The sequence below is a fragment of the Pleurodeles waltl genome, chromosome 6 (assembly GCF_031143425.1).
Source record: "Pleurodeles waltl isolate 20211129_DDA chromosome 6, aPleWal1.hap1.20221129, whole genome shotgun sequence".
Classification (NCBI taxonomy): Eukaryota; Metazoa; Chordata; class Amphibia; order Caudata; family Salamandridae; genus Pleurodeles; species Pleurodeles waltl.
The window spans coordinates 1182055751-1183209183 of NC_090445.1; the positions used below are offsets into that span (position 1 = coordinate 1182055751).

General features: G+C 46.8%; 1 protein-coding gene across 1 annotated transcript; it reads right to left on the reverse strand.

Annotated features, from left to right (window-relative positions):
• Positions 1–7568: 7568 nt before the first annotated feature.
• On the reverse strand, positions 7569–866658 carry ALOX5 (arachidonate 5-lipoxygenase). The gene is made up of 14 exons (XM_069240432.1): positions 866346–866658; positions 704109–704307; positions 576813–576894; positions 561322–561444; positions 499204–499310; positions 469359–469531; positions 407881–408027; positions 351833–352036; positions 298425–298511; positions 294607–294785; positions 193110–193231; positions 138650–138750; positions 77127–77297; positions 7569–8387 (listed from the first exon to the last, which is right to left on the reverse strand). Exons 1-14 carry the CDS (start codon positions 866493–866495, stop codon positions 8208–8210), a joined length of 2025 nt encoding a protein of 674 aa, XP_069096533.1. The 5' UTR covers positions 866496–866658; the 3' UTR covers positions 7569–8207.
• Positions 866659–1153433: the final 286775 nt, after the last annotated feature.

The window sequence follows — 1153433 nt, forward strand, 5'->3', positions numbered from 1 at the left end:
TACAACCAGTGTCTCAACACTACAGTACTCCCACCCTCTTTACCACACTGAAATCGTAGAAACATGCTACCACTCCAATCAACCAGACTGCTCTCTCACTCCACACTACTGACTCCCAAGAGTGCACTATCATGACTAATCTATGCGCTCCCACTATCTAACTACTACATCACTGCCCTGCAGTACTCTAAAAAGGGCAGTCCATCTCCATCATCATGCTACAACCACCATAACATAATCAACACATTCAGTGCACACCCATCACCCATGTCTGTACTACCAATCTCCTTGAACCATAAAATCAGCTATGAAAACGAAGTTGCCAATCCAGACAAATTCTGATTCTCTCTAGCACTGCAGTACCACTCTATCAACACTCTTCCAGACGCAGAACAATACCCAAAAAACATTATTCAAGCAGACAACAAAAATGTTCACCCTGCCTACCAATAAAACATCTTCATACTCGACTCGTTTTTTCGTTATAAAAAGCCAGACATTTTGGCCTTGCTGATCTTGTTGTATATGTTTCCCTAGAAGGCAGCTCCATATTTTCTTTTGCCTTAATTACAGTTCGCCAAACCTCCATTGAAAAATGGGCATTTGAATTGTTTTAATCCCAGATTTTGATTGGAAAAGACATGTTAGTTTCTTAAAGTAGTGATTTTTCATTCAGAGAAAAATGTTATTGAAGCCACCAAATATCACTTCACTTGAGATTAATAAGACTATAAAATATTCCATGTACGTTCACAACTGAGTTGTATGCCCTTAAGTGCTGCAAAATTGATGTCGCTCAGTCGCTTAACTTAAGAATTACACAAATGTAAAGACCATATCAAATACGCATTTCCATTGTTAGAAGAACTTTATTACATGAGTTTTGCATCATTGGCACGTTTCCATTATAAAAAATGGATCAAACAAGTTTAATTCCATGTATAAACTGGGTTACAGTGCATAACATTTATGGGCTCACGTGTCAATTTATGTGCTGCATGGAGTACTGTTGGTCCTGGGTAGTCAGTAATTTCAGTTAGTGGCAAGATCTTCCCATTTTAGAAGGAGAAAATATTGTCCAGCTCTAAAATCCATGCAGTAGGGGCTTATGTTTTTGGAAGGGAAAATTAATATTTTGAAGTGGTTGCACTATCCACATCAACAATGCAACAAGTTACATGGACACAAAGTCCCTCCAGTCAAGTCATCCCCACCTGTCGTACAGGTTGGCACATGCTAACAACGTCATCATTATCACGTGCATCACCCTAAACACCTAAGGTGCATCTTCCCACCAGAGTGGATCCTTATGCCTGCGAACCATCAGGAGGCTGATGAGGTACTCCTGGCGGCATGGGGAACCAGTCATCCAGAGACTATTAAACCCCATGTGCACCTGGGTCCTGATGCGAGCACACCAGACCACTGCATCATCTGCCTTTGTGGTTGCAGGAACAACTCAACCCTGGCCCCATAGGCGGTCTTGCAGCTGCTCCTGCACACCCCGCTTGCCATGCAGTCCAATGGCAACCCAGCGAAAAGGGCCTCCAGGGAGTCTGCACGAAGGAATCCAGTCACGAGAGATGAGTCCAAAGCTGCTCCCATCATGTACCGGGAGGCACTGGACCTCGCTTTTCAAGGCCCCCCCCCCATATAAAGCCAGCTCTGTTCTGCCGAGTCGTGCCTTGATGATCTCGAGTAATTCTTAAACACATTTTTTAAAATACCGTTTTCCTTAAATGTATTTTTAATGTGGGTGACGTATGAGTCTATTTCGAGCATTTTGCAGAGAAATGTGTTTGTTTCATGCAACATCCATAAAAAAATACTTTATTTCAAAACAGCACCTCATATGAGAAATGGGGTGCCGTCCCAGATATCAACTGCAGCAATATTATTGAGCACTATCCCTGAATATTTGGCGTAAACACTTTAGAATTTGGACCAGTGTGCCTGTGCACTGCCAATGACCTTGGCAAAGAGGGCATGAAAGGGCTCTGACTATCATAAATTCAGAGCTGTTCTGAAGAGGGCCCCCCACACCCTTGTGTCGGAGGGAGGGGTGTATGTGCATACTTCTAATACCGGAAACTACATAACTTCAAGCTTGTGTGGAATAAGCAGTATAATACATTGCCAAACAATGTTAGTTGTTCACGATTCTGCACATACATGTAAAAAGTGGAAAATAGAACCAGGTTGGCTTGTGTACAGCATAAGGCTTTCAACAGTGGGTCAAGCCGTGAGAAAATGACAAAAAGTGGGGATGGGCGTTACTATTTTTCTACTGCCAAATATTGAATATCCTTCCTCCAAGTAATGTTTTTGCATCATTAGAGGTGGTACATAAACTGTTTTTTTTAGTACAAGCAGAGATTTAGGAGATAAACGCCAGCAATAATAACAACAGCCTTCAAATATTTCCACAGTCACAAATGTGATTGATTGTCAATATGTGCAAAGAGATAGAGGCCTGGGACAGCACCAATATCTTCTTGGCCTATCTTGCCAGTTAGGCCTTTACAGACTTGAAGTGGCTTGTCTCACCTTTTTTATGCATCTGAAAATAAAATGAAACTGAGAAAACTACGATCTGGGGGTTTGATTGATGAATCTAATAGTGCTAATAATTTATTGGAATTTAAAAAATCTGTTTGTCACAGGAAGTCTTCCCAGTTGTACTATTTGAAGTGCTAACCAATAAGTACGAGCTATCTATTAATAAGCAACAAAGAGGAGAAAAGAATGCTGATGGATGCTGGATGGGATCAAGCTGTCATTCCTCTCTGACTTTGAGTGGCTTTCCATGGTCTTGTAGATATGGAGTAAGGCAACGCAGCGCAAGCCACTGTGTTGCCTTCTTTTGCGTCAAAGAGGCGTTCCATGGGTGTTGTGGTGGGTGTCCCCATGCAACACCCATGGATTTTGAAGAATTCCCAGATTTACAAGATTTTGTAAACCTGGGAATGTGTCAAAAGCCTGTGCCTTGCCAGGGGAGGCCTATATGAGGTGCAACAAGTAGAAATACCTTTATTTCCTCTCATTTTTCCTTTTTCTATATGTGTTTCATTCTGCAGCACACATAGAAAGCGGAAACGCCTCTTGTGATTATGTGCAGGAAGTTATCTCTTCCTGCACAAAAGAAGTCATCCCTGCAACACAGACACCCTTGGACCATGGTGCAAGGGTGCCTGCGTTGGCGCATGGCAGCCAGTTGTTCACAGGCACAGGGGAAATGGACAAGAATCTTATAGATATGGCGCGTTCCTGCCCTTTTCTTTTGACGCAGGACAGTGCAGCAATAAATCAATCAATCAAACATTTGATAAGCGCGCTACTCACCCGGTAGGTTCTCAAGGCGTTGGGGGGGGGGGGGGAGCCAGGTCTTGAGGCACTTCCTGAAGGTCAGAAGGTCCTGGGTCAGATGTAGGTTGACGGGGAGGGAGTTCCAGGTCTTGGCGGCGAGGTGGGAGAGGGATCTGCCACTGGCTGTGGTACGGTGGATGCGGGGGACGGTGGCGAGGGCGAGGTTGGCAGAGAGGAGCTGGCGTGTCGGGACGTGGAAGTTGAGACGCTCGTTGAGGTAGGCAGGGCCGGTGCCGTGGAGAGCCTTGTGAGTGTGGATGTGGATCAGGAGTTTGAAGATGATCCTTTTGTTGACGGGGAGCCAGTGGAGGTCTCTGAGGTGGGCTGAGATGTGTTCGTGGTGAGGGAGGTTAAGGATAAAGTTTTCTCTGGAGCTTAGCCATTGTTCCCACGTAGAGTGCGTTGCCGTAGTCCAGTCTACTGCTAACGAGGGCGTGGGTGACCGTTCTTCTGGTTTCAATGGGGATCCATCTGAAGGTCTGAAAGCATGCGGACGGTGTTGAAACATGAGGATGAGATGGCGTTGACCTGCTGGGTAATAGTGAGCAAGGAGTCCAGTATGAAGCCGAGGTTGCATGCGTGGGTGGTGGGAGTTGGAGCGGCTTCTAGAGTGGAAGGCCACCAGGAGTCGTCACATGCTGATTTGTTGGAGCCTAAGATGATGATCTCGGTCTTATCCGAGTTCAGTTTGAGGTGGCTTGCCTCCATCCAGTTGGCGATGGCATGAAGTCCCTTGTGGAGGTTGGTCTTGGCGGTGGCGGGGTCCTTCGTGAGTGAGAGGATCAGTTGTGTGTCGTCTGCGTAGGAGACGATGTTAAGGCCGTGGGATCGGACAATGTTGGGGAGCGGTGCCATGTAGACGTAGTAAAGGGTGGAGCTGAGAGAGGATCCTTGAGGTACTCTGCAGATGGTCTTGGTGGCTTTTGACAGGAATGAAGGGAGGCAGACTCTGAGTTCTGCCGGAGAGGAAGGATGTGATCCAGTCCAGGGCCTTGTGGCAGATTCCAGCATCGTGGAGGCGTGTGCGAAGTGTGTGGTGACAGACTACGTCAAAGGCTGCCGAAAGGTCAAGGAGGATGAGGGCCACGGTTTCACCTTTGTCGAACATGATCCTGATGTCGTCGGTAGCAGCGATGAGAGCGGTCTCAGTGCTGTGGTTCTTACGGAAGCCAGATTGGAGATTTTTAGCAGGCTGTTGTCCTCCATGAAGCGATATAGTTGGCTGTTGACTATCTTCTCGATGACCTTCGCTGGGAAGGGGAGTAGGGAGATGGGTCAGTAATTCTTGAGGTCCTCGGGGTCGGCCTTGGGCTAAGTGGAGCGAGGGTGTTGGCACAGTTGTCTAGCCATTGTTTGAGGTTGAGTGCGGCGGTGTTGGGGTTGCTGGTGTTAGGTGGTGGGGTGTGGGCGAGGGTGGAGATCAGTTGGTCCTTTGAGATCTTGTTCCATCTGAGGTGAGGGGTCTGTTGCCGGTGGTGGTGAGCGGTGGGTTTCTGGAAGAAGAAATGGACACAGCGGTGGTCGGTCCAGTGGAGTTCGGTGGTACGAGTGAAGGTGATGTGCCTGCTGGTGGAGAAGATGGGGTTGAGTGTGTGGCCGGCTGAGTGGGTGGGCGTTGTGGCGCGTTGCTTGAGACCGAGGTTGGTGAGGTTGTCGAGCAGGGTTGAGGAGTTGCTGTCGTTGGTGTTCTCCAGGTGAAAATTCAGGTTGCCGAGGAGCATGTAGTCCGTGGAGGCGAGGACGTGGGTGCTGATTGTGTCGGCGATGGTGTTGCAGAATTGTGGTCTTGGGGTCTATAGGCAAGGGTTCCTCTCAGGGTGGTGTTGGTGTTTACGTAAATCTGGAAGAGCAGGTGTTCGGCGGCATCGAAGGTGTCATGGGTGTTGGTTGAGATCCTGATGGTGCTCCTGGGGACTATGGCGATTCCTCCTCCAGGTTTGTTGGTGCGGTCTCTTCGGGTGTTGAGGAGGATGCAGCTGAGGTGGTTGTTATGGGTGGAGTTGTTGTGGTGCTTGGTTGCTTGGGTGCAGGGGAGGTTGTTCATCCGGCAGGAGAAGGGTGTGCCTCGGGGAAGCCTGGATGCAGGCGGTGGGGCTGCCAGAGTTGAGAGCGATGAGTTTTTTGCCGGTGTAACGGCGTCTGACGGCGCGTGGAGCGCGAGGACCAGGGGGACTGGCGCTGGACGTGGTCCAGGCACGGACGGGCGCAGACGGGCTTGCCTCTGGTGCCCCAGCAGCCACCATTAAGAAGGAGAGGTGGGAGGGAGGAGGAGCTGGGAGGTGGGAGGTGGGGAGCGGTGGCCAAATGGGGGCACGAGGGGGACTGAGATGCGGGAGCAGGGAGAGCGCAAAAGCAAAAATTCGTCGAGAAAGTTAGAATAAGACAAAAAGGCACAATAAGGGCGGCAGAGAGCCTAAAAAGGCAAAAAAAGGCACAATGGCACAAGGCATAGAAATGGCACCAAGGCACAACAAGGAGGAAAACGGTACATATAATACAAAGGCAACGAAGAGGAAAAACTGCACAAATTACAAACTACAGAATACAGGACAGACACACAATACTTACGGCAACCACTATACACCAGGGATGAGGTGCAGGCGGGTGCCTGCAGGTGGTGGAGGGCCTCGAACTCGCAGCAGCGAGGGTGGGGTCAGAGGCACGGAGGCAGACAGGAGGAGCTGTGCGGCGTGTAGGGTGAATCCTGGCCTTAAGTCAGGTCAGGGGTCACTCTGCACCGTGCAGCGCCGCCATATGGAAGGGGAGGCGGGGGGAGGAGCAGCTGGGAGGCGGGAGGTGGGGAGCAGTGGGTAAATGGGAGCACGAGGGGGGTAGGGCCGCAGGGGGTGCAGCAGAGGGAGCGGGGAGAACGCAAAAGTGAAACTTCGGCGAGAAAGGCACAATAAGGGCTGCAGAGAGCACAAAAAGGCCCAAAGGCACAAACCGGCACAAAAAGGCCCTAGGCACAGAAATGGCACAAAGGCACAATGAAGAGGAAAACCGGCACAAATTACAGAATACAGGACAGACACACAATACTTATGGCAACCACTAGACACCAGGGTTGAGGTGCTGGCGAGTGCCTGCAGGTGGTGGAGGGCCTCGAACTCGCAGCAACAGCGAGGGCAGGGTCGGGGGCTCGAAGGTAGACAGGAGGAGCTGCGCAGCGTGTAGGGTGAATCCTGGTCTTAAGTCAATTCAGGGGTCACAGCAAGAAGGCTTGTCATGCTGCTCTGCACCAAAAGATTGTATACGCGTCCCTGGATGGTTAGGTGGCCAGCCAGTTTGTCAGAATGATATTATTTTGCCAATTAAACTCCACTTTCTAGCTGAATTTCCTCTATATCTCAAACGTGTGAGTGTTGCTGAGTGCTGGTATGAGGTGTACATATTTTTCTTGCTTTATATGTATTTTAAAGATCATTACAGAACAGATAGTAGTAAGCTCGACAAGGTATGCTGTTATTTCGAAAAGGCAGACATATGTTATGCAGTTTACTGTGTTTATTTGGTTACTGCTGTTACTTTTAATGCCAATAGAATGCCTTAATCTCCAAGTAAAGTTTATGAAGTTGATGACTGTTACTGTGATAATAGTTGAGGCAGTTACTCTGCAAATGTTTAGCACGTGTCTGTCAGACATATGAGAATATTGTACTTGGAGAAGTACTGAGTGAAATGTAGGAGTCGGGGTTATTGGGGTTAGGGTACTGTAAACAATAGTGGAGACGTTTTTCTCTAGGTTTTTGAAGAGTATTAGTAGAACAAGAACAGGGAGGTGTCAGTACGAGAGGTATTTGGAAGGGATATTTGGAGATGAAAATGTTAGAGACATTGGGAAGGTGGGATGAGAGAGGTGCTGTGGGTGGAACTATGAGAGACAAAACGGCTGTGTAACGATGAGAGGTTCTGCAGGAAGTGGTCACGGAAGGGAGAATAATGTGGGAGGAATAGAGCGGCAAATGGTATTCCCATCATCACTCCGCCAGAAGTGAGGGAAGGTACAAAATGTTATTTTACCTAGCATGTCCTTGATCCTTGCAACGGCCCTGGATCCACCCTCAATAAATACTTTTGCCTCTCACTTAACCAGAGGCGGTCTTCACAAGAACAAATCCCTAAATCCCTGTGTATCCAGCAATTATTGATAAATACTTTATTTATCTTGCCGTGTCATTCCCAAAACGAATTCTGCATTTGGTAGGCAGTGACACTTTTTTATTGAACCAACAAAAATTATAAAGAGATGGAACAGTACATTTACTTTAAGACCACACAGGACCCATCCTCAGATGCAGCAACGTATAAATGAGCAGAAATGTTTCAGCAAATTAATGGATGTCTCAAGTGATTAGAATGTGTTTTCACATTAGTAATGCCCCAAGGTCACTGAGGTTATTATCAGTCAAAAACCTATAGCTAGCAGCCCAGCTAGCATCATTGTTCACGTGGATAAACTGTCTTTGGTGGCAGATGGTTTCGCTTTTTGAGTGAAAATGCACACCTTCGCAATAAATACAAGGTTTTTAAGCTGAAAAGTTTTTAAGATAATGGCAAGTGTTAAAATAAAGTTTAGACACTATTCGAGAACAGTGTGACTAGTTTTTGATGTGGTAAACAAACATACTTTAAAATGAACTCTTAAACAGAGTAAGATCCAACCTTTAAGAGTAGCCTTACAAAGTGGGAAGGAAAGGGTGGACACCAATATTTATGTCGTGTGATGGGGAAGGTAAGGACATTTAAAATAAAGAGATAATGTGCATCATTTCTTTCCCTAATATTTACCAGAAACACTTGAAAAAATCTGTACAAATATTCTGTTTAAAGTAATCTGATCGTTAAACTGCAACACTGTTTGGAATTCGGTCCGGAGAAAAGTAGTAATAAGGAAGTTTCTTGTTCTTGTTCCGTTCATGAATCAAGCTGCTGATGTCATCAAGATTCTTTCTGAATTTCGCCATAGCTACCTTCATTGGTTTCTCCACGAAGTGTTCATCAGGATACATACCTAGAAACAACTGGGACAAAAATAACATAACTGAGCAACCCATGAAATACGGTACATGATAAATATAGGCGGTTTAAATTGTTCATCTGAGTTTCCTTTGTGCATTATCTGGAACACTGGATGCTGGTGTTGCAGCGTACATTTTGCTCCACACCTGACGTTATTACTTCAATCTATTTGTACACGTAACAGGACATAAAATGTGTGATCTAACAATATTAATGTAACGTGTTGTACTTGAATTCAGTGATGAAGTGCATTCATTGTAGTGTTAGGAAATCATGTACACTCTGTGCCTTAACCTAATTAAATGAAGTGTAGTTGTTTGAATGAATAAGAAAAACCATCCTCATATTAATGGAGTGTTCTTGCATTCCAAACAAACACAATTTATCTGATGTGTGCACTAATGTTTTATAGTTCAATGATAAAAATGTAGTTCTGGGGGTGTAACCTGACAACACAGCGTAGGATGCTTTTCCTACGTGCTTGGGATCCCCAGGGCCTTTCCCACCACCGTCCTCCGCATCAGGGCCTCCCTTCTGCCTTCCTGGTGAACCGCTGGTCTCTAGACTACTCCTGGACTCACGGGAAGGTGCTGCTAGTGACATGCAACCGTGCTTCGGGGACCTCTCCACCACCATCTTTCCTGGGTCGTGAGGACTTGCTGGCCCTAACTCGTGGTGCCTGTAGCTGCACCCAGTTCCACCCTGCACTGACTCACCAGGACCAGAACTGGAATGCGGCTGCCTCTCCCTCACACCACTGAAATTTTATGAAGCATGGGGGCCTGAGGTGAGTGCCAAAACGCTCTCTAGGCTGCCCGGGCCTGGAGGCCTGCACCATGGCCCCACAACATGCTGTGAATACGACTGGTAATGCACTCCGACTGGATCTATGCCAGGTACACAGAGATCCTTGCGGTGCCTGACATCCCCCCAGACAAGGTGGCCTTTGGGGGTTAGGGAGGTGTGCCTTCCTGGAGCGATCCGGGCCCTGCGCTTGCCTCCACGCCCGACACTCTCTGCACAGCTATTTACTGCAGACTGAGCCTCGGCTGCGCCTTCTACGTTCAGCTGGGGGCCTGAAACCTGTATCTCATGAAGAGCTCACACTGGAATCATGGGGCTGCTGTAAGTGAGAATATGTGTCCCTCTGACTGTGATCCAGTTGCCTCACCCACTGCTAGAAACTCGTGCTAGCCCCCCGGCTGGAGGAGGGGGGCCTTTGACTGGTGAGGCCTCACATCACATTTGTGCCTTTTTTCCCCAGAGAGGGCGTTTGCCTGAGGCCATGAACATTGTTTTGCTGCCAGAAGGGCCCCCACTAAGACACTGACTAGTCGCTGTTGGCCTCACTGGCACTGGATGGCCTTTGCTAGGGGCCGGGGGCCTGCACCCCATGCTTGGGACCGGGCGGGGGCCTGTACGTGCATCAACCTTTTTATGGTTTCTGGGTGCAATGGTGAGAATCTCCCTTGACTAACGAGTTCTAGAGTGACCCACAAGCTAATGGCTTGCGGCATCATGTGTGACATACACTGGACTATCTGGGCCTGCTGGTGTGCCTGAGCCACTCGGCTGTTGGTTCTACTAGCCCCTGCACCCGGTCTATTCGCCTAGGCGCTCCTGTCTGCTGAACTTTGCCTCCCCACTTATACCTCAGGCATTTCACTGCTGGGGGGATGCCTCGGGTTACGCCTCTGTAACCAGCTCCCAAAAGCCCCATCTGATAGAAGGTTCCCTGTCATGCCACAAGGCAAATCCACCAAGGCGTCATCTGGAGCTACGGCAAAGGAAACCTCCCTCATCCCCTTTGACAAGCGCGCATATACCAACCAAGGACTCCTCAACAGAGACAACCTCTTCAGCTCCCCTCGCCAGGCCTACATGGACAACTTTCTCAGTGAACTGAGCGCCAAGATTGGCTCTCTCAAAAAGGAATTTAAATCCTGCATCCACGAAATCAAACGAAACATTGATGATCTGGGCGAGAGAGTCAATGATATGGAACGGACGGAAGACCAGAGGCTCTTTATCGTAGGGTATCAACCATGGAAGACCACCACTTGAAGCACGAAGATATAGAAAACTGCAGCTGGACGAACAATATCTGCATCAGGGGTATTCCGCTGGTAATGGAGAGTCCAAATATCATGTTCTTCATGGCAGATCTGCTGCATGCTATCTAGGGAGAACCTGCCACCTCCCCTCTCATGCTGGACAGAGCACACAGAGTTGTGGGTACACCAGGACACCCCGATCTCCCACCAAATATCCTTACAAAAGTACACTTTTATGTTGAAAAAGGAGGCCATCCTGCAGGCCTCACGGAAAAAGGTTGATTTGGTATACAAGGGACACACAGTTCAGTTGTTCCAGGATTTTGCACGGTCCACGCTGCGGTGCCACAGGTACTTTCGTCTCATTATGAACAAGTTCCATGAGCTCAATATCTGCTATCAATGGGGTCACCACTTTGCCCTCATCTTTGAGTAGGAGGGTAAGCGTAGAACCCTTTGATCTTTGAAAGAAGCTCAACGCCTCCTGAACATTCAGCCAAACTCCGGGGGAGTGAGCCTGTCCCCACCTGGTACCACAGACTGGCAGATCTAGTGACCCATATAGTCTACAGAGCCCACCTAGATCCCCTCAAAGCAAAGCAGAGATTGCCATGCATGTGAAGCCCAGAAGAACATTATTCAGCACCTGAGGAACCTGTAGACTTCTCCAAAGCCCAAAACCTTGGGAGCAGAGGCCTCATGATAAACCATACCCTCCATCACTACCTCGCAAGGGGAAAATCGGCTACTATCTACAGGCTGCAGCATCAAACACCCATGGCTGGCCTAGACACTAGTGGATGACAACTTCACCTGCAGGCTGGCGATCAGCACCCGCCCTACTCATTAATGGACTCTTGTTCGGGGGCAAGCAGTGTCCTGCACTCCGGGCTGTCTCTTACCAGCCGTGACTGGAGATGCAGACGCTGCCAGCTCGACTTTGTGTTCTACTGCTGGCTCTGATTATCATGGGCCTTTGGGGTCTGATGGGCCTAAGACATACATTTACTGTCAGCCTGTCCCTTGAATCCAGATCCTTGGGGAGTGACTTCCTCTGGTCAGCGGGCGTTGTCATGCGCTGTCTCCATACACCTCTGGATCAACTGTTTAGGTCCAGTTAGCATGATGTTATAGTTTTACTTGATGTGCACTTCTCTTTATCTAGACTGCATGTCACCCTGGGGAGGCTCCTCCTCCCTTCTCCTGTTGACATGTCACCTCACTCATGTCCGCACCACGACTTGACGTCAGATCTTAGTCTACCCACTATAAGCAGCATTATCCCACCATCCTTCCCCCTCTCTCACTTACCTTAGACTGCTTGTTTATGATGGCACCACACTCTAATCTCTAACTCTCCCCTATGACCGCTATCCCTGGGGTTAAATTCCTCACATTCAATGTACAAGGGCTTAACTCACCTAATAAAAGGAAACAGGTCTGGCGGTATCTCCTCTGGCAGGAGACACACCTCTTTCAGCAAGCTGCCCCACGCATGGCTCATCCTATGTCCCTAATCCGTATTGGGCTTCTGCAACATCCAAAACAGTTGGAGTTCTTCTGCAAAGCCTCCTTTTGCACCAAGCCCCTGATGGTGGTCTGGTGCGGGGAGGGCCCCTGCTTGAAACTCATTATACAATGCGGTCTGTGCCCCCTCTCGCTACTAAATGCATATGCTTTCAACCAGGCACAATATACTTTCCTCCAGTCCTTGATTATAGACCAACTGTCCTGGGAGGGTGAAGACATAATCCTGTGAGGGGACTTTAACCTTGTCTTGGTCCCTTCACTAGATCAGAATAGGTCCACCTTCCAGAGAACTGGTGCCATGTTGGCTGCCCTTAAGCATGAAATAACAGGGCTGGGTTTAGTAGATGCCTGGAGACACTGCCTCCCTGATCTGATACTAGGAATTTCTCATTCTTGTTCCATGTCCATCATTCATATTCATGCATCAATTACTTTTTCCTCACACATTGCCTACTTAGAGACCTAGAATCCTCTCTCATCTCTGACATTTCGATCTCCGACCATGCACACGTTGAAATGACCTGGAATAGGTGGGTCCCCACCCTCACCGTGCTGGCGCCTTCACCCGAAACTACTAAGGCATCCAGTAGATGTTAAGACAATCCACACTGCGATAACAAACTACTGTATATCTAACTCCCACACCAACATCTCAAAGCATATACTCTAGGATGGTTTTAAAGCTACCATCAGGGGTGAGATTACTTCGGTCTCCATTACTCACGCGAGAGAGACTGGTTGAGACGTGTCTAGCTGCAGAGATTAAAGACCTGGAAAGCCAGGGCCACATCGCCCCATCCCACTGAACGCCAGTTAGCCCTCCTGTGGGGTCAATTGCGCTTGCACATGCTCCAATAAGGCAGAGCGTACCTTCCTTGCACTCAAACAAAGGTACTATGAGGGATTAATAAAGTGGGGACTCTCCTGGCGCACAAGCTTTGACAACAATGAACCTGTGCTTACATCTCAAGAATACAGATGGCACCGGGAGCATGGGCCACCTCCGACAGGGCTAAACACTAGTGTGGAGGCCCACCCAGATGCCATCGCCAACAACCCGGCGGTCTGCCACTGGGGCCCGCTTGAAACTTCCCACACTGACCTGCTGGAAGCCCCCATCACTTCAGAAGGTCCTCAAAAGCCTACTCTTGGATAGGATCCCTGGGCCAAATAGCCTGCTTATAGCTTTTACCGCAAATTTCTCCCATAATTGCAAGGCCAGCTAATAGCTCTCTTTAACACCTTCACAGCCGATATAGGGATCACCCCCATTATGTCTCACGAATCCCGAAACAGGGCAAGAACCCAAAGCTCTGTGCCTCATACCATTCCATAGCCCTTTTGAACACAAGTGCAAAACTCTACACTAAAATCTTAGCTAATAGGCTAGACCCCTATCTCCCAGGTCTTATCGACCACGTCGGTTTCATCCACAATAGGCAGGGTGTAGGCATTCTCTGCCGCCTGGCCCACCTAGTGGAGAAAGCCTATCGGCACTCCATCAGCTTGCCCTCTCTCTCTTGACCCGGAGAAGGCATTTGATAAGGTCAGTTGGCCCTTTTTAAAAGCCATTCTCCAGAAGACAGAGTTAGGATCTGTGATAACTGACAGGATTATGGCCTCCCATACATCCCCTACTGCGAGAATTTGAGTCAATGGAGGTCTGTCTCAGGTCATCCATCTGCAGAGGGATACTAGACAGGGCTTCCCACTCTTGCCCCTACCATTCCCCCTACCGTTCACCCTAGCGGTGGAGCTCCTGGTGGCTACCATTCCACAAACCGGAGATATAGCGGGGATACCCTTTGGTGGATGTGCCCACAAGGGTTATTTATAAACTTCAAAAGCAGTCCAATCCCTCAGGCCATTCCAGTGGGCCCCTGGTTCCATCCAGTACCTAGGTCTCCGCCTCACCCCAACCTTAGCATCCTGGTGGATGGCCAATTGTCAAAAGTCTATCTTGGAGCACCTCTGCCGCTGGAAACCCTTCCCGGTTTCTTAGTTGGGATGCTTAAATGCAGTCATGATGTCCCTCCTGCCAAAAACAGTGTATCTCTTCCAATGCCACCCCACATCCATTTCTCAATGAAGATCCTGCGCCTCCAACTGGAAATCTGCTCCTTTATATGGAGGGGTTAGGGAGAGCGCCCTCGTTTCTGTAACACAGTGCTGATGCTCCCTTGTGACTGGGGGGTTGGGATGCCCTAATTCATTTCCTGTCAGACTGGGTAGTGCGTGAAAGTGATAAGCATTGGTTGCATATGGACCATGCTGTTGCTTGCCACCACCTCTGGGACTTAGTTTGGCTTCTTAGACAAGTGATACCTGAAACCTCCTACCTTGCAATCCCTTCAAAAACCGTCCTAGAAATATGGGACAAATTTATGGTAAAACGTGGTCTTTCTTCCTTTCCTTCACCTAACACCCCTCTAGTGTGCAATCCTGACTGATGCCCGTGTTACACCCCCTCTCATATAGCCGCTGGAGACAGGGCGACTGTCATACTCTTAGGGACCTCTTTGAGGAAGAATTCTTCAAGATGTTCAAACAATGTCGCCAGAAGTTCTCAATTTCCGAGTCCACCAGATTACGATATTATCACCTTCCCCACTGGGCCCTCACCCCATCCAATGCACAGGGGGCCAACTGCAAACTGACAGCTTCCGAGGCCTTCGTTAGGTCATTTTATGGATCCTGCAGGCTTATCTCATGCACATATGAGGTCCTCCAGCACTCCCATGCCGACATGGGAGACAACTGCCCACAAAACTTATGGTGCGATATCCCGCAGATCATGAAAAGCATATCTCAACGGGAAATGGCATATAACCTTATGATGCGCTGGTACCTCAATTTGTACCCATCTTCACACTATCTTTCTCTTAACCTCTCCCTTATGTTTGTGGTGCTCCTGGGCACTGGGCGATTTTATACACATATGGTGGCATTAAGAGTTTCTGGAAAGAAATCCTTAACCACACTATGGTGACAATAGGCTACCCAATCCCATATTCAAACTTGACTGTGCTACTTGATATTTGACCCCAATCTCTGCAAGCAATGACTCATGCGGAGTGGCACTTGATCTCCCATATGTTGGGAGCAGTCAGCAACTTATTGCACTGCACTGGAAGCAACTTATAATGTCTATGGCCAGTCCTAGCCATGGAACTGCTGTCCCACAGAATATCCCATACAGGGGGGACATTTACCCACATTTGTCAACCTCTTACACATTACTTCTACCGGTTGGAATACACACTCTTTACACACCAGCTAGACCTAAAGATCTCTGCTTCTTCAACTTATCCCCCCTCTTGGTCAGGACCTCTGTCATCTACCCTCTCCCCACCTTCCACCGATCCCTTTCCCTGCCCCTTCCAAGGACATTATACCCCATTAGAGCGCTGTCTCTCACCTTTGTATGACTCGCTTCCTACACTGTGCATATTCTTCTTTGATTTTTCGGTTCTTTTTCTCACTGCCCCTACGTTAAGTTGTTGGTAGGGGGTTATTTGTAGTTGATACACTGGTACTCCTTCACTGTACTCAGGCTCACTGGCCTCCCTGTTGTTATGCCTATAATCTGTAACAGCTGTGGAAACTGTCCGTCTAATGTACTGGGTCACAGCGGCCTTGCTACTTTTAAAGTGTTAAGACCAGTTGCGGCTTGCGGGGGTTAAAAGGGGCGGGGTGGCACGTGGCAGGAATATTAAATATATAGAAAAAAAAAGAAAAAAAAATGTCAACGTAACTGCCACTTATCGCCGTTTCACTGTCTCCTCAGCAGACACAGGCTCCCGGCCTGCCCTGCAGCCAATCCTAACGCTGCATGAAAGCAACGTTAGGATTGGCCGGATCGCCCAGTCAGGGGGCTCCCAGGCAGACTGGGATCCTGTGCCTGCTCTCTCCAGCTTGGCAACACAGTGCCGGGTTGGAGAGAGCACAGTGCCACATGTGTTTGAAGAGCCTGAGACGGCCGTCCACACACACATGCGTCCTGAGGGGAGTGCACAGTGCCCTCTCCCTCGTCCTTGTCATCCCCCATGGCCACACCCTTTAACAACGAAACCATAATAAACATAGTCTATTATAGTTTATTATGGTTTCGTTGTTAAAGATTTGTAGCGGCTGCTGATGGCGGTGGGGGGACCGCTGGTTAAGACTTTTGTTGTTGTCTTCTAACCATAAAACTTCAATAAAGAGATATTTTGCAAAAAAATCCAGTTTTTAGTCATATTAACGTTCATGTATTCAAAAAGATATATTGCTTTTATTCTAACTGAAATATGGAGCTTTATTTGGAAATGTGTTTTTGACATTTACATGTATTTGAGACTAGTATGTGCACAATATAATATGAAATTAAGGGCCAAATGTAGCAAAGGGTTTTTCCCATTCTTTGTCAATGGGAAAATGTGTTCATACATATGGCCCTAAATGTGCACTAGTGAATAATATTCTTAAGTTGCACTAACTAGGCTTGTACTTCTTTCGACGTGAGAAACTATTTTCCATTTCTGCTAATGTGTTATTTCATTGCAGGTGCATTCACACAAAATGTTAGTTTGGAAATAGATGTAGTATTGTTTTAGTACTAGGGAGTCTAAGAAAGAGACCTTTATGGAAGAACATGGCGAAACCAGGTGTGAGATGACTGTTCCTTGCTCACGCATTGTCATGATGTCTAGAGGACCAACAGCAGTGTTCTCAGGACTGCTCTGGTAGAGAATGAAAATGTTGCAAGTTTGCCAGTTTAGACAGAAGAATACAACGAAGATCCTGATGGTGTGCTGAGGGTATTAACCTAACAGAATTGTGTGGTATTAACTGGCTTTCTCACAGATTGATTTTAAGATACTATCCCTCAGACATTGAGAGGTACAGAACTCTGACTTTAACCTTGTCCCTATGCTTTACTGAGTGTGGCTTAGGCTAACACTTAACTCTTTCTAAGAAGACTCTTGAACAAGCTTCTGAAATGGTGACACCTTCTCTTCTTCTCCCCTATGCCTTTTTAAACGTATATTTTCCTTTTTGCCATAGCTTTTGATTATTTTTATATTTTTCTTACCATTATATAGATCAATTTAAGCAGATACCCTTAGATTGTACCCACGTGCAGGAGGGAAAACCAAAGATGTTTCTCTGAGCATCAGATCTTACTGCTGAAATTCTGTATTGCTGTAACTGAATTCTTGCTAGGTCTTATGCTAATTCACCTAAACTTCTTCAGAAGATTGGTTATCCTGTTGTTATTCTGTATCTTTACAGTATGTTTTTGAGATTTTTATATTAACCTGACTGGTAACTTGTAATAAAATCCCTAACTTTATTTCCGATTTGAGACCTTATTGTGTGGTTCAATTGGTTACACTGTAAATTAATGCTGACTAGTTGAGAGCTAACTTCCTATATTTGACCCTTTGAAGAAAAAAGTTAATCACCTAAAAAGATGGTCGAAATGCTCAATCACTGGGATACAGCCTCTATTCACATACGTGTCTTTGGCTATAAACAAAAGTCTACGGCCAAACATACCTCATTTACACATGCCAAGAATCTTTTTGTGAATTCCTGACAGGCACCAAATGGTGAGAAATTCATGCATGTGGGGGGATGTGGGAGTTAAAAGGCGTGTTTGCTTATATATTTAAACAACCACAAACTGTATGCTTCTGGTATTTACAAAGTCCGACCTGATGCCTTCCTACCCAGGAAATTGGACACAGAAATAGATCACCCCAGATATGCGGGTGAACAGGGAAACTGCGTTATCTACGTATACAAGATTCCTCTTAGAAAACAAATAAAAGAAAAACTGTGTGTTAGCATGGGGCTCCATTCATTTTCTTTGCTATGTAGATTAATGCATGGGGTAACAGAACCCTGCAGTACATTTAACATTAAATACCCTCTACTACACCTGGAAGCCTGTTCCTGGTGCAGCTTACTTCTGTGAATGTTTGTGAACTGAAAACAAAAACTGTTCAGGCATAAATGTAAATAGCAGAAGCAGGTGCTCCACAATAACGGAGGAGCATTGCCCCCCCGCGCCCGCTGTGAGGCGCATGTAAAAAAAAAAAAGAAAATGGAAATGAAATAATTTCATTGCCATTTTGTTTTTCACTGATGTGCGGGCCGCAGTAGCCTCAAGCTGAGAGTCATGCAAGGCATGTTCTCTGCTTCCGAATGGCAAACTGGAGGACTGGAGGACTGGAGCAGTGGTTGGCCGGACGCTCCAAAGTGTGCATGTCAGTTTGGCCGTCTTTCTTGCAATTGCCAGCCTGACGAGCGCACTTTGAACCTCTCCATCCCAAGCTATCTTAGACAGCTGGGTGGAGAGCAGGCACTGGCCTCCAGGGCCCGAAGAAGCATCTAGCCAATCCGATCCATCCAGTCCTAGCGCTTCTCTCATGCTGGTTGATAACATGACAGCAGCATCTGGATTGGTTAGGAGAGCTCCACAGCAGACTGCAGATCAGAACACAGAGGAGGACGTGCAGCAGTAGGTAAGTACCATTTATTTTAATTTTATTCATTTTAAATGTTAGTGTAGTTGTTTTATTTTAGGCTTTTTGAGGGAGGCTTTGATTTATTATAAGCTTTTGTATGGATGGGGTGTTTTATTTTAGGCTTTTGGAGGGAAGGAGTGTTATATTGTGTTTTTTGGAATTGGTGGGGCACTTCGCTCGTCCCACCACTTTCAAAGGTTACCAGCTGTCCCTGGTAAATAGCTACCTGTATGTCTATTTTTTATTAAGGGCACCATTAATATGGAGGTAAGTAGAAGCTGCAGGCTGGCATATAAACAAGAATGTAATTCATATCTGCTATGGACATGTGGTTTGAGGAATCGCCAGATTATAAGCCATAAACCAAGTTGAGTGCCTTGTTCTCTCTAGTGCCAGACTCCGAACTGATATACCCTACCCATTAGCTTCCAGTCCTGCATGTTCTCTGAATTATTGTACTGGAACTTGTCAACCCAACATATTCAAGTTGTAATGCCTTTCAAATAATAGTCTGTTGTTTGTTAATGGGGTCTGACTGAAGACAGAGGTGTGAATGATTGCTATTGTCATTTACCACAGGTGCCCCATAAGACATTTTTCACCTATTTACAAGGCCAAGGCCTACCTTTTGTACTCTTCACCCTTAAAGGGTAAACAATTAGCACTCAAAACTTATTCTAACCTTTAGTAAAGGGTAAGGAACTTGCTATACTGTAAGACACACTTATTGCACGCAATAGGTGTAATGTTCAGGTAGAGGTATCTCTTATAGGTATTTTATTTAGTTGTAGAAACAAAGGGCGGAGCAGCAAAACCCCAGAGAAGTTCACAGCATCTTCAAGGGCTGTGACATCAACCAAAGCCAATCATGGCAACTGCATAGTATTTCACTATGGGTCAAAAACCGAAGGTTCTAAAGCCTTTAAATTAGGAGTAGGACAAATACAAGACCAATTTAACTAATACCTATAGTTCATCTGCCTTTTATACTCTATATCCCCCAAAGGTAAAGGATGAGCATTCAAGACCCATTCTTAGATATGGTAAAGAGTAAATAGCTGGGATAATGTATGACACAACTTGTTACACACAATAAATGTCATGTTCAGGTAGAGGTACCTCTTATAGGTATTTTATTTAGACGTAGGTGTGGATAGTGGAGCAGCAAAAATAAAACACAGAAGTTCATAACATATTCCGAGGCTGTGACATAAACCAGGGCAATCGCATAGTATTGCGCTATGATTCAAAGTACATAAAGTTCTAAGGCCTGTAGAATAGGTTAACCACTATCTTATGGTGCTTTCTTAGCTCCTCCACAGGATCCCATTCATCTGCACAAAACTCCCAGCTATAAAATATAAATCTAAGATATCACATACAAACACTCAGCATACACTACACATATTAGGGACTGAACAGTTAGAGGTACTGAACAGATGTTACAGGGGAGGGGGCTGTAGAATGCCCCTCGTTCAAGTGTGCAGATAAAAAAGGCATGTGCACCTGAACTTATAATCATCTTCCACCTATCATCAGTCTCCTGGTATCGGGCAGTGTTCTACCAAACCTGGTAAGGTGGTGAACAATGAGCTACCCAAATTTCTACTCCTCACAAGACCAGAACCAAGTCTAATCCTAATGATAAAGGACTGGATGGGAAGCCAGCAACAGCATTAGTTCTGTTTACTTTTAAATTGCCCCTTTACCTGCACAGAGTGCATCTTCCTATACTTCTTTTCCGGGCATTCAGCACAGTACAGGGGTGAGGGCGGCTAAGCTTGGGTCATTGGGAGTATTTGAAAAACTCAGGGGCATATTTAAACTTTTTAGTGCAAAACTGTGCTAGCGCAGTTTTGCACCAAAACGTTTACCACCGGCTTTTGCCATTCCCTAGTGCCAACTGGGTGCCATATTTATGGAATGGTGCAAGCCGGCGCTAATCTTGGGCTAGCGTCAACAAAAATGACGCTAGCCAGGTGGGGGTGGCCATATGGGAATAGGAGGTTGTGCATCAAAAAATAACAGGCTGGTTAGCGGCAAAAAAAAATCCGCTAACCAGCCTTGTGTCATTTCCAGGCGCGCAACCATCCTAAAACATGACTCCTGTCTTAGAAAAGACAGGAATCATGTCCCCACCCCAATGGCCAACACAGGGGACCAGTGTTCCCTGGGTATAGCCATTGCACCCAGTGCCATGCAGGGGGGCCCTTTAAAATAAATAAGAATAATATTAACCAATACTTAACCTACTTACCTGCGATGGGGTCCCCCATCCTCTGGTGTCCCTCTGGTGTGGGTGTTACTGGGGCTTGGGGTGGGAACCTGCGGACCCATTCCATGGTGTTTGACCATGGAAATGGGTCCACAGGTGCCTTAACGCCTGGTCTGACCCAGGCGTTAAATAATGGCGCTAAGCAAGCTTAACGCCATTATTTGGGTCTGCCTCCCACCATTCCGTCATTTTAGCATGGGGGACAAACATGGTGCTATGGGGATAGCGTCATTTTTTGGATGGGAACGCCTACCTTGCATCTCATTGACGCAAGGTGGGTTCACGCACCCACAAAATGGTGCAAACTCCAATATTTTGACGCTAGATGGGTCAAGTGTCAAAATATAAATATTGAGTTAAGTTTGGACCGAATATGCGTAAAAAAAATTATGTAAATATGGCGCAAACAAAATATAAATATGTCCCTCAGTGTGCACCATCATAACAGGTTTAACAGAATACTGTCGCAATACCAGGGCCATATGGACACTGGTGGTAAGTGGTAGCTGAGGACTCTCACTTTTGATGTTACTAAACTAATTTACACTGATTATGAATAATAACTCAATGGTAAGGAGGCAATTCAATGTTCATGTTTATAAAACACATTCCTTGATCTGTGAAATATGTTGAAATTTTATTCACCTGTGCACCACTCCCAAATGTAACTGTATGCGGTCTGAAGACTGTAAGGGAATTGACTACAGTAAACAAACAGTCAAAATCTTACGGTTATTAAGTGTTGGTTGTGCAGCCTGCATTTTCCATAAAATTAAGTGACGGTATTGAAAAAACACGTTGGTGAAACAGTGTGACCGAAAACCCACAAAATGTTTCTGTAACAACCCAATTCCATGAGATGCTAAAATTATCATCTCTGCCACCTCTTGCAAGCCGGATTACACCGAGTCATTCCACACAAACAGACCTCTTCACTTTGTCTTTATTCAGATATTTATGTGTAAGTTTACTGTAACACACTGTCCAGATTTAACCATTTAGGCTCAGGGTCGGATAGTTAGTGATCACACAGTAGATCAAAAATGGTCGCTAGGTTCCTCCGACACAGAAACAAGGGGCTGAGAAAACAGGTTTTTTTAAAAAATTTAAGCCCTTGGAGGGATCTTTGATGAAGGGAGAGGAGGTGGGCATATCAAGTTGTGTTGTTGATGGCAAGTATTTGCTTAGATTAGTAGCTAGAAACTTTAGTTTCCATTGCCCTTATGTAGCTCAAATTGCGGTCAGCTACCATCCATTTTGCTAAACTCTTCGAAAAGGTAGAGTGGTCATAGCTCGCCTGTACTAATTTGACAGCTACCGACCACTGGTACTAAGGGAAAGAGTTAAAATACTGTTGGAGAGAGAAAAGGCCAAAGGGGGCTTTATATGGTCTGTGAGGGGGTGTTTTCGAGTAATACAGCATAGCTGTCAATTTTCAAGACAAAAACGTGGGTGATATTTTTGGGCTGCCGCAAACTGCCTAAGGGGCCCTGGAGGTACTGGTCAGGTTGTTGTTTAGAACACTGGGGCATTATTATTCACAATTATATGGCCTAACGATTACTGTTCGTCTACAATATGAAGTTTTTAAAAATGGTCATAGAAATTGGGACATTTAAAGTACGTTGGGCCTGTAACATTAATCATGAGGCTTCATACTGTCACGATTTGTCACGATTTAAGAGGACGTTATGTTTCAGAAGGGCGGCAGAAACACTCAAAAGACCATTGGTTCCGCAGGCAGTGTTACGTGTTGTTTTTGGGGAAAGTGAACTGTTGCAGTGAACCCTGTGTGGAGTTTTAGTTGAAAAAGCAACCATGGGTACTGGTCTACGTCAGACCTCACGGTATCTTCCTACACGGTTACCATATTTTTAGCAGACTAACCTTGGACATAATTAATTTCTTTGACAGTGAATGAACATCAATCACTGAATCGAAATACAGGTAGTCACTCTGTGGGCGGGAAGCAGGCGCGCGATATGAATCCTTCTTAAAGCAAGATTTGATAGCGAATTGAAAAAACACATCTGCCAACTATAGTGGTGAATAAAAAGTTGGGTATTAGCATTACTTAAGTGCACTGGCAACTAAGATTAGACTGGGACCAAAACTCGGCCTATGCACTAAAATCAAAGCGGCCCCATTAGCGAAGCACATAGCTTACAAAGTGGCTCACATTTGCAAATCAGGCCAGTGTTGAACGTGTAAAGATCTGCAGTATGTGTATTTTTCAAGGGATGGGAGACTGCGTGCATCTGTGTTTACCTGAGGCAATATTTGTGGTAATATCAGGTAAACTAACAGTGAAAACTGACCTACCTGTCAATAGATAAGGGCCTTAAACTGCTAAAAATCAGCCCACACACTGACCTGTCAGATCAGTCCATCGGGCACTGCCTGGCTGCCCTATAGGCCAGTCCGATCCTGCAGGCATCTAGGTTCATTTATGCACTTAAGTGACCAAGTCAAACATATGAAGTTGACAAAAAATGACAGAGTCTGCTTCTCAAACTTAGAGGAAGACGCAAACGAGTGCCCCAATAACAGCATACCTCTGTCAACAGACAATGAATCTTTTATCATTGTCTATGGTTTCTCAAAAGAAGTAAAATGATCACACTGGCAACATTTTATGACATGCAATAAACCCACGTAATCCACCATCTCTTCCTTCTAGTCTTTCTCTGTAACAACCCCAAAGTGACCTCACAAAAAAATATGAAACATCTTCTAAGATTCTAACTTCTAAGGAAAGGAGCTGTTTTTCAGCTATAGATTTTAGTTTTGGCTTCTCTTATTTCTGTGGTTAAAGAACATACAGTAATTTTGGACCCTTGTGTGATCAAAATCCACTGGGGGTAATTTTGGTATGCAGCGTTCTCTCTAGCCTGGCTATCCATGGCGTAATAAAGTGAGGTTAGAACCACTGATCAGAGATTACGGCTCAAATGCGCTAACGTTATTCAGAGTGTCTTTTACTGGAACTTATTGAACCACTGGTTAAAGGATTTTGAAGTTTGTTTGGCTGATGATTCCACACCTAAGGTTATTTTGATCTTGTACAATTTAATCAGTGAGGCTGAGCTTACCTTTAAAATCTATTTGAGTCATTCATTGTCTTTAAAATCTACTTGAGTCATTCATTGTCGGTGGTTTGATCACTCCTGAGACATTCATTGTCGGTGGTTTGATCACTCCTACTGTGAAACTAACCAGGATCTGATTAGTGCCTTGGAAAGCATCCAAGGTCCCTAACTGAGGTTATATTCGTTAAAGCTGCATACAAACGAGCAATTAAAATGAGGAAAAGGGCTCTACAGCAAGAGGCCTAAGAACAGGCTTTTGTTTGAAAAACGTATCCTTTTTTGGAAATTGTTAATCGTCCTTTTTATTACCTCTACTAAGTGAAACTCTGTGTGTGCTTATATTTCGGCAGACATATGGGCCACTTTGAGGGCATAAACAATATACCTTCTTCTTTTCCATCTAGATTTGTCCCTTTTAAAGGGTCAAATGATCCTTGTGGAAGGTATCATTAGAGGAGGTTAAAGAGGCCATTCTTACATCCTCCAATAATGAAGCCCCCGACTAGATGATGTTCCTGCTTACTTGTTTCAACCTGAAATATCTCTTTGGGCTCTTCTACCTTCAATCACCATTAACACTGCAGTGACTTACGGCCTCTCATACTCCTGATCTCAATCCCTGATAGTACCTGTTTTTATAAAGGGGAACAAGGATGATCCCTGTTCTCCCTCAGAGATTCGGTGGATAAGATCATGGGCTACCTAATTCTTAATAGGTTGACGACATGGGCCTCAGAAAATAAGGTTCTTTCCTACATTCAGTATGGATTTAGATCAGGCCTCAGCATGACTAATAAGTGTTTAAATCTCTACTTAATGATCAACGAATACACTGTAACCAAAAAGGGTTAATTACATCAAGCTTTTATGGACCTCAGCTCAGCTTTTGATAGGGTTGGTACAGAGAAATTGTGGAGTATTATGACCTCTTTAGGCGAGGATTGCCTATTTTTTTTTTACAAGATATCTACCTGAAATTATCAGCCTCAGTCTGATAGGGGCAAAGAGGGGACTGTTCAGCATTGTTTAAGTTAAGGAGAAGTGTTTGGCAGAGGTATATTCTTGCTCCATTCCTTTTTATCCTCTAAATTAATCAGTTAGAAAGTGTTTGAGGATGGGTACGATGTGCCATATATTGGGAGGTGACCGATCCCCACATTACTTTTTGTTGATGATACAGCCATATTAGCAATTATGGCATTAGGCCTGCAACTTTGGACTCATTTGTGGCTTTTATGTGTTACTTGGATTTAAACACAAATTTTAGGAAATCGTATCTAATGGTGATTGATCCACGAAACACTAAGGCCCTGGGGATTACGAGTCCCCTTTCTGCCAGCCTTTGCATGGCGGTCTCACCACCATGCATAGGCTGGCGGAAAGGGGGTGTTGGGGGCCCCTGCACTGCCAATGCACTTGGCATGGGCAATGCAGGGACCCCCACAGACAGCCCCGTCGCACATGTCACTGCCCGAATTACAGGCAGTGAAATGCGCGACGGGTGCTGTAGTTAATTAGTGTGTACGCTTATGATTCCTTTCTCTAAACTGTGAAGAACCTGTTCCTCTAAAGCTTGTTGTGCCTCCCTAATAGCTCTGCATCTTTCATCATCCATGACGAGTTGGGTGTTGGCTTTCTAACTGATATATTTAAAAGGTTACCTCTCTTGCAATGGATTTCGGTCTGGCTCAATCCACTAGACGATTGAAATTGATTGCTGATAAAGGACTGTCTCTCATTGGATGGACGCAATAGAATGAAATGGTTTTCTTTTATCAAGAGATCATTTATAGAACTAGGGCAACCAGAGATTTTTGACAAACCAGAAAAGCTTGTGAAGGCTGATCTGCTTCAGACAAAAAAAAGCATTTATGGATATCTTAAGGTCTAAGAAAAATTGAAACTGACCAAATCGTGTGTCAGGTCATATCTTATTCTGAAAACCATCCCAACATTATTTAAACTCAGGGATTTCTCGTCATCACAGCTTTTGCTAACTAGGTTTAGACTCAAAATGATTCATCATCTACTGTCAGTTCCAAGAGGTTGGCACATGGAATGTTTCCCAGATCCTTGTAATTGCTATCTGACTTTGAAGCAGGACACCCTGCATTTTATTATATTTAGCTCTTTTAGTAGGAGCTTGTATAAAAATGTATTATTCTACTTTTAAAAAGGAAGCACTTTACTGAAGCCTACCCTGCTTTGTTATATTTGCAACTGTTATCAGATCAACACACGTGTTTTATGTGGCTCGTTTTTTAGCATGTGCTGTTAGATTGAGTAAACTGATGGGTCTGGTATGATGAACTGGGAAATTGAAAACGTTGGGGCTTTTAATGTTGACAGTAATTATTTATTTGAGCTATGATTAGCCTACATTTGTAATGTTTTTTTTAATGTAGTCTGATTGCTTTACATGTGCAATATACATAGTAGGAGCTATTGGCAGATATTTCCAATGTTTTATGAGATATGATAATTAACATTTTAAATTGTTACTTGCAATTATATTTGTGTAATGGTTGTTGTCTTTTATGTTTTTTTTCTTAAAGAACTGAATAAAGACATATAATGATGATTCACTCACACACATTTACTTCCTCTTCTAAAAATCATCAAGAACTGCCTCTAAGTCTGAACTGTTAACTAGTCTAGACAGACAATCAGTGGACAGCTTCCTGACACCAGGAATATACTCCACATCAAAGCAAAATTTCTCTAGGGCTATCACCAGTCTTCTTATCTTCAAAGAAATGGAGTCCAGACCTTTCTTCATAAAAACATCTTTTAAAGCCTTATGATGATCAGAACAGACCTTGAACAGACCAAATCAAATTGTAACCTTCTTAAAGCACAGGAAGTCGCAAAAGTTTCCTTTTTCTATAGCATAGTAATTAATCTCTGAGCCCTGCAAACAGATGGTGGCACATGCTATCTGTTAGTCTTGGCATCATTGGCATGGTCTCCCCTAACGTTTTCCTCTACTTCCCAGGTTGTTTCTGTGTGCTGGACTCTGTTTTTGCTGTTTTGTTTGCTCTGGACACTTTACCACTGCTGGCCAGTGCTAAAGTGTAAGTGTTCCCTGTACAAATTACATGTGTCCATTGGCTTATCAATGATTGGCATATTTGATTTACCAGTAAGTCCCTAGTAAAGTGCACTAGAGATGCCCGGGGCCTGTAAATCAAATGCTACTAGTGGGCCTGCAGCACTGGTTGTGCCACCCACATTAGTAGCCCTGTAAACATGGCTCAGGCCTGCCACTGCAGTGTCTGTGAGTGCAGTTTTAAACAGCCAATTCGACTTGGCAAGTGTACCCACTTGCCAGGCCTAAACCTTCCCTTTTTATACATGTAAGGCACCCCTAAGGTAGGCCCTAGGTAGTCCATGGGCAGGGTACAGTGTATGTTAAAGGTGGGACATGTACCTATGTGTTTTACATGTCCTGAAAGTGAAATACTGCCAGATTTGGTTTTCACTGTTGCAAGGCCTATCTCTCATAGGTTATCATGCATGGGGGCTGCCTTTAAATATGATTAAAGCACAGATTCCCTTTGGGAGCAGATAGACATAAGGAATTTGGGGTCTCTGAACTCACAGTCTAAAAATACATCTTTTAGTGAAGTTGTTTTTTAGATTTTGTGTTTGAAAATGCCACTTTTAGAAAGTAGGCCTTTGTCTTGCTTAAACCATTCTGTGGCTCTGCTTATTTGTGGATTCTCTGTCTGGGACAGTTCGGAAGTTGGGCTGTTTGCACCTCTACTCTAGACGGTGACACAAAGGGAGATGAGGTGTAGCCTGCATATCCTGATGAGCCATCTGGGCTGAGGGGAGGAGCGGTCACTTACACCCGAAAGGGCTGTGCCTGCCCCCATACAGTCTCCAACCCCCTGGTGTGTGTCTGGGGCCCTGCCTGGGCAAGGCAGGATCTTGAAAACAACATAGACTTCTCTTTGAAGGAGGTCTACTTCAAAGGCAGAAAGGGGTATAAGAAGAGCACTCAAGACAGATAGGGGTATAAGAAGAGTACCCAAGACCCCCGAAAATCAGATTACTTCTGGAAGCGAGGGGAACCTCTGCCAAGGAGAAGGGCTGGAGGAGGAGTACTGTCCCTTTGCCTCTGACTGTGCTTTGCTTGGTTGGCCTGCAGTAGCTGCTTCTATTAGAGAGAGGACAAAGACTGACTTTTGTGTAACTTCCCACTGGTGCAGACGCTCCAAGGGCTTGAAACTGAGCTCTTGTTGTTGAAGTCTCAGGAATAGCAAATACTTCTCTCTGCCAGCAGTTGGGCTTTCTCCTGAGCGTCCTGCCTGCCAAGTGGTACCCTAACCTGTCTGTGGGCCCTTGAAAGGTGCAGCTGGTGGAAAAGGACAGAAATTCATGCAAAGACCGCTGTGCGGGAAAACCTTTGATGTACCACCCGCTTTGTGGCTGAAAAACGACACACCGCCGGCCTTGAGGCTAAAATTGACGGTCCACCTGCATCGTGGCTGGGAGATTGACGCAACGTGGCTGGAGAAACGATGTGCAACACCTGCAGCGCCTGCTGTTAATGACGCATGACCCCACGCAGCGCAGTTTCTTGACACTGTGTAACCGGATTTCGCTGCAACATCGCTAAGCACGGAAAATCAACGCAAAGCCTGCCCGGACCCGAGGTGCCTGCCCAGATCAACGCATGGCTCTCTTGCGGGAGAGAAGAAACGACGCACGCTGACCGGACCGGAGGAGGAACGGCGCACGCTCTTGCTTGCGAGTGAGAAATCAACGCATTGCTGGCCTTTTTCAAGATACGCTCGCATGTGCGGCTTTATTTTGATGCTACCCAGGTACTTTTATATGCTAACAACTTTCTCACTGTTTTCTAAAGGATTTATGACTCTTTTGCTTTTTAAATTCATAACTCAATATGTGTATGTTGGATTTTTTGCTTTTTTGGTCTTGTTTTGTTTAGATAAATATTATCTATTTTTCTAAACCTGTGTTGTATCATTTTGTAGTGTTTTCACTGAGTTACTTTGTGTGTTGGTACAAATACTTTACACCTTGCTTCTGAAGTTAATCCTGCCTGCTGTGCCAAGCTACCAAGGGGGATTCTCCTTTACCCTGACTAGAGTGAGGGTCCTTGTTGGATAGGGGGTAAACTGACTGCCAAAGACCCTATTTCTAACCTATCAAACACTCTACCCCATCTGCTTTTTGCAACAAAACTGCACCCAGTCCTTTAGAACTAGTACCGTGATAACCATGGTCTCCTCACCAGTAACAAATGCCTGTAAACATGGTGCATTCTTCAACTTAACTTTCAAAGCCTCAAATGTCTTTTGACATGCTTGACTCCACCTAAATTCTACGTTTTTTCTTAGAAAAGATCTTAACTGTTGCTGGCACAATTGTTGATGAACTTCCCATAATATCCAACCATGCTCAAAAATACAATAATCTCCCTCAAATCAATAATTGTTTCAATCATCTCTTTTTTTTCAGCACAACACCTATCTATGAGATAATATGCTCCAAATAATTCACCTCACACACTCCAAACTTGCATTTATCTTTCCTAAGTGTCATCCTTGCTTCCATGAATATGCACTCAATCTTCATGCTCTCTGCTGTACTTCCATAGAAAATATATTGTCCTGATTACACTGCATACCACTTACTCCGTGCAACACCTTAACCATAACCTGTTGAAATACTGAAGCAACAGATACTAGCCCAAAAGGCATTCTTTTGAACTTACAAACTCCCAAAAGTGTAAGAATGTTGTTTATTTATTTTTTTGCTAGAATGCAACTCCGCTTGATAATATGCTGCAGTCCAGTCTAGAGTTGAAAAATACAATGCACCTGCCAATACAAATATAATCTCATCTATGCTGGTTAACGGAAATCTATCCACTATGACTTCCCTATTCAGTTGTTTTAGGTCTACACATAGGCATATTTTGCCACTGGGTTTCTGGGCAACCATAATAGGGGCTACCAATCTGTGGCTTCAACACTTTCAATCACTCAAAGTTTCATTAATTTCTACAGTTCCAAATTGATGCTGCTTTGAACACTGAGTGGAATCAATCTGACGTTAGCCACCTCAGGAATACCCCCTTTTCTAGGTGTAATTGATGTTTGTAACCTTTAAAGCATCCTAACTAATGAACAATAATATTTGACAAAATCTGTTGTATGTTAAACTACCTCTTGTATCTGGACCTTGGGAGTAGCACTGAAATTCAAGAAAACCTCCAGTAATGTCTGATGTGGCCATCCTATCAAATCATCACACTTACTAGAAACATATAGACCCATATATAGGAAAATGACAGAGCGCGAACCCAAAACTGGCAGCACTGCACTCTGTCATTTTCACAACGTAGGGATGCACTGTATTTAATTGACTATGGCGCACCCCTGTGTTGTCCCCTGCGCTGGCGCTAAATTTAGCTGCCAGCGCCAACACAGGCATCCTTGCACCATCGTGCAAGGATGTCTGTGTTGAGGGGTGTGATTGTTTATGTGCGGAAAGGTGTCCCTTGCTACACATAAACAGTCACTAATGGTGATTTGGCACTTCTCTGTGTGCTGCAAAATGCAGCACACACAGAAGTGCGAAAACGTAATTTTCAAATGATTGTTTATGTGCAGGAAGGGACACCTTCCCACACATAAACAATAATTTCCGGCATTTTGCTCTTTCTATGCGTCCTTTAACATTTGACAAACACTTTTTTCACACCCCTACAATATGCATTAAGAGCACACTCTATTGCATTAGCTCTGTGTCCACTTACCCCACACCTAAAACACTCTCCAAGGCACTTCTTTTGCACATTTCTACTGTCTTCTTTTCATTTGACCCCATAAACAACCTCTTCCACTTTCTCAGTTTGAGGGTGAAGTTTGTTCTTATCATTACTCAACTTACTGACACATTTCTGCATACGCTGTACTCATCTAGTCACTCTTACATTTGAGTATAAAATGATCTCTAATCCTTTTGTCAGTTCCTGCTACAAATTTACAGGCACTGGCTAACTTCCTCAAATCTGCGATATGACAAATTCTGCTCTACCGGCTGCAAAAATCAGGACAGAGCAATGTTGGGAGAATGCAGGCATGCTTAAAAACAAGCTCTACTGACCATAAAACACAATGTAGTGCTTTGGGCCGCAGATGAAATCCATATGTATTCCAGCACATCTGGGAAAGTCACGTGGAGCTCCCATCATGCTCCGTGACTGAGCCTTCCGGGATGCTGCAAGATGGCGGGACGGTTCGTTCATTGGCTTTTATTTGACTGTATAGTGGAGTGGTTGTTTTGATTTTGTCATCTTGGGCATGATAACTTTTCCCAAAAAATAAGTTTTCAGGTAGCTTCACAGACCAAGCGGGGGGAGACCAGAGGTGAGGCGGAAACAGGTTGCAGATCACAGGATGCAGAAGCAGTTTGCTACCCTATAGCTCGCTCTAGCCCTTTTTTTGGGGGGCCAGAAGACTTTCCTTGCTTTCGACTCTGCTGTGATCTTGCAATGAAACACATGACGCGCCAGCTAGTCTCCAAGTCGCGTACAGCGGGGAAAACCCCCAAAATACCCAAGGCTTCAACCGCAGCCATGAGAAACCAAATACATGGCTCCACTAGGCAAGAGCATTTGATTGATACCTCCACAGACTCTGAAGGGCTTCAAGGGTGGGTCCGCACGCCTCCGGCCTTCTCTGGAACTGGCCCCCCAAACAGTCAAGAATCAGAGACACTTCAGCCTTTACTGATGACCAAACTCTCTGCGCTACATTCCAGCTCTGTTGTGGGTGGTTCAAGCAATAATAATACATGCATGAGTCCTCCAGACATAAGGGTGGTTAATAACTTACTTCATGCACTAGCTTCCAGAATGGGGCAGCATAAGGACAAGCCTTCTTATCCTTTGTTTTTTGCTGGCAGCAAAAGTGTCAAAGGGGTAATAAGTGAGAAAGAAAAAGAAAGAGCGGCAAATATGACTAAGGAGAACATACAGGATCGACCAGTATCCTACGACATATTAATGGATTCTATCTCAGGAGGTCCATCCCAGACTCCACCTGGTCCAGGATATATTGGCGAAACCACCCCCACTTAGGTGTCTCAGGCTTCGGTATCAACTTTAAAATTAGTTTTGGAGAACGCTACTGCATTGGGATTTCTTCCGCTTGGAGAAATCCTGGAAGAGCTACGTGCAGTAAAAAGTTCACAGGAGGATGCGCACAAGGAAATTTACGACGAGCTGAATCAGTTAAATGCCAATCTAACCCTTCTCTCTACATGGATCTCTCAAGCAGAACAAAAGTTATCAGACCTAAAAGATGCAAAAAACCAACAAGTGTCTGCAAATTCACAGATCAAGGCAGAACTTGAGAAACTACAGCTTAAGCTCGATGAGTTGGAAAACAGATCTTGATGGTCTAATTTGAGGTTCATAGGAGTTCCGAGAGACAGAAACATCATCATGTGACTTAAGTGATTTTGGACTTAATATATAAATGTATTCTTCTTGACAAAGCTGGAACTAAAGACGATCTTTCCATTATGTGGGCACCTAGGGTCCCTTCAGAGCGGAACACAAACTTTAAGTATCCATGTACCATACAGGTCAACTTTGGAGATTATGGGATCAAGGAGCAAATACTGTCCAAGGCCATAAGAACTTTAAATTTGGTGCCAATTTCAGTTTTCAGGTTTTTTCTGACATATCTATTTCAGCCAAACGTCGACGTCGTGAATTTGTCGGACTCACTGACGATTTTAAGAAACTTGGGGCCCCGGCAGTCATTGTACAATTGGCCAAACTTAAGGTGTTTCATAGTGGGCTCATATTTTTCAGAGCGTGCAGCAGGTGAAGGATTTATTGAACACATTAAGACAATAATAGCAATGACAATATGCAAGGAAGTAGATAACTGTGCTTTTTGATGTATATTTGATATGTGTCGTGGCACCCCCAGGCATAGGCTCTAGAGTGCCATATCAATGCACTCATTTTTGGAGGCTAGGGGGCATAAGGGATTGCAGAGAGTTGTGGTTGGTCACTGGGGGGGGGAACAAGATCACTGGGAGGATGAGGCCATGACAGACAGCGCACCCTTGGGTGGATGGGGAGGGGAGCACTGGGTGGTGCCACAGGAGAAAATGCAGGTGATTTGTAGTTGGTCGTGTTGTTTTTTTGGAACAGAGCATGTGGTGGGGATATGGTAAAAAGTGTAAAAGTGCAAAAAAATAAGGGTAGACAACCATTCAGCCTCCCTGGGGTTATATAATCAAAGCCAATATACAAGCAGGGGGAATGCAAGCTTTCCTTCCTGCCTTTTCAGTCATGCAGGGAAATAAGGGATGGATGGGAATAGGGTAAAAATCGCCTCATGTAATCTGAATGGGGCCAATAAGAACGTAAAATTTCAAGCAATACTGAAGTGGCAAAAAGCATCACAAGTGCAGGTATTTCTTGTGCAAGAAACCCATTTAAAATGTCATGCAAAACTCCCTGTCAGACTCCCTAAACTCCATAATTTTATTACTCATTCATCTTTTGCCTCAGCAAATGCCGCAGTGAGGGGAGTGGCGACTTTAATCTCTCAGGATTTTCCAGGGGTGGTGAAGGAGGTCTTTAGGGATCCAAAGGCAAGATGGATAGTACTGAGCACAATAATAGTAAATAAGGAAATTAATTTTGTGAGCTTTTATGGCCCCATCGAGGACAATGTAGTGTCTATACGGGCTTTACATGCATTTTTGTCTACACTCCGAGCTATTACATTAGAGGAGGGGATTTTAATATTATGCCTAATAACCAGATAGAGACATCATGTAGGAACAAAGCACAGAATAAACCAAGAGCACCCCAAATGCTTACCAAGTTAGCTTTGGATTTAGCACTGATAGACATTTGGCGGGCTGACCATCCTCAGGAAAGGGAATTTACCTGCTTTTCTAAAAGATTTAATACTGCCTCAAGGATTTTATTTTAATTTCATATGCTATGGCAAGACAGGGGTCAGGTATACTGGCCAATCCCTTTTAGGACCACTCCGTCCCCTGGGCCATCATTATGGGACCTAATAATCAGACGAGTCGCCTGAACTGGAATCTGGATGAATCTCTTCTAACAGAGGCGGGTTGGATTACATCCCTTAAAGCTTCAGTCACAGAATTCCTAAATATTAATAAAGGTTCAGCTTCCCTTTTCAATATATTGGAAGCTACCAAAGCCCATATATGAGGTGAGGCATTTTCCTTGAAAGCTTATCCAGGGAAGGTAGCTAGGGGAAAAAAACATTACACTTCAGCAAGAACTTGAGCATATAACAAGGCGGCACCAATTATTGTTCAATCAGGAGACGGCTTCTTCGCTCGAAAGAGCTCAGACTAGACCAAGGGACTTTTATATGTCTTGTGAAATACTTAATAGGCACACACGCTTTCAGAAGCAGTATGAAGAGAATAAGCACGCAGGGAGACTTTTGGATTAGTCAGTCAAAAAAAATGGAATTCTAATTTGATAAAAAAAACATTTTTGATGCAGAGCAGGGTATAATGGTCAATCAGCCTAAAGACATAGAAAGAGCTTTTTTCTCCCACTACACAAAGCTCTACACTGAAACAATACAAGCAAATTAATCGCAGATTGAACAGTATCTAGACTCACTGACATTGCCAGGTTTAGATCAAGAAATACAAGCATTACTAGCAGCTCCTATTACTCTCTCAGAAGTAATAAGAGGCAATACGGGCTGTGCCCAATGAGAAGGCTCCAGGAGAGGATGGTCTCCCGGCTGAAGTATATAAGGTTTTGGAGGGCCAAATTGCCAAAATACTAGCTAATCTATTTAATGAAATATCAGAAGGGGTAAAAGTTCCACCCTCATTCTCCAGAGCGGCAATGGTCATTTAAAAAAAAAAAGGATAAGCCACCGGAAAACCCAGGCTCATTTCGCCCGATTAGTCCTCTTAATCAGGATTATAAGCTATTCATAAAGATTCTAGCAGTTCGTACAGCCCAGACGGTGCAAGGACTTATTTATGAGGATCAATGCGGCTTTATCCATGTAAGATTGCTGTCTTCTAATACCAACTTCTTGATACAGACAATTGATTATTTTTCCCACAATAAATATCCGGCAGCCATTTTAATGCTTGATGCCGAGAAAGCATTTGATTTGGTCCAATGGGAAGCTCTGTTCATGACTTTAGAAAGGTTTGGGTTTCCAGGGAAGTTTATTCAGACAACACGTAGCCTATACTCGGGAGCCCAAGCTAAGGTCTTAGTCGATGCACAAATAGCAGGATTAGTGCATATATCAGGGGGTACGCGGCAGGGATGACCTCTTTCCCAGGTGCTTTTTGCACTGCTTATTGAACCATTGGCAGGGGCAATCCGACAAGACAAACATATATATATATATTCTCCACTTCCTCAAGCACCCAAACTTAAATTATTCGCCAATGACATGATTTTATATCTTCATGCAGACTGGCTCAATACTGCCAGAACCTTCTCAAAGATTAAGATATTTTCGGACCTTGGCGGGTATAGAATTCATTGCTCCAAGTCAGCAGCTCTCTTGTACAATGCGGAGAAAACAGTTTTACCAACGGATATCCGGGTTCAATCCTCATCCTCTAGTCCCATTAGGTATTTAGGGATATTTGTGTCCAATGATTTTTTCGATCTTTTCCAGTTAAACTATACAAGCACTGCTAGGAAAATACAAGGTCTACTTCAGAAATGGCAAGCGTCTTCCATGACGATCATAGGACAGGTTACATTGGTCAAAATGATGATTCTCCCTTTGTTTTTATTTGTCTTTTCAAGCATAATCTTGAGAGTTCCTCAATTTTTTTTTAGGGAAATACATTCACTGATTAGACAATATTTATGGGCCGATAAGAAACCTTGTCTTCAACTAGAGAAGGTAGCTCTTACAGTGGAAGATGGGGGACTGACACTCCCCAATATTAAAACTTATTATGAGGCATCCTTTTTGGATTGGGCTTCAAGGACTGTGTTATTATAGAGCACTAGCTTTTATCTTAACTGTATGTTAGTGGCAAACAGCTTCCTCGATTCCTTAAACAACCTTGCCTTCCGAAACGTGCGAGGTACAAACTACTGGTAATGATTCAGGCCAGTATGTTGTCTGTACAGATAAAATATCAAATTTGTAGAGTTAAGACGTTTGCTGATTTTCTAATAGGGGATCATAGTAAGACATGGACGCAGTGTCTAGCTGAGAGAGATACTATATTGGATGATCTTAGGTTTTCCCATTGTCACATTCAGCATTTTTGCAAAACAGTGGAGAGAATAACCAATAGTTTTAGCTCTACCATTGGCCAGGCCTGTTTTGGGAACCTACTAGGCATAGGTAGCTGGTATAGGAGGCTCTGTGTAGGGCATTCATCTGATATAATCCCTCAATTTGTAATCAAAACGTGTAGGAAGTTGGCTCTATATATACTATCTCAAAGTGAGAGAAAGTGTGCACAGAGTCCAAGGGTTCCCCTTAGAGGTTGATAGTGGCAAATTTAGATAATAGTAATGCTCTATTTTGTGGTAGTGTGGTTGAGCAGTAGGCTTATCAAAGGGTAGTGTCAAGCATTTGTTGTACACACACAGGCAATAAATGAGAACACACACTCAAAGACTTAACTCCAGGCCAATAGGTTTTTATATAGAAAAATTATATTTTCTTAATTTATTTTAGAACCACAAGATTCAGAATGTAGGTAAGTACATAAATTGTAAGGTACTTGACACAGGTAAGTATGGAACTTTGAATTAAAACAGTAATGTACATAGTTTTGCCAAAAATGTCAATAAGCTATTTTAAAAGTGGACACTGCACAAATCAACAGTTCCTGGGGGAGGTAGGTAATAGTTACTTTCTCAGGTAAGTAAAGCACTCACAGGTTCAGTCTCCTGAGCATAGGCAGCCCACCGTTGGGGGTTCAAGTCAACCCGAAACACTCAGCACCAGCAACACAGGGCCGGTCAGGTTCAGAGGTCAAAGTAGGGCCCAAATAGCATAGGCACCTATGGGGAACAGGGGTGCTCCGGTTCCAGTCTGCTAGCAGGTAAGCACCTGCGTCCTCGGGGAGCAGACCAGGGGGTTTTGTAGAGCACTGGAGGGGTCCCAAACAGGCACACAAAATACACCCTCAGCGGCACAGGGGCGGCTGGGTGCATTGTGCAAAGTAGGTGCCGGGTTGTAGATAGGAATCAATGGAGAGACCCGAGGGTCACTCTGCCGATGCAAGCAGGGCAGAGGGGGGCTTTTCGGGCCAGCCACCTACTGGGCAAGGATGAGGGCCGCCTGCTGGTCACTCCTGCACCGGTAGTTGGTTTCCCTCGGGCCTGGGGGCGGCGGGTGCAGTGCTTCTTCCAGGCATCGGTTCCTTTCTTACCCGGCAGTCGCGGTCAGGGGGAGCCTTCGGATTCTTTCTGCAGGTGTTGCTGTGGGGGTGCGGGTAGGTCGTCTCAGTGTGTCCATGTCATGGGAGTCACCTGGGAATCCTCTCTGCAGTGTTGGTTCTTCTGGACACGAGCCAGGGGTGTTGGGTGCAGAGTGTTGGGGACTCATGCTTCCGGAGTGAGGCTGGAGTCCCTTTAAAGATGGTTGTTTCTTGGTTTCTTAGACAGAGCCACTGTCCACGGGGGTTTCTTGGTCCTTTGGTTGCAGGGCAGTCCTCTGAGTCATCCGAGATAGCTGGCCCCACTGGATGCGTCGCTGTGCAGGTTCTTTGAGTCTGGAGACAGGCAGGTAGGGCTAGGGCCAAGTCAGTTGTCGTCCCCGTCGTCTCTGAGGGGCTTTCACGTCAGCAGTCCATCTTCTTGTTGTAGGTCGTCAGGAATCTGATTTCCTGGGTTCAGGGTCACATCTAAATACTCAATTTAGGGGTGTGTCTAGGTCTAGGTCTGGGAGCAGTAGCCAATGGCTACTGTCCTTAAGGGTGGATACACCCTCTTTGTGCCGTCTCCTTGTGGGGAGGAGGCACATCCCTAATCCTATTGGGGGGAATCCTCCAGGCACATCCCTAATCCTATTGGGGGGAATCCTCCAAAACAAGATGGAAGATTTCCCAAGGCAGGGCACCTCAGCTCAGGACACCTTGTTTTTCTCATTGTCTCCCCAGACTTGCTGCCAAAAGTGGGGGCTGTGTCCGGGGGGCGGGCATCTCCACTAGCTGGAGTGCTTTGGGGCATTGTAACAAGAAGCCTGAGCCTTTGAGGCTCACTGCTAGGTGTTACAGTTCCTGCAGGGGGTTGGTGTGAAGCACCTCCACTCAGTGCAGGCTTTGTTTCTGGCTCCAGAGAGCACAAAGGCTCTCCCCCCAGGGGGTCAGAAACTCCTCTCAGTGGCAGGCTGCCACAGACCAGTCAGTCCTGCACTGAAGGGTTGTGTGCATTTTTAATAAATCCAGCACTGGCATCAATGTGGGTTTATTATTCTGAGAAGTTCGATATCAAACTTCCCAGTGTTTAGTGTAGCCATTGTGGAACTGTGGGGTTCGTTTTGACGAACTCTCAGACCATATACTTAATATGGCCACACTGTACTAACAGTGTCTAAGAATAGACTTAGACACTGTAGGGTCATATTGCTGATGCCGCTATGCCCTCACCCATGGTATAGTGCACTCTGCCTTAGGGTTTATGCCTGCTACAGGGGTGATATACCTATCCCACAAACAGTATTTTGTGTGCATGGCATCCTGAGGGGGATGCCATGTTGACTTTGCCTTTTTCTCTCCACCAACACACATAATTTGCAATGGCAGTGTACGTGTGTTAGGTGAGGGGTTACTGAGGGTGGCACAACACATGCTGCAGCCCTTAGGGACCTTTCCTGGTCACAGGGCCCTTGGTACCACTGGTACCTTTTACAAGGGACTTATCTGTGTTCCAGGGGTGTGCAAATTGTGGAAACAATGGTACATTTTTAGTGAAAGAACAATGGTGCTGGGGCCTGGTTAGCAGGGTCCCAGCACACTTCTTAGTCACGTCAGCATCAATAGCAGGCAAAAAGTGGGGGGTACCTGCAACAAAGAGCCGTTTTCCTACAAAACGGAAAACCTCAGTGGATGTAAAATAGAATTACAGCAATGGAAAAATCATAATAACCTAAAACATAAAGTATTCAGGAGAGCAAATTTAAAAAAAATCACATTTTATTCCAAATGGCTGCTTTATTGTACTCCAGCTAGATTAAAGGAAATGTATCCAGAGACATCTGGTACCTGTCCACACTGTCAGGCGATTCAGGGGGACTGGCTTCATGTAAGCTTTACATGTAAATAAATACCTGACAACATTTTGGGAGAAAATATTTCAGAGGATCAGTGTCACAATACCTTACTAACTCCAAATCCACTGGGAATATTATTTGGTATTTCGCAATATCGAGGTTTGCCTGTTTGTTCCAACCAATTCATATTTGCTGCCACGTTAATAGCCAAGTCATAGATTCTTCAAGCTTGGAAATCACCAACACCACCTACTTATTCAGCATAGGAAACAAAGATGGAAGTGGTGTGATTAAAAGAGAGGCTTTATGCTCAATGAGTGGTAGCTTTGCATAGATTTGAGGGCATATGGGGAGAATGAGGGAACAACAAAAGTAATGGGATAGAGATGGGGAAACAGGGAGTTGGAATTTTGGATCCAGATGTATTTTTCTTCTCTTTATTAATAGGCAAAATATTAGAGGGTTGAATGTTGTACACCTATGCACCGTAAGACATGGTTGGACTCTAAGTCCCTACGGCTGCTGCTGCAACACTCAACCTGGGAAAAAAGTGGGGCCTCAGCGAAACTTGACCTCTGGCTTAGAACACTGCAAAGCTAGACATGGCCTGACTGTTGGACCCATGCTGGGCAACACCACCCCACTGTGCCACGTTGAGATTAAAGTGCGGCCTGGGCAGAGGCGTCCCTCTCCGCTGACTGGCGGTGCCCAGATGACACTGCAGCACCTAAGCTGAGCTTCAGTGGTCGACAGGTAGCTGGGTAGGAGGCTGAGGAACACTAGACACTGGATACTTCCCTGTGACCACTGGTGGAGGTAGGAACTGCTGTGCCTAAATGAGGGCCGGGCCTGGGTTTGCCTGGAAAGCAGTGGACTATCTAAATAAAGGGGTGAACAGGACAATATCGCATGTAGGGGCAGTTCTCCCTTTCTGCTCTCCTTCAATCCAGTCCCCCTTCACACTTGATAGTGCAGGACCTGGAGGCCCTCTTTGGAGACTTAGAGTGCGCTAGAAGTGCAATCTGCAAGGTGAAAACACTGAGTAGGCAGATATGTTGCTGGTGACAGCGCACCTATACCTGAAGAAGTGCGCAAACTAAACTGGAAGCACAGAGACTAAATTATGTAGTGTACCCCGTGAGACTGACGGTGCAGAAGACTTGGTGACAGACCTGGAAAAATGAACAGGGCCTCTATGTAGGTGAGGATTACTGATGCAGAAGATGTATTATAGCTGGCCCGCACAACTGCCTGGAAAAGTCAAACAGAGACATCTGTACTGTCAGCAGCCGCAGGGTTATCATTGTGAACTAATAGGAATAAGACGGAATTGAACACAGACATAGCCTGTGCTGTTGACTGCTCAAGTGCTAGGGTCTAGAAAGCCGATCCACTAGCAACCTACATACCACAAATGTGAAGTAAAAGGGACCACAATTTATGAAGGAAAAGGGGCTACCCAAACAGGGAAAAATGGACAAATATACATAACCTTTTGGGATGGTGGTCAAAGAGATCGATGGGGGTGGGAGCACTAGCTCAAACATAGATGGTGTCCTGGAAACGATAACGTCCTCTCAACAGGTCCTTGGGCTCAAGGTTGAAGCAGGGAAACAAGATGTAGCACTTGTTCGCTTAGATCTCCATAATACTACTGGATGAGTGACAGAGGCTTGTGTCTCTACACTTGAAGATACTGTGAAGGACTTACAGCAGATGAAATGCAAACTGCAGAGTTCCATAGTGAAAGATTCAGTGGGCCACTCACAGAGAAACAATCCTGGATTTTGCAAATAGCCCAAAGTAGTAAAGTTACTCAAAAGTGTATGAGTAAATTTACTAGTAGTGGATCTACACATGTAGGTTTACCTTTGAGAATGAGTCCCTGTGTGTTTTCTTGTCTGCCAGTGAACAACTCACTCTAGCAGATGTGCACTGGTGTATGTCCTGCTAATTCTAGCTGTCTACCTGACAGTGTGTGAGGGTTCACAGGCCTAGATTTACTAAAAAAGTAATGGAATGCAGCACAGCAACTAAAGTTGCTACGCTGCGTTGTGTACAACAGAGAGAGCAGAATAAAGCCCTATCTACTAAGATATGGAGCTGTTTCCCCTCCCAGTGCTAGCACACTTTAGGCTGCCATATACCAAAGCACACTACCTTGCACCATAGTCCAATGGTATCTGTATTGTGTAAAAAATAGTTCTGTACGGGGATGGGAGCCTAGTTTTACTACTTTGTACGTGCACTATACAATGCAGTATGCATTTAAAATAAGAAAAATTTGGAGAAATTAAAATATTTTTACTTGTTGCGCCTGCTTTGAGGAGGCATAAGATTTTAGCACAAATTCCAGTCTATGATTGTTTGTAAGTAGGAATTTGCATGAAAACTCACAGGTGGTTGCATTGGAATGCTCATGCACCATCCATGAAACAACCCCTTGATGCAAGGTAACAGAAAATGAGTCCTTGTCGAACCGCAATCACAGGGAAATTGTGAGGCATGAAAGTGAAAACCTAATTGTGTGGACGTGCAGGTGTTTAACCCAGAATGCAGTCAGCAATTTACGGGTCACATGACAGGTCTGGTATAGAATTTTTTAACTTTTTGTTATATGATTGTTTATATGGATGTTTGTGCCTTAGTAAACTTATACCAGGAACAATATTTTCATTATATCACACTGTTGGAGGGAATATACCACAAGAAAATCACATAAGAAAACCCGGTCATTTTATCTCCCTTAACAAACCTGCTACAACAACAAATTGTTTTCATCCTCACCCAACGTTTTTATAACTACCCTTAATCCAAACCTAAACACTTGATCATAACTGTAACCCTTACCCAGGGCCACTGAAATTATGCAGCAGGAGAGGCCCAAATTATGCAGCAGGGTTGAGTAAATTATGTTGTGAGAAAAAGCATATTATGTGGCTTAGTGTGGCACATTCTTTAATGGTACTACTTCATTATTTAATAATTTTTTAATTTAGTAACACATTGGTTGCATCTCATTAGTACTAATTTTACACTCGAATAAAACAAGAAGCAACAGAAAGTTGACCAGACCAGACCAGGTTTGGTTTGCAAAGGCCTTCAACTTCGCTGCAACACCTGTGGTTGTATATTTAGTAACTTTTGCACCGTTTGAGCTAGAAACATTTTTTTTTAGTTAAAATCCGCAGATTATGCAGCAGATGATGGAATAAGTGGCAAATACAGCAAATCTGTATTTATGATAAAATTACCACAGACGCACAATTGCATAATTCCAGTGGCCCTGCCCTTACTTTAGCTCTTGACCACACCCTTGACCTGTCCTTAAGTCTGACCCTATATGTAACTGCCTCTCTTGAAATCACTTTACTGATAATTCTCACCAAAATATGAAACATAACATTAATCCCGATCCAAACCATACTCATAATTTTTAGCTCAACTAAAATGAAAAAAACATTGACTTAAATGCTAAAACTTCTTTGCTGCAATGTCTAATTTCTGGTGAAGTCTTTCATTGTGGAGGATGCATCATAGCCCTTCTTTTATGTTTTCACGTTTTCGTTCATGTTTTTAAGCACCAGGTTCCATGGAGATGTATACAAAAATCTCTCAGTTCTGTGTGTGTTGCAGTGTCTGTGTTGAGGTGTGTGCGAGCAAGTCTCAGTGTGCACAGGTACTCTTGACAGAGACTAGAACATTACATTACCTCCTTACCTCAACCCTTGCTTTTTTCAGAAGTTACATTTGAGGTGTGGCACAGGTGTGACACAGTTCCCCAGTTACCATGTGTATTTTAAGAACAACTTTGATCCCACTATTGAACTTTCTAGTGACATTTCACACGTGGCCTATTTACCTTCCATAACAGCACCACTCAGACTGTTATTTTGTTTATGCCTAGCAGACATCGCATTATTTTAGAACTATAGGGCATATTTGTGAGGCCCTTGTGCCACTGTTGCAGCACTTTTTGTGACCCAACGGCGGCGTAAACCAGTAAACCATAACTCATAGTTATGAGGCCGCGTGGCTTTGAATGTCTTCATATAGATATCAAGTAAGGCAAGGCAGTGCAAATCGCTGCATTGCCCGATTCTGCTTTATGGAGGAGTCCATTGTGGTGCGTGTTCCCATGCAACACCCATGTATTTTGACACATTCCTAGATTTAAAAGACCTTGTAAACCTGAGGATGCGCACAAACTTTATGCTTTCTTTGGGGAGGCACAAAAGGAGAAATACCACTATTTCTCCTAATTTTTTTCCTCTATTTGTGCTGCACTTTCTTGCACAAAAACAAACATGCATGCAATGCAGGCACCCTTGCACCATGGTGGCAGCTGGTAGATTTTAAAAGTGGTAGGGCGGGGGAATTATGGTCTAGTATAATGTGCGGGTGAGCACAGAGATCAAGATTGAACAGAAAGAGGCACGCCGCTATTCTCCCTTTGAAAGGAAAATTAAAAATTTTTTTTTATTGAAATACTCAATTTTACAGCATAATTATCATTAAACATTTTTTTAAAAGGTATCCAAGTTGTGTATTTTACAGCACAAATGTCTAGAAAATATTAAAAGCAAAAAACATGCATAATACCTAATTGGCCTGATTAGTTTGATTCATTAATTTCTCTGACTGCAGAAAAGAAAAACCCAGTACAGAGGGCCCACATAAAATGAGCTCCTGGAAGTAAACTGCTACTTCCCAAACACACTGCATGATGTAACCGCTTGGGTCTTTAAAGAGATAGTAGAGCTCAATAAAAAGGTCAGAAAGGTAGCTCATTGGGTTAATGTGTTTTTCTGTGGCAATGTGGGGTCATACATTCCAACTCCATTTGGGGGTGGCTCAGCCTATCATCCTTCTGAAGTGCATTCAATGAGGGTCATTATATCAGATAGTTATGATATAAATAACTAATGTGCGATGGAAAAAGAATCACACCCACAATGAGTCCCCTCTACAGCAACTATCACTTTCTCATTACTCAATGCATTGCATCATTTAACCAAAAAAAAAAAAAAAACAGAATTAATCTGAAAGCCTTCCATTATAAGGGACCATGAAAAATGACATTGGGCTATTTCAGACCATGGGAACATCTAACATGGGATACACAACTATCCAAAAAGTCCACATTGTAGAATAGAGATATCATTGTTCTACCTGGGATGTGCATTGCTTTACCACTCAAAAACACTTTAGGATTCATGAGGGAATGGGTTAGCACTATACAAAAACTAATAAATGAAAACATGAAAGGCATGACAAATTATGTTTGAAAACAATATTTTGTCCATTAATCGTTGTACTGTATAATAAATAAGGGTGTTCTCAACAACTAAACACATACTGATGACAAACTGTGTACAGCACAATTGCAACACCAACCCTCCCTTCCCTATACAGTCCATTCCTGACTGAATAATGGGCCTCATTTACAACGTTTTGACGCAGGGCAGCGCCATAAGCCTTTTTGCTGTGCTGCCCTTCATCAAAACACAAGTAAAGGAATGCACTGTATCTACAAGATATGGCACATCCCTGTTTTCCCCTCCGCTGTCACACAAATTGCTGCCATGCGCCAACCCAGGCACCCTTGCACCATAGTGCAACGGTGCCTGCCGGGATGGTTGTTTTGTTCAGGAAGGGACACCATCACAAGAGACGTTTTCCCCTTTCTATGTCTGCTGCAAAATCCAGCACACACAGAAAGAGGAAAACAACTGGTAGAAAAAATATATTTTTCCCTGTTGCATCACCCTTACGTCACCCCTGGGGTGGCGTAGGCTTTAGATGCATTGCCAGGTTTGCAAAAGCTTGTAAATCTGGAAATGGGTCAAAATCCATGGATGCTGCATGGGAGCACTAATAACCAAAAGAAGTGAACCCTCATACCATATCATTCCAGGCCCTTTGAGATCTTTCTCTACAGACCCTCAACCACGTATTCTACTCTCAACGGTGAATGTTACTACTGTGGGCTGATTTCGTGGGTAGCATCATCACGTGGTCTGCATTCACTTCAGCATCCTGTTTTCCTAATTAACTGAAGGATATCTCAGTGAGAAGGTGAGTGAAAGAGAGTGAGTTAAAATTACCTCATATCCTAAATTTCTATTACTTAGTGTTCATAAAAAGGATAAGTGTAAGATTAAAAACAGGTGACGTTGTAAGGATCAGCAATTAATCCTATACAACTAAAGCTAAGGTCAACATGTTTCAGCCTGACGCCATGGCTTTCATCAGGGCCTATTGTTAATTAGATTACCTGCACTTTCAAGCATTCACCAAATGTAGTTATGATTTGTGGTTCAACTAGTGCCGCAACATTGGGAGCACAGAAAGGAATCTGACGTAATGAACACACATGGAGGAAAGAATTATCAATATTATTCATTATGTTCTAAACCCATATACCCCTTGCCCACTCCATGAAAGCTACATTTTGAGTGGATTAAAAAAACACATAACTTAGGTCTAGGTGAAAAAAGGGTGTAACTGCCTATTTTTTATGTGCATTTATTAACTTAAACAACAACAAAAAGGTTTATTAGGGATAAGTGGCAGTGGATACTGAAGTGAATGGAGACCCCATGATGATGCTACCCATGAAGTCACCCCACAGTGGTAACATTCACTGTTGAGAGTTGAATACGTGGTTGAGGGTCTGTAGAGAAAGATGTCAAAGGGCCTGGAATTATATGGTACGAGGGTTCACTTCTTTTGGATTTATTGTTTGGACAAAGGAAGCTGAGTGAACCTTAGAAACAGATTCTTTCTCCCTCTTTTACTGGTTTATATGCTGCATGGGAACACCCATGCAACTCCCACAGAAACTCCTACCTGACACAAAGCAAAGCAATGCAGACACTTGTGCTGCCTTGCCTTACTCCTTATCTACAAGGCCAGGAAAAGCCACAGAAAGTGGCTTTGGGTGGCCTTGTAGATATGGGTCAGTAGCCTGAGCCGCTTGTGCATCGCAAGCCACTTGTGAACAAGTCCCCATGTATTTAGTGCAAGTGAGCAATGACACTATCGCAGTCTGCCAAGACTGGACCAAGTCTGGTCGTTCATGATGTGTGGTGCGATCTGACCCAACCGTGGTGTCCCCATCTTGCTGGTATGTCTGGCATAGAGGTCCAGTGGAGATGGCACAATGACGGATGAGTCTTCTTCATGGGCTAACAGTGGTTGTTGTAGTTAGTCTAGTTCATTTTGTTGGAGGAACGGCTTGGGTCAAGCCTCAGTGTGAACCTTCATGGTTGAGAAGTCCCGAGTAAGGAGCAGTGTGTGTCTGGGTCTCATGCACTATAATTACTGTTAGCTCACAAAGGCCCTGGATAGTGGTAGTATTCAGAGATAAATTGTGAGGTGACTCTCTGGAGCCACAGCCTCCTTTACTAGTTGCTTCAGGTGATTTGTGAAAAACAGATAGGTCAGGAAAGCTTACAGCTTAACTGCATAAGTGGAACTGAAGGGTCACAGCAGTGACAAATGACAATATCAGTGTCACTAACTCGAGCATGGAATGATATCCAAGTCCCCACCTGAAAGGCACCTAACATGACAACACTTAGTGATAACTCATTCCAAACAGTTATTATCCCATCTTCATCAAAGTCACTGGTGCACCATCATGGGATGCATGGGATCATCGTCCTCACCGTCCAAAAAAAGATGGCATTACTGGCAAACTACTTAGGTCCCTGGGTCTGGTTCCAGTGAAGCTCCTAGAGGTGCTGAGAGAGGTTGAAGAGGAATGGCAGTGCAAGGAGTTTTGAGTTACAGCCAAGTGAGATGTCCCATGGCTGTTAAAGTAAGGCATCATAGCAAATGGGTGACAAGAGGAACAAGCCTAGCAAGGAAGGCCAGTTTAGCACATTAGAAGGATGGGACACAGAAAAGGCAGGAAATGGCACATGTAAAGCTAAAAGATGCCTGGAAATCATAAGCACACAGGGCATCAGAGGAAAAGGTGACGCAGGAGATATATGATGCTTCAGGAAATGCAATGTGTGGAGAGAGTGGAAAGGGATGTGCTAATGTGCAAGTAGTGGCAAAAGTGCTACAGGATGAACAGATGGTAATAAAAAAGTTGCAATGAAGGCGCAGAGAAGGCAAAGTGAGCACAAGTTGGCAGTAGAAGGCGATGGAACACAGGGATGGAAAAGCGAAAGGCGCAAGTGCCTGCCACACATAAGAAAGAGCTGACAGTCTGAGGGCAGGCAAGAGACCTCAGGTCAGTCAAGTCACAAGACTGGAAAGAGATGCAACACACAGGAGTGATAGTGAGGCAACATAAGTGCAGGGTGAGCATGTGTGTGTACCTGCATCTCTGCAGCTTCTGAAGGCTCTGCTCTCGAATGAACTCCTTTCTCTGCCCACCGCTAGTCTGTTCCACTCACTAACTTATTTCCACTTCTGAAAGACCATCCTTCATCACAGGATGTCTTCCAGAGATCCCCAGTTATGTCACAATGCGAAGCACAGCAGGGATAGCTCTTCTAAACAGAGACAGGCCGCCTAAAGGCACTCAGTACTATCTCATGTCTATGAAATTGGCCATCACCGCTTCCTCACAGGTCATGTGGTTCTTTCCTTCAACAAGACTGCAGTTAAGAATACAGGCAGCTAACCTCTGTTTTCCTTGCAATGCATCCTGGCTCTTTTCTCGAGAAGGCATACTCCTCAAATCTACCACTAGTCCTCATTTCTTAGAACCTGGCATGCTGTATTCTGGCAGACCCGATGGTGGCTAGCACAGGTGGATAAGGGAAGGGTTTCTACTCCACATATATCTATCGGCTACTGTAGTGCAGTCATGAATGTCCAGACGGCGAGGACATCCAACAGCACCATCAGAGTGCAGTGGAGGAAAACTGTCCTGTGCCCTCTGCATGGCAGGTCTGTCTGTGTCATCTGTCAACTTGTCATGCCATCAGTGGCCAACGTGTAGTGCCGATGTGGAGCAACCCACCATGCCCCTAAAAGGGGGGTGAACCTAAATACAAACTCTGCATGCAACATGCACTGTGACGTCTCTGACACAACATGTCACTCAAGACAGGCCCGGGCTAAATGGATGGGCGTGCTTTCAAGAGAACACAGACTGTCTGTGCCAGGCCCGGGACAAGGCTACCCTTAAATGAGGCCTGTTTGTTGAAATACCTAAAAAAGAGTCGCCATCCTCATTGGCAAGAACATTGCATTCACCAGGACCAAATGTGGACAGATCAGGAGAACATTTCCCCATCATGTATTCTTTACAATGCTTTTTATAGAGAGAACTCGACAAGAAGCTATTGGAGTGCTTACCATCAGCACCATTACATTACTCAAGTTCACATTTGTTTTCTGGGCACAGAAAGATGAAGTAATTTGCCCAGAATCACTGGGTGTGGAGCCAGGACTTAAACCCCTGCTCCGGCCATAGTGCCTCATCCTCTTCCCCCATGTATCTGTGCAGCACCAGCAGCTCATGACTGAAGAGCAGAGAGTGCTTCCAGAAATTCGGCAGGGTACCTCTTCGCTGCCTCTTAGGGGCCTGTCTTACTGTCTGATAGCTACCGCCTACCTGTCTTTCTTGTCCCAGCACATTCCTTCTTCGGTTTGTTGGTCAGGTCTCTTTCTGCCTTTTACGTGAGGAGAAAGACAAGGACTGCAGTACTCTTAAAATGTGCGGGACCAGCTTTTTCTTTGTGAGAAGTTAACACATTCCAAATGCAGCACTGACTTGCAGAAATAAAAACACGCACACGTGCCAACTTACACAGTCACACTGCTCACGCAGTTAACTGGAAGGAAATATTTGGACTCCTCCTCCAAACTGATGAGGCACTACGGTGGCTGCCTCCCACTCCTACATTGTCTACATCAGTATGACCTTTCCCCGGCCATTTAAATAAATGGTGCTGTGTTAGCTCCACCTTTGGCCATTGAATTAAACTCCCCAAATTAAAGCCTATACATTAGTGTGTTCTTCTTTAGGTAAGGGATAGAAAGTTTTTATTTTTATGACAGAGGTTTGTCTGTCTTTAAAATAGGCGGTACGGGCTTTTCTGGCTCCACATCAGTGCTGTGCGTCAACGCATTTTACTGTTCCATCTAGAGAACCTGGGACAAGGAAGGGTATTCCGAGTAGGTAAGAGTACCAGTAAGTAATTGGGACACCCATAGCCATAACAGTGTTAACTTACTAGCTAAACAAGAGGAAATAATAGGATCACAGGGCAACCAATGATCACCCAAGGTCTTTACCCTGTTGCAAGGAGTACAAATGTGTGCCATCGGTACAAAGAAACTCTATTTAGGAAACAGCAAACAAGAAGCACACACCAACAGGGCAGATGAAATTGTTCAACATGATAAGTGCTCTTTATGGATGATTTCACCAGAAAGGAACTGTAACAATTAGTTTTCTGGGAAAGGCTTGCTTAGCACTTTTTGTTTTGCAATATTTTACTTTTGTTTTCTGGTGCTGCTGGTGATGAAAGTAAAGGACCTGCTGTTTCTTGGGTTTATTAAGAGCTTTATCAATTTTTAAAACCAACATACTCTGCATGGGCAACTATTACAAATTCTGCCTGATATATCACAAATCACGCTGTCAATTGTACGACTTTGACCTATCCCTCTTTTTTCAACCAACATTAATAATTATTCCGGTACATGTAGATTTGCTTTTGCTATTATAAGTATTTGCATGTTTGGTGATATTTGCTGAAAAACTGTGATGACTGACCTTCTCCCTCAAGGCAACAGTTAGAAGGTTTGCTATTCACTACACCTTTGGAATAACACATACCTCTTTAGTCACTATAATGTGTTTGTATGTATGTATGGTATTTCAATTGTACAACCCTTAATTAGAAAAATAAATCGCTAACAAAGGTTTGGCCCAGTTATGACCAGGTTGCACTAGGCCACATTATAAAAAGTGCATGTTTAAATGTTGTGCACAATCATCGTTTTCACTTAGCTTTTCAGAAAATCACTGGAATTCAACTGCAGCTCTAGTCAGTCTCTGTAATTTCAAAGTAACATTTTACTAGTTTAGTCGGCTGAAGGGATGTATTGTCAAAGCAATACGAGGTTATCTGCTAAATCAACAGTTACTAGGCTCACAGGGCTGAACAGTCCATTGTAATATGATGTATTTCTCATCTTTCTGGGCAATGAAAATTGTTTGCAGGTAGGTGTTTTGCAAATGAGCAGTCCTATTGGTTTACTGTACAAGTAACAAATTGGTGCTGCCTCTCTACACAACGTCATGCCATGAAACTGTGTGCTGCTATAAATGTACATGCATTATTTGTGAGATTACAATGGTTGGTTTATTTTCTTTTTTGACTAATCATATGAAAGATACTTGTATCAGTAAGACAGAAAGTATGACTTCAAGGTAAAATACTTGCTGACACCAGCAATCAAATATTATGTGGCCCTGATCTTACCTATTTGCAGGAGTAGTGAGGGAGATGTAACAGATTAGCCTCTGTTTCTGAGCAGGCCACGTCTGAGAACCTCTTCTAGATTTTATCTTTCAGGTACTTTAATGTGCCAATGCATGCAAACAGCAGTTGGGCAAATATCTGTTCTAACGCATTAGCATATTAAAGTAAAAGTCAGATCCATTTGCTTTGCCACTGCTTTTTTTTTTAGATCTGTCTGCTAATGCGCTGGCTGGTGTTCTATGGGAAATACACAGTGGGCCGTTTCTACCTCCAATTTACTTACTGATACGATTGTTCAATGTTTGTTTATTGTTACATTGCTTTTCATTTATATTTGTTATTTTCCAATGCAATGGAAACATGCTAGTGTAAATGTGCACACCAAGGCCCTGATTACAAGTTGCACTGAATTCTGGAACTCTTAAACCTCTGTTTACACGGGGATCAGAACTGCGGAATGTTGGTATTTGCTGCATCCGGTAGTTACTGGTTCTGTTATTTATTGCAACTTTTGTTAAACTTGCCAGAAGTTAGCAAGAAAAAGTGCATGGTATTTATCCTTACCTTGTGTATTTTGGTGCGGTGAGCCCCAAAATATGCATGTAATACCCTAAAAACACATTATAGGTGTTATTTATCACAAGCGACAAATAACAAACTTCACAGTCTCGTTATTCATCAGGTGCTATAAAATAATTTGCGCAGAAACACATCACTTTGTGTATTTATAAAACTGATTTTGCAGTTTGTTCCTATCACCAGTGCTCTGACATACGCATTATCTGGTCCCCTTTTTTGGGTGTCAACTGCATGTTTGCTAAGTAGTGTTGATGTCCTTTGCAATCTTTCTGAGAATGAGGAATTCTTTCTAGCCACATATTCATCCGCTAGTATTCTGATCAAAATTCTTTTTTTGCTGAAAAAAGAATGATGTATATAATACTGAAGATGGCTTTTACTTCTATAAGGAAATTTAAAAAAAAACATTGGAGTCTGACACACTGCCACAAAAATGTCGAAGTTCATTTGTATCCATTTCCTTTCAATAAAATGAAAATAAATGTTACACAGTGCGGGTACGTCCAGAGGCGTCATGGCGCTAACCAGAGAACAGAAGATATAATAAACGAGATCCCACGATTTAGAGATTAAAAACCAGGTTTTTAGCTTTTTCCTAAAAGATTGTAGCGAGCTACATTTATTCAAGTGCACAGGCAGAGAGTTTCACAGCTTAGTATTGCCATAGATGAAACTTCTTCTTCCCCAGAGGGCTCTTTTAAATTTTGGGACAAGCAAATTGGAGGCCGAAGAGGACTGCACAGATCTGAATGGGAGCGAATTGATGTTTGGGAATTCCTAGCAGGAGCCGAGCAGCGGAGTTCTGCAGGATCTGTAGTTTATTCAATGACCGCTTCTGCAGATTAATGTACAAGGCATTACAGTAGTCTAGCTTTGAGAGAATGAGTGTGGTAAAGACTAAGGGCCTGATTTAAGAGGCCCTAGCGCCACCTTAGCGCAGCCATTTTGTCATTTTTTTTACACTAAGGCAGCGCGAAAGTAGCTTTTTACATGCACCATATTTACAAAGTGGTATATTGCATGCATTGTGCCACTTTGTAAACCCCTGCACCGTATTATGCCTGTATAGCATAATGTATGCAAGCGGGGCTGAAAAAATGGCACACGAAAATCTAACAGATTCCTTGCACCATTTTTTCATCTCTTTTAATGCCTGCTCAGAGCAGGCGTTAAAACAGGGCATGCCATTGAATACAATGGGCCCCTATGTACTCTTCAGGAGTAGCACCAAAATTTTGGCACTGCTCGTGCAGAGTACATCAATAGCATCAGGAATTCTGACGCTGTTGCCCCCTGCACCATGGAGCACTGTATTTTAAATACGGCACATGTTGGCAGTAGAGGGGAAATAGGGGGCACAAGGAAAATGGTGCTGCACTGGGTGCAGTGCCACTTTTCCTAAATCAGCCCCTAATTTCCTCAAGTCTAAAGGAATAAAGAGAAGAACCACCATTCTCAGAATCCTAAGGATGAAAAAAGATGAGGAAGTTACTGTGTTTGTCTGTTTTTCTGTTTATCAAATGTCAAACTGTCGCCAAATAAAATCCCCAAGTTTTTTTACTTTGGGAACAGGAAAAAGAAGGTTTCCTAAATCCGGCAGCCATCACTCAGGAGACCAAAAGGAAGTATTACTGCCTAAGAGCAAAACTTCAATTCTGCCAGAACTCAACTTTAGACAGTTGTTGGTCATCCAGTGTCTGATCTGGTGCATGCAACTCAGAAAATTGGCCGCTGATTCTTTTTGGTTTCCTGAAACCGAGACCACGATCTTAGTATCATCCGCATAACTTATCACAGGAATCCCAAATGTTTGAGTCAACATGGCTAAAGGTGACACATATACATAAAAAAGGGTAGGGCTTAAAGAAGAGCCCTGAGGTACCCCGTAAGGCAGAGAGAAAGAGCTGGGTGAGAAACCATCCATGCCTACAAATTGCACTCTCTCCGAGAGAAAAGATTTGAGCAGAGCTAGGGCGGGTCCTCTAATCTCCAAGGATTCAACACAGTCCATCAAAACCTTGTGACTGACTGTGACAAAAGCGGCCAAAAGATCTAGCAAAATTAATGCTGCAGCATTACCCTTAACTAAGATAGCTCTCAGCTCTTCCACTGCAGTTAAGAAGGAGGGCTCAGTACTATGTTGGCTTCTAAATCAAAATTGTGTGGGATCCAATAAATTATTGGATTACAAAAAAAAGGGCCAACTCTTAATTTATTGCCTTCTCCACAATTTTGGATGGATAAGGAAGGCGAGATATGGGACAACAATTACTTGGGTCCAAAGGATTAAGATGTGTGTTTTTTTGAGCAAAGGTAGAATAGAAGCTACCTTCCAGGCTTTTGCAAAATAGCCTTGATGAAACATTTCATTAAAAATGTTATTCAGATGACAAGCAATAGTTTTGGAGACTGGCTGCGAGATCTTTGCATGACATGAGTCCAGCAGTGACCTGGAATGAGTTACAATTAACTCCAGAACATGATCAACCAATAATGAAGGGAAAAAGACAACAATGTAGGGGCAGAGCATGGAAGTGATGCTCAGAGAATACTATCATCGGAGTATAGCTCTGGGCGTGTGACAGATTGTTAGATATTTTTAATACCTTTACTAACACTTTCATCTGGATGGTGGATGTGATGTTGTCGTATAGAGAGCCAATGCTAATTGTCTGATCCTGTTCTTTAAAATGAGCAAGTTTTTTCACCGTAGAGAAACGTTCCCAAGGTGAATTCTTGGATGTAGATATCGTAAGGCAACTAGGCTGATAAACATATACATAAACATATTTCTCCTCGTTACGCCTCTCTGGGGAGGCCTATTGTGTTGGCGCATTCCCAGTTCGTTGTGTGTTCCACCAGGAGTGGGGCAACAATAGAAATGTTAAGATAACGCTGGTGATTAAATGTTATGTTCCTGCTGGAGAGTGATGTAGTGGCAGTTTTGACTGTAGCGCAGAGGGTTAATGTGCTGTCTGCAAAGAAGGTGTACCATGCAGAGCACATGTGAAAGTGGGTTTCTGTTTTTGTCATAGAGATTATTTTTGTAATTGCTGTTCATAAATTACAATCCCAAGTAATATAGCACCCGTGACCTATGAACTGTCATCAATGAGCTGCATGCAACCTGCAGAGTATAGATTAGAATGTTATGTTTTTCCCAGTCTTTCATTATCCTAATGTTGCTAAAAAAAGCGTTGGTTTGGATAGAAATACAGTGTCAAGTATTGGCTTTGGAAATGTGTTTGGCCATGTTGTACACCAGTAAGGCTGCTGTTCAGCATGGCTAAAAGTTAGTGGCGTGGAGTGTCAGAGTGGAGTGTGGGAGTATAGTATTGTAGAGTAGATTTGTTTGAATGTCATAGAGTGGAATAGGTGGGGTAGAGTGTTGCAGAGTTGAGTAGAGGGGAGTAGAGTTCATTGGCAGAGTGTTGTCGAGTGGAGTGGGCTGGAATAGGGTGGAATGGGTTGGAGTGGACTGAGGTACTGCAGGGGATTGGATTGGAGTAGAATAGGCTGGATTGGACTGGGGTAGAGTGCGGTGGACTGAGTGGAAAGTGGTGGATTGAAATAGGGTGAGGAAGATGGGATTTGGGTGGAGTCGAGCAGGTGGATTAGAATGGATCTGGGTGGGTGTTTTGGATTAAAGTGATAAGGCAGGGGTGGGGTGGATTGGACTGAGGTGGGCTGGATTGGTCAGGAATGGGGTTGGGTGGATTAGATTGGACTGGAGTGGATTAGAGTGGACTGGAGTGGGGTGGATTTGACTGGAGTGGGGTGGATTGGAGTAGTGTGGATTGAATTGGAGTGCAGTGGATTGGTTTATAATGGGGTAGGGTGGATTGGATTAGGGATGGCTGGATGGATTGGAGTGGGATGTGCTGGATGGATTGGAGTGGGGTGGACTGACCTGGGATGGGGTGGATTGGATTGGGTTAAAGTGGGTGGATTGGAGTACAGTGTGGTGGATTTGAGTGAGTGGGGTGGATTGGAGCGGAGGGGGTGGGTTAGACTGGAGTGGTGTGTGGTGGATTGAAATGTGGTGGGGTGGATTGAACTGGGGTGTGGTGGGTTGCAGTAGGATGGATTGGATAGGAGTGGGGTGGACTGGAGTGGGGTAGATTGGAATGGGGTGGGGTGTGTTGGACTGGATTGGACTAGGGTGGATTGGAGTGGACTCGGTGGGATGGATTGCAAGGAGGTGAGGCGGATTGGAGTGCGGTTGGTGGGTGGGTTGGAATGTGATGGACTGAACTGGCATGGATTGAAGTGTTGTGGATTGGTGTGGAGTGGACTGAAGTAGGGTGGATTAAAGTGGGATAGGTTGGATGGATTAGATTGGAGTATGATGAACTGAAGTGTGGTGGACTGGGGTAGAGTGGGTGGGTTAGAGTTGAGTGGTATGAATTTAAGTGGGGTAGACTGGATTGAAATGGGGTGGGGTAGACTGGAGTGGGTGGATTTTATTGGGGTGGGGTGGCCTTGAGTTGGGGTGGATTGGATTGAATGGGATGGATTGGATTCAGTGGGGTGGATAAGGGTGTGGCAGGGTGGATTCGATTGAGTGTGGTGGATTGGATTGGGGTGGATTGGATATGGGTGAGGTGGATTGGTTTTGGGTAGATTGGACTGGGGTGGAGTGGATTTGATTTTGGTGGTATGGATTGGAATGGATTGTGGTGGACTGGATTGGTGTGGGTCTGATAGGATTGGAGTGGGGTTGATTGGATTGGGGTGGACTGTTTTGGTGTGGGGTGTAATGACTGGAGAGAAGTGTACTGGATTGAAGTAGGGTATATTAAGGTGGGTTGGAGTGGGGTGATTGGATTGGTGTTGGGTAGATTAATGTGCACTGGAGTGGACTGGAGTGAGTGGATTAAAGTGGGCTGTATTGGAGTGGGTGGATTGTACGGGAGTGAGTTGGTTTGGGTAGTGGTGGACTTGATTGGAATGGGGTGGATTGGAATAGGGTGGGTTGGAGTGGAGATGGGTGGGCTGGATTGGGGAGGGTGGGGTGGGCTGGATTTGAGTGGGATGGAGTGGATGGATTGGGGTGAGGTGTATTGGACTGGAGTGGGGTAGATTGAATTGGTGTGGTGTGGACTGTGGAGGACTGGAATGGACGGAGTATGGTGGATTGGATTGGGGTGAGGTGGGGTGGAATGGATTGGAGTGGGGCAGATTGTTTTGGATTTGAGTGGGTTGTTTGGGATTGGAGTGGGCCAGGATGTAGTAGGGCAGGTTGGTTTGGATTAATGTGGGGCAGACTGGAGTGGGACAGACTGAAATGATTGGAGTGGGGCAGACTGGAATAGATTGGAGTGGGGCAAATTGTTTTGGATTGAAGTGAGGAGCAGATTGTTTTTGATCTGAGTGGGGCAGATTGCAGTGGGGCAGATTGTTTTGGATTGGAATGGGGCACGATTGGAGTACGAAAGACTGTTTTGGATTGGAGTAGGGCAGATTGTTTTGGATTGGAGTACGGCAGATTAGAGAGGGCTGGATTGTATTAGGGTGGATTGGGTTGGTGTGGAGTGGACTGGGTTGGTGTGGGGTGGATTGGAGGGGAGTGAGGTGGATTGGAGTGAAGTGAATTGAGATGGAATGGGGTGGATTGGTATGGATGAGATGGATTGAATTGGAGTTGGTGTTTTGTTTTTGATTAGAGTGGGGAAGATTGGAGTGGGGCGGATTCGAGTGGGACAGATTGTTTTGGATTGAATTCGAGCAGATTGGAGTGAGTAGGATTCAAGTGGGACAGACTGTTTTGAAGTGGGGAAAATGGGAGTGGGGCAGATTGTTTTGGATTGAAGTGCGGCAGATCATTTTGGATTGGAGTGGGTTGTTTGGGATTGGAGAGGGGCAGGTTGTTCTGGATTAATGTGGGGCAGATTGGAGTGAGACAGACTGAAATTGATTGGAGTGTGGCAGACTGAAATGGATTGGAGTGGGGCAGATTGTTTTGGATTGAAGAGGGGAGCAGAATTTCTGGATTGGAGTAGGGCAGATTGCAGTTGGGCAGATTGTTTTGGATTGGAATGGAGCACGATTGGATTGGGGCAGATTGGAGTGGGACAGATTGTTTTGGATTGGAGTGGGGGCAGCCTGGAGTGGGGAAGGTTGCAGATTGGAGAGAGCTGGATTGTATTAGGGTGTATTGGGTTGGTGTGGAGTGGACTGGGTTGGTGTGGGGTGTATTGGATGGACGTGAGGTGGATTTGAGTGGGGTGAATTGGGATGGGGTGGGTTGGATTGGGGTGAGGTGGATTGAATTGGAGTGGGCATATTGTTTTGACTAGAGTGGGGCAGATTGGAGTGGGGTGGACTGTTTTGGATTGAAGTAGGGCAGATTGGAGTGAGGTGGATTTGAATGGGACAGATTGTTTTGAAATGGGACAGATAGGAGTGGGGCGGATTGCTTTGAATTGTAGAGGGGCATATCATTTTGGATTGAAGTGGGGCACTGTGTTATGGACTGGGGAGAAGCAGATTGCAGTGGGGCAGACTGTTTTGGATTGGGGCAGACTCGAGTTGTGCAGATTGTTTTGGAGTGCTGCAGATTGTTTTTAATTAGAGTGGGTGCAATTTGGAGTGGGGTAAGTTAGATTAGGGTGGGTTGGAATGAACTGGGGTGAGTGATTTGGAGTCGGGTGGATTGGAGAGGGGTAAAGTGGGGTGGATTGGAGTTGGGTGCATTTAGATGTACTGCATGATTATGTATTAAAGCATCATTTCAGAAATTACACATAATAAAGAAACAATGTCGCTTTGCAAAATTTGGAACAAGTTAATAATCATCATTTGAGCATCCACAAGCAAAAACAAAAGATGATGGGAAAGTGCAAAAAGTCGACTTGTCAAAATAAAGAAAGTTAGCTTTAAAAAATAAAATGTTGCAATTTTGTATGTCCTGCTGGGCACGTTTTTGCAAGTTACAAACCTTCTTTTTGCAGGGAACTAGAAGTTAAAAAGAACAAAATAGTACCTTGATCACGTCGGGAGCATTGGATGGGCACTAATTAAGTCTAATCAATTAGTACCTGGTCTCTGCTCCATAGAGAGGAACGGAAATTATGCCAGGCCTGCTGCAATGCATTACAAGGCTGTAAAGAAGAGTGCTGCACAAACCAACAAATAGTGAGCGACAGGCGGGCTCCAAGACCTAACTGTACACAACAGAGTCTGGCAAACGAGATGCATGCACTAACGCATGCACTCGCAGACTCGCCCCCAAAAGAAAGAATAACCCCTTTTAAAGTGTTCTTTTAGGTCAAGCGTGCAAGCGCTTTGACCTGTAGTAAGCACTGTGGGCTTTTAACCACGCCCACTGCACGCCCATCACTTTCACTCATTCGTGGACTTGCCTTTCAAGACTTTCACATTTGTCCCTCCTTTGGGCGGTTTTGTTACCACCTTGCAGACTGCCCCTGTTGCATGGATAGTTGCACGATTTACGATAAGTTTGACTGCAAGCAAACTTCTTTTTCTTTTTGTGTCTCTCCTTTGTGCCTTCTCATGGGGGTCATGGAGCTATGAATTGGTTTGCTTATGTCAACTGTTTTACTGTTTATTTTCAATTTAAGTGGCAAAAAAAGTCCAGTTAGGAATTTACAATGCTAATAGCTCTAACTCGAGCAAACACGAGACCCATTGCTTTGCAAAAGCTTATTTAATTTTAACATTTTGTCTTTTTGTGACAAAGTGATATGGGTGTATCTTCAGGGGGCTGTATGGGGTGGAACCCCCAATCATTTTTCAGAGTCGGGTTAAGAAGGGCCCCATCGGATTTGTGGGGTGATGATCGGGTCCTTTCCTTACCATCACTTCAGTGCCAAAAGCAAGCTTTGGGAGGGTGAGCGTTTGTCAGGTAACTAGAGTATGACTGCATGCAGGTTCTGGATTTGTCAGGGATAGGCATGCTTTTGCTTTAAAACTGAGTGCCTGCACCGAAAAACCACTGTTTGTCACTTGCTCTGTATGGATGTCTTCATTGTGACTTGATGCACAAGGGCTAATGGCAGCGCTGGAACTGTGCAACAGGCGCTGGTTTCAGGCCACTCCTCGGCAAAGCAGCCATCTGTTAAGTAGGATCTGATTTCGCTCTATACCCTCTTCAACCACTTTGGTTTCTCCCAATACTACTGGCTCTACGTGCTATTGATCAATGATGACACCTCAGGTCGGGACGTTATCAGTGAGTCACAAAGCACCTCTGCTCTGGGTTTTCAGGCATTTACACAGCATGTCGTCTCACTCATCCTCCTTGTATGCGATGCAGGGGCTCAACACAGCTCAATCCATAAATCTCTTTCACCCTATCTAGTGAAATTTATTTTGTAATCCTAAATCACTACTCTATGAATAATTACGTTAGATAGTAGCCCCCATACAGCAATGACATTCTGAAGATCTGTAAATAATGGAGATTTCTCATGCTTACCATATCTCAGTTTGTTATTGTGCTTGTTCCCATTCATGTGTACTGCATTAAAAGTTAGATCAGGCATTTGTATTCTTGGTTGGTTACTACTTTTGTTCCTGACGGATAATTTGTAGTTAAAATAGCTCTGTGAGTTATGCACTCTCTACATGCAGCTACATGTAACATGCAAAGCAGAAGTTTGTATCCTTGCAAGTTTTCACTGACTTGTTTCAGCTGGGTAGCAACAAACACTATTCAGGCATTTTATACAAGTTTCCCATTGCAGTATTTCAGGGGGATACCCCTCACGGAAATTACAGGGTTTTCCTAGCCTCAGTCTGGAATCTTACCTGAAAATACTGGACCCAGTGATCTCAAGCCCTTAGATACTGGACCTGGATCTGAGAGAAGAGTCTTTGAGGCTAGGGTCAACTGCAGCACCTTACCCTTTTACTGCAGCAAGAGGCAGCACAAATGAGGCAAAACAAACCCCACCTCCATTTATCACCGGCTTAAAACTGGTGGTGAATTTATACAGATGTGGGCTTGTCACGGAATGGGGCAAACACATACAGAAAAGGACCCAATATTCCTGGGTTCATTCATTATTTCCAGTTCTAGTTAAAATAGTGCATAATCCTGCATTTTAGAGTAGGATACTGGACAGAGTTGGTGATTACAGTTTCCAGACTGCCTGCAACAAAAAATATGAGGAACTCAACATAGGGAGCGTAAGTGTTAAAAAGTCAGTTTGTACATAAAAGCTAATTATTAGTGTGTAACACATAAGCATGTTTTTACTCGCCTTACCTTCCTCCTCTATTTGCATGTGGTCCCTCAGTGAACTCCATTTGACATCTACACTTTGGGATGGCACATAAAAACTAATCACACTGCCATGGTATTAAGGGTAGGCTTGCTTCTTGTTTACCCGGGTGTTGCTTATATGTTCGAGCAGCAGAGTGGGGATCTGTGGCCTAGTTCTTGTCTGACTTATCTTGTCAGAGGTAGCTTGAACGGCTGCTTCCCCTGCCCTGTGGCACAGACTGAACAGAAGTTCCTTTCCTCATTTCTGACTTATTCCTGCACTTGTCCTCTGTTTTTCAGTCTACCTTGGGACCCCTTATGCTGTGCTGCTCTAGGAGTGGGATTCTTGACTTAAACTCTTCTCACCTCAACCCAGTATTATCTACGCTTCCTATCATTATCACCCTCAAACAAATGCTCTTATAAATAGCAAATTGAGGCTTCCCATCAGTACTGAAAATGGAAAAAGCTAACAAACCTGATGAGGGAGAGTTAGGCCCATATTTATACTTTTTTAGCGCCGCTTTTTGACTCAAAAGAGGCGCAAACTTACAAAATACAATTGTATTTTGTAAGTTTGTGCCTTTTTTGCATCACAAAAATGACGCAAATGCGCCGCTAAAAAAGTATAAATATGGGCCTTAGTGTCAGTTGGGGTGGAGTCATGAGGGAGCGCACCACAAGGAGCTAAATCAGTGACAAGCGATGGTCTTTCAGGACATACGCATTAATTGCACACACTCTGACCCGAAATAAATTGAGGAGGAAAATGAGATAGTAATTCTGTTTTGCCTTGCTTAATGAATGACAAACTCAATTTTAAGATACCTCACTGAGTTAAAGATCCAATTGCAGATACCTATGTATAGACAGAAGTCTACTAATAATAGTGGTAAGATAGCTCACAAATAGAAGTAAATAGTGCGATCTATGTGTACACCGAATAAATATGGGTATTGTGTCTCCTGCACAGTATTGCAAGCAATATGCAGATCACACATTTATACTAGGTGTCATAGTTCAGTAGATTAATGTGGTTGTTGCAGGGATCTTTGTGCAACCTATATGGAGACAAGTTACATAAGTAGTAAACCAGTTCAGTGTGTTTTACGCTATCTGCAAACAACTTCATGTACTTTTCAGGATCCCGTAATGTCTTGTAATTATAAGGTTGTTAAAATTAGTTCTGTTGAGTGGTATTAACTTATTACAGTTTGTAAGCCAGTGCCTTGGTTCGACCTGCTAAATACTTGCCCAAGAAACATGCAGTGATTTGCAGGTCACAATTTAGAAGACATTCTATCCTTCTAAGGTCAAGTCTGGTTTACTGTTATCTAAAATATAGTGCAATTGTTAGCTCATCGACACAATAATAATGACAACTCTCATTTATAGAGGTCAGAAATGCAACAGGTGTGCTATAATAAAAAAAGTTCAGATCTACTTTTCTCTTGAAATGTATGACTCTGCAACTAGAATATGTCTCTACCAGATATTTTGTTACCGAAGGTAAGTAACTTGTGCATCTGATAGAGACTTCCATTTGCAGATTCCTTACCTTAACATGGATACCCAAGCAATGCCATCCTCAGTGGTGGGCTGCGAACCAAGATCATACTAGAAAGTCCTGCAGGACCGAACGACCAAAGTAGCCATCCCGACGGACCTGACTGTCCAGGCAGTACTGTTTAGCAAACATGTGCAGGGACGCTCACATAGCTGCCTGGCAGATATCCAGGACAGGAACTCTGCGTGCTAACGCAGTGGAAGCAGTTGCTCTGGTGGAATGAGCACGCAAGCCCTCAGTGGGTTGCTTCTTGGCCAAAATGTAGAACATCTTGATGCAAAGAAGTACCCATCTGGAGATGGTATGTATTTGCACTGCCTTCCCTTTCTTCGCACCCACATTCCTGACAAAGAGTTGATCGTCCACCCGGAAATCTTTGGTACGATTAAGATAGAACGCCAATGCTCTTTTTGGGTCCAGACAGTGCAGTCTCTCCTCCTCATGGGAAGGATGTGGGGGTGTGTAGAAAGTAGGCAGGATGATGGACTGTCCTACATGAAAAGGCGTAACCACCTTTGGAAGGAAGAAAGCCTTAGTGCGCAACACCACTTTGTCAGCGTGCACAGACAAGTATTGAGGTTTGAAGGAAAGGGTCTGAAGCTCACTCATCTTGAGAGCAGAAGTGATGGCAACAATAAAGACAGTTTTGAAGGTGAGGAGCCGTAAGGCACAATTGTGCATCGGTTCAAAGGGAGTACACATTAAATAAGTAAGGACAAGATTGAGGTCCCACTGAGGCATGATAAATGGAGTGAGAGGAAATAAATGGGTGAGACCTTTTAGGAATCTACTCACAATAGGAGATTTAAAGAGTCATGACTGACCACGTAACCTAAGAACGACCAGAATGGCAGATAAATACCCTTTAAGGGTGCCCAAAGCAGAGCCCTCCTGGGCCAAAGAATGAACAAAAGAACCTCAGATAGAGGAGCTGAGAGGGGATCAACAGATTTGTTGATGCACCATGCCACAAATTTATGCAGGTGTATACCGTTTTGGTGGAGGGACGCCTGCCTGCCAAGATAACATCACAGACTTCGGGTGGAAGATCAAAAGTCATCAACTATCGCCACTCAATCTCCATTCATGAAGGCGGAGATTGGAAAGGTTCGGGTGGAGATCCATCCCCTGCTGCTGCGACAGAAGATCCGCCCGAAGAAGCAGTCTGAGTGGAGGTTTGCTGGCCATACTCAATAGCTCTGGATACCCATACTCTCCATGCCCATTCCGGAGCCACCAAGATGACTTGGGCCCGGTTGTTCCTGTGCTTCCTGAGAACTCTAGGCAGAAGTGGTATAGGCGTAAAGGAGGCCGGAGTTCCACTTTAGACAAAAAGCGTCTCCAAGCGAGTGCCGCCTTGGAAACTCTAATGCGCAAAACAGCTGACACTGCGCGTTCTCTGCGGAAGGGAACAGATCTAACCAAGGCTCTCCCCACTGCTGGATGAGACCTTGCCCCACCTCCTGAGAGAGGCGCCATTCATGATCAGCTGTGCATCCACGGCTGAGTTTGTCAGCTCTGGCGTTGAGAGAACCTGCCAGATATTGAACCACCAGGGTAATGCCCTGATGTTCCAGCCATGTCCAGAGACGTAGTGCCTCTCGACAAAGGGTCCAGGACCCTATTCTGCCCTGTTTGTTGCAGTACCACATGGCGGTAGTATTGTCCATGAACACCTGCACTACCTTCCCTTTGAGAGAGGGAAGAAATGCTCTCAACGCAAGCCTGATCGCCCGGAGCTCCAGAAGATTGATATGGAGCCCAGACTCCGCCGGAGACCAGAGGCCTCAGATCTCTGCCTCTCCCATGTGGCTGCCCCAACCGAGAAGCAACGCATCTGTCACTATGGATAGATCTGGCTGGGGAAAGGAGAGGGATCTGCCATGGACCCAATGCAGATTTGAAAGCCACCAGTGCAGGTGTTTCACAGTCCCCTCCGAGATCTGGACCATGTCGGAGAGATTCCCCTAATGCTGCGCCCACTAAAACTTCAAGTCCCACTGCAGAGCCCGCATATGTCATCTTGCATGTGTCACTAGCAGGATGCAGGAGGCCATGAGGCCCAGTAGCCTCAGAGTCAGTCTCACCGAACCCAAGACAGAGGCTGAAAGATCTGAATCATAGCCCCAATATCTTTGACTCACTTTTCAGGAGGATAAGCCAGAAACTGCACTGTGTCCAGAACAGCTCAGATGAAAGGGAGCATCTGAGAGGGAGTCAGGTGTGACTTCGAGACGTTTATCGTGAACCCCAGCGTGTGCAGGACGATCGCAGTAGTCTGAAGGTGGGAGACGACTTTCTGGGGCGAGTCCACCTTCAACAGCCAGTTGTTAGGGTAGGGGAAGACTGAGACCCCTAACCTGTGCAGATGAGCTGCAACCACTGCCATCACTTTCGTTAACACCCGAGGGGTGCTGTTAAGGACGAAGGGGAGCACGGTAAACTGATAGTGCTCGTGACCTATCACGAATCGTAGGTAGTGTCTGTGGGAAGGCAGGATGGGGATGTGGAAATAAGCGTCCTGCTGGGGGCGATTGGCAGCGGAAAGACCAACGGACCGAGCTGTAGCCCGGGAATCCTTGAATCGCTCCAAGGCCGAGTCCGCTTTATCTCCAAAGAGAAGGGAGCTATCAAAGGGCATGTCTCTGAGAGATTGTTGGACATCCCCAGAAAAACCAGAAGTATGCAATCAAGTGTGGCATCGCAGTGCCACTGTCGTAGCAACCGATCTGTCCAGAGAGTCGGTCGTGTCCAGCCCACTTCAGATCGTGAACTTCGCTGCATCTCTCCCATCGTTGACAGCTTGGGAGACAATAGCATGAGCCTCCTCTGATATCTGCGGCAGAACTTGCGCAACCATATCCCACAGAGAGTAGGTATAGCGGCCCAAAAGGCATGCAGTGTTCACGGACCGCAGCGCGAGAATGGAGGAAGAAAACAACTTCTTCCCAAATTGTTTCAGCCTTTTTGATTCCCTATCTGGGAGTGCAGAAGGAAATGTGCCTGAGGAATAGGAAGCCTGGATGACAAGACTCTCAGGCGTAGGGTGTTGGGACAGGAATTTAGGGTCATTCGGAGCGGGCCAATGGCGGCGTGCAACAGTCCTGAAAGGACATCGGTGAGGGCTTCACTGAAAGGTAAAAGGGGCTCAGGTGTGGAAGCCCCTTACTGAAGCACCTCCATCAGGAGTTTGGATCTGATCTCTACAGTAGGCAGCTCAAGTCCAAGGACCTCGGCCCCCCTTCTGACCAGCATACGATAAGTTGTTTCCTCCGCCATAGCCATGGTAGGAGGAGGTAGCATGCCAACGTCTGGAGAAGTGGCCTATCCACTGGCGTCACCCAATTCCTGTGCCCAGTCCACAGAAGGGTCATCCTGGTATTCATAAGGGTACAGGGACCCTCCAGTCCTTCCACGAATTCGAACCCATGGGAAAAAGGGTCCAAATCTGTCCTGGGGTGACTAGGCCCTATTGAAGACAGGTAGCATCGGCTAACAGCGGTCTGACTCCGAGTTGTTGGGATAAGGATCAGGTTGATGGCAATGGTAAGAACTACCGACGTCAGGAGCGTCGACAATCGACCTGTCGCTGGGGAAGGTCTCAGTGGTGCGAGCGGCATCAGTGCGGATCCGGAAAGGACCTCGTTCGCCAGAGCCGAAGCCGCCAACGTGGAACCCGAAGGCCCAACAAACGAACCCCTTGGGCCTGAAGGCACCGTATCGGTCCACCCAAAGATGAGGCACATGGTCTCACAGAATTCCTTCAGCTGGGCGTGGGTCGCTCCGGCTCCTGGAAACTCGGGGAAGCACAGAATGGACCCAGAAGCAGGCTCTGAGGATAGAGGCCTTGAGCGTTGACACTCCTCCTGCGTCACATCAGCCGAGCGACGGGGCGAAGTTGAAGTGCGATGAGACCGCTTCGACTTCTTCTTCTTACCTGAAGATTTTGAAGAAGATGAGTGGTGATGGCTCTGCGAACGGTCGCAAGACCTTCCTCTCGAGCGAGACCGGGACCTACGTGGAGTTGAGCGCATGACCACCATGAGCTTGAGGGACTGCTCCCTCAAGGCCTTCAGGTGCATGGCCCGGCACTCGGAGCACGACTTCGGGTTGTGGTCGCCCCCGAGACACCACAGACAAACCCGATGCGGATCTGTCACTGACATCATGCGGTGACAGTCCTCACACGGCTTGAATCCGGTCTTAGGGGACATCCTCAACGCACCAAAAGCTCACTAGAAAACTCAACAAAACGGTCAAAATCGGTCAAAAAGAGACCAGGGTAGCTCTCTCCGGATCAGCGCGTGGCGTGGAAAGAAAAGAACTGACGTCACTGCGCTGAGGCGGCGTCTATGTTCTACTCCCGACATCATCACGGCGAATACGACCCCCGCGGAGTCGACCAACGCCACCTACTGACACGTAAGGGTATTGCTAAAAAAAAAAATGGTAAGGAATCTGGAACTAGAAGTCTCTATCAGATATAGTATGTCTTTGTCCTGCCTAGAGGAAGTGTGAGAATCCAGATGGACTCTCAGTTCCACCTCTAAGACTTGCTGTCAGCCCATGAACACCCTTGATGCAGAGAATTATGATTGCTAGTGAAGCTGGGATTTGCAGCTGTGTCATGACTGAGAGATAAAAATTGACCTTTATGCTCCCTGCAAGCTGCTTCTCCACACAATAAATACATATGCTATGTGTAGGCAGTGCTGCATGGTGCTCTCCGCTGGTACACAGATTTGCTGGGGCTGGCTTGACTTCTGCTAAAAATAGCTATCTGAACTAGTACTGCCTCCACTCTTCTCCAACACTGCCTCCTGTTACATGTGCACCCCCTGTTCTTCTGAGTTGGGTATGCCATAGTGCTTGTTGGGAAATCTTAGCCCCTCCCCCCAAAAAACAATATTGCTTAAACTATGCCTCTGCACTGAAGGCCCCATGAGTAAAGGAGCTGCAGGGTTGACAGGCAGCATGGGACACTAGTAGCCCAACAATATGTGCTTCGATCTGCAGTATATGGAAGCTCTTCTTAAAAAGAATACTGGGGTGGAGCCAAGATGGCGGTCGGATAGGTCACACAATCGCGCCTCTCCTTCCCTGTCTCGGGTTTTCCCTCACCTGCTGCCCTTGTGGGGCACCATCAGCGCGGCCACAGCACCCCCAGCACCCAGGAGACACCCTGCAAGCCAAGGGGGTGCATGAGGCTGGTCCTTCTTGGCTCCGGTGAGCAAAACGTGTAGCCCGCGAACCCGGGCTGTTACAAAATGGTGGCGCCCTCGGACCGCTAGAAGGGCTGCCCGGGCGAGCTGGCTCATGGAAAAGAGGGCCCATCGGAGGTGGTGCACAGCCAGCCGGAGAGACAGCGTGATGGATTTGGGTGGCCAGCAGAGGAGGCGCCGGTGCATTCCCGTGCTGGGACCCAGAGGCAGGAGCAGCAGACGGCGGGGAGGATGGGCCCCTCGGACTGGGGTCCCGGTGCCTAGGATTCCATGGGTAGTGGCCAGAGCGGCTTGGGGCCACCACTGGAGGGGCTGGCTGACGTGCTGGGAGCAACATCGGACCGGGGGCCCAGCCGGGACGTGGTGGCATCCCTGACAAGTAACGTGGGTCGCCTGCCAGGCGGGTATGTGGAGGCAGTGGAAGGTGGCCCCAGGGAGGGCATTGGAGGAGGGGCTCGGGCTGCCCCAGACCCAGGCGCATGAAGAAGGGGGTGCCGGATCCAGCACAATGCAGCAGGCCGCGCGGGGGCTCGGGAGAGCAGCTGGGGGCTCCCTGCCTGTGCGGAGGAGGGCAAGGGGGAGCCCCAGATTCTACTGACCCTACTGCTTTAGGAAGACTGGAGGTTGGAGCCCCCTGACGTCTGGCGGCTAGTTGGGGGTTGGGGCCCCCGGACCTCCTGAAAAGTGGAGTGAGAGAGAGCCGGGTGAGGCCGGCACTGGGCGGCAGGCCTGGGGAGCCACTCAGGGGAAGAGGAACGTGAGAGACTGGCGCTGTCCTTGGCTCAGGTGCTGGATGAAGCACAGCAGTGAATTACAGAGCTGTGCAGGAGAGACCTAACGTGACAGGCGCACCCTTCATGCATAGGAGAACAGCACGAAGCCCGAGAGGCCGAGCAAAGGTGGTGAAGGACAATGTCGACCATAGTGCAAAAAAGGAAAGATCCTTCAAGGACATGTTATCCAAGCCGCCAGAAGGCAAAACAGAGGCAGACAACACCGGGACAGGAAAGCACAGAGAAGAGGAGACGGAGGAGGACGCAGGGGCACCCGTCATAAAGAGTTTTCTAGAAAGTCTCTTCGCATCGCTTCGGGATGACATTCAGTTGGTGAAGAGGGACCTCTTGCAGGACCTGAAAGTGGTGCGCTGGGAGTTGGAGGAGGTAGGCGAGAGAGTGGCAACTCTGGAAGAACATGAAAATGCCGGAGGTGAGGAGATCGAGCAGCTACAACAGGAAATGCTTTGGCTACAGGACCAGCAAATAGAACTTCAGGCGCACGCAGAGGACCTGGAGAACCGGTCGAGGCGGAGCAACATCCGCATCTGAGGAGCACCAACCGGGGCCAAAGAGAAGGACATATTGGCCCTCATTACGACCTTGGCGGTCGGTGGTAAAACGGCGGTAAGACCGCAAACAGGCCGGCTGAAAAAAAAAATTAATTGTGACTGCGGCGGTTACCGCCGCAGTCATCTGCCACTTCACCATTCCGACCGCCATGGCGGTGAAGACCGCTGGGCTGGAGATTGCGGTCTCCAGCCCGGCGGTTGTCACTAGACCGCTGACGGTATCAGGACCCTGCATACTGCCATGGATCTCGGGTGGTTGGGAACCGCCATGAGATCTATGGCGGTAGGCACTATCAGTGCCAGGGAATTCCTTCCCTGGCACTGATAGGGGTCTCCCCACCCCACGAATCCTCCCCCAACACCCCCACCCCCTGCCACCCACCAAAGGTGGCACAACCCCCCTCCCCACCCCGACCGCAAACATGCAGATATACACACCCCTACACGCACACACCCCGATCATGCATATATACTCAACCCTACACGCACACACCCCCAACATGCACATATACACATCCCTCCACGCACACCCCCCCAACATGCACATATACACACCCCTACATACACCCCGACAACACATACCCGCACACATACAAACAGACATGCACACCGTCCGACCCGTACACATTTCCCATACACACAGCACGCCCCGCACGCATACCCTCACTCACTCACCCCCTCTACACTCTGACACGCACACCCCATGCACGCACACAACACAAAACACCCCCCCACCACCTTCCCTAACGGATGATCAACTTACCTTGTCCGTTGATCCCCTGGGAGGGGACGGGATCCATGGGGGCAGCTCCGCCACCAGAACACCGTCACCAGAACACTGCCACACCGAATCATGGGACGTGATTCAGTGTGCGGTGTTCTGTTGACGTAGCGGTGGAGGTTGAGCAACCTCCACTTTCCCACCGTCCGCCAGTAAGGCCTCGGGCCCCGATTTCGGGCCTAAATAGCGAGTGCCTACAGCCAACCGAAGGCCTTGGTCAGAGTTAACAGGGCGACATCTACACCCTTCTCTGTGGGTCGAGGGACCCGTCAGGGGTGCCTGCTTTCCCCCCTACTTTTTGTTTTATTTTTGGAACCCTTTGCGCAGAGAGTGAGGGACAGACCAGAAAGGGGTCCTCTTATGATGGGTTAGGGCCCACCTTGCAAAATGGAGACACTATCCCATTTTATGGATTGGTTGAATAACTGCCATTAAAATGTCGGTCCTCCCCAGGGCACTCTTTCTCTGCCAGGCACTACCGGCAAAGCCTCCGCCCGGCATCTTACAGGTGCTACAGAGCGATCAACGGCTTTATATGGGGGGGTAAGAAACCCAGAATGGCCAGCCTTCTGGTGTGTTAATCCCTGAGCAGGGGAGGCCTAGGAATCCCAGATGTTTGGCAATACTACAAGGCCACACAGCTAAGGTACCTGGTAGAATGGTCCAGACCAGAATCGGACAAGCGCTGGCTGTTCATGGACCGTGTGGTGACAGGCACTTCCTTGTGGAGGATTCCATTTCTACCCCGCTGCCATAGGCCCTTGGGATTGTATTTGTCCCCTCTCACTAGAGCCACAATGAAGGTGTTGGATCAGGCGGACCGACCCAGCAGACTGACCTCCTTTCCCTCCCTCCTGACGCCTATTGTGGGGAACCCGGATTTTTCCCCGGGCCTGGACTGCAATTCCTACCGGGACTGGACGACCCCCAGCCGTCGCTCCATCAGACATTTGTTTGATGAGACAGGAATAGTCTCTTTTGAAACCCTTAGAGGGTCCCAGTCCCTCCCGGAGATGGGGAGAATGCGTTACTTCCAGATTCGCCACTGGGTGTCACACCCCTCGAGTAGGGAGAAGGCATGCAGCCCCCTCACGTAACATGAAAGATGACTGCTGACTAAGAAGGCAGACAAACACATAGTATCAGAGCTACATGACTTATTCCAGCCAGAAGTCCCGACCCCAAAAATACTGAGTCAGGCTTGTTGGGAGACAGAACTGGGGAGGCCTTTGACACCGGAAGACTGGGAGGCGATTTACTATAGGGCACACCATACAGCACGTGGAGCCACCAGCATGGAGACTGCGATAAAGATAGCCACTTACCGGTATCTCACCCCGGCCCAACTCCATCAGATGGACTGCTCACGATCACCTCATTGTTGGAGGGGGTGCAATAGCATGGGCACTTTGAACCACATCCTTTGGGAATGCCCGAGGCTGTCAGGGTACTGGGAGGGAGTCCTACACTACATTGACTCCCACATGAACACCCAACTCCCACGCTTCCCGACATACATCATACAAGATCTCCCAAATCCCCTGACATTCCCGCTCAAATCCATGCGGGCCGACAGATCGATCTCGCATTAGGGGCAGCCCTTCAAAATATATTGTCTCACTGGGGAACACCTCAGATCCCGACACAGCTGGGGTGGCTACATAGGATTTGGTCCATCCTGGGGATGGAAAAGCTCACTTTATCCCTTATGTCACAGGGGGACTCCTGTAGGGAGCTATGGCACCCTTTCCTGACCTTGCTCTCTGGGTAATTTAGAGAATTGACATGTCCTAAATACTTGTGACTTCTCTGTCTACAAGAAGAGGAGACTCCCTGATGCATGAACGGGCGGGTGGAGGTGCTAGAGATCCCATTCTTTGTCCTGCAGTCGTGACTACAAGCTAGCGATGCTGGGGTGGAGGCGGGTGTGGGGTAGGGGGTAGGGGAGAGAGGAGGGTGATGGGGTAGAGGGCCTATTGCCTGTTTATCCTTGGGGGACTGTTGCCACTGAGTTTTTGCCTTTTTCTTCCTTCCCCTTTACCCTCATTTAAAATCTTCAATAAAGAAATGTGAACAATAAAATAGAATACTAACTGCACACCAGAAATGTAGCAGATTGGGCTGCATCTATTACATATCCCCTTGCAACCCTTTAAAAAATATATATTTTCATTTATTTTCTGAGATAATTTGAGCATCATACAGAATATTTGAGTAAGCACCCGGTAAATAAATAAGGACAAAAGATTAAACAGCAATCAGTCCTGGAACAGCTCCACCCCCCCATTTCTCCCCCAGCCCCCACTCAAACATCTACCAGCCAGTGTCTGTCAATCTGTAACAATAAAATATAAAGCCTATGCACAGAACACACCACACCACAGATTAAGAATAAACCTTATAGCACAGTTTGAGATTAGCTCCCCTCTGTCTCTAAAATGTCCAGTGAGTATTGCAACCATTTTCCCCACACCCTTCTGAACTTCTGGGGGCACCCTGTTTGCATGTGCAACCTTTTCTGCTACTAGATACATATCCATTGTTTTTTTCCATTTCAAATGTTTTGGGCATTTGCTACCACCCCAGTGTCTGGTTATCTCCCTCTTGGCCCCCACCAGTCCTAGACTGCATAATACCATCTTAGCCCTTGGCAAACCAACATCATTAGGGATTCCCAAAAGAATAAATGTGGGATCCAATGGAGCCAAGTCCACAAGGACACTTCTAGGTTCTTCAACAATCATTCCCCGGTGGTCATGAATCTAGGGGCAGCTCCAGGTGGTGTGGTAAAAGAAGGCTCCTTCATCTTACAACTCAAACCACATAGATCCTGTGTTCTTCCCATTGCATGCAGCTTCCTCCTGCCAGAGCACACCCTGTGAAGAATTTTAAACTGTATCAGGCGGATTCTGGATTCTATTAATACTTCCTTCAAGTGCATCAACGTCGCCTCGCAACTGATATTGTTCATGTCGCCCACATCATTGTAGGAGGCTGGCCTGGTTTGTAGTGGGCACCACAGGTACATACCTTATACCAGGTCCAATTATCCCTTATTAGTGAAATGTAGTCAGTGTCTAGAAGCCAGCCTGCTAGAGGTAGCTGTAGGCAGAGCAGCCAAGGCTGAACTAGGAGACATGCAAAGCTCTTACAATACCACTGTAGTCACACAGTACTTACACACAAGAAAGACAATACTCAGTGTTACCAAAAACAGGTACCTTATTTTAGTGACATAAGGACAAAAATATCTTAGAGGCTTTACTCCCTTAGGAGGTAAGTATTATATAACAAATATACACTAGTAACCAAAATCAGGCAAGTAAACAGTCATAGAATGGTGCAAGTAGTGAAAATCACCATAGGTTAAAATGGGCCTGGGGGAACACAAACCATATACTAAAATAGTGGAATGCAAATGTCGGTTTCCCACCTAGGCAAGAGTAGTGTGTAGAGGGGTGCTGGGAGTGTAAGAAAACACCAAAGGTAAGTAAAGTACCCAAAACCTGAGCCCAGGAAAGCTGGAGTAAAGTACAGCAAGTTTCCTCAGAACACACTAGAAGTTGTGATAAAGAATTATGCAAAAACCAAGCAAGACTGCAAGACACCAGCAATGGATTCCTGGACCTGAAGACCTGCAGAGAGAGGAGACCAAGTTCAAGAACAGCTAAGGAGTCTAGGAAGAACAGGAGCCCCTGCTAACCCGGATGAAGGTGCAAATGGGGATTCTCCAGTTGGAAGAAAAAGTCAGAAATGCACTAAAGAAGAAAGCTGCGGGTTCCTGCTTGGTGCAAGAGATGTCCCACGTTGAGTAGAAGAATGCAGGCTAGTTTTCGTCGTTGTATTCTACCAACAAGCCTTGGCTCACGCAAAAGACTAGTTTGGCGGGAGAAGGAGCTACCTGGACCCAGGAGGTACCTGGGGGTCTCAACTCGGACTGAGGAGACAGAGGAGGCTCTCCGCACTTCAGAGAGCCCTCAGAAGACCAGACAGCACCCACAGGAATCCGAGGGCACGGGGACAAATGAGTTGCAAATTGCAGTCATCGCAGCACTACACAAAGAGATCCCACGCTGCCGGAGAACAACTCAGGGAGCTGAGCGTCACAGAATAGAGTGCTGGGGACCTGGGCTACGCTCTGCACAAAGGATTCCTTGGAGAACCACGCAGAAGCCCTAGGAGCTGCAAAACAGACGGTGCACAGGGGTACTGTCTGGCTTGAGGAGGCAAGCTCTTACTTCCACCAAATTTGGACAGTTGGACCTTTGGACAGTCTGGGTAACTTCAGTTCACCACCTGTGTTCCATGCTCGTCGTCAGGAGAGGGGACCCAGGGTACTGGTTCTTGCTGCAAAGAGGTGCCTGATGAAGCAGGGAAGTGACTCAGTCACTACATGGGAGATTCCTTCGGTCCTTCTGGTGCAGGATGAAGACAGTCAGTCCTTGGTGCGTGCACAACCTGGAAATTGTTGCAGTTGCTGGCAGGAGCTGAAGTTACAGAGTTGCAGTGGTCTTCTTGGATACTTTGTTGCAGTTGCAGAGTTCCTGGAGCAGTGGTGCAGTTGATCCCACAGTAGAAGGTGAAGGAGAGGTTGCAGAGGATTCCTGCTGGAGTCTTGCAAAACCGAATCTGAGGAAACACCAGGAGGAGACCCTAAATAGCCCTGAGAGGGGGATTGGTCACTTAACCAGGTAAGCACCAGGTAAGGAGGGGTCTCTGATGTCACCTGCTGGCACTGGCCACTCAGATGCTCCCAGAGTTCCCTGACCATCCTGAAAACATGATGGCAGAACCCAGAGACACTCTGGAGGAGCTCTTGGTACCACCCCTGGGGTGGTGATGGACATGGGTGTGGTCAATCCCCTTTCCTTTGTCCAGTTTTGTGACAGAGGAGGGACTGGAGGTCCCTGAACCACTGTAGTCAGGATTATGGAAGGAGGGCACAGTTTGTGCCCTTCAAAGCATTTCCAGAGGCTATGGGAGGATATCGCTCCCATGCCTGTAACACCTATTTCCAAAGGGAGACAGTGTAACACCTCTCTTCTAACGGAAATGCATTGTCCTGCCTTCCTGGGTTTGAGCTGCTCAAGCCCCAGGAGGGTAGAAGACTGTCTAGGAGGTGGCAGCAGCTGGGGCTGCAGTGGAAACCTCAGAGAGCTGCTTTGGCAGTACTGGGGGTCCATGATAGAGCCCCCAGGGTGCATGGAATTGCCCCCCAATACAAGAATTGGAATGGGAGGTACAATTTCCAGTTCCTAGATACCTCACACGGTCATATTCGGGGTTACCATTGGGAATGCACATATATGTATTGACCTATAAGTAGTGCACACTTATAATAGCGTCCTCGCACTCAGTAAGTCCCTCTCTTCATTTTCCTTCTTCCTCTTTCCCACTCTTTTTTTCTTTTCCTTCCCTCCCTTTCTCTCCCCTCCCTCCCTCTCTCTCCTCTTCCTTCTGGTCCCTCTCCCCTTCCCCCCTCCTCCCTCCCTTCCTTCCCCCTTTTTGCCCCCCTTCCCCTCCAACCCCTTCGGAGTGCTTAAGGAAGGTCCATCCCTCCTCTCAGTTTTCTTTAATGAAGGTATGTTTCTGACTCTACTGTGAGCCAGAGCTCCGGCTTTTTCCGACTACTGTGACATAGCAATCAACCGCATGGGAGACTCCAATTTCTGTCTTCCTCTGGGTTGGACCTGACGCGCTGCGTTATTCTATAACGCGTCGCGCCTCCCCTTTCCACTTCCCCAAGGGAGACTCCAATTCCCGTCCTCCCTGGGCATTGTGTGATGCGCCGTGGCAGCTCCCAGCACACCGCGTCATCCTTTTGCGCCCGACCGTGCACTCCACCACTGCACGAGTCGAGGCTCTCTTCTTACGTTTATCTTACGTTGGCACTCACCGGCTTTTGCTGACACGGCTCCGCCTCCCTCATTGGCTCACCAGATACCTTTATAAACCCAGCGCTCGTGCTTCCCAGTATACGAGCGGCTGGGATACGGACAGTAGGTAAACACACCGGTATTTCCTTTGGTGTGGTAAGTTTGGAATATGCTTTGTTATTACTGCTTTATTATTATAATTTTTCCTCAAGCGGAGGCAATGCTTTCCTCTCCTGTTTCCCTGTAGCCATTCTTGATTTCAAGTAGAATCCTTCCTTGCATTTTGAGTTGAGCTAGTGATCTCACTATTATCTTGGGTGCTTGTACATCTTAATGCTATCCCCTTCTCCCTCATCTTGTAGTTTTAGCTTCCTTAATGCCACTGTTCACTCTCCTAACAGAGTGTGACTACAAGGGATATTCTCCCTCCGGCAACTCCCAGACCACAGGCAAATCACCTTATCCTTTGGGGTAAGTCCTCCTACCCCTCAGTACATGTTTGTTTGTGTGTTACATGTTTTACACTGCATCGTATCACCTCGTGTGCTGTGTGTAGTGACACTTATTCACCACTTTTATTAAAAATTGTGTTTTATTCTTTTCCCAGACCTACCCTAATATGAACAAACAGTTCAGGTAGGCTTATTACTCTATTTCCTCTACCCACCAAGCATGCTGCAATGCATTCATCCCTAGGGGATCTATGACCCTGACGAATGCCCCTGACCTTCCAGCACGTAGAGAGGGCAGGAACATGTTGGTCCTTGTTATTTTTTAGACTCTGTGAGTCATTAATCTCAACTGAGTCCCTAGCATTAGTTTTAACCTTACCTACATACACCTCTATTAAAGTATCCCACTAACTGTGACAGGTGACGTGTACGGTAATTTCATTCACACCCCATCTGGATCCCTTTAAAATATCCAGTTAGATTCACATTTCAGCACTCCCTCTGTAGTTCTTTTAACAACGAGGTTGAGTCCGCCCAGGTAGTACAGTCTTACCTGGGTGGGGCTAGGTGGTCAAATGAAGAAGCATGACACTATTATGTGGGTGAGACCACCTCGTCCATAAAAGGAACTCCCTCTTGTAGATACAGCCACAACCATATACACTCTATACTCAGCCCGTTACCTAGCAATTTCGTGCTGAGCCAGAGCCTCCGGGTTAGGGTTCACTAAACCAGTTCTCCCTAATTTATCACCCCACACCTTTAGTGGTATATGGTCCAGGAAAATGGGCCTGGATGATGTGGGGGCACCTCTGCTAGTGCAGAGCTGCCCTCATACACAGGTACTATGCACCTAGCCTTCAGAGCCTGAAGGTTAGATATATAGGTGACTTATAGGTGACCTGGTGCAGTGAAAATGGATGTGAAATAGTCTTTACACTATTTCACGCAGGTTGCAATGGCAATCCTGAAGAAGTGTTTCTATGAGCTCCTTATGGGTAGCAAAAGAAATGCTGCAGCCCATAAGGATCTCCTGGAGCCCCAATCCCCTGGGTACCTGGTACCATATACTTGGGACTTATACGGGGGGCCCAGTGTGCCACTATAGAGTGAAATAAGTAGTCACTAGACTGTAGTACAAATTTGAAAAGAGAGAGAGCATAAGCACTGGAGTTCTGATAAGCAGGACTCCAGTGAAACAGTCAAGCATACTGACAAAACAGTAAAACATACTGACATGTAGGCCACAAATCATAAGCACTGGGGTCCTGACTAGCAGGATCCCAGAGACACAGTCAAAACACACTGACAATCAGGCAGAAATTGGCAGTAACATGCTAAGAAAACTTTCCTACACTGGGTACTCAGGTAAAACAACATTCATACTCCTATTATTTAAAGATTTTACAAGACAAAAAGTCATATTACCGACTGCTAGTGCAATGCATATTCGCTTCTTACATTAGTAATTAAATGATCAGACTTACTTCATTTTCCTGGAACTGGCTCAATGCCCATACTGCGCCAAGATGCCAGCAAGAGCGGCCTCGGTCAGGTAGCGTTTCAATGATGTGTTCTATGGTAACAACCCCCTTCTGGGTTGGAGGTGGGTTTCTCATCGTAGGGGGCGCATTTGGAATCCAGGAACACCAGTCGTACTAAGCATTGTAAAGAAAACAAGTCGGATCAGTCCTAGATTATAAACCCAAATTTATTGCTGCTGAAAAAATATTTAAATTCAAACTTTAACTAAATAAATAAATGCAAATTTATATTGAATCATATGTCCACCGACAATGCAATACATTGTCGGTGGACACACACAACGTAACCCAAAATATTAAAGACTGCATATTGAGGCCGGCCTTCCTTAAAGGAAAGCTTTGTAACAAATTAGGAAAAATTATTTATTGTAACCCAATCTTCAAATAAATTGCCTAGTACAGCTATAGGTTTTACAGGCAGTTCCGAAAGTGCACTCCATAGGCCAATACTTTAATGATATGCCAGACATGTATAAATAATCCTTTCCAGGGGAACTGTGAAAAGTCTGCCCCAAGAAACTTTAGTTACATAAAAAATAGGCATCATGTCGTTTAGAAATAGACAAACAGCATCTTTCTTCACTTCTGGCTTCCAACCTCCTTTCATTTTGCTTTCCGGCACCATCAAAGTGCATTTTCAGTCACACTGTAACGGATAAGAACATGCTATAGAGAGCATACTTTGCTAGTCAAACATAGAGCAATCCATCCTTTTAGCAACACGGTTACATTAGTCTTAAAGTCGCTACCATCCTACAGCAGTAGTGGTTCTAATGTCAAGAAAAGCTTTCTCAATACAGATGATGAAATGCCACTGCATGAATCATAGAAAACAGATATAGCAACCAGTGTTCCTTAGCAATAAAGAAACAACATCAGTACCACAATGCTGCATGCATCATCACCCACACGGTCATCATGATAGGGCAGTGCAATACTTTGAGTCCATCATCGTGATATTTTCTAAGAACACACTAAGGACCTCATTGCGAGTGCCCCCAATAATCCCACTGGGGCTGTTAAAGAAAGTTCCTGACCCTAATAGGATTCAAGTTGAGATGTTTCGCTCATCTCAGCTATCGAAAGCGGCCAATATATTTGTGCGAAATCCATGTGTAAAACGTGTAAATGTTGGCCGATTTCTGCATGTTGTTCCCCAAAATGTCACGATAAGTAGTATTTCTGCAACACCAACCCTGAGCTAGCAGTGTCACCGGAATCAGTAACTCAAGGACTGGCAACACTTGGTACAACTCTGTCTGACTAGGAATACCTCCCTATACTATAACATTGTATCATCAAATACCAGTTCTTTATGTTTGTTACAGATAGCAAATCTAGGAATTTGGTCCCCAAATACTGGTGCCATATTTTCTTCAACTAATCACGTATACAATGACTCCACACGGAGGGAATTTGCGCCTTAGGTGCCTATGTAGCCAGTAGTAGTAATCAAATACCAGGGATGTCCATCATGTATAGATTAGCCACCAATTATAAGGAATGCTTTCCTTATGCCAGGACGTGTATCATATTCCTGTATGTTGGCCACCATCTGCTAGTACTGACAACCACTATGCCTAATCTCAAGGCTGAAGAAAATATGCAAAGGATTGCTGCTTCATACCAGGTTCATGACATTTAGAATACCCACCCTAATTAATTACCAGTGTCATGGTTGCCTCAGTTACCCAATGCCTACCCCATTTCACCTCTCCCACATTCACTAGTCTGCATTTTTCAGCTTTCTTCACTTAACTTTTCTTCATGCTTCCATACCTTTCATCCTGTATTCACTTTATCTTAACTCATTTCACTATTGTTTTTAACCCACTTCTCACCCTCTGTCTTTGTCTTACTGGTCTTCTCTCTCAATATTTCACCTTTCAATCTTTCCTATGTTCCTTTTCATCCATTTCCTTCTCACATTCCTCCTTCTTCTCTCCTCATTCTCCCATTACTCTTATTCTATCAATCTCCTCTCTTCTCCTCATTATCTACCTTTGCAGTTAATTTAGGGGCATATTTACAAGGAAATGGCGCATTGGCTCTGATGAGCCACTTCACTTGCGTCGCCCTGTGACCCCCCTAACCCCACCATGGTGGCGCTGTATTTACTATACTACACACCATGGTGCATGTTAGCACAATAGCGTCAACACTTTTTACACTATGGTGGCGCATTGCTGGATTAGCACCAAAAATTATGGTGCTAGTCCAGCAATGGATTGGGAGAACCATAGCAAATAGCCTGGACGTCACTTCAGGCCCGGCTTTAGGATTTGAGATCTGAGTGGGACAGAGTCTCCCTGGTGTCTGAAAGCTGGGTCTGGACATGCTGGATGGTCTGGTAAGGATGTGAGCTGCATACCATTCCTACTTCTGGGTTTTGTCTACTGGTTTAAGAGTGTATTTCTATAGGTTTAAACCTAGAGGCTTGATCTCTTTCACTCTCTCCACCTCATCCACCTCATCCTCCTTTTTCTCTGTCTCTTGCTCCTCTCTCCTGACTTAACCCTGCTGTCCTGCTTGCATCCCCCTCTATTTGATCTCACTTCCCTCTCTTCACTACATGCTAGTATCTCTCCACCTTAGCCACTTTTCACTGCTGTGCCTTATGCTTTCTCAACTTCACCTCATATCTCTCTCACCTCACCCTCCTTTCTTTCTGCCTAATGCTAGTTTCACTCTTTCCTGACCTTACCATCCTCTCACTGTGCAACAACCTACGCCACTTCATTTCTCCCTTCTATTTCCACCTCACCCTTCTCTCTCCATGTTACCCTTCTCTCTCCACCTCACCCTTCTTTCTCTCCTTTGCCCTCCTCCCGCAGGGTAGCAGAGACATTTTACTACTACTTAGCAGGGATAAAGTGTACAGAGTTTAGAAACCAGCAAAATAGTTTCCAGAAAAGAGTGCAAACATCTAGGGTGACCATGCAGAAAAGGCAGATTCTCCACACTGTCTCACTCTTTTTTTCCAGAAATGAAAGGCTGACTACCAGGGTTTGACCTTATGATGCCACAGATTTTAGGAACATATCCGCAGCAAGTGCATCAGCCCAGTATATTATCTTATTAGTTTAGGACCAGAGGAGTTACAGTTGCACTATAATCAAGGTCACTGAAAGTATGCAACAGGAGAGGATTAAATTATACCGCAAATTTGACTAAATTATGCAGCGTAATGCAAGGTAGTGTTACTCTATTATTTTGTCATTTCTTACACGTTAGCATTGTGTGGAACAAAGTTTATTCTCCTTAGTATCAGTTTAAAACGCAACTACAGCAATAAGGAACTGAAAGGTGACCAGCAAACCGTTGTGACCACTATTCAGCAACATCAGTGCGTCTTTAATAACTTTTGATCCCTTTTGGGAGGCCTTTTGTTGAAATCTGCAAATTATGCAGCAGATGATGGATTATGTGGCAAGTGTGACAAATTCATAATTATCCATAAAATACTACATCTGCATAATGGCATAATTATAATTACCCTATAACCTATGTTCGTCTATTTATGTGACAAAGTGAGAATTTACTGGGAAAGAATACATGCGCAGTCACTGGTGCCCCAAAGTGGGGTGTTGCTCCTTAGGTTCTTTTTAATTATATTAGTGAGCTCTTCCTTCTTTGAGCACCTCAGGAGCTTGAGAGTAGGCAGGACAGTGGCAGCACATGTTGCCAGTGCTGCCATGGAATTGTTGTCTTGGCTTGTATTTGTGTACTAGGCACATGCACTTCACCTTCCCATTCTGTATCTGTGTTGTGTTAGTGAACCTTGACAAGTCTTTTCACTAAAGAAAAGTCAAAATGTTGCCATTATTGGTGTTTTTTTGGTTAACATGATGCCATAAGTGGGGGAGCGAGGCCTGAGGCTGATGGCGGCAATAGCAGCTTCAAGAGCTCCTGTGAGAAAGTAGCCTCTTTCTAGCCTTGTTACCCCCACTTTTGGCCTGTTTGTGAGTGTATGTCAGGGTGTTTTCACTGTCTCACTGGGATCTTGCTAGCCAGGGCCCAGTGCTCATAGTGAAAACCCCATGTTTTCAGTATGTTTGTTATGTGTCACTGGGACCCTGCTAGTCAGGACCCCAGTGCTCATAAGTTTGTGGCCTATATGTATGTGTTCCCTGTGTGGTGCCTAACTGTCTCACTGAGGTTCTGCTAACCAGAACCTCAGTGGTTATGCTCTCCCATTTCTTTCCAAATTGTCACTAACAGGCTAGTGACCATTTTTACCAATTTACATTGGCTTACTGGAACACCCTTATAATTCCCTAGTATATGGTACTGAGGTACCCAGGGTATTGGGGTTCCAGGAGATCCCTATGGGCTGCAGCATTTCTGTTGCCACCCATAGGGAGCTCTGACAATTCTTACACAGGCCTGCCACTGCAGCCTGAGTGAAATAACGTCCACGTTATTTCACAGCCATTTTACACTGCACTTAAGTAACTTATAAGTCACCTATATGTCTAACCTTTACCTGGTAAAGGTTAGGTGCAAAGTTACTTAGTGTGAGGGCACCCTGGCACTAGCCAAGGTGCCCCCACATTGTTCAGAGCCAATTCCCTGAACTTTGTGAGTGCGGGGACACCATTACACGCGTGCACTACATATAGGTCACTACCTATATGTAGCTTCACAATGGTAACTCCGAATATGGCCATGTAACATGTCTCTGATCATGGAATTGCCCCCTCTATGCCATCCTAGCATAGTTGGCACAATCCCATGATCCCAGTGGTCTGTAGCACAGACCCTGGTACTGCCTAACTGCCCTTTCTGGGGTTTCACTGCAGCTGCTGCTGCTGCCAACCCCTCAGACAGGCATCTGCCCTCCTGGGGTCCAGCCAGGCCTGGCCCAGGATGGCAGAACAAAGAACTTCCTCTGAGAGAGGGTGTGACACCCTCTCCCTTTGGAAAATGGTGTGAAGGCAGGGGAGGAGTAGCCTCCCCCAGCCTCTGGAAATGCTTTGTTGGGCACAGATGTGCCCAATTCTGCATAAGCCAGTCTACACCGGTTCAGGGGACCCCTTAGCCCTGCTCTGGCGCGAAACTGGACAAAGGAAAGGGGAGTGACCACTCCCCTGACCTGCACCTCCCCTGGGAGGTGTCCAGAGCTCCTCCAGTGTGCTCCAGACCTCTGCCATCTTGGAAACAGAGGTGCTGCTGGCACACTGGACTGCTCTGAGTGGCCAGTGCCACCAGGTGACGTCAGAGACTCCTGCTGATAGGCTCCTTCAGGTGTTAGTAGCCTATCCTCTCTCCTAGGTAGCCAAACCCTCTTTTCTGGCTATTTAGGGTCTCTGTCTCTGGGGAAACTTTAGATAACGAATGCAAGAGCTCATCCGAGTCCTCTGCATCTCTCTCTTCACCTTCTGCCAAGGAATCGACTGCTGACCGCGCTGGAAGCCTGCAAACCTGCAACATAGTAGCAAAGACGACTACTGCAACTCTGTAACGCTGATCCTGCCGCCTTCTCTACTGTTTTCCTGCTTGTGCATGCTGTGGGGGTAGCCTGCCTCCTCTCTGCACCAGAAGCTTCGAAGAAATCTCCCGTGGGTCGACGGAATCTTCCCCCTGCAACCGCAGGCACCAAAAAGCTGCATTACCGGTCCCTTGGGTCTCCTCTCAGCACGACGAGCGAGGTCCCTCGAATCCAGCGACTCTGTCCAAGTGACCCCCACAGTCCAGTGACTCTTCAGTCCAAGTTTGGTGGAGGTAAGTCCTTGCCTCACCTCACTGGGCTGCATTGCTGGGAACCGCGACTTTGCAGCTACTCCGGCCCCTGTGCACTTCCGGCGGAAATCCTTTGTGCACAGCCAAGCCTGGGTCCACGGCACTCTAACCTGTATTGCACGACTTTCTAAGTTGGTCTCCGGCGACGTGGGACTCCTTTGTGCAACTTCGGCGAGCACCGTTTCACGCATCCTCGTAGTGCCGGCTTCAAAGAGGGCTCCTTGTCTTGCTCGACGTCCCCTCTCTCTGCTGGTCCAATTTGCGACCTCCTGGTCCCTCCTGGGCCTCAGCAGCCTCCAAAAACGCTAACCGCACGATTTGCAGCTAGCAAGGCTTGTTGGCGTTCTTTCGGCGGGAAAACACTTCTGCACGACTCTCCACGGCGAGAGGGATCCGTCCACCAAAGGGGAAGTCTCTAGCCCTTTTCGTTCCTGCAGAAACCTCAGCTTCTTCTGTCCAGTAGAAGCTTCTTTGCACCCGCAGCTGGCATTTCCTGGGCATTTGCCCATCTCCGACTTGCTTGTGACTTTTGGACTTGGTCCCCTTGTTCCACAGGTACCCTAGATTGGAAATCCACAGTTGTTGCATTGCTGGTTTGTGTCTTTCCTGCATTATTCCTCTAACACGACTTCTTTGTCCTTAGGGGAACTTTAGTGCACTTTGCACTCACTTTTCAGGGTCTTGGGGAGGGTTATTTTTCTAACTCTCACTATTTTCTAATAGTCCCAGCGACCCTCTACAAGGTCACATAGGTTTGGGGTCCATTCGTGGTTCGCATTCCACTTTTGGAGTATATGGTTTGTGTTGCCCCTATCCCTATGTTTCCCCATTGCATCCTATTGTAACTATACATTGTTTGCACTGTTTTCTAAGACGATACTGCATATTTTTGCTATTGTGTATATATATCTTGTGTATATTTCCTATCCTCTCACTGAGGGTACACTCTAAGATACTTTGGCATATTGTCATAAAAATAAAGTACCTTTATTTTTAGTATAACTGTGTATTGTGTTTTCTTATGATATTGTGCATATGACACTAAGTGGTACTGTAGTAGCTTCACACGTCTCCTAGTTCAGCCTAAGCTGCTCTGCTAAGCTACCATTATCTATCAGCCTAAGCTGCTAGACACCCTATACACTAATAAGGGATAACTGGGCCTGGTGCAAGGTGCAAGTACCCCTTGGTACTCACTACAAGCCAGTCCAGCCTCCTACATTGGTTGTGCAGCGGTGGGATAAGTGCTTTGAGACTACTTACCACTCTTGTCATTGTACTTTTCATAAGAGAAAAATATACAAAACAAGGTCAGTGTATATACACATAGCCAAAACGTTTTGCATTTCCTCTTTTCATTCTTTTCTAAGTGCTGAAAAGTACTTCTAACTTTCTAAAAAGTTTTAAAAGTTTTTTTTCTCTGTCTTTCTAAAAGCTCTGACAAACTTTTTATCTTTTACTATCACTTTAACTCTCTCTAAAAAATGTCTGGCACAGGCCAAAATGTTGATCTGTCCAAACTTGCATATGATCACCTTAGCTGGAAAGGAGCAAGGAATCTCTGCATAGAGAGAGGTTTGAGTGTAGGGAAGAATCCTTCCTTAGAACTGTTAATTAACATGCTTAGAGTACAGGATAAGGCCATAAGTGCCCCATCTGTAGAAAAAGTAGCTAATGGTTCTCAATCTGATCCAGGGACTCCCCCAGGAAAAGATTCAGGAAAGAAACTTCCTAGCCTTCCCATTACTAGACAGTCTAGCATAGTTGGTAATGATGATGAGCCACACCATATAAATAGTGTTGTCTCACATCATAGCAAAAGCATTTATTCTCACCATACTGGTAGTGATGTTTCTGTTAGCCAGGCTGTTAGGGTGGCTTCTGTAAGGGACAGGTCTCCTTCTGTCCATTCTCACCATACTTCTGTTTCAAGGCATGTCCCTCCCACCCACCCTGATGACAAATTGTTAGAAAGGGAGCTCAATAGATTGAGAGTGGAACAAACCAGACTGAAGCTCAAGAAGCAACAGCTGGATTTGGATAGACAGACTTTAGAAGTAGAGAAGGAGAGACAGAAACTGGGTTTAGAAACCCATGGTGGCAGCAGCAGTATTCCCCATAGTCATCCTGCAAAAGAGCATGATTCCAGGAATCTGCATAAGATAGTTCCCCCTTATAAGGAGGGGGATGACATTAACAAGTGGTTTGCTGCACTTGAGAGGGCCTGTGCTGTACAGGATGTCCCTCAAAGGCAGTGGGCTGCTATCCTATGGCTATCATTTAGTGGAAAAGGTAGGGATAGGCTCCTTACTGTGAAAGAAAATGATGCTAATAATTTCCAAGTTCTTAAGAATGCACTCCTGGATGGTTATGGCTTAACCACTGAACAGTACAGGATAAAGTTCAGAGAGACCAAAAAGGAGTCTTCACAAGACTGGGTTGATTTCATTGACCATTCAGTGAAGGCCTTGGAGGGGTGGTTACATGGCAGTAAAGTTACTGATTATGACAGCCTGTATAACTTGATCCTGAGAGAGCATATTCTTAATAATTGTGTGTCTGATTTGTTGCACCAGTACTTGGTGGACTCTGATCTGACCTCTCCCCAAGAATTGGGAAAGAAGGCAGACAAATGGGTCAGAACAAGGGTGAACAGAAAAGTTCATACAGGGGGTGACAAAGATGGCAATAAGAAGAAAGATGGTGAAAAATCTCAAGATAAGCATGGGGATAAGGGTAAAACCAAAGATCCCACTTCAAATCTTAAACACTCTTCAGAGGGTGGGGATAAAACTAATTCTTCCTCTTCTTCTCAACCTGCACACATTAAAAAGCCTTGGTGCTTTGTGTGTAAAAACAGAGGCCATAGGCCAGGGGATAAGTCCTGTCCAGGTAAACCCCCTGAGCCTACCACCACTAATACATCAAGCTCTAGTGCCCCTAGCAGTAGTGGTACTAGTGGTGGGACTGCTGGCAACAGTCAAGTGAAGGGTGTAGTTGGGTTCACTTTTGGGTCCATAGTAGAAACTGGGGTAGTCACTCCCAAGACAGTTTCTGTCACACCTAGTGGCATTGGCCTTGCCACACTGGCTGCTTGTCCCCTTACAATGGATAAGTACAGGCAGACAGTTTCAATAAATGGTGTTGAGGCCTTGGCCTACAGGGACACAGGTGCCAGTATCACTTTTGTGACTGAAAACCTAGTGCACCCTGATCAACACATCATTGGACAACAGTATAAGATTATTGATGTCCATAACTCCACTAAGTTTCTTCCCTTAGCTATAATTCAGTTTAGTTGGGGTGGAGTTACTGGCCCTAAGCAGGTGGTGGTATCACCTAGCTTACCTGTAGACTGTCTCTTAGGTAATGACCTAGAGGCCTCAGGTTGGGCTGATGTAGAGTTTTATGCCCATGCAGCCATGCTGGGCATCCCTGAGGAATTGTTCCCTCTCATTTCTACTGAAATGAAAAAGCAAAGGAGAGAAGGCCTGAAAACTCAGGATCCCTCTCCAACAACAGGTAAAAAGGGTATCACAGTATCCCCTAACCACCCTACCATTCAGGATACCATTCCTGTGGTGGGAGAAACCTCTCCTGGGGTGGCACCTGTTCCAAGGGAATCATCAGCTGGCAAAGCTGGACTCCCTGAGGTAGAAGTACCTCTCTGTGAGATAACTAACATTGGTGACAAAAAGAGCACCATTTTAGTTAACATGGAGCATCCCTCCAACCCTCCCAGAGAAACTTTAGTGCAGAAACCCTGCACTGCCTCACAACACTTAGGACAGCATCCCTGCCCTAGTGTGGAGCTCATAGGACAGCATCCCTGCCCTGCTCCAACTCAAGAGAAACAGCATCCCTGTTCTCTCTTCCAGCCACATGGACAAAGTTTTTGCCCAGCTATGGCTTTATTGAGACAGCATCCCTGTCTGGCATTTTCATCACTACAAATAGGTTCAGTGGGCAATTCCCACTGCTCTAAACTAAAACTTACTGATAGAAACTCTGAAATACATCTTCACATTGTTGCTTAGCTAAAAAACTTCAAACAGGGTGGTTTACATCCCCACAGGGAAGTAACCATATAGTGGATGATAAAGGGAGTAACCAGTCTATTGCAGAGCTACTCTCTACTTATCACCACTTAGACAATAAAGTCTCAACTGGCCAAGGTTAGCCTTATTGTCCTTCGTTTGGGGGGGGGGGTTGTGTGAGAAAGTAGCCTCTTTCTAGCCTTGTTACCCCCACTTTTGGCCTGTTTGTGAGTGTATGTCAGGGTGTTTTCACTGTCTCACTGGGATCCTGCTAGCCAGGGCCCAGTGCTCATAGTGAAAACCCCATGTTTTCAGTATGTTTGTTATGTGTCACTGGGACCCTGCTAGTCAGGACCCCAGTGCTCATAAGTTTGTGGCCTATATGTATGTGTTCCCTGTGTGGTGCCTAACTGTCTCACTGAGGCTCTGCTAACCAGAACCTCAGTGGTTATGCTCTCTCATTTCTTTCCAAATTGTCACTAACAGGCTAGTGACCATTGTTACCAATTTACATTGGCTTACTGGAACACCCTTATAATTCCCTAGTATATGGTACTGAGGTACCCAGGGTATTGGGGTTCCAGGAGATCCCTATGGGCTGCAGCATTTCTTTTGCCACCCATAGGGAGCTCTGACAATTCTTACACAGGCCTGCCACTGCAGCCTGAGTGAAATAACGTCCACGTTATTTCACAGCCATTTTACACTGCACTTAAGTAACTTATAAGTCACCTATATGTCTAACCTTTACCTGGTAAAGGTTAGGTGCAAAGTTACTTAGTGTGAGGGCACCCTGGCACTAGCCAAGGTGCCCCCACATTGTTCAGAGCCAATTCCCCGAACTTTGTGAGTGCGGGGACACCATTACACGCGTGCACTACATATAGGTCACTACCTATATGTAGCTTCACAATGGTAACTCTGAATATGGCCATGTAACATGTCTATGATCATGGAATTGCCCCCTCTATGCCATCCTAGCATAGTTGGCACAATCCCATGATCCCAGTGGTCTGTAGCACAGACCCTGGTACTGCCTAACTGCCCTTTCTGGGGTTTCACTGCAGCTGCTGCTGCTGCCAACCCCTCAGACAGGCATCTGCCCTCCTGGGGTCCAGCCAGGCCTGGCCCAGGATGGCAGAACAAAGAACTTCCTCTGAGAGAGGGTGTGACACCCTCTCCCTTTGGAAAATGGTGTGAAGGCAGGGGAGGAGTAGCCTCCCCCAGCCTCTGGAAATGCTTTGTTGGGCACAGATGTGCCCAATTCTGCATAAGCCAGTCTACACCGGTTCAGGGGACCCCTTAGCCCTGCTCTGGCGCGAAACTGGACAAAGGAAAGGGGAGTGACCACTCCCCTGACCTGCACCTCCCCTGGGAGGTGTCCAGAGCTCCTCCAGTGTGCTCCAGACCTCTGCCATCTTGGAAACAGAGGTGCTGCTGGCACACTGGACTGCTCTGAGTGGCCAGTGCCACCAGGTGACGTCAGAGACTCCTGTTGATAGGCTCCTTCAGGTGTTAGTAGCCTATCCTCTCTCCTAGGTAGCCAAACCCTCTTTTCTGGCTATTTAGGGTCTCTGTCTCTGGGGAAACTTTAGATAACGAATGCAAGAGCTCATCCGAGTTCCTCTGCATCTCTCTCTTCACCTTCTGCCAAGGAATCGACTGCTGACCGCGCTGGAAATCTGCAAACCTGTAACATAGTAGCAAAGACGACAACTGCAACTCTGTAACGCTGATCCTGCCGCCTTCTCGACTGTTTTCCTGCTTGTGCATGCTGTGGGGGTAGCCTGCCTCCTCTCTGCACCAGAAGCTCCGAAGAAATCTCCCGTGGGTCGACGGAATCTTCCCCCTGCAACCGCAGGCACCAAAAAGCTGCATTACCGGTCCCTTGGGTCTCCTCTCAGCACGACGAGCGAGACCCCTCGAATCCAGCGACTCTGTCCAAGTGACCCCCACAGTCCAGTGACTCTTCAGTCCAAGTTTGGTGGAGGTAAGTCCTTGCCTCACCTCACTGGGCTGCATTGCTGGGAACCGCGACTTTGCAGCTACTCCGGCCCCTGTGCACTTCCGGCGGAAATCCTTTGTGCACAGCCAAGCCTGGGTCCACGGCACTCTAACCTGCATTGCACGACTTTCTAAGTTGGTCTCCGGCGACGTGGGACTCCTTTGTGCAACTTCGGCGAGCACTGTTTCACGCATCCTTGTAGTGCCTGTTTCTGGCACTTCTCCAGGTGCTACCGGCTTCAAAGAGGGCTCCTTGTCTTGCTCGACGTCCCTTCTCTCTGCTGGTCCAATTTGCGACCTCCTGGTCCCTCCTGGGCCTCAGCAGCGTCCAAAAACGCTAACCGCACGATTTGCAGCTAGCAAGGCTTTTTGGCGTTCTTTCGGCGGGAAAACACTTCTGCACGACTCTCCACGGCAAGAGGGATCCGTCCACCAAAGGGGAAGTCTCTAGCCCTTTTCGTTCCTGCAGAAACCTCAGCTTCTTCTGTCCAGTAGAAGCTTCTTTGCACCCGCAGCTGGCATTTCCTGGGCATTTGCCCATCTCCGACTTGCTTGTGACTTTTGGACTTGGTCCCCTTGTTCCACAGGTACCCTAGATTGGAAATCCACAGTTGTTGCATTGCTGGTTTGTGTCTTTCCTGCATTATTCCTCTAACACGACTTCTTTGTCCTTAGGGGAACTTTAGTGCACTTTGCACTCACTTTTCAGGGTCTTGGGGAGGGTTATTTTTCTAACTCTCACTATTTTCTAATAGTCCCAGCGACCCTCTACAAGGTCACATAGGTTTGGGGTCCATTCGTGGTTCGCATTCCACTTTTGGAGTATATGGTTTGTGTTGCCCCTATCCCTATGTTTCCCCATTGCATCCTATTGTAACTATACATTGTTTGCACTGTTTTCTAAGACTATACTGCATATTTTTGCTATTGTGTATATATATCTTGTGTATATTTCCTATCCTCTCACTGAGGGTACACTCTAAGATACTTTGGCATATTGTCATAAAAATAAAGTACCTTTATTTTTAGTATAACTGTGTATTGTGTTTTCTTATGATATTGTGCATATGACACTAAGTGGTACTGTAGTAGCTTCACACGTCTCCTAGTTCAGCCTAAGCTGCTCTGCTAAGCTACCATTATCTATCAGCCTAAGCTGCTAGACACCCTATACACTAATAAGGGATAACTGGGCCTGGTGCAAGGTGCAAGTACCCCTTGGTACTCACTACAAGCCAGTCCAGCCTCCTACAGCTCCCGAGCTGAGGGCCCCAACATTTCTACATCCTCCGCTCATTCAAGTAGACTTGAGAGGGTGGTGAGAACCCACAGGGACAACAAGCAGCACCTCTCTGCACTGGAGAGAGGCGCGGAGCGGGGCCTGAGCGTCGAAATACCGGGGAGCGAGGGAGCAGAGTGCAAAATGGCAGCCACGGGAGCCGAGGAGATGCCTGGGACTGAGTAAGAGGGCCTGAACTTGCTGCTCGGCGAGGTGAGGCCCACAGGGAGACTAGAAGACCCAAAGAGGAATGAGGGCACGAGCAGCAAAATCCTACCCTGTGGACCTCAGGAGGAGACACAAACTGAAGGGTAATGGAAAGAGAGAGAGGCAATCAGCTGGCGGTGTCGGCACTGGAGGCCCGAGGCCACAATGGCGGAGAGGACAGTGGACGCTGTGCAAGCCCTATCAGAGGCAGTTAGCCCAACTCAGGGGTAGACCAAAGCAACCTAGAGGGGGAAAAAGAGAAGCACAGAAAATTGCAGGGAGGATCGCTGCAAAGGTGAGGCAAGGAGGGCCCCCGCGCCATGGAAGAACAATATTACCCTATGGGTGGGAAACCAATGGTGAAAACTCTTGGGCCCTGAAAGGGCGGCCAGTGAGATCAGCTGACGCCAAAAAAAGGATTGGGGAAAAAGATTATTGGCAGGCGCAGGGGGCAAAGTTGTGCTCATACGAAAACAGACAATCTGAGGTCACATTACATCGCAGGCTAACCTAGTAGAAGGGGGAGACCAAGAGGTGGTCAAACTGATTGGCCACTGCTGATGGCTCCTTCCTGCAATGGGAGCACAGGTCTGCCCAACACAGCCAATGGATATGTGGACCCTCTCTCTCTCCTGGTGGGGCCAGATGGTTTGACAACAGCACTGTGCCCCCCCCCCCACTTATATCTAATACTAGATAGGGTCAATGAACAAATCTGCAGCAGGGGGGAGCACAGAGTGAGGCACTAGTCCCTCAGGCTGCTGCAGGAGGGATCTACTAGCTGCCGCACAAGGAGCTGAAGTGAAAGTGAAGACGAATCGGCCTCAACTTACCCAGTCATAAGCAACAGCAGAGCTGGACCTAGTGGTACAACCACAGACCGTGGTGCTACCGATCAGAGGGAGTAAGCATGGGAAAAGGCACGAGGAAGAAAGACATTGTCCCCCGCTCAACAAGGAACCCGATGTGGATGGGATGGTGCAGCAAGGTCGACGCTGCATGATGTAATCCAAGCTATAACAGCGACGAGAAAGGCATTAGAAACCAAAATTGATAAGCTGGGGGCTGTAGGAGGCTGGCCTGGTTTGTAGGGGATACCTAAGGTACTTCCACCTTATACCAGGTCCAGTTATCCCTTATTAGTGAAATGTAGACAGTGTCTAGAAGCCAGGCTTTCTAGAGGTAGCTGTAAGTAGAGCAGTCAAGGCTGAACTGGGAGACATGGAAAGCTCTAGCAATACCGCTGTAGTCACACAGTACTTACACACAAGCAAGACAATACTCAGTGTTACCAAACATAAAGGTACTTCATTTTAGTGACAAAAGGTCAAAAATGTCTCAAAGGCTATACTCCCTTAGGAGGAAAATATTATACACAAAATATATACTAGTAACCAAAATCAGGTAAGTAAACAGTCATAAGATAGTGCAAACAGTGAAAAACACAATAGGTTGCAATGGGCCACACAAACCATATACTAAAATAGTGGAATGTGAATGTCCGTTTTCCACCTATGCAAGTGTAGTGTGTAGGGGTGAGCTGGGAGTGCAAGAAAGCTCCAAAGGTAAGTAAAATACCCCGCCCCAGAGCCCAGGAAAGCAGGACTAAAGCACAGCAATTTTTCTCAGAACATACTAGAAGTCGTGATAAAGAAGAAAGCAAAAACCAAGCAAGACTGCAAGACACCAGCAATGGATTCCTGGACCTGAAGACCTGTGGAGAGAGGAGACCAAGTCCAAGAGTCGCTAAAGTGTTCAGGAGTAACACGAGCCCCTGCTAACCCTGTCAAGGTGCAAAAGTGAACTCTCCGTTTGGAAGAAAATGTCAGAAATGCACCAAAGAAGGCAGTTGGGGGTTCCTACTTGGTGCAAGAGATGTCCCACGTCAAGTAGATGAATGCAAACTGATTTTAGTCATTGCATTCCACCAACAAGCCTTGGCTCACACAAGAAATGCGTTTGACGGGAAAAGGTGCTGCCCGGGCCCAGGAGGGACCTGGAGGTCTCAACTCAGACTGAGGAGACAGAGGGGCTCTCAGCACTTCAGAGAGCCCTCAGAGAACCAGGCAGCACAACAGGAGTCCCAGAACACTCTGGACCACACAAAGGGATCCAACGCCGCCAGAGGACAACTCAGGGAGCTGAGCGTTGCAGGATAGAGTGCTGGGGACCTGAGCTAGGCTGTGCACACAGGATTTCCTGGAGAAGCGCTCAGAAGCCCTAGGTGCTGCAAAACACACAGTGCACAGGGGTACTGTCTGGCACTGGGATGCAAGCTCTTACATCCACCAAAGTTAGACCGCTTGTCCTTTGGACAGTCAGGGTCACCTCGGTCCACCACCTGTGTTCCAGGGATCACTCTCACCGTCAGGAGAGGAGTTCCAGAGTACCAGTTGTCGATGCAGAAGGGTGCCTGTTGAAGCAGAGAAGTGACTCTGTCACTCCACAGGAGATTCCTTCAATTCTTCCAATGCAGGCTGAAGACAGGGAGTCTTCTGAGGATGCACAACCTGGAAACTGTTGCAGTTGCTGACAGGAGCTGAAGTTACAGAGTTGCAGTAGTTGTCTTGGATACTTTGTTGCAAGTTGTAGAGTTCCTGGTGCAGTTCTGCGGTTGATCCAACAGTAGAAGGTGAAGCAGAGGATGCAGAGGATTCCTACTGGAGTCTTGCAATCCAAATCTGAGGAAACACCCAGAGGAGAGACCCTAAATAGCCCTGAGAGGGGGATTGGTCACCTCTAACTAGGTAAGTACCTATCAAGAGGGGTCTCTGACGTCACCTGCTGGCACTGGCCACTCAGATGCTCCCAGAGTTCCCTGACCATCCTGAAAACAAGATGGCAGAACCCATGGACACTCTGGATAAGCTCTGGGTGCCACCCCTGGGGTGGTGATGGACAGGGGAGATGTCACTCCCCTTCCTTTGTCCAGTTTCGCTCCAGAGCAGGGACTGGGGGTCCCTGAATCGGTATACACTGGATTATGCAAGGAGGGCACTATCTATGTCCTTCAAAGCACTTCCAGATGATCTGGGAGATAACCCCTCCCATGGCTGTAACACCTGTTTCAAAAGGGAGAGGGTGTAACACCCCTGTCCCAAAGGAAATGTTTTGTTCTACCTTCCAGGAGGGCAGAAGCCTGTCTGTGAGGTGGCAGCAGCTGGGGCTGTCATGGAAACCTCAGAGAGCTGCTTTGGAAGTACTAGGGGTCCGTGATAGAGCTCCCAGGGTGCATGGAATTGGCCCCGCAATAATATGGGCCTGGATGAAGTGGGGGCCCCTCTGCTAGTGCAGGAGTGCCCTCACACACAGGTACTGTAAGGAAATGCCTCCTTGGCATGGTTACTCCCTGACTTTTTGCCTTTGCTGATGCCAAGTTATGACTTGAAAATGTGCTAAGGCCTGCTAATCAGGCCCAGCACCAGTTTACTTTCCCTAACTTGTACTTTTGTTTCCACAATTGGCACACCCTGGCATCCAGGTAAGTCCCTTGTAACTGGTACCTCTGGTACCAAGGGTCCTGATGCCAGGTAAGGTCTCTAAGGGCTGTAGCATGTCTTATCCCACCCTGGGGACCCCTCACTTAGCACAGACACACTGCTTGCCAGCTTGTGTGTGCTAGTGGGGATAAAAAGACTAAGTCGACATGACACTCCCCTCAGGGTGCCATGCTAACCTCACACTGCCTATAGGTATAGATCAGTCACCCCTCTAGCAGGCCTTACAGCCCTAAGGCAGGGTGCACTATACCATAGGTGAGGGCATAAGTGCATGAGCACTATGCCCCCGCAGTGTCTAAGCAAAACCTTAGACATTGTAAGTGCAGGGTAACAATAAGAGTATATGGTCTGGGAGTCTGTCATGCACGAACTCCACAGCACCATAATGGCTACACTGAATACTGTGAAGTTTGGTATCAGACTTCTCAGCACAATAAATGCACACTGATGCCAGTGTACATTTTATTGTAACATACACCCCAGAGGGCACCTTAGAGGTGCCCCCTGATACCTTAACCGACTACCAGTGTGGGCTGACTAGTTTTAGCAGCCTGCCACACACCAGAAATGTTGCTGGCCACATGGGGAGAGCGCCCTTGTCACTCTGTGGCTAGTAACAAAGCCTGTACTGGGTGGATGTGCTTCTCACCTCCCCCTGCAGGAACTGTAACACCTGGCGGTGAGCCTCAAAGGCTCACCCCCTTTGTTACAGCACCCCAGGGCACTCCAGCTAGTGGAGTTGCCCGTCCCCTCCGGCCACGGCCCCACTTTTGGTGGCAAGGCCGGAGGAGATAATGAGAAAAACAAGGAGGAGTCACTGGCCAGTCAGGACAGCCCCTAAGGTTTCCTGAGCTGAGGTGACTCTGACTTTTAGAAATCCTCCATCTTGCAGATGGAGGACTCCCCCAATACGGATAGGAATGTGCCCCCCTCCCCTTAGGGAGGAGGCACAAAGAGGGTGTAGCCACCCTCAGGGCTAGTAGCCATTGGCTACTAACCCCCCAGACCTAAACACACCCCTAAATCGAGTATTTAGGGGCTCCCAGAACACAGCAAGACTGATTCCTGCAACCTAAGACGAAGAAGGACTGCTGAGCTGAAAAACCTGCAGAGAAGACGGAGACACCAACTGCTTTGCCCCCAGCTCTACCGGCCTGCCTCCCCACTTCTAAAGAAACTGCTCCAGCGAAACGTTCCAAAAAGAAGCAACTTTGAAACAACACACGTTTCCCGCCGGAAGCGTGAGACTTTGCACTCTGCACCCAACTCCCCCGGCTCGACTTGTGGAGAACAAACACTACAGGGAGGACTCCCCGGCGACTGCGAGTCCGTGAGTAGCCAGAGTTGACCCCCCTGAGCCCCCAAAGCGACGCCTGCAGAGGGAATCCCGAGGCTCCCCCTGACCGCGACTGCCTGCTTCAAAGACCTGACGCCTGGTAAGGACACTGCATCCGCAGCCCCCAGGACCTGAAGGATCCGACCTCCAGTGCTGGAGCGACCCCCAGGTAGCCCTCTCCCTTACCCAGGTGGTAGCTACCCCGAGGAGCCCCCCCCTTGCCTGCCTTCATCGCTGAAGAAACCTCTTGGTCTCCTATTGGATTACATTGCAAAACCGACGCCTGTTTCACACTGCACCCGGCCGCCCCCGTGCAGCTGAGGGTGTACTTTTTGTGCTGACTTGTGTCCCCCCCCGGTGCCCTACAAAATCCCCCTGGTCTGCCCTCCGAAGACGCGGGTACTTACCTGCTGGCAGACTAGAACCGGGGCACCCCCTTCTCCATTGAAGCCTATGCGTTTTGGGCACCACTTTGACCTCTGCACCTCACCGGCCCTGAGCTGCTGGTGTGGTAACTTTGGGGTTGCCCTGAACCCCCAACGGTGGGCTACCTTGGACCCAACGTTGAACCCCGAAGGTGGTTTACTTACCTGCAAAACTAACAAACACTTACCTCCCCCAGGAACTGTTGAAAATTGCACTGTCTAGTTTTAAAATAGCTATATGCCACTTGTGTGAAAACTATATATGCTATTTTGCTAATTCAAAGTTCCTAAAGTTCCTAAGTGAAATACCTTTCATTTAAATTATTGTTTGTAAATCTTGAACCTGTGGTTCTTAAAATAAACTACGAAAATATATTTTTCTATACAAAAACCTATTGGCCTGGAATTGTCTTTGAGTGTGTGTTCCCCATTTATTGCCTGTGTGTGTACAACAAATGCTTAACACTACCCTCTGATAAGCCTACTGCTTGACCACACTACCACAAAATAGAGCATTAGAATTATCTCTTTTTGCCACTATCTTACCTCTAAGGGGAACCCTTGGACTCTGTGCATGCTATTTCTTACTTTGAAATAGTACATACAGAGCCAACTTCCTACAGGTACTATGCACCTAGCCTTCAGGGTCTGAATGTTAGATATATAGGTGACTTATAAGTGACCTGGTGCAGTGCAAATGGCTGTGAAATAGTGCTTACACTATTTCACTCAGGCTGCAATGGGAGTCCTAAATAAGTGTTTGTATGAGCTCCTTCTGGGTGGCAAAAACAATGCTGCAGCCCACAAGAATCTCCTGGACCCCCAATGCCCTGGGCACCTAGGTACCATATACTAGGGACGTATAAGGGGGTCGAGTATGCCAATTTGGAGTGGAATATGGAGTCACTAGACTATAGTGACAAGTTAAGAAACAGCGAGAGCATGAGCACTGGAGTTCTGATTAGCAGGGCTCCCGTGCCAATTTAGAAAACAGTGCAAGTGCACTGGCAAGGAGGCCACAAACCATAAGCACTGGGGTCCTGACTAGCAGGATACCAGTGACACAGTCAAAACACACTGACAATCAGGCAGAAATTGGAGGTAACATGCCAAGAAAGATGGTACTTTCCTACAGGGGCGGAGTTGAGCCTGTTGAGAGACGATCACCGGAGATTGACGGAGCACATCGCCACAACAGAGAGAGGTGGCAGGTCTGGATGCAGAAAATAGATCCAGCCACAACAATATACGCTTAGTAGGGTTACCAGAACGAATAGAGGGGAACAGCATGATCACATATTTAGAGGAATTTATTAGGACCCAGTTCCCTCAGGGGGGGGTGCTGCCATTCTTCGCCCTGGAACGTGCTGATAAGGTACTGAGTAGACTGTCCCTACCGGGAGCCCCACCACGGTCAGTAATGGCAGTAACAGAAAAGCTACTGTTTTATAAGGACCGAGATAACATACTGGATTAGGCCAGGTGGAAGGAGGAGCTAGAGGTGGACAACAATAGAGTGGACACATACCCCAGCTTTTCTTGTGAAGTACAGAAACAACGTGCTACTTTCACCGAAGACAAAAGACACCTCTGCCAGATGGGGATGACCTATAGCATGCTATTTCCAGCACAGCTCAGGGTGGTGGTGACTGAGGGGCCCCTCTCTTTTCCTACCCCACAGGAAGTTTGGCACTGGATAGACAGTTATCCACAACCTGGACCCGGCGGGGGGAGAGGGGAGTGACACTCAGCGAGAACTAAAAGAAAAAGAAGAACCTACCAACGGGGGGTCCCCAATCGGGGGCAGAATCGCACGACAAAAAGAGGAGAGTGGTCAAGGCAGTGGCAAATATGAGAGACTCAGGCAACAGGTCACCCAGGGGATGGAGAGCAGTTGGGTGGAAGACTCTGAGTGAGACTCGGCCTCCAGCAGATCAAATATTTCCACCATAATACTCCCACAAGTCACCCCTGGAACTGCAGATGACATTATATAGAGATTGAATAAGGGTTGCTTACCACCTGACGCCAACTCAGAAATACAGTGGGAATGATCTGACCCTTCCAAGGAAACGGAAGAGTCTACGGAGACCACTGTACCAGGATTTACAAAATTGCTAATTGCTTAGCTGTATAATCCTGATTGGGGCCCTGGCCAGGGGGCCCAAGCTGCAAGTACTGGCCTGAGTTTCCCCCATGCTGGTCATGTGTACTAATCCACATTGTTTGTTGATGCTGAATCCGTTTGGACAGGGGACTCCGCCCGATTTGTCCTGGGGAGAGGAAGGAAGTTGAAATCCTGGGAGGTTACTTATTTGGGCTCACAGAGTATGCATAGATACATTGAGTAGGTTGATGCCTTTGGGGGGTATTGGGACACACATGCCGGGATTGGAGACAGCCATGTAGAGTATTTGAACAACCTAAGGTTATTGTAGCTCCGCAAACTAATTATAAAGTGATGTACTGGAATTTCAGAGATATGCATACTATTTCTAAAAGGTATAAGCTCTTTTCATACTTAAATAGACCAGGCATACATATAGCCCTGCTGCAGGAGACTCATCAGATAGCCCATAGGGAGCGGCATTGCAGCTGAGGTGGCGAGAATGGGCATATTATACTAGCTATTCTGCCTTCCCCACGGGAGTGCTCATCTGGGCAAGAGCGTGGGTGCCTTTACAATGTGCAACGCAAGTAGTCGACCCTGAGGGAAGATATATAGCAGTGAGTGGAAGGCTTGAGGGTAGGGGTCTGACAATAGTTAGCATTTATGCCCCAAATGTGGATCAGGACTCATTCATAGTGAAACTGTCAGGGCAACTGACTATCTTTTTGATGCATACTATACTGATTGGGGGGACTTCAACTGTGTGGCGGATGTAGAGATAGATAGGTCACACCCTCCACTGAGAGGCGCACTGATGAGGAGACTTGTGTAGACTTTCACAGAGTGGCAAGGGGAGTGGGTTTTGGTAGACACACGGAGAGCAACCCACCACCAAAACAGGGATTATTGCTATTTTTCTAGCTTATATAACCTGCATGTACGACTTGACACATTCCTGTGCTCCCCTGATGTGCATAGCACAGTGATGAACATGGTATTCCTGGCCCGTACGATCTCGGATCATAATTCCATAATATTGAGTGGCAACTGGCACCAGCCCTGACCTCAGATACTCACCTGGAGGCTCAAGGTGGAAATGCTTGAGGCTCAGGCGACCGGGGAGGCGTTAAGACAAGGTGGAAATTACTATTTCAAGGAGAATGGAGGGACAGCCTCGAGCACACAGGTAGAGTGGGAGGCCTTTAAAATTACTCTCCAAGGACAATGTTTAGCAACGGCAATGGGAACGAAGAAGACCTTGGTAGAGGAAGTACAGATTGCTAAGAAGGAACTGCACCAGCATGAAAGGCAGAGGCCCGAGCAAACGGATATACAGCAGCCTTTGTTAGACAAGAAGAAAGAGGTAGCCACTAAAGCAGAGAGACTCAGATGTTTTGAATGTAAGGATTATATGGCGTGTGTGCATGCGAAGAGTGATAAAACAGACACCTTGCTGGCCAGGTTGGCCATCCCTGCGAAGATGGGGACCCCAATCCGAGAATTAGAAATGGAGGAAGGGGACCTGGAATTTAGACAACAAGAGGTTAATGATTATTTCCTTAGATACTACACTCAGTTATACCGAAGCGCAAGCTCCTGGGAGGAAGGGGCAGAAGGAGTGTATCCAGACTCAGTAGGTCTGACACAGCTTGCACTCGAGGAGGCTGAGGAACTGGGGCCGGGTATTGCACAACAGAAGATCAAAACAGCCACAACGGGCTTGTCAAGGGGAAAACACTGGGGACAGATGTATTTACAGTGGAATGGTACATGACGTATGCAATCCAGTTAGCACCCAAACTTGAGAAACTATACAACAAAGCCAGAACATTGGGCCCACTGCCTGACACTACCCGGGAAGCATTGAAGGTGTCTTTATTGAAACTTAGCAAACCTCCCTGGGACTATTAGGCCTACGGCCCCTATCAATGTTAAATGTCAATTATAAAATCCTTATTAAAATACGTGTTACAAGATTACTCTCCTATATGCCACGGCTGGTGCACCTGAACCAGGCTGGATTCATCCCTGGGCGTAGCACATTCTTCAACATCAGATGTCTACTCTCTATACTGGACCAGGGGACCCGGGACTGCGATGGGGCTATGGTCATGGCTGTGGATATAGAAAAGGCTTTCATTAGCCTACAGTGGGACTATCTGTATGCAGTGATGGCACGAATGGGGCTAGGAAGCGGCTTTATAGCCTTGACTAAGCTGCTGTACACAGATCCAACCAACCGCACGTTTTTAAACAAATAAGGCAAATCTCGCAAAGATACAGGGTAGAGAGAGGGACATAACAGAGGTGCTCCCTATCCCCATTGTTGTTTGCCTTGGCCGTGGATCCCCTGGCAGCTACAGCGTGGCAGGGAACACACTACAGAGGACTGAAAGTGAGGGGACATTGGCACAGAATAGCATTATATGCTGATGCCGTTATTATTTCTACAAGATGCTAAGGAGGAACTAGCTGGGGCTAAGAACATGCTGGAAGCATTTCGGCAATTATCAGGTTTTAAGGTAAACTGGCAAAAGTCATGGGTGTACCCAGTAGCTGTGGAATTGGCACCGCCGGAGTGCTGAGCCCCACTGCAGAGGGGCCCAAGATGTGTGTCTTACTTGGGTGTCAAGATCTACTATGAGCAAGCAGATTTATTAGATGGAAATGTGGGCAGTGCCCTGTGTGCCTAGAAAACTAGTATAGCATTTTGTTCAACCCTTCTGTAGGAAATTACCATCTTTCTTGGCATGTTACACCCAATTTCTGCTTGTATGTCAGTGTGTTTTGCCTGACTCACTGGGATCCTGCTAGCCAGGACCCCAGTGCTCATAGTTTGTGGCCTATATGTGTTGTCATTATGGTTAACTATGTCACTAAAGTTCTGCTAACCAGAACTCCAGTGCTTATGCTCTCTCTACTTACCAAATTTGTCACTATTCATTAGTGACTTCATATTCCAATTCTGATTGGCACACTGGACACCCTTTCTAAGTCCCCATTATATATGGTACCTAGGTACTAAGGCATTGGTGTTCCAGGAGATCCTTATGGGCTGCAGCATTTATTTTGCCACTCATAAGGAGCTCATACAACCCTTTCTTCAGGACTGCCACTGCAGCCTGAGTGAAATAGTGTGCACACTATTTCACAGCCATTTTTCACTGCACTAAGGTAACTGATATGTCACCTATATGTCTAACCTTCATTTACTGAAGCCTAGGGGCAAAGTTACTGTGTGTGAGGGCACCCTTGCACCAGCAAAGGTGCCCCCCACGTTGTCCAGGGCCAATTCCCCAGACTTTGTGAGTGTGGGGACACCATTATAAGCATGCACTACTTATATGTCAATACATATATATAGCTTCACGATGGTAACTACGAATATGGCCATGTGAGGTGTCAAAGATCATGGAATTTCCCCCGCTCCAAATCTGGTATTGGGGAGCCAATCCCATACACCCTGGGGGCTCCACCATGGACCCGCAAAATTGCCAAACCAGCACTCTGAGGTTTCCAGTGCAGCCCCAGCTCCTGCCACCTCACAGACAGGTTTCTGCCCTCCTGGGGATTGAGCAGCTCAATCCCAGGAAGGCAGAACAATGCATTTCCTTTAGGAGAGGGGTGTTACACCCTCTCTCATTGGAAACAGGTGTTACAGCCATGGGAGGGGTAGCCTCCCAGAGCCTCTGGAAATGCTTTGAAGGGCACAGACGGTGCCCTCCTTGCATAATCCAGTCTACACCGGTTCAGGGACCCCCTGTCCCTGCTCTGGCACAAAACCGGACAAAGCAAAAGGGAGTGACCACTCCCTTGTCCATCACCACCTCAGGGGTGGTGCCCAGAGCTCCTCCAGAGTGTCCCTGGCGTTAGCCATCTTGGATCCAAGGTGTGGGGACCCTCTGGAGACCTCTGAGTGGACAGTGCCAAGAGGTCACATCAAAGATCCCTCCTGATAGGTGCATACCTGGGTAGGTAGCCAATACCCCTCTCACGGCTATTTAGGGTCTCTCCTCTGGGTGTTTCCTCATAATCGGTTTGCAAGATTCCTCCAAGACCTCACTGCATCCTCTGCTTCAGCTTCTGACCGGCGGATCAACTGCAGACTGCTCCAGGAACCGCTGTAACTGCAACAAACTATCCAGGACGACCCTTGTGACCTGCAACTTCAGCTGAGGCCAGCATTTGCAACAGTTTCCAGGGTGTGCACGCTCTGAGGACTGCCTGTCTTCACCCTGCACCAGAAGAACCAAAGGAATCTCCAGTGGAGTGACAAAGTCACTTCCCTGCTTCTGCAGGCACCCTTCTGCGACTACAACCGGTACTCTGGGACTCCTCTCTTGACGATGAGTGTGCTCCCTGGAACATAGGTGGTGGACCGAGTACCAGACTGTCAAAAGGTCCAGCTTTCCAAATTCGGTGGAGGTAAGAGCTTGCCTCCCCGTGCTACGACAGCACGCCTGTGCACTGCGTCTTCTGCAGCTCCTTGAGCTTCTGTGCACTTCTTCCAATAATCCTTCTTGCACAGTGTAGCCCAGGTCCCCAGCACTCCATCCTGCGACGCACATCTCCCTAAGTTGTTCTCCGGCGGCATGGGAACTTCCAGTGTAGTGCTGCCACAACCGCACTTTGCATCTTCTTTGTTCCCGTGTTCTTGGACTCTCGGTGGCGCTGCCTGGTCTCTGAAGTGCTGAGAGCCCCCTCTGTCTCCTCAGCCCAAGTTGAGACCCCCAGGTCCCTCCTGGGTCCAGGCAGCTTCTTTTTGACGCAAACTGTGTACTTGCTTGAACCAAGGCTTGTTGGCAGAATCCAGTGACGCAAACAGCCTGCATTCAACAACTCAACGTGGGACATCTCCTGCACCAAGCAGGAACCCGCAGCCATCTTCTTTGGTGCTCTTCTGTACTTTTCTTCTTCTAGGTTGGCAGGGGCTCCTGTCCTTCCTGGACTCTTCTTCGACTTCCGGACTTGGTCTCCTCTCTCCACAGGTCTTCAGATCTAGGAATCCATTGTTTGTTGCTTGCAGTCGTGCTTGGTTCTTGCAAAATCCTTTATCACGACTTGTAGTGTGTTCTGAGGAAACTTGCTGGACTTTACTCCTGCTTTCCTAGGCTCTTGGGTGGGGTACTTTACGTACCTCTGGTGTTTTCCTACACTCCCAGCGCCCCTCTACACTTGCCTAGGAGGGAATTCAACATTCGCATTCCACTAAGTACTGTGTAACTATAGTGGTATTGCAGGGGCTTTGCATATCTCCTAATTCAGCCTAAGCTGCTCTGCTACAGCTACCTCTAGGCAGCCTAATCTGCTAGAACACTGCCTACATTTCACTAATAAGGGATAACTGTACCTGGTATAAGGTGTAAGTACCTTAGGTACCCACTACAAACCAGGCCAGTCTCCTACACCTTCCGTTATCAGTCATAGGTAGGATAGCACTACTGAAGATGATTGCCCTCTTATGTTACTTTGGATCACTACCCCTGTGGATACCCTGGGTGACTTTCAAAGAATTAGACTCAACAGTGATATCATTCATATGGTGATCCACCCGCAGACGGGTCGCACTAAATACACTACAACGCCCTGTAGCACAGGGAGGGCTAGCGGTGCCGGATTTTGAGGGATATTATTTAATGTCTCAATTGCAGTGGTTTGCCCAGTGGTTGGCGGGGAGACAGTGAGCGGGGGGGGGCATTTATACCAAAGTTGACAGATTTGGCATGAATATTACTGGGTGTCAAGCGCACTTCTGAGGAACTCAGAGTGATCACGGGGTGCTGGAGGAGGTGCCTACAACGAGCCCTAGTTTGCGTGCAATACTCGCCTGACCTACCGGTAACAATACTGATGGCACTTCCTCATGGGGGGGACTGGAGAGGCCGTGCAGTATGGGTAAAAGCGGGGGTTTCCACTATGGGGGACCTCTATAGAAATGAAGAATTGATATTGTTTGATGACTTTAGAGCCTACTATGATATCTCAAGGGGACACTTCCTCTTGTATAAAGCAACTACTACGGCGATACACCACCATTGGAGAAATGGTACTGTTGAGCCGCCGGTGATGGGCAGCTGTGGTTACTTGGCCCGCTGTTCAGGCATGGTTAAAATTATTTCCAATATGTACAAGGCTATAGATGAGGATAGACACCAGCCACTTGAACAGCTGAGGGCTAAGTGTAAGGAAGATTTAGGTACCCTGATATCAGGGGCAGCCTGGAGCGACATCCTTAATAGAATGCCCAAGGTCCGACGAAATGCCCGTTTTAAGCACACTAATTTCTACGTGCTGCGCAGAGAGCGTACTTGACCCCAGAGTGTGTACAATGGTACTTTAGAGTGGAGGAGACAGGCTGCCCTAGATGTGGGGAGAACGGGGCAGGGCTGCTCCACATGTTATGGAGCTGCCCCCAGCTCAATACTGGAAGGGGGTCATGGAGCAGTTAACCACTTTGCTAGATAGGGCCATCTCCTGCACGGCAGGGCATTGTCTGCTAAGCTGGTTCTCTCACAGCTCAAAAAACAGAGTGACCAGTAGGTTTCAGGATATGTCTTTCCTAGTGGCGAAGCACAAAATAACACATAATTGAAAAACAGTGGGGGGGTAACTGCCACAATGGCATACTGAACTGGAAAAATGGACATCAATAGAGGGTGCAGTATTATTAAGGGAGGCAAACAAGGGGACTGGATGCTTGGTGAGCCCGAGCATAGGAGACCATAGTAAATGACTTTCGGGCAGCTACGGTAGATGAAACTGTCTCAACTTGAGAATATGGTTTCCTGGCAATGGCTCATATTGACACAGGGTGGCCACTGAGAGAGGAAGGTTCGTGCCCCTAGTTCTGGCTGAATACTTGTGGAACTATCAGGAAAGGTGGCTTGAACATCGAACACACAGCGTAGCCTGAGACTCATCTACATGAGCACTGTTTTCATACATTACATTCAATGCAATTAAGGAGGGAGGGACGGGGTAGTTGGGGGATTGTTGGTGCTGTTGGTTGCTGAAGGCTGCAGAGGGCATCGCTAGTAGGAGAAACATTTATTTGATTATGTATGCCAAGTAAGAAAACTGTGCTCATGACTTGGCTCTCTAACCCTGTAAATGAAAAGAATAATGTAATAATGAGCTCAGATGGGCCTTTTTCATTACTGAAAATCAATAAAACATGTTTTTTTTAAAAACATGATGCTATACGCAAGGCCACTGGAATTATGCAATTCTGCAGCTGCAGCGTATTCCACATATTTACAGGTTTGACACATTCCTCATATAATCCATGATCTGCTGCATAATTTGCAGATTCTAATAAAATAAAACCACCCCTCTATCAGGCCTTACAGCCCTAAGGCAGGGTGCACTATACCACAGGTGACGGCATAGTTGCATGAGCACTATGCCCCTACAGTGTCTAAGCCAAATCTTAGACATTGCAGGGTAGCCATAAAAAGTATATGGTCTGAGAGTTTGTCAAACACGAATTCCACAGTTCCATAATGGCTACACTGAATACTGAGAAGTTTGATATCGAACTTCTCAGCATAATAAATCCACACTGATGCCAGTGTGGGATTTATTGAAAAATGCACACAGGGCATCTTAGAGATGCCCCCTTTATACCAGTCCAAATACTAGTGTTAGGCTGACCAGTTTCTGCCAGCCTGCCACAATCAGACGGGTTTTTGGCCACACAGGGTGAATGCCTTTGACACTCTGTGGCCAGGAACAAAGCCTGTACTGGGTGGAGGTGCTTCACACCTCCCCCTACAGGAACTGTAACACCTGGCGGTGAGCCTCAAAGGCTCAAGCCTGGTGTTACAGCGCCCCAGGGCACTTCAGCTAGTGGAGGTGCCCACCCCTCCGGACACACCTGCCACTTTTGGCGGCAAGTCCGGTGGAGATAATGAGAAAAACAAGGAGGAGTCTCCCACCAGTCAGGACAGCACTGAAGGTGCCCTGAGCTGAGGTGACTCCTGAATTAGGAAATCCTCCATCTTGTTTTGTTTTCCCCCCAATAGGATTAGGGATGTGCCCCCCTCCCCACAGGGAGGAGGCACAAAGAGGGTGTAGCCACCCTCCGGGACAGTAGCCATTGGCTACTGCCCCCCAGACCTAAACACACCCCTAAATTTATTATTTAGGGGCGACCCTGAACCCAGGAAATCAGATTCCTGCAACCTGAAGAAAGAAGAAGGACTGCTGATCTGAAGCCCCGCAGAGACGACGGAGACGACAACTGACTTGGCCACAGCCCTACCGGCCTGTCTCCAGACTCAAAGAACCTGCACAGTGACGCATCCAGCGGGACCAGCGACTTCTGAGGACTCAGAGGACTGACCTGCCCCTAAAGGACCAAGAAACTCCAAAGGACAGCAACTCTGTCCAAAACTACAACAAGGAAACCATCTCCAAAGAAGACTCCAGCCTCACTCCGGAAGTATGAGACTTCACACTCTGCACCCGACGACCCCAGCCCGTGTCCAGAGAAACCAACACCGCAGAGAGGACCCCTAGGTGACTCCTACGACGTGGACACCCTAAGTCGACCTCCCTCCACCCCCACAGTGACGCCTGCAGAGAGGATCCAGAGGCACCCCTGACCACGACTGCCCGGTAACAAAGGAACACAATGCCTGGAAGAAGCACTGCACCCGCAGACCCCAGGGCCAAGAGGAACTAACCACCGGTGCAGGAGTGACCAGCAGGCGGCCCTCATCCTAGCCCAGTCGGTGGCTGGCCCGAGAACCCCCCTGTGCCCTGCCTGCATTGTCAGAGTGACCCCCGGTTATCTCCATTAATTCCTATCTACAACCTAACACCTACTTTGTGCACTGCACCCGGCCGCCCCTGTGCTGCTGAGGGTGCATTTTGTGTGCCTGTTTGGGACCCTCCCAGTGCTCTACAAACATCCCCTGGTCTGCTCCCTGAGGACGCAGGTACTTACTGCTAGCAGACTGGAACCGGAGCACCCATGTTCTCCATAGGCTCCTATGTTATTTGGGCCTATTTTGATCTCTGCACCTAACCGTCCCTGTGTTGCTGGATGTTTGGGGTTCGCTTGAATCCCCAACAGTGGGCTGCCTATGCCCAAGACACTGAACTTGCAAGTTTTTTACTTACCTGAGAAACTAACCAATACTTACCTCTCCCAGGAACTGTTGATTTTTTGCAGTGTCCACTTTTCAAATAGCTTATTGTCATTTTTGCCAAAACTGTGTACATTACTGTTTTAATTCAAAGTTCCATTCTTACCTGTGTGAAGTACCTTACAATATATGCACTTTCCTAAATTCTGAATCGTGTGATTCCGAAATAAATTAAGAAAATAATATTTTTCTATATAAAAACCTATTGGCCTGGAGTTAAGTCTTTGAGTGTGTGTTCTCATTTATTAGCTGTGTGTGTACAACAAATACTTAACACTACCCTCTGATAAGCCTACTGCTCGACCACACTACCACAAAATAGAGCATTAGTATTATCTAATTTTGCCACGTTGTTTGCCATGGCGGTAGGCGGTCGTGAACCGCTATGCAATTCCTCATTGGTTTATATTGGGCCCTATGGGGTACAGTGGCCAATGGGGATCTATGCCGGCGGTGATGGTATGCACTGCAGCGGATGTGATCGCCATTTTATTTCACATTCCTCACTTGTTTCCTGACCTTCCGTAAGATAGGACCTACACTGCATGTGCTGGTGTGACCTGTGTCTGGACCTACCACAGCCCGCGTGATTGGGGAAAGGGCCCCAGCCTTCACTTCGGAGGAGTTGGAGGGACTGGTGGATGGGGTCCTACCCCAGTACGGACTGCTGTATTCTTGTTTTGTCATCCTGTCCTTATGTGCATTAGCATCATCTGGTGGTAGAGCAGAGGCACCGGCGACCAAGGGAGCTGCATCCCACAGGACCCTGGAGGCAGAGTCCACTGATGCAGAGGGAATCAGTGGGATGGAGGGTGAGGGGAGCACCAGAGCGGAGACTGGAGGGAACAACATAGACTCTGATACATCCTCCGATGGGAGCTCCCTGGTGGTGGCAGACACCTCTGCAACCACCCCAGCTGCAAGTACAGCCGCCACTGCCCGTACCAGCACTGCCCTCCCAGTAGCCACTCAGTGAGTTGCCTGTGCCCTCTCTCCAGGAGGCCGGGCATCTCCTTTGCCCCAGGCACCTCAGGCCCTGCCCCAGTGAGCCCTGCTGCCCTAAGTGAGGAGACTATTGACCTTGTGAGATCCATCCCTGTCAGGCAATCAACCATTGTGAAAGCCATCTAGGGGCTGGCTTCTCAGATGCAGCAATGCAATGCATTCCTGGAGGGCATTCACAGTGGATTGGCAGCCCACCAGCGATCGATTCAGGCTCTGGCTTCCTCTATGATGGCAGCCATTGTCCCTGTTTTAACCGTCCCCCCTCCAACTTCCACTTCTCAGTCCCATTCTCCTCAACCCCAACCCATCTCAAGCATACAGGCAGATGAGCATGCACACAAGACAACACACAAGAGTGGCACAGGCAAACACAAGCATCAAATGTCATCCCACAGGCACTCACACAAATACCATACAGTTGCAGACACTACAACATCCACTGCCTCCACTGTCTCCCCCTCCTCCTCCACCTCCCACCCAGTTACGTCCACACTCACACCTACATGCACTACATCAATATCCACTACCAGCATCATCACCACACCAAGCAGAACACACACCTCACTGGCAGACACCTCCACAACATCCATGCAAGCGGCCCCTGTGTCCTCTCCCACTGTGTCTGCCCCCCCCCAAAGGACACAAACGCAAGCACTCAGACACCCAACAGCCATCCACCTCACAACAGCATACAACCCATGCACCTGCACCCAAATCCAACAGACATAAACCTCTGACAACCACTCCCTTATTCCTCCACCCCATTACTCCTCCCTCCTCCCACCCGAATGTCCCTAAAAAACTTTTCCTTTCCCAGACTGACCTCTTCCCTACCCCTCCCTCCCCTGTCCTGTACGTAAGGGCAGGGTACCAAGAACACAGCCCAGCACCTCAGCCAAACAGTCCACAGGAACAGGGGTAGCACGACCTACTCATGGTGGTAGGGATACCAGACCAACAACACTGAAGGGGAAGGAGCCAGCACAACCTGGGATGAAAGGGAAGAGTCCGGCACCACCTGTGAATAAGGGGAAGGAGCCTGCACCACCTGGGATGAAAGGGAAGAGTCCGGCACCAGCTGTGAGGACGGGTGAAGGAAGCTGCACCAGCTGTGAAGAAGGGGAAGGAGCCTGCACGAGCTGTGAGGAAGGGGAAGGAGCCTGCACCATCAGGTACAGAGAGGAAGAGCCCATCCACCCCTGCCAGGAAGGGTAAGGGATACCCAACCCATGAACAGGAAGACAAGAGGCACTCTAACCCAGCGGAAGCTGCCAGGCAAACACTGCCACCACCAGCAGCTGTCACGGGGCCCCCACCGCCAACCATGGATGTGCAGCCATCAGTGAGTGCAGGGGCTGCCCAGCAGTCTCACCCAACCACTGCCCAGGAGCCTCCCCCAATTACCATGCAGCCATCACTGCCAGCAGACGCCATGTAGTCCACCCTCCAGGGGCTACTGTGCGGGCTGCCTCCTCCAGAACCAGTGGGCAAGTCACCCACTCGAGAGACTGTGGCCTTGCACTCCCAAGGACAAAGAGCAATGGGCATGTTGCCCCCTCCAGACCCAGTGGGGTATTCACCCACCTGAGAGACCCTGCCTTGCACTCCCCAGGACAAAGAGCAATGGGCATGTTGCCTACTCCAGAACCAGTGGGAAAGACACCCACATTGAGAGACTGTGGCCTTTCACTCCCCAGGACAGAGCAATGGGCATGTAGCCCCCTCCAGTACCAGTGGGAAAGACACCCACCTGACAGACTGTGGCCTTGCACTCCCCAGGGCAGAGCAACGGGCATGTTGCCCCCTCCAGAACCAGAGGAGTATTCACCCACCTGAGAGACTGTGGCCTTGCAGTCCCCAGGACAAAGAGCAATGAGCATGTTGCCCCCTCCATAACCAGTGGGCTTGTTCCCCCATCCGACTGAGGTGCCCCCTCTCCCTCTGAGGTGCCTGCCTATTTGCAAACTGATGCCCCTGCAGTGTTTTATCCAGATGTAGTCAGGATTAGAGTTGGCCTTCGACTGTGCCCTGTGGCCATGTGGGCCCTTTGAACTTTGGGCTGGGCAGTGTCTCTTTTTTATACAAGTGTACATATCTGTTTCATATCCAAATCGGATTATTAATTTTGACGTTGAACTGATTACAGTCACTTTTGGCAATTCCTGTTATCCTTGCTTTCTTCTGCTGATTTTCGTGGTCAAATTGTTTTGTAGTGCAGCTGATTTTGTGTATGGTGTGTATGTGAATGGTGCGTGTGTGTGTCACCATCGTTTTCCTCCCACCCTCCCTTGTGTGCTAGGCGGCTGTACTCACCATTGTCGTCTTCGTTGGTGTTCCAGGTGGAGCATGACGTAGAAGTTCATCGGGAAAACTTGCAGTTCAGGTTCCATGGTGGTGTGGTTCTTCCCAGTGACTCCAATGGTGAATCCTTTCACTTCTGTGCTCTGTTTCCACTAGGCTTTTGTTGGCGTTGGTACTGCCCCAGAAAAGCTGGTGCTTTGCAGAGTCTTAATATGGTGGGCAGAACTTTGACTTATGCCTGGCTGTTGGCGGCTACCGCCGTGGTGGCAGTTGTTTCCGTCCTGGCTGGTTGGTGTGGTACATTGGCTGTCTATCGGAGATATCACCGCCATGGTCATAATTTGCAGTACTTACTGCTAGCCCGTTGGCAGTATTACTGCCACTTTCTCACCCACCGCCAGGGTTGTAATGAGGGCCATAGTGTTGTATGTATTGTGGCATCCAAAGATGCATTTATGGGTATTTGTTGGGTGCATGCATAGAATTATATGTATGCCCACTAATCATAAGATGTGATATGTGTATTGCACTAAATAGGTGGTGTTAGGGTTAGACCATGGAGTGAAGGTTTTAGTGTAGGCAGTGCAAGGTGGCAGAATGTAGGTGCTGTAAATGGTGGTACGGGTGTATGTGGATAAGAATGTAGGAGCCACATTAAGTGGGCTGGGTTTAAAACACAGGTTTATATTAATGTATGGTATATATGGTGTCGTTTTTTGGTCCTATGATGTAGCCTATTATTTGTGGTGTAGGGATTAGGAGGTATAGTGTAGTCGGCAGGAGGTGTAAGGATTAGGTGTTTAGGAGGTGGTGCTGGATGAGGTTATATGTGCTGTGCAATGTAGGAGGTGCATGGATGCATGTTGTGGTGGGGGTAAGGGGTTATTAGATATATAGCAAGAAATTGTAGGTGGTGTCAGGCCGAGGATGCAAGTGTTATAGGTTGTTGATGGAGTAAGATGCTTGAGGGTAAGAGTGAAAGGTGCTCTGAATGTAAGGTGTGAGTTATGTGGAATTTAACTTTGTGCCTGCCATCTGAAGTGCAAGGTGTAGGTGGTGTGTGTGTTGAAATATGAGTGAGGCAGTGGTGTATGGAGTGACATAGAATATGAAGTGGGATGAGTGTAGGTGATGTGTTGGGTGTAATGTTGGGATGTGGGTTGTGGTAAGGAATGTAAATGTTGGTGGTGGCGCAACATTTAACTGTTGGTTTACTATAGTGTATAAATAGGTATGACATGGGTGTGGGCATAGCAGTGGCACTAGTGCCAAAAGTTCTCAATATTGCAGCGCAGGATTGTGCATGCAGGCCTGGTTTGTAGACAACCATATTGTGTATGAGGGGCTGTGCTTGGTCTGGGAAGCACTGCTGCCTGCTTCTGGAACCAAATTCACTGAGTTAATGGAAGTAAAGAATCAACATGTACAAGGCGAAGCAAAGGATGGGATAGTGTGGGAGTGCTGCTGCCTGCTCTCTCTGCCAGGTGGCCTATAAGAATGAGGGAAAAAAGTGGGTGGATGGAGGAGGTGATGTATTGTGTAAACAGTGAAGAAAGTAAGTGACCATGTAAATAGTATGGAGAAAAGGTACTGGGGAGCATAGGGGCATTGTAATGGTAGAATGCAGGAAGTGATGATCTAAGATGTGTGTAAGGGAGATAGGGTGCATATGGGTCATGGAATAAGCTGGATGTCAACTCTAGGGTGTAAGTGATTATGTAGGTTGTATGTTGCAGGTGATGGTGTTTGCATAGATGTTGTAGAATAGTGCTGATGGATTGCTTAGGATACGTCTTGGTGCAGGCTGTGTTGGGCGTATGTAGTTTAGAAGATGGTCTAGAATGTAGATGTTTGAAGGTATATGTAAAGGGGGATACGATTCTGCAATTTGCCAACAGGGATTGAATGTGACAGCGTAGTGTGTAAGTAGTTGTGTAAGGGATATGTGGTGTTTTAGATGGTCCGGTGGGATCCTTGGCAGGCATTTAGTATGTGGGTAGGAATGTAGGATGCATGTGGTGGTTTACACATTGCAAAGACACAGAAATGGCATGACAATTGGTTACACAAACTTAGACACCACACTTAGTTGAAGTATTTTCAGTTTGCTAAAGGGTTTAGGATATGGTAGACCCGCTTTGCTTTGCCTATGTACTTCAATTACATGATGCCACTAAAGTCACTTCCTCTCTTGATTAATTGAATTTGTATTTATTTTTAGAACTAAAAAAGTATTAAAATGTGTTGAATAGAAAACCCTTAAGAAAGTCTACTACAAATCAACTAGAAATATGAATGTTAGTGAGGATCAGTAATTTTTTTAATTATTATTTATAAGTGTAAAAAATTGGGTTATTAGTTGTGTAAGATGTGAGGCCTGCACAAGGCATAGGTTCACAATTTCTACTTACTGGGAGCAAATAACCACATTGTAGCACTTGACTCTCCCATAGTAGCAAGGTAGAGCAGTCCAAGGCGTACCCAGGGGAGATGGTGTGGGCTAGTAATCACCATTCACCGGCAATCTACAATAACACTCAGTAAAAGATTTTCCAATCAGTGCTTTTCTTTGAAAAAGGAGAAGTAGATTTATTACACACACACTACTAAATATGACACAGTCATTTACAAATATATAAAACTCTCTTGGTGAACTCCTGAAATCACATTTGACGCTTAATGGGTCATAACCCCCAAAATCACAGTACCACCCACCTATACCATGTAGAACATCACAATGTAGGGGGTACCACCTTAAATAAAAGATGCCTTTTGGCTTTTGAAGAAATTATCACAACAATAATGTAGGGCAAACCTATTGGCTTTGTCAGGGTCACCATAGTTAAAGACCAATAACTACATGTTTAAATGACACAGTGGCAATCATGCGGACCATCCACTCAGGGCCCCCAATGGACCACATCTACAACCTGAGAACATCACCAATCGGCACCACCCTGACCCACATCATAAAAACCTTCATCACATCCTCCACTTTCTTGGATGACTAGAAACTTGCAGAAATAAATGCCCTCCTCAAGAAACCCACAGCCAACCCAAATTAACTCAGCAACTTCTGACTCATCTCCCTGCTTCCCTATCCAGCCAAAGTGATTGAAAAGACCATCAACAAGCAACTCACAACCCACCTCAAACTTCAGCATATTTTAGAAAAGACTCAATCAGGATTTTAAAAAAAACACATAATCAAAACAGCACTTGCGGTGGCCACCTATGACATTAAAGTCCTCCCGGACCAAGGAGAAACAGCAGCCCTCATCCTACTCCACCTCCCTGCGGCCTTCAACACTGTCTCCCATAACATCCTCATCAAAAGTCTCCAAGAGATTGGCATACAAGAATCTGCTCTTAAATGGATCTGTTACTCCCTCACGGGAAGAACCCACAGGATCAGGCTGCCACCCTTCACATCAGAGACCAAAAGATTGATATGCGGAGTCCAACAGGGATAGCCCTCAGCCCTACCCTTTTCAACATATATATAACACTGCTCACCAACATCATCGAATCAAAAGGCAACACCGTAATATCCTACACTGATGACACCCAACTCACCCTCTCCCTGATGGACAAAGCAACCACCATCAGAACCATCCTTATCAACTGCTTGATCATGGTAGCAGACTCACTGCAAACCAACTGCCTCTAGCTCAACTCCAACAAGATAGAAGTACTGGTCTTCTGCAACAAGACCTCCCCATGAGACAACACCTGGTGGCCATCGGAGCTAGGACCAACAGCCACATCCACAGACCATGCAAGATATCTAGGGATGATCCTAGATGACAAGTTCAACCTGATGCCTCAAGGCAATGCAGTGTGCTCCTCCTGCTTCCACATCCTATGCATGCTGTAAAAAATCTTCAAAAGGTTGCCTCAAAACATCAGATTGACCATCATACAAGCTCCTACCACCACCAGGCTGAACTATGACAACACTCTCAATGCCAGAATCTTCAAACATCTCCTTCACAGACTCCAGACAATTCAGAACACCGCACCCACATCATATCGCACCTTAGGAAGCTTCAATGGCTTCCCATTCACAAGCGCAGCAAATTCAAACTTCTCAGGCACAGATACAAAGCCCTACACAACACAGGACAAGAATACCTGAACAGCTGCATACGCTTTCACCAACCCACCAGACACCTATGATCTGCCTCACTCTCACTCACACGCATTCCCTGCATCCGCAAAAGCAAAACTGGAGGTTGTTCATTCTCCTACATCACACCCAAGACATGGAATAACCTCCCCCTACACACCAATGCCTCCTCCTCCCTTTTTGAGTTCTGCAAGAAGCTGAAGACTTGACTCTTCGTATCAGCACCTTGGGGACATCAAACCTATACACCTGCCTGGATATCCTCTTGGATGATTAGTGCACTATACCAATCAATAAAACATAACAGTTAAAATCACCATTATATCACTGAACTCAATAACTGTTCTTAAACACAATCATTATAAATATAGCATTATAATATTTATCAAAAAACACTATTAGTAATATGTTGTCAGTAAAACATTTAATTTGAGCATAACGGGTGTCTGAGTCTTGTACACCTACTGACCACATAAAATGTAGTCACAGAACCAAACTCTAGAGATGCTGCACTCCCAAACTGCAAAACAAAATGTTCCAACCATAGAAGTGCTTGAGAACTGTGAAGAACTCTCTTGGGGTCATGAATTCCATGACCTAGGAGATTTAGGGTTACTTTCCTAACACCTTTTTGGGGGCTCTGCTGCAAATCTTGCAGCCCCCCAAAAACTTGAAATTTGGGATTTTCCTTCACTGGAGCAATGAATACCTAAACAGTGGCTCTGCAGCTGTGTTGAGTCTCCAGCAGACTTGCTGCATGACATTGCTTCTTTGATTTTCATTGAAAATGGGGATGCTTAGTTCCATCTGGGACACCATCAAGCGGTATTTGCACTGGAGGCCGTGGGGGAGAACCAAGGTTGTGCCGGCTCCCCACACACAGCTCCGTTGTGAGCAGGCACACCTCTCCTGCTCCCACCATATAGGAACACTTCTCCTATGCTCACAGCATGGGGGCAGCCTCCTTTTTTTGGGTCCTAGGAATATGTTCCTGAGCCCCTGCCTTTGCCTTCGAAGGACTAGGGATGGGATCCTGGGGCCCCCATTCAATCTTGCATCAGTCCAGGGGAAATTGTCCTTGGGTCTAAAGTGAGTCTGGGGAGGGGGTCCCATGCATGCTCCTTTTCTGGGCCAATTGATTAAATAATGCACCAAACCCTGGCACTGGCCCACCCAGGAAATATTTTAGGAAAATGCAGTGGAGCCCCATGCCCTCTGTTTCTTGCAGGGGGTCAAAGGTCAACAATTGTGGAGGCTCATAACTCGGGCCTCGTTGGGCTGATTTTGATGATCTTCTTCTATGCCTTATTTCCTCCTGTGCTGAGCTTCTGATGCTCCCGCCTCTTTTAGGGGCCCAGAAGTCTAGGTCTTCCCCCACTGGCCCTAAGGGAGCGCAAGGGAAGTCCTCAGTCCATTAGTGCATCTGGGGACTGTCTTTCTAACAGTTCATGGTGTTCCAGCTGTCACAGTAGGGTCCAGGGTCATGCTCCCCTTCATGTTCTGGGGTTCCCGTTTTATGCCCAGCCCAGCTTGTGCGTGGGGGGGTTCCCCGTTTATTTAACCTTACTCCTTTCCCGTGTTTTTCTCCAGCCCGGCTAGTGACATAAAGTGCTCGGGTCAGGTCTCTTTGTCTGTGCTGGGAAAGTCCCTTTGAATTGTAATTGGGCAGGGCCCAACTCCTTCTCAACCATCTTGTCAGTTTTCCTGACACCCCTCTACATCCAGGTCCTTTTGTGCACTGTCCAGCTCTAATATGTATTTCCCAGTGGGGCAGCCGTCACCAGCATAGGCAGCTGTAATCTCCCAAAAACTTTAGGCAGAAAAATGCCAACTTTCTTAAAGTACAATAAAATAGGGCGACCCAGTGATCCTCCAGGAGACTGGGTACAAATATATAAACACAAATCACCCCCTAAAGGAGGAAGATTCACATTTAGTTACTTGTTTCACGGATTTGGTTTAGAAAAACCCTAATCCCACTGATAAATCAGTTCAAGTAAATAAAATATTAATCAATCATACATCTACAAATTAGTTATTTTTACCATTGATCTTTTTCATAAGCAAAAGTCTGTATTAAAAAGAATCGATCAACCACCTCCTCTTTCGTACCCCTTATAGCGTCCTTTCCTTAAATAGGGATTTCTTCAGTCCATTTGTTGGTGACTATGGTGATCAATCCGTTGACACTTCGGTCTCTAGGGGTCTTATAAGTACATCACACCATGCACAAGATAAAGTATCAATTATAAAATACATTTTAGACCTCCTATATGTAGTCTTTAATGGAATTAATCCTGAAACGGCCTAAAACAAGAACAGTAATGTCCCAATTCAACAAAGTCCGACTGTCAAGAGAACAATCTCCTTAGATCATGTAAAAATCAGTGTGTGTCAAGTTATCCACCCACTTCTCATCCTCAGCGTACTCCTACAGAATGGGGAAAGGAATAAATCCAGCTACTGTCTCAACAGTATATCTAAACAAGTAACTAAGGTCCAGATTTAAGCGGGCCTAGCATAATTCTAAAAACACATTAGCATAATTTCTGTAAAGCTAATGTGGTGGTAGATGGCAAAAAACGCTGTGCCATATTTACAAAGTGGCGCAATGCATGCACTGCGCCACTTTGTAACCCTTTGAGCTACATTATGCCAGTTCCATAATGTATGTAAAGGAGGCCTTCCCCCGTTAAGGGGGCCAAAAAAAGGCGCAAAGAAATCTCTTTCTTTGCGTAATTTTTTTCTGCACTTTTAACGCCTGCTATGAGCAGGTATTAAAAGGAGGTTTCCATTGGTTACAATGGGTCTCTGAGTGCTCTGCAGGATTAGCGTCAAAATATTTGACGTTAATTTAACGCTAATCCTGCAAAGCGCCGAGCTAGCCTAAAAAATTCTAACACTAGTTCCCTAACTACCGCCATGGTGCATCATATCCTGAATAGGGTGTTCATATGGTGGCTTTGGGGGGGGGCGCAAGAAAAGTGGAGCTGCACGTAGTGCAGCGCCACTTTTCATAAATATGCTGCTAAATGTTAATCTTCCTCCTTCCAGTGGGAACTTGTGTTTATATACCTTTATAAAAGTGGCATATCTAAAATAATAATATAAAATTCGATCTTTGAAGAGTAATTTAAATTACAATACAAAAGAGTTTCAGAAGTATTTTTCAAGCTGCTACCAATCCAAGTTTACTACTTAATAAATGTAACAAGGTAGCCAACTGATTCCCTATGGCAGCAGCCAGTCTTGCTACAGTGAATGTCATTTTTGGGGATATTGCACTGTAAGGACATGCTCAGCCTTCAGTTCCACATGTTTTACTCTTAAATATCTGCACTCTGCCATTGGCCTAAATGTGGGTGAATATTGATAGTTAAAAGAATGGTTTAGGCCTGTTCAAAGGGGGTATTTTGACAATTCAAATGTGCAGTTTAAAACTGGCACAGGCATGTTACCTTCTGTGCAGCTACCATTCTGCGTACAATTGTAGCCTCATGTGTATACATGTGTCAAACTTTCATGTGTACCAGCCCAGTGCCCCTTAACATAGCTGTGTCGCAGCTGCCTTATCGTAGGCGGCAGGCAGTGGCACTATGCACCCACAATCCAATTTACAATGAAATTATTGTGTATGAGACTTGAGTAGTAAGACTCATGCACAATAAAGGTCCAAAATTGGGTAATCAAAAGCAAAAAATAAGAGTGTACTAAAGGAGCCAAATGGGCCAAGCCCATCTGCGCCAATAAACTACTTTAATATTTTAAAATTATCGTATTATTTAGTACACAGTTAATTTGAGCAGCTAGTGCTCTGTATCTTTTCTTTTTAAAATTATTTTAAATGATTTTACATTTTACATTGATATTTTATATTTAAGTATATTTAAATATATATTTTTAATAAACTTTATTCAATTTTCCTATACTTTCCGATACGGAGATCTCCATCCCTGTGCAATGGAGGTCACCAGCAGGTAAGAAATCATGTGTATTATCTTTAATTAACTTTAATTCATAAGAGTCTCCACCCCTTCATTTGAGGAGGTGTGGAGAGATAAGTGCAAGTAGGTGTGAATCTCCACTTGGAAATGGAGAACAGCAACAAAGTGGAGACTTACACCCAGGTGTAGGAATAGATCTACACATGAATAGATCTACATATATAAATGTACCTTTGTGAATTCCTAGAATGATGTGTCCAATCATTGCCAAGGAGCGGCTGTGGGTCCTATTTAATTTCAACTGTCGGTGTTGCCTGTCATGAAAGGTTTTGTCCTACACCCTATGCATTATCTGTTTTCCATGCTAATATTTCTACATACTAGATCCTCTAGAAAAGGGGAAACTCAAACAGGACACAGTACCCACAAATGAACATCCCCCCACCCCCTGATAATCAACCTGCACCCTAAAAGAAAGATAAATCGGGGATAAATGCCCCCCACCCCCCGGTCTCATGTCAATTAACTGTCCATGGGCCAAGTTTATTTTCAAGGTGGGATTAACTGTTGTTGGAATCAATAACGGTTTTTTTCCAAAAGAAAAGGTGATTTTTCTCAAAATACAATCACAGGCAAAGTTACGTTCTCGTTATTAGCTGTAGAGGTTTTGGTAAGAGATGCCTTGAATACACTGTTATGCAGACGTAAGGAAACTATTGCCACATATTGTTTAAGGGCTGTAAGTATTTTAATGTGTATCTCTGCCTTCTATCAGCAAGAGAAGTATGTGAGTTATTGGATTTCGATGAAACAGGTCAAACACATGTGGAAAGGTGATAAATGGCACTCTCACTCTCATAAAGAGCATCTTTATGTTTGCTGATGAGGCTAGTGGCAACCCTGCACCATTTGGATATACTTTCACAAACTAAGGTGTAAGGAGTGCAACTGACTATATTTTAACAACTAAAAATGTAAGTCCTTTCTTATTTAATTTTAGAACTTAGGTTGCCAAGATCGGACCGCTGGGCGGCCGCCAATGTGGCCGCACCCCCGCCGCGGCCATTTAGAGATCCCGCCGGCCCAGCGGGGATCTCAGCTGCAACACAGGAGCCAGCTCCAAATGGAGCCGGCGGTGTTGCGGCCGTGCGACGGGTGCAGTTGCACCCGTAGCGCTTTTCACTGTCTGCATAGCAGACAGTGAAAAGCTGCATGGGGCCCTGTCAGTGGGCCCCTGCACTGCCCATGCCAGTGGCAGGGGCAGTGCAGGGGCCCCCAGGGGCCCCGTGACTCCCTGTACCGCCAGCCTTTTCCTGGTGGTTCAAACTGCCAGGAAAAGGCTGGCGGTAGGGGGACTCGTAATCCCCTGGGCAGCGCTGCTAGCAGCGCTGCCCTGGCGGATTACTACCGCCGGGGCCATTCTGGCGGGACACCGCCGGACTCTAATGACCTGGGAATCACCACCAGCCTGTTGTCGGTGCTTCCGTCATAACAGCCCTGGCGGTCTTGGACCGCCAGGGTTGTAATGACCTCCTTAGTTACCAAAATCCTCTCTACATCGATATCATGACCAAGAACCTTAGTGAGAAAGTATTAATCACTGATCACATAGCTGATAGAGGAGGTATGATCAAACGGGGTAACCTTGAAGTGGAATAAGGTTAATCATGAGAGGTTATAGCTAATTTGATAAGGGATCACAACAGGCAATTTGTGGTTAGTTTAGATGAGGAAGCTGGAGATCAGGAAATACAGGGTGCGTTTACTGACATTTCTAGCAGTATCAAGGAAAAGCTAACAAGAAGCTCAACACACACTGGCTGGTTTGACAGTAATTGTACTGGGACTCATATGACTCTGAGGAAGGTGTTGAAAAGGACTTCTAGAGATAAAATCAAAATGACTGCTGGTGGATGGATATACAAAACCATATTGGATGACTGGAAGTAATCCATTTAAAAGGAGGCCTAGGCGCCGTTAATCACAGCAAAGGACAGTGCAGCTTTCTGGAAAGTATTCAAGAGACCATATTTTAAGGAGGTGAGTGCTCCATTAATTGAAATTGCTATTCTTCTTTCCACTTTCGACTCAGATTCTTGCATAGAGATAGTAGGCCATGATGAGGAGTTGAGGCAAGCAAATTCCCCACCTACGACAGACAACTGCTTGCCATTAGAATTCTCACTAGGAGAAGTGAAGGCTGTAATAGTCAATAGCCGCAGCGTGAAAGCAGCTACACCCAAAGGAATCCCTGTGGACTTTTTTAAGGACAACCCAAATCCATCGGGCCCTCTTCTCACTGATGTTCTGAGATCAGTATGCAGGTCCAGTAAATTAAGCACTTGGTCTAAATCTATGATCATCTCAATATATTAAAAGAGAAATCGTGGGGACCTCAAATGTTACCACCCAATTTTCTTGATGGATTCCTTTATAAAGGGGAGAATAATTCTAGCTAGGCTAGAATTGTGGGTTGAGGAACATCACCATTTCTCAGATATTCAATAGGGCTCCGAAGGGGAATCAGGTCAAAAGACCAATGTCTAAATCCCCAGCCCCTTATTAGTAAATATACATTGGTGAAGAAGTGGCTTTTTATTTGGCCTTGATTGACTTATCAAGCACCTTTGACTATGTTAATAATTCGAAATTGTGATGTTTGACAGGGGGGGGGCATGGGAAGTGAGATATCCATCAAAAAAAGAAATGGGCATAATGTACTGGTCTAAATTTGTTTCGATGGCCAACGAAGGCGCGGACATCTGGAGCTATGCTGCTGTCACGAATCTCAAGACATCTGAAACTATGAGTTTAAGGAGACTGCGGACAGTTCCATCAACTGTTTTGCCCTATGCCACCCACAATGAATTGGGCAATAGTTTTCTCGAAGATCTTATTGGGCTCCGTGCGCTTCTATTCTGGCCTTTTATATGGACACTGTAAGAAGCTTTACCAGACTGTTAGTGGGAAATTGACTGTCTGTGGTGCAATCCTTAGGGATCCAGTGGTGGTTAAAATATATGAAGTCCCGGTGTGACAGGTTGAACAGACTGGATTCTTTTTTTTAGTGACCCAGAATCTCTCATTGTGGTTAGCAAAATGGTGTTTAAGATCCTTTAAAAAAAAAAAATGTAACTGATGTTTGGAGAACGTAGATACACTAAATGAAGTTGCTAATCAGGGACGGTTTGTAATCTTGAATTTGTAACCAATAGTTAATTAGTAGTCCATATAGGTTTTTTTGGGGGGGAGGGAGTGCGTGTCCTGGCTGGCAATGGTGCCGGACGCATAGTCCAGAGTACCTAAGCTCGCCAGAGGCCTTGAAGTAATTTATCCTGAGTAGGGGGTGCATGGTACCTCCTTATCGGTGGCACCTGCACTGGAGTTCTTGTAGGAGCCTGAGATCACCTGATCTGCTTTGTTCCTGGGGCTCTCAGATTTCAACCTGGGTCGAAAGAGATGGAGTGGGAACGCAGGCAAGATGGCGCCCACCTGCTGCTCGCCCCACACCTGAAGCACGAGCAAGGTCCTTGGGTAAACAGCACTCATCATCCTGGGACCTGGGAGATCAAGGAAACAGCGGATGGAACCCGAATGAGTTGAGTGGAGTGAGGCCTGGACATCACGGCCCTGAGGGAGAAGTCTGAGTCGCAGTGCTGACTTGAGAGGAGCAGCGGTTGGGATGCAGTAAAAAACTCAGACTCCCAACACTGGCTGCAACCTCCCAGCAAAGGAATTTGGCACATTTGGTAACCAGTGTCCACCGCTTGAACGATCAATTACTGAGCCCCTACTTTTGGGGCAAGACTACACATTGGACTCTGAAGCCTCCTCTTCTCTCCCCCCTTCCCAACTATCTACAAGAGATCTCTATGGTTTGATGACAGATTGAAGTGCTACACTTTGGGGGTCAGGCACTGCGGGGAGAGTATGAACAATGGCAGCACCAGCCTGGCAGGAATCAGTGGCACTGGGATAGGAGAACATGAAGCCACTGGCACCATGTGGTTGGAAGCAGGTAAACCCCTGAACATTGCTTTGCCACAGAGACGGAAGGACCCTTGTTTGGCCCACAATATGGAGAGACGGTTGGGAGAGAAGAGGGAGGGGCTGGCAGCTGGGGTGTCGCCTGTCCCCCTCCTCTGCATACAGAATGCCCACAGAAAACATCATGATGCTATTGAATTGCCTGGGGATAACTTGACCATTGCAGGCAATTGAGAAACTATGTTGAACTGAGTCCAGGGCATGCTTGTGACTTGTGGTAAAACTTTGAAAGCAAACATGGTCAAGCCACATGTGGTCAAGGGGGATCCCACTGAGATGGCAGCCAGAGATAATAATCAAGACAAAGAAGTAAGAACTGCAACCTTGGCTCAGCAGATGGCTACAATTCTAAAGGCTATAAAAGACACTAAAACATCCTTAGAAACAAAAATCGTGGCAGTGGTGGGAGAGGTGCAGCATTTGCAAGAGGACCAAAGAAAGCTGGTCGAACGTGTTAAGGAGATGCAGGATTCCTTGGAGATGACATTGCCACAGGTGAAGGACCTTACCCAGAAAGTTTCAGCTACGGAGACAGAAGTGCAGCAGTTGGCAGCCAGACTTGAAGATGCAGAGAGCAGGACTTGTTGTCATAATGTTCGCCTGGTGGGGGTGCAGGAAAAGGTAGAGGGCCTATACTTGGAACTCTATGTGGAAGAATGGTTCGCAGTCACAGTTTTGCAGTGTAAGCCTTCCTGATTTTTCTCAGTGGAGCGAGCACACAGGATTCCGCTGATTCTGCCACCACCACAGGCAAACCTATAAATAAACTGCAGGGACAGAGATGTGATTCTTCAGGTAACATTGAAACAGGGGCCATGGATGATCGATGGACAGGAGGTCAACTTGTACCTGGATTATAACAATCTGGTCCAAAAACAGAGGGGTGTGCATCCCATTAAAGTGAGTACTGCACCAACTGGACCTGAAGTATGAGTTCCTTTACCCAGCAAAACTACGAGTATTGCACGAAGGGAAAACCCATTTTATGACTACACCACAAGAGGCCTGAACTTTGGTTGAGACACTAGGTTTGTAGTCCAGTCAGCTGACGGGCGAAGGGGTCAGGGACAGATGGAGAAGGGTGACAAAGCAACGCAGGAACAATAGGAAGAAAAACAAAGCTTCCTCGACTCAGAATCATATGAAAGCATCACAGGTGAAGATACTTCTAGAGAGTAAACACAATAGAAACATTTTCACTGAAAACAAATGGCATTCTGTGGCCCCAGAGGGAGAGGGTAGCAGTTCTGAACACATGAAAACAGAACATGGTTTGGAGGACGATACATTGCCCATTGTGACAACCATGACATCGGACTAATTGGGTTAAGGGAAGCCTCAAGGACTATAAATCCAGGCACTAGTAGTTCAAGTTCTGGGATGAGACGCTCTGGAGAGTAAGGGGCTTTGTCACATGTGGTGGCGGTGTAGGTCAATCTCCTGCGGGCAGATATCAGGAAGGTCTCTGAGAAGGCCAAGGTGGCAGAGGGTTCCATAGTGGACTGCAGACCGAGATGGCTCTCTGCACAAACACATGGTGCAGGTCAGTTCCATGGTTGGAAGGTTGGAAGCCAGATTGGAGGATGCAGAGGGCAGGTCACGTCGGAACAATATCCGATTGCTGGGGTTCCCGGAACGTGCGGAGGGAGCTATGGGGGAAGGCTTCGTGGAAAGTTGGATAAAGGATGTGCTGCAACCGGTTGGATTGTCCAGTGTGTTTGTGGTGGAGGGAGCTCAGAAAACCCTTGTGGCACCGCCTCGTCCCAGGCGCCCCCGAGAGCTATCATTGCCCAACTTCTGAATTATAAGGATAGGGACTGTATCCTGAGGGCAGCTTGCGAGTCTGAGAGAGCGGTTTTTGAGAACTGTAAAATCTCCATTTATCCTGACTATACCAGCAAGGTTCAGAACTCTAGGAAGGGGTTTATGGAGGTGAAAGCCAAACTCTGTGCTATGAGCATTAGATTCATGTTGCTATACCCGGCATGCCTGAAGTTTATATCTGGGGGCAAATCCCACTTTTTCGATCGACCAGAGGAGGTTTGGAGGTAGCTGGAGATGTGGGACAAAGCTGCTCCTAGTAGGATGGAGAGAACTGGCTTTACTGTTCATTGTTCTTCAGACCCGGCTAGCCCAGATTGGAGATCTTGCAGGGAGAGACAGCTGAAGGGCACTGCAGACTAGATAGTGGACATTGTTGCTCCCACCAGAGTTGAGATTCAACAAGATGGGACAAAGGCTGTGTTAAGTCCTGGTTCGACGGATGGATCAATGGGACTGATGGTTCCGGGGGCGGAGTCGCTCCCGGTAGACACTTAAACTGTTATCTGACTCTGGAATGCTGATGTCGTGCTCTCTTCATGGAAGGTCTGGATCTTCGTGGACGGTGCCTGAAATGTTGCTAGGGGGTATGCTACACCGGGGGGAGGCCCTGGTAAACTTTAAATTTGCACATAAGTTGTATGATGGTGGAGCAAGCCGTTTTCTGCGTTCTATGCGTAGGTACTCAACTACATAACTGTTGTGGTCACGGTGGGGGGTGGTCACTCCACAGTCATGGTAGGACCTTGTAGCTGGTGAGTTGGGGATTAGGCTATTGTCCTGGCAGAAATCATATGTATGGATCAACAGTATGGTTTGATGTGTTTGAATTACTGTTCATCAGGGGTGGGAACTGGGGAGCTGGGTTGTTTGGTTGGTCCGTTGTGTAAATGGTTCCAGGTTACAATAGCAGTGCATGTGTGTGTGCAGGAGATGGAATGGGCTCTCATTCTATTTAGCTCCCTGGTAGGGAGGAAAGGGATGAGGGGCAGGTGGGACTGGAGGAAAAAACCTATTTGGTATGGGATGGCAGATTAATATACTGACGTGGAACGTCAGGGGGCTGGAGAATTACACCACACGGTGTAGGGTGCATTCCTTTTTCAAACGTCATAAGGTCCATATAGCTTGTCTCCAGGAAACGCATATGACTGAGGCGGAAACTCAAAAGATGGCGAAGAAGTGGCAGGGTCAGATGTTCTCCTTGTGTCTCTCCTCTTACGCGAGAGGGGTGACGATATGGATCGCCCCTCGGGTTCCCTTTACCCATGTATAGGGGAAGTATGTGGTTGTGCAAGGCTTGTTAGACGGGGAGCCCCTCACCATTCTGAATATGTATGCACCTAATGTGGATGATTCCTCCTTTTATGATAGTATCCCTGAGAATATAGGGGATGGGATGAATGCGCCTCTTATTTGGGTGGATGATTATAACTGTATCCTGAATGGCAAAAAGGATCGCCTCCCCCCCAGATTGGAAACCAAACCACTGAGGATGAGATCCCTCACAGAGGTAATGCAGGGCTATGGGATGCATGCAGGGTACTATACCCGGAGGGCAGGGAGTATACATGTCACTCTAAGATGCATAACACACATAGTAGGCTTGATCGGTTTCTCCTGGGTGGCCTGAACTCATTACAGATTTTGGAAGTTGGTCATCTTGGCAGGTTTTTGTCTGATCATGCACCTGTACTGATACAGCTGCGGTGGGGGATCACAGCTTTGTCCCACATCTCCAGCCACCTCCAAACCTCCTCTGGTCGATAGAAAAAGTGGGATTTTCCCCCAGATGTAAACTTCAGGCATGCTGGGTATAGCAACTGAGCTAACACGTAGTTGGAGGATGCCTGTGGGCTTTCTAGAAGATGCTGGATGTCGTGATAAGGTGGCGGTCAAGGACTATTTGGACCTAAGTTGGTCCACTACGGATTCTAGAGGTACGGAATGGGAGGCGCTGAAGGCGGTTGTGAGGGGAGGTGTATGGGTACTGCTTGTGGGGTGCGTAAACAAATGGAGCAAGAACTTACTGAATGGTAGGACAAGTTGGCGGAGTTGCAGGATCAGACACCACTTACACGGGAGGCTGAGAGGGAACAGCTTCGGCTGTACAAGATGGCAAACAACTGCTGGGATACATTAAGCAAGGTTACACTTCGAACATATAGACAGCGCTTGCATAGGGAGGGGGATAAGTCAGGCAAAATATTAGCATGGATTCTCAAAAGAGATGTGGGGAATCAACCCATATTGTATATTAGGAATGCCAAAGATGAGATGATTACCAAGCTCAAGGATATAATCAAGGTATTAGTGGAGCATCTGCAGAGAGTATCGTGGGCGGTGTAGGAAAGTACCATCTTGCCTGGCATGTTGCCCCAATATTTCACTGTATATATGTTGTTTTAGTCTATGTGTCACTGGGACCCTGCCAGGTAGGGCCCCAGTGCTCATAAGTATGTGCCCTGTAAGTGTTCCCTGTGTGATGCCTAACTGTCTCACTGAGGCTCTGCTAACCAGATCCTCAGTGGTTATGCTCTCTCTGCTTTCCAACTTTGTCACTAACAGGCTAGTGACTAATTTTACCAATTCACATTGGCATACTGGTACACCCATATAATTCCCTAGTATATGGTACTGAGGTACCCAGGGTATTGGGGTTCCAGGAGATCCCTATGGGCTGCAGCATTTCTTTTGCCAACCATAGGGAGCTCTGACAATTCTTACACAGGCCTGCCAGCGCAGCCTGAGCGAAATAACGTCCACATTATTTCACAGGCATTTACCACTGCACTTAAGTAACTTATAAGACACCTATATGTCTAACCTTCACCTGGTGAAGGTTGGGTGCAAAGTTACTTAGTGTGTTGGCACCCTGGCACTAGCCAGGGTACCCCCACATCATTCAGGGCAAATTCCCCGAACTTTGTGAGTGCGTGGATACCATTACACACGTGCACTGTCCATAGGTCACTACCACAATGGTAACTCCGAACATGGCCATGTAACATGTCTAAGATCATGGAATTGTCACCCCAATGCTATTCTGGCATTGGGGGGACAATTCCATGATCCCCCGGGTCTCTAGCACAGAACCCGGGTACTGCCAAACTGCCTTTCCGGGGTCTCCACTGCAGCTGCTTCTGCTGCCAACCCCTCAGACAGGTTTCTGCTCTCTTGGGGTCCAGACAGCCCTGGCCCAGGTGCCCATCTCTGCATAAGCCAGTCTACACCGGTTTAGGGATCCCCCAGCCCTGCTCTGGCGTGAAACTGGACAAAGGAAAGGGGAGTGACCACTCCCCTGACCTGCATCTCCCAGGACAGGTGCCCAGAGCTCCTCCAGTGTGTCCCAGACCTCTGCCATCTTGGAAACAGAGGTGTCTGTGGCGCACTGGACTGCTCTGAGTGGCCAGTGCCATCAGGTGACGTCAGAGGCTCCTTCTGATAGGCTCTTACCTCTCTTGGTAGCCAATCCTCCTTCCTAGGTAGCCAAACCTCCTTTTCTGGCTATTTAGGGTCTCTGCTTTGGGGAATTCTTCAGATAACGAATTCAAGAGCTCATCAGAGTTCCTCTGCATCTCCCTTTTCACCTTCTGCCAAAGGATCGACCGCTGACTGCTCAGGACCCCTGCAAAACCGCAACAAAGTAGCAAGATGACTACTAGCAACCTTGTATTGCTTCATCCTGCTGGCTTTCTCGACTGTTCCCAGGTGGTGCATGCTCTGGGGGTAGCCTGCCTCCTCTCTGCACCAGGAGCTCTGAAGAAATCTCCCGTGGGTCGACGGAATCTTCCCCCTGCAACCGCAGGCAACAAAAGACTGCATCACCGGTCCTCTGGGTCCCCTCTCAGCATGACGAGCGTGGTCCCTGGAACTCAGCAACTCTGTACAAGTAACTCCCACAGTCCAGTGACTCTTCAGTCCAAGTTTGGTGGAGGTAAGTCCTTGCCTCCCCACGCTAGACTGCATTGCTGGGTACCGCATGATTTGCAGCTGCTCCGGCTCCTGTGCACTCTTCCAGGATTTCCTTCATGCACAGTCAAGTCTGGGTCCCCGACACTCTAACCTGCAGTGCACAACCTTTTGAGTTGTCCTCCGGCGTCATGGGACTCCCTTTTGTGACTTCGGGTGGACTCCGGATCACTCTTCTTCCAAGTGCCTGTTCAGGTACTTCTGCGGATGCTGCCTGCTTCTGTGAAGGCTCCCTGACTTGCTGGGCGCCCCCTCTGTCTCCTCATCCAAGTGGCGACATCCTGGTCCCTCCTGGGCCACAGCAGCATCCAAAAACCCTAACCGCGATCCTTGCAGCTAGCAAGGCTTATTTGCGGTCTTTCTGGTTGGGAAAACCTCTGCAAGCTTCATTGCGACGTGGGACATCCATACTCCAAAGGGGAAGTTCCTAGTCCTCTTCTTTCTTGCAGAACTACAAGCTTCTTCCAACAGGTGGCAGTTTCTTTGCACCCTCAGATGGCATTTCCTAGGCTCCTGCCCACTCTCGACACTGTCGCGACTATTGGACTTGGTCCCCTTGTCTTACAGGTACTCAGGTCTGGAAATCCACTGTTGTTGCATTGCTGGTGTTTGTTCTTCCTGCAGAATCCCCCTATCACGACTTCTGTGCTCTCTGGGGGTAGTAGGTGCACTTTACACCTACCTTTCAGGGTCTTGGGGTGGGCTATTTTTCTAACCCTCACTGTTTTCAGTCCCAGCGACCCTCTACAAGCTCACATAGGTTTGGGGTCCATTCGTGGTTCGCATTCCACTTTTGGAGTATATGGTTGTGTTGCTTCTATACCTATGTGCTCCTATTGCAATCTATTGTAACTTTACACTGCTTGCATTACTTTTCTTGCTATTACCTGCATAATTTTGGTTTGTGTACATATATCTTGTGTATATATCTTATCCTCATACTGAGGGTACTCACTGAGATACTTTTGGCATATTGTCATAATAATAAAGTACCTTTATTTTTAGCACTTCTGTGTGTTGTGTTTTCTTATGATACTGTGCATATGACACCAGTGGTATAGTAGGCGCTTTACATGTCTCTTAGTTCAGCCTAAGCTGCTTTGCCATAGCTACCTTCTATCAGCCTAAGCTGCTAGAAACACCTCTTCTACAATAATAAGGGATAACTGTACCCAGTACAAGCCAGGCCAGCCTCCTACAGGCAAGTGCGGTAGTCCCAGAAGAGGAGATGGCAGGGTTTCTACAGCTCATGCAGATGCCGCATTTAGAGCCGAAATGTAGGGGGGCTCTTGAAACAGCCATAACAGTAGAGGAGGTGAGAGAGGTGAACCATGTGCCAGGGCATTGTTTGTTTACTGCTTAAACCTGGGGAGATCCAGGTGTTCCCTCCTCATAGCCCGCTTACTATGTTAAATAGTGATGTGAAGGTCCTTTGCAAAATATTGGCAACTAGGCTTCGAGGAGTAATTCAGAGTTTGGTGCATGAAGACCACTTTGGTTTAATTCCAGGTTGCAGCACAGCCTATAATTTATGTCACCTGGTGCATGTGCTGCATGAGACTGTGGGTGGGAAGGATGAGCTGGACCCGGAGAAAGCCTTCAACACAGTGGGATGGGGCTACCTACTAGCGTTGCTGCAGTGTATGGGGTTTGGCCCACAATTTTGTGTGTGGGTGCAACTGTTATATACTGCACCCGCTGCATTGTTTGAGTAGGGGGAGAACAATCAGAAGTGTGGGAGATTGGCAGGGGAACTAGGCAGGGCTGTCTGCTTTCTCCACTTCTATTTGCATTAGCTGTGGAGCCACTGGCGATCTGGATCTGAGGGGAGCTGGAGCCCAAGTGAGGCAGTTCTCTTCATATGCGGATGATGCGCTGGTGTATCTTCGTGAACCCAGCGTTTCGGTACCTGCGTTGTTACAGCTGTTGGAGCCACTTGGAGATGTGTCTGGTCTTCAAGTGAATAGAATAAAGTCACTCCTGTACCCATTGGGTTCTCTCTCTGGTGCCCTGCTAGAGGAGTTATTGAGTGTGGGGCTCCGATGGAAGATTGAAAGCTTTCATTATCTGGGGATTTGGGTGACTCAAACTGTGACTGCCCATGAAAAACACAATGTGGAGCGCGTGGTGTCCGGTCTTGAGCGGTCGGTGCTATTCTCGAATAAACTACCTTTCTCAATAATGGGGAGAGCGGCTGTAGCCAAGATGGTATTTATGCCAAGGTGTCTTTATCTGGTTCAAAACTCACTGTTCCAGCTGCCTGTCTGACTTTTTAATCGAGTGGATAGCTTGCTGATCTCATTTGTATGGGCTGGGCGGCGTAGCAGGGTGGCATTGTCAACGTTGCAGAGGGAGTTGGAGGAGGGAGGATTGGCAATCTCTAATATTAGAAATTACTACCATGGAGTGCACCTACAGCATGCTGCGAAGTGGATGATGGACTCGGACAACTGGGAGAAGAGATTGTTTGTAGGATTGTTGGGCAGGAAGACGCTGGTGCATTTACTAATGTCGGGCAGACAGTCTCTGTTTGGATATGGGAGCAGGCGGTCAAAAAGGGTCTCAAACGTGCCCCCTTTGATAGAGAGTTAAAGATCTCTGACTTAGCCCTCCTAAGGGATATGGATGCCTTAATGTCAGTGTCAGCCTGGAGATTGGGAGGATGTGCAGTAGTATGTGTTAGTTGTGGGAGTTGTGTTGTAACATGTGTGTTTCGTTAATCTCAAAATTAATAAAAAAATATATTTTTAAAACATAGGTATGTGTTAACTAGGCTGAAGTGTAAAATGGTTCATCGCCTGATGACTGAACAATGGAGAAGGAAGAATTAGTCTAGGGCATTAGCTTACTGTCCCTGTGATGGATCTTTGAAACAAAATACTACTACCTTTTTTGTACCTTTTGATATGGTAAGAGGAAGCACTGGTAAGCCTGTGGAAATGTATACCAAGCATGATGTTTCTTCAGCAATTAGCCATACCGGAGGTCTGTGTCGCAGTCACTGCTTTTATCAGGCAGGTCACACAGATTCAAAAAGGTCTAAGAGATCTGTGAATACATTTGCTATTTTCTTTTATACATTGTGATTGTCATTGTTAGTTGATTGTAATGTTTGTGCTAAGATTTTAGGATTATTGATTTAATGTTTAGTCGAGGTGAAGTAATTTACCACCATTTTCTGTCTTTTTTTATCAAACCAAAGAATAAACTGCCCCATAGCAGATTATAATTTTGTAAACATGATGTAACTGATAACTTTATGTTTTGTCCATCTGCTCTATTTGTACCTTGGGCTTGGGTCGATGTGCCTTTTCAAAGCACGGGTAAATCTCTCAGGTCAGGCTAATTTCTGTTTTTAAAGGTTTTTATTATTATTAGCTGGAGAGCTACTCCTTTTTATGTAGCGATTGTACAGCACCAGCAACATTCTAAACCTGCTGAGTTCACCAAATCTGAGCAAGTTATTTTAAGGATTAAGGCCCATATTTATACTCTGTTTGCGCCGGATTTGCGTTGTTTCTTTTGACGCCAATCCGGCGCAAACCTAACTCCATATTTATACTAGACCTGTCTAGCGCCAAATTTATGGAGTTAGAGTTATTTTGTTACTGTGGAAACCTACCCTTGCATCAATGAGATGGAAGGTAGGCGTTCCCGAGCAAAAAATGACTCAAAGGCATTTGCACCTTATTCATACTCCCGTGCAAAAATGACGCACAGGAGAAGTTGGGCCTTAAAAAATGTCTCTCAGCCTGTTTAGAGTCATTTTTTAACGCCTGGGTGAGGGCAGGCATCAGAGGACCAGTGGGCTCATTTCCATGGTCTCTGACCATGGAAGCAGTCCACAGGTTCCCTTCCCTGCACCCAGGGACACCCCCTGCCACCCTCACCCACCCCTGGAGGACACCCATGGATGGGGGAGTCATCTACGGTAAGTACAAGTAAGTAGAGATAAGTATTATTATTATTTTTTTAAGTGGCATAGGGGGGCCTAACTTGGGCCCCCCAACATGCCACTCTGCCCAATGTGCCCAATGGCCATGCCCAGGGGACAAAAGTCCCTAGGGCATGGCCATTGGGCAGGGGGGCATGACTCCTGTCTTTGCTAAGGCAGGAGTCATTTCCATGAGGGTTGTGCATCAAAAAATGATGCTAGTCAAATTAGAGTCAATATTTTTTACTCTAACCTGACTTGCACCATTCTTTGATGCACAACCCCCAGTCTTCCCTATGCCTCCGCTGCCCGGTTAACGTCAATTATTTTGACGCTAACCAGGCCCCAGCGCCGGCTACCGTCATTCATTAAATATGACGCCCGGCTGGCACGTTGGAATGGTGGTAGCCGGCGTTAAACTTTTTGAGGCAAACCTGTGCTAGCGCAGGGTTGCATCAAAAAGTACAAATATGGGCCTATATTCTTAGATGCTATGGATGTGACCTCCACGTCTGTAGCGCTCACATCTAGGCGCTGGCAGCAGAGCACCAAATGTAGTGTGCTGCCCCAGAGGCCCTGCAGCAGGAGACTCTTTCTCTCCAGCCTTGTGGTGGGGTGTGTGACAGTCCTGCAAATGGGGTGGGGTATGTGACGGTCCTGCAAATGATATGACCATGTCAGTGACTATAATTTTCAGGACCAGCAGTCACAGTGCTGCTTCCTTGTTTCCCTGCAAGTGCAGAGGGGGCTGAAAACAGCTCAGTTCCCTGCGCTAGGCGCAAACAACAGGGCTGCTTGAACCTTAACAAAATTTTACAAAAAAATTTATCCACCTCAGCTCTACCTGGAGAGTTTAGTGGGTGATCTGTCAAGTAAGGACCAAGAAAAAGTGACATTTGTTCCATAATAATTCCCATTGGAATTTTCGGGAGGCAACGCAGAAAGAACGGCTGAACTGAGTTATACCAAATTTGTCAGAAAGTCAGAACTGTACTGAGAAAGTGTGCTTTGCATTATTTGGTGTAAATCCATTCAGTCATTTTTGAATAGTTTTGGTTTAAAGATGTTCTTGGTGCGGTCATGAAGAGGTTAAAAATAAGTTGTCTCTGGATGGTATGGGAGACCTGTGGTATCACAAACTCAAATAATAGCATAATCTGATCAATAGAGAGACAGTTTTTCCCCTTTACTCCTGCAGGACCAAACAACGTGACTGACTGCCCCCAATTTTAAGGAAAATGTTGCTGCCATTATTACAAGAGTCGCAGGGTTTGGTCGCCATGTCCTGGGTTGAGTAAAATGATAAAGCATAAGGGAGCAGGGAAGGATATCCTGGCACTTGTGGAGGAGTCCCAGAAGGCCACCCCAGGCTAGAAGAAAATTATAACACGATTCCTGTTGTACTCCTGCAGGTCCCAGCACGAGGGAGGTGCCTCCCAAGCTTCACCTCATCCCCCCCACAGTCCTGCAGGATTGTTCAAGCTTCATCAAGTGCAGTTTGCATGATTTCATGGGACCATGTGGGTGATGCTTGGTCTATGGTACCATGGTAGTACGGCAAACCAAATGTAAGCTAAATAAATAAATATTAAAGAATACGAATGTGGGGTGGAGGTCAGTAGGGGATTCGCGGCCTGCGCCAGATCAGGTGCAAAGGCCACTCTCTGTGGCAAAACAATGTCTCACATGCCCAAAGGCCTGGTGGGGGTTGGCCACTAACATGGACTGAGCACAGGGCCTGCCCCTACCACTAACCCCAAGCCTTGCATCGCAAGAGGCTTTGTGAAGCAGGCATTGTGGTGGTGGGAATAAGGCTGACCAGGAGCTGCAGCCAATCTACTACTGGTGGCCAAAAGCTGTGCTCAGTGAGGAGTTGGTTGAATATATTCAAACCCCCCCTAAAAGCCACTGAAAAAAACAAGGTTAAAGTAACGTCATAGTTAGGCATTGTATTAGGATATTAGCTTACACTTTAAAAAAAAAAGCAATTCACTGAAAAAAATCAAATGTTAAAGTAATGTTATAATTAGGTGTTGTATTAACATAAAAGTTAATGTAAAAAAAAAACCTGAAATTTACCACTTAGTTTACTGATCTAATTATAATGTGTGCACCTACCAATGACGTCTTATAATCTTACCTTATCTTGATATGTTAAGTGACAAAAATGACATAATTGATGACATTGCAAATTATGTCATTGATGATGTGATTACATCAGTGATGACATCATCTAACAGATATGACAGCTATAAAATTTTCATATTGGAAGGTATTCTGAAAGTTACACATTGATCCAATTCTCCATAACCTCTGAAGTACTAAAGGGCGTAACCTTTGGCAATAAGCAGTGTATGAAGCATATCTGTGAAAACACCCACAACATGTAGATAGTATGCTATTTTCAACTGGTATTTAGAGGTGTACCAAATGTAACAGCTCAGTAGACATTGAGGAGATCAGCAACTTATTATAGCTTAGAAACCGTCCATATACAGTGTTTGGTAAAAATTTACCTTAATGAGAAGTGCCTCTTAAATACCTTATCTGGCAGAGAATTTTAAGAGAGCATCTTCACATCTATACATTAGCCAAGTATAAGGCATGCAATACCAGACTTTATGGACAACCCTCCACAGTATGTAAAAGAACCCTAAACATATTCCTAAAATGACTAGAATGGTGTGCACCATTTTAACAATGCATCATACTGCAATCACAACAATCCATAAGGTCTCAGAATTTTTACTGAACTGATGGAAATATTTATCTTCACTTTAGTAAACTCCATTTTATATAGAAAATCTCTAAGACACCGCATGACAACTCTTTAACATCCACATGTAAACAGAAATCTACAGGTGAATAAAGTATCGGAAGGAGAATCTTTAGTTTTTCTCATATATTTTGTGTAATAGGCCATTGAATTAAGGCACAAACTTTTTGAAACATATGTTTAACTCACATTAGTTGTGCTCAAAAATAAAGTACTGCTGGCACTTAACACTTCACTGGTAGCTAGTGCACCATATAACTTTTACCTTACTGGATGAGACTTACCTCCAGGGGTACACATTATTTTATTATTATTATAAAATTAGAGTCAATTGTATTCACTTTTTCTTTTCTCCTGTACACACCTATAGTTTGTGTCCCTTGTAGGCACACTCACCACTGGAAATAAGTTCCTCGGTTAAGGGCCACCCCTTTCCTTTTGAAAGGGTGGCCCATCAGACATTGCAGGGCCGGTCTGATGAGGAGCTTTGCCCAGTGATGAAGCTTGACATCCTATAGGATGTGTGAGGGCTGCTTTGCTCCAGATTTTCTGTGCTTCCCTGTAGGTTAGTTGTGTTTCTTCACATTTTTTGATTTTGTGTGGAACAGTGTACTGCATTAATACTATTGGTTTCCCACTGTGGCATAATGAAAGGTGTTGGTGGGAACTTATGCTGGAGACCTTTCAGTAACCTATGTACAATAGGGGTTTTGAAAAAGAATAGCTGATTTGGCAAGCACAGAAATGACAAAATGCCAGAAAGATAATCTTTTAAAATGCCCAAAGGAGAGCCCTTCTGGGCTCAGATACGAATGAACAAAATAGCCTGGGAAAGGGGAGCAGATAGTCTGCTCGAAAGGCAGGTTATGCAGTCTCGGTGGTGTGATGCCTAGTTGCCAGTATAACAGTGCAGACTTTTAGGCAGAAAGCCATAATCTGTCAATTGTCGCAGCTCAATTTCTACGCATGAAGGTAAGGCATTTTCAGGTTCGGCTGTTGGTGCGACAGAAGATTCTCCCAAGAGGTAGCCTGATCAGAGGATAGCATGTGTCACTAGCAGGATGCAGAAGGCCATGAGGCCCGGGAGCCTTAGAGTTAGTCTCACCGAAATCCAGGATAGGGGCTCATAAACTGGTATCATGGCCTGAATATCCTGGACTTGCCGCTCAGGAGAATAAGCCCAAAACTGTGCCATGACCAGAAAGGGAACATCTGAGAGGGAGTCAGGTGTGACATTGGCATGTTTATAGTGAACCCAGCAAATGCAAAGATTTGCCATAGTATGGAGGTGGGAGACGACAGCTTGGGGTGAACTTGCCTTCAAAGGCTAATCATAAAGTTAGGGGAACCTTACCTCTTAAGATGACCTACGACCACTGCCATCATTTTCATGAACACCCAATATACACTGGTAAGGCCCAAAGGGAGCCCAGCAAACTGAAAGTGTTCTTAGCGAACTGTGAACCTCGGTAACGCCCGTGGGCAGACCAGACAGGGATGTGAAAATATGCATCCAGCAAGTCCAGGGATACCATGAAGTCTCCTGGGTCCAGGTCAAATAGGACTCGCACAAGCATCTTTAATTTCTCCTTTTTCAGGAAGAGAGTGAGAAGATGCATGTCTAGAATAGGACAAAGGCCTTCGTCCTTCTTGGGCACCAGAAAATAACGGGAATAGCTAACCATGACCTACTTTTGTTGCAGGCGCCCTCTCTTGCTACAGCTCCCTTGCCAAAGAGAGCTAACAATTCCTGATGGAGAAAGGAGAGGTGGTCTCAAGCAAGTAGCATGCATGGGGGAGTGGTCGCAAAGGTGAGGGAATAGCCCATAGGAAAAGCTATAAAACCCAACAATCGGATGTTATTGACCTCCAGTGGTGCAAGTGATGGCATATCCTGCCCCACTGTGAATGCTCATGATGGTCAGAGGATAAACTAAAGGGGATTGAAGGATGCAGCTGCTCTGGGGGTGGACTGGCCCATTTCTGGTTACCTGTCCCACATGGTCTGTGAGAATTGCGTCCTTGGCCACAAAAAGATTGTGAGATTTGCTAGGTTTAGTAGCTGGGCGTGTAGAGACACAGTTGAAAGCTCCTTCTGTGGCCATGAAAGGGGCGAAAAACAGACTGGGGCTGATGATGTGCACAGGTTTCCAGGTTTGCAGAACAGAACATCCTGTTTACTAGGGTATCCAGCATTTTGGTGTCACTATCCAGTGGAGGGGTAGGGAATGTGCCAAGATTGATTGTGGAAGTGGAGGCTTGGACCACCAAGTCCTCTGGGGTGTTGGTTGAGGAAACTGGGGGTCCCATGTGGCAGTGTATTGGTGTCGGGCAATTGCCCTATGCACAGGAGCCCCTGTGCAGGGCTTGGACTAGACCCCAAGTAGGATGTCAGTAAGGGATTCATTGAATGGGAGCAATAGTTTAGTGGGGGCAACTCCCAGCTGAAGCACCTCTGTCAACACGTTTGTCTTGAATGCCACTGAGAGTAGTATAAGGTTCAGGACTTCAGCTACCCTCCTCACGACCACTTCAAATGAAGCACCCTTCTCCATAGCCACGGTAGGGGGACAGACCAGGCCAGTGACTGTGGAGGTGTCTTGTCAACTGGCATCTGCCAGGTACTCATACCAGGTGTCTCTGTCCTTAGGATCTTCTAATGTCTCATATCCATATGGTTCCCAGACCCCTCCCAATCTTTTCTCTATCCAGGCCTGTCATACGAATAAGGCACTGGCTCTGATATGGGGCGTCTGCCCCATTCGGCGCTGGAGCTGGCATTGGACAAAACACATACGGGTTCTTATTAGAGTCAGGAACGGTGATGGGGGATGCTCCACCACCGGGGGTGATGGCACTGGAGTAGGCATTAGAGAAGACTGAGGTCACTGGACCGACACCGCTCCAGATCTGTCAATAGATCCTTGAGGGCTGCCTGGCATTGTGGGTCAACCCACCAATGGAAGATCAGTACGGGGTCCCTCCCAGACCCTTGGGATGAGAGGGGACTACAGAGGATTGGGCCACCCAAAGATGAGGTGCATCGCCTCATAAAATTCTTTACGGTAGGAGGGGCCGCTCTGGCTCCCTAAAATTCAGGGAGTGGCTGAGATGGCCGAGATGCAATCTCCACCACAAAGCTAGGCCTGGGGCCTGGCGGCCCTAGGACTCATCCAGAGACTTGTGCAGTGAAGCTAAAGAATTCTTTGACTTCTTTTTCTTCTTGAGTGACTTATCTGACTTCCGAAGACTTGGACTGTTAACAGTTTCATATTGTCCTTTAGCAGTACGTACAGTTAATTTGGCTAACTATCAAAGATGTAGGCGATGTTGAGTGTAGGATTTAGGGTTTAAGTGGTTGTTTAGGGTGTGTAGGGAGTAGGTGATGGTGAACGTGTAGATGATGGTCTACAGGGTACGGTGTAGTGAGGGGGGTTTATGAAGAACATGGTGATGTATAGTGATAGGGTTCGTTCTGTATTTTGTGGTTTACAAACTGCTCAATCCTAATAATGCAGTTGCAGATTGTCATAAACTGACATCAATATCTGACTGATCACGGCTACTAACTGAAGGACAATGTAGTAAAGACAGTTAATTTAGAACACAAGACTTTTTGCCTCTTATACAGAAACGCAGATACCAAGGTGAGACTAATACACTAGATACAGTAACTATTTTCATTACTGTCAAACGTATTTAAATTATCTTGCAGGCCCATAAAAGTTTTATTGTTGCATATTACCTGTCCAAAGTTCACTGCTGCATGTTGTCCTGAAGCAGTGAATATCACTATTGTGAGGTATTCAATTAACTTTTCTCGAGTTGAAATATCTTTAGGAAAACCTAAAAGAAAAGGAAGGTAAAAATGAGTTTCTCGCCCACCTCTCTGAGGCTTTACTTCATATGGTAAGCATTTCGGATGTTTACATATGGCCCATTCATTCAAAGGTGTAGCAAGGTCCCCATTGGCCCTAATGCAAGGAAGGAAATTGAGTCCCCCACTTGCACCCCTGCATTCAGTACACACTGCATGCATACAATTGTAAACTTTCAAGGAAAGACCATAAATACACACTGGTACATTGTTTTTGTAAGAGTCTGAGGGTAGTGCATTCCCCTGGCATTCAGACATTTACTAAAACATAAAAAAGACAGTGAATACAAGTCAACACGTCTCCCCTTAATTTATTTTTCACTTCCTCATAAATGATAAGATCATCAACATCATTTGCTTTCATTCCACCTCTTCTCCCAATAAATATAAATTGAACTTGCCCATCTCTTACCTAATTTCCCACCCACCACTTTCCATAATACTTGCAAACAACTTTTTACTGATCCTAAATGTTTGACAAAGAGGTCCTACAAAACTCTGATATCAACAGATAGAACAATCAACATGGCTATAGACCTAAATTTCCATTCACCTACATTTGAACTGTAATTAATGCTGTAATGAGAAGACTTAGGGGCATATTTACAACCTCTTCCTCCCCTTAGCACCAATGTATCCTTATTTTTTTGACACTACGGCAGCGCTAAACAGGCCCTCACCCTGTGCCATATTTACACAGTGGCGCAGTGCTAATATTGCACCACTTTGTAAACCCTTCTGCCACATTATACCATCGCCAGGAATAATGTATGCAAGGGAGCATTCCCCCGCAGGGAGGCCCCACAAAATGAAGCAATGAAAATTGTAAGATTTCACTGCGCCATTCTCGTGTCATTTTTTAACGCCTCCCAGGACAGGCGTTAAAGTGACACTAGTGCTATTTCCTATGGGCCTCCACAAGCTTTGCTGGACTGGCATAAAAAATTTGGGGGCTAGTCCAGCAAAGCTCCACAATAGTGTCAAAGGACCTCATTATTACTGCGGCTGTGAAGCTGCTGCGGCCAGCAGACCACCAGTGCTGGAGGTCTGCTGACCACCATATTTGAGGCGGTTGCATCACCAGCACTGTCACAGCAGCAAGACTCTCCCGCCGTATTACAAGCTGTAATACGGCTTGGCAGAGTCTTGCTGGTGTGATGGTGCTGGCGGTGCAAAACCGCCAGGACCCATCACCTCCCGGACGACTAGCTTGCTGTAAAAGGTAAGGTGATCGTCCAAAAGAGGGAGTGGAGGGAGTGTTGGGTACATGTGTGTGGTGTGTGCATGAATGTGTGTGAATGGGGGTGTATGAGTGCATGTATGTGTTCAAATTGGGGTGTATGAGTGTGTTTGTGAGCGAGTGAGTGGGGGTGTCTGTGTGCAAGCGTGCAGATGAGGGGGTGCATATGTGTGAGTACAGGTGTGTAAATGGATGTGTATGGTTGAGGGCTGTTTGTGGGTGCGTGTTGGCGGTGCATGGGGGTGTCTATGTCTGCGTGTCTGCGTGTTTTGAGTATACGGAGGGGGTGTAGTATGAGAGTGCAAGTGTGCGGAGGGGGGTATAGTCTGAGTGCAAGTATGCGTAGGGGGTTGTGAATGCTTGCATCTATGCGATTGAATGTGAATGTTTGTGTGCCTGTGCACATAAATGGGGGTGTTCGTTTGCATGGGTGTGCATGAGTGCGTGAATGCTTCTGTCAGTGTGAATGTTTGGGTGTGTGTCTCCGAGTCCATGGCGGTGTATGTAGCGACTGCGTGGGTGAGTGGGGTGTGTGTTTGTAAGAGTGTGAATGTGTGTGGGTGCATGTGTGCATGTGTGTGGATGTGTGGGGCTGCGTGTGCTGGCGACAGGCATGAGGATTCCTATCGCCGGGTGCGTTTCCACCAGGGTTTTCGTGGCAGGGTGACCACCACGGAAATCCTGGCAGTCTGCAGCCTTGCAATCCGGCCGGCAGGCTGTGGCCTTCTGCCGAGTCGGAGGTGATCACCGCAGGCCACGTTGGTACGACCACACTGGCGGACTTGGCGGCGTTGTCGAGGTTTGGCTTCTGCCAAACCCCACAATTTGTGATGTGGCAGTCTTTACAGCTGGGTTCGCGGCTGTCGGACCGCCACGGTAGGCTGGCAGTCTGATGAGCACCAGCCTCGTAATGAGGGCCAACATTGTTTAAGCTATTGTGCTAACATGTGCCAGGGTGTGCTGTATTGTAAATACAGAGCTACCTTGGTGTCGTTAGAAGGGGTGCTGGGTGTTGCAAGGAAACTGGGGTATCGGAGCCGGTGCGCTAGTTCCTTGTAAATATGTCACTTAGTTCCATCCTGTGAATGACCCAAGAACTTTAACAAAAGACCTCCACCTGTATGAAATCAGCTTCGGGCATGTGTAATCAATCCCTCCTAATATTCTAATTTATCCATAAAGACTAGTAGGCATAAATGTTGGCATTCATTATTTGCAGCTAATGAACGGTATAATACAGTATCAATATGCCACAGAGTCATATGCACCTCAGATTGGCCTAACTGACACACAGAAAATGTAATATGTTGATTCCTTTCAAAACTAACCAAAGCATTACAAGCCCCTTCTATCTATGCCATTTTCCCAATATTTCCTGTACTAAGTGAGACTGAGTGCTTTTCTAAATAAAGCAATAACACTGTCTTATTCCCCTCAATTTAAATTTTACTGAGGGGTGTTAAAAATACCATATATAGGCAGTATACTAAATTCAAGGGATAACTGCCTCTAAGAAAAACTATTATTGTAGATTGGACTACAGAACAGATCTAAAAAATCTCAAAGACCTTCACTGACATTGACTTCTCATTGTTTTCTGAAAAACTGTTTTCATTTATGCTATTACGTTTTGATCCGCGCATCTGATTATATCTACTTTTCTGTAACTTTACTTATGTCTTTACCTTTTAGCTTAATATGGTTTAGACCTTTAAGCGCTTTATTTCTTTAAACGTGATGTTGTTTGAGTCACATTTTCTTTGTGGAATGTTATATATACCATGATGGGTCAGCCTTGAGTTTTCCCTTTTTTGCAAATTGCCTGAATATCACTGTTTAGGACTGCCTCTAAGAGGAACTAGAACTTTGCTAATAATGCTCATTTGTTAATTTCCGAACACCAATAAATACTATATCCTAAGACTCTTTCTGCAATGGTACACAAGTCATTACCAGGAGGACACAGGCCTGATTTTGAATTGAGTTTAATGCAACATCCTCCGATTTCCAAAAAGCTAAAAAAGAGGTTTGGAATCTCTTTCATCAAAGCATAATATGGAATTTCAATTTTTGTAGTGGATTTCACTCTGAATGTAGCGCTTCTGCTGCAAATCAAAGTATTTTCCTTTACTTTCAACATTAAATTAGCCCTAAAGTCTAAAGGCCTGGTCAACAGTACTAGTATGTTTGCTTACATCTTGCCTGGAGACGAAATACAATTTCATTATCAACAATCGTATATTTCAGATGTTTTTATAACACATTCAATATATGCTCATTTCTAAATTTAGAATGCAAATGTGTTGATCATTTCCCAAATTCCTGTGGTTTCCCTTTTGGAAAAGCAGGATTATTTGTAAACCAACCATGAGGATGGAAGCTGTTCTCCTGTATTTGTGCAACTGAATCAGGTCCCACATCTGTTGCTTCAGCACGTAGACCTCTGAAGAAATTATGTTGAGCGCCGATGCCTTTGCTTGTTTATGTCTCTTGAAAGTTTACAGAAGACCTTGCTAAGACACTCACTTGGTACATTAATTCTTTACTATTAATTATCTGCTATAACATGGCAAAAGTGTGTGAATCATGCATTAAAATCAATAGGTGTTTCAGAGGCCATATCATGAACCTTGCGAACCTGCACAAAAACTGGTTTATGCACTTTATTTTTCATTTACAGTTACAGCAACAACAACATGCTAATCTTAAAACTTGAAAGCATTTCAGTTGATAGATTTAAGCTATCCACCACATTAAAAGATCCAGATCATGTTTGTTGGGGTAGAGAGATAAGCAGTAGAAAATAAAGGCTCTATGTCATGATCATTGATAAACCTGGTTCTCCTTCAGAAGGCGCCTTAAGCTAAGTATGTAAGAAATCTTTTTTTGCACGGGAACGCCTACCTTGCATCTCATTAAGGCAAGGTAGGTTTCCACTTCCAAAAAATGACTTTACCTCCATAAATTTGACGCTAGACGGGTCTAGCACCAAAGTATAAATATGGAGTTAGTTTTGCAGCAAATTAGAGTAAAAAACAATTACGCTAATTTAGTGCAAACAGACTATAAATATGCCCCTTTGCCTAAATAAATGACGCTTATCTGGTTAGAGTCATTTGTTTTGACTCTAACCTGCCTAACGTCATTTTGTTTTACACTAGCCTATCCTTTGCACCGGCTTGCACTATTCCATAAATATGGTGCTCAGCTGGTGCTAAAAAATGGTGCAAGCCGGTGCAAAACGTTTTGGTGCAAAACTGCGTTAGTGCAGTTTTGCACCAAAAAGTATAAATAAGGCCCTTAATGTTAGATAGTGACAAAACATTAATGTTACACAACTGATTTATAGCTGCTGGAAATATCAATATGTCTTACTTATGAATATAAGGTGTTGATATTATATAAAATAAAAGTGATTATTCATATGCTTTAAAACTTTTATACTTGATTTATAACATTTTCTTTTACAACCGGGTCATTGTGCTCCAGGCAATAAATATTAATATTTAAATACATAGTAGGAGTTACAACTTTCAGACCTGTTCTGTTTCAGGTGAGTTTGTGGATAAACCCAGCCACATCACCCTTTCAGCAAGAGTAACAGAAGTTCAGGAGTGGGATCATACCACTCTGCTGTTCTATCGAGAGCATATCCATCAAACCATCATCAAGACCAGGCTTCATTGTGTTTGGGCAGCACAAAGACATGTTACTAGTTCCACAGTGGCCCTATTTAATACAAAATATTTGAAGAAAAACACTAATTCTATTTAGAAAACTTTTCTGGGCCACATCTACAAATAACAAGATAGTAATAAGAAGTCTATTCTTCCCCCTCCCTTTGAGTAAATCCTCACACCTCCCCTCCCTCTCCCTTCGAGTGTAGCCCCCCACCCTTCTTTTATGCACAGTGTGTTTGTATAGACTGAGACATTGATGGGTCCCCACCTTTCAGCCCTACTCATGCCCGGCCCATTGGATCGCCTGTCTGTGCTCTCTCGTTGAGCAGCAACACTATATCCTCTAATTAGTGGATCCACAATGGAGATTGCAATCCCCTTTCTGGGGATTTGCTAGTGCTCGCAGATGTACTCGTTCCCGAGACACCTTCCCGCTGCCTTGCAACTCGCGACTGCCCATAGGCTCTCCAGTCGTAGCTCTTCCCCAGTTTTCCCTGCCACTATGGTCAAGGACCAAGGACGAAGAAGATGGCACAATCAAATACCGATCAGGCAAAAAAAAAAAAATATATATATATATATATATATGTACTTTTTCCCCTAGTTAGGTCCTGGCCCAGCAGTGACACACCGGTGTGTAAGCCACAGACTCAGCTGGCCATGGCGAGGTGAGGCAGCCTCAGTGTCCTCGGAGGCCGTTTCCACATGAGGGAGGCGGCTGGCGGAAGAAGAAGGACATGTGACTAAAGACTGCGAGGGACTGTGGAGGTGAGCAAGGGGGGCGATGTTGTGACTGAGGCATGGTGTGGTGTAAGCACTGCACCCCTAGGGTAGAGCCAGAGTGGTGCTGAGGTGGCCATGCTCGGTCCCTGGTGTGGCTTGTGCCACTTTTGTGATGCCGTGCCCCATCCAGCCCTCCTGCTATACTGTCACACTGCATCCTACTGCACCAGCGGCAACTCAGTTAATTCAGCTATTTAATCCCTGCCCTGTCACTGGCCAGCATTGTTCTCCACCAGACTCCAAGCCCAAATAACCTCAGATTAAAGTTGTTAACTAACCCAGCCCTTAGGCCTAGGGCTAGGACAAGGGCTTGGGGATCCCTCTACATCAGGGTCTAGAGGTGGAGGTCCGTACGGGGAGGGAGAAGGGCAACACCCATGGGACCATCCAGGTCCAGACCCAGCAAGCCCATTAACACATAGTTGATCTCTGTAGAGACATGCATGCTTGTGCCCCCTCCTAGAAATGATAGCTTTGCAAGATATATTTGCAAACAGTGCCTAAGCAAGGCTATAAGATGCTAGTATCAAGCTGCACTGTCACAGCCACTACGCTAAAGATTCTGTCTGGACTTGTGTAAAAATAAAAGTGTTGCGCTTACACACTAAGCATCTGTAAAGCAGTTTAAAGCAGTAGGCTGGTACATGCGCAAAAAAAAAAAAAATAAGATCAGGCAAATCCAGACAACAGCCTGTGCATAGGCCTTAGCACTAGAAAAAGACCAAAAGAAACCAAAATCCTAAAGGTGCACCAGGCAGTGTGGAAACAACATTCCTAGCACAGACCAGCCCACTGATTTCTCATACCCAAACACTGCCTGGTACATTTGGAAAATCAGCTCACTCTAGCAAATTCACTTTTTAAAGGACCAAGCGACATCTATTTATTCAACTACTGCAAATATTTTAGTAATGCAGAGCCTGCTCTCTCTGCAAAGAACAGACATAACTGCAGCCTGCCCCACCCAGGTCTCCAGCCCAAACACAAAAGGAATAACCACACAAATTAGTGTAACCATGAGTACCCAGCAGCCAAGTGGTAATCCGATCATGACATAGGCCCAGGTTCATGCACGTAATCTTCTATACTCAACTCCAAGGTTTGTAGCAAGTACGGTGCCTACTCGCCCTTCCTCTCAAGACAATATTGACAATTGTAACACCAACTGCACAACTAATCCTAGGGCAGAGCTCAAATATTTGTGGCTACGTTCAATCTCATTAACAAAGAATAGTGAGCTGGTTGATGCATTGGAGGTCAAGACAATCATCTGCCCAACAGTGCTGAAGGGCACACATAATCACCCATAGGAATTTTGAGTATTATGGATTTGGATCCTCATGTTGACCCAAGCTTTGCTCATCCGGTGCCAAGACAAACTCTTCCAACTTCAACACAGGACCAGCCATTTGGCATAGTACATCAAATCTCCTGTCCTCCAGCCACAAATGTGGGCCAAGAACAAGGTGAGCCTGGCAAGGGGTGGAGTCAAGACAACTTATCATATCTCGAACCTTCAAACTTCTCTGTTAAGTATACTTCAGACCTCGATCATGGCTCTTAATATGCAATCAGATAAACTTGATCTTCAAATTGATCTTATGAATGTCAAAGCCACCCACGTTTCTAGAATTAATGCTAAACTGGAGAAGTTGACAGATTTTATTTTCGAACAAGGAAGGAATCAGGATGATACATCAATCTGTGGGTGTGGCCCAATTTCTGACAAACTAAGTTCAATACCAGCTATTAATACCAGCATTTTAAACAAACGGAAAAATCTTGAGGTGGAAAGAGCAAATCATGGCTCAACCACAGAACGGTGTAAATGCACTCAAAACCAGGTCATAGCCAGGCAACAGGCACCAGACCAAGTTAGGGAAAGTGCTCAAACTAATAAGCAGACTAAAAAATTATGTTGGTCCAAGGGTATACTCGTTCTACTTCAGATATCCTGTCAGAGGCTGGTGGTCCAATGAAGCACACACCCCAGCATCCACCATGCCGGAGACAGAGGGAGCAGAGCAGCTTGACTCCTTACACATTACTTTACATAGCACGTCAGTGGCCCATGGCATATTTGAGCATTCACCACACCCTTCCGATATGCCACAGTTAGTAGCAACGGAGGACCAGGAACCCATGATCCCAGTACAAAATAAAAGGGAGAAAAACTGTCCAGGAAGGCAAGAAAGAATCTTCTGCTCCCCATCAATACCAAATGTGCAGAATAAGAAATTATGGCCCAGATTTAAGAAATCTTCTTGCGACCCCCCCAACGCCACCATCTGTGCTCGAATTTAAAATACGCTGCGTCATGGCAGTATTAGGAACAATAGAGTCAAAATTTCTGACGCTATTGTGGCGCTTTGCTCCACTAGAGTCAAAAAGGTTGACAGTAGTGGAGCAAAATGCATGTAGGCCAATTGATTCAATGGGTGCGTCCTTTTAACGCCTGCTTTTCACAGGTGTTAAAAATGACGCCACAAATGGTGCAATTAAATCTTGTACATTTCATTGTGCCATTTGTGTGGGCCGCCTTGCGCTGGAATGCCCCTTTTGCATACATTCTGCATAGCGCATGCATAATGTGGCACAAATGGTCACAAAGTGGCGCAATAGATGCATTGTGCTACTTTGTCAATATGGCGCAGCGAGTTTGCGAACCTAACTCCACATTAGCATAAAAAAATTGCACTAATATGGCACTGGGTAAATTTGGGACTATATCCAATCTTTGAACTCAAGCAGGATCAACAGCATCCTGTCATCACGAACACCCAAGAGACCTTGGATAAAGGCAATGAAAAGGAGGAGCGTGAAGTCCATCACACACCCTGGGATTCTTTGGATTCTCTGAATTTATTGCAATTAACAGCAGGAATGAACAACATTTTGAAGAATGGACCGAAAAGGGTTTGTAGGCAGCCTGACCCTGCCAAGCGCCCCCAGGATGTGAGGAAGTTCAATCATATTCAGACGTACACAATCACAAGAACCAGATGGGTTAGATTCGCAGGCAGACAAAATGTCCTCACAATATGAATCCAGGTCACTGAAGGATGATGCATCATTTTGAATAATGACTAAGTACGACAGTAGATAAGTACACATACATGGGCAAACATTTTGCAAGCCAGTTTACTACAGCTCCCAGCACCTCATCGGGTGAAAATCCTTCTCTCACCACTCAGGTCGGGCCGAACTTCGTGGATCTCGTGACAGAATTGCTGCAAACGCAAAGCTCAAGGGTCAGTAACCATAACTAAGGGTGTCTTCCACACTTCATCTCACTCCTCCACCTCAACGACAATCTCTTGGTTAATGGAGGAGATTACCCATCCAGTGGTTTTAACCCCACAGTACACTTCACAAGGTTTCCAGAATACCCTCAATAGAGGTAGCATTTGAGGCTGCTGCTATCAATTAAATTCCTTTCCTTTCACAAGCAGACAACCGCCAACCTGAACAGACTCTTTCCATTTGGAGAACTGAGGAGATAGCAGTCCTAATATTTAATGCTATCTAGCATTTTGATGCCTGCGGTATAGCACTCTCTAAACCCTCAAAGCCACACTACCCCTCACCTTTGCTAACTCCCATCACCCCCTCGCGCAGTAAACCAGGATTAACTCCAGTTTGCTCAGTGCTGCACTTTGCGCCTGGCCCAACTGAGCTAAATATTCAACAAAACAAGATACACCCAAAGGATGGATATTAGGATCAATGGCACTGGTTAGCATCTACTTTAAATGTGCCAGCATGTAACTGACTCCCTCCAGAGTGGGTAAGGGCGCTCCATGGGGCACCACTAAATATTCTCTCCTGGAGCATCATGGGATTAGAAAACAATCTTCATAATGGGGACCCTCTGCTAAAGTGGGGTAAATATGAGATTAATGGTCTTCTAGAAAACTGGCAAATGGAACCTTTACCGCTTGCAGACTACATCACGCTGATGCCAGAAATCCACACCGATCCGGCAGACCAATGGGGGCCGTGTGGTCTATGGGCCAGATTTACGAAAAAGTGGCACAGTGCGATGCTGCGCCAACATTTTCAGTGCCGTGCTGCGTCACTTTAGAAACTCAGGGATGCGCTGTATTTACTAAAATACGGCTCACCCCTGTGTTTCTACCTGCGCCGGCACTAAATTTAGCTAATTTCCATTAGAACAGAAGTAAAACTTGCAAATCCTAACTGGGAAATAATCATCACCTGTGATTTTAACACCAACCTAATCTTTACCACGGAAGACAATGAGTACCTAGCAGTTGAAAATGACCTATGGGCTGTAGAATCACAAGTAGACCATCCGAAAAAAGGCAATGATCACACTGGTCAAGAGCTAGTTATTGCCTTGGAGTACCTGGGCTAAAGAGAAAGTAAACGGAAGAACTAAAGAAGATAGGCCGCCTAGCTACACTCACTTAGGCGCAAACACTAGATCGATCATAGATTATACCATTCTTTTGCTCTCACTGCTAAAGCATGTGAAGAAGTATATAGTTAAATATACCACATTTAGTGATCATATGTACCAGCACCTGGAGTTAAGTTTTCATCCCCTCAGACATGAATCTGCATTTCCTGAAGTTTGCTCCTTGTCTACTACCAACCTGAAGCGACTGAGATGGGCAAGGCACTCAATTCTGAGACTGGCTGACAAAGGAAAGGAAATAATGGTGGCCAGTCGAAGGGCACCAACATAGCAGCCTGGGCATCCTTTTCATTACGCATAATATCCACTCCCTCCCTCTTAAGGTCTACCAACGAGCAAGTGGTCAAGCCATCAGATGGACTAACACCTAAGGGCCGAGAGCTGAAAAAGGAGCTAAGAAGAGCAGTTAGGCAGGCAAGTAAACCTTCAGCCTCAACCCACACTTGGAGAAAAATAAGAGACTTGAGGAAACAATATAGGAAGCAACTCTGGGTTGACCAAAAAACAAAGTACAGTGCCTTTTGAGTAAAGCTACTCTTCAACGCACAACAAACAAACTCCAGTGCATTCTGGGTAACAGTTAACAGCATTAACAAAGATGTAGTAAAAATAACCTCCTCAAGTATATCCGAGGAGGCCTGTCTAGCCCATCTGATCAAATAATTTACCAATAGTTCACAGATGGTTAATCACAAGTATGAATGGTGGTCCACGGGTGAAGCTGATGGCATTGTCACTGCTCAAAATATGGATCTACTCACCTGCAACCACGCTGCTGATAGCCAGTCCAATTCTGCAACAAACTCGTACTCAGCAGTGGAGGTGGTAAAAGTGATAAAAGCCGATCAAAGGGATGGTGCGTTGGGGCCAAACGGCATTCCTCAGGCCATTTACAAACTTGACCCTGAATATTGGGCCAGTCACTTATCAGCCCTTTATAATAAAGTGGCTTTTGGCTTTAACTGATACGATCCCTAGCAGCTGGGAGAGTCAATAATAACCGTGATCTACAAGGGTGGAGATTGTTTAAACCCAGCCAACTACAGGTTAAGTGCACTCATCGACTCAGGGGCAAAATACTACGTCTCTCTAATTCTGGATGGTCTGGTAGAGATTACATCTTTTGTGCTTGACCATTCTGTCAGCCAGGCTGGGTTTCATAAAGGGTTTGGAACCACTACAAACATCTGAGTAATAGCAACAATAGCTGACAAATGCAAGTGATCAAAGAATAGCTGCACCTGTATTTTATTGACTTCAAAGCGGCCTTTGACCAGGTGGACCAGAGCCTCCTGTGGCAAAAACTAAGGGGCATTTTTACAAGCCCCTTGTGCCTCCTTCCGCTGCCCAAGCATAATTTCTTTTACATTGCACCACTTTGTAACCCCTTGTGCCACATTATATCTGTGCCAGGTATAATGTATGCAAGAGGGGCGTTCCCACACAGGGAGGCCCAAAACAAATGGTACAGTGAAATTTACAAGATTTCACTGCACCATTTTTCCCGTACTTTTTAACGCTTGCTAGGAGCAGGCATTAAAGTGACGCTCCCATAATAACCTATGGGCATCCCTGTGTTTTGCTGGCTGAACGCCATAATCTATGGCACTAATGCTGCCAAGAAACACAACAGCATCATAAATTATTAAGCTATTGTGCTAACGTACTCCTTAGTGTGCTGTGTAGTAAATAAAGCGCTACCATGATGAATTTAAGGGGTGCAAGAAAAGTGTGCATTTGAGCTGATGCACCACTTTCTTGTAACTATGCCCCTAAGTGTGTGGGGGATCCCAACCAGAACCATTCATGCTAATGAGCAGTTATATTCAAGCACCTGGCGGACAGCAGCAAGCTGTTGAGAAAAATTCCTACAGTAGTCAGCCTAAAGTTAGGGTGTGTGTGTTAGCCCCGCATCTGTTTAACCTGTTCGCAGCTGACCTGGCTTTTAAGCTTGACCAGGCAAATTCCCATCCGCCATGACTGGGCCCCATAAATCTGTCCCACCTCTCTTAGGAAGAATACATCGTTTTACTGAACTTTGACCCTGTCACCAGGCAGGTCGCTCCCCCCATCTGCCACGCAGCCCCCTGTGGGTTGAAACTCCGTTGCCACTTTTGCCGCCTGACTACTCGCTCCCTTTTTTCTATTCCCCTGAGCTTGTGCTTCTGTGCCACTTGTTTTTTCCATTCTGTGCCCCTGTGTTTTGCTTTCTGTACCCCTGTGCTCTGTTGTCCCTCTCCCGCCGTCTTTTCCCGCTGTTTTTTCCCCGGGTTTTCCCCTGTGTTTTTCCCCGGGTTTTTCCCTTGCTGCTGAGCCCCTGCTGCCCCGCCCCCTTTACTCCCATTGGCCGCCCCGCTCCCACCTCCCAGCTGCTCCTCCCTCCCTCTGCCCTCATATGGAGGCCGCGAAGCGGTGGTAGAGAGCGACCTTTGACCCTGTCACCAGGCAGGTCGCTCCCCCCATCTGCCACGCAGCCCGCTGTGGGTTGAACCTCTGTTGCCACTTTTGCCGCCTGACTACTCACTCCCTTTTTTCTATTCCCCTGAGCTTGTGCTTCTGTGCCACTTGTTTTTTTCCATTCTGTGCCCCTGTGTTTTGCTTTCTGTACCCCTGTGCTCTGTTGTCCCTCTCCCGCCGTTTTTTCCCCGGGTTTTCCCCTGGGTTTTTCCCCGGGTTTTTCCCTTGCTGCTGAGCCCCTGCTGCCCCGCCCCCTTCACTCCCATGGGCCGCCCCGCTCCCACCTCCCAGCTGCTCCTCCCTCCCTCTGCCCTCATATGGAGGCCACGAAGCGGTGGTAGAGAGTGACCTTTGACCCTGTCACCAGGCAGGTCGCTCCCCCCATCTGCCACGCAACCCCCTGTGGGTTGAACCTCCGTTGCCACTTTTGCCGCCTGACTACTCGCTCCCTTTTTTCTATTCCCCTGAGCTTGTGCTTCTATGCCACTTGTTTTTTCCATTCTGTGCCCCTGTGTTTTGCTTTCTGTACCCCTGTGCTCTGTTGTCCCTCTCCCGCTGTCTTTTCCCGCCGTTTTTTCCCCGGGTTTTCCCCTGGGTTTTTCCCTTGCTGCTGAGCCCCTGCTGCCCGCCCCCTTCACTCCCATGGGCCGCCCCGCTCCCACCTCCCAGCTGCTCCTCCCTTCCTCTGCCCTCATATGGAGGCCGCGAAGCGGTGGTAGAGAGCGACCTTTGACCCTGGCACCAGGCAGGTCGCTCCCCCCATCTGCCACGCAGCCCCCTGTGGGTTGAACCTCCGTTGCCACTTTTGCCGCCTGACTACTCGCTCCCTTTTTTCTATTCCCCTGAGCTTGTGCTTCTGTGCCACTTGTTTTTTCCATTCTGTGCCCCTGTGTTTTGCTTTCTGTACCCCTGTGCTCTGTTGTCCCTCTCCCGCCGTCTTTTCACGCCGTTTTTTCCCCGGGTTTTCCCCTGGGTTTTTCCCTGGGTTTTTCCCTTGCTGCTGAGCCCCTGCTGCCCCGCCCCCTTCACTCCCATTGGCCGCCCCGTTCCCACCTCCCAGCTGCTCCTCCCTCCCTCTGCCCTCATATGGAGGCCGCGAAGCGGTGGTAGAGAGCGACCTTTGACCCTGTCACCAGGCAGGTCGCTCCCCCCATCTGCCACGCAGCCCCCTGTGGGTTGAACCTCCGTTGCCACTTTTGCCGCCTGACTACTCGCTCCCTTTTTTCTATTCCCCTGAGCTTGTGCTTCCGTGCCACTTGTTTTTTCCATTCTGTGCCCCTGTGTTTTACTTTCTGTACCCCTGTGCTCTGTTGTCCCTCTCCCGCCGTCTTTTCACGCCGTTTTTTCCCCGGGGTTTTTCCCCGGGTTTTTCCCTTGCTGCTGAGCCCCTGCTGCCCCGCCCCCTTCACTCCCATTGGTAGCCCCGCTCCCACCTCCCAGCTGCTCCTCCCTCCCTCTGCCCTCATATGGAGGCCGCGAAGCGGTGGTAGAGAGCATCCTTTGACCCTGTCACCAGGCAGGTCTCTCCCCCCATCTGCCACGCAGCCCCCTGTGGGTTGAACCTCCGTTGCCACTTTTGCCGCCTGACTACTCGCTCCCTTTTTTCTATTCCCCTGAGCTTGTGCTTCTGTGCCACTTGTTTTTTCCATTCTGTGCCCCTGTGTTTTGCTTTCTGTACCCCTGTGCTCTGTTGTCCCTCTCCCGCCGTCTTTTCCCGCTGTTTTTTCCCCGGGTTTTCCCCTGGGTTTTTCCCCGGGTTTTTCCCTTGCTGCTGAGCCCCTGCTGCCCCGCCCCCTACACTCCCATTGGCCGCCTCGCTCCCACCTCCCAGCTGCTCCTCCCTCCCTCTGCCCTCATATGGAGGTCGCGAAGCGGTGGTAGAGAGTGACCTTTGACCCTGTCACCAGGCAGGTCGCTCCCCCCATCTGCCACGCAGCCCCCTGTGGGTTGAACCTCCGTTGCCACTTTTGCCGCCTGACTACTCACTCCCTTTTTTCTATTCCCCTGAGCTTGTGCTTCTGTGCCACTTGTTTTTTCCATTCTGTGCCCCTGTGTTTTGCTTTCTGTACCCTTGTGCTCTGTTGTCCCTCTCCCGCCGTCTTTTCCCGCCGTTTTTTCCCCGGGTTTTCCCCTGGGTTTTTCCCTTGCTGCTGAGCCCCTGCTGCCCCGCCCCCTTCACTCCCATGGGCCGCCCCGCTCCCACCTCCCAGCTGCTCCTCCCTCCCTCTGCCCTCATATGGAGGCCGCGAAGCGGTGGTAGAGAGCGACCTTTGACCCTGGCACCAGGCAGGTCGCTCCCCCCATCTGCCACGCAGCCCCCTGTGGGTTGAACCTCCATTGCCACTTTTGCCGCCTGACTACTCGCTCCCTTTTTTCTATTCCCCTGAGCTTGTGCTTCTGTGCCACTTGTTTTTTCCATTCTGTGCCCCTGTGTTTTGCTTTCTGTACCCCTGTGCTCTGTTGTCCCTCTCCCGCCGTCTTTTCACGCCGTTTTTTCCCCGGGTTTTCCCCTGGGTTTTTCCCCGGGTTTTTCCCTTGCTGCTGAACCCCTGCTGCCCCGCCCCCTTCACTCCCATTGGCCGCCCCGCTCCCACCTACCAGCTGCTCCTCCCTCCCTCTGCCCTCATATGGAGGCCGCGAAGCGGTGGTAGAGAGCAACCTTTGACCCTGTCACCAGGCAGGTCGCTCCCCCCATCTGCCATGCAGCCCCCTGTGGGTTGAACCTCCGTTGCCACTTTTGCCGCCTGACTACTCGCACCCTTTTTTCTATTCCCCTGAGCTTATGCTTCTGTGCCACTTGTTTTTTCCATTCTGTGCCCCTGTGTTTTACTTTCTGTACCCCTGTGCTCTGTTGACCCTCTCCCGCCGTCTTTTCACGCCGTTTTTTCCCCAGGTTTTCCCCTGGGTTTTTCCCCGGGTTTTTCCCTTGCTGCTGAGCCCCTGCTGCCCCGCCCCCTTCACTCCCATTGGCCGCCCCGCTCCCACCTCCCAGCTGCTCCTCCCTCCCTCTGCCCTCATATGGAGGCCGCGAAGCGGTGGTAGAGAGCGACCTTTGACCCTGTCACCAGGCAGGTCGCTCCCCCCATCTGCCACGCAGCCCCCTGTGGGTTGAACCTCCGTTGCCACTTTTGCCGCCTGACTACTCGCTCCCTTTTTTCTATTCCCCTGAGCTTGTGCTTCTGTGCCACTTGTTTTTTCTATTCTGTGCCCCTGTGTTTTGCTTTCTGTACCCCTGTGCTCTGTTGTCCCTCTCCTGCCGTCTTTTCCCGCTGTTTTTTCCCCGGGTTTTCGCCTGGGTTTTTCCCCGGGTTTTTCCCTTGCTGCTGAGCCCCTGCTGCCCCGCCCCCTTCACTCCCATTGGCCGCCCCGCTCCCACCTCCCAGCTGCTCCTCCCTCTGCCCTCATATGGAGGCCGCGAAGCGGGCGCGCCGAAGGCAAGCCCGTCTGTGCCCATCAGCGGCTGGACCGCACCCAGCACTAGAACCCCTGGAACCTGCACCCCCCGCAACACCAGGCTGCACTACGACGCAAGCACCCTCCACGCACTCAACACCAGACGAGACCACCCCTGCTACCGGGCCACCCCGAAACGCACCCAGGGGCCTTTCACCTGCCGGAACTGCAGATTCACCAGCATCCAACCCTCCACACCACCAGCCAGAGAACCCAACCACCTCTGCTGCATCCTCCTCAACACCCGCTCCGCTCGCAAGCACGCCATCGAACTTTGGGACCTCCTAGACTCCACTGCCCCTGACGTTGCCTTCCTGACGGAGACCTGGCTGAACGCCACCTCAGCACCAGACATTGCCATAGCCATCCCACAGGGCTACAAGATCTCCCGCAGAGACCGCACCAACGGAGTGGGAGGAGGAATCGCCATCATCCACAAAGACTCCATCAAAATCTCAACGAACACCGATGACACCCTCACCACCGCCGAGCACATGCACTTCCAGATCCACACCGACCCCAACACCACCCTCAGAGGAACTCTCATCTACAGACTTCCCGGACCCCGCCCACAGTTCAGTGACACCATTGCTGACCTCATCAGCACCCACGCTCTCGCTTCCACGGACTACATCCTCCTCGGGGACTTGAACTTCCACCTCGAGAACAACAACGACGCCAACTCCACCGCCCTGATCGACAACCTCGCCAACCTCGGACTCAAACAGCTAGTAACAACACCCACTCACGCCGCTGGACACACGCTTGACCCCATCTTCTCCGCAAGCCCCCACGTCTCCTTCAACCACACCACCGAACCACACTGGACCGACCACAGATGCGTCCACATCACCTTCAGAAAACCCACCACACACCACCGCACCCAACAGCTACCACGTCGCTGCTGGGGCAAGGTCACCGGGGACCAACTGACTACCGCCCTCGCCCTGAGACCACCCACCGACCCCACCGACCCAGACACTGCTGCGACCAACCTCACACAGTGGATCAACGACTGCGCCAACACCCTCGCCCCTCTGAAGACCTTTACAACCAACCACACCAACAAGAAAGCCGCCTGGTTCACCGAGGACCTCCGGATCTCCAAGCACACCTGTCGGAAGCTGGAGAAGAAATGGCTCCACGACCGAACACCAGACAACCACACAGCCCTCAAGAGCGCCACCCGCAGACATCACCAACTCATCAGGACCGCCAAGAAGACCGCCTTCAAGGACCGCCTAGACAACAACGCACACAACACCAAAGAGCTCTTCAGCATCGTGAAAGAACTCTCCAACCCCAGCTCCATCACCAACGACATCCCGCCATCTCAAGACCTGTGCGACTCCCTGGCCACCTTCTTCCACCGCAAGATCACCGACATCCATGACAGCTTCAACCCCGACCCCCCCTCACCCACCACTGAGTCCACCACCCCTGCGACTACCACTCGCACCAGTCGGCTGACCGTCTGTTCCAGCGTCAGCGACGAAGACACCATCAAAACCATGAACTCCATCCACTCCGGATCCCCATCGGACCCCTGCCCTCACCACGTCTTCAACAAAGCCAGCGCAGCCATCGTGCCCCACCTCCGGAAAACAATCAACTGTTCCTTCAAGACAGCAACCTTCCCAGAAAGCTGGAAGCACGCCGAGATCAACGCCCTTCTGAAGAAGCCCAAGGCGGACCCCAAGGACCTCAAGAACTTCCGTCCCATCTCCCTGCTCCCTTTCCCGGCAAAAGTGACCGAGAAGATTGTCAACAAACAGCTGACCCGCTACCTCGAAGTCAACAACATCCTGGACCTGTCCCAATCTGGTTTTCGCAGTAACCACAGCACCGAGACCGCCCTCATCGCCGCCACTGACGACATCCGGACCCTGATGGACAAAGGAGAAACAGCTGCCCTCATCCTCCTGGACCTATCAGCAGCCTTTGACACGGTCTGCCACCGCACCCTATCAGCACGCCTCCATGACGCCGGTATCCAAGAGAAGGCCCTGGCCTGGACCACATCCTTCCTCTCCGGCAGAACCCAGAGCGTCCGCCTCCCACCCTTCCGCTCCAAAACCACTGAGATCATCTGCGGCGTCCCACAGGGATCCTCCCTCAGCCCGACACTGTTCAATATCTACATGGCCCCCCTCGCCCACGTCTCACGACAACACAACCTCAACATCATCTCCTACGCCGACGACACCCAGCTGATCATATCCCTCACCGAAGATCCCGACACCGCCAAAGCTAACCTCCACCGAGGAATGAAGGCCATAGCCGACTGGATGAAGGACAGCAGACTGAAGCTGAACTCAGACAAGACGGAGGTCCTCATTCTCGGACCCACCCCATTAGCCTGGGACGACTCTTGGTGGCCCACATCACTAGGCACAGCCCCGGAACCCACGGACCACGCACGCAACCTGGGGGTCATCCTCGACTCCACTCTCTCCATGACCAGGCAAGTCAACGCCATCTCCACGTCCTGCTTCAACACCCTCTGTATGATCCGCAGGATCTTCAAATGGATCCCCCTCGACACGAGAAAAACCGTTACCCTGGCCCTCATCACCAACAGACTCGACTACGGGAACGCCCTTTACTCAGGAACTACAAACAAGCTCCTGAGACGACTCCAACGCATCCAGAACGCCTCGGCCCGACTCATCCTCGATGTCCCCCGCCGCAGCCACATCACACTCCACCTGAGAGGCCTGCACTGGCTCCCCATCAACAAAAGGATCACCTTTAAGCTCCTGATCCACGCACACAAAGCACTGCACAACACCGGACCCACCTACCTCAACAACCGACTCAGCTTCCACACCCCCACCCGAAGCCTCCGCTCAGCCAACCTCGCCCTCGCCACAGTCCCCCGCATCCGAAAAACCACCTCCGGCGGCAGATCCTTCTCCTACCTCGCCGCCAAGACCTGGAACACTCTCCCCACCATCCTACGACAGACCCAGGACCTGCTGGCCTTCAGAAGACTCCTCAAGACCTGGCTCTTCGACCAGTTCGCCCCCCCCTCCCCAGCGCCTTGAGACCCTTGCGGGTATGTAGCGTGCTTTACAAATGCAGTGATTGATTGATTGACTCATACAAGAGTGGGTCTGCAAAGACTATGCACAGAACTTGCAGAATATGACAGACTCAACAAATTAGAAATTAATATGGCAAAAACTAAAACTGTGTCCTTCCTGAATAACCCTGGTTCATCCCTCAAGATCAAGCTCGGTGACACCACTCTGCAGAAACCCAACAGTTACAATTATTTAGGGCTGCACATAGACTAGAAGTCAACTTTCAAGGCCCACGAACAGTACATCACCAAGAAAGGGAATGCATCCATATTTGTGTTTTGTCCCCTGGCTAAAAGGCTGGTTGGCCCTTCGTTTAAGCCACGTATGGCCGTTATTTCAGCTAAACCCTTGCCATTGATTACATGTGCAAGTGTGATGATGCTTGGAAAAGATGCCTCGGTCCTGCCTGGACAAACTTCAAACAAGCGTGCATTTGGTCTTCCTCCAACATGAGGTTCAATTGAATTTGGCCTCATGTACCAATCTTTAAGTAGAAGATACTCCACCATAAAAACATGGCACAAAATAAGAGCAAATCAAGTTTGTGTATTAATCAATGCCCTATGGCAGTCAATGGAAATGTATCACAAATCATCATATAGCACATTCTTGTACTATCATTAGCTGCAACAAGCGCTACAGAGTTATGGAACCTGAATTTATCTTATTCAACATTCTGCTGAGCATTAAACAAAGCTGCAAAAAGGCATTCACTTTCAGCCAATGCCTGGATGGTTCTGTATTTTTTCAAGAATTTACAGCCGGCAGATTATCTAAGCATGTCTTGCTCAGTGCACTTAAAAAGAAAGCAAGTCGTCTTGTTTTTTTTCCATCTCTGGCCAACCTGCCACCATGGAACCATCCTGGCACAAAGTCATGCTGGCTGTACGGAGCCATCACGGACACCATTTATTTGTCCATCAAAATCATCTGCACCCGCTTTCAACTGCTACGCAGTGGCAGAAGAGTAATGTGGGAGTCATACATAACATGGCCTCTGTTATGTATTCCTGTCCCAAAGGTAAATATGAAAAAAACACACAAAAATACCTTGTTTGCAATACTTAACCAACCCTCACCACCTTCCCTCAAATCTTCCTCCCCCTTCAGCTCTGCTTTCTGCTTTCAGCCAAAGCAAATAAGTAGTGCTGCACTGATAGGCTAACAGAGAGCCCTGCCAGCCTGGCCTAGAAGGCCTTTATGTTACAGCAACAGTGGTTAACAGGTTTTGCTACCAACTGTTGCTATATCATAGCAGTGAGTTATGAGATTCAGAAATTGAAATAAATGATAGAGGCTCTCTACGAGAACCCTACATAACAATAGGATGAACGTGCGACCACTGGCACAAACAACATGCAGGCCAAATGGGTCTGAGATGCACCTGCCAATACGAGCTCTGGCTTTTGCGTCTGTATATAACAGTGCAAACTACCAAGTCCATCCCCCTACCAAAGACATCTGAGTCTTGACCAACTGAAGATACTCTCACCACAGTGAATCAAATGCCTTTCTTATATCTACAGAAAATGCCAGTGACTGTGGGTATCACTACACAATTGTTTCATCTAGGATATAGTACAGCTGCCTGATGTTAAAGGAAGTGTTGCGTTTCGGTATAAACCATTTTGGCCTGCATGCACGAGGGTGACTAGATGAACCTGACGTCTGTTTGCCAGGACATTACTAAGGATCTTGTGATCGAGATTAATCATTGATAATGGATGATATGCTAATGCATCCAGGGTGTCCCAAGGTGACTCACTGATAAAGAATATAAGAGTCTCTCTAGTCGTCTCTGGTAGGCTTCCGCACTTTAAGACTACAGCACACAATTCAGCCAACCGTGGAGATAACTGAACGGAATAAGCATGGTAAAATTCATCTGGGAGGTCATCTGTTCCAGGCACTTTACCGCTGGTTAAGTCTTTTATGGCAGCTGTGATTTCAGGTTCTGTGAAGGGGGCAATCAATACCTCCCACTTCTAAGGTGGCAACAGTGAGAGAGTCATGCAGCTCAAAAAGCCCTCAAGTGCCTCCGCAGGCATTGCTGTAGCGTGAAGATCCAGTTATCACTGAAACTTAAGGTTGGCAGCTGTCGCGGAATATTGTTGCTGTGAAGTGAAGTGCAAGTCTTGTGTGCCGGTTGTTGCAGCAGGTCAGTGTCATCGCAAAGATAAGGTTTCACTGGAGCTTTGCGTTAGCAGTCATCTCAGGGAGCAGAGTTTCAGCTCGAATGGGCCAGTCAATGACAAGGAGCCCAAAACTACACAGGCAAACAGGTAAAACAAATACAGTTATACACAAATAAAATGTAACAGTAGGCAGGTGGGGAAGTCAGAAAAGGCAGAAATCCAGATAATTGTGGTATTCTTTATTTTTTAATAAAAACACCAAAAATAACCTATCAAGAAGTGAAGTGCTAGGTAGCCAGGGGGAGGGCATTTCAGTTCTCTCCTTTTTCCCCCATGCACTCTTTACTAAAGAGGTGAGGGGGATTCTGGGGTGGGGGTGGAAGGGATGGGTTTTCCTTTAAGAGTTAAACTTGAAAGGCTGCTCAACAATCAGTGCAGCGTGGACCCACCAGTGTGTCTAAACTAGCACATGGTGGGGGGACATCCAATAGCTCTAGTGCAGAAGTGGGAGGCATTTGTGGTTCTCTGTGTGTGTATGTGTGTGTTTCACAAGAACAAAAAATGATCACTGCATGCGTAGCCTCAAGCCAGCAACAAAATGGCCAGCAGATGTTCCTTCACTCCTTCATTCCCTAAAGGAGTAACGATAAAAGTCAAGACACGTTATTTCTCTCTTGCTGTACCTCAACACAAATGCATGTAGCTTGGTGCCACACATGCACGTACATACACAACAAATGCAGGCACAGAGAGAGCCTGCAAATGATGCAATCTGATGGAGTGCTAGATTTCAAATTAAAAAAGGTACTTTGCAAGCGAGTGGACACTGGCCACTGGAAGCTTTACTTTATCCAGGCTCCATGGCAGGACGAAAGAGGCGAGGAGGAGACCCTGACCAGCAAAGTAAACAAGATTGAAATGGTAGCCTTCATGAGAGCCAGCCAATGGTACGTAAAGTGGCACAGAAGCCAAGCAGGGGCCAGCCAATGGTAAGTATAGGTAAGTAAGGGCCGGTTTATAAGCTCCTTTTAAAATTTCGTAAGCACATCGCTGTGCAGGCGAAACCTAAAAAGGAAGGTTTAGTCCTACCTGCAGTTGCAGGCCTGAGACATGTTTTGAAGTGCAACTTTAGTGGGTGGCCCACTAGCATAATTTAATTTACAGGCCCTGGGCACAGGTAGTACCATTTACTATGGTCTTACAAGTAAATTAAGTGTGTCAATTAGGTTTATGCCTACTGTACTGTGTTTTAGGGAGAGAGTGCAAGCACTTTATAGTTGGTCAGGTGAAAATGTGCACACAGTGCTAATGCCAAAAGAAATAGGTTCAGCAACAGAAGGCAAACATTTGAGGGTAACACTGCAAAAAAGGGCCATGTCAAACAGTAAGACTGTGTCTTGTACAATGAAACTATGCAACTGACTGCATACAAAATTATTTTCAAATAAGACATTAACATCTGTCATTTTATTCCCTAATAGACACACTATTATGTTTTTAATGTACTTTATGGTTAAATTAATTTGATGCTTGACTGTTTTATCTTTACATACATATACATTTGTGAAGTATTTTTTTAAAGTCCAATTAAACTTGAAATAATAATCGTAACTCTTATTTATTAGCTGGTGCTGTCTCATTGACTTACTGCCTTACTGGTGCAGTTGCCTTCAAGATATTTGATTCCCTCAGTATAGGTACTAGGTTTTGTGCAGAGTGTAGGGTTTCTGGCCAATTTAGCCTTTTATATTGGTAAGCAGAGTGCCCTGTTTTTAGAGGTTTACAGGAGTGCGTGTGTTCCTGTTTTAACGTATTGGTCTGGCTTATGGGGCATTAATAAAATCCTGAGTCTCCAGGCCAAAAAGAATAGAGTCTGTAGAAGACCACAGGGGCTTGAGTATGCTGCAAATCTCATAAGTTCCACCCCCTTTATGTTGTGGTGATCTGTCTGGAGTAATCCTCTGGTCGTGCTAAAAAGATAAATCATTGAAAATGTCTTATCCTGTGTCAGGGGACACCTTATCCCTTGGCTATAATATGTTAGAAAGACTTCCATTACCTTGGGCAGACCATCTATCTTTTTCAAACCTGCAGGTCTGCCCAAAAGAGACAGTCTATGGGTGATAAAGAATCTTTCATGGCCTTAAGGCAGCATGAGTGAGAGTCAATGACATTAGTGAAAACTCAGAATAAGGATTATATTCTGATTCGAACAACTCCAATATTAGGGCCATATCTAGCCTTTATTCCACCCTCTTGGGACAGGTCCTGCTTAGGGATTATAAAATGGCAGCTATGCTTTCCCTTGGCAAGTTTGATTGTGCATCCATCTCTCCTTGTCCGTGTTATGAAACTTCCCCTCAAAGCCTGCTTCACTATGTATTTTTTGTGTTTTTTTTTCATGTTTTACCAAGCATTTTTTAATTCATGTCTTAGGAGAATCAGATCTTTTGAGTGTAAACTGGCCCTGCTATACCTGCAGAAGCTAAGCAATCCTGTGATCTGTGCTTACGTCTGTTTGTTTCTCAAAAATGCTTTACATGTTAGAAATGAAATGTTTTTAACAGTGTTAGTCTGGTGTATTTATTGTTTATTATTATTGTTTTTAATATTTTTACATTTTTGCGAACGCATATGATTGTGTTTAAGGTTGATGAATTTGGTAATTTATTTTTCTTATGCACTCTGGAATGTATATGATTTTGACTTTTTAATGTGCTTATTGTGTTAACGTGCAGTTAGCTTATTGCTTGCTTTTACAATCATTGTATAATGTTTGAAGTAAGCTTTTAAACTGAACTGTCGGACTGCCTTACTGATGCAACAGTCTTGAGGACATTTTATTCTCCCAGTGTGGGTACTTCTTGCATGTTTTTTGCACAGACATATGATTTCCATGTTGGGTTCTGGATATGCTTCAATTTTACATCATGCTCACTTTGTTATATATGTTTATGTCCTTTCATATACCCTACAGCACCACCATTCTAGTAATACATGTGAAAGTATTGGGTTTGACTCCAGCAACCAGAAGTAATAATTGCCTTAATGCCCATTTGTTTCTAGTGCTTGCATACAGTGTTGGCTTAAGATCCTATTCTTACCCATTTTCACAAACTAGGACCAAAAACAATGGAAAGCTTTTCGTACTGCTTCATCAATGTACCTCATTGAAATTCTGCTAACTATTAGGGCAGCTCATTGAATTGAATGCTGACCACTGAAACATACAATGTATGAAGATCATGAGTCTAAAACCCTGCATCGCTGTTGCGCTCCTCCACCTCATATGGCCCAGTCCAGTTGTCCTGGAGCACCCTAGGCCATCACGTACACTTTTTGGCCAGTCTGAAACTCAACCAGAGTGACGTTCTGGTCATACCAGCGGTCCTACTGGCTTGCTTCTAGGTTATCTGCTCTGAAGCTGGCAGTCTGGTTCATAAAAGCCAGCATGTAACTGAATACATCCTGGGGGGGGTTACTGGGGGCTTTCTCCAAGCTCTCTTTTACTAGACTCAAGGGACCCCTCACAATGTGGCCATACAGTAACTCAAAAGAACTAAATCCAAGGCCTTTTTGAGGCACCTCCCTGCAGGCGAACAAAATCATGGTAAAAGGACCTCCCACTTACGCCTCAAGGGCTCTGACAGGCCCATGTTCATGCCTTTCAAGGTGCAGTGGAACCTTTCAACCAGAGAATTGCCTTGGGGGTGGTAAGGAGTGGTGAACTTATACGTTACCCCACACTCCTTCCACAGAGACTTCATTTAAGTAGAAATGAGGTTGGTACCCCTATCAGATACCACTTCCTTGGGGAACCCCAAGCAGGTAAAAACCCCCATCAAAGCACGTATCACCACAGGGGAGGTGATTAAACTCAGAGGATTGGTTTCAGGGAACCGGGTGGCATGGTCCACAAAGATCAGTATAAACCTGTTGCCAATGGCTGTCTTGGGATCCAGAGGCCCCGCAATGTCAATACCAGTGATCACTCCCCTTTCCTTTGTTCAGTTTCGCGCCAGAGCAGGGACTGGTGGTCCTTAAACTGGTGTAGACTGGATTATCCAAGAAGGGCACGCCCAAGCCTGTAACACCTATTTCCAAAGGGAGAGGGTGTACAACCTTCTCTCAAAGGAAATCCTTTGTTCTGCCTTTCTGGGCTTGAGCTTCTCAAAGAACATAAGGGTTGAAACCTGTCAGAGAGGTGACAGCAGCTGAGGCTCAGAAGGCTGGAATGGCAATACTGGGGGTCCTCTAGGGAGCCCCCAGAGTGCATGGAATCATACAACCAATGCTTGCAAAAGCCTTGGGGTATGATTCCAGCATGTTTGATACCAAACATGCCTATGTACGGAGTTACCGTTATGTAACCAGGTGACTTATAAGTGACCTGGTGAAGTAAATGGCAGTGAAAAGGTGCATGCAGCTTTCCATGCAAGCTGCAATGGCAATCCTGCAGAATCCTTTGCATGGGCTCCTTATGGGTGGCAAAAGATATGCTGCAGCCAATATGGATCCCCTGGAACCCTTGATGCCCTGGTACATAGGTACAATATATAGGGACTTATAAGGAGGCACCAGTATGCCAACTGTGGGTGAAATACTGAGTTACCAGTATGCAACAACAATAGTTTAAGGGAAAGAGCATACTACTGGGGTCCTGATTAGCAGGATCCCAGAAGACACAGTCAAACACACTAACAAACAGGCCAAAAGTGCGGGCAACCAAGCTAGAAAGAGGCTACTATCCTACAGATACTTATTAATTTGGAAAAAAGAACTGTAGAATAATTATTGGTGTTGGCTAAAATGTAAATGACAAGTCCACTGTCCAGCCAGACCTAAGAATCCATGTAGATTAGTTACAGCCCTCCTGTCATCTATGCTGCCGCTAGAGAGAAACACCATACATTATCTGTTATCTAAGACATTTAATAGCATTACAACGGCATGTGTGTGCCCCTGAAAGTTCATGCTCAAGCAGCTGGATAAATAAACAAAATGATCACACTGTGTGGAGGGTAAGCACTTTTTTGTGGAAGCACAGAACTTTGACCCAGTCAAAATGTGTACTACTTGCTCCCAACATGTGGGTGTAGCCATAGCCCTTTCCCACTTGATTCTCACATGATTGTCCGGTGACAGCTGCGCCATCAAGCCAGACATAACATGCATTGGCAATTTCAATAGATCAGAATTATGAATACACTGTCAAGCCAAAACTAAAAATCCATGTACCTTAATGACTGCCTCCTCACAGCTGTGTTCTGCCAGACAAAAATACCATAAATTATCTAGTCATCTAAGACACTTTAATAGCAGTACAATGGCACACCAGTCTCTCTGAAAGTTCGATGTCAGGCACCTGGATAAATAACCTAATTGATCTCAGCTGGTGCGGAGGGCAAGCACTATTTTTGTGGAAGCAAGCACCTTCCACCCAATCAAAAGAAGTACTCCTAGCTCCCAACATGTAGGGAGAGCCAAAGCCGTTCTCCTGCTGTTTCTCACATAATTGTCTGGAGATAGCTGTGCTGTAATGACAGACCATAAAAATGACTAGTTATTTTCCAATAATTTCACTCTTTGTTTTCGACCAGCAACCTAAATTCCAATCTGCCCCATCAATCATGGAATCTGCTATTTTGCTATTTTTTGTTCACTTAACAAGTCCTAGTTACTTATCTATGTTCCTATATTCTCACCTAGTTCATGTCCTGCATTTTTGAAAACTTGTATGCTATTGACACCTCTCTAGAGCGTTTCCTTTATGTCTACGTGTGCAACGTTAATGTCTTAAAACATTGTTTTGTGTTAGTATCAAGTTTAGACCACACCCAGGCAAGATCCAACTATTTTACCACCTCTACACTCTTCTGGAATGGTGCAGAATCTCAGAACCTGTCTGAACTCTGTTAAATCCAGAGAACCAACAGTTGGCTCCAATTTAATCGCAACCACTTATTTTTTTTATTTTTCTATAAATGTTGTGTTTGTATTTTAAATGTAATTATTCTTATTCTTTTACACTTAGTGTTCCATAGCTAACATTCAACCCTGCCTCCAGTATTCCTTCAGTATACTCACTTTGTAGGTGTTGCTTGACAGTGAAGCTGTCGCCACTTATGTGATCAGCGTTTAGGCGTACTGTAGAGAGAAACTGTTGCTCTGCCTGTAAACAAGCATTTCAGTGTTAGGACTGGTGCGCCAGTTCTTTTATTTCACATTTTTCCTCTCAATTCTTTTCTTCTCATCTTTTTATTTTTAGAGCCCTCCAGTAAATGGTAATAGGCTGCTTGATTGTTCATTTCATCTGCTCTGTGCTGCACCTAGAGCCACAACCACTCACGCCATCATCATGGAATGGTATTGCCCATAGTTTCTCAATTTTACTATTCCAAGATGACCAGCACATTAGGTCTAAACGTGGAGGCCATGCTTGAACTACAAAATAACAAAACACTATGTACAATACCACTGCACGACGGTATTGCAAACATCTGCATCCCTTACTTAGGTGGCAGAATGTTTTCCTTTTCTACTTTTATTTCTTAACTTATTTTGCATATGTTGAGTTTGTGTGTACATTTATTGTGGTTGTGTAAGTGGATGAATGCAAGAATGCAGGTCAGTGGATAAATGGACATCTGACTGTTAAGATGAGTAGAGTAAATATATGAATGCCTCATTCCATCAGTGGCTTAATAGTCACTTTTTAAAAAGACAGATTTATAGGCATTGCCACTGCTTGTTTCTTTTCTTTTTGTGCCGATGCTGCAGATCACATGCACAACCACTGACAAATCCTGGTAACAGGTCAAAAGGCAAGACCTATTCACTTTGCAAATGCTGATTTTAAAGCGTTCACCCTGTCACTCTACGTCATTCCCCTGCTGGGCTTCTTACTGTAGAACAGACAGAACTTTAATTTCTTTCATAACCTATGTTCTCATCGCTGCACTGTTAACAGTGGCGGCCCATCCTTTAGGGCGGATGGGCCACACCCCCCCCCACCTTTTGCCCCTTATGAAGTGTGTCTGTCAGGCTGAACAAAGGCCAGCCTGACAGACACTCTCCATGTTCAGCTCAGGCAGCCTGGAGCAGACATGCGCGATTTGCGCATTAATCCTGTGCTCTCACACAAACCATTGCATACATTCACTTCAGTTCATTTTTTTGTGCTCCAGAATCCAAGGACAGTGGTTAATCCAATAATTACTGGTTATTGTTTATTACTGGGATTAATCTTGTGCTCTCACACAAACCACTGCGTACATTCGCTTTAGTTTCTTTTTTGGTGCATTAAATTAATGCAAGTGATGCATGAACATTAGTGGCGGAAGCTGTGTTGAGTCAAAGCGGATGATTGGTGGGGTAATAGAGGGGACCGAGGAGATTAGGGCCCATATTTATACTTTTTTAGTGCTGCATTTGCGCCGTTTTTTTACGCAAAAAAGGCGCAAACTTACAAAATACAATTGTATTTTGCAAGTTTGCGCCGCTTTAGTGTCAAAAAATGACGCAAATGCGGCGCTAAAAAAGTATAAATATGGGCCCAGGTATTGTAGGGTTGCCGGGATTATAGTGCTACATTTGATAGGTGCTAGAAGGAAGTGAACAGTGTGTCAACTGCTAGGTCATCACTAGACCACTACTCCAGCAAGGTCAGCTGATAAACTCAGGAGTTAGCAGTGTAAAGTAATCGTTGGACTCATATATGGGAAAATATGGAGAGATTTAAGCTTTGCTCAGGGGAAGAAGTAACCTCAAGATCATAACAACGTAAAAAAATAGAAGAGTAAATAATGCGAACATTAAAATGGAGATTCTGTAAATGGTGGAGCAGATGTCTTCTGATGTTCACACTCAGGTCTTGCTTACAGTATTAATTATAAAGTAAAGTGGGCTCCATTGTATATGCCTCTGGTTGACACAGCACAACATAGAGGGCAAGGATATCTTCCTCACGCATATGAAGTGCACTGCCTGCATTCCTGAGGATGGAGATCCAGAAACTGTAGAGAGGAAGATGATGACTTGGCTCCCTACTGAAATTTAATGAAGCAAATCGGGCTGATGAATAGACTTCCTGCAGTAAATGGTATGGATGAGATGTGGAAAATGCAAGTGCAGTTCTACAAGGTAAATGAGACCCCTAGATGAGGCTTAGCCTTTTATCTCCCATGATCATTGTAGGAAGGTATCCTCTTTCTAGCCTTGTTACCCCCACTTTTGGCCTGTTTGTGAGTATATGTCAGGGTGTTTTCACTGTCTCACTTGAATCCTGCTAGCCAGGGCCCAGTGCTGATAGTGAAAACCATTTGTTGTCAGTGTGTTTATTACGTGTCACTGGGATCCTGCTAGCCAGGACCCCAGTGCTCATAAGTTTGTGGCCTATATGTGTTCCCTTTGTGGTGCCTAACTGTATCACTGAGGCTCTGCTAACCAGAACCTCAGTGTTTATGATCTCTCTGCTTTCTAAATTTGTCACTGCAGGCTAGTGACTAAATTTACCAATTCTCATTGGCACACTGGTACATCCATATAATTCCATTGTATATGGTACTTAGGTACCCAGGGTATTGGGTTTCCAGGAGATCCCTATGGGCTACAGCATTTCTTTTGCCATCCATAGGGAGCTCAGGCAATTCTTACACAGGCCTGCCACTGCAGCCTGAGTGAAATAACGCCCACGTTGTTTCACAGCCATTTTTCACTGCACATAAGTAACTTATACGTCACCTATATGTCTAACCCTCACTTGGTGAAGCTTGGGTGCCAAGTTACTTAGTGTGTGGGCACCCTGGCACTAGCCAGGGTGCCCCAACATCGTTCAGGGCAAATTCCCTGGACTTTGTGAGTGCGGGGACACCATTACACGCGTGCACTAAACAAAGGTCACTACCTATGTATAGCGTCACAATGGTAACTCCGAACATGGCCATGTAACATGTCTAAGGTCATTGAATTGTCACCCCAATACCATTCTGGTATTGGGGTAACAATTCCATGATCCCCGGGTACTGCCAAACTGCCTTTCCGGGGTTTCCACTGCAGCTGCTGCTGCTGCCAACCCCTCAGACAGGATTGTGCCCTCCTGGGGTCTGGGCAGCCCTGGCCCAGGAAGGCAGAACAAAAGATTTCCTCTGAGAGAGGGTGTTACACCCTCTCCCTTTTGAAATAGGTTTGAAGGGCTGGGGAGGAGGAGCCACTGGATATGCTTTGATATCCAGCCTCTGGATATGCTTTGATGGGCACAGATGGTGGCCATCTCTGCATAAGCCAGTCTACACCGGTTCAGGGATCCCCCCAGCCCTTCTCTGGCGCGAAACTGGACAAAGGAAAGGGGAGTGACCACTCCCCTGACCAGTACCTCCCAGGGGAGGTGCCCAGAGCTCCTCCAGTGTGTCCCAGACCTCTGCCATCTTGGAAACAGAGGTGTTGGGGGCACACTGGACTGCTCTGAGTGGCCAGTGCCAGCAGGTGACGTCAGAGACCCCCTCTGATAGGCTCTTCCCTCTCTAGGTAGCCAATCCTCCTTTCTTGGTAGCCAAACCTCCTTTTCTGGCTATTTAGGGTCTCTCCTCTGGGGAATTCTTCAGATAACGAATGCAAGAGCTCACCAGAGTTGCCCTGCACTTCCCTCTTCGACTTCTGCCAAGGATCGACCGCTGACTGCTCCAGGACACCTGCAAAACCGCAACAAAGTGGCAAGACGACTACCAGCAACATTGTAGCGCCTCATCCTGTCGGCTTTCTCGACTGTTTCCTGGTGGTGCATGCTCTGGGGGTCACCTGCTGTGAGAAAGTAACCTTTTTCTAGCCTTGTTACCCCCACTTTTGGCCTGTTTGTGAGTATATGTCAGGGTGTTTTCACTGTCTCACTGGGATCCTGCTAGCCAGGGCCCAATGCTCATAGTGAAAACCCTGTGTTGTCAGTATGTTTGTTATGTGTCACTGGGACCCTGCTAGTCAGGACCCCAGTGCTCATAAGTTTGTGGCCTATATGTATGTGTTCCCTGTGTGATGCCTAACTGTCTCACTGAGACTCTGCTAACCAGAACCTCAGTGGTTATGCTCTCTCTGCTTTACAAATTGTCACTAACAGGCTAGTGACCAATTTTACCAATTCACATTGGCATACTGGAACACCCTTATAATTCCCTGGTATATGGTACTGAGGTACCCAGGGTATTGGGGTTCCAGGAGATCCCTATGGGCTGCAGCATTTCTTTTGCCACCCATAGGGAGCTCTGACAATTCTTACACAGGCCTGCCACTGCAGCCTGCATGAAATAACATCCACGTTATTTCACAGCCATTTACCACTGCACTTCAGTAACTAATAAGTCACCTATATGTCTAACCTTCACCTGGTGAAGGTTGGGTGCAAAGTTACTTAGTGTGTGGACACCCTGGCACTAGCCAAGGTGCCCCCACATCGTTCATTGCAAATTCCCCGGACTTTGTAAGTGCGGGGACACCATTTCACGCTTGCACTATACATAGGTCACTACCTATGTATAGCGTCACAATGGTAACTCCGAATATGGCCATGTAACATGTCTAAGATTATGGAATTGTCACCCCAATGCCATTCTGGCATTGGGGAGACAATTCGATGATCCGCTGAGTCTCTAGCACAGACCCGGGTACTGCCAAACTGCCTTTCCCGGGGTTTCACTGCAGCGGCTGCCAACCCCTCAGACAGGTTTCTGCCCTCCTGGGGTCCAGCCAGGCTTGGCCCAGGAAGGCAGAACAAAGGACTTCCTCAGAGAGAGGGTGCTACACCCTCTCCCTTTGGAAAAAGGTGTCAGGGCTGGGGAGGAGTAGCCTCCCCCAGCCTCTGGAAATGATTTGATGGGCACAGATGGTGCCCATCTCTGCATAAGCCAGTCTACACCAGTTCAGGGATCCCCCAGCACTGCTCTGGCGCGAAACTGGACAAAGGAAAGGGGAGTGACCACTCCCATGACCTGCACCTCCCAGGGGAGGTGCCCAGAGCTCCTCCAGTGTGCTCCAGACCTCTGCCATCTTGGAAACAGAGGTGTTGTTGGCACACTGGACTGCTCTGAGTGGCCAGTGCCATCAGGTGACGTCTGAGACTCCTTCTGATAGGCTCTTACCTGTGTTACTAGCCTATCCTCCTTCCTAGGAAGCCAAACCTCCTTTTCTGGCTATTTAGTGTCTCTGCTTTGGGGAATTTTTCAGATACCGAATGCAAGAGCTCATCAGAGTTCCTCTGCACTTCTCTCTTCACCTTCTGCCAAAGGATCGACTGCTGACTGCTCAGGACGCCGGCAAAACCGCAACAAAGTAGCAAAGACGACGACTGCAACCTTGTATCGCTGATCCTGCCGCTTTCTCGCCTGTTTCCTGGTGGTGCATGCTCTGGGGGTAGCCTACCTCCTTCTTGCACCAGGAGCTCTGAAGAAATCTCCTGTGGGTAGATGGAATCTTCCCCCTGCAACCGCAGGCAATAAAAGACTGCATCACCGGTCCTCTGGGTCCCCTCTCAGCACAACAAGCGTGGTCCCTGGAACTCAGCAACTCTGTCCAAGTGACTCCCACAGTCCAGTGACTCTTCAGTCCAAGTTTGGTGGAGGTAAGTCCTTGCCTCCCCACGCTAGACTGCATTGCTGGGTACTGCGTGATTTGCAGCTGCTCCGGCTCCTGTGCACTCTTCCAGGATTTCCTTTGTGCACAGCCAAGCCTGGGTCCCCGACACTCTAACCTGCAGTGCACAACCTTCTGAGTTGTACTCTGGCGTCGTGGGACTCCCTTTTGTGTCTTCAGGTGGACTCCGGTTCACTCCTCTTCCAAGTGCCTGTTCTGGTACTTCTGCGGGTGCTGCCTGCTTCTGTGAGGGCTCCCTGACTTGCTGGGTGCCCCCTCTGTCTCCTCATCCAAGTGGTGACATCCTGGTCCCTCCTGAGCCACAGCAGCATCCAAAAACCCTAACTGCGACCCTTGCAGCTAGCAAGGCTTGTTTGTGGTCTTTCTGCATGGGAACACCTCTGCAAGCTTCTTCACAAAGTGGGACATCAATCCTCCAAAGGGGAAGTTTCTAGCCCTCTTCGTTCTTGCAGAATCCACAGCCTCTACCATCCTGTGGCAGCTTCTTTGCACCCTCAGCTGGCATTTGCTGGGCATCTGCCCACTCTCGACATTGTCGCAACTCTTGGACTTGGTCCCCTTGTTCCACAGGTACTCAGGTCTGGAAATCCACTTAGGTTGCTTTGCTGGTGTTGGTCTTCCTTGCAGAAACCCCCTATCACAACTTCTGTGCTCTCTGGGGGTTACAGGTGCACTTTACACCTACTTTTCAGGGTCTTGGGGTGGGTTATTTTTCTAACCCTCACTGTTTTCTTACAGTCCCAGCGACCCTCTACAAGCTCACATAGGTTTGGGGTCCATTTGTGATTTGCATTCCACTTTTGGAGTATATGGTTTGTGTTGCCTCTATACCTATGTGCTCCTATTGCAATCTACTGTAACTTTACATTGCTTGCATTACTTCCTTTTGCTATAACTGCATATTTTTGGTATTGTGTACATATATCTTGTGTATATTTGGCATCCTTATACTGAGGGTACTCACTGAGATACTTTTGGCATATTGTCATACAAATAAAGTACCTTTATTTTTAGTATATCTGTGTATTGTGTTTTCTTATGATATTGTGCATATGACACCAGTGGTATAGTAGGAGCTTTGCATGTCTCTTAGTTCAGCCTAAGCTGCTCTGCTATAGCTACCTTCTATCAGCCTAAGCTGCTAGAAACACCTCTTGTAAACTAATAAGGGATAACTGGACCTGGTACAGACTGTAAGTACCCCTTGGTACCCACTACAAGCCAGGCCAGCCTCCTACACCTGCCTTCACCCTGCACTGGAAGCCAAGAAGAAATCTCCCGTGGGTCGACGGAATCTTCCCCCTGCTAATGCAGGCACCAAGAGACTGCATCACCGGTCCTCTGGGTCCCCTCTCATCCTGACGAGCATGGTCCCTGGAACACAGGAACTCTATCCAAGTGACTCCCACAGTCCAGTGATCCTTCAGTCCTAGTTTGGTGGAGATAAGTCCTTGCCTCCCCACGCTAGACTGCAAACCTGTGTACTGCGTGATTTGCAGCTGCTCCGGCTCCTGTGCACTCTTCCAGGTTTTGCTTTGTGCACAGCCTCGCCTGCGTCCCCAGCACTCCGTCCTGCAGTGCTCAACCCTCTGAGTTGACCTCCAGCATCGTGAGACCCTCCTTTGTGACTCTGAGCCAGCTCCAGTTCACAAATCTTCTAAGTGCCTGTTCGGGTACTTCTGCGGGTGCTGCCTGCTTCTGTGGGGGCTCTCTGAGTTGCTGAGCACCCCCTCTGTCTCCTCCTCCAAGGGGCGACATCCTGGTCCTTCCTGGTCCCCAGCAGCACCCAAAACCCTCTACCACAACTCTTGCAGCTAGCGAGGCTTGTTTGCGGTATTTCTGCATGGGAACACTTTTGCCACCCTCAGCACGCCGTGGGACATCTTCCATCCAAAGGAGAAGTTCCTAGCTCTCTTCGTTGTTGCAGAATCCTAAGCTTCTTCCATCCAGAGGCAGCTTTCTTGCACCTTCATCTGGGGTTTCCTGGGCTACTGCCCCCCCGGACACTATCGCGACTCTTGGACTTGGTCCCCTTGCCTTGCAGGTCCTCAGGACCAGGAATCCATCTTCAGTGCTTTGCTGGTGTTTGTGGGTCTTGCAGAATCCCCCTATCACGACTATTGTGTCCTTTTGGGGTAGTAGGTGTACTTTACTCCTACTTTTCAGAGTCTTGGGTTGGGGTATCTTGGACACCCTGACTGTTTTCTTATAGTCCCAGCGATCCTCTACAAGCTCCCATAGGTCTGGGGTCCATTGGTGATTCGCATTCCACTTTTGGAGTATATGGTTTGTGTTGCCCCTAGACCTATGCTTGCCTATTGCATCCTATTGTAATTCTACACTGTTTGCATTACTTTTCTGACTCTTACCTGGTTAGGGTTTGTGTACATTTAACTTGTGTATATTACTTACCTTCTTACTGAGGGTACTCACTGAGATACTTGTGGCATGTTGTCATAAAAATAAAGTATCTTTATTTTTAGTAACTCTGTGTATTGTGTATTCTTATGATATTGTGCTATATGATGTAAGTGGTATAGTAGAAGCTTTGCATGTCTCCTAGTTCAGCCTGAGCTGCTTTGCCATAGCTACCTTCCATCAGCTTAAGCTGCTAGAAACACCTCTATTCTACTAATAAGGGATAACTGGACCTGGCATAGGGTGTAAGTACCACAAGGTACCCACTATAAGCCAGGCCAGCCTCCTACAATCATGCTTTCAGTTGGGCTGATAAGAGACAAATGCAGAAACCTTACACCTCTTTGTGCCTCCAACTGTGGTGCACAAGGCCAGAGGTATGCCCTGTGTGGAGAGCCATCCTGGCTTTCCTAGACTTTGTAGCAACTATGGGTAAATGGGAGTTGGGAAACTGGGGAAATAATAAAAAGGAAGAGCTGTTAACCCCAGCAGTATATCTCCACAGAAGCACATACTGGTGTCTGTGCGGTCGTTGATGGTGTTCCTTGGCGGCACCCCTGTCACCCTCTACATTGGCGACGAGGATGGGATAACCACCTACTGTTGTGCTGTGCCCCATAGCCCAAGGGCCTCAGCGCGCCCGTGGCTGTGGCGCGGGGGGGGGTGTGTGCCCGGTGCCTTACGTTGCTCCTCTGGCCAGTGAGCTACTGCGAGGAGGTGCCTCCAGTCAATGAGGTGGGTCAGCCGCTGTTGCCGGATCGCCGGAAGGAGGCGACGCTCTGTGGTAAGCAGCCCTGCCCCCCTGGTGCCCCGTTGTCAATACACGGCGTCGTCGTTTGGGGAATCTCTGTTCAGCGTTGGAGACCCGAACGTGGCCATGTGCAGTGGTAGTATCCAGTTGGGAAAAAAAGGGAGCAAAAAAACAAAAGACACACAAACACAGTGAACAATTATGGAAGGTGACTAACTAAAGAAGGACTGCAGCCAGCAGGTTACATAGGAGCTGTGGTACACCTCATCCAGGGTGTCCAGTTGGCTAGTGGCAAAAAAAAAAAAAAAAACACAAAGAGACACGGGGGCAAGAAAGAAGAAGGCAAGCCACAGGGGAGGTCTGACGTTTTCTCACCTCTAGGGGAGGGGACTCCTGCAGCACAGACACTGGCCGGCAGGGCCATGAAAGGAGTGCAGCTGGCAGATCCTGCCACGGCGGTGCCCCGATGGCGCCATTGGCTAGGCCGGCTAGACAATTACTTCTGTGCCACAAGGGAGACGAATGGTAGAGTGCATAGATCCCTGATGTTACACATGGGTGGGGATGAACTGTATGAGCTCTTCAACACCCTCCCAAACACGGGTGCCGCCAATGACTTTGATGCAGCAGTCGCTGCACTGAACCTGTACTTTGACCCCCAATTGAACCCGGACTATAAAAGGTTCAAGCTACACCAAGCGCAACAAACCGACACTGAGTCGGTGGATATGTTTTATGCCAGATTGAGGAAATTAGCAAGTACCTGCGTCGGCCTGAATCCATGAAAAGAGTGCATTTGAGGCGCCAGCGGTGACAGATAATCACGATGAACTTGTTGCAGCAGAACCTGGACCAGCCGCCTCCACCACCCACTGAGGGAGTCCACTCGTCGGTGGCAGAGTTGGCCCCCTTCAGCCAGCTGGCGGATCCTGCCACGGCGGTGCCCCGATGGCGCCATTGGCTAGGCCGGCTAGACAATTACTTCTGTGCCACAAGGGAGACGAATGGTAGCGTGCATAGATCCCTGATGTTACACATGGATGGGGATGACCTGTATGAGCTCTTAAGCACCCTCCCAAACACGGGTGCGGCCAATGACTTTGATGCAGCAGTCGCTGCACTGAACCTATACTTTGACCCCCAATTGAACCCGGACCATGAAAGGTTCAAGATACGCCAAGCGCAACAAACCGACACTGAGTCGGTGGATATGTTTTACGCCAGATTGAGGAAATTAGCAAGTACCTGCGTCGGCCTGAATCCATGAAAAGAGTGCATTTGAGGCGCCAGCGGTGACAGATAATCACGATGAACTTGTTGCAGCAGAACCTGGACCAGCCGCTTCCACCACCCACTGAGGGAGTCCACTCGTCGGTGGCAGAGTTGGCCCCCTTCAGCCAGCTGGCGGATCCTGCCACGGCGGTGCCCCGATGGCGCCATTGGCTAGGCCGGCTAGACAATGACTTCTGTGCCACAAGGGAGACGAATGGTAGAGTGCATAGATCCCTGATGTTACACATGGGTGGGGATGAACTGTATGAGCTCTTCAACACCCTCCCAAACACAGGTGCCGCCAATGACTTTGATGCAGCAGTCGCTGCACTGAACCTGTACTTTGACCCCCAATTGAACCCGGACTATAAAAGGTTCAAGCTACACCAAGGGCAACAAACCGACACTGAGTCTGTGGATATGTTTTATGCCAGATTGAGGAAATTAGCAAGTACCTGCGTCGGCCTGAATCCATGAAAAGAGTGCATTTGAGGCGCCAGCGGTGACAGATAATCACGATGAACTTGTTGCAGCAGAACCTGGACCAGCCGCCTCCACCACCCACTGAGGGAGTCCACTCGTCGGTGGCAGAGTTGGCCCCCTTCAGCCAGCTGGCGGATCCTGCCACGGCGGTGCCCCGATGGCGCCATTGGCTAGGCCGGCTAGACAATTACTTCTGTGCCACAAGGGAGACGAATGGTAGAGTGCATAGATCCCTGATGTTACACATGGATGGGGATGACCTGTATGAGCTCTTAAGCACCCTCCCAAACACGGGTGCGGCCAATGACTTTGATGCAGCAGTCGCTGCACTGAACCTATACTTTGACCCCCAATTGAACCCGGACCATGAAAGGTTCAAGATACGCCAAGCGCAACAAACCGACACTGAGTCGGTGGATATGTTTTACGCCAGATTGAGGAAATTAGCAAGTACCTGCGTCGGCCTGAATCAGTACCAAGAGATCTGTGTACATATTATTCAGGGATGTTGTTCTAACATGCTATGGAAACTAATACTATGACAGCTGGGTATCACGTTGGATGAGATACTGATCCTCGCCCGCTAGCATGAGCTCTCAGCCACACGGGCAGATGCGATGGCCGCCATCAGAGTGCAGGCCTCTGCTGCGTCGAGTGCTGTCAAGCACCCCGTGGTGAAGGACGAGCAAGTAGACGCTCTACAAACACATCCAGTCAGACCGAAATCGCCACATGCCGAAAAACAGAGCGAAAGAGAGTGCGAGAGCTGAACCTATGACCACAAAACGCCCGGTATGTGCCCCGAGAGGGGAAAGACCTACAACAAGTGCGGGAAGGTGAATCACTTTTCCAGAGTATGTCGAGCCGGCCGGTTCAGATAAAAGACCACACTGGAAAATCCTGCTACGGTGAGGTAACTGACACCTGTGGACGCACAGATGGTGGCGCAGGAAGGTCAGGAAGTGGAAGATATGAAAATGAAGATGAGGAAGACATTTGTGTCATTTCATTCACAGGAGGGAGGTGACCGTGTTGATTGACACTGGAGCGTCGGTCAATGTGATGGACAGTATGCTGTATGACCAGCTGTCCCTAAAACCACCAATACCTTGCAACACAAAGATCTACACCAATGGGGGCGGGAGCCGCTCCCGCTGTGTGGTGCCATTGACGTGGAGGTAGTTAACCAGGGTCGTTCGACAACAACCAAGTTTTACATGGCTAAAGAGAACAGGGGTAGTCTCCCCAGATGCCACACAGCTGAGGATCCGGAGCTTGTCTTCTTTGCACGTCAGGTTCACGACACGCATGCAGAGGCCATACTTGATGACTTTCCACAACTATTTGTGGGTCTCGGAAAGCTCTAGGGGAAGTAATTTGAGCTGCACATTGACCCTGCAGTGGCCCCCACTTCGCTGCAGCATTGCTGTGATCCTTTTCATCTCAGACCGGAAGTAGAGAGAGAGCTGCAAGCTCTGGAGGACCAAGGGGTGATTGAGAAGGTTACGGGGCCTAACCCCTGGGTATCACCATTGGTGATTGTACCAAAACCGAAGCAAACTGGGGCCATCCGCCTATGTGTCGACATGCAGCTGCCGAATCATGCCATCAAGAGGGAACGGCACATCACACCTACGATGGATGAAATTGTCGCAGACTTGAACGGTGCCCAATGGTTCTCTAAACTTGACCTAAATTCCGGCTATCACCAGCTGGAGTTAGCCCCGGACAGCAGGAACATCACTACCTTCTCCACGCACATGGGACTCTCAGGGTTTCAAACAATTCAGTTGTGGCATGTCGTCGGCTGCTGAAGTTTTTCAGAATGCCATTAGAGAGACACTGTCCAGTTTGGAGGGAGTGCTGAACTTAAGTGATGACATTCTGATCTTATCGGAGACGCTGGAAGATCATCTCTGCCGATTGAGGGCCACGCTGCAGTGTTTGTCTGACACAGGTCTTACACTCCACAGAAAGAAGTGGGTGTTTTACCATAACTCTGTTGAGTTTTTATGTTACATTTTCTCCCGTGAAGGGTTGAGAGTGGACCCCAAGAAGGTGGAAGCCATTCACAGTGCACCAGTTCCGCGAAACACCACCAAAGTCAGGAGCTTCCTGGGTATGGTGACATACTGTGGCCGTTTCATACCCCTTTTGGCTACGATGGCCGAACCACTGCGACGGCTAACAAAAGCGGATTCCAAATGGGACTGGAGTCCGGACGCGAGCAAGGCTTTTCAGGATGTGAAGGTGGCGCTACTGGATAAGGTGACATTGGCCTATTTCCACCCCAGGAAAAGGACTGAGCTGGTTGTGGATGCTAGCCCGGTTGGGTAAGGGGCAGTGCTACTGCAGGAGCAGTGTGACCAGGAGTGGGCGCCTGTGGCGTACGCAAGCCGAGCTCTGTCAGCGGTAGAGGCTCGTTATGCACACATCAAAAGGGAGGCACTGGCAATCCGCTGGGTCTGTCAGCATTTTCACCTGTACCTGTACGGCCAGGAATTTCAGGTGATAACAGACCACAAACCCCTTGTGTCGCTGTTTGCGGGATCCACACAGCTGCCTCCCCCGAGAATTGAACGTTGGGCTGTTTTGCTTCAGCCGTGAGTTCAAGGTTGCCTACAGGGCGGGAGTAAACAACCCGGCTGATAACTAGTTGCGGCATCCCCCCATGTATCAATCTGATGAGGAGTCTGAAGTCTGAAGATGAAGGAGAAAGAATGGAAAGCTTCATGAAGATGGTGATTCAGGCGGCCTGTCCTGTGGCCATCACATTTGGAGAGATAGCCAAGGCGTCTATGAAAGACCCGGCAATTGGCAGAGCCAAGGATGCTTTGAAGCAGCAAGGGTGGAAGCATTTTCTAGAAGGCATAAGGTCGCTTGACTAAGAGGAACGTGTGGCCATGCAAGGAGTCTGGTGAGCAAGAGATGAACTGTTTGTGGGGAGTGACAGGCTTTTGTTGCGGGGCCTGAAAATAGTGCTTCTACAGCGCCTGTGGGACTGGGTGGTTGACCTGGCTCACCAAGGACATCAAGAAGCCGCCAGGACTAAAGCTCGCCTAAGGGCCAAGTATGGTACCCAGGCATGGATGCCATGGTAGTTACTCTTGTTGCAAGGTGTCACTCCTGTGCTATCACTGCAATTTATCAACCCACCGCCCATGTGATTACAGAGCCACCGAGCTCCAGGCCATGGCAGAAGGTTAGTATGGATTTTAGAAGTTTTCCTGATGGGAGGCTGACAGTGGTTATGAGGGACTCATGAACCCGATTCCCTGTGATGGAGTTAGTGGCATCCACTGCTTTTGAAAATTTCAAACCCATCCTGGAGAAAACGTTTGCATTGTTTGGCCTGCCTGATGAGATTGGCACCGATAACAGTCTGTCGTTCCAGGATCAAGAGTTTCGAGATTACTTGGGCTTCCTGGCAATCCGGCACCGAAAGATCATGCCCTATTGGCCACAAGCCAATGGCGATGTAGAGCGATTCATGCAAACTCTGAATAGAGTGCTTCTGATTGGAGTGGAACAAGGAGAGGATATCGAGTTGTGCATGCATACGTTTTTGCGGGCATATAGGCAAATACCTCACAGCACCACTGGCTGTGCCCCAGCAGTTCTGATGTTTAGACAGCCATCGAGGGACTGTATTCCAGGTGGGCTACACAGGAAACTGACCAAATTGAATATGGAAGCAGCCCAGCAGAGACGGAGATTGTCCAATCAAAATGCCAGTAACCAGAGAAGAACCCAGTGTTTGGATTGTCAGGTGGATGATGTTGTGGTGGTGAGAAGTCGATGTCCGAGTGGAAAGTTTCAGACTCCATATGAGTCTGGACGGTGGAAGGTGATCTGAATAAAAGGGACCATGATGACTGCCCGAAGAGCTGGGCGGCAAGTAACACCGAACATATCATGGTTCAAGAGGGCTGAAGTCTCCTGCGAGAATGGCGGAGACGATGCCCCTACCGAAAATGAAGACAAGAGTGAGGAAGTTCCGGCGCCAGAAAAGATGGGCGAACTTCCGGCTCAGGGGTTCAAGCCTGGGTCAACGATAGGTGATATGGGCAGCAAGGCGGCCACCAATCGGAGTGAGAGGTATCATTTGCAACCTAATCCTGTACCCAGCCAGAGAGTGAGGGACTTTCATGTTGATGTACTTTCTGTAGGTTTGTGTGAATGAATAATAATGTAGCAGGAGTTTACATGCTTAATTTATTTTCAAGAGTCTACATTTTCCTTTTGTTTTCCTCTTTCTCCTTTTTTCCTTTTTCTGTTTCTGGGGTTTTCTTTCCTCTGGTGTTTGTTTCATCTGTTATCTAAAATCTGGGAGGGATGTAGAGAGCCATATGGGCTCCCCTAGCAACTATGGGTCAAAGGGGGATGGGCAACTGGGGAAAAAATAAAAAGGGAGCGCCATTGACCCCGGCGGCCGTTCTCCACAGAAGCACGTACTGGTGTCTGTGCGGTCTTTGATGGTGATCCTTGGCGGCACCTCCGTCACCCTCTACACCCTGCTGTGAGAGGCATCACTACAATGAAAGCTGTCTCTGCAAAAGACACCTGACTGGAGAAACACCCAAAGCGGGTTCTGCAGCAATGATGGTAACAATAAAATGTATCTGATACACAACTCATGCACTACTTGCAGGGCAAAGTTTCGATCCCTGACAAGGCCACCCAGTAAACATTCGTAGGTTCATTAAATGAGCCCCATTGTTTTAATTAGCAAAAGCATCTTCCATTTACAGTGCCACACAACATGTAACTACAGCAGGTGCAAAAACGGTGATTATTATTAGTGTTCTGGGCTTTTGGAGTACTGATCGTCTCGTCAAATAATGAGCCAGAAAAGTATTTTAGGACTCCTGAGATTAATAGTGTGCAGACATCTACCCACTGGCTTTCCCTAAATGTATGTGTTTTATTTATTTTGATGCGATCCACCTACTCTTTCTGCTTTTGTTGCAGCTCCACACTGTGCTCAGAAGAGTTGCCGTTCATTCTAAAGATCTAATTGTCTAGTTGTATTCGAACACAACAAACGACTATGTATCATAATTCCATAAACCTTGTTGTGGGTCGTTTTAAAAAGCAAATGGAAAACGTTAAGAGTTCACTTTTTACATTGAAAAGCTTCTCGAGCCAACAGTGTAGAGATGAGGTTTAGTAGAGCAGTGGTGGAGACAGTAATAAAGTTGATAGTCTCGTGGACAGGTGGTCCTTGATCGGTAGTGGGTGTCTCAGTGCAGTACTGGAACTTGTAGTATGGTGGTGCAAAGTTTTAATGGTTTTAATGCAAAGTTCCAAATGTATAATGCAGGATGGTATGAGGTGGTAAATTAATCATCCTTGGGTATGAAGCAGTGCTGTCAACTGGAAGTGTGGCACTGGGGGTTGGTAGTGGAGTGCTGGGGCTGTAGTGTAATGCTGGCAGGGTAATGAGGTTTTGGGACGGTAGAACACTGGTAGTGTAGGTCGGGGTAGTAATGACAGTCAGTCAATCAAATAACCATTATTTCAGCTAAGTATCCATAAAAGTCGAAACAAACAGTCAACAAAAAAAGACCAAGAATGAAAATAATAACAGTAATGGCAATTCATTTACAAATTCAAATTCCGTAACTACATAGGATCAAATCAAGACGTAAAAACGTATACAAAACCAATAAAACACAATAAATATCCAGAATTAAACAGAAAATCCAATAAAATAGACAAATACAGAAGATCGCCATCACAAAAGGGAGGATACACCACTTCCTTCTGATACGCAACATGGACAGCCAATACCTAGAAACTGCAAAAGCAATACACAGCTTGGTATCACCCAGATAACTCCCTACAGGCAAAATCCATTTCTTCCTAGGACCTCAGTAGGAGGATCAAAAAAAATAACATGCTCCACTGATGGAACCGCTTCTGGACAATATGGACAGTATGGGCAGTAACTAGTAGAATCAGATGCTCCTTGCTTCCAGGAAGCAGTAAATGAACGTACAAGAAGGGAACCCATGCAAAATTTGATATAGAGACTTTTCGCAGACAGTGCTTCAATCTCATCCAAAAAACTTTCCAATTAATAAACATCTTTAAATTCCATAAAGGAAGCTGTGAGACGGCCAAGTACTGCCAGAATTTAGGTTTTAATAATCAGTGTGCTGCCAGAATGCCTCCTTAAGCTCTTGCTTAGAGACTGTGGTGGCATCTACCAGAGACATCCAATAATTTTCCAATCTGCCGTAAGCGGTTTTGAACCACCCCTTAGCCATGAGTTACTACAGGCACCAGGCAAACCCATCACCTCTTCTAGGGCACTCTGAAAAGACGCACGCACCAGGGAGGACCACAGCCTCTGCCAGTACAACAGGGGTTTCAAACTTACAACATCACTTATTCATTTTAAGGCAAAGTCCAGCCGCAGTGGAGATAAAGGGATGCTTGATGGAAATTACACAGGTTTTTCATAAATCGATTCTCCACAAGTTCAAGGGGGTCTGGAATCCAAATGGCCCCACAGTGCTTCCCCATATAGAGAAGCCCCCCTCGCCTGGCACTTATAAACCTCAAGCGCGAATGAGTACCCCCACAATACTTCTCCAGGTTGAGCTTGGGTTTCAAGACATGGGCTGACCAGTCAAATTCCCCAGAAAGGGTCACCACCAGGATTAGAACGAGAGGTTTGGAAGGAGGATTAAACACCATGGGCCTGATTTAAGAAAAGTGGTGTGGCACCCAGTGCAGCGCCACTTTTCTTGTGCCCCTTAATGCCCCCCTAACACCATCATGTGTGTTCGTTGTATCTAAGATACAGTGCACCATGGTGGTAGTTAGGGAACTAGCATCAACATTTTTGATGCTAGTTCGGAGATTTGCAGGATTAGCAGAAAAAATGTTGACACTAATCCTGCAGAGCCCATTGAGACCCACTGTAAATAATGGTGTGTCTCCTTTTAACGCTTGCTCGGAGCATCCGCTAAAAGTGCAGAAAAAAATCACTCAAAGAAATCTCTGAGATTTCTTTGCGCCATTTTTTCTCCCCCCCTAATGGGGAAACTCCCCCTCTGTATACATTATTCCTGACGCAGGCATAATGTAGCGCAAAGGGTTACAAAGTGGCACAATGCATGCGTTGCGCCACTTTGTAAATTTGGTGCAGCGATTTTGGCCTCATTGGGCCACATCAGCATAAAAAAAATTATGCTAATGTGGCGCAAGGAGGCACCAGGGACTCTTAAATCTGTTCCAATATATTTAGTCTTGCCAAGGTTTATCTCAAACCCTCGCTGCTCACAGAAAACTCCAAAGCAATCCAAGAGCTTTTGAATACCAATAAGAAATTTGGAGAGCAACAGGGTATCATACGCGAACAGCAGGGCGGGGACCTTGGTCAGCCAACAACGGGGCATCATCCTCGCATTCCATCAGCTGGGACATCAGATCATTGATAGAGGAGGAAAGGAGTGGGAGCCAAAACACATCCTTGTCTCACTCCCCTATCAATAGGGATGGAGCCAGTGAGCTCTCTCTTTAGTCCACATCTAACCCGGCGTAATTCTTTGTATGTAAGGCAAATACGACTTTTAAGAGATAGGCAGGGATGCCCATCTCCATCGAGGCTGATTGAAGATCAACAAAGCCTACATATAATCTACTGTCCCTTGGAGAAACATACTCCCAGAATAACATCTGAAGGCGAAAGACCTGGTCAATTGTGCCTACGCCCTCTCTAAACCCATCTTGCAAGGGTGACAAGACAGCCCGATCATCCATTCACTCCTTCAATCTATTCAAAATTATGCAATAAAATAATTTTTGCACACTATCAATTAGGCTAATTGGTCTGTAATTAGTACGTAGGGAGTGGCAGCCCTTCTTGAAAACAGGGATGATCTCTGCCCCAGTCCAAGAAGAGGGAACAGGAGTGCCAGCTAACAGGTCATTAAAAAACAAAACAGAATAAGGGCACCATAAGTCTATGAACAGTTTAAATAAATCACCAGGGACTTTGTCTAGCCCTGGAGCCTTATTGTGTGGGACTAATGGAATCTAAGGTGTTAGATATCTCCCTGTTTGTTATACCAGGGGCTTGCTGCGAAATTAATTCAACGTCACAATACACATCTTATCAGCTGTGATGTTACCATTCAAGCAATGCCTCATCTCACTAGAAATTCACAGAGTCTGATGCTTACCAAGAAGACCCTCAGAGCCAACCTGAGGTGAGGTAATAATGTCCACCCCAGACCCTGGTGCACACTGCACTGCCTCATTTGAGCCCTGCGCCGCTATATGATCCACTTCTGTCTCATTGAGGTAGCAAAAGAATGCAGCTGAAAGAAGTGGTCAACTCAGGCAACCACTGCAATGCTGTTGCCAAGTGGGTTACCACAAGCACAGTCTCTACCAGCAACTACACGGCAGAAGGTACAAATATCTTTGCTTTTAAGGGCTTCCAACATTGTAGCCCACTTGCCCCATTCCCAATCTTTTTTGGCCTTTCTAATAGTGGTTTTATATAACAACCTTGCTACCCAAATATCCTCTCTAGGTACTCCTTTGATGGTCCCCAACAGGGCACTCCAAGCATTTCCTACATTTCGATGTGGCCTCTTTGTTGGTGTACTGGACACATTTGGACTCTTTAGTAAGCAGGTCACTGAGGGAATCAAACAACGAATTATGGGTTGCACTTAAAATCTCCAATTGGACCACACAGTCCTCGGATACCTTAGCAGACACCACTGCTCTAGAACCTTGGTCAGAGTATCTTCCGACTCGACCACCACATTCCATTTAATCCTACGTCGATTATTTGTAAGACAAAGCCTAAGGTCAAGGGTTGCTTGGGGGTAACTATCAAGAGAATTACCAAGGAACGTTACTGTTATACTCAATGCAGTGTGATCATTATCCTCCCTTGGTACTACTATCCATGTCGACCAGGTCAGGCAACATCCTTATATCCTAAACAAAATAGATGATTAAACAAAAATACTGTAGCTGATGGAAATGTACACCTGTCATCTATTCGTACGGGGTTCTTCCCTTACATACACGAAGACCATTGCTAAGTGTGAATGTACTGAGCTGTAATATTGCAGCAGACCAGCTTTTCACTGGAGTGATTGTGATACCAGGGACACCCCACAGATTATCCAGCTCACAGGACAGGTTCTCATGATCAGTTGACAGAGGTGCAAAGGTACAACTAAAATCCCCTGTTACAATCTTGTAACCATCCTGCATTGCTTTCTATGAGAAATTGCACTGTGTCCACTTTTAAAACTGAAAAGCATTACTTACCTGTAAACTGTTTTACCTGTGAATTCGAAACAAAGTGCATTTGATACCTGTAAGTGATACATTCTTAAAACTTTACTTTCCTGCAACAAAGATTCTGTTGGTTCTAGAAATACAGTAACAAAGTATATTTTTGGTACATAAAAACATTGGCCTGGAGTTAGCCATTGAGTGTGTGCCTCATTTATTGACTGTGTGTGTACAACAAATGCTTAGCACAACCCTCTGATAAGCCTAACTGCTCAATCACAATACCACACAAAAGAGCATTAGTATGAACTACTTTAGCCTCTGTAAAACCTCTGGGGATCCACTGGACTCTGTGCACACTATACCTTACTTTGGTATATTATATACAGAGCCCGCTTTCTACAGATTGTTATTAAGAGATACATAATAACATATATTTGCACTGAAATATTTTTAAAAAACGAACTTAAAGTTTCCTAGCCCTAAACCTATGTACAATGCAATACCTTTTATAAGACACATACCGAGAATCACAAAAAACAAGTATTAGAGTGATCTATTCCTGAACACCATTCACCTGTGCCTGTTTCTTCACGCAGGAAAAGTTACAGCTATTTGTTTAGGAAAGTGTGTTGATTACTCTAGCCATGGCTAACTTACACCCAGGGCAGACAGTAACTTCCATATCGTAAGTAATGAGCAAGTTACGTACCTTCGGTAACGCTTTTTCTGGTGGATACAGTCTATCTGTGGAGTCCTCACCTTCTAAATATCCCCATGCGCCAGCATTCCACGGAAACTTTTCTTCATAGCTCTTCCACGTCAACAAGGATGTCACAAAGCCACGACTGTGCAGGCAACTCGGTCAGATGTCACTGGAGCCATAAGAGGCCCTCATTGGCATGCTGACATCACTTTCTTTGTGCCTTCGAGACTAACTGGTGAAACCAACATCACAAAAACCACATCTTATGGAAAACTTATATTAAAAAAACCTTACATATATACAAACCTTGTATATCAAATGCAAAATATAAACACATATACAAATAGATTTCTTTTTGGTATATACAGCCAAGAAACAGGGAGGTGGGTGGGTCAGTGAGGAATCCACATGTAGATACTGTATCCACCAGAAAAAGCTTTACCTAAGGTAAGCAATTTGTTCTTCTGATGGATACATCTACCCGTGGATTCCTCACCTTTTGAACAAGAAAAGTGTCCACTCTCTTCACATTGGAGTCTAAACAATAGTGCTTCGCAAAGGTGTGGGGGGAGGTCCAAGTTGCCGCTTTACAAATGTCAACCACTGGGACAGCCCTAGCCAAGGCAGAAGTGGAAGACGTGGCTCGAGTGGAATGAGCTCTAATACATTCAGGAGGCTCTTTACTCACCATGGCATTGCAGATCTTTATGCACAGGACGATCCACCTGGACAATGTCCTCTTGTGCACAGCCTTGCCTTTCATCTTGCCAGTGTAGCCGACAAACAGCTGATCGTCCAGCTGGTGATCACATGACCTATCAATATGGAAGCTCACAGACCTTCTAAGGTCAAAGTGATGAAGCCTTGCCTTCTTCTTAGAAGAATGTGGAGAAAGATTGAATGAAGGAAAGGTGACAGAATGACCCAAGTGGAACGGAGTAACTAATTTTGGCAGAAAAGCAGCCTTAGTTCTAATTACCAACTTATCTGTGTAGAAAGTTGTGAAGGGAGATTTCACCCTTAACGTCTGTAACTTACTAACATGTCTAGCTGACATTATGGCAACCAGAAATACAGTTTTAAACGTGAAAAGTCTTAAAGGAAAACTATGCAAGGGTTCAAACGCAGAAACCATAAGCTAAGCCAATACTAAATTAAGAGCATACTGAGGCATGATAAATGGAGAGGCAGGGTACTTATTAGTCCCTTAATAAACCTTAGCACTATAGGGGACTTGAAAAGGGAAGGTTGGTCAGGTAAACATAGGAAAGTCAAAAGAGCAGACAAATATCCCTTAACTGTTGCAACTGCACAAGCTTGCTGCGTTAGTGAAAACGCAAAACGTAAAGTATCAGACAAAAGGGCTTCCAAAGGGTCAACTCAATTTTCTTCACACAATTTATTAAACAAACTGAGCCCATCTGCCAACATAAACCGACTTGGTGGAGTGTCGCCTGGACGATAAAATGACATCAACATGTCAGGGGGGAGAGAAAAAGAACTCATGTTGTCCCTTTCAATTTCCAGACATGCATGTGCAGGTTCTGGAGGTGGGGGTGTAGCACCTGCCCCTGCAACTGCAAGAGGTCTTTCCTGTGAGGAAGGCGGAGTGAAAGGTACAGTGAGAGCGGAAGTAGTTCTGTGTACCACACCCTTCTTGGCCAATCCAGGGCTAATATTTATGACTTAGGCCTGGCCTTTCTCAGAGCTCGAGGAATCAAGGGTATGAGGGGAAACGGGAAAAGCAGTCCAATTGAAATGGAGCCCCAATCCTCCCTCTATTGGATACTGGAGGCTGCTTAATGACATGCAGTGTGTGTTCTCATGAGTGGCAAACAGATCTATCTGAGTGGTAACCCAAAGCCTGAAGATGTCTATCACCACCTCTGGATGGAGACGCCACTCGTAATCGGCTGAAAAATGTTGGCTGAGACTGTCCCCTTGTACATTCAGAACTCCAGAAAAGTGATTTGCTTTGATGCAAATCTGATGGTGCTGAGCACAGGACCAGAGTCCTAGAGCCTCTCTGCAGGGAACATACAACCCTACACTTCACTGTTTGTTTATGTACCACATTGCGGTGGTATTGTCTGTCAAGACCTGTACCAACTGACTGCAAATGGAAGGGAGGAAGGCCTTGAGAGCCTTCCCGCAATTCCAACAGGTTGATGTGTAACAACTGTTCCACTGGGTACCAAATTCCCTTGATCTCCAGATCCCCCAAATGCGTTCCCGACCCTAGAGTAGAGGCATCCGTGATTACAGTGACCACCGGAGTTGGAGGACAAAATGGCTTCCCTTGTGATAGACTGCTGGCCTCACCCCACCAACGAAGACCTGCTGCAGTGTCTCTGGAGATTCTGACTGACTCTTTGAAATCTCAGTTGTGTTGAAGCCACTACCTGCGGAGGCACCACTGAAGGGCCTCGGTGCCAGGGTGCAGGGGTGACCAGCAGGCTTAAGACCTTCAGAACTGGAAACAGCGCTCCATTTTAAAACATTGGACTCATAGCTTAAATGTCTTGAATCCTCTGTGGAGGAGGGGAGGCATGATTCGCTGTAGTGTCCAGTACTGCTTCTATGAACAGGGAACACTGAGAGGGCCCCAGATGAGATTTGGGCCCGTTTTTGGAAAAGCCCAGACAGTACAACAACTGAGTTGTTAACCACAAGTGATGCAACCCCAACTCAGGAGACCTGGTTTTGAGCAACCAATTGTCCAGGTAAGGGAATACTGGTATGCCCCCTCTTCTGAAATGTGCTGCAACCACTGCCATCAGCTTCATGAAGACTAGGGGGCAGAAGTAAGACCAAACGGAAGGACCAAAAACTGGTAGTGCTATGATCTCACTGTAAAGCGGAGATACATTCTGTGCAATTGCAGAATTGGGATGTGAAAATACACATCCTGCAAATCGATCAAAACCATCCAGTCTTCTTTGTCCAGTGCCAAAAGCAACTGTGCCAGGGTCAGTATTTTGATTTTTTCCTGTTTGAGGAATCAATTCATAACCCTGAGGTCTAAAATCATACATAAACGCCCATCCTTTTTGAGAATCAGGAAATAATGTGAATAACATCACTGACCCCTTTCCTGCTCCGGAACCAACTCCACTGCGCATTTCAGGAGTAGAGCTTGGACATCCTGTTGGAGTAACAAAAGATGTTTTGTTGGAGAGGGAAAGTAGGGGGAAACTCCCAGAAGGGTAGGACATATCCATTTTGTACAATACTCAATACCTACAGGTCTGATGTACTGGACCTCCATTGTTATAAAAAATGAGCCAACATCCCTTCCATGGGTAAAGCATGCGCCAAGATGGTGGAACTAGGGCTGCTTCCCTGAAACATTGGCCGGGGAGGAAGAGGATTGGGAAGGCTGATGGGCAGCTTCACGCTGCCTTCCCCGGCTCCATATAGAGGGTTTGACTGCTGCTGCTACTGATATTGCTGTCTTCCTCAAAAAGAAAAAGATATGCCAAATCCTCTGAATCTCCAAAATTGTCTATAATCTTTTGGCTGCGACTGCAGGCTCAAAGATCGTGCTGTTGCCTTGATCTCTTTAAACCGTTCCAAGGCTGAGTCAGCTTTCGACCCAAACAACTTTCACCCATTAAATGGAAGATCCAACAATGTTGTATGCACATAGGGCAAAAAACCAGGGGGCATATTTATGAGCCCCTAGCGCCACTGGAGGGTCACTTTACATGATGCTCCGGTGGCGCTATGCCTGCGCCGTATTTACAAGGTAGCGTTAAGCCACTTTTTGTGACCTAATGCCACCTTATAAATAAGGCCCCTTCACATGCAGTACTTTGCATGGGAGGGGCATGCAATGGGTGTTGCTGTGGTACACCCATAGCAACACCCTTTGCATTTTGACGCTGTCCCAGATGTACGTGTTTCGTAAACCTGAGGGAGCGCCAAAATCTAACGCCACCCTAGGGGTGGCGTTAGCAAGGCGCAACAATGTGGAATACTTTTATTTCTCCTTGTTTTTTGCTTTTTCTATGTGTGCTGCATTCTGCAGCATGCATTAAAACAGCAAAATACCAGAAATTATTGTTTATGGGCGGGAAGTTGTCACTTCCTGCACGTAAACAATCATTTCAAAATGACGCTTTAGGTCTTCTGTGTGCTGCATTCTGCAGCACACACAGAAGTACCAAATTGCCATTAGTGATTGTTTATGTGCAGGAAGGGACACCTTCCCGCACATAAACAATCAAACCCCTCAACGCAGACATCCTTGCACGATGGTGCAAGGAAGCCTGCATTGGCACCAGGCAGCTCAATTTAGCGCCAGCGCAGGAGAAACGCAGCTGTGTGCCATATTGTAATAAATACGGTGCATCCCTGCGTTTCTAAAGTGATGCAGCACTGCCAATTTTGGCGCAGCACCATGCTGTGCCACTTTTTAGTACATCTGGCTCCAGATCCCCACAACCATACATCTTTTCTAGAAACCACTGAGGTCCCCATTGCTCTTGCCAGTCAGCAGTATCCAACCCTGAATGAATGACCTTGTGCCAAGCAGCCTGTCCATCATTTAAAGGTTCAGCAAAATGGCCTTGAACATCGTCCGGTAACTTCAGGAGTACCAACTTAGCCGAGTCCATTAAGGCATTCAGGTAACAACCCAGCAAAACCATAGCATTTGTTAATTTTAATGCCATACTGCAAGACGAAAACACCTTTTTTGCTGACTGTTACATTCTCTTTGATTTGCTATAGAACATGAGGCCTACACAACCAAACTCTCAGGTGTAGGATGTGAGGTCTCCCGGAGCAGGCTTGTACGGTCTTGCGATTGGAGGTGACACAGCAGCAGACTTAGGTTTCTGCCAGATATCCAGAAATGGTTCCATCAATGCCTCATTAAAAGGTAATAATGGAACGGAAGTAGACGAAGATTAATGCAAAACATCTGTTAAGCAATTTGACTTAAGTTCAGTTGTGGGTAGAGGCAATTCCAAGATTTCTGCAGCCTGGTGTATGACAGAATGATAAGAAGGAATCTAAGGTAGAGGGATACCGTTAAGTGATGACAGCTCCCATTCAGGGGAAGTATCTAGCCATCAAAATCAGGTTCCATCTGAATTATCTCCCCCTCTTCAATATCATCTCTACCAAAACATACTGTTCTTCCTCTAAAAGTCTCTGAACTTCTCACCTAGATCTCTGCTTCAACACCGGCATCAGCGATGTCAGCAATGATGCCAGTGACACAGGTAATGGTGCTGAAGAATCCAACATCGGCGCCGGAGACTTGGACTTGGAACCTTGAACCGATGGAACTGATGATGCTGGAGTCGAATGTTGCAGCCTCTTCAGCTGATGCCAAGGAAGGCCTGGCGGCACTAATGCTGAAAACCTTTGTTCAATTTGCAAAGTCGACTGCCTCAGCGCTGGATGAGGCCATAACACCTGAGGCATTGGTACAAACGGCAAGAATGGACTTTGCTGGTACGAATCCACCCAGCAACTAAGATAGTGGACCCACTGGGCCCACAGGTGCACCGGATTGGGTCAATGGCCTGCTAAAGATACCATATATTACATTCAGAAAACTTGAGTGATCCCTCCCTGGAACTGGAAATGCCAGATAACTCTGTTCCTCTGGAGGAGGAGCTGGCATTACTGAAGGCTCATGCTGTGCCTCTGGCTCCGGATCAGGAAGCGGGGAAGTCAGAGCCAGAGCCAGACTCAGAGATGATGTCAGTGTGGGCTCTGGAGATGGAGATATTTCACATTTCTCTTGTCTCAACCTCTTTGGAGAACCTGACTTTGAGGATTCTTCCCTCGTAGAATGGCATTGAGAATAGTAATGCTACTTTTTCTTGTGCTTCCTTTTTGATGATTTAGAAGAATGGGGCATCGGCAACTTCAATCAGGGCAATGACTTCTGATGACCTCTTTTTTCTTGCCTGGCTTTGGCTATAAACAGCTTCCCCTCTCGCTTCTTCAGCGCATTCGGATTAATCTTTTGATAACGACGCACAGGTCTCGGCGTCGTCATCAGAAGCACCAAAGACAATTGTCATATGGGTCAGTAATGGACATTTGACCCTCACATTCCCTGCACGGCTTGAAGTGACATCGCTTTCCACAACAAAGTATCAGAGAAGAAACTATCTAAGAAGTCTACAATGTAACTTTGAGAGCTACCAGAAAAACTGTTACATGTCGAAGGCGTGGAAAAAAGTGAACTGACGCCATCATGCCAAAGGGGGCCTCTGATGGCTCTGATGATGTCAGACAGAGCAGCGTGCGGAGCAGTGGCTCTGTGATGTCCTCGTCGATGTGGTAGAGCTATGAAAAAAATAAAAGTTTCCACGGAATGCTGGTGTATGGGAATATTCGAAAGGTGAGGAATCCACAGGTAGATGTATCCATCAGAAACCTATTTACAAAAATTAAGGTGAAAAACTTTAAAATTATCTACCATTAATCTAAAATTCTCAACCTCTCATATTGCATAAAGTATACATTGAAAGAAGAATAACTGTTTACCTGAGTCCTTGTTATCCCTCATTCCATAGACAAACACATCTTTCACAAATGCCTGAAGTTCGGCATCCTCGCAAATTGTTTCATCATCTTCATAATAAATATTCACCACATCTGTAACAAAGCTGCAAATCAAAGAGGCAGTTACACAATAAAAAATCATAAATATATAGATATACCTTAATATTCAAAGCAACAATGAAATTAAAACTAGGATGGGAAACTGTAAAAAGTCAGAGAGGTATCCCTCAACAACTGTTTATGCTCACTCTTTGAAATAGATGAAAAATCCACAGCTAGTTGGTTAAGGCCTAATCCGCCACAATGCATTAATGCCTAGTCCCAGTCCTTATTTCATGAAGCATTGCCACCTCTCAAGCAGGCACTCAATTGCCAAATTCTTTGGTAAGTCACAGAAAACAAAACTTTCACCCCTGTGCCCTATGGTTGCCTTGTTGTATGCTCAATTGTATGCAAAGAGATGATGTAGTATCCTATATGTTTTCATTACTATATGTCTGAGTTGGTGTTTGAAATGCAGAGAGTAAATTAAAGTAAAAACATGTTGTTGTGTTGACTGCAGTAGAAGCTAGGAGATAAGGACACCTGAAAGAGAATGGAGCCCAACAGGTCCTACCTGCTTTTGCTGTACCCTGACAGCCTACCATGAAATAAATAACTTATCTCCTACCTGAGTGCTCTAGACTCTTTTATACCTCCAACCTCAACAGATGTGCTACATGATACATTGGTTGTAGTAGTGCATCTTTGTTGATTTACTCTATGTGCATATGTTTAGATTATATTGATTTACACATCTGTGATGTCAACATTGCCTTCTGCTCTGTTCATTGGCATGGTGTGTGGTAGAGGTGTGACCACTGAGCCATCTGTCTGTATTAAGATCAATGAAGGAAAAGTTTAAAATGATCTGAGCGCACCTGAATACTTTTGAAAAGCGTATAATCTAACACATGCAATCAGTAAAAGTGGTACAACACTGATGTTGGGCTGCTTTTATTGCACAAAAAGTAATGACGGCAAAACCCATACATCATAGTGATATGATGTTATAACCTAATTTCTGCAAAATATTGATTTGATTTCATCCATTCTGAGGCTTAATCTCACCCTGATTTCCTTCTGTCCAACGGATACGTTTCTGAGCATCACACTTCATTTCAACATGACAGCACAATCCTCTCTGTTACGTTTTACCACATTCTTTTGTTTTGCTTAATATGCATCATTATCGAAAGGTAATCAAAACTTGCAGATTGCAATCATACTTAGTATGTGACTCGCACCTTCAAGGCAGTAGTTTTACAAATGTCTCACTTCAAGAGACAGAATGTGTATTAACCAAGCAAGGCATGATTTTTCTACAACCTACATTCTTGGTTACATAGTATTACAATTTCTCTTCTTTTTTGCTACAGACAATCAATCAGTATAGTTACATACTTTGCAGAAAACAAGACACACACAGTGGCATCAGAAACATTGGCTTGCCATAACTGTGTGACAAGTAGGGAAAAATGCTGCCTTAATTAAGTATCTGTGCCCTTGTGACTGGTGCACAAACTCCACACTCCCTGTTTGGACCTTCGTTTGTACTGTCATCATTAAAGTACACCCTTTGATGTAACGTTATTTTTCACAATGCCCTGTGGCTATAAGAAAAAATATTTATAGTAAGATGAAATGACCTACTGAAAGTGGGTCGAGGAGCAATTAAAAATACATGAACTATATAGAAGCAAACAATCAATATTCTATGATACTAAGGGCCATATGTACGAACACTTTTTCCCATAGACACAGAATGGGGAAAAACCTTTGCTACATCTGGCCCTAAATGAGATACCTTTCATAATAGGTGCGACATCAGAGTAGGACCACAAGAATGCTACTACTCACGTACTATAAAATGCTATTCACTAACCTAGGGTAAATTCCCCCACCTCCCTCTCTACTATCTTTTCTATGTTGAGATCTTTGTCTATATGGTGAACATTTGCCACACACAGGCCTACATCTTAGCAGTAAATCTACAAGGGACCAAGAAAAATGTCTGGAAAACAGAAGGGGTTTAGGGAAAAGTTAGGAAAGGTTTAAGGAGGGATAGGCTACTACAAACTCCCACCGGCAAAAGTGTAAGCCCTTCCCTATTCAAACTACACTTCTAAAGTTACTATAGCCCTAAAGGTAATAAAACGGTAGTAAATGAACACCACCCTGGTGTTGGACAATGTCAACTAACATACATGGGCACTCAAAGGTACTTCAACAAACTCCCATAAAATAATGAAGATAAGAACTTCAAATAATTCTGCAAATAAAATTATTTTCACTTTTAAAATTTGATTTTAACTTAGGTTATAGAGCAGACAGGCTTACCTAGGGCAATAAGGGCAATATGTAAATAATTTATGCAGTACTGAAACTGTAATTAATTTAAAAGTCAAAGCAATAAAAATCCCAAACTGAATAGGAAATAGAGCAAAATGTAATAAACAAATTGACAGCAAAATGACAACAATCCACTAAGTATAACAAGAGACAGAAGCTTTTAAAGTTGTAATTAGAAATAACTGCCAGAAGTCCTAGGCGCCAATTATAGTTATGGTCGTAGGAGATTGTGCAAAGAAATATAATTGCAGATTGTAACCAGAGCTTGACAATCAAACATTTTTCAAGAACTTGCTTTACAGGTTTTCACAGCATATGGGCTCTGTGTTCTAATTGAATTTTGTACCTGATATCCACTTACCGCAACAGCACCCTTTATAATGCACACACCAGAGGGCCTCCTACGCGGGGTGTAAATACAACAGATTAGTGAAAATTATGACTACTCTTGGCCTGGGTGAACCAGATTGACTCTATTCCCAAACCTACCAAATCTCTCCAAGTTTATTTGTTCCTCAATGTCTGAGAGGGTTTTGCGATGGTTCATGGCAGCAGAGGTCTACAACTGCTACAACAAATTAGAGGAATGAGACCAGCTTAACTTGTTCTTGAACTCTAGAATTACTTAACATTTAAGAGATAGACTAAAAACACAGGCGGCCAACAGCAATATTTCAATGTTCAATGAGTGCCAAGGTCCTAACGAGGCACCAACATCATACAAGCTTCAACAGGGCTAACCAATGGTAGTCTATAGGTCAGAGCGACCCTTCTTAAGTTTTAAATGAGACTGGCAAGCCAGAAGACAAAAATATAAATAAACAAATAGCACTTTAGAGTAGGGTGTGGGCCAAAGGGTGACAATGGAATCAAAGATGGTTAAACGAAAGCTATAATGTGAAAAGATTTTAAAAAATCCGCGAGAGGCAAATGGAATGAGAGTCTGAAAGAAGGTAGGAAAGAAGAATGCAAAAAGGGAAAGAATAAACGAGAAGAAAGAATTGTGGAACCATTTCCAAAGGACCATCTTTCAGAGGGTTGGAACGGCAGGTTTCCCTCGCTCATGTGGCACGAAATGGTTCAAAGTAGGAGGCTATTTTATTTTTCTAATCACTACCACCATGAGTGTGTTGTGTTAGTGTAAGAAATGACAGTGGGTTGGTACGGTAACACTTGCAATATTGGCCTGCATAGGAATTTCATGCCGCACTGCCACAAGTGCAGTTTCAGTGCTATGTTTATAAGAAGGTCCATCTGACACATGTCCAGGTAGAAACGGGCTTCCAGAAAATCTGGTACTTTGTTTTGAGGCTTCCAAGATTCACAGGAGATTGACAAGGGGATGTTATTTTCTAAAACTGTTAGATCAAGGGCCATGTTTTCAGGAATAGTGTTGAATCCAGCTGCTGCAAAGGTGATCAGAGTGGCTGGCTGATTAGGATGCTGGTCAGGGTGTTAGGAACTGGATTGCAGATTAGGATGCCAGTATATCTGATGGTAATGGTGTCCAGAATGGCATGCACTAAAGGATCTGTGTGAGGGACTAAGGATGAGAGCAGGGCTATGGCCCCATCTGAGAGCAATTAATATATGCTAAGTTTTGGAAAGCTGCAAATTCAGGTGTTTATAGATGTTATACGGAAGCATGAAATGATTAGTGAGTTTAGTTCACACTCTCCAGGTTATTGCGTGAGAACACACCCCCTTTCTATGTATTAAGCAAAGATTTACGCAGTATAAGTAAACAGGTACGGGGTTCTCACCAACCTTTAATTGGATCAGACTTGGCCACTGCTAGATCATTTGGGAGCGGCAGGTCTGCTGTTACTCTTACCATAATTTATTGTCAAAGTTGAGTGCCTGAGAGCTTTACTCCCCTTTGAGTCTTGGGAGTCAGTGGCACATGTTTTTTATTTCCTATTTTCTAAAGATAGCTGTCTTCTCTAGCCATCTTGATTAAAGCTGTTCATTCCACTACCAGGAAGGGTGTCATTATTTTGGAAATGCACTGAGACCCTGCTCACGGTGTTATGTCTGGTATCTGCAGGGCCAACTTTGGGAGTTTATTCTTGAAAGGCCAAAGGGTATGCAGACAAACATAGTGTGTGCTCAGCAAAATTAATGTCCAGCCTTTGGATCAGTCATTGCTCCAATGGCTGCTTTGAATGCTTAGATGTTCTTGCCTAGCAGGCAGGGGTTTCAAATTAGAGAGGTTATAGTCTGCCAGAGGAGTGGAGGCTAGAGCCTTCACTGACCTTGGGCAAGGTTCACCAGAGTCTAAATGACCCTATGTGTCTTAGCAAAACCCACTTACAGTAAGTGTTAAACCCGGCAGACTTAGGGTGGTCTTCTCTCCAACTTTTTGACTACCCTTCACTGTCCTCACCTCACCGTTTTTTCTGGTTTTAGGACTCTGCATTTCTTGTGCTTTCTCAGCTAAACATGGTAACTGTTGGAAATGGGGTCTTTGGCTGGCAGTCAGGTTACCCCCTGTCCAAGCAAGGACCCTCACTCTAGTCAGGGTAAAAGAGAATCACCCTCAGCTAACCCCCACTCACCCCCTTGGTAGCTTGGCATGAGCAGCCAGGCTTAACTTCAGAGTGCTAGGTGTAAAGTATTTGTACCAACACACACAGTAACTTAACCCATTCGTCGCCAAGGACGTAATGGTTACGTCCATGGCTACGCCCGTGTGGCGCCATGGAGGTAACCATTACGTCCGGGGACCGGCCCTTGGGGGAAGCGCTAGCGCTCCCCCGAGGATCACCCCCCCACCCCCCCAGGCCAGGGCTGAAAGGGGAATCTCCTTGGGGGGCCAATGTATTTATCGCCGTTTCTGCCCGGCCTTATTTTTAGGCCGATCTGCCCCCAAGGGCACCAGGGATTTTATTGTTGTTTTTTTTTTGTGTTGGGGGGCGGCCCCTTGGGCAAGGGTCGCCCCCTGGGCCCATATGTATTATTGGGCAGTTCTGCCCCCCTTTGGGGGCAGATAGGCCTATTTTTTTAGGCCTTTCTGCCCCTAAGGGGGGCAGAATCCCCATAGCACCAGGGATACTATATGTGTGTGTGTGTGTGTGTGCTTTGTGTGGAGCCCAAGTCTCCTGATTAAAATGATACCTCACTTGTGTGGGTGGGCCAGGTGCCTGCAACAGAAAAAGGCCAAAAACTTGTAAAGATTGAGGGGATAGCACAGCGAGTTGATAAGCACATAGGGGGTCATTCCGACCCTGGCGGTCATAGACCGCCAGGGCCGGGGACCGCGGATGCACCGCCAACAGGCTGGCGGCGCATCCAGGCCAATTCTACCGCCGCGGTCAGAAAAGGGAAACCGGCGGTTTCCCGACGGTTTTCCCCTGGCCTGAAGACTCCTCCATGGCGGCGCTGCAGGCAGCGCCGCCATGGGGATTCCGACCCCCTTCCCGCCAGCCTGGTTCTGGCGGTTTTGACCGCCAGAACCTGGCTGGCGGGAACGGGTGTCATGGGACCCCTGGGGGCCCCTGCAGTGCCCATGCCAATGGCATGGGCACTGCAGGGTCCACCTAACAGGGCCCCACAAAGATTTTCAGTGTCTGCATAGCAACTGCACCCGTCACACCCTTTCCACTCCGCCGGCCGGCATCCTCGTGGAAGGGGGTTTCCAGCTGGGCGGGCAGGCGGCCTTCTGGCGGTCGCCCGCCAGCCCAGCGGGAAACTCAGAATGACCGCCGCGGTCTTTTGACCGCGGTACGGTCTTCTGGCGGTTCCCGCTTGGCAGGTGGCTCCCGCCGCCCGCCAAGATTAGAATAACCCCCAAAGTCTTCTTTTATACATCTTTAGGCTGAATCTGCTTTGGGGACCCACACAAGTGAGGTATAATTTTTATCGGGAGACTTGGGGGAGCGCTGGGTGGAAGGAAATTTGTGACTCCTCTCAGATTCCAGAACTTTCTGTCACCGAAATGACAGGAAAAAGTGTTTTTTTGGCCGAATTTTGAGGTTTGCAAAGGATTCTGGGTAACAGAACCTGGTGAGAGCCCCACAAATCACCCCATCTTGGATTCCCCTAGGTGTCTAGTTTTCAAAAATACGCAGGTTTGCTAGGTTTCCCCAGGTGGCGGCTGAACTAGAGGCCAAAATCCACAGCTAGGCACTTTGTAAAAAACAGCTCTGTTTTCTTTCTGAAAAGGTGGTGTGTTTGTCCAGTTAATTTTTGTAGGAAGGATCATGGCTTGCCGCAGGATGACCGCTCAGCAGGTTGTTAGTGTGCTTTTGAGTCATCTTCTGACCATGATTATGAGACTGACTCTGCATCTGAGGTAGAGGAGGAAGTGCAAGATTCTGGAAGTTAATTTTCTGTCAGAGAGGAATCATCTGATGATGAAGCCACTCTCAGTGCTGATGAAGGGCCTGTTTTAGAGGAGGACACTGATGTGCCGATGGTGCAGGAGCCAGCGGCTGAAAGGCTTCCCATTGGAAGACCTGACACGTGGGTTGCACCAAACATGTAGCAGCCACAGTTGCCTGCGTTTACTGGTTTTCCAGGGTGTCGAGTTAATACGGAAAACTTTTTGCCCGTCAACTTTTTTGAGTTGTTTATGGACAATATATTTTTGGAAGAGATTGTTGAACAGACTAATTTGTATGCAGAGCAGTTTTTGAGGGACAACGCTGCTAGACTTAGGCCACACTCTAGAGCTAGCCGGTGGATTCCCACAAATCTGGAAGAGTTGAAAAAGTTATTGGGTTTAACTTTTTTGATGGGGATGATAAGGAAGCCATCGCTGTCTTCATATTGGTCTACTAGTCCCTTGATGGCAACTGCTATATTTCCTGCCATCATGAGTCGTAACCGGTATGAGCTTCTTCTTCGGATGTTGCATTTTGTAGATAATGCTTTAGCCTTGCCACAAGATCACCCTGATTCTGACCGTCTTTTTAAGATTAGACCTGTCCTTGATCATTTGGTAGATTGGTTTTCAGAGATCTATGTTCCAGGCAAAGAAATATCTGTAGATGAGTTTTTGGTCCTGTTCAGGGTCGTTTGGTTTTTAGGCAGTACATTCCTAGCAAGAGGGCACAGTATGGAATTAAATTGTATATGCTGTCTGAAAGTAGTACAGGATATGTTTATAATTTACGGGTCTACACTGGTAGGGATTCCAATACTGACCCCCCTGATTGTCCACCCACTTTTGGAGTTAGTGAGAAAATTGTGTGGGAACTTGGTAGACGACTATTTAACAAAGGTCACCATTTATATGTAGATCACTTCTACACTGGAGTTCAGCTGTTCAAGGAGTTGTTCAGAGTGGACACTGTTGCTTGTGGCACAATCCGCTCTAATCGGAAAGGCTATCCAAGAGAGCTTGTCTGTAAAAAACTTGAGAAGGGACAGTGCAGTGCCTTGCGTAATGATGAGCTGCTAGCTCTGAAATTTGTAGACAAGAGGGATGTATACGTGCTAAGTACCATCCATGATGAAAGTACTTCACCTGTGGCTGTTTGGGGTCAGGTTGCCGAAGTGCGCAAACCTGTGTGCATCTTAGACTATAATAAGCACATGGGTGGTGTTGATAGAGTAGATCAGAGGTTGGAACCTTACACTGCTGCTCGTAAGTCTTATGTTTGGTATGAGAAATTAGAGGTTCACTTGTTCCACTTGGCAACTTTTAATGCTTTTATTGTGTTCAAGGATAGTTCTCCAGAGTCAAGGATGACATTTGTGAAATTTCAGGAGTCTATCATAGCTAGCCTTGTTGTGCTGGAACAGGCAAGAGTTCCTAGAGAAGCAGTGGTGGAGGATGTGGCTAGATTGAAAGATCGTCACTTTGCTGAGCACATTCCTCCCACGGCCCCAAAATAATTTCCTGCTAAGAGATGTAGAATCTGTGCTCAAAGAGGTATCAGGAAGGAGACTAGGATGTACTGCCTTGATTGTCCTGCAAAGCCTGGGCTGTGTGTGGGTGGCTGTTTCAGGAGCTACCACACACAGAAGAATTATTGGGAAATTCCGTGAGCGTAAACTGCTGTTTTATATTTTTATATGTTCAGTTTCACGGTTGGCATTAGTCATGTATTCAGTTAGAGCTTTTGTGTTTGTAGTTTTGTACATGGTTTCTTTGTTGTTTAAAAACAAAAAAAAAGGGGTGGTATGTGTGGGGTGGCGCTTGGCTGGCGGTGTGCGTTGGGTGGCGCTTGGTTGGCGGTGTGCGTGGGGTGGCGCTTGGCTGGCGTTGTGCGTGGGGTGGCGCTTGGCTGGCAGTGTGTGTGGGGTGGGTCTTGGCTAGCGGTGTGCGTGGGGTGGCGCTTGGCTGGTGGTGTGTGTGGGGTGGCACTTGGCTGGCGGTGTGTGTGGAGGTGGCGCTTGGCTGGCAGTGTGCGTGGGGTGGCGCTTGGCTGGCGGTGTGTGTGGAGTGGCGCTTGGCTGGCGGTGTGCTTGGGGTGGCGCTTGGCTATGTGCTTATCAACTCGTTGTGCTATCCCCTCAATCTTTACAAGTTTTTGGCCTTTTTCTGTTTGAGGCACCTGGCCCACCCACACAGGTGAGGTATCATTTTAATCAGGAGACTTGGGGGAACGCTGGGTGGAAGGAAATTTGTGGCTCCTCTCAGTTTCCAGAACTTTCTGTCACCGAAATGTGAGGAAAAGGTGTTTTTTTAGCCACATTTTGAGGTTTGCAAAGGATCTGGGTAACAGAACCTGGTCAGATCCCCACAAGTCACCCCATCTTGGATTCCCCTAGGTGTCTAGTTTTAAAAAATGCGCAGGTTTGGTAGGTTTCCCTAGGTGCTGGCTGAGCTAGAGGCCAAAATCCACAGCTAGGCACTTTGAAAAAACAGGTATGTTTTCTTTGGGAAAATGTGATGTGTCCATGTTGTGTTTTGGGGCATTTCCTTTCGCGAGCACTAGGCCTACCCACACAAGTGAGGTATCATTTTTATCGGGAGACTTGGAGGATCGCTGGGTGGAAGGAAATTTGTGACTCCTCTCAGATTCCAAAACTTTCTGTCACCGAAATGTGAGGAAAAAGTGTTTTTTTAGCCAAATCTTGAGGTTTGTAAAGGATTCTGGGTAACAGAACCTGGAGAGAGCCCCACAAGTCACCCCATCTTGGATTCCCCTAGGTCTCTAGTTTTCAAAAATGCGCAGGTTTGGTAGGTTTCCCTAGGTGCCGGCTGAGCTAGTGGCCAAAATCCACAGCTAGGCACTTTGCAAAAAACAGGTCTGTTTTCTTTGGGAAAATGTGATGTGTCCACGTTGTGTTTTGGGGCATATCCTGTCGCGGGCGCTAGACCTGCCCAAACAAGTGAGGTACCATTTTTATCGGGAGACTTGGGGGAACGCTGGGTGGAAGGAAATTTGTGGCTCCTCTCAGATTCCAGAACTTTCTGTCACCGAAATGACAGGAAAAAGTGTTTTTTTGGCCAAATTTTGAGGTTTGTAAAGGATTCTGGGTAACAGAACCTGGTGAGAGCCCCACAAGCCACCCCATCTTGGATTCCCCTAGGTGTCTAGTTTTCAAAAATGTGCAGGTTTGCTAGGTTTCCCCAGGTGGCGGCTGAGCTAGAGGCCAAAATCCACAGCTAGGCACTTTGTAAAAAACAGCTCTGTTTTCTTTCTGAAAATGTGATGTGTCCACGTCGTGTTTTGGGGCATATCCTGTCGCGGGCGCTAGGCCTACCCACACAAGTGAGGTACCATTTTTTTTCAGGAGACTTGGGGGAACGCGGGGTGGAAGGAAATTTGTGGTTCCTCATAGATTCCAGAACTTTCTGTCACCGAAATGACAGGAAAAAGTGTTTTTTGGCCAAATTGTGAGGTTTGCAAAGGATTCTGGGTAACAGAACCTGGTCAGATCCTCAAAAGTCACCCCATCTTGGATTCCCCTAGGTGTCTAGTTTTAAAAAATGCGCAGGTTTGGTAGGTTTCCCTAGGTGCCGGCTGAGCTAGAGGCCAAAATCCACAGCTAGGCACTTTGAAAAAACAGGTCTGTTTTCTTTGGGAAAATGTGATGTGTCCATGTTGTGTTTTGGGGCATTTCCTGTCGCAGGCACTAGGCCTACCCACACAAGTGAGGTATCATTTTTATCGGGAGACTTGGGGGAACGCTGGGTGGAAGGAAATTTGTGGCTCCTCTCAGATTCCAAAACTTTCTGTCACCGAAATGTGAGGCAAAAGTGTTTTTTTAGCCAAATTTTGAGGTTTGCAAAGGATTCTGCGTAACAGAACCTGGTGAGAGCCCCACAAGTCACCCCATCTTGGATTCCCCTAGGTCTCTAGTTTTCAAAAATGCGCAGGTTTGGTAGGTTTCCCTAGGTGCCGGCTGAGCTAGAGGCCAAAATCCTCAGCTAGGCACTTTGTAAAAAACAGCTCTGTTTTCTTTCTGAAAATGTGATGTGTCCACGTCGTGTTTTGGGGCATATCCTGTTGCGGGCGCTAGGCCTACCCACACAAGTAAGGTACCATTTTTATCGGGAGACTTGGGGGAACGCTGGGTGGAAGGAAATTTGTGGCTCCTCTCAGATTCCAGAACTTTCTGTCACCGAAATGACAGGAAAAAGTGTTTTTTTGGCCAAATGTTGAGGTTTGCAAACGATTCTGGGTAACTGAACCTGGTCAGAGCCCCACAAGTCACCCCATCTCGGATTCCCCTAGGTGTCTAGTTTTCAAAAATGTGCAGGTTTGCTAGGTTTTCCAGGTGGCGCCTGAGCTAGAGGCCAATATCCACAGCTAGGCACTTTGTAAAAAACTGCTCTGTTTTCTTTCTGAAAATGTGATGTGTCCACGTCGTGTTTTGGGACATATCCTGTCGCGGGCGCTAGGCCTACCGACACAAGTGAGGTACCATTTTTATCGGGAGGCTTGGGGAAACGCTGGGTGGAAGGAAATTTGTGGCTCCTCTCAGATTCCAGAACTTTCTGTCACCGAAATGACAGGAAAAAGTGTTTTTTGGCAAAAGTTTGAGGTTTGCAAAGGATTCTGGGTAACAGAACCTGGTCAGAGCCCCACAAGTCACCCCATCTTGGATTCCCATAGGTCTCTAGTTTTCAAACATGCGCGGGTTTGGTAGGTTTCCCTAGGTGCCGGCTGAGCTAGAGGCCAAAATCCACAGCTAGGCACTTTGTAAAAAACAGCTCTGTTTTCTTTCTGAAAATGTGATGTGTCCACGTCGTGTTTTGGGGCATATCCTGGAGCGGGCGCTAGGCCTACCCACACAAGTGAGGTATCATTTTTATCGGGAGACTTGGGGGAACGCTGGGTGGAAGGAAATTTGTGGCTCCTCTCAGATTCCAAAATTTTCTGTCACCGAAATGTGAGGAAAAAGTGTTTTTTTAGCCAAATTTTGAGGTTTGCAAAGGATTCTGGGTAACAGAACCTGGTGAGAGCCTCACAAGTCACCCCATCTTGGATTCCCCTAGGTCTCTAGTTTTCAAAAATGCGCAGGTTTGGTAGGTTTCCCTAGGTGCCGGCTGACTAGAGGCCAAAATCCACAGCTAGGCACTTTGTAAAAAACAGCTCTGTTTTCTTTCTGAAAATGTGATGTGTCCACGTCGTGTTTTGGGGCATATCCTGTTGCGGGCGCTAGGCCTACCCACACAAGTGAGGTACCATTTTTATCGGGAGACTTGGGGGAACGCTGGGTGGAAGGAAATTCGTGGCTCCTCTCAAATTCCAGAACTTTCTGTCACCGAAATGACAGGAAAAAGTGTTTTTTTGGCCAAATTTTGAGGTTTGCAAAGGATTCTGGGTAACTGAACCTGGTCAGAGCCCCACAAGTCACCCCATCTCGGATTCCCCTAGGTGTCTAGTTTTCAAAAATGCGCAGGTTTGCTAGGTTTCCCAGGTGGCGGCTGAGCTAGAGGCCAATATCCACAGCTAGGCACTTTGTAAAAAACAGCTCTGTTTTCTTTCTGAAAATGTGATGTGTCCATGTTGTATTTTGGGGCATTTCCTTTCGCGGGCACTAGGCCTACCCACACAAGTGAGGTATCATTTTTATCGGGAGACTTGGTGGACCGCCGGGTGGAAGGAAATTTGTGACTCCTCTCAGATTCAAAAACTTTCTGTCACCGAAATGTGAGGAAAAAGTGTTTTTTAGCCAAATCTTGAGGTTTGTAAAGGATTCTGGGTAACCGAACCTGGAGAGAGCCCCACAAGTCACCCCATCTTGGATTCCCCTAGGTCTCTAGTTTTCAAAAATGCGCAGGTTTGGTAGGTTACCCTAGGTGCCGGCTGAGCTAGAGGCCAAAATCCACAGCTAGGCACTTTGCAAAAAACAGGTCTGTTTTCTGTGGGAAAATGTGATGTGTCCACGTTGTGTTTTGGGGCATATCCTGTCGCGGGCGCTAGACCTGCCCACACAAGTAAGGTACCATTTTTATCGGGAGACTTGGGGGAACGCTGGGTGGAAGGAAATTTGTGGCTCCTCTCAGATTCCAGAACTTTCTGTCACCGAAATGACAGGAAAAAGTGTTTTTTTGGCCAAATGTTGAGGTTTGCAAACGATTCTGGGTAACTGAACCTGGTCAGAGCCCCACAAGTCACCCCATCTCGGATTCCCCTAGGTGTCTAGTTTTCAAAAATGTGCAGGTTTGCTAGGTTTTCCAGGTGGCGCCTGAGCTAGAGGCCAATATCCACAGCTAGGCACTTTGTAAAAAACTGCTCTGTTTTCTTTCTGAAAATGTGATGTGTCCACGTCGTGTTTTGGGACATATCCTGTCGCGGGCGCTAGGCCTACCGACACAAGTGAGGTACCATTTTTATCGGGAGGCTTGGGGAAACGCTGGGTGGAAGGAAATTTGTGGCTCCTCTCAGATTCCAGAACTTTCTGTCACCGAAATGACAGGAAAAAGTGTTTTTTGGCAAAAGTTTGAGGTTTGCAAAGGATTCTGGGTAACAGAACCTGGTCAGAGCCCCACAAGTCACCCCATCTTGGATTCCCATAGGTCTCTAGTTTTCAAACATGCGCGGGTTTGGTAGGTTTCCCTAGGTGCCGGCTGAGCTAGAGGCCAAAATCCACAGCTAGGCACTTTGTAAAAAACAGCTCTGTTTTCTTTCTGAAAATGTGATGTGTCCACGTCGTGTTTTGGGGCATATCCTGGAGCGGGCGCTAGGCCTACCCACACAAGTGAGGTATCATTTTTATCGGGAGACTTGGGGGAACGCTGGGTGGAAGGAAATTTGTGGCTCCTCTCAGATTCCAAAATTTTCTGTCACCGAAATGTGAGGAAAAAGTGTTTTTTTAGCCAAATTTTGAGGTTTGCAAAGGATTCTGGGTAACAGAACCTGGTGAGAGCCTCACAAGTCACCCCATCTTGGATTCCCCTAGGTCTCTAGTTTTCAAAAATGCGCAGGTTTGGTAGGTTTCCCTAGGTGCCGGCTGACTAGAGGCCAAAATCCACAGCTAGGCACTTTGTAAAAAACAGCTCTGTTTTCTTTCTGAAAATGTGATGTGTCCACGTCGTGTTTTGGGGCATATCCTGTTGCGGGCGCTAGGCCTACCCACACAAGTAAGGTACCATTTTTATCGGGAGACTTGGGGGAACGCTGGGTGGAAGGAAATTTGTGGCTCCTCTCAGATTCCAGAACTTTCTGTCACCGAAATGAAAGGAAAAAGTGTTTTTTTGGCCAAATGTTGAGGTTTGCAAAGGATTCTGGGTAACTGAACCTGGTCAGAGCCCCACAAGTCACCCCATCTCGGATTCCCCTAGGTGTCTAGTTTTCAAAAATGTGCAGGTTTGCTAGGTTTTCCAGGTGGCGGCTGAGCTAGAGGCCAATATCCACAGCTAGGCACTTTGTAAAAAACTGCTCTGTTTTCTTTCTGAAAATGTGATGTGTCTACGTTGTGTTTTGGGACATATCCTGTCGCGGGCGCTAGGCCTACCGACACAAGTGAGGTACCATTTTTATCGGGAGGCTTGGGGAAACGCTGGGTGGAAGGAAATTTGTGGCTCCTCTCAGATTCCAGAACTTTCTGTCACCGAAATGACAGGAAAAAGTGTTTTTTGGCCAAAGTTTGAGGTTTGCAAAGGATTCTGGGTAACAGAACCTGGTCAGAGCCCCACAAGTCACCCCATCTTGGATTCCCATAGGTCTCTAGTTTTCAAACATGCGCGGTTTTGGTAGGTTTCCCTAGGTGCCGGCTGAGCTAGAGGCCAAAATCCACAGCTAGGCACTTTGTAAAAAACAGCTCTGTTTTCTTTCTGAAAATGTGATGTGTCCACGTCGTGTTTTGGGGCATATCCTGGAGCGGGCGCTAGGCCTACCCACACAAGTGAGGTATCATTTTTATCGGGAGACTTGGGGGAACGCTGGGTTGAAGGAAATTTGTGGCTCCTCTCAGATTCCAAAATTTTCTGTCACCGAAATGTGAGGAAAAAGTGTTTTTTTAGCCAAATTTTGAGGTTTGCAAAGGATTCTGGGTAACAGAACCTGGTGAGAGCCCCACAAGTCACCCCATCTTGGATTCCCCTAGGTCTCTAGTTTTCAAAAATGCGCAGGTTTGGTAGGTTTCCCTAGGTGCCGGCTGACTAGAGGCCAAAATCCACAGCTAGGCTCTTTGTAAAAAACAGCTCTGTTTTCTTTCTGAAAATGTGATGTGTCCACGTCGGGTTTTGGGGCATATCCTGTTGCGGGCGCTAGGCCTACCCACACAAGTGAGGTACCATTTTTATCGGGAGACTTGGGGGAACGCTGGGTGGAAGGAAATTCGTGGCTCCTCTCAAATTCCAGAACTTTCTGTCACCGAAATGACAGGAAAAAGTGTTTTTTTGGCCAAATTTTGAGGTTTGCAAAGGATTCTGGGTAACTGAACCTGGTCAGAGCCCCACAAGTCACCCCATCTTGGATTCCCCTAGGTGTCTAGTTTTCAAAAATGCGCAGGTTTGCTAGGTCTCCCAGGTGGCGGCTGAGCTAGAGGCCAATATCCACAGCTAGGCACTTTGTAAAAAACAGCTCTGTTTTCTTTCTGAAAATGTGATGTGTCCACGTCGTGTTTTGGGACATATCCTGTCGCGGGCGCTAGGCCTACCGACACAAGTGAGGTACCATTTTTATCGGGAGACTTGGGCAAACGCTGGGTGGAAGGAAATTTGTGGCTCCTCTCAGATTCCAGAACTTTCTGTCACCGAAATGACAGGAAAAAGTGTTTTTTGGCCAAAGTTTGAGGTTTGCAAAGGATTCTGGGTAACAGAACCTGGTCAGAGCCCCACAAGTCACCCCATCTTGGATTCCCATAGGCCTCTAGTTTTCAAAAATGCGCGGGTTTGGTAGGTTTCCCTAGGTGCCGGCTGAGCTAGAGGCCAAAATCCACAGCTAGGCACTTTGTAAAAAACAGCTCTGTTTTCTTTCTGAAAATGTGATGTGTCCACGTCGTGTTTTGGGGCATATCCTGTCGCGGGCGCTAGGCCTACCCACACAAGTGAGGTACCATTTTTTTTCAGGAGACTTGGGGGAACGCTGGGTGGAAGGAAATTTGTGGTTCCTCACAGATTCCAGAACTTTCTTTCACCGAAATGACAGGAAAAAGTGTTTTTTGGCCAAAGTTTGAGGTTTGCAAAGGATTCTGGGTAACAGAACCTGGTCAGATCCCCACAAGTCACCCCATCTTGGATTCCCCTAGGTGTCTAGTTTTAAAAAATGCGCAGGTTTGGTAGGTTTCCATAGGTGCAGGCTGAGTTAGAGGCCAAAATCCACAGCTAGGCACTTTGAAAAAACAGGTCTGTTTTCTTTGGGAAAATGTGATGTGTCCATGTTGTGTTTTGGGGCATTTCCTGTCGCGGGCACTAGGCCTACCCACACAAGTGAGGTATCATTTTTATCGGGAGACTTAGGGGAACGCTGGGTGGAAGGAAATTTGTGGCTCCTCTCAGATTCCAAAACTTTCTGTCACCGAAATGTGAGGAAAAAGTGTTTTTTTAGCCAAATTTTGAGGTTTGCAAAGGATTCTGGGTAACAGAACCTGGTGAGAGCCCCACAAGTCACCCCATCTTGGATTCCCCTAGGTCTCTAGTTTTCAAAAATGTGCAGGTTTGGTAGGTTTCCCTAGGTGCCGGCTGACTAGAGGCCAAAATCCACAGCTAGGCACTTTGTAAAAAACAGCTCTGTTTTCTTTCTGAAAATGTGATGTGTCCACGTCGTGTTTTGGGGCATATCCTGTTGCGGGCGCTAGGCCTACCCACACAAGTGAGGTACCATTTTTATCGGGAGACTTGGGGGAACGCTGGGTGGAAGGAAATTTGTGGCTCCTCTCAGATTCCAGAACTTTCTGTCACCGAAATGACAGGAAAAAGTGTGTTTTGGCCAAAGTTTGAGGTTTGCAAAGGATTCTGGGTAACAGAACCTGGTCAGAGCCCCACAAGTCACCCCATCTTGGATTCCCCTAGGTCTCTAGTTTTCAGAAATTCGCAGGTTTGGTAGGTTTCCCTAGGTGCCGGCTGAGCTAGAGGCCAAAATCCACAGCTAGGCACTTTGAAAAAACAGGTCTGTTTTCTTTGGGAAAATGTGATGTGTCCATGTTGTGTTTTGGGGCATTTCCTTTCGCGGGCACTAGGCCTACCCACACAAGTGAGGTATCATTTTTATCGGGAGACTTGGGGGAGCGCTGGGTGGAAGGAAATTTGTGACTCCTCTCAGATTCCAAAACTTTATGTCACCGAAATGTGAGGAAAAAGTGTTTTTTTAGCCAAATCTTGATGTTTGTAAAGGATTCTGGGTAACAGAACCTGGAAAGAGCCCCACAAGTCACCCCATCTTGGATTCCCCTAGGTCTCTAGTTTTCAAAAATGCGCAGGTTTGGTAGGTTTCCCTAGGTGCCGGCTGAGCTAGAGGCCAAAATCCACAGCTAGGCACTTTGTAAAAAACAGCTCTGTTTTCTTTCTGAAAATGTGATGTGTCCACGTCGTGTTTTGGGTCATATCCTGTCGCGCGCGCTAGGCCTACCCACACAAGTGAGGTACCATTTTTTTTCAGGAGACTTGGGGGAACGCTGGGTGGGAGGAAATTTGTGGTTCCTCACAGATTCCAGAACTTTCTGTCACCGAAATGACAGGAAAAAGTGTTTTTTTGGCCAAATTGTGAGGTTTGCAAAGGATTCTGGGTAACAGAACCTGGTCAGATCCCCACAAGTCACCCCATCTTGGATTCCCCTAGGTGTCTAGTTTTAAAAAATGCGCAGGTTTGGTAGGTTTCCCTAGGTGCCGGCTGAGCTAGAGGCCAAAATCCACAGCTAGGCACTTTGAAAAAACAGGTCTGTTTTCTTTGGGAAAATGTGATGTGTCCATGTTGTGTTTTGGGGCATTTCCTGTCGCGGGCACTAGGCCTACCCACACAAGTGAGGTATCATTTTTATCAGGAGACTTGGGGGAACGCTGGGTGGAAGGAAATTTGTGGCTCCTCTCAGATTCCAAAACTTTCTGTCACCGAAATGTGAGGAAAAAGTGTTTTTTTAGCCAAATTTTGAGGTTTGCAAAGGATTCTGGGTAACAGAACCTGGTGAGAGCCCCACAAGTCACCCCATCTTGGATTCCCCTAGGTCTCTAGTTTTCAAAAATGCGCAGGTTTGGTAGCTTTCCCTAGGTGCCGGCTGACTAGAGGCCAAAATCCACAGCTAGGCACTTTGTAAAAAACAGCTCTGTTTTCTTTCTGAAAATGTGATGTGTCCACGTCGTGTTTTGGGACATATCCTGTCGCGGGCGCTAGGCCTACCGACACAAGTGAGGTACCATTTTTATCGGGAGACTTGGGGAAACGCTGGGTGGAAGGAAATTTGTGGCTCCTCTCAGATTCCAGAACTTTCTGTCACCGAAATGACAGGAAAAAGTGTTTTTTGGCCAAAGTTTGAGGTTTGCAAAGGATTCTGGGTAACAGAACCTGGTCAGAGCCCCACAAGTCACCCCATCTTGGATTCCCATAGGCCTCTAGTTTTCAAAAATGCGTGGGTTTGGTAGGTTTCCCTAGGTGCCGGCTGAGCTAGAGGCCAAAATCCACAGCTAGGCACTTTGTAAAAAACAGCTCTGTTTTCTTTCTGAAAATGTGATGTGTCCACGTCGTGTTTTGGGGCATATCCTGTCGCGGGCGCTAGGCCTACCCACACAAGTGAGGTACCATTTTTTTTCAGGAGACTTGGGGGAACGCTGGGTGGAAGGAAATTTGTGGTTCCTCACAGATTCCAGAACTTTCTTTCACCGAAATGACAGGAAAAAGTGTTTTTTGGCCAAAGTTTGAGGTTTGCAAAGGATTCTGGGTAACAGAACCTGGTCAGATCCCCACAAGTCACCCCATCTTGGATTCCCCTAGGTGTCTAGTTTTAAAAAATGCGCAGGTTTGGTAGGTTTCCCTAGGTGCCGGCTGAGCTAGAGGCCAAAATCCACAGCTAGGCACTTTGAAAAAACAGGTCTGTTTTCTTTGGGAAAATGTGATGTGTCCATGTTGTGTTTTGGGGCATTTCCTGTCGCGGGCACTAGGCCTACCCACACAAGTGAGGTATCATTTTTATCAGGAGACTTGGGGGAACGCTGGGTGGAAGGAAATTTGTGGCTCCTCTCAGATTCCAAAACTTTCTGTCACCGAAATGTGAGGAAAAAGTGTTTTTTTAGCCAAATTTTGAGATTTGCAAAGGATTCTGGGTAACAGAACCTGGTGAGAGCCCCACAAGTCACCCCATCTTGGATTCCCCTAGGTCTCTAGTTTTCAAAAATGCGCAGGTTTGGTAGGTTTCCCTAGGTGCCGGCTGACTAGAGGCCAAAATCCACAGCTAGGCACTTTGTAAAAAACAGCTCTGTTTTCTTTCTGAAAATGTGATGTGTCCACGTCGTGTTTTGGGACATATCCTGTCGCGGGCGCTAGGCCTACCGACACAATTGAGGTACCATTTTTATCGGGAGACTTGGGGAAACGCTGGGTGGAAGGAAATTTGTGGCTCCTCTCAGATTCCAGAACTTTCTGTCACCGAAATGACAGGAAAAAGTGTTTTTTGGCCAAAGTTTGAGGTTTGCAAAGGATTCTGGGTAACAGAACCTGGTCAGAGCCCCACAAGTCACTCCATCTTGGATTCCCCTAGGTCTCTAATTTTCAAAAATGCGCAGGTTTGGTAGGTTTCCCTAGGTGCCGGCTGAGCTAGAAGCCAAAATCCACAGCTAGGCACTTTGAAAAAACAGGTCTGTTTTCTTTGGGAAAATGTGATGTGTCCATGTTGTGTTTTGGGGCATTTCCTTTCGCGGGCACTAGGCCTACCCACACAAGTGGGGTATCATTTTTATCGGGAGACTTGGGGGAGCGCTGGGTGGAAGGAAATTTGTGACTCCTCTCAGATTCCAAAACTTTCTGTCACCGAAATGTGAGGAAAAAGTGTTTTTTTAGCCAAATTTTGAGGTTTGCAAAGGATTCTGGGTAACAGAACCTGGTGAGAGCCCCACAAGTCACCCCATCTTGGATTCCCCTAGGTGTCTAGTTTTCAAAAATGCGCAGGTTTGCTAGGTTTCCCCAGGTGGCGGCTGAGCTAGAGGCCAAAATCCACAGCTAGGCACTTTGTAAAACACAGCTCTGTTTTCTTTCTGAAAATCTGATGTGTCCACGTCGTGTTTTGGGGTATATCCTGTCGCGGGCGCTAGGCCTACCCACACAAGTGAGGTACCATTTTTTTTCAGGAGACTTGGGGGAACGCTGGGTGGAAGGAAATTTGTGGTTCCTCACAGATTCCAGAACTTTCTGTCACCGAAATGACAGGAAAAAGTGTTTTTTTGGCCAAATTTTGAGGTTTGCAAAGGATTCTGGGTAACAGAGCCTGGTCAGATCCCCACAAGTCACCCCATCTTGGATTCCCCTAGGAGTCTAGTTTCAAAAAATGCACAGGTTTGGTAGGTTTCCCTAGGTGCCGGCTGAGCTAGAGGCCAAAATCCACAGCTAGGCACTTTGAAAAAACAGGTCTGTTTTCTTTGGGAAAATGTGATGTGTCCATGTTGTGTTTTGGGGCATTTCCTGTCGCGGGCACTAGGCCTACCCACACAAGTGAGGTATCATTTTTATCGGGAGACTTGGGGGAACGCTGGGTGGAAGGAAATTTGTGGCTCCTCTCAGATTCCAAAACTTTCTGTCACCGAAATGTGAGGAAAAAGTGTTTTTTGTAGCCAAATTTTGAGGTTTGCAAAGGATTCTGGGTAACAGAACCTGGTGAGAGCCCCACAAGTCACCCCATCTTGGATTCCCCTAGGTCTCTAGTTTTCAAAAATGCGCAGGTTTGGTAAGTTTCCCTAGGTGCCGGCTGACTAGAGGCCAAAATCCACAGCTAGGCACTTTGTAGAAAACAGCTCTGTTTTCTTTCTGAAAATGTGATGTGTCCACGTCGTGTTTTGGGGCATATCCTGTTGCAGGCGCTGGGCCTACCCACACAAGTGAGGTACCATTTTTATCGGAAACTTGGGGGAACGCTGGGTGGAAGGAAATTTGTGGCTCCTCTCAGATTCCAGAACTTTCTGTCACCGAAATTACAGGAAAAAGTGTTTTTTTGGCCAAATTTTGAGGTTTGCAAAGGATTCTGGGTAACAGAACCTAGTCAGAGCCCCATAAGTCACACCATCTCGGATTATCCTAGGTGTGTAGTTTTCAAAAATGCGCAGGTTTGCTAGGTTTCCTCAGGTGGCGGCTGAGCTAGAGGCCAATATCCACAGCTAGGCACTTTGTAAAAAACAGCTCTGTTTTCTTTCTGAAAATGTGATGTGTCCATGTTGTATTTTGGGGCATTTCCTTTCGCGGGCACTAGGCCTACCCACACAAGTGAGGTATCATTTTTATCGGGAGACTTGGTGGACCGCCGGGTGGAAGGAAATTTGTGACTCCTCTCAGATTCAAAAACTTTCTGTCACCGAAATGTGAGGAAAAAGTGTTTTTTAGCCAAATCTTGAGGTTTGTAAAGGATTCTGGGTAACCGAACCTGGAGAGAGCCCCACAAGTCACCCCATCTTGGATTCCCCTAGGTCTCTAGTTTTCAAAAATGCGCAGGTTTGGTAGGTTACCCTAGGTGCCGGCTGAGCTAGAGGCCAAAATCCACAGCTAGGCACTTTGCAAAAAACAGGTCTGTTTTCTGTGGGAAAATGTGATGTGTCCACGTTGTGTTTTGGGGCATATCCTGTCGCGGGCGCTAGACCTGCCCACACAAGTGAGGTACCATTTTTATCGGGAGACTTGGGGGAACGCTGGGTGGAAGGAAATTTGTGGCTCCTCTCAGATTCCAGAACTTTCTGTCACCGAAATGACAGGAAAAAGTGTTTTTTGGCCAAAGTTTGAGGTTTGCAAAGGATTCTGGGTAACAGAACCTGGTCAGAGCCCCACAAGTCACCCCATCTTGGATTCCCCTAGGTCTCTAGTTTTCAAAAATGCGTAGGTTTGGTAGGTTTTCCTAGGTGCCGGCTGAGCTAGAGGCCAAAATCCACAGCTAGGCACTTTGTAAAAAACAGCTCTGTTTTCTTTCTGAAAATGTGATGTGTCCACGTCGTGTTTTGGGGCATATCCTGTCGCGGGCGCTAGGCCTACCCACACAAGTGAGGTACCATTTTTTTTCAGGAGACTTGGGGGAACGCTGGGTGGAAGGAAATTTGTGGTTCCTCACAGATTCCAGAACTTTCTTTCACCGAAATGACAGGAAAAAGTGTTTTTTTGGCCAGATTTTGAGGTTTGCAAAGGATTCTGGGTAACAGAACCTGGTCAGATCCCCACAAGTCACCCCATCTTGGATTCCCCTAGGTGTCTAGTTTTAAAAAATGCACAGGTTTGGTAGGTTTCCAAAGGTGCCGGCTGAGCTAGAGGCCAAAATCCACAGCTAGGCACTTTGAAAAAACAGGTCTGTTTTCTTTGGGAAAATGTGATGTGTCCATGTTGTGTTTTGGGGCATTTCCTGTCGCGGGCACTAGGCCTACCCACACAAGTGAGGTATCATTTTTATCGGGAGACTTGGGGGAACGCTGGGTGGAAGGAAATTTGTGGCTCCTGTCAGATTCCAAAACTTTCCGTCACTGAAATGTGAGGAAAAAGTGTTTTTTTTAGCCAAATTTTGAGGTTTGCAAAGGATTCTGGGTAACAGAACCTGGTGAGAGCCCCACAAGTCACCCCATCTTGGATTCCCCTAGGTCTCTAGTTTTCAAAAATGCGCAGGTTTGGTAGGTTTCCCTAGGTGCCGGCTGACTAGAGGCCAAAATCCACAGCTAGGCACTTTGTAAAAAACAGCTCTGTTTTCTTTCTGAAAATGTGATGTGTCCACGTCGTGTTTTGGGGCATATCCTGTTGCGGGCGCTAGGCCTGCCCACACAAGTGAGGTACCATTTTTATTGGGAGACTTGGAGGAACACTGGGTGGAAGGAAACTTGTGGCTCCTCTCAGATTCCAGAACTTTCTGTCACCGAAATGACAGGAAAAAGTGTTTTTTGGCCAAAGTTTGAGGTTTGCAAAGGATTCTGGGTAACAGAACCTGGTCAGAGCCCCACAAGTCACTCCATCTTGGATTCCCCTAGGTCTCTAGTTTTCAAAAATGCGCAGGTTTGGTAGGTTTCCCTAGGTGCCGGCTGAGCTAGAAGACAAAATCCACAGCTAGGCACTTTGAAAAAACAGGTCTGTTTTCTTTGGGAAAATGTGATGTGTCCATGTTGTGTTTTGGGGCATTTCCTTTCGCGGGCACTAGGCCTACCCACACAAGTGGGGTATCATTTTTATCGGGAGACTTGGGGGAGCGCTGGGTGGAAGGAAATTTGTGACTCCTCTCAGATTCCAAAACTTTCTGTCACCGAAATGTGAGGAAAAAGTGTTTTTTTAGCCAAATCTTGAGGTTTGTAAAGGATTCTGGGTAACAGAACCTCGAGAGAGCCCCACAAGTCACCCCATCTTGGATTCCCCTAGGTCTCTAGTTTTCAAAAATGCGCAGGTTTGGTAGGTTTCCCTAGGTGCCGGCTGAGCTAGAGGACAAAATCCACAGCTAGGCACTTTGCAATAAACAGGTCTGTTTTCTTTGGGAAAATGTGATGTGTCCACGTTGTGTTTTGGGGGATATCCTGTCGCGGGCGGTAGACCTGCCCACACAAGTGAGGTACCATTTTTATCGGGAGACTTGGGGGAACGCTGGGTGGAAGGAAATTTGTGGCTCCTCTCAGATTCCAGAACTTTCTGTCACCGAAATGACCGGAAAAAGTGTTTTTTTGGCCAAATTTTGAGGTTTGCAAAGGATTCTGGGTAACAGAACCTGGTGAGAGCCCCACAAGTCACCCCATCTTGGATTCCCCTAGGTGTCTAGTTTTCAAAAATGCGCAGGTTTGCTAGGTTTCCCCAGGTGGCGGCTGAGCTAGAGGCCAAAATCCACAGCTAGGCACTTTGTAAAACACAGCTCTGTTTTCTTTCTGAAAATCTGATGTGTCCACGTCGTGTTTTGGGGCATATCCTGTCGCGGGCGCTAGGCCTACCCACACAAGTGAGGTACCATTTTTTTTCAGGAGACTTGGGGGAACGCTGGGTGGAAGGAAATTTGTGGTTCCTCACAGATTCCAGAACTTTCTGTCACCGAAATGACAGGAAAAAGTGTTTTTTTGGCCAAATTTTGAGGTTTGCAAAGGATTCTGGGTAACAGAGCCTGGTCAGATCCCCACAAGTCACCCCATCTTGGATTCCCCTAGGAGTCTAGTTTCAAAAAAGGCGCAGGTTTGGTAGGTTTCCCTAGGTGCCGGCTGAGCTAGAGGCCAAAATCCACAGCTAGGCACTTTGAAAAAACAGGTCTGTTTTCTTTGGGAAAATGTGATGTGTCCATGTTGTGTTTTGGGGCATTTCCTGTCGCGGGCACTAGGCCTACCCACACAAGTGAGGTATCATTTTTATCGGGAGACTTGGGGGAACGCTGGGTGGAAGGAAATTTGTGGCTCCTCTCAGATTCCAAAACTTTCTGTCACCGAAATGTGAGGAAAAAGTGTTATTTTAGCCAAATTTTGAGGTTTGCAAAGGATTCTGGGTAACAGAACCTGGTGAGAGCCCCACAAGTCACCCCATCTTGGATTGCCCTAGGTCTCTAGTTTTCAAAAATGCGCAGGTTTGGTAGGTTTCCCTAGGTGCCGGCTGACTAGAGGCCAAAATCCACAGCTAGGCACTTTGTAAAAAACAGCTCTGTTTTCTTTCTGAAAATGTGATGTGTCCACGTCGTGTTTTGGGACATATCCTGTTGCGGGCGCTAGGCCTACCGACACAAGTGAGGTACCATTTTTATCGGGAGACTTGGGGAAACGCTGGGTGGAAGGAAATTTGTGGCTCCTCTCAGATTCCAGAACTTTCTGTCACCGAAATGACAGGAAAAAGTGTTTTTTGGCCAAAGTTTGAGGTTTGCAAAGGATTCTGGGTAACAGAACCTGGTCAGAGCCCCACAAGTCACCCCATCTTGGATTCCCCTAGGTCTCTAGTTTTCAAAAATGCGTAGGTTTGGTAGCTTTTCCTAAGTGCCGGCTGAGCTAGAGGCCAAAATCCACAGCTAGGCACTTTGTAAAAAACAGCTCTGTTTTCTTTCTGAAAATGTGATGTGTCCACGTCGTGTTTTGGGGCATATCCTGTCGCGGGCACTAGGCCTACCCACACAAGTGAGGTACCATTTTTTTTCAGGAGACTTGGGGGAACGCTGGGTGGAAGGAAATTTGTGGTTCCTCACAGATTCCAGAACTTTCTTTCACCGAAATGACAGGAAAAAGTGTTTTTTTGGCCAGATTTTGAGGTTTGCAAAGGATTCTGGGTAACAGAACCTGGTCAGATCCCCACAAGTCACCCCATCTTGGATTCCCCTAGGTGTCTAGTTTTAAAAAATGCGCAGGTTTGGTAGGTTTCCAAAGGTGCCGGCTGAGCTAGAGGCCAAAATCCACAGCTAGGCACTTTGAAAAAACAGGTCTGTTTTCTTTGGGAAAATGTGATGTGTCCATGTTGTGTTTTGGGGCATTTCCTGTCGCGGGCACTAGGCCTACCCACACAAGTGAGGTATCATTTTTATCGGGAGACTTGGGGGAACGCTGGGTGGAAGGAAATTTGTGGCTCCTCTCAGATTCCAAAACTTTCCGTCACTGAAATGTGAGGAAAAAGTGTTTTTTTTAGCCAAATTTTGAGGTTTGCAAAGGATTCTGGGTAACAGAACCTGGTGAGAGCCCCACAAGTCACCCCATGTTGGATTCCCCTAGGTCTCTAGTTTTCAAAAATGCGCAGGTTTGGTAGGTTTCCCTAGGTGCCGGCTGACTAGAGGCCAAAATCCACAGCTAGGCACTTTGTAAAAAACAGCTCTCTTTTCTTTCTGAAAATGTGATGTGTCCACGTCGTGTTTTGGGGCATATATACTGTTGCGGGCGCTAGGCCTGCCCACACAAGTGAGGTACCATTTTTATCGGGAGACTTGGAGGAACACTGGGTGGAAGGAAATTTGTGGCTCCTCTCAGATTCCAGAACTTTCTGTCACCGAAATGACAGGAAAAAGTGTTTTTTGGCCAAAGTTTGAGGTTTGCAAAGGATTCTGGGTAACAGAACCTGGTCAGAGCCCCACAAGTCACTCCATCTTGGATTCCCCTAGGTCTCTAGTTTTCAAAAATGCGCAGGTTTGGTAGGTTTCCCTAGGTGCCGGCTGAGCTAGAAGCCAAAATCCACAGCTAGGCACTTTGAAAAAACAGGTCTGTTTTCTTTGGGAAAATGTGATGTGTCCATGTTGTGTTTTGGGGCATTTCCTTTCGCGGGCACTAGGCCTACCCACACAAGTGGGGTATCATTTTTATCGGGAGACTTGGGGGAGCGCTGGGTGGAAGGAAATTTGTGACTCCTCTCAGATTCCAAAACTTTCTGTCACCGAAATGTGAGGAAAAAGTGTTTTTTTAGCCAAATCTTGAGGTTTGTAAAGGATTCTGGGTAACAGAACCTCGAGAGAGCCCCACAAGTCACCCCATCTTGGATTCCCCTAGGTCTCTAGTTTTCAAAAATGCGCAGGTTTGGTAGGTTTCCCTAGGTGCCGGCTGAGCTAGAGGCCAAAATCCACAGCTAGGCACTTTGCAATAAACAGGTCTGTTTTCTTTGGGAAAATGTGATGTGTCCACGTTGTGTTTTGGGGGATATCCTGTCGCGGGCGCTAGACCTGCCCACACAAGTGAGGTACCATTTTTATCGGGAGACTTGGGGGAACGCTGGGTGGAAGGAAATTTGTGGCTCCTCTCAGATTCCAGAACTTTCTGTCACCGAAATGACAGGAAAAAGTGTTTTTTTGGCCAAATTTTGAGGTTTGCAAAGGATTCTGGGTAACAGAACCTGGTGAGAGCCCCACAAGTCACCCCATCTTGGATTCCCCTAGGTGTCTAGTTTTCAAAAATGCGCAGGTTTGCTAGGTTTCCCCAGGTGGCGGCTGAGCTAGAGGCCAAAATCCACAGCTAGGCACTTTGTAAAACACAGCTCTGTTTTCTTTCTGAAAATCTGATGTGTCCACGTCGTGTTTTGGGGCATATCCTGTCGCGGGCGCTAGGCCTACCCACACAAGTGAGGTACCATTTTTTTTCAGGAGACTTGGGGGAACGCTGGGTGGAAGGAAATTTGTGGTTCCTCACAGATTCCAGAACTTTCTGTCACCGAAAAGACAGGAAAAAGTGTTTTTTTGGCCAAATTTTGAGGTTTGCAAAGGATTCTGGGTAACAGAGCCTGGTCAGATCCCCACAAGTCACCCCATCTTGGATTCCCCTAGGAGTCTAGTTTCAAAAAATGCACAGGTTTGGTAGGTTTCCCTAGGTGCCGGCTGAGCTAGAGGCCAAAATCCACAGCTAGGCACTTTGAAAAAACAGGTCTGTTTTCTTTGGGAAAATGTGATGTGTCCATGTTGTGTTTTGGGGCATTTCCTGTCGCGGGCACTAGGCCTACCCACACAAGTGAGGTATCATTTTTTATCGGGAGACTTGGGGGAACGCTGGGTGGAAGGAAATTTGTGGCTCCTCTCAGATTCCAAAACTTTCAGTCACCGAAATGTGAGGAAAAATTATTTTTTTTAGCCAAATTTTGAGGTTTGCAAAGGATTCTGGGTAACAGAACCTGGTGAGAGCCCCACAAGTCACCCCATCTTGGATTCCCCTAGGTCTCTAGTTTTCAAAAATGCGCAGGTTTGGTAGGTTTCCCTAGGTGCCGGCTGACTAGAGGCCAAAATCCACAGCTAGGCACTTTGTAGAAAACAGCTCTGTTTTCTTTCTGAAAATGTGATGTGTCCACGTCGTGTTTTGGGGCATATCCTGTTGCGGGCGCTGGGCCTACCCACACAAGTGAGGTACCATTTTTATCGGAAACTTGGGGGAACGCTGGGTGGAAGGAAATTTGTGGCTCCTCTCAGATTCCAGAACTTTCTGTCACCGAAATTACAGGAAAAAGTGTTTTTTTGGCAAAATTTTGAGGTTTGCAAAGGATTCTGGGTAACAGAACCTAGTCAGAGCCCCACAAGTCACCCCATCTCGGATTATCATAGGTGTGTAGTTTTCAAAAATGCGCAGGTTTTCTAGGTTTCCTCAGGTGGCGGCTGAGCTAGAGGCCAATATCCACAGCTAGGCACTTTGTAAAAAACAGCTCTGTTTTCTTTCTGAAAATGTGATGTGTCCATGTTGTATTTTGGGGCATTTCCTTTCGCGGGCACTAGGCCTACCCACACAAGTGAGGTATCATTTTTATCGGGAGACTTGGGGGACCGCCGGGTGGAAGGAAATTTGTGACTCCTCTCAGATTCAAAAACTTTCTGTCACCGAAATGTGAGGAAAAAGTGTTTTTTAGCCAAATCTTGAGGTTTGTAAAGGATTCTGGGTAACCGAACCTGGAGAGTGCCCCACAAGTCACCCCATCTTGGATTCCCCTAGGTCTCTAGTTTTAAAAAATGCGCAGGTTTGGTAGGTTACCCTAGGTGCCGGCTGAGCTAGAGGCCAAAATCCACAGCTAGGCACTTTGCAAAAAACAGGTCTGTTTTCTGTGGGAAAATGTGATGTGTCCACGTTGTGTTTTGGGGCATATCCTGTTGCGGGCGCTAGACCTGCCCACACAAGTGAGGTACCATTTTTATCGGGAGACTTGGGGGAACGCTGGGTGGAAGGAAATTTGTGGCTCCTCTCAGATTACAGAACTTTCTGTCACCGAAATGACAGGAAAAAGTGTTTTTTTGGCCAAATTTTGAGGTTTGCAAAGGATTCTGGGTAACAGAACCTGGTGAGAGCCCCACAAGTCACCCCATCTTGGATTCCCCTAGGTGTCTAGTTTTCAAAAATGCGCAGGTTTGCTAGGTTTCCCCAGGTGGCGGCTGAGCTAGAGGCCAAAATCCACAGCTAGGCACTTTGTAAAAAACAGCTCTGTTTTCTTTCTGAAAATGTGATGTGTCCACGTCGTGTTTTGGGGCATATCCTGTCGCGGGCGCTAGGCCTACCCACACAAGTGAGGTACCATTTTTTTTCAGGAGACTTGGGGGAACGCTGGGTGGAAGGAAATTTGTGGTTCCTCACAGATTCCAGAACTTTCTGTCACCGAAATGACAGGAAAAAGTGTTTTTTTGGCCAAATTTTGAGGTTTGCAAAGGATTCTGGGTAACAGAACCTGGTCAGATCCCCACAAGTCACCCCATCTTGAATTCCCCTAGGTGTCTAGTTTTAAAAAATGCGCAGGTTTGGTAGGTTTCCCTAGGTGCCGGCTGACTAGAGGCCAAAATCCACAGCTAGGCACTTTGTAAAAAACAGCTCTGTTTTCTTTCTGAAAATGTGATTGTGTTTCTTTGGGAAAATGTGATGTGTCCATGTTGTGTTTTGGGGCATTTCCTGTTGTGGGCACTAGGCCTACCCACACAAGTGAGGTATAATTTTTATCGGGAGACTTGGGGGAACGCTGGGTGGAAGGAAATTTGTGGCTCCTCTCAGATTCCAAGACTTTCTGTCACCGAAATGTGAGGAAAAAGTGTTTTTTTAGCCAAATTTTTAGGTTTGCAAAGGATTCTGGGTAACAGAACCTGGTGAGAGCCCCACAAGTCACCCCATATTGGATTCCCCTAGGTCTCTAGTTTTAAAAAATGCGCAGGTTTGCTAGGTTTCCCCAGGTGCCGGTTGAGCTAGAGGCCAAAATCCACAGCAAGGCACTTTGTAAAAAACGGCTCTGTTTTCTTTCTGAAAATGTGATGTGTCCACGTTGTGTTTTGGGACATATCCTGTCGTGGGCGCTAGGCCTACCCACACAAGTGAGGTACCATTTTTATCGGGAGACTTGGGGGAACGCTGGGTGGAAGGAAATTTGTGGCTCCTCTCAGATTCCAGAACTTTCTGTCACCAAAATGACAGGAAAAAGTGTTTTTTTGGCCAAAGTTTGAGGTTTGCAAAGGAACCTGGGTAACAGAACCTGGTCAGAGCCCCACAAGTCACCCCATCTTGGATTCCCCTAGGTGTCTAGTTTTCAGAAATGTGCAGGTTTGCTAGGTTTTCTCAGATGCCAGCTGAGCTAGAGGCCAAAATCCACAGCTAGGCACTTTGTAAAAAACAGCTGTTTTCTTTCTGAAAATGTGATGTGTCCACGTTGTGTTTTGGGGCATATCCTGTCGCGGGCGCTAGGCCTACCCACGCAAGTGAGGTACCATTTTTATCGGGAGACTTGGGGGAACACAGAATAGCAAAACAAGTGTTATTGTCCCTTGTCTTTCTCTACATTTTTTCCTTCCAAATGTAAGACAGTGTGTGAAAAAGACATCTATTTGAGAAATGCCCTGTAATTCACATGCTAGTATGGAGACCCCAGAATTCAGAGATGTGCAAATAACCACTGTTTCTCAACACCTTATCTTGTGGCCTTTTTGGAAATACAAAGGTTTTCTTGATACCTATTTTTCACTTTTTATATTTCAGCAAATGAATTGCTGTATACCCAGTATAGAATGAAAACCCATTGCAAGGTGCAGCTCATTTATTGGCTCTGGGTACCTAGGGTTCTTGATGAACCTACAAGCCCTATATATCCCCGCAACCAGAAGAGTCCAGCTGACGTAACGGTATATTGCATTAAAAATCTGACATCGCAGAAAAAAGTTACAGAGTAAAACGTGGAGAAAAATGGCTGTTTTGTTCACTTCAATTTCAATATTTTGTTATTTCAGCTGTTGTTTTCTGTAGGAAACCCTCGTAGGATCTACACAAATGACCCCTTGCTGAATTCAGAATGTTGTCTACTTTTCAGAAATGTTTAGATTTCTGGGATCCAGCATTGGTTTCACAACCATTTCTGTCACTAACTGGAAGGAGGCTGAAAGCGCAAAAAATAGTAAAAATGGGGTATGTCCCAGTAAAATGCCAAAATTGTGCTGAGAAATGGGGTTTTCTGATTCAAGTCTGCCTGTTCCTGAAAGCTGGGAAGATGGTGATTTTAGCACCGCAAACCCATTGTTGATGCCTTTTTCAGGGGAAAAACCACAAGCCTTCTTCTGCAGCCCTTTTTTCCCATTTTTTGTTTAAAAAAATGAAATTTTCACTGTATTTTGGCTAATTTCTTGGTCTCCTTCAGGGGAACCCACAAAGTCTGGGTAGCTCTAGAATTCCTAGGATGTTGGAAAAAAAGGACGCAGTTTTGGCGTGGGTAGCTTATGTGGACAAAAAGTTATGAGGGCCTAAGCGCGAACTGCCCCAAATAGCCAAAAAAAGCTTGGCACCTGAGGGGGAAAAGGCCTGGCAGCGAAGGAGTTAATGACAACACTACAAAATGACACAACACAGGTTTAGAAAAATAGAGAATATTTATCTAAACAAAACAAGACCAACATGACAAAAATCCAAAATACACAAGTCAAGTTATTGATTAAAAAGCAAAAAGAGTCTTCATGTTCTTTTAAAAACAACGCTAACGGTGTTAGTGTGAAAATGTGCCTGGGTCGAGTCAAAAATAACCTCGCACGGGCGAGTGTGCGTCGAAAGAAGCCTGCGATGCGTCAATATCACTCACAAGTGAGACCGTGCATCGTTTCTCCTTTGGTTGGGTTGGCGTGTGTTGTTTCTTCTCTCTGCAGGTAAGTGATGCGTCGATCTGGACAAGCACTCTCAGGTCCGGGCAGGCGTTGCGTTGCTTTTACACACCCAGCGATGTTTGCGTCGGAAATCCTGCCGCACGGTGATCCAAAAACCAGACAATTTGGATTGCGATCTCATCAGCCTCCGTCAGCGATGCTACGCGTTGTTTCTGCAGCCGCGTGCGTCGATCTCCCAGCCGCACTGCAGGCCGAGCGTCAATTTCAGCCGTAAAGCTGGTGGCGCGTTGTTTTTCCAGAGGTTGCATACAAATTTTCTCTGCACGATGGTCTGTGCATGGATTTCTGAAACTTGGCCTGCTAGCTTCTCCTTTCAAGGCCTCAGGAACTGGATAGGGCACAACTTCGCAGGGTAGGAGTCTCAGCAGAGGCTCCAGGTGCTGGCAGAGAGAAGTTTTTGCTGTCCCCTCAACAAAGGGAGGCAAGCTCAATTTCAACCCCTTGGAGAGTTCTTCACAAGCAGGAAGGCAAACAAAGTCCAGTCTTTGTCCTCTTGCACAGGCAGAAGCAGCAACTGCAGGATAGCTCTACAAAGCAGTCACAGGCAGGACAGCTCTTCTTCCTCAGCTCTTCAGCTCTTCTCCAGGTGGAGGTTCCTCTTGGTTTCCAGAAGTGATCTAAAGTGTGTGGTTCTAGGTGCCCTTCTTATAACCATTTTGCCCTTTAAAGTAGGCTTACTTCAAAGGAAAGTCTCTCTTGTTTGTGAAATCCTGCCTTGCCTAGGCCAGGCCCCAGACACACACCAGGGGGTTGGAGACATCATTGTGTGAGGGCAGGCACAGCCCTTTCAAGTGTGAGTGACCACTCCTCCCTTCCCTCCTAGCACAGATGGCTCATCAGTATATGCAGGCTACACCCCAGCTCCCTTTGTGTCACTGTCTAGAGAGAGGTGCAAACAGCCCAACTGTCAAACTAACCCAGACAGGGAATTCACAAACAGGCAGAGTCACAGAATGGTTTAAGCATGAAAATGCTCACTTTCTAAAAGTGGCATTTTCAAACACACAATCTTAAAATAAACTTTACTAAAAGATGTATTTTTAAATTGTAAGCTCAGAGACCCCAAACTCCACATGTCTATCCACTCCCAAAGCGAATCTACGCTATAAGCATATTTAAAGGCAGCCCCCATGTTAACCTATGAGAGGGATAGGCCTTGCAAAAGTGAAACCCGAATTTAGCAGCATTTCACTGTTAGCACATATAAAACACATTAGTAGATGTCCTACTTTAAACATACACTGCACCCTGCCCATGGGGCTATCGAGGGCCTACCTATGGGGTGTCTTACGTGTAGGAAAAGGGAAAGTTTAGACCTGGCAAGCGGGTACACTTGCCAAGTCGAATTGGCAGCTTGAAACTGCACACACAGTCACTGCAGTGGCAGGTCTGAGCCATGTTTACAGAGCTACAAGGTGAGTGGCACAACCAGTGCTGCAGGCCCACTAGTAACCTTTGATTTACAGGCCCTGGGCAATTCTAGTGCACTGTACTAGGGACTTACCAGTAAATCAAATATGCCAATCAGGGATGAACCAATTACATACACATTTTGTATAGGAGCACTTGCACTTTAGCACTGGATAACAGTGGTAAAGTGCCCAGAGTATCAACAAAAGAGTCCAGCACACATCAACAACCTGGAAAACGGAGGCAAAATGTTAAGGGAGACCATGCCAAGGGTGCCAAGTCTAACAGTAACATTGGCTTATCCCCAACTGGCATATTTAATTTACTAGTAAAGTGCAATATATGTGCTAGTCATTGCTGGATGCGGATTGGTGTGCTGTGCTGCCCTGCTGCCTGCTGTTCCCCTGTCTGGGTGAGAAGTAATGAACCTGCATCACTACAACCGAGAATGACTCCAAGGGCGCGTCAGCTGGTCTTCTGATCTGAAGTCCCAGGGACATAACAGACCTCCAAACACCCTACTTCTGCACCTGGAGTCTGCCATCCATGAGTCTGTCCTGTCAAGAGTGGCCACTCCAGTCCTGGGCCCTTGGAAATGGACCTATGGTGCTTGCTCCAGCAGAACTCATGCATCCTGATGTGGGGGCAGAATCAAAGCGTCTCTGCCATTGCATGGGCAGAACCGACATATCGCCGCTGTTGCGTGGAACAGAACCAGCGTATCGCCTTCAGAACCAATGCTGCAGCTTTTTCTTTGGTGCAAGGTCCCTGCATCCCCTTTGAAGATAGCCTTGACACCAACACTCTGCCTCGCCATTGTCAAAAACATTAATAAATTACAGCATTAACCACTAATACACCTTATGAAAAGTGTTGCAACATGGCTTTGTATCATAGAAACAGTGTGGAAAGACCAAAGGGCATATCCAGAAATTCATAAATAAGCTGATGCCTTTGAAACAGCAAGAAACAGTGATGTGGAGTGAAGCTTGGCACTGTCAAGTAGACATCTTTCAGGTCCAAGAAGGCCATGAAGTCGCCCTCACTTAGCAGGTCTGGTAACAAGAGGATCACTTCCATTTTGAAATGGCGGTAAAGAATCCAAGCGCTGAACTCTGATTTTGATTACCAGATGGAAGCCTCCACCTTTTTTGTCCAAAAGAAAAATTGTGTTATTGAAGCCTGAGAGATGAGTGCAGCATTGAGCTATCTGTGATCTCATCTTCAAAGGTATGCAGGTAAGGCTTTTTCAATTGTTACATGGCATCCAAATTGGATGAGAAATGTTCTGAGATGGCCTCTAGTGTGAGAGATCAGGAGCACCTTGGGGTACTGAAAGGGGTATGCATTTAAAAAAGCCTTGGAGCTTTTCAGGCAGTGGACCCAAAGATTTTGTAATAGTCTTTTGGACATTACTTGAGACACTGCCTCTTTGTTAGGACCGACAATGAACTCTGAGTGATGTAATATGTGAGGTGATAAGCAGTGCATTGTGGGGCGTAAGTTATAGTTAGGACTGCTAACTACAGCTGCTGAATTTATCTGGTTTTGTGTAACTAAATTCAGTATAACGTCCCTGTAACCTTAGGTTTTTGCAATGAATGTCTAAGTTTAAAAAAAAATCTATTTACTAACTATAATATCCCTGTAACCATTTTTTTGTCAGTGAATATATATATATATCTCAGACCGCTGTTGTGTTGGAGGAGAATCATGGCAAGTCCCGAAGTTTCCTCCTATGCCACTGCGTTTAGGGAAGTTTGTTCCTTGGACACCTCCAATAAGATCCAGTGGATCCATTCAGGTAAGACAGCATTGATTGCCATTGGGATGGGAGACTCATGGAACTCTTCATACACAGGGCCACCACCGACCAAAGAAACAGTGAAGTTCTGCTACTGGGAGTGGGTAACTCAGTCTATATCTCGCTCGCTCTCATTAGGGCGACTAACTATCGAGTTTCTGGACTTCAAGTCTACCTGGTTGCTAGAACCTTACCTGGACAGCATTCTTGATCCAACTGATAGGAAGCTCTATATGCAATTCAGATTCAGTTCCCTCCCTCTCAAAACCTTTACCAGCAGATGGCACAATAAGGCCCCTAGTAACAAGTTATGCCCCTGCTGCAACCTCCACCAGGAGTCAACTGCCCATGTCCTCTTTGCATGCCCATTCTACGCTCCCCTATGAAGGAAATGGCTCACACCAACCTGCAAACGGCTTGGGACCCGAGATCACGCTGCGGCCACGTGAATTTTAAAATCAGACTTCAGTCTGCCCACTGCCATTGCAGTTGCCGAATTTCTCGGAGGAATGTGGCGCATCAGAAGGAAATTGACTAAGACTGCCTAACCCTATGTCCCAACAGTCTAACATGTTAATTTCTGCACCATTACTGTATCCCAGAACTGTGTTTTGCCACACTCCTCTTTTATTGTACTGCATTTTGTGCAGTATCATGGTCTCACTACACACCCTAGAGTTGTGCAATACAAAGGATGACATTAACCCTGAGAAGAGGATGTGCTATCACACATGGATTCAAGAATAGAATAGACAATGTTGGAAATTGGGTACTGGTTGATGGGGGGTGAAACCCTACTCAAGCACCAACCACAGTCCCTGTCAGGGTGAGACACAAGCAAACCCCAAATGAACCTGTGCTCATACCTCCATTAGCTTGGCACACAGCTGTCAGGCTTAACTTAGAGGCATTGTTTATGTATTTATCCAGCACTTCAAACAGCAGTAAACTGGAAACACAACACAGGAAAAACTCACACCAATTTAGAAATATAGAATAAAATGTAATAAATCATTTGAGACCAAAACAACAAGAATCCAATTAGTAAAACAGGTATGATGTGCAATTTTAAAGGTTTAGGAAACATTAGTGCATATAACCACAAAGCGCCAACTGTGGTTTTCTGGTTGCGCCGGACCAGGACAAATTCACAAGTTCAGGTTGACCATAATATAGCGCGGGCCATTTACAGGGACCCAGATAGGCCCGCTGGAAAAAGTACTTTCAATCCTGGGGTGAGCTATGCGTGGCGTTGCTTTGAGATGCTTCAGATCATCCAGCATCAGTTCCGATAAAGATGAGTGAGGGTTTTGCATCACTTTGAGTCCATTCAAAGGGGGGCTGGCAGCTGTACAGTGGGGCTTTGCAGCACTAGGCATTGATTCAGATGAGTCTGGCAGCTGTATGGCCAGCCTTTGCATGGCTTCGCATCACTTTGTGTCGATTCTGATGGGACCACAGCTGGGACTGAGGGGGCACCACTTGGGGAAAGGATTCAGCAAGCAGAGTCCAGGTGCAGGGTTCACGGTGGGTGGAGCCTTTTCTGTCCCTGAAGCTGTGACCAGGACGCCAGCCAACTAACTCTTGGAATCACTCCGGTGGTCCTGGGTTCAATATGAAGGTCCAGTCCTTCTCTCAGGCAGCAGGGCAATGGAGTAGCAGTCCATCTTGCAGAGCAGCACAGCAGTCCTTCTGAGACTTCCAGAGGTATCCTTAGGTCCGGAGGTGTATTGATAAGTTGGATCTGAGGGTCCAATATTTATTGTAGGAGGCTGGCCTGGTTTGTAGTGGGTACCTTGGGTACTTACACATTATACCAGGTCCAGGTATCCCTTATTAATGAAAGGTAGTAGTGTTCTAGCAGCTTAGGCTGATAGAGGTAGCTATAGCAGAGCAGCTTAGGCTGAACTAGGAAACATACAAAGCTCATGCAATACCACTTATAGTTACACAGTAATTATACACAAATAAAGACAATACTCAATGTTACAAAAAAAAATAAAGGTATTTATTTGGGTGACACAGTACCAAAAATATCTTGGAGACAATACTCCTTCTGGAGGTAAGTATTATACACATTATATACACTAAACACCAAAATTAGACAAGTAAATAGTCATAGAACAGTGCAAACAATAGGAAAAGCTATAGAATGCAATGGGAGAAAATAGGTGTAGGAGCAACACAAACCGTCTACTAAGAAAGTGGAATGTGAATCACAAATTCCCCCCTAGACAAGTGTAGTGTGTGCAGATTAGCTGGGAGAGTAAGAATACAGTAAAGGTAAGTAAATTACCCAACCCCAGAGCCCAGAAAAGCAGGAGTAAAGTACTGCAAGTTTCCTTAGGACACACTACACCTCGTGATATGGATTATTGCAGTAACCAACCAAGTATGCAAACAACATTCGCTGGATTCCTGGACCTGAAGACCTGCAAAAGAAGGGGACCAAGTCCAGAAGTCAAAAGAAGTTCCAGGAGGGACAGGAGCCCCTGTAACCCAGAAGAGGGTGCAAAAGAAGAGTCCCTGGTTCTTCGAAGACTGCATGAATGCACCCTAGGAAGATGCCAGCGGGTTCCTGCATGGTGCAAAGGATGTCCCAGGACGTGAAGATGGATGCAGATGTGGTTTTTGTTGGAAGTCACCAACAAGCCTTGGTTACGACAAATATGCAGTTTGCATCAAAATGACGCTGGCTGGATCCAGGAGGGACCTGGAGCCTCAACTCTGTGTGAGAAGGAAGAGGGGGCTCTCAGCACTTCAGGGAGCCCTCAGGATGTTAGGCAGCACCCACAGGAGTCCCAGGACACGGGGAGAAAGGAGGTGCAAAACGTGGTTGGTGCAGCACAACAAAGGAAGGTCCCACGCCGCCGGAGAACAACTCAGCGAGTTAAGCGTCACAGGATGGAGTGCTGGGGGCCTGGGCCAGGCGTGCACAAAGGAATTTTGCAAATAGTGCACAGAGGCCTCAGGAGGTGAAGAAGACACAGTACACAGGGGGACCATCACTCTCAGGGAAAGCAAGGTCTTACCTCCTCCACATTGCATCAGCAGGACCTCAGGACAGTCTATGTTGACGGGATCCAACCTCTGTGGCCTTAGGAGCACGCTCGTCGCTGTGAGAAGAGTCCAAAGGTACAGGTCGTCATCTTGGATGGTGCCTGCTTGAGCAAGGGAGTGACTCCGTCACCCCACAGGAGATTTCTTCGGTCCTTCTGGTGCAGGGTGATGACAGGGAGTCCCCAGAGCGTGCACACTGTGAAAACTGTTGCAGTTGCTGGCTGGAGCTTAAGTTGCAGAGGAAAAGAATCCCTTGTGGATAGTTTGTTGCTGTTACAGCAGTTCCTGGAACAGGCTGCGGTTGATCCGAGGACAGAGGATGAAGTAGTACTTGCAGAGGATTCCTGAAGGAAACTTGCAAGCAGAATCTGAAGAGAACCCACAGGAGAGACCCTAAGTAGCCCTGAGAGGAGGGTTGGCTACCTTATCAGGTAAGGACCTATCAGGAGGGGTCTCTGACGTGACCTGCTGGCACTGGCCACTCAGAGCCCTCCAGAGTGCCCCCACACCTTGCAAAGCAAGATGGATGAAGTCTGGGACACACTGGAGGAGCTCTGGGCACCACCCCTAGGGTGGTGATGGACAGGGGAGTGGTCACTCCCTTTCCTTTGTCCAGTTTCGCGCCAGAGCAGGGGACAAGGAGTCCCTGAACCGGTGTAGACTGGCTTATGCAAGGGGCACCATCTTTGCCCTTCAAAGCATTTCCAGAGGCTGGGGGAGGCTACTCCTCCCCAGCCTGTAACACCTATTTCCAAAGGGAGAGGGTGTAACACCCTGCTCTCAGTGGAAGTGCTTTGTTCTGCCTTCCTGGAACTGAGCTGCTCAGACCCCAGGAGCGCAGAACCCTGTCACCCCAGGAGCGCAGAACTCTGTCTGTGAGGTGGCAGCAGCTGTAGCCGCAGTGAAAGCCTCAGAGAGCTGGTTTGGCAGTACTGGGGGTCCATAGTGGAGCCCCCAGGATGCATGGAATTGGCTCCCCAATACCAGATTAGGAATGGGGGGACAATTCCATGATCTTAGACATGTTACATGGCCATATTCGGAGTTACCATTGTGAAGCTACATATAGGTATTGACCAATATGTAGAGCACGCGTGTAAAGGTATTCCTGCACTCACAAAGTCCCTGGAAATGGCCCTGAACTAAGTGGGGGCACCTTTGCTAGTGCAAGGGTGCCCTCACACTTAGTAACCTTGCACCTAACCTTCAGCAAGTGAAGGTAAGACATATAGGTGACTTATAACGTACTTAAGTGCAGTGAAAAAGGCTGTGAAATAGTGTGTGCACTATTTCATGCAGGCTGTAGTGGCAGTCCTGTGACAGGGTTTGTCTGAGCTCCTTATGGGTGGCAAAAGAAATGCTGCAGCCCATAAAGATCTCCTGGAACCCCAATACCCTGGGTACCTAGGTACCATATACTAGGGACTTATAAGGGGGGGTCCAGTGTGCCAATTGAAATCACTAGCCTACAGTGACAAATTTAAAAGCAGAGAGAGCATAAGCACTGAGGTTCTGGTTAGTAGGGCCTCAGTGACACAGTCAAGCACTATTGACAACACACACATTAGGCCACAAACTATGCGCACTGGGGTCCTAGCTAGCAGGATCCCAGTGAGACAGGCAAAACACACTGACATATAGGTTTTTATCTATGAACACTGGGGTCTTGGCTAGCAGGATCCCAGTGACACAGTAAAAACACACTGACATACACTCACAAACAGGCCAAAAGTGTGGGTAACCATGCTAGAAAGAGGCTACTTTATCACATTTATCTTGTGCCCAATTTGAAGTAGGAGAAGGTTCTGGAGAATTCTCTTTGAAGTCCTTAAAGTTCACTGCATCCCCCATCCTGGCTCCAAGATGGCTGCATGAACAGTGCAGTGGTGACAATTCCTTTGGGTGTAGGCAGGGCACAACCTATTTCGTTGTAAGTGGGGCTGTGCCCTGCTCTGCCCCCCATTCTGCCATTTGATGAACCATCTGCCAACTACACTGAGTCATGTGGCCCGGAAAAAGTCTGCAGACACCAAATAGACACGAAAATGCCAACTTTCTAAAAGTGGCATTTATAAAAGTGTAACTTAAAATCAGAGTTTACCATTAAGGAGGATTTTAATTACAATTTCTCAGACACCAAACCTGACATCCTATCTGCTCCCAATTGAAAGTTATCATTTATTAAATGTAATAAATTAACCAAATGTTTTTCACTACCAGGACTTAAAACTTAAAAGTACATGTCCAACTTCTTAACTACACTGCACCCTGCCCTCTGAGTTGTCCAGGACCTACCCTAGGGGTGACACATATGTATTAAAAAGGACTGATTGGGCCTGGCAAGATGTTATTTTTCCAGGTCAAATGGCAGTTTAAAACTGCACACACAAGCTGTAAAGGCAGGCCTGAGGCATGTTTAAGGTCTATTCAAGTTGGTGGCATAATCAGTGCTGCAGTCCCACTGATGCAAAAACACAGCAGATGATGAACGGAATGCAGAGCAAATCAAACATTCACCCCCAGTCACAGATCTGGGTTTAATCCATCAGTTTTTTTGCCTCCCATGCCATTCCAGTTTGGACCCAGCCATATGCAAATCAGTCTTGACCATGTTCCCCATGGGAACAGTCCATCCCGAACTGCCAGGCCAGGCCCTCCCTGGACCAGAAAAAAGCATCCTGGGACCGGTTTCAGGGTATCACCCTTCATCAGTCAGGCTAGCTTGAATCTGGTGCCATAGCAAGTAGGGGACCCACGTCTGGGCATACCCTTCCCACTTGGGGAGAGAAATACAAAAATAACAGATGATGGATGGAATGCAGAGCAAATCAAACATTCACCCCCAGTCACAGATCTTGGTTTAATCCATCTGTTTTACCACTAATGGCATTCACTTTACAAGCCCTGGGTACATGTAGTACCATTCTACAAGGTACGTATAAGTAAATTAACGATGTTAATTGGGTATAAGCCAAATCAACCATGTTTTAGGGAGAGACCACAAACACTTTAACAATGTCTAGCAGTGGTAAAGTGAACAGAGTCCAAAGGTCAACAAACATAAATCCAGCAAAAAGTACAGGGAAAAGGCAAAATGTTCGGTAACCCTAATTCACAAGGCTTTTAACCCACTTATAAGCCCCTGGTAAATCGTACCAAAGGTACCCAGGGCTTAGGTGTTAAGGGGTCACCAGGGTCTGGCACTGATTGTGCCATCCTGAGTGACCCAAGTAAACAGACGACAGCAGTCCTGCCATGGCAGACTGCATGAGCAGTGCAAATTGCTCAAACTCGACTTTGCCCTCATCATGAGTGGCAAGGTCAAGGCACTATTTTGAATATGTCACTTACCCCTAAGGACGAAGGGTGCAACATATTACAGCTGTGTACATATAAGTGCAAGCGTATATGTCCCTATACTAGCCTCTTTCCATTAAGGGCTACTAGAAGTGTTCAGGAGGCCATGGGATAACGTGGGCTGGCACTCAGGCACCCCTAGGTTGCCATCTCCATTATAGTCAAACACAAAATGTCATGTTTGGTATAAAACAACTTATCTCATTAAATGCAACTTTTTTTCCAAAGTCAGATTTAATGTGACATGCACCCAGGTGGCTACCTTACAGTTTGCCAACCTGGCTGCCCCACCATTTACTCTTTCCAGGGAGGCAGCCTGCAACTGCTACTCCCAAGACATGAGTCCGACCCCCTGTGAGGTGATGTGAACACTCCCAGGAGTCAGAAGCAAAGGGCTGCCTGGGAAGGACGTGACAACTCCCTCTCTGACAGGATGACTAGTGAAGAGGCACATAAAGGCAGGACAGGATGACTAGTGAAGAGGCACATAAAGGCAGTAAACTTTAAAGGGTACCCCACCTCTGATATGGAAGCAGGCTTCCTGCCAAAGGAGGAAACAACCCTGCCCTTGCACCCAGGAACATTGCAGGCAGGAAAATCAGGTAGTCAGGAGGTGTCCACCCCCAGAAGCTTAGCCACACCCCTATGATGGTCTACCTGGTTTGGACAGCCAGGGAAGGGTTCTGCCATTTTTAGAAGTGGCAGAATAGAGGGTTATGGGTAAAAAAGGTGGCAAAAACTCCTGGATGTGGTCACCTCAGGACCTAACACCTGTAAAATGTAGGATTCAAGGGGCACCCCTGGCACCAGAACCTCATATTTGAAACAACTTGCAACAAAGGACAAGGAAGACTGTGACTTTAGAACCTGCACAAAGCACCCTGCTCCACTGGCAACCTCTCTGCAGCTGCACCACTCATCCCAGACCAGAGACCAACTCCAAAGTCATGAGGAATCGCTCTGAGCCCCACAGGGAAATCCAGAACTCCCTTGGATTAGAGGTATTAGTCCTCTGCAGCCTGGAGTTAAAAGCATACTCCTGGAATCAAAGGATCACTGTCCATTGGGCCCATCGACGGATCGCCAAAAAGTAAATGGTCTAATGCACTGTGGGAAATATAGTCCTGAACTCCAGCAAGTTTCAGGCAGCTACTGTTTTCCCCTAGACTATAGGACGTTGAAGTAACCCAGGGCTCAGTATGCCACTGGCAAGATTTGTTGGTGTTCAGTCCGGCTACCACAAGATTTGTTCAACGCTGTGCCTCAGGAGAACTCTGCAGCATCTTCACCTGGTCACGTCAGTGACCCTGTTGCCAAGTTTAGGCATCTGTTTCCTCAAAAGCACCATCTAACCGGTAAAACCAGCACCCCCGGCTAGCCCAAGCTTATCGCCGGCTTGCACCATTCCATTAATATGACGCCCGGCTGGCGCTCAGGAATGGCGCAAGCCAGCTGTAAACTTTTTGGTGCAAAACTGCATTAACTATGCCCCTAAATGCAAAAATTGCACTTAGAAGAAAAAAAAACGCTTAAAGAGTAAACTGGTTGTGCTGGACTGGGACAAAGTCAAGAGGTCAAGCCGACTGTGATGGAGTATGGGCTGAATACAGGGACTGACTTTGACCTGCTGAATAAAAGTACCTTGATTCTTGGTTTGCGTCGACAAAGATGCGGGGTGCAGCCGAACGATGCGCCACTGATCTCTACACAGTTGGGGTGATGCACTGGATTTCTCCACATAACGGTGGTGATGCGATGGTTCTGTAAGTAAAGTGCCAGTTTTGAAGTGCAGTGGTTCCAAAAGCGATGTGCTGGGTTTCTCCGCAGTAGAGATTACATACTTCATGCTTCTCTAGGTGGTGGGGGTGATACGTTGGTTGAGAAGCAGCAGTTCTGAGCGCAATGCTGCGGTTTTGAGTGTGATATGCCGATCTGGTTCCCGCAACATTGGCAATGCTTTGTTTCTGCTCTTACAGCAGTGGATGTGTTGGTTCCACTTGAGCAAACCCTTAGGTCGTTGTCTAAGGGTCCAGGACTTGGATGGCACAACTAACTGGACAGACTCACAAGCAGATGAGACCAAAGGTCGGAACAGGGAGTTGTAATTCTTTTGTTTTTCCTGAGATATAGAAAACAGGAGGCAAGCCAGCAAGCCCTTGGAATCACTCTGCGATCAAGTGAAGCTGGTCCAGTCCTTCTCACCCAGGCAGAAAGGGAGCAGTAGACAGCAGAGTAACACAGCAAGGCAGGAGTTCAGCAAACAGCAGGTCCAGCAGAGTGGCAGTCCTTGAGCAGCACAGCAGATCCTCTGCTTTCTGGCAAGAGTGGTCAGAGGTCCAGAAGTGTACTGAAGTTGTGCTATCATGGGTCCAGTACTTACAGCCAGTTGTGCCTTTGAAGGGAGGGAGACTTCAAAGAAAGCCTTGAGTGTAGTGTCTTCCCAGCATGGGTCCTCGTATATGAATTTGCCACACATAGGTCTTAATCTTACACATCTTTATTTGTGTGTGTGTAACCGCAAACTTAACATTCCTAACCAGCATTCCATTCATTACACTTGCACACTTATGTCACAGTTCTACAGAGTCCATCGGGAACCAAAAGAGTTTCGCCATTGCTAACTCACACAACACTACATCTCCCCTTTTAACAAATATATACATTATAACTCTTCAGAGAGTTGTTGTGGAGTGCTAATCACACGTCCTGATTGTGTCTTCGGAAACTGGGGAAAGACAGGAGGAGTATCCGTGACCTGCACTGGTGATGTAGGAACAGCAGCAGTTAGGGATTTCTCAGTAGTCTTCTCTGAACCAGTCTCTACAGTGACATCAGGGATCGACGAGCCAAAGGTCTGAAGTGTGAAGAATCTCATGCAATTGACATTCCAGGATGATGGCAGTCACCATGCATCCATTATTAGTCACAACTTGGAATAGTTCAGCATCAAAAGGAGCATCAGACTTGCATTTTCTCTGTTGATGGATAAACACTGGATCTACTCTGGTGAAAGTAATGTTCATAGCACATCTGCACTTGTCTGCAATTGCTTTCATTTTCTGTTTAGGACCCAAGTTCCTTTTACAAATTTCATTCTCAGTAGTAGATCTTTCATTTGTTTACTGAGGACAGACCACATCTGAAAATTGTAGAAGTTTCAACCCACAATGCCAAATTAATTAGAAATGAGTCATCATCAAAACAGCAAATTAGAAGGAGACACCAGAGGTTATTATGGTAATAGTTTCATATTCTACAGGGCATCTGTAGGAAGTTGGCTCTGTATATACTATCTCAAAGTGAGAGATAGTGTGCAGAGAGTCCAAGGGTTCCCCTTTCAGATTGATAGTGGCAAACGTAGATAATACTAATGCTCTATTTTGTGGTAGTGTGGTCATGCAGTAGGCCTATCAGAGGGTAGTGTTAAGCACTTGTTGTGTATACACAGGCAATAAATGAGAACACACAAGACTTAACTCCAGGCAATAGGTTTTTATTTAGAAAAATGTTATTTTCTTAATTTATTTTATAACCACACGATTCAGAATTCAAGTAAATACATAAATTGTAAGGTGCTTGGTATAGGTAAGTATGGAACTTTGAAGTAAAACAGTAAGGTACACAGTTTTGGCAAAAATGGCAATAAGCTATTTTAAAAGTGGACACTGCAAAAATCAACAGTTCCTGGGGGAGGTAAGTACAAGTTAGTTTAGCGGGTAAGTAAAGCACTTACAAGATCAGTCTCCATGGCATAGGCAACCCACCGTTGGGGGCTCAAGGCAACCCAAACACCCAGCAACACATGGCCAGTCAGGTGCAGAGGTCAAAGTAGGGCCCAAATACCATAGGTGCCTATGGAGACTAGGGGTGCTCCGGTTCCAGTCTGCTAGCAGGTAAGTACCTGCGTCCTCGGGGAGCAGACCGGGGGGTGTTTGTAGAGCACTGGGGGGGGGTCACAAACAGGCACACAAAATACAACCTCAGCGGCACAGGGGCAGCCTGGTGCAGTGTGCAAAGTAGGTGTCAGGTTTAGTACTGAAATCAATGGAGGGACCCGGGGGTCACTCTGGTGATGCAGGCATGGCAAAGGGGGGCTTCTCGGGATAGCCACCGACTGGGCAACGATAAGGGCTGCCTGCTGGTCACTCCTGCACTGGTAGTTGGTTCCCCTCTGGCCTGGGGGCTGCGGTTGCTGTGCTTCTTCCAGGCGTTGGGTTCTTTGGTACCGGGCAGTTGCGGTCAGGAGGAGCCACTGGATTCTCTCTGCAGGCATCGCAGGGGGGGTACAGGTCATCTCAGGGTGTCCACATTGTGGGAGTCACCTGGGGGTCCTCGCTGCAGTGTTGGTTTCTCTAGACACGAGCCAGGGACGTCGGGTGCAGAGTGTTGGGGACTCACGCTTCCGGAGTGAGGATGGACACCCTTTAAAGATGGTTTCTTCTTGGATGTTCAGACAGAGCCGCTGTCCACAGGAGTTTCTTGGTCCTTTGGGTTGCAGGGCAGACCTCTGAGTCGGCAGAGGTCGCTGGTCCCGCTGGATGCGTCGCTGTTGCATGTTCTTTGAGCCTGGAGACATGCCGGTAGGGCTGGGGCCAAGTCAGTTTTCGTCTCCGTCGTCTCTGCTGGACTTTCAGGTCAGCAGTCCTTCTTCTTCTTTAGGTCCTCAGGAAATCTGTTTTCCTGGGCTCAGGGTCACCCCTAAATACTCAATTTAGGGGGGTGGTTAGGGCTGGAGGGCAGTAGCCAATGGCTACTGTCCCTGAGGGTGGCTACACCCTCCTTGTGCCTTCTCCCTGTGGAGATGGGGGCACATCCCTAATCCTATTGGGGGAAATCCTCCAAAGCAAGGCGGAGGATTTTCTAAGGCAGGAGTCACCTCAGCTCAGGACACCTTAGAGGCTGTCCTGGCTGGAGGGTGACTCCGCCTTGTTTTTCTCATTATCTATTCCGGACTCGCCACCAAAAGTGGGGGCTGTGTCCGGGAGACGGGCATCTCCACTAGCTGGAGTGCCCTGGGGCGCTGTAACACTAGGCTGAGCCTTTGAGGCTAACAGCCAGGTGTTACAGTTCCTGCAAGGGGAGGTGTGAAGCACCTCCACCCAGGACAGGCTTTGTTCCAGGTCACAGAGTGCACAAAGAAAACTCACCCCATGTGGACAGAAACCCGTCTGGATGTGGCAGGCTGGCAGAAACTGGTCAGCCTAGCACTAGAGGTTGGGCTAGTATGCAGGGGGCATCTCTAAGATGCCCTCTGTGTGCATCTCTCAATACATCCCACACTGGCATCAGTGTGGATTTATTGTGCTGAGAAGTTTGATACCAAACTTCTCAGTATTCAGTGAAGCCATTATGGAACTGTGGAGTTCATTCCCAGACCATATACTCTTTATGGCTACCCTGCACTTACAAATTTCAAGAATTGGCTTAGACACTGTATGGTCATACTGCTCATGCAGCTATGCCGTCACCTGTGGCATAGTGCATCCTGCCTTAGGGCTGTAAGGCCTGCTAGAGGGGTGACTTACCTATGCCACAGGCAGTGGGTTGTGGGCATGGCACCCTGAGGGTCAATTTAGTCTTTTTCTCCCTACCAGCACACACAAGCTGTAAGGCAGTGTGCATGTGCTGAGTGAGGGGTTCCCAGGGTGGCATAATACATGTTGCAGCCCTTAGAGACCTTCCCTCGCCACAGGGCCCTTGGTACCAGGGGTACCATTTACAAGGGACTTATCTGTGTGCCATGGTTGTGCCAATTGTGGAGACAAAGGTTTCAGTTTTAGGGAAAGAACACTGGTGCTGGGGCCTGGTTAGCAGAGTCCCAGCACACTTTTAATCATAACTAGCATCAACAAAAGGCAAACGGTTAGGGGGGTAACCATACCAACAGTGACATTTTCCAACAGTATCGCATTCAGAGCTTGCAACAATCCTTCCATCAAAGGGAAAATTGTCTGGGTAACCTATGTCAAAGGTCCATCCAACTCCCATATATTCATTCACAAGTAAGGCTTCTGTGAACATCCATAGACAGCACGAGATCTCTCCGGACTGTCCAATTACCCTCAAATGAATTGCTGTGGGGTTTTGATTCCCTAATTTTCAGTCCTCATGATGACTCATTTCGAATAATTTGGAAATGTGCGTCGAAACACCGACAATTTTCAGAAGTGGACTGTTTTTAATTGAAATTTTGATTTCTTGACACTTGGGAAACAAGTGTCTTTACAATCATTATACTATCCCTTTTCAGTCACACATATATATATCACCAGTGCACTATTTATTCACCTGGCCACTTTTGCACTGTGCCATCACCTAATAGGAGCACCCTTAAAAATAGTAGTTATTATTTGGAATTTAAGCTTGTTTATTCTGAAATAAATATGCATTAAATGTATGAATAATCCCTACTTGTGAGAAGGGTTGTTATGAAAGAAACTATTGCTGTGGGAGTCTAAGGCTACACTTCCCTTGTGATGACAACTTATATCTATTATCTTACTAAAACTGGGTCCCTGGGTTACTAATACACAAGGAACTCAACAGCATTTCTTTCCCATATATGTTTTGGCACCTCAGACATGTTTAGAGTGTGTTGAGTGATTTTTGAGGACAGGCAATTACATAAGTGACGTGCCTTCAATTCTCTTTCAAATCTTTCATCAAGGTAAGGAACCCAGACTTGATCTCGGATAGCTTGTTTTGTGGCAACAATTCCACAATGTCATGGGCTACTTCAATTATCTGTTGGCACAGACTCTCCGGAATAACAATTATCGAACCTCATAAGCTAATACCTTCTTGAGTAACAGACAGTTCATCTTGGACATTTTTGAATTTCTGGTGTTCACTATAGCCTTAGAACCCGCCGTAGCGGGCTCTACCGGCTATTAAAGGCCCTCTCCCGCGTTCGGCTCGGGCATTTAACAAGGGAGAGGGACTTTAATAGCCGGTAGAGCCCACTACGGCGGGTTCTAAGGCTATTAGAACATTCTGCCACTCAGGGCAGAATGTTCTATTAAAAAAAAAAATGTTCACGGAGCCCGAGGGGATTAAAATCCCCTCGGGCTCCGTGAGGCTTTGTTCACAGCTGTTGCTGTGAACAAAGCGAACATTGGAATGTTGGTGCTGCGGGCTTTTACCGGCCAGTAAAAGCCCGCAGCACTCCATTGTTTTCGATGGAGCTTCCAGCATTCCAATGTTCTAATATAGCCTTAGAACCCGCCGTAGTGGGCTCTACCGGCTATTAAAGGCCCGCTCCCCGCGTTAAATGCCTGAGCTGAAGGCGAGGGCATTTAACAAGGGAGAGGGACTTTAATAGCCGGTAGAGCCCGCTACGGCGGGTTCTAAGGCTATTAGAACATTCTGCCACTCAGGGCAGAATGTTCTATTAAAAAAAAAAAATGTTCACTGAGCCCGAGGGGATTAAAATCCCCTCGGGCTCCGTGAGGCTTTGTTCACAGCTGTTGCTGTGAACAAAGCGAACATTGGAATGTTGGCGCTGCGGGCTTTTACCGGCCAGTAAAAGCCCGCAGCACTCCATTATTTTCAATGGAGCCCCCAGCATTCCAATGTTCTAATTTCACTTGGAAGAGGTTGAGTGAGCTGTTTCCAAGACTGATGTGTAGTAATGTCCTTTAGTTTCAACTTGTCACTATCTTTAATGGTGGCAGTAACAATTTGTTCCAATGAAATGGGTACCATGACACTTCAATGGCACTCGTGAAAAGCAGTCAACAGGGTTTTGATCTTTCCCTGGATGGTGTACGATTGCGTATTTCTTTTCTTGTAATCATTCACCCCAATGTTCAAAGCAAGGAGACATCTTGGCCTTTGGATTGCCAAAGATAGTCAACAATGCTTGATGATTAGTCATAAGCATAAGCATGAAAGGCTTTCAATATAAAAACACGTGGAAATGTTCACAAGCCCACAGCACTGCTAGACTTTCTTTCTCAGGTTGTCACTAGGTGCATTCAGTTTGGGACAAACTTCTGCTTGTATATGCCACAATATACTTTTGAGCATTTGGGTGTCGTCTGTGCAGGGCAAGGATTTCACCCAACCTGACAGGCCTAGCGTCAACAACAAATTTTGTGTGAAGCTTTGGATCAAAATAGTCCATTTCAGTGGCATTCTCAATGGCTTGTTTGATTTTCTTAAAGATTTGCTCACATACGTGTGACCAATGAAACATTCTATTTCATTAAGCCCCTTAAAGAAGCACTCACTGTGGCAAAGTCACGGATGTATCTGGAACAGTAGCTAGCCATGCCACGAAATGAACGTAATATGGTAACATCTTGTGGGGGACTGGCAGTTGACAAGGTCTGCACTTTAGCTGGCTCACGTGTCATACCCCTATGAGAAAAGATATTGCCAAACAACTTGAGTTTTGTTTTATGGAACTCACCTTTCTCAGCATGGAAAGTTAAACCTGCATCAGCAAGTAAACAACACACTTGTGTGAGAGTTTTACCATGCTCTTTCTGGGTAGCTTGGAAAATGAATATGTCATCAAAATAATTGAAAACATTCATGACAGTCTGTATGATACGTTGAATGACATCTTGAAAACGCTCTGCCGCGGATGACATGCTAAAACATAGGCCCAGATTTAAGAAAAATGGCACTTTATGTCATGAAGCGTCACTTTTCTTATGGCCCACTGCACCCCCCTAACGCCACCATATGTGCGCTGTGTTTAACATACACCATGGCGCAGGTTAGGGACAATAGTGTCATAAATTTTTATGCTATTGTTATACGTTGCAGGATTAGAACCAAAAATGTTGGCGCTAATCCTGCAAAGTACATTGAGGCCTTATATAAATAATGGTGTGGATCCTTTTTACTTCTGCTCTGTGCAGGCCTTAAAAATGCAGCAAAAAATGACGCAGTGGAATTTCATAACAGGGGAACGACTCCCCTTGCATACATTATGCCTGGCGCAGGCATAATACGGAGCAAGGGTTTACAAAGTGGCAAAATGCGTGCAGAGCACCACTTTGAAAATATGGCATAGTGTTTCTGCCACACTATCACCACATTAGCATAAATATAATGATGCTGGTGTGGAGATAGTTGGCGCTAGGCCCTCTTACATTTGGGCCATAGTCTCTTATATCGGAACAGACCAATATGTATAGAAAAGGTGATAAAGTACCTGCAATTCTCCTCGAGTTCCGATTGGTGATATCCTTTGTTCAGATCAACAAGATTTCACACCATTCAACTGTGTGATCATGTTGGCAATGTGCGGATCTGGATGTCATTCTCTGGTTCAATTGCCTTGTTAGCTTGACGCATATCAACATAGAAAAGCATATGGCTCCTTCACTGTCCTTTTTGGGCACTACCATTATGGGAGAAACCCAGTTCATTGGACCAGTAGAATGCTCTATTATATCATGTTTGAGTAAGGTTTCAAGCTTCTTGTAAACAAAATGCAATTTGTCTGTGACAGGACACAAGTTCTCATTAATATGCAACTGTACTTTCATAGTCTCAAGTTTTCCTAACCCATGAAAAAATGAAGGGAACTGACTTATTTTTTAATGATGAGCATTCATGTTGTAATTCACCTATATCAGTCCCATATCAGCAGCTGTACTGAAGGTGAGTAAACAGGCACTTGACGCAGTACCTTGAAGTACATGAATGGGTGCTTGTACTTTTGTTTTCTTGTGTTTAATCATTGCTACCAATGAACCCTGACTCTTTAATGGCATTGATGCAGCCCATGTATACACTTTAGTCTTTGACGGCACAAGACGGGGCAATGGAAACAGTTCATTGTATTTATTTCTCCTCATGCATAATGTTTATAGGCACACCACTATCGATAATAAAAGGTATGGAGCAGCCATTTCTCTTCAGTGTAATCTTAGGACAATATCTGAGTGACTTTTGTGCTTAACTTGTCAACTTTTCTTTGACTTGCATTTTCCTTAACATGCGGACAGTCCGACATGTGCATGGTAGTCTGAGGTAAACATTGACATCGCACATTCATCTTCTTCACTTTCACTTGACATTGATATTGAGGAACTTTTTGACTAAGATTTAGATGACAATCAACTTTGTTTGGTGTCGATTTGCCTCAGCTGGTGTTGCCGCTTGAACTTGTGGGTGTGCTTAGAACGTTGCATCTGGAATGTTCGGGAGTCCATTTTGTTTTCTCTTTGGGAAGAAACCAGCTTTTCCTTCGACTTGCAAACCATCACAAAATGTTCTCCTTTCCACAGCCTTCGTATATTTGTCCAATGGTGGGACATTTACCTTCGTTTGGAAACGACAATCCAGATCTGAAGCACAACATCTTTTTCTGTGGAGACATCACTTTGTGCCCTTCAGCCTTGCACTTCAGCTTACTTTCATGTTCATGACTGACTCACTTTGGGCACCTCGGACCGCCATGTCAGCAGCTTATTGGCTTGCACGCTCCTCAGCTCTGGCAGCCGTGAGCACTCACTCCAGGCTAAGAGACTCTCTCAGCACTCATCATCTGCATGAATCTGAAAGGCATTCTCAGACGTATTGTCTCCTCATAGTTAAATTAATTGAACTTACAGTGTTTGATGATTGTATCCAGCCTCTCAACAAATTCATAAATTGTTTCATTGACTTTCTGTTGTTCCTGACTGAAAATGTCCCTTTCGTAATCAACATTTGGCATTGGATTGAATTTGAGATTCAAGCTTCTTTGATTTGATGGTACGTAAGGATTTTCTTTACAACTTCTTTTATACTCTGTGAGAAAGTAGCCTCTTTCTAGCATGATTACCCCCCACATTTGGCCTGTTTGTGAGTGTATGTCAGTGTGTTTGTACTGTGTCACTGGGATCCTGCTAGCCAGGACCCCAGTGCTCATAGATAAAAACCTATATGTCAGTGTGTTTTGCCTGTCTCACTGGGATCCTGCTGGTCAGTACCCCAGTGCTGATAATTTATGGCCTAATGTGTATGCCTGTGTAGTGCCTCAGTGCTTATGCTCTCACTGCTTTTAAATTTGTCACTGTAGGCCAGTGACTTAATTTACCAATTTCAATTGGCATAGTGGACCCCCCTTATAAGTCCCTAGTATATGGTACCTTGGTACCCAGGGCATTGGGGTTCCAGGAGATCCATATGGGCTGCAGCATTTCTTTTGCCACCCATAGGGAGCTCAAACAAACCCTTACACAGGACTGCCATTGCAGCCTGCATGAAATAGTGCACACACTACTTCACAGCCATTTTTACTGCACTTAAATAACTTATAAGTCACCTATATGTGTAACCTTCACTTGCTGAAGGTTAGGTGCAAAGTTACTAAGTGTGAGGGCACCCTTGCACTAGCAAAGGTGCCCCCGCATAGATGAGGGCCATTTCTCCAGACTTTGTGAGTGCGGGGACGCCATTACACGCGTGCACTACATATAGGTCAATACCTATATGTAGCTTCACAATGGTAACTCAGAATATGGCCATGTAACATGTCTAAGATCATGGAATTGTCCCCCATTCCAAATCTGGTATTGGGGAGCTAATTCCATGCATCCTGGGGGCTCCACCATGGACCCCCAGTACTGCCAAACCAGCTCTCTGAGGCTTGCACTGCAGCTACAGCTGCTGCCACCTCACAGACAGGGTTCTGCCCTCCTGGGGTCTGGGCAGCCCAGTCCCAGGAAGGCAGAACAAAGCACTTCCTCTGACAGCAAGGTGTTACACCCTCTCCCTTTGGAAATAGGTGTTACAGGCTGGGGAGGGGTATCCTCCTAGAGCCTCTGGAAATGCTTTGAAGGGCACAGATGGTGCCTTTCTTGCATAAACCAGTTTACACCGGTTCAGGGACCCCTTCTCCCCTGCTCTGCCGGGAAACTGGACAAAGGAAAGGGGAGTGACCACTCCCCTGTCCATCACCACCCCAGGGGTGGTGGCCAGAGCTCCTCCACTGTGTCCCAGACTTCAGCCATCTTGCTTTGCAAGGTGTGGGGGCATTCTGGAGGGCTCTGAGTGGCCAGTACCAGCAGGTGACATCAGAGACCCCTCCTGATAGGTCCATACCTAATAAGATAGCAAATCCCCCTCTCAGGTCTATTTAGGGTCTCTCTTGTGGGTTCTCTTCAGATGCTGCTTGCAAGTTTCCTTCAGGAATCCTCTGCAACTACTACTTCATCTTCTGATCTCGCATCAACCGCAGCCTGCTCCAAGAAACGCTGTAACTGCAACAAAGTGTCTACAAGAGACACTTTTCTTCAGCAACCTCAGCTCCAAGTCAGCAACTGCAACAGTTTCCACGGTGTGCATGCTCTGGGGACTCCCTGTCTTCATCCTGCACCAGAAGGACCGAAGAAATCTCCAGTGGAGAGACGGAGTCACTCCCCTGCTCCAAGCAGGCACCTTCCAAGGTGACGACCGGTACCCTGGGACTCCTCTCACGGCGACGAGGGTGCTCCTAAGGACACCGAGGGTGGATATCATCAACATAGACTGTCCTGTGGTCCTGCTGATGCAATTTGGAGGAGGTAACCTTGCTTTCCCCGAGAACGACGGTACCCCTGTGCATTGTGTCTTCTTCGCCTCCTGAGGCCTCTGTGCACTCTTTGCAAAATTCCTTCATGCACAGCCTGGCCCGGGTCCCCAGCCCTCCACCCTGCAATGCTCAACTCGCTGAGTTGTTGTCCGGTGGCGTGGGACCTTCTTTTGTTGTGCTGCATCAACTGCGTTTTGCACCTCCTGTGAACCTGGATCCTGCGGCTTCTGGGGATGCTGGCTGGCATCCTGAGGGCTTTCTAAAGTGCTGAGAGCCCCCTCTTCCTCCTCACACAGAGTTGAGGCCCCCAGGTCCCTCCTGGGTCCATCCAGCGCCATTTTGATTACAAATGCACTTTTGTCGTAGCCAAGGCTTGTTGGTGCCTTCCAACATTAAGGGCTTCATTACGACCCTGGCAGTCATAGACCGCCAGGGTGGAGGCCGGAGGTAGCACCGCCAACAGGCTGGCGGTGCTACATCAGGTATTCCGACCGCAGCTGTGAAGCCACGGTCGCCCAGCCGGGTCCGTCAGTTTCCCGCCGGATTTCCCCCGGCTAGGGGAATCCTCCATGGCGGCGCTGGGATTCCGACCCCCTTCCCGCCAGCCTGTTCCTGGCGGTTTACACCACCAGGAAGAGGCTGGCGGGAACGGGTGTCGTGGGGCCCCTGGGGGGCCCTGCACTGCCCATGCCACCGGCATGGGCAGTGCAGGGGCCCCCTAACAGGGCCCCATTAAGATTTTCAGTGTCTGCTTGGCAGACACTGAAAATCGCGACAGGTGCAACTGCACCCGTCGCACCCCTGCAAATCCGCCGGCTCCATTCGGAGCCGGCTTCATCTTTGCTGGGGCTTTCCTGCTGGGCCGGCGGGCGATCTTTTGAAGATCGCCCACCGGCCCAGCGGGAAAGTTAGAATGGTCCCCGCGGTCATTTGACCGCGGGGCGGTGTTTGGGCGGTTTCCCGCCGGGGTCGGAATGACCCCCTAAATCTTGTCTGGGCCGATCTTCACCCCGTGGGACATGTTTTGCATCATACAGGAACCCGCTGGCATCTTCCTAGGATGCATTTCTGCAGTCTTCTACTAACCGGGGACTCTTCTTTTGCACCCTCTTCTGAATTGGCAGGGGCTCCTGTCCTTCCTGGAACTTCTTTCAACTTCTGGACTTGGTCCCCTTCCTTTGCAGGTCTTCAGGTCCAGGAATCCAGCAGTTGTTCTTTGCAGACTTGGTTGGCTGCTGCAAAATCCCCAAAACGAGGTGTAGTATGTCCTAAGGAAACTTGAAGTACTTTACTCCAGCTTTTCTGGGCTCTGGGGTGGGGTAATTTACTTACCTTTACTGTATTCTTACTCTCCCAGCGATTCTGCAAACACTACACTTGTCTAGGGGGGAATTCGTGATTCACATTCCACTTTTTTAGTGTATGGTTTGTGTTGCCCCTAGACCTATTTTCTCCCTTTACATTCTATAGGATTTCCTACTGTTTGCATTGTTCTATGACTATTTACTTGTCTAATTTTGGTGTCTAGTGTATATATTGTGTATAATACTTACCTCCAGAAGGAGTATTGTCTCTAAGATATTTTTGGTACTGTGTCAACCAAATAAATACCTTTATTTTTGGTAACACTGAGTATTGTCTTTACTTGTGCATAAGTACTGTGTAACTATACGTGGTATTGCATGAACTTTGCATGTCTCCTAGTTCAGCCTAAGCTGCTCTGATATAGCTACCTCTATCAGCCTAAGCTGCTAGAACACTACTACATTCACTAACAGGGGATAACTGGACCTGGTGTAAGGTGTAAGTACCCAAGGTACCCACTACAAACCAGGCCATCCTCCTACATACTCGCACTGGCAAAATTCTTTAGGTACTTGATCATTTTTTTGTTATCTGTTTCTTCCAGTGCATCAATAAAATCACCAAACGTTTCAATCCAGGCTGTCCATCTGTTGCCAATACTTTGCTTTCTAGCAATATAGAATGGTGGAGGTTTCAGGAGAATAGCAGCATTATGACCATTTGTGGAACTTGCTGACACTGAGAGTGGAGTTCTCTCTAGCACTATTTGTTGACGACTGCGATCTTGTTTATGCATACCATCACTGAGACTTTGCGAGACTATCCCCTGGATCATATTGGACTGTTTGTGGAACTGTAGCCTCTTTCTTTGTGGCCGATTGAAAAGCAGACTTCCACTATTTCTACTGCCACTCGTGGCCTTTCAATCAGTCCGACAGGACTCACAAACCTTGTAAGCACAACCATTGTGCTTTTTCTTAGGTTACGGCACCTAGTACCGAGGTCAGATAACTCTTTATCGTGGCTCTGGTAAGCAGATGACTGTTTCTTGTATCTGGACCTCTTCGCTTTTTGGCATCTCTTTGCACTTCCCTACACCTGGTTAATCTCTGCCTCTCAGTGCTTCTTTTGCAATTAGCTGTCTTAGCTGTTTGTGTGTTCTGTACTTGATTATCACTGCCTTTAGCGTTATTGTTCTGTACAGATATCAGCTCTATGATAAGTTGAGGAGTCGTTCCTCTTATCTTGTTCATATTAGCAATTTTCTGACCAAAGTCAAATAAATCTTTTGGTAGGGCCATCACTTTCTTTGAAGGTCTTGCATTGCATGGAGGTGTGCTTTGACTCCACATATACCGACTGTTGAATCTCCACTTTGACTGAGGCACATGTGGCATGCACGAGCAGTTTGCTGGACCACTGCAAACTCTCTGAGAGAGCACTGTCGTTCTTGGGGTTATGTATCCCCCATCTCATTGCAAGTTGTAGCTTCCTATCCAGCTTGGGTACTCGTAAGTGAATATATCACACATGGAGCTTGATGTTACACGTCTTTCTTTGTCTCTGTGTAACTGCAAACTCAACATTCTAAACATGCATTCTCTTCACTACACTAACACACTTACGTCACAATTCTACAGAGTCCATCACGAACCAAAAGAGTTCCGTCATTGCTAACTCTCATGACTCTACACCATTCCTGGCCTGGCTCCAGACTCACTATAGGGGAACAGGGAGATATGCAGTCTTTTATGTGTGCAGGGCACAGCCTATTCAGGTGAAAGTGTGAGTCTGTGTTCAGCTTCCTCTTCTGGATCTCCCAGGCAGATCCAGCAGTCACACCTAAGAGACCTTTATGTGTGGCTGTCTAGAGGGAATACACAAAACCCAGCTGTCACCCACCCATACTGGACAGAGGACGGCATTAGGCACTAAGGCCCAGATTTAAGAGGGCCTAGCCCCATTCCAATGCCACAGTAGCGTTATTTTTTTATGCTGTGCATTAGATGGCAAAAAACGCGGCACCATATTTACAAATTGCCACATTGCATGCATTGCGCCACTTTGTAACCCTTTGCATTACATTATGCCTGCGCCAGGCATAATGTATGCAAAGGGGGCGTTCCCCGTTGCTGAACTGTAATTTAAAATCCAATGTCACCATAAGTTGTGATTTTAAAGTCCAGTCCAGTGATACCAAACTTGGAAAGTCTATCTCTTCACAACTGGGAACTAAACTTAAAAGATGTAATAAGGTAATCCCAGTGTTATCCTATGGGAATGAGAGGCCTTGACATAGTGAAAAACAAAATTAGGCGTTTTCCATTACCAAAACATGTAAAACCTAAAAGGGAAGGTTTAAGTCTGGAAAGAAGGTTTACTTGCTGGGTCAAGATGGCAGTGTAAAACTGCACACACAGGCTCTGCAGTGGCAGGCCTGAGACATGGTTAAAGGGCTGATAAATTGGGGGCACAAACAGTACTGCAGGCCCTCTAGTAGCATTTAAATTACAGGCCTTGGGCACATGTATTGCACTTTACTAGGGACGTATAAGTAAATTAAATATGGCAATTAGGGATGAACATATACTGCTATGTTTAGGGGAGAAAGCACAAGCACTTTAGCAGTGGTTAGCAGTGGTAAAGTGCCCAGAGTCCTAAAGCCAGCAAGAATGAGGTCAGAAAAATGGAGGGAAGCAGGCAAAAAGGTGGGAGAAGACCACTCTAAGGCTGTCAGGTCTAACATTGTGAATCCAAAGGCCCTATCTTTGGGGTATTGTGAGAGTATTGCACACTGACAACCTAACCAGCCTCACTGCATACTATTACACTTTCCTACACAAATGCTCTACTATTCTGTACTCCCATGTGTGCCTACAAAAATGGTACCTCACCTTTGTGGGTAGGCTTAGTGCCCATGACAAGAAATGGCTCAAAACACAAGATGAATGCATTACATTTTCCCACTCAAAATTGTTTTTTTTCTGCAAAGTGGATAGCTGTGGAGTTTAGGCCCTAGCTCACCTGGCACCAAGGAAACATAGCAAACTTGCACAGTTTTTAAAACTAGACACTGGGGGGAACCCAGGTTTGGGTGATTTGTGTGGCTTGTGCCAATTTTTCACACAGAATTCCTAGGAAACCTCAAACTTTGACTATAAATACACATTTTCCTCATATTCCTGGGATGCCACTTTCAAGAATCTGCAGGGAGCCACAAACATCCTTCTACCCAGCATTCCCCCAAGTCTCCCGATAAAAAATGCACCTCACTTGTTGTAGTGCCAGTGACAGAAGCAGCCCAAAACACAACATGGATACATCACTTCCACTCAAAATTAACCTTTCTTTGTAAAATGGGTAGCTGTGGATCCTAGATCAGCTGGCATGTAGAGAACCCTAGCAAACTTGCACATTTTTGAGAACGAGACACCTAGGAAAATCCAGGCTTGGGTGACTTGCATGACTCTCACTACATAATTTTGCCCAGAAGCCCTTGCAAACATAAAGCTTTGGTAAAAAATACACATTTTCTGTAGATTACTGTGATGGAAAGTTCTGGAATCTGCAGGGAGCCACACATTTCCTAGCCTCTGAGTTCCCACTTGTTCCCTGATAAGAATGGTATAACACTTATGTGTGTAGGCCTTGAGACCACAACACAAAAATGCCCTGAAGCACTACATTGATAGATAAGCAATTGCAGGTACCTGCGGTATTTGTGACTGTGCTGTGGTGCCACCCATGCAAACCCACAAACCACAGAATTCTTTGAAAACTAGACAGCCAGGGGATTCAAGGTGGTGTGTCTTGCATGGATCCCCTGAGGTTTTCTTACCCACAATGCACTGCAAACCTCAAACTATGCCTAAAATCCTATATTTTTCTTACATGTGTGTGATGGAACCTTCCGGATCAATTGGGGTAACATTGAGTGGTAGGATTTTTGTGTATTCCTGTGGATTCTGGAAATTCCTACCCCGCCCGTATATTTATTGTGAAAATGGACCATGGTGTCTAGTGGGCTTTCTGCCCCCTCAGAGAGCAGATTGAGGGTAATTACCCCCATCCACCCCCTGGGGGGGCAGAAAGACTTGACCTTACTCTTGGAGCGGAAGGGGCATGTCCATTCCCATAATTGTCTGCCCCCACCACCCTATAATTTAACCAATCCACCCTGGTGTATAGTGGGCTTTCTGTCTTCAAGTGGTGGGGGGGCTGATCGGGGGGAGTACCCTGATCTGCCACATGGGGGGCAGAAAGACTGATCTGGTATGGGGAGTACAAGCCCTTGCTCAAGTGGATCCCTGCTTGGGGATCGCTCCTCTATACGCTCCCCAGCCAAGGTTCCAATGGGGAGGTATATCATTGGAAAGGGGAGATTCTCCCCTTTCCTACTATACCTCACTTACCCAAATCAGTGTTCGAGGGCTGAGACATGCCCCCGAGAACAGATGCAGTGAAAGTAAAACAAGCCCACCGGCTCTCAATTTCTTTTTAATTTTACCCAAATGAAAGAGGCATGTTAAAAATTTGTGACATGCTGTCACACGTGTGCAAGGACTAGTGTGAAAGAAATCCCTTAATTTGTGGAATGGGAGGTAGAGGAAGATTGTGGAAGAAAAATAAATGAATAGGCTAGAACCAGGGTGAAATAGAGGAAGGGTTCCTTGTTTATTAAGCATGAAAAGCAACTGTGAATTTGTGACATATAAAAGAAAACCAAGAGAAAAGTAGGACTTCAACACTATTTCTGTAAATCATAGCCATTTAGAAAGCCATGTGTTGCAGCACAATTGGTACTGTACCGCTTAATACTGTGGATAATTAATATTTCTGACAAGGGATATAACCCTACCGGGTCAAAATTGTCTTTATATTGTTTCTCAATTTCACTTTTATTTTACACAAATGACAAAGGCCCCATTGTAAATCACACCCTAGATTCGTCTGGGAGATTTGTGGCCATTGAGTCATGCCAGTGCATGTCAGAAAGTCGTGACATGCTATGGTATATGGGCAGGGGCAAGGTTTAGTGTGAAAGAAACCCCTAATTTGTGGAATGAGAGATAGAGTAAGACTGTGGAAGAAAAAGAAATGGATGGGTCAGTGTCCGGGTGCAAGAGTGTAAGGGGTCTTTGCTTATCAGGAATGAAAAACAACTGTGATTTTGTGGCATGTGAAAGAAAAATTGCCATGGTAATTGAAGAAGAACTTCCACACTGTTTCTATAATATAAAGCCATTTTGCAACATCTTTCATATAACATAAGGGGTCGAACTGTGGTTAATACCATGGATTATGATTGTTTTTGACAAGGGTTCAAGCGCTACTGGGTCAAAATCGGTTTTATATTGTTTCTCAATTCCGTTTATTATATCCAAATGTTAGAGATTCCTTTGTAAAACGCCCCCTAGAAGTGTCTTGGAAATTTTTGGACCATTTAGGCATTCCAGTGCATGCCAGAAATTTGTGACATGCTGTGACATGTGGGAGGAGGGTAAGGTTTAGTGTGACGGAAATCACTTAATTTGTGGAATGAGAGCTAGAGGAAGATTGAGAAAGGAAAAAGAATGGATTGGTCAGTGCCAGGGTGCAAGAGAGTAAGGGCTCTTTGTTTATTAATAAATAAAAACAACTGTGATTTTGTGACCTGTAAAGTCCAAGTTACTTACCTTTGGTACCGAAATATCTGGTAGAGACATATTCTAGTTGCAGATTCCTTACCTTAGAATTTTCCCCCAGGCAACAGACTGGATCCGGAGATTTTTTCTTCGAGCAATACCCTTGCACGTCGGTCGACTCCGCAGGCATCGTTGGCGTCGTAGTCGCCGTGATGACGTTGGGAGTAGTACATAGACGCCGCCTTAGTGCAGGGACGTCGGTTTCTTTTAACGACTTTCCACACCAAAGCGCAGAGCTGCTAAGAACACTGAGATTGGTGAGCCATAGCTAAGGACTTGGAGGGGGAATCCCTGTCCAGAAAAATCAGTTCGCAAGCGGGGAGGATGGGTGGGTCGGTAAGGAATCTATAACTAGAATATGTCTCTACCAGATATTTTGTTACCGAGGTAAGTAACTTGTATATCTGATAGAGACATATAGTTGCAAATTCCTTACCTTAGAATAGATACCCCAGCAATGCCATCCTCGGAGGTGGGATGTGAACCAAGATCATACTAGAAAGTCCTGCAGGACCGAACAACCAAAGTAGCCGTCCCAAAATACCTGACTGTCCAGGCAGTAATGTTTAGCAAACGTGCGCAGGGATGCCCACGTGGCTGCCTGGCAGATATCCAGGAGAGGAACTCCACGTGCTAATGCAGTGGAAGCAGCGTTCGCTCTCGTGGAATGAGCGCGCAAGCCCTCAGGGGGTTGCTTCTTGGCCAAAGCGTAGCACATCTTAATGCAAAGAAGTACTCATTGAGAAAGGGTATGTTTTTGCACCGCCTTCCCTTTTTCTCGCCCACATACCCAACAGAGTTGATCATCCACCTGGAAATCTTTATTACGATTTGGATAGAATGCCAATGCCCTTTTTGGGTCCAGACGTTGGAGTCTCTCCTCCTCATGGGAAGGATGTGGGGGTGCGTAAAAAGTAGGCTAGGTGATGGACTGGCCTACATGAAAAGGCGTAACAACCTTAGGAAGGAAGGAAGCCTTAGTGCGCAGCACCACTTTGTCAGGGTGCACAGACAAAAGTGGAGGCTTGGAAGAAAGAGCTTGAAGCTCACTCACTCTGCGAGCAGAAGTGATGGCAACAGGAAAGACAGTCTTGAAATTGAGGAGACGGAAAAGATAATTGTGCATCGGCTCAAAGGGAGTGCACATTAAGTAAGTAAAGACAAGATTGAGGTCCCACTCAGACATGATAAATGGGGTGGGAGGAAATAAATGGGTGAGACCTTTAAAAAATCTATTTACAGTAAGTGATTTAAAGAGTGAGGGCTGATCAGGTAGCTTAAGAAAGGCCGAAATGGCAGATGAATACCTTTTAAGGGTGCCCAAAGCACAGCCGTGCTGGGCCAAAGAAAGAATGAACAAAAGAACCTCCGATAGTGAAGCAGAGAGGGGATCAACAGATTTGTTGGTACACCATGCCACAAATTTATGCCATTGACAGGTGTATATCGTTTTAGTGGGGGGACGCCTGGCTGCCAAGATAACATCGCAGACTTCAGGTGGAAGATCAAAAGTCGTAAACTGCTGCTGCTCTATCTCCATGCAAGAAGGCAGAGATTGGACAGGTTCAGGTGGAGAACCGTCCCCTGTAGCTGTGATAGAAGATGAGCCCGAAGAGGACTGGTGGCCATGATCAATAGCTCTGGATACCATACCCTCCATGCCCAGTCCGGAGCCACCAAAATGACTTGGGCCCAGTCGTTCCTGATCTTCTTGAGAACTCTGGGCAGAAGTGGTATAGGGTGGAAAGGCGTAAAGGAGGCCAGAGTTCCACTCAAGATGAAAAGTGTTTCCGGGCAAGTGCCGCCTTGGAAACTCCAACGCGCAAAACAGCTGACATTGCGCATTCTCTGCGGAGGCGAACAGATCTAACCAAGCCTCTCCACACTGCTGAAAGAAACCTTGCACCACCTCCGGATGGAGATGCCATTCGTGATCGGCTGTGCATCGATGACTGAGTTAGTCCGCTCTGGTGTTGAGAGAACCCACCAGATGTTGAACCATCAGGGTAATGCCCTGATGTTCCAGCCATATCCAGAGGCGTAGTGCCTTTCGACAAAGGGTCCAGGACCTTACTCCACCTTATTTGTTGCAGTACCACATGGCAGTAGTATTGTCCGTGAACGCCTGCATTACTTTCTGTTAGACTTTTCATCCTTGGCGTGGTCTCTCTTAACTTTTTGTCTCTGTTCCCCAGGTTGTTGATGTGTGCTGGACTCTGATTTTACTGTTTTTGTTACTCTGGGCACCTTACCACTGCTAACCAGTGCTAAAGTGCAAGTGCTCCTGTTTAAAATGTGTACGTAATTGGTTCTCCATGATTGGCATATTTGTTTTACTGTTAGGTCCCTAGTAACGTGCACTAGAGGTGCCCACGGCCTGTAAATCAAATGTTACTAGTGGGCCTGCAGCACTGGTTGTGCCACCCACACAAGTAACCCTGTAATCATGTCTCAGACCTGCCACTGCAGTGTCTGTGTGTGTATTTTTACACTGTAAATTCGACTTGGCAAGTGTACCCACTTGCCAGGCCTAAACCTTCCCTTTTCTTACATGTAAGGCACCCCTAAGGTAGGCCCTAGGTAGCCCCAAGGGCAGGGTACAGTGTATGGATAAGGTAGGACATATAGTAATGTGGTTTATATGTCCTGACAGTGAAATACTACCAACTTCGTTTTTCACAGTTGCAAGGCCTGTCTCTCTCAAAGGATAATATGGGGGCTACCTTTAAATATGATTAAAGTGTAGATTCCCCTAGAGAGTAGATGGACATGTGGGGTTTGGGGTCCCTGAGCTCACAATTTAAAAATACATCTTTTCGTAAAGTTGATTTTAAGATTGTGCGTTTGAAAATGCCACTTTTAGAAAGTGAGCATTTTCTTGCTTAAACCATTCTGTGACTCTGCCGTGTTTGTGGATTCCCTGTCTGGGTCAGGTTGACAGTTGGGTTGTTTTTCACCTCACACTAGACAGTGACACAAATGGAGCTGGGGTGTAACCTGCATTTCCTGATTAGCCATCTCTGCTAGGAGGGAGGGGTGGAGTGGTCACTCTCATCTGAAAGGACTGTGCCTGCCTCTGACAATGCAGACTCCAACCCCCTGGTGTGTGTCTGAGGCCTTACCTGGGCAAGGCAGGATTTCACAAGTAGGTGTGAGTCCCCTTTGAAGAAAGGTGACTTCAAAGACTAAAATGGGTATAAGAAGGGCACCCAAATCTACAGACTTTAGAAACACTTCTGGAACCAAGAGGAACCTCTGCCTGGAGAAGAGCTGATAGCTGAGGAAGAAGTGCTGCCCTGCCTGTGACTGTGCTTTGTGGAGCTTTCCTGCAGTGCTGCTTCTGCCAGAGTAAGAGGGCAAAGACTGGACTTTGTGTGCCTTCCATCTTGTGAAGAAATCTCCAAGGGCTTGAGTTATAGCTTGCCTCCTGTTGTTTGAAGTCTCAGCAACAGCAAAGACTTCTCTCTGCCAGCGCCTGAAGTCTCTGGAGAGACTCCTGCTCTGACAAGTGGTGCCCTATCCAGTTCCTGGGCCCTTGAAAGGAAAGCTGGTGAAAATCCAAAGAAATCGACTTCGGACGACTCCGGACCTACGCCGCTGCTGAATCCGGTAACGCCGCCTGCACCCGACGCCGTGACCTTCGCTGGAACGCGACGCTCTTCGCAGGCCCGACGCCGCTGCAGCCTCGCTGAAGTCCGCGACTCCGTGGAAGTCGCCGCACCACGTCGTGACTGACGCCGCTCGAAGTGCATGGATTCAACGCTTCGCACAGACGCCGCAATCCCCGACTTCGCGCATCGGCTTGTTTTCACTCTTCACCAAAGGTACTGTACTTGGGGGTCTACACGACTCCTTGTTCGGCGCCGCTGGTGTCGGCTTGTTGGGAACGACTCCGTCACGACGCCGTGTTAACATCTCATCGAAGCATTTTTGTTTCTAAGCGCTATTTTTGGAGTTTAATCTTTAAAAATTCATAACTTGACTTGTGTATGTTGGATTTTTGTCGTTTTGGTCTTGTTTTGTTTAGATAAATATTTCCTATTTTCCTAAACTGGTGTTGTATCATTTTGTGGTGTTTTCATTAAGTTACTGTGTGTGTTGGTACAAATACTTTACACCTAGCACTCTGAGGTTAAGCCTACTGCTCTGCCAAGCTACCAAGGGGGTAAGCAGGGGTTAGCTGAGGGTGATTCTCTTTTACCCTGACTAGAGTGAGGGTCCTTGCTTGAACAGGGGGTAACCTGACTGTCAACCAAAGACCCCATTTCTAACACTTTCCCTTTGAGAGAGGAAAAAAAAGCTTTCAACGCAACTGATTACCCGGAGCTCCAGAAGATTGCTATGGAGCCCAGACTCCGCCAGAGACCAAAGGCCTCTGATCTCCGCCTCGCCCATGTGGCCGCCCCAGCCGAGAAGCGACGCATCTGTCACTATGGATAGATCTGCTGTGGACCAAATACCTATTCGAAAGCCACCTCTGCAGGTCTTTCGCAGTCCCCTCCGAGATCTGGACCCTGTCGGACAGATTTCCCTGATGTTGCGACCACTAGAACTTCAAGTCCCACTGCAGAGCCCGCATATGCGATCTGGCATGTGTTACTAGCAGGATTCAGGAAGCCATTAGGCCCAGCAGCCTCAGAGTCAGTCTCACCGAAACCCAAGGCAGAGGCTGAAAGATTGGAATCATAGCCTGAATATCCTGGACTCGCTTTTCGAGGATAAGCCCAAAACTGCACTGTGTCCAGAACAGCTCAGATGAAAGGGAGCGCCTGAGAGGGATTCAGATGTGACTTCAGCACATTGATAGTGAACCCCAGCATGTGCAGGAGGTTTACCGTAGTCTGAAGGTGGGAGATTACTTTCTGGGGCGAGTCTGCCTTCAACAGCTAGTCATCGAAGTAGGGGAAGACTGAGACCCCTAACCTGCGCAGATGAGCTGCAATCACCGCCATCACTTTGGTGAACACCCGAGGGGTGCTGGTAAGGCCGAAGGGGAGCATGGTAAACTGATAGTGCTCCTGACCTACCACGAATCGCAGGTAACATCTGTGGGCAGGCAGGATGGGAATGTGGAAATAAGCGTCCTGCAAGTTCAACAATACCATCCAGTCTCCTGGGTCTAAGGCAGACCCTGCACCAGGGTGAGCATTCTGAATTTCTCCTTCATGAGGAAGTAGTTGAGGTCCCGAAGGTCTAGGATAGGACGTAAGCCCTTGTCCTTTTTAAGCACCAGAAAATAGCAGGATTAACAACCAGGACCTACTTCTGACACAGGGACCTTCTTTATGGCTCCCTTGGCCATGAGAGCCGCGATTTCCTGGTGAAGAAGTGGCAAATGATCCTCTGGGAGTTGGCTAATTGATGGAGGTAAGGCTGGTGGGGCAGATTCGAAAGGGAGGGAATAGCCCTTTCAAACTATCTCCAAAAACCACCTGTCCGTAGTGATGGATTCCCAGTGGGGCAGGTGATGGTGAATCCTGTCGCCAACTGGATCGGACTAGGGGAGGGACTAGGAGGGTTTGGAGGCTGCAGCAGGGGCAGCGGGATGGACTGGGCAGACCTCTGGTTCCCTGTCCCATGCCCTTGTGGGATTCTGTGCCCCCCACCACGCAGCAGCTGAACAGGATGGGTGGCATGGTGGCTGGGTGGGGGACGCCACAGGGAGACCCTTCCATGGCCAAAGGGGCAAAAGGTGGACTGTTGAGGGCTAGGGGCAGCAGAAAGGCCAGGGGACTGAGTCATACCCTGGGAATCCTTGAATCTCTCCAAGGCCCAGTCCGCCTTGCCTCCAAAGAGACGGGAGCCATCAAAGGGCATGTCCATGAGAGACAGTTGGACATCCCAAGAAAAATCAGAAGTACACAACCAGGCGTGGCGTCTCAAGGTCACCACTGTAGCAACCAATCTGCCCAGATAGTCGGTCGTGTCCAGCCCACATCGGATATTGAACTTCGCCGCATCTCTCCCATCGTTGACAGCTTGAGAGACAATAGCACGTGCCTCCTCCGGTATCTGCAGAAGAACTTGCGCAACCGTATCCCACAGAGAGTGCGTATAGCGGCCCAAAAGGCATGCGGTGTTCATGGACCGCAGCGCGAGACTGGAGGAGTAAAACATCTTCTTCCCAAATTGTACCAGCCTTTTTGATTCCCTATCCGGGGGTGCGGAAGGGAATGCGCCTGAGGAAGAAGAAGCCTGGTTGACAAGACTCTCAGGCATGGGGTATTGGGACAGATAGTCGGTCGTGTCCAGCCCACATCGGATATTGAACTTCGCCGCATCTCTCCCATCGTTGACAGCTTGAGAGACAATAGCACGGGCCTCCTCCGGTATCTGCAGAAGAACTTGCGCAACCGTATCCCACAGAGAGTGCGTATAGCGGCCCAAAAGGCATGCGGTGTTCATGGACCGCAGTGCGAGACTGGAGGAGGAAAACATCTTCTTCCCAAATTGTACCAGCCTTTTTGATTCCCTATCCGGGGGTGCGGAAGGGAATGCGCCTGAGGAAGAAGAAGCCTGGTTGACAAGACTCTCAGGCATGGGGTATTGGGACAGGAATTTAGGGTTGTTTGGGGCGGGCCAATGGTGGCATGCAATAGTCCTGGTCACAGGAGCCCCTGTTTTGGGTTTGGACCAAGTACTCAAAAGGACATCGGAGAGGGCTTCATTGAATGGCAAAAGGGGCTCAGATGTGGAAGCCCCGGGTTGAAGCACCTCATTCAGGAGATTGGAGCTGACCTCTACAGTAGGTAGCTTAAGGCCAAGGACCTCAGCCACCCTAATGATCACCGTAGCATAAGTCGCTTCTTTCGCCATAGCCACAGTAGGAGGAGACAGCATGCCAGTGTCTGGAGAAGTGTCCAGTCCACTGGCCTCCCCCAATTCCTGTGCCCAGTCCAAAGATGGGTCATCCTGGTATTCATAAGGGTCAAGGGACCCCTCCAATTCTTCCCCGAATTCGTATCCATAAGAAAAAGGGTCCAAATCCGACCTGGGGTGAGAAGGCCCCATCAAAGACAGAGGCGGCGGGGGACGCTGTTCTGACTCCGAATCGTCGAGGATAAGGATCGGATCGACACCTATAGTGGCCACTACCGACGTTGGGAGCATCAACAACCGAACTGGCGCCCAAGAAGGTCTCAGTGGTATTTCTGGCGTATGTGGTGCGGATCTGCGAGCGGATCTGGAGGGGACCTCGGTGGCCGAAGCCACCGGCGCTGAACCCGAAGGCCCCTCGTCTGAACCTCTTGGGCCCAAAGGCGCAGTAGCGGGGTTGGTCCCCCCAAAAATTAGCCTCATAAAACTCCTTTAAATGCACGGAGGTCGCTCCGGCTCCTGAAAATTCGGGGAAGCACGGAGTGGACACAGAGGCTGGCTCTGAAGACAGAGGCCTCGAGCGTCAACGCTCCTCCCGCATCACATCAGCCCAGCGACAGGGTGAATTCGAAAGGCGATGGGACCGCTTCGACTTGTTTTTCTTCTTATCTGTGCCCAAAGACTTGGAGGAAGAAGAATGGTGGTGGTTCCGCAAATGGTCTCGAGACCTTCCTCTCGAGTGAGACCGGGACCTACGCGGAGTCGAGCGCCAGGCCGCCATGAGTTTGAGGGCATGACTTTGGGTTGTGGTCACGCTCCAAGCACCACAAACAGACCTGATGTGGATCTGTCACCGACATCATGGGGTGACAGCCCTCGCATGGCTTGAAACCGGTCTTCGGGGACATCTCGATGCACCAAAAAATCACCCAAAAACTCAACAAAACGGTCAAACTCAGTCTAAAAGAGACCAAGGTAGCTCTCTCCGGGTCAGTGTGTGGCGTGGAAAGAAAAGAACTGACGTCACTGTGCTGAGGCGGCGTCTATGTGCTACTCCCGACGTCATCATGGCAACTACAATGCCAACGATGCCCAGGGAGTCGACCGACACCACCTACCATGGTGCAAGAGTATTCCTTGAAGAAAAAATCTCTGGATCCAGTCTGACGCCTGGGGAAAATTCTAAGGTAAGGAATCTGCAACTAGAAGTCTCTATCAGACAGAAAAAGTACCATGGAAATAGAAGACTACGTCCACACAATTTCTATGATACAAAGGCATTTGCAACACCCTTCAAGAAGGACAATGGGTGGAATAGTGGTTAATGCCATGGGTTATGAATGTATTTGATAAGGGTTCAATCTCCACCCTGTCAATTAAATTTTTCTATATTGTTTCTCTATTTTGTTTTTATTTTATCCAAAAGACAGACATCCCTGTAAATCACACCCTAAAAGTGTCTGGGAGATTTGTGGCCCATTTAGTCAGGCTAGTGCATGTCAGATTTTTTTTTTCATACTGTGGCATGTGGGAGGGGGGCAAGGCTTAGTGTGAAAGAAATCCCTTGATTTTTTGTGGAATGAGCAATAGAGGAAGATTGTGGAAGAAAACAAAATGCATGGGGCCAGTGCCAGAGTAAATGAGAGGAAGAGTTATTTATTTATGAGCATGAAAAGCAACTGTGAATTGATGTCATGTGGAAGAAAATCACCATGAAAAAAAGACTTCTATTCCTTATCTATGATAAAAAGGCATTTAGCCAGAAAATAGCACCCACATTGGTGTTGTGGTTAATACCATGGGTGATGATTGTGTTTGACGAAGGTTCAAACCCCCACCTGGGCAAATTTGTTTTTTCATATTGTTTATCTTTTCATTTTACCCAATTGAAAGAGAACCCTTTGGAAATCACCCTCTATTACTATCTGCAATTAATCGTAACAGAGCATGTCTGAAATCTATGACATGCTGTGGCATATGTCACTAGTGGTGGCGCATGCCAGACTGACATGTGTCACATGGAAGACTTGGGTTCCAACTCCTTCTCGCAGGGCCGAGGGCAGAAGGTTGGTGCTGGGGACATCTGGCGGTACCAAGTTACCTCTGTGGTAACTGCTTCCTGGATAACTTAGCAGCAACTGGTATATCACTGTGTCTGCAGAAGGTTTCTTCGACCGCCACCACTCCTTGAGCTCAATGTTGGTGCTTCACAGCACTCAGCTGGCAGGATGTGCTGCAGCTGGTGCTGGGGGAGGATTGCTGCCCTTGGAAGGAGGCGGAGCAGAGCTTAAGCATACACTTTTATCTGGACCATAACTTTAATCTTGGAAATATAATTGCAGCTGCTGGCTAACAAGGAAAAACCAAGCTGCCCGACCGCTGCCAGTGCCAGTGAGTATGTTTCTGGCCAATCAGACCCTAAGTCATCAGTACAGTGGGGCAGGAATCTTACCGGAATAAGAACAGCAGGCAAGATGCCGCCCCCAGATCCATGTGGGGCTATGGGCACAAGCTTGTGCGATACAGAATTGTTTGACAAGAAAAAGTCAAGCAGTGAGAGGTGCTTATCTTTGGATTGATTTGCTGTGTGATAACAGAGAGTTCTTTTCCTTATAGTCAAGGCCTAAGTATCTATAAACATTAGCACAAGTGAGTCTCAGCATCACTCTCCAAGAGCAGTAGCACACATCTGCAAAATCACTTTAATGATGTGCACTGGAGTCCTACAGCGTGACTCAGGGGCTCAGGGTTCTACAGTTGCATGACAAATGCATTTTAGTGCAGTGATGCGGACACCACTACTAAAATGTGCTAGTCTAACTCCTGATGGGTGGTACTTAGAGGGCTGATCTTGCATCCATCATACTTTCATACTACTAACGTGAAGCAGCATTGAATAGTGGATACAAAGCATGCATGCTAAATGGATTACATTTGATTATTTCAGATCAAGTAATCATTCAGACATTAATCTTGGGAAAATTAATGTCAGAGTAAATACTTTTGTGATCCTATTCACTCTTCTTAGATCGAGTCTCGGCAGCGTGCATGTGCAGTCTGGAAGACCTGTTGTTGTTGAATAAAGGACTTTGCTCCCACCTGTGCTTACCATTTGTTTAGTTCACTGTTGCTCTTCTTTGCTGCTTCTGAAGTGGTTCAAGCAGAGATCCGTCACTTATGTTTTTCGGAGAGGAGCACCGTCCAACTACAGTTTCCTTCCTCTTGCGTGCTTCGTCTGTTGTTGGGCTGAACTCTTTTTTTTGTAACGGTTTCAGAGCAGAAACTGCGTTTTATCTTTAAGTATGGCGGCAATGCCTTTCTTTTGTTGTTCACGGCACAGCTGGCCCACCTCCATCTGGAGAGGGATCGGTAAACATGAAATACAAATCTACTGCGGCTTGCATTCTAATGGTAAATAGGACCACGGCGCCCATGCAAGCTTGGCCGTTTCAGGGTGCAGGTTGCCCGACGAGGCTTGCCGGTCGCTGCTGCTCCTCCAACGCCAGACAAGGCCCTAGCGCCTCTTAGCATCACCCTAGTGTAATTTTTTTATGCTAATGTGCCATTAAGGAGGCCATTCTCCTTCCCCATATTTACAAAGTGGTGCAATGCTTGCATTGCGCTACTTTGTGCCCCCTTGCGCCACATTATCCCTCTGCCAGGCATAATGTATGCAAGGGGGGCGTTCCCACGCAGGGAGGTCCGTAAAATGGCACAGTAAAATTTACATTTTGCTGCACCTTTTTTGCATCATTTTTAATGCCTGCTCAGAGCAGGCGTTAAAATGACATGCCCATTACTTTCAATAGGCCTCCCTTTTCTTTGTAGGATTAGCACCACAATTTATGGCGTTAATAATGCAAAGTACCACAAAAGCCTCATAAATGTTGGTGCTATTGTCCTAACATGTGTCATGATGTGTTGTTAGGGAGGCACAAGGGGGTGCAAGAAAAGTAGCACATCAAAGGTGATGCACCACTATCTTGTAAATCTAGCCCTAAGTCTCATTGGCAGCCTCATCAGCCCTATTGTTCACTTTGAGGCCCCTTGCACACCGAGCCAACCAACCTCCTAGCCACCTTGAGCTCCCTTTTTTGCTTCTGCCGCACTCCTTAATGGGACTTCTGCCCGCTATCTCTGCATGAGTCCGTCTGTCTGACTGCCAGCGTGTGTGGGAATCTGTAACATGGTATTTCTTTGTCTGTGGGTGTCTGCGTGCATTCGTTGCCAGGTATCAAAGTGTGTGTGTGTGATTACGTGCCTGGCTGAGTGGTCATCTAAGAAGTGATATCTCTGCATGTGTCCATCTGTCTGACCCCTTGCGTGCATGGGCATGTGTGACCACGTATCTCTGTCTGCGCATGTCCATCTGTCTGCTTGCGCATCCGTAAAGAGGTATCTCAGTATGTGCATGACTTTTCCTGTGTGTCTCTCTTTCTGCGTGTGTGTGGCTTTCAGGCCATGTGGGCATCTATTACTTAGTATTGCTGAACATGTCTGCGGCCATCTGTCCACCTGCACGCGCATTTGTGACTTGACTTGTGAACATGTATGTCTGTGCGTGCCAGTTTGAGTGTGTTTGGCTGGGACATGATATCTGACTGTGTGCGTTTGTGTGTTTGTTTGCACTGCCTGTGACTTAACAGCTGTGTGTGACTGCCTGTCGGTCTTTGTCTGCCTGCATATGCACCTATGACCTGTTATTTCTGAATATGTCTGCATGTTTCTATGTGCCAGTTTGCACGAGTGTGACGTAAAGTCTGTGTATGTGAAAGTGCATGTGTGTGGGCATCTGTGATGTGGAATCTATCAATATGTCTGCGCACGGCTGTCTGCGTCGTATTGGTCAGGTTACAACAGCCTGTAGGATGTGTGCCCCACCATAAACTTATAAGTGGCACATAATTGGGCCAGGACATTACCCATTTTTACTGGTTTGTAGGACTACAGGTATTCTTTCAGGAAGACAAGGTGTGAAAGAGAACTAAGGGTCAGATTTAAGGGCCCCCAGTGCCTCCTTGTGCCACATTAGATTCATTTTAAGCTAATCGCTGTGCTAAATTTACAAAATAGTGCAATGTATGCATTGCTCCACTTTGTAACCCTTTACACTACATTATGCCTGTGCCAGGCATAATGTATGCAAAAGGGGCGTTCCCCTTTTGGGGTGGGCACGAAAAAATGGCACAAAGAAATCTAAGAGATTACTTTGCGTTATTTTTCTCGGCACTTTTAACGCTTGGTCAGAGCAGGCATTAAAAGGAGTCTCCCATTGGTTTCAATGGGCCTCTGGGTGCTCTGCAGGATTAGAGTCTGAATTTTTTACGCTAATCCTGCAAAGCACCTAAATAGCGTCAAAAATTCTGATGCTAGTTCTCTAACTACTGCCAGGGTGTGCCGTATATTAAATACGGCACACACATGGGGGTGTTATGGGAGCACTAAGTGGGCGCAAAAAAGTGGTGTTTCACTAAGTGCAGTGCCACCTTCATAAATCTGCCCCTCAGTATCTCAGAAGGGGACTAAAATAAGGTGTGTGAGAGACATACTAGACCTGATGTCAAAGCCATCTCTCATTTCATTTAACTTTAGCACCCAAGCATTGTAACATTAGCAGCAGAACATTAACTTTACTGGTTCAAAAACAACCTTCTTTAAATGCATCAAAACAGGTGTAACACCTGCTTCAAACAACTCCACGATATGTGAAAAATATGGATGTATTGGAGTGTAGCTTTTATAATCAAAATTAACATGAACTGCTTGCAAAATAATGTGTAATTAAGTTGCATAGAAAACGTGACAGACTAATATTAATGTATGCGTTTGAAATGTGCGCGCGGGGAGTGGCCACCAATGTATACGATGATTAATGAAAATGACTAATAATGGATTACTAATGTACTAATGTATGATTCTGTATTAGTATTAAGAGTTATATGTTAAGGGTTTGTTAAATTAGTCACTAGGCCTTAGTTAGAAAGGGTCTGGGCCTAGCTGCCTGGTCTCATATTAAATGTGTTTTTCTAACGTGCAATGTGCTGTCTCCTGAAGGACATGAAGCTGTACTTTTCCAGAAGTTAGAGATGTGTGTGTAACCGTAGTAAATTCTTTCTCATGAGACCCGACTTGCTCAAGGAGACATTATTGCCGAATGCAACAGTGTAGTTCGCAACAGGTGCAAGGTCGCCTGAACTGGTAAAGACAATGGAACTACTGACTGAAACGACGAGTGTAACTTTTCCTAATTGACATTCTACCCGTTGAAGACATCAATTACAGGAGCCAATAAACTACGTGAGAACTGTCTCAAGTGAAAATTCTAGTAAGTTGATCAATGGATCATTGGACAGAGATAATGATGCACCAAATATTGCCCAATTGGAAATTAGAAGCTTGTGAGCCGGTTTCGATATAACGAGATGTCACAAGGAGAAATCAGCCACTACGAGCCATTCTATGCCATTTTTCAAGCCACGATGTGCCCTTTACTGAGCCATTCGTGCTGTTACTTTGACATTCTGTCTTAAGACTTTGCTGTTTGATTCTTAAACCGTCCTCACCTTTCTTGCTTTGCCCGATCCTTACTTCAGCTCTTTATGAGGGGAAACCTTATTGCCCTACCTTGCTGAGACTTTGCTGTTCTGTCCTGGTTGATGGCGAATCAACTGATGTCATGAGGACGAAGACTGACTCTGTATGCTGACCCATTACTGAGGGTAACTATATGGTAATGAAATCGTAATTGTCTGTTTGCCTTTTCTTTCTAGGTACCAACTGCTCTTTTGATAGAGTCCATAGTTAGATGTTTTTCTAAATTTGTGTTACTAAATTGTTTTGCATTAAGCCCAACATGCTGATGCTGATTCGAGGTTAGTTAAGGAGTCCACTAAAACGAATGCAAATAGACAAATGACTGAATCCTTGCTTTGTTGAATAAATGCGCTAATGATACTCTGCTAAAGAGTTAAATTCATGTTGACGTCGTGCTTAGTTCTAATGTACATGATCTTTGCTTTGTTAAAGTCTTATTCAAGTTGCCATATAGTGACATTGTTGATGTGTTTTCTGATATTGAGACTAATAAACTTACTAGTAGAGTGTAACAAATAGGGAATAAATATCATAAATGTTACTAAATCTGTGTGGTTATTTATGGCTGAAAGGTCATGGTGTGTTTTCGATTCTTATTAATGTCATTAACTAATTTGGTTGATTTGTTATTGTGAATATTGATGTGGATATTGATCTATTGATTGAAATGCCAAATAGATATCTTGTCTTAAGGTGTCTCCAATCAGGGTCAAAAGGTTCATTGGCCTAAAACGAGTCCCCATGTAAGTTAAATTATTAAGGTGGGACGCGTTATCAGTTCTGGTAGCAAAGACGGTTTAGGCCCTTTGGGGCCCTATGACGAGGGACCATTGTTTTAGAATTGTTTTTGAGATAATGCAAATTGGAGAAATGATGTGCCCCTAAGTCCCCAATGACTTTCCCGGAATCTCGGAGCTTGCCGAAGTGAGTTGGGTATGTTCTCGGCGTTCTAGTGATAGAGTGAGTGATGTAGGGATTGCGCTTGCACAGCTTATGCATACCGCAGGTGAATTGTGAGGGTTGTGAGAATTTAGGCCAGGTGATGTTTTAGTAGGAGTGTGCTTACTCCGCAGAATGAGAGTAGGGAAGTCGGCAAACTTCATGTGAATGTGGCGCTTTGTGCTAAAAAATTGTCCACATGGTTGTTGGTGATGTACGGACCCTGCGTGGTCTAAGACTCCGGAGTATATTGATAAGTGTATGAGACACTTGGTATATGTTGTAATTTGCGCGGTTTAATAGGTCAATCGGGCGTGGTTGATGAGTCGAGTTTGAGTCAATGTGAGTGAATGAAAACTTCAATGGAGATTTGGCGAGTTCTAAAGTGCACTAGGACAAACCATTGACAAGTTGAGAGTAGAATTTGCGGGTCAAATTATGCTTGCGAGTGCGGGATCTGAGAAGGAGAGAGTAGCGGCCGAGGCTTCAAGTGAAATCTCTGTAAAGTTTTGAAGCGATTGTGTTACCCTTCCTGTAGTAAACTGGCAAGTTTGAGTTTAGTTGTTAAGTGCTCGCAAGATATTGCATTAGTTTTGTGTGGATCGAGAGTGAGGAAGACAAGCCGCAAGACTTTGTCAGCCGCAGTGTGTGAGTGTGACGTCATTGGAGCCGCGCTGGGATAGGTCGGTTAGTGAGAAGGGTCGCGCACGGATTGGCAGCCGTCGGTCAGAGGGAATTGGATGAGAAGGTAGGCGAAGAGTGTTCTGGGAATTAAAGTCACTTCCTGATTTGATTCTAAACAAAATAAAAGATGCAAAAATGAAGTTTTTCAAGGCTTTAAGGAGTGCTTTGAGGGGAGATGTGTACATTACCGCGAGTGTGGGGGAGCCTACACCGCCAGAGGATACTCCGGCTTATGCCGTAATGGAAGAGAAGGGAGTCGCGCCTTGTCTTTGGCTAAAGCAATGGTGCAAATTAACGGAGAAAGATGGGTGTTTGGCATTCCCAGAGAATGGGTCATTCAATATAGGGATCTTAGAGAATTTGCGGAAGGCGTTAAATGAGCAAAAGTCGCCTCTGAGGCCAGCCCAGTTTGAGGCGCTAGCGAGTTGGGAATTAATGGCCATACGACAGAGGCAACAGAAGTTTGAGAGGAGAATGAGGAAAGCAGAGAAGACACTAGCAGAGGCTAGATGGGATAGTGAGCACCAGATGTGGAGAAGGGAAATAATAGACAGAGTTAGGATGTTTCCGGCAATAAATCAAGGAGCCGACACGCAGGGAAGAAAGACCACTTGTAAAACGGATAAGGGCTCTAGCAAGGAAAAGGAGACTAAGAAGTCTTGGGCAGATGCAGACGATTCAGATGATGATGAGTTTCTTAATCAGTTGTTGCATGATTGACCACCACCACATGCCATAGATGACAATAGACTGAGTACTAGTGCAGGTCCTGTAAATTCGACACAGAATCAGGGGACCACAAATACGGCACAGGTAAATAATGGTACAACACCAGCTCCAATACAGAATAGTGTCAGTGTATCCACTGCTCCAGAAATGCAGACACAGTTGCAGCCGCCACCAGTTCAGAGGCTTTACCCTGATGTTCCAGTATTTGAAACAACTACGAATTTGATGGTGCCGCCTGATCAAGCATATACGAGATCAAAGTTAGTGCAGCTTGAGCCAACTCCACTTTTCCTGCCCCAGCCGCAGCAACAGGTGGTTCGAGTTACACTACGGTCACAGGACCGCAGTCAGTCACAGCACCCGTAACGAATCAGACTAAGGGAGTTAATGCTCCACAAGGTTTGGGAAACAGACAGGCGCCAGCTGCTATATCTTTGCCGATTACAGTTGGTCCACCAGTACCGCTGTATGCGCAGGCAAAGCCTAGTGTATGTGATCAGGGGGTAAAGACTCAAGAGATGATAAGAGGAGGGATCGCAGGGAGCTCTCAAGGGATGACACCGGGAGAACAGACAGTAGAGAGATCTAGATCCTTGTTAGACTCCAGTCCGATAGGGATTCCTCCCGATACAATGAGACAATCAGATTTGGGACTGCTGACTCCGCAGATACCAAGTGCGAACATGCCGCAAACACAGATGATGCAGGCTGGAAATATCTTGTTGCAAAGTTTAACTGCGCAACAATTGAATGAATGGTTAAACAAGCTTAATTCACCACAGACTACTTCTGCGCCAGCAGAGCGGTCAGACAGAGAGGAATACCTAAATTTTGTGAGGTTGGGTGTGGAAGCGGCTGAGTTAGTTGAATAGGCTGGAATCATACACTGAAGCAGAATTGAGGTATTTGTGCCCAAAAATAACCAAGGAAGTGAGTAAAGTGCACCAAAGGTTAGCAAATTTGGCAGACAAATATGGCATAGACTTAGACAATACTAAGCATCTGAAGAGAAGTTACAGGTTAGACTTCGAACCTAAAGATTTTGGGTGAGGTCTACTGGGATGAAGGCACACCTTAAAGAGATACTACAGAGTGCTCAAGTTTGTGGAGCATTAGAGAAGTGGGAAGGCAGATGGGCAAAGAAGAGAGATAAGAAGAAAAGTGACTGCTCGGAACAGCAGCAGGCGAAGGCTGTGCCAGATACAGGTACCATAAAGATGTTACCAATGCAAGAGACAGCCGGAGGAGTTCTAGTCCATGTACCATGGTAAAGAGGTGACATTTTGTCATTCACAAATGACTTTCCCAGGTTGAGGGAGAAGCTGATAGAATGGTATCAGCAGACAGACAGGTTTGTGAAGCTTGCGAAATGTCTTTGGGAAGACTCGAATACACTGTTTGAGATTATTGTCCCAGCTGATTTGTGGCTTGAGTGCAAGAGAAGTGTGGATTGGCCAACAGAAGAACCGGCAAGGGACAGAGTCACAGGAGCACCGTCTCCTGAGGTAATGAGGTATTACTATGAGGTGATTGAGTTTTTGAAGCAGAAGGTGTCATCGCAGAATATTGATTGGCAAAAGATTGATCGAACGGCGCAAGAGGCCAAAGAGTCGATACATGTTTACTATGAGAGGTTGCTAAAGGCATTCAAACACTACAGTGGTACAGAGGTCATAGAGGCGAAGGACATGAATCTCCTAGTGTTCAGGTTCGTTGAAGGGCTGAGACCGGAGATTAGTCAGATGATTAAGAATCATTTGATCTGTTGGCAAGCGAGACAGATTGATGAGGTGCTGCAGTATGCGAAATACTGTAGTGATGAGATTGAGTTGAAGCAGAGAAAGTTGAAGGAGAAAGTGATGATGATGCAAATTAAGGTAGCGCAAGCAGGGATGCAGGGGAATGGAGTGCAGCACGCAAGGAAACTGAATGTTTCAGACGCAAGCAAGGGGCAGAGCTCGAGGAGGTTTTGTGAACCGTGGTCCAGACTTAAATACTGTAGTGGTCCAGAATGATGTGAAAGGGATGAAGAAGGTGTTACCATACCATGAGTGCGGGGGCGTGGGACATTGGAAGCGGGAATGTCCGATGATGGTGCAGGAGGGTGTTGCTCAACAAAGCAATGATGTCAATGCATTCTAAAATGTCAAAGGACCAAGAATGAGGGGTCCAAATCCGAACTTCCAAAAAAACATGGTTCAGATGCAGGGTCTTCAACCCATGCAACAAGTGCAGATGCCACGTGCACAACCAGTGCAGATGCAGCAAGTGCGACAGCAAATTCCCGTGGTACCTAGACAGCAAATGCAATTGCCCTTAGCATCAATGGGACAGCAACAGGTGATGCTTCCTCAACAGGTCACAGGTCAAGGAGTGAGTCAAAATAATGCAGTACAACAGTTTCCATTGTGTGGTGACAGTGGAATAAACTATGAATGGTCGGATGACTGTTCAGATAGTGAGGAGTGCAGGCTTGCAGCGTCCCTAGAAGTAGAGCAGAGGGGACCTTATGTGCAAGGGAAAGTGATGGTTCACAAAGTCTCATTCTTGGTTGATACAGGAGCTACACGCTGAACAGTCAGAAGTGCAGAGGTTCCGAAGCTGCCTCTTTCAGGGCGTACAATAAAGGTAGTGGGAGTGGCAAACCAGCTCCTGACTAATCCAATTACAGATCCAGTTCAGGTTGAGATTGGTACCTTTCAGGGGTTGCCCAGGTTTGTAGTCTGTGATTCAAGTCCCATGTCCCTACTAGGGAGAGACTTACTGTGCAAGACGAGGTGTTCAATCACCTGTTCCAACAAAGGAATTGAGGTGCAGACAAACAGTGATGATGAAGGGGATGATGGTCAGATCTCAGAGCCAGAGATGGAGACGACAGATGAGGAGTACCCTTTGATAAGCTTCTTCCCGATGTTCACAGTGACTGATTTGCCAGTAGAATTGCAGGGAACAGTCACAGAGAAGGTGTGGGACTTGACAGGAAAGGAAGTGTGATTGATAAAAGGAGTAGAACCAGTCAAAGTAGATGTGAAGCCAAATGCCGTGTTTCCCCAGGTACCGCAGTACCACATGGCGCAAGATGTCCTCATACAGGTGACACAGATAATTGCAGACTTTGTGAAGCAAGGGGTCCTGAAGGAAGTGATGAGCAGCCCATGTAATTCACCCATAATGGGACTGAGGAAGCCTTTTGGGAAAGTTCGAATTGTCCAAGATCTGAGAAAAATTAAAGACATAGGGGGTCATTACAACATTGGCGGGCGGCTAATGCCGCCCGCCAAGCTGTAACCGCCATGCGGCCGCCAATGCGGCCACACTCCCGCGGTCCCCATTACAACATCCCCGCTGGGTCGGCGGGCGCAAACCTAGTTTACGCCCGCCGGCCCAGCGGGGATGCGGCCGCAACATAGGAGATGGCTCCTAATGAATCCGGCGGTATTGCGGCTGTGCGATGGGTGCAGTTGCACCCGTCTCGCTTTTCACTGTCTGCTATGCAGACAGTGAAAAGCTGCGCGGGGCCCTGTTAGGGGGCCCCAGGACTCCCCTTACCGCCAGCTTCTTCCTGGCGGTGCAAACCGCCAGAAACAGGCTGGCGGTAGGGAAGTCATAAACCCCAGGGCAGCGCTGCTTGCAGCGCTGCCCTGGCGGATTATCACCGCCGGGGCTGTTGGCGGTACGGACGCCACATTACCCCTGGCGGTCTCCATAGTGGTAAAATGTTGCCCCGTGGTGCCAAACCCGGCTGTGATTATGTTCCAGGTCCCATGTGATGCAGAGTGGTTCACAGTCGTGGACTTGTCTCAAGCGTTCTTTTCTGTGCCTCTTCATGAGGACAGCCAATTTCTCTTCAGTTTCAAATTCCTAGACAAGGTTTACAGTTGGTGTGGAATTCCTCAAGGGTTTTTGGAATCACCTTCCATCTTCAATTAAATCCTGAAGAAGGATTTGGAGTCATTGGATTTGCCTTTTAATTCGGCTCTAGTGCAGTACATTGATTATTTGTTGATTGCGTCCAAATCGAGAGATGACTGCAAGTACGATACTATTGCCTTACTAAATCATTTGGGAAAGAATGGACATAAGGTGTCCCCGAAGAAGCTGCAGTACTGTCAGAAAGAGATGAAATATCTAGTTCATCTAATTGAGAAGGGGTCGAGGAAAATATCCAAAGAAAGAGTGACAGCCATATTGCAGATGAATCCCCTGGCATCTAGGAGAGACGTTAGGATGTTTCTGGGAATTGTGGGCTACTGCTGTCAGTGGATCCCAATCTTTTCAGTTATCTCTAAGCCATTGGTGAGAATGACGGTTAAGGAGGTTAAGGATGGCCCAGATACCATAACTATGTCCGAGAAAGAGATGAAGCGTTCATTGAGCTGAGAGAGTGTATGTGCAGGGCTCCAGCTTTAGGTATGCCTGATTACACGAAGCCTTTTGTCCTGTTTTGTCATGAGCGTGATGCATGTTCTTTGTCTGTCCTGACACAGGTCCATGGAGGTGCAAACCGCCCAGTAGCATATGTTTCAGCTACTTTGGACCCAGTTGCAGCAGCCTTACCGGGTTGTCTGCGTGAAGTTGCAGCAGTTGGTCAGAGCCTTACACAGTGTGAAGGCATAGTGATGGGACATCCTCTAACAGTAATGGTCCCACACTCAGTTGAAATTTTACTGACCCGAACCAAAACCCAGCACATGACAAATGCCAGATTAACAAAATATGAAACGATTATATTGGGGTCACCAAATGTGTCACTGAAACAATGTACTTTGTTGAACTCGGCAACTTTGCTTCCAAATGAGAATACAGAGGTTGATGATGCTGAGGAGGTAGAACATGATTGTCTTGAGGTAACAGAACTGTGCACCAAACCGAGACCTGACACTAAAGATACCCAATTGGAAAAAAATTATTACATTATCTTTGTTGATGGCTCATGTCTGAGAGACTCAGTAGGTGTACTGTGAGCCGGATACGCTGTGTGTACAATCACTGGTATCCTAGAAGCATCTTGGCTTGAAAGACTATACTCTGCTCAAGTGGCTGAAATGGTTGCTCTTACTAGGGTATGCCATGCTGCTGACAAACTAAAAGTCACTATCTATACTGACAGCGGGTACGGATTTGGAATCGTCCATGATTTTGGCCAGCTATGGTCACAGAGGGGTTTTATGACCTCTTCTGGTTATCCAGTAAAATATGGCCAAAAAATTAAGGAATTGTTGCACGCGATTCAGTTACCTCTTGAAATTGCAGTGGTGAAATGCAGCGCTCATGTGAAATCACAAGACTTTGGGGGTTATTCCAACTTTGGAGGAGGTGGTAATCCGTCCCAAATGTGACGGATTTACCACCAGCCGTATTACGAGTTCCATAGGATATAATGGACTTGTAATACGGCTGGTGGTATATCCGTCACTTTAACGTCACTTTTGGGACGGATTACCACTTCCTCCAAAGTTGGAATAACCCCCTTTGTGTCAATGGGAAACGGATATGCAGATCAAGTCACAAGGTTTTGTGCATTGAACTGTATATCGTTCAAGGATCAGTGGGAATTATTACCTGAAACAGAATATGAGACATGCACAGGTTACGCATTGAGGGTGGTGGACACATTGGAAGAATTAAAATTGGTGCAGGGTCGTGCCAGCAGAGAGGAGAAACGCTCTTGGCTTAAGATGCAATGTGTACAAAGACCAGATGATTTGTGGGTTTCAAATGAAGGAAAAATGGTTCTGCCAAACAGTCTTTTGTCACAGTTTGCAAGGTTTTACCATGGTCAAGCACATATTGGGAGAGATGCCATGAACAGGTTATTCAAAATTGATTGGTTTAACCCGAAGTTCAGGCAAGCCGCAGAAGTGATTTGTCACAGGTGTATCATCTGTCAGCAGATGAATAAGGGGAAAGGGACAGTGGTGAACTTGAGCCACATTGGGAGAGCAAGAGGTCCATTTAGCAGGATGCAACTGGATTTTATTGAGATGCCTGTATGTGGAGGTTTGAGGTACGTGCTAGTGATTGTGTGTATCTTTAGTCACTGGATTGAAGTTTACCCCACACGTAGGAATGATAGCCTCACAGTAGCGAAGTTGCTGCTTAGGGAGTTGATACCACGTTTCGGGTTTCCGATCTCTTTAGAATCAGATAGAGGAAGTCACTTCAACAATGAGGTGGTTAAGCTCTTGTGTGCAGCATTAAACATTGAGCAGAAGTTGCATTGTAGTTACCGCCCTAAAGCATCCGGATTAGTGGAGCAGATGAATGGTACCTTGAAGTTGAGAATGGCAAAAATGTGCGCAACTACAAATTTGAAATGGCCTGATGCATTGCCCTTAGTGCTAATGTCAATGAGAAATACACCCAACAAGAAAACAGGACTGTCTCCTCATGAAATTCTCATGGGCCGAGCTATGAGACTGCCCGCAGTGCCTGCAAATTCTCTTGAGAATATCACGGATGATATGGTGTTGGACTACTGAAAGGGTCTGGCTGATGTGGTCCGCTCTTTCTCTCACGAGGTGGAAGCAACCACATTGCCACCGATAAATGATCCAGGTCACAACCTGAAAGCTGGTGACTGGGTTGTTGTCAAGAAACACGTGAGGAAGTTGTGTTTGGAGTCATGTTGGAAGGTGCCGTTTCAAGTGATACTGACAACTACTACTACTGTGAAATGGCGGGAATTCCAAACTGGATCCATGCCAGTCACACAAAGAAGGTGACGTGTCCAACTGATGACGAAATTGAGTTGTCGAAAATAACAGCGACAGAAAAGGAAGTCTCAGGGCCGGAGAGTAATCAAAGGGGAACTGAGACTGAAGGAGAGCCCGTTGAGGACGGCTTGGTCACTCAAACAGTAAACGAGATCCAGAGGGTTGACGGTGAGCCTATCTCAACTGAGGCACCAGGAGGACCGACCCAAAGAGAGGTTCTCCCAGAAGCAGATGGATACGGGTTTGAAGTTGAACCCCTGACAGACCCAGAAGGAGTTGAGGCAGAAGGAAGTCAGAGTGCCCGGACTCCTATTGAGCCAGTTGCAGATCCAGCAAGAGAAAACACCATAGAACAAGAGGAGGGCATTGAGCAGCGACAAGGAAAGTCAAGCAGCAGAGAGACACTGAAAGGAGATAAATGGCCAGAATCGCAAGTGAGAAAAGGAAAGGTGGTTGTTGATGAAACAATAGAGGAAGAGGTCGATACCACAAGGAAAGAAGACCTGAGCAAAGGAGAATCGCAAGGTGACCGTAAGTTGAAAAGAAAGAGAATAGCAAACAGAAGATATGCAGATCCTGAATGGGCTCATGCAACGTCAGCTGAGTGGCAGCAAGAGTTCTTGGCATTCTGTTTTGATCGAGAAATCCCAGGTCAATACTATGGTACCTGAGTTTGGTCACGAGGAAAAGAGACTGTGTTAAGTTGAAAACTAAGCTAAAGAAACGTGAGAAAAGAGACTGATGAATTACCGGATGTGACACTGTTAACCTGAATTGACTTTTGAAAACCGATTGTGACAAGCTGCTAACTTGAATTGACAAGGATCCTGGGAGTGAATGAGAAAGCTGTAAATATTTGCTGAAGAAAGATTTTGCCTAGTTTTGCCGAAAGAAAAAAAAAGAGCTTTTAACCATCCTTAGTTGATTGTTGTTTACACTTATAGCACTTTACTTTCTGATTCTTTACAGATCATGCCTAGCACAGGAGATGATAGTGAAGGGAGTAGGTGTTGTAAATATTTGGGTGTTGCTTTGGGTGTTGTATGCGTGATATTCATTATAGCTTTGTTTGTGGAGATGCGATTGGTGGATGAGAATGAAGCTAACAATGCTACAATTTCTGAAACTGCTACACTAACTCCTTGGGAGAGGTTCGAGCAAGATACGAGGTATCTGCATGAGGAAACTAACACAAAAGGGGAACTGTCTACTAATGTCTTCTATCGCTTGCTGAGTGAGTATGTTGATACTATGGATGCGAAGGCTTGTTATGTGTGTACACAAATTCCTGTTTCAGTACAAGAGGGAGTTACCTATCATAGTTTGCCACTAGCATATGGAATAAGTTGTAGTTTGCTACTAACACATTTCTATAACCTAGAAGAAGTGCAATATTTTTACTCCAACCATGATCTTGTGTTCTCTTATGTGCCTATCATAGACGATTTGAATAGTGTAGCTAAATATTATGCCATAAAATTGATTAAGGGATTCTTTGAAGCTTGAGTAACAATTAGTACCTCTTATGCACACCGCAATAACTTGACATGCCTGCTTACACCTGTAGAGAAAAGCTTTTTATATCACACTGAAGACAGAAGAAGAGTTCTAAAGGGAAAATTAGAAAAAGGCTTGCAGCAACGATCCTTTATTAATAGTGGGAGCTACAATGGAGTTAGGGAACAAGGGAAATTAGCTTTAGATGTACTACATGTAGGTAAGCTTTGCATTACGCGACCTAAGTCATATTATGACAATGTGTTTGTGGGAACGAGTGAGTGTAAGCATGTGTTTTTGTTTCAGAGTAAATGGACGTTCATGTTAAATGGACAGGAGCCAGCAAACCCTGTGGTCTATTATATTTGTGAACTTAATGCTTATTACCGACTTCCAAAGGGATGGTATGGGACATGTTATTTGGGAATAGTTTTTCCAAAGATATATCAGCTAGAGGACCTAAAGAAATTCCCGAAAGTGTCTGAATTACATCGTACTAGACAAAAGAGAGAAACTGCTGCTGGTGTGGTAGGAGACATATTTGGAGCAATAATTCCTTCAGTAGGAGTTATTTTGAACTCCATAAATTTGAAAGTTGTCTGCTTGTGGATAACATGCTGACAAACTTCACAGGAGCTATACTCCTGATGGATACTGAACTTGCTGCGGAGAGGGCTATGATTCTTCAAAACAGGGTTGCTTTAGACATTCTTTTAGCGAAAAATGGCGGAGTCTGTAAGATGCTTAATGAGCGTCACTGCTGTGCCTACATACCTGACAATAGTAATGAGATAAGAAGTATGCTTACTAACCTAACAAGAGATAGTACAGATTTGAAGGAACTGGAAGAACCTGGAGCTTGGGAAAAGGTTGGAAAGGGACTTGCTAAAGTGGGAAGCTGGTTTATAGTATTTGGCATGGGATATTGGGAAAACTAATACAGGGAATAGTGATTGTTCTGGCTTGTTTATTTGGGCTATGGTTATCGTGTAGAATTAGTAAAAGAATTAGGGCAAGATTGGCAAAACGCAATGGGAGGAGGGAAGAAAAGAAAAGGGAAAAATTGTTCAGAGCAAAATATGCAAAGGCAAAGGCAGGGGAAGAAATAGAGATGAAAGATAAGAAAATGAACAAATTGTGAAAGGAAGGGATTTATGTGATGACAAGAGTCATCAGAGGAGGGATTGTTGGAGTGAAGCTTTTATAATCAAAATTAACATGAACTGCTTGCAAAATAATGTGTAATGAAGTTGCATAGAAACGTGACAGACTAATATTAATGTACACGTTTGAAATGTGCCCGCGGGGAGTAGCCAGAAATGTATACAATGATTAATGAAATTGACTAATAATGGATTACTAATGTACTAATGTATGATTCTGTATTAGTATTAAGAGTTATATGTTAAGGGTTTGTTAAATTAGTCACTAGGCCTTAGTTAGCAAGGGTCTGGGCCTAGCTGCCTGGTCTCATATTAAATGTGTTTTTCTAACGTGCAATGTGCTGTCTCCTGAAGGACATGAAGCTGTACTTTTCCAGAAGTTAGAGATGTGTGTGTAACCGTAGTAAATTCTTTCTCATGAGACCCGACTTGCTCAAGGAGACATTCTTGCCGAATGCAACAGTGTAGTTCGCAACCGGTGCAAGGTCGCCTGAACTGGTAAAGACAATGGAACTACTGACTGAAACGACGAGTGTAACTTTTCCTACCTGACTTTCTACCCGTTGAAGACATCAATTACAGGAGCCAATAAACTACGTGAGAACTGTCTCAAGTGAAAATTTTAGTAAGGTGATCGATGGATCTTTGGACAGAAATAATGATGCACCAAATATTGCCCAATTGGAAATTAGAATCTTGTTAGCCGGTTTCCATATAACGAGATGTCACAAGGAGAAATCAGCCATTGCGAGCCATTCTATTCCATTTTGCGAGCCATAACATGCCCTTTACCGAGCCATTCGTGCTGTTACTTTGACATTCTGTCTTAAGACTTTGCTGTTTGATTCTTAAACCATCCTCACCTTTCTTGCCTTGCCCGATCCTTACTTCACCTCTTTATGAGGGGAAACCTTATTGCCCTACCTTGCTGAGACTTTGCTGTTCTGTCCTGGCTGATGGCGAATCAACTGATGTCCTGAGGACGAAGTCTGACTGTATGCTGACCCATTACGGAGGGTAACTATATGATAATGAAATTGTAATTGTCTGTTTGCCTTTTCATTCTAGGTACCAACTGCTCTTTTGATAGAGTCCATAGTTAAATGTTTTTCTAAATTTGTGATACTAAATTGTTTTGCATGAAGCTCAACATGCATATGCTAATTCGAGGTTAGTTAAGGAGTCCACTAAAACGAATGCAAATAGTCAAATGACTAAATCCTTGCTTTGTTGAATAAATGCGCTAACGATACTCTGCTAAAGAGTTAAATTGATGCTGACGTTGTGCTTAGTTCTAATGTTCATGATCTTTGCTTTGTTAAAGTCTTATTCAAGTTGCCATATAGTGACATTATTGATGTGTTTTCTGATATTGAGACTAATAAACTTACTAGTAGAGTGTAACAAATAGGGAATAAATATCATACATCTTACTAAATCTGTGTGGTTATTTATGGCTGAAATGTCATGGTGTGTTTTCGATTCTTATTAATGTCAATAACTAATTTGATTGACTTGTTATTGTGACTATTGATGTGGATATTGATCTATTGATTGAAATGCTAAATAGATATCTCGTCTTAAGGTGTCTCCAATCAGGGTCAAAAGGTTCATTGGCCTGAAACGAATCCCCATGTAAGTTAAATTATTAAGGTGGGACGCGTTATCAGATGTAATTTACATTAGTAAGATAACTTAAAAGTAGTTTTCACGTTTCAATATAGGATAACGTGGTTTGTTTTCCTAAAGATTTAAAATGCACAGAAATCTGCCTTTATTAAACCGGAGGTCACTACTACACACAAACTAAAAAGTATTAATTTGCTTCTGAATATAATTAGAAAGTATTTGAAAACACAAAATACGTTCCTGTTATGCAGTATCCTACTACAGGTATGCTTGCCATAGATTTCCCCCAAAATCATTATTTTCCTGGTGCACAGATAACTCCATGGACCATAACTCAGAAAATGTCTACCCAGCTTGTACACAGAGTTCATAAATGTCTTCCTATGCTTGCGGTTGAAAGCACTGCCCTTTAAAGACAGTGGCCCAGATTTAAGAGGGCCTGGCACCATTCCAACACCACATTAGCGTCATTGTTTAGACTTGAATGTGGCATTGGAAGGGCAAAAACGCCACACTATGTTCACAAAGTGTCTGGTAACCCCGTGCGCCACATTATGCTTATGCCAGGCATAATGTATACAAGGGGGTCGTCGCAGCACTTGGGGGGGCAACAAATGGCACAAATAAATCTTAAAGATTTTTTTGCCTAATTTTTTAAGGGATTTTTAACGTCTGCTCAGAGCAACCTTTAAAAGGAGGCTCCCATTGGTTTCAATGGGCATCTGGGTGCTTTGCAGGATTAGAGTCATCATTTTTTACGCTAGTCCTGCAAATTGCCTAACTAGCATAAAAAATTATGATGCTGGTTCCCTAACTACCTCAATGGTGCCCCGTATTTTAAATATGAAACACATATGGTGGCGTTAGTGGGGTGGCTAAGGGCCACAAGAAAAGTGGTGCTGCACTAGGTGCAGTGCCACTTTTCATAAATCTGCCCCAGTGTTCTAGTTCTAAGGTCCACTCCAAACCAAAACACACGGGTAAAATAAATTGTCATCTACAACGCCAATAGCTCTAATTCTCACAAATATGTGACTTATTGCATTGCAAATGCTTGTTTTTACATTCTCTACGAATCAAAAATGTTGTATTCATGCAAAATTAATTCTGTTCTATGTCCAGTAGATGGCAGCATTGGACAATATACAGAGTTCTGATTTTCTTTTCTTTTTTTTTACTTTATAACTTCCCCATATATTTATTTATCTATATTCCACCACTCGTTCAAAAGAACACCACAGCTCTTCTTTGGTACCAGGGTCAGACTGACCTACAGGGCAATCAGGCACTGCCCCATGGGTTGGTCTGGCAGATCACTGTGTAGGCCGTTTTTCTGGCTGCTGGTGGACGCGTTTCATGGTCTGCTTGGGCCAGTTTTTAAGTTAAGTTCCCTGCTATTTAAACAAAGATTGCTTGTAGCAGGCAAAAATGCATGCAGTCTACCACACCTCAAAAATCACTTACACAGCGTGTCTTTACAAGTTCAGAACTACGCCAATTTGCAAATATGGCCCACTTTTTTAGCAATCTACTTCACTGATAAGGGCCACTTTTATTTTGGTACTCTGGCCTATTTTATTTCCCTACCGGACCTTGCATCCTACTTCAATATGGGGTGGCAACTGGAGCAAAGGTGTGTGAACACATTGTGCACACATTGGCCCATATTTATACTTTTTTTAGCGTCGCATTTGCGCCGCTTTGTGATGCAAAAGCGGCGCAAACTTACAAAATACTTGGGCCCATATTTATACTTTTTGACGCTAAACTGCGCTAACGCAGTTTAGCGTCAAAAAGTTTTGCGCCGTCTAACGCCATTCTGAAGCGCCATGCGGGCGCCGTATTTATGGAATGGCGTTAGACGGCGCAATCAGACCGGCGCTGCCTGGTTTGCGTGGGAAAAAACCACGTAGACCAGACAGCGCCGGCGTAGGGGGAAAATGGCGTATGGGCGTCTTAAAATGGGGCAAGTCAGGTTACGTCGAAAAAATCGTCTTAACCCGACTTGCGCCATTTATTTTCGACGCCCATCCCCCATCAACATGACTCCTATCATTGTAAAGATAGGAGTCATGCCCCCTTGCCCAATGGCCATGCCCAGGGGACTTCTGTCCCCTGGGCATGGTCATTGGGCATAGTGGCATGTAGGGGGGCACAAATCAGGCCCCCCTATGCCAAAAAAAATTATTAAAAAAAAAAAAAAAAAATACTTACCTGAACTTACCTGAATGTCCCTGGGGTGGGTCCCTCCAGCCTTGGGTGTCCTCCTGGGGTGGGCAAGGGTGGCAGGGGGGGTCCCTGGGGGCAGGGGAGGGCACTGTGGGCTCATTTTGAGCCCACTTGTCCCTTAACGCCATGCCCGACCCAGGCGTTAAAAAGCGGCGCAAATGCGCCGTTTTTAGCCACGCCCACTCCCGGGCGTCTCTTTTGCCCGGGAGTATAAATACCACGTAAAGGCCTGGGAGTCATTTTTTAGACGGGAACGCCTCCCTTGCATATCATTAACGCAAGGAAGGGGTTCACGCTAAAAAATGACGCACATTCCGGGAACTTTGGCGCTATTCGCCTCTAACGCCATAGTATAAATATGGCGTTAGTTGGCGTTAGTTTAGCGTCGAATTTGCGTCGAAAAAAACGACGCAAATTCGGCGCAAACGGAGTATAAATATGCCCCTTGGATTTGTTAAATTTGCGCCGCTTTTGAGTCAAAAAATGACGCAAATGCAGCGCTAAAAAAGTATAAATATGGGCCATTGTTCTTGGGAATGAGGGGTAGAATCTATAAAGGATAGAGCTGAGCCCAATGATTACAAACAAAGAGGACGCACAGTAAACCCTAAAGCATGAAAAGCATATATATATATATATATATATATACATATATATATATATATATATATATATATATATATATATATATATATATATTTAAAAAAACAAAAGTTATAGGGATGTTATATTTAGGCTCACATTTTAAACGTACAAAACCATAGAAATTCACCTGTTATAGTTAGAGTTATCTCAAGTAACTATAACTCGTGCCTAAGGTAACTATAATTTGCATCGCCACCATGCTCAGTTTTTTGTCAAAGATTTCACTGCAGATAATATATTGATATTATCAATGATGTTATCAAAGATGTCATGAGTGCCGCAATTTGTGGGGTAATTAGCAGTGCATGCCGAGGGCGCGAGGTACAGTTACCTTAGGGTACGAGTTATAGTTACTTGAGATAACTCTAACAGTTGAATTTCTATGGTTTTGTACGTTTAAAATGTGATCCTCAATATAACGTCCCTGCAATGTCTGTTTTTTTAAGTGAACTTCTATGTTTTTTTATTCTATTTCCTAACTATAAAGTGCCTGTAACCTTTGTTTTATTCAATGAATTTCTATGCTTTTTTTTAAAGTATAGAAATTTTCATTACTATATGTTAATCCAACCACCGCCGCACACGGGTGGTGGCGGTTGGCCACAGGGCTTGGCCTGTGGCCAGACCCAGTGGTCAATCCCCTATAACCACCCGACCTTGCACCACGCTACCAGGCGCTGCGGGCAACCCTACTATTGACCCAACCCTGACAGAAAGAGAGAGAGAGAAAGTGAGAGATTGAGAGAGAGAGCGATTTTACTTTGATGAATTATATACTTAGAATTAGATATTGCCGGACAAATTGAAAAGAAAAATGATTTTGTCAATTAAAAAGAGTGAGATCACCTTTCAGTATGTAACTGAACTACTTATAGTTGAAAAGAAACTAAGGCAGGAAATGACCATAGATTCACATAGACTAAAACCCTTAACCTTTAGGTGTGCAGGGCTGAGACCATAACCATTATGCCAGAGGTGACTTCTTACTGTGTGGTGTCCAGACTTAACTATGACATTCAACCCCTCTCTGAGAAAGAGGGAGAGGCAGGACCGCGGGGATCCTCAAGGCCCCCATGGTCCTAGCAGGCTTCCCATGTCCTGCCCCACAAGCAGGGAGCTGCTTTAAATAGCAACTCCCTGCTTGCAGGAGCAATGCTTACATCTGTTTACCTGCACACATATTTGCATGCAGCGAAACAGATGAAAACTTCACTTTTTGCAAGTGAAAGCCGTTTGACAGCTCTCACATGCATGAAGCGAAGTGTTTGCTCTGACTTGGTGGAAGCTGTCAAAGCTCCTGCCAAGTCAGAGCAAACAGCTATGTCCTGGAGGTGGGAACCCCCGGACATAGCAGGAGCCGGCCCTGTGGGGTGGCGGTCCCCAGGGTCCACATTGACTCCTCGAGAGGAGGCCACACAGCCACCTCCAACGTGTATTGCCTGGGTAAGTGGTGGTGTCCAGGAACAGGGGTTCACAATGGACCCCCCTTATTGTTTTATTTTAGTCCTGGGGAGTGGTGATCCCCGGGGCTGCTGTGGGCCATGCTCACAATTGTATGTTTGCCCCGGGGAGGTGGCGGTCTCCGGCACACAATTGTATGTTTGCCCCAGGCAGGTGGCATTTCCCAGGGCTCATAGAAGCCCTAGGAGGGGTCAGGTGCGCCCCCTATTTCTAAAAGGCGACAATTCCCTGGGACATGGCCCACCCCGGGGCTAATCAAAAGAAAATGGAAGGAGACCACCTGTTTTATATACTCAGTAAAAAAACTAAGGTTACAGTTATGCAGTATAAGTATATACTATATCTTGTATCCTAAAGTTACTTTCCAGCACAAGTTATAGTTACTTAAATATAGGTATAATTATTACTGCTGATTTCCTAGGGTTTTGTGTGGGAAAAATGTGAACCTAACTATAACATCCCTTTAATCTTTGTTTTTTTTCACTGAATTTCTAAGTTTTTTTAATGCAAAGTAATATATAGATATGGTACATTAATAAAACCACAGCCTCACATGGCCAAAGCGGCCAGGCCCTCCGCATGCAACCAACCCCATGCTGCGCACAGCCTGTTTTTTTCATTAGCTTTCGTATCCACTGATCCGTCACAGATTTAGGAATTGCGATGTGTGCCGCAGTAGATTTGCACATCAACCAAAAAATAATAATCTGGCAATTTTATGTTCATTGTGGGTCCCTTAGAGACCCCTCCATGTGTCTTAAGCAGTCAGGATACCTCTATTTGGACCCTTTATGTGTGTTTTTATTTATGTTTTTTCCCTGGGGGCCCAGCCAAGAAACAAAGTGGTGGCCGCAACTTTCCTTTCAGGTTGCGGTCAGCCAATCAGGGCCTTGCTTTTTGCCCGGGGAGAATCTGCATCCCTAGATGTCCATATTGTTTTCCTTTTAATAACTCCACAACTACTAAACAGATGTACACTAAATAACAAAAATTACAATCTGCGGACCAACATCTAGCTCCCTGCCAAATTTGGTGAACTTCCGCTCAGCAGTTCAGGATGTAGCCATGTCTAAAGATTGCAAAATCCACATAGACATAGAATGGGAAAAGTGTTTTGGGACAACCCCTTTTCTCAGCCCCTGATTAACGAATCACCATGAAAATTTCCAGACTGCACCTAGAGTAACATTTACACTACTTTTGAAAATGTTGTGAAGATTCGTCAAAGGGTAAAAAGTTATTAGCAAAACAAAAAATGCTTTGTCTATGGGAAAAGGTGGTCCTAACTATAACTACCTACTGGCTATCACCAATAGGAAATTATGTACCACCACTGTGTAGGTGCACATGCGTCAGAGGTTCCATACGAAGAACCGTTTTTGTTTTGCTAATAATTTTGGTGTTGTTTAATAAACCTTCAGAAAACTTTTTTTAAACTGTTGACATCAGCTCCTTCCTGTTTTTATTGTTTTACATAAGCAACAACAAAAACGCAGTGGAGAAAGGAAGGGGGAGGGAGAGAGGGTACCCCCCAGTCATTGAGGTGTGACAATCACATTACAGAACTCAAAAAGATCACTCCGTACCTGGCATAGGAGTAAACAGGATCAATTCATGCAGCATAAACTTTCAACAAGTGTCTTTTTGGGTCATGGGAGTTGAGGTGGGAGGCGGGGGTGAGATCTTGCAAACATATGTTGGTGGAGAAGGTTATGTGTTCAGGTGGCTGGAGGAAAGTGGAGGCACTACAGCAAGGGGAGGTCCGAGCATGAGTCTGAATTCCTGTATCAGGGCCAAGCCTTTAAGGTGTAAAGAGTTCTCCCAGTATGATGGATGTATGGACTCATTCAACTATAAGGTAGCACATATGTGGTGGAATGTGGTCCCTTCAGGGTGGATGGGTATCATTCTTGGCATCAATATTTACCACAAACGCGTCCCAGCTCCCAACACCCGCATAGGCCAATCCGCTATCTCTCAAAGAGCTTAGTACCTTAGCCTCGTCCCCCAGCCCATTGCAGTAAAGCCTGGAGCCATTTGGCAGTCTCTGGTGCTGAGGGCACCTTTCACTGCATCCCTATTTGTCTTCTGAACAAGACAAACGACAGGATGATAAACTATGTATTTGTTTGTCCCCTTTGGTTTTAGGGCAGATTCCGAGGGGGCACGATTCAGGGGTGGGTGGCAACTGGTTGTTTGCCAGTTCTGCAGTTGTGAGAGTTATATCTATCCAGGTGCATTGCAAAGAGGGGGCAGTCCCACACCATATGACAAAACACCATCTCAGCAACCCCTCACCGTGGGCATTCTGGTGCAGCTGTGGGGAACATGCACTCAATGCGTCAGGGGATAAGTATGTCTGATGTAGGTAGCTTAATTGGGTAAAATGGAATCCAGGGTTATGGGAGACTCCTTTCACTTGTTAAAGGATTCACGTCCATGCTTTCGGTATCAGCGGTTGTGGAAGAACCGTTTTCCACCGGCTGAGTCCATTCTCCACATTGTTGAGGGTGCACGTGGTCAAGGTTTCATATAGCAGTGGGATAGCACATTTCTGACCAACCCTCAAGAGCAAGATGTGTAGAATGGCTGATTGCGGTAGCCCCGCTCCGTCCTTACCTCATGTGTCCCGCATCAATTGTTGAATAGCATGGTATTTTATGAAGTGCCCTGGTCACATGGAGCATGTATCCATAATGTCTGCATAAGACATAAATAAACCTTTGTTAAAGAAGTCCCCTGTTGTTACCAATTCCGCTGCAGTTCAGGGGGACAGGGCATGGTGCGCAATCAAAGCACAGTTGCCCGGTACCTGGGTTATAGGAATCAGGGGAATCAGTGGAGTGTAGGGTGGAATGGGGGATTTGCCTTGTATGAACTGGCACCAGCACGCTCAGGCTATTGTCAGCAAGTTGGATCCTTTCAATGTATGCGGTCCGACAGCCAAGAGTATATACCAGTTGTGTCAATTTTTGCCTCTGCTTTCGTTCATTCTGCACTGGGGAACTCACCTAGGCAGTGCTGGGGCCACTGTAGTTGTGCTGCAGCATAGTACAGATCAAAGTTAGGCATATCTAAGCCTCCGTCTGCGAGCAGTCGCTGTATTATGGCAAAGGCTACATGGCGTTAATCTTTCTCCCACAGCAACTCTTGCATCGTCATTCAAGTCCCAGAAAAAGGATTTCAGAAGCACTATCTGCAGTGCGGAAAAAAAAATACAGCAGTCTTGGGAGGACCAGCATCTTAGCTATCGCTGTATGTCCCAGGGAGCACCAGAAGGGGAGTGACCCGCGGATGGAGTGGAGGGCACGGCCTAGATTGCCATCCCGTAAGGCAACATCTGAATTATTTATTTGTATCCCAAGATATTTATAGGATTCATGGCACCATTGTGATCGATGGGTCACAGTAGTTGCCCTCATAGGTGGGGGAGTGTGCGCTAGAGGGAACAGACAGGATTTTGACCAGTTCACCCACAGTCCGTATATATCGTTTAAGGGGTCTAAGAGAATCATCAAGTCAGGTAGTGGGGCCTTGTGATCACATAGAAATACCAGTGTATCATAGGCATAGAGTGACACAATGTGGTGTGTATCTAACTCCCAAACCCCCCATTTCTGTAAATGAAGATGCAAACGGCAGGCAAATGGCTCCATTGCTATTGCAAAAAGTAATGGCAAGAGTGGGCACACCTAGTGCCGCTACTTATCACAAAACTGTCCGATATCAAGCATCCAGTTTTTACTCTGGCTAGGGGGTCAGCAGACAGAATGCCAACACATTTCACAAATCCCGGACCGAAACCCATACTTCGTAAGGTTGCTATGAGGAAGTCCTAACCATGGGTGTAGAAGGCCTTTTCCATGTCCAAGGACACTGCCACCTGGCCTTCTGCAGTCTGCGAAGTGCTGTGAATAACCCTCAGGAGACGTCTAATGTTAAGGAACATGGTACGTCCTGGGATAAATCCTGATTGGTCTTCATGTATCAGTCTTCCAATCAGGGGGAGCAGCCTATTCTCAAGGATTTTACCCAGCACCTTACAGTCAAGGTTAAGGAGGGATAATGGCCTATAGGATCGCACGTAAAGTGGGTCGCAACCTGGCATGGGGAGAACCACTATTAATGCTTTGCGTTGAAAGTCTGGCAGCCGACCCAGGGTCGTAGCTTTGTTGTACACTTCCAGCAAAGGCTGGGTGCGGAGCATAGAATATGTAGAATAGTACTCCACTGGTAGGCCAACAGGGCCCGGCATTTTGTTCCGGGCTACCTGAGCTATGGCAACCCTAATCTCCTTGAGTCAAAGGGGCTTGTAGAGTTCAGTCACTTGTAACAGAGAAAGTTGAGTCAGAGGAAGAGTACCCTGGAAGACCTCTAGCTGTGCAGGGGCCGGGGACAGGGTTGCAGCATATAGCGTGCGGCAATAAAAGCTGAAGGCATCAATAATGGTCCCTTCAGAGGTGGCCAATGAACCATCTCCAAGCCTAATGGCCCTAATCGGGGTCAGGTGATGGTCATCGCGAGTAAGCCATATGAGCAGTTGTCCTGAGTGGTCATCCTCAGCATGTAGCCTGGTCAGGTGGTGTTTGTAGTTGTTTCTACTTAGTTGCAACTCTGCCTCCTTGTGTTTCCTTCGGAGGTCCAGTAGGCGATCTGGTTTGTGTAGGAAAGTATCATCCTTCTTGGCATGTTACCCCCAATTCTTACCTGTTTGTCAGTGTGTTTTTACTGTCTCACTGAGATCCTGCAAGTCAGGACCCCAGTGCTCATAGTTTGTGGCCTATATGTCAGGGTGTTTTACTGTGTTGTCGGTATGCTTGACTGTGTCACTGGAGTCCTGCTAACCAGAGCACCAGTGCTTATGCTCTCTCTATTTCCAAATTTGTCACTATAGTCTAGTGACTCCATATTCCAATCCAGATTGGCACACTGGACCCCCCTTATAAGTCCCTAGTATATGGTACCTAGGTGCTTAGGGCATTGGGGTTCCAGGAGATCCTTATGGTCTGAAGCATTTCTTTTGCCACCCATAAGGAGTTCATACAAACACTCCTTCAGGACTACCACTTCAGCCTGAGTGAAATAGTGCAAACACTATTTCACAGCCATTTTCACTGCACAAGGTAACTTATGAGTCACCTATATGTCTAACCTTCAGTTACTGAAGGCTAGGTGCAAAGTTACTGTGTGTGAGGGCACCCTTGCACTAGCAGAGGTGCCCCTATGTTGTCCAGGACCAATTTCCCGGACTTTGTGAGTGAGGGGACACCATTATCAGGGCGCACTACATATATGTCAATACATATATGTAGCTTCACAATGGTAACTCCGAATATGGCCATGTGAGGTGTCTAAGACTGTGAAATTGTACCCCCAATCTGATTCTGGTATGGGGGGGGCAATTCCATGCATCCTGGGGGCTCCATCATGGACCCCCAGTGCTGCCAAACCAGTTCTCTAATGTTTCCACTGCAGCCCCAGCTGCTGCCACCTCACAGACAGGTTTCTGCCCTCCTGGGGATTGAGCAGCTCAATCACAGAAAGGCAGAACAATGCAGTTCCTTTAGGAGAGGGGTGTTACATCCTCTCCCATTGGAAATAGGTGTTACAGGCATGGGAGGGGTATCCTCCCAGAGCCTCTGGAAATACTTTGAAGCGCACAAAAGGTACCCTCCTTGCATAATCCAGTCTACACAGGTTCAGGGACCCGTAGACCCTGCACTGGTGTGAAACTGGACAAAGGAAAGGGGAGTGACCACTTGCCTGTCCATCACCATCCCAGGGGTGGTGCCCAGAGCTCCTCCAGAGTGTCCCTGGTGTTAGCCATCTTGGATTCCTAGGTGTGGGGACCCTTTGGGAGCATCTGAGTGGCCAGTGCCAGCAGGTGGCGTCAGAGACCCCTCCTGATAGGTGCATACCTGTTTAAGTAGCCAATCCCCCTCTCAGGGCTATTTAGGGTCTCTCCTCTGGAGGTTTCCTCAGATTCGGTTTTGCAAGACTCCACCAGGACTCCTCTGCATCCTTTGCTTCAGTTTCTGACCGTCCGATCAACCGCAGACGGCTCCAGGAACACTGTAACTGTAACAAAGTATCCAAGAAGGCTACTGCAACCCTGCAGCTTCAGCTTCTGCCAGCAACTGCAACAGTTTCCAAGTTGTGCATGCTCTGAGGACTGCCTGTCTTCATTCTGCACCAGAAGGACTGAAGGAATCTCCCGTGGAGTGGCAGAGTCACTTTCCTGCTTCAGCAGGCAACTCTCTGCAACAACAAAAGGGACTCTGGGACTCCTCTCACGTCAACGAGCATGATCCTTGGAACACAGGTGGTGGAATAAAGTGATACTGACTGTCCAAAGGTCCAGCTGTCCACATTTGGTGAAGGTAAGGGCTTGCCTCCCCGTGCCACACAGTACCCCTGTGCACCCCGTTTTCTTCAGCTTCTTGGGCTTCTGTGCACTTCTTCCAGAAATCATAGCCCAGGTCCCCAGCACTCTATCCTGTGATGCTCAGCTCCCTGAGTTGTTCTCCACTGGCATGGGATCCCTTTGTGTAGTGCTGCAACGACTGCATTTTGCAACTCCTTTGTCCCTGTGTTCTGGGACTCCTGTGGGTGCTGCCTGGTCTTCTGAGGGCTTTCTGAGGTGCTAAGAGCCCCCTCTGTCCCCTCAGTCTGAGATGAGGCACATAGGTCCCTCCTGGGCCCAGGTAGTGCATTTCCCGCCAACTTTGACATTTGCGTGAGCCAAGGCTTGTTGGCAGAATCCAATGACGAAAAGCAGCCTACATCCAACGTATTGACGTGGGACATCTCTTGCACCAAGCAGGAACTTGGTCTCTTCTCTCCACAGGTCGACAGGTCCAGGAATCCATGGTTGGTTTCTTGCAGTCTTGCTTGGTTTTTTCCTAATCCTTTACCACGACTTCTAGTGTGTTCTGAGGAAATTTGTTGTACTTTACTTCTGTTTTCCTGGGCTCTGGGGTGGGGTAATAATTTACCTTTGTTGTTTTCCTACACTCCTAGCGCACCTCTACACACTACACTTGCCTAGGGGGGAAACCGGCTTTCGCATTCCACTATTTTAGTATATGGTTTGTGTTGCCCCTAGGCCCATTGCAACATAATGTGTTTTTCACTGTTTGCACTATTCTATGACTGTTTACTTACCTGATTTTGGTAACTAGTGTATATATTGTGTATAAAACTTACCTCCAGAGGGAGTATAGCCTCTAAGATATTTTTGGCCTTCTGTCACTAAAATAAAGTACCTTTATTTTTGGTAACACTGAGTATTGTCTTTTTTTGTGTATAAGTACTGTGTGACTATAGCGGTATTGCAAGAGGTTCGCATGTCTTCTAGTTCAGCCTTGGCTGCTCTGCTACAGCTACCTCTAGACAGCCTAAGCTGCTAGACACTGCCTACATTTCACTAAGGTGGATCACTGGGTCTGGTATAAGGTGTAAGTACCTCTGGTACCCACTACAAACCAGGCCAGCTTCTCACAGTTTGGTTCGCCGATTTGCAACCTCCCTCTCCAGGGGACAAAGTTCAGTTTCCAGGGACATTAGTTTGTCATGCAGTACGCACTTCACTTCCCAAGGAGCCAACAGACAGTGGCCCCCCACCACCACCTTGTGGGCAACTCTCTCCGTGGTACAAGAGGAGGCGGTGTCTTTGTTGTGGTCAAAGTATTGCTTGATGCATGCGGAGAGCTCTTCTCTGAATGAAGGATCCGTTAACGCTTCGCTTTGCAGGCACCATGTGGGGATACATGGGTGCGATCTGCCCCATTGTAGTGCCATTTGCAGTGGGCAGAGATCAGATAAAGTGCAGGCTAGGTATTCCGATCACTTGAGCATCTGCCTTAAAGAGGTAGAGCCCAATATCAGGTTGATCCTGGTGTGAAGGTCCTGGACCTGAGAGTAAAGGAGTAAGGAATACTTGTGGTTCAGAGGGTGACTAAGCCGCCAAAGGTTGTGGAGCCCACTGTCTGTGCGCCTCAATCCCAGGTACTGGGACAGCTGTCTACTCAGTGCTCAATGCAGCGGGGGTGGACTGGTCCAGCTCAACATTCAATAAGCAGTTGATGCCTCCCACTCACAAGCTGGGAGCAGCCAGGGCGCTAAAGAGTGCAGGGGTGAGCGCTTCAAAGAATTCCCTTTGATTGTGATTAGGTGCATAAAGACCCACCAGTGTCAGGGGCAACCCAGCTAGTTGACCTTTCAATATGACATGTCTGGCCCCCACATCCACACTGTAGTGCTCCACGACATACGGAACTCCTGATGCAACCCAAATCAACACCTCCTGGGCATATGCTGATAAGTTTGTGCCGTAGACCTGCCCTCACCATTTAGACTTCAGCTTCCATAGCTCAGTATAGTTGCGGTGTGTTTCCTGCAATATAGCAAAGTGTGCTTGCCAGCGCTTTAGATATGAGTGAATTCGGTATCGCTTGGTGGGAGTCACCATATCGTTCACACTCCACATCAGTATGTTATAGTGTAGGGTAATCACCTCAGTGTGTGTGCTCAAGGGTTTTGATGGTGGTGTGAGCTTTCAATAATAAGTAGTATCACCCTAGTGCATGTCGCTCCCTGCCTTCATCAATAAATATACAAATGAAGCGGCCAGCCCCTCCCTTTGAACGACCTCCCCACCCACCCAACAACACACCCCAGCTTTGCAGAAACAAACAAATAATATAAATCGTAACATTATCAACCAATACCACCCAGGGCAGGTGACAGTCAAGCCTCCCACCAGAAACCCCAGAACAACAACTCGTGCAAAAAAAGCAACACAAGGGGTAAAACTTGTCTGTATGGAAGTCTCACTGTGGGTCGTGATGGTGCAGAGGGCTGCTTAACTTGCATCACCATCCTAATTGAGGGGTGCCACATCCAGTCCTTTGTAAAGTACATCAGTAGTGGTCCAATGGTGGGTATTAATGTCTCTGAGGTCCAGGGTGCGGGGTCACGCTCGCGAAGGCCCTCCTCAATGACAGTGTGGTGTGTGTGCAGTACCCAGTAACTAAAGGTTCAGCCTATCATTACTGCTCCAGCTGGTGCCTCGGTGTAAAATGTTAGTAACTCTTGGAATTTTTACAATACTGCTACAGCTGCTGCTTGAGGAGTTAACCTGTAAGCATGGTGTAACCTGTCTGCATCCATCCAGATACACAACTGTTAGTCCATTTATGCCCTCACCAATTCACAAAGCCATTCATCACTAGTCAACAATTCATCCTTCTATTAACTAACCTGATAGTTATCCAAGTACTCAGTGACTCACACATTCAACCATTCATGCACTCAGTCATCCATCCAACTGCTGACAAATTACAAATTCACCCACTAAAACATCTATACAACCACATACACAAACTTAACAATTAATGAAGAATCAATTTTATTTATAAAGTAGCCAGACCTGTGGTTTTTAAACGTCTTCTCACATCCATTTTCACTTAGGGAGGACTCCAGGGTTATAAGCCCGCAAACGTATTAAATGGTAATTATAACAAATTAAAATTAAGTTCTTTGTTTTTCTTTCATTCATTTAAAATGTGTTGCATTTATGATTCTTGCATATTTAGTCACTCTTCCAATTTTATTGTTTAATGTTTCGTTTAGGTCATCTTTATGCTTTATATTTCTAGAATCTAAAGAATGTTTAGCAGGTCTTCAAAGAAAATATCGTTAAAACATAATTGCGTGCTTTCTAATATATGCAGTTCTCATACAGACATAGGATGAACCCAAGCTCATTCAGCAATAGGAGTACTCCCATGGTACCGCTTTAGTATGTTTCTCAGAAATGAATATCTTACCTCAAAACTGCATTCCAGACTTTTGTGCCATCATCTCTGTAGAAATAGTATGGAACGTCTTCTGGGTTGTCCATTCCCTTCATTTTGAATGTTTGTGGAAAAACAAGAGAATCATACGTAAGATGCTCCATAGATCGGAGAACCAGTTCAACATGGCCGCCGCCACCTGTGGCATTTGCCTGAAAGTATAATTTAAATACTTTTATTAGAAATCCATGTACAACAAAATAGAGGTTCTATTCATGATCATCTTCTCTTGGTGCACATACCAGTAACTGGAGTAGACACCAAAATAAACGGAGATACAAAAAAGTCTCCTTCACAAAGATATTGTACCTTTTGTGACATGAAAACAAAAAGTCCAAGCTAATATATGAGGTTAGGACCATGTCCACCTAAATATATGAATGTCATTTTAGGGTTGGGCTTTGACTCTCATTATTTGCAAATTTTTTGGTCATTTTGAGGACCCAGCTGGATTTTACTATTCAGTGGAAGACATAAACACTATTTCATCTACCTTCCTATCATATGCCTGCTCCCCTAACTAAAGATGACCATAGACAACACATTGTATACATTCTGCTGGTGTACGGAAAAAGTGACATTTCACAAATTCCTTCTGATTCTGTATAGGCGTTAGAGTGAACACTCGTAATGTGCTCTAGATAGATATAATAATTCCCTCATGTTTTAATAAAGGCTTTTTACACGTGTGAATTTGGCGGTGAGTGTAAAGATGGGCAAGCAGACTGGATAAAAGGATGTCTAGCTTGGTGGGTGAATGGATCCACAGAGAAAACAAACATGGGCAAAGCCAACAGGTCTCTCTTTTATGACCTATTTTCTTTGGCAATGGATTTATCGCAGAGCCCTGATGCTGTGCCACATGGCTAAAGAATTTTTAAAAAAGCTTTAGACGCAGATTTGAAACCTTTTTAGCAAAATTAGGATAATCAAAGACTGGGATAAAACATAACTTTCTAACCGCAGTTTGCAAGCAGCTCATTGATGGTAGTTCATAGCTCACTGTGCTATATTATGATTGTAACTTATGAACAGCACAATAACAAAAGGATCTCTGTGGCAAAAGCAGCACCCCACTGAGTATTGCACATAAAACACTGTTCTGTGATCTGCATAGTACGCGTTCTTTGCAGCAGGCATATTATACCCCTACGCTACCTTAGAGGAGTCAAAACTACCCCTAGACAAAACTCCAGTCTCTCCAGCAGGTAAATTAATCACCAGAGTTAGCTTGGCACTTTTATTGTTACCTGAAACCTGTTGGATATACAAAGAGCCGTGCAGTGCTTTTAAAACGTCTGCACTGCTACAAAACAGGCCCCTCAGTAACAAAAGAGCACCCCTACCCTTCCAGACCCCCGGGGAAACGCTTGATGCCCAGTACGGTCAGGCACAAGTACCAGTCCAGAGCCATGTATACATGTGGTGTTCCGAGTGGGAAGGCAAGGTATTTCAAAATAAGCAGGTGGTAACTGTTACCTGTTCAACAGACTATCTCCCAGCAGAGGGAATAAATACATGGGATTGAAAAGCAAAACATCAGGAGTACACCAGGAATAGGCTGGTTTTCTTAAAGCCTTAGGGTCACAATTAAAACGGAATTTCGTAGGCTTAGCATTTTGCATCTCAATCAGTGAAACTGTGTTTCTGTAACTAGGCCAATCATAGGATCTGGACTTTCTTTTAGAGAAGGGAACTTTTGCCATAATGGATTTTGCCACTGAGCTCAAATAATGTGGCTTGCATAACAAAACAGAGCAGGAAAATTGATGATGGGTGAAGTCAGTGTCTTATGCTTCCTTTTTGTAGTACAGAAGAAAAGTGGAGGGAAAGGATCCCCTTTAGTTCTTTCGGTCTTTTCAAACAGCCACAACATTTCACTCCAGAGGTTTTGGTTTGTAGGCCTAAATCTTCTGGAATTATATGCTGAAGATCAAGAAAATACACATGGCATGCACTATGTACAACTGTCCGTGACAGTAAATGTTCTGGAAAAACGGATAGAAAACCATGAAGGGATTCGTTTCCATTCACAATGATTTAGAGGTACCCTGAAATAAAATAAAAAATGCTGTCTCACTGGCCAACAGCCATAAATGTGTGATGTATGGATGCGAAAAGTGCCCTGCAATAAAAAATAAATATTTCAAATGGTAAGTACAAAAGAATCAACGGAAATAGGCTGCAGAGAACACAAACGAAAAAAAACCACTGGTGCTGTTCAAAACATTCTGTCATGTTGGAACCGTTAGATAAAGTGCTGGGCCTAAATGGATGTTTCGCAGTGCTATTATGTAAGATGTCTCATTGAGTTGAGCTGCTGTTGTCTTATAAGGTGACCTACTCTACAGATCTTGACTTTGCAAACTGACATGGCCAGCTTTGGATTTCAAAATTCAATTGTCAGTAAACTGAGTACTATTAAATTGCCTAATTGCTAACATCTGTTTTTATTGTATTTCTAAAGGGCAAACCTCAGGTATGAAGCACTCTATAAAAATATTGGGATGATTTACAAAAGTACCTTTACATGAGTGAACCTACTCATGAGCAAATCTACTTCTGGACCTAGTAGTAACTTTAGACTTTCCAGCAATTGAAAATGTCTGCATGTGCAGTTATTTGAAGATGTAGACTTACATGTCTCCACCGCCCCCCCAGTGGAGACTCGCAGAAGAGGTTTTACGAGTGTAAAAGGTGGAGGCCTCCGCCACCCGGCAGGTAAAAGTAAACAAATATTTATTAAAGTTTATTAGGATTTCAAAAATATATGAACAATATTGTATTACAAAATGTTAATGTAATAATTGTATATACGTATTGTATAATTAATAAAACAAAATTGTACAGTGCATTACATTACATGCCTATTAAATAATTAAAATATCTTTATTTCATTTGAAAATAATAACGCACCTGAATTTATTCGTATTTTTTTTTTTTTAAATGTATTAAAGATTATGTGTAGAATTTAAAATACTTATAATTATGTAACAACAGTTTTAAAATGTATTACACTTTTTGTATTAAAATAACGTTATTACATTTTTAAATAACAATAATTATTTAGTAATTATATACATTTTTAAAAACAAACAATGTCTATATCTATTTTAAAAGTCAAAACAATTTATTTGTAATATTAATTCCTAAGGGGTGTAAGTTTAAGTCCCTGCCTCTATTATTTTGAAGGGAATGTGTTGCTGTACCTGTGAGTAGCCGTATGTGTTGCTGGACTTTTTTCAAGTCTGGCCTGGAGTACGTTTACGAGTCTTTTGGCATCTTTTTGGCTAAAGTATCTTTAGAAGGGAAGTTTGTCAAAAACAACAGGCTCACTACTGTATGGGTGCATGTTTCATTTTTCCAAAACGTCTTCTTATCCTTCCATAAAACTCTCCCATTTGGTGGAAGAATTCCCCATTCTCCGGCCACTCTACCCTGTCCCTTGCACGTTTACCACAAAAATATAGACACTCGAGGATAGAAAAGACAATTGGGAATTGGGGAATTGGGAGTTGGTGAACTGCATTTTGTAGTAAGTAGTAACACTGTAGTAGAACTTTACGGAAAACAAAAAGCAGTTTGTGAATAGGGCCCAATGTCTTGCTATTAGTGCAATGCATTGGGACCTTACTCCTAATCAGTTGTAGAGACCAATACCATGAATACAAGTCTGTGACTACTCATCCTGACATCGGAAAGTACATGCAATCCTAGGCTGGCTGGAGAAGGAATAGCAAATTAGTCAACATTAATAGTTTTTTGATGTGCAAGAATTAAGCGTGTCAAACCTTATCGAAGAGCCCACATTCACAGATGAGCTGCTCTCTAGCTTTGGTGTTGATTGCGATTGTAAACCGCACATGAGGAACCAGCAACTGTAAAAAACAGGTAAACATATCAATGGTGTGTATTTCCATTTGTCTTCCAAACTAGGAAAGGTCTTCTGTTAGACTAAATGCATTTACATTTTTGAGGACGCATTGATCTTTGATCAGCACATAATCAATGAGCAGTCTAAGCAGTGAGGGAGAACACAGAATGTAAGGTCGGGTAAGAATGGACACAACAAGACAATACATATTAATAAAGGGTATTAAAGGGGGTGCTGTAAGAATAAATATATACTTTTTCTACCTCCACCAGGTCGATTCGGTCCAGGAAAAAAATACTAACAGTAATTAGAAGTACAATGAATAAACATACTTTATTGGTAAAATATAGATCCCCTGCACACTTGTGTAATGTTATTGTAGTATACAATTCATTAATTAGAAGTACACTCTGCCAGTCGGAAGGTTTAGGTGGATATATCATAACCAAAAGGGTGGAAAGAGAAGACATCTTCCCTATACCTTAAAACTTACAAAGTAGTTATTTTGGTTTGCAGCTTTTAAACACAAAAACGTTTGCACATCATCCACGTAGGACCTATAACTTTTATGCAGCAGCAGAGGAGCAGCTCACGGGGCTTTTTTCGGGGGAGTAGGGGGGGGGCAGAGGGGCGTGGGAGAAAATTAAGAAAAAAAACCGGAAAAAACCACTTACATGCTTTGCACCCGCGTCACTCCTCTCCCGTCGCTGCTGCAGGCACAGGCTCCCAGCCTGCCCTGCGGCCAATCCTGACGCTGCTCGGAGTAGCATCAGGGTTGGCTGGGAGCGCCCAGCCAGTGTGCTCCCAGGCAGACTGGGAACCTGTGCAGGGTTTTTCCAGCCCAGCAACCCTGTTGGCAATGCTCCTCCGCCCAAACAGAAGAGCCACGCCTGCTTTTATGTACAGGCTCCTGGGTCTGCACAACAATTATTATAACTCCTGGTGCTTGCTGCATCCCAGGTGATGTGCAGAAGTAGCGATAAAGGTCATCCTTCCTGCAACTGCCACTGTGGAGTCTGCCACCTCTTATGAAAAGGCCTCTTTCGTCCTGCTCCTCCAAACATGTGTCACATAACACCATCCCCCCAAACTCACACTAAGGGGCATATTTACAAGAAAGTGGCGCATCATAGATGATGCACCACTTTTCTTGCGCCCCCCCGCACCGGCACCTGACGACACCATGGTTGCACAGTATTTACAATACTGCTCACTATTTTGGTTGTTAGCACAATAGCATTAACATTTTTTATGCTATTGTGGCCCTTTGCTACACTTGCGTCGAATATTTTGATGCTAGCGCAGCAAAACACAGCGAGGCCCATTCAATATAATGGGTGCGTAATTTTAACTCCTGCTCTGAGCAGGCAGTTAAAATGACGCAATAAATCGTGCAGAGAAATCTAGTAAATATAACTGCACCATTTTTTCGGGCCTCCCAGTGCCGGAACGCACCACCCCCACTTGCATACATTATGCCTGGGGCAGGCATTATGTGGTGCAAGGGGTTACAAAGTGGTGCAATGCAAGCATTGCGCCACTTTGTAAATATGGCGCAACAGAAATGTCTACCTAATGCCACATTAAGGTAAAAAAAAATGACGCTAATGTGGTGCAAGATGCTTGTAAGTATGCCCCTAAATCTGCTAATGGTAAGGAAACTTCACCGTCCTGCAACAATGGTGGTGCCTTTCTGCACCCCACAAGAGAAACTCCAAGCCCTGACAGGCAGCTCTGGGTTCTCACTGTCACTAAAGACAACTCAAGTTTCACTCTCATTTTCTTTCTGATGTCACTCAGAACCTGTTGACGACAAACATCCTTTTTCAAATGTATCCATCTATAATCCTATATGTTGTGCAGCTCTTGGAGTTTTAACACACTTCAACACCGTCACTTACAGTACAAAATCCCATCTCCAGAGATTGAGTCAGTCTGTTCCACATGGAGCTAGTTACAATCTTGTACTATGTTCATAAATAAATTAAGTTTATTTGAAAATTGATTTGCTAATGACTGGGATTGCATACGATGTACCGCATGAAATATCTTCAGTACTCGTTTATTATATCTTACCAAGTTACAGTAACTTCCTCAAAACTGTTACTGCACACGGTGAATGTAGCGCCACAAGGTCAGCAGTCCACATTATTCCACAGGGCCTAGCTGCACGTGTTCAACAGCCATTGCCCACTGATACAATCAAGTGCTGGGTAGGGCTGCTTCACTTCTGTTGGAGAGAATGTCAGGAGTGCTAGTCAGGAACAAGTTTTCCTCAATGTCTCTCATCATGTGTGCCATGCACTACAATAACAAATTTACGTGTATCATAGAGATGAGATGGCAGAGCGATAACCTTTAAGCTTGTGTTGGATTTAGAGTAAATTACAGCTCTCATGCTGTATCTACCAATGCTCATTCCTCAGCTGGTATGGATTCACGGCGGGGAGGGGCACTCAAGAAGGCAGCTAAAGTGGACTTCACGGATATTGTCATAGAAACAAATTTCCTCCTCTCACCCTTCACCTGTGATACTGAGCTATATGACAGCTCATCATGTAAATCTAGTCCTTAAGCTCTGAAGTAGTGTTGTTGTATGTATCTTCAGTGTTGCTCTTGTCTTGGCCACATTCCAATGGTTCCTTTCCTCTGGCTCAACTCACACATATGCTTTCACTGTGCCAGTATTGAAGTTTACTCATTGCAGGAAAACCTGATGATTACCCCAGTCTGACCTGTTTAAATCAGCATATACACCTTGACACTGCCTGCCCCTCACTGGTGTACCCTTACTCTGCTGTTGTTCGGGCCCACTTCCAGCCTCACATCGTCGCATCCACTCATCCTGGCCCACCACTAGTGGAGACTTTTTTCTAGTTTTGCCACTGACCTTACTTCACACTGTAGGTGTCTGGACCCTATGTAGGACACACGCCTGGTACTTACACCATTCTATCATTTCCTCTCCCTCATATGGCTAACTTCCTCTGTCCTCTGCTTAGCCTACCACCACAAGCAGGCCATATTTAGCTGGTGTCCAGGTCCATCCACGTGTTTACACCTGTTGTTTCTGTCAGTCTAGTCTGATGTCCCACAGCAGAGCCCTGCTACTAGCCCTGCTAGTCCTTATCTGTACAACCACACTTCATATGTTGAGTCCATCTCTATGATTTGCTTTCACTGATCCTGCCCACGACAGTGCCCTTATGCTATAGTTGCTCCTTCTCTGACAGTGGTCCTCATGAGCTCACAGTCAATGCTACACAGTGACAGTCTTCTTTGAGTGACCATCTTATCCGTTCGCACTCCACCGTTCCACTTTCACTGTTCATGTTGAATTATTTTTTCTAGTGGTGCCCTTAACCTGGTACTTCCTTTGATTTGATCAAACACCCCTCTTAGGTTCCCTTTTTTCAATCACTGCTTACCCTGTGCCTCCAATATGATAGCTTCCGCTTTCTCATGCTGTGTATATGCTGACTACACTGTCTTTGTCTAGAGCACTGATGATATGATCCAAATTGAATACAGCCAACACAGGTCCTTGTGGTTTTTTTCTGTCTTTTTCTGTTGGCATGTGGGTCTCGTTTCACTTTATGGACAGGTTCTGGCACACCATTTTTTTTCCATCTCTATGGGCACTACTTTAATGAGGCATGATGGTATATTTTGTACAATTTGGCAAGTCCTTGTACTTGTTTTAAGTGCTCTGTTTGATGAAATTTCAGCCCTGAAGAAGTCAATGGGATAATGCCCTAAGGCGAAACACATATTGGCTGTATTCAACTTGGATCATATCATCAGTTTATATTGACTAACCAGAAACAATGGAGTACTGGAAAATACATTCTTCTACATACTATGGAGCAAAATGTACTGCCCAGTGGATTTGGGAGTTTCCATGGATAAAATCTAAAGGACTGGATACTATTAATGAACGGAATTTGTGATGATTTTTTTTTACATATGAGATAATATCAGGGAGGATAAATGTGATCGATTCATAAGTGATTGATTAATGAGTGCATCACAATTGTTTCTGTTTTTGTATGGGTTTAGTTTGTGAACCATAATACAATATATTTCATCCCTGAGCGCCAGGGTTTTCTTTCCCCAATTTGCACCCTATTTAGATTAGTCTGCAACGTGGGAAGTAGTTTTAGAGAATCTAACTTAGCCAGACTGTACTGAGAGGAGATAGCCACAATTCGTTCCAAACCTGTACAGGGAGACAGGCCATTCCGCATTATTTTTCTTGACCGTCCCAAGAGGAGAAGTGCTTAACTTCTCTTAACTTTGTTGCTGAGAAGCGGCATTCTATTATGCCCGTTCTTGAGACATTTCTATCTAGAACTTCACTGCTGAATACCAATGCTTTGCTGACCAAACAAATGTCCAATTGACAAAGACTGTTACCGCTTGCTGAACCAAATTGAGGCAAGGTATAAGATGATGTTACTGATTATGATGTCTATTTCCTTTTGTTTTTAGGTACCAACTGCTAATTTAGATAGAGCCATAGGTAGATGTTTTCCAAATTTATGTTGACTAAATTGTTTTGCATGAAGCCCAAATATGCTATTCTAATCAGAAGATTAGTTAGGATACTAAATGATGATGATGGTTAAATATTAACAACAGCTGATGACTTTTCTTTGCTGAATCTAAATGTATGCCATTTCTATTGCACAGTTATTCTTGCTTTTTATTTGTACTGTAACCTTAAAATGTGTAGTGATCCATGCTTTGATTAAATTGAGAATATTTGTAAGATTTGGTCAACCTTTATTGTTTCTGTATGTTTATCATTTGATTTTGAGACTAAGTTACATGATATTAGCATTGTTAATATAGGGAAATAAACATTCTAACTTTTACATAAAGGTGTGGTTATTTATGGCCATGGGGTCAATGTGCGTGGAAATTATTGGCTCCCAAGATTATTGATGTTATTGATTGGTATTGTCATTGATTCATTCTGGAACACGGCCTTGTGGTGGGAACTACTCTAAGCGCAGTCAAAAGGTCTATTGGACGTCTAATGCATCCCCTTATAATCTAACGATAAGAAACCAAATAAGGTCTGACGTGCTAACAGTTGCAGCAGTGATATCATCGCAGAGGGTCTGCTGTCTTACAAGGCCATTAATAAGGTTGCTTTTCTGGCACTCACACAATTGCCCTGGGATGAGTTCACAGAACTCTATTCATTTCAATGTCAGGGGGTGGGGCAGCCTGCTAGGAAGAACGAGGTAATGGGTGATAATTACATCACAAGAGGGGGCGGGCTATTGGAGGGGTGCAGAAGCCTGCTCCATTAATTCCTCTTGTGTCATGTCATGTCATGTCATGTCATTACGCATGAGGGAGTGGGGACGACGTTTCATACCTTCCCTGATCCATCCTGACCTTTCTGAAAGGCGCCAGTAACATTGGCACTCGGAGTCGCCGACTTGGAGACACTACGGTGTAAATAAAAAAAAATTCGAGGAAGGTAAAACATTTAATGAATGTGTGGATTCTTGCAATAGTGTGTTTGTGTCCATAGATGTCTGACCGACATCATCCTGCTGTGTTCAGATCAGGCCCTGAATTCAAAGCTAATTTGATTTTTAAACACGGAATTACTCACAAAAGCGTCAGGGATTTTGTTTCACATGAACCCACTCTAGTTATAAGAGAGCACATTTGTACAATGAACTTTCTCACAGAGAAACAAACTACAATAGTTTGTGATTATACTGTTCCACTTGCCACAACAATGCCACGCACTGACACAGAGTGTGTCTGATTATCATGTGAGGGTCAGAGGAACCCTTGAAATTAAAACCATGATATTTATTTCATTTATGCATATATTCATTGATTTCAAAGCGCACAGACTGAGCAAGTCACAGCTTATTTTTTAATTCACGTGGGCACAAGCTGCTTTTGCTCATTTAGCAACCATGAAATTGAATTATTATGTACACTGTCCGTGACCGGACCTATGACTTGTGACAAGTGACAAAATGTCAGCACCAGGGGGCTGGTGCAAACACTCAAATTATACTGCCATGATCTCACATCACAAAGAGTATAGCATTTAAATGTAGGAATGACACCTTTACAGGAGAAAAATACTGCCCATTGAAGAGTCCGCAAATTGCCCCGGACATGATTCTAAATAGGACTGCAAGCAAAATTGTATGTATTTGCAACATTACATTTCCGCCCTTGTATACTTTAATTATTAGTCAGGAAGCATTACACAGCTCTAGATCACATCGAAATGTGATTTTTATTTACACTTGTAGTTGGAAGTATTTGATGCTGAGGGCTAAAAAATAACAGCTTTAGGGGATTTTGCTTATTGTTGTACTGGCCAGGACAGTAGAATACCGATGGTGTCAATTAAAAACCTGTCAGGTGGGAACCCTAACTTTGCTTGGCTGGCAAACGGAAAACAGGATGACTATTATTGTAGAGATTGTCTGAGTATAATATTTTGGCAATTTTAATTGTGATAGGTAATGCCAGGCGTGTGGTTAACTATGTTGCTTCTTATCTGTGTGACAAAGATGAAGCTTCCGACAATTCCGTTTTCAAATCAAATTAGCACTGGGGCACTGTTAGCGTGTTAGACCTTAATAAATATACTTACCAGGGTACGCAAATGGGTCGATGAACCTTTTGACTCACAATTAAGAAGTTCTTACCACAGCTCCAGTACACAATCAATAATCGATACACAATAATCAAAAATCATTAGTAATCAATAAAATCAATAATCAATGGAGCCAGTAATTGTCACACACCATGACCTTTCAGTCATGAATAACCACACCTTTAGTAAAAGTTTAGAATGTTTGTTTCCCTATATTAACACTGCTAGGTCATGTAGATTAATCTCAAAATCGAACAAAACACATACAGAAACAATACTGGTTGTCCAAAGCGGTGGAAGAAACACAATCTAATCAAGGCATGACCTATAACACATTCTGAAATTATAATGCAAATTAATAGCAGAGTTAGCTTGTGTTAACGAAATATAGTACATGTAGTTAAGCAGAAAAGTCGTCAAACATCATTCTTTTAATCACAAGTCAGAATCCTCAACTAACACCAGATTAGCATCAGCATATTCCGCTTCTTGCAAAACAATTTAGTAACACAAATTTGGAAAAACATCTAACTAAGGTTCTATCAAAACAGCACAACTGGTACCTAGAAACAAAAAGCAAAATGCATAATAATCACATTTCAATGTATACCTATCCTTGGTATGGGTCAGCAAGCAGAATCAGTCTTTGTCCTCAGGACATCAGTCGCACAGCAAGGCATCAGGTCTCAGTCAGGAAAGTATGGGCAAAGTAATTTAGCATTAAAGATAAACACGTCTCTTAGTAAAGACGCACAAGAAGATAACAACCTTTCAGTCAGGAAGAATAAGGGCAATAGACTGCTCTCCTCTCAGAATGAGCATTGTTATATTAAAGTCACATAAACTATCCCCTAATTCCCTATTGGTCAGTTAATCATATGTTCACACTTTATCCAATAACATTTCTATGTCAAATCTATGAATTCTAATATTTCTCTGTTCACATACAGTATATTGGTCAACCTTACGATGTTCTCATCATTGTCATCATGTCAGTTAACAATATTGTTGCATCTTCCACTCCAGTCAGTATCTTCATTGTTCTTGTCCTGGGAAAGTCAGTCTCACACACAACACACCAAAAATGTTACATTAGCAGGCACATCATCTCCTTGTAGGCGGTTCTCACAAAGGCTTCTATTAAGCACATTTAACAAGACACTGGACATTTCACAGTTGAATTCACTCAGTCAGCATTTTTATTAAATGCTAAGAAATACAGCTTCTGCATGAGGCCTGGAAAATAGGCCAAGACACTTGCTAAGGTAAGGCCTACAAATGACTAAAGCCAAAGCATACTTCATAACCCTTTATATGACATATTGCTGCATTAGTCCAATACATTTCGATATTTCTTAAGTATCAATCATTAATTAGTACATTTCGTGAACATTGGTGGCCATTCTTCGAGGTCACAATTTCAAATGCGTGCATTATTTTTCTACGTTATTTCATTTTCTACATGAACTCATTGTTAAAATACGTAAACACTAATTTATAAATGTTATTAAAGACACCTGAGCTAGCAACACCGATTAGCTACTGCACACGTCAGTAGTGGCTCTCGTCAGATATCACACAACTTACAAAATGGCAGCAGTGCTGCCTCACCAATCGGACCAGGTTTACTTTCAGTTGAGACTAACAGTGACTCCTCGAAAAACTGTTGTTTTTTTTAAAAGCCAAGAAGAGAGAATGTTTATCTCCTGTCCTGCTTTGATGTTGGTACCATTGGGACAGAGGATCCTTCTATCCTGCTTTAGGTAAGGCAAATGGGATTTCCTTGAGCAAAGTAGTTTACAGCCCGAGGCCTGTGTTTTTATGTGAACATAAACATAGAAAACAAATTTGTTATAGCCTGATTAAAACTGCTGATTGCTGACACCCTTCCACCTCCAAATGCAAGAAATAAATACAAACCATTGCCAGGACATAATATACAGGGGCCTGTAAGAGATGGCATGACAAATGGCCTCGGGCTGTAGTCCGCTCTGCTGTAGTGTAAACAATGGGAAACGAAAACCTACACCAGCCTTGCTGTTATTTCACACTAGTCTGCTTGTGTCCGGGGAGTTAGCACTGCAGATGCGCTGTGTAGATTGATCTGCAGCACACAGCCATAAAACACGTTGTCTGTATAACTTATAAATTATACAGATAATATAACATACTGAAGTTTCTTCTTACTTGTAAGCAGGAGCGCCTTCCAATGATAGAATAGTGGATTGATAATTGATGTAGCACTGAAGTGAACAGCCAATCATGCATACAAGCCTCAGCTTCTTGCAACTTCCCCTATTCAAGCTACTGGTCACGGTTTCTCAAACTATAGATCTTAATGAAAGCATTTTCCTAAAGAGGTGATGTTATTTTTTTTGCTTTAGAATGCCAATATGCTGGTAAAACAGCAGTCATGTTTGTTTGTATCAGGCTTTGCACTAATACAGTTTTTCATGGTTGAATAGGTCTTAGGAAGGGCATAAGTTGAACTGAAAAGACATCTGTTTTAACCTGGCAGCGCACTTGCATACTCAGAGTGTGTGCTTTATGCTCTCTGGTCAGTATTTCAAGTCTGCACTTTCATAATTGCTTTATAAACCGTCTTGCTTTGACAGTTTTGCTTTAAAATGCACCATTTGCGCACTCTTTTTTTCAACATTTTCTTGGGGGCAGAAAGTCACTATGCCCTCCCCTTGTGACAGTCATGCTCGCTCACTTCACTCGCTTGCGATGCAACACTTCAAAACTTTTACGCCCCACCACTTTCAAATGTCACAAGCCGCCACTGGAACAAACATCTTCACAAACGCTTCAGTATTCCTTATTACAATTATTCTGGTGACAAGCGACATCACTGAACCCACCACGTGAATCTCAATGCGAAGAACCCTCACCTACAGTTACGGACACTGATCCCGACCAAGGGAGTGCCGTCATAATTTGGCCAGGGGCTTAACCCCTCTGGAGGGAGGTTGAACGCTCCTCGATGAAAACACAATCTCGGAGGTAACAAACACGAAGGCAACTGTATGGTCACTGCGCATGCGCAACATTAGAAATGCTTGACTGTGCCTAATATATAATCAATCAATCATACTTGCCACTATGTTGCGTGAGTGACTGCGACATAAAACGTGCCACCATATTAGGAAACGCGCCTTAAGAAAAGGTTGTCTGTGCCTGACCTAGGTGCAATCATACGTGTTGCCATCTTCTGTGAGTGACTGCGACATAAAATGTGTAGCCATTTTCAGAGATTTTAATTAAATGCGCAGAAGACATCTACGTGTTTCCAACTGGAATTTTAAATACAAACTATGCACGTACATCTTGAGTCTCTGGTATTCAGCGCACATGCCGGTGATGCGCGCCCCTGATCACTACAACTAACATTACGTGCATACTGAAATTTTAGACATAAAATCTGTGCAACCACCTATAGAGTCTCCGTACTTCACCGCACATCTCGGTGATGCGCTCGCTTAATTAAGATCAAGTATACTTGGTTCTCTCTGTTTTCCCAAGTCAAGTAAGTGCACATTGTTGGCGATGTGCACACCAAGGGGTTACTGTAAAACGTGCTCCGCAAATAATTGACACAACGCTTACAAAATGTATATGTATATCGGTGATACGCACACTAAAGGGGTTACAATTAAACGTACTTCCTAACTACTTGAAGCGTAGAGCATATCCCAATTTATGTTTCAGGCACACATGTCAGGGATGCGCACATCCAATGGGCACATTTCAATCTGTTTTCCAGTTAGAACGCAGATATTAGCTGTCACCATTCTTTAAATTGTCCTTTTACAGAGCTGTCACAACTTATTCTGGGTTACGTATTCAGCTGCAGCTAATTATATTTTTTCTTAGTTAGGGAGGGCGTATCAGTGATTTTGTCATTCAATCATTCATTACCCTATTGCCATTCAGGCTGTTACTCCTCCACCACCATTCTTAAAAGCACAAGAAAGTCTACCAATTCCATGGAGGAATTGGTATGAAGCGTTTGAAATGTATTTGGGAGTACTTGGTGTGTCATGTTTTAGACCAGAGAGGAACAATTCTTGTTATCTATTCGTTAGGTTTTGGGGGAAGGTCTGTGTGTAAACACCTCCCACTACTGACACTTAAAGAGAATGAAGAGGTGGGTGAACTTGTTGAAGCCGTTATGAAATTAGAATTAAGATTTGATGTTCAGCCAAGTTTGGTGGTAACCAGACACAAGTACTGTAAAAGAGAACAAAGAAATGAAGTGGATGTAGACACATTAATTTCAGCACTCAGGAAGTTAGTTGCCGATTGCCAGTTTCAAACATTCAATGATCAACTTGTTAGAGATCAGTATATCTGCAAATGTAGGGATAAATCCATTCAGCAAAAGTTATTGTTGATGGGTAATCCGTCTCTCGAAGAAACTACAAGGACAGACAAAAGTATTGAAATATCAAAAGTACCAGTCAAATAATTGGAAACCAAGGCTACAGAAAACGTTGGTGTGGTGAAAAGTAAAGACAGAACTCCAAAAACGACTCGTAATGAAAGGGGCTCATTTTTTAAACAAACAAGCATTTGTTTTAGGTGTGGAAATCCTAATCATTCCAAGGGTGGTAAAGGGTGTCCAGCTGAAAATGTGACATGTAGAGTATGTAACAAACTGGGCCATTTTGCCAAAGTCTGCCAGAGTAGTAAACATAACAATTTATCTAATAAGAATGATCGCATGTATGTGAACAATGTTGGAGTGGCAAATGTGTCTGATCCATGGAGTGCTGAAATAGACAAAATATAAGATGATCTTAGAGACATGGTTATGGTAGTCAGTGAGAGTTCAATAGTAAGTGGGGACCCTGCAGTGTGTAGGTTCTTATCTTGATAATGGCACTGGAGATAAAAAAAGTTAGACTGCTAGTGGATTCAGGGGCTAGAATCAAAATGATAACTGAGTAGTTATTTAAGGAAGTATGGCAAAATAAGGCCCAGATTTAAGAAGCACTAGCGCCACATTAGCGTAATTTTTTTGACGATAATGTGGCATTAGGCTTCAAAAATTGCCACGCCATATTTGCAAAGTGGCGTAATCCATGCATTGCGTCACTTTGTCACCCTTTGCCCCACATTATGCATGCACAATGTATGCAAAGGGAGCATTCTCCTGTTAGAGATTCCACTGTGTTTTTTTTGCGGGTACTTTTAATGCCTGCTCAGAGCAGGCATTAAAAGACAGCACACATTGGTTGCAATGGGCCCGTATGTACTGTTCAGGGTTAGCGTCAACATTTTGGTGCTAACCCTAAACAGTACTTCAATAGCGTAAATATTTTTGAAGCTATTGCCCCATAACCTGTGCCATAGTACTCCGTATTTTAAATACAACATACACATGGTGGCAGTAGGGGGGCGCAGGAAAAGTGGCGCTGCACTGGGTGCATTGCCACTTTTCTTCAATCTACCCATAAGTCTTTAGAGCCACCTGACAGATCACAAGTGTCGTATGAAGAATGCAAAATTGAGCTTGCAGGATTTTTTGAGTATGTTTTAGAGTACAGAGGCAGGGAAATTCTCGGCAAAGTGTACACTGCAATCAAAAGCCTTTTGTATTTTAGGGTGGTTTCACCAAGGTTTATTCCAAATGGTATTAAGATCAGGCACGAAAGATCAGGTGTCGGTAGTAAGTTTGGATGGATATAGTGACAAGCTTGTCAAGATTTTCTCCACTGTATTTTCGAAAAACTCGGCACTATCAAAGAATTTACTCATCAAATAAAATTTAAAGAAAATGTGGTGCTGGTGAAACACAAGTTGAGGAGTGAGCCATTTAGCGTAAAAGAGAAAATGGAAGATGAACTCAATGACTTATGTAGAAAAGGAACTTTTTAACCCATTAAGTCTTCCTTGTGATTGTCACTTTTAGTAGGTGCACGGTAGAAAAATTGTGAACTAAGAGTATGTGTTGACCTATGTAGCCTTAACAAGAACATTTGGATAGATTCTCACCCTCTACCTAAAATTTCAGAATTGTTAACTCTCACTGGTGGATTCCAGGTGGTTTTCTAAATTAGATCTGGCGCCAGACTATCACCAGGTTGTCCTCGAACCATTTTCAAGACATCTGACTGCTTTTGTGTCTCCCATCGGCATATTTCAATATTGCAGAATGCCTTTTGGTTTAGCACCTGCTGTGGCCGTTTTCCAAACAGTAATGGGTCAAATGTTTAAGGATGTTAAAGGAGTGGCCATTTTTCAGGATGGTGTATTAATTGTTGGATCAACTAGGGAGGAGCACGATGATACACTGCGCAGTTGAATATCATACAGGGAAAAGGAATAGTGCTGAAAGTGAATAAATGACAATTATTCAAAGATAAGGTGGAATATTTAGATCATGTAGTGTCGGAATTGGGCATTGAACCTAAGTCTTGTTTGGTAAAAGCAGTCACTGATGCTTTACCACCCACAGACAAAGCAGAGCTTAAGTCTTTGATAGGCCTATTGGAATTGTATGCACTTTTTCTTCCTGATTATGCATCAAGAGTTAAATAATTAACCAATATGTTTAAAAAAATGTTACATTTGTTTCTTTGAGTGGATCAAATCTCAATTGGCAAGGTCAAAGATCTTGAAGCCATCTGATCCACAGGTTCAATGTACTATCACCGTTGATGCCAGTAATTTCGGTCTAAGTGCGGTTCTCACCCAGGTTTTGGAAGGTGTAGAAAACACTTTGGGTTATGCCTCTAGACTGCTGAGGGGTTCTGAAGTTAATTTTTCAGTGATTAAAAAGGAATTATTAGCCTCTTGGTGGGCTATCAGGAAATTTTACCCACATGTATGGGGTAATTGGTTTATCCTACGCACTGATCACAGCCTACTAGTTTCCATATTGTCAGGTGATAAAGTAAACAACCACACCCCACATACAGCTAAACGTTCCATAAAATGGTTGCTATATGATTTTGATGTGTTCTATATCCTGGGAAACAAAAATACAAAGGCAGACTACCTTTCCAGATTTCCTGTAGATGAGGCAGACGGAGAGATCATTGAAGAAGATGATAATGACAGCCGTTTTGCAGCAGACATAGATGTTGATAACATGTGTGCTATCACTGAGAACAAGCAGAAGCATGAAGTAAACAAGGATGTGACATTGACGCAAGTTATGGAGTTTGTGAAAAAAGGGTGGGCCAAGGAAAAGAATGTTCCTTACCAATTCCAAACATTTGTGAAGGTATCTGATGAATTGTCAGTTGAAGACGGTGTGTTGATGCAGGGTGGAAAGCTTTTACCTCCAGACAGTTTGATAAACAGAATTATGCATGGTGCAGATGAAGGCCACTTAAGTAGAACACTCACTAAACATATAATAAGGAAAACATTTTGGTGGCCTAGTATGGACAAACACATTGATGAACACATTGGGAGATGTGTGCTATGTAGTAGTAGAGAGAAAGGATACAAAACTAGGAGTCTTCTGCAACCTTTTGCTCTACTGTCTAAACCATGGAGCAAAGTGGGAATTGATCTTTTTGGTCCATTCAGTTGTTACCTTCCTTGTTTGATGTGGTTTTAATGAACTACTACTCGAAATGGCCGGAAGTTTGTTTCATTGGGGAACCTACATTGAGAAACATCATTGATTTCTTAAAATATGTGTTTTTAAACAGAAGGGTTTCCATCCTCTCTTGTATCTGACAATGGTGTGCAATTTGTAAGTGAAGAGTTTGAGTTTTTTTTACAACAAGGGGGAATTAAACATTTATAGGAGCTTATTCTATACACACAAAAAAATGTTTTACTTGAGTGCATAAACAGAGTTTTGGGAAACTGTGTCTAATAGGCTATAACCAGTGGGTGTATTATGTAGAATGCGGTATGTTCCATGTTATGGTTCTATCGCACAACCCGTCATTCTTCTATGAAAGTTTCACTATTTGAATTGATGAGAGGGAGAAAACCTCCCACCAAATTATGCCCAGGATGGATGTCAAAATGGGTCAAACATGATGAATTGGAAAATGTAGACAGTGACATGTGCCGAAAAGTCCAAATGGTTCAAGGCAGCCAAAATAAATATTTTGTACCATAATGAGTTTTGGTTCACATCACTTGAAAGTAGGTGACAAAATATGTATCAAAAGGTCGACCCACAAGAGGAAGGAAGAGATTATATTTTCTGAACCATTTGTTATTGATAACATTTGTGGAAATGCAGTTACGATTAATAAATGTAATTGGTGGAGTGTTAGGAAGGTAGTAAAAGTGAACAATACTGATATGAGTCCCAATGATCCCGTGACAGATGAAAGTAAAGATTGTGATGGTAATGGGACAAACATGTTGGATGGGTTGGTCAGTATTGGTCCTTTAATTCACAGAATCGGCCGATGACGAATGTTGCCCATCAGGTATCGTCAATAGTCTTGAAGTAGACAGTTATTTTTTCCATGCCAGTCTTATATTGCACAGTTTCATATTACATAATGTTTTCCTTATTTATGGTTCCAGAGTATGTTTATTTACAGTCTTGCCATTTCAGACATTATCTATTCATGTGCATACTCATTTTGTAATTCTATTGCGGTAATGTATGACTTTATTTCTAAACAATGTTTTTTGTTCCTCCCCTTTAGTTAGCCGCTCTAATATGAGATAGTATATGCAAAAAAACATTGTAAACAAAATCTTAAGAAGGAAGAGGAATAATGTAGTGATCAGTGTTGTTTCCCTGCAAGCACTGAACACTGGGTTGTGAAGTCATACAATTCTATGACAGAGTGTTGTGGGTGATTTGAAAGGTAACAGGTCAGAGCGAGAGGAACTGCAACTCCTGTAAGCTGTATGACTGCTATAGTCCTTGTCTTATTGAATAAACTGTTTCACATCTTTACCAACGCGTAAGTATTCCTTACTACATAAATGATTCCTAATACTATTTATGTTGACCTCAGTAGAAAGGCAGGCACAGCTCCCCTATATGATTGTGACCTGTGACCTTAAGCTCTCTGATCAGGTAGTCAGGCAACAGAGCTGCAATCCTATGTATTTATTTATATGCATTCCTCGTTCTCCCTTGCTCTTCTTCTCAATTCCCAGATGTAGCAATTCTACAACTTCTCTGTGACTCTGTATCAGTATCCCTTCAATGCTTTCTCTTTCCCTTCTCTGTGCCTTTCTCTTACTCTAATTTTCTCTATATCGGCCGCTTTAAACTCTACTTACACCTCTTACCCATTGCAACGTCTATGTCTATTTCCCATTTCTTTTACTTCTCCTTCCCCCTTTGTCCTTCTGACCCTCATCCACTTCCCTCAGAGCAGGCAGGTAGTGCCAATGCAAAGGTAGGATGACATGGTAAGAGGATTAGGCAAACTCAAATCTGTCTGGAGCGAACATTGTCTGCTCCTGTTCGTAGCCACCACCTCTGCTGCATGAACTAGAGGGTTAAGTATTTCTGGCCCCAGAATTACTGGATCCATAATTTTTGCATTCAATAAGTCCAGGTCTGGAGACTCCAGGACAATCATTGTGGGTGGCAGGATTTCATGCAGTTAACAATCCAGGTGAAATTCTGCATCTTAAAATGAGGGCCTAAGTGTCCAATATTCCAGTGTGGTGATATTGGTATTCCGTACACAGATAAGAATTTATTTGTGTCCATTGTGTTCACTGTGTGATCAACCATGACACCGCTATGCATGCAGTGCAACAAATAATACCCAGGTACTGCCACACCACATTGATAGACTACACATGACGCGTCACATGCAAGTCACAAGTTTTTAACATAAGCCACTTGTACACTTTATTTGCCACAGTTGCATATAGTTTTTGCTAATGATTTGTGGCAGCTCGGTACGAGAACAGACGCCACATTCCAAATGTATTGCCATTTTAAATGTCTAACATTCTTGCCACATTTTGTACCTCTGGGGGCAGAAAGACCACTAGACACCAGGGATTTCGAAATGGTGTAAAAAAAAAAAACTCACCACAGAATGGCTCTATGATGCCAACCCAGAAGAGACAATAGAGCCTTCTTGCCCCCTCCCGGAAGGGCAGTTAGAAAATTTGCCCTGATTGGGGAGTTTGCCTGTAATCTCTACCTAAAGGGACCATGTGGAGCCAAGGGGAGTTGGAAAGTCCTATAGATACCACTGATTTCACAATGGGGCAGAAACAGGTGTGGCCATTGGAGATGCTCCAACCCAACATTTTGGAGCAAGGAGTCTTTGTGCCTGCTCCAGGGGAAAAATTGGGATTTTCCCCAATGTACCCCTAAAGGATTGAGTGGGTGGCCAGAAAGGCCATTACGCACCATAGATTTCAAAATGGTGTCTAAAAAACAAATGGGAACTTCCCACCCTGGCATTGGGCGAAATCTCTACCACAGAAGGGGCAATATATCCTTTCTGCACCCTCGGGGACAGGAAAGTTGCTCAGATTAGAAGTTTGCCCATAATCTGTCCCTGGAGGATAGAAACTTCTAGACAACAGGGGGCATATTTAAGAGCCCCTAGCGGCATTCCAACCCCACATAAGCGTCATTTTTTTACTCTAATGTGGCGTTAGAATGACAAAAAAGCTGTGTCATATTTACAAAGCGGTGCAATGCATGCATTGCACCACTTTGTAACCCTTTGTGCTACATTATTCCTGCACCAGGCATAATGTATGCAAAGGAAGCATTCCCTTGTTATGGGGCCAAAAAATGGCATAAGGAAACTAAGAGATTTCTTCGCACCATTTTCTTCAGCACGTTTAACGCCTGCTCAGAGCAGGCGTTAAAAGGAGGCTTCCATTGCTTACAATAGTCCTCTGGGTGCTTTGCAGGATTAGAGTCTGAATTTTTTACGGTAATCCTGCAAAGCGCCAGACTAGCATAAATATTCAGGCTCACACATGGTGGCGTTAGGGGGGAGCTAAAGGGTGCAATAAAAGTGGCGTTGCACTGGGTGCAGCGCCACTTCTCTTAAATATGCCCCAAGGTATTTCACAGTACGGCAAAAAAGTGGTAAGGGCTTCTAATCCTAGCCTTGGGTTATATGGCCACTCCAAAAGGGGCAACAGCGTCTTTCTGCTCCCCGAGGGGGCAGATCGAAGTTTTGCCCCAATTTTCGCCCAGAGGGTCAGAAAGTCCACTGGACACCAAGGATTTCAAAATGGTGAAAAAAAGATGGCCATCACTGTCATTGGGTCTGACATTCCTCTCTGAGGAGGCAAGATAGTCATTCTAATAGTAAATTTGCCATGATTGAGTGTTCACATGTAATATTCCCCCTGGGGAGGTGGAAAGCTGTTAAGTTACAGTGGGTCTTGAAAGAAAGGGATGGGGTGTCCCAAACAGGTAGTGGGTTATGCTACCACCCCAAAAGTGGCAAAACACTCTTTCTTTCCCCTCTCCAAGAGGGGGAGATAAGAAGTTAGCCACCAACTGCCTCCACCAATATAGGGGGATAGAAAACCAATTGGGCACTAAGGTATGTTTAAAAGGATTGTTTAAAGAAATAATGTGGTAGGGGCCAACCCATGCTGACCTTGGTCCCCATCCCGTCCACACCCCTGAAGCCCCAACATTCTTTCTAGAATACTTAATGCAGCCCCCACCCCAATGGAAAGTGAGTGAAATTTCTATTTTCTGGGTGTTGCTTATACATATGAGCCAGCAGAGAAGGGGAAATCCCAATTTCCTCTCACTTGCCATGCTCAATGGTTGCATTATTCACGCTGTGCCAGCTCCCGCAACAGAAACAGATCAAATCAAGGGTGTTGAGAAGTCTATATGGTCTGTGAGTGGTCCCTAGTTCGTTCCGTTCCAAGAACGGGCACTACACTCAAACACACAACTGGGGTACTATTTTTATTGGAAAATGTGTGGGAATGCTGGGTGATAGGAATTCTGTGGATCTTATCAGATTCTGGGACTTTTCCTCATGAAAATGTGTGGAAAATATCTTTCCCCAACATTTGAGGTTTGCTAGGCCTTCTGGGTAAAAAAAGAATTGGATCCTTGCAAGCTAAATGGCCGTGCACTTCCCTCGGTGTTTAGTTTTCAGAAATGTCTGTTTTTGGTAAGTTTTCCTGGGAAGCAGCCAAGCACATGCCCAAAATCCACAGCTACCCACATTGCAGGAAAAGGGTCTGTTTTCAATAGAAAAGTTTAATTTATCTGTGTGGCATTTTGGGGCATTTCCTGTCATGAGCATTGGGCCCACCACACACAAATGGGGTAGAATTTTTATCTGGACATACGTGGGAATGCTGGGTGATAGGAAATATGTGATCGCCAGAACTTTACGTCACAGAAATGTGAGGAAGATGTGTGTTTTTATACAAAATTTGGGGTTTGCAAGGCCTTCAAGGTGAAAATAAAAATAACAGAGTACGATTCAAGCAAGTCAGGGCTTCTCTGAGTGGCTAGTTTTCAGAAATGTCTGGGTTTGGTAGGTGCCCCTAAGTGAAAGAATAGCCCAGGTCCAAAATCCACAGCTACCCAAATTGCAAAAAAAGGTTGGTTTTGAGTGGAAAAATGTCATCTGTTTTTGTTACTTTTGCGGCCTTTCTTCGTGTGTGAACTGGGCCCACCCACACAAGTGGGCTACCATTTTTATTAGAATTAGTGAATTAATTAGAATACGTGGGGAATGCTGGGTGCTAGGAAATTTGTGGATTCTAGACTATTCAGAAACTTTCCCTCAAATAAATGTGAAGCAAATGATTGTTTTCAGTTAAAATCTGAGATTTGCAAGGACTTCTAGGTAAACATGGTGTGCCATCCTCTCAACCCAGACTTCCATGGGTGTCTCGTTTTCAGAAATGTATGGGTTTGGTAGGTTTCCATAGGTGGCAGCTGTTAGCATGTCAAACCTTAAAATGTACACTTGCAAGGGGACGCAAATAGGTAAATGAACCTTTTGACTCGCCTTTAAGATGTCCTCATCATAGATCCAGTACATGCAGATCAATAATCAATAATTAATAAATAACATCAATAATAAATAGGAGTCAGTAGTTATGACACACCATGACCTTTCAGTCATGAATAACCACACCTTTTAGTAAAAGTTAGAATATCTATTTCCCTGTATTAACAAGGCTAATGTCACAGAAATTAATCTCAAAATCAAATGATAAACATACAGAAACAACACTGGCTGTCCAAAGCGTCTAGAAAAACGCAATCTAATCAAGGCTTGTGCTACTACACATTCTGAGATTACAGTGCAAATTAATAGCTGCGCAAACAATATCACATACATTTAGTTTCAGCAAAGAAAAACATCAAAGGTCCGCCATACGGTGGTCTTCATTAGTGAGGAATCCTTAACTAACGCCAGATTAGCATCACCATATTGGGCTTCATGGAAACCAAATTAGTCAACGCAAATGTGGAAAAACGTCTAACTATGGCTCTATCAAAATATTGCAGTTGGTACCTAGAAACAAAAGCAAACATAAATGACAAACATAATTTCATCTCTATACCTAATCCTCAGTGTGGATCAGCAAGCAGTGGTGTCAGACTTTGTCCTCAGGACATCAGTTCTGTCAGCAAGGCTTCGGCCAAAGTTCAGAAAAGGCAAAGCCTTTAAGCATTAAAAATAAGCACGTCTCTTCTCAAGACGCACAAGAAAATACTAACCTTACGGCAAGATAGAAAATGGGCAAATGTGTTGTCTTCCCCTGGTGCAGTCCGGTTAAGCTAGATTTACTAAAAATATCTCCCAAGTCCCTATTGGTCAAGGGATTGTACGTTTACACTTTGTCCAATAAAACTAAAACATCAAATCTACATTTCTACTAGTACACGGTTAACATGTCGCTGATTGGCTCATCTTGTACTATTCTCATCCATCTGGCTCGTCAGGTAACAATATTGTTGCAGCTTATACTGACTTATATAGTCAGTCTGGCACATGTGACATTTACACTGTTGCATTCAACAGGAACAACATCTTCTATTAAAAAGTTCTCATGAGAAAGACTTTTAGCTACAAGCACATTAAGACAGCACAGTGGAAAATCACAGTTTAATTCTCTAAGCAGATATTTTATTAAACGCTTTCAGAAATGCAATTTGACATGAGGCCGTGCAACTAGGCCAAGACCTCTGCTAAGCTAAGGCTTTTAATTAAAAAAGCTAGTACATAACGCGTAACCCTAAATATGACATATTACTACATTAATCAAACATATGCTCAATGTTTCATATTAATAAGCCATTAATAAGTACACTTTGTGAGCATTGGCAGGCACTCATCTTTGACACACTTTCAAATGCATACATTATTTTTCCTACGTTATTACATTTTCTACGCAAATTCAACACTCAGAATATAAAGATAATCGTTAATAATTCTGTTAAAACTCCTGCTTTAGCAATCCCTCCTCTGATGAATAAATGTAGCATCACACTAAACCTTTCCCCACAAATTTTTGCATCAGCTAAAATTCTGTCAATTCAATCCCTTCATACATTTGTTCCCTTTTTTAATTTTCCCTAAACAACCTTTCCCTTTTCTTTTCTTCCCTCCTTTGATTATTCTTTGTGTTCTTCAAGTTAATTCTTTGGCCTAATTTACATATTTCCCATATTCCAACTAAGCAAGCCACGAAAATGAATGTTCTCTGTATTATTTTCAATAATATCCCATTCCAAATCTTGCTGAGCCAATTTCCCACTGAAGCAAAACCTTTGCCAACTTTCTCCCAAACACCTGGTTCCTTTAAATCTTTCAAATCACTACTTTTATTAGTTAGATTAGTAAGTAAGCTTCTAATTTCTTTACTATTGTCAGGAATGAAGGAACAACAATGCCTAGAATTAAGCATTCTGTAAACTCCGCCGTTCTTTGCTAAAAGAATGTCTAAAGCAAGACAATTCTGAAGAGTCATAGCTCTTTCAGCAGCTAATTCAGTATCTAACAGGAGTATGGCTCCTGAAAAACATGTCAACCACAATAGTGAACAACTTTTGAATCGTTATCGAATTCAGAACAACTCCCACTGAAGGAATTATTGCTCCAATTATATCTCCCACTATGCCAGAAGGAGACTCTCTCCTCAGAATAATATGATGTAATTCAGTCACTTTCGGAAACTTCTTTTAGTCATTCATTTGAAAAATCTTTGGGAAAACTATCCCCAAATAACATGTCCCATACCACCCTCTTGGAAGACAGTAATAAGCATTAGGACCACAGATGTAAGATATCCCAGGAGTCACTGGATCCTGTCCATTCAACATAAATGTCCACTTACTCTGAAACAAAAACATGTGTCTGCATTCACTCGTTCCCACAAATAAAGTATCAGTGCAAGATTTAGGCCTATTTATACACAAAGATTCCCTATGTGTTGCACATCTAAAATTAATTTCCCTTGTGTTTTTATTGAACTAGAAGTATAATCATTGTTGTAAGTTCTTTTCTCTAAACCCTTTTCTAATTTCTCCTTTAATGCTTTTCTTCTGTCATCTGTGTGATCTAAGAAGCTTTTTTCTAAAGGTGTAAGCAAACATATAAAATTGTTGTGGTGTGCATAAGCAGTGCCAAATGTTAATGTATGCTCAAAGAATCCTCTAACTAATACTGTTACAAATAGGGTTTCTGGTTGGCTAGGGCATGCACCTCAGCCAGGCAGAACCTACCCACTCTAGTCAGGGCTAGGGAGTTACACGTCCAAGATAACCCCTGCTCACCCCCTTGGTAGCTTGGCACGAGCAGTCAGGCTTAACCTGGAGGCAATGTGTAAAGCGTTTGCACAACACACAACACAAGTGACACAAAATGTACAACACAAAGTAAACACAACACTGAGCTATGTAAAAATAATCTGTATTGCACAAAACATAATTAGACCAACATTACACATGAATAATACCCTGCTACCTTAGCAGTTGTCAGAATGTTACACAAGTTACTAATAATATGCAGGAATATGCAGTTGGCACATTAGAACACGTAAGTACTCAGAATTCTGCAACATAAGCAGTAGTCAGGAATTATAGTAAAAGGTATATGCACTTGTCATGAACAATTCTTAAATACCCATAAAAGGAACCTTAGAAAATATACCACAAGTCATATAATTACATATCAGCTAGACATGCCCACAAAAGGAACATTAGCACTTATATGTAGAACCAATAAACAGTTAGGAAATAACCAGCATCTACAAGTCTGTACTAGGCTCCTAGAACCTAGATTTCCTAAAGAGTACCTGGGTTTTGGTAGGAGAGGCACTTTGAGTGCCTAACGATGAACAATGGGGCCCCCGGCGCTCCTATGCGCAAAACGGGGGCCTCGGATTTCCGTGGGAGAAGAGGGCGGCACACACCTCCTCAATCCGGTGAAACGGCCCCTCTGGGGACCAGGATTACTGGGGGCCTCCCAAGGCCTTCACCGGCCCTCATGAGGGGGTCCCCGAGTCAGGGCAATCCTTTCAGGGAGGAGGGGGGCGCCACGCACCCACTCTGATTTGAAAACGGGCCCCTCCAGGGACCCGCGAACTCCTGGGGTCTCCCTGGGCCTCGGCTGGCCCTTACGCGGGGAGAGGCCCCTGCCAGAATACTACTGGCCCATGAGGGGGCCAACCAAGGTGCCGGCGGTCCGGGCGGGCCTCCGATGAGGCTACCGCCTGGCCCGCATAACAAAGGGAAGTCCTCGGGAAACTTCCACAAGCGAGGGAGAGGCGTCCTCACCCTGGGGGCACCATTAGGAGCAGGCTCACTCCCTTCAGAGAGAAGAAGGTTTTCCTCGTGCCCTGGGGCACCGGTAAGCGCGCTACACTCGCGCTTTATCAAATAACATCCCCGGGCTGCAGCGGTGATTCGGGGGGAATAAATCAAGCGCTTCCAAAGCGCAGAAATAAGCTTTGAGGCCCGGGCTGTGGCGGAGTCCTGGGGCAAAGGTAAAGCGCTTTTAGAGCGCTCAGGACAAAATGAAAGCCCGGGCTGCAGCGGTGAGATTTTCCAGCAATTTCAAGAGAAAAGCGCTTTTCCAAAGCGCTAAGAAAACGATGAAGAGATCGGTGCAGGGGTCAGGGGCACAGCACCCTGCCACTGGGAGAAATCAGGAGCCCAAGGAGCACAGGGCTGGGGAGCCCAACTACAGACCAGCACAAGGGGTGCAGATGGTGGCAGTTCCTCCTAGTGACCAGGCAGGTCACAGGTCAGCACAACAGCAGCAGTCCAAGGTTGTTTCCTGGTCTGGTGAGTCCATTCATCAGCATTCTGTGTCCAGTTTCCAGTTCCAAGAATGTTCAAATTGTGGGGAAAATTCCCCTGTATTTATAGTCAGTTCTTACAGTGTTTTTCAATGGTAGGGAAAGGAGGTTCCAGCCAGTTACAACTGGTTCTGGGAGAGCCCCCTCTCTCCTTTCAGTACAGGCTCCAAACATCAGTGGGGGGTTAACAACCCTATTGTGAGAGGCCTGGGCACAGTCTTTACAAATACAGGTGTGCCCCGCCTCTCCCTTCTCTCAGCCCAGGAAGGCTTTATAATGTGTAGATGCACCTCTGTGTCACCTCCTCCCTCCCTGTGTTCAGGCTGTCTGAGAAGTATGCACAAAGCCCCAACTGTCAGTCTGCCCAGACGTTGATTGGAGACAAGCTGCAAAACACCAAAGTCATAAGCACAGATAATGCGCACTTTCTAGAAGTGGCATTTCTGTGATAGTAATAAAAATACACCTACACCAGTAAGCAGCATTTCTTACCACTGTCACAACCATACCAAACATGCCTACGCTACCCCTCATAAATCAGACAATACCCCTTACACATAAGGCAGGGCATCTCCAATGCAATCCTATGAGAGGGCAGCACTCACAGCAGTGAGACACCAAGTTAGCCTGTTTGTCACTACCAGGACAGGCCACGCAACATGGCACATGTCCTGCCTTCTACATACATGACACCCTGCCCAAAGGGCTAGCTAGGGCGTACCTTAGGGGTGACTTACATGTAGTAAAAGGGGAGTTCTGGGCCTGGCAAGTAAATTAAGATGCCTGGTCCCTGTGGCAGGAAACTGCACACACAGGCTCTGCGCTGGCAGGCCTTAGATAGGTTTGACAGGCTACTTCAGTGGGTGGTTCGAAGAATGGTGAGGTCCCACTGTGTAAATACAGTTTTGTTTCTCAAAGTCAATTTGTCTTAAGACGTGTAGCATTCATCAAAAAGGCTATAATCAATGTCAGTGTTGCTCCAATTCCAGTTTTTTATTTTAGAAAAGCATACAACTCGCAGTAGAAATGTAGACACTCATAGGTCCAAAGGAGTGTATGAAAATTAGGCCAGCCAACACGTGTTTCGCCCCACAGGCGCGTAGGCCAGGGCTTTCTCAAGGCTGGGAAAGAAAGAGAGATGTCATAAGACTAGAGAACATAGGTGGTCATTCTGACCTCGGCGGTAAAAGGCGCCCACCGCCGGTCAGAAATCCTCCATAATTCCGCTGCGGTCGCGGTAACCCGCCACGGTCATTCTGACCCGCAGCAGCCAAACCTCCGAAAATCCGACAGCCACAACAGACCGCCAGACCAGCGGTCGGCGGAAAAGTGGAGGTGACCAAACCTCCACCGTCACGCCAACAGAAATACGCCCATGCCATTACGACCCACGAATCCACGCGGCGGTCATTCAAACGCGGTTTTCCATTGGCGGTACACACCGCCGCGGTCAGAATACACACAAACGAACAAAACTCAGCCACATTGGCCGATTTGAATTCCACACACCTGATACACATACACACACCACTCCCACACACACAATACAATATAAAACACACACCCACATCACCCACAAACCCCTACGACAAAAAATTCCGAAAGAAGCACCGAGAGACACATCATCGAACACAGAATACCATCACACAGAGGCACACTACACCATCACCCACACAATATCCACACACAAAACAACACACACCACCACACTCAACACAATTAACTACACATACTCCACCCCACACATCATACACACCACTCCATGGCACCCCAAAGACAGCCCCGCTTCTCAGACGAAGAACTCAGGGTCATGGTGGAGGAAATCGTTCGGGTAGAGCCCCAGCTCTTCGGCACACAGGTCCAATACACCAGCATTGCCCGGAGGACGGAGCTATGGCAGAGGATTGTCGACAGGGTCAACGCTGTGGGACAGCACCCCAGAAATCGGGAAGACATCAGGAAGCGATGGAACGACCTACGGGGGAAGGTGCGTTCCATGATATCCCTGCACAACATCGCCGTGCAGAAGACTGGCGGAGGACCCCCACCTCAACCCCCACAATTTACAACATGGGAGGAGGAAGTCTTGAACATCCTGCATCCTGACGGCCTTGCTGGAGTCGGCGGAGGAATGGACACTGGTAAGTTGAAGCTTCACTACTGCTTCCCCCCCACCTGCATGCCAAATCATACCCCAACCCTCACCCCCATCCTCGAACCCCACCCTCACCCCCACCCCCATCCTCACCCCCACCCTCACCCTCACCCCCACCACCATCCTCACCCCCACCACCATCCTCACCCCCACCCCCAGCACACCTATTCCCTGCCAATGTCGCACCATCACAACCCACACATCCCAAAACCTAGGCCTGCATGCGTCCACTAAGCATGGACACCCATCACCAAAGCATGCCCAATGCATATACACATCCCCCCCACAAGCCACCCTCACCAAAGCCCCCACACACGAATGCCAGCACTTGGGGACACGGGAACCCACAGATACACCCATATGCCACACATTGAAACTATAACCATACCTCTATACCCCTGCAGGACCCGACCGCCAACACACCGCCACGGAGGGCCCAGAATTCTCCACACCCCCCACCCAAGAGGCCGTCAGCGGTGACAGCAGCTCTGTCGACCTGGACACCGATGACCAGCCCGGACCATCGGGGACCTCTGGACAGTCGGTTCCCCTCAGACAGCCACAGGCCACCACAGACCCAAACCCCTCTGGGAACACCAGCACAGCTCCCACCCAGCGGGCCCATGCCTCTGTCTCCAGGGCGCGTCAATCTGCGGTGTGTCTACCACTACAGGGCACCCAGGATAACCCACCACCCCAACAACAACAGGGACCTGGGGGCAGTGGTAGTGGGCACACCGGCCAGGGGGCAGAGGCCCAGGGAAACAGGGCAACTCGGAGGGCAGCTGTGCGACAGGGGGGGGGACGGGCCCAGGGAACCCACTCTCCACGGGGCCCTCACCACCATCATGGGAGCATAGAACCGCTCCCAGGAGACGATGGCGACGGTACTGGCCCGGTTCCAGGAGATCCAGGTACTGCAGGAGGAACACTATCGGGGGTACAGGGAGGACATCAGAGCCCTCACCTCCACCCTGGTTACCATGGTCGGGCTGCTGCAGGACCTCATCAACACCAGGACGGACACTCAACACCAACAAAGGGCCCCTGCCACTAGCCTGGACCAAGAACAGCCAACCACCTCCGCCGGCGCTAGTGGTCAGGAGGCCCCCGCACAACAGCAGCCCACCAGACCCCCACCTCCTGCAGGAGAAGAACCACCCCGCAAGAGGGCCCTGAGATCTCGCAAGAAGACAGAGTAGGATGTCAAGACCCCCGCCAGCAAAGGATACCACCTGATGTCATCCCACTGTCCCACATTGTCACCCTGTCCATCCTTGAACTGCCCATGCTCCATCTCTCCACAGGCCTCTGGACAATGCACCTGTGTGACTGTTACTCTGGACTCTGCCATGGACATTCCTTCACCATAGCCCCCACCCACTTGAAACCACCCATCCCATTTTGAGCACTTAAATAAACACCCATTTAGCACAAAACTATCTGGAGTCTGGCTGTGATTTCAAAATATTGTAATTGACATGACATTGCAAATATGTCCTTGTACATAGTGAAGTCAACAAACAGCTGCCACAAAGCTGTAGTCCATGGGGAAACGAAGCACAGGACTCGTAGTGGGGACCCCAGATCTGAAATAGGGAGGGAAAAGCCACAACACAGTCATCATACACTGGGGCAAATAGACAGGCAGCAGAGATGCAGGAGAGTAGTTCACATTCACTAAATTATGTTTGAATTGTTACCTGTGTCCTATTGGAAGTACTGTTCAATGATTCTGTCCCTGTTGTCTGTTTCAGCCCCGTCGTCTTCCTCCTCGTCACTCTCCACAGGTTCCACAGCTGCCACTACACCACCGTCTCGACCATCCTCCTGCAGGAAAGGCACCTGGCGGCGCAAAGCCAGGTTGTGAAGCATGCAGCAGGTCACGGTGATGTGACACACCTTCTTAGGTGAGTACATTAGGGATCCACCTGTCATATGCAGGCACCTAAACCTGGCCTTTAGGAGGCCAAAGGTGCGTTCGATCACCCTCCTAGTACGCCCATGGGCCTCATTGTACCGTTCCTCTGCCCTGGTCCGGGGATTCCTTACTGGGGTCAGTAGCCACGACAGGTTGGGGTACCCAGAGTCCCCCAATAGCCATACACGGTGTCTCTCTAGCTGTTCCATCACGTAAGGGATGCTGCTATTCCTCAGGATGAAGGCGTCATGCACTGACCCAGGGAACTTGGCATTTACATGCGAGATGTACTGGTCAGCCAAACACACCACCTGGATGTTCATGGAATGGTAACTTTTTCTGTTCCTGTACACCTGCTCCCTGTCTCTTGGGGGAACCAAAGCCACATGGGTCCCATCAATGGCACCAATGACGTTGGGAATATGTCCAAGGGCGTAGAAATCACCCTTCACTGTAGCCAATTCGCCCACCTCAGGGAAAATGATGTAGCTCCTCACGTATTTCATCAGGGCAGACAACACTCTGGATAACACCTTCGAAAACATGGGCTGAGACATCCCAGAAGCAATTCCCACTGTTGTCTGAAATGACCCACTTGCCAGGAAATGGAGTACTGACAGGACCTGCACCAGAGGGGGAATCCCTGTGGGTTGGCGGATGGGGGACATCAGGTCGGGCTCCAGCTGGGCACACAGTTCATGTATAGTGGCACGGTCAAGCCGGTAGGTCAGGATAATGTGGCGTTCTTCCATTGTCGACAGGTCCACCAGCGGTCGGTACACGCAAGGATTCATCCGTCTCCTCGCCAAACCCAGCGGACGGTGCCTAGGAAGGACAACATGGAGCACAGAGTCAAGCAACCCACAGGTACGTACTCACAGCTTGCACAGTAAACGATTCTCTATGCAGTGAATGGCGTGTCTGAGTGGCTATGCAAGGCCTAGGCCTGTGTGACGCAGTTGAAATTGAGCCATGTGGACCCTCGAAATGGCGGCTGCCTGACCTGTGAAGTGTGACAATGGGATGTGAGGTCAATGCGCTGGCGTGGCACACCGCGGCGGTCGGCGGGCGAAGACCGCGGCGCGAAGCCGCATTGGTTAACATTGAAGCCTATGGGTTTCAGGAGCCAATGGCGAAGGGCGCCGGCGGTGGCGGTACGCACCGCCGTGGTACGCACCACCGCGGACGTGACCGCCATTTCCTATCTACTTATCCACTTGCGACTTGAACTTTCACAGGAGAGGACCTATACTGCAAGTGTTGCTGTGACCTCGGTCTGGAAGGGACAATGGCTGCTGCGACTGGGGAAAGGGCCCCTGCCTTCACTGGAGAGGAGTTGGAGAAACTTGTGGATGGGGTCCTCCCCCAGTATGCGCTACTCTACGGTCCTCCAGACCAACAAGTGAGTTTAATTCAATATGGATTTGGGGCCACTGGCTGGCTTGGGGGCCTGGCGGGGGGCCTGGCGGGGGGCCTGGCGGGGATGGGGGGCATGTTGGGCCTGGCGGGGGGCCTGGCGGGGATGGGGGGCATGTTGGGCCTGGCGGGGGGCCTGGCGGGGATGGGGGGCATGTTGGGCCTGGCGGAGGGCCTGGCGGGGGGCCTGGCGGGGATGGGGGGCATGTTGGGCCTGGCGGGGGGCCTGGCGGGGATGGGGGGCATGTTGGGCCTGGCGGGGGGCCTGGCGGGGATGGGGGGCATGTTGGGCCTGGCGGGGGGCCTGGCGGGGATGGGGGGCATGTTGGGCCTGGCGGGGGGCCTGGCGGGGGGCCTGGCGGGGATGGGGGGCATGTTGGGCCTGGCGGGGGGCCTGGCGGGGATGGGGGGCATGTTGGGCCTGGCGGGGGGCCTGGCGGGGATGGGGGGCGTTGGGCCACTGGCAACGATAATGCAGACAAACTTGAACGTGGTATTTCTCCCTCCCTGTACGTGTCACATAGGTCCGCGCCCATGAGAAGATCGGGATTTGGCGTGCCATCGCCAAGGAAGTCCGGACCCTGGGGGTCCACCATCGACGGGGCACCCACTGCCGCAAGAGGTGGGAGGACATCCGCCGCGGGACCAAGAAGACCGCCGAGTCTCTGCTGGGGATGGCCTCCCAACGTAGGCGGGGTGCCTGCCGTCAACTGACCCCCCTGATGTTCCGGATCCTGGCGGTGGCCTACCCTGATTTGGATGGGCGCGTGAGGGCAGCACAGCAGACACAAGGGGGTGAGTACAAGCATCATCTACTCTGTTGTCGCGCAGTGGAGGTGTCTGGGTGGGGGAGGAGGGCTGTGGGTCCCCCTAGGCCAGGGCGATATCTGTAGGCTGGGCACCCCCGTAAGCCCCTGTGTCCCCAGCCACCACCCTCAGTAGTGTGTCAGTACAGCCATCCCTGGGCCGTGTCATCCATGGGTGCAGTTGTCAACTCTAGGCGTGTAGGGCATGTTCCACGGAATGCGTAGCGGACCCCAAGTGCGCAACTTAGTGCAGGGGGCATCTGTGTCTGTCATGTCCGCTAACTGTACCGGTGATCCATGTACTCAAAATCTCTTTATTTCTCTCTCCCCCCCCCCCCTTTTTGTTTGTCCTTCTGTGCTTGTGTGCATCAGCATCATCAGGCGGAGGAGAAGTGGCATCGGGCAGGAGGGAGCTGCATCTCACATGGCCCAGGAGGGCCATGCCACAGAGTCTGACTGGACCAGTGAGACGGAGGGCGAGGGGAGCTCCACGACGGGGACGACTGGACCCTGCAGCGACACGGACACGTCCTCGGAAGGGAGCTCCCTTGCGGGGGTGGCACCATCCGTGTCCCCCGCCATTACAGGTACAGCCGCCACCCAGCGCACCATCTCCGCCCTCCCAGCAGCCCCTCAGCGTTCGCCCGTACCCGCTCTGCCAGGAAGCCGGGCATCTCCTTCGCCCCAGGCACCTCAGGCCCTGCCCCTGTTACCCCCGCTGCCCTCAGTGAGGAGGTCATTGACCTCCTCCGAACGCTCATTGTTGGGCAGACTACCCTTTTGAATGCCATCCAGGGGGTGGAGAGGGAGGTTCATCGCAGCAATGCGTACCTGGAGGGCATTCATTCGGGTCAGGCTGCCCATCAGCGATCGTTCCAGGCTCTGGCCTCAGCACTGACGGCAGCCATTGTCCCTGTCTCCTGCCTCCCTCTACTAACTCCCTCCTCCCAGTCTCCTGTTCCTCTGCCTGTCCCACCCACACCATCAGACCAGCCTGCACACACCTCAACACCCAAGAGCAGCTCATCCAAACATAAGCACCACAGATCACGCAGACATTCACACAAGCAACATTCCGATGCAGACATGCCAACAGTCACTACCACCTCTGTGACCCCCACCTCCTCGTCTCCCTCCTCCCTCCCTGTGACGTCTACACTCACACCTTCATTCACCTCACCATCAGCCAGTGTTTCCATCACCAGCATACCCTCCACTCCAGTCCGCACACGTGCAGTCACCACCCCCACTGCCATTTACACGTCCCCTGTGTCCTCTCCCACTGTGTCTGTCACCCCCTCTTCCACACCACACAAACGCAGCCACCCACCCACCCAACAGCCATCCACCTCACGACAGCCTCCCGCTCCTGCACCTGCACCCAAAGACAGCAAACTTGTCTCGCCTACAACCACATCCTCTCCCTCCACTCCCATACCCACTGTACCTACCACTCTCCATTGTCCCAAGAAAATCTATCTCTCTACTGCTACCTTCTTTCCTGACCCTGAGCCCCCCCCTCCTTCTCGTCGGGGTAAAAAGAGCACCTCAGCCACCACCAGCCCTGCAGCCACCTTGACAAGGTTGCAGGGGTATTGGAGCCCACCAGCCCGCAGGTCTGGATCTTCGCCCAGAAGCAAGGGGACAGCCAGCCCACCCCCTGGGAAGAGGAGCAGAAGGCGGAAGGGCCGCCGCCGGAGCCCGGATTCGATATCCCCCCAGGACACTAGCCAGCCACCGTCAACAGCCACAACTCCAAAGGGAGGAAAGGGCCACAGACTCCCGACTAAGGAGGGCAAGGGCAGCAAGGCGGAGAAGTCAGGCAGCAGGCCTGCTGCCCATGGAGGACCCGTCACAGCTGCCCCGGAGGAGCCCGCAACCCCCATAGCCGCTGCCCCGGGAGGAACCGGCACAGCTGCCCCGGGAGAGCCCACCACCCCCATAGCCGCTGCCCAGGGAGGACCCAGCCCAGCTGGCCAGGAGGGCCCCACCACCCACAGCCCAGGTGGGCATTGAAGGAGCACCATCCCCGCTGCCCAGGAGGGCACCACCAGGCAATGAGCAGTTGGCCATAGAATGGCCGCCGTCTCCAGCACCGCTCCGCTGGGGCCCGCCGTCTCAAGAACCGCTGAACTGGGCCCTTCACGGCAAGAACCGCTGAACAGGGCCCCGCCGTCTCCAGCACCGCTCCGCTGGGGCCCGCCGTCTCAAGAACCGCTGAACTGGGCCCTTCAAGGCAAGAACCGCTGAACTGGGCCCTTCAAGGCAAGAACCGCTGAACTGGGCCCCGCCGTCTCCAGCACCGCTCCGCTGGGGCCCGCCGTCTCAAGAACCGCTGAACTGGGCCCTTCACGGCAAGAACCGCTGAACTGGGCCCTTCAAGGCAAGAACCGCTGAACAGGGCCCCGCCGTCTCCAGCACCGCTCCGCTGGGGCCCGCCGTCTCAAGAACCGCTGAACTGGGCCCTTCAAGGCAAGAACCGCTGAACTGGGCCCGCCGTCTCCAGCAGCGCTCTGCTGGGGCCCGCCGTCTCAAGAACCGCTGAACTGGGCCCTTCAAGGCAAGAACCACTGAACAGGGCCCCGCCGTCTCCAGCACCGCTCCGCTGGGGCCCGCCGTCTCAAGAACCGCTGAACTGGGCCCTTCAAGGCAAGAACCGCTGAACAGGGCCCCGCCGTCTCCAGCACCGCTCCGCTGGGGCCCGCCGTCTCAAGAACCGCTGAACTGGGCCCTTCAAGGCAAGAACCGCTGAACTGGGCCCTTCAAGGCAAGAACCGCTGAACTGGGCCCCGCCGTCTCCAGCACCGCTCCGCTGGGGCCCGCCGTCTCAAGAACCGCTGAACTGGGCCCTTCACGGCAAGAACCGCTGAACTGGGCCCTTCAAGGCAAGAACCGCTGAACTGGGCCCCGCCGTCTCCAGCACCGCTCCGCTGGGGCCCGCCGTCTCAAGAACCGCTGAACTGGGCCCTTCAAGGCAAGAACCGCTGAACAGGGCCCCGCCGTCTCCAGCACCGCTCCGCTGGGGCCCGCCGTCTCAAGAACCGCTGAACTGGGCCCTTCAAGGCAAGAACCGCTGAACTGGGCCCTTCAAGGCAAGAACCGCTGAACTGGGCCCCCCCGTCTCCAGCACCGCTCCGCTGGGGCCCGCCGTCTCAAGAACCGCTGAACTGGGCCCTTCACGGCAAGAACCGCTGAACTGGGCCCTTCAAGGCAAGAACCGCTGAACTGGGCCCTTCAAGGCAGGAACCGCTGGCCCTTTGGCAGACGTGGCAGGGCAGGATCTGTCTCGGGCAGGGCTGCAGGATGTTCTCTGGCCAACATGCCTCCTCCAGTGGCAGTGGGGTCTGTTATGGACTGCTTGAGCTGTGGCTTTGCTCTCCCCAGGATGGCCCAGTGGGCAGGCCACCCACTGTATGGACTGTTTGGACTGTGGCTTTGCTCTCCCCAGGATGGCCCAGTGGGCAGGCCACCCACTGTATGGACTGTTTGGACTGTGGCTTTGCTCTCCCCAGGATGGCCCAGTGGGCAGGCCACCCACTGTATGGACTGCATGGACTGTGGCTTTGCTCTCCCCAGGATGGCCCAGTGGGCAGGCCACCCACTGTATGGACTGTTTGGACTGTGGCTTTGCTCTCCCCAGGATGGCCCAGTGGGCAGGCCACCCACTGTATGGACTGTATGGACTGTGGCTTTGCTCTCCCCAGGATGGCCCAGTGGGCAGGCCACCCACTGTATGGACTGTTTGCACTGTGGCTTTGCTCTCCCCAGGATGGCCCAGTGGGCAGGCCACCCACTGTATGGACTGTTTGGACTGTGGCTTTGCTCTCCCCAGGATGGCCCAGTGGGCAGGCCACCCACTGTATGGACTGTTTGGACTGTGGCTTTGCTCTCCCCAGGATGGCCCAGTGGGCAGGCCACCCACTGTATGGACTGTTTGGACTGTGGCTTTGCTCTCCCCAGGATGGCCCAGTGGGCAGGCCACCCACTGTATGGACTGTTTGGAATGTGGCTTTGCTCTCCCCAGGATGGCCCAGTGGGCAGGCCACCCACTGTATGGACTGTATGGACTGTGGCTTTGCTCTCCCCAGGATGGCCCAGTGGGCAGGCCACCCACTGTATGGACTGTTTGGACTGTGCCTTTGCTCTCCCCAGGAAGGGCCAGTGGTCATGGAGTCCCCTCGTGGATCTGGCGTCGTGTACTCAAGTGGCTGAGGTGCCCCCCCTTCCGTTCCCCCTGAGGTGCCTGTCCTTTTTTCTTTCTGATGCCCCTGCAGTGTTCTCTCCGTGGAGTTCTTGTCGTGGGACTGGGCCTTACCCCTTTGCTCAGGACCCCTGTGGTCCACGGACAGTGGTTGGACTACATTTAGTGGCTGTATATATTTTGTACATAGTTTATTTATTTATTTGGATTACTGCTGTCCATTTTTCAATATATCTGCCCGTTTGAGATCTCTTCTTTTGGTCTTTGCATTATTTCGGAAGGGGGGGGTTTGTGGGTTGTGACAGTGATCTGTGGGAATGCATTGATGTGTGTGTTGTAGTGGGTGTGGGTGGGTGGGTGTGTGCCGGTAATCTTTGCCCTCCCCTGTGTTGTAGGTGCAGTACTCACCGATGTCTTCCGCGCCGCCGGGCGTGCTCCTGGTACAGGAGCAGGTATAGGAGTGCGGGGATGACCTGCAACTCGGGTTCCATACTGCCGGAATCTCGCGTGCTGTATGTGGAGGTGAGCGTTTTCCCGTTCGTAGTCTGTTTCCGCCGTGTTTTTATCGGCGGTGCTCCCGCCCCGGAAAAGGTGGCGGATTGGTGGGTCGTGATAGGGTGGGCGGTACATTGTCTGCCGCCTGGCTGTTGGCGGGGACCGCCGCGCTGTTTGTTTGTTCCGCCGTGGCGGGCGGAGTGTTAATGCGGCGGGCTGTGTTGGCGGTTCACGCCAGGGTCAGAATTGCATATTTTGGACCGCCGGCCTGTTGGCGGGTTGGCCGCCGCTTTATCACCGACCGCCAGGGTCAGAATGAGGGCCATAGTAAGATAAAGTGTAGTTATGTTAAAAAGGGTGAAGAGAAGCCAAAAAATGCCGAGAAATCCCAAGACATTCCAAAGAATAGGGACCCAAAGGTCAGTGGAAAAGGTCATGCAATCCAAAAACATGGTTATCAAATCCAAAAAAGGCCAGAAAGAAGCCTGTGCCGGAAGATGAAAGAGCAAGTGGTAGAATAGGGATGGACAGAAGCTAATGAATGAATATTAGCTAGTAGCGACTATTAAAAGTGTCCTTAAGAATGAATAAAGATGATCAAGAGACAGTTGTGAAGTTACCAGGACTGACTAATTATAAGGGAGAGCATGCAATTGAAGAAAGACCTATTAGCATTGCACTGAAAGAAAGTGATTTGATTGGAAACAGAGGTTGTGACTGTACAGGAAAAAAGAAACAACATACAATTTTTAGTAAGTTGTGTTCTGGTAGCCAAAAACAGTTGATAATTTAAGTACTAGTTCAGCAGTTAGCCTGAAACATAAGTATATACATATAACACCATGTAGCTATATAATTAAGTTAAACAAAAGTTGAAAATCTGAGGAAAACCTCTTTAAAAGAAACAAACCAGCTGAGTAATGTCTAATATTGAAGAACTATATGGGAAGTAATATCAATTACATAGGAAATGTAACAAATTTAAAGTTGCAGTCTTGCCTCAAAAAGAAAAGGAGGATTAAATTCATGTAAAGAGACAGTCGGAAAAGTCAGTATTTGTTAGATTATCAAAAAGAAATAAGTAAGAAAAAGTACCATTCCTTTTGCCTAAAGGAGACCACTACAGCAAAACTCACCCGTTTTGTGTCTATGACAGAATTCAGAGATAAATATTGCTGTGCGTCGGAAAAGTCAGTATTTGTGAGATTATCAAAAAGAAATAAGTAAGAAAAAGTACCATTCGTTTTGCCGAAAGGAGACCACTACAGCAAAACTCACCCGTTATGTGTCTATAACAGATTTCAGAAATAAATATTGCTGTCCATCGCCTGAAATAATATGTTTGAAAGAAGGCAGCGCGCCGGTTTCACATCGCATCTTTATACGCGACCGGTGTGTTTCTTTGGTTGTCCTACCTCGATATAGACTATCAGGTATGGACAGTAAGAAAGGACTCCATCACCTCGACCTCGCTAAGAGTGGGCTCGCGAAATAGGCGGCGCCATCTTGGTTGTATCCAAGGGCGGCGCCATCTTAAAATAGACAAAAATACGTCCAAATAAAGGACAAAGAGTATGTCGAATTAAGAAAAAGCAACTAAAACGTAATAAATCAAAGGTCTGTGTTTGTAAATTAATCCAATTAAGTGACTAGGAAAATTACTAAGGGATAAAAAAGAAGAAGAAGAAAGATAAAAATAAAAGAAAGTGATAGCTAGTATTTAGGACAGGATTGTTGTAAATATAAATTATGATGTTGCCCTAACAAGTCAATCCATAAGAAATTAAAACATGAAAAGATGATTACAGGGAGGGAGATTGGGGAAACTCATTAGCAGCATTTGTGTAGCCTCCTGCCTACAGAATAAAATTGACCATTTTATGGGGGTTATAATAAAAACAGAAGAAGGACTTGCTAAATAGATAAAGTGCTCATGTAAAAGATCAGTAGTGCGTAAACAGGAAGAGAGCAAGCAAATTTAAAGCAAACATAGTTTGTACATCATTACAAAAATCTCCAGATGACACTGTTACTGAGTGACTCTATTTTACAATAGCCAATAGTGCCACTCGTAGTCTTTGTTAAATCCATTGTTAACTGTGTCATATTGAATTATAAGTCTACTTTCCTCCTTGCGCAAACGTAATGGAGTATTGCCCCCTCGAGGGGTTGATCTAATACGTCAGAGGCCACAGAATTTAAAAGTACGTTCATGAGAATGAAATTCTGTGAAATGTTCAACAAGTGGTGCCTTCGTGTCCAATTTTTGGATATTACGGTAATGTTCTTGAATCCTTATTTTGAGTGGACGGATGGTACTGCCTATGTAGGCTTGGTGGCATGGACACCATATTGCGTAGACAACATTCGAGCTTTCACAGTTTATGAAGTCATTGATATAGAAACATTGGTCATTAATGGTAGTTGTCGTAGTTTTTGAGAGACCCCACTTGCAAATTGAACATTTGCTACAAGTGTAAAAGCCCTTAGGTTTTGGAGGTAAAAATGTTGTTGGGGACTGGTTTTGAAAGAATGATGAGCCAAGTTTATCTCTTAGATTAGGAGCCCGTTTGAAGCCTATTTGTGGTAAATTAGTTATGTGTTGATTAATGGAGGGATTGTTTTGTAGAAGGTACCAATGTTTACGTAGATGTTTCCGAATAAGGTGATGGCCATTATGGAACTCAGTGATAAACCAAATAGCAGGCTTTGTATTGACTGGTTGAGATTTGTTAAGTAACTTGTTGCGGTCCATATCACACAATTTGTCCTTAATGGTGTTGAGTGATTGGCGATTGTACCCCCTGGCAGTAAGTCTCTCGGTCATTTGGGTAGAGATGTTGTCATAGTCTATTGTAGTGGAGCAATTCAATCTGGCTCTTTTATATTCACCTTGGGGAATATTCTGGATGGTACTTGCGGGATGACAACTGGTAGCATGAAGAATTGAGTTTGCTGCTGTTGTTTTCCGAAAGAATTTTGTCTGTAACTTGTCATCTTTAATAAAAATCAAAAGGTCCAGGTATTCTACTGATGAGTTAGAAATTTGATAAGTGGGTGGCGCAAGCAGCGCTGCAGGCCCACTAGTAGCATTTAATTTACAGGCCCTGGGTATCGGGATACCACTTTACAAGGGACTTATAGGTAAATTAAATATGCCAATCAGGTAGAATCCAATCATATCAAATTTGTAAGAGAGAGCACATGCACTTTAGCACTATTTAGCAGTGAAAAAGTACTCAGAGTCAAAACGTCAGCCAACTAAGGTCAGAAAAATAAGGCGGCAAAAAGCAAAAAGTCAGAGAAATGACCCTGTAAAAGGACCAGGCCCAACAAATACTATATTATTATCCTTAGCTATACTACTTGAGTATCTAATTATAGGGACAAATGAAATCACCATGTCATTGTTGGAGTAAAAGTATTGAATGTACTCTTGGTTATAGCATCTTGTTAGTAGCAGACTACAACGTATCCCATATTTTAGAGGCAAACTATGATAGGTACTCCTTCTTCGACTGATGAAGGAATTTGCGTACACACATAACAATTCGTCGCATCCATTGTCTCAACATACTCACTCAGCAAACAATAGAAGACATAAGAAGAAAGTTCCCCATTTGCATTAGTACCCTCACGCTGATACTTCTCATCTAACTTAAACATCTCTATAGCTGTTAATGGAGTAGTCGTCCCTAAAGCAGAAGTATGGTTAGCTTTGCTCTTGTCAAAAACAGTCATACCCACAATCAATACCACAAGCAATGTAACACACACAATTGCCAAACCAATGTTCATGAATTTACAGCACCTATTCTTCCTACCCTGCTGGTTAATGTTAATCATGATGTGTAAATAATCAGAAAGTAGAAGAGAAATTTTGGAAAAATGCAGCAAAATCAAAAACAAAATCTTCTTTCAGCAATTATTTACAGCTTTCAGTCTCACTTCCAGGATCCTTGTCAAAATCGGTTTAGCAGCTTTGTCAAACTCAGTTTCAAAAGTCACATCAAGTTATCAACGTCTTATCCAGTCACTTTTCAACAGTCTCTTTTCTCTTGCCATTATTCTCAATTTGTCTCAACAGTTCAGTTCATCAGTTTCCTTCAAGTGCCAAAATATTGACCTGGAATGTCTCTATCAAAACAAAAGAACAAAACATTTTTTTGCCATTCACTTGTAGTTGCATATGACCATTCAGGACCTGCGTATCTTCAACTTGCTATTCACTTTCTTTTCAACTTTCAATCTCCTTCCAACTCTCCTTCACAAAGATTCTCTTTCCTTATTGTGTCTACTTCTTCGATTGTTGTTTCGACAACTGCTTCCTTTCTCTTCGGATGTGACTCTGGCCACTTATTTCCTTTCAGTGGACCTTTGGTCAATGTCCTTTTCAGTGTTAAACTTGAAACTTCTTCTTATACTGTGGTGTTTTCTCTTGACAGACCTGCAACTGGTTCAGGAGGAGTTAGACCACTTTGGCTTTGATCCACCTCAACTCCTTCACCTTTGGGGTCCCGCAATTGCTCCGTTTGACTTTCAAACTGGTCTGCTTCTGGGAAACCCCTCCTCTGACTAGGCTCTCCTGCTGCCCCAATTGAGATAGGTTCACCTTCACCCTGATGGAGGTTCTCTTCTTCGTCTCTCACAGTAGTGACTGAACCATCCTCAATGGGCTCAGATCCGGTCTCAGTTCCTCTTTCTTCTCCTTCGGGCTCTGAGACTTGTTTTGTCATTGTTGGTACTCTTAATAACTCTTCCTCATTGTTCGAAGAACATCACTTTCTTCGTGTGGCTGGCAGGGATCCAGTTCGGAATTCCAGCACACTTCCCAGCTGTAGTAGTTGTCAAAACTACCTGGAAAGGTCCTTTCCAACGAGGCTCCAAACACATTTTCCTCACGTGTTTCCAGACCTCAACCCAGTCACCGGCCGTCAGATTGTGCCCTGGGTCATGGATCGGTGGCAGTGTGGTGGCTTCAACCTGATAAGAGAAAGAGCAAACCACATCAGCCAGACCTTTGCAGTAGTCCAACACCAAATCATCAGAAATTTTGATAAGTACATTTGCAGGCACCGCTGGCAACCTCATGGCTCGGCTCATAAGGATCTCATACGTCGACGATCCTGTCTTCCTGTCAGGTGTGTTTCTCATTGTCATCAGAACTAAAGGCAATGCGTCAGGCCACTTCAAATTTGTGGACGCACACATCTTTGCAACTATTGACTTCAGGGTACCATTCATCTGCTTCACTAATCCTGATGCTTCAGAGCAGTAACTACAATGCAACTTCTGCTCAATGTTCAATGCTGCACACAGTAATTTAATTACTTCTTTGTTGAAGTGACTTCCTCTAACTGATTCTAAAGAGATTGGCAACCCGAAACATGGTATCTGTTCCGTAAGCAGTAGTTTTGCCTCTGTGAGGCTGTCATTTCTTCGAGTAGGGTCTGCTTCAATCCATTGACTAAAGATGCAAACAATCACCAACACATATCTCAAATCTCCAAATACAGGCATCTCAATAATATCCAATTGCATTCTGCTGAATGGACCTCCTGCTCTTCCAATGTGGCTCCAGTTAACCACCATCCCTTCCCTGCATTCATTTGCTGGCAATTGAAGCAACAATGGCAAACTGCTTCTGCAACTTGTCTAAACTTCAGGTTGAACCAATCATGTTTGAACAGGCGAATCATGGCATCTCTCCCAACATGTGCTTGACCATGATAATATCTAGCCATTTGAGGCAACAGATTATTGGGAAAAAACATTTTACCTTCTTCTGAAACCCACAATTCATCTGGTCTTTGTACACATTACATTTTGCTCCATGAAAGTTTTTCCTCCCTGACAACATTATTCTGCAACATTTTCAATTCTTCCATCGTATCAATTACTTTCAATGCATAATTTGAACATGTTTCGTCTTCTTCGGGTAACAGTTCCCACTTATCTTTGAACGATATACAGTTCAATGCGCAAAACCTTGCGACTTGATCCTCATATCTAGTTCCCATTGAGTCTTGGGACTTCAGATGTGCACTGCATTTCACCACAGCAGTTTCTTCAGGCATTTATATAGCATGCAACAATTCTTTAATCATTTTGCCATTTCTCACTGGTGAACCTGAAAAGGTCATTAAACCTCTCTGTGACCACAACTGGCCAAAATCATGGACTATTCCAAATCTATACTGGCTATCCATATAGATTGTAACTTTCAGCTGAGCAGAAACATGGCACGCTCTAGTAATTGCTACCAGTTCTGCTACTTGTGCAGAATACACTCCTTGAAGCAAGGACGCTTCCAGGATACCAGAAATTGTGCACACAGCATATCCTGCTCTGTGTTCCTGTATTGTCTCTCAGACAAGAACCATCAACAAAATCAATTTGGCCATTTTCTTCCAATCGAGTGTCTCTAATGTCAGGTCTCGGTTTCGTGCACAAATCAGTTACCTCAAGGCAATCATACTCAATGTCTTCTAACTTTTCAATTTCAAAATTTTCATTTGTAAGTAAAGTTGCCAGGTTCAGCACTGTACATCTTTTCAATGACACATTTGGTGATCCTAAAATATTTGTCTCATAACAGGTCAATCTTCCACCTGTCAAATATTGGGTCTTGGTGCGGGTAAGAAGAACTTCAACTGAATGAGGGACCATTATTGTCAAAGGATGTCCCATCACTATACCTTCACACTGTGTGAGTCTCTGTCCAAATGCTACAACTGCACGCAAACAACCTGGTAAGGCTGCTGTGACTGGGTCCAAAGTAGCTGAAAAATATGCTACTGGGCGGTTTACACCTTCATGGACCTGTGTCAAGACAGACAAAGAACATGCATCACACTCATGACAAACAATGTGAAAGGTTTTGTGTAATCAGGCATACCCAAAGCTGGAGCTTTGCACATACATTCTCTCAACTCAGTAAATGCTTTCATACCAGGCTGGTCTAACACTATAGGATTAGTGACCTCTTTGTGAATCATCTTTTGCAATGGCCTTGAAATGACCAAAAAATTGGAAATCCATTGGCGCAAGTAACCTACCATGCCTAGAAACATTCTGACATATCTCTGGGTAGTCTGGGGATTCATCTGCAATATCGTCGTAACTCTCTCCCTGGATATTTTCCTTAATCCCTACTCAATCTGATGAACCAAATATTTCACTTCCTTCTGACAGTACTTTAATTTTAGCGGGGACACTTTATGTCCATTCTTTCCCAAATGATTCAGCAAGGCAATCGAGTCATACTTGCATTCGTCCGTCGTTCTGGATGCAGTCAGCAAGTCAACAATGTATTCTACCATTCCAACGACTCCAAATTCTTTTTCAAGACCTGATTAAATATGGAAGGTGATTCTGAAAACCCTTGAGGAATTCGACACCGACAATAAACTTTGTCTAAAAATGTAAAACAAAAGAAAAATTGTCTGTCCTCATGAGGAGGCACAGAAAAGAAAGCTTGTGACAGGTCAATGACAGTAAACCATTCAACATCGCATGGAATCTGAAACGTTATCACAGCTGGATTAGGCACACCGGGGCAACAGTTGATCACAATATTGTTTATTTTTCTCAAATCCTGGATAATTCGAACTTTCCCACAGGGCTTTTCAGTCCCATTATCGGTAAATTACATGGGCTGCTCACACTTCTTTCAGAACCCCTTGCTTCACAAACTCTGCAATTATTTGGGCAACCTTCATAAAAACATCTTGTGGCATATGGTAATGGGGAATCTGAGGAAAAACTGCATTCGGCTTCACAGAAACTTTAACTGGCTCAACTCCCTTTATCAAACCTATCTCTTTCCTCGTCAGATCCCACACATTTTCCTCAACCATTCCCTGTAAATCAGGGTGAAGCTCCTTCACTGTAAACATTGGAAATAAATTAATCAGAGGGTATTCCTCATTTACTATCTCACATTCTGTCTCTGGGGCGTGGTCATCTTCATTATCGCTATTTGTATCTCGATTCCATCATTTGAACAAGTAATCGAGCACCTGGTTTTACACAGCAAGTCTCTTCCCATTAGGGATACCGGACTTGAATCACAGACTACGAATCTGCGCACTCTCTCTAAAGTTGCCAATTTTAATCTGAACTGGTTCTGTAGTCGGATCTGTCAAATACTGATTTGCTACTCCCACAACCTGGACTGTCTTTCCAGAAAAGGGCAAGTTTAGAACTTCTGCACTTCTCACTGTCAAGCGTCTAGCTCCTGTGTCAACTAAGACTGAAACTCGGTGTCCCATGACTTTTCCCTTCACAGAGGGGCCTTTCTGGTCTGCTTCTAAAGAGGCTGCAAGCATACGCTCCTCTTCATCTGAACTCTTGCTCACCCAATCATCGTTTATTCCAACCTCACTGTGTAACGGGAATTGATGAACTGCGTTATTCTTTTGGCTGGAACTCTGGTCTGTGACCAGTAGAGGAAGCATCATCTGCAGCTGTTCCATTGGGGCTTGAGGTATTTGGACTTGCTGTCTAGGTACCATGGGGACCTGCTGTTGCATCGGCTGCAACTGTGTCGTTTCCACCCGTGGCATTTGCACCGGCTGCATGGGTTGAAACCCTTGCATATGATTCACATTATTTTGAAAATTTGGATTAGGACCTCTCATTCTCGGTTCTCTCTTGTTTTGAAACAAATTTATATCATTACTTTGCTGAACAGCATCGGACATTCCCGTTTCCAATATCAGATGGCTCCACAAGCATGACAAGGCAACAATTTCTTCATTCCCTGCACATCATTCTGAACCACTACACTACTTATGACTGGAACATGGTTCATATTACTTCCGCGACCTCTACCTCTCAATCTGATTTTGAAATAACATGTTTCCCTGCTGCTCCTGCTGTGGTAGCTGTTGTGAAAAAAATTCCCTGAATACCTCTCTGGGCAGCTTTACTCTGCTTTACCCTCGCCTTCCCCTCCAGGTTCTTCTGCTTCATCTCAATTTCATCACCACAGTATGTCGCATTCAGCAAAACCTCATCAATCGGCTTTGCTTGCCAGCAAATCAAATGACTCTTAATCATCTGGCTAATTTTACATTTCAATCTTTCTACAAATATAAACACAAAAGGAATCATATCTTTGGCTCGATTGTTTCTGTACCACTGTAATGCTTGAACACCTGCAACAACCTCTCATAATATGTGTGAGAAAGTGGCCTCTTTCTAGCATGGTTACCACCATTTTTGGGCTGTTTGCGAGTGTTTGTCAGTGTGTTTTTACTGTTTGATTGGGATCCTGCTAGCCAGGACCCCAGTGCTCATAGTTTAAAACCTATTTGTCAGTGTGTTTTGCCTGTCCCACTGGGATCCTGCTAGTCAGGACCCCAGTGCTCAGAGTTTGTGGCCGATGTGTATTGTCAGTATGCTTGACTGTGTCACTGAAGTTCTGCTAACCAGAACTCCAGTGCTTATGCTCTCGCTACTTACCAAATTTGTCACTACAGTTTAGTGACTCCATATTCCAATTCTGATTGGCACACTGGACCCCCCCTTATAAGTCCCTAGTATATGGCACCTAGATACCCAGGGCATTGGGGTTCCAGGAGATCCTTATGGGCTGCAGCATTTGATTTGACACCCATAAACCTTTCTTCAGGACTGCCACTGCAGCCTGAGTGAAATAGTGCACACACTATTTCACAGCCATTTTCTACTGTACTAAGTTACTTATCAGTCACCTATATGTCTAACCTTCATTTACTGAAGGCTATGTGCAATGTTACTGTGTGTGAGGGCACCCCTGCACTAGCAAAGGTGCCCCCACATTGTCCAGGGCCCATTCCCTGGACAATGTAAGTGCGGGGACACCATCATAAGCGTGCACTACATATATATCAATGCATATATAAAGCTTTACAATGGTAACTCTGAATATGGCCATATGAGGTGTCTAAGATCATGGAACTGACCCACCCAAATATAAACTTGGTATTGGGGGGCCAATCCCATGACCCTGGGGGCTCCACAATGGACCACAGTACTGCCGATTCAGCTCTTTGAGGCTTCCACTGCAGCCACAGCTGCTGCCACCTCACAGACAGGTTTCTGCCCTTCTGGGGATTGAGCAGCTCAATCCCAGGAAGACAGAACAATGCATTTCCTTTAGGAGAAAAGGTGTTACGCCCTCTCCCATTGGAAATAGGTGGGACAGGCATGAGAGGGGTATCCTCCCAGAGGCTCTGGAAATGCTATGAAGGGCACAAACGGTGCCCTCCTTGCATAATCCAGTCTACACCGGTTCAGGAACACCCCGTCACTGCTCTGGCGCAAAACTGGACAAAGGAAAGGGGAGTGACCACTCCCCTGTCCATCACCACCGCAGGGGTGATGCCCAGAGCTCCTCCAGAGTGTCCCTGGCGTTACCCATCTTGGATTCCAAGGTGTGGGGACCCTCTATTGTATTTTCTACTGTTTGCACTATTCTATGACTGTTTACTTACCTGATTTTGGTTACTAGTGTGTATATTGTGTATAATACTTACCCTCTATTTTTGACCTTTGTTTTTGGTAACACTGAGTATTGTGTTTTATTGTGTATAAGTACTGTGTAACTATAGTGGTATTGCAGGAGCTTTGTATGTCTCCTAATTCAGCCTTGGCTGCTCTGCTACAGCTACCCCTAGACAGCCTAAGTTGCTAGAACACTGCCTACATTTCACTAGTAAGGGATGACTGGACATGGTATAAGGTGTAAGTACCTTAGATACTCACTACAAACCAGGCCAGCCTCATACAATATGGATATATTGACTCTTTTGCTTCCTGAGCTGTCCTTTCAATTCTCTGCCAATCAATATTTTTGGGCGAAATTCTCATTTTCAAAAATTCAATCACCTTATAATAATATTTCATTACCTCATGAGGCGGTGCATCTGCAATTTTATCTCTCTCTGTTTCTTTTGTCGGCCAATCTATACTGCTCTTACACTCCATCCACAAATCAGCTGGAACCACGAACTCTAGTAGAGTGTTTGTCTTCCCAAAGGCGTTTTGCAAGTTTCACAAATCTGTCTGTCTGTTGGTACCAATTTACTGGGTTCTCTCTCAACCTGGGATAATCGTTTGTAAAAGACAGAGGGGGTGATTCTGATTCTGGCGGGCGGCGGAGGCCGCCCGCCAGAATTCCGCCCCCATTATACCGCTCCGCGGTCAGAAGACCGCGGAGGGTATTATGAGTTTTTCCCTGGGCTGGCGGGCGGTCTCCAAAAGACCGCCCGCCAGCCCAGGGAAAAACTCCCTTCCCACGAGGATGCCGGCTCGTAATCGAGCCGGCGGAGTGGGAAGGTGCGACGGGTGCAGTGGCACCCGTCGCGTATTTCAGTGTCTGCAAGGCAGACACTGAAATACTTTGCGGGGCCCTCTTACGGGGGCCCCTGCCGTGCCCATGCCATTGGCATGGGCACGGCAGGGGCCCCCAGGGGCCCCGCGACCCCCCCCTACCGCCATCCTGTTCATGGCGGCTTTCCCGCCATGAACAGGATGGCGGTAGGGGGGGTCAGAATCCTCATGGCGGCGGAGCGCGAAGGATTCCCCCGAGCAGCGGTAAGTCGGCGGGAGCCCGCCGACTTGCCGCTTCTGACCGCGGCTGAACCGCCGCGGTCAGAATGCTCGTGGGAGCACCGCCAGCCTGTTGGCGGTGCTCCCGTGGTCGGTGGCCCTGGCGGCCACCGGCCGCCAGGGTCAGAATGACCCCCAGAATGTCACTTCTGCTCCAAGGGACATGAAGAAAATTCCCTCCAGGAATCTCCCTCATTGGCAACATATGTATTGGGTCCTTATTCTGCTACACATTTGCAGTCAGCTCTAAAGAATCCTTTTTCCTCTTATCTCTTTTCTTTAGCCATCTGTCTTCCCATTTGTCTAATGCTCCCCAAAGCTGGGCACTTTGAAGCAACTCCCTAAGGTGTGCTTTCATTCCGGCAGATCTCATGTGTTCAAAATCTTTAGCTTCAAAATCTAACCCGTAACTCTTTTTCATATGCTTTGTTTTTTCTATTTCTGTGCTGTTCTTCTTTGCCAGGTCTGCTAGCTTCTGATGCACATTGCTCACTTCCCTTGTAATCTTTGGGCACGGATATCACAACTCTACTTCTGTGTAGGATTCTAACCCATTCACACCCATAGCTCACTCAATGAGCTCACCCACTTCCATGCTTAGTCTAGCATAATTCAAGTACTCCTTTCCCTTCAGAGCACTCTGCGGGGTATTCAGGCCCATATTTATACTTTTTTAGCACCCCATTTGCACCGCTTGTTAATGCAAAAGCGGCACAAACTCAAAAAATGACACAAATGCAGTGCTAAAAAAGTATAAATATGGGCCTCAGTTTGTCTAACCATTCAGTCAACGAAATGTTGCTAGCCTGTACTGGTGGCAACTGCTGTACAACTGCATTTGAGGTCTGCGGAGTCAGTAATTTAAAACTCTGACTAACGCTTCACCCTACCATAGTATCCAGAGATCCTCCGAATGGACCAAGGTTCAGTAGTGATCTCGAACCGTCAAAGTCTGTCCCACAGGAGAGACTATTCGAGTGTTCTCGGTATGCCCTCCTCTTATCGCGTTTTGTGTCATGACACCCTGTTCACGTACACTGGGTTTCTTTTGTGCATATAAGGGTACGGCTGGACCAACAGTAATAGGTAGAGATATAGGGCCTGATTCTAACTATGGAGGACGGTGTTAAACCGTCCCAAAAGTGGCGGATATACCACCTACCGTATTACGAGTTCCATAGGATATAATGGACTCGTAATACGGTAGGTGGTATATCCGCCACTTTTGGGACGGTTTAACACCGTCCTCCAAAGTTAGAATCAGGCCCATAGTATCTGGGGTTGATCTGGTACTTAAGTTCTGTGGAAAGGTAACTCCCATGTTCTGATTCATCATGGATGACATATCTGACTGTGTCCCTGTTACTGGAGTGAATCTCGGCATGGCTTGTGGCTGCACTTGGGGCAGTAAAAGTGGGGTTGGTTCTATCTGAACCAACATCGGTCTCAGGAAAACCTGTTCCATAGCCACCATTAAGTTCATAGCAGTTTCTATTATGGATACATTAGGGTAAATTATCTTGACCTGTGGCGGATGCACCTGATTTTTTACTACTGGAGTAGTAGGTGTGTTAAGACTACTCTGCATCGGACTCTGGGTCAGGCTAGTATTAACCTGCACCTGACTCATCGTCCCATTAACCTGTGTTGGTGCTGTAGGGTCAGCACTGGTGCTCGGACCACACTCATGTGCCATATGGTGGTGGACAATTTCCCAATAACTGTAAGAAACTCATCATCGTCTGATTCTTCCTCTACTATCGAGGATTTTCTAGCCTCCCTACTCTCGGAAGGTCTTCTGATGGTCTTTTAAGTAGCTTTCCTTCCTTTCCGTTTCACTATCTTGAGCAATTGCTGGAAATAGCTTAATCCCTTGTAATGTTTGTAATGTCTCAGTTTTCCAAAATTTCTGAGCATGATCCCACCTAGCCTCCTCTAGTGCCTTTTCTGCTTTTCTCATTTCTGCTGCTGTTGCTGTCTGGCTACTAGTTCCCAGATCGCTAATGCCTCAAACTGTGCTGGTCTCTGAAGGGGCTTCAATTCAAATAGCACCATCCTTAAATGCTGTAGAATCCTCAAATTGAAGGTTCCATTTGTAGGAAATGCTAAGTTTCCATCTTTCTCGATCACCTTGCACCATTGCTTTAGCCAAAGACATGGCCCAAAACCCTTCTCTTACTTTACAATGTAAGCTAGTGTACCTTCTGGCAGTGTAGCCCCGCCTATACTCGTAATGTACCTATCTCCCCTTGAAGCACTCTAAAGCTTTGAAAAAATTCATTTTTGTGATCTTTATGTTATTCAAATCAAATCAGAAAGTGACTTTAATCCCCAGAATTCTCTTCGCCCACCTTGTCAACCAATTGCGCTTTACGGAAAACTGCTAATCTGTGTGTAACCCTTCTCACTAACCAACCTATCCCAGCACGGCTCCAATGATGTCACATTTACACGTACTGCGGCTGAAACAAGTCTTGCGTCTTGTCTTCCCAAACTCAGATTCACACGTAACTAATGCAAAATATTGCGAGCACTAACTCAAAATCAAAACCAAATTTGCCGGTTTACTACAGGAAAGGTAACACAATCCCTTCAGAAACTTTACGGATTTTTCACTGACAGCTCTTACCACACTTGCAACTACTCTCTCTTTCTCAGCGTCCCTGATTCGCAAGCAAAATTCAAACTGCAAATTTTACTCTCAACCGCTCAGTGGGTCTGTCCTGGTGCACACAGGGCTCGCCAGATCTCAGTCGAAAATTCTTTGAGTCACTTTGACTCACACTCTGACTTGTCGACCACTCCCAATCCGCCTATTAAACCAGACAAATTACAACAAAAACCAAGTGCCTCATACACTTTTCAATGTACTCCGGAGTCTTAGACCATGCAGGGTCCGTACATCAACAGCCATGTGGACAATATTTTAGCACAAAGCTGCACACACATGTGAAGTTCGACAACTTCCCTACTCTCACACTGCTGAGTACACACACTTCTTCTACAACTTCATTTGGAGTACACAAACTCACTATGCCCTCACAAACATCACAATTCACCTGCGATTTGCATAAGCTGTGCAAGCACAAAACCTACTTCATTCACACTATCACTAGAATGCCGAGAACATCCTCAAACAACCATTGCTTGGCTCCAAGATTCTGGGAAAGCCATTTCAGGACTTAAGGGAATATTTTCTCTCCAATTTGTATCATTGAAAAAATAAATCCAAAACCTATACCGGGTATCTATGATGGGCTCTTAAGGAGACCAACCATCAGTCTGCTACCACGTCTGTTAGCGCGTCAGACCTTAATAAGTAAACTTACAAGGGGACGCAAATAGGTTGATGAACCTTTTGATTCGCATTTAAGATGTCTTTATCATAGATCCAGTACATGCAGATCAATAATCAATAATTAATGAATAACACCAATAATCAATAGGAGTCAGTAATTATCACACACCATGACCTTTCAGTCATCAATAACCACACCTTTCAGTAAAAGTTAGAATATTTATTTCCCTATATTAACAATGCTAATGTCAAATAAATTAATTTCAAACTTAAATGACAAACATATAGAAACAACACTGGTTGTTCGAAGACTCTAAAGAAACGCAATCTAAACAAGGCTTGTGCTACTACACATTATGACATTACAGGCAAATTAATAGCAAGAATAACTGTGCGAACGATATCACATACATTATGTTTCAGCAAAGAAAAACATCAAAGGTTACTCCATACAGCGGACTTCATTAGTGAGGAATCCTTAACTAACACCAGATTAGCATCAGCATGTTGGGCTTCATGCAAAACAATTTAGTCAACACAAATTTGGAAAAACGTCTAACTATGGCTCAATCAAAATATTGTGGTTGTTACCTAGAAACAAAAACAAACATAAATGACAAACATCATTTCATCTGTATACCTAATCCATATGTGGATCAGCAAGTCCACAGATGTGAGTCTTCTTCCTCAGGACATCAGCTCTGTCAGCAAGGTTTCAGGCAAAGTTCAGAAAAGGCAAAGTATTTAAGTATTAAAAATAAGCACATCTCTTCTCAAGATGCATAAGAAAATACTAGCCTTACGGCAAGATAGAAAATGGGCAAATGCGTTGTCTTCCCCTGGTGCAGTCCCGCTAAGTTAGATTTACAAAAACTATCTCCAAAGTGCCTATTAGTCAAGGGATCGTACGTTTACACTTTGTCCAATAAAAATAAAACATCAAATCTACATTTCTACTAGTACACAGTTCACATGTCGATGATTGGCTCATCTTGTACTGTTCTCATCCATCCGGTTTGTCAGGTAACAATATTTTGCAGCTTATACTCCAGTCAGGGTGGTCATTGTTCTCTCCTGAGAAAGTCAGTCTTGCACATGTTACATTTACACTGTTTTATTCAATAGGAAAAATATCATCTAGTAAGCAGTTCTCATGAGAAAGACTTTTAGCTATGAGCACACTAAGGGGGTCATTCTGAGTCTGGCGGGTGGCGGAGGCCGCCCGCCAGACTTCCCCCCTCCAAAATACCGCTCCGCGGTCGAAAGACCGCTGAGGGTATTTTGGCTTTTGCACTGGGCTGGCGGGCGACCGCCAAAAGGCCGCCCGCCAGCCCAGTGCAAAAGAGCCTTCCCACGAGGACGCCTGCTCAGAATTGAGCCGGCGGAGTGGGAAGGTGCGACGGGTGCAGTGGCACCCGTTGCGTATTTCAGTGTCTGCAATGCAGACACTGAAATACAATGTGGGGCCCTCTTACGGGGGCCCCTGAAGTGCCCATTCCATTGGCATGGGCACTGCAGGGGCCCCCAGGGGCCCCACGACAACCCATACCACCATCCTGTTCCTGGCGGGAGAACCGCCAGGAACAGGATGGCGGTATGGGCTGTCAGAATCCCCCATGGCGGCGCAGCAAGCTGCGCCGCCATGGGGGATTCCCAGGGCAGCGGAAAACCGGCGGGAGACCGCTGGTTTTCCACTTCTGACCGCGGCAAAACCGCTGCGGTCAGAATGCCCTGCGGGGCACCGCCAGCCTGTTGGCGGTGCTCCCGCCGACCCTGGCCCCGGCGGTAAGGAACCGCCGGGGTCAGAATCAGGCCCTAAGACAGCACAGTGGAAAATCACAGTTTAATTCTCAAAGCAGATATTTTATTACATGCAATTTGACATGAGGCCGTGCAACTAGACCAATACCTCAATTAATAAAGCTAGTACATAATGCATAACCCTAAATGTGACATATTACCACATTAATCAAGCATATGCTCAATGTTTCATATTAATAAGCCATTAATAAGTACACTTCGTGAACATTGGTGGCCACTCATCGTGGACACACTTTCAATCCGTGAATTATTTTTCCTACGTTATTACATTTTCTATGAAATTCAACACTCAGAATATATGAAAAATCATTAATAATTCTGTTAAAACTCCTGCTCTAGCACAGCTGACCCGGAGATCCCAAGTCTACAGCTACCCGTAATGCAAAAAAAAGGGTTGGTTTTGAGTGGTAAGATTTGATCTGTACATGCTTCTTTCAAACTATGGCTAACAATGGAGAAGAGCATTTAAGAGGATGACACAGCGAAGTGGACTGTTAATGGCAACCTGATATGTGTAATGACTCTACATATTCAGTTCTGACATCTACAAGAAGACGATAAATGTCTTTGTTTATTCATTCATTAAGCAAGAATATACATATCTACTTATTTACATTGAGAGATGATGGGCGTGAACAGGAGTGTAACTAGGACTGAGTTGGTAAGAATTAGCTGTGATCATTTTCAAGCATAAGTAAGTAAGCGTTTAAGACACATTTGAAAATGGTAAGTGAGGAGATGGAGTGCAGATCAACTCGGAGTCGATTTAAGATGTATTGTCCAAGTTCCTGAATGAGCAGAAACGTAAAGCAGGACAACACCTTTGCGCCCTATCATGAAACTTTCTCTGCCAGTGTTCAAGCTCAGAGAAGATCCATGCACCTGAGTTTAAAATAATTAGGGCCAGATTTACTTTACAGTCCCACTTTTCTTGCTTCTCTTAGTTTCCTCTAACGCCACCATGTGTGCATTGTGTCTAAGATACGGCGCACCATGGCAGTAGTTAGGGAACTAGCTTCAAAAGTTTTGACACTAGTTCGGAGCTTTGCAGGATTAGCATAAAAAATGTTGACATTAATCCTGCAAAGCCCTTTGAGGCCCATTATGAATAATGATGTACCTCCTTTTAACGCCTGCTCTGTGCAGGCCTTAAAAGTGCCAAAAAAACATGACGCAAAGAAATCTCTTAGATTTCTTTGCACCATTTTTTCGCCCCCATGGTGTGGGATGCCCCCTCTGCATACATGATCTAGCACAAAGGGTTACAAAGTGGCGCAATTAATGCACTGCGCCACTTTGTAAGTCTGGTGCTGTGTTTTTGGCCATCTAAGCCCGCATCAACATAAAAAATGATGCTCATGTGTAGTTAGATGACGCAAGGGGCTCTTAAATCTGCCCCTTAGTCTTTACACAGTACATGTAACTCTTCAGACACCGCAACACAGAACAGCAATCACCGCTCTGGGTTTCAGAGCTGTGATCTCAGTCGAGCTAAACACCATGCAGTTTCTTCAGAAACAGGCAAGTAGTTGTGCTGCAGCCCTGCACATGTGCAGAACAAAATATTGATACAGCTCTTGCCTAGAACTTTTGGAAGTTTACTTCAGTTTCTTTCTAAAATAAACCGCTTGAAAAACAATATACCTGTTAGATAACGTTTTCCACTGGTCCCTTTTCTTTGAAGTGTTGTTAAATTGTTAAATCCTTTACGAAATTGTTGCATTAAAATGAACACCTACCTTGAAAACAGGGTGCACTGCAGGCAGCTGTCTGTACATGGCAATTCCAAACACTTCTGATAGAAGATGAGTTCTCAGTAAATGAGTGACGGTCTGATGGATGTGAAAATCAGATGAACGAACCCAAATTTTTGCTAGCAACCAGTCATATTTGGCATCCGAAGGTAGAAATATTGGATTATCAGGCCCGGGGGTTTGATTTATCTGAAAACACATAGAAAAAAAACTATTAGCTAAATACATGAACATGTGATCCGAAATTGGACTTAAAACATCCGAAAAAGGATTCAATAGCATTGCTTTAGATTTGCAGCCAGACAGCTTTAAAAAGTTTTCTACCACAACACAATATCAGGGGAGCGCAAGATGATTGATCAAGAAGTTTTTACTATGGGTGCACAGAGGAGCTCGACATGATGCATTTTAGTGGGGGACTGGGAGATGCACTTCAGGGAAGCACTAATAAATGAGCATCACATGAGCACTGGGTGATATATAGTTAATGGGACAGGACTGGGGGCATGGCCTGGACAGCCAAGATGGTAGGTGCCCTCAATTGAGCTTGCACCAATCAACGCCTGAAGACTGTTTTTCTGAGGTGCTGGTGTGCCTCCTGAGGTCAGGCGGAGCTGTCGTGGCTCCCTGACCACCCAGAGAAGCAGCGGAGAAGATCCTAAGGTGGACCACGTCATAATTAAAGTGGGGGACGGGATGAGGCGGATCCCCAGATTTGCATGGACTTCGCACATGTGGTGATCTGGCACCCACCCCATGCTTCACCACGATGGGCAAAGATTTTGGCAACTTGCACACTGCTGCCTGCAGCAACGGAGGGGAAAGTGTGGCAGCACCTCAGGTCCTGCCCAGAAATTGATAGCACTTTTTTAAAATTACAGAGCCCGAGACTTTGGGCCACATGTGCGCATATTTGGAATTGCGATTCCCTAATACCGATTCCATGCGAATCGCAATTCGGGAATCGCAATTCCAAACGTAAGAAACTCCACTGAGTTTTTTTTGTGATTCCTGGCGGGTCGCAAATAGACCTGCCTCATTAATATTAATGAGGTAGGTCACAACTTGCGACCCACTGTGAATCGCAAAAATCACAGGGATGGCGACCTGCTGTTGTCAGCAGACCACCATGTCTGTGATTGCATTTAAAGAAAGCTATCTTTTTTTTAAACGCAGCCCGTTTTCCTTAAAGGAAAACAGGCTGTGTTTAAAGAGAAAAGAAATTAAACTGAAACGTTTCATTTTTTAAGAGTAGGCAGTGGTCAGTGTGACCACTAACTGCTCGAAAAAAAAAACACTTTTGCATGCATTCACAAAGGAGAAGGGGTCAATTAGGGACCCCTTCACCTCTGCGAATAGGTTAGCACCAATTTGAAACTGGTGCTAACTGCGATTGTTTTGCAACCGCATTCACGGTCACAAAACAATCATACATACCATTTAGATTCGGTATTAGGAAGGGACGCCCTGGACACGCTCCTTCCTAATACCGAATTGCAAAACGCAAATTGCGATTCGGTAACTAGTTACCGAATCGCAGTTTGGGCTTTGTACATCCTGAAAAGCATTTTTCTAGTCGCAAACGGGCCGATTCTGCGAATCGACTCATTTGCATTTAGAAAAATGCTTTGTACATGTGGCCCTTAGTCCTTTGAGGCGCTAAACTAAAAGAGGAGTTGGGACTAGGTTTACAAGGCCCTAGCGCCTCCTTGCGCCACATTAGCATATTTTTTTTCACACTAATGTGGCTCAAGGAGGCAATTTTTGCTGTGTCATATTTACAAAGTGGTGCAATGCATGCATTGTGCCACTTTGCGACCCCTTGCGCCACATTATGCCTGCGTCAGGAATAATGTATGCAAGGGGAGCGTTCTTGCGTTAGGAGGCCCGCAATAATTGCATAATGAAGTCTATAAGATATCATTTAGACAGTTTTTGGCGTCACTTTTAACGCCTGCTAAGAGCAGGCATTAACATAATGCTCCCATTAAAATCAATGGTCCTCCCTGCAGTTTGCTGCACTAGTGTAACCATTTTTGACGCTAATGCAGTAAAACGCCACAATAGCGTCAAAAAATGTAACGCTCTTGTCCTAATGACCACTATGGTGTGCTGTGTTGTAAATACGGTGCACCCATGGTGTCCTTCGGTGGGGCAGGGGCAATGCAAGAAAAGTGGTCCTTCACTGCTGATGTGCCAGTTTCTTGTAAATCTGCCCCTTAGTGTCTCAATCATGGCGCATAATGATTTTTCTCGCTTATACCCATATGATCCAGACAAAGTGCAAATCCTATAATTAGGTGAAGTTAAAGCTGCATGCCATGCATATACCCTATATGCTTCTCAATCCGGACAATTTACGGGTCATTCATGATTCCAAGAATGCGTATTTTGACTCCCCAACAGAGGCATGGCTATGGCTCACCAAACAGCAACCAATTGTAACTAACTCACAGCCTCCCTGGCACGCAGCCACCCCAACTAAGAGACCGGGCCTTAGACTCAAAAAGGTGAACGGAAAGTGTCAGAGGAACCGACAGAGAGGATGGGCCCTTGGAGGTGGACGCAGCCACGGAATCCAAAGGAGATGCGGGGCACCACCTGGGAGCTGTTGATCCTACGTCCCAGCTGTGGTCCATCACAGACACTGATTCAAACTTGGAATAATACTCCACAGTTGACAGAAAGATTGTACAATGCACACCAGCATCAATGTATCCTACAAAGGTATTGACATTCATGTTTTTTTGGGGGCAGCCAATAGGTGGCTTGTCCGGCCCGTATAAGAACATCACCCCCTCATAGTTAGTTAGTGTAGGAGGCTGGCCTGGCTTGTAGTGGGTACTAGAGGTACTTACACCTTGTGCCAGGTCCAATTATCCCTTATTAGTATAGAAGAGGTGGTTCTAGCAGCTTAGGCTGATAGAAGGTAGCTATGGCAAAGCAGCTTAGGCTGAACTAGGAGACATGTAAAGCTCCTACTATACCACTGGTGTCATATGCACAATATCATAAGAAAACACAATACACAGAAGTACTAAAAATAAAGGTACTTAATTTTTATGACAATATGCCAAAAGTATCTCAGTGAGTACCCTCAGTATGAGGATAAGTTATATACACAAGATATATGTACACAAACCAAAATAATGCAGATAATAGCAAAAGGAAGTAATGCAATGTAAAATTACAGTAGATTGCAATAGGAGCACATAGGTATGGGGGCAACACAAACCATATACTCCAAAAGTGGAATGCGAACCACGAATGGACCCCAAACCTATGTGAGCTTGTAGAGGGTCGCTGGGACTGTAAGAAAACAGTGAGGGTTAGAAAAATAGCCCACCCCAAGACCCTGAAAGGTAGGTGTAAAGTGCACCTACTACCCCCAGAGAGCACAGAAGTTGTGATAGGGGTATTCTGCAGGAAGAACAAACACCAGCAATGCAACAACAGTGGATTTACAGACCTGAGTACCTGTAAGACAAGGGGACCAAGTCCAAGAGTCGCGACAGTGTTGAGAGTGGGCAGGAGCCCAAGAAATGCCAGCTGAGGGTGCAAGGAAGCTGCCACCTGTTGGAAGAAGCTTGGTGTTCTGCAAGAACGAAGAAGACTAGGAACTTCCCCTTCGGAGGATGGATGTCCCACGTCGTGAAGAAGCTTGCAGAGGTGTTCCGATGCAGAAAGCCCACAAACAAGCCTTGCTATCTGCAAGGGTCGGTTAGGGTTTTTGGATGCTGCTGTGGCCCAGGAGGGACCAGGATGTCGCCACTTGGATGAGGAGACAGAGTGGGCGCCCAGCAACGCAGCAGTACCAAGTGACAGGAAGGAGGGTTGGGAACAACCTTTAAAAACTCCCAAACAGGACATAGTGGACTATGTACTTGGCCTAAGATCCAGAATGGCCAAGTACATGAAAAAGGCCAGTAAAAACCTTCAGGCCAGCTAAGAGCTCCAGAAGCAATGGCATGACCAGAAGGCTGTTGTGATTCGGTACCAACCAGGACAGAAGGTGTGGGTATTGGAGCCTGTGGCACCAAGAGCACTCCAAGACAAATGGAGTGGACCCCATCTAATTGTTGAGTAAAAGGGTGAGGTTACCTATCTGGTAGACCTGGGCACTGCCAGGAGTCCCCTTAGGGTGATTCATGTCAACTGCCTAAAACCCTACTATGACAGGGCTGTTCTCACCCTGCTCATGGGAACAGATGAAGGTGTAGGAAGAAGAGAGTGACCCTCTCCCTGATCTCTTCTCCTCCACTGACGAGGATGCTTTAGTGGAGGGAGTAGTTTTAGCAGATTGTCTGATTGCAGAACAGAAAGACAACTGCATAAATCTCCTTGGACAGTTTAATGAACTCTTTTCAACTGTGCTTGGCACCACATCTTGTAGTGAACACACAACTGATACTGGAGACAGCTTGCCTGTCAAAAGTAAAATCTATAGGCAGCCTGACCATGTCAGGGACTGCATAAAACAAGAGGTTCAGAAAATGCTTTATCTAGGAGTGGTTGAACCTTCTGAAAGCCCATGGGCGAGTCCTGTGGTGCTTGTGCCAAAGCCTCACTCAAAAGATGGAAAAAGGGAGATGAGGTTTTGTGTAGACTACAGATGTCTCAATCAGGTAACAAAAACTGATGCTCACCCTATACCCAGGGCAGATGAGCTCATAGATAGACTGGCATCTGCCAAGTATCTAAGCACCTTTGATTTGACTGCAGGGTATTGGCAGATCAAATTGGCTGAGGATGCTAAACCTAAAACTGCATTTTCAACTATAGGAGGGCCCTACCAATTTACAGTGATGCACTTTGGGTTGAAGAATGCACTTGCCACTTTTCAGAGGTTGGTGAACACAGTCCTGCAAGGGTTGGAGGCTTTTAGTGCAGCATATCTAGATGATATAGCTGTCTTTAGCTCCACCTGGGATGAGCACCTGGTCCACCTTTGGAAAGTTTTGGAGGCCCTGCAAAAGGCAGGCCTCACTATCAAGGCCTCAAAGTGCCAGATAGGGCAGGGCAAGGTGGTTTATCTGGGACACCTGGTGGGTGGAGAACAGATTGCACCACTTCAGGGGAACCTCCAAACAATCATGGATTGGGTTCCCCCTACAACTCAGACTCAGGTGAGAGCCTTCTTAGGTCTCACTGGGTATTACAGGAGATTCATTAAAAACTATGGCTCCATAGCAGAGTATTGAAACAGAGGGGGCACTCAGCAACTCAGAGAGCCCTCACAGAAGCAGGCAGCACCCGCAGACGTACCCCAACAGGCACTTAGAAGATTAGTGAACTGGAGTCCATGCGAAGTTACAAAGGAGGGTCCCACAATGTCGGAGGCCAACTCAGAGGGTTGAGCACTGCAGGATGGACTGCTGGGGACCCAGGCTAGGGTGTGCACAAAGGAAATCCTGGAAGAGTGCACAGAAGCCGGAGCAGCTGCAAATCACGCAGTACACAGGTTTGCAGTCTAGCGTGGGGAGGCAAGGACTTACCTCCACCAAACTTGGCTGAAGAGTCACTGGACTGTGGGAGTCACTTGGACAGAGTTGCTGTGTTCCAGGGACCACGCTCGTCAGGATGAGAGGGGACCCAGAGGACCAGTGATGCAGTCTTTTGGTGCCTGCGTTAGCAGGGGGAAGATTCCGTCGACCCACAGGAGATTTCTTCTTGGCCTCTGGTGCAGGGTGAAGGCAGGCTACCCCCAGAGCATGCACCACCAGGAAACAGTTGAGAAAGCCGGCAGGATTAGGCGCTACAATGTTGCTGGTAGTCATCTTGCTACTTTGTTGCGGTTTTGAAGGTGTCCTGGAGCAGTCAGCGGTCGATCCTTGGTAGACGTTGAAGAGGGAGATGCAGAGGAAGTCTGGTGAGCTCTTGCATTTGTTATTTGAAGAATTCCCCAAAGCAGAGACCCTAAATATCCAGAAAAGGAGGTTTGGCTACCAAGAAAGGAGGATTGGCTACCAAGAAAGGTAAGAGCCTATCAGAAGGAGTCTCTGATGTCACCTGCTGGCACTGACCACTCAGAGCAGTCCAGTGCTTAACCACTAAACAGTACAGGCTTAAGTTCAGAGAGACCAGAAAGGAGTCATCACAGGACTGGACAGACTGTGTAGACTGTTCAGTGAAGGCCCTAGAAGGTTAGGTAAATGGCAGTAAGGTGACTGACTATGAAAGCCTATATAACTTGATTCTGAGAAAGCATATTTTGAACAACTGTGTGTCTGACTTGTTGTATCAGTATTTTGTTGACTCGGATCGGACCTCTCCCCAAGAATTGGGAAAAAAGGCAGGCAAATGGGTCAGAACAAGGGTGAACAGAAAAGTTCATACAGGGGGTGACAAGGACAGCAAGAAGAAGGATTCTAAGTCACATGACAAAGGTGGGGACAAAGATAAAAAAATCATCAGAGTCTTCATCGGCCCACAAAAATCCTCTAGGGGTGGTGGGTCCAAATCATCTTGTCACAAAGGTAAGAAACCTTGGCGTTATTTGTGTAAAGCCAAAAGTCACTTGGAAAGTGATCTGATTTGTCCAAAAAGAAACACCAAACCTTCCACCACCAAAACCCCAACTGCATCCACTAGTGCTCCTAGTAATAGCAGTGGTGGTGGGAAGAGCACTACTAATAGCCAATCAAAGGGTGTAGCTGCGCTCACCATTGGTAATGTAGTTTGGGTTGGTCTAGTTAGGAAGATCACTGAGGCTGTTTTAGTCTCTGATGGTGGCATTGACCTAGCCACTTTAGTTGCTTGTCCCCTTAATATGGATAAGCACAAGAAGCTACCCCTGATTAATGGTGTTCAGGTTGAGGCCTACGGGGACACAGGTGCCAGTGTCACAATGGTGATGGAAAAACTGGTTGCCTCTGAGCAGCACCTACTTGGTCACCAGTACCAAATGACAGACGCCCATAGCAACACTGTTAGCCACCCCCTGGATGTTGTGAATCTCAACTGGTGGGGGGAGGGGGTTACTGGTCCAAAGAAAGTTGTGGAAGCCATAGATTTACCTGTAGAATGTCTGCTAGATAATGATTTGGAGACTTCAGCTTGGGCTGAAGTGGAGTTAGAGGCCCATGCAGCAATGCTGGGCATTTCAGGGCATAACTTTGCTCTTACCAGGGCTCAGGCCAAGAAGCAAAGGGGACAGGGATACTTGGATCCTGGAACAATGGACCAAGTGCTCCCAAAAACTAGGGGTAGGAAGGGAAAACCGTTGTCCACTATCCCTCCCTCCACAGATATTTCCCTTTTTGAGAAAGAGGAATTCTCTCCCTGTGCAGAACCTACAGCAGAGCAGCTGGAAGCTGATACAGCTGAGCTTTTGGGTTCATGGGGGCCTGCCTGGGAAGTGCTGAGTGTAGCACTACAAACCTGTCCCACATTGGAGGGTCTCAGACAGCAAGCTGTCAAACAGCAGAATGGGGATGTCAATGACAGCCACAGAGTTTGCTGGGAGAATAATCCCCTCTATACTGAAGCAAGGTACCCTAAACCTGGTGCCACCAGGAGACTGATCATCTCCCTTCAGTACAGGGAATTCCTCCTAACTCTTGCTCATGACATTCCCTTGGCTGGGCATTTAGGCCAGAGGAAAACAAGGGACAGATGTGTTCCACATTTTCACTGGCCCCACATGTCAGAAGACACAAAGGAGTTTTGTTGCTCCAGTGTCACCTGCCAAGCCAGGGGCAAGACTGGTGGCACCCCAAAGGCCCCCTTAATTCCACTGCCATTGGTTGGGGTGCCCTTCGAAAGGGTAGGGGTTGACATTGTTGCCCCCCTTGACCCTCCAACAGCTTCTGGCAATAGATTTATACTTGTGGTGGTGGACCACGCCACAAAATAGCCAGAAGCTATCTCCTTAAGGACCACTACAGCACCTGCAGTGGCAAAAGCCCTTCGGGGAATCTTTTCCAGGGTGGGTTTTCCTAAGGAAGTGGTGTCAGACAGAGGTAGTAACTTCATGTCTGCATACCTCAAAGCAATGTGGAAGAAGTGAGGTGCAACCTACAAGTTCACCACCCCTTATCATCCACAAACTAATGGATTGGTTGAGAGGTTTATTAAAACTCTCAACGGCATGATCATGGGACTCTCTGAAAAATTTGGAAGTAGATGGGATGTCCTCTTGCCCATGCCTCCTTTTCGCCTACAGGGAGGTACCCCAAAGAGGAGTGGGCTACAGCCCCTTTGAACTCCTATTGGGCCACCCTGTTAGGGGTCCCCTTGCTCTTTTTAAGGAAGGTTGGGAACAACCTTTAAAACCTCCAAAGCAAGACATTGTGGACTATGTACTTGGCCTAAGAACTAGAATGGCTGAGTACATGAAAAATGCCACTAAAAACCTTCAGGCCAGCCAAGAGCTCTAAAAGCAATGGCATGACCAGAAGGCTGTGCTGACAGAGTACCACCCAGGACAGAAGGTGTGGGTGTTGGAGCACTCCAGGACAAATGGAGTGGAACCCATCTCATTGTAGAAAAGAAATGTGAGGTCACCTATCTGGTGGACTTGGGTACTGCCAGAAGCCCCCTTAGGGAGCTTCATGTCAACCCCCTGAAACATAACTATGACAGGTCTGACTTAACCCTGCTCATGGCTACACATGAGGGGCAGGAGGAAGAGAATGACCCTCTCCTTGACCTTTTCTACAACCTGAAGCTGATGGATTAGTGGAAGGAGTGGTTCTTGCAGATTGCCTTACTGTTGAGCAGAAGGACGACTGTAAAAATCTCCCAGGTCAGTTTTCTGAACTCTTCTCCCTCATACCAGGTACAGCTACTTGGTGTGAACATACAATTGACACTGGAGACAGTTTACCTGTCAAAAGTAAAATTTATAGGCAACCTGACAATGTCAGAGATTACATAAAAACAGAAGTTCAGAAAATTTTAGACCTTGGAGTTATTGAGGCTTCCGATAGCCCCTGGGCCAGCCCAGTGGTGTTTGTCCCCAAACCGCATAGTAAAGATGGAAAGAGAGAAATGTGGTTTTGTGTGGACTATAGGGTTCTTAATACAGTAACCAAAACAGATGCTAACCATATACCCAGGGCAGATGAGCTAATAGATACACTGGCATCTGTCAAGTATCTAAGCACCTTTGATTTGACTGCAGGGTATTGGCAGATGAAATTGGCAGAGGATGCTAAACCTAAAACTGCATTTTCTACCATAGGAGGGCATTATCAATTCACAGTTATGCCCTTTGGTTTGAAAAATGCACCTCCCACTTTTCAGAGACTGGTGAATACAGTCCTCCAAGGTTTGGAAGCTTTCAGTGAAGCATACTTAGATGATATTTCTGTCTTTAGCTCCACCTGTGATGAACACCTGGTCCACCTCTGGAACGTTTTGGAGGCCCTGCAAAAGGCAGGCCTAACTTTCAAGGCTTAAAAGTGCCAGATAGGGCAGGGGTAAGTGGTTTATCTGAGCCACCTAGTAGGTGGGGAACAGATTGAACCACTACAGGGTAAGATTCAGACCATTACGGAGTGGGTTCCCCCTACTATTCAGACCGAGGTCAGAGCCTTCTTAGGTCTCACTGGGTATTACAGGAGGTTCCTTAAGAACTATGGCTCCATTGGTGCCCCTCTTAATGACCTCCTAAGGAAAAAAATGCCTAAAAAGGTACTGTGGGCAGCTAGCTGTCAGAAAGCTTTTGAGGAGCTTACGAAGGCAATGTGCTTTGCACCTGTCCTGAAGAGCCCAAACTACTCAAAAACATTCATTGTCTAAACAGATGCTTCTGAATTAGAGGTAGGGGCTGTACTATCACAACTTAACTCAGACGGCCAGGATCAACCTGTTGCTTTGATCAGCAGGAGGTTGACCCCTAGAGAAAAGCGTTGGTCTGCCATAGCGAGGGAGGCCTTTGCTGGGGTCTGGGCCCTGAAGAAGCTGAGTCCCTACTTGTTTGGGACTAACTTCATTGTTCAGACAGACCACAAACCTCTATTATGGCTTAAACAAATGAAAGGTGAAAACCCTAAATTGTTGACATGGCCCATTTCCCTACAGGGGATGGACTTTACAGTGGAACATAGACCTGGGAGTACCCACTCCAATGCAGATGGACAATCCAGATATATCCACTTAGACAATGAAGACTCATCTGCACAAGGTTAGCCTTATTGTCCCTCGTTGTGGAGGGGGGGGGTTGTGTAGGAAAGTACCATCTTTCTTGGCATGTTGCTCCAATTTTTACCTGTATGTCAGTATGTTTTTGCCTGTCTGAGTGGGATTCTGCTGGTCAGGACCCCGGTGCTCGTAGTTTATGCCCTAATGTGTGTGTCTGTATAGTGCTTAACTGTGTCACTGAGACTCTGCTAATCAGAAAATCAGTGCTTATGCTCTCTCTGCTTTTACATTTGTCACTATAGGCTAGTTATTTTATTTACCAATTTCAATTGGCACACTGGACCCCCATTATAAGTCCCTAGTATATGGTACAAAGGTACCCAGGGCATTGGGGTTCCAGGAGATCCTTATGGGCTGAAGCATTTCTTTTGCCACCCATAAGGAGCTCAGACAAACCCTTTCACAGGACTGACCCTGCAGCCTCGGTGAAATAGTGCACGCATGATTTCACAGCGATTTTTACTGCACTTAAGTAACATACAGTATAAGTCACCTATATCTCTACCCTTCTCTTGCTGAAGGTTAGGTGCAAAGTTACTAACTGTGAGGGCACCCTTGCACTAGCAAAGGTGCCCCCACATAGTTCAGGGCCATTTCCCGGGACTTTGTGAGTGCGGGACGCCATTACACGCATGCACTACATATAGGTCAATACCTATATGTAGCTTCACAATGGAAACTCCGAATATGGCCATGTAACATGTCTAAGATCATGGAATTGTCCTCCCATTCCAAATATGGTTTTGGGAAGCCAACTCCATGCATCCTGGGCACTCCACTATGGACCCCCAGTACCGCCAAACCAGCTCTCTGAGGCTTGCACAGCAGCTACAGCTGCTGCCACCTCACAAACAGGGTTCTGCCCTCCTGGGGTCTGAGCATCTCCGTCACAGGAAGGCAGAACAAAGCATGTCCTTTGGGAGCAGGGTGTTACACCCTATCCCTTTGGAAATAAGTGTTACAGGCTGGGGAGGGGTAGCCTCCCCCAGCCTCTGGAAATGCTTTGAAGGGCACAGATGGTGCCCTCCTTGCATAGGCCAGTCTACACCGGTTCAGGGACCCCTTGTCCCCTGTTCTGGTGCGAAACTGGACAAAGGAAAGGGGAGTGACCACTCCCCTGTCCATCACCACCCTAGGAGTGGTGCCCTGAGCTCCTCCAGTGTGTCCCAGACTTCAGCCATCTTGCTTTGCAAGGTGTGGGGGCACTCTGGAGGGCTCTGGGTGTTCAGTGCCAGGAGGTGACGTCAGAGACCCCTCCTGATAGGTCCTTAACTGATAAGGTAGCAAATCCCCCTCTCAGGGCTTTTTAGGGTCTCTCCTGTGGTTTCTCTTCAGATTCTACTTGCAAGTTTCCAGCAGGAATCCTCTGCAACTACTACTTCATCCTCTGACCTCGGATCAACCGCAGCCTGCTTCAGGAACCGCTGTAACAGCAACAAAGTATCCACAAGGGATACTTTTCTTCTGCAACTTCAGCTCCAGCCAGCAACTGCAACAGTTTCCACGGTGTGCATGATCTGAGGACTCCCTGTCTTTACCCTGCACCAGAAGGACCGAAGAAATCTCCAGTGGGGTGACAGAGTCACTCCCCTGCCCACGCAGGCACCTCCTGAATCGATGACCGGTTCTCTTGGACTCTTCTCACAGATACGAGCGTGCTCCTTGGAACACAGAAGGTGGACCCCATTGACACAGACTGTCCTTAGGTTCTGCTCTCGCAATTTGGAGGAGATAAGACCTTGCCTTCCCCCAGAACGACAGTACCCCTGTGCACCACGTCTTCTTCACCTCCAGAGGCCTCTGTGCACTATTTGCAAAATTCCTTCGTGCACAGCCTGGCCCAGGTCCCAGCACTCTATCCTGCAATGCTCAACTCACTGAGTTGATCTCCGGATCGAGTGGGACCTTCCTTTGTAGTGCTGCACCAACCGCATTTTGTACCTCCTTTGTCCCCATGTCCTGGGATGACCCGTGGGTGCTATCTGGTGCTCTGAGGGCTCTCTGAAGTGCTGAGAGCCCTCTCTTCCTCCACACACAGCGTTGAGGCCCCCAGGTCCATCCTGGGTCCAGATAGCGCCTAGTTGATGCAAAATGTGACTTTGCCGGAACCAAGGCTTGTTGGAGGGATCCAGCGCCAAAACTCACCTGCATCCATCTTCACAACATAGGGCATCCTTTGCATCATGCAGGGTCCCGCTGGCATCTTCTTAGGGTGCATTTCTGCAGTCTTCGTCCAACCGGGGACTCTTCTTTTGCACCCTCTTCTGAGTTGGCAGGGGCTCCTGTCCTTCCTGGAACTTCTTTTGACTTCTGGACTTGGTCCTCTTCTTTTGCAGGTCTTCAAGTCCAGGAATCCACTGTTTGTTGTTTGCAGACTTGGTTGGTTCTTGCAATAATTCCAATCACGAGGTATAGTGTGTCCTAAGGAAACTTGCAGTACTTTACTCCTGCTTTTCTGGGCTCTGGGGTGGGGTAATTTACTTACCTTTACTGCATTCGTACTCTCCCAGAGATTCTTCACACACTACACTTGTCTAGGGGGGAATTCGTGATTCGCATTCCACTTTCTTAGTATATGCTTTGTGTTGCCCCTAGACCTATTTTCTCCCATTGCATTCTATAGCATTTCCTTTTGTTTGCACTGTTCTATGACTAATTACTTGCCTTATCTTGGTGTCTAGTGTATATATTGTGTATAATACTTACCTCCAGAAGGAGTATTGCCTCTAAGATATTTTTGGTACTGTGTCACCCAAATAAACTACCTTTAGTTTTTGGTAACACTGAGTATTGTCTTTACTTGTGTATAAGTACTGTGTAACTTTAAGTGATATTGCATGAGCTTTGCATGTCTCCTAGTTCAACCTAAGCTGCTCTGCTATAGCTACCTCTATCAGCCTAAGCCGTTACTACACTACTACATTTCACTAATAAGGGATAACTGGACTTGGTATAAGGTGTAAGTACCCAAGGTACCCACTACAAACCAGGCCAGCCTCCTACATAAGTGAGTCCCAAACAAGTAGGGTCTTAGCTTCTTCAGACTACAGCAAAAGCCTCATGCTCAACTGCACTGCACCTACGTTCTTGGGAAAGTAACTTCCTACTAATGAAGGTTACAGGCTGTTCCAGGCCCTCTTCATTTAGCTGTGACAACACTGCTCCCACACCATGCTCTGAAGCATCATCCTGCACAAGTTCTTTAGAGAAGTCAAGTGCCTTCAGCACGGATGCCTTGCACATGGCCGCCTTCAGGGCATCAAAAGCTGTCTGGCAAGCCTCAATCCAGAACACCTTTCTGGTCTGCTTTCTTGAGGTTAACTCAGTCAAGGGATCAACAATAGTGCCGTACCCATTGACAAACCTCCTTGACAAACCTAAGAAGGCTCTCACCTCAGTCTGGGTCTTGGGAGGCTACCAATCCAGAACGCTATCAATCTTTGCCTGTAGGGGTGCCACCTGGCCACTCCCCAACTGGTGTCCCAAGTACACCACAGAACCCTGCCCTATTTGGCACTTACTTGTCTTAATAGTGAGGCCTGCCTTCTGCAGAACCTCCAACACATTGCAGAGGTGCTGTAGTGTTCCTGTCAGCTGAAACTGAACACAGCAATGTCATCCAGGTAGGCGGCACGAAAGTCCTCCATCCCGGCCAAAACCTGGTTAAGCAACCTCTGAAAGGTGGCAGGGGCATTCTTCATCCAAAGGGCATCACTTTAAACAGCTAGTGCCCATCTGGGGTGGAGAATGCAGACCTCTCCTTGGCTCCCTCAGTCAGAGCAATCTGCCAATACTCAGACATTATTTCAAACGTGCTGAGGTATTTGGAAGCCCCTAACCATTCAATAAGCTCATTAGCTCAGGAGATTGGGTGTGTGTCAGTCTTCGTGATTGCATTGAGTTTACGGTAGGCCACACGGAACCTGAGTTCTGGAGTGGCACCAGGAGCAGCAGCTTTTGGGACCAAGGCCACTGGGCTGGTCCAGGGGCTATTGGAAAACTCAACAACCCCTAATGCTAACATCTTGGACACCTCATCCTTGATGTTAGCCCTGACCTTGTTAGGCACCCTGTAAATCTTGTGTTTTATAGGTGGACTCCCCAGTGTCCATATCATGTGTACACAAATAAGTGACATCAGGGACCAAGGAAAACATGAGGCAAACCGTCCCGACACCTTGCAACAGTCCCTCTGTTGCTCTGGGGTCAGAGAGGGGGAGAGGTTCAAACCCTCCACAGACCCATCTTCCTCCTTAGCAGACCGGAGGTCAGGAAGGGGCTCACTTTCTTCCTCTACCCCGTCATCTGTTGCTAGGAGCATTGTCAACTCAGACCTCTCAAAATGAGGTTTGAGGCAGTTCATGTGCGGGACACTCAAAGGGTTCCTAGGAAACCGCAAGTTCATCAGATAGGTGACATTGGTCTTGCGCTCCACCACCTCAAAAGACAAAGTCCACTTGTGCTGAAGCACCCTAGGCCCCACGGGGGCATCGCCCACACTTTTTGGCTGGGCTGGTACTCAACCAGAGTGGCATTCTGGTTGTACCAACGCTTCATATCTTCCTGGCTTGCTTCTAGGTTCTCTTGGGCGAGCTTCCTGAGGCGAGCTGTCAGGTTCCTAAAATCCAGCATGTAGCTAAATACATCCTAGAGGGCTTACTGGAGACCTTCTCCAAGCCTTCCCTAACCAGATTCAGTGGTCCTCTCACAAGATGTCCATACAACAATTAAAAGGGACTAAAACCAAGTTCCTTTTGTGGCACCTCCCTGTAAACAAATAGAACACATGGCAAGAGGACGTCCCACTTACGTCCCAAGGGCTCTGACAGGCCTATAATCATGCCTTTCAAGGTGCGGTTGAATCTTTTAACCAGACCATTTCTTTGAGGGTGGTAAGGAGTAGTGAACTTATATGTCACCCCACACTCCTTCCACAGAGACTTCATATAACTAGATATGAAGTTGGTACCCCTATCAGATACCACCTCCTTGGGGAACCCCATGTGGGTAAAAACCCCCATCAATGCCCTTCCCACCACCCGGGCTGAGATTGATCTCAGAGGTATAGCTTCTGGGTACCGGGTGGCATGATCCACCAAGACCAGGATAAACCTGTTGCCCATGGCTGTCTTGGGATCCAGATGCCCCACAAGGGCAATACCCATCCTTTTAAAGGGGGTGCTGATAACAGGGAAAGGTTGGAGGGAAGCCTTACATTTCCCTCACTCTTGCTTGACAGGTTTGGCAAGACCTACAATATGCATCAGAATGCCTGCATATTTGGGGCCAGTAAAACTGAGTGAAAAGCCTCTCAAAGGTATTGTCCTACCCCAAATGTCCTGCCAAAGGCACATCATGAGCCAGACCCAGTAGGAAGGCTCTGCAGCACTGGGGTACCACCAGCACATGGGCTGCCCCAGGCTCAACATCCTTAGGCTAGCTGTAGAGGAGGAGGGGCCATCCTCTCAATAAATCAGATGTGACCCAGACTACTTGCCAGACGCATGTTCTACAGCCTGCTGCCGCAAACCCTCAAGAGCAGGCCATGTCTTCTCTGCCTTACAGAATGCCTCCCTGGTGGGGTCCCCTCCCTGCTGCCACTGTGTTAGCTCAGGGACCTCCCCCAGCTCAGCCACCTGTTCCGCTGCAGGTTCAGGGCACCCCCTCAGGTTCAGCCTCCTCCCGGACCGTGGGAACTTCTGGGGCTGGTTTTCCGCACCCCTTGCCCTTCCTCCTTCTGGCAGACATCTGGGCCACTCTTTCAGGCTCCAGGGTCTCCTGATCACCCTGACGGGCCACCACTGTGGACACCCAATCCTCACTGCTGATCACCAATGTTAGAAATGGGGTCTCTGGTTGGCAGTCAGTTTGCACTCTGTCCAAGCAGGGACCCTCACTCTAGTCAGGGCAAGGGAGAAACACACCTGGTTAACCCCCACTAACCCCCCTGGTAGCCTGGAACAAGCAGAAAGGTGAAAACACTACAAAATGGACACCACACCAGTTTAAGAAAACAGGTAGTATTTACCTATATCAAACAAGACCAAAACGACAAAAATCCGACATACACAAGTCTAAATATTAATTTTCGAAAGAATAAGAGTCGTACTCCGTATATAAAGAATGGAAACATTGATCTCACACAAAGTACCTGGTTTGCGACAAAAATAAAGCTGCACGGGTGAGAGTTCATTGGAAAAGTCAGCGATGCATCGATTCCTTACTCACAAGAGAGGCCGTGAGTCATTTTCTTCTCCGGTTGGGTCGGCGATGCATCGTTTTTCTCTCTTGCAATGGAGTGGTCTGTCGATTTCCGGGCAGGGCACCTTGGATCCGTGCAGGATCACAATGAGTTTGACACCCAGAGCTGATGTGTGAGAAATCCAATTGCACGGTGTGAAAAACTGCACTGTGTGGGGTTTGCGTCATTATCAGCAGCCGCAAGCGGATGTTGTGTTTTTTCTCCAGCCACGATGCATCGATTTGCCAGCCGTGATGCATGTGGAGCATCAATCTTTGTCGCAAAGCAGGTGGCGTTTCGTTTTTCAGCCACGTTGAAGGTGGTGCGCCGAAAATTTCCCAGAACAGTCTTGTGTGCATGGATTTCAGTCCTTGTTCTGCCAACTTCTCCTCTCAAAGGCCCAGGGACTGGATAGGACATCACATGGCAGGGCAGAAGTCTCAGCAGAGAGTCCAGGTGCTGGCAGAGGAAGTCTTTGATGGCCCTGAGACGTAAAACAGGAGGCAAGCTCAACTCAAGCCCTTGGAGATTCTTCTCAAGCAGGCATGCACAACAAAGTCCAGTCTTTGTCCCCTTTCACAGGTGGAAAGAGCAACTGCAGGATACCTCAACAAAGCAAGTCACGGGCAGGGGCAGCACTTCTCCTCAGATCTTCAGCTCTTCTCCTTGGCAGAGATTACTCTTGATCCCAGAAGTAATCTAAAAATCTAGGGTTTTGGGTCCACTACTTATACACATTTCTGCCTTTGAAGTTGGCAAACTTCAAAAGAGAGTCCACAGACAGGCAGAGTCACAGAATCGTTTAAGAGAGCAAATTCACACTTTCTAAAAGTGGTATTTTCACACTAACAGTCTAAAAAACAACTTCTCCAAAAGATGTATTTTCAAATTGTGAGTTCAGAGACACCAAACACCATATTTCTATCTGCACCCAAAGGGAAATCTTCACTTTAAAGTGATTTAAAGACAGCCCCCATGTTAACCTATATGAGAGATAGGCTTGCAACAATGAAAACTACATTTAGCAGTTTTTCACTGTTAGGACATGTAAGACACATCAGTACATATCCCACCTTTATCATACACTGCATCCTGCCAATGGGGCTACATAGGGCCTACCTTAGGGGTGCCTTACATGTATAAAAAGGGAAGGTTTGGGCCTGGCAGGTCAGTACTCTTACCAGGTTGAATTGGCAGATTAAAACTGCCCACACAGACACTGCAGTGGCAGGTCTGAGCCATGTTTAAAGTGCTACTCATGTGGGTGGCACAACCAGTGCTACAGCCCCACTAGCAGCATTTGATTTACAGGCCCTGGGCACCTCTAGTGCACTTTACTAGAGACTAACCAGTAAATCAAATACGCCAATCACGGAAAAGCCAATTACATATGCATTTTAAACAAGGAGCACTTGCACTTTACCACTGGTTAGCAGTGGTAAAGGGCCCAGAGTACCAAAAACAGCAAAAACAGAGTCCAGCACACAGTCAAAACCTGGGAAGCAGAGGCAAATAAGACAGAGAAGACCACGCCATGGATCCCAGGTCTAACAACTGGAGACTCAACTGTGGGAGGGCTGGTGGCTGACCCAGTTGTCAACACTGGACGGCTTTAAAGGATGGCTTAATATAGGAATATCGAAGTTAGGTAATGGCTCGGAAAGGCACCATATGCCGGTATTCCAGCACCTGGGCACAGACTTCTGAATGCCAGCTTCGCAATTCTTCCAATACCTTCAGCTCTGCCAGGCTCTTTATAAATATTGAGGGGAACTAGGCAGCCTCCCAGAATACAGCCGATTGGAGGGCGTACTGCTTATGGCTCATTTAATGGGGGGGGTCTCACAGATCTACAGAACTCTTGTGGTGCACTCACTGACTTGCTGTGCACCCTAATGGAGGGGTGAGAAGGCTGGTTCGTGCCAACGGACAAAGCCAACGGAAGGGGTGCATGCATGGTACCCGGTGTGATGGTGACTTCAACTAGCCTTGCCTAGTGCAATTTACATATTTTAATCAGGCTTACTTAATATGTCTCCGTCTGTAGAAATCCAACATCCATGATACCCAAGTCTGTTATCGGTGCCAAGAAAGGACTTTTACCATATGTGGTGGACAGGTCCGATTATAAGTAAATACTGGCACAGTTATGATCATCTTGTATGATGAAGTGGGGACACACATTGAGGTATAGCCTAGGATTGCCATGCTGGGTATACTGGATGATGAAGGAGGGCCTAGGTGGCAGCCTTGATGAAGGGCATAGAATGTGTTACAAGATGGAGGAAACAACCTACTACCCCCAAAATATGAAAGAATCTGGAGGAAATGGTAGTCGCATTATGGTTTGGAGGGGTGCAGAGACAACAGACTGATGTTCTGATTCAATCTACAGGCAGTACTAGAGAAGGGGAGGGGTCAAAAGAGTTGTGGGATATTCTGCAAATGTTTTACAGCTGGCACAAGCAACTATTACCGTTGTCATGCTTAAACAGAAAAATGTAAATGTTTCTATTAAAAAGGGGGGATAGGACTGGGTGTGTTAAGGGAAACAGGCTGATACCTAAAAGAGCTTTGTGTAAGCACTCTTCTTGCATTTGTCAGTTTAATTTAAAATCATATTTTGTTTCTGCCTCCTACAGCATATAGCATGGGGCAACAGTTGAGCTCACTTCAGTCGGTGACTCTTTGCCACTATGGGTGATAGCATTCAGGGCCCTACTAAGACTTTGGCAGCCCGACTGCCATACCACCAATACTGTGGTGGGAAGGACACAACTAAGCAGGCGGCCTCCTTACTGCAGTATTTGAAAGTTTCTGCCGGGCCAGATGGCGGAGATAATGCAGTGGCATTGGCTTCGGCTCTAAGCGACTTCTTAATGCATACTGTTGCCATTGCAGACAGTGGCATTGCAACTGTGCTGACAGGGGGGCCTCTGCACTGCCTTGTAGCCCCATCTCAGCCTTTATGTCAGCTTTTTCAAGGCGGTGTCCCCGCCATAAAAAGGCTGGCGGAAAGGCAAGTCGTGATCAAAATGGTGGTGCCCACGTCAGCAACTCTGTGCTTGACCACGGCTTTCCCCATTGCCAACACGTCGGGATCCCAGATCCTAGCGTTGGCAGAGGTCTGACTGCCAGCAACCAAATCTGGCAGTTGAACCACCAAGGATGCGGCGGTCAGACCGCCACCGCAGGTATGGTGGTTTTAGGACAGCTGTACAAGTTATAAGGCCCCTAGTCTGAGCACCTGTGCACATCTGCCTCAAAGCAGCGCACTTCAATACCAGGGCTGATGAACCAATATTTTACTTTACCAATGCTTTTTCTTAGCATCTTTATCCTTGACCTATTTTAGTCATCCTTGTTTGTTTAAACTATATCTTCAGGTTACAGTACTTCAAACCAAACATAACTTTCCTTTGCACTAATCAGAACAACATATTTTCTTTTGATATGCATTTAAACTAAAATGGTTTCTGTAACTGCTATGAGTACACTTGTCTGCTATGAAGTATCCATATAGTTCTATTACAGTTATAGACAAAGAATAATTTACTTTCAAATTCATATTTTTTTCGCCACTATGTGGCCAGCACATTTAGATGTCTGGGTGTTTTCTGTGTTTCTTTTACTTTTATTATGGAGGTGAAATGATGGGTACACTGGAATAAAAATGTAGAAACTTAGCAAGCAAATGTCCTTTATCCACTTCTAACGTAGACATGTATAACTTGCGAAGCCACCCATGCAAAGAATAACCTCCTACGATCCAGTGAAACCGTGTATAGTCACCTTAGCAATAGAATGTTTAGAGAGAACCCACAACAACCGATTCAGACTCTCAGTGCACAGGTATATCATAAAAACCCACTGGCAGAGCTAAAATCCATTAAGATGTGTAGATATAGCCTCAAATCAAACACTCACGTGCAGACTCAAGTACTTAAGGTGAGCCCCACGTGCCCAGTGGAGACAAAATTCTAACATAGAGTTTCAACTGCCCAGTGCAGCATTCCAAAAGGTAAATATAGCCTGAACTGGCACTTGGAGCTTCATAATGCATACGTTTCATTTCAAATTCAGAGCTCAGCCTCACAACAGACTGGTCTGCTTCCCTCACACAACTCTCACTATTTTCTGTTGCTACTTGTCCCTTAGAGTTCTTGTTAAGGAATAGTCAAACCTTAAGCTCAGTGAGGCAACAGCAAAGGACCTGAGAGCAATGCAGCATGTGTTGTTTGAGCTTTGCCCCTTTCCAGATTAAAGTGCTCACTTGGAGTCAGGGAAGAGTGCCCTCCAAATGTTTTCCTAACTTTGCCCAAACCTTCTTTTCATCCTTGTAAGGTGGCAAATAGAGAAATATTTCCACCTCTTCCCCAGTCTTGCTTGCATCAGGTGGTAGACTAAGGCATTTTAGTGCTGCTGTCCGCATTACTGCACTATGATGCATTAGTCATGCATAAAACATTCCGAGCCCATCTTTTGGCAAGTGCTATCATATGCCAGGGGAACTTCCTCTCGCTCAGATCAACGTGGGTCCACAAATTGCCTTGTCTGCTCCCTGTGATATGTTTTATAGGCCTTTTGATAGGTTAACGCAGTTGATCCCACAACCGGTGCAGTTCCTTGGCGCACTGCTTGATATATACCACTTTATTAGGGCGAAGGAAAAAGGAAATGACTGTTCATTCGAAAGGAACTCAAGAAACACAGCATGGTGCTGCTTTCTTGGTTTAGCAGCAGAGCTTGGAATTAGACTGTAAGTAAACCTAGAATCTTGCAGAGACAATAAGGACAAAGACCCATATTTAAGAAAATGTAGCACTGCCTTTGTCCCATTTTTTCTTATGCAAAAGCGGCGCTAATCTAGTGCCAAATTTTTATTTTCTATCACTAGACTCATCTAGCGTAAAAATATTAGTCACTATCATTTTTTTGGGAGCGCCAGCCCACCTTGCATCGTTTAGCAACAATGACATTCAATGATGGCATACTCTTCCAAAAAATTACGTTAGCCCTCCAGCTCCATATTTACTGCCCGATGCAAAAACAGCACACGTTAAGGAACCGGTGCCCAAAAATGACGCAAAGTCCGATTAGCGTCAGATTTTAAGGCCTGGTCAGACCAGGTGATAAAATTAAGCCCACACACTACTATGTAATGAAAACATACAGAAGAAGCATTGGAAAACCACTGGACAACATGGATCTGTTAATGCTCCAGCTTGGCATACGTCGTAGATGACAGCAACGAAGATATGTCCTACCAGCTCCACCGCAGCAACCCAAAACACCACCACAGCAGCCACAAAGGCAGCACAGTAGGTGGAAGAGGGTAGTTCAACATTACGCAACCAGCATCGCTTTCAGGGAACAAAGGGCCAGATGTATAATTTGCCAGGTTTGCATTTCCTAAATGGCGAATTTTAAGTAATCGCTATTTAAGAAATGCAAAATGGGATGTATGAAAATTGCGATTTGGTAATAGCGATTTCTTAAAAGTCGCAATCGCTATTACCAAGTCGCAATTAGGTAATGGGACTCCACAAGTACAAATAGTTTTGCATTTCTGAATTTGCAAATTCCTGTTAGGAATTCGCAAATTAGGTAATGCAAATCCCAGGGAGCTGGGAAAAAAATAGCAGTGGACACATGAAGCACACACTTGCCATAGGGGCATGTGCGCGTTACATGCCATTTTTAAAAATGCATTTGTAATGCGTTTTTAAAAAATGCACATGGTTACCACCACATTGGATTTGGTGGTAATTGCATGTCTTAAATGCCCAGTTCGCATTTAGGAAATGCATGATACATGTGCTTTGGAAATGGCAAATAGGAATTCCCTATTTGCAATTTCCTATTTAGAGAATTGCAATTTGCGATTCCCTAAATGGAGTCACAATTTTAAGGATTCATTATTTTTGTGATTCCTTAAAATTGCACTGCAAACTCCTTTCACCAATCATGAAAGGCGATTTTGCATTCGCAAAAGGTGGAATTTTGGATTTGCACCGTTTGTGAATGCAAAATCCTTTGATACATCTGGCACTAAATGTCATCTGAACCAACTGTCTCAAGTGGGAGTCCATTGTATGCCTGGTGCATCAAATAGCGCCAGACATCACTGCAGGGGTGGAAACTCCAAAAACTATTCCACCCATGACCAGACTCTTGGTTGTCCTCAATATGCTGGGGTCAGGATTGTTCCAGAGAACTGGTCCGCAAGGGGTAGTATCTCCCAGCCATCGTTCTCGGCCTTCCTTTCAAAGGTTCAGGACACAACTATCCGCCTCACACCTCACCACATCTGCATCCCCAGCACCCAGCAACTGAAGCAGGAAATCAAGCAAGGTTTCTACCTAACTGCTGGGTTCCAGCATGTTTTGGGTGCAATAGACTGCACCCATGTCCAACTTGTGCCACCTGCTGCAACGAAACACCTTTACCGGACACGCGAACACACCCATTCTATAAATGTGCAGGCCATTGTGGACCACCGTGGGCTCTTCACAAACATCCTAGCCAAATATCCCGGCAGCGTCCATTATGTCCATTATTCCGGCACCACACCATCGACCAGAGGTTCCAGGATGGTCAATATGGCAATGGCCTACTCGTAGGTAAGCCACCATACCAATCATTACACAGACAACACACCTGCCTTGTGGGACAAACAATACATACACCACACTAAAAACACACAGACAGGGGAACACAGATGTCCAGACAACAACACATATGCCACATGCCACATTACACCGCATTCATTGCACATCTCACACACACACAACCATATGTACATAATACAGGCACAACTTGACTGGCACACCACGTGAAGGACAGGTGGAGCTATGTTCCCTTTGCATACAGAAGCTGGGTCCAAACCCCTTCAAGTGTCCACTGGTTGACAACTAAATACAGATCCCACACACATAACACCTAACGAGGAATAGCTCAGCTATGTGAATGGCATTCGCCATGAAAACATAGAGAAAGTCACATATAGGCACAGTCCCACATTTGTCATCGTGTAGAAGCCTTCGTTGACACCAATATTAAATGCAATCCAAGTGTTGCCACCACCAGCTACATATCACTGAAACATACCAGTTGTACCCATTGTGTCTACATTCACCTGTCTGGTGCATTGTGCCGCACACATAGGAATACAACACCACCAGAAATGAAAGACCATGTGTAGAAATGGACACCTCACAGCACACCTAGAATCATACCCTGTAATTCCACAACTCCCTAACATGATATCAGGGTACCAAATGGGCAATGGGAGATGCATGTGAATGAGGACACATGGTACTTAGCAGGAATGGTCATGAGCTGTAGGGCATTGCAGAAAAACACACCATTTTCTCTCCTATCACACAGGTGTCTGAAACGCATAGATACATCACTAAACATACCATACAACTGTGCCACACTGTGCCCAGGATCCACATGCAGATATGTATGCCAGCCAGCAATTGCCAACAACACTTTCTGTAAGGGAGCTTTTCCAAGAGAAAAGGGGTGGCAATCACATGTTACACAACACATAAAATAGGTCCAACGTCTCAGAACATCACTCGTCTGCAGGAGTAAAGTGAAGGGAATGAGACCCACATGTCAGGAAAGTGGTACAGATTCGACTGCAGCGCCACTATAATTGTCCCCCTTTGACGCACCCTACTGCTATCCTGTGGGCCCTTTATACATTGAACGGAGCACCATGGTGCAAAGTAGGTGTAATAGTGTCAAGATAATGGATGCCATAGTTGGACTCTGTACAAATTATCTGTGATAAACCAGATCTAGGAACCTTGGAGAATCCTCTGCACCAATTTTTCTAGTCCTCTTATTGTGTGAATATCACCCTTATACACAAGGTGGCACAGGCATAATCTGCAACAAAGGGTCACTTTGGGGGTCATTCCAACCCTGGCGGACGGTGTTAAAGCGGCGGCAAACCGCCAACAGTCTGGCGGTAAAAAAAATGGAATTCCGACCCTGGCGGAAACCGCCAACAGAGACCGCCACTTCAACACACCGCCCGCCACGGCGGGACAAACAAACAGCGCGGCGGTCACCGCCAACAGACAGGCGAGAGTCAATGTACCGCCCACCCTATCACAACCTACCAATCCGCCACCTTTTCCGGGGCGGTAGCCCGCCGATAAAAACATGGCGGAAACAGCCATTTCGAACGGAAAAAGCTCACTTCCATACACCCCACGAGGAATCTGGACAGCATGGAGCCCGAACTACACATCCTCCCAGCGATTGTCTTCCTGCTCCTCTACCAGGAGCACGAACGCCAGCGCAGAAGACAACGGTGAGTACTGCACCTACAACACAGGGGAGGGGGGAGGCAAGAAATTACGGGTACAAACATACGCAACACACCCACCCCCACCCTCACCCACTACAACACACACATCAATGCATAGCAACAACTCAGAGTTACACCCCCCAAACCCCCCGGAAGAATGCAAAGACAAAAGGAAATGATTCTAAACATTGGAATATATTGTATCACTGGCTTAAAAATATATCACACATCTAAAACCTTTATATACATAAATTTCAAAGGCCGATCATTGTAGCAGGCATTGTCCGTGGGCCACTGGGCCCAAATCACATGGGCAAAGCCCACACAGGATACCTGACTCCAACGGAGAGAACACTGCAGGGGCATCAGATAGGAAAACTACAGGCACCTCAGGGGGAAGGGAAGGGTGGGCACCTCAGCCAGATGAGTGCACGACGCCAGATCCACGAGGGGCCTCCATGGCCACTGTTCAATCCTGGGGAGTGCAAAGCCACAGTCTCTCAAGTCTATACAGTGGGTGGGTTGCCCACTGTTCCATCCTGGGGAGTGCAAAGCCACAGTCTCTCAAGTCTATACAGTGGGTGGGTTGCCCACTGTTCCATCCTGGGGAGTGAAAAGCCACAGTCTCTCAAGTCTATACAGTGGGTGGGTTGCCCACTGTTCCATCCTGGGGAGTGCAAAGCCACAGTCTCTGAAGTGGATAACAGTCTCCACTGGTTCTGGAGGGGGACTGGTGCCCAGAGTGCATCTTGCAGCCCTGTCCGACACAGATGCGGGCCAGCCCTTGCCGCTCATGGGCCAGCAGTACTTTAGATGAAGGGCCCAGTTCAGCGGTGCTTGAGACGGCGGTGCCCTGTTCAGCGGTGCTTGAGACGGCGTGCCCTGTTCAGCGGTGCTTGAGATGAAGGGCCCAGTGCAGCGGTGCTTGAGACGGCGGTGCCTTGTTCAGCGGTGCTTGAGACGGCGGTGCCCTGTTCAGCGGTGCTTGAGATGAAGGGCCCAGTGCAGCGGTGCTTGAGATGAAGGGCCCAGTGCAGCGGTGCTTGAGACGGCGGTGCCCTGTTCAGCGGTGCTTGAGACGGCGGTGCCCTGTTCAGCGGTGCTTGAGACGGCGGTGCCCTGTTCAGCGGTGCTTGAGACGGCGGTGCCCTGTTCAGCGGTGCTTGAGACGGCGGTGCCCTGTTCAGAGGTGCTTGAGACGGCGGTGCCCTGTTCAGCGGTGCTTGAGATGAAGGGCCCAGTGCAGCGGTGCTTGAGATGAAGGGCCCAGTGCAGCGGTGCTTGAGACGGCGGTGCCCTGTTCAGCGGTGCTTGAGACGGCGGTGCCCTGTTCAGCGGTGCTTGAGACGGCGGTGCCCTGTTCAGCGGTGCTTGAGATGAAGGGCCCTATTCAGCGGTGCTTGAGATGAAGGGCCCAGTTCAGCGGTGCTTGAGATAAAGGGCCCAGTGCAGCGGTGCTTGAGACGGCGGTGACCTGTTCAGCAGTGCTTGAGACGGCGGTGCCCTGTTCAGCGTTGCTTGAGACGGCGGTGCCCTGTTCAGCGGTCCTTGAGATGAAGGGCCCTGTTCAGCGGTGCTTGAGACGGCGGTGCCCTGTTCAGCGGTGCTTGAGATGAAGGGCCCTGTTCAGCGGTGCTTGAGATGAAGGGCCCAGTTCAGCGGTGCTTGAGATGAAGGGCCCAGTGCAGCGGTGCTTGAGACGGCGGTGCCCTGTTCAGCAGTGCTTGAGACGGCGGTGCCCTGTTCAGCGGTGCTTGAGACGGCGGTGCCCTGTTCAGAGGTGCTTGAGACGGCGGTGCCCTGTTCAGCGGTGCTTGAGATGAAGGGCCCAGTGCAGCGGTGCTTGAGATGAAGGGCCCAGTGCAGCGGTGCTTGAGACGGCGGTGCCCTGTTCAGCAGTGCTTGAGACGGCGGTGCCCTGTTCAGCGGTGCTTGAGACGGCGGTGCCCTGTTCAGCGGTGCTTGAGATGAAGGGCCCTATTCAGCGGTGCTTGAGATGAAGGGCCCAGTTCAGTGGTGCTTGAGATAAAGGGCCCAGTGCAGCGGTGCTTGAGACGGCGGTGACCTGTTCAGCGGTGCTTGAGACGGCGGTGCCCTGTTCAGCGGTGCTTGAGACGGCGGTGCCCTGCTCAGCGGTCCTTGAGATGAAGGGCCCTGTTCAGCGGTGCTTGAGACGGCGGTGCCCTGTTCAGCGGTGCTTGAGATGAAGGGCCCTGTTCAGCGGTGCTTGAGATGAAGGGCCCAGTTCAGCGGTGCTTGAGATGAAGGGCCCAGTGCAGCGGTGCTTGAGACGGCGGTGCCCTGTTCAGCGGTGCTTGAGACGGCGGTGCCCTGTTCAGCGGTGCTTGAGACGGCGGTGCCCTGTTCAGCAGTGCTTGTGATGAAGGGCCCTGTCCTGCGGTGGTTGAGATGAAGGTCCCAGTTCAGCGGTGCTTGAGATGAAGGGCCCAGTGCAGCGGTGCTTGAGACGGCGGTGCCCTGTTCAGCGGTGCTTGAGACGGCGGTGCTCTGTTCAGCGGTGCTTGAGACGGCGGTGCCCTGTTCAGCGGTGCTTGAGATGAAGGGCCCAGTGCAGCGGTGCTTGAGATGGCGGTGCCCTGTTCAGCGGTGCTTGAGACGGCGGTGCCCTGTTCAGCGGTGCTTGAGACGGCGGTGCCCTGTTCAGCGGTGCTTGAGACGGCGGTGCCCTGTTCAGCGGTGCTTGAGATGAAGGGCCAAGTTCAGTGGTGCTTGAGATGAAGGGCCCAGTTCAGCGGTGCTTGAGATGAAGGGCCCAGTTCAGCGGTGCTTGAGACGGCCCATGGCGTGGAGGTCATTCGCCACCTGACCTGTGGCTGTCTGTACCTTCCTGCCCACCTGGGATGGGGCTGGCGGGGCCCTCCTGGGCTGCAGTCCCGGGCCTGTTGGTGTCCTCCTGCCCACCTGGGATGGGGCTTGCGGGGCCCTCCTGCCCAGCTGGGCTGCTGGCGGTCTTGTCGGGCGTGCTGCCCTTCCCAGCCTTCCCTGTTCGCCTGTGGCCCTTCCCCACCTTTGGCGGTGTGCCAGCTGACACCACACTTCCTGCCGGAGCCAAAGTAGGGATTTTGGTCCCTGGTGTTTTAGGCCTCTCGCGCCGGCCACTGCCAGTCTTCAGGTGTTTTTGCGGGGGTGGGCTGGCCGTGCCTTGTCTCCCCAATGAAATGGCTGCCCTTGAGGGTGGGGGACTCCACAGTCCATGGCAGACTGTCATCACAGGGCCCGCTTTTGTGGTGGCTGAGGTGCTGACTGGAGTCGTATGAGATGGACGGGGTGGGGGAGTTGTTGGAAAGAGGTCAAGTTTTGAAAGGAAAAGCATTTGAGGAAGAGAGGGACATGGTAGGTGTAGTAGGTATGGGAGTGGAGGAAGAGGTTGTGGTTGTAGGAGTTTTCAGTCTGGTGTCTTTGGGTGCAGGTGCTTGGGCTGGAGGCTGTCGTGAGGTGGATGGCTGTTGGCTGGGTGGCTGCCTGCGTTTGTGTAGCTTGGAAGAGGGGGTGACAGACACACTGGGAGAGGACACAGGGGACGTGTGAATGGTAGTGGGGATGGTGACTGCACGTGTGCGGGGGGTTCTGGTGGGTGTGCTGGTGATGGACGTAGTAGCTGAAGATGTTGTGCATGCAGGTGTGAGTGGAGACGTCACAGGGAGGGTGGAGGGAGACGAGGAGGAGGGGGACACAGTGGAGACAGTGGGTGTTGGTATATCTGCATGTGGATGTTGCTTGTGTGAATGCTTGTGTGATGTGTGGTGCTTATGTTTGCCTGAGCTTCCCTTGGGTGTTGAGGTGTGTGCAGGCTGGTCTGATGGTGTGTCTGGGATAGGCAGAGGTACAGGGGATTGGGTCTGGGTGGGAGAAGTTGGAGGGGGGAGGCTAGACACAGGAACAATGGCTGCCATCAGTGCTGAGGCCAGAGTGTTGAACGATCGCTGAAGGGCAGCCTGACCAGAATGAATGCCCTCCAGGTATGCATTACTCTGGTGCACCTCCCTTTCTACACCCTGGATGGCATTCAAAATGGTAGACTGCCCAACAGTGAGCTTCCTCAGGAGGTCAATGACCTCCTCACTGAGGGCAGCAGGGGTGACAGGGGCAGGGCCTGAGATGCCTGGGGCGAAGGAGATGCCCACCTTCCTGGGTGAGAGGGCACGGGGCAAACGCTGAGGGGCTGCTGGGAGGGCGGTGCTGGTGGGCTGGGTGGCGGCTGTACCTGTTGTTGCGGGGGGCACAGATGTTGCCGCCACAACAAGGGAGCTCCCTTCAGAGGACGAGTCGCTGTCACTGACATCTGCACGAGTCCCCGCTGTGGAGCTCCCCTCGCCCTCCATCTCACTGGTGAATTCCGAATCCGTTGCATGGCCCGCCATGGCCATGTGAGATGCAGCTCCCTCGTGCTTCGATGCCACTTCTCCTCCGCCTGATGATGCTAATGCACACATGGACAGGAAGACCACAAAAAAGGGGGGGGGGGGAATAAAGACATGTTGAATGCATGCATTGGCGACACCGTTGGCGGAGAGGACAGAAACAGAAGCCCCCTGCACTACGCCGCGCACTTGGGGTCGACTACGCAATCCGTGGGACATTGCCTACAAGCCGATGTGCGACATCTGCACACATAGATGACACAGGGCAATGAATAGCTGTACTTGGCACCCTACAGAGGTGGGGGGCGGGGGCACAGGGCCATGCCTTACGGAGGGGCCTAGACCTAACAGAATTCGCCCAGGCCTAGGGATACCGACAGCCCTCCTCCCCCACCCAGACACCTCCACTGCGCGCAAAGTCAGCAGAATGAGAATGTACTCACCCCCTTGTGTCTGCTGTGATGTCCTCACGTGCCCATCCAAATCGTGGTAGGCCACCGCCAGGATCTGGGACATCAGGGGGGTCAAAGTCCGACTGGCACCCCTCCCACGTTGGGAGGCCATCCCCAGCTGAGCCTCCGCCGTCTTACTGCTCCAGCGTTGGATGTCCTCCCATCTCTTCTGGCAGTGGGTGCCCCGTCTGTGGTGGACCCCCAGGGTCCGGACGTCCTTGGCGATGGCACGCCAAATGTCGATTTTCTGGTGGGCGCTGACCTATGTGACATGTACAGGGAGAGAAAAATATTCATCACCTTCTGCATGCTCGATGTGAGTGGCCCCCCATCCCCACCCTTGCTATGTGGCACATGCTCTCATCTGTCGTTTGATGCATGCCTCATTCGCTCCCCTCCCCACCATCTTTCATCCACCCCACTAAACACAGGCATTGCCCACAAAGCATGGTCCCATTGGTACTTACCTGTTGGTCATGAGGCCCGTAGAGTAGCGCATACTGGGGGAGGACCCCATCCACAAGTTTCTCCAATTCCTGAGCAGTGAAGGCAGGGGCCCTTTCCCCAGTCGCATGAGCCATTGTCTCTTCCAGACCGAGGTCACAGCAGCACTTGCAGTGTAGGTCCTCTCCTGTGGAAGATCAGGTATCGAGTGATTAAGCAGATAGAAAATGGCGGACACGCCCGCGGCGGTGTGTACCGCGGCGGTGCGTACCGCGACCGCCGGCGCACATCGTCATTGGCTCCTGAGACCCATAGGGTTCAATGTTAACCAATGCTGCCTTGCGCCGTGGTCTTCGACCGCCTACCGCCACGGTGTGCCACACCAGCGCATTGACCTCACATTCCATTGTCACACTTCACAGGTCAGGCAGCCGCCATTTCAGGGGCCCACATGGCTTACTTTTAACTGCGTCACACATACCTAGGCCTTGCATCAACACTCATACAAACCATTCAGTGCATTGGGAATCGCGTTTTTGGCAAACTGTGGTTACATACCTGTGGGCTGATTGACTCTGTGGTCGCTGTTGTCCTTCATAGGCACCGTCCGCTGGGACATGCGAGGAGATGGAGAAATCTTCCTGTGTACAGACCGCTGGTGGACCTGTCGACAATGGAGGAAAGACATGTCATACTGACATACAGGCTTGACCGAGCCACTATTCATGAACTGTGTGCCCAGCTGGAGGCAGACCTGATGTCACCAATCCGCCAACCCACAGGGATCCCCCCTCTAGTGCAGGTGCTGTCAGTACTCCATTTCTTTGCAAGTGGGTCTTTTCAAACAACAGTGGCCATATCATCAGGGATGTCTCAGCCTATGTTTTCCAAGGTGTTGTCCAGAGTGTTGTCTGCCCTGCTGAAACACATGCGCAGCTACATCATTTTCCCTGAGGTGGGGGATTTGGCTACAGTGAAGGGTGATTTCTATACCCTTGGACATATCCCCAACATCATAGGTGCCATTGATGGGACCCATGTGGCTTTAGTACCCCCCAGCAGGAGTGAACAAGTGTACAGAAACAGAAAGAGTTGTCATTCGATGAATGTACAGATGGTGTGTTTGGCTGACCAGTACATCTCCCATGTGAATGCCAAGTTCCCTGGCTCAGTGCATGACGCCTACATCCTGCGGAATAGCAGCATCCCTTACATGATGGGTCAACTCCAGAGGCACCGGGTGTGGCTTTTAGGGGACTCTGGTTACCCCAACCTGTCATGGCTACTGACCCCAGTGAGGAATCCCAGGACAAGGGCAGAGGAACGGTACAATGAGGCCCATGGGAGAACTAGGAGGGTGATCGAGCGGACCTTCAGCCTCCTGAAGGCCAGGTTCAGGTGCCTCCATATGACAGGTGGTTCCCTAATGTACTCACCAAAGAAGGTGTGCCAGATCATCGTGGCCTGCTGTATGCTTCACAACCTGGCTTTGCGACGCCAGGTGCCTTTTCTGCAGGAGGATGGTCCAGATGGTGGTGTTGTAGCAGCTGTGGAGCCTGTGGAGAGTGAAGACGAGGAAGCCGAAGAGGACGACATAGACAACAGGAGCACAGTAATACAGCAGTATTTTCAATGACACACAGGTAAGATTCCAACCGGCGTATTACATATACTTAACCCCTACTACCTCTCTACTGTCTGACCTTTTCCCCGTGTGTGGTAACTGAGTTGTGACTTTCCCTTCCAATTTCAGAGATGTGGGCCATACTGCATGACATCTGCTTTGTTTCCCCATGGACTACAGCTGTGTGACAGTGGTATGTTGGCATCACAATGTAAATATGCATTTTGGGACGGTAATGTCTAATACATTTGTTAAAAAAAAACAGCCAGACTCCAGATTGTTTTGTGCAATAACTGTGTTTATTTCAGTGCTCTATATTGGTGGGTGGTTGCAAATCGGTGAGGGGTGATGGTGGAGGATTGTCCATGGCAGAGTCCAGACTGTTAGTTTCACAGGTGCAATGTCCAAATGCCTGTAGAAAATGAAGCATGGGCAGTATAAGGATGGACAGGGTGTCAATGTGGGACAGTGGGATGACATTCAGGGAGGTATCCTTTCCTGGCGGGGGTCTTGGCATCTTACTCTGTCTTCTTCCTGGATCTCAGGGCCCGCTTGCAGGGTGGTTCTCCTTCTGCAGGGGGTGGGGTGCTGGTGGCCTGTTGGTCCTGTGGCGGGGCCTCCTGTCCACTAGCACCGGCAGAGGTGGTAGGCAGTTCTTGGTCCATGCTAGTGTCAGGGGCCCTTTGTCCTGCCACAGTGACCCGCAATGTGGTGACTACCTGATTCAGAGCCCCTACAATGGTGCCCAGGGCGGAACTGATGTTTCGAAGTTCCTCCCTGAACCCCATATACTGTTCCTCCTGCAGAAGCTGGATCTCCTGAAACCTGGCCAGGACCGTCGCCATCGTCTCCTGGGAGTGGTGGTATGCTCCCATGATGAAGGAGAGGGCCTCGTGGAGAGTGGGTTCCCTGGGCCTGTCCCCCCTCCTGTCACACAGCAGCCCTCCCAGTTCCCCTGTTTCCCTGGGCCTCTGTCCCCTGGACCGTGTGCCCACTACCACTGCCCCCAGGTCCCTGTTGTTGTTGGGGTGGTGGGTTAACCTGGGGACCCTGTAGTGGTGGACACACCGCTGATTGACGTGTCCTGGGGACTGAGGTATGGGCCCGCTGGGTGAGTGCTGTGCTGGTGTTCCCAGAGGGGGGAAGGTCTGCTATGGCCTGTGGCTGTCTGAGGGGAACCGACCGTCCAGAGGTCCCAGATTGACCGGGCTGGTCATCGAGATCCAGGTCGACAGAGGTGCTGTCCTCACTGTGGGCCTCTTCTGGGGGTGGAGTGGACATTTGTGGACCCTCCTGCGCGGTGACGTGGCGTTCGGGTCTTGCAGGGGTATAAGAGTATGGTTATTGCATTTGTGTGTGCCATAGCGTGTAATGGGTGGGTGCCCTTGTACCCCAGTGGTGGCATTCCCGTGTGGGGGCTTTAGTGACGGTGATTTGGGGGGGGATGGGTATGTGCAGTGGGCATGCTTTGGTGATGGGTGTCCATGCTTTGTGGTCGCATGCAGGGCTTGGTGTTGGGATGGGTGGCTTGTGATGGTGAGACATTTGCAAAGAGCAGGATGTGATGGGGGTGGGGGTGAGGGTGGGGGTATGAGTTGGCATGCTGGTGGGGTGGGGGGATGAAGTAGTGAAGATGAGACTTACCAGAGTCCATTCCTCCAGATACTCCTGCGAGGCCCTCAGGATGCAGGATCGCCAAGACTTGCTCCTCCCATGTTGTAAATTCTGGGGGAGGAGGTGGGGGTCCGCCGCCAGTCCGCTGCACCGCGATGTTGTGCCTGGATACCATAGAACGTACCTTCCCCCGTAGGTCGTTCCACCTCTTCCTTATGTCGTCCCTATTTCTTGGGTGCTGTCCCACCGCGTTGACCCAGTTGACTATTCTGCTCCATAGCTCCATCTTTCATGGGATGGTGTGGGTAATGTGTGGGGTGGATTGTGTGGTGCTAAGTGTGGTGATGTGTATTGTTGTGTTGTGTGAAGTGCGTGCTAATATTGCTGGGTGACAGTAAAATGCGCGACTGGGTGCTCGGATGTCTTTTCTCTGTGGGTGGTCCCGATTCTCTAGGAGTGGAGGTTTGTGGGTGATGTGGGTGTGTGTTTTATATTGTATTGGGTGTGTGGGAGTGGTGTGTGTATGTGTATCAGGTGTGTGTATTTGTAATTGTCCAATGTGGCAGTGTTTTGTTGAAGTGTATGTATTTTGAGCACGGCGGTGTGTACCGCCAATAGAATCCCGCGGTTGTAAGACCGCCACGAGGATTCGTGTGTCGTGATAGTGTGGACGTATTTCTGTTGGCGTGACGGTGGAGGTTTGGTCATCGCCAGTTTCTCGCTGCCCTTTGGTGTGGTGGACTTTTGTGGATATCTGTATTTTGGCGGTTTGCCTGTTATGGGTCAGAATGACCGTGGCGGTTTACCGCGGCGGTGTTCTGGCGGTCTTCTGCATGGCAGTAAGCGCCTTTTACCGCCAAGGTTGGAATGACCACCTAAATAACTTTTCACCAGATTGTCCATGGCTTACACATTCTCTGCTACATATACCAATGGAAAGTTGCTCATACCTCAGAGGGCAGGAAACAACCACAACAATTACAAAGAATGTTGGACGTAGGTTGTGCTTTAAGAGGGTCTAGCACCTCCATGTCCCACATCAGCGTCACATTACTCATGCTCATGTGGCTCTCAAAGGCCTAGATCCATGCACCAGTAATACTAAGTGGCGTAATGTAAGCATTGCACCAATTCTGACCCCTTGCACCACACCATGCCTATACTAGACAAGATGTATGCAAGAGGGGTATACATACGGTAGGGACGGTTTCAAAATGGTGTTCTTGAAACTAAGGAACTAAACTGTGTCATATCTGAGGTGGGTAGCTGTAACACCAGCACTTAGCAGGTGTGACAAAAGGGAACACCATTGGTATCAACGGACCATCAGGTACTGGTCAGGGTTAGGGCCAAACGTTTGACCCTTACCCTGCACCGTATATTAATGGCGTTCCGTACTGTGAGTGCTATTTGCCCCAACCCTGCCACATGGTGTGCTGTCTCTCAAATATAGCACACACATGTTCGCTGTGGAGTGTGCTAAGGGTCGCAAGACAAGTGGAGCAGCAATGGGTGCGGATCCGCTCTCCAAACATATGCCCCATAGCCAGGAATGATCCAAAAAAATAGAAGAATGTACCACCTCATGAATGTGTGGGTGTAACGTAGGTAGAGTCTGTAGCACTTCCAATGTACATTATTAGACACATGTCACACAATTGTGTTGTCTTTGCACATGCTTGCAGCTAATCTGGAAATCCACCTGAAGACTGATGTACTGATGTACGGCCTAGGTAGGAAGGGGTTAGCAATTACCTGCAATTGTTGATAGGTGTCTGCAAGGTGACCCAGTATAGTCTGTATGATACCATTAAACACCACAAATGAAAACACATCTCTTATTGACAGTCACACATCTGACCAAGAGACCTACTGGGACCAAAACCCCAAAATGCCTGGGTCTCCCACATGCCAATCCGGTTTGGGATGTGCATGCAAGTCTAGCAATGTCCAAACATGTCACATACCCATCCAAAATTGTATGGGTGAAGAAAGAGACACAAATGTTGCATGGTCAAATCACATAATCATAGCTGAGATGACTCCACACACTAACAAGATACACTCATGAAAGTGACATAGGTTGTGGAATGCAGATGTGAGTGTGTGCCTATGTACACCAAAGAATGTGGAAGAACAGCTGAGGGGCTCCCTCAGACACTTGGAGATGCAACATGGGGAGGTCACTCAGACACTACACAAGTGCTGTGGCTGGTGTACAGTCATGTGTTTGTGGAAGTCATTTAATCTAGCAAAGCCTGGAAATGGGAGGGATACCATCACGTAGCCAGTAGAAAAAGGTGAGTTCATCTTCAAATTACACAAGTCCCACGTAGCATCCTGTCGATGTATGACCGGACAATGTTACTGTAGAATATGTGTACAAAGGGTAAGCAGCGTAAAGAACGCCAGCAATGCAGGACCAATTCAATGCCAAACAAGATATGTTGTTAATGTTGGAGAAGGTACACACATAGACCATTACTGACTGTACAACACAACAATGTTACCATGTGATTACCAGACATATTCACAGAGGATGTCTAGGTCAGTATATACCCCATTCATGTTTGCAACAACAATGTAGTTGCCCATCGCATACTATTGTGACAGAAGGCAGTGACAGATGATACAATTTGTCCCCTGGGTCGGAGAACATAAGCAAGTTACACTAGAGATACAAGCCCTAACCAGGCTTCCTATGGAAAATACAAACAATGTATAACCATTTGTGTCAAACCATGCAAAATGATGACACATGTCGTACACGCACAAAGCAGCCAGTCCCGAGGTAGATGAAAGGGCAAGCCTGACATTAAGTACCCCAAAGGAAATAAAACATGCCAGGCCATGGGATCACATTTGTGCAGGTTTTTGTCTGCAAGGGACTCCACAATGCGCTGCTGAAGAGTTATCACGATGAAGGTAGATCCGCACACTCCACCCCCTAACTCCCCTGCTGAGGCTACATTGACTCTTAACACAGTCAGAGGCCTGCTGCTTGCGCACGGTAGACTGAGCTGAGTGGGGCACCGTCAATCTGCAACAATACATGCAACCATGGCTCTGTGTGGGCACACAAAGTACAACAGGAGCAATGATGACTAGGGTGCCATTGTTGCCTTACAGCAACCCTGCAATACAGTTGTATGTCATTGTATGTAACAGTCAAAACAAATATGTTGTGGTCGATTGTATGTACCAAGTTTGTGCCTTTCACACATATGTCTGAAGTATGAGCACACATGTACCACTTCAATGGTAAAGGCCAGGCATCGTGTATTGGAGTATGCACAAAAGTCAAATTTCCACTAATGAAAATGTATAAGCATCACATGATCATACGCATGAACATGTATTGGACATAGACCTTCACATCTAAAGTGGTGTTGTCAAACATACATTTGGAAATCAGCCATGGCAATGTAGTAGACCCACAATCATGTATTACATCACATATGTACACCCCCAGTACACGTGGTAACATGTATGTGGAAAAAGTCTACCAACACATGCAAACGGTATCAGTCATCGCATGCATCACACACACACATACAAACATATGGTAACACATTCCGATATTACCGTGACATGTATGCATGCACATGCATACACACACTTAGCCATACCATACTGACTACATAAATGCATAGCCCCTGTAACAAGATATGTGCATCTGGGTGCAGTGTCAGCCTTTCCAACAAAATACTTGCATTAATGTTATGCATACATTTTTTTGAAGTAAACAGCAATTCTCCATAGATCGCTAATCAATAAAATGATGCCTGGCTCCTGTGCGTCAATCGCAAGTCTAAAGGCCTTGTCAGCCTTCATGGGGAAAAAAATACGCTTTCCTGTTATGCATCACATAATTAACGCAAACGGCAATACTCTATTCTTCGCTAACCAATAAAATGACACCTGGCCCCTGCGTGTTGACAGGCCTTGCCAGCCTTCAAGGAAAAAATACCACGCATGGTCGTCATGCGTGAAAAAAAACTACACTTATCAGAAAACGTGATGCACACGCCCAGGAAGTGATGAAACAGGACCTCCTTGCTGCAAACATGGTACAGTGATTTCACTTTCACTTTTACTTTGCAGTCTTTTTATGTGTGATTGTGTGGAGCTCGTGCTGGTCGAGGAGTGGTGGTTTTTCAGAGTTTTGTGCTGTATCCTGTTGCTGTCCTGTCAATTTTGTCATTCTGCTAAGCCTTGTGGAGTGTTTTGTCCTGTCATAGTAATTGTTTTGCTGGTTGTTTGTCTTGGGGTAGTGTAGTCCGTTGGGACATTTGGGGTTAGGTGGGGTAGTGCTTTATTATTTTTGGGGCTATTTTATTTGCAGTGGAGGGAAACTGCAATATGTCGGGGAAAGGGAGTGAGCAAAGGATGAGTAAAGATGAACTAGGAGGGCTCATCTGGTTGGTCAAGCACTACCTCCCCATGATGTTGAGTATGGGTGGCCGGGTCATCCAGGGCTACACAACTGAGGCACAGAAGCTGCGGTGGGGCAAGGTGCTTCACCACCACCACCAAATCAAACACCGTTGGGAAGACCTCATTGCATGAGAGGGAGATCTACTGGATCATCTGGTGATTCGCATTGGTGGACCAGTTGGTAAGTACCCCTTTTGCATTGCAACATCCTTATTTGCATGTGCATGACGGGGGAACATAAAGTTGACTGCAGAATGTTTTGTCAAGGGTCAGGACAGGAAGTTTAGTGTCTAAAGCAAACGACATTTAAAAGAGCTTAGCTATGCACTGGTTGCAGACAAATTGCACATTCCTCTTTGTGTAGATTGTGTATCACATATACCCCATACAGTGTCAAATATCAGACACACATGTGGAATGGTGCAAGGGTACATGTTTTCTTTGCACAAAATTACATGCCCATCATGGTCATTACTACTGTGTAAATGGGGTAATTAAGGTTGAAGTGATGGGAAACATGACGCAGAAGTATTGTCAGCCATGGGTGTGTGTGTGCCGAGAGTCATGTATGTGCAGAGTGACATGAAAGTTACACAAATGTAAGCAGGAGTGATTGCCTTGTGATGTTACATTTGTGTCTAATTGTTTTTGGTAGTATTTCCAAAGGAGACAGCTACTACCTAACCAGATGTCAAAAATCTGACATGTGCAATCATTGTGGCAGTGTGAATTGCTGGTGGCAGAATCAGCCCTACGTAATGCAAGCTGTGTATTTCTGCTATAGGTGGTACCCAACAAATATAGCCTTGCCATCAACTTGGTTACACTGTTCCTTTGTTGGAGTCAACCTATGGCTGGTTGATTACATGGCTGTTCCCTTGTCATCAAGAAGCCAATTTCCACTTTGCAGGTGTAGCATATTCATGTATGTTGCCAAACATGCCAAGTGAAACCATACTGACAGGGATCTTAACATCAGTGTCGTGACATCCACCATGGAGTGTCATATGTTACATATGGCATGTACGTGATGGAGGTATGTGTGGGTGCTATTTGACTGAAAACAGGCAAGCATCTGAGTGGTTGCCTGCTTCTTCAGATAGATCAACTACAAGAGTTAATGATTTAGCCAATGCCCAGTATCATTTCCCCCTAAATTGTGATATACCTGTATCTGAAACATGTACATATGCCTGCCACACAAATCTGTGCATGTTCTTGTGTGATAACTATGAGCCACATGTGTGAGAAACAGGTGCAGTGCAGTGCTGTGCCAACATCAGCAGCACTGCACTGAATTTTAAATACAGGCCTGTACCGTATTACCTAGAGTACGGGGCAGGCCTGCATCTCCGTCTGCACCGGCACATAACTCAGCAGCCAACACATGTATATTTGGACCACAGTGCAACTGTGTCTGTGTTGAGGGGAGTGTCTATGTGGAGGTAGATATCCCTTCCTGGACATAAACAGCTTACAATGGCGATATGCCATTTCTATGTGTGCTACAAAATGCAGCCTACCTAGTAGTGCCAAGACATCTGTTATGTTATTTTGTAAATGTACAGGAAGTTACACCTATGCAAATATCCATAGCATTTTACCTCTTCTGTGTGTGCCTTCAAATGGTGCACACATATAAGAGGCAAGAAACATGGAGGTATGAAAGCATTCATCAACTCTTTGCCTTGCTTACACCACCCTTGGGCTGTTAGTCTTTTGGTGTTGGCAGTAAGTACGATGTCTTAAAAATCTGGGGCAGGGTCAATACTATGGGTGTTGTGATTGGACGGCCACTGCAACAATGCAGAATACTATGTCATGCTGCCCCATATGTATATGGAGCCATTACTCTACAAGAAGCAGCATAACAGCTCCTTGTACATATGGTGCAGTGAAACGCACCACAGGATTGTCAGAGAAAGTGACGCTTTGGTGGTGCAGGGCCTCTTTAATCTGGCCCTTTGTCTTACAGACAGAAATGTAATGGTTGTCAGTTGTTCAGTCCTAAAACAGAGTTGACTTGCTTACTCAGCTGAACAAGTTGAATGTGTAACAGTTGTCCATGCTCCTAATTGTCAACAATCACTAAGCTATGAGTTTCTGTCATGTCTTGCAGGTGGACCTCCACACTGGAGAGGTGTCGCAGTTTGAAGACCTCGACGCAGCCAGTAAGTGTCACCCTGTGCATCACGTGTCATTTCAGGATTTTTAGTGAGGGTGTATGATGGGTGCAATGCAATCTTGAAATGGCATGTGTGACCAATTAGATAACATCATCTGAGTTAGGGTATTGACATCATGTTAGGGTATTGACATCATGTTTGTTGCAATGTTGAGGATGTAGATCAAGTTGATAGTTGCACAAGTGCCAACCGAAAAAGGAAAGCATGCCCACATACACAGTTATGTCAGTCAAGGTATGTGTCAGACGTGCTGTTTAACTGATTAGCATGCCTGTAACATATTTGTCACAGCCCATTAATATCACTGTGTGCCACTCGTTGCTTTAAGCTACTCAGGACATGGCTTAAATGATGTACATGTGTTGAGGCCTCTAGGGGGCCTATGAAGGAGACACTTGCACCACCAGTGCCTCACTACTCTTCAGAAATTGAGTGAGAAAGCAGGTGTGCAAGGAGCCTTATTGTGCTGGGCAACAGTCAGTTGAGTACACAATGAGATTTCAACTCTGCTCCAGATGGATGTGGGACATGTCTACGGATTGTGGCAAACTAGATGTGTGCAGATTAACCAACATGATCTACCCATCATGATAACTGTGAGTGAGCTTGGTCACATCACTCGTGTATAGAATGTGGAAGCTGAGTGTATAACTGGGACTTAGGAGATGTAAAACATGCATTTTTACAGGTAGTTCGATAAGAAGGAATGCTGTTGCTGCACCCAGTGCAGCACCACTCTTTATGTGCCCATTAGGGCACCCATACAGCCACCATATGTGCGCCAAATAAGAAATTTTGCACACCATGCCACAGGGTAGGGGGCAATAGGTACAAAATCTGCAAACAATATAAATGTACTATTCAGGCTTAGGGCAAACGATATGGGCACTAACCCTAAACTGTAGATAGGGGCCCGTTGGAGCAATGGTGTGCCCCCTTGTAACTCCTGCTCTGAGCAGGTGTTAACTGAAGAAAACATGTATGATGCATTGGTATTCCTTAGAATTCTGGGTGCCATTTTTCCTGCCCTTCTACCAGGTGAACCCCACCTTGCATCCATGATGACTGGCCAAGGCTTAAATTAGCGCCAGGGGTGTAAAAGTGGTGGAATGCATGCATTGTGCCACTTTGTGACTATGGCACAGGGATTTGGGGCTTGTTGGGCCACTTGATCCTCACAAGTATGATGACACAAATGTGGCGCAAGGAGGCACTAGTTCACTTACCTCTGGGCCCTTATGGTCAACAATGGATAGCTGTTAACCCAGTGACATGTACATGATACTGTAGATGGCTGATAGGAAGTTTAGTCTTCAATTGGTAATTGACATTGTTGTGGAATGTTTGGTGGATTGCATGTGTCATCTGAGGATGCTGTGTACATTGCATGTTTGTTCTACCTCTACCCAATGCAGTATTTGATGCCATGTTGTAGGAGGCTGGGCTGGTGTGTAGTGGGTACCTAAGGTACTTACACCTTATACCAGGTCCAGTTATCCCTTATTAGTGAAATGTAGGCAGTGCTCTAGCAACTTAGGCTGTCAGTAGGTAGCTGTAGCAGAACAGCCTAGGCTGAAATAGGAGACATGCAAAGCTCCTGCAATACCACTATAGTTACACAGTACTTATACACAAAAAAGACAATACTCAGTGTTACCAAAAATAGAGGTACTTTATTTTAGTGACAATATATACACTAGTAACCAAACTCAGTTACGTAAACAGTCACATAATAGTGCAAACAGTAGAAAATACAACAGATTGCAATGAGCCTAGGGGCAACACAAACTATATACTAAAATAGTGGAATGCGAATGACAAATTCCCCCCAGGTAAGTGTAGTGTGTAGACGGACACTGGGAGAGTAGGAAAACACCAAAGGTAAGTAAAGTACCCCACCCCAGAGCCCAGGAAAGCAGGAGTAAAGTACACTAAGTTTCCTCAGGACACACTACAAGTCGTGATAAAGGATTATGCAAGAACCAAGCAAGACTGCAAGCAACAAATGATAGATTCCTGGACCTGAAGCCCTGTGGAGAGAGGACACCAAGTTCAGAAGTCGAAGAAGAGTCCAGGAAGGATAGGAGCCCCTGCCCACATAGCAAAAGGTGCAAAAGTGGATTCTCTGGTCAGAAGAAAAGTACAGAAGTGCACCAAAGATGATGGCTGTGGGTTCCTGAGTGGCGCAGGAGATGTCCCACGTTGAGTTGTTGGATGCAGGCTGTTTGCATCGCTGGATATCGCTAACAAGCTTTGGTTCAAGCAAGTATGTGGTTTGCGTAAAAAAGGAGCTGCCTGGGCTCGGACTGAGGAGACAGAGGGGGCTCTCAGCACTTCAGAGAGCCCTGAGAAGACCAGGCAGCACCAATGGGAGTCACAGAACACGGTGACAAAGAAAATGCAAAGTGCAGTCGTCCCAGCACTACACTGAAAGGTCCCATGCTGCCGGAGAACATCTCAGGGAACAGTGCATTGCAGGATGGAATGCTGGGGACCTGGACTACGCTGTGCACCGAAGCTCAAGGAGCTGCAGAAGGCGCAGTGCACAGGGGTACTGTCACAGCATGGGAGGCAAGCTCTTACCTGCTCCAAATTTGGACTGCTGGACCTTTGGACAGTCTGGGTCACTTCCGTCCACCACCTGTGTTCCAGGGGGCACGCTCGTCGTCAGGAGAGGAGTTCCAGAGTACCTGTTGTCGTCGCAGAAGTGTGCCTGCAGAAGCAAGGACGTGACTCCATCACTCGTCTGGGGATTCCTTCGGTTTTTCTGGTGCAGACTGGAGACAGGCAGTCCTCAGAGCGTGCACACCTTGGAAACTGCTGCAAATGCTGACTAGAGCTGAAGTTGCAGGTCTTAGGAGTCATCCTGGATACTTTGTTGCAGTTACAGCAGTTCTTGGAGCAGTCTGCAGTTGATCCGACTGTCTGAAGCTGAAGCAGAGGATGCAGAGGAGTCCTGGAGGAATCTTGCAAACCGAATCTGAGGAAACACCCAGAGGAGAGACCCGAAATAGCCCTGAGAGAGGGATTGGCTACCTACCCAGCTATGCACCTATCAGGAGGGGTCTCTGACGTCACCTGCTGGCACTGGCCACTCAGAGGTCTCCAGAGGGTCCCCACATCTTGGAATCTAAGATGGCTAACGCCAGGGACACTCTGGAGGAGCCCTGGGGTGGTGATGGACCGGGGAGTTGTCACTCCCCTTTCCTTTGTCCAGTTTCACGCCGGAGCAGGGACTGGGAGTCCCTGAACCGGTTTAGACTGGATTATGCAAGGAAGGCACCGTTCGTGCACTTCAAAGCATTTACGGAGGCTCTGGGAGCCTACCCCTCCCATGCCTCTAACACCTATTTCCAATGGAAGAGGATGTAAGACCAGTCTCCTAAAGGAAATGCATTGTTCTGCCTTCCTAGGATTGAGCTGCTCAATCCCCAGGAGGGCAGAAAACTATCTGTGAGGTGGCAGCAGTTGGGGCTGCAGTGGAAACCTCAGGGAGCTGGTTTGGCAGTACTGGGAGTCCTGGTGGAGCCTCCAGGATGCATAGGATTGCCCCCCAATACCAGATTTGGATTGGGGGGTCAATTCCATGATCTTAGACACCTCACACGGCCACATTCGGAGTTACCATTGTGAAGCTAAATATATGTATTGACATATATGTAGTGCACGCTTATAATGGTGTCCCCGCACTCACGAAGTTTGGGGAATTGGCCCTTGACAACGTGGGGGGACCTTTGCTAATGTGCCCTCACACACAGTAACACACACAGTAACTTTGCACCTAGCCTTCAGTAAATGAAGGTTAGACATATAGGTGACTTATAAGTTAACTGGTGCAGTGAAAGATGGCTGTGAAATAGTGTGTGCACTGACACACACTCACAAACAGGCCTAAATGGGGGTAACCATGCTAGAAAGAGGCCACCTTCCCACACATGTTCGCCTCAGGTTTTAGCTGCTACTATGACCACAGCACAGAAACGTGCTTTTAATAAGAGGGCAGAGCGTTTCTACCGCATCATGGAGGTACAGGCAGGGTCCCAGAAGAGGGCAGGAGATATAGACAGGAAAAGTAATTGGGGGCTTAGATTGCCTTTCCACATGGGGGACCTCCTAAAAAGGCCGTAAAATTGCAAAGCACATCAGGCACGACATCAGGGGTCAGGGGTGCCTCAGCTGGTCCAACCCCCTCCACATCAACAGCACCTATGGCAACACAGCCACCTCAACAGCCACCTGCAGCAGCCACATCCTCCAACTTTTAGGCAGACATGAGGGGGACAAGGCAGACATTATTGCGAGATTGGACAAACTTGAACAGGACAATGCTCGCAATTTCAAATTGCTGACATATTGCAAAAATAAGCTGAAGAAGCTGTAATAATGTAAATTCACAGCCTCCCATTTCCTTCCCTTCTCCGTTTGTATTTTGTAATTCATTTTAGTGGGTTTTAGGTGCGTAGTGATAGGTCAGGTAACATAAATTCGGTTAGTTGTAGGATTAAGTAAGTATAGGTGAGGGGTGGGTTTTTGTATCTTTTTGAGTTTTGGGGAGGTTGAGTGGGGGGTTATGTATGGGGCTCTATGATAAAATAAATAAACAAATTACAAAAAAATATATATTTGTTTAGGATATAGGTTAAGTTAGTATATGTGTAGCTTTAGTTAATGGTGTCCTAGTTGTATCTTGTTTTTAAAAGGGTGGGGGGGACAATGTTTAGTGTGTGGCGTTAAATGTATAAGATTTGACTGTAGTGGCTGTTGACATGGCTCATCATTTACTTGCTACCAGAGGCTCAGTGACATGTTACAAACCCCAGGTTGTAGTTGTTAATTGTGTGTTGCATTGTTCATCACACCTGCGGCAACTTTTCAAGGTATTTTGTGCATTGATCCCACACCACCATATTCCTTGCAGGCATGGTAGCACATCATTTACATTCCTATTCATCATTGTGGACATGTCCACAGTGGTGTAATGAGTGTTGTCACTATTTTGGTGCTTTACTGCATTGGCACCATGAATGATGGCACAGCACAGGGAGGTCCATTGCTTACAATGCTTGTGTTACTTTGTCATCTGCGTTTAGCAGTCCTCACACATGTGCTAATTGGATGGCACAGTGCAACCATAATTGATTGTCAGCCCCATTAGTGCGCCCCTCCCTACAATAAGGACATTTCCTTGCATACAGCACATCTGCCACAGGCATATGTTGGTGTAAGGATGTACAATGTGGATCAAAGCATTCATTTTGAGACTTTGTTAAGGTGGCACGAGGGGAATGGGCAGCTTGGTTCCACATTGGTAACTATTTGTATGATGGTACTGTTGCATTACGGGCTAGTGACATTGTGCCCATAGTGCAACATTGATGCTGCTTGTGTCTGTTCTTACGGATGAGGGTGTCCCTTTATGCACAACACCAACCATTCACACAACACGACAACCCTGTTATATGGTGAAGTTTTAGTTACTTGTACAGCAGCACAAATAATGATCACAGACATGCTCCAAATGTTGTATAAGTTAACTTTTGTGCCCATTCTCTAATGGTACATGGAGGTGTGTGAGAGTTGTTGTTGGGCCACCCTGTGCGGGTTGCGTACCACATGTTGCACACTGAGGCCCTGATTTTTTCTTAAGTGGCGCAGTGGCGAAAATAGTTGCACTGTGCTGCGCCACTTTTGAAACGCAGGGAAGCGCTGTATTTTTTGGAATATGGCACACCCCTGCGTTTCCCTCAGCGCCTGCGCAGATTTAAGCTCCCTGCACAAACACAGGCATCCTTGCACCATAGTGCAAGGGTGCCTGTGCTGAGGGGATAGATTGTTTATGTGCAGGAAGGTGTCCCTTCCTGCACATAAACAATCTATTATGGCAAGGTGTCATTTCTATGTGTGCTGCAGGATGCAGAACACATGAGAAGGGCAATGACACAAGGAAGATGGAAGGCAGTTTGCCTTGTTGTGCCATCCTGACACTACCCCTGGGGTGGGGTTTACTTTAGTCACAGTCTCTGGTGAACATGTTGTCTTGGATCTGGGGTAACAACAATATGCAATGGTTGTTGTTGTAGCACAGCCACGGCCACACTGACTGCACGCCCCTTCCAAGCAAAGTGCTGCATGGGTAGGAGCCATATTTACAAGGTGGTGTTAAGCCACAGTAAGTGAGGCTCTGTGGGGATGGGGGCCTTTTGATTCTGTCCCAATGTAACCCGATGCAATCCTTATACATACATTCAATGTGTCCTATGTGCCTCCCCCTTCCGCCATTTGTGCGATTCCAGATAGCCCTCCCCTGCAACTAACCCTACATTTGTGGTAGTTCTTGGTAGTCTGCACTGTCCTGCGATTTCAGTGACCAGCTCCTCCGGGATGACCACTGCCACCATCTCCTCCAGCTCACACAGGTCCTCCTGGGGTGCAGGACTTCTACCTCCAGTCTGCAGTGTTACCTTTCAGTTCCTGGCCAGTTTCTCCTTAGCTCTGCGCTTGCAATCATGCAAGCACTTCTTGCAATCAGTGACAGTCCTCTTCACCTCTGCCATGCTGTTGACTTTATCTACTATTGCCTGCCATGTAGCATCTCTCCTACCTATTGGCAGTTTGGAGGTGACAAAGAGCTAGTGTTGGTGTTCCGTCACCAAGATGTCATTCTCCTCCTCACTAAAGCAACACTTCTGCTTCCTCTTCTCCTTCTCCTGGAACTTTGCTGGACCCTCCTGGCTGGTACTTGGCTTATTGGGATCTCCCTGGGGTTTCTCCTTGACTGCATTCTCCATCTTGTCTTCCAATTTTTTTTCTTGCTCACACACTTTTGTTTTTAACTCTAATGCTGTTAAATACTGCACTAACATGTGTTGCTTAAATAAATGTGCATCAAAACATTCTAATGCCATTTTTGCAGCATTAGCGTCATTTTTACTTATGGCATGTCACAAAGGTTAGAGTAATTTTTTGTTATGTTAACCATTCCTTAGCGCCACTGTGGTGCTAGGGAAAGGCGTTAGCTCGCTGTAACTTTTTTGACACACAACTGCACTAGCTCAGTTGTGCGTCATTTTTCTTAAATACGGGACTAAGGTGATCATTATGACATTGGCGGTGAGTGATAAAGTGGCAGAAATACCGCCGACAGGCTGGAGGTAATTACCTCCAAATTAAGGCCAAGGCAGTGAGAACTCCCATAGACAGCCAATGTACCACACCATCCGCCAGGGCGTTAACACCACTCACCACTGTGGTAGTCATCAACAGCCTGGTGGAAGACAAGGTACTGCCCACCATATTATGAACCTGCAATCCACCACGATTTCCGGGGCAGAACCAACGCCATCAAAAGCTTGGCGGAAACACTGCTTAGAAGACTAAAGACTCACCATCAGAGACACAGAGAAGAACAACGCCGCCATGGAACCGGAACTGCAAGTCTTACCGATGCTCTTCTACGCCATGCTCCACCAGGAACACCAACGCCGACGAAGACGACGACGGTGAGTACAGCCGCCTAAGCACACAAGGGAGGGAGGGAGGAAAAGGAGAGTGACACACACACACACACACACACACACCAGACACATAAACACTATACACACAACTAGCTGCAGATGTAAACCAGTGGCACATGACACATGGCATAGTAATACAAGGACTACGGTTCGGAAGTAATGAAAATGTATTAGCAAGGCAAAAGCCACCACATGAACCAGATATGTACAATTGTCCACAAAGGGCCAATGCCCAGTCCAAAGTACAAAGGGCTCACATGGCCAGAGGGCACAGTCCAAAGCCCAACTCATTTCCTGACAACATCCTCACAGAACTGTGCAGGGGCATCATTATTGAAGTGGGCAGGCACCTCAGGGGGAGGGGGGCATCTCAGCCAAAGTCAGGAACTTGCCCACTCGTCTGGAGGGGGCTCCATTCCCATTTCCCAATGCTGGGGAGGGGAGTGCAAGGTCACAGTCTCTGAGGTGGGGGACTTGCCCACTGCTTCTGGAGGGGGCTCCATGCCCATTTCCCAATGTTGGGAAGTACAAGGTCACAGGCTCTGAGGTGGGAGACTTTCCCACTGCTTCTGGAGGGGGCACCATGCCCATTTCTCAATGCTGGGGAATGCAAGGTCCCAGTCTCTGAGGTGGGGGACTTGACCACTGCTTCTGGAGGGGGTTCCAGGTGCAGCAGTCCCTGGAGGGTGGTCTACATATCTGCTGCTGGAGGTGAGGGCTGCACCGTCTCAGCTGGAGGTGAGGGCTCCGTGACCACTGGTGATGGTGGAGGTACCCTGCCAGCCTCGGCTTGAGGTGAGGGCTGCTGTGTCTCAGCTGTGGAAGGTGCCTCCTGGGTAGCCTCCATTGGAGGTGAGGGCTGCTATGTCTTAGCTGTGGAAGATGCCTCCTGGGCAGCCTCTGCTGGAGGCAAGGGCTGCTGTGTCTCAGCTGGAGGTGAAGGCTTCTTCACTTTCATGGCAGGAGGGGAGGGTTCCTTACCCTCCCTGGCTGTTGGAGTGGGATCCTTCCCCTTCCTGGCTGGTGGAGTAGGATCCTTCCCCTTCCTGGCTGTTGGAGTGGGATACTTCCCCTTCCTGGCTGGTGGATTGGGATCCTTCCCCTTCCTGGCTGGTGGAGTGGGATTCTTCTCCTTCCTGGCTGGTGGAGTGGGATCCTTCACTGTCTTGCCTCCACGACTAGGAGGTTCCTCCATTGTCCCCGTGGACTGTTTGGCTGAGGAGCTGGGTCGTTAGGACCCTGCTCTTGCGGGCAGGATGGGAGGAAGAGGTCAAGTTTGGCAAGGAAAAGCCTGTTAGGGACGGTGTGGTGGCATGAGGGATGGGAGAGGAGGTTGAGGGAATGGTTGTTGGAGGAGTACTTCTGCTGGACTTGGATGCAGGTGCATGGGGAGTGTGCTGATGTGAGGTGAATAGCTGGTGGGTGTCTGAGTGCCTGCGTTTGTGTCCTTTGGGGGGGACAGACAGGGTGGGAGAGGACGCAGGGGATGCGTGGATGGATGTTGTGGAGGTGTCTGCAAGTGAGGTATGTGTGCTGATTGGTGTGGTGATGCTGGTGGTAGATGTTGAAGCAGTGCAGGTGTGAGTCTGGATGTGACTGTGAGGGAGTTGGAGAAGGAGGAGGAGGAAGTGGGGGAGACAGTGGAGGCAGTGGATGTGGTTGTGTGTGCAACTGACTGGTGTTTGCGTGAGTGCTTGTGGACTGAAGTATGGTGCCTGTGTTTGATTGTGCCACTCTTGTGTATTGTCTTGTGTGCATGCTCATCTGTTTGTGTGCATTGGATGGTTTGGGGTTCTGGAGACTGGGACTGAGAAGGGGTAGTTGTAGGGGGGACGGTAGGAACAGGGACAATGGCTGCCATCAGAGAGGAGGCCAGAGCCTAAATCGATCTCTGTTGGGCCCCCAATCCACCGTGGATGCCCTCCAGGAATGCAGTGCATTGCTGTATCTGGGATGCCAGTCCCTGGATGACATTCACAAAGGTTGACTGCCCTACAGACATGGATCTCAGGAGGTCAATAGCCTCCTCACTCAGGGCAGAAGGGCTCAATGGGGCAGGGCATCAAGTGCCTGGGGTGACTGGGAGGGCTGGTACGGGGGTGGCAGCTGTACCTGCAGCTGGGGTGGTCAAAAAGGTGTCCGCCACCACCAGAGAACTTCCATCGGAGGAGGTTTCTGAGTCAATGTTGTCACCTCCTGTCTCAGCCGTTCTGCTCCCCTCGCCTTCTATCCCACTGGTTTCCTCAGCGTCGGTGGAATCTGCCTTCTGAGTCCTGTAGGATGCAGCTCCCTCTGTTGCTGGTGCACCTGCTCCTCCGCCAGATGATGCTAATGCACACATGGACAGGATGACAGAAGATAAAAGAGGGGGAGAGAGAGAAAGGGAACACTGGGTCAATTACTGCACCAACACCACAGTTGGCATACACAGCACTGTCACATACAGGGACAAGGATTGAGCACTATGCATTGCACTGCCATTGATTTGGGTAGATGCCATAGCAAGATTAGGGCCAAACACCGCCAACTGTGCACCTCCTGGGACCCACAAAGCCATGACTGACATGGAATGCAAACAAGCTAGGTTACCTGCATTTGCCATACACCCATTACCCTTGAGCTGTATCACGCTGCAATGTCTGGCCTGGCATTATGGGGCACCCACTAACTCACACGCAGCACCCGAATCCCATGCCACCTGCCAATTATTGTGGTAATGCCCACTGTACGCACCCCCTTGTGGCTGCTGTGATTCCCTCAACGGCCCATCAAGCTCTGGGTAGGCCACCATCAGTATGCTGTCCATCAGGGGGTCAGGTTCCGAGGGGCACCCCTTCCTCATTGGGAGGCCATCCCCAGCTGGGCCTTAGCAGTCTTCCATGCCCAGTTTCTCAGGTCCTCCCACCGTTTCCTACAGTGGGTGCTCCTCCTGCTCTATAGCCCCAGGGTCCGCACGCCCTTGGCGATGACACACCACAATGCCTTCTTTTGATGGGCACTGACCTGCAGAGGGAATGCAGACAGGAGGACACCATTACACATACAATCCAGCCTATCACACATATGGCTCACGAATCCCGTTTCCATCACCATTGGCACACACCTCGTCTGGCGTCTACCATGTTCCCTACACCAGACATCCCCCCTGATGATGCAATGCTCACACACACATCCCCATGCATCCATTCCATATGCATCGTGTCCAGGGTGTACTCACATGTTGGTCTGGAGGCCCATACAGAAGTCCATACTGGGGTAGGACCCCATCCACCAGTCACTCCAATTCCTTCGAAGTGAAGGCAGGGGACCTTTTCCCAGTCACGCGGGCCATGGTAGGTTCCAGACACAGGTCACAGCAGCACATGCAGTGTAGGTGTCGTCCTGTGTAAAGTCAGGAAACAAGTGAGGATTTTGAAAGAAAATGGCAGTCACGTCCGCAGCGGTATACACCGTCACCTCCGCCGCTGATCCCCATTGGCCACTGTACTCCATAGAGCCCCATATTAGCCAATGAGGAATTGCACGGTGGTTCAAAAACGCCTTCCGCCATGACGCCCAATGTCAGCGGAGTTACCTCACCTCCACCTCTCCCAAGATACAGGACTGGCAGTCGCCATTTCATGGTGTTGTACAACAATCAGATAAACCATAACTGTGACATTGCCTAAAATAGCACATACATTGCCATTTCCACTGTCCCTTCACATTGATGCTGTATATACGCTGAGGTGGTGGTTTCATTGTTCAAATTGTGACAGCCTACTCACTCTTGTGTCCCTTAGATACCTACCGCTGCGGATGAATAGGGGGAGGAGACAAACCCCCTGTACAGACCCCTTGTCGACTTGGCTACGCTGGAAGACAGACACATTATACTCACCTATAGACTGGAAAGGGCCACAATCACAGAGCTGTGTGCCCAACAGGAACCTGACCTTATATTAGCCATCCGTCAACCCACTGGGATCCCCCTCTTAGGCAAGTGCTATCAGTGCTCCATTTCCTGGCAACTGGTTCTTTCCAAGTGACAGTGGGTTTGGCAGCAGGAATGTCACAGCCAATGTTCTCAATTATGCTGGCAAGGGTTCTATCTGCCCTGGTGAAGCACATGTGTAGCTACATTGATTTCCCCCTGTTAAGGCAGGATTCTATGCACTGGGGCATATCCCCTCTATTATTGGGGCGATTGACTGTACACATATTGCATTTGCCCCCCCCCGCCAGAATGAACAGGTGTTAAGGAATCGGAGGAGTTTCCACACAATGAAATGTGCAAATGGTGTGCCTGGTGGACCAGTACATCTCCCACATCACTGCTAAGTATCCTGGGTCGGTGCATGACGCCTTTGTCCTGAGGAATGGCAGCATCCCAAATGTGATGGCTCTACTACAGAGGCACAGGGTGTGGCTAATAGGTGAGCCAGAGTCCCCACCCACTGTATGTCAGTGTATGCCTTCAGGTGTTATCCCCATAGGATTGTGTAAGGCTACATTGTGTCCCTCACTTCTTGCAGGTGAATCTGGCTACCCAAACCTATTGTGGCTCCTGACCCCTGTGAGGAATGACAGGACAGGGGCTGAGAACCGTTATAATGAGGCACATGGGCAAACCAGACGAATAATTGAAAGGACCTTCGGCCTCCTGATGGCCAGGTTCAGGTGCCTCCATCTGGCAGGTGGATCCCTGTGCTACTCACCCAGGAAGGTCTGCCAGACAGTAGTGGCATGCTTTATGTTGCTCAACCTGGCCCTCAGACGACATGTGCCTTTTCTGCAGGAGGAGGAGACTGGAGATGCCCCTGTGGTAGCAGTGGACCCTGAGGACAGTGAGGATGAGGAGGCAGAGGATGAGGATGTGGACAACAGGACATCAGTTATACATCAATACTTCCAATGACACACAGGTGAGACAGTGGAACTGATCATTGCTCTGAATATTGATTTCATCTGTGTGACTGTGGCATGATGGCATTTGCTTCCTTTGCATGTAAACTTACTGTCACTTATAGCATGTCATTTAACAGATGTTGGTGATATAACAATAGTGTCCTGATGTGATTACTGCAGACAGCTACAGGTCATTAATTGGATGCTATCACAGTGTTCATATCATTTGCACCAGATGTGACTGTTCCCCTACATGCACATTCTCAACACATAAAATACTATCAGTCAAGTTGTATTCAAGGGTGTTTATTGTAGTGCTATAAAATTGAGGGTAAAGTGCAACGGAATGGGGTGATGGTAGAGGAAAGTCCAGGGTATTGTTCCAGTCTGTTTGTAGCACACGTGCAGTGTCCAAGGGGCCAAAGGAAAGGGAGCAAAGGCAGTTCAAACTGGACAAGGTGACAGGGTGGGACACAAGGGGCACAATCAGGAGATTCTCATTTCCTGCTGGTGGTCTTGGCAAGTGTCTCTGGTTTCTGTCTGGGTCGCAGGGAATGTTTGCGGGTGGTTCACCTTCTGCAGGGGGAGGGGTGCTGGTGGCCTTTGTGTCCTGTGGCGGGGCCTCCTGCCCAATAGCTGCAGCAGAGGTGGTAGGCTGCCCAATAGAAAGGCTAGTGGTAGGAGCCCGCTGGTATACTGTTGATTCCCTCATGATGATGGCCATGTCTGCCAGCACCCCTGCTATGGAGATCATGGTGGTGTTGACAGCCTGCAAGTCCTCCCTGATCTCCAGATGGTGTTCCTCCTGCAGCCGCTTGTTCTCCTGCGTGTTGTCAAGGATCTGGCCCATCATGTCCTGCGATTGTTGTAGGCACCCAGGATCTTGGTGAGTGCCTCCTGGAGAATCAGTTCCCTGGGCCTGTCCTCCCCCTGGCGCACAGCGTTCCTCCCAGTGTCCCTGTTCCCCTCTGCCTCTCTCCCCTGAACGGTGTGCCCACTGCCACTGACCCTAGGTCCCTGATTGTCTTGGGTGTAAGGTGTGGACTGGGGTCCCTGTACAGGTGGGCACACTACTGATTGATGTGTTCTGGGGACAGAGGTGTGGGGATGCTGGGTGGGTGCTGAGGTGTTGGATACTGATGGGGGAGGCTCTGTAGTCATCTGTGAGTGGGCTGGGATGACCGACTGTTCAGTAGTCCCTGATGGGCCTGGTTGTTGATCCAGATCCTGAAGCCCAGACTTATTGTCCTAACTGGGGGCATCTTCTGTTGGAGGACTGGATAGTCATGGCACCTCCTCTCCGCTGACATTGGCTGGGGCACCTGCGGGGATGGAAGTGATGTATTATGCTTCATGCCTGTGACATAGTGTACATCCTTAGCTTCCCCTCTATCAATGCTGTTGCACTGCCACCTTGGTTTGTGTATATTGATGTAAAGTGGGATTGTTAGTTCCCCCTTGCTCTGCATGCTTTAGTGATGGGTGTCCATGCAGGGCTGGGAGGGCTGTCCATGCATTGGGATTGCATGCAGGGCTGGACATTGGGGATAGTCATATGTGTAGGTGCAGTGTGTGGGATGGAGTGGAATGATGGGAGTGAGGGTGAGGGTGTGAGATGGCATGCAGGTATGGGGGTTGCTAAGTAATAAATATTGACTCACCAGTGTCCAGCCCTCCAGCAACTCCAGTGAGTCCCTCAGGATGCAGTAATGCCAAGACTTGCTCCTCTCATGCTGTGAGCTGTGGGAGAGGAGGTGGGGGTCCACCACTAGTCCTCTGTATGGCGAGCTGGTGCCTTGCTGCTATGGAAAGCACCTTCCCCCGTAGGTCGTTCCACCTCTTCCTGATGTCGTCCCTTGTTCTTGGATGCTGTCCCACAGTGTTCACCCTGTCCACGATTCTCCACCATAGCTCCATCTTCCAGGGAATGGATATTTGCTGTACCTGTCCTCCAAACAGCTGTGGCTCTACGCTATCTATTTTCTCCACCATGACCCACAACTCCTCATCTGTGAAACGGGGGTGCCTTTGTATTGACGTGGGTGTTGTGTGTAAGTGTGTGAGTGTTGGGTACTGTGGTTGGGTGTGTGAAGTGGGGTGCATGAGGGATGGATAGGTGTAAGTGGTGTGTGTGTCTAGCTGTCACAGTGGTCTTGGTGTCAGTCTGGTGGCAATGATTTGTATTTGTAAAGGGTTGTGGGTGATGTGGGTGTGTGTTTTATAGTGCTGTGGGTGGGTTGGGTGTTGTGTGTGTATGAGTGTCAGGTGTGTGTTTGGTATTGGCCAATGTTGTGCAGTTTAGTATTTGGGTGTCCATTCTGATGGCGCCGGTGTGAACCGCCAATGGTTTACCGCCGTTGAATGTCCGCCATGGTGATTCGTGGGTCATGATGTAGTAGGCGTTGTTTTGCTGGCGTAACGGTATGGGTGTTGGTACCGTCACTTTAGCACTGACCTTTGGTCGGTGGATTTTTGTATGTGTCAGTATTCTGTCAGATTGGAGTGTGTGTGTGTGTGTGACATAGTATTGCGTACGGATATTGGCCACTGCAGCGGTATGTTGGGGGCCATCACTGTGGCGGTAAGCAGCATTTGCTGCCAATGTCATAATGAGTGCCTAAGTTCCTAAGTTTGAGCTTCCGCCTAAGACAGTTTTAAAACATTCCTATAGGCTTCTCTTGGAGCAACGAGAGACCCTATTTTAAACAGAGCACGTGTGGCAGACGCCTTGTAACCAAGCCATAAAACTCAGCGAATATGAAAAACAAAAAAAAGTTGAAACAAAATGGGTAGACTGAGATTCTGACGGGCACACGTCCTTATGTTTTTTTAAGCTTTCACATCACAAAACTGCTCAAGTAAAGAGTAACATCTGTATACTTTTAGCGAGCTTATTGTCTTTCCATAATAATGGCTAACCTCTGCACTCTCCAAAATATTGCAATCGTTTAAGAAGAAAAAGTGTGGTATTTATTTATTTATTTCAGGTTATGTAATATTTGTACATTTCGGAATGAACCAGGGGCTGCTTAGAACTCATTTAACAAGTGAAATCTGAATCTTGAAAAAGATGAGGGCCTGAATGGGAGGGAGAGGTGACGACATTTAAGGATTATGAAGCATTACATATGAAGAAGTTGAAGCAGTTGGAACATAACAAATGAAGCAGTGGATTTACGAGGAATGTTCCTTCCTCGCAAATCCACTCTTGACACTGATTGCTACCACCTCCAGATCTTTAATTCAGTGCTGTCACCCAAGTCCTAAAACCTTAATGTCCCAGAGCAAAACGTTACCTGTTTTACAATGCCAATGTTTAAGGATCTTCTTTCTATCTCAGGCGCAAACAAAGACAAGTGAAATCTAAATATATTTCAATAATGAAATCAAAATATATTTCGCTCATGTAAACGTTCACACGCACAACCTTATATTAGTACATGAATTAAAAACGAAAGCGACACCAAACCTGATCTTAGATTTTAATATTTAAATCAGAAATGCAGCTTCCTAAAATTGCACGTGATTTCGAATTCTATAAAGCTGATAATAACGTATTTCAGTTTCAGCAACATCACATATAATTTCCCTGAGATTATTTTGTAAATTATTCTTAACAGTAATGCTGAAAATCTACATTCTTTTAAATCATTACACCTCGGAAGTTGTTTAGCTTGTACAATTTACAATATCATCTATATGATGTGCTCTTGAAATTTCTAAAGGAGAGTGGGCATTTTCATTTGGAAACAAAGTGTAATGTGTATTGAAACTGACCTGAATTGCAATCGGGACTATCTTGTTCTTCGGGTTCTTGTATAACAAACAGATGGGTGCCGCCAGATACTGCATTGTACACGGGTCGGTTTTATTTGCTGAGACACCATCCAGCATCTTAAAGTTCACAATATAAATGTTTCCTTGCTATGGAAGACAAACAACATATTTGGAGGTGGATTATTGCACTATCACCTGCTTCTAAATATAAAGAACACTTTTGAAAACTTACTGTATAAACAATTTCCATATACAAGATTCCTTAGAAATTCGAGTTTACATTTACATTACAAATCATAAAGCAGCTTTACAATATTCTATTTAAATCAGCCTTCTGTACAGCTGCCAGCAGGATAGTTAGGCCGGTTCTATCATAATCAGAGTTCTGGTCTATCCAATCACTGGGGTCTCTGTTTAGGTCGGGGAGGGGGCTCTCTTCACCAAGATACCATCAGGTTGCTGCAATTACAAGGTAGAGGAGGAGGGGGATTAGTACCATCAATATGACGTTTTCCACACCTCTGCTACCACCAGCAACATGCCAAACCTCATCATGTCAAGAGCAGAAGGTGGTAACTGCCATGCGATTTTTGCAATGCCTGGTGGTAGAAGGATACTGTTGTGGTGGCACCTGGGTCTGGCAGCTCAAAGCTGGAGGTACCCTCTGTTTTTCTCTCCCTAGACCTCAGGACATTCTTGGGGAATTACCTGGTGTGCCATTCATGTACAGCAGACTGTGAGAATCCCTTGGAGGTAAGGAAGTAAGTAATAACTTATCATGAATGAATTAAAACCATACACTGTTTTCATCTCAATTCAATTAAAAAGTCGCTATGCCTTAAATGCAAAAAAACACACAGTATACAATTTAGTAAAACAAAATCTCAATTTTAAATCAAGTATAAAACAGGAGGATTGATCAGGACAAGAGGGGCAACCAAAAAGCACAATACTGATTTATTCCAAGCTCTTCACCCCTCAATCATAGCAAAGCTCTGTCGATATACTTATATTCATTGTCATTTGGGGATCTTCCACACAGTACAAATCTCAAAGTGGCTACTGCAAAATAACACCCCTTTTTGAACCTGAGAGGCCTAAGACATTTTTATTGTTTCTCTAAAAGGCCTAAGCGAATACATACAGGGGCATACTTAAGAGCCCCTAGCACCACTGGAGCATCACTGGAGCGTCACTTTACGTGATGCTCCAGTGGCACTAACCTCTGCTCCATATTTACAAGGAGATGCAATGGCATGTTTTGTGGCGTTACGCCTCCTTGTAAATATGGGCCCCTCCAAAGCAGTTTTCTGCGTTAAAGGGGCGTGCAATGGGTGTTGCTGTGGCATGGCATAGCAACACCCATTGCATTTTGATGCTGCCTCAGATTTACATGATTTCTTAGATCTGAGGCAGTGCCAAAATCTAAAGCCACCCCAGGGATGGGGTTACCAAGGCACAACAAGGAGGAATACTTTCCTCCTCGTTTTTAGCTTTTTCTATGTGTGCTCCATTTGCAGCACATATAGAAAGAGCAAAATGCTGGAAATTATTGTTTATGTGCGGGAAGGTGTCTCTTCCTGCACATAAACAATCATTTCAATATGATGCTTTGGCACTTCTGAATGTGGTGCATTCTGCAGCACACACAGAGGTGCCAAATCGGTATTAGTGATTTTTTATGTGCAGGAAGGGACACTTTCCCCCACATAAACAATCACACCCCTCAATGCAGACATTGTGGCACGATGGTGCAAGGATGCCTGCGTTACGGCTGGCAGCTAAATTTAGCGCCAGAGAAGGGGACAACACAAGGGTGTGCTGTATTAAATAAAATACAGTGCATCCCTGCATTGTGAAAATGACAGAGCGCAGAGCTGGCAATTTTGATGCAATGCCGCGCTCCATCATTTTCCTAAATATATGGGCCACAATGCAAATTAGTGTTTCAAGCCTCTAGCAACAGGAACCTCAGCATTTAGAAAAGCCTTGGTAAGGTGCCTCGTTGGTCTGGCCAAAGGACAAGAAAGATACTTTGGCAATTCCTTTTCGGTGAAAGTCCCCACAGTATAATAAAAATGTTTTTTGTGTTCAAATACTTAATGTCCCTTTCTAAAGATTAAGCATTTAGCTGTTTTTTGGCAGCTATCCTTGTTGACGACTGCTCCAATGCTTCGAGATGTAGAGTGCGCAGTGCATTATTTAACAAATGTGACCAAGGTGACAATCTAGCCTGACCTCTTGAAAGTGCATGCCAAACAGTGGCTGTACAAGTAATTTCTTTGGTGTGCTCTGCTACATAACATTTAGCCAGAAAGTGAGACCAGTTTCAGCGATTGTTGCTGCAAATTTAATTCCAGCTTGATTTGTAATTGGCATGAAGAGTTAGGTAGATGGAACATTTGGCTATTTAAGTTACACTATGTTCTACTTAGCGAAGGACCTAACTTGCATGAGAAGGTATCCAGGCTGTAATCGATAGATGAAAGAGACATAGCGTTTATTACTGAATACAGGTGTTTGACCAATGAAGGTTCACGATTATTAAAAAGGCAACATACGGCATATGGCAACATCACAAAATAAAGTGATGGACGTAGTGTTGAAACTTTTCAAACACTCACTTCCAGTCACAGATCTGAGTTAAATCCATTGTTATTTTGCTTGCCACATCATCCCAAGTCAGGCCAAGCCATATGTAAATCAGTCTTGACCCCACTCCCTATGGGAGCAGTCCAGCCTGATCTGCCAAGCCAGGTCCTCCCTGGATAGGATTCAATCATCCTGGGACTGGTTTCAGGGTATAACCCTTCATCAGCCAGGCTAGTTTGAACCCAGAGGCGCAGCAAGCAAGGGACCCACGTCAGGGCATACCCTAGCCACTTAGGGCGCAAAAGGCAACACTAGGGAGCATGGTGAGCAAAAAACAATGGATTAAACCGAGATTTGTGACTGGGGGTGAGTGTTTGCATTGTTCAGCACTCCGTCTATCATCTTTTTGTGTTGCTAACATACGGCATATGCCCAATGTTAATTTGGTGAGTCACAGTCTTTGAGTCAAACCCCTAGATTACAGTGTTTCCTATGTTCCTCAATTTAAGTATAACCAATATACCAGCCTTTCATTTTGCTTAGTTTATTACTAAAAACTTAAAATAACAGATTTGCTTGTATTGGCTGTTAGTCTGTTCTCTGTGTCGTATTTGTTGAGGGCTATCAAGGTCTTCTGCAAGCCAGCTGCTGTGTGGCCTAAACTAATTGTGTCATCTGCATATTGCAGAGTCAGAATACATAGAGAGTATAATCTAACTGGGTGTCATTAATGGCATCTTGTAAATCTGCCACATACAGACTAAAGAGTAAGGCAGCAACAAAAAGCCCTGCTTTAGCCCTCCGTTGGGTATTATTCTTCTAGAGATGCAGCCATAGAGTAACCTGAACCCATATGTTTCTGTGGATTGACTGGCTAGCCCTCTATAATGGGTGGGAAATAGCCAATCTGCCCAATTTTGACCAAAGTAAAGTTATGGTCTACTCCATCAAAACCGTATGAAATCCAATAAAAGAAACAAACAGGGTGCATTTTTTGGCTTTCGCGACCTCATGGGTTAATATTGGTAACATAGAGATGTTATCAGATGTGTTACTGTTCTCTGTGTACCCGTTTATGTCACTGAGCTCAGGTTTTTGTTTCAGGCCAAGTTTAAAATTCCCTTAATAGAATGTTTGCATAGTACTTGGCCTCACATCAAGTAATGCAATCTGTTTCTAACATGGGATCACTTTTTTATATACAGAAGGAAGTAAAGGCTTACCAGGAGGGTGGACTATCTGGGTTTCAAACGCAGAGCAGTAAAGGGTCCAAATGCTATAAACTCAAAAATCAACGTGGAATATAAAAAGAATCTTGAGAAGGCCTTTGAGGCCTGGAGGTCCATTTGATATTGTTGATTTAATAATACAATTGAATTGCAACAAAAAACAACTTCAGCATAGGTTACGATAAAAAGAAACTCCCACCAAGCAGAGTCATTTTTCTCTACTCTGTTGACCCAACTTTGCTCAGAAAATAAATTGCCCAGCTCAACTGAGTGCTGGGAACCAAGGCTGTTTATAAATTGTCGCAATTTTTTTGGCTATTCAGACCTAAAGATTTGTGTTATTATTACCTACTGGTTCTTTGAGTGCGTTCTCCTTGCTTCCCAGAGCCGCTCTTTATACTCTTTCCATACTGGTAAAACAGACCTAAAGAGAAATTTTCTGATTTTTTCTACCCTTTCTTATAAAACAGAATTCAAGGGAAATATTTAGAATCCTTCTACTGTTTTAAATTTTGAGCATACCAGCTTGTTGTGTAGCCATTTTTAGCTACACGTCCATGCATGTTATTTTAGCAAACTAGGCCTGCAGCTGTGCACTTTAACCTAGATATATTTTATTCAGCTTTGTTTATTATTTTAACAGTAGCCACATTTGCGGTCTTGTTTTATTTCTCTCTATCTAGCTGTTCTTTGCCTAGGTCATCAGTGCGTTCTTAAACAAGACATTTCTTTCATTCTGTGCTTTTTCAAAGCTGCAGGAAGATAGGTTGCCAGTAAACGTGGTAAGGCTTTGTCGCTAGTGTTCATAGAAACATACACATCCTTACATAGGGACATTTTCTCAGAACATCAGCTGTTTTATTATAAAAACACTTCTCTGTCCCATACACGTTGGAGGGAGATTCCAGCCAGATGACCACCACTGTATGCTGATTGTTGAACGCTTCGCAACAGCTGCTTATGCAGACTTCAGGCCTCTTGCTCAGGTATGAGGGATGATGCCTTCCCAGGGGAACCTGAATGGCAGTATTAGAGCTTAACATGCTGTGCTCTAGTATAGCCTAGGTAGGAATTATTTTAATGATTTTAGTGACAACATGGTAGCGTTATTTTTATGCTTTCTCTCCTCGTCACTATTTTAATCCTGCCATGCTTCATCGTCCTGGTTATTGCAGTACATGCTTTTTATCTAAGATGCAGTTGCTTCATTAAAACCTTATTGAAACATATCCTGCCTCTGGCTATCCTTGTGTATGTGAGACTAATGGAACTGAGAGAAATGGACGCAATTCGAGTGACCATGATTTCCTTGAGGAGTCAATTATGTCATGCGCTTGTCTTATTAACCATCCCTGCTCTCGGCTTGAGATGAGGCACTGATAGTTAGCCAGAGCAAAACCCAGATTTGGTCGACAGGTGTCACCTGTAGTGAGTTCAGACTCAGTCCCCCACACCACAGGCGGTTCTGCCGCTCAAATCCAGTAGTCTCATTAGAATAATGAGAGCCTACGTGACAAGCTCTTATGGGACACACCCCTAACTTGCAATCTGTTGCAAAATGTCTTGGGGCTCAAACTGAGCATTAACATTGTAATGTAGTCCCATGCAGGACTACAGTTTATAAGGGATGCCCATAGCTACAAAAGGGCCTAACAAAGTGGTGCCACCTTCTGAGGTCCGTAATTTGTTTAATTTATCTGATGTTATGTTGCACCATGAAAGACCATGAAACCATGAAAGATGTTATGAATGTCTGATGTCTCAAATACTGATATGTGAACTGCACAGACTGAGCAGTCTGGTTTATCTTTAATCTTTCAATTATTACATTTGTGGCAAAGAAACTAAATCCCTCTGGAGATTTTATTAGCATTCAAAAAACGTAGATTGAGGGAGTGCAATATCCTCACCAGATTGTAACTCAGTATGTCATACCTCTGTGGAAAGAGGGGTATGGCTAAAATAGAGTCAGTATACACAGAGGATATTTTGTCTGTTAGATTATAAACCAGACTAAGGCTAACACCTCCAACTAATAGAGTTCACGGAAAAGACCAATGTACATCACCCTTGGCAATCAGGTTTTCACCCTAAGCAATCCACTAAATCTGCTCAGTTGGAACTCAAGGTCACTCTAAATCTGATGTTGAATGTAGAGAAGAATGTAGTGCTGATTTTATTAGACTTATCAGCAGCATTCAATACTATTTCCCATGATATCCTGCTCCAGTGCATCAGAGATTGTAGGATTGATGGTTTGGCCCTTTCCTGGTGAAAATCACTATTTACTGATCACAGACAGTCAAGTTGGGCCCTTATTCTTCAGAAGAAACCACAGTCACCTTTGGTGTCCAGCACAGCTCCTCATTGAGCCTGGATGTATTCAACATCTATATGCCTCCTTTGATTTCCTTGATAACATCCTTTGGAATAGATAACATTTTCTACGCAGGCGACACCCAAATGATATTATCGCTGTACAAAACATCACTGGATCAGAGATGAACTTTAAAATTGTTTAACTGCTATCATTCAGTGGATACAAGCCAACCATCTGAAATGTAATACTGACAAAACCAGGATTCTGGTATTGGGCAAGTCAAATGGTTTCATTCCCTCCGAATGATGGTCAGACTTAGCCCCCCTTTCCTCCAGCTACAGTGGAGGTTGTTAGGAACCTTGGAATAAAGTTTTACTCTCTCTGGTCGTTTCGCCCTCAGGCCCTTGAGCTAGCAGGGACTTGTTTTAATCTAAAAAAAACTCTTGAGGAAATTCTTTGAACTTTTGCTCCTGACAGTCAGGAAAACTGTCTCCTACGATGGGATTCTCTTGCCTCAAGCAGATCATTCTAACCCTTGCTCCTCAATAATGCTAGGATGCTCCTGTGGGAGTGACAACTGCGCTTTACAAATGATTAATTCAATTAAATTCAAGTCAATTCAATTTGTTTTAGTACAGACATTCCTGTTGCTCTCAAGGACAAAGCTAAGTAAAGAAATCAGCTTTTGTATGTTGGTTATATTAGACTTATTAGCAGGATGACAAAATATATGCATTAAAGGGTGCAAGGAACAAACACCACCTGTGCCTTTCCATGAAAGGGGCAGTGCCTGCATAATGTCACACTGCAGATCAGTAGTGTTTATTGTGCAGTTAAGGGTAGTTGACAGGTAGATGCACCAGCCAACCTTAACTCTGCCCCACCTTTTCCTTTGCCAGAGTTTACATAACTGTGATAACCCAGAACAGAGAATGGTTCACAGCACCAAGCACAGGTGCTTGAAGTAGGGGTGCAGGAGATGCAGCAAATCCTCCCCACCCCCCCAACCACCACCACCAAACTAACCATGCTGGAGTTCAGAAGGTGAATATGCAATAGAGATGGCTTTAAATTTTATTTTCATCTGGTCACATCTTCTGTGCTTTCAAAAGGCAAAAGTCAAATGTTATGTTATGTCTTCCCTCAAATTGCTGTTTATGCTTTTTAACATGGAGATTATTGTTTACTCTTCTTTCTTTGACTGCCCTTTGTAAAGTGAATTCTGTGACACTTTTGGTGAAGTGAATGGCGTGTGAAAGAAAATGGTGCAGGATGTGAATTGTTTCCTATTTACAACAAAAGTTAAATACCTGTAAATAAACTCTACAAAATATACCATCAGTTAGTAAAGCACAAACGAAGCACTTTATTGTAATTCTGAAGTATGATGGAAACATAGATTTTGATATGATAAAAACAAATCAAGCACTGGGAGGAACTTGGAAAAATCCAAGTCAAATATAAGTCCCTGGCAGAAACTGCCGATACACCTACTACTTAGAATGCCACTGTATAAAATGATAACTCTTCGAAATGTCTATATATATTGCAACATACAATGTATGACGTACCGGATTAGTTCTTTCAATTGATGGATGTTGCAACGAGAAAGTTATTAAGGGATGGTGGAATCCCATGGAATATGTCTATTGACCTTAACTAGGAATCCCTATGGAGGATGTACAGCCAATTTTGAAGCTGTACCATTGGGCAGCACCGCTGGTTGTGGTAAACAAGTGGGCCTTTGTTTCCTAGTTCTATCCGACTATGCAGGCGGATAGGAAAAGACTGGGTGAAAGCAGCTATTTATGTAGCCTGTACAGTAGGACTCAGTACAGACGGGCACAGACCCCAAATGATTTTGTAGTCAAAATATGAAACAACGTAAAAGTTGGGCAAAGATGATAGGGCAACACTGGAGACTGCCCTATGTGAGTTAGGAATCCTGGCAGACTTGCAAAAGTTGGATGGGCGGAGACAGTGGGATATACTGGAAATATCGAAACTGGGCAATATATGGTACACAGATCGACATCTCCCATACGAAAAGTTTCAAAAACAATGTCCTCTAGCTGCTTCTCAATACTCTAAATATTTACAGGTAAAGCACGTGCTGGCAAGTCATAGGGACAAATGGCAAGGGGTACCAGAGGAGTTACCCCTGGAATCCAGATTAATAGTAGTCCTCCTATAAAAACTTGCCATATCGCATATATATATAGGGCATTAGCGAGTGAGTCACTCCACTTTAGCTACATTGAAAGTCAAGTGGGAAAGCAATTTGGGAAATCTGGAAGACAAGGACATGGGGGAGGCATGTTGGCATCTAAAAGGGGTGGCCATTAGGGCAGGGGTTTGTCTGGTACAGCTTAAAATACAGCTTAAGGCATACTTCACTAAGACCAGACTCCGTAGCATGGAGAGGAATGACACTTGTGCCTGAGAGCCTGCAGCAATTCTGGTATACTCCTCCAAACCCTGTAGGACTGCCCACACACGCAGCCATTTTGGGCACACATAAAGCACCAAATCTCACTGGCCACAGAGAAGACTCTGACATTTGGCCCATTACTGGAAACATTAGAGGCCTGGGGTGCCCAAGTAAACTTTATCACTGTGTAATGTGATGCTTATCGTCAACAGAGGAGACAATATGAGGTTGTGAGGTAGCTCAGGGTCCCGAGTATGGAGCACTGACTGACAAACACTGACTGGCGTATGCAGGCAGAAAAGGCCGTGCACAACGCGTGCAGATGTCATCAGAAATTTTAGAAAGTGCAGGGCTCTTGGAGAGAATTCAGGGACATGGACTGAATTGGGAGTGGAGTTTGGGCAGTCCTAGAGGGAAGCTCACCTGCTATTGTGTTTTTGAGTGGTGCCATCCTTAGGAGGTGGGGAGGGGGAGATTTATACTGTTTAAAGTATTCCTGTGTTTCTACTGGGTATAGTGTTAGGATTTCATGTAGTCCTTTTGATCAGAATATGTACAATGCACCAGTAATAACTGGTCTGTTATATTACTCAGTTGTGCTTTGCACGGTTGCTTCATTGCAGTAAACTCAATAAAAAGACATGCAAAAAAACTCATGACACTTTACCAGGTGATGCACAAATTATAAATATTCATGAAATCCGATTTAGACACATTATATTTTGTGCGTTATATAGCTGTAGTGCTAAAATGGCATTTTTTTCACATTTAGTGGCCATTCCAAAAGACCATGTGCTGTCTGTAAAGGATTGTGGGATACCACACCATGATTTAGTATTATATTTGTGACAGGGTGCTGCACAGTGCAACAGCACCTATATACCACATCCTTACCTGGCAGAGGAAGTGAGGCACGTGAGATAAGATGAGTTATGGGCAGATGGAGTGGAGCCCCTCAGCCCAATGGCAAGTGGTTGAGGCATCGTAACTGCCAGAGCCACCTCACCCAGGTTTGTCCAAAACACCTGCAGTGTTTGCAAAAGCTGCACCAACAACAATGACGCGTGGACAGCAGGAGGACCATGGTGCCGGGGGTTTTCCAACAAAAGAACACTGAGTAAAAGGCTACCAAACACACCTGTAATGAAGTGGTTGGCTTCGAACTAGTTGACCAGCCCACAGGTTTCGCACCGGAAGGAGTTCACGACATCCCCTGGCCAGGCATGGCCAGAGGCTATGTAATAAATTGGGGAAGGCCGAAAGCGGTCTTTCAGCCCTGCAGAGACTTTGAACTCTACCTCTGTGGGAGGCCCTTCAAAGTGGCCACAGATCACCAACCCCTTATCCCTCTCTTTAAAGGCACTGCTCTGCACCCCCCACCATGCATTGAACGCTGGGCCATACCACTGCAACACTACCACATGGAGATTGTTTACTGCCTTGGTGCCATGAACCCTGCGGACTCCCTGTCACGCCACCCACCGCACCAAGTGGGCAGAAACACACCAAATGGCGAAACAGCAGATGAACATGTTCAAACTCTGATGCAAAGTGCCTGCCCCAAGAAGCTCAACCTGAAGGAAATCTCTGATGCGACGGCCGCTGACACCGTGCTGACAAAGGTATAGACAGCCTTGTCAGACGAATCCCGGGAAGGATTCCTGAAAGAAGCCAACAGCTGTCCCAGCGTGGATAAAGAGTGGCTCACATAGATCTGGAGGGTCCGTAACGAACTCAGCGTGACAAAAGATGGCCTCATACTGAGAGGTCACCAATTAGTATACCAGCCAGCCTGCAACAACAAGTAACCACACTAGCTCAAGGGGCACACCAAATCACAACAAAGATGAAATCGCTGATGCGAGAAAAAGTATGGTTCCTTCACCTTCAGAACATGGTAGATGACCGTTTAAGGCAATGTCCCGCCTGCCAGCTGACAAGCACCTTGGAGACCCCGGCACCTGGTATTACCAAGGGACCATGTGACACACCCTGGTCCAAGGTGAGCCTTGACTTCGGAAGGTTCCCAGATGCAAGTGTCACCCTAGTGATGGTTGACTGATACTCAAAGTACCCGATCATAAAGGTCATCAAATCCACAGCTTTTGCAAATGTGTCGTCCATGTTGGAAAAAATCTTTGCAATGTTTCGATTCCTTGAAGAAATTAAAACTGACAATACCCCTCCCCTTTCCAAGGGGCAGAGTTAAAAAAACTACTTACGCAGCTCAGGATAAAGCATCAGCGTATCACCCCACAATAACCACAAGTCAATGGTGAGGTCAATCGCTTCATGCTTACCCTCAACAAAGCCCTCAGGATTGCCACTTTGGCGGCCACTGACTTCGAGTCGAGCCTTTAACACTTTCTGAGACAGTTTAGAGGAACGCCACACTTTACCAGAAAGCAGCCCCTGTGTTCTCGCATGTTAAAGGGAGTGAGACGTGACACTATACCCACCGTCCCTTGATGGGAACAACTGCCCTACAATCCCGGAGCAGCTCAGTCAAAGAGTCAAAGAGACAAGAAAACAAAGCACAGGCCAGCAAGAAGCGACACACAACTATCTGATGACTACACCCAGAGATTCGGTAATCATTCGGGACAGGAAGCCAGGGTGGAAATTCAGGACGCCCTTTAAACATGAGGTATGGGCAGTCGCCTCAGTCCCTGGCACAATGGTCACGGCCAGGCAGGAACTGAACAGGTGACTCGGAACATATCGTGGTTCTGAAAAGTGCCAGTCCCAGATGACGCCCACAGGACGACACCTGGGATTTGCCCCCTGGCAATCAAAAACCGGACGTCCGTGGCACTAGAGGTCCAGCACCTGAGCCAAGCAGGAAAACAGAAAAGGCTGACAATGACTACAAGACCCAGGAAGACACTTGCTGTTTCCCTCCCTAGTGACAAGTAATTCGACCCAGTCTGCAACAGAGCCAAAAGCTCAGAGGTTTTGTGTGCATTCTGACTAAATGAACATTTTGAACTAAGTTGGAGAAAGATGTAATGAGTTAGTGGGCTTCGGTCTAGTTGACCAGGCCACATGTTTCGCACCAGAAGGAGTTCACAACATCTTCTGGCCAGGCATGGCCAGAGGCAATATAATAAATGGAGGAAGACCACACATAGGCCCTCATTCTGACCTTGGCGGGCGGCGGAGGCCGCCCGCCAAAGTCCCGCCGTCAGGTTACCGTTCCGCGGTCGAAAGACCGCGGCGGTAATTCTGACTTTCCCGCTGGGCTGGCGGGCGGTCTCCTTCAGACCGCCAGCCAGCCCAGCGGGAAAGAGGCTTCCACGATGAAGCCGGCTCGGAATCGAGCCGGCGGAGTGGAAGCTGTGCGACGGGTGCAGTTGCACCCGTCGCGTATTTCACTGTCTGCGCAGCAGACAGTGAAATACATGTAGGGGCCCTCTTACGGGGGCCCCTGCAATGCCCATGCCAGTGGCATGGGCACTGCAGGGGCCCCCAGGGGCCCCGCGACCCCCCCTACCGCCATCCGGATCTCGGCGGTCCGACCGCCGGGATCTGGATGGCGGTAGGGGGGGTCAGAATCCCCGCGGCGGTGCAGCAAGCTGCGCCGCCGCGGAGGATTCAATGGGGCCGCGGTACACTGGCGGGACCCCGCCAGTGGTGCCGGTCCGACCGCGGCTTTACCGCCGCGGTCGGAATCCCCATTGAAGCACCGCCGGCTTGTCGGCGGTGCTCCCGCGGTCCTCCGCCCTGGCGGTCAAAGACCGCCAGGGTCAGAATGAGGGCCATGGTCTTTTAGCCCGGCAATGATACTGCAAGTCAGTTGTCTTATTATTGGAGCCTTGTACATGCGCTCCATAGGCCCCTCATCCGGGCCGCTACAACACCTTGTGAGCCCGCCACATGCACACAAATTGCCCACAATGTGCTAGTCTGCCTCACAGCACTCCACTATGTCTCTTTCCATGTTCTTTCTGATACCATTTTCCCCCAATGTCTACCTTCATCAGGGACTACTGCACCCATACTGCGCACTACACACGGAATGCACTGAACTGAACGTGGCATAGTTTTGGTGTAAATAGGCAGCTGTGATATTGCTAGGGTGCTGTCAGAGAGGTTGAGCCCGGTGGGTGTGGAGGCAGCTGAATTAGCTCTGGTGCGCTTGCATCCTAGTGGTGTGCTCCCCCTGCTCTCTTAAAGTAACTGCAGTTACCCTAAGGCTGCTAAGGAGTATCCAAGGGCTGCAGTCGACTTTGGAAAACCTGTTGTCTAGCCAGGATGCAAGCTTGGAAGAAATGGATCAGCCCATAGCCCTGTAGTCCCCTGCAGCACTCCTCACCAGTTTTATCTACATGCAGTTCCCTCCATATGTACTGATCTCCTAAGTGGAAAAGGAAGTCATAGGCTGCAGCAATGAGAACACGCAATTCTAAAATAGTGCATGGACCCAACTTGCATCCAGGGCCTCTCTCATCTAAACGGAAATGATTGTCATCCATCCATCAAGATTCTTACTTAGCGACCATGTAGGAAACATCTGATGGGAACCTGCTGTACTCCCAAAGAGCTAAGCAAAATAAAAAATTAGAATGTTCAATACAGGATTTCTGTACTACAACTGACTTCAGAGTTAATAAGTCAACCCCGATAAGTACGGGACATCAACAATATTCAGAGCGTCCTGAAGGAGGAAGACGAGACAATAAATGAAGGACGCTTAAATGCGAAGCTTTTACACTCAAATGTGAGCTCTGATGCAGCTAACGCCCAAGGAGACCTGGAGCATACACCTCTCAATCGAATATCATCATTACGACTGGGGTAGTTCCCGTCAATGGGGTACCTGGTGAATACTGTAAATATTGCAAACACCGCAACTACTGAAAAAACTTTTACTATCAATGACCTGGAAAGAGACGAAAGCATCAAAAGTGGAAATGCAAATTTAAAAGGGGAACAAACAAAAACATTGAGATTACTGATGATTACGAAACGTGGCTAGAGCCCAACCCCACCAGGCCCATGTCTCTTTCCTAGAATCATAGTCAAGCCCTCTACCCCGCTCCCTAAAACCTTGGGCCCACTAATGTCGGATCACATTAAAGTAGATCATAAAGTTTACTGGTTGCAAAGCAGTGGGAAATTCGCCCTTGTGCAGGACGCCTGTTGAGCTAGGGGGTGAGGAGGAAGATTTTGCCTTCGCAATAGCTCAGCAGAATATGATACACAGTGATGAAGCAGAAAATGAAGGTTTTGATTTATTAACGCGTAGACGTAGTGCTGAAATAATCATGTGTGACTTTAACCGAACTAATTAAGATTGTACGGGGACAAAATGTGCCCTTAGAGTAGTTTGCCAACATTTATAAGCGTGCTTCATATAACGTGGTGTATTAGAATTGCACTAATCTGACATAATCATAAACGTGTGCTACAATTTGCTTGTTTGAAATGCGTTAGCTTAGCATTACTTTAGCAGAGGCTTTGGCCTAGTGGCCTGGTCTTACGGTTTAGATGTTCGTATTTTTCCAATGTGCTATTAAACGTGTATTTCTGCTTGAAGCTGTACTTTTCCACAGAAACTGTTCACATGCTTATCTTAAAGTTTCGTGCCAGCATGGCATATTTTCTCTTTAATTCAAGGTCGACTTGCAGGTGCGGACAATGGAGGCTCTGAAAGTGAGCTAATTGGGAGACAATGTTGCGATTTGCGTACCCATCTCCAAGGATAATGTATGCTTAAGTAAAAGCTTGAGAACTGTCATTTTTGATTGGACAATTTGAAGCTAACCTATGAACCCTCCAATGGAGACCCTACAGGACTTGAACTGTTGTCTATAAAACCCAGGTGCACGAGAAGAAGGTAGCCATTACCAGCTCGATACCCGCCATTTTGCAGACTTCGTAGCTATTATGGCCCACTTTGCTGCGACGCCATTTTGAGAGACTTTGATGCTTTCTCTAGTCGAGAGAAAGAGACTTTAATGATTCTTGCCCTAGAGACTTTAACTTTGATTTGTCCCTTTGCATGAAGTAATAGTTTTACCTTGCCGCCGTGAGGCATTTGTCCCGTTCACCCCTGCCCCTTTGCCCAGTCCCATGCTGATCGAGAAACGGTACCCATGATGACCGAAGAACGGTACCTGTGAGACGAAGACTTCCTTGTACGCTGATCGTAATTGGTAAATATGAACGGAAATTGTACAATTGCATTGTGTTTCTTTTAGGTAACCAACTGCTGATTTTGGTAAGATCCCTAGTTAAGAGTTTTCTAAATTAATGTTGCTAAATTGTTTTTTGCATGAAGTCCCACATGCCGATGCTAATTTGAGGTTAGATGAGGATTCCATATGTCGCACGATGCAATTTGAGATCTTGTTATGCTGACTAAATGTACGCAATTAGTTCATTACAGATTATCGTATTAGTGATTTGCATTGCTATTATCGAATGCCTCGTGATTCAAATGCTTCATAGATTGCACTTGTTTCGACGTTATGGACAGCTATTAATGTTCATATATGTTTATCATTTGGTGTTGAGACACATATATATTGTGCTAGCTTTGTTAATATAGGGAAATAAAATTCACTAACTTTGCAATAAATTGGTGTGGTTATTCCTGGCTGAAAGGTCAGGGTTCGCCGAAATGTATTCTGGATTAATTGTTAAGTGTTATGTTGTTCAAGGTGTTGCTTATGTTCGTTATTGATTATCGATTTGATGAGACTGTTCGATTAAGAGTACAGAGAGTTCCCACTTAGTCAAAAGATTCATCGGCCTAAAGAGCGTCCGAATACAGGTAAATTATTAGTACGGACCGCTCTAACAGTAGATGGTAGCAGAGGACGGTTTCGTCTTTTGGGACCCTGTACTATTAAAGTACATGGTGTTGAATTAACGGTTACGCATTTTGAGGCCTCATTCGAGAAGTTGACTTAGATTTTTCTTGGGTAAAACGGATTGACAAGATGATGATGGGCTAGGTCCACCGCGACTTTCCCGGGATCTCGGAGCTTGCGGATGGAGAGAACGGAGGTGTGAAAACAGCGTTGGCGGTACTAGTGATGGTATGACTGAAGTTAGGGTTTTGCGCTTGCACAGCTTATTGCCGCAGAGTGTGTGAAAAGGTTGCGAGGATTTTTATAGCGGAGGTGCGACTCCGAGTGTAGAAGTAGAGAAGTCGTCGAACTTCATAAAGATATCGGAGGTGCGGCTCCGAGTGTGAGAGTAGGGAAGTCGTCGAACTTCATGTGCGTCTGGCGCTTTGTGCACAAAAAGGTCCACGTGGTTGTTGTTGTTGAGACGGGCCCTGCGAGGTCAAGAGACTCCGGAGTATGTTGATCCATGTTGTGGTCTGGGCGGTTTAGTAGGTTGATTGGGCGTGGTCAACAAGTCGATACGTGTGTTAGGGAGTGAAAGAAACTTCGACTTCGGGCTTTGACAAGATTCTAAGTGCACTAGAACAGATCATTGACAAGTTGAGAGTAGGTCTGCAGGTCAGATTTGCTTGCGAATGTGGGACTGAGAAAGACGGAATAGCGGCCAGAGGCTAGTGAAAGGTCCCGAGGCTAGTGAAAGGTCCCTAAGGTCCTGAAGCGATTGTGTTACCCTTCCTGTAGTAAACCGACAGATCTGTTTTATTTTTGGTAGCTCGCAATATATGCAAGAAGTTGTTACGAGAGGAGGTGAGTGAAGGAGGACTAGCCGCGAGGCTTTGTCAGCCGCAGTGTGTGAGTGTGACGTCACTAGGAGCCGCGCTGGGATAGGTTGGTTGGAGAGAAGGGTCGCGCACGGATTGGACGCAGTCCGTGGGGCTCGTTTGGAAGGGGAAAGGCAAGCGAAGAGTATTCCGGGAATTAAAGTCACCTATTGATTACAAATTTTGTGGAATAAAAGTGACCTATTGATTATAAACTTGGCTAAATAAAAGACGAGAAAAATGAAATTCTTTAAAGCATTCAGGAGTGCGATGAAGGGGGAGTCTTACATTAAAGCGAGTGTAGGAGAGGAGACGCCGCCCGAGGGCACACCAGCTTATATTGTAATGGAGGAAAAGGGGGTAGCTCCGTGTCTTTGGCTAAAGCAATGGCACAAACTGACAGAGAAACATGGGAGCGTAGCGTTCCCGATACATGGGACATTCAATATAAGGATCCTAGAGAATTTGAGATTCACGATGTACGACATGAAGGTGCCTCCAAGGCCAGCACAATTTGAGGCTCTAGCAATTTGGGAATTAATGGCTAGACAGCAACAGAAAAATAAGTTTGAAACAAGGATGAGGAAAGTAGAAAAGACACTAGCGGATGCTAGGTGGGATAATGCGCAGAAGGTGTGGAGGTCAGATGTATTGCAGGGAATAAAATTGTTTCCCGCAATTACTAAGGAAGAAGAAGAGACAGGTAAGAAAGCTACCTGTAAGACAGACAGGAAGTGTCCCAAGGATAGAGAGGACGAGGAAAAGTTGAGAAGAGAAGAGGAGTTAGAAGATGAGGAGTTAATAATGAAATTGCTGAACGACTGTCCACCACCTTATGCGGAGAATGGACAAGGTCCAAGTACCAGTTCTGCCCCTCCGGCATCGGTACAGAACAGTGAAACCCGGAGTTCAGGAGCGCCATCGGGATCGAAGGACCCGAGTTTACTGTTCACCCCGCAGATACCGCAGGTTAGGAGAATATATCCAGATGTGCCCGTGTTGAAACCAGCAGAAAATTATCAGCCGCAGATGCCAGGGTACTACAGTAGTGATAACAGTGCAGGAATGATTCTAGATCCAACAGTAAGGGGAGTACAGAATGGTTACAACCCAACAATGGGACAAGCTGAATCAACTCAGTTTTTGATGCCTCAAAAGCAGATGCAGGGAGGAAACGTACATGCTCAAATGACGGGGAGCCAGATGGGCATGCCGGCAGTGATGACCCATGGTGTGGGCATGAACATGCCACAGAACATGGGGAATGGACAGAACCCAGACGCGATATCCTTACCCATTACTGTAGGTCCAGCGGTACCTCTGTATAGTCAGCCTAATTCGGGTCTGAACAGTCAGGGATCAATGCTGCAGAATGGGACAGAAAGAAGGTGCATAGAAAACACTCCAGGGATAACTCCGATAGCGGCTCAGCCAAGTGGATCTGGATCCTTGATGGAGTTTAGTCCCATATGTGCTCAGTCAACACTGGTGAGGTCGAGCCCCCCACTGATAATACCCTTAACATCGAACACTGAAAAGTTGCCGCAACCATCAATGGCAGTCGATGTGAATGCTACACTGATGGGGGTAAATGCGCAACAGCTGACACAGTGGTTCAACAGCTTAAATTCCACACAAAGTTCAGCTAGTGGGAAAGGAGAAGACTATATGAATAGGGTCAGGATGAACATGGAAGCACAAGAATTGGTGGAAGGGACTATGGGTGTGAACAGGTTAGAGTCCTACACGGAAGAAGAACTGAGGTATCTATGTCCCAGGATTACGAAGGAAGTGAACAAGATACATAAGAGTCTGCAAGAAGCAGCTGATAGAAACGGGGTTGACATAGACAAGATGAAACACTTGAGCAGGAGCTACAGGCTAGATTTTGGGACCACAGATTTTGAACACATGAGGTCAGCAGGCATGAAGACACACCTTAGAGAATTGCTGCAGAGTGCACAAGTGTGGAGGTGCTTAGACAAATGGGAGAGCAGGTAGGTAAAGAGGAAGGAAAAGAGGAGGGACAGTGCTACAGAGCACAATGAGAAAAGACCGCAGAGTAGTGATACAGTAACTATGTTACCAGTGAGGGAGACAGCAGGGGGAAAATTAGTACATGTACCATGGCACAGAAGCGACATTCAGTCATTTACGGACGATTTTCCCAAACTGAGAGAGAAGCCGATTGAATGGTATCAACAGACTGATAGGTTTGTGAAGCTTGCAAAATGTCTCTGGGAAGACCTGAATACTCTCTTTGAGATTGTGGTTCCGGCAGATTTGTGGGAGGATTGCAAAAGAGCTGTAGGTTGGCCGACAAGTGAACCAGAGAGAGACAGGGAGACGGGTGCACCATCACCTATGGTGATGAGCTTGTACTATAAGGTGATTGAGCATTTGAAGACGAAGGTTGCCGCGAAAAATGTGGATTGGCAGAAGATTGATCGAACTGCCCAAGAGGCTAAAGAATCGATTCATAGTTACTATGAGAGGTTGTTGAAGGCGTTCAAGAATTACAGTGGCACGGAAACGATCGAGGCGAAAGATATGCTTCATTTTGTGTTCAGATTTGTGGAAGGGCTGAGACCAGAGATAAGTCAGATGATAAAGTCGCATTTGATTTGCTGGCAGTCGAAACCGATTGATGAGGTCTTGACTTATGCGAAATACTGTAGCGACGAAATTGAAGTGAAACAGAAAAGGCTGAAAGAGAAGGTGATGATGATGCAACTTAAAGCAGCTCAGACAGGGTTGCAGGGTTTGCAAGGGATGCAAGGGTTCCAACAGCAGGTACCGCAACCGCAGCCGCAGTTGCAGGGAAACATGGCGTTTCAGCCACAGGCGAGAGACAGAGGCAGAGGAGGTTTTGTTAATAATGGTCCGGATTTGAACACTGTTGTGACGGGTGTGCAGGCAATGAAGAAGGTGATGCCGTGTCACGTGTGCGGAATTGTAGGTCATTGGAAGCGCGAGTGCCCGATGGTGGTGCAGGAAGGTGCAGGTGCAGGTGTAGGTGTTGGTCAGCAAAACAATGATGTCAATGCATTTCAGACAATGAGAGGACCGAAAATGAGAGGTCCAAACCCAAATTTTCAGACCATAAATCAATTGCAGGGATTACAACCTATGCAGCCGCAGCAGATGCAGATGCCTCGTATGCAGATGACGCAAATGCCGCCGATGCAACAGCAGTTACCTATGGTACCTAATCAGCAAATGCAAATACCTTTGGCACCAATGAGTCAGCAGCAAGGGATGGTTCCTCCACAGGTCTCGGGTCAGGTAATGAGTACAAATGGCACCGTACAACAGTTCCCATTACACAGTGAGAGTGGAATAAACAACGTATGGGAGAGTGAAAGCTCAGAAGAGGAAGGAGATTGTGTGCTTGCGGCATCCTTAGAAGTTGATCAAAGGGGTCCGTACGTAGAGGGAAGAGTAATGGGTCATCGTGTCTCATTCTTGGTTGACACAGGAGCCACACGTTCAACAGTTAAGAGCAGTGAAGTACCAAATTTGCCACTCTCAGGGAGGACAGTTCAAGTGGTGGGAGTAGCAAACAGACATCTGACGAACCCAATTACAGATCCGGTACCATTCAGCATCGGTAACTATCAAGGGGTACATCAGTTTGTGGTATGTGACTCAAGCCCGATAGCACTGTTAGGGAGAGACCTATTGTGCAAATTGGGTTGCTCGATAATGTGTTCGAACGAAGGAATAACAATTCAGACGAGCAGTGATGGGGAAGAAGAGGACAGTGTAGAGGGGGATGAGATGGAAACAGTCGACGAAGAATACCCTCTGATTTGTCTTTTCCCGATGATAACTGAAGAAGATATCCCAGCAGAATTACGAGAAACAGTCGGAAAGGAAGTGTGGGACATGACAGGGAAAGAGGTGGGATTGATGAAAGGAGTGGAACCAGTGAAAGTGGCTGTAAAGCCCAATGCAATCTTTCCCCAGACCCCACAATACCACATGCCACAAGATACTCTCATGAAAGTTGCCCAACTCATTGACGAATTTGTAAAGCAGGGAGTACTGAAAGAAGTGTTAAGTAGTCCATGTAATTCACCAATAATGGGACTAATAAAGCCAAGTGGAAAGGTCCGACTTGTGCAGGACTTGAGGAAAATAAATGACATCATAGTCAAATGCTGCCCTGTTGTACCGAATCCAGCTGTGATAATGTTTCAGATCCCTTGCGATGCCGAATGGTTCTCTGTCATCGATTTGTCACAAGCATTCTTTTCTGTGCCTCTTCATGAGGACAGCCAATTTCTCTTTTGTTTCAAATTCCTAGACAGAGTATACAGTTGGTGTCGAATTCCTCAAGGGTTTTCTGAGTCACCGTCGATATTCAATCAGGTTCTAAAGAAAGACTTGGAAGAGTTAGAGTTGCCATTCGAGTCAACCCTAGTACAGTACATTGACGACTTACTGGTTGCATCAAAGACAGAAAGTGGCTGCACAGCCGATACTATTGCCCTGTTGAACCATTTGGGAAGAAACGGACACAAGGTGTCTCCTTCCAAATTGCAGTTCTGTCAGAAGAAAGTGAAATACTTGGGTCACCAGATAGAGAAAGGATCACGGAGAATAATGAAGAAAAGGGTTACAAGTGTACTTCAAATGAGTCCGCCAAAGACGAGAAAGGAGGTGAGGAAGTTCTTGGGAATGGTGGGCTATTGTCGCCAGTGGATTCCCAACTTCTCGACTCTAGCGAAGCCTTTACTGAAACTGACCCGGAAGGATGCTTTGGATCAAATTGAACTAAAAGGAGATGAGATGGATGCCTTTGTTGAACTAAAGGAATGCATGTGCAGGGCTCCAGCTTTAGGTATGCCTGATTACACAAAGCCTTTCACATTGTTTTGCCATGAACGTGATGCATGTTCTTTGTCTGTCTTGACTCAAGCCCATGGTGGCGTAAACAGACCAGTAGCGTATTTTTCAGCTACTTTGGATCCGGTCGCAGCAGCACTCCCAGGGTGTTTGCGCGCCGTAGCAGCAGTTGGTATCAGCCTCACTCAGAGTGAAGGAATAGTGATGGGACACCCAGTAACAGTCATGGTCCCTCACTCAGTTGAGATACTTTTGACTCGCTCCCGAACACAGCACATGACTGGAGCTAGACTCACAAGGTATGAAACGATAATTCTGGGCTCACCGAATGTGCAGCTGAAAAGGTGCACTACGTTGAATCCAGCTACCTTGCTTCCTGGAGAAAATGCTGAAATTGAGAACGCTGAAGACGTCGAGCATGACTGCCTTCAGGTGACTGAATTTTGCACAAAACCCCGACCGGACATTAAAGATACTAAACTTGATGAAAATGATCAAATTCTTTTTGTTGATGGTTCATGTCTAAGGGACGGGATGGGGATTTTGAAAGCAGGATATGCTGTATGTACTGTAACAGGGGTTTTGGAAGCGGGATGGCTTCAAGGAGTCTATTCTGCACAAGTAGCAGAACTTGTAGCCCTTACCAGAGCATGTCAACTGTCTGCATTGATGAAAGTCACAATTTACACTGATAGCCAATATGGGTTTGGGATTGTGCATGACTTTGGACAACTATGGTCGCAGAGAGGGTTCCTGACTTCTTCAGGATCCCCAGTGAAGAACGGGGAAAGAATAAGGGAATTGTTACATGCCATTCAAGTGCCAGCTGAAGTTGCAGTGGTAAAGTGTAGTGCTCACACGAAAGGACAGGACTATGTTTCTCTGGGAAATGCATATGCAGATCAAGTCGCAAGATTTTGTGCCTTGAACTGTATATTACTGAGAGATGAATGGAACTCAATAAGTGAGCCAGAACTCGAACCGGCTGAAGCATTTGCCTTGAAGGTCGTAGATACAATAGAGGAACTAAAAGCATTACAGAATAACGTCAGGGAGGATGAAAGAGATTCCTGGATCAAATCACAATGTATAAAGAGACAAGACGAGTTATGGGTTTCACATGAGGGAAAATATGTTTTGCCAAATAGTCTCTTATCACAGCTTGCGCGGTTCTATCATGGGCAAGCTCACCTAGGGAGAGACGCCATGATAAGATTGTTCAAAACTGATTGGTTTAACCCCAGATTTCGTCAAGCTGCAGAAGCAGTTTGCCATTGATGTGTCACTTGCCAGCAGATGAACCCAGGAAAGGGAACGGTTGTGAGCGCGAGTCACATTGGTAGGGCAAGCGGTCCTTTTAGTCGTATGCAGATGGACTTCATTGAGATGCCTGTGCATGGAGGTCTGAAATATGTGTTGGTGATTGTGTGCATTTTTAGTCACTGGATTGAGGCATATCCTACACGTAGAAATGACAGCCTTACAGTTGCCAAGCTATTATTGAGAGAGTTGATACCACGTTTCGGATTCCCGATCTCTTTAGAATCAGATAGGGGAAGTCACTTCAATAACGAGGTGATAAAGTTACTCTGCGAAGCACTGAACATTGAGCAAAAGCTGCATTGTAGCTATCGCCCTGAAGCATCAGGACTGGTGGAGCAGATGAATGGTACGCTGAAATCGAGAATGGCAAAAATATGTGCATCGACAAATTTGAAATGGCCTGACGCATTGCCCTTAGTGCTAATGTCAATGAGAAACACTCCTGATAGAAAGACTGGATTGTCTCCGCACGAAATTCTCATGGGCAGGGCTATGAGACTTCCTGCAGTTCCCGCAAACATGCTCTTGAATATTACAGATGATATGGTGTTAGACTACTGCAAAGGTCTGGCTGACGTGGTTCGCTCTTTCTCTCACCAGGTGGAAGCGACCACCTTGCCACCGATCCAAGGTCCAGGACACGCACTGAAAGCAGGTGACTGGGTCGTGGTAAAGAAGCACGTGAGAAAGTCGTGTCTGGAACCCCGTTGGAAAGGCCCTTTTCAAGTGATCCTGACGACAACTACCGCTGTGAAGTGTGCGGGGGTTCCCAACTGGATTCACGCCAGTCACACAAAGAAGGTGTTGTGTCCCACAGATGAGGAAGTTGAAGCGCTGAAAGTACCAGTGCCTGATAAAGCAGTGCTGAGTGCTGAGACAGAACAAAAGCGAACTGAAAGCGAACAGGCAGAAGTAGGGGAGAAAGAGATATTCTCCGACGACGAAGACACCAACTCACTTGGGGGAGACCAAGGAGAAAGTTCAGACAGCGACGAAGAAGCTGCAGGCGACAAAGAACCTGAAGCAGCTGAGGGTAGCAAAAAGCCTGAAGCAGCTGAAGGTGACAAGGGGCCTGAAGCAGCTGAAAGTGATAAAGAGCCTGAAGAAAATAACGGTGACGAAGGGCTCGAAAAAGGTGAAGAGACAGGAGAGCCTGATCAGAGGAGGGCTTTCCCAGAAGCAGACGATACAGAAAAAGAAAAGGAGAACGTGATCGATTCCCCGGAAGAAGGGGACAAGGCAGAGCTGAACGAAAAGGTTCAAGCTTCCACAGAAAAGGGTGCAGGTCCATCAAATGGACATGGTGCAAAGAGAAGACTAAGTATATCACCAATAAAAGAAAAGGGTAAAGAAAGTTTGAACGACGGAGGAAGACCAAAAGTGAAAGAGAAAAGAAAGGAAGTGACTGTCGTGGAACAATCGTCAAGTGAAGAAAAAGACTTGGCAAAAGAAGAAAGTGCCAGCGAAGCAGAGTCGAAAAGAGAAGCAAAATTGAAAAGGAAAAGGATACCAAACAGGAGGTATTCTGGTCCTGAATGGGCATATGCAGTCAATGACGATTGGACTGACGAGTTTGTATCTCTAAGCATCGAGAACGAAGAAGAAGAAGAGATACCAATAGAAAAGAAAAGTTTCATAGACTCTGTCGATTGAAAGAGTAAATGATATTGCTTGCTACAATCTAACGTAAAATAAACAACCAGCTGAGACATTGCTAAACCGGATGTGACATTTGCTAAACCGATAAAGACTGAGTTATTGCCGAATTGAGACAAATGCTGCTAACCGATAAGTGACTGGCCTTTTGAAGAAGACGGTGTGAACATTGCGCTCGTTCAGCTTTGTAACTGAATCGCTAAATAGTTTCATTATAAGTGCTTCTAGTTCTCTGATTCTATATAGATCATGACTAGGTACGCTACGCAAAATAATAGAAAGAGATATTGTAAATATGTGTGTATAGGCTTGGTAGTTACATGTGTAATAATAATAATGGCAATAGTGCTTGGAATGCATGGAAAGGGTGAGAATGAGACTATTGAGGCTTCTACTTTTGTTCCTGTTACTGCCATTGAACTAACACCATTGAAAAGACTAGCACTGGATGAGAGGCTCTTGCACGATAAGAAAGAGCTTTCGTATAACGTTTTCTATCGCTTACTAACAGAGTATGTTGAGACTATGGATGCGAAAGATTGTTATGTGTGTACCCAGATACCGACATCAGTAAAGGAAGGGGTAACTTATCACCACATGCCTCTTACATATGGGATTACATGTAGTATAGTAATGTCTAGGTTTTATGGTCAAACTAACATACAGTATTTTTACTCAAATTATGATGTTACCTTTGCTTATGTTCCTATAATAGCGCAGCTATGCCAGACTGCAAAAGATTGGGATGCTAAAATTATGAGGGAATTTTTCGAGCCAATGCTACCTTTTGAAACGGCTCACGCTCATAGGGAAAATCTTACCTGCTCACTCTCTGCAGTAGAAATAAGCTTTTTAGATCGCACAGATAATAGAAGGGCACAAATGAAGGCGAAATTAGAAAAGGAGTTACATAAGAGGACTTCAGTAGATAACAATGATTTTGCTGCTATAAAGACACAAGGGAAAATAGCTTTAGACGCTTGGCATGTAGGGAAATTTTGTATATATCGAGGAGAATCTTATTATGACAACATTTTTGTAGGAGCGAGTGAATGCAAACATACGTTTATTTTTAAGGCCAAATGGACATTCATGATGAACGGACTTGACCCTGTCATTCCAGGTGTATATTACATTTGTGGGCATAACGCTTATTATCGTCTTCCAAAGGGATGGTGGGGGAGATGTTATTTGGGTATAGTGTTCCCAAAGGTTTATCAGCTGGATGACGTATCGATGATTAAAAAGACATCTGGATCCCATCGTATTCAGAAAAGAGAGACCGCAGCTGCTGTGGTAGGTGATATATTTGGAGCCATGATTCCTTCATTAGGAGTTGTGTTGAATTCCATCAAGATACGAAAGTTGTCTACTATAGTGGATAACATGCTGACAAAGTTTTCAGGTGCTATAATCCTGATAGATGCTGAGCTTGCAGCGGAAAGAGCTATGACTCTTCAAAATAGGCTTGCTTTAGACATTCTTTTAGCAAAGGATGGAGGCGTTTGCAAAATGATTGGTGCAAGACACTGTTGTATCTATATACCTGATAATAGTGTGAAGATTAAAACTATGCTTGCTAATCTAACAAAAGAAAGTGCAGATTTGAAGGAATTGAAAGAACCAGGAGTGTGGGAGAAGTTTGGAAAAGGACTTGCTTCAGTGGGACATTGGATTGGGGGAATTTGGAATGGAATATTATTGAAAATAATAGAAGGAATATTAATAGTAATAATTTGTGTATTTGGAATTTGGGGGATAAAAAGGGGAATAATAATGATTATGGAAAGAATTAAAAGAAGAAAAGAAGAGAAAATTATGAAAAGAATGGCAGAAGAATACAAAGCGCAAACTAGGGGTACTAAAAGGAAAAGGGAACTGACAGAATTTTAATGGAATAAAATTTGTGGGCGTGGTTTGGTGTGATGACAAGTAGTCATCAGAGGAGGGATTGATGAAGCAGAAAATGAAGGTTTTGATTTATTAACGCGTAGACGTAGTGCTGAAATAATCATGTGTGACTTTAACCGAACTAATTAAGATTGTACGGGGACAAAATGTGCCCTTAGAGTAGTTTGCCAACATTTATAAGCGTGCTTCATATAACGTGGTGTATTAGAATTGCACTAATCTGACATAATCATAAACGTGTGCTACAATTTGCTTGTTTGAAATGCGTTAGCTTAGCATTACTTTAGCGGAGGCTTTGGCCTAGTGGCCTGGTCTTACGGTTTAGATGTTCGTATTTTTCCAATGTGCTATTAAACGTGTATTTCTGCTTGAAGCTGTACTTTTCCACAGAAACTGTTCACATGCTTATCTTAAAGTTTCGTGCCAGCATGGCATATTTTCTCTTTAATTCAAGGTCGACTTGCAGGTGTGGACAATGGAGGCTCTGAAAGTGAGCTAATTGGGAGACAATGTTGCGATTTGCGTACCCATCTCCAAGGATAATGTATGCTTAAGTAAAAGCTTGAGAACTGTCATTTTTGATTGGACAATTTGAAGCTAACCTATGAACCCTCCAATGGAGACCCTACAGGACTTGAACTGTTGTCTATAAAACCCAGGTGCACGAGAAGAAGGTAGCCATTACCAGCTCGATACCCGCCATTTTGCAGACTTCGTAGCTATTATGGCCCAATTTGCTGCGACGCCATTTTGAGAGACTTTGATGCTTTCTCTAGTCGAGAGAAAGAGACTTTAATGATTCTTGCCCTAGAGACTTTAACTTTGATTTGTCCCTTTGCATGAAGTAATAGTTTTACCTTGCCGCCGTGAGGCATTTGTCCCGTTCACCCCTGCCCCTTTGCCCAGTCCCATGCTGATCGAGAAACGGTACCCATGATGACCGAAGAACGGTACCTGTGAGACGAAGACTTCCTTGTACGCTGATCGTAATTGGTAAATATGAAAGGAAATTGTACAATTGCATTGTGTTTCTTTTAGGTAACCAACTGCTGATTTTGGTAAGATCCCTAGTTAAGAGTTTTCTAAATTAATGTTGCTAAATTGTTTTTTGCATGAAGTCCCACATGCCGATGCTAATTTGAGGTTAGATGAGGATTCCATATGTCGCACGATGCAATTTGAGATCTTGTTATGCTGACTAAATGTACGCAATTAGTTCATTACAGATTATCGTATTAGTGATTTGCATTGCTATTATCGAATGCCTTGTGATTCAAATGCTTCATAGATTGCACTTGTTTCGACGTTATGGACAGCTATTAATGTTCATATATGTTTATCATTTGGTGTTGAGACACATATATATTGTGCTAGCTTTGTTAATATAGGGAAATAAAATTCACCAACTTTGCAATAAATTGGTGTGGTTATTCCTGGCTGAAAGGTCAGGGTTCGCCGAAATGTATTCTGGATTAATTGTTAAGTGTTATGTTGTTCAAGGTGTTGCTTATGTTCGTTATTGATTATCGATTTGATGAGACTGTTCGATTAAGAGTACAGAGAGTTCCCACTTAGTCAAAAGATTCATCGGCCTAAAGAGCGTCCGAATACAGGTAAATTATTAGTACGGACCGCTCTAACAACAGTCACACATAATGGAGATAATGATGAGAGCCAAACAGGAGGAAGAAGTTGAATAGAGTGCAGGCCAGGAGTCAAAGCTGGACCTAAGGCGGTGAATGCCTCCAGGCAGTGGTAATCAGGAGGCAGGGCCAGTAAGCCCACAAAAAACCCAGCAACGGGCTCAACACAAATTTGTGGTAGGATTTAACCTGCCAATCAAAAGGCAGGCCATGAACCGAGCCCCAAAGTTAAAAGGGGGATGGCCCGAGACTGAGGCAAATGCGGAAGTGGAAACGACATCCCCCCCATCCACACCTGAGAGGGGTCAATCAGCCATTAAACATAGTGCTCAAAACATGAGGGAGCCTCCCAATAGTGCCTCTGGGATGCCTGACAGCAGGGGCATAAGGGGGCAACCAAGATTTTGTAAAGGGGTGGTGGCAGGCAGGCATGGCACGTGTGACCCAGGCAGGGTCAGCAGCCACCCACAAAGACTTGGCAGCAAAGGTAGCCTAGCCGCCAGCACACGCTGGGACCCCGATGGTCAGAACAGACTACAGCATATGAAATTAACGCTTGCATGGGTGATATGATTGACCACCATCCTCGTGTGTTTTAACTATGTATGATTTAAATAAAACTGTGGCTGTATTTTTTAACAATGTAATGCCTCCTTCGTAATGTATTGGGAATGGGGTGAAAAGTATGGCCGTGAGTTGAGTGGTTTCTCGGACATCTGGGAGGTGTTAGGTTTGCCGATCGAACTTTGCTCCAGAATAGCAGATATTCTGTTGCCAAGCAGACTTTTAGGGCTAGGAGTGTTGGATAATGCAAGCACTCATTCAGGACCTGAAGATGGGCACTCAGAGCTCAAACGTTGAGCAGCTGAAGCTGGCAGACCGTGTGAAACCTCAAATGACAACGGGCGGGCTAGGGGAAGACACCGCAAACTATCACGTAATGCACAGCACATTACCCGCAATAGAAGATGAGTCTGGGTCCAACAGCACTAACCAAGTAGTAAAAGAGGATGCTGTCGGCTTAAACTCTTGTGTGCCCCAAGTAAAGGGGATTGGGAAAAGAGGAATTGAATAGAGTACACTGTCCAGAACAAAACAAAAAGTACCTAATGAAATATAACAAGATCAATAAAAACAGAGGGGCCTTGTTTGGGCCAAAAAAGTATAACATTATACACAAACTACAGCTCACAAAATCTATAATAGAGACCACAAGGGGTCCTAGCCACTTATGGCCAGAAGCATTGCCACAAGAAAGGGGGGAAGGTGATAGGTGCTTGTGGTCTAGTCACACATGGCTTGAAACAGAACCGCAAGAAAGGGGTAAAGGTAATCAACGTTCTGGGCCAAGTGCCTACAAGATGGAAGAGACCACCTTACTCTCTTCAAATTGGGATTGGCTGGTGGGGTTCTTAAGTACAAAAACCACACAGCTACCCTCGTGAGGGATTAAAATCTGTTTCTAAGATGCGAGGGGCATCATTTAACATGAAAATGAAAAGCTAAGAGAGTTGGGGGAACTAAACAAGAACAATATAATCTGCATGCAGGAAACATGGTGGTTGGAGCCAGAGTTGCTCTTGGAATATACAAATTTTGCAGCCCCGGCTTTGCCATCTCAAAGCAGTGGCTGCCACAGTGGAGGCAGGGGCCCTATCCAAATAAAAAATGATTTGGGAGTAAAGACGTCTACTATCTAGGCAGGAAAAGGGGATGCCAGCATAATCAAAATTGACTCTTTAAAAAGACAGAATAAATTATTGGAAATATATATCTCCAGCCAACACCTCCATAGATGTGAGAGACCGCATATTAACTATTGGGCTGCTTAGAAAGCCTCGGGGATGATCACCCTAAAGCCCACTTGCTAACAACTACGAGTAATGGAACGAGAGGGAGGATGAGTATTGGTACATCCATCACGCGACAGCTCAGGACCAGCGGCAGGAAACATTTGGTGTAAGCCTGGCAAACACCCTAGAGGCTCTAGGGTTGTGTTGCCACAATGGCAGAGCAACATCAGATTGCCCAGCAGCATGTACTCACTTCTCCTGCTTCACATCTGCTACCCTGGATTAACTATGGAATTTTAAAGAACATTTTTATAACTTAGAAGGCTTCCAGATAGTCCAGAAAATTACAAGTGACCCCGGGGCAACTGTATGTAAGATTCACATAGCCCTGGAAAGGCTTTAAGAAACAAAGATGTTGGGCCAGCAGGAAAACCTTGTCCTGCTAAACAGAATAAGTTAGCAGACAGAATTGCCTAAAACCAACAAAATAAACCTGAGTCTAGCTAGAACACAGAGGACTGACGAGAAAAAGAGGGAAACAGAAGTAATTATAGGCTCTGACCCTTGGATTGCAGCTTTTGAAGACTACTTAACCGAACGCCCCATAAGAAGATCTGGGGTGGAAAAAGATAGATTAGCACTATCTGAGGGCTTTACAACAAAAAAGATTTAAAAAACAGCTAAATAAAACCCTACGCTGCCTCAAGTATAAAAAACAGGATACAAAGGGTATGAAAGAAAGGTTGAACATTTTAAGGCGTGTACATGGAAGACAACTAAAAGAGATTAAACAGTAGGCTGAGGAACAGACCTGGGCCACACTTCATGCTGCTCTCAAGATAAAAGACTCAAAACAATTCTGGGGGTTAGTGAACATAAATACATAAAGCAGCTCTACTGCATAACAGATTCAAACATCAGACATAATAAAAAAGCAGCATGGCTGGTAGCCCAGGACATCCAACCTGATGGGACTACCAAGGGGTCTCACCCAGGGACATTACTCTCAGAAGCATCAGATAAGAGGGATTTCCTATCAAAGGAGAAAAGAAAACGTCCTCTAATTACATCCTCCCCAGACTCTTCCTGCACACATATCCCAGTGGAGAGTTTGTGGCCGGAACCTGGAGACCTGATGCCAAGGGGGTGGATAGTGTCCAATGACATAGCAAAAGGTGTGACACACAGTGTAGTGACATAGTGAGATGTGAACATACGAAGACTCAGGAGGCAGGAAGGAAGAAAAATGCCTTGAGCATAAAGTCTTTTCTAGGCAGAAGACATCTGTGGGCAGGCATGAGTATGGCTCTGTAAAGAAGATTTCCATTTGTGGCCCTGGTTCTCCAACTTTCCGGGCCCTGCTCAAAAGTCTCTTCTGCAGCTCTTCTCAGCCAGTGGCTGTGGCCCCTCCTAGGGATTCCTCAAACAGCTGGAAGGTGGAGGCACCTCTTATTACCCCTGCTTCTCAGTCACACTAGTACGTTTAAGAATTACGTTCCCTGCAGTCCACAAGAATCCCTTGACAAGTGAATCCTGGGATTCCCTTTCCAAATCTGCTTGCGTGAGCAGGGCTGGTAAGGAATTCCTTGTAATTTGACTTTTGACAAGGGGTGCTTACACACAGCAAGAAAGGTGATCATTGGAATAACCAGCCTTTGGATCCTTGTGAAACTAGTGGAATTTCCTTGCTGGCACAGACGTGTAAAAAAGGCAAGGTAAGCCAGGATTGGGAGAGTGGCTTATCTATAGTAGGTAGTTGTGATGGGGTGTTGTTACATGGGGTGTCGAAACGTATTCACACATGTAAAAATGACATCCCAATGTTTATGATCCAGAGTGATATTAAAGTCTTTCTCCTATTCACTCACTCTGATAGATAAAACATTCTCAGGAATGTGATATTTAGTGTTGATGTTGTCAAAAGAAGCGGATTAGCCCATTCTGTTAGACGTTACGAAGGTGGAAGGTGGTTTCCCATGTCTTGAAAAGTGTTCTATCAAGTCTCAGGGAGACTAAGACTGGGTTCATGAAAGGTGGGTATTAAGGAAGGCACTGGTGGAAGACCAAGTGGTCCCTTGTCTCTACCATTACTCATGTTAAAGGAGATGTATATAAATTGTGGCATCTTAGTCACTTTGAGACCCAAAAAACCTCCCTCAAAGGGTGAGCTGTTAAGCTTTCGTCCATGAAGTACCGTACCTTAAGCGTTTCACCCCGAAGCCACTCGATCATGTAACATACCTGTGTGGCTTCATAGTAGAGGCATAAATCTGGCAGATCTAGTCCCCCCTTCGCCTACAGTGTGTTGTGCATGCAGGTTTGTGCAATCGGGGCAACCTCCTCCCCCAAACAAAGGCATTACATACCTTCTGCAGCTGTGAGATCTCACCATTGAGAAGCGAAAGATGCCGGGCATTTAAGAGATGTGGCATCTTTGTAAGGATGCTATCTTTCCTAGGCAGGAAAAAGCATGATTGAGCCATGAGATTAGAAGAAGTTATTTTTTAGTAGTGGCTTTAAACTATTTCTTATATACCTGCTGCAGGAGCAACTTCTATGGATAGGAGTACGGGACATTTTAAGCAACAGTGTCCAAGTGGGTAACACTATATCAAGCAATTTTTACAATTTTATCAATACAATACATAATGTTAAGATTTTAAAAAGTGATCAGTGTATATAGTGAAGACACGTGCTGAGAAGTGGAAACAATGGGGCGAAGTGGTGATCATATTTAAGACAATGGCGAAAAGACAATGATTATTTATTTACTGAAAAGTACTGAAAATTAATAAGGTTTCAGTAGAAAGTATGTACAGTAGTTCTCTCTGTAAAGTTAATCGAAAATTGTCTTTTTTTGCTGTGTTGCTGTCAATTGTATTTTTACCCTAATCAGTATTGATTGTCATCATCAGGACACAAAGTGGGTCATTCTGACCTCGGCGGTAAAAGGGGCTTACCGCCGGTCAGAAGACCGCCATAACACCGCCGCGGGCGCGGGAAACCGCCACGGTCATTCTGACCCGCAACAGGCAAACCGCCAAAAACCCGACATCCACAAAAGTCCGCCACACCAACGGCCAGCGAAAAACTGGCGATGACCAAACCTCCACCGTCACGCCAACAGAAATACGCCCATTCCATTCCGACCCACGAATCCACGCAGCGGTCTTTCAACCGCGGTATTCCATTGGCGGTACACACCGCCGCGCTCAAAATACACACACACATACAAAACACTGCCACATTGGACATTTTGAAATACACACACCTGATACACATACACACACCACTCCCACACACCCAACACAATACAAAACACACACCCAAATCACCCACAAATCCCTATGACCACCATTTATTGAGCCAGTACAGAGCATTCACAGGCACATAACACCATCACTCACACAACATCCACGCACAAAACACCACACACCACCACACTCACCTCACTCATCACCACAAACACCACCCCACACCTCATCCACACCACTCCATGGCACCTCAAAGACACCCCAGGTTTTCAGACGCCGAACTCAGGGTCATGGTGGAGGAAATAGTTCGGGTAGAGCCCCAGCTCTTTGGGACACAGGTGCAGAACACCACCATTGCCAGGAAGATGGAGCTATGGCAAAGAATAGTGGACAGGGTCAACGCTGTGGGTCAGCATCCACGAAATCGGGACGACATCAGGAAGCGGTGGAATGACCTACGGGGGAAGGTGCGTTCCATGGTATCCAGACACAACATCGCGGTGCAGAAGACTGGCAGCGGACCCCCACCTCAACCCCCAGAATTTACAACATGGGAGGAACAGGTCTTGGCGATCCTGCATCCTGAGGGCCTCGCAGGAGTAGGTGGAGGAATGGACTCTGGTAAGTCTAATCTCAACTACTTCATACCCCCCCCACCAGCATGCCAAATAATACCCCCACCCTCCCCCCACCCCCATCACACATCCTCCTTGCTAATGTCTCACCATCACAACCCACCCACCCCAACACCAAGCCCTGCATGCGACCACAAACCATGGACACCCATCACCTAAGCATGCCCACTGCACATACCCATCCCCCCCAAACCACCATCACAACAGCCCCCACAAGGGAATGCCAGCACTGGGGTACACGGGCACACACCCATTGCACGCTAGGGCACACACAGAAGCAATAAACATACTCTTATATCCCTGCAGGACCCAAACGCCACGACACAGCCCAAGAGGGTCCAGAAATGTCCATTCCACCCCCAGAAGAGGCCCACAGTGATGACAGCAGCTCTGTCTCCCTGGACCCAGATGACCAGCCCGGCCCATCGGGGACCTCGGGACAGTCGGTTCCCCAGACAGCCACAGGCCACAGCAGACCTACCCCCCTCTGGGAACACCAGCACAGCACCCACCCAGCGGGCCCATGCCTCTGTCTCCAGGACACGTCAAGCAGCGGTGTGTCCACCACTACAGGGCACCCAGGTTAACCCACCACCCCAACAACAACAGGGACCTGGGGGCAGTGGTAGTGTGCACACGGTCCAGGGGACAGAGGCCCAGGGAAACAGGGGAACTGGGAGGGCTACTGTGCGACAGGGGGGGGACAGGCCCAGGGAACCCACTCTCCACGAGGCCCTATCCTCCATCATGGGAGCATACCACCACTCCCAGGAGACGATGGCGACGGTCCTGGCCAGGTTCCAAGAGATCCACGTATTGCAGGAGGAACAGTTTATGGGGTTCAGGGAAGAACTCAGAAACATCAGTTCCGCAATGGGCACCATTGTTGTGGCTCTCAATCAGATTGTCAGCACATTGAGGGACCATGTGGCACCACAAAGGGCCCCTGTCACTAGCATGGACCAAGAACAGGCTACCACCTCCGCCGGCGCTAGTGGACAGGAGGCCCCGACACAAGAACAACAGGCCACCAGAACCCCACCCCCTGCAGAAGGAGAACCACCCCGCAAGCGGGGCCTGAGATCTAGGAAAAGGACAGAGTAAGATGCCAAGACCCCCGCCAGGAAAGGATACCCCCGGATTGTCATCCCACTGTCCCACATTGTCACCCTGTCCAACCTTAAACTGCCCCTGCTCCACCTTCCACAGGCAAATGGACAATGCACCTGTGAGACTGAAAAACTGGACTCTGACATGGACATTCCTCCACCATCACCGAATTGCAGCCATTACCCAAAATTGAGCACTTTAATAAACACACTTATTGCACAAAAATAATCTGGAGTCTGCCTGTATTTTTGAACAAATGTATTACACAGAACCGTGCCAAAATGTCCAGTTACATTGTGATGAAAACATACCACTGTCACACAGCTGTAGTCCATGGGGAAACAAAGCAGAGGTCATGGAGTGGGGCCCACATCTCTGAAATTGGAAGGGAAAGTCAGAACTCAGTTAAGATACACTGGGGGGAAAGTCAGACAGTAGAGAGGCAGGAGACTTTAAGTAAATGTAAAATGCCGGTGTTGATTCTTACCTGTATGTCATTGAAAATACTGCTGTATTACTGTGTCCCTGTTGTCTGTGTCGTCCTCTTCGTCTTCCTCCTCTTCACTCTCCGCAGGCTCCACAGCTGCCACAACACTACCATCTGGACCATCCTCCTGCAGGAAAGGCACCTGGCATCGCAAAGACAGGTTGTGAAGCATATAGCAGGCCACGATGATATGGCACACCTTCTTTGGTGAGTACATTAGGGATCCACCTGTCATATGGAGGCACCTAAACCTGGCCTTCAGGAGGCCAAAGGTCCGCTCGATCACCCTCCTAGTACGCCCATGGGCCTCATTGTACCATTCCTCTGCCCTTGTCCTGGGATTCCTCACTGGGGTCAGTAGCCAGGACAGGTTGGGGTAACCAGAGTCACCAATTAGCCACACACGGTGTAGTAGTTCCATCACGCAAGGGATGCTGCTATTTCGCATGATGTACGCGTCATGCACTGACCCAGGGAACTTGGCATTTACATGGGAGATGTACTGGTCAGCCAAACAGACCACCTGGACATTCATGGAATGATAACTTTTTCTGTTCCTGTACACCTGTTCACTCGTGCTGGGGGGGACCAAAGCAACATGGGTCCCATCAATTGCACCAATGATGTTGGGAATATGTCCAAGGGCATAGAAATCACCCTTCACTGTAGCCAAATCGCCCACCTCAGGGAAAACAATGTAGCTCCGCATGTATTTCAGCAGGGCAGACAACACTTTGGACAACACCTTGGAAAACATAGGCTGGGACATCCCTGGTGAAATGGCCACTGTTGTTTGGAATGACCCACTTGCCAAAAAATGGAGTACTGACAGAAGCTGCACTAGAGGGGGAATCCCTGTGGGTTGGCGGATGGGTGACATCAGGTCTGGCTCCAGCTGGGCACACAATTCCTGTATAGTGGCTCTGTCAAGCCTGTTTGTCAGTATGACATGTCTTTCTTCCATTGTCGACAGGTCCACCAGCGGTCTGTACACGGGAAGATTCCTCCATCTCCTCGCAAGTCCCAGCGGACGGTGCCTAGGAAGGACAACATGGAGCACAGAGTCAATCAACCCACAGGTACGTTCCCACAGCTTGCACAGTACACAATTCTCAATGCATTGAATGGCTTGTATGAGTGTTGATGCAAGGCCTAGGTATGTGTGACGCAGTAGAAATTAAGATATGTGGGCCCTTGAAATGGCGGCTGCCTGACCTGTGAAGTGCGACAGTGGGATGTGAGGTCAATGCGTTGGCGTGGCACACCGTGGCGGTAGGCGGTCGAAGACCGCAGCGCAAAGTCGCATTGGTTAACATTGAACCCTATGGGTCTCAGGAGCCAATGACGATGTGCGCCGGCGGTCGCGGTACGCACGTCGCGGTACGCACCACCGCGGGCGTGACCGCCATTTTCTATCAGCTTAATCACTCGAGACCTGATCTTCCACAGGAGAGGACCTATACTGCAAGTGCTGCTGTGACCTCGGTCTGGAAGAGACAATGGCTGCTGCGACTGGGGAAAGGGCCCCTGCCTTCACTTCTGAAGAATTGGAGAAACTCGTGGATGGGGTCCTCCCCCAGTATGCGCTACTCTACGGTCCTCCAGACCAACGGGTAAGTACACTGGGACCATGCTTTGTGGCCAATGCCTGGGTTGAGTGGGGTGAATGAACGATGGTGGGGAGGGGAGCGAATGAGGCATGCATCAAACGACAGATGAGAGCATGTGCCACATGGCAAGGGTGGGGATGGGGGGCCACTCCCATCGAACATGCAGAAGGTGATGATATTTTATTTTCTCCCCCTGTACATGTCACATAGGTCAGCGCCCATCAGAAAATCGACATTTGGCGTGCCATCGCCAAGGACGTCCGGTCCCTGGGGGTCCACAACAGACGGGGCACCCACTGCCGCAAGAGGTGGGAGGACATCCGCAGCGGGAGCAGGAAGACCGCGGAGGCTCTGCTGGGGATGGCCTCCCAACGTAGGAGGGGTGGCAGTCATCAATTGACCCCCCTGATGTCCCGGATCCTGGCGGTGGCCTACCCCGATTTGGATGGGCATGTGAGGATATCACAGCAGACACAAGGGGGTGAGTACAAGCACATTCTGGTGATTTTGAGCACATTGGAGGTGTCTGGGTGGGGAAGGAGGGCTGTGGGTATCCCTAGGCCATGGCGATTTCCGTAGGCTAGGCCCCTCCGTTAGGCATGGCCCTGTGCCCCCGCCCCACACCTCTGTAGGTTGCCTAGTACAGCTAATCATGGACCTGTGTCACCTATGTGTGGATTTGTCGTCCATAGGCTTGTAGGCCATGTCCCACGGATTGAGTAGTGTACCCCAAGTGCGCGGCGTAGTGCAGGGGGCTTCTGTGTCTGTCCTCTCCGCCAACTGTGTCGTCAATGCATGCACTCAACATGTCTTTATTTCTCCCCCCCCCTTTTTTTGTGGTCTTCCTGTTCATGTGTGCATTAGCATCATCAGGTGGAGGAGAAGTGGCATCGGAGCACGAGGGAGCTGCATCTCACATGGCCGTGGAGGGCCATGCAACCGACTCGGAGTTCACCAGTGAGACGGAGGGCGAGGGGAGCTCCACAGCGGGGACACGTGGTGACACCAGCGACACAGACATGTCCTCGGAAGGGAGCTCCCTTGTGGTAGCGGCAACATCTGTGCCCACCGCAACAACAGGTACAGCCGCCACCCAGCGCACCAGCTCCCCCCTCCCAGCAGCCCCTCAGCGTTGGTCCCATGCCCGCTCACCCAGGAAGGTGGGCATCTCCTTCGCCCCAGGCACCTCAGGCCCTGCCCCAGTTACCCCTGCTGCCCTCAGTGAGGAGGTCATTGACCTCCTGAGGACGCTCATTGTTGGGCAGTCTACCCTTTTGAATGCCATCCAGGGAGTAGAAAGGGAGGTGCACCGGAGTAATGCATAACTGGAGGGCATTCATTCGGGTCAGGCTGCCCATCAGCGATCGTTCAACACTCTGGCCTCAGCACTGACGGCAGCCATTGTCCCTGTCTCCTGCCTCCCTGCTCCAACTTCCTCCATCCAGTCCCACTCCCCTGTACCTCTGCCTATCCCAGACACACCTACAGACCAGCCTGCACACACCTCAACACCCAAGGGAAGCTCATCCAGACATAAGCACCACACATCACACAAGTATTCACCCAAGCAACAGCCACATGCAGACATGCCAACAGCCACTGCCTCCTCTGTGTCCCCCTCCTCCTCGTCTCCCTCCTCCCTCCCTGTGACGTCTCCACCCACACTTGCATGCACAACATAATCAGCCACTACGTCCATCACCAGTACACCCACCAGAACACTCCGCACACGTGCAGTCACCACCCCCACTACCATTTACACGTCCCCTGTGTCCTCTCCCAGTGTGTCTGTCACCCCCTCTTCCAAACCACACAAACGCAGGCAGCCACCCACCCAACAGCCATCCACCTCACGACAGCCTCCAGCACAAGCACCTGCACCCAAAGACACCAGACTTGACTCTCCTACAACCACATCCTCTTCCTCCACTCTCATACCCACTACACCTACCTGTCACACTGCTCCTAAAAAGCTTTTCCTGTCCAAACTTAACCTCTTTGCATCACCTGACCCACCCCCTCCATCTCAGAAGAGTCCAATCAGCACCTCAGCCACCACAAACCCTGGACCTACAAGGACAATAGTCCAAGGATTTTGGAGTCCACCACCTTCAAGGCCAGCTACTTTGGCTAGCAGTAAAGAGACGGCCAGCCCACCCCCTGGAAAAAAAGTCAAGAAAGCCAGTGCCCGGCGCGAGAGGCCAGAGACAGCAGGCTCAAAAAGCACTACCCTGGCACCGTCAGAAAGTGGGGTGCCACCTGGCACACCGCCAAAGGGAGGAAAGGGCCACAGAGGAGCAGGGAAGGGTGGCAAGGGCAGCACGCCCGACAAGTCCGGCAGCAGGCGAGCTGCCCAGGAGGGCCCCACCAGCCCCATTCCAGGTGTGAAGAAGGACACCCACGGGCCCGGGACGGCAGCACAGAAGACAGATGTGCACAAAGGGCCCGGCAGCCACATGTCAGGTGGCGAGTGAAATCAATGTCATGGCCGGATCTGGTGCCTTGGAGACACATGTCAAGCACCGCTGAACAGGGCACCGCCGTCTCAAGAACCGCTGAACAGGGCCCTTCAAGTCAAGCACCGCTGAAGAGGGCCCTTCAACTCAAGAACCGCTGAACAGGGCACCGCCGTCTCAAGAACCGCTGAACAGGGCCCTTCAAGTCAAGAACCGCTGAACAGGGCACCGCCGTCTCAAGAACCGCTGAACAGGGCCCTTCAAGTCAAGAACCGCTGAACAGGGCACCGCCGTCTCAAGAACCGCTGAACAGGGCCCTTCAAGTCAAGAACCGCTGAACAGGGCACCGCCGTCTCAAGAACCACTGAACAGGGCACCGCCGTCTCAAGAACCGCTGAACAGGGCCCTTTAAGTCAAGAACCGCTGAACAGGGCACCGCTGTCTCAAGAACCGCTGAACAGGGCACCGCCGTCTCAAGAACCGCTGAACAGGGCACCGCCGTCTCATGAACCGCTGAACAGGGCCCTTCATCTCAAGCACCGCTCCGCTGGGCCCTTCATCTCAAGCACCGCTCCGCTGGGCACTGCCGTCTCTGCACCGCTCCGCTGGGCCCTTCATCTCAAGCACCGCTCCGCTGGGCCCTTCAAGTCAAGCACCGCTCCACTGGGCACCACCGTCTCTGCACCGCTGGCCCATTGGCTGAAGGGGCAGGCCCGGATCTGTGTCGGGCAGGGCTGCACGAAGCACTCTGGGCACCATGCCTCCTCCAGAACCAGTGAAGTCTGTAATCCACTTGTGAGACTGTGGCTTTGCACTCCCCAGGATGGAACAGTGGGCAAGCCACCCACTGTAGAGACTTGTGAGACTGTGGCTTTGCACTCCCCAGGATGGAACAGTGGGCAACCCACCCACTGTAGAGACTTGTGAGACTGTGGCTTTGCACTCCCCAGGATTGAACAGTGGGCAACCCACCCACTGTAGAGACTTGAGAGACTGTGGTTTTGCACTCCCCAGGATGGAACAGTGGGCAACCCACCCACTGTAGAGACTTGTGAGACTGTGGCTTTGCACTCCCCAGGATGGAACAGTGGCCATGGAGGCCCCTCGTGGATCTGGCGTCGTGGACTCATCTGGCTGAGGTGCCCCCCCTTCCCTACCCCCTGAGGTGCCTGTAGTTTTCCTATCTGATGCCCCTGCAGCGTTCTCTCCATTGGAGTCGGGTCTCCTGTGTGGGCTTTGCCCATGTGTTTAGGCCCATTGGCCCACGAACAATGGCTGATACCCTATTTGGACCGGACAATTTACATATGTATATATGGTTATAGATGTTTAATATATTTTTTTACTTTGCCGTACAATATACTTCAAATTTCATGATCATTTTATTTTGTCTTTGCATTCTTCCGGGGGGTTTGGGGGGTGTCACTCTGAGTTGTTGGTCTGCATTGATGTGGATGTAGTTGTGGGTGTGGGTGGGGGTGGGTGTGTCGCGTATGTGTGTCCCCGTAATTTTTTTCCTCCCCCCTCCCCTGTACCGTAGGTGCAGTACTCACCAGTGTCTTCTGCGCCGGCGTTTTTGCTCCTGGTAGAGGAGCAGGAAGACAATAGCTGGTAGGATGTGTAGTTCGGGTTCCATGCTGTCCAGATTCCTCGTGGAGTGTGTAGAGGTGAGCGTTTTCCATTCGTAATGTCTGTTTCCGCCGTGTTTTTATCGGCGGGGCTACCGCCCCGGAAAAGGTGGCGGATTGGTGGGTTGTGATAGGGTGGGCGGTACATTGACTCCCGCCTGTCTGTTGGCGGTGACCGCCGCGCTGTTTGTTTGTCCCGCCGTGGCGGTCGGAGTGTTAAAGTGGCGGTCTCTGTTGGCGGTTTCCACCAGGGTCAGAATTCCATTTTTTTTACCGCCTACCTGTTGGCGGGTTGGCCGCCACTTTAACACCGACCGCCAGGTTTGGAATTACCCCCAAAGTGTGTTTGCTGTACAAAAGCGTATAGATGCTCTAGTTTCATAAAAGAAATTTAATCTTTAGTATGAAAACTTGAGTCATTGCTGGTACTAAGTTCAGGCACAAGGCAGACTTCATACAACTGAGGATAGACTCAAAAGGTATCTACTAGGGAAAAATGGTATGAGTATCGCCCCCACCCACCCCACAGTCATGGAACAATATGTGGTGGGCCATTCATAAAGAGAAAGAACACATCGGTTCCAGCAGAAGTGCTGAAGGAATGGACTTGGAGGGCTGGTAGCTGTGTACAAAGTGGCTCAAAGTGACTCCCTGTTTGGGAATGGATGCACAATGATGGCCTAGTGAATGTGAGTGTATCCAAAGTGGGGCAGTATTTTAATAGCTTTCAAGAGATCCAGGAAGTGTGGTAATGAAGACCAAAGTGTGGTAAACAAGACATGGCAAAGTCCAGTCACTCCAGGAAGTAATCCATGTGTAACCTTAAATTTACTCCTGGTGTATTCATATAGGCCTGGTGTTAAACATATCCCTAGATATTTGAGTCTTTTTAGGGTCAGTGGGAAGGGGGTTTCAGCTTCCAGGAGGCAGGCAATCTTTGTCCCTCTGATGGTATCAAACCCTCGGATTTAAGGAGCTTAATTTGGAGGCCTGCTAGTGTGTAGTATTCCTCCAGCAGAGAGATCAATTCCCTGGGGAAATCACTGGGTGCAGTGAAGGAGGAGGAAACCTTAAATGTATCTGGATCAAAAACCTTAAATGTATTTTGATGAAAACGGAGGTCCTGAATTTGTTGATGGTTCTTTATCTTTTGCAGGAAGGTGTCCAGATGGATTGCAAATAGCTTTGGTGAGAGTACCTTGCTTTGTGTCTCTCTGTAACTTCACTCTCTGGGTTAGGTCCTGCCTTTTACCTGAATTCTAGTGCAGGAAGAGCATAGAGTACATCGACCCCCCTCCACTAAATCTTATACCGAACCCCAATCTCATCATGCCCCAGTCAACCCTACTGAACACTTTCTCTGCATCAAAGGACAGTAACGCCACTTTTTTATGGTGGTTCCATGCCGGTTCAATTAGATGGAGTGATTTTTTGGTATTTTCGGTAGTGAATCTGGTCGGGATAAAGATGGCTGATCACCCTGGATTAAAATCATTAACACTGCCTCTATTCCATTTGAGAGAGTCTTGCCAAAATTCACGTCTGTGGTCAAAAGGGAGATATGATGAGCATGAGGAGGGATATGTGTTTTACTCCGCAACTGTGGCTTTGGCTATAAACTGGTAGGTGAAGATGTCTGTAAAGATTGGAGCTATAAGGCGGATCAAATTGGTTGTAAAGTGTTAGGATCTAGCCATCAGAGCCCGGTCTCTAATTCACCCTCAGATTTTTTATTATTAACAGCCATCAATAAATGCTTTGCCAATTGTTTGGCCACCGATGGAGGAACGGTTGGTAAGGATGTTGTTTGTAGATAGGCATTTATTCCTGCTAGGTTTCATGGGGAGATGGTCTAAAACTTATCATAGCAGGTATGGAAAGCTTGATGTTTGCCTTCCTCAGTCATTTGGGTCTCTCCCTCAACATTTCTAATATCCCCAACATATCTCCATGCTCGTTTTGCCTCCTTTGTAGCTGCCAGCTCTGTCTCTGGAGAAAATATCATTGGCTTTATCATACTCCATGGTGCATAGTTGAACCCTAATAATGGTCAGTTGGCTCCCAATTTTTCAAGAGAGATTCACTTTATGTCATTTGTCCAGGGCTACCAGCTCTCCTCTGAGGTGACTCAGTACAGTCTCTCTCATACACTGGAGGCAACTGGTCTTCTGGATGAGAGTCCCTCTCACAACTTCCTTTATGGCCTCCCACTCTACTTTTGGGGTGAGCTCACCGTAGTTATTGTGTGAGGTAGTCCTTTATCATTTTGCTGGCTTCCTGCAGGACTGCTCAGTCTTTTAATATGAAGTCATTAAGGCGTCAGAGCCCTACGTTCTCTAAGTGTCTTTCCCCGCCACAGGAGCGCAAGTTGTATTGGGCCATGGTCTGACACAGTGTGAGGTCCAAGACCTACTTACTGAATTGTCGGCACTTCTCTGATCCACTAGTGTGAGATCAATGCATGCGTAGGTCTGAAGTGGCACAAAACAGAGGAAATAATGTCTTCAAAGGGTGCCTCTGGTGTTAGACATCTACTAGACTGAGGTAATTAAGTAGGGAATTGTTAGTGGCTGATAAGTATGGTGTACACCAAACCATTGATGTGATACATTTTGTGTGAGGTGCACCTCACAGTTGAAATCCCTGCAAATTATTACTGGATTGTCTGATATGTGTGCTATTTTGTGTATCACTGGGGTAAATAATTTCTCCCGAATTATCGTTGGAATCTAGATAGTTGCTATAGTGATTGACGGGCCATCCTACTCACCCATTATAATCACCCATCAACCTTGTTTGTTGACTGTAACTGCTCTCCCCAAAAATTTTTGATTTTTGCAGACTGGAATAGCTACACCAACTGTCTTTGCCGGGATGCGCCGTGCTGTGAGGGGAAATGCCTACATTGTAGTCTGGGTTGATCTTTTTCACCAAGTAGGTCTATTGTAAAAGACAAACTTCGGCTTCCAATCTTGTGAGTTCTCCCAGGATACATAGGTGTTTTGTGGGACTTTCAAACTGCTGGACATTGTTTATTAGTATTGTCAATAGTGGGGTTTTATCCACCACAGATGGTGGTGTTTGCAGTAGTGCCACTTGGAGAGAGTGGAGAATGATACTGGGCCTGTGCTTGTCTCCATGTATATAAATTTGGTAACAATGTCAATTCCTGCCCCTCTAGGGAAGACTCAGAACCGCAAGAAGTATATATACCATCTTCATCTTTTCCCTTCAGGCAGTTATCTGATCAGGGTCCAAAGAAAGGGGGTTAATAGCCCTAACAACTCTCACTATGCAAATCTCACCCAGACCATCACCCCTGCCCCCATGAACAAGCCGCTCCCCAAGGCAGGGCGCCACGGGGAGCATTCAAACCCATGGCTCTGTTGCCTTGCGTTATAGTTCAAATGGATCTTGGCAGAGGTATGAGGACTTTAAACCTCCCCTCAATATGTGTCGGGAATGGGTCAGCACACTTTCTTTCTTGGTTGCATTTGCCTCCTTTTTTGGGGATTCAATTTCCTCTGCATGTTTATTCCTATTCTTCGGTGTTATCTAGTTTTCTTTATGTCATATGGGTCAGTTCTGTTCGCTCGACCCCAACAAGGAACACGCATCTTGTAAGCAGGCCAAGGCACATTGCCTTCCCTCCCCTAAAGATAATTTGGAGGGGGGCACCCTATCTATACATGATGCTTAAAATCTGTAACAGTTCAGTAACAGGTTTTCAGGATCTCAATTTTGCAAGTGTGATGGAAGAGGGTCTTGGAACAGTTGTATCGAGATGGAGGTCTCCTTCTTGAGTACAAGCCATGATGGTTTCCCTTTCTTCACAGAAGTAAACTCTAGTCACTGCTTTGGGACAGCATCCATGCTGCCTTATCTATTAGAGATTCTTGGTGTTCTGCCCAGTCTGATGGAAAATTTGGCCTGTTTTTTCCAATATGGCTTTGAACAAGCTCTGGACATATGTTGATTGGTTCCTACTCTGAATCTCCGTTGGTATTAGCGAATATGGATATTATCCCATCTTGATCAGTTCTTGAGGTCTTCTCACTTCTCCTGAAGAATGATAATCTGTTCTTCAAGTGTGACCATATGTTGATAGACAGTCGCAATCAGTGACTTGCTTGTGGAACTCATTTTCCAGTTCCTCAACCCAATTCCCCATAACTATATCTTTTTGCACTGTTTATCGATCGATGAGTAGATCTGTTTGAACCATTTGCAGGTCAACTTTACTCTTCTGAAAGGCCTGTAGCTATAATTCTTTAGAGATGGCCAGGTCAGGATCCATGCTGTGCCTGCCACGTCCTCCAGAGTCTGCTTCTGAGCCAGCTCTTTGCTCCATGCTGTTCCCTGTGTTTTAGTTTGGTGAAACAGGTGTTGCTGCCAGTCATTTCTTGGATACCCTGATACTCTGTGGGGTCGCAAAGCTGATCCAGTCCCAGCCGTCTCAACCCATTGCTGCTCTCAGTCAGAAAATCGCTTTCAAGCCCAGCTGTAGGGTACTGTAGTCAAGGAGTGGACTGAAATACTGCTTCCCTCTACTGAACTGAAGCTCCTCTAGATGTATATTCTGAAAGATGAGAGTACCAGACTGACAACTTGTGTGTCACTCTGCTCATCCACCAGTGGGTAGATGTACTCGGGGAACAAACAGCAGCCAAGGCTACTATTATGAATTCTTAGAGAACCTGGATGCCTTGAACTCACATCTTCTCTTGGAGTCCCTGGCCTGTCAAGTCAGCTGAATTACGGTCAATGAGTTTCCCCCCAGGCCTTATCGCCCCCCCCCCCAAGCATGCCCTCCGGCAGGCCATGGCACTTGTAATGGTCCCATAATGCGTGTACATATGTGTTGCAACCTTTCAGTGTAGGGGTCCCTGCCTGGTCACTGACCCTTACTGTCCCAGATTACTGGGACCATATCTGATGTTCATGTGGAGCATCCCCTCTGGGCAAGCAAAGAACGCAACAGATGATACCCTCCTGGTGCTTGTGTTGGACGGATGGTGCTATGTAGAGCCCCACTGAGGTGCCATTCAGTTAAAATGTGTTTTTGTGGGCCCCTTCGGGGTCTGTAGAACTGCTCCTTTGAACCACATGGCCCCTTTAGGGCACACAGTTTTCTGTGCCCCCAAAATGGTAGATCAGCTGAAAACGCCATTCAGGTTTCATGCCCCAAAGTGAGGCCTAGCACAAGCCCCTCGTCATTGATGCTGGGTCAGGGCTTGTTGGGTTCCTGAGTGCGTGGCAGGAGTGGTTGTCGGCACACTGGGTTGTCGTTCAACAGGCCGTCCCCCAGCCCTACGCCCACTTCACACAACCCCTGTGGAGCCAGCGGCCATCATTTCAGAATTGCCATGTGATGTGGATCAGGTTTGGATGTCTAGCTCCCATCAGGCAAAGAACCTCAGAGTCACCACCCCCTGACTCGCATGAGTGGGGTAGTTGGTGCAACATAGGCAGACATCCTTTCTAAACAGCAATTCGGTAGGAGGTGTATAAATGATTTATGATCATAATACGTCTTTCAAATTGTAGAAAATTAACTGACTGCCAAGCTAGTGTGGTAACCTATTTGCAAAAGGGAATGCATCCCCTTTGGGCCTTTTCCCATTTGTGAATTGAGGTAAAAGATTCAGGAGGAGTACACAGTCGTCCAGTGGATGGCTATCAACTCTAAACAGAATGTTTAAAAAAACAAAAGGTAGGCCCTGAATTAAGAGGGCCTAAAGCCTCCTTGCGCCACATTAGCGCCATTTTTGGATGCTATTGTGGCCTAAAGAGGCCGAAATCACTGCATAAGATTTACAACCACTTTGTAACCCCTTGCACCACATTATGCCTGCGGCAGGCGTAATGTATGCAGGGGGGTCATTCCCTCATTAGGGGGGTCGAAAAAAGGCACAAAGATATCTAAAAGATTTCTCTGCAGCATTTTTTGCTGCATTGTTAATGCTTGCACAGAGCAGACATTAAAAGTAAGCACACCATTATTTAGAATGGGCCTCAAGGTGCTTTGCAGGATGAGCATTAACATTTTTTTACGCTAATCCTGCAAAGGGCAAAACTAGGATAAAAAATGTTGATGCTAGTTCCCTAACTACCCCAATGGTGCGCCGTATGTTGAATACAGCACACATGTGGTGGCATTGGTAGGGCACTGAGGGGCGCAAGAAAAGTGGTGCTGCATTGGATGCTGTGCCACTTTTCTTAAATGAGGCCCTTGGTATTTAAAAGCTACTCTGTTTATTTAGAAGAATTTGAGTTGCTTCAAAGAAAGTTAACTTTATTTAAAACCAGTGCCAGGATTAGCGATCCCTTCCAGACCACCATCCTTGTGATTGTGACTAATTGGATTGAGTCATAATGTGTGACCTACCTAATTAATAATTATTAGGTAGGTCTGTTTGTGACTCAATCCAAATCCTTATTTTTCAACCCGACTTATCAGTAGAGATCGTTTTTCAAAATAAGTGTCTGGTCACAAACAGGCTAGCTGCTTTTCGGGCTAGATTCGTAAAAAACATTTGGCACCATGTCCTTTAAAATCACTTTCCTGGGCATAGTCTATGATGCCATGATATGGTGCAGTTCTCTGTCCCTGTCGGTGGCAGGGGAAAGTCCAATTATCAGGAAGGCCCCATCCATAGACCTTTGCCTATATCCTATTGTTGTACTCGTGTGCCCCTGATCAGGGTGTCAAGACCTGGCCCCACTTCATTTGCTGCATATTATCCTTTCTCAGCTCTCTCTGCAGCCCCGGTTCACTCTTTCAGTCCAATACCACATATAGGGAGAAAGTGCTACAGGGCCGCCACCACTGCCACCATTTTCTTCTGCCCATGGGTCACTAAAAGCATGCCTCACTGACTGCTGGCCACCTCACGCCTGAGTTTCTGATTCACTTCGCCCCATCGGCGCTCCACCTGGCTATGAAACAAGAGAACTATGGTTGGAGTTCCAAATAAACATGGCCATCTTGGGCCCTGACACTCTGTTCCCCCCCCCCGCAAGGATATCTGAAGGAAAAGACCCTTCGTTTGAATAAACCACCAAACAGTGCAAAGAAGCCATGTAAAAAGCATACTCTGTACTTTGAAATAATCATAACACCATAAAGTATAGTACCACAATACAAATATAACATGGACCTACAATAACAATTTTTCACTTTGAAAATTGGCTGCAATTTTATTTATTTTAAATCCAAAGGGTCCTGAGCAGTTACTCCGTGGTTCGAAAGTTAGTGAAGAGGCTGCTTATGGTTCATTCTCCAGTACTAGAAAATAACTTGATTATATTTGGGCATTCCCCAAATTCCATTTTGTTGACATTCTCCAAAAAAACTCATATTACATGTGCTGCAATCTGTGACTTTGCTCTGTAACAATTAAGGAAACTGGCGACTCATGACTCATAGTTGCACCTATTTCCCCATTAATTTGCTCTGTACATGGGAGAATATTGTCTGATACATGTAGCTACGCAGTCTTTACAGATCATTAACTGCACTGTCCTAATCATAATCCAGTCCATTGTTCTGTTGAATAATGTAAGACCTATATTCATATGATTATTAACATTTTCAGGTGTGATCACTGATACCTCAACCTTTAGTAAGTAATTACCGTATTTGTCCGAATGATCTAAAATGTATTTGAACGATCTTTGGGTTTATTGTGAATATTGGCTTCCACTAAAATGCTGACATATGCTGATCAATATTTGATGTCTTCAGCATGTGTGCTCTACTTCAGAATCACATGCACAGAAGAATAACATAGAATGTTGTAAAGAAAGAGTTCTGTTTTAGTTGCTCGTGAGCTGTTGATGGATGGGGTGTTTCTCAATAAACATCAACTCATTCTTTATCCTCAACCATGATCACTTATGAATCTATGCTTGTGAATGTCACATTGCTGATGAGAAGCCCACTAAAAGATGAGGAACGCCTCGACATGGAGATCGGCACAGCAGCAGTGAAGCTACAACGCTCCCTTCAGCTCAGTTTTTAATTGGAGGACAACGGAGCTGCCGGAACTCGTGAGCAGTTCTCACCTGGTGTAGACAGTGAGGCGGACTGTCTGGTTCGATGAGAACCAGAAGTGCGATATTTATCAGGTGGGAGGTGAGGCCTTTCAGAATTGCTTGGAACGTATCTGCGTTTCAAAGTCGGGAGAAAAGCTTGGCCCGCTTAGGAAACACACTGCCCTGGCTGTAAAAACAAAGGATCGTATTGAGGAAACAAGCTTCACTGCCCTTAGAAATAAACATAGTAAAAGACTAGGGGAATCTCCTAAAGAACGTTATTGCCTGCCATCTTGAGGTAGTGAAGTTGGCAAACGAGGCTCACTACGTGCTTACAGTGATTCGTTTGTTCAGGTATCGTCTTGTATAAGCCTTCACACAATGACAGGCATACCTAAAGATTGAATGGTGTTATTGTGGTATTTCAGTTAGCAGACACTCTCGTTCTCTGCCTATCTTCAGTGATAGGCACACTGCAATTTGGAAGGATCTTGTTACGGCCAGCTTGTTATCAGTGACAGGCCCACCCAAAGACTGAGTGGCGCACATTCATCAAATCACCCTTGAATTGAATCTGTCTTCAGTGATAGGCACACTGTAATCTTGACAGATCTTGTTACACCCAGCATGATATCAGTGATAGGCACACTCTAATCTGCTGGAAAAGGGATAGTACCCAGAACCTATTGTGTGGGGTTTGCATATTGAGCAGTAATACTATACAAGGGTGAGTAGGAGTGTAGTTGGTTGGATAAGTGTGTATATTAATTTAATGTTGAAAGGGTGATAACTGTGTTGGGGGTAATTTATAGCAGGAGAAAGAAGATTGTAACACCACCACTGTTCTTCCCAAGTAGCCCAGGCGAACCACCTGTGAGGTGGAACATATGAAAGAAAATGTTTGCCCATTACGCAAGGGTTTGTGGCACTAGTTTGCATGCAGAAAGAAAGTATGCATTGTTAATGCATTGTCTGGGAGGTGAAGGGCAAGACATTTTCGAAAATTTGCCAGAATTAAGTGCAATGGAACAAACAGATTTCAATGATTATGAGACATGTTTGTTGAAGATGCATCAGCGTTTAATTCCAAGGGTGAGCACAATAATGGAAATGTACCATGTCAGAAAGAGAGAACAAGGAAAAGATGAAATGGTAGAAGAATACATCCTTAGTCCTAGAAAACTTGTTACAACTTGTAAACTTGTAAGCTTGTCGCAACACTTGAAGAAGGAATCCGTGACCAATAATACTGAAATGCTAAAGTGATAGGACCAGGGAAGAGTTATTGTTAAAAGATGAGCCACCTTTGAAAAGAAGTTGTTTTGGTGGTCAAAAAACAATGGTGATATAAAATTATGAGTGGACCATAGAGCACTTAATAATGAAGTAGTAGTTGATAAATTTCCTCTTTCTAACTTAGAATAAACAATTCTGACAGGAAGAGCAAAATTGTCCACTACACTAGATTTAGCCTCAGCCTACCACCATGCCAAGTTAGAAAGCATGTCTCAAGAACATACGGCGTTTCCAATACATATGGGAGCTTTTAGGTTAATAAAAATGCCATTTGGATTTGTGCCAGCTGCTTCAGTTTTCCAGTGTACAATTACCACAGTACTGAAGGACATAAAGGGTGTGAAGAGTTACCAAGACGATGCACTGGTTTTTGCTAGCACTATGGAAGAGCATGACACCAGAGTGCGTGTAGTATTGCGAAGGTTAATGGAAGCAATTTTAACATAAAAAAATTGAAAATACGAATTCGGTATGTTGGAAGTCAGCTATATAGCACACTTAGGTACAGATTGATGCTTTTTGCCACAAAACTGCGCTAACGCTTGCGTCATATAACAACGCCAGTGGGGTGCTGTATTTATTGAATGGCACAAGCCGGCACTAAACTTGGGCTAGTGTCTTAGAAAAAGACGCTAACCAGGTGGAGGTGGTTGTGCGTACAGAACATGACCCTAGCCTGGATAGAGGCAAAAAATAAATGCCTCTAACGAGATTAGTGCAATTTCCTGGCGCACAACCACCAAAAAAACATGACTCCTGTCTTAGGAAAGACAGGAGTCATGCCCACCACCCCAACGGCTTGCAAGTGTCCCCTGGGCATGGCCATTGCACTCAAGTTAGGGCCCCTGATGGCACTTTAAATAAAAAAAAAAAACATACTTAACAATACTTACTTGGGATGGGGTACCCCATCCTCTGGAGTCCCTCTGGTGTGAGTGGGATTTTTCCTGGGACTTGGGGAGGGCACCTGAGGAACCATTCCATGGTGTTTAACCAAGAAAATGGGTCCACAGGTCCCTTAACGCCTGGTCTGACCCAGGCATTAAATAATGATACAAAGCAAGCTTTGCACCAGTATTTAGCCCCTCCTCCCACCCGTGCGTCATTTTAGCATGGGGTAAATATGGGCCTATGGGTATAGCACCATTTTTTAGATGGGAAAGCCTACCTTGCATGTCATTGACCCAAAGTAGGTTCACTCATCCATAAATATGGACTTAAGTTTGCACCAAATTTGCGTCAATAAAAATGACACAAAGTTGATGCGAACTGAGTACAAATAGGCCCCTTAGTATCTGGTGATGGTTTTAGACCTAAACAAAATCAAGTTGAAGTTGACGCCATTATTAAATTGAAGGAACCTGAGTCTAGGGAGGAAATTAGTTCAATTCTGGGGATGGTAGGTTTCTATGGAAGGTATACAAGGAATTTGGAAGTCCGGGGACTCCATAAGCCAAATTTACCTACTTTTGTAGGCAGGTGAGGGGCTCTACGATTGACTTTGTATTATTATCTAGAGACCTCAGCCAGCTGCTTTTAAGTTTTAAAATGTGCTTACCGGTCCATTCAGTGATCACTATCAAATTTCTTTTTTGCGTTCCAAGTGGTCAATAGCACAACTGCGTGGCAAATCGCTCCAGTCTCTTACTCAGTGAATAAAAGGGTGCAGTGATTGACCCTAACATAAGTTCTGGCTTCTACAAACAACAGAGAGGTCTTGGACTGCTCCTCCCTTCTAGATGACCCTGTTTATTTTAAAAAGTTTTGGAGACCTATGTAAGGCAGTTTCACATGAGCTAACTTTAAAAATTCAACCAAGGAACGTCCTACCTGTTCTTGGTTTTCCTATGATTGCACAACCACCCTCCAGGCACTTAGGGTGGCTACAAATAGTAACCCTGTGGGTATGGAAAGGGTAAGACTGGTAAGAGCTAAATACAAGCAAGTCCTCAAGCAGAGGAAGGCTGAACTTAGAACAAGAGCATGGGAAGATCTATGTAAGATCACTGAGCTAAAGGATAATAGGCTGTTTTGGAGCATAGTAAACCATCCTTTTTTCGCAGACAGTAAACTTAGCGAGATTATGCGTCATATCCCTGATCAGGACTGGGTTAACAAATTTACTGCAATATTCAATCCCGGAAATAAAGTATTTGAGATAGTAAAGGCTAGTACCCACAAATGTGAGGATAGCTGGGTGGCAGACATTCTGGATCTAGCCTCGGTTTATAATGCTATAGGAGGCGTCACCCTGGGTAAGGCATTAGGCCCCGATGGGTACCAGATAACCTGTTTAAATCAAACATAGATCTCTGGCCCCCACCGGTCATGAACGTCCTGAGGGCTGAAATTAAGGCAGGCCCGATCTCCTCCTGGAAGGAATCAATTATTTTTCCCATCTTCAAGAAAGGGGATCGGAGCTTGCCTGCACCCTATTGCCCAATTTCGTTGATTCATCATTGAAGATACTGGGTAGGGTTATCCTTGAGAAACTAGAATCTTGAGCTGAGGAGAACTGCTTTTTTAGTCCTGTGCAATTTGGCTTCCGCCCGGGATTAGGGACAACAGAACAGGCTCTAAATCTCACCCTCATTTTGGGAAAATACAGGATGGACAAGCATGGTGTTTTACATCTGGCCTTCATGGACCTTCCCTGCACATTTAATATGGTATACAGGGTAGTCTTATGGGATATGATGGAACGAGCAGGTATAGATAAAAAGTTACATTCATCAGGGATTGACTACCACGGTGTGTTACTCCCACAGTGGTGACTGTACAGCCCCAATCACTGTAATCAGGGGCGTTAGAAAAGGCTGCATTTTAGTGCCTTTTCTTTTTTTATTTTATATAAACTCTCTTTATAAAGCATTAGCTGACTGACTGAAGATGTTCCCGAAATATGTAACCAGCTACTCCCAATATTGCTATATATGGATGTCGCAGTTTTATTGGTATGAACAGTTATTGGTCTGCACAAACTCTTAGATGGTTTAAACAAAGTCAGTGACCAAATGCCTTTTGTAATGTCTTATGGTCCCAGAAAGAATAAGCACAAGGTTTTCTACTTGGTGGGGGAGGAATCTATTGTAAAAACTCAGACATTTAATTATTTAAGCAGTTTGTTTTATTCAAACTGGAAATTGGATAAGCTAATAGCCCTCAGGGCCCACAAAATGAGGGTAATGGGTAATGCTATATTCAGATTTTTTTTTAAAAACTAGGGCAAATGTCCGTTTAGCCATAGGGGCAGATGAAGCTGGCGTATGCACCTATTCTGGGGGTAGGAAACTTCAGACTATTGAAAACTTTTTTTCTGCAGGCTATTAGCTACAGCTAGAGCCACCGCCAGCTTTATTAGCCATATGGAGTTGGGAGAGGGCTATACTGAGGACCGTATTAAGCTGGAGCATTTGCTCTTATGGGTAAAAATCTGGAGCACTCCCCAGACATTTCTTTCTAGACAGGTTTTGGCAGATTGCCTGAAATTAGATAATAGGACATCAACACCATGGTTAACATATGTAAAACAGGTGTTCTATTAGGTGGGGTGTGGGTACGTTTTAAAAAGCCAGAACAAGTCACCGAAAGTTGTAAGGCAAAGGTGATTGAGTCATATTAGTTAAACAGCAAGGAGCTTAGAATAGAAAGTGTTTTATGTATGTCTTCAGTAATAAGATGTTTGCAATAATGGCATCGTCCATGTTAGAGCATTACTTGACGTGGATAACGAAGCCCGAACAAAGGTTTTATCCTAATCGATTAGGGCTGAATTTAGTGCATTGGTCCCCTGCGCTTTTACTGATCTGGTCCTCCCAATGTAACTTACTTGTTAACCTCACCCCCAAATAATCTATTGAACTAACCTTGCTTAGAGAAACTCCATCCAGTTTAATGGTGCATCTCCTGCAAGGTCCAGAATTAAACACCATCAATTTAGTTTTGCTAATATTCAACTCCAGCCCATAGTCCCTACAGAATAATTTAAATCTGTCAGCAAGAGTTTGTAGACCCACTGGTGTCTTAGAGATAAGAAGTGAACCGTCAGCAAAAAGAAGAATAGGAATTTTCTGTGCATTCAGTGAAGGAGCATCGTTCTGACAGGAAATCAGGGCCTGCACCACCTCATTAATAAATAACGTAAATAATATCGGAGCCATCACACAGCCCTGATGAACTCCCCTTTGAATAGGATTTTTTTTGCCAGTCAGCACACCTTGATTACCCCATCGCACTTGGGCATGGTGTATTTTCGTGTAGTCGCTTTAGCATTAGAATTATTTTAGCTGGGGTTCCTAATCTATGCAGCACTTCCCACAGTTTTTCTCTAGGGACTAGATCAAAAGGAGATCGTAGATCTACAAAAACAACATATAAGTGTTGCTTGGCAAGGGCTACATATTTCCAATATAGGATGGCCAACCTAAAAACCTGATCTACCATGCTGGTTTTTGGGTGGAAACCCGCCTGAAGTGGAGAGAGGATCTGATGGTCTTGAACCCAACTAGTTAGCCTCCCTAAAAGTTGTTTAGCAAACCTTTTTTTGTAAATTATCAATGAGACTAATTGGTCTATAGTTGATTTGGAGATTAGCATTACCCTTTTTATAGATAGGGATGATTTCGGCTCCTTTCCACGTACTCGTGATTTCACCACATGCAGCAATTTTATTTGAGATCAAATTTATATACCAGTACCATATGACTGGCTCTGATCTATAAAGATCTCCAGGAAGCTTATCCGGCCAGGAGCTTTGCCTGGTTTTAATGATTTGATTGCATCAAGGGTTTCTTCCATGGAGAAAAAAATATAATCCTCAGGAGCGTTGGCACCCTCCCCTGGTAAATCAAGACTAATATTCACATTTGACATCAATGAGAGAACATGATCACCACTTTGAGAATCGCATACCAAGACATTACCAGGTGTAGCATAAAGACGGGAGAAGTGATCCACCCAGCTTTCTGGTTGTATGTGATTCTTGATATTGCTCCTACCCCCTCTTTGTCTTTTAGACAACAGTTCCCAAAACAGCATATTATTGTTAGATTTTGAAGCATCCAATAGTTCCCGCCAGATGGAGTCTTCCCATAACCTTTTTGCTTGTGATATGGTCTCCTTGTATATACGTGTGGCTTGTAGGATCCCCCCTAAGGAACCAGTCGTGATAGCTATTTTTAACCCAGATTTCGCCCTGGAGCAAGCTTCATCAAACCATCCATTGCTAACCAATTTATCATCACGGGGCCTAAAGCCAGCCTTTTTGTAAAAGAAGCTCTGTAATTGTTTAGACATATTATCATGTACACTAAGTATAGGAATATTATTAGCATCCTGCTCTTCATAAGCTACCAAATTGTTTAAAAACAGCTGGTAGATCCCACCTAACAAATAGGGGTTAGACATCACCCTTGTAGAATTATTATTCAAGCATGGGGTTGGAACCACTGTGTGTTGATTATTAAGTGTTCTCCTAAACACGACCCCAGAAAGAGTAAGAAGCAGGGGGTAGTGATCACTCTCTCACTCGCAAATCTACCCTCATGTCCCTCAACAGAGGCCACAACCTAACGTCCACCAGAAAATAATCAATAACACTTGTGGACATACCTCGTTTGAATTTGGGCGCAATTTTTAAACCAGAAAGCGTACGACCATTGCAAGCCCTGAGGCCATACTTTAAGCATAAAGAGGCCAACTGAGAGGCCACACAAGAACAAGTGCAATACCGAGAGTTAATTATCTGTTGAATTCCCCAGAGTTCATCCTCTTCAACTGTTAATCCCCTGAGCAGACCAGAATGTTCAAAAGTAGAATTCAAATCACCTGCTATAAATAAAAGGGTCGAAGGATGCAAGGTATCTAAAAATTCGGACAATAAAACTAAGGTCTGAGACTCAGAGCCTCGTGGAACAGACCGGGCATAAACATTAATAAAAATGATTTTAAAATTCTGCTGAAAAGAGATTTGGAAGTGCATTAAATCAACAGAGTCAATGTTTAGTATCATATGGTCACATTGCAGCTTCTTATTTAAAAGAACTAGCAAACCTCCTTTGGCACGGCCTAAACCCTTCTCTGGTGGTTGGGTAGAAATACTAAATGAGAGAAACCCATCTATATAAAAATTTTCCTCTGCCCAAGTTTCCTGGAACAAACAAATGTCCTGGTTAATAATAAAAGTAATCCACTCTGGGTCAGCCAAATTCCTATCAAGGCCAGCTAAATTCCAAGTCAGTAAAGTTAACTCATAGCTGTCTAACTCAATTCCATGGATCAGGCATCCAACCTCCTTCATGTGCATATCCTCATTGTAAGTCCCAAGTGGCACCACCCTGTTGATCTCGTTCGTGTGCAAGTCCTCAAGGTGAATCCTAGTAAGTGCTTCCTGAACAATATTTAGTCATACATGGGTTGGCAGCACACAAGGAATTTTTACTGCCATAGATGAATCACTTTCCTGGGAATAATTTGATCTTCCATGGGTTACGGTCAAGCAAGCACTAGGTGGCTTCAATACAAGACTAATACCCCCCTTGCTTGACTCCCTGTACTGGCGGGTACGTAGATCAAAAGCCATAAATTGGTTCACCAGTAATTTATCAACAAGATGGACAGAAATTAAATCAAAGTTCGATCCCGGGGGACTATATCTACACGATGCGAGAATATCTGAGCGAATAACTGAAAGACAGTTGCGTCGGATGCGTAGCCAGTGAATTCCTTGTTGACCAAAGATTTGTGATTCTCAACAGAGCCTGGTGTCAGCTTTGGGACATCAACCATGTAGATTCTACTATCACCACTTTTTGGGCCTAGACCCTGGGCCATGGTTGCTGGTCCACTAGCGTCATTATATGAAGGAATATTAGTGGGAAGTTCAAATGATTTAGTCGTGGGGGAAAGGAGGCCGACCCCCCTACCAGCTACTTTAGGGATATCAGTAGGGATAAGCAGTATTACATATCTGATTTCCCAAAGAATCCCTGAAATTAAAAGCTGTGATCGTTTGTAAGGTCACTTACAAGATCTGACTGATGACCCTTTGCACAAATTATAGACAGTTTTTCACAAGCAGAAGTTCTTGCTGGCACCCTAAGGGGGATGTCATCTGATATAATTAGTTTAGATGTAACAGGGTTATTGTCCCCCCTTGTCTTCCCACCACCCCTCTGACATTTACAACCACATTTGTGTGACATTTTCTCCTTCATTAGTCCTGTTAATGATAAGACCAAACCCTTAACTTCATCCACCTTCTGTAGAATAAGAGCCATGTTAATTCCGTTATCTAATGGTTCCAACCCTTTGGAGTCAAACTGAGGATTGGTCAAGATATTATCATCAGTGACTACTCCAGACAGATATTGTAATGTTCCCATGGGTAGGGCCCCTTCCTCTGCCAGTGGATGAAATCCATTAGTGCACAGTATATTTGGGACCCCCCTTACCACTGGACTTAGCGGGAGAGGAAGGGACCATACTCCCTCAGAAGAAGTGCCCCTCTGACATGATGGAGAACTAGGGACACTACAGGGTATTGCCGGCGATAGAGGTGTGGCAGTTTTCCTTGAAATATGCAGTTCCTCCCTTCCAACAACCTCTAAGGGAGAGTATGATAATTGCATCCTCTTCTTTCTAGTAAAAATCTCTGGGATTTTCCCACTTCGAGAGAAGTTCTTCTTAGTAGGCATACCCCCGGCTGAAAGAGTGTTATTTTTCAGTATAGCCTCTACTTCCTCAAACAATAAATCAGTTTGATCATGGGTATTCGGTCCTTAAGAAGTTGCCGAGCTCACTTGTTTGCTAGAGCGTTTTTTAGTGCCATTCAGTGGCAGAGGGGGATTGACGGCTTTCCTTTACCCCATAATAGTTGATAAGGTAAATGTATTTAACAGCCCAGATAGAAGAAGAAAAAAAAGAAAAGTTCTCTAACTCTTACTTGACACTTAGTTCACCGGCCAAGTTGGTGCGCCCTGCCCGGCCTCTACTGGGCGATGACGGGCGAAGACGGGCACCTTATTTATATCTTGCAGGGAGCCGGGGAGCCTGGGGGATGAAGTCCCACCCCGGGCTGTTGCCAAGGAGAAATGTCAGCTACGCGTCCCGCCCTGCGCGAGGTCGCGTCTTATTTATATCTTGCAGGGAGCCAGGAAGCCTGGGGGATGAAGTCCCACCCTGGGCTGTTGCCAAGGAGAAATGTCAGCTACCCGTCCCCCTGGGCTAGGGGACCAAGTGAGGTAGGCAGCAAGTACTCATATCGGAATTGGCTGTAACAGTTTTTCTCATGAAAATTCCATTTTCAGGTTTAATGGGTATTTGTTTAGTTTGGTGGATGCAGGACAATGTCAAACATTGTCAGATACCATTTTAGAATGTATAGCTATGTATACACTCTAAACGTAAGTAAGCTTGCTCTGACCTACATAGAGGGACAGCCCTTATTTAAAAATTTGACAGTAGCCATATCTTTTACTTTTCAGTGTGCTTATTTGTGGCACTTCCATGTCTTCTGCTGAGGTGGACCATTCTCTGTCCAATTTCTGTTGTTTGAAGACCCTTTGTTGTGAAGGCTTTGATTTTCACACTCTTCTGAATGTGAACCATGGTGGCATGTCCACAATAGCAGTAAAGTAGGAATTCTTTCTCCCTGCTCCGTGCCTGATTCAGAGCTGTTTTCACCAACACTCCTAGGGCTCCCGAACTGGGAGATGATGAGAAAGAGACCTTGCGTTTAGGGCCGCCTGCTGAGAAGTGGTCGTGGAGCCCAGTACCCTAAAAACTTCAATTGTGTGGCAACCAGCTCTGGATGCCTGTATTGAGAACATGGCGGCAGTGCAGCAAAACAGCACTCACGTAGGAATTCTCCTTATAAGATACTTGGGCCCATCTGCACCTGGTGGAGAGTCGGCTCGCCTCACTGAAGACTCCTTGCGTACCAGCTGCGGGGACCCAGACATCCCGGCATGGTTTGTATCCTTAAGAAGCAAGGAGCTGGTGAGGGCTGAATCCAGCAGAAGGTGGCACAGCATGGAAAGAGTTCCTAGCACGAAATCACAGCTAGAGCAGCGCAACATGCCTATTTCCACTCATTTGCTGACTTCAGTGTAATCTTATGGAGTTTTTTTGTAACTCCACAAGTACCATCCAGGCCTAAGCTCAACCACCTGCATTGTTGGTGAGTTGACCGAAACAATTACCCCTTCTCAGACCCAGGTGATCTGATCATTATTACAAAGGCTTCCACTAAGCATAGAAAGAACCCCAAACTGAAAGAACTCTTAAACAAAGCAGCAACAAAGAAACCAAAAGGGGGAAGAGAAATACAAGAAGGATAGGGAGAAATCAGAGAACCCTCCCCACACAGATCTACTACACAGTCCTCAAAAGAAATCCCTCTTACACGCACCTTCATGGAAGAACTCATAAGCAAGTCTTGCAGCAGTGTTGCCAAGGAAATAAAGGATGTCAGACTCAAACTGGGGTACATGGAGCAACAGGTCTTCACACTGGAGACCACAGGTGACTCCAGGGAGGAAGAACTGGAGGCTTTTTGAAGCGTGGTGGCTGGAGCTTCGAGATCAGAACACAGACTTACAGAGGCACTTATTGGCCTTGGAAAATAGATCACAAAGCTCAAACATGAGCATTAAAGGTATACCCAATACAACTGGAGCAGAAACTCAGGAGGACAATATCAAACGCCTCTTCAAGCACATCCTCCCCCGTCTCACAATGGAAGAGTCCAACTAGATCGAACACACTGAGTCAGGAGATAAGTGACATGGGAAAGACCCTGCCAGACCTTCTTATATGTGAACATCATTTTAAACAGAAAAAAGCGCTCATGTGCGCGGCCCATGATGCCTGGGTGTCAGGTGGGGCCACGCTTTACCTCTACTAAGACCTCTTTCCCATTACACTACAGAGCAGAAGCTGGTTTAGAGCAGTTGCATCATACCTTATGGAGAAAGGCATACAATCTTGCTGGGATTACCCCTTTACCTTGACGTTCACAGTAGCCGGTGTCACTCATTAGATACCCACACATTCGGAGGCTCATAAAATTCTAGATCTGCTGGCCCTGCTGTAGGATTCCTCCCTGACTCCCATCCGCACAGCAGAACTTGGATGCAGCTTGTCACCATAGATGGGGAAGATGGGCCACCAATGGCTCCTCACTTAGACCATCTCAAGATAAGATGCAGCCTGAGAGAAAAAAAGTCACAGACAAAGCTACAAGCAAGTGATGTAACCAAGGGAGACTGATAAACATCCATGCGTAGGGAGCAAACTAAAGTTAGTCATCATGGCCAATGGAGGACCATTACCTTCAGAACTTCCCAGAGGGGATTGAGGGGCAGCAATTTTGGCTACAATAGGGTGAACGGGCCATGCGCTGCATGTGGGATGAGTTGATTCAATATGGATGGAAATACAGATGGATCCTTTTGGCTGGACTGACAGCCCATGCCTCCAAAACGGTTACTCCATGGAGGGGGAGAAGGATCAATAACATACTGTTTTAATGCTGGTGGGAGGAACACTCAATTCAGAACATGTACACTGTGGTAACAGAAACACTAACACAAGGGCTACACTCCTGATAGACGGAACGGAGAGAGGAATGATCGGTGACATCATCTATCGTAATACTATTATTTATGGCATGGAAGACTCTCTATTTTCCTTGACTCATAAGTAATGAAGAGGCTTCTTTAGGGATGAGCGATAATGGCTTTGGGTACACATGGTGACCCTGAGGTGCACTGCATACATTCTAGAAACAGTGTGAAACATTCCTAAGATCTAAATTAAGAATTATTTAATGCTATATAGGTACTACACCAAAGATGTAAAAGGTCAGTAAAGCTTCGGAAGCCACATAAAAGTGGGAAAAATATCCTGATCTTCAGCTGAATAACTGAAGCATCTACAGTAGAAGAGGCGGTCTGCGCTGTTACTGATTCTTTACACTGAGCTTTTTAATAGTATTTTAACACTGCCCAATGCCAGTCTGAGGTCCTGGAATACATTCAACCCAGTTCTGCACTGGCCAGTTCTGCACTAGGAGCAAAAACATGCAGCCCTGTGTGAAGTAAAAAACAATAAAACAGTAAAACAGGTGGAAACACACTATGCTGATATAAATGCTTACAACATGATATTCTGGACTTGGTCTAAAGCCTTCAACGTGTAGATACCCCCCTAGTACCAGAAATAGTGCCTGTGCTATTGTGGCTGCATCTTAGTGTCACTGGATTGCCTGAGGCATCTGTGGTTGCCATCTAAATGGGGTAATTAAGTAGTTTACTTTTATGGTTGGGTGGTATTGGATCTACTCTATTGGGCATATGTGGCCAGGTTTATATGTCTTTTACGATTTACAATGGCTCAATTTTGTCTTACTTTACAATAAAAATAACCATTATATTTCCAACTTTATTGTCTAGTATCATATATTTTTGTGCTAGTCACTTTGTTGGCCCATGTGTAACCCAAACCCCACTTTGAAGTTGTCTAAGTTTATTATTGCACCTCAAGTTCCTCCTCTAGTGTAAGGCTCCGTTCAAGACTACATTCCACCATCTCTGACGTAACTGGAAAGTTCTCAGGTATTGCTTCACACTTGGTGATCATTACTGGATTGCACCCATTCAGGAACTGATATCCAAACATGAAGTCTTCTTGCCAGTGCTGCATCACATATTCTGTAAGGGAAAGACACTCACATTAGTGTGCCTAACACTACTGTTTTTAAAAGACACAATTTTAAACCTGAGTGAACAGCACTCAAAACCTTAGAATGTGAACGCCAACCCATCACCAGGTTTTTTTATGAACTTAAGTGTCACAATACCTAACCATGTTTTCGTATTTTTGCAATATAAATTAGGTCATTACTTATAAACGTTGAAAAACAACTTAATAATGTAAGGGAGATATAACTGTGTTCGAATCAACAGCTAATATGTTTGAGTACAACATGGCTTTGATTTGGAACACCTTTGAAAATGTGCTGGAATCAGAGTTGATTTCTGGCAGTGTCATAGCTATTGCTTTCCCCACTGAATGTACAGAATCATTTAATTCAATCCAGTGATATGCGCTCATCTGAAAGACTTATGATGACACATGAAAACAATGAAGAAACATAACTATTACATGAAATTAGAGCAATCAACAAACACAACTACCCAAAATTACCTAACATTTTTCCATTGCATACCCAATGATTCAAAATAATGTGCTACTGCAATACAAACTGCAACAGCCACTTTCTTTATCACCAAAGCCATAGCAGTAAAGTAGGGTCATTCAAGCATTTTATAAAAAGGTGGCAGCCACAAAGATAGTTCTCTGGGTGACCTTTGACATAAAAAAGTACATGACAAAGATATTCTAAGCTATAGCCCCATGAAGCTGCCTCCAAAAGTCATCAGCAGGCAATAGGCAGATGTAAAAAACCAAGGGGGTCATTTTGACCTCAGCGGTCTATTTGAAAGACCGCTGAGGGACCGCCGTGCGGAAGACCGCCAGTGGCGGCGGTTTGCCGCTCGGCCTATTATGACCGTTGGCAGCTCTCCGTCCTTTTACGGACGGAGAGCCGCCAACAGCCATACTGGCGGGAGGCGGGGAAGTGGAGGTTGCTCCACCTCCACCGCCACGCCAACAGAACACCACTCAGCGAATCACGTCCTGTGATTCGCCGTGGCGATGTTCTGTTGGTGGTGTGGTGTCGGCGGAGCTGCCCCCATGGCTCCCGTCCCCTACCGGAAGATCGTCGGACCAGGTAAGTCGATCGTCCGTGAGGGGAGGGGGGGTAAGGGGGTGTTGTGTGTTGTGTGGGTGCATGGGGGTGTGCGTGTGTGTATGTAGAGGGGGTGTGTGAGTGCATGTATGCTTGCCGGGGTGTTGTGTGCATGGGAATGAGTGCGTGTATGTCTGTGGGTATGTCTGTATGGATGTGTGCGTGTATGTTTGAATGTGGGTGTGCGTGTCTGACTGTGTGTGTGGATGTAGGCATGTATGTCGGCGTGTGTGCGTGTAAGTGTGTAGGTGGTGCCTGCGTGCGTGTCGTGTGGGTATGGGTGATGTGATTTTGGGGGTCAGGGTGGGGAGGGGGGCCCTGCCACCTTTGGGGGGTGGCAGGGGTGGTGGGGGGGTAGGGGAGGGAGTTGTGGTGGGGGGTGGTGGAGACCCCTATCAGTGCCAGGGAAGGAATTCCCTGGCACTGATGGTGCTTACCGCCATGGATTTCATGGCGGTTCAAACCGCTGGAAATCCACGGCGGTAAGCCAGGTCCGAATACCGCAGGCGGTCTAGTGACGGCCCCCGGGCTGGAGACCCAGGTCTCTAGCCCAGCAGTAGTCTCCGCCCTGGCGGGCGGAACGGAGAACCGGCGGATGACCATGGCGATAACCGGCATGGTCATAATTCCACAAAGTAAGACCGCCAGCCTGTTGGCGGTCTTACCGCCGGTTCTCCGCCTTCCGCCAGGGTTGTAATGACCCCCCAAATGTCATGAATGATCTCCAATATGAGCTTTCTGTCGATTCAAATAGTTAATTCAAAGGAGTAGGGAATGATGAATCAAATTACTAAATAGGCAAAGAGCTTTCTATAAGTTGTAGCTCACTGTAATTGATCTTTTCACATTCAAGCTTCAAGATAATTATGATCTTTAATCTAAATTGAAAAATTATTGATGTAGATTCTAAGAATGCGGAGGAAAGATCACATCAAATTCAAATGGTCAACTGGGTGAAAGAATGATTTTTGCAGGTCTGGTTTGAGATGTGGATTTGGTTATGGGGTGGGGGGCAGTAGCTGTGTGACTCTGAGAAGACCTGTAGCACCCATCAGTTTATCATTGGTCAGTGTACAGCTGGCTGTGGTCAATCTGTGTAGCCTGTGTACTACTTCCCTCAGTACCCAAAGTTTCTGTCTATGCAAAACATCACTCTTTGTGTCTAACATTTCACTATTCTTCCTTCCATTGTCTGGCATATTGGGTCAGGATTTATTTGTGGCTGGACCCAGCCCCATCCCACAGCGACAAAACACGTTTGAAATGTGCCCACGGGGAGCGGCTACCAATGTATACAAAGGCTAATGAAAAGGCTTATAAATTCTGAATTAATATGCAATAATGTTTTGAATTTGTATTAGTATGCCATAATTAGGGTTGTGTGCAAAGAGTTTGCTTCATTAAACAAAAGGGCTTTAACTTAGTAAGGGCTTGGGCCTAGCTGCCTTACTTCATACATGTGTAGCCATAGTAAATTCTTTCTCATGAGAACCGGCTTGCTCAAGGCAATGTTCTTGCTAGATGCAACAGTGTAATTTGTAGCAGGTGCAAGGTTAACCGTACTAGGAGAAGACAATGAAGACAAAGCGTAACATTTTCTACCTGCCATTCCAACCGTTGAAGACGTCAATAACATGGACCAATTTGTGACTTGGGAACTGTGAACTGTGGAAAATTCTAGCAAGGTGCTAATCAAATCATTGGACAGAGATAATGAGGCACCAAACTTTATCCAATGAGGAATCAGCATTGACAGTTTTGACTTAACTGCATGACCCAAGGAGAAATCAGCATTGCCATTCTACATTTTCTTTCGGACACTTCTCAGTTACTACGTTTTAGTCGTTCTGTCACCCAAACCATCCTCTGCCCATTATCCTGATATTATTTTCTCCTCTATCTGAGGGAAGTAATCTGTTCCTTAGCTATGCTATCTTGAGACTTTGCCCAGTCCTAACTTTGCCTGATGCTGATGAACTGATGTCCTGAGGACTAAAGACTGACGCTGCTTGCTGATCTGTTGGATTGGTAACTATCCGATGCAAATTGTGATTGTCTGTTTGCCTTTGCTTTCTAGGTGCCAACTGCTATTTTGATAGAGGCCTTAGTTTAGATGTTTTCTAAATTCGTGTTCACTAAAATGTTTTGCATGAAGCCCAACATGCTATTGCTAATTTGAGGTTAGTTAAGGTGTTCACTAATATCTGATGCAAATAGACAAATGACTGAGTTCTTGCTTTGTTGATTCATGTACTAATGAGACTCTGCTAAGTTGATTCATATTAATGTTTTTAAAAAAAAAGGTTTTATTAAGGTTTTGAACATAGCATAAACATTGACATAGAGGTTACTTTACTTGAACTGCTACTTCCCCCTCCCTTCCCTCATGCATCAACTTTTATATAATTTAATTCACAGTTGGCAGGTCTCAATAGGGTTAGTTGCTGAATTACTCTCTCGCGAAGCATTAGGATTCAGGTGATGCGTTTGAGTCTGTGTCGGATTCTGAGGTGGTTATACTTGCTTCTTCCAAGGTGGATGCATTTGGTGATTTTAGTTTTTCCAGAATTGAGCCCCATTGAGAGGCGTCGTCTCTGGGCCTGAGCTCTCATAGTGCCTCACGTAGCAATACCGTTCCTTTTGCGTATGCCCACTTCTCTAATGAGTTTTGCCATCTGGTTATTTGTGGGCCTGTTGCTGACTTCCAGTTTGTGGTTATTTCTCGTCTAGCCAGGATCAGGGCTAGGTCTGTAAACTTGTTAGCTATTTTAAGGGCTGTTGGGCGTGGGAAGTCCCCTAGTAGAGCCACTTCTGGAGATTTATTCAATGATCTATCAGTACAAGCTGAAACTTTTGCTAAAGCTTCTTCCCAGAATGTGTGCAGTTGGGGCAGCTCCAAAGCATATGAATGAAGCCTGCTGCAGGTTCCGCACATCTGGGGCAACCTGTGGTGTTTGTGCCGTAGATTTTGGTGATCATTTGTGGGGCCATGTAGGCCCTGTGAAAGATGTATAGGTTTATTAATTTGAACCTGGCATTTCTGGATACAGAATAGACATGAGAGGTGATCTGGTCCCATTGCGCTTCTTCCCATGTGATGTCTAAGTCTGATTGCCATTTGGATTTAAGATTTGCTAGCGGCAAGCGTGTGCTAGCTTGTAGTGTTTTGTATATTCCTGATACCACTCCTTTCTGATCTCCTATTGAGCAAATAATGTTGCAGCTATTATGAGTGGGGGGTTCAAGGTTCCCAGTTCTCCAAGTTTTTTGGGCGACTTTAATGATGGCATTTTGGGTGATGAATAAACCGGGGGGAGGCCGTATTGTGTTTGTAGTTCAGTGTAGGTATGAAGTTTCCCTCCCCGTATAGGTCTCCTAGTTTAGTAATATTATGTGATATCAGTTTGTTGAGACCTGGGATATTTTGCTTCCCTGAGATATGGGTCAGGCAGGACAGTGGAACTTCTGGGGCATATGGAGTGTTGATGCGAGAGCGTTTTAAATATTGGGACCAACAGTGTCTAGCCGATTCCCACTCTATCGGAAGCAGTTGCTTGGGTTTCTGGGGGTTCAGTAGTATGCCCATTAGCCTGTCTATGGAGCAGTTTAAGGGAAGCCATAGTTCAGTGTTAGTTGGAGGGTGGCATGATAATTTTGCAATCCATTGTAGCTGTCCTGCCCAGTAATATATTTCCGTGTCAGGGGCGGCTAGGCCTCCCTCGGCTGTAGGTCTCTGGAGAGATCGTATTGCCAATCTGTGTCTACTTGGCCCCCAAATGAAAGTTATTGACATGGACTCTATTTCTTTGAACGTTGCTTTCGGGATTATGAGTGGTATGGTTGAAAAAAAGTACAGCAATCTGGGCAGCACTATCATTTTAAGAAGAGCAATTCTACCTGTGACTGTTAGAGGCAGTGTTTCCCAGAAGCACATACTGGCTCTAATCCCTCTGAGTGCTCCTTGAATGTTTCCTTCTAGTAGATCACTTACTGAGTGGTAAATCTTTACTCCTAAGTATTTGAATGTGTTAGGTGACCAGGGAAGACCTCTTGTATCATTAGGTTCTGGGGTTTCTTTGTGCAGTGGGAAAATGGCGGACTTCTTCCAGTTAACTTGGAGTCCGGAGGCAGCTCCGTAGTTCTCCATCATTCTCATGGCCCCTGGTAGTTCTGTTTCTAAGTTTTGTAGGAAGAGCAGCATGTCATCTGCATATAGGGCGATGTGATGGGACCAGTTATTAATTGGGATGCCCTTATAGTAGAGGCCGGACCTTGCCATTTGGGCTAGGGGTTCTATTACGATTGCAAAAAGAAGGGGGGACAATGGACATCCTTGTCTGGTGCCCCTGCCGACCCAAAATGGAGGGGATATGTAATTGCCTGTTCTTACTCTTGCTGTAGGGTTAGCATACAATAGTTTGGTCCACCTTACAAACTCTTCCCCCAACCCCAACTTTAGCATAGCTTGTTCCAGATAGTCCCATCTTAAGCTGTCAAATGCCTTCTCTATGTCGACCGAGATGATCGCCCCTTGTGGTAAATTCGGGGGCAAGGAGTGGGGTACTGATATGAGGGGTCTAATATTTTGGGATGTGCTGCGTTTGGGTATGAAACCTGAGTGGTCTTGATATATCAATGAGGGCATATGGGGAAGTAGTCTGTCAGCTAGAATCCGGCTTAGTATTTTGTAGTCTATGTTGAGCATGGACAGGGGGCGGTAAGAGTGAACATCTGTGGCGGGTCTATCTGGTTTCAGCAAGGGGATCATGATGGCTACATTGGTCTATTGGGGGAGTGTATTACTATTCCATGCTTCTGCATATAATGTGTAAAGGTGGGGGCTTGCAAGTCTTGGTACTGGTGGTAAAATTCTAGTGGGAGCCCGTCTGCTCCTGGGACTTTACCCCTGGTCATACTTTGGATTGCAAATTTTAATTCAGCGATCGATATAGGCATCGCTAGGGTTGAGCTTTCTTCTGTTGTCAGGTTGGGGGTGGTGAGGGCTTCTAATTCACCTAACTGGGTGGAGGTCAGTATTACGGTGGAGGGTGCATATAAAAGTGCATAGTACTCGTGGAAGATGGAATTAATCTCTTTTTTGGGTGTATACGTGTGTGCCCTGTGAGTTTTCGACTTTGACTATAACGGTTTGTTTTTTGGGGGGTTGCACAAGCCAGGCTAATAAAGCGCTAGCTTTGTCCCCTTCTGAGTGTTGTCTGGTTAAGTGTTGTTTATAATCGAAGCGAGCAAGTGTATTAGTTGCCATGTGGATTTTCGTCCTGGTAGTCGCTAGCGTTAGGTGTAAGTCAGGTTGCGTGGGGCGCCTTCTTTCCAAGTCTCTAAGAGAGTCTTGCAATTGTAGAAGTTCTGCTTCTATTGATTTTCGGGCACCTATATTTTCGGCAATGCACTTTCCCCAGATTACTGTTTTAAAAGTCTCCCATTCAATGGACCTGGTAGACGCTGTTCCCTCGTTGTGTTTAAAAAATTCCCCTATAGCTGTATGTAGTGTATGTTTGAATGCTTCGTCTTCAAGCATTTCTGCTCTAAGGCGCCAGGTTGGGATTGTTGGTCTCTCTCTGCCCCAGGATAGTGAAGATATCAGGGGGTTATGATCAGAGATCGTTCGGCTAAGATATTCTGCTGCCACCGTGTCGCTCTGTAGTTCGGGGGACGCTAAAATGGTGTTGAGTCTAACGTGTAGATTGTGTACAGGTGAGTAATATGAATAGTCCCTAGAGTGTGGGTTAAGTGTTCTCCAGCTATCTATTAGTTGCCAGTGTTATTGCCATTCTGTGAACAGTTTTGCAGTTTTCAGGGACTGGGATTGTGACACTGGTGGGTGGGATCTATCTAGGGTGTTGTTAGCTATACAGTTAAAGTCCCCCCAATTATATTAATGCCTGCCAAAAGAGGGCCAATTTCTAGGGACAATCTGTCAAGGAATTTGCCTTGGTCGTGGTTTGGGGCGTATACACCTCCTATTGTCACTTCTCTTCCTCCTAGCCTTCCGTTAATCATCACATATCTTCCCTCTTTATCAATTATCTTGTGGAGTATTTGGAAAGGGACCCGGGACGGATCCACACTAGTACTCCCCTAGCATAGGCTGAGTAGTTAGTGGCAATTTTTTGTCCTCTCCATCTTTTGTTGAGGGCTTTAACTTTTTGCTCTATCAGATGGGTTTCTTGCAATAGGGCTATGTGAATCCCCCTTCGTTTGAGATAGTTGTGCACTTTGTATCGTTTGGACATATTATTTAAGCCTCTCACATTCCAGGTTATTATTTTATATTGCGTAGTCATTATCTTGGTTAATTTTGGCTGTGTTGACCGGATTGATCGTGAGCTTTGCGATGCGTGAGGTCAGGCTTATTGACCTATGTTTAGTTTGAGTTCCGCCAACTAAGGTGATTGTATTTGCATGAATTGTCCCATTCCCAACTCTAATAAGAACTTTCCCCAACTCCCTCTCCCCAGGACCGGTTAACAAAACTTTCCCCGTCCAAACCATTTACCTTATCTTAAGTCCTATTGAAGGTGGGTGGCGTGTCAGGGCCGAGAGCTTACACCCCGGGCCGGGGGCCCGGCTGAGGTATTTCTGCTGCCCGTGAAGGAGTATTCGGAGTTCACTATTCCCTTGTAGTTGCCTGGCGTGTTCACCTCTGCAAGAGTTGCGTGTGGGAAATGTTCCCTGAGTAAGTTGAGTGATCGCTGTTTGGCTCTTGTGGGGTTACATGATTTCTTCTGCCATTCTGGGGGTCACTTTTGGTAGATTAGTGCAAGTATCTTGCGATGAGATCGAGAGACTCCCGCAGCTCGAGTCATGGTCTGAGGCATCCCCTGAGGTTTGTGAGTGAAGCGAGGCCCCTCTGCTCAAGGCTGCTGCTGCGTCTACTGTTTCGCGCATTTCTTGTAGAGACTGGTGTTTGGGGGGTGCTATTTCTAGTGCCTTTTTAGAGGATCTACCACGTTTCCTGCCGGGTGTGCGGGAGGATCTACTCGGAGTGTCTAGGGATGTAAAGTTTAGGGTTTCTAGCCAGTCTCCTACCAGCTGTGGGGTTGAGAAAAAGTGCAACTTGCCCTCATGTTCATCTCTAAGTTTGGATGGCAAGAGCATTGCATATTTGATGCCTTTCTCACGTAGTGTACGTTTATAGTCATTGTAAGAGGCTCTCTGGGCTTGAGTTTCTTTGGTAAAGATAGGGAATATCATGATACGCTGGTTGTTTAGTATGATTTCCCCTTAAATACAAGTTTATGAGAGGATGTAGTCCCTGTCCTTAAAGTGCAATAGTTTTGCCACTATCGGGCGTGGTTAGGATCCCCGTGGGAGGGGTCTGCCGGGGACTCGGTGGGCTCTTTCGATCTCAAAGAATGCTGAGAGGCCTTCGGGTGGGACTGTGTCTTTCAGACAATTTTCTAGGAATGTTTCCATGTTTGCCGCTGAGGATTCCGCACCATCCGGTACTCCGATTAGTCTCAGGTTGCTCCTGCGGGAGCGGTTTTCCACATCCTCAGCTCTGGCTTCCAGTGTTTTGATTCGGGACGTTATCTCGGATGTCTCTATGGTCATTGTATTTTGAGTGGATGTCACCATACTTAAAGTTTTTTCTGTGGCCCCCACTCTTTCTGTGAGTTTACGATGGTCGTCTCGCAGCAGTGATAAGTCCACAGTTAGATTGTCTGTTTTCTGTTCAAGAACTTTGCGAGATTCTCTTATGGCTTGTAGGACGGTATCCAGGGTTGTTTCTTGTTGAATTGATGCACTGTGGGAGGCCAAATGTGGAGGTTGTCCGGGCATCTTGTTTGTCGCCAATTCTTCTTGGTCTTGACCATCACGCTTTTTGGGCTTGCCCATTTTGTTAGGTTTGCCGTAGGTTGGTGGAGGCAAAGGAATCTAGTTGCAGCAATCTGGTGTTCAGGAGACCGGGTATTGCCGTCGTGGGGCTAACCTTGGATATGATGTTACTTTACGACAGGTAGTAGATCGATGATTAAGGTTTTAAACGGGGGGTTAATTCTCAATGAAACTTTCATCGTGGCGGGGCCTCCTGCCGGGGCGCCGGGGGACGAAGTAAGTTACTGTTGGTGCTCAATTCTCCGGCGGTCCGGGAGATAGTGAGCGCAGCACGGCCGGGGACGGCATCTATGCTCCCGGTTCGGCAGGGGTGATTAGGCCGGTGCGTGGCTGGGTTCGGCTAGTGCTTGTAATTCTAATTCTGGGGCACATCCTCTTCTGTATGTTCTAAACATAGTGCCTCTAGAGTGGCCCCCCAGAGGGGTTTGACACTTCTAGTTAGTGGCTGGATCAGTTGTTACTCACTGCGTTGGTTAAATGTCCTTCTTGACTCCTGATTATAAGTGCAGTGTGCCCCCGTTTCCGCTGCCACCCCTCTGATCTCGGGGGATCGGTCACTCAGGTTCTCCACGTCCCCCTGGCCAGGCAGCGATTCTGCTCTCATTCGTGGGGGGTCCCTGCCTTTCTCCACTTGCACTCGCTAAGCCCTCGGTCAGGGGTCCCTCGTTGCGGCCGTGATTTCCCAGTCGAGTTGAGCGGGGGGTTCCAAGAGGGAGCTGCCGTCCCCGGGCACACAGCGCCCCCGAGCCAGCAGTTCGTAGGGCACCCCGCCGCCCCGGTTTCTTCCCCGCCTCGGACCTTCAGTCCGCCGAGCTCCGCATCCTCACCTGACATGTTCACGCTGCTGTTCCACGCTTCCTGGTCAGTTAGGCTGTTGGGTCACTGTTTCCTCTCCGCTTCAGTTTCGTAAGAGGGGTCGTGTTCTCGAGATCGCGTCTCCGAGTTGGGGAGCTTTGTTGTTTCAACTAAGCAGAGCCGGTTTCCCGATGCGTCCGCCATCTTGGTTTTTGGGAGTTACGGAGCTCATTTGCATTTTCTTCTTTCTTACCCAATCGGGGGCATTGCCACTGCTCTGATTTCTGCTCGGGGGTCCGCTGGTGTTGAGACCGCCTTTGGTTGCGGTATCTGGGCTTATTTAGGGCTAGGTTTCATTCGGTCCCGTTCTCGGCCCCGGAGAGCCGCTCTACACGTGCAGCTTCATCGGCTGCTGGCCACGCCCCATTCATATTAATGATGTGTTAAATTTGGAATGAGTATAATTCATTGCATTGATTAAGTTGCGCTCTGATGGCAAATTAATAGTGCTTTCTGATGTGTTATTGCTATTGAGATTAACAGACATGATATTAGATTGTTACTAATAGGGAAATAAACATCCTAACACTTAACTAAACTGGCGTGGTTATTCATGACTGACAGGTCATGGTGTGTCCAATTATTGATTCTTATTGATTGTTTATGGATTAGTGATTGTTATTATTGATTGTCTATTGATTTATTGATTGTTTATGCCAAGAAAATACTTCGTACTGGGAAGTCTCCAAACGCGGTCCAAAGGTTTATCAACCCAAACGCATCTCCTTGTAAGTTTACTTATTAATGCTCTGACGCGCTAACAGACCTAAAGAACATACAAAAACTATTTGTAGAAGACACCTTTTCTCTTACACCTGGAGATTACCTCTGTAGCACAAACGTCTGTTTTCCTAATGAGTTAATCTTGTAGGGGTTTGAAAAGCCTGGAGCCAATGAAACACAACTTTAGTAAACATGCTTTTTTGTGGCCTGACCCTGTCCTAGGAATTAACTGTAGCAATAGGAAGCATGGATGACACAGCCAAGGCACAAGAATATCATAAAGAATATCAGATTAAATCAGGGAGTGATTTGTATGGTTTTATCAAAGGTTACAAAATCATGCAGCAGAAACTTCATAGTATAGGCGGTATATGGGTAAGTTTATGTAATGACGGTCATAGAGTAAAAAGCATTATTAATTACAAGATTCATTTTTATCTACTGGATTAATGAGAAGTTCTTCCTCTGAGTCAACTGAGCCTTGGAAGCGACCCGTGCCATAAACAAATCCACCTTGATCTCTGGCGGAAATTATTCACCAAATGATTCCAAAACAAAGCACCTGGCAATAAATGGAAACACAATCACATCAATGTTTTCCTATTGTAATCAGTATATTATGAATAGCTCTATCTAACAAGAGGCCTTAGAGACAATATGGCGTCAATAGTCGTGGAAGATGTAGATTTTCTCCTAGATGCTGCTGTATCTGTGGCAAAAGTGCACCTATGACAAACTTCCCTCTGGGTACCTGCTCCGGCGAGCAATGCCTTGTCGAACGCTGGGTCAATGATAAATACAAAATCACTATATTCGGCCTGTGTTACGAGAACCCTGCCGATTGTTCTATGCAGGATGTTGCTCAAGTTAAAGCAGTCGTCTGAGACACAGTCAGATTCTCATAGAAAACATTTTCAGGGCCAATTACATTGCAAGATCAGACCCGTCCTGCTCACTTCACTGATAGATATTCAGGAGACCACTAAAAATGGTCAACTGTTGGACAAGTATATGGTTAAATGAATTGGAGGAAAAGAGATTGGTAAATATGTCTGGGCTAAACATTTAGGGGGCCATTGGAATCAATAAATGTTTAGCCCTGTTAGAAAAGCCCAGTAAAATTCAGTTTACATTTATGAGCTTCTTGGTATATTGAATTTATTTTCGATAAACTTTACTAGTTTACGTTAATCAACATCATAGATCTCTTTTTTACTATCCAGACAGATATCTGCAGACAGACAACATCCAGTCTCTAGGAAGGAAATGGATGGATGAACTGAGGGACCTGGGAATAGCACCCAGAGAGAATTCTGGAAACAGCCATAATAAAGAGCAAAAATAAGATATATTTTTAAAATATTTATAGAAGAAGTTGATTCAATCCGCAAGCCTTTAGTGGTGGTTCCTGATCTGATGCTCGCCCTGCAGGAGAGACAATGCTGTTAAGAAGGGAAGGTTAGTTTTTGTTTTTATTGTGCATTCAGCAAATTTCATGCCTTCCTCACAAGTATGACATGGCAAAATTATACACACCTGCTTTGGAGGGAAAGGTATCTTTTACAAGGGGAGGGGAAGAGCAAGAAAGGGCAGTTTTTTATCAAACAAATCTATTACCTGGGCAAGGGAATAGACATGGGACAAAGACGTTGAGCGAAGAGAATAGTACAATCAATAAAATGGGCCTTTGGCAGAAAATATTATTGTAGGATGTTTTCATTCTTTTTGACTTGTACAGTCAAAGCCCTTGTAAATTTCCCAGCCAATACGTCCAAATTTACACACTGCTCAATAATACCCAGGCCCTTTCTAAACCTAAACTGGGCAGGGGATAAAATATCTTGTTCCTGAGCCCACTCTTCCAGTCTTGACAGCAGGATCCTGCTTACTACCTTCACCTAGGACCCAAAAAGCGAATTTTTTGGAGACTGTTGTTTATAGGCCGGGTGGGAGGGGGGGCCGCCCACCACAATGCCCAGCTGTAAGTGCGACAAGAGGCTGCCCAACATCATCTTGAGCGCCTGGAAGCACACTTAAGGAACCTTGTGGTCCCGCTGCACTGTGGGAGACTATTATTTATGGGCTGGGGGCACTGCACCAAAAAGCCCAGCTGTCAGTGGGCGAAGAGGCCGTCCAACGTCATCTTGAGCGCCCGGAGGCGCATTTAAGTAACCTTGCGGTCCTGCTCCACTATGGGAGATTGCTGTTTACGTGCTGGGGAGCCACGCACCATAAAGCCCAACTGTCAGTGCGGCAAACGGCTGCCCAATGTCATCTTGAGCGCCTGGGGGCACATTTAAGGAACCTTGTGGTCCCGCTGCACTGTGGGAGACTATTATTTATGGGCTGGGGGGCACTGCACCAAAAAGCCCAGCTGTCAGTGGGCGAAGAGGCCGTCCAACGTCATCTTGAGCGCCCGGAGGCGCATTTAAGTAACCTTGCGGTCCTGCTCCACTATGGGAGATTGCTGTTTACGTGCTGGGGAGCCACGCACCATAAACACCAGCTGTCAGTGCGGCAAGCGGCTGCCCAATGTCATCTTGAGCACCCGAGGGCACATTTAAGGAACCTTGATGTTCCGCTGCACTGTGGGAGGCTGTTGTTTATGGGCCAGGGGTGAGGGGGTGGGGGCACACAACAAAGCCTGTCTGTCAGTGTGGTAAGAGGCCACCCATTGTCATCTTGAGCTGCCGGATGCGCACTAACGGAACCTTCCGGTCCCGCTGCACTGTGGGAGGCTGTTGTTTACAGGCTGGGTGGGCCACGCACCACAAAGCCCAGTTGTCAGTGCGACAAGAGGAGCCCAACATCACCTTGAGTGACCAGAGGCGTATTTAAGGAACCTCGCTGTCCCGCTGCACTGTGGGAGACTGTTGTTTATGGGCTGGGGAGACATGCACCACAGAGCCCAGATATCAGAGCGGCAAGAGGCCGCTGAACGTCATCTTGAGGGTCAGGAAACACATTTAAGGAACCTCGCGGTCCAGCTGCCCTGTGGGAGACTATTATGTATGGGCTGGGGTGGCACCACACCACAAAGCCAATTTGAGCACCCAGAGGTGCATTTAAGGTCCCGCTCCACTATGGGAGACTGCTTTTACGGGCTGGGGGGCCACGCACCATAAAGCCCAGCTGTCAGTGAGGCAAGAGGCCATCTTGAGCACCCGGGAGACTTATTTAAGGAACCTTGATGTTCCACTGAGCTGTGGAGACTGGGCTAGGGGTAGGGGGGGACACACACAACAAAGCCCGTCTGCCAGTGTGGCAAGAGGCCGCCCATTGTCATCTTGAGCTCCAGGAGGCGCATTTAAGGAACCTTGAGGTCCCACTGCACTGTGGGAGACTGTTGTTTACAGGCTGGGGAGCCATGCATTCCAAAGCCCAGCTGTCAGTGCAGCAAGAGAGACCCAACAACATCTTGAGGCTCCGGAGGTGCATTTAAGGAACCTTGCGGTCCCACTGCGTTGTGGGAGACTGTTGTTTACAGTCCGGGACGTGGCGCACACCAAAAAGCAGCTGTCAATGCGGCAAGAGGCCACCCAACATCATCTTGAGCACCCAGAGGTGCATTTAAGAAACCTGGTGGACAAGATACGCGGGACGCACCCAAGCCAAGTGCACCCAGCCATAGCCTGGGCTCGCTCTCTTGGTCCTTGGAACCGGGTGATTTTCTTTTCCAAGTTGGAACTGAATGGGAGGTAGTAAGAAGCCAGTAGTAAGTGAATTTGTGGACATTTATCCCACTTAGTAATTCCTCTTACTGCAAAGGGTTGTGGACAATTAGCTAAGCCAACATTATACGAGGTAGGCTTTACTTCATGCTTAACGGACCTTGAGATTGTGATAGATTGACAATATGGGCAAGTGAAAGCCAGGGAGCAATAATCCAGCCCCAGAGGCAACGTGTACCATCGTTGATTATTTTCTTGCACTGGCTGTGGGACTATGGGCCATATGTACGAACACATTTTCCCATTGACACAAGATGGGAAAAAAACCTTTGCTACATCTGGCCCCAATTTCCAAAGAAATAGGTCTGGTGGAAAATCACCTTTCTGTGACAATCAATTTACCGCCAGCCTGGTGCCCATATGTAGCGTTTACAGGTAATGTTCCACCATTAATACCAGGTCAGCTTGAGACCCCGGAGATTTTGAAGAATAAAGTAGTACATTGGTTGGCTTCAAAACACCTATCTTAAGATGAAAGAGCACATCAAATTCTATTTGCCAGGAGAGTTGGGTGGGTTCGAGCATTAAGGAAAAACTTTGGAGATGATTGTAGTATTATTAAGTTTTGGAGACCAAGATCTGTTGGGGAAATTTTAGCTAGGGCAGCTCCCTGTTTTCCCGAGAGCATTACTATGATGCTCCTTCCTTTGGGTTTCTTTTGTCTCCATTTGCAATCTTTGGCCAATCCACACAATGTCTTAATGAGGGAGTGGAGACAGACTACATTAACCTTAAGCCCCCTCCCCACCCCCATGCCAGTGGGCAACAGGTATCAGGTTCTTAGCTCACTGTCAGATAATGATTGACAAAGCCTTTGCAGGCAGATGGTTAAGGGGTAGGAGCTATTAATCCAGAAGGGACCGAATTAACCATAATTGATTATGGGTACGCTGGGGCCTCCCAGTTTCTGCTGGGATAGCAAATAATACAAGAAATGCCATGCATTGTTAGCAGTAATGGGGAAATTATAGTTGAGAATAGGCACACCACTAATCAGTCTGTGATTGAGTTTGGCCCTGGACATAATGAACTATGCCTGGATGAGAGTTACAGTATTGGAACGGGGAGGGCTATCAAACAAGGTCGGGCCTGAAGAATGGAATAACATCATTAATGGTTTAGATATCATCTGTATCCAAGAAGCTTGGTGTGTAACCCCAAGACATGTGCAAGGGTACGCTTCTTATTTCCTCAATGCTATGTTATGTCAGACAGGGAGGGCTAAGAGCGGGCTCTGGGTCCTTATATCCAATAAACTCTCTGTTGAGACAACCTGGGTGGGTCCTTATATACAATTGCTATGGCTAACATTTGGGGAGGGAGACGTGGTGTTAATTTATTTTTACAATAATGTTTTCGATTCAACTTGTAGTGGAGTAGCCCAGGCACCTGATTTTGGCCTACAAAAGTTCCTACATTCTTTTAACACTAATTATGTAACATTATTGGCAGGCGACTTTTATATTCAGCCTTGCTCTGCACCTGTGATGCGGGTATGTGGTTTTCTAAATCAGGATGGAGTGGGTTACGATCATTTCTGCCATAAAGAATATGGCGATGCCCTGAATTCTATTATCTCTAAGTATGATTTACTTCTATTGGGATGTGAATGTGATGCAAAAGGGGAGAGGATCCCTACAGTTACGGGAAGGAACTGTTATTCTGTGATTGGTCATGTTCTGGTATCCTCTTCTGCAAATGACTTAAGAGGTACCACTAGCATTGCTCTGTCTGCACTAAGTGATCATGACCCCATTATGCTTTCATTCTTTTGGTGGGGCCCAAGGAGTGAAGCCTTCTCCACAATGAACAACATTGGCCCCTTTATGTCTAATGGGGGCAAGAATAAAGTGAAGAGACATTGACCCGGAGGGCATTTTGCTGGAAATTGTGAACGGGGATTTTAAGAACTGACTTACTGTCTACAGGACAAAGTAGTTTTAAATATGTTGCTGAGTTCTTTGAACACATTATCCGTAGTGTTAAGACCCTTTTGACGTGTCAAATTAAAGTCACCCAGTATGGTAAAAAAAAAAAAGGGCTGGTTCGACTAGGCATGCACCAAGGCTTTGGCGGAGCCTAAATTTGCTCTCCATAATACCACTAGGGACCCAGTGGTAGTCAAGTCCCTTTGCGCCAAGTATAGTTAGGCTTTGAAGATACGGAAGACGGTGCTCCAGGAGGATGCTTGGGTAAAATTGGCTTTGGCTGCAGAAACTAATGACAATAAGTTGTTCTGGAAAACAGTTCATGCACCTTTTTTGATGCTTGAACGATCCCCTGAGCTTGGTTCCTTTGTACCTACCTCCGCATGGGTGGCCCATTTTTCTTAAGTTTTTAAGCAAAAGAGCAGGGCTGGTGACCTAGCTGAGGTTGAGGAGCTGAGGAATAGAAAACCCATTCATTTGGAAATATCTATTGGTGAGGTACTCCTTGTCCTCCATAATAGGGCTGAGGGTATGGCCCCTGGTCCTGATTAAGTGCAGGTAGATGTTTTCAAATCAACAACTAATTTATGGGGTCCAATCCTAACAAGGGTGCTGTAGTAGTTGGTGAGATTCCATCCTCATGGGGTCCCTCTATAATCGTTCCAATTTGGACCAATTGGTTGGGAAATATACCAGGGTTAAATCAGGGGCATTGTATCTCTGTTTTGTTGGCCTTAGTAGTGCCTTTGATCTTGTCAAGCATTCTTTTTTTTTTTGTGGTCTACGCTGGTTAGCTGGGGACCCCAAGGGAAATCATTAGCTTTTTGGCTCATCTAGATGAAAACTAATGTGCAAAGTCAGTTTTTGTCCGTTTGGGGGAATGTACCCTCTCCTACTAGCCCCGTTATTATTTATTAATGAGGTGGTAATGTTTTGCAATCTAATCAGGCTGATCCACCCCGTGTGGCAGGGTGCCCCATAACCGTGTCATTTGCTGATGATGCCATCCTACTTGCTAGGACCCCAGTGGGCCTACAGAAATTAATTAATGGATTTCAAGAATTTATGACATCTAAGGGAATGGCAATCAACAAGACAAAAACCTTTACAATGATATGTGGCCAAAGAGTTAAGAAATGCAGAACCTTCTTCATTCATAATACCCCAATCATTAATGTAAATTCTTTTACTTATCTGGAGGTCCTATTTACAAGGAATGGGTCCTGGGAACAACAGATTTCTACATTAAAACTAAAATGAGTAGGAACGTGCATGTTATTTTTAGATTTGCAAGTAAATTAGGTACTTGCCCTATTGGAGTTATGGTTGATATCTATTAGGCTAGAATAGTGAGGACCATTTATGGGGCTGGTCTTTGGGGCTATACAAAAAGCTCATCTCTGCAAATAGAGGAAATATATATTTTTTTGTGTTTGCTCTGTTTACCTGCCTCAGCTTCTGACTGAATAATACGCCAGGAGGTAGGACCACAGTCCTTGGAGGATGTGCGTTTGGTAAGACCTCTGTAACTATGGTATAATATCTATAATATCTGGGCTAAAGAAGAAACCAATTTTACCAAGCAGATCATTCTTCATTATTTAAATCCAGATAATGCTTTACAAATTCCCTGGCTAGCTTATATTGACCACTCATGTAATACCTTGTTTGATATACCTATAAGGTCGGATCTTTAAAAAGTGCGTTCTCTTTCCAAAAAACGTATTAAAGAATCCTTTCTGCAGCATAGAAGGAATTGTGGGAGGGGGTTGAAATAACAAAATCATTAGTTGGTGCTCATATGTTGTTTATCTTGGAGGAAGATTGCAAAAGTTATTTGTCCTGTGTCAACAATATGGGGCACTACATTATTATGATTAGATTTAGATTGGGAATTGGGCACCATTTAGTGGTGTGTCCCAAGATGAGGATCTGTCCAAATGATACGGTTCTGTGTCCATGTGATGGGTCTAGCAAACAGACCACAATGCAATGTATGTTGTTTCATAAATTTCTTGTGCATCTTAGGCATTTCTATCTTTAACCCCTCCTTGTTTCTCAGAACATAAGACCTCACCAGGCTGCTATGAAGTTTTTATTTGATTTAATTACTCCTCTTTTGTGTTATAATGTTGCACTTCATATTTTAAAGGCTATTTATTTGAGGAAAAGTATCATATATTAGTTATGTACAAAATAAGGTATGCAAATATAGATATGATGAGTTATTCTTAGGAATATTTTAACTATTTATTCCATGAATGTCTGTATTTAGTTATTGTTTTAATTCTTTTATTTTTTATAACTGAATGTTTTATATGATTGTTTTTTATGTACTTTTATGGTTATTCTATATATGCTGCATACATTTTATGAATCGAATCGACTTTTACAATACATTTTTCATATTATTCTTTACTAAGGCCACACTATGTCTTTCAGAGATGGATTATTCTAAAGATAATGGTGTTTCAGTTGTTTCGAATATCTAAGTGTTAACAATATATCAGGTAGAATAAACTGTTTCTCAAGACATAAAAGTGCAATAGCGGAGTCTTGGGGCATTCAGACCCAAAGCTTGGGAAACAAAAAATTGGTACCTATGCAAAGATAGAACAAATTCAAAAAGGGAAAGGAACATGGCTAAATGTATTGGCAAGAAGGATAAAGATTGCAACATAGCTGAAGGGATCATATTGATGCCAACTGACGTAAGTGTTACACACATTATTCCAGCTTTGGGTTGTAAAATACTATTCAAGCCAACCTGGAAATAATAATAGCATTCCCTGACAAGTGCTGCCTAAATTATACAAAAACAGCCTGGAAGAGCATTGTTTTGATTTATACTGTTTAATCCATTTGTGCCTGTGCAAAGCTGTACCTGTCTGACAAGCTCTAATAGGAGCAAAACAGTTAGCAGGAGTTGCTTTTATTAATTCTAACTTGACTTGGATGACATTTTACTAATCCACCGTTACTGTGCCTGGAATAGTAAAAGGCTTTTGTAATTTTGTTAGTCCGGCGTGAATGCCACTTGCTGAACCTATACTTAAAGGCTTTGCTTAACAAATGGCAAAATAGTTTGACACTTTTTAGCTCAGCATAGACGGCACTGTACAAATGCTATGCTTAAAACTTCTGCTTGAAAAACAGACATTTGAGGGGGGCAAATATGGAGTGTTGGTAGATTTGTAGAGTGCTCTATATAAAGGAGCTGCTCTCCACCCAAAACTTGGGAACTAACCAGGACCTTATTCTCTTTGCTGCATAATTTATGCACCATATATATATATATATATATATATATATATATATATATATACACACACACACACATTTATTTAACCTTTTTAGGCAGACTGTGAATTAAACAATACTACTGCTTGTGGAAAGAGCAAGTACTTTGGAGTGTCTCAACCAATCCAGATCTCTACTTCACACCACTCTTCTGGAGTCTTTTTTGAAGATATATATGCTCTTTCTCATAACTTTCTGAAAAACGCAATCTGCATAGTTCACACCTCATCTCTTTCGTCTCTAGCACCCTCTTTTCCCTCTTGCCTGTGTATTTTTCCTTGCATCGCCTCCACTTCACCAGAGACCCCCCCCACACACACAATGCATCCACTCACATGAGATCATTACGTTTACTTTAACTTTCATCCAGTCATCATTTGAAAAGCTGCGTACCTTCTTCACACACTTTGCATATAATCACAACTGCCACACCTGCCAATTGTTCTGCTTGCTATGCAAAGAGACAAAGCACTAGATGATCATGTAATCTGAACCCTTTCATTTCCCACTGGCAGGCATCGTGAGAAATGTGTACTGCTTTCAGCCTGAGAGATAAAACTTTCAATCATGGCCAAACCCACAACCTGAAGTCACACCACTACATAGGAATAATTATTTTCACACTTTGCCCTATACATAAGAAATATGTTGCATGAACAAAACTGCAGAAGTGTTTCTTGGAAAATGCAAATCTCAGGAAATGCAAGAGTAAGTAAAATGTGAAATGTAAACAAGACCAACAGTGTTACCCCAGGCTGAGATGGCAGGGTCTGTGTTTTCAGACTGGAGCAGTCCAAGGTGGTTGTCCAGGGTATTTACAGATGGGGCACCAACACCATCAGCCCCCCTCCCCACTCTGCCTTCCAGCAACGCCACTGACCTGCCGATGGTAGCCAGTGCGCTCACCCCAGGCCACACTACTCCAGAGCCACTGTTCTACTCTGTCAGTTGACTTTATGGTCCAATGGTTGGTAACCTCCAGGTGCAACTCCATACCAAACTACTAGGTTCAGTTTGTTTCTTATGCCCCTCTCCATGAGGCGGCTGCTTCTGCTACTCCTCCCTTGAGCGATCAATCAATCGTGATTTGTAAAGCGCAGCTAGTTGCCTGCGAGGGTATCCAGGCACTGAGAGCACTGCTCAGGTGAGGGTTTAGTTGAACATGTCTTGTGTACCTTCCTGAATTCTGGCAGCAAGGGAGAGGTGTGGGAAGTCATCACAGTACTTCGTAGCGAGGTAGGAGAAGGAGCGTCATCACTTGTTGCTGTGGTAGATGCAGGTGTGTGAGTGAGGAAGAAGGAGTGGGAACCAAGTTTCTGAAAGGTAGGTGGATGTTCATGCTGTGGTTGATGTATGCTGGTCCTTGGTTGTGTAAGGCCCATGAAGGTGTGGATCAGCATCATGAACTACTATCTCTTCAGAATGGAGAGCCTGTGGGGTTTCTTGAGATGGGAGTGATGTGGGTCTGCCATGGAAGGTCTGACTGCTGATTCTGTATGATCTGCATTCTCTTGAGGAGGTGCTAGGTAACTTGCAGGTCTTGTTATTTAACTGTGGTCTTAAGGTACATTGAGTTTGTACATGGTGAGGTTCTGTTGCTAGATGCTAGAAGTGATGCAAATGTTGAGGCTGAACAATTAACTAGTATGCTAATGGAAAAACTGTGGAATTTGGGAAAGGCACAAGGGATTTAGAATTGAAAATGAGGTTGGGTACACACAAGTGGATATCAGCTTATAGCTGTGAAATTATTCTTCTATAGGAGATACATATGACGAAGAGGGAAGTGGAATCTTGGACTAGTGTAAAAATGGATGGGGTCTTAGCAGTTCTTATACAAGAATTTACCACATGTGGTATAATAACCAAAGTAAGCACTCTCAATGTAAAATCACTGATTAAATCACCACATACATTGACTGCCCTAACTAGCTTGTTTGATAGAAAAACACACTTTGCCCAGATTGTCCACCTCTGGTAAAGGTATCGTTGGCTTAGAGAATGTGTCCAGACTCAAAACCCAGACAAGTTCGGCTTCAAAGGGCAGCACTGGAATTCAATTACCTTTCTAACATTTGCTCAATCACTAGTCTACCCTTCCTAGCAAGCAGTTTGGATAGTTGTTATTACTGGTGACTGTAAGAATTCTGAATGTCAGGAGCACTGTTAAGTATATGCAATCAATCATTATACTTGTAAAGAGCGGCTAGCCACCTGCTAGGGTCTCAAGGTGCTGGGGACGGCGGGCAGTGAGTGAGTAATCGTCGATGAACAGAGGGGATCAGACGCAGAGCCAAGTCATATGTCATGCCTTTTCCGGTGCTTAGCCCACCTACACACCACCTGTAAACTACTGAAAACATATGAGGCTCGCTGTTTTCAGCATGGTTTCCAGACTACTTTATCAGTTTATTTTCCAGGCAGCGCGATCGTGCTGGGGTTTACATAGCGCAATCGCGCTTGGTTTTTCAGTTTCCAATGTCAGTGCGACACGCTGCATTTTACATAGCGCGATCGCGCTGTGCTTTTTTCCATGTAATTTATGTGGCAAGTAAAGTCTGGTTAGGAGTTTACAACGCTAATAGTTCTAACGAGCAAATGCGAGACCCGTTGCATTTGAAATGCTTGTTCTGAATTGCGATAGAGTGAGAGATCTTCAGAGGTGGATGGGAAGGGAGTTCCAGGTCTTGGCAGCATAGTGGGAGAAGGATCTTCCTCCATCTGTGGCCTTCTGGATGTGTGGGATGGCGGCAAGGTCGGCAGAGTTGTCTGGTGGGCCTGTAGAAGTAGAGTCTGTGGTTGAAGTATTCTGGTCCGGGATTTTGAAGGGCTTTGTAGGCGTGTGTGAGAAGTTTGAATGTAATTCTCTTGTCTACTGGGAGCCAGTGCAGGCCCCTCAGTAGGGCGGAGGTGTGGCTGTGTTTGGGGGCGTTCTCGATGAGACAGGCGGAGGCATTGTGGATGTGTTGCAGTCTTTTCTGTACCCTGGTAGTGGTTGCGGCGTAGAGTGCATTGCTGTAGTCCAGGCGGCTGCTGATGAGGGCCTGGGTGACTGTTCTTTTGGATTCGGTTGGGATCCATTTGAAGATCTTCCGGAGCATGCACATGGTGTTGAAACAGGCAGAGGAGTCCAGGATGAAGCCAAGGTTGCAAGCGTGGTCGGTGGGGGCCGGAGAACTTCTGAGGGCTGTGGGCCACCAGAAGATGTCCCAGGCTGAGGGGTTGTATCCGATGACGAGGACTTCTGATTTTTCAGTATTTAGCTTGAGGCAGCCCTCCTTCATCCAGGCGGCAACTGCCTTAATTCCGTCCGGGAAGTTGGCTTTGGCTGTGTGCGGTTCGTTTGTGAGGGAGATGATTAGCTGAGTGTTGTCTGCACATGAGACGATGTTGAGTACGTGGTGTCTGGTGATGGTGGCTAGGGGGGCCATGTAGAGGTTGAGAGAGAGGGGTTCAGAGAGGAGCCTTGCGGGATGCCGCAGATGTTCTTGGTGGCCTCTGAGTAGAAGGAGGGGAGACTGACTTTTTGGGTCCTGTCGGAGAAGAAGGAGGTGATCCATTCTAGTGCCTTGTCGTGGATGCCGGTGTCATGGAGACGAGTCCGTAGAGTGTGGTGGGAGATGATGTCGAAGGCGGTGGACAGGTCGAGAAGGCTGAGAGCCGCAGTCTCACCCCTGTCTAGGAGGATGCGAATGTCGTCTGTGGCTGCGAGGAGGGCGGTCTCAGTGCTGTAGTTGCTCGAAACCTGACTGTGAGGGATCCAGGATGTTGTTGAGTTCGATGTGTTTGGTGAGTTGTCTGTTGACAGCTTTTTCGATGACTTTAGCTGGAAAGGGGAGTAGAGACATGGACCGGAAGTTCTTGAGGTCGTCTGGGTCTGCGGTGGGTTTCTTCAGTAAGGGCTTGATTTCGCCATGTTTCCAGATTTCTGGGAAAGTGGCGGTTTCGAAGGAGTGGCTGATGATGTGCCAGATTTGGGTGCTATATTGCTGCTTGCTTTGTAGAAGATGTGGTGGGGCCAAGGGTCAGAGGGACAGGCGGAGTGGATGGAGTTCATGATGTTGAGGGTTTCTTCATCAGAGATGTTTGCCCAGCAGAGTAGGTGGTGGGGGTTTGGAGGAGCTTCGGTGGTGGATATGATGGTGGTGGGTGTGGGATGGTCCTGAGTCGGGAAGCTGTCGTAGATGCCTGCTATCTTGCGGTGGAAGTAGGTGGAGAGGTTGTTGCAGAGTTCTTGTGAGGGGGGATGTCTGTGGAGTTCGCTCTGTGGTTGGTCAGTTCGCAGATGATCGCGAAGAGATCTTTGCTGTTGTGTGTGTTGTTGTTGATGCGTTCCTGGAAGGCTTTTCTCTTGGTGGTCCTGATGAGTTGGTGGTGTGTATTCATGTCTTTTTTGAAGGCTTCATGGTTGGTGGGGTATTGTTGGTATGCCATTTTCTTTCGAAGCGTCTGCAGTTTTGTTTGGACTTCTTGCGGGCAGGGGTGAACCAATTGGCTTTCCTTGATGTGTGTCTGTTGGAGGGTTTGTGGATGTGGGGTGAGGTGTTGGCACAGTCTAAAATCTAGTTGGTGAGGTCTCGGGCAGCCATGTTTGTGTCTAGGTCGTCTTGGGGGGTGAGTTATTGAGGCTGGTGAGTAGCTGGTCTTTGGTGATCTTGTTCCAGCTCCTGCAGGGGTTGAGGGAATAGGTGATCGAAGTGTTGGCCGGGGGATTTGCTGAAGATAAAGTGGATACAGTGGTGTTCGGTCCATTGGAGTTTGTGATGTGGCTAATGGAGATGTGATTGCTGGCGGTGATGATGGGGTTTGTGTGTGTCCGGCGAAGTGGGTGGGCGAGGTGATGAGTTGCTTGTGTCCAAGGTTGGCGAGGTTTTCGAGCAGCGTCGTGGAGTTGTTGTCATTGGGGTTCTCCAGGTGGAAGTTGAGGTCGCCAAGGAGGATGTGGTCCTTGGAAGCAGGCTCATGGGTGGTGGCGAGGTCAGCAATGATGTCGCAGAATGGGGGGGCGGTGGCCCGACGGCCTGTAGATGAGGGTGCCCCATAGAGTGGTGTTAGGGTTGGTTCCAATATGGAAGTGGAGGAGTTCCATGTTGGTTGTGCTGTCTTCTGTGCTGGTGGAGAGACACAGGGACTCTTTGTGGACGATGGCAATGCCTCCCCCGGGGGCGGTTTGTGGGTCTTTGGGGATGATCTTGTAGCCTTCAGGGATGGCGATGACGATGTCTGGAGCCGAGGAGGGGTTAAGCCAGGTTTCTGTGAGGAAGGCGACGTCCGGGGATGTGATGTCGATGAGGTTCCAGATTTCAATGGCGTGGCTGTGGATGGAGCGTGTGTTGATTAGGATACATCTGAGGTTGTGTTCTCCTTTGTGGGTCCTCGGGGTGGGCTTGAGTGACGGGGGCTGGTGAATTTGCAGTGGTGACAGGTGAAGGGTCCCTTAGTGTCACTTGGTGTTGCCTGCTTACAGTTGGTGTTGTGTCCTGGGTTGAGTGCGATGGGTGCTGCTGGTGTGTAGCGGTGGTGGGTGAGAGATCCAGGGGTCCTGGCACTGGTCATGGTCTGGTCGCGGATGGGCGCAGACAGGCTTGCCTTAGGCACGGCTGCCATTAAATAGGTAGCGAAAAGGGGGGGCAGGGCAGAAGGGCAGCAGCGACGAGGAAAAAGAGAGAGAGGAGAGAGAGAAGCGAGAATGAGAGAAGTGAAGGGAAACGAGGAAAAAGATAGAGGAAGCGCAGAATCGAAAGGCAGAAAGAACTGCACAAAATCCAGCACAATAAAAGAATAAAAATGAGGGGAGAGGACAGAAAAAGAGAGCTCTCCCACTAGACACCAGGGATGAGGCACAGGCAGAGCCAATAAAGAAATACTTTTTAAAAATCATTGCTAGCCATGCAGACCTAAGATCAGGGTACTGGAATGGCTGTCATCTTTCTTGATGGGGGCTTCCTGTTTGTACAGAACAATTTCCCTAGGTCTCTGGAAATTTCCAAGTCCGGCAGTGTGCCTGCAGGACCCAGAACACATGCTTTTCAACACCTATAAAGGAGCCACTTAATGAACTACCACTCAGCATGTATATCTCTGTCAATCAGTATGTATATGATACTTATATGTGTGGGAGCCTTCGCTCGCTGACATTCATCCTGTGAGATTCCCTCTTGTCATTACTGATCTTTTGAAATCTCACTTCTTGATCCTCAATCCATTCAAACTGAAGTATGTTCTCACATCTCCCTCCAACTGTGCCTCTTTGTATCCCCTTGGGTCTCTTCATTAGCCACTCTTAATATAACCACAACACCTTCATGAATACAGCATTTTCCAGCACTGCTCAAGATCCCGCAGCCCCCATTTTCTATACAACCACAGAGAAGGTACTCTCAATTTTAGGGTATTGTACAACATATTTTTTAGATCAAAGATCATCGCTTAGTTGACAATGCCATCCATATAAGTACGGAGAATATAACATTATCACTGATCTTTTAAAAACATACATGCAGTTCCAAATACCAGCAACATTTTGATACAAGTGCTTAAACCTGCCATTACATCATATTCTCAGGACTCTGAAATATAATCTTGTCACATTGCTTGATATTGCTTGATAGATATGACCAATAACCTTTTATTAGTCTTCTTGGCAGCTGCAAACAGGGGACCTGCAGTAATCCATAAACAAGTTCAAAACTGCACCAACTACATCAGTTAGTGAGATAAATTGGAAAAATATCTTTAATCATGAAAATTGCAAATTAACAGACATCAGATGTACTCATTGACTAACACTAGTGTTCATATCCCATAATCTCTGTTGGTCCCTAACAACTTGGTTAGTAACAATCCTGGGACATTATGGGGGTCATTAGGACCCCGGCGGTCGGAGATAATGTGGCAGTAGTACCGTCAACAGGCTGGCAGTACTTACCACCACATTATGACATTGGTGGGTTGACTCAAGCCAACCTTCCAATGTACCACTCCGACTGCCATGGCGGTAGCAGTCGCTGGGCTGAAGATAAGAATCTCCAGCCCAGCGGCCGCTGTTGTACCGCCGGCTGTATCATGACCCTGCCTAGCAGGCCCTATAAGTGACAGGGAATTCCTTCCCTGTCACTGATAGGAGGCCGCCCCCCCAACATTCCCCAGGTGCCCCCCTTCATCCACACTCCCCCTCCCGTCCAACCTCCCTCATACACACACGCAGACATAAACTCATTCACAGACATACACACATACATACATGCATCCATTCATTCACGCACACATCCGTACACACATTCACACTGACACACATTCACATTTCCATTCATACACGCACTCACACACATGCAAACACATGCAAACAACACTACACACACACCTGCATTCACACACACACTCACACATACATGCACAACACCCCCCACCCCTGTCAGAAACCCGACTTACCTGAATTCAGGGGGTCTTACGGCAGGGGACGCAATGGGGCGCTGCTACCGCCAGCAGCGCCCGCCAGCAGAACACCGCCAGGCCATGTTATTTTTCGGTCTACTGGCGTGGCGCTGCTGGTGGTGGCAGCGCCACCTTACCACCATTTGCCAGTATGGCCACAGACGGATTTCCGCCCTTCTTGTGGCAGACATCCGGCTGTGGTCATAATTTGGCGAACGGATGGTAGCTGTGCGACGGTCTTTTAGCGGCCGTCGCCGTGGTGGTAGGCATCATTTACCACCATTATTGTAATGAGGGCCTATGACCCTTAAGATCATTTCAGTCAAGGCGACTAAGAGGGGTCATCTGAGGACTGGTTCATGAAGACCAGTGTTGATTTATGCCAGCCTGTAGTACAGCACTCAACCTTCACCGGCACACACATGTGCTGCATGAAACCATAAATAATGATCAGGCCTATGATACCATGGAATAGGGCTACCTGACGGCAGTGATGCAGGGTATGGGGTTTGGGCCTATCTTTTGTGACTGAGTGAGACTACACTATACTGAACTCACGGTGCACATTAGGGTTGGGGACAAAATGACGGGCTTGGTCGGTGCGGAGGGGTACCAAGCAGGGATGCCCTCTTTCGCTGCTCCTCTTCGACTTACTATTGAACCTCTGGCGTTACTGTTGCACATGGAACTGGAGGCCTGGGGCATCCAGGTGGGTGAGTCAAATCATATAATTTTACTGTACACCGACGACATGCTTATCTGCGTACAATTCCCTGAGTGGGTGATACCAGTCTTGATGAGACTCTTAGCTGAGTTAGGTGGAGTCTATGGGCTGAAGGTAAATGTTCAGAAAACACTATTATTTCATATTGGGAGGTTGGCGGAGATGTCCGAGCGCCTCCAAGATCTAGGGATCCGCTGGGAAATAGAAAGCACTCAATACCTCGGTATACAGGTTACACATACAGACACTGGACACAGATGCCTGAATGTCAAGAGGGTCCTGGATGGCCTCACGGGTTCTGTAGAAATTTGGAATAGACTGCCACAGTTGACAATGGGCAGTAAGGCAATTGCCAAGATGGGCTTCCTCCCACACTGCCTCTATTTAGTTCAGAATTCCATGTTCCTACTGGGGCCGCACCTTTTCCACCAACTAAAAAGTTTATTGATCTCGTTGGTCTGGGCTGGACAGCACAGCAGAGTTGCCCTAATAGTCCTCAAGAAAGACATGAAGAATGGAGGGCTGCAAGACGGCTTGCAGAACTTGAGTGGGGGAAGAGACTGTTTTGGGAATGCTTAGGGATGACTTTTTGGCATACTTATTGAGGGGTTAGGTCGGATCACCATGTCCTGTTTCTGGTGAGACACACAGTTGCAAAATGGGAAATGGGGGTCAAGAAGGTACTTTGCAAGGCTCCATTTGACAAGGAATTGGGGCTCTGGGATCTTGAGCTGTTTAAGGCAAATGAAGCAGACATGTCTATGGCTCAGTGGAGAAAGGGAGGCTATCTGGTGGCAGGTGACCTCTCCCCAGGTGAGGTTTTTATTACCTTTCCCGAGGCGCAGGATGCCTTCAGCATAGTACTAGGCTACTTTCTGCCCTACGTTAAACTTGACAGTACGGCAAGAGAGGTGTGGAGAAATTTCCCAGCAGCGCCAAGGTCTTCCCAGATTCAGAGCGGCACTGGGGAGAGGGGAAACACCTGATCACCTTTTTTTATAAAGCCCTTGGGGAGACATGCAGCAGCCCCCTTCAAAGCCTGGCGAGCCTGGGAGACAGAGCTGGGGGACCCCATCAGAGTCGCAGATTGGTTGCAGGCCTGTGAATTGGTGACACTATTATCATGTAACAACAAGTTTAAATTACTCCACTTGTAATTACCTGCACTGCACATATGTGACCGCTCTTTGACTCAATAGCAGAGTTTCCACCAGGGCGAGAGATGGGGACGGTGCGGGACGATGATCGCCACCTTCTTACATCTTGCTTGGTCTTCCACTCTGATTAAAGGGTTCTAGGAGGTGGTAGTGCCCAGGATTGGGGTGGCAACTGGCGTTGTGATCACTCTTACTCCTGGGGCCTGCCTGCTAAGTATGATTGTGATGCCCAAAGGGTTGAAGATACCATATAAACTGTCTAAACGTGTACTCCTGTTAGACAAACGGTGGGTGGCCATTGGGCAGATGGGATCCAGAACACTACAGATCTCCTCCTGGATCAGAACCTCCTTGAGTGGAGAGTGACTGAAGAATATCATATGTGCCTCTCTTGCAATGATGAAGGGGCTGCGGAGTCGGTGCTAGCCTGCCGACTTCTCCTACCTAAATTTAACAGTGAAGAAGGCAAACGCTGCTTGTATGATGAAGTATGACGTGTGATATGTGTCATTCCCTACAAGTGATAAGAAAGCCAAGTGTGGTCACAATTGGTTTCCTCATACGGAATTAGCTTGTAGACCTGGACAAGGTTACCTGGTATTCTCCATTAAGTACTCCGTCTGTTCTTTTGTTATAATGACTGATGCTGTTCATTGACAACTGTTATATTGCCATTCGGGGAAAGGAGGTAATTGTATCAGGGACTTCTGCACTGCTTAGTTTGTTGTTGTTCCTCAAATTGAAAATTAATAAAACAAAATTATTTTAAAAAAAGGCACAACGCACCATATTTTCTGGATCTGTAGCACATAGGACAGGAAGTAACATTTATGTCAGTGAAAAACTATCTACAAGCTTACCAGAAATAGTGTTGCTGATCCTGACAAAGATCCTTTCAAAATCTGCAAAGTCATTCCAGGAAGATTGAAACATATGCATGAAACTGTTAACAAAGAGATTCTCCATTCTGCATAAAAATAAAATGCGGTGCACGGTTAAAGAATTTTACACAATACACATTCTAAATTCAATTCATGCATAATCATTATTAGATTCAGTGTAGGGTTGGGCAAAATAACTTAATTTAAGCTTTCCATACAGTATAGCCAACACTTTTATATTCCATATTTTTCATACCATACTGATCTTTACTTTTCCAGTTTATACAATAACTTTTATACGTATTGCTTCATACCTCATTTCTTTTTATTTTTTATTTTTTATTTTAATATGTCGGAGGGAGGGGGTTACACAAGAAATAAACAAGAGAAGAAGACATAATATATCCGTGCAGAGAAACAGAACAAGAAAAAAAAAAAAAACAACGAAACAACGGGAGAAAGAAGACATAAGCAATAAAACAATTGTATATATCACATATCACAACTATTAACACATTTTTTTTTTTTTAAACTGTGTCTTGATATTCCAACCATCTAGTCAGTGGTGCCCACATTCGTTCTCCTCTATATCTCTTCTTATGACTCTTTAACTTATAAAGACTTAATTCAGTATTATAGATGGCAAGTAATCTAGAGCGCCAACCCTCAAACGTGGGGGGTTCTTTTTTGAGCCAATCTGTAGCAATACATAGGCGATATATTGCCATTGACAAAAATAAGAATCGCCTTATTTTATACAGTGCAGGTTCCATACTTTCGGGTGAGTCCACGACTCCCAATACTACCAGCATAACAGTAATCCGAATATTGCAATCCGTGATCTTCTTAAGGAATACCTCTATCTCGTTTAATATTCCCTGCAACATTGGGCATGCAAAAAACATATGCGTTATCTCAGCTTCAACTCCCCCACATCGATTGCAGCTTCCAGAGGATATCCCCCACTTTTTCAGCTTTGCTGAAGTATAATAGAAATCCATCAGTGTTTTGTAATGCTGGGTTTTCAAATTAGCTGAAAGAAATGTTGTATCGGCCATGGCTAAGGATTGGTCCACCCACTCTCCAGCCACCCCAAGTCGTGCAATCCATCGCTCATTTTGTTGTACCATATTATCTACTTGTAACTCTGTTAGTAGTTTATATAACTTGCCAATCTTTGCCCCATTTTTAACAGCCTCAACTACCGGGATCTCCGACAACTGTACCCTGACGTACTTCTGAGACTGTAAATAATTTCGTATTTGCAAAAATTTTTAAAAATGGGTCTTAGGTAAGCCAAATTGGGACTGCAATTCCATAAATGATTTACAACCGGATTTACAATACAAGTCTCCGACTTTATTTATTCCCCTAGAACGCCAAAAATCTAGTATGGGATCCCTAAAGATGTGATTTGAGATAGCTGAAAATTTCATTGGTGTATAAGCCGTAATCTTTCCCAGTCCCATATTCTGTTTTATCTGAGCCCAAACCTTGAAGGCGGACAAAAAAGGCTTAAATCTTACTTTTTTGAAGTAACTTGGTTCCTCAAATTTTGATAACCAACCACTTGCCTCCCCACCCGCCATCATAGTATAAATAGGGGTTGGTTTTACTTCTTCATTACCCTTAAAACTTCCCCTTATAAGTTCATCCATATGTTGAAGACAGCATGCGTAGTAATACAGTGTACAATTAGGGACTGACCACCCGCCTCGATCTTTGGGAAGTGTCATGTACTTCATTGCCCTTCTCGTTTTAGCATATCCCCATAAAAAAATATTCCCCATCTTTTCCAATCTTTTAAGCCATTTTTTATCAACCTCAAGGGGAATGGCCCGAAATAAATATAGGATTTTTAGCAGAACCATCATTTTCAATACGTTGCAGCGACCCTCTAGTGATAGGTGCAAATTATGCATTCGGTCTAAATCCCTCTTTATTCTATTTAATAGTGGGATAAAGTTGATTTCCACCAACCGATTAACCACTGATGTAATCTTCACCCCCAGATACACCGCTTCAGATACCAGCCGTTTATCTACTAATGAAACGTGCTCAGAACATACTATCTGTGTTTTATCTGAGTTCAGCTTATATCCGGAGTATCTTCCAAACTCTCTTGCCTCTGTTTCTATTGCCTTAATAGCTTCCTCCGTATTGCTTGTCACTATAGCTACATCATCAGCATATGCAAACACCTTATATGTTTCTCCATGATATAGTAGAGGTTTAATATTTTTGCATTCTTCTAATCTCAGCAAGAAAGAATCAATATATAGAGCAAAGAGCAAGGGGGAACATGGACACCCTTGTCTAGTCCCCCTAGAGATTGAGATAGTATCTGATTCCAAACCAGCAATGCATATTCTAGCTTTTGGGGCTACATATAAAGCTTTTATAGCTGTAATATATCCACTCCCTATACCTTTCCAGCGCATGATTTCCCATAGAAACTTCCACGATACACGATCAAATGCCTTCTCGGCATCCAAAAGTAATAATCCTAAATTTGTTTGGTATAGTTCTGCAAGATCAAACATGGATATTATTCTTCTTATATGATCTATTGTGTCTCTACCCGGAATAAACCCATGTTGTTGTTTTTTAACCAACCTGACTATCACATTCGCTAATCTACTGGCCGGAATCTTTGCATAAATCTTTCCATCTACGTTTAACAAGGATATAGGTCTATATGAACTGGGGAGCTCTGTCAGTTTATCCTTTTTTTTTAGCATTATAATACTTGCACATTCCCATGATAAAGGCGCCTGACCTGCCTGCGCTATACAAAAAATACTATGCATATCCTTTTTAATGTCTGTCAAGAAAGTCTTGTAGAATTCAAGTGGTATTGCATCTGGCCCAGCAGCTTTCCCTGTTGCCAGGGAACTCACTGCCCCAATTATCTCATCAATATGAATTGGTGCGTCTAATGTAACTTGTTCCTCAGAAGAGAGCCTTGTACTTTTTAATTCCCCCAGAAATTCACTAACCTCTTTTTGTAGCTGTTCAGAATACACTATATCTTCACTATACAGATCCTGATAGTAACCCTTAAAAACCTCTAGAATTCCTTCTAACTCTGTATGTTTCCGCCCATTGCCATCGATTACATTCAAAACATTCTGTTTGACCGCCTTCTGTCTGACCCGTCTAGCTAGGACTTTTCCTGTGGATTCACCATATTCATAGCACTCCAATCGGTGACTTTGATAGGCGGCTGCCACTGTTTTATTCAAGTGAGCATTTATTTTAGCCTTAAGAATCGCCATCTGGGTCTGAGTGAGAATAATGTCTTCTCTACTAGCAATTTTACTAGCTAATTCCCTCTCTTTTATTATTAATCTTTCTTGAAGTTCTACGATTTCCTTCCCCCTGATTTTCTGTATTCCCAAACTATAGCTAAGAGTTTCACCTCTCACCGCAGCTTTAAATGAGTCCCATACCATCCCCGGATCTGCCTTATTCCTATTAATATCAAAAAAGTGGTGAATCCACTCTTTCATATGGGATATATATCCTGGGTCAACCAACAATTTCCTATCAAATGTCCATACACAATGCGGATTAGATGGTCCCTTTATTATTATAGACAATACTAACGGATTATGATCTGATAAGAATCTGGGTTTACATTCTATTTCAGCCCCATGAATTAAATTTTGTGATATGAAAAAGTAATCCAACCTTACTAATTTGGCATGTGGGAACGAATAATAGGTATGCCCTGGATCTAAAGTTTTAATATTTTCCCAGACATCCCTCAACCCATGTTCCCTCTCTAACCTCCTTAGAGCTTTCCATACTTTGGGCTTTCGTCCCTGATATAAACTCTGAGTGCCCATACTACTGCTACCTACCTCTAAATGAATATTTAAATCGCCACAAATAATTATTGGTAAGGGCCATCCGACTAGTTCCATGTTCAGTGTATCCAGAGGCTCAGTCTCATCAAAGACTGATCCATATATAGTGCAGAGGGTAAATTTGAATGTATTCACAGATAATTCTATGAGAGCCCACCGTCCATCATTACTTGCTCGGGATCTAAAAGCATGTACATTATTATTTCTGGCAAGTATCGTCACCCCACGTGTCGATACCTCCTGTCTGGTACAAACAAGAGGCGTCAATCCAAGCTCTCGTATGAGTTCTCGCTTACTCCATGCAATGTGTGTTTCTTGCAAGCAGTATAAATCTGATTTGATTAGTTTAAGACCAGCTGCCACTCTTTTCCTTTTCTGAGGGCTATTAAGACCGCATATATTCAATGTACAAATCCTTAATCTATTTGCCATATCGCTCAGTTTGATGTACCAGTCTCACGTCATTACTTTCTCCCTTAAAGAAACCAACTTGTTGATATTGAATCCTATACTTAATCTTCTTTTGATATGTCTTCATTAAATTATTCTGAACATTTCTCCCTATATTAGTGCCCCCCCACATCCCACCACCCCTCTCCCATCCTCCTGCCCCTTGCACCCCAGCCCTGTTACCAACCACCCCCCCACCCACCTGCACCCTCCCCTTACCCGTACCCTTACACCCAGTTTATGGAGAGTATGGGATCTCACTGTCCCTGATGATGGTAAAGCTTCCGCTCCGACCTTCCCCACCCAGTGCATGATTTTATTTTTATTTTCTCTTTTGCCTTTTCTCCCTTTCTTTGCCTCTATCTCTTTCTATCTAAACCCTATTTTATCCAAAAAAACAAGATTTTTATCTAAATTTTTCTAAAGGGGGGATTAATCCTAAGAGGTTTCTTTCTTACCCCCAGCTCGACTTCTCAGGGCTTAACTCCTAACCCTGTCCACTTTGCCCCCACCCTGTGTCTTAATCCAGGAAATCTATTTTAGGAAGCTGGACCGTTAAGTCCACCCAAAAAAGCCCTTGCTTTCTCCTCTGACGTGAAGTAGTGGGTCCTGTTATCCATTACTACTTTCAATTTAGCTGGATTTAATAAAAAAAACCTGTGCCCCCTTACTTTGAAGTGGCTGAATTAACTGACGGAGCCTCCACCTTTTATCAACAGTACTATGGCAATAGTCTGGTCTCACAAAAAACTCACATCCCTTAGCCTTACTTCTAGCGTTGGGTCGAGCTCGGTCGTATATGGCCTGTCTTGCCTGATAGTTAAGCAAAGAGAATAATATTACTCTAGGTCTACCACTTCCTCCTTCTGAGTTTGATCCTCTTTTGCTAAAAGGAAATCGATGGGCTCTTTGAACCTCTTTGTCCCAATCCCACTGTTGTAAGCCCGGAAAAGCTTCCTTAAAAAGTGCAACCATAAAGCTATGTGTGTCTGATCCTTCAAGTCCTTCTGATACACCCAGGACACGCAGATTATTCCTCCTCATTCTGTCCTCTAAATCTGTCAATTTCCACTGAGTGTCCTCAAATTGTTTCTCCATCACTTCTCGAGACGACTGGTGAGCTCCAGCCTCATCCTCCAGACGCGAGATCTGGGTCTCTGCTTCTTCCATCCGTGTAGTAAACTCCGAACATGTCTTGGCTACTCGACGAATTTGGATCTGCATCTTACGGCAAGCCATTTCAGTCCTACGGCTCTCTAATTTGGATTCCTCTCGGTGTTCCAGAATGCTTTGATATATGGTTTCCAGTGACACAGGATTGGGCTGTTTTTCACCATTGTCGTATAGAGTTAAATCATCCTTGGAATACTCCCACTGAAGCCCCTGAAAACCCTTAGTGTCCAATGGGTTAATGGAGGGCTTATTAGGTCCTACTTGCTCACTTCTCTTCCTCTGTTTTTTCCTGACGGTAGCATTCCTGCTACTCTCATGTAATTCCTTTCCCAGTGCTAAGGAGGACATCTCAGATTCAAATTCAGAAGAAGTTTTATCTGCCTCCAAGTCCAGCTGCTCATTACTTGACCAACTTGAATGATCTGATAGTGAAAAAAACTTATCTCCTTGTATTGTCTCATTATCACGTAATATCACCGGCCTCTGCTCCACCTGTGATAATATCATAGCGCTTTGCGCGCTCTCCCTCTGCTCCGTCTGACTCCCAGTAACTTGTTTTTGTAAAGTTGCCACATCTACAACATCACTCTGCCTCTCCCCACCTTCATGCGGGGGGCCCATCTATAGCCGCCATCTACTCGGTTACTGGGGGATCGACCTCCTCCACGGCGGTGGGGGGGGTATCTGCACCCCCTCCAGTATGTCCTTCCCTTTCTCAAAATATCTGTCCAGTGAGGCACCCTTATTTTTGGAGACCACCTTCTCACCTAAGCCTTGTTTTATATCCATAGCCCCCTCCGCCGAGCTGACAAACTAACTCTTACCGGCTTGCCTCGTCCAGACAAAGTCACATTTTTCACTCCCTTAGGTGGCATTTTTACTCTTTTTTGCTTTCTGATGCAAAATACGTTATTATAATATATGCCCAGTGTCAACCACTTGTAATAGAGTAAAGAGACTCTGACCGTTTTTTGAGTCCGCGTCGACAATTGCCCCCAATTGGCACCCGGGAGCACAGACCTATAGTTGTCTTCAGGTAAGAACAGGAGCAGACCAGACCGCATCCCGGGGAGGCACTATGCAATCCTTTTAGCCTCTGTTAGCAAATCCACGTAGTTTTTGCTTCCACCAAAAAAAAAAAAAAAACACAAACCAGGAGCCAAGTGACCTAAAGCACTCCTCACTTGAAGAGCTTGCAGTCTTTTCAAGAACGACACTATCTGCAATATTTCCGTTGTGCCGCCTTTCCTGCCAGCTAAAGGATAATCACCCCAAAAAAGGAGAGAGGGAGCAAGCGAAGTAAAGTAGATAAACACAATGCCGCTACATTGTATCCTGTGAGCGCGGCTGCCGAAGGAGGCTCTGACCCACGGGAACACTGCCGCAGCACTGGGAGGTTTCCGATCGAAGCCGACGCTTTGCGGCTGCGTTACGCGGCCGCCATCTTGCTCTCCTTCCCCCTCATACCTCATTTCTGTCGTTGTGTGTTCATTCCAAATGTGATGATACTCAATTTACAGATCGCAAAGTTCTTTTTCCAGCTCACTGACTTCAGTTTTTTTTAGTTTGCACACCAAAAAATTTAAATGTATGACCAAGTCAAAAGAGGGTTGGTGCCCTAATATCAGTATGTGCAAAGTTTACAGTTCCTTTTCACAGTGCTCAACTTGAGCCGGTAGTTTCAGGTGCGGGGGATTTGGGGGGGGCACCAGCACTTATTTGTCTGGGCCGGCACTTATTTTTCTGCCGTGAGCATTTACTGCGAGCAAAAGACGTGAGAAAGACGGAGGAAGAGAAAGACGGAAACGTGTCACAAAGGCAAAAAGGAGAAAGAGTGAGCGAAAGGGGCAGGGAGTGGCTGTAAATGGATTAAAGAGGCCTGTATTGGCGTTAGAATTACACTGCCTCAGTATTCCGTGCTTGCACATTAAATTGCAGCAGCCTCGTGTTTCAGGGCACCGGTACGTTCATTTACAAATTAAGCACTACCTTTTCACATATTAAAAAGGCAATGTTGTAACGAAGACTTCGAATATTTAAATAGGTAGATTGCGTGATCACTAAAAAAATGTGTCTTCGGAAATTGTGTTTGGCTTAGTGAGCAAAAATAGTGCAGTGAAGCTTGAGACTCGGTACTGACTGCCCAGTCACGCCGCAAAATCTAGTCTAGATTTTGACTTTAGGCCCAGTACCAAGGTCAGAATAATTTTCTACTTTGTGAGACTAGCACAGTGACTGTCACGTGAAACTCACATCAAAAGATTAGGTCCATAATTTACTGTAAGGTTTTCACCTACATGTAAATACAAGTAAGTCGCAGATCATTGCAGACCATATGATCTATTTCACTGTGACTGACACTCGTAAGCAATAAATCTCTTGAGTAAAAGCATTAACCCACTGCACTTTCTTGCGGAGATGTCCCTAGCCTACAGGAGATCCATGGGGCATATTTAAGAGCACCTAGTGCCATTCAAATGCCATATTAGCCTCATTTGTTTGCTACTGTGGCGTTAGAAGGCCAAAAATGCTGTGCCATTTACAAAGTGGCGCAATGCATGCACTGGACAGATCTTTGCGCTACATTATGCCTGCGCCAGGCATAATGTAGGCAAAGAGGGCATTCCCCCATTAGGGGAGCCAAAAAATGGCACAAAGAAATCTAAGAAATTTATTTGGTTCATTTTTTTGGCACTTTTGACGCCTGCTCAGAGGTTTCCATTGGTTACAATAGGCCTCGGGGTGCTTTTCAGGATTAGCGTCAACATTACACTTTGGACCAAACATGCAATGCCTGTTTATTACTGCAAAAGCAACTCATTTATAAAATATCCTTACTTTTGCAAATAAGTGCTTTTTGGGCTGTTTTGTGGTTAGTGAACTCCCAGGCCTCTGATGTGAAAACAGTAGTAAATAAAGATGAACGTGGGAGATGCAAGATCCCAAGCAAAAGTGATAAGCAAAGAACGTGCATAGAAAACATGGGGTCTACATATGAGTAGGTTTATGTCATGTTTGCACCACACAAAGTGGAGATTGGCAACATAAACCTTAAGCGGATTAAGCTATGAAGCTATGCAAGGCCACTTTGTGTGGCCCTGAGTGACTATAAATCTGGAGTAAGGCAACGCAGCGCAAATTACTGCATTGCCTTACTCTGTCCTGAGAATACATTCCACAGGCGTTGATTTACTGGAACTGGTAGATCTGAGAATGCGCCAACTTGCCTTCTCAGGGGAGGCGTAGCAAGCGGCAATTTCTTTATTTCTCACAGTTACTTCCTCTATCTATGCTGCAGCACACATAGAAAGAGGACTATGCCTCTCATCATAGTTTTGGTGCAGGAAGCTACCCCTTCCTGCACAAAAACAAGCTTTCACCATGGTGCAAGTGCAAGGGTTCCTGTGTTGGTGCTAGGTAGCCGATTCTGTGCCAGCACAAGGGGAAGGACAGGAAGGTGTCATATTGCCTCAAATACAGCGCATTCCAGCCCTTTCCCTGTGACGCAGTGCCACAATGTGACTTGCTGTGCTGCGCCACTATTTCACTAACATGCCCTATGGATTCACCAAGCAATGCAGTGCAAGGCAAAGCTGGAGACCGGCTGAGTGAGCAAGCTCTGAAACAAAAGCAGAATAGAAAGGTCCAGCAGATCTCTGTGACACCACTCTCAAAGAATGCATGCACAATGGGTGGTTAGGCAAGCACTGGGAGCAAGCGACTGCAAACTGTTTTAGGCGATATTCACCAGAAGCAGATCTTAACTGGGCCACTGAAGGTGTTGGACCACTTTCACATTGACCACGTCGGTGGACAGCACCTTAACAGCAATGTGATGTGAAAACCTCACAGGTTTGTGTTACTGAGTCCTGCATGCAGCCAGAATGTCTTGATAGCAAAGAAGGACCGAGTATCTCAGAGGGCACTTCTAACATGTCTCTGTAGCTTCAGTAACCACTCTATTTCACATTTTTACACCTCTTTCAGAAATCAGGCACCCAGGCGAGGAGGAGCTTCTAAAGTGTTAGTTTGCTACTTTCTGCTCACAGCACAAGAGCAGACCTATCCTTTCCCCTCTCCCGAATTAGCACCCAGGAACTGTTACTTCTTCAGAAAAAGTATTTTTATAAATAAATAAAAAACAGATTGGGAACGCCGGTCCCAGTAGTATATTCCAAAGCCTGTAGAATTTCGAATTCTGACTGCACTCCCCTGGTGGCAGCTTTCTGAAGGGCACTCTTTCTGGATAACAGGAAAAGGAAGGTAGAACGTAGTGAGTCAATTAGATGGGTGAGAAGCCATTACTTTTATTCCAAACATGAGATGAGGTATGCAAATTAAATGCAAGGAGAGAAGGGGGAGGGGGTTAAGCGAGCATGAGGAGCTTGGGGTGCCACTGGGCGGTGAGGCTGTATTCTAACAACATTTTTGGTAGCATCATCAAGCTACAACTTTAATCCATTTAATAGATTCATAATATCTCTCTGATTTGCCGTGAATAATCCACTGACATTCAGGTGTTGGGACCTTTATGGAGGTCACAAAATGCAAATCTAGTCTGACCTGCCCCATGCACAGATAGACCACTACTTAATAAGGCCTGTATTTATACTTTTTTTAGCGCCGCATTTGCGATGCTTTTTGACGCAAAAGCGGCGCAAACTTACAAAATACAATTGTATTTTGTAAGTTTGCGCCGCTTTTGCGTAAAAAAATGGTGCAAATGCGGCGCTAAAAAAGTATAACTATGGGCCTAAGTGGTTTATTTCAATACAAGAAACACTGTGAACAACTTCCTAAGCCGGCATAACGGCTAAAACAGTACAAATCATATTCTAATTATTTCAGTATCTTAATTGTCTAAAAAAGGAAGAAATGAAAACAGAACCCATTTTATATAAACAGCGCACTTTCCCTGTTTGTGTCATGGCTCAAACAGGGATGGTAGGCTGTATTACAAAGAATGCACTGCCCCCAGGGCAGGCGCGAACTGGTGGTGTGTTTTCAAGTGAAATATGGAGTAGCTGCTTCAAAGCTGCTCCATGATTCACAGTGCAGGCCGCATGCTGCTTGGACTTTGAACAGGAGAAAGAGATCCCTTACAAGCGGGTGCAGTGAGTGACTGCACCTGCCTGTCTGGGTCGTCCATGGGACCTTCTTTCTCCTCCACAGAGGGCTGCCTTTAGGAAGCACACTAAATGTGCACCATTTTTTTGCGGCATACTTTCAGTGCGCCTCCTAAAGGCATGTTTGTCTCTGCGCCCACATTAGTAATATGGCACAGGCGCAGAGTCAAAGTCATTCCATCATTTTTATTTGGTCATGCCCCGATGCAAATGAGGGAACGCCATCTCATGATAGCGCAGCGTGACATGTGCGCCAGCGCTATCCAGTACTACAAAGGATGACGCACAAGCATCTGAATCCGCTTCTGTAATACCACTGTGCCCTGGGGGCGCACTAAGCAGGTGCAGGCACCCATTATGCTCCTGGGGCGCAAAGTATAATACGGCCTCTGTACATAAAGTGGGGCCACTGCACCCGCCTGCAAGGAGATGTCTGGGGAATCCATGGGACTTCCTCACCCCCTTCAGAGGGCTGACATCAGGGGGTGCACCTACAGTGCGCCACCTTTTTGTGGCACATTTTCAGTGCATCTCCTAACAGCTTCTTTGCTGCTGTGCCCATGTCCATAATGTGGCATGGGCACACATGCAAAGGGATTCCCTCATTTGCACGGGGGCAACGTTCTCTCATAATAGTGCTGGCGCTAACCGTGCGCCAGCAGCTATCATTATTACAGAAGGGGTTGCATATGTATCTGCAGCCAATTCTACAATACTATTGTGCCCCAGGGGCGCACAACGTCGGCACACATGCCGGTTGCGCTCCCGAATCACAATGTATAACATGACCCCAGATATTTACAGTGCACACATTTGGGCCATCAACTATGAGTTGTACGGAGTTGAATTCCTGTGCAAAATTAGGTTCTGCACTATTATTCGTGGACTGGTGTTCCAGCACCTGGATTTCCAAGATGCAAAACACTAGTCAACGCAGGTGATAAAGGTTTGCATTTAATCTTCTGGAATCCAGCATACTGTGTAGATTTCCACCAAGTAAATCTGGGTCTGCACAGTTATTCCCCAACCAGAGGGTCTATCTCGTAACTGCATTAAGTACATGTGGAGATTCTGGCCAGTATCAGTAATTATAGTTTCCTGGAAGCTCTACCTACAATTCGCCACAACTCTTAATCGGGCCCTATGTTGACAAATGATTGCCATTTCACAGTTCTGAATTTGCCACCGGGGAACATTAGTTCTGTAACTGTACAGCACAGTCAATAAAGAGAATCGCAAACAAATGAGTCAAATTCTGCACCCCATATTCTTTAAAACTCTGGTGTTATCGTTCTATGTCTTAGACATCAAGAAATTTCACACAGTTCGTCTCTATTCTGACCTGCATCCTGCACTGCCATCCCACTAGTGAGAAACTGAAAGGGAACACATAGCATATAGTAATAAAGCGAGCACTCTCCCCTCACGTCTTAGAACTGAGATCACAAAGAGCCTCACGGTCCACGTTGGTAATGAAGTGCACTATTCCGCTCTACCACTAGTAAGACATTCAGAGAGATCTCTTAATGTTTTGTCTGGTAGCACGAACCAAACTGCAGGCATTGACACCCTTGCAAAGCTATCATAGTTCCATGTATTGTAACGTGTAACAAACATAATGCATGCCCCAGTAAACTAAGGCCCATATTTATACTTTTTTAGCGCCACATTTGCGCCATTTTTTTATGCAAATGCGGCGCAAAACGTACAAAATACAGGTGTATTTTGTAAGTTTGCACCGCTTTTGCGTCACAAAGCGGAGCAAATGCGGCGCTAAAAAAAGTATAATTATGGGCCTAAATATGTAATAGGGATCTCTAACAATCCATCTTTCCTAATGCACTGGTTCCCAAGCACTGCAATATATCAGAAGCTCTTAAAGATGACCTCGCCTTGTACATAGTATGCATTTTTATCCTCGCCTTGTACAGAGTATGCATTTTTATCCCAGCACTAAGATGTCTTCAGAGCTCCCACAACACAACTCCATATGAATGCCACCACTAGCAAACCAATACTGAGACATCCACGGAGCTCTGACATAGCACCCCAATCCTGACTTGCACCATACACTAGTATGGTAGTAAGGAGGTATCTACAGAGTTCTCACGCACATCTGCATCCCGATACTAAGAGCAGACTGGTACTGCTGTAATAAAACATCTCCAAGAATTGTGCAATACATAAAAGTCATGACTATCATACCAGCAGAATCTTAAATCGTTAAACCAACCACAAGCCTCAAAGAAGTGGGAAATGAGGCCCAACTCGGAAAAACACATTATCTCATCCTGTCACACGGTTATCTACAAGGATATGACAACTACTAAACAGATAACTGCTGATAAACGTCTGACTGAATAGTTACTCGTTTTGGGCAATTAAGCTTTCTAATGCTATCTCTCATATTCAACATCCAACCACAAAGGCCCTTTACGGAAAGCCCTTTCTAGATCCTAAATTAGGCATCTTGGGACCTCATTATTAGGTCCTGTTAATTCCCCGTACACCCACTCCTTGAAAATAACCATAATGGGGTACCAGTCCCCAGGAGGTAACAAGGATTAGAAGACTGACCCTGAGGTTCTCCTGAGAAATGTGGCATTATCCGGCAAATCTGTAATTCCGGATCAATCTTACCAGGTAATTCCTCAGTTTCCTCTGTATTTCACCCAGAGACTCCATCTACTGAAACTGGGGACTCTACTTGCTTCCAGTCGGTGGACTCTCGAAGTGAAACACCACAGATTCATGGAGTTCCAGTAGATCTCATAATACTGATTCAGCCAGTAGATGCATAACTATCAGAATCAGTATTACTGGGGCACTTGTAATCAGTCCTTGAGTAGTTTCTAAAGGGTAAATAGGGCCATACTCTAGCTTCCTGTGAATACTCTGATGACTACTGGGTAAACTGCACTAGATGAAACAAACAAAATAACTTGTAATAACAGAAACAAGCATGATGATTCACATGTATTGATGATCATGTGTCAAAACCTGGCTGAGTTTCGTACAGGTGCTAGACTGAGAACTGCGGTTTTAAAGTGGCATACTATTTCTTATCTGGGAGCTTCTAGCGAGAAATGAGCCTTGGACAAAGACCATGTTGTTGCAGGGCAAAAAAACATCATGATCACACTAACCTGTCCACAGTACAGGTGACCTAAGATGTGAGAAGAAAGGGACATTAAAGCCTGCTCATATATGAAGGATATGGAACAAAAAAAGATTTAACTCACTGGAGCATCGTACCCTGGTATATAGGTCCAAGGGCCACCAAAGGAAGTCATCAATACGAAAAATGGCTGCACAAGCAAGATGCAACCAGCAGTTCTTCACTTGTTGGAAGAAAGGAGCATAAACTCATACTTTGAAGAAAGTCTATTACAGATGGAAGGCAAAACAGAGATTGAGGAGAAAACAGTGGCAAACGTCAGAGGAGGATTGGGGGATTAGCCATTCAGGAAAGTAGTAGAGAAAGAGATCCCTGCAGAGAAGAGTTCCAAGACCTCCAAAATCATGCAGCCAACAAGAAGAGGGCTTATAAGATAAATTCCTAAAATACATATTCTAGGCAGCTCAATGGGGGAAAGGGCGTGATAGGTCAAAAGAGGAAAATTTATACTTAACTTATAACTATCTTTTTGCAGCTTGTAGAGCAGTAAATTAAACATTCTGAAAGCTCCAGTCCGTTAGTGTTGTGTGCAAATGTTGCACGTTGTTTTTGTTCGAAGATGTTTTCAGTCTTGATATAAATTGTCACTTTCCACTAGTCCCTAAATACATCAGGACAAAGATTCCAACCTAGGCTGTGAATTCCTTCCAACGGGTGAGTGAGATAAGTGGAAAAGAGCAAAGCAGGACATTATACATGTAGAGGCGCAACATGAACAATATTATGGTCTATATGAGATTTACAAACATCTGAAGCATGCTGCTTGCAAATGAGGAGGTTTAAGGGTGCATGTGCATCTGCAGACCCACAATTAGATACTTACAGAGAAGATAATGTTTTTCCATTTGTAGCATATGCTACTGTAGAGCACATACTCTGCAAAGACTTAAAATATAAAAATACATAGCCCTCCACATAAACCGTGGCTTGCAAGCAGTTGAGGCAGATGCTTGGAATAATAGCTTAACCCCTACGGGCCCTTGGACGAAGTGGTCTCATCCCAGCACCACCTCGTCCTGCACTGGGCCCACGGGGGAAGCACTAGTGCCCCCCCAGGGGCTCCCCACCCACACCCACACTTGGGCAAGGGTCGCTCCCCTTGGGGGGCCATAAATAATCCTATTTCGCACCCCCCGGGGGCAGATCGGCCGTTTTCTGGGCCGTTCTGCCCCCAACGGGGTCAAAAACCACTCGACCACCAGGGATTTTATTTACCTTATGTTTTTTGGGCAGCTACCCCTTAGGCAAGGGTCGCTGCCCCGGGGGCAATAATTTTTCATATGCTTCGGCCCTCCCTGGGGCTAGATAGGCCATGTTTTTGGCCAATCTCGCCCCCGGGGGGTCAAAACCCACTAGGCGCCAGGGATTTGGGGTGTGTGTTTTGTGTGTTTGGGGGCACCCCTTGGGCAAGGGTCGCCCCCCCAATAGGGGGAAAATTAGTATTGGACATTTCTGCCCCCCTTGGGGGCAGATGGGCCTATTTTTTAGGCCCATCTGCCCCCAAGGAGGGCAATAACCACCAATACGCCAGGGATTATTTTTTTTTTTTCCCCTTTTTTTGTTTTGTGCTGTGGGTGCCCCCTTTGGCAAGGGTCGCCCCCTAAACGGGGCAGATTGGCCAATTTTTTTTACGCCCATTTGCCCCCAATGGGGGGCAGAATCCACTTAGGCACCAGGGATCCTGTATGTGTGTGTGTGTTTTGTGTGGGGGGGCAGCACCTTTGGAAAGGGTCGTCCCCCAAAGGGGGCACGTAACTGATGGCCATTTCTGCCCACCTTTGAGGCAGATCAACCTTTTTTTTTAGGCCCATCTGCCCCCAAGAGGGGCAGAGGGCACCAAGATGTCTGAGATTTTTTTTCTTTTTCGTTCCCTTTGTTTTTGTGTGTGCTGGGGGTGCCCCCTTTGACAAGGGTCACCCCCCCCGAAGGGGGCACAGAGCTGTTGGCCATTTATGCCCCCCCTTGGGGGCAGATTCGCCTATTTTTTTAGGCCCATCTGCCCCCAAGGAGGGCAGAATCCACTTAGGCACCAGGGATCTTGTGTGTGTGTGTTTTGTGTGGGTGGGGGGTGGCCCCTTTGGCAAGCGTCGCTCCCCAAAGGGGGGCACGTTACTGATGACCATTTCTATTCCCCTTGGGGGCAGATCGGGCTATTTTTTTTAGGCCTATCTGCCCCCAGGGGGGCAGAAGCCACCAAGACATGAGGGGATTTTTTTTTTGTTGCTCCCCTTAGTTTTTTTTGTGCTGGGGCTGAGAAAATGTACATAAACTTAATCATACACCATAGCTGCTAGGCATCTGTTTATCTTTATTATGTTGCCATGTGCTCGACAAACCTCCTGAACTTTGATGATTGACCTTGTGTTCGCAGCCTTGGGCTGCAATCTGCTTATCGCTGTAATTTACTTGTTCTAACCGTAGTTCCGAGAATTTTTGTGCTTAATCAGTAACTGCTAGAACAGGTTCGTACAGGTCGTTGCCACCTCTTGCCAGCTGCATCTGTACCTTCTCCCACCACACGTGTATCCCTGAAATATTCTGAAGGCCGCAGAGGACCTTGAATACACTAGGGGTGGAGTTGTCCTCTGACTAAGCAGTTTTGTGTGTATATAAGGTTGGGTGCCCCAGAGTGAAGGGGCAGCCTCCATAGGATAGTCACTTGACTGTCCTGGGACTCTGTATTAGCTCGAGCTATAATCCATGTAATAAACTTCTCTTTATTCCTCCAGTTGGTGACTCCGCTTGATTTGTGTACTCCCTGCTAAACGGACCATGAGGACTAGGGTGTCCCTCACCGCTGGGACGGAGACCCCGGGTGGGGATTCTATCTTTCCTGGTTCCTCAGTTGGCGCCCGAACAGGCACCCGAGTCAGGCATCCAGGGGACCGGCCAGGTGACGGAGGACTCACAATTAGACTTCTAAGGGAGGTGCCCCACACCAGATTCTGAGCTTCGTTCTCTGTAGTGGACCTGCGGATCTCCACTGTGTGTCTTCCAGCCGGCTCGACTTTGCCTGGCGCTGTCTGAATTCGGGTCTCTGTTTTCCGTGAACTACTGGAGTCCCCAACTGTCGGACTATAACAGAAGTGTCAGGTAAGGACGGGAGTTGAAAGATTCCTGTAAAAAAATAGGTCTGTGAGTATTGTACGGTTTCTATCGTTCTTTGCAAAGGTCGACGTCAGTGGTAAGACTGACCTCAGTTGTCATTTAAGTATATAGGAAGCAAAGGGCATATTTGCCACTCATTTGGTGTATTCAAACCACTGGTGTAAGAATTTTTTTAAAACAAAATACTGGAAGAATGCCAGCATTCAGTTGTTTTAGGAAATAGTGTTGTTGTCTTTGCAGTACAGACTCCCGCCTGGAGGAAACATGCCCCGCTCCTACGGCCGGGACTCCGAATCATGATATATATGTTAAATATGGCATAGGTCCGATTATCTGGTCTGATATATGGAGAAAAAGAACCAAAGGTAATTCTTATTTACAATGGCCTATTCACGGGACATTTGATAAAGATAAATTAGACTATTTATAGGAACGTTTGTTTGTGACAAAAAGTAGACCAGGGATGTTTGATTCACTACAGACTTGGCAGAAAGAAGCAGGCCAAAGACGTAGGAAGGCAGAGAAAGAATTACAGAGACATAAGACCAGGACGGTGACTGAAAAGGTATATGACTCTGACGTAGCTGAACATCAACAGAAAATTTTAGAACATGACCGAAGGCTTCACTTACAAACTGATAAGTGTTACCCTTCTAGGACAGTAGTGGATAAGCCACAAGAGGAAGACCCCCTTTTAAACGATATGTTAGATAAACCCCAGTTATATACTCCACCAATATATCCTACACTACATCCTCAACATGCACCAGGTGACCCTATTGTGCCACCCCCAGTTGGATCTCAGGTGAGTGCTCCGCCACCCACCACCACCCCTCCTGTCACCAGACCTATAGAGGATACACCCCGCCCGACTGTACCCACCCCTCGACTGGCCCCCGTTTGGCCCACCCCTGATTCCTGTTTAGACACCACACATACCCCTCCGTCCCATGACCCTGTGAAAGCACACCCTCCGCGGACACTTGTTCTCTAATTCACAAGAGGAAGATGTCATTGAAGAAATGACACGGAGGTCGATGACTAATTGGAATGACTATGGGGTCAGGGACATTGTCCACACTATGAAACAATGGGATAGTTTAGTTCAGTTACATGCAGCTACCCTCATGTGCAACATTATACAGGGAGTGCAGAATTATTAGGCAAGTTGTATTTTTGAGGATTAATTTTATTATTGAACAACAACCATGTTCTCAATGAACCCAAAAAACTCATTAATATCAAAGCTGAATATTTTTGGAAGTAGTTTTTAGTTTGTTTTTAGTTTTAGCTATGTTAGGGGGATATCTGTGTGTGCAGGTGACTATTACTGTGCATAATTATTAGGCAACTTAACAAAAAAAAAATATATACCCATTTCAATTATTTATTATTACCAGTGAAACCAATATAACATCTCAACAGTCACAAATATACATTTCTGACATTCAAAAACAAAACAAAAACAAATCAGTGACCAATATAGCCACCTTTCTTTGCAAGGACACTCAAAAGCCTGCCATCCATGGATTCTGTCAGTGTTTTGATCTGTTCACCATCAACATTGCGTGCAGCAGCAACCACAGCCTCCCAGACACTGTTCAGAGAGGTGTACTGTTTTCCCTCCTTGTAAATCTCACATTTGATGATGGACCACAGGTTCTCAATGGGGTTCAGATCAGGTGAACAAGGAGGCCATGTCATTAGATTTCCTTCTTTTATACCCTTTCTTGCCAGCCACGCTGTGGAGTACTTGGACGCGTGTGATGGAGCATTGTCCTGCATGAAAATCATGTTTTTCTTGAAGGATGCAGACTTCTTCCTGTACCACTGCTTGAAGAAGGTGTCTTCCAGGAACTGGCAGTAGGACTGGGAGTTGAGCTTGACTCCATCCTCAACCCGAAAAGGCCCCACAAGCTCATCTTTGATGATACCAGCCCAAACCAGTACTCCACCTCCACCTTGCTGGCGTCTGAGTCGGACTGGAGCTCTCTGCCCTTTACCAATCCAGCCACGGGCCCATCCATCTGGCCCATCAAGACTCACTCTCATTTCATCAGTCCATAAAACCTTAGAAAAATCAGTCTTGAGATATTTATTGGCCCAGTCTTGACGTTTCAGCTTGTGTGTCTTGTTCAGTGGTGGTCGTCTTTCAGCCTTTCTTACCTTGGCCATGTCTCTGAGTATTGCACACCTTGTGCTTTTGGGCACTCCAGTGATGTTGCAGCTCTGAAATATGGCCAAACTGGTGGCAAGTGGCATCGTGGCAGCTGCACGCTTGACTTTTCTCAGTTCATGGGCAGTTATTTTGCGCCTTGGTTTTTCCATACGCTTCTTGCGACCCTGTTGACTATTTTGAATGAAACGCTTGATTGTTCGATGATCACGCTTCAGAAGCTTTGCAATTTTAAGAGTGCTGCATCCCTCTGCAAGATATCTCACTATTTTTGACTTTTCTGAGCCTGTCAAGTCCTTCTTTTGACCCATTTTGCCAAAGGAAAGGAAGTTGCCTAATAATTATGCACACCTGATATAGGGTGTTGATGTCATTAGACCACACCCCTTCTCATTACAGAGATGCACATCACCTAATATGCTTAATTGGTAGTAGGCTTTCGAGCCTATACAGCTTGGAGTAAGACAACATGCATAAAGAGGATGATGTGGTCAAAATACTCATTTGCCTAATAATTCTGCACTCCCTGTAATAGAAGAATATGAGGATGATGGTTCCTCAGCTCCCGCGGGACTGGTGGACCTCCGAAAATGCGCCTCTACTGGACTGCCGTTTGGTTCTGGTCTACATGATTATGTTGTTACTCTTCTCGTATATAGGGACCGCCTGTGGACATGTAACCCTTCTATAAGGGCATCCATGTTTCCCATGAGAGAGGTTCCGCGGGCTGGGCGAGAGCCGGTGATGGAAAACGCTGGCCAAGTTATTACCGCAGGGCATTTTCAACAAATGTGGGTACACACCCCATGGAAAGGATCTGAAACATATACCCTAAAAGCCGCCTTACCTGACCCCCGTAAGAATCCTACAGGATGAAACAAAAGGGAGAGTGGACTTACAGGACACTCCACTGAAAGACCCTGATGGCATATTATACGTAGATGACTCATGCATCAAGCTACCCGATGGCACTACCTCTGCAGCCTATCCAGTTACAACAGCTACCACTGTAGTTGAAACAGCTAGAATACCACATAACTCTGCTCAGGCCGCAGAATGAATAGCTCTAGCACGAGCCTGTGAGTTAAGTAAAGGACTTAATAATGTGAATGTTTACACGGACAGTCAGTATGCATTTGGCGTAGCACACAATTTTGGGCGCTTGTGGGCAGAACGAGGATTCCTCACCTCACATGGGACACGTATTCAACATGGGACCCTTATAACTAACTTACTTTCTGCCCTGGCATTGCCCAAAACAATGGCTATCATGAAGTGTAGTGCACACAAAAAGGTGACAGATGAAACTGGACGGGGCAATGCCCTAGCCGATCAGACATCAAAAGATACAGCGTATGCAAAGACAGGACACATGTATGTGGTAGATAGTACAGAGAAGTTCGTCCCCATGAAATATTTGGGAACACGGTAGAGAGTGTCAGGAAGATACAGGATGAGGCAACTGAACAGGAGAAAAAGGAATGGGAAGAAGGGAAGGCCAAGTTAGATGAAAATACGCTGTGCTGGACAGATCTATCACAGAGGGAAAGATGGATGTTACTCGATGCATTCGTTCTGCCAGTAGTGACTATGGCCCATGGTCCTGCACACGTTAGTGCGAAAAGCATCTGTGATTTGCTTGATCCGGTTTGGTCTAATAAAAATATCAGAAGAGTAGCTGACCAACTGGTTCAATCCTGCATTATTTGTTTACAACATAATATAGGGAAGAGTGCCTCAGTCCCCGCTGGGCATTTTTCACCGCCAACGTATCCCTTTGAAGTACTACAAATGGATTATATTAAGATGGAAAGGTGTAACAACTTGAAATATGTCCTAGTTGTGGTCTGTATGTTTAGTAAGTGGGTAGAAGCTTACCCTACTAAAGATAATACTGCCCTTACTACCGCAAAGGTACTTCTGAAGGAGTTCTTCCCACGGTTTGGGGTCCCAAGGTGTGTCTGGTCAGATAATGGGAGTCATTTTGTAGGGCAGGTGATGAAAAGGGTGTGTGAAGGGTTGGGCCTCCGCCAGAAGTTTCATGCAGCTAACCACCCCCAGTCAGCAGGACTAGTTGAAAAATATAATGGCACACTTAAATTGAAGATGTCAAAGATATGCGCAGACCGCGGTATACGCTGGCCGGATGCGTTGCTCCTGGCTTTAATGTCTGTCAGGATGACACCTCACTCTAGATCAGGGTTGTCACCCCATGAGATAGTGATGGGAAGGCCAGCAAATGTCTGGGGGGTCCCTCAACCTCACAAGTACTCAGAACTAGAACATCCTGTTTTGATGGACTATTTAAATCAACTCACTAATTCTTTGCGTTCTATTCACCAACAGGTGTGTGAAGCACTCCCATCTGTATCCACTGATCCAGGTCACAAGATACTACCTGGCGACTGGGTTCTCACAAATAATTTCCAGCAGAAAAAGAGTCTCGAACCTCGATGGAAAGGTCCGCGACAGGTCCTTCTTGCTACTCGAACAGCAGTTAAAGTCGAGAGAGCTAAGAATTGGATACATGCATCCCACTGTAAGAAAGTACCCCTACTCGTACCCTCTGATGAAATAAAAAGTGGTGACCACCTGACGACTGAGGACCATTTCAGCAACACTACGCGGAGTGATAAAAAAACAGAACGACAGTGTGCTGCAGGAGGTTCCCTCAGATTTAGATCACACTGAACAATTGTTTCCTGACCATACCATACCACAGTCCACAAGATACGATTTCCGCCCACGAAAATAAGAAAATGAACAATGAACTGATTGCTTGTCCCCTGTACTAAGTTTGACGATAGCTGCAGGGCCGTGATTTTGTCTGTCGGGGCGGACCAGAGTGTGTCAATATGACTGCTGGTATCACCCCACAGTGAAGCAACCACCAGTCACGGGCAGCACTTAGGTCGGACTGAACTACTACTGGGACAAGCAATAAAGAGAAATGGGTGTTATACAAGAAGACAAGAGGAAAAAGAAGAAATTAAGTAATTTAAAAAGACTATTAGGCCCACGTATCGCTTGTCTCACCATAACAATACTATTTTTGGTACTTCTGTCCTGCATTGGGTGGGTAATCCGATTCAGAGGTCTCACCAACTACGCCACCGCCTTCAGAACACAGCCATATTTCCTTACCACCCCATGAGGAAGGACGACGTAAGGAATATGAAAACAATACCTTCATATCTATGTTACATCAACATCAGCTGGCTGTAAATAGAACAAATTGTTGGATATGTGGCTTGCTACCTAGTTCCGTGCAAAGAAGATTGCCATATATTTAATTCCCTTTTTCTTTCGATGGCTCCTGCAGCACCTGGTATGAACTATCAGCCATTTGGGCTACCTCAATGGATGCTACTGATTCCGGACTATTGGTCACCCACCTATACCGGTTATGTTGGCCCACTGGAACGAGAGTTTATGGAACAAAGTAAGAAAAGTCAGAATATGCTGACCGACGAAATAGGTCTACGGACATATATTTTTTATCCTTTAATACCACACCCCGGATTGGCCGAACGTTTTTTTTATTCCAGGTCAAGGCTCCACTTTGTTTTCAGAAAAGTGGTAATAGAAGTGTAGGTGCCAGTAACTGTAATGCTACAGTAATATTGAATGGAACTAATTGGCCTACCATGATACCATCACAAAACTCGTATTTTGTTTGTGGTAATAATGCCTACACCTCCTCGGTACCCACCTGGACCGGCACGTGTTACAGTGCTTGGTTACTACCACCAACTTACACAGCTGGCCCTCAACACCACAGGACTCGGAGAGGGGTAATATCTGCAGAAGATACCCCAGCACAAGAAGCATTGGACTACTTTAAAGGAGTCCTTCCATTTTGGGGCCCTATGATGAACAGTAGGGATATCAGACATCTCACACGAGTCGTGGAAGCAACAATAAATGAAACAGCAGGAGCTCTGAGTAACATCACTGCAGAGCTCGCTGCTGACCGCCTTGTTACTCTTCAAAACAGAATGGTTCTTGACATCATCTTGGCGGACCGTGGTGGAGTTTGTACTTTGATCGGATTGAGCTGCTGCGTTTATATTCCAGACAATGCCCCTTCAGTGTATAAAGCTATTCAAAGGTTGCATACGATAGCTTCCACAACACACCAAGACGAAGGAACATGGTCCTTGACCGACTGGTTTTGGGGCTTGATTTCCCAATGGGGCTGGAAGATACTAATATTCCTTTTTGTGCTCGCTGCTGTATTCCTCACCTGTTGTCTTTGTGTACAGTGCCTACCTGCTTTGTGCGGTTGCTGTATGGCATCCCTTGCCCCCTGGCCTGTTCGCCCTCCTCAACACACGGCTATGCTGTCCCTTGAGCAGGAGATAAAAGACCTTATGTCCATTAACATAGACACTGAATGACGTTCAAACTTGCCTCACAATGGCAAAAGGAGGGATTGAGAAAATGTACATAAACGTAATCATACACCATAGCTGTTAGGCATTTGTTTATCTTTATTATGTTGCCATGTGCTCGACAAACCTCCTGAACTTTGATGATTGACCTTGTGTTCGCAGCCTTGGGCTGCAATCTGCTTATCGCTGTAATTTACTTGTTCTAACCGTAGTTCCGAGAATTTTTGTGCTTAATCAGTAACTGCCAGAACAGGTTCGTACAGGTCGTTGCCACCTCCTGCCAGCTGCATTTGTACCTTCTCCCACCACACGTGTATCCCTGAAATATTCTGAAGGCCGCAGAGGACCTTGAATACACTAAGGGTGGAGTTGTCCTCTGACTAATTAGTTTTGTGTATATAAGGTTGGGTGCCCCAGAGTGAAGGGGCAGCCTCCGTAGGATAGTCACTTGATTGTCCTGGGACTCTGTATTAGCTCGAGCTATAATCCATGTAATAAACTTCTCTTTATTCCTCCAATTGGTGACTCCGCTTGATTTGTGTACTCTCTGCTAAACGGACCCTGAGGACTAGGGTGTCCCTCCATCGCTGGGAAGGAGACCCCGGGTGGGGATTCTATCTTTCCTGGTTCCTCAGGGCACCCCCATTTGCCCCCTTTTGCAAGGGTCGCCCCCTCCCCCCCAAACAGGGTACAGAGCTGTTGGCCATATCTGCCCCCTTGGGGGCAGATCAGCCTATTTGTTTAGGCCCATCTAAAGGGGAGAAGCCACTTAGGCACCAGGGACAATTTCTAAGTTCTAAGTTCTTGGTTGCGGGGTGTTTGTCAACTGGCAAAGTATTTGTATTTATGAGTATAACTGTTTATTTCTTCTTTTTGTTCTAGTTCGAAGCTTTTGCTTCCTTTGCTGTGGATTCTTGCGGTTTTGGCAGTAGTTGTCCTTGGGTTTGCATAGTTGCATGTTTTAGGTAAGTGAAAGCAATTTACTCCAAAGGAGTATTGTTGACATGCATGAATGACATTTTTGTAGGTGGTGTACTAAATGCAGTATTGTGTGTGAAATTGTCCTTAGATATCAGCACAATTATATTTGTGTTGTCATATGTCTAATTTTCTTTTTTCTTTTTTCTTTTTAGTGGGACATCATTGGTGATTGCTGTGTCTGTGCAGAGTAGTTGCTGGTGAGTAGATTATTTTCAGGCAAGTGAGTGGTATAGTTTTTTAGTACATTACTCTTTGTGATAAAGCTACACTTTGTTTATTACTTATTTTAGTGCTATTTGTTGTTGGCAATCCATTTGTTGTTAGTGAGGATCATGGCTAGCCGCAGAGTGACTGCTCAGCAGGTTGTTCGCATGCTCTTTGAGTCATCTTTATACCATGATTACGAGACTGACTCTGCAGCTGAGGCAGAGGAGGAAGTGAGAGATTCTGGCAGTGAGTTTTCTGTCAGAGAGGATTCTTCTGATAAGGAGGCCACTCTCAGTGCAGATGAAGGGCCTGTTTTAGAGGAGGACATTGAGGTGCCAAGAGTGCAGCAGTCTGGGCCAGAAGGGTTTCCCATTAGAAGACCTGACAGCTGGATTGCCCCAAACATGGAGCAGCCACAGTTACCTGCATTTATTGGTCTCCCAGGGTGTAGAGTCAATACGGAAAACTTTTTGCCTGTCAATTTCTTTCACTTGTTTATGGACGATGTATTTTTGGAAGAGATTGTGGAGCAGACTAATTTGTGCGCTGGGCAATATTTGAGGGACAACGCTGCCAGACTTAGGCCTCAGTCTAGAGCTACTCAGTGGGTTCCCACATATCTGGAAGAGATTAAAAAGTTTTTAGGTTTGACTTTTTTGATGGGGTTGATAAGGAAGCCGTCACTGGCTTCTTATTGGTCTACTAATCCCTTGCTGGCAACGGCTATATTTCCTGCAACTATGACACGTAATAGCTATTTGATGCTTCTTTGCATGCTGCGTTTTGTAGACAATGCTTTAGCCTTGCCTCGAGATCACCCTGATTGTGACCGTCTTTTTAAGATTAGGCCTGTCCTTGATCATTTTGCAGATCGTTTTTCAGAGGTCTATGTTCCAGGCAAAGAGATAAGTGTGGACGAGTCTTTGGTCCTTTTCAATGGGCGTTTCGTTTTTAAGCAGTACATTCCTAGTAAGAGGGCACCGTATAGGATTAAATTGTATATGCTGTCAGAAAGCAGTACATGATACGTGTATAATTTCCGGGTCTACACTGGTAGGGATTCCAGTATTGACTCTCCTGGTTGTCTGGTCACTTTTGGAGTTAGCGAACAAATTGTGTGGGAACCTGGTAGACGACTGTTTAACAATGGTCACCATTTGTATGTAGATAATTTTTACACTGGAGTGCAGTTGTTCAAGGAGTTGTTTGGAGTGGACACTATTGCTTGTGGCACAATCCGTTCTAATCGGAAAGGCTATCCGAGGGAGCTTGTCTGTAAAAAACTTGAGAGGGGACAGTGCAGTGCCTTGCAGAATAATGAGGTTCTAGCTCTGATATTTTCAGACAGGAGGGATGTGTACATGCTATCTACCATCCATTACGAGAGTACTTCCCCTGTGACCTGCGTGCATTTTGGACTACAATAGGCACATGGGTGGTGTTGATAGAGTTGATCAGAGATTGGAACCTTACACTGCTCTTCGTAAGTCTTACTTGTGGTATAAAAAGTTGGCCCTACATTTATTTAATTTGGCAAATTTTAATGCTTTTATTGTTTTTCAGGGATTGTTCACCTGATTCAAGGATGAAATTTGTTAAATTTCAGGAGTCGGTGATAGAGAGCCTTATTGTGGTGGAACAGGCAAGAGTTGTTAGAGTAGCAGTGGTGGAGGATGTGGCTAGATTGAAAGATCGCCACTTTCCAGATCACATTCCTCCCACTCCCAAAAAAGACTTGCCCACTAAGGAATGTAGAGTATGTGCCCGAAGAGGTAACCGGAGGGAGAGCCGGATGTACTGTCCCCTTGCCCTTCAAAGCCTGGGCTGTGTGTGGCCGGCTGTTTTAGAAGTTACCACACAAAAAAAGTTTTGGGGGGAAATACCGTGAGCGTAAACTGCCTATTTCATATTTTCATATGTTCAGTTTCACGGGTGGCATTACTGTCATGTATTTAGTTAGAGATTTTGTGTTTGCAGTTTTGTACTTATTTTATAATTAGTTTGTGGTTTCTTTGTTGTTTATAAACAAAAAAAAAGTGATGGCGGTGTGCGTGGGGTGGCGCTTGGCTGGCGTGTGGGTGCGGTGGCGCTTGGCTGGCGGTGTGCGTGGGGTGGTGCTTGGCTGGCAGTGTGGGTGGGGTGGCGCTTGGCTGGTGGTGTGCTTGGGGTGGAGCTTGGCTGGCGGTGCCAGCCAAACGTCAGTCCACACACTCTCATCAGCTAGTGTGACTGCTGTATCAGGCATGTGGGCGTATGTAAGTGATGGGCCCTTGAGTGGCGCTGTCTGTCGATGCGAGTGTTGTAATGTGCTGGGCCCGTGGCTGGCGGTGAGAATGGTCTTGTGCATGTCATGTATGAAAGGTGTGTGAATGGACTGTAAAACGGTTGGTGCCTTGACGCGGCTTTACAGCTCACGAGCTGTGAGTCATTGGTTCAGTTTTTTGGCCTTTCAGTTATTAACAGTGCATTTCACTTTTGTGAAATTTCTTGTTAATAAAATTTGATCTACTGAACCATCACTCACGCTCGTGCCAAATCCAACCAGTATGTGTGGTACAAATTACGAAAACCTGCTCCGCTGTAATCAGGCATCTCAGCACACTTGTGACACGCTAGGTGTCTCAGGTGGGACCACGATGATGAAGCATGCCACCAACTTGGTTGGTGGGTGAGGGGTCTTCTTCAGATAACCTAAGTGCATTTTTTTTCACAATTTTAGTGTTTGGCACATCATGGACGTACGTGGACACATGAAAATGATATATTGCAAAACTACCTGTGTTTGGGGGGAAGGGGGCACCTATGTTTTTGGTCTTGGGTGCGGCCTTCATCTAGGGAAACCTACCAAACCCAGACATTTTTTAAAACTAGACACCCCAAGGAGTCCAGGGAGGTGTAGCTTGCGTAGATCCCCCAACATTGTCTTACCCAGACTCCTCTGCAAACCTCGAAATTTGCTTAAAAAAGCATATTTTCCTGACTTTTCTCAGTAGGATCACCGCTCCAGCACAAAATTACTGCTCCCCAGCGTTCCCCTCAGTCTCCCAAGTAAACATTTCTGCCCACCCTGGGGCCGGCTGATCTAGAAGCCAAAATCCACAGTTAGGCACTTTGCAAAAAACACCTCTGTTTTCTGTGAAAAAATGTGATGTGTCCACGTTGTGTTTTGGGCCATTTCCTTTAGTGGGCGCTAGGCCTACCCACACAAGTGAGGTATAATTTTTATCGGGAGACTTGGGGGAATGCTGGGTGGAAGGAAATTTGTGCCTCGTCTCAGATTCCAGAACTTTCTGTCACCGAAATGTGAGGAAAAAGTGTTTTTTTAGCCAAATTTTGAGGTTTGCACAGGATTCTGGGTACCAGAACCTGGTTACAGCCCCACAAGTCACCCCAATCTTGGATTCCCCTAGGTCTCTAGTTTTGAAAAATGCACAGGTTTGGTAGGCTTCCCCAGGTGCCGGCTGAGCTAGTGGCCAAAATCCACACATAGGCACTTTGCAAAAAACACCTCTGTTTTCTTTGGGAAAATGTGATGTGTCCACGTTGTCTTTTGGGGCATTTCCTGTCGCCGGCACTAGGCCTACCCACACAAGTGAGGTATCATTTTTATCGGGAGACTTGGGGGAACGCTGGGTGGAAGGAAATTTGTGACTTCTCTCAGATTCCAGAACTTTCTGTCACCGAAATGTGAGGAAAATGTGTTTTTTTTAGCCAAAATTTGAGGTTTGCAAAGGTTTCTGGGTAACAGAACCTGGTGAGAGCCCCACAGGTCACCCCATCGTGGATTCCCCTAGGTCTCTAGTTTTCAAAAATGCACAGGTTTGGTAGATTTCCCTAGGTGACGGCTGAGCTAGAGGCCAAAATCCACAGGTAGGCACTTTGCAAAAAACACCTCTGTTTTCTTTGGGAAAATGTGATGTGTCCACGTTGTGTTTTGGGGCATTTCCTGTCTCAGGTGCTAGGCCTACCTACACAAGTGAGGTACTATTTTTATTGGGAGACTTGGGGGAACATAGAATAGCAAAATAAGTGTTATTGTCCCTTGTCTTTCTCTACATTTTTTCCTTCCAAATATAAGAGTGTGTAAAAAAGACATCTATTTGAGAAATGCCCTGTAATTCACATGCTAGTATGGGCACCCAAGAATTCAGAGATGTAAAAATAACCACTGCTCCTCAACACCTCATCTTGTGCCCATTTTGGAAATAAAAAGGTTTTCTTGATACTTATTTTTCACTCTTTATATTTCAGCAAATGAATTGCTGCATACCCGGTATAGAATGAAAACCTACTGCAGGGTGCAGCTCATTTATTGGCTCTGGGTACCTAGGGTTCTTGATGAACCTACAAGCCCTATATATCCTGCAATAGTCCAGCCGACATAACGGTATTTTGCTTTTAAAAATCTGACATCGCAGGAAAAAGTTACAGAGTAAAACGTAGAGAAAAATTGCTGTTTTTTTCACCTCAATTTCAAGTTTTTTTTTATTTCAGTTGTTATTTTGTGTAGGAAACGCTTGTAGGATCTACACAAATTACCCATTGCTGAATTCAGAATTTTGTCTACTTTTCAGAAATGTTTAGGTTTCTGGGACCCAGCATTGGTTTCATGCCCCTTTCTGTCACTGACTGGAAGGAGGCTGAAAGCACAAAAAATCATAAAAATGGGGTATGTCCCAGTAAAATGCCAAAATTGTGTTGAAAAATTGGGTTTTCTGATTCAAGTCTGCCTGTTCCTGAAAGCTGGGAAGCTGGTGATTTTAGCACTGCAAACCCTTTGTTGATGCCATTTTCAGGGAAAACACCACAAGCCTTCTTCTACAGCCCTTTTTTCCCACTTGTTAAAAAAATACGAAATTTTCACTGTGTTTTGGCTAATTTCTTAGCCTCCTTCAGGGAACCCACCAAGTCTGGGTACCTCTAGAATCCCTAGGGTGTTGAAAAAAAAGGACGCAAATTTGGCGTGGGTAGCTTATGTGGACAAAAAGTTATGATGGCCTAAGCGCGCCCTGCCCCAAATAGCCAAAAAAAGGCCTGGCACCTGAGGGGGAAAAGGCCTGGCAACGTAGGGGTTAAATACTGCTTGGCCAACCTGCCGTTCTTATTAGGCAAAAATGTCCATGTAGTAATATTTTGTGAACAAGTACACTATGTACCAGTTAGAAGCTTTGCAAATAACTGTCAGTGGTATGCTACCTGGAAAGGTCATCGTGGCTCCTTTTTCACATGTAGAATGTGCCCTATGTACAGTTTAGTGTATGTTTAGCAAGGTTTTACTCTGAGATGGGATTTCTCAAGTGTTGGTTTGCAAAAACAAAAAACGGTTTGCTTTGTCTTGCATATGGATTTGGTACAGTCAATGTAATACATCAGAGCCCTCTTATGTATGTAATGCTCTTTCTGTCACCAATTGAGGTTGAAGGAAGACAACTGATAAAGCAATGGTCTCTGGCAATTTTTGACAGAAAACATGGAATTATCTTCAAGACAACCCAATCCTTATAAACTGGAATGAAAGGCTCTTTCACCAATAAGGTTTGCAGTTTACCCAGGACACTATGAATGTCAAGGCTCCAACAGAGATCCCTTAAATCTTGCGAGGACCACATTAAGGTCCCAGAATGGGACCACTGATGTCTTTGGAGGGATAAACCTTTTTAGGCTCCTATACAAATGCTTTGGTTACTGGGATCTTAAACAAAGAAGCATGCTGTCTGGTTTGTGGCTAAGGAATAACTGCTGCTAAATGACGTCTAATTAACAAGCAGGCTGTTTTGAACTTAAGTTTCCAGAGGCTGGATATTCGTACTCATACAGTAGTGCAGAAAGTGCTGTGAATGCTACAGCCTTAAATTACATTTATAAGCATGATCGTTCTTTGAGAGCGTAGTTATATTGAGCTGAATGACATGGGGGTTCCAGGAGCTCCAGCACGCTGCCTGACAACAACTCTGAAAAAGGAGGTTATACCCTCATCAAATAATAAAAAATGTACTCAACAGTTCAGTTCTCATGCACAGCAAACAGATACGCACTCTTAATATATGCAACAACTTCTACCTGGTACATCGACAACGTTTGTCAAACTGCGCTCTTCCTACTGCATCTGCAATCTTGAAAGAAGCTTACAAATGTCAAACGTGTTATAGAAGAGCGCTAAAATGACACAAGCAAGATGGAGTGGGTTACGTTTCTTGCCTCTGAGGCCTAGGTGTCCACATAGTTTCCATTTTGCTGTATGACACACCTAAGTAGAGCCTTGCACAAACTGAACATACACTCCTCTGGTAGTTGCAAGTAACTAAACTCTAACCTCAGCTGCCAAACACATGCTTGGGATTCGGATGTCTCCGCTGATTGTGATACTGTGTCAGGAGGTCTGCTCAGAAGGGTAACTTCTCGTGTGGACAGACAGACGTTTCAGAACTGGGGAGCATGTACAAGTCATTATACCAGCAACCTCTAGGATGCAGTATCGGAGCATATGCCCTTGCAACTAGCTTCCCATGGGTCTCTAAACTCACTCCACTTCAATGAGGGTTGATCAGCCTTTTCCACAGGAGTTATTTTTGGAAAGCTTGGCAATGGTGAATTGTTCACTAGGGACTTCACAATGTGGGTAACTTGTACAGTTTGTACCCTCATAGGGTAGGGTTAATACTGGATTAGGTTCTGGCAAAACGCCAACTGACCTCTCTGGTCATACATATGAGTGAAACATGTAGACTGATACAGATGGAACACCAAATAAATAGTGTTTCATTGGTCCTCGTTTGTAACTTTGGCAGGAATCCCTGTAAATAAAGCATGAGCACAAGGGATTCTTAAGGCAATTTTAACATGCTAAGTTTTCATACTCACAATCAATTACCGGCTACATCCCTATTGCACTGATCTTAATACCAGACAATGAAAACATTTCTCTCACTAAAAGTGCCTTCCCCGCTTTTTGAGGTGGTAGGGCCGATATTTGTGGAAGGTCGCATCTGTTTCGTAATGTATGTTATGATGGGAGGAAATGCAGCGGACCATTCTTAATCTCCCTATTCCCCTTTCCCTCTCTGTTGAGGGTATTGGTATGACAGACATATCCAGCAGCACTGAATACCATGATTGCATTGTTCAAGTTGGAGTGATGAGGATGAGCATCATTGATGTTTCTCTAAACTTCCTAACTTCATATGGGACAGGGAAAGAGTAGGAAAAGCATAGGCAAGTTTTCCAAATCAATCCATCCATAGCACATTGCACATAGTCTGTGAGTGTAGGCATATGGAGGCACAGCTCTGACATTTACTGTTTTCTGTGGTCGTAAACAGATCAATCTTAAGCATTGCAGTGGTTTGAAGTATCCTTTAAGTACTCGATGATTCATCTTGTACTTGTGTACTTATTGATGTGCCTTGATCAGCAGTTCTGCAAAGTCGTTGCCCGCATGTGCGAGATGCTATGTTAACAGCAACAGATTTGGTGACTATTCGCACATTGCCATATGGATTGTGCCAAAACTAACAGCAAAGGTTAGCTAGGTCCTCTTTGTTTCTGAAAATAGTACATGAAAGACATGTTGTCTGTCTTCTCCAACACTATTTTGAAGCAGATGAGCTTTTAACAAACATTGAGTGACATTTGGATTGCTGTCAACTCAAAAAAATTGTTATGTATTTTCACCTACGGCTAAGTCCGGATACCTTGAACTGTTAAGATGCCTAAGAACATTCCTCACCCTACAAATGAGATTTCTGTGATAATGGTCACCAGCAGTGAGCCTGATGATGGCCTAAAAAAGTTCTGCATGGTAATAAATTCTTGTCATTTCGACAATTGATACTGTGCTGTAATCTGGGCTCTACTAACACTAGGTTTTCCTAATGACACATTGCTTGTGACCATAGTCTGACCAGACAATCCTGTAAATTTGCAGATGAGCATGCAGAATTATTGCAGTGCACAGGGCGATCATCCCCAATAATTTCCTGATTGTTCCTACTGTTCTTGGACATGACATTGGATAGAGGTATCAGCTTCTGGAAAGTTATCATTCTCCATTGCCATTGTCTGTGAACCTCAGCGTGTGCACCAGCAACACTTTTCCTTGAGTGTGTACTAGGCCCGAATGAATGTTGCGTGGCGCAGGTGTTCTGCTACCACTGCTAGGTAACTGTAAAGACCCTTGGCTTTGTTGTGACCCCGAAAGGTAAAGCTTTGAGTTGGCAGTGTCATCCACATGTCTTAGGTAACAATGGTGCACTGAATGAAGAGGGATGTTTAAATAGGTTTCCTTGGGATCAAGGATCGCCATGTAATCTCTTGTGCAAAGCAGTAGGATGGCTTCCTGCAGGATTGTCATCTAAAACTACTCTGACAGTATTTTTCAATTTTGTGGTATGGGGTTAGGATGAGCATAGAGTGTCTCTTAGGGATGAAAAATAATACAAAGTATACTCCTTGCCCTCCTTGATGCAAAGAAACACACTCTTTTGCACTTTTGGGAAGAAGTACTTGCATCTCGACTTCCAATCGTTTCCGGTATTCTTGACTGATGACGCAACTTCAAGGCAGATACTTGGCATTGCAATGTAAAAAAACTGGAAGAAGTATCCTGGCTGTCTGATTGACAGAATGCACTTATCTCAGGTTATTTCTTCCTAGCATGGAAGGAATAACCCAGTTCTTCCCTGACAGGTGTGATTAGAGGGAATGGTGGTTAAGTCATTACTTGGAGTTAAAGGCACTCTTTCAGTGGCCATCTCTATATTGGAATCTCTTCTGGCCTTGTAGTGGGAGTCCCCCTTTTGCCTGCTGGTACAGGAAACCAGTTTCAACAGTTTCAATTTTAAGCACTCCAATGGCCTTTGCAGTGTCCATGGTTCTTATGATCTACATCATGCTGTTAAACTGACTGTGCCCAAGTATTTTCAATCAAATGCGGTGTTGCTGCACCTCAGGATGGAAACCGGACCCACGTAGCCAAGCAGTTCTTCTGAGGGTGACACTTGTAGTCATCTCTCTGAAATCTGTATCCAAAGAACAACAAATGTTAGCATTTGAAATAATATTCCCTTTTTATCTAGTTCGCTGCCATGTTTAAGACAGGCCTCTTTGAGGTACTCAACGAGTTGTTCTATCTCCTCCCAAAAGTATCCGTCATAGGTGGAGAAGAGACCTACCAAATTAGCTGTGCACCACTGTGCTGCAGCATCCACTGTCACATGCTTTACAGATGCATCAGTCTTCAGCCCCTCTTTATCAGGAGGTGGTGAATCACCCATTCTGTGTGCAGATGCCATTTTTAATTGCAGCATTTGCTATCAAAGAGTCCTGTGGGACATGGTCCCTTATAAAAAGTGAGTCATCAGGTCTTGGCTTAAATTTCTATTCAGTATCCAAAAAAACATGCTTGGCTGGGACCCCTGAAGACTGTTCCTCCTCTGGGTCAGAGGTTTCCGAAGAGGAGGGTCTCAGGACTTTGAGGCAGTTGGCCTGCTAGGATGCAGGTTTGGCTTTCTACTTTCCACTTAGCTTCATCGATGTGCTTGGGTCTGAAGACCATCGCTGAACCTGTACGGTACTCGTGCTGCATCCTGAAGTGAGTTCACCAATGTTTTTTACAGTATCTGGTGTTTGTTTTGATTTTGAATGACTGTTAAGCCCAGCAATTAACTTCTTCTTGATCTTCCTGAAACACATGTTGCAAACTTGTTGATGGTCCTACCACTGCAGCTTCCTGCAACATCTGAGGCATAACTAGAAGGGCGTTTTCTCTATAATCCACCTACCCAACAGTCATTTTCATAATACTTGCAAAAACCTCCATCCTTTGTCAAAGTTGAGTTCTTTTCTGTAGAAGTGGTTTAGCTCAGCTGCAGAAAGGCAATTCCGGTTACTGGAGTTGAAACAATTGTCATTTGTAGCTCAATGGTCCCAGAGCTCCAAAAACACCTCCAAACCTGATGGTGGAAAAAAACAGTCTGAGGTGGGACCTTTGTCCTGGTGCATTGCAGATCTTAGTGAGCAGTCACCAAGTTAATTTGAGACTGAAAACGTTTTCAAATGAAAACTACTTGCAACATCCACGTCCCATATTAGATGGCAGGAGAATGCCATGCCTGTGACCTACAGCAGCATAAACTACAAGCGCTACGTTATGATCTGTACTATTATTGGTATTTGTAGACTGCAGCATACACCAGTAAGTATTATCTTGGAACTATGTTTAGAAGGGTTAAAACATGTGAAAAACATACTATTGTAAGAAAGCCATGTTTTAACGGCCATAAAAAGAGGCAATAATCAGAAATACTGCAGATCTGAGGGAAAGCTGTACTGAGTAGAGCAGCTTGGGAAGAGCATTAGATTGGGCTGAAAAGCTCAACCACACCACACAAGGATTTATTACATTTGTTGGTCCTGAAGAGAGCCAAATAACCCTTTAGGGCAGCTACACGGCTGAATCATGTTGACCTTTTGATGTCAAGGACCATCATATCCTTATGACATCTCACTGTTTCAATTTTGAGACAATTTTAACTCACATATACAAATCCTTGCCTTTCAATTTGTAGGTGCTCTGCTTACAAACGTGTAGAGCCCACCCACTCAAATTAGATGATGTGGGTGTGGGTCCAATGATAAAGCAGGCCACAGGTGGTACCTGTGGGTGAGGACCAAACAAAAATATCCAAGTAATGTGGCAAGAACACTAATTTACCTGGGTGCCACTAACACACTCACTTGAGATATTTGGAAGGTCACATATTTAATAGCAAAAAACAGGATTGAAAAGAGGAGGGTCTCCTTTGTGTATACATTGAGTTGCATCATAAACCTGGAGTCATGGTTCCTCGCCTCCTGGGAATGCTCTGTCTTTAGTGATTTACTCCATACTAAAAAACTCCTTCAACAAAACCTATTGAATGAAGTGCACAACACCTGTCTCACCACCCAGAGCCACATATACCAATGGATGGAGACAAAGCAAACAAAACAATACATTGGCTAATTGCACACCATCTCTTGAGAAAGCTACTTTCTCAGACCTTGGACACTAATTATAAGTTTGTATGCGACAAGCTACCCATAACCCATAGATTTGCCTCTTACTATGCTTAAGTATAAGGCTAAATTGTACGATTCTCAAGCGATGGATTTGATCTACTTTATAGAAGAACCCTCTACTCACAAACTAGATGCTGAAGAGAGGAAATGTCATGAAGCTGAAATAAGGGTGAAGAAATTGGGAAAGGTACTGAACAAGCTTAAACCTGGTAAAACTCTGGGTCTGAATAGATTATACCCTCTGCCCCAGCTCCTCACTACCTTCGGGAGGGTTTAGGGGCCCTTCTTCCACTAGACCTGGGTCCACAGCGAGTTGGTCCCAGAGAACAGACTACCTCATAGACCAGGTACTGTTTCTGGTCAATTTCCACAAGGTCTTTGACTCAGTGGGATAGGACTACCTTTTATCTCTATTTGCCAAAATTAACTTTGGTCCTCGTTTCCTTAACAATTTGAAACTTCTCTATATGTGGTTGCCTGTGAGGTTTGCATAGAAGGGGCCATCTCTGAGCCCTTCCCACCTGAAATGGGACACTGGCACGAGTGCCCGTTGTCTACCCAGCAGTTTGCACTCACCATTAAACTGCTCACGGAGTGGTTTAGGGTGGTCAAACAGGTCAGAGAGTTTGAATGACACTAGAAGTGGAAGACAGGGTTTTTTATATGCTGCACACACCCTTATCTTCCTGGTTAACCTATTGTGGTCCTGCCCCTGTTCCTAATAGAGCTTGCAGATGTGTGGGAGATTTTCTGGTCTTTAGGAGAACTAACCAAAGTTGTCTGTGTTTCCAGTAGTGCACCCTGGGTAGCCGGTTTGTGTATATAGTTTGAAATCAAAGGCAGCTCAGTGGTGATCTTTGTGCCTTCTGGTCCATCTGAAAGCACAAAAGGTTTGTTGTACAGCAGCCATCTTTATAATAGCTGTGCACAAACCTTTTTCTTTTTTACAAACAAACCCCTAAAGGGGGAGTTATTTATTTAAAACAAAATTACTAATGGCACACACATTTAGGGAGTTTTCTCCCGGGTGTGGCGATCATTATATATCTTTTTTCTATACGTGGCCATCAGGCTTATCCTGGCAGTGATGGAAAGGCAAAAAAAAAGACATCAGACTGTCTGCTCTGAATAGGGCAGGTGATCTGGTGGTTTTAGTCTGATGGGTCATACTCTATCAGGCCAACAGAGTAATTTGTGCAATGGTGGGGCCAGTGTAGACATCACAGCCAGAAAATTGACTGCCAGACAAATTAAGCAGGCGGCGTGTGACAACATCCCAAAACACAGTCTGCTAGAGGCCAAAGTCTTTTTGACACATCTCAAGCAACATCAAATTTCCGTCATAGAGAAATCTGTTCTAGTCAACACTCAAGAATCGTTTGTCCAATTGCAGTAGGCATGGGTATTAGACTGGGGCACACTTGATGAAGATGATTGAAGAGAAGCCATAACATGTTCCTGGGAAGCCACACTAGTTTGTTAATTATGACCATTCAATTAAAATACTAACACCAGGCTTACCTGACAGGGATGTGGCTTTGAAAAAAGGGGGCAATACATTCACAAACTTGTATGATGCTCATCTCTCATTTGCAACTTTCTTCTCACTTTGTGGGTATGCATAGTCCTGGTGCCCTTCTGGGAAGGGGTATTGGGAACCCTGGAGGAAGTCCTGGAATGAAACCTCCCAAGAAATCCCACGCTTGCTTTGCTACATATTTCTGACGACACTGATGGTAATGGATACCAGTGGGTGTTATTGTGGCTAGGTTTGGTTGTTGCCAAACAGGACACTGCCAAGGCATGGACCAATTATGCAGCAACCTCATTGGAAGAGTGGAGGCTACGGCTGGTTCCAATTCAGCTTAAAGTTGCTCATCTACATGGCCGGCATCTGCCCCCAGAAACATGGGAAAATTAAGAGAGAATGGATTCGATACAGGATGATCCATCTTCACCCCTTTTTCTTTTTTACAAACAAACCCCTAAAGGGGGAGTTATTTATTTAAAAAAAAATAACTAATGACACCCACATTCAGGGAGCTTTCTCCTCAGGTGTGGTGGTCATTAAATATTTTTTTCTGTTGTTGCCACCAGGTTTATCCTGGCAGGGATGGAAACAGAAAAAAAGACATCAGACTGGCCACTCTAAATAGGGCAGGTGATCTGATGGTTTTAGTCTGAAGGGCCATACTCCATCAGGCCAACAAAGTAAGTTGTGCAATGGTGGAGCCAGCGTAGGCATCATAACCATAAAACTGACTGACTGCCTGAAGAATTAGCAGGTGGTATGAGGATTCGGTAAACAGGGTACTCTGTTAAATTTGTGATGCAGTCCACTGGCCACCTAACTCTAATTTAGGCCTTAATGATGTTTAGGCTTCAAAACAAATGATGAATCACAGATAAACAGTAAATGACCAAATAATATTTTGAGTTGATCAACAAATGTTTAAGGAAGAGTAAGTGAATTTGTAGTGGTTGTTTGGGGGTCTGTTGACTACTCCTAACTCATTGGTAAAGGAGGCCGAAATACTGACACTGTTAAGATTTCCATATTCAATATTTGAAGGCAGTCAATGACCATCCAATTTAATCTTTCTTGAAAGATGAAGTTGGGCCCTTCATCTTCTTTAACTGACCGATCCTGGCAGAGGATTTTATAACCAGGAGGAATCAAACACTCACAACTAAAGGAACTGCCTGAGGATTTTAGCCCAGAGCCAGTCCAAATCACAGCTTTTCATGAGGCAAGTTGCATAAGCTCAATACTGTCAGTACCAAGGGAGTCATAGAAGGCTTTGATGGACATTAAAAGTTAAAAGAAAGTCTATGCACAAATCCGTCTTTAACAAGCCAAGTATTCCTCATGGAAGTGGGCATTTCTAAGAGCGCAAAGAAGTAGGCCACTTCAGGGAGATGCTCCAATACACTGGATCATAATAATTTGACTTTTGATTCTACTGGGGGTGTGAGGCTGTTGCCTATACCTGACCTCATGTTAGTGTAAGCAGCCTGGTATCTGTGGGCCCAAAGTACCAGAGCAGGGTCCACACTTTTACTTCTGGTGTGGGTAGTGTAAAAACTATTTTAGTAGAGCAATGAAGATAAGGGATCTTGGATGTAGCTGCCACTGCTTAGCAAAACCGACTATGAGAGCTTTGGGCCTGCCGGGCTGTGTCCGTAACCCTGGGACCTGAACAAGCAAGGGATGAGGAGCATGGCCCAAGAGCAATTGAGGTGTACCAAGAAGGTGAAGAGCAGGTGCTGGCTGCTCAGAGGCTACACTGGGCACATGCTGCGCTCAGAGCCTTGGCTGAAGACAATAGTATAGTTATCAAGCTAGCAGACAGAGGAGGAGCAACGGTAATCTTGGACTCACAGATGTACAGACAAGAGTGCCTACGTCTTCTGAGTGACACATCCTATTATGACCCAATACCTCTGGACCCCACGAGGAAACTACAATGTATGATTCAGACTATGATCTATAAAGCTGAGGCCAATGCTTGAATAACCCTTAAAGAGGCCAAATTCTTGGACACTGACTATCCTCGCATCCCATACTTCTACTGCCTCCCTAAAATTCAAATGGGTATTCAGCCTCCCATGCCCTCCCTCCCACCAATCGTCTCAGGCATAGGCTCTGTTCTTGAACCTCTTTCTACTTTCTGTGATCATTTTCTTCAACCTACTGTAGGGCAGACGCCCACGTTTCTGCAAGACACTAAAGATGCTCTTAACCTCATTAATTCCATTAATGCTACTGAGCAAGTTGATGCCTTGATTAGTCTTGATGTAGAAGCCCTCTACACTAATATTCTCCCAGCAGCAACACATCGGGTCGTTGAAGATTTGCTAACAACCAGTAATTGGAGGTCCCCTACTCCTATTAGCTTTATTATGCAATGTGCCTTGTTAGCCCTCACTGAATTTTTTTTTCAGTTCGAGGACCAACTTTATCATCAAATACGTGGAACATCTATGGGAAGCACCTTCACTCACAGCCTAGCTTGTTTGTATATGTTCCACTTTGACCAACAATTCATCCTTAGTAACTCCAATTTGTTTTTTGACAACATCAAACTATGGTGTTGCTGTATTGATGACATTTTTATCGTACGGCACAGATGTCTAAAGAGAGTCGATACTTTTACTACTTGGATCAACAGTCTGGATCCTTTCCTTAAGTTTACTTTGACTACCTCAGACAGCCAAATCTCATTTTTGGATCTGATAATTACCATCTATCAGGGCAAATTAGAAACTAGCACATTTCATAAAACTACTGACTGGAACAGCCTGCTCCTATATGATAGTCATCATCCCCTTGCATTACGGGATAACCTCCCTTATTGATAATTCCTCAGACTTCGTCGGAATTTGAGCACCATTTCCACCTTTGAGATTCAAGCAGATGATCCCACACGGAAATTGTTCGATCAACATTATCCACGACAGATCGTGAACTTAGCTCGGAAACAGGTACATAATAACCACAGAGACACCCTATTGACCACCGTTTCCAAACCACATGATACGCATTTGACTTGTGCCACAACATATACCTCCTGTCCAACACCATCAAAAAGATAGTCAACAAACGTTGGTCCATTTTCCGCAGTGGGGGTGAAGCGGTACCTAAACCTTTGTTTGCCTTTAAATGTACCAAGAACATAAAGGATTTGATTGTTCATACCTGCCTCAGAATGATCTGTCCCGAATCCAGACAGACTACACTTTGGTAACTCCCTCCGGTACAAGGTCATCATCCTTTTGGCAACTCTAGTGTCTGCCCACTGCCCAGACAAGTCAATTCCTCTGACCTTGAACCTATGGGAAGTGGCTTCTTAACAAACATACTAACTGCAACACTCGCAGCCATTTCTATATGATCACATGCCCGTGTAACTTATGCTACATAGGGATGACCACTAGACCTGTAAGAATCAGTATTAATGAACACCGGAGTAGCATCAGATGTAGTCACTCTATTACCAAATTGAGCGTGAACTTCATTGAAACAAAACACATGCCAGAGGACTTGTGGTGGGTGTTGGAAAATGGGTTATTGGTAGGGCAGGTAGGTACCTACACCTAGCAACAAGCCACTAACCTCCACATAGGTACAGTTAGGTCTCAGTAAATTAATCCCAGCTCAACCCTTGGTAGCTTGGCAACGAGCGTCAAGGCTTAACTTAGGAGACAAAGTGTAAAGCATTCAAATATCACAAAACAGTAATTAAATAAAACACAGGAAACAGTTTAAAAATCCAAAACCAATTTATAAAAATAGTTTAGATTTTTATCTTTAAAATGACACAAAAAAAATTAAAATCGGTTCAGGGGAACCGGAGATATGAATTTTTAAAGAATTATTACTTTTCTAGCGCTTAGAAACAAAAAGCGCCAATCGGGTCATCTGGTTGCACCTCGACCGGGGCAAAGTCAAACTTTCAGGCCGACCGCGATGGAGCCCTGCTCGGCTACAGGTTGCGGGAGGCCTCGGTTAAAAAGTTACCTTCTGACTTAGTCTTTATTTTGAAGTTTTTCTTCACCGGGACGAACCTGCCAGTTGAATCCGACCTCCTGGAGCCCTTGTCCGGATACGCGATGTGGGTTTCCTCGGTGGAGACTTTTACCTTCGGACTTAGTCGTTTTTTCGAGATGAAAATCCTTCGACCGGGGTAAACCTGGATCTTGATCCGACGTCCATGGAGCCCTTCTCGGATACGATGGCTGGGAGGTCCCGGTCAACTTTTTACATTCGGACTTAGTCTCTTTTTTGGATGTTTTTCTTTACCGGGACGAACCACGAAGTCAGGCCGGGTCGCGGTTGAGGCAAGCCGGCTAGAATTTCCGCGGCGGGTCGGTCCCTCTCTGGAGCTTTTTTCCAAAAATTCTCAAATCTTTTCCAAACTTCTGGGGCTTCACCCAGATGCTCTTTTAAGGTTCTTTTGGGGTCCACAGCTCACCCCAAGGGTCCAGAAGTTCTGTGATGGTCCTTGGGGGGTGCGGACTTCAACTCCCAGAATGCACCTGGCGCAAACTCCTTTTTGGCCACTGGACAGTGGTCAGCTGGTCGCTTTCTTCAGGAGTTGGTGCAGGGGACTCTGGTTAGCAATTTTTCACCTGTAGCAAACAGGGAGTCCCTCCTTGAACCAGTTGAAGCCAGGCAAAGTCCTTCTTGTGGTGAAGCCCAAGTGTGCAGCTGGTGCAGTCCTTCTGAGTGCAGGGTCCAGGTGCAGGCCAGGGGTCCAGCAGGGCAGTCCTTCTTCTTCTTTAGTTCCTTTCTTGTTGAATTCTGGAGGGGATCTGAGGTGTGGGTGCAGGTCTGCCAGTTTTATCCTTGCTCCTGGGTGAAAAGCAGGGGGGCCCTGGTTCTCCAATCAGGGACAGGGTCGTCCCCCTGTGATGACCACTTCCTGGGAAGTGTGGCAAAAATCCATCCCAGAAGGCAACAGTCTCTAAAAATCCAACATGGATGAATCTGATTTTGGAGGTTACATCTGGCTGAGCCCACCCACTGGTGTGGCTAAAAATCATAAACACACCCCTCTCCTGCCTTCTCCTAATCTAATCAAGGGGGCACCTAGCTGTCTGGGGTTGCAGGATGTGGGGGTGTTGCTGGGTGCTGCAAATGTCCTTCTCTGCCTTTGAAGACCAGTTTGGCAGCCCTCCCCCTTCCTGCCTCACCATCTGCTGAGGGGAGATTCTCTCCCCCAAGCACATTCCTTTGTGTGAAGCCAGGCCACTTCACACCTAATCAAGGCAGCCTGGCAGAAGCTGCTGCAGGCTGGCCAATCAGAGCACAGCAGCAAAAACAATGCAGAGCTGAAATTGGCAACTTTTTAGGTAAAGTCTAAACTTTTTACCTGAACAAGTTATATTAAATCCAACAACTGGAAGTTGTGGGATTTATTACAACAATCAATTTGATACCAAATTCTTGGTATGTAACATTTAAGGAGACTTTAAAATTTAAAATAAAGTCTGCCCATTCTAGCCTATGAAGGCCATTTACTTCAATGAGGGAAAAACGAATTTGGCTGTTTTTACCTCACCAGGGCTTATAAATCTATTTTTATAAAGTCCCTGCTTATAGTTACATGGCACCCAGCCCTAGGGGCACATAGGGCACACCTTAGGGGTGACTTATATGTAAAAATAAGGTAGTTTAAGACTTTGGAAGTACCTTTAATTCCAAAGTCGAATTTGCATATAACTTTAATTTAAAAGCAGCCAGCAAGGCAGGCTTGCTTTTAAAATGACACTGGGCACCTCAGCAGTGCACCTAGGTGTGCACCACCTATGCTGTGGTCCCTAAACCTACATGCCCTACCATATACTAGGGACTTATAGGTAGGTTAACTTAGCCAATTATAATTAGCCTAATTTGCATATCCATTTTACACAGAGCACAGGCCCTGGGACTGGTTAGCAGTACCCAGGGCACCATCAAAGTCAGGAAAACACCAGCAAAAAGAGGAAAATGGGGGCAAAAAGTTATGGGGCCTCTGCAATCAGCCCTGTTTTCTCACACAACCCCCCCCCAGCCCACACGCCCAGGAGACTCAGCCCAACCCTGGGAGAGTCTTCCTGGCTTGTTAGGCGAGGAAGACAGTGAAGAAAACTGGCTGTCCCTTTGCAGGGCCTACTCTACCTTATATCCTCCTGTCAGGGTCACTCCCTATGGGTAGTGAAGCCATCCCAACAGTAAAAGGACCCAACTCAAACTGAAACTTTCCTCTAGGGGGTCTTCCTCCTTTCTCTCTGCCAACTTGGGTAGTGAGGTGCCCACCTCCCCTACTCCAAACTTTGCTAGGGCAACACCTAGCTTACCCAAAGAGGCCACCCAACACTTGAGCAACCCCACCATGACCAATAGGGTCAGGGGGCCTACTTTGCTATTGGCCCTGGGGTCTGCCTCCCAGGCCAAGTACAGTGCTGCCAGGAAGGCTAGCACCCAGCAGAGGCTACTGACAGCTGTCAGTACCCAGAACCACACCCTAAGCTCTCCACTGACAGGTGGCTGAGCTGCTTTAGGGGCATCTTTGGGGTCCTGGCACCCCTCTTGCTGTCTAGAGTGGGGGGCTACCACCTCCTGTGGCAGACACCCTCCTTCCACTCTCCCTTCTGTCAGTGCAGGGGCAACACCCTGCATCTGGACAGCTGCCTGACTACTCAGGACTTCCTTGGGGTCAGGGGAGGCCTCACCAGTGCCAACTCTGGGCTCCCCCCCTACTGGGGCAGAGGGCCCTTGGCTCCCTGGAACTCTCTTTAAGAGTGGCCTACCCTTCCTTTTCTTCTTTCCTTTTCTTGGGGACCCCTGTCTCCTAACTGTAGGGACTGACTCCCCAGGACTTTGGGTTGGGGGGGCGCCCTGGGCGACCACCCCATCTGTGACCAGACTCACCTCTGGGAGGTCATTGCCCAGGATACAATCTAGGGGAAGGTCAGCACTGACTACCACCCTAATCCAGTCAAGGATACCCTCCCTCTCTAGGGGCACTATGGCTACAGGTTTGGAGGTGACCTCCCCTGTGGCTATCCTGACTTTCTTTGTCTTTCCTGGTACATACATGTCTGGGGTCACTAACCGGTCACTCACTATAGTGTGACTGGCACAGGTGTCTCTCAGGCCAGTGGTTGGGATCCCATTCACTTGAATGTGGTGGAAGTGCCTACTCCCACCCTCAGGGATCACCAGCTTACCATCTGGTCCTGTCTCCCAGCACAATGCTAGGAGGACTTCATCATCTGAGGAATCCTCCTCTATGGCTACACTGGACAGCCCAGTGCTAACCACCTTCCTTGGACAGGCTGCATCTCCTCTGAAGTGACCTGTCTGCTGACAGTCAAAGCAAGCCCTACTGTCCAAGAGTTTTTTTAACCCTGGGTCTCCCTGTCTCTGCTTGTCAGAGTGGGAGTGGGATTTACTCTCCTCCTTCTTAGGGTTCTGGGGTACAGAGGGAGTCTCTGTGGTGGGCTTACCACCTCCCTCCTTAGGTTTTTGGGGACCTGTCCCCCCCTTCTTGGAGTCTCCCCCCTGGGACTTGACAACCACCCTGGTTCTCAACCACTCATCAGCTGCCTCCCCTAGCTCTCTCGGGTTGGTCTGCTTAGAGTCCACTAGATGCTGGCGTAACCTTTCTTGGGTACAATTGGTCCAGATGTGCTCTCTCATGATCAGATTGTATAACCCCTCATAAGTATCTACTTTGTTACCAATAATCCAGCCCTCTAGTGCCTTTAGTGAAATGTCCACAAAGTCAACCCAAGACTGGGTACTGACCTTCTGGGTGTCCCTGAACTTCATTCTATATTGCTCTGGGGTCAGACCAAACTTCTTGGCTAAGCACCTCTTCATACTAGGGTATGAATCTGCCTCCTCCCCCCTTAAGGTCAGAAGCCTATCCCTCCCTGAGTTGGGGACCAACTCCCACAAAAGGGAACCCCAGTATTGAGGCCTAACCCTTCTCATTTGGAGTGCCCTCTCAAAGGCCCCCAGCCACTTATCTATGTCATCCCCCTCTACATAAGCAGGAACTACCCCCTTGGGTAATCTGGGGCAAACTCCCCCACCCACGGACACCTCAGCTTCTTTATCGCTGCTTCCATCTCTTTTCTCTTTGTATGCCCACTTTTTCTTTTCTAGCGCCAGCTTCTCTGCTTCCAAAGCTATGTATGCTAGCTGGGCCTCCAGCTCTCTTTCTCTGATGGATGGGTTCTCTCCTCCTGAAAGGACCCCCTTCCCACCACTAGCTTTGGATCTGCCCCTAGTGACTGTATTTACTGAGGACCGTTCTTCCTCATCCTCACTTAGGCTCAGATGCCTTCCCTCCCCTGAGTGGTTAGAGCTTGCATCCTCCCTTCTTTCTCCCTCCTCTGGAGCTTCTTCTGACTCTACCTCTTGGGCCTCAGCCCATGCTGTCAGGGATGTGATCAGGATTTGCTTCCTGAGATCAGTGGTTGCAGGCAACCCTCTTTCAATACACAACCCCCTAAGCTGGACTACTGTCAGTGTGGGTAGGCTAGCCAGATCAAGCTCCATGGTTCCCTAGTTTTGTGTCAACAAAAACTTTTTGCAAAAATTGGAAACAAGAATTTAGAAAAATTACAAAAATTCAATATTTGAAATTAATCCAAATTAAAAATTAAAAACAATTTTTGCACTAGGACAATTTAAAGGATTTTTAATTTGTTTTACCCAAAACTGTAACGTGATATTGAACACAAGTACAGGATCCCGTCGCTGCTTCCAATTATGTTGGAAAATGGGTTATTGGTAGGGCAGGAAGGTACCTACACCTAGCAACAAGCCACTAACCTCCACATAGGTACAGTTAGGTCTCAGTAAATTAATCCCAGCTCAACCCTTGGTAGCTTGGCAACGAGCGTCAAGGCTTAACTTAGGAGACAAAGTGTAAAGCATTCAAATATCACAAAAAAGTAATTAAATAAAACACAGGAAACAGTTTAAAAATCCAAAACCAATTTATAAAAATAGTTTATATTTTTATCTTTAAAATGACACAAAAACTATTAAAATCGGTTCAGGGGAACCGGAGATATGAATTTTTAAAGAATTATTTCTTTTCTAGCGCTTAGAAACAAAAAGCGCCAATCGGGTCATCTGGTTGCACCTCGACCGGGGCAAAGTCAAACTTTCAGGCCGACCGCGATGGAGCCCTGCTCGGCTACAGGTCGCGGGAGGCCTCGGTTAAAAAGTTACCTTCTGACTTAGTCTTTATTTTGAAGTTTTTCTTCACCGGGACGAACCTGCCAGTTGAATCCGACCTCCTGGAGCCCTTGTCCGGATACGCGATGTGGGTTTCCTCGGTGGAGACTTTTACCTTCGGACTTAGTCGTTTTTTCGAGATGAAAATCCTTCGACCGGGGTAAACCTGGATCTTGATCCGACGTCCATGGAGCCCTTCTCGGATACGATGGCTGGGAGGTCCCGGTCAACTTTTTACGTTCGGACTTAGTCTCTTTTTTGGATGTTTTTCTTTACCGGGACGAACCACGAAGTCAGGCCGGGTCGCGGTTGAGGCAAGCCGGCTAGAATTTCCGCGGCGGGTCGGTCCCTCTCTGGAGCTTTTTTCCAAAAATTCTCAAATCTTTTCCAAACTTCTGGGGCTTCACCCAAATGTTCTTTTCAGGTTCTTTTGGGGTCCACAGCTCACCCCAAGGGTCCAGAAGTTCTGTGATGGTCCTTGGGGGGTGCGGACTTCAACTCCCAGAATGCACCTGGCGCAAACTCCTTTTTGGCCACTGGACAGTGGTCAGCTGGTCGCTTTCTTCAGGAGTTGGTGCAGGGGACTCTGGTTAGCAATTTTTCACCTGTAGCAAACAGGGAGTCCCTCCTTGAACCAGTTGAAGCCAGGCAAAGTCCTTCTTGTGGTGAAGCCCAAGTGTGCAGCTGGTGCAGCCCTTCTGAGTGCAGGGTCCAGGTGCAGGCCAGGGGTCCAGCAGGGCAGTCCTTCTTCTTCTTTAGTTCCTTTCTTGTTGAATTCTGGAGGGGATCTGAGGTGTGGGTGCAGGTCTGCCAGTTTTATCCTTGCTCCTGGGTGAAAAGCAGGGGGGCCCTGGTTCTCCAATCAGGGACAGGGTCGTCCCCCTGTGATGACCACTTCCTGGGAAGTGTGGCAAAAATCCATCCCAGAAGGCAACAGTCTCTAAATATCCAACATGGATGAATCTGATTTTTGGAGGTTACATCTGGCTGAGCCCACCCACTGGTGTGGCTAAAAATCATAAACACACCCCTCTCCTGCCTTCTCCTAATCTAATCAAGGGGGCACCTAGCTGTCTGGGGTTGCAGGATGTGGGGGTGTTGCTGGGTGCTGCAAATGTCCTTCTCTGCCTTTGAAGACCAGTTTGGCAGCACTCCCCCTTCCTGCCTCACCATCTGCTGAGGGGAGATTCTCTCCCCCAAGCACATTCCTTTGTGTGAAGCCAGGCCAATTCACACCTAATCAAGGCAGCCTGGCAGAAGCTGCTGCAGGCTGGCCAATCAGAGCACAGCAGCAAAAACAATGCAGAGCTGAAATTGGCAACTTTTTAGGTAAAGTCTAAACTTTTTACCTGAACAAGTTATATTAAATCCAACAACTGGAAGTTGTGGGATTTATTACAACAATCAATTTGATACCAAATTCTTGGTATGTAACATTTAAGGAGACTTTAAAATTTAAAATAAAGTCTGCCCATTCTAGCCTATGAAGGCCATTTACTTCAATGAGGGAAAAACGAATTTGGCTGTTTTTACCTCACCAGGGCTTATAAATCTATTTTTATAAAGTCCCTGCTTATAGTTACATGGCACCCAGCCCTAGGGGCACATAGGGCACACCTTAGGGGTGACTTATATGTAAAAATAAGGTAGTTTAAGACTTTGGAAGTACCTTTAATTCCAAAGTCGAATTTGCATATAACTTTAATTTAAAAGCAGCCAGCAAGGCAGGCTTGCTTTTAAAATGACACTGGGCACCTCAGCAGTGCACCTAGGTGTGCACCACCTATGCTGTGGTCCCTAAACCTACATGCCCTACCATATACTAGGGACTTATAGGTAGGTTAACTTAGCCAATTATAATTAGCCTAATTTGCATATCCATTTTACACAGAGCACAGGCCCTGGGACTGGTTAGCAGTACCCAGGGCACCATCAAAGTCAGGAAAACACCAGCAAAAAGAGGAAAATGGGGGCAAAAAGTTATGGGGCCTCTGCAATCAGCCCTGTTTTCTCACAGTGGGTGATTCTTGAAGCACCCCATCACCCGACAATAAACTTGAAATACCTTTTAGAGAGGGAACAACGTTGGGTGTTCAAACTCAAAACTCAAATTATTGGACTAAATGATGACATCCAATAGATGAACTTCCAGCCTTACAGCGCTTTTTGATATGTGGGGACATTACTGCACTTACTGCTATATCTAACTGTCACACCACGTATGCAGTATTTGGGATATAAAGGCTGTCTTTTATCATCAGAAAAGCACCTCATTGATTTGCGCTCTCCTTTGGACATGTTGCACAGACATATTTTTAGGATCCAATTCTGTTGTCTTTGACTATTATCATTTTGTTGCATGAAATATGTTCATTATCTACTTAGACCTATTATTACTGTAATGTCAACAACTCATTTTTTAATTTTTTTCGTTCACAAGCACATTAGAGTGCTGGGATTACATTCTACCAGTCAATTTATATTTCTTTACTCCATAATCCATTCTCAGGTACCAAATAACTTAGGCTCCAGCCTGTTGTCGCACGAATAGGAGAGCGCTTATAATAGTCCTATTTCTATCATTTGATGACGCACTTGTTTCCGCCCACGGCCCCATTCACGATTGGCCGCAAGGCCCAGGACTGCCCCTTTTTAGCCCTGGATACAACTGGCATTTGTGAGTACACTGACTTTGACTTTCCCTACAATCCCATGCACAGGGTGTTTTGTCCATGCATATGTTCATCCGCAAGTGGCAATTTGTTGATGTGTCAGCAGCGCACTAGTTATACTCTCCCCCAAGGCTAGCGTAAATAGTCTGCACGCTTTCGTTTTTATTCTGTTGATTCCATACACTGGACTTTTATTGCCACTTTTTTCACCACATTGACCAGCTGTGGTTCTACTTAACTGATGATGGCAGAGCATTTGGTGCACTTCTCCATGTGGTTGGTGTTGTGTACTTTGACCAACTCACATTCCCTAAATTATCTGATCACGATCAGTTTAGTGGCCATACTTGATCAATAAGGTGGATTGCTTTGTACTATTACCACATGCCGACAGAGTGGTTAATTCTTTTGTATGGCAATCACCATCACCACTTTAGTTGTGTGCCCTATGTACATATGGCAATCCTTATGACCAGGTATAATTTAGGTCTGCCGGTCACCTTGATGATACACCACAGGATCAGGAATCACTTTGGTTATTTAGATCTGTCCTTAACTGGGAATTCAACATACGTCCCAATGTCACTTTTATAATGAGTTCTTACTGATGGTGGTCCAGACTGCCTTCCTTTGCTGCAGCACTTCACCCTTGGGCACTGTTTTCTTGTGGTCAGTACACCAGTTGTTTCTGTCCTTCTCCTATTTTTTTAGACCTATGTGTAGGATTCCCTTCCCACCTTCTGGCTTGGTCCATTATTTGCACACAGCTTACTTATTGAATCCCTAATCATATTGACTACCTCAACCCGAACGTACCCACTCAGTCCTCTTGTCCACTCTAATTTTTGTGACAGCTATAGCGGTATCTATTCCAAACAATTTATTTTTTAGTATTATGAGGTCACTTACCCCTAGACTTAAGCTTTTGTTACTGGATGTATGTCATTTGCTGCAATATACAGGGAGCAAACTTACCATCCTTTGTGATTTTATGTTTTAATATTATCATATACAGGTGTTTTGTCTATTTACAGGGTCACAGTAGTTCCACTTGCTCGCAGTGTCCCCAGGGGCCCTTTCCTTAATATAGGAGGGTAGGCAATCCTGCTGTCTTTTCAAATTGTGTGACTTATGGTGTTTCAGGTTTGCAGTTGGCGGGATCACGCTGAGTCAGGACACATTCTGCTTAGATTCTCAGCATGAGTGCATGCAACCACGAGTGCCAGTCCTATATGTGTATGCTTAAGTATGAAACATTATTAATTTTAGTTGTTTTTCTTTTTCGTATCTCCCTTGTTTCCACAGGTCATTTATTAGTGTGTTTATAGTTCATTATGTAAGTTTGTTTCACTTACCTTTGATTCACTTACCTTTGACTTAGTCCATTATTGAAGCCTAGGAGTCTTTCTATTTTTGGTCCTGAAGAAACATCACTAGATCCGTTAGGGACAACATAGGCTTGAAACATGTCAACTATCATTTAGGATTGTGGGATTAATCTTTCTTTTCCCTATCTTTTTCGGTAGAGTGCAGGAACATTATTCCCCTGATCATTCCCCGTATTTTTAACCTTGACCTAGACCCTTTCTAAGGAATTAATAAATTGGTGTTAGAGCTTAGAGCCAATTTTAATTTCTTTCCCCCAGCTTCTCACTTCTTCCCGTGAGTCTGAAATCCTCTCCTACACACAACAATGGCACCTCTTCAAAAAAGATCTCTGGCAAAGAGCCGCCTTGAGGGGCCCGTCAGACATTGCAGCGCCAGCCCCACAAGGAGCAGACCCTATGACAAAGCATAACACCCATTGGGTGTGTGAGGGCTCTGTCTTCTACTTTTAATAGTGCCTTTTTGACCTGCGGTTCTTCAGTGGAACAGTGCACCTGACTTGTTTACACTGGGCACACCAGCACGAAAGTTAGGTCAGAGAGAGAGGAAAATCTGGAAGACCTCTGTGTGACGCAGGAGGAGCACAGATCTCTCCCCCTCACGTCAACGCAGCAGTGGCCTGCGAGGGGGAAGGAGGAGCTGGACTGCTGTCTCCAGCATATGTTTTTGTTAGCCCTGCTCTGGATGATAGAGCATCTTTGTTAAGTTTCTGCTATGCAAACAAATGTGAACCACCACCCTGGGCTACTAAATATGTTGAACTGGATGGATAAAACATCCTGGATGAGACTGCACTGCTAAGGACCACTATGACTATGGACTGTATATCAGCTTACATGGAGACACTAAGGATACTACACCCTACTTGGCCACTTGCCATAATTTGGCCAAAGCATCAGCATATTCATGCTGAGGGCCTAGATAAGAGATCCTGAGCTTGATTCTCATCCTCGTTTGTGGGGCATCACTTTGCAAGAGACAGTAGATATTGCTGACGGTCCTAGAAGGATCATCCATATACTTTATTAGTCTGGTAGCCTAAGCCCTTGGGAGTGCTCTTCATGAGCCTGCTGATCTGATTTGGTCCACTCCATGTTTGATCTTGTGATGGAGTGGTACCAGATGTGGTCATTATTGTTCTCGAGATAGGCTTGATGCAAAGGCCTGTGAACAGTTTGGACAATTATGCCTTTACCGGATAATCAGGAACATGGACCATTCTATAGCTGAATCGAGTTCAGTGCCTTTGGATTGTGAACTTACCTCAAGGAAAATTCACACAACAGTGCATAAGTCCAACACTATGCTTGAACGTAAAAGAGACGCCATTAAATACCTTAATCTTCTGCCCTAATTTTAGGAAGATATCAGAGTGAGTCTGTATTGGAAACAAGCCTGAAAGAGGTTATGTCCAAAATGAAGCGAGTGAAGGACCTTGGAAACTGACCCACAGTACCTTATTTTAAGAGCTGAAGATGCTGAAGGGAGGTCATGAAGGATTATCTCTAATTTGTGGGCTTTTTAGAATGAGCCAAGAAGCCATAGGCAGAATTCTACACTTAACAATGAATACTGTCAACTTGAAAAGTTTAAGGGCTGTCAGTCTTTTCCAGTTTTCTTTGTATTTGTGCCTGAAATTCACTGTATACTACTATAAACAAGAAGATCCCAGAGACAGCGGAGTGCAGGTTATTACACTGTTTATTCTGTGCTGTAACGAAAAGGAAGTAGTACTAGTAATATTCAGTTTTGCAGGTTTGGCTGGCCCAGAGAACTAATACCCTCTTCTTTTACTTCTATTGGTAGATATAGCCACTGGAGCTTTCCCGCCAGTACCCTCAAAGGAAAAGAAGAAAGCGCAGTTAAGTGTATGTTCTTGTGACTCCTTACTTTAGCGTTTACTATTTTGGCCTGATGTCACCCCAGTCCGCTGACCCATCCCTGCATTTCACCGACTATTTGTGAGGGGCCTCATGAAGTGTGCAAGGGATTATAATAATGAGAAAAAAATAAAGATACAGCTTGTCACAACTGCATGAATGCGATTTTGTGCACAAGTGATGGGTTAACAATACCATGCTAGTAAGGTAACACAGTCCATCTTCTCATCCATTCATCCAGTACAGGAGGTGAAAACCCAAACTAAGAGGAAAATGTAAAAAGACACACTTGAAGTAGCACAACTGCTTGTGCTCGTTTAGCATGCCTCACTGCAAGGCTTCCTCTCCTTCTCGCTCCACCTCTGGACCCTCAAAAGCATAAGCAAGACACCATCCTACAGGAGCATGGCTGGTTGTAGTGCCAAACTGGGAAGGTGCTCCTTGCTCGACTGGAGTGCTCCCAGTGTCTTCTCCTTCCTCAGGGTGAGCTGAGACGTCCACCAGTCTTCGTTGCACTTCCAGATGGGTGGATGTGTCTTTTGGTTGTTCTCCTGACGAGGGCTCTTATTCTCCACTGGAGTACTCTTCCTGCTTCTACTGTTTGACGACTGGTGTCTGGTCAGTCCTTTGTCTTCCTGTTCCTTGACACACACTTCTTATTAGGGTTGTCTCTTTTAGTAAGGTAGGTAGTCCTTCTTCTATGTTGTTGTCTGCCTGGTTTTCCTACATGTAAAGTCGAAAGTCTGCCTTTTGTTTACATCTTATGCTCGAAGTGCTTCGAGGACCATTGGCGTATTTCAGGTAAGTCGTATTACAGTCTTTTTCGTAGTGGAAGGGTTTCGTAGAACCCCTGGGCAGCACCATCCTGCTGTGTCCCTGGGCAGCATCATCCTTCTGGGTCTCTAAGGAGAGCTACAATAGCCAGATTTCTGAATTATAGCTTTAGGATCCCAACATGCCAGAATGAGAGGACTGAGGTATTAAGGTAACTGCAATATCTTCCTCAACCCACATCTTACCCACATGGCACAACATCTGCCAAGGAGGTTTGACTCTGTGATTAAAAAAAAAGGAAAATGAGTCTAAAGATTATGTGATGGTGAAGCAGAACATGATGGTGGAGGCACAGTCATGTTTTTTTTCAAGTAAGTATGATTTGTGGAATTAGCTAGAGGGCTGGATGAGACAAGACTGAAGTGGAAAAGAGAGATAAATGCACTAGTGGTAGAAAATGGCTCAAGGGGTAAAGGAAGGCCAGGAATTGGGCAAATCTTGCAGAATCAAGGATAATGCTCCCTTCTAGCAATGCCATATCATGATTCTGAAATGTCAATAGGGCAATGGAATCAGCAAATAGAGAGGATAGATAGTTGTTAGAAATTGCGTTTCTCGTTTGGCTAGGATATGCACCAAAGCCAGGCAGAACCCACCCACTCTTGTCAGGGCAAGGGAGTGGCACGTCCAAAATAACCCCTGCTCACCCCCTTGGTAGCTTGGCACGAGCAGTCAGGCCTAACCCGGAGGCAATGTGTAAAGTGTTTGAACAACACACGCAACACATGTGACGCAATATGTACACCACAAAGTAAACACAACACTGAGCTACGTAAAAATAAACTGTATTGCACAAAACATAATTAGACCAAACAGTACATGCCAGTAATCCCCTGCCAGCTTAGCAGTTGTCAGAATGTTACACAGGTTACTAATACTCTTCAAGAATAAGCAGTTGTCACATTAGAACACGTAAGTGCTCAGGATTCTGCAACATAAGCAGTAGTCAGAAATCACAGTAAAGAAATAAATGCACTTGTCGTGGAAATATAATAAAAGCCTATACTAAGAGCATTCTAAAAACACATGGCAAGTCATGAAACACATTTAAGCATGTCAGGCCCATAAAGGGAGCATCAGCACATATATGTAACCTCATAAAATTAACAGGTCGACATATCATTCCACAATGTCCATATCAGGAACAATAAAAATGAATATGTCCCAAAAGGTACCTGTATTATGTTGAAAAAGCACTCCTACGGCCACGAAGATGAATGTGGGCCCCCGGCACTCCTATGCGCAAAACTGGGGCCATGTGTTGCTCCTGGGGGAGAAGGGTGGTCTGCACCCTCTCTGGTGTTTATAACAATCTCTGGGGTCCCCCCTGGGCCTTCACTGGCCCTTCAACGAGGGGGGCGAGGCAAGCCCCAAACAAAACAACCAGTGCCATAGAAGGGGACCTGCAGAGCAGGGGGCCTCTGTCGAGGCCTCCGCCCCGCCCGTGATCTCTTCTTACCAAATTAGGGCTTTATTGAGGCAGGAGGAGCCTGCGATGAGGCTTCCTTTCCCCCTGCCCATTCACAGAAAAAAGGGGCTCCGGTGGGGCGGGGAGCCTCGGATGAGGCTTCATTTCCCGCCCAACGTTTTCTTCCTTTCTCTTGGCCCGCTCGGGCTGCGGTGGTGTGCAGGCACCGAAGCAGGTGCCTGCTTGTGCCCCAGGGGTGCTCTGCAGAGAGCGCTTCGCCCCGGGGGCACGATAGGAGTGCACTAGCTCCTCATTTGAAATCAAGGGTGCCCCGGGGGTCAGCGCATCCCTCGATCTTTTTCAGATTACCGCAACAATGTACTTTTCAAAGCGCAGGGGGGCATTCCTTCAGCTCGGGTCGTGGTGGTGATTCCCAGCACGGCAATGCGCTTAGAAGCGCAAAGGGCACAAAGAAGCACTCTCTAAGCGCTAATAATATACAAAACAGCACTCCTCCTACTGTGGCTAGTTGTAGGGGTTAGAGGCCACGGCACCCTGCCCTGGAGACAATGGAGGGGGGAAGCACAGGGCTAGCAGGCCCAAAAACAGGCCAGCACAAGGGATGCAGATGGTGGCAGTTCCTCCTAGTGACCAGGCAGGTCACAGGTCAGCACAACAGCAGCAGTCCATGGTGGTTCCTGGTGAATCCATTGAGCAGCATCCTGTGTCCAGTTCCAGCAGAGCCTCTGGAGTCCAAAGAATGTCTAAATTGTGGGGAAAATTCCCCTCTACTTATACACAGTTTACAGTGTGTTTTCAATGAGGAGAAGAGGGGGTTTCAACCAGTTACAACTGGTTCTAAGAGTGTCCCCTATCTCCTCCAGCAGAAGCTCCAAACATCAGTTGGGGTAAACAGTCCTATTGTGTGAGGCCAGGGCACAGCCTTTACCAATGCCCGCCTCTCCCTTCTCTCAGCCCAGGAAGACTATTCAGTATGTAGATGCACCTCTGTGACACCTCCACCCTCCCTGTGTAGGTTGTCTGAAAGTTATGCAGAAAGCCCAACTGTCACTCTGCCCAGATGTGGACTGGAGTCAAGCTGCAAAACACCAGCGTCATAAGCACAGAGAAATGCTAACTTCCTAAAAGTGGCATTTCTGCAATGATAGTAAAAAATCCACCTACCCCAGTAGGCAACATTTCTCACTACCATTACTATCATACCAAACATGCCTACGCTACCCCTCATAAATCAGACTCCTTACACATAAGGCAGGGCACTTCCAATGCAATCCTATGAGAAGGCAGCACTCACAGCAGTGAGAATCCAAATAAGCTGTTTGTCACTACCAGGACAGGCCACATTACTAGGCACATGTCCCGACCTCTACATACATGGCACCCTGCCCATAGGGCTAGCTAGGGTGTGCCTTAGGGGTGACTTACATATAGACACAGGGGATTTCTGGGCCTGGCAAGTAAATATAGATGCCAGGTCCATGTGGCAGAAGACTGTGCACAGAGGCCCTGCACTAGCAGGCCTAACAGAAGGTTTGAAAGGCTACCTCAGTGGGTGGCGCAAGCAGTGCTGCAGGCCCACTAGTAGAATTTAATTTATAGGTCCTGGGCATAGGGATACAACTTTACAAGGGACTTATAGGTAAATTAAATATGCCAATTAGGTATAAGCCAATCATACCAAGATTACAAGGGAGAGCACATGCACTTTAGCACTGATTAGCAGTGAAAAAGTGCTCAGAGTCATAACGTCAGCCAACAGGGGTCAGAAAAATAAGGAGGAAAAGGCAAAAACTTTGGCGAATGACCCTGTAAAAGGCCTGGGTCCAACATAGTGGATTCGGGAATGTCACAAATCATAACAAAAACCCTAGTTAGTCAATAAAATCTTTCGAAATTCTAAGTGTCAAACTCATAAAGAGTATTAATGGCATCCTAAGTAAGAACATTTCAAAATAATGGGACAGAGTTTCAGGAGGAAAATAGAAATTTGCCCCCGATCTATGAAAACCAGGGTTCTTTTTATATTATAAGCAAATTATGCATATTAATATGCATAATTAATAATTAATTAATAAAACTGCAAACTCAGCATGGTACAAATCATGGTTAGCTCGCATTGGCAAATCAAAAACAATTTCGTAAATCTAAAAGGTTCTTAACACTAAATCATTTCTTAAATTAAGAGAAATCTGCTTGCTTCCTTAGCAACTGCACTCCGGAGATGCAAAGCACAATTTGAAACATTTTCTTAACTATAGCTCCTAGAATGTATTATTCTGTAGACCTGCATCGGAACCAGCAGCGAAAATCCTCCAAAATGGTACATAATAATGGAAGAACTCATTCATCAGATGCAAACATTTTTCAGTGTTGAGGTAACCACAATTCTCACTGCCAGAGAGCAACTATGAGAACCAACTGAGACCACTCCCTTTAGATCAAGATCAGAACTCCCAAAATGAGAGAACAAGGTGGAAAGGGTGGGAAAAGAACAACGTTGCAATCACATCCGAAGCCTGTCCCAGATTTTGAAGCATGAAGTGGGAGACCTAGTGCTAAGAGGCAGAAGAAATAGACGTGCCTCTGACCAGAACATCGTAGCTGGAAATGGTCTTTCTCATGAATACATCCACCACTGGAGTAACAAATAAGTGACGTGTAGAAACCCATCCTGACACAAGGTGGGTTCCAAGGAAGGGAAACGCAGTTGTGATATTAGATCTTAGAAGAAAAAGTATGCTGTTAAAATGTAGCAGAATATAACAAGACCAGCAACACTAACATTAAACAAACTAGGTTTCCACAAGCAGAACCTAGCCTGCTTCAGGAATACAAAAATTCAATTAATTTAAGTAGTAAAAAGCAATGATTTGGGGTTTCTTGTTTTTACACTTTTTGATTAACGGAACCAGTTAAACCTGTAAGAGATATTTGAGTGATCTGAAGCACCCAAAAGACTTGTTGTTTTTGCAGTCACTCTAAGACCTTACATTTGTGAGAGGGATAGTCAAAGGCTCTGGGCTCACCATGCACAAATGTACAATATACTTAAGTAACACAAAAGAATGATAGACGGAGTGCTGAAACGTTTTAAACACTTACCCTCAGTCACAGATCTGGGTTAAATCCACCATTCATTCCTTTGCTCACAGTGCCACCCCTGTTTGGACCCAGCCATATGCAAATCAGTCTTGACCCTGCTCCCCATGGGAACATTCCAGCCCAAACTGCCTGGCCAAGTCCTCCATGAAACAAGCATCTTTGGACCAGTTTCAACCAATCTAGCTTGAATCCAGTGGCACAGTGAGCATGATCACTTTGGACACTCAGGATAGATACATCCTGCTGGAGGGTTCACTGGAGGGTACCCTGTTAATATTTTATGTGTCTACGCCATACCCCATCCAGTATGCATCAAACCAGACTGACAGCCATCAGGGACTTAATAGCCATCCTCCCCCACGTAGTGATGATCATAGGGTGCTGACTTTAATGACATTATGGACACACATGAATGGTATGGACCTGAAAGTTTCACTCCCAGACGCAGGCAGGGCTTGAAGGATCAGACAAGGGGACCTGGCCTCAGTGATTCATGGCGAATGTTGCACCCTGATGACTTGGGCTTTACACATGCTTCAGCCGCTCATGGCTCTTTCGCCTGCATAGATTATCTGCTTTGCCAGCCAATAACATCCTCTGCTGTTCAGGGTCCAAGGTCCTGTCCTGGGGAATATCAGACCATGCATCGGTCGTGCCCTGGTTTGACTTGTCCTCCAGAAGTGCCCGTCTAATCTGGCGCCTTAAAGGCTGGTTCCTTCAAGACGAAAAGTTCACAAAACACTGACTTCCAAGCCTTCCTCGTTACTACTGAGGGATCTGTAGAATCTACCACAACCCTTTTGGAGATGGGTAAGTCATACATGAGGGGTGTGGCTTGCTCTTTTGTCCAGGCAGCAAACTGTGAAAAACATAATTGACTGGCCACACCAAAAAGAGAACAGTGTGATACCCCACGTCAAGGGCAGCTCTGCAGCAAAGGTGGAGGACTCAAGAGTAATCTATGATGTCTTCACACAATACTAGAGGGAACTTTATGCTCATAAACCATGCCCTGGAGCTTCCACAGCAACCCCTTTGGTAGAGGAGCTTCCTTTTCCTTGTCTATCCCCTCAGGATAAACCTGCCACAGTCCAAGAAATCACCACAGAAGAAATCAGGACCTCAACCCAGGGAAATCTCCTGGGCCCAATGATTCCATGTGGAGTTTTATTACTGGTTTAGCTCTGAATTGGCCCTGCCTCTCCTCATGCGCTACACAGACGCTATGCCCTATGGCCACTTCTCCCTGGAGACCGATCAAGCCACAATCGTGGTTCTACCCAAGCTGGGTCGCACCCTGACCACCTGCGCTTCTTTTCAGCCCATATTCCTCATTAATATCGGGATTAAATTGTATGACAAGATTTTGGCTAATTGACAGTTGAAGGTCCTCCATACTCCAACCAGACCAATGTGGGTTTTTTCCCCAGCACAGTACCAGACACTGTTTCTGTCACATACACATAGCATTGTTCTGCATCAAAGCTCTCAGAGGACCTACAGCTCTGCTGTCATTAGACTTTGAAAATGCTTGCAACACAGAGAACTGGACCTACCTAGATGAAGTGATTGGCAGTGTGGACCTTGGCCCTCTGTTCCAGGCGCATGTGAGGGTCCTCATTGCGGGTGCTCAAGTGCAGGTTTATGGTGTCATATCTGACCTTTTTCATGTGCAGTAAGGCACTAGGCAGGGGTGTCCATTATCCTCACTTTTGTTTGCGTTCACTATCGAGCCACTAGAGGTGTGGATCCGGTGTGACACCCAGGTATGAGGATTTGACAGGGGGTTGGCGATGGAAAATCGAATAGCCCTGTACGCTGACCTGTTTGCAAACGATGTCCTCTTGTTCATATCCAAACCAGCTGAGACGGGGCCTAGAGAGGCTTCCCATTTTTCAAGAGGAAGACAGTGAAGCAGGCCCTTATCACCAGCGGACTGGACTATAAGACCACACCCTATGCAAGCACCACAACTGAAGTCATGCAAAGACTCCAGATGATCCAGAATGCAGCTGCCAGACTGATCCTCATCCTGCCCAAGAGAACCCACATCACTCAGCACCTGAAGGACCTCCATTGGCTCCTGATCCAGAAAAGATGCCACTTCAAGCTCCTGACCCATGCCCACATAGCACTCCACAACCAAGAAGCCCCATCTTCACCTCCTCTAACCGACCAGGAACCTCCGCACATATCGCCCTTGCAAAAACACCACGCATACGCTGCTGTTGTGCTGGAGGATGTTCCTTCTCCCACCCTGCCTCCAAAGCCTGGAACACCCTCCCCCTCCGCACCCTCACTAACCCACTTCAGAAACGGACTGAAAACCCAGCTTTTCAAATCAACACCTGCAGCAAGCGCCTGGATACCCACTCGGGTGACAAGCTGCGCTATGCAGATAACACCTGATTGATTGATTGAGAGTGCAGCACATCATTAATGTCTTCAGGAAAGCCCTGGGGCTTCACTTCATCTGGGGCAAATCTCTATTGGTTCCAATACAGGGGGACCGCAGAGATGAGGCCTGGCAATCAACGATCCCAGTGCATTAGGTTAGTTTCCACTACCTGGGGGTGTATGTCTCCTGGGAGCAAGACTTGATGTGGAACCAGAATCTTACCCCTGTTATGTGCAGGGTCAAGGAGGACCTTTCACTCTAGCTTAATCTCTCTCTCAACCCCATGGGTAGGATAGACTTATGTAAGATGATGATTTTGCCCAAATTCCTGTATGCCCTACACAATTATCCCTTCCACATTCCACAAACATGGTTTGATTCAGTCCTGGCCATGGGTCGGAGATGTTTTTGGGCTGGAAGCACCCCCGGTGGCCTTTAAGAAATGCACTCGAGCAATGTTTGACAGTAGCTTGGCAATGGGGGACCTACAGTTGTACTAATGGGTGCATGGGGTGGGATGACCTGACCTACCGGGGTGAGTTGGCACTGCTGGGACTTGACAACATGTTCCACGTCTTGCATGATGGCACAACTCCTTTTGATATCTCGGAGGTCACCCAGGTGGCCTTAAAAGTGTGGAGGGCAGCGCTCGACTGGCTGGGATGGAATTGCAGACTTACTTCAGAGACCCCACTTTGGGCAGGTAGATGGTTATCTCAGGTGTCCTTTCTGGAAGGATTTAAAGAGTGAGATTCTATCTGATTGTCACGACTTTGCGACATATGTGGCGGTCAACACATGAGATCCTTCCAGGAATTCTAGACAGAATTTCAAATGCCATCCTCCAAGTTTTACCACTACCTGCAACTTCGTCATGCCCTGCAGGCCCAGAGTAAGAAGCTCCAGGACCTTCCTGAATGCAGTCTCCTGGAAAATAAAATCCTTATGGGTCACTTTGGCAAAGTCAGGGTATCCCAGATCTACAAATCCCTTGTGATACATTTGTCAACCTCATTGCTCCCGCTGAAGGAACGGTGGGAAGGTTGGGTGGGATCCATAGACGAGGCGGACTGGTATGATGCCTGCATGGCTCATAGCACTTTAGTTATTACAGCCAGACTCTGCTTCATTCAAATAAAATACTTCCACCAAGCCGACATGACCCCTCTTCGCTTGTGGAAGGCGGGGCTGACGGACTCCAGAGCCTGTCGTAGGTGTGAGTACCCAACAGGGGGTTTCTTTCATGTTGTGTGGCAATGCACTGTGATACAGAGATTCTGGTCTACTGTTTTAACCGTTTTATTAGCGGTGGTAGGTATAACTATTGATGTTGATCCGAAAATTGTTCTGCTTGGGATCCTAGATAGGCTAGGTGGCCCTAGGAGGCCAGGACCTTGGTGGCTAAACGCAACATTGCACGCAATTGGACCTCCCCTGTGGCACCTTTGATAGAGATGTGGAATAAAGGGGTGGATTGGTGTGGCACAATGAAAGAAACAATCTACAAGGCCAGGGGATGCTCCTACAAATAAGATAAAGTATGGAAAAGTTGTGGGACTATCACAGATTGCCGAACTAGCTTACATTTATAGCACCCTCTGTTTAAGTGGGGTGGTTGTTTTGTGGGATTCGTTCTAACTTCATATTACACTGATGATGTGATTTATAATGATCCCTTTTATGTACAAGGCAAAAGGTTTGTTGTTAACCTGCAAAATGTTAGTAAAATGCTTCTATAACATAAGAAAACTGTGCCCTTGGATATCCATCTATCCACCATCAATTTAGTTGCCCTTTATGCAAGATGTTGAAAACCTTCACCATTTCTCAAAACAATTATATGACATTAAAAACCCTGGCCTACAAATTTTTCAAAGTGGTAAGAAAATATAAAGTAGTAGCAGTATGTTTAGTTCAAAATAAAATTCTTACGCTTTTGAGTAATTCAGAATGAAGTCAACGCCTTTTTCGCTGTCGAACTGTATGTCGCGTGGCAAATCACTATGACAATGAGCATCAATGCTGAGGGGAAAGCCAGGATGCCATTCCTTCCATCTGTAAAACAATTAAAAGAAGCATTTTCAATGCAACGTGTCTCGCATTTGCTCGAGTTAGAGCTATTAGAGTTGTAAAGAAAAAAAAACACAGCGCGATCACACTATGTAAAATGCAGCGTGATCGCGACGCATGGAAAATAAACAGATAAAGCAGTCCGGACACCATGCTGAAAACATTGGGCCTTGTATGTTTTTGGTAGTTTACCGGTGCTGTGTAGGTGGGCTAAACACCGAAAAAGGCATGGCGTATGCATGCCTTTCACAAATGAAAGCAAGCAGATTTTGAAAGGCAAGCCCACGAACCAATGAAAGTGACTGAAGTGACATGGGCATGGTTGGAAGCCCAAAGCGAGATTACAGAATGGGACGGAGCGCTTTGCGCTCGCCCATAAGAAGGGGGCTATTAAAGGTCAGGACTGTCAATGCTGCTGATGTATTGCTTTTTATTCATTGTGGGACCAAGCAGTAGTTGAGTTGTTGTTTGACAATAGGCGGGTGGTATTGTAAATGTCAGAGCTTCCTTGAACTTCACCATCTTGCCCCCCTTCTGCCTCACTTTTCTTCCTTTTACCTTTGAACACTGATGTGCTCAGAGAAACTTGACGGACATACCAAAAGCACAGTTACCATTAGAAATCGAAATTACATTTGTTCTTGTAGAAATCATAGGTGTTCAAAAGGTATTTGACACAGGGAGATGTAAACGTCACAGCAGCCTCTACTGTGACAGGCTGCAAGCCCTTTCAACAAACTCCACCCTCTCAAACGCCTCCGTCTCCCATTGACTCCTCATACCCAATTTGTCAGAAGTAACAGACCACTTACCAGTAGAAATCAAGCAGTAAACCAAATACAACTGGGAATAAAAAGTATTTAGCCAAGAGGTGCAAAGAAAAGTACTAAGGGGACAAGTAAAGTACATTTAAAAAGGTGCTTTGGCTAACAATGTGGCAATCCCAGTGTGTAATGTATTTATAAAGCAATCATGTTTATCGTGGATACTGAGTGGAGCCACTAAGTAAAGCATATCAACAAAAAAAGTGTATTTATGGTAATGTAATACCAATTTTAGAACGGATTCCTCATTTAAAAAAGTAAAAGTCGTTGTTTGAAAACAAGACTTAAATATACCAATGTCAGAAAGTATTAAGAGGATGAGATTAGAGTTAGGTTTAAGAAGCCTCTGTGTAAAGCCTACATAATCTTAATAGACTCTTAAAAAACAGTTGCAGGCTTCTGCTTAAAACCAGTATTTGAAAGTGACGCAGAATGGGTCGTGCCAGAAAGAGTGGTTGGTCAAACATTGATTTAGAAGTACGATGTGTCTAATGCTTTGCTTATGTTCCAAATGACAGAATCGATAAGGCAAGCAAAACAAGCACACTTAAGGTCTTTTTGGTAATGATTAAAAGGTGTGGACATATTATTGAAAAGATCCGTCTTGGATGAGTCTTGTCTGTGACTCTAACAATGAACAGTTTTGATTTTTTAATACAAGTGACAGTCAAGCATATTCGAAGACAAATATTGCTTGCCGGACTGTGGCTGTTACTACACCATTCATTTAATATTATAAATGAATTTGTTATTTAAAAAAAATAACTGATTGATTGTATAGCAATGATTGGGGCTTCTTACCCTTACCTACACCTTGGTTACTCTCTATTTTTAAAATGTTGACATATAGACCCTAATGATAATACTCTGGCTAACTCCTTAAAACAAAGCTATATTGGCTATCCTTTAGCCTAGTCTGTTCTTGAAATACTGAAGTCTGGGACAGATTACTTCACAACAGGGAGGTAGTAGCATGTGTTTACCATATTGGACATATTACACATTAAAGAATCCTGGAATTTGGATATACAGACTCTTCAGGGCCCGGAGGTCTCCTCCAGCCAGGCTCTAAAAATGTCAAGCAAAGGTAGGTCTGAAGGTCGTTCAGCCACATTTGTATCTAGAAATTTGAAGTTGGCACTTATTTGATTGATGTACAATCTAGATTGATTTTTGTTCTTAAGTGATGCTCAGCAGGGAGCCATGCTGATAGTTAATGTCTATTTACACCCAATAATCAGTAAACAGAGATGTGTAATCAAAATGCTGGCTGACAGCCTGAAAGTATTAAAGTTATGGTATTGTAAAGCTGGTTTTATCATAGTAGGGGATTTTAATCTGAGCCTAATGCACTGTAGCACTGATGATGATTAGTCCCAGGACCAAGATACGTACAACTTGAATTAATTGAAAAGGAAATGATATAGAGGAAATTGATAAATGTACTAAACAGTTTGGGATTGTGATGCTAAATGGCCAATTTACATCTGCAAGTGCAGACACTAATACAAGTGTCAACAAGATAACTCACAGTCCTGGATTATAAATGAGCATCCCTTCCTATCCGCTCATGTTTTGAGAATTTTATAATAGACTCTAGAACAAGCAACCATTACGAGCAGACACCCAAGTCAATACGACTGGTCAGCAGTAGCTAAAAACAAATGGGGTGGGGGTAATTTCCGACAGCCATTTAGTTAAATGGAAATATAAGACGAGCTGTTAAATTACAAGACATTCCGTTGACACATGAAGATTCAAATAAAACAGAGTTTTGGAATTACATTTCTGCCTCAATATTACTCAAGCTTTCAATGACGGATCCAAAATACAAGATCACGAATAGACACAAAGGGTGGTTTTCAGCTGAAATAAAATAACAGACAAGGCTACTGGGAAAATCACCACATACAGCAAAGAATCATACAGGCAACGAGAGAGCTACAAAAACGTAGAGTGTTGCGATGTAAACATGAAAAGCTGGTGGGAAATGCAAAATTTACTGATAAGGAAAGGAATGATTAGAATGAGATCTTTCCTGCAAGGCATGAGATAGATGGAAATTCTGGCGATATACTAATATTTGGGAAGGAAATAGCCAAAGCTGGGTAAAGATTAGTAAAATCAATGTATTTTACAGAAGCTACTTATACTAGCCTAGCCTTAGTAAATCTGGACAATGTCATGTCAGAGTCATCTAATGATTTGAGCAGATGCCTTACAGCTCTAATAGCTCATGCTAGTTATGTGACATTGCTAGAAAACATCAGATTAAGTATCAATCTACTGTTCTGATACTTGAGTGAACTTACAGTAGTTCGTAGACACCAGGCTGGCACCTATATTCAGTTAGGGATAGGTAGGAAAATGTGTAGGTTAGTTAGTTTTCCAGAACACTAGTGGTGTAACTTGGTGCAATCATGGTGCTGAAAGGTTAACTGTATTATTAAGAGGTCACAGCATGATTGTGCAAAAAAGCAATAAGCAAGGTTGAGACGAGCCTGGTACCAGAAGCCAACATTCTTTAGATAGGATGTACCCTCAGAGCAGCAAATTCACAGTTACGTGGAAACTCAACCAAGAGATACATTTCAGCACCATGACTGTGACTAAAGTAAGGAATATTGTTTAAACATGAACATGGCGGCATACTGGCTGAGTGATTTACAGACATCCAGCAGTCCGTTCTTGATGTTTTCATTATATCATCCAATAAGAGCGTGGAGCATGCTGCTGAGAGTGATTTAATATGGAAATTGTTTCTTACTATATGTAACTGGCATTGAGAAAGGCATATATATAAATATATATATATATTCATTTTTTATTTTTTTATATTTTTAATGGATTTTCCTCTTATTACAGTAATATTATCATAACGCAGGACCCAAAATATTTTCTTCATTTATAATAAACACCACAGGTAAGTAATAGATGGTTCAAATATCATGGGACACATAAAATCAATAGTATGTGTAACAATCTCATAATTCTTGCACATGGTCAGGAGTTCAAATTCCCTCTGTCTATACCTCCTCAGTCCTTCCCTCTGTCTATACCACGTGCTCCCCTCCAATCTCAGTTCCACAGACATCTGGGGTTGCAATGTTTTTACAAAACCCAAAGGAGTCCCTCCAACCACCCTATATCTTGTCTAATTGTCTGGAACAGACCCTTCCCTTATATGTCACTCTCTTCGCCCCATGTGTAAGTCCATACCAGTTTCCCATTTCAACTTCATGAGCACCCTCATGGATCCCCAGTTCAATTCTAATTCACGTTTTGCCACACCCAATACCATTACCTTTGCATTACCTCTGTTTCGCACTTCAAGCAATTAGGGATTGCACGCTGTCCAATTCTGTAAAACGTACTCCTATTGCAGTACACCTGGTGAAGGATTTTCAGCTTAATCAAGCATAACCTCATTTTTATCACTGCTTACCTATTATATTGTTAATAACCTGAGCCACTTTTTTAAATTAATGCGTCTAACCTAGGTCAGGCAACAACAGAAAACAGAGTATGTCACACAAAACTGGGCAGAATTCCAAATCTTGTCCTGCAATATAGAGATGATACATTAATACTTGACAGAATAAGATATGGTCTTCAACATACAATATTAGGACTAGATAAGCATAGATAAAGCCATCTAAAGGTGAAAGCTATGACATTTGTTATGATGATTGGGAAGCACTTTAAAAAGAAAAGCAGCTGGGATCCAACTGTCGTCTATAACTATAGTGTAGCCAGCTGCAAAAATTCAGGAGCAACATTTCAGGAAATGGCAAATCCTCAGGCCAATTTAGCAGCAGTTAAGGCAAAAGCCACCTCACTAATGTGTGCCTTGATCAAACATTTGGAAAAATCTATCCAGATCAGCACTGATACCATTTCTGGATATTTAGTTGAACGTTTTACTTAAACCAAAATATGGTTTAGAAGCTTACCATTGCAGGTTTAAGACCTGAAATCACTTAACATAATTTCAACTGCTTAGGAAACTATTTACCCTTTCTATGCCGGCCATGCAAGCAATTCCTACCATTAATATTCTGATCTTGATTTTCTGGTCTACTGAGATATTTGGACCGAACAAGTGTGGCTTCTTTAGGTGAAGTGAAAACTGTATTGTGGCCTGAAATACAAAAAACTGTGCTCTTGGCCCATGGCATCAGGCTATGAAAACAGAATTAAAGACAATGGACCTAAAATAATTTGAAAAGAAAAAGTGCTTCAATCCACATTGAAAATAAAAAAAATAATTACAAATAAAATTATAGAAGACTTCTTTTGAAATATTTTCCAAACGGAAGCATGCATGTTAGTACAATGTTTAGATCGCTCTTTATTGTTACAAACTTATATAGCTGGTTCAGATTGTTCTTAAATTATTAAAAATAACTATGGTCCGCAAATAGAAGTACTGGTGGCAATATACAAATAAATAGAACGAATAAGAGCGTGGAAAGCTGCAGTTTCTGTCTGTATGCAAGTAAGCTTCTAACCCTCATACTCTGCTGTTCCTATAGATTAATTTAAATTAGGAAGCAATGATGTATTAGTATTTTAAATAGAACAAAGTTATGCTACTTTGATAATGCATTATCTTTGAGTAACACTTTTCATATTTCTTGTATGGAGCACGGGGAGCATGATATTGGTTCTATGATTTTAGCATGGTGATAATATGTTGATGAAATTAACATATTTTTTATTAATCGTCAAAGTGTATTCAGTCATTCATTTGAAAACACTGGAGGGCCACACAATCACATTGATGACAGTCAAAGAAATAATCTAATATGCGACTAATGAGGAGGTTACTGAGAGGATGTTTGCGCTCCTTGCCCGCTCCACCCCACACCATGTGCTAGGTTGCAGTGGATCGTAGATGATAATGGCACGGTATGAACACCTATCTAATTCATATTATGGAAATGCGTCTATTGAGATGGAGTGCATTTGGTGGAAAAAGTCACTCCACCTTGACTCGATCTGAACTCTAGTATGACTACTGACATATCAATGGTTGCTGCAAACCTCATGCATGCAGAGTTCAAGTTTATTGACAAAAACAAATTGGGGAATGCTGGGTGGTGCAACACAATCCCCAATCCTGGGAAGGTATGTTGTAATGTTAAATCGTTTAAGTGGACAAGAAAAAGTTGGGTTATATAGCTGATGTTCAGACAGTTTGTGTTGCCCTGTGGGCCGAATTGCTGCCCACCTACACTGTGCAAGACAAGCAGTACCATAAACGCAGGGATGGCTGAGGGCACATATACACTGATGAACTGTAATGTCAGAGTGATGGTCTGCCCTCTCAGGCACCATAAGATACTCACTTATATGAAATTCAGGGAAGGCACAGAGATTTCTTGCAAGCAACTCTTATTACAGCCACTGAGGGTTTAGACGTTTGAAAAAATGCCAAGGCCAGATGTGAAACACAAAACATTCTGCAAATGAAAAGGAATCACTTTGGACTTGGAGTGCCCCTTATGTGTGCCACTGAACAATGGACTCCGAGGACAGATACTTGATGATCAAAGGCAAGTTGGATGAGGAGCCAATAGTACTGAAATGTACTCCCTGTCCAGTTTTTCACAAGGTTGTGAGCCATTTATCACTAGAAGAAGATGCTAAATTGAAAGGGGTAGGGGGCTTCAATTACATAGCGGATCTTGACCAGGGCAGGCCATATCCACCATTACCAGGAAGAGCTTGTTCCAAAACATTTTGGGAGCAAACACTCGCAACTGAGGGAGGTATGGAGAGACATGCACTTGCCCAGTAGGGAACTCTCTTGCTACACAGTGGTCCATAATTTGCACAAACGACTGGACATGTTTCTCACCTCATTCCATATGACTGGTATGAAAGTAAATACAGAATATGTGAGTACAGTACATACACCATTCTATATTATTGTGCTCAGTGAGCTGGGGCACGAAGCCCACATACATAACCTTCTCAGGAATAATGTCACAGGACCCCCATGACCCAGTAGTCTCAATCACAATCTGTGAGGTGATTTCAAGCCCTTTCTATGTGATTGTTGGGTCCACAGGTCTGAGTGGAAGTCTTCAAAGTTGTGGTTAGGAGTACGTGCATAAAGTGGCACCTTTCTAGTTGTACAACTAAACAGCAAATGTAGAGGGTGACATGAGCGTACTAGAGAAAATAATGGCGGAAGATCTTACCTGCAAAGTGCATTTGGAGAGATAAAAAGAGAAACAAACATCCCTTACAAATAGGTTTCACTACGTCTACAAATGTGAGCCAAAACACAAGTGGAAGGGAACAAATTAGGTAGTATGCTATGCCCTTCTATTAACCCTGGAAGCGTAATGACATCAGTCGACTAAAAAACAAAGAAGGCAATATTAAACATGGGCAAGATAACATTAAAATATCTGCTGATTACGCTGCACACTTATAATTTAGCCCATCCACATCAGATAAAACATCTATTGTCTCCCTCTAGCTGTCTTAAAAAGCCAGGGGGGTGGGGGCCGTGCGGGGAGGGGGCTCATGATATCCGAGATTAAGGGCCTGATTTAGAGTTTGGCAGGCGGGTTATTTGGTCACAAACGTGACGGATATCCTGTCTGCCACATTACGATTTCCAGAAGGAAATAATGGAATTATAATACAGGGGACGGGATATCCGTCACGTTTGGGACGGAGTAACCCCATCTACCAAACTCCAAATCTTGAACATGAACAAAACAGCAAGCACAGGTGAACTGCCAGCGGAATTCTACAGTGATGATGAGGACATTTTGCCACCAGGGCTTTTGAAGTGATGATTTCTGTGAAATGGGTGATCCATGCCCAACCCTGACAGAAACACGTACTTTGGTATTACTGAAACCAGATAGGGACCCAGTGGACAGAACTTTGTATCATCCATTATGAATAAGGACTGTAAAGTCGTGGGCAAAATCCTCGCATCAAGGCTTCTGTCATTTCTACACACCAAAATGAATCTATAGCCAATTCAAGTACTTTATCCAATTTCACATTACAGGTGGTCTTCTGGAAGGTACACCTTCACCGTCTGTAGCCTGGGTGGATACTACAAAGGCATTTGATACCAAGAAATACATCTGTACCAGCCTGAGATACATTAATTTTCCGCCCACAATAAAGCTGCTGTACATGAACCTCACTGCAAGGGTTAGAATGAGCCGTGCCAAGGCGCAGTGAGGTATGAAACAGACCCTCCTAACTAAACGTTTTTGTTTGCATTAGCGATGGAGCCTGTGCCATTACAAATCCATAGAAGCCCACGCCACAAAGGGGTCACCGTTCATAGCACAAAGCATGATATCTCTCTGTATGGAGATGGCATAGGAGTGCATCGAGATGACCCACTAGGCCGCTTCCTTGTGTTATCTCTTCTGGTGAAGATTTTGGCACAGTATCAGGCCTAAAAAGCGAATTGGAATACGTTGTATTTCTTTCCCACTGAAAGTGGGACTGCAGAATTCTCACCTGATTCAACAGGGTACATAGATTCAATTAGCCCTTGATACCTTTAAATACTTGCACATTCTAATATACCGAGCAATATTAGATACAAAAGCAGGCAATCTTGACAAGAGCGGTATGCGCGATCTACAGCTCAACATTATTTTGCCAGCACCTTTCACTCTCAGTAACGAGTTGCATAACCATCATAAAAAAAAAATAGTAGCTCTACCTCGTTTATTTTTTTATTTTTGCTATCTTTGCTAACATTCCAGTTAAACTTTCCAAACAATTTTCAGGACTTAAATACCCTGATAACATGATTCATCTCTGGCAATGGCTGGGAAAGAGTAGCCATCTCAAAGTTAATGCTACCAATGTGTAAGGGTGACTGTAAGCTCCTGATTTTGAAGGTTATTACCTAACAACGCAACACCAGTGAATAACAAGGCTGCCTCGACAGTAAAACAGCTAAAACCCTGTTAATTCAGCAGGCACTGCAATTCATGCCAGAGAGAAATGCCTTTTGGGGGTACTACCTGTAGAGAGCCACCCGGCCTCTATAATAATTTGTATCTGGTTCCGCGTGTCCGGACGGAACGCGGAAGCGAGCTGTAAAAATAAATCAGGGTCTGCGCTGACGCAGTCCCCTATTACACCCAGTACGGTGTGCACGCGTTTTCTCTTCCCACTCCGAGCCCCGGCCGTTCTAAACCTGGCACCCAGCCAAGTTTACATTGGCGACGAGGCGGGATACGGAATCCCCGCATCGACCGCAGGAGCCCGACAGAGCCCAGCAGAGACGGGCTGAGGTCCCGTGCCCGGCGGGGACACCGACGGTAAGAAGAGGAAAGGGCAAGTGGCGCGAGGCGCTCCAACCCGGGAGGCGCACCCCACCCTTGTGCAGTGAGGGACACTCAGCGTCCCACACAGAAACAGAGCCCTAGAGTGGTGCTGCCGCCCGGAGGCGTGCAGAGCTTCAGCAAGCTGCACGTGCAGCTAGAAGAAAAAAAAAAAGAATAAAAGAGGGGAACAGCCACCGCGAGCGCCCTAGCCGGTAGCACCAGGAGAGGGAGGTGTGATCCTGGGCACAGAGACCCCGCCCAGGCTGTGCCCCCTCCCCAGACAGGAACTGAAAAAAAGAAAGGAGACAGAAAGCCAGATATAAATAGGGCAGAAGGCCCTGTGGAAAAAAAAAAAAAATACAGAAAGTAAGGGACCTCAATATTATAAGTCACCAGCAGAGAGAAAAAAAAAAACACATAGCGAATATTAACAATTAAGGCAGCCCCTGTGAAGACAGAAGAAAAAAAAAAGAAGGAGAGGTGATACTAGTAGACACACCATGAGTGCCCCAGCACAAGAAAACCCCCAGGTGCACGTGCAAGCCCCAGGGCCCACTCGGCTGTAACCCCACTACCACCGTTTAGCCAACTAGTCGACCCCGCCACCGCCTCGCCAAGATGGCGCCTATGGCTAAATCGATTGGAGAATTATTTCTGCGCCACAAGGGAGACAGACGGGGCTGTGCGCAGGTCTCTCATGCTGTTAAAGGGGATGAGCTGCAAGAATTGTTTGATGCACTCCCTGGCACTGGTGATAAGTCGGACTTCAATGCAGCGGTCGAAGCTCTGAACAAGCACTTTGACCCACAACTAAATTCAGACTTTGAGCGCTTCAAACTTCGGCAAGCTCAACAAACTGATGTTGAGTCAATGGATATGTTTTATGCCCGATTAAGGAAACTAGCAAGCTCATGCGTAGGCCTCGATCAACAGGAAGAGATTAGGGTGCAGATCATTCAAGGATGTCGTTCAAATACGTTGAGGAAACTCATCCTACGCCAGCAGGGTATGCCCCTTGATGACATCTTAGTGCTGGCCCGCTCACATGAGTTGTCAACGGTAAGGGCAGATGCCATGGCAGCTGTTCGAGGACAATCCCTGGCAGCTGCATCGACGGCTCACCCGGTTCAGGTGAAGGAAGAACACGTGGAGGCTATCCAAACACGCCAGACATCGGGAAGGAGGGTGAGCGTTGGGGGACAAGGTGCCCGAGCCTGCCGAAGCTGTGGAAACGATCACAAACCACCCATGGTGTGCCCAGCAAAAGGAAAGCAATGTGATAAGTGTGGCAAAGATAACCATTTTGCCAGAGTCTGCAGATCTGGCAAAGGTTGGCAGGGGTACCAAAGAAGGAGAGATACCAGGGTCAGAAGTGTGACGGCTGAAGCTGACATTCCTAGCGAGATGACGGCTCAGAAAACTCCCATATTCGAAGAGGATGAAGATGAAGATATCTTTGTCATCTCATTCGCTGGTGAGAGACTACAAAAGAAGCGTCCACCCCCCATGAGCAAGGTCCGCATCAATGGCAAGTCCGCGACAGTCCTCATAGATACCGGAGCGTCAGTAAACGTGATGGATGAGACTCTGTTCAGACAGCTGACTCCCGCACCAGTACTCTCTCCAACTACCACCAGGATCTACAGCTATGGGGGCAGAGAACCGCTTCCTCTGAGGGGCACGGTGGAGGTGTCCGTGTCCAGCGAACAAGTGGCGGCACGGGCAAAATTCTACGTGGTGGCCGGAGACCGAGGCACGCTACTAGGGTGCCATACCGCGGAGGAGCTAGAGCTAGTATTTTTTGCCCGGCAGATTTATGACTCTCATGCCGAATGTCTGGTCAATGAGTTCCCGCAGCTCTTTGAAGGGCTAGGGCGGCTTAAAGACAAGAGTATCAAGCTGCACATAGACCACAGGGTGACACCCGTTGCCCTCAGGCATCGACGGGTTCCATTTCACCTACGCCCGCCGTGGAAAGGGAACTACAACTACTGGAGGATCAAGGAGTGATCGAGAAGGTAGAAGGGCCCACACCGTGGGTGTCGCCATTGGTAGTAGCACCAAAACCCAAGCAGCCTGGTGCCATTCGTCTGTGTGTCGACATGCGCCTGCCCAACAAAGCTATCAAAAGAGAGCGGCATATAACCCCTACAATGGATGATATCATAGCAGACCTAAACGGCGCACAGTGGTTCTCGAAGTTGGACCTCAATGCGGGGTATCATCAGCTGGAACTAGAGCCTGATAGTAGGAATATCACTATGTTTTCAACGCACGTGGGACTGAGGCGGTACAAGAGACTGAGCTTCGGGGTATCCTCGGCCGCCGAAGTGTTTCAAAACGCGATAAGAGAGACGCTCTCAGGACTGCAAGGGGTGATCAACTTGAGTGATGACATCCTCATTTACTCTAAAACCCGAGAAGAGCATCACCGACACCTAAGAGCTACATTGCAAAGGCTATCAGAGTCAGGCCTGACACTCCACAAAAAGAAATGTGCGTTCTATCAGACGTCAGTAGAATTTTTTGGATACATCTTCTCAAAGAATGGTCTACAAGTTGACCCTCGGAAAGCTGACGCTATCCGACAGGCGCCGATCCCCAAAAACACCACGGAGGTGAGAAGCTTCCTGGGCATGGCCACATACTGTGGTAGGTTCATCCCGCATCTTGCGACCATGGCTGAACCCCTCAGGCAACTCACCAAGACTGGACACCGGTGGGCATGGGGCCCAGAGGCAGACAAGGCGTTTGCCGACATCAAGGCAGCGTTACTGGACAAGTCAACAATGGCATATTTTAACCCTCATCGGCGAACGGAGGTCGTGGTGGATGCGAGTCCAGTAGGGCTAGGGGCCGTCCTTCTGCAGGAGCAGAATCCGCAGGAGTGGGTTCCGGTTGCTTATGCCAGTAGAACACTGTCATTGGTGGAAACACGCTACGCTCAAATAGAACGGGAGGCCCTGGCGATTCGGTGGGCGTGCAAACACTTCCACTTATACCTGTATGGCCGAGAATTCCGGGTGGTGACGGATCACAAGCCTCTCGTCACGTTGTTTGCCGGCTGTCCTCGTCTGGCACCCCCACGGATAGAACGGTGGACCGTCCTATTGCAACCATATCGATTCACCGTTGTCTACCGACCAGGAGTGAATAACCCTGCAGACTATCTGTCTCGTCACCCCTCCACAGATCAATCCAGTGACTCTCAGGAAAATGATGAGGAGAGCACAGAGATATTTGTTAACATGGTGGTACAGTCGGCGTGCCCTAAAGCCCTGAATATTGCAAATCTTGTGGACGCCTCCAAGGAGGATGCCACCCTCAACCAGGTTAAAGAAGCGCTTCAGCACAAGAGGTGGAAGCTGTTTCTGGAAAGAACCAAAGCAGCAAATCAGGAGTGTAAAGCCGTGATGCAAGGAATGTGGAGAGTGCTATCCACGGATGGGCAAGGACTGGTTCTGAGAGGAAGGAGAATTGTGGTGCCCCAGAGTCTGTGGGCCAGAGTAGTGGAGCTAGCACATCAGGGCCATCAAGGCGCTGCTAAGACCAAAGCAAGGTTGAGGGCAAAGGTATGGTTCCCTGGAATGGACAGCCAGGTAGACGAACTGGTGGGGAAGTGCCATTCCTGTATCATCACATCAGGAGAGCCACCCTGTTGCCCCGTGGTCACAGAGCCAGCGAGTGTGAAACCGTGGGCAAAAGTGAGTATGGATTTTGGGAGCTTCCCGGATGGGCGACTGACGGTCGTCATCATGGACTCGTACACTAAGTTCCCAGTTGTGGATGTTGTGTCCTCCACAGCGTTTGAAAATGTGAGACCGGTACTGCAGAAGACTTTTGCCATGTTTGGCTTTCCCGATGAAGTCAGAACAGACAACGGGCCGCCGTTCCATGGACAGGAATTCCGGTCTTACCTAGAGGGCTTGGCCATACGTCATCGCAGGGTCATGCCATATTGGCCGCAGGCCAATGGAGACGTCGAAAGATTCATGAGAACTCTGAACCGAGCCCTCAGAATAGGAGTGGAACAAGGAGAGGACAGCGAGAAATGTCTACAAGAGTTCTTGAGTGCTTATCGTCAGACTCCTCATAGCACTACAGGGTGTGCCCCGGCCACACTGATGTTCAAGGTCCCTCCCCGGGATTACATTCCATCGGGTCCCCAGTGGGTCGCACCCGAGCTTGATGTTGAGGCCGCACAACAACGTAGAGAATCCACGAATCGGAAAGCCACCGAACGACAGCGAAGCAGATATCGAGGTTTTCAAAAGGGGGACGAGGTGGTAGTGAAGAATCGCCGGCCAGGAGGAAAATACCAGACCCCGTTTGAACCTGAACCCTGGCGGGTTGTCAGTGTGAGAGGCACCATGGTGACGGCAGCTCGAGGCAGTCAGAGGGTCACCAGGAACGTGTCCCATTTCAAGAGGGCTGGTGTCCCCGTAGTAAGCCAGGAGGAGGAGGTCGAAGACACCGCGGTAGAGTCTACTGTCGAGGAAGCCAGGAATGGAGATATTCCGGGGGCGACGCCAAGTGTCCAATCACATCCAGGTGAATCCAACGATTCTGAGGGACCTTCCCCTAGGGGCGGGCGATATGATCTACGCCCTAACCCAGCCCCGAACAGTCAGCTCCGGGACTTCGTATATTCTCTAAGTACCTAGTGAGATGTGACAGGCCTTGGTCGTTGTTGTTGTCAGAAGAGACTTTGTTTCTAGGCGATGCAAGTCATCTCATCGAGGTTTTGACTTTTTCATGCTTATATATATATATGTTTGTGTTTCTTTTGTTGAAGGGTGTTTATCTTCTTCTGTGTGAAGTAAAACATGGGAGGGATGTAGAGAGCCACCCGGCCTCTATAATAATTTGTATCTGGTTCCGCGTGTCCGGACGGAACGCGGAACCGAGCTGTAAAAATAAATCAGGGTCTGCGCTGACGCAGTCCCCTATTACACCCAGTACGGTGTGCACGCGTTTTCTCTTCCCACTCCGAGCCCCGGCCGTTCTAAACCTGGCACCCAGCCAAGTTTACACTACCCAGCAAGCAAACACTCTGAATACTACCTGATATGACCAGTCACTGCTGAGCAAGATCGCTCAAGTAGGCGACAAACTGATTGACTTATTCATCCACGTATCTTTAGAGTTTAGAATGACTTGATACAGGAAAGCATAGAGTAGCATTAAAAATCATGGTAATATGAGGTGAGTGGGTCATGTATGTGCAAGTCGGCCAGGACCAATCACAGCTACATAACCCATAGTGACGTTAAATCGGCAGACACACCAATCCCTGCCCTTTAAGGGAACCCAACTATGGGAACAGGTCGCAAAGCATCACACAAATATATACCATGATGTTTCATGTCAAAGTAGCTACATTCAGCACAGACAAGAATCGCTGGTAGACACAGTTAACTTGGATAGAATAATGGGATATCCCTCAGAGGTACCTAGGAATGTACGTTTTGATTATAATCAATACATTTTTTTTACAGCAGATATAATTAATACCCACAGCACTCCACAGAATATACCCGCCACTCCCTGGCATGTGCCTAAATAGCTGTCACGTGGATGTGGACTCCTATCATGTGCAGAGAGAGGTTTGGGTCAAAGCTGCCCCCACCCAAAATACCCTGCCTTTCCACCAAAAGACGAGGCGAGTGAGGCGCCAAACAACTCATCGAAGTTATCTCGAATCCAAGATAAACAGTTGTAAAGACAAAGCTTAGGAAGCGACACAATTGTATGACCATATATACAAAGAGATAGAGAGAGGGCACTATGAAACATGCTATGAAACAATCAACCAGAACACCATGGTATTTTCTTTGTTATTTATATGCGTTGAACGTATATGGTTTGCTTTATTCCCTTTCGTTGTCTATGGACATACATATACATCATGGAAGCCTAATGAATATTTCGAATTTTCTATATTTCTATTATTATTAAGAACAAATAATCGCCCGTGTGTATTTAGGAGCTGAAATGCAGTGTAGGGAAATAAAAATGCTTAAACATAACTTAACAGGCAGAATCTTTAAAGGTAGATTCCATTTTTTTATAAAGCATCGTGCAAATGCGTCACAAACGTCAGTAAAAAATAAAATGCGCTATTTAAATGTTACAATGAATTAGACCAACTATACAAAACACCCTGTATTAACACACATTTGATTACTTTTGCTGAGCCTACCTGTATTTTTTTTGACGTTCCTCGAGTTCTTTACGGCGATGCTGCTTAAGAATCGGAATTCTGTCATCTCGAGCCAACTTTGCTGCGAAAAACAAAGATGAACATGAGATTTTAGGGTACGTACTTTGATGCTGTGCTAATAAATACTGCGTAGAATTGGTCTTGTGATGTGAGAGCGATTGATCCCATGATGCAAATTATCTCGTGAACGTACTACAATGCTGCATGAAAATGCCGCATGATAACCATATATAACCAACAAAACTAAGGAAATTTCGATCTTTCTAATTTTTTTCATAGTTTTAGTCAATGCATCGATATTTCTGGTAGAACTTGCCACAACTGCCTTGGTGGGCAAATTATGGAATTGATTAAGTTTGCTCGGAAGAGCCAATTCAGCGAAGTACATTGTGTGTGAGCTAAAAGGATGTTAGCTACAGTGGCAAAATATGCATTTCCGGATTTCAATTTAATTTACTACATTATGAGAAAATTAATTATAACACGTTTTTGTTACTTTATTTACTCCTGCCGTGCTCCTAGTTGACAAGAGCATTATTCCTTCACTGAACGTGCCGCCCATGGGCACATCAGGGAGGGCTTTGGGCGGCCTCCCTTTGTCAGCAGCTAAATCCACGTGCCTGCTAGGATTAAGGTGAGTAACATCCTACAACAAAGCCAGCTCACCTCAAAAGTACCTGAGACCAGACATGCAGTTTGAGCTCCCTATACAGCGATCTCGTAGCTTATAAACGTTTCCTACTGTCATAGAAGCCTGTGTGTAAACACTATACAACAACTATTTTGTTAACACTGTGGACCTATGAGATGCTTTGGCAGCCTAGTGGTTCATGCTGCAGGGCATGTTACCTATCCCACACTTCAGTCTATAACATGGGTAATCACAAACATTTTCCAAGGGGCCAAAAACTTCAGTCTCTGGGTGATCGAGGGCCGCACTGACGCCAGCAGTGTGGCGGTCGGGTGTTGGGGGTAGGTGTAAGATTGGCACAAGGAAGCAAAACATGTACAACTAGTGGTTAAATTGCACTTGGGATCAATCCCAACCTCCCACTTGACTAAATTGTGTGATCCAAGGCAATTGTTATATTTCACTTTAGTAGAATAAGGGGATACCTTTCCTCATCAAACTCAAAAGCTACAGTTGTCCCGCCCCAGAAGTGATGCCACATCTGTTACTGGGACTCCCGGTCACCTAAGAACCTGCCCAGGAACTGAGGTAGATATAGGTGGGTCATGTGGGTAGCAACATCATGTGATGACGTGTTAGTCACATGCCAGGGTTCGTCCAATACTGTCTAGGTCTATGGGCTGTGTAAAATGGTAGCCCTCCAGGTGTGCACCATGTTTCTGCACCTAAGAGGACAAGTCTAGACATGTTAAGGCCATTACGGCCTTGTGTCGGTTGTGTGCCTCCTCATAGTGGAAATACACAGCCCCACTCCCCAGAGTTGCTTAACCCAGAGGGGCTGTTCAAATGTGACTCTTTTTAAAAAAAAGTAATCTTCAAAGCACCACGTGTACAGAAAGGGTCAAGGAGGGTGTTATAGGGCCATATAGTAGGGCATTTAAAACCACAAGTTATAGTTGTCTTAAGGAGGCCAACTGTGTAGAAGGGTCAGATAAGTGAGGCCTAACCACTAATGAGGGGGGGCTTCATACTGATACGTATTTTCTAAAGGAGTTGCCACCCACCACCCCTATTATCTTATCTGGACTGCTTGTTACTACTTACATCGAAAAGTGAACTTTCAACCTCTATTTTTTTTTAGGTCACAGGCCTCATACCTGATTAGCACATGTCAAAGTATAAAGTGACAGCTCTCCAGGTGACATACTAACTGGTTGAAGCATCCATATGTTATGAAAATGTAACCCTAAAGCATAATGTATTTCTGAGCACACCCCTCCACAAAGCCTGTGCATAATTAGCACGCTGTAGCAAGTATAAAAGCCCCACTGGAATCATACACACAACCACATTCAAAGGACTCTTTTTTGAACTACATATTTGAAATTTGCGGAAAGCAGGGCTAGCCAGACCATCAAGGAGAAAATATGAAGGGCAGAGCGGAAACCTGTGATGCAAACCAGATCTTACTTAAGGTAAATAACTATGACCTGCATGTATATTTATAATTTAGTTTCACCCTACCACTGTTTACAGCCTTTTCCCTGTCACTCAGAGCGTAATGTGTGTGCTTTGTACTTTGATCAATATTTTCTAAGACATGTGTTTATGTTTTGTGCAATCCAATGTTTAATTTGATAAGGGCGGTGGAGGATGGCAAAGGGGTCATATCTGTAGAGTTGAAAAGTAATTTAAATGGTAAAAACATGGGTCATGTGGCATATATAGAAGGACTAAAATTATAGTACAGGTGAGTTCACAGAATGACAGCGCTCACCAGTACACGATTACAGACCACACAGAAATAACATAACACAACATAAATTAAAAAAAAATAATTATAAAAACCCCTAAGATGATGATGGTTAATTAAAATGCATTGCGATAACACAGGTGCAATGTCATACTTATGACACTTTAAAAAAAAAACAGGCACACAAGCTACATTTCTTGAGGCCAAAGTGCACAAGGTAAGCCTGGCACACACCACCTCATAGCTCTCCCCATCACAACCCCCACTCCCCCTAACCTCATACTTTGATGCTGTTGCTTCTTAGGGTCCTTCAAGGGTCTCAGCGGTGGGCAAAAGAAACAGCTAGGCAGCCCGCCACAACATCCGCTATGGCCAGGCGCTCTGACTTGTGCATCATGGCCCGATCCCCACCATCACAGATGTCCCTCATGCCGGTAGGGTTCGAGGTGCACTCCTCCTTAAGGGTGTGCTGTTTGACTCCTACCAACATGAGGGGCCGATATGTAGGGGCGGTGAGGGCCACCGTAACACCATTTGGCCGCAGTTGTGACCTTTTCCCTCAAGTATGGGTTCTATTAAGAGGGTGGCTGGTACAGCTGCGGGGCTGCTGTACCAGCCACCCTCGATGTCCTCGTGGCAATACGCTCCTCCTCCAGGAGCACTGTACTGAACCCTGAAGCTTCTACCCCTGAGGTAAGTAGGATTTGGGGAGGACTGTACTGACCCCTCCGGGAGCGCTGTCCCGACCCCTAGAGCCCTGCCCCTGAGGTTGGTAGTGATCAGGACAGCGCTCCCAGAGGGGTGAGCGTGGTCCTCCCCAAACCCTACCGACCTCAGGGGCAGGGGCTGCAGGGCTCTAGGTGGTCCCAAGCTTTAATTGCAGTGGTCCTTTATATCACCCCGGCTCTGTGGCAGTGATCTTTCCTCCAAGTAGGGGGGCCTGAATACAGGAGTTCCCCCGCCACTTCCAGGAGTGTGGCAACAGTCCTTACGCCGATGCCCCTTGGGTGATACAAATCAGGCCACTTTCCTCCTCCTGGAACGTGGTTCTGAAACCTAACGGCCCGAGGGGTATTGGCATAGGGACAGGGGCCACACTCCTGTAGGTGGCGGTGATATTCCCCCTAGTGGGAGTTCTCAAAACGCACATTTTGCTGCACCCACTAAGGGTCCCGGAGCTTCAGCTGTGGTGTGGCAGTGGTCCTTTGTATCACCTGGCCTGAGGCAGTGATCAGCCATTAACAAGTTGGGGCTCTAGACGACGGGCTCAGACATGCTCAGCTGGTGCGATACACTGTGCACTACATGTGAGCCGAGGAGCTGAGCTCAAAGCTCAGCCCAAGCCCCACTTCCCACCCTCCAGGCACAGACCCCTCCTCCCTACAGTTCTACCCGGCACTGGGGAGCATATGGGAGAGAGAGGAACCAGGACTGGATCCCATTAGGGGATCCGGTCCTGGTTTTGTGTGTGTGTGTAGATATCCAAATATATATAGAGACAACTGCAAGGCCTTCAAATTATTGTGCTGTATTTTTCATAATTAGTCTAATTATTTGTGACATTGGAACGACTATGAGTGATACTTTTACACAAAGTAAAATCATGCTATGAAAGCTGTGGAGCCATATAAATTCTGTAATATAATGAGTATCTTATACCTTACATTGTACAGCAGCGCCATCTTGTGTTTTTTTTTTTATAAACAATGCTAAGTGCTTGAGAAATGTGGAACAAGAGGTTTTGTTTATCACACTTTCTGAACATTGCTCTTAGTGTATGATAATCTCAGGAATTGTGGATGTGAGGTGAAATGACCTGCGATTGTATTAGACAAAGGTTATAAAAGGGGTACTCAGGCAGATAATATCTTGAGAGAGAATGCGTAAATTATTTTATTTCTCAAATGTGTATGTAAACATTCCAAGTGAAATTCATCAAATGCCTCAGCATATCACGCTGAAATCATGTGTACCCTGCTATTTAATAAGGAATGCATTTATTAGGGGAGTAGAGATTCATCACTTAATTATTTGAGTAACCATTATTTTTATCCTTTGTTATATTTGATAGGATTTGTTAATATGTCTGTATTGAGCACAGTGAATCTATTAAGCAGAAAAGTATGGTGCAGGGTCTAGACAGGATTTTAATTTGAAACAGCTGGTGGAAGAGACTTCATGAGGTTTGTGTGTTCAAATGTCTAGCTCTGATGTAAAATACTTGATTGTAGTTCAGCAACAAATAGTGTAAATACTCCAGGGTAATTAGAGTCCTTTAGGTTTGTATTTCATCTGCTCTACTTAAATGTGAAGTCTCCTGGAATGGTTGCTTTTCCAGTTTGTTGTGTTATGGCTTTAGCAGTATAATTCTAGTGATTAGTACCTAATTTAAAATGAGTGGTTGGCAGGTGTTTATAAAATGCTGCGCAAAACAAGTTATGATCTAAATCCATGTAATTGTTGCCTCTTCCGTACACAGGAGCTCCCAGAGTTAATGTGGACCCCGAGAAAACGGCGACCTTTCAGCATGATACAATTATTTAAAGCTTTATATTACATAGATCTATGTCAACTTGCCAGCCTCAACAAAGGTGTCTTATTTGTTACGTTGTTTATTTTTTTCAGATATCTGCTTTTTATACAAGATATGACGCCGAAGTACAGCTGGCGGTAAACGCGCTACAGGAAAACCTAGAGGCTCAAGACGCAGAGTCCACAGTGCAGTAGAATACAATTCTTGCAGGTAAAAAAAATCACCCCTCGTGTAAACACTATGGTGGTCATTCTGACCTCGGCGGTAAAAGGCGCCTACCGCCGGTCAGAAATCCTCCATAATTCCGCCGCGGTCGCGGTAACCCGCCACGCTCATTCTGACCCGCAGCAGCCAAACCTCCGAAAATCCGACAGCCACAACAGACCGCCAGACCAGCGGTCGGCGGAAAAGTGGAGGTGACCAAACCTCCACCGTCACGCCAACAGAAATACGCCCATGCCATTACGACCCACGAATCCACGCGGCGGTCTTTCAAACGCGGTTTTCCATTGGCGGGACACACCGCCGCGGTCAGAATACACACAAACGAACAAAACTCAGCCACATTGGCCGATTTGAATTCCACACACCTGATACACATACACACACCACTCCCACACACACAATACAATATAAAACACACACCCACATCACCCACAAACCCCTACGACAAAAAATTCAGAAAGAAGCACTGAGAGACACATCAGCGATCACAGAATACCATCACACAGAGGCACACTACACCATCACCCACACAATATCCTCACACTAAATAACACACACCACCACACTCAACACACTTAACTACACATACTCCACCCCACACATCATACACACCACTCCATGGCACCCCAAAGACACCCCCGCTTCTCAGACGAAGAACTCAGGGTCATGGTGGAGGAAATCGTTTGGGTAGAGCCCCAGCTCTTCGGCACACAGGTCCAATACACCAGCATTGCCCGGAGGACGGAGCTATGGCAGAGGATTGTCGACAGGGTCAACGCTGTGGGACAGCACCCCAGAAATCGGGAAGACATCAGGAAGCGATGGAACGACCTACGGGGGAAGGTGCGTTCCATGGTATCCAGGCACAACATCGCCGTGCAGAAGACTGGCGGAGGACCCCCACCTCAACCCCCACAATTTACAACATGGGAGGAGGAAGTCTTGAACATCCTGCATCCTGATGGCCTCGCAGGAGTCGGCGGAGGAATGGACACTGGTAAGTTGAAGCTTCACTACTGCTTCCCCCCCACCTGCATGCCAAATCATACCCCAACCCTCACCCCCATCCTCGAACCCCTCCCTCACCCCCACCCCCATCCTCACCCCCACCCTCACCCCCACCACCATCCTCACCCCCACCACCATCCTCACCCCCACCCCCAGCACACCTATTCCCTGCCAATGTCTCACCATCACAACCCACACATCCCAAAACCTAGGCCTGCATGCGTCCACTAAGCATGGACACCCATCACCAAAGCATGCCCAATGCATATACACATCCCCCCCACAAGCCACCCTCACCAAAGCCCCCACACACGAATGCCAGCACTTGGGGACACGGGAACCCACAGATACACCCATATGCCACACATTGAAACTATAACCATACCTCTATACCCCTGCAGGACCCGACCGTCAACACACCGCCACGGAGGGCCCAGAATTCTCCACACCCCCCACCCAAGAGGCCGTCAGCGATGACAGCAGCTCTGTCGACCTGGACACCGATGACCAGCCCGGACCATCGGGGACCTCTGGACAGTCGGTTCCCCTCACACAGGCACAGGCCACTACAGACCCAAACCCCTCTGGGAACACCAGCACAGCTCCCACCCAGCGGGCCCATGCCTCTGTCTCCAGGGCGCGTCAATCTGCGGTGTGTCTACCACTACAGGGCACCCAGGATAACCCACCACCCCAACAACAACAGGGACCTGGGGGCAGTGGTAGTGGGCACACCGACCAGGGGGCAGAGGCCCAGGGAAACAGGGCAACTCGGAGGGCAGCTGTGCGACAGGGGGGGGACGGGCCCAGGGAACCCACTCTCCACGAGGCCCTCACCACCATCATGGGAGCATACAACCGCTCCCAGGAGACGATGGCGACGGTACTGGCCCGGTTCCAGGAGATCCAGGTACTGCAGGAGGAACACTATCGGGGGTACAGGGAGGACATCAGAGCCCTCACCTCCACCCTGGTTACCATGGTAGGGCTGCTGCAGGACCTCATCAACACCAGGACGGACACTCAACAACAACAAAGGGCCCCTGCCACTAGCCTGGACCAAGAACAGCCAACCACCTCTGCCGGCGCTAGTGGACAGGAGGCCCCCGCACAACAGCAGCCCACCAGACCCCCACCTCCTGCAGGAGAAGAACCACCCCGCAAGAGGGCCCTGAGATCTCGCAAGAAGACAGAGTAGGATGTCAAGACCCCCGCCAGCAAAGGATACCACCTGATGTCATCCCACTGTCCCACATTGTCACCCTGTCCATCCTTGAACTGCCCATGCTCCATCTCTCCACAGGCCTATGGACAATGCACCTGTGTGACTGTTACTCTGGACTCTGCCATGGACATTCCTTCACCATAGCCCCCACCCACTTGAAACCACCCATCCCATTTTGAGCACTGAAATAAACACCTATTTTGCACAAAACTATCTGGAGTCTGGCTGTGATTTCAAAATATTGTAATTGACATGACAGTGCAAATATGTCCTTGTACATAGTGAAGTCAACAAACAGCTGCCACAAAGCTGTAGTCCATGGGGAAACGAAGCACAGGACTCGTAGTGGGGACCCCAGATCTGAAATAGGGAGGGAAAAGCCACAACTCAGTCATCATACACTGGGGCAAATAGACAGGCAGCAGAGATGCAGGAGAGTAGTTCACATTTACTAAATTATGTTTGAATTGTTACCTGTGTCCTATTGGAAGTACTGTTCAATGATTCTGTCCCTGTTGTCTGTTTCAGCCCCGTCGTCTTCCTCCTCGTCACTCTCCACAGGTTCCACAGCTGCCACAACACCACCGTCTCGACCATCCTCCTGCAGGAAAGGCACCTGGCGGCGCAAAGCCAGGTTGTGAAGCATGCAGCAGGCCACGATGATGTGACACACCTTCTTAGGTGAGTACATTAGGGATCCACCTGTCATATGCAGGCACCGAAACCTGGCCTTTAGGAGGCCAAAGGTGCGTTCGATCACCCTCCTAGTACGCCCATGGGCCTCATTGTACCGTTCCTCTGCCCTGGTCCGGGGATTCCTTACTGGGGTCAGTAGCCACGACAGGTTGGGGTACCCAGAGTCCCCCAATAGCCATACACGGTGTCTCTCTAGCTGTTCCATCACGTAAGGGATGCTGCTATTCCTCAGGATGTAGGCGTCATGCACTGACCCTGGGAATTTGGCATTTACATGTGAGATGTACTGGTCAGCCAAACACACCACCTGGATGTTCATGGAATGGTAACTTTTTCTGTTCCTGTACACCTGCTCCCTGTCTCTTGGGGGAACCAAAGCCACATGGGTCCCATCAATGGCACCAATGACGTTGGGAATATGTCCAAGGGCGTAGAAATCACCCTTCACTGTAGCCAATTCGCCCACCTCAGGGAAAATGATGTAGCTCCTCACGTATTTCATCAGGGCAGACAACACTCTGGATAACACCTTCGAAAACATGGGATGAGACATCCCAGAAGCAATTCCCACTGTTGTCTGAAATGACCCACTTGCCAGGAAATGGAGTACTGACAGGACCTGCACCAGAGGGGGAATCCCTGTGGGTTGGCGGATGGGGGACATCAGGTCGGGCTCCAGCTGGGCACACAGTTCATGTATAGTGGCACGGTCAAGCCGGTAGGTCAGGATAATGTGGCGTTCTTCCATTGTCAACAGGTCCACCAGCGGTCGGTACACGCGAGGATTCATCCGTCTCCTCGCCAAACCCAGCGGACGGTGCCTAGGAAGGACAACATGGAGCACAGAGTCAAGCAACCCACAGGTACGTACTCACAGCTTGCACAGTAAAAGATTCTCTATGCAGTGAATGGCGTGTCTGAGTGGCTATGCAAGGCCTAGGCCTGTGTGACGCAGTTGAAATTGAGCCATGTGGACCCTCGAAATGGCGGCTGCCTGACCTGTGAAGTGTGACAATGGGATGTGAGGTCAATGCGCTGGCGTGGCACACCGCGGCGGTCGGCGGTCGAAGACCGCGGCGCGAAGCCGCATTGGTTAACATTGAAGCCTATGGGTTTCAGGAGCCAATGGCGAAGGGCGCCGGCGGTGGCGGTACGCACCGCCGCGGACGTGACCGCCATTTCCTATCTACTTATCCACTTGCGACTTGAACTTTCACAGGAGAGGACCTATACTGCAAGTGTTGCTGTGACCTCGGTCTGAAGGGTCAATGGCTGCTGCGACTGGGGAAAGGGCCCCTGCCTTCACTGGAGAGGAGTTGGAGAAACTTGTGGATGGGGTCCTCCCCCAGTATGCGCTACTCTACGGTCCTCCAGACCAACAAGTGAGTTTAATTCAATATGGATTTGGGGCCACTGGCTGGCTTGGGGGCCTGGCGGGGGGCCTGGCGGGGATGGGGGGCATGTTGGGGCTGGCGGGGGGCCTGGCGGGGGGCCTGGCGGGGATGGGGGGCATGTTGGGCCTGGCGGGGGGCCTGGCGGGGATGGGGGGCATGTTGGGCCTGGCGGGGGGCCTGGCGGGGATGGGGGGCATGTTGGGCCTGGCGGGGGGCCTGGCGGGGATGGGGGGCATGTTGAGCCTGGCGGGGGGCCTGGCGGGGATGGGGGGCATGTTGGGCCTGGCGGGGATGGGGGGCGTTGGGCCACTGGCAACGAAAATGCAGACAAACTTGAACGTGGTATTTCTCCCTCCCTGTACGTGTCACATAGGTCCGCGCCCATGAGAAGATCGGGATTTGGCGTGCCATCGCCAAGGAAGTCCGGACCCTGGGGGTCCACCATCGACGGGGCACCCACTGCCGCAAGAGGTGGGAGGACATCCGCTGCGGGACCAAGAAGACCGCCGAGTCTCTGCTGGGGATGGCCTCCCAACGTAGGCGGGGTGCCTGCCGTCAACTGACCCCCCTGATGTTCCGGATCCTGGCGGTGGCCTACCCTGATTTGGATGGGCGCGTGAGGGCAGCACAGCAGACACAAGGGGGTGAGTACAACCATTATCTACTCTGTTGTCGCGCAGTGGAGGTGTCTGGGTGGGGGAGGAGGGCTGTGGGTCCCCCTAGGCCAGGGCGATATCTGTAGGCTGGGCACCCCCGTAAGCCCCTGTGTCCCCAGCCACCACCCTCAGTAGTGTGTCAGTACAGCCATCCTTGGGCCGTGTCATCCATGGGTGCAGTTGTCAACTCTAGGCGTGTAGGGCATGTTCCACGGAATGCGTAGCGGACCCCAAGTGCGCAACATAGTGCAGGGGGCATCTGTGTCTGTCATGTCCGCTAACTGTACTGGTGATCCATGTACTCAAAATCTCTTTATTTCTCACTCCCCCCCCCTTTTTGTTTGTCTTTCTGTGCTTGTGTGCATCAGCATCATCAGGCGGAGGAGAAGTGGCATCGGGGCAGGAGGGAGCTGCATCTCACATGGCCCAGGAGGGCCATGCCACAGAGTCTGACTGGACCAGTGAGACGGAGGGCGAGGGGAGCTCCACAACGGGGACGACTGGACCCTGCAGCGACACGGACACGTCCTCAGAAGGGAGCTCCCTTGCGGGGGTGGCACCATCCCTGCCCCCCGCCATTACAGGTACAGCCGCCACCCAGCGCACCATCTCCGCCCTCCCAGCAGCCACTCAGCGTTCGCCCCGTGCCCGCTCTGCCAGGAAGCCGGGCATCTCCTTCGCCCCAGGCACCTCAGGCCCTGCCCCTGTTACCCCCGCTGCCCTCAGTGAGGAGGTCATTGACCTCCTCCGAACGCTCATTGTTGGGCAGACTACCCTTTTGAATGCCATCCAGGGGGTGGAGAGGGAGGTTCATCGCAGCAATGCGTACCTGGAGGGCATTCATTCGGGTCAGGCTGCCCATCAGCGATTGTTCCAGGCTCTGGCCTCAGCACTGACGGCAGCCATTGTCCCTGTCTCCTGCCTCCCTCTACTAACTCCCTCCTCCCAGTCTCCTGTTCCTCTGCCTGTCCCACCCACACCATCAGACCAGCCTGCACACACCTCAACACCCAAGAGCAGCTCATCCAAACATAAGCACCACAGATCACGCAGACATTCACACAAGCAACATTCCGATGCAGACATGCCAACAGTCACTACCACCTCTGTGACCCCCACCTCCTCGTCTCCCTCCTCCCTCCCTGTGACGTCTACACTCACACCTTCATTCACCTCACCATCAGCCAGTGTTTCCATCACCAGCATACCCTCCACTCCAGTCCGCACACGTGCAGTCACCACCCCCACTGCCATTTACACGTCCCCTGTGTCCTCTCCCACTGTGTCTGTCACCCCCTCTTCCACACCACACAAACGCAGCCACCCACCCACCCAACAGCCATCCACCTCACGACAGCCTCCCGCTCCTGCACCTGCACCCAAAGACAGCAAACTTGTCTCGCCTACAACCACATCCTCTCCCTCCACTCCCATACCCACTGTACCTACCACTCTCCATTGTCCCAAGAAAATCTATCTCTCTACTGCTACCTTCTTTCCTGACCCTGAGCCCCCCCTCCTTCTCGTCGGGGTAAAAAGAGCACCTCAGCCACCACCAGCCCTGCAGCCCCCTTGACAAGGGTGCAGGGGTATTGGAGCCCACCAGCCCGCAGGTCTGGATCTTCGCCCAGCAGCAAGGGGACAGCCAGCCCACCCCCTGGGAAGAGGAGCAGAAGGCGGAAGGGCCGCCGCCGGAGCCCGGATTCGATATCCCCCCAGGACACTAGCCAGCCACCGTCAACAGCCACAGCTCCAAAGGGAGGAAAGGGCCACAGACTCCCGACTAAGGAGGGCAAGGGCAGCAAGGCGGAGAAGTCAGGCAGCAGGCCTGCTGCCCATGGAGGACCCGTCACAGCTGCCCAGGAGGAGCCCGCAACCCCCATAGCCGCTGCCCCGGGAGGAACCGGCACAGCTGCCCCGGGAGAGCCCACCACCATCCTAGCCGCTGCCCAGGGAGGACCCAGCCCAGCTGGCCAGGAGGGCCCCACCACCCACAGCCCAGGTGGGCATTGAAGGAGCACCATCCCCGCTGCCCAGGAGGGCACCACCAGGCAATGAGCAGTTGGCCATAGAATGGCCGCCGTCTCCAGCACCGCTCCGCTGGGGACCGCCGTCTCAAGAACCGCTGAACTGGGCCCTTCAAGGCAAGAACCGCTGAACTGGGCCCCGCCGTCTCCAGCACCGCTCCGCTGGGGACCGCCGTCTCAAGAACCGCTGAACTGGGCCCTTCAAGGCAAGAACCGCTGAACTGGGCCCTTCAAGGCAAGAACCGCTGAACTGGGCCCTTCAAGGCAAGAACCGCTGAACTGGGCCCCGCCGTCTCCAGCACCGCTCCGCTGGGGACCGCCGTCTCAAGAACCGCTGAACTGGGCCCTTCAAGGCAAGAACCGCTGAACTGGGCCCTTCCAGGCAGGAACCGCTGGCCCTTTGGCAGACGTGGCAGGGCAGGATCTGTCTCGGGCAGGGCTGCAGGATGTCCTCTGGCCAACATGCCTCCTCCAGTGGCAGTGGAGTCTGTTATGGACTGTATGGACTGTGGCTTTGCTCTCCCCAGGATGGCCCAGTGGGCAGGCCACCCACTCTATGGACTGTTTGGACTGTGGCTTTGCTCTCCCCAGGATGGCCCAGTGGGCAGGCCACCCACTGTATGGACTGTTTGGACTGTGGCTTTGCTCTCCCCAGGATGGCCCAATGGGCAGGCCACCCACTGTATGGACTGTATGGACTGTGGCTTTGCTCTCCCCAGGATGGCCCAGTGGGCAGGCCACCCACTGTATGGACTGTTTGGACTGTGGCTTTGCTCTCCCAAGGATGGCCCAGTGGGCAGGCCACCCACTGTATGGACTGTTTGGACTGTGGCTTTGCTCTCCCCAGGATGGCCCAGTGGGCAGGCCACCCACTGTATGGACTGTTTGGACTGTGGCTTTGCTCTCCCCAGGATGGGCCAGTGGTCATGGAGTCCCCTCGTGGATCTGGCGTCGTGTACTCAAGTGGCTGAGGTGCCCCCCTACCCTTCCCCCTGAGGTGCCTGTCCTTTTTTCTTTCTGATGCCCCTGCAGTGTTCTCTCCGTGGAGTTCTTGTCGTGGGACTGGGCCTTGCCCCTTTGCTCAGGACCCCTGTGGTCCACGGACAGTGGTTGGACTACATTTAGTAGCTGTATATATTTTGTACATAGTTTATTTATTTATTTGGATTACTGCTGTCCATTTTTCAATATATCTGCCCGTTTGAGATCTCTTCTTTTGGTCTTTGCATTATTTCGGAAGGGGGGGGTTTGTGGGTTGTGACAGTGATCTGTGGGAATGCATTGATGTGTGTGTTGTAGTGGGTGTGGGTGGGTGGGTGTGTGCCGGTAATCTTTTCCCTCCCCTGTGTCGTAGGTGCAGTACTCACCGATGTCTTCCGCACCGCCGGGCGTGCTCCTGGTACAGGAGCAGGTATAGGAGTGCGGGGATGACCTGCAACTCGGGTTCCATACTGCCGGAATCTCGCGTGGTGTATGTGGAGGTGAGCGTTTTCCCGTTCGTAGTCTGTTTCCGCCGTGTTTTTATCGGCGGTGCTCCCGCCCCGGAAAAGGTGGTGGATTGGTGGGTCGTGATAGGGTGGGCGGTACATTGTCTGCCGCCTGGCTGTTGGCGGGGACCGCCGCGCTGTTTGTTTGTTCCGCCGTGGCGGGCGGAGTGTTAATGCGGCGGGCTGTGTTGGCGGTTCCCGCCAGGGTCAGAATTGCATATTTTGGACCGCCGGCCTGTTGGCGGGTTGGCCGCCGCTTTATCACCGACCGCCAGGGTCAGAATGAGGGCCTATGTAAGCATTAACCCTAACTGTCCAAAAGCTCCAGTGAGGCCCTATGGATGGGGACCCTCAGAGAGCATTCCCAGGACGTGTATTGTATTGTAAACGTTACATTTATTTATTTTATTTCCTTCCAGAGCCCTGGGGGCATTCAAGGACCATAAACTGTCGCAGCAAAAGGTAGAACAGGGAGCTAAAAGGATGGTCTGAAAAAGGAATTCTACAATGTCTAAAGACGGTCTTACTATAAAGAAAGGGGCCTCACAAAGGAGCATGCCAGGTGTGTTTTTACAAAATGTAGTTGTCTTTCTCTCTCAGGCAGCTTGTTCCTCTAGGATATAGTAGTTGTGGTAATACTTAATATGTCTTTTTATGTTTACATCGTAGATCCGTCACAATAGATCTCTGGAGGAGTCCAGCATAAGGCTAAGTGGTCGTCAAAGCCTCTAAAGGACATTACTGGGACCCTTCAAAACACAAAGACATCATCATCCAAGATCAACGCTGTGCATCAGGACAAATGATGCGCTGGCTCTACACATTACAGTCATAAACCAGATACAGACTTTAACCCCTACACCCCTTTACAAATAAAGCCTACAACCAGTACACTGAACACTTCCACAGGAACTCCATTTGTGCATGGGCCTGTAGAGACCAGCAGTGGCGCACTTACAACCGCAGACACACACCAGAAGGTGCCGTGTAAAATCACTGAAGGAAATCTCAAACAGTGCAAAAAACCCAAAATAAGCCATCTTTCCTTAAAGAATCAGACGAAGAAGCTGACAACCCCTGAGCAACAAGCAGTTCCCTTAGTGATATACTTTAAAAACACAGTTACACCTCAGGCAGGTCCCCATGATCCACAACTGCCTAAATGTTTAACATCTGAGGTGCCTAATGTAGATATGCTTCCCAGAGTACTGGCCCCAAAACCGTCTATAACTATTCTGCATAGTCTTTTGGACTCGGGGTTTGAACATGATCACCCCACAGAGGACCTTTATTCTGTATGTATAGGGCTTCTCAGGGCACTGGCGAGTGTGATGGAGAGTTGTGAAACAACAGCCGTGCACAGTGGGCCTTCTAGTGTAGACCTCGAGGGGTTGCAATCCCCTGTTCACCAATCACCTGTTCCTAGTCCCTGCACTATCTACACCTCTGCGACCCTAAGCTATTACGACCACCATTTAAGTTCCCCATATCCTATGTCCCCAATTACACCCTCAGGAGCGTACAATCCCACCAGCCCCCCATCAAGTTATAAACCTACCATCGCCAGCTTCAACATACCATGACAGTAGTGTTGTGTGGCTATTTTATCTATAGTTTTAGTAATATTATTTTAGCAAACTAGGCAACCCGCTGTGCACTTTAACCTAGAAATGTTTTGTTCTAGCTTTGTTATATTATTTTAACAATAGCCACATTTGTGGTCTTGCTTTATTTTTTCTATCTAGTTGTGGTTCGCCTAGGTCAGCATTGCGTTGTTAAACAAGATTTTTCTTTCACTCTGTGCATTCTCAAAGCTGCAGTGAGATAGATTACCGGCAAAAGTGGTACGCTTTGTCTCCAATGTTCACAGAAACATATATACTCTTATGTGGGGATCCTTTCTTGGAACATCAGCTGTTTTATTAAAAAAACACTACTTTGACCTATGTACGTTAGAGGGAGATTCCAGCCAGATGACCACAACTGTATGCTGATTGCTGAAAGCTTCGCTGCAGCTGCTTATGTAGACTACGGGCCTTTTGCTCATTTATGAGGGATGATGTCCTCCCAGGGGGAACCTGAAGGGAAGAATTAGAGCTTAACATACTGTGCTCTAACCTACCCTGGGTAGGAACTATTCTTAAAAAACGTAGTGACAACATGGTAGCGTTATTTTTGTGTTTTACTCTCCATGTCACAATTTTAATCCTGTTGTGCTTCATCGTCCTAGTTATTGCAATACATGTTTTATTATCTAAGATGCAGTTACTTCAATAAAACCTTATTGAACTATGTCATGCGCCCGATTGCCCAATCAGCCCTACTATTGGGTGGAGATGAGGCACTGCTAGTTAGCCGGAACAAATCTGGATTAGGCCGACAGGCAGCACCTGGAGCAGGTTCAGAGTCAGTCCCCCGCAGTCATGGTGATTCTGCCGCCCAAATCCAGTAGTTACATTAGGATAATGAGATCCTACGAGACAGTAGTATAGGAGGGAGTGGATTTCAAAATCAGAGTTTTGAAACACCGTCTAGCAGAGAACAGTCGTCCGGAGCACCTAGGTGTTCACGCTGGGTGCCTGTTTTTCTGACCCAGTGAAGTCCTGTCCTTCAGAATAGGGCTATTGATGCTAACTGGAGAACTGCACTAGGAACGCCTTGTGGTAATATACACCCACCCCTAATGCCACAAGTAATGCCCCAAAAATATGATGTTTTGGGCCATAAAACTGTACTAGAGACATATATAAAAGACATACAACGTGCTATTTGAAAGTTAAAATCCAGTCTGAACTCCAAAAACTTAAAACTCAGGAAGGGAAACCAGGTCCTTCAGGGATGCCCAGAGAGAGATAATTCAGAGGCTGGAAAGGTGTAGAAGAGAAATGCTACAATCTTGTTAAGCACCCACTACAGACATAGGTGGTATCCCAGCATGACTAGGCCTACTGAGCTCCGTAAAGAGTGCTGGATTCACTTCTATTAATAATGGTGTCCAGAGGTCAAAATATAAAAAGAACGGTCAAGATATACTCACAAAAGCCCTATGGTTCTTATGCATGCTCAAAAATACTAGAACCCTTCAACCACGGCTTAAAACCCCCAAAAATAGTGACAGCGACTTATAAAACAGACTCTGCTAGGCCTCAAAACATACATTTAGGAGAGAATGTCTCACGCAACGGGTGTTTTAGGCACTCAGAGATTGGAATGGCAGGAATACCCAGAGACTGGAATAGCAGGAACACCCAGAAGGTCCCGCTGCCAAGGTTGTAGTAAAGGAATCTGCAAGGACACAGCTCCCAAATACAACAGTGACTGTTCAAATAGGCTGTGGGAGGCTGCGTAAAAACAGTTCAGTCTGTAAGAAACAAAAGTGGGCTAGCGCTAGGAAGCATAGGCTTTTAAAAAGTAAATTAAAGAAAGCTAGAATATGTGCTACAAGGAGGCTTAAAAATACGTCTGTGCAGGCACTTAGGCATCCCAAAATGATTCACCTGAGAGCACACTACCCAACACGATCCTCAAGCTGAGGATTCGGAGCCGGTGTTTTTAGAGAGCGTTAGAAGGTACAGTCGTAAAGTAGAGCGGTTTAGCGCTACAGAGAATTATGAAGAATTCAGGTTTGTTAACGTAGAACATATAAACTCCTCTGATCATGGGGTTTTAGCTATCCACCAAGCCGTACAAACGCTCATAGAACGGTTGTTACACGATGTGGGTCCTAATGATTTCTTCCAACTATGCTTCCAGGGGCAGGGCATTGACAGTTCCTTGTTCATCCGACGAACACCCTGCGATGTGTTTGATGTAGTGGAGTTTCTTGGAAACCTCTCTAATCTGATACAGAATAAGGCAGAAATAGTAGCATTTGGGACCTTTAGAATCATCGCCCTCGCTGTTCAGGGCCATGAGGGGAATGTTGCCAGACCCTTAAAGAGTATCTTTTACAGTAAACTCATTGGTAAGGAACAGCGTTGGTTGCTCAACTTTGACAACGGAACAACCAGCGCATGTCTGGCAGCTAGCATAGCCCGGTTAGCGGTGGATCGCGCACCCCTAAGGTTCATATTATGTCTAGAGTGCCTGAAGTCCATGCAGCGCTTAAAAACCTGCACAACAGAATGGTAGGGTTTTGGGACCTAGGGCTTTTTGAGAACTGTATACAGTAAAAGTTCTTTAACACAAAAGCTACTGGAAGTAGTTCACAACCGGGGAGGGGCAGAAAAACAAGACTGGTTACGTTCTCTATCATGAAAATCACTTTCATGGTATCTTGAACCTGAAGGGATTTCTAGGAGCCAAGTACGTGTGAACCCATTGCGACCAAATCTCGACCAAATCTACAACACTCAGTCAACTCACCATTGTGAAATGCACTGCAAAATGTATCTGAAGGACAAATGCATTGTAGTCACCGAGCAGATGGTGAGGTGTCACACATGTAAACTGATTTTGTCAATCAGAAAACTGCTTGAGCATTCACAACAGGTTTACTCGTTGCTGCCTTAAAACAGACTATAAGAGATGCAGGCGTTGCACAGTTGATGATCATATATGCAAAGGCATGATATGTCCCAGGTGAGAGGTGTCTTTTCAGGCAGGGGAAACCACAGACATACTACAGTGAGGGTTCGCCAAGAGGGAGACCCTTACATGCCAAACAGAGACCAGCATTCCATACCTCCAGTTGCATCACTCTAGCATAATTAGACCCCTCCTGAATCAATGGTGACAACTGCTGACTCATGACCCAAATGTCCTTAGCTAAAGAGGCATTTACCTTACCTCTTCTGAAGAAGAAAGCAGCGTAAAAGCTCACGTGTCTAGATTGTAAGCAGGACCAACAACTTAATTTAATTACAGAAGTGATACGGTTCAGTGAAGATGACTAGTTTCCAGGCAAACCATTCCCTCTGGAGGTGAGAGGGACAGAATGAATGCCGATGAATACGATAGTGAGATACCTCATGCCTTAGGTTATCGAAGTGAAACCATTTTCCTTAGAAGGATTACAGAAGACCAGAGAAACTTTAAGGTTTGTGGCACTATTTAGCTAAGAAAAATCCCAAATCCTTGAAAAGTCACTCACCCAGCGGACGTTACTTTACATGTAGGGTACAATGGGTCAGTTTTTGATTTTCTCAATTTAAAAAATGTTTTCATTGCTGAGGTCTCAAGTGCCAAACTCACTGAATTGAAAATTGTACAATGTACAACAGAAGAAGAGGAAATGTTAAAAAAAGAACCGTTTCCTACTAAGGTTTTTTTAGTCACACACTACATTCTGAGGTTACTTATCTGTAGCATGTAAAAGTTTATGTACAGAGTAATGTAAAGGTGAAAGGGTTGACCCTCCAGGAAACGTAAAATATATGCATGTTTGACAGCATGATATGTGTACTCACACAGGTAGACACCTTGGTGTTAAGATCACATTTCAACTTATTCGAATTGTGATCTTAGATTTTTGATTTCCCCCTGTTCAGAAACAAGTGGCTATTTACCAATATGGAAGTGCCTATTTACCCGGCTGCCTACCAAATTATTACAAAATCTCTACTATTTTACCTAGTGGCCAGGAAATAGTACCTCTGCTATTTAGCTGGCCACAAGCTAATTAGGGGAGATTATGTACTATTTTATCAGCGCCTGAAAAATTGTGTGATGGAGGTCTTTATTTAGACGACTATGAAGAAAAATAAAAGTACTCCAGGCAATAGTAGGGTACTGGACATCTTGTAATGAGAATGCAGCGTGTATAAAGCATTGAAAAGTAAGTGCCTAAACAAATGTACAATAGAATGTACAAAAATAAGTGCATGAATTAAACTAAGCCGCTTACAAATGAGAGAAAGTAAAATCAATTTTGAATTAAAATATTTGTTATTTTAATATTTGGATAAGACATGTAGGAAGCAAACTTCTATTTTAGGAGCTTCAAGATATACCAGACAAATATTCTGTGCTACGGCCTAGGAGTATTTGGCTGCCTGCAAAGAATAATGAGTATGGTTTTAAACCATGTTACATAATCTTTTATTTATTCATGAGAATACATTTTTTTTAATGTTCATGGTCCTACTTTGCAGGATTTTTGAGGGCTGAACTCTTTTAGGGCTTCTTACAGAAGGCTTATAGCAACCTTTAAGCTTCCTGTTAAGGGAGATTGTGCTTGCTTTGTATTTCAGACCCTAGCAACACAGCAGCAGTCAATAAGCTGCAGCAAAAACCTAATATAGAGAGCTAGGTGGTATCTGGGCCACAGAAGCAAGGATTCTTACAGCTGACAATTGGAGTGTGGCGGGGGGAGGGGACAGTATTCTGGGACGTGTGCAGGAGGTAAATTGAGTCAGATAAAGTAATGGAACCTCTGTGGAATGGAGGAGTGGAAGCAGGAGCCATGTGAGTAATGCAACTGGTTAATTCAAGGGAGGGATCGAGAATAAACACATTTTTTATACTATACAATCAGCAGAGTGGGTTTCAGGCATATGTGCTTATTGATCCCATGTCATGTGTGGCTCGTTCAGCCACACTGAGAGTTTAGTCATGTACGCAATGTATATTAGTATTGGAAGTTTTGTTTTTTAAGAGGCTAAGTATTTTTTTCAGCGGGCAAAGTTATATATATTCTAAGCACTAATTTCTGTCATTGACAGTGCTGTCTCAGCAAAATAAACTCGGACACCAAAAAACACATAAAACTGAGTGACAGGCATGAAGATTTTATCTGTCTAAAGACATTGTGGAGGAGGGCAGGGGATGGAAGGAGTAGGACCAGTATGAGGAGGGTGATGACCAGTGGGAGAGTAAGGGCTATGCAGTGGATCACCAAGAGGGCTAGAAAAACCAGAGCCACAAGCACTATAACAAGAAGAACCAGGCCCAGGGAGATCTAATCCGCAAGGATCAAGACTACCACTCCCAGAGAGGACCACAAACAAGTAGATGAAGAGGAAAAGGACAAGGACAAGGAGAAACAGTGCTAGGGGTACAAGAACCAGGATGAGAAAGATCTTGAGGGTCAAGATGACGTGGAATAGGAGAATCTAGACCAAGTGGACAATGGCCTGGGTAGGAGGACCAGAATGCTAGGGCCAGTGGGACAAGCACCAGAAGAGAAGATACATGAGGACCAGGCAAAGGAGTACCTTCACTACGACCAAGATTACATGGACAGCGAGGCCAGGAGTGGTAGGAATGCAAACAGGCAAACAAACCAGGGGAGCAGCAATAGGAGGACCAATGGATGAGAATTATGGTGATGAGGATGAAAAAGTCAAGGGCAGGGAGCTTGTGAAACAGGAGACCCAGGATCCAAAATATTAGGGGCAGGAGTAGATGGGAATGATGATCAGACAGACCATGGCATGGAATTACAGGGCCAGGATGTTCTTTGGGTAGCTTGAACAGAAGGTCAAGGAACATCAGAACTTGGAAAGACTAGGATGGTCTATGATGGGTTGGGACAAGTTACTTCAGAACCATGAGGGCAAGGAGCAGGAGGACTAAGACCAGGAGGACTAGGACCAAATTGAAGAGGACAGCAAAGATCAGGACCTGAGGGCAATGGCCATTAGGACCAGGAGACCAGGATAAGCAGGACAAGGACTAGGAAGACCAGGGGACCAGTACCATGGACACCCGGAAGACCTGTGAAAGGAGGGATAGGTGAATCAAAAAGAGCATGATTAGGAGGACCGTAAAGAGAGCTAAGAGGGTCAAGATGATCAGGACCTAGGGGAACAGGGCTTGAATTAGCAAGTGGGGCAGAGCAATTATTACAGGTAGCAGGAACAAGGTGAGTAGGATAAGATGTAAGAAGGCCAACCAGAATCTGGAAGGCCAAGGCGACTGAACAGTTGTGGTCAGGAGGATGAGGACTAAAATGAACAGGCTCAAGAGGACCCACACAAGGAGAATCTGGATCAAGAGGGCCAGGGTGAATGACTACAGTACCAGTGGGACTAAGAGGATACGAACAGATCCAGGAGGACCAGGATAACCCAAACCAGGAGGACAAAGACTAAAAGGGTCAGAGCACGAGGCCAGATGGACCACATGGAGCAGAAATACCAGGATCTGGGGTAAGAGAACCAGAGTGAAGAAGAGAGCAAGACTAAGGGAAATGGCCGTGGATGACCAGGAGGACCAGGACTAATAAGGCAGAATCAAAAAGACCCAAACAAAGAGTCTAGGAGATTCAGGGTGAAGAAAATCAGGATTAAGTGACTAAGACCAGAGCACCAGAAAGGAACAGGTCCAGATGGGCCAAAACTGGGGGAACACGAAGGGTCAGGATGGCCAAGAGGCAAGGTTTATAACAACAAGCACAATAGGACACGAAGGACCAGGACCAAGAGATTGATGGCTGGTGCATAGGTTCAGAAGAACTAAGCCCCAGAAATACCAAACTATAAGGACCTGGACCAAGAGAATCAGAGCCAATGGACATAGAATCTCGAGAATGATGAGGACTATGAAAAACAAGAACAGCATGACCTTGGCCACATAACTAAAACTAGGAACACAGGAAAGCAGAGACAGAATGAAAAGTTCTAAGAGGGCCAGGGAACAAAGAACTAGAGGGACCAGAAAGATCAGGGCATCGCAGATCAGTATTTTGAATACCTGGACCAGTAGGTCCAAGGTGAGGAGGATCAGGACTAGGGATATCAACACTAGTATGACCAAAGCCTGAAAAACCAGACCACAGATGTAGAAAGAGGATGGCCACGAAGATGAGGAACAGGATAGCCATGACCAGAATGACTAGAGAAAAGAAGATCATGACTAGATTGTGTAGAAGGATGGGGACAAACAACATGAAGACCACGGCCAGCATGATCAGGACATTAGCAAGGGGGATTTGAGGGATTGACACCAAGGGGACCAGGATTAGGTATGTGAGTGCCTGCGGGACCATAACCATGGGATCGGGGCCCAAAGTACCACATGGAGCAGAAAGACCTGCATCTGGGTTAGGAGGACCAGAGTGAGGAAGATCAGGAGGATTAGAACAGTCAGAGCCAGCAAGGCAAAAGGAAATGGCCTTGGATATCCAGGAGGAACGGGGTTAATATGGCGAGAATCAAAAGGACTCAAACAAAGAGGAACAGAGGCAAGAGGGACCAGACTTTTGGGTGCAGTTCCAGAAAGACCATAAGGACAACTCACAGGGGCAGGAGCACAAGGATAATCCAAATCAGGAAGAGAAGGGCTAACAGATCAAGGCTTAAGAGGTCCAGGACACAAGAGGTCAGTTGGACTGAGGACCAGCTGGGCCAGGAGCTGATGTTGTAGGAATCAGATGAGCAGGGTGAGAAGATCAGAATGGCCAGAACATATTGACAAGGGTCAAAACCCCCAGGAAGCAAGATGAAGAGGTAAGATATGGGAGCCTGGAAGACCCAAGATGGCCATAAGGACCAGAACCAATAGAAATAGACATACAAATAACCAAACAACGAGGACCAGAAACAAGTTGATCATGTCTAGTGGAAACAAAGCCTGGTAGAGAACACGGATTGTGAGAACCAGGAATAGGAAGACCATTACTAGGCAAACAAGAGAGAGTGAGGAAAACTACGAACACAGGACCTGGTGAATCAGGAAGAGCTGGCCAGGCAACCAGAACCAGCAGGACAAGAGCTAAAAGGACTAGGGCACAGAGGACCAATGAACCACAACCAAGAAGAAATGGATTATAAAGTCAGGAAGGCACTGAAATATCACAACCAGGCATATTAAGACAAGGAGTAACAGGACGAGGAAGAAAAGGAGGACCAGGACAAGGGGCACAAGGATGACAGAAGCCAGGATGACCACGCAGGATGGCTTAGAAAAGAATGACCTGAACAAGGAGAATTAGGACTAAGTGGACGAGTTAGTGTAGAATTAGGTTGAAAACAAGCAAGAGCACCAGGGCCAGGAGTACCATAGTACACTTGAAGAGGACCAGAAGAACTACTCATGCCAGGAGCAGGTAGAGGAGGGCCATTAACACTAGGGACTAGATGGAGGAGGATTATATGGACTAGAAGAATCAGAGTAAACAGAACCAGGAACAGGGCAAGGAGCACCAGAGTTGTCAGAACCAAGGGGACCAGAACTCGAAGTACATAGTGGAGAAGGAGGCCTATAAACTGTGGTATGAGGACCAGAATGGCAAGCATCTAGAACAGCCAGAGGCACAAGCGCCAATGGGACCACAGAATGACCAGAATGACCAGGCCCAGACCACAATGACATAATAAGGAGGTCCAAGGCACCTAGACGCACTACCTGGTAGACCATGAGTACCAAGGCAAGGAGAATTGGGATGAACCAAACCAGGAAAACTAGGAGTGCCAGAATTAGGAGATGTAGGGCAACATGGCTAGTTGGAGAAGTGCCTAACAGAGCAGCAGGATCGCGGTGAGAATCAGTAGTCCCACAAAGGGCTAATACATGGATGATCCAGGAGCAGGGCCATGGAAACCAGAGTCAGGAAGGACTAGAAAAAGGGGCAGCAGATTCAGGAAACCAGTACCAGGGTGACCAGAACTAGTTGGACCGGGTCAGAATTGTAGGAGGCTGGACTGGCTTGTAGTGAGTATCAAGGGGTACTTGCACCTTGCACCAGGCCCAGTTATCCCTTATTAGTGTATAGGGTGTCTAGCAGCTTAGGCTGATAGATAATGGTAGCTTAGCAGAGCAGCTTAGGCTGAACTAGGAGACGTGTGAAGCTACTACAGTACCACTTAGTGTCATATGCACAATATCATAAGAAAACACAATACACAGTTATACTAAAAATAAAGGTACTTTATTTTTATGACAATATGCCAAAGTATCTTAGAGTGTACCCTCAGTGAGAGGATAGGAAATATACACAAGATATATATACACAATAGCAAAAATATGCAGTATAGTCTTAGAAAACAGTGCAAACAATGTATAGTTACAATAGGATGCAATGGGGAAACATAGGGATAGGGGCAACACAAACCATATACTCCAAAAGTGGAATGCGAACCACGAATGGACCCCAAACCTATGTGACCTTGTAGAGGTTCGCTGGGACTATTAGAAAATAGTGAGAGTTAGAAAAATAACCCTCCCCAAGACCCTGAAAAGTGAGTGCAAAGTGCACTAAAGTTCCCCTAAGGACAAAGAAGTCGTGTTAGAGGAATAATGCAGGAAAGACACAAACCAGCAATGCAACAACTGTGGATTTCCAATCTAGGGTACCTGTGGAACAACGGGACCAAGTCCAAAAGTCACAAGCAAGTCGGAGATGGGCAAATGCCCAGGAAATGCCAGCTGCGGGTGCAAAGAAGCTTCTACTGGACAGAAGAAGCTGTGGTTTCTGCAGGAACAAAAAGGGCTAGAGACTTCCCCTTTGGTGGACGGATCCCTCTCGCCGTGGAAAGTCGTGCAGAAGTATTTTCCCGCCGAAAGAACGCCAACAAGCCTTGCTAGCTGCAAATCGTGCGGTTAGCGTTTTTGGACGCTGCTGAGGTCCAGGAGGGACCAGGGGGTCGCAAATTGGACCAGCAGAGAGAGGGGACGTCGAGCAAGACAAGGAGCCCTCTCTGAAGCAGGTAGCACCCGGAGAAGTGCCAGGAACAGGCACTACAAGGATGCGTGAAACAGTGCTCGCCGAAGTTGCACAAAGGAGTCCCACGTCGCCGGAGACCAACTTAGAAAGTCGTGCAATGCAGGTTAGAGTGCTGTGGACCCAGGCTTGGCTGTGCACAAAGGATTTCCGCCAGAAGTGCACAGGGGCCGGAGTAGCTGCAAAGTCGCGGTTCCCAGCAATGCAGCCCAGCGAGGTGAGGCAAGGACTTACCTCCACCAAACTTGGACTGAAGAGTCACTGGACTGTGGGGGTCACTTGGACAGAGTTGCTGGATTCGAGGGACCTCGCTCGTTGTGCTGAGAGGAGACCCAAGGGACTGGTAATGCAGCTTTTTGGTGCCTGCGGTTGCAGGGGGAAGATTCCGTCGACCCACGGGAGATTTCTTCGGAGCTTCTGGTGCAGAGAGGAGGCAGACTACCCCCACAGCATGCACAAGCAGGAAAACAGTCGAGAAGGCGGCAGGATCAGCGTTACAGAGTTGCAGTAGTCGTCTTTGCTACTATGTTGCAGGTTTGCAGGCTTCCAGCGCGGTCAGCAGTCGATTCCTTATCAGAAGGTGAAGAGAGAGATGCAGAGGAACTCGGCTGAGCTCATGCATTTGTTATCTGAAGTTTCCCCAGAGACAGAGACCCTAAATAGCCAGAAAAGAGGGTTTGGCTACCTAGGAGAGAGGATAGGCTACTAACACCTGAAGGAGCCTATCAGCAGGAGTCTCTGACGTCACCTGGTGGCACTGGCCACTCAGAGCAGTCCAGTGTGCCAGCAGCACCTCTGTTTCCAAGATGGCTGAGGTCTGGAGCACACTGGAGGAGCTCTGGACACCTCCCAGGGGAGGTGCAGGTCAGGGGAGTGGTCACTCCCCTTTCCTTTGTCCAGTTTCGCGCCAGAGCAGGGCTAAGGGGTCCCCTCAACCGGTGTAGACTGGCTTATGCAGAATTGGGCACCTCTGTGCCCAACAAAGCATTTCCAGAGGCTGGGGGAGGCTACTCCTCCCCTGCCTTCACACCATTTTCCAAAGGGAGAGGGTGTCACACCCTCTCTCAGAGGAAGTTCTTTGTTCTGCCATCCTGGGCCAGGCCTGGCTGGACCCCAGGAGGGCAGATGCCTGTCTGAGGGGTTGGCAGCAGCAGCAGCTGCAGTGAAACCCCAGGAAGGGCAGTTTGGCAGTACCAGGGTCTGTGCTACAGACCACTGGGATCATGGGATTGTGCCAACTATGCCAGGATGGCATAGAGGGGGCAATTCCATGATCATAGACATGTTACATGGCCATATTCGGAGTTACCATTGTGAAGCTACATATAGGTAGTGACCTATATGTAGTGCACGCGTGTAATGGTGTCCCCGCACTCACAAAGTTCAGGGAATTGGCTCTGAACAATGTGGGGGCACCTTGGCTAGTGCCAGGGTGCCCTCACACTAAGTAACTTTGCACCTAACCTTTACCAGGTAAAGGTTAGACATATAGGTGACTTATAAGTTACTTAAGTGCAGTGAAAAATGGCTGTGAAATAACGTGGATGTTATTTCACTCAGGCTGCAGTGGCAGGCCTGTGTAAGAATTGTCAGAGCTCCCTATGGGTGGCAAAAGAAATGCTGCAGCCCATAGGGATCTCCTGGAACCCCAATACCCTGGGTACCTCAGTACCATATACTAGGGAATTATAAGGGTGTTCCAGTAAGCCAATGTAAATTGGTAAAAATGGTCACTAGCCTGTTAGTGACAATTTGGAAAGAAATGAGAGAGCATAACCACTGAGGTTCTGATTAGCAGAGCCTCAGTGAGACAGTTAGGCACTACACAGGGAACACACACATATAGGCCACAAACTTATGAGTACTGGGGTCCTGACTAGCAGGGTCCCAGTGACACATAACAAACATACTGAAAACATAGGGTCTTCACTATGAGCACTGGGCCCTGGCTAGCAGGATCCCAGTGAGACAGTGAAAACACCCTGGCATACACTCACAAACAGGCCAAAAGTGGGGGTAACAAGGCTAGAAAGAGGCTACTTTCTCACACAACCCCCCCCCAAACGAAGGACAATAAGGCTAACCTTGGCCAGTTGAGACTTTATTGTCTAAGTGGTGATAAGTAGAGAGTAGCTCTGCAATAGACTGGTTACTCCCTTTATCATCCACTATATGGTTACTTCCCTGTGGGGATGTAAACCACCCTGTTTGAAGTTTTTTAGCTAAGCAACAATGTGAAGATGTATTTTCAGAGTTTCTATAAGTAAGTTCTAGTTTAGAGCAGTGGGAATTGTCCACTGAACCTATTTGTAATGATGGAAATGCCAGACAGGGATGCTGTCTCAGAAAAGCCATAGCTGGGCAAAAACTTTGTCCATATGGCTGGAAGAGAGAACAGGGATGCTGTTTCTCTTGAGTTGGAGCAGGGCAGGGATGCTGTCCTATGAGCTCCACACTAGGGCAGGGATGCTGTCCTAAGTGTTGTGAGGCAGTGCAGGGTTTCTGCACTAAAGTTTCTCTGGGAGGGTTGGAGGGATGCTCCATGTTAACTAAAATGGTGCTCTTTTTCTCACCAATGTTAGTTATCCCACAGAGAGGTACTTCCACCTCAGGGAGTACAGTTTTGCCAACTGATGATTCCCTTGGAACAGGTGCCACCCCAGGAGAGGTCTATCCCACCACAGGAATGGTATCCTGAATGGTAGGGTGGTTAGGGGATACTGTGATACCCTTTTTACCTGTTGATGGAGAGGGATCCTGAGTTTTCAGGCCTTCTCTCCTTTGCTTTTTCATTTCAGTAGAAATGAGAGGGAACAATTCCTCAGGGATGCCCAGCATGGCTGCATGGGCATAAAACTCTACATCAGCCCAACCTGAGGCCTCTAGGTCATTACCTAAGAGACAGTCTACAGGTAAGCTAGGTGATACCACCACCTGCTTAGGGCCAGTAACTCCACCCCAACTAAACTGAATTATAGCTAAGGGAAGAAACTTAGTGGAGTTATGGACATCAATAATCTTATACTGTTGTCCAATGATGTGTTGATCAGGGTGCACTAGGTTTTCAGTCACCAAAGTGATACTGGCACCTGTTTCCCTGTAGGCCAAGGCCTCAACACCATTTATTGAAACTGTCTGCTTGTACTTATCCATTGTAAGAGGACAAGCAGCCAGTGTGGCAAGGCCAATGCCACTAGGTGTGACAGAAATTGGATTGGGAGTGACTACCCCAGTTTCTACTATGGACCCAAAAGTGAACCCAACTACACCCTTAACTTGACTGTTGCCAGCAGTCCCACCACTATTACCACTACTGCTAGGGGCACTAGAGCTTGATGTATTAGTGGTGGTAGGCTCAGGGGGTTTACCTGGACAGGACTTATCCCCTGGCCTATGGCCTCTGTTTTTACACACAAAGCACCAAGGCTTTTTAATGTGTGCAGGTTGAGAAGAAGAGGAAGAATTAGTTTTATCCCCACCCTCTGAAGAGTGTTTAAGATTTGAAGTGGGATCTTTGGTTTTACCCTTATCCCCATGCTTATCTTGAGATTTTTCACCATATTTCTTCTTATTGCCATCTTTGTCACCCCCTGTATGAACTTTTCTGTTCACCCTTGTTCTGACCCATTTGTCTGCCTTCTTTCCCAATTCTTGGGGAGAGGTCAGATCAGAGTCTACCAGGTACTGGTGCAACAAATCAGACACACAATTATTAAGTATATGCTCTCTCAGGATTGTGTTATACAGGCTTTCATAATCAGTAACTTTACTGCCATGTAACCACCCCTCCAAGGCCTTCACTGAATGGTCAATGAAATCAACCCAGTCTTGTGAAGACTCCTTTTTGGTCTCTCTGAACTTTATCCTGTATTGTTCAGTGGTTAAGCCATAACCATCCAGGAGTGCATTCTTAAGAACTTGGAAATTATTAGCATCATTTTCTTTCACAGTAAGGAGCCTATCCCTACCTTTTCCACTAAATGATAGCCATAGGATAGCAGCCCACTGCCTTTGAGGGACATCCTGTACAACACAGGTCCTCTCAAGTGCAGCAAACCACTTGTTAATGTCATCCCCCTCCTTATAAGGGGGAACTATCTTGTGCAGATTCCTGGAATCATGCTCTTTTGCAGGATGACTATGGGGAATACTGCTGCTGCCACCATGGGTTTCTAAACCCAGTTTCTGTCTTTCCTTCTCTAATTCTAAAGACTGTCTATCCAAATCCAGTTGTTGCTTCTTGAGCTTCAGTCTGGTTTGTTCCACTCTCAATCTATTGAGTTCCCTTTCTAACAGTCTGTCATCAGGGTGGGTGGGAGGGACATGCCTTGAAACAGAAGTATGGTGAGAATGGACAGAAGGAGACCTGTCCCTTACAGAGGGCACCCTAACAGCTTGGCTAACAGAAACATCACTACCAGTATGGTGAGAATAAATGCTTTTGCTATGATGTGAGACAACACTATTTCTATGGTGTGGCTCATCATCATTACCAACTATGCTAGACTGTCTAGTAATGGGCAGGCTAGGAAGTTTCTTTCCTGAATCTTTTCCTGGGGGAGTCCCTGGATCAGATTGAGAACCATTAGCTACTTTTTCAACAGATTGGGCACTTATGGCCTTATCCTGTACTCTAAGCATGTTAATTAACAGTTCTAAGGAAGGATTCTTCCCTACACTCAAACCTCTCTCTATGCAGAGACTCCTTGCTCCTTTCCAGCTAAGGTGATCATGTGCAAGTTTGGACAGATCAACATTTTGGCCTGTGCCAGACATTTTTAGAGAGAGTTAAAGTGATAGTAAAAGAAAAAAAAGTTTGTCAGAGCTTTTAGAAAGACAGAGAAAAAACTTTTTAAACTTTTTAGAACTTTTTAGAAAGTTAGAAGTACTTTTCAGCACTTAGAAAAGAGTGAAAAGAGGAAATGCAAAACTTTTTGGCTATGTGTATATACACTGACCTTGTTTTGTATATTTTTCTCTTATGAAAAGTACAATGACAAGAGTGGTAAGTAGTCTCAAAGCACTTATCCCACCGCTGCACAACCAATGTAGGAGGCTGGACTGGCTTGTAGTGAGTATCAAGGGGTACTTGCACCTTGCACCAGGCCCAGTTATCCCTTATTAGTGTATAGGGTGTCTAGCAGCTTAGGCTGATAGATAATGGTAGCTTAGCAGAGCAGCTTAGGCTGAACTAGGAGACGTGTGAAGCTACTACAGTACCACTTAGTGTCATATGCACAATATCATAAGAAAACACAATACACAGCTATACTAAAAATAAAGGTACTTTATTTTTATGACAATATGCCAAAGTATCTTAGAGTGTACCCTCAGTGAGAGGATAGGAAATATACACAAGATATATATACACAATAGCAAAAATATGCAGTATAGTCTTAGAAAATAGTGCAAACAATGTATAGTTACAATAGGATGCAATGGGGAAACATAGGGATAGGGGCAACACAAACCATATACTCCAAAAGTGGAATGCGAACCACGAATGGACCCCAAACCTATGTGACCTTGTAGAGGGTCGCTGGGACTATTAGAAAATAGTGAGAGTTAGAAAAATAACCCTCCCCAAGACCCTGAAAAGTGAGTGCAAAGTGCACTAAAGTTCCCCTAAGGACAAAGAAGTCGTGTTAGAGGAATAATGCAGGAAAGACACAAACCAGCAATGCAACAACTGTGGATTTCCAATCTAGGGTACCTGTGGAACAAGGGGACCAAGTCCAAAAGTCACAAGCAAGTCGGAGATGGGCAAATGCCCAGGAAATGCCAGCTGCGGGTGCAAAGAAGCTTCTACTGGACAGAAGAAGCTGTGGTTTCTGCAGGAACGAAAAGGGCTAGAGACTTCCCCTTTGGTGGACGGATCCCTCTCGCCGTGGAGAGTCGAGCAGAAGTGTTTTCCCGCCAAAAGAACGCCAACAAGCCTTGCTAGCTGCAAATCGTGTGGTTAGCGTTTTTGGATGCTGCTGAGGCCCAGGAGGGACCAGGAGATCGCAAATTGGACCAGCAGAGAGAGGGGACGTCGAGCAAGACAAGGAACCCTCTCTGAAGCAGGTAGCACCCGGAGAAGTGCCAGGAACAGGCACTACGAGGATGTGTGAAACAGTGCTCGCCGAAGTTGCACAAAGGAGTCCCACGTCGCCGGAGACCAACTTAGAAAGTCGTGCAATGCAGGTTAGAGTGCCGTGGACCCAGGCTTGGCTGTGCACAAAGGATTTCCGCCGGAAGTGCACAGGGGCCGGAGTAGCTGCAAAGTCGCGGTTCCCAGCAATGCAGCCCAGCGAGGTGAGGCAAGGACTTACCTCCACCAATCTTGGACTGAAGAGTCACTGGACTGTGGGGGTCACTTGGACAGAGTTGCTGGATTCAAGGGACCTCGCTCGTCGTGCTGAGAGGAGACCCAAGGGACCGGTAATGCAGCTTTTTGGTGCCTGCGGTTGCAGGGGGAAGATTCCGTCGACCCACGGGAGATTTCTTCGGAGCTTCTGGTGCAGAGAGGAGGCAGACTACCCCCACAGCATGCACAAGCAGGAAAACAGTCGAGAAGGCGGCAGGATCAGCGTTACAGAGTTGCAGTAGTCGTCTTTGCTACTATGTTGCAGGTTTGCAGGCTTCCAGCGCGGTCAGCAGTCGATTCCTTATCAGAAGGTGAAGAGAGAGATGCAGAGGAACTCGGCTGAGCTCTTGCATTCGTTATCTGAAGTTTCCCCAGAGACAGAGACCCTAAATAGCCAGAAAAGAGGGTTTGGCTACCTAGGAGAGAGGATAGGCTACTAACACCTGAAGGAGCCTATCAGCAGGAGTCTCTGACGTCACCTGGTGGCACTGGCCACTCAGAGCAGTCCAGTGTGCCAGCAGCACCTCTGTTTCCAAGATGGCAGAGGTCTGGAGCACACTGGAGGAGCTCTGGACACCTCCCAGGGGAGGTGCAGGTCAGGGGAGTGGTCACTCCCCTTTCCTTTGTCCAGTTTCGCGCCAGAGCAGGGGCTAAGGGGTCCCTGAACCGGTGTAGACTGGCTTATGCAGAATTGGGCACATCTGTGAAGGATCTGAGGAGAAGGAAAGAGAATGGGAGCAGGAGAACATATATGTGATTCTAGGGCACATGTAATAGGATATCCCTTTTGTAAATGGTTCTTGTTCATGCCTCTTATGCTCTCAACCCCTAGAAACCCCCCCCTTTGAAGTTCACTTATAGAGCTGGAAAGTATGTGTTGAAAAATAAAAGCATACATAGTGAATAAAAAGCCAGAACTGTTACAATCTGACTTCTGAGTGACAGGAGAGCTGCCTGATGCTTCGACACTGGTCTAAGGGTGGATCTGAGAACAGATAGACTGAAACTTGGCAAAGGGGTCTAAAGGAGGATGGCTGAAAGGAATGTGGTCTGTGAAGGATTACAGGATGGTTTGAGAAACTCAGATGGTTAAAACTCTTAATTAATTATAAAGGAGGTCAAAAGCTACGAAAGTCGGGAAGGGGAGCTCAAGATCATAAGAAGGCTCAATGAGCAGCCGAGGGGTGGGGCGTGGGACTGTGTGGTTTTGGAAACTCCAGACAGATTATCTCAGATGGCCCAAACAGCTATGACTGCCATCTGTGATAGCAATGGGAACAAAGGCCCACAGTGATACCTTCTGCACCAGACAAGTGGTCTGTGAAGCTCAAGAAGGCTAGATGAAAGATGGTGGAGATAACTAAATGGAAGAAGTGTTTGCAAGGCTAACAAAAAGGCACTAAGGCCCTCATATGACCCTTGTGGTAAATCCCGCTTACCATCACGCTGACAGCCGCCAACTTACCGTGGTGGCGGCGGATATTCGTTCACCATATTATGACACACACACACCAATCCGACAGAATTCAGCCACAGACACAAATGTGCCAGACCAAAGGTCAGTGATAAACTGGTGGTATTAAAACCCACACCGTTACAGAACAACACCCACCACATTATGACCCATGAATCACCACAGTGGACATTCAATGGAGGTAAACCGGTACATACCGCTGCACTCACAATGGACACCAACAGACAAAAACACATCACTAAAAAAACACACACCCACATTACCCACAACCCCTTACGAATACAAATCATTGGCACGAGACTGACACCAAGACCACTGACATAACTACATACACACACCACATACACCCATACATCCCTCACACTCCCCACTTCACACACCCCAACACATTACTCAACACACCCTCACCAACACAAATCACAGAACACTCATGGCACCACAAAGGCACCCCTGTTTGACTGAGGAGGAGTTAAGGGTCATGATGAAGGAAATGGTCAGTGTAGAGCCACAGCTATTTGGAGCACAGGTGCAACAGATATCAATAGCAAGGAAGATGGAGCTATGGCAGAGAATCGTGGGCACGGTCAATGCCGTAGGACAGCACCCCAGAAAAAGGGACGACATCAGGAAGAGGTGGAACAACCTCTGGGGGAAGGTACGTTCCATAGCAGCAAGACACCAGCTCACTAAACAGAGGACTAGCGGTGGACCCCTACCTCCTCCCACACAACTTACAGCATGGGAGGAGCAAGTCTTGGCAATACTACATCCTGAGGGCCTGGCTGGAGTCGGAGGAGGACTGGGCTCTGGTAAGTCAACTCTCTACTATTATCACCCCCATATCTGCATGTCATCACATACCCTCACCCTCACTCCCATCACTCCACTACATCCCACACACTCTAGCATCACATCTCTTCAATCCCAATGCCAAGCCCTGCATGCTGTACTAATGCATGGGCACCCCTCACAGCCCTGCATGGGCACTCATCACCAAAGCATGCACAGCATAGAGAACTAACAATCCCACCATACACCAACGTACACAAGTAAAAGCTGGCAGGGCTACACCAACCATAGAGGGGAAGTCAGGGATGTACAATATGTCATACACATTAACCATAACACAACATTTACATCCCCAGAGGAACCCCAGTCAAGGTCACTGGAGAGAAGGTGCCAGCACTATCCAATCCCCCAACTGAAGAGGTCCACAGTGATGACAGTAACTCTGGTCTTCAGGATCTGAACAATCTACCTGGCCCATCAGGGACCATTGGACTTCTGGTTACCCAAGCCCAGTCACAGACCACCACAGAGCCTCCCCCATCAGTATCCAACACCACAACACCCACCCAGCGTCTCCAAACCTCTGTCCCCAGGACACGTCAATCAGCAGTGTGCCCACCTGTACAGGACCCCAGGCCACACCTCGCACACAAGACAATCAGGGACCTGGGGTCAGTGGCAGTGGGCACACAGTCCAGGGGACAGAGGCACAGGCCAACAGGGACACTGGGAGGACTGCTGTGCACCAGGGGGAGGACGGGACCAGGGAACCGACTCCCCAGGAAGCACTCTCTGAGATTCTGGGAGCCTATCAAAATTCCCAGGACATGATGGGCGAGATACTAGACAACGTGCAGGAGAATAGGAGGCTGCAGGAGGCACAGTACCAGGGGGATCAGGGATGACGTGCAGGCCATCAACAACACCCTAATCTCCATATCAGGGGTGCTGGCAGACATGGCTAACATTATGATGGAGGCAGTGTCACACCAGCGGGCCCCTGCCACTAGCCAGTCATCTCAACAGCATTCCACTTCTGCTGCCGTTAGTGGCCAGGAGGCTCTGCCACAGGACTCACAGGCCACCCGCACCCCTTGACTGCAGAAGGTGAACCACCCTGCAAACGTTCCCTGAGATCCAGACAGAAGCCAGAGACACTTGCCAAGACCCCTGCCAGGAAATGAGACTCTCCTGATTGTCCCCCTTGTGTCCCACTCAGTTACCCTGTCCACCTTGAACTGCCATTGCTCCCCTTCCTATGTCCCCTATGTCCCCTTGGACAATGCACCTGTGCTACGAACCGACTGGAACAATACCCTGGACTCTCCCCATCCCATTGCACTTTTCCCTCTGTATTTTAGCACTTCAATAAACACCCTTTAAAAAAATAGATTTCGAGTATGTCATGTATTTCAAATATGTATTAATTGAAACAGGTTCAACCATAGCAAATGAACTGTACATAGAATGAGCATAAAATTAATGACCTGTAGCTGGCTGTTGTGATCACACTCGGAGTATTTGTCAAATCACCAACATCTGAAAATGGGAAAAGACAGAGGGAACAGTAAGTGAGCATAGAAGTGGGAAATACCAGCATGCCAACGCCACACGGAATACAACCAAAGTAATTGAAATGTACAGTTGCACTGTCTCACCTGTGTGTCAATTTAAGTACTGACAGTTTTCAGATGTTCTGTTGTCCTCATCCTCTTCCGCGGCCTCCTCATCCTCACTGTCTACAGGGTCCACCGCTGGCTGTCACAGGGGCATCTCCAGTCTCCTCCTCCTGCAGAAAAGGGACATCGCTTCTGAGGGCCAGGTTGTGCAACATGCAACATGCCACCACTATCTGGCAGACCTTCTTGGGTGAGTGGCGCAGGGATCCACCTGATAGATGGAGGCACCGGAACGTGGCCTTCAGGAGGCCAAAGGTCCTTTCAGTGATCCTTCTGGTTCACCCATGTGCCTCATTATAACGTTCTTCTGCCCTTGTCCTGGCATTCCTCACAGGGTCAGCAGCCATGATAGGTTTGGGTAACCAGAGTCACCTGCAAATATTAAGGGACAACATTTAGCCACACACTATCCTATATGGCCAACACCATAGGCATATACTGGTCGGGAACCAGGGCTCACCAATTAGCCACACCCTGTGCCACTGTAGTTGGGCCATCACAGTTGGGATGCTGCCATTCTTCAGGACAAAGGCATCATGCACAGACCCAGGATACGTAGCACTGACGTGGAAGATATACTGGTCCACCAAGAACACCATCTGCACATTCATAGAGTGGAAACTCTTATGATTCTTGAACATCCCGTCATTCTGGCGGGGGGGGGAACAAATGCAATATGTGTTTCATCAGTCACCCCAATTATATTGGGGATATGTCCCATTGCATAGAAGTCAGCCTTCACAGTGGCCAAATCCTCAACCTGGGGGAACGCAATGTAGCTGCACATGTGTTTTATCAGGGCAGACAACACTCTTGTCAGCACTATTGAGAACATTGGCTGTGATATTCCTGCTGCCAAGCCCACTGTCACTTGGAAAGAACCAGTTTCACAGAAATGGAGAACTAATAGCACTTGCACAAGAGGGGGGATCCCAGTGGTATGACGGATAACAGATATCAGGACAGGCTCCAATTGGGCACACAGCTCTGTGATTGTGGCACTGTCCAGTCTATAGGTGAGTATTATGTGCCTACCCTCCAGTGTAGCCAAGTCCACCAGGGGTCTGTACACGGGGGTATGTCTCCATCTCCTATTCATTCGCAGTGGTAGGAATCTCAGGGACAAAAGAGTGAGGAGGCTGTCACAAACTGAACAATAGAGGCACAACAGTAGACTGCAATCTGTAAACATGTAATGGGGCAGTGTGATTTGTCAAGTATGTGCCTATTTCTCCTATGATGCAGCATTATTCCATAGGCCTGCCACACCCTGAAATGGCGTCCACCTGTCCTGTGTGGAGGGACAGGTGGAAGTGAGGTAATGCCGCTGACGTTGTGCTCCATGGCAGGAGGCGGTCGGGAACTGCTGCGCAATTCATCATTGGTTAAAATTGGGCCCTATGGAGTACAGTGGCCAATGGTGATCTGCACCGGCGGTGATGGTATGCACCGCTGCAGATGTGACTGACATTTTCTATCTGATTCCTCACTTGTTTCCTGACCTTCCATAGGAGAGGACCTACACTGCATGTGCTGCTGTGACCTGTGTCTGAAACCTACCATGTCCTGTGTGACCGGGGACAGGACTCCAGCCTTCACTTCTGAGGAGGTGGAGTGACTGGTGGTTGGCGTCCTACCCCGATACAGACTGTTGTATAGGCCTCCAGACCAACACGTGAGTACACTGTGGGCACGATGCATTTGGCATGAATGTATGGAGGTGTGTGTGAAGGCATCGTGTAAGGGGGAGGGATTTCCTCATGGCTGGGTACACAATGAGTGCTGGGGTATGTGTGTGCCAATAGTGATGGAAACGGGTATGGTGAGTCATTCGTGCTACAGACCGGATTGTTTGTTAAATGGTTTTCTCCTGTCTGTATTGCCTCTTCAGGTCAGAGCCCATCAAAAGAAGGGTATATGGCGTGCCATCGCCAAGGAAGTGAGGACCCTGGGGGTCTATGGCAGGCGGAGCACCCTCTGTCGCTAATGGTGGGAGGACCTCAGACGCTGGGCACAGAAGACAGCGGAGGGCCAGCTGGGGATGGCCTCCCGATGAGGAAGGGGTGCCCTTTGAACCCTGACCCCACTGATGGCCTGCATACTGGCGGTGGCCTATCCAGAGGTGGATGGGTGCTTGAGGGCATCACAGCAGCCACAAGGGGGTGAGTACAGTGGCCATGATGGAAGAAAACGGCTGGAGGGGTGGTATCTGGGTGGTGGCTGTGTGTCAGTGGATGCCCCTAGCTCAGGCCAGACATAGCAGCGTAGGTCCTCTGGTGGCTAAGGGTCTGAAGGGGAAATACTGCCTACCTAGCTTGTAAGCATCCACTACTGGTCAGGGCTGCGTGGGTCCCAGGTGTGCTGCAGTTGGTGGTGTGTGCTCCTCCTCATGCCTTGGTGGCTAGCAGTATCACTGGTAGTGCAATGCATAGTGCGTAGACCTGTTCCCTGTGTGTGAGGGTGCTGTGTACGCCAACGGTGGTGTTGGGGCAGTCATTGACCCAGTGTATCCTTTGTCTCTCTCCCCCCCTTTCTTGTTTTGTCATCCTGTCCTTATGTGCATTAGCGTCATCTGGCAGAGGAGCAGAGGCACCGACGATGGAGGAAGCTGCATCCCACAGGACCCTGGAGGCAGAGTCCACCGATGCTGAGGGCACTAGTGGGACAGAGGGCGAGGGGAGCACCACGGCGTAGACTGGAGGGGACAATACAGACTCTGATACCTCCTCCGATGGGAGCTCTCTGGTAGTGGCGGACACCTCTGTGACCACCCAGCTACAGGTACGACCGTCACCCCGTACCAGCACTGCCCTCCCAGCAGCCCCTCAATGAGTTGCCCGTGCCCGCTCACCCTCTCTGATGGGAGCCATTGTCCCTATTTCAACCATCCCCCCTCCAACTTCCACTTCCCAGTCCTATTCTCCTCAACCCCAACCCCTCCCAAGCACACATACAGATGAGCATGCACACAGGACAACACCCAAGAGTGTCACAGGCAAACACAAGCACCACACTTCATCCCTGTCAACATCAGGGCAGTGCACGCTCTACGGGTGACAAGAATGCAAAAACCCAACAGTTTCAAGCTAACATAATTTATGCAATGTGATGATATGATGTTGTTTAACCTTTTGCATTGCAGAGTTTAATCTTAAATACTTATGTTCAGCATGCATATAAATACTGTTCACATGCTATGTACTGCTGCAGGTTTCCAGACTGTGTCAGGGTGTGGTGCCCTTCCAGGGCCTTCTATAAGCTCTCCCTGCAGCATGCCTGGGTGTGGTTTGTGGGCTGGGCCAAGACTCTATATAAGGGAGCCAGGCCAGCTCCACGTGCTCACTATTCAGAGGTCCCGGTGCAGAGCAGCAGCAACTTCCTGAGCTCCTGTTCCGGTGGCCTACTTTGATCTTCCAGGCCTCTCCCCTTAATTTACATTGGTGATCCTTAATCAGGGCGGTAAGACAGAGGTTGGGCTGGGCCCCCGACCCAGTTATCGAGGACGCTCGAGTTCTTGGGCCTAATTCTTGCATGATAAACAATTTTACTCTTGCGCATGTGAATGTGCGCTTGGGAGTTTCGTGGCATTTGCATGCTGACATTCGAATCGGCAAGACGCGCAATTCATGTTCTTGTGATTTAACCTTTGATATTCGTGTGCGCTACCATTCCTTGACAGTTACATGGTGGCATTCGAATCGGCAAGACGCGCGATTCAAGTTCTTGTGATTTAACCCTTGATATTCATTGTGTGCTACCAATCCTGGGAAGTTACATGGTGGCATTCGAGTCGGCAAGACGTGCGATTCTTTCCTCGTGCTTAATTCACGTTATTCATTGTGCGCTACCATTCCTTGGCAGTTACATGGTGCCATTCGAATCGGCAAGATGCGCAATTCTTTCCTTGTGCTTAATTCATGTTATTCATTACGCGCTACCATTCTAAGGCATTTACTTAGTAGTTTTCGAGTTGACAAGTCGCGTGATTTATTCCTGGAATCTACGTTGTGTTATTCATGGTGCACAATCCTTCTATGGTGTTTACTACCTATGTGAAAATATGCAATGTGCGCAATTCATGTTCCGACAATTTGAGAGAACAAAAAAGACCAGAGTTCTAGATGTAATGTTGTGTGTTCCAAATATGTTTTCTCACAAAAATGATTCATGTGATGGTTTAGAAATTATTCAGATTGTTTCCTTATTCTCATGCAAAGGAAAGTACTTGAATTTGAAAGTTTTCATTTAACCTTTCTTTATTCCCTCACAGGTATCCAGTCATCTTGAAGCCTAGTCATTTTTAGTCTGCTTAGATTGTTCATGTTTTCAGAATGACGATGCTTAGAGTCATAGCCTAGTACTGATTTCATGAGATGTAATTTTGATGTTGTGTGTTTTAACTTTTGCTTCCTACAGGTCTCCTTCCCACCTGTTCCCTTCCTAATTCCCTTTTCCCCACTTGGACTCTCTTAGACTCTGTGACAAATCTAATCAGAGTATTGGAGCTGTCTTGTGGTGGAAGTGTTGGGAACGTGCACAGACCCCGAGGATCTGGTGACTCTGACAATACAACAGGCTCTCACACAAACACCGTTCAGTTGCAGACACAACATCCACTATTTCCACTGTCTCCCCCTCCTCCTCCACCTTCCACCCAGTTACATCCACACTCACACCGGCATGCACTACATCATCATCCACTACTTGCATCATCACCACACCAAGCAGAACACACACCTCACTGGCAGACACCTCCACAACATCCATGCACATGACCCCTGTGTGTGCCCCCCTCCTAAAGTGCACAAACGCAAGCACTCAGACACCCAACAGCCATCCTCCTCATAACAGCATACAACCCATGCACCTGCACCCAAATCCAGCAGACACCTCCAACAACCACTCCCTCATCGTCCACTCCCATTTCCTCTCCCTCCTCCTGCCCCAGCGTCCCTAAAAAGCTTTTCCTTTCCACCATTGGACTCTTCCCTACCCCTCCTCTCGTCCTGCACGTATGGCCAGGGTATCAAGAACCCAGCCAAGCACCTCAGCCAAACAGTCCACGGGCCCAGTTTCATCAGCACCTACTCATGGTGGAAAGGATTCCAGGCCACAAATATTGAAGGGGAAGGAGCCTGCACCAGCCAGAAAGAAGGGGAAGATGCCTGTACCAGCCAGCAAGAAGGGGAAGGAGCCTGAACCAGACAACAAGAAGGGGAAGGAGCCTGCACCAGCCAGCAAGAAGGGGAAGGAGCCTGCACCAGCCATCAAGAAGGGGAAAGAGCCTGCACCAGCCAGCAAAAAGGGAAGGAGCCTGCACCAGCCAGCAAAAAGGGGAAGGAGCCTGCACTAGCCAGCAAGAAGGTGAAGGAGCCTGTGCCAGCCAGCAACAAGGGAAAGGAGCCTGCACCAGCAGCTGTCACAGAGCACCCACAGCCAGCTGTGGTTGTGCAGCCATCAGTGAGTGGAGGGGCTGACAATGAGCCTCCTACAACCACCACCACAGTGCAGCTATCAGTGGGTGCAGGGGCTAAGCAGGAGCCTCCCACAACCACCACCATAGTGGTGCCATCACCTTCGGCGGATGCCATATGATCCAGCCTCCATGGGCTGCTGTGCGGCCTGCCCCCACCGGAACCAGTGGGCAAGTCACCCACCTGAGAGACTGTGGCACTGTACTCCCCAGGACAAAGCACAGGACATGTTGCCCCCTCCAGAACCAGTGGACAAGTCACCCACTTGAGAGACTGTGGCCTTGCACTACCCAGGACCAAGCACAGGGCATGTAGCCCCCTCCAGTACCAGTGGGCAAGTCACCCACCTGAGAGACTGCGGCCTTTCACTCCCCATGACAAAGCACAGGGCATGTAGCCCCCTCCAGTACCAGTGGGCAAGTCACCCATCGGGAGAGAGGCTGTGGCCTTGCACTCCCCAGGACCAAGCAATGGTCATGTTGCCCCCTCCAAAACAAGTGGGCAAGTCATCTACCTGAGAGACTGGCCTTGCACTCCCCAAGACCAAGCAATAGGCATGTTGCCCCCTCCAGAACCAGTGGGCAAGTCACCCACCTGACAGACTGTGGCCTTGCACTCCCTAGTATAAGGCACAGGGCATGTTGCCCCCTCCAGAACCAATGGTCTTGTTTCGGCATCCGGCTGAGGTGCACCCCTCTATCTGAGTTGCCTGCCTATTTGCCAACTGATGCCCCTGCAGTGTTCTTTCCGTATTGGTGCAGGGAACGAGTGGGGCCTTGGACTTTGCCCTGTGGCCATGTAGCCCCTGTGAATTGAGGACTGGGCAGTGTCCCTTTTTTGTACATTTGTACATATCTGTTGCATTGCCACATCGACTTATTAATTTTGATGTTGATCTTATTACAATCACTTTAGTAAATTCATGTTGTCCTTGCATTATTCACCTGATTTACAGGGATAAATTGTTTTTTGTTTTTTTGGTGCAGCTGGTTCTGTGTATGGTGTGTGTGTCTGGGGTGTGTATGGTGCGTGTATGTGTCACTCTTGTTTCCTTGCCCCCTCCCTTGTGTTCTAGGTGGCTGTACTCACCGTTGTTGTCTTCGCCAGAGTTGGTATTCGTGGTGGAGCATAACGTAGAAGATCATCGGAAAGACTTGCAGTTCTGGCTCCATGGCAGTGTGGTTCTTCCCTGTGTCTCCAATGATGAGTCCTTTCACTTCTGAGCTCTGTTTCCACCAGCCTTTTGATGGCTTTGGTACCGCCCTGGAAAAGGTGGCCGTTTGACATGCCATAACATGGTGGGCGGTACTTTGCCTTCCACCTGGCTGTAGGCGGCTACCGCTGTGGTGACTTGTTTCTGCCCTGGCAGTCGGTGTGGTACATTGGCTGTCTTTCAGAGATATTGTCGTAGTTTGGACTCTTGGTGTAATTTGATGTCATCAATGGAAATTAATCTGTTCATTCTGGAACCAGGCAGTGGTGGTAAGATGACAGTTCTGGTACCTTGAATGCCCAAGACCGGGACAGGTGCTCTGTATGATGGACCGAATTTCTTCTGTACAGCGATCTTCTCACAAACCAGATCCCCAACTTTAGGAATCCAGCCAGTCCAAGTTTTTGCTAAATCCCTTATTCCTAAAGTGGCAGCACTGGTAGATGATTTATCATCACGAAATTGCTCAAGCTCCTGTAAGACAGTGAGACATTCATTCATGTCAAATAGTGTTTCTGCTGCCACCAAACCAGAGGCATCAAGATCTGTGACATACATAGGTATCCCAAAGAGAACCTCATAAGGAGTGCGTCCCCCCAAGGACCATCTTGACAGATTATTCAGTGCTCTCTGGACCCCATATAGGTGATGAAGCCAACTGCGGCCTTAACCTAATACTCAAGCTGTTAAGGACTGCTTTAGATCACGATTCCGCCTCTCCACAACCGAATTTCCCTCAGGATGGTATGGTGAGGAGTAATGGAGTTCAACACCCAACGTCCCCATGGTGTCCCTGAGGCAAATGGAGGGCCCTGGTCCGAATGGAATGCTGCAACCGCATATGTACCGATAAAGATCAGCAAGTCTTTCATAACAGTTCGAGCATCAGCCGACCACTGCGGCCATACCCACAGGAATCTAGAACAAGAATCTACAGCGACTAAGATGTATTTATGTGCACCATCTGGTTGGAGTGGACCACAGTGGTCCAGGTATACACATTGTAGTGGCCTGCTAAAAGGGATGTCTACAGTGGGCGTTTGATATTGGAGCTATTTATTTGCTGGCAAATGTCACAAGAAAGGACATATTTCTTTGTCCATCTGTATACACCAGTCCACCGGAAGCGTTTCTGTAAGAGTGTTATCTTGGCCGAAATGCCAGCATGTGTAGAAGCGAAACCCTCATGTGCTGCTTTTACTAGATCTAATCTCTGGTCTTCGTTGGGGATCACTCGATCTCCAACCCCAGGAACTGTTGCGTGGGCAACATTTTGTGCACTGATATGGTATGAATAATTTGTAGGGTATCCTTTCGGTAGAGACTTGCTTGAGCCAAAGCTTTCACAGCAGTCAATAATTCATTATCCAATCTCATTTGTGAACGAGTCACTGCAGCCACAGAAGCCGTAGCTACTGCAGATTTGGCTGCTTCATCAGCCAAAGCATTGCCGGTAACATGTACTCCTACACGTTGGTGGCCCAATGTATGTACTACATGGACACATGGTAGCTTATCTTTAAGATCAGCCACCCTCCCCCACAATGTCTTGGGTTTAATGGTATTCCCTTTAGAATCTCAAAACCTGTTCAGCTTCCAATGATTAAGATAATCATTGTATGACTGAACACAGTAGTATGAGTCACAGACTATTAAAGTCAGGCTTTCTGGCTCTGTGTCTTCTAGCGCTAATATAATAGCTTTAAGTTCAGCCAACTGAGCTGTGCAGTCCCCTAGGGTCTGCGTGTAGGTATTGTGAGGGTGAAAAACTCCATCCTCCATCACTCCGCTCACGGCTGCGCAAGCGGCTGAGTATTGATGTTTAGTACCTACTGCTGGTTGCTCTGAATCATCAGTGTAGATGACAGTGTGATATCCGTCAAGTGACAAGATATTCAGAGGAGTGGGGTACTCCTGTCTGTACTGGAGAAACTCTTGTGTCTGAAGTTTTGGATCAAATATGTAATCAACATCAGTGGTGGTCAGAGACATTGCTCATTGAATCCAACGTGGACGTAATGCTTTAGCGTTGGGAACGCTTGCTTTGGTGACAGCCTCTAGGCCCGGCACCGGGGAAACTACAATGATGCATTTCCCTTGGGCATGTGGCCTCTCTTTTATGATGGCCATTTGAACTGCAGTCAGAATCTTTTCTGTAGGTGCAAAACATTGTTCTGCATTTGAATATAAATGTGATTTATATGCTATTGGTACTGTGTCGCCTTCATTGAAGGTGACATAAGTAAATCCAATGGCATCAGCAATTATTCTGATGACCAAATTAGTTTTACTGTCATATGTGTGCAAATGTTTAGCTTCTAGCATGTCCTGTTGCAATTCCCTAAGGATGTGTGTGTGTTTAACTGTCCAGTGTCTGCTAGAAACGTTTGGCTGTACCAAGTCATAAAGTGGCTTGATATGTTGTGCAGAGTCTGGAATATATGTTCTGCCAAAGTTGAAGAAACCTAGTAAAGACTGCAGTTTCTTGAGAGTGTTAGGGGTTGCAGTTGAGCCCATTTCACTAGAAAGTGCGGGCCAGGCTCTTCCCCTCATTCAATAGCTCATATCCCAGGAACAATACACTGAGAAAGGCAATCTTACTTTTCTTAAAGTTGAATTTGTAACCAAGGTCTGCAAATCCCAAGATGAACAGATTGACCCTAACAAGATGAATGTCGAGGTTGTCGTCCGTGAGATATATGTCATCCACGTAGGATAACGCCTCGGGATCAATATCATGCAAAATTGATGTAACAAGAGCTGAAAATAGCCTTGGGGTAAATGACAAAAGCATTTTTGTGAGCCAAATGAAAATGCACTCAGGTCCCGACTTTCATGTGCTAAATTCTGGCAGAAAAATCCATTAGAAATATCTAACGTTGTTTTATATTTTTTACGCACTATGTTGTTTATTAGTGCTGTGCTATGTGACTTTTGTATAGCATATGTACATGTATGACTATTTAAATGTCTGTAATCAATTACTATTCTGTAGGAATGGGCTGGCTTTGCAACAGGGAATAATGGGTTATTCACTGCAGATGTACAGGGCTCAATTACTCCCTGATACTCGAGCTGAGTAAGGATCTCCCTCACTGGAGCTTTCGCTTCATGTTTAACAGGATATTGTCGCTGACGTTGGGGTGTAGACCTAATGGGAATTACATGACTAGGAGAATCCTTGTCCCAACCTACATGATTGCGGTATAACGCAGGTGCCTGCGCTAAATCCCATTCAATAGCATAGACTTGTTTAACCGCTTCCGGAACAAGATCAGAGAAGAAGGCAAAATTACATCTTCCCCATGTGGGAGCTTACGGACGTGCTTAGGAGGCCAGTCTCTTTTGGCCAATAGGATGTCACTAGCGAGTTCATCCCAAAATATGACACCAATGATGCGCTCCACGTCTCCCTCTATTTGAATTTTTAACTCATAAACCCTGTCGGGTGGGAGAACGCGTCCGTCTGCAGTCTCAACTGCAATGAAATCGCTAGTTGCTGTTGCATCCAGATAATATTTCAGACTCTGGTGACATATCGTGACCTCTGCTGTGTTGTCAAACAGTTTCACTGCCATGTCTTGTTTCTCAACAGTGTTCTCAAGTGTACTGGTATTTTTAGCTGACAGTGCTGCCACCTTTTTCTTTTTAAATTGTGGCTTTTGCAGAGTAGTCTTTTCTTCTTTTTTAATTGTAGACTGCAGCGAGTCTATCTTTTGTTTCACGTATTCAGAACGTCGATCAGGACGGCCCCCTCTCTCGCTACGTCTATCCGGTGCGTCCTGAAAGGAACGAGACGGACGTAAGTCAGTCTATCTGTCAGGAGTTTTTATATTTTCCCTATTCCTTTCGGAGTTCTCCGGGTGTGGAGAATCGGCTCTCTTATTTCGTCTATCCTTAAATTCTTTTTGTTTTTCCCAGTGCTTTTTAGAACCCTCTTGTGCCTGCTTCGTACCTTCCTTAAGGGTGGTACTTTGTAATTCCAATTTCTTTGGCTTGCCTCCCAAACTATCCCGCCCTATACTAGTATAGGTATCGGAAATTATTTTCGTTACCTGTCTTTCCTGTTCCAATTGTGGAGTTTCTTGGAGACGCTGGTGTATAGCCAGTGCTACCGCTTCCCCTTTAATATTACTGAGTATTACTGAAGAAACTGCGTCAAAGTTACGCATTAATTTCATCCTCAAATCTAAGGCTGGTGCAGCCTCGTGCTCATTCTGTATTTGTTTTAACACTTCCGGTAAATTGGCAAGTGTCGGGGTACAACGTGTGGTAGTATATATAGCAGCAAAGACTGTACCCTATGTGGTGCAGTTAATCCCAGTAGCCTATTGGTACCCACCAGGTGCTGGTGGAGCTGGACATGCTGGTGTTGTGTTCAAAGTTCGCATTACGAACTGAACTAGTCGTCTGTATAATGTCACTAATTCGTTATATAAATTTCGAGATCTGCTATTGACATATTTGGTAGGCCTGGGTGAGGTGTATATGTGGCAAACTTGAAGGACCTAGCATCACTCTTTGTAATACATATGGTAGGGCGCCTTCAAACCAGTTCTGATGCTCTTGGTATGTGAGCGATCTTTCATGGTACTGGTATGCTTGGTACCGTTGAGATACGTTAGCAATTTCGTATGTGTGGAATGTATGTGTTCTTTGGTCCACCTCGGGAAAGGTGACCCAACAATAAAATGTTTCTGTTTGGTATGCTTCATTAGCTTCAATTATAAGAGTAACATCCCCACCCTCTTCTGCAAGGCCAAGTGCTAGTAGGTGTTGTGTTAGTACTTGTCTAGCATTCTCAGGAATTTCCATGGCGTTAGCCATATTTGTTCTAGAGAAACGGAACACCAAATGGGGAGTATAGTCTTTTTATGAGTTCGAGCTCGAACAAGCTACAGCCTAATTAGCTGTTACCTGTTCAGCTGAGGAGGATCTTCCCAAAGACCACGGACATCTCCGTATAATGGTACTTAGGGTACTTGTTGTCTGCGAGACAGTGATAGTCATGGTATCTGTAAATTAGTGCCTAAACACCATCGATGGTGGCGCCATGTCGTAGTTTGGACTCTTGCTCTAGGCAAGACTGCTGGTTTAAGGATGACAGTACTTATGTTTGTAGGCGACTATGCCTATCCTACAAGTTGCAACTGTCGCCCCAACCTTACCGGCTCACTAGCAGCACCTCACCAGAAACCAAAATAGTAAACAGTGATTTGTGCCAGACTTTACGCATGGACTCGAGAGTATGACTTCTCAGGGAGTTTCGTGGTTAAACGGAGATTACCCCTTTCGCACAGTTATATCATGTCTCATACAAACACAGGCGATAACAAAGATGCAGTAAAGTTTAAATGGTTTTTATTTAACACAACTGCAATTTGCGATAATTTGCCTGGGCTGCAATGATTAGGATAATGAACAGTGCAAGAAACAGAATTGTGAAGACAAGAGTCATTATTACAAAGACCCCCACCATCTTGCAATGACATGAAAAGACATGAAGTGTACAATATGTCCTAATACCCTATCATGATAGGCCTAACCTCCTACCTAAAGGAGAGCTGGGTTTGGCAAGGATCATCTTGCAATGACATGAAAAGACATGAAGTGTACAATATGTCCTAATACCCTATCATGATAGGCCTAACCTCCTACCTAAAGGAGAGCTGGGTTTGTTAAACCTAATCTGCCAATGCCATGATCATGAGAGGAGCCCGCAACCCTCGTTACCTTGGAATGAGGTCTCTATCTCAGACTCCGTAGGGACTCGAAGACTGGGTCAGCATCAAGACAACGTGCAGCATTGATATCAGCGATGCCCTCTGGTCGGAATCCCTCTGATTATCTGTCTAAAGTGTGATTTGTTTATACAGATCTACTTGGACCCCTGACGTAGGTGTGTTCCCAAACAATAGATAACAGGCATGCTTGGGGCGGCAATTAATATAAACAATTCCCCCAAAAGCATAGAGAGGGAAAGTCCCTAAGTGTGAACACCTACTGTTTGTTTGCCTTTGCCACTTGATCTTGACACCTTAACGCGTTGGCACTGATAATGCAAATCATAACAAGTGGCCTAACTATGAACAAGGCAGCCATCTTAGAAGAATTAAATAATTAAATGGGCTAAGACAGAGCAAGCTAAGTAGGTTAAAAGTCACTGGGTGACAGGGGCACGAGCCTGCAAGCCAAAGGCTAAGCTAACTCCTGTTATCCCATTAAAACAAACTACGGTTCACTACAATATCACCGCCATGGTCATAACTTGGCAGTAGTTACCGCCAGCCTGTTGGCGGTATTACTGCCACTTTATCACCAACTGCCACAGTCGTAATGAGGGCCTAAGTGTCAAGACTGGTAGAGTAGTCTGTGTGTCACAAATACCTTTGTGCTGACATTCCATGTGTGTATATGTATGGTAGGCATGTAGCAAGTGTGTAGCAGTAGGACTTCTTGTGTGGTGAAAGGCTTAGTGTATGGACCTTCAGGCTGCATTTTTCATGACATGTTGGAAATCAGACACAGCTTCCCTAGAAAGTGGAAATGTATTGACTGCACCCTCTGGGTGGAGGGTAGAGCCCCAGAACTGAACTTGCATGGGAAAAGGCCACCCAAAACATTTTGGTGAGGCTCTTGTTAGTAAAGGGCTGCAGATTAATTCTTCCTGAGTTTTGTAATAGGGTAGGTGGTAAGAATGAGGGGAAGGTCAGAGATTTCTCTTGTTAAAAGTGACAAAATGTAGTTGCTGGGCTGCTCCTTGTCCGTGCCTGATGGCTGCTCAAGAAGACTGATGACAGCCAGGTGCTGAGATCTCATGTTTCATCCTGTCCTTGTTTTAGATACTCCTGCTTGGAGCCAGCACCATTGGTACTGCTGTGAGAGCCATCACACCTAGCACAAAGGCTGTGTCTTAGCTACAGCCAGAAAGTAACATTTGAAAAGCAATCACCCCAAATCAGTACTGAAACCGCAACAGAGGATCTATATCCTCTGTCAGGAAAATGGGTATAAAGTGAAACTGTGAAATGATCGATCAATAGGTCACAAGAATGGAGGTAACAACATTTCTCTGCTCATTCAGGCCCCTATTTAAGAAAACGTAGTGCCCCATTTGCGCCATTTATTTTGACACAAAAGCTGCTCTAACTTAACGCCATATTTGTATTTTGTCTCTAGGCCAGTCTAAAAATATTAGAGTTCGTGGGTTTTTTGGGGGGAGAGCTACCCCACCTTGTATTGTTTAGCGACAATGATATGCAAGGTAGGCGTTCCCTTCCCAAAAATGATGCTAGCCCTCCATCACCATATTAACTGCCCAAAAAATGAAGCAGTCTGATTAGCGTCAAATTTTAACGCCTAGTAAGACCAGGCATTAAAATGAGGCCCACATACTACTACATAAAGAAAACACACAGAAGGAGCACAGGCAACCCCCTGAACAACATGGAACTGTTAATGCTCCAGCCTGGTATATGCCACAGACGACATCAGCGACAACAGGTCCTATCAGCACCACCATCCTTGCACTCAGGGATTGCACTCAGGGAACAAGATATTATCAGAACCTACAGTCTGAAGCGGGAGACCATTGTACACCTGTTGCACCATATTGCCCTAGACATCACTGCAAGGGTGAAACCTCAAACAAATATTCAACCCATGAGCAAACTCCTGGCTGTCCTCCATATGCTGGCATCAGGATCGATCCAGACAACTGGTGCACAATTGGGTGATATCTCCCAGCCATCCTTCTTGGTCTTCCTTCAAAAGGTTCTGGAAGCAATCATTCGCCTCCCACCCTACTACATCTGCTTCCCCAACACCCAGTAACTGCAGCAGGAGATCAAGCAAGGTTTCTACCAAATTGCTGGGTTCCCGAACGTGCTGGGTGCAATGGACTGCACCCATGTCCAACGCCTGCCACCTGCTGCAACGGAACACCTATACAGGAACCGCAAACACACCCATTCTAGAAATGTGCAGGCCTGTGTGGACCACCGTGGGCTCTTCACAAACATCATAGCCACATATCCCGGCAGCGTCCATGATGCCTCCATATTCCGGCACTCCACTATCAATGAGCGGTTCCAGGATGGACAATATAGCAATGGCCTATTCATAGGTAAGCCACCATACAAATCATTACACAGACAACACACCAACCTGGCAGGACAAACAATGCATACACCACACTAAACACACATGGACCGGGGAACACAGATGAACAGACAACAACACATATGCCACACTACACCACATTTATTGCACTTTACACACACATACACCCATATGTACATAATGCAGCCACAACCTCACTGGCACACCACATGAAGGTCAAGTAGAGCTATGTCCCCTTTGCATACAGAAGCAGGGCTCAAACCACTACAAGTGTCCACTGGTTGACAACTAAATACAGATCGCACACACATAACTCCTAATAAGGAACAGCTCAGCGATGTTAATGGCATTGGCCTTGTCAACATAAAGAAAGTCACATATAGGCACGGCCCCACATTTGCCATGGTGTAGAAGGCTCCAGTGGCACCAATATCAAATACCATCCAAGTGTTTCTATCCCAACTACATATCAGCTAAACACACTAAAACAAAACAAATGTACCCATTGTGTCTACCTTCACCTGTCTGGTGCATTGTGCTGCACGCATAGGAATACAACATCACCAGCCATGAAAGACCATGTGTAGGGATGGACACCTCACAGCACTCCTACAATCATACCTGGTAATTACATAACTCCCTAAAATGATACGAGGGTACCAACAGGGCACTGTCGGAGCTGGACTACAGACAATGTACTGGGAGAGGCCATAGATGCATGTGAATGAGGAGACATGGGACTTAGCAGGACTGGTCATGCAATGCAGGGCACTGCAGAAAAACACATCGTTACCTCTCCATCACACAGGTGTCTGAAAACACATGCATACATCACTAAACAAACCATACAACAGTGCCATATTGTGCCCATGATCCACATGCAGATACGTATGGCAGCCAGCACTTACCAACAACAAAAGTTTGTGCAAAGGAGCTTTTCCAAGAGAAAAGGAGTGGGAATCACATGCTACAGCACAACACCTGTGTCAATGCACACAACATACAAAATAGGTTCAAAGTCCCAGAACATCACTCATCTGCTGGTCTAAAGTGAAGGGACTGAGCGCCACATGTCAGGAAAGTGATGCAGCATCAATGGCAGCACCACTGTAATTTTGACCCGGTGCCGCACCCTACTGACACCATGTGGGTCCTATATACAATAAATGGTGCACCATGGTGCAGAGTAGGTGTAATAGTGTTAAGATCATGGATGGCATAGTTGGACTCTATAGGAGTATTGAGAACATACCTGACCATTTCATACACAGTACATAGAGGCCCATTCCAAACTATGGTGTGCCCCCTTCTAACGCCTGCAGGTGTTGAACGTGTCTGTGATAAATCATGTCTAGACACCTTGGAAAATCCACTGCACCTATTGTGCTAGTCCTCCTATTGTGTGAATCTCACCCTTGTACACATGATGGCTTGCACAGCCATATTCTGCCACAAAGGGTCACTGAGTGTTGCACTACATGCCTAGTGCCACGAGGTAACATGGTGGCTTGAGTTTGGTCTTGTAGAGCAACCACAGTGTCAATACAAATGATGCTATTGTGGTGCAAGGAGGTGGTAGGTCCCACTAACATTAGGAAACTACCTCAAATATGGACAACACAACACATAATTTGCATGGTCGAACTGTTGGTCCAGATTTAATTTGACAATCACCAGGTCCCTGAGCCACAACGCACAATAGTAATGTCCATCACCACACACCAATGCAACCATTCAACAAAACAGGAACACACACACAATACCAGATGCAAGTCTGAGTCACAGCTCCACCTAAAACTAACATCTGCCATGGCACATATCACACCACAAATAAGGATGACAGACACGTTCTCACATTCCTTTGCAGCCAACCAAGATTATGGCATCCAGCCATGGGCGATTACCCCTTTTGACAACCCAAACAATGGAGGCAGAGCAGGCACTCAATGAAGAGCACAAAAGGACACAAAATGTGATGGAGAGGGCATTTGGGCTCCTAAAGTCAAGGTTCAGGTGCCTGGCTCTGACTAGAGGAAGCCTGTTGTATGCACCACCCCTGGTATGCAAGATGATCCTTGTACGTGCAATCTTGCATAACATATCTATTCAGAATAATGTTTCCTGGGATGAACAGGTAAATGTCCCCAGTGAGGAGGAGGATGACAATGGTGCAGCACAGGTGGAGGTGGAACAACAAAACATTGCTGCAGGAGTTTGCAGGAGACAAAGAAATTGTATTGAACATCTACACCTAGACACTGTACAACAAAAACTACCCTGTAAATATCACCATTAAGTCACTTTGCACCAGATTGTCCATGGTACACTCATTCTCTCCTACGTATACCATTGGAAAGTTGATCATTCCCCAGAGAGCAGGAAAAAACCTATAACAGTTACAAAGAATATTGGAACATAGATTGTAAAGTAAGAGGGTCTAGCGCCTCCATGCCGCACAACAGCATCACATAACTCACGCTCATGTGGCTCTCGAAGCCCTAGATCCACGCACCAGAAATACTAAGTGGCATAATGTAGCGATTGCGCAAATTCCGACCCCTTTCACCACATCATGGCTTCCCCAGGCAAGATGTATGCAAGGGGGCGTACATACGGTAGGGTCTGTTTCCAAATGGTGTACTTGAAAATAAGGAACTAAACTGTATCACATCCCAGGTGGGTAGCTGTAATGCCAGCACTGAGCACTTGTGACAAGGGGGAATACCATTGGTATCAATGGACTATAATGGACTGGTCAGGTTTAGGGACAAAAGTTTTACCCTAATCCTGCACTGTATATCAATGGCATTATGTACAGTGAGAGCTATTGGCCCCAACCCTGCCCCATGGTGAGCTGTCTCTCATATATAGCACACATATTTTGGCTGTGGAGTGTGGTAAGGGTTGCAAGACAAGTGGAGCAGCAATGGGTGCTGATCCACTCTCCGCACATATGCCCCATAGCCAGGAATGATCAACAAAATGGGAGAATGCACCACCACATGAATGTGTGGGTGGAATGTAGGCAGAGTCTGTAGCACTTCCACTGTACATTCTTAGACACATGTCACGCAATTGTGTTTTCTTGACATATGCCTGCAGGTAATCTGGAAATACACGTGAAGACTTATGTAACAGTGTATGGCCTAGGTAGGAAAAGGTTATCAATTACCTACAATGGTTGATATGTGCCTGCAAGGTAACCCAGTATAGTCTGTATGTTACCATCACACACCACATATGAAAACTCACCTCTCATTGACACTCACATGTCTGACCAAGAGAAAGTGACCTACCTGGACCAATACCCTAAAATGTATAAGTCTTCCCTATGCCAGTCCGGTTTGGGATGTGCATGTAAGTCTAGCAAAGTCCAAACATGTCACAGACCCATCAAAAATTGTATGGCTGAAGAAGGAGACAAAAATGCTGCATGTGGCAAATCACATATTCATAGCTGAGATGACTTCACACACTAACAAGAAACACTCATGGTGAAAGTGACATAGGTTGTGGAATGCAGATGTGAGTGCATGCCTATGTACACCAAAGGATGTGGAAGAACAGCTAACAGACTCCCTCAGACACTTGGAGATACAACATGGGGAGGTCACTTGGACACCACATAAGTGCTGTGGCTGGTGTACTGTCATGTGTGTGTGGAAGTCATGTAGTCTGGCAAAGCCTGGGAATCGGAGGGATACTATCACATAGCCAGTAGAAGAAGATGTGTACATCTTCAAATTACACAAGTCACACGTAGCACCCTGTCCATGTATGACCGGACAATGTTGCACTAGAAGATGTGTACAAACGGTAAGCAGCCTAAAGTATACCAGCAATGTAGGACCAAATCAGTTCCAAACAAGATATGCCGTTAATGTTAGAGAAGGTACACACATAGACCCATACTGGCTGTGCAACACAACGTTACCATGTGATCACCAGACATATAATCACAGAGGATGTCTAGGTCAGTACATAACCCATTTATGTTTGCAACAACAACAACGATGTAGCTGACCATCGCATACTATTGTGACAGAAGGCAGTGACAGATGACATTATCTGTCCCCGGGGTCAAAAAACATAACCAAGTTACACTAGAGATATATGCCCTAATGAAGCTGCATATGGAAAATAAAAAAAATGTGTAACCATTTGTGTCAGACCATGCAAATGATGAGACATGTCCTAAACGAACAAGCGGCCAGTCCATGTACATGATAGGGCAAGTCTGATATCAAGCACCCCAAAGGAAAAAAAATGCCAGGGCATGGGATCACATTTGCGCAGGTGTCTGTCTGTAGGGGACTGTGCTGCTGAAGAGCTGTCATGATGAAGGTGCATCCCTGCCCTACACTCCCTAACTCTCCTGCTGAGGCTACACTGACTCTTGACACAGTCAGGGGCCTGATGCTTGTGCACAGTGGACTGAGCTGAGTGAAGCAACGTCAACCTGTGTCAATACATGCAACCATGGGTCTGTGTGGGCACACAAAATGCCACAGGAGCAATGATGACTAGTATACCATCATTGGCTGACAGCTACCCTGCAATACAGTTGTATGTCATTGTATGTAACAGTCAAAACAAACATGTTGTGGTTGATTGTATGTGCCAAGTCAGTGCCTTGCACACATATGTCTGAATTCTCAGCACACATGTAGCACTTCAATGGTACAAGCCTGGATTTGTGTACTAGAGTATGCACAAAAGTCAACTTTTCACTAGTGAAAATGTATATGTATCACATGATCCTATATACTCTTAAATTACCATCAGATATGTTCCCATAAAGGGAAACATAGGTGGCACTGATATGAATACACAACCATGAAACTATAGCCAACATATGTCCATGCTGGAAGATAGATTTGTGAGTTTTCATATCCCATTAACACACCACTTTGGCATTCATTACACATTTTTCACTACACATATCTTTACACACACATGCCACATACCAATCATCATTGACAAATGTCAATACGCCATCTCCTGCATCATAGATGCATGGGAAACCGTATGTTACACGTGTAGCATAGCATCACGAACCTGAGCCATACAACACACCACAGTGTGAACACACATGAACTGACATTGCCATGGGTTATGTGAAATCAACCCAGCTGTAGTCCACTGAATCCTCTGAGTATAATTTGTCAAGGTATCACATGCAAGACCATGTATTGGACATAGCCCATCATATCTAAAGTGGTGTTGTCATACGTACATTTGGAAATCAGACATGACAATGTGGTAGACCCACAATTATGTGTTTCATCACATATGTACACTCCCAGTACACATGTAGTAACGTATGTGGAAAAAGTCTACCAACACATGCACATATGCAAATGGTATCAGTCATCTCATGCGTCTTACACACACACTTAAAAACATATGGTAACACATTTCAATGTTACTGTTACATATATGAATGCACATACACACACGTAACCATACCATACTGACCACATACATGCATAACCCCTTTAACAAGGTATGTGAATCTGGGTGCACTGTCAGCCTTTCTAACAAAATTCACACATTCCAGTTATGTGTCAAAACTTTTGATGCAAATGGCAATACTCCATACTTTGCTAATCAACAAAATGATGCCTGGCCCCTGCGCGTCAATCGCAAGTCGACAGTCCTTATCAGCCTTCATGGATAATATACAGCACATGACAGTCATGTGTCAAAAAACCAACGCCTATCAGAAAACGTGACGCACATGCCCAGGAAGTGATGAAACTGGACTTCCTTGCTACAAACATGGTACAGTGATTTCACTTTTATTTTACATTCTTTTTGCCTGTGATTGTGAGAGGGTGTGTGGAGCTGGTGCTGGTCGAGGAGTGTTTTTTTTTAGAGTTTGTGCTGGGTCCTGTTGTTGTCCTGTCAATTTTGTCACTTTGCTGAGTCTTGTGTTGTGTTTTTGTACTATCGTAGTAATTGCTTTGTTGGGTCTTTGTCTTGCGGTAGTGTAGTCGGTTGGGGTATTTGGGGTTAGGAAGGGGTAGTGTATCATTATTTTCGGGGCTATTTTATTTGCAGTGGAGGGAAACTGCAACATGTCAGGGAAGGCGAGAGCACAAAGATTGAGTGGAGATGAATTGGAAGGGTTCATCTGGCTGGTCAAACACTACCTCCCCATGATGTTGAGTATGGGTGTCCAGGTCATCCGGGGCTACCCAAAGAAGGCACAGAAGCTACGGTGGGGCAAGGTGCTCCACCACCTACAGTGGATCTTTGGTGTTGTGCGTACCGACCACCAAATCGAATACAGTTGGGCAGACCTTATTGCACGAGAGCGAGATCTATTGATCACCTGGTGATTCGGATTGGGGAACCAGTTGGTATATACCCCTTTTGCTTTGGAACATCCTCATTTGTATGTGCATGACAGGGGGACATAAGGTTGCCTCTGCTCTCTCCACAAACACGCCACCAAACTCTGGGACCTGATCAACACTACCCGACAAGGCATCGCCTTCCTCACCGATACCTGGGCCAACCCCACCTAGGGTCTAGACATCGCCATCCCCATTCCTGATGGTTCCAGCATCCTAAGGAGGGACCAGCTCTCCCGCCCGGGTGGAGGACTCGCAATTGTACACAAGTCCTCACTACATGTCAAGGCTGTCCAAGAACCATGGAACACCTTCACTTCCTGGTCCACCCCAACCACAACTCTGCCATCCGTGGCACCCTGGTGTACAGGCCAACCGGCCCCCGCCCAGCTTTCATAGACAACGTCGTAGACATCGCTACACCCCAGGCCCTGGTGTCAGTTGACGACCAGCTCCTCAGCGCCCTAGTGTGTGGCTTTGTGTCTGACAGTAAGCCACACATGTAATTAGGTTCTGTTCTCATTGATATAGCTTCACACAATGCATACATTTAGATCAGTTGATGGATCACAGTAAAAGATGACATGATGCATGGGAATATGGAGATTTACATGCACAAGTTTATTTTTCAATGCAATACAATGTCCAGTTCACGACCCCCTGAGAGATCCTGAGCCATTTGTTGCACATTCCGAGTCCAAGGGTGAGGGACATGTCATGAGACATGGGTAGGAGAAGTGGGCATTAGTAAGGAGGTGTCCTAATTGATAATAGGTAGGAATTGAGATAAAGACAATCTATAGCAGAAAAGTCAACACTGGTTGTGTGAACAGGGCACATTGCCAATTGTCACAAGACTGGCATGATCTTAAGCACAAAACTAAGGAGATACTGTTCATGTGTCACAGACTGGTGCTTCCAGGTGGTTTTCCATGCAAATGTTGTTCCTCCCACACCTTCATCCTCTGATGTGTGTGGTGCATCCTGTGCCATAGGTGGTGCTGTTGTTGAAATTGAGAGCCCCACATACATAAGGAGATAGAGATGTGGAATCAAAGGTCCTGGCAGCTGCCATTTGTGGGAACAAATAATGCATCACTGCAGCAGGGAGGAGCTGCTGATTTCTCAACACCGCAGCTACATCACAGTGGTAGGCAGACATGTTTTCCCTGAGGGAGGCCACTTCACATTGTATGGACTCCAGGGTATTTTGTATAGCCCCCAGCCTGTTATCTACCATGTTGCTGCCATTTCGGGAGAGCAATTGTTGAAGCCTCTGCCTCATGACAGCAGCTATGTCAGCCAGGGACTGCTGGAGTCCACGTAACAACGAGTGGGCGCCTCTGATGGCAGCTGAGTTTGCCTTATTTGGACTGATGCACCACTGCACTACTGTAAAGATGAATCTTCAAGAAAGTTTAGTTCCACCTTTCTTTTATTTCATATCCAATGTACAGCATCTCCAGCACAGCCATGAGCAGCATCCCTGGCACAGCTCCCAGCTTCCTCTCTCACATTCTAGAATCTCCCTTCTCCTATAGTTCTAGTATTACCTACTACATCATCTCTACACTTCCCCCCCCTTATATAATATACCACACCTAACAAATAAGGAAAAGCATAAATAAGATTATATACATAGAAATAAGACAATAACATTGACACAAGCTACAATATAAGTTCTATAAATAACTAAGAACTTTGCATTTTAACAACTTAATGATGAACTTTACACACACTTCCCATACTCCAGGAAGAGCCATCTTCTAAAACTACTACATTTCTTTTGACCTCCTTCACACGTTGAGGGGTGGAGTATTTGCTGTCCCCCTTCACAACTATTCCACTTCTCCTTGTCACTACCCAATCTCCTTTATTTATGTGGCCATATTTTACACACATTCTTTTGTTATATTGTTGGATACTTTTCCTTTGCATCTCCTCTACTCTCTTTACCATTGCTTCCCTGGACACTCTTACATTCCTTTTAATCTTTAACCACACCGGGCATTCTTTCACACCAGGCATTCTCCCTTTCAGAGACACAAACGGTGCCACCCCAGTGACTGAATGTGGAGTTGTGCGATATGTCCACATCATCTTACATAATTCACTTCTCCAAGAGAGATGATTAGCCAAGGATAATTGAATACTATCCATTATCAGTCTGTTAACCCTTTCAACCAAACCATTGGCCTGTGGCCGAAATAGAGCAACTCTTTCATGATTAATACTCATTTTCCGTAAATATTCCACCATTCTACGTGACACAAACTGTACCCCATTGTCGGATACAATAGTTTTTGGAATTCCTTCTTCTAAAAAAACTTCTTCAAAGAATTCTATGACTCTTGTAGTATCCACCTGGTCAACAATTTTGATTACAAACCACTTTGAATGGTAGTCAACAAGTACAATAATGAACTTACTCCTAGCACCCAACTTAAAAACAGGACCAATGAAATCAACAGCTAGTTTTTCCCAAGGTCTTTTTGGAAAAGTCATGGGAGCTAGAGGTGCTTGCCTTAAAATCTTAGTTTTGTCACTATTACCACAAGGCACACAATGTTTCACTGTCTCTTCCACTTGTTTATCCATCCCTGGCCACCAGAACAATTGTCTTATTTTCCTTTTCATCACACCTCGTCCTAAATGTCCCTGGTGTGTTATGTCAATAATGTGCTTCCTTACCCCCTCTGGTGGTACCATTTGACTCTTCCTATACAACCTACCCTCCAATATACTCAGTTGATCCTTGATCCTAAAGTAAGAAGACACATCACCATCATGTTCATCCTCATATGTCCACCCATTAATTATTTTACTTTCCACTTTATTCATAACCAAATCGCTCGCCTTAGCATTGGCCCATTCACTTTCACTCAAGGCCAGTTCACCCAAGATAGTTCCCACAAAATTCTCCACTACCTCACTTCCGATTTCATCCATTTCCACAGGCATTCTTGATAAGCAATCCGCCACCACATTCCTCTTACCTTTTACAAACTCCACTTCAAAATTATATTCCATTATAGATAACAACCATCTTGAAATTCGCGGTGTTACATTCCCCTCTAAACCTCGCCCCCCTTTAAAAATATAAATCAAGGGCTTATGGTCCGTCTTTAATTTAAAAGGCACTCCCCACAAGTAAAACTTGAAATGATTAATTCCCCAGCAACAAGCCAGGGCCTCCCTCTCTATTACAGAATACGATAATTCTGCACCCTGCAAACGTCTGGAAGCAAAACCTACAACATACTCATCACCATCCTTTACCTGCGTTAAGACCGCTCCCACTCCTACATTGCTCGCATCCGAGGTTACATACGTCTTTGCTGTTACATCAAAGACGCCTAGAGTAGGAGCACTCAAAATATATTTTTTCACATCCTGAAACGCACATCTACAGTCCTCACACCACTCATATGTTACTCCTTTCTTCATCAATCTCCTTAAAGGTTCTACTATCTCCGTGAAGTTCCTTATAAATTTGGCACAATACTCTGCAAGACCCAAAAAAGATCTCAATTCATCCTTATTAGTTGGCTCAGGTGCTTTCTCAATTGCAGCCACAATACTTTTCTTAGGTCTAATACCATTTCCACTAATAGAGTGTCCCAGATAAGTTACTTCAGATTTCCCAATTTGGCACTTCTCTTCCTTAATGGTTAAGCCTCTCTTCTCCAATCTGGACATCACTTCCTCAAATAAGTGGTTATGCTCTCTTTCATCATTACCCACAATTAAAATGTCATCCTGAAAGCATAACACTTTTTCCAAATCCCCAAAAATCTCCTCCATCAGTCTTTGAAAAACAGCTGAGGCAGAGGCTAATCCAAAAGGCATCCTCTTATAACGAAATGCCCCCAGAGGCGTGATAAAGGAAGTCAAGTGCCTAGAGTCTTCATGTAAGTTTATCTGATGATATGCTGAAGACATATCCAACACACTAAAAATGCACCCTTTACCTTTTACAGACAACATCTGAGAAATATTTGGCAACGGTTGTCTGTCCACCCAAATATTTTTGTTCAAATCTCTAAGGTCGATGCACAGACGAATCCTCCCCCCTTCCTTGGGTGCCACTACAATTGGAGCAAGCCATTCTGAAGACTCAATAGGTTCAATGATGCCATCCTGCAACAATCTATCCAATTCACTTTTTAAAGGGTCTTTCATTAAGTTAGGTATGCCACGTACTTTATGAACAACCGGTTTTGCACCTTTCTTTAATACAATTCTATGAGAAAATCCTCTCAAGACTCCCAATCTCAGAGAAAAAACTTGTGGATGCTTTTGAATCAAAGGATGACGAGAATTTTCATTAACTTCACAAATTTTTCCTTTTTCCATTAACATCACAGGCTCTTTGGCATTGGGATTCAGGACTATCCCCAAATCTTTCTGGTGACGCCAACCCAATAGATTGGTACCAAAGTCCGTGATATATATTCTTCCTTTCACTGCTCTTCCTTTGAAAACGATCGTCATCCAGATCATACCTATCATCACTATTCTTTTCCCTGCATATCCCATAGCTTTTATATCGGGTTCCAGCATTTCCTCCTCACCCTCATTATTCCACAATTCCTCATAAGTTTTTCTCGCAATGAGGGTAAACAGACTCCCAGAATCTACCAACAATTTAACTGGTATGTCATTCAATAACACTTGAGCATGAGGTTTCTCCAAAATACTTGTACTTTCCAGATCAACATTGTGTATAAAATGTTTTCCACTAGCAGTTATAACCATAGACGCTGCATCAATGAAATTTCCTTCCACTGTTAATATTATTTCTTCCAAATTTCCACATACGTCCTGTATTTCCTGAATTGCACGTCCGCCACCTTCGTTGTTTTTGAATTTACAGACTTTGGCAAAATGCCCTCTTTTCCCACAATTGCGACATATAGCGGTTTTTGCAGCACACATCTTGCTTGATGCAATGTGCCCAGGTGCTCCACATCTATAACATTTCACTTCCCTTGCAGCAAATCTTCCACGATTCAGGTCCTCCCAATTTCTTGTCACTTTTTTCTTCACTTCCTCAACTGGGAATTTGTTCTTATCTCTTACTTCATTAACAATATTCTGCTTCCCATCTTTATTTGAACCATCCATTTCCAGTAGCCACACAGCCGTGTGCTCCATAGTCTTAGCAATTTGTATTGCCTCGTCCAAATTAGAATCTTTCATTAGTAATTTCTCCCTTATCTTTTTGTTGTAGGCACACCTTACAATCTGGTCTCTTATCAAAGAATCAGATAACTGTTCGAAGCGGCAAGACAATGCAAGACCACGTAAGGTTGCAACATATGATGCTACATCTTCATCAGCATTCTGCATCCTTGAAAAGAATTTATAACGTTCCAAGACTAAGTTAGTTTTAGGTGTAAACTGCAAATCTAGCATTTGTAAGGACATTTCAAATAGATTGGAAGGCTGACCATCGCCCATACCTAAGGAAACCTCAGGTAGATCCTCATAGATCCTTCTTCCCTCTATGCCTAAATGATGAAGAAGAATTGCTTGTCTTCGGATTGGACTGTAACGATCACCTCCAATTGCTAGCAGGTAGGTAGAAAACATCTTTTTCCACTGTTTCCATGGAATGGATGGCTCTCCAGGGGTTGGCAAAAAGGGTGGTGGAGAAGACATATTTTGATCACCCATAATTTGTTTAGATCGATAAATATTGTAAATATTAGTCAATTATACTAATAATTTCAATCTATACACTTTTTTTTTTTTTTTTTTTTTTTAGTCTTTTCTTAAAGCAATATAGAACCTATGTAAAGTCTTTCTTCAATTTCTTTTAGTAAGTCCCTTTTCAATTTCAATTTTTCCAGATGAAGGTTAAGTGAAAGATAGAGACATTAGGTGTGCACGTGAGTTCTTTTCTTTTATTTGTTTAATTATCCGTATTTTATTTGTGCAGGTTTTCCACTCGCATTAATTGCGCTCGTAGTATGCTTGTATTCAAAAGCTGTGTGCGCCCGTTGCTAAGGAAACGCCGACAGCAACACGTGCAGTGCTCGCGGTGTGTTTGTTTATGAAAATGCCGACCGCGAGTACTGCCGCGAGCGCCATACCGACTGCTGTGTGCATACGCTGGCAGAGACGCGCTGGCAGGAGCACGCGCTTGCTTCGGTTGAATATTTAAATATATATACACAACCTTATACAGGCGCGCGGGCGTAGACGGTTTAAAAGATTTGTTAATTACCCTTATAGAGCCGCTCAGCCTCCGCTTCAATTTTCTCACGAGGTCCTTTAAATATTTTCCTCCTATAAAACCAATTGGTTTTCAGGGATAAACCGTCAGGTTTTAAATAATGATTTTTTCTTGCTCATCAGTTCACCAGTTCAAAAAAAATGAATGTTTGAAGTTTCCATCAGTAGTTTCTTTTTCCTTCCTTCTTGTTCCGTATCTTTCTTTTTGAATTCATAGGTTAAGACTCTAAATTTGTTTCCAGGAGTGGAGATGCTCTATTTAATTACAATCCGTCTCCTGCACGGCGTGATCCTCGTCGCCAATGTAAAGATGAATCTTCAAGAAAGTTTAGTTCCACCTTTCTTTTATTTCATATCCAATGTACAGCATCTCCAGCACAGCCATGAGCAGCATCCCTGGCACAGCTCCCAGCTTCCTCTCTCACATTCTAGAATCTCCCTTCTCCTATAGTTCTAGTATTACCTACTACATCATCTCTACAACTACCTCTAGGCAGCCTGCCATGGTCTCCATCCCCAATAGCACCTGCTTGGCCAGCTCCCACTGGGCTCCTACCACTGTCCTCTGAAAGGTGATGTCTGTAAAATTCAGGAAAGGCAGGTTAGCAGGAGGTAAGGCATCACCCTTTGCAATGAGATAGTGAAATGTCAATCTTTGACTGTAGGGGCTGTTGACATGGCTCATCATTTACTTGCTGCTGGAGACTCAGAGACATGTTACAGACTCCAGGATGTAGTTGTTAATTGTGTGCTGCATTGTGCATCACACATGGGGCAACCTTTGAAGGTATTTTGTGCATTGATCCCACACCACCATATTCCTTGCGTGTTGTCACTATTTTGGTGCTTTACTGCATTGGCACCATTGGAGCGAAGCATAGGGAGGACCATTGCTTACAATGCTTGTGTTACTTTTTTCATCTGCCTTTAGCAGGCCCCACACATGTTCTAATTGGTTGGCACAGTGCAAACATAATGGATTGTCAGCCCCATTAGTTCGTCCCTCCCTACATCAGGGACATTTCCTTGCATACAGCATATCTGCCACAGGCATGTGTTGGTGTAAGGATGTACAATGTGGATCAATGCATGCATTTTGAGACTTTGTTAATGGTCGCAAGGGGAATGGGCAGCTTGGATCCACATGGGCAACTATTTGTGTGATGGCACTGTTGCATTACGGGCTAGTGACTTTGTGCCTGTAGTGCAACACTGATGTCGCTTGTGCCTGTCCTTACGCATGAAGGTGTCCCTATGCACAGCATCAACCATTCACACAACAAAGACAACCTTGTTACATAGTGAAACTGAAGCTAGTTGTACAGCAGCACAAATGATGATCACAGACATGCCCCATATGCTGTAGGAGTTCACTTTTGTGCCCATTACCAAATGGTGTATGGATGTGTTTTAGAGTTGTTGTTGGGCCACCCTCTGCGGGTTGCATTCCACATGTTGCACACTGAGGCCCTGATTTTTATTCAAGCAGCGGAGCTCAGGGCAGCGACAATAATAGTTGCACCTCACTGCGTCACTTTTGAAATGAAGGGATGCACCGTATTTTCTGGAATATGGCGCACCCCTGCGTTTCCCCCAGAGTCTGTGCAGATTTCATATCCCTGCACCAACGCAGGCATCCTTGCACCATAGTGTAAGGGTGCCTAGATTAAGGGGATAGATTGTTTATATGCAGGAAGGTGTCCCTTCCTACACATAAACAATCTACTATGGAAAGGTGGCATTTCTATGTGCGCTGTAAGATGCAGCACACATGAGAAGGGCAACGACACAAGGAGGATGGAAAGCATTTTGCCTTGTTGTGCTATCCTGACACCTCACCTGGGGTGGTGTTGACTTTAGTCACAGTCTCTGCAGTATGCAATGGATGTTGTTATGGCACATTCACAGCCACACTGATTGCACGCCCCTTCCAGGCAAAGTGCTGCATATTTTGGGGCCAAATTTACAAGGTGGTGTTAAGCCACAGTAAGTGGCTTAAGACCACATTTTGTATAGGTCCGAGTGCAAAGCACCACCAGAGCTTCACTAAAAGTGAGGCTCGGTGGCGATGAGGCCTTTTGATTCTGGCCCTAGGTGTCCCGATGCAACCTTTTTGCATGCATTCAGCGTGTCCCATGTGCCTCCCCCTTTGGCCATTTGTGAAATTCCATATAGTCCACCCCTGCAATTTACCCTGCATTTGTGGTAGTTCTTGGTAGTCTGTGCTGTCCTGCGATTCCAGTGACCAGCTCCTCCTGCATGACTGCTGCCACCGTTTAGTACAAATCACCCAGGTCCTCCAGGGGTGCAGGACTTCCACCTCCAGTCTGCAGTGCTGCCTTTTGGTTCCTGGCCAGTTTCTCCTTGGTTCTGTGATTGCAGTCGTGCCAGCGCTTCTTGCAATCAGTGATAGTCCGGTTCACCTCTGCCATGCTGTTAACTTTATCTACTATTGCCTGCCATATGGCCTCTCTCATACCTATTAGTAATTTGGAGGTGACAAAGAGCTGGTGTTGATACTCCGTCACCTCTCTGATCAAGATGTCATGCTCCTCCTCACTAAAGTGACACTTCCGCTTCCTCTTCTCCTTCTCCTTTAATTTTGCTGGACCCTCCGAACTGGTACTTGGCTGACTGGAATCTTTCTGGTGTCTCTCGTGGCCTAAATTCTCCACCTTGTCTTCCCAATTTGTTTTTCTTGCTCGCACATTTTCTTTTTACGCTAATGCTGTTAAATATGTTGCTAACCCGTTTTGCATCAAAAAATGTGCTGCAAAACGTTCTAATGCCATTTTTGCAGCATTAGCGTCATTTTTACTTATGGCATGTCACAGAGATTAGCATCACTTTTTGACGCTAACCAATCCTTAGCGCCATTGTGCGTCATTTTATAAGTATGGCGCACAGATGGCTCTAGGGAATGGGGTTAGCTCACAGTAATGTTTTGGGCGCACAACTGGCTTACCGCAGTTGTGCGTCATTTTTCTTAAAAATGGGCCTCAGTGTCTTATTTCTTCCGATACCTGTAATAAACTCAATAACTATAATATCTCTATGAGTTTATTTTCTGTCTTTTATGCCTCTATGCCTTTCTCTGATTTACTGGGAAAATTCATTCATATTCCAATGAAATTCAGTTAAATTAATTATAGTCCCATTCCTTCGCTTTTGGCTCCTCTCGGCATTATGCCCTCTGATGGCCTGACAGAGTAAGGGTCTTCAGAGAAAGTACTTTATAATGTCCACCTTATTTAGGGTAAAACCTGGCTGTAAGGGACAGGAAAAAAATAATGATCCCATCACCTAGGGAGAAAACTCCTAGGATGTGGGGGTAATTTTTTTTTCAATAACAAACCCCCTCTGTGAGTTTGTTTTTGAAAAACAAAAAACTTTTAAAACTTTTTCTGGTGGGCCATCATTTCTGACGGTACTGTCCATCACATTTTTCTGTGCATGGGTAGGGACTGCCATGACAGCAATCCCTATGAATGTAGAGAGTTGCCCATAGGACTGGCAAACAACTCTAAATTTGGCGGACTGAAGTCTCTCAGGATGGCAGAGGTATTGTCCTCCTCCATCCCAGCAGAGTTAATTCCATCACCTATACTCTAAATCGCGCCCACTGTTTTTCTTCCTTCGGTCACGAGATTGGATTGAAGCCTCTCAATTATGTGATGGTGACATTATGCAAATTATGCAATTGTTTCTATTTTAATAAGATCAACCTAAAAATCACATTGCACTACATCATTGGGATACAACTTTTCCAGTTCTGGCTTTTGCTTCTACAAATCATAGTTTTCAAGTGTTTTAGTCTGATCTGTTTAATTGAATTGAACCAGAATTAATAATTCCAGAATGCACTGTTTTGCTGCAGAAAAAGAGGTGTTCTGATAACATGGAGCCTTTTGGTAATCCTATATCTGGCCCTGGTTTATTCCCATGTCTTCACGAGTTAGAGCAAGCATATAGCTTTAGAAGAGTACAGTGAACATCTTTTAACTAGTCTTGCAAAGGTTCTAATCATCTTTAGCCACCACTGCAGGTAACCTTCATGGAGTAGGAACATGTATAGAGTAAGACACAGCCTCATAAATGGCCTACCAAACCACTGTGTCTTGGCACCTGTAATAATAGAGTGACATTCTGTGTCATGTCTGCCAAAATAACTTGGAAGCATTCAAACATTTTGGACCTTTGTACTTGTAAGCTAGTGCCTGCATTTAAGCCAGTTGTAGTACTAAGGGGCTCATGTTGCAAAGTCCCAGAGTTTGTGACAACAAAAGTCAGTGTCATCATGTACAAAACCCATTTTTGGAGTTGAAAAATTATTTTGCATCATAAAAGCACCTTTACAATTATTTGTGAAGTGCAAATAGGAGGTGTCATGAAGGGGCCACCTGACTCCCCTTTCTAATTAGGACATGACTTTATTGATAGTTTACGACTGTAATTGCTGTCACAAACCATTGATGAGTTATTAAACACTGACCTGGGGTTGTAACTAATAAGGTGAAGGATCCTCTGAGGATCCCATTTCCTTTGGGAATCATGTTGACAGCCATAGGCGGGAGAAGTGTTCCAAAATGGATTTTTTTAAAGTAGCACTAGTTCCTTTAAGGAACACAAGTTGCTTTAGAAAAAAAAATGTTTTCAGTTTTGGAATGCAGTCATAGGGATGGTGGTGTGCTGTGCCTTATAAGCCACCATCTAAGTGATTACAGTCAATCAAAGAGGGTCACAAATTGGCATCTGCCTAAAGAATAATAATTAGGGGGGTTGCTCTGCAACCCCCTGCGATTTAATATTTTTTAATCTGCTCGAATAATACATAGGTTGGTTTGCAAACTACTATTTCATTCACAATAAGTATGTGCAGCATTTGCAACAACATTTTGCAAATTAAATCATAATACATCAGGACCCTAACTTTCATAAGGAGATGGAAGCCAAATGTGTTCACTTCTTGTTTGCAGTTCTGCTTGGTGGTAACAACCTGTTGAAATGTGTATGACAATACAAAATGTAATGTGGGCAGCACTACCTTTCTAATATATCTAATATATCTGCCTAAAATCATCATGGAAAGGCAGTAGACTTGCAAAATAAACAGGTGGAGCAAACACACTGCATATCTGCCAAATCTGGGGCACTTGCTGCCATTCTTAAATTATTCACAAGGAACCTTCCTTTTATGAGTTCACTTGCAAAACATTTTTTGTAACGGATCCACCCTATACCTTCCCCTCCCACTGACACTTCTGCAAAATTATGGCGAACACAAAGGCTGCTTGCTGTATATTCTGTTAGGATGTTTGTTTGTAGACTGGCCAATGAGTGCGATGTTATTAACAGTCTAAAACATCTTTTTCTATCGAAACCACGTTTCAACATTAACCACAGTGGTGAATCCGCCCTTTTATCCAGCTGCCTTATCTTGTCGCTTACATCACTGACTTTCTCAATTTTCTTTTACAGTAACTGTATTCAGGTCTATGCATGTGTGAGAATCCTGATAGTTAAAATGCCACTTTAACCAGTTTAAGGCATTTGTACATGTGTACTACATTTGAAAAGGGGATAAGCCACATGCCAGTCAATCTTGATCACTGCCCTAAAGAAGCAGTTTGGCCAGAGTTGGTAGGCCTCTTTTCCTCACTAAGGGAACAAAATGTTCATATCAACAAATATACACACACCAAAACTACAAAAAACTATGGCCTTAAAACAAAATAAACATGTTATCAGCATTTAACAAACACTGACAACTTCAATAGGTCTCACCTTTAAAAGATGCGTGCTAATACTTGGTTTGCCAATGTTTTTGGATTGGTTCTTGCATTCACTTTTTTTATTTTTACCGAACTTATTTTTAATTACTTTACTTTTTGTCTGTGTGTGTGTGTGTGCGTCTATATGTGTATGTACAAAATGCCTTGGGCTGATACTAATACTGATGGACAACTTTGTTAGCCAATGCTAAATATAAGTGAACCACAGTAGTCACCGACTGAAAAATGATCACAGAGCTCCTTTCTGTATATACATCTAGAGGTAAAGGTAAATGTGTATATTGTTTTTTGTGGTGTGTGCTGTGCTACAAAAATAGCTACAAAAATAGCTCTTGCCAAAGAGCTAAAACTGACTGTAGGCAAGACCTAAATAAAAAGCATCCAATTGACTTGGCAGATGTGAATGATTCCTATGACAACAATAAGTCAAAGGCCAGAGCTGATGTACATTTTTCTCCACAGTGGTAAGAAGCGGTGCTTCAAAGCTTTAAGATGTTAATGGCAAAGTCAGGGCCGGCTTTAAGACAGAGCAGTCAGTGCAGCCGCAGTGGGCACTGACCTGGAGGGGAAGCACTGACCTTGTGGTGAGGGGCACTTTTGCTGGGAGGTAGTGAGAAAATCCAAGGGGGGGAAGGGTGTTCCGGGGCAATAAAGACTGTAGCACTGGGTGTCCTGAGCACTAAGGACGGCCCTGAGCAAAGTAATAATATATGCACCATATGCTTTTTTGATAGGTGGTTTTCTTTGAAAAGATTTCCTTTCCCACTTTTTTTTATAAACACATTTTTATTGAATTTTCAGTGAAAAGGTCATCAATAGTATAGACAACAGTGGGGATCAACATTACAAACAATCAACCACATCCTTTCCCACGTTTAGAACTAAAGCGCCTAGGCATTTTTCCAAATTGTACAAAAAAATGTTTGCACATCCCAACGTGAGAACCGAAACCTACACAAAGTACCCAATCGTATCAACTGAATTTTTTCTCAGTCTTAGAAGTTCATTGATTGTCACCCTGCAATATATTACAAAGCACCGACGTAGGAGAGTGATTGAGAGATATCCCTCATTCTAGTCTTGTTGAAGGGCATTTTCATAACCTCATATTTACTTATCAGGTCCTCAAGAAGGTAATCAGTGCTGTACACCATTGTACTTCATTGCTAAGTATGTTAGAGAAACGAACTGGGTCAACAGAAGCTCTCAGTTCCCTTTCAGTGCCACAAATAAATGTTATGCCATCTACTTCCACAACAAATATGAGTGCACAGCTTCTGAATTCGAGTCAAACTCCCTCAATGCTAACTACATTTGGTGGTCAGATAGCCTTCATCGAATGCTTGCTCTTGACAGATGTATAGCTGTGGAGGCTTTCAAGGATTAAAGTCACTAGATAATACAAGCTATTGAGTAATTTCTGAGTCGTAGGCCTGAAATGGAAGGTACAAGGGAAGTCCATCATATAGGATAGTTAATATAATTAACCAATTCATTCCTGCCATACCATTATACGTTACTAATTCCCCATGTTCTTTCCATTTAAGGTTGCTCATAAATAGAACACCCAGATATTATAAAGGATGGGGACAATCAGGGGCCATTATGACCCTTGCCTCCGTGCGTGAGACACACACCTTCTGTCAAATGCAGATAACGGCCTCTTTGATGTATTCCCTTTTGAGTTTGATATTTAAACAATTTTGATGAAGTGCATTTAGCTGGGAGTGCAAACTGATTGGAGCACTATCCAAAATAACAAACTCATCAATTTAGAGCACTCTGCTAATATGCATATCAGCCACCTTTGTAGGAAAGATGTGAGCCATTAACAAAACTTTCAGCAAGGCTCCTAATAATAAGTCCAGTAGCAACAATGCTTAGACACCCAAGTTCGAGCCCATCCGAAGTGGGAATCCTACCAGCTACCTGTCCTTTACTATTAAATTGTACCTGTGTTCATGTAGCTGAATGCAGAGATTTAATTAATAAGCGAAAGTTTAGCAAGATACATATTAGCTAGAACGTTCTGTGCTCAATGCTGCTAAACGCCATAACATACTAAAAGGCAACAATTGATGAGATACACTCAAACCAGAGCAGAACCTGGCTTGCTGCAGAGGAATGATAATCTTGTCACCAGGCCGTACTTTTTAAAAGCAACTTATATGATGCAGGGTCATCGTTTCAACCCTTTGTGTAAACTGGCTTCGGCATCAAATCTATCCATGACTTCGGGATTTGGCTTTTCTGGGCAAGACAGACAAACAAAAGGAAGACAGACCTTGGACCATAGTTCTGTACATGTTTAATGACCATGTCTGAAATGTCATCATGGGCCGGTTCTGGGGCCCTTTGTGGCTGAACAGTTAGTAGAGCGGCACTCCCCCTTGTTAACTACAGTAGGTGTCTTTTTTCATGATTCCCAGCTTCCTACATTTGATCAACTATGCCACAACTACAACATTCCCCCTGACTAATTCCTAACACATGGGCAACTACTAGTAGCACTCAGCTCACTTTGGGGAGTAACAGACGAAGAATCACTGGCACAGGCTGTAATACGTACACTATATACCATGGGGAGGGACGACACCTCATCAAATCGTTTTATAGCGCACTTAGGGGACACACACTGTCCACTGACACATCTCTGGCAATTGTGGGAGGAGGACCTGGAAAGACCTCTTCATGACGCTGAATGGTCTAGGATCCTGGAGCACCCGCAAGCTATATCCAGGAATTCCTGCTTTAAAAATATTCAATACATGGTTCTCCACAGGACCTATCTCACACCGTTCCACCTGAATCATATGTTCCCCACAGCTAATTTAGATTGTCTCAGGTGTCAAGCTGCTACGGCTGATCTTCGACACATGATCTGGTCCTGTCCACGCATAGCCGGTTTCTGGCAAGCCATACACTCCATATTGGCTACTGTTACTGAACGTACTACGCTAAACTCCTGGGAGGCTACAGTTCTGCATTTTTTCTCCAGAAGGAAAAACCACAAAGTGAGAACCCGTTTTTCCAACCTTGCCCTTTCACTCGCTAAGTGCCTCCTTACCATGTACCACACCCTTCAGCCCTTCCACACTGGCAAGCAGCACTACTCCACTGGGGCGAAGCTGAATGTTTGCACTACATTGGGAGGAGGCCAGGGGAACATGAAGGCATCTCTTAGCACCAGCCTGGGATACTATGCTTCAGCAATTCAAAGACCTCATAGCTGATGAACACCACCCCACCCCACCCCCTTATCTCCCAAGCCCTATCCCTCTGTTCAAGACGCCCCCGGCCTGCAAATGCCTCACTAATCCTGCTTAGTCACATTTCACCCCAATGCTCGTGCTCTTTCCTGGTTATCCTCCCCCTCTTCTAACCCTACAGTTCCCCCCATTTATCATTAGTTTCCTCTCTGATTCTTTGGGGATCCTGTATACGGGGGTCTTCTATACTCCACCATGAGCATCTACCACCTCTTTAGAACGCAATGAGAACACCAGATCATGCATTACCCCTCACAGACTTAGGTGACAACACTGCACAATCATTTGTGGCTTCAAACAAGTCACCTTTTCTCTTATCATTCGATGCTTACTATACGGACTTACTGAGCCTTCTGAACAAAACCTGCTTCTCCCATAATCATCTTGTTTTAACCACAAATTATATAATTGTTTCTTGGGATTTTGATTCTGATGTATCAACAGGGCAATGTATCTAGCAGATGCAAATAATACTCTTGCCTTTATTGGTGTGACTGTTATGATTCGATATGCGTAGAAACCCAGTAAAAATATTCTAAAAAAAATCAGGGCCCACTGCTTGATTTCTCCCAAGAATGAATTAATAATGCTAACCAGTCATCTGAGACAAAATAATTACAACTATGAATAGAGTTTGAAATAGACCGAATTAGCCAGGTGGTTATGCCAAACTTATTGTTAGGGCTAGTCTGTACAGGAGACGCCCCTTGGCAACTAGAAACCAGAAATCTGGGACTAGCATTGCGTTTTTGCCTTTTCTATCAGCTGTCGTGCCCTAACTCTGCCCTGGATCTTCTTTGGACCTCAGCAAAGTTTTGTACTTCCTACATAAATTTCTATATCCAATAAAACCATCTCACTACTACCTGTTAATATGCCATAAATTGCTATGAGGCAGTCCTTATTGAACCAAATATTCTTATTTGGCTGCCTTTCATCAAATTTGTCAAGGTATCATCTTGAAACTACTGAGACCCATCATCTGACAGTTTTTAATCCCCGCAATGGCAAAGTCCAGATTAATTATTTTATGCTATTATCTTTAACCCTTCTCTTATTACAGATAAATTGATTTTTACATTCAGGGAGAGGAGAAATATTGTCGGCATTTTACAATCCAATTCGTAATAATGATGAGTTTTATTACAAGCAAGGACGCTAAAATGTTTACATCACTCAAAGAGAAAGAAAATAAAAATGCAATATTATTAATGGTAGCCTGTTTATTTATCAACAACTGTAAGCACACAAAGCCGGCGTACTATCGACAAAGCACCCGTTTAACCCAAAAAGGCTTTATTCATTTAGAACTTCCCAAGGGCCTCCTACATCAGCATGAGTGACTGTGAGTTGTTTGTCTGGATTTGAATAGTATTTGTTCCTCAGGTTCTCTAGGTCATTGGAGTGGTAACAACTGATTAATGATGTACTTCAATCGCTGCCATCATCCTAGCACTGAGAGAATGCCGCTCAGTGCTGAATATGGGAGGAGATGACATAATGGGAGGCTCTATGATCTCCCCAGTGATACTTTCTAGAGATTCTTCCCCCCTCTATTCATTGTTTGACTCATCCCAACCCTCATTTTACTACTAGTATCTCTCTAGTAACCCCTACTAGACTCTTTCCTCCTTAATGGATCACAATGAAATTGACAAAAGATGCACAATAACAGATAAAGTGACAGTGAACCTCAATATACATAAAGTCCTGATGGAACACAAATAGAGATGGGTGTATCGGTTGAAAACACATAAACATGAACTAAACAATGAAATCACTTGGAATCTCACTAATTCATTGCAGAATTAGCATATTAGGTACATAGTACTAAGAGGAGTGGAATCAGTGTTGACTCAGTTCTTTGTTCTAATGCAGTTCAGTTATATATTTTTTTGAGTCATATAGTAAGAACCTGATTAGGTTGTACAAAACTATATTTAAATTTCTCCATCAAATTACACAGAGTCTTTAGTAATGATGAAGGATAACAACATTCCAAGAATCCATACTAGCGGTCGCCACTAGGTAGTTATAGTTAGGACCTAGTTTCTATAGAAAAAGTATTTTATGTTTTGCTAATAACGTTGGCGCTGTTTGATGAATCTTCACAAAGTTTTCCAAAAAGCAACAGAGGTCCTTTCAGCTGCTGTCTGGAACGTTTTGGGGGTGATCCATCAAGAGGGAGCCGACAACAAGGGGACTGGGCCCCAAAATGTGTTTTTCCCCTTCATTTTTCCATAAGGATTTTGAACCGCAACAGCCCCCAAACCACTGGACGGAGTTACACCAAATTTGGAAGAAAGGTAGCTCTTGGTCCAGAAAGAGACCTTTTTGTTATCTGGTGTAAATCTGTTAAGTAGTTTTGGATAAATTAAAGTAAAATCTAAATTTGTATATAATGGGAAGCAAAGGCTTTGCGAACCCTCCCGATCTCGAGACCTGATTGGCTGTCAACACTTCAACAAGGAAGTGTTGGCAGCCATGTTTGGACATGACTTAAGCAGAGTCCCAGAAAAAAGTGTAAAAGAAAAACCAAAAGCGGCCAGGGTAGAGCCACCCTGACTCCTTAAGCTAGAGAGCATTTCTTTCAAAATTTCTCTGCAATTCCCGGCAGATCAGTTGAAAATTAAAAAAATAAAAAAACAATTGGGGGCTCCTGCACATGCTAAATCTGAAGTCCAGCGTGGGCCAAGTCCCGGAGGCATCCCTATTTTAATGAGGGGGGCCTGTCGGTCCCTCCACTCCCCTGGGACCTCCACCTCTAGCGGCAAAAAAAAATATGTGTACGGCTCTCCACTTGCCCCCCCCACTCCCTTGGGGACCACCACCTACCGGGGTTTTATAGTAATTTGATGAAGGGGCCGTGTGTCCCCACCTGTTGCCCGGGACAGCCATCTCCCTGGGGCATTATACCAATTTGATGCGGTCCTGGTGGCCCCCCCCACAACCCCCAGGACTGCCACCTTCCTGGGGCGCTACAGAATTGGAACCGTGACACCACCTGCCCCCCCCAGCCCTAGTGACCGCCACTTCCCCAGGGCTTTAAAGTAATATGTGGGGGAGGGGCATGCATCCCCCTCCACCCGCACAGTCCCAGGGACCACCACCTTACCAGGGCTATCAATTTATACAGTGTGGGTTGGCTGCGTGGCACTCTGCAGCCCCAAGGACCGCCCCCCCCATTTCTACTATAAAAAAGAGAAGGGCCCTTTCAAACCTCCAAGCCCTGGGGACCACATCCTCCCCAGAGCAAAGGTGATTGGAGGGGGGCTGCGCAGTCCCCCATGAAGAGCCGCAGATAGCCTGGGGACCACCACTTCGCCAGGGCCTGCTCCTGCTATGTCTTAGGGTGCCCATCTCCAGGATATTGCTGTTTGCTATGCACAACTAATTACTCCACATATTATATCATCAATGACACTTTCTATGGCATCTTTGATTTTATCATTGCAACATTTGCAATAAAATTGTTGATGAGAAAACTGTGCATGGGGAGGGCGCAGTTATAGTTAACTTAGGACGCGAGTTGTAGTTACTTGAAATAACTCTAACTGCTGAATTTCTATGGTTTTGTGCGAGTAAATTCAAAACCTAACTATAACGTCCTTGTAACTTTTGTTTTTTTCAGTGAATAAAAGGTTCAAGATGGATAAGACATGAGAATGTGCTCTAAGAAAATATGAAATATAGAAAAATATCAATTAGATCACTGCAGCACAGAGGTGTAAAGTCAGACATCAATAAGAAAATTACTTCATTGAGTCCTGGCAAAGGGTGGGCTGCTTCAATACAGGATAACATAAACAGCACCCTCACAATATTGATAGAAGTGGGAAAACTAAATTTCCTATCATTCTTGGCAGTCATACTAGCGCTTCCAGATGCACTCGTCCGGACGGCACTCTGCCCACACACCACAGATCGAAAAAGCAGTATAGGAGACAACAATTCCCTGACAATCGCAATACATACTACACATGTGCCATTATGCATATGCCAAGACGTAACTCCGCCGACTCCTGGACTAGCATAAAAGAAGCATGCAAACCACACAGGAGCACTGAAACGGGTAGAGTGGTGGGAAAATCTAGGTGTAAGAGCAGCACAAAACCCGTGTTGTGGTAAGACTGGAAACCTTGACAAATTTTAACCAACGGGCAGTAAAAGGGGACAACTAAGGGACTAATTCTGGATCTTCATCATACTAGAGTTTGACAACAGGGACATGTCCCACCAACCTGTATATGGTGTAGATGTACAGTACTTCGGATAAGGTCCTGGATTTGACATAACACATTAGCCAATATACAGTATGTGAATTCACAAATTTAGCGATTGCAGTGACCTTTGCTTATGTGTGTTTTGCAATGCAATTCATGTTATCACATTTTGAATGCCATATATGTTCTTCTGCATTTGCTTTGTCCCAAAAACGCAACAGGCTTCAGATTGAGGTACAGTTGCAACAGTATGAATTAGCATGCTTTCTGTGTGACTGGCTGTGAGAGTGGCTGACTCTAAGGCATTCTTCTGCTGTTTCTTCCTGTTTCTTTCCCGAGCCTGATGAAAACCGGCACTTATATATGTGTTTACAAAAGGGGGACAGACAAGTATGCAGGCACGGCTCCTCCCCTAGGGCGGAGGAGCGTCGTACCCCGCTAGCAGCAGCAGCTGCAAACCTTTTAATACAAAACAATAATAAACTACATTTATTATTGTTTTGAATTAAAAGGGGCGGGGCATTGGGGGTGACGAGCCATGAGGGGAGTGCACAGACCACTCCCCTCAGGGCGCATGTATGTTTGGCTGGCCGTCTTGGGCTAGCTAAACACACATGCACACAGGGCTCTCTCCAGCCTGGCATGGGTTGCCAGGCTGGAGAGAGCCTGCACAGGCTTCTAGTCTGCCTGGGAGCGCCCTGGGTGGGTGCTCCCAGCCAATACTGATGCTGCTCTGAGCAGAGTCGGGATTGGCCGCAGGGTAGGCTGGGAGTCTGTGGCTGCAGCCTGGAGCGACGACGGGTTAGCGGGGGAGCAGAGCAGCGTGACGCGGAATTAAGGTAACTTTTTATTTTTTATATTATTTTATTTTATCCCCCGCGCCGCCTCTTTTCCCTCCCACAAGCCGCCACTACAAGTATGCCTGCCTCACAAACTACTGCATGCTGAACGTGTGTCTAGGGCATGATGCAGGACTGGTAACAGAACAGACACAACAGAATGTATAGCACAAGTACCAATTGAGAAATTCAGAGTTTTAAGTAGAAGTAGTGCTGATGACAGCACTGGACTTTTTTGAGGCCATCTGGAGGGGCTGAAACATGCTGACACATAAATAGGGTGCTGGGGTTGTAACCCCAATTAGTATGTTTTAATCATAACACTGGCACCCAATAAAAGCTAAACTGAAGTGTACGTTAGGTATTTTTAATCTCTAAAATCCCCATTAGAAAAAGAAAGAATATTCAAAGTGCTCCCTGGAATATGGGGCCAGATTTATGAAAAGTGGCGCTACATTACATGTTGCACCACTTTTCTTGCGGCCCCTTGTGCCCAACTACCTCCACCATGTGTGGGCTGTATTTATAATACGGCGTACCATGGCGCAGGATCGGGGGCAACATTTTGGCTCTAACCCTGAACAGTATTTTGGAGCGCACTGTAAATAATGGTGTGCCCCCTTTCAACGCCTGCTCTGAGTAGGCATTAAAAGTGGCAAGAAAAATGACGCAAGAAATCTCTTAGATTTCTCTGCACCATTTTTTCGTCACCACTAACGGAGTAACTCCCTCTTTGCGTACATTATGCCTGGCGCAGGCATAATGTAGAGCAAAGGGTTACAAAGTGGCACAATCCATGCATTGCACGACTTTGTGAAGATGACGTGGGGAAAAGGCCACCTTAACGTAACCAAAATGACGCTAAGGCGGCGCTAAAGTGGCGCTAGGCCCTCTTAAATCAGGGCCATGGTTTATAGGGACAAGGGTGTGAATCGAGGTTGAAGCAGGGCACCAATAGGGTGAATGAGGGTCCATATAAAAACATGAATGGTTCTCTCAAAGGCATGACCAAAACATTTTTCAGAAATAGCAAGCGGTTCCCGATATTAATAAACAAATCTCTCTCACTTCTCCACACAAGAATGTGGATTTAGAATAAAGGGGTGCATACCAACATTCAAATGGATAACATTACCTTGCTTGACAGTTCAATCCTGTGAGTTATTATTGTATGTGACCCGCAAGTCAAGTAGGGCGCCTACAGCAAAGTTTTAGTTTTCATGGACAAAGTGAGTAACAGGCCAGCAGAAGCCAAATAATTTATCTTCATGTACAGGGATTTCAATAGCGAAACAGGCAAATGGGTGATGACTTGTATGATTTCGCTCAAAAATTACCAGGGACCCAAAGACTGAAGTATAGTTTCAAAAAGGCAGACCCGAGAGGGAAATGCCTGAAGAGTTTCTGTGCAGACGAAGATTGATTTTGTCAAGAAACTCCTAAGAGAACATCAACCCATGAATTCTCACATACAGTACAGAGAAGGTAGCACCCACAATAGATTGTCTTATTGAAAGCACAAGGATGTCCACATTTGAAAGCTTTGGGATAATATAGAAAGTGGAATGTGACCACATCACACATCACTCTCCATCTGGATATTAAAGGAAACATTATGAAGCAACCTAAAGAAATGTGCAACTGAGACCATTACTGGGGGCGAAGTAGGAAAGTGACAGTCAGCACCAATGGTTGGGCACAAAATTGAATGAGTGAAGAAGCAAATCTATAGCTCAGGATCTTGTGGAGAACATCTTGCTGAACAGAACTGTGCTTGCCCGGAAGAACTGCTGGCCCATTATGTTAACTTCAATGCAGACTGTGTTTATAAAAGTGTCAAACCAAGGAAGGAATTTTGCGTGGCAGAAGCATGCATGACCGGTTGGTTAAGGAATGAGTGCAAGAATAAAAAATGGAAAATCATAAGAACTTTGCCCATACAAGAGCAGACAAAGAGGTTACACTGTCCCAATACTACAAAAAAGAAAACATGCACGTTCCAATCACAGTTTTAATGCAGTGGCACATGTAAAAGCAAGGCAGGTCCCAGCACAGCCAATGCCGTAAGCATGGCAGGCCTGATGAGATAACTACACTTCAGACATGTTTTATGGAAGAAAAAGTGCTGGAGACAATTTCGGACCTTGCAATGATAAGGCCTCAGGACGTAATATAATACATGTTGAAGCTTTCAAACAGCTGCCCACTCTGTGGGCATCTTTATTTCGAATGTTGTTCACAGAGATTTTAGTTGCTAGATCATATACCGCATAATGTCTAAACAGGCTAAAAGTACCTGTGTACAAGAAAAGCCCAAAAGCCATATATACTCATTAATTTGGACTATACTACATACTAAATTCCTTTTGGAGGTGATGGAAGAATGAGAAGGTGGGCATGATATGCTAAATGAAATTCAAGGGGAAAGGACTATCTACCAATGACTAAGGGGGTCATTATGAACATGGTGGTAAACACCGTCGTCCACTGAGACGAGGGTGAATAGAATACCAACATTGGCGGTGAACAGAAACCAGCCATATAAAGATGCCAAAAACAGAACCCGCCAAAATTTTTGTTACCACCAGCGAATCGCCAGGGCCTTGTCGGCAGAAAGGCTGCACATACCACCCTGCCACCAAGCACACAAATCCCCCGCCCTCCAAATAATGATGCACAAATCACCGCAGCAGTTAGTGGATGCCGAACGACCACTGGCGGTACAGACCGCCATGGCCAGCAATGGGACCCAACAGCAAGAAATGCACACATTGGCAAGTTTGAAACCCACACACCTGACACACATCCACAACACTATACAACACTCACAGACACACCCCACAATCCTTTGCATCACCAATTGGAGAAGCCAGACTGAAAACACTACAAGCAGACGCTGAATGCAACAACACACAACTCACACACACCCAACCACACACCAGCAACCTCACCAATATCCACACACCACCCACAAAACACACCATGGCACCCCTAAGCACCCATGCTTCACCGAAAGAGAGTTAAGAACAATGGTGGAGAAGATACTCAAGGTCAAGCCACAAATATTTGGTGCACAGGTCCAGTAAACACTCTTCGCCAGGAAGATGGAGTTATGGCAAACAATAGTGAACAAGGTCAACGCAGTGGGAAACTATCCACGCACAAGGGATGACATCCGCAAGAGATGAAACGACCTGCCCAGGAAGGTGAAGTCTATGGCATCCAGGCATAAAATTGCAGTCCAGAAGACTGGGGGAGGACACCTACCAACACCCCCCGACTACACCGACTTGGAGGTACTGGCCATCCTGTACCCTGTACCCGTAGGGCCTCACTTGACTCACTGGAGGAATCGACTCGGGGAAGTCATCAACAATTACCCTATATCCACCACACCTGTAATGCATGCACCACCTCGCCCCTCCAACTACCACCAGGACCACACCCCACCGTGGCCCCAATCACTACATCCAGTCACCTTGTATGCCCACAAACCCACTAACACGACCACATCCCTCCCCCTGTGCACAGCCACCCACCCCTGCAAGGTATCATATTGGCACTACACCACACACAATGCACCTCCACATCCCATGCTAAATGCAATGGCAACCTCACAAAAGGACCCTGGCCCAATAGTGGAAAACCTGCACAAAAGAGGCCTACTCTGTGCACCCCATCTGATTTTGTAAATGTAACATACATGTCGATTCCCCCCCACAGGCACCACCAACCATGCCACCCTGACGGAAAGGAGTGCCATCGCCCCACATGGAGATAGAGGCACCACGCAGGACCCTGGAGAGGAACTCTGGGCAGTGAGGAATACTCTGGCCCTTCACACAGTCCTGGACTGTCACCATCCAGCAGCCCCACCCAGGACACCACTGACACCCCTACCACCCAGCCACCAGCATCAGGACATGGCAAACAACCCCACACCAGTGTATCCAGACCACAGACTGGTGGAACACAAGTACAGAGGCCACAGTCTCCACTTACCAACCAGCAGGATGGTGATGGTCCCAGTACAAGTGGTACCGCTAGACCTGTGCAGGGGACACAGGCACAGGGGGCTAGGCCAAGTGGGAGGGCATCAGTGGCCCAGGGAGGAGGCCAAAAGATGGATGCTGCAGGCGAAAAGGTGATCTCTGAGGTCCTGGGAGCATACCACCATACCCAGGACAGGATGGGCCAGATCGGAGCAGAATCAAAGGCTGCAGATAGCACACCACCAAGAGGCCATGGAGCAGTGGAAACAGCTCAATGCCACCATGGCAACTAATTGTAGGGGAGCTGCTGCACCACTTCCCAACCCAACCTGAGACCCCCACAAACCAGGAAGCCCCTACCACAGACCACGATACAGACCAGCCATCAACATCAGCAGCAGCCACTGGACTGGTGCCACTAAGGACACACATGAGACCAGCACCCCCTACCCGTACAGCCCAATAGCAGACACTCAAACGGTTCCTCAGACCCAGATATGGCACTGGTACATCAGCCAAGACCAAGGCACTGTCAAAGAAGTGACTTTGACATGAACAGTCTCCCAAGTGTGTTACTGAACCACCATCCTCACCGGCCAATAGCAACTCAACAACTAGTAAAGTGCAGATGGACATATAACCACTGCCAACAATCTCTGAGACCATGTGGCCAGTATGGACACCCACCATCAGCCCACGCCCATCACTGCAAAGAGCACCAATGCATCTCTGACACCTATTAAAACACATGTAAACCAATTTCCAAGTCCCCTGTCATTATGTTGAATCAAATCAAAGGGTGAATGCATTTGCCAGTTAAATTCAATAATCAGACCTTTATTGCAGTAATTGCACCCCACGCACAACATGGTGTGAAGTAAACAGAAATGTCTAACATGCTGTTTATCATGTCACATGCACTTGAAATTCATGTTACATTGTAAATGGCTACAGACCCCACACCCCCATAGAGAATGAGTCAGACTGACAGTATGCAGTACAGACAACATAATCAGTGAACAGTACCGCATAGTCACTGGAAGTATGATTGGATCAGTTGGTTCCTGGAGTGAATGTCTTCCCCCTCTTCATCATCACCATCACTCTCATCCCCTCTCAGAGGAAGCTGGTCTGGAAATACAGTACCCTCCTCCTCCAAGAGGGGGGTAGATTTCCTCACAGCCACGTTCTGCAGCATGCAGTAGGCCACCACTATTCTACACACCTTCTCAGGGACATAGCATAGGGAACCCCCAGAGAGATGGAGGCAACGGAATCTAGCCTTCAGGAGACCTATAGTGCGCTCAGTCACCCTCCTAGTACATCCTTGGGCCTCACTGTAATTCCTCTCAGCGTCTGTTCTAGGATTCCTCACAGGTGTCAGGAGCCAACGCATGTTGGGGTAGCCAGAATCACCTGCAAAAGTGGGCAAAACATGACTGTAACTAACTACCCTCAGTTGCAGATAGCTTGGCTGTTAGCTATATACAGAAAAAGTTTCAGACACACTCACCTATGATCCATCCTCTGTCCCCTTGTAGTTGTTCCATCATGTGTGGAACACCGCTGTTCCTCAGCACAAATGAATCATGGACTGATCAAGGGAACATGGCATTCACATTTGAGATGTATTAGTCTGCATTACACATTGATTGAATGTTCATGGAGTGGAAGTTCTTCCTGTTTCAGTACACTTTCTCATTAACTCTTGAGGGGATGAGAGCTATGTGGGTGCCATAGATGGCACCTATCAGATGAAGAATGTTGGCAAAGGCATAAAAGTCTGACTTGATGGCAGGTAGTTCAGCACTCTGGGGAAACCTCACATATGGCTGCAGGTGTTGTACAAATGCATCCAGGAATCTGGACAGGATAAGGGAAAACATTGGCTGTGAAAACCCTGCACCCATGCCCACTGTCACCTGTGGCCCGGAAATGGAGTACAGAGAATACTTGCACTTCAGTAGGGATGGCATGCTGATTCCGACTAGCCGGTCTCAGTAGTGGATCCAGTAATGCACAAAGTTCATGAATAGCAGCACGAGTGAGTCTGTAATTAATAATGATGCGATGTTCCACTATGGTCTCCAAATCAACAAGTGGTCTGTACACAGATGGGGACCTCTCTCACCACATGGGTCTGTACCTAGGAGGAGTGGGGAACACATGTGAGAGAGACACATTTATTTGCACAACATGATGTGTATTTAACACTGCTGTCAAACATTTAGGTGACACATAAGCATAGTAGGATGTTAAACTGGAGTGACATGTCCTAACTGATACATCTGGACTGTTGTGGTGAGTAAATAGTATTTTGGGCATGCGTTTGAGGGCCGGGGTCCATAGGGCCTGCATGGGGCCCATGACCAAATAATAACTGCGTAGTAGTTTGCAAAATGTCAGCTCCCTGTCATGCATATATGTAGCAGTGGAAGTGACCTCATACTGCTAGCGGTTGTTGTAATGGCGTAAGGCGGTGTTCACCGCCATGCACCCATTCATTAGTTTACATGGTTGTCAATGGGGAACATGGGCCTATCAGGATCGCTGCCGATGTTGACGGTGCACACTGCCGCGGAGCGTGCGCCATTTCGTCACCTCAGGTTCACTTGACTCCCGGATTCTGTGCATGCAAGTACTCCACTGAGTGTGCTGCTGTGTCCTGACTCTGGTCCTGGAAATGGCTCGAGTAACAGGGGAAAGGGCCCCGGCTGGAGAAGCTGTTGGATGGGGTCCTAACCCTGTATGCCAAGTTATATGGTCGACCAGAGGTGCAGGTGAGTAGGTGGATGGGGTGCATGGATGTGTTTGATGGTGGTGGATTGCTGTATGCATGTGTACACGATTAGTAACTGCACAGCCGTCAAATGCATTACATTCAGCGTGAGTGAGGTGCTGGAATGCTGTTTTAAGTGTCTGTCCCATAGGGGACATTTGGCCAGTGGTATCAAAGGTGCTTTTATTGACCTCAGTGTTTCTTTTCTGTGTGTCCCCTACAGGTCAGCGCCCATCAGAAGAGGGAACTCTGGCAGGCCATCACCAGGGAGGTGCGGACCCTGGGGGTACACAACCGGCAGAGCACCCACTGCAGGAAGCGGTGGGAGGAACGGCAGCGCTGGGCGAGGAAGACCTGCGAGGCCCAGCTGGGGAAGTCCTCCCAACGAGGAAGGGGTGCCCGTCGGGGACTGACCCTCCTAATGTGCTGCATTCTGGTGGTGGCATATCCAGACTTGGATGGGCGCTTGAAGGCTGCACAGCAGACACAAGGGGGTGAGTACAAAGACCATATAGTGCCTCCTTGGTGGATGTGTGAGGCGGCTGTAGTATGAATGCTGTCTAGTGGCAGGGACTCTGAATGGTGTCATTTAGCATTATGACCCCCATAGGCAGGAAGATGATAAGGGACAGGTCTGCAATTTTTCAGGTCCTTCTGTAATGTGGGGGATGGTTGTATACTAGGGTTGTGGTCAGTAGTAAGGGGCATAGCTGTGAGTATAGCTGAAGATGATGCATGTTAGTATATTAGCTGGGCTAGAGTATGGGTGAACCAGATATGTACATCCATTCAGATGTTAATATTCTCTCTCCTGTTTTGTCTCTCCACCCCTTTACTCTTGTGTTGTCTGTGTACATCAGCATCATCTGGCGAGGGAGCAGTGGCACTGGCGAGTGGGGATGCAGTGGCCCACGGTTCCAAGGAGGGAGAGTCTACCGACGACAAGGGGCCAGTGGGTTGGAGGGCGAGGGGAGTACCACGGGGAGGCAACTACCACTAGAGGTAGTGACTTTGATACCTCCTCCGATGGGAGCTCACTGGTGGCGGTGGACCCTAGTGGGCCCACCCAATGTTTGACAACTTCCGCCACCCCCATACCATCACCACCCTCCCAGTTGCGCCCCACCTATTTGCCCGTGCCCGCTCACCCAGAAGGGTGGGTGTCTCTTTCGCCCCAGGCACCTCATCACCTGCCCCAGTAAGCCCTGCTGCCCTCACGGAGGCTATTGACCTCCTGAGGTCCATCTCTGTAGGGCAGACAACCATTGTGAATGGAGCTAGCATCCCAGGCATACCTGGAAGGCATTCAAGGTGCAATGTCTGGCCTACAGAGATCTTTTCAGGCTCTGGCCTCCTCTTTGATTGCAGCCAGTGTCCATGGTCTTTCCGTCCCCCCTCCAACCACCTCTGCCCCTTACAACACCCCACTCCCTTCACCCATCCCAAGCACACGTTCAGACAGCCATGCACACACCTCAACACACAAGAAGCACACAGAGAAAATACAAGCACCACACTTCCCACCACAGGCATGCACACAGCCAACATACAAAGGCACACACAACAACATCCACTTCCTCCACTGTGTCCACCGCTTTTGCCTCCCTGTCTGTCACCTCTATATGCACACTCACAAGCACTGCACTCTCATTCACTGTTGCTGACCCCATTCTTGCAGTCACCACATCAGAAATCCAGTCATGCACCCCAGACACTACACCTGCACTCACCACAACGACTTTGAGTAACACTTGCAGCACACTCACCAAACTAGCAGAGACACAGACAACATCCATTTACACTGGCAGCCTGTCTTGTCTCACTTTGTCCACTCCTTCTCCTCCCATTACACTCACATGTTCACAGACACCCACACAACACCCATCCACCACACCTCAGCATACTGTTCAGGCACCTGCATCCACGTCACGCACACTTACACCAGTTACAGTCACTCCCTCTACCTCCACTCCCACACCTTCCTCCAGGCCCCCCCACTGCACCTAAGAAACTTTTCCTATTCCGTGTAGACCTTTTTGAACCCACTGGCCCACCCCGTCTCATCCCTTTCCACTCACTCCACGTCTAAGTCTTCCCCTGTCCGCCCTTCCATTCTCTTGCACCTTCCCCAGTGAGCAAGAGGCCCCATGCTGGCCCTGGACCATCATCCACCCCCGGTCCAAGCCCACTCCCCACACCTTCCAAACCAAAACCAAAACCTCCTCTACCTCCCAAACGTAAGCCCAAGCCCAAGTAGTTACTCCCACCGCCGGCGATGCAGTCTTTCCCGCTGTGTTCATAATGAGGGCCTAAGTCTTCATCTTTCCACAACATCCTGCACAAATATAGGCCCTCATTAACATCGGACTGCCGGGCGGCCGCCAATGAGGCCGCACCCCGCCGCGGCCATTTGGAGATCCCTGCTGGGCTTGCGGGTGGAAACCTAGTTTCCGCCCGCCGGCCCAGCGGGGATCTTAGCCGCAACACAGGAGCCGGCTCCAAATGCAGCCGACGGTGTTGCGGCCGTGCGACGGGTGCTGTTGCACCCGTCGTGCTTTTCACTGTCTGCATAGCAGACAGTGAAAAGCTGCACGGGGCCCTGTCAGGGGGCCCCTGCACTGCCCATGCCAGTGGCATGGGCAGTGCATGGGCCCCCAGGGGCCCCATGACTCCCCGTACTGCCAGCCTTTTCCTGTCGGTTCAAACCGCCAGGAAAAGGCTGGCGGTAGGGGGACATGTAATCCCCTGGGCAGCGCTGCTAGCAGCGCTGCCCTGGCGGATTACTACTGCCGGGGCCATTGTGGCGGGAAACCGCCGGCCCGGGCGGTGCGACCGCGGCGCTTCCGCCGTGGTCATAATGACCTGGGAAGCACCACCAGCCTGTTGGCGGTGCTTCTGTCATAACAGCCCTGGCGGTCTTGGACCGCCAGGGTTGTAATGACCCCCATGGTCAGAAAATACAAATACCTTCATATGTGGCTTTCCTGGATTTCCACTCAAGTATTCATTTGGTCCCTAGGGCAAGGCTCCTGCAAAAATGTGATTATAAGGTAACTGATGTGTAGTTACTGTCTTTTATTATAATGTTTTACTCAAGACCTACTCCTCAAGTATCAGACTGCCAAACATGAAGTTTGAACAACCTGTTCACAACCTTGTTTGCCACCAAGTAAGGGTGTTTGCTAGCCAAACTGTTGGTCTTGCTATACACAAACAATACAAATAGAGAAGTGCCAGCAGCAACACAAGATGTTGCAGCCATAGAGGGTATCTAGATACCACAATCACTACATTTAGATGACTCAATTTTGATTGTTAGAATCAGAGAAGGGCTACAGCTCTGGCTGCGTGCTATGCAGAACTGGTCCACAGATATCAAATGTTGTGGCCTTTAGGAAACCAGGGATGAATCGCAGAAGTTTTATTCTGCAAGAAGTTAAGTTGGAGTAAGTGTGCTCTTTCCCTTATCTGGGAATACAACTGTTTATAAACCAGAGGGCGAAAAAACATATCAACAAAGCAATACCGAAATCCATAGTTTTTTGCAGTGCTATTCTTTGAATTGCCTGCACACATGGCAGTATGTTCAAACTACAAATCAACATGGTGATGCAAACAATAAATAAAAGTCAGATCGCATATGAGCTTAATTCTGGTGTTTGGACACAAATGCAGAAGAAATGCCCACATCAGAGAATATCTGGACACGTTTGCTCCATTTCCCTAAAGGGTGATATTAGTAACAATTTCATCCAAGAATCCTGTTGACTGGTCACAGTAACGTATGCACTGAAGTCCCAGATGTCCCATTCAAATGGACTGGTTAACAAGGCAGGGAAATCTGTAAGCTGTGGTTAACAAAAGGTTTATGGCCCAGCACCAGGAGATGACATGGCAAGTCACAGCAACCAGGATCAGATGGTCATGTATGATGTCTCCCTGCTGTGTGGATAAAGGGATACATAGTCTATAACAATGGTTCCCAACCTGTGGTCCGGGGACCCGTGGGGGTCCGCAAATCCTCCTCAGGGTCTCCCCAACTGCTTAGAAATATAAATAATATTAACAAATTAACAAAGTGTACCTAAATAAAGTGCCTAAAAGTACAACTGAATTTTTTAAAACATACTGCACATGTCAAATAATTTGAAATTAGAGGCTAAAAAGAAATGAGTATCTTCAGATTGATTTGTAGGATCAGTGCAGGTACATCAAACAGAATATAGTATGAACAATGTGTGGCTTCAATTGAATTCAGAAAAGCTTAAACTTTCCTCTTAAAATTGTATTTTTGTAACTTTTGTTTATTTACATTTGTTTGCAAATTGAATATAAAATGATATAATTTGTGTATGTTTGACGAATGCTTGCTTCTCTACTTTATGTGTATTGTTTTGCAATGAAAATCATCAACAATGTTTAGGCCAGGGTCCCTGGCTTTGAGTAATGACTTTGTGGGGGCCTCCAGCTTTCAATAATTTTTCAGTGGGAGTCCCCGGGTTCCAGTAGTGGTAAAGTGGGGGTCCATCAAAGTTAAAACGTTGGGAACCACTGCTCTATAACAGTAAAAAAAATGATTTCCTGCTTTAACATCTATAGCTTCTATTATTGCTGACATTCATTATGATCTATGACACACACTGCTATTAATCCTTTCTCTAATTCAGTGGTTCTCAACCTTTTGACTTCTGTGGACCCCCACTTTATCATTACTTGAACCCAGGGACCCCCACTAAATCATTATTGGAACATGGGACCCCCCACACCACCACCCCCCACTGAGTCATTACTGTAAGCTGGGGACCAGGCCTAAACATTGTTGATGATTTGAACCACAAAACAATACAAACAAAATACAAAAACAAGCATTCCATCAAACACACACACAAATCATAACGCATTTTATTTAATTTGCAAACAAAAAAATAAAAAAAGAATTGTTAAATTGTTAAAACATTGGATGTTTTGCTGAAATAAATTGGTTTTTGCACATCGGAGGTGTCCTGGGGAGTGGTGAAGGATATTTTGGGCATCTCGGAGCCCGTCCAGGACCGCTGTGCTGGAGCACCCATGCTCCAGGACTTGTTTTTATTATATAATACATATATATGTATATATATATATATATATATATATATATATATATATATATATATATGTATACATTTTTTATAATTATGTTTATTTAACTTATTTATTCATCATTATTAATAAATAAATAAATATTTACTTATTTATAATTTGAATTTTATTTATAGATTTTATTTTATTTTTATTAAATTTTTCTCTAGTACAGTAGGACTTGAGTAATAAATAGATATGTAAATACATAGTAAGGGTATATATGTTCAAGGAACATAATAATGGGTATAATATGAGAAGAAAAGTAGTACTGTATAAACACAGACTTTCAAGATTTGTAATATTTGAAGTTAATTATTAAGTGTACCTTTCTAACATTTATTTATTGTTACTCAATGTTTGAATAGCCAAATGCTTATGGTAATAAAACATTTGATCAGTGTGATACAAAATGAGAGCAGGGATTCATGTGTAACTAATATAACAACTTATCTAGGAGCTATGCAATGACCTATGAACAAGTTAAGCATAGAATGACATACATGCACATACACACACGCACACACACATCCATACACACATAAGTACACACACATATGTATATATATATATATATATATATATATATATATATATATATATAAACCGTGAGTAAATATACATTAGTTAAGCAGGTTTAAAGGGTATGTGTGTGATTTATTGTTATGACATAGTAGCAATACATATTTCCTAAAGAACTATACATATCTAGAATATACACATAATCAGATTAAAAATATTCATCAACATAGGCATATGCAGTCCATAGCTGTTTGAATATGGTGGTTATGAAGGAAAGAGCCAATTCTTGAGTAGTCTTCTTAAGGCAAGTCTGTGGATCTTATATTTGGGGGTAATGAATTCCATAGTTTGGCTGCTTGAACAGAGAAGGATGTACCACCTATAGTCTTTTTCTTGTATGGTGGTGTTCTAAGGCGGGATGCCAATCTTGAGCGGAGGTTTCTTTGTTGAAAGTATTTGGTTATTTTGTTTCTGATAAAGAGCGGTCCTGTTCCATGTATAGCTTTGTGGGTGATAGAAAGCAATTTGAAGGTGCATCTTCTGGCAAAGGGTAACCAGTGTAGTGCTCTCAAGGCAGGTGAGATGTAGATACCTGTCAGATTTTGACAATGTATCCTGTCTGCAAACTCTAAATAAGGTTAGAAGTTGCATGGAACATTATACTTATGCATTGACTATCATCATTTTTACTATCACTGGCTATCTGATGTTCAAACTGGAGTGAAAAGCAACATGCAGAGCCAGATTAACCTGCCATGAGAGCCTGAGGCCATGCTATTAGAATTCCGACATGTGAACCCTAGTTCTCTAGAAAAAGCAATCCTTATAGGATCAGAAAATAATAGTTATAGTTAGGTTTTTCTTTTGTGCCAACATTAAACTTTTATCATCTGGCATGTTAAGGCCTCACTGGACCTCCTTGGTGATAGGCTGCCCAAGTCCCTTTTCACAGCAAGCTCAGGATTCATGACAGGGCATGAAGTTCGCAAGTGGTCTGAGTCACAAAAGTAAAAAAAAAAAACTCCAAAGTCTCCCCCAAAGGATTTCACGTGTATTTTGTGAGCATTTCTGACCTATCAAGAATCTAAAAAGAATTACAGGCAGATTCTTGGAAATTTTCAACACTGGCTAATTTCCAGGATTACTCACATCTATAAAGGAAACTGTAACTAGGTGTACAATAGTACATATAAACATGTAATGCAAATTTCAAATGACACATTAAACTATTCTTTTACGTTCGCCACAGGCAAAATTATTTTAACCATGGTGAAATGCATTAACCTAAACTCCCATCAATTCTGATTCCCTATTCCCTCTGTGTCAGGACATTCACACCAGCCCATGCCAGGACTAAACCTTCGCCTGGTTCACGGTTACAAAATGACTTGCAAATCATTGGTGAATACTGAGTTGAGAATGTATGAACTTGTACTGAAGGACACATCTAGATATGCTCCCATACCTTCTTCAATGCAGATAGCAAATCAGCAAACACAAAAATTGCACATTTCTGGCAGGATTTCCAGGTAAAAATACATCTGCGAAAGTAAATGTCTGCAATTTGTGATTCTGTAAATCAGCAATGTGACACTGCCACGTCTTATATGATGTTGAAATTAAGTTCACAAAAGGTTCTACAAAAGCAGTATGAAGTGATCATGGAAATGCTTGCACAAACACTACTTAGCCACTAGAATTATTATGTGTAGCCATTTGAGCCACTGGGTAGTTCCACAGGGGAATGGAGCTATTAGGGACTGATTTTTGAATGCCCAGGGTCATCCTGCGCCATTAAAAAATCCCTTCGCCTTCCCAGGGTTTATTGTAGCGGACATAGCAGAAGCATAAGTGGGTGGGGGAGGATGAGGGAGAAAGAGAGAGATGGCGAGCCAGAGAAGAAAAGGGCGACAGGCACAGGACTATTTTGAACATTTGTGTGGGGGCTGCTTTCATTCCCAGTCCAGGTCTGGCAGCATTCTATCTTTTTCACTTCTCTGTGCCTTTGCCTTGTGCCATTTGTGACTGAGACAGGGCTTACTTTGTGCTGGTGCTGAAGTCTAGTGGGTCATGGAATGTCTTGTGATTAACTTTCATGTTCATCATTTCAACTTAGGTATTGTCAAGGGTTTGTCACCTGTTTTGAGTAAGGTCAATAAGCAGGACACAACAGTGGGTTAATTGATAAGGTTATATGATTTTAACTTGTGCCTTAGTAACTGGCCATGTAAGTCTGTAGGTGGATTTGCAAATATATTGGGAGAGGATCAGACACATTTCAAGCATAACATCATGGAATAAATCGTTAACAGTCTACTGATGAAATACAAGTTATTTTTTCTCTGAAGATTAAGGGGGTCATTCTGACCTTGGCGGTAAAAGGGCCATACCGCCGGTCAGAACTCCGCCATACTACCGCTGCGGCCGCGGTAAACCACCACGGTCATTCTGACCACCAACTGTGAATCCGCCAAAAACCCGACATCCAAGGAAGGCCGCCTCATCAGCGGGCCGCGGAAAACTGGAGATGACCAAACCTCCACCGCCACGCCAACACAAACACGCCCATGCCATTCTGACCCACCAATCCAACGCGGCGGTCTTTCAACCGCGGTATTCCATTGGCGGTACACACCGCCGCGCTCAAAATACACACACACATACAAAACACTGCCACATTGGGCAATTTGAAATACACACACCTGACACACATACCAACAACACTCCCACACATCCATACAACTATAAAACACACACCCACATCACCCACAAACCCCTACGACCGAAGATCAGAGACGAAGGAGAGAGAGACACATCACAGAATAGAGAGCTACATCACACAGAGGCACACTACACCATCACACACACCACATAGAAGCACAAAGCACCACACACCAACACACTCATCACCATATACACCACCCCACACCTCATCCACACCACCCCATGGCACCCCAAAGGCACCCACGCTTTTCGGACCAAGAACTCCGGGTCATGGTGGAGGAAATCATAAGAGTTGAACCGCAGCTCTTCGGCTCACAGGTGCAGCACACCACTATAGCCAGGAAGGCGGAGCTATGGCAGCGGATCGTGGACAGGGTCAACGCGGTGGGACAGCATCCCAAAAATCGAGACGACATCCGCAAACACTGGAACGACTTAAGGGGAAAGGTGCGCTCGATGGTCTCGCGACACAACATCGCAGTGCAGAAGACTGGCGGGGGACCCCCACCCACTCCACCCGAATTCACAGCAGGGGAGCAAGAGGTACTAAACATCCTGCATCCTGATGGCCTCGCTGGAGTACACGGAGGAATGGACTCTGGTAAGTACAATCTCAACTACTTCACCCCCCCCCCCAGCATGCTAACCCCCACCCCCACCCCCAACCCCCCATCACACATCCTCCCTGAGTATGTCTCTCCAGCACAACCCACCCAACACCAACCCCTGCATGCCCCCACAAACTATGGACACCCATCACCCAAGCATGACCACTGCAAATACCCCCCCCCAAAACACCCCCACAACACCTCCCCCAAGGGAATGGCAGCACTGGGGGACAAGGGCACCAATCAATGGCATGCAATAGCACACACAGAAACAATAACCATACTCTCTTACCCCATGCAGGACCCGAACGCCAACACACCGGCCACGAGGGTCCAGAAATGTCCATCCCCCCCCGGAAGAGGCCCCCAGTGATGACAGCAGCTCTGTCGACCTGGAACCTGATGACCAGCCCGGGCCATCGGGGACCTCTGGACAGTTGGTTCCCCACACACAGGCCACAGCAGACCCAACCCCCTCTGGGACCAACAGCACAGCTCCCACCCAGCGGGCCCATGCCTCTGTCTCTAGGACAGGTCAATCAGCGGTGTGTCTGCCACTACAGGGCAACCAGGCTAACCCACCACCCCAACAACAACAGGGACCTGGGGGCAGTGGTAGTGGGCACACCGTCCAGGGGACAGAGGCCGGGGGAAACAGGGCAACTCGGAGGGCTGCTGTGCGACAGGGGGGGGAGGAGAGGCCCAGGGGAACCCACTCTCCAAGAGGCCCTCACCACCATCATGGCAGCCTACCACCACTCCCAAGAGACGATGGCGACGGTACTGGCCAGGTTCCAGGAGATCCAGGCACAGCAGGAGGAACGCTACATGGGGTTCACCAATCAACTCACCAACATCTCTACCGCTATGGGGAGCATAGTCCAGGCCCTCAACCGGATAGAAGACACGTTGCGGGACCGTGTGGCACCACACAGGGCCCCTGTCACTAGCCAGGAACAGCCTACCACCTCCGCCGGCGCTAGTGGACAGGAGGCCCCACCACAACGACAGGCCACCAGAACCCCACCTCCTGCTGAAGAACAACCACCCCGCAAGAGGAGCCTGAGATCCAAAAAATCGACAGAGTAGGATGTCAAGACCCCCACCAGCATGAGACACCCCCTGAAGTCATCCCACTGTCCCACATTGCCACCCTGTCCAACCTTGAACTGCCCCTGCTCCATCCTTCCACAGGCATATGGACAATGCACCTGTGAGACTGAGAACTGGACTCTGCCATGGCCATTACTCCACCCCCACCCATCACCGTGTTTATATCATGTACCATTATCTAGCACAAAAAATATATCACTCAATGCACTGAAATCAAACAGGAGTCAGGCTGTATTATTTACAAATGTATAACACATTACTGATCAATTATGTTCTGTTAACTTTGTGCTGAACACATACCGAGATCAATAAGCATTAGTCCATGGGCTAACCAAGCAGTAGTCACGGAGTGGGTCATACAGCACTGAAAAGGGAAGGGAAAATCAAACATCAGTTTAAAAGAACTGGGGGGTCATAGACAAAGTTGAGAAGCAGGAGGCTTGCAGGAAAAGTAAAATGGCGTGGTTGATTCTTACCTGTGTGCTACTGAAAATACTGTTGGATAACTCTGTCCCTGTTGTCTGTGTCGTCCTCTGAGTCTTCCTCCTCTTCACTCTCCGCAGGCTCCACAGCTGCTTCAACACCACCATCTGGACCATCCTCCTGCAGGAAAGGCACCTGACGTCGCAATGCCAGATTGTGAAGCATACAGCAGGCCACGATGATCTGGCACACTTTCTTTGGTGAGTACATCAGGGATCCCCCTGTCATATGCAGGCACCTAAATCTGGCCTTCAGGAGCCCAAAGGTCCTTTCTATGATCCTCCTAGTTCGCCCATGGGCCTCATTGTACCGTTCCTCAGCCCTGGTCCGGGGATTCCTCACTGGGGTCAATAGCCAAGGCAGGTTGGGGTAACCAGAGTCACCTATTAGCCACACACGTTGTCTCTGTAGCTGTTCCATCACATAAGGGATGCTGCTATTACGCATCACATACGCGTCATGCACTGACCCAGGGAACATGGCATTCACATGGGAGATGTACTGGTCAGCCAAACAGACCACCTGGACGTTCATTGAATGGTAACTTTTCCTGTTTCTGTACACCTGCTCATCGTCTTTTGGGGGGACTAAGGCTACATGGGTCCCATCAATGGCACCAATGATGTTGGGAATATGTCCAAGGGCATAAAAATCACCCTTCACAGTGGCCAAATCACCCTCCTCAGGGAATATAATGTAACTCCGCATGTGTTTCGTCAGGGCAGACAACACTCTAGACAAAACTTTGGAAAACATAGGCTGAGACATTCCAGATGACATGGCCACTTGCAAGAAAATGGAGGGCTGACAGAACCTGCACCAGAGGGGGAATTCCTGTGGGTTGGCGGATGGGGGACATCAGGGCTGGCTCCTTGGTTATATGATTTTAACTTGTGCCTTAGTAACTGGCCATGTAAGGCTGTAGGTGGATTTGCAAATATATTGGGAGAGGATCAGACACATTTCAAGCATAACATCATGGAATAAATCGTTAACAGTCTACTGATGAAATACAAGTTATTTTTTCTCTGAAGATTAAGGGGGTCATTCTGACCTTGGCGGTAAAAGGGCCATACCGCCGGTCAGAACTCCGCCATACTACCGCTGCGGCCGCGGTAAACCACCACGGTCATTCTGACCACCAACTGTGAATCCGCCAAAAACCCGACATCCAAGGAAGGCCGCCTCATCAGCGGGCCGCGGAAAACTGGAGATGACCAAACCTCCACCGCCACGCCAACACAAACACGCCCATGCCATTCTGACCCACCAATCCAACGCGGCGGTCTTTCAACCGCGGTATTCCATTGGCGGTACACACCGCCGCGCTCAAAATACACACACACATACAAAACACTGCCACATTGGGCAATTTGAAATACACACACCTGACACACATACCAACAACACTCCCACACATCCATACAACTATAAAACACACACCCACATCACCCACAAACCCCTACGACCGAAGATCAGAGACGAAGGAGAGAGAGACACATCACAGAATAGAGAGCTACATCACACAGAGGCACACTACACCATCACACACACCACATAGAAGCACAAAGCACCACACACCAACACACTCATCACCATATACACCACCCCACACCTCATCCACACCACCCCATGGCACCCCAAAGGCACCCACGCTTTTCGGACCAAGAACTCCGGGTCATGGTGGAGGAAATCATAAGAGTTGAACCGCAGCTCTTCGGCTCACAGGTGCAGCACACCACTATAGCCAGGAAGGCGGAGCTATGGCAGCGGATCGTGGACAGGGTCAACGCGGTGGGACAGCATCCCAGAAATCGAGACGACATCCGCAAACGCTGGAACGACTTAAGGGGAAAGGTGCGCTCGATGGTCTCGCGACACAACATCGCAGTGCAGAAGACTGGCGGGGGACCCCCACCCACTCCACCCAAATTCACAGCATGGGAGCAAGAGGTACTAAACATCCTGCATCCTGATGGCCTCGCTGGAGTACACGGAGGAATGGACTCTGGTAAGTACAATCTCAACTACTTCACCCCCCCCCCAGCATGCTAACCCCCACCCCCACCCCCCATCACACATCCTCCCTGAGTATGTCTCTCCAGCACAACCCACCCAACACCAACCCCTGCATGCCCCCACAAACTATGGACACCCATCACCCAAGCATGACCACTGCAAATACCCCCCCCCAAAACACCCCCACAACACCTCCCCCAAGGGAATGGCAGCACTGGGGGACAAGGGCACCAATCAATGGCATGCAATAGCACACACAGAAACAATAACCATACTCTCTTACCCCATGCAGGACCCGAACGCCAACACACCGGCCAGGAGGGTCCAGAAATGTCCATCCCCCCCCGGAAGAGGCCCCCAGTGATGACAGCAGCTCTGTCGACCTGGAACCTGATGACCAGCCCGGACCATCGGGGACCTCTGGACAGTTGGTTCCCCACACACAGGCCACAGCAGACCCAACCCCCTCTGGGACCAACAGCACAGCTCCCACCCAGCGGGCCCATGCCTCTGTCTCTAGGACAGGTCAATCAGCGGTGTGTCTGCCACTACAGGGCACCCAGGCTAACCCACCACCCCAACAACAACAGGGACCTGGGGGCAGTGGTAGTGGGCACACCGTCCAGGGGACAGAGGCCGGGGGAAACAGGGCAACTCGGAGGGCTGCTGTGCGACAGGGGGGGGAGGAGAGGCCCAGGGGAACCCACTCTCCAAGAGGCCCTCACCACCATCATGGCAGCCTACCACCACTCCCAAGAGACGATGGCGACGGTACTGGCCAGGTTCCAGGAGATCCAGGCACAGCAGGAGGAACGCTACATGGGGTTCACCAATCAACTCACCAACATCTCTACCGCTATGGGGAGCATAGTCCAGGCCCTCAACCGGATAGAAGACACGTTGCGGGACCGTGTGGCACCACACAGGGCCCCTGTCACTAGCCAGGAACAGCCTACCACCTCCGCCGGCGCTAGTGGACAGGAGGCCCCACCACAACGACAGGCCACCAGAACCCCACCTCCTGCTGAAGAACAACCACCCCGCAAGAGGAGCCTGAGATCCAAAAAATCGACAGAGTAGGATGTCAAGACCCCCGCCAGCATGAGACACCCCCTGAAGTCATCCCACTGTCCCACATTGCCACCCTGTCCAACCTTGAACTGCCCCTGCTCCATCCTTCCACAGGCATATGGACAATGCACCTGTGAGACTGAGAACTGGACTCTGCCATGGCCATTACTCCACCCCCACCCATCACCGTGTTTATATCATGTACCATTATCTAGCACAAAAAATATATCACTCATTGCACTGAAATCAAACAGGAGTCAGGCTGTATTATTTACAAATGTATAACACATTACTGATCAATTATGTTCTGTTAACTTTGTGCTGAACACATACCGAGATCAATAAGCATTAGTCCATGGGCTAACCAAGCAGTAGTCACGGAGTGGGTCATACAGCACTGAAAAGGGAAGGGAAAATCAAACATCAGTTTAAAAGAACTGGGGGGTCATAGACAAAGTTGAGAAGCAGGAGGCTTGCAGGAAAAGTAAAATGGCGTGGTTGATTCTTACCTGTGTGCTACTGAAAATACTGTTGGATAACTCTGTCCATGTTGTCTGTGTCGTCCTCTGAGTCTTCCTCCTCTTCACTCTCCGCAGGCTCCACAGCTGCTTCAACACCACCATCTGGACCATCCTCCTGCAGGAAAGGCACCTGACGTCGCAATGCCAGATTGTGAAGCATACAGCAGGCCACGATGATCTGGCACACTTTCTTTGGTGAGTACATCAGGGATCCCCCTGTCATATGCAGGCACCTAAATCTGGCCTTCAGGAGCCCAAAGGTCCTTTCTATGATCCTCCTAGTTCGCCCATGGGCCTCATTGTACCGTTCCTCAGCCCTGGTCCGGGGATTCCTCACTGGGGTCAATAGCCAAGGCAGGTTGGGGTAACCAGAGTCACCTATTAGCCACACACGTTGTCTCTGTAGCTGTTCCATCACATAAGGGATGCTGCTATTACGCATCACATACGCATCATGCACTGACCCAGGGAACATGGCATTCACATGGGAGATGTACTGGTCAGCCAAACAGACCACCTGGACGTTCATTGAATGGTAACTTTTCCTGTTTCTGTACACCTGCTCATCGTCTTTTGGGGGGACTAAGGCTACATGGGTCCCATCAATGGCACCAATGATGTTGGGAATATGTCCAAGGGCATAAAAATCACCCTTCACAGTGGCCAAATCACCCTCCTCAGGGAATATAATGTAACTCCGCATGTGTTTCGTCAGGGCAGACAACACTCTAGACAAAACTTTGGAAAACATAGGCTGAGACATTCCAGATGACATGGCCACTTGCAAGAAAATGGAGGGCTGACAGAACCTGCACCAGAGGGGGAATTCCTGTGGGTTGGCGGATGGGGGACATCAGGGCTGGCTCCAGCTGGGCACACAGTTCATGGATAGTGGCACGGTCAAGTCGGTATCGTAGTATGATGTGGCGTTCTTCCATTGTCGACAGGTCCACCAGCGGTCGGTACACGCGAGGATTCATCCTTCTCCTCGCAAGTCCCAGCGGACGGTGCCTAGGAATGACAACATGGAGCACAGAGTCAAGCCAATCACTGGTACGTTCACCACAGCTTGCATAGCACACGGTTATCTATGTTTTGAAAGGTGTGTATGTGTGGCAATGCAAGGCCTAGGCCTGTGTGTCGCAGTAGAAATTATGCCATGTGGGCCCTTGAAATGGCGGCTGCCTGACCTGTGAAGTGGGACAATGGGATGTGAGGTCAATGCGCAGGCGGAGCACACCGTTACACGGAGCCGCATTGGTTAACATTGAATGCTATGGGTTTCAGGAGCCAATGACGATGTGCGCCGGCGGTAGCGGTACGCACCGCCGCGGTACGCACCGCCGCGGGCGTGACCGCCATTTTCTATCTGCCTAATCACTCAAGACCTGATCATCCACAGGAGAGGACCTATACTGCAAGTGCTGCTGTGACCTCGGTCTGGAAGTGACAATGGCTGCTGCGACTGGGGAAAGGGCCCCTGCCTTCACGTCTGAAGAGTTGGAGAAGCTCGTGGATGGGGTCATCCCCCAGTATGCGTTACTCTACGGTCCTCCAGACCAACAGGTAAGTACACCGGGTGCACATGGAATGGGCGATGCCTGTGTGGAGTGGGGTGGATGTAAGTTGGTGGGGGGCGAATGAGGAGTGCAACGCACGACAGATGAGAGCATGTGCCATATGGCAAGGTTGGGGAGGGGGGGCCAATCACATCTAACATGCAGTAAGTTGATGAATGTTTCCTTCCCACCCTGTACATGTCACATAGGTCAGCGCCCATCAGAAAGTCGAGATTTGGCGTGCCATCGCCAAGGAAGTCCGGGCCCTGGGGGTCCATGTCAGACGGGGCACCCACTGCCGCAAGAGGTGGGAGGACATCCGCCGCGGAACCAGGAAGACCGCCGAGTCACTGCTGGGGATGGCCTCCCAACCTAGGAGGGGTGCCAGTCGTACCCTGACCCCCCTGATGTCCCGGATCCTGGCGGTGGCCTACCCTGATTTGGATGGGCGCTTGAGAACATCACAGCAGACACAAGGGGGTGAGTATCAGCACATTCTGCTATCTTTCTGTGCAGTGGAGGCGTCTGGGTGGGGGAGGAGGGTTGTGGGTGACATTAGGCCAGGGCGCTTTCTGTAGTGTAGTCCTCTCCCTTAGGCATGGCCCTGTGCTCCCGGCCCCCACCTCTGTAGGGTGACAAGTACAGCTATTGATGGTCCAGCCTCACACATCTGCGCGTTTGTCCTCTCTTGACCTGTTGTCTTAGTCAGAAGTACTGAGTAGTGTACCCTGAATGCGCGGCTTAGTGCATGAGGCTCCTGTGTCTGTCCTCTCCGCCAACGGTGTTGACATTGCATGCACTCAACCTGGTCTTCTTTTTTCTCCCCCCCCCCCTTCTTCTTCATCTACTTGTGCATGTGTGCATTAGCATCATCAGGCGGAGGAGATTTGGCATCGGAGCACGAGGGTGCTGCAAGTCACAAGGCCCCAGGTGGGCCCAGGAACAGACACCGAGGGCACCAGTGATCCGGAGGGCGAGGGGAGCACCACAACGGGGACCAGTGGTGAGAGCAGCGACACAGACACGTCCTCGGATGGGTGCTCCCTAGCGGTGGTGGAAACATCCGGGAGCCCCGCCTCTACAGGTACAGCCGCCACCCAGCGCACCAGCCCCGCCCTCCCTGCAGCCCCTCAGCCTACGCTCCGTGCCCGCTCGCCCAGGAAGGCGGGCGTCTCCTTCGCCCCAGGCACCTCAGCCCCTGCCCCTGTCACCCCTGCTGCCCTCAGTGCGGAGCTCATTGACCTTGTGAGGACGCTCATTGTTGGGCAGACTACCCTTTTGAATGCCATCCAGGGGGTAGAAAGGGAGGTGCATCGGAGCAATGCCTACCTGGAGGGCATTCATTCGGGTCAGGCTGCCCATCAACGATCGTTCACTGCTCTGGCCTCAGCACTGACGGCAGCCATTGTCCCTGTTTCCAGCCTCCCTCTTCTGACTGCCTCCAGCCTGTCTCTGTCTCCTGTTCCTCAGCCTATCCCATCCACACCATCTGACCAGCCTGCACACACCTCAACACCCAAGGGCAGCTCATCCAGACACAAGCACCACAGATCCCACAAACACTCACCCAAGCAACACCCAGATGCAGACATTCCAACAGTCACTGCCACCCCTGTGTCCCCCTCCTCCTCGTCTCCCTCCTCCCTCCCTGTGACGTCTACACTCACACCTGCATGCACACCAACATCAGCCAGTGCTTCCATCACCACCACACCCTCCTGTACAGTCCGCACGCGTGCAGTCACCACCCCCACTGCCATTTACACGTCCCATGTGTCCTCTCCCACTGTGTCTGTCACCCCCTCTTCCAAGACACACAAACGCAGGCAGCCACCCACCCAACAGCCATCCACCTCACGACAGCCTACAGCACCAGCACCTTCACCCAATGACAGCACACCTGACTCTCCTACAACCACATCCTCTTCCTCCACTCCCATCACCACTTCTCCTACCCTTTACCTTGGCCCTAAAAATGTTTTCCTGGCTAATCTTGACCTCTTTCCCTCCGATGACCTACCCCCTCCATCTGCAAAGAGTCCCAAGAGAACCACAGCCACCACCAGCCCAGCTTCGGGTGTCACTGTTGTGCATGGGTTCTGGAGTCCACCCTTTGCCAGCAGTGACACCTCCATCAGCAGCAAGGATACATCCAGCCCCCCCCCGGCAAGAGGACCAGGAAACACAAGGGCTGCCGTGCGAGGACTGACACGGCTACCCCCAAGGAGCAAACTTTGCCCACTTCACCAGCCACATCATCTAGGGGAGGCAAGGGCCCGAGAGCCCCATCTAAGGAGCGTAAGGGCAGCAGGGCGGAGAAGTCAGGCAGCAGGAGCGCGGAGCAGGTGGGCCCCACATGCCACATCCCAGCTGGAAAGGAGGACACCAAAGGGCCCAGGACTCCGTCCCGGAAGGGTCCAGAAGCATCACAGTCGGAGGGCGACTGAGCAGGGAGTCCAGGCCAGGTCTGGCTCCCTTGACCTACTGGATGTGCACCGCTGAACAGGGCCCGCCGTGGAGAAGAGCACAGCTGAACAGGGCCCGCCGTGGAGAAGAGCACCGCTGAACAGGGCCCGCCGTGGAGAAGAGCACCGCTGAACAGGGCCCGCCGTGGAGAAGAGCACCGCTGAACAGGGCCCGCCGTGGAGAAGAGCACCGCTGAACAGGGCCCGCCGTGGAGAAGAGCACCGCTGAACAGGGCCTGCCGTGAAGATAGGCACCGCTGAACAGGGCCCGCCGTGGAGAAGAGCACCGCTGAACAGGGCCCGCCGTGGAGAAGAGTACTGCTGAACAGGGCCCGCAGTCTCAAGCACCGCTCCGCTGGGCCCTGCCGTCTCAAGAACCGCACCGCTGGGCCCTTCCTGTCAAGCACCGCTCCGTTGGGCCCCGCCGTCTCAAGCACCGCTCCGCTGAGCCCTTCCTGTCAAGCACCGCTCCGCTGGGCCCCGCCGTCTCAAGCACCGCTCCGCTGGGCCCTTCCTGTCAAGCACCGCTCCGCTGGGCCCCGCCGTCTCAAGCACCGCTCCGCTGGGCCCTTCCTGTCATGCACCGCTCCGCTGGGCCCCGCCGTCTCAAGCACGGCACCGCTGGGCCCTTCCTGTCAAGCACCGCTCCGCTGGGCCCCGCCGTCTCAAGCACCGCTCCGCTGGGCCCCGCCGTCTCAAGCACCGCACCGCTGGGCCCTTCCTGTCAAGCACCGCTCCGCTGGGCCCCGCCGTCTCAAGCACCGCTCCGCTGGGCCCTTCCTGTCATGCACCGCTCCGCTGGGCCCCGCCGTCTCAAGCACCGCACCGCTGGGCCCTTCCTGTCAAGCACCGCTCCGCTGGGCCCCGCCGTCTCAAGCACCGCTCCGCTGGGCCCCGCCGTCTCAAGCACCGCTCTGCTGGGCCCTTCCTGTCATGCACCGCTCCGCTGGGCCCCGGCGTCTCAAGCACCGCTCCGCTGGGCCCCGCCGTCTCAAGCACCGCTCCGCTGGGCCCTTCCTGTCAAGCACCGCTCCGCTGGGCCCCGCCGTCTCAAGCACCGCTCCGCTGGGCCCTGCCGTCTCAAGCACCGCTCCGCTGGGCCCCGCCGTCTCAAGCACCGCACCGCTGGGCCCTTCCTGTCAAGCACCGCTCCGCTGGGCCCCGCCGTCTCAAGCACCGCTCCGCTGGGCCCTTCTTGTCATGCACCGCTCCGCTGGGCCCCGCTGTCTCAAGCACCGCACCGCTGGGCCCTTCCTGTCAAGCACCGCTCCGCTGGGCCCCGCCGTCTCAAGCACCGCTCCGCTGGGCCCTTTCTGTCATGCACCGCTCCGCTGGGCCCCGCCGTCTCAAGCACCGCTCCGCTGGGCCCCGCCGTCTCAAGCACCGCTCCGCTGGGCCCTTCCTGTCAAGCACCGCTCCGCTGGGCCCCGCCGTCTCAAGCACCGCTCCGCTGGGCCCTTCCTGTCAAGCACCGCTCCGCTGGGCCCCGCCGTCTCAAGCACCGCCCCGCTGGGCCCTTCCTGTCATGCACCGCTCCGCTGGGCCCCGCCGTCTCAAGCACCGCTCCGCTGGGCCCTTCCTGTCAAGCACTGTTTATGGTTCACTGTGCCCACCATGCCTCCTCCTTGAGCAGTGGACACTGTCATCCACCAGATGGACTGTGGCTTTGCACTCCCCAGGATGGTGAAGTGGGCAACCCACCCACTGTAGAGACTTGAGAGACTGTGGCTTTGCACTCCCCAGGATGGTGAAGTGGGCAACCCACCCACTGGAGAGACTTGAGAGACTGTGGCTTTGCACTCCCCAGGATGGTGAAGTGGGCAACCCACCCACTGGAGAGACTTGAGAGACTGTGGCTTTGCACTCCCCAGGATACATCAATGGGCATGGTGGCCCCTTCGTGGATCTGGCGTCGTGGACTCATGTGGCTGTGGTGCCTCCCCCTTCCGTTCCCCCTGAGGTGCCTGTATTTTTTCATCAGATGCCCCTGCAGTGTTCTCTCCAAAGGACTCAGGTCTCCTGTGTGGGCTTTGCCCTTGTGTCGCTACACTGTAGCCCACGGACTGTTCCATTTAACTTTCATGTACAGGACTAATTGCCTCGGTTCTCCATGGCAGTGTATATAATATCATTTTGTTATGGATATTTTGCGTAGTTGACCGCTCCATATCAGAGTCTATTTTTTATATAAAATGTTCGTCCCAATTTATTTCTGTCTTTGCATTCTTAAGGGGGGTTTGGGTGGTGTCACTGTGCATTGTTGCTCTGCATTATTGTGTACATAGTTTGGGGGGGGGGTCGCATATGTGTGTGCCGTAAGCTTCCCTCCTCCCCCCTCCCGTGTGTCGTAGGTGCAGTACTCACCGTTGTCGTCTGCGCCGGAGTTCGTACTCGTGGTAGATGAGAAGGTAGACGAGAGCAGGTAGGATGTTTAATTCGGGTTCCATGCTGTCCTCCTTCCTCGTGGAGTGTGTTTTGGTGCGCGTTTTCCCATTCGTAGTCTGTTTCCGCCGTGTTTTTATCGGCGGGGCTCCCGCCCCGGAAAAGGTGGAGGATTAGTGAGTAGTGATAGTGTGGGCGGTACATTGTCTGCCGCCTGCCTGTTGGCGGTGACCGCCACGCTGTTTGTCTGCACCGCCGCGGCGGTCGGAGTGTTAATGTGGCGGCCTGTGTTGGCGGTTCCCGCCAGGGTCAGAATTCCATTTTTTCGACCGCCGGCCTGTTGGCGGGTTGGCCGCCGCTTTATCACCGACCGCCAGGGTTAGAATCACCCCCTAAGTCCACTTTTAAAGGCAGGGGAGCCACATTCACTATAGACTGTATTATCATTTCTGAATACATCTATGTAGCCCATCTAGATTTTCATGAAATTCCATGTTGTAGCAGTGATCATAATCCTTTAACACTGTCTGTTCCCTTGGAGATGGAAGACATACAAAATAATGAAGTAGAACCTAACCTACATTTGAAAAAATAAGGACCTGGTACGTAAATGGTTAAAGGTTGATAGTAACAGATTTAACCAAGATTTGGTGGAAGAGGTTAGTGAGGAAATTTGATTGTCTCAAGGAGAAAACAACCCGGGATTCAACCTTGTTGGTCTATAAAAAACATCACCCACACTAACATAAAACTGCTAAAGCCCCCAATAGGTTCCACCAAGGTCAAAGCATTTTCCTTGTTTAGTTCTTCATGGTTGGCAGCACGTAAGGATTTAATCCAAGCCTTAACAAGCTTTGGCAAAGCCAATACATCTTCTATATACAAGAGCTATTGGCTTTGGCAATGTGTTTTTGCCATGTTGTACTCCAGTGTGGCTGCTGTTCAGCGCGGCTAAAAGTTTGCGGTGTGGAGTGTCATAGAGTGGAGTGGGGGTTTGAAGTGTTATAGAGTGAACAAGGGGGAGTAGAGTGTCGTAGAGATGAGGGGAGCAGAGTAGAGTTCAATGGTTCAGTGGCAGTGAGTGCTGTGAAGTGGCATGGGTTGCAATAGAGTGGAGTGGCTTGGAATGGATTGAGCAGTGGGGTAGACTGGAAAAGAGAGGGTTGGAATGGAGTAGAATGGGATATACTGGAGTGGGGTGGAATGAACTGGGTTGAGATGGATTGGAGTGGGGTGATTAGACTGGATTGGGGTGGGCGGATTTGACTGAAGTGATAGGACTAGGGTGAGGTGCATTGGATTGGGGTGGTTTAGAGTGGGGTGAATTGGACTGGAGTGGGGTGGACTGAAGTGGGGTGGAATGTACTGGAGTTGAAGGACTAGAGTGGGGTGGGTTGAACTGGGGTGGGGTGAATTGGAGTTGAGTGGGGTAGATTGGAGTAGAGTGGCGTGGGTGGATTGGAGTGTGACTGACTGGACTGAATTGGGGTGGGGTTGGTGGGGTGGACTGGACTGAGGTGGAATGGATTACAGTGGGGTTGATTGGATTGTGGTGGGTTGGATTGGGGTGGCGTGGAGTGTGGAGGATTGGAGGGGATGGACTGCACTGAGGTGGCATGTACTGGAGTGGGGTGAATATGACTGCAGTGGAGTGGAGTGGATTGGACTGGAGTGGTGTGGATTGGTTGGAGTGGGGTAGACTTGAATGGAGTGGACCGGATTGGGATGGACTTGAGTGGGGTGGAATGGAGTGGGAGGGATTGGATTTGGGTGGCCTGGATTGGGGTGGATTAGACTGAGGTGGGCTGGATTGGACTGATGTGGAGTGGATTAGATTGGAGTGATTTTTGTGAGGTCAGGTAAAGTGTAGTGGGTTGGACTGGACTGGAGTGGTGTGGATAGGATTGGAGTGGGGTGAATTGGGGTGGACTTGATTGGTGTGGTTAGATTTCCTTGGTGTGGGTGGATTTGTGTGGGGTGAATTGGACTGGTGTGGTTTGGGGTGGGTTGGATTAAGGTGGTTTGTAGTGAAGTGGATTGGGGTGGATTGGACAGGATTGGGGTGGATTAGACTGAGGTGGGCTGGATTGGACTGATGTGGAGTGGATTAGATTGGAGTGATTTTTGTGAGGTCAGGTAAAGTGTAGTGGGTTGGACTGGACTGGAGTGGTGTGGATAGGATTGGAGTGGGGTGAATTGGGGTGGACTTGATTGGTGTGGTTAGATTTCCTTGGTGTGGGTGGATTTGTGTGGGGTGAATTGGACTGGTGTGGTTTGGGGTGGGTTGGATTAAGGTGGTTTGTAGTGAAGTGGATTGGGGTGGATTGGACAGGAGTGGGGTGGATTATGGTGGGCTGTACTGGACTCGAGTGAAGTAGGTTAAGGTGAATTGAATTTAAGTGGGGTGGATTGGAGTGAGGTGGACTGAACGTGGGTGTTGCAGATTGGACTGGGGTTGAGTGCGGTGGAAGGGAGTACAGTGGAGTGGGTTAGATTAGAATGGAGTACAGTGGAGTTCGGTGGATTGGAGTAGAGTGGGGTGGGGTGGATTGAAGTAGAGTGGGTAGGACTGGATTCGAGTGGGGCGAGGTGGAGTGGAGTGGGATGGAGTGGATTGGGGTGGATTGGACTGGGGTGGGCTCAACTGGATGGGATGGATTGGGGTGAGGAGGATTGGACTGAGGTGGGTTTGGATTGTGGTGTGGTAGGGTGGATTGGAGTGCCTGTGGAATGCACTGAGGTGTGGTGGATTGAATTGGAGTGGGGTGAGCTGGACTGAGTGAGGTTAATTGGATTGCAGTAGGGTAGACAGGAATAGAATGAGGTGGGTTAGATTGAGTTGGGTAGATTGGTCTGCGGTGGGGTAGAGTGGATTGGGTTAGGGTGGAGTGGAGTGGAAAGGACAGGATTGGGATGGATTGGACTGGAGTGGGATGAACTGGAATGTGTGGAGTGTGGTGGATTTGGAATGATGTGGAGTGGGGTGGACTGAATTGGAGTGGGGTGGATTAAGGTGTTGTGGGATGCATTGGTTCGGAGTGGAGAGGATTAAGGTGGATTGGATTGGAGTAGGATGGACTGGAGTGAGGTGGTTAAATTGGAATGGGGGATTGGGTTAGATTGGTTTGGGGTGGGTTGGATGGGAGTGGGATGTGTTGGAGTGGAATGGGTTGGATTGTAGTGGGGTGGGTTGTATTGGAATGTGGTGTACTGGAGGGGGATAGGTTGGATTGGAGTGGGGTGGGTTGGACTGGAGTGGGTTAGACTGGAGTGGGTTGGATTGTGGTGGATTGGAGTGGGGTAGATTGGATTGGTTTGGACTGGTTTGGATTGGCGTGGGCAGATTGTGACAGATTGGAGAGGGGTGAATTAGGATTGAGTAGGTTGAACTGGGGTGGTGTGGGGTGGATTTGATTGGAGTGAGGTGGACTGCATTGGAGCAGGACGATCTGGAGAGGGGCAGACTGGAGTGGGGCAGATTGTTTTGGATTGGAGTGGGGAAGATTGTTTCTTATTGGAGTGGGCAAATTGTTTTAGATTGATGTAGGGAAAGTAGAGTGGGGCAGGTTATTTATGATTGGGGTGTGCCAGACAGTTTTTTTATTGGGATACAGCAGATTTGAGTGGGGCAGATTGAATTGGATTAAGTGGGGCAGATTGTTCTGGATTGGAGTGGGGCAGATTGTTGTAGAGTAGAGTGGGGTAGATTGTTTTGGATTGGAGTGAGGCAGGGTAGAGAAGGGTAGGTTATTATGGACTGGAGTGAGGCACAATGTTCTGGATTAGAATGGGGCAGATTGCTGTGGATTGCAGTGGGGCAGATGGTTTTGGAATGGAATTTGGCAGATCGGAGTGGGACAGATTGTTTTGGATTGGAGTGGGGCTAATAGTTTTGGATTGGGGTGGGATAGATAGGAGTGGAGCAGAGTGTTTTGGATTGTGCTGGGACAGATTGTTTTGAACTGTAGTGAGCCAGATTGTTTTGGATTGTTGTGAAGCAGATTGTTTGGATTGTAGTGGGGCAGACTTGAGTGGGAGAGACTGATTTGGATTGGAGTGGTCAGACTGTTTTGGATTGAAGTGTGGCAGATTATTTTGGATTGAAGCAGGCCAGAGTGGGGCAGATTGGAGTGGGGTGGAGTGCTGTGGATCAGGGTAGGATTGTGTGGTCTGGGTTGGAGTGGGGAAGATTGGATAGGAGTGGGGCAAATTGGATTGCACTGGGGTGGATTATTTTGGTTTTGAGTGGGCAGATTCTTTTGGATTGGAGCGGGGTAGATTCCTTTGGATTGGAGTGGGGAAGATTGCTTTTGATTGGAGTGGGGCAGTTTGTTTTTAATTTGAAGTTGGGCAGATTGTTTTTATCGGAGTGGGGCAGACTGTTTTGGATTGATGTGGGACAGATTTGAGTGGGACTGGTAGTTTTGGATTGGAGTGATGCAGATTGTTTTGGATTGGAGTGGGTCAGATTGTTTTGGACTGGAGTGAGACAAATTGTTTTGGATTGGGGTGTGGCAGATAGATTTGGACTAGAGTGGGGAAAATTGGTTTGGATTGAGTGGTGCTGATTGGTGTGCATTTGAGTGGGGCAGATTCGACTGTGGCCAATTGTTTTGGATTGCAGTGTGGCAGATTGTTTTGTTTCGCAGGGGGCAGATTGTTTTTTATAGGAGTAGGGCAGGTTGGTTTGGTGCTGATTTTTGGACAGGAGCAGGGCAGAGGGGTAGATTATCATGGATTTGAGTGGGAAATATTGTTTTGGATTAGACTGGGGCAGATTGTTTTGGATTGGAGTGGGGCAGGTTGTTTTGGACTGGAGTAGGGCAGACTGTTTTGGTTTGCATTGGTGCAGATTGTTTTTGAGTGAAGTGGGGCAGGTTTGGTTTGGGGCAGATTGTTTTAGACTGTAGTGGGGAAGACAGGATTTGGGTAGATTATCATGGATTTGAGTGGAGCAGATTGTTTTAGATTAGAACGGGGCAGATACTTTTGGAATGGCGTGGTGAAGATTATTTTGGATTGGATTGGGGCAGATTGCTTTGGATTGGAGTAGGGCAGTCTGATTTGGTTTGGAGTGGGGCAGATTGTTTTGAACTGGAGTGTGGCAGATTAGTTTGAATTGGAGTGGGAAGATTGTTATGGATTGGAGTGGGTCAGATCGAAATGAGGAAGATCAAAGTGAGGCAGATTTGAGTGTGGTGAGGTGGGGTAGAGTGGGGTGGATCAGGGTCAGGTGGACTGGATTGGAGTGGGGTGGGGTGGAGTGAATTGGAGTGGATGGGGGTGTTTTAGATTGGAGTGGGCAGATTACTTTGGACATGAGTGGGTTAGTTTGGATTGGGACAGTTTGTTTTGGATTACAGTGGGACTGATTGGTTTTGACTGGAGTGGGGCAGATTGTGGTGGATTTAAGTGGAACAGATTGATTTGAACTGCTGTATTGGAGGGAGGTATATTGGAGTGGATTGAAGTGGATGGATTGGGGTGTGGCAGATTGTTTTGGATTGGAATGCAGCAGATTTGAGTGAGGTTGGTTGATTTAGATTGGAATGTAGCAGATTTGAGTGGGGTGGATTGTTCTGGATTGAGTGGGGCAAATTGATTTGGAGTGGAGTGGGGCAAATTGTTTCGTATTGGAGTGGGGCAGATTATTATGGATTGAAGTGAGGGGCACTGTTTTGGATTAGAATGGGGCAGATTGTTTTGGGTTGGAATGGGTCAGTGTGACAGATTGGAGTGGAACAGATTGTTTTGGATAGGAGTGGAGCAGATAGTTTTGGATTGGAATGGGGGGATTGGAGTGGAGCAGAGTGTTTTGGATTGTGCTGGGACAGATTGTTTTGAACTGTTGTGAGGCAGATTGTTTTGGACCATAGTGAGGCAGATTGTTTGGACTGTAGTGGGACAGACTTAAGTGAGAGAGACTGTTTTAGATTGGAGTGAGCAGACTATTTTGGATTAAAGTGTGGCAGAATATTTTGGATTGGAGCGGGCCAGAGTGGGGCAGATTGGAGTGGGGTGGGTTGAGGTGGAGTGGAGTGGGGTGGTTCAGGGTGGTGTGGACTGGATTGGAGTGGGGAGGATTGGATAGGAGTGGGGCGGATTGGTTTGCAGTGGGATGGATTGTTTTGGATTGGAATGGGACAGATTCTTTTGGATTGGAGTGGGGCAGATTCTTTTGGACTGGAGTGGGGACGATTGGAGAAGGAAAGGTTGTTTTTGATTGGAGTGGGGCAGATTGTTTTCAATTTGGAGTTGGGCAGATTGTTTTTTACTGGAGTGGGGCAGGGTGTTATGCATTGATGTGGGACAGATTTGAGTGGGACGTGTTTTTTTGGCTTAGAGTGGGGCAGATTGTTTTAGATTGGATTGGGTCAGATTGTTGTGGATTGGAGTGGGACAAATTGTTTTGGATTGCAGTGTGGTAGATTGTTTTGGATTGGAGTGGGGCAGATTGATTTGGAGTGGAGTGGGGCAAATTGTTTTGGATTGGAGTGGGGCAGATTATTATGGATTGAAGTGAGGGGCACTGTTTTGGATTAGAATGGGGCAGATTGTTTTGGGTTGGAATGGGTCAATGTGACAGATTGGAGTGGAACAGAATGTTTTGGATTGGAGTGGAGCAGATAGTTTTGGATTGGAATGGGGGGATTGAAGTGGAGCAGAGTGTTTTGGATTGTGCTGGGACAGATTGTTTTGAACCGTAGTGAGGCAGATTGTTTGGACTGTAGTGGGACAGACTTAAGTGAGAGAGACTGTTTTAGATTGGAGTGAGCAGACTATTTTGGATTAAAGTGTGGCAGATAATTTGGATTGGAGCGTGCCAGAGTGGGGCAGATTGGAGTGGGGTGGGTTGAGGTGGAGTGGAGTGGGGTGGTTCAGGGTGGTGTGGACTGGATTGGAGTGGGGAGGATTGGATAGGAGTGGGGCAGATTGGTTTGCAGTGGGATGGATTGTTTTGGATTGGAATGGGACAGATTCTTTTGGATTGGAGTGGGGCAGATTCTTTTGGACTGGAGTGGGGACGATTGGAGAAGGGAAGATTGTTTTTGATTGGAGTGGGGCAGATTATTTTGAATTTGGAGTTGGGCAGATTGTTTTTTACTGGAGTGGGGCAGGGTGTTATGCATTGATGTGGGACAGATTTGAGTGGGATGGGTTGTTTTGGCTTAGAGTGGGGCAGATTGTTTTAGATTGGATTGGGTCAGATTGTTGTGGATTGGAGTGGGACAAATTGTTTTGGATTGCAGTGTGGTAGATTGTTTTGGATTGGAGTGGGGCAGATTGTTTTTGTTTGCAGGGGGGCAGATTGGAGTGGGGCACACTCTTTTGAATTAGAGTGGGGCAGATTGTTTTAGATTGGAGTGGGGCAGATTGGTTTGGCCTGCAGGGAGGCAGATTATTTTTATTGGAATAGGGCAGGTTGGTTTGGTGCTGATTGTTTGGACAGGAGCAGGACAGAGGGGTAGATTATAATGGATTTAAGCAGGACAGATTGTTTTAGATTAGAATGGGGCAGATTGTTTTGGATTGGAGTGGGGCAGGTTGTTTCGGATTGGAGTGGGGCAGATTGTTTTGGTTTGCCATTGGGCAGATTGTTTTTGCGTGGAGTGGGGCTGGTTGGTTAGGGGCAAATAGTTTTGGACTGAATTGGGGCATACTTAAATTGGGTAGATTGTCATGGATTTGAGTGGGCAGACTGTTTTGGATTAGAATGGGGCAGATCGTTTTGGAATGGAGTGGGGAAGATTATTTTGGATTGGAGTGGGACAGATTGCTTTGGATTGGAGTAGGGCAGGCTTTTTTAGATTGGATTGGGACAGAGTGGAATGGGGCAGATTGTTTTGGATTGGAGTGTGGCTGAGTTTTTTGGATTGGAGTGGGAAGATTGTTATGAATTGGAGTGGGTCAGATCGAACTGGGGCAGATCGGAGTGAGGCAGATTTGGGTGGGGTGGGGTAGAGTGGGGTGGTTCAGGGTCAGGTGGACTGGATTGGAGTGGGGTGGGGTGAATTGGAGTGGGGCCGATTGGACTGGAGTGGGGAAAGTGCTTTGGATTGGAGTGGTACAGATTGTTTTGGATTGGAGTGGAGCACATTGTTTTTGATCGCTGTGGGGCACATTGTTTTGGATTGGAGTTGGGGAGACTGAGGTAGGGCAGACTGCTTTGGACTGGAGTGGGGCAGGTTGCTATGGACTGGAGTCGGTCAGGTTGGGCTGGGACAGTTTGTTTTGGATTACAGTGGGACAGATTGTTTTGGACTGGGGTGGGGCAGATTGTTGTGGATTGAAGTGGGGCAGATTGATCTGAACTGCTGTATAGGAGTGAGATATATTGGTTTGGATTGAAGTGGGGCAGAATAGAGTGGGGTGGATTGGGAGGACTGGAGTGTGGCAGATTGAACTTCAGTGGGGCTGACTGGAATGGGGCAGACTGTTTTGGATTGGAGTGGGGCAGGATGTTGTAGATTGGAATGGGGCAGATTGAATTAGGGAAGATTGTTTTGGATTGGAGTGGGGCAGATTATTTGGGATTTGAGTGGTGTAGACTGGAGTGGTGCTGATTGTTTTGGTTGGAGTGAGGAAGATTGTTTTGGATTGGATTGGGGAAGATAGTTCTAGTTGGAGTTGGTCAAATTAATTTGGATTGAAGTGGGGCAGATTGTTTTGATTGGGGTGGGGCAGATTGTTGTGGATTGGAGTGGGGCAGATTTTTTTGGGATTGCTGTACTGTAGTTGGGCAGATTTGTTCGATTGGCGTAGGGCAGATTATTTTGGATTGGAGTGGAGCAGATTGGAGTGGAGTGGGGTGGGTCAGGAGGAATGGGGTGTGGTGAATTGGAGTGGATTGGAGTGAGTGTATTGCATGATTATTTGTTAAAGCATAATTTCGAAAATTAGACATGGCAAAATAAAACAAAAAGTGAAGTGCAATTTTGTTTGTCCCAATGAGCACATCTTTGCCAGTCATGTGTCTTCTGTTTGCAGGGCACGAGAAGTTAAAAAGAACAAAACAGTACCTCAATCACGCCAGGAGCAGTAGACAGGCACTGATTAAGTTCCATCAATCAGTACTTTGTCCCTGCACCACGAACAGGAACAGAAATGTTAAAATTCCTGCTGTCACCAATTGCAAGGCTGTAAAGAAGAGTGCCATGCAATTCAACAAATTATAAGCAACTGTGATATCTGTTGTAATATCACCTTACCAATGGAAGATCACTTCAGGAACATCAATACCCTAGAAGGGATCACTTTTTTGGCAAACATCGGCCCAATGCATTATAACCCTGATAGCTTAGTTCCGGTAGGTTTTGACTTACATGATGTAAAACTGGAAATTAGTAGAGGGGCAATTGGGAAGGCATGTGGTATAGATGGTGTGCCCCTTTTGTTGTGCAAACTAAGACGTTGGCCTAGTTCTACAAGGTTTGGATTCCCAACCCATGGGTGAAGGGACACTGAGTTCAGTGCATCTCTGGGGTGCTAACAGGGAGCAGTGGTATTCCAAAGGATTGTTTATTACTGAGTTACACATTCAAGGATCAATAGAAACTGAATTTATGAATTTCAATATACTTATTTTAAAATTATTATTTTAAAACTCCTAAGAAAGCTGACACCTTCTTCCCTTCATGTTTAGAAATCCTGACTCTTTTATTCTAGACAATGTGGCTTTCTTTACAAAACAGATTATTTGGAAATGTTTCATTCTTTATGTATTGTGTGTTATTATTTTGTAATTTATACTACTTAAAATTAGAATACTTGAGCACCTGAATGTTATGGCTCTAATATATTTTGTGAACAACTGGCAATGTTGCTGACTCATGATTTACTAATACCTTGAAAAATAAAGTTTAATGGTTGGAAGACCATGTTCTCTGTCGTTATTGTGAAGTTTTTCAGGTTCGGTGTATTGGAAATATATTTCTGATGTTAGCTTCCCCTAAAGGCTTCAAGTGAACAAAATGTCCATACGAATGGGGGTATGTGGGGGGAGTTGTTTGATGTTTCAATAGGAGATTGAAATTCAATTACTCCGCTCCATCAGTGGCACAGCAGTTCATCACTTGTTGCATGTTCAATAACACGTTTTCAAACTGAAATGAAAAGGGGTCTCTGCACTGGAGTGGAAGACATGATCTCTATGACTCACGATATACATAAAGATAGCATCAATCTGTGGGCCACCGTAATCACTAATGTGTTAAGGGATGCTACTAAGAGCAACCCAACTCAATTTTGGTCCCACGCTGTAATTGTTCCTATATTTAAGAAAGGTGACAAGAGGACCCCACCTGTTATCTTTTTTATCGGACTCGGCCCCTTTGGTCCTTTTGAGTTCTTTATAGACAATGCCTGAAACAGTGCTCAAATGGTCATTCATAAAGGACTGTCTGGCCTCAGAGGCTAAACAGAAGATTACTTGTTTAAAATTGTTAAAAACCTTGACACAGTGATTAGGGATGCTGAGTTATTCCATAACGTTGATGGTATAATGCCTATGTCACATAATTTTTTGAAAACTATTTTCTATGAAAGACATTTAGGGGAAAGGAGTTTAAATGAACTCAAGTATCCTTTTGAACTTGCTTACCCTATGGGTTAGAAGTATGAAGCCTTTCTGAGGTCGCAAATGATCCTTTTCGCAGATCTGGGTTGTTTGCAAAAACAAAAAGGCATTTCCAAATTTACAAAGTCCAAATGTGATCCGATAACCTGTTATGATATCTCAATTTGGGTTTGCAAATCGGTTATTTGGAACGTGCATGTTTAGGACATCCCTTCCAAATACCAATTTGCATTGCTATGTACAAATGTTATGTGACCGAAATGCTGTTGCAAAACATTCACACTTTACCACCAACTCAAAGTTGGCGGTAACCCACTCACAAATGAGAAGGGGTCCCCAAAGGACATCTTCACCTTTGAGAATAGCTGAAAATTATTTTTTAAGAGCAGGCAGTGGTCCAAAGGACTTAAAAGGTTAAACTTAAAAGATTTTTTTTCTTTTTTAACGCATCATGGGCTACTTTAAAAAACAAGATTGTGCTACTTAAAATAAATCACAGACATGGGGGCCTTCTGACCCCAGCAGGTCACCATTTATGTGTTGGCAGAGAATCGTAGTGGGTCACAATATGAGACCTACCTCATTAATATTTATCAGGTAGGTCTCTTTGCAATCCACTACGAATTGCTATTTAGGGAATAGGTGCTTTAGCTTTAGACCCCCTTGTTCATTAGTAATAGTGATTATCAAATATTTTAGATTAAATATTATTCATTGATTGTTTACATTTTTAAAGAAAAGTCTGTTAAATCACAATTTACCTTTATGTACCTGTGATAACTGATCAAGGCAGTCCACACCTCACTAAACTTTGTTTTGTCATTTTTATGTTACCAAGGAAACACTTGCTTGTTTCGCTACTCCAACCAGTAAACGTGAGGCACTATTAATCTGCCATTTTGTACTTACAAACATTACCTACAAATCATGTGTGCTTTGTGGTAACAACTTTTGTACAACATTCTCTGAAAATAAGGAACTGATTTTTGTGAGGAACTCATGAAATCTGCAAATTCCCTTACTAATGGTAAATCATTTTTAATAGTGATTTTTTTAGAACCTTGAAGATTTAATTGTTGTTTTTTTATATCTGTTCTGCTTTTATACCGAATAAAGATTTTTATGATGATGGTTTTCTGGTGTTTGGAGATGGTGGGCACTGGCGCTCATCTTGGAGTATATTAGCAATAGCAGGTGTGGTATGGTAGTTTATATTTGTTTGCCAGGTTAGGCATGGCAGGTTCGTTATTGTAAGTAGGTGTTGTAGGCTAGGTATGGTAGATATAGTAGGCTGTGTATTTTAACTAGCTATGGTCAGTATGGTATGTAGATATATGTTAACATTGTTACACTCCTAATAGGCATATTTAACTTGCTGATATGACCCTAGTAAATTGTACAACCAATAGCCAATGCTTGGAAATTAAATGCCACCAGCGGAAGGCAGCACCTACTGTGCCATTCACTAATGGCAGTGCAAACAAGGATTCAGGCCTACTAGTGTAGCCTGACTTGACAAGTGAAAACACAGATTAACAAGGATAGAAGTAGCATTCAGTGTGGAAGGCAGACTACAGAACTGTCTAGCCACTTCCTGGATTCCAAACCTAACCCAAATGAAATGGCATAGGTGATTTTGGAGGTAGCTGAAAACAGTACCAAAGAGAAAATCATTGAGACAGAACACAGATGGATGTTTAAACTTTGCACACACATCAGTGGTCTCAATGATGATGTATCTTGGCCAATGCTCTCTAAAGGAGACACTTATGATACCTTTCCCATACTACTTACAAAACATCTCTGTGTTCTGGGACTGTACACTGAACTAAGGCATATCATATATATAAAAATAAGATATCATGGTGTATTCTTCATGCCAAGAATTGCTTAATGCTTCAGTAGCCCTTTTTAAAATGGTGGTACTCTTATCCTTCGTCTCCAACCTACCTGTATATGTCCCAACTAAATTTTTCAGAGAGATCGATCCGCGGATAAGGGAATTTATTAGGAACAAGGGCTGCTGCAGAGTGGCGCTGATGAAGTTGTACGCGCCACTGGACCAGGGAGGACTTCCGGTGCCAAACCTGAAGCAATATTATGTAGCCTCTCAACTACAGGGGAAACTAGATAGCTTTCAGGCCTGCAACTGGCGGACCTAGCTACAGACGCTGGACGCTCATCTATGTGTCTCACTTGTTCCACCTGATTACGAGTAGAAGGACGCCGGAGCCACTGCTACTAAGTGTTGCACACCGTTGCTACCAGCAGAGCCTCCAGCTCACACATGCAATTGCTCCCTATACACCTGCTCTGGCACTGTTGGGCACTCCTAGAGACGCAAGACCCACCACAGCAGTTGAAATGGAGCCCTGGCGTACCGCAAGTATCCACACCCTTGGGGATATATACAACGAACGCACTCTGACCCCCTTTGACGTCCTAGCAGATGAAACTGGTTTATCACCAGGACAGTTCCTCCTGTAGCACTCACTCTTAGGGTCGTTGACATGGCACTGGGGAGACCTGCTGACTGAGCTGTCTACCCACTTGACAGTCTAGTACCTGCAGGCCATGGGAATGGGTAGACACTTGGTGCGCTGTGGCTGGCTAGCTCGTTGCTAGAACACGCCACGCCTATACATGCCACGCTACATGTGCGCTGAGAAGGAGACTTAACCTGGCCCTTTACGGATAAAGAATGAGCTGCTGCTTTGGAGAGCCCCACTAATGTCCCTCGTAATACACAATTTTGCCAGATTCAGTTTTATATACTACACAGGGCCTATCTCACCCCGCCAAGATGAACAGGTATTTTCATTGCACTGATGCAGTCTGTCCCCGATGCGTGCTGGTTGCGGTGGACCTGCTGCACATGTTGTGGTCCTGCCCGGTTGTACATGGGTCTTGGCAAGGCGTAACCAGCTGGCTCTCCCTTTCCACAGCACGGCAGTCACTGCTTACATGAGAAGCGTGCATATTAGGCATTTCCCCAGGGCTAGGAAATATAATACAACCACAAGATTCCTAGACTTAGGCCTCCTAACGGCTAAACGCCTTATCACTAAAAGGTAGAAGGCATAGAAGCACCTGCCGCTTAATGCATGGATGCAATCTCTCCTGGTGTGGGCGCAGGCAAAGGGGGTGGTGCTGCACAGGGAGGGTACCATAGGGCTGCAGAAGTGTCCGTTGGCCTCTAGCTGGGATGAGATCCTGACTGAACCTAAAGCGCTGAAACACGATACGCAAGAGGGCATTCCGGGCCTGTAGGCTGCATGGGGGAGAAGCAGAGTCTCAGGTGACTACCCTGGACCCAGACATGGGCCTCCCACCAGGCCTCACTTATTACCATGTCCTGAGCAGGCAATCGATGCCCTGGCCCTGCTACTGGTGATTTGGAGTACCTGAATGGATGGGGTGGCACCAGGGTGCAGGGGTGGGAATTTGCAGGTACTTACAGAAGCTCGATTCAGCCATCACTGTTACAGTTGTTTTTGTTACTAACTGAAGTTTTATATGTTATGGTACTGTTAAATCGGTCTTGTTACATTTATAAGCTATGGAAATCATCCATTAAGGTACCACCCGGCCCACTCAGCGTTTTATACTGTTACATACTGCATCGACCAGGAGGGGGCGCAGGCTCCTGGTACAGGAGAGTTATCTTAATTGCCCTGTACATCGCAGTTGTTGTTTATTGGCTTCCGCACAACCAAGGACAATGTGCAGTTGGGCTGTACTGTTTACACTTAGGGCTGTGTCCCTGGTTACTTTTTTGCTGTAATGAATGTATATCATCTGAAGGTATAAAAATTGAATGAAAAGATTTATAAAAATAAAAGAATTGCTTAGTGCTTTCCTGGTAAAACATTTTCTTGGCACAAGAACACATACCACAACCATGGTAATTAATTCAAACAAGTACGACAATGCATTTATTTCCAAATACATGTTTTTTACATCATTACGGCATAGTATATTTCTATATGGTCCCTTCCAATGTTTATTCACACAATTTTGTGCATCTTTACATATTTAGCAAATGATCAATGTACTGGTTTTGTCCCATCTCAATTTAAGTAATGAATTAAGTTGGCAATCTGTGTATGCATGCTCAGCCATGAGGCCCTTAAATGACTCCAGCCTAAAAGTATATAACTTCAAGATGGTGACGACTGTTACTGCAGAATTGAAGGACCATATTAGCGTCTGTGACACGTTATCGAAGGTAATGAAATGGTGCAAAGACACGTCCTCCCACTCACACAGTACGCAATCATGACATACATGGCTACCGCCTTTAACAAATTGACCGCCCCATCTCCATGCAGTTATCCAATAGAGATCCATGGAGACAGGTAGGCAAACACCGGTGATCACCCTGACTGATAAGTAAGTGGAAATAGCAACAGGTTCACCTTGTCTTTGCCCTGCCTCTTGTAGGGAGACTGAACTTGATGGGTTTTGTTTTAATGGCTCTGGAGATTTAGGAGGGCAATTGTATCTCTGTGCCTGAACTAATGGGGCTATACAGTACAAAGGTCCGAAGTGAAAAATCAACATACTTATGTGTCTCTCACAATTTTAGGCATGCTGTGCTTCCATTAGGCATATGTTTTCATAACCAGTGGAGCAACCTCAAATCAGCATGATTGTTTCTAACGAAAATATCCTCAATACCTATATATCTATCTTTTTTTTTGTTTTATATTATAGAGAATTATAGTATCTTGACCAGGGAGCCGATGTAGATTAGGCATAACAGTCTAGGTCCGGACAAATTGCCATTAGATCCCGTTTGGGGCATGAGACATGCTGAACTCAACTGGATCATATGTAAAATTATTGCCTGAGGATCAACTTGTTTTTAACTTCAAAAAGGGCCCCTTACAATAAATATATTCTTTTTGGGCTCTTTATTTAATTTTAACCACTTTCACTCATATTGAAAGACAGTCTACACTTCACATGGAGTCTACACTGGAAGTCTCTTTGGCTAATCAAAAAAAGATCTCTGGTGCAGAGCCCCTCTGTGGGGCCAATAGGGCATTACAGTGCCGGCACTACTAGGAGCATACACCCAGTGATGACGCGTGCCACCAATTTGGTGGGTAAGGTAATTTGTTCTGAAACAGTTATGCCACCTACAAACCTTAAGAAGGCTTGTTAGTAATAAGAGACCTTCTGGACCTTCCTGCTATTGGAAGTGTACACCCCCACATATTTATTTTAGCATATGGTAGGTAGTGCATTGGACCGCTATTAAACCCTCCCTCCCTTCTCTTCTGGACGTACCTAACATAATCCTATGCCAGCTCCCATCCACACCACTAAATAGCCTTGAACATGGTGAAATGTATCCTTGGAGTGAAGAATTGGCTGACTTGAAAGGACAGAGATGGCTCCTCTGAATATGTAGGGTGGGGGCCATGGGCATCTTTTGTATCATGCCTCATCCTGCTTCACTGTTGAATTATGCTTGAACGGTCCGCTGGGTTCACATATAACAGCTGTAGCACTCTTGAAAGGGGAGAGAACTGGATGCCAGGACAATTCATTTGGATCCATTGTTGCTGAAGTCTCTGCTTTTGCCCTACCAGACTTCAGTCTCTGGGTTTGTTGTGATTACAGAGGCAGCCACAAACTGACCGGCGTTTAGTCTTGGATGTGGGAGTGCACTATGCTTACCACAGTTCACTCCCAACAGCCCCCAAACCCTGCAGAACCCATGTTCAGTGTAGCGAAATAATTTAATCATCTTCAGAATGCCAAAGTGGGTAGGGTTGGCACTGGGAAATTTTACCCCATTGGTTAGGATGAACCATGGAGTTATTCTAATCCACTAGCTAGTGACAAGTGTATAACTGGCACCTCCATGCACCAAGTTCAGAATACTTCCTGAAACTGTGAAAGATCAGAAGAGGACAGGACATGCTGTCTGTGACCTGAAAGGAGCCTGACGGATTGGACCAGCCCCGTCTTGTATCCAGGAGAAAGAAGTGAACTCCAAAGGTCATAAGGCTGACCTCTGTTTCAAGCTGCAGGGTTACAGTAAGCTACAAGAAGTTGCTTATTCCTGAAAGAACCCAGCGTACAATTGACACCTGGACCTGGAAAGGACAATAAACCTACAGTTAATAAGATCTGCCGGATTGAGGCTAGGCTTTCTTAGAGTGGTTTTACTACTGCTGTTTTCCATTTCTGATGAGTGCCACTTGTATTTAAAGATTCATTGAATAAAGTTGTTAGTTTGTCTGTTAATCTGAGACTGCGATTGTGCAGGTCTTTTGCTGGCTCCATTTCTAGTGGTGTGCAGTAAGGATGGCTTACACAAAATATATCCACAATATGTTCTCTGGACAATAGATCAACATTGGTAAAAATTTATCAAATCAGGAAGGGCAGGAAGGAGTAGAAAGGGTGCAAAAGTATGAAACAGGAATAAGATCCCAATCCCCTTATAGCTGAAATTTTGCTTGCCAAAAAAGAGGACAGCTTGTTATAGAAGGTCTCCGAAGAGGACATTTTATTGGATATTGCAGAAGGACAAAGGAGTTTCTTAACAATTTGGGAAAGTTATTGTGATAAGTTGGGAACCCAAGGATGGAAATAACATCTTGACTATCTTATAGGTTTTGAGTAAAAGAGGAAAGTGGCCCATTAACACATGCTTCAGAGATGGAGTTAAGGCATTGTTTAAGAGGACCTAATATTAGCCGTGAAAGATAAAGGTGTGTATTTTTTTCAATTTCTTTTAATTGGTGAGGTGCAGACAGATGAAAAATTCTGTGTTAGAAAGATTTAGGGCTAAAACACAAAGGCTAAAAAATACTAACAAGTAGACAGAGCATGGGATAAGAAACCAGTGTTTATTTTGAGCCGGTGGCTTCCGGTGCTCGGCACCGCACGTTATTGTCAACACTGGCATGTATGACAACCTGCTACATGGTGGCCCTGTTTGTCTACTTTGTCTACTTTTTTTTGTAACGACCACAACAATAGTTGCTTACTAGTTCAATAGTTAATAGTTAAAATGCCTAATAATTGCCACCCAAAGCTATAAGAACAGCTCGGACGGTAGGTATCAGTCATCTTTAATGTATATTCAAAGACTGAATTGTCATACTTGTAGCTTTGATGGTTAGTTGTGTCTGTCATAGGCAGCACGGGCGATGGGTGTCACAAGTGCTGTGATCTCCTGACAAGGACCATGTCACTTATTATTTTACAAATTAAGCACTGTAGGCAACATATTACCAAACAAAATATTGTCACAACTGGAAAAAACAGGGTCCTATAGGTGACCTTTAAAGTGTTGGAAATTACGCTTAACGTGAAAACTGCTAGATTTTTCTTACATTGAAAAACCTTGCCATGAGAAGTACTCAACCACAGATTTTAGCCTCCTAAAACTATTACACTGTTGTATAAAAAAAAGAACCAATTTGTCTGCTAAAGGACGAAATTGGTAAAATGAGTGTTAAGATGGACAGTAAAGGAGAAAGAATGAATATAAAGAGTTCTGAATTTTTACTGAAAAAGTGGTCAAAAGAAACACCGGTTATAAAACTGTCTATTTTAAAGTCCAGGTTTTTACGGAAGATGAGCACTGCTCCACCCCCATTCTTTGTTTGATCTCCCCACAAGATTTTGAAATCAATATAAGAAAAGAATAATGTTTCAGTAAGTAATGAGGTGCTGTGTTAGTGGTCAATTAAAATTACATTATTTCCTGTCTTTGTGACACCCCTGAGCGGGTGTTTAAAAATAAAACATTGATGCAAATTGAAACAGTGAGATATTGCAATAAAAAGACCTGCTAATTGACATCGACTCTCTAGGTAAAGACAGAGATGTGGGAGCTGTCGAAAGCTGGCCTAATGCAGATAGTAAGCTGAGAACAATCAGAGCAGGTGAAATATTGGTGTGGGTGAGAGCAAATTATTGGCCAGCTGATTAGACTAAGGCCCTGATTTAGAACTCCATGACGGGTTACTTCATCACAGCGGTGTCTGCCGAAATTTAAATCCCATAGCATATACTATATAGATTTCTGCGTACAGGATATCTGTCAGCATTGTGATGGAGTAACCCATCCGCTGAGTTATAAATGAGCCCTAAAGGTCTGATTCAGGTCTTGGAGGAGGGAATACTCCATCACAAATGTAACGGATATCCTGTCCGCAGTATTACAATCCCATTATCTCCTATGGGGATCATAATGCGGCACACAGGATATCCGTAACTTTTTTGACAGAGTATTCCCTCCACCAAGACCTAAATCAGGCCCTAAGTTTTCCCTTCCAGAATTAGCTGGGATGGCTGAAAGAGGGGCAGCATTGCAGGGTGCTGTGTGCAGATGGGCACAGACTGGCTTGCCTATAGTGCACCTCCTGCAAGCCGGTTGCAATGCAGATGCATGCACCTCTTGTGCGTCCACGATGCGGCCTGGCTGCACATAATTAAGCTACACCGCAAGCCAAGCATATTCCTAAAATGGTGGACAGTAAGCAAGAAGGCAAACTTCATTTCATAAAAGTACTGAAATCCCTTTCATGATACCCCACATATCACTTTAAAGTGGCGCAAAGAAATAAATATACAGTACACAACATCTTTAACAAAACACTTAAAAGTGCAGTCTGATTAAAAAGTTCAAATCTCAAAGTGCATAAAAATGAATATAAGTAGCAGCTGGTAGATTGTAGCATTTACTTTCATGGGCGTAGTGCAGGTATTTAGAGTGCGATCTGGTTTAAGAAGATTCCTGCAGCTTATGAGACTCAAGAAAGAAGATATACAGCAATACCAGACTCAGCTAATAGGGTGGCCGGTAAGGAAGAAGACAAACGTAAAAAGACAAACTTCTGTTTGGTGAAAGTACTGAATCCTCTTTCTAAGGTACCCCAACTTTCGATTTGAAATGGAGCAAACTAAGAATGCATTTCTAGACATATTTTTATTTGTAGACATTCATTGTAATCTGACGCTCACCACTGGGAAAGCTGAAGGTTTATGGAATGGGCAGCTGAATGAGCTGGGCTGAAATTCTCCACCTTCTGCTGGCAAGCAGTCCAGAATGAGGAAAGGGAACAACTACTCTTGTCTTCAGCAAGCAAAGACCAGTGTGCTTATGATCACACATACACAGATAACACTGTCTGGGGATACATTGGACAGTAACCATACACCTTTCTAGAAGTCACATGGTGATTGGTCATTGTATTGTGAAGGCTGGCATCATAAAAGAAAAAAAGCATGTGCAAGTGGAGGGCCTGTAGTCAAAATGCCAACAAATAGTTAATCTTGCAATAAGGCCAATCTGCCTCAGTTCATGATTAAATATGTACATGAGGGAGAATGGCTGACACAATGGTAGGTGAATGTTTGCACAGCTGGAGATGATGGATAAAGGGAGCAAGAGAGTAAACGAGGGGGGAAGGACAGGGAGTGAAGATGATGAGGGGGATAGTGGGGTAAGAATTATGCAGAGTGGGAGTGGCTAGCTTAACAGGCAAGGATGATGAGGATAATGCGGATGACATTGCAAGGGGACGTGTAATTGAGCATGGTGAGAAGTCAGAGAGAAAAATGATGATGCACAGCTAGCAAGAGGCATAGAGTGAGAAAGGGATTCAGGGCCCCTTGATCCTATTAAACACCACTTAATGGAACATTAATGGGAAATGACTGGGCTTGAAGGACAGCCCATCCAACCAATGGCAACTCTTGCAAAGTACATGAGAGCTTGTGGCTGAGGGGGCTCCCCAAACTCCACTTTCTCACCACTACTTGTATTTATATATGTAAAGTAGTAGTAGTAGTAATTACTTTATTTTGGTTAAACAAAAACCATAAAAGTACACAAAAATAAGTTAAAAATACATTAAAAAGACAAATCCATACAGATCTAGACATGTGTATGCGTAGTACCATCAAAAAGAGATAAGTATATAATTTAGACAGCAAATATGATCCTAAAGTGCATGTGCAAACATATGGGAAACAAATACAAACGTAAAAAGCAGTAACACTCAGTTTGAATCCACAAACTGCCTGGGGCGCAATCACCAACCCAGGGCATGATTGAAAATAAGCAATACAATTTTAAAGTGCATGTGCGGACATGTAGAAAACAGGTACAAGCTTAAAAGGCAATAATGCTCAAAATAAGTCCACCAGCTGCCTGGGCCGCAATCACCAAACCAGGACAAATGCCTGGAGGTGGTTGGGTCAATTTCTATCCTTGCGACGCTCTTAAGCAGCCCATATGACAGCACATGATTAAAAGCACACATGCCCAGGACAATAGAATAAAATATTAAAAGGAATAAAATTGTTCTCCCATCTCAGGGAGCATCAAGCAGGGATCTGATTAACATAAACTGTAAGATCCTTTACCCAGTGTACTCCAATTAAAATGGTAAAGTACTATTTTTAGAATTAATATACATGGTGTCACATGGCCAATCCTAGCCCTATATATGTGAGCCACAAATTTAGGGGGGCATTCATAAAGAGATGTTATATATAGCTAGGTTGCAACCCTGTGACCTCTAGGATAGTAACCTAAACAGCCAGCATGATGTGTAGTTAAACTTTACTTTGGGACATATCACTCTGTCTGATGCGCTATGCTTGCTCAAAGTATTTTGCTACTGCAAAAACTATGACCCTCTTCCGGTCAAATTTAAGGATTCTCAAAACCTCCCAGGAGTGTCTAACACCCAAAAGCTTACTAACAGCAATTATCCAAAACGTGGAACACTCTTGCCACCCACCTGCGCTAGACCAAAGACCTACTTACCTTCAGGAAACTTCTCAAGACCTGGCTGTTCGAGTAGTAGCAGCACCCGCCTTTTCTCCCCCATCCCCTTCTCAGTGCCTTGAGACCTTCTCGGGTGTGTAGTGCGCTTTACAAATTCCTGATTGATTGATTCATTTCCTGCGTGACTGTGTGTACTGGGTGCAAAAAACTGAAAATGACCTTCCTTTGTTAGGGGGAAAAAATAACAAATGGTTGAGGAGACTAGCTTGTCTCATTTAGCCATTAGGGGTTTTAATGGTAGAGACCCGTACCTAAATTGGAGGTACAGCTGCTTAACAGTGGGTGGATAGATTTCATCCATAAAATCTTCGTAGGATGGAGAACATTTAACATTAAAATATTTCCCAGTCAGATTCCAAGGATCATTGTTCGACCAGATTTGTCCCAGAGCATAGTTCCAATAATCTTTTTTCACTATCTGTCTGGCACCCATAACAGCCGCTGCTGGCAAATTCCAGAGATCTATCATTTTCAATTTCTCACACTGCATTTTAATATTTTTCAACCAGGGAAGGTCTACCAGTGAATCAAAGGAGATTAAATCAGTTGAGGAATCCCTAAAAGGTGCCAACTCATCAGTTGACCACAGCCTCACCAAATACAAAAAGGGTTTCAGCGCTGCCACCATATTTATAGTGTTGAGTGCTAGATCCAGCCTCACTGGAACCAGTGGGTTGCTCTTTGGTAACTTGAGCAACCCACTTGACAAAATAATTGCAATTCTCCTCCTAAACGACTTGTGGGTATTTATCCCCATAAATTTAGTTTGCAGTTGGTTAATTTCAAGACCCTTCATCTTACCAAAGGCCGAGAAGGAGTCCAGTTCTGCCTGAAGTCCCCTAGGAGTTCCAGAAATAAGCATGGTGTCGTAAGCAAACATTAGTATCAGATTTGCAGTTCCAGCTAATTTAGGAGCATCATGCATACATTGAGATAGCCATTCAACTGCCCAATTGACATAGAGGCCAAAGTATTGACAACACAAATTCTCCATGACAGCTAAAGTTGCTTCAGTGAGATTTAACAAGAGCTGAAAGAGTCAGAAAAAGAGACAGCATGTAACAATTCTAGTAGTGGGCTGCCAAGAAAAACGTTGGGCCCCTTGACTTATTTATTTTTCCACAAATTAAGCACCAATTGTGGACGCCCTGTTCATCAAAAGAAGATGGGTCAGTGCCCAGGCTATGGGAGTCACTGTAGAGGGGAGTGCCTAATGCCCAGTAACAGCCACCACTCCTACATCAACGTTAAACTACTTTCCCCTAACCTAACTGCTTATTCATAGTTTTGGGTAGAAGTGGTATAATATTGTAAAATGTAGCTACTGTGGTATTTTAATTTCACAAATGTGCATTTTTTGACCAAAGCTGCAGAAAGAGCATATTAAGAAATATCTGCAGCTCTTCGTCAGTAAACTGACTCAGTGCTTTTCAAGTGAAGTAAGTAGTACAAACCTTTTCCTTCCCTGAGAATAATTTCTTTGTCGGTAGTAATCCATCTGTAGCATGGGAACTCAAGGTATTCTCCAGATGGTGTTCGCACTGTTATATGTTTGCAGTACCAGTCATCTTCGTACCAATATTTATGCTTCTCAATTTTCACCAGCAGTATCTCTCCCAGGTCCTCGGAGACATTCACATCATAAGAATCAATCTGCGGTGGAAAATAGACACATATCAGTATATCCCTATCCTAGACATGTTTTGAATGATAATGAAAAACGTGTACTATTCTTCATGAAATATATTAACTAGTTCTGCTATGTCATATGTAATTCTGGAAAGACAGAAAAACAAATGCGTACCTTATTGATGCATGTTCTGTCCCAAAATACGGCATATGAGAGCTGGATTAACGTTTTCTCCCGTAATGGGGAGACAGGAAGTATTTTAAGAATAATACAAGTTATGGCGGAGAGCATTTTACACAAGGTCTTTGCACAAATATAATTATTCCATACAAAAATGAATGTCATCAATATCATATGAACTATTTTAAACAAAAAGCTGCACTGACTTGATTGCCTTATTATGAGTGAATGGAACCGGTAGTTTGACATTAATGTAATTCAAAGTAACTATCTTTTGTAAAGCACAAACTGATTCCTCTGAGGTTTCTGGCGCTAAGGTACAGAGGGAGCACTGAAGAAGAATTAGCTAGGTTCTAGAAGGAAGATAATAGCTGCTCCTGCTCACACAAAGAGAGGGATAAAGAGTTCTAAATTTCTGCTGCTTTGAATGAGAAAACACAAGCCCCCCCCCCACACAGGTACGATACAATCGAGCAATTCTCAACAGATGGTCATTAGATGACCTCAGTTTGGAAGGTAGCATGTACCATTCCCAGAGACCTAGATGCCACCCATTAAGAAATGGACAGGCAATGGAAAGTATTTAAAGCAGCAGATGCTGAAGAAAAATTGGGTCCCTGTAATGTAATCATTTTGGATTTGTTGAAGATGTTTGACCAGTCCTGATGAAGATCCTAGAAATAAAGAATTATAGTAATCTAGGAGGCTTAAAATGCTGTCTGTCCCACTAAAGAACAAGACAGTACTGGAAGAAAAGGAAGAACTTTCCATAATAATATGATAAAAAAAGAGCACATATATCAAAGAGATGATTTACATGGCTGTCCAACGAGCCTCAAATTAAAATCAAAATAAAAGGCAAGCTTCTCAACTACAGCCGCTGCTAATGAGGCTGCTCCTAAATATGGTGGCCAAAAATTCTCAGGAGGAGGCTGGGTACCAGTAGAACCTCTGTCTTTTCAGATTTGAACTTCAGTGAGTTCTCTACCAACCCCTATGGCTACTATCAACATGCATTCCTGGATTGTCCCCATGGGGTTGTGGCAGTAGTCTAACACGGAAACATGAGGTATGCCCTGGTATAATGCCTTAAACAGAGAGCAATGGGGAAGAAAATGTACTGCCTGGTTTTGACTACTCAGGTAAGACTCAAACCATTTCAATGCTAAGCTCTAAATGACAACTTCCGCCAGCCTAGATACCAGTCATCCAATGACTCTTTAGTAGCCTAAATATTTCTTAATTCCTAAGAAAATCAAGATTCCGAAGGGAGAGGGTGGTCAGTGACTCAATTTCTCAGGTTACCACTTTAAGCACAAGCGAATTTTTCATTACACTGGCATTACCTTGTGTAATTGACAGCATTACGTGTTATGCTTGTTACCTGAAACCCTCAAAATTAAGCCATTATGCCCAGTCGCGTAATATATGCCCACTCCAGTAAAAATGCTATAGCGGAAGCACATGAGCAATGCCAGTGACTAAAAAGTGAGCAGCTGTTCGTTGCACGATACGTATTTTTCTGCTATTCAACTGAGAAAAATTTGCCCTTCCGTTCAAAAGTGGACATGATAGCTATTTTTGCACTAAAATATAGTACTAAACGCCAGATTTACATTAAGCATAACTTTTCCCACATTTTGCTTAAATACACAAAAGAAAATCATATGCATTTCGCACACCTCGTTAAAATGACCAGATTCCACATTTACACACTTTCTACAAGGTACCCACCGACATGCATAAAACACACAGGCAAGCCAAGCAATCTTGGCAAAATAGAGGGGTAAATGGAGATTAACGTCACTTTGAGATGGCTTTTATAAGTTACAATATCCATTTGAGCGATGACAAGATAAAACATTCAAGCAAACAAAAGTAGCTTGTGTGGTGTTGGGGCCCCTAGGCCCTCATGCTGCTATGAGAAATCACAGGGACACAGCATTACACATCTAATAACTGGCCTCAGACACATGCACCGGGATCCTTTTATTGGTGAATGGGTGCAGGGTGAGCGTGAAAACCAGCCCTCGAGAAGTGGCTGTTGGAAGCACGTCATCTCACAACATTAGTCTGAGTCCAGCCGGACTCTAAAGCTTGTAGTTTGTATCGCTCTAAATATAATGAATCATATTGCCAACCACGGAACCTTAACATAGTGGTCGATGAGCAAAAGTTTAATTGACAGGAATGTAGTTCACACAAATGACCGTAAAAAACGGCAGGAATACAGAAAAAAGGGCAAATAAAAAAGAGTATCTTTTAATCGTTGTAGAATGACACAGGAAACACATAGTTGGTAGCCAGAGCTCTCTTTAATATCGTGTTTCACAATCATTTGTTCATGCTCTTAAATTCCGGTCTCATGCCAAGGTGTCTCTCCCCGTACAAGGCTTGCTCCTAACTCCAATGGCTATATGATTTACAGGTTTAAAGTAAACAAGTGAACTTAGAAGCCCTGCGTCATTTGGCCACTTTAAGCCATCTACTGCACCGCAACTTTGGCATGCGAGGCCTAAGCTCTCAGATCATGCTGACCACCAAAAAGCTCCCAACCCCTCTGTCGTACGTGAGTTAACGCACGAGGCCGGAGGGACAGAGCTAGTCTGTCTTCTATGTTTAGACGCCTCATGACGCCACGACCAATCTGTAACGAGGACGGTCGTGACGTCAGGGGGCGGCGCGGCGGAAAGGCAGAGGCGCGAAGAAAGCGCGGTGTTGCGGCCGGCCGGCTGCTCGTGGGCCTTATTTCTTGTGGCAAGAATAAAAGATATTAACATGAAATCTGCCTCCCTCGCATCCTTCATACTTGCCACTACAAATGGCGACGAGGGTCACAGCTTCTACCAAGGCCCACGAGTGTAGCCCACCTTACCTGGTGTTTCGGGAGGCCAGTGGAAAGCGCTGATATCTCTTCACTGGGACTACGTGCAACCCCTAAGGCGCTGATGCTGCGGTCTCCACACGATTGACTTTGACGACTCCTACCGTTCTGCGCAGCCCAGTAGCCTCCCGCTTTCCGGCCATGTCGCAGACAGGTCATATCTGCGTACCTCCTCTCTTCCTGGACTCTCCCGGTAAGCCATGCATGAAGTGGAAAGGATGGCTGCGCGCATTTGAGAACTATATTATCTCAATTGATGGTCAGGGGTATAGCCCCGAACGGAAAAAGTCTTTGCTATTCGGACTGTTGGGGAAGGCTGGACAAGAGGTTTTCGATAGCCTGCCGGTATATGTGAATCCCCATGGAGCCACAGCTCCGCTGAATGAGTACCAGGAGGCGGTACGGCGGCTTGAGCTGCAGTATGCAGAGGAGTGCAACATCATGGTGGGGCGCCATAAATTCGCACTGCGGAAACAAGAGGAAGGAGAGACTATCGAGGAATATATTGCATGTCTACGTGTCCTAGCTCAAGATTGTGAATTTGCAGTGATGACTGATACGTACATTAGAGACCAGGTGGTGTTCTACTGCCATTCAAAGAAAGTGCAGGAACGTTTGCTTTCATGCAGGAATCCTTCGCTGAAGGACGTAATTGCCATTGCAAAGGCAGTGGAACGCTCCATGGTATCTTCCAAGGAACTGGCGAACACTAGTCAGGCTTCAAATGTGTTCTATGTTCAGGACAGCCGTAAACATGTGCCCGGAAATTCAGAAAGGGCAGCGAGTGATAGAGGGGGAGGCAGGAGGCAGCTCGTCTGTTATAGATGTGGGTCAAAAGATCACTTAGCGGATAGCAGTGCCTGCCCTGCCGTGCACAAAAGCTGTTCTAAATGCAGGAAGTTGGGCCACTTTGCGGCAGTATGCAAAGCAAAAAAATATAATACGGGCATGAAAGTGAGCTCGGTAAGCGAGAATGATACTGATGCGGATGCGGACATGGTGTTGTCCATTGATGGTGAGGACGGTAGAGTGAAGGGTCCCATTGGCTCCGTCATGATTGGTGTGATAAAATTGCCATTTACGGCTGATTCTGGTTCCCCCCTTACCCTGATCTCTGATAGGACATTTGATTCGAAGTGGCAAGATGTACGACTGCACGAGACGGATGTGAGTCCAAAGGCCTTCGGGGAACACGACATAGTGATGAAAGGTTACTTCTGGGACTCCCTCACCTTTCGAGGGCGCACTGTGAGAACAAAGATATATGTGGCTGAAAATGGGAGGAGCCTTGTAGGATGGAAGGACCTGGCGAAGCTAGGTGTGATGCTAGTCCCTGGGGCGGAAGATCCCATAGTTCTGAGAGATAACTGGGTCAATTATGTGCAGCCTGATGATTTACATGATGGATTAGCTGAGGTCCTCGAAATGTTTGACTCCGTTTTTGAAAACAAGGTAGGGTGCGTAAGAGGATTTGTGCATGCTATACGGCTAAAAAAGGGTGCCCTACCCATAAAACACAAAGTCAGAACAATTCCTCTTTCAGTAAGGGGGGAGCTTAAGGCTGTTCTTGATAAGCTGAAAAGGGAAGGAGTAATAGAGGAAGCAGGTGCATCAGAATGGGTGTCCGCAATCGTGGTGTCCAAGAAGAAGAGGACAGGGGACATTCGGTTGTGTGTAGACCTGCGATCACTGAACAGAAATATCCTGGTGAACTGCCATCCACTGCCCAACATTCAGGAGATATTGTCGGCCACAGCAGGATCGAAGTTTTTCACCCTGATAGACCTGAAGTCTGCATACCACCAAGTATGTCTCACGGAGGAATCCAAGGAACTTACCACCTTTATTACCCCGTTTGGAGCATACAGGTACATCCGTCTTCCATTCGGCCTTGCATCGGCCTCGGGCGTCTTTCAAAAGCTAATGGACCTCCTCTTCTGCGATATGAAGGGGGTTGAAGCATTTCAGGACGACATTCTGATACACACGGAAGACGAGAAGGGGCACTTAGAACTGCTGCGCAGAGTGTTGGAGGTGCTACAAAAAAGGGGGATGACAGTCTCCAAAGACAAGTGCAAATTCATGAAAAACAAGATAGAATACTTAGGTCACGTGCTTACCCCAAATGGCATCGCGCCGAAAGATGATTTAGTGAGGGCCATACGAGATGCCCCTTGCCCAGGAGACAAAGACACCTTGCGATCGTTCCTGGGACTCAGCGAATACTATTCCAAGTTCATGCAAGGATACGCAACCACTGTGGAGCCTCTAAGGAAACTGCTACGGAAGAACGAAAAGTATACGTGGACACAAGAACAAAGCGCTGCCTTCGAATCCGTCAAGCAGGCAATCGCCGCGGCCCCAGTATTACGACCGTACAACAAGGACCTCCGGAATGTAATCACGGTTGACGCCAGTGCCAAGGGAATCGGTGCAGTATTTTGCCAATTCCAAGGGAAGAAGGAGAACACTGTTGCATTCATATCGCGGTCATTGAGCGAAGCAGAGAAGCACTACAGCACCATCGAGCGGGAGACGCTCGCGTGCGTCTGGGCCGTGGAGAAACTGAGAAAATATTTGTGGGGCAGGGAGTTCGAATTAGTCACCGACCACAAACCCTTGATATACATGATGGACGGTGAAGGACGTGGCAATGGCAAAGCCAGCTCTAGGCTCCTACGTCTACTGTCTAAGTTGCAAGAATATCACTTCACCGTCAGACACATCAAAGGGGGCCTCAACTGCAGGGCGGATTGCCTATCTCGCATACCGATCCCGGACGAGGAGAATGATTCCCTGGACGACACGGAGTGCGTTGTGGCAATGGTTGACGCAACAGCCATGTGCGAGGGATCCATATCAGAGGAAGAATGGTTGACGGCTCAGGAGAAGGACGGGACTATGCGGAGGGTGATGGACCACATGAAGGCTCATTGGCCCCCTATCCGGAACTTGCACGGGGCACTCAGAAGTTTCCAACAGATTAGTCCCGAACTCACCATCGAAGGCGGCTTTGTGAAGAGACACGAGCTGTTTGTACCTCCGGAAAGCTTAAGAGACAAGCTAATCAGGATTTCCCATAAAGGCCACCCGGGCAATACCGCTACAAAGAATCTCCTCAAGCAGTACTACTGGTGGCCAGGGATGTGCAGCGATGTCAGCAGATTCATTGATCGGTGTGGACCGTGCTTAAGGGCCGATAAGCACTGGAAGACGACAAAAGGAGAGTTGCAGCTGGTGGACATACCTGCCGGCCCGTGGAACAAGATTGCCATTGATTTTGCGGGCCCATTTACAAGGCTACCTGACGAGTGTAGACATCTCATCGTCCTTACGGATTACTTCTCCAAATGGATTCACTACAAGTTCGTCAGGGAAGTTACCACTGAACGAGTGATCAAGGCATTGACGAAAATTTTCGCGATTGAGGGACAGCCGAAGATCATGGTGTCGGACAACGGCACCCAGTTAGTGTCCAGGCGGATGACGGATTTTCTGTCCAGGTTGGGGATTAAGCAAGAGAAAACCCCGCTGTACAGCCCGAAGAGCAATGGGCAGGTTGAGCGTATGAATAGATTCCTCAAAGAGGGCGTGCAACAGGCGATCGCTTCCAACATGAATGTGAAAGCGTTTCTGGCGGACAAGGTGAACACTTTCCACAACACGCCCAGTGAGGTTACTGGACACACTCCGTTTTATTTGATGAGAGGGAGAAGATGCATGAGTGAGCTTACCCCCAAATTAAATAAGTGGTATGACATGAACCGGGAAATTGAGGCAGAATCTGATGAGAGATTGAGAGTCAAAGCAAGAATAGTGGCCAAACAGGAAAACAATAAGAGGTACGCTGACATGGTGAATAGAGCCAAAACTAAAAATATAGCGCAAGGGGATTGGGTATTGGTGAAGAAACCCAACAGGGTGATGAAGGGGGAGTCTGTGTTTCAAACCCCGGTGCGTGTGCAAGGAGTGACAAGAGGGGCAGTCTGCCTGGAAGGAGCGGGGTGGCGGAGCAAGGACGACATAGTTAGGCTCAAGGCTGGGCAAGAGAAAATCATCATGAAAGATGTCCGTGTGGATGGGGCCGAAGGCACGGATGATGTTGATGAGTGGCAAATTCACGAAGCCAGGGATGTAGTCATTGACGAGGAGGAATGTGTGAATACGCCTTCCAGGCCAGGAATAAGTGGACAGGCGAGTGCGGAGCGATGCGAGAAAGCATGGCGTGGCTTGACGGCTGCCTCAGGACAGAATGGCTGCAGGCCCGAATCTGGGGAGAGCGACAGTCACAATGTAATGGGGTCAAGCCTAGAGGATGCGTGCGCCGTCAAGGCGAATTCACTTCAGTATGTTACTCCGAGCAGGCCAATTAGGCGTATCCGAGCACCCAAGAGGTTCGAAGATTTTGTTATGAGGTGAAGTTCCTTAAGTTTCTTGTTCTGTTGAAAAGGGAGATGTCGTACGTGAGTTAACGCACGAGGCCGGAGGGACAGAGCTAGTCTGTCTTCTATGTTTAGACGCCTCATGACGCCACGACCAATCTGTAACGAGGACGGTCGTGACGTCAGGGGGCGGCGCGGCGGAAAGGCAGAGGCGCGAAGAAAGCGCGGTGTTGCGGCCGGCCGGCTGCTCGTGGGCCTTATTTCTTGTGGCAAGAATAAAAGATATTAACATGAAATCTGCCTCCCTCGCATCCTTCATACTTGCCACTACACCCTCTCAACCACAGCACTGGCGGAGCCCGATATGGCAAAGCTTCAGAAAGATATTGAAGGTTGACGAGCACTGGGTGACCACTCTTTAAATTCACAGGTTAGCAGTTAGCGCCGGGTAAAAGACTGAAGATGACATTGTGTTGATGCTGGAGCAAGTCAGAAGCATACACATCCCTGCTAAAAAAAGACATACATCTGATCTCATCTAAAAGAGGAGACAGAGAAGTAAATACGTTTGCCTGATAGATTTAAGTAAAGAGTCGTATTTTTGTGCAACGGTGTGAAGTAATTCAGGACCTGGGTATCATAACATGTTGGAAAACAATGGCTTTCACAGTTTTTATCAAGTGCCAAACAATGCATTCCCACTTGTGTTAGGTTCACAATCACTGCTTAAATTAGAAGTACCTTTGATAATTTTGACGTGTGCAGTAACACATGTTCGTTCTTGATTATATCATATGTTTATGGAAATATGGCTATGAAAAATCTGCAGGGCACGCCTCCGAAACATTATTTATTGGAAAGCTTTTATCATTTAAAAAGGAGAGCAAAGTTAATAATTAAGAAAGAGGGCAATTCCAACGCTTTTTATGTTCTCCACACCACATTCTTTTTTTTTAGTTCATTAGTTAGCGTGGGACAACATTTTTCCATATCCATGTTTCAAAATAATTTTCACCACACTGCCTTTCACTCTAATTGAAACAAGCCCAGCGGAAAATTGGCAGTGGAATCGTGCGTGCAACATTCCTTTTTTCAGGCATTTTCTAGGCACAGTAGCACTGAGCAGGAATAGAACATAAACATCTTCACTTCTGACTACCATGGTAATTGTGGTCTGGCATTACCACACTCAATACTAGTAATACTGCCGATTGATGAGTAACCTCTCCAGACCTTTGGAATGTTCTAAATAATGGGGAATAACAAGAGGATGGTATTACTGCACTTATTTTAAATTATATTCCCCAATTCTGGGTCTTTTTGCTGGGACAAATTCCACCACTTTGACCTGGTGTATTTTCCCCAGGTTTTATCTACTGTAGTACCTCATGGCGTTGCCACATGTCTTGTACTACCAATTCTGGTGGAAACAGGAATTTCCGCCCAGATAACATGTTACAACCTACCTTGTAGTGAGGGGCTTGTTGTATATAAAGTTTGCTTAAACAGCCACAAAAGTAAAAAAAAATCTTAGCAAATCACAAAGTGAAGTTATCCTTAGACCTCTGCAAAGGTTGACAAAATAGTTCGAAATTCTGAAAGGCTTGTGAGGCATATTGATTAGCATAGCCTTATTTTTCAGAACAAGCAAACTCTCTCAATTTAGCCGCACTTAGAATTTCGTTTTTTTTTCATAAAAACAAAACACATTGGCCTGATTCACAGAGTTTTCTCCTTGAGCTTTGGGAACACTGACTGTTTTCCCTGCCCTGGATCGCTATGCCTCACATGGTAGTCCTAGCCATGAAAATCCAGAGACAATCACCAATCCACCGCAGTGCCACATAAGTTCCACTATGATATGGTGGACCAGTGGTGGAAGGGCAGTCAGGTAAATGGTTACCTCTGATGGCATAAAACTGGAGGTTCGCCACCCCCGCCAAAGGGACTGTGGAGCAAGGTCAGTCTGGCTGAAGGAAAATCTGTGACTTGGGTTTGTTAGGAGCCTGCATCCTCCACACTCTGATTTACTCCCATCACAATACTTTGTGGTCTGTGCACTGTTAAGTCTTAGAACTGGGTGAGGTCATATGGATTGGAGGAAGCAAATGTTCTGCCTAGGTCTTGGCGGCTGCTCATGCCACTAATACTTTCACCAACCTTACTAAGTCTCATGAAACATGCATGAGGGAGAATACAAACCTTACACAGTGTATAGGCACAACTCACTTTGTTTTCTTTTATCTTGCTACCATCTAGTGAAGATTGAGAGACTAAGGCGGTCATTCTGACCCTGGCGGTCTTTGACCGCCAGGGCGGAGGACCGCGGGAGCACCGCCGACAGGCCGGCGGTGCTCCAATGGGGATTCCGACCGCGGCGGTAAAGCCGCGGTCGGACCGGCACCACTGGCGGGCTCCCGCCAGTGTACCGCCGCCCCATTGAATCCTCCACGGCGGCGCAGCTTGCTGCACCGCCGCGGGGATTCCGACCCCCCCTACCGCCATCCAGATCCCGGCGGTCCGACCGCCGGGATCCGGATGGCGGTAGGGGGGGTCGCGGGGCCCCTCGGGGCCCCTGCAGTGCCCATGCCACTGGCATGGGCATTGCAGGGGCCCCCGTAAGAGGGCCCCTACATGTATTTCACTGTCTGCTGCGCAGACAGTGAAATACGCGACGGGTGCAACTGCACCCGTCGCACAGCTTCCACTCCGCCGGCTCGATTCCGAGCCGGCTTCATCGTGGAAGCCTCTTTCCCGCTGGGCTGGCGGGCGGTCTGAAGGCGACCGCCCGCCAGCCCAGCGGGAAAGTCAGAATTACCGCCGCGGTCTTTCGACCGCGGAACGGTAATCTGACGGCGGGACTTTGGCGGGCGGCCTCCGCCGCCCGCCAAGGTCAGAATGAGGGCCTAAGTATTGCTGGTAAAAGTTTCATTTTTTAAAACAACATGGTTAGTTGAATATTTTTCCAATAACAGATGTACAATGAGAGAAGTTCTTCTCAGGCCTGCTTGGTATTCCACTGGTACAATATCAGCCTTGTTGTTTACAAAGCATGAAAGGCTATTGCTGGAATGTACAGACAGAGAAGATATTTTGGGAGAAAAGCTCATTTCATTCTGTCCTTAAAATAAGATCAGTGGGCCTTTTTACAGTTTGGTGGAATGGGTGCTCTGTCACATCTGGGGAAGGTGTCCCCATATTACAAGTACATTATAGCCTATAGGGGACTCTAAATAAGGCTTAGTGTTCTGAAATGGTGAGGTTTGAAGAAGGATTGTGGTAATCTTGTAATATCCAGAGCCTACACGATATTAGTACAAGCTTGACGTCTTAACCGAGTACACTCCTATATTTCAAAGTTCCAGTTTTTAAAAGGGAGATCAATGGACAAAAAATCGCCTAAGGCAATACAACAAAGATATGGATGACAAAGCACATGTGAAGCCCAAGACAAGACTTGCTAGACTAAGGAAATATACATACATATAAATCCATCTATCTATCTATCTATCTATCTATCTATCTATCTATCTATCTATCTATCTATCTATCTATCTATCTATCTATCTATCTATCTATCTATCTACACACATGCATATATATATAAATTACAGAGTGATGATAGATAATCTGTAGTTACGGTTAGGGGTGGCCTGGGGAATTCTCTTATTTCTGCTCACTTGATGAATCTCCACATAACTTTGAAGACCTATTGCTTTTTCTAAGGTAATGGATGTTACAAAGTGCCGGTAAGATTTGTCAAGTGGGTGCGAAGAAAAAAGGGGGGGGTCTAAAAAAAAGTTTTTACCCCAATGTATTTTAAAAGGACTTTTTTGTACTTTTTAAAACAGACTTGGCCCCACCCCAGCTGAAAGTATTTTCATTAAATGTGGCAGCAATGTAGATTATGATGGGGCAAGGATCCTTTTTTGGTATTTGGAGTGGATTGGTTCAATAGTCTTTAAGTAATATACCACAAAATCCTAGTGACATATTGGGCCACGGTATACGGTGGTAGTTCCGCAGTACATGGCGATGATAAAACACAATTTGATTTGTTACTGAATAGCTTTCCAAAGTTAAAAGGCAGCCATCTTGTTCACTCCAAACTTTTCCTGTGTTCGGTGGTTAGATGTAAAAAGCACTTTAAAGATGGTAAAGTAAAGTCCTTAAAAGAATGTGTGTATTTACCACAGTCTGTAGAGGTACGGAAAAGTAGTTTTATTCATATAGACTGTTTTTAAAAATGGTCGGAGTATTGCGGTACTACCACACTAGTATCTAGGATGTACCACAATATAAAAAAATACTGAAAAAAACATTGTATATGAAAAGATTTACATTACACAAAAAATAGAGTGGCTTTTAAAAGAACCTGTGTAAACACATTTAAATATGGGTTTGAAGCCAACTTTTTAAATTTGTAAGGAAAAGATGGTTGCCATCGGTAGTAAAATGGACACCATCAGAATGACAGACTGCTGAATTTGAATATTTGATATCCAAATGAAAGCTTGAAGACATTCCATGATCTCTAAGGAATGCTGAAAGTGTATTGTTGACATGTCTTCCAGTCTTTTCAAATTTCACAGCATTTACCCTTAACCTCTCCCACTTCTACCTCTTTCAAATCTTGGAGGAGACAAAATGAATGTTTGAAAGGGAGACATTATGATGGAAAATCTCTCTTTTATGTGAAATTCTATTCTCCCTCCAGATAAATGACCTATATCACTGCCACCACAGTGCTTTACCATGAAGCAGGAATGGTCACAAGGAATAAGAGATGAAAGTAGAGGGAGTAACTAATGCCATCTCAAACCTATTTCCTCAAACCATGTTATCTCTACTCCTTTTAATCCTAAATCAGCTTCACAATGTTCTTTATCGGCATGCTTTCTGGCTCTATAAATAAATCTATGACCAACAAGTTACACACAAACCATCTTGCACCTGCATTTACTCTACAATAATCAGAGCATTACAATTACACCTGAAACAACGATTTAAGGTCATGTGAGAATGACAGCCAACAGAAAAATTAATAATAAAAAGAAACAAGAAGCTAAACTTCACGTCATTGGTTAATACCCCAACATGGGCGATAAACATAGCCCAATTCTACTAAAAGCACAATTGTCATCACATAACTATAAAAACCAATAGAAAGCTACATACCATACACAATGAAAAAGTCAAACATCATCTGATTTGTTTATAACGGAAATCGAGTTATAAAAACAGCCCAATGGTACTAAAAATACCAATACTCACAAAGAATCTGCTAACTGTTGGAAAGCAATACAGCTAAATTTCTTCTTTAAACAGATTACAGAGGAATTATGAATTAAATCCCATCACATCCATCTATATATTTATATACAAACTACAGATATAGTATTTTGTGAAATACTGTTGTGAAATAATGGAGGGACGTAAAGAAGAAAAATGCTGGATTATTACAATCATAGCCACAACCATTGCTTTTGTTCTCTTTTCTACAACAGATTTAGCCAAATTCAACAAAATACATAGAAAACTGTATCTGGAAAAGCATTAGAGAGGGAGAAACAAAAACATTCAAGAAACATATGGAGGAGACACACGGAAAACTACTACTGGTAAAACCGCAAACAAACTGGCAAAACAAATACTATTAACTTTTACTGACTACAAGAAAGACATTTATGCTTATTTTTTAAAAAACGCTATTTTTACAAGAGATACGTTTAGGAATACTGCTGCAAAGCATTATAAAATGTATCCTTCTTAAAATCTTCTTTATACACTTCCTTTCTTAGGGAAAATAGACAAATTCACACAGAAACAATATGTTCAACATATCATTGAAAAAGCATTTCATATAAAAAGGAAACTGTTCCTTTGATGAAGCACCTCAAAAGCCTAGACTGTTTAATTTTAACCTCTAAAATACATAAATTGTATTAGAAACACCTGACAAGACTACATTTCTGCAGCATTTTAGAAATTTGGAGGCATACCTCTAGGACTTAACCAAACTTTCATGAAGAAAATTACCATCAACATAATAATTCCGTCAATTAAGTCACAAATTAAGGCTGTTGTTATAAAAACCATTTGAAAGAAAGACCAATACCTGTGCAAGATTTGCAGGAGGAAAAAAACAAGGCCTATATATGTATGGAACTGCACCTCTCTTTGCAGTACTGGAACTGTCTTTACTAATATAACAGCACAGGATTTTGTTGAAAAGGTGCAGAGCGAAGGTGAGAATATAGAACATAACTTGATCAACATTATGGCATGTCAGCGAGAGATAAATGAATACTGGTGTAGAAGAACTGGAGAATTGAAATGTATGCTCCGAAATTTAGAACACCATACTTGGTTTATTAATTTATGCTGTGCTGAATACAGATGGGATGACAAAAGAAAAATCCTGGTGGAAAAGTACTTGACTTCTTTTGGAGAAAAGAATATCATGCACAAGGTGCACCTCACATTAATTTGCTTTTGGGGATCACGAATGCAACTAAGGTTGGATAAGACTCATGAATCCATTCTACATTTTATTGAATATTAAGTCATTTACAACATCCCAAAAAAACAAAAACAAAATTGAATAATTGTTAAGCTTTCAAACAGACTCAGAAAATGTCGCTGAGTCTGACTCTGTACCAGGGCAGAGTACCAAGTGCAAGATTCAGGCTGTGAGTTTTCTGTCAGAGACAAATCATCTGAAGATAAATCCCCAATGAACGCAGATAAAGTACCTCATTTAGAGGAGGACATTAAAATGGTTTGTGCAGCATGACCAAGTTAGATTGCAGCGAGGGGCTGGAAGGCTTACCACTGTAAGTGCTGAACCCTGCGTTGCCCCCAGCATGGTGCAACCTGTTTTGCCTGCCTTCAGTGGGGTTGCAGAGTTTAGAGTTACTACACAGAACGTTTTGCCTATCAATTTCTTCCAGCCTTATTAAAGATGATATTGTTAAGCAAACCATACTGTATGCATAACAGTTTTTCTCGGACAACAGTGCAATGCTTAAGATCCACTCTAGAACTATCTGTGGACCTCTACAAATCTCTATGAGACTAGGCAGTTTTAGGGTTTAACTTTATTAGTGGAATTGCGAAGGAAGCCATCATTATCTTTATATTGGTCTACATGTCGCTCGATGGCAACTGATATTTTTCTATCAATCTTGTGTACAGATCTCTATTAGCTACTGTTTTATGGAAAATGCTACATCGTTGCCACAAGATCAATTTTATTTTGACCAGCTCTTCAAGAATCAGGGCCTTATTACAACCTTGATAGAGGGGTTTTCCTCCATCACAAATGTGGCAGATATCCCGTCCACCGTATTATGATCCCATTATATTCAATGGAGATTGAAATTCGGCGGATGGGATATCCGTCATATTTGTGATGGAGGCGGACGGGATATCCGTCACATTTGTAATGGAGGAAACTCCTCCGTCAAGGTTGTAGTAAGGCCCCAGTCTGTCCTTGATCATTTAGTTGATTGTTTCTCAGAGACATGTGTTCCAGGTCAAGATATATCTGTGGAGAAGTCACTGGTCTTGTTAAAGAGCTGTTTAATTTTTAGACTGTGCATACCCAGCAAGATAGCATGGGATTAAGCTATATATGTTGAGTGGAAGTGCCACTGAATCTACATATAATTTCAGGGTGTACACTGGTAAGGATTCGTACATTTACACTCAATGCATGTCCTTCCAACAAATGAAAAAACAGTGTGGGAACTTGACAGAATACATTTTCACAAAGGTCACTATTTATACATTGACAATATCTACAAAGGAGTGCAATTATTTAATATATTGTTCAAACTAGGCACTGTGCCATGTGATACTATTGGCTCTAATTATAAAGATTACTCTTTAAAGTTTGTGTGTAAGAAACTTCAAAGGGGACAGTGCCTTGTGTAGCAATGAACTACTTGCTTTGAAATTTTCAGACAGAAGAGATGTCCACGTGCCCACAGCTATTCATGATGAAAACACTTCACCTGTGACAGACTGGGGTGAAAAAGCAGACATGCACAAATCAGCGGGCATTCCAAAGTATAATAAACAAATGGAGGGTAGATGAAAGAGAGAGACAGGAAAGAGAGTAAACCAAAGTTAGGAGACTTACAATGCTGCTTCAAAGTCATACATCTTTTACAAGAAGTTAGCTGTTTACTTGTTTCATTTGGCATCCTGCAATACTTACGCTGTGTTCAAATATCAGGCTCCAGATTCTAAGAAGACATTTGTACAGTTTTAGTAGTCTGCAATAGAAAGCCTTGCTGCAGTAGAATAAGCAATTGTTCCTAGAACTGGAGTGAGTGAAGATGTGACTAGATTGAAAGATCGCCACTTTCCTGTGTACATTCTTCCAACACCAAAAAAGCCTTTCATAGTCAGAAATGTAAAGTCTGTGACTGAAGAGAAGTACAAATCAATTGTAGTGCCCCGAGTGTCCTTCTAACCCGAGCCTATGTGTGCCCGCATGTTTTAAACTGTACCATAAGCATTGCGAGAGTAAAACAAAAACTGACATTACGGTCTATAATGCTTCATATTTTCTGTTTTGACGCCAGGTAGCCAATTGTTTGATGTATTTAGTAACATCTGTTGTGCATGCATACATAGTTGTTATTTAACTTCTACCAATAGGTGGGTTATTTCTAATTTGAAAAAACTGAAATGAATGTGCTATCTTTAGTTGAATGTTTAATATTTTTATGTATCTGCTGTGTATGCGTAATCTCTTCTTTCTGGGAGTGTTTTACAGTTAAAGTGGCATGGAGCTTCATGGTGATGTCTGAGTGGCTGTTGGTGTTGTGCTGTGGCTGGCTCATGGTGTATGTAGTGGCAGTTGACTGGCTGTGTGTGTGTATCTGTGTAGTGCAGTTGTCTGGCAGTGTTGTAGTGGTGGTGGCTGACTGCCAGTGTATCAGGGATCAGGGTTGACTGACAGTGTGTGTGTGTGTGTGGGCACATGTGTGTTTGTGTGTGTGTGTAGAGGCAGCTGACTGATGTGTGTGCACTGACAGTTGAAACGCAATGTGTATGTATAGTTGTGGTTGACTGGCAGTATATGTGTGTATTCACAGCTGGATGGCAGTGTGTATGTAGTGACTTTCCTGTGGTGTGTTTGAAAGTTGGGTGAAGTCTGAATGACTTGTGGTATGATTGGTGGGTCATTTCTGTGGATGCAATATAGTGAAGGGTTCTTAAATGGCGCCATTTGTAGATGTGAGTCTTGTAATATGTTGAGCCCGTAGCTGATGCTGTAAATGGCGTTTTGATTGACACATAATAGGAGAACGAATGGCCTGCATAGGTTATTGCCTTGAAGTGGCTTTACAGCTCAAGAGCTGTGAGTCATAGATTTAATATTCAGAAATGTCAATTATGTTATTAACAGTGATGTCTGCATTTTCATTTTTATGAATACATTTTTCAATAAAATTTGCATTCTGAACTTTTCACTCACCTTTGTGCCAAATCTAATGAGTATATTTGTGTACTTGAGTGGTGGTTGTGTGTTCAATGTTTGACTTGTCTGACTTTCACTGCCAGGGTGTACATTGTCTCTAGGGAAAACGTAACAACCCCAGACATATTTGTAACTAGACACCAGGAGACTCCAGGATGGTGTCAAAAAAAAAATCTTACCCAGAAGCCCTTGCAAACCTCAAACACTAATTAAAAACACACAATTGTCTTAAATTTCTGTGAGTAAAAATTCTGGAATCTGTGGGGAGTCACAAATTCTTACCACCCAGCACTCATCCATGTATCCTGATGTTTTGTGCAACTGACAAATCTGCACAAAAGATTCCAAAATAAAACTTTCTCCAATCTGGTTTGGGCACTGCAGGGTTTGTGCAGATTTGTCAAGCAGGCAATCAAAACAAAACACAGGATATAAAAATGACATTTCCTATTTTAATTCAATTGTACGCTACTGACACAGCGAAACGAAACAAGCATTGGTAATGGCAATAGGTCTGGCTTCTGAATGAGTGTCGTTTGTGTCACTGATGGGGTGAAGATACTCAAAAAGTCTTCATGCATGCAATTTGTCAGTCATCTTTGCACTCATGCATCTAGTCGTCAGTCCACTGACTCATTCTTCCATTTCCTCTCTGATACAATAAACTCACACCTACTCAATAACATAGGCAAGATAAACTAAAAGGATACAAGTAGAAAAAAGAAAACATGCTGCCTTCTAAACACAGCAAGCAAGTTTGAATGCAGCGTACTGCAGATGAAATGAGCAGATAACCAGCAAACTTTTAGCACAGCCTGGAAGTGTCACGACTCACGTGCTGCTTGCGCCTGGAATCTGCAGATCTAGTGGCGTGGGTCTTGAGTGTTCGGCTTTGACCCAAAAAGGGGCGACTCTTTCTGGTAGCCACGGTGCTGTAGGCAATGGATACGCCAAGAACAGACCGTGACCTTCAGAAAATAGCGCCAGAGGGAAAAAAACCCTTATAAAAAGGGGAAAAAAACCTCCAAACAGAATGATTCCTGAAAACAAGAACAAAAGAACAGGAATCAAAAGAACTAAATTCAAATAACACAGAATTGGTGAATTCCAGAACCAAAAGGCAAGGAAATCAGGAGCGAGGACACCATCCGAACAGAAAGTGTTGCAGCGCAAAGAAAAGAAGAAAACACATCCCTTAAATACCAAAAAACAGGAAGTGACCCACAGGAAGAAAAAGGACACCATCTTAGATAGGGAAAAGTACATAGAAAAGAATAGAGTAGGAACCATAGAGAATAGGGAATAAGGAATGCTGGGAAGAAAAAGGTAACCTGGGAAGGGGGAAAAGACATAAAGGAAAGTGCAACAAAAAGACCCAAGAAAGAAGAAAAGAAAAAGAGGGAGCAAGAACAGGTAAGAGGGGTCAGGAGACCCCAAAAAAGCGGAGGGAGAAAGCAGAGCGAGGCCCCATGTCCATTCTGGGGCCTCGTAAAGTGCAGGAAAGGCTAGGGGCGCGCCGCGTTTTAAAAACGCGATGCGCGGCCCGAGCAGAACGCCCGGCTTGTGCCGAACACTCGGCTCGCGCCGACAGGAAGGCTATAGTATTGTTTTAGGAAACATTAAAATAAAAACAAAAGAAGCAAAGAAATGAATAGGGAACTGTAAAAGGAGAAAATTCAAAACTATAATACTGGCTAACCAGCCCTTATACTGAAGTGCAATTATTTTCAGATGGATGTACACACATGATCAGAACATGCTATCATTCACAGAGTGAAAGAGCCGATGACTGATGATGACTGAACCTCATGCAGTTTGTTGTCATGGATCGAAGAAGTGTATGAATGACACTTAGCCACGCCAGTGACAGAACTGAATGGACCCAAAGGCCACCTGTGTACCTATATGGATATATATTTATATATGTGGATGTACATATAGTTTAATGATTTTTTATTACAAAATCCTGACAGACATCTAGGAAGAGGTTCCAGCAAGAATTATTACAGAGCAAATCTTCACTCCCTAGGGTTTGTCAGAGGCAGTAACTGTAGGAAAGTACCATCTTGCCTGGCATGTTACCCCCATTTTTCACTGTATATATGTTGTTTTAGTTGTATGTGTCACTGGGACCCTGGTAACCCAGGGCCCCAGTGCTCATAAGTGTGCTAGAATGTGTTACCTGTGTAGTGACTAACTGTCTCACTGAGGCTCTGCTAATCAGAACCTCAGTGGTTATGCTCTCTCATTGCTTTCCAAATTGTCACTGACAGGCTAGTGACCATTTTTACCAATTTACATTGGCTTACTGGAACACCCTTATAATTCCCTAGTATATGGTACTGAGGTACCCAGGGTATTGGGGTTCCAGGAGATCCCTATGGGCTGCAGCATTTCTTTTGCCACCCATAGGGAGCTCTGACAATTCTTACACAGGCCTGCCACTGCAGCCTGAGTGAAATAACGTCCACGTTATTTCACAGCCATTTTACACTGCACTTAAGTAACTTATAAGTCACCTATGTGTCTAACCTTTACCTGGTAAAGGTTAGGTGCAAAGTTACTTAGTGTGAGGGCACCCTGGCACTAGCCAAGGTGCCTCCACATTGTTCAGAGCCAATTCCCTGAACTTTGTGAGTGCGGGGACACCATTACATGCGTGCACTACATATAGGTCACTACCTATATGTAGCTTCACCATGGTAACTCCGAATATGGCCATGTAACATGTCTATGATCATGGAATTGCCCCCTCTATGCCATCCTGGCATAGTTGGCACAATCCCATGATCCCAGTGGTCTGTAGCACAGACCCTGGTACTGCCAAACTGCCCTTCCTGGGGTTTCACTGCAGCTGCTGCTGCTGCCAACCCCTCAGACAGGCAGCTGCCCTCCTGGGGTCCAGCCAGGCCTGGCCCAGGATGGCAGAACAAAGAACTTCCTCTGAGAGAGGGTGTGACACCCTCTCCCTTTGGAAAATGGTGTGAAGGCAGGGGAGGAGTAGCCTCCCCCAGCCTCTGGAAATGCTTTGTTGGGCACAGAGGTGCCCAATTCTGCATAAGCCAGTCTACACCGGTTCAGGGACCCCTTAGCCCCTGCTCTGGCGCGAAACTGGACAAAGCAAAGGGGAGTGACCACTCCCCTGACCTGCACCTCCCATGGGAGGTGTCCAGAGCTCCTCCAGTGTGCTCCAGACCTCTGCCATCTTGGAAACAGAGGTGCTGCTGGCACACTGGACTGCTCTGAGTGGCCAGTGCCACCAGGTGACGTCAGAGACTCCTGCTGATAGGCTCCTTCAGGTGTTAGTAGCCTATCCTCTCTCCTAGGTAGCCAAACCCTCTTTTCTGGCTATTTAGGGTCTCTGGGGAAACTTTAGATAACGAATGCATGAGCTCAGCCGAGTTCCTCTGCATCTCTCTCTTCACCTTCTGATAAGGAATCGACCGCTGACCGCGCTGGAAGCCTGCAAACCTGCAACATAGTAGCAAAGACGACTACTGCAACTCTGTAACACTGATCCTGCCGCCTTCTCGACTATTTTCCTGCTTGTGCATGCTGTGGGGGTAGTCTGCCTCCTCTCTGCACCAGAAGCTCCGAAGAAATCTCCCGTGGGTCGACGGAATCTTCCCCCTGCAACCGCAGGCACCAAAAAGCTGCATTACCGGTCCCTTGGGTCTCCTCTCAGCACGATGAGCGAGGTCCCTCGAATCCAGCGACTCTGTCCAAGTGACCCCCACAGTCCAGTGACTCTTCAGCCCAAGTTTGGTGGAGGTAAGTCCTTGCCTCACCTCGCTGGGCTGCATTGCTGGGAACCGCGACTTTGCAGCTACTCCGGCCCCTGTGCACTTCCGGCGGAAATCCTTTGTGCACAGCCAAGCCTGGGTCCACGGCACTCTAACCTGCATTGCACGACTTTCTAAGTTGGTCTCCGGCGACGTGGGACTCCTTTGTGCAACTTCGGCAAGCACCGTTTCACACATCCTCGTAGTGCCTGTTTCTGGCACTTCTCCGGGTGCTACCTGCTTCAGTGAGGGCTCTTTGTCTTGCTCGACGTCCCCTCTCTCTTCAGGTCCAATTTGCGACCTCCTGGTCCCTCCTGGGCCCCAGCAGCGTCCAAAAATGCCAAACGCACGATTTGCAGCTAGCAAGGCTTGTTGGCGTTCTTTCGGCGGGAAACCACTTCTGCACAACTCTCCACGGCGAGCGGGATCCGTCCACCAAAGGGGAAGTCTCTAGCCCTTTTCGTTCCTGCAGAAACCTCAGCTTCTTCTGTCCAGTAGAAGCTTCTTTGCACCCGCAGCTGGCATTTCCTGGGCATCTGCCCATCTCCGACTTGCTTGTGACTTTTGGACTTGGTCCCCTTGTTCCACAGGTACCCTAGATTGGAAATCCACAGTTGTTGCATTGCTGGTTTGTGTCTTTCCTGCATTATTCCTCTAACACGACTACTTTGTCCTTAGGGGAACTTTAGTGCACTTTGCACTCACTTTTCAGGGTCTTGGGGAGGGTTATTTTTCTAACTCTCACTATTTTCTAATAGTCCCAGCGACCCTCTACAAGGTCACATAGGTTTGGGGTCCATTCGTGGTTCGCATTCCACTTTTGGAGTATATGGTTTGTGTTGCCCCTATCCCTATGTTTCCCCATTGCATCCTATTGTAACTATACATTGTTTGCACTGTTTTCTAAGACTATACTGCATATTTTTGCTATTGTGTATATATATCTTGTGTATATTTCCTATCCTCTCACTGAGGGTACACTCTAAGATACTTTGGCATATTGTCATAAAAATAAAGTACCTTTATTTTTAGTATAACTGTGTACTGTGTTTTCTTATGATATTGTGCATATGACACTAAGTGGTACTGTAGTAGCTTCACACGTCTCCTAGTTCAGCCTAAGCTGCTCTGCTAAGCTCCCATTATCTATCAGCCTAAGCTGCTAGACACCCTATACACTAATAAGGGATAACTGGGCCTGGTGCAAGGTGCAAGTACCCCTTGGTACTCACTACAAGCCAGTCCAGCCTCCTACATTGGTTGTGCAGTGGTGGGATAAGTGCTTGAGACTACTTACCACTCTTGTCATTGTACTTTTCATAAGAGAAAAATATACAAAACAAGGTCAGTGTATATACACATAGCCAAGAAGTTTTGCATTTCCTCTTTTCACTCTTTTCTAAGTGCTGAAAAGTACTTCTAAACTTTCAAAAAGTTCTTAAAAGTTTAAAAAGTTTTTTTCTGTCTTTCCAAAAAGTTCTGAAAACTTTTTTCTCTTTTTCTATCACTTTAACTCTCTCTAAAAAATGTCTGGCACAGGCCAAAGTGTTGATCTGTCCAAACTTGCATATGACAACCTTAGCTGGAAAAGAGCAAGGAGTCTCTGTATAGAGAGAGGTTTGAGTGTAGGGAAGAATCCTTCCTTGGAACTGTTACTTAACATGCTTAGAGAACAGGATAAGGCCATAGGTGCCCCATCTGTTGAAAAAGTACCTAATAGTTCCCAATCTGATTCAGGGACTCCCCCAGGAAAAGATTCAGGAAAGAAACTTCCTAGCCTGCCCATTACTAGACAATCTAGCATAGATGGTAATGATGATGAGCCACACCAAATAAATAGTGTTGTCTCACATCATAGCAAAAGCATTTATTCTCACCATACTGGTAGTAATGTTTCTGTAAACCAAGCTGTTAAGTTGGCTTCTGTAAGGGACAGGTCTCCTTCTGTTCATTCCCATCATAGCTCTGTTTCTAGAAATGTCCCTCCCACCAACCCTGATGACAGAATGTTAGAGAGGGAACTCAATAAGTTGAGGGTGGAACAAACCAGACTGAAGCTTAAAAAGCAACAGCTGGATTTGGATAGACAGTCTTTTGAATTAGAGAAGGAAAGACAGAAGTTGGGTTTAGATACCCATGGTGGCAGCAGCAGTATTCCCCATAGTCATCCTGCAAAAGAGCATGATTCCAGGAATCTGCACAAGATAGTTCCCCCTTATAAGGAGGGGGATGACATTAACAAGTGGTTTGCTGCACTTGAGAGGGCCTGTGTTGTACAGGATGTCCCTCAAAGGCAGTGGGCTGCTATCCTATGGCTATCATTTAGTGGAAAAGGTAGGGATAGGCTCCTTACTGTGAAAGAAAATGATGCTAATAATTTCCAAGTTCTTAAGAATGCACTCCTGGATGGTTATGGCTTAACCACTGAACAGTACAGGATAAAGTTCAGAGAGACCAAAAAGGAGTCTTCACAAGACTGGGTTGATTTTATTGACCATTCAGTGAAGGCCTTGGAGGGGTGGTTACATGGCAGTAAAGTTACTGATTATGACAGCCTGTATAACTTGATCCTGAGAGAGCATATTCTTAATAATTGTGTGTCTGATTTGTTGCACCAGTACTTGGTGGACTCTGATCTGACCTCTCCCCAAGAATTGGGAAAGAAGGCAGACAAATGGGTCAGAACAAGAGTGAACAGAAAAGTTCATACAGGGGGTGACAAAGATGGCAACAAAAAGAAGGATGGTAAGTCTTCTGACAAGGGTGGGGACAAATCTAAAAATGAGTCTTCATCAGGCCCACAAAAACACTCTGGTGGGGGTGGTGGGTCCAAATCCTCCTTTAATCGGAACAAGGAAAAGAAACCATGGTGCTATTTATGTAAAATAAAAGGCCATTGGACAACAGATCCCAGTTGTCCAAAGAAAGGCACCACAGCTCCTACCACTACAACCCCTTCTGCTACACCTAGTGTCCCTACTAATAGCAGTGGTGGTGGGAGCAAACCTACTAATAGCCAATCCAAGGGAGTAGCTGGGCTCACTTTTGGTAATTTAGTTGGGGTTGGTCTGATTAGGGAGACCACAGAGGCTACTTTAGTCTCTGAAGGGCCTATTGATTTAGCCACTTTGGTTGCTTGCCCCCATAACTTGGAGAAGTACAAGCAACTAACCCTAATAAATGGTGTTGAGGTCCAGGCCTACAGGGACACAGGTGCCAGTGTCACAATGGTGATTGAGAAACTGGTGCACCCTGAACAACACATACTTGGACACCAGTACCAAGTAACCGATGCTCACAACATAACACAAAGCCACCCCATGGCTGTTGTAACTCTCAACTGGGGGGGGGGTAACTGGTCCAAAGAAAGTTGTGGTAGCTTCAGATTTACCTGTAGACTGTCTATTAGGGAATGATTTGGAGCCATCAGCTTGGTCAGATGTGGAGTTGGAGGCCCATGCAGCAATGCTGGGCATCCCAGGGCATATTTTTGCTTTGACAAGGGCTCAGGCCAAAAAGCAAAAAGGACAGGGAAGCTTGGATCCTGGAACAATGGACCAAGTGCTCCCTAAAGCTAGGGCTAGTAGAAGCAAACCACTTCCTACTATCCCTCCCTCTACAGTGGATTCAACTTCTGAGGAAGAAGAATTCCCTCCCTGTGCAGAACCTACACCAGAGGAGCTGGAAGCAGACACTGCTGAGCTTTTGGGTGAAGGGGGGCCTGCCAGAGAGGAGCTGAGTGTGGCACAGCAAACCTGTCCCACATTAGAGGGTCTCAGACAGCAAGCTGTCAAACAGGCTAATGGGGATGTCAGTGACTCTCACAGAGTTTACTGGGAGGACAACCTCTTGTACACTGAGCATAGGGATCCTAAACCTGGAGCTGCCAAGGAGATTAGTGATTCCTCAGGAGTACAGAAAGTTCCTCCTAACACTGGCACATGACATTCCCCTAGCTGGGCACCTGGGTCAAATGAAAACTTGGGACAGATTGGTTCCACTGTTTCATTGGCCTAGGATGTCTGAGGACACAAAGGAATTTTGTAAGTCCTGTGAAACCTGTCAAGCCAGTGGCAAGACAGGTGGCACTCCAAAGGCACCCCTTATCCCACTGCCTGTGGTTGGGGTTCCCTTTGAAAGGGTAGGGGTTGACATAGTTGGCCCCCTTGACCCTCCTACTGCTTCAGGCAATAGGTTTATCTTAGTGGTAGTGGACCATGCCACAAGATATCCTGAAGCTATTCCTTTAAGGACCACTACAGCACCTGCAGTGGCAAAGGCCCTCCTGGGAATATTTTCAAGGGTGGGCTTCCCAAAGGAAGTAGTATCAGACAGGGGAAGCAATTTCATGTCTGCATACTTAAAGGCCATGTGGAAGGAGTGTGGTGTAACTTACAAGTTCACAACACCCTATCATCCACAAACAAATGGACTGGTGGAGAGATTTAATAAAACTCTCAAAGGCATGATTATGGGTCTCCCTGAAAAACTCCGCAGGAGATGGGATATCCTTCTACCATGCCTCCTTTTTGCCTACAGGGAGGTACCCCAGAAAGGAGTGGGCTTCAGCCCCTTTGAACTTCTTTTTGGACACCCTGTTAGGGGTCCACTCACACTTGTAAAGGAGGGTTGGGAACAACCTTTAAAAGCTCCTAAGCAGGATATTGTGGATTATGTACTTGGCCTCAGATCAAGGATGGCTGAGTACATGAAAAAGGGCAGTAAAAACCTTCAGGCCAGCCAAGAGCTCCAGAAGCAATGGCATGATCAGAAGGCTGTTTTGGTTCAGTACCAACCAGGGCAGAAAGTGTGGGTCTTGGAGCCTGTGGCCCCAAGAGCACTCCAAGATAAATGGACTGGACCCCACACAATTGTTGAAAAGAAGGGTGAAGTCACCTACTTGGTTGACTTAGGCACTGCCAGGAGTCCCCTTAGGGTGCTCCATGTCAACCGCCTGAAACCCTACTATGACAGGGCTGATGTCACCCTGCTCATGGCAACTGATGAGGGACAGGAAGAAGACAGTGATCCTCTACCTGATCTCTTCTCTTCCACAGAACAAGATGCTCTTGTGGATGGTGTAGTTTTGGCTGATTGTCTTACTGCTGAGCAGAAAGATAATTGCATAAATCTCCTAGGACAATTTTCAGAACTCTTCTCTACTGTGCCAGGCACCACTTCTTGGTGTGAGCACACTATAGATACTGGAGACAGTTTACCTGTCAAAAGTAAGATCTATAGGCAGCCTGACCATGTCAGGGACTGCATAAAGCAAGAAGTTCAGAAAATGTTGGAACTAGGAGTGGTTGAGCACTCTGACAGTCCATGGGCTTCTCCTGTGGTACTGGTACCAAAACCCAATTCTAAAGATGGAAAGAAGGAAATGAGGTTTTGTGTAGACTATAGAGGTCTCAACTTGGTAACCAAAACTGATGCTCACCCTATACCCAGGGCAGATGAGCTCATAGATACACTGGCATCTGCCAAGTATCTAAGCACTTTTGATTTGACTGCAGGGTATTGGCAGATCAAATTGTCAGAAGATGCTAAACCTAAAACTGCATTTTCTACCATTGGAGGACATTACCAGTTTACTGTAATGCCTTTTGGTTTGAAAAATGCACCTGCCACTTTTCAGAGGTTGGTGAACACAGTCATGCAAGGGCTGGAAGCTTTCAGTGCAGCATATTTGGACGATATAGCTGTCTTTAGCTCCAGCTGGGATGATCACCTGGTCCACCTATGGAAAGTTTTGGAGGCTCTGCAAAAGGCAGGCCTCACTATCAAGGCTTCAAAGTGCCAGATAGGGCAGGGTAAGGTGGTTTATCTGGGACACCTTGTTGGTGGGGAACAGATTGCACCACTTCAGGGGAAAATCCAAACTATTATTGATTGGGTTCCCCCTACCACTCAGACTCAGGTGAGAGCCTTCCTAGGCCTCACTGGGTATTACAGGAGGTTCATTAAGAACTATGGCTCCATTGCAGCCCCTCTTAATGACCTCACATCCAAGAAAATGCCTAAAAAGGTATTATGGACAGCAAACTGTCAGAAAGCTTTTGAGGAGCTGAAGCAGGCCATGTGCTCTGCACCTGTCCTGAAAAGCCCTTGTTACTCTAAAAAAGTATATGTCCAAACTGATGCATCTGAATTAGGAGTAGGGGCAGTCCTATCACAACTTAATTCTGAGGGCCAGGATCAACCTGTTGCTTTTATTAGTAGAAGGTTGACCCCTAGAGAAAAGCGTTGGTCTGCCATTGAGAGGGAGGCCTTTGCTGTGGTCTGGGCTCTGAAGAAGTTGAGGCCATACCTGTTTGGCACTCACTTCATTGTTCAGACAGACCACAAACCTCTACTTTGGCTAAAACAAATGAAAGGTGAAAATCCTAAATTGTTGAGGTGGTCCATATCCCTACAGGGAATGGACTATACAGTGGAACATAGACCTGGGAGTAGCCACTCCAATGCAGATGGACTCTCCAGATATTTCCACTTAGACAATGAAGTCTCATCAGGTCATGGCTAGTCTTATTGTCCTTCGTTTGGGGGGGGGTTGTGTAGGAAAGTACCATCTTGCCTGGCATGTTACCCCCATTTTTCACTGTATATATGTTGTTTTAGTTGTATGTTTCACTGGGACCCTGGTAACCCAGGGCCCCAGTGCTCATAAGTGTGCCTGAATGTGTTACCTGTGTAGTGACTAACTGTCTCACTGAGGCTCTGCTAATCAGAACCTCAGTGGTTATGCTCTCTCATTGCTTTCCAAATTGTCACTGACAGGCTAGTGACCATTTTTACCAATTTACATTGGCTTACTGGAACACCCTTATAATTCCCTAGTATATGGTACTGAGGTACCCAGGGTATTGGGGTTCCAGGAGATCCCTATGGGCTGCAGCATTTCTTTTGCCACCCATAGGGAGCTCTGACAATTCTTACACAGGCCTGCCACTGCAGCCTGAGTGAAATAACGTCCACGTTATTTCACAGCCATTTTACACTGCACTTAAGTAACTTATAAGTCACCTATGTGTCTAACCTTTACCTGGTAAAGGTTAGGTGCAAAGTTACTTAGTGTGAGGGCACCCTGGCACTAGCCAAGGTGCCCCCACATTGTTCAGAGCCAATTCCCTGAACTTTGTGAGTGCGGGGACACCATTACACGCGTGCACTACATATAGGTCACTACCTATATGTAGCTTCACCATGGTAACTCCGAATATGGCCATGTAACATGTCTATGATCATGGAATTGCCCCCTCTATGCCATCCTGGCATAGTTGGCACAATCCCATGATCCCAGTGGTCTGTAGCACAGACCCTGGTACTGCCAAACTGCCCTTCCTGGGGTTTCACTGCAGCTGCTGCTGCTGCCAACCCCTCAGACAGGCAGCTGCCCTCCTGGGGTCCAGCCAGGCCTGGCCCAGGATGGCAGAACAAAGAACTTCCTCTGAGAGAGGGTGTGACACCCTCTCCCTTTGGAAAATGGTGTGAAGGCAGGGGAGAAGTAGCCTCCCCCAGCCTCTGGAAATGCTTTGTTGGGCACAGAGGTGCCCAATTCTGCATAAGCCAGTCTACACCGGTTCAGGGACCCCTTAGCCCCTGCTCTGGCGTGAAACTGGACAAAGGAAAGGGGAGTGACCACTCCCCTGACCTGCACCTCCCCTGGGAGGTGTCCAGAGCTCCTCCAGTGTGCTCCAGACCTCTGCCATCTTGGAAACAGAGGTGCTGCTGGCACACTGGACTGCTCTGAGTGGCCAGTGCCACCAGGTGACGTCAGAGACTCCTGCTGATAGGCTCCTTCAGGTGTTAGTAGCCTATCCTCTCTCCTAGGTAGCCAAACCCTCTTTTCTGGCTATTTAGGGTCTCTGTCTCTGGGGAAACTTTAGATAACGAATGCATGAGCTCAGCCGAGTTCCTCTGCATCTCTCTCTTCACCTTCTGATAAGGAATCGACCGCTGACCGCGCTGGAAGCCTGCAAACCTGCAACATAGTAGCAAAGACGACTACTGCAACTCTGTAACGCTGATCCTGCCGCCTTCTCGACTGTTTTCCTGCTTGTGCATGCTGTGGGGGTAGTCTGCCTCCTCTCTGCACCAGAAGCTCCGAAGAAATCTCCCGTGGGTCGACGGAATCTTCCCCCTGCAACCGCAGGCACCAAAAAGCTGCATTACCGGTCCCTTGGGTTTCCTCTCAGCACGACGAGCGAGGTCCCTCGAATCCAGCGACTCTGTCCAAGTGACCCCCACAGTCCAGTGACTCTTCAGCCCAAGTTTGGTGGAGGTAAGTCCTTGCCTCACCTCGCTGGGCTGCATTGCTGGGAACCGCGACTTTGCAGCTACTCCGGCTCCTGTGCACTTCCGGCGGAAATCCTTTGTGCACAGCCAAGCCTGGGTCCACGGCACTCTAACCTGCATTGCACGACTTTCTAAGTTGGTCTCCGGCGACGTGGGACTCCTTTGTGCAACTTCGGCGAGCACCGTTTCACGCATCCTCGTAGTGCCTGTTTCTGGCACTTCTCCGGGTGCTACCTGCTTCAGTGAGGGCTCGTTGTCTTGCTCGACATCCCTTCTCTCTTCAGGTCCAATTTGCGACCTCCTGGTCCCTCCTGGGCCCCAGCAGCGTCCAAAAACGCCAAACACATGATTTGCAGCTAGCAAGGCTTGTTGGCGTTCTTTCGGCGGGAAAACACTTCTGCACAACTCTCCACGGCAAGAGGGATCCGTCCACCAAAGGGGAAGTCTCTAGCCCTTTTCGTTCCTGCAGAAACCTCAGCTTCTTCTGTCCAGTAGAAGCTTCTTTGCACCCGCAGCTGGCATTTCCTGGGCATCTGCCCATCTCCGACTGGCTTGTGACTTTTGGACTTGGTCCCCTTGTTCCACAGGTACCCTAGATTGGAAATCCACAGTTGTTGCATTGCTGGTTTGTGTCTTTCCTGCATTATTCCTCTAACACGACTACTTTGTCCTTAGGGGAACTTTAGTGCACTTTGCACTCACTTTTCAGGGTCTTGGGGAGGGTTATTTTTCTAACTCTCACTATTTTCTAATAGTCCCAGCGACCCTCTACAAGGTCACATAGGTTTGGGGTCCATTCGTGGTTCGCATTCAACTTTTGGAGTATATGGTTTGTGTTGCCCCTATCCCTATGTTTCCCCATTGCATCCTATTGTAACTATACATTGTTTGCACTGTTTTCTAAGACTATACTGCATATTTTTGCTATTGTGTATATATATCTTGTGTATATTTCCTATCCTCTCACTGAGGGTACACTCTAAGATACTTTGGCATATTGTCATAAAAATAAAGTACCTTTATTTTTAGTATAACTGTGTATTGTGTTTTCTTATGATATTGTGCATATGACACTAAGTGGTACTGTAGTAGCTTCACACGTCTCCTAGTTCAGCCTAAGCTGCTCTGCTAAGCTACCATTATCTATCAGCCTAAGCTGCTAGACACCCTATACACTAATAAGGGATAACTGGGCCTGGTGCAAGGTGCAAGTACCCGTTGGTACTCACTACAAGCCAGTCCAGCCTCCTACAGTAACCAACACAAAAATCATTCCATACAGAGGTGATATGACATTACATGTAACAAATATATATGTATATTTCTAGATATGTGTATTACTTTGTACAAATATGCATAAGATTTATTTGTTTAGGTGAGGCCTAGGCAACGGGCATTTGTTGTTTGGAAGACCTGTTGGAGTGAATAAGGGCTTTGCTCCCACCTGCTGCTTGCCATAGGTTTAGTCCAGTGTCGCTCTTCTTTGCTGCCTCTTAAGTGGTTCATGCAGCAATACATCACTTCCGTTTTCTGCAGAGGAGCACCACTCAACTACAGTTTTCTTCTGCTTACATTCTTCATCTGTTGTTGGGGTAAACTGATTTTTTTTTGTAATTGTTGCAGCGCAGCGCTTTAAGTATGGCGGCTGCACCTTTCTTTCATTCTGCATGGCATGGTTCATCCAACTCCATTTTTTTAATTACTTGGAGTACACTTTAACTCTCAGCCAGGTGCCCATTTCTCAAGCTCTGCGCTTTACTTTTTACTTTCTACTTCGAACACAATTTAACTCTGAGCGCGCGCCTATTTCACGAATGCCACACTTTATCTTTTAGTTTCTACTTGAAACACACCTTAACTCTGAGTGTGTTGCCCATTTCATGAGCGTCATGCTTTACCTTTTACTTTCTACTTGGAACACTCTTTAACTCTGAGAGCGGCACCTATTTCACGAGCACTGAGCTTTATTTTTTTACTTTCTGCTTTGAACCCACTTCAACTCTCAGGACGTCCCCATTTCAAGAGCGCCGTGCTTTATCTTTTACTTTCTACTTGGAACACGCTTTAACTATGAGCGTGGCGCCCCTTTCACGAGAGTTGCGTTTTATCTTTTACTTTCTACTTGGAACACACTTTAACTCTGAGCATTTCATGAGTGCTGCCCTTTAGCTTTTCATTTCCTGTTTGTTTAATTAGTTGTTGCTTTTCCCTCCCCCGTTGGTGTTTGTTTCATCAAACATTTACTATTTCTGTAGCCAGAGACTGCACTCCATAAAACACCGCCAGTGACCTCTGACCTGGGAAGCGTGAGAGCAGACGTCCGCTCCTCAGAGAAAACAATGCTTTTCTCAGATTGAAAGCAACAAGATGCTTTTAGCAAACCGTCTGCACAGAAGGGGCTGCTTACGCTATGCATGAGTGAATGTTTCAGTAAACATATGGATTCAGAAAGCAAATCAAGGGAAATCCCCAACGTGACAAAACTGGTATGAAATCTGTGATGCTTAGCACATAAGTAGCAAGTCAGAGCTGCTAGGCAGTTTCTAAGAATTTACTTTATCTTCAAATAATTTACTATTGGCGTAAGGCTGGCTGAGGAAAATTTGGCAGTTTTTCATTGTCTGAGCTATCACTGAGTGTGCATGTGGTACCCCAGCATGGATTTTCCTGCTGTGGGCCCCGTGGCTGCTTCATGAGTGGCAATGTCGGTCTCACCCTTTCAGCCTTTCAGCCGGAATGGTAGCATGAAGACACTTACTCTGCTTGCTTTTAGCATCGGTGCAGGTGAATTGACTATTAGCCAAGGCAGTGTGAGTCTGTAATATTCTGACACCGCCAAAACGGGATCTTCGTTAAGGCGAGGCCACAGCCTGAGCGGTGAGTTTACATGCTTTGGTGTAACTCCGCACTTAGTGCTGCAGGACTGAGCTAACCATCAGCATGCTCTGAAAGCTGGGTGTTAACCTCAATCTGCATTTTAAAATCTTTTATAATTGTGGAGATAGTTTTGCGCCCACGATGCTTTTAGTCTTCTGTATGTATTAATTAGAAATGCCAATGTGGGAACTGTTTTAAATTGTGCCTGAGGTGTGGTATTTACTGGCAATTAAAATAGTATTTACTGCCCATAAAGCTCGTTGCTATGGGTAGCAGAATCTTGTACTCCTTTTGCCCATTTCTTCCTCGTCTCCTTTCTCTTCTTCATGTGTGCTGTGTGTCTGCATCGCTGTCCACTTCTCTTTTTTCCCCGTACCTCGCTGCTTTTTGCACTGAGGACAGCTGGAGAAAACCATTTCGAAAAGGGGTTTTCTTGCCACTGTAACTTCTTTGAGTCGTGAAGTCAGGGGTGTAGCTTGTTAATATTTCTAACCCTAGCCTTCTCCCAACATTTCTGTTAGCCAGCCAGCAACTCTGATGGTTGGTTGGGGAAAGTGGTATTCTATTAAAAATTAGCATGGCATATTTAAATTAGGATGCTAAATAGCAATATTTTCATTTTTTGCTGCAGACAGAGGAAGAAGGTAAATGGACGTGCTTTAGTTACATGCAAGGCCACTGGAATTATGTGGCAAAGAGGACCAAATTATGTGGCAGAGCTGACCAATTTAGGTGGCAAGAAAAGTCTAGTTGTGTATTTACAGCGCCAATAGCTCCAACTCTTTCAAATGCGAGATCTAGGGCATTGCAAATGCTTGTTTTTAAATATATAGATACACTTTAGAACTGATTACCCAAAGTATATATCACTTATGGTTAAATATATATTATAAATAAATATTATTCTATGCTTAACATATAAATAGGTCACTGCATAGTTTACATATAAGTTATTTGAATAGATGTTTATGGGTCTCTGCTTTATTTATTATCACACTATGTAAATAGTATCATGATGTTTTCTACAAGTTCTTCACTATTTAAATATTGAGGAAAATATCAAATAAAAAAATATTAGCTATAAAATAAAATAAAAAGTTAACTTAAAATACAGCAAAACTTGAAAGTTTGAGTTTATAAAATACTACTTTAAATCTCAATACGTTCCTTATACTTGTACACTCTCTCTATGTATATATGTATCTATATATTTATTACTTTACTCCTACGGTAAAAAAAGAAAAAATCTTTGACTCTATAAAATGCACTACTCCAGTGGTTCCCAACCTGTGGGCCGGGGACCCCTGGGGGTCCACGAAGCCTCCTGAGGGGGTCCGCGACTGCTTAGAAAATGTAATAATATTAGGTTCCAACTATCAGTAATGACTCAGTGGGGGTCCCCGGATTCCAATAATGATTCAGTGGGGGTCCCCGGCTCCAGTATTGATAAAATGGGGGTCCACAGAAGTCAAAAGGTTGGGAACCACTGCACTACTCTATGTTTCACCCTATACCTCTCTCAATATATCCTCCTCCTCCACTCTCTGGCGCATCCCAAACCTATAACCCTTTCTAGACTCTTTTTTTGCTCTATCCCTCCTTGGATCACTCCAAAACTAATTTTTCTACTTTGATCTCCCAAACAACCATTTCTAAATTCCTCTCTCATGTATCACTCTTTTGACTCCTCCGAAACCTTCTTTTGCTAGTATGAGCTTCCTAATCCATTTCTAGAGGCTCTTCCCACCTCCATCTCTCCTTTTACTCACCGCAAACATCTTTCAACTATGATCTTCCAAATTACACTTTCTAGACTCTTCCCTCTTCGATCACTCCATGATCCTATTCAATCCAACTGTCACCACTAAAATATACTCATATTTCCCTAAACTAATCCACAACTAATCCTTTTTAGGTTCTGGAATAGCATGCTTCTCGCGGAAAAGCGCTGCAAGGCCTTGTTGGGGTTACAATTACAAAATACATGTTGGCTTGAATACAGAAAAATAAAAAATCGACCCTTAAATGCCTGTACATTTTAATATATCCTTTTCACAATTCACGTGTGAAACTTAATGTAGCTGTTACCAATGGTTTATCACAATAACCAACTAAGACATCTGTTGTATGGTCTGGAAATAACAGGAACAGAAGACTGGGTTACTATCCATAAAATAAGTTTATTCTGATATAGGACCCACGACTCCCAGCCAGGAAAGCAAGATCCAAACTGACAGTGTCACATTCCAACATTCTAGAACCCACAACAAATGAAAACATATGACAACTACACAATTCCACAACTAGACATAAGTACCCACATAACACCATCGCCGTGCAGCCTGTTTTCATCACATTCCTTGTCATGTTTATTTCTAATAATAATATTAGCCTGTTCACATGTAACTTTCACTGTGGCAATTTTGTTCCACCATTTAATTAGATTTCTAACATAGAACATAAACAGGATGAGATCAAGGAAAAAGAAAAGAAAGTCTTGCAGGTCCAAGAAAACAGGGGCTAAACTGATTATTTTACAAGAAACAAATCTAACTGCGCCCGAGAGAATTGCAGTATTAATTAGAGCTAACTCTTGTATTCAAGTTTTGAAGTCCGAGGCAGACGACAACAGAAGGTGAGCCATTGCTATATTAATTCTTGGCATACTTCGGTTGATGTGCATAGGATTCTATGGGCCCAACGGAGCCTAACTATTTTTGGTACCGTGCATCTAATTAAGAAGAGCATCCTCCTAAGGTGCCCTTTTTTGATAATATTCCTTTGGCATTCGATTACAAAATACTACAGGGAATGCAATCTGACTTGAACAGCTGTATATGGGCAGCAAAGGGAGCATGAATAGCTTGAAAGAACTCAATAGGAGGTTGGAAAATGGGGGATCACAGCTGCTTGAACTCTATCTATACTGCTTGTCATTCCAATTTAAAGCAATAAGACCTTTACTCTGTACACCTTCTAGAATGTACAGGGGTGGCATGTGGCTGGCAATTACAGAGGCTAATGGAGTCTCAGTCGGGTTTCTGTATAAGTTTGGAGACCCAAAGTTTTCAAAAAATGACAGGTTAAAATGCCTATTATCCGCAGTCAAAATCCTCTCTAAATTGAGGTCAAAATGGGGGATCAACTACTGCTCAGAATTAGCTCCTATTTAGGATTTGCCAGTGTGAGAAATGGGGTCTTTGGTTGGCAGTCAGGTTACCCCCTGTCCAAGAAAGGACACTCACTCTAGTCAGGGTAAAGGAGAATTACAATCAGTTAACCCCTACTCACCCCCTTGTAGCTTGGCATGAGCAGGCAGGCTTAACTTCAGCAGCAATGTGTGAAGTATTTGTGCCAAAACACACAGTAATACAGTGAAAACACTACACAATGACGCAACGCAGGTTTAGAAAAATGGGTAGTATTTATTTAAACAAACAAGATCAAAACGACAAAAATCCAACATACACAAGTCAAGATATGAATTTTTAAAAGAATAAGAGTCTTAATCCTTAGAAAAGAGTAAGAACATTGTTAGTGCACAAAAGTACCTGTGTAGCGTCAAAATAAAGCCGAACAAGCGAGCATGCGTCGGAAAAGGCCAGCGATGTGTCGATTTCTCACCCTCATGAACATGTGCCATTCCTCCTCCAGTCGGGTCAGCGTGCGTCATTTCTTCTCTCCTGCAAGAGAGCGATGCGTAGATCGGGATGGGTACCACGGGTCTGGGCAGGCTTTGCGCTGATTTTCCGCACCCAGATATTTTGCGTTGAAATTCGGTTGCATGGTGTCAAGAAACCGCGCTGCGTGGGGGCTTGCGTCATCCACAGCAGCCGCTGCGGGTGTTGCGTGTCGTTTCTCCAGCTGCGTTGTGCCGATCTCCCAGCCGCGATGCAGACGGAGTGCCGATTTAAGCCATGAGGCTGGCGGCGCATCATCTATCAGCCACGAGGCGGGTGGTGCGTCAAAAGTTTTTCTGCACGGTGGTCTTTGCGTGGATTTTCAGTTCCTAGCTGCCAGCTTCACCTGTCAAGGGCCCAGGGACTGCATAGTCTCAGCAGAGAGTCCAGGAGCTGGCAGGTGAAGTCTTTGATGGCCCTGAGACTTTAACATAACCACTAAGGGTGTGGAGTAGTAGGGTTTGAGGGTGGAACTGGGTCAGTGTTCCCTCAATGGGTGGTATCAATTAGATCGCCTTGAGATATGAGACGGGGAGAGCATGGGTGAAAAGTGTCCAAAGGACAGAAAGGTGTGTTGTCCTACGGGGGGAGGGGGGCGTTCCCTTATGGACTAGGTGGTCTCACACACATAATAGTGTCTTGCTTCATCATTTGACCACCTAGCCCAACCCAAGTAAGATGATACTACTTGGGCGGACTCAACCTCTTGGTTAAAATAACCAGAGGGAGTGCTGAAATTAAACTGACTGGATAAATTACAGGGATCCAGGTGGGGTGGAGATAAAATTACCATACATGTTACCAGTTGCTACTAGTTAGTTTTTAATGGGGGTGCATGTAGGTAAGGTTAAGAACACGGGAGAAGGCTCACTTGAGAATAATGTCTCTTAGAGTCTAAAAAGAAATTCGTATGACCAACATGTTTCTGCCCTCACAAAGTGCTGGTGGGAGGGCATTCGTCAGGGTCTAGGATCCCGGAGCACTAACAATAGGTGAACTGCTCAAAGTGAATCATGAAGGGCCCACCTGAACAGATGGTTCATGGTGTGGTAGGTCTGTAATGGCTAATAGATAAACCACAAATTAATAAGAGTGAGAGGTGGCACACCACTGCACACAACACAGCAAAAAGTGACAATGTATGGGGAAAACACTCACACATACATGCATTAATGACTTACCCCGGAGTTGGGGCGGGTGGCCTCTGGTCTGGCTAGTGCCGGGGGAGGGGTATTCCCTTGTAGTCACACTCTAAGAAGATGAAGGGTTTAAGGGAGGGGAAAAAAACGAGGAGAAGGGGAAAAAAAGAAAGAAAAAAAGAAGCAAAGGAAAAGAGAAAAAAGGGGAAAAAACTGAGGATGCTGGTAAAGAGAGGGAGGGAAAAGAGGAAAGAAAGAAGAAAAAAGAAAGAAGAAAAGAGAAAGAGAGAAGAAAAGAAATAAAAGAAAATAGAGACAACAAAAAAAGAGAGAGAGACAACAGGAAAAGAGGGCTGTTGGCCAGAGGGGTTGTCTCTGGAACAGGGTAAGGAGAAATCCCAAAAGGCATATAGGCTTAAATTTACCACCCAAAAGGGATTACCAAGGAGAGTACCTACATGCCGGTGCTAGCCCGCTCTGGTATTGAGTGGAGGGCTGGCCCGGTATTTATGGTGATGAGGGAGGACATAGCCAATGAATACGAAGCAAAAGGCGGCAAGCAATCAACATGTAAAATGAGGAACAGATGTGGCTGGCACCGAAGAGTAACGTGCGTCCTGAATGGAGGAAAAACACCGGCGCTCCGGCCGCGCCCAGTGGTGGGGGCGCGCGGCCGGGCGCCTGAAGGTGAGGTGCCGAGAGCGGTAGGGTGCGCCACGCCGTGGGACTCATGGGTAATGGAGTCCCACGGCTCGGGCCGTGTCCTAGGGACGTGTAGCCCAGAGTAACAAATAAGCGCTCCAACCACATCCTGTCTGAAGGACGCGATGGGGTGCCCAATGATGACGCGCCGCAAGTGGTGCGGCGTGCAGTGCTGGGCCACGGGACTCTGGTTAAGAGAGTCCCGCGGTTTTGACCCAGCGCCCCGCGTATACCGCGGTGGATATTACCGGGGATGGCCAGAGAAGGGGGGGGAGGGGGAGGGGGAGGGAAGGGGGTTTTATTAAAGGAACGGGAGTGAAAAAAAGGAAAGAAAAGAAAAGGGGGGGTGGGAAAAGGGGGAGAAGGGAGAAGAGGGGGGGTTGGCTGGAAGGGGCCTGTGTAAAGTGGGGGGAAAGGAAAAGGGGAGGGGTTTGGGGGAGAGGGGAAAGAAGAGAAAAGAGGGAAAGAAAGGGAAAGAAGGAACCGAGCAGCAAGAAGTGGGGAGAGAAGGGAGAAGGTAAAGACTAATAGAAATAGAAGAAAATGTGGGGGATGAGGGAAAGAAAAGAGAAAGATGAATGAAGGAGAGAAGGAGAGGAAAAGAAAAAAAGGATGATAAAATGACAATAGCTCTTTGCTCAAAGAGGTTATTTGGTTGAACCGAGGACAGTAAAATGCTGCATGACGTTTGTCAAAGCAAGACATTCCGGAGTTAAGGACATAAGGAGGTCGTTTGGATGTTGCCATTGGATGGGGTAGTTATATGCTGGATAGAGATCAAGACCGTGCGGAGTCTATCTCGGTAAGGATATACTAGTAGTAAAGCTATTAGCCTCAGAAATGGTACTCACAGAAGACAACCCTTACATCAATCACATCAAGTTATGGAAAAGATATAGGGGATCATTACGACCCTGGAAGCCGGCGGTATGTTGGCGGTAATACCGCCAACAGGCTGGCGGTGTTCCGCCAGCAATTATGACCGTGGCGGAATTGCCACGGCCATACCGCCGGCCCCTCCATTTTCCCGCCAGGATTCCGCCTGGCGGTCATAATCCCCAGGGCAGCGGTGCAAGCACCGCTGCCCTGGGGATTATGTGTCCCCGACCTCCGGCCTGTCCATGGCGGTACACACCGCCATGGAAAGGCCGGCGGTAAGGGGACTTGGGGTGCCCCTGGGGGCCCCTGCACTGCCCATGCACTTGGCATGGGCAGTGCAGGGGCCCCCATGCATAGCCCCGTCGCGCATTTCACTGCCCGAATTTCGGGCAGTGAAATGCACGACGGGTGCTACTGCACCCGCTGCACATCAGCATTGCCGCCGGCTCTATTACGAGCCGGCTGCAATGTTGATGTGACATTTCTGCTGGGCCAGGGGACGGTAACACTGTTACCGTCCGCTGGCCCAGGGGAAATGTCATACTAGGGAGACAGAAATACCACCGGCAATGGCGGTATTCTGTCTCCCGCGGCCTCAGCGGTCTTTTGAAAAGACCGCCGAGGTCGTAATGACCCCCATATTGATGATATCTTGATTATTTGGAAAGGCACAAGGGAAGAAGCGACTACATTCATCACATGGTTAAATACCCTAAACCCTTTCCTGAGATTCACAGCCACCCTGGGAGACCCGGCGGTCTCCTTTCTGGATCTTTTAATAACTGAAAGGAACGGCTCCCTCGTAACAGAGGTGTATTACAAACCTACTGACTGAAACACCCTCCTTCAGTTCCTGAGTTTCCACCCACGCTGTCTTAGGGAGAACCTCCCAGTAGGCCAGTTCCTCCCTCTCCGGCGGAACTTTACCGAAATAATGGACTACAAAAGACATGCACAGCAACTCACCAACAAACTTCGAGCAAGAGGGTACCCGGATCACCTTCTTAGGAGAGCCGATAAACATGCTCACGTTAGCCCTAGGGAAACGCTACTCCAACCCAGCACCAGAACCAACAAGGGAGACCCACTGATCTGTGTGACCACTTTTAACCCAGCGTCCAATATGATCAAAAAAATAATAAACGAGGACTGGAAAATCCTTACCTCTGGGGGTCTCCCGTTTCAGGTCCCTATGAACGCCTACAGAAAGGCCAAGAGCATCCGGGATATGATCGTACATACCCGCCCGGGGGCGATCCCCGCTAGAAGCAGACAAAAGACCCTCTGGGATCTCCCTCCCCCCAAGGGACATTTTCCATGCGGCAACGGCAATGTATGTGCCTTCACCAAAAAAAACCTTACAGTAGACTTGGGCCTACGAACACCATGGGAACTCAGACAACTAACAAACTGCAATAGCAAAAATGTCGTCTATATGATCACACGCCCTTGTGGTCAAAAATACATTCGGATGACAACAAGAAGAGTGGGTACACGCATCTGCGAACACAGGAGCACCATTCGCTGCAAAAGAGATGCCACGAGACTCACAGAACACTACGTCACCAACAATCACCATCCCAACCACATGCAATGGGTGGTATTGGACCAACTAAAACCCACAGCAACCAACGCCAAACAGAAACTCTTACTATATGAACAGAGATGGATATGGAGGCTGCGGACCGATACCATGGGACTTAATGACAATATCCAGTGGTCAGCCTTAGGCTAATAGCTTTACTACTAGTATATCCTCACCGAGATAGACTCCGCACGGTCTTGATCTCTATCCAGCATATAACTACCCCATCCAATGGCAACATCCAAACGACCTCCTTATGTCCTTAACTCCGGAATGTCTTGCTATGACAAACGTCATGCAGCATTTTACTGTCCTCGGTTCAACCAAATAACCTCTTTGAGCAAAGAGCAATTGTCATTTTATCATCCTTTTTTTCTTTTCATCTCCTTCTCTCCTTCATTCATCTTTCTCTTTTCTTTCCCTCATCCCCCACATTTTCTTCTATTTCTATTAGTCTTTACCTTCTCCGTTCTCTCCCCACTTCTTGCTGCTCGGTTCCTTCTTTCCCTTTCTTTCCCTCTTTTCTCTTCTTTCCCCTCTCCCCCAAACCCCTCCCCTTTTCCTTCCCCCCTTTACACAGGCCCCTTCCAGCCAACCCCCCCCTCTTCTCCCTTCTCCCCCTTTTCCCGCCCCCCTCCTTTTCTTTTCTTTCCTTTTTTTCACTCCCGTTCCTTTAATAAAACCCCCTTCCCTCCCCTCCCCCCCTTCTCTGGCCATCCCCGGTAATATCCACCGAGGTATACGCGGAGCGCTGGGTCATAACTGCGGGACTCTCTTAACCAGAGTCCCGTGGCCCAGCTCTGCGCGCCGCACCACTTGCGGCACGTCATCATTGGCCGCCCCACCGCGTCCTTCAGACAGGACGCGGTTGGAGCGCTTATTTGTTACTCTGGGCTACACGTCCCTAGGACACGGCCCCCAGCCATGGGACTTCATTACCCATGAGTCCCGCGGCGCGGCGTGGCGCACCCTACCGCTCTCGGTGCGTCACCTTCAGGCGCCCGGCCGCGCGCCCCCCCACTGGGCGCGGCCGGAGCGCTGGTGTTTTTCCTCCATTCAGGACGCACGTTACTCTTCGGTGCCAGCCACATCTGTTCCTCATTTTACATGTTGATTGCTTGCCGCCTTTTGCCTCGCATTCATTGGCTATGTCCTCCCTCATCACCATAAGTACCGGGCCAGCCCTCCACTCAATACCAGAGCGGCCTGGCACCGGCATGTAGGTACTCTCCTCGGTAATCCCTTTGGAGTGGTAAGTTTAAGCCTATATGCCTTTTTGGATTTCCCCTTACCCTGTTCCAGAGACAACCCCTCTGGCCAACAGCCCTCTTTTCCTGTTGTCTCTCTCTCTTTTTTTGTTGTCTCTATTTTCTTTTATTTCTTTTCTTCTGTCTTTCTCTTTTCTTCTCTCTTTTTTCTTCTTTCTTTCCTCTTTTCCCTCCCTCTCTTTACCAGCATCCTCAGTTTTTCCCCCTTTTTTCTCTTTTCCTTTGCTTCTTTTTTTCTTTCTTTTTTTCCCCTTCTCCTCCTTTTTTTTCCCCTCCCTTAAACCCTTTATCTTCTTAGAGTGTGACTACAAGGGAATACCCCTCCCCCGGCACTAGCCAGACCAGAGGCCACCCGCCCCCGACTCCGGGGTAAGTCATTAATGCATGTGTGTGTGAGTGTTTTCCCCATACATTGTCACTTTTTGCTGTGTTATGTGCAGTGGTGTGCCACCTCTCACTCTTATTAATTTGTGGTTTATCTATTAGCCATTACAGACCTACCACACCATGACCCATCTGTTCAGGTAGGCCGTTCATGATTCACTTTGAGCACTTCACCTATTGTTAGTGCTCTGGGATCCTAGACCCTGACGAATGCCCCTGACCCACCAGCACTTTGTGAGGGCAGAAACATGTTGGTCATACGTATTTCTTTTTAGACTCTAGGAGACATTATTCTCAAGTGAACCTTCTCCCCTGTTCTTAACCTTACCAACATGCACCGCCATTAAAAACTAACTAGTAGCAACTGGTGACATGTATGGTAATTTTATCTTCACCCCATCTGGATCCCTGTAATTTATCCAGTCAGTTTAATTTCAGCACTCCCTCTGGTTTTTTTAACCAAGAGGTTGAGTCCGCCCAAGTAGTATCATCTTACTTGGGTGGGGCTAGGTGGTCAAATGATGAAGCAAGACACTGTTATGTGTGTGAGACCACCTAGTCCGTAAGGGAACTCCCCCCTCCCCCGTAGGACAACACAGCTTTCTGTCCCTGGGACACTTTTCACCCATGCTCTCCCCGTCTCATATCTCAAGGCGACCTAATTGATACCGCCCATTGAGGAAACACTGACCCAGTTCCACCCTCAACCCCTACTACCCCACATCCTTAGTGGTTATATAGATTTCTCTCAGGAGGTGGTGTGGGATAGCAATACTCCCAGTACTCTCTTTTTGTGTTCTATATACCTGAGACTTCAACAACAGGAAGCAAGCTCTGTTCAAGCCCTTGGGGATTCTTCTCAAGCAGGAATGCACAACAAAGTCCAGTCTTTGTCCCCTTTCACAGGCAGAAGAAGCAACTGCAGGATAGCCCAACAAAGCACAGTCACAGGCAGGGGCAATACTTCTCCTCAGCTCTTCTCCTTGGCAGAGGTTCCTCTTGGTTCCAGAAGTGATCTAATTTTCAGGGGTTTTGAGTCCACTACTTATACTCATTTCTGCCTTTGAAGTAGGCAAACTTCAAAGAAAAATCACTCTTGTTTGTAAGATCCTGCCTTGCCCACACCTGGCCCCAGACACACACCAGGGGGTGGGAGACTAGACTGTGTGAGGGCGGACACAGCCCTTTCAGGTGTGAGTGACCACTCCTCCCCTCCCTCCCAGCACAGATGGCTCTTCAGGATATGCAGGCTACATCCCAGCTCCCTTTGTGTCACTGTCTAGATAGAGGTGCAAACAGCCCAACTGTCAAACTGGCCCAGACAGGGAATCCACAAACAGGTATAGTCACAGAATGGTTTAAGCAAGAAAAAGGCCTACTTTCTAAAAGTGGCATTTACAAACACACTATCTAAAAACAAACTTTACTAAAAGATGTATTTTTAGTTTGTGAGTTCAGAGACCCTAAACTCCACATTTCTATCTGCTCCCAAAGGGAATCTTTACTTTAATAATATTTTTTTTTGACACGTTAATACTATTTAAAGTCAGCCCCCATGTTAACCTATGAGAGAGATAGGCCATGCAGAGTGAAAACCGAATTTGGAAGTATTTCACTGTCAGGACATATAAAACACATTAGTATATGTCCTACCTTAAACATACACTGCACCGTGCCCATGGGGTTATCTTGGCCTACCTTAGTGGTGCCATACATGTAAGAAAAGGGAAGGTTTAGGCCTGCCAAGTGCACTGTACTAGGGACTTACTAGTAAATCAAATATGCCAATCATGGAAAGCCAATTATATATACATTTTACATAGGAACACTTGCACTTTAGCAATGGATAGCACTGGTAAAGTGCTGAGAGTATCAAAAAAGAGCAAAAACAGAGTCCAGCACACATCAACAACCTGGAAACAGAGGCAAAAAGTTAGGTAAGACCACGCCAAGGATGCCAAGTCTAACAGCCAGGCACTCCTGAATGTCTACAAGATGTTCTCTCTGCTCAGCTCAAAGGGGCAGTGATAGAAAAATGCGGTGACTTGTTGGATCAGAACAAATTAAAGACTTGGTCTTATTTAAGGGAACTACCAACAGAAGACTTTCAAAGTGGCTCCAGCTTTTGGTGTGGGCTGCAATTCATCTTGGGAAGGTGGAAAGGGACATTACCATTGAAACTAGTCTTTGCCTTTCTTCTCTAAAGAAAGAGGTTGTGAAAACAGTATTGTCTTTGTGCAAAGCGGAAGATCAAATCCTGTCCCCCTGCTGCTCGATTGGGAAAGACGCTTGCCAGATGAACCATTGGAAGATTTATAAAGAGTATATTTTATCATGCTGTACAAGTTTGTTGAGCTTGCCTCACTCAAGAGGAATCAACTGTTCGCTCTCCAAAGAGCATATTGGACACCTTCAAGGCTGTCTAAATTTAAATCAAGGAGGCTGATGGTTGGATGCAAGAAATGTGGCCTTCCACATGCCGCAGACCTCCATCTACTTGGGGAATGCCCAGAGTTAAGGAACTCTTGGGAAGATGGAGTTCAGGTAATAAGAGAGGTGTCAAATCTGAAAATTGAGATAAGCCTCATTTTATTTTCTACCAGGAGTGGAGACAAAAGAAAATATCTAAACCTATCAACTACCTTTTGTTTTATATGATGTTGTTGGCACGGTATCAGATATGTAAAAAAAGGGACTGATTCTAATCCACCAACAAGAAAGGACTGGATAATACAGGTATACAACGGCTGTAAGTTGGACAGTAGATGTACTCAAAGGGCACTCAATGAGTTCTGGTCTCCGATGATTGGTTAGTTTGTGAAAAATGGCTACGGGTCCAGTGATTAAAACAACTTTTCACCTTACCCATTCAGTTAAGTCCAGGGATATTGGAATCTAATTACTCTTCTGTTATGCACACCATTCTAGAGAACTGGTTCTGGCATGGCTGAGTAATCCATGCGCATCACTTGTATTGTGATATGAGATGCTTAGTGAATTGGCACATTTAGAATAGTTGGTATCAATTTGATAAAGGCGATGAGGACTTTAATTAGGAAAAATAAAAAAGGTAAACTAATATATAAAAAAAAATACAAAATGCATGCAAAGGGTAGAAAAATGGTGTAAGTAGACCAGCAGTAGCCAGGCCCTTCAAAATAATATATACCAAAATATTTACACAGGAAAAGTGTGGGAAGAGGAACGAGCGGCCAGCACCTGGAAGCTAGGGAGTGGGATTGAATAGAGTACAAACAGGATATTTTTAAAAACCTATTGGAATAGGGAGGGGCAGAAGGTGCCTTCCCAAAGACCATGTCCTGAACCTCTTAACCAGAGAAGGTCCAACTCATTCAGATTTGAAAACACTGACTCTCAGGACTCTAACAACTCACCAGAATACTACATCAACTGAAAAGTCCATTAAGCAATACAATTTTCCCTCCATCAGTCATCTTGACTGCAAGAGACATTATCACAGAAATAATTGATTTTAACCACGCAAACTGAGCTGAGCAGCTCCTCGCCTCAACCCAGGCATCCCAGTTCAAAGGCACACCTTACAGAGTTGGCTTTTTTTTAAACTCAGCAGCTGAACATATATTATGCACATGTATCACATAAGAGAAGGGCATAGAAGCCTGGCTCTCTTCCTACACCATGACCCTCTTAGGTACTCTTCTTCCTCACAACTACAACCTCCTAATGCAGAACAGAAACACAGCAAATTTGGAGATCTGGATGTTATTTACCACAAATCTCTTATAAACCATCAGATCGCAAAATCCAGGTACAACTCATTTGAGATGCTTTCAGCTTCTCCCAATTCTTTCTTAATCCTCAAACATAATATACATGAATCCAGGATGCCCTTCACTGTATAATGGATACATTCAAAATCTGATCCTATCCTCAGAAAACTTATCTAAACACGTTCAACTTCTATGTTATTTCCTGAAGACTTTTATGTTGATTTCATATTATATTTTATAAAGCACTATAATACATATAAGAGTATAATTAATTATCACAATTTAGATTTCTGTAATGTACATGCTGTGGTAAAATAGTCTCCTACTTTACTCTGTCTCACATTGCAGACCAAGTCACAGTTCACTCTACCCCCTTCTGTGAGGTATGGAAACTGTATCTACAGAAGCCACAGGAAAAGCCCCTCTCTAGTTTCAGAATGTGCTAGCGATCTTCACTCCTCACTCCTTATATGCCATTTCCTCAGCCCTCCATAGATCACCATCATACAGATTGTACAGAAGCACATGAAAAACAAAATGTTTTTCTTCCTTGCTCAAGATAACAGTCAATGAAAGAAAAGTAAAATGTACGCACATACACTCTCTGTGCCTGATTTAGAATTTGACAGACAGAGTTACTCCGTCACAAGCATGTAGGATGTCTCGCCCACCAAATTACAAGTTGATTATATCCTTTGGCACTTGTAATACGGCACATGGGATATCCATCACCTTACTGGCAGAATAACCCATTTGTCAAACTCTAAATCAGGTCCTTTGTTTTATTTATTTAACCTGAAAATAAGGCAGAACATGGCTAACTGAAAAAAACGGTATTGCGTTATTTGCTGGTTGCTCTTAAATGTCCTATATCCGCTTTCCATGGTGACAACTTTGGTTTGTCCAGCTGTCATAATTAGATCCTGGCTATCAACAACCCATTCATCCACAAGGGGGATCTGAAGCACAATTCTAGTAACTGGAACATACCAACTAAATGTGTCATTGGTGACCTTCAAGGGAAGGGAAACCCATAGTCTTCATCAGAGTTGGAAAGAAGCTAAGGCTCTCAGTGCTTGGCCTTACTGTGATAAGGACACAATAGCTGCCATGCTTTCTGACAGTTCAACTTTCTGGTGAACATTTCAAGCAATAAATAAGCCATTGGCATCATAGACCTAACAGAGTTCACTCCAATGGTTTCGTTTCCAACCTACAGTGTGTTACATACTCTTGACTTGTTTTTTTCCTGCGTTCTAAACACAATAGGCCTAACAGTTGAATTTATATCCTGGTCACACCACTCCCTGATCACCTATGTGAAAAAGACACTTGTTGAATATCCTTAAAGCGAGCAGGCACATCAGCCATATTCTACACAACTACAGGTCTGTCAGCCTCCAGCCACATTTTTAGCCCCTTTCACTGAGGTCTGCCCAGCTATTTAGCTGATACTGGTCATGTTCCTCCATTCAATACTATTTACCTTAACACCACCAGGACACCTAGATTAAGCCCCCTCTTGGCTAAAAACCACGCCAGCCAACAAGTCAATTAGCAAGTGCTTTGATACAAACCTGTCAAACTTTAAAAAACAAGGTCATAAACTCAAACGTCTCTGGAGAAAAAAAAAGCTGTATGCCTCTTTCAAACATATCTGCAAAGCTTATGGAAGAAACTATCACAAGACTCTTCAGAAAGCAAAGAAAATGTACAAGGCTATTCAGCTTAACCAGGCAACAATTAGACAAAGCAATATTTTAAACCATCTCTGAAAATAAAATCACAAACATTCAGTGTGACATTTAAGAGAAAAGGGAGCTTTATTCATCCCAAAGGAGGTGACAATTTGCCAGTCCAACGTTTCTACCTTTTCCAACATAAAACCTAAGAAAGTAAACAGAGTTGAGTTAAGATTAAAGTCCCAAACAGCTGAGCTTGCTCTGTGTACACCATTAAAGAACATTCCTACTACTCCTGAACGAAATATCAGGATAATTTTAATAACATCCCTCCAACAAAGGTTAGTAACCACAGATTTAAGAAAGCTACGGTAACCCTCCATAATGAAAGAACTGCAGACACTGTGAATGTAGCAAACAACAGACTTATATCTACCCTCCCTCGAAATAAAATACTTCAGATCAAAGTCATATGCCACCTTCAAAAATTACTTGACATTTGTCACATTACAATCAGGCTTTCAACCTCATGGGGATATAGGAAATTCAACTGCAGACATCAGAGAAGATATTCTTTCAACCCTTGACGCTGGGCAATCAGAAATGTTGATTAAGAAACCCACACGTTTTTCTGGGCTAGGTTGAATGGAACATAATTTCATCTATGTTCATTTGTTTCTGGGCCAGGTTAAATGGAACATAATTTTAATTGTGTCACCAATTCCTCTCAGGTGGCAGCAAACAAATTAAAATTGGATCACCTTCATTGGCTCTGGATCCCATTGTATTAGTTTGCCAAAGAGCTACTCTCTTTCTCCACTACTTTTTGTAGGATTTTTTTTGTTATTATCATCCACTTGTGTGAAACCTCAAGAGTTTAACACATGGTATCCGGCAGAGAAAAACGTTTCAACACTAGTTATCCCCAATTTAATGGAATTGATGATCATTTTAATACAATTCAAGTCTCTAGAGTGCTGTGTATAGAGATGGATGCTATATTAAACAAAAGAGAACTATACAGCACGTTGCTAGTCTAATGGTCACTGGAGTACTGTCAATCACTTAGGTTCACTCTGCCCAAAAGACACAGAACACGAAATCACAGAACAAATAAATGTTATCTGCCTCCTATGATTTAAATGTAAAGTTCAGCCTGAACCCAGTGTATCACTAGAGGCTCCCTCACACTCCCTCCCATCCAGCCAGCGTGCGTTTGTGAAAAGTAGGGAAAACACATTCCAAAGGAATAATACTGAAACACTTATAAAACAAAATAGTATATTGCAAACGGATGAGGAAGAACACATACTTGGTCCATGCTCCAGGAAGGAACTAACGCAAGAAAGGCAGGGAAACCTATTAAGCAATTAAAAGATTGCAAATGAGACTGACAATTAAAACAACTAATAGTACACTGTGGATGGGTTCCAAGCCTACTGAACTGTAAACATTACATCTCACAACACCGTGCATTTGCTGTGTAGGCGAGACCTGTATTTGGAAAGTAACAGGTTCCGCACCTTTAAACCTTAGTCTTTTTGGACACTGAGAAGGGTCCCAGGCCTCTGACATGTGTATGCTACTCCTCCTTGAGCTGTCTAAGGCAGATGTAGAAGCTGATTTGCAAACCTCTTTACATTGAAAAATAATTATTTGGAGTGGGTGCGTCTCTGAAAGGCTGTTTGATAGAAGTGTCTTGATTAACTGTAACCCAAATCTGAGCCTCACATCTTGGGTGACAAGGGTGAGGAGGAAAGGCTTTAGGTTAGGAGTTCTTAACCTTTTGACTTCTGTGGACCCCCACATAATCATTACTGGAATCCAGGATTCTCCAGTAAATCAGTATTGGAATCCAGAGACCCCCACTTAGTTATTACTGGAAGCCAGTGATTCCAGCTTAAGAAACTTCAACGATTTGAACCTCTAAACAATACACAGAGCGTTCATCAAACAAATACACAAACAATTACATATTTTAATTCATTTACAAACAAATAAAAAAAAAATCTAAATTGTCATTTGAATGTGGAGGTTGTGGCTTTTCTATATTGAACTGAGGCCATCAATCGTCCATACTATGTTAGGTTTGAAGCATTTGCACTTCTTCTCACAAAACAATCTGAGGCCATAACCTTAATTTGTTTCCTCTAGTTGAAAATGGCTTTACATTTACTAAACATTTTTAAATTTTCAGGGTTACATTTTGCTTCTTTATTTATATACACTCTATTAATATTATGTAATTTTCTAAGCAGTCATAGACCTCCTGAAAAGGCATTGCAGACCCCCAGGAATTCCCAGACCATAGGTTAAGAACCACTGATCTGAGTGAAGGGGTGGTGCTGGTCCTTCATGACTGAAAAGCACCTTTTTCACAAAGGTCTACAGACACCTGCTAACACCCAATGAAGGGCCAAAGTGTTTGCTGGTTACACCTAATTCTGGAGACAGAAGAAGCTCAAGAAAATAGTTGGAGCAATACCCAGTAGAGGTAAAAGGGTCACAATTGAGCTTGTTGCTATCATAACCACTGCACTAGGAGTACTGAGCCTCATAAACTCCCAATCCAAATCTCAGAACTTATGAAACAAAACCACTAGTTGGAGATCAAAAGGCTGTAGTCTTATTATACAATTAAAACCAAGTAATCCGCTCAAAGGAACATACATTAATAAATTCTGTCTTGATCGGTAATAAACTCAATAAATTATATTATTTTATACGTTTGTTTTTTTTGGTTAAATTCATTTACCCATTCAGGAACAAAATGTGCTGGAGTTTTAAGAATGCTGAATCCTACACTATGAATACAAATGTGTACATCAAGGTGCGGAGGAGCGCAATCCAAGGGTATATAATCATGTTTACCACAGAAATTTGCCTGATGTCCATGAACCTCAATTCACCAAAATGCCAGGGGTAGCAGGAGTGACATCACATGCCACTTAACTTTTACTTTCACTCACACAAGCATGCTTACACATACACACACATACACATATTCGCTCTCACATACATACACTCTCACCCGCAAGAACGCACACAACATTTTTTACTTACCTCAACTGCCATGGGTTCATAGTCCAGTTAGTTTTCATCCATTTGTTATTACACTAATAGTAATTAATAAAATATTTTTCAATATTAGCGTAAATTAATGACAAAAAACAAGGAAAATGGTCCCCCAATCGATGACCAAAAGGATGAGCTGCCTTTGTGTTCCTGGCATTGAATTTGCCACTTCTAAGGCCAGGGGTCGCAGAGGCAGTGCCAGGGGTCACAAGGGGCAAGCAGGTGTGACCCTTGGCAACCCCTAAATGACAACAATGCTGACCTCATCCTGCATTCAGACACATTGAACCAAGGGTCTGTACATCCATATCACTCAATGTGTCTTGGAAAGTTCTGTGGCCTAATGGCAGTGTTGCTGGGTCCCCCGGCGCCCCTATCTGTTCTTGCGTGCCTCTGGTTCCCTACTTGTGGCAGTCGCTCATCATTTTTGGCCTCCATTTTTGTTACACAGACATCCCACACAGTCACCACTGGGTCCACACCGCCCTGCAATCTAGCCAAGGTAATTAATTGCATTAGTCTCTGTCCTGGCCCATTCCAATAATCCACAGCCAATACCTTGTGTCAGGCTATGTGCAGGCCTTCCACAACGTTGCAATTTGTTGTTTAAAGAGTACCACTGCCAGATCTGTAAAGCTTTGTATGTATTTATCACCCTTGCTGCTAGGTCTGACACCGATTAGGTAAAAGGCCAGTGTCGTGGCACAAAACAGTCAACCAGGTGGGAAACACGCATTGGGCTGCAAGGGTTTTTGCACCCCTCCCCTCCCACCACCTTCAGCTGATGTGACTGGGCTGGGGCTGCAGACTGCTTTACTCAGCAAAGCAATATGTCCTGTTAAGCTTAACAAAAAATGTTTACAGCAACTTGTGCTGTTTGCTTAAAACATTTCATTTTCCAATTAGTGTGGCGTCACTCTCTTCCTTAATGTCCTGCAATTATAGATCTAAGTGTCCAGGATTAGGTGTGAAAGTTGCTGTTTTCTCATCCAACCCTTATTAATCAAAATATAAAAACATAGCTGGGATGTCATGGTACACTTCATCTACAACAGAAGACAGATCTTGATGGTGTTACTGCCGAGCCGCCTTGACTGTGGGCCCGAAAAGACCATCAAGTCCGCAGTGTTCCACACCTGTATTTAGATGTATTGTGGCTAAGCCAAAGACTGGCAAGGCAGAGTCCAATAGGTTGCACAAGCCGTATCCTGCAGCAGAAGTGGCGGACTCCAATGCTGATGAGTAGGCCCTCCATCACCGTCTTGTGGCAGAATCCTGCAAATCCTATTTGTGTCATTGGCCGGCCCATGACGGCTGAGTCTGTCGCAGTACCCGTTCAGTGTAGTACTATGGCTCTGACTATTGGTTAGATGCTAGTAGCCTACACTTGATACATATTGGACAATTGCGGATACCTGCATAACACACTATAAAACACACTCCATTTCAGACCATGATCCATTGCAATCATGCTGCAGCAGACCAGACAGCCAGTCAAATTTACAGCACATGAGACATGTTTTTTTTTCTTTGTTCCTCTCCCTCTTTGTTTTTGTGTTAATTTTACCCTCTCACAGTTCCCTTCATTTTTAGCACTAAGGCCCCCATTATGACATTGGTGGTAAATCCTGTTTACCGCCACGCTGACGGGTGCTAATTTAAAGCCGCGGCGGCGGATATCCATCCGACAGAATACAGCCACATACACAAATCCGCAAGACCAAAGGTCAGTGATAAACTGGCAGTATCAAAACCCACACCGTTATGCCAACAGAACAACGCCCATCACATTATGACCCATAAATCACCACAGAGGACATTCAATGGCAGTAAACCATTGGCGGTACTTACCGCCGCGCTCACAATGGACACCCACAGACAAGACAACACCACATTGGACAATTCAAACAACACACACCTGACATCCATACACACCACACCCACACACCCACACCACTATAAAACACACACCCACATTAACCACAACCCTTTACGATTGCAAATCATTGCCACCAGGGAGACACCAAGACCACTGAGACAATTAGAGCCCCACACTACTAATCTACTGAGGCAAGGAGAGTCCGGTGCTACCGGGGGCAGGGACCCAGAAGCCCCTTTAAATCATGATCGCGCGCCCGCTGCCGCGGGACGCGCTAATCTACTGAGGCAAGGAGAGTCCGGTGCTGCCGGGGGCGGGACCCAGAAGCCCCTTTAAATCTTGATCGTGCGCCCGCTGCCGCGGGACCCGCTATTCTACTGAGGCAAGGAGAGTCCAGTGCTGCCGGGGGCGGGACCCAGAAGCCCCTTTAAATCGTGATTGCGCACCCGCTGCCGCGGGACGCGCTAATCTACTGAGGCAAGGAGAGTCCGGCGCTGCTGAGGGCGGGACCCAGAAGCCCATTTAAATCTTGATCGCGCGCCCGCTTCGCGGGACGCGCCCGGGTGATGCCCGGGCCAACGGCAGGCCCGTCCTGTGCCCGTCTGTGACTGGTTGAGGCCGGACCGGGACCCCCCTCTGAGGCCTGCAGTCCAGGAGGTCTCGTGTGCATTGTATCAAGGGAAGAGAGGGGACATTTCTGCTCGTCGCGCAGGTCTCCCTGATCTTTGCTCGCTGACTGGAGCTGGGGGGCGGGAATCTGCAGCCCCTTCAAACTTAATTTAACTTTTCTCTGCGGGACGCACTGGACTGCTTCATCGTTGCTGGCTGGTGGGAGTAGATGGCAGGAACCTGTAGCCCTCCAAACCTATTTTTAAACAATGCCCCCTCGCCCGGGCTAGTTTGTGTGCGTTCTACAGTAATTTAGAGGCTCTGTAACTTATTAGGGAGCTTTTATTACAAATTTATTATTTAAATTTTAGATTTCCCTTTCCTCTGGTGAGGAGTCATTCTTTGTTGGGGAGTGCTTCAGCAAATTGCGTTGTCTTGTGGAGTAGCTGGTGTTCTTGGGGGCTGGGCTTGGTTATTTTGCCTAGTACCTTCTAACCTATCTCAGGTGTTCTCAGACTTGTGGTATCCACGTCTAGGATAGAAGGTTTTAATATTGCTGTTTAAGGGTATTTTGTGGGAATTTTATATATCATGGGGAAAAGGAAAACTAGTCTGCAGCAGGGGGATTGTGGGAAGGGCTCTTCAGTCCAACAATCCATTACTAGTTATCTATCATCTGTAATTGGGGCTATTTAATCGGAATTAGAACAAGTTGAAGAAAGGATTGGGGCGGTCCCGAAATCTGCTCAGCTGGCCCCACTTGAGCCTGTTGTTCATATAAACACTGTTTCAAGATCCAGGCCTTTACTACCGGCCTTGACTTCTAATATTACACAGTTGGGTCATGATACAATTCCCCTTACAGATTTAATCAATTCTCCTACCCCAATCGTAACTTATCTTTGGAAAGTTCCTGTTCCCAGGTGGATTCCCCTCCTTTGAAGAAGAGGAGAGCTGGGAAAAGTCTAAAAACACAAAAAAGGATCTGGGCTCTAAAAAGAGAACATCCTCCCACCCGGAATTAAGTGCTAAGAATTCAATTGCCTTGGTTTCCACCTTGAATGTTCTATGAAGAAGGGTGCCCCTGAAGATCTTGCAAGCACTATAGACTCTAAAATTAAATCATTTTGTGCAACCTTAGAGGCGAAACTTATCACAAGGATTACTAGAAAGCTTGATTGTCTTTGTAATGATGTGACTAGTACTTTATCCCATTTACTTAATCCAGGATTATTAAATACGGGAAAACTTCATAGTCAAGACCCGGTACATCAAACCAACCTCTTACCTACTTTGTTACCTCAAGGAGTTAATAATCTCTTGGCCAACTCACAGGTTGTTTCTGGCCAAGAACATTTTGTAAATGATTCTGCTCAAGGGCTGTCCACGGAAGTTTGTTCCTCTAGGTTGCATGCTACGGGGCATAATAAATCTTTAAACCATACAAACTCTCTGCACCTACCTCCAGATTGTAATCCGTATATATTGGTTTTATCAAACATTCCCTCTCTGGAGAGTTCCAAAATAGAAGACACCCAATCTTTAATCAGGAAGGCTGGTCATTGGTTGAAATCTAATATTAAACCTAATTTTCACCATAATGATAAGATTCTTATGGTGCGCAGAGTGAAGAGGGTTGGATATTCAAAGAAAATGGATGAGGGAGAATATGTAGTTTTAAATTTAGCAAATCCTTGCTCAGTTGATTACTTTTTGGCTAACTCTGACCAATGTAACAGGTCACTTAATAGGATTCAAATACACCCTCTGTGTCAATTTTATGATCCCTCGCTCCTACCACTTCGCTCCACCGCTGACTTAAGAATCCACACACCTGTCTCAGTACGGTCCCAATTGCAGGTAAATGTGCCTACTAGTAATTGCTTTTTGGCTCTCAACTACCTTGATGAGAACGATTGACTGATGGCCGCGGATTTTCCTTACCCTAATAATATGGTGAGATCAATGGTTGGGAATGTTTATGAGGATTTTATCTGGGATGCAGGAAAGTCTGTATTGGATTTGTCAACTCCTATAAATACTAGAGATTTAACACCATGTCTTGGGTTTAGACCACTAACCCTGATTAGTTGGAATATAGCGGGGTTGCGGTCCAAAACTGACAACTCGGATTGGACGAGCTTTATTTCTTCTTATGACATAATTTGTCTACAGGAGACTTGGTCTTAAGGCTACGTTCCTTCTGGATGGATTTACTTCTCTGTGTCAGCCAGCTATAACCTCTCCAATGGGGAGAGCACGTGGCGGCCTCTTAGTTCTTGTATCCTTACATCTCCCTTTATTGAACGTGTCCTTAATTTGGTCTTCTCCTTATTTTATTGTTGTTCTGGTATCTATCAGAGGACGGAAAGGTATTTTGATTTTACATTTTTATAATAACATCCCCCGGGGACTCCTTATTGGATGCCTGGAAGAGGTAGCAGATTTTATTGATTCATCAAATGATTTGCAGGTTAGTGACCTAATTGTATTATGGGTTGGGGATTTCAACACTCCTCTGTGTTGCAAGGAACCTACGGAACTGTGTGCCTTTCCCGATGAGAGTCATCAATCCATTTCACTCACACTGCTGAAGGAGATCCTCTAAATTACTTTACATGTAAGTTTGATTTGGTACACGATACGGAGAAACTGGCTGCTGATGCCTGCAATATACCAACCTTCACAGGGAAACCGAAGGGGAGCATCATTGATTATATACTTATTGGCTCCTCTGATTATCATCTAATACAAGAATTTAAGATCACCCCTCTCTGTGCCAGTGACCACAACCCCCTCAGCATTAATTTGGATTTAAACATTAATCAGGTTCCTAAGAATAAAAGTTTGAGAGCTAGTACTGTTTATAACTCAAATTGTGGCTTACGCATAAAATGGGACAAAATAAATCCAAAATTATTTAATCAGGAAATTATAAGAACTAGGACTGATTCTATTAATATGTGTCTGTCCCAGCAGTTAGATCATGAACGTATAGTCCATGAATTTGAACTTTTAAGTACTGATATCTCGCAAGCCTTGGTGGTAAATAGGCCCTTGAAGGGTCCAGTTGTTCATAGATGGTTTGACTCTGTGTGTTCTTCTGCTCATAAAAAACTTAAAGACGCTCTTAAAGCAGTTCCCCCCTCCCGCCAATTAGTTAAACTAGCTAGAGCCGAATATAAGGCTGCTCTTGGAAATAGGAAATCAGAAATTAGGTCCAAGGCTTGGGACGAACTTCTGGCTGCCTCTGAGCTGAAGGACACTTCTAAATTCTGGAAGGTGATAAATCACCCATATTTTTCAGACAACAACACTAAGGCTGATGATTGCCTCATTGCAGAGGATGTATGGGTGACTCATTTCATCATCATCATCAAAATACTTTATTCGATTGGATTTAACAATCATAAAAGTCATTACACATAAAAACAATATTCAAAAAAAGAGGAATGCTAATGTATATATAGATATGAATATAAGTACAACCAACTAAAAAAATAAAAGAGGTTAAAAAGGTTAATAGACAATTTGGTTAAAACAGATAAGAAGGTCTCAGATATAACGCCTAAAAAATCTCACTCATTTGCCTCAAGGTGTGATCTAGCCTTAATCACTGAGCACAGGAATAAGGCTAGTCCATTGCAGACCAAGATAGACGGAAGGGACAAGAGATACAAAAAAGCTGGGCGACATTGTTTAAAATGCATTAATTTTAAAAATGGTATCACAAACATTTTCCTCGAAGTTAGATAATATTTACAAAAGAGGAGTGTATGCATTGTATTTGGATCAGAGACATTGTCGCAAGGGCATTTTCCCAGTTGTGGGGACCAGTCATTAATCAAGGGAAAGCTAACAAGGTGATGAAAAGACTCTATTCTCAAATGCGTAAGGACATACCGATGTCTTGGGTTCAGGACTTTACATAAGTATGGTTCCATGCCGTTCGTTTGCTGTATCATATGGTTTCTCCTGACACTATGGTGGTCATTCTGACCTCGGCGGTAAAAGGCGCCTACCGCCGGTCAGAAATCCTCCATAATCCCGCCGCGGTCGCGGAAACCCGCCACGGTCATTCTGACCCGCAGAAGGCAAACCTCCGAAAATCCGACCGCCACAACAGACCGCCAGACCAGCGGTCGGCGGAAAGGTGGAGGTGACCAAACCTCCACCGCCACGCCAACAGAAATACGCCCATCCCATTACGACCCACGAATCCACGCGGCGGTCATTCAAACGCGGTATTCCATTGGCGGGACACACCGCTGCGGTCAGAATACACACAAACGAACAAAACTCAGCCACATTGGACGATTTGAATCCCACACACCTGATACACATACACACACCACTCCCACACACACAATACAATATAAAACACACACCCACATCACCCACAAACCCCTACGCTAAAAAATTCGGAAAGAAGGCAAGAGCGAGACACCAGCATCCAAAAAATAACAGCCACAGCCACTCAACACCATCACCCACACACTATCCACACACAAAACAACACACACCACCACACTCAACTCACTTAAATACACATACTCCACCCCACACATCATACACACCACCCCATGGCACCCCAAAGACAACCCCGCTTCACAGACGAAGAACTCAGGGTCATGGTGGAGGAAATCGTTCGGGTAGAGCCCCAGCTGTTCGGCACACAGATACAATACACCAGCATTGCCCGGAGGACGGAGCTATGGCAGAGGATTGTCGACAGGGTGAACGCAGTGGGACAGCACCCCAGAAATCGGGAAGACATCAGGAAGCGATGGAACGACCTACGGGGGAAGGTGCGTTCCATGGTATCCAGGCACAACATCGCCGTGCAGAAGACTGGCGGAGGACCCCCACCTCAACCCCCACAATTCACATCATGGGAGGAGGAAGTCTTGAACATCCTGCATCCTGACGGCCTCGCAGGAGTCGGCGGAGGAATGGATACTGGTAAGTTGAAGCTTCAATACTGCTTCCCCCCCACCTGCATGCCAAATCAGACCCCAACCCTCACCCCCATCCTCGAACCCCACCCTCACCCCCACCCCCATCCTCACCCCCACCCTCACCCCCACCACCATCCTCACCCCCACCACCATCCTCACCCCCACCCCCAGCACACCTATTCCCCGCCAATGTCTCACCATCACAACCCACACATCCCAAAACCTAGGCCTGCATGCGTCCACTAAGCATGGACACCCATCACCAAAGCATGCCCAATGCATATACACATCCCCCCCACAAGCCACCCTCACCAAAGCCCCCACACACGAATGGCAGCACTTGGGGACACGAGAACCCATAGATACACCCATATGCGACACATTGAAACTATAACCATACCTCTATACCCCTGCAGGACCCGACCGTCAACACACCGCGGCGGAGGGGCCAGAATTCTCCACACCCCCCACCCAAGAGGCCGTCAGCGATGACAGCAGCTCTGTCGACCTGGACACCGATGACCAGCCCGGACCATCGGGGACCTCTGGACAGTCGGTTCCCCTCACACAGGCCCAGGCCACTACAGACCCAAACCCCTCTGGGAACACCAGCACAGCTCCCACCCAGCGGGCCCATGCCTCTGTCTCCAGGGCGCGTCAATCTGCGGTGTGTCTACCACTACAGGGCACCCAGGATAACCCACCACCCCAACAACAACAGGGACCTGGGGGCAGTGGTAGTGGGCACACCGGCCAGGGGGCAGAGGCCCAGGGAAACAGGGGAACTCGGCGGGCAGCTGTGCGACAGGGGGGGGAGGAGAGGCCCAGGGAACCCACTCTCCACGAGGTCCTCACCACCATCATGGGAGCATACAACCGCTCCCAGGAGACGATGGCGACGGTACTGGCCCGGTTCCAGGAGATCCAGGTGCTGCAGGAGGAACACTATCGGGGGTACAGGGAGGACATCAGAGCCATCAACACCACCCTGGTTACCATGGTAGGGCTGCTGCAGGACCTCGTAAACACCAGGGCGGACACTGAACAACACCCAAGGGCCCCTGCCACTAGCCTGGACCAAGAACAGCCATCCACCTCCGCCGGCGCTAGTGGACAGGAGGCCCCCGCACAGCAGCAGCCCACCAGACCCCCACCTCCTGCAGGAGAAGAACCACCCCGCAAGAGGGCCCTGAGATCTCGCAAGAAGACAGAGTAGGATGTCAAGACCCCCGCCAGCAAAGGATACCACCTGATGTCATCCCACTGTCCCACATTGTCAGGGTGACAGTCCCATGCTCCATCTCTCCACAGGCCTCTGGACAATGCACCTGTGTGACTGTTACTCTGGACTCTGCCATGGACATTCCTTCACCATAGCCCCCACCCACTTGAAACCACCCATCCCATTTTGAGCACTTCAATAAACACCTATTTTGCACCAAAATATCAGGAGTCTGGCTGTGATTTCAATAGATTGTAATTGACATGACAGTGCAAATATGTCCTTGTACATGGTGAAGTCAACAAACAGCTGCCACAAAGCTGTAGTCCATGGGGAAACGAAGCACAGGACTCGTAGTGGGGACCCCAGATCTGAAATAGGGAGGGAAAAGCCAAAACTCAGTCATCATACACTGGGGCAAATAGACAGGCAGCAGAGATGCTGGAGAGTAGTTAACATTTACTAAATTATCTTTGAAATGTTACCTGTGTCCTATTGGAAGTACTGTTCAATGATTCTGTCCCTGTTGTCTGTTTCAGCCCCGTCGTCTTCCTCCTTGTCACTCTCCTCAGGTTCCACCGCTGCCACAACACCACCGTCTCGACCATCCTCCTGCAGGAAAGGCACCTGGCGGCGCAAAGCCAGGTTGTGAAGCATGCAGCAGGCCACGATGATGTGACACACCTTCTTAGGTGAGTACATTAGGGATCCACCTGTCATATGCAGGCACCTAAACCTGGCCTTTAGGAGGCCAAAGGTGCGTTCGATCACCCTCCTAGTACGCCCATGGGCCTCATTGTACCGTTCCTCTGCCCTGGTCCGGGGATTCCTTACTGGGGTCAGTAGCCACGACAGGTTGGGGTACCCAGAGTCCCCCACTAGCCATACACGGTGTCTCTGTAGCTGTTCCATCACGTAAGGGATGCTGCTATTCCTGAGGATGTAGGCGTCATGCACTGACCCTGGGAATTTGGCATTTACATGCGAGATGTACTGGTCAGCCAAACACACCACCTGGATGTTCATTGAATGGTAATTTTTTCTGTTCCTGTACACCTGCTCCCTGTCTCTTGGGGGAACCAAAGCCACATGGGTCCCATCAATGGCACCAATTACGTTGGGAATATGTCCAAGGGCGTAGAAATCACCCTTCACTGTAGCCAATTCGCCCACCTCAGGGAAAATGATGTAGTTCCTCACGGATTTCATCAGGGCAGACAACACTCTGGATAACACCTTCGAAAACATGGGCTGAGACATCCCGGAAGCAATTCCCACGGTTGTCTGAAATGACCCACTTGCCAAGAAATGGAGTACTGACATGACCTGCACCAGAGGGGGAATCCCTGTGGGTTGGCGGATGGGGGACATCAGGTCGGGCTCCAGCTGGGCACACAGTTCATGGATAGTGGCACGGTTAAGACGGTAGGTCAGGATAATGTGGCGTTCTTCCATTGTCGACAGGTCCACCAGCGGTCGGTACACGGGAGGATTCATCCGTCTCCTCGCCCAACCCAGCGGACGGTGCCTAGGAAGGACAACATGGAGCACACAGTCAAGCAACCCACAGGTACGTACTCACAGCTAGCACAGTATACGATTCTCTATGCAGTGAATGGCGTGTCTGAGTGGCTATGCAAGGCCTAGGCCTGTGTGACGCAGTTGAAATTGAGCCATGTGGGCCCTGGAAATGGCGGCTGCCTGACCTGTGAAGTGTGACAATGGGATGTGAGGTCAATGCGCTGGCGTGGCACACCGCGGCGGGCGGCGGGCGAAGACCGCGGCGCGAAGCCGCATTGGTTAACATTGAAGCCTATGGGTTTCAGGAGCCAATGGCGAAGGGCGCCGGCGGTGGCGGGACGCACCGCCGCGGTACGCACCGCCGCGGACGTGACCACCATTTTCTATCTACTTATCCACTTGCGACTTGAACTTTCACAGGAGAGGACCTATACTGCAAGTGTTGCTGTGACCTCGGTCTGGAAGGGACAATGGCTGCTGCGACTGGGGAAAGGGCCCCTGCCTTCACTGGAGAGGAGTTGGAGAAACTTGTGGATGGGGTCCTCCCCCAGTATGCGCTACTCTACGGTCCTCCAGACCAACAAGTGAGTTTAATTCAATATGGATTTGGGGCCACTGGCTGGCTTGGGGGCCTGGCGGGGATGGGGGGCATGTTGGGGCTGGCGGGGGGCCTGGCGGGGGGCCTGGCGGGGATGGGGGGCATGTTGGGCATGGCGGGGGGGCATGGCGGGGGGCCTGGCGGGGATGGGGGGCATGTTGGGCATGGCGGGGGGCATGGCGGGGGGCCTGGCGGGGATGGGGGGCATGTTGGGCATGGCGGGGGGCCTGGCGGGGATGGGGGGCATGTTGGGCATGGCGGGGGGCCTGGCGGGGATGGGGGGCATGATGGGCATGGCGGGGGGCATGGCGGGGATGGGGGGCATGTTGGGGCTGGCGGGGGGCCTGGCGGGGGGCCTGGCGGGGATGGGGGGCATGTTGGGCATGGCGGGGGGCCTGGCGGGGATGGGGGGCATGTTGGGCATGGCGGGGGGCCTGGCGGGGATGGGGGGCATGTTGGGCATGGCGGGGGGCATGGCGGGGGGCCTGGCGGGGATGGGGGGCATGTTGGGCATGGCGGGGGGCATGGTGGGGATGGGGGGCATGTTGGGGCTGGCGGGGGGCCTGGCGGGGGGCCTGGCGGGGATGGGGGGCGTTGGGCCACTGGAAAGGAAAATGCTGAGAAACTTGAACGTGGTATTTCTCCCTCCCTGTACGTGTCACATAGGTCCGCGCCCATGAGAAGATCGGGATTTGGCGTGCCATCGCCAAGGAAGTCCGGGCCCTGGGGGTCCACCATCGACGGGGCACCCACTGCCGCAAGAGGTGGGAGGACATCCGCCGCGGGACCAAGAAGACCGCCGAGTCTCTGCTGGGGATGGCCTCCCAACGTAGGCGGGGTGCCTGCCGTCAACTGAGCCCCCTGATGTTCCGGATCCTGGCGGTGGCCTACCCTGAATTGGATGGGCGCGTGAGGGCAGCACAGCAGACACAAGGGGGTGAGTACAAGCATTATCTACTCTGTTGTCGCGCAGTGGAGGTGTCTGGGTGGGGGAGGAGGGCTGGGGGTCCCCCTAGGCCAGGGCGATATCTGTAGGCTGGGCACCCCCGTAAGCCCCTGTGTCCCCAGCCACCACCCTCAGTAGTTTGTCAGTACAGCCATCCCTGGGCCGTGTCATCCATGGGTGCAGTTGTCAACTCTAGGCGTGTAGGGCATGTTCCACGGAATGCGTAGCGTACCCCAAGTGCGCAAGTTAGTGCAGGGGGCATCTGTGTCTGTCATGTCCGCTAACTGTACCGGAGATCCATGTACTCAATATCCCTTTATTTCTCTCTCCCCCCCCCTTTTTGTTTGTCTTTCTGTGCTTGTGTGCATCAGCATCATCAGGCGGAGGAGAAGTGGCATCGGGGCAGGAGGGAGCTGCATCTCACATGGCCCAGGAGGGCCATGCCACAGAGTCAGACTGGACCAGTGAGACGGAGGGCGAGGGGAGCTCCACGACGGGGGCGACTGGACCCTGCAGCGACACGGACACGTCCTCGGAAGGGGGCTCCCTTGCGGGGGTGGCACCATCCGTGCCCCCCGCCATTACAGGTACAGCCGCCACCCAGCGCACCATCTCCGCCCTCCCAGCAGCCCCTCAGCGTTCGCCCCGTGCCCGCTCTGCCAGGAAGCCGGGCATCTCCTTCGCCCCAGGCACCTCAGGCCCTGCCCCTGTTACCCCCGCTGCCCTCAGTGAGGAGGTCATTGACCTCCTCCGAACGCTCATTGTTGGGCAGACTACCCTTTTGAATGCCATCCAGGGGGTGGAGAGGGAGGTTCATCGCAGCAATGCGTACCTGGAGGGCATTCATTCGGGTCAGGCTGCCCATCAGCGATCGTTCCAGGCTCTGGCCTCAGCACTGACGGCAGCCATTGTCCCTGTCTCCTGCCTGCCTCTACTAACTCCCTCCTCCCAGTCTCCTGTTCCTCTGCCTGTCCCACCCACACCATCAGACCAGCCTGCACACACCTCAACACCCAAGAGAAGCTCATCCAAACATAAGCACCACAGATCACGCAGACATTCACACACGCAACATTCCGATGCAGACATGCCAACAGTCACTACCACCTCTGTGACCCCCACCTCCTCGTCTCCCTCCTCCCTCCCTGTGACGTCTACACTCACACCTCCATTCACCTCACCATCAGCCAGTGTTTCCATCACCAGCACACCCTCCACTCCAGTCCGCACACGTGCAGTCACCACCCCCACTGCCATTTACACGTCCCCTGTGTCCTCTCCCACTGTGTCTGTCACCCCCTCTTCCACACCACACAAACGCAGCCACCCACCCACCCAACAGCCATCCACCTCACGACAGCCTATCCCTCCTGCACCTGCACCCAAAGACAGCAAACGTGACTCACCTACAACCACATCCTCTCCCTCCACTCCCATTCCCACTGTACCTACCGCTCTCCATTGTCCCAAGAAGCTCTTCCTCGCCACTACTAACTTCTTTCCTGACCCTGAGCCCCCCCTCCTTCTCGTCGGGGTAAGAAGAGCACCTCAGCCACCACCAGCCCTGCAGCCCCCTTGACAAGGGTGCAGGGGTATTGGAGCCCGCCAGCCCGCATGTCTGGATCTTCGCCCAGCAGCAAGGGGACAGGCAGCCCACCCCCTGGGAAGAGGAGCAGAAGGCGGAAGGGGCGCCGCAGGAGCCCACCTTCTACATCCCCCCCGGACACCACCCAGAGACAGTCACCAGCCACAGCTCCAAAGGGAGGAAAGGGCCACAGGCCGACGACTAAGGAGGGCAAGGGCAGCAAGTCGGAGAGGTCAGGCAGCAGGCCTGCTGCCCAGGAGGAGCCCACAACCCCCATAGCCGCTGCCCCGGGAGGAACCGGCACAGCTGCCCCGGGAGAGCCCACCACCCCCATAGCCGCTGCCCAGGGAGGACCCAGCCCAGCTGGCCAGGAGGGCCCCACCACCCACAGCCCAGGTGGGCATTGAAGGAGCACCATCCCCGCTGCCCAGGAGGGCACCACCAGGCAATTAGCAGTTGGCCATAGACCGGCCGCCGTCTCAAGAACCGCTGAACTGGGCCCCGCCGTCTCAAGAACCGCTGAACTGGGCCCTTCAAGGCAAGTAGCGCTGACCTGGGCCCCACCGTCTCAAGAACCGCTGAACTGGGCCCCGCCGTCTCAAGAACCGCTGAACTGGGCCCCGCCGTCTCAAGAACCGCTGAACTGGGCCCTTCAAGGCAAGGAGCGCTGAACTGGGCCCCGCCGTCTCAAGAACCGCTGAACTGGGCCCTTCAGGGCAAGAACCGCTGAACTGGGCCCCGCCGTCTCAAGAACCGCTGAACTGGGCCCTTCAGGGCAAGAACCGCTGAACTGGGCCCCGCCGTCTCAAGAACCGCTGAACTGGGCCCCGCCGTCTCAAGAACCGCTGAACTGGGCCCTTCAGGGCAAGAACCGCTGGCCCTTTGGCAGACGTGGCAGGGCAGGATCTATCTCGGGCAGGGCTGCAGGATGTCCTCTGGCCAACTTGCCTCCTCCAGTGGCAGTGGGGTCTGTTATGGACTGTATGGACTGTGGCTTTGCTCTCCCCAGGATGGCCCAGTGGGCAGGCCACCCACTGTATGGACTGTATGGACTGTGGCTTTGCTCTCCCCAGGATGGCCCAGTGGGCAGGCCACCCACTGTATGGACTGTTTGGACTGTGGCTTTGCTCTCCCCAGGATGGCCCAGTGGGCAGGCCACCCACTGTATGGACTGTATGGACTGTGGCTTTGCTCTCCCCAGGATGGCCCAGTGGGCAGGCCACCCACTGTATGGACTGTATGGACTGTGGCTTTGCTCTCCCCAGGATGGCCCAGTGGGCAGGCCACCCACTGTATGGACTGTATGGACTGTGGCTTTGCTCTCCCCAGGATGGCCCAGTGGGCAGGCCACCCACTGTATGGACTGTATGGACTGTGGCTTTGCTCTCCCCAGGATGGCCCAGTGGGCAGGCCACCCACTGTATGGACTGTTTGGACTGTGGCTTTGCTCTCCCCAGGATGGCCCAGTGGGCAGGCCACCCACTGTATGGACTGTATGGACTGTGGCTTTGCTCTCCCCAGGATGGCCCAGTGGGCAGGCCACCCACTGTATGGACTGTATGGACTGTGGCTTTGCTCTCCCCAGGATGGCCCAGTGGGCAGGCCACCCACTGTATGGACTGTATGGACTGTGGCTTTGCTCTCCCCAGGATGGCCCAGTGGGCAGGCCACCCACTGTATGGACTGTATGGACTGTGGCTTTGCTCTCCCCAGGATGGCCCAGTGGGCAGGCCACCCACTGTATGGACTGTATGGACTGTGGCTTTGCTCTCCCCAGGATGGCCCAGTGGGCAGGCCACCCACTGTATGGACTGTATGGACTGTGGCTTTGCTCTCCCCAGGATGGCCCAGTGGGCAGGCCACCCACTGTATGGACTGTATGGACTGTGGCTTTGCTCTCCCCAGGATGGCCCAGTGGGCAGGCCACCCACTGTATGGACTGTTTGGACTGTGGCTTTGCTCTCCCCAGGATGGGCCAGTGGTCATGGAGTCCCCTCGTGGATCTGGCGTCGTGTACTCAAGTGGCTGAGGTGCCCCCCCTTCCCTTCCCCCTGAGGTGCCTGTCCTATTTTCTTTCTGATGCCCCTGCAGTGTTCTCTCCGTGGAGTTCTTGTCGTGGGACTGGGCCTTGCCCCTTTGCACAGGACCCCTGTGATCCACGGACAGTGGTTGGACTACATTTAGTAGCTGTATATATTTTGTCCATAGTTTATTTATTTATTGGGATTACTGGTGTACATATTTCAATATATCTGCCCGTTTATGATCTCTTCTTTTGGTCTTTGCATTATTTCGGAGGGGGGTGGTTTGTGGGTTGTGACAGTGATCTGTGGGAATGCATTGATGTGTGTGTTGTAGTGGGTGTGGGTGGGTGGGTGTGTGCCGGTAATCTTTTCCCTCCCCTGTGTCGTAGGTGCCGTACTCACCGATGTCTTCCGCGCCGCCGGGCGTGCTCCTGGTATATGAGCAGGAATAGGAGTGCGGGGATGACCTGCAACTCTGGCTCCATACTGCCGGAATCTCGCGTGGAGTGCGTAGAGGTGAGCGTTTTCCCGTTCGTAGTCTGTTTCCGCCGTGTTCTTATCGGCGGTGCTCCCGCCCCGGAAAAGGTGGCAGATTGGTGGGTCGTAATAGGGTGGGCGGTACTTTGTCTGCCGCCGGGCTGTTGGCGGGAACCGCCGCGCTGTTTGTTTGTACCGCTGTGGCGGTCGGAGTGTTAAGTTGGCGGGCTGTGTTGGCGGTTCCCGCCAGGGTCAGAATTGCATATTTTAGACCGCCGGTCTGTTGGCGGCTTGGCCGCCGCTTTATCACCGACCGCCAGGGTCAGAATGAGGGCCTATGTTTGTTTGCCTCTACATCCCATCTCAATTCGGCCAGGTAGGTGAGGCAAATATTTTTCACGTTTTTCCTGGAGATTGTTTTCAATTTATCTGGAGTAAAATACAGCTCGGGTGGCCCAGTTTAACAAGAAAATTCTTTATGTAGTTTAACCATGGGATTTTAAGCGAGTAAGTAAGTGCTAGGGCGTCAGCTATAATGGCCCTGTTCATCCTCGCAGGGTCAGAGGGCCAAACTTTATGCCAAAGTAGAATTGGTTGAACGCAAATAAGATATATAAGGTACGTTACTCCCATTTCTGAGTGGCATACTAATGTAGAGGTTGATTGTGTGACGCTTTGGACTGTTTTCAAAAAAACGTTTTCAGTCAACTGTAGAGTAGTGCAGTCCCGATAACCCCAAAGTCCTGCCCGTACATTGCTACTGAGACACATTTTGCGTTGTAGAGAGTCATCATATCTTTAGGAGTTGCTCTACCCACCCTTTTGGAGAAGTTTTTTCTCACCATAACGGTTTTTGTAAATAGCAGTTTTCTCGCTTTTATAGCTTGTACCCATGTTCCTTTATCATCAAATATAATGCCTAAATACGAGAATGTCCCTGTATCAGCTAGTTTTGTGCCTTTTAACTCAATATGACAATTCTTTGAACGGCTTCTGGAATATGTCATTGAGAAGGTTTTAGTGTGATTAATTTTAAGACCCAAGGTATCCATACAATTGTCAAAAGTTGTTACTAATCGTTGCAGAGCTACTGGGGTGCGGGCCATCAAAACAGCGTCATCCGCGTACAGGAGCGCCGGGACTCATTTTAGGAAAGGATTTTGCCCAGGAAACAATGATAACGAGAACCTGTATATGGAAGATAACTTTATTGCACACTCTATCTCAGACTCCAATATTAAGGCCCTAGATATTACCTTTGATCTTCATGAGGTCCTAGGTGCTATCAATCGGCTAAGTCAGGGAAAGGCTCCTGGCCCTGATGGAGTCCCTGTTGATCTTTTTAAATCTGAAATTGATATTTGGGGCCCTTTAGTTACAAATGTGTTGAGAAGTGTGGTAAATAGTAATGTACCTACTTCATGGAAATCGGCTACTATCGTTTTCATCTTCAAAAAAGGAAACAGGCAAGATCCTTCCTGTTACAGACCAATTTCTCTTATTGATTCAACGGCAAAGATTTTAGGAAGTGTGATCTTATCTCGTTTAGAAGATTGGGTGACTGCGGCACAGATTTTATCCCCAATTCAATTTGGTTTCAGACTTGGTCTAGGCACAGATGAGCAAGTCTTAAACTTGCATCTGATACTTAGTAAATATGTGATAGCCAAAAAGGAGTCTATTCACATGGCCTTTATTGATTTAACTAGCGCTTTTGATTTGGTCAACAGGTCGAAGTTATGGCAAATTTTGGGAGCTTTAGGTTGCGATACGTCCCTATTGGAGCTTATTAAACGCCTTCATTCAGATTTAACGGTCTCAGTCCAGACTGGCTCATCTGGTCAGAGAACTTCTCCTATTCCGTCAACAAGGAGCGTAAAACAGGGATGTATCCTAGCGCCTTTTCTTTTCTTGACATATATAAATGGGCTTTATGATTCCCTGGTAAAACATGGTAAGGATGTACCAAAGATGGGCCAGAGACTGCTCCCAGTTTTATTATATGCTGATGATGCCGTTTTAATTGCTCGTACTGCAAATGGTTTACAGGGTCTTTTGGACCTATTTTATAAATTCATGTTGGATCTTGACTTGAAAGTAAATTACCCTAAGACTTTTGTTATGACATGCGGCCCACGTAATACAAGGTCCAAACAATTTATCATGGGATGACATATTTTAAATAAGGTTAAAAAAAAATGTTATTTAGGTATGTATATGGATTCCTCTTTGTCCTGGAAGACTCACATTAATTTCAAGTTCCAACAGATGACAAGGAATAACGAAGCAATTTTTTGCGTTACTCGCAAATTAGGTCACAGACCCCTTGCTCAGATGAAAACACTTTATAACTCCAAGTGTGCTGCAGCAGTCTTATACGGGGCAGGCGTTTGGGGCTATAACAAAGTACCCTCCCTCCAAAGTGCTGAAAATAAATTCCTGCATAGATTTCTGACAGTACCAAAGTGCATAGCAAACATCATCAGTCATGAGGAAATTGGTCAATGTTTTTTGGAGGACAGGCTTTCTATTGCTCCTTTATTGCTCTGGATTAGATGTTGGTTGAACCCAGCGGCAAAACTTGTTAAAGATTGTATCTCTGATTGTTTACAGTTGGACAACTCAAATAGGATTCCCTGGCTTGTGTTTCTGCGAAATTCCTTTGAGAAGCTAGGGCTCAGGTATATGTTTGAAGAACCCCATCTGTTAGCCACAAATTCTAAGTCTGTCTTGAAATCAACTTATTTTGAGTGTATAGCCGATTTGAGAATTTATAGCTCCCTGAAATAGAAATCTTTTGATCCCTATACGCGGATTGCAACGGTCCCATGTCTGGAACCTTATTTGATATGGTTTTCATGTTCCAAAATAAGCTCTCTTTTAGCTTTTTTTTAGATTTAATTTGATTCATTTTAAGGTAGCTTTCCCTAAACCATGTATTTGGGAAAATTATTTACCACCCTGCCCTTGTGATTTCAAATCAAAGCAGAGTACCTCTCATTTTTTTAATTTTTTGTTCTTTATATGCTGCTCCCAGAAAGGCCTTTATTTTACCTATTTTATGTCATATTAGACCTATCCATTATAAGGAAGCTCTACTATATTTTCAGAGATTGACAGATATTCAAACTAGTCACCATGTATTAAATGTTGTTATAGCTTCCTTAAGTATCAGGAAAAGGTCCATTCTGTTTTAATCCCTATATGTTTGTGATAGATTTCTGCATAATATTACAAGGTAGTTTCTGTTCTGAGATAACATTTGCAAATTTTTGTACTTCTGTGATTTTTAATTGTGTTTTAGTATACCTATCTGTCATCTGTCAAGGGTTTTTTGGATCGGATGTTTATATGTTGTTTTTAGATAATGCTTTTATGGTATCTAAATGTGTTTTATACTATTTATAGATTTGTAATATGTATCTTTGTATGCACTTTTATGGCAATCGCTGAATAAAGTTCTTTGACTGACTGACTGACACACACTACTCACACCTATACACCACTCATGCACTCCACATCACACACCTCAACACATTACCCAACACACCCTCACCAACACACCTCACATAACACCCATGGCATCACAAAGACACCCACGTTTCACAGAGGAGCTGTGGGTCATGGTGGAGGAAATTGTCAGGGTAGAGCCACAGATATTTGGAGCACAGGTGCAGCAGATATCAATAGCAAGGAAGATGGAGCTATGACGGAGAATTTTGTACAGGGTCAATGCTGTGGGACAGCACCCCAGAACTAGGGATGACATTAGGAAGAGATGGAACGACCTACCGGGGGAAGGTACGTTCCACAGCAGCAAGACACCAGCTCGCTGTCCAGAGGACTGGTGGTGGATCCCCACAACCTCCCCCACAACTCACAGCATGGGAGGAACAAGTCTTGCCAATACTGCATCCTGAGGGCCCGGCCGGAGTCGGAGGAGGACTGGACTTTGGCAAATCAACTCTCTACTATTATCACCCTCCTACCTGTATACCATCACATACCCTCACCCACACCCTCACTCCAATCACTGCACTACATGCCACACACTCCACACTCCACCATCACATCTCACTTATCCCAATGCCAAGCCCTGCATGCTGTACCAATGCATGGACACCCCTCACAGCCCTGCATGGACAATCATCACTAAAGCATGCACAGCATAAAGAACTAACAATCTCACCATACACTAACATACAAAGGTGAAAGCTGGCAGGGCAAATCCAACCATAGAGGGGAAGCCAGGGATGTACAATATGCCATACACAGCAACCATAACACATCATTTACATCCCCACAAGTACCCCAGCCAATGTCACCAGAGAGGAGGTGCTAGCATTATCCAGTCCCCCAACAGAAGAGGCCCACAGTGATGACAGTTATTCTGGTCTTCAGGATCTGGAAGATCTACCTGGCCCATCAGGGACCACTGGACAGCCGGTTACCCAAGCCCAGTCACAGTCCACCACAGAGCCTCCCCCATCAGGAAACAACACCACCTCACCCACCCAGCGTACCCACACCTCTGTCCCCAGGACACGTCAATCAGCAGTGTGTCCACCTCTACAGGGACCCCAGGCCACACCTTGCACAAAAGGCAATCAGGGACCTGGGGTTAGTGGCAGTGGTCACACGGTACAGGGGACAGAGGCACAGGCCAACAGGTAAACTGAATGAATGAATGAATTATAATTTATTGTACAGATAATAAAATCCAATACAAAAAAAGAAACAAAAAAGCAATCGAGGATAATTGCCCTCAGAGACTAAATTCATGCTAAAAACACATCATAAATTAGACACACATGACATAAAAGATACAGAAAATGCATATATAAAAGACATTGCTGCCTCAAAAGCGTAAGACATACTGGAATATAAAAATAAAACAAAACACTCAACCCAGAGCCCACAAAGACAAAATGCATAGGCATAGCTCTAAAGTGCATGGTGCTTTAAATAGTAATTGCACTAAACATCAACGTATGCCATTAGAACTCCTCGAACTAACCAATAAAAGACAATATGGCAAGAGCGTGAACAGATTCCGATTATACCTGTTCATTGCTCGCAGTGCTATTGAATTTAGATTGTGCAATTTTAATAAATTTAGTCAATAACACATCTAACATTGGGCTACCTGGGTCCAAGGACTGAATAATAGCCTGTCGTCAGGAGCGGATTCCCAGTTCATTCAATTTGCTCTGAAGCAAAAATCGACGCTCCTTTAATAAGGCTGGGCACAGGCAAACCACATGATCAATGGTTTCATCCGCATTACTACAGCCTCTACATGTCACCCCATCCCCAGGGGGTAGCTGCCATTGGGGCAGATGTTTAAAAAATCCCCAGTCTCCCATCCTTAAGGCCATGAAGGACCTTTTCAGCCAAAAACCATAAGGGCAAGAGAAAAAACTAGAAGACATGCCTGGCTTAAAGTATTCGATTATTGCCCAGGTGTGCTTCCATTGAACGAGGAGGGAGCAGTCTGAATGATAGGAGTACAATTGAATAAGCTGTTTAATTTCTAGTTTAAACAGAGAGTAGGGGTGGTTACTTGCCCAAAGATCACTTGCATCTAGTCGCCGTTTACATTCATCCAAGAAATGAGAATAAGTATACTTCGATTTTGAGGTACTAATTTCTTGCCACAAAACTGCCTCCAAGTGACCATCCGTAGACTGGTGCAATTTATAGCAAAGCTTCAAAAAAGCACCAACACCAACTGCCACCAAATCCGGAAGCCCAATCCAACCGTACCTGTGCAGGGTGAAGCCAGGACTGGGCACTGGAAGACGCTCTGATAGATTTTATTAACTAGACTATTTAATAGGCAAGAGCCTTTGCCCAACAGAATTTCTTGGCCGTAAGCAGCGAAGGGATAATCTTTACTCTCATAACTTCCATTAGGGAAAGAAGGGTCGGCCCCTTGAAATTCTTAGATAGTTTAGAAAAGGCCACCTGCAATGGCACAGCTTTAAGTTCAATTTCCTTCTTATGTTTAACAAAACTGCCCCTAGAATCTAAATGGAACCTTTGTAGGACTGGTCAAAGACAAGTTTGCAGCTTTTATAATACCAACTAAAACCTGAGTGTTTTTTCCTCCCAAAGTAGACCACTTTTGTTTTAAGCAAATTAACTTCCAATTGATTCGCGCAAGTCTAAGATACAAGTTGGTTAAGCAGCCGTTGAAGGTCAATCTTAATGCAACTAAATAGTGCAAGATCATCAGCATAAGCAGATGGCTAAGTCTAAGGCCACCAAGCTTGGGAGGATGGGAGTTAACGGCATCAAGAGACGTCGACATGTCTGCAATAAATAGATTAAAAAGAAGGGGAGCAAGTACACAACCTTGCTTCACAGCAAGGGTGTTGGGGATTTTTCTAGAGAGAGAGCACCCATCACCAAGCTTGATACGGACCCAGGTGTTTGTATGAGATCTATGATAGCACCTAGGTGTACTGGGGGATACCCCAGTTTTGCAGGTTAACCCATAGGGCACTCCGTGGAATCCAATCGAATGCCACCTTAAAATCCACAAAACAGCAGTGCAACATCAGACCTGACACAATTGCCCTGTCGGTTAAAACAGAAAGTGCTCATAGATTGGTCGAAATGCCTGAGCCAGCAGAAAACCCGGTTTGGACAATGGGAATTAAAGCCTTCGATTCAGCCCAGGCACAAAGATCTTGCAGCAAAAGACTAGCATAGAACTTAGCCTCACTATCCAGCAGGGCTATCATCCTAAAGTTGGCGGGATCTGACCTTGAACCACTTTTGTATAGGGGATGGAGGATGGCATCACGGCAGGACTCAGGTATTGTTGAAGTCAAGAGGCAGTGCTCGAACAAATGTGCAAGGCGGTTGGACTAAAAGAGAGGATCCTGTTTGAATAGTGCCTGTGGAAGGCCGTTGGAACCCGGGGCTCCTAATCGCTTAGCCCTCAAGATTATATGGGGGAGACTTAATTGAAAGAACTTCATCACTCCCTGCGAGGGAATTAAAGACCCTGTGAACAAGGGACATGTATTAGGCAAAGCGAGAATAGATCTATGGGCCCCCTCATCCAGCAGTTTCGCATCCTGCTCACTAGCAGAAAAGTGGGTAGTCAAGTAAGATGTCCAAGCTCCTTCTGAAATGTCAACAATGCCAGTGCCCCTTTGATTACTATTTAACTTGTTGACAAGGGACCAAAACTTCGTGGAGTTTGAGTCTTTGCTTGCACTTAAATGTTTGGCCCAAAACTGACTAAGATAGGTCTGGTGGTCATCATAAACAGCCTTCCTGTAGTCTTTCCTCAGTTGATTGTATTCAATAAATAAGCACTCAGAGTCAGGACTTTTTCTAATTGCCCTTGTTAGCCTATTATGCGCTTTCTTTAGATTCCTAGTTTCCCTAGAGATGGCAAAGGGCCGAGATGGAGCACAATTACGTGCAGGTTGGTGGAACTTTGACCATAAAAGGCAAGAAAGTTTAACCCATAACTGAACTGGAGTCACACAGCCCGATCCCTCAGAGTCAAAATAATTAATACATTCAGTCAGTACTATGCCACCAATAGAAGCATTCCATTTTATGTGCTTTAGTGACTCGAAACAAACCCCACCACCTACTGCACGCATAACATCATGATCAGGAAATCTGGATTTGATAGATACAGTTTGTGGACAATGATTGCTCTCACTCCTAGACAAAATCAAAAACCTTTCAATAAGAGGAAATAATTCAATATTGTAAACGGTGTAGTCTAAATAGGAGTGTGAGCGACCGTCTGATCTTGTCAACTGGGTGGGGGGAACGTCGTCACATAAACAACCATTCAAGACTTTAAAGCCCATACTGTTAAGGTACATTACTAAATACTCTCCCAGTGGGCAATACAGACAACCCTGTGGCCTTAATTGGTCGGGAATTAACTGGCGGTTACCACAATTGGGACCCTCAAGCACCTCCATTGTGTCCTGAAACAGATTCGTATTAAAATCACCAGTTATTATATATTTAGCACATGGTTATTCCTCAACTACAGGGAGTGCAGAATTATTAGGCAAGTTGTATTTTTGAGGATTAATTTTATTATTGAACAACAACCATGTTCTCAATGAACCCAAAAAACTCATTAATATCAAAGCTGAATATTTTTGGAAGTAGTTTTTAGTTTGTTTTTAGTTTTAGCTATATTAGGGGGATATCTGTGTGTGCAGGTGACTATTACTGTGCATAATTATTAGGCAACTTAACAAAAAAAAATATATATCCATTTCAATTATTTATTATTACCAGTGAAACCAATATAACATCTCAACATTCACAAATATACATTTCTGACATTTAAAAACAAAACAAAAACAAATCAGTGACCAATATAGCCACCTTTCTTTGCAAGGACACTCAAAAGCCTGCCATCCATGGATTCTGTCAGTGTTTTGATCTGTTCACCATCAACATTGCGTGCAGCAGCAACCACAGCCTCCCAGACACTGTTCAGAGAGGTGTACTGTTTTCCCTCCTTGTAAATCTCACATTTGATGATGGACCACAGGTTCTCAATGGGGTTCAGATCAGGTGAACAAGGAGGCCATGTCATTAGATTTCCTTCTTTTATACCCTTTCTTGCCAGCCACGCTGTGGAGTACTTGGACGCGTGTGATGGAGCATTGTCCTGCATGAAAATCATGTTTTTCTTGAAGGATGCAGACTTCTTCCTGTACCACTGCTTGAAGAAGGTGTCTTCCAGGAACTGGCAGTAGGACTGGGAGTTGAGCTTGACTCCATCCTCAACCCGAAAAGGCCCCACAAGCTCATCTTTGATGATACCAGCCCAAACCAGTACTCCACCTCCACCTTGCTGGCATCTGAGTCGGACTGGAGCTCTCTGCCCTTTACCAATCCAGCCACGGGCCCAACCATCTGGCCCATCAAGACTCACTCTCATTTCATCAGTCCATAAAACCTTAGAAAAATCAGTCTTGAGATATTTCTTGGCCCAGTCTTGACGTTTCAGCTTGTGTGTCTTGTTCAGTGGTGGTCGTCTTTCAGCCTTTCTTACCTTGGCCATGTCTCTGAGTATTGCACACCTTGTGCTTTTGGGCACTCCAGTGATGTTGCAGCTCTGAAATATGGCCAAACTGGTGGCAAGTGGCATCGTGGCAGCTGCACGCTTGACTTTTCTCAGTTCATGGGCAGTTATTTTGCGCCTTGGTTTTTCCACACGCTTCTTGTGACCCTGTTGACTATTTTGAATGAAACGCTTGATTGTTCGATGATCACGCTTCAGAAGCTTTGCAATTTTAAGAGTGCTGCATCCCTCTGCAAGATATCTCACTATTTTTGACTTTTCTGAGCCTGTCAAGTCCTTCTTTTGACCCATTTTGCCAAAGGAAAGGAAGTTGCCTAATAATTATGCACACCTGATATAGGGTGTTGATGTCATTAGACCACACCCCTTCTCATTACAGAGATGCACATCACCTAATATGCTTAATTGGTAGTAGGCTTTCGAGCCTATACAGATTGGAGTCAGACAACATGCATAAAGAGGATGATGTGGCCAAAATACTCATTTGCCTAATAATTCTGCACTCCCTGTAGGACGCCCACGATCTGCATCAGTCGAGACAACCTGCCCTTTTTTTCCTTTGTCCCGGGAGCAATGTAAACATTAATTACTATAAGGGTCTGCTGCGCAGTAACATTTCTTATAACAATCCCCTGAATCCAGTTGTCATCCCAAACCAGTGGCAATATACTCCCATTTAGTTTAACAGCTACATAGATGGCCAATCCCCCCTAAGCACAGCCATTCTTGTTCGTTCTGTGGGCCGATTTCCATATTTCTAAATACCCTGGCAGTGGACAGCTGTGCTCAGCCCAGGTTTCCTGAAGGGTGATTATATCATAACTGTTCAAATATGTAAAGAGGTCAGCCGGGGCAAATTTATGCCCAACCCCACTGATGTTCCATGAACATAAGGATAGATATCCAGGTGTTGGAGCAGCACCACCCACCCGTGGGGGTCAATAAGAACGTCCATGCGAGAGGGTAGATGGCAACCAATCCCAATAAATGGACCCCTGTGAGCCAGAACCAGTATGAAAAGTGCCATTAAAAGTGGAGGTGCCACCTAAGGCACTTTTGAAGATTGAAAAGGGCTTCAATAGTATGCGGGCCGTTGTACCTTGGGATTCTGATAGTAACACAGGATAACCAGACTCCTTGTAGGGAGTTATTGTGATGTCCCACGAAAAGAATAAATCTCTCTTAGAGAGAATAGAGTGAGCTATTGTGGCAGAAATTAACGAAACCAAGGTGGAGTCCCTTGGGTGGGGCCCCCTAGAGTCCAAAAATTCAATGAACGCAATGTCCTTGGAACTAATGTAGTAAAGATCTGGGATAGCATTGAAAAGTCTCAAAATGTTCCCCCTGTTCAATATAGCATCAGGGCCCCTGTAGCGATATTCTTGGTAAACACAAGTTTGAGAGTTGAACCATCCGATGGAATCGTGGAGGGACACAAGGGGAGTGAAGGCTGTAGCTGTTCCTCTACATTGCGAAAGTCCGCAGGGCCCCCCAATGCTGGGATCTCGGCAGAGACGAGACAAAGGCTCGGTGGCAAAATTACAGGAGGGCTGCTTCTGTTATCAATCGGCAATTTGAGGAAGTTGGAAGAACCAGGGTCCAAAGCATCACCATCAGTGTTCCCATGAACAGCTTTGGATGCAAACTGTGTGGCGGGAGGGCAAGCAGGTACACCACTATCCCAATGTGGGGCTACCGAAACCGACACACTGTCACGATTGCCTTTCTCGGCCAAAATCCTTGAAGGGGAGATCAGTTTCCTGCACAGTAGTGCCGACCAAAGAGCCCTTAACAGGCTCAACCTGGGGGGAAGAGCCAACAGGTAAGGTCAGCGAAGAATTGGATGGTGATATCACCCTCGGGGCAACCTGCAACTGCGAGAGCTGCTGCGCCTCAGGATGAACCAAAAGTTGAACATTTGTTGAAAATCCTTGTGGAGGTTGGCTCCGCCTACTGTTCTGTTGTTTACGGAGTCTTTTCTTTTCCCTCTTGCTCAGCGGCGGGTGACCCATGGGATCTGCTCCTGAGGGTGTTTGATGAACTAAAACAGGTTGTGCAAGAGTGTAGAGAAAATGGGAAGATGCAGGCACCGTGAACTCAAGTTCCGGGAAGGAGGGAGTCGTGACAGCACCACTGGCCTCAATAACATGCTCCTAGACTCCAGTAGCAACTGGCCAAGGAAGATTGGTGGTGGTTTCACTCTTGGCTGGAAGAAAGTAGTCGTCCAATGTTTTCAGTTGAATGGGTCCCTGGGCCAAATCAGAGAAGGAGCTTAGGCTCGACGGGGGCACCAGGGGCACAGGAGCTAAAGATAGCCTCTTAATTCCACATACAGCCGAACTTAGAAAAGTGGGTAAATATGAAAGGCTTTCAACAATTGGAGAACAATAACATGTTGATTGCACAGAACTGGAGCTTGACTGTGCTCTAGTAATCAACTGGATAAGGTTTTACATTTTTTGATCAATACCAGCTGGGAGGAGTGCTATGTGCCAGGGGAAGGACAGGCCCAGGGAACTGACTCTCCAGGAGGCACTCTCCGAGATCCTGGGAGCCTACAAACATTCCCAGGACACGATGGGCCAGATCCGGGACAAAGTGCAGGAGAACAGGCGGCTGTAGGAGGGACAGTACCAGGGTTTCAGGGAGGACTTGCAGGCCATCAATAATGCCCTGATCTCCATAGCAGGGGTGCTGGCAGACATGGCCAACATTATGAGGGAGGCAGTCTCACACCAGTTGGCCCCTGCCACTAGCCAGACATCTGAACAGCGTTCCACTTCCGCTGCCACTAGTGGCCAGGAGGCTCTGCCACAGGACTCATAGGCCCCCAGAACCCCTCCCCCTGCAGAAGGTGAACCACCCCGCAAACATTCCCTGCGATCCAGACTGAAGCCAGAGACACATGCCAAGACCCCCGTTACGAAATGAGACTCTCCTTATTGTCCCCCTTGTGTCCCACTCAGTCACCCTGTCCACCTTGAACTGCCATTGCTGCCCTTCCTATGTCCCCTTGGACAATGCACCTGTGCTACAAACAGACTGGAACAATACCCTGAACTTTCCTCCGTCATCACCCCATCCCATTGCACTTTCCCCCTATATGTTAGCACTTCAATAAAAACCCTTTGAAAAAATACATTTTGAATATTTAATGTGTTGGACCTGGCCCTTTTTGTGGGGTCATCGCCAATTTTTTTGCCTCCTTCCTCCTATTTTTCCTGGCCTGTTCTTGTTGGCTTTTGAACTCTGAGCACTTTACCACTGCTAACCAGTGCTAAAGTGCATATGCTTTCTCTGTAAATTGTACTGTTAATTGGTTTATCCATGACTGGCATATTTGATTTACTGGTAAGTCCCTAGTAAAGGGCACTAGAGGTGCCCAGGGCCTGTAAATCAAATGCTACTAGTGGGTCTGCATCACTGATTGTGCCACCCACATAAGTAGCACTGTAATCATGTCTCAGACCTGCCACAGCAGTGTTTGTGTGTGCAGTTTTAAACTGTAAATTCGACTTGGCAAGTGTACCCACTTGCCAAGCCTAACCCTTCCCTTTTCCTACATATAGGACACCACTAAGGTAGGCCCTAGGTAGACCCATGGGCAGGGTGCAGTGTGTGGTTAAGGTAAGACAGTGAAATACTGCCAAATTCTGTTTTCACTGTTGCAAGGCCTATCCCTCTCATATGTTAACCTGGGGACTGCCTTTAAACATGATTAAAGCGTAGCTTCCCTTTAGGAGCAGATAGACATGTGGAGTTTGGAACCTCTGAACTCACAATTAAAAAATACATCTTTTAGTAAAGTTGATTTTGAGATTGTGTGTTTGAAAATGCCACTTTTAGAAAGTGGGCATTTTCTTGCTTGAACCATTTTTGTGACTCTTCCTGTTTGTGGATTCCCTGTCTGGATTAGTTTGACAGTTGGGCTGTTTGCACCTCTCTCCAGACAGTGACACAAAGAGGGCTGGGGTGTAGCCTGCATACTCTAACGAGCCATCTGTGGGGAGGAGTGGTCACTCGCACCTGAAAGGGCTGTGCCTGCCCTCACACAATGCAGTCTCCAACCCCCTGGTGTGTGTCAGATGCTTTGCCTGGGCAAGGCAGGATTTCACAAACAAGTAAGACTTTTCCTTTGAAGTAGGCCTAATTCAAAGACCAAAATGGGTATAAGAGAATGACCCAAAACCACAGACTTTAGACACTTCTTGGGGTAGACACTCTATCTCACAGACACTTCCTAGAGAAGGAACTTGTAACCAGAACCTGCATCCTGCCAAGAACTGCCTGACTGCTTTCTGTGAAGGACTGCTGCCTTGCTGTTGTCCTGCTGCCTTGCTGCTCTCTGACTGTGGTGAAAAAGTGCTCTCTAAGTGCTCTGCCAGAAACGACGCACAGCCTGCACCGTGGCGAAAATGTCACTGCATGCTGAACTGGAACGACGCAGCCTGACTTCGCAATGAGAAGAACGACGCAGCGCCAGCGTAGCGATCGGAAATTCAATGCACGGCCCACTGGATCGAAGCACAGCTGAGCCGGAATGATGCAGCCCAACTTCCAGAGAGAAATCAATGCAGCACCTGCCGTGCAGTAGAAATTTAGACGCAACGGCCACCGGATTGATGCAGCTCCTGTGACTTCGTCCTGCCAGGATAGGAAATCTACACACCACCCCTGGGGCGTCTGAAAACCCCGCAACCCGAAGAGGATCCAAGACCGAGCGCCGGAAATCGACGCACAGCTGTCCCGGTGTGAAAACTAAATGACGCATCGCCATGTGCGGCCTGAGAAATCGAAGCACTCCCCTTAGTTGCCACAATTCTCCTCCTCTGCAGAGATTTTTCACGTGAACCAAGTACTTTGTGCTTGAAAGAGACTTAGGTCCTCATTTCGACCTCAGCGGTCTTTTGGAAAGACCGCCGAGGTACCGCCCTGCTGAAGACCGCCAGTGCATGCGGTTTTCTGCGCAACGTATTATGACTGCTGGCACCCCCTGTCCTTTTTCGAACGGAGAGCAGCCAGCAGCCATAATGGCGGTCGGCGGGGAAGTGGAGGCTGCTCCACCTCCACCTCCACGTCATCAGAACACCGCCCACCGAATCACGTCCCATGATTCGGCTTGGCGGTGTTCTGGTGACGGGGTGCTGTGGCGGAGCAGCCCCCATGGATCCCGTTCCCTCCCGGAGGATCGCCGGAACAGGTAGGGTGATCATCCGTTAGGGGAGGGGGGTGGTGGGGTGTTATGTGTTGTGTGCGTGCATGGGGGTATGAGTGTGATTGTGTAGAGGGGGTGTGTGAGTGCATGTATGCATGCGGGGGTGTTGTGTGTTTGGAAATGTGTGCGTGTCTGTCTGTTTGTATGTCTGTGAGTATGTGTGCGTGTATGTCTGTATGTATATGTGCGTGTATGACTGTGTGTGTCTGTTGGAATGTTTGTTAGTATGTGTGCGTGTATGTGTGTTGGTGGTGTCTGTGTGCGTGAAGGGGGTGTGTGTTGATGTTGGGGGTGGGTGGGGAGGGGGATCCTGCCACCTTTGGGGGGTGGTAGCGTCGGTCAGTGGTGTGGGGGGAGGAAACGGGGGGAGGGTAGGGGCACAGGGATGACCCCCTATCAGTGCCGGGGAAGGAATTCCCTGGCACTGATAGTGCCTACCACCATGGATTTTGTGGCGGTACAAAACCCCACAAAATCCATGGCGGTATGCAGGGTCGTGATACCGCCGGCGGTGTAGTGACAGCCGCTGGTCTGGAGACCGAAGTCTCCAGCCCAGTGGTCATTACCACCCTGGTGGTTGGAGTGGAGAAATGGCGGTTTAGCATGCCAGTCACCGCCATGCTTGTAATGTAATTTTTTTTTCCACCGGCCTGTTGGCAGTATTACCGACGTTTCTCCACCGACCGCCAGGGTTGTAATGAGGGCCTTTATTTGCTTTTATAAGACTTAAGACACTTTGGGCCTCATTCCGACCCTGGCGGTCATGGACCGCCAGGGCCGGGGACGGAGGAAGCACCGCCAACAGGCTGGCGGTGCTTCTGGGGCAATTCTGACAGCCGCGGTCAGAAAAGGGGAACCAGCGGTTTCCCGCCGGTTTTCCCCTGCCCCAGGGAATCCTCCACGGTGGCGCTGCAAGCAGCGCCGCCATGGGGATTCCGACCCCCTTCCCGCCAGCCTGTTCAGGTGTCGTGGGGCCCCTGGGGGCCCCTGCAGTGCCCATGCCACTGGCATGGGCACTGCAGGGGCCCCCTAACAGGGCCCCATTCAGATTTTCAGTGTCTGCAAAGCAGACACTGAAAATCGCGATGTGTGCCACTGCACCCGTCGCACACCAGCAACTCCGCCGGCTCCATTCGGAGCCGGCTTCATCGTTGCTGGGGCTTTCCCGCTGGGCGGGCGGCCTTTTGGCAGTCGCCCGCCCGCCCAGCGGGAAAGTCAGAATGACCGCCGCAGTCATTTGACCGCGGTGCGTCTTCTGTCGTTCTCCGCCCGCCGGGCGGCACCCGCCGCCCGCCGGGGTCCGAATGACCCCCTTTATATCACTTTTCAGTGATATCTCTAAATTTACTTATTGCCCCTTTGATCGTTTCGACCTGCATTTAACCAGATAAATATTATATATTTTTCTAAACACTGTGTGGTGTATTTTTGTGGTGCTATGTGGTGGTATTGTATGATTTATTACACAAATACTTTACACATTGCCTTCTAAGTTAAGCCTGACTGCTCTGTGCCCAGCTACCAGAGGGTGGGCACAGGATAATTTGGATTGTGTGTGACCTACCCTGACATCATGTATATCAAATATGTATTTTTTGAAACAGGTACAAACATTGCAAATGAACTGTACATAGAATGAGCACAGATTAATGACCTATAGCTGGCTCTAGTGATCACACCAGGAGTATTTGTCAAATCACCAACATCTGCAAAATGAATTGCTAGAGGGAACAGTAAGTGGGCATAGAAGTGGGAAATATCAGCATGCCATTGCCACACAGATTACAACCAAAGTAATTGAAATGTAAAGTTACACTGTCTTACCTGTGTCATTGGTAGTATTGACGGATCACAGATGTTCTGCTGTCCTCATCCTCATCCTCTGTCTCCTCATCCTCACTGTCCACAGGGTCTACTGCTGCCACAGGGGCATCTCCAGTCTCCGTCTCCAGCAGAAAAGGTACATGGCATCTGAGGGCCAGGTTGTGCAACATTCAGCATGCCACTACTATCTGGCAGACCTTCTTGGGTGAGTAGCACAGGGATCCACCTGTTAGATGGAGGCACCGGAACCTGGCCTTCAAGAGGCCAAAGGTTCTCTCAATTATCCTTCTGGCTCGCCCATGTGCCTCATTATAACATTCTTCTGCCCTTGCCCTGGCATTCCTCACAGGGGTCAGCAGCCATGATAGGTTTGGGTAACCAGAGTCACCTGCAAATATTGAGGGACAACATTTAGCCACACACTATCCTATATGGCCAACACCGCAGGCATACACCAACATATACGGGGTGGCAACCAGGGCTTACCTATTAGTCACACCCTGTGCCTCTGTAGTTGGCCCATCACATTTGGGATGCTGCTATTCCTTAGGACAAAGGCATCATGCACCGACCCAGGATACTTAGCATTGATGTGAGAGATATACTGGTCTGCCAAGCACACCATCTGAACATTCCTGGAGTGGAAACTCTTTCGATTCCTTAACACCTGTTCATTCTGCCGGGGTGGGGACAAATGCAATATGTGTACCATCAATCGTCCCAATTATGTTGGGGATATGTCCCATTGCATATAACTCGGCCTTCACTGTGGCCAAATCCTCAACCTAGGGCAAGGCAATGTAGCTGCACATGTGTTTTATCAGGGCAGACAACACTCTTTTCAGCACTATTGAGAACATTGGCTGTGACATTCCTACAGCCAAGGCCACTGTCACTTGGAAATAACCAGTTGCCAGCAAATGGATTACAGATAGCACGTGCGCAAGAGGGGGGATTCCAGTGGGGTGATGGATAGCAGATATCAGGTCAGGCTCCAATTGAGCACACAGCTCTGTGATTGTGGCCCTGTCAAGTCCATAGGTGAGGATAATGTGCCTGTCCTCCAGTGTAGCCAAGTCCACCAGGGGTCTGAACACGGGGTATGTCTCCATCTCCTATTCATCTGCGGCGGTAGGTATCTAAGGGACACAAGTGTGAGGAGGCTGTCACATACTGAACATTGGAGCCACAACAGTAGTTTGCATTCTGTAAACATGTAATGGTCAGTGTGATTTGTCTAGTATGTGCCTATTTCTCCTGTGACACAGCATGATTCTATAAGGCTGCCCCCCATGAAATGGCATCTGCCTGTCCTGTGTGGAGGGACAGGTGGAAGTCAGGTAATTCCACTGACGTTGTGCACTCTGGCGGGAGGCTGTTAGGAACCGCAATGCAATTTCTCATTGGTTAAAATTGGGCCCTAAGGGGTACAGTAGCCAATGGTGATCTACGCTAGCGGTGACGGTATGCACCGCCGCGGACGTGACCACCGTTTTCTATCTCATTCCTCACTTGCTACCTGACCTTCCATAGGAGAGGACCTACACTGCATGTGGTGCTTTACCTGTGTCTGGAACCTACCATTGCCCGTGTGTCCAGGGAAAGGGCCCCAGCCTTCAGTTTGGAGGAGTTGGAGAGACTGGTGGATGGGGACTACCCCAGTACGGACTGCTGTATGGGACTCCAGACCAACAGGTGAGTACACCGTGAGCACGATGCATGTGGCATGAATGCATGTTGTTGTGTATGTGAAGGCCTCTTGTGAGGGGGGTGGGTGGATGTCCTCTTTGCGGTGTACACGTTGTGTGCTGGGCTATGTGTGTGCCAATGGTGATGGAAACGTGTATGGTGGGCCATATGTGTAACTGGCTGGACTGTTTGTCTAATGGTGTTTTTCTGTGTGTATTGCCTCTCCATGTCAGCGTCCATCAAACAAAGGGTATATGGCATGCCATCGCCAAGGATGTGCGGACCTTGGGGGTCTATGGCAGGCATAGCACCCACTGTCGCAAACGGTGGGAGGATCTGAGTCGCTGGGCATGGAAGACGGCAGAAGCCCAGCTGGGGATGGCCTCCCAATGAAGAAGGGGTGCCAATTGGACCCTGACCCCCTGATGGCCTGCATACTGGTGGTGGCCTATCCAGAGTTGGATGGGCGCATGAGGGCATCACAGTAGCCATAAGGGGGTGAGTACAGTGGCTATCATTACAACTTACAGCTGGTGGGGTGGTATACGGGTGGTGGATATGTGTTAGTGGGTGCCCCTAGGCCTGACATAGCAGGGTAGGTACTCTGGTGGCTAGGGTTCTGAAGGGATAATCCTGCCTACCTAGCTTGTAAGCAACCACTACTGGTCAGGGCTGCGTGGGTCCCAGTTGTGCTGCAGTTGGCGGTGTGTGCCCCTCCTCATGCCTTGGTGGCTAGCAATATCAGTGGTGGTATAATGCAAAAAGCTTAGGCCTGTTCCATGTCTGTGAGGGTGCTGTGTACGCCAACAGTGGTGTTAGTGCAGCCATTGACCCAGTGTAGACTTTGTCTCTCTCCCCTCCCTTTCTTGTTTTGTCACCTGTCTTTATGTGCATTAGCATCATCTGGCGGAGGAGTAGAGGCACAGGCATCCCACAGGACCCAGGAGGCAGAGTCCACTGACACTGAGGGCACCAGTGGGATGGAGGGCGTGGAGAGCACCACGTCAGAGACTGGAACCCTGCTGCCCTGAGTGAGGAGGCTGTTGACCTCATGAGATCCATCTCTACCGGGCAGTCAACCATTGTGAATACCATCCAGGGTGTGGCAGCCCAGATGCAATAATCTAAAGCATTCCTGGAGGGCATTCACACTGGATTGGCGGCCCAACAGAGATCGATCCAGGCTCTGACCTCCTCTCTGATGGCAGCAATTGTCCCTGTTTCTACCGTCCCCCCTCCAACTACCACTTTCCAGTCCCAAGCACACAGACAGACGAGCATGCACACAGGACAACACCCAAGAGTGTCACAGGCAAACACAAGCACCACACTGCATCCCACAGGCACTCACACAAACACCATCCAGTTGCAGACATAGCAACATCCACTATTTCCACTGTCTCCCCCTCTTCCTCCTCCTCCACCTCCCATCCAGTTACGTCCACAATCACACCTGCATGTACTACATCATCATCCACCACCTGCATCATCACCACACCAAGCAGAACACACACCTCACTGGCAGACACCTCCACAACATCCATGGACATGTCCCCTCTGTCCTCTCCCACTGTGTCTGTCCCCCTCCTAAAATACACAAAAACAAGCACTCAGACACCCAACAGCCATCCATCTCACAACAGCAAACAGCCCATGCACCTGCACCCAAATTCAGCAGACAGACACCACCAACAACCACTCCCTCATCCTCCACTCCCATTCCTTCTCCCTTTTCCCACCCCCAATGTCCCTAAAAAGCTTTTCCTTTCCACCATTGACCTCTTCCCTAGCCCTCCCCCCGTCCTGCACGTATGGCCAGGGTATCAAGAACCCAGCCAAGCACCTCAGCCACACAGTCCACGGGCCCATTTCCATCCGCACCTACTCATGGCGGAAAGGATTCCTGGCCACATATACTGAAGGGGAAGGAGCCTTCACCAGCCAGCTGAAAGGGTAAAGAGCCTGCCTGCACCTGCCATCCAAAAGGGGAAGGAGCCTGCACCAGCAGGAAAGAAGGGTAAGGAGCCTGCAACAGCAGGCAAGAAGGTGAAGGAGCTTGCACCTGCCACCCGAAAATGGGAGGGAGCCTGCATTAGCAGGCAAGAAGGGGAAGGAGCCTGCACCAGCAGCTGTCACGGAGCCCCCACCACCAACTGTGGTTTTGCAGCCAACCAAGGGTGCAGGGGTTGTGCAGGAGCTTCCCAACACCACCACCAGCACCACCACAGTGCAGCCATCTGAGGGTGTAGGGGTTGTGCAGGATCCTCCCACCACCAGCACCACCACAGTGCAGCCATCTGAGGGTGCAGGGGCTGTGCAGGAGCCTCCCACCAGCACCACAGTGCAGCTGTCACCGCTGGCGGACGCAATGTGATTCTGCCTCCATAGACTGCAGTGCGGCCTGTCTACTCCAGAACTAGTGGGGAAGACACCCACTCAAGAGACTGTGGCCCTGTCACTCCCCAGGACCAAGCAAAGGGCATGTTACCCCCTCCAGAACCAGTGGGGAAGACACCCACTCGAAAGACTGTGGCCTTTCACTCCCCAGGACCAAGCACAGGGCATGTTGCCCCCTCCAGAACCAGTGGGGAAGACACCCACTCGAGAGACTGTGGCCTTGCACTCCCCAGGACCAAGCACAGGGCATGTTGCCCCCTCCAGAACTAGTGGGGAAGACACCCACTCAAGAGACTGTAGCCCTGTCACTCCCCAGGACCAAGCAAAGGGCATGTTACCCCTTCCAGAACCAGTGGGGAAGACACCCACTCGAGAGACTGTGGCCTTGCACTCCCCAGGACCAAGCACAGGGCATGTTGCCCCCTCCAGAACCAGTGGGAAAGACACCCACTCGAGAGACTGTGGCCTATCCCTCCCCAGGACCAATCACAGGGCATGTTGCCCCCTACAGAACCAGTGGGGACGACACCCACTCAAGGGACTGTGGCCTTTCACTCCCCAGGACCAATCACAGGGTATGTTGCCCCCTCCAGAACCAGTGGTCTTGTTTCCACTTCCTGCTGAGGTCCCCCTCCCCCCCACGAGATGCCTGCCTATTTGCCAACTGATACCCCTGCAGTGTTCTCTCTCTATTGATGCAGGTGACAAGTGGGGCCTTGGACTTTGCCCTGTGGCCATGTGGCCCACGCGAACTGAGGACTGGGCAGTATCACTTTTTATGTACATTTGTACATATCTGTAGCATTATCTAAATTATTATTTATACTGTGTTGATCTTATTACAGTCACTTTAGTACATTCCTGTTGTCCTTGCATTATTCAGCCGATTTAGGGGGATTAACTTGTTTTCTTGTACAGCTGGTTGTGTGTATGGTGTGTATGGTGCATGTGTGTGTCACTGTTGTTTTCCTCCCCCCCTCCCTTGTGTGCTAGATGGCTGTACTCACCGTCGTCGTCTTCGCCGGTGTTGGTATTTGAGGTGGAGCAGAACGTAGAATATCATCAGAAATACTTGCAGTTCTGGTTCCGTGGTGGCGTGGTTCTTCCCTGTATCTCCAATGGTGAGCCCTTTCACTTCTGTGCAGTGTTTCTGCCAGGCTGTTGATGTCGTTAGTACCGCCCCGAAAAAGGTGGCGGATTGTCTGGTCATAATATAGTGGGTGGAACTTTGACTTCCGCCTGGCTGTAGGTGGCTACCGCCGTGGTGTCTGTTTTTCCGCCTTGGTAGTCGGTGTGGTACATTGGCTGACTTTCGAAGATCTTTCCACCATGGTCATAATTTGGCAGTAGTTACCACCGGCCTGTTGTCGGTATTACCGCCACTTTTTTACCAACCGCCAGGGTCATAATGAGAGCCTAAATCTTTTTAGAAAAAATTCACAATGGCAGGGAGGAGAAATCCCCGTTTCACAGAGGGGAGCTGCCTGTAATGGTGGATGAAATCAATAGAGTAGAGCAACAATTGTTTGGAGCACAAGTACAAAATACAACCATATCTTAAAGAAGGCAAATGTGGGCCAGAATAGTTGACAAAGTGAATGCTGTATCCAACAAACTGCGGGAGGAGATTAGGGAGAGGTGCAAATACCTGCAGGGGAGAGTGTATTCCCTGGCCTCAAAAGATCACCTGGAGGCCCAGAGGACTGGTGATGGGTCTTCCAGCCCCCAATTACAACTCTTTCCCTGGGAGGAGAAGGTCTTGCAGATCCTACATCCTGAAGGCTTGACTGGAATCCCTGGTAGAGTGGATTCTGGTATGGTGCACTTAGCAATGTCTGAATAATCACAAATAGAGTCCTGCCCTTAAGTTATACGTTTAGAATACTTCAACACCTGTAGCAAAACAGATATATCTAAACTTGACACCACAAAATATCTTGTTTCACAGCAATTACTAGCATTATGGTTATATCTCTCTTTTTAACAATGTGCGACATGTTTAGTCAGATTGTGTGCTGTTCTCCGTGGGTCATCCTTTGCATTTGCTCAGTCCCTTGCTTTCTATAAATGTATGTTGTTATTATCCCAATAATAGGTCCAAAACTCAATTTATTTGCACATGAAGATATAGTGGTGTTAGTAAGTGGTATTTTCACCTAGTCACATCAAACCCATAAGTGTATATATGTTGTAAATGTGTGTTCATCTCCTTAACATTCATTTAAATAGATATCTGTAACTTTTTAAACAATTATTGTCTATAGTGTCAACATATAACTAAAACTATAGTGATGCACTGAGTTTGGATCTGCAAAACAATAGTGCCATGTAATGTTGCTCCACCTTCATTTACTTCCATATGCGCACACTTGCGCATTTGTAAGTCACCATGTCACGCTATGGATTAAAATGTCACTTCTTGCGTATCTCAAGCATGTTGACACCTTCTCATAGCTATATTGTAGTGATGGAAATGCTCACATAATTCACAGTCTTTTGAATCCAAGATTTCCTACAATATAATGTGGCATGCAGAACAGAAGTAGCAGCCACAAACAATTTACATTGTATTGTCCATATGCCTACCAATGACAGTCACAATATTAAGCTGAACCACAGTTTTACTAATGTATTGTAGCCTGCTAGGCCTTGGAGTGTTCAAGTACTCTAATCCATTCACCACTGTGTTGGGTTGAATGATTGCTACACGTAATGTACAATTCAGAAATAACACTTTTGCATTTCAGGACACCTACACAACGTCATCTCTGGAGTTGGCATCTTTGTAAATCAGCCTGAATGTGTAAAATAATGAAAAGCATAAAAAGGCTAATCAGTCTATCAGTGCATTTTTCCTTTTTTAGGTTGCCCCATTTGTAGATAAAAACACATATGATGCACAAACTAGATGTTATTACATATTCTCTGCATTCTTCTCAGGTCCACCACAACCCCTGGGCCAGTGGACCACCATCTGCCACCCAAAACACCTCCACTCCAAACTAGGAGCAAGCCTTCAGTGAGGACTCCATTCCTGCAAGTTCAGATGGTCGGGAGCCGCCTAGTCCATGTGGTCTGCCTGACCAGACAGCTCCAGTGAGTCTCACTCGGCCCACTCCTACACCTCCCACTCCAGCTGCTGCACCATCTCAGCATGAGGACACCTCCACTTCCTGTTTACAGAGGAGCTACACTCCAATCTTGTGCCCCCCAGACCTGACTGCTGTTGAAACAACACCAACACTGCCTCCAGTTATGCCAGGACCCAATGGGATGGGGCACACTGCTTCAAGGGCTCAGGGTAGTGGGGGTAGAGGTCAAGAGAGGGAATCTGTGGGCCAGCAACATGAGGCCACTGGGGTCAGCCAGAGCACCATTTACAAAGTCTTGGGAGAAGTACAACAGTCCCAAGATGTGATGGGCCAGGTTGTAACTGAGCTCCGGGTGATCAGGGAGATGCAGAAGGAGCTTATCTTGGAAATACACAACTACAATGAAAATATGAGCTCCCTGACTGGGTGCTTTACGACATATACACTACGTGAGCTGGGTTTCTCCCATTCCATCTGCCCCTGTCTGTGTTCCCTCTACATCTGGCCTCAGAGAACACCACTGGCAGCCATCGGAGGAAGTTGACTGCATAGTAGGCGGTACTCCCCGCGATGCTTCCTGCCATAGGCTAACACATGTTACAGCTACACAGAAAGGCCAATGTCTGTGTCTGTCTCCATCACAGATCGCTCCCTCTGTGTACTTGTATGTAACGTACTGAAAAAAAGCTCACTTGCCTCCTAACACTGCAGCCAACAAGACCTCCTTGTTTTTTGCTGCTGTTACTGACCTCTGGGAGCCAATATGCCAGGCAAAGCAGGTGACAGGGCCCCTGCCTTCAGCACGGAGAAGCTGGAACTCCTTGCCAGGGAGGTCCTGTCCCTGTACAGCCAGCTATATGAGCCCCCAGAGGAACAGGTATATCTGATTGAAAAATGTTTGAATAAAGTACTGGTTCCTTTTTTGTTCACAGCCTAATTTGTCCCTTTTTGTTCATGAGTGAAGTGTTGTGATTGGAGTGGAGAGAACTGAATGATTTTGCTGGGGACCGAATGGTGTTTGCCACTGTCAGAAATGTCTGTGCATGGAAATGTAAAGTCACTTGAAAGGAGAAACTATAATATCTGTCCATGTAACTCACAATTGAAGTTTCACCAAACTGCATGCCCTTGCTACCAGTGACCAGTAGACAGTGTACTAGTAGTATGAGTGACAACATACAGCCAATATCAAAATTATAGTGATGTTAAGTGGCAGACAAAGTTTTTAAACTGTGGACTTGTCTGATGCTGTCCTGTCAAGTGGGATTACAGCCCATATTGTGGGACTGATTGCACTGCAGAGCTCGAAAAATCTACTCCACCACTCACTATGGCGAGTTTTATTTTATGAGATCAAGCTATTTTTAGATTCAACTCGACCCTTCTGGCGAGTGAACAAAGAACATGTGTTTTCTATTCAGTCAGAAACTGAATTAGTAATTAAGATGCCTTTAATCTTATTCTTGTCACATTTGTTCTGTGTTCAGAGACATAGGTCAAAAGTCAGTTTGTCTTCTTGCAATGCAAATACTTTTCTTGTGACTGCGTACTTCCAGGATTTTGTAAGGAGAACTGTCTGACCTATGCGAAATTAAAGGCTTTTGGTATCAGGTTTTTCCTAACACACAACATTTATAAAACTGAGTCAAATTTACAAACGTTGCAGAATATATTTCAGTAGCTGTGAAAGACCCTTTTTTCTACTTCTGAGTGATGAAACAAATATTTTAATAGTGTTGTGTAGTCATTTTAGTAACGCTACAGTTAGACGGAGACATTGAACGCATAATAGAAGCGATCTTTTGGGATCGCGTAGTAAACATATATGATGTCTTGTTGGCAGAACAAGATTGGCCACCTGAATTTGTCCTTACCTGCCCATATGGAGAAGAAGTCATTAAGCCTTCCTTCTCGCCCCTTGTTCCAGAGGAGCTCGCCAAATCCTATTCCGTTGAATGGGCTTTAGCACAAGCACCCGCATTATACAAAAATCACGTAGGATGGGATAAAGAATCCCCCCTACCATGTAATTCCAATTAAAAGTGAACCTCAACCGCAGTATCCTAGAAAACATGAAGCAAAAGCACTGGTGAGAGAATTACTCACGCAATTAGAGTACCAGGGCGTAATTGAACCCTGTGTCTTACCAATGAATAATCCATTATTCCCAGTAGTTAAGCCAGGACATTCATATAGAATAGTCTTAGACTACAGACATTTAAAAAGTCATACACGCACTTATGCTATCCAAAACTCGCATAGCACAGCACTAATGAACAACATAGTGCATTAAAAATAAAAAAAAACGCTGGACATTTCCAGTGTTTTTTTCTGCCAGAATATATAGTGCCTGAGAGTAGAGACTTAACAAGTTTCAGTGCACTAGGCTCCCAGAAAAAATTATGTTGTTTACCTCAGGGGTATAAGAATAGCCCAGGACTGTTCGCAGCTCGTGTTACTGCAATTTTGCACAAGATTGACCCTGAAGCATTATCCTATGTAGATGATATCTATCTTACGGATGATGAATTTCTACAACATTTAAGAGGGGTAGCCCGCATTGTTGTTGGATTTGCTGAATTTGGTTGCAAATTCAACTTTAAAAAAACAAAGATTGCCTTCCTCAGCGTCCTGTCCCTGGGATATGAGCTATCAAGTGAAGGAAAAAGCCTATCGCCACAATTCATAGAGAAATGCGCACAGTTACAACCACCAAATGCGATTAAAAAACTCCAATCTCTATTGGGTTTCCTAAATTTTGGCAGAACTTACATTTCAGATAATGCTACATGCATAAAACCTTTATATGATCTAAGACGTCCCGGTTTTTCAAGTAAATTCTGGACAATTGAACATACACTCATTCTTCGAGAGTTGCAAATAGACATGCTTGCAGCACAACACTTACACACGAGGGACAACAAAACACATTTGGTCATCAGAGTAATAGCTGGGGCCATCGGTTTCACCTATGTGACATTCAATGAGGGTGAGACAGTCCCGATTGCATACAAATCACACTTATATTCAGCGGCAGAACAACGCTTTGCTCCCACTGAGAAAATTCTCACTGCTGTGCAGATGGCTGTCATTAAAGAAAGACCTCTTGCCCAAGGAAAACGCATTTTTGTCATTTCTCCGATCCCAGCCCTTGAGGCTGTTACAAAAACCAGTGTTCCAAACGCAAAAGCATTACATCCACGTTGGATACAATGGGCTACGTCTCTGACAGCCACTGATGTAGATTACATTTTTGACCCAAAGTTACAAACTCAAGAATGTTTACAATACGAAATAGAATACCTAGTTTCAGCTAATACATTGCCTATTGAACAATGTCATAGAGTTGTGTACACCAATGGCTCAGCACAACCTGCAATTGGAACTAAACACCAATATTCTGCTGCTTGCGCAGTAGTAAGTGGCTACATGGAGGGCAATACATGTTGTCCTCTACATACCTTTCCGCAATCCCTAGGGGATTGCACAGCACAATTGGCAGAACTAAAAGCTCTGCTGATGGCAATGGAACACACGGATCCTGCACAGCTTACGCTGATTGTTTGTGATTTGTATTATTGTGTCCAGTCCTTTAGTGAATACCTGCATTATTGGCGCCAGAATGGGTTCAGAGATTCCAAAGGCAACACCATTAAACACAGACTTCTGTGGGGGAAAGTAGCAGATCTGAAAGAGATGCTACCAAATGTCCATGTTGTGCACACACTTGGACACCAGCACATTGGGATACACATTGTTAGAAATACATTGGCTGATGAAGCCGCAAAGTCAGCAATGGCAATGGCCGCTTTAGCTGCAGTGACTCCTTTGAGTTCCAAACCGGACGCAGACATTTGGGCTGCTGTGACAGCTACGGCTGATGGTAAGCCCTATCCTAAAGGATTTCCTAATAAATATTTGTACCGAATGGGAGATCGCCTGAACGCTGAAGTTAGAATACCAGGTGTAGGCGTAAGGGACATCCCCAACAAAGACATAAGAGCAGGGTTGATTAAAGCAGCGCATGAGGGGGTCGCATCTGCCCATGCTGGTGTGGCGGCTACAATTTCGATCCTGCAGGCCCGTTATTGGTAGCCAGGTCTTTACAAAGAGACCAAGCAGCATGTCCTTTGTTGAGACATTTGTCAACAAATTAAAGTTTCCACTCCCAAGCGCCCGCCGCAGACACCCCTCTTAATTTCTAACAAACCATTACAATGTGGGTACTTGGACCATTGTGGTCCCCTAACACCTGATAGTGCATACAAATATATTTTAGTAGCTGTTGATTCATGCTCCAGATTTTTATGGGTGTGGCCACAACGCTCGGCTGATGCTCGGACTGTTATTAAAGATTTGCGAGTCTTTATCGGTACCTATGCGGTTGCAGCCTTCAATTCTGACCAGGGCCCTGTTTTCGCCTCAAGGGCATTTAGGGACGCCATTGCTTCATGGGGTCCAACTCCAGTACTCGTCTCCATTTCATCCCGAGGGAAATAGTGTTGTGGAGCGATTAAGCCATGATTTAAAGTAATCTTTAACAGCCAGAGTCTTAGGTACGGGTCATAGTTGGCTTAATCACCTAAATGGAGTCCAGAAAGCACTAAATAATCTGCCTAGAAGTTCCGTGGGGGGTCGTACTTCATATGAGTGCCTGTTTGGAACTCAAATGTATGTTCTGGATCTTGATGGTCTTGGCGTGGAGGCAGCAGAAACACCTTTTGACATAAATGAACGTGTCACTGCCTTACAGAAATTGCAACAGTTCTGTGATGATAATTCTTCTAATAGTGAGCCTCAACAGGAATCAAGGATGTGCCTGTAACATCTACCGGCTGGATCTTGTACGTGAGAAAGTTGCTGTGAAAAAGGAATTTGGCCCTTCTTATCGAGCACCAGTCCGAGTACTAGGGATGCACGGTACCAGAACTGTAATTCTACCACTGTTGGCAGGTGCCAAAGTAAATCGTTTTGCCTCCATCGACAATGTCAAACTACACGATGTGGCTGATCCTGCACAGCCAACTAAGAGGAACATCCAGTAGTTCCCGAATACCAACACTGACACCTCTCCGAGTTTGGGGAGGGTGGAAGATGATCTTGCATTAGTTCCACTAACGTCAAATAATTTAGAAATATTTGACCAAGTTGACTCAACTCCAACACAGACGGATGGTGCTATCTATAGTGTGCCACCAAAGGAAACACCAACTCCACCACTGACAACGGCTCCGCCATTTGCACAAACTGCCTCTGGATATTTTGTCGACTTCAACGATGACTTCTCAGACTCATTGCCTCTTCGACAGCTGACTTGTCAAGTGCATGTAAGCTAAAAAAACTGGCTTAAAGAAACATATTTTATCTTTCCATGGAACTATCTATGGCTCTCTTTGACTGTCTTAGCCTTTCTACTTTGGATTGGTTTTGTCATCACCTTTTTCTTATTAATACGTGGTCACTTTCTTCCTGAAAGATCAACAGTTGAATTGGTGGAGGAGGTTTTAAAGCCACATTTTTCATCACATAAAGTCCGAAGAGACTTATCCTTTGTGAACATTTCCACAGTACCAATTCCTGATGGGATTGTTTGGGACAGAGTAATGTTTGATATATATGGTCCCACAGACGTTATTCAAATACCGTATGTGTTCAAACTATCAATGAATGATATAGTAATAACAGGCATTGTTTCTGATGATTGGGATGTGAAAACAGTTGATTCTATGATGACTGAATTGCAGTATTATACTGTCTTTGAAAACGAAGATGTTTACAAGTTTAAAGAAAATTATGGTGATGTGTTTTGCTATAATTATTATGGGCACCATTTCATACATAGAGCGAGCAGCCCCAGAACTGTTTTTAATTATACGCAATGGGAACATTGCCTGACTCCGCCACAGGGGAGTTCTAAAACATACTCTGAAAAGTTTGCATTTTTTTCTGGGCACAATGTGAAAAATGCTGAGTCATATTATTTTAAAGTACCACCTACTAAGGACATACATATATTAATGACCAATACGAAATGTATATATTCGGAATTCTTTGTTTCCCGGTTATTGATAGAAGGCTATGAATATTGGCTGAAAACAATTGATCTGAAAAGTGTGTAAGGGACAAGAAATTGGCAAATTAATGGAAAGGAAGCTTTGTTTAGAGCATGCCTTATTTCTATACAAATTATCTTTTTAAATAAAAAAGTACAACAGACAAGTTGTTTGGGCTTAGCTAAAATTAAGGAATTAGACATGCCCAGTATTCCTGCCCCGCAAAGTTTTATAAATGGCAAAAATATACAAATGCAACTGAAAATCAGCTCGATGAATGGGTCCAGAATGGTACATTTAATGCATCACTGACACGTCCTGGCAGGTGGTTATTGTGGCTTATAGATACCAATGGGTGTCATTAACGTTTTACTAACTCCTCGGGGGCTTTAGGACGAGTAGGCCAGACCCTCACTATATATCATCAGACCATGTAGGTAAAGTTACAACATATAGTATTGGAAAATTGTGCCAACAATGGTTAAAATCATCCTCACTAAATGCGGTTAGTCAACACCTCAGTCTCCTGTCTAACACCACTGATTTACAAGACTTCGTGTTAGGCCCCAGAAAACCACAGAGGAAGCGTTTCTTATATGCAGTATATAATGAAATTGGGAAACTTTCCCAACAAGATGCTGCTGCCCGGTTAAGGCAAATAGATAAGGAAAATTTAAAAATAGAATGAGCTGTTGTGGATAATGGGATTAACACCTTGTCCGACCGGATATATACCATAAATAATATCATCTCTTCTGCTATAGACATTATGCAATCAGATATGTCTTCTTTACACCATGGACAGAGTCAGATCAGGTCCATTATGCAGTTGGGTTGGACACTTCAGACATTGAAGGCGGGTCGCCTTCCCTGGCAGCATGTCAGTGCAAGGGAGATATTTTCTTCCTTTAATCTAACGTGACAACAACAACTAATTGCTAAAAAGAAAGTGATTTATGTCATGCTTAACATCGAGAAATTAGAAAAGAAAGTTGCCTTTTACTGTGGACGAAATACCATCTGCTGAGTGGTTAATACATGGGGTTATTAATCTGCCTATTTCAACACTTCAATTCACCTCCTGTTTAAAACACATTCGGGTAGGCAGATATGAAAAGCTGGGAGATAGTTACATCCATGAGGTGTGGGAGCTTCCCTTCTCATACAAATGCCTCAGTGGCATGAAAGAAGTCTTTCTTAGCAGTAGTGAATGCGAGACTTCAGTCAGCCACTCAATGGTTTGTAAACAGCTGTCCTTGCATGGGGCGTGTAACGCGTCTGCTGCAATCTTGGCTTGTTATCTGAAAGGAGTTCTAGTCCCCTTGATTAGACCTACGTTCCAGGTGCTTTCAAACAGCAGTTACGTCCTCCTCTATGGTGAAGGCTGTTGTGGCATGCGGGCCGGAATAGATTACGTTGTTTCGGTCTCTAAGGTTGTTATATGCTGCGGGAACGTACTCTTTCCCCCCACCAAAATTAAGGAGGTAGCTGATATTTGGCCTCACATTGCCACTTCAAACGTGAATTTTGACAAGTTAAGCAGACTCAAGGCTTTACTGTTTCCAAAGCATGTGGCCCTTACATGTACGCGCGAGACCTACGCACTTCAAGTGGCAAGGTCATCGGCAGAAATTCAGACCATGTTAAATACAAACTTTACAAGACACTTTGGTAAACTTGTGGGATGAATAGCGCTCCCATCAGCACAGCTGTGTCTTGAACGTATGATGCAGTATTTTAGAAAAACACTCCTGGAGCAATTGGAATGTGGCTGGTCTTTGTCATTCAGACCAGTTTAGCATTGTGTGCAGCCCGTGTTTCGGTGCCTGTGGTGCTCTTTCGAACATGCACTAGAAATCTGTCTTTCACAGCAGCGCTTGCCTGCAGTAGACGCTGATCTGTTGATGTTCTCACTGAGGGTTCATTACTGGACATGCGCATTGAGGTTGCGTTTGCTGCGTGAAGCTACTTATGAGTTACCCTTCCTGGAGGAAGTTGTTCACAACTCATCAATGGGCACACCACAGGATGCCACCTTAGTTGACACTGGGGCTACGGAACACACCTGCTCCTTGATCCTTCTTGGTGAGGACTTTCCGATTTTAACATCGGCCGAAGTGGAAGATCTCCTATTCTCCATGACTCGTACCTAGATTGGAACTTTTCTAAATTGACATGCCCTTTAAATTCGGTTGTATGCCACAGGCTCATGTTTTAAATTGTCACGTAGGATGCTTGTGTGTCCCTTTAACTTGTCCGAATTGACTTTGCTTTTATATATATCTTAGGTTGAGCTTTTTAGCAATAGAATTTTAGCTTTGGCTTTGAACCAATTTCAACCGACAAGGGGAAGGTGTTGTGTAGCTATTTTAGTTATAGCTCCATGCACGTTATTTTAACACACTAGGCCGCTGTGCACTTTAACCTAGATATATTTTATTCAGCTGCGCATTTTTATTATTACAATAACCATTTTTACGGTCTTGTTTTATTTTCATCTATCTAACTGTTTTTGCCGAGACCAGCACTCTGTTCTCAAACAAGACATTCTTGATCACTCTGTGCTTCATTCAAGGCTGCAGATTGGTACATTGCCGGTGAACGTGATAGAAGTTAAGTCTCCAACATTCGTACAAAATACACATCCTTACGTAGGGACATTTTCTCAGAACATCAGCTGTGTTAATATATAAATACTTCCTTGTCCCTTACACATTAGAGGGAGATTCCAGCCAGGGAACCACGACTGTATGCTGATTGCTGAATGCTTCGCTACAGATGCTAACGCAGACCACAGGCCTTTGCTCAGGTATAGGGGTAGATGTCTTCCCAGGGGAACCTGAAACGCAGAACTAGAGCTTAACATGCTGTGCTCAAATTATAACTTAGATAGGAATTAGTCCATCGATCATATTGACAGTATGGTAACGTTGTTTTTTTGCTTCACTCTTCTCGTCACAATTTTAATACTGTCATGTTGTGTCGTCCTGGTTATTGCAGCTCACGCTTTGCTATCTAAGATGCAGACATTTTCTTAAACTCATTATTGAAACATATACTGCCTCTGTTTGTCGTTTATATACGAGACTGAATTGTAAATGAGAGAACCGGATGCGACCTGAGTGACCATGACTTCCCTGAGAAGCCTAGTATGTCATGCACTTGGCGGCCCAATCACCACTATCCTGTGATAGAGATGAGGGACTGCTAGTTAGCTGGAGCAAAACCTGATTAGAGCGACAGGTATCCCCCGCAGTGGGTTAGATTCAATCTCCCACACCGCGGACGATTCTGCTGCTCAAAATCCAGTAGTCTTATTAGAATAATGAGAGTCTACGTGACAATAGGATGAAAAAAAAGTCAGAACACTTTACTTGGTGATGTACAAATAATAAATGTTTTCTGAAACCCAATTCTCACAGATTATTGGTAATACACTACATAGTTTTATCAGTAAAGCTGCAAGTTAGTAGGAAGGTTTTTAGACATTTCTTGGAAATGTACTGTCTGTAAGTGACAGTGCGCTACCACATCATGATTTAGTAATATATTTATTAAAAGTGAGTGTTTAAACATAAACGGAGAAATACTCCTGCCCTGATGGCAAATCTATAAGTAAATTAAGAGGGAAGTCATGCATGGCTCATGTGTACCCTATATGTGGGCTAGATTTATTATACATGGAGAAAACGTTTAGTGTACTTAATCAAACAAAAGAGGATTTTTTTACAGCAGAAATGCTGAACTCACATATTTGAAGGTGCACTCATATGTGAGAAGGAAGAAAAAGGCGACTCTAAGATACAATATTTGCCTAGGATCACACAATTTGAGATCCGTTTCCGGGTCAAGTACATTACAGTTAGGTCGAGTAGATTATTCAAGCTACTCGACCTGCAGGATAGTAACATTTTTATGATTTTTCGGGACCTGCTCTGTATGGTTTTATACATGGCATGGTGCCACATAGGGTGAAGCATATTTCCTGTGCGGCAAGTTCAAATGCCATAGGCTCTCAATCATCCACCCACGTATGTTCTATTCCTACATACACTTGTTCAAATATACACCAAATACCTGCTCTTGCTGACATAATACTGCCCTTCCATACTGCCCTTAGTCACTGTATGTACTGCAAACCATGGGTTCTGACTCTTAGAAGCTTAGGCCTGAATCCAATGTAGCTGGGCGCAGGGTTACATGCAAGGATTGTACAGGCTGTTTAGCCTTTAGTAGCTCACAATGATTGTGAGTAATCAGGAGTGGGTCTCACAACAGGTAATGTTTCATAGCCCTGCCTAGATTATATTTTGGGCCTAAACTGTTAACATGGGGAGATAGAAATTGTTGAGGGTGCCCCAACGATCGCTGCAAATCAGTATTTCATAGGAATCTCTAAATGTTTTAGTAAAAGATGGAGTTACTGTTTGGTGAATGCATGTGAGTGATGCTACAAAATTGTGTCACAGCACTACAGATAAAAAAAATCACTGAAAACTTCTGTTCTTGTTCTTTTCTATCATCTATACAGATCAACGCCTATCAAAAGTGGGAAATATAAAAGGCCATTGCTAAGAAGGCGAGGACCCCGGGAGTCCATAAGCACCACAGCCTGCATTGTCAGAAAAGGTGGGAGGACCTGCAGCGCTTGACAGGCAAGAATGTGGAAGGCCAGCTCGGGCCGTCTTTTCAACGATTCAAGCAGGTGCGCTGCATCTTCATCCCTCTAATGGCCCGCATTCTTGCGGTGGACTACTCAGAGCTTGATTGGCAGTTGAGGGCCCAACAGCAGCATCAAGGGGGTACATTATTGTCTGTAGCTATTTTTAATTTCCAGCAATATTTTATGGCATCAACATGACGGTTGACACACATCGAAATGAGGATTTCTGGAGGTGTAAGTTAATCAGACAGTGTCTGATGCTGTGTCTGGTGTATTGCTTTTTGCTGAAGGTTGCCATTATATTCCTCATTACAAAGAAAGTACTGTTTTCAGCAGACACGTGGCTGCATGCAAACATAGGGGTACTTCCCTTTCCTCTATGTCATGGGGGGCAATTGGATCAACCATGCCCCATTTAATGATTTGGTCAGGTGGGATGCTCCATCACAATATTGAGTAGGTCATTTAGGCCTTGTTAATGGTGGCATGTCAAACTGTGCACTTACGATGCTGTCAATGTATCAAATATGACATTGGAATGTTGGTGTTATGACACAATGATAATGGGCATGTGTTCCAAAAAGACTGGAAACATGTACAGTGGCCTCATTCCTTAGCTGGAACATATTTGAAACCTGTATGTACAGCAAAATCCTATTAAGTTCATGTAGGCAGTAGAAAGTTGGCATGACACCGTAGTCATTCACAAATGTGAATGTAAGGGAGTGTTTGTGAAATTGAATGGCAAACTGTATTGATAACAACAGACAGGAATGTTTCCACATTAGTGAGAGTTACACGTCTCCCAAACAACATTTTGGCGTACTTAGTTCTATCCAGATGAGAAATCATTGATAGTGAGAAATGTGATAGTTAAAGAGACATTTGCAGATGGAAGATGACATCACATTGATGTTGTGGTATCCCATCCTGGGAAGTACATTTCAAGCCCAACACATGGCACTTTTGGAAATGTGACTATACTTTAGCTCTGTACTGCAGTGGGTTAGAAATGTCTCTAGGTCTATGTATTTACTCATGCTGGTGAAGCCCTTTGTCAGGGAGACGACTACAAGTTGATAAAGCATACATGATATGGGAGCTAGCATGAAGAATTTCTAGACTTTGAGCAAGCGTTCTGTGATCAAAGTTCATGTCCAATTGTATTTGCATGAGTACTCTCAATCTGTTGTATCGGTCTTTACAGAATCATCAGGGCAAGGCGAAGGTGACACAGGACACATCAGTGGAGAGGAATCTGGCCACTGTGGCTCTGGTGTGGGCATCATGTACACTGAGGGAGCCAGTGGCAAGGAGGTGAGAGGACTGGCAGGGAAGCCATGGGTGACTCTACATCTTCTTAGGAGGCCTCAAATGAAGACCAGTCCCTTGTTGTGGCGGACCCTGGAGAGACTGTTACACCTGCATCGTCTGCCACCGACATTTCTATCTCCACCCTCCCTCTTGCTACCCCCCATTTGACCGTAGCCGCCCATCTAAAAGGGGTGGTGTCACCTTTGTGGCAGACACCTCCTCCCTGCCCCAGTGTCCTTGCCTGTGCTCAATCAAGATACTGTTGATCTTCTAAGGATGATCGCTGTAGGCCAGACCACATTACTGAATGCCATCCAGGGGCTGGCCATCCAGAATGCACCGATGCTGGCGTACCTGGATGGCATTCACGATGTCCTGTGTGGCCTACAGTGGTCATTCCAGGTTCTGGCCTCCTCTTTGAGGGCAGCCTCCCACATGCCCCACCCTTGTGCTCAGAGTCCCACCCCTTCCCAAAATCCTCCACCCACCCCTATCTCAAGTACACTCAAACACTTAAAACGTACCCAATACAGCGACCACACGCAGCATATCCTCACACCGACACAGCAAACAAGCATTTACAATGCAGTGGGTCTCGCATTTGCTCAAGTTAGAGCTAACAGTGTTGTAAACTCCTAGCTGGACTTTTCTTGGCACATACATTGAAAATGAAAAGTAAAACAGTTTCACATAAGCGAGCCGATTGAAAGTGCCATGTCCGCCATGAGCATCAGAGTGAAGCGACACACAAAGGGAAAAAAGTATGCTTGCAGTCAAACATATTGGCTAAAGTGCAATTAGCCATGTAACAGGGGCGATAGCCAAGGCGGTAACAAAACCTCCCCAAGGAGGGACAAACATTAACCATTTACCGATGCCATCAAACGATTTTTGAAGGGCAAGCCCACGAACGAGTGGTAGTGATGGGTGTGCGGTGGGTGTGGTTAAAAGCCTAGATACATACCAACACTTCGGAACAGCAGCACTTGTGCACTGCTAAGCTCGACCTAAAAACTACTGTTTAAAACCAAAAAAATACTGAAATTCAACAGTTATAGTTTACTGAGTGAACTATAACTTGTGCCCCCAGCTCCCAATCTAATCTACTGTTGCTTCAAGGTATCATCAAACCCAAAACTATTAACATTTTCAAAGTCAGATCTTTTAGGTATTCCTTACTAGGACAGATATCTGTTCTTTTTTTAGTGGCCCTCACCCACTCTAGTAGTAGAAGGATCTTCAATGCATCTTGGAGCATCAAAAAGTGGAAAAAAGACGAAAGAGATCATAACAGATCTAACATGCGATGCAAGTCTTGGGCCCAGAAGGTTTCCTTGCTGAGCTCTGTTGAATATTCTGAGCTCTTTCAGGCCCTATCATCTTAACCGCTACACCATCTTACTACAGACAGGAAAGTCCATTCTGCTAGCCCTTCTTAATGCCCATGATCATATGCAATCCATCCCCTCAATGTTTTTACCACGTTATCTCTCGTATGTGTAGCATTGAATGTATGTAAACGTCTTGGTCACACCATTGAACAGGATGTTCCTTCCTTCATGCATCTAAACCAAGCAACTTTCATGAAGGTAAGACTTTTTAATAAGAACGGGTGGGACAACATGTTCTGCACAAAAGAGTAATTAAGTCTATGGAATTTCACCTCTTCACTCACCCACCAGAAATAAATATGCAATGATTTACTTCTCCCAGTGATTTTCTCACATTTAAGGGAGAGTATGCAGATTGTTATCTGTCTCCATGTAATTTCCTGATTGCATTTAAAGCCAAGGATATGGCGATTATGTATTCTCTGAGGACTACAAGCTTCGGTTATTTGTTAGATGTACATTTATTTCTGTATTTTTTCTTTATTGTTTTGAAGCTCAAATCAGGGTCCCTGGCTTTCCCTGGTGATTTATTGGGGGTCCACGGAAGTCAAAAGTTTAAGAGCCATTGCTGTTGTATATATGAAGGTTTTACGACTTATCCATGGTTGCAAAGCAGTGACAGCCCACTGACACGGGCGGGTGCAAACCTTACTTAAAAGTGGGAAGGATGTGTGGCTGCTGTGTGTAGCAAACAAATCATTTGATTGAATTGGCCACCATACAATACATATTCACCGATTCTGTTTCCACATGTCCGCCCCGCCTGCTTCATCACAAAGGCTTTCATTGACTGGTCATAGGTCTCTGTGGCAGGCACCGTGCAACACACCAATGGAAGGACGCCTGCTGGGCATGGAAGTGTCTATTTCTGAAACTTCCCCTCACACTTAGGCCTTAGGGTAATACTCCAGTTTATAAGTATTGCATCTCATAAACGCTCTAAATAAATATAGATTATAAGTACTCTAACTCGGAAAGGTAGTTCAGCGACTTGAATGCTCGCGGCTGAAACATGCTGTGAACTGTAGGTGACAGCATGGACTCCGGCAATTAAGTCCGACTTAGTCTTCCATCCTTCCAAGGTCAGTGAACTCAAGCGCCATAATACTGCGTAACAGCGCCATTTGTTTACAGCGCATAGAAACTGTTTTAAGAAACGTTATATGAAACCAACTGCACTTTTTGTCTTTCAACAGGCCGTGAAAGGCCCTGAATTGGAGGCGCGAGTGGGGTGGTGCTGGGAAATGTTGTGTTGCTTCACGCACATTCGGGTAGTTTTATCCTGGGACTTTTCATGGCATGAAATGATTACATATGCCACCCGAGTCTTCCGGGATCTCAGGGGTTAATGACTATCACGTCATGGGCTTCCAAGCATGCCTGCATTTTCATGCTCTAGGACAGCAGCACGCAATAACAAGCGAGATCGCGCTGCAAAAAAAGTAGTCCAGAAAACGAATGGAAAACAGCGAGCCTTGTACGCTTTCAGTACTTGGTCGCTGCGCTCGAGGAGGGCTGACCACTGGAAAAGGCATGACATATGTATGCCTTCCACTAACCAAAGCAAGCATATTTTAAAAGGCAAGCCCACGAACCAATTAAAGACACTGACGTGGCATGGAGGGGGCTCTGAGCCCTTTTCTAACTACTAAAGTGTCTTGCAAGCGATACGCATGCGCAAGCGCATTCTAGCGTAGGCTCGACCCAAAAAACACAGACACACACATGCAGACAACACACACCTGACCACAAGCATACCCTCAGTCAGCAGACCCACCACGACACAAATGCACACACCCACCTCCAGCCCTCCTGCAGACACCAAACCCACCACCACAAAGACATCCACGCTCACAACTAGCACACCCACAGACAACACACCCACGACTACACCAACACACACCACCAGCACACATACACTCAGCACACCCACCACTATACAAATTCCCACACTCACCCACCCAACAGACATCCAGTAGAAAACACAAATCAAAACATACAGCATATACACCAGACCCTGCGGTACCCACATTCCCTACAGACACATACACCACCACTCCCTCTACCTCCCAACCCAAATTCCCTACCAACCACCTTAACCATTTTCCAATGAAGGGCTTTCTTTTTACCCACCCCTCCTGAATCCCAACACACTCCTCGCAAACCCAAACCCATCCCTACCAAATCTAAACACACCCCTCCCAAACCCAAATCCCCAAATCCCAAGGACCTCCCTTCCCAGTAATATAATTGAGGTGTCTGCTCTCTGCCCCATAGTTGCCCCTTCCAGAGGAGGTTTATTTTGGCAGTGACATTAGGAGACAAGTTGTGGGCATGCATCCATACTGTGGACTACAGGCGTGATGTATTTTTTCTTTATGTACATTTTATCTCATTTGCTTATGAGAGAATTATCTAATTTCTATAAAACAATTTTATTTTGAGAATACCTTTGTCCTGGCCTTATTTAATAAATGTGACTGATTGTTTGCTGATAATATTATTTCTGCTAGTGTGCGTGTTACTTTGATTTGTGACAGTGACCAGCACATTTTGTGGATTTTCGTTTTTTTTTTTTTTTTTAATTGCATACATTAGGGTTGTACATTTGTGATGGACATTTATTTTGGTGCAAGCATGAATGTTGTTACTGGACACTTACACCAAAATTAAATGTATGTGAATGCATGTGTGTTTATTTTGACATGATGTGTCAATGATATGCACATATGCATTACACAGGGAACTTGGCACTTTATAGTTAAGTAACATCTAATGTCTGTGATATGTTGCACCCACCAAGGGGACATGTGACCTTCATCCACCTCGGCCATATTTGCAGTTTAGTGGTAAGATTGTTAGTACATTCTGTGTACACCTGCTTGTGGCATGTTGTAGTGGAATCGCTACATTATCATGGGATCGTGTAGCTCCTATTGGGCAATCTGTTTCAGTTAATGATTTCCTTGCCAAAATGATTTACACATGCATGAGTACGGTGCTACTGTGTAGCAACAACTCCAAGGATAACAGGTATGACCCTGTCTTACCTTCTGTTCCAGCGATGAATGATTAAGTTCCATCTTGGCCAAGGAGCAGAGGCAATGGCAGGACTGGGATCGACCGGGTCCATGGTGGCATGAAATGTGAGAGGCATAAAAAAGGTGAGTTTTGTTCTTTTATCCTTCTGAATACACCAACTCAGGTGTGGAGGTTTAGCTGCTACAGTTGCGTCAGCAGGAATGCACATCGTGATTGGGTCAGAGGTAAAAAGGGTGGGTGCCCCGCCGCCAGCCACTTTAGCTTATGGTGCTGTCAGCGTGGGTAGAGGTTCTTGGTGTTGATGGCGGACCGTCAGAGGTCTTTCGCATATGCTCCCACTTTCATTGAAAGAGTGGGTGGACCGTCAAGGCAATGCACTGAGTGCAGCCCCGCTGTGGTTGACCACAACTCAGACCACCGTTAGTCCATCGGAAACAATGTTCCTGGTGGGCACGGCAGTCTTTAAGTGGTCCCGCCCGCCTGTGTTGTAATGTGGTGGTTGGACCGCCTGGAGTGAGGCGGTCCGACTGTCACCGCAGAGGCTGGCAGTTGCATGACTGCCAGACTCGTAATTAGCCCCGTAGGGTCAGATTTACAAGGCCCTAGCGCCTCTCAGCACGACCCTAGTATCATTTTTATTTATGCTAATGTGGCGTTAAGGAGGCCATTCTCCTTCGCCATATTTACAAAGTGGCGCAGCGCTACCATGGTGTTCTTAGGTGCTGGGGGGGGCGAAAGAAAAGTGGCTGATGCACCACTTCCTTGTAAATCTGGCCCTTAGTGTTTAAGATAAAACAAGTGTGTTAAGATATATATTTTTTATAATTCACAATTATACTGTACCTAGTGCAAACATCTTTGTATATGTTCCTACTACAAGAACAAACTTCAGAGCTCAGCTGATAAAACCCTTACATTACCTCTCAAAAAAAATATAGTTTAGTCATCACAGAGCATCACTGTTTCTATCAATTACAGCCATACACTGGCTTCCAATAGGCCTTTAAATTTGCTAATTAACCTATTGAACATATACATTTTTTTTTTAAATATCAAACATCCTGGCAAGAATTGTTTCTTCTTTTTCTGCATTATCTGTTCTGGATTATTTTTTTATTTTTATTTTTTTTTAAGCATGAGAACTGTTATTGTAAACTTTTAAAAGTTTCGGAATGTTGTTCTCAGTAGATCCCACACAATTTAACCACTGAGATTATTCAAACGGCATTTACAGGCAAAGGAGGTTTTGTTGGTATTTAATTGTTTCTTGGGCCTCACTTGCAAGGTGCTCATATGAAAGACATGGGCCCAAACATGGAACTGTATGGATGAAAATTCCAGCGTGGAATTCCGTTCCACACAATTATAAGCGGTCCAGTGTTTTTGCACCTGGAATTACCAAGAGAATAGTGTATGGAATGGAGCAGTGGTAATGTAAAAGAGCAAAACGGAAGCTGGGAGGAAAGGAGAGTTGGAGAGGAAGAAGGGGGAAATAAAGAGGAGGGAGAGGGGTGAAGGCAAGTGAAGGAGGAACGGGAGGAATGAGGCGTTGATGGCAGAAAACAGGGACAGGAGAGGAGGGCAGATGGGCCTAGCGAACAAGAACAGAGAAGGGAGAAAAAGGAAGAAAACAGAAACAACAGAAGAATAAAGATTAACAAAAGGCTGATCGCCTATTGCATGTCTCAAGAAACTGGAGTAACAAGAACCAAGAACAGAGAACAGCAACAGCCAGTCTGAATCCGTAATCAGCTCCCAGCCTGGTATCACCAGTTCAGATGCTGGAGTCCAAGAGCCCATAAACAGGACAGCAACCATGCCAAGGAAGGTTGGGCTCTCCAGGGGGTCCCCAGGAAAAGCGAGGTGTGATAGTGTTAAGGCACCCTGAGAAACTTCCCCCAAGTGTCCAGGAACTTGTCCAGGCAGTCATTCAGCCTAGCAATTACACACTCGCAGGATACCAGCTTCTAGATGTCTTGTAGCCAGGAATCATCAGATGGGCAGGCAGCAGAATGCCATAACAGAAGGATGTATAAATTGGCAGTGGCCAAGGGTGCGGAGAACCATCGTGTCTGCTGGTCAGTGATGTTAGGGCACTGCCTCATATGGTGGAGAAGAATCAGCTGAAGGGAGGCAGGACCCTGAATGGGGACAATTTCCCTAATCTTAGCCATCACTGAAGTCCACTACAAAGCCAGAAGGGGGCATTCTCACAGCAGGTGCATAATGTCCTCTTCCTCTGAGCCACAGCACCAGCAGGAGGCTGAGGGGAGTAGGAGAGAGCGATGCAAACAAAGAGGCATCCAAAACTTATTGTGGAGGATTTTGAAGTAACAGAACTTCAATCTGACTTCCCTGAGTGAGCCATCATGGCCAGCCAACAACTGTGCCTAGTCCTCATCCATATACAGCAGATCCAGCCTGTCAGACCACCACATCAGCAGTGAAAAAGAAACAGGCACTGAGTACTGATGATCCATCAAAATGCGGTACAGGCCGGACACCACACCCTTGTATAAACCCCATTTCTGCAAATAGTTTGTAATGGGAGAGGGCTCCAATCGCACTAGGGTATGGCCCACCTGCTACGGGACACAGTGCTGAAGAAACTGATAATTTCAGAAAAAATTGAAGGGCAAGTTGTATAGGGTAGAGGCAAAGGATTTGTATGACTTGTCCAGAAGGAGATCCAAGGTAGAATAAAGACCCTTAGAACAAAAGACCGTCCACTTGGGTTCAGTACTATCTATTAGCAGCGAGGCATTCTCCCAAAGAGGTGCCAGGGAGTGAAGGGTAGGATGAACATTCAGTGGAGCATGGGTCCTCTGCCGTTCATAAACTGTGGTGGCCATTTCTGGGTGGGAGATAAGTAGGCAGCCAGAATCACCAATGTACAACATCCTAAAGTCACCAAGTCAGCTAACCAAAGCCTCCTCCATGGGGACACACTTCGGATGTCCAATGAAGAATGAAGGACCTACCTGAGAGGAATAAATTGGGAAACTAGTCAATAATCCCAGAGACTGGGAAGGCCCATCCCGCCAGCTGCCACTAAGGTGCGTAACTTGGTAAGTTTCGGCCGTGGCTTACCCCTCAAAGGATGGTTTTGATGGTACTGACAATAGACTGCAAAAGATTGGCGGGATCTGAAGGTAGATCCATACTTCATTCCTAAACTATCATCTCTTTGCTCTATAGCTGATAGGTGCCGGGCTTCTTATTCCATTGAGCTCTCACCTCTGCCTCCAGAGCGGAACACAGAGCCAGGGATTTATACCACAGCTTGAGCTCTTCAAATCTCCCTGTAGGGCATATATGATAGTGGTCTCCTTATTTTAGTTCAGACCTCTAACCTTTACAGAGAGACAGTTGATATTAGCGCATGGTCTTCATATTTCAGCCCTGAGCTCTTACCTCTGCTTCTAGAGCTGTTTCAGTCCTGTGCTCTCACCTCAGCCTGTAGAGGTATTTCTGTTCTGAGCTATCCATGTAAACTCCCTGCCTCTATAGCTGGTATTACAGCCTGACATACTTCAGTCGTCAGCTCTGACTAGAGGTGGGCTAGCCACTGAGAACTCAAGGCAAGCTTGAGCCAGTCGCCTGGCTGTGGCTCACCTCGAGCTCTTTTTGTAAACTCGACCCGAAAACAAGTTGAGCCTTTAAGGTCACTCTAATTCCCATCCCCCCCACCACTGCCGGCAATTCATCTTCTATGTCCATGTGAAATCTTCCTGTATATTTTTTCTTTGAACATGTTCTTTTGATTGCCTGCACTGTTGAAAAGAGCTCTGATACCCTCGGGTCTTGCCAGCGCTATAGAAAACTCTCTAAATAAATAAATAAATAAAATAAATAAATGTGGCTTTTGCCTGCCACCCATGTCCTAAACTCATGCTCCAAGAATTAAAGACAAAATTGTACAAGACAGAGAGCGAGTGCACGGCTCTTCCATTAATGCAGGTAAGTCAGTGTCTAACGGCAAACAATATCCATTATAGTGAACATAGTTATTCTTTTCAAAATAACTTTGGAGCAATTTGTAACAAATGTTGCATTTTATAATGCACATTGCCTTGCATGATTTAAAAGCAACATTGTTAGTTACTGTATTTGACACTTTATGTACCAGGACTTCAGAAGAGAAGTAAAAACATGGTTGTTGTTATTATAAGATAGGCTATTAAGAGGTACTATTTCTGTTCATGTTGACATTACCCATCAGCCACACATTCTATGTATTCTGGAGCTGGGAGAAACAGTTGAATCATTTGCATGCTAGAACACCATTTGTTGCAAAGCTTTTTTAAGGAAACTACTGTTTTGCCAATTATTTAGGCCCTCTGGCTTAATGCATGGATGTAGCTCTGTCATCCCATGAGAGAACTACTCAATGTGTAGTTCTAACAACAACTACTTTTATTTTGATTTAGAATAACGCAGATTCCTGACTGATTAATTAACAAGCACTGATATTGCCAACTGATTGATGCCCACCCATTCAATCTCAGGAAGAATGGAAGTTGCATTAAGAATCAAATCCCAAACTGGGCTATCAAACATCCCGAAATCACGTTTTAACCCAATAATCTCAATATTCTCAGACAAGCACATATGTGCAGCCTCAAACAAACATATGTTGCAATGTTCTGATGAGCAGACTTCAAAAAATACTTTTAGTCAACCGTCAGAAGCATCTTTCTAAAAATGGAATTAAAATATGTAATGTGCTCTTTGTCATTTAAAGGAACGTTTTTTTGAGAATTGTATAAAGGGCCGTAGCCTTGCAAATACTGGGTCTAAAGTGTTTTTATGGAAATGTATAGATGCTGCTTTTTAGTTGCCAAATCACTCATTCCCCTTCCTAAATATCTCTTTCAGTAGCCTATAAACATAGTCAAAATTAACTAAAACATGTTTGATGATCAATATGTTTAAAATGCACAGTATAGCACACAGGGGTGTGGAATGTATTAAGACATCTACTTGTCCATGGGACAGGTTGCTTCATAAATCTACTTGTCCAATAAAAAATCTACTTGCCCTTTTGATGCCATGTAGTGCGGCAACAAATTATGGCAGCAAACTCATTATGATAATAGCCTCTCTAATATGCCAAGGCTAATATTATAGTAGGGCTTGAATACTAGCAATTTCAAGCCCTACCATAGCAATTTCATTGTTTTGTCATCTTTCCGCAGATCTACATTCTGGGGCTGGAGGAAGCAGTAAGCAATAGTTCCAGGGCTGGAATGCCTTTGAATCTGTGCAAACCTACTAAAATGTATATTTAAAGGATTTTCACCAGCTCTTCTCTAATCTTTTCCCATACTGAGAAGAGGAAGTTCTTGCAGGGTTGGGGGAAAAAGTGGTTGGAGGGAAAGGGAATTTGTAAAAGCTCAACAGATTTTCACATGAGCAAATCTACACATGCATATATGCTGATGTTAAAATATAGTTCACAAATATGTTCTAGGAGTACGATTTCCTGGTCTACTTCTGTAAATTGTTGTGAATTCATGAAGTGAAGGCCACTTATGCAAAGACATTTTCAATGGGTGCATTTTTGTGACTTCCTTTAAGTATTGGGCCCCAATTAGGTTTTTGCATTAACCAAGACAGTTTGAATTTGCTAAAATTATATTTCTCTTCTATCCATCTATCAGCAGGCTTTACTATGAGTGATAGCATTCTGCTCTACCACAAGGAGCATATTGGCACACAAAGTAGTTTTGTTCGGTGCCAAGAACTACTGTGGCAATGTATGCTTTTTGAGACCCCATTTTGTTTTTTGCTTTTTGCCAATGTTTGCTACAATGGTGAGGGCCTGGCATCTCCCACAACTATAAAGTGTTCAAAAAAGCCATGTCAAAACAGGACATGCATTACCAAAATGAAATGGGTGACTACCAATGTCAGATCAGTTGGCTTTGCCAGTGCTTGTTTATTATCATGTTACCCATAATATTGTTGAAAATGGTAACACTGATTTTCCATTATGAATATTTTTGGAAATAATAGCATGCTTCAACACACTTTAATAAATGATGCTTCAAAGAAATAGTACCTACAATTTCACAGTAATTTAGTAGAGCATTTTTTCCTACTTACGTTTTCTTGCTGAACATTTTATTTTGAAAGCAAAGAATCAGCAGTCTTACTTACAAGGTTCTTTAACCATGCATCTGATCAGAGAGCATTTTGGGAGCATTATTCGTAGCTTCATATTAATAAACGTTTTGAACGTGTATACACACATTTTTATTTACTGGAACAACAGTCATTAGTGCTGTGTGACCTTACAACGTTTATTTAGATTGCTCACCCTAATAATAAAGGCTTTGCATTTATGAACCATTAATATACGTTTGAAAAGCATTAACGTATGGATGCAAAACTGCAGACAGTTCCCTTCCCTGTAAACTAGTAATCAAATAGTTTGTACTGGAGGGGGTTGAGACTAGCTGTCCCAAGGGCAAAATAAACATGAAAACTTGTCCTTGACCCCAATCAATATGTTCTGGGTGTCAGCCTAAAGGAATTCCACACACCTGCTCTAAGGATAGCTCTGCCCCATTGTTTGAACTGTTAGCTGCACCTTCTTTAATTAACCTGTTAACTCCCCCCCTGAACATTTGAGTTTAAATGCACCCCTGCAGTCAACTAGTTCTGATATTACATTCCTCACCTCTCCCCATGCATGTCAGATTATCTCACAGTACCACACAATATGTGGAATGTCAGCGTCCAGCATAAAGCAGCGATGACACCCCTGCAAACATGCTGGATACATTTGGGTGTCAGGTAGGTCTGGTGGAAGTAATTATGGTTTGCTGATGTTGGGATGTAGGTGATTTCAGAACACCCTGTCCCCAGCACCTGGAAATAGCGTGTTGTATTTTATGAATTATTTAATACATTCATAACGTGAAATTATAATTCAAACACTATTCTTCAATCAGATAGATGAAGCTCCTGATGCTAGTCCATCTTCAGGGTAATTTAGGTCCTCTGTCTGGGTACTGCTCTGGCCCATGATGCCCCCAAGCTAATTTATAGGGTGATTAAATGAGCAAGGCTTTGGAAGAACTCAGGATCTATGGGACAGTAACATTGATAGAGCAACGCTAAGCCGCATAACACAATTCAGTAAAACATCAGTTTCTCCTACAAGATAAGAACTTATCTGTAAAGAGGCTGCATGCCTGGTCGGTATTCAACTCCTACAGAAGATTAAAGCCACAGGCATACATATCAGCCCATTTGTCTCCCAGTCTAAAAATGTATTTTATGCTATATCGACTTGGTCACTGGGACCCTAAAGATCCCATCACAACATGGAAGGGCAGATTTACAAATCCACGTTGTCGGTTATGCGGATACAAAAGAGTGTTAATAAGCATATCGTATGTACGTGTCCGCAGTTTTGGAAGCGAGGAAGAAACTACTAAAATCACCATTTCGTAAGCTCAACACCTGCTCCTGCAAGAAAGCCATCATCACATGGCTGTGTGGAGACTCGATCAACCTGGCTTGCCAAGATACTAAGGCCCTCATTATGACATTGGCGGTAATTGCCGCTTACTGTTGTGCTGACAGCCGCCAACTTACCGCTGTGCTGGCGAATATCCATTCACCATATTATGACATACACACCAATTGGACAGATAACAGCCACATACACAAATCCGCCAGTGTAGGGACAGGTAGAAGTGAGGTAATGCTGCTGACGTTGTGCTCTGTGGCGGTAGGTGGTTGTGAATCGCTGCGCAATTTCTCATTGGCTAATATTGGGCACTATGGGATACAGTGGCCAATGGTTATCTAAGCCGGCGGTGACGGTATTCACCGCCGTAGAAGTGACCGCCATTTTCTATCAGATTCCTCTCTTGTTTCCTGACCTTTCAAAGGAGAGGACCTACACTGCATGTGGCTGCTGTAGCCTGTGGCTGGAACCTACCATGGCCCATGTGACTTGGGAAATGGCCCCAGCCTTCACTTCGGAGGAGTTGGAGCGACTGGTGGATGGGGTCCTACCCCAGTACGGACTGCTGTATGGGCCTCCAGACCAACAGGTTAGTGAGTACACCTTGTGCACGATGTATGAGCGTGAATGCTTGGAGTTGTGTGTGAAGGCCTCATGTAAGGGGGGATGGGTGGATGTCCTCTTGACGGTGTACACGTTGTGGGCCTGGCTATGTTTGTGCCAATGGTGATGCAAACGGGTATGGTGGGCCATTTGTGTGACAGGCTGGACTGTTTGTCTAATGGTGTTCTCCTGTCTGTATTGCCTCTGCAGGTCAGCGCCCATCTAAAGAAGGGAATATGGCGTGCTATCGCCAAGGGCGTGCAGATCCTGGGGGTCTATGGCAGACGGAGCACCCACTGTCGGAAACGGTGGGAGGACCTGAGACACTGGGCACAAAAGACTGTGGAGGCCCAACTGGGGATGGCCTCCAAACGAAGAAGGGGTGCCCGTCAGACCCGGACCCCCCTGATGGCCCGCATACTGGCAGTGGCCTAACCTGAGCTGGATGGGCGCTTGAGGGCATCACAGCAGCCACAAGATGGTGAGTACAGTGGCTATCATTACAACTTACACCTGGTGGGGTGGTATTGGGGTGGTGGTTGTGTGTCAGTAGGTGCCCCTAGGCCAGGCCAGACATAGCAGTGTAGGTCCTCTGGTGGCTAAGGGTTTGAATGTGAAATAGAGCTTACCTAGCTTGTTAGTATTCACTCCTGGGCAGGGCTGCGTGGGTCCCAGGTGTGCTGCAGTTGGCAGTTTGTGCCCCTCCTCATTCCTTGGTGACTAGCCATTTCACTGGTAGTGCCATGCATAGTGTGTAGGCCTGTTCCCTGTGTGGGAGGGTACTGTGTACGCCAACGGTGGTGTTGGTGCAGTCATTGACCCTGTGTATCCTTTGTCTCCCTCCCCCCCTTTTTTGTTTTGTCATCCTGTCCTTATGTGCATTAGCATAATCTGGCAGAGGAGCAGAGGCACCAATGACAGAGGGAGCTGTATCCCACAGGACCCTGGAAGCAGAGTCCACCGACACTGAGGGCACCAGTGGGACGGAGGGTGAGGGGAGCACCATGGCGGAGACTGGAGGGGACAATACAGACTCTGATACCTCCTCGGATGGGAGCTCCCTTGTGGTGGCAGACACCTATGTGACCACCCCAGCTGCAGGTATAGCCGCCACTCCCAAACCAGCACTGCCCTCCCAGTAGCCCCTAAGCGAGTTGCCCAGTAGGGTGGGCATCTCCTTCGCCCCAGGCACCTCAGGCCCTGCCCCAGTGAGCCCTGCTGCCCTGAGTGAGAAGGCTATTGACCTCCTGAGATCCATCTCTGTAGGGCAAACAACCAATGTAAATACCATCCAGGGCTGGCAGCCCAGATGCAGCAATCAAATGCATTCCTGGAGGGCATTCATGGTGGATTGGCGGCCCAACAGAGATCAATTCAGGATCTGTCCTCCTCCCTGATGGCAGCTATTGTCCCTGTTTCAACCGTCCCCCCTCCAACTTCCATTTCCCAGTCTCATTCTCCTCAACCCCAACACATCCTAAGCACACAGCCAGACGAGCATGCACACAAGACAACACCCAAGAGTGTCACAGGCAAACACAAGCACCACACTTCATCCCACAGGCAGTCACACAAACACCATTCAGTGGCTGACACGACAACATCCAGTATCTCCACTGTCTCCCCCTCCTCTTCCTCCTCCAACTCCAACCCAGTTGTGTCTACACTCACACCTGCATGCACTACACCTGCATGCACTACATAAATATCATCACGAAACCAAGCAGAACCCACACCTCACTGGCAGACACCTTCACAACATCCATGCACATGTCCCCTGTGTCCTCTCCCACTGTGTCTGTCCCCCCAAAGTACACAAACGCAAGCACTCAGACACCCAACAGCCATCCACCTCACAACAGCATTCAGACCATGCACCTGCACCCAAGTCCAGCAAACACCTCCAACAACCGCTCCCTCATCTTCCACTCCCATTACTCCTCCCTCTTCCTGCCCCAACGTCCCTAAAAAGCTTTTCCTTTCCCAGATTGACTTCTTCCCTACCCCTCCCCCCGTCCTGTAGGTATGGGCAGGGTAGCAAGGAGCCAGCCAAGCACCTCAGCCAAACAGCCGATGGGCCCAGTGGTAGCAACACCTACTTGTGGTGGAAAGGATTCCAGGCCAACAATACTGAAGGGGAAGGAGCCTGCAGCAGCTGTAAAGAAGGGGAAGGAGCCTGCAACAGCTGCTAAGAAGGGGAAGGAGCCTGCACCAGCTGCACCAGCTGCCCCAGCTGCACCGGGACCAGTGGGCAAGACACCCACTTGAGAGACGGTGGCCTTGCTCTCCCCAGGACAAAGAGCAATGGGCATGTTGCCCCCTCCAGAACCAGTGGGCAAGACACCCACTTGAGAGACTGTGGCCTTGCACTCCCTAGGACAAAGCACAGGGCATGTTGCCCCCTCCAGAACCAGTGAGCAAGATACTAACTTGAGAGACTGTGGCCTTGAACTCCCCAGGACAAAGAGCAATGGGCATGTTATCGTCATCATCGAGACCCCCGAGGACAGGTTCCCAGGCCCCACGCACCGTCTCCATGGGGGCTTAAGAGCATTTTATATGTCTGTGATAGTTTATGGTCTTTCATATGTGTCAATAGGAGCTTGGCCTCTAGGGACGAAAATCCCGGGAACCCCGGTAGAGCCCGAAGCACGGGTGTCAGGGCATGCCAGATTTGTAGGTATTTAAAAAATTGCATGGGATGTAAAATGCAAAGTCCCTCTAAGTCTTGAAAGGATTTCAATATGCCATTATCCATAATGGTGTTTCTAAAGTCAATCTATTTTTCCAGCCTGTAGCCTTTAATGCTTCTTCCCATGCTTCCAGCACCACCCGAGCCACCTGAGGCAGTTATCCCCCTCCCAAAGCTCCCCATGTAACAGATGTGGGAGACCCTGCACCCCTATGACTGTCCCCTCAAAAGCAAAGGCTGAGTCTGTGAACCCTCTAAACCACCAGTCATTAATTATAAGGAGGTGTGCTGCCCAGTAGTACAGCTTAATATCTGGTGTGGCAATGCCCCCTCAAACACCAGTCAACAGCATTTTTCTAGGGAGATACATGGATCCCCGCTCACCCATAGCAATGTGCGCAATTAGGTGTTTACTTTCTGAAAAAAGGACCTAGCAATGGAAACGGGTGATTCTGTAGCCGGTATAAAAGGCACAGCAGTGCCACCATCTTAAATATGGCTGAGTGCCCCATTAGGGATAACAGGAGCACCTTCCAAAACAGAACGTCTTTAGAATGTCTCTCTAGCAGTGGTGTCAAGTTCCTCTTGTAGGAACTGTTTGCACTCCCTGTAACACACACCCTCAGGTATCTGAACCCTTCTGTTTGAATTGCAAGGCTATTCGCCCACTTCCTTTCAGTTGGGCACGGTGGTATGGGGTAAATTACAGACTTTCTTGGGTTAATACGAAGCCCTGAGTACCCCCCCCCCAAATATTCCAGGGATTTCCAGTGCTCTCGGTCCAGATGCCTCCAGGTCTCCCAAATACAGGAGTACATAGTTGGTATATAACGATATTCTGTCACATACTGCATCCTCCCATTGAAAGCCAGATATAATGGATCAACTCTCATCCAGGCTGCCAGTGGCTCCTTTACTACTGCAAATAACAAGGGAGACAGGGGGCAGCCGTGGCGCGTACCCTTCTCCACCGGACACCACTCTGAAACCTGTCCCCCTATGTGCACCCAAACCCTGAGGTCAGTGTACAGGAGTCTTACATAACTTCAAAACTAGGGTCTGCAACCAATGTGCTCGAGAATGGCGAACATGTACACCCAATCGCCCGAATCAAAGGCTTTCTGAAAATCAACAGAAAGCAGAGCCCTGTGTTACTCCACCGATTTGCTGAGAGCAATAGCATTATGCACTCAGCTCAGATTATGCCTTGAAGCTCATGTCGGCATAAACCCGGACTGGCCTAAGTGTACCATATGATCAATGATCTTTCCTAATCGGTTGGCCAGCACCCTCGCCCACACCTTAACTTTTGTACTTAAGAGCAAAATGGGCTAAAAGTCTTTGCAGAAGTGGCTGCCAGTATCCAGATTAGGCAGCACCAAAATTCTGCCATTCGAAGATCCGGGGGTAGTCTGCCCATTTCCAAGGCCTCTTGGAACATTTCAAGCATAGGTTGGCCTACCTGCTGCCACACCAGATGCCAGTACTCAGGTGGGAAGCCATTTGGTCCAGGCGCCTTACCAGGATTTAGCTGGGCCAGGACTGCTCTTAACTCCTCAACTGAAATATCTGACTCTAGGGAGGCCCTATCTTCCACTGAGAGGTTTGGCACTGGTAGATCCTGCACAAACTGGGGTAGATCCAAAAACAGGCCCTCTTAGTCAGCCCAATAGAGGTCCCAATAAGAATCTGCAAAAGCCTGAGTCATCGGTCCATGACCCATCACCCTTGAGCCATCCCTCATCTGCAAATATGCTATGGCATCCAGTCCCTCCTTGGGCGTGCACAGCCAGTGTAGGGTTTTACTAGCTTTATCACCCCATTGGTAGATTCGGCTGCAAGTGGCCTTCCAAGCTTCTCTTGCTTCTTGTGTAAGTTCCTGTCTCAACAATGTCTGTGTATGTGCTAGGTCATGCAGGAGGTGATCTGAGGTGGGTAGGCAAGATAGCCCTCCAGATCCAGAATGCACTCCTCTAGATCCCGGATCTTTTATCTGCTGTTCTGTCTGTGGCCTTTCACATAGCTGATGATCTGGCCCCTCAAGCATGCCTTCTGGGCTTCCCATACCACCTCCCATGAGGTCACAGAACCCCAATTTTTCATAAAATATTGCTTACTTCTTTGCCTGCACAGGTCTCTGCATTCATCCGGCTGAAGGTACTACCTGTCTATCCTCCATCCAGCCCATATCCCCCACTCCCCAGTTCAGGTACATCTCTACTAAAGAGTGGTCTGATAGTACTCTCGCTAAGTGTCTCACCTCTGCCACCCTATGGCACTCCGTTGTGGGCATGAGAAAATAATCCAACCTAGAAAAGGTTCAATGGGCCCCTGAATAGAAGGTATAGCCTCTCTCAGATGGATGTTGCACCCTCCATACATCTACAAGATTCAGATTACATAGAAAGGTTGCCAAATGGGTGGACCCACTCCCCCCGTCCCAGCTGAGGATTGGTCGATATGGAGGTTGCACACCCATTCAAGTCTCCTCCCAACACCCATACAGCTTCTGGTAGGTCCATAAGTAGCTCTCCCAGCTGAATCAGAAATCCCTTGGTGAGCAGAGATGGGGCGTATGTGCTTATAATTGCTATGGGCTGGCCATGAAGCGTCCCGTTAACCACCACATACCGGTCCATGTCATCTGTCCAGGTGCTTGTGACCACCAGTGGAGTACAATTTTTAATAAGTATCGCTGTTCTCCTGGAACCCCTGTGAAATTCCGCATGGTAAGCCTACCAGTAACCCTTGCGGATGGAAAAAGGACAATTATTGCCCATTAAGTGGGTCTCTTGAAGAAGCACACTGTCCGCCTCAGTTCTCAATACCGAGCGGAGGACCTCTCCCCTTTTGATTTTGTCTAGAATTCCGTTCACATTCCAAGACAGTATTTTGAGTGTGTGTGCACTAAAGGGGCTTGTGTCAGTGCTCCCTAACACATTGATGTCTACCATCGGGAAATATATCCGCACCCAGTCTGTAGTATATACTGGACTGTCATGCTGCCATCTCCTCATGAACTTAGAAAAGCAAGGCCAAAAACTAACCGCTTCCCTTCTCCTCTATCCCAACTCCTTCTCCATACTTCCCAAACTAGAAGTACCTGTTGTGTTGTGTTAAGGAACCTATTCAACTGGGCTAAACTGTGACCTGTAGCACTCCCTGCCACAAATCCGCCCTCCCCAACGTAAATAAACCCACCCCAACAAGAAAAATAGTCATCTACATTTTGTCCCCCACCGCCCCCTCTGCATTTCCCAAAACATGCGTACATAATCTTTGGTCACCATACACCAAATGGCCAGTCTTTCTGCTGTGCAGTTGGCAGCGACTTCTGCGTCTAGTTCATTTCATCGGCTGAAGCCCCAGACTCACCGGAGAGGTGGCCATGTCCTTCCTTTCTCTGGCCACCCCATGGTCCAACGAACGGGTGCGGCACCCCCTTCTCTGCCTCCGCTGTCTCAGTGCTGTGCGCCATTCCAGTGCTGATGTCATAGGACCTTCACCATGGATAGTGGTCTGAAAGGATAGTGTCTTGTGTGATTGTTCCTCAGTCCAGTGCCAGACTGCCTCCGGTGTGTCGAAGAAAAGGGCTTTGTCCTGGTAGATAATTTTAAGTCTTGCCAGAAACAAGAGCTTATATTTAAGCCCCATCGCTATCAGCTTAGCTTTGGCCTCTAGGACTGAGCAGCGTTGCTGCTGTACTTTTAAAGTATAGTCAGGAAAAATCATGACTTTGCTAGAATGGCAAGTCAGGGGCTCCACACGTCTCACGGCCCCAAGGATCACATCCCTGTCAGCATAGTTGAGCAGCTGCTCTATGAATGGCCTTGGCGGGGCACCCACTGGAGGTCTAGCCATCAGTGCCCTGTGTGCGCGCTCTACTACAAAACATGTAGAGACTTCGTCCGTGGAGACCTCAGCCAATCCCACATGAAGTTGGTAGGTGTGGCATGTTCCGCACCTTTGCGTATTCCCACCACTCGTAGGTTGTTCCTCCTGGACTTGCCTTCTGCATCTTCTACCTTTGCCTCTAGTTGATTTACCAGAAGCTGCAGGTGCGCCAAACATTCCCCTGCAATTTAAACATATCCTCCGTCTCCAACAGGCACCCCTCCACCTTTGTAACCCTATGTGTAGTATTACGGAGATACTGTCTGATGAGAGTCAAATCCACTTTTAGTTCCCCCATTTTCCCTTTCATAGTGACCTTCAAATCTCCAATGACCTGTAGGATAGTCGCTGTTTGGAGGACGCTCTGTAGCTCAGGGGCCCCACCTTCTGCTCCTTCATCGCTCCCGGGGATAGTCTGCTTGGTTGCTGTGCTGGCGTGCCCATTGTTTTGTAACACACCATTTTGACTGCAGATAGGACACCGGGCACTGCGCCGTCGAGTCCGCCTGCCTCCCTGCACTGCATTGGGTCTTTACCTATCCCGGGCTGCACCTCTTCATGGTACCACCTGCCCAACAGGTCTCCCGGCTTTGAGCCGCACACCAGCACCCAACTCCAGGTAGAGATAGTGATGGTCCTGTGTTTTCTCATACTCTTCCATATCGTGCCCCAGACAGCCAAGTGCTGTCCAGGGAGATCTTTTCTTCTCCGCTCTGTGGCCTGTTCTCCAACCTTTCCTCTGGGAAGCCAGGAAATTCCTGCAGAGAGGCTTAATAGACCTGGGCCCCTAAGCATGCACCCTGCCTATACCAAGGGTCCTGCCGGACCGTCTCTGCGCTAGGCAGCCTCAGTCCTCCACACTCCATGAATCACAGTCCTAGGGCCCTGCAAGGCACCCAAAGGCCAGGGGGGGGGGGGGCAGTAACCTCCCTGAAGCCCCAATGCAGCGGCTCACCTGGACACGGGGGCCTGCGCTCCAGACACCACACCCGCCGGCTCACCAGAACCCCGCCAGCCCTCTCCCAGCAGCCACTCCTTATCAAGTCCTTCAGGTCACCCCCTTCTCCTCTCCACTAGGGGCGCCCCGAGCCGCCTCATCTTCTCTTTCTTTGTGCCCACGAACTAGGCCAAGCTCGCAGCCACCACCTCCAGGGGCCTCATGGGTGGCGCACTCTATAAGTGAGTTCCTCAGGTCACTGCCTCAGTCTAGTGCACGGGCCCACCTCAGAGCCCACACGTCCGCATCCATCTTTGGTACCCCTCCAGTCGCAATGGGCCTCAATCCTGTCTCTCCTTGCGGTCCAGGGTGCCACGCACCCACAGCATCCCTGCTCGGCCCACCGGGCCTCCCCACTCCCAGGCCGCGTGCCATCCGTCCAGTCCCAGGCTCCGCAGCGTTGCGGCAAACAGAAAGCCGGGATCTCATTCCTCTACCTGGCCACCAGGCCACATTCATCCCTCTGTTACTGTGAGCCGGTGCACGAGCACAGCGGCCTGGCAGGCCTCGCCACGGCTCCTCCACCTCGGGTCTGCTGTGAGCCCAGGGAGGGTGACCCCCCGCACCACAGACGAGTCAGCCGGACAGCAGGGGTTTATATAAGTGCATTTTAGGTAGATAATTGAACGGATGATGGGGGATGAGGGTATGGAAGGCACAGAGCTACACTAGGCTGCAGCCATCTTGGTCGACATCAAGCGACGCCCTTAATTTGTCCATATTTTTACAGCTTATACATGTATCAAGCCACGCCCTCAGTGACACAAACCACGCCTCTTATATAAACATGCTTATGGTACTTTTTGTAGGCTACACATCTATTTTACCTCCAGTCTACGATACTGCATCATAATTATGAGGCAGCCAGGCAGGCGACCAGATTAATAGCAGCCCAACAAAATACCACAAATCAGGGGTTAGACTAATGCATTTTAGTGTGGTGTCACGCATTATAGTACCGCTCTGACCACCCCAAGAGATGCACTGAATAAGGAGACACGTAGCAGTCAGCGTGTTGTGAGCAGTGTGAGTGGGCTTGCCATGCTGCCTGAGAGCTTGTTCTAAAATACACTGTGGGCATTTAGGGCCAGATGTAGCAAAGGGTTTTTCCCATTCTGTGTCAATGGGAAAATGTGTTCGTACATATGGCCCTTAATTATTTAAAATTCATCATGGAAATTACAACTCACTCTGAACAATTATTGGCACTGCAAGATCGGGACTTTAATTAAGAAGAGCTGGGCAGCAACCACAGAAGGCATACTACGTGGGCTGTCCGCGTATGGTTTAATAAATAAGCACACTCTTTATCCAGAGAAAGACCCCAGTGGCCTCCTGTGGATCCTAGAGGGAAGTGAGGGGGGCTTGCGCCTTGCCAAATGTTGATTTCTCACAAGGCAACACCCCACTATTGGTTCCACAATGGGGTCCCTGGGTTGGCATCCTAAGTATGTCCACCCCCGGGGATATTTGGGTGGGTGGCACAGGCCAGGCAAGTGGGGACAGCCATCAGGTATTTTAGATTCGGGAGCAGGGTAAAGTGTCAGTTTTAGATTACTGTCCCTTGAATCAGTCCCCTTCCTAGCACAGGTGGTCCTGGAGGTAGGAACTGCCCATTTGTGTCCCGAGTTAGGCCTTTTTTGAATTTAGTGAGGTATCCAGCAATTGTTCTTCTGCTTACAGAAGTGCTGGTGAGTTATTTATCATGGCAGATACAAATCAGGCAGTGAAAGAGGCACGCAAGAGTCAGGGCTGAGTGAGGGAAGAGTTGTTATGCCATTCACCGTTAATGAGGAATTTGATTTTAAAGGTGGGTGCGGCAGGGCTAGAGTGTGCGCTCTAGTAGGACAGAGATCTGCCAGCATTAATAGACGGCAGCCTGTTTTGCATTCTGCTTCCAAAACGGCACTGGCGGCCTCTGCCCCACCTTCGCAGAGTGTAGTGGTGGGGATGAGTAATAGGTGGCAGCAATGTGCTTGTGCGATGACTCAGACGCGAGCACACGTAACATCAGGGCTGCAGAAAGGCAGGACTGACAACCGCCACATAGCAATCGCACTGTAGCAGGCATCAATTTTAAAGCTTTTCATGAAGCTCAACTTCACAGCGAACGTGAAAACAATTAACGTCTAAAGATGAGGATATCATTAGTCGTATGTAGCCCGTTTTAAGTACGGCAATATTTAATCCCCCTGGTTTTAAAGAAGTAGTTTTCCAGCCAGCATGATATAGGTGTACAGCAGCATTCAACTATAGTACAGGCGGGTGGGGGGCAAGTACAACCCCAACAACTTGAAAAGTGGGTGGCACAGCAGGCAGGGCCCATAAATGCTGCCCAAGGCAGATGGGTCCGGGTTGCTGATGATGGTTTAGATGCTTTGGGTGGCCAGATGGTGCAGCACAAGGTAGAGCCCAGGACCACTCATCGCACAAGTTGGAGTGACCTGATGGGCAACACGGGGGCACTGCCACTGAAGTTCCCGAGCTGTGACGAAAGGCGATCAGAGAGGAACCGGTATGAAGAGAGGTATTGGTCTGAGGCAACATTCCTGATGGCGAGAGATGCAACTCCTTCTTCAAAACCACCGACAGCTCTGAATATTGATTAGCGAGCCTATGATTGGGTTGTGGGCGATGGGGAGAAGCCTGTAATGAGTGGTGGTTTGGAAGATACAGAAATGGAATGCAAATTAGATTATGATGATGAGAAGGAACTAGAGGAAGGTGAGATTCCTCACTGGAAAGAACAGGATGTAGAATCACACTAAGAAGTCGGTGGGGGGGGGACTGATTTCACTCGTACTAGAGTCATTTCACAGGAAGGAACTCGCAAAGATAAATCACTGGGGAGAGGAGTAGCAGTTTCAGTACGACGGGGATGTGACCACTCAGAAGTGTCTCTGCATAAGCGACATTTGCAAACAGGTGAGTAGGGATGGTTGAAAGGGTGGGGGTTTGAATACAGGCCACACGTGTTGATGTAGAGGTTGGGCCTTCTAGAATGGATAAAGGGGTTGGTACTGAACCTGAGATGGGGAAGGGGAAAAGGAGGGGCTTGGGATCAAGATAATAGTTGATCATGACACACAGCAAACAAAAAAGTAGCGAAGGACAAGATTACACTAAAGAAGGCAAAAGGGACTATTACAACAATGGGCAGGAATTCTTCGAACTGTGACTGCAAATCTGATGAGGTGAAAGGGGATACTAATAAATCAGATGTATTTCGTAGGCTCCCTTACATGGGTGTTTCATTGCCCCTGGGGTTTCATCTTTCTAACAGAATGAAGGAGAACATTTGGGAAGGTGAGTTTATAGATGTATACAAATTACTATATAGGGAATTGCAGGCAAAAAATGGTCTCTAGCGAAGAGGCTTGGGAGTTAGCTAGGTGCCCGAGAGTTCCCACTAACATAGACAAGTGGACCTCTGTGGTTTTTATATATGCGAGTGTCTACTGCAAGAACTTTCCTGATCGATCAGTGGCAATTTTTAAATACATGGACACAATCAGGAAGGCCCATGCAGAGTTTTGAGGCTACGCTTGGCTTTATTATGATGAAGAGTTTAGGGCCACAGTAGTTCTGAAACCAGATAAGGCTTCAGGAGAAGTGGATAATAAACTCTGGGTACAATGGATGTACACCTATGCGTTGCGAGATACTTGGTGCACCCATTATCCGTCCACTTCAGGGTTCACTTTCTACTCTGTTCCTCACTCTGTTTGGATGACACTGGACTATTGATTCCTCTTGGTTAATGTATATCTATAGGTCTTGGAGATCATCGGTCCTTCCATGGACATTGTCTGACCACAGCCCTGCCCTCCTTCAGCTGCAGATCCCATATGGACAAGGCCCGGAATGCACCTTGAGGTTCCGCAGTGGAGACCTTCATGACCCGGTGTCCCGTAGTATAGTTCTTGAATCTGTGCTGAATATTTCGCATTGAACACAGGAATGGTTTCAACACAGGATACCTTTTGGGAGGCCTTTAAAGCCTTTATTCATGGGGTGTTCATCTCCAAGCGCACAGGTATCCTTTGTGACATCCGTGATCAACTATAACCCGTCAAGGTGGATCTGCGGGATATAGATTGTGCTGCCGCAGCTGGTGGAGATTCCTGATTACACCGCCACTCCGTATTGTTTGTGGAGTTTTGCGACCTCGCTGATAGGGAGTTTGCATATTTGGGGAAGCACACCAGAGCCCGTCGCTATGGGGAGGGGGAACGTACAGGTCGTACCCTCGCACAACTGTCTGTCCCAAATTGACTACATAACTATGTCACTGAGTTACAGATGGATTCTGGAATGCGAATACTGGGCGGTGTGAGTGTCCTGGTTGAGTTTCAGCAGTATTATAAGTGCCTCTTTGCTTCCTGTATTCCTCATGTTCCATCAGAAATCTCTTCTTATCTTGAGGAGATCACAATGGGTTGGCTTACAGATGGTCAATCACAATTTTTTAGTGAATCAATCATGGTGGAGGAGGTGGTCCAGGCTATTGGCACTCTTGACGGTTCTACAGTACCTTGGACTGGATAGTCTAACAGGGGCCTTTTATAAGGCTTTCAACCAACAGTTGGCTCCCCATCTCTTTGCACTGTATCACGAATCCCTGGCCGCTGGTACATTAACCCCTTCGCTTTGTGAGGCTGTCCTTATACTATTGTTAAAAAGATATTTGCCATTGTGCTTCTTATCAACCCCTCTCTCTCTTGAACCTTGACAATAAAATATTAGCCAAAGTCCTTGCCCACCAGACTGTCTCTTTTGAGATTACTTCTCTCGTCCAATCCGGTTTTGTCCCCCATTGGTCAATTTCTCTCAATTTACGTACCATTTTTGCAGTACTTAATAAGGTATCTGTGGTGTTGCCGCGTCCTCGCGACTCCCGTTTTACGTCCCGAGCTCGTGACAGAGAGCTCAAGACACTGGGAGTCAAGAGGACGGTTGAGGTGGTAGCTGCGACATTGCAGCGGTCTACGTTTTTAATAAAAGAGCTTATCCTTACCCACACTTGTAGTCTTGCTTACTACAAGTATTTCTGGCGACGAGTAGACCGCTGCATCGGACCCATTTTCCTCGTCGAAACCAAGCAGGAAGTACAGCTAATAATGGTAACGTCAATCTAAGCTCATGATTGGTTACCTATTTTTGTTTTCAAGAAGAAACTGAAGCAGTTACTTTGAATTTTTTGTCCAACACTGCCATCTCATGGAACTAAGAAGTACTGCACCTTGATTTTAAGGAGAAAAATAATCTTCACAGTTTATCTTAATTTTTTTTTCTGCTTATATTACAAAGAACCATCAGTGTTTTTTTTGTCTGTGATCTGCTGTGGCTCTTATATTGATACAGACGTAAAAGTAAAGAAGGTTAAGTAAAAATTGTTGCTGGGTTTCTTCAGCCTTCATTTTCTTCTGCGTCACACACCCTGTGATATTACTTACCTTCTGCACTTGTACTGTTTTAAGAATGCAGTCTGTGAATCCACCTCCATTTTTTTGGAAACACCGGGTAACCCTCCAATTCCATGGAAAAATTGGTTTGATGCATTTGAAATGTACTTAGGAGCAATTGGTGCAGCACGCTTCCGTCCTGAAAGAAAAAACATTTTTTTACTCCATTCCCTAGGATTTGAAGGGAGATCCGTTTTTAAATATCTTCCTGCCTTGGTATTGGAAGAAGGAGAAGAGATTGATGAGTATGCCGAAACAGTAAAAAAATTGGAACTGAGGTTTGACATACAACCCAGTTTAGTCGTTATTAGACACAAGTTTTTCAAAAGAGAACAAAATCCTGGTGAAGACGTGGATACCTTTGTGTCAGCACTGAGAAAACTTGCAGCTGACTGCCAATTTCAGGCGTTTAGTGACCAGCTGGTCAGGGACCAATTTATTGCTAAATACACAGACAAGACTATCCAACAAAAACTTCTTCCTTGAGCAATCCGTCACTAGATGAGACATTATGACTGGAAAAGAGCATTGAGACGGCTAAAGTGTCTGTGAAGGAACTGGAATCCAGAACAACAGAAAATATAGGATTGGTGAATTCTCAGGATGGAAAAATTTTAAAATCAACTAAGACTTTTTCCAAACCATTTTTTAAGCAAAGCAACATTTGTTGTCGGTGTGGTAATCTGAACCATATTAAGAGTGGCAGAGGATGGCCTGCTAAGAATGCCACATGCAGGAAGTGCAACAAAGTTGGGCACTTTGCCAAAGTGTGTCAGAGTGGCACAATGAGTGTTGGTTATCAACAGGGTTCAGGGAGGCTTCCAAATGGTTCAGGGGTAGCATATGTTACAGAATTAGATGATAGTGATGTAGACAGAATCCAAGAAGAATTCAGAGACATGGTGATGATTGTCACAGAGGATCATATAGTGACTGGAGATCCTACTAGGTGTGTGGATCCTTACGTTGAAATTGGTGTTGGTGACAAAGTGATCAAACTTTTGGTGGATTCTGGAGCTCGGATCACAATGATTACTCAAGAGCTGTGCAAGGAGGTTTGGGGAGAGAGAACTCTCTGTGCACCTGACAGAGCACCTGTCTCCTATGAAGGGAGAAAGATTGAATTGGCTGGTTATTTCGAAGATGTACTTGAGTTCAAGGGAAGGAGAATTTTTGGCAAGGTTTATGTGGCGATAAAGGGACTAAACATTTTAGGTTGGTTCCATCAAGGTTTATTCCAAATGGTTTTGAGGCCAGGCACTAAGGAACAGGTATCTGTTGTAGAATCAAGTGATTATGCAGCCAATCTGATAAAGGATTTTCCTTTGGTATTTTCTGAAACGTTGGGCACCATTGAAGGAATTACTCATGTGATAAAAGTAAAGGAGGGAGCCATTCCAGTGAAACACAAATTTAGGAGTGTACCATTCAGTGTGAGGGACAAATTGGAAAGGGAGTTGAAGGACTTGTGTATGAAAGGTATCATTAAACCTATAGATTCCTCTTTGTGGTTGTCTCCCTTGGTTATTGCAAGGAAGAAATATGGTGATTTGAGGGTCTGTGTGGATCTACGCAGTTTGAATAAACATATTTGGGTAGACTCGCAACCTTTACCTAATATTACGGAAATGCTGGCCACTATTGGTGAATCAAGGTGGTTTTCCAAGTCGGATCTAGCTGCAGCATATCATCAGATTGTTCTAGACCCAGTCTCAAGGCATCTGCTTTTGTTTCACCTTTGGGCGCATTTCAGTATTGCAGGATGCCTTTTGGGTCAGCCTCAGCAGCAGCTGTTTTTCAGCGAGTAATGTCTCAGATGTTAAAGGACATAAAAGGGGTAGTTGTATTTCAATAGGATGTTTTGATCAATGCAGCATCCAAAGAGGAACATGAACACATTGTGAGGAAAGTGTTAAGAATCATGCAGGAAAAAGGAGTGGTTCTCAAAAGTGAAAAATGCAAATTTTTGCGTAATAGAGTTGAATATTTAGGACATGTTGTTTCCGAACAATGGATTGAACCCAAACCAGGGTTAGTCAAAGCGATTATGAATGCTTTTCCACATCAGACAAAACAGGATTGAAGTCTTTTATTGGTTTGTGCGAATTTTATTCACGGTTCATGAGTGATTACGCTGCTAAAACTAAACCTTTAACAAATTTGTTAAAGAAAAATGTTGTTTTTGTTTGGAGTAAGGATTGTCAGGAAGCGTTTGAGTGGATCAAGTCACAACTAGTTGGGCCTAAAATTTTGAAACCTTTTGATCCAGACGTGCAGTGTATTATAACTGTTGATGCAAGCAGTTTCGGTGTGGGTGCTGTGTTGACTCAGGCGAAAGAAGGTACGGAAAAAACTTTGGGATATGCATCAAGAGTTTTGAGAGGGTCTGAATTAAACTTTTCTGTTATTGAAAAAGAATTGTTGGCATGTTGGTGGGCTATAAGGAAGTTTCATCAGTATGTCTGGGGAAACAAGTTTGTGTTGTGCACAGATCATAGTCCTCTTATCCCTATTTTGACTGGAGACAAAATCAGAGAATCAACACCTCGCATTTCTAGATTAGTCACAAAATTATTGCAATATGATTTTGAAGTCCGTTATGTTCCAGGTAACAAGAATGTTAGAGCAGATTTTCTATGTAGATTTCCACTGGTTGAGGATGCGGGTGTTGGTGAGGATGAAGATGAAGATGATGTTGATAACTGTTTTATAGCAGCTGTTGATCTGGAAGATATGTGCGCAATAAGTGAATGTGAGTGGAAAAGGGAATTGGCGAAAGACTTGGTATTGGCTCAGATTGTAAAATTTATAAAAGAAGGGTGGCCCAGAAAAAGAAATGTACCTATTCAATTCCAAACTTTTGTCAAGGTGTCAGGTGAAATGTCAGTTGAGGATGGCATTCTGATGAGGGGTGAGAGATTTGTTCCCCCGGAGAGCCTGAGGAAAAGAATAGTTGCTGCTGCGCATGAGGGACACTTAGGCAGGACACTTACTAAGCGCAGATTACGTGAAACGTTTTGGTGGCCTGGAATGGACCAATGTGTTGATGTCTGTGTGGATGAATGTGTGATTTGCGACAGTTGTGAAAAGGGGTTTAATGTGAGGACTCCACCATTACAACCTTTTGAACTACCCGCTAGGCCGTGGGAAAAGCTGGGAATTGATCTTATTGGTCCTTTCTATGCTTTGCCAAGTCCATGTAGATTTTCTGTAGTCTTAATTGATTACTATTCTAAGTTGCCTGAAATCAAGTTTATAAGTGAGCCTTCATCAAAAAATGTAATTGAATTCCTGAGAGATGTATTTCTACGGGAGGGGTTCCCTTCGGCCATTGTTTCTGACAATGGTGTGCAATTTGTTAGTCAGGAATTTAAAGAATTTTTACTAGAAGGTGATGTCAAACACATAAGGAGTTCACTATATCATCCTCAAACCAATGGCCTTGTAGAGCGCATGAATCGAGTGTTGGGGAATTGTGTACAATGGGCTATTGCTAACAAGTCAAATGTTCAAATTTCTGTACGTACTATGCTTTGGTTTTATCGCACAACCCCCCATTCTTCTACAGGTGTTTCTCCATTTGAACTGTTGCATGGAAGGAAACCATTTTCAAGGATCTGTCCTGGTTGGATGTCTAAGTGGGTGAAACGAAGTGATTTGAGTGTAATTGATGATACTGTCAGAAATAATGTCCGGAGGGCACAAATGAAGCAGAAGGAATACTTTGATTTATCAAAGACGGTCTACCCCCATGAATTTGAAGTAGGGGACAAGATTAGAATCAAACTTCCTGTTCACAGGAAGAAAGGAGAAAAGAGATTTTCAGAACCCATGATAATTGACAAAGTATGTGGTAATGCTGTTAGGGTTCATTTGTGGAATTGGTGGAATGTTGACAGGGTAGTTAAAGTCAAGGAAATTCCTAACAAAATGTATAAGTCTGATCATTCTATGGAATGTCTGAACAAACCATCTCACAGTGAACCAGTTACTGATGAAACGAATCAGACGGATGTTGATAAAGTTGTTTTTTAACATTATGTACGCAGGAGTGGCAGACAAAGAGTGAAACCTTTTAGATACCGTTAATTCTGTGACATGTATTTGAGTTATGATTTTGTGTTTCATCTTTCTTCATAATTTGTATCTTTAAATTTATTTTTATTTATTTTGTTGTTATTGTTTTTTCTGTAGACTGTTACCTTAATGAGTAATGGTTAAATTGTTATTTGCTCGTTTGTAAGGGAAGAGGATAATGTGGTGTTGCCGCGTCCTCGCGACTTCCGTTTTACGTCCCGAGCTCGTGACGGAGAGCTCGAGACACTGGGAGTCAAGAGGACGGTTGAGGCGGTAGCTGCGACATTGCAGCGGTCTACGTTTTTAATAAAAGAGCTTATCCTTACATACACTTTTAGTCTTGCTTACTACAGTATCTCCATCTACACCTGCAGTTGTGGCCTTGTTGGATGCTGAGAAAGCATTTGATTCTCTTAAATGGCCCTTCTTGAAAGCCGTTGTAGGCAAGCTTGGTATTCCCTCTTCTTTCATATCCCTAATTATCCCCTTGTATTCTCACCTGGTTGCACACAAATGGGTCAATGGTTCGCTTACTGAAGCTAGTATGCGTGGGACCAGACAGGACTGCCCTCTGCCTTCCCTCCTTTTTACTATTGCAATCAACTCTTAGTCCATTATCTGCAAGACCACCATGCACATCAGGGACTGCAGCTCACTCATGATACCTTATTGCTTTCTTTATATGCAGATGATATCTTGCTATCAATTTGCCACCCATCAGACAACCTCACCCTCCTAATACAGAGGTTTTTGTTATCGTAGTGTTTCTGGGCTTCAGATTAACTGGGCCAAATCAGAAATTTTCCTGTAACAGACTCAGCACAGCCTACCCATGCAAAGTACCCCTTCAAGTGGGCTGGGGACGGCACCAAGTATCTTGGCATTTTGCTCCACAGAGGCAAGGACCAATTTATACAGCTTAATTACAGTCCAGCAATGGTGGATCTAGCTACTCTAGTGGACTGCTGGGATAAATTATCCCTATCTATGGCCGGACATGTGGCTATTATTAAAATGGCCATACTTCCCTGCTTCTTGTACCTTTTCTTAAATATTCCCATCCCCCTATCACAGGCCTTCTTCCATACAGTGCCCAGTGTCCACTTATGCCTGATCTGGGCCAGGGGGTCGTCCCCGTGTTCTCTGGGGTATTCTTACTCTCCCTTATGACCGTTGAGATTGTGGGGTTCCTGATTTTTAGCTACATTCTCTTGCTGCCGAGTGTCAATACACACATTCGTTATGCCATCCAGATGCCTGCATTCCATATCTGAGGCCTGCGCGTGATCAATTGGAAGGTATCTTACCCTCATAGTTATTGCCAAAGGGCATCCCGTTAGATGCCAACGATGCTCAAACTGTGCCCACATCTTGCTGGGCATGGTGCAGACTGCCGTGGATGCTGGGCAGCAGCCCCCTTTATTCCACTGCTCTCTCACTCCACGATAATCTGTGGCTCCCACTTACGCAAGAAAAATTTGTGCAACTCACACTTCACCATCATAACATATTTACCATGGGGAATATTTATCCGATGGCCTTGTTGTACAACAAACTGTTTACCACCCGCTCACAGGATGTATCATACATGGATCTCTTCGTCTTTCTGAGACTCTCAATACTCTAGGATATCTTCTCCCCTTTTACCCACTGTCTGAGGCACGTGGTGTCTGACTTTGATTGTGACCATATGACCTCTAGAGTGTACCATCTGTGTATTACTATAAAACCTGACAGTTCTACACTTGTACAGGAGGTTTGGGCAGAAGAGTTAGGAACTTCCTTCACAGATAAGATATGGTCATACTGTTGCTCACAGGTCCAACACATTTCGATTAACCATAGACAAAAACTATCACACTTTAAATTCCTCCACCGTAGGTACCTCTCCCCCTTGGACATTATTAAATTTGACCCCACTAGGTCTGACCAAAGTGTTAAGTGTCAGATTTTGCACATTTAACATGGACATGCCCAGTGATCTGCCTTCATGCATGTCTTTGTCATGATAGATATGGAGCTTACACCAGAACCTCTTCTTGCTCTTTTAGGTTATACTAGGAACATACCGGGCTCTACACACCGACTCTCCTCAATGGCCTTCTTACTAGCCAAACATGAGATCGCGCTCCATTGGGGCACCAACAAACTACCTGCTTCTCGGAGTGGCTTAAAAGCATGACTTATTGTGACAGTGTCAGTGAAGACTATGCCATCCTTCAACCCCCCCAGGTCTTGACCCAGGGATATTTGGCATCCTTTCCATGAATACCTACACACCCTTGAATAAGACTCTACTGATTAGAATTAAACTCTCTTTCCTTATACCTACTGATTCCTTGCCAGCTATGTGCTGCTCATACACTTTATGGTTAAATACAATACTGCTGTATCTGCTTATTGGGATATTTATTACTGCTAATATGTTCTTATGACATGCTTTGGTGATGTGTTCCTCGACAGCTTGCTATTGTTGACTGTTATAGTCGAAAACTAATAAAGACATTAAATGAAAAAAAAGATAAGTTAGCTAAATACGTTTCTGAAGGTAGAATGGCTGGCCCCTTCGACTCGTGTCCTTTACCTGATCTTATGGTTTCTCCTTTGGGGATAGTACCTAAGAAAACACCGGGTGAGTTTAAGCTTATTCACCATCTGTCCTGGTTGGAAAGAGCTTCTGTAAATTAATTCATTGCGAGAGATGTAGCTATGGCTTTAATTCGTCAAGGTTGCATGAGTGCGGAGTTAGCTAAATATTACATAAAATCTGCATTTTGTCGTCTCCCAGTACACCCTTCTGATTTTCCTCTGAATTTACTTTCAAGAACAAATTTATGTTGACAAGGTTCTTCCTATGGGTTGTGCTTCTTTCATGCTGTTTTTTCTTGCAGTGGTGTTTTACTGTGCACTCTGGTCACGATGGAGTCACTCATTATTTAGAGGACTTCCTTTTTGTAGGTGGGGTAGATGCAGATGATTGTTCTGCGGTTTTACAGGACTTTCGGGCAGTTGCAGAGGATTTAGGTGTTCCATTAGCCCCTGAAAAAACAGAAGGTTCCAGTACCCAACTTGTATTCCCGGGCATCCAACTAGACACAGTCAAGATGGAAGCAAGTCTGCCAGCATCTAAAGTTCAAGAACTGATCAGCTTGTTATGTCAGGTGCTGACAGCACCAAAGATGTAGCTTAGGCAAATGTAACAGCTGTTGGGCCATCTTAATTTTGCTTATCACGTTGTCAGAGCAGGAAGAGCCTTATGTCATAGATTAGGTTTTGCTATTGCAGGTGCATTTCTTCCCCGTCACAGAGTATGGCTTTCTGTGGATTTGAAGGCGGATCTAGAAGCGCGGTTGATCTTCCTAAAAGGGTTTACTGGGGTTAAATGTGCTCTTTGGCGAGTGATTCGCAGCGGCAAGTTCCAATATACTAGGATGCTGCAGGTTCTGAAGGTTTTGAAGTGTTTTTGGGGTTAAAGATGGTGTGCCAAACAATGGCCAACACATTCGAAGACTGACTGTAAGAGTATTGCCTTCTTTGAGTTCTTTCTTTCACTAGTGGCTCTGGCAGTTTGTTGGGAGCACTTAGTGAACAAATCTGTTTTTCCACGTAGACAAGAGGATGGTAGTTGACTTAGTTAATGGCCAAAAAGTTAAAGACAAGAGGCTACTAAAATGTTACAGGATTCATGCTAGGATGCTTAATGCATAACATTGTTTTGTGCTCAACAAGTGCCGGTTAAGGATAATAACACTGACAGATGCTTTATCTTGTTTGCAGTGGCAGAGATTCCATGGTTTGGCACCCGGAGCAGATCTGCAGAAGACATTGGTGTAGGAGGCTGGACTGGCTTGTAGTGAGTCCCTAGGGGTACTTACACCTTGCACCAGGCCCAGTTATCCCTTATTAGTGTATAGGGTGTCTAGCAGCTTAGGCTGATAGATAATGGTAGCTTAGCAGAGCAGCTTAGGCTGAACTAGGAGACGAGTGAAGCTCCTACAGTACCACTAGTGTCATATGCACAATATCATAAGAAAACACAATACACAGATATACTAAAAATAAAGGTACTTTATTTTTATGACAATATGCCAAAAGTATCTCAGTGAGTACCCTCAGTATGAGGATAGCAAATATACACAAGATATATGTACACAATACCAAAAATATGCAGTATAGTATTAGAAAACAGTGCAAACAATGTATAGTTACAACAGGATGCAATGGGGACACATAGGGATAGGGGCAACACAAACCATATACTCCAAAAGTGGAATGCGAACCACGAATGGACCCCAAACCTATGTGACCTTGTAGAGGGTCGCTGGGACTGTAAGAAAACAGTTAGGGTTAGAAAAATAGCCAACCCCAAGACCCTGAAAAGTGAGTGCAAAGTGCACTAAAGTTCCCCAAAGGACATAGAAGTAGTGATAGGGGAATTCTGCAGGAAAGACACAAATCAGCAATGCAACAATGATGGATTTCCAAACGAGGGTACCTGTGGAACAAGGGGACCAAGTCCAAAAGTCACAAGCAAGTCGGAGATGGGCAGATGCCCAGGAAATGCCAGCTGTGGGTGCAAAGAATCTGCTACTGGACAGTAGAAGCTGAAGATTCTGCAGGAACGACAAAGGCTAGGAACTTCCCCTTTGGAGGACAGATCCCTCACGCCGTGGAGAGTTGTGCAGAAGTGTTTTCCTGAAGAAAGACCGCCAACATGCCTTGCTAGCTGCAAATCGTGCGGTTAGGGTTTTTGGATGCTGCTGTGGCCCAGGAGGGACCAGGATGTCGCCAATTGCGTCTGGGACAGAGGGGGCGTCGAGCAAGACAAGGAGCCCTCTCAGAAGCAGGCAGCACCCGCAGAAGTGCCGGAACAGGCACTACGAAGTGGAGTGAAACGGTGCTCACCCGAAGTTGCACAAAGGAGTCCCACGCCGCCGGAGGACAACTTAGGAGGTCGTGCAATGCAGGTTAGAGTGCCGTGGACCCAGGCTGGACTGTGCACAAAGGATTTCTGCCGGAAGTGCACGGAGGCCGGAGTAGCTGCAAAAGTCGTGGTTCCCAGCAATGCAGTCTGGCGTGGGGAGGCAAGGACTTACCTCCACCAAACTTGGACTGATGAGTCACTGGACTGTGGGAGTCACTTGGACAGTGTTGCTGGATTCAAGGGACCTCGTTCGTCGTGCTGAGAGGAGACCCAGGGTACCGGTGATGCAGTTCTTTGGTGCCTGCGGTTGCAGGGGGACGATTCCGTCGACCCACGGGAGATTTCTTCGGAGCTTCTAGTGCAGAGAGGAGGCAGACTACCCCCACAGCATGCACCACCAGGAAAACAGTCGAGAAGGTGGCAGGATCAGTGTTACAGAGTTGCAGTAGTCGTCTTCGCTACTTTGTTGCAGTTTTGCAGGCTTCCAGCGCGGTCAGCAGTCGATTCCTTGGCAGAAGGTGAAGAGAGAGATGCAGAGGAACTCGGATGAGCTCTTGCATTCGTTATCTAAGGAAATCCCCAAAGCAGAGACCCTAAATAGCCAGAAAAGAGGGTTTGGCTATTTAGGAGAGAAGATAGGCTAGCAACACCTGAAGGAGCCTATCAGAAGGAGTCTCTGACGTCACCTGCTGACCCTGGCCACTCAGAGCAGTCCAGTGTGCCAGCAGCACCTCTGTTTCCAAGATGGCAGAGGTCTGTAGCACACTGGAGGAGCTCTGGGCACCTCCCAGGGGAGGTGCAGGTCAGGGGAGTGGTCACTCCCCTTCCCTTTGTCCAGTTTCGCGCCAGAGCAGGGCTGAGGTCCCTGAACCGGTTTAGACTGGCTTATGCAGAAATGGGCACCATCTGTGCCCATGAAAGCATTTCCAGAGGCTGGGGGAGGCTACTCCTCCCCTGCCTTCACACCATTTTCCAAAGGGAGAGGGTGTAACACCCTCTCTCAGAGGAAGTCCTTTGTTCTGCCATCCTGGGCCAAGCCTGGCTGGACCCCAGGAGGGCAGAAACCTGTTTGAGGGGTTGGCAGCAGCAGCAGCTGCAGTGAAACCCCGGGAAAGGCAGTTTGGCAGTACCAGGGTCTGTGCTAGAGACCCGTGGGATCATGGGATTGTGCCAACTATGCCAGGATGGCATAGAGGGGGCAATTCCATGATCATAGACATGTTACATGGCCATATTCGGAGTTACCATTGTGAAGCTACACATAGGTAGTGACCTATATGTAGTGCACGCGTGTAATGGTGTCCCCGCACTCACAAAGTCCGGGGAATTGGCCCTGAACAATGTGGGGGCACCTTGGGTAGTGCCAGGGTGCCCACACACTAAGTAACTTAGCACCCAACCTTTACCAAGTAAAGGTTAGACATATAGGTGACTTATAAGTTACTTAAATGCAGTGTAAAATGGCTGTGAAATAACGTGGACGTTATTTCACTCAGGCTGCAGTGGCAGGCCTGTGTAAGAATTGTCAGAGCTCCCTATGGGTGGCATCCCATTTGGGATCTCCTGGAACCCCAATACCCTGGGTACCTCAGTACCATATACTAGGGAATTATAAGGGTGTTCCAGTATGCCAATCTAAATTGGTAAAATTGGTCACTAGCCTGTTAGTGAGAATTTGAAAGAAATGAGAGAGCATAACCACTGAGGTTCTGGTTAGCAGAGCCTCAGTGAGACAGTTAGGCATCACACAGGGAACACATACCTATAGGTCACAAACTTATGAGCACTGGGGTCCTGACTAGCAGGGTCCCAGTGACACATAACAAACATACAGAAAACATAGGGTTTTCACTATGAGCACTGGGCCCTGGCCAGCAGGATCCCAGTGAGACAGTGAAAACACCCTGACATAGACTCACAAACAGGCCAAAAGTGGGGGTAACAAGGCTAGAAAGAGGCTACTTTCTCACACTGGTACCTCAGGATGTTTGGGACCTGGCACAATGAGGATCTGGGACCTAGTAGAAAAATATATTGCCCCCACGTACCAGAGACGCATACAGAAGATTGTGGGCTGAGTTTTTGGGAAGTGGAGCTTGTTTTAGGCCTCATAGCGAAAACGTTTTTCAGATGCCGCACAATGATGTACTCAGGTTTATTATGATCAATATTGACAACAAGGTATCAGCCACTACGATAGCTGGGAAGTTAGCAAGTATCAGTTTTTATGGCAAACTGTTCTGGGGTTCCGAACCGACTGTAGGTGAGCTGGGTAAAATTATTTTAGCGGGTTAGGCAAGGGAGTTCCAGAAAAAATCCTTTGTAAGAGAGACTATGGGCAAGTTGAAAAAAAATAGTTCAAAGTTTGCACCAGTATTGCTATTTTAATTTTGACTGTAAGCTGTTACACCTTTGTATGATTTGGTCAGTTTTTGGAACGTTTTGGATTTCAGAGCTTTGGGGGGGAAAAGGGGAGGAGGATTGGCAGTTGAGCATGTTAAGCTATCAGGTGAGTCTTTAAGGATCTTTTTAATTCATTCCAACACGGACCAAACAGGTAAGGGCAGCACCATTGTGTTCAATAGGCTTGGGGGCATCAATTTAGGCAGGTTGGGGGGGCTGAAGGGGGTTTTGTGTTTCGTCATCAGGATGGGACTAAATGGAGAGCAGATCAAGTCTTGGCAGTCCTCAGGAAAGTACTGTTGTGTATGAGGGAAATTCCAAGTCATTTTTTTACACTTTCATTCTGAATTGGTGCAGCATCAGAGGCTGTGAGATTGGGTCTTTCTGTGAACGAGGTAAGAAGGTTGAGTAGATGGGCGTCTAACTGAACTGCTAATTGTTTTAATGTATCCAGTGATGCATCTACAGCTGTTTTGGCAACAGCCATGTAATTTATTTGCTCCCAAATTTCTGTTCAGGCCCGTTCAGTGACAGTCCCAGTATAACCAGAATAATAACTGTGATTGCAGTATCCCATGCCTGGGGGTGGGGGATAGGACAAGAAAAACACCTATGCAGGGTTTTTTCATGGTGGCAGAAAACGGAAAAGATCAAGACAAGACAGAAGGTTGGAGGGCTTGCCTGGGTAGGCAGCCTCACAGAATACAGGAGACATATGGTTGGGTGGAGTTCTGTTGGGCAGAGTAGGAAGAAAGGTGATTAGGAGGAATGAATGTTTGAATGACTTTGGGGTACTGTTTGTTGGGGGAAATGTTTTAAGGGTGAGGAGTGTCAGGTTTTTCTGTTGTATTAGTAAGTTAATTATGTTTGTTAACTTAAATGAGTCTGTAAACCTGTCCTAATAGAGCAACCTTTTGCTCTTAAACTTGCCTGGTTATTGTGCCTTCCCACCCATTGGGGTCCTGGGATTGGCAACCTAAGGATGTCCATCCCCTGGGATATTCTGGCGGGTGGAACAGGCCATGCAAGTGGGGATAGCCATTGGGTAATTTAGATGCGAGGGAGGGGTTTTAGTATACTGTCCCTTGAGTCACTCCCCTTCTTAAGGGTGGAGAGTGTTAGGCTTTTCTGTTGTATTAATGAGGCCGATGTTGTTTACTTATGTTTGTTAACTTAAATGAGTCTGCATTCCTGTCCTAATAAAGTGGCCTTTTGATCTTAAACTTGCCTGGTTATTATGACTTACTGCTTGATGTGCTCTTTAGTCACCTTAGACATTGAGGCAGCCGGCGGTGCTTTTAATTTTGATTGCCGCACCCTCTAATCACATTGGCTACTTTTCTGAGTGCACAAAAATAACGGGCTTTTGTAGGTGATTACTAAAGACAATATGTGAAAGCATGTACAGAAGTTTTGTTCATCTCTGAACTTCAGTAGCAGCTGAGTGCTAAAGGCAACGTGTGAAAGGTTATGTTCATCTATCAACTCCAACACCTATAGGCGATTAGGAGTAAAAGTAGGTTCAATTCTGAACCCCAGTAGCAACAACACCATGACTGCTATTTTTCCATATGCTCTCTTCCCCCACTCGAGCTAAGTAATACAGTATAGGGCTTGGGAAGTGATGGCTCTGCACAAGGAAGGAAGGCCAAGGCACTCAACAGTTGAACATTGTAATCAATAGCCCTGCTTCAGTAACTCTTTGCATGCATCATACCTGACAGACAAATTTGAAAATGTGGTGGCCCTTATGTGAACCAGGTTGTCCTGTAATCAGCAGGTACGGGAAAGCCACACTTGTGGAATGCTCGCCTGGGCACAGTTTATTAACAATCAGAATACAATTATATGTTTATACAGTATTTGGCCTCACTGCTGCCATTTACACCGTTACCTAGGTTACACTTTTAGTTTCACTGGTATTTTATTTGCAGAATCTATTTTTTTGTATGTGCAGCCTTTTGTGTTTATTTTGTTATACTGTTTTACAACAGTATGAGGTCTGTGGGGTGTATTAATGAAAAATAAAATACATCTTGTATTAGTTAGAGCTGGTCAGTCCTTTCATTCCCAGGCCTGTCAAGTTTCCCATGTGTAACATACTGCTTAACTTCAGGTTGTTTTCTTTGAATTTTGGGACTTGTAGTCTTGTTTGTTCTCTGGCTCGGTTCTAACGGGGGGGGGCAGGTGGACCAGGCAATCCAGGCAGAAGTCCGAGACAATTGCCAAGGACCCCGCCAGGAAATTAGTCTCTCCTGATTGTCACCCTTGTGTCCCACTCTGTCACCCTGTCCACCTTGAACTGCCATTGCTCCCCTTCCTATGCCCCCTTGGACAATGCACCTGTGCTACAGATAGACTGGAACTATACCTTAACTTTCCTCCATCATCACCCCAGCCGATTGCACTTCCCCCTTTTCTTCTTAGCACTGCAATAAACACACTTTGAAAAAATACAAGCATGGAGTATGTCAAATGATTTAAGTATGTATTTGTTTAACAAGGTTTAAAAATTGCAATTCAACTGTACAGTAATATTCACATAGGATAGACCTGTAGTTGGCTGCAGTGAACACACCAGGAGCGATAGAGTGGCACCAACATCTGCAAAAAGAGTTGCCAAAGGGTACAGTGAGTGGGCATAGAAGTGGGAATTCACTGCCTGCCAGTGACAATATAAAACAAAAAGATGACAATGAAATGTGAAGTTACACTGTCCCTATGTGTCCTTGGAAGTATTGTCTAATCACTACAGTTCTGTTCTCATCCTCATCCTCTGCCTCCTCATCTTCACTGTCCACAGGGTCCACAGCCGCCACACGGCCATCTCCAGCCTCCTCCTCCTGCAGAAATGGCACATGGCATCTAAGGGCAAGGTTATGCAACATGCAGCATGCCACGATTATCTGGCAGACCTTCTTGGGTGAGTGGCACAGTGATCCACCTGTCAGATGGAGGCACTGAAACCTGGCCTTCAGGAGGCCAAATGTTCGTTCAATGATCCTTCTTATTTGCCCATGTGCCTCATTGTAACATTCCTCAGCCCTTGTCCTGGGATTCCCCACAGGGGTCATTAGCCATGATAGGTTGGGGTAACCAGAGTCACCTGCAAATATTGAGAGACAACATTTAGCCACACACCATCCCTTATGGCCCACACCATACCCATACACCAACATCCACTAGGTGGGAACCAGGGCTCACCTATTAGCCACACCTTGTTCCTCTGGAGTTGGGCCATCACATTTGGGATGCTGCTATTTGTAGGAAAGTACCATCTTGCCTGGCATGTTACCCCCATATTTCACTGTATATATGTTGTTTTAGTTGTATGTGTCACTGGGACCCTGCCAGCCAGGGCCCCAGTGCTCCTAAGTGTGCCCTGTATGTGTTACCTGTGTTATGACTAACTGTCTCACTGAGGCTCTGCTATCCAGAACCTCAGTGGTTATGCTCTCTCATTTCTTTCCAAATTGTCACTAACAGGCTAGTGACCAATTTCACCAATTTACATTGGCATACTGGAACACCCTTATAATTCCCTAGTATATGGTACTAAGGTACCCAGGGTATTGGGGTTCCAGGAGATCCCTATGGGCTGCAGCATTTCTTTTGCCACCCATAGGGAGCTCTGACAATTCTTACACAGGCCTGCCACTGCAGCCTGAGTGAAATAACATCCACGTTATTTCACAGCCATTTACCACTGCACTTAAGTAACTTATAAGTCACCTATATGTCTAACCTTTACCTGGTAAAGGTTGGGTGCTAAGTTACTTAGTGTGTGGGCACCCTGGCACTAGCCAAGGTGCTCCCACATTGTTCAGGGCAAATTCCCCGGACTTTGTGAGTGCGGGGACACCATTACACGTGTGCACTATACATAGGTCACTACCTATGCATAGCTTCACAATGGTAACTCCGAATATGGCCATGTAACATGTCTATGATCATGGAATTGCCCCCTCAATGCCATCCTGGCATTGTTGGCACAATCCCATGATTCCACGGGTCTCTAGCACAGACCCGGGTACTGCCAAACTGCCTTTTCAGGGGTTTCATTGCAGCTGCTGCTGCTGCCAACCCCTCAGACAGGTTTCTGCCCTCCTGGGGTACAGCCATGCTTGGCCCAGGAAGGCAGAACAAAGGACTTCCTCAGAGAGAGGGTGTTACACCCTCTCCCTTTGGAAAAAGGTGTTAAGGCAGGGGAGGAGTAGCCTCCCCCAGCCTCTGGAAATGCTTTCATGGGCACAGATGGTGCCCATTTCGGCATAAGCCAGTCTACACCGTTTCAGGGACCCCTCAGCCCTGCTCTGGCGCGAAACTGGACAAAGGAAAGGGGAGTGACCACTCCCCTGACCTGCACCTCCCCTGGGAGGTGCCCAGAGCTCCTCCAGTGTGCTCCAGACCTCTGCCATCTTGGAAACAGAGGTGCTGGTGGCACACTGGACTGCTCTGAGTGGCCAGGGCCAGCAGGTGACGTCAGAGACTCCTTCTGATAGGCTCCTTCAGGTGTTGCTAGCCTATCCTCTCTCCTAAGTAGCCAAACCCTCTTTTCTGGCTATTTAGGGTCTCTGCTCTGGGGAATTCCTTAGATAACGAATGCAAGAGCTCATCAGAGTTCCTCTGCATCTCCCTCTTCACCTTCTGCCAAGAAATCGACTGCTGACCGCGCTGGAAGCCTGCAAAACTGCAACAAAGTAGCAAAGACGACTACTGCGACACTGTAACGCTGATCCAGCCGCCTTCTCGACTGTTTTCCTGGTGGTGCATGCTGTGGGGGTAGTCTGCCTCCTCTCTGCACTAGAAGCTCCGAAGAAATCTCCCGTGGGTTGACGGAATCTTCCCCCTGCAACCGCAGGCACCAAAGAACTGCATCACTGGTCCTCTGGGTCTCCTCTATAGCACGACGAGGGAGGTCCCTTGAACTCAGCAACTCTGTCCAAGGGACTCCCACAGTCCAGTGACTCTTCAGTCCAAGTTTGGTGGAGGTAAGTCCTTGCCTCCCCACGCCAGACTGCATTGCTGGGAACCGCATGTTTTGCAGCTACTCCGGCTCCTGTGCACTATTCCAGGATTTCCTTTGTGCACAGCCAAGCCTGGGTCCACGGCACTCTAACCTGCATTGCACGACCTCCTGAGTTGTCCTCCGGCGGCGTGGGACTCTCTTGTACAACTTCGGGTGAGCACCATTTCACTCCACTTTGTAGTGCCTGTTCCAGCACTTCTGCGGGTGCTGCCTGCTTTTGAGAGGGCTCCTTGTCTTGCTGGACACCCCGCCTGTCCCCTCACGCAATTGGCGACATCCTGGTCCCTCCTGGGCCACAGCAGCACCCAAAAACCCTAACCGCAAGCTTTGCAGCTAGCAAGGCTTGTTTGCGGTCTTTCTTCAGAAAAACACTTCTGCACGACTCTTCACGACGTGGGTCATCTATCCTCCAAAGAGGAAGTTTCTAGCCCTTGTCGTTCCTGCAGAATCCTCAGCTTCTACTGTCCAGTAGCAGCTTCTTTGCACCCACAGCTGGCATTTCCTGGGCATCTGCCCACTCTCGACTTGATCATGACTTTTGGACTTGGTCCCCTTGTTCCACAGGTACTCTCGTCTGGAAATCCATCGTTGTTGCATTGCTGGTGTTGGTTTTTCCTGCAGAATTCCCCTATCACGACTTCTGTGCTCTTTGGGGAACTTCAGTGCACTTTGCACTCACTTTTCAGGGTCTTGGGGTGGGCTATTTTTCTAACCCTAACTGTTTTCTTACAGACCCCGCGACCCTCTACAAGGTCACATAGGTTTGGGGTCCATTCGTGGTTCGCATTCCACTTCTAGAGTATATGGTTTGTGTTGCCCCTATCCCTATGTGTCCCCATTGCATCCTATTGTAACTATACATTGTTTGCACTGTTTTCTATTGCTATTACTGCATATTTTGGTATTGTGTACATATATCTTGTGTATATTTGCTATCCTCATACTGAGGGTACTCACTGAGATACTTTGGCATATTGTCATAAAAATAAAGTACCTTTATTTTTAGTATATCTGTGTATTGTGTTTTCTTATAATATTGTGCAAGTGACACTAGTGGTACTGTAGGAGCTTCACTCGTCTCCTAGTTCAGCCTAAGCTGCTCTGCTAAGCTACCATTTTCTATCAGCCTAAGCTGCTAGACACCCCTATACACTAATAAGGGATACCTGGGCCTGGTGCAAGATGTAAGTACCCCTTGGTACTCACTACAAGCCAGTCCAGCCTCCTACATTGGTTGTGCAGCGGTGGGATAAGTACTTTGCAACTACTTACCACTTTTGTCATTGTACTTTTCATAAGAGAAAAATATACAAAACAAGTTCAGTGTATGTACACATAACCAAAATGTTTTGCTTTTCTTCTCTCACTTCTTTACTAAGTGCTGAAAAGTACCTCTAAACTTTCTAAAAAGTTCTTAAAAAGTTTTAAAAGTTTTTTTCTGTCTTTCAAAAAGTTCTGAAAAACTTTTTCTCACTTTTTCTTTCCTTCAAACACTGTCTAAAATGTCTGGTACAGGCCAAACTCTTGATCTGTCCAACATAGCTTATGACAACCTTAGCTGGAAGGAAGCAAGGAGTCTCTGTGTAGATAGAGGTTTAGGGGTAGGGAAGAATCCCTCAAAACAACTGTTGGTTAATATGCTCATTGAACAAGATAAGACCTTAGGTGGCACTTCTGGTGAGAAATTAGCTGATGGTTCCCACCCTGATTCTGGGGCACCCCTAGCAAAAGATGTGGGAGGGAAACTTTCCAACCTGCCCCCTAGCAAGCCACCTAGCATAGCTGGTACTGATGTGAATTCACATCATAGTAATAGTGTTGTTTCTCATCACAGTCATAGTGTTGTTTCTCATCACAGTAAAAGTGTTACTTCTGTAGGCCAGAATTTTAGAGTGTCATCTGGTAGGGCCAGGTCTCCTTCTGTTCAATCTCAGCATACTTCTGTTTCTAGACATGCCTCTCCCACCCACCCTGATGACAGAATGTTAGAAAGGAAGCTCAATAGATTGAGAGTGGAACAATCCAGGCTGAAGCTCAAGAGGCAACAGCTGGATTTAGATAGGCAGTCATTGGATTTGGAAAGAGAAAGACAGAAGTTGGGGTTAGGACCCCATGGTGGCAGCAGCAGTATTCCAAATAGTCATCCTGCAAAAGAGCATGATTCTAGGAATCTGCACAAGATAGTTCCCCCTTATAAGGAGGGGGATGACATTAACAAGTGGTTTGCTGCACTTGAGAGGGCCTGTGTTGTACAGGATGTCCCTCAAAGGCAGTGGGCTGCTATCCTATGGCTATCATTTAGTGGAAAGGGTAGGGATAGGCTCCTTACTGTTAAAGAAAGTGATGCCAATAATTTTGCAGTTCTTAAGAATGCACTCCTAGATGGTTATGGCTTAACCACTGAACAGTACAGGATGAAGTTCAGAGAAATCAAAAAGGAGTCTTCACAAGACTGGGTAGACTTTGTTGACCATTCAGTGAAGGCCTTGGAGGGGTGGTTACATGGCAGTAAAGTTACTGATTATGAAAGCCTGTATAACTTAAACCTGAGAGAGCATATTCTTAATAATTGTGTGTCTGATTTGTTGCAACAGTACCTGATGGACTCTGATCTGACCTCTCCCCAAGAATTGGGAAAGAAGGCAGACAAATGGGTCAGAACAAGGGTGAACAGAAAAGTTCATACAGGGGGTGACAAAGATGGCAAGAAGAAGGATGGTAAGTCTTCTGACAAGGGTGGGGACAAATCTAAAAATGAGTCTCCATCAGGCCCAATAAAACACTCTTTTGGGGGGGGGGGCAAATCCTCTTCAAATCAAAACAAAGAAAAGAAACAATGGTGCTATTTGTGTAAAATAAAAGGCCATTGGACAACAGATCCCAGTTGTCCAAAGAAAAGCACCAAGCCTCCTACCACTACAACCCCTGCTGCTACACCTAGTGTCCCTACTAATAGCAGTGGTGGTGGGAGAAAACCTACTAATAGCCAATCCAAGGGAGTAGCTGGGCTCACTATTGGTAACTTAGTTGGGGTTGGTCTAATTAGGGAGACCACAGAGGCTGTGTTAGTCTCTGAGGGGGCTATTGATTTAGCCACCTTGGTTGCTTGTCCCCTTAACATGGATAAGTACAATCAACTACCCCTAATAAATGGTGTTGAGGTTCAGGCCTACAGGGACACAGGTGCCAGTGTTACAATGGTAATAGAGAAACTGGTCCACCCTGAACAACACCTACTTGTTCACCAGTACCAAGTAACCGATGCTCATAACAACACCCTTAGCCACCCCATGGCTGTTGTGAATCTCAACTGGGGGGGGGGTTACTGGCCCAAAGAAAGTTGTGGTTGCCTCAGATTTACCTGTAGACTGTCTATTAGGAAATGATTTAGAGACATCAGCTTGGGCAGAAGTGGAGTTGGAGGCTCATGCAGCAATGCTGGGCATTCCAGGGCATATTTTTGCTTTGACCAGGCCAAAAAGCAAAAAGGACAGGGTGACTTGGATCCTGGAAGAATGGACCAAGTGCTCCCTAAAGCTAGGGTTAGTAAAGGTAAAACACTACCTACTATCCCTCCCTCTACAGTGGATTCTAATTCTGAGGAAGAAGAATTTCCGCCCTGTGCAGAACCTACACCAGAGGAGCTGGAAGCAGACACTGCTGAGCTTTTGGGTGAAGGGGGGCCTGCCAGGGAGGAGCTGAGTGTGGCACAGCATACCTGTCCCACACTAGAGGGTCTAAGGCAGCAAGCTGTCAAACAAGCAAATGGGGATGTCAGTGACTCTCACAGAGTTTACTGGGAGGACAACCTCTTGTACACTGAAGCAAGGGATCCAAAACCTGGAGCTGCCAGGAGATTGGTGATTCCTCAGGAGTACAGAAAGTTCCTCCTAACTCTAGCCCACGACATTCCCTTAGCTGGACATTTAGGACAAATGAAAACTTGGGACAGGCTTGTTCCCTTGTTTCATTGGCCTAGAATGTCAGAGGACACAAAGGAATTTTGTAAGTCCTGTGAAACCTGTCAAGCCAGTGGCAAAACAGGTGGCACTCCAAAGGCACCCCTTATTCCACTGCCTGTGGTTGGGGTTCACTTTGAAAGGGTAGGGGTTGACATAGTTGGCCCCCTTGACCCTCCTACTGCTTCAGGCAATAGTTTTATCTTGGTGGTAGTGGACCATGCCACCAGATATCCTGAAGCAATTCCTCTAAGGACCACTACAGCTCCTGCAGTGGCAAAGGCCCTCTTGGGAATCTTTTCCAGGGTGGGCTTCCCAAAAGAGGTGGTATCAGACAGAGGAAGCAATTTCATGTCTGCTTACTAAAAAGGCCATGGGGAAGGAATGTGGTGTTACATACAAGTTCACCACACCCTATCATCCACAAACAAATGGACTGGTGGAGAGATTTAACAAAACTCTCAAAGGTATGATAACGGGACTCCCTGAAAAACCCCGCAGGAGATGGGATATCCTGTTACCTTGCCTCCTTTTTGCTTACAGGGAGGTACCCCAAAAAGGAGTGGGCTTCAGCCCCTTTGAACTCCTATTTGGACACCCTGTGAGAGGTCCTCTAACACTTGTTAAGGAGGGTTGGGAACAACCTTTAAAAGCTCCAAAGCAAGACATAGTGGACTATGTACTTGGCCTCAGATCTAGGATGGCTGAGTACATGAAAAAGGCCACTAAAAACCTTCAGGCCAGCCAAGAGCTCCAGAAGCAATGGCATGACCAGAAGGCTGTTTTGGTTCAGTACCAACCAGGGCAGAAAGTGTGGGTCTTGGAGCCTGTGGCCCCAAGAGCACTCCAAGACAATTGGAGTGGACCCCACATAATTGTTGAGAAGAAGGGTGAAGTCACCTACTTAGTTGACTTAGGCACTGCCAGGAGTCCCCTTAGGGTGCTCCATGTCAATCGCCTGAAACCCTACTATGACAGGGCTGATCTCACCCTGCTCATGGCAACAGATGAGGGACAGGAAGAAGAGAGTGACCCTCTCCCTGATCTCTTCTCTTCCCAAGAACAAGATGCTCTAGTGGAAGGTGTAGTACTGGCAGATTGTCTTACTGCTGAGCAGAAAGACCACTGCATAAATCTCCTGGGTCAGTTTTCTGAACTCTTCTCCACTGTGCCAGGCACCACTTCTTGGTGTGAGCACACTATAGATACTGGAGACAGCTTGCCTGTCAAAAGTAAGATCTATAGGCAGCCTGACCATGTCAGAGACTGCATAAAGCAAGAGGTGCAGAAAATGCTTGAACTAGGAGTGGTTGAGCACTCTGAAAGTCCATGGGCCTCTCCTGTGGTACTTGCACCAAAACCTCATTCCAAGGATGGAAAGAAGGAAATGCGGTTTTGTGTAGACTATAGAGGTCTCAACCAGGTAACCAAAACTGATGCTCACCCTATACCCAGGGCAGATGAGCTCATAGATACACTGGCATTTGCCAAGTATCTAAGCACTTTTGATTTGACTGCAGGGTATTGGCAGATCAAATTATAAGAAGATGCAAAAGCAAAAACTGCATTTTCAACCATTGGAGGCCATTACCAATTCACAGTAATGCCTTTTGGATTGAAAAATGCACCTGCCACTTTTCAAAGGTTGGTGAATACAGTCCTGCAAGGGCTGGAGGCTTTAGTGCAGCATATCCAGATGATGTAGCTGTTTTTAGCTCCAGCTGGGATGATCACCTGGTCCACCTATAGAAGGTTTTGGAGTCCCTGCAAAAGGCAGGCCTCACTATCAAGGCTTCAAAGTGCCAGATAGGGCAGGGGAAGGTGGTTTATCTGGGACACCTGGTAGGTGGAGAACAGATTGCACCACTTCAGGGGAAAATCCAAACTATTATAGATTGGGTTCCCCCTACTACTCAGACTCAGGTGAGAGCCTTTTTAGGCCTCACTAGGTACTATAGGAGGTTCATAAAGAACCATGGCTCCATTGCAGCCCCTCTTAATGACCTCACATCTAAAAAAATGCCTAAGAAGGTATTATGGACAGCAAACTGTCAGAAAGCTTTTGAGGAGCTGAAGGAGGCCATGTGCTCTGCACCTGTCCTGAAAAGCCCCTGTTACTCCCAAAAATTCATTGTCCAAACTGATGCATCTGAATTAGGGGTAGGGGCAGTCTTATCACAACTTAATTCTGAGGGCCAGGATCAACCTGTTGCTTTTATCAGCAGGAGGTTGACCCCTAGAGAAAAGCGTTGGTCTGCCATATAGAGGGAGGCCTTTCCTGTGGTCTGGGCACTGAAGAAGTTGAGGCCATACCTGTTTGGCACTCACTTCATTGTACAGACAGACCACAAACCTCTACTTTGGCTAAAACAAATGAAAGGTGAAAACCCTAAATTGTTGAGGTGGTCCATATCCCTACAGGGAATGGACTATACAGTGGAACATAGACCTGGGAGTACCCACTCCAATGCAGATGGACTCTCCAGATATTTCCACTTAGACAATGAAGACTCATCAGGTCATGGCTAGTCTTATTGTCCTTCGTTTGGGGGGGGGGTTGTGTAGGAAAGTACCATCTTGCCTGGCATGTTACCCCCATATTTCACTGTATATATGTTGTTTTAGTTGTATGTGTCACTGGGTCCCTGCCAGCCAGGGCCCCAGTGCTCATAAGTGTGCCCTGTATGTGTTACCTGTGTTATGACTAACTGTCTCACTGAGGCTCTGCTATCCAGAACCTCAGTGGTTATGCTCTCTCATTTCTTTCCAAATTGTCACTAACAGGCTAGTGACCAATTTCACCAATTTACAGTGGCATAATGGAACACCCTTATAATTCCCTAGTATATGGTACTAAGGTACCCAGTGTATTGGGGTTCCAGGAGATCCCTATGGGCTGCAGCATTTCTTTTGCCACCCATAGGGAGCTCTGACAATTCTTACACAGGCCTGCCACTGCAGCCTGAGTGAAATAACATCCACGTTATTTCACAGCCATTTACCACTGCACTTAAGTAACTTATAAGTCACCTATATGTCTAACCTTTACCTGGTAAAGGTTGGGTGCTAAGTTACTTAGTGTGTGGGCACCCTGGCACTAGCCAAGGTGCTCCCACATTGTTCAGGGCAAATTCCCCGGACTTTGTGAGTGCGGGGACACCATTACACGCGTGCACTATACATAGGTCACTACCTATGTATAGCTTCACAATGGTAACTCCGAATATGGCCATGTAACATGTCTATGATCATGGAATTGCCCCCTCAATGCCATCCTGGCATTGTTGGCACAATCCCATGATCCCACGGGTCTCTAGCACAGACCCGGGTACTGCCAAACTGCCTTTTCAGGGGTTTCACTGCAGCTGCTGCTGCTGCCAACCCCTCAGACAGGTTTCTGCCCTCCTGGGGTCCAGCCAGGCTTGGCCCAGGAAGGCAGAACAAAGGACTTCCTCAGAGAGAGGGTGTTACACCCTCTCCCTTTGGAAGAAGGTGTTAAGGCAGGGGAGGAGTAGCCTCCCCCAGCCTCTGGAAATGCTTTTATGGGCACAGATGGTGCCCATTTCTGCATAAGTCAGTCTACACCGGTTCAGGGACCCCTCAGCCCTGCTCTGGCGCGAAACTGGACAAAGGAAAGGGGAGTGACCACTCCCCTGACCTGCACCTCCCCTGGGAGGTGCCCAGAGCTCCTCCAGTGTGCTCCAGACCTCTGCCATCTTGGAAACAGAGGTGCTGCTGGCACACTGGACTGCTCTGAGTGGCCAGGGCCAGCAGGTGATGTCAGAGACTCCTTCTGATAGGCTCCTTCAGGTATTGCTAGCCTATCCTCTCTCCTAAGTAGCCAAACCCTCTTTTCTGGCTATTTAGGGTCTCTGCTCTGGGGAATTCCTTAGATAACGAATGCAAGAGCTCATCAGAGTTCCTCTGCATCTCTCTCTTCACCTTCTGCCAAGGAATCGACTGCTGACCGCGCTGGAAGCCTGCAAAACTGCAACAAAGTAGCAAAGACGACTACTGCGACACTGTAACGCTTATCCAGCCGCCTTCTCAACTGTTTTCCTGGTGGTGCATGCTGTGGGGGTAGTCTGCCTCCTCTCTGCACTAGAAGCTCCGAAGAAATCTCCTGTGGGTCGACGGAATCTTCCCCCTGCAACCACAGGCACCAAAGAACTGCATCACCGGTCCTCTGGGTCTCCTCTCAGCACGATGAGCGAGGTCCCTTGAACTCAGCAACTCTGTCCAAGGGACTCCCACAGTCCAGTGACTCTTCAGTCCAAGTTTGGTGGAGGTAAGTCCTTGCCTCCCCACGCCAGACTGCATTGCTGGGAACCGCGTGTTTTGCAGCTACTCCGGCTCCTGTGCTCTTTTCCAGGATTTCCTTTGTGCACAGCCAAGCCTGGGTCCACGGCAGTCTAACCTGCATTGCACGACCTCCTGAGTTGTCCTCCAGCGGCGTGGGACTCTCTTGTGCAACTTTGGGTGAGCACCATTTCACTCCACTTTGTAGTGCCTGTTCCAGCACTTCTGTGGGTGCTGCCTGCTTCTGAGAGGGCTCCTTATCTTGCTGGATGCCCCCTCTGTCCCCTCACGCAATTGGCGACATCCTGGTCCCTCCTGGGCCACAACAGCACCCAAAAACCCTAACCATGAGCTTTGCAGCTAGCAAGGCTTGTTTCCGGTCTTTCTTCAGGAAAACACTTCTGTACAACTCTTCACGACGTGGGACATCTATCCTACAAAGAAGAAGTTTCTATCCCTTGTCGTTCCTGCAGAATCCTCAGCTTCTACTGTCCAGTAGCAGCTTCTTTGCACCCACAGCTGGCATTTCCTGGGCATCTGCCCACTCCCGACTTGATCGTGACTTTTGGACTTGGTCCCCTTGTTCCACGGGTACTCTCGTCTGGAAATCCATCGTTGTTGCATTGCTGGTGTTGGTCTTTCCTGCAGAATTCCCCTATCACAACTTCTGTGCTCTTTGGGGAACTTAGGTGCACTTTGCACCCACTTTTCAGGGTCTTGGGGTGGGCTATTTTTCTAACCCTCACTGTTTTCTTACTGTCCCAGCGACCCTCTACAAGGTCACATAGGTTTGGGGTCCATTCGTGGTTCGCATTCCACTTCTAGAGTATATGGTTTGTGTTGCCCCTATCCCTATGTGCCCCCATTGCATTCTATTGTGACTATACATTGTTTGCACTGTTTTCTATTGCTATTACTGCATATTTTGGTATTGTGTACATATATCTTGTGTATATTTGTTATCCTCATACTGAGGGTACTCACTGAGATACTTTGGCATATTGTCATAATAATAAAGTACCTTTATTTTTAGTATATCTGTGTATTGTGTTTTCTTATGATATTGTGAAAGTGACACTAGTGGTACTGTAGGAGCTTCACTCGTCTCCTAGTTCAGCCTAAGCTGCTCTGCTAAGCTGCCATTTTCTATCAGCCTAAGCTGCTAGACACCCCTATACACTAATAAGGGATACCTGGGCCTGGTGCAAGGTGTAAGTACCCCTTGGTACTCACTACAAGCCAGTCCAGCCTCCTACACTATTCGTCAGGATAAAGGCATCATGCACCGACCCAGGATACTTAGCATTGACATGGGAGATGTACTGGTCTGCCAGGCACACCACCTGTACATTCATGGAATTAAAACTCTTTCGATTTCTGAATACCTGTGCATTTTGCAGGGGGGGGGGCAAATGCAATATGTGTTCCATCAATTGCCCAAATTATGTTGGGGTTATGTCCCATTGCATAGAAGTCAGCCTTCACTGTGGCCAAATCCTTCACCTGGGGGAAAACAATGTAGCTGCACATGTGTTTAATCAGGGCAGACAACACTCTGGTCAGCACTATTGAGAACATTGGCTGTGACATTCCTGCTGCCAAGCCCACTGTCACTTGGAAATAACCAGTTGCCAGGAAATGGAGTACAGATAGCACTTGCACAAGCGGGGGGATCCCAGTCGGATGACGGATTGCAGATATCAGGTCAGGCTCGAGTTGGGCACAAACTCAGTGATTGTGGCCCTGTCAAGTATGTAGGTAAGGATAATGTGCCTGTCCTCCATTGTTGCCAAGTCTTCCAGGGGTCTGTACACGGGGTTATGTCTCCATCTCCTATTCATCTGCAGCGGTTGCAATCTATGGGGCAAAAGAGTGAGGAGACGGTCATAAACTGTACATTGTACCCACAGCAGTACAATGCATGATGTGAAAATTAGATGTATAAGTGGCATTTGTCCTGTATGTACAATTGTGAACTGTGATGCAGTTTTAATCCAGGGCCTGCCCCCCCCTTGAAATGGGGTCCGTCTGTCCTGTGTGGAGGGACAAGTGGAAGTGAGGTAATTCTGCTGATGTTGTTCGCCGTTGCGGGAGGCGGTCGGGATCCGCCGTGCAATGACTCATTGGATAATATTGGCCCCTATGGGGTACAGTGGCCAAAGGTGATGCACTGCCGCGAACGTCACTGCCATTTTCTATTTGTTCACTCACTTGCTACCTGACTTTCAACATGAGAGGACCTACACTGCATGTGCTGCTGTGACCTGTGTCTGGAACCTACCATGGCCAGTGTGACTGGGGAAAGGGCCCCTTCCTTCACCTCGGCAGAGCTGGAGCGACTGGTGGATGGGCATCCAGACCAACAGGTGAGTACACCATGAGCATGATGCATGGGGCATGAACGCATGGAGGGGCGGGTGTGAAGGCCTCTTGATGGGGGGTTGGTGGATGTCCCCTGGACGGCGTGCAGCTTGTGTGCTGGGCCATGTCTGTGCAAATTGGGATGGGAAGGGGTCTGATGGGCCAGAGTGTAACAGGCAGGACAGTCTGACTAATACCTTTCCCTGTGTGTATTTCCTCTGCAGGTCAGCACCCATCAAAAGAATGGTATATGGCGTGCCATCACCAAGGACATGCGGACCCTTGGGGTCTACGGCAGGCGGAGCACCCACTGTCGGAAATGGTGGGAGGACCTGAGACGCTGGGGCACGGAAGACTGCAGAGGCCCAGCTGGGGATGGCCTCCAATCGAGGAAGGGGTGCCCATTGAACCCTGACCCCCTGATGGCCCTCATACTGGCGGTGGCCTATCCGGAGCTGGATGGGCACTTGATGGCATCACAGCAGCCACAAGGGGTGAGTACAGTGCCCATCATTACAACTTACGCCTGGTGGGGGGGTATCCGGGTGGGGGATGTGTGTCTGTGGGTGCCCCTAGGCCAGGCCTGACATTGCAGAGTAGGTCCCATGTTGGGCAGGGTTCTGATTTGATATTTCTCCTACCTAACTAGTAGGCATCCACTACTGGGCAGGGCTGTGTGGGTCCCAGGTATGCTGCAGTTGGCGGTATGTGTCCCTCATTGTTACCGGTAGTGCACTGCATAGTGCGTAGGGCTCCCTATGTGTGAGGGTGCAGTGTACGCCAACAATGGTGTTGGTGCAGCCATTGACCAAGTGTTTCCTTTTTCTCTTCCTCCCCCTTTTTGTTTTGTCATCCTGTCCTTATGTGCATTAGCATCATCTGGCGGAGGAGCAGAGGCACCGGCGACGAAGGGAGCTGCATTCCACAGGACCCAGGAGGCACAGTCTACTGATGGTGAGGGCACCAGTGGGACGGAGGGCGAGGGGAGCACCAAGGCGGAGTCTGGAGGGGACAGTTCGGACACAGATACCTCCTCCGATGGAATCTCCCTGGTGGTGGAGGACACCTCTGTGCCGACCCCAGCAACAGGTACAGCCGCCACCCCCATACCAACACCACCCTCCAAGCAGCCCCTCAGCGAGTTGCCCGTGCCGCTCACCCAGGAGGGTGGGCATCTCCTTCACCCCAGGCACCTCAGGCCCTGCCCCAGTTAGCCCTGCTGTCCTGAGTGAAGAGGCTATTGACCTCCTGCGATCCATCTCTGTAGGGCAGTCAACCATTGTGAATGCCATCCAAGGGCTGGCAGCCCAAATGCAACAAACAATGCATTTCTGGAGGACATTCACACTGGTTTGGCGGCCCAACAGAGATCAATCCAGGCTCTGGCCTCCTCTCTGATGACAGCCATTGTCCCTGTTTCCACCCTCCCCCTCCAACTTCCTCTACCCAATCCCTTTCCCCTCAACCCCAGCCTATCCCAAGCACACAGGCAGACCAGAATGCACACTGGACAACACACAAGAGTGGCACAGGCAAACACAAGCACCACACTTCATCCCACATGCCCTCATACAAACACCATCCAGATGCAGACATACCAACATCCACTGCCTCCACTGTGTCCCCCTCCATCTCATCCTTCACCTTCCTCCAAGTTGTGTCTACACTCACACCTGCATGCACTACATCCTCATCCACTACCGCCATCACCACCACACCTATCAGAACACACACCTCACTGGCAGACACCACCCCAACAGCCATGCACACGTCCCCTGTGTCCTCTCCCACAGTGTCTGTCCCCTCCCCCAAGGTACACAAATGCAAGCACCCAGACACCCAACAGCCATCCACCTCACAACAGCATCCAGCCCATGCACCTGCACCCAAACACAGCAGACAGACACCTCCTACAGCCACTCCCACTTCCTCCGCTCCCAAACCTTCTCCCTCTCCCTGCCCCAATGCCCCTAAGAAGCTTTGACCTCTTCCCTACCCCTCCCCCTGTCCTTCACGTCTGGCCAGGGTGGGTAAAACCCAGGCAAGCACCTCAGCCACCCAGTCCCCGGGCCCAGTAGTGTCCACAGCAACTCGTTGTGGGAAAGGATCCAGGGCACAAGGCAGCCTCACAGAAAGGGTGCCCGCCCCAAGTACTGGTGTGAAGGGCAAGGAGCCATCCCCAGCTGCTGCCAGGAAGGGCAAGGAGCCATCCCCAGCTGCTGCCAGGATGGGCAAGGAGCCATCCCCAGCTGCTGCCAGGAAGGGCAAGGGGCCTGCACCAGCTGCTGCCATGAAGGGCAAGGAGCCATCCCCAGCTGCTGCCAGGAAGGGCAAGGGGACTGCACCAGCTGCTGCCCTGAAGAGCAAGGAGCCATCCCCAGCTGCTGCCAGAAAGGGCAAGGGGCTTCACCAGCAGGCAGGAAGGGTAAGGGGCCTGGTGCTGGGACTCAGTCAGAGCCCCCACCACCAACCATGGCGCCTGGCTCCAAGCTCCAGGAGCTTCCCCCCCCCCCCACCATCAGCAGCAGCAGCACCAGTGGGCAGCCGTCCGAGGCTGCAGGGAATTGGCTGGAGCTTCCCCCCACCATCAGCAGCAGCAGCACCAGTGGCAGCCATCTGAGGCTGCAAGGGATTGGCTGGTACTTCCCCCCCACCACCCGCAGCAGCAGAAGCACCAGCACCAGTGGGCAGCCATCCGAGGCTGCAGGGGATGAGCTGGAGCTGCCCCCCACCACCACCAGCAGCAGCACCAGTGGGCAGCCATCAAGGCTGCAGGGGATGGGCAGGAGCTACCCCCCTCCTCCACCAACAGCATCAGCAGCACCACCACTGATAAGCCATCACCACCGGCGGACAGTCTGTAGTCCTGCGTCCATGGGCTGCTGTGCGGCCTGGCCCCTGCAAACCCTGTGGGTATCATACCCACCTGACAGACTGTGACCTTGCACTCCCCAAGATCTGCATCACAGGGCTCGATGCCCCCTCCAGAACCAGTGGGTATGGCACCCACTCACCCCATCATCCCCAGGATGAAGATCACAAGGCATGATGCCCACTCCAGAAACAGTGGGAAAAACACCCACTCACCCCATCCTTCCCAGGATGAAGATCACAGGGCACGATGACCCCTCCAGAACCAGTGGGGAAAACACCCAACCTGCAAGACTGTGGCCTTGCACTCCCCGGGACCAAGCAGTGGGCAAATCACCCACTTGAGAAACTGTGGCCTTGCACTTCCCAGGATAGTGTACAGGGCATGTTGCCCCCTCCAGGACCAGTGGTGTTGTACCACCTGCCGGTTGAGGTGCACCCACCATTCCCCGTCGCCCTGAGGTGCCTGCCTATTTTCAAACTGATGCCCCTGCAGTGTTCTCTCCGTGTTGTTGCAGGAGACAAGTAGGGCCTTGGACTTTGTCATGTGGCGCTGTGGCCCACACACATTGAGGACTGGGCAGTGTCCCTTGATTTGTACATATGTATATACTTTTAGATTGGATGTACGTATTTTTTATGTATTTATATTATTACACCCTCTTTCAACTATTCATGTTGTCCTTGCATTATTCCTGAGGGGAACAGGGTAAATATGTTTTCTTACTGCATCTGATTGTGTGTATGGTGCTGGGGTGGGGGAGTTGGGGGTTGTGTGTGTGTTTCACTCATTTTCCTCCCTCCCTCCCCTGTGTGCTATGCGGCTGTACCTACTGTGGTCGTCTCCGCTGTCGTTAGTGTTCGTGGTGGAGCAGGTCGTAGAAGATCATAGGAAAAATCTGCGGCTAGGGCTCCAATGGTGAGTTGTTTCCCTTCTGTGCAGTGTTTCCGCCAGGCTTTTGATGTCGTTAGTACTGCCCCAGAAAAGGTGGCTGATTGGATTGTAATTATAAGGTGGGCGGAACATTGACTTCCACTTGGCTGTAGGCGGCTACCGCCGTGGTGCCTGTTGTTTCCGCCCTGGCGGTTGGTGTGGTAAAGTGGCTGTCTATCTGAGTTTTCACCGCCATGGTCATAATTTGGCGGTAGTTACCGCCAGCCTGTTGGTGGTATTACCACCACTTAATCACCGACCGCCAGGGTTGTAATGAGGGCCAATGTGTTTTTGAACAGTTGGTTTTCTAATTACTGTGTTTGAACGTGCTTTCATGCACAAATATGGAGAAAACTAGTTTTGGTGAAATAAAATATTTGCCAAGATCGCACAATTTAAGTTGGGAAGCTGCCATTTATCCAGGTTTTATGTTTTCACTTTGTACAAATCAGCCACTAAATGGCTATTTAGCTCTCCTTTTTATGTTGATGCTTTGTTTGGCCTCTTTGTGCAGTTTTTGCAGTTTTATATTCTGCAAACTCAACCTGGAGGTATTGAAGCGCTTTACTTGAACACCAGTTACACTGCACAAGGTCACATTCATTTCTTTTAGGCACTGGAGATTTTGCCCACAATCACAGGATGTTGAGGCAACGCCAAGGCTCAAACCTAGCTTGCTCAAATTGGAAGCTAATCTCGTAAACCACATCCTGGGTAGATTGACAATGGCAGGAAGAAGGTACATGAAAGCTAGGCTCTTTATGGGCCTGAAGTTCCAACAAGACCCCAAGGTGAGTGAGAGCCAGGCTTCAGACTCAAGTCCAAACCAAGATTTTAGTGAGTACCCCATCTCTAGTTGGGATAATGGGGACAGAGGTTTCCCTGCCAATGATGCCGAAGGTACATTGAAATAAGGGCCCAAGCACCTGAAAGGCCTTATGCACCTCCAATATGGTCTGTGTGGGGGTTCTGAGAGTGTTTATGTATTTTAGCTTGTTTACACTTCACACAGTAATATACTGTAGGATGGCGCATGCATTATACTATTCAAATAGCTGAATGCATGCTTCATTGGATGAGCAGCCACCAGGGCGATGGAATCATAAATGTCCCCCAAGAATAATGTGGAATTACAATGTCTAATAGTCCAAGGGCTTGAGTCATAAAGTACGCTTACACTTTTGTGTAAGTTTACTATTTACTATGAGTTTATTTTTGCTAACAGTAATTTTACGACTCTGGAGATGCTACAGTTGGAGTAGAGAGCTCTGAACATAAAAAATTGGGAGAAGCCTAACTTTTTATGTGCGGAGTCTCTTCTACCGGTTGGAATCTCTACAGTTGAATATAATTAATATTCGTAAAGTTAAACCTGTAGTTTATGAATACCCACAAAACTAGTAAACTTACACAAATGTGTAAGTTTACCTTTGGGAACCAGGTGCTAAATATGTCTGTCTGTTTTGTGCCAGTTGCTGAGGTGAAGTAAATAACTGTGTTATCTCAAGTAAGATATTGTCTTGGGCTGAATTTGTTGTCACCAGTATGGTCGTTACAAATGTGAGCATTTCATATTCTGGTATCTTGTTAAAGCACGTTGCACATTCCCAGGTTATAGTCAGCACCACTGGAATTTTGCCATTTTATGACTGTGTTGTTTTTCTCAAAATCATCGATTAGCTGCATTTGCCACATAATCTATTATCTGCTGCATGATCTGCAGATGTAAACAATGTTTCTGTCTTAAAGGGTTCAAAAGATACAAAAAAATGCTGCAATACATGTTTTAGTGCAGCTGAAGACCCTTTGCAAAAGTAGATGTGTTCACCTTTCATTTGCTTATTGCTATACATGCATCTTAAACTTGTACTAATGAGGTGCAACCTAGGCTCAGCCAGAGATAACAAGTGTAAAATAAATGGCAAAATAATGAATACTATCACAAAATGTTGCTGTTTTACACCAATTAATTTGCCTTTTCTTGAAGCATAATTTAGTCAACTCTGTCACATAATTTGGTCCTCCCCTACCATATAAATTCAGTGGCCCTGGTGATACTCTTTGTCCAACCGTCTACTCGCACTGGAGCTGATCATAATTCACTTCAATAAAGGGCTACCACAGGCTATTCAATGTGGGATAATATACACATGGTGGCATTAATGCTAATTATCTAGCCCTACCTCAGGCATAAATAACCCAAGCCAAGAACCGTTGGATCTTCCTTGACTGCAAACTCAACATCAAAGTCCATCTCAATGCCATTATTGTCTTGTGCTTCGATATACTGAAGACGCTATGGAAGATTTTCAAATGACTCCCAGTCAACATGTGGAAAATCACCACCCACACTCTTGCCACTAGCAACCTAGGCTACAGGAACACCCACCAAAAGGGATAAACATGCATTTGAACAGAAGGCTGCATAACATTCACAACTCAGCAGCCAGAATCACTATCAAACTCCCATGTCACTCACACATCTCACCCCACTTCAAGGAGCTACACGGGCTTCCCATACCCAAATGAGCACATTTCAAACATGTCACCCAAATTTTAAAGGCACTCTGGCCCAGCATACCCCAACAATACCATCTACTTTCACAAACTTTCCAGGCACCCCAGCTCGCAACACTCCTGTTTGCATACATCCCACGGATATGGAAAACCAGATCCAGCGGTTGAGCATTCTCCTACATCACTCCTAAAGCATGAAATAGCGTGTCTTTACACATCCGAGCCTTCTTCTCACGCCTTGAAACTGCAAGAAGCTGAAGACCAGGCTTTACAAATGACCAAATTAGGCCCTAGACTTGGCTAATCTCACACCTGCTCAGCGCCAGGATAACCTGGTGGGTGAGAGTGCGCTTTATACACCAACATAACATGACCCGACAGAATCAAATGCACTTTTTGGAGCATTCAGTTCAGACTGGTACAAAACCCAACCATGCTTGAGTATTCTGTTAATCTGGATGATTGCTTTTGTTTCCCATTTTATGTGCCTCTTTGCCTCTGCGCCCACATCCATAATATGGGTGGGCTCAGAGGCAAAATGGTTCCCTTGATTTTGTGGGGTTACACCCCATGCCAGTAAGGAAGCATCCTCTGAAAATAGCACCAGCTATACATTCGTCAGTATTACAGAAGGGGATGCACAAGGGTCTGCGACCCCTTCTGTAACTGTTCACTCTGTGTAACACAGCCTCAGAGGTTACCTGTATGGTTTTACACTTGTCAGACATAAAAACTGCTCTTAGTTGTCAACAACACTGCTTTTGCCAAATGTGTTGCTGTTTTTTTAAACCTTTTTTATCAATAAAAATACACCGCAAAGGAATAACTTGAAAATAAACAGTTACAATGTTGACAGTATGCAAAAAAATAGGTGTTGGGCAAATTGCAAGGAGTAAGTAGCCAGACTTCATAGTGTGACATGTCAAGGCTTAGGTGTGGTAACAGGGACCTCTTTAAACTTGAACGACTATTACAATCTGCTTGGAATCCAGGTGCTTGTGTTGAAGCCTGGCCTGCGTGAAGCTATCAGCCTTGTGGCTGCTGAGTACAGGCATCAGCTCATAATCTCAAATAACTCTCAAGATGCACTGTATGCTGGTTTTGAAGAATATATGATGTAAATCACATGCTTGTAACCTACCTCCAGCATTGACAAAAAAAACAGGCCCACATTGGCCCACCTAAAATTACCCTTGGCTCATCCAGATGAAAATTCCTGGAACCCGGCCTGTTTATTCTACTATAAGACAGGACTACAAGACCCAGAATTTAAAGGAAAACACCTGGCATGGAGCAGCACATCATGCCTGGGAAACTTGATATCTACATATTCTACCTAACATTTACCCCCTGCCAAGCACGCACAACAGGGATTAGACTAATGCAATTTTGGGCAGATGTCTGCATCACCACACTGAAATTAACTGGTCATGCATCAAAGCACCCCCTGCATACACAAGGTGCTCAATGCTGCCTGGCTGCATCTCGCAAAAGTAGCTAGTGTATTGCTGGCTTGTAGTGCTTAGCTGCTGTCTGCCGCGCTGTGCGATGCTGGGCTACGGTTGAGCCTCTAAAACAAATTCTCACATTTACACCATGCTTGGCTAGAACAACTGGGTTAGTGACTTTCCATTCAGGGTTTGCAACAGTTTCAAGATCTTTTTAGAGCGTCTCGTTTCTTAAATGGTGTAATTATCTGTTTCCATTTACTCCATTGTTAGGTTTTACTCGCAAGAAAGTGCCACTCGAAGTGTCACACATTTGGTCGTTGAATGTCACTCGTAAGTACACAGAAATAGAAACTTCACACATAAGCAATCTGAAAACTTGGCAGCTATATAATACAGCGAAACAAACGACACTGAAATTGCAATGCAGAATATACAGTGTGGACATTTGTGGTTGCAGATTGACTAACACTTACCGCTCCTCTTTCGAAATCGTTGTACATCGCTTTATCGAGAAGGTTCTTTTCACTGCTTCCCTCGGAGCCGATGAGAGTGATGTAAACGTAGTCATCGGTGCCTGCAAACCACTGGCTTCCAGTCGCCACGGTCACTGTGTAGGAAGGCATGGCAGGTAATTCGACAAATGTACTATGCCGATTCTGCAAGAGAAGGCTTCGCTTTCTACCACGCGGAGAGGCCGGGATATGATTCCTTCAACTTCGTCCTGGCATCGGTATTTCTCTGTTTGCTAGCGCCTTTCACCGCGAGGTCTGTGAGGGAAATACTGTCACGAGCAGAAAAGGCACTTGAGTTATGAAAAGAAGTGTGGACCACTGAAAAGCAGAAGTTGTCTGCCCCGCCCCCCTCTGACGTACATAGCAAGTTTGGGAAGCATGTTTTAGGAGGTGCGTTTTGAGCAGCGTTTTAATTTGCAGGTTCTGTCGCGTATTGAGTACCTGCAGTGTTCTAATTTGAAAAGGAGAGAATTCTGCACTTCTTAGCAGGAGTTCTGAACCTTTAATGGCATAGTACGGGCTCTTCTCAGTAGCAGCCATACACTCTGGGTCAGTGAGTATCAGCTCTTTTATATTTCCATTTCAACTTTTTTATTGTCTGTCTTTTTGGAAAAACAATTTTTTATTGAAGTTTTGCATTGAACAACCAAACATCGACTACATGACTGCAGTCAAAGTACAAGGAATTCAAGAATATACACAATTCCATGGTCAGCATGCAGCCTGGGAGGAGAGGGAGTGGGCAGAGGAAAGACAAAAGGGAAAGGAAAACCTGCCCCTCAACAGAGGTTATGCCCAGCATATGGAGTGATGTCCATTGCCGCCGTGTCTGTACAGTCAGCGGTCACAGAAGGTACCACCCAATATTATAAGGGCACATAGGTAGGGCTCAGCGCAAGGGAGACCTCTCAAGGCCAGGCTCAACCTGTTGAACACTCGAAAAAGTGTCGGCTGGATCGTTCGTGTTCTCCTAGGAATCTTACACAGGAAGCCCAGATGTCAGGATGTCCAAGAGTGAACTAGCTGGATCATGGAGTACTTGCTGTAGGGTAACAAAGGTCCCCTCCGGGTATGCAGTAACAAGGGACGCCAGTTGCATTTAACATAACCGACCACGAGCGCCAGCGTCCATAGCCACAGATATCAAGGGGTGACTCACAATCGGCACTAGCGAGGCGAATAAGTAATCCGGTCGCACCCTCTGTCGCAACTGAACCCACTCCCACACCATGCAAGCCACCATGTCTATCTGACTCCGCGGCGGCTAGGAAGCATGCATATGTTGCAGGTAAAGTTTCAAGTTTATTTATTCATGATATGGAACTCATAGGAGGTCCACATAGGCAATTCAATATATATAAAATAACAATAATACATACTCAATAGAATAAGATCAACATTATCATACGAATTAAATGTCAAAATATATAGTCAATATTATTTACAAATAAAGTACATCCATATGTCAGCTCACTTAGCTATGTTACAGTACATTTCCTATACAATGAATCAATATATAATCAGATAAACCTCATGAATCTATTTGAATAAGGGCACATTCTTTGTACTGCCTGTTCTATAAAACAATCATTATAAATTAAACATTTAAAAAACATTTCTAATATAGAATATTTATTTTGAACTGTTAAACAACAGTTTGAGAGCTTCACTTGCTGAGCGTATCTTAAATTTCAAAAAGAGGGGGTTCAGCCATTTTTTCAGTGAAAATAAAGAGGGACAAACAAATATGACATGCTTAAGGTCCTGTCACTCAAATCGGTCTCACAAATCACATACATTTGAAATACTAAACCATTTATAAGTTAAGTCTTTTAGTGGAAGTATTTTCAGTCTCAGCAAAATACTGAAATGCCTCACACTCTGCGAAGGGTTCCAAGATATATAGGGTTGTGTTTTTTTGGGAATCGCCAAATTAATCAAAACATCAAATGTCCTCTTTTGGCTACAAAGCTCCATATCTTTCTGCAAACGTTTGTACATTGTAACCTCCTTTAAACTCATTTTGAATTGAAGAGGTGATAGAGCCAAAGTTGAATCAGAGTCAAGCTCTAACAAATATAAGGCATAGTTATAGTTTCTGAAAAACTGAAATTTCTCTCTCAGTGTTCCAAAAACGTCTTCATAAGCAAAATGCCTTAGGGAAAATTCATCACTGTGAAATAGGCAAAAAGCCCCCCCCCGAACAACTCCTGCTAAACCCTGCACAAAGTAACTCTTAATGCCAAATTCCAGCCTTAGAGCCACAGTAGATGCCAAGGTATTGCAGGGAACCAAGCGTCTTATGATTTGCCCTTCCATTCTGTCGAAAAAATCCCAGTCAGCTATCTTAGTACATTCTATTACATACAACAAAGTAGCAGGGATCTTTACTTGATAAACTGAAAATAGCTGAGCAAAGTGTTGCCGACTGACGGCCTTATAAAATGCACTTAATCCTTGTGCTTGAGAAAGGGCCTTACCCACATTACTAGATATATGTTCATGGTCGCTGAGTGAATTAAACATAATTTTTCCCAGAAAATGATAGGCCTTTATCCGCTCAAGCTTTTGATGGCCCATGAACCAAGAAAAATAAATTTTCCTAGGAGATTTTTTTCCCTAAAAAACATACTGTTTGTGATTTCTAGACATTAATTTTCAAATAATGTTGATCAGCATAGCAACTAAGGGAATGCCAGGCGATTATTCAATCCTTTCGGGGTGAGGTTAATAACCACAATGTCATCTGCATACAATAGACAAGATATCTGGTGCCCTCTGATCTTAGGCGTGAACCCATAGATTTTCCCTAAAGCAGCAGGCAAGTCATGAATGTACAAGGAGAATAACGGCGGGCCAAAAGACACCCCTGCTGTGATCCATTTTTAGTTGGGAATTCAGCTAACAGATCCCGGGCCCCGCCTAACAATACTTTACACCATGGGGAAGAATGCAAGGCTATGATCAAGCGTAACAGATTTACAGAGATGCCTAAGTTAAGTAGCTTCCTCCACAGGATATTGCGATCAACCCTAGCAAAGGCTTTTGAAAAGTCTATAAATGCAGAATATACAACACCTGTGTCTAAAAGGTGGGGCCTACAGGCCCACTCACATTCCACCGCTGGGTGCTTAACTTACTCTTGGCCTACATTAGGATAAATGTGGTACCGCACAGTATGCCCCTGTTTGCGTGCAGGCATGTATGGTTATCTGGGAGTGGTGGCACATATAGAGATCAGCACCTTTGCATGTGGAGAGTGGGATATATGGGTACCTATGAGTGGTGCCATACATAGAAGAGAGCACATGTTTGCATGAGCGCACTGGGACAGATGTGTACCTGTGAGTGGTGCCATTCATGGAAGACAGCACCTGATGTGTGTGCGTATGTAAAGGGTGCAATACATGGAAGTCTCTGGGTTTCATTTTGGGTAAACCAGGACCTGTTGAAGAAGTCTGTGGAGGTGGTGGAGCCTCTCCCAAACAAATTTGTGGATTGTTGCATTTCTGAGAACTGTGTGGGACACACACTGAAAGGAGGAAGAGCTAGACTATTTAGTATAATTTAAAAGGGCTTTTCTGGTCAAAGGGGCCATCTCAGATAGGAGATGTCGGTGATAAGAGAATCATAAAGAATAGGGCTAGGAGTCTTTGTAACCTTTTGATAAATACATATTAGTGAGGCTGACATCCATGTGTATTCCTCTAGTCAATCTCATGGCCTGTGTTTTGGGTCTGTCAAATGTGAAGACACACCTAAGGATAAGACAGAAGAATGGGCACATCTAAGTAGGCAACCCCCATAATACAAACTTCAAAGATTCAAACAATTACATTTATGTCTGGAAACAGTTATAAAAAAGCAAAGCTTGTGCCTCCTAGCTTTGTCAAACTGAATCTGTTCATCAGTGTGGAGAAGCTCACTATGACTTTAGGCTGTTGTGATCAGGACTGGGGCTAAGGGTCTACTAGTCTCCCTGATAAGTGAGGGGACATCAGCCGGGAGACTCAAGAACACTTGCACTGGATCCTTGAGCACCAGGTTTTGTCTGACTCAAGAACCATGGATCCTGTGAGGAGAAGATTGCCTGGAGGGAACTTGGTCTAGCGGGCATCCTGCTGAGTGGATCCAGGGAAGCAGAGTGTGAGATCTGGTCTGTTAGAATCAGTGCACAAATCGAATTACCCAGGACCTGCCACCAGACTGAGAAAGACTTACAGCGTGACAGGAGTAGTCCAGTGGACGCCTGCTGCCTTGACCACAGACTTTTGCCATCTGTTTTCTGCCGGGATGCAGACGCACTCAGACACTCCAAACTGCCACTTCCACAGCAGTACGTAAGACTGAATTCTGGGCCACTGATCCCAGGGGTGAACTTGCTATGACTGATGCGCTATGTGAGGGGATACCTTGGGGGTCATTACAAGTTTGGCGGTCTCAGGACAACCTTGTTGGCGGCTGCGGTCATATCGCCAATAGGCCGGCAGTAAAGACCACCAAATTGTGACTATGGCGGTCATCCCAACAGTACACAGTCAAACAACCACCAATACCGCCAGTCCAGACGTGCCCCTACAGACAGCAGTAGGCACCTTCAGGCTGGGGGGGACATTTTTCCGCTGGACATTTTACAAGGCTGCACACCGCCAAAGTTTCAGCCACGGTCGCACCACCACGAAAACCCTGACGGAAACCAACTCTATAAAAGGTAACACTCACCTTCTGGAACACATACCTAACTGGAACCACCATGGAACTTGTACTGGAAGTCCTCCCACTGCTCCTGCTCGCACAACGACTCCGGAACCAGCGACGAAGACAACAACTGTAAGTACACACACCTGCCTCACACAAGGGGGAAAACCCACACTACACCCACATGCACAAGATACATCTCCGGGACATCTTGCGAAGGCGACACACAGACGTAACCACACACCGGTAGTCACATACACATACACTGACATACACACTCACACACCCATACTACACACACGCACACCCGTACTACACACACATGTGTCATACACACACCAACCCGCAGACACAACACCAGCACTGTCTCACACAAGCATCGACAACAGCAACGAAACACAAAACAACCACACAACCGCAACTACGCAGACGCTTCATCAAGCAATGTCATAGCACAGCTCCACATAACAATACATACAAACAACACATAACAACACATAACAACACCAGATAAGTAAGAAACACAATCACACTGCAATACTACAAAGCATACATCACAACACACTAACAAAATACACAACACATATGACACAGCCATCACCACACACATGGATGCACACACAACAACCACACAAGGGCACACAACATCACCATTACACATCTCTACACAAGCAATACACAACTTAGCTACATACTTGCATGTCACAAACACAATCATATCGCACACACATTACACAGCAATGACAGGGGCCAAATGGCATGGCCACACCCACACGCGCAGCCCAGGCACAACAGCTGGAACAACCACCACACACACACACGTCACACACACACAAACCAAAGCCCACAAACACCAAACTGCCATGTAGGAAGAAAGGCAGGACAAGTATGTGAACATCAAATCCAACAATATGTTAGTCCGGATGTATTTAAAAATCAGAACATATAAAATTTAAACTATGTACAATTAAAAGTCCAATGGCCAGTCCAAGGTGCCAAAGGCACAAACAACACCTTACAGTGCCCCATCTTGACTCCTGACTGCAAAATGACCTCCACATGGTAGGGGCATCAAGGGGGCAGGCAGGTAGGCAGGGACCTCAGGGATGGGGGGGTTGGGCTTGGGTTTGGGTGGTGGGTCCTTGGACAAGGGCTTGGGTTTGGGAGGGGAGGGGAGTCCTTGGGCCTGGGCTTAGGACGGGTAGACTTCTTGGTAGGTGGAGGAGCTTGGGTACTAGAGGGGGCAGGGGAGGACTTAGCAAAAGGGTTGGCAGTGGAGGGAGAGGGAGTGCTTGTAAGATTTGTGGGTTTGGATGTCTTGGGTACAAGTGAATGCATGGAATGTTTGTGGGTGCTTAGTGTCTGTTGGGTGGGTGAGTGCGGGCATTTTGGTGTCTTGCGAGGAGGTGGGAGGAGGTGCAGGGAGATGCCTTGCTGGATGGTTGACTGTCTGTTGGGGTGGTGTCTGCAGGTATGGTAGATGTGCTGCATGTGGGGATGTCAGTGGTTGTAAAGGGTGCAGATGTGGTGACTGGGGTGGATGTCTGCGGGTCTGATATTGTGATGACTGTGGGTAAGACAGGTGTTGTGGCTGGATCCTTGAATGATGGTGTGGTGGCTGCAAGTGTGTCAGGTGTAGTGTCTGTGAAGGTGTTTGTGGGGGACTCTGTGGAGCTGGTGCATGTTGTTGTGTCTGCAGGTGGGTGTTGTTTGTGTGCATGCCAGTGGTGGGTCTTGTGGAGCTTGTGCTTGACAGTGGTACCCTTGTCTCTTGAGGTGGATACATGCCTGTGTGTATGTGTACTTTGGACGGGTTTGAGGGCAGGGGTATGGGATTGGGTAGAGGTAGGTGAAGGGGAACGGTAGACAACGGGACACTAGCTGCCGTCAGGGAGGAGGCCAGAGCCTGAAAGGATCTCTGGAGGCCAGCCAGGGCACCATGTATGCCCTTCAGGAATGCATTGCTCTGTTGGACTTGAGCTGTCAGTCCCTGGATGGCATTCACAATGGGGGACTGACCCACATAGATGGACCTCTGGAGGTCAATAGCCTTCTCACTGAGGGCAGCAGGACTGACTGGGGCAGAGGCAGAGGTGTCTGCGGCGAAGGAGACACCCACCCTCTTGGGTGAGCGGGCACTCGCAACTGGGTGGAGAGCTACAAGGAGGGAAGTACTAGTAAGGGGGTTGGTGGACAAAGATGGTGCTGGGGTGGTCTAAGATGGGTCCCCCACCACCAAGGAGTGTCTACTGGAGGAGTATTCTGAAGAAGAGGTGGTAGATCCGGTCTCCCCCATGGCACTCCCTTTGCCCTCCATACCACTGGGTCTCTCACTCTCACTGACACAAACTTCCTGGGTCCTGTGGCCTGTTGCTTCCCCACTCACTCGTGCCCCTTCTCTTTTGCCTGACAATGCTGATGCACACAAATAGAGAGGGAGGGAGGTAGAGAGAGAGAGAGAGAGAGAGAGATATGGTTAAAATGGGTTAACATATTGCTCTCATACATACTGTTTAACAAGCACATCTGTGACAACACTTATCCTTGCTCGCCCATCGCAGGTGCCAATATACATTACCAACATCACGTCACAACATGCCCATACTACCCACCTCTGTATTGCAACCCTCACACCTTCATTGATATCTAAGTTGGACAGCACAACTGGATTTATCCACATGATGACTACTAGTGCCATTTCTGCTGGAACAGCATGCCCTGGATGCAGTAACAATTGTTTGCCTGAATACACATCACACCTCTCCATGCCCCTATCACCCACTGGATGTCCAGCTGACTGAACAAAACACTTCTGGCCACTACAGTAACAACACATGATCAGATCATGGCCTCTGAACATATCCATAACATTGAAGACAACTCCATCCACAGACCACACAGCATCTGCCTGCCACATTACATGCCAGATCAAACACTCTGTACAGTGATGCCAATATGGAATTCAACACTGAACTGGTCATGAAAAGCCAGACACCCAAACAGCTGACATCTATTGTATATAATAAGAGTCTATGGTATAGCCATTTGAATAGTCTGACCCAATCATAGAGCCAGATCAGCAGACTCCCAAAAGATATATGTCACAACTGATCATACTTCTAAGTGCATCTACAAAGTGTCATATATCACATATGATTCATCCGTACTCAATAACTGAGTGCAGTGTCACACCAGATGTACTCCAGGAACACACATATAACATTATGGTCCACTTACAATGCAACCACACATGCAGTTACACCTGTCAGACTGTGCAACATGACAACTCCACAGTCAAACACCATTCCAGAAGTGACATTACCTGTCACAGAGGCCAGACAACACACATCTCAGACGGTAAATGTCATGATGCATTAGGCACACATGGACCGACACCACTGGCTGTACACCACTTACATATCCCACTACTACATGAGCCAGCCCGGAGAGACTAAGGGCCAGATGTACTAAGCTGTTTGCATGGTGCAAACTGCGAAAATTGCAGTTTGCGCCATGCAAACAGCCTTCTGTGATGCACATTCACAATTTGCGAGTCGGTACCGACTCGCAAATTGTGAATGCGACTCGCAAATAGGAAGGAGGTTCCCTTCCTATTTGCGACTCGCATCGCAATTCGCAGTTACCACCGGTGTCACACTGGTGGTAACTCATTCGCAAAAGGGAAGGGGTCCCCATGGGACCCCTTCCCCTTTGTGAATGTTGCCCAAAAGGTTTTTTCAGAGCAGGCAGTGGTCCAATGGACCACTGCCTACTCTGAAAAAACTAAACCAATTTGTTTTATTTTGCACTCGTTTTCCTTTAAGGAAAACGGGCTGCAAAATAAAAATAAAAACTGCTTTATTTAAAAAGCAGTCACAGACATGGAGGTCTGCTGACTTCAGCAGGCCACCATCCCTGTGAGTGCAGGGACTCGCTATGGGGTCGAAAAATGCGACCCACCTCATTAATATTTATGAGGTGGGTCTTAGCGACCACATAGCGAGTCGCAGACGGTGTCTGAGACACCGTTCTGCATCCGCATTTGTGATTCGGAAATTGCGAGTCGCACAGACTCGCAATTTCCGAATCGCAAATGCGGAAGTTGCTACATCTGGCCCATTGGCCCTCATTACAACATTGGCTTACCGCCGTGCAGAAGACCGCCAACACAGCGCCGCAGCCACGGAATTCCGCCACAGCAATTATGACCACATCTCGGAATCCGCCAAAAGCCAGACACCCACACAAGTCCGCCACACCAAAGGTCAGTGATAAACTGGCGAAAACAAAACCAACACCGTCACGCCAACAGAAATACGCCCACACGATCACGACACACGAATCCACGCGGTGGTCTTTCATCCGCGGTATTCCATTGGCGGTACACACAGCTGCACTCAAAATACAAACACTCTTAGAAAACATCCCCAAATTGTACAATTCAAAATGCACTCACCTGAGACACATACACACACCACTCCCACACACCCATTACAATATAAAACACACACCCACATCACCCACAAACCCCCACGACAAAAAATTCAGAAAGAAGGCCAGAGAGGGACACCACCAGCAAGAACAACAGCATCCACAGGCACACAACACCATCACCCACACAACTTCCACGCACCTCACACAGCACAACACTACATATCACCACAATTATCACCACACACACCACCCCACACATCACCTACACCACCCCATGGCACGGCAAAGATACCCCAGGTTCTCGGAGGAGGAGCTCGGGGTCATGGTGGAGGAAATCGTCCGGGTAGAGCCACAGCTATTCAGAGCACAGGTGCAGCACACCTTCATAGCTAGGAAGATGGAGCTATGGGAAAGAATAGTGGACAGGGTCAACGCAGTGGGACAACACCCAAGAAATCGGGCAGACATCAGGAAGAGGTGGAACGACCTACGGGGGAAGGTTCGTTCTGTGGTCTCAAGACACCACCTGCCGGTTCAGCAGACTGGCGGCGGACCCCCACCTCCTCCCCCACAACTAACAACATGGGAGGAGCAGGTCTTGGTGATTCTGCATCCTGAGGGCCTCGCAGGAGTAGGTGGAGGAATGGACTCTGGTAAGTCAAAGCTTTACTATTACATCCCCCACCCTACCTGCATGCTATCACATACTGTAGAAGGCTGGACTGGCTTGTAGTGAGTAGCAAGGGGTACTTGCACCTTGCACCAGGCCCAGTTATCCCTTATTAGTGTATAGGGTGTCTAGCAGCTTAGGCTGATAGATAATGGTAGCTTAGCAGAGCAGCTTAGGCTGAACTAGGAGACGTGTGAAGCTACTACAGTACCACTTAGTGTCATATGCACAATATCATAAGAAAACACAATACACAGTTATACTAAAAATAAAGGTACTTTATTTTTATGACAATATGCCAAAGTATCTTAGAGTGTACCCTCAGTGAGAGGATAGGAAATATACACAAGATATATATACACAATAGCAAAAATATGCAGTATAGTCTTAGAAAACAGTGCAAACAATGTATAGTTACAATAGGATGCAATGGGGAAACATAGGAATAGGGGCAACACAAACCATATACTCCAAAAGTGGAATGCGAACCACGAATGGACCCCAAACCTATGTGACCTTGTATAGGGTCGCTGGGACTATTAGAAAATAGTGAGAGTTAGAAAAATAACCCTCCCCAAGACCCTGAAAAGTGAGTGCAAAGTGCACTAAAGTTCCCCTAAGGACAAAGTAGTCGTGTTAGAGGAATAATGCAGGAAAGACACAAACCAGCAATGCAACAACTGTGGATTTCCAATCTAGGGTACCTGTGGAACAAGGGGACCAAGTCCAAAAGTCACAAGCAAGTCGGAGATGGGCAGATGCCCAGGAAATGCCAGCTGCGGGTGCAAAGAAGCTTCGACTGGACAGAAGAAGCTGAGGTTTCTGCAGGAACGAAAAGGGCTAGAGACTTCCCCTTTGGTGGACGGATCCCTCTCGCCTTGGAGAGTCGTGCAGAAGTGTTTTCCCGCCGGAAGGATGCCAACAAGCCTTGCTACACGCAAATCGTGCGTTTGGCGTTTTTGGACGCTGCTGGGGCCCAGGAGGGACCAGGAGGTCGCAAATTGGACCTGAAGAGAGAGGGGACGTCGAGCAAGACAAAGAGCCCTCACTGAAGCAGGTAGCACCCGGAGAAGTGCCAGAAACAGGCACTACGAGGATGCGTGAAACGGTGCTCGCCGAAGTTGCACAAAGGAGTCCCACGTCGCCGGAGACCAACTTAGAAAGTCGTGCAATGCAGGTTAGAGTGCCGTGGACCCAGGCTTGGCTGTGCACAAAGGATTTCCGCCGGAAGTGCACAGGGGCTGGAGTAGCTTGCAAAGTCGCGGTTCCCAGCAATGCAGCCCAGCGAGGTGAGGCAAGGACTTACCTCCACCAAACTTGGACTGAAGAGTCACTGGACTGTGGGGGTCACTTGGACAGAGTCGCTGGATTCGAGGGACCTCGCTCGTCGTGCTGAGAGGAGACCCAAGGGACCGGTAATGCAGCTTTTTGGTGCCTGCGGTTGCAGGGGGAAGATTCCGTCGACCCACGGGAGATTTCTTCGGAGCTTCTGGTGCAGAGAGGAGGCAGGCTACCCCCACAGCATGCACAAGCAGGAAAACAGTCGAGAAGGCGGCAGGATCAGCGTTACAGAGTTGCAGTAGTCGTCTTTGCTACTATGTTGCGGTTTTGCAGGCTTCCAGCGCGGTCAGCAGTCGTTTCCTTATCAGAAGGTGAAGAGAGAGATGCAGAGGAACTCGGATGAGCTCTTGCATTCGTTATCTAAAGTTTCCCCAGAGACAGAGACCCTAAATAGCCAGAAAAGAGGGTTTGGCTACCTAGGAGAGAGGATAGGCTAGCAACACCTGAAGAAGCCTATCACAAGGAGTCTCTGACGTCACCTGGTGGCACTGGCCACTCAGAGCAGTCCAGTGTGCCAGCAGTACCTCTGTTTCCAAGATGGCAGAGGTCTGGAGCACACTGGAGGAGCTCTGGACACCTCCCAGGGGAGGTGCAGGTCAGGGGAGTGGTCACTCCCCTTTCCTTTGTCCAGTTTCGCGCCAGAGCAGGGACTAAGGGGTCCCTGAACCGGTGTAGACTGGCTTATGCAGAATTGGGCACATCTGTGCCCAAGAAAGCATTTCCAGAGGCTGGGGGAGGCTACTCCTCCCCTGCCTTCACACCATTTTCCAAAGGGAGAGGGTGTCACACCCTCTCTCAGAGGAAGTTATTTGTTCTGCCATCCTGGGCCAGGCCTGGCTGGACCCCAGGAGGGCAGATGCCTGTCTGAGGGGTTGGCAGCAGCAGCTGCAGTGAAACCCCAGGAAGGGCAGTTTGGCAGTACCAGGGTCTGTGCTACAGACCACTGGGATCATGGGATTGTGCCAACTATGCCAGGATGGCATAGAGGGGGCAATTCCATGATCATAGACATGTTACATGGCCATATTCGGAGTTACCATTGTGAAGCTACATATAGGTAGTGACCTATATGTAGTGCACACGTGTAATGGTGTCCCCGCACTCACAAAGTTCAGGGAATTGGCTCTGAACAATGTGGGGGCACCTTGGCTAGTGCCAGGGTGCCCTCACACTAAGTAACTTTGCACCTAACCTTTACCAGGTAAAGGTTAGACCTATAGGTGACTTATAAGTTACTTAAGTGCAGTGTAAAATGGCTGTGAAATAACGTGGACGTTATTTCACTCAGGCTGCAGTGGCAGGCCTGTGTAAGAATTGTCAGAGCTCCCTATGGGTGGCAAAAGAAATGCTGCAGCCCATAGGGATCTCCTGGAACCCCAATACCCTGGGTACCTCAGTACCATATACTAGGGAATTATAAGGGTGTTCCAGTAAGCCAATGTGAATTGGTAAAATTAGTCACTACCCTGTTAGTGACAATTTAAAAGTAATGAGAGAGCATAACCACTGAGGTTCTGGTTAGCAGAGCCTCAGTGAGACAGTTAGGCACCACACAGGGAACCCATACATGCACACCTATGAGCACCGGGGCCCTGTGTGACAGGGTCCCAGTGACACATACATATAGGCCACAACCTTATGAGCACTGGGGTCCTGACTAGCAGGGTCCCAGTGACACATAACAAACATACTGAAAACATAGTGTTTTCACTATGAGCACTGGGGCCTAGCCATCAGGATCCCAGTGAGACAGTGAAAACAGTGACAAACACCCTGACATACACTTACAAACAGGCCAAAAGTGGGGGTAACAAGGCTAGAAAGAGGCTACCTTCTCACACAACCCCCCCCCAAACGAAGGACAATAAGGCTAACCTTGGCCAGTTGAGACTTTATTGTCTAAGTGGTGATAAGTAGAGAGTAGCTCTGCAATAGACTGGTTACTCCCTTTATCATCCACTATATGGTTACTTCCCTGTGGGGATGTAAACCACCCTGTTTGAAGTTTTTTAGCTAAGCAACAATGTGAAGATGTATTTTCAGAGTTTCTATCAGTAAGTTTTAGTTTAGAGCAGTGGGAATTGTCCACTGAACCTATTTGTAGTGATGGAAATGCCAGACAGGGATGCTGTCTCAGAAAAGCCATAGCTGGGCAAAAACTTTGTCCATCTGGCTGGAAGAGAGAACAGGGATGCTGTTTCTCTTGAGTTGGAGCAGGGCAGGGATGCTGTCCTATGAGCTCCACACTAGGGCAGGGATGCTGTCCTAAGTGTTGTGAGGTAGTGCAGGGTTTCTGCACTAAAGTTTCTCTGGGAGGGTTGGAGGGATGCTCCATGTTAACTAAAATGGTGCTGTTTTTCTCACCAATGTTAGTTATCCCACAGAGAGGTACTTCCACCTCAGGGAGTCCAGCTTTGCCAGCTGATGATTCCCTTGGAACAGGTGCCACCCCAGGAGAGGTTTCTCCCACCACAGGAATGGTATCCTGAATGGTAGGGTGGTTAGGGGATACTGTGATACCCTTTTTACCTGTTGATGGAGAGGGATCCTGAGTTTTCAGGCCTTCTCTCCTTTGCTTTTTCATTTCACTTGAAATGAGAGGGAACAATTCCTCAGGGATGCCCAGCATGGCTGCATGGGCATAAAACTCTACATCAGCCCAACCTGAGGCCTCTAGGTCATTACCTAAGAGACAGTCTACAGGTAAGCTAGGTGATACCACCACCTGCTTAGGGCCAGTAACTCCACCCCAACTAAACTGAATTATAGCTAAGGGAAGAAACGTAGTGGAGTTATGGACATCAATAATCTTATACTGTTGTCCAATGATGTGTTGTTCAGGAGGCACTAGGTTTTCAGTCACCAAAGTGAAACTGGCACCTGTGTCCCTGTAGGCCAAGGCCTCAACACCATTTATTGAAACTGTCTGCCTGTACTTATCCATTGTAAGGGGACAAGCAGCCAGTGTGGCAAGGCCAATGCCACTAGGTGTGACAGAAACTGTCTTGGGACTGATTACATCAGTTTCCACTATGGACCCATAAGTGAACCCAACTACACCCTTTGCTTGACTGTTGCCAGCAGTCCCACCACTAGTACCACTACTGCTAGGGGCACTAGAGCTTGATGTATTAGTGGTGGTAGGCTCAGGGGGTTTACCTGGACAGGACTTATCCCCTGGCCTATGGCCTCTGTTTTTACACACAAAGCACCAAGGCTTTTTAATGTGTGCAGGTTGGGAAGAAGAGGAAGAATTTGTTTTATCCCCACCCTCTGAAGAGTGTTTAAGATTTGAAGTGGGATCTTTGGTTTTACCCTTATCCCCATGCTTATCTTGAGATTTTTCACCATCTTTCTTCTTATTGCCATCTTTGTCACCCCCTGTATGAACTTTTCTGTTCACCCTTGTTCTGACCCATTTGTCTGCCTTCTTTCCCAATTCTTGGGGAGAGGTCAGATCAGAGTCTACCAGGTACTGGTGCAACAAATCAGACACACAATTATTAAGTATATGCTCTCTCAGGATTGTGTTATACAGGCTTTCATAATCAGTAACTTTACTGCCATGTAACCACCCCTCGAAGGCCTTCACTGAATGGTCAATGAAATCAACCCAGTCTTGTGAAGACTCCTTTTTGGTCTCTCTGAACTTTATCCTGTACTGTTCAGTGGTTAAGCCATAACCATCCAGGAGTGCATTCTTAAGAACTGTAAAATTATTGGCATCATTTTCTTTCACAGTAAGGAGCCTATCCCTACCTTTTCCACTAAATGATAGCCATAGGATAGCAGCCCACTGCCTTTGAGGGACATCCTGTACAACACAGGCCCTCTCAAGTGCAGCAAACCACTTGTTAATGTCATCCCCCTCCTTATAAGGGGGAACTATCTTGTGCAGATTCCTGGAATCATGCTCTTTTGCAGGATGACTATGGGGAATACTGCTGCTGCCACCATGGGTATCTAAACCCAACTTCTGTCTTTCCTTCTCTAATTCAAAAGACTGTCTATCCAAATCCAGCTGTTGCTTTTTAAGCTTCAGTCTGGTTTGTTCCACCCTCAACTTATTGAGTTCCCTCTCTAACATTCTGTCATCAGGGTTGGTGGGAGGGACATTTCTAGAAACAGAGCTATGATGGGAATGAACAGAAGGAGACCTGTCCCTTACAGAAGCCACCCTAACAGCTTGGTTTACAGAAACATTACTACCAGTATGGTGAGAATAAATGCTTTTGCTATGATGTGAGACAACACTATTTATTTGGTGTGGCTCATCATCATTACCATCTATGCTAGATTGTCTAGTAATGGGCAGGCTAGGAAGTTTCTTTCCTGAATCTTTTCCTGGGGGAGTCCCTGAATCAGATTGGGAACTATTAGGTACTTTTTCAACAGATGGGGCACCTATGGCCTTATCCTGTTCTCTAAGCATGTTAAGTAACAGTTCCAAGGAAGGATTCTTCCCTACACTCAAACCTCTCTCTATACAGAGACTCCTTGCTCTTTTCCAGCTAAGGTTTTCATATGCAAGTTTGGACAGATCAACACTTTGGCCTGTGCCAGACATTTTTTAGAGAGAGTTAAAGTGATAGAAAAAGAGAAAAAAGTTTTCAGAACTTTTTGGAAAGACAGAAAAAACTTTTTAAACTTTTAAGAACTTTTTGAAAGTTTAGAAGTACTTTTCAGCACTTAGAAAAGAGTGAAAAGAGGAAATGCAAAACTTTTTGGCTATGTGTATATACACTGACCTTGTTTTGTATATTTTTCTCTTATGAAAAGTACAATGACAAGAGTGGTAAGTAGTCTCAAGCACTTATCCCACCACTGCACAACCAATGTAGGAGGCTGGACTGGCTTGTAGTGAGTACCAAGGGGTACTTGCACCTTGCACCAGGCCCAGTTATCCCTTATTAGTGTATAGGGTGTCTAGCAGCTTAGGCTGATAGATAATGGTAGCTTAGCAGAGCAGCTTAGGCTGAACTAGGAGACGTGTGAAGCTACTACAGTACCACCTAGTGTCATATGCACAATATCATAAGAAAACACAATACACAGTTATACTAAAAATAAAGGTACTTTATTTTTATGACAATATGCCAAAGTATCTTAGAGTGTACCCTCAGTGAGAGGATAGGAAATATACACAAGATATATATACACAATAGCAAAAATATGCAGTATAGTCTTAGAAAACAGTGCAAACAATGTATAGTTACAATAGGATGCAATGGGGAAACATAGGAATAGGGGCAACACAAACCATATACTCCAAAAGTGGAATGCGAACCACGAATGGACCCCAAACCTATGTGACCTTGTAGAGGGTCGCTGGGACTATTAGAAAATAGTGAGAGTTAGAAAAATAACCCTCCCCAAGACCCTGAAAAGTGAGTGCAAAGTGCACTAAAGTTCCCCTAAGGACAAAGTAGTCGTGTTAGAGGAATAATGCAGGAAAGACACAAACCAGCAATGCAACAACTGTGGATTTCCAATCTAGGGTACCTGTGGAACAAGAGGACCAAGTCCAAAAGTCACAAGCAAGTCGGAGATGGGCAGATGCCCAGGAAATGCCAGCTGCGGGTGCAAAGAAGCTTCGACTGGACAGAAGAAGCTGAGGTTTCTGCAGGAACGAAAAGGGCTAGAGACTTCCCCTTTGGTGGACGGATCCCTCTCGCCTTGGAGAGTTGTGCAGAAGTGTTTTCCCGCCGGAAGGACGCCAACAAGCCTTGCTACACGCAAATCGTGCGTTTGGCGTTTTTGGACACTGCTGGGGCCCAGGAGGGACCAGGAGGTCGCAAATTGGACCTGAAGGGAGAGGGGCCGTCGAGCAAGACAAAGAGCCCTCACTGAAGCAGGTAGCACCTGGAGAAGTGCCAGAAACAGGCACTACGAGGATGCGTGAAACGGTGCTCGCCGAAGTTGCACAAAGGAGTCCCACGTCGCCGGAGACCAACTTAGAAAGTCGTGCAATGCAGGTTAGAGTGCCGTGGACCCAGGCTTGGCTGTGCACAAAGGATTTCTGCCGGAAGTGCACAGGGGCCGGAGTAGCTTGCAAAGTCGCGGTTCCCAGCAATGCAGCCCAGCGAGGTGAGGCAAGGACTTACCTCCACCAAACTTGGACTGAAGAGTCACTGGACTGTGGGGGTCACTTGGACAGAGTCGCTGGATTCGAGGGACCTCGCTCGTCGTGCTGAGAGGAGACCCAAGGGACCGGTAATGCAGCTTTTTGGTGCCTGCGGTTGCAGGGGGAAGATTCCGTCGACCCACGGGAGATTTCTTCGGAGCTTCTGGTGCAGAGAGGAGGCAGGCTACCCCCACAGCATGCACAAGCAGGAAAACAGTCGAGAAGGCGGCAGGATCAGCGTTACAGAGTTGCAGTAGTCGTCTTTGCTACTATGTTGCAGTTTTGCAGGCTTCCAGCACGGTCAGCAGTCGTTTCCTTATCAGAAGGTGAAGAGAGAGATGCAGAGGAACTCGGATGAGCTCTTGCATTCGTTATCTAAAGTTTCCCCAGAGACAGAGACCCTAAATAGCCAGAAAAGAGGGTTTGGCTACCTAGGAGAGAGGATAGGCTAGCAACACCTGAAGAAGCCTATCACAAGGAGTCTCTGACGTCACCTGGTGGCACTGGCCACTCAGAGCAGTCCAGTGTGCCAGCAGTACCTCTGTTTCCAAGATGGCAGAGGTCTGGAGCACACTGGAGGAGCTCTGGACACCTCCCAGGGGAGGTGCAGGTCAGGGGAGTGGTCACTCCCCTTTCCTTTGTCCAGTTTCGCGCCAGAGCAGGGGCTAAGGGGTCCCTGAACCGGTGTAGACTGGCTTATGCAGAATTGGGCACATCTGTGCCCAAGAAAGCATTTCCAGAGGCTGGGGGAGGCTACTCCTCCCCTGCCTTCACACCATTTTCCAAAGGGAGAGGGTGTCACACCCTCTCTCAGAGGAAGTTCTTTGTTCTGCCATCCTGGGCCAGGCCTGGCTGGACCCCAGGAGGGCAGATGCCTGTCTGAGGGGTTGGCAGCAGCAGCTGCAGTGAAACCCCAGGAAGGGCAGTTTGGCAGTACCAGGGTCTGTGCTACAGACCACTGGGATCATGGGATTGTGCCAACTATGCCAGGATGGCATAGAGGGGGCAATTCCATGATCATAGACATGTTACATGGCCATATTCGGAGTTACCATTGTGAAGCTACATATAGGTAGTGACCTATATGTAGTGCACGCGTGTAATGGTGTCCCCGCACTCACAAAGTTCAGGGAATTGGCTCTGAACAATGTGGGGGCACCTTGGCTAGTGCCAGGGGGCCCTCACAGTAAGTAACTTTGCACCTAACCTTTACCAGGTAAAGGTTAGACCTATAGGTGACTTATAAGTTACTTAAGTGCAGTGTAAAATGGCTGTGAAATAACGTGGACGTTATTTCACTCAGGCTGCAGTGGCAGGCCTGTGTAAGAATTGTCAGAGCTCCCTATGGGTGGCAAAAGAAATGCTGCAGCCCATAGGGATCTCCTGGAACCCCAATACCCTGGGTACCTCAGTACCATATACTAGGGAATTATAAGGGTGTTCCAGTAAGCCAATGTGAATTGGTAAAATTAGTCACTACCCTGTTAGTGACAATTTAAAAGTAATGAGAGAGCATAACCACTGAGGTTCTGGTTAGCAGAGCCTCAGTGAGACAGTTAGGCACCACACAGGGAACACATACATGCACACCTATGAGCACTGGGGCCCTGTGTGACAGGGTCCCAGTGACACATACATATAGGCCACAACCTTATGAGCACTGGGGTCCTGACTAGCAGGGTCCCAGTGACACATAACAAACATACTGAAAACATAGTGTTTTCACTATGAGCACTGGGGCCTAGCCATCAGGATCCCAGTGAGACAGTGAAAACAGTGACAAACACCCTGACATACACTCACAAACAGGCCAAAAGTGGGGGTAACAAGGCTAGAAAGAGGCTACCTTCTCACACATACCCCCACCCTCACCACCAGCAGCCCAACTCCTCACAAATGTCCCAACATCACAAACCACACATCCCAACACCAAGCCCTGCATGCAACTACAAAGCATGGACACCCATCACCAAAGCATGGCCACTGCACATACCCATACACCCCCCTAAACCACCATCACACAAGCTCCCACACAGGAATGCTAGCACTGGGGTACACGGTCACCCACCCATTGCACACCATTACACACACAGATTTAACAAACATCCTTTTATACCCCTGCAGGACCCCTACCGAACGTCACCGGACAGGAGGGTCCACACATGTCCACACCACCAACAGAAGAGGCCCACAGTGATGACAGCACCTCTGTCCAACTGGATCTAGATGACCAGCCCGGACCATCGGGGACCTCTGGACAGTCGGTTCCCCTCACACAGGCACAGACCACCACAGACCTTCCCCCCTCTGGAAACACCAGCACAGCACCCACCCAGCGGGCCCATACCTCCGTCCCCAGGACACGTCAATCAGCTGTGTGTCCACCACTACGGGGAACCCAGGATAACCCACCGCCCCAACAACAAAAGGGACCTGGGGGCAGTGGTAGTGGACACACCGTCCAGGGGACGGAGGCACTGGAACACAGGGGAACTGGGAGGGCTGCCATGCGACAGGGGGCGGACAGGCCAAGGGAACCCACTCTCCACGAGGCCCTCTCCTCCATCATGGGAGCATACCACCACTCACAGGAGACGATGGCAACGGTACTGGCCAAGTTTCAGGAGACCCAGCGCATGCAGGAGGAACAGTATATCGGCTTCAGGGAGGAAGTCAGGAACCATCAGCTCCACCCTGGGCACCATCGTAGGGGTGCTGAAGGAACTACTCAACACCAGGAGGGACACACCACTCCGGCTCCCCCTCGGACCCGTGCCCCCATCACATCTTCAACAAAGCCAACTCCATCATCGCCCCCTATCTCCAGAGCATCATCAACAGCTCGTTCGCATCTGCCACCTTCCCCGAAAGCTGGAAACACGCGGAAGTCATCGCTCTCCTGAAAAAACCCACGGCTGACCCCCAACGACCTGAAGAACTTCCACCCCATCTCTCTTCTCCCCTTCCTGGCCAAGGTCATCGAGAAGACCGTCAACAAGCAGCTGACCAACTTTCTTGAAGCTAACAACTCGCTCGACTCTTCCCAATCAGGTTTTCGAGCCAACCACAGCACGGAAACCACCCTCATCGCAGTCACAGACGACATCAGAACTCTAATGGACAACGAAGAAACAACCGCCCTCATTTTCCTGGACCTCTCGGCTGCCTTCGACACTGTGTGCCATCGCACCCTAATAACCCGCCTCCGCGCCACTGGAATCCTAGGACAGGCCCTTGACTGGATCATCTCGTTCCTCTCGGACCGAACCCAAAGAGTCTACCTCCCGCACTTCCGCTCAGAACCCACCAAGATCATCTGCGGCGTACCCCAAGGCTCATCGCTCAGCCCAACCCTCTTCAATAGCTACATGAGCCCACTCGCCGACACTGCTCGCAAACACAATATCAACATCATCTCCTACGCCGACGACACCCAGCTGATACTCTCCCTCACCAAAGACCCAACCACCGCCAAAACTAACCTACAGAGGGAATGAAAGACGTCGTGGAATGGATGAAGCTCAGCCGCCTGAAGCTGAATTCAGACAAGACGGAGGTCCTCATTCTTGGACATTCCCCGTCCGCCTGGGAAGACTCCTGGTGGCCCACGGCTCTGGGCACCGCACCAACCCCCTCAGACCACGCACGCAACCTCGGATTCATCCTGGACCCCCTCCTCACTATGACCAAGCAAGTCAACGCTGTCTCATCTTCTTGCTTCCACACCCTCTGCATGCTCCGAAAAATCTTCTGATGGATCCCCGCTAAAACCAGAAAGACAGTTACCCACGCCCTCGTCACAAGCCGCCTGGACTGCGGAAACACCCTATAAGCAGGAACTACAGAAACGTCTTCAACGCATACAGAACGCCTCTGCACGCCTCATCCTCAACATACCGTGCCACAGCCACATATCCGCCCACCTGAAACACCTGCACTGGCTCCCCGTCAACAAGAGGATCACCTTCAGGCTCCTCACCCACGCACACAAAGCCCTCCACAACTTGGGCCCCTAATACCTCAACGGACGCCTCTCGTTCTACACGCCCACCCGTCAGCTTCGCTCAGCCAGCCTCGCCCTCGCCACCGTCCCACGTATCTGCAGAACCACCGCTGGAGGTAAATCCTTCTCCTACCTGGCAGCCAAAACATGGAACTCCCACCCCGACCACCTAAGAACTACCCAGGACCATCTCGCCTTCAGGAAGCGCCTCAAAACATGGCTTTTTGAGCAGCAGTAACCCACCCCCCTCCCTAGCGCCTTGAGACCCTTGCTGGTGAGTAGCGCGCTCTATAAATGCATTGATTGATTGATTGACACTGTGGCACTACAAGGGGCCCCTGACACTAGCATGGACGATGAACTGCCCACCACCTCCGCCTGCGCTAGTGGACAAGATGCCCCGCCACAGGACCACCACACCAGCACCCCACCCCCTGCAGAGGGAGAACCACCCTGCAAACGGTCCCTGAGATCCAGGAACAAGACAGAGAACGATGCCAAGACCCCCGCAAAGAAATGAGACCACCCTGATTGTCATCCTACTGTCCCACTTTGTCACCCTGTCCATAATTAAACTACACCAGCTCCACTTCCTATGCCCATATGGGCAATGCACCTGTGAGACTAATAGACTGGACTCTGCCATGGATACTCCTCCGCCATCACGCCTCACTATTTCACTACCCCCTCCAATTTTGAGCATTTAAATAAACACACCTAAAGCACAAAATGATCTGGAATCTGTCTGTGATTTCAAAATAGTGTATTAGCAATTACAGTGACAAAATGTTTTTGAAATAGTACTGTCAACATACCTATGTCGCACAGCTGTAGTCCATGAAGAATCTAAGTAGATGCCATACTGTGGGACCCACATCTGTGAAACCGTAAGGGAAAGTGACAACTCAGTGACCATACACTGGGTGAAAATGACAGACAGGAGAGAGGTAGTAGTGTTAAAGTACATGTAGTAGGCAGGATTGTATTCTTACCTGTGTCTCACTGGAAATATTGCTGGATCAGTGAGTCCCTGTTGTGCATGTCTTCTTCCTCTACTTCCTCCTCATCACTGTCCACAGGCTCCACAGCTGCAACAACACCGCCATCTGGACCATCCTCCTGCAGAAAAGGCACGTGGCGTCGCAAAGCCAAGTTGTGAAGCATACAGCAGGCCACGATGATCTGGCACACCTTTATGGTGAGTAGAATAGGGATCCACCTGTCATATGGAGGCACCTGATCCTGGCCTTCAGGAGGCTGAAGGTCCGCTCAATCACCCTTCTAGTTCGCCCATGGGCCTCATTGTAGCGTTCCTCTGCCCTGGTCCTGGGATTCCTCACTGGGGTCAGTAGCCATGACAGGTTGGGGTAACCAGAGTCATCTGCAAATGGTGAGGGGTAACTGGTAGACACACACTATCCTGGAGGGATAACCCCAGACCCAGACAACCATTCCCACTGACTTGCTTCCAGGTGCTCACCTAATAGCCACACATGGTGCCTCTGGAGTTGACCCATCACATAAGGGATGCTGCTATTCCGCAGGATGTAGGCGTCATGCACTGAGCCAGGGAACATGGCATTCACATGGGAGATGTACTGGTCTGCCAAACATACCATCTGTACATTCATAGAATGATAACTCTTCTGGTTTCTGTACACCTGTTCACTCCTGTGGGGAGGACCAAAGCCACATGGGTACCATCAATGGCACCTATGATGTTGGGGATATGTCCCAGGGCATAGAAATCACCTTTCACTGTAGGCAAATCCTCCACCTGAGGAAAAACGATGTAGCTCCGCATGTGTTTCTGAAGGGCAGACAACACTCTGGACAAAACGTTGGAAAACATAGGCTGGGACATCCCTGATGCCATGGCCACAGTTGTTTGAAAAGAGCCACTTGCAAGGAAATGGAGCACTGACAGAACCTGCACTTGAGGGGGGATTCCTGTGGGATGGCGGATTGCTGACATCAGGTCTGGCTCCAACTGGATACACAGTTCCTGGATTGTGGCACGGTCAAGCCTGTGGGTGATTATCAAATGTCGCTCCTCCATTGTCGACAGGTCCACCAACGGTCGGTACACCGGAGGATGCCGCCATCTCCTCACATGTCCCAGTGGACGGTGCCTATGAAGGACAACAGCAAGCACAGAGTCAAACAACTCAGAGGTACGTACCCACAGTTTACCCAGAACACCAATCATACACAAAAGGTGGCCTGTATGTGTGTTGAGACTAGGCCTAGGTATGTGTGACGCAGTTGAAAATGAAGCCATGTGGGCCCCTGAAATGGCGGCTGCCTTACCTGTAAAGTGGGACAATAGGATGTGAGGTAACTGCGCTGGCGTTGTACACCGTCGCGGTAGGCGGTCGAAGACCGCGGCGCAATGCTGCATTGGTTAACATTGGACCCTATGGGTCCCAGGAGCCAATGACGATGTACGCCGGCGGTGACGGTACGCACTGCCGTGGACGTGACTGCCATTTTCTATCTGTTCAATCACTCGATACCTGATCTTCGACAGGGGAGGACCTACACTGCAAGTGCTGCTGTGACCTCGGTCTGGAAGAGACAATGGCTCCTGCGTCTGGGGATAGGGCCCCTGCCTTCATATCGGAGGAGTTGGAGAAGCTCGTGGATGGGGTCCTCCCCCAGTACACGCTACTCTACGGTCCTTCAGACAAACAGGTAAGCACACAGGGAGCATGTTGTATGGGCTATGCCGGTGTGGACAGGGCTGGATGTAAGAAGGAAGGGGGCAGAGTGCTGCGTGCATGAAAGACGGTGAATGCATGTGCCACATGGCAAGGGTAGGAATGGGGGCCAATCACTTTGACGGTGCAGCTGGTAATTGTAGGAGGCTGGCCTGGCTTGTAGTGGGTACCAAAGGGTACTTACACTCTGTACCAGGTCCAGTTATCCCTTATTAGTGTAGAAGAGGTGTTTCTAGCAGCTTAGGCTGATAGAAGGTAGCTATAGCAGAGCAGCGTAGGCAGAACTAGGAGACATGCAAAGCTCCTACTATACCACTGGTGTCATTTGCACAATATCATAAGAAAACACAATACACAGATATGCTAAAAATAAAGGTACTTTATTTTTATGACAATATGCCAAGAGTATCTCAGTGAGTACCCTCAGTATGAGGATGCCAAATATACACAAGATATATGTACACAATACCAAAAATATGCAGTAATAGCAAAAGGAAGTAATGCAAGCAATGTAAAGTTACAATAGATTGCAATAGGAGCACATAGGTATAGGGGCAACACAAACCATAGACTCCAAAAGTGGAATGCGAACCATGAATGGACCCCAAGCCTATGTGAGCTTGTAGAGGGTCGCTGGGACTGTAAGAAAACAGTGAGGATTAGAAAAATAGCCCACCCCAAGACCCTGAAAGGTAGGTGTAAAGTGCACCTACAACCCCCAGAGAGCACAGAAGTCGTGATAGGGGGAATCTGCAAGGAAGACCAACACCAGGAAAGCAACAACAGTGGATTTCCAGACCTGAGTACCTGTGAAACAAGGGGACCAAGTCCAAGAGTCGCGACAATGTCTAGAGAGGGCAGATGCCCAGGAAATGCCAGCTGAGGGTGCAAAGAAGCTACCACTGGGTGGAGGAAGCTTGGTGTTCTGCAAGAACGAAGAGGACTAGGAACTTCCCCTTTGGAGGATGGATGTCCCACGTCGTGAAGAAGCTTGCAGAGGTGTTCCCACGCAGAAAGACCGCAAACAAGCCTTGCTAGCTGCAAGGGTCGCGGTTAGGGTTTTTGGATGCTGCTGTGGCCCAGGAGGTACCAGGATGTTGCCAATTGGATGAGGAGACAGAAGGGGCGCCCAGCAAGTCAGGGAGCCCTCACAGAAGCAGGCAGCACCCGCACGAGTACCGGAACAGGCACTTGGAAGAGGAGTGAACCGGAGTCCACCCGAAGTCAGAAAAGGGAGTCCCACGACGCCGGAGGACAACTCAGAAGGATGTGCACTGCAGGTTAGAGTGTCAGGGACCCAGGCTTGGCTGTGCACGAAGGAAATCCTGGAAGAGTGCACAGGAGCCGGAGCAGTTGCAAATCACGCGATACTCAGCAATGCAGTCTAGCGTGGGGAGGCAAGGACTTACCTCCACCAAACTTGGTCTGAAGAGTCACTGGACTGTGGGAGTCACTTGGACAAAGTTGCTGAGTTCCAGGGACCACGCTCGTCATGCTGAGAGGGGACCCAGAGGACCGGTGATGCAGTCTTTTGTTGCCTGCGGTTGCAGGGGGAAGATTCCGTTGACCCACTGGAGATTTCTTCACAGCTCCTGGTGCAAGAAGGAGGCAGGCTACCCCCAGAGCATGAACCACCAGGAAACAGGCAAGAAAGCCGGCAGGATGAAGCCATACAAGGTTGCAGTAGTCGTCTTTGCTACTTTGTTGCGGTTTTGCAGGCGTCCTGAGCAGTCAGCGGTCGATCCTTTGGCAGAAGGTGAAGAGAGAAATGCAGAGGAACTCTGGTGAGCTCTTGCATTCGGTATCTGAAGAATTCCCCAAAGCAGAGACCCTAAATAGCCAGAAAAGGAAGTTTGGCTACCTAAGAAGGAGGATAGGCTAGTAAGAAAGGTAAGAGCCTATCAGAAGGAGTCTCTGACGTCACCTGCTGGCCCTGGCCACTCAGAGCAGTCCATTGTACCAGCACACCTCTGAATCCAAGATGGCAGAGGTCTGGGGCACGCTGGAGGGGCTCTGGGCACCTCCCCTGGGAGGTGCAGGTCAGGGGAGTAGTCACTCCCCTTTCCTTTGTCCAGTTTCGTGCCAGAGCAGGGCTGGGGGATCCCTGAACCGGTGTTGACTGGCTTATGCAGAGATGGGCACCATCTGTGCCCATCAAAGCCTTTCCAGAGGCTGGGGGAGGCTACTCCTCCCCAGCCCTGACACCTATTTCCAAAGGGAGAGGGTGTAACACCCTCTCTCTGAGGAAGTCCTTTGTTCTGCCTTCCTGGGCCAGGCCTGGCTGGACCCCAGGAGGGCAGAAACCTGTCTGAGGGGTTGGCAGCAGCAGCAGCTGCAGTGAAACCCCGGGAAAGGTAGTTTGGCAGTACCCTGGTTCTGTGCTAGAGACCCGGGGGATCATGGAATTGTCCCCCAATGCCAGAATGGCATTTGGGTGACAATTCCATGATCCTAGACATATTACATGGCCATGTTCGGAGTTACCATTGTGACGCTGTACATAGGTAGAGACCTATGTACAGTACACGCGTGTAATGGTGTCCCCGCACTCACAAAGTCCGGGGAATTTGCCCTGAATGATGTGGGGGCACCTTGGCTAGTGCCAGGGTGCCCACACACTAAGTAACTTTGCACCCAACCTTCACCAGGTGAAGGTTAGACATATAGGTGACTTATAAGTTACTTAAGTGCAGTGGTAAATGGCTGTGAAATAACATGGACGTTATTTCACTCAGGCTGCACTGGCAGGCCTGTGTAAGAATTGTCAGATCTCCCTATGGGTGGCAAAAGAAATGCTGCAGCCCATAGGGATCTCCTGGAACCCCAATACCCTGGGTACCTCAGTACCATATACTAGGGAATTATAAGGGTGTTCCATTATGCCAATGTGAATTGGTGAAATTGGTCACTAGCCTGTTAGTGACAATTTGGAAAGCAGAGAGAGCATAACCACTGAGGTTCTGGTTAGCAGAGCCTCAGTGAGACAGTTAGTCATCACACAGGGAACACATACAGGGCACACTTATGAGCACTGGGGCCCTGGCTGGCAGGGTCCAAGTGACACATACACTAAAACAACATATATGCAGTGAAATATGGGGGTAACATACCAGGCAAGATGGTACTTTCCTACAGTAATACTTCTCTTTTTCCTCTGTACATTTCAAGTAGGTCAGCGCCCACCAGAAAAAAGATATTTGGCACGCCATCGCCAAGGACGTCCGGACCCTGGGGGTCTACCACAGACGGAGCACCCACTGCTGGAAAAGATGGGAGGACATTCGCCGCTGGAGCAAGAAGACGGCAGAGGCTCAGCTGGGGATGGCCTCCCAACGTGGGAGGGGTGCTCGTCGCACCATGACCCCCTGATGTTCAGGATCCTGGCGGTGGCCTACCCAGAGTTGGATGGGCGCTTGAGGGCATCACAGCAGACACAAGGGGGTGAGTACACTCTCATTCTGCTGACTTTGCGCGCAGTGGAGTTGTCTGGGTGGGGGAGGAGGGCTGTGGGTTTCCCTAGGCCAGGGAGAGTTCCGTAGGCAAGGCCCCTCTGTAAGGCAGGCCATGTGGCACCCCAGCCCACCTCTGTAGAACTTGTAGGCCATTTCCCAGGAATTGAACAGTGGAGCCCAAGAGTGCGGCGTAGTGCAGGGGGCTTCTGTGTCTGTCTTGTCCACCAACGGTAGCGGTAATCCATGCACTCAACATGTCTTTCTTCTGTCGTCCCCCCCTTTTTTGTGGTCTTCCTGTTCTTGTGTGCATTAGCATCATCAGGCGGAGGAGCAGTGGCACCGGAGCACGAGGGAGCTGCATCCCACATGGCCCTGGAGGGCGAGACTACGGACTCGGAATTCACCAGTGGGACGGAGGGCGAGGAGAGCTTCACGGCGGGGACAGGAGCTGAGACCAGCGACACGGACACGTCCTCTGATGGGAGCTCCCTTGTGGTGGCGGCAACATCTGTGCCCCCGCATCTACAGGTACAGGCGCCACCCCTCCTACCAGCACCTCCCTCCCAGCAGCCCCTCAGCCTTCGCCCCGTGCCCGCTCACCCAGGAGGGTGGGCATCACCTTCGCCCCAGGCACCTCAGGCCCTGCCCCAGTCACCCCTGCTGCCCTCAGTGAGGAGGCCATTGACCTCCTCAGGTCCCTCACTGTTGGGCAGTCTACCATTTTTAATGCCATCCAGGGTGTAGAAAGGCAGTTGCAACAAACTAATGCATTCCTGAAGGGCATTCATTCTGGTCAGGCGGCCCTTCACCGAGCTTTTCAAACTCTGGCCTCAGCACTGATGGCAGCCATTGTCCCCGTCTCTAGCCTCCCCCCTCCAACTTCCTCTACCCAGACCCAATCTCCTGTACCTCTGCCTATCCCAAGCACACCATCAGACCAGCATGCACACACGTCAAAACACAAAGGAAGCTCAGGCAAACATAAGCACCACACATCCCACAGGCACTCATGCAAGCAACACACACATGCAGACACACCAACATCCACTGCCTCCACTGTGTCCCCCTCCTCGTCGTCTGCCTCCTCCCTCCCAGTCTCGTCTACACTCACACTTGCATGCACTACCTCTACAGCCACTACGCCCCTCACCAGCACACCCCGCTCACGTGCAGTCACCACCCCACTACCATTCACACGTCCCCTGTGTTCTCTCCCAGTGTGTCTGTGACACCCCCTCCTAAGATACACAAACGCAGGCATACACCCACCCAACAGCCATCCACCTCACGACAGCCTCCAGCGTATGCACCTGCACCCAAAGTCACCATGAGGACACCTCCTACTACCACCACCTCTTCCTCCACTCCCAAACCCCCTCCAGCTACCCGTCCCAGTGTGTCCAAAAAACTTTTCCTGTCCAGCCTTGACCTTTTTCCCACACCTCCCCCATCCCGTCCATCTCATAGGTCCCAAAGTAGCACCTCAGCCACAACATCTCTGGGACCAGTGGTGCCTGTAGTCACCGGTACGTGGAGTGCACTGGCCACCAGGACAGCCAGTGTGGCACAGAGCCACAGCACAGACAGTCCCCCACCTGTGAAGCATCAGAAGTTGGCCAGTACCCGGCCGGAGAGGGGGAAGACTCCAGCCACCAAAGCCGCTCCCAGGGGTCCCATTGGGAGTGTGGAGTCAGCTGTGACACCTTCCAAGGTGGGGAAGGGCCACAAGAAACCCAGCAAGTCTGGGAAGAGCTGCACGGCGGAGAAGACCACCATCATCCCCGCTGCCCAGGAGGACACCGCCAGCCCCAGCCCAGCTGCCTAGGAGGGCATCGCCAGCCCCAGCCCAGATGCCCAGGAGGCCACTGCCAGCCCCAGCCCAGCTGCCCAGGAGGGCACTGCCAGCCCCAGCCCACCTGCCCAGGAGGCCACCGCCAGCCCCATCCCAGCTGCCTAGGAGGCCACCGCCAGCCCCATCCCAGCTGCCCAGGAGGCCACCGCCAGCCCAGCTGCCCAGGAGGGCACTGCCAGTCCCAGCCCAGCTGCCCAGGATGGCACCACCAGCCCCAGTCCCGCTGATCCATGAAGGACCGCCAGCACCAGCCCCTCTGGACCATGAAGGACCACCAGCACAAGCCCCTCTGGGCCATGAAGGACCGCCAGCACAAGCCCCGCTGGGCCATGAAGGACCGCTAGCACAAGCCCCGCTGGGCCATGAAGGACCGCCAGCACCAGCCCCTCTGGGCCATGAAGGACCGCCAGCACAAGCCCCTCTGGGCCATGAAGGACCGCCAGCACAAGCCCCGCTGGGCCATGAAGGACCGCCAGCACAAGCCCCGCTGGGCCATGAAGGACCGCCAGCACAAGCACCGCTGAACAGGGCACCGCCATCTCAAGCACCGCTGAACAGGGCACCACCAACTCAAGCACCGCTGAACAGGGCACCGCCAACTCAAGCACCGCTGCACAGGGCACCGCCAACTCAAGCACCGCTGCACAGGGCACCGCTGAACATGGCACCGCCAACTCAAGCACCGCTGAACAGGGCACTGCCAACTCAAGCACCGTTGAACAGGGCACCGCCAACTCAAGCACCGCTGAACAGGGCACCGCCAACTCAAGCACCGCTGCACAGGGCACCGCAAACTCAAGCACCACTGAACAGGGCACCGCAACTCAAGCACCGCTGAACAGGGCACGTCAACTCAAGCGCAGCTGAACAGGGCACCACCAACTCAAGCACCTCTGCACAGGGCACCGCCAAATCAAACACCGCTGAACAGGGCACCGCCAACTCAAGCACCGCTGCACAGCGCACCGCTGAACAGGGCACCGCCAACTCAAGCACCGCTGAACAGGGCACCGCCAACTCCAGCACCGCTGCACAGGGCACCGCCAACTCAAGTACCGCTGAACAGGGCACCGCCAACTCAAGCACCACTGACCGGGCACCGCCAACTCAAGCACCGCTGCACAGGGCACCGCCAACTCAAGCACCGCTAGCCCATGAGCGGCAGGGGCACTGAAGAAACTGGCTCCGTCATGGGGTGAGTGATGCAATCTGGGCACCAGTCCCCCTCCAGAACCAGTGGAGACATCCATCCACTACCTCTGTCCTTCACAGGATGAAGCACTCTGGGCACCAGTCCTCCTCCAGAACCAGTGGAGAGATCCATCCACTACCTCTGTCCTTCACAGGATGAAGCACTCTGGGCCCCAGTCCCCCTCCAGAACCAGTGGAGACATCCATCCACTACCTCTGTCCTTCACAGGATAAAGCACTCTGGGCACCAGTCCCCCACCAGAACCAGTGGAGGCATCCATCCACTACCTCTGTCCTTCACAGGATAAAGCACTCTGGGCACCAGTCCCCCCCCCAGAAATAGTGGAGACTGTTATCCACTTGAGAGACTGTGGCTTTGCACTCCCCAGGATTGAACAGTGGGCAACCCACCCACTGTAGAGACTTGAGAGACTGTGGCTTTGCACTCCCCAGGATAAAGCAGTGGGCAACCCACCCACTGTAGAGACTTGAGAGACTGTGGCTTTGCACTCCAGAGGATTGAACAGTGGGCAACCCACCCACTGTAGATACTTGAGAGACTGTGGCTTTTCACTCCCCAGGATAAAGCAGTGGGCAACCCACCCACTGTAGAGACTTGCGAAACTGTGGCTTTGCACTCCCCAGGATGGAACAGTGGGTAACCCACCCACTGTAGAGACTTGAGAGACTGTGGCTTTGCACTCCCCAGGATAAAGCAGTGAGCAACCCACCCACTGTAGAGACTTGAGAGAATGTCGCTTTGCACTCCCCAGGATGGAACAGTGGGCAAACCACCCACTGTAGAGACTTGAGAGACTGTGGCTTTGCACTCCCCAGGATTGAACAGTGGGCATGTGGCCCTCTCGTGGATTTGGCGTTGTGCACTCAAGCGGCTGAGGTGCCCTCCCTTTCCCTCCCCCTGAGGTGCCTGTTTAGTTGCTGTCTGATGCCCCTGCAGTGTTCTCTCCGTCATGGTCGGGGATCTTGTGTGGGCCTCGTCCATACCGTGTGGTCCCAGTGTTCCACGGACTTTCTTTGTGCAGTACCGGGACTACTATGCCTGGTATATTTTTTGTACATGGTGTATATATATATTTCTGCCTACTTGTTTGTAATATATTCCGATGGTTACACTCATTTTCTTTAGGCTTTGCATTCTTCCGGGGGGGGTTTGGAGGGTGTAATGGGGCTGTGATGTATTGATATGCATTAGTGTGTGTGTTGTAGTGGGTGAGGGTGGGTGTGGGGTGTTGCGTGTGTGTGTCCTCGTTTTTTGTCTCCCCCTCCTCTGTGTCGTAGGTGCAGTACTCACCGTGGTCTTCGCCGCCAGCGTTCGTGCTCCTGGTAGAGGAGCAGGAAGACTATCCCAGGTAGAATTTGGAGTTCCGGTTCCATGGTGTCCTCGTTCCTCGTGGAGTGTGTAGAGGTGAGCGTTTTTCCTTCGAAATTCCTGTTTCCGCTGTGTTTTTATCCGCGGTGAATCCGCCCCGGAAAAGGTGGCGGATTGGCCTGTCATAATACTGTGAGCGGTACATTGTCTCCCGTCTGTCTGTTGGCGGTGACCGCCGCGCTGTTTGTTTGTACCGCCATGGCGGTCAGAGTGTTAAAGTGGCTGTCTTTGTTCCCGCCACGGTCGTAATTGCAATTTTTGCCGGCCTGTTGGCGGTCTTACCGCCGCTTTAACACCGTCCGCCAGGGTTGTAATGACCACCTAAATGCAATATTAGATTCACATGTACATGCCATGTGACTGCAATAAGCTAACCTCTCCTAAAGTGCCACTTTAGCTTGCCCAAGGCCAGCATAAAAGTCCCAGCCCATCAGATGTGATCCCAACTTTCTATCAGGACATGATGTAGGCAGTAACTCTGCAACATAGCATATCAGTTGCTAGGCCGTTGCCATACATCCCATATACATACCATGGTGAAATCTATGAGACCAGCCAAGCCACTTACCACCTCTAGTACTATTCCATTGGTTTAACGGTAACATCCCCACAAGATTTGCACCTAGGAATGCACAATGTCTGCAACCAGACCTCATGAATTGTGCATGTATCAGTATCCCAGTTTGCCTAACGTCACATACCCTACAGTAGCAGATCACCTAAAAATGACAATACACCTATCAAATCAATGATCCAGTCCCATGAAGGCCGTATCTGTAGTGGAACTGTAATGGCAGCCCCACATTCCATTAATAACATAACCAGAACATGATGTATTCAGTCCCTGTGATTAAAACTAGAGTCACAGAGTAGCATATACAGGTATCCTACACAGATGGAAGTGGACTGACACCTCAGAGCCACAAATGCAGATGATGGAGCTGGTCATACTCAAAGCTTAGGGTGATACTAATATTCACATCCATTGCATAGGCAGCATGGTCTCACACATGTGGCTATGCCATTTGACCATCTCCACATTCCAGACACGGAGAGGTCCAGTAATGGGAAATGTACACCCACTGATAGTAAAGCATGTCAACACATCTACTATCTAGCCTCAGCCACTGTTCATGATACCCCTTTCCAATAGACGATACACAGGATGTCATCACAACTATGTCACTTTGCCTACAGTGTGGCATATTATCCCTATCAAGGCCAGCCAAGTGCCAGGATTTAGTCAGTACTCACCTTCTTATGGCTGCTGTGCTGCCCTGAAATGTCTATCCACCTCAGGATAGGCCACCACCAAAATGCGGGCCATTAGGGGGGGTCAGGGTCCGACAGGCACCCCTCCCTTGTTGGAAGGACATCCCCAGCTGGGCCCCCGCGGTCTTCCGACCCATCGTCTCAGGTCCTCCCACCAATTTCTGCAGTGGGTGCTCCGCCAGCTGTGGACCCCTAGGGTACACACTCGCTTGGCAATGGCACGCTAGATCCCTTCTTCTGATGGGTGTTCACCTGCATGGATGACACAGACAAGAGGAAAAAGTCAGGTACACATGCCCCATACCATCAGCAGTGGAAAATACACATCTGACTCACCAAGTGCCCACACATGCCTTTCCTCTCTGCTCACACGCCTCAACTTCATGCCACCTGCATGCATGTGCTCCCTCCCCAGTAAACTTACCCCTTATACCATCACACACACCGGTATCACACATGAGTATGGCATTGGGCTCACCTGTTCCTCTGGTGCGCCATACAGCTGTTCATACAGGGGTAGGACCACGTCCACAAGCTTCACCAGCTCTTCTGGGGTGAAGACTGGGGCCCTATCAGCTGCAGGATGTGGCATGATGGCTCCCAGAGACAGGACATGGCAGTTCAGCTCGTGGAGACCTTGTTTGCATGAGTGTCAGGAGTCAAGTGAGCAAGGTGGCAGAAAGTGGTGGTCACAGCCGCCCCGTACAGGACTCTCACCACCGGCGGTGATCGCCATTGACCTCAATCCCCCATAGGCAGCAATGTTATCCAATGAGAAGTTGCAGAGCAGTGGTGACCGCCTACTGCCATGACAACATCCGCTGGTGGAGTTAGGTCACTTCCGACTGTCCTGTGCAGCAGGCCAGGCAGATGTCATTTTGGGCACATATTATGCCTTGCAGGCCCTAAATAAGTGCGTCATACACATTTATGTGTAAACTGCGGAGCAGTCCTATGTCGTGCCATCATCGTTCAGCCAAAACATGTGACATGCATGTCACTGTGATGCTTCAGCTTTCCCCTAATGGCATGGGCCAGCAGTGCGACACATGTCTACAGTGTTAGGTGTGTGCGATGATGACATGTTCTGCTTACATGTGTGAAGTACTAATCCCTTTGTACATGTTCTAGTATCTATCCTAGATACCCTGAGATGAGGAGATTGAGACATCCACCAGTGTACCGACCACTAGTTGACTTTGCAACCATGGAGGACAGGCATATCACCCAGACCTATCGTCTGAATTGTCAGACCTTCATGGATCTATGTGACCAGTTGGAGCCTGATCTATTGCCTGCCATATGCAATCCCTATGCCATCTCTCCAACAGTACAAGTCCTGTCACTGCTACACTTTCTTGCCACTGGGTCATTTCAGAATACAGCGGGCTTGACAGCAGGGATGTCACAGCCCATGCATGTTCAGTCTTCTGTTGAAGGTAATTCTGTATGCTTTCTTGAAACACCTGGACAGATACCTCAGGTTTTCACAACGTGGAGATTTGGCCTACGTGAGGCCTTCTATGATGTGGGATACATCCCTCATGTGATAGGGGGCCATAGATGGCACCCATATAGCCTTGGTCCCTCCCAGTTCCAAAGAACAGGTTTAAAGGAACAGGAAGAACTACAACTTGCTCAATGTTCTGGTGGTGTGTTTGTCAGACCAGTATATCACACAGGTGACAGCCAAGTTTCCAGGATCTATGCATGACTCCTACATTCTGAGGAACAGCAATGTCCCACACATGATGGCACAACTACACACTGATAGGGCTTGGCTCATTGCTATGTATACTTGTGGATGTGTGTCTCTCTTATAGCACCTATCAATCAACCATGAGGCTGTACCTGTATTGTGACAGGTACTACCTTTATGCACACATGTGACTCTGGCTATCCTAACCTTCCTGGGCTGTTGACACCAGTGAGGTACCCTGCCACGAAGGGGAACTCCGTTTCAATGAGGCCCACGGCAGGACGAGGCATTTAATCGAAAGGACATTGGGCCTTCTGAAAGCCAGATTCAGGTGCCTGGACGTCTCTGGAGTTGCCCTCCTCTACACTCCCCAAAAGGTATGCCAGATCATAGTTGCTTGCTGCATGCTCCACAATCTTACCCTGAGACATCAGATACCATTGGTAGCTGATGATGAGGAGGTAGCTGAACTAGTAGCAGGGGATGCAGACACGGAAAGTGATGAGGAGGCAGATGAGGATGGTGCAGCTGACTCTAGGACGGAGTTAATCAATTAGTACTTTCTGTGACTTACAGGTATGCTGATGGTGTATTAACAAGTGATGTGTATCCACATTGATTGGTGACAATGGTCCTCCTGATTAGTTACATCAGTGGTGTTGTAATGTGTGCCTGTCCATATGTGTGTGTTGGGGGAGGTGAGTGCTTGAATGTAAGGTGCAGAGTTTACATGTATCTTACCTCACATGTGTACTCACTGCAGGTAGCTAGATTCACATCTCCTATGGACAGACCTGTGTTGAACTACAAGTCCTGTATTCTGCTGTCCGCCAATCTGGTGTTGTGATGTCATGGAACGCACCGTCCCCCACAGGTCGTTCCACCTTTTCCTGATATCCTCCCTTGTGCGTGGATGGTTGCCTAATGAGTTGGTCCTGTTGACAATTCTCTGCCATAACTCCATTTTCCTGGCAATGGAGGTTTTCTGGACCTGTGCTGCAAACAGTTGTGGCTCTCCCCTGACAGTTTCATCGACCATGACACTCAACTCATCGTCTGTGAAGCATGGGTGCTTTTGATGGGACATGGTGGTGGTTGTGTTGTGGGTGATCGTGGGTGTTGTGTGTGCAAGAGTACAGTGTAGGGTGATGGGTGAGGTGGGGGTGTTTAGTTGTATTTGATGGTGTGTTGTGGTGTTTGTGTGTATTCTTTATGTGTATTGTGTTGTTCGTGCAGTTGTATGGTGTGTGCTGGAAGAGATGTGTATGTGTGCCTAAAGTGTAAAGGTGGTGTGTGTGGATTTTAGCTTGCTCTCGGTGAATGCAATTGTTGTTTTGGTAGCAAAGGATTGTGGGTTGTGTGGGGGGTGTTTTATGGTGCAGTGGATAGGTGAGTCCGGTGTGTGTATGTGTGTCAGGTGTGGGGTATTCAAACTGGTCAATGTGGTGTTGTGTTCTGTCTGAGTTGAGTTTGATTGCACTGCGGTTCGCACAGCCAATGGTTTTCCGCCATGGTAGTACCACTGTGCTGATTTATAGGTCTTAATCTGGTGGGTGGTAAGTTGTTGGGCTGGCAGTGCTGGTGGTGGAACCGCCTCTTTCCCGTCTATCTGTGTCCTGTTGGTGTCGGATTTGTGGTGTGACTCTTAATACGACCAATATGGTGGTCTTTTGGCAGCCGCCAAAGTAGTAATGAGGTCCTTTGTTTTTCACAAAGTCATTGTAGAACCTTTAAGACTAGAACTCATAAGCCGGGCCTACTTTGGATGCTGCCCCATGTAAATGGGACCTAACCACAGTCCTTAGATCAGGAAGTGGGACCTGAGAGTTGACTTTTGTAACACTAGCATTCCTGCCTTATGATGACTGAGTATATTATTTGTGGTGTGCCATATTGTACTTTGTGTTTGTAGATAAATACTCCTTTTTACATAAAAGGAAGTATTTGACTGGACAATCATTTATTTGGGGCTGCTGGATGTACTTTGAGTTGTGAGCCTCGGTTTACCCTAGACGTACTTCCTCCCTGAGAAGCCTAGGACTGCTCAATCCACACTAGCGCTAAGTGCTGATGGAGTACCTTGTCAGGTACACAAAGTTCAAAGTACCCCAGGACATCAGGAATGAAAGCCATCAAATAAAACAGTTGCACCTAGTACCTCCTGGTTGCCCTATGTCCCTCTGAATGGGCTGTGACATCCACCCACACAAGTGGGGTACCTTTTTATTATGACCAGTGTGGGATTGCTGGTTGGTAGCTAACTTGTGGATCCTTGCTGATTCCAGACATTTCTCTCACTGAAATGTGAGGAATAGGCATGATAGTTGTCATGGTTTGAAAAAAACAAGGGGATTCATGCAAGCCACACCACTTGGACTAACCTGGGTGTTTAGTTATCAGAAATGTCTGGATTTGGTAGCTTTCCCTGGGCTGTGGCTGAGCCAGGATTGAAATCCTTGAGCTACTAATATCACAAAAAATGTGTCAGTTTTGATTTGTGAAATGGGAATGTCTGCACGTCTCATCTTGGGGTGTGTTCTGTCACGGACACTAAGCCCAACTACACAAGTGTGGTGCACTTTTTATCAGGAGGAGTGTGTTTGGATGGTAGGATCTATGTGGATACCTTTAGTTTCCATAACTTTCACTCACAGAAATGTGTGGAAAATGCATGTTTTTAGCCAGCATTAGAGATCTGCAAGGCCTTCTGGGTAAAGAACACTGTGGGATCTACACCATACTGAACTCACTGGCAGTGTATTTTCCAGAAATGTCTGGGTTAGGTCGTTTTCCATGGAATATGGGGAAGCAAGGGCCCTACATCCCCAGTTACTCACATCGGTTGACGAGGTCACTTTTCTCTCAGATTTTTTGATGGCTCCATGCCATGTTTTGGAGCGTTTTGTGTCACAGGTTCTAGGTGTAACCACAAAACTAGGCATCACTTTTATTGAGAGAATTATGAGAAGGCTGACTGGTAGGATTTTTGTGGATCCTTGCAGCTTCCAGAACTCTCTCTCAAAAATGTGAGGAAAATGAGTGTTTTTAGCCAAAGTTTGAGGTATGAAGGGCACTGTGCGTAAGTAAACTTCGTGGGATCCATGAAAAGCACTCAACTCTGGATATCCGTGGGTGCTTAGTTTTCACAAATGTCTGAGCTTGGTAGGTTTCCCAATGTGACTGTTGAACTAGGGTCCAAATTCCACAGCTATTCTCATCCAAAAACCTTAATTTTGCTGGGTGAGATGTGATGTGTTCAAGTCACATTCTGGGGTGTTTCGTATTGTGTGCACTATGCCCAGGCACACCAGTGCAGTGCTGTTTTCATTGGCAAATGTGCAAACATAAGCTAGTAAAATATTTGCTATTACCAACTGGATTCTCTGCATTTTTGTCTTCCAGATATAAGCCAGTGTGCAAGAAAGAAAGCAATTTGCAAAATCCAGTCTCAATCACAGGATAGTATGGGTAACCCCGAATTCAGAGTTATACAAATAAGCAGTGTTCCTAAACTCTGTCTATTGTTCACCTTTTATAAATATATAGGCTTCCTTCATATTTATTTTTCATGGATCAATTGCTGTATGGTTGGTACACCATAAAATAATATATTAATCTGCAGCTCATCTGTTTAGAATCGCATGTTTTTGAAGAACCTACTAACCCTTTATATCCCCACAACCAGAAAGCTCTAACAGCATAACAGTATATTGGACAATGTGACAAACAACATAAAGAGGAAAACGTTGTCCCCAAAGGTTACTCTTTTCTTACGCATTTTGATGTGTTTTTTTTATTTCAGCAATATGTTTCTTTGAAAAAGCCCTAGGAAATCTACACAACTGCCCCCTTGCTAAATTTAGATTATTTTCTACTTTTCAGATATATATGGCTTTGTGGGTCCACCCATTGCCAACTGCAGGTAGATTAAAACCACAGCAATTAGGAAATTGACTACCTTCTAGAAAAATGAAACAACTGTGTTAAAAAGTGTTTTTTTTATAGAACTCTGTTTGTTTTGTAAAGCTGGAAAGATGGTGATCCCAGTACAACAAACCTTTGCTTTATACCATTGTTTTTAGAAGAAAAGCATACATGTTCTTGCCTGCACTTTTCACCATTTTTCCAACACAAAAAACAAAATATACCTATATTTTGTCTATATTCTAGGTTCCTTCCAAAGAATCTACAAACCTTGGGTACATTTAGAATCCCCAAGATGTTAGGGAAAAAGGATACAAATTTGGTGCGGATATGTTTTGTGGAAAAATGTTATGAGGGTTTAAATGCAAACTCCCCAGGCATCTAAAAAAACAAGGGCTTGCACCAGTGGGATTAAAAACCCTAGCAATTAAGAGGTTAAAATCAGAGTGAGAGTTTTTAACCACACAGAAGAGATTGATGGGAAATTTCTAAACTAACATCACGTAATTGTATCTGGTCCTTTGCAGTGCAATGAACGTGCAGCATGTGTTGCGTTAGATTGGCTTGTAAGACATTTGATTAAAACTTTTCTTACTCGATGTGGAGTCATATTAACTGCAAATATTACTGTGTGCATCCCATAGCATACATGTATCACAATCACACAAAAACATATAGCATTATTTATATAACAAGAATGGTAAAACAACAAATCTGATTAGGTTTTTTAAACGTTTGATTATTTATTCACAGTGTGAAAAATTAACAGAATGATATAATTGCCACTTCTTGCACATAATGAATAAGTAATGCAACAGATATTACATTTTACATTAAGGATAAAATAAGATTAAAAAATAAAGAGATCCATCGCATCCGGCAGCATGGGAGGTTCTGGCACAGAATTTCTTTCCTGCTCTTCATTTACCAGCATTCTCGCAGCCCCAGGAGGCGGCCCGTGGGCTATCAACAACACCTACATTGCGATGAAGTGCTCCAGAGCCCAGGCCAAGTGCGGGCTATCGTGCGTCCGTCAGCCCAGTAAGAGGCAGGGCAAGGCCACCTCTTTTGGTCCTGCTATTGGATCGGTGCTGTGCCAGTTAAAGGCTATTTTCCCCTGCTTAAAGGGTAAGATCAAATGTGGGCTGCGAAATTATTGGGATACGTGTACACCTACTGTTACTAATGCCAGCGGGGCAGGACCTGTGGATGCTGGAGTCTGCGACCTCATCTGGGCTCTTTTTTAAAGGTGTAATAGTTTCTTCTTTATACCGTTGCTCTTGTTGGTTTAATTGTATGGGGCAGTTGGACGATCTTAATAGCGAACGTGTACTTTTATGCTCACATTGTGCACATCTAGTAGTATCATCTGTATTAGTGTTGTTGCCTGTGGTATTCTTGGTTACCGGCACTGCGCTCTGTACAAAACATGCGGTACACCGGTTTGCTTGTTAAACTGCTGCGCAGTTACGGAGGGAGCCGTTTTCCCCGTCTCTGCTCTGGCGTCCTCACCGGCTCCCTGACGTCCCTGCCCTTTATTTTTATTGGCTAGAGAGAGCCAAGGCTAAACCAATGCAGTGCACAACAGTGGGGGTTGCCGGGGCAACACCCCTATTACATGTGTATGTTTGGTAGTGACCGCGTTCCCGTTAGTTCACGGGCACGACACTACATCCCTCCCAAAATTTCACAACAAGTAAATGAAACGTAACACCATCATAGTAAAACAATATCAATTAACGACTTAGCTCCATTGACTTATAGTAGGAAGTCATGCAGCATCGTAGAGGGTGCAGGATTGCTTCTCAGGTGATATCTCGATCGGAGATCTCTTCCATCTTGTGAACCGGTGTCTCTGGGGTTAGTGTCAGAGTCATTGTCCTGTCTTTCACAGACACGTTCTGTGTTGTCAGGAGCAGGTGCTCCAGCTCTTCATCCTCCTCAGCCCCATCCATTTCTGTTGTTAAGGGACCATGTCCTGGACTGGCACTGGGGACTTGTGATGGAGGTTGGAATCTCTTGAACCATGATACATTCCGCGCAACTTGTTCAGGGCCTCTCTTTGCCACAATCATTGATCCTTGACGGCTGGTAACTATCCACTGCTTATCTTCAAACGGCACACGAAACTTGCTTCCGGGGAATCGATCCTTTATGAGCACATCATCTTCTTCTTGTGTATCCGAATTACGTGCTCTCCTACGCCTGCTTGCTCCATCATTTGAATTTTTCCTCTTGGCATATTCTTTTCTTTCATTTATTTGACTGGGCTTCCAGGACTCATGATGGGGTATGACATCGGTCACTATTCGCCCCATCGATAAATGACCAGGAGCTACTCCAGTGGTAGAGTGTGGCGTCATACGGTAATCACAGAGAAAAGAGTAAATAGCTCTCTCTATTGCTTCATTCTTAGCCATCGCAATCCGAACCACTTTATTTAGTGTCCTCATAAATCTTTCGACTTCCCCATTGGCTTGAGGCCACCGAGGAGTTATCTTTCTGTGCTTAATGCCCAGTGACCGTAGGTATTCTCCGAACTCACTCCCATGAAACGGTGGTCCATTGTCAGTCTTGACCTCGTTTACTAGCCCATGAGATGCAAACATTTTTTTCATCTTTGATATGATTTCGGACGCTGTCAATGTTCAGACTATTTCTACCTCGGGGTACCGCGAGTAGTCATCAATCATGACCATCAGATGATCTCCATTAGGCAGGCTCCAAAAGTCAAGGCTCGTTGACACCCACGGTTTATGGGGTCGTTCTTCAGTCTCAATAGGGACTGGGGTGTTGGGAGTTCCATTCGTTTGGCACCAATGGAATGACCGTATTAACTCCTCTACCCTTTCATCCATCTGTGGGAACCACACTTTTGTCCTCAACCTGTTCTTCATTTTCACCATCCCTTGGTGGCCAGCGTGTGCTAGCTGAACGACTCTACTCGTGAGTCTGGATTGGATCACAAGCCTGTGATCTCGGAGGAGACATCCGTCTTCACTGACAGTTCTTGCCTCACCCGGTGTAGTCCTTCCATAACCATCCTCGACTCCGGGGTTAGGGACTGCCACTGTTTCGGTCCAGTGCGCCAGTTATTGTTCTGTATCGTCTGTATAGCTCTTTGGAGGTTGTCATCTGATTCCGTGGCTTGTCTTATTGTGTCCATCGTGATGGGTAGTGGTTGTGATCTCTCTGCTACGCATTTGACGTATTCCTCGGTCTCACGAGTTTCGCATTCTTCTCGCTGAGTGGCAGGTTTGGAGTGCCTTGAGAGGTAGTCTGCTGGGTTGTTTGATCCTGGGCGATATTCCACTTTAAAATTGTACTCCTGCAATTGAAGCATCCACTTTTCAATGCGTGGAGGTGGCTTGGATGCTGTGCCTTGGAAGAGTGGTATTAAAGGCTTGTGATCTGTGGTGACAATAAACGGGTGTCCGTAGACATATAGGTGGAAATGTTTACATCCCCAATGGATTGCAATTGCTTCTCGCTCAATCTGAGAGTATATTCTCTCCGTATCAGTTAGTGAGCGGCTCGCATATGCAACTGGGGCCTAGTCTTCCTCATTGACATTTTGGAGGAGCACAGCTCCTAGCCCTGTTGGGCTGGCATCTACTGCAATGGAGGTTTTTCGCCGGGGATCAAAATATCGTAGGATGGTGTCTTCTGACAACGGTTCCTTTGTTGCTTGGAAGGCACGTTCATGTTCAGGACCCCAGGACCATGTTGATGCCGCTTTCGTGAGGTCTCTCAACGGTTGTGTCAGTGACGTGTGGTTCTTTATAAAACGGCCACAGTAGTTCACCATGCCCAGAAAGCTTCGGACTCCAGTTACGGTCGTCGGGGTTGGGCATTTTTTATGTCTATCACTTTTTCCGGGTCAGGGGCAATGCCGCGTGACGATAAGGTGTATCCGAAGAATTGTATTGTTTCTTTGAGAAACTCAGACTTCTCTCTATGGAGAGTGAGTCCTGACTCATGGATCCGCTGGAGAACTCTTTTGAGAATGTCGTGGTGTTCCTGGATGGTTTTTGTGAATACGAGGATGTCATCGCTGACGTTTATAACACCTTTCAAGTCTATTAGCGACTCTCTTATCGTGTTTTGGAAGACTTCAGCTGCACTTGAAATTCCGAAGTTTAGCCTCTTGTAGCGGTGGAGTCCAAGATGGGTAGAGAATGTTGTGATATATCTGGACTCCTCTGCTAGGACTAGCTGGTGGTACCCTGATCTGAGGTCCAGTTTCGAAACCATCTAGCTTCACTTAGTTCCCCTATTAGGTCATCGATGGTTGGTGTAATGTGTTGTTCTCTTTTTATGGCTACATTTGGCAGTCTCATATCAACACAGATCCTGACCTCTCCAGGTTGTTTGGGTTTTTTGGCTACTACAATCGGAGACACCCATGGTGTCGGGCCCTCCACTTTCTCTATGACTCCTGCAGATTCTAACTTGCATAGTTCCTTCTCCACTAGGGGGCGTAAGTGAAACGCTATCCTTCTGTGTCTTAAAGCTATGGGTTGAACTGACTTGTCGATGTGCAGCGTGATTTCTTTGTTTCTTAGACACCCTATGCCTTCAAAAACGTGAGCGTAGGACTCTAATATGTCACTCAGGGACTCCATGTATATCTCAAGAGTGAAGATGACGATGCCCAGGGCTTCTGCGGTGTGGCATCCTAGTAACGTTCGCTGTCCTTCTTCTGCTACATAGATGTAGGCTTCGATTTCTTGAGATCCGTGAGATACCGTAGCACGAAACTTTCCTTTCATCATCAGTGGTCGCACTTGACCATATGCAAATACTCTGACCTGTGTCGGTGTGAGGGGTGGAACTGGGTTTAACCTTTGGTACGTCGCTTGTGCCATGATGTTAATGGACGCTCCAGTGTCTATTATGACTTGCACTGGGCATCCAGCTACCTGTATTTGACACTTGGGCAGTTTTCTCTGCCTACTTGTGGCCGTACTGATGGTGAAAATTGAGTGGACTATTTGTACTCCTTCCTCATCGTCATCCATGTCACTGCCTCTGGGTTGTGTCTCTATAGCTGTGTTTACTGTGGTTTGAGTATTTGTGCCCCTCGTCATTTTACATACTTTGACAAAGTGATGACATTTTCCACACCCTACATATTTCTTTCCTTTGGCAGGGCAGTTGATAAGGGGGTGGTTTGTCGCTCCGCACCTTCCACACGTTTTCGGCGATAGTGGTGTCTTTTGTGTCTTTGGCTTGGAGGACAGTCCTATCACTGCTGCTACCTGCTCCATCTTGATTGGGTTCTGAAGAGCTGCTTCCATATGGGACGCTCTTGCCTTTAATAGCTCTTTGGTTCTCCCCATTGTGAGAATGCCTTGTAAGGATCGCCCTGACTCTTCAAGGATCCGTTCTCTTAGTTTGGACGACGCACAACCCTGTATGATTTGACCTCTGATTTCATCATTTTCATTGTGGAATGCACATGTGGCCGCAAGCTCTTTCAGTCTCAAATAGAACATATCGATAGATTCATCAGCGGTCTGTCGAGCTGGTCGAAATATGAACTTTTCATAGTCCACGGGTGCAAAATGCATTTGGAGCGCTGCAATGAGTGTGAGATGCCTCTTTTGGTCTGCTTCGTTTATTGTTTTCGCGATGCGGTATGTCTTTCCCTCCTAGGTGTACCACCATTGCTCTTTTTTGCTCATTGTCAGTTTTTGTGGCTTCGAAGTAAAACATGAGATGCTCTACCCATTCATTCCATCGCGCTGCCTGTGTGGATGGGGCACCTTCCACTATGAATGGCTCAATGGGGGGTATCGTATTCATTTTGTATTACTTTTTTTTTTTTTTTGACTGTCTCTCTCCTTATGTTGTGGTGTATACAAACTGAAACTCTACTTGCTGTTTCATATATTGCTCTGTCTGTGTCTGCTTCTGTGCCTTTAAATATTGCTGTTGGGCAAGGCACACACAGTTTTATACCTCGTTATGTATATTGTTTTTTTTGGGGGGGCGGGCCTAGGTTTGAGGGCCGGTGATCTTACCGGCAAGTATGCCTCGCGTGTGGAGGTCTTTTCTTTTCTGGGGACTGAGACCAGTCCCTTTCTTCTCTGCACAGCCGCCTCGCCACATGGGTGTGGGCGTGGCCGAGGCACGAGCACCGTGTGTAGCCTCCTCCTGCAGGTGGGCAGCGCCCACCCTCGTCGCCAATATGGTATTCTTGGTTACCGGCACTGCGCTCTGTACAAAACACGTGGTACACCGGTTTGCTTGATAAACTGCTGCGCAGTTACGGAGGGATCCATTTTCCCCGCCTCTGCTCTGGCGTCCTCACTGGCTCCCTGACGTCACTGCCAGCCCTTTATTTTTATTGGCTCGAGAGAGCCAAGGCTAAACCAATGCAGTGCACAACAGTAGGGGTTGCCGGGGCAACACCCCTATTACATGTGTATGTTTGGTAGTGACCGCGTTCCCGTTAATTCACGGGCGCGACACTACACTGCCTTTACTGATGGAAAAACACAATGTAAACTGGCGCCCTATTTGTTAGAAGGAGCTGATTACCCCAAAGATACGAACGGGGAATGCGAACATGCTCTCCTTCTTGTCATCCCAGTTGGTGCCTTGGAGAAGGAACGTATAATGGTGGAGGGTGAGTTAGCACACTGTGGAGGGGGAAAAGTGCAGAACATATTTATGGAGGCTTCTGTACCCAGTGAGGGCCTGTCTACTGAGTCCATCCTTATTACGTAAGCAGAAGTACACTGTTCCACTTTGTGCCAGTACAATTCATGTTACCGATGGTCACCCAGAGCCTGCAGCTGATTCCCTCCCACTGTCCCGCAAGTGGAAGAAGAGCGAGAACACAGGTAAGTACATTACCTTGAACTCAACAGTGGAGAAGTTTGTCAATCTCAAATTACAGAACTGTATGGACTCTCTTTATGTGAGGCTGGAGCAAATGATTAAGGGACTGTTACTCCCTCTGGAGAACGTTTGAACAAGCCTTTGGGAAATAGAAGATGGGTATTGTTAGCGTGTTAGTCCTTAATAAGTAAACTTACAAGGGGATGCGTATAGGTCGATGAACCTTTTGACTCGTTTAAGATGTTCTTACCATAGCTCCAGAACAGAATCAATACACAACAATCATTAGTCAAATCAATTAATCAATGGAGTCAGTAATTGTCACACACCATGACTTTCCAGCCATGAATAACCACACCTTTAGTAAAAATTTAGTAAGTTTATTTCCCATATATTAACAATGCTAAGATCATGTAGATCATCTCAAAATCAAGTCAGACCGCATATAGGAATAATATTGATAAAGCTTGAATCACAATACATTCTAAAGCATCAGTGCAAATCCTTAGCAAAGTTAACTTTAATAGAGCAACATAATCCATAGAGTTCCAGCAAACTAGTTGGGTCTCTGCAATTTGTCAGTTGTCATGTAGATACCTTCAACTAATCCAAATTAGCATCAGCAAGTGAGGCTTCATACAAAACAATTTAGGAAATATCTAGATAAGAAAGACTAATAAAACAGTTCAGTTGGTACCTAGAAAGAAAAGGCATAAAAATACAATTCAGTCATATTGTCATATCTACCTATCCACGGTATGGGTCAGCAAACAGAATCAGTTTTCGTCCTCAGGTCATCAATCGATCAGCAACACATCAGGCTCTCAGTCGGAGAGTATGAGCCCAATGACATAATCTCAAATCTTTTCTAAGTCTCTTCTTCTCGACAGCAGTCTGCCTAGAAATCTCTCTCTAGTCTGAAATCTTTTTCCTCTGTCACGTTGTTATATCAAAGTTACCTAAACTATCCCCTAATTTCCAATTGGTCAATTAATCGTGCGTTATTACTCTACCCAATAGTGATTCTACACCAAATCTATGTATTCTAATATTTCGCCTTTCACACAACGTTGATTGGTCCACTTTACGATGTTCTCATCATCCGGCTCGTCAGGTATCGAAATTGTTGCATCTTCGTCTCCATTCAGTGTCTTCATTGTTTGATCCCGGGAAAAACCTCTAGCACACATTACATACAGTCCGATGCATTTTAAGGACACTGTCTCCTGTTACTTGGTTCTCATGGAAAGCTCCTGCTAAGCACTTTATTAAACAATGAACATTTCACAGTTAGTTCACTCTGTCAGCATTTTCTATTAAGCTCTAAGAAATACAGCTTCTGCATAAGGCCTGGCAAACTAGGCCAAGACACTTGCCAAGTTAATGCCTACAATTAATAAGCTAGACTCTAGCTGCTAGAGCATACTTTACAACCCTAGATATGACATATTACTGCATTAATCTAATACATTTTCAATATTTCATGAGTATTAATCATTAATTAGTACATTTCGTGAACACTGGTGGCCATTCTTCGAGGTCACAATTTTCAAATGTGTGCATTATTTTTCTACGTTATTCATTTTCTACAGAATTAATTATTCAAAATACATAAACACTCATTAATAATTTCTAATTAAGAAATCTGCTTCAGCAGTATTGAGCAGGGTCCAGCTCCTATATTGTTGGACTCTGTGTGGGATGGCATGACTGCAGGTGGAATAAGCAGGGCTGGGCCTGGTGTAATGGATGTTGTCCCTAAAGTGGTTCCTTCCTCCGCTCTCGTTCCATCTGGGGGCAGTTGCAGGCTAATGCATGCTCCTCTAATGTCAACACCTTTACAGGAACGTCATCATCGATTGAACCTATGGCGCAAAAGGCTAGGCAGGGGGTGGAGGAGCGAGGGGGACACCTAAGTCGGGCGGATGAGCCAGTAGTTAATTTGCCACCAGAATTCGCCCCCTATGTGGTAGTTTGGGGGACGTATCGCCTTTAAGGGAAAACCACCAGGAATCGTACATTAAGCTGAAAAACAAAGTAATCCATTGGATGGCTGCTAACCTGAATTAGGACCCAGCATTTTCTAATTTAATAAATATGGTCAGGAGAGTGGGCTGGGTGGGCCGTGCCTCTAGGTTGTGGGAAGGAGATTGTAGAATAGTTCATTTTAATCAACTTAATATAGCAAGTCATGTCCTCATGGCAGCCCGTGCTCCAAGGTTATTAGCATCATCCTCGATTTAGGTTTATCCATTGGGCTTTTTTTCTAAACTTGACTTTGTCAGGTCTAGACCTAGACCCTTAGCTGCCTTTTACAAACTGGTAGGCCCCACTTTACAAATGTCTTCCCCCTCCGAGTGGGGATTTGCTCTGTTTAGTGGTTTGGATTCATGTGACTAACTGGTGTATCACTCGTCTTCACCCATTTTAGCCACAGTCCCTGATAATTCCGATCACACTAGGGACTCCCTGACTTCTGTTCAACCAAAAGCTGCTTGTGGTGAATTACAAATGTTAAGTTTAAAGATTGCAGGATTGGTTGCCAAGTTTTCGGACCCCCTTTGGTTGAAATACGTTAAAGGCTTTCAAAAGAGTTGTCTGCAGGAGACATGGAAGGTCTGTTAGTCATCCACTGTTACTGTGCCTATTTTAAGAGACATGGAAGGTCAGTAATAACTTCTTTTTTGGAGGGTTATAAAACCTTCTTTGTCCCATCAATTTGTCCATCATCGGGTAAGGCAAAAGGTGGGTTGACTATTTTTTTTATCTTTGGATGTAGTGGATTGAGCAGTGAGTTTTAATTCAGGGGTCTCAACTATACAAGCTCTTAATTTAATACTAAAAGGATTGCTCTCTCTTGTTTACAGCACAACAACATAGTCTCAGAACTGCCTTGATATCCACACCCTAGCAGTCTACATGCGAAAGTGGTCCACAAATAAGAAAGCGCAGGCAAATTTTGTTTTAGCAGGGGATTTCAACAATCATCTGTGTGCTAAAGTGAAGTAAGGCTTGAATCAGAAGTGTTCTTGGTCGAAATGGTGGCACATGGAGCACACTAACGAGGGGACTAATTTGACTACCCTCTTAAACGACTTTAATCTTATGTTTACTATGGAGAAATTGGTGAAATCGCCTGGGGTAAACCCAGCCCTGACGTATGTGGATATGGGACGCAGCTCTATCATGGATTATATTTTTGTCTCAGGCCAGTTGTATCATTTGATCTCTGAATTTTGTATTTCCTCTCAAGTTTTTAGTGATCACAACCCCTTGAGTTTAGTAATAGAGGGGGTGTGTGTGTGATCCAGGGGCATATTAAGAAGGTACACAATAAGCTGAAATCAGAAGCCAGGGAAGATATTTAAGATGGGCTATGATGGAACCTGTGCACTTTATGCACTCTCTGTTTCACAGGTGTGCAGGGGAAATTTCAATCTGTTTAGATCTTTCTTCTCCTGATGATTCACTTATCTTATTGCAGAGGGGGTGGCAGAACCTTTAAGTGCACTGCCAGTAAAACATGCCCCAATTGTCCCTAGATGGTTTGATGCAGGGTGCTCTAAGGCCCTGCACAACCCGAAACAAGCACTCAAAACCTTCCCAAAAAAATGTCACTGACAGTATCCTGTCAGAGAGAGTACAAATTAGAATTGAGGAGAAAAAAGGAAATTTTGAGGATATCAGTCTGGGAAGACTTAACGCAAGCTTGTACTGATGGAAATAGTGTAGCTTTCTGGCGTATTATTAATATGCCTTGTTTTGTCCAGGATAAGTACCTTCTATGTGTCATCATGAAGCGGTATGTAATTGGGTCAATCACTTTGAGGGCATATATAATGATGTGAGGTCTATAGCTTCTAAAACACAGGGTAAGGAAATTGCTTGGATATCTGAACCTACATTCATCGTAGATGAGATAACACAGCGCATAAAGGGCCTTAAAAGACAAAAAGTCCCAGGCCCAGATGGCATTCCACCAGATTTATTTATTAGCAACACTGAGTTCTGGGCTTCTCTATTGACACTGACACTTAATGCAGTTGTGAAAGAAAGCCCTCCACCATCTTAGTCATCTGCTGTTATTCTGCCCATTTATAAGAAGGGTGACAAAGAGAATCCTCAGTGCTATAGGCCTATTTAGATTATAGATTCAATTGTGAAGATTATGGGCCGTGCGATTTTAGATAGACTCAAAGGTTGGGCGGAGGAGAATAATACCTCTCAATCCCAATCACAATATGGCTTCCAATCTGATAAAGCCACCATTGACCAGTGCTTGAATTTATATATAGTGGCCAGTAAATATGTTACTGCCCTTCAGAGTGAGTCCACCTAGCCTTTATGGACCTTACGGCCCCGTTTGACCATGTCAATTGCGACAAGCTCTGGAAGATCCTCGTGGGGTTAGGGATGGACCATGATAGAGTCTATTTTTCACGAGACCTCCATGCAAGTACAATGACGTCAATTAGATGTATGAACGATGCAGCATGTACTATGAGCTTTTGGACGAGTCAGGGGTGTGTCAAGGGTGCATATCGACCCCATTTTTTTTTTCTCTTTATATTAATGCTTTAGAACAGTCCTTAATCTCCACTCATTCTGATTGCCCCTCAATTGGCACATGTTCTGTTCCTGTTTTCCTTTATGCTGACTGCACAGTCTTCATGGCAATGACAGCCAATGGGCTGCAAAGCTTGTTGAATGCCTTTGAGGCCTTTATGGGGGATATGGACTTATCTGTGAACCTCTCCAAATCATATATTATGGAGATGGGGCCAAAGTCAATTAGATCCAAGACTTTCTTGTTGAACCATCATTTGTTGACAAAAGTCCAGTGGTTCTCCTGCCTGGGTGTTCTGCACCATAACAAGCTAAGCTGGATCCCACTGGTAGTGGACCAAAGAGAAGACTATAGGTACAATGTTTTGCTTTGCTGCAAGATTGGGTAGTGGTAATGTAAGGCTCTGTTAAACATTTACCAGGCTAAGGCGCTCATTACAACCCTGGCAGTCGGTTTTAAACAGGCGGGCGGAAAAAAAATGGGATCACGACCATGGCGGAAACTGCCAAAACAGACAGCTTCTTTAACAATCTGACCGCCACGGCGCTAGAAACAAACACCGCAGCAGTAACCGCCAACAGACAGGCGGAAGACAATGTACCGCCCACAGTATTATGACAGGCCAATCCGCCACCTTTTCCGGGGCGGATTCACCGCAGATAAAAACACGGCGGAAACAGGAATTTCAAAGAAAAAACGCTCACCTCTACACACTCCACGAGGAACGAGGACACAAGGCACCAATCCGCCACCTTTTCCGGGGCGGTCTCTTAGGTGGGTGGGTTACCCACTGATTGGTCCTGGGGAGTGCAAAGCCACAGTCTCTCTAGTGGATGCCTTTCTCCACTGGTTCTGGAGGGGGCTTAGTGCCCAGAGTGCTTCATCCTGCCAAGGACTGGGTGAGTGGATGCTGTTCTCCACTGGTTCTGGAGGGGGCATAGTGCCCAGAGTGCTGCACCTGGAGTGTGGCAGTTCCCATTCCCTCACCTGATTGTGTGTGCCATGAGATTTCGTGGAAACAGGTAGCATGATGCTCCATGGAGTCAGAGACACACTCCACCCTGCTGTGACTTTGCCTTCCAACTGCTGGTACTAACAGTGCTGGTTATGGTGCCTCATGTAGTCTGTGCAGGGTCCAGGATGTCTCCTGCAGCCTCGGACGTCTGCCCACTGGGAATGTTGTCCATGTCGGCTGTGGTGGCACTGTCTGTGTACGTCGCAGGGCAGGTTGCTGTGGTTGCGGTGGTGTCTGTGGCGGAGATGCTGCCGGTGGTGCATGTGTCACCTGTGGAGGGAGACAGCAGAACGTCTCCTGCAGCCTCGGAAGGCTTCCCACTCGGGATGATGCTGGGGACTATTGCTGAGGCAGCAGACGTAGAGGTGGTGGTGCAATTGGCGGTTCAGGTGGTGGTGCAGGTGGTGGTGATTGCGGCGGTGTCCACCGCAGTACAGGTTGCTGTTCTGAATGTTCTTTGGCAGAAGGGGTGACACCAGTCCCTCAGCCAGAGGCTCCGTGCCCTGAGCTGACTTCCCATAAGCCTTGTGTCCCTTCCCCACCTTGGAAATCGCTGCTAGGACCTTGGCACTATCCCCTTTTGTCTTGGAGGAGGCCTTGTTGGGTGGTTGGTGTGGCTTTTCCCTATGGCATGTGGGCCCCTTCTTCACCTTGGCAGGTAGCGGAATAGGGTGATCCTTGGCCTCGCTAGGTGGCACACTGGCAGCCCTGATGGGTGCCGCCTGCGATGTTACTGGACTTGCAGGGACAGCAGTGCTGGAGGATTGGGTGGCTGAGGTGCTGGGCTGGGATCTGGACATCCTGGCCCTAGGGGAAGGACGGGGGGAGGTGTAGGGAAGAGGTCAATGTTAGCCCGGAAATGTTTTTTAGGCACACTTGGACGGGAAGATAGAGGGGGTTTGGGAGTGGAGGAAGAGGTAGTGGTTGTAGGAGATGTACGTTTGCTGAGTTTGGGTGAAGGTGTATGGGCTGGAGGCTGTTGTGAGGTGGATGGCTGTTGAGTGGGTGTGTGCCTGCATTTGTGTAGTTTGGAAGGAGGGCTCACAGACACACTGGAAGAGAACACAGGGGACGTGTGAATGGTAGTGGGAATGGTGATTGCACGTGAGCAGTGTGCAGTGATGGGCGTACTGGTGATGGAGGTAGTGGCTGAGGATGTAGTGCATGCAGGTGTGAGTGGAGACGAGACTGGGAGGGAGGAGGAGGACGTGGAGGAGGAGGACACAGTGGAGCCAGTGGGGATGGTGCTTGTGTGAGTGCCTGTGGGATGTGTGGTGCTGATGTTTGCCATTTCCACTCTTGTGTGTTGATGAGTGTGCATGCTGGTCTGATGTGTGCTTGGGATAGGCTGAGGTACATGTGATTGGGTCTGGGTAGTGGAAGTTGGAGGGGGGAGGCTGGACACGGGGACAATGGCTGCCATCAGTGCTGAGGCCAGAGGCTGAAATGCTCTCTGTTGGGCTGCCACGCCACAATCAATGCCCTTCAGGTATGCATTTGTTTACTGCAAATGCCTCTCAACACCCTTGATGGCATTCAAAATGGTTGATTGTTCAACAGTGAGGGATCTCAGGAGGTCAATAGCCTTCTCACTGAGGGCAGCAGGACTGACTGGGGCAGGGCCTGAGGTGCCTGAGGCGAAGGAGATGCCCACCCTCCTGCGTGTGCGGGCATGGGAAACACACTGAGGGGCTGCTGGGAGGGTGGTGCTGGTAGGGGGGTGGCGGCTGTACCTGTTGATGCGGTGGGCACAGATGTGCCCGCCCGAGAAAAGGAGCTCCAGTCAGAGGAGGAGTCGCTGTTGCTGGTGTCTCCTCCTGTCCCCGTCGTGGAGCTCCCCTATCCCTCCATCCCACTGGTACCTTCAGACTCTGTAAATTCACCCTCCAGGGCCATGTGGGTTGCAGCTCCCTCCTGCTCCGGTGCCAATGCTCCTCCGCCAGATGATGCTAATGCACACAAGGACAGGGTGACAAAACAAAAAGGGGAGGAAAGACAGAAAAGACAAATGGTTAATGCCTGCAACAACACCACCGTTGGCGGACACAACACACAGGGAGCAGCCCTGTGCACTAGCCCATGCACTAACAGTTCAGGGGAAAATCACATGCTCATGGGGGTCTCTGCCTAGACCCAATTGATGCACAGCTGGAACCCACAGGAGCCTGACTAGGTGTAGAGGGCCACTACCACTTTTGGGTTTGGAGTGCCACTGAGCCTGCCAAACAATGGATCTACCTTGGCGCGTCTGCCCTGGCCTAGGGGAACCCACAGCCCACTTCCCCCACCCAGAAACCTCATAAAGTGCGCAGAGTCAGCTGAATGAGATAGTACTCACCCCCTTGTGGCTGCTGTGATGCCCTCAGGTGCCCATCCAATTCAGGATATGCCACCGCCAGGATCCGGTACATCAGGGGGGGTCATGGTGCGACGGGCACCCCTTCCACATTGGGAGGCCATCCCCAGCTGGGCCTCCGCCGTCTTCTTGGTCCAGCGGCGCAGGTCCTCCCATCTTTTCCGGCAGTGGGTGCTCCGTCTATGGTAGCCTCCAGGGTTCGCACTTCCTTGGCGATGGCATGCCAAATTCCCTTCTTCTGGTTTGTGCTGACCTAGAGGAAAAGTGAAGTAAGAATGGATGTTACTCCACCGTCCGTTTCTTCTTACTCATTGGACACAAACCTCCCACCCTGGCCCAGGAAAACATACGCTCACCATCCTCACATGCTGGCCTCTGTCCCCTAGTATCTTCCATCCACGCCACCCATACATTCATGTACCACGCATCATGCTCACAGTGTACTCACCTGTTTGTCTGGAGGACCGTTGAGTAGCGTGTACTGGGGGAGGACACCATCCACCAGCTTGTCCAACTCCTTCGTGGTGAAGGCAGGGGCCCTTTCCCCAGACACTGTAGCCATTGTCGCTTCCAGACTCCGGTCACAGCAGCACTTGCAGTGTAGGTCCTCTCCTGTTGAAGGTCAGGTATCAAGTGAGTGAAAAGATAGAAAATGGCGGTCACGTCCGCAGCAGTGCGTACCGTCACCGCCGGCGTACATTGTCATTGACTCCTGGAACCCATAGGGCCCAATGATAACCAATGCTGATTTGCGCCACGGTCTTTGACTGCATACCGCTACGCTGCACAATGCCAGCGCAGTTACCTCATTTCCCCTTGTCCCACCTTACCGGTCAGGCAGCCGACATTTCAGCGGGGCACATGGCATGCAACTAACTGCGTCACAGCACATTTGGGCAGGAATATGGACAGACAGCGCCACACACCGATTATATCACGATTGTTCTAAACACCCTTGTGAAACCTATGTGGTGTATGACCCCCTGCTCACCCTTCTCCTCCATATGCACTTCAACTGGGGCAGGATATGAGATGACGTCACCCTCCGGTATACAGACCCCTGGTGGACCTGTTGACAATGGAAGACAGACACATCATTATCACCTACAGACTTGATTGTGCCAATCCATGAACTGTGTGCCCAGTTGGAGCCAGACCTGATGTCAGCTATCCGCCATCCCACAGGAATCCCCCCTCTAGTGCAGGTCCTGTCAGAACTCCATTTCCTAGCCAGTGGGTCCTTTCAAAGAACAGTGGCCATGGCATCAGGGATGTCACAGCCAATGTTCTCTAATGTATTGTCCAGAGTGTTGTCTGCCCTGCTGAAACACATGCACAGCTATATCGTTTTCCCTCAGGTGGAGGATTTCCCCACAGTGAAAGGTGACTTCTATGACCTGGGACATATCCCCAACATCATTGGTGCCATTGATGGTACACATGTGGCATTTGTCCCCCCCGCAGGAATAAACAGTTGTACAGAAACCGCAAAAGCTACCATTGTATGAATGTGCAGATGGTGTGTTTGGCAGACCAGTACATCTCCCATGTGAATGCCAAGTATCCTGACTCAGTGCATGACGCTTACGTTTTGAGGAATAGCAGCATCCCTTATGTGATGGGGCAACTCCAGAGGCACTGTGTGTGGCTAATAGGTGAGCTCAAGGTCCCAACACAGTTGACATAGGTGTCTGGGAATGGGAGAGTCCCTAAGGGTTGCAGGATGTCTAACAGTTGTCCATCGATATTTGCAGGTGACTCTGGTTACCCCAACCTGTCATGGCTACTGACGCCAGTGAGGAATTCCAGGACAAGGGCAGAGGAATGCTACAATGAGGCACATTGGTAAACTAGGAGGATAATAGAGCGCACCTTCGGCCTCCTGAAGGCCAGATTCCGGTGCCTCCATCTGACAGGCTTCCTATACTCCTCACCCAAGAATGTGTGCCAGATAATCGTGGCATGCTGTATGTTGCACGACCTGGATTTGCGACGCCAGGTGCCTTTTCTGCAGGAGGATGGGCCTGATGTTGGTCTTGTGGCAGCTGTGGAGCCTTTGCACAGTGAAGAAGAGGAGGCAGAAGAAGAAGATATAGAGAACCAAAACAACATCATCATGCAATACTTCAAGTGAGACACAGGTAAGAGACTGGCACTGCTCCTCTCATATCATACTACTGTTGGACATTGCCTGAATCTGCCTTTTTACCTCTGTGTATGGACCCTGACATGTCACTTTGGCTTTCCATTTCACAGATCTGGGTCACACTTTCTGCCTTCTGCTATTTAAACTGATGCCCAAGAACTGTCGAACATTGGTATGTGAACATGAACATTGACATTGCTATATTTCTGAGAGGTTGCAATTACACATTTGTGAAAGTACAGACGGACTCCAGATTGATTTGTGATTCAATGGTGTTTATTTCAGTGCTGTTAAGTGGAGGGGGCTGTGCAATGGACTGGGGTGATGGTGGAGGAATGTCCATGGTTGAGTCCAGTCTCTTGGTATCACAGGTACATTGTCCAAGGGGGCATAGGAAGTGGAGTAATGGCAGTTAAAAGTTGTCAAAGTGACAAAGTGGGACAAAAGGGTGACAATCAGGAGAGTGTTATTTCCTGGCGGGGGTCTTGGCAATGTTCTCTGTCTTGTTCCTGGATCTCAGGGACTGTTTGCGGGCTGGTTCTCCTTCTGCATGGGGTGGGGTGCTGGTGGCCTGTTGGTCCTGTGGCGGGACCTCCTGTCCACTAGCGCCGGCAGAGGTGGAGGGCTGTTCATCGTTCAGGCTAGTGTCAGGTGCCCATTTGCGTGCCACTGTGTCCCTCATGGTGTTGGCCATGTCTGCCAGCACCCCTGCAATGGTGACCAGAGTGGTGTTGATGGATTTCAAGTCATCCCTGATCCCTAGGTAGTGTTCCTCCTGCAGCCGCTGGGTCTCCTGAAACTTGGCCAGTACCGTGCCCATGGTCTCCTGGGAATTATGATATACTCCCATGATGTTGGAGAGTGCCTCGTGGAGAGTGGTTTCCCTGGGCCTGTCCTCCCCCTGTCACACAGCAGTCCTCCCAGTTTCCCTGTTATCCTGTGCCTCTGTCCCCTGAACCGTGTGCCCACTGCCTCTGACCCCAGAACCCTGATTGTCTTGGGTTGGTGGGTTTGCCTGGGGTCCCTGTAGTGGTGGACACACTGCTGATTGACGTGTCGTGGGGACAGAGGGATGGGCCCGCTGGGTGGGTGCTGTGGTGGTGTGTCCTGAGGGGGAGGTTCAGTGCTGGTTTGTGACTGTGGCAGGGGAACCGACTGTCCAGAGGTCCCTGATGGGCTGGTCTGGTCATCTTGATCCAGGCGTGCAGAGCTGCTATCATAACTGTGGGCCTCTTCTGTGGGGGGACTGGATATGTCTGGCACCTCCTGTCCGGTGACGTTGGGTATGGGTCCTGTTGGGGTGTAAATGCATAGTTATTGTATCTGCATATGCCATCATGTGCAATGGGTGAGTTGCCCTCTACTCCTGTGCTTGCATTAATGTGTTTGCCATTGTGTGATTAGTGATGTTGGGGTCTGGGTGGGTATCTGTACTGGACATGCTTTGGTGATGCATGCAGGGCTTGGTATTGGGATGGGTGGGTTGTGGTGGTGGGGCATATGTGAGGTGTTGGAATGATGGGGGTGAGGGTGGGGGTATGTGATGGCATGCAGGTGGGGTGGGGGATGTGGTAGTAAAGATTTTACGACCTGAGTCCAGTCCTCCTGCTACTCCCGCGAGGCCCTCAGGATGCATGATTGCCAAGACTTGTTCCTCCCATGTTGTTAGTTGTGGGGGAAGAGGTGGGGGTCCACCGCCAATCCTCTGCACTGCTACCTGGTGTCTGGTTACCACGGAATGCACCTTCCCCCGTAGGTCATTCCACCTCCTCCTGATGTCATCCCATGTTCTGGGGTGCTGTCCCACTGCGTTGACCCTGTCGACGGTTCTCCGCCATAGCTCCATCTTCCTAGCAATGGATGTCTGCTGCACTTGTGATCCGAAAAGCTTTGGCTCTACCCGGATGATTTCCTCCAGCATGACTCTGAGCTCCTCCTCAGAAAACCTGGGGTGCTTTTGAGGTGCCATAATGTGGTGAGGTGCTGTATGTTGTGCTGTGTGATGTGTTGTGTTGGTGTGTGTTCTTTGAGGTGCGTGGATGTTGTATGAGTGATGGTGTTGTGTGCCTGTGGATGCTGGTGTTGTGTGTGCTATTCTCTCTCTCTCTCTCTCTCTCTCTCTGCTTTTTGGAAAAATGTTGTTGTAAGGGGTTGTGGGTAATGTGTGTGTGTGTTTTATAGTGGTCTGAGTGAGTGGGTGTGGTGTGTGTATATGTATCAGGTGTGTGTATTTTGAATTGTCCAATGTGGTTGTGTTTTGTAAATGTGTGTGTATTATGAGCGCTGCGGTGTGTACCGCCAACGGATTTACCGCGGTTGAAAGACCGCTGCGTTGATTCGTGGGTCGTGATAGTGTGCGCGTATTCCTGTTGGCGTGACGGTGTAGGTTTTGGTATTGCCAGTTTATCACTAACCTTTGGTGTGGCGGACTTGTGTGGGTGTCTGTAATGTGGCGGATTACGAGATGTGGGTCGTAATACCTGTAGCGGATTTCTGCCGTGGCCACAGTATGTTGGTGGCCTTCAGCATGGCGGTAAGCAGGATTTACTGCCAGGGTTGTAATGAGGGCCTAAGTGTCTGTCAAAAGCATTGGTGCAACATTTGGGACTTTAGGGCTAGTAAGGACATCCAGACAGAAGAAAACCAGTTTCTCAGATCTTTCCTACGTGTCCCCCAAAGCACCCCTTCATTCATTGTGCAAGAGGAGCGTGGTGTTAAATATATCAACAATTTGATAGCTGTTCGTCCCTTATTATTATGGGTCAGGATCTGGTCTAGAGAAGGACTTAGTTCCAACCACCTAATCTTGAGGGACTGCTTGCATTGGACGGCACATTTAAAATACTGTTGCTTAAATATGCTCTCTAATCCTTAGGTCACCCTGAGCTATTCCTAAAGCCTGAGGGTATTAGAAAAAGGGACTACAAATGGGTTAAGGAGTGTTTCATGGAGAGGGCGAGGATGTTCAGGGAAGGAACAGAATTGCGGAAACCTCATGTCAGAAATTATGTTTTGGTTACCACCATATTGGGAATGGAGCCTTATCTACTGGCAGTGAAAAATAACAGGGATAGATTTCTGCTTGTGAGATTTGGCTTTAACCTCCTTCATTTAATTTTTGCCTCTCCTAGAGGTTGTTATGATGTAGGTAGACAGGGTTCCTGCAACTGGGACAATAAGTCTCCACAGGAACGAACACATCTGGTAATATTTTGTAAGCTTTATAGAGAACCTAGGATCTCTTTGTTAGTGCCACTGTTTAAAGGATGAGGCCTTTTACAAGTTCGGCTAGCCCTTTTTATATTTACAAATGTTACAAGACACATTGGTTTTATCAAATGGAGTGCATTTATAATGCTTGCTGGATGACTAATTATGCCTCTTTTTGTATCCATTTAGAAGGTTGACAAATAATGTTGATCATGATTTTATCTTATGTATATTTTAAATGTGTGCTTTTATGGCTTCACAACAGAAACCAAATAAAGAAACCTGAATTTGAATTTGAGGTGTCAATAGGAGTGAATTGCCTAATAGCAGCAAACAACAGGCTTCCATGAGTGGGCAGAGATGACAACTCTGAACTTCACAGAATCAGCAAGGTGAGGGGTGTGGGCATCCTTTTTGAGACTCTAGTGTCAAATCCTGCTTGGGTGTCCAAGCCTGTGTGACAGGTTTTCCGGATTCACATATAAACCTTGGAGAACTTAAAAGGGGAGAGACAGTATGCCAAGACAATTCTTCTGTATCTAGTTGCAGAAAGACTACACACACACACACACAGACACCTCACTCCCCAGTGTTGTTAAAGATTTTGAAAATGCACAAAGTGGGTAGGGTTGGCCCGGGGAACATTTAACCCATTGGTAAGGGGTATGCCCAGGAGTTATTCCCACCCATTAGCTAGTGACAGGCATGAATGTGACACCTCCAGGCATGCACCTCAGAACACTTTCTTCCATCGAGGCCGACGTCGGGAGGGGATGGGTCCTGGCGGTCTTCCCTCTCAGCCACTGCCTCCGCCCTCCGTATTATGAGCCGTAATAGGGCTCGGCAGTGTCCTGCTGGTGTGGTGGTGGCGGAGAGGGAAGACCGCAAGGACCCATCCCCTCCCAGACGTCCACCTCGATGGAAGAGGTAAGTGGGCGTCCGAAGGGGGGGGAGGTGGTCTGTGGTGTGTTTGGGTGCGTGAGTGTGTGTTCGTGGAGGGGGTGCTAAATGCGTACGTGTCTGTGAGTGTATGTGTGTGTGTAGGTGTGTGTGCACGTGTATAGGGCCGTCTGTATGGATGAATGCGAGTGAGTGGGTGTGTCTGAGTGCATGTATGCGTATGCTGAATGGGTGTGTATGTGAATGCATGCGTGCGTGAAGGGGTGTGGAGTGACTGTGAGTGTATGGATGGGTAGCGGGGGATGTGTGCATGTGTGTTGACATGTATGTGTGTGTGTGTGCCGGTTCCTGTCGCCGGGTGCGTGACCCCCAGACTTTTTGTGGTGGGGTGACCTGGCGGTGTGCAACCTCGTAATGCGGGCGGCGGCCTGAGGCCTGCCACCAGATTGGATGAGGTCACCGCCGACCACAGAGGTGCAACCGCACCGGCGGGCCAGGCGGTGTTGTGCTTCAGCCAAACCCCACAACTCTTAATATGGCGGACTTGCGGTAGACTCGTAATGAGGGCCTTAGTCACTATTTGGAAGTTAAAAATCTCCAGTGGGATGACTTTGGAGGCTCTAGCTGGTGGGTGTTCAAGGAGGCCAGATACCACTTTGGTGAAGGACTAATGAACAGGATTTGCTGCTGTAGAGAAGAACGTAGCTGGAGGAGCCTCAAAGTCATGCGGACTGGTGATGCACCTCAGGGGGATAGATGAGCAGGTTGGTCCCAGTCTTCCCTCAAATTTGCAGAGCAGGTTTTAGCCAAAAATCTTCTCAAGTTTGGATTTTGGCTATCTGAGCACTTGAATCACCACCACCAAGGGTCCAGGACCAAAGAGGTCCCACTTAGGGGATTAGGACCCATGCATGCTGGGTCCATTTGCGTATTCAAGATGATGGGAGCCTTTTATAACCCTGTGGCTCTGAATAGGAAGCCAGCAAAGGTGGAGAATCAGGGCTCAAGCAGCACAGAAGGCCTCTCATGGTTTAAGGCAGGCTTTAAGCAGTAAAGCAGCCCTTCCATTTGCAGCAAAGCAGTCTTCTGGAGTACACAGCAGCAGATAGTCTTCTAAGAGTCCTTCTGTAGGTACAGAATGTGAACTGAAGAGTGGGACTGCGAGCCCTATTTTATACCTAGTGCCTTTTTTGAAGTTGGGATTTGTTTCTAGAGGTTTCTGTTTGAAGGGCTAGGAATTTCCTGATTCCCCTTCTGTGGCTTCAAACTAGTTGCAGAGACAATGCAAAGATGAGAAGCCCTCTGTGTGAAGGCAGAGCACAGCCTATTCAGTTGCAAGTGGGGCTGTGCCCAGCTCCAACCCACTGCTTTCCCATCCATCCAGTAGATGGCTCATTAAGGAAGACCTTATACCTATGTAGCGTGACTCTCCGGAAGGAATTCACAGAGTCTAACTGCCAAGTACTTCTGGTCATGTGATCCTCAGGAGGCTACAGGCACCAAATGGTTAAGGGCAGGAAAATGTCAGCTTTCAAAAAGTGGCATATCATAATTTAAAATCGGACTTTACCATTAAAGAGGATTTTTAAAAGGAGTTTTATAAATACCAATCCCCAATCAAAAGTTAACAATTATTAAATGTAATAAGGTATTCTAATATAAACCTATGGGACAGAGAGGCCTCCCAGCAGTGAAATTTAAATTTAGGAATTTTTCACTGCCACAATATCTACAATTTAAAACTACATATCAAACCATTTGCTTACAGTGTACCCTGGCCAATGGGCTACAAAGGGCCTACCTTAGGAGTGATGTATATGTAATAATAGGAGAGTCTAAGACATGGCAAGGGGGCTTATATTGTGAAGTTAAAATGGCAGTTTAAAATTGCATTTAGGCTGCAATGACCGGCCTAGGACATGTGTTAATAGGCTACTTAAGTGGGTGGCACCATTAGTGCTGCAGGCCCACTAGTAGCATTTCATTTACAGGGAATGGGTATATGGTATTCCACTCTATAAGGGACTTATCAGAAAATTAAATGACCCAATCAGATGTAAACCAGTTTAACCATGTTTAGTGGAGTGAGCACAAACACTTTAGGACTGATTAGCAGTGGTAAAATGCAGAGAGCCCTAAGGTCAACAAAAACAAATTTAGCAAGATGGGGAGTGTAAAGGCAACACGTTTTGGGGTGGCCCTGCAGAAAGGACCAGGTCCAACAGAAAAGGAATTGTCATTTGAATACTGTGATGAAGAAGTGGGTCTCTAAGGGTCTTCTGAATTTGAGGTAATCATTTCTCAGTCTCAGGTTGGGTGTTGCAGATTCCACAGGCTATTGCCTTAAATGTGGAGAAATCAAGCACCATATCTTCTGTACTTGAATAATCAAGATGCCAGTCCAGAGGCTTTTGTTTAGTTTGTTATGGGACAAACAGGTTTGTAAGATAGTTTGATTGGCAGCTGTGGAGTGGCTTATGTGTGACGCATACTGTATCATGTTCTTTCCTTTACTGGGAGTAGTAAAGGGATTATAGAACTGATATGATATCATGTAATTTCATGGTAGGCTGTTTTGATCTGAACTCTCTTCACTTTTGAAAGGACGTTTTTGACAGTATTTGGACACAGGGACTAAGATGTTTCAGAAATCTACATTTTTCTAAATGTGGATATGCTAAAAATCTGGCATGGACCCAGCTCACCAGGACCGACTTTGCAGATCCCTGACCTAGGCCATACAGTGTACATGTGCAAAGTGCCCAAGTTATCTCCAATCTCAAATAAGAATAGTGCCTCACTGAAGAATAAAGTTACAAATTGGACTAGGCATGTGAGGCAATGCAGATCGATTGTCTATTTAGACATACTATATGTTAAGCGTCTCTTGGAGAGGGCTGGCTCATGGGACACAATTGAAATCAAACTGGCTAACCCAGATAATGTGGAGGGACTGTTATCCTTGTATGTTTGTTCCGTGCCTCCAAACGGGTCTAACATTTTGTTTAAAAGGAGCTGGCCAAATCAAAAGTCTTTTGTGCAGCGGGACCAAGGGAAGCCCATTACTGGGGTGGCCCGAGATGCAGTAGCAGCTGGAAGGGGCGGAGTGGCATGTGTAGTGGGGGGAGGGGGGTAAAAACATTATTATTATTTTTTTTTAAACACTTACATGAACTTGGCACTCCACTCCTCCATCCCCTCTGCTTCGTCTCTGCAGGCACAGGCTCTCAGCCTGCACTGTGGCCAATCCTGATGCTTCTCAGAGCAGTGTCAGGATCGGCTGGGAGCGCCCAGCCAGGGTGCCCCCAGGCAGACTGGGAGCCTGTGCATGCTCTCTCCAGCCCGCAACTGTGTTGTTGGGCTGGAGAGAGCCTACTGCGCATGTGTGCTTGGCCCGCTCAAGACAGCCGTCCATACTCACATACCTCTCCCCTGCATTGCCCTACACCCCGTGGCCCTGGCCCTTTACAAAAAAACGATAATAAACACAGTTTATTATCGTTTTATTGTAAAGGTTTTACAGCTGCTGCTGCTGCTGGAGGGCAACACTCCTCCTCCCTAATGAAGGACATGCTCCTGCCGAGAAGGAGAAGCCAGAAGCCTGACCCAGGTCTCCATCGCATATGACATTAGGCTAACGGATGTGGACTGACTGTCCAACCTGTCTATGTTATATGGTTACTCGCATGCTACAGTTCCATCTGTTTTGTTTTTACCATTTGCATGGGATACAGAGTGTTTATCCCTTAGTCATGCTACTGTAAGAACATGAGGTGACTCAAGCAGGTTAGACATCTCCCTTCACCCCGAAACCCCTGGTCTCTGTGTCTTTCCCCACAGCCTATAGGCAGGCACTCTTTCTCTCTTATCTCATGGAACATTGCAGGTTTAAGGAGTAAGGTAGAGGATGTGGACTGGCCCTGTACATAAATAACTTTGATGTATGCTTATTTTAGGAGGCCTGGTCTATTATGAATGTTTATTGGCAGGGCTTCAACTCCTATTGCGTTGAGCAATTCCTCCAAATGTAGGGAGGGCGGGGGGGGGCCTCATTGTCTGGGTCAAAGCCTCACTGGGATTGCACTATAAAGAAAGTACATATTGACACCCCTTAGCCCTTAGCATAACCCCCAAAATTGGACCTCCCTATTTGCTTGTCAACATTTACAATAGAACCACTCCAATCTGTCAAACCTCTAAAATCTTTAGCCTTTTAAACTCTTTCTTGGCAGATCTGTCCCCGTTGTATGGGTTTCTTATTTTAGTGATCTCTATAAAGTAGAGCCTCAGCAAATTGATGTAGAGCCTTATTTAACTTTGTCACCAAATGTAGAGTAGGATGAAGGGCCAATTGATGCTTTTACTCTTAAGGAAAGTGGTCTGATCATATTGGCACAGTGACTCGGGAAAGCTCTCTGCTTAGATAAAATCCCTATAGATCTGTATAAATCTGACTTGCAGACATGGGGCCTGTATATAAACGTGGTGTCCAACACTTTGCTGGCAGGAGGTGATATTCCTGGGAATGCACAATAATAATCCCCATCTACAAAAGAGGAGATAAGTCTGCCCCTAGCAACTACAGACCGATCAGTCTGATCGATAATATCCAGAAAATATTTTGTCATCACATTCTCACCAGACTTTGAGACTGGATCTCGGAAAGGAAAGTTTTCATTTGCAGGCAGAGTTCAGGCAGAAGACAAGTATGGTGGACCAAATCCTATGTTTTCTTTCCATAAAGTGGAGGTCTGTTGACCTGGGAGATTTTTTTTTAATTGTTTAGTTACTTAAAACCATAACACAAAAAATATAAATAAATGAGCAATATATAAAAGGTAAAGAAGAAAATCATTGTTCAGTCATTTCAGTTCGGCTCCATAGGAGCTCGCTTTAAATGATGGTTAAGTGTTGCTATTTAAAGATTTTGCATTGCTCCAGTGTGAGTAGAGCAGCGCTTAATGCCATTGTAGTCCATTGTCAGGCATTAAGCCTGTTGGCCTCCTTTAGACTGACTGGGGGGCAGTGCTGCATGTTTAACTCCTGCCTTTGTGACACCTGCAGTAGAAACTTTACCAAGGCACAATTCAACTGTAGGTCACCAGGTGCAAAGCACGCATTTACTGCTTGTCTCCGTGTCCGTATGCCTTTTTAATTAAATTTGCTCTTCAGTAGGGCTTTTCGTTCTAGTGCGAGATGATTGCATTAACAAAGGACGTGGAGGAGATCTTCCATGTCCTCACTGCACAGGCAGCAGATAGAGTTGGTTACGTCCCTCAACCAGGGGGCCGCATATAAGGCAAGTGGTAGGAGACCAAGTTGGTACTTTAATAAGTCATCCTTTGTTTGTTTGAAGGAGCCCTGGCCTAGGTATGGCTGTGGTGTCGAAGACGTGTAGGTGTGCAGGGTCATCCAGCCGTGAGACCTCCGTGAGAAGGCTGCTTTGTCCTCCAGTAGTGACTGGAGCCTAAGTGATTTCCTAGCTGCTTTCTTAAAGGCATTGTGTGGAATTGAGGCCCTCCACAAGTCCGTTAAATCCAGTCTTCTTGAGACAGTCATCTAAATGAATTCTGAATGTGGAGGTGTTCTTACGTTCAAGCTCTTGCCACAAATGACAGTTGAGAGTGCCCGGGGAGGCACCACGGGCTTTGCTCCAAAAGTTTATGTAGGCGACAGGTCGAGCGAGGGATTGGTTCAATAGACCAAACTCCAATCTCAGTTGGGCAGGGGAGGTGAATCTGGGGATGTTAAAGATCGTCCGGTAAGCTTTGCTCACTGCACGATTTAAGATATCAGAGTCTCTGCCTCTTTGTGCTTCACTACCGTATGTTATAGTGGGGAGGAGCTTGGCCTTGGAACTTTTAAGAGGGGGAGTATGAGGGCCCATTCAGAAGGGTTTTTAGTCTTTTTAGTGAGAGTGCTATGGCTAGACTTTTTCCCATTAGGCTTTTCCTTTGATGCACAAAGTTTCCCGATTTGTCAACAATGACTCAAAGATATTTGTACTTATCTGTGTGGACCAGTCGTGTCTCACCCCAAAACCAGGCTCTCGCTGATGGCTTTGACCTAACTGACAGTGTGCATGTTTTGCCAAAGTTTGCTGTCAAGGCATTCGTAACTGTGTAGAGCTGAGTGGCGTTGAGTAGTCTCTGAAGGCCTACCTCCGTGTGGCTGAGTAGTACGAGGTCTTCGGCGTACATGAGACATGGTAGCTCGAAGCCCTCAATTTTTGGAGGGTGCGAGTTTGTAAGGGTGAGCGCACCCGCTAAGTCTGCTAGATATAGATTGAATAGTGTGGGTGCCAGAACGCAGCCCTGTTTTAGGCCTTTGGTAGTAGGGATCTGCCTTGAGAGATAAGTGCTTGTGCCTAATTTTATCTGGACCCATGTGTCTGTGTGGAGAGCTATTATTAGGCGTAGAAGTGGATGGGGAAACCCCCAGGTTGCAAGCTTCTTCCACAACCGGTTCCTGTCCACATGGTCGAATGTCACCTTGAAGTCAACAAAGCATAGGTGGAACTGACATTTCAGTGTTTTTGCCTTGTCACTTAAGAGGGCAATGGCCATGATGTTCGTGATGGTGCCGGTATGTTTGGAGAATCATGTTTGAATCGTAGGGATTATTTCCTTTTCGGTAGCCCATGCCAGCAGATGATCCAGTAACAGGCCTGCAAAGTACTTTGCATTGTTGTCAATTAAGGCAGATGATAGTTATCGGGAAGCGACCAGTCCCCTGTTTTATAGATGGGGGAGATTATGGACCCCTTCCAGGACTGCGGGATCATTCCTGTCAGACCTATTTCCAGGTAGAGGGGTTCAAGAATCTTTTCACAGAAGGGTCTATTGTGCTTAAAGACTGCCGGCGGGAGGCCATTTGGTCCCGGGGCGCCACCTCTCCAGCCCTTTGCTAGCTGGTTATGTATAGTAACAGAATCAGTGAGTAATGAATGCGTAGTCTTTGGAGCAGGCCTGTGGAGAGGAACTCTTCCTGGTGTGATCATGCTTTGTGTGACCATGCTAACTGATATTGGTCTGTTGAAATGCAGTCCGAGATATTTGGGCCAGACAGCTTCTGGTATATGCAATGCAATGGCACCATGGTATGGGCGTGTGAGGTTGCATATTGTGCGCCAAAAGTGTACGCTGTTGTTACTCCTTGCAGCATGTAGCCTGGCCCACAATCTTCATTGCAGCTCCTATTGATTGTCAATTTTAGCTTTTTCAGTTCCTGTTTGTGGTGCCTTAGGTTTGTCAGAAGTCACCTTATGCTAGAGTTGATTTTTCTCTTAGTATCTCACAGTGCTGTCCTGTGGGCTTGCGCCAGGTGAGTTGCTGCTGCAGGAGGTGGTGGTCCCCTGTTGGTAATTAGTACTGCAAACATTCTGCTAACCTTGGTTGTGAGTTGTTACCATTTTTGCACTCCGCTATTGTTAGGTGTTTCTAGTTCGAGTGCGAGATCCGTTGCTGTTTTGAAGAGTTGATCAATGTTTGATTGCTCACATTTGACACGCTTGCAATTTGTGGTAAAAGCGGTGATTTGTGCAATGTTCGTTTTCTCCATTTTGGTTATCCCCAGTTTGATGGATATTTCCTGTGGGCAGTGATCACTCTCGCACCTGTTGCCTAGCTGAAAAGAGGCCACTTGCTTGAATAGTGGAAGAGAAATGAATGTGTAGTCAATTGTGATGGATGCTATTGTTGAAAAATATGATGCTGCTGGAGGCAAGTCTTCAGTAAATCTGCCATTCATGGTTCTTAGTTGTATCAGTTCCAAGCCATTGAGCAGCATCCTGCTGATCTTTGTTGGATGGCCATGTTTGTTAGCCCCTTCTGCAGGGAAGTTCCAGGCGCTTGAAAGAGCAGTTGTAACTCCATCTGTTGAGGATCCTAGTAGGTGCAGATTGAAGTCGCCTGAGATGATGATGTCGGCCGCGTCAGCTATGACGCTGCTGCTTATGAAGTTCTCAAGAAGAGCCACTAAATCATTGGCTTCACTGCGTTTAGTTTTAGGGTGAAGGTAGGTGTTTCCAAGAAATATCTCTGCTACGGACGCACTTGTAGCAGCAATTGACACCGTATTGATGGAGTAGCAGGTGGAATGCAAAGGGGTGACTCTAGCCAATAGTGCAAAGGAGACATAGGTGGCAAGGCCACCTTGCGGATGCCCATACTTCGCTATCCTGATTGTTGGGGTAATGAAACACATATAGCCCTGCAAGTGAAATGGTTCCTCCAGCCAGGTTTCCTGCATTAATATGATGTCAAAGGTGCTGATGTATTGAATAAAATCAGGGTCCTGTACTTTGGAGAGGAGGCCGTTGACGTTCCATGAGCACATATTGAGGGTCTCCTTTATAGATGTAAAGCCCATCTGTTTATCTAAGGTTTGTCACCATTGCCTATTGCAGTTGTTGATTGTTTTTGAAAACCACCTTAAGTCTTCTTTGTTTGAGAAGAGGTTGACTGAGGTGATGGATTTTTGGGGGCCGAGATTCCCCTCTAGCAGTCCTGGAGGCACTTGAGTTTGCCGGAGAGCAGCCCCGAGCGCACCTGAGTACGGAGCGTGTTTCCCAGCACTGGGGGCCTGGTTCTATAGCGGGATCCGGTGATAGCAGGGGAGGTGGGTAGCCAACCTCACAGTAGTAATACTGATACCCCAGCATTCGAAAGTTGTACTTTCTCCTAGGATTGTTTGGGCAATCAGGCTTATCTTCCATGTGGCTTTAGTGGGTTCTGGAACAGTGGTGTTAGTTGGATGAAGAAATTCAACTGCTAGAAGATCAGTTGAATTGAGGCCGCTTGTGGAGGGGATATGTGAGAGTAGCCGAAGAATGTTCCCCCTGTTCAGAATGTCACCAGATCCTTTAGATTTATAATGAGGGTGAAAAATTAATTAGTTGGTGGTGGCTGAATCTGGTGAAGTCTTGAATTTCTGCGGAGGATGCCGAAGGGACCCTGGGGCGGGGTCTTCTCCCTGGTTCCAACAACTGTTAGTCCTGTTGATTGTAAAGTTTTTCACTTGTGCCTGATATGTGGGGCTAGGAGGCTTAATAGATGCTCTTAGGGCCTGAGGTGGAAGAGCCGTTGGCTGGGCCAGGGACAGGGTGGGGGAAGTTACTTGTGTGGGGGAAGTTGCTTGTGTGGATTGATGTGACTTCCAGAAGGTGCAGTGCTGAGTTCCCCGGTGTTGCCCGTCCCTTCTACAGACCAGGGGTGGCTGCTTTTGGCAGCGTTCTTCTTGGCTTGGCCAAGTTCAAGGATGGAACCGCTGAGATTATTGTTAGGGCAGGTGACCCGGGGGACGTAACTTTTTTGGAGGCCCAGATGTCAGGTATTGTTAGTTTAGGTGCTGCATCTGAGATTGCTCCGATCCCTGCGATATGCTTCTTGCGGCCTTTCCTCCGTTGAGTGCGTCTCTGCTTGGTATTGAGTTTCACCGTGGCGTTGCTGTCCCCAGGGCTTCCAGTTAAGAGTATGTCCCTTTAAGGTGACGGTGCTGTTACTGTTGCAGTCGGATTGCAAGAGTGTATGATCACTGGAGTCTCCTAGAAGGGGCCTTTTGCTCTGTTGTCCCTTTTTGATCCCAGTCCAAAGGTTGTGGTCTTGAGTGAGTCCGAGTGAGTCTTTACCTGGAGTAGTATGGTAGGGCCAGGAGAGGGATGCAAGTTTGGTTGCTGGCTGGAGGCTCCCATCTTTAGGGATGCACAGAGGGTGGTTAGCATCAAAGGTAGCATGGCTAGTTTGTCAATTATGGGGCCACATAGGCAGCTTGTAGAAAAGTTTGTGGGGTTTTCTTGTGGTTGCATAAAGACGGATTTGAGGTCGCCTAATTTCTCGTCAATACCTGCTATGAATACTGCTAAGGTGTTGAGTAGGGTTACCTGTACGTCCATTTTGTCCGATTGGTAGTGGAGTGCTTTGACTAGGAGCTGCAAGGTGTTGAGGAGGGAGGCCCAGGTGCCATCCATGTGCGGATTGAGACGGTTTGAGGCAGGGTCCAGTTGAGTTGTTGATGTGGCGGTAGTGTTCATGCTTGCTCTGATCTTTGCATCGTCATTGGGGGACGGTTGGCTTGGAAGTGGAACGGCCTGGTTGTTCATTGGCTCGTCGTCTGGAGATTGCTGGCTAGGCTCTGGGGTGAGTCTAGTGACTGAAGGGGAGTCTTGAGAATATGCAACAAGCATATCTTCCCACTCCTGTGTGTTTAGGTAAGATAAGGTTTCTGCATCTGCTCCTGTGAGGAGCCCCTCTGATATCATTTTTACTGAGGGAGGTGAAAGGGAGGGGCCCGGAGGTCCATCTTTTGATGTACTTTCCAGGCAGTCATTGTCGGAGGCCTTCAGAGGAAAGGCCAAACATCTGTAGACAGCTGTCCCACCTCGTTCTCAAAGTTGCGCTGGGCCGCCTTCAGTCCATGTAGCGCCACGTGAATTTGGTGGGCCGCACTTTGTTGGGGGGAAGTCCATCATGACTTCGCTGGAGTCTGTCTGGGCTCCTTGTGCACATCTGCCCTGGCGAGCATGGCAGAGTGCCCCAGAGGTGTCAAGACTGTGCTAGCTGCGGGAGGTTGAGCAGAGATTTGGCTTGAAGAAGCCCCCGTTGGGGCAGAGTTGTTTCTTGATAGGAGGGTTTCTGTTGTATGGGTGAGAATCGACGGAATTAGTGGTGGCTGTAGCCCCTGTGTGTTGTTGCTATTGGAGACGAGGCCAGGTCTGCTGTTTTTTTTAAATGAGAACTTGGTGTAGATTTTCGGTTGGAAATTGGTGACACAACGTTTTTTGGATTGTTCCAGACTGTGTCTCGGTTCCGTACTATGCCCAGCATGAGGTTGCTGTTCTGGACCTCCTTGGAGTGGGTCTGACTCAATCTCAATGAGGGATGAGACAATCTGGGCCTCATGGTCACAGTCCTGAGCTTGTGTTCTCCTCTTCCTTTTTCCCACAGCGATTTTGTTGGGGGGTGTCTTCCTTGTTTTGCCGGACCGCATGGTCATGTGATTTCTTCCCAACACTTCCTTCCCTTTTTTGCCTCCTATACTGCCCTTAATTTCCCACTAGTGGGGTGATTCTGGTAATAGAAGTGAGAGTGGAGTTGTGGGGAAATTGACGGTTGGCACTGGACTCCGCTGAGGTAGAGTCAGATGAAGGCTGAAGAGTATGGAGATCCCGACGCTGGTGCTGCTGCTGCTGATGTTGCTGAATGGCAAGTGGGGCTCATCAGCCGTGGCCTAGCCGCACCCACCCAAGGGGGGCCGCTTCAACGGATGCTGGGGCATGCCCTTAGTGGTGACTGGGTGCAGTCTCCGCACTTGCCTAGTACCATACGCAGAGGGGCCCGACCAGCCATCCTCCCTCTGCCAGGCCCTGCCTGTTTGTCGGTGCTACCAGGGGCCTGGCCGGGGTGGGGAAGGGGGACTCAGGAGGATCAGGGAGGATCGAGGAGGTCAGATACTGAGGACTGACGACTCTAGGGCACGAGTGGCACTGTCAGCGACAAGGCAGAGTCCCAGAGCATGTGCGAGGGGAGAGCCCCACCGTAGGGAAGTGGCAAGCAGGGCAGGAGAACGGGTGAGGATGGAGGGGAGGAGGGCGGAGCCAAGAGAGAGGGAGGCCAAGCCGGAGGACCCATGGGGCAAGGGGCAAAGGAGAGGCACGGATGTCGGCGACAGGACGGTGGGCCAGGTGGTCGATGCAGAGTGGTGGCACCCCCACCCACTGGTCCCGTTCACCCTGCACCACACGCCTCATCACCTCCTCAGAACCACAGTGCCCACAGTGTCTGACCAGTCGGACAGCCTGGCCCTGTGCGTGGCCCGACACCAATCCAGGCACTTCTCCTGCACCTGTGCACCTGTGCCCCGCACCAGGACACCGCACGTAGCAGTGTCAACCTATCCCCCTCACCGCCTCCTCCCCACCCAGCGCCTCACACAGCACTCCCATCCCACCCCACAGCGCCCCCTCCTTACCTCCACTCCTCTCCGCACCTTGTCCACCCGTCCACGGCACTGTCACGACCTACTCATAGTCGGTATCTGTGGCCCACGGGAAGTGTGGCGAGATTCTTGTTCTTGTAGGTTCTGCCTTGGCCCAAACAGGGGTGACCCTTTCTGGTAACCACGGTGCTGCTGACGGAGGGAATGCCAAAGGCAATCCGTGCCCTCCAGAAGGAGTCCCCAAGGGAAAAAAAAAACAAAGGATAAAGAACCTCAACAATAGGAACAAAAACAAGGGTAAAAGAAAAGCTGAAAAAAAGGTTAAATGACCAGGAAAAAGCTGGAACAAAATCAGAAATCCAATATCTGACACAGAAGAACAGAAGCGAAGATCACCACCCAAAGGAAGTGTTGTAGCACAAAGAGAAAAAGGAATCAAATACCTTATATACCCAAAGAACAGGAAGTGACCGACAGTAAGAAAGACAGTGGCCATATTTAATTGGGATCAAGTTTAAGAATTCAATAGGAAAAGCACCATAGTAAATAGGGACCCAGTGCATGCAGGGAAAAAAGGAAGGCATGCTGGGAAAGTGAAAGGAAATATGGGTAGAAAAGGAAAGTATTAGTTAAGAAGAAAAGCAAGGATGACAGAAAGAAGAAAAAGAAAATAGAAGGTGAGTGGGGGATTCGGAAACTACCGGGGGTGCACAGCGCAAATGCAAAAACGAGGCCCCATGCCCAATTTGGGGCCTCGAGAAATGTAGGAAAGGCTTGGGGCGCGGCACATCCTCCTGCCGCGCTCACGTCCCGAGCCGAACATTCGGCTAGCGCAGCGACACGCTGCTCAACAGGCACGGCACCACCAGCGAGGAACAGACACGGCGTAGCGGGGTGCCTGCGGCGTTCAAACTGCGTTTCTGGCAGTGCCTCCCGGCAGTGCCAACCCCCGGCACCTCAACAGGACACAGGATGCGGCAGGAGCCAGTCGCGAGGGGCTCTGCATCTTGGAGCTCAGCGCAGCTCGCCGCGGTGTGGTGCGGCAGCGGCGGCAGCTTCACTGTGCTGCTTCCGGGTTAGTGTGCTGCTTTTGGGTCCCGCGTCAACTCCGTGCTCAGAATCAGTCGGCATTTCTTTCCTCAGCAGAGAGCACTGATGGATCTGTGATGGTCACAGCACTGAGTCTTTTCTAAGCAGCTTCACGGCTCCCCGGACAGTAGCGCTGGAGAGAGGGAGATTGTTTGTTGCCTTTGTGGACTTTCGGTCCACATTTGATTTAATTACCATGCCAAATTGTGGGACACTCTGTTAAAGATAGGAGTTCCAAGAGGCTTGCTAACTATGATAGAAGAATTATACATATGAATTTTACGAGAGTTAGACGGGCCCGGGTGGCCAACTATCAGAAGACATATTGATACAAAAAGAAGTATGCCAAGGGCGTGTCATGGCTCCTACCCTCTTCCTTCTATATATAAATTAGGTGAAAAATACACAGTGTTTATTATTTGCCGATGACACCTTGTTGTTATCCAAAACAGCATTTGATTTATCCAAACCTTTTGTAATGTTCTCAACATATATATATGGGCTACAAATAACCAGCTCTAAAATGAAATATATGGTGTTTGGAGATGGTAAAAACACAATGAAAAAATCTATACTCCTAGATGGGTAGGCCCTTGAAAGAGTGCCTGAGTTTGATTAAGTTGGCATTCCATTAGAGGGCTCACTAAGATGATTGGGACAACTTAAAAAGTGCACCATGTCATTAAAGCATCGGTGGGGGCCATTATAAGGTTCGCAAGCACAGCATCTACTTTTCCTTTTTCTCCAGCTCTGGAGATTTATAGAGGCCAAGTTAGCAGGGCAGCACTTTACAGTGCTGTAGTGTGGGGGCATTGTAATCTGGACACCTTAGAAAAAGCTGAAAATGTTTTTTGCAAAACATTGTTCAAGATTTCCCAAAGTACGCCAACACTCCCTATCCCCGTAGATCTAAACTTAAGATCCATTGCTGATAGTGCTGCTTTGAGGCCATTACAGTATTGGATAAAGGTATTGTCCGTTGACGCACTAGAGCCTTACAAGGAATGGCTCAGAGGAAAGGGATATGTTGGTAAGACTGACCTTTTGGCTATAATACAGATATGACTTTAATATGGCAAGGATTAGGGAGATCTTCTGGTAGCAGTAAAGTAGTAACAGTACCATTTTTAACAGGTTTTAATTGTTGAAGGCAGTTTTGGAGGCTGTAATTATATGGGATTATAAATGAAAAATTGCCAATGAAAATAATTCCTAAATTGCATACCTTATCTTTCATGAATGGGGGGACCCACTGGCCAGGGTGAAGGGAAAAGGTCTAGATTAACAGGGTTGGTTAAAACACAGGGTTTCAGTTTTTTTTCCATTTAGACAGAGCCAATTATTTTGTATCCTACCTTGAATTTACAAGAGGCAGATCGGGATGTTTACCAGGATTGTCTGTGAGTTTGAATTCAACTCTGTGTCATCCACATACATGTGATATTTTAGTTTGTAGGGGTCCAAGATGTATGCCAGGTGTGCTGTGTAAACATTGAAAGGTTTTAGCTATTGGGGGATTCTTGATGTATGCCACATTTAATGTCTACTCTTCTATTGAGGAATCAAACTTAATTGATTTGATGGGCTAGGTTTTGCAGCAAGGAGATAAACCATAACAGTGCTATACTGCTGATCCAGGTTGAAGTGGACAGTCTTTAGAAAAAACACAGGTGGCTGAAATTCTGGATCAGAATACATGGTAGACCCAGGTGCTAGGAGTTGAGATGTTCTTGCCTAAAGTTTACTAGATTAGTGACTCTACCTCTCTATCAGAGGTCTTCAGACGTTTTTACTCTGAGGCCCCCCACCCAAAATGGTTTGAAGCTGGGGCCCCCTCCACAACTTTGTAGAAAGACTGGGGTGGGGGGGGGAGAGGGGCAGGGCTGAGTGATAGGGGGCCCCACATAAGTTCATTTCATGGATACGTTTTCTGTATCTCATAAGCCACACTAAATGTGAGAGGTGTACATGCGAAAATACATGAAATAGACAATAACAACTTACTCCCATTATTTGGGGTCTTGTGAACCCTTCATACTCCTTAGCCCCAATGTAACTACACCTTCTGTACTAATAATAGCTGCATCACTGAATATCAGGCTATCCCATCTGCCTCTTTCATGCTTTTCGCACCAAGCTTGGCCATTACTCTGATCTTGTCCTTTTGAGAATAAATGAACGTTCATGGGTTGCCCACCTCTTTGCATCAATGGTGGTCTCAGCCCTAATGCTATCCACCATCACCATCAAGAACATCTAGAGAAGGATCTGACATTTCGATTAGCAGTTAGAGTAAAAACAGAATGAGCAATGCATTCACTTTTTGCCTTGAGGAGTGCTGACGAATATGAAGGGCATTCTTGGGGCTCCATTTATGTAAAATATGACTAAAAATACTCTCCTCACAGCAGCTGTTGGACTTCTGGTTGCTGGAAGATTGGGCTCCTGGAGAACAGTAGACTGAAACCATTTCTTCTGCAAAGTGCAGTTCTTTGGCCAGTAGGATAAAATCAGGCCGTATGCATTTCTTCAGGCAATACACATTAGTTTGATCATCCACCCAGCCCAGATTTTGAAATCCCCCAAATAAGGGTGTGGTCCTAGATGGTGTCAAGGTGTGCAGAGTCAAAGAAACATGAAGTGTAGTCGTATAGTTATAGAAGTGGGAGGAATAGAAACGGTTGAAGGAAGATCAAATGGACTTTGAGTTTGGGTGATGGGGATGGTCCCACTGGAGGGGCACAATTAGTTGTGATTGCTTTTAGCTCATTAAGGTGTGCTGAGTAAATGTCAGACTGCTTTAAATGAAACAGTGCGTAGCAATCAGCGGCTAGGACACCCATGAGTGATGTGAGGCACCAAGTGGAAGAACATTGACATTGCTAGTAGACAATTTATCAAGCAGCCAAAATTAAATTGAACATCCATCCTTACACCCCGCTACTGCATGAATACACACCACAAAGCTCATGTCAGGCAGAGATGGATAGCGGAATTACATTTCCTGATGAGGTGATTACAGTCTGGCTGAAGAGATGTTCTAGAACCGTAGTTCCCAACCTGTGGTCCGGGGACCCAAGGAGGTCTATGAAGCCTCCTAAGGGGGTCCGCAACTGCTTAGAAAATGTAATAATATTAACAGATTAGGTCCCTAGCTTTCAGTAATGACTCAGTAGGGGGTCCCCGTATTCCAATGATGATTCAGTGGGGGCCCCCAGGTTCCAGTAATAATAAAATGGGGGTCCACAGATGGCAAAAGGTTGGGAACCGCAGATCTAGGAGGATAATTATCTCTTGAGAGTCTGAGCCATGATTTTGTTGGCCATGGTGGCCATGATTGTGTTTGTGCTATGTCCCTTAAGTCCTATGTGGAGAAGACCTTCTACATCATTTACTTGACAAGAGTGATTGAAGCACTAGAAGTCAAGAGGTGACAAAAAATGCCTCGCAGCCAGCTGAAGTTGAATATTCAAAGCACTCCCAAAATCAGTATAGGACTCACTTACAGAAGTCCATGCCCACATGTGCATAAAATAAACATCCCTTTTCAGGGTAACATTTAGGGGACACCTCCAGCACAGCGTAACCATAAGGACAATATTCCGCAAGCACTCACACCAAGCAGCCACCTAACACTATATAAGTCAAGGACCCACTGATCTGCTAGCACATTCATCTTCTTGAATTTGGAGACATCTTGAACGTTGTGATAGATGAGTATTGTGGGGACATCTAAGATAAAGCAGAGCATCAGGACTCAGTCCTAGAAACTTAAAATCCAATAATGTCAACAATGGCATGCTGTCATTAACAGTGCTTTTAGGTCACTCCTCACTCTCCAAGCCAGTCACAAACGCATTGATAATAATGGGAATACTCACCAACTCCCTTGGGGCTAGATAGTAGGCCTTTCTTGACACTGCCAAAGAAAAGGTGAAGGTAACAGAACTTGCCTCACAAGTCCATGAAAATATCTGGCAGACTGTGCAGGGTGATTCGTCATCTGTGAAGAATAGCAGAGTGGCCAGACTGCAGAGAAGGACTCTATGCCAAAACTTGAGTCACCTGACAACTTTTCAGCTGTTCATTAAGTTTGTAAATTGGTGACCAAGCTCAAATAGCAGCACTACAAGGCTCTGTCCTTTTGTGTGTAGTACAGTGTCATACCATCTGTTGTGCCATCAGTCTTCCGGATCCATGCGACACAAAAGTCCCCACCTTGGTGTAGGACGCACTCTTTCCTCATGGTTTTCATCACCATTAACATAGGCAGTTCAGGGAGATTTATCCAGTAATCAATTTCAACACAGAAAAAAGTATGATGCCCTTGTGGGTGATGGGGGACTAAGGTTGTGATGAAGGAGATTATTTTTGAAGTCTGCAGGGAGGGATTTTTCTGACTAATAAATGCATGTTTTAGACTAAACATTCCTCTCCTAATTTATCACTGTCACATTAATGTGTTCTTTTCTTCACATATTAGAAATAATTCCTGATAATGTGCTCGCTGAAGACAGTCCCATCTGCATACTATTTTTGTGGCGATGTCCTGCATCTTCGTCCTCCTTGTCGGTAGGAGTAGTGGCGTATCAAAGGTGACATAGGCACTAGAGCAGTCTCATACAGCCATATTCAGAGTGCTCAGAGCCCCTCAGATCCCTGGGCCCCGGTGCCCCTGCTGCACTATTGATAAATCACCTCTTGGTAGGGGGGCTGATCTTTGTAGGAAAGTAGCCTCTTTCTAGCATGGTTACCCCCACTTTTGGCCGGTTTGTGAGTGTTTGCAAGCGTGTTTTTACTGTGTCACTGGGATCCTGCTAGCCAGGACCCCAGTGATCATAGATACAAACCTATATGTCAGTGTGTTTTGCCTGTCTCACTGGGATCCTGCTAGCCAGGACCCTAGTGCTCATATTTTATGGCCTAATGTGTATGCCTGTGTAGTGCCTAACTGTGTCACTGAGGCTCTGCTACCCAGAACCTCAGTGCTTATGCTCTCTCTGCTTTTAAATTTGTCACTGTAGGCCAGTGACTTCATTTACCAATTTCAATTGGCACACTGGACCCAGGACATTGGAGTTCCAGGAGATCCATATGGGCTGCAGCATTTCTTTTGCCACCCATAGGGAGCTCAGGCAAACCTTTACACAGGACTGCCATTGCAGCCTGCGTGAAATAATGCCCATGCTATTTCACAGCCATTTTCACTACACTTAAGTAACTCATAAGTCACCTATATGGCTAACCTTCACTTGCTGAAGGTTAGGTGCAAAGTCACTAAGTGTGAGGGCACCCTTGCACTAGCAAAGGTGCCCCCACACAGTTCAGGGCCATTTCCCCAGACTTTGTGAGTGCGGGGACGCCATTACACGTGTGCACTACATATAGGTCAATAGCTATATGTAGCTTCACAATGGTAACTCCGAATATGGCCACGTAACATTTTTAAGATCATGGAATTTTCCCCCAATTCCAAATCTGGTATTGGGGAGCCAATTCCATATATCCTGGGGGTTCTACCATGGACCGCCAGTACTGCCAAACCAGCTCTCTGAGGCTTGCACTGCAGCTACAGCTGCTGCCACCTCACAGACAGGGTTCTGCCCTCCAGGGATCTGGGCAGCCCAGTCCCAGGAAGGCAGAACAAAGCATTTCCTCTGAGAACAGGGTATTACACCCTCTCCTTTTGGAAATAGGTGTTACAGGCTGAGGAGGGGTGGCCGCCCCAAGCCTCTGGAAATGCTTTGAAGGGCACAGATGGTGCCCTCCTTGCATAAAACAGTCTACACCGGTTCAGGGACCCCGTCTCCCCTGCTCTGGCGGGCAACTGGACAAAGGAAAGGGGAGTGACTACTCCCCTGTCCATCACCACCCCAGGGGTGGTGCCCAGAGCTCCTCCAGTGTGTCCCAGACTTCAGCCATCTTGCTTTGCAAGGTGTGGGGGCACTCTGGAGGGCTTTGAGTGGCCAGTGCCAGCAGCTGACGTCAGAGACCCCTCCTGACCCCTCCTGATAGTTCCATACCTGATAAGGTAGCCAATCCCCCTTTCAGGGCTAGTTAGGGTTTCTCCTGTGGGTTCTCTTCAGATTCTGCTTGCAAGTTTCCTTCAGGAATCCTCTGCAACACTTCTGACTCTTCAGACCTCTGATCAACCCCAGACTGCTCCAAGAAATGCTGTAACTGCAACAAAGTGTCTACAAGAGACACTTTTCTTGAGCAACCTCCGCTCCTAGTCAGCAACTGCAACAGTTTCTACCGTATGCATGCTCTGGGGACTCCACGTCTTCATCCTGCACCCGAAGGACCAAAGAAATCTCCCATGGAGTGAGGGAGTCACTCCCATGCTGCAAGCAGGCATCTTCCAAGGAGACAACTTGTACCCTGGGACTCCTCTCACGGTGATGAGCGTGCTCCTAAGGACACAGAGGGTGGACATCATCTGCATAGACTGACCTGAGGTCCTGGTGTCGCAATTTGGAGGAGGTAAGACCTTGCCTTCACAGACAACGACGGTACCTCTATGTATTGTGTCTTCTTCACCTCCTGATTCCTCTGTGCACTCTTTGCAAAATTCCTTCATGCACAGCCTGGCCCAGGTCCCCAGCACTTCACCCTGCGACACTCAACTCGCTGAGTTGTTCTCCGGCGGCGTGGTACCTTCTTTTGTTGTGCTGTATCAACTGCGTTTTGCACCTCCTTTGAACCCAGATCCTGCGTGTTAGACCTGACATGCCTTAGGGTGGTCACCCCTAACTTTTTGCCTGCCTCCCTCCACTTTTTGGACTCTGTTTTTGCTGGCTTTTAGACTCTGCGCACTTTACCACTGCTAACCAGTGCTAAAGTGCATATGCTCTCTCCCTTTAAACATGGTAACTTTGGATCATACCCAATTGGACTTTTTAATCTACTTATAAGTCCCTAGTAATGTGCACTGTATGTGCCTAGGGCCTGTAGATTAAATGCTACTAGTGGGCCTGCAGCACTGGTTGTGCCACCCACTTAAGTAGCCCCTTTTACCTTGTCCCAGGCCTGCCATTGCAAGGCCTGTGTGTGCAGTTTCACTGCCAATTCGACTTGGCATTTAAAAGTACTTGCCAAGCCTAAAACTCCCTTTTTTCTACACATAAGTCACCTCTAATGTGTGCCCTAGGTAACCCCTAGAGCAGGGAAGTGTATGGGTAAAAGGCAGGACATGTACCTGTGTAGTTTACATGTCCTGGTAGTGTAAAACTCCTAAATTCGTTTTTACACTACTGTGAGGCCTGCTCCCTTCATGGGCTCACATTGGGGCTGCCCTCATACATTATTGAAGTGCTAGCTGCTGATCAGAAAGGAGCAGGAAGGTCATATTTAGTATGGCCAGAATGGTAATACAAAATCCTGCTGACTGGTGAAGTTGGATTTAATATTACTATTCTAGAAATGCCACTTTTAGAAAGTGAGCATTTCTTTGCACTTAAATCTTTCTGTGCCTTACAATCCACGTCTGGCTGGGTTTAGTTGACAGCTCTTTGTGCATTCACTCAGACACACCCCAAACATAGGGTACTCAGCCTCATTTGCATACATCTGCATTTTGAATGGGTCTTCCTGGGCTGGGAGGGTGGAGGGCCTGCTCTGACACAAAGGACTGCCACACCCCCTACTGGGACCCTGGCAGACAGGATTGAACTGAAAGGGGACCTGGTGCACCTCTAAGCCACTCTTTGAAGTCTCCCCCACTTCAAAGGCACATTTGGGTATAAAACAGGGCCTCTGCCCTACCACATCAGACACTTGCAAGAAGAACTGCCTGGCTGCTCAAAGGACTCACCTGACTGCTTTCTGCAAAGGACTGCTGCCTTGCTGTTGGCCTGCTGCCTTGTTAAACTCTTGTCTTGCTGCAAAAGTGCTCTCCAAGGGCTTGTATAGAGCTTGCCCCCTGTTCCCTGAAGTCTCAGGACCAAAAAGACTTCTCTTTTTCAACTGGACTCCTTGTGCGCCGAAAAATTAGACGCACAGCTTGCTCCGCTGTGAAAAATTCACCGCACGGCGACCGGAACTTTGACGCACGGCCCACCTGGACAATGCCGCCCGACTTCCAGAGAGGAAATCGGCGCAACGCCTGCCGTGAGGAAGAAAATTCCACGCACAGCCCACCGGAACGACGCGCAGCCGGATAACAAGCCTAAGATTCCACGCACAGACCCTGGGACATCTGGTAATCCCGTGACCCACAGAAGGAGACGGTCCGCGTGCTGGAAAACGACGCACTTCTTCCCCCAGTGAAAAATAACGATGCAAGTCCGTGTGTAAAGGGGCGAAACCGACACACACACCATTTTTCTTCCCGTAGAACAAAGCACGTCTCCCTGCGTGGAAAATAATGACGCAAATCCGTGTGTGAAGGGGCAAAACCGACGCACACACCATTTTTCCACGCATCTCCTCCTCTGCGCCCCTCTGCGGAGATTTTCCACTCCAAACCAGGTACTTTGTGCTTGAAAGAGACTTTGGGGGTCATTACTACATTGGCGGTAAAAGGCGCTTACCGCCGTGCAGAAGACCGCCAATACACTGCCGCGGCGGCGGCATTCTGCCACAGCTATTATGACCCACATCTTGGAATCTGCCGAAATTCAGACACCCACACAACACCGCCACACCAAAGGTCAGTGATAAACTGGCGGAAACAAAACCTCCACCTCCACGCCTACAGAAACACGCCTATGCTTTTACGACCCACGAATCCACGCGGCGGTCTTTCAACCGCGGTATTCCATTGGCGGTACACACCGCTGCGCTCAAAATACACACACTTCTACAAAACACCACCACATTGGACAATTACAAATACACACACCTGATACACATACAAACAACACTCCCACACACCCAATACAATATAAAACACACACCCACATCACCCACAAACCCCTACGACCACAAATTAGGCACGAAGGCGAAAGAGAGAGAGCACAGAATAGACAACCCCACTACACAGAGGCACACAACACCATCACCCACACAACATCCACGCTCAAAACACCACACACCACAACCATCACCACATACACCACCCCACACATCACACACACCACCCCATGGCACGCCAAAGACACCCCCGCTTCTCCGAGGAGGAGCTCAGGGTCATGGTGGAGGAAATCGTCCGGGTAGAGCCACAGCTATTTGGCTCACAGGTACAGCACACATCAATAGCCAGGAAGATGGAGTTATGGCGCAGAATAGTGGACAGGGTGAACGCCGTGGGACAGCACCCAAGAAATAGGGAGGACATCAGGAAGAGGTTGAACGACCTACGGGGGAAGGTGCGTTCAACGGTCTCCAGGCACAACATCACGGTACAGCGGACTGGCGGCGGACCCCCACCTCCTCCCCCACATCTAACAACATGGGAGGAGCAAGTCTTGACCATCTTGCATCCTGAGGGCCTCGGAAGAGTCGGTGGAGGATGGGACACTGGTAAGTCAAATCTTAACTATCGTATCCCCCACCCTACCTGCATGCTATCACACACCCCCTCCCTCACCCCCTCCCCTATCACTACAACTCCTCACTAATGTACCCATGACACAAACAATCCATCCCAACACCAAGCCCTGCATGACACAACTAAGCATGGACACCCCTCACTAAAGCATGCCCACTGCACATACCCAATACACCCCTCTGACCATCACCACACAAACCCACACACCGGAATGCTTGCACTGGGTACACAAACACCCACCCATTGCACACCATTACACACACACATGCAATAATCATGCTCATGCCCCTGCAGGAACCCGAAGGACCGTCACCACACCAGAGGGTCCAGACAACACCACTCCACCCCCAGAAGAGGCCCACAGTGACGAGAGAAGCTCTGCCCCACTGGATCCTGATGACCAGCCCAGACCATCGTGGGCCTCGGGACAGTCGGTTCCCCTTGCACAGGCACAGCCCAACATCGACCTTCCACCCTCTGGCAACACCAGCACAGCACCCACCCAGCGGGCCCAAACCTCCCTACCCAGGACAGGTCAATCAGCGGTGTGTTCACCACTATAGGGCACCCAGGATAACCCACCACCCCAACAACAACAGGGACCTGGGGGCAGTGGTAGTGGGCACACGGTCCAGGGGACGGAGGCACAGGAACACAGGGAAACTGGGAGGGCTGCTGTGCGACAGGGGGCGGACAGGCCAAGGAAACCCACTCTCCACGAGGCCCTCTCCTCCATCATGGGAGCATACCACCACTCCCAGGAGACGATGGCGACGGTTCTGGACAAGTTGCAGGAGACCCTGCGCCTGCAGGATGAACTGTATTTGGGGTTCAGGGAGGAGCTCAGGACCATCAGCTCCGCCCTGGGCACCATCGTAGGGGTGAGGAGGACATACAGACGACCTTGAGGGACACCGTGGCACTCCAAGGGGCCCCTGACACTAGCCAGGACGATGAAATGCCCACCACCTCCGCCGGCGCTAGTGGACAGGACGCCCCGCCACAGGACCACCCCACCCCCTGCAGACAGACAACCACCACGCAAGCGGTCCCTGAGATCCAGGAACAGGACAGAGCAAGATGGCAAGACCCCGCCAGGAAATGGAACCACCCTGATTGTCCCCCCACCGCCCCACTTTGTTACCCTGTCCATACTTTAACTGCCCCAGCTCCACTTCCTATGCCCAGATGGGCAGTGCACCTGTGAGACTAATAGACTGGACTCTGCCATGGACATTCCTCCACCATCACCCATCCTCATTTTCCAACCCCCTCCCATTTCTGAGCACTTCAATAAACACCCTTGAAACACAAAACAATCTGGAGTCAGTCTGTGATTCAGTAAAAATGTATTCTCAATGACAGTGTCATTATGGGTGTACCATTCTAAAGCTAACATACCTATGTCACACATCACCAGCCCTTGAAGGATGCAAGCAGTTGACACGTAGGTAACCACACCTGTGAAACAGTAATGGAAGGGTACAACTCAGTCACCAAATGTTGACTCAAATCGAAAAACAGGATAGAGGTAGATGTGTGAAAGTTAATGTAATGCTAAAAATGAAAATGTTCTCACCTGTGTCTCATTGGAAATATTGCTGTATGACTGACTCCCTGTTGTCGTTGTCTTCTTCATCAGCTTCATCCTCATCACTGTCCACAGGCTCCACAGCTGCTACAACACCGGCATCTGGATCATCCTCCTGCAGAAAAGGCACCTGGCGTCGCAAGGCCAAATTATGGAGCATGGAGCAGGCGATGATGATGTCGCACACCTTCTTTGGTGAGTAGAATAGGGATCCACCTGTCATATGGAGGCACCTGAACCTGGCCTTCAGGAGGCCGAAGGTGCGTTCGATCACCCTCCCATTCCGCCCATGGGCCTCATTGTACCGTTCCTCTGCCCTGGTCCTGTGATTCCTCACTGGGGTCAATAGCCAGGAAAGGTTGGGGTAACCAGAGTCCCCCAATAGCCATACACAGTGCCTCTGGAGTTGACCCATCATATCAGGGATGCTGCTATTCTGCAGGATGTAGGCGTCATGCACTGAGCCAGGGAACATAGCATTTACCTGCAAGATGTACTGGTCTGCCAAATAGACCATCTGGACATTCATGGAATGATAACTCTTCCTGTTCCTGTACACCTGTTCACTCCTGTGGGGGGGACCAGAGCTACATGGGTACCATCAATAGCACCTATGACGTTGGGGATATGTCCAAGGGCATAGAAGTCACCTTTCACTGTAGGCAAATCCTCCACCTCAGGGAAAATGTTGTATCTCCTTACAGGTTTCAGCAGGGCAGACAACACTCTGGACAACACGTTGGAAAACATAGGGGGTGATTCTGATTCCGGCGGGCGGCGGAGGCCGCCCGCCGGAATTCCGCCCCCATAATACCGCTCCGCGGTCAGAAGACCGCGGAGGGTATTATGAGTTTTTCCCTGGGCTGGCGGGCGGTCTCCAAAAGACCGCCCGCCAGCCCAGGGAAAAACTCCCTTCCCACGAGGATGCCGGCTCGTAATCGAGCCGGCGGAGTGGGAAGGTGCGACGGGTGCAGTGGCACCCGTCGCGTATTTCAGTGTCTGCAAGGCAGACACTGAAATACTTTGCGGGGCCCTCTTACGGGGGCCCCTGCCGTGCCCATGCCATTGGCATGGGCACGGCAGGGGCCCCCAGGGGCCCCGCGGCACCCCCTACCGCCATCCTGTTCCTGGCGGGCGAACCGCCAGGAACAGGATGGCGGTAGGGGGTGTCAGAATCCCCCATGGCGGCGCAGCAAGCTGCGCCGCCATGGGGGATTCTAAGGGCAGTGGTAAACCGGCGGGAGACCGCCGGTTTACCCTTTCTGACCGCGGCCAAAGCGCCGCGGTCAGAATGCCCTGCGGGGCACCGCCGGCCTGTCGGCGGTGCTCCCGCCGACCCTCGCCCCGGCGGTCGAAGACCGCCTGGGTGAGAATCACCCCCATAGGCTGGGACATCCCTGATGCCATGGCCACAGTTGTCTGAAAAGACCCACTTGCAAGGAAATGGAGCACTGACAGCACCTGCACGTCAGGGGGGATTCCAGTCGGATGGCGGATTGGAGACATCAGCTCTGGCTCCAACTGGGTACATAGTTCCTGGATTGTGGCACGGTCAAACCGGTAGGTTACGATGATATGTCGCTCTTCCATTGTCAACAGGTCTACCAGCGGTCGGTACACCGGAGGATTCCGCCATCTTCTCATATGTCCCAGCAGACGGTGCCTACGAAGGACAACAGCGAAGAACCAGTCATTATTCATCCAGGTATGTACCCACAGTCATACACAAGACTACACCACTCACAAAACCCTTCCTGTATGTGTGTTGAGTATAGGCCTAGCTATGTGTGACGCAGAAGTAAATGGAGCCATGTGGGCCCCTGAAATGGCGGCTGCCTGACCTCTAAAGTGGGACAATGGGATTGTGGGGTAACAGCGCTGGCGTCACACACCGTCTCGGTAGGCGGTCGTAGACCACGGCGCAATGCTGCATTGGTTAACATTGGACCCTATTGGTCACCGCCATTTTCTATCTGTTTAATCACTAGATACCTGACCTTCGACAGGAGAGGACCTACACTGCACGTGCTGCTGTGACCTCGGTCTGGAAGCGACGATGGCTGCTGCGTCTGGGGAAAGGGCCCCTGCCTTCACTGCACAGGAGTTGGAGAAACTGGTAGACGGGGTCCTCCCCCAGTACACGCTACTCTACGGCCCTTCAGACCAACAGGTTATTACACAGGGAGCACGTTGGATGGGCTAGGCCTGGGAGGAGAGGGCTGGTTGGAAGAGGGAAGGGGGCAGCGTCCATAGAACATGAATGCATGGGAATGTATGGGCCACATGGCCAGAGTAGGGAGGGGGCCACTCACAACGACGGTGCAGTTGGTAATGACTGTTCCTCTTTCCTTGTGCATGTCATGTAGGTCAGCGCCCACCAGAAGAGGGACATTTGGCGTGCCATCGCCAAGGAGGTCCGGACCCTGGGGGCCCACCAGAGCCGGGGCACCCACTGCCGTACGAGATGGGAGGACATTTGCCGCTGCAGCAAGAAGATGGCGGAGGCTCAGCTGGGGATGGCCTCCCAACGTGGGAGGGGTGCCCGTCGCACCATGACCCCCCTGATGTTCCGGATCCTGGCGGTGGCCTACCTGGAGTTGGATGGGCGCTTGAGGGCATCACAGCAGACACAAGGGGGTGAGTACAACCTCATTCTGCGGACTTTGCGTGCAGTGGAGGTGTCTGGGTGGTGGAGGTGGGCTGTGGGTGTCCCTAGGCCAGGGCAAGTTCGGTAGGCAAGACCCCTCCGTAATGTAGGCCATGTGGCACTCTACCCCACCTCAGCAGAGTGCCAAGTCGAGGTATAGTTGCCCCTGTGGCATCCATGTGCGCCGATGCCCACCATTGCCATATAGGCCATATCCCAAAAATTGCATGTGCAGAGGGCAGGAGCACGGCGTAATGCAGGGGGCATCTGCGTTTGTCTTGTCCGCCAACGGTAGCGGTATGCCATGCACTAAAACCCTCTTTCTTCTGTCTCCCCCCCTTTGTCTGCTCTCCCTGTCCTTTTGTACATCAGCATCAACAGGCGGAGGTAGAGTGGCACCGGAGCACGAGGGAGCTGTATCCCACATGGCCATGAAGGGCCACACCACAGACTCTGAATGCACCAGTGGGACGGAGGGCGAGGGGAGCTTCACGTCGGCCACCGGATCACCAAGCAGCGACACGGACTTGTTCGACGATGTGGGCTCCCTTGTGGTGGCGGCACCATCTGTGCCTCCCACCTCTACAGGTACAGCTGCCACCTCCCCTACCAGCACCGCCCTCCCAGCAGCCCCTCATCGTTCGCCCCGTGCCTGCTCACCCAGGAGGATGGGCATCACCTTCGCCCCAGGCACCTCAGGCCCTGCCCCAGTCACACCTGCTGCCCTCAGTGAGGAGGCCATTGACCTCCTCAGGTCACTCACTGTTGGGCAGTCTACCATTGTGAATGCCATCCAGGGTGTAGAACGAGAGTTGCAACACTGTAATGCATTCCTGGAGGGCATTCATTCTGGTCAGGCTGTCCTTCAGCGAACCCTGCAATCTTTGGCCTCAGCACTGATGGCAGCAATTGTCCCTGTGTCTAGCCTCCCCCCTCCAACTTCCTCCACCCAGACCCAATCTCCTGTACCCCAGCCCATCCCAAGCACACCTACAGACCAGCATGCACACAAGTCAACATATACAAGTAGCTCAAGCAAACATAGGCACCACACACACCACAAGCACTCACGCAAGCCTCAGCCACATACAGACACAACAACATCCACTGCCTCCACTGTGTCCCCCTCCTCCTCTTCTCCCTCCTCCCTCCCAGTGTCGTCTACACACACACCTGCATGCACCACATCTACAGGCACCATGAATCGCACCAGGACACCCAGCACCACAAGCCGCTCACCTGCACTCACCACCTCCACTGCCATTTACACGTCCCCTGTGTCCTCTCCCAGTGTGTCTGTGACGCCCCCTCCCAAAGTACACAAACACCGGCAATCACTCACCCAACATCCATCCACCTCACAGCCTCCAGTACCTGCACCCAAAACACCTAAAGTTACCTCTCCGACAACCACCTCCTCTTCCTCCACTCCCAGACCCCCTCCAGCTACCCATCCCAGTGTTCGTCAGAAACTGTCCCTCTGTAAAGTTGACCTTTTTGCCCCCCCCCTCCAATTCATCAGTCCCGTCGTAGCGTCTCAGCCAAAAAGCCTCCAATACCAGTGGTGCCTGTTCAAGGTTTTTGGAGTGCACCACCAGTGTAGGATAAAGGGCCCGGAGCCAAGGCACTGGCAGCCCACCCCTTGTAAAGGCTCCAAAATTGGAGAGTGGACGACGGGACCGTGTTAAGACTCCTGGTGGGAAAACAACTGACATGGGTTCCAAGGGGATTGGAGAGTCAGCTGTGACTCCACCAAAGGTGGGGAAGGGCCAGAGGAAGCCTGCCCAGGCTGTTGTGAGGGTCACGGCGGAGAAGTGCGCCATCATTTCCGGCTGTCGAGACACAAACGCCAGCACCGTCGTTACTGGTCCAGAGACCACTGCCATAGTCACAGCCCAGGAGGGCCCCACTATCGTCACTGGTCAGGAGACCACCGCCGGAGTCATTGCCCAGGAGGGCCCAAGTATCGTCACTGGTCAGGAGACCACCGCCAGAGTCACAGCCCAGGAGGGCCCAAGTATCGTCACTGGTCAGGAGACCACCGCCAGAGTCACAGCCCAGGAGGGCCCGAGTATCGTCACTGGTCAGGAGACCACCGCCAGAGTCACAGCCCAGAGGGCCCCACTATCGTCACTGGTCAGGAGACCACCGCCAGAGTCACAGCCCAGGAGGGCCCCACTATTGTCACTGGTCAGGAGACCACCGCCAGAGTCACAGCCCAGGAGGGCCCCACTATCGTCACTGGTCAGGAGACCACCGCCAGAGTCAAAGCCCAGGAGGGCCCAGGTATCGTCACTGGTCCGGAGACCACTGCCGGAGTCAGTGCCCTGGAGGGCCCCGGCTGCCACAGCCCCGCTGGGCAATGATGAAACGTCATGCCACACACCAATGTCCAGTGTAGAAGACGTCATGCCACACACCAATGTCCAGTGTATAGAACGTCATGCCACACACCAATGTCCTTATCAGAACCGCCATGGCAAAGCACCGCTGAACAGGGCAAAGACCGCCATGTCAAAGCACCGCTGAACAGTCCAGAGACCGCCATGGCAAAGCACCGCTGAACAGGGAAAAGACCGCCATGTCAAAGCACCGCTGAACAGTCCAGAGACCGCCATGGCAAAGCACCGCTGAACAGTCCTGAACCGCCATGCCAAAGCACCGCTGAACAGTCCAGAGACCGCCATGGCAAAGCACTGCTGAACAGGGCAAAGACCGCCATGTCAAAGCACCGCTGAACAGTCCAGAGACCGCCATGGCAAAGCACCGCTGAACAGGGAAAAGACCGCCATGTCAAAGCACCGCTGAACAGTCCAGAGACCGCCATGGCAAAGCACCGCTGAACAGTCCTGAACCGCCATGCCAAAGCACCGCTGAACAGTCCAGAGACCGCCATGGCAAAGCACCGCTGAACAGGGCAATGCACAGGGTAGGAATGAATGGCCCGCCACATCAGGCATCCTTATCCCATGTGCAGCTGGGACAGTGACAGGACACTACCTTTCACGGGGAGACTCATCCAGTCTGGGCACCAGTCCCCCCCAGTACCAGTAGAGACCTGCATCAACTTGAGAGACTGTGGCTTTGCACTCCCCAGGATGGCACAGTGGGCAAGCCACCCACTGTAGAGACTTGAGAGACTGTGGCTTTGCTCTCCCCAGCATGGCACAGTAGGCAAGCCACCCACTGTAGAGACTTGAGAGACTGTGGCTTTGCACTCCCCAGGATGGCACAGTGGGCAAGCCACCCACTGTAGAGACTTGAGAGACTGTGGCTTTGCACTCCCCAGGATGGCACAGTGGGCAACCCACCCACTGTAGAGACTTGAGAGACTGTGGCTTTGCACTCCCCAGGATACATCAATGGGCATGGAGCCCCGTCGTGGATCTGGCTTTGCAGTCATCCGGCTGAGGTGCCCCCCCTTCCCTTCCCCCTGAGGTGCCTGTAGTATTTCAAATCAAATCAAATCATTAGCATTTATAAAGCGCGCTACTCACCCGTGCGGGTCTCAAGGCGCTAGGGATAAAGGGGGTGGTTATCGCTGCTCGAACAGCCAGGTCTTTAGGAGTCTCCCGAAAGCGGAGTGGTCCTGGGTGGTCCTGAGGCTGGTGGGGAGGGAGTTCCAGGTCTTGGCCGCCAGGAAGGAGAAAGATCTCCCACCCGCCGTGGAGCGTCGGATGCGAGGGACGGCGGCGAGTGCGAGGCCAGAGGAGCGGAGGGGGCGGGTGGGGACGTAGAAGTTGAGCCGTCTGTTGAGGTATTCCGGTCCCTTGTCGTGGAGGGCTTTATGTGCGTGGGTGAGAAGTCGGAAGGTGATCCTTTTGCTGACTGGGAGCCAATGCAGGTGTCTCAGGTGTGCGGAGATGTGGCTGTTGCGGGGTACGTCGAGGATGAGGCGGGCTGAGGCGTTTTGAATGCGTTGCAGGCGATTTTGGAGTTTGGCGGTGGTCCCAGCGTAGAGGGTGTAGCCGTAGTCCAGGCGGCTCGTGACGAGGGCGTGGGTCACGGTTTTTCTGGTGTCGGCGGGGATCCAGCGGAAGATCTTGCGGAGCATGCGGAGGGTGAGGAAGCAGGCGGAGGACACGGCGTTGACTTGCTTGGTCATGGTGAGAAGGGGGTCCAAGATGAAGCCGAGGTTGCGGGCGTGGTCTGCGGGGGTCGGTGCGGTGCCGAGGGCCGTGGGCCACCAGGAGTCGTCCCAGGCGGACGGGGTGTTGCCGAGGATGAGGACTTCAGTTTTTTCAGAGTTCAGCTTTAGGCGGCTGAGCCTCATCCAATCTGCGACGTCCTTCATACCCTCTTGTAGGTTGGTCTTGGCGCTGGCGGGGTCCTTGGTGAGGGAGAGTATAAGTTGGGTGTCGTCGGCGTAGGAGGTGATGATGATGTCGTGCTTGCGTACGATGTTAGCGAGGGGGCTCATGTAGACATTGAAGAGTGTCGGGCTGAGTGATGAGCCTTGAGGTACGCCGCAGATGATCTCAGTGGGTTCTGAGCGAAACGGAGGGAGGTAGACTCTTTGGGAGCGGTTTACGAGGAAGGAGGCGATCCAGTCCAGGGCCTGGTCTTGGATCCCGGTGGAGCGGAGGCGGGTGATTAGTGTGCGGTGACAGACGGTGTCAAAGGCAGCCGAGAGGTCGAGAAGAATGAGGGCGACTGTTTCACCGTTGTCCATCAGGGTTCTGATGTCGTCTGTGACTGAGATGAGGGCGGTTTCAGTGCTGTGGTTGGTTCGGAATCCGGTCTGTGAGGGGTCGAGCAGGTTGTTGTCTTCCAGGAAGGTGGTCAGCTGTTTGTTGACGGTCTTCTCTATTACTTTGGCTGGGAAAGGCAGAAGGGAGATGGGGCGGAAGTTTTGCAGGTCGCTCGGGTCAGCCGTAGGTTTCTTTAGTAGGGCGTTGACTTCGGCGTGTTTCCAGCATTCGGGGAAGGTAGCAGAAGAAAAAGAAGAGTTGATGACGGTCTGGAGGTGCGGGGCGATGATGTTGTCGGCTTTGTTAAAGATGAAGTGCGGGCAGGGGTCCGAAGGGGCGCCAGAGTGGATAGAGTTCATGATGGATTTGGTTTCTTCCGTGCTGATGTGGGTCCAGTTGTTGAGGGTGATGGTCGGGGATGTGGGTTCGGTGGTGTTAGGTTGGGTCTGGTGTCCGAAGCTGTCGTGGAGGTCGCTGATCTTGCGATGGAAGAAAGTGGCGAGGGATTCGCATAGATCCTGTGAGGGCGTGACGGCGTTGGCGTTGGCGTTGGCGCTGGGGTTGGAGAACTCCTTGAAGATGCTGAAGAGTTCTCTGCTGTTGTGGCTGTTTTTGTCCAGTCTGTCGGTGAAAAAATTCCTTTTGGCAGTGCGGATCAGGTGGTGGTGTTTGCGGGTAGTGTTCTTGAGGGCGGTCATGTTGTCAGTGGTGCGGTCCTTGCGCCAGGCTTTCTCAAGTGCGTGACAAGTTTTCTTTGATTCTTTGAGGGTGTCAGAGAACCAGAGGGGTTTCTTGGTGTTGTTCTGTCGCTGCGAGCGTTTGAGGGGAGCAAGGTTGTCTGCGCAGTTGGAGATCCAGTTTGTGAGGTTGAGGGCTGCGACGTTGGGGTCGGTGGTGAGGGTGGGTTGGTTGGCGGCGAGTGCGGCGAAGAGTTACTCTTCAGGGATCTTGTTCCACTGTCGGCGAGGGATGGGTTGAGTGCGGAGGTGGCGGGTCTCGCGTCGGAATGTGAAGTGGACGCAGCTGTGGTCGGTCCAATGAAGGGCGGAGGCGTGGCTGAAGAAGACGTGTTTGCTGGCGGAGAAGATAGGGTCGAGTGTGTGTCCGGCAATGTGGGTGGCAGTGTTCACCAGTTGTTTGAGGCCGAGGTTGGCGAGGTTGTCGAGCAGGGTGGTGGTGTTGGGGTCGTTGTTTTGTTCCAGATGGAAGTTGAGGTCGCCTAGGAGGATGTAGTCCGGTGAGGCGAGGGCGTGCAGGGAGATGAAGTCGGCGATGGTGTCGCTGAAAGGGGCGCGAGGTCCGGGAGGACGGTAGACGAGGGATCCTCTGAGGGTGGTCCTCGGGTCGGTGCAAATCTGAAAATGCAGGTGTTCAGCGGCAAGAGGGGAGTCTTCAGTGGAGGTGGTGACGCTGATGGAGTCTTTGAAGACGATGGCGATGCCTCCTCCTACTTGGTTGGTGCGGTCTTTCCTGGAGATCTTGTAGCCTTCGGGGATGGTGGTGGCGATGTCTGGAGCAGAGGAGGCGTTCATCCAGGTCTCCGTGATGAAGGCGACGTCCGGTGCTGTGGAGTCTAGGAGGTCCCAGAGTTCAACGGCGTGTTTGTGAACGGAGCGAGCGTTGACTAGGATGCACTTGAGGTGGTTGATGGCGTGTGGGCTTGTGGTCGTAGTTGTTGCGTGGTGGAAGATGCGTTTGCAGGAGTTGCAGGCGAAGGGTCCATGGGTGCGTTTGGGGTGAGCTTGGAAGCAGGTGTTGGAGCGTCCTGGGTTGAGGGCATGGAGGGTGGTGGGGTCATAGCGGATCATCGGGGCTTGGGAGCGCTGGGGACCAGGGGTCATGGCGCTGGGCGCGGGCCAGGCGCGGACGGGCGCAGACGGGCTTGCCTCTGGCGCGCCTCTGGCGCGCCAGCGGCGCACCCGCTGCGCGCGCCCGCTGCACAATCGCGCAGCGGCCGCCATATGAGGTGGGGGGGGGTCAGCTGGGGGCGAATGGGAGCTGGGGGGCGGGGGCGTGCAGGAGGTCGCGGCGGGAAAGCGCGAGGGAGGGGGGGACAGGTAGAGTGAGAAGAGCTGGGGGAGGGGGGTTTAAGGGTGGAGGGGGGAGAGTGTTAGGAGGTTTAGGAGATTAGGGAGAAAGATAGGTGTAGGGTTGTGAAGATAGGGGAGGGGGGTTGTAGAGGTGGGTGAGGGTGAGAGGTAGAGTGAGGGGATAGGAAGATAGATAATAGAGGGGGTGGCGGGAGGGGGGGAGAGATAGAGAAATAGGTAGAGAGAAAAGGTAGATAGAGAAATCGATAGATAGGGAAAAAGATAGAGAGATAGGAAGATAGGAGGAGGTGGAGAGTGAGGGAGTTGGATAGTGGGATAGAGAGATGGAGAGATAGGTAGATAGGAGGAGTGAGGGAGGTAGAAAGTGAACGGGTTAGATAGGGGAGATAGAGGGGGGGATGCGAGTGGGGGAGGGGGATGAGGCAGGAGCAGGAGGGCAGGCGCGGGGAGAAGAGGACGGAGGAGGCAGAAGAGCCGAAGGCAGAAGACAAGAAGACAAGAAGAAAAGAAGAACAGAAGAAAAGAAGAACAGAAGAGCAGAAGACCGGAAGGACTGAAGACCGGAAGAGCAGAAGACCGGAAGAGCAGAAGACACACAGAAGAACACAGAAGAACAGAGAGGAGTACAGAAGAACAGAGAAGAATACAGAAGAACACAGAGGAAGACAGAAGAAGACAGAGGAAGACAGAAGAACAGAGAAGAATACAGAAGAACACAGAGGGAGACAGAAGAACACCGAGGAAGACAGAAAAACACAGAGGAAGACAGAAGAAGACAGAGGAAGACAGAAGAAGACAGAGGAACACAGAAGAACACAGAGGAACACAGAGGGAGATACAAAAAACGAAGAAACAGAGTGCAGAATACCACAGCAGAAGATGAGGAAGAAGAGAAGAGGAGAGAAGACGGGGAGAAGAGGAGTACAGAAGAAGAATACAGACGAGGAGCGAGGAGGAAGAACAGAGAAGAAGGAAAGAGGAAAAGAAGCAGGAGCAGGAGCAGGAGAGAGGGTGAGTAGCGCGGGGCAGAACGAGGGGCTGGGAGGTGGGGGGTACTTACTGTGGGGTGGGTCTCAGGAACTCAGGAACCTGGAGGAGCTGCAGCGGCAGGAGGAGCGACCTACCCTTGGGTCAAGGGTCGCTACCACTGTCGCGCAGCGGCCGCCATATGAGGTAGGAGGGGGGGGAGGGGTCAGCTGGGGGCGAATGGGAGCTGGGGGACGGGGGCGTGCAGGAGGTCGCGGCGGGAAAGCGCGAGGGAGGGGGGGGGGACAGGTAGAGTGAGAAGAGCTGGGGGAGGGGGGTTTAAGGGTGGAGGGGGGAGAGTGTTAGGAGGTTTAGGAGATTAGGGAGAAAGATAGGTGTAGGGTTGTGAAGATAGGGGAGGGGGGGTTGTAGAGGTGGGTGAGGGTGAGAGGTAGAGTGAGGGGATAGGAAGATAGGTAATAGAGGGGGTGGCGGGAGGGGGGGAGAGATAGAGAAATAGGTAGAGAGAAAAGGTAGATAGAGAAATCGATAGATAGGGAAAAAGATAGAGAGATAGGAAGATAGGAGGAGGTGGAGAGTGAGGGAGTTGGATAGTGGGATAGAGAGATGGAGAGATAGGTAGATAGGAGGAGTGAGGGAGGTAGAAAGTGAACGGGTTAGATAGGGGAGATAGAGGGGGGGATGCGAGTGGGGGAGGGGGATGAGGCAGGAGCAGGAGGGCAGGCGCGGGGAGAAGAGGACGGAGGAGGCAGAAGAGCCGAAGGCAGAAGACAAGAAGACAAGAAGAAAAGAAGAACAGAAGAAAAGAAGAACAGAAGAGCAGAAGACCGGAAGGACTGAAGACCGGAAGAGCAGAAGACCGGAAGAGCAGAAGACACACAGAAGAACACAGAAGAACACAGAAGAACAGAGAGGAGTACAGAAGAACAGAGAAGAATACAGAAGAACACAGAGGAAGACAGAAGAAGACAGAGGAAGACAGAAGAACAGAGAAGAATACAGAAGAACACAGAGGGAGACAGAAGAACACCGAGGAAGACAGAAAAACACAGAGGAAGACAGAAGAAGACAGAGGAAGACAGAAGAAGACAGAGGAAGACAGAAGAACACAGAAGAACACGGAGGGAGATACAAAAAACGAAGAAACAGAGTGCAGAATACCACAGCAGAAGATGAGGAAGAAGAGAAGAGGAGAGAAGACGGGGAGAAGAGGAGTACAGAAGAAGAATACAGACGAGGAGCGAGGAGGAAGAACAGAGAAGAAGGAAAGAGGAAAAGAAGCAGGAGCAGGAGAGAGGGTGAGTAGCGCGGGGCAGAACGAGGGGCTGGGAGGTGGGGGGTACTTACTGTGGGGTGGGTCTCAGGAACTCAGGAACCTGGAGGAGCTGCAGCGGCAGGGGGAGCGACCTACCCTTGGGTCAAGGGTCGCTACCACTGTCGCGCAGCGGGCGCCATATGAGTTAGGAGGGGGGGGGAGGGGTCAGCTGGGGGCGAATGGGAGCTGGGGGGCGGGGGCATGCAGGAGGTCGCGGCGGGAAAGCGCGAGGGAGGGGGGGGACAGGTAGAGTGAGAAGAGCTGGGGGAGGGGGGTTTAAGGGTGGAGGGGGGAGAGTGTTAGGAGGTTTAGGAGATTAGGGAGAAAGATAGGTGTAGGGTTGTGAAGATAGGGGAGGGGGGGTTGTAGAGGTGGGTGAGGGTGAGAGGTAGAGTGAGGGGATAGGAAGATAGGTAATAGAGGGGTTGGTGGGAGGGGGGGAGAGATAGAGAAATAGGTAGAGAGAAAAGGTAGATAGAGAAATCGATAGATAGGGAAAAAGATAGAGAGATAGGAAGATAGGAAGATAGGAGGAGGTGGAGAGTGAGGGAGTTGGATAGTGGGATAGAGAGATGGAGAGATAGGTAGATAGGAGGAGTGAGGGAGGTAGAAAGTGAACGGGTTAGATAGGGGAGATAGAGGGGGGGATGCGAGTGGGGGAGGGGGATGAGGCAGGAGCAGGAGGGCAGGCGCGGGGAGAAGAGGACGGAGGAGGCAGAAGAGCCGAAGGCAGAAGACAAGAAGACAAGAAGAAAAGAAGAACAGAAGAAAAGAAGAACAGAAGAAAAGAAGAACAGAAGAGCAGAAGACACACAGAAGAACACAGAAGAACAGAGAGGAGTACAGAAGAACAGAGAAGAATACAGAAGAACACAGAGGAAGACAGAAGAAGACAGAGGAAGACAGAAGAACAGAGAAGAATATAGAAGAACACAGAGGGAGACAGAAGAACACCGAGGAAGACAGAAGAAGACAGAGGAAGACAGAAGAAGACAGAGGAAGACAGAAGAACACAGAGGAACACAGAAGAACACAGAAGAACACGGAGGGAGATACAAAAAACGAAGAAACAGGGTGCAGAATACCACAGCAGAAGATGAGGAAGAAGAGAAGAGGAGAGAAGACGGGGAGAAGAGGAGTACAGAAGAAGAATACAGACGAGGAGCGAGGAGGAAGAACAGAGAAGAAGGAAAGAGGAAAAGAAGCAGGAGCAGGAGAGAGGGTGAGTAGCGCGGGGCAGAACGAGGGGCTGGGAGGTGGGGGGTACTTACTGTGGGGGGGGTCTCAGGAACTCAGGAACCTGGAGGAGCTGCAGCGGCAGGGGGAGCGACCTACCCTATTTCTATCTGATGCCCCGGCAGTTTTCTCTCCGATTGTGGTCAGGTATCGTATGTGGGCCTCGCCCATGTATTTTTGGACTGATGGTGCACGGACATTGTTATGTACATATCTGCACTACTTCTCGTATTGTATATAATTATGACTCATTTTCAAATATATATCTGTATATTTTTGTATGACATGTATATTGGCACATTACATTGTTTGACCGATTGTCGCTTTGTGTATTGATTCTACCGGGGGGATTGTGGGTTGTTACTGCAATTTTGTGAATGCATTGGTGTGTATGTTCTAATATGCGAGTTGGTGGCTTGCCCACTGTGCCATCCTGGGGAGTGCAAAGCCACAGTCTCTCAAGTCTCTACAGTGGGTGGCTTGCCCACTGTGCCATCCTGGGGAGTGCAAACCCAAGGGTAGGTCGCTCCCCCTGCCGCTGCAGCTCCTCCAGGTTCCTGAGTTCCTGAGACCCACTTCACAGTAAGTACCCCCCACCTCACAGCCCCTTGCTCTGCCCCGCGCTACTCACCCTCTCTCCTGCTCCTGCTTCTTTTCTTCTTTTCTTCTTCTCTGTTCTTCCTCCTCGCTCGTCGTCTGTAATCTTCTTCTGTACTCTTCTTTTCCCCGTCTTCTCTCTTCTTCTCTTCTTCCTCATCTTCTTCTGTGGTCTTCTGCCTTCTGTTCTTCGTTTTCTGTATCTTCTTCTGTGTTCTTCTGTGTTCTTCTGTGCTCTTCTGTGTTCTTCCGGTCTTCCTTTCTTCTGTTCTTCTGTTCTTCCGGTCTTCTGCTCTTCTGTCTTCTATCTTCTGCCTTCGGCTCTTCTGCCTCCTCCGTCTTCTTCTCCCCGCGGCTGCCCTCCTGCTCCTGCCTCATCCCCCTCCCTCACTCGCCTCCCCCCTCTCTATCACCCCTATCTAACCCGTTCGCTATCTACCTCCCTCACTCCTCCTATCTACCTATCTCTCTATCTCTCTATCCCACTATCTAACTCCCTCACTCTCCACCTCCTCCTATCTACCTATCTCTCTAGCTATCTATTTCTCTATCTATCGATTTCTCTATCTATTGATTTTCTCTATCTATTTCTCTATCTCTTCCCCCCTTCCCGCCACCCCCTCTATTACCTATCTTCCTATCCTCTCACTCTACCTCTCACCCTCACCCACCTCTACAACCCCCCCTCCCCTATCTTCACAACCCTACTCCTATCTTTCACCCTAATCTTCTAAACCTCCTAACACTCACCCCCCTCCACCCTTAAACCCCCCTCCCCCAGCTCTTCTCACTCTACCTGTCCCCCCCTCCCTCGCGCTTTCCCGCCGCGACCTCCTGCACGCCCCGCCCCCCAGCTCCCATTCACCCCCAGCTGACCCCTCCCCATCCCACCTCATATGGCGGCCGCTGCGCGACAGTGGTAGCGACCCTTGACCCAAGGGTAGGTCGCTCCCCCTGCCGCTGCAGCTCCTCCAGGTTCCTGAGTTCCTGAGACCCACCTCACAGTAAGTACCCCCCCACCTCCCAGCCCCTCGCTCTGCCCCACGCTACTCACCCTCTCTCCTGCTCCTGCTTCTTTTCTTCTTTTCTTCTTCTCTGTTCCTCCTCCTCGCTCCTCGTCTGTAATCTTCTTCTGTACTCTCCTTTTCCCCGTCTTCTCTCTTCTACTCTTCTTCCTCATCTTCTTCTGTGGTCTTCTGCCTTCTGTTCTTCGTTTTCTTTATCTTCTTCTGTGTTCTTCTGTGTTCTTCTGTTTTCTTCTGTGCTCTTCTGTGCTCTTCTGTGTTCTTCCGGTCTTCCTTTCTTCTGTTCTTCTGTTCTTCTGTTCTTCTGTTCTTCTGTTCTTCCGGTCTTCTGCTCATCTGTCTTCTGTCTTCTATCTTCTGCCTTCGGCTCTTCTGCCTCCTCTGTCTTCTTCTCCCCGCGCCTGCCCTCCTGCTCCTGCCTCATCCCCCTCCCTCACTCGCCTCCCCCCTCTCTATCACCCCTATCTAACCCGTTCGCTATCTACCTCCCTCACTCCTCCTATCTACCTATCTCTCTACCTCTCTAACCCACTATCTAACTCCCTCACTCTCCACCTCCTCCTATCTACCTATCTCTCTATCTATCTATTTCTCTATCTATCGATTTTCTCTATCTATTTCTCTATCTCTCCCCCCCTTACCGCCACCCCCCTCTATTACCTATCTTCCTATCCTCTCACTCTACCTCTCACCCTCACCCACCTCTACAACCCCCCCTCCCCTATCTTCACAACCCTACTCCTATCTTTCTCCCTAATCTCCTAAACCTCCTAACACTCACCCCCCTCCACCCTTAAACCCTCCTCCCCAGCTCTTCTCACTCTACCTGTCCCCCCCCTCCCTCGCGCTTTCCCGCCGTGACCTCCTGCACGCCCCCGCCCCCCAGCTCCCATTCGCCCCCAGCTGACCCCTCCCCCCCCCCTACCTCATATGGCGGCCGCTGCGCGACAGTGGTAGCGACTCTTGACCCAAGGGTAGGTCGCTCCCCCTGCCGCTGCAGCTCCTCCAGGTTCCTGAGTTCCTGAGACCCACCTCACAGTAAGTACCCCCCCACCTCCCAGCCCCTCGCTCTGCCCCGCGCTACTCACCCTCTCTCCTGCTCCTGCTTCTTTTCTTCTTCTCTGTTCTTCCTCCTCGCTCCTCGTCTGTAATCTTCTTCTGTACTCTTCTTTTCCCCGTCTTCTCTCTTCTTCTCTTCTTCCTCATCTTCTTCTGTGGTCTTCTGCCTTCTGTTCTTTGTTTTCTGTATCTTCTTCTGTGTTCTTCTGTGTTCTTCTGTGTTCTTCATTGTTCTTCTGTGCTCTTCTGTGTTCTTCCGGTCTTCCTTTCTTCTGTTCTTCTGTTCTTCTGTTCTTCTGTTCCACTGTTCTTCTGTTCTTCCGGTCTTCTGCTCTTCTGTCTTCTATCTTCTGCCTTCGGCTCTTCTGCCTCCTCCGTCTTCTTCTCCCCGCGCCTGCCCTCCTGCTCCTGCCTCATCCCCCTCCCTCACTCGCCTCCCCCCTCTCTCTCACCCCTATCTAACCCGTTTGCTATCTACCTCCCTCACTCCTCCTATCTACCTATTCCTCTATCTCTCTATCCCACTATCTAACTCCCTCACTCTCCACCTCCTCCTATCTACCTATCTCTCTATCTATCGATTTTTTCTATCTATTTCTCTATCTCTCCCCCCCTTCCCGCCACCCCCTCTATTACCTATCTTCCTATCCTTTCACTCTACCTCTCACCCTCACCCACCTCTACAACCCCCCTCCCCTATCTTCACAACCCTACTCCTATCTTTCTCCCTAATCTCCTAAACCTCCTAACACTCACCCCCCTCCACCCTTAAACCCCCCTCCCCCAGCTCTTCTTACTCTACCTGTCCCCCCCCCCTCGCGCTTTCCCGCCACGACCTCTTGCACGCCCCCGCCCCCCAGCTCCCATTCGCCCCCAGCTGACCCCTCCCCCCTCCTACCTCATATGGCGGCCGCTGCGCGACAGTGGTAGTGACCCTTGACCCAAGGGTAGGTCACTCCCCCTGCCGCTGCAGCTCCTCCAGGTTCCTGAGTTCCTGAGACCCACCTCACAGTAAGTACCCCCACCTCCCAGCCCCTCGCTCTGCCCCGCGCTACTCACCCTCTCTCCTGCTTCTATTCTTCTTTTCTTCTTCTCTGTTCTTCCTCCTCGCTCCTCGTCTGTAATCTTCTTCTGTACTCTTCTTTTCCCCGTCTTCTCTCTTCTTCTCTTCTTCCTCATCTTCTTCTGTGGTCTTCTGCCTTCTGTTCTTCGTTTTCTGTATCTTCTTCTGTGTTCTTCTGTGTTCTTCTGTGTTCTTCTGTTCTTCTGGTCTCCTGTTCTTCCGGTCTTCCTTTCTTCTGTTCTTCCGGTCTTCTGGTCTTCTGTTCTTCTGTTCTTCTGTTCTTCTGCTCTTCTGCTCTTCTGTTTTCTATCTTCTGCCTTCGGCTCTTCTGCCTCCTCCGTCTTCTTCTCCCCGTGCCTGCCCTCCTGCACCTGCCTCATCCCCCTCCCTCACTCGCCTCTGCCCTCTCTATCACCCCTATCTAACCTGTTCGCTATCTACCTCCCTCACTCCTCCTATCTACCTATCTCTCTATCCCACTATCTAACTCCCTCACTCTCCACCTCCTCCTATCTACCTATCTCTCAATCTATCGATTTCTCTATCTATTGATTTTCTCTATCTATTTCTCTATCTCCTCCCCCCTTCCCGCCACCCCCTCTATTACCTATCTTCCTATCCTCTCACTCTACCTCTCACCCTCACCCACCTCTACAACCCCCCCTCCCCTATCTTCACAACCCTACTCCTATCTTTCTCCCTAATCTCCTAAACCTCCTAACACTCACCCCCTCCACCCTTAAACCCCCCTCCCCCAGCTCTTCTCACTCTACCTGTCCCCCCCTCCCTCGCGCTTTACCACCACGACCTCCTGCACGCCCCCGCCCCCCAGCTCCCATTCGCCCCCAGCTGACCCCTCCCCCCCTCCTACCTCATTTGGCGGCCGCTGCGCGACAGTGGTAGCGACCCTTGACCCAAGGGTAGGTCGCTCCCCCTGCCGCTGCAGCTCCTCCAGGTTCCTGAGACCCACCTCACAGTAAGTACCCCCCCACCTCCCAGCCCCTCTCTCTGCCCCGCGCTACTCACCCTCTCTCCTGCTTCTTTTCTTCTTTTCTTCTTCTCTGTTCTTCCTCCTCGCTCCTCGTCTGTAATCTTCTTCTGTACTCTTCTTTTCCCCGTCTTCTCTCTTCTTCTCTTCTTCCTCATCTCCTTCTGTGGTCTTCTGCCTTCTGTTCTTCGTTTTCTGTATCTTCTTCTGTGTTCTTCTGTGTTCTTCTGTGTTCTTCTGTGCTCTTCTGTTCTTCTGGTCTCCTGTTCTTCCGGTCTTCCTTTCTTCTGTTCTTCCGGTCTTCTGGTCTTCTGTTCTTCTGTTCTTCCGGTCTTCTGCTCTTCTGTCTTCTGTCTTCTATCTTCTGCCTTCGGCTCTTCTGCCTCCTCCGTCTTCTTCTCCCCGCGCCTGCCCTCCTGCTCCTGCCTCATCCCCCTCCCTCACTCACCTCCCCCCTCTCTATCACCCCTATCTAACCCGTTCTCTATCTACCTCCCTCACTCCTCCTATCTACCTATCTCTCTCACCCACTATCTAACTCCCTCACTCTCCACCTCCTCCTATCTACCTATCTCTCTATCTATCTATTTCTCTATCTATCGATTTCTCTATCTATCGATTTTCTCTATCTATTTCTCTATCTCTCCCCCCTTCCCGCCACCCCCCTCTATTACCTATCTTCCTATCCTCTCACTCTACCTCTCACCCTCACCCTCACCCACCTCTACAACCCCCCCTCCCCTCTCTTCACAACCCTACTCCTATCTTTCTCCCTAATCTCCTAAACCTCCTAACACTCACCCCCCTCCACCCTTAAACCCCCCTTCCCCCAGCTCTTCTCACTCTACCTGTCCCCCCCTCCCTCGCGCTTTCCCGCCGCGACCTCCTGCACGCCCCCGCCCCCCAGCTCCCATTCGCCCCCAGCTGACCCCCCCCCCTCCTACCTCATATGGCGGCCGCTGCGCGACAGTGGTAGCGACCCTTGACCCAAGAGTAGGTCGCTCCTCCTGCCGTTGCAGCTCCTCCAGGTTCCTGAGTTCCTGAGACCCACCTCACAGTAAGTACCCCCCACCTCCCAGCCCCTCGCTCTGCCCCGCGCTACTCACCCTCTCTCCTGCTCCTGCTTCTTTTCTTCTTTTCTTCTTCTCTGTTCTTCCTCCTCGCTCCTCGTCTGTAATCTTCTTCTGTACTCTTCTTTTCCCCGTCTTCTCTCTTCTTCTCTTCTTCCTCATCTTCTTCTGTGGTCTTCTGCCTTCTGTTCTTCGTTTTCTGTATCTTCTTCTGTGTTCTTCTGTGTTCTTCTGTGTTCTTCTGTGCTCTTCTGTGTTCTTCCGGTCTTCCTTTCTTCTGTTCTTCTGTTCTTCTGTTCTTCTGTTCTTCCGGTCTTCTGCTCTTCTGTCTTCTATCTTCTGCCTTCGGCTCTTCTGCCTCCTCCGTCTTCTTCTCCCCGCGCCTGCCCTCCTGCTCCTGCCTCATCCCCCTCCCTCACTCGCCTCCCCCCTCTCTATCACCCCTATCTAACCCGTTCGCTATCTACCTCCCTCACTCTTCCTATCTACCTATCTCTCTATCCCACTATCTAATTCCCTCACTCTCCACCTCCTCCTATCTACCTATCTCTCAATCTATCGATTTCTCTATCTATCGATTTTCTCTATCTATTTCTCTATCTCCTCCCCCCTTCCCGCCACCCCCTCTATTACCTATCTTCCTATCCTCTCACTCTACCTCTCACCCTCACCCACCTCTACAACCCCCCCTCCCCTATCTTCACAACCCTACTCCTATCTTTCTCCCTAATCTCCTAAACCTCCTAACACTCACCCCCCTCCACCCTTAAACCCCCCTCCCCCAGCTCTTCTCACTCTACCTGTCCCCCCCTCCCTCGCGCTTTCCCGCCGTGACCTCCTGCACGCCCCCGCCCCCCAGCTCCCATTCGCCCCCCAGCTGACCCCTCCCCCCCTCCTACCTCATATGCGCCCGCTGCGCGACAGTGGTAGCGACCCTTGACCCAAGGGTAGGTCGCTCCCCCTGCCGCTGCAGCTCCTCCAGATTCCTGAGTTCCTGAGACCCACCTCACAGTAAGTACCCCCCACCTCCCAGCCCCTCGCTCTGCCCCGCGCTACTCACCCTCTCTCCTGCTCCTGCTTCTTTTCTTCTTTTCTTCTTCTCTGTTCTTCCTCCTCGCTCCTCGTCTGTAATCTTCTTCTGTACTCTTCTTTTCCCCGTCTTCTCTCTTCTTCTCTTCTTCCTCATCTTCTTCTGTGGTCTTCTGACTTCTGTTCTTCGTTTTCTGTATCTTCTTCTGTGTTCTTCTGTGTTCTTCTGTGTTCTTCTGTGCTCTTCTGTGTTCTTCCGGTCTTCCTTTCTTCTGTTCTTCTGTTCTTCTGTTCTTCCGGTCTTCTGCTCTTCTGTCTTCTGTCTTCTATCTTCTGCCTTCGGCTCTTCTGCCTCCTCCGTCTTCTTCTCCCCGCGCCTGCCCTCCTGCTCCTGCCTCATCCCCCTCCCTCACTCGCCTCCCCCCTCTCTATCACCCCTATCTAACCTGTTCACTAGCTACCTCCCTCACTCCTCCTATCTACCTATCTCTCTATCTCTCTATCCCACTATCTAACTCCCTCACTCTCCACCTCCTCCTATCTACCTATCTCTCTATCTATCGATTTCTCTATCTATCGATTTTCTCTATCTATTTCTCTATCTCTCCCCCCCTTCCCGCCACCCCCCTCTATTACCTATCTTCCTATCCTCTCACTCTACCTCTCACCCTCACCCACCTCTACAACCCCCCCTCCCCTATCTTCACAACCCTACTCCTATCTTTCTCCCTAATCTCCTAAACCTCCTAACACTCACCCCCCTCCACCCTTAAACCCCCCTCCCCCAGCTCTTCTCACTCTACCTGTCCCCCCCTCGCGCTTTCCCGCCGCGACCTCCTGCACGCCCCCCGCCCCAGCTCCCATTCGCCCCCAGCTGACCCCTCCCTCCCACCTCATATGGCGGCCGCTGCGCGACTGCGCAGCGGGCGCACCGCTGGCGCGCCAGAGGCAAGCCCATCTGCGCCCGTCCGCGCCAGGCCCGCGCCCAGCGCCACGACCCCTGGTCCCCAGCTCTCCCAAGCCCCGCTGATCTGCTACGACCCCACCACCCTCCACGCCCTCAACCCAGGACGCTCCAACACCTGCTTCCAAGCTCACCCCAAACGCACCCATGGACCCTTCGCCTGCAACTCCTGCAAACGCATCTTCCACCACGCAACTACCACGACCACAAGCCCACGCGCCATCAACCACCTCAAGTGCATCCTAGTCAACGCTCGTTCCGTCCACAAGCACGCCGTTGAACTCTGGGACCTCCTGGACTCCACAGCCCCGGACATCGCCTTCATCACGGAGACCTGGATGAACGCCTCCTCTGCTCCAGACATCGCCACCCGCCATCCCCGAAGGCTACAAGATCTCCAGGAAAGACCGCACCGACCAAGTAGGAGGCGGTATCACCATCGTCTTCAAAGACTCCATCAGCGTCACCACCTCCACCGAAGACACCCCTCTCGCCGCTGAACACCTGCATTTTCAGATTCGCACCGACCCGAGGACCACCCTCAGAGGATCCCTCGTCTACCGTCCTCCCGGACCGCGCGCCCCATTCAGCGACGCCATCGCTGACTTCATCTCCCCGCACACCCTCGCCTCACCAGACTACATCCTCCTGGGTGACCTCAACTTTCATCTGGAACAAAACAACGACCCCAACACCACCACCCTGCTCGACAACCTCGCCAACATCGGCCTCAAACAACTGGTGAACACCGCCACCCACATCGCCGGACACACGCTCGACCCTATCTTCTCCGCCAGCAAACACATCTTCTTCAGCCACACCTCCGCTCTACATTGGACCGACCACAGCTGTGTCCACTTCACATTCCGACGCGAGACCCGCCACCTCCGCACTCAACCCATCCCTCGTCGACAGTGGAACAAGATCCCCGAAGAGCAACTCTTCTCCACACTCGCCGCCAACCAACCCACCCTCACCACCGACCCCAACGACGCAGCCCTCAGCCTCACAAACTGGATCTCCAACTGCGCAGACAACCTTGCTCCCCTCAAACGCACGCATCGACAGACCAACACCAAAAAACCTCTCTGGTTCTCTGACACCCTCAAAGAATCAAAGAAAACTTGTCGCGCTCTCGAGAAGGCCTGGCGCAAGGACCACACCGCAGACAACATGACCGCCCTCAAGAACGCTACCCGCGAACACCACCACCTGATCCGCGCTGCTAAAAGGAACTTTTTCACCGACAGACTGGACAAAAACAGCCACAACAGCAGAGAACTCTTCAGCATCGTCAAGGAGTTCTCCAACCCCAACGCCAACGCCGTCACGCCCTCACAGGATTTGTGCGAATCCCTCGCCACCTTCTTCCACCGCAAGATCAGCGACCTCCACGACAGCTTCGGACACCAGACCCAACCAAACACCACCGAACCCACACCCCGACCATCACCCTCAACAACTGGACCCACATCAACACTGAAGAAACCAAATCCACCATGAACTCTATCCACTCCGGCGCCCCTTCGGACCCCTGCCCTCACTTCATCTTTAACAAAGCCGACGACATCATCGCCCGCACCTCCAGGCCGTCATCAACTCTTCTTTTTCTACTGCTACCTTCCCCGAATGCTGGAAACATGCCGAAGTCAACGCCCTACTAAAGAAACCTACGGTTGACCCGAGCGACCTGAAAAACTTCCGCCCCATCTCTCTCCTGCCTTTCCCAGCCAAGGTAATAGAGAAGACCGTCAACAAACAGCTGACCACCTTCCTGGAAAACAACAACCTGCTCGACCCTTCACAAACCGGATTCCGAACCAACCACAGCACGGAAACCGCCCTCATCTCAGTCACAGACGACATCAGAACCCTGATGGACAACGGTGAAACAGTCGCCCTCATTCTCCTCGACCTTTCGGCTGCCTTCGACACCGTCTGTCACCGCACCCTAATCATCCGCCTCCGCTCCACCGGGATCCAAGGCCTGGCCGTGGACTGGATCGCCTCCTTCCTCTCAAACCGTTCCCAAAGAGTTTACCTCCCTCAGTTTCGCTCAGTACCCACCGAGATCATCTGCGGCGTACCCCAAGGCTCATCACTCGACACTCTTCAATGTCTACATGAGCCCCCTCGCCAACATCGTACACAAGCACGACATCATCATCACCTCCTACGCCGACGACACCCAACTTATACTCTCCCTCACTAAGGACCCCGCCAGCGCCAAGACCAACCTACAAGAGGGTATGATGGACGTCGCAGATTGGATGAGGCTCAGCCGCCTAAAGCTGAACTCTGAAAAAACGGAAGTCCTCATCCTCGGCAACACCCCGTCCGCCTGGGACGACTCCTGGTGGCCCACGGCCCTCGGCACCGCACCGGCCCCCGCAGACCATGCCCGCAACCTCGGCTTCATCTTGGACCCTCTTCTCACCATGACCAAGCAAGTCAACGCCGTGTCCTCCGCCTGCTTCCTCATCTTCCGCATGCTCCGCAAGAACTTCCGCTGGATCCCCGCCGACACTAGAAAAACCGTGACCCATGCCCTCGTTACGAGCCGCCTGGACTACGGCAACACCCTCTACGCTGGAACCACAGCCAAACTCCAAAATCGCCTGCAACGCATTCAAAACGCCTCGGCCCGCCTCATCCTCGACGTACCCCGCAACAGCCACATCTCCGCACACCTGAGACACCTGCATTGGCTCCCAGTCAGCAAAAGGATCACCTTTCGACTTCTCACCCATGCACACAAAGCCCTCCACGACAAGGGACCGGAATACCTCAACCGACGCCTCAGCTTCTACGTCCCCACCCGCCTCCTCCATTCCTCTGGCCTCGCACTCGCTTCCGTCCCTCGCATCTGCCGCTCCACGGCGGGTGGGAGATCTTTCTCCTTCCTGGCGGCCAGGACCTGGAACTCCCTCCCCACCAGCCTCAGGACCACCCAGGACCACTCCGCTTTCCGGAGACTCCTAAAGACCTGGCATTTCGAGCAGCAGTAACCCCCTCTTTCCCCTAGCGCCTTGAGACCCGCACGGGTGAGTAGCGCGCTTTATAAATGTTAATGATTTGATTTGATTTGGGGGTGGGGGTGTTTGGTGGGTGTCCCCCTAACTTTTGCCTCCCCCCATGTCGTAGGTGCAGTACTCACCGTTGTCTGCGGCGCCTACATAGCTGTTGGTCGTAGAACAGCAGAAACATAAGGGCAGGGAGTATTTGGAGTTCCGGCTCCATGGATTCCTCGTGGGATATGTTCAGGTGAGCGTTTTCCCATAGCAAAAGCTGTTTCCGCCGTGTTTTTATCCACGGTGAATCCGCCCCGGAAAAGGTGGCGGATTGGCGGGTTGTAATAGTGTGGGCGGTACATTGTCTTCCTCCTGTCTGTTGGCGGTGACCGCCGCGCTGCTTGTCTGTACCGCCGTTGCGGGCGAAGTGTTAAAGTGGCTGTCTTTGTTGGCGGTTTCCGCCAGGGTCATAATTCCTTTTTTTGTCCGCCAGCCTGTTTGCGGTATTTCTGCTGTTTTAACACCGTCCGCCAGGGTTGTAATGACCCCCTTTGTTTGCTTTTTAAACACTTAAGACACTTTATATAACTTTTCAGTGATATCTCTTCAATTTCATATTGCATCTTTTATCGTTTTGACCTGCAATTACCCAGATAAATATTATATATTTTTCTAAACACTGTGGGTATCATTCCAACCCTGGCGGTCTATGACCGCCAGGGTGGCTGTCCACGGAAGCACCGCCAACAGGCTGGCGGTGCTTCATGTGGAATTCCGACTGCAGCTGTAAAGCTGCGGTCGCCCAGCCGGGTCCGGCGGTTTCCCGCCGGATTAGCCCCGGCTGGGAGAATCCTCCATGGCGGCGCATGGGGATTCTGACCCCCTTCCCGCCAGCCTGTTTCTGGCGGTTTTCACCGCCAGAAACAGGATGGCGGAAATGGGTGTCATGGGGCCCCTGGGGGCCCCTGCACTGCCCATGCCACTGGCATGGGCAGTGCAGGGGCCCCCTAACAGGGCCACAGCATGATTTTCACTGTCCCCGTCGCACCCCTGCAACACCGCCGGCTCCATTCGGAGCCGGCTTCTGTGTTGCAGGGCCTTTCCCGCTGGGCCGGCGGGCGCTCCTTTGGCGGGCGCCCGCCGGCCCAGCGGGAAAGCCAGAATGGCCTCCGCGGTCTTTTGACTGCGGAGCGGCCAAATGGCGGTTTCCGCTTGGCAGACGGAATGACCCCCTGTGTGGTGTATTTTTGTGGTGCTATATTGTGTTATTGTATGATTTATTGCACAAATACCTTACACCTCGCCTTCTAAGTTAAGCCTGAGTTCAGCAAGGGGTCCTTTGTGTAGATCCTTCAAGAGTTTCTTCTAGAAAGTAAAATTTGAAATAAAAAATATTGTAATTGAGTTGGATTAAAACCAGCCATTTCTGTCTATGTTTTCATCTGTAACGTTGTCCAGCTATTGCAGATTTTTCAAAGCAATATACTGTTACCTTCTGGTTGCGGGGGTACATAGGGCTTATAGGTTCACCAAGAACCCAAGGTACTCGGAGTCAATACATGAGCTGTACCTTGCAATGGTTTTTGATTGTGTACTGGGTATACAGCAAAACATTTGGTAAAATATAAAGAGTGAAAAATAGGTATCAAGGAAACCTATGTCTTTCCGAAAAGGGCACACAATATGGAGTTTAGAAGCAGTGATTATTTGCACATCTCTGAATTTGGGGTACCAATAGTATCATCTAAATTACAGGGCATTTCTCAAAATGGCGTCTATCCTACACATTGTCTTACCTTTGGAAGGTGCAAAAGCAAAGAAAGACAGTGGGTAATAACACTTGTTCAGCTATTCTGTGTTCCCCCAAATCTCCCGATAAAAATGGCACCTCACTTGTGTGACTAGGCCTAGTGCCCGCAACAGGAAACGGCCCAAAACGTAACATTGACTCATCTCATTTTTCCACTGAAAACTGACATGTATTTTGTAAAGTCCCTAGCTGTGGATTTTGGGTTCTAGCTCAGCCGCATCCTCAGGAAACCTAGCAAACCTGTACACTTTTGAAAACTAGACATCTAGGGGAATCCAGGATGGGGTGACTTGTGGGGCTCTCACCAAGTTCTGTAACCCAGAATCCCTTGGAAACCTCAAAATCTGTCTTAAAAACACATTTTCCTCACATTTTAGTGAAGCAAAGTTCTGGAAACTGAAGTAAGACACAAAGGGCCAGATGTAGCAAGGGTTTTGCGACTCGCAAACGGCGAAAAACGCCGTTTGCGAGTCGCAAAAGCCTCTTTGCTATGTAGAAATGCATTTTGGGAGTCGGAACCGACTCGCAAAATGCATTTTCGACTCGCAAATAGGAAGGGGTGTTCCCTTCCCATTTGCGACTCGCAATGCTATGCATTTTCATTTGCGACCGCAATCTGAAAGCGCAGTTACCATCCACTTGAAGTGGATGGTAACCCAGGCGCAAACGGGAAGGGGTCCCCATGGGACCCCTTCCCCTTTGTGTCTGGATTTTTTTTTATAATTCAGAGCAGGCAGTTGTCCAAGGGACCACTACCTGCCCTGAAAAATACCCAAACTAAAGGTTTCGTTTTTTTTTCAAAGTGCAGCTCGTTTTCCTTTAAGGAAAACGGGCTACACTTTGAAAAAAAAAAGACTGCTTTATTTAAAAGCAGTCACGGACATGGTGGTTTGCTGTCTCCAGCAGGCCACCATCCCCGTGAGTGCCCTGAATCGCTATGGGGTCGCAAATTGCGACCCACCTCATTAATATTATTGAGGTGGGTCTTTGCATAGTGTCTGAGACACCTTTCTGCATTCCAAATTGAGAGTTGCAATTTGCGAGTCGCTGGGACTCGCAAATTGCAACTCGCAATTTGGAGTTTTGCTACATCTGACCCAAACTTCCTTCCACCCAGCATTCCCCCAACTCACCCGATAAAAATGGTAACTTACTTGTGTGAATGGGCCAACTGCCCACGACAGGGAAGGGCCCAAAACACAACGTGAATACACCAAAATTATCTATAGCAAAAGGACCTGTTTTTGCAAGGGGGCACCTGTGTTTTTGGTGCCGGGCTCAACGGCCATCTAGGGAAACCTACTAAACCCAGACATTTCTGAAAACTAGACACCCGGGGGAGTTCATGGATGTGTGACTTGTGTGAATCCCTCCATCGTTTTCTTACCCAGAATCCCCCTGCAAACCTCAAATGTGGCAAAAAATGTACCATTTTCATCACATTTCAGTAAGGGATCAGCGGGCCGGCACAAACTTCCAACCACACAGTGTTCCCCTTGGTCTCCCGATAAAAATTATACCAAACTTCTTACTAAGCAGAGTTCTCCTCGGTCTTCTGATTAAAATGATATCAACTTCTGCTTATCACAGATTCCTGAAACTGAACAAAAGTAATTTTTGACTCTGGAGAACAATCCTTGAACACAACAAAAGCATTAAAGGCTGCAAATGGAAGAGGTGGATAGCTAACTTATTATACCAAACGTAAGCCTTCCGAATAGCAGTGTAAGTTTCCAACCTCTATTCTATCTACACCACCCATGTGCTTATTGTAGTCTAAAATGCACACTGGTTTGCACACTTCAGCAACCTGATCCCAAACAGCCACAGAGGTGAAGTACTTTCATCATGGATGGTAGTCAACATGTAGACATCCCTCCTGTCTGCAAACCTCACAGCTAACAGTTTATCTTTACACAAGGTACTGCACTGTCCCCTCTGAAGGTTTTTACACACAAGCTCCTTTGGATAACTTTTAAGGTTAGAGCGGACTGTGACACAAACAACAATGCCCACTTTCAACAATTCCCTGAACAATTGCACACCCATGTATAAGTTATCTAGGTACAAATGGTGACTTTTGTTAAAATGTCCTTTACCAAGTACCCACACAATTTTCTTACTAACTCCAAAAGTGGATGGACAACCAGTGGGGTCAGTAGTGGAATCCCTACCAGTGTAGATCCAGAAACTATAGACATATCCTGTACTACTCTCTGACAGCATATACATCTCAGTTCCATAGAGTGCCCTCCTGCTAGGAATGTACTGCCTAAAAACCAAATGGCCCTTGAACAGACCAAAGACTCATCCACAGCTATTTCTTTCGCTGTAACATAGATCTCTGAAAATCTATCTACGAAGTGATTAAGGACAGGCCAAATCTTAAAAAGACGGTCACAATCAGGGTGATCTTGTGTCAACGCTAAAGCGTTATCAACAAAATGCAGCATCTGAAGCACCAGCAAATAACAATCACGACTCATGATTGCAGGAAATATGGCCATTGCCATCATGGGACTGGTAGACCAATATGAAGACAGTGACAGCGTCCTTATCAAGCCCATCAAAAATGTTACACCCAAGACTTCTTCAACTCTTCCAGATTTGTGGAAGTCTACCGGGTAGCTATAGAGTCGGGCCTAAGTCTGGCACTGTTGCCCACAAATACTGTTCAGCAAACAGAGTAGTCTGCTCAACAATCTCACCCAAAAATACATTGTCCATCAACAACTCAAAGAAATGTATAGGCAAAAGGTTTGCAGTATTCACTCTACATACTGTGACAGCAGTAAAGGCATGTAACGCCGGCTGCACCATGTTTGGGGAAACCTAGAGTTCAGACCTTTGAGTGGGAAGCCTTGCTGGCCCAGGCTGCAATCCAGATGCCTTTTGCTGCACTATCATCACATTAGTGTCGTCCTCAAAAACAGGCACTTCATTCGCACTGAGAGTGGCTTCCTCATCAGATGATTCCTCTCGGACAGAAAATTCACTGCCAGAATCTTGCACTTCCTCCTCTGCCTCAGATGCAGAGTCATCCTCATAATTATGGTCAGAGAAAAAGCATACCAACAACATGCTGAGTGGTAATCCTGCGGCTAGCCATGATCCTTATAAATCAAAAGTAACATGACAAATAAGCCAACAATGTGTAAAATAAGGAACAAAGTGTGCCTTTATCCCAAAGAACTTTATACTCAAAAACGATACCCCTCACTTGCAAGAGACAGCTAGTCTCAGCAGCATCTACCCTGCAAAGATACAGCAAGGACCAACGATATCCCACTAAAAAGGAAAAACAAAAAGAAATTACAGATAAGACAACACAATACATGTTGTGCACAAATGTAAGGAGAATGTCACACACAATAAAACATAAGCTAAACATGCTGCTGTTATTACACCATTTACAAAAAAACATATTCATGCATGGCAGCGATACTCATTTAGATTAAACAGTACAAAAAGTTTTTCTTGCCAAATACATGCAACTGCTGGTCTACCACTTCCAAAACCACAAGCAGAAGTCACAGCAAAGGACTCAAAAGCTGTGAACTAGAATAAAAAGAAGAAATACAACATTATGATCACAATTGCAAATAATGCACCAGTCCACAAGCACACCACTGCCAAACATTGCGAAATAGTCCCTGGTGTCTAGTGGTTTCCTGCAACATTTGGGGGCAGATGGGCCTAAACAAATGGCAGATCTACCCCTGAAGGGGGCAGAAATGGCAAAAATCCATGCTTCCCAAAAGGGGACAACCCATCCTCAAGAGGCCGGTACCCAAACTCAAAAATAATTCTCCAATTGAAATCCCTAGTGACTAGTGGTTTCTGCCGCCCTTGGGGCAGATGGGCCTAAAATAAATGGCTGCTGTACCTCCAGTGGGAGCAGAAATGTCCAAAATATGTTCTCCCCAAAGGGGAGTGACACTTCCTCAGGGGCGGACCCTAAAGACAAAAATAATACTCAGATTGAAGTCCCAGTTGACTAGCGGTGTGGGGGCAGATGGGCCCAAATGAAAGAAGCCGATCTACTCCCAAGGTGTAAGAAACGGCCAAAATACATCTCCCCAAAGGGAAGTGACCCTTGCCCAAGGGGCAGCTCCCCAAACAAACAAAGCATCGAAAATAAACAAAGCATTGAAAATAATAGTGTCCAGCGGTTTCTCCCACCCCTTGTTGGCAAATGGGCCTGAAATAAAGAGGTCGATCTGTTTGCAATGGGGGCACAAATGGCCAAAATACTTTTACCCCAAACCGAGGGGCCGCTCCCCAAACAAATAAAACATGCCACAAATTATCCCTGGATTATCCCTGGTGCCTAGTGGTTTCTGTCCCCCTAGGGGGCATATGACCTCACAAAAAGAGGGTGATCTGCCCCCATGGGGTACAGAAACATTCAAAATTCATTCCCCCCAAAGGCGAGTGAACGTTGCCAAAGGGTCTGCTCCCCAAGATTACAAATGAAAACAATAAAAAAACTCCCTGGTGCCTAGTGGGGATTCCTGGTACACAATCACATTGAGATCGTGCAGCAGGAATGCTCAAAGGGCATCGAAGGAAAGGAAAACTATTTCCTTTCCCCCGATGCTTCCTCTGTAAAAAAAAAAAAACCCTCCCAGAATAAATTCACCTGTTTCTCCAACAACGCTCTGGAAGAAAATTGCTTTCAGTGCATTGGCAGCGACCACTAATTATGTCAGTGCACGGTGACTGGGAAGAGAAGCCATGCCAACATTTCCTATGGGAAGGCATCTGCTCAACATGCTCTTTTAGCATCTGCTTCTACTGAGCAATAGGATGGATGTTTTCTAGCAGATAATTAATGAGGTTGTGGAAGAGGCATTTGGAGCCAGCAACTGTTCTTCTATTCCTAAAAAGAAGCCTTCTCATGCTCTTTATGACCCTGACACAGATGTTTCAGAAAACGAGATGTAACAGAGAGGCCCATTTGTCTAGGGCTCTGACCTCTCTGATTGATCATATCAGAGCTAATTTATCCCTACCAGCACCATTTTCCAGGGCTGATGAAAATTACTATTTTGCGCACAATATAGACCCAAGTACCTGACTCTCACTCAGTCCATAAATCTGTAAAGAATCTCTTTTCTAGAGCATAGGAGGATGTAGAGATGTCTACATTTCCCAGGTTATTGGCAAAAAAGTATATCTTGGATGGTTTTCAGAGTTATTTCCCAGCGCAAGTAAAGGATGATGCTCCAGTGGCTGGCCTGTCGTCTGGAGGTATGATCTGCCTCATAGATGCCTCTCCCTGAGTAGCTTCAGATAAAAAACATGGATGGAGCAATCAGATGGTCCTAAGCCTCTTGCAAATTCATAATTAGGACTAGTGCCTACCTCAAGTACGCAATCCTATACCTATTTATTGACTTCCAGGTTTTGTCTGAAGAGCTCGAAAAATGGTCGAGTTGGCACATCAAGGCTATCCATGATGGAACAAAAAGTAAAATTGATGTCAGACATACCTTTTGATGGGTTGTGTGCATCACCATCTGCCTCTGGGGCTTCAGTCTCCACTAGGAGACAGTTATGGCTCAGAAATTGGAAAGTAGATAATTTCCAGAACATTCTGGTTTCCCACAGGCTTTTTTCTTGGAGTAAGTTGCTTGGTCCACAGTGGGTGGACCGTCTGTAGAAATCAACTGAAGACAGGAAATTGACGGCCCATCTATGGGGTAGAGATGTTTGTTTTTGTCATGTCTTTGGCACCTTGGGAGGAGAGAACCAGCCCTTTCGGGGCAGTGTTCCTGCCTGGTGCAGCATCTCTTCCGACAAATCCTAGACCCAGTCTTCAACCAACTCTTCCACTACCTTCTCCCAGAAGTCATGACTACATCAGAAGAGTGGGAGGAAGGCTTCTTCAATACTCCTGTGTATGGAAATATTAATCCCTGAGTTATTAGTTCTTCAAATTGTATAGTAAGAATATAAAATAGACTTTTCTTCCACTCCAGAAAAATTATTCTGTCCGACTCAACAACAAGCCCTATGTCAGGAAATATCGGATCTTTTAGAGAAAGGTGCAATAAGACAGGGCTATAACTCCCTGATGTTTCCTCTTCAGAAGCCTTCTGGAAACTTACCTGGTTCTGGATTTGAAAAAAGGTGATCTTCCATGTCCCATACGTAAGGTTCAACATGGCTACCACTCAGTTGATCATTCCTTTTATTCTTCCAGGGATGTGTCTAGCATCCTTGGACTTATTAGATGCCTTTCTGCACATTCCTATGCATCAGGATTCTCAAGGACACCTCAGGTTTGTGGTGGCAAGAGATCACTATCAGCTCTGCGTTCTGTCCTTTGGCCTTTCCCTAGCCCAAGAATCTTCAAAAAGACCTTATCCTCTCTGGTGAGTAATCGTCATGCTTGGGGCAGTTTAGTTTTCTACTTGGACGATTGGTTATTGTGAGAAAGTATCTTGTGAGTATATGTCAGTGTGTTTTGCCTATCTCACTGGGATCCTGTTAGCCAGGACCCCAGTGTTCCTAGTTTGTGGCCTAATGTATGTGTTGTCAGTAGTGCTTGACTGTGTCACCGAGGCTCTGCTAACCAGAACCTCAGTGCTTATGCTCTCTCTGCTTTTAAATTTGTCACTATAGGCTGGTGACTTCATTTACCAATTTCAATTGGCACACTGGACCCCCCCCCCTTATAAGTCCCTGGTATATGGTACCTAGGTACCCAGGGCATTGGGGTTCCAGGAGATCCATATGGGCTGCAGCAATTCTTTTGCCACCTCTAGGGAGCTCAGACAAACCCTTCCACTGGCCTGCCATTGCAGCCTGCGTGAAATAATGCACTCACTATTTCACAGCCATTTTCACTGCACTTAAGTAACTTATAAGTCACCTATATGTCTAACCTTCACTTGCTGAAGGTTAGGTGCAAAGTTACTAAGTGTGAGGGCACCCTTGCACTAGCAAAGGTGCTCCCACATAGTTCAGGGCCATTTCCCTGGACTTTGTGAGTGTGGAGACGCCATTACACACGTGCACTACATATAGGTTAATACCTATATGTAGCTTCACAATGGTAACTCCAAATATGGCCATGTAACATATATAAGATCATGGAATTGTCCCCCCATTCCAAATCTGGTTTTGGGGAGCCTATTTCATGCATCCTAGGGGCTCCACCGTGGACCCCAGTACTGCCAAACCAGCTCTCTGAGGCTTGCACTGCAGCTACAGCTGCTGCCACCTCACATACAGGGTTCTGCCTCCTGGGGTCAGAGTAGCTCAGTCGCAGGAAGGCAGAACAAAGCATTTCCTCTGAGAGCAGGGTGTTACACCCTCCCCCTTTGGAAATAGGTGTTACAAGATGGGGAGGGGTAGCCTCCCCCAGCCTCTGGAAATGCTTTGAAGGGCACAGATGGTACCCTCCTTGCATAAACCAGTCTACACCGGTTCAGGGACCCCTTGTCCCCTTCTCTGGGGGTGGTGCCCAGAGCTCCTCCAGTGAGTCCCAGACTTCAGCCATCTTGCTTTGCAAGGTGTGGGGGCACTCTGGAGAGTGGCCAGTGCCAGCAGGTGACGTCAAATACCCCTCCTGATAGGTCCTTACCTGATAAGGTAGCCAATCCCTCTCTCAGGGGTATTTAGGGTCTCTCCAGTGGGTTCTCTTAAGATTCTGCTTGCAAGTTTCCTTCGGTAATCCTCTGCAACTACTACTTCATCCTCTGACATCCGATCAAACGCAGCCTGCACCAGGAACCGCTGTAACAGTAACAAAGTATCCACAAGGGATACTTTTCCTCTGCAACTTCAGCTCCAGCAGGCAAGTGCAACAGTTTCCATGGTGTGCATGCTCTGAGGACTCCCTGTCTTCATCCTGCACCAGAAGGACCAAAGAAATCTCCCGTGGGGTGACAGAGTCACTCTCCTGCTCACGTAGACACCTTCTTAGGCGACAACCAGTACCCTTGGACTTCTCTCACAGCGATGAGCATGCTCCTAAGGAAACAGAGGGTGGGCCCCATCAACGTAGACTGTCCTGAGGTCCTGCTGACACAATTTGGAGGAGGTAAGACCTTGCCTTCCCTGAGAGCGATGGTACCCCTGTGTACTGCGTCTTCTTCACCTCCTGAGGCCTCTGTGCACTATTTGCAAAATTCCTTTGTGCACAGCCTGGCCCAGGTCCCCAGCACTCCATCCTGCGACGCTCAACTCGTTGAGTTGTTCTCTGGCGGCGTGGGACCTTCCTTTGTTGTGCTGCACCAACTGCGTTTTGCATCTCCTTTGTCCCTGTGTCCTGGGACTCCCGTGGGTGCTGTCTAGCATCCTGAGGGCTCTCTAAAGTAGTGAGAGCCCCCTCTTCCTCCTCACACAGAGCTGAGGCCCCCAGGTCCCTTCTGGGTCCAGCTAGCGCCATTTTGACGCAAACGCATATTTGCTCTAACCAAGGCTTGTTGGTGACTTTCAACACAAAATCATGCCTGCATCCATCTTCATGTCGTGGGACATCGTTTGCATCATGCAGGAACCTTCTGGCATCTTCTTAGGGTGCATTCCTGCAGTCTTCGTCCAACCGGGGAGTCTTCTTTTGCACCCTCTTCTGGGTTGGCAGGGGCTCCTGCCCTTCCTGGAACTTCTTTCGACTTCTGGACTTAGTCCCCTTCTTTTGCAGGTCTTCAGGTCCAGGAATACAGCAGTTGTTGTTTGCAGATTTGGTTGGTTACTGCAAAATCCCAATCATGAGATGTAATGTGCCCTAAGGAAACTTGCAGTACTTTACTTCTACTTTTCTGGGCTCTGGGGTGGGGTAGTTTACTTACCTTTACTGTATTCGTACTCTCCCAGTGATTCTGCACACACTACACTTGTCTAGGGGGGAATTCGTGAGTCGCATTCCACTTTCTTAGTATATGGTTTGTGTTGCCCCTAGACCTATTTTCTCCCATTTCGTTCTATAGCACTTCCTATTGTTTGCACTATCCTATGTCTAATTACTTTCCTTATTTTGGTGTCTGGTGTAGTTATTGTATAAAATACTTACCTCCAGAAGGAGTATTGCCTCTAAGATATTTTTGGTACTGTGTCACCCAAATAAATACCTTTATTTTTGGTAACACTGAGTAGTGTCTTTACTTGTATATAAGTACTGTGTAACTATAAGTGATATTGCATGAGCTTTGCATGTCTCCTAGTTCAGCCTAAGCTGCTCTGCTATAGCTACCTCTATCAGCCTAGGCTGCTAGAACACTACTACTTCACTAATAAGGGATAACTGGACCTGGTATAAGGTGTAAGTACCCAAGGTACCCACTTCAAAACCAGTTATTCTGTGATTCTTCTTTCTCTAAGGCTTCAAAAGCAGTCTACTAATGATGGATGGATCCTGCTGAACATGGTAAAGTCCCACATCCACTTATCTCAAGCCTTATGGTTCATAGGTGCCCAACTCTTTGCAGGGATCTTGGGCTAGTATTTCTCCCTACTCTGAGCAACAGAAAATTATCTCCCCTCTGGAATCCCTTTTGCTGAGTTTCTGCGACAACAAGAGCCTGCTTAACTGTACAGGGGGATGTGGCAGCAGCTCATGACCTGGTCCCAGGGTCTTGTCGCAATTTGTATTCCCTAATCAATAATCTTCTAGCCAATTGGATCCCATCCTCAAAGAACTACGAACAAAACTGGCAAATGGTTCAGTGGGACTCAACCCAAACATTCCCAAGAGATAGAATTGCATACCAATGTTTAAACATCTCACAAGGTCACAGTTTTATTATTCATTTGCAACAGGTGCTAGACAATAGATCATTAAGGTGCGAACGGCGCAGTGCTCATAAATGCAGTAGTGAAAAGGTTAAAAATATAATGCATATATGCAGCATCGGTATCCAGCCATTCAACATAAATCAGTCCAACCTATGTATTGATCCAGATTTAGAGCCTGATTTAGATCTTGGTGTTGTTACAGCCAAACCTCTGCAGTAGCAGACCTGAGAAGACTGTCAAGTCAACTGTGTTCCGCCCGCCGTATTTAGAAGTTACAGTCCTGCAGGCCGTGTACTGGCGGGGGCTTGCCGATGGAGGGAGGACATCGCGGGACCCAAGGGATATCAGAAGATGGCAGTGGTTACGGAATAGAAGTAAGTCAAACACACACACTCACTATACCTTTGCTATATGTGTCCCCTTGCATCACAGAAGACACAACACACCACATACACATGATTATCCATTGCCATTCCACCACATCTCAAGATGTACATGTCGCAAACACACATTGCCATACATGAATAACACAACATACACACACTAGTGAGGGTCCTCCCACACATGATACAACCACAACAGCCAACACAATTACACACTCATGTACACAAACACACCCACACATCACAGCAAATACCACAACACAACAACACTCACCTGTATGTTGCACGCACCAACACAGCACACTACACAACATACACAACAACAGCAATGCCATATGCAAGTGGCACACATACTGACACAACCACATCACCCACTACACCTCCCTCCACCTCAACCAGCCAGTTTCTTCACACAGACACGTACTGACACACACACAACTGGAAGCACAACATGACAGGTACTGGTCCCCTTGCAATGTGCACACAAGCTCACAGTTGACAAGTGTGATTTACTGTCATTGTGGTGCCAGCATTCATTTGCCAATGAATACTAAGACCAAATGACGGTTTTGCATGTAGACGTAATGTGTTGTGTACCAGTGTGTCCCTATCCGTGTCTGTCCCACTCGTGTCCCCGACATATGCATGTTGCAGTAATTAAAAAAAAATGACTGTGACATGTATGTGTCTGAAGTGGTCCTGAGCTCATGTGCAGTGGCCCCCCAACGTACACAACCAATGCGGGTTCTCTAATTTTGTGTCCAGCGACGGTGGGGGGTTGTGTTTTCACCATGGTCGAGTGGCAGCAGAGACAGAGGGTGTTGCCCAGCCATGTCCAGCCAGAAACAGTAGTCCCTCATTTCAGCTCTCGAGGTACCGCTGCGTTGAAAACCACCAGTGCAGGCGGTTTTCCGCACAGTGGATTATGACTGCTGGCAGCCCTCCATCCTTTTTTCAGATGGAGAGCCACCAGCACCCATACTGGCTGTCGGCGAGGAAGTGGAGGCTGCTCCACCTCAACCGCCACGTCATCAGAACACTGCCCACCGAATCACGTCCCATGATTCGGTGTGGCGGTGTTCTTGTGACGGGGTGCTGGCAGCGGGGCAGCCCCCATGGATCCCGTCCCCTCCTGGAGGATCACCGGATCAGGTAAGGTTATCGTCCATTAGGGGAGGGGAGCGGGTGGTATTGTGTGTTGTGTGCGTGCATGGGGGGTGTGCGTGTGAGTGTGTAGAGGGGGTGTGTGAGTGCGTGTATGCATGCGGGGGTGTTGTGTGTTTGGTAATGTGTGCGTGTCTGTCTGTATGTTTGTGAGTATGTGTGCGTGTATGACTGTATGTATGTCTGCATGTATGATTGTGTGTGTCTGTTGCAATGTTTGTCAGTATGTGTGCATGTATGTGTGGTGGTGGTGTCTGTGTGCGTGAAGGGGGGTGTGTCGATGTTGGGGGATTCCTGCCACTTTTGGGGAGTGGTAGGGGGGTCAGGGTGTGGGGAGAGGACGCGGGGTGGGGGAGAGGGGTGGTGGAGACCCCTATCAGTGCCAGGGAATTAATTCCCTGGCACTGATAGTGCACACCGCCATGGATTTTGTGGCAGTACAAAACCCCACGAAATACATGGTGGTATGCAGGGTCATGATACCGCCGGCGGTGTAGTGACGACTACTGGCCTGGAGACCGAAGCCTCCAGCTCAGCGGTCGTTACCACCCTGGCGGTCGAATTGGAGAAATGGCGGTTTAGTATGGCGGTCACCGCCCTGCTTGTAATGCCATTTTTTTTCTTCCAGCCTGTTGGCAGTATTACCACCATTTCTCCACCGACCGCGAGGGTTGTAATGAGGGCCTATGACTGCTCGTCCCATAGATCCAATTAGGGAAGTGCGTGAGAGAGATTCCGTGTTTAGCTTTTGGAAACAGCCCAACGACTCGACTGCCAACCACAGTGCCTATGTTGGGTTCTTCCTGAAAGCCTCGTATTTTATGCCAGCTCCTGCCACAGAAGCTCTCAAGACTGATCAGTTAACTATAGCGGCCATCTTAAATCATACCAAACTCTAGCCATATGCATAATTGGAATATAAAAATAACTAAATAAAGCAAGAAATATAGTAATAATAAAGGGCTCTTACATTGAAACCTTGTCATCGTTCTCTTTCCCCAACCTACCACTGTCTCCATAGAGAGCTTTAGGGTCTATAATAGCAACACTTTATGGGTACTTGTATATGGTACAGGTAGCCAACCACTAGTATCATAGATACCAAAGTTCATCACTAAATGTCCCCACCACCCTGAATGTGAGATTATAAGATAGCTGTTGCTGAATCTAACATACCAAACCATTCTAGTTGCATTTGGAACCAATGATGGTATACACTCCCAATCAACACACATTGTACATGTCATCATCTTCTATCCATACCGTCTTAGGACGGAGCCCAGAGTCCTGAGATGCGCTGTCACATAAAAAGCAATTTCTATTATGTCAGGTTGACTAGTTTAAGCAACATAGATTTAGTATAGTCTGCACAACAAACACTATAGTGAGACCCACATCATCTTTTTATGCTGTTCAGGGAGGCACATAGCAATCTCAGTTCACAAACATTGTTTAGTCCATATACCATACTTTTGAGGTGGTCCATCCATTTGCATTCGCAGAGGTTCTGTGATTCATGTAAGTTTTCTCCCCTGGAGTCCAGTTTGACCACTTTCAAGATGTACCATCTTATCATATCCTCCCTGTGTTGTTGTTCGGTGAAATGTTTCACTGGGGGTGCTCCTTCAGTAAAGCATCTTATCCTGTTTCGGTTTTGGCAGATATTTTGTATTACCATTTGCACTGTTTTTCAAACATCTATTTAATCACAAGGGAAAATAATAATATATATCACAGTTTTACTGTTGCAATTTGAATGGTCCCTTAATTCAATACACATTCCCGCTTTCTCAATTTTCTTTACATCTATTGTAAATTTACATGCTTGAAATTTCCCACAGCCAAAGTGGCCTCTAACGGTAGTAATCACCATGCTTCAATTATGGTCTCTGCTTTATGGGATTCCCAATGTTCCCTCATAACATGCTCTTTAATGCTTTGGCTGCTCTTTTATTCAAACATCAGGTTTGAATTAATTTTTTCCCTTTCAATGTGCTAGTGCCATTTTATGATTTTACTGATGGCAGTACTTCTTACTAAGCAGAGTTCTCCTCTGTCTTCTGATTAAAATGATATCAACTTCTGCTTATCACAGATTCCTGAAACTGAACAAAAGTAATCTTTGACTCTGGAGAGCAATCCTTGAACAGAACAAAAGCATTAAAGGGTGCAAATGGAAGAGGTAGATAGCCAATTTATTATACCAAACGTAAGCCTTCCGAATAGCAGTGTAAGTTTCCAACCTCTATTCTATCTACACCACCCATGTGCTTATTGTAGTCTAAAATGCACACAGGTTTGCACACTTCAGCAATCTGACCCTAAACAGCCACAGCGGTGAGGTACTTTCATCATGGATGGTAGTCAACGTGTAGACATCCCTCCTGTCTGCAAACCTCACAGCTAGCAGTTTATCTTTACACAAGGTACTGCACTGTCCCCTCTGAAGGTTTTTACACACAAGCTCCTTTGGATAACTTTTAAGGTTAGAGCGGACTGTGACACAAACAACAATGCCCACTTTCAACAATTCCCCGAACAATTGCACACCCGTGTATAAGTTATCTAGGTACAAATGGTGACTTTTGTTAAAATGTCCTTTACCAAGTACCCACACAATATTTTTACTAACTCCAAAAGTGGATGGACAAACAGTGGGGTTAGTAGTGGAATCCCTACGAGTGTAGATCCAGAAACTATAGACATATCCTGTACTACTCTCTGACAGCATTTACATCTCAGTTCCATAGAGTGCCCTCCTGCTAGGAATGTACTGCCTTAAAGCCAAATGGCCCCTTAACTGACCAAAGACTCGTCCACAGCTATTTCTTTCGCTGTGACATAGATCTCTGAAAATCAATCTACAAAGTGATTAACGACAGGCCAAATCTTAAAAAGACGGTCACAATCAGGGTGATCTTGTGGCAACGCTAAAAGCGTTATCAACAAAATGCAGCATCTGAAGCACCAGCAAATAACAATCACGACTCATGATTGTAGGAAAGTACCATCTTGCCTGGCATGTTACCCCCATATTTCACTGTACATATGTTGTTTTAGTTGTATGTGTCACTAGGACCCTGCCAGCCAGGGCCCCAGTGCTCATAAGTGTGCCCTGTATGTGTTACCTGTGTTATGACTAAATGTCTCACTGAGGCTCTGCTATCCAGAACCTCAGTGGTTATGCTCTCTCAGTTCTTTCCAAATTGTCACTAACAGGCTAGTGACCAATTTCACCAATTTACATTGGCATACTGGAACACCCTTATAATTCCCTAGTATATGGTACTGAGGTACCCAGGGTATTGGGGTTCCAGGAGATCCCTATGGGCTGCAGCATTTCTTTTGCCACCCATAGGGAGCTCTGACAATTCTTACACAGGCCTGCCACTGCAGCCTGAGTGAAATAACGTCCACGTTATTTCACAGCCATTTACCACTGCACTTAAGTAACTTATAAGTCACCTATATGTCTAACCTTTACCTGGTAAAGGTTGGGTGCTAAGTTACTTAGTGTGTGGGCACCCTGGTGCCCCCACATTGTTCAGGGCAAATTCCCCGGACTTTGTGAGTGCGGGGACACCATTACACGCGTGCACTATGTATAGCTTCACAATGGTAACTCTGAATATGGCCATGTAACATGTCTATGATCATGGAATTGCCCCCTCAATGCCATCCTGGCATAGTTGGCATAATCCCATGATCCCACGGGTCTCTAGCACAGACCCGGGTACTGCCAAACTGCCTTTTCAGGGGTTTCAGGGGTTTCACTGCAGCTGCTGCTGCTGCCAACCCCTCAGACAGGTTTCTGCCCTCCTGGGGTCCAGCCAGGCTTGGCCCAGGAAAGCAGAACAAAGGACTTCCTCAGAGAGAGGGTGTTACACCCTCTCCCTTTGGAAAAAGGTGTTAAGGCAGGGGAGGAGTAGCCTCCCCCAGCCTCCGGAAATGCTTTCATGGGCACAGATGTGCCCATTTCTGCATAAGCCAGTCTACACCAGTTCAGGGACCCCTCAGCCCTGCTCTGGCGCGAAACTGGACAAAGGAAAGGGGAGTGACCACTCCCCTGACCTGCACCTCCCCTGGGAGATGCCCAGAGCTCCTCCAGTGTGCTCCAGACCTCTGCCATCTTGGAAACAGAGGTGCTGCTGGCACACTGGACTTCTCTGAGTGGCCAGGGCCAGCAGGTGACGTCAGAGACTCCTTCTGATAGGCTCCTTCAGGTGTTGCTAGCCTATCCTCTCTCCTAAGTAGCCAAACCCTCTTTTCTGGCTATTTAGGGTCTCTGCTTTGGGGAATTCCTTAGATAACGAATGCAAGAGCTCATCAGAGTTCCTCTGCATCTCTCTCTTCACCTTCTGCCAAGGAATCGACTGCTGACCGCGCTGGAAGCCTGCAAAACTGCAACAAAGTAGCAAAGACGACTACTGCGACACTGTAACGCTGATCCAGGCGCCTTCTCAACTGTTTTCCTGGTGGTGCATGCTGTGGGGGTAGTCTGCCTCCTCTCTGCACTAGAAGCTCCGAAGAAATCTCCAGTGGGTCGACGGAATCTTCCCCCTGCAACCGCAGGCACCAAAGAACTGCATCACTGGTCCTCTGGGTCTCCTCTCAGCACTACGAGCGAGGTCCCTTGAACTCAGCAACTCTGTCCAAGTGACTCCCACAGTCCAGTGACTCTTCAGTCCACGTTTGGTGGAGGTAAGTCCTTGCCTCCCCACGCCAGACTGCATTGCTGGGAACCGCGTGTTTTGCAGCTACTCCGGCTCCTGTGCACTTTTCCAGGATTTCCTTTGTGCACAGTCAAGCCTGGGTCCACGGCACTATAACCTGCATTGCACGACTTCCTGAGTTGTCCTCCGGCGGCGTGGGACTCTCTTGTGCAACTTCGGGTGAGCACCGTTTCACGCCACTTTGTAGTGCCTGTTCCGGCACTTCTGTGGGTGCTGCTTGCTTCTGAGAGGGCTCCTTGTCTTGCTGGACGCCCCCTCTGTCCCCACACGCAATTGGCGATATCCTGGTCCCTCCTGGGCTACAGCAGCATCCAAAAACCCTTACAGCAAGCTTTGCAGCTAGTAAGGCTTGTTTGCGGTCTTTCTGCGGGAAAACACTTCTTCACGACTCTTCACGACGTGGGACATCCATCCTCCAAAGGGGAAGTTTCTAGCCCTTGTCGTTCTTGCAGAATCCTCAGCTTCTACTGTCCAGTAGCAGCTTCTTTGCACCCACAGCTGGCATTTCCTGGGCATCTGCCCACTCTCGACTTGATCGTGACTTTTGGACTTGGTCCCCTTGTTCCACAGGTACTCTCGTCTGGAAATCCATCGTTGTTGCATTGCTGGTGTTGGTCTTTCCTGCAGAATTCCCCTATCACGACTTCTGTGCTCTTTGGGGAACTTCAGTACACTTTGCACTCACTTTTCAGGGTCTTGGGGTGGGCTATTTTTCTAACCCTCACTGTTTTCTTACAGTCCCAGCGACCCTCTACAAGGTCACATAGGTTTGGGATCCATTCGTGGTTCGCATTCCACTTCTAGAGTATATGGTTTGTGTTGCCCCTATCCCTATGTGTCCCAATTGCATCCTATTGTAACTATACATTGTTTGCACTGTTTTCTATTACTATACTGCATATTTTTGGTATTGTGTACATATATCTTGTGTATATTTGCTATCCTCATACTGAGGGTACTCACTGAGATACTTTGGCATATTGTCATGAAAATAAAGTACCTTTATTTTTAGTATATCTGTGTATTGTGTTTTCTTATGATATTTTGCAAGTGACACTAGTGGTACTGTAGGAGCTTCACTCGTCTCCTAGTTCAGCCTAAGCTGCTCTGCTAAGCTACCATTTTCTATCAGCCTAAGCTGCTAGACACCCCTATACACTAATAAGGGATACCTGTGCCTGGTGCAAGGTCTAAGTACCCCTTGGTACTCACTACAAGCCAGTCCAGCCTCGTACAATGATTGCAGGAAATATGGCCATTGCCATCATGGGACTGGTAGACCAATATGAAGACAGCGACAGCGTCCTTATCAAGCCCATCAAAAATGTTACACCCAAGACTTCTTCAACTCTTCCAGATTTGTGGAAGTCTACCGGGTAACTATAGAGTGGGGCCTAAGTCTGGCACTGTTACCCACAAATACTGTTCAGCAAACAGAGTAGTCTGCTCAACAATCTCACCCAAAAATACATTGTCCATCAACAACTCAAAGAAATGTATAGGCAAAAAGTTTTCAGTATTCACTCTACACACTGTGACAGCAGTAAATTAATGTAACGCCGGCTGCACCATGTTTGGGGAAACCTAGAGTTCAGACCTTCGAGTGGGAAGCCTTGCTGGCCCAGGCTGCAATCCAGATGCCTTTTGCTGCACTATCATCACATTAGTGTCCTCCTCAAAAACAGGCACTTCATTCGCACTGAGAGTGGCTTCCTCATCAGATGATTCCTCTCGGACAGAAAATTCACTGCCAGAATCTTGCACTTCCTCCTCTGCCTCAGATGCAGAGTCATCCTCATAATCATGGTCAGAGAAAAAGCATACCAACAACATGCTGAGTGGTAATCCTGCAGCTAGTCATGATCCTTACAAATCAAAAGTAACATGACAAATAAGTCAACAACAACCAACAATGTGTAAAATAAGGAACAAACAAAGTGTGCCTTTATCCCAAAGAACTGTATACTCAAAAACGATACCCCTCACTTGCAAGAGACAGCTAGTCTCAGCAGCATCTACCCTGCAAAGATACAGGAAGCACCAGCGATATCCCACTAAAAAGGAAAAGCAAAAAGAAATTACAGATAAGACAACGCGATACATGTTGTGCACAAATGTAAGGAGAATGTCACACACAATAAAACATAAGCTAAACATGCTGCTGTTATTACACCATTTACAAAAAAACTCATTCATGCATGGTAGTGATACTCATTTAGATTAAACAGTACAAAAAGTTTTTCTTGCCAAATACAGGCAACTGCTGGTCTACCACTTCCAAAACCACAAGCAGAAATCACAGCAAAGGAATCAAAAGCTGTGAACTAGAATAAAAAGAAGAAATACAACATTATGATCACAATTGCAAATAATGCACCAGTCCACAAGCACACCACCACCAACCATTCAGAAATGGTCCCTGGTGTCTAGTGGTTTTCTGCAACATTTGGGGGCAGATGGGCCTAAACAAATGGCAGATCTACCCCTAAAGGGGGCAGAAATGGCAAAAATCCATGCTTCCCATAAGGGAACAGCCCTTCCTCAAGAGGCCGGTACCCAAACTCAAAAATAATTCTCCAATTGAAATCCCTAGTGACTACTGGTTTCTGCCCCCCTTGGGGCAGATGGGCCTCAAATAAATGGCTGCTGTGCCCCCAGTGGGAGCAGAAATGTCCAAAATACGTTCTCCCCAAAGGGGAGTGACCCTTCCTCAAGGGGCCGCTCCCTAAAGACAAAAATAATGCTCGGATTGAAGTCCCAGTTGACTAGCGGTGTGGGGGCAGATGGGCCCAAATGAAAGAAGCCGATCTACTCCCAAGGCGTAAGAAACTGCCAAAATACATCTCCCCAAAGGGAAGTGACCCTTGACCAAGGGGCTGCTCCCCAAACAAACAAAGCATCGAAAATAAACAAAGCATTGAAAATAATAGTGTCCAGCGGTTTCTCCCACCCATTGTTGGCAAATGGGCCTAAAATAAAGAGGTCGATCTGTTATCAAGGGGGGCAGAAACAGACAAAATACTTTTACCCCAAACCGAGGGGCCGCTCACCAAACAAATAAAACATGCCACAAACTATCCCTGGATTATCCCATGTGCCTAGTGGTTTCTGTCCCCCTAGGGGGCATATGACCTCACAAAAAGAGGCTGATCTGCCCCCAAGGGGTGAAGAAAAAAAACTCAAAATTAATGCCTCCCAAAGGCGAGTGAACGTTGCCAAAGGGTCTGCTTCCCAAGATTGCAAATGAAAACAATAAAAAAAACTCCCTGGTGCCTAGTGGGCATTCCTTGTGCACGATCACAGTGAGATCATGCAGCAGGAATGCTCAACGGGCATCGAAGGAAAGGAAAACATTTTACTTTCCCCCGATGCTTCCTCTGTAAAAAAAAAAAAAAAAAACTCCCCAGGAGAAACTCACCTGTTTCTCCAACAACGCTCTGGAAGAAAATTGCTTTCAGTGCATTGGCAGCGACCACTAATTATGTCAGTGCACGGTGACTGGGAAGAGAAGCCATGCCAAAATTTCCTATGGGAAGGAATCTGCTCAACATACTGTTTTAGCATCTGCTTCTACTGAGCAATAGGATGGATATTCTCTAGCAGATAATTAATGAGGTTGTGGAAGAGGCATTTGGAGCCAGCAACTGTTCTTCTATTCCTAAAAAGAAGCCTTCTCATGCTCTTTATGACCCTGACACAGATGTTTTAGAAAATGGGATGTAACAAAGAGGCCCATTTGTCTAGGGCTCTGACCTCTCTGATTGATCATATCAGAGCTAATTTATCCCTACCAGCACCATTATCCAGGCCTGATGAAAATTACTATTTTGCACACAATATAGACCTAAGTAACCTGACTCTCACTCTGTCTATAAATCTGTAAAGAATCTCTTTTCTAGAGCATAGTAGGATGTAGAGATGTCTACATTTCCCAGGTTATTGGCAAAAAAGTATAACTTGGATGGTTTTCAGAGTTAGTTCCCAGCGCAAGTAAAGGATGATGCTCCAGTGGCTGGCCTGTCGTCTGGAGGTATGATCTGCCTCATAGATGCCTCTCCCTGAGTAGCTTCAGATAAAAAACATGGATGGAGCAATCAGATGGTCCTAAGCCTCTTACAAATTCATAATTAGGACTAGTGCCTATCTCAAGTACGCAATCCTATCCCTATTTATTGACTTCCAGGTTTTGTCTGAAGAGCTCGAAAAATGGTCGAGTTGGCACAACAAGGCTATCCATGATGGAACAAAAAGTAAGATTGATGTCAGACATACCTTTTGATGGGTTGTGTGCATCACCATCTGCCTCTGGGGCTTCAGTCTCCACTAGGAGACAGTTATGGCTCAGAAATTGGAAAGTAGATAATTTCCAGAACATTCTGGTTTCCCTCAGGCTTTTTTCTTGGAGTAAGTTGCTTGGTCCACAGTGGATGGACCGTCTGTAGAAATCAACTGAAGACAGGAAATTGACGGCCCATCTATGGGGTAGAGATGTTTGTTTTTGTCATGTCTTTGGCACCTTGGGAGGAGAGAACCAGCCCTTTCGGGGCAGTGTTCCTGCCTGGTGCGGCATCTCTTCCGACAAATCCTAGACCCAGTCTTCAGCCAGCTCTTCCACTACCTTCTCCCAGAAGTCATGACTACATCAGAAGAGTGGGAGGAAGGCTTCTTCAATACTCCTGTGTATGGAAATATTAATCCCAGAGTTATTAGTTCTTCAAATTGTATAGTAAGAATATACAATAGACTTTTCTTCCACTCCAGAAAAATTATTCTGTCCGACTCCAATTCCAAGATGTCCTCTTCAACAACAAGCCCTATCTCAGGAAATATCGGATCTTTTAGAGAAAGGTGCAATAAGACAGGGCTATAACTCCCTGATGTTTCCTCTTCAGAAGCCTTCTGGAAACTTTTACCTGGTTCTGGATTTGAAAAAGGTGATCTGCCATGTCCCATACATAAGGCTCAAGATGGCTACCACTCAGTTGATCATTCCTTTTATTCTTCCAGGGATGTGTCTAGCCTTCTTGGACTTATTAGATGCCTTTCTGCACATTTCTATGCATCAGGATTCTCAAGGACACCTCAGGTCTGTGGCGGCAAGAGATCACTATCAGCTCTGCGTTCTGTCCTTTGGCCTTTCCCTAGCCCGAGAATCTTCAAAAATACCTTATCCTCTCTGGTGAGTAATCGTCATGCTTGGGGCAGTTTAGTTTTCTACTTGGACGATTGGTTATTGTGAGAAAGTAGCTTGTGAGTATATGTCAGTGCGTCTTGCCTATCTCACTGGGATCCTGTTAGCCAGGACCTCAGTGCTCCTAGTTTGTGGCCTAATGTGTGTGTTGTCAGTAGTGCTTGACTGTGTCACTGAGGCTCTGCTAACCAGAACCTCAGTGCTTATGCTCTCTCTGCTTTTAAATTTGTCACTATAGGCTAGTGACTTTATTTACCAATTTCAATTGGCACACTGAACCCCCCCCCTTATAAGTCCCTAGTATATGGTACCTAGGTACCCAGGGCATTGGGGTTCCAGGAGATCCATATGGGCTGCAGCAATTCTTTTGCCACTTCTAGGGAGCTCAGACAAACCCTTCCACTGGCCTCCCATTGCAGCCTGCGTGAAGTAGTGCACTCACTATTTCACAGCCTTTTTCACTGCACTTAAGTAACTTATAAGTCACCTATATGTCTACCCTTCACTTGCTGAAGGTTAGGTGCAAAGTTACTAAGTGTGAGGGCACCCTTGCACTAGCAAAGGTGCCCCCACATAGTTCAGGGCCATTTCCCTGGACTTTGTGAGTGTGGAGACGCCATTACATGCGTGCATTACATATAGGTCAATACCTATATGTAGCTTCACAATAGTACCTCCAAATATGGCAATGTAACATATCTAAGAACATGGAATTGTCCCCCCATTCCAAATCTGGTATTGGGGAGCCAATTCCATGCATCCTAGGGACTCCACCATGGACCCCCAGTACTGCCAAACCAGCTCTCTGAGGCTTGCACTGCAGCTACAGCTGCTGCCACCTCACAGACAGGGTTCTGCCCTCCTGGGGTCAGAGTAGCTCAGTCCCAGGAAGGCAGAACGAAGCATTTCCTCTGAGAGCAGGGTGTTACACCCTCTCCCATTGGAAATAGGTGTTACAAGATGGGGAGAGGTAGCCTCCCCCAGCCTCTGGAAATGCTTTGAAGGGCACAGATGGTGCCCTCCTTGCATAAACCAGTCTACACCGGTTCAGGGACCCCTTGTCCCCTGCTCTGGCACAAAACTGGACAAAGGAAAGGGGAGTGATCATACCCCTCTCCATCAACACCCATGGGGTGGTGCCCAGAGCTCCTCCAGTGTGTCCCAGACTTCAGCCATCTTGCTTTGCAAGGTGTGGGGGCACTCTGGAGGGCTCTGAGTGGCCAGTGCCAGCAGGTGATGTTGAATACCCCTCCTGATAGGTCTTTACCTGATAAGGGGTATTTAGGGTCTCTCCAGTGGGTTCTCTTAAGATTCTGCTTGCAAGTTTCCTTCAGTAATCCTCTGCAACTACTACTTCATCCTCTGACCTCCGATCAACTGCAGCCTGCTCCAGGAACTGCTGTAGCAGCAACAAAGTATCCACAAGGGATACTTTTCCTCTGCAACTTCAACTCCAGCAGGCAAGTGCAACAGTTTCCACGGTGTGCATGCTCTAAGGACTCCCTGCCTTCATCCTGCACCAGAAGGACCAAATAAATCTCCCGTGGGTTGACAGAGTCACTCTCCTTCTCATGTAGACACCTTCTAAGGCGACGACCAGTACCATTGGGCTCCTCTCACAGCGATGAGCATGCTCCTAAGGAAACAGAGGGTGGGCCCCATCAACGTAGACTGTCCTGAGGTCCTGCTGACACAATTTGGAGGAGGTAAGACCTTGCCTTCCCTGAGAGCGATGGTACCCCTGGGTACTGCGTCTTCTTCACCTCCTAAGGCCTCTGTGCACTATTTGCAAAATTCCTTCGTGCACAGCCTGGCCCAAGTCCCCAGCACTCCATCCTGCGACGCTCAACTCGTTGAGTTGTTCTCTGGCGGCATGGGACCTTCCTTTGTTGTGCTGCACCAACTACGTTTTGCATCTCCTTTGTACCTGTGTCCTGGGACTCCCGTGGGTGCTGTCTGGCATCCTGAGGGCTCTCTGAAGTGGTGAGAGCCCCCTCTTCCTCCTCACACAGAGCTGAGGCCCCCTGGTCCCTTCTGGGTCCAGCTAGCGCTATTTTGACGCAAACGCATATTTGCTCTGACCAAGGCTTGTTGGTGACTTCCAACACAAAATCATGTCTGCATCCATCTTCATGTCGTGGGACATCGTTTGCATCATGCAGGAACCTTCTGGCATCTTCTTAGGGTGCATTCCTGCAGTCTTCGTCCAACCGGGGAGTCTTCTTTTGCACCCTCTTCTGGGTTGGCAGGGGCTCCTGCCCTTCCTGGAACTTCTTTCGACTTCTGGACTTAGTCCCCTTCTTTTGCAGGTCTTCAGGTCCAGGAATACAGCAGTTGTTGTTTGCAGATTTAGTTGGTTACTGCAAAATCCCAATCATGAGATGTAGTGTGCCCTAAGGAAACTTGCAGTACTTTTCTGGGCTCTCGGGTGGGGTAGTTTACTTACCTTTACTGTATTCGTACTCTCCCAGTGATTCTGCAAACACTACACTTGTCTAGGGGGGAATTCGTGAGTCGCATTCCACTTTCTTAGTATATGGTTTGTGTTGCCCCTAGAACTATTTTCTCCCATTTCATTCTATAGCATTTCCTATTGTTTGCACTATCCTATGTCTAATTACTTTCCTTATTTTGGTGTCTGGTGTAGTTATTGTATAAAATACTTACCTCCAGAAGGAGTATTGCCTCTAAGATATTTTTGGGACTGTGTCACCCAAATAAATACCTTTATTTTTGGTAACACTGAGTATTGTCTTTACTTGTGTATATGTACAGTGTAACTATAAGTGGTATTGCATGAGCTTTGCATGTCTCCTAGCTCAGCTTAAGCTGCTCTGCTATAGCTACCTCTATCAGCCTAAGCTGCTAGAACACTGCTACTTCAATAATAAGGGATAACTGGACCTGGTATAAGGTGTAAGTACCCAAGGTACCCACTAAAAAACCAAGCCAGCCTCCTACAGTTATTCTGTGATTCTTCTTTCTCTAAAGCTTCAAAAGCAGTCTCCTAATGATGATGGATCCTGCTGAACATGGTAAAGTCCCACATCCACTTATCTCAGGCCTTATGGTTCATAGGTGCCCAACACTTTGCAGGGATCTTGGGCTAGTGTTTCTCCCTACTCTGAGCAACAGAAAATTATTTCCCCTCTGGAATCCCATTTGCCGAGTTTCAGCGATAACAAGCGCCTGCTTAACTGTACAGGGGGATGTGGCAGCAGCTCATGACCTGGTCCCAGGGTCTTGTCGCAATTTGTATTCCCTTATCAATAATCTTCTAGCCCATTGGAACCCATCCTCAAAGAACTACGAACAAAACTGGCAAATGGTTCAGTGGGACTCAACCCAAACATTGCCAAGAGATAAAATTGCATACCAATGTTTAAACATCTCACAAGGTCACAGTTTTATTATTCATTTGCAACAGGTGCTAGACAATAGATCATTAAGGTGCAAACGGCGCAGTGCTCATAAATGCAGTAGTGAAAAGGTAAAAAATATAATGCATATATGCAGCATCGGTATCCAGTCATTCAACATAAATCAGTACAACCTATGTATTGATCCAGATTTAGAGCCTGATTTAGATCTTGGTGTTGTCACAGCCAAATCTCTGCAGTAGCAGACCTGAGAAGACTGTCAAGTCAACTGTGTTCCGCCCGCCGTATTTAGAAGTTACAGTCCTGCAGGCCGTGTACTGGCGGTGGCTTTCCGATGGAGGGAGGACATCGCGGGACGCAAGGGACATCAGAAAATGGCAGTGGCCATGGAATAGAGGTAAATCAAACACACACACTCACTATACCTTTGCTATATGTTTCCCCTTGCATCACAGAAGACACAACACACCACATACACATGATTATCCATGGCCATTCCACCGCATCTCAAGATGTACATGTCGCAAACACACATTGCCATACATGAATAACACAACATACACACACTAGTGAGGATCCACCCACACATGATACAACCACAGCAGCCAACACAATTACACACTCATTTACACAAACACACCCACACATCACAACAAATACCACAACACAACAACACTCACCTGTATGTTGCACACACCAACACAGCACACTACACAACATGCACAACAACACCATATGTAAGTGGCACACATACTGACACAACCACATCACCCACTACACCTCCCTCCACCTCAACCAGCCAATTTCTTCATACACACACAGACACGTACTGACACGCACACAACTGGAAGCACAACATGACAGGTACTGGTCCCCTTGCAATGTGCACACAAGCTCACAGTTGACAAGTGAGATTTACTGTCATTGTGGTGCCAGCATTCATTTTCCAATGAATACTAAGACCAAATGATGGTTTTGCATGTAGACGTAATGTGTTGTGTACCAGTGTGACCCTATCCGTGTCTGTCCCACTCGTGTCCCCGACATATGCATGTTGCAATAATTTAAAAAAAATTACTGTGACATGTATGTGTCTGAAGTGGTCCTGAGCTCATGTGCAGTGGCCTCCCAACGTACACAACCAATGCGGGTTCTCTAATTTCGTGTCCAGCGACGGTGGGGGGTTGTGTTTTCACCATGGTGCTTGTATGCATGCAGGCGTGTTATGTGTTTGGTAATGTGTGCGTGTCTGTATGTTTGTGAGTATGTGTGCGTGTATGACTTTATGTATGTGTGCATGTATGATTGTGTGTGTCTGTTGCAATGTTTGTCAGTATGTGTGCGTGTATGTGTGGTGGTGGTGTCTGTGTGCGTGAAGGGGGGTGTGTCGATGTTGGGGGATTCCTGCCACCTTTGGGAGGTGGTAGGGGGTCAGGGTGTCGGGGGAGAACGCGGGGTGGGGGAGGGGGGTGTGGGGACCCCTATCAGTGCCAGGGGATTAATTCCCTGGCACTGATAGTGCTCACAGCCATGGATTTTGTGGCAGTACAAAACCCCACGTAATCCATGGTGGTATGCAGGGTCATGATATCGCCGGCGGTGTAGTGACGGCCGCTGGCCTGGAGACCGAAGCCTCCAGCTCAGCGGTCGTTACCACCCTGGTGGTCGGAGTGGAGAAATGGCGGTTTAGCATGGCAGTCACCGCCCTGCTTGTAATGCCATTTTTTTTCCGCCAGCCTGTTTACGGTATTACCACCATTTCTCCACCGACCGCCAGAGTTGTAATGAGGGCCTATGTCTACTCGTCCCATAGATCCAATTAGGGAGGTGCGTGAGAGAGATTCTGTGTTTAGCTTTTGGAAACAGCCCAACGACTCGACTGCCAACCACAGTGCCTATCTTGGGTTCTTCCTGAAAGCCTCGTATTTTATGCCAGCTCCTGCCACAGAAGCTCTCAAGACTGATCAGTTAACTATAGTGGCCATCTTAAAACATACCAAACTCTAGCTATATGCATACTTGGAATATAAAAATAACTAAATAAAGCAAGAAATATAGTAATAATAAAGGGCTCTTACATTGAAACCTTGTCATCGTTCTCTTTCCCCAACCTACCACTGTCTCCATAGAGAGCTTTTGGGTCTATAATAGCAACACTTTATGGGTACTTGTATATGGTACAGGTAGTCAACCACTAGTATCATAGATACCATAGTTCATCACTAAATGTCCCCACCACCCTGAATGTGAGATTATAAAATAGCTGTTGCTGAATCTAACATACCAATCCGTTCTAGTTACATTTTGAACCAATGATGGTATACACTCCCAATCAACACACATTGTACATGTCATCATCTTCTATCCATACCGTCTTAGGACGGAGCCCAGAGTCCTGAGATGCGTTGTCACGTAAAAGCATTTTCTATTATGTGAGGTTGACTAGTTTAAGCAACATAGATTTAGTATAGTCTGCACAACAAACACTATAGTGAGACCCACATCATCTTTTTACGCTGTTCAGGGAGGCACATAGCAATCTCAGTTCACAAACATTGTTTAGTCCATATACCATACTTTTGAGGTGGTCCATCCATGTAAGTTTTCTCCCCTGGAGTGCAGTTTGACCACTTTCAAGATGTACCATCTAATCATATCCTCCCTGTGTTGTTGTTCGATGAAATGTTTCACTGGGGGTGCTCCTTCAGTAAAGCATCTTATCCTGCTTCGGTATTGGCAGATATTTTGTATTATCATTTGCACTGTTTTTCCAACATATATTAAATCACAAGGGAAAATAATTATATAAATCACAGTTTTACTGTTGCAATTTGAATGGTCACTTAATTCAGTACACATTACCGCTATCTCAATTTTCTTTACATCTATTGTAAATATACATGCTTGAAATTTCCCACAGCCAAAGTGGCCTCTAACGGTAGTAATCACCATGCTTCAATTATGGTCTCTGCTTTATGGGATTCCAAATGTTCCCTCATAACATGCTCTTTAATGCTTTGGCTGCTCTTTTATTCAAATATCAGGTTTGAATTAATTTTTTCTCTTTTAATGTGCTAGTGCCATTTAATGATTTTACTGATGGCATTACTTGCCTGATTGTATTTAGTAACCATAAACATACAGTCATTAGTCATTTTGTACCTGACTCAGGGATTGAGAATGGTCTCTCTGGGGCAATACCATGACCTTTTAGGTTAAATCCAATGGCTAGTCCTAGGTTCCGTGCTTCTAAAGCCATACCTGTTACTTCAGCACAGAGACTACCAGTGATACCCCAGGATTTCCATGGGTCCTTGCACCTTCCTTCTGCCTCCACACCATTTGTAATAATTTTGGCTAATGCACCGCATATGGCATCTGGGTTGAAAGAGGACTTTTATACTCTAAAAAATAAGGTTGTCCATTGACTGCAGGGAAATATGTCTTTAGCTGGTTATCCTCAGATTCATGAAGAAATAATTATGGTGCTAAGGGTGAGATGGATTGGCCCATAAGTCAAATCTATTGTTGGGTAATGTATTGTTGTTAAATTCTCAAACAGTTGGATGGCGGGCGAGTGAAACGGGAGGTTCGAGTCTACATTTTTAGGCAACAGTGGTATAAAATGTTTGCTTCTAGGATTTTTCTATAAACCCAATTCTTTGAGGCCAGTCCCTATGGTTTATTCATTTAATTCTTACAAGAAAACTGGCAGTGCCTGCGAACCATTAGTTAGGAAAGCAGCTGCAAGTCTGTTCTGACAAACTGTTTTGAAGCCCTCTTGGGTTTGAGTGAGCAAGACTGACTGAGGAAGGATATTAGTCCTAAAATTGGGCAGCAAGAAGCGGTCTCCCCCAGGTCTCTTGGAATTATGTCCTAGAATATAGCAGGCTTAAGAGGAAAGTCTGATGACCCTGAATAGTTGAAATTGCTTCCCTCTTTTGATATAATTTCTCTGCAGGAAACTTGGGCTTTAACTGGTGGGTTCCACTTAGATGGTTATGTTTCATTTTTAACTAATGCCCTGCCGTCAACCAGTGGCAGGCCTAGTGGGGGTTTGCTGACATTGGCCTAAGTAGACCTACCCTACAGTATGGAAGAGTTTGCAGGAATTTCTCCTCACATGTTTGGGGTAGTGTTAAACTTTAAGAATAATACTGGGATTTTATGTGTCAATGTGTATAATGCGGTCAATGATTAAGAATCAGAGGATGTTATGACTATGCTATGTACAAGAGTTTTATACAACACGTCTCAATTCCAATATAGTACATATGGGCCCTCATTCTGACCCTGGCGGATACAATCCGCCAGGGCCAACGGGCGCGGGAGCACCGCCGCCAGTTTCCCGCTGCCCTGGGGAATCCTCCATGGCGGCGCAGCATGCTGCGCCGCCATGGGGATTCCGACCCCCTTCCCGCCGGCCTGGCTCTGGCGGTTCTTACCGCCAGAACCTGGCCGGCGGGAACGGGCGTCTTGGGGCCCCCTAACAGGGCCCAACTAGGCTTTTCAGTGTCTGCGATGCAGACACTGAAAAGCGCGACGGGTGCTGCTGCACCCGTCGCACGCCTTCCACTCCGCCGGCTCGATTCCGAGCCGGCTTCCTTGTGGAAGGCGCTTTCCCGCTGGGCCGGCGGGCGATCTGAATCAGATCGCCCGCCGGCCCAGCGGGAAAGTCAGAATACCCCTCGCGGTCTATTGACCGCGGGGCGGTATTCAGGCGGCTTCCGACGGGCGGGCGGCAACCGCCGCCCGCCTAGGTCGGAATGACCACCATGATGCTTGGTGACTTTAATCCTTTCCCTTGTAAAGGGTGTTATCTTTATGAAGATGACAGCTGTGCGACTGGGGATTTACAAGAGCAAGTCCACCTAAGTCATACGTGAGAAGGGGAAATAATGAATAGATTGTCATCTGAGTGTAATGTGGTCAACCTCCTGAACTGAGGGAGCCTGCAAGAAGGTCATTTTGTCCTCACTTTTAAGGGTCATGGGAAAGGATCTAATATAGATTATATTTATGTATCTGTGGTTTTGTTTCTCCTTTTAATCACTTTTTTCCATGAGCTGGAACGTTTTCAGTGACCACAACCCTCTTGCTGTTAGTTTAATTTGGGATTTTGAGACAGGAGAACCTAGCTGCTATGTTCCCCAAGTCAGATCTACGGATCAGGGGCATAGACTCGAGTGGACTAATATAGTTCATAAGCAGTTTTTACTTGGCTAATTGCATCCTGTTCAAAGGAATTTCAGGTCTGCCTAGACGCTAAGGCCCTTAAGCAGAGTATTTTAGCATCCTATGATAAAATCCGTGGGAATATCAATGAAGCCTTGATTAAGCTGGTTAGGCCGGCCCCTTTGACTTTAAGTTGTTAGTTTATTAATGACTTACGCAGGCAAAAAAGCCCTTCTCTTTACATTAAAAAAGCAATGGAGGGACGGGGGAGACAATATATTGCAGGGCTGTATACGGAGAAGTGCTAAAAAATAGGAGGTTGGCTCTAAAAAAAGAACAAAGGGAGGACCTACTTGAGGCTAGTAGACAGAAATCGAGTGCATCATTTTGGAAAATGGTTAATCACTCTATTTTTAAGGATCATACGGTTAATGACCAGGCCGCTTTAGTGCCTGCGTAGGCGTGGGAGGCCCTTTTTTCCACTTACATGACAGGCCTGACCCTATCTCCGATTTACCTTTTTTTGCTTAGGAATCCCATATAACTCTATCATGGGAAGAAGTTAGACATGTTATTGGTTCTATTTCATCAGGCAAGGCATCTGGCGCAAATGGTGTTCCTGGGACTTGTTCAAGACTCTTCTTGGATAATGGTCCACCCTACCTACCCTTTATCTTAATGCTGTTGTTAGTTGTGCTATTCCCCCCTCTTAGTGTCATTCTATTATTGTACCAGTTTTTAAGAAGGGTAATAGATGCGACCCATCAGGTTCTAGGCCCATTTCCTTAATAGATGTTGAGGTAAGCATTATTGGAAAGGTTGTGTTGAACAGACTATCACAATGGGCAGATGAGAATAATATTCTAGCTGATATTCAATATGAGTTTTGCCCAGGCTAGAGAACAGTTGAACAGAATTTGAATCTTCATCTTATTGTCAATGAGTACATTAGGGCAAAGGGTGGCTCACTATATCTCGCCTTCATGGACCCCAGCTCTGCATTTGATAAAGTGAATAGGGAGAAACTGTGGGCAGAGCTGGGTTCCATGGGGGTGGAAGAGACTTTGATAAATGTCCTCTATCAGGGCCTAGTGGCCTAAGTATGTTATGGGACCAATGGGGAATGCACTAAGCACTTTTCTTTTTGACTGGAAGTTCGGCAGGTATGTATCCTGGCCCCTTTTCCTTTTATTTTGTAGTTTGGAGAGTGCACCTTTGGAGGCGGGGTTGGATGTAGGTAGTAGGACTGTGCTCTTTTAAATGCAGACAATGCAGTTTTAGTTGCTTGTACTGCAAAGAGTCTGCAAAAGCTTTTAGAAACTTTTGTGAATTTAATGGCTGGTTTGGATCTTATAACTAATTTTACAAAAGTCACATGTGATGGTCTTGATAGTAAAAAAACAAAAAAATGTGTGACTCTCTGTGTCAAAGGTCAAATTATAAGTAAGGTTGAGACTTTTACTTATTTGGGGCTCCTATTTGATTCTAAACTTAACTGGCAGCCCTTGAGCAAGAAAAACATGGATAAAATGGTTAGGGCTTTTGCGACTGTTTGTGATTTCTTTTTACGATTTGGTCACAAACCGTTGAGGCCTATGTTGGAGATCTATAATGCTAAATGGCTACCCATTTCCACTTTTGGGTGTGAAATATGAGGATATGCAAAGATAGATGCCTTGGGGGTCACAGAAAATACATTTCTAAGGGGCCTTTTGAGATTGTTCAGAAAGAGCTGGGTCTGGAATACATTGTTGATCATATTTGCATGCGTCCAATCTTGTTGAGGTGCGCCATCTGGGGGAAGGCTAAATTAAATATTAACAGGGCAATTATTGAGGATTGTATGCAATTAGACAGCATGGCAAATATACCTTGGTTGATATATGTTAAGGATACCTTTAAAGTCTTGGGGAAGTCTTAGCTTTTTCTAAATCCTAGGAGCATTACCAAGCAGGATGTTCCTTCATTAAGGTAAGCTTTTCTTAAGAATGTGGCTGAAGTCAGGGAAGCTTCTTCCCTACAAAAAGTATCTTTTAGGAAATTTGTCATGATAAAAACTGTTCCAGGTATTGCGCCGTATTTCTCTATTGACATGGCCAGAGGCCAACGCAGAATACCTATTTTAGGCTGGACCTCTGGGGCCAGAGGGACTACCTATCCCAGACTGCTTTGCGGCCCCAGCCATCTTGTGCATCACCTGCTCCCACTTGCCAGATCCAGCGAGCGCTATAAAGCATGAAGGGGGCATACCACAGAGCGGGACGCACTAACTGGGACCAGAGGGACTACATATCCCAGTCTGCTTTGCGGCCCCAGGAGGCGGCCATCTTGTGCATCACCTGCACTCACTTACCAGATCCAATGAGCGCTATAAAGCGCGTGGAGGCATACCCCTGAGTCCGGCTCTTTTCTTTCAGCCATCCCAAATAGCTCTGTCCCCCTCTGGTTTCCCCTCAATTACCATCTCAGGCCCCTGTCCCATCCAAACACATTGCCCAGATATGGGTAAAAGAAAAGCAACTGAGGGCGGGGCTGGGGATGGGGAAAAAGCACAAGAAAAACTTCAGAAGGTCAGGCTTTAACGAAGTACTTGACTGCATTGACGACCTCTTAGTTGATTGCAGGGAAATATTAGCCCTTCCATCCTCTGCAGACCAACCATTGAATCCCAAACCATACCCTGCAATCCAACCACTGATCAGCAAGCAGGAAAGCATATCTAATATGTTCAACAAAGTCAGAGCATGGACGAGGACCAAGCCCAGCATTGTGCCCCATAACCCCGCGGACTCAGTCCCTAGCTCTGGCTCCCTTCATGAGTTATCAATGGTGCCCCCTCCCTCACCCATCGCCTGTACTAATCATTTTCTTCCATTATCACATTCCTCTGACCCATCCACAACTCAGGATCCCGCAGCTCCACCTGCCCAGGTCAGGGCAGACGTTCTCCCTATCAACCAGCCACCCTCTCCCCCCATATGATAAATTGTTAGGTTGTATACAAACACTCAGGTCAGAAATAGCAGCCCTTAAGTGTATGATAGACGAGTGGGCATCTCATGGAAGAGAGAGGGAGAATAGCCAGGGATAACGCTGCCAGCCCAGTTTTGACCAACATTGCCGCTCCGGCATTATCTGTTTCCCACCACGACCCATTATGTAAAACATCATGGAGGCCACTTAGGCTTTCCACTTCAGGACACCATCTCCAGGACTTCGGTCGGAGCCGGTATATTGGGTCCCCATTCACCACCAGGTGTGCAAACTAAATCCCCTTCCATCAACCCCCAGAACAAAAGCTTCACACCCCTTACACCAGTGGAGGGCTGTTTTCCTGGCAGTACGCATGTCCCCAAGACCTTCACTTTCCCTCCTCGGAAAATCTTTATGACCAATGTGCCTAGATATAACTCCCGGGGGGGAGGGAAGGGGAGGACTCCTTGATCAACAAAATCACCCACTGGATTTGACATAGTAGAGGATGTCTCTCAGTAATTAGGAAAGATATTCTTAGGGCCAGATGGCACAGGTCTCTGAGCTCACCGTCTAACGACATCGAGTTTCTCTTAGGAAACGGGAATCTAGCCTATGATTTAGTAGCCCTAGACCAAAAAACCAAGCCCCCACAGACGGGTCTACTATACAGTTCAAACTTGAGTCACCCTCCCCACTTTGTGGGCCACCCTCCCAAGTGGCTTTAGACCATGACACTCTCTGTTCCAAGATAGATTGACCAACAGAGCTTGAGCCGCAGGCTGCCCACGATAGACCTGATAGTAGCACAAGTCCCAACAATTGTCTCTGCACCATCAGCCACCCCAGCAGACATCTTCGATCAGAAAACAGGAAGGTCCCCACTGCTTCCCTCAATGTCATTGCACCAGCCACCCTAGTTTTCCAGGTAAACCGGCCTCCTTCATCCAACTCCACGACCACCAGTTGAAAAGTAAAGATCGTTTCCCTGGAATGTGGCAGGTATCAAATCCAAACTCCTGTTGCCTCACTGGAACTCTTTTATCGAGAACTACGATATATGCATCTTTCAGGAGACCTGGCTAATCGAACCTGCTCACAAACCTGGCTATGCAACCTACCACATACCCGCCATTCCCAGTAAGGTGAGCCGTCCATTGGGGGGCCTCCTAATATGGGTGAAAATCTCACTACAGTGCACAGTGAAACTGATATCCACAACAGCCCGACATCCGTGGTGCAGTCTCAAGGGATCAGGGTCCACTGTCAGACATTTTCAACATCTATGCCAGGGGGACTAGGGGGCCCAACCACTCTATCACCTTGCAGTCTCTAGAGACCCAGTTGGGTGAAAGACCCTCCAAACATGCCCTCATTGTTGCAGGGGACTTTAATACTACCTTCAAACCCCTGGGTCTGGACACATGGGCAATTTCAGGGATGAAGATAACATATGGCACATACCAAGGCTGGAACTCCCGCCCCCCATCAAGAAGTGGCACTTGGCTGCCCTGCAGCTAAATGCCATGTCCCTCTGCCAAGGCCTGAGGGCTGTAAATGGAAGAACCAAATCTGACAAGCACGCTACCCACACGTTCACTGGCATGCAGGGGAAGAGCCACATCGACTGTATATTGATGAACCTTAGATACTGGCACTTGGTAGATGTCATGGTAGTGGGGACCCAAATGGACAGTGACTACAATCCACTCTGTCTTAGTATAGAGCCAGCGTGGGGTAGGGTGCCTATTGTAACAACCACTGCCAAAGTAGCCAAGGCGGTCCAGGCCGAGAATAGCAGACAGTGACTTAGATGGAGCAAGGTGATCCTACGAGACGATATTCTCTCTTCCATCGACTTAGATCTGATACATTGAGTAGCTTTGATATCTGCAATGGCAGACGATGTTGGAAACTATTCCTCTATAATTGATGCACACATCGAGTTTTTCATAAGATTGGAACAGCTATTATCCTTGCCAGCTGCCCACAACGCCGGTAGTGCCTCTCCCCGTGAGGGAGAAAACTGGTATAATCAAGATTGCTGGATGGTACAAACAAATCTAATCAGTCCAATCAAACAAAAGGACGTCGCCAGAGTGAGGACTCTGGGGAATCTGTACAAGCAGACGCAGTATAAAGCCAGGAAGGATGGGCAGGAGGAAAGATGGAGATATTTGAGGGCTCCATGTGAATGTAGGGATTCCAGATCCTTTTGGATTTTGGTAAGCAAAAGAAACAAAAAAGGGAGTCCCTGCAATTGGCAACAACATTTTGCCCTCAGACTGGTTCCATCATTTCAACTCCCTCTATAATGGCGAAAGTCAATCCAAAATCATCTCTGTTTTCTCGCTTCCACCCCAGCCGAATGCCACCTACGGGGATGGTTTGTTTAACTTGGGAGCCATTCGCGATGCAATAAACAACATAGTTCGACTGAAAGCCGCTGGCCCCAATGGTGTCCCTGGTGACCTTTTTCTTCTTAACACCGACAAATGGGCCGAGAACATCCTCCTCTTATCCAATGCAATTATTAGGGGAGCCCCCATTCCCAAGTTCTGGAGGGGCGCTGAGGTAATACCCATTTACAAGAAAGCCGATAGATCCCTACCCAACAACTATAGGCCCATAAGCCTTATCGACACAGTGCAAAAGGTATTCTGCCGTTCCCTACTATCGAAAATCCAAACTGTATTTCTGAGAATGACATCCTATCACCATTCCAGGCTGGCTTCAGGTCTAAAAACAGGCACAATAGACCAGGTGTTTAGGTTTCTGCTTTTGTAATGGAAGGTAGTAGTGATAGGGAAGGGGAGTCTCTACGTAGCCTTTATAGACCTTAATCTGCACTTGATCTGGTCCCTAGAGGCAAACTCTGGGAGGTCCTTAATGAGATGGGTATGCCCCCATGGCTCCTGACCACAATAATCTGACTTCACGAGGCCAACTCTGCAAGAATATGCTGGGGGAACCAGGGTAATCTCACCGATCTGATCAAAGTAGTCACAGGAGTTCAGCAGGGCTGTGTATTAACTCCAACTCTCTTCTCCCTCTATTTGAACCAGGTCATTCAACATCTTACCTTGCAGCCCTCTGATACACCAGCCTTAGGCAACGAAAATATCCCAACACTTTTTTTTGCAGATGACACCCTGATAGTATACAAAACCCTGATGGGCCTTCAATCCTCATTGAATCAATTTGCTGACTTCTGCTCCAAGAGAGGCTTAGAAATAAGCACCTCTAAAACCAAGTTCATAGTCATTAACCCTCACAGGGCAAGCAGGGGGAACCTTTCCATAGGTGGGTCTAAATTAGAAGTAGTTAACTCCTTTGATTACTATCAGACTCAATGTCCTGGAACCCCATATAAATTCCACATCATTAAAATTCATCCAGCTAGTGGGTATCCTTCTAAGGGAGCGCCATGCATCAACTACACGACCAATAGCCGCTGCTCTCCAGATTTATAATATGAAGTCTGTTAGTGCAGCACTTTACGGGCTGAACTCTGGGGCTTTGAGAATGTAATGGAACTAACCTGTATTGAGAACATGTTCTTGAGAAAGCTCTCCTCCCTGCCCCCGAGCACCCCGCTTCTTCCTTTGCACTTGGATCTGGCTCGTGAACCAACTGCACCCATAGTTGGTTTCAGATCACTGTTGTTCTGAAGGAGAATCAGGGCAACTCCCAAACTTTCCCCTTATGCCACTGTGTTTAGGGAAGTTTGTTCTTTGGATACCTCTAATAAGATCCATTGGATCCATTCAGTTAAGTCAGCATTGATTGCCATTGAGATGGGAGACTCATGGAACTCTTCACAGACGGGCCACCCCGGACCAAAGAAAGATTGAAGTCCTGTTACTGGGAGTGGGCAACCCAGTCTATATCTCTCTCGCCCTCCTCAGGGTGACTAACTAGTGAGGTTTTGGGGTTCAAGACTACCTGGCTGCTAGAACCTTACCTGGACAGCATTCTAGACCTGACCGATAGTAAGCTCTACATGCAATTCAGATTTGGTTCCCTCTCCCTCAAAACCTTTATCAGCAGATGGCAGAATAAGGCCCCTAGCAATAAGTTATGCCCCTCCTGCAACGTATACCAGGAGTCAACTGCCCACGTCCTCTTCGCATGCCCATCCTATGATCCCCTTAGAAGGAAATGGCTCATGCAAACCTGCAAACAGCTTGGGACTTGAGATTCCACTGCAGCCTTAAGAATTTTAAAATCAGACTCCAGTCTCCCCATTGCCATTGCAGTTGCCAAATTTCTGAGAGGAATGTGGCGCACCAGAAGAAAACTGTCTAAGTCTGTCTAGCGCCATGTTTCTGAAGCTTTTTATGCACATTTCTGCCCTCATATCACACCCTGGAACTGTGTTTTGCCATATCCCCTTTTATTGTATAGTATCTTGTGCATTCTCTTATTTATTTCTAGTTTAATCTTGTTTTATCAATTGTAATTTATCATTTATTGTGGTGCTTTGTGACTTTTATGGCAGTGGATGCCGAAATAAAGTTTTCCAATGATGATATTAGATCTAAACGGATTGGAGGTAGATAGAACTTTCTTATTCTCAAACTCTGCTACCACCACATTTGCTATACTTAGGGCAAAACAAGCTCCCAGAGCCACTCCCTTCTACAGCAGGAAATAGTCACCTTTGAACATGAAATAGTTCTTAGAGCGATCTCACTCAGCTGTACAAGGAATTCTACAGGAGAGTTATTTTCGGAAATCAGATTCAAGGGTTTTTTCGTATTGTATCCAGAGCAGTTTTCTGTTGAATATTAATATATATTGACTCTAGGTCAAGAGTCACAAAAATATGTTTCCCCACATCAAAGACATTATGGTGGTCATTACAATCTCGGCAGTCTTTTAAGAAGACCGCCGAGGGACCGCCGTGCGGAAGACCGCCAGTAGTGGCGGTTTGCCGTGCAGCGTATTATGACAGTTGGCTGCCTTCCGTCGTTTTTCCGACAGAGAGCCGCCAACAGCCATACTTGAGGGCGGCGGGGAAGTGGAGGTTGCTCCACCTCCACCGCCACCGCCACGCCAACAGAACACCGCCGAGCTAATCACATCATGTGATTCTGCACGGTGGTGTTCTGTTGGCGGTATGGTGTTGGCGGAGCTGCCCCATGGCTCCTGTCCCCTCCCGGAGCATCGACGGAACAGGTAAGTCGATCGTCTGTTAGGGGAGGGGGGTGGGGGTGTTGTTGGGTTTTGTGTGGGTGCATGGGGGTGTGCGTCTGTGTATGTAGGGGGGGTGTGAGTGCGTGTATGCTTGCGGGGGTGATGCGTATTTCGGAAATGTGTGCGTGTATGTCTGTATGTATGTCTGTATGGATGTGTGCGTGACTATGTGAATGTGGGTGTACGTGTCTGAGTGTGTGTGTGTATGTTGGCATGTATGTCGGTGTTTGCGCTTGCATGTGTGTTTGTGGTGCCTGCTTGTGTGTCGGGTGTGTGTCAGTTATGTTATGTTGGGGGTCGGGGTGGGGAGGGGGGCCCTGCCACCTTTGGGGGGTGACAGGGGTGGTAGGGGGTGTCGGGGAGGGAGTCGGGGTGGGGGGTGGGGGAGACCCCTATCAGTGCCAGAGAAGGAATTCCCTGGCACTGATAGTGCTTACCGCCATGGATTTCATGGCGGTTCCTATCGCTGGAAATCCACGGCGGTAAGCCGGGTCACAATACTGGCGGCGGTATTGTCACGGCCGCTGGGCTGGAGACCCAGGTCTCCAGCCCAGCGGTCGTCTCCGCCCTGGCGGGCGAACGGGAAAGCGGCGGATGGCCATGGCGGTAACCGCCATGGTCATAATACTGAAAAAAAGACCGCCAGCCTGTTGGTGGTCTTACCGCCGCTTTAACACCGTCCGCCAGGGTTGTAATGACCCCCTATATTCCATACAAATTATAAAGTCCATACTATCCCTGACGTAGGAAACAATTTTGACTACATGTTTTTTAAGGTATTGGTCTATGTATCTACATTATGGCTCTCAAACTGATCCCACCTTGAAATAATCTTTTAGCCTGGTAGATTTAGACTGTCTCTGTGTATTTTGGGTAATGTACGTAGCAGGTGTTCTATGGTGTTGATTATTGAACCCTAGACCCAGGCCAATGTCCATAACCTTTCTCATTTCTTTCTTGAATACCTTTGGTGGGATTGTAATGCAGTTTAATGTAGTGCTCATATGCTGCCATATCCTGTATGACAATTTCGCCCCCTTTCTTAGCTGGTTTATTTGAGATTAATCTATTTGTACTTAATTTCCCTAATGCTGTTTTTCATCTTTCATTATATTGTAATGGACATAATCATTCTTGTCTTCTAACATTTGAATTTGCTTCATCACCAAATTCTCAAAGGAGAGAATCTCTGTGCATGAGATTTGAAGGGGGGCAAAACGTAGGAGGTGTTTGCAGCCCTGAACAATCCCTATTCACATCACTGTGCCTATCTTTAAAGTAATATCTTAGTCTTATTTTTCTAATGAATTGAAATATTTCAGTTTTAATTTGAAAGAAGTCTGGGCTTTCAGTTATTTCAAATCTTAGTCCCTGCTCTACAATCTTCTACTTATTGTAATCAAGTAAATATGTATCAGTGTTGATAATCGGTGAGATAGCCATACATTGAGCGTTTTTTTCTTTATTCATCTTTGTAGGTTTGATTCCTCATCTGTCTCTTTCCTGATTGGTTTTGTCCCCTGTACCAGCCACTGCCTCTCCATCTTGCTCTCTGTGGACTGTTTATGCCTAAAAAATGCTGCAGCGGTGGTGGTGGTGGGGAGGGGAATTGACTATGGTGGTGCTGACCTGCTGGCTCCTGGTTCCTCTTGTTCGTCAAAACTGCCAGAGGTGTCAGAGACTGTTATGGAGTTGTTGTTATACTGGGAGCCTGGCTTACTTTCCTGATTTCCAGTTTCAGTATAGTACTTACTCCTTAGGTATGGGTACACCAGATCTTTGTTATACCTACCTTAGTCTTTATGTATGTTATCAATTTTTAACCCTGATCTATGGAACTAAATTCATAAATACATATTTGTAAATTATCTAGTGAGGCTTTTGCATTTTCTAGAACATTGCCATTTTTTTAATCTTATCTTCCAGTTCATCAATCTGTTCCTTTATCTCTATCGGTTCCTCTATGGCCCTGTCTATACTCAAGACAATCCAGTACCTGCAGCAGTTATTGGAAATAAAACTAAATCTGCCAGAATTCTTTCTTATGCCTCCCCCCTCGTTCTCTCACAGTTTTCTTCCCTTTTTCCCGCCGCTGCGTCCCCTGTGGCCCCTCCCACTTCCCCCCTCGTTCTCTCACCGTTTTCTTCCCTTTTTCCCACCGCTGCATCCCCTGCGGCCCCTCCCGCCTCCCCCCTCGTTCTCTCACCACTTTTCTTCCCTTTTTCCCGCCGCTGCGGCCCCTGCGGCCCCACACCCCAGCCCTCTCATAGGACGAACCCTCCCGCCTCCCAGCTGCCACTCCCACCCTCCCCGCCTCTTATGGCAGCTGCGCCGCTGGCGCGCCGAAGGCGCACCAAAGGCAAGCGTGTCTGTGCCCGTCCGAGCCTGGACCGCGCCCAGCGCCACCCCCAACCGGTCCGCAAGACGCCTGCGCCTCCAGACGCGCTACACGGCCGACCAACTCAACGCCTTCAACCCCAGCCGCACCACAGCATGCTCCCAGTCCTCACCAAGGAACATCCACGGACCCTTCGCATGCCGCGCCTGCAATTTCACCTGCGACAGAACAAGGAAACCTACAAAGACCGGAACAAACCACCTCCACTGCATACTCCTCAACACCCACTCCGCAAGCAAGCCCGCCATCGAGCTCTGGGACCTGCTCGACTCCACCGCCCCAGACGTAGCCTTCCTGACCGAAACCTGGTGGAACGACTCCCTGGCACCCGACATCGCAATAGCCATCCCGGCCGGCTACAAGATCATCCGTAGGGACCTCAACAATGGAATCGGAGGAGGCATAGCCATCGCCCACAAATCCTCCCTCAAGGTCGACAGCCACACTGACGACTCTCTCAAGACCGCCGAACACCTACACTTCCGCATCCACACTGACCCCAACACCACTCTCAGAGGAACGCTCATCTACAGACCTCCCGGACCACGAGCACCATTCAGCGAATCCCTCGCCGACCTCACCAGCACCCACGCACTCACCTTAACGGATTACATCCTCCTCGGGGACCTAAATTTCCACCTGGAGAACAACAATGACACCAACTCCACTACTCTGATTGACAACCTCACCAACCACGGCCTCAGACAACTCGTCAACACTCCAACCCACATCGCCGGCCACACGCTTGATCCCATCTTCTCCTCAAGCGCACATGTGACCTTCAACCATACCACAATACTGCACTGGACCAACCACCACTGCATCCACTTCACCTACAAGAAACGTACCAAGCACCATCACACCCAACAACCACCCCGCCGATGCTGGAGCAAAGTTACAAAAGACCAGCTTACCAACGCCCTCGTCCAGAACCCACCCCCCGACTCCACCGACCCAGACACCGCCGCCAACAACCTCACCCTGTGGATCAACGACTGTGCCAACACCCTCGTGCCACTCAAAAAACCCACTGACAACCAAGCCAGAAGAAAAGCCACCTGGTTCACCGACGAGCTCCTAAATTCCAAACGCGACTGTCGGAAGCTAAAAAAGGAATGGCTCCACAAACGCACACCTGACAGCCTCACAGCCTACAAGGACGCCACCCGCAAGCACCACCAACTCATCAGACAAGCCAAATGACCCCACTTCAAAAACCGCCTGGACAACAACGCACACGACAGCAAAGAGCTCATCAGCATCGTGAAAGAACTCTCCAACCCCAGCGCCAACAACAACGACATCCCTCCGTCCCAAGAACTCTGCAAAGCTCTGTCCACCTTATTCCACCGGAAGATCACCGACATCCATGACAGTTTTGATGCCACTCCCACGCCAGACCCCACCCCCGAACACTCCACCTGTGCAAACCACCTGACCTTCTGGACTAACGTGAACGACACAGTGACATGCAAGATCATAAAATCCATCCACTCAGGATCTCCGTCAGACCCCTGCCCCCACCACGTATACAACAAAGCCGACTCCACCATCGCCCCCCAACTACAGAAGGTCATCAACATCTCCTTTGAAACAGCGACATTCCCTGAAAAATGGAAACACGCCAAAATTCGCGCCCTCCTCAAGAAGCCCAAAGCAGACCCAAACGACCTCAAGAACTTCCGACCCATCTCCCTGCTCCCCTTTCCAGCAAAGGTGATTGAAAAAATCATCAACTCACAACTAACCAGCCACCTCGAAGACAACGGCATCCTAGACCCCTCCCAGTCCGGCTTCAGACGAAACCACAGCACCGAAACCGCCCTTCTCGCTGCCACAGTCGACATCAGACGCCAAATGGACAATAACGAAACATCAGCCCTCATCTTCCTGGACCTATCTGCCGCCTTCGACACAGTCTGCCATCGCACCCTGGAATCACGCCTCCAGGAAACCAGAATTCAAGGAAAAGCCCTCGAGTGGATCGTCTCATTCCTCTCCGGCAGAACCCAGAGAGTCCGCCTCCCCCCCTTCCGCTCCGAAGCCACCAACATCATCTGCGGCGTCCCCCAAGGCTCATCCCTCAGCCCGACGCTGTTCAACATCTACATGGCCCCCCTCGCACAAGTGGCCCGACGACACAACCTCAACATTCTCACCTACGCGGACGACACCCAGCTCATCCTCTCACTCACCAAAGACCCACGCACCACCAAAACCAACCTCCACGAGGGAATGAAATCCATTGCCAAATGGATGAGAAACAGCCGTCTGAAACTGAACTCGGACAAGACGGAGGTTCTCATCCTCGGATCCACCCCCTCCGCCTGGGACAACTCCTGGTGGCCCACCGCACTAGGCACCCCACCGACACCGACCGACCACGCTCGCAATCTGGGCTTCATCCTCGACTTCTCCCTCCCTAGCCCTTCACAGTCTGCAGGTATATCCACTCAAGTAATTCATGCAGTTTCCCCTATTATTCCTTTGGCTCAACCCGAGCGCTTCGGTGGGGATCCAAATAAGGCGCAGATTTTTCTGACCCAATGCTCATTGCATTTGTTATGTAGACCAGTCATTTTTTCCGAAGACCAGTCCAAAGTGGCATTTATATTGTCTTATCTGACAGGAGATGCGGCCGCATGGTCCATGTCAATAATTTCCAGAACTGATCCTGTTTTATATAATTTCCAAAATTTCAAGGAAGAGTTCTTAAGAATATTTGATCGGCGAACTGCAGCTCAAGCCACTGACAATGAACTACTGGAAATCAGGCAAGGTAATAAAGATCTAGTAGCCTATCTGGCTCATTTCAATAAACTCATTGTAGAGACTGACTGGCCGGAGTCAAAAAGAGCCGCCATATTTTATCGTGGACTGAGAGATGAATTGAAAGATGCCTTAGCACAAGTTCCAAATAGACCCACCGAAATTTCGGAGTTAATTGATCTTGTGTTACAGATTGACCACCGGTTAACTGAACGAAGAGCAGAAAAGAGAAGAGAGTATCGACCATTTCCCCTGAGAATTGATCGTGTAAGAAATGATCATACGAGGGCCGGAGAAGGGATAACGATAGAAGAACCAATGCAAATTGGTTCCATCCGAGGTCCTTTATCTAAGGAAGAAAAAGAGAAAAGAAGAGTGAATCAACTATGTTTATATTGCGGTGCATCTGGGCATTTTGTTAAAAACTGTCCCAAGAAACCCAAAGCTCTTCAGTCGGGAAAAGGCCATCTTCATCAGTAGAGGGAGTTGCCCTGATGAAAGCAGAACCCAAGACAACTCCTTTAGATCAACGAGTGGCGAATACCTTACAAACCGCAGCACCACATTTGGTACAAACAGTATCAGTTAAGACCCTTGAGAAAGAAATTCAAGGGATCTCAGTTATGATAGACTCTGGAGCTACGGGCAACTTCTGTGATATCAAATACGCTCGTAAAATGGGTATTCGATTTATCAAGAAATCTACTTTGGAAGTAGTAAGAGCTGTGGATGGAACCAATCTTTCTTCAGGACCCATTTCCCATGAGACCGAACCAATTCAGATGCAAGGTTTTGGTGGACATCAGGAGCAGATAATCTTTAATTTGATAGATGCTCCACAATTTCAACTCCTTTTGGGTCTGCCCTGGCTTACAGAACATAATCCACAAATTGATTGGAGCAAAAGAACGATCAAGATGAATTCCTCTTACTGCAAAGAGAATTGCTTTCATGATGGAGTGGAAGTGTCCACCAAGTCCCAAGCGGCCTGTTTATCATCACACTCTTCAGTGATCTGTGCACTAAAGACAGCAGAAATCCCAAAAGAATATGAGGATTTAGTCGCCGTTTTTGATGAAAAGGAGGCTGAGAAATTGCCACCACATCGACCCTACGACTGCAAAATTGAACTGGAGCCAGGTGCGATATTGCCATGTAGCAGAATATACGCATTGACCGAAGCAGAGAATCAACATTTAAAGGAGTATTTGGATCAATATCTTGCTAATGGTTTTATTCGTCCTTCTGAATCTCCAGTGTCATCCCCACTATTTTTCATACCAAAGAAGGATGGGAGTCTTCGAACTTGCATTGATTATCGAGCCCTCAATCAGGTTACCATCAAGAATCGATACCCACTGCCTTTAGTGTCAGTTTTATTAGATCAAGTAAAGAATGCTAGAATCTACACCAAATTGGACCTGCGAGGAGCATATCATTTGATTCGAGTGGCTTCAGGGGATGAATGGAAAACCGCTTTTCGGACTCAATATGGATTATTTGAATATCAAGTGATGCCTTATGGGTTATGCAATGCTCCCGCTGCCTTCCAGCATTTCGTTAATGATATATTACGAGAATTCCTCGACCGGATTGCCGTGGTTTATATAGATGACATTTTAATCTTTTCCGACAATCTACAGGAGCACATTTCCCATGTTCGATCCATCCTCACAAGGTTGCAAGAAAACCATCTCTATGTAAAATTGGAGAAGTGTGCATTTCATGTGGAACGAGTTGAGTTCTAAGAATTCCTTTTGTCACCAGAAGGAGTTAGTATGGATCCTGCCAAGATAAAGACAGTGCAACATTGGCCTTCTCCTTGCAATGTCAAAGAGATCCAGAGTTTCTTGGGGGTTCGCTAATTTTTATTGAAGATTCATATCCAATTTTTCTCAAACAGTTACACCCATTACTCGATTGTTGAAGAAAGGAGTGAAGTTTGAGTGGACAAAAGAAGCTGAAAATGCTTTTAATTTTTTGAAGAATTCCTTCGTCTCAGCTCCAATCTTGCTCCACCCCAATCCAGATGAGCCATATTATGTGGAGGCAGATGCTTCAGATGTTGCCATAGGAGGTATCCTTTCCCAGCGTCATAAAGATATAGGACAATTACATCCAGTGGCCTATTTCTCTCGAAAATTAACACCACCAGAGATAAATTATTCAATTGCGGATAAGGAGCTATTGGCAGTCAAAGAAACTTTTCGTGAGTGGAGGCATTACATTTTGGGAGCTAAGCATAAAGTGACCGTTTACACGGACCACCGAAATTTACAGTTTTTAAAATCAGCTCGAACTCTAACAGCTAGACAACTGCATTGGTCCCTATATTTTGCAGACTTTGATTTTGTTATCACTTTCAGACCAGGAAAAGTAAATGGGAAGGCAGATGCTCTATCTCGAATTGATACCGATGCAGTTAAAGAGCCTCCAGAAAAAGAATTGATTATTCCACAAGAGAAGTTCATATCTGCCATATTGTATGAAAATGTAACCAAAGAAATTTAAGAAAACTTAACATTCGAAGGAATGCTGAAGTGGTCCAAAGAAGGCCAAGGAAGAGAAATCAAAAAAGGTTTGCCATACTTTAAAGGTGCACTGTATGTTCCGACTGTGGAGCTGCAAGAAAAAAATCTTCAGGCTTATCATGACGATCAATTGGCTGGACACAAAGGAATTCAAAAGACTCAAAATCTAATACGAGAATTTTGGTGACCAAAAATGAAAACTCAGATAAGACAATATGTGTCAACTTGTGACAAATGTCAAAGAGGGAAATCAAATAGAACAGTTTCACAAGGTCTGTTAAGACCTTTGCCCACTGCACCCCATGCCTGGCATACTGTTACTATGGATCTTATAGTGGACCTCCCTAGTAGCCAAGGTTTTAACACTATCCTAGTTTTTGTAGACACTTTCACTAAAATGGCGCATTTCATTCCTTTGAAAGAAATCCCTCGAGCCCCACAGGTTGCACAGTTGTTTACACAACACATAGTACGCGTCCATGGTATCCCAAAAATTCTAGTTTCAGACAGGGGGTCCCAATTTGTTTCTCGCTTTTGGAAGGCCTTTAGTAAAACATTAGGAATTGATTCTCGTTACTCTACCAGTTACCATCCTGAAACCGATGGGCAAACAGAGAGAGTGAATCAAGAGTTAGAACAGTATTTAAGACTCAATTTATTCGATAAAGAGAAGGAATGGCCCGAGTTGATGTGGGCAGCTGAATTTGCTTACAATAATGCTGTTCATTCCACCACTGGGTTCACCCCCTTTTATCTGAACCATGGTAGACATCCTAATGTAATGTTGGGTAAAGAAGATGATTCAGTGCCTGCAGTAGAAGAGATGGTGAGGGATTTGCAGACCACGTTAGTTAGGGCTAGAAAAAACATAATTCAAGCAAAAGACTCATATAAGACTCAGGCTGATAGAAAAAGAAGAGAGAGCCCCATTTATTCGAAAGGAGACAAAGTTTGGTTATCCACTCGTCATTTACGTCTCAAAGGAAATCGCACATTTCAGCCACGATTTATAGGCCCATTCAAAGTTGACAAGATGATCAATCCAGTGGCAGTTAAATTGCAGTTACCAGCTCATCTAAAGATACATCCTGTTTTCCATGTCTCCTTGTTAAAGAACAGTCCTCCAAATTTACGTCAAAACTCCCCTCCAATTCCTATCCAGATTAGCTCTGCAGAAGAGTATGAGGTCAATCAAATCTTAGATTCCAAAATCCGTAATGGCCAGCTTTAATATCTAATTGATTGGAAAGGTTATGGTCCAGAGGAACGATCCTGGGAGCCGCACGAGTATGTACATGCTTCAAGATTAGTGAGAAACTTTCATAGAACCTACCCAAGCAAACCTAAATTGGAGAACTGTTCCTTGAGGGGGAGTACTGTCATGACCACACAAACTTGCCAAGTCAAATCAAAGAAGTGCATGAGAAAAGCAAAGAGATATCCTCAGTGGAGACAGCAAAGCCCAAACTGGAAGAAGGTTTGCAGAGTAATCTTGCGCTTATTTCAAAGGAAGAATCAAGAAGAGAAGATCCAAGATGGCCGCTGTGAGTCCTGAAGGTTAGTTACAGTTCTAGTCTTGCAATCGGTTGGTTGCTAGGTTACGAGCTCTCCAGCTGGAAGCCTTGCACTTCAACTGAGGTCTGATAGGAATCAGCTGTGTGGAGAGAGAGCGCGCTTCAGAACAGAAACTCCTGTGAGGTAAAATTACATTTGAAGATTATATTACAGAAAACGGATAAATATTGTCAAGGTTTATTCGCAGAGTTTGATTGTAGACCGTTCCCGTGGAAGACGGCAAGGCTACAGAGTTAATGTATGAATTAACCTTATGTTTACAAGGTTCTTGTTTAAGATATTAAAGTCAAAGAAAAAACGAACTTTAAAAGAGCAAGTATCTACAAATGTCAAGGTTATAAACGAAGGCCAAGTTTAAAGGAGAAACGAATTGTTAACAAATAAGCATTTACAAATTCAATGGTAATAAACCAAAATAGAGTTTAAAAGAGAAACAAACTTAAATAAACAAGCATTTACAACTACAAGTTATCGACAGATGTCGAAGTATGGAAGGAGAAACTAACTGTAATAAACAAGCATTTACAAATACAAGTTATCAACAAATGTCGAAGTAAGAAAGGAGAAACAAACTTTAATAAACAAGCATTTACAAATACAAGTATTGACAGAAGTCACAATAAGACAGGAGAAATTTAATAACATCAGCTGATTTGAAGAACGCATTATCACCAACTATATATATATATATATATATATATATATATATATATATATATATATATATATAGCAACATAAAACCAATCTCTAATAAAGGTTGAGAAGTTCTTCCAGAATCAGTAATAAGCATTTTTTTTTAAGAAGAGCTATCATTTTTAGAGAGAAGCAAGGCTACAGAGAACTCAGGGTGAGTGAAGAAATAATAGAATTAAAGAGAATTAAGTGTTGAGAGTAGAAAGTGAAAAAACTGATGTTGTATGTCCCTAGTAATTGCGACTGTGACTCTTGCAGGTGCTGTATCCAATCTTAGATGTGAAGAGGCAGACTGAGTACTGGCGTTCATCATCTCTGTGGCAGTCTCTCTACCATCCCATTCCCCTTTCCCCCTCCGGGGTACTCAGCACAAAGGATTAATATTCGTTGTGAGTAGCTCGGGTCGGGACTGAGGAGTTATCTTCTGAGGAAATCGAATTGAAGTATCCTGACACTCCTCAAGACCTGGCTCTTCGACCAGTAACACCTGCCCCCGCGCCTTGAAACCCTTACGGGTACGTAGTGCGCTTTATAAATCCAATGATTGATTGATTGATACAAAGATGGTGGGGGCATTATTCACCTGAAGCCCTAAAGGGATGATGTCAGTTTTACGATACTCCATGAGAAGCTTATGATGCAGCTCAGTCCGTACAGCTTTCTTTTTAAGCTTCTCAAGTTTATCTAATTCTGTTCTGGAGCCATTTTGTATTGAGCTATGTAAGGAAATGCCTCTGTTTGCATGTTCACCCCCACATTTTTGGACTGATGCTCCTGTTTGTTTGACTCTGCTAACCAGGCCTCAGTGCCAGTTTTCTGACCCCATGCAAAGTATATGTTGAATTGGATACACCCAATTGTCAAGGACTGACTCAACTTATACATCCCTAGTATAAGGTTCCAGGGTACCCAGGGCATGTAAGGCACTCAGGGCTGCAGCACTGCTTGTACCACCCTTCGTGTGAACAAACACAAAACGGCTCCCAGCCTGCCCCTGCAGACTGGAAGTGACAGTGTCCTCACTGTCAGTTCTACTTTGCCATGTAAACTAATGGCAAAGCCACCCTGCCCCTTAACATTATATATAAGTCTCCCCTAAGGAAGGCCTAGAGAGCCCTGTGGGAAGGAGATATATTTTACTTAGTCGGACATATATATTCCGATATTTTTCAAAAGCAACACATCCAAATGTCGTTCTGCTGTGAGTAAAGTTGGTAACCCCATTGGCTAAAACAGGGTCACCAGTTGACATTGCTAACCGGCTAACTTTTGACTGGGACAACCAAACTGAGTCATGTTAGGTATCAAATTAATTGTAACATGAAATGTCATCAGATGCTCAGATCTAAATTAATGTGACTATTAATAATTGGCCATTTTTAACAAAATAACCTGTGCTCTGCGTGTCCAGTACAGGCAGCGTTCTGATCACCTGGGGGAGACATGTGAACAACTCCCAGGCTTTCGGATAAAGACAGTGCCACAGTAGTGAGGTGTCATCTCCTCTGCCAGGAAGGCTACTCAGGATTATTCTGGAGACATGCTTCTTAGGGGGAGCTGCCTTTGATGAGCTGCCTGGCCCAACACCCTGCGCAGGATGCCTTTTGTCCTTGTAGATAGTGTGGAGATAGGGCCAACGCCGAGAAACTCACCCCAAAACTGGTTCTGGTGTGGGCATGTTGTCCCCAGGAACCCACATCTCTACGGTGGGCTACCTTGCTCCTCATGACTGAGGAAGGGTTGTGCCATCTTGTAGGGGGCAAGAATGTGGCATTCTGGGATACCACACATCACAGGAACTTCATCACTTGGTAGGATAGGACCCAGGAGCCCATTGGCTAGTGACCGCATGATCTCCTCAGGACACCTTCTTGGGATAAATATGGCACCCTTGGCTCGTTGACCCTCAGTGCTCGCTGGATCTAGAAAGAGGATGAGAAGAAGACCACTTTGCTCCCGCTGGAAGCACAGATGACAGCACCTGCTGCATTCTAGACTAGTGGAGTTTGGACCCCGTTCTGCATTCCTAGCTTGAAAAAATGCTGATCCCCAGACCAAAGCAGAGGCTCCAAAGGACAGTTGGCTGGCCTCCCAGATTAGCACTGGGGACTTGAAGCTGAAGGAGCCCAGGTTCCCTCTCTGATAGCTACCACAAAGGTTTTGCCACTACCGGATGCAAGGCACCCCAATGGACAATTCGGAGATAGTCAAAACGTGCCCCATGTCTCCTCGACTCAAGGGTGTTGGTTATGATGCTTTGGTGCCTGGGTAACTTTCCAGATTATCCTTTCTGTCCCTCTAGGCCTCTATCCTGCCGGATTCGGTCGTTCAATTGGGACCGGTGTTCCCAAATTAACTTTCCCAAACTTTAAAATGCTTGCTTGCGGTTAATGCTAAAGTTATGTGTTCCTTTAAGAATTCATACCTCTGGAACCTTGGTGGATTTTGATGATCAAGGTCTCTAAATATACATAAAGATCTAATCTATTTTTCTAACCTGGTGTCTTGTTCCTTTCGTTTCTTGTGACTTTACTGTTCAGGTTGGTGCTGTTAAATGCTTTACACATTGTTCCTTTGCTAAGCCTCCCTGCTCACCGCCACAACTACCCCGGTTGAGCTTAAGGTTGGGTAAACATACCTGAGTGTATCCAAGATGGGATTTGTGAGGGTACTGCACGGTAGGGGTTACCAAGCCATACCATATAGTACACCCCAAATTCTCACAAGCTAATTCCAGGTCCAAATAAGATTGGGGTGCCTATTGTTTTTGTATTATTAACCCTTGTGTCTGATCCCAAAAAGAGCTATTTTGTAGTCTTCCTTGCCAGTTGAGTAAGATCTCCCTGAGTAGAAAACAATTTCAGTTCAAACGTGATTATTTCCTACAGATGAAGGGAGTAGCTAGGGGAGGTTGCTTTGTCCCAAGCATAGTAAATTTTGTGGTAGCAGAGTTTGAGAGTGAGAAGGTTATGTGTACCTTCAATCAGTTTAGATACAACATCAGGATCTGGAGAAGATACGTTGATGATATTTTTATGATATGGGAAGGAGGGAGTCATGGACTTTGTGAATTTGCGGGATGGTTCAACTTACAATACCCAGACCTGAAATTCACTCATAGTTTAATAAAGAACATATAAACTACTTGGACATATTAGTAAAACACAAAGATGGGAAAATATCTACTACATTCTATAGAAAACCCAGAGACAAGAACTCTCTGTTAGCATACAATAGCTTTCATCCCAGATCCTACGGGAGAACTTGCCATATGGACAATTCCTCCGGATTTGGAGGTGGTGTACATTAAGAGTAGACTACTTCAGAGAAGCAAGTGTTCTGCCTTCCAAATTAATTTAGAGAGGTTACCCATGCAAAATATTTTGTCACATACTTAAAAGTGCAAGGTATTGCCCCAGAGAGATCCTACTTACTCTCATAGTCAGGTCCAACTTGAATAATGACTGTATGATTATGGTTCCTACATACAATCCAGCAAGTAATGCAATCAGTAAAATTATTAATAGACACTGGCATATTAATGCCAACTTAATGTTTACATATAAGAGCAACAAAAGCATAAAAGATCATGTTGGGAGGGCAGATTGGGAATCCCATAAAGCATAAATCAGAGTCCATAACTGTAGCATGGGTGATTACCAAATATTAGAGGCCACTTGAGCTGTAGAAAATGTCAAGCATGTAAATTTACATCAGATGTGAAGAACATTGAGATAGCAGGAAGGAGCATTGAATTAAGGGAACATTCAAATTGTAACTGTAAAAGTGTGATTTATAATATTTGCCCTTGTGATCTAATACATGTGGGACAAACAGCTCAAATGGTAAAACAAAGCTGAATAAGATGTCGCATTGAGGGAGAACCACTAGTGAAAGTTTTACTGAACAACACACAGACGATATATTGCGATGGTACATGGTGGAAGTGGTCAAACTGGACTCCAGGGAAGGAAACCTACATAAATTACTGAACCTCTGCAAATGCAGATGGATGGATCACCTCAAAAGTTGGGAGTGTGGACTTAACAATATTTGGAAACTGAGATCACTAGCCGCCACCCTCAACAGTGTATAAAGATGATGTAGGACTCCCTACAGTGTTGGTTGTACAGACTATACAAATTCTATGTTGTTGAAAACAGTGAACCAGACATAGTAGACAATGTTGTCAGTCAAAACATACTTTATTCGCCTTAGCAGAGCCATAAAAGTCACAAACAAATTATTATACATACATCAGTTAAAAATATAAATATCAAGATAAAACACATAATACAAAAGCTAATAAAATTTAAGAATTTGAATGGCACTGAGGATGAAATTTAACACAGCATAAATCGTCACTGCACATCCTAGTTCATGCAAATATGAATATGCTAGAAGACTGGGCCTAATACCTGAAGTCAAAAGCACAGGGTGAAGGAACCTGCTCCTGAGTACACTATATAAATTACCAAAAAAATAAAGTGCAAAGTGCTCTGAGGAGATTTACAGTCACATGTACATAGTAGAAGTTATTTGAACCAAGTACCTTGAATGGGTAACGCAACTAAGAAATGTATAGACTTCAGATGGAATCTGGACAATAAAAGTCTATGCCGCTCGGAGGAAAGGATTGTGAGGTACAGCTTAGGGTAAAGCGGCTGCAGCAACAAAGTGTCTGGATCCCCTGATATCTTACTACTCATATTTGAAAGCATAATGCCAGTAAAACTCCTTAATTATATCTTTTGTCTTGACTGACAGAGATTTGGGAGCATGGAAACATTGCCCAGCCCCGAGGTGGGAAAATAGAGTTTTAACATACCTGAGCCAAGAAATATCCATAGAGTGGGACAGTGACAGACAGTCTGAAATCACAGATCTGCAAAACTGAGCTTCAGGATTCAGCCATACTCTGAGCCAAAGCAATGAGGGCTGTACTTTTCTACAGTCAGTTATACACCTCAGGCCAACCTCATTATGACAAAAATCAGCCAGGGTGGATTGGGGGACCACTAGCAAGCGCCTCAAACATATTTTCCACTATCTGGAGGCTCATACTGTTACAATAACCCCAGACCCCAACTCCATCCAAGCAAACATTTACACTTAAAAACAGCCATCATTTCCCTCACTGGTTTATGGCCTAACTTCTTTGAAAATATTTAAACAGCATATATGGCTCTTTGAAATTGTAGACCATGAACATGAATACTTGCTAAACATTTCCAATTAAAGTCAATGTCTATCCGGACCCATACGATAAGTAACATTTCTCACTTTTAAGCTTTCTGAGCCCTCTAGAACACATTTCTTAGTTTTAGATAGTTTGGGGCCACTCTTCACCACATAAGACTTTATTCTCTCTGTCCTTAGGCCAAGGCTGCCTATAAAACTATTAAAAGCATCCAACAGAGATTGGAGGCCATTTACTGTCCTCGAAATGAGGACAGCATCATCTGCATAGAATAACACGGGGATTGGTTGGGAAATAATAGGTGGCAAATCTTTCCCCACCCTGCGTAGATAGTCTTCCAGGCCATTTATGCAGAGAAGAAAAAGAAAGTGTGCCAACACACATCCCTGTCTAACTCCCTTTATAGAGGAAAATTCCTCCATCAAACCGTCCTCCTGACTGTATTGAACTATAGCTGAAATACAAGTGTAAAGTCTGCTGAGGAAATAAACTATACCTTTATCCACCCCCAGATTTGCCATAACATCCCACAATTGGCTCTGTCAACTGTGTCGAAAGCACAGGACTGATCCATAAATGCTAGATGAATGCAGCCTTTTTTGGTCTTGGTATATTTTTGTACTATCAGAGTCAGATTCAAGGTCTGTTCAATTATACCCAACCCCGGGCAAAACCCAAACTCAACCTCTTATAAACAATAAGTCTCTGCAGCCCAGGTCTCCAGTTTTGCTAACATCACTTGGCCTAAAATCTTTACAGAGCTCTGGGTGGTAACAGTGTGGTGCAGCCGTATCCTCCTTAAAAATGGGCACAATAATCGCCTCTCTCCAAGTGTCAATTAAGGGGCTAATCACAGCAAATCTTAGAAAGCTGGTAATTAAAGGTCCCCAGAATTCTGGCAGGGTTTTATATACATCAGCAGGTATTCTGTCAGGTCCGGGGGCTTTGCCAGATTGGCACTCTCGAATGGCTTGGAAAATATCAGCTACTTCAATCGAGCTACTAAAAGCTGTAGCTAAAGACATGTCGTGCCCATCGCTGTGCCCATTCAATACTTTCCAGAGGGTATGGTCCTCAGTTTCAAAGATTTTAGAAAGGTGTTCCACCCACGCCTGAGATGGGATAGCAGTATCTATTACAACTTTGTCCTTGCCAGCCAAGGGGGCAGAGTTGACCACCTGCCAAATAGCCCTTGTATCTTTATTGTAACTTGCTTCAATTAGCTCAGCCCAGGCCTTCTCCGTAAATTCTTTTTTGAATGCAACATGGGTGTCCTTATATACCTTTTTTGCAAACCTAATGTTACTCTGGGTATGGGGGGGACATGCGCATAGCCTTCTTTAGGGCTTTATGAGCAGACATACATGCATGGTTAAATCAGCAGGGGTTCCTGTCTATATTAATGGGCTTTCTCTGTAGCTTGTCCGCTACATAGACTGTTAGAGCAGAGAACGCCCCAAAAACATTGTGCACGGAGGCACTTTCCCCCAAAACAGCCATGATCTCTTCCTTCTTGTTTATCAACATTTTCCCACTTGATATTCAGGCCTTTCTGTCCATTGAGCCTCAGCTCTGGTTGCAGAGCCATGGCACCATGGCCCTTGTCCAAACCCAACCAAATGTCCATGATTAGAGCATTATGATCACTCATACAAGCTGGCATCACACTAAACGTCACTACAGAGGGGATTAGATCTTTTCAATAAACTGTGAAATCAATTATAGACTGAGCACTTTCTCCTATATACGTAGAAACCCTCTTAACTTTAGAGGATGGAAAAATCATTCTGTTCGGTGCATTTCCATAAGGGGAGTGTTTGAAGTCCTGCTCATCGGTGATCCCACAAGAATCTAAAAATTCAGGATCACACAAGTGGGCGCTCAAAACTCCTCCCCAGACGATCGTAAGATCCTTCTTGCTTTTGTTCTGTAACTTATGCACCCTGGCCTCTAGACAATCAAACTACACTAGTTACTGTAGAATCAAAAGTGTTGTTATAATAATTAATCAGCAAAACGGTTTGGATAATTTGAGGAGAAGAACCAGATAGTATAGTGTTACATCAACAACTCATGCATCCACCCCCTTAATGGTACAGATATAAATGTGACCAGACCCCCCTTGGCCCTTCCTGATGATTTAACTGCTGGAGTACAATAGGTAGTATAGCCAATAATGTGAGGAGGGTCTGATAGCCACGTCTCTTGGCAACAAATAAAAAAGTATTGACCCAAAGTCCTTAATCAATCTAGATTTGCTAACTTGGCCTTGAGCCCTGCCACATTCCATGAGATACTCCCTGAAGCTGCAATAGAGGAAATGTTTGCTGATGGTACATCTTGAAAGTGGTCAAACTGGACTCCAGGGGAGTAAACTTACATGAATCACTGAACCTCCGCGAATGCTGATGGATGGACCACCTCAAAACTATGGTGTATGTACTAAACAAAGTTTGTGAACTGAGATTGCTAACCGCTTCCCTGAACAACGTAAAAAGATGATGTGGGTCTCACTATAGGGTTTGTTGTACAGACTATATTAAATCTATGTTGCTCAAACTGGTGAACCTGACAAAGTAGACAATGTTGTATGCGACAATGCATCTGAGGACTCTGGGTTTGCTTCTATGACGGTATAAATAGAAGTTGATGACATGTAAAATGTGTGTTGTTTGGGAGTGTATACCATCAGTGGTTCAAAATGCAGCTAGAATGGCTTGGTATATCAGTTTGGGCAACAGCTATCTCATGTACACATTCAGGGTGGTGGGGACATTCAGTGATGATGTATGGTATCTATCAGACTAGTGTGGTTATCTGCCTGCACATTAAACAAGTACCCATACGTTGTTGCTGTCATAGACCTAGAGCCTCCTTGTGGAGGCAGTGATAGGTTGGGGAAAGTGGATATTGACTGGGTTTCAGTGAAAGTGCCCTCCAGTTATGCATATGGCTGGAGTTTGGTATGTTTTAGAATGGCCGCAGCAGCTGACTGTTCAGCCTTTAATGTAGAGCTACTGTGGCAAGAGTTGACTAATTCATCAATATGAGACTTTCAGGGTGAACCTAGGGTGGCCACCACAGTTGGTGGTAAAGTCATTGAGCTGGTTTCAACAGAGAAACAGGGAGCCGCTCTCTGCGCGTCTCCCCCCTTGGTTCTATTGAACGAGTGGACGCAACGCACTGCTGTCCAGTTTATGTCATATAGTGCATATGTCTAGGCTTATTTAGACCACTGGCTTGTGTGAATCATTTAAAATTTGGGCATGATTGTAGTCATGAGACTTGGGCAACACAGGTGGCATTTGTATGGGTTATAAAACACAGGTTGCCTCAATCTCGTGGGTGATTGGATAACCCCTGTGGGATGGACAATGCATAGGAGGAGGATACCTATTGGTGGAGTTTGATTATATAGCAGGCCGTGATTGAAATAGGAATGGACGGAGAGAAAGACTGTTAATTAACACCTCTACTAAGCAATCTACTGTTGTGGCTATATGTGATATATATGTGTCTATTTCAGAAAGGGAGCTATTTGACACCAAATGAGACCTCCTTATAGGTAAGACATATACAACTGAGAGGTACATGGTTAATTTAGTTAGTTGTGTTCCATCATAAGCAGGAACCCCACAAGATTAATAAATATTGTTATAACTTCACTTTTCTAGGTGCTTGGTCAGATGGATTTACTGTCCTGATAGTACGTGCCCTAATTACTGTTTAGGTCGAAACATTGACAATTACATGGGTAACATTTACCAAAATCTTGCAATCTAAATGAATACTTAGGTTGGACTGATTTATGTTGAATGATTGTATACCCACACTGTATATATGCATTATATTTTTAACCTTTGCACTGTTGCACTTATGAGCACTGCACTGCCTACACCTCAATGATTTATTATGTAGCACCTGTTGCAAATGAATACTAAAACTGTGACCGTGTGAGAAGTTTAAAAATTGGTTTGCAGTTTTACCTCTTGGGAATATTTGAATCAGTCGCACTGAACTATTTGCTAGTTTTTGTTTTGTATACCGAGGATCCGTTGATTGGATAGGCTGGAGTTTGTCTAAGTTAAAGAACTACAGGACACAGTTTCCAGTGACTGAAGATATTCAAAAGCTACAGTGATGGTTGGAGCCTGGTAATCTGAGCAAGGGAATTCTGGTTACTCCTCTTCCTTTGCAGGTAGTGACTTGATGAGCCGGCAGTCGGGGTTGGGGAGTCACTGTGGTCAGCCTTTCTGTTCAAGGGAGTTGGATGGAAACAAAGCTGCTGACTGCTTCAAATAGGAAATAATTAGCAGTGGTTTTCACAGCCTCTAAGCTCTCACCCCCTGTGGTATGAATCAGCCTGTGCAGATTTGTACAGCCAGGTAGGTAACCAGGGCCTATATCAATCACCTGGGGGAGTCCAGGATTGTTTCCTTGAATCAATTGGCGCAGGAGTTAGGGACGGGATAGAGATCAATTTCCTATCTCTCTTAGCAATCTATCTTCCGGGCATTAAGAATGGGCCTCCCAACAGTCTATGCCGATTTTTCTGTCCTCAATGGAGATGTCCTTGTCTCACCAATCTTTTCAATCCCTACAGGTGACCCTGGGTTCTCCCAGTTGGTCCTCTTTACCTCCAGGAGAATGCTCTCCTTCAGATTTACTGTGGAGGTAAGGACAGTGGATTTGGTGAGTGTTCCCTGGGCCTCCCATATAGTTTTGCCCCGATCATTCAGGCTCCGCAGGGTTCTGATGAAAATCATATCAGACTAAAGTAAATGTGGTGATCCCAAGCTGGTGTCACCAATTTTGGTATCCTCTAATTCTGAAAGTGTCGGCTCGACCTCTAATTTTTTCAACCAACCCATTTTCACTAAGCTTTCCAATTTTGTCAGTGAGAGAGTCTAGCATTGGCATGTTGGGGATTGAAAGGGAAAAGTTAAAGCTTAGTTTTGTTCTCAAAACATTGCCGTTTCTCTCCAGGATTTCACCCCCTGGAAGGCCTGCAAATTTTTTCAAGAGGAATTTGAGGAATTTTAATTGCTGGCGTCTTTTGAGAGACCTGACTGCCTCAACTTGTGATAGCAATTCTGCATTCTAGTTTTTGAGGGATCCTTTTTTGTTCGGATTAGTGGTTTCCACCCTACGAAGCCAGTGGTCTTTTGTTTGGATCCATTAGAGGCTCAGAATTGGGTCCTACAAACAGTTGAGCTCATTGTCCCCCATGGAGTTTTGCTTTAGAAAGGTTGTGTGTCACTCTTCAGTGTGAGCTTGGGATCTTCCATTAGTTCTCACCTTCATGAGGAGAGCCCCTTTGAATCTCTTCAGTCGGTAGGTCCAGACTTTTTTACCTACCAGGTGTGTTCCCTTGCAGCCTTCACTTCCAGTATAAGGCAGAGGGAGAATTGGGGCTCTGCTATCTCATGACCCTTTCATAAGATTTTTTGGATGATAAGGTAGTCCTGAGGCTGGATCCTAACATTTTACCAAAGGCACCTTCAGCCTCTTGCTGATCTCAGGATCTGGTGCTCCCTGTGTTTTTCCCTAATCCATCTTCGGGCCAAGAAAGCTTGTGGCACATATTGGATATTCATAGGTTTTTATCTGTTTATCTAGAACGAACAGTTGGTTTTTTTTAAGCAGACAAATGCTTTTATGTTACATTTGGTCTGGCAGGACTGGTCATAAATCGGTGACATCTTCCTTTAGTAGATGAGTGAAAGCTGTTTCCCTATCATTTTTAAAATATGGGAACCCTCTTCCTTCTGTGGTGCAGGATAGATCCACTAGACGTCTTTCTTAAACCTGGCCTGCCTTTAAAGAAGCATTGTTAAAAGACATTTGTGCAGTAGTAACCTGTGCCTCATCTGAATACCCTCATTTCCCACTATAGGTCATGGATAGGAGACATTGGCCCTCATCACAACCCTGTCGGTAAATCCCGCTTTCGGCCGTGCTGAAGACCGCCAACATACCGTTGCATCGGCGGAAATCCGCTACAGGTATTACGACCCACAGCACGTAATCCGCCACAATACAGACACCCACACAAGTCCGCCACACCAAAGGTCAGTGATAAACTGGCGATACCAAAACCTACACCGTCACGCCAACAAGAATAGGACCACACTATCACGACCCACGAATCAATGCGGTGGTCTTTCAACTGCAGTAATCCATTGGTGGTACACACCGCCGCGCTCAAAATACACACACATTTACAAAACACAACTACGTTGGAAAATTCTAAATACACACACCTGATACACATACACACACCACACCCACACACCCAATCAATATAAAACACATACCCACATTACCCACAAACCCTTACAATGAAAAATTACGAAGAAGGCCAGAGAGAGAGATTAGATAATACAACACCAGCATCCACAGACACACAACACCATTACTTATACAACATCCACGCACCTCAAACAACACACACCAACACATCCCCCCACACATCACAACAGACAGCACCACACACATCACCCACACCACATCATGGCACCTCAAAGACACCCCAGGTTTTCTGAGGAGGAGCTCAGGGTCATGGCAGAGGAAATCATCCGGGTAGAGCCACAGCTATTCGGATCACAGGTGCAGCAGACATCCATTGCAAGGAAGATTGAGCTATGATGGAGAATTGTCGACAGGGTCAACACAGTGGGACAGCATCCAAGAACACGGGATGACATCAGGAAGAGGTGGAACGACCTACAGGAGAAGATACGTTCCGTGGTATCCAGACACTAGATTGCTGTACAGAGGACTGGCGGTGGACCCCCACCTCCTCCCCCACCACTAACAACATGGGAGGAGCAAGTCTTGGCAATAATGCATCCTGAGGGCCTCGCAGGAGTAGCAGGAGGACTGGACTCTGGTAAGTCATATCTTAACTACTTCATCCCCCCACCCCACCTACATGCCATCAAATACTCCCACTCTTACCCTCACCCCATCACACCATCATCTCCATATGTCGCACTATCACAACCCACACATCTCAATACCAAGGCCCTGCATGGAACACCTATGCATGGACCACCGTCACCAAAGCATGTCCAGTACAGTTACCCACACACACCCCAAACCAACTATCACAAAAGGGCTAACACTATGACGTAAGCACCGGAGTAGAGGGTACCTTACCCAATGCACAAGATGGCACACACAGATAATAAAACTATGCATTTACACCCCAACAGGACTCCTACATAACGTCAGCGGACAGGAGGTGCCAGACATATCCACTCCCCCCACAGTGATGACAGCAGCTCTACTCGCCTGGATCAAGATGACCAGCCCAGCCCATCAGGGACCTCGGGACAGTCGGTTCCCCTGACAAAGTCCCAAACCACCACTGAGCCTCCCCCCTCAGGAAACACCACCACAGCACCCAACCAGCGGGCCCATCCCTCTGTCCGCAGGACACTTCAATCAATAGTGTGTCCACTACTACAGGGACCCCAGGCAAACCCACCAACCCAAGAAAATCAGGGACCTGGGGTCAGTGGCAGTGGGCACACGGTTCAGGGGACAGAGGCACAGGATAACAGGGAAGCTGGGAGGTCTGCTGTGTGACAGGGGGGGACAGGCCCAGGGAACCAACACTCCATGAGGCACTCTCCAACATCATAGGAGCATACCATCATTCCCAGGAGACAATGGGCATGGTACTGGCCAAGTTTCAGGAGACCCAGCGGCTGCAGGAGGAACAGTACCTGGGGATCAGGGAGGACTTGAAGTCCATTAACACCACCCTGGTCACCATTGCAGGGGTGCTGGCAGACCTTGTCAACACCATGAGGGACACAGTGGCACACAAACCGGCCCCTGACACTAGCCTGGACGATGAACAGCCCTCCACCTTGCAGGCGCTAGTGGACAGGAGGCACCACTACAGGAACACCAGGCCACCAGCACCCCACCCTCTGCAGAAGGAGAACCACCCCAAAAACGGTCCCTGAGATCCAGGAACAAGACAGAGAACATTGCCAAGACCCCTGCCAGTAAATAAGACTCTCCTGAATGTCACCCTTCTGTCCCACTTTGTCACCCTGTCCACCTTAAACTGCCATAGCTCACCTTCCTATGCCCCATTGGACAATGCACCTGTGAGACCTAGAGACTGGACTCTGCCATGGACATTCCTCCACCATCACCCCAGCCCATTTCACACCCCCTCCACTTATTTGCACAGAAATAAACACCCTTGAATCACAAATCAATCTGGAGTCAGTCTGTGCTTTCACAAATGTGTAATTGCAAACTCTCTGGAATATAGCAATGTCAATGTACTTGTTCACATACCAATGTTAAACAGCTGTAGGCCAGGAGTAAACATAGCAGAGGGCACAAATTGGGACCCAGACCTGTGAAATGGAAAGCCAAAGTGACAATTCAGGGTCCAGACATGGAGTGAAAAAGGTAGACTTATGCAAGGTCCTACAATAGTATGAGATGTGGGAAGAAGTTCCATCTTCTTACCTGTGTCTCACTCGATGTATTGCATGATGATGTTGTTTCGATTGTCTACTTCTTCTTCTTCTGCCTCCTCTTCTTCACTGTCCACAGGCTCCAAGGCTGCCAGAAGACCACCATCAGGCCCATCCTCCTGCAGAAAAGGCACCTGGCGTTGCAAAGCCAGGTTGGCAACATACAGCAGGCCACGATGATCTGGCACACCTTCTTCGGTGGGTAGTATAGGGATCCACCTGTCAGATGGAGGCACTGGAATCTGGCCTTCAGGAGGCTGAAGGTGCGCTCTATTATCCTCCTAGTTCGCCCATGTGCCTCATTGTAGCATTCCTCTGCCCTTGTCCTGGGATTCCTCACTGGGGTCAGTAGCCATGACAGGTTGGGGTAACCAGAGTCACCTGCAAATATCGAGGGACAACTGTTAGACATCCTCCAAACCATAGGGAATCTCCCATACCCAAACACCAAATTAAACTGTGTGGGGACTTTAGGCTCGCCTATTAGCCACATACAGTGCCTCTGGAGTTAGCCCATCACATAAGGGATGCTGCTATTCCTCAAAATGTAAGCGTCATGCACTGAGCCAGGATACTTGGCATTCACATGAGAGATGTACTGGTCTGCCAAACACACCATCTGCACATTCATTGAATGGTAGCTTTTCTGGTTTCTGTACACCTGTTCATTCCTGCGGGGGGGGACAAATGCCACATGTGTACCATCAGTGGCACCAATTATGTTGGGGATATGTCCCAGGGCATAGAAGTCACCTTTCACTGTGGGCAAATCCTACACTTGAGGGAAAACAATGTAGATGCGCATGTGTTTCAGCAGGGCAGACAACTCTCTGGACAACACGTTAGAGAACATTGGCTGGGACATCCCTGATGCCATGGCCACTGTTGTTTGAAAAGACCCACTGGCCAGGAAATGGAGTACAGACAAGACCTGCACTAGAGGGGGTATTCCTATGGGATGGCGGATAGCTGAAATCAGGTCTGGCTCCAACTGGGCACACAGTTCCTGGACTGTTGCACGATCAAGTCTGTACGTGATAATGATGTGTCCCTCTTCCATTGTCGACAGGTCCACCAGGGGTCTGTACACCGGAGGATGTGACCATCTCATCACCTGCCCCAGTGGGCGTGCCGTATGGAGGAGAACGGTGAGCAGAGGGTCATACAAAACTTAGGTATCACAATGCTGTTTTGCAAAAACGTTACAATTTCTCCATGTGTCTTTGTCTGTCCGTATTCCTGGCCTAAATAGGTGGGACGCAGTAATTTGGCCTGCCATGTGGCCCCCTGAAATGGTGGATGCCTGACCTGTAAGGTGGGACAAGGGGAAATGTGGTAACTGCGCTGGTGGTGTACACCGTCGCAATAGGCGGTCGAAGACTGCGGCGCAGTTCAGCTTTGCTTAACATTGGGCCCTATGGGCTCCAGGAGCCAAGTACGATGTACGTGGGCAGTGACGGCACACACCGCCACGGACGTGGCCGCCATTTTCTAACTGTTTACTCACTTGATACCTGACCTTTAACAGGAGAGGACCTACACTGTAAGTGCTGCTGTGACCTGCGTCTGGATGCGACAATGGCTACAGTGTCTGGGGAAAGGGCCCCTGCCTTCACTTCGGAGGAGTTGGAGAAACTAGTGGACTCCCCCAGTACACGCAACTGTACGGTCCTCCAGACAAACAGGTGAGTACACTCAGAGCATGGTGGATGGCACATGATTGTATGGGGTGTCGTCGATGGAAGAGGGAGGGGAGGGGGAGAGGTCAGCATGTGAGGATAGTGTGTGTGTATGTATGTCTGGGCCAGGGTGGGAGGTTTTTAGGCAATGCGTGAGAAGAACTGTACGGGATAGTAACATCCATTATTACCTCACTTTTCCTCTAGGTCAGCCCCCACCAGAAGAAGGGGATATGGTGTGCCATCGCCAAGGAAGTGCAGACCCTGGGGGTCTACCATGGACGGATCACCTACTGCCGGAAAAGATGGGAGGACCTGCCCCGCTGGAGCAAAAAGACGGCAGAGGCCCAGCTAGGGATGGCCTCCCAACGTGGAAGGGGCGCCCGTCGCACCATGACCCCCCCCGATGTACCGGATCCTGGCGGTGGCATACCCGGAGTTGGATGGGCACTCGAGGGCATCACAGCAGCCACAAGGGGGTGAGTACACTCTCATTCAGCTGACTCTGCACGCTTGACGAGGTGTCTGGGTGGGGGTGGTGGCCTGTGAGTTCCCCTAGGCAAGGGTATACGCTCAAAGGTAGATCCATTGTTTTGCAGCCTCATTCCCAGTCCAACCCCAAAGGTGGTATTTGTCCTCTACACCTAGTCAGGCTCCCATGGGTGCCAGCTGTACATGAAATGGGTCTAGACAGAGTCCCCCTTGGGCATGTGCTTTTCCCCTGCACTGTTAGTGCATGGCTTAGTGCATAGGGCTGCTCCCCGTGTGTTGTGTCCACCAACGGTTGTGGTGTTGCATGCACTGACCATGTGTATCTTCTGTCTTCCCCCCTTTTTGTTTTGTCACCCTGTTCTTGCGTGCATTAGCATCATCTGGTGGAGGAGCAGTGGCACCGGAGCAGGAGGGAGCTGCGTCCCACATGGCCCTGGAGGGTGAAGTAACGGAGTCTGAAGGCACCAGTGGGATGGAGGGCGAGGGGAGCTCCACGACGGGGACAGGAGCATACACCAGCGACAGCGGCTCCTCCTCTGATGGGAGCTCCCTTGCGGTGGCGGGGACCTCTGTGCCCACCGCATCAGCAGGTACAGCCGCCACTCCCCCTACCAGCACCGCCCTCCCAGCAGCCCTTCAGCGTAAATCCCGTGCCAGCTCACCCAGAAGGGTGGGCATCTCCTTCGCCCCAGACACGTCAGGCCCTGCCGCAGTAAGCCCTGGTGCCCTCAGTGAGGAGGCTATTGACCTCCTGAGATCCCTCACTGTTGGGCAATCTACCATTTTGAATGCCATCCAGGGTGTTGAGAGGCATTTGCAGCAAACAAATGCATACCTGGAGGGCATTCATTCTGGACAGGTGGCCCAACAGAGAGCGTTTCAGGCTCTGGCCTCAGCACTGATGGCAGCCATTGTCCCTGTGTCAGCCTCCCCCCTCCAACTTCCTCCACCTAGACCCAATCCCATGTACCTCAGCCTATCCCAAGCATACCATCAGACCAGCATGCACACTCATCAACATACAAGAGTGGACATGGCAAACATAAGCACCACACATCCCACAGGTACTCACACAAGCACCATCCCTATGCAGACACAGCAACATCCACTGCCTCCACTGTGTCCCCCTCCTCCACGTCCTCCTCCTCCCTCCCTGTCTCGTCTCCACTCACACCTGCATGCACTACATCCTCAGCCACTACCTCCATCACCATCACGCCCATCACCACACATCGCTCACGTGCACTCCCCACCCCCACTACCATTCACACATTCCCTGTGTCCTCTCCCAGTGTGTCTGTGAGCCCTCCTCCCAAAGTACACAAACGCAGGCACACACCCACCCAACAGCCATCCACCTCACAACAGCCTCCGGCCCATGCACCTTCCCCCAAATTTAGCAAACGTACACCTCCTACAACCACTACTTCTTCCTCCACTCCCAAACCCCCTCCATCTTCCCGTCCCGGTGTGTCTAAGAAACTTTTCCTGGCTAACATTGATCTCTTCCCTACACCTCCCCCCCAGCCCTTCCCCTAGGGCCAGGTTGTCCAGGTCCCAGCCCAGCACCTCAGCCACCAAATCCCCAAGCACAGTGGTCCCAGCAACTCCGGTCCCATTGCGGGCGCCACCCATCAGGGCTGCCAGTGTGCCACCTAGCGAGGCCAATGAGTAGGCCATTCCGCCACCTGCCAAGGTGAAGAAGGTGCCCACATGCCGGAGGGAGAAGCCGCACCTACCAGCAAGCAAGGGCTCCTCCAAACCCAAAGGGGACAGTGGCAAGACAACAGCAGCAACATCAAAGGTGGGGAAGGGACACAAGCCGAAGAGCAGGTCAGGACAGGGCACGGTGTCTCCGACTGAGAGACCAGAGTCACCCCTTCTGTTAACCACTACACCAACCTATACGGCGGTGGACACCGCCACCAGAACCGCCACCTGCATCGCCACCAGCAACGCCACCAGCACCGCCACCTGCACGTCTGCTGCCTCAGCAACAGTCCCCAGCATCATCCCCAGTGGGCAGCCGTCCGAGGCTGCAGGAGACATCCTGCTGTGTCCCTCAACAGGTGCAGACACATGCGCCACCGCCAGCACCTCCGCCACAGACACCGCCGCAACCACCGCCACCACCGCCACCAGCCCCGTGACGTGCTCAGACAGTGCCACTACAGCTGACATGGCAATCATCCCCAGTGGAGTGGGCAGCTGTCCGAGGCTGCAGGAGACATCCTGGACCCTGCCCAGCATCCATGAGGCATAACTCTCAGCACTGTTTGTACGTGCAGGTGGCAGGCAAAGTCGCAGCAGGGTGGAATGTGTCTCTGCCTCTATGGCATATCATGCTACCTGTTCCCAGGCAATCTCGTGGCACACACACCAATGTGAGGGAATGGGACCTGCCACACTGCATATGAAGCACTCTGGGCACCAAGCCCCCTCCAGAACCAGTGGAGAGATACATCCACTTCCTCAGTCCTTGGCAGGATGAAGCACTCTGGGCACAAAGCCCCCTCCAGAACCAGTGGAGAACAGCATCCACTTGTGAGACTGTGGCTTTGCACTCCCCAGGATAGAGCAGTGGCTAACCACCCACTGGAAAGACGTGTGAGACTGTGGCTTTGCACTCCCCAGGATAGAGCAGTGGGCAAACTACCCACTGGAAAGACTTGTGAGACTGCGGTTTTGCACTCCCCAAGATATAGCAGTGGGCATGGAGCCCTCTCGTGGAGTAGTGGCACCGTGCCTTCATCCGGCTGAGGTGCCCACCCTCCCCCTCCCCCTGAGGTGCCTGTTTCATTTCGATCTGATGCCCCTGCAGTGTTCTCTCCGTTTTGAGTCAGGTATCTTGTGTGGGCTTCACCCATGCATTTTGGGACACTGATCCACTTTGTTTGATTAATATCCAGATTTGTGTAGTTGGTGTACATATTTGTATATACTGATTTGTGAAACTGCACTATCTGATTTTTATTGATTACAATCATTACAATAATTTCCTTTTTGTCCTTGCGTTCTTCCAGGGGGTGTTAATGTAATGTTGCTGCAAGTATTTGTGTGCATGGTGTTGTGGGTGAGGGTGGGGGTAGGGGTATATGTGTTGTGTGTGTGTCACTAGCTTTTCCCTCCCACCCTCCCCTGTGTGTAGGTGCAGTACTCACCGTGGTTGTCGACGGCGTCTTTCCTGCTCCTGATACAAGAGGAGGAAGACCAGCATGGGCAGGACCTGTAGTTTGGGCTCCATGCTTCCTGGTTCCTCGTTGGGGGTCGAGAGGTGAGTGGTTTCTCTTCTGTGTACTGTTTCCGTCGTGCTCTTGATAGCTTTGGTACCACCCAGGAAAAGGTGGCGGATAGGCCTCTTGTAATAGTGCGGGCGGTACTTTGTCCTCCGCCTGTCTGTTGGCAGTTACCGCTGCGTAGTTTGTTTCTACCGCCGTGGCGGTCGGAGTATTAAAGTGGCTGTCTGTGTTGCCAGTTTCCGCAATGGTAGTGATTCCATTTTTTTTCTGCTGGGCTGTTGGCAGTATTACCGCTGCTTTAACACGGACCGCCAGGATTGTAATGAGGGCCATTATTTCTTCTTTTGGTGGAGTGGTGCTGTCTACCATTACTTATTCTCTGTTTTGCAAATGAATACATTGGATGTAGCAGTTCAAGCTTGCCCTTGTCATTTTCTTTCTCATTATATGGTGGAATTTTATCCAGTTTTGGTACACGTCACAAGGTGTGTGAGGCGGAAGACTGGCAAGAAGGTAATGCTCGCATTGCCTACTGGTAAGCTGCATTATTCTGAGATACTGTCTTCCTCCACGCAGTCATTGTTGGGGGTTTGAATGGAGGATAACGTTGGCTGTTAGCTTGGATGACAATTTAGCGGTTTTATTAAAGGAAGTGGTTACCCTTTGCCCCTCCTAAAGTAGCTTGATACAGGAAGTATTAGTGTCTGCTGTGTAAGGAGGGTGAAGAGTTTTTTTATTCTCAAGGTGGGAAGTCTGCGAGCAGGAGTCAAACACTCTCAGGTGAGTGCTGTGAGGTGGAACACAGTGACTCACAGTAATGAAGCTTACCAGTAAGTAAGCCAGGCATTTCTGATCACTTTGATTCTCAACCACCACCCTGCTTCACAGCTAGCACTAAAACTTGGATTGGCCTGAATACACTGACACACTGGCTTGACTACTTTCTCTCAGAAACCCAGCAATAATTAAAAAGGCAGTGTGGGCATCTTTCTCAACAAAACTCACACAAATAGAGCAACTTCGAATCTAACCACCACTAGGTCAACCTTTAAGCATCACTTCACTTAAATTAGTGCCTCATACAAAGCCTACATTGTCTCACTATACTGCCCACTTGGAAATACTGACTTGATATTTATTTATGATATAGTCGAATCTCTACAACACTCCTTAATCTTGGAGACTTTAATCTCATCATTAACAGCCACAACACATGATCCTATTTACCAATTCTCTTAAGACAATTAGTATAAAAAAACACCCAATCTTCCCATATACAATTACATGGAAATCCACTTGACCTGATCTTGGCCTGATCCTTTTGTCTAGTACCTTCACCCACCTTCTACCTGCCTTTAGCTCATCCCCTTCTGATCATGCCATCAAATACAGGGTAGTGTAGACAGTTTTTGTGCATTTATGTTTTCTGCAAAATTAACGTGCATAATGTGGTTTTACTTTCCATTAAACATGTACACACTGATCTAAAGCTGTTGCTTTTGAAACCAATTTTCTGTGAGGTGCAGAACTGCATTGTCTTATCTCTTTATCAACTAGGCCTCAATTTGGGTGTCACTCTTGTCACTCTTGCTCTTTCCTACTCCTGCACATCTTGTTTTTGTCATTTCTGCAATACATGTCAAGCAGAATATTAGTTGTTTATTTCCATTGTCATTGTTCCTAGTGTTTTTGATAAACTGTTCAAGGCTCATCCACAAACTGTAACTATAGCCTTAGGTTTTTCTGTTAGCTTGCTATACCCTATTTATTCATAATTCATTCATAATAGGTTGCTGTTGTCATGTATCAAGTTTGCTTCATCATCTGTGGCTTTAAGTTAGGGCGGGCATTTTAGGGGCAGTGCTCAGGTACTAAGGCAATATGACGTTTAATTAAACTGTGCTCTGATTTGCTATAAAGATAGCATTTCCGATCATACCAAAATGATTCTGCATTTCGGTAAATTTCATAGGCAAAAGTAATATATAAAAACTCTTGATTTTGGGGGTGGGACAAAAAATGTCCTGTTCTACTAGAAATGCTCTCCAGTTTTCTCCTGATTTTGCGGCCCACTTGGACTTGTACTAATTTTAGATTTTGCATTCCTTTTTATCACCCTATTTACTGAGAGCCTTCAAGGCATTGACTCTGTACTTCCTTACATTGGATTTTGTAATACAATCCTCTAAATATTCCACTAACCTGGAACCCAGTGATTTAGTGAGTCCATTTTACTTATCTGATTGTATCACCGATAATTTGACTGCTTTGGGAAGTACCCTAACTCGGGGACACATTTCCTCATGAAATTGAGGTTTTACACTGTCTCTGATTCATAAGATTGTGGGCATTCTGATTTGTTTATTTTACTGAGTTCCTGACTTGCAGTGCTGCTCCTGTATGAATCAGATTTTAAATATGAATAGGGCAGAATTAATCTGGTGATTGAGAGTGCCTTTGGTGTGTTAATGAGGTATAGAGTCTTGTGTTGCATAATGGATTGTTATGTCTTGTGTAAGGCTTTTGGAAATGAGATGTTGATTTTGAGTTAATTTAGTGGTTTATCACTGTGATTTTGACACACCATACTTATTTGTGATATGCATTGGAAAGGTTCAGGTTTTTATGATTAGTTAGGTTAACAGATTCGTTAAAATTAAAGATGTTGTTCAACTTTTCTGCACAAATGTAGTGTGTTGTGTGTTCCACCGCATACACACAGATAGGGTTTTCTGAATTAATTAGTTTTCATTACAGGAGTTTTTTGTGCCTAGTCTGGGTTGGTGTATTTTGCTCCTTGGTGCATAGGAGAAAATACATTAACCAAAGGTGGATTTCTGCCAAGGTCTATTTTAGAGTGAATTTGGGTTTGACAAGTGGCAGGAAGGAGCTTATCCTGTTTCTGCGCGTTGAGATATGTTTTATTCTAACCTTCAGATTTTCTGCTATTTAGATCAAATAGACTATATTTTATTTTGTTTACGTAGTGAGCATTGAGAGGGCTCTGCAATTGTTTTATCCTTTGCGAAAAAGGCACACTGTGATTGGTAAGTTAGTCAAGGAGTTGTGCTGGAATTGGTGAGGCATCTCAAAAGAGTTGCTCTGTCATTGGTTGGTTGCTGTTCAAGTTTTGCAGTGATTGGTTTACCTTTGGCATAGCTGCACTGCGATTATCTGTTCATTATTTTGTTCGGTGGTTTTCCGATTATTTTGAGTGAAAATAATGGGTGTTGTGTCAAAAAAGCCTAAAGCTCCTAGCGTACTTTCTACAAAAGGACATAAATACGAAATTTCCTAGCTATCGTGAAGGAAAGTTTCAATTCTATTAAGGACACGGAGGCGAGGATTATGCAGATCTTTCTTCACTTTTTATTAAACAGCAAGTTCAAAGTTAAACAAAACATGAACAAAAAAACTACAAGTTCCATGAGCCCGCCGCCATGGTAACGAGTATCCAATGAGGTGCACTCCTTCGTGTTGGTATAAATATCCCCAAATGCGTCACACTTTCTCGACTTCACTGCGGAAGGAATCCTGGTAGAGTCAATTGGTTGTAGTTTCGGAACCTACAAAAAAGGTATAATTAGATGCTAATCCGATAGAACAAAGAAACATACCGAAGGCAATAAAGTCATGAACCTTAAAATACATGTAAATATAAAATGCAAACATATCTGAATCAAGTGCTGCCTAATGTAAATTAGAATATGAGCAGAAATAACAATAAAGAAAGGTAGAAAACGCAAGTATACTACCTTGCTACGCAGATAGATGTAATCGGGGGGAACATACTAGCGTATCGTATGTGGGTGGGATAATCCTCGCCTCCGTGTCCTTAATAGAATTGAAACTTTCCTTCACGATAGCTAGGAAATTTCGTATTCTATCACAGGACCGGAGGCGAGGATTATGCAAGTTCAAAGTTTACTCACCACTAGTGCGGCTGCTTCATGAATTGGTTTAAAGTAAAACTTCTTAAAAGTAGAATCTGAAGACCAATCAGCAGCATGCATGATGTCCTCTAATCTGCCCCCCACTTGTATGGCTTTTGAAGCCATAGCACCCCGAGTAGAATGGGCGCCAAAAACTTGAATATTTATTCCTGCCTCAGAGAGAATCCATCTAATTCATCTGGCAATGGAAGGCGAAGAAACCGCCTTAAACGGTCTCTTTATGGAAATCAACAATTGATTCTCAGCTGGAGGTCTACAAGAACTGGTCACTTCTTCATAGACTTTGAGGCATCTAACCACACATAGTTTCAGGGAATCAGGAAAAGCTGGATAGGATACCGACCTGGTATTATTCTTTGTCCTCCTTGCAATAGTAAACGTGACTCCTTCTGGAGTAAAGACTCGAGCGGAAACATCCAGTGCTCTGATATCTGACACTCGCTTACAGGAAATGAGGCAGAGAAGCATGGCTAATTTGGCCGACAATTCCTTTGTCGACAAATACTGGTTGTCCCGCCAAGAGGATAAGAGATTAAGAACTATGTTCACATCCCAGAGTTCCGAATATCTGGGTTGTGGAGGTCTGGAGAGTCTAATACCCTTAAGAAGTTTACATATCCAGGGATGCTCCCCGATCGGGAGATTGTTCAGGGGTGGGTGACCCGCGGAGATGGCCGAACGAAAAGAATTGATCGTGCGATACGCCAAGCCGGATTCCGCTAATTCTGCAAGGAAATTGATGATGTCGGCAATACTGGCCCCCATGGGATCGCAGTGTTTGCCCACACACCAACGAGACCATCTATTCCATGCTGATCTATATCGTTTGCATGTACCAGGGGCCCAGGCCTGTGCGATGAAGTTATTAGCTTCCTGCGAAAGTCGGTCGTCTTGCCAACGATGCTGGAAATCTTCCAAGCTATGAGGGAAAGATGACTTTGAAGGACTAGAGGGTGACAGAACCCCGACGGATCTAGGAGTATCGAGGGAAAATCCGGGAGGCGAAGAGGACATTCACACGAGAGTTCCAGCAGAGTCGGGAACCACGCCTGTGACCTCCACCAGGGGGTTATTAGAATCACCGTCGCCTCTTGGCGGCGAACTTGAGCAGCAACCTGCGGGATAAGAAGAAACTGGGGAAAAGCATAACCCTGAAGTGTACCCCAGTGTTGGAGAAACGCATCTACTGCCGCCGCTCCCGGATCCGGACGCCAGCTGAAGTATAGGGGAAGCTGAGCATTCCAACGAGACGCAAAGAGATCCACTGAGCAGGGACCCCAACGATCCATGATCGCCTGAAAAACCGAGTGATGTAGACGCCAATCGCTGGGATCCTGGAGAAACCGAGAATTCCAGTCTGCCCAGATATTCTGAGTTCCTGGAAGATACTCTGCTGTGACTGAGATTTGGTGTCGAAGGCAAAAATGCCAAAAATCTTTCGCTAGTTCCGCTAGGGCTCTTGATCGTGTCCCCCCTAAACGATTTATGTATTGTACCGCCGATACATTGTCCATCCGTAGTAGAAATACACATGAGACTTTGTCTCTCGTGAGAGATTTGATCGCAAATGATCCCGCCAGGAGCTCCAGGCAGTTGATATGCATGGTTAGTTCCTGCGGGGTCCAGCGTCCCCCGAACGAGATGTCCCCGCAACGAGCCCCGCATCCCTGGCGACTGGCGTCTGACTCGATCACCAGATCTGGGGCTGCTCCAAAAATGGCCCTGCCATTCCATGCCTCCATGTGGTCCAGCCACCAAAACAACTCCGTCCTTGCCTCCTGAGACAGGGAGATCAGCTCGGAATACGTCACCCCTCGACGAAGGTGAAACGCTTTCAAGCGTTGCAGGGCTCTGTAGTGTAGGGGACCAGGAAAGATGGCCTGAATCGAAGAGGAAAGCAGGCCGACCACTCTGGCTAACTGACGTAGTGAAATCTGGTCTCGCCGAAGGACTTTTCTCAGTTCCTTCTTTATCTTGGAAATCTTCGTCGTCGGGAGACTGAGAGACGCCGATCGGGAATCCACTAGAAACCCTAGGAAGATTAACGATTGAGTCGGAGTAAGTTCCGACTTCTGTTGGTTGATCACGAAACCAAGGTCCTGGAAAAACGCAATAGTTGTGTTCAGATTGTATAACAGCTGAGACCTGGATTGATCCATTAAAAGGATGTCGTGCAGATAAATTATGAGGCGTATGTCCTGTAACCTCAGTGTTTCCACTACTGGTTTGAGAAGTTTTGGGAAGCACCAAGGTGCCGATGACAGGCCGAAGGGGAGTGTGGTGAATTCGAACATCTGGTCGTTCCATAAGAATTGCAGGAATCTGCGATGGGGCGGAAAAATAGGGACTGTGAGGTATGCGTCTTTGAGATCCAGACGAACCATCCAGTCTCCTTGTAAGAGGAGGTCGCGGAGCATGTGAATACCCTCCATTTTGAAATGTCTGTAAACCACCCACTCGTTGAATGCACGAAGATTAATAACGGGACGAAACCCCTTGTCCTTCTTCTCCACCAAGAAGATGTTGCTTACGAAACCTGTGGGGTGAAGGGAAGTGAAGGAAATGGCTCCTTTGTGAAGAAGGGCCTGAACCTCTAAATCTATGAGCTCTGAGTCTGCTGCTGAGAACACTATGGGCGGAGGCAGTTTCTCCTGAAGTGGGGTACCCCAGAATTCTATCTGAAAACCTGAGACTGTTTGTAGGACCCATGCGTCGGAGGTAATGCGCCTCCAATTGTCCCTGAAAAACCTCAATCTCACTCCAAACTTTTTTGGGGAAAAAGGGATAAGCCTTACCAGAGGGACCTCCTGGGGCATTAGATGCTCCTCGTGTATTTCTGGACACTCTGCCTTTTCCCCTGCCTCTGTTGGGGAAGAAAGTTCCTTGTCTGCCGTCCCTCCAACCGTTGTTTCGGAAGGAACTGGGGCCTTGCTGGAAAGGACGGCCGGAAGAGCGACCCCTGCCTCGCCCGGCCCCGCCAAAAACCTTATTGGGAAAAATCTTTTTGATGGAAGATTGTGCTTTATCCAAAGCTGAAAAAGTAGCCACAAATTTTCCTAACTCTTTCACAAAAGGGTCACCAAATAAATTGCCTTGGGCAACAGCCCCTGCCTCCGAGTTAGACAGTTCCCCTAACTTGGGGTCGATTTTGATCAATAAAGACCTGCGTCTTTCTGCAGAGATGGCACAGTTCGCGTTGCCCAGGAGACATACAGCTCTCTGTGCCCATCCTGCTATGATGTCTGTCTGAAGGGGAGTGTTTGTTTGCTTGGCACGCTCCGCCAATTGAATAATCTGTGTGAGGGGACCTAACACATCAAGAAGTTTATCTTGGCATGCCCTCCAGGAGCGATCAATCCCTTTTTTGGGATCCTTGGTATATTTGGCAAAAAACGTACACATTTTAGGGTCAATATCAGGCGTAAAAGCGACCTTATCCGATAAAGACGGGCGTGGGCACTCCGCCCGTAGACGAGCTCGCACCTCTTTGTCCAGAGGTTGCCTAATTTTGCTGGCGACATATTCAGCTACCTTGTGGTCTGGACGCCACTCCGAGGAACGCGGACGGTATATACCCTCCGGTTCAAACATATCGGAATCAGAATCGCCTTGATCCGAAGGATCTGGCAGGGTAGCACCAGGACGCCAAGGGCGACCTGAGTCGTCATCCAAAGATGATGAGTCCTCATCTGAACCTCCCATGAAGCCTTTAGGGGATCCCAAATCAGGGTTCCATAGGTGGTGAAGCATGTCACCCATTACCCCGGGCAAACGGCCCTCCCGGGAGGGTAAGCACTTATGCGCGCGCGCACTCTTGGGATTGGATAAAAAATCACCATCCTCCAGGTGCCCCGCGTCGCGCTTGCGCATTTTCCTGGGAGCCGAAAGGGTAGAGGAATCACCCTCCGCTCCCGTCACACCAAACATGCCCGTACCCTTGGACACCTGTTCAGTAAGTTTAGCTACAGTATCCCTAAGAGGGGCTAAAGCGTGAGAAATAGCCTGCGAAAACAAAGCGTCCACCCCAGGGGGAAGGGTACGGTGAGAGGGACCCTCACCTGGGGACATGTTGGTAAAAGGCTCATTCTCTTGAGAGGATTGCATAATGAGGACTGGACAGAGTGTACACCCAACAAAAAAAAAAATATATATAGGGTAATTCCCTACCCTCTCTGTCACTCAAAGTAAAGCCAATGAATTTATGCCTTCCCAATGGGGTAATTCTTACCCAAAAACGGGTGTCACAGGGTAGGGAAAAGCTGCACCAGAGGCACAAAACGTGCCACTGAGGTAAAAGCCCTCAATTTGTAAAGAAATGTAGAAAAAATGACGAGCGCGAGATGCGAGCGCCGAGCGCTGAGAGTTACGAGCTCTCAGACGCTGAAAAACACAGCGCGCGCGCCCTCTGGTGGGCCCGACGTGTATTCAAACACGCCGAGGGCGAAACTAAAAATTAAACGCTCGAGCGGAAACGTCCGTTCCGGACAGAGCACGCTCGTAGCAACGGACGTTGCTATAAACAATAAAGTACACGAAAACACAATTGAAGTCGTAACGCGCCAAGCCAACAAACAAACTCCGTAACCGGAGGCAGAAAAAGGCACTTATCTGACTCGCACGGAGCAGTGAAGAAAGAGGAAGTGTGATGCATTTGGGGATATTTATACCAACACGAAGGAGTGCACCTCATTGGATACTCGTTACCATGGCGGCGGGCTCATGAAACTTGTAGTTTTTTTGTTCATGTTTTGTTTAACTTTGAACTTGCTGTTTAATAAAAAGTGAAGAAAGATCTGCATAATCCTCGCCTCCGGTCCTGTGATAGAATTACCTGCAGAATGTACACCTGCATATGAAATGAGGATGGAAATTATTTTTTATACATGTACCTAGATTTATGAATCGGATGAGAATACATCTTCTGACAGGGACTTGCATTTTTCTTTAGAGAGTACTTTTAATATTAGAAAGATAGATTCTATGTCAGGACCGGAGGCAAGGATTATGCATACTTTCTTTTTTATGTACTTGCAGCAGATTTCAACATAACCAAGAATAAAGTATCTTTTAAATGAACTACACGAAACAACCAATAAGAGTCCAGAATGCAATCAAATAGGCGAACGTTCCCCACACGCCTTCCTCTTTTTTTCCTGCTTGCCAGCAGATAAGTATCCTTCTTTAGCTCTTGTTATTGCATACCAATTCATGATTTTTGTCAAATCTGATTGTGTTTCCGATTGGTTTTCCGTTGCAGGGGCACACCTCAGAGCCCCTAACGCGGCAGCTGTCGGTCTTGGGCCGTGGACTGCGGTGAAGCCGACGGCCGTTAGGGGGCATTTGGGTGCACGTACGTGCTCTAGGATGATGCGCACCAGTGATAGCGGCAACTGACGGAGCTGACACCACAGCCAGACCTTCTTTCCTGAGCCTCTTGGAAGCCTGACACCCATCCTCACGGGTCTATACTCTAAATACTGGAGTGTTTTTATTGCCGAACAGCGTACACCCGCCGAGCGCATCGGCATTATCACAATGCACACTGCATGTGTTTTCTTTGGCTGTTCGAAGGGCCTGGCACAGGCGTGTACTTATTCACCCATAACCTCAATATTAGTGGGGAGTCGGCCCCAGGTGAATGAGCATTTTTTTTGCCCTCTGCCTATTTTAATTCAGACTGGCTCGGCCAGTGCCAAAAAGAGCTTTTGCGCGGCACTATTTAATGCTCACCTTGGCTCCCTAGGCCTGCCCATCGCCAATAAAAAGGTCTCCTGTACTTTGGGGTTTTCCCCCTTCATAAATTGCATGCTGCGCTCTGCCTTTCAGTCTTTAAGACTTCTGGGTCATTGATCCCCTGTTAGCCATGGCTTAGTATTCGAGGAGGAATATTTACAGGTCCTCCCAAATGAAGATAAGTTTTGTGAGGCTGTAGTCTCCTCCATTCACCAGGTGGTTGCTGTGGTCATAAAGCCCCTAGTGTGCCACCTCCTGGCACTAGCTTCTGTATGTCCCTTCCCCTAAATCTCAAGGATGAGTCCCGCCATACCTAAATGTGTGTTCAGAAGTGCAAAAGTTACTTGGGCATGGACCTTGAAGCCTTTGACCGCCTAAAGAAGGTTTTCCTATCTCATCGTACCTCCCCGGGGGGGGAGTCCCTTCTGTCTCAGAGGAGGCTCCCCTGGCCCCTGTCCCCTGATCTGATGACAAACATGGAGGGGACTCCCTGATGAAGTGGGTCCCTCCCATCCCTGGTGCCCATCCCGAGCCTGGGGGATCAGCGCTCAACAGAGGATGTCTCTGACATGCTAGAACCGGAGGACCTCATCCACCTGCGTTCTGTGGAGTGGACCCCTACAGACAAGGTGACCAAGTACGTGGCCAGCCGGCTCCGGAAGTCCATTGACAAAAAGGTCTGCGTCTGCCTTAAGGTGAAATGTCCCAGCCCCTCCCTCCCAGGCAAGGTGGCCCTCAGCCCAGAGCTGGATTCACTCATTGCCACTTTTCTCCAGAAATATATTCAAGATCCCAAGAAAGGGATAGCTAGGTCTTGGCGTTCATGCCAGGACAAACTTCTAGACATTAGCGGCCCCCTTACCAAGATCTTCGATCTGGCTGAAGAAGCCAAGACCTCCGGTACCCCTATTTCACCCGAGATCCTTTCAGGATGGGCACAGTGGGCAGTCGTATTCATAGGCAACGCCAACTGCGCTTTGTCACCAAAGCGTTGCCGATCCCTCTCATTGAAAGTAAACCCCAATGTGGGAGATCTGGCCACCACAGAGGCGGGACCGCCGGCACAAGGGGGGCTTTTCAGTGAGCCATTCATGAAGGAACTGTGCAAGTTTGTGGCCATGTTCACAAAGCACAGACTTCTATAAAGCTTTTTCACCCCAAGGTTTTCATCTGGGTCAGTCGTGGTAGGGGACACTCGGCTGGCCGTTTCTATGTCCAGGCCCCTTCCAGGAGCTCGAAGAAGCCTCATGTTTAGACCCAACAAGGAGACTTCTTCGCCTCCCGCTGAGGTTTCTGTGGACGATACCCCAGAGGCTCGTCTAGAGGACACTTCCAAGCCCATGCAGGTGAGAATTTGCCCTTCTTCCCAACTAAAGGTAGGAGGCAGATTAGCTCAGTTTGCCCATGTATGGGCGAGTCTCACATTGGATGCGTCGGTCTTACAAAATGTCAGCAGCTTCAGCACCAAATTTCACGGAACCCCATTTCAGTCTTCCCATCCACATTTGCTGACCTTTGCGAATCATCAGGCACACTTGATAGACACAGAGGACACAAGGACCTCCTGAGGAAGAATGCGATTACACCATCTCATCTCCACCTAAATGGTTTTCTGAGCAACATCTTCCACGTGAACAAACGGGACGTCAGTCAGAGACCAGTCATCAACCTCAGAGAGTTCAGTGGGTGGCTTGTTTATCGCCACATCAAGATGGAGGGGATCCATCTCCTGTTGGTCTTATTATGCCCCAATGATTGAATGGTCTGCTTGGACCTTCAAGACGCCCACCTGATGATTCTGAGCTTCCACACCGCAGATTCTTCCAATTCCCATGGCTCTGTATCAGTTGTCTGGAACTGATGGAGGGTTCCTTTGCAATCAAGTGCTGGACGAAGGACAGGGATCACTGCCATGTGTTTCTGAAGAAGGACAACATCTCTGCTGTCCGGTATTTCAATCACTGAGGGGGCACCAGATCCAAAGTCCTGGCAGACCTAGCCAAGGATCTCTGGGAGTTTTGTCTTTCCAACAAAATTTTGCTTACCGCAGAGTATTTTCCGGGTGCTTCCAATGTGGTGGGGGACCGATATTATAGAGAATGGTCAGACTCCAGCCTGTGGCAGTTGAATCCACAGGTTTTCAAGAGACTGGAAACCCTTTGGGGTCTGTTCTCTGTGGACCTTTTTGCTTCTTGGCTGGACCACTAGATCTCCAGGTTTTTCATTTGGAAGCCGGATCTGTTAGCAGCGGCAACGGATGCTTACCTGTAGGACTGGACAAAGGAACAGGGATATGCCTTTCCTCCCTGCAGGTTGATCATGCAGTTCTCAGCTCAGGTGAAGCAGCAAGGTGCACGGTTAGTCCTGATCACTCCTTGCTGGTGGTCTCAAGTCTGGTTTCCAGTACCTCTGGAATTTTCTTGGGATTCTCCAATCCCGCTAACCCACGCTCCAGGTCTCCTCCGGGATCCCCTGAGCAATTTTCATCCTCTGTTGCTTCAAGGGCGGATGCATCTCATGGCCTGGCAGATTTCTGGCATCACTGGAGAGTCTCTGGCCTTTCGGAGGAAGCTGAAAGAATGATGTCGGCGGCCTGGGCAGATGGCACCAATAAGCAGTGCAGATCAACATGGACTAGATGGGTATGTTGGTGCATTCAAAACCATCAGGATCCCTTGGGGTGCAACGTGGTCCCACTTTCTGGCATCCCTGGCATCCCAAGGGCTGGCCAACAGGACCGTGAACTCATATAGGTCTACCATTTTCATGGGTCATGTTCCATTGCAGGGTTCTCTGGTGGGAGAATCACCTTGATGTGCAAATTGATGCGGGGGATTCGCGTGGCTCTCCCTCCCAAACCGCATTATTCAGTCCTATAGGATGTCAACCAGGGTCTGCGTTTATTTCAATCTTGGCACAGGAACGAGTTTCTGTCCCGCAAGGAGCTATCAGCGAAGCTGGCCATGCTGCTCTGCCTGGTCTCATGTCGTGGAGTTTCAGACATCCGCGCCCTGGATATTACGGGATGCTTTTTCACTCCGGATGCAGTTCCCTTTCATATCTCACGATGCACAAAATTGAATTCTAAGGTGGTGTCCTACCCAGCTTTTGAGAAAATGCCCAAAATTGTGTGTTGTGCGTTGCCTGATGGCGTACGAGAACATGATAGAGGAGCTTCGCCCTCTGGGGGAAAGTCAAATTTTGATCTTCCTCAGGAAACCTTTCAAAGCGGTTTCTTCACCTACCATTGCCAGATGGATGGGTCATGCAGGAGGCGAGCATTGATATATCGCAGTTCGGTCCCGGTTCAGTTTGAGGGGCAAATGGCCTCTAAGGCTTTTTCCCTAGGGGCTTATTTGGAAGACATTATTAACGCTGCAGATTGGTCTTCTGATTCCATGTTCAAAAGGTTTTATTTTAAGACAGTCCTGCGTATGGCCTCCTTGGTGGTGGACAAACTTTGAACGAGCATAATCCTTGCCTCCGGTCCTGACACAGAATTAAAAAATTCTTAGTAATCATGAAGGAAAGTTTCAATTCTATTAAAAGGATGAATAAAAAGGGGATATACTTCTGCCGCACTCAAGAAAGAGAAGACACGTGGGGAACGTTCACCCATTTGATTGCATTCTGGACTCCTATTGGTTGTTTCATGTAGTTCTTTCCCATGGGATGATGAGAAAGATATTTTTTCTTGGTTATGTTGACATCTGCTGCAAGTAAATAAAGAAAAGGAGTGAGCATAATCTTCACCTCCGTGTCCTTAATAAAATGTAAACTTTCCTTCATGATTACTAGGAAATCTTTCATTTCCTGAGACAAACCATGAATTACAGAAAGCTGTTGCCTAGACCTTCATAGTGTGACACATGGAACAAGTGGGATTAAATGGCCACAGAGAAGGGGAGAAAGAAAATGATGAAACAGATGTAGGGTTCATTTAAACAATGGTTGGAAGGGAAGTGGGATTATTAAGAGAAACATTTTGCAAACAATAGTTAAAGAAACAACAGGCTCAAGTAATTATATGAGAGGGATTCAGATGAGGAGGATAGCTTTTTTGATTACTTTATTTCTAGACCTCCTCCAAATACTAACAGAATCTAAAGATGGGCTTTGCAGAGTACTAGCAGAGGTTCTACAGTTGTCTCTTCGGGGTCAAGTGATATGCCTGTTGCTACTGTTACCATTCAGAAAAGAGGAATATTAATGTTGGGCTTTTAAATTTGAATTTTGGGAAATTTTAGGGAACCATTAACACAATAGGTTCTTGTCATACAATGTATATGAAATTAGATATTTGATAAAAGAAGCAGCAAGGTGTGCAAACAAAGCACAATAGGCTTGAGGAATTAGCTGATGATTGCAAAGTTAACATCAGTAGAATCAGAAATGTACAAAGGTTAAAGGTATTTTTGAAACTCTTAAATATGTTGAGTACAGTAGTGATTTGTTTGATGTGATCCAGAAAATGATTAAGGAGATGTTGATGGTTGTGAAGAGGAAATAGCTTCAAAGAAATGGCAGGAATCAGTTGATAGGTCCTGATTTGGGTTTTCTGTTGCATGACAATGCTTAACTGAATAGGACATCTTCATTGAAAGGTGTGATAATGAAGATAAGATTATGCTGATGCAAGGTTAAGGAAGAGGGGTTGCGAATAGTTCCAGAATTAATGTAAATATTGACATGTTTAAGAAGTGCACTTCTTGTCATTTCTGCGGTAAAATTGGCCACTCAAAGTGGGAATGTTGACAGAGTACAGATCAAATATATGACTGTGTTCTCTAGATGTAGCAGAATGTGAATCAAGTGCAGAGTTATAGTCCCAGCAAACCTTTGTGCAGTATATGTAGAATCAAGGATAGTTTGCATGAATATGCTCACAGTCCCAGTGTTGCAGAAAACATGAAAAACAGAATGTCATAGAATCCAGGGTAACAACAGAAAGCATTGATTCTGAACAATGATTTTCTTCAGTTTTCGCTAGGAAATAATTCCCAATGACTGAGGAGGGAGGAAGATTGCTTACTTGGAGCAGTCCTGGAGGTAGACCAAAGCAGCCCATACATTGATGGTGAATTCAATGGCTACCCTGTTTCTTTCTTGATAGATATGGGAGCTAGACCTTTATAGTTTGTTCTTTGGAGGTTGCAAATCTACCCCTCTCAGGAAAATAGGTCCAGGTTTTAGGCATGAGTAATAATCAGATTGTTAACCAAGTTACAGAAGATGTCCTTCTTAAAATAGGATCAATTAGAGGAGACATGCAATCGCCAACAGAGAATGGTGGCACCGCAGTAAGCTCTGAGCAACCGCCTCAGTGCAACAAATGCAGACAGCCAAATAAAAGGCAGTTACTATTTTTAAAACTGGATTCCACTTACACTTCTTGGTGAGCTTCCTCTATTTTAGTGTTAGGGCAGCTGGGTACCATTTTATGGGTGTAGTGTCTTTTCTTGCATGAGTTAGAGCAGATTCTTTCTGGCTCCCCCTATCAGTGTGACGTAGTCACTAGAATAGAATGTATGAAAGCTTGCTTTAGAATGTTGGAGTTCACGGGTACATGCAGAGGAATAAATATATGTGATTCACAGCTCCGTGTGTGGCCCAGTCATTTAGCAAGCACCAGGCTGGGGAAGACTCTACAATGGGCTGAATTCCAAGAAGGAAAAATGACTGACTCTGTCCCTGAGTCTGAGCCATGTTTCCTGTCAAAGAAGGTTGACCTTCCTAGGTGAGAGGGATGTCTTTTTGCAGCAGGCCCTTCCTAGTCCAACGTAACTGATTCACCGGGTCTTCACCTTCAATACTGGGGTATTATCTTGCATAAATAGCTTTTGGCAGGATTTCCTTTTCAAATCTTTCATTATAAAGTTCGGTACCAATATAATTAACTCTTATTTTTTCAGTAGCTGACATTTATAGTTATTACTCCCTAAGATATTTATTTCTTCCATTGTCACAAATATTATTTATATTTCAATACAATGGAGCAAAAACTGACACAGCAATATCCCAATAAAATTAAACAGGCTACTTCTCCACCATCAGTAAAATCTAAAATGATTGAAGTTTCAGAACAGTCCTTGAATATTATTTTAGAGGAAATCCAAGCAGTAAATACCAGTGCTGCTGCCATAAATACTGATATTAAAAGTATATAGAAAGATTTGGCTGCATTGTCAATGGAAGTTTATGATAATGAAAGTACTTTGACATACCCATTTGGGGATGATGAAGAAGGTGGTTAGAGAACTTCTGTCCATTATGGTTGAGGGCAACAAAATCTTTTTTCATCAGTATTTTGCAAAAGGAAACTATTCCAACCCGAAAAGAATTTGCAGCTTTAAAACCAACTCTAACGGAATGCGGACATAAATACGGCTTATTTGATCCTTCTCTTGTGAGAATCTGGAAAAATTGCTTCTTTTCATAATCAGTCAGATCTTATTAACTATTTGGATCTCCAGTATCCTCTGGCACTGGAAATGTACAACTCAGAAGATCTCTGAATAAAATTATCTTTTTCTTGATTTTGTACATTTTAGTATGATATACTCTAATAGGTTCCTTCTATTTTAGGCGGTTTGCAGTGCTGCTGTCCTAAATGTTTGCTTTCCCTTCATATATGTTCACTGTTTGTTCTTGTTATGCTCGGGTGGTTTGTTTGTTATTGATTGTTGTGTATTTGATTGGTTTTCTTTTTGTTTCTTTGTTTCTTAATTTCATTTTTCTTTCACCAAAAAGCTACCATTGATCCTCAGTTCTTTCTTACTATCTCAGTATGTTCCTTTTTTCGTACTCATAATTTTTTCTGTCCTCTTTTGTTACATTATATCCTATGGCTATGTCATATAATTTACAAATTGTATCTTTAAATGTCAACGGTTTGAGATCCTGTCAAACAGGAAAAGATTTTAGATTATGGAGACAAAAGGTGATATTTGCTAAATACAAGAAACCCACATTGATGATAAAATGTTGACCTACATGAAAAAACGATGGGCAGGAGATGTTATTGCATCTCCTTCCAAGGGGAAAAAATTGTGTTGCTGTACTTCTTTCTAAAAGGTTAAATCTGCAAGTCTTAGACAAACACTCAGAAATAGTTAGTCTAGGTAATGTGAGGGGGTTTTAATCTTGTAATCCTTTATTGGACAAGCTGGCTAAGGTTAATTCTAATAAAGCTGGTAGACTACTGACAAATCACTTGTATATTAAAAAAGATAAAACTCGGATACATGCCATATACTGGTAACATTACAACAACAAACTCACATGAAGTTCTGGAATTTAAGTTCTGTTCCATCCTTGTAGAGTAAACACAACCCTAATAACCCAGTAGATATTGATTCTTTTCTATAAAGCTGTCATTTAACTGCTCATTCCTATTCTGATAAATCACTCTTGAAGAACATAATATGGTAACATAGGGGGTTATTATGACCCGGCGGTTGTTGTTATAGTGGCGGTAGTACCGGCAACAGGCTGGCGGTACATACCACCATATTATGACATTGGCGGTTTGGCAAAAGCCAAACCGCCAATGTAACACACCAACCGCCACAGCAGTAACGACCGCCAGGCTGGAGACTACAGTCTCCAGCCCAGCGGATGTCACTAGGCTGCCCACTGTAATATGACCCCGGCCACCGCCATGGTTTCCGTGGCTTTTTTACCGCCACGAAAATCATGGCGGTATGCACTATGAGTGCCAGCGAATTACTTCCCTGGCACTGATAGGGGTCTCCCCTGCTCCCCTCCCCCTCCCCAGAGTCCTCCACCACCCCCTCCAACCTCCCCCGACATACACACACCTACACACATAGACATACGCATGCATACACACACCATACCTACATTCACCCACACATGCACACAGCCATGCACACACACATCGACACACACTGACATACAATCAATCAATCAATCAAGCATTTGTAAAGCGCACTACTCACCCGCTAGGGTCTCAAGGCTCTGCAGAGGGGGTGGGAAGGAACTGCTACTGCTCGAATAACCAGGTCTTGGGGCATTTCCTGAAGGTCAGGAGGTCCTTGGTCTGTCGTAGGTGGGCGGGAAGGGTGTTCCAGGTCTTGGCGGTGCGGTGGGAAAAGGATCTGCTGCCTGCTGTAGTTCGATGGATGCAAGGGACGATGGCGAGGGCAAGGTTGGCGGAGCGGAGTTGGCGGGTGGGAGCATGGCAGGTGAGTCGCTTGTTGAGGTAGGCAGGGCCCGTGTTGTGAAGAGCTTTGTGGGCGTGGATGAGGAGTTTGAAGGTGATCCTCTTGGTGACCGGAAGCCAGTGTAGGTCTCTGAGGTGGGCTGAGATGTGGTCGTGGCGTGGGATGTTGAGGATGAGGCGTGCGGAGGTGTTCTGTATACGTTGTAGTTTCTTCTGGACTTTGGCGTGGTTCATGCATAGAGCGCGTTGCCATAGTCCAATCTACTGATGGCGAGGGCATGGGTGACCATCCTTCTTGTTTAGATGGGGATCCATCTGAAGATCTTGCAAAGCATGCAGAGGATGTTGAAGCAGGTAGATGAAACGGCATTGACTTGATGGGTCATGGTGACACACGCATTCATTCATACATCACAACATACACGACCACTCACATCCATTCATGCACACACGCATTCCAAATGCACCATACCCGCATGCACGCACACAGAAATATACACCCCCCCACACACACACAACACCCCCCCACCCCCTCCCCTGTCGGAGCACCCGACTTACCTGCTTGCAGGGGGTCCTCTGGCAGGGGGTGGGACGCGGCGCTGCTGCCAGCAGAAGCGTCCGCCAGCAGAACATGGCCAGTCCATATCATGGATCATGATACGGTTGGCGGCGGTCTACTGGCGTGGTGCTGCTGCTGGCAGCAGCAGCAACTAACCGCCGTCCGCTGCCATTACTGTAGCCGGACTTCCGCCATGATTATGGTGGAATTCCGGCTACGGTCATAATATGGCGGACCGTAGGTAGCCGCGACGACAGTCTTGTGACAGCCGTCACCATGGCGGTAGGCGCCATTTACTGCCTATGTCATAATGAGGGCCTAAATCTCTTGAAACTGAAAAAGCTACTGGTCCTTATGAGAAACTTGCAGAATTTTACAGAGCCTTCTCATCCCAGTTGGCTTCTCATTTACTTCCTCTCTTTATGGAATTTAGTGAACAGGGTTGTTGGACCTGGCCCTTTTTGCGGGTTCATCCCCAGACTTTATGCCTCCTTCCTCCTGTTTTTTCTGACCTCTTGCTGTTGGCTCTATGACTCTGAGCACTTTACCACTGCTGATCAGTGCCAAAGTGCAGGTGCTCCCCCTTCTAAAGTTGGTATGATTAGCTTACACCTAATTGGAATATTTAATTTACTTGTAAGACCCTTGTACAGTAGTATCTCTATACCCAGGGCCTATAAATTAAATGCTACTAGTGGGCCTGCAGTGCTGCTTGCGCCTCCCACTGAAGTAGCCTTTCAAACCTGTGTCAGGCCTGCTAGCGCGGGGCCTGCGTGCGCAGTGTACTGCCACAGGACCCGGCATCTGAATTTACTTGCCAGGCCCCCCAACTCCCCTTTTACTACATGTAAGTCACCCCTAAGGTAGGCCCTAGCTAGCCCTATGGGCAGGATACTATGTATGTAGGAGGCAGGACATGTGCCTGGTTGCGTGGCCTATCCTAGTAGTGACAAACAGCCTATTTGCTTTCTCACTGCTGTGAGTGCTGCCTTCTCATAGGTTTGCATTGGAAATGCCCTGCCTTATGTCTAGGGGGTATTGTCTGATTTATGATGGGTAGAATAGGCATGTTTGGTATGGTTGTAATGCTAGTGAGAAATGCTGCTTAGTGGTGTAGGTGGATTTTTTATTACCATTATAGAAATGCCACTTCTAGAAAGTGAGCATTTCTCTGTGGTTATGACTCTGGTGTTTTGCAGCTTGACTCCAATCCACATCTGGGGCAGAGTGACAGTTGGGCTTTGTGCATACTTTTTAGACAGCATGTACACATGGAGGGTGGAGGTGATACAGAGTTGCATCCACATATTGAATGGTCTTCCTGGGCTGAGAGAAGGGGAGGCAGCGCACACATGCATCTGTAAAGGCTGTGCCCTGGCCTCACAAAGGACTTATTTACCCCCAACTGATGTCTGGAGCCTGTGTTGGAGGAGAGAGGGGACACTACTAGAACCAGTTGTAACTGGTTGGAACCTCCTATCCCCTTTTGTGTTAACACTGTGCAAAACTGAGTATAAATATAGAAGGTTTTCCCCATAACAAGGAGACACAAGAAACCTTTTATGGAACTGGACACAGAATGCTGCTGGAGGAAATCACCAGGAACCGCCTTTGACTGCTGCTGCTGTGCTGACCTGTGACCTAAGGAATTGCCACTGACTGCATCCCCTTTGTGCTGGCCATGCCCTTTGTGCTGGCCTATTGCTGGGTCCACCGCCCTGTGCCCCAGTTCTGTCCTCCAGGGGCTGGGTGCTGTGGCCCCTGTCCCAAACATCTACTTGCTTCAGCGCAAAGAAGCTTTTTGCATGGATTGTCGCTGCACCTGGGGACGCCCTCCCTTTCAATTGCTTAGCGCCTTGAGAGCGCCTAACCTTTATTTACTGGGCACCTGGAGAAGCGCTTGTTGAAGTGAGAAGTGGAAGCGCAACTTGCAGGAGAAAAATCACACTGTGGCTCAGGCAGCTTGTGTTTTCACAGTGGTCAGGCGCGCGTTGTGCTATGTACCTCGGGGGCATGAGGAAGTGCAGTTAGCAGTCTGCGCGTCCTGGTTGGTACCCCGGGGTGCAGGAGCCCATCAAGGAGCACCGCTGGGGCACAAACAGGCATCCGTTTCGGGAGCCTGGGTTCAGTGCGGCTGAGCAGCAGAGAAGCAGGAAGCTGGCTCCCTGTGTCAAGGGTGGAATACCTCCTGGGGCTCGACCACCCTATCGAGGAGGCAGGTGGGGAGGTAGGAGGCCCTGGAGTGTTCCTCCTGCTCGACCTGCTGGAAAGGGTCCCAGGAGTCCACAGTTGCACCGCGAGGACACAGGTGGCGGCTGAGGGAGACTCCCCGGATATCCGAGAGGGGCAGGCATGCTTTGTGGTGCTTCCCCCCCCCCTCCAGCACATGTTGAGGATCACGAGGGAGGCCCTGGCTATTGGAAGCCCCATATTGCTTGATGGGCGGAGTCCTCAACAGAGGCTCAGTCCCGCCAAAGGCCAATCGGTGCCTTCCAGGCCCTAGGAGTTGAAGAGCTCTCGTGTTCCACACAGGACTTTGGAACCACCGCCCTTAGTAGAAGTACAGTGAAACTGACACTTGTTGGAGACCCCACCTTTTGGACATCCAGAAGGGCATTTTTACTGGGGGCAAGTGCCCTATGAATAGTGTGTTCACTGTGACCCGTGTAGTTATGACAAAAGTATTTCTGAGCAGGTGTTTTTGTGACATGCCATATGTTCTCCAATGCTCCTGTTATGAGCATTTATGCTAATATGATTCCTATGTCTTGCCATACATTTCCTGATGTTCCTGGTATGGGCTTTTATGGGTATTTTGTGACAAGTGCATTATTGTAGTAATGTTTTCCTGACTACTGCTTATGTTGCAGAATAATGAGTAACGTGTGTTATATGTGACTACTGCTGGTTTGTGCAGAGTAACCATACTGTGTACTGTTCTAACAACTGTCAGGGTATTACTGACATGTTGTGTTTGGTCTAATGATGTTGAGTACAATAGAGTTTATTTTTATATAACTTTATGTTTTGCTTCCTTTGTGGTGGGGACAGTATGTTGTGTGTGTTGTGTGTGCTGTGCAAACGCTTTACACATTACCTCTGGGATAGGCCTGACTGCTCATGCCAAGGTACCAAGGTGGGGAGCAGGGGTTATCTTGGGTGTGTAACTCCCTCGCCCTGACTAGAGTGGATGGGTTCTGCCTGGTTTTGGTACATACGCTAGCCAACCATAAACCCCATTTTTAACAAGGGTCAAGTTTTTGGTTCATTTAAAGAAGCTTTGACAATTGTATTGCCCAAACCTGATAAAGACCCTACTATAATATCTAATTATTCCCCTAGCTCATTAATAAACCAAGCCATCAAAATATACGCCAAGATATAAGCTAACAGACTGGTTAAAGTTCTCCATACCACCATTAATATTGCCAGACAGGCTTTATTAAAGTTAGATTTTCATCTAATGATACTAGGCTACTATTGCATCTATTAGAACACATTCCATGTACAGAAGACCCCATAGTTCTCTTTGCACTAGACATTGAAAAAACTTTTTTTGATAAAGTTAACTGGCAATTTTTATTTCACAATTATTAATAATTTTAGAAACACTGTAGCTGCTTAATACACTCAAACATCTGCTCAACTATATTCAAGTGTGTCTTTATTATCATGTTGGCAACTATACAAAGGTTCTCAGCAGCGTTGCCCTTTATCGCCTTTATTGTTCTTGGTAGCCATTGAACTCAGAAGGGTAAAAAGGCATCCATATTAGGAATGTTACCCTAAAAGCCTCTGCATAATCTGAGGACATCTTAATGTTTGTAACAGATCCTGATTCTTCCATTACTACAATATTAATTCTGATACACAAGTATGCTACTGTCTCAGGTTATATTCTAAATAACAAAACAGATTTGTTTCCACTGAACGTCTTCTGTTCATCAGTTGTAATTCATGATTCCAACATTATTTGGAGTGCAGACTGTAAGTAAAGGGGCCATTGGTTGTGTGGCCTGCATGAGTTGGGTCCACATTTTTCCTCCACTGGGAACCAAACCCCCCATTGTAGCGCCTGACTCTCTCAGGGTAGTGAAGCAAGCAGTAGAAGGCCTACTCAAGGAAGGTGGTGTAGGCTAGTAATCACCATTCGCTAGCTCACAGTAATGACACTTGAAAAATGAGCGTCCAGTCTGTGCTTTTTCTTTTGTAAAATGGAAAGTACATTTAGTACACACACACTATTCAATACTATGCAGTCATAAAAGTATACATAAGGCTGATGGAAGTACCATTTTATGACGTTACGTAATGACTTCTGACCACCTAACGGGGTCCAGACCAACCAAGCATATGTAAAAATATGATAATCGTTAGAGAAAATGCAATACTCAGAAATATTCCTGTGTACATTCCCTTATTAATGTTAATAAAGCATCTACATTATGATCAATAATTGCTGTCAACATTATTCTTTCAATAAAGCATTAAAAAATTACAATAAAGCATATACCTTGTGATCAGTAATCACTGCCAGCATTAGTCTTCAAATAAAGCATTTACAATCATTATCATGTGCCCGTGTGCTTCTGAATATACTTTCAACATTGAAAATGTGTTCCTTAAAAATAACCACTACAGGGCCTTACACTGAGATCTCAAACTACATATAAACATAAACTTCTAGGGGGCACTGTACATCATGCACTCTTTTTAGACACCTTTAGGCCACAGTAGCTGCAACCATAAACTTCACACCTAGAGAGTGCTGCACTCCCAGCCAAAGAGCACATGCTCCAACCTGGAGAATGCTTGTTTTCAATATAAAATCCTGAGGTGGTCATGCTTTTCCATTCATCACACTTAGGATCAGTACTTTTAGAAACACTTCCTTGTGCCCGTGTAGGAGGCATTGATGCCTTTGCTGCTCCTCTGCTCTCTTTGTTGTTGTTGGTGGTAGTCCCACTGTCCTGTGGCCACCACAAGTAGAGAAAAACATGCTGAGTGATGAAGCCCCGCAGGGCATTATGGGGCGCTCCAGGCATGCTGTGCATATTTAATGAGCATCTCTCCCACTGAGCCGGGGAGAGACACTGCCTTTCAGTGCCTTTTCATTTATTTTCCCCATCCTCCCACTGCGCAGCTTTTTCATCTCCTTTGGGAGCTGTTGGTGTGCACGGGCTCACCCAGGCACCCGAAAGGTATCTCTCACTGGAAGCCCACCCTATGCAGCCTCCATCTGACTCCCCAGGTGGAATGCACTCCTGCGTGTGCCTGTGGGAACTGGCAGTTCTTTCTTCTCTGCTGCTCCAGCAGGCATGGTTTGGTGTTCTATGGTGATCACCTACTCCACCCAGACATGGGCATGAGAATCAGGGATAGGACTGCCATAGTTGGGGGGGCTGCAGTGGCACTCCCCCTTTCCTCTGTTGCAGGTCGGGCCCAGAATTGGGGACCACTGGCCAGCCTTGCTCCTTGAATTCCCCTGGACCACTCTCCTCCTTGGCGCAGAAGTCCCCAACTAGTCCTCAAGGGATGTAAGGGGACTGGCTTCCATAGTCTTGGAGAGATCCTCGCTGGGCCTGAGGTCAACTGAAGTCAGAGACCTTAGTCTAAATGGCCATCAAGGTGTTCTTCTTTCCAGTAGTCCATGGTGGCTGCCTCCAGTCCCTGTGTCCAGGCCTCTTAAGTGACCAGTCCTGGGGTGCCACATCACCTCTCCGCCCCTGTCCCAACATTCTTCCACAGCCTGTTGAGACATTTCAAAATGAAATCACACAGGAGTCACTTGCCACATCTGCTCTAGGGGTGCCACCTCCACTCCTCGTTGACATCACTGCCAGGGCTTTTCTCAGCAAATCTTCAAAGTGAGCAGCCTCCTGGGGTGCCTTCAGAAGACTCGGCTTCCTCCTTTGTTTAGTGGGCGAGGGCAGGCCCATACTTGGCACAGTGTGACAGCTGGCTGATTGATGCAGAACATCCCCCCCCTTTCCTCCTCATGAGCTGAGTTAAGCGCTGATAATTACTTCCTTTGTGTGTGTGGGGTTTTGTTCCTGCTATCTGGAGAAAAATGTGATTAACTTAGCACAGCAGGGTAACAAAAGGCCTGGGCTCTGATCATGAGCTGAGCCAGAGAAATATAACATTCCTGGATGATCCATAAGCCTTACAGATGTGTTTGTGGAACTTGCAGAATTGATTTTCACATATAGTTTACGTCCTAAATCGGTATGTCTTTGGTGTCTGTAGGCCAATGGGAAGCAAAGCTACACTCTCAGGCAGCCCTTCCTGTAGGTGTATAATGGATTGTCACTGCAAATGAGACAGCAGACCACGATGAATTTCCCTAATGTGTACACTAACATTTTGTGGTCTACCACAGCTGAATACCCAATCCTGCAGAGTCCCCTCTGTGCCGGGCTACCTGTGCACAGTTACCGGGCTGTGCATGACAGGAGTCTCCCATATGTGCATGAGCATGTGCACACATGTTCACATGTAACCAGCCAAGTACTTTTTACCTTTGCTGCATTGCAGCAACCTTATCTTAAAAGGCGGGCACTGGCATTAAACATGCACAGTTCATTTACCATGAGTTTACTGTGGGTGTCACAGGTTGTGAGGTGCGCCCGCAGCAAAATGGTCACATACCTAGTGGTCGAAAATAAAAAAACCCAGGAGGATTTGATGGGCAGAACCCAGTTCCTTACACAGGCAAAATAAAATATCTTGGTATTTTTTCCCTAACACTCTTAAAGATAGTGTAAAATAAAACCTTCATCACATGCTTCACAAATTTAAAGAGAAGCTTAACAGTTGGTCATCACTTTTTTTGAACTGGTGAGGACAAACTGAATCTACTAAGATGGTAATTATCATTGTCATCCTCCAAGAAACACACATGAAGGGCACCAAGTGCGATCCAACGAACAGGCGAAAGTACGCTGTGGTGAGCCATGCTGGCTACACTACGGGCTCCAAGGAGGTAACTATCCTGATAAGGAAAGCAACGCACTTCCATGTCACCAAACTAGCGTAGACGACCTAGGCCACTTCACAGCAACTTTGGGAGAGTGGGAAGGGGAAACGATTGCGCTGGTAAATGTTTACACCTCACCGGGTCTGCAAGTAGAAACATTGGGCAACTTGGGCAGCCTGATCATGGGACTGCCTCATGCAAGTATGATCCTAGGAGTGGATTTCAACCTGAAACTGGACCCTGAACTTGACCGCACGACAGCTAGATGGGGAGTCCTACTTCTGGCTAAAAAACTTTTTTCATTCCTGCAAGCATTGGGCATGGGGGATATCAAGAGGACACTGCATTGACAGCAGCAGGCTACGCAAACTACTCCAGGGCACACCACACCCACTCCAGCATATTCTACTTCTTCACACCACAGGCAACCATATCCAGATTCACAGAAGCAGAATAAATGGCATGGGGGACTTCAGACCACTTCCCGCTGAGCATACATGTAGCATACATGTAGACACCAGGAAGCCCAAGGGGGAATGGAAAGTGGTGAACTGGTGTCTTGCAAACTCGAAAGATGATTGTGCTGCCCAAATGTACATATATACTACAGAATAGTACATACAGTATGTCACACACATACTTTCAGACACTTAACAGATTATTGAGATCCCAGCTATGGCAGGATAGATCATTGTGCATAGCACCTGCTATGCTCCAGTGATCGACATACGAAGGTGGCATAGCACTCCAGAATGTCTGGAAATATTACGAGTCAGCGTTTATAAATGACTGGGCCTGTGCACCTCTGGATGACCCAGCATACCAATTGGACCAGACATTGGTGGGTGAAAAGGGCTTTCTCCATGTCCTATACAGTGGTAGACTGACAAGTGATGCACAACCAGTGACCATTATAGTGGTCACCACCTGGCGCAGACTAACAAGAGATATGGCATGGGAAAAGTGACTGACACCAAAGACTCCTATATGGCTGGGGACTAGCGCAGGTTTGCGTCAAAAAGTTTAACGCCGACTACCACCATTCCAACGCACTAGCCGGTCGTCATATTTAATGAATGACGGTAACCAGCGCTGCGGTCGGGTTAGCGTCAAAATAGTTGAAGCTAACCGGGCAGTGGAGGGGGAGGGAAGACTGGCGGTTGTGCTTCAAAGAATGGTGCAAGTCAGGTTAGAGTCAAAAATATTGATGCACAACCCCAATGGAAATGACTCCTGTCTTAGCAAAGACAGGAGTCATGCCTGCCTGCCCAGTGGCCATGTCCAGGGGACTTCTGTCCCTTGGGCATGGCCATAGGGCACAGTGGCATGTAGGGGGCCCAAATTAGGCCCCCCATGCCAATTAAGAAAGAAAAATACTTACCTCTACTTACCTGTACTTACCGTAGATGGGTCCCACCATCCATGGGTGTCCTCCACGGGTGGGCAAGGGTGACAGGGGGTGTCCCTGGGTGCAGGATTAGAGGCATTTTTAAGGCCCACCTCCTCCCGTGCGTCATTTTTGCACGGGAGTATAAATAAGGCGCAAATGCCTTTGAGTAATTTTTTGTCCGGGAACGCCTACCTTGCATCTCATTGACACAACGTAGGTTTCCATGGTAAAAAAATTACTCAAACTCCATAAATGTATTAATATGGAGTTAGGTTTGCGGCGGATTTGCATTAAAAAAATTACGCAAATCCGGCGCAAACAGAGTATAAATGTGGGCCTGAATTTTGCGCCACTTTTGCGTCAAGAAGCAGCACAAATGGGACACTAAAAAAGTATAAATATGGCAATAAGTGTCTCCAGCACTACTGGAAGTGTAGAGGGACTCAGAGATCACGCTATACCAGAGAATACTGGTAAACCTGGGAGTAGTGTTTGCCAAAAGAGAATCAGTGCAAAAGTGTGAGAGAGCAGACAAACCAAAGGCGCAGGCCTGGATTATGAAAAGGAATAGGTTCAGAGCAATAGAAAAGCTAGTATATGAGAGCAGAGGATGCACCAAAAAATGTAGGATAGCTGGGAGTTGGAGGAAGACTGGCCAGGATTGCCAGGAAGACAGATGCCCATATTTATCCTTTTTTTATCCCTGCATTTGCGTAATTTTTTGACGCAAAAGCGGCGCAAACATACACAGTACAATTGTATTTTCTAAGTTTGCGCCGCTTTTTCGTCAAAAAGCGGTGCAAATGCGGCACTAAAAAAGTATAAATATGGCTGGAATGTCAACATCGGAGACCAATTTGACACTGGATCACAGAAAGGCCCGAAAAGAACTGCTGGGGGGCATAGACTTATCCTGAATGCAGCCCAATGCATGGATCTGTAATAGGAGGGACAGAAGAGACACTGTAGTAAACCCAGGTCAAGGGGGGGCGAACGGGGATGAGCGGGAAGGCGAGACTGTGCACAGCTTTGAGTTGGTTTGTTTTCCATTAAATAGGATAGTAATAATCAGGTTTCATGGTGAGCTATATGGTTACTGATATTGTAAAACCACCTGCAAAATCAACAAAATATATATTTTTTTTAAATATGGTAATTGTCCCATTAATATTATAGGTGGTGCCTATTTAAGTCCTTATAGAGTGCCATGTCCAAATTCATTTGGAATAACAAATCCTCAGGATTAAATACAAGCATGTAAACCAAATGGAGGTATTAGTATACCTAATTTCTCCTTGTATCACAAGTTTCTCTTATTTAACAAGGCACATTGTGGTTTCAGGAGGTTCATTATTAAATATGCCTAAATAGATTCAAATTGAACGAAACATTCAACCATTTCCATTAACTTCTTTATTATCTATGACTAACTCCAGTGTACTTCTTACATCCTCCTCCATCATTAGAATAACTAAATAAGCACTCTTGGACCTCCACTGTGTATTCAAATCAAGTACTGTTATTACTAAAAAGTCTTTTTTATGGTATAATTCTTCAATTAAATTCAATAATAGCCTTAGGTTTGCCATTCCTGGATTGATGATGGAATATAGAGTCACTAAACCTTCATCGGATTATTATAAATATGAACTACTATGTAATAGCACCTTGAATAGTTTTTCAAATGCTTTACTAACTGCTTCAACTTCAGATATTAATTTAAAAAAATTTTTTTCGATAGCTCTGAAAACGATATTTCTAAACTATATAAAAAGTAACGGTATTCTAAAGCATCCAGTTTGCCTACTATTTGTAATTGGTAGAACAATTAATTTTAATTATCTCGATCTCAGGAAGCTTGGCAGACAACTTGACTATCTTGAATCTCAGGCCATTCAGCTGCCATTGTATACCAGATTACTATATGTGACCTACGGAACTGCTGCTGGATACTTTAAACATTATTTAAAGCTAAACTATTTACATCTTCGGCTTGTTGGCATTGTCACTCATATGAAGGTTCCTTAAAACATATATTGTTTGATCACATAGTTTTACATTTTGGTCGGATGTTTGGACTATTATTGTAAAAATGCATAATGTTATAGATGTTTTAATATACAGCACATTCATATGCAAATCTTTCATGTTGGTTTCTCCACTTTCTCACAATCTCAAGACAGAAAATGATTTTCTAATTTCCTCTGCTATTAAATGAATTACTTCTCATTGGAAGGATGTTACTCAGCTTTCAGTTTATCAATGGTGGCTTTGGATAAAGTTCATAAGGCAAGGAGCACAGGTATCTGTTGTTTGCGCCTGTTAAAGTTTAATTTCTAATATTTTGGAAACCTATTGATAATTATATTGCTTCATTGTACTTGTATTTGGGACTATATTTTATTGTTTTTGTGATTGAGTGTTGAATTACTTACTATTGGTAGCTTGCTCTTCATTTTATTGTTTTTTTTAATTTTAATTGTTATATTTTAGTCCATTCATGTAAATATGTTCTATGTAAATGTTAGAAATGGGGTCTCTGGATGGTAGTCAGTTTGCACTCTGTCCAAGCAGGGACCCTCACTCTAGTAAGGGCAATGAAGTTACACACTCAAGATAACCGCTTCTCACCCGCTTGGTAGCTTGACACAAGCAGCCATGCTTATCTCAAAGGCAATGTGTAAAGTATATGTACCAAAACACACAATAATACAGTGAAAACACAAATAAAATGGACACCACACCAGTTTAGAATAATAGGTAATATTTATCTAAATCAACCAAGACCAAAATGACAAGAATCCAACATACATAAATCCAGATATGAATTTTCAAAGTATTACCCCATTGAAAACAATGGAAACGTTGATTTTACGCAAAGTACCTGGGTTCCGTAAAAAGTAAAGCCACACGGCGAGTGTGCATCGGAAAAGTCAGTGATGCGTTGATTCCATACTAGCAAGTGAGGCTGTGCGTCGTTTCTCCTCCGATTGGGTAGGCGATGCCTCGTTTTTCTTCCTTGCAAGAGAGTGATGCGTTGATTTACAGACAGGGCATCTCGAATCAGCACAGGTTCACAAAGACTTTGATGCCCAACAACAGTGTGTGAGAAATCTGGTCATGCAGTGTTAGAAAACTGCGCTGCGTGGGGTTTGTGTCGTTAGCAGCCACAAGCGGGTGTTGCGTCATTTCTCCAGCTGCAATGCATCGATCTCCCAGCCGTGATGCAGGTGGAGCATTGATTTTAGCCGCGAAGCGGGTGGGCATTGTTTTTCAGCTGCGTTGCAAGTGGTGCGTCAAAAACTTTCCCGCACGGTGTTTGGTGCGTTGATTTCAGTCCTTGTTCTGCCAACTTCACCTTTCAAGGGCCCAGGGACTAGATGGGGCACCACTTGGCAGGGCAGGAGTCTCAGCAGAGATTCCAGGTGCTGGCAGAGGAAGTGTTTGATGGCACTGAGACTACAGAGCAGGAGGCAAGCTCAGTCCAAGCCCTTGGAGATTCTTCTCAAGCAGGAATGCACAACAAAGTCCAGCCTTTGTCCCCTTTCACAGGCAGAAACAGCAACTGCAGGATAGCCCAACAAAGCACAGTCCCAGGCAGGGGCAGCACGTCTCCTCAGCTCTTCTCCTTGGCAGAGGTTCCTCGTGAATCCAGAAGTGATATAAAAATCTGGGGTTTTGGGCCCACCACTTATACCCCTTTCTGCCTTTGAGGTAGGCAAACTTCAAAGGAAAGTCTCTGTTGTTTACAGGATCCTGCCTTTCCCAGGCCAAGCCCCAGATACAAACCAGTGGGTTGGAGAGACTGCATTTTGTGAGGGCAGGCACAGCCATTCAGATGTAAGCGACCACTCCTCCCTCCACTCTAGCCCAGATGGCTCATCAGGATATGCAGGCTACACATCCGCTCCCTTTGTGCCACTGTTTACAGGCGATTCACAAACAGCCCATTTGTCAGTCTGACCCAGGCAGGAACTCCACAAACAGGCGGAGTCACAGAATGGTTAAAGCAAAAAAATGCCCACTTTCTAAAAGTGCCATTTTCAAACTAACAATATAAAAATCGCCTTCACTAAAAGATGTATTTTTAAGTTCATAGACCCCAAACTCCACATTTCCACCTGCTCTCAAAGGGAAACTGCATTTTAAGGATATTTCAAGTCAGCTCCCCATGCTAGCCTATGACAGATAGGCCTTGAACCAGTGAAAAACACATTTAGAAGTATTTCACTGTTGGGACATGTAAAACACATCAGTACATGTCCCACCTTTTACATACAATGCACTCTGTCCATGGGGCTACCTTGGGCCTACCTTAGGGGTGCTTTGCATGTATAAAAAGGGAAGATTTGGGCCTGGCAAGTGGATACACTTGCCAGGTCCAATTGTCAGTTTAAACACTGCACCGACAGACACTGCAGTGGCAGGTCTGAGCTATGTATACAGGGCTACTCCTGGGGTTGGCACAATCAGTGTTGCAGTCCCACTAGTAGCATTTGATTTACATGCCCTAGGCACCTCTAGTGCACTTTACTAGGGACTTACTAATAAATCAAACATGCCAGTTATGGAAAAGCCAATTACACATATAATTTCACATAGGGAGCACTTGCACTTTGGCAGTGGTCAGCAGTGGTAAATTGCCCAGAGTAACAAAAACAGCAAAAACAGAGTCCAGCACACAGCAACAACCTGGGAAGTTGAGGCAAAATGTTGGGGGAGACCACACCAAGGATGCCAGGTCTAACTGTAAGTTATATATTGATTTACAACATTGTTTTCTCTGCTACATCATTAGCTGCATAGTCTTTGTTAGGTATTGTTTTGATGAACCTTAATAAAAAATATTTGAACATTTAAATAGGATCAATTGAAAATATTAATCAGTTCGTTTTATGTGATAGGAGTCCTGAAAGTTTGTTAGGCAGAGACTTGCTTTTCAAAATGAACATTTTGGTTTATTGCACACCAGATGGTTATGTAATTGAAACCCAGCATGAGGACCAGTGTTTAAAATTAAATCACATGAACAGGGAATTCTTTGGGAAGTGCTTAGTAGACCTTTCCTCTCTCCTGTGATGGGGAGTGAAAACCAAGTTGGCAAGACCTGCAAAACATACATGTATTTGTGATTACGTGTTGTTTTGTGGTAATGAATTCTGCTGCAATTTTGTTCCCAATCCTAACTGATGAAGAATGGTATTCAGCCATTGACCTACGACACACTTTCTTCTTCATTCCTCTGCACAAGGACAACCAGTCTTATTTTGGGTTACAATTTTTAAGTAAAGTTCTCAGTAGGTGTCAAATTTACACAATGGTAAACTGAAAGTCCTTTAATTTTTAGTGATATCCTAAAGAAAGATTCTGAAAGCCTGCATGTGCCCTGTAACTCAGTCCTGGTGCAGTATATAGATGTTCTGTTGGTGGCTATGAAGACAAAAGAAGACAATAAATGCAACACAGTTCCACTGTTGCATCACTTGGCTGAAAATGGTCACAAGCTTTTCTATACAAAAATGGAGTAGTGTAAAAAAAAGAACTGATTTACCTTGGTCATAATATTGAAAAGGGAGCAAAGAAAGTCTTAAAAAGTAGCGTTTCTGAAATTTTGATAATGACTCCCTTTACCACTCAGAGGGCAGTGAGAATGTTCTTTATAATTGTTGGCAGCTGTCGCCAGCAGATTCCAAACCTTTCCTTCATTGCAAAGCCTTTTATAATGTTAACCCACTGTGACATTAAAGCCTTCGTACCATGTGACAACAGATCATTAAAGGCGCTCCAGAAATTGAGGGAGAAATAATGTAAAACATTCACCCTTGGAATGCCTTAGTTTACCAAACAGTTTTATCTCTTTTGCCACTGGTGATGTAGGTGTGCTTTGTTAGTTTTGACACACAAACATTGTGCGACTATGAGACCTAAAGCTTACGCATCAGCAGTGTTAGATCCAGTAGTTGTAAGTCTATCTCATTGTCTGAAAGTGGTTGCAGCTGTTTGCATTGAGCAAAGTGAAGGAGTTATGATGGGACGTACATTGATACAATTGAGGCCCTCATTACAACCCTGGCTGTTGGTGAAAAAGCGTCGGTAATACCGCCAACAGGCTAGCGGTAAAAAAAATGAAATCATGACCACGGCGGAAACTGCCAACACAGACAGCCACTTTAACACACCTACTGCCACGGTGGGAACAACAAGCACCCCGGCTGTAACCGCCATCAGACAGGCGGAAGACAATATACCGCCCACACTATTACAACAGGCCTATCCGCCACCTTTTCCGGGGCGGTACCAACGACATCAAAAGCACGCGGGAAACAGTACACAGAAGGCAAAGGACTCACCTCTGGAGACTCAAGGAAGAACCACGACGCCATGGAGCCTGAGTTGCACATCTTCCCTATGATTGTATACCTCTTCATGCATTACGAACAGCAACGCCGGCGAAGACGACTACAGTGAGTACTGCCGCCTAGCACACAAAGGGAGGGGGGAGGAAAAAGAGAGTGACAAACACACACAACACCCCTAACACCATACACACAAACAGATGCAACAACATCACATATCTATCCCGTACCCCTCAGGAATAATGGAAGGACAAAAGGAATTGATTAAAGTGAGTGTCATAAGATAAAATAGTAGAAATACATGCTTCAGAATTAAAACAGTATATACATATATACAAATGGAGAGACACTGCCCAGTCCTCAGGGTCCGAGAGCCACAGGACCACATCACATAGGCCGAGGCTCCACTTGACTCCTGCAACAACACGGAGAGAACACTGCAGGGGCATCATGTCGAAAATACACAGGCACTTCAGAGGGACGGGGAAGTGGGGGCACCTCAGCCGGAAGATGATACAACACCACTGGTCCTGGAGGGGACTACATGCCCTTCACTCTCTCCTGGGGAGTACAAGGCCACAGTCTCTCAAGTGGTTGGTTTCCCCACTGCTTGGTCCTGAGGAGTGCAAAGCCACAGTCTCTCAAGTGGGTGGTTTGCAACTGCTTGGTCCTGGGGAGTGCAAAGCCACAGTCTCTCAACTGGGTGGTTTGCCCACTGCTTGGTCCTGGGGAGTGCAAAGCCATATTCTCTCAAGTGAGTGGTTTGCCCACTGCTTGGTCCTGGGGAGTGCAAAGCCACAGTCTCTCTAGTGGGTGGTTTGCCCACTGGTTCTAGAGGGGGCCTTGTGCCCAGTGTGCTTCATCCTGGCAAGGAGGGGGTGAGTGGATGGCATCTCCACTGGTTCTGGAGGGAGCCTTGTGCCCAGTGTGCTTCATCCTGGCAAGGAGGGGGTGAGTGGATGGCTTCTCCACTGGTTCTCGTGGGGGCCTTGTGCCCAGTGTGCTTCATCCTGGCAAGGAGGGGATGAGTGGATGGCTTCTCCACTGGTTCTGGAGGGGGCCATGTGCCCAGTGTGCTTCATCGTGGCGAGGGGGGTGAGTGGATGGCTTCTTCCACTGGTTCTGGAGGGGGCCTTGTGTCCAGTGTGCTTCATACTGGCAAGGAGGGGGTAAGTGGATGGCTTCTTCCACTGGTTCTGGAGGGGGCCTTGTGCCCTATGATGCAGCACTTGGGGGTGCAAGGTGACAGTCTCTCACCTGGGTGTCACACCTACAGGATTTGCAGGGTCCAGGGCGCACTACAGCCCATGGAGGCAGGACTACACATTGCTCGCTGGTGATGATGGATGGCTGCTCAGTAGTGGCAGTGATGGTGCTGGTGTCGGGATGCCAGTGGTGGGGTGGGTTCCAGCCCTTCCCCTGCAGCCTCGGGCGGCTGCCCACTGGGGCTGCTGCTGCTGGCAGTGGTGCTGGCGTCAGTGCAGACAGTGGTGGGGGGAGGCTCCAGCCCTTCCCCTGCAGCCTCGGTCAGCTGCCTACTGGGGCTGATGCTGCTGGTGGCGGTGCTGGTGTCGTGGATGCCAGTGGTGGGGGGAGGCTCCAGCCCTTCCTGTGCAGCCTTGGACTGCTGAACCACCATGGTTGGTGGTGGGGGCTCAGAATCAGTCCCAGCACCAGGCTTCATGTCTTTCCTGCCTGCAGGTGCAGGCCCCTTGCCCTTCCCTTTCGCAGCTGGTGGTGCCTCCTTGCCCTTCCCCTTGGCAGCTGGTGTTGCATCCTTGCCCTTCCCCTTGGCAGCTGGTGGTGCCTCCTTGCCCTTCCCTTTGGCAGCTGGTGTAGGCACACTGTCAGTGCTGATGGCTGGTTCCCTGGAGCCCCTCCCACCTGCAGTAGCTGCCGACACTACTGTGGCCGTGGACTGGGTGGTTGAGGTGCTCGTCTGGGTTCTGACCACCCTGGCCCGACATGAAGGACGGGGGAGGAGGGGTAGCGAAGAGGTCAACAGCGGAGAGGAAAAGCTTCTTAGGGACACTGGGGTGGGAAGAGGATGAAGGTTTGGGAGAGGAGGAAGAGGGAGTGATTGTAGGAGGTGTCTGTCTGCTGTGTTTGGGTGCAGGTGCATGGGCTGTATGCTGTTGTGAGGTGGATGGTTGTTGGGTGTCTGAATGCTTGCATTTGTTTACTTTGGGAGGAGGGGCACATACACAGTGGGAGAGGACAAAGGGTGTGTGTGCATGTATGTGGGGGTGGTGACTGCCAGTGAGGGGTGTGTAGTAATAGGCGTGATGGTGATGGGGTAGTGGATGAGGATATAGTGCATGCAGGTGTGAGTGGAGACGCTACTGGGAGGGTGGTGGACGATGAGGAGAAGGGGGACACGTTCGAGGCTGTAGATGTTGGTATGTCTGCATCTGGATGGTGTTTGTGTGAGTGCCTGTGGGATGATGTGTGGTGCTTGTGTTTGCCTGAGCCACTCCTGTGTGTTGTCTTCGGTGCACGCTGGTCTGAATGTGTGCTTGGGATAGGTTGGGGTTGAAGGGAATGGGACAGGGTACAGGAAGTTGGAGGGGGGAGGCTAGAGAAAGGGATAATGGCTGCCATCAGGGAGGAGGCCAGAGCCTGGATTGATCTCTCTTGGGCCTCCATGCCAGAGTGAATGCCCTCCAGGAATGCATTTGTTTGTTGCAAATGGGCTGCCAGCCCCTGGATGGCATTCACAATGGTTGACTGCCCGACAGAGATGGATCGCAGGAAGTCAATAGCCTCCTCACTCAGGGCAGCAGGCCTAACAGGGGCAGGGCCTGAGGTGCCTGGGGCGAAGGAGATGGCCACCCTCCTGGGTGAGCGGGCACGGGAAACTCGCAGAGGGGCTGTACCTGTAGCTGTACAGGGGGTGGTGGCTGTACCTGTAGCTGGGGTGGGCACAGAGGTGTCAGCTACCACCAGGGAGCTTCCATCGGATGAGGTATCACTGTCCGAACTGTCCCCTCCAGTCTCCGCCATGGTGCTCCCATCACCCTCCGTCCCACTGGTGCCCTCACCATCGGTGGATTCGGCCTCCAGGGCCCTGTGGGATGCAGCTCCCTCCGTCACCGGTGCCTCTGCTCCTCCCCTAGATGATGCTAATGCACATAAGGACAGGGTGACAAAACAAAAAGGGGAGGAAGAGACAAAGGATACACTTGGTCAATGGCAGCAACAACACCACAGTTGGCGGACATGACACACACACAAAGGGAACAGCCCTACGCACTAGGCAACGCACTACTAGTCACAATGCTTGTCACCAGCCCATTGACAGGAATACCTAACGCCAATAGCAGCATACCTGACACCCACAGACCCCTGCGCAGTAGTGGATGTCTACTAGCTAAGTAGGAGGTGGTGTTCATCAGCCCCTGCCCAACATGGGACCTACCCTGCAATGTCCACCCTGGCCTAGGGGCACCCACAGACCCAGCTCCCCCACCTGGAGACCACCCCACCATGTGCAAGTCGTATATTGGGAAACTGTACTCACCCCCTTGTGGCTGCTGTGATGCCCTCAAGCGCCCATCTAGCTCCAGATAGGCCACCGCCAGTATGCAGACCATCAGAGGGGTCAGGTTTCGATGGGCACCCCTTCTTCGTTGGGAGCCCATCCCCAGCTGGGCATCCACGGTCTTTCTTGCCCAGCATCTCAGGTCCTCCCACTGTTTGCGACAGTGGGTGCTCCGCTAGCCGTAGACCCCCACGGTCTGCAGGTCCTTGGCGATGGCACGCCATATATCCTTTTTCTGATGGGTGCTGACCTGCAGAAAAAAAAAACATAGAAAAGGGTATCAGTCATACCGTCCTACCAGTTACACTCATGGCCCACCATAGCCCTCACATCCCCTTACGCACAGACATTGCCCACCTTAGATGCAGCACGCTGCCCAGAACCCTTCCACTCCCTCCCACATGAGGCCCTCCACACAGCACTCAATGCATCCATGCCCCTTGCATCGTGCTCAAAGTGTACTCACCTGTTGGCCCATACAGCATTCAGTACTGGGGTAGGACCCTATCCACCAGTCTCTGCACGGCATGGCAGTACTCAACCGCCTCCCGCAACGGCACACAACGTCAGCGGCATTACCTCATTTCCACATGTCCATCCACACAGGACAGGCGAACGCCATTTCAGGGGGGGTGAGCATGGCACCTAACTGCATCGCAGTATACATAGGCACCATTTGGGCCTATCCAACAACATACTGTTACAGTCACAACATGCAATGCAGTGTAGTGTTTGAAAATGTGGAATAATGACCAGCTGCTCACCATTTAGCCCCCTAGATTACAACTGCTGCGGATGAATAGGAGATGGAGACATCCCCCTGTGTACTGACCCCTGGTGGACTTGGCAATAATGGAGGACAGGCACATTATCCTCACCTATAGACTGGACAGGGCCACAATCAAAGAGCTGTGTGCCCAATTGGAGCCAGACCTGATATCTGCTATCCGTCAGCCCACTGGGAGCCCCCTCTTGTGAAAGTCCTATTTGTGCTCCATTTCTTGGCAACTGGCTCCTTCCAAGTGACAGTGGGCTTGGCAGCAGGAATGACTGAGCCAATGTTCTCAAACGTGCTGACCAGAGTGTTGTCTGCCCTGATTAAACACACGCACAGCTACATTGTCTTCCCCCAGGTGGAGGATTTGACCACAGTGAAAGCTGACTTCTATGGAATGGAACATATCCCCAACATTATTGGGGCTATTGATGGGACACATATTGCATTTGTTTCCCCCTGGAGAAATGAACAGGTGTTCAGAAATCGAAAGAGCTTTCACTCAATGAATGTGCAGATAGTGTGCCTGGCGGACCAGTCCATATCCTATGTCAATGCAAAGTATTCTGGGTCTGTGCATGATGCCTATATCCTGAAGAATAGCAGCATCCCATATGTGATGGCTCAACTCCAGAGGCACCAGGTGTGGCTAATAGGCGAACCCATGGTTCCCACCCAGTATATGTTGGTGTATGGGTATATTATTGGCCATAAGGGTTAGTGTTTGGCTAACAGGCATCCCTTGATATTTGCAGGTGACTCTGGTTACCCCAACATCTCATGGCTACTGACCCTGTGAGGAATCCCAGGGCAAGGACAGAGGAACGTTACAATGAGGCACATGGGCGAACAAGAAGAATGATAGAGAGGACATTCGGCCTCCTGAAGGCCAGGTTTCGTTGCCTCCATCTAACAGGTGGATCCGTGTACTACTCACCGAGGAGATCTGCCAGATCAGCGTGGCATGCTGCATGTTGCATAACCTTGCCTTGAGATGCCAGGTGCATTTTCTGCAGGAGGATGAGGTTGGAGATGGGCATGTGGCAGTAGTGGACACTGTGAACAGTGAAGATGAGGAGGCAGAGGATGTGGACAACAGAACAGCTATTATACAACAGTACTTCCAGTGACACACAGGTAATACACTGTAACTTCACTTTGCATTGACAGTTTTGTATTTGACATTGCACATTGCAGGCAGATTCTCCCAATTCTATGGCCACTTACTGTACCCTTTGGAATCTCTATTTCCAGATATCTGTCCCCCACTCTGGCACCTGGTGTGTTGACTGCAGAAACTACAGGTCATTCCTATATATACATTACTGTGCAGTTGTATTGCAGTGTTTAAACCTTGTTAAACGAATACATAGTTCAATCATTTGACATACTCCATACTTGTATTTTTTTAAAGGGTGTTTATTTAAGTGCTGATAAGTAGAGGGGTATGTGCAATGGGCTGGGGTGATGGTGGAGGAAAGTCTAGGACAGAGTCCAGTCTATTTCTATCACAGATGCATTGTTCAAAGGGGCATAGGAAGGGGAGCAATGGCAGTTGAAGGTGGACATGGTGACAGAGTGGGACACAAGGGTGACAATCAGGAAAGTCTTATTTCCTGGCGGGGTCTTGGCAATGTTCTCTGGCTTCTGGCTTGATCACAGGGACCATTTGTGCTAATGGGCAGAGCAATGAGATTGGCCTATACTCCTTCAGCTACACTTCTTTCAATAGCTGGTGACATCTTTCTAGATTACTGCAAAGGACTGGCTGATATGATAGAAATCTGTTTCTCCTCTGGTGAATTTGGCAGCACCACTCACCAAGGAAATACAATACCACCCACTGAGTCTAGGGGACAGGGTGGTCAGCAACACACTCCTGCAAAAATTTGTGACTAGCACTGCTGTGATGAGTGCTGGAGTTCCTCAGGAAATGCAACGATTGATACACAGAGGCCCTCATTACAACCCTGGCAGTTGGTGATAAAGTGGCGGTAATACCGCCAACAGGCTGGCAGTAAATACCGCCAAATTATGACCATGCCGGAAACAGCTCAGACAGACTTTAACACACTGACCACCAGAGCAGAATCAACAGGCACCCCGGCGGTAACCGCCTACAGCCAGGCGGAAGCCAATGTTCCGCCCACTGTATTAAGACACAGGAAACCACCACCTTTTCCGGGACGGTACCAATGACACAAAAAGCCTGGCATAAACAGTTCTCAGAAGTCAAAGGACTCACCTGTGGAGACTCAGGGAAGAACCACGACGCCATGGAGCCTGAGCTGCACATATTCCCAATGTTGATTTAATTCCTGCTCCACTACGAACACCAATGACGGTGAAGATGACCACTGTAGGTACAGCCGCCTAGCACACAGGGGAGGGAGGGAGGAAAAAGAGAGCGACACACACACACAACACCCCCACCCCCAACACCATACACACAAGCAGATGCAGTAACATAACATATACAGGAATAATGCAAGGACAACTCCAATAGATAAAAGTGAGTGTAATAAGATAAATATATTAGCAATGCGTGCATCCAAATAAAAAAGTATATACATATTTACAAATGAAGGGACACTGCCCAGTCCTCAATGTTCATGGGCCACAGGGCCACATTACAAAGTCCAAGGCCCCACTTCACTCCTGCATAAACACAGAGAGAACACTGCAGGGGAATCAGGTAAAAAATAGGCAGGCACCTCAGGGGGACAGAGAACGGGGGGCACCTCAGCCAGCAGATGGTACTATGCCACTGGTCCGGGAGGGGGCAACATGCCCTTTGCTTTGTCCGCAGGATTGCAAGGCCACAGTCTCTCAAGGGGGTAACTTGCCCACTGGCTCTGGAGGGAGCAACATGCCCATTTCTTTGTCCTGGGGAGTGCAAGGTCACAGTCTCTCAGATGGGTGTCATAGCCACAGGATTTGAAAGGGGCAGGCGGCACAACAGTCCATGGAGGCAGGTCTACAGAATGTCTGCGAGCAGTGACAGCTGTTCATTGGTGGCAGTGGTGCTGTTGTTGCTGCTGGTAGTGGTGGGGGGAGGCTCCAGCCCATCCCCTGCAGCCTCGGATGGCTGCCCACTGGTGCTGCTGCTGCTGGTGCTAGTTGTGGGGGGAGGCCCCAGCCCATCCCCTGCAGACTCAGACGGCTGCCCACTGGTGCTGCTGGTGGTGGTGCTGGTGGTGGAGCTGGTGGCGGTGCTGCTGGTGGCTCTGGTGATGGAGGGAGGCTCCAGCCCATCCCCTGCAGCCTCGGACGGCTGCCCACTGGTGCTACTTCTGCTGGTGCTAGTTGTGGGGGGAGGCCCCAGCCCATCCCCTGCAGCCTCAGATGGCTGCCCACTGGTGCTGCTGGTGGTGGTGCTGGTGGCGGTGCTGCTGTCGGAGCTGGTGGTGGTGGTGGGGTAGGCTCCAGCCCATCCCCTGCAGCCTTGGATGGCTGCACACTGGTGCTGCTGCTGCTGGTGGTGGTGCTGTTGGTTGTGCTGCTGGCGAAGATGGTGGTGGTGGGGGGGAGGCTCCAGCCCATCCCCTGCAGCCTCAGATGGCTGCACCACCATGGTTGGTGGTGTGGGCTCCGACAGAGTCCCAGCACCAGGCCCCTTGTCCTTACTGCCCTCTATTGCGGACCCCTTGCCCTTCCTGCCAGCAGCTGGGGATGGCTCCTTACCCTTCCTTGCTGCAGCTGGGGGTGGCTCCTTGCCTTTCCTTGCTTCTGCTGGGGGTGGCTCCTTGCCCTTCCTTGCTGCAGCTGGGGCTGGCTCCTTGCGTTCCTTGTAGCAGCTGGGGGTGGCTTCTTGCCCTTCCTTAAAGCACTTGGGGCAGGCACCCTTTCGATCTGGCTGGCTGGTGGCCGGGATCCTTTCCCACCTGGAGTTGTTGGGGACACTACTGTGCCCGTGGACTGGGTAGCTGAGGTGCTTGCCAGGGTTTTACCACCCTGGCCTGACGTGAAGGACGGGGGAGGAGGGGGAGGGAAGAGGTCAAGGGTGGAGAGGAAAAGCTTATTAGGGACATTGAAGTGGGAAGAGGGAGAAGGTGTGGGAGTGGAGGAAAAGGGAGTGGTTGTAGGAGGTTTCAGTCTGCTGTGTTTGGGTGCAGGTGCATGAGCTGGATCCTGTTGTGAGGTGGATGGCTGTTGGATGTCTGAGTGCTTGCGTTTGTGTACTTTGGGAGGAGGGGGTACAGACACAGTGGTAGACAACACAGGGGACGTGTGCATGGATGTGGGGGTGGTGACTGTCAGTGAGGTGTGTGTTCTGATAGGTGTGTTGGTGATGGTGGTAGTGGATGAGGATGTAGTGCATGCAGGTGTGAGTGGAGACGCAACTGGGAGGGAGGTGGAGGACCAGGAGGAGGCGGCCACAGGGGAGGCAGTGGATGTTGGTATGTCTGCATCCGGATGTTGTTTATGTGAGTGCCTGTAGGATGAAGTGTGGTGCTTGTGTTTGCCATGTCCACTCTTGTGTGTTGCCTGTGTGCATGCTCGTCTGCCTGTGTGCTTGAGATAGGTTGGGGTTGAGGGGAATGGGACTGGCAAGAGGAAGTTGGAGGGGGGAGGGTGGAAACAGGGACAACGGCTGCCATCAGAGAGGAGGCCAGAGCCTGGATTGATCTTTGATGGACCACAAAGCCAGTGTGAATGCCCTCCAGAAATGCATTGTACTGGTGCATTTGGGCTGCCAGCCCCTGGATGGCATTCACAATGGTTGACTGCCCAACAGAGATGGATCTCAGGAGGTCAATAGCCTCCTCACTTAGGATAGCAGGGCTAACTAGAGCAGGGCCTGAGGTGCCTGGTGTGAAGGGGATGCCCACCCTCAGGGGTGAGCGGGCGTGGGTAACTCGCTGAGGGGCTGCTGGGAGGGTGGTGCTGGTACGGGGGTGGTGGCTGTACCTGCAGCTGGGGTGGGCACAGAGGTGTCCGCCACCAGGGGGCTTCCATCGGAGGAGGTATCTGTGTCCAAACTGTCCCATCCAGTTTCCGTCGTGGTGCTCCCCTCACCCTCTGTCCCACTGGTGCCCTCGGCATCAGTGGACTCTGCCTCCTGGATCCTGTGGGATGCAGCTCCCTCCATCGCCGGTGCCTCTGCTCCTCCGCCAGATGATGCACATAAGGACAGGATGAGGGAGGGGTGCTGGTGGCCTGTTGTTCCTGTGGCAGGCTGTTGTTCCTGTGGCGGGCTTCCTGTCCACTAATGGCAGCGGAGGTGGAGGGGGTGTGGCTAGTGTCAGGGGCCCAGTGGTGTGCCACTGCTTCCCTCATGGTGTTGGCCATGTCTGCCAGCACCCCTGCAATGGTGACCAGGGTGGTGAGGATGTCCTTCAGGTCCTCCCTGATGCCCAGCTACTGTCCCTCCTGCAGCCGCTGGGTCTCCTGCAACTTGTCCAGTATCTGGCCCATCGTCTCCTGGGAATGGTGGTATGCTCCCAAGATGTTGGTGAGCGCCTCCTGGAGAGACGGTTCCCTGGGCCTGTCCTCCCCCTGTCACACAGCAGTCCTCCCAGCTTCCCTGTTGTCCTGTGCCTCTGTCCCCTGACCCATTTGCCCACTGCCACTGTCCCCAGGTCCCTGATCGTCCTGTGTTTGTGGGGTTGCCTGGGGTTCATGTAGTGGTGGACACATTGCTGATTGACGTGTCCTGGGGACAGAGGTATGGGCCCGATGGGTGGGTGCTGTGGTGGTGATTCCTGAGGGGGGAGGCTCTGTAGTGGTATGGGACTGTGCCTGGGTAACCGACTGTCCCGAGATCCCGGATGGGCCTGGTTGGTCATCCAGATCCAGGCGTGCAGAGCTGCTGTCTTCACTGTGGGCCTCTTCTGTGAGGTGACTGGATGTTGCTGGCACCTCCTCTCCGGTGACGTTGGGTGGGGGACCTGTGGGGATTTAAATGCAGTGTTATTGTTTCTGCGTGTGACATCTTGTGCACGGGTGTGTTTCCCTGTATGGTTGTGATTGCCCTGTCAGCTTTCCCTTATGTGAGTAGTGATTTTGTGGGCTAAGTGATTCTCTCTAATGTGCATACTTTAGTGATGGGTGTCCATGCAGGGCTGTGAGTGATGTCCATGCATTGGTGGTGCATGCAGGGCTTGGTATTGGGATGGGTGGGTTGTGATGGTGGGGTGTATGTGAGGTAGTTGGGTGATGGAGTGAGGGTAAGGGTGGTAATATGTGATGTTATGCAGGTGGGGGGGGATAGTAATAGAGATTTGACTTACCAGAGTCTAGTCCTCCTACTGCTCCTGCCAGGCCCTCAGGATGCAGTATTGCCAAGACTTGCTCCTCCCATGTTGTTAGTTGTGGGAGGTAGGTGGGGGTCCACCGCCAGTCCTCTGTACAGCTATCTGGTGTCTTGCAACCACGGAACATACCTTCCCCTGTAGGTCGTTCCACCTCTTCCTGATGTCATCCCTTGTTCTGGGGTACTGTCCCACGGCGTTGATTCTGTCCACAATTCTCCGCCATAGCTCCATCTTCCTAGCAATGGATATCTGCTGCACCTGGGATCTAAATAGCTGTGGCTCTACCCGGATGATTTCCTCAACCATGACCCTTAACTCCTCCTCAGAGAATCTGAGGTGTTGTTGTGTTGTCATGGGTGTAGTGTGAGTGGTGTGGGTGAGGATGTGCAGGGTGATGTGTTGGGGTGTGTGATGTAAGGTGCGTGGGTGGTGTATAGATGATGGCGGGATGTGGCTCTGGTTGTGTGGGTGCTCTTGCTGTCTCTCCCTCCTGGCAATTATTGGTATTAGTAAAGGATTGTGGGTAATGTGGGTGTATGTTTTATAGTGGTGTGGGTGTGTGGGTTTGGTGTGTGTATGGGTGTCAGGTGTGTGTAGTTTGAATTTTCCAATCTGGTGTTGTTCTGTTAGCGTGTGTGTATTTTGAGCGCAGTGGTATGTACCGCCAATAGTTTAACCGCCATTGAATGTCCGCTGTGGTGATTTGTGGGTCATAATGTTGTGGGTGTTGTTCTGTTGGCGTAACGGTGTGGGTGTTGATACCGCCAGTTTATCACTAACCTCTGGGCTGGCGAATTTGTGTGTGTGGCTGTATAGTGACTGATTGGTGTGTGTGTGTCATAATATGGTAAGCGGATATGTTTGCGGCGGCGGTATGTTGGTGGCAGTTAGCATGGCGGTAAGTGGGATTTACCACCAATGTCATAAAGAAAGGCCAGAGTCAAGTTCAAGTTTGCAGTGTGGATCCAGTGGCGGGGTTGAAAATGAAACTGGTAAAGATGATGAAGCTATAAAAGTTGCTGTTGATGCGACTCGAGATACTGGTGAAGGTACCAGCATCAGTGACCAGTTTCAGATTCAGAGTGAAGAGCTGTTACATAGTCAAAGTTGTGGGTGGCAGCAAGAAGAAGTAGGCTCTGATACCTACACTATAAAGCTTCTTTTGAAAATATGAGCCACAAGAACTCCCAGAGGAAGAAAACAGTTCACAGTGAATCAAGTTGCTGATGCTGATCAGAGTTCAAGCTCATCAGTGAGTGGAGAAGATTCAGCAGTGGTTACAAGTAAAGATCAAGAGTTGAAATAACCAAAGCAGTAAAGACAACCTGTAATAGAAAGCACTGGCAGAATGCCTTAGACCAATTAATGAAGAATCTGAAGTAATTGCAATTGACTTTAGAGAACAGTGAATGTGAACCTACAGTTGCTAAAAGACTTGCAAGTAAAATAATTCTAAACAGAAAGTATGCCTCACTTGAATGGGCGTATCTAGCACGAGTATCTGAAGAAGAAGAAGAATCAGAAGTAGAGATCTACAGTCCAAAAACTGTTGTCAATACTTCTTTGAAAGCAAACCAGTAGAAGAAGAACCACCTTGAGGGTTCAAAAAAGACTGACGGAGATTAGTTTGAAATTTGGAAAAACTCTAGAGAAAATAGTTTGAGAATATGAACTGAATGAGGAAAAATGACTATTTTGATTAAAGATTTTTTAAATATTACTTTAAAATAATATTAAGAGAGTTTTATTCTTTTAAATACTTTTTTGTTCATTTTAGGAGCTCTACCTTCTTTCCTATTCCTTTGATTTCAATAGAAAATGGCATGTAGTAAATGTTTTAAAATTATTTGCCTAATCTTCTAGATAATGCCACTAATACCTTAATTAAATTATGGTTCTGCCTTCCTTCTCCTGTGGGATATGACTTAACAGATGTTGAATTAACTACAGTACCACATGATGCTATATCTAATACATTGGCAAATATGGAAAGATTAGTTAGTGGATTCCGTGGTAATATTTATACTAAAATGTTTAGTGAATATGTCTAGCCTGCAATGTGTTTCATAGTTTTTTTAACAAACATGGGTTTCAGTCTTCTTATTTGTTGAATTTCACTGTCTCACTGGAAGATCTGCCGATCTCTCAAGATGAAAAGAATGAGCTAAAGCAGTAAAGTTTGGGAAATTAGCTAAAAACTAATTTAATAATTGTGAGTACGTGTGCAGCTTAAGTAAAGAAGAATGTGAGTTTGTTAGCGAATATAATAAGAGAAGAGTGAAAATTGTGAGAGATTGAAAAGATTAGAAGATAAGAGGGCTGATTAAAGCTGAAGAAGAACTCAGATTGTCAACTTTGCACTCAAAATTGAAAATGGAGCATGTGGTAGAAAGCGAGTGTGAAAATGTTATGTTGTTAGTGGTGATTTCCTAGTTGATTAATTCTGAGAAGAATGTTTTATGCGTGTTGTAAGACTGCTTATTTCAACCTACCTCGTGTTTGGGTGGGTTCCTGTTATGTTCCATTAGTGTACCCTAAAGATCATCATGCGAGTGAATGATACTGTTAGTTGGAAGAGAGTGAAACATAGAGTTGAGAAAATAGTAAATTAGGAGTTATGATTCTATAGGACTGGCCATGAATGATGTGAAGATTAGATGTTTGTATACGCTTGTGGACTGGCTTCTGATACAGTTGGGTCATTAACCCAGATGAATTCTGAGTTAATTGCTATGTATGCAATGATAATCAATCAATCATGGGATTTGTAAAGCGCAGCTTATCACAACGGAGGGTATCAAGCAATGTGGGTGGTTGCTGTGAATTGGTATTTACAGATTTTAAGCTTCTTCCTGAAGTTGGGAGGGCGTGGGTGGTACATAGGCAGGGGGGAGGTCGTTCAAGATCTTGGTGGCAAGGTGCGAGAAGGAACGTCCACTGTAGCAGCTGTGACAGACTCTGGGGACTTGCACAAGGGTGAGAGTGGAGTGGCGCAGCTCCCTGGTGGGCTGGTGAAAGGAGAGTCTGTGGTTGATAAGATTGGGTCCGATCTTATGAAGGGATTTGTATGCGAGGGTGAGAACCTGAATTTGCACCTCTTGTGTATGAGCAGCCAGTGGAAACTTCTGAGGTGGGGGGTGATGCGGGGCCACCTGGGAAGGTCCAGGACTAGTCTTGCTGCTGCGTTCTGGATGGTCTGTCGGCGGTGGAGGTGCTGGGAGAGGAGTCCGATATAGAGGGTGTTTCTATAGTCTAGTCTGCTGGTGATGATGTCTTGTGTTACCGTCTTTCTGGTTTCAATGGGGATCCATTTGAAGATCTAACGTAGTAAGCGGAGGTTGTGGAAAGTGGTGGAGGCCACTGTGTTTATCTGTCATTTGAAGGTGAGTTTGCTGTCAATGATGATGCTGAGGTTGTGGGTGCAGTCAATAGGGGGGTGGGGGGAGGTTGTCCGAGTGTGGAAGGCCACCAGGAGTCCTCCCCGGGGGAGGTGTTGTTTCCAAAAGTGTTGTTTCGGGATCCGATGGGGTGGAGTATGGAGGTAAGGGTTTAGTGGGAGATGGTGTTGAATGCAGCAGAGGTCAGGAGGATCAGGGCTGCATTCTGTCCGTGGTTGAGGAGGGTCCTGATGTTATCACTAGAGGTGATGAGGGCGATCTCAGTGCTGTAGTTGGTGCGGAAGCAGCATTGGGAGGAGTCCAGAAGGTTGTGTCTTTCCAGGTGTTTGGAGAGCTGTTAATTGATGGCTCTTTCTAGGACCTTGGCTGGGAAGGAAATAGGTCAGTAGTTTTTGAGTTTGCTGGGGTTGGCAGAAGGTTTCTTAAGAAGTGCTTGATCTCTGTTTGTTTCCATGCTTCTGGGATGATGGTCATCCTGGTTGAAGTGTTGAGGATGCGGCTGATTTCCTTCTGGCCCATGTTGAAGATGTAGTGGGGGCATGGATTCATGGGAGAGCCAGAGAGGGTCGTAGTCATGAGGGCTGCTGTGTACTTGGATGGAAAGAGGCTTCCAGTCAGCGATCCAGTGGCTGGGGTGCTAAGGGGGAGGGTCGTTTGACTGGGTCAGGAGGTAGTCAATGTTGGTTGGTTGGGGTTAAAAGTTTCTGTAGTTTGTCATGGAAGTAGTCGGCTAGTAAATCACAGAGGTCCTGAGAGAGTTGGATTGTGTTTTTGGTAGCAGCTGGGCGGGAGAACTCTTTGATGATCTTGAAGAGTTCCTTGGGACGGTTAGAGCTTTTCCTCGATGTGGCTGAGTAGGGCAAATGTTTTGGCTTCTCTGACGCGAAGATGGTATGAGATTACAGCTTCTTTGAAGGTGGTGTGGTCAGCCTGGTCTCTACTGCTTCACCAGTGCCTTTCTAGCTGTTTGTATTCCCTCTTGAGTGAGCAGAGATTGTGGGTGTACCAACTTGTGGGCTTTCTGGCTCTTCTGGCAGTGGAATTCCTAGTGGGGGTTTTCTGTAGTGGAGTGTAGTGTTTGATTGAGGTTCAGTGTTTTTTTTTCCCCATTCTCGGAGTGTAGGAAGTGAGGGAGTGGTGGAATGTTCCGGTCTGCAGGTTATGGTGAAATGAACCGGGTGATGGTCCTTGCATGTGAGCTCCGTTGTGTGGGAAAAAGTTATTCCTTTCGCTGGCTGTATAGATGGGGTCCAGGATGTTTCCTGCAATGTGTGTGGGGCCAGTGACTAGTTGTTTGAGTCTGATGTTGTCTAGGTTGTCCAGGAGGTTGGTGGAGTGGTGGTCATAGGGGTCGTCTGGGTGAAAGTTGAGATCTCCTAGGAAAATGTAGTGTGTTGAGTTGATTGACAGGGGGGTGATGAAGACGGCTATGGCTTTGCAGAAGTCAGGGCTTGGTCATGGGTGTCTGTTTGCAAGGATGCCCCTGAAGGATGTTCTGGTGTCAATTTGGATGAGGAAGTTAAGGTGTTCAATGAGGTGGGAGGTCTCCTCTTCGAAGGTGGTACATGAGAGGCTATCCTTGTGCATGATGGCGATTCCTCTTCCATGCTTGTTGTGGCGATCTTTGTGGATCAGGTTATAGCCTTGCAGGGTGGCACAGGTGATATTGGGGGTCCAAGCGGACATGAGCCACATCTTGGTGCTGAATATCAGGCCCTGGTAGAGGGTGGTTATGTTGTCTCATATTTTTTTGGGAGTGTTTGCAGAGTGATCTTGTGTTGAGAAGTAGGCAGAGGAGTTGCTTCTCGGGCCTGGTAGATGGGGGGCGGAGGGAGTGTAGGTGTTGCAGGTTGCAGACATGGCAATGGCGGAGGTGAACGATCTGACTGTAGATGGTGTGGAGGTGATGCAGCATATGTTGTGTCCGTGCCAGGGGGTCAAGTCCAGGAGCTCGGAGGCAGAGTATCGGCAGAGAGACGGGCACCTGGCGCTGGACATGGTCCAGGCACAGATGGATGCAGAAGGGCTTGCCTTTGGCGCACCAACAGTGTAGTCGTACAATGACCACCATTAAGTAGGTCCTGGAGTGGGAGACGGGCACCAAATGGCAGGAAAAGGCAGTGGTGAAGGGGGCAGAGACGCAAGAGGGACACCTGGAAAGTGACTGGGGCTGACCAGTGGCCTGCTGCCCACAGAAGGGCTGGCAGAGGTACGAGTCAGCAATCACAAGTGGGGAGATGGCACAGGACCTGCTCAGTGGGGGTCGTGCAGCAACCACCATTAAGTAGGTCCTGGGATGGGAGGGGCACAGAGGAGGGCAGGCAGCAAAACAGGAACCAAAACAGCAGGATAAGGAAGTGGTGGGCAGAGACGTGCAGCAACAGGGTCCCCAAGAGAGACACCAGAAAAGTGACTGGGGCTGACCAGTGGCCTGCTGCCCTCAGAAGGACTAACAGTGGAACCAGGCAGCAACCAGAAGTACAAAACACCTTAGCGCTAGGTAACCTCACAAAGGAAGGTAGTGTTTGCAAGGTATTGAAGGTTAAGGAATGCCTCACCTTCTTACCTGATAAAGAGTAGGTTTATTAATGCATATGTGAATAATATACTTAATATTTCTTGCTAGTACAAGCTTTAGAAGAGCATAGCATATGGGAGGTAGTGAGGTATGTCAGTTAATGAGATAGGAAAAGGGTTTAGTAAGGTGGTGAATCCTTTGGTAGTTTGGGAGGGGTATGGTAAGAGTAGTATTAACCCCTGTTTGTGCATAGTCCTGTTTTTCTTGTTCCCTTTTTTTGAATATTTGTTTTTAAAATGTGGGTGAAAGGGTAAGAGATAATCGTGAAAGCAAATCATAAAATAATTTGAGATGAAGGATGCCAAAGATTGAATTTCTAATCAGCTTAAACTAATGGAGAAAGTGGTTAGAAAGAAGCAGAAAATTATGCTGAGATAATTACTTACTAAATTGATTCATGTGTGTGATTTAGTGATTATAGAATAATAAGATGGAAGACATAGAAAGATTTTTGTGCATATAAGTTTTGTGCAATATTAACAACAGACAAAATATGATCTTACTCCTGATTACACATGTACACACTGATCAAATACAGTTGCTCTTGAAACAAATGTTATATTGCGTTAGAAGTACATTTTCCTTACTTGTCAACTGGGTCTCAATTTGGACATAACATGCAACTTTAGCAAAATGGATGTCACCCTTGTCACTCCTGTTCTTTCCACCCTCCTGGACATCTCGCTGTCATTTCTGCAGCATGTAGTCAATCAGAATATTAGCTGTTCATTTCCATTGTTATTGTTCATGTGGTCTTCAATTAACTTTCCTCCACTCACATACAGACTTCAACTACATTTAAGATCTTTCGTTGAGCTCACTGATCCTTATTAAGTCATAATAGATCCATAATAAGTTGCTGTTGTTCATGTACCAAATGTGTTCCATCATCTCCAAATAGCATTAACAAAGAGGATGCAGAATAAGTATTCATGTCATGGAATATGCTTAGGCGCGAAGGCAGTATGAGGTTTTCTGAAACTGTGCTCTGATTAGATGTGAATGTAACATTGCTAATTGTATCACAATTCTGCAGTTCTGATCATTTCATATGTGAAAAACAAATTTCTAAATACAATTGATTTGTAGTCTAGACTAGAGATGTTGCCTGTTTTTCTCCTAATTTTGCTGTGCCCTGGGCATTTTAGTCTAATTTTAGATTTTGCATTCCTCTGTATCAACCTATTTACTGAAAGCCTTTAAGGCATTGACCCTGTACCACCTTACTTTGAATTTTATAATATAATCCTTTAAATATTTCACTGATCTAGAACTCAGTTATTGAGTGGGCACCTTTTACTTAACTGATTGTATTTCTGATAATTTGACTGCCTTTGAAGGTACCTTAACTCGGGGGCTCATTACCTTATGAATTTATGTTTAATACAAGCTCTTATTCATCTAATTTTGGGCATTCTGATTAAGGTACATTTTGGGGTGTTATTATTTTGGGGTTTCAATGTACTCACAGCAGTCATTGTCTCACTCACTTCCTACTCAGTACCCCTATGATCAAATAGAAACATTCACCGAGCACCCTATTATTTCTCAATCATTTACACCTCACAGCACCACTGAATTTCTCATCTTTCAACAACTCTAAAACACACTCTGAACATTTTTAAATTTAAACTTTCTTCTTTGTTCCTGCACCCCAGCTAGCCCTCAGCCTTGGATCACGCCACCTCTTTGACATTAAAAAATAACATATGGGTGATCTTTTGCAAGTGGAGATAAAACCCAACCACTAAACAACTTGAGTTCTACCAACATGTGCTTCATGCTCTCACATCCACCCTCAAAGCAATGAAGGCTCCTACTTTGAAAAAAATAATATTCTCATTGCAAATCTACCCTCATTGCATCCTCTCCTTTCACATCTGTAACTCATTTCTCCCTCTCCACAGAATCTTTGCATCCTATTTCTTCTCTTAAATCCTATATTTTAGAACTAACCTGGCAATGCTTCTCTTAATTGCACCTCCCCCCTCCTTTATTGTCTGTATGCTGTCATACATCTTACTGAAGCTGTCTACCATCCCACCCACATCTCCTTTCAAGCTAATACTCATACCCAAATCAACCAACCCATCACATGCACCATTAAACCCTTTCAATCCCAATATGCTCAAACTTGTGGCTCTTCGATCCTGTGTCCTGTTGTACCTGATTACTCTCTTAAGTTACTCTCTCAGCCCCAGCACTTATCCTTTAAGTCATATGGCCAATGACTGGCCCTTCATTTTTTAACAAATACCATCCTATCTTCCAGTGTCGCGTGGGCTCTCATTATCCTAAATGAGACTACAGGATTTCTAGGCAGCAGGATCGATAACGGTGTGGGGGACTTAGTCTGACCCACGTGTAAGGAACTCTGTCACCCTAAATCCGGTTGTTGCTCCGGCTAACTAGCAGTGCCTCATTTCTCCCACGGGGAAGAAATGATTGGGCAGCCGAGCGCATGACATCTTTGGAACTTCTCAGGGAAGTCGTGGTCACTCAGATCCAAACCAACTCTCTCATTCACTATATGGTCTCATATACAAATGACAAAGACAGTATAAGTTTTATATAATGTTTTAATAAAACGACTGTATTTTAGATATTAAGGCGTGAGCCGCAATAACCAGAACAATACAACATAGTAGGATTGATATAGTAACCAGGAGAGTAAAACATAGAAATAAAGCTATCATAATTCCTAACCGTTTCTACTCTCCCTCTGCTTGTTCTATTTAGAGCACAGCATGTTAAGCTTTCAGCTTGCCTTTCTGTATCACTAGGGAGACGGACACACTCATACCTGAGCAAAGGCCTGTGATCTGGTTCAGCATCTGCAACGAGGCAGTCAGCGTCTAGTTGTGGTTCCCTGGTCGGAATCTCCCTCTTGCATGTATTGGGACAAGGAAGTGATTTTATAACTAACATGTCATCGTGATCACAAAATGTTCCTACGCAGGAATGGCAAGTCTAGACTCCTACCACGTCTATCGGCAATGTACCAGACTGTATCCTTGACTAAAGCACAGAGTGAATATGTTATGAAGAACTCCAGTGCTGAAGTAGGCAAAACAGTGTGATATGAATAAAAAACAACACAGTAGAACTGGCTATTCTGTAAAATAACAGTACGAAGTCTAATAGAAAGCATTAAGAGCAAAGTGCACAGAGGCTCTAAGCTGTTAGCAAATGAATATAATATATTTAGGGCAAAGTGCACAGAGGCCTAAGGCCTGAAGCTAATGCGCAAAATATACGTAAAACTGACCACACTACACCCTCCCCTTGTCGGTAGCAAGTGGTTCCAACAACATAAAAAAAAAACATGACCTAAATTTAAACCCAACATTTCGACAAGATGAGAAGACAACAAAGTCATAAATTTAGGAAACATGTGACGATAGAGCGAATTGCAATATAGTGTCAATTTAGTCGGGAGAGAGAGAAAAAAAATCCAGTTGTCAAACAGAAGCAATAGAACGTAGAAGCTCCTCCACTTCGAGATATGTCAATATCGGAAGATCCACGCCACAAAGTACCATGGAGCAGGTGTGTTCCAAAGCCCCAAAACCATTCAGGGCGGCACCCCGTGTAGTGCCACGGAAAGAGACAAAACCATCTTCCTCCAGGAAGGGAATCTCATAATCCGCTTCACGAAGCAAACGCAACCGCAGTGCACAAGTCTGGGAATGAGCCCTAATCGGGAACATCAACAGATCAAGATCAACCACTGGAGAGCGCTGCAGTGAGAGACAGAAAGCCAGTGCATGTTCAAACGAGCACCAAAGGCATCGAAACACGGGTTGCACACAATCCAAAACCGGTCGGGACGACAAAGACCAGTCACACTCCAAATGAGCCAGGAGTGTTGCTCCAAAACACTGCATCATGCGTTCACGACACAGCTGCGCTGACGGGAGCAGCAATACAGGATCTTGTTGCGGCGGGGCAGCCATTGCGAAAAAATAGCAACAATAGCAAAACTCCAGCCAATAAAGCCAAAGTAATTGGGAAACCCCCAAAAATGCTTCCGAAAATACAGTGTATAGCCGAAGGTATCAAACCGAATATGGAAGAGAAGGTGTGAACGAAACCAACACCAACGGCTTTGAAAAAATGAGCAATACCAGCAGTGCTGGATGCATTAAATATACGTCCCACAAGTTCACCGAAGTGACTCGGAAAGTTAGTATTCAAAAGGGACTGTATCTCCGCCGATGACCTTGCCACTTGAAGTGCGTAGGTCTCGCTAGCAGATGTAAGGGCCACATGCTTTTGAAACAATAAAGCTTTCAGCCGACTCAACTTGTCGAAATCAACCTTGGAAGTAGCAATATGAGGCCAGATGTCCGCTACCTCCCTAAATTCAGTAGGGTGAAACAACACATTCCCGCAGCACGTAACGGCCTTGTTGACGACAACGACGTAAACTATTCCGGCACGCATGCCACAGCAGCGTTCGCTGTTAAGAACAATGTAACTGCCGTTAGAAAGCACCTGGAAAGTGTTTTTAATTACCGGGACTGGAACTCCCTTCAGATAACAAGCTAAGTTAGCAATCGAAGCATTACACGCTCCGTGCAAGGACAGCTGTTTACAAACCATGGAATGGCTAACAGAAGCTTCGCATTCGCTACCGCTAAGAAAAACTTCCCGCAAACCATTAACACATCTGTACTGAAAAGGAAGCTCCCACACCTTGTGTATGTAACTGTCACCCAATAGTTCATATCTACCCACCGGAATGTGCTTCAAACAAGAAGTAAATTGCAGAGTGGAGATAGGCAAATTAATAACCCCATGAATCAACCACTCAGCTGACGGAATCTCAGCCACCGTAAAAGGCAGTTTCTCCAACTTTTCAATATTTAACATAACATACGTTGCTTCCTTCTTAGCCATCAATTGTTGTTGACGAGTTAAATTAAAGGAGATAAAGATCTCTCTGGCACGAATGTGCTGCCATGGAACGCGACCCGCCTTCAAGGTCTGAAGAGTCCAACCCAGCTTCATGATAGATCGTGTCTGACTCTGCCCATGATATAAAGAAGACATGTCTGATTTTATAATGTCAATAGCAGAAGAGACAATGCTGTCAATCGTGTAAACACGGTCAGAAAGGGTATGCATGCCATTATCAACAACAGACAAAGTCTGCAGCAGATTTTCTTGATCAATCTGTCTTAACCGGGCTGCAGCCTCCTGCTGGGAAAGTTTCCAAAACTCATTATACACTTCGTATAAGAACCTTTTTCTCCGGGGCACCTTGGGACCTGACAAGAAATCTTGTAAATCAGTACCATTAGACAGTAACTTGAGGTGTGACTTAACTGCACCCAGCGTGGAGTACTTCAACCATTGTTGACAAAGTTTCCCCACACTGTATGTAGTTATTATATCTGCATGTTCTGGTGAAATGTAACGAGGGTCTGCCCGACTAGTCCTGAACCCCCCAGAAGAGGTAACAAAACGTTGATGACACTGATTAGTGTCTACAGGCCACAATAACCACCCGCCCGGATGTAACGATGAAGCGTTAAGCGTACCATTCTGGACCCAATGCGTAAATTCACTAAAAGTAGCATTCACATAGTGCTGCCAGTTATTTAATTTAGAAGGGACAGGTATTCTAGGCAAAGTCAATTCTCTAATCGACGCCAAGCCCAAACAACTAGTCTGTTGTACTGTGTCATTGAGGAAAATCATTTGCACAGGGATAATGCATGCTCGAAATAATGTATCTCTGCCTTGCATCTGCCAATTTTTCGTACCCCAAACACTTTTCAAGTCAACAGCCTTCCACCAGTATTCATATCCTTCGACCGAAAGTTTAGATACAAACGAATTAGAATACAGTAATTTAGTATCGGTCAACAAAATTTGCTTATTAGAATACGGTGTCACTTTAAAATAGTAAGACTTAGCGTCTCGCTGATCATGCCCAGAAAAATATGCAAATTTATCATTATACGTTTTCGAACTCCCTTGTGGAGGAGTCGAGCAATGTTCCCATTGTACATAATTAAAGATGGACTTAGGGCTACTCGCATTGTGAATAAAGTGGTGTCCATAATAGGTGTAGCAAAACATATCACCATGATTATCTTTAAATTGGTAAGCATCTTCATCGTCATAGACAGTATAATATTGCAAATCTTTTAGCATAGCATCAACTGTCTTCACATCCCAATCATCAGAAACAATGCCTGGAATAACAATATCATTCATTGATAACTTAAGAACATACGGTATTTGAATCAATTCAGTGGGACCATATATATCAAACATTACTTTATCCCACACAATTCCATCCGGAATTGGTATTGCAGAAATGTTCACATTGGATAAGTCTCTTCGAACCATATGAGACGAAAAATGTGGTCTCAACACAGTCTCCACGTGCTCAATGTCTGATCGATCAGGAAGAAAATGACCATGTATTACTAGAAAAAAGGTAACCACAAATCCCAACCATAAAAAAATAGTCAGTACAGCCATAAAAAGCCACAAATAGTTCCAAGGAACAACAAAATATGTACGTTTAAGCCAACTTAGTAGCTTACGTGGACCTCGGATTGAAGACAGCGAAGACGAAGAGCTGGATACAGCCGCATCCGCGTCGTTGAAGCAGCCAGAGGCAGTTCTCGCAAAAGGTGCAACAGTGAACAAGGAAGCTGATGGAGGTTCTCTCCTAGGTACGCTATAAATCACATGTTCAGAAACATCAGTAGAATGTACAGCAACTTGAGAAAAAGAATCGATATCAATCGTCGACTGTGGAACAATCGCAAGATCATCTTCCACCCTCCCCAAGCTCGGAGAGGAAACATGGTCGGTGCTAATCACCTGCAGCGGGACTTCTTCCCCAGTAGTGAGAGGGATGCCGGAACTACTGGGTGTCCCTCTTGGTCTGCTGTGCAGAATCGGCCACATGTTGTAACTTGACATTATCAATGGAAACAAAACGATTTCCTTTGGCTCCTTGCAGCGGCGGCAAAATCACAGTTCTCGTGCCGCTCACCCCCAACACCGGGACAGGTGCTCGATAAGAAGGACCAAATTCTTTCTTTACTGCGACCTTTTCACGCACTAGATCCCCAATCCTGGGTATCCAACCAGTAGGTGTTACTGGCTCATCCTTAATTCCAGAGGAGGCAGCACTTGCAGAAGAGTTATCTTCACGGAATTGTTGTAAATCCTGCAAAACAGTGACACGATCAATTATGTCAAAGGGCGTATCTGCCGCCTCCACACCAGGACCATCCAGATCAGGAACATACATTCGTGTTCCGAACAGGCACTCATATGAAGTACGACCCCCCAGTGACCTTCTAGGCAAGTTATTAAGTGCTCTCTGCACTCCATACAGGTGGGCTAGCCAACTACGACCCGTACCTATAACCCTGGCTGTTAAGGATTGCTTTAAATCACGATTTAAACGCTCCACGACAGAATTTCCCTCGGGATGAAATGGAGACGAGAATTGGAGTTGGACCCCCAACGAAGCCATGGTGTCCCTGAATGCCTTAGAGGCAAAAGCAGGGCCCTGGTCCGAATGAAAAGTCGCAACTGCAAATGTATCGACAAAGATACGCAAATCTTTAATAACAGTCCGAGCGTCAGCCGAGCGCTGTGGCCAGACCCACACAAATCTGGAGCACGAATCTACAGCAACCAATATGTATTTGTATGCACTATCTGGTGTCAGTGGACCACAATGGTCCAAGTACACACACTGTAATGGTCTATTTGATATCAGAAGAGGAGTCTGCTGCGGGCGTCTAGCCGATGATGCTTTAATTTGTTGACAGACGTCACAACAAAGGACATACTGCTTTGTCTCCTTATAGAGACCAGGCCACCAATAACGGGCCTGTAAAAGCGAAATCGTGGCAGCCACACCAGCATGCGCAGATGCCACCCCTTCATGCGCTGCAGAAATTAATCGAGGTCTCTCAATCTTATTCGGTAACTCACGTACACCAACGCCTGGAATATTAACAACAACATTTAGTGCACCACTCAAGCAGTAACTATATTTAGAAGGGAATCCTTTAGGAAATGGCGTGCCATCAGCCGTAGCTTTTATGGCAGCCGAAATCTCTATGTCTGGTTTTGAACTCGAACGAGTTACCGCGGCTACAGTGGCGATAGCCACTGCCGACTTTGCAGCCTCATCAGCCAAAGTATTCCCAGCAACGTGTATTCCAACGCGCTGGTGTCCAAGTGTATGTACAACATGGACTTTAGGAAGCGTCTCTTTCAGACCCGCAACCTTACCCCACAACAATTTATGTTTAATGGTGTTGCCTTTAGAATCTCTGAACCCATTCATTTTCCAATAATGCAGATATTCATTGAAGGATTGCACACAGTAGTAGGAGTCACAGACTAGCAAGGTCACTATCGCCGGCTCTGCATGCTCCAACGCTAACAAAAGAGCTTTGAGCTCAGCCAGCTGCGCCGTGCAATCTCCCAAAGTTTTAGTATAAGTATGTCGGGGGCAGAAAACTCCCCCCTCCATAGTCCCGCTCACCACCGCACAAGCAGCAGAATACTGTTGTTTAGTCCCAACCGCCGGTTGCGCAGAGCCATCGGTATACATGACCACTTCATATTGGTCAATAGGTAATGTGCCAGCAGGAACCGGGTACTCTATTTCATATTGAAGAAATTCTTGAGTCTGCAGCTTAGGGTCAAATATGTAATCCACATCAGTGGCCGTCAAAGACGTAGCCCATTGTATCCACCGCGGGTGTAAAGCTTTCGAATTAGGAACACTCGCTTTTGTAACAGCCTCCAAGGCTGGAATTGGGGAAACGACAATAATGCGTTGGCCCTGGGCTAGCGGTCTTTCTTTGATCACAGCCATCTGTACTGCAGTGAGAATTTTCTCAGTCTGTGCAAAACGTTGTTCTGCAGCAGAATACAAGTGGGACTTGTATGCTATCGGGACTGTCTCCCCTTCATTAAAGGTGACATACGTAAATCCAAGAGCCCCAGGAATCACCCTGATGACCAAATGAGTTTTATTGTCCCGCGTGTGTAAATGTTTAACTGCTAAGAGATCATTCTGCAGCTCTCGCAGTATGTGTGTATGCTCAATCGTCCAAAATCTACTTGAAAAATTCGGGCGAATCAGTTCATATAAGGGTTTTATACGTGTAGCATAATCAGGAATGTAAGTTCTGCCAAAATTCAGAAACCCCAACAAAGACTGGAGCTTCCGAACCGTATTAGGAGGCTGCAGTAAAGCACATTTCTCCAAAAAATGTGGCGCCAGGCTCTTGCCCTCACTCGATAACTCATATCCCAGGAAAATAACACTGAGGAAGGCAATCTTCGATTTCTTAAAATTAAACTTATAACCAATATCAGCAAAACCCACAACAATGCGCGATACGCGACTGAGATGTTGTAGAATCTCATCGTCCGTCAAATAAATGTCATCAACATATGATAACGCCTCAGGGTCCAACTCGTGCAGAAGTTCAGTCACACGAGCCGAGAACAGTCCTGGGCTATTCTTATACCCCTGAGGTAAACGACAAAACTTTTTCTGAGAGCCAAACGCACTGAAACCGGTATAGTCCCGACTCTCGGGTGCTATATTCTGGCAGAAAAATCCATTCGAGATATCCAAGGTTGTTTTGTATTTTTTACGCACTATATTATTCATAAGCGCAGCGCTATGTGAATTCTGTATAGCATATGTGCGTGTATGACTATTCAAATGTCTGTAATCCACCACTATCCTATAGGAATGGTCCGGTTTAGCAACCGGAAATAAGGGATTATTCATCGGCGAGACACAAGGCTCAATCACACCTTGGTACTCCAATTGTGTAAGAATTTTCCGAACCGATGCCCTTGCTTCAAATTTAATAGGATATTGCGGCTGTGGCTGAGGTTCTCCTTTAATGGGAATTACATGATAAGGTGATTGTTTATCCCACCCCACATTATTTCTATATAGGGCGGGGGCTTGTGCTAGAGCCCATGATTTACCATATGACTCCGCTAGTTCTCTCGGAACAAGTGGTGAAAAGGAAGGCACAATAACCTCCTCCCCAACTGGACAATCGCGAACAAAGTCAGGTGGCCAATCTTGTTCGGCCAACAGGACATCATATGATTTCACCATATGGTCCCAAAAGATGGCGTGTACAACGCGGTCAATGTCCCCTTCTAATCGTAGAGTCACAAGATATACTTGATCAGGATCAGAGACTCGCATATCCGCCGTCTCGACTTGTATGAAGTCATCAGTTGCTTTCGCCTCCAGATGCTCTAGAAGACTCCGGTGAACTATTGTGACCTCTGCCGTGCTGTCTAACAGCGCTAACGCCCATGTCTTGTTCGTCAAGAGAACTCTCTTCTTGAGCGGCATGTCTAACTGAGACTGCTGCCACTTTCTTCTTTTTAAACTGCTGTTTTTGTTGCAGCGGTTTCTCCTCCTGTTTAATAGAAACCTCCGCTGAGCGTTGTGAATCCTGTCTCGGTTTCACGTACTCCGTCCTCCGCTCTGACCGCCCACCTCTCTCACTTCTTTTCTCCGAGGAGTCCTGAAAGGAACGAGATTGGCGCGTATCAGTATATTGATATCTATCAGGCGTCTTCAAAGTATCCCTATTCCTGAGATTATACTTATTTTGTGGGGTCTCCGGTTGCGGAGACTGCCCACCATCTTTCTTAGGTGTTTGCTGTTTCTTATCCCAGCGCTTTTTCGCACCCTCAGGTTGCTGTTGCTTAGAATTATCCTTATTATTTTTACCCTGCAATTGTGGTTTCTGCGGTCAAGCCCCTAGGCTATCACGACCAATACTAGAATATGTTTCAGCTATTATTCTCGGAAGTTCCCGCTCCTGATTAATCTGCGGAAAGTCCCGAAGACGCATTCGCACTGCTAGTGCTACAGCCTCCCCCTTGAGATTACTCAAAATAATAGAAGAAACCGCGTCAAAATTACCCATCAATTGCATGCCTAAATCCAAGGCAGGGGCAGCCCCATATTCATCCTGAATTTGTTTAAGCACCTCCGGCAAATTAGCCAAAGTCGGTGTACCGTGTGCTGTAGTATAGAGAGCGGCAAACACCGTGCCCCAAGTATTACAAAGATCCACCGTAGGAACCATCCCATACGGCAAACACATCGTCAAAATTCTATGCTTATCCTGAGGTCCCGTATGGGGAAATACTGCTTCCAGCGTATTAATTCTTTGCGCCAGCCAAAATGGAGTCTCCTCACGTTTAGCCGGTACCTTGCCCATTACAGAGTGTACAGTGGCCGGATTTATTCCCGGCACCACCGCATGTGGATGAGCTGGAGCAGCACGCGCTGCATTAGTATTTAATGTCTGCATCACAAACTGAACTAATCGTCTGTACGTTGCAGTTAATTCCACATATAAACGACGCACTTCAGCCACTGCCACATTTGCCACTCCAGGATATGGTGTATATGTAGCCAATAAAGGCCAGGTCGGACCATCATTACTCAACGGACCTAACCGTACTGGTGTTACTGAATGTGGGAGGGCGCCATCAAGCCAATTATGGTGTTCTTGATAAGATAAAGGTATTTCTAAGTATGCATAAGCCCTGTATTGTCCAGGGACATTCGCAACAGTATATTTGTGAAAAGTATTTGTACCCCCATCAGCTGCTGGAAATACGACCCAAGAATAAAAAAGTTCTGATCTATAGGCTGCATGGGCGTCCACCACAAAAGTGACCGGACCCCCATGGACCGTCAGTCCATGTGCTATCAGATGACCCGTGAGCGGAAATCGCATATTAAGCGGTATATCTACTACAACTGGATTCGCCATTAGTATAACAATAATAGCTCTAGGATAGAGAAGGCACACCAATATCGGGGTATTTCCTTTCAAAGTTCAAGCTTGAACAACCAACCACTAAGTAATAGGATGTACCCAACCTGTGGTGGCGGAAACCCTCAGCCCCACGGACGTCTCCACATACGGAACCGAGGAGTCAAAATATATACGAGACCGAGAGAGTCAGTCGGACCCAAACATTAGAGCCAGACCAAACGTTGGCGGCGCCATGTCGCGTGGGCTCTCATTATCCTAAATGAGACTACTGGATTTCTAGGCAGCAGGATCGATAACGGTGTGGGGGACTGAGTCTGACCCACGTGTAAGGAACTCTGTCACCCTAAATCCGGTTGTTGCTCCGGCTAACTAGCAGTGCCTCATTTCTCCCACGGGGAAGAAATGATTGGGCAGCCGAGCGCATGACATCTTTGGAACTTCTCAGGGAAGTCGTGGTCACTCAGATCCAAACCAACTCTCTCCTTCACTATATGGTCTCATATACAAATGACAAAGACAGTATAAGTTTTATATAATGTTTTAATAAAACGACTGTATTTTAGATATTAAGGCGTGAGCCGCAATAACCAGAACAATACAACATAGTAGGATTGATATAGTAACCAGGAGAGTAAAACATAGAAATAAAGCTATCATAATTCCTAACCGTTTCTACTCTCCCTCTGCTTGTTCTATTTAGAGCACAGCATGTTAAGCTTTCAGCTTGCCTTTCTGTATCACTAGGGAGACGGACACACTCATACCTGAGCAAAGGCCTGTGATCTGGTTCAGCATCTGCAACGAGGCAGTCAGCGTCTAGTTGTGGTTCCCTGGTCGGAATCTCCCTCTTGCATGTATTGGGACAAGGAAGTGATTTTATAACTAACATGTCATTGTGATCACAAAATGTTCCTACGCAGGAATGGCAAGTCTAGACTCCTACCACGTCTATCGGCAATGTACCAGACTGTATCCTTGACTAAAGCACAGAGTGAATATGTTATGAAGAACTCCAGTGCTGAAGTAGGCAAAACAGTGTGATATGAATAAAAACAACACCGTAGAACTGGCTATTCTGTAAAATAACAGTACGAAGCCTAATAGAAAGCATTTAGAGCAAAGTGCACAGAGGCTCTAAGCTGTTAGCAAATGAATAAAATATATTTAGGGCAAAGTGCACAGAGGCCTAAGGCCTGAAGCTAATGCGCAAAATATACGTAAAACTGACCACACTACACCAGCTCCCTCTCATCTAAAAAATACTAGAGTATTTGGTTTTCAACTACTCATTGCTTTCCTCATCACACGTAAACTGATGTATCTCTTTCAATCTGGCTTCTGTGCACTAAATTTGAAAGAATGAATCCTCTCAGACATGTCCAATTTTATAATCCCTGCCCATCACTATCTTCTCTTGTCAATGCTGATACGTCTTGATTCCTACCATATTTGACATTGTTGATCACTCCATTGTCCAGTGCACATTACCCAATCTTTGGATCAAGGAGTTAGCACAAGATTTTATCTCTCTGATCATTTGTTCTCAGTATGTTGGTGCTTCTCACTTCTTGATCCACACCTCTACCAATAGACCTCACACATTGTTAAGTCCTATGTACCTTCCTCTTCTCCAACTAATCATCCTTCTAGGCCAAAGTATTGATTCATTTGGGTTTTCATACCACTTCTACTCTGCCAGCACCTGCCAACACCTACATTTTTCTCTCTTTTCCCACATTCCCTCCCTTCCTTCAAACAAAGATTTGTAGCTGCCTCATCCTCATATTTCATTGGATGTCTATCACTTCTCTTATGCTGAACTCCTGTAAAAACAGAAATATGCTTTCCTTCCACTTAGCACCACTCTTCCTTCTTTCTATCCACTTAACCCATGATATTTTAGTACCTACGACCTGAGCCATTAGTAAACACCTTCACACTTCCATGAAAGTGGAAACATTCAGTTCTAATAAATTCACAATACCCATGTTTCAATAGTTAAACATTAGGAACATCAGCCCTACATTTCCCTTCCACACAGCCAAAACACTAATTAACTGACGTCCTCAGCGCACTTGACTACTGCAATGGCTGTTTGGTGGGTCTTCCCTTTTATTAATTTTCCCCATTAGACATGGTACAAAGGTTTGTCACAAAGAGCTTGGATATTCTTTTCAAGTATACCCCTGTTTTCACCTTCTGTCACGCAGATGACTGGCTATCCACCAACGATCTACCTAAGATACTGATACTGATCTTCGGTGCTATAAATGGCTTCTCCCTAAACTACTTCTTATCCTGTTCAGAGATGTCAGTACTCACAACGTACATACCGGCAACTTTAACCTTCTGATCACTCCCAAACCTTCATACACAATTTTAAGATATAATTCCTTCAATCTATTGGGACCTCTGCATTGGAACTCCTTTAAGACTGATTTCAAAGACCCTTTGTGTCAGGGAGATCATAATCAGCCACCATACAACATTATTTCCATCTCAATGCGCCAGCTTTTATAAATATATGTGTGGGTGCGCATATACATATATATGTGTTCTGCTGCCATAGCTCCTGCAATGTTTCTCTGGCCCGCCAATCAGATTCCTGGTCCAACTGGACCTTTCTGGTCCCACAGTACAGAAGCAGCCGATGGCAAAATAAGCCCTCTTGACCAATCAGATAGCTATATGATTTTGAATTTGTGGTCCTGCAGGACTTCTACGGCAGTTCTGTGGAACCAACTAACCAGATATCACTAACTTTTGAACATTCATTTCTCAAAAACCACTAAGTGGAGTTAGACCAAATCACAAAATGTACACTTTTTGAGTAACGGTCTAGCTGTCTGCCATATTTGGTATAACTCAGTTCAGCCTTTTTTTCCATTGAAACTGTCAATGGGGAAATTGTGTGGAGAAAATGTGTTTTGGAACTCTTGCCTTTCCCTTTTTTCAGCCCAATGTAGACAAATCACCTGAAAACTTGCCAGGAAAGAACTGACGGGCTGAATAATTTTTTTTTACATTTCTTGAATGTTTGTCAAACGGTGCCAGTTATTAGTGAAACAAAAAACATAGGTGGTCATTACAACCTCGGCGGTCTTTTTTGACGACCGCCGAGGGACCGCCGTGCGGAAGACCGCCAGTGGTGGCGGTTTTCCGCTCGGCCTATTATGACCGTTGGCAGCTCTCCGTCCTTTTACCGACGGAGAGCCGCCAACAGCCATACTGGCGGGAGGCGGGGAAGTGGAGGTTGCTCCACCTCCACCGCCACGCCAACAGAACACCGCCCAGCGAATCACGTCCTGTGATTCGCCGTGGCGGTGTTCTGTTGGTGGTGTGGTGTCAGCGGAGCTGCCCCCATGGCTCCTGTCCCCTCCCAGAGGATCGTCGGACCAGGTAAGTCGATCGTCCGTGAGGGGAGGGGGGTGGGGAGGTGTTGTGTGTTGTGTGGGTGCATGGGGGTGTGCGTGTGTGTATGTAGAGGGGGTGTGTGAGTGCGTGTATGCTTGCGGGGGTGTTGTGTGTAGGGGAATGAGTACGTGTATGTCTGTGGGTATGTCTGTATGGATGTGTACGTGTAGGTTTAAATGTGGGTGTGCGTGGCTGACTGTGTGTGTGGATGTAGGCATGTATGTCGGCGTGTGCGCGTGTAAGTGTGTAGGTGGTGCCTAGGTGCGTGTCGTGTGGGTATGGGTGATGTGATGGTGGGGGTCGGGGTGGGGAGGTGGGCCCTGCCACCTTTGGGGGGTGGCAGGGGTGGTGGGGGGTGTAAGGGAGGGAGTCGGGGTGGGGGTGTGGGGTGGAGGAGACCCCTATCAGTGCCAGGGAAGGAATTCCCTGGCACTGGTAGTACTTACTGCCATGGATTTCATGGCGGTTCAAACCGCTGGAAATCCACGGCGGTAAGCCGGGTCCAAATACCGCCGGCGGTCTAGTGACCGCCGCCGGGCTGGAGACCCAGGTCTCCAGCCCAGCGGTCGTCTCCGCCCTAGCGGGCGGAACGGAGAACCGGCAGATGGCCATGGCGGTAACCGCCATGGTCATAATTTCACAAAGTAAGACCGCCAGCCTGTTGGCGGTCTTACCGCCAGTTTCTCACTGACGGCCAGGGTTGTAATGACCCCCATAGTGATGACTGACACTGAGTAATATACATATATATATATATACATATATATATATGTATCTGTGTGTGTGTGTGTATATATATATATATATATATATATATATATATATATATATTCACTGAAAGAAACAAAGGTTACAGGGACTTTATAGTTCTGAATTTACTTGTACAAAACCACAGAAATTCAGCAGTTATAGTTAGAGTTATTTCAAGTAACTATAACTCGCGCTCTAAAGTAACTATAGCTTGTGGTCCTGGTATGCACAGTTGTTTCCTCAATAATTTTACTGCAAAATTACATTGATATTATCAATGATGTTACCAAAGATGCCATAAGTGCTGTAATGTTTGGGGCAATAGCAGTAAATGACAAAGGTGTGGGGTTTGGAACTTAAAGGGGACTACATTTAATATATATTTTTATAGGGCCACCACCTCTCTTGGGCTACCTAACAAAAATTCTTGGGGCGCCTCATGGACCCCCTGGGCCCCGGGGTCCACCACCTTCCCAGGGTAACCTACTAAAATGTTTTTGTGTGACCACCGCTTTCCCGGGGCAATAAATGTAAAATACGCAGGGGGAGATGCCCGGACACCCCCCGGACCCGGGGACCACCACCTCCTCTGGCCCATTTTTATTCTGCGCAATGGGGGCGGGGCACATGGCCTACCTCCCTAGGCCAATTTCAGCCTCTGGGCCCCGGGGACCACCACCTTCACCATCCCATTTGCCGGAAGCGGAGTTATGTTATGTTATGTTTCCTTTTGTTTGGTGAGAACTGGCAGCTCCTACCAACCACCAAGCAAAAGCAAACAGCTACCTCCCGAGGGTGGGCACCTCAAGAGGTAGCATGAGCTGGCCCTGGGGTTGGCAGTCCCCAGGACCATGTATGACTCCAGGATGGGGGTCACGTGGCCTCCCTCCTTTGATTGGCACAGGTCGGCTAGGGAAGGTGGTGGGTTCTCGGGCCATATATGACCCAGGATGGGGGCTATGTGTCCCCTTTCTATTTTAAAATTTCTATGGCACTGGGGAGGTGATGGCCCCTGGGGCTGGGGTGTCAAGGCAGCCTTCCCCAACAATAGAGTCTTGGGGAGGTGGTGGTCATCAAGCAGTCAATCGGCTGATTCTCTTTTTAAATGTAAAAAAATAAATAAGTTTTAGCCCTGAAAGGGTCCCAGGGGGACCCTGGTCCAAGACTAGGGGCACAGGATATTCCTATACAAATTATACATAATTATAATTGTATCTGACAACCTGCCTATAATTCCCTTGTCTATGGGACGGCATGAAGTTTAGGGACCCCAGTATAGTTAGTGTACTATAGGTGCACTGCTGTGGTGCCCAGTCTCATTTTAAGGCCAGACCTGCCTTGCTTGATGCTTTCAAATATAAGTTAACCTCAAATTTATCTTTGGAATTAAAATTACTTCCTAAACTACATCATATTTACATATAATTCACCCTTAACGTCTGTCCTAAGTGCCTCAAGGGTAGGGAGCAGGGACTTTATAAAATATGTTTTATAAGCCCTGGTGAGGGCAAACAGTCAAATTTGTTTTTCCCAATTATAGTGCATTAACTTCATAGACTAACATTAGGAGGCTTTATTTAAAATGAAAGTCTCATTTCTATTTGAAAAGAGTTAAATCTGTCAGGTTTGGTATCAAATTAAAAGTTAGAATAAATCCAACAACTTGCCAAGGTTGGATTAATTATAACTGGAACACAGAAAGAGTTTTAGAAATCTTTTTTGAAAGTAACCAAAATCAGCCCTGTAGTGCCCTGTCCTGATTGGTCAGTCTCTGGCATCCTGAGCCAAGCTGCCTTGTTGAGGTGTGAAGTGGCCTGGGCTGCAACAAAGAATCTAGTGGGAGGAGAACTGCTGCAGCAGATGGCAGAAACAGGTTGGGAGAAAGTTGCCAAACTGGTTTTAAAGGAGTGAAACCCACCTGGGACAAAAACTGGACTCCCCCATTTCCTGTTCTCCCAGCCAGATGGGAGCCCACAATAATTAGATTAGGAAATGGACTGGAAGGGATGTGTTAGTGAAAATTAGTCACTCCAGTGGGTGGACTCAGCTAGATGTAACCTTGTATTTTTAAAGAATGTTGCATCCTGGGATTGATTTTTACCACAATTCACAGGAAGCAGTCATCCCAGAGCGTGGCACCCTGCACCCCATTGGTCAGGGTCCCCAACCACCTGCCAACCCAGGAGCAAGGATAAATATGGCAGAGCTGCCCAATAATTCAGATTCCTGCTGGAAGAGGGACTGCCCTGCTGAACCCCTGGTCTGCACCTGAAGGACTGTACCAGCTGCACATTTTGGGCTTCACCAAGAAAAGGACTTTGTCTCGCTCCTGCACCAGCAGGAGTGGACTCCCTGTAAACTACAGATACAAACAAGCTGACCAGAGTCCCCTGCATCAAGTTCTGCAAGAAGAGTCTAGCTGACCAGCTTCCAGTGGCCATTTGAGGATTCTGACTAAGTGCAATGTGGGAACTGTATGTCGAGATGGGGCCACTCACCTGAAAAGCAGGATGTCTGCAGGGGTGATGGTATGCCCCCGACCTACTGGAACACCTCTCGGCACTGCCTGGTGGACACAGAAACCCCGGCAGGTGTCCCAAAAGGAAAGAGGGAGTGGAAGAGAAAGAGACAAAACACTGCCATGTCTTGCCGGTCCAGCCAGGCACCTTGTATTTTCCGGGGCACTTCGTTGCTGACAGAGTGATAGTAGAGTTAGTGCACACAACTTCCTTGAAACTGAATCTCTCTTTCTGATATGGGCATGGGAGCGGCAGAAGAACACCAGGATGCTTCAGCACTTTTCTTGGATAATAATAACTGTTGACACAATTACTAACACTGCATTACAAAAAACCCAAGCTGAGTACCATAACAATAAGTACTGCAACACTAGGGCTGGCTTCACAGAGATTCACTGTTCCACACTACAATTAGAACTGTGGTTGCACTTATCATGAGCAGGAAATACAAACAAGGGCATTAATTATATCACATATAACTTTCCTCCATGCATAGGGATAAACTAGAAGGAACAAAAACAATCCAAGAAATACAAATGTCCACTCTGGGTTCAAACAGTTAGGGTGGTACAGTCTGGTTTGGTTTCACTCTGTGTGTGAAAAACCCTTCAAAAAGCAGTTTCCTCAAACCTGAAAAACAGGCATGAATGACACAATTCAAATCCAAGAGTTATGCTATTAGAGAAAGAAAAGTCACATAAATGCTCTTTTAAAAGTGCACTCTCACTTTTTGTAGTACTTGAGCTCAAACAGATTTCCTGAAGCACATTTAGGCAAGTAACTACAATAATAATGTAGAATGTTCAGAAATGCATTTGTCTCTTCAAGATAAGCACTCTGCCAAAACACGAGGTCTGAAATATACCAGCTGTACTAGGAAAGCGCAGAGCTCAAAGAACAAACTCCCTGGAGAATACTAGTAACTTAGCTGCAGTCTTTTCCAGAGTGCTGGAGGAATGCCTGGTGTGAGCTAATTCATGAACGAAGAAAAGAATTGCCTAAAAAGTCCTGAATATGAGGATGACACCAGGGGCTGGACTGCCAAATCAGATGCTGAGATCAGAAATCAAAACAAAGCCAAGCAGGGAGGCATGCTTCACTCTGCTATTTATAGCCAATCAGGAAAGCAGTTGAGTTTCCACATGTGGATGAGTCACCACACCCAATTAGAAACACGTTTTCTACACCACACCCAATTAGAAGCACAAGTCTAGCCCTGCTCACATTAGCAAACAAGCATTGGTAAACACAAACATTGATAAAAGCAATTGTGTAACACAGCACATTATGTTTACTTAGAAACATGAAGGTTTAACCAAGAACGGAGAAATTATTTAATCCTAATCCCTGGGGATGCTGACAGATAATGCAGGAGGCACCTTGGGGATTCCTGACACTGTAATCCCAACTTCCAAGGAGCAACTAAGAACTTCTGGAACCTTGGATCAAATTTGTGGACACTTCAAGGACCCGTGGTGAGTGTGCGAGTTATAGTTACCTGAGAAGTTATATTTTCTTGAGACAAGTATAACTGTAACTGTTGAATTTCCATGGTTTTATGTGTGTAAAATCTGAACCTAACTATAACATCCCTGTAACCTTTTGTTTTTTAGTCAATTTCTAAAGTTTTTTTAATTCTATTTCCTAACCTTAGCGTCCCTGTAACCTTTGTTTTTTCAGTGCATTTCTAGGGTTTTTTAATGTAAAGTAACATTTAATTACCAAAATTCAACTGCTGTCATGCATGGCCTTTGGCCATGGGCAGTGGTGGGGGGTGATGCAGGTCCTGCGGTCAGCCCTCCACATGCAGCCAGTCTCACATATGGGTATGTGAGTGTGTGAGTGGCTGTATGGTTATATGTGGTTGTGTGGGTGTATAAGTGGATGTGTGAGTGTATGAGTGGATATGTTAGTACATGTGTGAGTGGCTGTGTGGGCCTATGAGTGGGTGTGTGAGTGGTTTTGTGGGTGTGTGAGTGGTGTGTGTGTGAATGGCTGTATAGGTGTATGAGTGGGTGTTTGAGTGGTGTGTGTGTAAAGGTGGGTGTGTGAGTGGGTGTATGAGTGGCTGTGTGAGCCTGTGAGTGGGTGTATGAGTGCTTTTTTGGGTCTGTGCGTGGATGTGCGAGTGACTGTGTGAGTGAGTGTGTGAGTGGTTGTGTGGATTTGTAAGTGGGTGTGTGAGTGGCTTGCAGGTCTGTGAGTGGGTGTGGTAGTTGTTTTGTGGGTCTGTGAGTGGGTGTGTGAGGGTGTGTGTGAGTGACTGTGTGGGTCTTTCAGTGGCTGTGCAAGTAGTTTTGTCGGTCTGTGAGTGGGTGCGTGAGTGACTGTATGAGTGTGAGTGTTTGTGTGGGTGTGTAAGAGGGTGTGTGAGTGGGTGTGTGAGTGGTTGTGTGGGTCTGTGACTGGGTGTGGTAGTGGTTTTGTGGGTCTGTGACTGATTGTGATAGTGTTTTTTGGGTCTGTTAGTGGGTGTGTGAGTGTGTGAATAGGTGTGTGAGTGAGTGTGTGAATGGGTGATTTTTTTTTTTATTGGGGTCTGGATCAGTCGATCTGTTGCAGATTCAGATGGAAGCCGTGCTGAGCACCTCGGAGGTACTGTGGATCCTCGTGCACCTCAAAAAAAGTTTTTGGGCAATTTGTTACCCATTAGGCATCCCTCACAGACACCTCTATCAGTCCCCTAGGTCAGGGTACCTCTACCGTGACCCTTTCTATCAGTTTTAAATTTTATTCCACCCCCACCCCAGGAACGAGTGCCGAGTGCTGATACACAAAATGCCAGCTGCAACTTTCCTCTCAGGTTACGGCATTGCTGTTGGCTCTTGGATCTGCAAGTTGGGTCCACATTGGATAAACATCAGTAGACAAACATAATGCTTCAATGACTCCAAATCTACTGAACAGATATACACCAAATTACTAAAAGGGATCTTTCTGAACTAAGATCAAGATTTATGCCAAATTCAGTGTAATTCCATATAGCAGTTCATGCTGTAGTTGTGTCTAAACTCACTGTGGGAAAATGAAGGCTGAAAACACATTTTGGAACCCCCCCGTTTCTCAGCCCCCGCTTAACCAATCACACTGAAACGTTTCAGAGAGTAGCTGAAGTGAGTGGCAAACTAGTTTTGAAAATTTGCAATGAAAAATTGTTAAATGGCACCAAAGCTATTAGCAAAACAAAAATCATTTTTTTTATGGAAACTAGGTCCTAACTATAACTACCTTTTGGGGACCCCAGTATGTAATATATACATATATACTTATTCGTGGAAGCAAAGCAAGGGTTAAAGTCAAATTATAGTTTTGAATTATGATGATACCATATTTCTTATTAAAACAGTTGAATTTCACTGAAAAAAACAAAGACTAAAGGTACTTTATAGTTAGGTAAAAATAATAAACATACCGTTTTAAACAAACAAAGCCATTGAAATTCACCAGTTATACCTTTCTCAAGTATCTGTAGCTTGTGTCCTAAAGTAACTCCAACTTGCGCCCCCACCATGCACGGTGTTGTCATCAATAATGTAATTTTAGATGTTGCAGTGATGTTTACAATGATGCTGTAGAACATGTCATGAGTGATGTAACATGTAAGGCAACTAGCAGTGCATGATGAGGGCGTAAGTCATAGTTACTTTAGGGGAAAAGTTATAGTTACTTGAGATAACTCCAATTTCAGTGGTTTTGTTAGTTTAAAACATTATGGCCGTCATTACGACCCTGGCGGTCTGTGATAATGTGGCGGGAATACCGCCAACATACTGGCGGTAATTACCACCAAATTATGACAATGGCGGTGATATCTCTGATAGACAGCCAATGTACTACACCGACCGCCAGGGCGGAAACAACAGTCACCACGGCGGTAGCCACCTACAGCCAGGCGGAAGACAAAGTACCGCCCACCATAGTTTGACTCATGAAGGCACCACCTTTTCCGGGGCCATACCAACGCCATCAAAAGCCTGGCGGAAACACACCAGAGAAGAGAAAGGACTCACCATTGGAGACACAGGGAAGAACCATGTCGCCATTGAACCAGAACTGCAAGTCTTTCCGATGATCTTCTACGTTATGCTCCACCTGGAACACCAACGCTGGCGAAGACGTCGACGTTGAGTACAGACGCCTAGCACACAAGGGAGGGTGGGAGGAAAACTAGAGTGGCACACATGCACCACACACACCCAACATACACATGCCATACACACAACCATATGAATTACAAAAACAAATTGACCACGAAAACCTGCAGTATAAAGCAAAGGCAACAGGAATTTACGAAAATTATTGTAATCAGTCCAACAATAAAATTAGAAATCCAATTTACACATTAAACAGATCTGTACACGTGTATAAAAATGGGACACTGCTCAGTTCATAGTTCACAGGGCCCACATGGCCATAGGGCACAGTCCAAGGCCCCACTCTAATCCTGCACCAATCCGGAGAGAACACTGCAGGGGCATCATTTGGCAAATAGGCAACCACCTCAGGGGAAGGGGGGGCACCTCAGCCGGATGCGGGAACAAGCCCACTGGTTCTGGAGGGGGCAACATGCCCATTGCTCCTTGTCCTGGAGAGTGCAAGGCCACAGTCTCTTGTGTGGGTGTCTTCCCCACTGGTTCTGGAGGGGGCAACATGCCCTGTGCTCTTTGTCCTAGGGAGAACAAGGCCAAAGTCTCTCGAGTGGGTGTCTTGCTGCTGTGGAATGTACCTTCCCCCGTAGGTCATTCCACCTCTTCCTGATATCGTCCCTTGTTCTGGGGTGCTGTCCCACGGTGTTGACCCTGGTCCACAGTTCTCCACCATAGCTCCTTCTTCCTTGCTATTGATATCTGCTGCACCTGTGCTCCAAATAACTGTGGCTCTACCCTGACGGTTTCCTCCACCATAACCCTTAACTCCTCCTCAGTGAAACAGGGGTGCCTTTGTGGTGCCATGGATGTTGTGTGATTTTTGTTGGTGAGGGTGTGTTGGGGTGTGTGATGTGGAGTGTGTGAGGGGTGTGTGGGTGTGAGTGGTGTTTGTGTCTAGTTGTCTCAATGGTCTTGGTGTCTGTCTGGTGGCAATGATTTGTATTTGTAAAGGGTTGTGGGTACTGTGGGCGTGTGTTTTATAGTGGTGTGGGTATGGTATGTGTATGGGTATCAGGTGTGTGTTGTTTGAATTTTCCAATGTGGTGTTGTTTTGTCTGTGGGTGTCCATTGTGAGTGCGGCGGTATGTACCGCCAATGGTTAACCGCCATTGAATGTCCGCCATGGTGATTCGTGGGTCATAATGTGATGGGCGTTGTTCTGTTGGCGTAACTGTGTAGGTTTTGAGACCGCCAGTTTATCACTGACCCTTGGTCTGGAGGATTTATGTATGTGGCTGTATTCTGTCAGTGTGTGTCATAATATGGTGAACGAATATTCGCCAGTGCGGCGGTAAGTTGCCGTGCGGCAGCGTGGCGGTAAGCAGCTTTTACTGCAAATGTCATAATGAGGGCCTATGTTTTAATGACTATTTTCACCTAACTATTACGTCCCTTTAACCTATGGTTAAAGTTTTTCTAACATAAGTCATATAATATTACAATTCTTAATGTGACTTTTACCTTTGTTTTTTCAGTGCTTATATCTTATTTAAATGTAAAATAAGAGCACATTGTTGTGTGTGCCATGGGGTTGGGGCTGGGCCAAGCCAGCTGGCTGGCCCTGCACAAATACCCCACAGGTGCCCAACTCGCTACGCAGTGCATGGACTTTGACGCATGGCCTGGTTTGCTGTTGTGGCTGTGCACAGCTGATGATGTGCTGCAACAGTATTGAGGGCATTGTTTTGAGTAAGGCAGACCTACTGACTTAGTCGGAGGTTCAGAACACCAGCATATAACAAAATGACCCAATTGGCTTTATCAAGGGGTCAGCACATCAACATATCTAAAGCTGACCTATTGTCTTAGTCAAAAAGAGACCAAGAACTACTTTCAAATGTATATTTTATAAACTGACACACTGCAATATTTGTCAGAAAATATCTTCAATAAAGCCTTTGGAAAAACATCAAAATGTCTTTGAGACGTTATTTTTTCAGGCCACAAATTACAACTATAGAACCAGCTACAAGGGATCCCTGCCCTCCAGCAGAGGTGCATACAACTCAAGCTTTGAGTGCTTTACAAATATGGTAAGCTCTCTTGGGGTCATTGATTCAGTGACCTTGGACGCTTACTATGTTTAATATTCAATGTTGGTGGGGGCTGCTGCACTCCGTGTAGCTCCCCATATTTAAAAAAAAGCTTGGTAGGGCCCCTACCACTTCTAAGGGCACCACCATCATCAACAAGTATTGAAAAAAAAGCCATTGTAGGGAATTAGGGGGCGCTTCACAGCTGGAGCAGAGAACGGCAAATGAGCAGCTACTGCGCTCATTTCACATTCACTGTTTTTTAAAATTTTCTGACAGGGGTCCCAGGGACACCATCCCCTAAAGTCTATGTTTATTTTTCAAAAGATGAGGCATTTGGCACCCCGTCTCTGTGCCTCTAAAGGACTATTTTTTGGGGAGGAGAGCCAGGGCCCCATTCCCCGAGCCTCAAAATGCCTTGTGGACCCCATCAGCTGGAGTAAAATGGGTTTTTGTGCGGTGGAGGGCATAGGTCCCCTCCCCCTGCTATTCAGTGGCCCCAGGGACCCACTCCTTTGGGACCCATCTGTAACAGTGTCTCAAAGACCCCATCCCCGGGACACTGCAGTTCCCTGTCTGCAAGAGCATGGGCAGAGAGAACGTCAACTTTTTGCTCTTACTGTTGGATGCAGGAAACGAAGGTTTGTTTCGACCTGGCAGGAGCAGAGAAATGCTGCTCCTGCTAGGGAAAAGAAAAAAGGTTGGGCTGGGCCCCACTACACCACGATGGGTGCAGGCAGGGGATTCTGCAGGGGTGCCATTGCTGTGGGTTTCCAGGGTGTGGCTGGGGCACCCACAGCAACTCTTAAGTTGCTTTGGCCAGGGGTAATGGGGACCCCAGGAACCTCAATCTGGCTGCATGCCCCACCTCCAAAAATTAACTTATCAGCCCTAGGGGATGGGGTCCCTGGAGCATCCTGAAGGTTAGGTGAGGGGGCTTAGTGATGTTATCAATAATATCATAGAACGTCATGAGTGATGTAATATATGATGTTGTAAGAGGGGCATGGCTAGTGTGCAAGTTATAGTTCCTTCAGTTAAATATGAATGGTGTATCTCAATGGTTGAGTTCAAATGTGACTTTTTAATTGGCACTCTAATACCACTTTGTTTTTTACAGTGAATTTTTGAGTTTTTGTTTTAACTTCAACTAAGATATTATTACCAGACCTAACTTTAATGCCACTTTAACCTTTGTTATTTTTTTCATGTAATAAGATATTATTACCAGACCTAACTATAACATTGTTTTAACCTTTGGCTTTTTTTTGTGAATATTTGAAGTTTTTGTTAATAATGTAAGGTAACAATATAATGAGATGCCATTTTAAGTAAGGCAGATCTACTGGCTTAGTCAAAGGGTCGAAGCACCGAAATATAAAAGGCTGACCTATCTGCTTTAATAAGGGGTCAGCACCTATACAAACAAGACCTATTGGCTTAGTGAAAAAGTTGCCACAATCATTTAACAATAAACATATTCCAAAGCGATATTTGTAAAAAAACAAATAGCAATGCACTAGAATATTTAAAATAAAGCATTTTTATTCCAAATACACATAAATGTGTGTTCGAGTCAGTCTTTAAAACTTTTCAGGATACAAAATGCAGACATTTGACCAGCTGGAAGGGGTCCCTGCACTCCAACTGAAAAGCATACAGCTCTAGCTTGGAGTGCTTTAAAAGTAATAGTAAGTTTTCCTGAGTTGGTGCATTCAATGACCCAGGAGACTTTCATTGTTTTTAAACTTTCCTAGGGGGGCTTCTTGTTGCCCACAAAACACTTTAGTAGATTGTTGATGGTGCCCCTGCCACAACAACAACTAAGTAAAGAAAAATAAACCTCAATCAGGGCATTATAGGTTGCTCCGAGCAAGGAGGGACCTCACCACTTCAATAGTAAACTGGCGAGGCTGCAACTTTTTTTTTTAATACTTGGGTGCCACGGTCTCTCCTGGGGCTCCATCAGCATGGGGCGCTGACTCCCATGCTGCCATGTCTTTTTAAAAAATTGTTACACACAGGGTTGGGCAATGCAGGGGGAGGCCAATGGCCCCCGCAGCCCAGCAGGTACAGCTGGCAGCACCCATCCTGGGTGCCGAAGGGAGGCTGTTCTATTGCCTTGTGGGGCACCTTATGTTCTTGCTCCCACTTGGTTGGAGCAAAGCTATGTTACCTCCAGGAGAGCACAGGCATGTAGTTAGGTTTGCGTATTCTGCCCACGCTCTCATGGGCAGGGAAGAACACAGTGTCCCAGGGATGGAATCACATGGACAGCGGCTGAATTTGGGCCCGAGGGGATGGGGTATCTGATGCCATTCTATGTATTCTACATAATCTCACACACATACACAAACATGCACACATATATCTAGCCATATATATATATATATATATATATATATATATATATATATATATATATAATAGAAAATATAGATATGAACATGCCATTCGTTGTAAAGCAACTGGGTTCTAAATCTCTCAGTAGCCTTTGTAAATGTTAGCACAAAATTAGTGTATTGAATATTGATGGATTTATGAAAGAATGATTTTTGTTTGGTTGTGGGAATTACTACAAATGAGCTCAGTAGGAAAGAGTGGGAAACAAGAATAAAAGAAAAGAGTGGTGATATTTATTTCATATGTGAATCATGAACGGGACAATGACTGAAATAAACTACATTGCAAAGAATCCTGTGATTTGTGAACATAGAAATGGATCCCACCTTCGAGGTATCTGCCTCCCCTAGATTAAGATGGCTCTCAAGGTTACTAATATAAAGGCAGAATTTAAAAGGGGCCAGGATAGAGGCAGAGATGGCCCTGGGCTTAGAATATTGAGAAAGCACAATAGACTGCCCTGGCCTCCTCCTGCATGCGTAATATCATCAATGTTAGAACGGGGAATGAAGTCAATGGTCAGATAGAGGGAAACATATTTAAAATGGAATTTAAATGATCCCCACAAGGGCCATACTCAAAATGGGGGCAACCCTCCCTCTCATATCCTGACATCCCACAAACAGAAGACTTGTACAATGGACATAGTCTACACTTGAATTCACTCCCCAAATCAAATTAAGGTTGCTTAGAAATGTGCAAAGAGCGTGTTCAAGGGAAGCAGCAATGTCAACCTTGTAAAGGGAAAATGTATTATGGTAAAAATTGACAATAACAGGTATTTGACTTGGTTGGTACATAGCACTAGTAACTTGAAAGTAGGGGGAGCAAGGTGCACATGTACAAACCTTATATCTAGGGTGGTTGAAATTAAAGTTAGCAGACCACCTTTGTGATGCCCTCCTCTAGATCTGTATGCTGGGGTATGAACTGGGAGGAACCCATCAATGGACACTGGTTCTCTTGTCCATGTCTCTCGAAGACAAACTATGTTGCAAGTCTTGATCAGTTTTGTCCACTCAACATTCTTCACCTTATCAAGCACACCAGCTACATTCTAAAACATCCACTTAAAATCATAGTATGTGTCTACTACTGGTGTTCCATGATGTATAGCGCCTGGTAGGGAAGTCCAGGCAGCTGGATCTAACTGGATACAGGTAGTTTTGACAGAGGGAGTAGTGCTATCTTCCACAATTGGAGTAGCAGTCAATATACCTTTATTCAGAGGTTCTTTTCCCTTCTCAATGCAATCCAGATCAATTGAAGGGGATTTATTTAAAACTTCTTGATAACCCCCTGGGATAACCGTACTTCAGGAGTGAATTTTCTAAGCATCCCCTTAGGTCGTTCGCATTGTGGGGTGTGTGACCATGAATGTGGTAGTCAGTCAACTTTTTCCTGGGGCGTAAAGTGATTGTCGGTAGGTACCTTGTAGAGTTGTATAATGGAGATACACAAACAGATAAATTACACAGCTTTGTGGCTCCAGGTTTGTAAAAATAGCCTAACGGTACTACCACAATACTACCAAAGGAGACGTGCGATGGGGAAAACCTTTCCAGTAGGGACCCAGCAATTAATTGATTCCTAAAATTGGTAACAGTACAGACTCTTGGTCCGTTTTTGGACTGTGATCCAACCTAAAGTACCCATTGCACGTTGATTATATTTTCATACAGGGTTTTATATCATATAAGTTTGAGGATTTTCCTGGCCAGTGTACTGTCTTGTATTTTACCTCGTGGTAAGCCTCATCCCGACCGGGATTTACATTTTTCAAAACTGTCCACCAATGGGATGGCTTCAGGCAGAATCTGGAGAACTCTTTACAATTTTGAAAAACCTCTGCAGGTGCTCAGTTTTGGCTGGTCTAGTGATAGCTGTCTACAGCACACATAGAAAGAGGAATATGTCTATCAGGAAGCTCCCCTTCCTACACAAAAACAATTCTGCATGCAAAGCAGGCACCCTTGCACCATTGTGCAAGGGTGCCTGCGTTGGCACTAGGTAGCCAAAATGGCACAAGCACACGGGAAAGGACAGGAATGCAGCATATTGCCTTAAATTTGGCACATTCCTGCCCTTTTCCTGTCACGTAGTGCAGCAGAGCAAGGTGACTTGCTGCGCTGCGTGACTTGGCCATCAATATGGCCCTAAATCCCTTATGAAAAAGGTAGACACAAAGTAAGGTTTCCACTCTAAACTCAAACAATAAATACCTCTACTAATGCCTACCTTACCTTGATCCAAAGGTAGGCACATGCCTCTGAGAGTTCTCTAAAATTGTCTGTTTACACTCATCATAATCTACAGCAGAGTCCACAGCGTTACACATAAAATTAAGGTGAGTTTATGCTAATAGAGTTGAAGGATACTCGCACTATATATTTCACAGAACATTCTAGCATATAGCAAGTACAGTCAGAAAGTAGAACCTGTTTTGTGGCAGTATGTTCAGATAAACAAGAAATCATATTCTTTATACCATCATTGATTTTCCCCAAGTACGGTAATATCAAGATTATATTGACACCTTTTCTCTTTATATTGACAAGATTTTTCCTTTGGTTTGGATTGCTTAGTAGTTCTCTATATACCACCTTATTGTACTACTCACGGTTGTTATTAAAATTATGTATTCATGACATTTCTCTCTACAGAGCCACAGGCTTCTAAGAGCAATTGCTCAAAGCCTCCACTGCTGTTTCCCTAAAGTGGTAGGGTTTACATTTGGGATAGAAAGTGGGGTGGGTGAAGTGAAATTTGGCTTCTATTTGTACTTCCTCTGCTCTTTCCTCTTCTTTATCTTTCATCTCCTATTACCTGCCTCTCCCTCAATACACACTCTGTTCCATCCTCCTTCCCTGTTCCTGGGGAGAGTTTGCGCTACCCTGAACCATAACAGGTGATTCCCCTAGTCACCTTCTAGGTTTATACTCCCCCAGGTTGATTTGTTATCTACAAAACAGTCATAACTAACATAACCCATATTAAACATTACCTCAAACTTGATCAACATCACAAATCAGGATCACATTTCCTACAACCTTAATGAGAAGTAAATCACTGAAACTAAGGCCTTTATCACCCAATCATTGGATAAAATATTTTTATTTCTACAAGCTTAAAGGTGATATTATCCTCTTGCAAGAAACTATAATTGTAATGAGACAGGCCAAATGTATGCAGTACTCAATGGAGTGTGACACCACATGCTTTGGTGCCATCAAGAAGAAAAATTGAGTTCTCCAAAAAGGTTGATATCACAGTCACAAACCCCATTCACTAACAAGATGGTAGATGACTTATCTCAAAACGTAATAATCTAAGCTTCTATATAGTCAACATATATGCCCCAACAGGGTATGAACCTCAATTTAGAGTGGAGCTAAACAAAGCAGTTACAGACTTACCACAAGATGCAGACATTTTGTTAGGGATTGGATATAATCAAACTCAGTGGCATATGGCATCAACATAACTCAGCTGACAGTGAATCACTTTCTATTTCCACCCTCCTAACACAGCATCAAGAATAGACTAAATAATAACCAATAACCCGCTGACTTCCAAGACATCCAATCCAAAAGTAGAAACGATTCCTATCATGGTCCATGCATATATAGCTTTAGATTTAGATATTAAAATTTCACAAATCAATAATAAAATTTGAATGATGAACGAAGAGATCCTCACAAACCTGAACACAAAAAAATCATCTTCTAGATCAAACATTAGTACAAGGAGAACAGAACACCTTACCTAGTCCCAGAATTCCTATTGGATGCTATGAATGCTACCATTAGAGAAGCTATGGCAATATATCCAAAATGATTTTGAAACTCGATTCTACAGAATAAGACATTAAAAACTGGACAAACATGCAATACAAACAAGAGATGCTACTATAACGCTTTAACTAAAACTCCTTAAATACGAATCTAGTAAAATTCTTAGCTGAAGAAATCACAATGGATGGAAGTATCCAAAGCTGGAAATAGACTGAAAGAAAGCTGAGAAACTCTTAGCTAACTACCATAAAGGAAAAAACAAGAATACACAATTTGCAGCCATCAGGGATAACATTGGTAAAACACATATAGACATTGAGAGTAACTTCAATAAATTCCACACAATGTACACTAATCTCTACAGCCCTGACAAAATAGCAGATCAGATTAAGAAGTTCGTTAGAAATGTCCTAATGAATTAAAATGTTCCTCACCTAAGGAAGAAACATTTCTAGAATTAAAAAAGAGATCCAAACATTAAAAACCATTAAAGCCATTAGTTCTCTAAAATGTGGTAAAGCTTCTGGTTTGGATGGTTATCCCACTTAGGGCCAGATGTAGGAAGGAAGCAATTTGCGAGTTGCAAATTGCGAGTCCTTCCGACTCGCAATTTGCAACTCGCAAATTGCTATGCAGTACGGTGTCTCAGACACCGACTGCAACTCGCTATGGGGTCGCAATGACCCACCTCATGAATATTCATGAGGTGGGTCGCAAATTGCGGCCCCATAGCGAGTATAGGCACTCGCTAACATGGAGGCCTGCTGTAGTCAGCAGGCCTCCATGTTAGCGACCTGCTTTTCAATAAAGCATTTTTTTTTTTTTTTAAATGTAGCCCGTTTTCCCTAAGGGAAAACGAGCTGCATTTCAAAAAATCCGAAACCTTTTGTTTCGTTTTTTTCAGGGCAGGGAGTGGTCCCTTGGACCACTCCCTGCCCTGAAAAAATATTTTGGGGTCCATTCACAAAGGGGAAGGGGTCCCATGGGGACCCCTTCCCGTTTGCGAATGGGTTACCATCCACTTCAAGTGGATGGTAACTGCGACTCCATTTGCGACCGCATAAGCGGTCACAAATGGAATTGCATACCATTGCGAATCGCAAATAGGAAGGGAACACCCCTTCCTATTTGCGATTCGGAAATGCATTTTGCGAGTCGGTAACGACTCGCAAAATGCATTTCTGCATAGGAAACACGCATTTGCGAGTCGCAAACGGCAAATTTTGCCGTTTGCGACTCGCAAAGTGCTTCCTACATCTGGCCCTTAGTTCTTCCAATCATAGAAAGACCCTACTACAAACCCCAGACATTTTTGACCAATTACACTCATCATTGCTGGTTATAAAATATATGTGAAGATTCTGGCCCTCTAAATAGAGGAAATCCCCCAATCCTAATCCACCAAACATAAACATGTTTCAACAATGGGAGACAGTCTGCTGATAATATAAGATTGTTCAGCCAGATCCTTGAGAAGGCTAACTCACTCCCCTTTCCTTTAATGGAGAAAGAGAAGTCCTTTGATACTGTCTCCTGGAATTTTTTGGTGGGCAGGAAATAAACAAAAATTATGTTGTTCCCCCTATTGACTGACATTGGCTAAAATTAGGATATAATCATAATCAATAAGAGTGCCCCCACCTTTACCTATACATGTTTTTTCAATTAGGACATGGGTTGTGAATAACTCCTTACTAAAACCAAAACCATATTTGGCAAATAAATGGTTGATCAAATTACCATAGTCATCATGCACAAAATATCTCTGACCTGAACCCTCTTGATTGCAAAACTCACAAATGATTTTGGCAATGGCCCTCTACATGCAACCTTCAAGGAACATAATAGTCAATGGTAACAGAACAAAGAACTTTCCCTCCTTCAAGCAAAAATGGGCAGCATATACAGATGATGCTCTAATTTTCACTGAAGAAGCAGACATAACTATCTTTAAAATTGTTAACACAAGCAAGAATAACCACATTTTTCATGTATCTTGCTCAATGACGACAAAACTGAAATCTCCCCATTGAATAACTTCCCCATCAATAGTTGAAAACTGTAGACTCAAATAAAAGACCAGACAACTGATCATACCTGGAAATAGAATTTGAAAAAGTTAGATGGTACAAGAGAAGACATAGAAAACATTCTTCACAACAAAATGAATGACTTAGCTGAATCTTGGTCACCGAAGGTTATGACATGATATGGTAGAAAAGAATGTGTTAAACTAATGATCGTGCTGCAAATTAACTTCATCACCAGTATGTTCCCTTTATATCTCTAAACCAACTTTTATAATTCCTGGATAGGAATATATCAGAATTTATCTGGGAATTAAGGGCTATATGTACAAACACATTTTCCCATAGACACAAAATGGGTAAAACCCTTTGCTACATCTGGTCCAAATAGAGGTAGAAGTTCCTTCACTAAACTTAAAAGTAATAGATCAAGAGGATGTCTTAATATACCAAGACTTTTTATTACCAAAGAGCAGTGCTTAATTTGTAAATAAAGAGGTGCCGGTGCCCAAAGCCCTCCTCTTAAAAACGCGGCTGCTGCAGTTAAATGTGTGATCACGGAATACTGAAGCAGGGTAATCCTGAAGCCTTCTCGGGCCTCTTCAATCCATTTAAAGCCACTCCCTGCCCCTCCAGCTCAGACCTGCAGCTTTCTACTTTCTACCTTTGTGATGCTTTTTTGTTTTTCCCTTCCTCCGTCTTTCCCATATGTGTCTTTTGCTTGCAGCAAATGCTTGAGGCAGAAGAATAAGCCCTGGCCCTCAAAAATAAGTGCCGGTGCTCAGCTCCGGAAACAACAAGCGCAAATTAAGCACTTCTAAAGAGCCTTCTTAATACTAATGAGGCAAGCCTTTTGATGCAGACCCCCATCTGATCCTAGCGCACCCCTTTGATGAAAATAGAATCAGATTTAATCATCAATCCTCATTCCTTATTTAACACTTTAATGACAGTGTATCTTAAAGAATGCCTCTCACAAAACATATTAAAATTATATCACTACCACCCATAAAACACTAGACAAGTCTTTTCGAAACCAGCTTTGATGCTCAGACCTGGCCTCCCTTTGGCTCAATGTGACTATAAGGATTGACGAGGCAAATATTTTCTGGGAAGATTGGGTAAAGAAAGAAATAAGGACGATTAGAGACCTTGGTAACACACCTAGATAGGCTATTGTGATTCTACAAGAAAAACAAACTCATCAAAATTGACTTTTTCACATTACTATATTCCACGTAAAGCCACTCTAGGAAACCCAAACACTCCACATCCATCATACACTATCAAATTAATTGAGAAGGCTGCTACACCGTACCACATAGCTGGAAAAAATACCAAATCCCAGACAAAAAGTAGTGAAAAATATCACAGGAATAACATGTATCCAAAGGAAATGGGAACTTTCATTTCTTGAATTAAACATGACACCCCAACAGAAAAATAATTACATTATATCCTAGAACACTCTCTAAAATGGAAAACATCACTCTTTCTTTATCAATGCAAAGTCTAGGTATTCTATAAGTGCTTCTGGTCCCCAGGGAAAAAATCAAACTAGGTCTAACAGACAATTCCACTTGCTAGAGCTCCTGAGAGCAATCAGTGAACTTAGATCATGTGCTGTTCTGTGAAAACCCTTGGCTGCTAAGATTAAAAATCAAACAAACCATAAATGATATATTCCAATCCAAAATTCCCATACACTATATCATCATTATACTTGGCCCGTCCCACGTGGACCTAATTCTGAAACTTAATTGCTATAATCTCACCCGTCCAAGATTTACTAATAATAATTGGGATTAAAACTATCCTCAGTGACGGGAAAAAATATGAATCGATCCTACCATACATGGTGGGCCTGTTTGCTTTATAAGAAACACTGACAAAATAGTTGCTAATAAAAATGTTAATAGCACCTCCAACAGATTATGGAATAAGTTAGACATCTACCTGCAGAAATTACACCCACCCTGAACAAGTCCCTTTATAAACAAAGCAAAACACAAACGCTGTGAGATAGCGTAACTGGATGGACGGAATGCGGAACCAATCAAACATTCACCCCCAGTCACAGATCTGGGTTTAATCCATCCATTATTTTGCTCACCATGCCACCCCAGTTTGAACCCAGCCATATGCAAATCAGTCTTGACCCTGTTCCTCATGGGAACAGTCCAGCCCGAACTGCCAGGCCAGGTTCTCCCTGGACCGGAAACAAGCATCCTGGGACCGGTTTCGGGGTTTCACCCCTCATCAGCCAGGCTAGCTTGAATCCAGTGGCACAGTGAGCCCGGGACCCATGTCTGGGCATACCCGGCGCACGTAGGGCGGCAAAAGCAAAGCAAAACACAAACGCTGTGAGATAGCGTAACTGGATGGACGGAATGCGGAACCAATCAAACATTCACCCCCAGTCACAGATCTGGGTTTAATCCATCCATTATTTTGCTCACCATGCCACCCCAGTTTGAACCCAGCCATATGCAAATCAGTCTTGACCCTGTTCCTCATGGGAACAGTCCAGCCCGAACTGCCAGGCCAGGTTCTCCCTGGACCGGAAACAAGCATCCTGGGACGGGTTTCGGGGTTTCACCCCTCATCAGCCAGGCTAGCTTGAATCCAGTGGCACAGTGAGCCCGGGACCCACATCTGGGCATACCCGGCGCACTTAGGGCGGCAAAAGCAAAGCAAAACACAAACGCTGTGAGATAGCGTAACTGGATGGACGGAATGCGGAACCAATCAAACATTCACCCCCAGTCACAGATCTGGGTTTAATCCATCCATTATTTTGCTCACCATGCCTCCCCAGTTTGAACCCAGCCATATGCAAATCAGTCTTGACCCTGTTCCTCATGGGAACAGTCCAGCCCGAACTGCCAGGCCAGGTTCTCCCTGGACCGGAAACAAGCATCCTGGGACCGGTTTCGGGGTTTCACCCCTCATCAGCCAGGCTAGCTTGAATCCAGTGGCACAGTGAGCCCGGGACCCACGTCTGGGCATACCCGGCGCACTTAGGGCGGCAAAAGCAAAGCAAAACACAAACGCTGTGAGATAGCGTAACTGGATGGACGGAATGCAGAACCAATCAAACATTCACCCCCAGTCACAGATCTGGGTTTAATCCATCCATTATTTTGCTCACCATGCCACCCCAGTTTGAACCCAGCCATATGCAAATCAGTCTTGACCCTGTTCCTCATGGGAACAGTCCAGCCCGAACTGTCAGGCCAGGTTCTCCCTGGACCGGAAACAAGCATCCTGGGACCGGTTTCGGGGTTTCACCCCTCATCAGCCAGGCTAGCTTGAATCCAGTGGCACAGTGAGCCCGGGACCCACGTCTGGGCATACCCGGCGCACTTAGGGCGGCAAAAGCAAAGCAAAACACAAACGCTGTGAGATAGCGTAACTGGATGGACGGAATGCGGAACCAATCAAACATTCACCCCCAGTCACAGATCTGGGTTTAATCCATCCATTATTTTGCTCACCATGCCACCCCAGTTTGAACCCAGCCATATGCAAATCAGTCTTGACCCTGTTCCTCATGGGAACAGTCCAGCCCGAACTGCCAGGCCAGGTTCTCCCTGGACCGGAAACAAGCATCCTGGGACCGGTTTCGGGGTTTCACCCCTCATCAGCCAGGCTAGCTTGAATCCAGTGGCACAGTGAGCCCGGGACCCACGTCTGGGCATACCCGGCGCACTTAGGGCGGCAAAAGCAAAGCAAAACACAAACGCTGTGAGATAGCGTAACTGGATGGACGGAATGCGGAACCAATCAAACATTCACCCCCAGTCACAGATCTGGGTTTAATCCATCCATTATTTTGCTCACCATGCCACCCCAGTTTGAACCCAGCCATATGCAAATCAGTCTTGACCCTGTTCCTCATGGGAACAGTCCAGCCCGAACTGCCAGGCCAGGTTCTCCCTGGACCGGAAACAAGCATCCTGGGACCGGTTTCGGGGTTTCACCCCTCATCAGCCAGGCTAGCTTGAATCCAGTGGCACAGTGAGCCCGGGACCCACGTCTGGGCATACCCGGCGCACTTAGGGCGGCAAAAGCAAAGCAAAACACAAACGCTGTGAGATAGCGTAACTGGATGGACGGAATGCGGAACCAATCAAACATTCACCCCCAGTCACAGATCTGGGTTTAATCCATCCATTATTTTGCTCACCATGCCACCCCAGTTTGAACCCAGCCATATGCAAATCAGTCTTGACCCTGTTCCTCATGGGAACAGTCCAGCCCGAACTGCCAGGCCAGGTTCTCCCTGGACCGGAAACAAACATCCTGGGACCGGTTTCGGGGTTTCACCCCTCATCAGCCAGGCTAGCTTGAATCCAGTGGCACAGTGAGCCCGGGACCCACGTCTGGGCATACCCGGCGCACTTAGGGCGGCAAAAGCAAAGCAAAACACAAACGCTGTGAGATAGCGTAACTGGATGGACGGAATGCGGAACCAATCAAACATTCACCCCCAGTCACAGATCTGGGTTTAATCCATCCATTATTTTGCTCACCATGCCACCCCAGTTTGAACCCAGCCATATGCAAATCAGTCTTGACCCTGTTCCTCATGGGAACAGTCCAGCCCGAACTGCCAGGCCAGGTTCTCCCTGGACCGGAAACAAGCATCCTGGGACCGGTTTCGGGGTTTCACCCCTCATCAGCCAGGCTAGCTTGAATCCAGTGGCACAGTGAGCCCGGGACCCACGTCTGGGCATACCCAGCGCACTTAGGGCGGCAAAAGCAAAGCAAAACACAAACGCTGTGAGATAGCGTAACTGGATGGACGGAATGCGGAACCAATCAAACATTCACCCCCAGTCACAGATCTGGGTTTAATCCATCCATTATTTTGCTCACCATGCCACCCCAGTTTGAACCCAGCCATATGCAAATCAGTCTTGACCCTGTTCCTCATGGGAACAGTCCAGCCCGAACTGCCAGGCCAGGTTCTCCCTGGACCGGAAACAAGCATCCTGGGACCGGTTTCGGGATTTCACCCCTCATCAGCCAGGCTAGCTTGAATCCAGTGGCACAGTGAGCCCGGGACCCACGTCTGGGCATACCCGGCGCACTTAGGGCGGCAAAAGCAAAGCAAAACACAAACGCTGTGAGATAGCGTAACTGGATGGACGGAATGCTGAACCAATCAAACATTCACCCCCAGTCACAGATCTGGGTTTAATCCATCCATTATTTTGCTCACCATGCCACCCCAGTTTGAACCCAGCCATATGCAAATCAGTCTTGACCCTGTTCCTCATGGGAACAGTCCAGCCCGAACTGCCAGGCCAGGTTCTCCCTGGACCAGAAACAAGCATCCTGGGACCGGTTTCGGGGTTTCACCCCTCATCAGCCAGGCTAGCTTGAATCCAGTGGCACAGTGAGCCCGGGACCCACGTCTGGGCATACCCGGCGCACTTAGGGCGGCAAAAGCAAAGCAAAACACAAACGCTGTGAGATAGCGTAACTGGATGGACGGAATGCGGAACCAATCAAACATTCACCCCCAGTCACAGATCTGGGTTTAATCCATCCATTATTTTGCTCACCATGCCACCCCAGTTTGAACCCAGCCATATGCAAATCAGTCTTGACCCTGTTCCTCATGGGAACAGTCCAGCCCGAACTGCCAGGCCAGGTTCTCCCTTTATAAAGCAGCTTATTGTACTGAACATGTACCTTATTGACCTCATCACTGTTAACTTCAGCAAAGTCCTCCATTCCCTTCCACACTCTTCCTCTGTATACAATCAGGTTCTCTCTGTCTGCTTTCTCTTCATCCTCTTCTATTCTCTCTATAGATACCCTTACACTTCTAATCTAGAATTATCAAGAAATTGCAATACAAGAACTCTCCATTTATAATCAGATATTATGCAATTGCATTGCCATTATTGTTGTATATTATTACTAAAACTTTACAACCAGGTTTTGCTAATTCTGTAACTCCAAATTGTTCATGTGAGATATATCTGTACTGCTGATGGCTGTAAATATATTTTCACTACTTAAAAAATTGCAAAAAGTTTCTGAAAATAACAAAGGCTTATTTAATCAATGTAACTGGTATGAAATGTGCGGCTGTCCACAAATTCCGGATGTTTTCCTCACAGAAATGTGAAGAAAATAGGTTTTTTTAGACAAAGTTGGGGTTTTGAGAGGGCTTCCGGATAAGAACTCCTGGTGAAAGCCACGCAGGTCACTCAATCCCGGACTACACTTGGGGCATATTTATACTTTTGGATGCAAAACTGCGCTAATGCAGTTTTGCATCAGAAACCTTAGTGCCTGCTAGTGCCATTCCTGAGCGCAAGCCGGGTGCCATATGAATGGAATTGTGCAAGCTGGCGCTAAGGAATGGTGAGAGTAAAACAAAATGATGGTAACCATTGCGCCCTATCATTATGAAAAATGCCATTAATGCTGCAAAAGAGGCGCAAAACCCTTTTGGGGCATGTAAGCATGTCGCAAAAGGAATACCGTCATTTTTAGCTCCCATTAGCGCCAAATTTAAACGCACAAGCAGGAAAGAGTGCAACTGAAAATGGAAAAATCAGGCCAGGAGAGACGCCAGGGAGACCCCAATCGCCCAAGCACCAGCCAGGAGGATCCACAGAAGAAGATACTGGAGAAGGCACAGAAAAAGCGCAGGTGTCACTTTAGTGAGGAGGAGCATGACGTCCTTGTCAGAGAGGTGACGGAGCACCAACACCAGCTCTTTGTCACCTCCAAATTGCCAATTGGTAAGAGAGAGGCAATATGGCAGTAAATAGTGGACAAAATCAACTGTGTGGCAGAGGTGAAGAAAACTATCATTGAGTGCAAAAAGCGCTGGCAAGATTGCAAACGCAGAACTAAGGAGAAATTAGCCAATCACAGAAAGGTAGCACTGCAGACTGTAGGTCGAAGTCCTGCACCTCAGGAGGACCTGGATGAGCTGAAGGAGATGGTTGCAGCAGTCATACCCAAAGAGCTGGACACAGGAATCCAAGGACAGGACAGTGCAGACTACCAACCACCACCACAAATGCTGAGTAAGCTGCATGGAGGAATTAATGGGAATGTTACAAATGCCAGAAGGGGGAGGTAGATAGGACACACCCAATGCATGCTAAAGGTTTCCATGGGGACACATGCGCACTGAATCCAAGTGCTCCATCCCCATACAACCAACACATGCACACACGCCATGGTTGTGCTATGCCCCCCAATATATACACAGTGTGGATATACGACAATCACCAGTGCTATACTCCACCACATAAATATGTAGCACATTGGTTGTAAGGGACGTGTAAATACTGTGCCTGTGGCTGTGCCGTCACAACACCCCTTGCTTATTGTTGAACTTCCTGTACCCACAGAACTTAGACATCTGAGACTAGGACGGAAGTGAAAACCATTGAGTGGGCTCAGGGTGGTGTATCTCGCAAAAATGCTGCTCTACCTCCTTTTTGCATTGCCAGTACATGTGTGTTTCATCTTGCAGCAGATATTGAAATGCCACCTTAGCGAACATGACTTGTACATGTGCAGGAAGGGACACCACCCTGCACATAAACAATTCAACCCCTTAAGACAACCACTCCTACATCATGCTGCAATAATGTCTGTCTCGGTGCGGGGAGAACAAATCAGTGCATCTGCAGGGGGAATTGCATGGCTGTCCCGTATCCCAGTAAACATGTCACTTCCCTGCGTAATTAACCTGGTGCAGTGTTGAGATACACATATTGCTGCTGACCTGAACTGTGCCACAAGAGAACAATCTGCACTAAAACTTGCAACCTGTGGAACACAACACATACAGGGTGAGCCCGCAACAACTCAGACACAACCATATTACCCACATGGGAATGGGCAAACAATAGAATAAATACGACAACTGGTGCATATATGTGAACGTTATAGTGCCCATTATGGCAGATGGTGCCCGCCAAAGTCCTGTGTTGGAAAGACCGCCAGTGCGGTCTTCCCTCCGCGGTAGGCATTACGAGATTCCAACTGGGACGGTGGGTGAAAACCGTGTCTCTGGTTGCCAGCTCTGTGGGAAACTCACCACAACATTGACGCTGGTTTGAAATATAGCGAGTTCCAATGCTGGGGTGCACTTATCACTGTCTGTAAATTGGGGAGTGGAATGTGCAAAGGAGCTGCCCCTGGAAGCCCCTGCACTGCCCATACCAAATGCATTGGCAGTGCTGGGGCTCCCCACACCCTATTACCCCCGCATTTGCATGGTGGACGGACTGCCATGCAAAGGCTGGTGGAAAAGTGGGATACTAATTTGGAGGGCAGTCCTGATTGCAGTGCTGGCCTGGAGGATCAAGACCAGTGGCACACCAGCCGGTAGGCTGGCGGCAATATGGCAGTGCCAGGCCTTTGGACCGTGGTGCTTACACCATGGTCCCAATGTGCCAGTTGGACCGCTGCTGTTGGACGTCGTCTGAGCGTCACTGCATGTCTGGCGGTCATAGGACTGCCAGACTCATTATGAGGGCCCATGTGTGCAGTAGTACAAGTAGCTTTAATACCATCATCAAACAAGATAGAGGCCCTGATCAAGCTGGAAATGAAGGTGGGTGTCTTTGTACCAAATTAGGCTGGATCACGCACTGACATTTAGAAAAACGCAGTCTTAACCAAAAATCAAAAGCATATAGGCAATCTGTGTCCACCCCTGTGCCAGTGGTAACTTAGCTGTCCATCCCCAACGCTGCATCCCTTGCACCATAGTGCAAGGATGGCTGCACTGAGCGGGAGAATATTGTTGTGTAGGAAGGAGCACCTTTACACCTTTACACCTCTACAACAGCACCACCAATGGCACAAAAGGCACCAAACATATCAGAGGATGAAGATGTGGAACAAATTACTTTCAGTAGGAAGAGTACCCGGTAGCACCAGTCTGTGCCACATGGACAATTCTTCTTAGTTCTGGCCTTAAGATCATGCCAGTGTTGTGACAGTAGGACATGAGCTCTCTTCACCCACCCACTGTTGACTTGTCTGCTATGTACTGTCATTGTCTCTGACATACCAATTGGCAATTTTTGTTCCTCCTCACTGATGGACACTACTCCTAAGAATGTCTCATGACATGTTCCTCAACCCTGGACTCTGATTGTGCCACATATCTATGACTTTCATTAATGGGGTCTCAGACCTGGACATTGTAAATAATTCACTTTCACACTTCCACCTGAATATAAACACCTTGTACACATTAAGCATGTCTATGTTTTCTGTGATCCATCTACTCAGCTAAATGATTGAATTGTGTGAATCCATGTCAATGATTAAAGTATAGCAGTAAATGAGTGCAGAACTGTGGGACATCAAGCTACAAACAAGGATGCTAACATGAGGAAGGTGTATGATGGTGTAGTCTGATACAACCAATCCACTGAATATAAAAAAGGTATGCATATTATCATTTACTCCTGCTATACGGCAGGTATGGTTGAGAACCAAGTCAATGGCAATATAGACAGTTGGGGGATCCCAGAACAACTAATTTGTGTGGTAAAGAGGTAGCTAACCTCATCAGTGATTGGAACCTGTCAGTGTTGCAGGATACAGTTCCAATTGTGCCTGTTATTGGATGTGTCACAGTTCCCAATATTGAAACTACAGGACCCTACCAATGACGGCTGAAGTACCAGACTTACCTGTTCAAGACAAAGTATAAATAGACATTGTGAATAGCAGGTACACGGGATGGCAAATGCATGGACCAGTAGCCGTGAAGTTGCAGCCAATGTGAAAGCTCCTTCGTCAATAGGGGAAGTACATGGTAAATCAGGGATACCAAGGCAGTCAGGATTCCATAGGCCATTCCCCCAATGTAGCCAGTGCACTCAAGAGAAAACCCAGATACTCAGGCAACTTACACAAAATGTATGCTATAATAAAGAGGATTTATTATAAAAACATCAACCTATATATTAACTAAAACCCACCCTATCCTAAACTAACCTATACTAACTATAATCATCAAACAACCACATCTATCTCACCTAATCTAAATGTATCTTACACATGGAACACCGCACTCTAAACATTGGATCCCCCCAAAGAAACAATATCCAAGTAGGACAGCAATTACTATAACTACACATGTACTAATTTATCCTATGGCCTAAACAAATATATATATTTTTTAATTTTGTAAATATTTGTTTTATTTTATTTTTAACTCTAAACACATATACCCCAACATGACTTCCCACCCAACCGCCCACTAATAAAAACATAATAATAACCCCCACTATACTCAACCTAACTTATGCCTACCATACACTAACCTAATAGTATCCAAAACCTAACCCAAAATGAACAAAACGTCAATAGGGAGGGGAAGGAACTGAGAGGTAGTCCAAAAGTTCATTTTTTTTGCATTTTGATATTTTTCTTAATGAACTTCAACATCCTCCTGTTGTCAGTCGTATCCTCTTCCAATTCGTCCAGTCGCCTGAGGATTGCACTCAGGTCCCTCCTGAGGTCTAGCTTAAATTGAGTTGATACGCCGGCTTCTGGTGGCAGTACCTTTGGCTGTGTGGTGACAGGTGGAGCTGATGTTGAAGGCACAGGTCTAGCTGTGTCCCTTGAACACCTGAGGAGCTTGCTCCTGTGTCCCTTGGTGCATCCTTTGTTGGACCACCATGTGCAAAGGCATGCCATTCCCCCGAAGCCTTCTCATGCCTGGAACGCCTTCCCATCTTGCAGTACCCCACTTCTACCTCAAGGAGCAGATAACACATACAGTCCCACACGCATTCCACAACAATGACTTCCTCCTCATCTATGTCTGTTACCAACCAGGCATCATCAGTATCATGTACATGTCGGCAAGATGACGGCAATCCATTGTAAATGAAAAGGGCCCAGTGCTAATAGGAACAAATACAACACCGATCAGCATTTGTGTCATCTAACTTGTGAGGATCATGTGCCTCTACAGGTCTGAATTTACTGTCTCCCTGGCCATAAGCGGGGCTGGGCATGCTATCCATCTCCTCAACACCCCTGGTGATCCATCAAGGCCTGACCACTCATTATGGAGTGAAGGTGTGGCCCATATTATTGTGGGCTGCTAACTACCAACATGCTATTCTGAGGTTTGGTGAATCTACATTCATGTGTCCTGGTGTAAGACCTGGCCTGAGCATATATTACAAGGGCCACACCATTTCCCATTATGTGTCCACATGTACAACTGATGCAGTCAGTGTTGGCAGAGGGAAGTTTGGGCAAAGCCTGAGCTGCACATCACAGTTGTCAACACATTACAGAACTGAAGCCCCCTATGCTGTGCTGTGTAGTACTACATGTGTTAAACGGCACAGACAAGATGGCTGTATGGATGACCTTAAGCCCACAGTGATATTGGCACTGCAATGGGTGCTTCAACTGTGTCCTGAAATGTGTTACATCATTAACACATGCATCTCATAAATCATCAAGGTACCAGCTACACACACACAATTCACATCATATGCATATGTGATGTGACCTACATCAATCACAATTATCATGGTGGCAGGACCATGTTGTGAAAACTGCAGACATCTGGGCCCATATTTATGGGAAAATTACAGATGATAAGCTGTGACAAAATTGGCAGCTTTGCGCTCCGTCATTTTCACAACGCAGGGATGCGCCGTATTTAATTGAATACGGCGCACCCCTGTGTTGTCCCCTGCACTGGTGCTAAATTTAGCTGCCAACACAGGCATCCTTGCACCATCTTCCAAGGATGTCTGCGTTGATGGGTGTGATTGTTTATTTGCGGGAAGGTGTCCCTTCCTGCACATAAACAATCACTAATGATGCTTTGGCACTTCTGTGCAAAAGCAGCACACACAGAAGTGCCAAAGCGTCTTATTCAAATTAATGTTTATGTACAGGAAGGGACACCTTCCCACACATAAACAATCATTTCTGTCAATTTTACTCTTTCTATGGATGCTGCATATTGCAGCACACATAGAAAAAACATAAAATGAGGAGAATTAAAGTATTCCTCCTCATAGTGGCTTGCTAATGCCACCCCTGGGGTGGCGTTAGATTTTTGACGCTACCTCAGATTTATGAAATCTCGTAAATCTGAGGCAGCGTCAGAAAGCAATGGGTATTGCTGTAGCACACCCACAGCAAATCCCATTGCATGCCACTCTGATGCAGGAAACTACATAGTAGCGGCCCATATTTACAAGGAGGCGTAACGTCATAAAAAGTGGCATTACACATTCTTGTAAATAAGGAGCATAGGTTAGCACCACTGGAGCGTCACCTAACGTGACACTCCAGTGGCGAAAGGGGCTCTTCAATATGCCCCCTGGTGTGGGAGAATCAAAGACTTTTCCCACAAAGATTTTTCCCACAACCATCTGGAGTGAAGTTGTCCACAATAGTGCACACTACTTCCTGTTGTGCAGCACATTATGGCTCCTTGCTGTCCTACAAACTCATTATATCTGAAGGCTACTGATAATGAGGCACCTGTGTTGTGTGTTTTTCCTACATAATCTCCAGTGTGACCTCTGCAGATAGAACCCACATCTGTACCATCATGTCAATAAGTGTATGCTATGTGTGGCACACAGTGCTGACAATGGTGCTGTGACAAAGGGGTTGTCAACAGACCTGCTATGTAAATGTTCAGCTGCCTGTGACCTATTAGGGTAGACAGCAATGAATTTGTGGTCAGCCATTACTATTCCTATTACCCACAATTCCATGCCAACACAAGTTGGCCGGTGAACTACATGCAAGCCATTCTCATTGCACAACATTCCAACATACATGATGTCACTATCCATCCTCCTATGATATCAAATCATTGGTCATGACCAAATACGTCTGTCATTGCATTCCACACTTCTGACTGTCTCACAGCTTTCCCTGGATTGGCTCACAGGACGCACAATATGACACTTACTGGATGCTTCAGGGTCTTGAAAACATGCCACCCCTCCTATGGTGTAGGGTGCTGGTCCACCTGCAAGACATGAATGGAAAACATTGCTTAGTTCCAAAGACAAGTTTCAGTACATGGACAACATTGTACAGTGTGAACTTGTTAGGCTGAGTGCGGTAGTCGTCCTAGTGGAGGAGCATAGTAACTGACCAACATCTATGATACTCTATCTCACAAACTCTCAGATAAGGTGAACCCACGCACCTACAAACCATCACTGTCCCTGACACTCCTGAGGTGCTTCTCTACGCATCATTTATACATGACATTGTCTTGCAGCTGTCTGTTAGCATGGCACCTCCATTACCTTATGGGGCTGCTTGATATTGTATATTCCACCTGAGAGGCGTGGGATGGTTGTTGCAGTGCATGGCCCATTGTAACATATATAGCATTTCAGCCTGCATCTGATGCTATATACATGTATATCATTGTCACAGCAAACTGACAGACTACTACCCTGGGGTTGTGTGGGTTTTCCAAGGTGTTGAGGAATTGCATTATACATCCTTCAGTGATGTAAATAATCTGTGTGTGTGCCATCTCAAGGCGCTCAAAATTGCTATGGGAGTGTACACATGTAAAGTTGATGTACCTACCTGCACATTGACTGGATGAAATCAACGATGTAGTACCAATAGTGTGTGGCCTGCCATTGTTGCCATGGTATACCATTGCTAGTCTATTGAGGGATAAGTACATGGGCATAGAAATAAGGCTCAACACAGACACACTTGGTCAGTGGTCAAAGGATGCATCTGGTGGTACAGGTTAGTGAGTGGAATGCCAGTGATGGAGCTGATGCAGGCAACCCCATACTGTCAGTGAGAAGTGGCAGGCCTGTGGAACATGTGTCTAGTTATGGACGTAGAATAGGCTGTCTGTGATACACAATGAACTGGAACATGGAACTGCCAGTAGTCTGGACCATTGCATGATCAAGCACCCTTACATTATAGGAAAGTACCATCTTGCCTGGCATGTTACCCCGATATTTCACTGTATATTTGTTGTTTTAGTCTATGTGTCACTGGGACCCTGCCAGGCAGGTACTGAGGTGCCCATGGTATTGGGGTTCCAGGAGATCCCTATGGGCTGCAGCATTTCTTTTACCACCCATAGGGAGAGCTGACAATTCTTACACAGGCCTGCCAGTGCAGCCTGAGTGAAATAACGTCCACGTTATTTCACAGCCATTTACCACTGCACTTAAGTAACTTATAAGCCACCTATATGTCTAACCTTCACCTGGTGAAGGTTGGGTGCAAAGTTACTTAGTGTGAGGGCACCCTGGCACTAGCCAAGGTGCCCCCACATCGTTCAGGGCAAATTCCCCGGACTTTGTGAGTGCGGGGACACCATTACACGCGTGCACTGTACATAGGTCACTACCTATGTACAGCGTCACAATGGTAACTCTGAACATGGCCATGTAACATGTCTAAGATCATGGAATGCCATTCTGGCATTGGGGGGACAATTCCATGATCTCCTGGGTCTCTAGCACAGAACCCGGGTACTGCCAAACTGCCTTTCCGGGGTTTCCACTGCAGCTGCTGCTGCTGCCAACCCATCAGACAGGTTTCTGCCCTCCTGGGGTCCAGGCAGCCCTGGCCCAGGAAGGCAGAACAAAGGACTTCCTCTGAGAGAGGGTGTTACACCCTCTCCCTTTGGAAATAGGTGTCAGGGCTGGGGAGGAGTAGCCTCCCCCAACCTCTGGAAATGCTTTGATGGGCACAGATGGTGCCCATCTCTGCATAAGCCAGTCTTCACCGGTTCAGGGATCCCCCAGCCCTGCTCTGGCGCGAAACTGGACAAAAGAAAGGGGAGTGACCACTCCCCTGACCTGCACCTCCCAGGGGAGGTGCCCAGAGCTCCTCCAGTGTGCCCCAGACCTCTGCCATCTTGGATTCAGAGGTGTTGCTTTCACTCTGGACTGCTCTGAGTGGCCAGGGCCAGCAGGTGACATCAGAGACTCTTTCTGATAGGCTCTTACCTCTGTTAGTAGCCAATCCTCCTTCCTAGGTAGCCAAACCTCCTTTTCTGGCTATTTAGGGTCTCTGCTTTGTGGAATTCATTAGATAACGACTGCAGGAGCTCATCAGAGTTCCTCTGCATCTCCCTCTTCACCTTCTGCCAAAGGATCGACCGCTGACTGCTCAGGACGCCTGCAAAACCGCAAGAAAGTAGCAAGACGACTACTAGCAGCCTTGTATCGCTTCATCCTGCCGGCAATCTCGACTGTTTCCAGGTGGTGCATGCTCTGGGGGTAGCCTGCCTCCTTTCTGCACCAGGAGCTCTGAAGAAATCTCCTGTGGGTCAACGGAATATTCCCCCTGCAACCGCAGGCAACAAAAGACTGCATCACCGGTCCTCTGGGTCCCCTCTCAGCACAACGAGCGTGGTCCCTGGAACTCAGCAACCCTCTCCAAGTGACTCCCACAGTCCAGTGACTCTTCAGTCCAAGTTTAAATCCTTGCCTCCCCACGCTAGACAGCATTGCTGGGTACTGCGTGATTTGCAGCTACTCCGGCTCCTGTGCATTGTTCCAGGATTTCCTTCATGCACAGCCAAGCCTTGGTCCCCTACACTCTAACCTGCAGTGCACAACCTTCTGAGTTGTCCTCTGGCATTGTGGGACTCCCTTTTTTGACTTCGCGTGGACTCCGGTTCACTCCTCTTCCAAGTGCCTGTTCTGGTACTTCTGTGGGTGCTGCCTGCTTCTGTGAGGGCGCCCTGACTTGCTGGGTGCCCCCTCTGTCTCCTCATCCAAGAGACGACATCCTGCCCCTCCTGGGCCACAGCAGCATCCAAAAACCCTAACCGTGATCCTTGCAGCTAGCAAGGCTTGTTTGCGGTCTTTCTGTGTGGGAACACCTTTGCAAGCTTCTCCATGACGTGGGACATCCATCCTCCAAAGGGGAAGTTCCTAGTCCTCTTCGTTCTTGCAAAACACCAAGCTTCTTCCATCCGGTGGCAGCTTCCTTGCACCCTCAGTTGGCATTTCCTGGGCTCCTGCCCACTCTCTACACTGTCGCGACTCTTGGACTTGGTCCCCTTGTCTTACAGGTACTCAGGTCTGGAAATCCACTGTTGTTGCATTGCTGGTGTTGGTTTTCCTTGCAGAATCCCCCTATCACGACTTCTGTGTTCTCTGGGGGTTGTAGGTGCACTTTACACCTACCTTTCAGGGTCTTGGGGTGGGCTATTTTTCTAACCCTCACTGTTTTCTTACATTCCCAGTGACCCTCTACAAGCTAACATAGGTTTGGGGTCCATTCGTGGTTCGCATTCCACTTTTGGAGTCTATGGTTTGTGTTGCCCCTATACCTATGTGCTCCTATTGCAATATATTGTAACTTTACACTGCTTGCATCACTCTTCTTGCTATAACCTGCATAATTTTGGTTTGTGTACATATATCTTGTGTATATTCCTCATCCTCATACTGAGGGTACTCACTGAGATACTTTTGGCATATTGTCATAAAAATAAAGTACCTTTATTTTTAGTATATCTGTGTTTTCTCATGATATTATGCATATGACACCAGTGGTATAGTAGGAGCTTTACATGTCTCCTAGTTCAGCCTAAGCTGCTTTGCCATAGCTACCTTCTATCAGCCTAAGCTGCTAGAAACACCTCTTCTACACTAATAAGGGATAACTGGACCTGGCACAAGGTGTAAGTATCTCAGGTACCCACTACAAGCCAGGCCAGCCTCCTATTACATGGCCTTGGCTAATTACACAAAGGGCCCGATAGAACTACAGTGGCACATTATCAATTGCATCTGCACTGTCCTTGTAGCCCTCAGTGCATCCCTTACTCACCACCATGTGTGTGCAAAGTCTGAAATATGTCACAGCATGATGCATGTGTCACCCAACATCATCTACTCTTGTGAAGGTCAATGATGCACTTAGCAGGAGATGCAACAGATCATCACAACTACTGCTGAGTACATGGGGGCCCTTCTCATACATTTGTAGGCCCACATTACACACCTTCTCCCAGCAGCCGTTCTGAGTGCTGGAAAATGATACATAGGGAATTATCTTCTGACTCAGCGTATGATACTTTGGGATCCCAATAATGTTTTGGGGTCCCTTTCATGCATGTTGCAAGGCGCAGGTCTCATTTGTACAAGCTCATAGCCTAGTTACACTAAGCATGCATCACAAAACTTGGAGATGGTTGTGCAGGATAAATTATATATCTGTCCTGCATTTGCTTCCTTGTACAATTGAAATGGAGCCCTAACGTGGGGAATGGACTCTTCATACAGATTGCATACAACATGTCCACATCCATTGCATGCAGCACTCAAACTTAACAGCAACTGTCATGCATATACTAACAAAATTAGGTTGTATGGCCATGGGAGACTTACCAACTGTTCCACCAATCTCTATTCCCAAATAGTCGAGCAGATCCTGCTCCCTTAACATCAGATCTGCCCAGCGGTGCTTGATTTGGTGGTTGTCCCTTCCTGTCTGAAAAATCCGGGTAAGGTGGTGGAGCACCTTGCCCCACCGCAGCTGCCTTGTCTCTGTGGGGTAGCCAAGTATACCCGGCCACACATTTGCAGCATCATGGGGAGGTAGTGTGCCACAAGCCAGATGAACCTCCCCCAGCTCATCAGCAGATATCCAGCTCATCCTCCCTTTTCCAGACATTCCCAGTGGTGAATAGAGTTCACCCAAATAAAAAAGAAATGAAACTGAACCCCTAACCTACCCTACCTACCCAAACTACCACAACCACTAAATTACCCCAGATGAACACCTGACAATACAGAGGAAATAACAGGACACTCACTATACACAGGGCACAGCACAATGTACAAAACAAACACAGCAAACACTCCACAAATCCACCAACAGCAAAAACACACAACCTCACACAGTCACAGAGAAACAGACTGTAAAGTGAAAGTGAAACAGACTGTAAAGTGAAAGTGAAACTACACTCACTGTAGCATGTTTGTAGGCAGGATGTCCTAGTACATCACATCCTGGATGTGTGCGTCACGTTTTTCACTCATGGCCATTTTTTTTTACGCATGACGGTTTTGCGTCGTATTTTCACACCATTAGCAAGAAAAAAGGGGCTATGCATCTATTAGCTTAGGGGTATTGTATGGCAAATGCATATGCGTGAAAAACTGACAAGCATGAGGACATTGCATGGATTTTTGCATTGTGTGCCTTGAATAAACCCTTAGTGACTTCACATGTTACATGTGGTGTGCAGCTATGGTGTATATGTATTATTGCAACATGTGAGTGTCTGTCCGGTACTGTCATTACGGTGACAATGGTATGTTGGACCTATGGGTTTGTTTTTGAGTCTGCTGCATGTGATTACCCAATACCTCATGCACATGTGCATGTGTAGCTACACTCTGTCACAGACATGTTGGCACATGTGTGCTATGTGTGTAAACGTGTCCTTATTTGACTGTGGACCACATTGTTATCTGAGAGACAGATATACACATACCTACAACACCAAACATTTTTGGTGGCCTATGTCCAACACATGGTAATGCATGTGACAACCATGAAAGTTCCTACCCAGTACTCAGTGGACTTGGACAGCATTAACATCACGTCAACCCAGCCAATTTGTCTGTGTATGTCTGTTCAAGATGTGGTGTGCCTTTGGATTTCCCTTCTTGTTGCTCTGCTATACCTCTGCCACTTGTGCCCCCATGCATCATAGTTGCAGGGTATGTCATGTACACATATCTTGTGGAAGACTGGTATCTGCAGTGTGTGTGTTTGGACATGTGTTTTGGGATTTCTGTCACATATGACGACAGTGGTGTGTTCATGGGAGGTGAAACTTCACATTATTATCTTCCTGCATGGACACATGTTGCCATTTGACACATGCATGTGTTGTCACAAAAGTGCTACCCATGTTTCTGTATGTTGGAACACATGTGTAGCTTATTTCTGTCAGTCACTGATCTAGTGATACCTATGCCCTACTATTGTGCTAGGCTGCCTTAAGCTCTCAAACCTTACACATTTCGAGGCTCGAGCCAATACAGTGGTCCATGTGTGCTGACATATGTGGCATATGTGTGCATGCCATCAACTAGGCACCCATATTTGTCCACATCAGGTTAGTGATGACTATCACAAACAATGGCATATCACTGTGTCACAGTGTGCTGTCTGGCATGACTGCCAGCCTACTCATCATCACAACAGTGTGAGTTCCTATAGCAACACAAACACATGGTTCAATGTGAAGAGGTAAGTCAATGGAGCCCCAGTTGAATCACCCCCCTGTGTACATGCATCCGGCCCCTGACAATATGATATGTTCATGCATCTAGAGAAGTGGTGTGTGGGTTCATTGAGCAGGGACCTAGCCTCTTCATGTTTGCCACTCAGCAGTACTATGCACACTCCCCAACAGACAGACGCATTAACAATTATGGTAATAGAATCCTGGATCTCACATTTACCACTGCCGTACTTGATGTCAGCTTTCCCCTCTCACTTACTTCACTCAGGTCTTGGATATTTTATACATGTGACCTGTTTTAATGTCCCTAGCATTTCCCTTGGGCATCTTTTTGGGCTTGTATCTCTGTTGTGACTTCAACATTGGAAACGTGCCAGGGTACAAATGGTGTTATCTGTTGTAGCCTCCTGTCATGGTGGCATGCGATGGGCAAAGACTATGCTAGTGGCTAACATGACTGGGTGATGTACTGACCTGGCCACCCTCTCTGTACATAGGCGAAATGTTGACATGTAGACATTGATGTGTTGTACAGTCAGTATTGGTCTATATGTGCACCTTCTCCATGTATTCCTGCACTACTGGTGAGGCATGTATTGTCACCTACATTGCTTCCATCCTTTAGTCTGTTTGCACTTTGTGCACATCTCATACTGAACATTGTCTATACATATATGGACATGATGCAACATGTGACTTGTGTTCATGGAAGATGCTTACATCTCCTTTTCCTGGCAACTTGATTGGTACAGTTATTTTTGTCAGTATTTGTGAATTGTCACAAGTTCCACACACACATGACATCACTCGCGCCACACCAATTGTGTTGTCTCCATTTGAGATCCCATGTTCTATTTGCAAGTATGTGTGGGAGTCTGGAAGCAGTCCATCCACTATGTCCATTGTACATGTGTTAGCATTCCAACATTTCACAGCCTAGGTAACTCTTACCATGAATGACTGATATTGAGGTGTCACATCATCTCAGTGCTGGAGAGTCAAATAGCCAATTGCAACATATATGGGTAGGTCACTCCCACTCTGTTTGGCGTTGTGTCTCAGGCATATTTCAACAATGCTGGACAGAGTAGCACATCCCACACCTGATTGCGATTTTGGAGGCCATGACATGTATGGGACTAATTGTTAATGTTGCTATCCTTCACTTGTCCTGTCATGTGGGTGACAATGGGTGGTGTGTATCGCTCTGTGCTCTGTGATGTAGTTGTACACAGCATACTAGATATATATTCTGACACATTAAGCATTGTTGATCCTGGCAAAACCATTGCTACCTAGAACACCATCTGCACAATTTCACCTAGATTTGGGTTAGCCATGTGTCAGGACAGATTAGTGTTCCAAGTGTGCACCTTATGTACATTGGGAATATTTGCTACTCTGCCTACATTCAACCCAGTTGCAAATGTCCCAAAAGATCCATGGGTGGTGACAATGGGTCATGTGTTTGGATAGTGATTCTGCACCCATAGCTGCTTATGTAGTCAAGGCAACCCATTGCGCACTCCACAGCCAACATGCGTGTGTCATACGTGAGGTATAGTCCACTATGTGCCTGGTTGTGCACATTGGCAGTGCTGGGACCCATTCCCATGGATATGCTGTGCAAGCTCAGCATCAGACATTGGTTATAATCACAGTTCACAATGATGTACCACCCTTGTCACACATGTACCATGCAGGCAATGCTACTGTCACCATGAGTTGTGACGCTGTACTGTTCCTACATAACTTGATATCCATTTGTTGACAGCTCCTACCTCATGTGTGCCCCCCTTGCATTCATCCTGTTATGGATGGTGTTGTTGTGGTGGATGGGCTAGGTATTAGCACCTTTCCCACTTGATGGGACAATGTATGCAGTGGTGCATGGATCTAGACCTTCAGGATTCACTGCAAATTGCGTGTCACTAATCTTTGAGATGGTGACAGTAGGCCCACTCATGTCACAAACGTTGTTGCTACCATACTGGTCACCTGTGTGTTACCTACCTGCTCACTGCGGTTAGAGTCACATTCCAATGGTGTATATATTGGAGAATGAGTAGACCAAGGAGATTCAGGTGCAAAGTGATTTATTAAAGCGGTTTACAAGGTGATGTTTAAAGTATTGTGGTTATGTGTAGAAGTTCTCCACAATGTGGAGTCTCCTACTGTTGCGTAGGTTCTCATTCTGCTAATGAGGCTACTGGATTTGAGAGACAGGATCACATGGATTGTGGATACTAAGGTGGTCCTTACAACCCTGGCGGATGGTGTTAAAGGTGCGGTAATACCGCAAACAGGCCGGCGGACCAAAAAAGGGAATTATGACCCTGGCGGAAACCGCCAACAAAGACAGCCACTTTAACACACTGCCCGCCACGGCGGTACAGACAAGCAGTGCGGCGGTCACCGTCAACAGACAGACAGAAGACAATGTACTGCCCACAGTATCACAACCCGCCAATCCGCCACCTTTTCCGGGGCGGTTTCACCGTGGATAAAAACACGGCGGAAACAGTTTCTGCAATGGGAAAACGCTCACCTGAACACATCCCACGAGGAGGAAGGACTCCATGGAGCCGGAATTGCAAATCCTACCAGCCCTTGTATTCCTACTCATCTACGAAGACCAATGCCTGCGCCGGCGAAGACAACGGTGAGTACTGCACCTACGACATAGGGGAGGGGGAGGCAAAAGTTAGGGGGACACACACGAAACACCCCCACCCTCACCCCCACCCACGCATAGTACAACACACACACCAATGCATTCACAAAATCTCAGGAACAACACACAACCCCCCCGGAAGAATGCAAAGACCAAACAAAATCAGTTCAAACATTGTAATGTAGCAATATAGATGTTTCAAAAATATACAGATATATCATTAAATCACTCAAATGTATATACATTACGAGAAGTAGTGCAGATATGCACATATCAATGTCCGTGCATCACTAGTCCAAATATGCATGGGCGAGGCCCCCAAAAGATACCTGTCCACAGACGGAGAGAACACTGCCAGGGCATCAGATAGAAATACTACAGGCACCTCAGACGGGAAGGGAAGTGGGGGCACCTCAGCCGGATGACTGCAAAGCCAGATCCACGATGGGGCTCCATGCCCATTGATGTATCCTGGGGAGTGCAAAGCCACAGTCTCTCAAGTCTCTACAGTGGGTGGCTTGCCCACTGCTTTATCCTGGGGAGTGCAAAGCCACAGTCTCTCAAGTCTCTACAGTGGGTGGCTTGCCCACTGGACCATCCTGAGGAGTGCAAAGCCACAGTCTCTCAAGTCTCTACAGTGGGTGGCTGGCCCACTGGACCATCCTGGTGAGTGCAAAGCCACAGTCTCTCAAGTCTCTACAGTGGGTGGCTTGCCCACTGGACCATCCTGGGGAATGCAAAGCCACAGTTATCGCAAGTAGATAACAGCCTCCACTGGTTCTGTAGGGGGACTGGTGCCCAGACTGGATTAGTCTCCCTGTGACAGTTCCTCTCCCGTCACTGTCCTAGCTGCACATGGGATAACGATGCGTGATGTGGCGGCCTTGTCATCCTTCCCCGGTGCATGCCCTGTTCAGCGGTGCTTAGCCATGGCGGTCTCTGTACTGTTCAGCGGTGCTTTGCCATGGTGGTTCTCGAGTGTTCAGCGGTGCTTTGCCATGGCGGTCTCTGGAATGTTCAGCGGTGCTTTACCATGGCGGTCTCTAGACTGTTCAGCTGTGCTTTGCCATGGCGGTTCTCGAGTGTTCAGCGGTGCTTTGCCATGGCGGTCTCTGGACTGTTCAGCGGTGCTTTGCCATGGCGGTCTCTGGACTGTTCAGCGGTGCTTTGCCATGGCGGTTTTCGAGTGCTCAGCGGTGCTTTGTCATGGCGGTCTCTGGACTGTTCAGCGGTGCTTAGCCATGGCGGTCTCTGGACTGTTCAGCGGTGCTTTGCCATGGCGGTTCTTGAGTGTTCAGCGGTGCTTTGCCATGGCGGTCTCTGGGCTGTTCAGCGGTGCTTTGCCATGGCGGTCTCTGGAATGTTCAGCGGTGCTTTGCCATGGCGGTTCTCGAGTGTTCAGCGGTGCTTTGCCATGGCGGTCTCTGGACTGTTCAGCGGTGCTTTGCCATGGCGATCTCTGGACTGTTCAGCAGTGCTTTGCCATGGCGGTCTCTGGACTGTGCATTGGTGTGTGACATGATGTTGCCTGGATTGGGCATTGGTGTGTGGCATGACGTTCCCTGGACTGGGCATTGGTGTGTGGCATGACGTTCCCTGGACTGGGCATTGGTATGTGGCATTACGTTCCCTCATTGCCCAGCTGGGCTGTGGCAGCCGGGGCCCTCCTGGGCACTGACTCCGGCGGTGGTCTCCTGACCAGTGACGATACTTGGGCCCTCCTGGGAACTGACTCCGGCGGTGGTCGCCTGACCAGTGACGATACTTGGGCCCTCCTGGGCACTGACTCCGGCGGTGGTCTCTGACCAGTGACGATACTTGGGCCCTCCTGGGCACTGACTCCGGCGGTGGCGGTGGTCTCCTGACCAGTGACGATACTTGGGCCCTCCTGGGCACTGACTCCGGCGGTGGTCTCCTGACCAGTGATGATACTTGGGCCCTCCTGGGCACTGACTCTGGCGGTGGTCTCCGGACCAGGAACGACGGTGCTGGCGGTGGCGTCCCGACCGCCGGGAAGGATGCCGCCCTTCTCCGCCGTGATGCTCACACCAGGCTGTGCAGACTTTCTCTGGCCCTTCCCCACCTTTGGAGGAGTCACAGCTGACTCTGCAATCCCCCTGGAACCCCTGTGAGTTGTTCTGCCTCCAGGAGTCTGCACACGGTCCCGTCGGCCACCTTCCAATTTCAGACCCTTTACAGGGGGTGGGCTGCCAGTGCCTTGGCTCTGGGTCAAACTGCCTGCCCTAGTGGCCGGTGCACTCCACACACCTTGAACAGGCACCACTGGTGCTGGAGGCTTTTTGGCTGAGGCGCTACGACGGGACTGATGAATTGGAGGGGGGGGGGCAAAAAGGTCAATTTTACAGAGGGACAGTTTCTGACGAACACTGGGATGGGTAGTTTGAGGGGGTCTGGGAGTGGAGGAAGAGGAGGTGGTTGTAGGAGGTGTCACTTTAGGTGTTTTGGGTGCAGGTGCAGGTACTTGAGGCTGTCGTGAGGTGGATGAATGTTGGGTGTGTGGGTGCCCGCGTTTGTGTACTTTGGGTGGGGGCGTCACAGACACACTGGGAGAGGACACGGGACGTGTAAATGGGAGTGGAGGTGGTGAGTGCAGGTGAGCGGCTTGTGGTGCTGGGTGTCGATTCCTGGTGCCTGTAGATGTAGTGCATGCAGGTGAGAGTGTAGACGACACTGGGAGGAAGGAGGCAGACGAGGAGGAGGGGGACACAGTGGAGGCAGTGGCTGTTGGTGTGTCTGCATGTGTGTGATGCTTGTTTGAGTGCCTGTGGGTTGTGTGGTGCCTATGTTTGCCAGAGCTTCCCTTGGATGTTGACGTGTGTGCATGCTGGTCTGTAGGTGTGCTTGGGATGGGCTGGGGTACAGGGGATTGGGTCTGGGTGGAGAAGGTTGGAGGGGGGAGGCTAGACACAGGGACAATGGCTGCCATCAGTGCTGAGGCCAGAGATTGCAGGGTTCGCTGAAGGGCAGCCTGACCAGAATGAATGCCCTCCAGGAATGTATTACCGTGTTGCAACTCTCTTTCTACACCCTGGATGGCATTCACAATGGTAGACTGCCCAACAGTGAGTGACCTGAGGAGGTCAATGGCCTCCTCACTGAGGGCAGCAGGGGTGACTGGGGCATGGCCTGAGGTGCCTGGGGCGAAGGTGATGCCCACCCTCCTGGGTGAGCGGGCACGGGGCGAACAGTGAGGGGCTGCTGGGAGGGCGGTGCTGGTAGGGAAGGTGGCGTCTGTACCTGTAGAAGTGGGGCGCACAGATGGTGCCGCCACTACAAAGGAGCTCCCATTGGCGGACGAATCTGTGTCGCTGGTTGGTGATCCGGTGGCCGATGTGAAGCTCCCCTCGCCCTCCGTCCCACTGGTGCATTCAGAGTCAGTGGTGTGGCCCTCCATGGCCATGTGGGATGCAGCTCCCTCGTGCTCCGGTGCCACTGTACCTCCGCCTGAAGATGCTGATGCACAAAAGAGCAGGAAAAGCACAAATGGGGGGGGAAGACAGAAGAAGAACTGGTTGAGTGCATGGCATACCGCTACAGTTGGCGGACAATACAGACACAGCTGCCCCCTGCACTACGCCGTGCTCCTGGCCTCTGCAGATGCTATTCCTGGGATCTGGCCTACATGGCTATGGTGGACATCTGCACACACGGATGTCACAGGGGCCTCTATACCTGTACTTGGCACTATGCTGTGGTGGGGTAGAGTTCCACATGGCCTGCATTAAAGAGGGGCCTAGTCTACGTATATCTGCCTGGCCTAGCTACACCCACAGCCCTCCTCCCCAACCCAGACCCCTCCACTGCGCGCAAAGTCCGCAGAATGATGTTGTACTCACCCCCTTGTGTCTGCTGTGATGCCCTCAAGCGCCCATCCAACTCAGGGTAGGCCACCGCCAGGATCCGAAACATCAGGGGGGTCATGGTGCGACGGTCACCCCTCCCACGTTGGGAGGCCATCCCCAGCTGAGCCTCCGCCGTCTTCTTGCTGCAGCGGCGAATGTCCTCCTCTTCCGGCAGTGGGTGCCGCGTCTCTGGTGGGCCCCCAGGGTCCGGACGTCCTTGGCGATGGCACGCCAAATGTCCTTCTTCTGGTGGGCGCTGACCTACATGACATGCACAAGGGAAGAAGAGAAAACATTACCAACTGCACCGTAAATGTAAGTGTCCCCCCTCCTTACCCTTACCATTTGGCACATGCAATCAGGTTCCCTGAACTCTGCCCCCTTCCCTCTTACAACCAGTCCTCTTCACCCAGGCCTAGCCCATACAACGTGCTCCCTGTGTACTTACCTGTTGGTCTGAAGGACCGTAGAGTAATGTGTAGTGGGGGAGGTCCCCGTCTACTAGTTTCTCCAACTCCTGAGTAGTGAAGGCAGGGGCCCTTTCCCCAGACGCAGCAGCCATCGTCGCTTCCAGACCGAGGTCACAGCAGCACTTGCAGTGTAGGTCCTCTCCTGTCGAAGGTCAGGTATCTAGTGATTGAACAGATAGAAAATGGCGGTGACGTCCGCGGCGGTGATGTCCGCGGCGGTGCGTATCATCACCGCCGGCGCACTTGTTCATTGGTTCCTGGGACCCATAGGGTTCGATGTTAACCAGTGCAGCATTACGCCGCGGTCTACGACCGCCTACAGCGACGGTGTGCAACGCCAACGCAGTTACCCCACAATCCCATTGTGCCAGTGTAGAGGTCAGGCAGCCGCCATTTCAGGGGCCCACATGGCTTCATTTACTTCTGCGGCACAGATAGCTAGGCTTACACTCAACACACATGCAGGAAGGGTTTTGTGTTTGGTGTCGTCTTCTGTGTAACTGTGGGTACATACCTTGCATCAATTTGACTCGGTCGTTGCTGTTGTCCTTCCTAGGCACCGTCAGCTGGGACATTTGAGAAGATGGCGGCATCCTCCGGTGTACCGACCGCTGGTGGACCTGTTGACAATGGAGGAACGACATGTCATCGTCACCTACCGGTTTGACCGTGCCACAATCCAGGAACTATGTACCCAGTTGGAGCCAGACCTGATGTCACCAATCCGCCATCCCACTGGAATCCCCCCTGACGTGCAGGTGCTGTCAGTGCTTCATTTCCTTGCAATTGGGTCTTTTCAGACAACAGTGGCCACTGCATCAGGGATGTCCCAGCCTATGTTTTCCAACGTCCTGTCCAGAGTTTTGTCTGCCCTGCTGAAACACGTAAGGAGATACATCATTTTCCCTGAGGTGGAAGATTTGGCTACAGTGAAAGGTGACTTCTATGCCCTTGGACATATCCCCAACATCATTGCTGCTATTGATGGGACCCATGTAGCTCTGGTCCCGCCCCACAGGAGTGAACAGGTGTACAGGAACAGGAAGAGTTATCATTCTATGAATGTACAGATGGTCTGTTTGGCAGACCAGTACATCTCCCAGGTTAATGCTTTATTCCCTGGCTCAGTGCATGACGCCTACATCCTGCGGAATACCAGCATCCCTGATATGATGGGTCAACTCCAGAGGCACCGTGTGTGGCTATTAGGGGACTCTGGTTACCCCAACCTGTCCTGGCTATTGACCCCAGTGAGGAATCCCAGGACCAGGGCAGAGGAACGGTACAATGAGGCCCATAGGAGGACTAGGAGGGTGATCGAATGGACCTTCGGCCTCCCGAAGGCCAGGTTCAGGTGCCTCCACATGACAGGTGGTTCCCTATTCTACTCACCGAAGAAGGTGTGCCAGATCATCATCGCCTGCTCGATGCTTCACAATCTTGCATTGCGACGCCAGGTGCCTTTTCTGCAGGAGGGTGGTCCAGATGACGGTGTTGTGGCAGCTGTGGAGCCTGTGGACAGTGATGAGGAGGAAGCTGAGGAAGAAGACAACGACAACAGGGAGTCAGTCATACAGCAATATTTCCAGTGACACACAGGTGAGAACATTTTCATTTTTTCCATTACATTCACTGTCACACGTCTTCCTCTATC

Excerpts from the sequence above, each read along its gene's own strand:
- ALOX5 (XM_069240432.1), bottom strand. The coding sequence starts at position 866,495 with ATGCCTTCCTACACAGTGACCGTGGCGACTGGAAGCCAGTGGTTTGCA. Across the intron at positions 138,751-193,109 it reads GAGGGATAACAAGGACTCAG|GTTTTCCTAAAGATATTTCA; the intron begins GTAAACAGTTAT and ends CTTTTCTTTTAG. Across the intron at positions 8,388-77,126 it reads GCCAGTTCCAGGAAAATGAA|TTGTTTCTAGGTATGTATCC; the intron begins GTAAGTCTGATC and ends TTTTTGTCCCAG.